Source organism: Aedes albopictus, chromosome 2, assembly GCF_035046485.1.
Source record: "Aedes albopictus strain Foshan chromosome 2, AalbF5, whole genome shotgun sequence".
Taxonomy (NCBI): domain Eukaryota; kingdom Metazoa; phylum Arthropoda; class Insecta; order Diptera; family Culicidae; genus Aedes; species Aedes albopictus.
This window is the reverse complement of record NC_085137.1, coordinates 380149352-381246329: the sequence shown is the minus strand read 5'-3', so window position 1 is coordinate 381246329 and position 1096978 is coordinate 380149352. Positions and strand designations below refer to the sequence as shown.

The window sequence follows — 1096978 nt, the reverse complement described above, 5'->3', positions numbered from 1 at the left end:
GGAAAAATAGGGTCAGACCACATTAGATTCCCGGTAGTGTTGCGGATTCAGCTGTGGCTTCGAAAGTGGTTAGAAGTAAAAGTGAAGCAAACCCATTCATGCGATATATCAAATCGCGATGATTAGGTAAAGGTGAATAAATAGCAATAAAATATTCTCAGACCATAATTTGGACAACCGGTAGTGTCATGGTCCATGACTCATGGAATCAGATCCGGTTATCCCACCGGAAATTACCAAGTATAAAAATGAACCAAACCCATACATACGACACATCAGATCGCAGATTTTGACGTAGGACTACGTCTCTCTTTTCTATACCGGGTGTCATTCTAAATTTTCAGAAATCGGCCGCGTTACGTTTAAAGTGGAGATTTTGAGCGTTAATAACTCAGTCATTTCTTGTTGAATCTTCAAAATTTTGGCACCAATCGATTGCAAATCTTTACACCAATTATGTCCAATAATAATATTTGCTGTTTTTCAATAACAAACTATTGAAAAATTGGGAAAAGTGAACCCATGTTTATTCCAGCCAATCACGACCGAGCACATTTTGGATGCTCCCGTCGAATATAAAAGCTACTGCTTCTTCGCATCTTCCCTCATTTGCCTTTGTCGTCTCGAGGTGAACGCATCGAACGAGAGCTGCCCACTTTCTTCGTTTTCGCTCATTCTTCTTTGGCGGCCGTGTCGGCTCGGTGTCGGTGGTTGTCGGCAAGGATGTGTTGCACATTCACCTTCTAACCGTCTAACGCGGCAGACCAGGGAAGTGTTTCGAAAATTGGATTGATCGACGGTGGTGGCAGAGGCAGCAGCAAAATCCACAGAAAGACCCGCCGTGACGGACGAATTTGCGAGTTGCGTCGCTTTTCTTTCCTCGGGGCCTCGATTTGGATTGAGTGACAGCGGCGCATTGCTGATTGCATCAGGATTCACATCCACGGCAGCAAGCGGCGGGCCAATTTTCGACGGCGTTCAGCATTCAACAAGGAATAAACCAACACGCATTGCGTGGCATGATGAATTCATGTCATTTTCTGTTCAAAATCGTTCAATATTTAAACGGTTCTTTTCAAGACCATCGAAAATTATTCCTCAAGAGTTGTGAATCAGATAATTATTTCATTCCATCGAACAGGAAAAGTGTGGTGTGATCGAAAAGTGAAAGATTGAATGCTTGATGGCCCCGCAACAATGATGATGCCGGCCACCATTGATTCCATCCGGAATTTGGCAACGCTTTATCCTATCCGGACCATTTTTAGTGGAACATTGTTTAATTACAGCATTTTCGAGTTAAAATGATCTGAATCTTCCAATATTTTGGCTACTTTATTCGTTACATGAAACTTTTCTCATTTCTCGGTTGATAAATCGTTTCAAGCGTCTGGTGCATGTGGGGCGGGGCATGCAAACGAAATAAACTGGAAGCCAGCCAAATGGGAGGAGCTTCATTTGCTAATCTAGGGGTATAAAAGCTGTACCCTCTGTTTTCTTTCGTCATTTTCGTTGGATCAGTCAAGGTGGTTGGTGTCACCTCCAGCCCGGCAGCAACACACACGAACACAGCGACGACTCTGCTCGGCCAGGAATTTCATCCACGGCAGCAAGCTGCCGGTTAGTGTTCGAAGAATTCAACGCGGCGTAAACTAACATGGCAGGATCACATCAAAATCGTCCATAATACAAACGGTCCTTTTCAGGACCACAGAAAATCTTTCCTACAGAGTTATGAAAAGTGAAAGACAGTTCCGTTACTCAGCAAAAGTGAAGCCGACCATTAATTTTATCCATAGCAGCAAACAGTGGGTCAGTTTTCGGTGGCCCAGCATTCACCGCGCAGAAACCCAACACGCATTGCGTGGAATGGTGAATTCATGTAATTTTCTCCAGATTCCAGGCCTAATATCATCGATCGGGAAAAGCGTGGTGCAACAAAAAAGTGAAATATTGAATGATTGATGGCTCAGCAACAATGATAATGATAATGATAATGATTCCACCTGGAATTCCACAACGCATTTTCAAATAAGACCATTCGTATATTTCATTTCTGGGATGATTAATGGTTTGAAGCGTCTGGGTGCATGCGGGCGGGGCATGCAAACAAAATAAACTGGAAAGGCAGCCAAATGGGATGAGCTTCATCTGCTAATCTAGGGGTATAAAAGCTTTGTCCTCGGTTTCGTCATTTTCGTTGGATCAGTCAAGGAGGTTGGTGGCGCCTCCAGTACGACAGCAGCACACACCAACCCAGCGACGGCTCGGCTCGGCTGGAAATCTCATCCAAGGCAGCAAGCGACGGGTCAGTTTACGACGGCTTCCAGCATTCAGCATGGAGAAAACCAACACGCATTGCGTGGCGTGGTGAATTCATCAAAATCGTCCATAATATAAACGGTCCTTTTCAGGACCAAATAAAATCTTTCCAAAAGAGTTATGAGTTTGACCGGCAGTGGACTTTGGCAACGCATTATCATATCCGGACCATTTTGCGTGAAAAGTTTTTCAATTCTAACATTTTTCAAATTAAAATGATCTAAATCATCTAATATTTTGGTTACATTATCCGTTCAATGGAAATTTTCTCATTTCTCGGTTGATTAATCGTTTGATGCGTCTGGAGCATGAGGGGCGGGTCATGCAAACGAAATTAATTGGAAAGCCAGCCGAATAGGAGGAGCTTCATATGCTAATCTAGGGGTATAAAAGCTGTGCCCTCTGTTTTCTGTCTTCATTTTCGTTGGATCGGCCAAGGAGGTAGGATGTCATCTCCAGCAAGCAGCCGCATATCGACTGCGATGACTCTCGGCTGATACCACCAGGAATCTCATCCACGGCAGCAAGCGGCGGGCCAGTTTTCGACGACGCCTAGTATTGAGCGCGGAGGAATCCAACACGCATTGCGTGGCATGATGAATTCATCATATTCGTCCATTATTCAAGCGGTCCTTTTCAGGACCATCGAAAGTGATTCCTCAAGAGTTAATTGGAGAAATTTCCACCCTCGATCGAGAAAGGTGTACTTCGTTGCCAGCAAGAGTGAAGCCGGTCATTAATCTCATCCACGGCAGCAAGCGTCGGGACAGTTTTAGGTGGCGTCCATCATTCAGCACTGAGAAAACCAACACGCCTTGCGTGGCATGGTGAATTCATGCCACTTTCTTCCTAAAATCGTCAATTAATCAAACGGTCCTTTACAGGACCACCAAAAATATTCCTCAAGAGTTGTGAATTAGATAATTTCATTCCATCGAACAAGAAAAGTGTGGTGCAACCATTCAATATTTTGGTTACTTCAGCCGTTCAATGAAAATTTTCTCATTTCTTGGTTGATTAATCGTTTGAAGCGTCTGGAGCATGCGGGACGGGTCATGCAAACGGAATAAACGGCAAAGCCAGCCAAATGGGAGGAGCTTCATTTGCTAATCTAGGGGTATAAAAGCAGTGTTCTTTGTTTTCTTTCGTCATTTTCGTTGGTTCAGTCAAGAAGGTTGGAGGTGAATGTCACCTCCAGCAAGACAGCAGCACACCAACTCAGCGACTACTCTCGGCTATCGTGCTAATGATAGCACCAGGAATCGCATCCATGGCAGCGGAGCGGTGGGCCAATTTTCGACGGCGTCCAGCATTCTCCGCAGAGAAAACCAACACGCAATACGTGGCATGGTGAATGCATCATAATCGTCCATTATTCAAACCGGTTCTTTTCAGGACCATCAAAAATGAATCCTCAAGAGTCAATTAGATAATTTCCAACATCGATCGAGATGTAGTGCAACCAAAAAGCAAAAGACAGAGCATCGTTGCCAGCAATAGTGAAACTGGTCATTATTCTAATCCACGATTGCAATATGATGTTTGGGAAGCCATGGCTTAACGCCTTCCAATATTATAATCATTTTATCCTTTCGACGAAAATTCTTTCAAACAACGGTTGAACATTTATCTTCAAAATGAAATAATGCTCAACCCCCAAGTGATGGCTAATCACGCGAGTTACGGAAGGTTTAACTAATTAACATCTTATGAATGCGTTCAGTGAAATGAATCATATCGTCGGTTTCCTGCAATAGGGGCACAACTCAAAAAATGTGAATTTTCAGAATGAGCGATTTAAAATTGGCAACCTTGAAGCACCTCCTACAAGTTCACTTATTTATCTCATTATTCTACAAAAGTAAACGAATTTCGACTGTTGTATCATGGAGGGGGACTGAAGGACTATCGGTTTCATTTGGATTACTATTTTTCAACGACTATTGAAAAAGTTGACTGATTTTGAGTTGTGCCTTTATTGCGGAAAATAGGTGAAAATGCAAAAATCTCGAGTTTCTCAACGAATTTCGGAACGAGTCTTTGTGAGATGAAAGTTTGCATAGTTTTTCATCATTTGCCATCAAAATCTCAAAAATGACAAATTTTGAGTTGTGCCCCTATTGCAGGAAACCGACGATAGAACAAATTTAATCAACACATCGCTTCACCGATTTTAATTTTGCCAGTATACATTGTATAGGCCTTTTTATGTGGTAAATCCGTTAGGCATTTATTTACGAAGGTCGGACAACAATGACCCGAAAAATCAGCTGATGTAATACTTCAAATGAAAGGGCCCATTTTAATATATAAAAATCAGAACTTCATTCCAGCCTTTGTCCTACGTCAACATTGCGGTTATGTCTCAGACATTACCCACCCCTAGTTTTTTTGATAATGTAATGAACAGTTAGCAAGAAAGTAGCCTTAGATCACATTAGAGACTAGGTGTTGTGTAGCAGAACCAACGTTCATGTGAAAAATTAAATCGTGGCTTTGTTTAATGGCCTGATAAACATTAGGTATGAACAACAGTGACGAATAGGTCTAAGTTCTCACATATGAGAACAAAATATAGACAAAACTAAAGCGATCTCATCAAATCGTACCATTTCAGATTCCTAAGGTGTAAAGTTATAGCAGGATTGGTCAACGTTGAATGGAAAAATAAGAATTTGATCGCGTAAACAGAAGATGGTGGCTGTTTTAAGGAATTTTGAGCTCTAAAACTATGTAAAATAAGTGTATTTGGTATGGGAAATTTGTTTGGAGTCCACCAGAGGTCTGCAATATGACTATAGTTTGAATGGGGAAGAATGCCGGTCTTCGTCCAAAACTGGTAACTAGAAAATCATAAACGACATGCCAAATTTCTTGGGTTTTCGGCTTGCAGTCTGAAAAAATTGCGTTGACTGATTTCAGATCATCGCCGACGTTTCGGTCCAGGTATGGGACCTTCCTCAGGGCCTCCCATACCTGGACCGAAACGTCGGCGATGATCTGAAATCAGTCAACGCAATTTTTTCAGACTGCAAGCCGAAAACCCAAGAAATCAAGCACCCAAATCAGTCGATATTCGTAACCAAAACGACATGCCAAAATTCAATACGGCGACTATTTTATGTAATTTTAGGCGCAGAGTCCAAAAATGAATACCAGAACATCCAAGATGGTGTCTCAATGTTCAAGATGGCGGTTATTTTAGTTGGGGTAGATATCCGGAGTCATAAAATGATGACCGGAAAATCTTAAATGACGTTTCAAAATTTTGCGGCTTCATGACACTTGTTTGGTTTGAGTTTTGGATCGTTGTCTTATATTTTCTGAATATTGGATGTTATGCTAATATAAAATGTATCCATATTGAGTAGATTTAGCAAGCAGTTTTCATTTTGTATTTATGTCAATGCCATCAACATGTCGCTCGAGTTTTGTTGAAAGGATATTTTAAAGCACGAGAAAGGCACCATCACCGCTAGGTGGATTAATTAGGGTTTTTTTTAATATTATTTTATATTTTTTTGGCAGTTCAAAGCAGCAGCCATCTGTAAAATATATAAGGAATGCACTAAACGGCGTAAAACGCTACGTTAAATATTTTTCTACGTAAACGTCGCGATCACCAAGGTAATCTTTGATTATTTTAATCGCAAATTTTTTAAACGAAAAACTACGCTCTTCAGTGAAACCCCTCATATTTTATTCAAAAACTTGAAGTTTTATTGTATGTTATTCAAGCGTTTACGTAGAACAAATTTTTATTGAAGGACACTCAGGGTGATATAGATATTGAAAATATTGCCAGGAGCTCTACTGTCCATCAATATGATCACCGATCTCTGATGATCGTGTATCAACAACTCCCACTAATATTGCAAATATGTATAGTGTATAGTGTAGTGATAACAGAGTTCAATGTACATTACAACCTAAACTCGGACGAGCATATATGAAGTAGTGAGATTGATAAAAAGCAGTTCAAATTTCACGCAGTACACTATATGTGACTATCTGACCTCATTTTACCTCGTTAATTCACCTCCGTTTAGCAACCATAAAAAGTCACGTGGTCTATGGAGGGTCCCCGAGAATAGACCACTAATTTTCAGCCAACATTGAGTGTATCTGAAATGATCCATTGTAAGAAAACGTAGGTAATCGAATTTTTCTAATGATTTATGTAGTTTTAAAGATTTAAAACCACCCTAACAGCAAAAAAACACAATCATAGGTAATTTGAATGCCAATAAATGATTTAAGAACCCTCAAATCAAAAAGTTAAACAAAAAATACGTTCAAAAAACACATCGTGTTAGCTTATTTTCGATAACTTTTTACATGCTTCAAATAATCAGCAGATTTTAATATTTGAACCACCCTAATATAGTAAAATCAAAATATATGACAAGTTCTATATCAGAAATAGGTTTAGGGCGATTAAATCGTCATAACCTGTGAGCCATTTCAGGCTTTGTCCCACCTTTGTATGGAGGTCCGCCACTGTGATGCGGTGCGCGTGGGAATATAGTTTAATTGTATTTTCTCACACCATTCTGTGTACTAAGTACAGAAGAATTAAAATATGAGTTTCATCGTTTCCCCATTATACACTACTTGACTTGCATCCTATTATGCGATTTCACTGTTCCCGATTGTACCTGGTGTAGATAAAGCCTTTTTGGAGTTTACTGATATTTGCTACGCAAATGAGATGCAGTTTACATCGAAGTAATGGAATTTGACGTACAGAAATCGGAATGTTCCGCAGCCGGGACTTTCGTGTGACGTTTTGGCCTGTTCCGTAAGAAAGCCTCAATTTAATTGGCGCCCCAGTTCCAACGCTCAAGAAAAAATGGAATCTTTCAAGATTGGATGTATCGTTGATATTGACTATTTCTGGTACCATTTAAGTACTGGGGATTCGGATGCAATGCTCAAGACTCGCGGAGTATTCCTGGAATCGAAGATTTTGGATTCCTGTGGTGAAGTTTACGCTGTTTGAAGTTTATTCAGCTAAGTGTCTTTTATTTTATTCTCATTGTACAATGTCCATTTTATATAGCGGGGATTACACACACACACGGCGGGGTAGCCTAAGGGAGTTGAAAGAACTGATGACCGGACTTAAGTTCGTAGAGTCGCCAGACTTTTGTCATGAGATAGCAACTTTATGTTGACTACCGAAGGAATTGAGCGATTTCAACTCACCCTGCTACAACTAACCATCAGGTAGATAATTCCCGTTCGGAATTACTCTGCAGTCATAGGTAATCCTTGCGCTGATGGTGGGTACACTTCAATCATCATCATCATCATCATCATTTGCTACGCAAATGAGATGTGGCGAATCACGTCGAGGGGTTCGTTACGGTAGTAGAGGTATGTTATGAGGCTAAACTACTTCAACAATTGGTTCTACTAGGTATGTTCTGAATAGAGTTTGACCTAAATCACGGTTGAGAAAGAAGTTGACAAAAAAAATTTCTTCCTTGATTTCTTGATTTCCAAGAATGTGGATAACAGGCTGAAGTTTGGTTATGCCCTTCGTGTTAAGTCCTTAAGGAGCACAAAAACAAAGTAGGCATGCAGTACCGTGCGTTTGCCGTGTCAGCTAGTCACATATAAATTCTTCGATTAAGCCTAGTTCTTGACCGATTCCTGGCAGAAACATTCCACGGTGACTGCCATTTGAACTGTCATTTCTTCGCAACTGCGTACTGTGATCGAAGAAAAACGGTTTCTTGGACGATTCAGGCAAGAAATTTTCCCATGTATCAAGATAGGCCGAAAAATTCCTTCTGAACTGCAAACAGCGCTTTAAGCCCAGTTTCGTGTTCAAAAGGAATGGCTCAAGAAAATTCTTAACTGATTTCTGGCAGAAACTTTCTACAGTGACTATCACAACTGCGTTCATGTCACACGAAAAAAAAATTATTCTGATAAACGTGAAAAAACAAACCCAAATATGAGAACAGCAAATATACATCGTGAACTGGAACTAGTTCCAGCTGAGCTATGCATAGTTCCCGTTTGTTCCCGTTGTCGTGACTGGGAGTGCATGTATATTGGAACGGATTTTTTTTTTGCGTGATACTGCGATCGAAGCAAAACGGTCTCTTGCTTGAGCGATTCAAACGAGGAATTTCCCATGCATCAACATAGACTAAGAAATATATTTTGAACTGCAAAGAGCCCTTTATGAACGAAAACAAAAATGTTCAACCAGAAAACCGTAGAGAAAAACCATGAATGGTGATCCTTTCTTTCATACAATTGATTAATTTTACACATATGAACCACAGATGGATTTTGTAGAAGTCTTCTCGGTGTTAAAGGGAATTACTCCTGCTGTGAGCGGTGCAACTCGGCCAACATGAGGGCAGACGGACACAATCAGTAGAACAAAGCCTGTGCTCACAGAAAACGGTCTGAAACAATCTGATTCTTGTTTGATTTCTGAATCTAGTGAAAGGTTATGGCATTCCTTTCTAGAGGGCGTAGTATGTAATTATTGTATGGAGAATAGCCTGGTACACGGTTTATATGGGAAAATACAAAAAATGGAAAAACTCAAGTTCCTGTATACTTTTTGAGTTCCACTTTGGTCCCATATCAACTGTGCAAAATTTCAGATCGATCGGAAAAACTATATTTTAGCGCCCGCCATTCTTAGTTTTTCATACGATTTACTATGGGGAAACTTTACTCCTGCAAAGAAAAATCGCTAGGTGTCACCCGTAGATCCCTAAAAATAAGTCGATAAATGATTTCTTTAGAAAACTTCACTAGGAATCAGACCTCTGAAGACATAAAATCGATGCAACGTTCCTGAAAAAAGATATTAGGCCTCACCCGATCGATAAAATAACGAGATTCTATTATTTATTGTTATTCCTTACATGTTAACCGTTACGTGGCCGGCAAACTTTTTGCTTTTTTCTACACCGTGTATTTTAAATGAGTGCTGGGTACCCGGGTACCCTGCCGGCCACATAAGGGTTAAACAACGTTTGCATGCCATTCGGTTTTCAGTCAATAACTTTTTTCACATGCCTCAGATCGCTTTGCGGTCTTCGGAGGGTTGGTTCCTCGTAAAATTTCCAACAGAAATCATTCATCGATTTATTTTTAGGGGTTGAGGGGCAACCTGTGGCGATTTTTCTTTGAAAAAGTGATTTTCCCCATACTATATCGTATGAAAACTGAAAAAAGCTGGCGCTAAAATATAGTTTCTCCAATCGATCTGAAATTTTGCACAGTTGATATGGGACCAAAAAGAAACTCAAAAAGTGTATAGGAGTAAAGTGTCTTTTTGTGTCCCACGCTAATGGAGAAGCAGCAGTTTTTTAATAACTCGTTAAAAATAAAAGCATAAACGTCAACGGTTGTAATAAAAGTAATCTTATTTTTCTAAGCATTTATCAATATGGGAATAATACATTTGAACGATACAAATCCTAGTTGAAAACCCAACAAACATTATTGCTGTATGATAGATAAATAAGCTGTTCTTAAGCTTGATTTTAAAAATATTGGCTGAATAAGTTGTTAAATGTGCCATTAGACTGTTTGTCGTTATGCCAAATATTTGCCATTCTCGTTGTGTTGGTCATTTGTTGGGATTGTTTGGCCAAATGTCTAATGGGACTGTTCCGTATACGGAAGAATTAGATCCTTATGTAATGTTACGCTAGATTTTTGCTGTTTCCCATTGCCCGCATATCCCGCCATGTTAATGCTTCGTGTGTGTAGACTCGCTACCGCGCGCCCCATTCATGCCCGCGTATGAATGAGGCTGTGTAGAGGAAGAAAGTTGAATGAAAAAGTACAGTTCTCGATAGACAGTCGACAAGCATAGACGTGTTGAAGAAAGCAAATGTTACGCGTTAAGGTGAATATATGACGAAGCCACACGTAGAATTTTCAAGAGCACAAATCTGAAGAACCGAATGTCGGTTAGCGCTGAAAAGTTGATCGATTGGTCACCACCAGCGGGTAACCAATCGATCAACTTTTCAGCGCAAACCGACATTCGGTTCTTTAGATTTGTGCTTATGAAAATTTTAGGTGTGGCTTCGTCATATATTCACCTTAATTAGTTTTAATAAATAGTAGTTAAGTGCAAACAAAGTGTTCCTATTTCCCAGTAACCCAGTCCTAGTTCCGAAGAAGTGTCCTTCCGAAAGGCCGTAACGTGTATCGGCCACAAGACGAAGCGTCCAGCGAGGGATCCTTACCCTCTAGCTTCGAGTCCTCCTCCGAAAAGTGTTACAGTCCACTTTGCTCGTTCCCCCGGACGGAACATTGGTCCTTCGAGCCGGATACGTGGTCCGGTAGTGAAAAGTGTGTTACCCTCCCCGGACTGAGTTAGTGGTGAAATCCCAAAGACAGACTCTAAGTAGTGAAAAGTGAATCCGGTGCGATACCGGAAGTGTGAAAGTGCTCGAAAGATGTCGCTACTGCACAGCCCGAAAGCCACTCGCTCGGGAAAAGTGCATGGTGGCACAGACAAAGAAGAAAACGAAGAGGAAAACAACCAACAGCGCTCGGCCGGAGCGATGGATGCTCTGAGCCGGAAGATTAGTGTCCTGAGTCGCCAGCGCAAGAAGGCAGCTGATAAGATCAAGCGGATCGGAGGAATTGTGATAGACGACGACGCCGACGTATCCGTGCCGAAATTGAAAGTGTACATGAAGAATGTCGACGCAGCCTACAGTGAGTTCAATGGTTTCCACAATCAACTCGCTGAGATCATCCCGGATGAAGAGATGGAGGAGCACGACCAAGTGTACATCGAGTTCGAGAAGGACTACCACGAAGTGTCATCGTACATCGAAGAGATGCAGATGGACGCGGCGAAGAACGAAGCTCCTGAAATCAAGCCCCAAGTCATCGTCCAGCAGCAACCGCTGAAGGCACCGATACCAACATTCGACGGCCGATACGAGAATTGGCCAAAATTCAAGGCGATGTTCCTCGACGTGATGGCTAAGTCCAATGATACTGACGCCATCAAGTTATATCACTTGGACAAAGCTCTCGTCGGAACAGCAGCAGGAATCCTCGACGCCAGGACGATGAACGAGAACAACTACGCTCACGCGTGGAACATTCTCACGGAACGGTTCGAAAATCCCCGTGTCATCATCAACACCCACAACCGTGGCCTTCTGTCTCTGAAGAAAATGACGAAGGAATCTCACCGTGAGCTGCGACAGTTGGTTGATGATTGCTCCAGGCACATCGAGAGCCTCCGTTACCTGAAACAGGACCTCCTCGGTGTGTCAGAACTGATCGTGGTGCATCTACTTGCATCAGCCCTCGATCCCGTTACTCGGAAGCAGTGGGAAGCAACCATCGTTCGAGGAACGCTTCCGAAGTACGAAGACGTGATGAAGTTCCTGAAGCAACAGTGTGACATCCTGGAGAATTGCGAAACGTCAGCTCAAGTCCCCACTCCTCGTGCGGAAAGATCGAACGCAAGGGCCGCAGATCCATCGAAGCCAAGTCCGAAGTCCAATCCGAAAATTCTTGCTGCTTCTACTAGCGGCGAAACATGTGACTTCTGCGGTGAGTTCCACAAAAACTTCCAGTGTGAGCAGCTGCAATCCATGACCGTACCCCAGCGGGTCGAGAAAGCACGTTCCATGGGCATGTGCTTCAATTGCCTGAGGAAGGGCCACCGGCTGAAGGATTGTCCATCCGATCGAAAGTGTTTGAAGTGTCGCCAGCGTCATCATACACAACTCCATGACGAGACCAAGTTCAAGCCCAACCAACCCGAAAGCAGGACTGCCGAAGAACCCGTTCCGTCGGATCCCGCTCCGAAGCCTGTGGTGAAGGAAGCTCAAGCCAGCAGTTCCAGTGCCCCCACACCGCAAGGCGCACACAACGTGACGTCGTCGTGTTCGCTTCAGGCAGCACCGATCAAGAAAACCGTTCTCCTCCTGACGGCAGTGGTACACGTTTTCGATGCTCAAGGTAAGCCTCACTGTTGTCGGGTTCTGCTAGACTGCGGGTCCCAAGTACACCTGATCACGAAGGAGATGGCCGAACGCATCGGCGCAAAGATTTCATCGGCGAATGTGAAGATTTCCGGTGTCAACAATCGGACAACCACCAGCATGGAGAAAGCCACCGTCAAGTTCCGGTCCCGTTATAGTGACTACCGCGCCACGGTAGAGTGCGTCGTGACCCCGGCGGTGACCGGCAGAATTCCAAGCTCCCACATCGACGTGACCGATTGGTGCATTCCTCCCGGGTTCCAATTGGCCGATCCTGAATTCAACGTCCCTCAAGAAATCGATATGCTGATCGGTAATGAGCTGTTTTTCAAGATCATCCGGTCCGGTCAGTATCGGCTGGCAGAGCACCTACCAGAGCTACGTGATACTCATCTCGGGTGGGTATTCACCGGTGAGCTGGAAGAAGCGTGTCAGCAAGGTCCATCGTATTCCCACACGATCACCGTCGAGAACGTGTATGAAGCCCTGCAACGATTCTGGACCGTCGAAGAAGTTGCCGATCAAGAACCCATCTCATCTGAAGAAGTAGAGTGTGAGAAGCATTTCCGCTACACACATGAACGCACCGACGAAGGAAGATTCGTTGTGCAACTCCCACTGAAGGAAAACGCCTCCCAGCTGAGTGACTGCAGGTCGGTCGCTTTGAAAAGATTCCACCTCCTCGAACAACGTCTCGTTCGGAATCCGTGTCTCCGAGAGCAGTACTTGCAGTTCATCAAGGAGTATGAGCAGCTCGGCCACTGCAAGCAAATTGACGAAAGCAGAGATCCTTCCAACGTCCAAAAATGCTACCTGCCACACCATGCTGTTATCCGTCCAGACAGCTCGACGACGAAGTGTCGAGTTGTATTCGATGCATCCGCCAAGCCGTCGCAGAATGCCCTCTCCCTGAACGATGTCCTCAAGGTAGGTGGTACTGTCCAATCAGATATTCTTGATATTGTCCTGCGTTTTCGAAAGCACAAATATGCTTTCACGGCTGACATAAGTAAAATGTATCGCCAAATCGTGGTTGCTGCGATGCATCAGCCACTCCAACGCATTTTCTGGAGAGATAGTCCCGAGCAGCCTCTGAAAGTATATCAGTTGACCACCGTGACCTACGGTACAGCGAGTGCTCCTTTCCTTGCAACTCGCTGCTTAGTTCAGTTGGCTGAAGATGGTCATTCCGAATACCCCCTGGGAGCATCTACCGTTAAGGAAGATTTTTACGTCGACGACGTGTTGTCTGGCGACGATACGTTGGAAGCAGCGATTGAACGACAGAAGCAGGTGAAGGAATTGCTTGCTGGTGCTGGTTTCCCCATCCATAAGTGGTGTTCTAACTCTGACCTGATGTTGGAGCACATTCCAGAAAGCGAGCGTGAAAGTCCCAAGGCGCTCGAAGAACAAGGTATCAACACGGTCATTAAGGTGCTTGGTATTTTGTGGGACCCTCGAAGCGATGATTTCCTGTTCTCTATCAAATCTCCAAATTTCGATGCTGAATCCGAATCCAACACGAAGCGAAGCATATTGTCCGAAATTGCTAAGCTCTATGACCCTCTCGGATTCTTGGCACCCGTGATTGTTCTGTCCAAGTTACTTATGCAACAGCTGTGGCGTAGCAAAGTGGGCTGGGACGAGCCTGTCGAAGTAGAAATAGCTGAACAGTGGGCACAGTTGAAGGCGTCACTCGAAGCAACAAACAGGATGCGCATCCCAAGGCGTGTTCTAATTGACGGAGCAGTGTGCTACGAGCTTCATGGGTTTGCTGATGCTTCGATGTCTGCCTATGGAGCGTGTGTCTTCATTCGAAGCGTATTGGACGAGTCGGCGCAGTTACAACTCTTGTGCAGCAAGTCGAAAGTGGCACCTTTGAAGGAGATTACGATTCCGCGACTGGAATTGTGCGCTGCACTTTTGCTGGCGCGACTGGTGAATAAGGTGCTGCAATCAATCCAAATGCCGTTTCATCGTGTGGTGCTCTGGTCGGACAGCCAAATTGTTCTGGCCTGGTTGCGCAAATCCCCTGATCAGCTTCAAGTGTTCGTGCGCAATCGTGTGGCTGCAATCCGAGAAGAAACATCGGATTTCGAGTGGATGTACGTCCGGTCGGAGTTCAATCCGGCTGATATAGTGTCGCGTGGGCAGATGCCCAACGAATAAGTGAAGAATGAGATGTGGTGGCATGGACCAGACTTATTAAGTGCAGTGAACTTTGAAAACAAGCCACTCGAAGAGATCAGTGAAGAAGACATTCCGGAGCTGCGTGCAACTCCAACAGTGCTACCTGCAATTGAAAATGAAGAACAGTTGAAAGTGTTTTCAAAGTACAGCTCGTTCAGAAAGCTACAACGAGTTATTGCGCTGCGTTTCGCCAGCAACTGCAAGAAGAAGGATTCAGCTTCACCAGTACATAAGACAATTCCTACCGTGGCTGAACTTCGACTTGCAATGGACATTATTGTGAAAGTGGTGCAACGTGAAGAGTTCTACGATGAGATTGCTCGAGTCGAATCGGGTGAACGATGTAGACAACTTGGTTCGCTGGGACCCATCCTAGTGAACGGTGTTCTGAGAGTCGGCGGACGCTTAGAGCATTCCAACCTTCCATACAATGAGAAGCATCCGATCATCTTGCCGTCCCAAAGTCCCATCGTTCGCATGCTTATTCGTGCCCTGCATGAAGAGCATCTACATCTTGGACCGACTGGCTTGGTCCACGTGATTCGAAGAGATTTCTGGTTGATCAACGCTGCAGCTACTGTCCGTGGAGTAACCAGATCTTGCGTGAAGTGTTTCAAAGTCAAGCCTGTGGACACAAACCAGTTCATGGGAAACCTGCCATCCTGCCGCGTGACACCTGCGCCGCCCTTTTCCGTTACTGGCGTGGATTACGCTGGGCCGTTCCATATCAAGCAGGGCCTGCGCAAGGTGACTACCGTGAAAGGCTATGTAGCGGTGTTCGTCTGCATGGTGACTCGAGCCGTGCATCTGGAGCTGGTGTCAGACATGACGACCAGTGCATTCATCGCTGCGCTTCAGAGGTTCGTGAGTCGGCGTGGAATTGTCCATCAGCTACATTCCGACAACGGCACTAATTTTCGTGGTGCACATCACGAACTGAATCAGCTGTACCAGGCGTTTCAACAAGAGCAAGAGTCGAACCAAATCGCATCGTTTTGCACGACCAAGGGGATTGAATGGCAGTTTATTCCGGCGGATGCCCCCGAGTTTGGTGGCATATGGGAAGCTGCAGTCAAGAGTATGAAGAGCCATCTGAAGAGAGTCGTCGGGAATTCCTCTCTGAACTTCGAGCAGTATGCGACCATCCTGACGGAAATTGAAGCGATCCTGAACTCCCGTCCGCTATTTGTGACATCAGCGCCGGACGGATCCGAAGTGATTACGCCTGCCCATTACCTTATCGGGCGTCCACTCACCGCTATACCAGAGCCGTCCTACGAAGATATTCAGGCAAACCGCTTGGATAAGTGGCAACACCTACAGATGCTGCGGGAGCATTTCTGGAAGGCTTGGTCCCGTGACTACCTGAGCAGCTTGCAGCCTAGAAAGAAAAATCAGAAGCTTGAAGCAAACGTGATTCCTGGAATGATTGTTCTAGTGCACAACCGGAATTTGCCCCCTCTACAGTGGAAACTGGGGGTCGTAACCAAAACCTTTCCTGGAGCCGATGGTTTGGTACGAGCCGTAGACGTGTACAGCGACAAGTCGACATTCCGTCGACCGATCAACAAACTGTCAATCCTGCCGATAGAAGACAACAAGGCCTACTTTGGTGCACCTAAATTTTTGAAATAGGGCACTGCATGAAATTATCTCCTTCTCTTTCACTCTTGCAGAAATTTTGTAAACAACAAGGCCAAGAAACGTCAGAATCCCATACAAAATCAAAACAATGCATTGCCCTATAGACATTTCAACGCGGCGGTGAATGTTCCGTATACGGAAGAATTAGATCCTTATGTAATGTTACGCTAGATTTTTGCTGTTTCCCATTGCCCGCATATCCCGCCATGTTAATGCTTCGCGTGTGTAGACTCGCTACCGCGCGCCCCATTCATGCCCGCGTATGAATGAGGCTGTGTAGAGGAAGAAAGTTGAATGAAAAAGTACAGTTCTCGATAGACAGTCGACAAGCATAGACGTGTTGAAGAAAGCAAATGTTACGCGTTAATTAGTTTTAATAAATAGTAGTTAAGCGCAAACAAAGTGTTCCTATTTCCCAGTAACCCAGTCCTAGTTCCGAAGAAGTGTCCTCCCGAAAGGCCGTAACGTGTATCGGCCACAAGACGAAGCGTCCAGCGAGGGATCCTTACCCTCTAGCTTCGAGTCCTCCTCCGAAAAGTGTTACAGTCCACTTTGCTCGTTCCCCCGGACGGAACAGGGACCTTTATTCAGCTACTATCATTGTTAGTTGCGTTGTTTCGAAGTGTTTTATTAACATCAAAAAATAGCTACATGAAAATTTTTATTCTATGCTTAGAGTAGAAATGTTTTTTTTTGGCAGAGATATCAAACACATCCTTTTTTTTCTGATCAAATCTTCCTTTATCATCATATTCATTCATCATCGCAATCATCATCATCATCATCATATAATATTAGTAGGAACGAACATTACAATGAGCAATCACAGCAGTTATACAGCCACCGTTATACCTATGATTTGTGTTTTGACTTTCAACTGTCTTTCTGCAAAGAGTTTTCCTCGCCCGATCAACGTGATGTGTGGTGGAGGATGCGTGAATTATGCCGGCATAGGACCGCCGTCAGCAGAAGAAAACCCCAACGGACATGCGCGCCAAATCAATACTTCTCCGACCAGACCACCCTCAACAAATTTCGGCAAAGGTCACAACCGCGTCACAGCTGGTATGTCTACTGTCTACTGCAATGTGGGTGACGAAACAAACTCCAGCCAGCCAGCCAGCCAGCTGATTGCCAGTTGGACCGGCAGCAGAAGAAGGAGCAGTTCACAGTCTGTGTCAGTCTGGGTCGTGATTAGTGAATCGCTTCAAGTGTCCATCAAGTGCGGATAGTTTTGTGGTTAATAGGCATTTCAGCCGGCAATTGCTGCGTATCATCCCATTAGTGAGTGATTTTAGCGTGAATCCTACAAGTGTTATTATTTAGATTGATTCGTGACACTAAGGAGGATTTGAATGATTTGATATAAGTGATTATCTGGATTGCGTACTAACAAGGGCAATTATGTAACATGACATTGATTTCCATCTTCACGCATGATTGCTTCTTAATGAGATACTATTGATGTGGCCAAGACTTCTTCTGGTGAAAGCAGTTGGTAGGATTGATTCAAATTCAATACATATTTAGACGGAAGATTCGTCGAATTTTCAACTGACATCATTGACCTTCAAAATTGCTTGTTTGAAATGGTCTCGTGGTTGAACATAGCTCTGCGGTGTTTGAATTCCAAGTGCATATGAAGAGAAAAATTGATTTAAAAAGTTTGAATGCTTCTCCCATATATAATCAGCACCTTTCGAAATCTATATATAAAAATGAGTTCAAAGTTTCTTTGAGGCAACAAAACTCACGAACGGGTGAACCGATCAGCATGACTCTTGCATGGTTCGATTCGTATTCATGGTGGCTGTGTTTATAAGTATTAAAAATTTGGAAAATAAACTGGGAAAGTAAGAAAATTTACAAATTACAGATTTTTCATGAGCTGGGAAAGAAATCAACACGATCTAAATGAAACCAATCTAGAGTGCGGTGCTATTTTGAGCTTAACAGTTGTCAAACCTCCACAAGACGGCAAGACAAGGTTTGCCGGGCCAGCTAGTAATAAATATAAATGTATACATATATCAGACTGAGTCAACTGAGCTGATTTTTAATAAGCCCGTTACAAAAATTTATTTCATTTTTTTTTTGTCCCACCAATCTTTAGCTGGTCGAGGGGGGAAGGTAAAAATATTAATGCATTAAATCTGAAAAATATTAAAAATTCATCAGATTTGGTAAAGAATTATCAGCAAGACCCGATATTTTGATATTTTTTTTTTAATCTGCACCCTCAAAGCGTTTAAAGTCGCGACTTCGATTTGATCCTGCGACGATAATATGCGAGATTTAGATGTCGCTGTTAGGAAACGATTTACATATCTTATAGTTAATTTTTACCCAAAATTGCCTGAAAGTAGGGTATTCAAAATAAGAACAATAAGATCTCATGATGCTCTATTACGCTAGAGCACTATAAATGCTGGATTGACTTGAGGAAGTATTTACAAGTTAAAATAGAACATTTAACACGGAAATAAAACTGAGAAGAGAAAAGTGGAGCAAGCAATGAAGGAGTGAGGAGTGATTTGTAAGAAATAAGCAGTGAAGTAGTTTGATGGGAACGATTGAGCCCCAAATAAATGAACTATGTAGATAAAAAAAGTTTGATGGGAGGATTGAAGAAAGAGCAGTAAAGAGTGAGGGGTGAGGAGTAAGTAAGAAGTAAGTAGTGAGAAGTGAGCAATGAAATTAAAGAGTAAGGAGTGACTAGTGAGCAGTAGAGAGTCAGAAATGAGAAGAAATCAATGGGGAACAAATACATGAAAAATGAAGTACGAACACTGAGAAGTGAGGAGTCGAGTGTTAATAGTTTGGAGTGATCAGTGTAGAGAGAGAAGTGAGGTGTGAGGAGTGAATTGTGAGCAGTGAACAATGAAGAGTGAGTGAGCAGCGAGTAATAAGAATAAGCAGTGAAAAGAGATGAGCGAGTAGTGAGGAGTGTGGAACAGTGCGATGTGAGCGGTGAAGAATTAGAAGTGAGTGATGTGGAGCAGCGAAATGTAAGCAGTGAAAAGAGATGCAAGAGATGAGTACTTAGGAATGAACAGTGAAAAGTGAGGGGTATGTTAAAGTGAGCAGTGGAAAGTGAGGAATGAACAGTGACGATTGAGGGATGAGAAGTGAGTGAGTAGTATGCAGCAATAAGGATTGAAAAATGAAAAGTGATGCCGTTTGAGCAAAATTCTGGATCCTTGGGATGTTACCCACGCTGTTTGCGCTATTTCAATGTTGAACCGAAGCATTTATCATTTTACTACACAAAAAATTAGCTCATTACTAGCACATCTGGTGTGATGGTTAAAACTATCACGTGACATTCACACAAAGTATGAGTTCTTTGTTAGGAAGGGATTTAAAACTGCGGGTTCCGAGACAAACTAGCTCCGTACTAAAAAATTCGTAATAAAGATGACATAAAGAATGTCTAGATTATCCTATCTACCAAACGACTAGAGGAATTTCCGAACATCAGGAAGAATTTCCAGTAGGATCTGGAAGCATCTAGAAGAAAGATGTAGGTTTTGGAAGCATCTAGAAGAAAGGATGGACAAGTTCCTTGAAGTACTTCAGAAGGAAAGAATCTCTGAAGAAACGACATAAAGAACCCTAGTGAAATCTTAGAAGAAACCCGTTGAGGAAGTCTTGGTGGAATCTCTGAAGGAGTACCAAAAGAAGTAATTTATTATTAGATATCTGAAAATATTTTCGGAAGGATTTTTGGAATATTTTCTGGAAAAAATACTAAGTTATACCTAGATGAAGCTTTAGATGAATGGGTAGAGGAATTATTGTGAAACTCTTGTATGAGTTCCTAGACAGATATCTGGAGGATTCTTTAAGGTTGGAGGACTTTATGCTGGATTTTCGAAAGGGATTGCTAGAGACAATTTGGTAAGAATGTCAGGATAAATCTGAAGATTTTCAGAGCAAATCTTGAGTATAATTCCTAGAAGAATTCGATTCAAAAATTTCTTGTGGAATCTTTGCAAAGAAACCAAGGGGATCCTTTGGAGAAATGCCTGAAATAATTTCTTGATCAATTTTTGGAGGAAACCGAAAGAATTCTGCTAGGAATCTCTGGTAAATATCCAAAAGATTTCACTAAACAATTCTGGAAAACCGAAAGAAACCCCTGGAAGAATTCCATTAACGAAATTCAAGAGGATTCCTAATAGATTTCCATGAATAATCTTTGAATGAATTGTAGAAAAAACTCCCAAAAAATGTGAGATTTCCAAAAAGATTCCCGTGAAAAATGCCTTGAAGAGTTTCGAAAGGAATTCTGGAAATTCCATGAGTAACCTTTGATAAAAATCCACAATTTTTAACTGAAATTCTTGTAGAAATCAATTGAAAAATTCCTGAAGCAATCCCTGAAAAGAAAAGTAGATCCTATGGACACTTTCGAATAAAATTCCTTGAAGAGTTTCGGTAGGAATTCCTAGAAAAAAAAAACATTGAGAAATTCTTGATAAAATCTCCAGGAAAAAAAATCTCGAAAAAATTTCTGAGGAAAATGCCAGGAGGAATCAAATGAAGATTTCCGAAAAGAATCGCAAGGAGAATTAAATTAGAAAGCCTTGAAGGAATAATCATAAAAATTGTGAAGAAATCGTGATCAAATCCTTTGAGAATCCTAGACGAAATACCTGGTTGAACTCTCCGGAATAAAATGCGTAACGGTTCCCTAGAAGAGTCCCAAAGGCATTATTGAATTATGTCTAAAAAAAGTGTTGGAAGAATTCCAAAGATTGACCTAGAAGAAAAAAATCCGAAACAAATGAGTAAATTCCGGGAGGAATCTAAATGAATATTTCTGGATCGGACATCTATAATAATTTCCGGTAGGGTTCCTGGAGGTATACCTGGAACATTTGCGAAAAAAAATGCCTAGAAAATGCTGGGAGGAACCCTTTCAATTATTTCAGGAACAATCCCTGGAAGAATCTCGGAAGAAGTGGGATAGCTACGAAAATAATCCGAAGAAGAATGTCCCGAGAAATAGCTTTGAGAATTCCGGAAGGAATGCCTGAAAGAGTTCTTGAAAGAATTCCGGGATTGATCGCAACAAAATACAAATCCTTGTAAGGATTCCCGAAGATTTCTTGAAAGAATTCTAGAAAGAGTTTAGGAAAGAATTCCGGGACAAGCCCTTGGGAGAAAATGGTTAGAAGCTATGGAAAATCTTCGAGTGTAACCCTTGCAAAATGTCGTAAAAGCACTGAAAAAAATCTGGAATCCCCTGGATACCCCTGAAAATATTCCGAGATTAATCAAAAATAGGAGAAGTTCTATGAATAATTCCGGAAGATGATTCCTGCTGGAATCTTGTAGAAATTCTGGTTCTCAAAGTTGGCCGAATTTTGGAAGTTTTCATAAACATTTTTTGAGGAATTTCAAAAGCATAGCTGTTATTATTCCGGGACTGATTTCTCCCAGAAATCCGGAAAAATCTTTACGAGAATTCCGGGTTCAATACCTAAAAAATCTACGAGACTTCCTGGAACAATCCTGAAACAAATTGGAGTGAAATTCCTGGAAGAATCCCGAATCGCTGGACGTTTTTCTAGAGAAGTTTCTGAAGAATTCCAGGAAGAATCCTTGGCAAAATGCTATTGTTTTTTGAAGAAACCTAAAAAAAAATCCTGAAAATTTGGAAGTTTTGAGAAGAACGTTTAATTTTTTTTCCTGGAGAATCTTTGAAAGATTTTTGGGTCAATAAATCTCGACAAGAAATGTAACAATAATTCTTAAAGAATTCCTGGAGGAAGAACTGAAATGGTTTCAGGTAGAATTAGAGAAAGATTTCCGGTATAAATTCCTTGGGGACCATGCACACATTACGTCACGCTTTTAGGGGGAAGGGGGGTTTTCGTAACGTGACGACTCATACAAAAAATGTTGAGGTCTCATACAAAAAGTGTGACATTGGGGAGAGGGGGGGTTGAAAATGGCAGATTCTTGCGTGACATAATTTGTGTATCACCCTCTGTTGGTGATTGCGAACACAGTGAATTTTTTTTTAACTTCATAGGAAAGGTATTTACTTTCCCTTCATAGAAATGTGTGTTTTTGTATATGTTACAACATTAATTTTTGAGATATTACACGATAAATTAGGTGCAATTAGAAGAAAAATCGTCATTTTTGCCACCTTGTCAGCCCCTTGGCAAGCGAGGGGTCTATCAACTTAACCCAACCAAAGTGTTTCCCACCCTTTTTCTATCAAATTCTAGCGAATAAGCAAGAAAAAATTGAAATCCCAGCCTTTATTTAAATAGCGGCCTGGTTTCAGCGAGAATTACCCATTAACAGTTGCATAAAATCTCCACATATCGTTCCGATCCATGCGTTCCTGCGCTTTAATAATCACACTCTCTTTGTGTTGCCGTTTCTTGCTGAGTTGGATTCTTCTGTCCTTGCCAACTTGTACCAGTCAAAGTTTAATCGGTTACCGGTCACTGGAGCTGTAAAGATTGAGATTAGAAACGTATACAAATTTGTTAATATTTATTCTATTAAATACATTTTATGAAATGTGATCTATCTCTTCTATACGAACGACGTCCATTAAGCGTGCCGTACATCCTTGTGTTTGACCAAGCTAGACGCCTAAATTTCGATCAAGCAAGCTGTGTTGTTACCGTCACAGTTTCCAAGCTCTTGACCACCTCTTTACGGTGTAAGTGTTTACAAATTCTCGTGTCTACTATCATACTAGCATATCTGCAATGACTAATTTCTAATCATCGGTATTCACTTTGGATTATTCCAGGAGATACGATCAGTGCTCGGGTGATCCCTCGGTGCGTTTCGGTTAAACACAACTACGACTAGTACATGTATCTACTTAGAACAACAAAAACAATCGAAAATGAATTGCCAGTCAGAGAAAATCAAAGAAAGAATTCGATCATAACTTTTTGTTAATTATTTGAATGTATTGCAAGTTAAAGTCCATAATATTATCAAATGCCATCAGGTGGTTAAATCTAATATGACACATATTTTTATTTTTTATTTTTTTATTTTCAGACTAAAAGCGTCGAAAACATATAGAGCAACTGAGCGAACGGACACCTTGAAAATCCCAAGTTATAAAGCCAATTTTCCTTTGTTTTCCCATTTTCCCTAAATCGCATCTCTCTTGCTTCCCAAAGAAACCCAATCATTTGAATTATTTCACAACATATCAACAACATTTCCCTCGCTAAAAGCCATTCATATGGTAGACGTCGCGTCTAACTAATATAGTAGCAAAGGCATAATTTTATGGCAAGAGCGTCGTAGGTATATTAGAATAAGCGAGAGCGCGCCAATATACTTTTGCGGGATTGTGAGCTCTCGACGACGCGAATTCGCCGCGCCACAGTTTGAAGAAAGCCACGAGCGCGCGTCGTCTTCAGTTGCGAAAGTGGTTCGTTTCAGTGCGGGTGGTTGTCGTCGTCCGATTCGCGGTCAGTCAGTCAGTGGCTGAAGCCTGTCTGAGGTCCGGCAGTGAAGAAGGGCGCACGTGTCGCGTGGGTGTTCTGTCTGGCGTATCAGCGACGAATTAGTGGATAATTCATTTGTTGTAATTTACTTGGCGTTTGTCTTGATACAGTGTGGAAAATGGATAAGAGTAACATCAGACATCTGCTGGATTTATCCAAGGAGGAGAAGAAAGCCTTCCTGGATTCGTTTGATGCAGTTATGTCCGACTGTGATGGTGCGTAGCTGGCGTGATTGTTTGTGGTAAGCTGCTAACTAACTGACGGTTTTACGACATTTTCCCAGGAGTGGTGTGGAATTTTACCGGACCAATTCCTGGAGTGGGTAAAGCGTTGCAGCTACTCAAGCAGAATGGAAAGAAACTGGCATTTATTTCAAATAATGGCATGCGAACCATGGACGAGTACAGGGAAAAGTTCCAAAAGCTCGGGATAGAATCTCAGGAACATGATATCGTTCATCCGGCTTTGACTACGGTCAAGTACTTAAAATCGGTTGGCATGCAAGAAGCTGTCTACTGCATAGGGACGGAGGTGTTCAAAAACTATCTACGTTCCGATGGATTTACGGTCATCGATGGGGTAAGTACCAGGAGAAGTGAAGCGGTGTACTTATTCAAATTATTGTAGTGATGCCCGAAGTCGTATCAGCTACCCCTGAGAAGATTTTTGGTTAAACTTCTGGAGAACTGTTCAACAAAAGCCTTGTAGGAATATCTGACGAAATGGCTGAAACAATTTTTGAGGATTTTTGAAAATCGACCAACGAATTTCTATAAAAAAAATGCCGTAACTACTACTTTTAGTCCTTTGCGCCCATAGCTATGCACATGACCGAAGTAAAAGTTCTTCATCCCACCATTACACAGTGGGTCCATAAAGGTATTATTGTTATCTTATCTTTTTTGGCACAGCCTTCTGGCCGTGAAGATTTCACGTTTTTTTTTTCTTATACTAATGGTTATGGGATCAATGCCCAGCCGGGACACCAAAAACTTTTTGTCCAACCGCCGAAATTTGTCCATTGACACTGACCTTCCTCTGAGCACATGCTTCAATGAAACTGTACAATTTGATGACAACCAAGGTGATTCCAATGGACTGATACTTACTACCTGACTTACTTTCAGTCTTGAGCTAGGGTGTCCCAAAATAGAAAAAGTGTCAAAAAGTTATCTTGCTCACCCTTAGAATGATAGATTAGGGTCATAGGAACAATAGTTCCATACATGAAAACTCAATCAAAAAATATTTAGAGGTTGCACGCATCGGTTTTATGAAAAATGGACGATTTTTGGTATTTTCACCGAAAAAATGCTAATATGAGCTGAAAAATAAAAGAAATAAAAGTCATCAATCAAAGTAAATCATAGTTCTGGGTCCCACAAACATAGTTTGGAGGGAGTTTAGGTCATTAATGCTGATTTTATATATTTGGCATAGGTTAAAATATCAAAAAATCGTGATTTTTTTCGCCAAATTTTTTAAAAATGCTCAATTTATAAGGATTTTGAATTTTTTCCTGCGATTCGCGACTCCCTTATTTTATAGCAAATTTTGTGTAGATTATTTCGGCTGAAGACAGTTTTGAGATACCTCTTTCATGAGCTGAGATATCGGCAGAATAATGATAACACAAATAATGAAAAAAATCGGATTTTCTTATGTTATTTGTTTTTGTTCATTAGTTTCCATGGCTACCATGCAAAAAAAAACAAATAACAAGTGTTTGACATGTTATGTTATGCAAGTACACATTTTTGAAGATTTTCAGAAATAATTGGGTTACTTTGATAATTTTACATTGATTGTGCTTACCGGTTCAAAGAAAGACTCAAAAAGTGATTCGCTAGTAAATTTTAATAATATAAGTGATCGCAAGTCAGACAATCAAATTCCATGTGTGAATTTCTATGATATATTTTGAGTGATGTGTAGATCGCTCAACAATGTTTTCTTTTTTTAAATAGAATTTGGTGCTCTTGTTAAGCAAACATATAGGTTCTTCCTAGTTATACCAGAACTACTGCTCTAACATTGAAAACAACTAAAATGAAAATAAAATAGCTAATAAAAACTGTAAGAAAGAAAAACATAGTTTTATAGTTTCAGCCAATCGACATAAAACTTTAAATATGTGCATGAAAATGCAAGTATTTTTACGAATATTAGGATATTTTTTCTTATTTTTATTCGCGAATTTTAACTAAAGCTTATTCTTTACACACTATTGAGATCTATTATATAATTTGATGTTAAAAGCAAACCATTAGCGCACATATTTGCAGCTAAGGTTGGATATCAGAAAGCATCAGGATTTTTAGATTCCACTATTATTAAAAAAAAAAAAACATAACTGGCCTAATATGTTATAACAGGTGTTTATCTAAGACATGTCAATGTTAAAATCTTTCTGCTGCGCAGCTTACTGGTTAAAACATAATTTTCAACCAAAATAACAAGTTTTGAATCGGTGGCTTGCTACTGTTATTTGATCAACAGATGAAATCTAAGAAAAAAAAATTCTTTTCGTATTCACAAAGTGGGTGTGAAAAGTTATGTTCAGCATATGTAGATATAAAACGATGATTAACCTTCACATATTGGTACTGTCATGCAGTATGAATCAGTAAAAATCAAAGCAACCCAAAAATTCCTGGAATTCTTCAAAAATGTACACTTGCACGTACTATTATGTCAAACATTTGTCGTTTGTAGTTTTAATTGCATGGTAGTCATGGAAACTAGTGAACAAAATCGATTAACGTAAGAAAACACGATTTTTTCATTGATTGTGTTATCATTATTATACCGATATCTCAGCTCATGAAAGAGGTAGCTCAAAACTGTCTTCAGCCGAAATAATCTACACAAAATTTGCTATAAAATAAGGGAATTGCGAATCACAGGAAAAAATTCAAAATCCTTATAAATTGAGCATTTTTGAAAAATTTGGCGAAAAAAATCACGATTTTTTGATATTTTAACCTATGCCAAATATATAAAATCAGCATTAATGACCTAAACTCCCTCCAAACTATGTTTACGGGACCCAGAACTATGATTTACTTTGATTGATGACTTTTATTTCTTTTATTTTTCAGCCCATATTGGCATTTTTTCGGTGAAAATACCAAAAATCGTCCATTTTTCATAAAACCGATGCGTGCAACCTCTAAATATTTTTTGATTGAGTTTTCATGTATGGAACTATTGTTCCTAGGACCCTAATCTATCATTCTAAGGGTGAGCAAGACACTTTTTCTATTTTGGGACACCCTATGAGCACCCATGATGCTGCAGAGGGCCGAATTGAAAGATCTCCAGGTCAAATTGTTATTGATTTCCTTTATATCGCTTTTGATGGCATCGACGATGGAGCTCCATGTTGGAGATCCAATTGTGAGGCCACCATGCACGAATTATATACGGCAGGCATGTTTTGATGAAGACCTTCAGCTGTTGCGTGTTCTCCGCTGATACACACCAGGTTTCACTGGTGTATAGCAGCACTGATTTCACGTTCGAGTTAAAAATTCGATTTTTGTTGCGTCGACTGATCTGGTTGTTTTTCCATACTTTAAACTCGCAAAAGCAGCCCTCGCGATCGCCTTTTTGATCCGTGCACCTAATTCGATCTTGGTGCCGCCATCAGTCGCCATTTGGCTACCAAGATATTGGAAGCTTGCCCCCTCCCACTGATTGCCCAGCTACTGTTAAGCTGGAAGGGTTGACCGTATTTACATCCAACGATTTGGTCTTGTTGACGTTGATGGTGTAAGACCTGCCGCAGAGGAGCGATTGGCAAGATCATCGAGCTTGCTCTGCATATCAGAGCGCCGTTGAGCTAGGAGGCAACGTCACCAGCCAATCCGGAGTCATTCAGGTGCTCTATGGTAATGGGCTGCCAGAGCAATCCACGATTTGGTTCACGATCAATCGCACCTACCAGGATCTCGTCGATTATGATGAGGAACAGTAGCAGTGATAGTATACATCCTTGCCTCACTCCAGCAACGACCCGGATGGGATCGGACAAAACACCGTTGTGCAGTGCTCTGCACGAAAATGCCCTGTGCTGTGCTTCAATGAGGCCGATGATTTTCTCAGGGAGACCCTTGCGCCTAAGGGCTTCCCACATGTTTCCGTGATTGAGACGGTCGAAATCTTTTTCGTAATCAATGAACACCAGGTAGACTCTTGGAATTCATTGATTTGCTCTAGAATGATACGGAGCATGACAATATGGTCCACACAGGATCATCCGGCACGGAATTATGCTTGCTGGCGGCGGAGAGTTGCGTCTTCCCCTGTATCCGGTTAAGTATCACTTTGCAGAGGACTATTCTTCCAGAGATCACTTCTGGAATATATCTAGAGATTCGTCCGGGAATCCTTTCAAGGATTCCTTCAGGAATTCCTCCAAAGATTTCTGCTGTAACTATGTTTGATAAATATGCAGTTTTTTTTTCTGAGATTCCTTCAGGAACTCTTCTTTACTTTAGGAATTCCTTATGGAAGTTCTCCTGGGACTCCTGTAGAAATTCCACCTGGGATTCCTTCAAGGATTTGTTCAAGGTTTTGTTCAGAAACTCCTCCAAGGAACACTCCATGCATTGCTCCAGAATCCTACCAGGGCACTAAGGGGATTCAGGTGGCCAAAAATCAAAAATTGACTTAATTCAATTTGAGATTTAGCTTCGTTAGTTGAAAGTAGACCACTTGGACCAGTAAACCCTAGAATATTAGTTTGCGCATCCCTATACTTATCGAGATATAGAATGAGACCATTGCCAATTTATGGTAAAATGAATGAAATGTTCAACTTCTCATATCTTTGGCATAAATGACAAATGTCATACTTTTAAAGTAGTTTCTGAAAGCTTGCTTATAAACCTTTTGAATTACATATCAGACGTAGAAATATTGATTGTAAAACTATTAAATGATACCACTTTAAAAAAACAATTTTTTTCCATACAGACCGTTTCATACAAAAAAAAACGCTTCGGGACTACTTCTATATTCTTGTTTAGGATCCCTGGGAGACATTGAAATCAAATTTGGCTGCTACTAGCTGCTATTCTGCAATTCCAATCAAGTTGTCGGTGATGATTGAGATATTGCTATATAAAATCACCCGATTAGCCATTAAATACCTCTGACGTTACTTTTGATCGACATGGCCGCTTTTCTCGGTAAATCAATCATAGTGCAGCCTAAATCTGGTCTTGGATCTCTTAACGAAACGTATTTTCACGAATTAGAATCCATTTTGTAAATAGGAACAGAAATCCTTAAACGCCTAAAAGTATACAATGCCCTTGTAATTTCATGCTGTTTGAAACTGACGTGTTGAAACAACCTGTTCAACATGTTTTTCATATTTTTAGGAATAAATCCTACGAATAGGAGCAAGAGTGCGACCATTCATTTGCAAAGATTTACATTCATTTGTTATTATCTCAGTTCAGAAGCATGCTATAGAAAAACAATGTATGGATGAATTCAACCTTGTAGTTTTATCTGAAAGTTTGCCAAATAACATTGGGGTCGCAAACGTATACCAAAGTCGTCAGCGAGCTGTGAAGGCAACTCTCCACGCGGTGAATGTAAATTACATTCACGCTGTGGAAATTTGCCTTCACAGCTCGCTTACGACTTTGGTATACTTGTGCGACGTCAATGTTATACGGCAAACTTTCAGAAAAAACTACAAGGTTAAATTCATCCATACATTGTTTTTCGATAGCATGCTTCTGAACTGAGATAATAGCAAATAAATGTAAATCTTTGCAAATGAATGGTCGCACCCTTGAGCAAGACAATATAAAATTAACGCGAAAATATTTTTGGCCACCTGTTTGTATGGAGCCGCCCCATAGTGCAGGGGTTTAAACAGGAATTTCTCCAGGGATTCTTCGGGATCATCCTGGGATTCGTTCAGGCACACTTCTGAGTATTGATTAGGACTTTTTTTTTGTGATATTCCTTCAGGAATTCTTTTCGAGATTATTTTAGAAATGCCTCCCAGGATTCTATCAGGAATTTTACTTGGGATTGATTCAGTAAATTCTACCGAAATCGCTTTGGGAATTCTAGTAGGGATTCCATCCAAATTTGCAGCTTTCTTACGGGGATTCCTTCATGAATTCCTCCTGGAATGCATTCAAGGATTCGTAGTATCACTTAAGAATTTTTTTCTGGGATTCAGCAACAAATTCGTTCTTATGTTTATTCCAAACATTATTCTGGATAATTCCGTCTGGAATTATTTTCAGTATGGCTCCAAGGACTTCTTCTGAGTTTTTCCAATGTTTTTTTTTTTTGTGAAAACCCTGTCATGATTCTGATGAGAATGATGTCGAGATTCTGACGAGAATCCCGTTGGAATTCAGACAAAAATCCCGTCTGGGTTCTTAACGGAATGCTGTCAGTATTCTGTCAGAATTCCAATTAGAATCCTGTCATGATGTGGTATACAATTCTGTCAGGATTCTAACCAAAACCCTGTCGAAATTCTCATCAAAATCCTGTCTAAACTCTGTCAAGAATTCTGTCTAAATTTTGTCCAAAATCCTGTCTGGATTCTGAAGAGAATCCTGTCTGGATTCTGACCAGAATCCTATCTGAATTCAAATGCGAATTCTTCTGGGATTCTGAACAGAATCCTGCCAGAATTTCCACGAGCATCCTGTCGGAGTTCTGATGCGAATTCTTTTGGTATTATGAGCAGAATCCTTTCAGAATTCTGACGAGAATTCTGTCTGGATTCTGTCAAGAATCATGTCGGGATTCTGACGAGAAACAGATTCTTGGCAGAATCCTGGCAAAATTCTTTGCAGAAATCCTAGCAGGATTCTTGACAGAATCCTGGTAGGATTCTTGACAGCATCCCGACAGAAATCTTGGCAAAACCCTCTCAGGACTCTTGGCAGAACCGTTGCTCTCGACAGAATCCTAACAAGATTCTTGGCATATCCCCGTCAGAGTTGTCATCAAAATCCCAACAGAATCCTCGTCAGAATCTCAAAAGGACCCTTGTCATTCTGACATTCTGACCAGACTCTTATCGGAATGCTGACCAAAATCAAAGAATAAGAATATCGTGAATGCCCACTCCGCTGATACTCGTGGGGACACTATCTCAGCGCTATCTGCGGATGAAAATTCAACTTTCATGCGGTAGTCTGCCCCTATTCGCATAACAGTCCCATGTTTGCTGGGTTTTCTATTCACATGGGACTGTTGTGCCAATGGGGGCAGTAGTGTGCGTTACTGATTGTATGCGGATACCCAAACAAAGGCACACCTTCTTCTCTTATGACAAATCACGAACACTGTTACATAGAGCATCCACCTTGAAACGCTCAGAGAGCTCCACTTGTCTTGTTGCTTGGCTTTTACATAGAAAAAGACAAGAGAGGACAATCTTTCTATTTTTATTCTTTGGAAAAATCCTGTCGGGGTTCTGCCAAAACTCCTACCAGAATTCTGTCGGAATCATGCCGGGGTTCTGCCGAGAATCCTGCCAGGGTTCTGCCGAGAGTTCTGCTGGAATTCTGTCAAGAATTTTGCTACACACTTAGAAAAAATCATGTATTGTGTTTCCAGTTCAAAACCGAATTAGCGACATTTTTTCTTTTACTTCCGCTGCTTTTGCCTTGCGTTATACACTATGTCGGAAGTGGGGCGCTGTATAGAATACCAGGTATACAATACAGCGCCGCACTTCCGACATTGTGTTTTACGTTTTGAACTAGAAACATAATAAATTTCCGTCTCTCTGGACGCACATATTCAAGCAACACATATGACGTAAATTTAAACGTCCAAATGACGTAACTGCCTGTCACATTTAACTGAACATTTAGTCGTATGAAACGTAATGATGCACGATTCACAAATTGTTTACGTCACATTGAACTCAATTTTACAAGAAACACGTATTATTAAGCCAGCAGACCTATAAATTTACGTCATTGAATTGTTTACGTTCGGTGCAATAAATTTACGTCACGAGTAATTTTGATTTTTTCGTAGTGTGTAGGAATCTGCCAATAATCATGATAGGATTAGGATTTTGCCTAGAAATTTGCCATGATTCTGCCACGAATCATGACATAATTTTGCCAAGAAACTTGCCGAATTTCTGCTAAGAATCCTGCCAAGAATTCTGCGAGGATTGTGCCAAGAATCATGACAGAAATTTGCTACGAATTCTGCTTAGATTCTGTCAAGAATTCTGCCAAGATTCTATCAAGAATTCTACCGGGATTCTACCAAGTTTCCTGCCGGGATTCCGCCAAAAGTGCTGAAGATTTTCTGCCGCAAATCTTTTTGGAATTCGGGCAAAACTCTTGTCAGGTTTTTGCTCAGAAACCTTTCGGAATTCGGCCAAGAATCTTGTCGGGATTCTGCCTAGAATCCTGTCTGGATTTTGCAAAGTATTCTGTTGGGATTCAAACAAGAATTCTATCGAGGTTCTTCAAAAAATCCTGTTTGATTTCTACCAAGAATCTAGTCAGGCTTCCACCAAAAACCCTGCCAAATTTTGCAAAGGATACTATCAGAAGAATTTTATTAGGATTCTGGCAACAATCCTGCCGGGATTCTGTCAAGAATCTTGCCGGGATTTGGCCAGGAATGCTGCCGGGGCTCTGCCAAAAATCCTGTTGAGATTCTGCCACAAATCTTGTTGGGATTCAGGCAAGAATCCTGTCGGGCCAGAATGTCTCTAAGGATTCCCCCAAAAATGCCCAAGACTACTTCTGGGACTTTTTGAATTGATTTGTGTAGGTTTTCTCCGGGAATTATTAAAAAGGTACACCTGGAAAATCCTTTTGAGAAACTTCCAAGATTAAGAAGCACCCGTCTAACGAATTGGGAGTTGTGGGTTCGATTCACACCGGAGTAAGTGGATTTCTTTCCATAATTCCAATCTCTATTTGTTCATCGAGAACATGTATCTGTTGTGCACAAGAATGTTAAATAATTTCCAACATTACAATTTATAGCAAGAATTCTTCCCAAAATACTTCCAAGCATTCTTCCAACGATTTTTTCCATAGATTCTTTTGAGGATTTTTCTGAAGTTTCTTATAGAATTATTGCAGAAGAAAGACTGAATAGAAATTTTTTCAAGGATTAATTCAGAATTTCTTCAAATAATACTCTAGGAATTCATTAAGGGGTCCTTGGGAGAATTTCTGGAAAAAAAATCCTGGAGAAATCCAAACAGAAATCTCTGAAGCAGCTATTGGAATGACTCATGGGGAATCTTTGAAGGAGTTCTTTAAAAAATCTTTACAAAAATTCATGGAAAATTCACTAGAATATTTTAAGGGTAAATATTTGGAAATATTCCTAAAAAATCATTAGTTTTTTGAAGGAGTTTGTTATGCATTTATAGTTCCTTCATACAGGGGATAGACAAAATGATCGGGACAGGCAAAATTTTCACTTTCAAAAAAATGTTCAACTAGCTGTAACTTTTCGAAAAGTGCATCAAATATTCTCAAATTTTTACTGTAAGTTCTTCAACTAGTTGTATATCAGTGGGCAAAGTTTGGAAAAGATCGGTCAATTTTTCACGAAGTTATAAAGATTTTTAAAAAAGATAAAATTATCCGATAGCCAACTTTGAGCTGTTATATCTCCGGATTCAATGAACCGATTGCAATGAAATTTTGACCATTCATGACTTATATAATGAACTCTGGAAAACATTTAACTTAACTTGAATTTTTTAACAAGCGAAAAAGTTATAGCGATTTTATTTTTTTCACGATTTTTTAATAAATTGGTCTATTTTTAATATGCATCCCATTACTGTTTCAATTTATTGACGGCTATGTTGTTACTTTCCTTCAAAACACATTTATATATAAGCCATTTGGAGGGAATTTAAATGAACTATAATTTGCATCTTGAATTTTGAAACGATGTTGAAGTTTTGGATATTTTGGTGGTTTATAAGGAAAATAATCCAACCGTTGTAATTTTCTTTCGTGTTAAGAATTTTAAGTTGAGTCAAACGTTTTTTAAAGCTTATTATGTAAGTCATAATTGGTCAAAATTTCATTTCATTCGGTACATTGAATCCGGAGATATAACAGCTCAAAGTTGGCTATCGGATAAATGTACCTTTTTCTTAGAATCTTTATAACTTCGTGAAGAATTGTCCGATCTTTTCCAAATTTTGTCCACTGATACACAACTAGTTGAGGAACTTACAGTAAAAATTTGAAAATATTTGATGCACTTTTCGAAAAGTTACAGCTAATTGAACATTTTTTGAAAAGTGAAAATTTTGCCTGTCCCGATCATTTTGTCTATCCCCTGTAAATCCCTAATATAATTTCAGGAGAATAAACAAAACATCCTGTGGATAATTTTATGGGGAAATTCTTGCAGAAATTACTGAAGAATCTTTGAAAAAATGAATAGAGGAATTTTAATTACGATGGCTTGTGGGAATCCTCGAATCCAGGAATCCTAGTAGTTTTTTTTTATATAAATTTTATCAAAAAAAAAAAATACCAGAAAAAAATTTTGGACTGTTTCTTGGAAGAGTTCCCAGACGAGTCTTTATTGAGAAATTGCTGAATGAATTCTTGGACTAATTTCTGGAAAATTTCCTGTAAGAGCACGTGTTTGTTGGATTCTTCAAGTAACTCTTGGAGGAAGTATTTTTTTTGGAGAAAATGTAGAAGAAATCTTACAAAGAATTCTTGCAGGATGTTTTCGAGGAATTTCTAGACAAAAGTTTTGGAAGAATCCATGAAAAAAAATCCGAGAGAAGCCGTTGAAGAATATCATAAAGAAATGCTCGAAAGAATCCTTGTATGAATTTCTGCAAGAATCCGTGGAAGAACCAATGGAGGAATCCCTGGAAGATTTGAAGGGGTTTTTAGAGATTTGTTGGTAGAAGTCACCAGATGAATTCCCGCTGTAATTCTCAAAGCAATTCATAGAGGAAATTTTGCAGTAGTCTTTGGGAAACTAATCGGAAAAATATATGAAGGAATTACTAACGAATTTCATTTAAAAAGTGTAATGTATTGGCTTGTAGCTTAGTTGGTAAAGCAGTTGTCTAGTGTATAAAGGTCGTGAGTTCAAATCTAACCAAAGCACAATGGTTTATTTCCCCATTTTCACCTCTTAATTAATAGCTCGTATGATGGAGGAGATAGAGCGATAGTGTCCTCGGCAAAGTTGATGGGCATGACTAGCACCAACTTTTGACAGTTGGAGTTTTCGGATCAATCCCCCTAAAAGTGAGGTACAACATTTATTGTTTTACATTGTTGAGATAGAGAGTTGACGTATTCAGCAAAGTTGTGACATTTATACATTATACAGGGTGTTCAATAAGTTCGGATACACCATATAACTTGAATTAATTTCACATCTGTAATTCAAATTTTCAAAGTTAATGTATTTGTTGAAAGGTCATATAACACTGATCAAATATAGCATATGGTTTTGAATAAAGTCTTTTTCTACTTTTTTTTATAAGCCTTAGATGTATCTAAAGTTTGTTAGTTCCGGCACGCTGGAATAATTTTCGATAAGTTGCTCAAGCTACAGAAGTCTAAAACGTTGACTTTTGAGTTTACATCTCACTATACTAAATTATAATAACTAAATGAATAGACAAAAGCTTTACACTGCTATTTCAGTGATGATATGGTGATAAATTTGCAAGTTTAGTCAAAATGTGCTTAAATCTATGAAAAAGGCATAAATACATTATATAAAGCCAATTTTGCTTAAAATTTGCCACAATAGGGATATAATCAAGTTTTGAAAAAGATAATGATAGATTAAACTGAGATATAACACAGCCTTGCTTTTTGACAAAACAAAAATCATTAAAACAGGTACAGCGGCAATTTCAGCAATTTTAAAGATCAAAATAAAATGAGTCCGTACTTCACCCAATCTGAATTTTATAGATTATTTCGTATGGCCATAGTTGCTACCACTAATGCTGAGGACAACAACCTAATTTGATTTAACTTAACACCATTACTCAATAAAAACTAGACGAAATACGAATGACAGACGTGCGTGCCGGCTGAAAGGATCTTGAGACACATTTGCAATTATTACAAAAAGATAAAGGACAGTTTGTTTCAAAACATATACTGTATTTGATCAGTATTATGTGAGCTTTCAATTAATACATTCACTTTGAAAATTTGAATTACAGATGGGAAATAAATTCAATTTTACTGTGTATCCGAACTTATTGAACACCGTGTACATTTGTTAAATTTTTAGACCGATGCAATGTTCTGCAAAGTTGTATGTATCAGTAAAATACGCAACTTTGCAGAATACATCGAAACTGTAAAAAATCAATGAAACGAGTTTTCGATGAAGTTATGATTTTTTTTATCGACTTTTCGGGATGAATATCTTTTTTAGCGGCAAAATGGTGCAGCAGATAAAGGTTCTCAATATTGCCTCACTTTCAGCAAAGCTAATGAAAAACAGCTATATCTGATTAAAACATTGTAACCATATCAATTTCAGCCAACGGAACTCCTTCCGGACCGTGGTGCTGCCAACGCTGTACGCACCTTCGCCAGCTACTTCACCGATACAAGCGGGCCCCGGGTGGGAGCCGTCGTCGTCGATATCGATGTCAACGTTTCCCTGGCGCATCTTATGAAAGCCAAATGCTACCTCGATCGCAATCCGGACTGTATGCTGCTGGTTGGCGCCACGGATTACGTCATTCCGTTGGGCGAAAATATGGACGTCATAGGGCCCGGTTATTTCATCGACATTCTGGAGAAAGCCACCGGCCGGAAGGCGCTGGTGCTGGGCAAGCCGGGCCATGCCCTGTCCGAGTTCATACTGGAACAATTTCACGTAACCCACCCCGAACGGACGCTGTTCATCGGAGATATGTGAGTACTGATAACGCGGTTTGGAATTTGCATACGGTGGTGGGACGACACCAAATAAAGACGGTTTGAATGTCGTCACTCATTTTGCGTAGATACCATCAGATGGATGGTCAGTTACGGTAGAGCACTGATAACACCTGGCAACAACCGAAAGCAGGAAGCACCCGGTTGTATATTATCTAGAGCTCATTGTCACACATGCAAATCAATTTGAATGGGTTTCAATTGGGTGAATGACGAGACAATATTGAACAGAACCGGATCGCCGCATGTTTATTGACTGAATGAAAATTGACACCTTTACGGTTGAGTTGAATATGAGATGTTTTTCTAAATTTACGCATTTTTCTTTCTAGGCTGCCTCAGGATATGGGATTTGGAGTGCGGTGCGGATTTCAGAAAGTGCTAATGCTAAGCGGTGGTACTTCCAAAGACATGATGATCGCACACAATAAGCCGGAAGAACTGCCTGACTATTATGCGGATAGCTTTGCTGATTTTATACAATTGTATAAAGATGTGATTGATTAGGAAGAATTTTGTTTCTATTTATCTTAACAAAATACATCAGACTAGTATAAAAAGATGAGATTGTGATATCTCATTTAAATTTTGTATCGCAGTTTGTTGATACTGCTGCCGTCTAACGGCTGAATAAACCGCTTTAATGCCTCATATTGAACATTTTGGCTGAATAAGCTGTTATTCAGCTAGGCATGGTACACAAATTACGTAACGCTAAAATCGGCCATTTCAGACCCCCTCCCCCCCTATGTAACGCTTTTTGTATGAAAACCCAAAATTTTTTGTATGGATCGTAACGCAACGCTGGACTCCCCCCCTCCCCCTATAGCGTTACGTAATTTGTGTACGATGCCCTACCAGTGTTAATACAGCAGCTACACAGTGATCTTCAGATAATATTTGTTTTATTATAGAACTACACTTTAACTATTTTTTTTAAACCGATAATGGAAGAAAATATATGTTAAATTTGAAAAAAAAACATCGCCGCTTTTACAGTTTTTTTATATCTTGACATCGTATTATAGCAAATTACCTGTTAATAGTTATTTATGCAACGATTTGCAAAAAGTTGATTTTTTCAGCACGAGTCGTGCATTTATCCAACGAGGCTTGCCGAGTTGGATAAATACGAAGAGTGCTGAAAAAATCGGGTTTTGCAACGAGTTCCATACAAAATTTTATGCAATGTTTTTTTTTTCATAATGCAACGCATTTGAGTTGCATTATGAACATTATGCAATTATGCAACTCAAATGAGTTGCATTATGAACATTATACAACTATTTTTCATTATGCAACTCATTTCAGTTGCATAATGAACCAGTTCGAAAAAAATGGCCATTATGATACCAAAATGAGTTAGATAAAATGTAAATTATGATACTGAATTGGATAATAGTTATTTATGCAATGAGTTGCAAAATGATGATTTAAACAGCACGAGTCGTACATTTATCCAACGAGGCTTTCCGAGATGGATGAATACGACAAGTCCTGTAAAAATCGAGTTTTGCAACGAGTTGCATACAATGACCAAACATATTAACCAGGGTATGATCATTTTCATCAGTACCATCGTGCTTCGCTGTGGTTCAATGGGAACGGCCATGTGCTCCAACCCAACATGCTAGACACGAAATATGGATCAAGCAATCCACACAGTTCTGCACAGTTCTGCAAGCTCTTGCTGTGACAACTCAGAGGTTGTGGATCAAACGATTGCATTATGAAACATAATGCAATCAAAATAAGTTGCATTATGAACCATAATGCAATTGTTTGATATAGTGAGGAAAAGTAGGCCGTTTCGTTTCTGAAATGGCCAGTATAAAGAAGATATTACTGTTCCATAAACGTCGAATCTTTTTTCGGTCTTTGAAGGTCAGATCCCTCGTAAAGTTTCCCACATGATTCATTTATCGACTAATTTGTAGAGATTATGTGGTTACCCTTGGCGATTTATCTTTGAAAAAATTATTTTCCCCATACTAAATCGTATGAAAAACTAAGAATGACGGACGCTAAAATATAGTTTAGTCGGTCGATCTGAAATTTCGCACAGTTAGTATGGGATCAAAATGGAACTCAAAAAGTACCGGAACAAGAGTTTTGTCGTTTTTTTTTTGTATTTTCTCATATGAACCGTGTTACAGGCTAATATCTATACACTAGTAGTATTCCGGTCGAGAATCACCTAAAAAATCAAAAAAAAAATCGTAACGTAAATGGTTAATGCATATAGGGTATCGCGCTACTTGGGCGGTGGTTTTCTTCGTCTGTTATTTTCGTCTGTTTTCCACTGTAACTCGGTCAATTTTGAACCGATTGACTTGAAATTTTGTACACGGGTAGATACTATACCTATCTCACCGCATTCCAAGAATTGTGTCAATCGGTTCAAGATTGACTGAGTTATAGTGGAAAACAGACGAATATAGAAGCCACCGCCCAAGTAGCGCGATTCCCTATATCATAAACGCTATCAGTCTATTCAGTTCGTTTTGGGATTACTCTTTCATTTTGCTTCATCCTTATCCCAAGTCTTCCTGGTGATCCTTGCTTACCTGATATCAACTGTGGAAGATTTTAGGATTTTAGTTCAATGACTCTCCAATAGACCTATCCTGAGAATGTATTGGTAACGGACACATCCATGCGCACATAGCATACCGTCACCTCAAGTAGGTAACCGAGAGTATACCTCGATGGAAATTTTTCACGGAACAACTCCGGGTAGATCCCATCTCCATAAAAAGAGCGCTCTCGTCCGGAGAGTTCATCAGTACCAAAATTGATTTTGGACAGACAGGTTTACTATTCGATCGCTTAAAACAGTTTGAAATTCACTTTTTTACGTTCGCCGTTATTCATTTCGATTCACTCAAATCAATTCATCATGAAATACCAAAATGGACAAATCCGCCACATCTTGGACCTGTCCAAGGACGAGAAGCGCAAGTTCGCCCAATCGTTCGACACTATCATGTCGGACTGCGACGGAGTTGTTTGGCACTTCACCGGACCGATTCCCAATGTGGACAAGGCATTGCAACTGCTCAAGCAGAAAGGCAAGAAGCTGGCATTTATCTCCAACAACGGCATGCGCACCATGGAAGAGTATAAGCAGAAATTTCTCAAGCTTGGGATACCTTCCCACGAGCTGGAAATTGTGCATCCGGCGTTAACAACAGTTCGGTACCTGAAGGCAATCAACATGCAAGATGCGGTCTACTGTATTGCAACCGAGGTGTTCAAGGATTATTTGCGCAACGAGGGATACGTGGTTTTGGATGGGGTAAGTTGAGATTAACGTTTATTCACTGTCCAAGTAAAGGCTGATAAACTATTTTTATTTTTGCTTTACAGCCCAAGGAGCAGTTCTCGGACGATAGGGCGGCCGATTCCGTTCGTGTATTCACGGAGTACTTTGAAGAAACCGAAAGTCCCAAGGTAGGCGCCGTCATGATGGATTTGGACTGCAACGTTTCGTTGGCTCACCTAATGCGCGCCAAATGCTATCTTCAACGAAATCCCAACTGTTTGCTGCTTGCCGGTGCTACCGACTATATCGTACCTCTGGGAGGTGATGGTCGTGATGTGATGGGACCTGGCTACTTTTTGGAAATCTTGGAACGAGCAACTGGTCGTGAGGCTTTGGTTCTGGGAAAACCTGGACAAGCCTTATCGCAGTTCATTCTGGAACAGTTCAATGTGACACAACCGAAGAGAACGCTGTTCATCGGAGATATGTAAGTAGTAACATGCAACGCGGTTCACGATCGATCACTAATAAATGACTTTGTTTCATACAGGTTGATGCAGGACATGGGATTCGGATCGCGGTGTGGATTCCAGAAGCTACTGCTGCTGAGTGGTGGAACCTCGTTGGAAATGTTGATGGCTCACAATAAGCCGGAGGAGTTACCTGATTTCTACGCAGACAGCTTTGCCGACTTCATTCAACTTTACAAGGATATTGCGGAATAAGATGGAGACAAGAAACTATGTACATATAGTGTTAAAGTATTACAATAAGCACGTCACTGTGATTGATTATGGTAATTGATGAAGTGGGTTTCTCTTACTATAAGTTATGATTGAGTATATTTTAATGAATGATAATTTAAAGTAAGATAGGTTCCTACGTAGATTTAATTTATTATTACATACTCATATCAAATAATATAGATTGCAATAATAAATAAATAAACTTTGTTTATGTGAAAAACGAAAAAATAAGGAATTTTTTGGTCACGCTCCCACTGATATCACTACCAAACCGGCTGCCGTTATAGATTTATACTGGGGTTGTAACAAAATCATAAGCAATGTTCGCCACCCGAATAAAACCTCCAGATTTGTTCTAGAAAATCTGCAAATAACACCAAGAAGTTTTGTTACACTATTAAATAGTTGTCAATATATTACCGTTAGTGCACAGGGCTGAATTTTTGACTAGGAACGAATATGAAGAGCTAAGAAGACTTGAAAACTTACTTTTTGCAATTTCTCATCGTAATAGGCTGTTTTACCTCACGCAAGTCTGACAGGAAAAGGCCTAATTTCCCGCCTCAAATAAACAGTGCTGTAATGGTCCATTTCAGCACTGATTTGCGTTGCGTAATGAACCATTTCAGCACTGTTTTCAGTTTTGATCAACTTCTTGATGCTTTCTTGACGCAGTTTTGAAAAATAGTGACAACTACACAGTAACCTGCTATAATCAGATTTTCTTAAATAAGGCTATGAACATCAGTGCGCAGTTTGATGGAAAAGTTTTGTTAAAAATTAACCTCAAGCGGTAATTTATGAAATTGCAAAAAAAGTTGTACGCAACTCGGTGCGTAACTCAATTACATTGCAATACATGACATTCTAATGTTCTATGAACATAACTTATCATCATAAGAATAAGAGCGAACCACAGAGTATCATATTAATTCGCCTAATAACGTACTGCAATGATTACACTAGTTTACAGCATTTTTGAACTCGGTAAGCTGAAGTCGTTGAATCAATCCGTTTACTTTACTATTACTTTTCTGGGTGTTTGAAGGTTTTAGCATGCTACCTTACCGGGGCCGCGCTGCCTACATTGCGTTGAAGGGGCTGCCTTCTTAGGTATAGCTGACGCAATACAGCATTTCATACTCAGCCGCTGGATGCCAGAACAGACGCTGTTTGAGCCGCACCTCCTTGGTGAACAGACGCTCGGGACGTACCTCCTCAATCTAGCTGAAGTCAGAAGGACAACAGTGTCCAGGCTGCACTACCAGCTAAGCACACAACACTTAGCTGGCGGTCTTTGTCATCGTTTGACCCGTGGAAGCATGAGGTAGGAACTTGTGAGGACCAGAGCTATGTTAGACGCTCTCCTTATCGACTCACCGTTTTACAGCCCACGAAGAGAGTGTTATTGCTGAAGCGCAGGAAAGTATGGACAGGAACGATATGCGGAGGTTTAATGAAACTGTCAATGGCGCGCGGCACAAGACTGCGCCAGTGCCCGCCATGTGCAATGTCCGGGAAGGAAATTTGCTGACAGACAAAACAATGGTGGCAGCCAGGTGGAAGGAGCACTTCGAAGATTTGTTGAATGGTAGCAGCGAAGGAGCACCCAGGAACAGGGTTAACATAATGGATGACAGTCAAGGAGTGGAACCACCAACACTGGATGATGTTAAAAAGGCCCTTAAGGAGCTGAAAAACAGCAAGGCTGCTGGGAAGGACGAGATCCCGGTCGAACTTCTTAAGCACGGAAGCGAGCAGCTACATCAATTAATCCACCAGATTATTATAAAGATTTGGGAGGATGAAGAATTGCCCACCAGTTGGTTGGATGGCCTCATATGCCCAATCTACAAGAAAGGGCACAGACTGGAGTGTGCCAATTACAGAGGGATTACTCTTTTAAATTCGACGTATAAGATACTGTCGCGTGTCCTCATCAACAGACTGCGACCTCTTGAGGAGTCCTTCGTCGGCGAATACCAGGCTGGTTTTCGCGAGGGCCGATCAACGACGGATCAAATGTTTACCCTGCGGATGATCCTAGATGTTCATTGATTTGAAAGCAGCGTACGATTCAGTGAAAAGAAATGAGCTTTGGCAGATAATGTCAGAACATGGTTCTCCGGCGAAACTAATTAGGCTGATACGCGCAACGCTGGATGGATCAAAATCAAGTATTCGGATCTCGGACGATGTGTCTACGTCGTTTGTGACCTTGGATGGATTGAAGCAGGGGGATGCTCTTTCAAATTTATTGTTCAATATTGCACTCGAAGGAGCGATTAGGAGGTCAGGCGTGCAGAGGAATGGCTCTATCATCACACGGTCGCACATGCTCCTCGGTTTTGCGGACGATATTGATCTCATCGGCATCGATCGTAGGGCAGTGGAGGAAGCTTATGCTCCTCTGAAGAGAGAGACAGCGAGGATAGGCTTGACGATTAACTCTACCAAGACGAAGTACATGATAGCGGGTAGAGACAGAAGCAGGCCTAGTGGTGTTAGTGTTGAGGTAGTAATTGATGGGGAAGTGTTTGAAGTTGTTGAAGAATTTGTTTATCTTGGAACACTTGTGACATGTGACAATGACGTTTCCCGTGAAGTGAAAAGGCGTATTGCAGCTGCGAATAGGGCCTTTTACGGATTGTGTAGCCAGCTTAGATCCCGTAACTTGCAAACGCAAACAAAATTCGTTCTGTATAAGACGCTGATTCTTTCGGTTGCTCTTTACGGTCACGAAGCGTGGGCGTTAAAGGAGGTAGACCGAAAAGCTTTTGGAGTTTTTGAGCGCAAAGTGCTGCGGACAATTCTCGGTGGGAAACAAGAAAATGGAGTGTGGTGCAGACGCATGAATCACGAGTTGTACCAAGTGTACGAAGATGCGAATATTGTGAAACGTATAAAATATGGCAGACTTCAGTGGGCTGGACACGTAGTGCGAATGTCGGAAGAAAGAATAGCGAAAACAATATTCAGCAGAGAACCCGGTAGAGGTGGGTGACTTCGTGGGGGGCCGCGAACTCGATGGCTGCACGCGGTTGAAGAAGATCTACGATCCCTACACGTTCGGGGAAACTGGAGGAACATCGCCCAAGACCGACGAAGATGGTGCTCTACTATACGCTCGGCATTGGAGTAAAGTTACTTTGTAGCCAACAAGGCAAGGTAAATAAGCTGAAGATCGTTTTTGGTGTAGAATCATGTCCTGAGTTCGAAAACGCGAAGGAAAAAAATTGCAGTAGAGCGGAATTTTTTCCGACTTTCCATACAAGGCTGATGATTTGAAATTGAATGAATGATTTGTTATATTTTTAATCAAAGTCGCTCATTACACACATCTCATTCTCCGTAATCAATTCTCCGATATAGCTGATTTTTTTACTGTCACTCACCTACATATGATATGTTAAATAAACGTTGAGAAAGAATTTTTAAATTGTTTTTTTTTTCTTATTAAAAAAATACATTTCTTCATATATTTTTGAAAATTTTGCTAAAATTTAATGAGATTGTCCCCAAAACTCGCCAATATCTTGAATTTCATCAATCTGACGCAAAACCTGCATCCAGATGGTCGAATAATATTATATTCAGCTTTAAATTTATCAAAAAAGATTTAAAATTGGTTGAACAAAACGCAAGATACTTGAATTTTATTAAATTCCATATTTTAAAAAGTTGCAAAACTCGATATTGAGCTAAAACTCAAAAACTGTTTTTTGAGCACGGTTTCGAAATCAGCGCTAAATTGTGCGTCAAAAACTTTGGTCGTTGACAGAAGTTCACGACTTTCGTTTTATTTTGTAAACTAGTGTTATATGACTTTGCTTGGTACTCTATTAGCCCAATGCGCATTTTTTTGGTTTAGGAAACAAAAAAGAAAAAAAACACTTACACCGTCTTCGACCTTGCGGTATGACTGAACTTTACTAACATTTGCAACGGACAACACATTTAACACTGACTCAGTGGAGAATTTTCCGTTTGACGAAAAGTTTTCCCCGACTGGAGCGGGAATCGAGCCCACACTTCGAGGTTTACGAGACACCTATACGACTGACGCCGCTATCCGCTCGGCCACGAAGCCCACATAAGGCACCTAAATACACAAATACACTCGTAAAAGTTTACTGTGACTCTAGTGCCAATAAGCTAAAAGCAAATGAACAGACACAATTATAGTATAAAGTTATCATTATCATGAGTAGTGTTTATTGTTAGGTGAAAAGAGTGGCTCCGAACGTTATTAGCTCGATACTGAGTTGACTATGACACATAAAATGCTACACTTCATCGCAATAGTGCACAACGTAAATCGCTTGAAATCATATAGCGTTAATATTGTACCGCCAAATGCAAGAATATCACCATCACTTTTGTACGAATAAGGTACTTTTACAGCATCTTGTATGTACAATGTAACTTTACTGTACAAAAGTACATATTTGCTTTCATATTTTTCTCTTATTATGAATACTTCAACTTTTATTAAAATTTTCGCTTACATTTGTTGTCTTGTAAGAACACTAAAAAATGCAGCATTTACTGATTTTTTGGATAATAAATTCAGGCTATCTATTACTTTTTATTGAAACAGTTCGGAACGATCAGGTGTATTGCTTATAATTCCAAATCTTGTCTAGTTTTTGGGGTTATACGTCGCTGTCTGCGCAAAACTGTTCTAAGAACGAAAAAATGACTTTTTTGAAATAAAAAGTGTTATGGAACAGACGAAAACTTATAAATTTTATTTTTGAACGCAAACATATATAATATGTTTAAAAATTCACGTCCAGAATGTGAAAACCATTGTGGTATATTTATATGTTGCGTTATCACTTAGGCAGAATGGATAGGGGAGGTAATTTTACGTCTTAATTTTGTTCTGCTAGTTCTGCTATTAGGCTTATGAAGCAAAAAACATGGATAAATTGAGCTTTTTCAAACGGGGGACTTGTACTTGAATTGTCAAAAAAACGCAGTAGGCAAGACAAAGTTTGCCGAGGACAGCTGGATTCTTATAAATATTTCCCAGAAACTTTGCCAATAATGTTTGTAACGAAATATGTATTCAAATTGCTTGAGATTCCTTTTCGTTGATAACTGGGAAATGAATTATCTATCGTCAGAGTCGACCAGTCATTGAACCGTACCTTTTAGTCATACATATCAGCACCGTAAGAATCTGCATTGAAGGCAAAAGTGGATGTATTTCCTGTATGTTTTTGTTTTTTTTTATTTTTTGTCTTCTGATTTTTTTCCTGGTGGAAAACGTTTTTGCCTTTCTCGTACACCAAAGTGTACTGAAAGGCTACATGATCACTTAAAAAAGGATTTTCGATAGAAGGCTCGATCCGGACCAGCACCGGTAGAACTGGTCACATATAAAACTATAGTCCCCGACCAAGCCCCATCATGCGACACATCAAACTGCGGCGATTTTTGTAACCTTCAGCATGGTTGACAAATTTTGTGAGGATATTAACACAGAAGACCGAAAATTCTACGATGTCGGTCAAAAAATCAAGATGGCGGTCTAAAATCCAAAATGGCGGCTCCAATTTCAAGATGGCGGCTGTATAATGGATTTTTAAACCCTAAACCTTGCAATATGGGTATATTTTGCGTATATGGGTATATGGGGAAGATGTTTGGAGTCCAATAATAGCGACCATAATATCCAAGATGGCGGTCTAAAATCCAAGATGGTGCCTCCAATTCAAGATGGCGGCTGTTTAATGGAGTTTTAGGCACTAAAACCATGTAACATGGGTATATTTTGTATGGGGAAGATGTCTGGAGTCCATAAATGGCGATCTGTTGTTTAGTGCGGTTGTTTAGTGAAGTTTTTGGCTCTAAAACCATGCAATAAGAGTATATTTTGTACGGGCTAGATGTCCGGAGTCCGAAAACGGGGACCTGAGTATCCAAGATGGCGGATCCAAATTCAAGATGGTGGTTGTAAAGTGGAGTTTTTGACTCTAAAACCATGCAATATGATGATTAACCTGGGCTTGTTAGGGGAATATCCGTAAATAAAAAGAAAATCGCGTTAAGTACTGTTCCTTTGAATTCCACTAAGAATTTGCATCCTTTGACAGATACGTATTTCGACCTCAACTGTAAGGTCGTCTTCAGTGTCTTGTCGACTTGACAGTAGAGTCGAGTCAAGTACAAGACACTGAAGACGACCTTACAGTTGAGGTCGAAATACGTATCTGTCAAAGGATGCAAATTCTTTGTGGAATTCAAAGGAACAGTACTTAACGCGATTTTCTTTTTATTTACCATGCAATATGGTTATAATTTGTATGGGGAAAATGTCTCTCTCTCTCTTCTTGGCGTAACGTCCTCACTGGGACAAAGCCTGCTTCTCAGCTTAGTGTTCTATGAGCACTTCCACAGTTTTTAACTGAGAGCTTCCTCTGCCAATGACCATTTTGCATGTGTATATCGTGTGGCAGGCACGAAGATACTCTATGCCCAAGGAAGTCAAGGAAATTTCCTTTACGAAAAGATCCTGGACCGACCGGGAATCGAACCCGTCACCCTCAGCATGGTCATGCTGAATACCCGTGCGTTTACCGTCTCGGCTATATGGGCTCGGGGAAAATGTCCGGAGTCCAAAAATGGCAACATGAATATCCAAGATAGCGATCTAAAATTCAAAATGGCTGCTTTAAATCAAGATGGAGGCTGTTTAATTGAGTTTTAGGCCCTGAAACTATGAAAAATTTGGAATAAGGAAGATATCCGGAGTCCAAAAATGGCGACCACAATTTCCAAGAGGGCGATCTAAAATCCAAAATGGCGGCTCCAAATTCAAGACGGTGGCTATTTAAAGCAGTTTTAGACCCTAACTCGGCCCATATAGCCGAGGCGGTAAACGCAAGGGTATTCAGCATGACCATGCTGAGGGTGACGGGTTCGATTCCCGGTCGGTCCAGGATCTTTTCGTAAAGGAAATTGCCTTGACTTCCTTCAGCATAGAGTATATTCGTGCCTGCCACACGATATACGCATGCAAAATGGTCATTGGCAGAGGAAGCTCTCAGTTAATAACTGTGGAAGTGCTCATAGAACACTAAGCTGAGAAGCAGGCTTTGTCCCAACGAGGACGTTACGCCAAGAAGAGAGAGAGAGACCCTAACTGCATGTAATATGGGATATTTGGTATAGGGAAGATGTCTGGAGTCAAAAATGGCGACCGCAATATGCAAAATGGTGGCCCAAACACCAAGATAACGGCTCCAAATTCAATATGGTGGCTGTTTAATGGCGTTTTAAGCTCTAAATCCGTGTCATATGGGTTTATTTGATATAGGGACGAATTGTGGACTCCAAAAAATGGTGACCAGATGGTGGCTGTTCAATGGAGCTCTGGGCTCTGAAACCATGCAATATGGGTATATCTGGTATGGGAAAGAAGTGTGGAGTCCAATAAAGACCAGAATATTCAAAATGGCAGACTTAAATCCAAAATTGCGGCTCAAATTTCAAGATAGCGGCTTTTTTAAGGTGAAATGGGAGAGCGTCCAAGTGCATTTTTGACTCGCATTTTTGAGAGCACCGATCTCGTCATCCACGAAACGCCCGAAAACGAAAATGCTACTCAATGTTTATCATGAGTGAGCAAGACTACTCAAGCTCTGTTTGTTGTTTAGATGACGAGATCCGTGCTTTCGGTATTTACAAGGCAGCCATTGTGACGGCCATTTTTTGGATTCGCTCATATATGTCCTAAGAAGTTTGAGGCTCTAACACCAAAGCTACATAAACGATATGATTTCTGGTGCCATGTAATGGATTTTCGTTTAACGTATAAAAGTGCGATATTCATCAACGTGTCACTTGAGTTTTGTTGAAATGTGTATTTGAAGGCACGAGAAAGGCGCCTTCACCGCTAGGTGGATTAATTAGGGTTTTTAATAAATAAACATCGTCCTCCAGGAACAATTCAGAAAATACCTTGTTTGAATTGGACATGGAAAATAATGATTCGTTATTTTAAAAGTTTTATAACACTATCACGAAAAAGTAGCAATTTTATTGGATTAACAGATGAAGATTAAGAAAGTCGAGACGTTGGAAGTAGAAATCATATAGATGTTTCAGATCCCTGAAAAGACTGAAACTGAAAAAAAAAACAAACAATGAGAAAATTCGTCTAGCCTCATAATTCAGCCAACCTACATTCGACTTGATGGCACTTGATTTAAGGACAAACATCTTGAAATCCCGCTTCAACAGTGCATGAGAACTTCAGACGCACAAACCTCAAGAAGCAAGTATCAAACAACAGTGCATTTGTGCATGCTCACTTGTAATAAGCTTAAAATAAGAAGATCGACCATTGTGTCGGTCATTTTGGGATTCTAACAAGTCTGTCCTTAATGGCATTCGGCGAAACGCGTGGACTGCAGAAAAGTGTTTTCACGGTTTTCGAGCGTTTGTTAAATTCTGGTGTTTGTTACATTCGGCCGAATGCCCTAGAGGCATTTGCAATTTGGGCGAATGAGATATATTACACGTTTACCAATACATGTTTTGACGTTTCATCATATTTATTAGGTTAAGATAAGTGAATTTTATTGCCTTTATTGGCTACTAGAAAGTAAAATCCAGTTGGCAAGAAAGAATGAAACTTGGCTCGAATAAGATCATTTGGACACAATAGGATGGAGCATATGAGATGAAAAAGCGCGAAAATCAAATAAGTAGGTAACGTTCGCTCGGAATGAATCTCGGAACAAGTGTCACCGATCGATAGAACCGAACGCAAAGCCGAACAACATTGACCAGATCACAACCACGATCTTCTAAAGCCAATAAAATTTAATTATCATAAAGTCATGCGGTGATTAAACCAAGTAAGTTTATTAGGTTAAGTTATTCGGTGTAGTTTTAATTTTTGTCAATAACCTTCACAAGACGGCGCTTGAAGCAAAACCTAAATTTCAATCTTGTTGATCGCTCTAACCCCAGTTTGCTAAATTGAAGATTTGATAAAATAATTTATTTAAAATGAACTATGAATTTTTAATTTTTAATGCTTAAATTAAGAGTTTGACTGATACACTACGATACTAATGGAGCCATATATTAATCACATGGACTAATACTTCCTCCGGTAAACCTTTCAGAGTTGGATTACAGTCCAGTAAAAGCAGCCAAAACACTATATGGTTGATGAGATGGATAGGATAAGGTCCCAATAAACCAATAAGAAGTTTTTGAAGAACCTTTTCAAAAAAAAATATTTAAATGCTTGTGAAATTTATTAAAGTTTTGTACACATTTTAAAATATGGTGCCTGAGGAAACAATAATGTCGAATTACAAAAAGTACAATTTAGCTTAATTCCTCTAAAAACTATGGTACAAACATTCACAGAAAAAAAAATGTAATTAAAATTCAGCGAGAAATCATGCACATAAAGGGAATGCTAGAGTTAGTGCACTTTTACATGAGATATAATGTAAAATTACATTACAATCGTGTAAATTTCCGCCAAACATCGCGTAAATCATCATGGACTCCAACCGGTTACATGACTATTAGCGGAAATTTACACGATTGTAACGTAATTTTACATGATATCTCATGTAAATATACACTAACTCTAGCATTCCCTTTATGTGCATGATTTCTCGCTGAATTTTACATGAATATTTTTTTCTGTGTTGGTAATCATGTAAATGGTACAGATAAAATGTTATTGCTTTTTTTTATCTAAAATGCTAAAGACGACACTGCTGTTCATTACTTCTGAAATATTTTTTCACACGTGATGGTGAAGAATTGTCACTCTTTCGTTCCTGTACCTACCCATCTTGAGTAGTGGGAAAATTCCACGGTTCCCTTTTAAGCTACATATATCGGTTATCCGGCAAGAAGGCACTCCTCCGGTTTTGCTTTATTGCTATCCATCCGTCGGATTCACAGCAAAACAGAAAGACCGAACCAATATCAATACCTACCATCCACCGCACCCGTACGGTGGAAAATTACCAGCCGTTACGGACAGCATGCATCTATTTAACACCACTGCATTGCCGGCAACTTCTGTGCAGAGGTAGGTAGCTTGCTTTACCGACAGCAGCGGTAAACACGTGCTCGCTTGGAAAGGAATCAATGGAAAACAACTGCGGAGTATTTTTGTTTTGTGCATAAATCACGTACGCAAAATTTGGGATCTGCTCTCAGTGCACTGTAATCCAGCCAAAAAAATGGGATAATTTCGCCGAATATGATATTATTGGTTTTAATGAGGTTTTAATCGCAATAGGATGATTTTCTAATATAATTTGGCCAATCACTCAAACGGCGCATTTTCGAGAAACACAAACATCTTCTGTGTTCTTTATTTTCAGAATTTTGGGGAAAAAAAAAAACAAACTGTTCCATAACGCCTTCTATGCCTTTGGACACATTTACACATTAGAAGTGATCAGACACGTCGCTTTGTATCTGAAAATGTTGTTTCTATTTGACAAAACATTTACGGAAAATATATTGCTTTTTTTATTAAAATTGCTCGATTGTATTTTTTATTTATTTTTTCAATTTCAAATATAAGTTTGACAACAATTCAAAACATTTCACATGATTCCTAGAAGAACAGCTAGATCAACATATGGATCAATGTATCTATGTACGATGTTCTATTATAATATTGTATTGAGTATGTTGTTTCAGACTCTGTCGGGCCAAAGGATATATAGCACTGTGGATTAAAATGTGGTAAATCGTTACTTCTGTATGTCTTGATATTTTTAATATTTTTGTTTTTTGCAGCTCAACCACCCACTTTGAAAACGACCTGCTTCAGGAATCAGGATGCGTAGTCAATTAGAAGCAGCGGTATGAAACTATTTATGGAAATAAGGAATCAAGACGCCTTCAACATATTTCAGAATGGAATTCACATATAAATAAATAAATAAATATTCCACATATGGTGTTCAAAAAATCTACTACAATTAAACATCAAGAAGTGTAATTATTCAGCAGAAAAAGATACACGCCCAAAATATCAATTTCTTTAGGATATCAGAACTGTGCATTAGGCCGTTTCTATTTTTGCAAAAGTTGGAAATGTTAAAAGTTCAATATTGCAAAACGATCGTTTTAGCTAAAAAATCATCATGCCGAAAGTTGAAGTCCGTATCTCATGGCTAAGTGTCCCCCACGGGGCCTAAAGTTCTCAAAAATTGTGTGGGGTCAAAAAAATCATTAAATTTTTTCGACAAAAAAATATCTTATTCTACTACAATCGATGATTTTAGGATCCCAAAGGACCAAAAATGTGCTCAGAATTGCGATATCTCTTATCGTTTTTTAGTTAAGTATCGGACAAAATATGGCAGGTTTCCTCAGGCATTTCAAAAATCGGTCAGAATTTTCATTTTTAGGTAGTTTTTCATCAAAAACTCAAAAACGAAAAGAGATATCGCATCTCTGAGCACATTTTTGGCCCTTTAGGGTCCTAAAATCATCGATTCTAATAGAATAGGATATTTTTTTCATCGAAAAAATTTCATGATTTTTTTTGACCCCATACAATTTTTGAGAACTTTAGGCCCCGTGGGGGACCACCTAGCCTTGAGATACAGACTTCAAATTTTGGCATGATGGTTTTTTAGCTAAAACAATCGTTTTTCAATATTGAACTTTTAACATTTCCAACTTTTGCAAAAATAGGGACGGCCTACTGTGCATTCTAGGAAGAAAGATGCATTCAGCGACTGCAAATGATTTTTTAGACAAAAATGGTCTTCTACAAAGTTACCTTTAATAACAAGGCACTACTGTTTCCAATATACAAGGAAATAAGGGTGGTCCATATTTTCAAAGAAATTGGAAACCAACCTTTTTATTTTGCATGAATATCTGTATAACATCTTTCGGCAAAGTTGTAGATCTATCAGTTTTGAGCAAGTTTGCTGAAGACAGTTTTATGTAGCTTAAAAATTTACTGATCTAGAGATATTTTCTGAATCAACTTAGGGTGATTAAAAAAACAGGTTTTCCTGCTTTAACTCTTCTAGTTTCAGTTTCCCATTGAAGTCGCACAAGAAACACTTATAGAAATTTTGAAAACGCGTCGTTTTGTGCGCGGAGATGATCGTTATCTGTTTTGGTTCAATAGTTATGAGCGCTTTCCTTCAAAAATCATAGTTTATTCAAAAGGCGATATTACGGGTTGGGGCAAACATAAAAAATGCCTTTTTCCGGCATTCAAAAGAAGAAATATTATTATGAAACATATAACATAATAGGCTTTATTTCTGTAACTCAAGAAATCAATAGTTGAAATGTGCATATTTTTATCTACAAAACCGTCAATATCTTTTAGATGGAATAACGTAGCAATTTAACCGCGCACGAAAATGTGCGTTTTTGAAAGTTCTATAATCGGTTTTTTAACGACTTTGATGACAAGCTTTGAACAAAAAAGATAATGCAAAAAAAAACTGCTTTGACCAAATTCCGAGCATCTCCCCATAGTTTTCATATGGTGACGCTAGAACAAATCGTTTTATCGTTCTTTTTTTTTTTTGTTTCACATTTCTCATCATTCGTTTGAATAGGCCGTTTTTCTATTTTTCTATACTTTATGAACGGTTCCTCAGCACTCAGAAAAAAACATTATGCATCTTAAAACGAAAAAAAAACAGCGTTATTATATAGTGCTAGCTGGCCCGGCAAACCTCAAAATAGCACCGCACTCTATATTGGTTTCATTTAGATCGTGTTGATTTCCTTCCCAGCTCATGAAAAATCTGTAATGTGTCAATTTTCTTACATTTGCAGTTTATTTTCGTAATTTTTAATACTTATAAACACAGCCACCATGAATACTAATCGAACCATGCAAGAGTCATGCTGATCGGTTCACCCGTTCGTGAGTTTTGTTGCCTCAAAGAAACTTTGAACTCATTTTTATATATATAGATTTTAACATATGCATTGGCGAATCTAGCTTTTTCTTTTTCTCATTCATCCTCCTTGATAAACACGAGAAAGAGCAGGATGCAAAGGGGTGCCGCGGAACCCTTTTTCATCCTTTCCTATCTCGTATTTGTTTAGGAGAGTGAGCAAGAAAAAAGCAAAAGCTATATTCGACAATGTACGTATTTCTATGGTTTTGGAACTCAACAGCATAAAAAAGGTAGAGCATGATGCTGGTATTCCAAACTGTTCTTGAGTGTAGATCCTGTAGTCTACGGGTGTAACAGTAATTTCTTTCAATATACAATGCTACAATTTGTAATCTATCATGTCCTGTAAGTCTTCTGAAACTTCAATAGACAGAATCAGATCAGTCGGGATATCCTAGGTCATCCAAACTGTTCTTGAGTTTAGAACCTAAAGTTCACGGGTGTAATGGCAACTTCTTTTATTATACAAAGATACCATTTGTATTCTATCATCCCAAGAACAGAAGTAGCTGAACAACAGTTTTTTAAGCTGACGTTTACTTAAGAATGGTTTGTTCTACTCTTATACAGCAAAGGGATGCCCAGTAAATCTTGTGAATGTTCAATGTACCGTCGTGCGGGGCTACTTTTGAAATGCGGGGCTACTTTGGACACTTTTGAATATGGATTTTTTGAATTCAAAATATGGTTCAAATCTGTTTAATGTCTTAGGAACTATTATAAAGCAATAGTTTTCCCTTCATTTGGTTGAAATTATTTTTCAAACAGACCGTTTATTGCTTGTCAGGACGCGAAAAAACATTGAATAAACCAATATAATATACATAACGTATCAGAACATTTGGTCTGTAGGCATTGTTTCTACAGTTCATAAATTTCAAAGGGTTGATCAATTCATTCAAAATGTATCATCGTAGCATATACAATCGAATATTTGTATCGTTATACGTTATAAATGACCGTTTCGCCCAAATAAAGGATTGATGGTCCCTTTTTTCAGGCTATCTATATAGCAATATCACGCTGCTCATTATACCAAAGGTAGCACAGAACCATCTTAAAACGCATATATGTATTGAAATTATGTATGATACAGTATTCTACAGTTTTGGTACAATGTAGTTTTCAAAATAACCCTGGAATTTGAAATGCAGGTTTGTTATAGATAAAAATGCCCAAAGTAGCCCCCATCCGATTGGTGTATGAACTACTTTTTTGTTTATTGATGGATTTAGCTCAAACTTTGCATGCATCCTACATACATACTCACAATTATTGTGTATAAAAATTGCGGAAATTCATTCACTAGTCTGGGAGTTATAATGTCATAAAGTTGAAAAACCATGAAAAAGTGTATAAAGAAGCCCCGCACGACGGTACATTACATGTAAATAATGATATTATTACATTACATGTAAATAATGATATTTAAAACCTAGGATTTACAGCTATTAAAGTCTCTGTTTAGGCTTTATGGAGTTATGTTATAATCTATTATACCTACTGGAGCTAACAGAACACAATCAGAGACTATGATATAGTAACAGGATATTCCGAATTGTACACGCTGTCTTGAAATATATTATTACATTTAGTCTATAGCCGTAATAATATCTTTTTTTGCTGATTTGAGTTATACAACATTACCAACCGTAATAGTTGTATCTATTCCATTTATTTGGCGTTAATAACAATTATAATAAAACTAAATCAACAGTTCTACACCACAACACTCGGTTGATAGTTGCAGTCCTTATCCTCGGCCGCTTCTCACATTTGCCTTCAGATTTGTTCAACTTGTTGTACAAAATACAACAGCGCGATCGCTCGAGGGTTATCATACCCCTATTATTACTTATTACAAACCTCTTTCATATTAAATTGACAAATCTAGCAACATTTGTTATTTATTTAATACAAACGGGCTTTTTTGAATCTAAGTTGTTCTTATACCTATATTTCGAAAAATATTGAATCTACAATGTTGCCGTCTTGAGAAGCAACAGGCATTTTGTCATACAGAACAACCTCTATGAAAATTTGAAAATTATCAAAAATCTCTAGAAAGTTACAACAATAAACTGATTTGAAGGAGTCGCTCAAAAAAAAGTCTTAGTTATTTTGAAAACTATTGGATTATAAAGCAATTTTCCCAATCCTGAATTCTAATAATTATTCCTCAAAAACCAAATATATTGAAACACAGATTACTAAAACAATGTAAAATGGATGTAGTGCATTCATTGAAAGGTATATTTTATCAGTTTTGCGTGTAGTTTTCATTAGAAACTGTAACAACTATATGGTGGATCTTTTTTGTGCCGGTCACTGTAATAGTGGAAGCTGAAAAAGCAAGTGCTTCCCCAGTGAGGACATATAATTGATCATGATTCATGTTTGGAATCCAATATAAAATTATTGATTCTAACTATTGATTCCATAAAAAAGGGGCAAGAATTCCGGCTTCATCCTCATAGAGAGCATGAGCTAATGGTGCTCAGTTAAAATGAATAACACATGTGAAAATGGTGTGGAATGGAACACACGAAGCACGTGGGATACAAATATTCGGTTTGCGCAAGGTTTGTGGTAAATGGTCGAATAGGAAATTTTATGAAAACCTAATGTACCTACATATATGCTGAAAACAGCTTTAAATTGTGGGGAAGTGGTTGTCGTTAAACACTAGCAACCAGACCATAAGCATTGGCATATGTTAATGTTGGGAGGCTTGTTTGTCTTAAATTTTTCAAAAAAGAAATGTTTCCTGGGAAAATTGTGGTTTTATTCCAGACCTCAACATTTGACAGTTCAACCATATATTTGGATGAATTTATATTTAATATAAATTGAATCAGGATCAATCCCGTATGCTTCCTATGATAGGGAACAGTAATTATCCACACTTGTTAAACTCCATCCATTTGAGGAATGTCCTTCAAGCGTTAGGGTACCTGCTCGGCTCTTACCTGGAACAACGGAGTGAATCTAAAGGTTGGAGAAAATTTCCCTGAAGCGGTTGACCACTGTGTTAGTAATCAAGACAAACGCATACCTACACGGTAGAGTACTAGCAAAGGTAGTGCGGCAAATGGAATTGGACGACAGACGATGGAAAATTTCCACGGAACGAACCTGGGTAAGTCACAGCCCTATTAAAGAGCGCTCCCGGCCAACCGGTTCATCAGTTTCAAAGTTGACTTTGGACAGACAGGTTTACTATTCGATCGCTTGACACAGTGCAAATTTCTATTTTACGTTCGCCGTTATTCATTTCGATTCACTCAAATCAATTCATCATGAAATACCAAAATGGACAAATCCGCCACATCTTGGACCTGTCCAAGGACGAGAAGCGCGAGTTCGCCCAATCGTTCGACACCATCATGTCAGACTGCGACGGAGTAGTTTGGCACTTCACCGGACCGATTCCCGATGTGGACAAGGCATTGCAACTGCTCAAGCAGAAAGGCAAAAAGCTGGCGTTCATCTCCAACAACGGCATGCGCACCATGGAAGAGTATAAGCAGAAATTTCTCAAGCTTGGGATACCTTCCCACGAGCTGGAAATTGTGCATCCGGCGTTGACAACGGTTCGGTACCTGAAGGCCATCAACATGCAAGATGCGGTCTACTGTATTGCAACCGAGGTGTTCAAGGATTATTTGCGCAACGAAGGATATGTGGTTTTGGATGGGGTAAGTTGAGACTTAAAAGTGTGCTCACTGTCCAAGTAATTGCTAATAAACTTAATTTCAAAATTATCAGCCTAAGGAGCAGTTCTCGGACGACAGAGCGGCCGATTCCGTTCGTGTGTTCACGGAGTACTTTGAAGAAACTGAAAGTCCTAAGGTAGGCGCCATCGTGATGGATTTGGATTGCAACGTTTCGTTGGCTCACCTAATGCGCGCCAAATGCTATCTTCAACGAAATCCCAACTGTTTGCTGCTTGCCGGTGCTACCGACTATATCGTACCTCTGGGAGGTGATGGTCGCGATGTGATTGGACCCGGATACTTTTTGGAAATGTTGGAACGTGCAACCAGTCGTGAGGCTTTGGTTCTGGGAAAGCCTGGACAAGCCTTATCGCAGTTCATTTTGGAACAGTTCAATGTAACACAACCGGAGAGAACGCTGTTCATCGGAGACATGTAAGTAGTAACATGCAACGCGATTAACGATCGATCACTAATAAATGACTTTGTTTTATACAGGTTGATGCAGGATATGGGATTCGGATCACGGTGTGGATTCCAGAAACTACTGCTGTTGAGTGGTGGAACCTCGTTGGAGATGTTGATGGCTCACAACAAACCGGAAGAGTTACCTGATTTCTACGCAGACAGCTTTGCTGATTTCATTCAGCTTTACAAGGATATTTCGGAATAAGAATGAGACCCGTAAACTACAGACTGTATAAAAGTAGTATTATAAGCACTTCAATGTGATTGATTGTGATAATCGCCGAAGAGCTGTACAGTATGATAAGTTAATATTGGATATATATTTGAGTATATCAGTGTTATTTTTATGTTTTTCAACAACCTAATTGTTGCTAAAGATAGATTCTTGCATATACTAAGTTTACACCAAACAGATTTCGATTATAAGTAAGATCAACTACAGAGCAAGATAATAAACATTATATATATTTGAAGAAAAAAAAAGTTTTTTTAGTTGTGCTGTTGTTAACATAACAAAAAACCGTTTATCCCTCAAGTGATCGCTCTGTTGTATTTTGTACAACAAGTTGAAAAAGTGACGCTTACATTAGCGTAATGCTGGCGGTGGTGCTCAACCACGCGATTGTCGGAATATTATGCAGAGGGTGGCCAAAATGTTTGGGATAGGCAACATTTTTTTTCTCACAAAAAAGTTCAACGTAACTTTTCATAGAGTGCATCAAAAATACTCAAATTTTGACTGTTTGTCAACCTATTATATGTGCACCATTGGTACAAATTTGAGCTCGATTGGTTAATATTTCACGAAGCTAGAACCGTTCTCGTAAAACATTATTTATTAGACAACCATTTTTTGAACTGTCATATCTCGAAAACCAGTGAACCGAATCGCTGCTGCAGATGGTACGCAAAACCTTCCGTTCGAACACTCCAAGGGCGCGTTGTTTCTTTTCACGGAGAGTTCATGCTTCGAGCCCATAGAGGATTACCGGTCTAATCAGCGCTTTGTAGATAGTTAACTTCTTGTGACGGCGAACTTTGTTCGATCGTAGAATTCTGCGGAGTCCAAAGTAAGCTCGATTTCCTGCCACAATACGTCATTGAATTTCTCTGCTGGTGTCGTTGTCGGCGGTCACAAGTGAGCCCAATTATGTAAACGATTTCTTCAACCGCCTCGATTTCATCACCGTTGATAGAAATTCGGGGTGACGGGCGCGGTGATTCTTCTCCGGAGCCCTTTGCCATCATGTACTTTGTTTTCGACACATTAATGACTAATCCGATTCGCCTGGCTTCATACTTTAGTCGGATGTACGTTTCCGCCATCGTCTCAAATTTCCGAGCTATAATACCAATATCATCAGCGAAACCAAGCAGCTGAACGGACTTCGTGAAAATCGTTACACTCGTGTTTATCTCCGCTCTCCATTTTCAAGGTTTTTCCACAGTTATCAAATCCCAATCATTAACAGCTGTGAGGTAAAATTCAATTCGCTGGGCACACACTGGACGAAGAATCTGTAATAATTGGGTCCCCGAGGAAGGTGCCAAATGTGACCTAAACGTCGAACAAGATTAACCAGCAGTAGGGCAATTCGCCAGTTGTTGAACGGTTTTTGTTTGTTTGTTTGTTTGTTTGTTTGTTTTTCCGTGCATAATTTCACTTTAGTTGAAAAATATCCAGTGAACGTCTAGATCTACTTATTCCTTATACTGCCGAATGGATTTGTATTCCCTTAAATTCCGTTTTCTAAGAGAGAATAGAACATTTGTATGGGAAGTCTGTAACCCAAATGTTGAACGCTTCCTCAAGCTAGTTCATCCTAATGTTGGACGGTTCTCGCTAATTGTTGAACGGTTGAAGCTTTGTTCGTAATTGATGATGTATAACCCGACATAAAACTATCATCCACCTGTTTTTATTTTGGGCACCAAACCCAACATAGACCCAACAGTTATCTGATGTGGGTCCAACATTTGATAAAATTTGACCAGGCTTTGATCCGATATCCGATATTTTTTCACTCCGGCGGAATTTTTCCTGGATTTTCGTGTATAGTGGCCAGTTGATCATTTTCGTGACATTTTTTTTTTTTTTCAAATGACAGGGAATCGCTTCTCATTTGAAGAGTGCTCTAGTGGACTGAAATCGTTTTTAACATAACAAGATGCAATAAATGACTGAAAATATTTGACTAGAAACGAAAACGATTGAAGAAAGAACGCCTTTGAAAGCCCCTGAAACACTCCTGGGTACCCATGGGACCCACTAAACCCCCTAGAACATCCCTGCAATGATCCGTGGATCGCTCCTAAACCCCTCTGGAATGCCCTGAAATACTCCTGGGACCACCTTAACACTCTGAATCCCTCTAGAAAACCTCTGGAACGCCCTTGAAACCCATTGAAAACCCCTGTAACCTTTCTGAAGCCTTCTACAACACCCCTGGAACATCCCTGGAACGCCCTTGAAACCCCATGACATGCACAATTAGGTGAATTGGAAAAAAAATATCTGGCAGTCATGCTAACATCCTTCCAGTTCTTGTAACTATGGTGTGACTTTGATATTTGTGGTCGATTTGCTAGCAAAGCTTATTTCGTAACAGCAATTTCTTAAAATAAATCTTAAGAATTGTGCAGTTTTCGTATCATGAGCTGTACAAAATTTTCATTGAACGATGAAAAATATGAATAATTTTGCAAATTAATTAGAGCAATACCCGGGCAAAGTCTAACAACAAAATGATAGCAAATCGAAAACACGATTTGTAATCAGCAGCAAATTGATATCATATTTTGATATCAGATTGTCTTGATTGATTTCGATTTCAAATTTTGATATCGTTTTGCTGTCATTTAAAATTATTACAAATATTTAAGTATTTAAGTCATTTCAAAACTTCTTGGCGACCTTGTATAAAGCATCTAATGATATACCATCAGTGAAATTACCGTATTGCTTTTAGGCTTCCATATTATTTGAAAAAAACTCTACAATTAACGATTTTTTAATTTTTTCGCACTGATAGCAAAAACGGTAATCAATTTGCCATCACTGATAGCAGGAATTGTTTTCAACTTGCACGCACAGGAACATTTTTCTGCTCTCATTTTTGATGTTTTAACCGTTAAAACGACCAAAACGACATCAACCTGAGTAATCAGAATTTGCAATATCACAACATCAAAATTTGTTTTCGATTTGCTGTCAGACTTTGCTCGGGTATCGTGACACACATGTACATATACGCATCTACATCATACGTTTACAACATTTGGGTAGTGTTCAACAATTAGCGAATTTTGAATTTTGTCAAGACTGAAAATGCGTCCATTCAAATGTCGTATGCTGCCTTGAATTTGATGAACGGGTGGTGCGTTGAGACCTGGTATTCACGCCAATTGGGTTTTTAAATTTTGAAAAATGTATTGATTTTTTATTTTTATACGAAAGAGCACCTTTTTCTGAACCACTATGATTTTTTTCAAATTTTTAGAACTTCATTTCGATACCTAAAATCAATTTCAAAAATATTTTTTAAAATCACCTTTTGACATCTGGGCAACTGCTTGACAGCTCCTCGCAGTACAAAATGCTACGAGGGGTGTTTCGACAAATCGCTCCCATACAAACTTCGAATTGAATTTTAAGTAGGTTCCCGGACACCAAAATTCATGAAAATTTGGATTTCGGCTCAGTTTGGCATCCAGATTCAGAATATTGGATTATATCAACATCGCTTAAGAATCCAATTCTGGAGGATTCGCTGTACGGTGAAGATCCTATGCGTTATCGACCCGCCTTCGATGAAGCCGGCTTGAAGGCCTTCCAGGAACTCATTAATTTTCAAAGACAGATGACGGACGATGATCTGGGATAGCACTTTGTAGGTGGTATTCAAAATAATGATCGTTCTGAAGTTCTCACATTCCAAATAGTCGCTTTGCTTGTGAATGGGATAGATTACCCCTTCCTTCCACTTCTACGGTAGTTGTTTGGTTTCCCAGATCCTGACTATCAACCGATGCAGACAGGTGGCCAACTTTTCTAGGCCCATCTTGATGAGTTCAGCTGCTTTGCTGGGCTTGAGCTGGTGAATGGCATCCTTAACCTCCCTCAGCGTGGGAGTTGGTTCATTTCCGTCACCTGCAGCACTGGCGTAGCCGAGACCTCCGTTGCCATGGTTTATCGTACCTACGTTCTCCATGCCATTCAGGTGCTGATCGAAGTAATGCTTCCACCTTTCGATCACCTTACGTTCATTGAGCTTCTGGAGAACTTCCATATTTTTTGGGAACGGCACGGCAGTTCCATTACTTCGCACTGCGCTTCTTCCAGGCAGCGCTTTTTCTCTCGAAAAAGACGGGTATGCTGTTTCCGTTTCTGTTTGTTACATTCCATGTTCTGCCGTGTTCCTTGCTGCATCATAGCTGCCGCGCTGTGTTCTTCTCCTTAAAAAATCGTTCTACACTCCTCGTCAAACCATTCATTCCGTCGACTTCTTCCAACGTACCCGATGGTGCTCTCGGCTATGTCGTTGATGGCGGCTTTTACTGTACTCTAGTAGTCATCTAAAGGGGCCACATCCAGCTCACCTTTGTCTGGTAACTCTGCCTCGAGTTTCTAAGCGTATGCTTATGCGACATCGGGTTGCTTCAGTTGTTCAAGGTTATGCGGTGGCGGTCGCCGGTACCGTAGTTTGTTGATGACGGAATGTTTTGGGCGCAGTTTGGCCATCATCATGTAGTGGTGGTAATCGATGTTGGCGCCACGATAGCTCCTCACGTCGATATTGTAAGAGAAGTGTCGTCCATCAATCAGAACATGGTGGACTTGCGATTAGACGTGGGCGCTGCCGTCGCCGACGATTTTTCCACGCTGCCAGTTAAATTGACCCAGCGCGCCGCTTTTCACATTTTCCACGCCGCCGAACAAAATTCCCCACACCGATGAGAAAACAACAAATACTTTTTTTTCTCCAACACTTTATGAACCACCTGTTTAAACCTGATAGCAAAAATATGGTAATTTTTAACCAGTTTCTATTTTTTTTCTTGTGCATATCAGACGTATATTTCTTTTGTATTTTGTTGTGATTTCTTTTCTTACAGCAATACTTTAAAGATCCTCACTTTTATTTAACGAATGACATTCTTGGAGGCATATATTCCTTGAATATATAGAGGACCCTTCTGAAATTTCTTCAAGAATTCTTCTAGAAAACTTTCCATGCTTAAGAAACTCTTCCATGGATTATTCCATAAATTTCTCCGGAGATTCTTCAGAATGCCATCTATGAATTCCAAACATACTAACAATGTATTACATTTTCTAAAATGAAGAGTTCAGAAATATTTCACAAATTTCTGCAAGGATTAAAAAATCCGATTGTTCCAAAGAATTTCTATGAAGAATCTTCTGAACTGGCTCCATTGATTTATTAGAAATTCCATAAATTAGGTCACGCAAAAATGTCCTTTTATACTCTTTATTTCCCATATGGCACACTTTATAAACAGGGCCTCCTCCCCGGAACCCCTCCCACCTCAAAGCGTGACGTAACTTATAAACGTTCCTCCTTCAGAAATAACTCCAGGAATTATCATATATATATATCATATATTATGTATGTGTATATAATAACCCTGTTTGGCTGTCCGGTGACTAGCCAACCAGATTCAGCACGTGGGGAAATTCTCACAAAAAATAAAATACTTGACTCTTCAATTTTTTTTTAGTATCAGATGCAGACAGAGAACAAAACCAGTGACAACCTTAGACAACCAGACACAGTATTTGATGAAAAAAACACAGACAACAGACGTTGAAATTTTTTATTTTTTTAAATTTGACATTTTAATGTTTTTTTTACTGTCAGATGCAGACAACAAAACTAGTCATCATCATCATATAATAGCCCTGTTTGTCTGTCCGGTGACAAGCCAACCAGACGCACCACGCGGGGAAATTCTCGCAAAACATAAAATATTTGACACTTTAATTCTTTTTTACTATCAGACTCTATCAGATGCAGAGAACAAAACCAGTAACAACCTTAGACAACTTAGTTTAACACTTGCATAATGACTAAGTGGCAATCTAGCTCGTGATTTGTCCACGCGCAAATATCGAAAAGTGTCCGTGGCAGTGTCAAAGTCAAGATTAACAATTTTTGAGTTTATTTTTTCATTTTGACATTGCCTAATGGTGTAGACATTGACACACAAACAAAAGTTAATATAACTATTGATTCTGAAATTTGGTATGGATCGATAGTTTTTCGAAATTCAAGACTTTCCTATATGGCGCTATTCGTAGCTCCTGGATGCCATTGGTAATAATGTAAGTTTTTTTTCTATGGTCGAAGGATCATAAAGGCCACCGTAATTTTCCTTTTCGATATGCCATGCCGTTAAGTGACTGATTTTGCGTTTCTTTGCCATTTTTCTCATTGAGAGCATATAATTCACCCAAATCTTCTTTTTGGTGGTAGCGATAGCCTTCTTTATCCATTGTAACCTTGGACGACCAGTGGACATCTTCGGGAATAGTCACCCTTGATTTTTTTGGTCTAAGACCGTTTTACGGTTCTCCTGAATACTCCTGAAATGCCTTTTTTAACATTTGCGCGTGGACAAGTCCCGACTACCGCTGCCACCCCCTCATGGTGCAAATTTTAAACTAAGGAATCGGTTTTTTTTACCCGCAACCTACTGTATTATGAGTTAGAGCTTACGTGCATGCAATAAAAACCAAGACATTGTGTGTGCAGGTGATATGGGTATCTTATTTGTACGATGGTGCAAACATTATCACGCATACGGTAACTGAAGGAATTTCTACAGAAATATTTAAACATTTCCTGATGAGATTTAATGTCATTGAAACAATTCCAAAGACAATCGTTGGAGAAATTCCTAGAGAAGTCTCTGGGGAATACCTGGAGGAACTCCTGTGATTTGCCACAAAAGTTCAGTTATGGAAATCTGGAGTTAAACTTCCAGGACACGTGCCATCAAGCAACCGAAACAGCACCGCGCTCGTACTGTATATGACGAGCGAGGTTTTTTTGGTAGTGTTGTACTTTTTACAACAGCGTGCGTCCTGAAGGGTTAAGTTGCGAGTGACCCTGCTTCCCTGATTGTCTTTCAGTTAGAAAACCAAACAGTGGTCTCACTGATCAACGTTAGCTAGGATTGCAATATCATAAAAAAGTCAAACGATTGTGTTATTCTCACCTCCCCTCCCTGACGCGTTCCAGGGAAGCGAGATTTAAAAAAAGTCATCCTGAAAGCTGTTGAACATGATATAGATCCTGTGATCATTTTAGAATACATAGATTAGATATAGCTTGCATTAAGCCCCATAACGTTAAGGTGTCATAATGCATCACTAAACTTTCAAACGAATCATTGACTTTTTCCTTTTCAATGATTGTTTGCCTCGCATTTTTGAGGTGATAAAAAACTGTCAATTCTGCAGCCACGCAGCAGAAAAAGTATCATCGTAATCACTGCGAGTGAGCATATAAGATGATACATTTTCATACGAATATTTGTTTTGATGGCAGAGAATTATCACTTTGAAATTTCGAGCCACATATCCAACATGGCTGCTGATGCTGATGATGCCGTAAAAAGCCTTAAGTCATCCTTTCTGTTCTTGAATGAAAACACCATATCATTTAAACACATTTACAATCATATCACATTTTATTGTAAAAATATCACATCGATGTGTACACCCTTACAAAATATGCAAAGTCATGTGCCAAAGGTTACACGGTAACACTTACATGGCGGTACGCACTCACACTTCCAAGGAAGTGAAGTTGCAATCCAGCTGCAACGTGGAATAGATTTGTTCAAATCTAATAAAAATCGTTTCACCTCTATTGTACTTCCTTGTACAGCTGGATAAAATCGGCGAAGCTGTCCATGTAGAAGTCGGGAAGCTCCTCAGGCTTCTTATGCGCCCGCAGCATGTCCATGGTGGTGCCTCCGCTGAGCATCAGCAGCTTCTGGAAGCCGCATCGGGACCCGAAGCCCATATCCTGCGGCAGCATGTCACCGATGAACAGCACTCGCTTGGGCCGCGTTACATTGAACTGTTCCAGAACGAAGTCGGCCAGAGCTTGGCCCGGTTTGCCAAGAACCAACGCTTTACGACCGGTGGCCTTTTCCAGGATGTCGATGAAGTATCCCGGACCGATGACGTCCATGCGGTCGCCCAGGGGGACGATGTAGTCGGTGGCGCCCACAATCAGGATGCAGTCCGGATTGCGCTCCAGGTAACACTTGGCTTTCATCAAGTGCGCCAGCGAAATGTTCACGTCGATATCCATTACGACCGCGCCTACCCGGGGGCTGTCCGGTTCCGTGAAGAAATCTGTGAACACGCGAACCGAATCGGCCGCTCTTTCGTCTGGGAAACGATCGTCAGGCTGGGGGGAGAGACAGGAAAGAATTGCCATTAGATCGAAGCACGAAGTGGCAAAAAATACATGACAACTACATACCCCATCTAAGACCGTGTACTGCTCGTTCCGGAGATAGTCTTTGAACACCTCGGTGGCAACGCAATAGACCGCATCCGTCATGTTGATCGCCTTCAGGTAGCGAACTGTGGTCAGAGCCGGATGGACAATGTCCAGCTCGTGTGACGGGATTCCCAGGTTCAGGAATTTCCGCTTGTACTCCTCCATGGTGCGCATTCCATTGTTGGAGATGAAGGCGAGCTTTTTGCCCTTCTTCTTCAGCAGCGGTAGGGCTTGGTCGACGCCCGGAATGGGGCCGATAAAGTCCCACACGACACCGTCACAGTCCGACATGATGGTGTCGAACGATTCCAAAAACTGTCGTTTCTCCTCCTTGGACAGATCCAACACGTGACGAATGGGGGCCTTCTGGTTCTTGATGGCAGGCATTTTGCGTTTATTCACTTATTAAAACACTCACTAACAACTATTCAATACACTTAGTTTTCTATCACTGTCTCTTTGTCACTTGATTATAAAATGTTACTTTCTTGTCTGGATACAACTTCAATTTTGAAACGCTGAGCAACATCAAGGCCTCATTTATAGTCGAACGAGATAATGAGACTCTCCGTGCTTAGCCAGCCCATGTAGCGGTTTGGAAAGCGACAGATGCAATTGTTTCTGTTGAGCAGCATTGTTTAGAATGGCAGTATCTCACTGATAAGCTATCTTGTTCTGTCGAACGGTTTTCATAGAAAATCACTCTCTATAGTTGATACGCTGGGATGTTTAGGAACTACAAACAGTCAAATTTGAATGATATGCCTATTCAGCGAACCGATTGATAGAGGACCCATTTAAAAAAAAATCAGTGAGCAACAACCAAACTAAGAACCCCAGCAAAACTTCAGGTATTCAGTGTGTAGCAGTACAAGGATTACTTTGATAATACCTAATTTTTGCGATTAAAATCGAATTGGATCGATTGTATTCATTGCATGCTACCAATTTGAAGCGAATTTACATTCGCATTTTTACTAGTATCAGTCCTATTCTCAAAGCCTAGCATGAAACAAAATTAACTTAATTAGGCAGTGTCGCGGTTAATGGTATAATTAACATTATTGCGATCCCTCTTTATAACCACTGAGTACCGCGAATCTATTTGTCTCACTTGCAAACATTGTCCAAATGAGTACCATCACATCTCGATGATCATCATCATTTTGATTCCACGATTTGGTTGAGTTCCAGAATGTAGTGGAGTGAAGTGATCGTTGTGATTGATAAGTCACAAATGCTATTTTTTTCGCGATTATCTTTACTTTTTTAATTTTGATTCTGATTGTCGCTCCTAAATATGTAATCATTAAATTTTCATTGTCCAAAAGCGATAAATTCTGTGTTTGCAAATCGTACGCTTGACATCTATTTCCATTCGTTATGCTACGACCTGTGCAGCCAAAACATTCACTATCACTATCAACATGACAATTTTCTATAGGTATAGGATATGAGAACCCTTCTAACCCATATCTGCCCAGCATCCTATTTGGGACAGTACTTCGAGGTGAGTATATTGAGAATTTCAAAGTATTCATGCGTAATAATGTTTCACAAGATCAATCCTTTAGACCCGGAGGAATTTATTTATAAGAATTGGTGCACTTACGAATAATTGCATTTCATAGTTTTAATTAATTAGTTCCGCTGATATCTCGAGCATGTTGAAAGATTGCGAAAATAGTTTTTCCGACTTTTACAACCGATTTTCCTCAACAGTGGAAAATTTTGTGGAGAACAATTTTCATTTTGTATTTTTTTTTTCAATTGCTGAGAAAATTTGCTTGATTTCACAAAAAAAAACATTGTGTCTACGATGCTTCGTTTTTGAGTTATGATTTTTCAAAGTAAGTGGTGTCTGTGATGTTGGTTTTCCTCTGAAGTTTTCGGAAAATTAGGTGACCCTGATTTTTTTTCAATTTTGTTTTTGTTCATATATATTTATATGAACCCTACATGTGAAAAAAAATGTCATTGCATTCTGAGAACCTTGGTACCAATTTGTATGATAATAATAAAAATCCCCAAGTATAAATTTAATGCCTTTTCAGAACTATCAAATCTTCCATGAGATTACTGATGGCACACATACCCTACTACATTTTTATATATATAGATTGCCAATAACTATTCTAACAATGAAAACAGAAAGAATTGCCCATTGCACGATGACGTCATCAAGAAATCGCTCTCTTTCTCTCCTACGGGAAATTATAAAACAACAGGACCAACACCTGTCAAATTTGACAGGTACTGGTCCTGATGTTTTCAAACTCTCTGAAGGAGTAAAAGAGGTAGAATTTCGCCGTGAAGTGGTCTATTAGCCTATGTTTAAAAGAAGTAAAAATTTATGATTTGAATATCAGCTGTTTCAGCGCCAAAAACTATGTCGGCAATCTGTACCGACTTTTCGGCAGAAAACCCTCTTCAAATGAGTGTAATCAGATACGCGTATTATGACTACCACTTGTAATCTTCCTCAGTGTCAGTTATCATTTGGTATCTTTGACAAAGTTATTCAATACAACTTTTTCTACAACTCTTGCAAAGACATTAACCTTGTATCGTGTAAAATTCATTTTTTTATATCTAAGACGTAACACTTGCGAAATTTCCATCGATCGCGCATTAAACGATCATTTTAAATTTTAAATAGTTGTGGCTTTCACAATCAGAGGCGCGCGCATCGTTTTTCTATGTGTTTGACGTTTTACACAAGCGCCTTCTGTTGACGATATTGCACAACACAGTGATTCGTGCAACTTTTCCACCAGGTGATGGTAGTGTGAACTGGGCGATGGATTTCCATGAAAATCGTTCAGGGTGTTACGTCTGTTTGTCTGTGCTTATTTCATTATTTTATCCTGGGTTTCTCCTGGATAATCTTCAATGATTTTCTAAACAAAATTCTCCAAAGTTTTCTTCACAAATTCTTGTACAGATTCCTGCAAAAATATATTTAAGGATTACTTCAGAAATTCTTTCGAGATTTAAAAAAAACATCTATAGATTCTTTTAGAAATTCGATCAGTTTCCTTCACAAAGTATTCTACTGTTTTCTTTAGAAATCTTCCATTGATCCCTTCCGAAATTGGTTCATGTTCATTAGGGATTATTCCATAAATTTCTGCTAGAACTTATCGACAAACATTTCATCATCTTTAACTACTTTCGGAAACTACTCCAGAAAATCTTTCAAGATGTTTTCATGAGATTCATCAGAAATTCTTGCTGAAATGTTCTCCGGGTTTTTGTCAGATATACCTCCGGATCTTCCTGCAGGAATTACTACAGAGATTTTAACACAATTTTATTCAGTGATTCAGCCGGATTTTTCCAGAGATTTCAACAAGGTCATATAGATTTCTTCAGGATTTGCTCCTGCTATTTCTCCATGTCCATGATTCATCTAATGTTTACTAAAAAAATCTTGAAGGGTTTCTTACAAATATTTTGATTAAACTTTAGAAGAGACCTTATGTAAAGTTAATGGAAAATACGGTTAAAACCAATTGAATAAATCATCGAAAATTTGTAACATAGATTGTTTGAGGATCCCTAAAAATCATCAAGTAGAAAAACACAAAAAAAAAAATCGAGCGGAATTTGTTTCTTTGAAACACCAAATTCTAACTAAAGAAACTTAAAAAGAAAATAAATCATCACATTTATTTGCAAATTGACAATGTTCAATTGTCGTGGGGCGCCAATTGGACCACGCTACGGCTCTGGCTGTATGCTTGGTTTTAAAAAGACACGGACAACGTCTTCAGCTGTCGGCTGTACAGAGTGTTTTAAACTTAACATTAGACAACGGACAACGGAGCATGCACCAGTGGAAACGGGGAAGAAGAAACTATTCTCACGAAAAGTTTCAACGCCCGAAGCGGGAATCGAACCCTCACCCCATAGCATGGTGCGATTATAAGCTTGGTGACCCCAACCGCACGGCTACGAGGCTCCACGATGGATAGAGCTCAATTTTTGACACGGAACTACAAATGTGCTGAATTAGAATCTATGACAAAAGGTCGAAAGACATAAAATCGAAGGACAAAAAGTCGAATGGACAAAAGGTCGTATGGGAAAAAAGGTCGAATGGGACAAAAGGTCGAATGGACAAAAGGACGAATAGGGCAAAAGGTTAAATAGATTAAAGACTAATAGGAAGACATGAAAAAGTGATCAGAATTTGACAAAAACCGACAATTAAACTCGATAAAAAAGTAGAACCAGTGATACAACCATTATTAAACAACTTCAAAAGATCATTATTGAAAAATAGGAAAGTGTCTACTAAAACTCGCAATAGCAAAATATTTATTACTGCATTACGATTCGAAAACGATGCCTACATATTAGGGGCTGTCCAATAATTACGTAAGTGTTTATGGGGAGATCAATACTCCTCATCTATTCCAGAACGGGGAGGGTCATAATTTGCGAATTTCTTATCGGGAACAATCAGAAAAAATAAAATTTATAGCTGGGCATTACAAAAGTCGGTTTTTTTGTCGGACCGTGCTTTTGAACGACCTGAAAATCTTAGGCCTGAAGTACACAGGGTCAAATATTTGACAAGTAAGAAACAACAACATTTTGAAAATTCGATCGAGGCAAACGACATATTTGAGCATTGGTTTTTTTTAAGGGGAACATAGGGGAACTTACGTATTTTCGGCCGTTTTGTTCTCTTCGTCAAGGTTTATTTTTTTTTTTAAACCTATCTAACTCAAAATTTGCCTCTAAGCTTTCCCAAGTTTTAGTCAATTTGGCCGTCAAAAACCCCTCATGACGAAGAGAACAAACCTGCCGACAGGGATGGCATGCTCCTCAGTGTGAGTGCAAGTGTGCGCGGTTTTAATATGGAAATGAGCTGCACTGCGCACATTTTCAGTGTGAAATGCCATCCCTGCCTGCCGATAATACCCTTAGTCACTCTATATTTGACCCTGTGCACTAGGGTAATTCTCGAATTGTTGAAGACTACCATTGGCGTAACTAGAATTTTTTCCTGGAGGGGGCCCAGGGGGGGCCTGACTTGAGATGAATTTTAAGCGGGATGGGCGCCCGATAAGTGAATATGCAAATCAGTATTGTAGTTTTGAGTAATCAAAATGACTGTTTCAGATTTGTTCATAGTTTTGTAAACTATATGAGTACGAACAATTCCTCCAAGATTTTTTTTCATAGCTTAATTTAGTGATTCCATCTTGGCTTCTTCCAGAAATTCAATCAAGAATTCATCTAGGGATTCCACTAGACATTTTTTCGGGGATTTGTCCTGGGATATCTATAGAGGTTCCTCCAGTGGTTCCAGTGCTTTTTCCGAAGTTTCCTTCAGGAATTTCTCCAGAGATCCTTTCAGGTATTTCTGCAGCTATTCAGAGATTACTACAGGGATATCTCCATATATGCCTTCCAAAATTCCACTAGAGATTGCTCCAATAATTACATCTGGAATGATTCGAAGTATTTCTGCAGGAATGTATTCCAGAAATTCTTTTAGAAAATTTTACTTGGAGATTCTTAAAAAAACACTCCAAGAATTGCTTGAAAAAATTTGTACAAAAAATCTTTAGGGATCCTAGTTTTTTTTTATGTGTATTAACGAGATTTTTAGCCCTAGGCTAGTTCATCTCGGGGCCCACGCTCTATTTCCCTTCCGAAGGAAGAAGTCACATTTTGCGAATTTGTCGGGAGTGGGATTCGATCCCTCGGCGTGATAGTCAAGTGTTCTAACCATCCCACCAGGTCCGCTCCACTAGGGATCCTAGTATTCCTTCAACAATTACTGCAGACATTGATTTCTTCATTTTTTTTATCCAGGAATATTTCTACAAAAAATCTTCCAGGTATTCGCTAAGAAAGCTCTCCTGAGATTCCATAAAGAGTTCCTAATGGGGCTTGCTTCCGGGATTCCTCATCGGGTTTCTTCAGAAATTACTTCAAGAGTTCCTCCAGGGATTCACCGGAAATTTCTTCTGTTATTCTTACAAAAACGAATTCCGAGATTATTTTAAACATTTCTAGAAGAACTCTTATTGGGATTCCATAAGAAACTCCCGCAGGAATTAATTCAGGATTTCAGGATTTCCTCAGGAATTTCAGCGGTTTCTTCAGTATTTCCCCTGAGAATTCTTCAGAAAATCCTCCTGGAATTCCCTCAGAAATCGAACTTTGTATTTCATCAGGAATGAATCTTGAGATTCCTCCAGGAACTCCTTCGGAAATTCCTCCCGGATTTTTTTCAGGAATTATTCCAGGTATTCCTCCTGGCATGCCTCTAGGATTTCATTCAGGCATTTCTCCAGAGACTTCTGCAAGAGTTCTACCAAGAATTTCACCAGGTATTACCCCAGGTATTTCCTCAGGAATTACTCCAGGAATTTATTCAAGTTTGGATCCAGGAATTCTTCCATGAATTCCTCCGAAAATTCTTCCAGGAATTTCTTTTCTAAGGTTTCCTCTACACATTCCTCTAGGATTTATTTCATGGATCCCTCCAGGAATTCCACCGATGATTCCTGCAGTAATTCCTCCAGAAAATCCTCCTGGAACTCCACCAGAAATTCCATTCTGAATTCCTCTAAAAATTTCTCCTTGAATTCCTTCAGAAATTTCTCCATGGATTCCTTCCAGAATTCCTCTAGAGATTCTTCCAGGAATTCATTCAGGGATTCTCAAGATATTAATTTAGGGATTCCTCCTGCAGATCTTCCATGAATAGTTCCACGGATTTTTCTCAAGATTTCCTATAGAGATTTGTCCAGGAATTCTCCCAGAAATTGTTTCAGGGATTCCTCCAGTTTTTGTTTGCAAGAATTTCCCCAGGAATTCTTCCAAGTAATTCTCTAGAAATTTCTCTAAGGATGCCTCCAGGAATTCCTCAAGAGGTTACTTAAGTATTACCCCAAGAATCCCTTCAAAAAGTCCTCCAGGAATTGATCCAGGAACTCCCATAGGATTTCCTTTAGAAATTACTACCGCAATTCCTTCAGGAATCCCTCCTGGAATTCCTCCAAAAATTGCTCTGGGAATTTCTCTAGAAATTTCTCTTGGAGTTTCTTCAGAAATTTCTCTTGGAATTTCTTTAAAAATTCCTCCATTAACTGCTTCCAGAACTTCTCTCGAGATTCCTCCAGGAATTCATTCAAGAATTCTTCCAGGGATAGTTCCCAGGAATTTCCACAAAAATTCCTTTACAGATTAATCCAGGAATTCTTCCTGGGATTCCACAAGGAATTTATCCAGAGCTTCCTGCAGGAATTTGTCCGGAACTTTCCAGGCATTCCTCCTGCGGTTTCTCCAGAAATTGCTTCAGGGATTCCTCTAGGGATTTTTCAAAGAATTTTCCCAGGGATTCTTCCAAGAATTTCTCTAGAAATTTCTCTAAGGATTCCTCTAGGAATTTTTCGAGAGGTTTCTTTAGAAATTTCTCCAGGGAGTTTCTCCATGGACTCATCTCAGGATTTCTCCAGCAATTCATCTAGAGATTGCTTCGGGAGTTCTTCTAAAAACTCTAAACTTCACTAGATTGCTCCCAGAATTCTTTTGAAAACTCCACCAGGTACTCATCTAGAAATGTATCCAGAGATTACTCCAGGCATTAGTCCAGGAATTTCTCCAGGGATTTTTCAAGGCAATTCCCCAGGGTATCCTCCAGGGATTTCTTAAGAAATTTCTCGAGAGTTACCTCCAGGAATTGATACAGACATGTCTCCAGGAATTTATCCAGGGGTTTTACTCCAGGCATTCCTCCAGAAGTTCCTCCAGAGATTTCTATAGGGATTCCTCCAGGCATTAATCCAGGATTCCTTCCGTAATTATTACCGCAATTTCTCCAAGAGTTTATCTAGAAAATCCTCCAGGATTCATTTAGAAATTACCCCAAGAATTCCTCTCGGAGTTTATCCAAGAAATATTTCAATAGTTCTTCCTGGGATTCCTGAATGATTTCCTCCTGAGATATCTCTAGGAATTCCTTCAAATATTTTTTCAGGAATCCTCCAGGAAATCCTCAAGGGATTCTTTTAAAAATTTCCCCACAAATTCTTTCTGGAATTTATTCAAGAATTATTCCAGGTATTCCTCCTGGGATTCTTCCAGGATTTCATCCAGGCATTTTTCCAGGAACTCCTCTAGGAGTTCTACCACGAATTTCAACAAAAATTATCCCAGGTATTTCTTCAGGAATACTTTCGGTAATTTATTCAGGAATGGATCCAGGAATTCCTCCGGGAATTTCTTCGGAAATTTGTACAGCAATTCCTTCAGGAATTGTTCCGGAAATTCCTCCAGAAACCCTTCCAGGGTTTCCCCCAAGAATTAATCCAGGAATTTAGTTTCCGAGGTTTCCTCTACACATTCCTCCAGGAATTATTTCATGGATTCCTCCAGAAATTCCTCCGATGATTTCTCCAGTAATTCTTCCAGAAATTCCTTCTGAAATTGCGCCTGTAAGTCCTCCAGAAATTCCTCTGGAAATTTCTCCTGGAACTCCATTAGAAATTCTTCTCAGAGTTCCTCTAGGAATTTCTCTAGGAATTTCTTTGGGAATTTCTCTATGAATACATTCAGAAATTTCTCCATAGATTCCTTCCAGAATTCCTCTAGAGATTCTTCCAGGAATTCATTGAATGATTCCTCAAAGAATTGATTAAAGGATTCCTCCTGGAATTAATCCATGAATAGTTCCATGGAATTTCCCCAAGATTTCCTATAAAAATTTGTCCAGAAATTCCACCTGAAACTTGTCCGGAAGTTCCTCCAGGAATCCCTCCTAAGGTTCCTCCAGAGTTTCAGAGATTTCTCCAGGGTTCTTTCAAAGATTTTTAAGTACAAGATAACCCACTCCTTCCATTTCCCATACCATCAATCGGCGAACAGATTCGTCCGACAAGAGCACCTACTTGCGGTAGGAAATCGAACTATTTAAACAAGGATAATCTAGGTAGCTTTGGTTTTTCACTTCGCCGGGCATCACTTTTCAAACGTCATTCGAGAGAGTGCCGCGTCGTTGATTGTTTGTGCTACAACAATTTACTAAAATTTCGAAATTTGCAATAATTCATTGAAAGAGAGTAACTCGTTTCCCACTTTGTGTGTTTGGAAACCGCTTCAGTTTTTTTTCACATTGGTCAATGTACGGGATGAGCCTCGGACAGTTTTTGGACTGTAATGACCATCAGAATGGTTAATGAATCAGAGCTGCCCTTTACGATGGGTTTTATTCGTTATCTGGGGGTTATAACGTTGAGATTTGCCTTGGGCCGGCCGTGAATCAGATAAGGCAGACCAGGATGAGTATTGATTGGGTGGGATGGTTTCGATACAATCGTGAGCTTCCCAGAGCTTCCACTATCTGCAGAACTCGTTCTGTTTGGTGGAAGCATTTACGTTACATAATAGCAAATTAGAGAATAAAACGGCCAGGGTTCCACGCAACATTTTTGTTATTTGAAAACTTATTCACCCAGAAATTTCCTTCAGGAAGTGTTGACAGGGACCGGTGGAAATAGGGTAGGGTTTTAGTTGCCTGTTCTGATAAAGATGGTGTCTACACCAAGATCTACACCAACATCGCATCATTGCTGTACTACCTACCGTGTTTCTAACTCCCATATTGAATTGCATCCACAAAATCTCACAATTTTGGACATGGAACCTTGGAGCACCGAAAATTGACGTCTGTGGTTCGTCCAAAATTTTCATTGTTTGTCACGTTTTCTTTTCAATCAAAGCCACCTGCGGCTTTGCAGCAAAAAAAATAGTTCGACCTCGAGTCAACCGTGTCGCTGCGATCACTAAAATGCGTTCGCCAATTCAGTGCTAGAGTGGGTCATATTCTTAATTTATTATATTTGGTTCTTTCAAAGAATATCTCCAGGGATTCTTTCAAGAATTTTTGTAGAAATTTCTCTAAGAAATTTTGCGGGAATTCCTTATGAGGTTTCTTCAGAAATACTCCAGGAATTCCTTCAGAAAGTCCTTCAGGAATTCATATAGGAATTCCTTCAGGAATTCCTCTGGGAATTCCTCAGAAATTACTACCGCAGTGTCTCCAGGGGCTCCTCAAGAAATTCCACCAAGATTTACCGTAGGTATTTCTTCAGAAATTCCTACAGGAATTTCTTCAGAAATTGATCCAGGAATCCCTCCAGGAATTTCTTCGGAAATTCCTACAGCATTCCTCCAGGAATTTCTGCAGGAAATCCTTTAGAGATTGCTTCCGATATTCTTTCAGGAGATTCTTCAGGAAATTCTATAGGAATTTTTCCAAGGGATTCCTCCGGAAATTCTTTCAGGTTTCCTCTAGGAATAAATCCATGAATTTCAACTTCAAGGATTCCTCTAGAAATCCGTCCAGGAGTTATTTCACGGGTTCTTCTAGAAATTTCACCAGGAATTCCTCCAAGAATATACCAGAAATTCCTGCAGGGATTCCTCTAAGGATTCTTCCGTGAGATTCCTCCAAGAATTCCTCCTGGAATTCCTCCAGAAATTCCTCTGGGAATTCTTCTAGAAGTTTATCTTGGAATTTCATCAGAAATTTCTCTAATGCTCCAGGCATTACTCCAGGAACTTCTCCAGGGATGCCTCCTTCAGAAATGTATCCATTAACTTTGGAGCCAATGGCTGAAAGTCTCTTTAAAAAAGACAAATCAATCAATCAATCCATTAACTTTTCCAGGGAATCCGCCAGGAATTTGTCCAAAAAAATTTCTAGGATTTCCTCCAGAAATCCATCTTGGAATTGCTGAGAAAATTTGCTTATGATTTCACAAAAAAAATGTGCCTATGATGCTTCGTTCTATGATTTTTCAAAGTAGGTGGTGTCTGTGGAAAATGTTTGATTTTCACTGGAGTTTTCTGGAAAATTAGGCAACCCTGATATTTTTTCAATTTAGTTTTTCAAATATATATGATCCCTACCTTATTTCATAAACCTTCAGAAACTTCATACCAATTTGTACGATAATAAAAAAAATCCCCTAATGCTCCAGGCATCAGTCCAGGAACTTTTCCAGAGATTTCGCATGGAATTTTTCCAGAAGGTTCTCCCGGATATCCTCCAGAAATACATCTAGGAACTCCTCCTGTGATTTCTTGAAGAATTCTTCTAAGGATTCCTCCAGCAATGCATCCAGAAATTCTTCCAAGGATTCATCTAAAAAAATTTCTAGTAATTTCTACAGGGATTTCTGATGCGGATTCTTCAGATTTTTTTTGCTGAAATTCCTTGCATAATTGCTTTTCGGATTCCTCCAGGAATTCATCCAGGGATTCCTCCAGGTATACTTTCACAAATTACTCCAGGGATTCCTGCAGGTATTGCTTCGAGAATTCTTGTAATGATTTCAAATATAATAAATTAAGAATATGACCCACTCTAGCACTGAATTGGCGAACGCATTTTAGTGATCGCAGCGACACGGTTGACTCGAGGTCGAACTATTTTTTTTGCTGCAAAGCCGCAGGTGGCTTTGATTGAAAAGAAAACGTGACAAACAATGAAAATTTTGGACGAACCACAGACGTCAATTTTCGGTGCTCCAAGGTTCCATGTCCAAAATTGTGAGATTTTGTGGATGCAATTCAATATGGGAGTTAGAAACACGGTAGGTAGTACAGCAATGATGCGATGTTGGTGTAGATCTTGGTGTAGACACCATCTTTATCAGAACAGGCAACTAAAACCCTACCCTATTTCCACCGGTCCCTGTCAACACTTCCTGAAGGAAATTTCTGGGTGAATAAGTTTTCAAATAACAAAAATGTTGCGTGGAACCCTGGCCGTTTTATTCTCTAATTTGCTATTATGTAACGTAAATGCTTCCACCAAACAGAACGAGTTCTGCAGATAGTGGAAGCTCTGGGAAGCTCACGATTGTATCGAAACCATCCCACCCAATCAATACTCATCCTGGTCTGCCTTATCTGATTCACGGCCGGCCCAAGGCAAATCTCAACGTTATAACCCACAGATAACGAATAAAACCCATCGTAAAGGGCAGCTCTGATTCATTAACCATTCTGATGGTCATTACAGTCCAAAAACTGTCCGAGGCTCATCCCGTACATTGACCAATGTGAAAAAAAACTGAAGCGGTTTCCAAACACACAAAGTGGGAAACGAGTTACTCTCTTTCAATGAATTATTGCAAATTTCGAAATTTTAGTAAATTGTTGTAGCACAAACAATCAACGACGCGGCACTCTCTCGAATGACGTTTGAAAAGTGATGCCCGGCGAAGTGAAAAACCAAAGCTACCTAGATTATCCTTGTTTAAATAGTTCGATTTCCTACCGCAAGTAGGTGCTCTTGTCGGACGAATCTGTTCGCCGATTGATGGTATGGGAAATGGAAGGAGTGGGTTTTTTTTTTTTTTACCTATTCGTTTATTTGGAAGGCTCGGGCGCCACATGGGCATAACTGAGCCGAAATCTTTTGTTTTTACATTGGTTATACATTTTACAATTTATTACTGCCTTAATACTATGTTAGTTTTGGGAAGCCGAAGTACTCGCGGCTGTTTCGAGGTTAAGGATTGAGAAAAAAAAAATTAAAATAAAATAAAATTGGGAAGGAGGGATGTAAGGGTCTTAAACTAAATTATTTGCTAACTTATACTAAAAAACATTGATGGGACAAATTGTCCATATCTGTAACGGAACCAAAAAGAAAGGACTTTATCAGTAGACAACGACCAGAAGAGGACAACCGGAAGGGGGGGGCGACGACAGACAGGGGCGAACAACAAAACCAAGAGGCGGACAACGAAAACAAGGAACGTACTACATCAAATTCTGACATCAACACGTTTCAAAAACTGGTAAATCAGGTTCATGTATTCCAAATCAAGTCCTGCCAACACTTCTCTAACGGGTTTCTGTTGTTTTCCTCGGACCCGGAGAATTTCATGCAGCTCAGATCTGACCTCACGATACTCATTGCATCCCCACACGACATGTTCGATATCCTGGTAAGCCACGCCACAGACACAGAGATTGCTTTCTGAGAGCCCAATACGGAAGGTATGTGCGTTCAACAAATAGTGGTTGGACATCAGCCGACACATTACACGAATGAAATCGCGGCTTAAATCCAACCCTTTGAACCATGGCTTCTTCGACACCTGTGGAATGATGGAGTGCAACCATCTACCCATCTCTCCATCTCTCCATTTGTGTTGCCAGCTGATCAAGGTCTCCTGACGGGCCAATGCAAAAAATTCGTCGAAGGCGATTTGACGCTCGTAAATATCGCCTTCGCTAGCGCCCACCTTAGCCAGAGAGTCCGCTTTCTCATTGCCCGGAATTGAGCAATGTGAAGGGACCCAAGCTATGGTGATGGTGTATGAGCGTTTGGACAAAGCACTCAAGACTTGGCGTATTCCTTTCAGGAAGTACGCTGAGTGCTTCATCGGTTTCATTGACCGAACAGCCTCCAGAGAGCTTAGACTGTCGGTAAAAATGAAGTAGTGCTCAGGTGGAAGAGTGCGAATGTACTCTAAGGTGTAGTATATAGCCGCTAGCTCAGCAATGTATACCGAACATGGCTTTTGAAGCATGTAGGTGGCGCTATGAAATTCGTTGTAGACACCGAAACCAGTCGAATCATCGGTTTTCGAACCGTCTGTGAAGAACTGTCTGTCCCCGCTAACATGCCCGAACTTACTTGCAAAAATTTGTGGAATACACACGGAACGAAAAGGTTCTGGTATTCCGGTGATCTCATCCTTCATGGACAGATCAAAATCTACAGAGCAACTGTCGAAGTTTGAGAAGTTGTCACGATTGGTGTTAACCGGAGATGGGCTTACCTCCAGCGTCATGTACCAGTAGTACACAGTCATAAAACGAGATTGAGGGTTCTGTTCGAGCAGCTTTTCGAAATTTTCTATGACCAATGGATTCACAACCTCGCATCGGATGAGGAACCGGAACGATAACTCCGCAAAGCGGTCTGTCAGAGGCTGGACACCAGCAAGTACCTCTAAACTCATTGTGTGAGTTGAGTTCATGCAACCTAACGCGATCCGAAGACAACGGTACTGAACCCGTTGAAGCTTCAGCAAGTGTGTTTTCGCCGCGGATTGAAAACAAAAGCTACCGTATTCTAAAACCGACAGAATGGTTGTTTGGTACAGCCTGATCAGATCTTCCGGATGTGCTCCCCACCATGTTCCGGTAATAGTTCGCATAAAGTTGATTCGCTTTTGGCATTTCTGTATCAGATACACAATGTGCTTTCCCCAGGTGCATTTGGAGTCGAACCAGACGCCGAGATATTGAGAAGACATGCTATGAGTGATTGTCTTACCCATCAGATAGAGCGGAAACTTTGCCGGTTTGTGTTTTTTAGAAAAGACAACCATCTCAGTTTTCTCCGGAGAGAATTCGATACCCAGCTTGAGAGCCCAAGTAGACAAATTGTCCAAAGTATCCTGTAGTGGTCCTTGCAGATCGACTGCTATTGATCCCGTTATAGAAACAACACAGTCATCCGCAAGCTGTCTTAACGTGCAATTTTCCATGAGACAATCATCTATGTCTCTAACATAAAAGTTGTAAAGAAGGGGGCTTAGACATGAGCCCTGGGGGAGACCCATGTAGCTAATTCGTGAAACTGTCAAGTCGCCATGAGCAAAACTCATCTGCTTCTCAAACAGCAAATTATACAAAAAGTTGTTCAAAATTGGAGAAAGGCCACTTCCGTGTAGTTTGTCGGAAAGAACATCGACACAAACTGAATCAAAGGAGTGGGTTATCTTGTACTTAAAAATCTTTGATGATTTCTTCCGAAATTTCTCTCGGGATTTTTTTTTTTAATTATTCAGCGGTTAGTTAAAAAATTTCAGTATTCCGTTCATGATGTTTTTCAGGGATTCACCCCAGGGCTTTTTCAGGATTACTTGTAGATTTTTTGAATAATGTGAAGGATTTCTAGGGGAATTCCTCCAGCGATTTGTATTGAAATTCTTTTAGATAATTTTAGAGGGACATAGAAGCCAAAAAAATCTCCAAGAAGTCATCCAGGAATTCTTTCACAATTATCTCATGAATACCAAGTCTTTTACAAGTCCAATCATGAATACCTTCAAACTTACGATTACATCTTGCAGCACCAGCTTTTAAATATATTAAAACTTCCTCAATGACCATTTGAATTTGTGCGTTGTTTGATAGACGCAAAAATACCCCTGGCCCACGAAATAAAAGAAATTAATAGTGTTTGACTAGAAATCACCTCCAGCATGGTTTTAATGAATACACTCGCGTTTACGCTTCAGCTACGTACATCTATTCTCACTAGGAATTCAAAAGCTTTTGCTGGAATTCCATTGCAAATTCAACCAGAGTTTTATTCCCACATGATACTTGATTTCCATAAAGAAGCACTTAACCATATTTTGCAGTAATGCTGCTAGAAAATTCAAAGATTCTTAAAGATACCCATCCAGGAATTCCTGGAAATTATCATTTAGATTTAATTTCTCAGCGATTTAAAAAAGAAGATGTACAAAGTAAGGACTGTTCATTTTATAAAGAGGACAACTTTGCAAGGCTATAAAAAGAAAACGCGTAGTTCAAATTTGAGCAGCCTTGGTTAGTTGTTCAGTACATTATATTAGCAGATAGTAATCATAAATAAATTGGGTTAAAATTATTGAACTTCATAGTAATGTGGCAAAGTGTTTCGAGAGATCAATTTTTCAATTCTCAAAAACTAAAGATAAACACAAAATTTCTGTAAAACATCGGTGTATCGTTTTTAATTGCATAAAAGTGTTTGCCATGCTGCAGCAGTTTGAGTGATACATATTCTGGCAAAATATAAACCTAATCGGAATAATGGTTGTTGAGATATTAAAGTTACAAGTTGGACTCGAATTTCAGAATAAAATTTATTTGTTAAACAAAAATGTATAAAAATATTAAATTTTGAATGTTTTCAATGGAAAACATCGATCGAAAACATCGGAACATTCGATTCTAGTCGAAAGTACTAATAATGCAATTTCAAATGCAGAAAACCGCTTCTTGATAGCATTGTTGGCTTGGTTACTGTGCTTCATGGCAGTTACCGGAGATAAAACCGCTTCGTTCTTTGAAGGTTCTTCTAAATAACGAAGTACTCTATTGCAAATACAACTTAACAATGATGTCGAAAATAAAAATTAACATGTAGTTATTTTCAAATAAGGTATATAATCATATAGGGTCAGACCTTGCTGAAAATAAATAATAATAAGCTTCTCTAGAATCAAAAACTTGCATTTATGGAGCAAAAAGTATGCAATTTTTCATTATGGCCGTCATTAAGTATTAAATTTATGATTAAGAATGTACTTTAAAGCATATTTTTCTTCGGTATCATTTAGAATGCGATTCTCTTCTATACTGGACAAATTTTGAACTGATTCCGTAGTGTTATTGTATCACTAGGCTTAAATAAGTATTTTTTATCAATTTCATTGATAACAAGGCAACTCACTATATGAAGCTGTATAATGCTTGGTGCATTATTACTAACCAACTATTACACTCTACCTTTAGAAGAATAGTATTAGATCCCAACACAATGAAAAGTTCATGAAAATTTTAAAGTTATGTATGTGGAAAGTTGTGTAGAATTTTGAGAAATGGGGTTTTATTGAGTTTTAACGAAAACCGCTTCAGTTCCACAACTAAGGACAATGTGTATAATGTTATATTTTTCCTACACTGTAGAATAGCTATGAAAATTTATGCAAAAAACCGATAATGCTTTTATTGAAAAATAAAAAAGATATCACACAAATAAGGTGTCCTCTTTATAAAATGAACAGTCCTTATTGCTTGTCTCCAATAACTGTCAATTTAAACACATATTATGCCAAATAAATTTCTATTACTGTACGTGCAGTTGGAACCCAGAATTTTCGACTAGCGAAGTTGGGTTTTTCTCCAAATCCGTGCGTCGGACCTAACTTCGGAAGTGGTGCGCTGTATAGCTGTTTGCTATACAGCGCACCGCTTCCGAAGTTAGGTCCGACGCACGGATTTGGAGAAAAATCCAACTTCGCTAGTCGAAAACTCCGATTTTCAACTAAATTGAGAATATGTATAGATCTATGTTTGTCACCACGACAGTGGTTTTCAGATTTTTTTCTAATTTCCATATATAAAGTCATGAAAAATTTCTGGGGGGGGCCTGGCGGATTCTGGGGGGGGCCTGGCCCCCCTGGCCCCCCCTCTAGTTACGCCAATGAAGACTACCCAAATGTTGAACTGTTTTTGAAAATGGTATCATAAATCTAACGTACGGGGGATAGACAAAATGATACATATGTATGTGCCAAGATATTGCTCTAATTAGGATACAAAATTATACATATTTTACCTCCAAAATATCGAATGAAAATTTTGTACTGCTAATGACACGAAATCTGCACAATTCTGAAGATCAATTTTAAGAAATTGCTGTTACGAAATAAGCTTTGCTGGCAAATCGACCACAAATATCAAAGTCACACTATAGCACAGTGGTCCACGAACCAGATTCACGAGGAAAGATGCATTCAGCGTGTTAGGTATCTAGTAATTTGAATCACCCTAATGGTCACTCAGTGTCCAGCAGTAGTTGCCCTTTTTTCGCACATTATTTCTGCCACCTCCTTATCACTCGTATCAGTAGGTGAGCCACGATCAGCCGAAAAGGCCTTAAGCTCGGCAATATTCGTTTTCTACCGGAATGTTCTATACTGATCCTATACCTACATATAAGATAGCCAGAAATCAAACTAGAGTTAGTCAAATACAAATTTCCAACCAAGAAGCATCTACCGTGTTATTCAGTACAAATAAAACAGTGAGCAAATAAAACGCGAAGTTTTCGTTTCGAACCCAGTTCACCGCGTATAGTGTTTGTCGCGAATCCGAACATAAAAGTTGGTCCTTCGAGCCGGATCACTTGCGCGCGTGAAAATTGTGACCATCGTGAAGGACAGTTGAGTGGTGGTAAAAGTGCAAAAGTGAATCCCGCACGCCGCGGTCGTGTGTGAAAGACACCGTGATAGTGCACCGCAATTGCACTGAAGAACCGCGTGAACTCTGAACTGTCGTGCTAGTGCTTACCGGCGGCTTACGGTGCCGCAGATCAAGTCCCCCAGAGGGTGAAAATCGAACAGTGATTCCGCTAAGGTCGGAGAAAATTGAAATTAGTGCAGAAAGAAGCTGCGGCGGAGATCTCGTCGACGGCGTCGTTCCATCCAGGCAAAGGTCGTTGAGCTGGTTCAATTGTCGACTCGGCTTGGGCACGCTTTGGTGGCTTGGCTTGGGTCCGCGCAATTTTGGCTTGGCTTGGGTGGCTATTGTCGGACCACACAAAGGAGGTAGGACAATCAACCTCTGAGGCACTGTAAGTACCCATGCATGATAGCAGCACGACTGCTGAGATAGATGATCGATGCGAAATAAATAAATCTGCATGTCGAGTTAATTAATTTGATTACGGATGGTTGAGTTGAGTTGAGTTGATCCTAACGCAGTTCGAACCGTCTTTTGCTCATCGTTAGCGAAGTTGTGGTGGTGCAACGTTCTTGAGAGCATATTTTTTGCGATTTTTCTGTTCTGTTGGTCGATTTTTTGGGGATTTTTCGTTGGATGTTCTGACCCTACAAAATGGCACCAAGTTTGCGCTCTCTGTCTCGCCAAGAACGGTTTTGCATTGACTCGATGAACAACCTCATTAGCCTAGTTAGTACATACGATGAGCAAAGGGACAAAGCCTTCCTCGATGGATGGATGCAGCGGTTGGAAAAGGTGTTTGCGGATTTCCAATCCATTCGCTTACAATTGGAACTGCGTGAGGATCAAGAAGAGTTTACGGATGCATCTGAAACCGTCTCGCTGAATGAAGATGCAAACAGGAAGGCTCGAGATGACTTCGAGCGTAACTACATGAAGGTGTATGGGTTTATCGTCTCCAAACTTCGTACCCCCGAACCCACTCCTTCTTCCTCGAATGTCGTTGCGCACGCTGGCACACCAGCGGATACCTCTTTTGCTCGGATAAGGTTGCCCGAGGTAAGGCTTCCTACCTTCGATGGCACTTTAACAAACTGGCTTACTTTTCGTGATGCTTTCGTCAGCTTAATAGATTCGAATCCCCAATTGAAGCCCATTGACAAATTTTCATACCTCGTTTCGTCGCTATCCAAGGAAGCGAAGCGAGTGATCGAATCTATCGAAATTACTTCGGCCAACTACTCAGTAGCTTGGGGACTACTTGAGAAGAGGTTTGATAACAAGAAACTTGTCGTGAAGACATACATCGAGTCTTTGCTATCCATAGAACCTATGCGCAAGGAATGCTATGAATCCTTGGCGCGCATTATCGATGATTTTGAGCGAAATCTTAAGATGATAGAGAAGATGGCGATAGACACTCAAGGGTGGAGCGTTCTTCTAGCGCATATGCTTTGTGCGCGGTTAGACTGTGCTACACTAAAACAGTGGGAGCAGCATCATAATTCGACGGAAGTGCCTGAATACGAAGACGTCCTCAAATTCCTGCGTGGGCACTGCTCAATCCTGCAATCGTTGTCGTCGTCGAAGCCTCGTAATCCAGATCCGCCTAAATCAGAACCAGTCCGATCCTCGAAATCTAAACTGAGTCACGCAGTAACTACAAGCTCCTCTCCGAAATCCTGTTCGTTCTGCAAGCAGTCGTCGCATTCTCCATTTCACTGCGAAGCTTTTCGCAAAATGCCAACATCCCAACGTTTTGAACTAGTTAAGAAAAATTCGCTTTGCATAAATTGCTTCTCGCCTTCCCACCTCGTAAAGCAATGTCCATCCAGCTGCTGTCGAGTGTGCGGACAGAAGCACCACACAATGTTGCACCAGAATACCACACTTCGCTCGTCGGATGGTGATCCGATCCCAAAGTCAACGCCAACGTTGTCTCCTGCTCCTCCTCCTCCAAATCAGCCTCCGTCCACTCGAAGTACTACAGCTCAGCCTCAGTCCTCCTCGTCGCAGCCTCCTCCTCCGTCGTCGAACGCTCTTGCTCCGTCCACTAGTGGCCCGTCGACCAGCTACATGCCAACGGCCCTCGTCGGAAGTGTTCGAACCGTTCCTTTGACTGTTTTGCTGCAAACTGCGGTGGTGAAGATCGCTGATGCCAACGGATACGCCATTTGGGCTCGTGCTTTGCTGGACCCAGCGTCGCAGATCAACCTGATGACTGTGGAGCTGTCGCAGAAACTGAAGCTTCGTCGTGTAAAAACCCACCAGGAAATCGGCGGCGTTGGAAATGCTACTGTCGTTTCATCATACGCTGTTGACGCAAGAATCGAGTCACATTGTTCCAGTTTCGTCGCAGATTTCTCGTTTCATGTACTGCCTGGAATTACTCGGGAGCTACCGGCCAAGGCGTTGAATACGCAAGAATGGAACATTCCCGCAAACATCGTTCTGGCAGATCCTACCTTCCATCAACCTGGTCCCATTGACATGATACTAGGGATGGAAGTCTACTACGAGCTCGTCGAAGAAGGTCTGGTTCGTCTTGGACCCGATCTACCCGTGCTGCAGAAAACGGTTCTCGGATGGGTCGTATCTGGCAAAGTTGGTTCATCACCGTCCCCGAGAGTCAGCTATGCCCACGTTTGCAGTATCAGTTCCCTCGAAGACCAGTTGGCGCGCTTCTGCGAGCTTGAATCGTGTCAATCCAGCAGCAATCTTTCCGTCGAAGAGACGCTTTGTGAAGCACACTTCTCTGCCACCACCGTTCGCGGCGAAACCGGACGTTTTGTAGTTCAACTTCCGAAAAGATCAGCAGTCCTCTCAACCCTCGGCGATTCTAAGGAAATTGCCACCCGTCGTTTCCTCGCTTTGGAGCGACGCTTGAACGCCAATCCGCAGCTGAAGCAGGCGTATTCGCACTTCATCGAGGAGTACCATCGACTGGGTCATATGGAGGACGTAACCGATTCGGAAGACCTGGAGACCAACACTCTTTCGTATTATCTGCCCCACCATTGCGTCGTAAGACCTGATAGTCTGACTACCAAGCTTCGGGTAGTATTTGATGCTTCGTGCGCCACTAGCACAGGAGTGTCCCTCAACGACGGACTGATGGTGGGCCCAGTCGTCCAAGATGACCTGGTGTCCATCACCTTGCGGTTCCGGATGTCCCGGTACGCGATAGTGTCGGACATAGAAAAAATGTACCGGCAAATTTTGGTCTTTTCGTCTGATCGTTGCCTGCAGAAGATCCTCTGGCGTAATTCTCCGTCGGAACCGATGCGCACCTACCAACTGTCAACCGTTACGTACGGAACTTCTTGTGCGCCTTATCTCGCCACCAGATGTCTGCAAGAACTCGCCAGAATCGGAGAAACTACCCACCCACAAGCTGCTAAGGCAGTTTCCAAGGACTTCTATATGGATGACCTTCTAACCGGCGTAACCGAAGTAGCTGAAGGACAGCAGCTCTGCAGTCAGCTGCTGGATCTTCTTCAATCAGCCGGACTCTGCCTTCGGAAGTGGTCATCAAATTGCCCTACACTTCTCGAACACCTTCCGTCCGAGCTACGCGACGAAAGAACAGTACTCGATCTGGAAGCCTCCGCTCCGATCAAAACGCTTGGATTGAAATGGCAGACAAGCACCGACGAATTCCTCTTCGACGTTCCCGATTGGAACTCGTCTCCGATCATCACCAAACGGATCGCCCTCTCGGACGCAGCAAAGCTGTTCGATCCGCTAGGACTCGTCGGGCCGGTAATAGTCCAAGCCAAAATCTATCTGCAGGATGTCTGGAGAAGTCAGAAGGGATGGGACGAACCCCTGGACGACGAGTTGCAACAGCGATGGCACGAATTCCGGGAAAACCTTCTTGCTTTTCGGAATCTCTCTGTTCCTCGATGGGTCGCGCCTGTCGTCAACCCAGCATCGACTCAAATTCACGGATTCTGCGATGCCTCGTTGAAGGCCTACGGGGCCTGTCTCTACATACGCGTTACAGCCGACGACGGGACGATCAGCGTGAACCTCCTTACCGCAAAATCGAAAGTGGCTCCTCTGGCGGATTCTCGGAAGCAGAAACGAGTCTGCTTACCTCGTCTGGAACTCTCGGCGGCGTTGCTGCTCGCCCATCTGTTTCAAAAGGTACAAACCGCCATCAATCTCGAAGCTCAAACGTTCTTTTGGTCAGATTCCACCATCGTCCTCCATTGGCTATCCGCTACTCCATCTCGGTGGAAAACCTTCGTGGCCAACCGGGTTTCGGAGGTCCAACACGCAACCGTTGGTGGACTGTGGGCTCATGTTCCTGGCTGTGAAAATCCAGCGGACATCATTTCTCGGGGAATGGACCCCGAACAACTGAAGACCACTAACTCGTGGTGGCACGGTCCGGACTGGTTGTCAAAATCATCACGCTTCTGGCCTGCTTTTGTCCACACATCCAATGAAGACTTCCCCCCGGAGAACCTCGAAGAACGACAAGTTGCTCTCGCAGTCCATACCATTCCACCGAATCCAATCTTTTCTCTGCGGTCATCGTACGTTGCGCTACTTCGAGTAGTTGCATGGATTCGAAGATTCCAATTCAATTCGAATCCCACAAACCGCGGACAACGTCGCTCTGGATGTTTGACCACTGTTGAAATGCACGAAGCCCTCCGATGCCTTGTCGGAATCGCACAGCGAGAAGCATTCCGAGAAGAATTCGCTTCTTTAGCCACATCCGGACAGGTCAAGCCATCATCGAAACTCAAGTCCCTCAGACCATTTGTTGATCAGGGTGTCTTGCGAGTCGGTGGCCGGCTCCGTAACGCTGCTGTCCCTGAGAACCGGAAACATCCATTCGTTTTGCCATCCAAACACCCATTCACCGAACTGGTCGCTCGGTATTACCACCAGAAGCTGTTGCATGCAGGACCCCAGCTGCTCATCTCAAGTCTCCGGGAGAAGTTCTGGCCGTTACGCGCCCGAAACCTGGCGAGACGAATCGTACATTCGTGCATAAACTGTTTCCGTTGCCGCCCTCGTGCTACGGAACAAGTCATGGGCGACCTTCCCGCCGAACGTGTCTCTCCAACGCTGCCGTTCTTGTGCACCGGCGTAGATCTTTGTGGTCCTGTGTACTACCGACTTCCCGACCGCAAATCCAAACCAGTGAAGGCATACGTAGCACTTTTTGTGTGCCTTTCGATAAAAGCAGTGCACATAGAACTGGTTGGAGACCTTTCCACGAACTCGTTCCTTGCTGCCCTCCGCCGCTTTGTGGCCCGGCGAGGAAAACCCAAGCTCATCGAGTGTGACAATGCACAAAACTTTCGGGGTGCGGTCCGGGAATTGTCCGAATTGTCGAAACAGTTCCGAAGTCAACAGATGCAAAACACCGTTACTCGCTCCTGTGCCGAAGACGGCATAGAATTCAAATTCATTCCCCCTCGCTCTCCGAATTTCGGGGGTCTGTGGGAGGCGGGGATCAAATCAATGAAGACCCACCTCAAAGCCACCCTCGGAAACACCATACTAACGGCCGAACAACTCACCACGCTTCTGGCCCAGATCGAGAGTTGTATGAATTCTCGACCTCTCACACAACTGTCAGCGGAACCAGATGACCTCGATGTCCTTACACCTGGGCATTTTTTGATTCACCGTCCGCTAACAGCCATTGCGGAACCTTCGTTGGAAGATGTACCTCCAAACCGACTCGACAAGTGGCAGGAAGTTCAAGAGTTCCTTCGCCGGCTCTGGAAGCGCTGGACCTCGGAATATCTGTCCGGGTTACAGCCAAGAACCAAATGGACCCGCGAGAAGGACAACATCGTCATCGGAACCCTGGTTCTGGTGAAAGACGACGGACTGCCACCCCTCAAATGGCGCTACGGCAGGGTGACCCACATCTTCAGGGGAGATGACGGAAACATCCGCGTCGTCGTAGTGAAGACCAAGGACGGAGAGTACCGGCACGCAATTTCAAAAATCTGCGTGCTGCCGATTGACCAGCCATCACCGCTCGTAGACCGCGAGCCCAATGATGACCATTGACGATCGGATCTTCCATCGCAGTGGTCCGCCCTGCGCAACGACCGGAGGCCTGTGGGCCTCCGGGCCATGTAAGTCTAATGCATTTAATGAATTTTCAAAAAACTCAAGGAATTTTTGTCTCCCACCATGACCGGCCGACGGACGAGTGCCACAATCCGTGTGCACTAGACGCTACGACCTCCAACCCCAGCGCTGGCGATTCGATGGACGACGACGTGAAGGAAGGATGAGCTCTCGCTCGCGAATGAAGAATGAGCAACCCGCTCGAAGGATCGTTGACCCGAAGCCAGCAGCACATCGAAGAAGGTCGACAACCGCGAACGTAAACAACAACAGTTGATCGTACAAGGTCGGTAACCTCCAGTGTAAATAGTAACCCGAAGAATCATGTGAAAACCCACGAATACATACGAATATCAATAGTAAACAAACCGATAACGGTCGCCATAGGGTAGATAGGTTAAAAACCAGGTTTTTAACGGTGGCCGGCATATGTTAGGTATCTAGTAATTTGAATCACCCTAATGGTCACTCAGTGTCCAGCAGTAGTTGCCCTTTTTTCGCACATTATTTCTGCCACCTCCTTATCACTCGTATCAGTAGGTGAGCCACGATCAGCCGAAAAGGCCTTAAGCTCGGCAATATTCGTTTTCTACCGGAATGTTCTATACTGATCCTATACCTACATATAAGATAGCCAGAAATCAAACTAGAGTTAGTCAAATACAAATTTCCAACCAAGAAGCATCTACCGTGTTATTCAGTACAAATAAAACAGTGAGCAAATAAAACGCGAAGTTTTCGTTTCGAACCCAGTTCACCGCGTATAGTGTTTGTCGCGAATCCGAACATAAAAGTTGGTCCTTCGAGCATCCGAACACAGCGCCTGATTTTTTAGACAAAGGTCTTCTACAAAGTTGTTCCTCATAATAAGACCCTCTTTCCAATGTATATGAAAATTAGGGTGGTCCACATTTTCTAAGAAAATGGAAACCAAACTTTTTTATTTGCAAGAATAGCAATATACATGCTTTGGGAAAGTTGTAGATCTATCAATTTTGAGTAAGTTTGCTGAAGACAGTTTTTCTGTAGTTCTAAAATTGACCGATCTAGAGATATGTTTCTGAATTAGCTTAGGGTGATTCAAGAAAAACAGTTTTTCTGACTCTAACTTTTTCAGTTTCAGTTTCTCATCAAAGCGCCCAAGGAACACTTGCAGAGCATTTGAAAACGCGTCGTTCCGTGCGCTGAGACGAACGTTATCTCTTTCGGTTTGAAAGTTATGAGCGTTTTTCTTCAAAAATCATAGTTTATTCAAAAGGCGATATTACGGGTTGGGGCAAAGATAAAACATACATTTTTCCAGCATTTAAAAGAAGAAATATTGTTATAAAACATATCAAAAAATTAGAGAGGTGTTATTTTTGTAACTCAAGAAAAAAATAGTAGAAAAGTGCCTGTATTTTCTAGAAAATCATCAATATCTCTTGAACGGAATGACGTAGGAGCATTCTCAGCGCACGAAAAGGTGTGTTTTTGGAAGCTTTAAAAGTGGTTCTTTGACGACTTTGATGAGAAAATTGAAACAAAAAAGTTAGAACGAAACAAAAAAAAAATAGTTTTGAATGAATTGTCACGCAAACTAAATGGGCACAAAACACGATAAACCCGGAAAAAAACCTGCCAGAATGAAAAATTATCGGATGTCGATTCAAAGTCGAGACAAATTTTATGAAATTTTGGACCACTGTTGGACCCACATTGGATAACTGTTGGGTCTTGGTTGGGTTTGGTGGCCAAAATAAAAACAGGTCAATGATAAGTTTAAGTCGGGTTATACGCCATCAATAACGAACAAAGCTTGAACCTTTCAACAATTAGCGAGAATCGTCCAACATTAGGATAAGCTATAGCTTAGGGAAAGTCTACGAGGGGGGAAGGGGGGGGGGGGGTTGAGATGGCCAAAATTTGGTCTACGTGGTTTATGAACAGCCCCTTAAGGAGGCGTCAAACATTTGGGTTACAGACTTCCCGTACAAATGTTCTATTTTCTCTTAGAAAATGCAATTTCAGTGAATACAAATTCAATGAGAAGTATAAGGAATGAGTGGATCTAGACGTTCACTAGATATGTTATAACTAAAGTGCAATTATGCACGGAAAAAGAAGCGAAAACAAAACTAATCAGTGCTAACCGTTCAACAATTGGTGAATTACCCTAACAGTTTAATTTATACAAAATTGTTTGCCGTGTACGATATTGTTCGTATAGTTGAAAATCGGAATTTTCACGCGACACGCGAAAATCGATTTTTTTTTCTCTTAAACCGTGCCTCGGAGCTACTACGCTGGAAGAGGATCAGGTCCTCTGTCTTACGCACTATGCTCGTTGTTAGATTTCTCGTATGGTTTCGGAGAAAAGTCGACTGTCGCATGTCGGGAAACTTCGGGTTTCAACCGCGATGACAAAACATATATTCAACTACCCTAACCAATCACCGGTTTTAGTAGAATAGCGTATTTTTTCGTCGAAAAAAATTTCATGTTTTTTTGGTCTCATACCATTTTTGATTGATTGATTGATTTGTCTTTATTAAAGAGACTTTCAGCCCTTGGCTGGTTCGTCTCTATCCTAAACAAGAGGTGAGCCAGAAGGGCTCACCCGGGAAAATACAATATTCGCTACAATATTTTTCAATAGCTGTCATTTTTTACATTTCATTTTTTTTTTTTGTTTTTGAAATTTGTTTTAAATTTTCGGGTCCAGGGTCCAGGGGCCTGCGGCTTCTTTCGTGCCTCGTCTTGTCGGTCGGGTTGGTCGCAGGGGGTCTGTTCCTTCGCTTGTTTGGAGGGGGGTGCGGCTTACCGTTCGGGTTCCGGAAACGGAGGTCCGAGGTGCGGGCTCTTCCGACCAGGCTGGTCGTGGTTGTGGGCGTGTTGGTGGGGGTCGCTTGGGGTGGGGCTTACCATTCGGGTCCCGGGGAATCCGAGAGGGCCGAGGTGCCCACGACCGGGTTGAATGTAGAGATCCCCTGACACTGTCGAGACCTTGAGGGTCAATGTGGTCCCGGCGAGGCCGGTGGGTCCGGGGTATTGATAGTTTTGTGGTTTGGTGGTTCCGTGGTGATGGGGCTCTGCCCGCCGGTGGTTCGTGGTGGTTTGGAGGATCGTTTTGTGGTACGACTTGTCACTTGGGTCCCAGGGAAGCCCGAGGCGCCCAGGGGGCCCGCTGGGGGTTCTAGTTCGAGGTTCGTTGGGGTAGGCCTTGAGGTTGAGTGGGGATGGGACTTACCGCTCGGATCCCGGGAACCCGAGAGGTCCGAGGTGCCCTCATACCATTTTTGACAACTTTAGGCCCCTTGAGGGACCACTTAGCCTTGAGATATGGACTTCAAATTTTGACACGATCATTTCTTAGCTAAAACGATCATTTTTCACTAACGAACTTATAACATTTCTAATTTTTGCAAAATAAGGGACGGCCTAATATATATCCAGGAATTCCTCAAGGATTTTTTTTCAGGGATTGCTCCAAGAACTCATCCAAGAAATTTCTCCAGGAATTCCTGTTGGGTCTCATCCAAGAATTCTTCCAGGAATTACGCCGGGAATTTGTTCAGAAGTTTCTCCAGGCATTCATCCAATCTCTAGATATTTTCCCATGAATTGCTTCAGGGATTCCTCCAGGAGTTTCTTCAGGGATTTCTCCTAGAATTCCTCCAATGATTCCTTCTGAAATTTCTCTAAGATTTCCTCTAGGAATTCCTCAAGAGAATACTTCTGAAAAAATTCTATGGATTCCTCCCAGAATTCTTTCAGGAATTTCTTCAGAATTTTGTCCAAGGATTCCTCCAGAAATTTATCCAGGATTTATTCTAGGGTTTCCTCATAAGATCTCTTCAGATATTTCTCTAGGTAGTCCTCCACTAACTTATACAGAAATTCTGTTACGTATACTTTCAGAACTTCCTGTAGGGATTCCTCCGGGAATTCCTCTAGGGATCCCAAGGGCTTCCTCCAGGCATTCCTGTTAGAATTGCTTCAGGAATTGCCCTGGGAATTCTTCCAGGGATTGCTCCAGGAATTCCTAAAACGATTCCTTTAGAAATTTCTCTAAGGTTCTCTTCAAAAATTCATTCAGGAGTTCCTTCGGAAATTTCAGATCTCCTTCAATCATCTTTTCAGGGATATACGCAACAACTTCACCAGGAATATCTGATGATTTTTTTGGAATTATTTCAAGAATTTCTGGAGTATTTCCTTCAACGAATAGTATTGGAAGATAATTTAAAAATTTAATTTTAGTATTGGAAGATAATTTAGAAATAACCCGGAAATTCTAGTCCTCAAAAGAGTTCGTAATTACTATAGGTATACCTACAAATCATTCCGACCATATGCCCAAATCAAAGCTCCTAAGAAAGATGTAATCCAAGCTCAGGAAATTTTGAAATCCAAGCTAAATTTTCATGTTTTAGCAGCAACATTTGGAACAGCTAGGGATTCCCTCAATAACTTCCCATTGGAACTTGGCCTGTCTTACCTCAACTCAGTGATCTTTGAGGAGTATCACCCTACTGTGAGTGAGATGCTTAGCGGTAGCAAGTGAGTTGTTCGTGGTTGCAATTTACATGGAGTTTTACTCGTGTAAAGTGCTACTCCATTACCCCACGTTGTTGTGACAAATATTGACCCCCCCCCCCCTGGTTTGCTGAATTTCTCTGTTTTCTCTTCTGTCTAGGGATCGTCCATAAATGACGTAGCATTTTTTTTGACGATTTTTGACACCCCCTTCCCACTTGTAGCCTATTTTCCCATACCTAATACATGGCTCGTAGCATAATCGGAGACTCCCCCTCTCCTCTTAAATGCTACGTCATTCTTGGACGACCCCATAGAGTTTTTGAAAACATTCTGCAGAACTTTCTTCTGCAAAGTTCTTGAAAGAATTAAATGTTTTTTTTTCGAAATTTAGAAGTAATTTTGGAATTCTTGAGTCTGATTTTACTTAGGCAGCTTACGACTTACTCAAATCGGAGAACACAAAAACTGTTGAAACATTTTTAAGAAAATCTATCAGATTATTTAGAACAGTTTCAGTCGAATTTTTTGAGTTGAGATATTGGCTTACTGAATTCAGGATGAAATCCATGGTGAACACCTAATTAAATCCACAGATTTCTTGAGAAAATTTCAAAAGAAATTTGCGTAGAAATTGGCCAATCAAAAAATTTTACAGGAAATTCTATTGCAATTTAAGGACAGACTTGTTAGAATCCCAACATGGCCGCCACAATGGTCGACTTTGGCACCTACTCACGATTTCGAGGGCACAAATCTCTTCGTAAACAAAACCAGCGCACCTGATCTTCTTATTTTAGACTTATTACAAGTGAGCAAGAACAGAATAATAGAATACTTTGTTGTGTGAAGCTTGCTTCTTGAGATTTGTGCGTTTGAAGTTTTGATACACTGTTAAAGCGGGATGTTAAGAAGTTTGTCCTTAAGTTGGAAATTCTTTCGGAAGCTAATCATGGATTCTCTACAAACTTTCGTCAGCATTTTCTATAAGAATTTCATATTTGATTTTAGAATTTTGTGAACCTCTCCTAGCAGTCGCGCTAGAACAAGTTTTTGTAAAGTGTTTATTCTTTATGGTGATCGATTAGCAACTTCTCCCGAGATTGCAGCAGGGATCCACTAGAAATTGTCTCTGGATTTCGCAAAAGCGACACAACTGATTGTACTACAAATTTTACAGATTTTTTTTAATCAGCTATAAGTTCTTCTTGCAGTTCCACTATAAACTCGTGCATGAATTTATACTAAATCTTAGACCCCAGATTTAGTGAATGTTCTCGTGAAAAGCATTTCTAACGTTATATAAACTTCATTTATCATTGTTTTTATTTCAATTCCGTTATAGATAAATTTAGTGGATATCAATATTTTTCCTAGCTCTGTTTATTGTTTAAGTTTTTTTATTTAGGGAACGTCCATAAATTACGTCACGCTTTGAGGGGGGAGGGGGGGTTCAGCAAAGTGTGACGACCCATACAACAAATTCAGAGGTCCCATACAAAATGTGTGACATAGGGGGGAGGGGGGGGGGGGTTAAAAATGGACGATTTTTTCGTGACGTAATTTATGGACGTTCCCTTATTCTTTATTATTGTGTTCTTTAACTTTTAATGTTAGTTCAACACACTAAATTAATGAACGAATGAGAGAGCTGTTGAATGAATTCATACAGGTGACAAACGTGAAGAAACTTGAATAGTGTTTTGATGGTATCCGGATCGTCCCGTAGGGGGGCATCCATAAAGTACGTCACGCTTAGAGGGGGGAGGGGGGTTCTGAAAAGTGTGTCAAGCAATGTATTAAGTATGGGAAAAATCCGTACGAAAAGCCTCCACCGGGGGGGGGGGTCGAAAATTCTCATTTTTAGCGTGACGTACTAAATGGATGCCCCCTAGGACTTCTCCAATATTACCAGCGATGTTGTGGAGTCGACGTTGGCCTTCGTAGATGGGACATACGCAAAGAACATGTTCTACTGTGGTATTGTTTAAGATTCAAATTCTTCCACAACGACATTAATACCTTCATTATTAAGGGGATTCACTTAGCAGCGCGAAAAGCAACCAGTTCGATATACCTAGTAGAATAATAGAATACATTTAGACGCTGATCAAAAAGTGGAAGTGCAGCTGCCAATTGGAATCGCTCACGTAGTGCGCTAGTGGACAAAATAACTGTAAATTAGGTTAAATGATTAAGAATGAAAATTCATAGAATGTTTGCTCTTTCAAATTCAGGGAATGCAACTGGAGTTCCTCCAATGGCCAAACATTACAGCAAGTAAATGATGCAAAATGGTCGCCAGTCAAACCGACTTAAAAAACCCCATTAGATGAGCGAATTTACTTACCAGTTGTGTAATAGAAGATATGAAATGTTTTTCGGATACCTAGATAAAACTTACCAACACAAATCGTATGGTTTGGACACACATTTTATTTGACATCCCTTAGCAGATTTCCGAAATTGGTACGCTTTCTAAACTACTTTCACACCGACATTACATGCACAATTGGATTACCACTGTTAAGTTGACTTTGATATCGTCCATCCGACCAGAAGATTCCGTTTCACGTGAAAGAAACTCCTCTCACTTGCGTTGTTTGATGATGGGGAAGAACCGATGACACGAAAAGTCAAATTCCGGTGGCGTCTTGGACTGCCGGTTCAATCCACTGGCCAGCAGGTTCATCATTACGAAGTTCATCTTGGCAACCTTGACGATCTCGTGCCACTGAAATAAAGGAAAGTTTACAAATGAACTACCATGCGTCTCCACTACGACATCTATCGCTCCATACAAGAGGAATCGACTAAAAGACTACACTGAGAAAACTCAAATTATGATTTTCATAATGCCTTTCGTATGAAAAGGTAATTTGCTAGAAGAAAACAATTTCATACGACGCGTATGATTTCCATAAGCTTATTATGGAAATCATACGATAAAGATTTAATATTCATACGACGTGCGATGAAATTTCATACGACGCTCGTATGAAACTTATACGAACCCTTCTCGTGTGAAAAAAATCATACGTCTCTCTTATGAACGTCGCCCAACTCTCGCTCAGATAAAACAAGATGGCGTTCGAACAGCAGTTGCTCGAGAAGCTGAAAACTCCGGCCGATGCTTTAGCTATTTTCAAAGGTAAATAATAAGAAAAATGTATTCCATTTTATACTATCAAATTTAATACTTGGAATAGAGTGTGGAGTGAATACAGCGGCTCTTATTACATGGTCAAAAGAGCAGATTTTTGACGCGTTGTCTCAGGCGGAAGATGACTGGCGGTACGAAGTGATCTGGGAGTGGATTGCAGAGTGGCGTAAAGAAAACGTAAGTTTTATTGCGACATTTACGTAAACATGTACTAAATTTTCAATTTGAATGCTTTATAGAATCTATCCAACATATTAGTGTGACGAATACGATTCGGGAACCGGTCGCTGAAACACTCGCCGAAGACAACAACATCGACGCAGAGGAGAAGACCTGCGGCCAACTGGATGCCGAGGCAGTCGAGAAACCGGAGGACACTGTTACCGAAACCAGCATTGTCGATCCAGCACACCAAGTTATCAATGACGACACGGACGGAACTGGAAGCTCGGAGGATCTCGCGGACGATCGCGTAAAAGCAGTTGCCCAACTCTGCGATACCGGAAAGGAGCTAAATCAATCAGCAGTAGACGGCCCCGAAGGTTACCGTGGACAAATATAATAAAAGTAATTATCTGCAATCAATTTGGAAATCAAATTATGCCTACATTTATTTACTTCAGCTGGTTTCATTAGTGGAGTTAGGTGACACAGCTTGACTCTTATATCAAACGTGAAAAGGACATGATTGAAATTACTACCATGTAATTTACACTGCGAGTCATCTCATCCGAAAAGAGACTTTTCACTTTGATGTAAGAGTCAACCTGCGTCACCTCGCTTCACTCGTGAAACCAGAACATATAAATATCATATTAAAATAAAACAAAAATTATACTTAATTGGTATGAAAGTCATACTATAATATAAAAAGATTCATACGATTTTAAAATAAAGATTATAATAGATATATATGGATTTCATACGATGCCTTTATGAAAAGCATACGGACATAGTATGAGGCTCGTACTATTATAATTTAAAGCCTATAACACATATGTATGAATTTCATGCCTTTATGAAAACCATACGAATATAATACGGAGCTCATACTACTCTCCTGGCTGATTCTTTCATAGTGCTGTCGTATGAAATGCATAATAAATTCTTCTGGTTATATTTCATAGTCGTTTCCTATGGAATTTGAACTTTATTTTTCCTCAGTGTAGGTGTTCTGATACCTAGTGTTGAAAATGAATTGATCACTATCGAAATAAATTAGACCTGCTTTTTTGTTTAGCCGTTAGGGTAAAAAGGAAGATCCAAATAAGGGAACGTCCATAAATTACGTCACGCTTTGAGGGGGGAGGGGGGGTTCAGCAAAGTGTGACGACTCATACAAAAATTTCAGAGGTCCCATACAAAAAGTGTGACATAGGGGGGAGGGGGGGTTGGAAATGATCGATTTTTGCGTGACGTAATTTATGGACGTTCCCTAAAAGAAATAAAACCGTTTTGCATGAACAAAAGAAAACGTGAAAATATCGCCATTTTAACCATCTTTTTTTTTTTAAACAAAACAATTCGGGACTATTAATTCTCGATAGAGGTAATTTGAATCTGATTTCAGCACAATCAGATCACATTTTTACCATTTTTTTTTTGCATGGAATGGTTGAACAGATAAGCTCACCTCTTCATCCGGATTTGGATATGATTCCAGCAGAACCCGAGCTTCGTGGAAGTGCTTGGCCGCCGCAGCATAGAGCTCATCCGCCGGCGACTTGAGCAAGTACGTCTTCATCAGCTTGAAATCCGAGTAGGCCATGGGGGGCGGGGTCGAAAGTGTGGCAAAAGGCGCGAAACGGTGTTCGAATCGGACCTTCTCGTTGTCGAACATTGGCAGTGGTTCGGGGATGCGATCCTCCCCAATGAACCCCCCGAGGGCCTTGTAGTAGCCTCCGCACATGTTTTGCATCGCCTGATTGAAGATGATTTCCTTGCCGTCGGATTTGCCTTTGCGTTTCTTCACCTTTGGTTTCTTTTGGCTACCTTTGGGGCCTTTGGCGTCCGCCGCATAATCCTGTTCCACCAGAGATGTATCGGCTCGGGTCAGCGCGGACACGATCCAGCCGAACAGAAACTGGTACAAATACCAGAAAATGTACAGATATTCATGCACCGAGTAGAGTTCCAGCTCAAGACCCGAGAGCAGAAAGAAGGACATTGCACGCAGGCAGTGATAGAGGACCCACGTTCCAAAGCAGGCCAAATGCTGGCGGGGATTTTCGTGCTTCATCGACAGCGAATGCAGGTAGGCATCGACCCGTTCGGCTTCGTCCTGAAGATTGGCAAAGTTGGACAGCATGATTCCGAGCTTGTCACGCTGTCGGGCCCGATTGTAGCCGCAGATTTCGAAGAGAACACTGAACGTGTGTTCGTTATAAGCGAAGAAGGAATCTACACAGTTGATTGCCTATAATTTATCAAGTATTTTACAGTCTGTCCTAGTATGACAAAGTTTGAATTAGAACACTTACCGCTGGATTGGAAGACAATGGATTGTCCGAGAGCAGTACAGGAGGAGCTATGAATGTTTTCGCCGATTCCTTCAACACTTCGGTAAGCTTTTTCGTCCCAAATACGGTATCGTGGGATGGCAGATACAGCGTTTGTAAAATGCTCCTAGATAATAGACATGGGCCAAACTTTTTGCTGAAATCCATGAAGAAATTCTGAAACAGATATACAAATTGATCATCTGGAAACACTATTTCACATTTATTTCATTATACCAATGCGCTGTGATAGTTGGTACAATGCACGATTTTGCATGCATGCTTCAGCCGTTGAATCAGTTCGGACAGATACTGGATGCACGTTGAGCGTTCTTTGATTTTTGTATACCGAGGAAACGTTGGCGGTAATAACCGCTGGTTGACCATCATCGAAAATCCCATAGTATTGGGAGTGTCTGCTGTGGAGATAAAAGGAAGAACCCTTATTAAAACATTGAAATGAGTTATATAAAACAGAAATAAATTAGGATAGTGCATAAATAACTATATAGCGTTTTCTTGACCTTGTTGGTAATGATACACAAAGACAACACAGATGATCCTCAATATTGCTGCCTTTGCAGGCCAAATTTAATTTAGTACGGACTCTTCAAAAGTTTATGTTCTATATTTACAGGGAGTCTACTCATTATTCAAAATAAAAATTCCCTGAGTTTTCCAGGTTTTTCCAGATGAAATTTTGAAAGTTTATTATTCAAAAAATAACCCATTTTCTAAAAATTATAAAGGGTGACTTAGGGTAATAGCTTTCCGATATTTCTCTTGTTTTCCTCGCGGAGCTTCGTCCGTAGCTGCTTTTAGGATTCCATGAGGTTTTCAGAAATAATTCTTGGATGTCCATAAAGTTTCTTCTCGGGATTACTATTATCTAGAACTTTTTTTTTAGATTTCTCATTTTTTTTCTAAGATTTTTCCTGAAGTTCCTGTCGAGATTTCTTCTATAACACTTTGCAGAGTTTCTCGCAAAATTTTATTTGAATTCCCTCGAATATTTCTCCAGGGATTTCCTATAAGGTATTTCGAAAGTTATCTCAGGAGACATTCTGAGAAAAACCCATAGAAGAATCCCTGCAATAACTTTGGGAGACATCCCTAAAGGAATATCCAGAATCTCGGGACAATTTTTGTTAAAATTCCGGAAAGAATTTTGGGAATAATGCAGAGAATATCTGTGAAAAAATCTCAGGTGAATCACTGCAAGAAATACGGTACAACTACAAGGAACAGCCTTGTTCTAAAAGAGGTATCAGGTATCAGAAGGCCGGCTCCAGAGGCACGTTATCCTCCATTTGGGACATTTGTGCCATCGCCAAAATAACAGCCTATTTCATCATCTACCTGAGGGAAAAGGAAGGAAAAAGGATTTGGATGGGGATAGGGACAGGTAGGGAAATAGGAAAAATACCCTGGAAGAGGGTGCTAACGCACAAGCGTACCACAATGGGTTCAAACAGCGCCCTGAAAAGGGCACTGTAATAACGCATAAAGCGAAAGAGAGCCTATAGCTCTCTACCACAGCGGGTTAAGAACAACAGAATATCCTGAAGATTCAGGTTTCTGAAGTCAGTTTCACTTAATAAGTGTTTACCGAATACTCGGAAACGCAGTTGCGCGAAAACTGGACAGTTACATATCAAATGATACGAAGTTCCATAATCGGATTCACAGCTATCACAGGCAAATGAATCAGCTTGCTGGATATTCGCCATGTGATAGCTGAGTCGGCAGTGGCCAGTCAATGCTTTGACCAGCATGCTGCAATTCTGCTTAGACAGATTAGATAGATACTTCGCCACCCGTAGAGATGGCTCAGCACTATACAATTTGGTTTGACGACATGACTTCAAACTATTCCAATATTGTCTGCACGGTGTGTTGCGTAGAACAAATTCAAAACAAAAAATTCGGCATGTCTGAAAATTTGACACAATTAAGCTGAGACTTCCTCCTTTCATTTACGATCAACCCCGAAATAAACTGTCGGGGGGTCTGGAGTAATTTTTTTTTCAAAAATTTTCTGTATATGACACATTTCACGCACTTCTACACCGCGGTTTTTGAACTTCATCGAGCGATATTTCCGGGCTCCTGCTATCGATTTTGATTCTTTTTGCACCAAAATGAAGATATTTACTTATATCCTTCTAATAATATTCGAAACTTTGAAAACTGCCTACAGAAAGTAGCAAATTTCTTGGCGTGTAGTCAAAATTTGACGGCATGTGTCATATGATGCACATTAGCGAGGACACAATTATATGAAAAATGTTAAGTCTCACTATCTGCACAACCTCCTTTTTTAATTTCATTTAGGTCCCATATCAACTGTGCTAAAATCAGCTTGATTTGAGAAACTGTATTTTCGCTGATCAAAGTTTACATAGAATTTTCTATGGGACTTTTTTGAAGAAAAGCTGCTGGAGGGCATCCAGTATACCCTCAAATCAAAACGCTGATGAATTCTCATATAAAATTTCGCTAAAAATTAGACCTCTGAAATACCATAATAAGTTTGTGGAAAAAGTTATTAAGTCATATCCGAACGAATAAATGACGAAATGTTCAGTATAACAAGCCAATTATAATATTCAATCGGCTTAATGTCAATACCTTTTTTAACAAGCATCATTACGCTTCGTAGTCTTGCAAAGTCTTGTTTCTTGTAAAAATCCTTTAAACATGTATCAACGCCCACTATTCTTTTTAAAACGAATTACAGATTTGGTACATAAAGAAGAGTAGTGATACTAAGATAAAAGGTATGATATAACGCATAAATATTTATTGCTATTAGAATGCTAAAGTTAAAGAAATGGTTTACAAATGGTTACTGTTATACAAAACAACTGAACGAAGCAAGTGATCGTCGTAGTGCTCTGACGACTCTGGAACTTTCAACTTGTCCCAAGTTAGACCAAAATCAAAATGGACGGTCTCACTAGCCTGTTCGCCATATCGTCCTAATCCTGATCCAACGGAATTACAAAATTCTGGAACATGGAATCGCAGGATGTGGAACTTGGAACTGTTCGGAAGTTTCGCCTCGATCCAGTGTGCTGTAAATTCTTCAAGGTAGTCTTGGTAGCCAACTTCAAGTGTTTCTTGAAGGCAAGCCTTGAAAACGGCAGCGAAACAGTCGAGTACCTATACAAAATATATAATTAGTTACAGTTAGTATGATAAATTTTAATACATTCTTACAGATCGAAACATTCCGAGCGGCCCATCAAATTCCAACATAGTTCTTTTGTCCAGTAGTTTGTGGCAATGTCTGCCAGTGAATCCATATTTGCTGTGTCGTTGACAAGAACTGACTTTTACCCACTGCTCAGCAGTTGCTGGATCGGCAGCCTCAACCGCCTTATAGACTGCATTTATTATCCCAAGAACGATATGGAGCACGGGAGGTGGACACAGCATCACTGTTGTTTGATCGAGTGACCCACATAGCAAAGGGTATTGAACACAATTGTAAAAATTCTTTGCTCGTTTGTCGTCGGCACCATCATCTTCCCATTTTTCGTAATTGGTTCTGATTAACCCAAGCGTTCTTGGAATCATGCACTCTTGGGATAACTTCGATTTACTTGTGCAGCAATATGGACAAGGATGAGAAGAGCTGTGTCCCATGAGTCCCAGCAAAAGATTGACAATTTTAAGGTCCCCTGCCACTACTGCCTCCAATTCGTTCAATTTGAGTAGTGTTGACCAAACTTTCGCAATATTGGTGTATTTTTCCGTTATGCCTGGTACAACAGCGAGCAGTAACAATTTCTTGACTCCTGTGTCCTTTCCTCCTTTTTCATTTCTTTGATTTTTTTTCGACGATAGACAACTTGATTTTGAATGATCCTCCACCACCATCCGCTCCTACCTTGAAGAATACGTCTGCTAGAGACAACGATCGCACCGTCAGAATAAACTGTATAAACTGTATAAACGCCTTGACATCGTTACAATAAACTGCCGGTTTCGTTGACGCACATGCTTGCGGATTCTTCTTCTCTTTCTCCAAATCGAAAGAAATGCGAATAATGGAGAAAAACTCTTTAAGCATCTGGTTCGCGTTTGTTTTTTGCTGGGGTAAATTCGAGGGAACCTCGATATCCATACCCCGGAGGGCACTACTTAGTCGCAAGGTTTCTCTGGTACTCAAATCGCATATGTTTTTGATAAGAAACATATCATCCATGGATAAAACTTTCGTACTGCGTGAAACTGCAGAACCGGTGACCCAGTGCGACGGTCGTCCTCTTATGTTTGCTAATGCAATAGATCCATCTGAATCACGGTTCTCCTTCAAATACGCAGCTACGACTGAATCGCCGGACCGTGGGCGGTCGCCAGTTACCATTTGCAGGAGGTTTTGCTGCCTCTCAACTCGGGTACACGAATGCCTTTTGCCCTTGGAAAGTTCGGAATAACAAATCGTACAAAGTTTTGCTGTTCGTACCTTTTTTGAATTCTCTGACACCGAAAGCCTCCCACGTTTTTTGGAGTTGTTGATCTGATAGCCGCCGAACTGAGTCAAGGTCACACGAGCAGCCACACACACGTCACATTTACACAACATTCCACTCCTTGTAGATACACACTGAAAGTTTTTGTACTTGTGGAGTTCCACGTTTTGATTTTCATTTATAGCAAATGAGCAACGACAGCAAATTTGCTTCGGGTAATACCCGCTTCTTACGTCAATGTCCGGCAGAAACCGATTTTTTACCAAGAGCACTGTTTTTTCGGATATTTGTCTTAAATTTGATTTCTTGAGACACAAAACACAAACTTTGCTTCGATTTTCCTCGTGAGTTCTAGGAGGCGTCATCTTAACGCAGCGCGATTACAGGTTAGATTCGAAGAAATTGCTTTCCAACAGATTTATAGGACGATTGTTTATATGAACCAACGAAACAACAACAATTATGCTAGCTATCCCTGGTAAACTCTATCCAGCCTACTGCGTTTTTGACGTTCCAAAATCCCAGATCAAAATTTTCAAAAATCAATTTTCAAAAAATGTCTAATTCATCATGTGTTACCTTATATACTAATTGATCAACTTTTCAGCGTGACTGACCATTCGGTTCGCTAGGTATGTGCTCATGAAGTTTCGTCGTGGCTTCGTTCTACTACCACCTTAAGAAGGCTTAGCCATTATAATAGCTAATATAACATCCTAATTAAATTCAGAAATTCACACTGCATTTTTTTTTGTTTCTTGGCTAAATTAACGTTAATTTGAATGAAAAAAAAAACTTCAAAAAAAAAGTTGCTCTAGACCCCCCGACAGTTTATTTTGGTCATAGTCGCAAATGAAAGGGGAAAGTCCAAACTTGCTTCTGTCCAATTTTGAAACATGCCGAATTTTTTTTTATAAAGTTATACGAAAAAGACACCGTGTCTGTGTTGAGCAGTGCTGAAAAATTAATTTCGTCATATCTTAATTCAATCACCTACAGCTCATTTTGGAGGCTGAACCTGAGAATATGGTATATGAAAGACTTTTGCAGCTAGACCAGTTCTGCTAGAAAGTCACGAAAAAACCGGTATTTTTCGAATATTTAGCGTAAATGTCACGGGCTTCCTTTGAAAAATGCCAAATGATATTCACGGTGAATATCATTTAGCATTTTTCAAAGGTGGTCCGTGACATTTACCCTAAATATTCGAAAAATACCGGTTTTTCCGTGACTTTCTAGTAGAACTGGTCTAGCCGCACAAGTTTTTCATATACCATATTCTCAGGTTCAGCTTCTAAAATTAGCTGTAGGCGATTGAATTTAGATATGACGAAATGAGATTTTCAACACTGGTGTAGAGTGACAGCCCAGGTGTGAATCTGAAGCTTAATCCAACACTTCGATATCGGAATATCTGGCTCAGGGCCAATGAAGTCATGTGATGCTCCAGAGCGAGCTAACTCATCAGCCAATTCATTTCCAGCGATGGAAAAATGACCACCCAAGTAACCACGAAGCCGTATATAAGTGCATCAATTTTGCTATATATTGATAATTAAAATTATGAATATAATGCTGCATTACTTTATACACCTCATTGAAGCAATATTAAAGTCGAAAAGGGCCCCACTAAAATCAAATTAGTGCCACATATTGCAGCACGCTGACAGCCATTGCTAAAGTAATATAAATGCATGTGCTGTACATTTGCATTCCACATGCTTGATACGTGCAACACGAAAAACCAAAACAAAAATCTATTTTTAGCACCGTTTCGTTATCGACGGTACTGATGCCCCCACACATGAATGTTTTAACCATTATTTTTTTGTCGTCGGGTCGGGAGTCGAACCAGAAGTGTTGAAGACCGCTAGATGAGTTCCATTCGCGCTGGCGCCTTGGACCGTTTCTGCTACAATGATAACAACAGATATTTGATTCACTAAAAGGAACCTGTTCTTCTGTCCCAATCATTGTAGTAGAGGGTAAAACGACTATGTCATATGTAATAGAATACAGTAAGTTATCTCATTCCGATAAATTACTGATAAATACATAATACATTTTAGAAGATATTTAGTCAACATAAGAAAATTAAAACCTCGATTAAAACACCCTTCGCACACTGCTCATATGCTAATTGTGATTTCCATCGTTATTGGCATGTGATAGCAGCCTACAGAAAAGAGAAAAGTTCATCTCTAAATAGGTTTTGCTGTCGTCGATCGGTGGCTCAAACGGGGAATCAGTTGGTCGGTAGTCAAACCAGAAATGTTGAAGACCGCTAGAGTTGACCGTAAAGTTGTTCAATCTTCTTGATTTCATTTGTTTACCATTAGAGTCAAGCTTTTATAATTGTATTGTTAGAGCAAACTTTGCTAGTTTGTACATTGCGTTTATTCAGTTTTTTGCAGTGTTGAATTATTGAATTATCTTATATCACCTTTTAATAAACCCGAATGTAAAGAAAAATGCAATGCATCGTCACACTGATAATGCCAATCTAAAGGATTATTGCATGACAAGTGTGGAATTACTGCATTTCGCATTGCAAAGGTTGATATTCAGTCTAATTCGTGCAATGTTATAATGCTTGTGGTTACTTGGGCAGGTACCTATAGAAGGTGAACAGCGTTTGCTGAATTCAGCTCCTCGATTTGAGTTCGACAAGCGATAACTATCTTCGACCTGGAGTTGGCCGAAGCAAGTGCTTTAACCCTTTCTTTCCCACAAGGTTTTTTGACATTTAAAAATAGATGAAATGGTTTCTGAACAAATCACCAGAACAAAAGAGTTTTACTCCAAAATGTCGTTAGAAATGAAAAATTTGATTTTTGGGGTGGATCACCTGTGATCCATTGGGAAGATGGATGCACTGAAGGCACATATATAAATTTTGTTTTTTTTTTTGTATATTGTTTTTTTTTTAAACTATATATTTATAAATCGTCTATTACACCTTGAATTTATCTCGAGATTCTTATCAAGCCCTTCGGTAAAAAATAATGAAACTTGTGGGACTTCTTGCAGTTATCATAAGTAGTTAGGTATTTGGACATGGTCCTCTTCGAATCTATGGCTTCTCTCCTCGTACCATATAAACCCCTTCTGGATTCATCTGCGACTTATTGCCGGCGCTAAATAGATTACATTATATGGAATAATGACATTTTTACATGAAACACTATTAATAATGGAAAATGTCTTGAATGTAAACAAACATGATAACAAGGAACAGGTTAGATCAGGAAGGATAAAAATGTCGTTATGTTCCCAATGGATCACTGATGATCCACATGTTTGTTCATAAAATTATTGTTTTTTCGTCAACTTGTTTGTGAAACGGTATTTTATTGTGCTAATATACATATTGTAGGGCATGCTAATATTTTTTTCCAATGAAAATAATGTTCATGATTCGGAATATTGGATATTCAAATTTTGTTTGAATTAAAATAGAAAAAATACCGACTTTCGCTAAATGATTTAGCTCTAGAACAAAAACGAGCAGAGAAATTTTGACCAAACTTGGCATAATAGTTCACTAAACGTATACAAACATCTGACGAAAAAATGGAAATGATCTAACTTATCCTGTATTTGTATGAACAGTGGAAAGTAGTGGATCACCTGTGCTACCATGGGAAAGAAAGGGTTAATAGCTAAATAGTTGAACAACTAGCAGTTAAAATTTGAGTAGTTTTGGTACACTTTATAAAAGGTTACAACTTGTTGAATATTTTTTTTAGAAAATTATTAGAAGATTTAAGCTTTTGCTTCTTTGCAACTAGTAATGCCTAGTGACAGAATCTCGAATAAATCGACTAATCAACTGAAAGCCCTTAATCCGATCAACTTTGCTGAAGACATCATCTTTCTCTATCATCAGGATCCTGAGATATTGATATTGATATTGTACAATGCCACAATATACAGCCTGTTGAATAATTTCTGCGAATTTTTTATCATTAGAATGATTTTGCAAATGTGTAACCAGCGCACCCTAGTAGCGGAATTTCGAAATAAATGGTCCATCCACTATAAGTCCTTGGCCTGCCAAACAACTGTGCTGAAGAAACCAACTTTCTCAGTGATAGGAGTCCTGAGATATAGAAAAGGCAGGTGGAGCTGCAGGACAGCTGATAGCAAAGCCTGGACCCTTTCCCAACTTTCCCCCTACTAGGACCAATACTCACGATGGACTAGACGATGTCGTCAACTTGAGCAAAGTGTGTAGTAATTAGCATTGGGTCGTAGTAGTTTTAAAAAATACTGATTTTAACTTTTCCCATCGCACTAGTGTTTTGATCGAATGGAAGCTCCAAAGATGATTTGATAATTGAACAATACTTCAATAATCGAAAATCTCCGAGGTCATTGGACAACATTCAGAGATAAAAAGGGTGTCTATGTTTATGTTAACGCCTTCAGAGTACTATTCTTAAGAAATATACAAAGAGCAAAAAGAAAAAAATGCGTCGTAGCTCATTTTTAAAGATTTGATATTTCTGAAAATTATTCGAAGACAGCTACCAGAGCTAGCGATTTTAGCCGGTATGGGCAACTAGTTTTTCTGACAGCTTCCCCAAACAATAATCAGATAATATCCTCAGTTATTTTATAATACCTACATTCTGAAAATTATTTCTAGCTGATTACCAATAGTGTCAATAACCGATGTTAGTCATTGACAGCACCAGCATCATCCCCAAATAACTCTCATATTAGTGTTAGATAACACTTTTTGAGCTCCAGTTCGATATTGTAAAGAAATTTGTCACACCCTATTTGTCAAAGTATAGTCAATAATGTATCAAATTGTGCTTCTAATTTCGCTAGTCGTCTTCTGCATATCTGTGATCATCTCAGTCCAAAGTAATATTATATCCATCGTAACCCTTTACAATGTCAACCGTCCTAAGTCCTAACTAAATTCCTGCTTTTTTTGATCAGTGAAATAATACCGTCTAAGATATAAAAACAAAAAAGTTCAGTCAACTGATTTTTGTCAGAAATAAAAATGATAATGATTATTTGTTCACAAAAGCCATAAAAATAAGAAATACAAATATAAACTCCTAGAATCAACAGTTTTATTTTTACCTAATCAGTTCATAATTTTCTAATTGTAATGAATCTAATCTGTAAGGCTGTAAGTCAACTTATCCTAGCGTCCCCTGTCCTGTGTACTAACGAATTCAAGTAACGAATGATGAGTGTAACGCAGAGACCTCCACTACCCACTCTTGCGTTACGTTAAATTTAACAATTATTGTTAAATTTGAGAAAATTCAAAGAATGCAAAGATTATGTCTATGCAAGCTGAATTATAATTTGTTTTTGACTTGTGATAAATGCACGACGGATACTCCTTTGGTTCCCATTAGCACTTACGGCGATTCCTACACTTGCGCTCAACTCGTAAATTAGATATGGTATGTGGGGGCAAGATGGGTCAGGGGGCAAGATGGGTCAGTACCGTTTTCAATCGCAAAATATAAGTTTTGAATCTTTCAATAATTTTCCCAGATGAACGACGGGGATACACAAAAAAGTGGTATATTGTTTTGAAAATTCTATACGTTCCTCTCACAGAAAAAAATTAAATATTTTTTCGTTAAACTCCTTATGCTGTACCTTCCATATGACTACGTGTATTGTGTAGACGGGGCAAGATGGGTCACCCTCATTTTTCGGTATGTTTGCATAGTTTTTGAAAATGTTTTATTTATCATGGAAAGGCTATTCTGTGACCTACATTATCGAAGCGATGAGAGCACTGAAAATTTGAGAACATATTTTTTAAATTTTCCTTCAAAAAATATAGGTTTTCAAAGTCCGTTTGTGGCTACCCGAACAAAAATCTTCTAGTTCTGAGAATAATCTACCGATAAACTAGAAGATATAGTATTTTTTGTTGGAGGAAAATCGAGTTTTCTTATAGCTGACCCATCTTGCTCCCGTTAAAATGAGGTGGGGCAAGATGGGTCATGTTTTGAAAATTGTTTGTCAAGACGCAGGTTTCAAACTTTATAACCTTTTTATACTCTTATATCATAGCTGACTAGTGTATCTGAGAGTAGTGGTAGAATACAGAGAAATGCGATTTATATTCAGAAAGTTATAGGGATCCATTTCTTAGGTGACCCATCCTGCCCCCACTTACCATATATCTAGGTCAAAGTCCAAGCGGTGGTGAATGAACTGGCGCTAAAGTGCTAATGGGTTAAGCCCTCCCATCGCGTCAAGATCGAATATCCAGGGGGAGGGTGATATGCTGCAAACTTGGTATTAAAATCTACAAAAAAAAAAACATTTCTCCAAGGGAATCAGCTTACTGGAAAGTCATACATGCATGGAAACAACAGAACATTAACCATCTTGTTTTGAAAGAAATAAAAAATAATAGGTACGTCGAAATAATTTTCAGTGCCGCAAACTTGCACAAATAAAAACCGCGTTAATTAAAAAAAATCCGCTTAGGCTTAGTGTACCAGTTATGGCTATAGTACCTCAAATTCGCCATAGTTGATTTTCAACCTTTAAAGATACAAATCAACAAGAAAAATTCCGTGGACAACAGATCACGATCACAAAAGATGATTGCAATCATTCAAACTTTACAATTTGCTCAAATTAGGGTAGAAATAAATCATTTTCCTTAACTTTTTAGCCTCCTTGCACCCTATTTCGCCATAGTGTACCAGTTATGGCAAATCCCATAAGGAATGCATGTAAATAGTGCGAAGTGGAACCCAAATTAACAAATGTGTCCATAACTGGTACAGGGTTCCTATCATTGGCACACGCCGTAATAAATACTAAAAGTAGTTTTGACTTCGGTTTTATGTTTTTCCTGTAAAGTATGAAAACTAATCAATCATTTGACTCATTGTTCACATTCGTCGGTCTTCTTCTTATTTTTGTAGAAATATTTTTTCTTAGGTGGTGCGATAACTGGTACAGGCACCCTAAATGAAAACCGCGTTAATTCAAAAATCCGCGTAAAAAAACCTCGTAAATGAAAACCGCGTAAAACGTCTTGATCATATAATGGAGGCGATCAAGGAAACGACAGCAACGTCACAGACGCAGCAAACCACTGCACTGGGGAGTAGTGCTGAGGAAGCATAGGGTAGGGCGGGGCAAGATGAGCACCCTAAGGATCACGTTGAGTTTATTGAAAGTTAACACAAATTTTCAAAGTACCTCTCAGTAATTCTTTTCTATATCATGTTTTCTATCACCCATAAACATGAGAGGGTTCAAAATTCACAATAAGGATAATTTATTTGACTAAACAAAAAAGATGTTTTATGGTCAGTTCGAACATGCTACGGGGCAAGACGAGCACCCCTACGGGGCAAGAAGAGCACTTCATTTAAATCCCAATATTTTAACAATAAATTGGCCATGCAGTGATTGATATAGTAAACCTTGTTTATAGCTATGGTATCACGTTCTAAAATTATCATTTTTTTCGATTATTGAAAAAAATATCCGGTTTTATAATATTATATACAAAATGACCCGAAAAACAATGAACGATTATTAAGTTGCTTATTTTTAGGAATTTACGCAACCAAATTGAATGGATTACAATAATTTTAAAATATTTTCTATATTCCCCTGATGGGGAATAATAGGTGCTCATCTTGCCCCACTATAGTTAAATAACTAAAATTGAATAAATTGTAATGTTTGTTTTTAGAAAATATTTTCTAATGTAAATTAAAATGCTTTGCAATAAGCTAGTAATGTTGGCTAATAACCAGAATTATGGTAAAAATTTGATTCTGACATAAAAACCTTATTTTATTCTGATGATTTCTTATAGAAAAATGCTAAAAATCCATGCTATTGACTAATTTAACGATATTTTTTAATTCGTTCATTATGAAGTACCTTTTATCAGGTTTACAAACAGGACAAATTCTAACGGATTATGAAGTTGTTTGGGCAAAATTCATCCTAAAAGTAGTAAAACGGAGGGGTGCTCATCTTGCCCCGGGTGGCCATCTTGCCCCGTCCTACCCTAAGTCGGATCTGAATAAGAACAGCGACGAAAGAAAAGCTTGGAGACATTGGAAAAAATTGTTGTCCCACGTCATGCGAGATTTCCGTCATAAGCTGCCCCAGCCCCATGTCGAATTTGGCAGCATAAGATGTTCAATGTTGAATATCACAGATGATGTTATGATTCCCGGAGAAGGTTCTCGGACATAGCTTTTGAGAGAAAAAAACTGGACATGGGACAGCTTATGCTACGAAATCGAACATGGGACAGCTTATAATGACAAAATTGAACATGGGATAAATTGACTTGATGTTGTGTTCATGGAGTTTCTGAACAAAGTATACGAACCAAGAGTGGTTTCTGAAAGTATACGGAAAAATATGCCTTTTGGTGATAAAAAAAGTCAAAATCGTCAATAAGTAACATGAGACAACTATGTTGCACTCGGCAGATCGCTGCTCTGAACAGGCTAGTTCATCAAATGAACATTATCTGTGAAAGTTTTATACCCTTTCGAAAAACTGCAATACGAGTAGGTCAGTATTTGTAACTGATGAACAGAACCGATTTTGTTTTGTATGGAGAAATGGCCTGAAAGTGGAACCATTTCCGAAAGCGTGGGCATAGGTTATTGTTTCATACAAAAATTGATAAAACTTACCATCGACATCCGGCTGCGTTCCAAATTCAATAGTTTTCTCCATCACTTGAGTCAGTTCGAGTGCTCCGTTGAGCGTTTTCACGATGTCAATCATCTCCGTTTTCGAGGGAGAAACATTCTGCAAAAATACGTGAAAAATATTCAATTTAAAATCATTATGATGCTCTTCCACTCCTTACAGTTACCACATTCGATACCTTCGAGGGGTACAAAGCCACCAAACACTGCAGGAATAATCTGGTGAATTTCAGCCGGCTGACCAATGCGTTTATCTCGTCCTTCTCTTTTACTCCGTCAAGATCCTTAGCTTTCTTCACCCAGTCTTCTTCGGCACTTTTCAGCATATTGCATGCCTTTGTTTCGGTCAAGTCCATGTACATATCATACCCGTAGTTGCTCGGCTGGAAATCCTCTTCCTCGTAGACTCTGGCCCGAAGGATAAAACTCCGAATCAAATTGATTATCTTGTAGATTGCCACAGCAAACGACTTCATCGCCTTATCCTCAATCTTATCCGGTTGGTGCAGATACAAACAGGTCAAAACCGTTTGTGCCATCGAGTGGCCCTCCAGCCACGATACCATACAGGAATAGGTCGCATCGATGATTCCTATTAACTCTCGGCTCTCTAGATTAACTAGTTTCATTTTGCCACTCTAAAACGAAACAAAAACATTTATCTTAGCATTTATGAATTACACTTAATAGTACCATCTGATCCCCTTACCTCCACAGCGGTCTGAAAGTTCAACGGAGTGGCCTCCTTGTTGCAGCACATGCCAGCATCCATCTTCGGGTCCATCATCTCGATTGCGGACATGGCATCGAACAGTCCGAACATGTTGTCATGGATCAGCTCGCCCAGCTGTAGTTCCTTGACGCAGCCGAAAAACTCCGCCGTGATTTCTTTCCACTCACGTCGGACCATCTCCGCCGGCTGTTCCGGGAGTGCATCCCCCTCGCAGACAATCACTTCCACTGGCGATGGATCCGCTCCGGGAAGGGTGTTTGATTGAACGGCCGTTGGGCTGCGGGTATTCACATTGAATAATGATAGGAATTTATACTTTATAACTGGCTTACCTTAAATCTTGTGGTTCTGATTGATTTAAATCCATTTTCGTGCAAGAATTTCACGAAAAAGTCGAGAAAATTGAGGAAATTTTCCCAGGTTGGATGAAAATTTGATGTAAACAAATTTGACAGTTTTTTTTTATCAAATGCGTTACGTTACTAGTGTCGTTTTCGTTTTTGCGGTGGTGCTACACCGGTGTAGCACTTTTGCACCGAAAGTGTTCGTTTTTGATTTTCGTGCTACACCGGTGCAGCACTTTTTCTGCACCGCGCATGATAGTGTAGCACTCAAAAAATCGGGAGTGTAGCAGGTGCACACCGTGTCCACCAATCAGCGTTTGCGAAGTTGTTAATATTTTGGTGTTTATACACGCACACCAATGCAACTGCACCGAAAATGTTCGTTTATTCAGCAAAAAGTGTAGCACGAAGCGGTGTAGCACCGGCGCAAAAACGAAAACGACATAGGGATGTGCGCCGATGAAGCTTTCCAGATAGAAAAATGTTTTAAGGTGATACGGGACGCTGTGTTATTTTTCTAATTTCTCTTATCCTTGGGGTTTCAAATTATGAAGAATATAGATTTTTTAATCTCAATTTAGTTGAAAATCGGAGTTTTCGACTAGCGAAGTTGGATTTTTCTCCAAATCCGTGCGTCAAAACTAACTTCGGACGTAGTGCGCTGTATAGTAAACCTGGTCCGCTATACAGCGCACCACACAGCAAAAAAAGTTGTTGAATATTACATCGAAATCGCTGCAACCAGGTCGTTACATCGATTGATTAATATTACACAGCCCGATGTACTCGACGGCTGTTGATGTAATAAACAGATCCGATGTAATTCTTGTGATGTAATTTATTCGACGTACACGGTGCGATGCAATCCTTGCAATGTACGTAAGAAAACGATGTAAACGCTTGCGAATTCTCCTGAATGGATGATTAAATTGAATTTCATCTTTTTTCGACGAAAAAATTTGTGTAGCTGAAAAACCACTAGGTTTTTAATGCTACACAAAATTTAAGTCGAAATAGGATCAAATACAATTTAATCAGCCATTCAGGAGGAAAATGAGAAAAAGTATATCGTAGAGGGAAATTTTATTTGTATCGTAGGTTTTTTTTTATAAAATTTAATTTACTTATAACATTCTATAAGAATCATTATTATATAATATATATAATTCAAGTTGGTTCTGCAGGCGACCATTCTGACGGAAGCGGCGTATAAAGTACTGCTTGAAGACAGTGGCGTCGTCAATCTAAAATATATAAATATTCAATGATAATCATTAGCATTAATAATTGTTTGATTAATTTGGATTAAATAACTATTTTTTTTTTTTTAAACTCTTTTTCCAGGAGCTCTTCCCAGAGCACTTCGCTGTTTCATCCAAGAATTCCAAGGTTCCTCCTTCCTCGGATATTTATGCAGGATTTTCTCCAGGAATTTCTGTAGGAGGACTTTGGGGAATCCACAAGGAGTTCTTTCGGAAGTCCTGCCAAGGTTCTTAGGGAATTCCTCCAGGAGTTCCTAGGGAATACCTCCAGGAACTCCACGGTAGTATTTCCAGGAGTTCCCGGTAGTTCATCCAGGATACTCCCCGGGAAATTTCTCATGAGTTCTCTGAGAGTTTCCCGGAAATTCCTTTAAGAGCTCCTCAGGAATTCGTCAAGGATTAATCCTAGAGTTCTAAGGCTATTCCTTTCCCAGGAATATCTGCAGGAGTTTATCTACGAATTCCTGCAGGAGGACTTCGGAAAATTCTACAGGAGTTCTTCGGAAATTCCTGCAGGAGTTCCTCGAGAATTGCTGCAGATGTTCCTCGGGGATTCTTTCAGAAGTTTCTTGTAAATTCTTGCAGGAGTTCGTCAAAAATTTCTCCAGGAGTGCTTCGGGAGTCCTTTCAACAGTTTTTCGGAAATTCCTCCAGAAGTACCCCGGGAGTTTCTTCAGGTGTTCCTCGGGAACTTCTCCAGCAGTTTCACTGGAATTCCTTCAGGAGCTCCTCGGGAATTCCTTCAGGAGCTCCTCAGGAATTCCTCCATAAGTTCCTCGGGAATTCCTTCAGGAGTTCCTCGCAAATTTCTCGGGAGTTACTTTAGGATTTTCTCGGGAATTCTATTGTTCGTGCAGTTGAAAATCGGAATTTTTGACACGCGAAAATCGATTTTTCTCTTGAACCGTGTGTCAGACGTACGACAAAGCGCGCTGGATGGAGGCCCGGATCCGCTGCCCAGCGCACTACGTCCGACGTTAGGTTTCACATTTGGATTTGGATAAAACTCGATTGTCGCGTGTGGAGAAACTTCGGGTATCAACCGTGACGAAAATGTCAAGAGTTCCTCGAGAATATCTCCAGGAGTTCCTCCACATGTTTCTCGGGAGTTCCTCAAAAATTCCACCACGAGCTCCTCGGAAATTCCTCCAGTAGCTCCGCGGAAATGCGTCCAGTTTTTCTTGGGAATTTCACGGCAGTATTCCTAGGAGCTCTCCGGTAATTCATCCAGGAGTTTCAAGGATGTTCCTTCAGGAGTTCCCCATGAATTGTTGTTCCTTGGGAAGTCCTTCCGCAGGTACACTACAATTCCTTCAGGTGCACCTCGGGAATTCCTCCAGAAGTAGCTCGGAAATTCCTCCAGGAGTTCCTCGGGAATTCCTCAGGATTTTTTCCTGGAGTTGCTCTGGAATTCTTCCAAAAGTTCCTCGGGAATTCGCCCAGAACTGCCTCGGGATTTTCTCGGGGCTTGCTCCACGAGTTCTACTGGAGTTCCTCCAGGAGTCCCACGGAAATTCCTCCAAGAGATTCCCATGAAACTTCTGGAGCAATTACATGTTTCCAGCATTCTTGGTTAAGAAATTTTGCACCTCCTATCACAAACAAGTCTTTAATTTAATATTAGTCTTTAATTTACTTGTATATACTTTAGTTGAAAGTGGCTCCCTTAAAAGGAACAATCGGTTCCACTGGGATGTCACACCAAACACTATCAATACCGTTTCCTTGTAATATATTTGTCTTTTTTTATTATTTTTTCTTTGCAGCATAGAGTTTAGATTGTTACGTCCACTACCAGGGAACTCTCTGTGCGAGTTTTTTGGTGTGGGGGATAGTGGCGGGTAAAAAAAAGCGTGTGTCCCGAGATGAACTAGCCTAGGGTTAAAAATCTCGTTAATACAGATAAAAAAAAAATACTGAGGAACTCCTCAAGCAATTCCCGCAGAACTTCTGAAACAATTCTCGAGGATCTCCTGGAGCGATTACCGAGGAACTCCTCGAGGAATTTCCGAGGAACTCCTAGAGGAATTTCCGAGGAACTCCTGGAAGAATACCAGAGGAACTCCGGAGGAATACCAGAGGAACTCTTGATGAAAAATTCCTAGGAATTCTCGAGGAGCTTCTGGAGCAATTCCTGAGGAACTCCTGAAAAAATTCCCGAGGAACTCCTATAGAGGAATTTCTAGAGGAATTTCAGAGAAACTCTGGCTGCAACTTGGAACTGATGGAATTCTCGAGGAATACCTGGAGGAATTTCCGAGAAGCTCCTGGAGGAATTTCCGAGAAGCTCCTGGAGGAATTTTAGAGAAAATCTTGATGAAAAATTCCTAGGAACACTTGAATGAATACTCGAGGAAATTCTTGAGAAATTCCTGAAGAGCTCCCGGAAGCTCCTGAAGAGTTCCGCTGAAATTCCTCCAAGTTCATCGGGAATTCCTTCTGAAGAACCTCGGGAATAATTCCTTGTGTTCCTCTGAATTCCTCTAGGAATTCCTCCTGAAGTTCTTCGGGAATTCCTCCAAGAGCTCTTTTGAAATTCCTCCAAGAGTTCTTCGGAAATTCCTCCTGAAGTTCCTTTGAATTTCATCAGGAGTTTCTCGGAAATTCCTCCAGGATTTCCTCGGGAATTCTTCGACAAGTTCTTCGGGAATTCCTCCTGGTGTTCCTCTGAATTCCTCAAGAAGTTTCTTTAGAATTGCTCCAAGAGTTCCTCGAGAATTCCTCCAGGAACACCTTGGGAATTTCTCCAGGAGTTACTCGGGAATTCTTCCAGGAGTTCCTCCGGAATTCTTCCAGGAGTTCCTCCGGAATTCTTCAGGGAGTTTCTCGGGAATTTCTTTCTGAAGTTCCTCGGAAATTGCTCAGGAATTGTTCCAGAAGTTCCTCGGAGATTCCTCTAGGGATTCCTCAGAAATTCTAGAATTCCTCAAAAATTCGTGAATTCCTTCAGGAGTTCCTTGAAAATTACTCCAGAAGCTCCTCAGAATTTCTCAAACATTTCCTCGAAGATTCATCCAGGAGTTCCTAGGCAATTTGCACCAGGAGTTCCTCCTAAATTGCTCCATGAGTTCATCGGGAATTCCTCCTGATGATCCTCTGAGTTCCACCAGCAGTTCCTCGAGAATTCAACAATCGGTTTCTCTTTTTTGTGAATTTCAACTACAGGTGTTCCTCAGAAATATCTCCAGGAGTACTTCCACAAGGTGTTCGGGAGTTTATCGAAAATACCTCCATGAGCTCCTCGAAAATTCCTCCCGTAGCTCCTCAGAAATGCGTTTTTCTTGGGAATTCCACGGCAGTATTCCCTGGAGTTTCCCGATAATTCATCCAGGAGTTTCAAGGATATTCCTTCAGGAGTTTCCCAAGAATTTCTCCCGCAGGTACACTAAAATTCCTTCAGGTGCTCATCGAGAATTCCTCCAGAAGTTGCTAGGAAATTCCTCCAGGAGTTTTTCGGGATTTTTTCCAATAGTTCCTTGGGAATTCCTCAGGAATTTCTCCAGGAGTTGCTCTGGAATTCTTCCAAAAGTCCCTCGGGAATTTATCCAGAACTGCCTCGGGATTTTCTCGGGACTTGCTCCAGGAGTTCCACGGAAATTCCTACAGAAATTCCCAAGAAACTTCTGGAGCAATTACTGCTAAAGGAACTCCTGAGGCAATTCCCGAAGAACTCCTGGTACAATTCTCGAGGATCTCCTGGTGTAATACCAGAGGAACTCCTGCAGCAATTTCCGAGGAAGTTCTGAATCAATTCTCGAGAAACTACTGGAGGAATTCCCGACGAACCCCTGTAGGATTTTTTGAAGAAATCCTGGATGGATGCTCCTAAAGCAATTCTCGAGCATCTTCTGGATATATTCCTGAGGAACTTCTGGAGGAATTTCTGAGGAACTCCTGTAGTTGAAATTTACAAAAAAAATAAAATTAAAAAAACCTCTGGTTGAATTCTTGAGGAACTCCTGGAGGAATTTTCGAGGAATTACTGGAGTAATTTAAGATGAACTCTTGAAAAATTCCTTAAAAATTCTGGATGAAGCTTCCCGAGCAATTTTCAAGTAACTCCTGGAAGAATTCACGAGGAACTTCTGCTATTCTGCTATTCTGCTATTATCAACGCATCCCCTGGCTTTCGCCCATCTGCGTTGTCTTTTCACTAGGCAATACGTCTACCAATTGATGTTTATGGGCTTGCCGGACCAAGTCATGTAGCTAAGCCAAACACCCCACCTACAACTGTTGGGTAGGCACCATTGTCCCGCCCACTGGTCTTTTACAGCTAGTTGTAGGTGCATGTGTGCGTGTAAGTATTGGAGTGTGTGTGTCAGTGTTGGTGTATTGTAGGCGCCAACTCGTTCTAATCCACTCTGATAGCTAACACCCTATTGAACCATTACCCTTAAATTTGGCAATCTATGAAATAGAATGAGTTAAACGCCTGTAAAAAACAGTCAGTTAAATCAAACAAGGAATATTAGTATTAAAGCGAAGATACAACGAAGCAACGCCCCGAACCTCGAGAGCACAAACCCCAAGAACCAAACAACAGGCAGCGCCGATGAGTCGATCGACTGGCCACCATCAGTGAATAACCAATCGAGTAAACCCCCCAGCACAAACTGCCACCAGCTCTCCCGACCTGCGCCCAACAAATCCGAGGCACAGCCCAGCCTTAGCTTCACCTTAAAACCAAAATCTAGATTACAGAGCACAATACTTCCCAAGTAACCACGCAGCTCGAGCCGCAAATCACGCACAACACGGCACAAATAAGACAAACACTACCACGCCCGTACAACCGAAACCGACCTAGAGTAGAGAAGGGTCTCTTTCCACTCCAACCCGGACTCAACTGCACCCACAGGGCAGCGCACCTCACCCACACCGCACTCATTCATGCATCACTGTCCGAGCCGCACGGTCACCTGGGTTGCTTCTATCTGCATGACCTCGCCCAACCCGTAACGCAGAGTTTAAATCCCTCTCTTGCATTACAAAGTACTCCCTCTTCCCAAAAATCTGTGCGTGGTATAAATGAGATCTTAAGGCTGAAGAAATCGTCACCAATACAACCGCCAACACTGAGCACTCAATGATGTCGGCCTTATCAACGACGACCCCCTCAGTCCCAAACCCAATTATCCCACACTACCCAAGTAACCACCCTGCTGAAGCCGTAAGCACCGCACGCACAAAGCACACACACACCGACACGCACCACCCCACACAAACCACCATGGCCGAACAAAAGCGGAAAGCGGTGCCACCACTGCTGCATTACGACTTTTTCAGTATAATTCAGCAATCGTAGATCCATTCCTCGACCCTACTCAGCCCTAACGGTCCATAGCAATGCCTGTCGATATATGCGCCTCACACACGCAACCCCTACACCATAACAGTATGGTCACTTGGGTATCCCTGGGTTTTGACATGATGGTCAGGGATCACAGCCATCAAAACGTTCCACACTTTATCAGGGCTTACGACCTGTAGACATGATGATTTCTCAATAGTTTCAAGCTCTTTCGGACCTTCCGCTATTGGAGACCATCATGGCTAGCGGTGTTTGGAAGAATTCACGAGGAACTTCGGGAAATATTCCCGAAGAAATAGAGAGACGAACCAGCCAAGGGCTGAAAGTCTCTTAAATAAAGACAAATCAATCAAATCAATCCCGAAGAACTCCTGCAGATACTTCTGAGGAGCTCCTGGAGAATTTCCGAAGAATCCCTAGATGAATCCCCGAGGAGCCTCTGGAACAATGTCTGAGGAACTCCTGCAGCATTTCCAAGGAACTTCAGAAGGAATTTTCGAGGAAGTCCTGATGGAATTCTCGACGAACTCTTTGAGGAATTCCCGAGGAACTCCTAGACGAATTTCAGAGAATCTTATGAAGAAATTCCCGAGGAACTCCTGAAGGAATTTTCAAGAAATTCCTGGAGGAATTTACGAGGAATTCCTGGATCAATTCCCGAGGAACTACTGCAGTAATTCCCGAGAAACTCTAGAAGAAATATCCGAGGAACTTCTGAAGCAATTCCCGAGGAGCTTCTGGAGATATTCCTGAGGAACTGCTGGACGGATTTCTGAGGAGCCCCTGGTTGAATTTCCGAGGAACTGCTGGAAGAATTCCCGAGGAACTCCTTGAGGAATTCAGAGGAACACCAGGAGGAATTCCCGCAGAACTTCATGAAGAATTCCCGATGAACTCCTGGAGGAATTTCTGAGGAACTCCTGGAGATATTCCAGAGCTGATGAAAAATTTCTAGAAACTCCTGGATGAATCCTCAAGGAAATTTCTTGAGAAATTCCTGAGAAGCTCCCGAAGAAATTTTCAAGGAACTCAAGGTGGAATTCACGAGGAACTTCTGGAGATATTCCCGAAGAACTGCTGCAGACATTTCTGGGGAGCTCCTGAAGAATTTCCGAGGAATCCCTAGAGGAATCCATGAGGAGCTTCTGGAACAGTCTCTGAGGAACTCCTGAAGCAATTGCCGAGGAACTCCTAGAGGAATACCTAAGTAACACTGGGAGCAATCTGGAACTGATGGAAGAATTTCTGAGGAACTCCTGGAAGAATTCAGAGGAACACCAGGAAAAATTCCCGAGGAACTTGGAGGAATTGCCGAGAAACGAATTCCCAATGAACTTGGAGGAATTTCAGAGGAACTGATGGAGGAATTCCCGAGGAAATCCTCGTGGAATTCAGAGGACCTTTAGGAGGGATTCCAGAGGAACTCCTTAAATTTGCCTTAAATAGTTCCCGAGGAACTCTTAGAGTAATTTTAGAAAAGCACTATGAGGAATTCTCGAACAACTTCAGGAGGAAATTCCGTGGAACTCCTGGAAGAATTCCCGAGTAGCTCCTGGAGGAATTCCCGAGGAGTTCCTAGATGAATTTCAGAGGAATCTCCGAGGAACTTCTGGATATATTCCCGAAGAACTGCTGCAGATATTTTTGGGGAGCTCCTGGAGAAATTCTCGAGGAACTCCTGAAGGAATCCTAGGAGCTCCTGGAGCAATACTCGAGGAACTCCTTAGAAATTTTCAAGGAACTCCTGGAGGCTTGCCTGGAGGAATTCTCGAGGAACTTCTGGAGATATTCCCGGAGAACTGCTGCAGATATTTTTTGGAGCTCCTGGAGCAATTCTCGAGTAACTCCTGAAGAAATTCTCGAGTAACTCTAGGAGGAATTTCCGAGGAACTCCAGGAACAACTTGGGAATGATGGAAGAATTTCCGAGGAACTCTTGGAAAAACTTGGAACTGGGAACTTCTGGATGAATCTTTGAGGACATTCTAGAGTAATTCCTGAGGCACTCCCGGAGAAATTTCCAAGGAACTCTGGAGAAATTTCCAAGGAACTCCTGGAGGAATTTCCGAGGAACTCCACAATAAATTCCCTAGAAACTTCTGGAAATATTTCCGGAAAACTCCTGCAGATGTTTACGGGGAACTCCTGAAGGAATTCTCGAGGTACTTCTGATAATATTCCCGAAAAACTTCTGGAGGAATTTCTGAGAAACTCGTGGAAGGATTCCCGAGAAATTCCAGCAGGAATTTCCGAGGAACTCCTTAGAGGAATTAGTGGAGGAATATCCGAGGAACTCTTGGAGAAATTTCCAGGAAACTCCAGGAGGAATTTTCGAGGAACTCCTAGAGCAATTTGGAACTGTTGGAGGAATTCATGGAGGAACTTCCGGAGGAATTCAAGGGACCACCAGGGGATATTCCCAATGAACTCCTGGAGTAATTCCCGAGGAGCTCCTGGAGGAATTTCAAATGAATTCTTGAAGGAATTTCCGAGGAACTCCTGGAGGAATTCGCAAGGAAATCCTTCGAAGAATTCCCGAGCAAATAGTGGAGGAATTTCCGAGGAACTCCTGGAGATATTTCCGGGAAACTCCAGGAGGAATTCCCGAGTACCTTCAGGCGGAATCCTCGAGGAACTCCTACAGGAATTCACGAGGAACTCATGGATGAATAATACCCGAGGAACTCTTGGATCCGTAAATAGAGCCGTTAATGATTTTGGATAAAAGAGTGCGATTTTTGCCTCGAGAGTCTTTCTTTGTATGGGAGTGGAACTCGCGAGAGCTTTTTGAGTAAGTGGACGTGAGAAACACAACACGCAATTATGAGTATTGGACGAACTCATCGCTGCGCGACAAGCTCAGCTCGGTGCTGTTGAGGTTTTGCGTAGTGATTTCTGAGTTTTATTTTTTCTCCTCAGAAATTCGCAGAAATCGCATCCTAATTTTCTCGATAGGGAGTTTCTGTCAAACCTGATGCCAGTAAAGGACAACATATATCAGTGAACTTCTGCAAGATATTCCGAAGGAACTCCTGAAGGAATTTCCAAAGATTTTCTGAAAGGATTTAAAAAAAAAAGCTACTAGAGCAATTCTGGAAGAGCTTCTGGAGGAATTTTCGAAGAACTTCTGGAGGTACTAGATGTTGGATTTCTCGGCTATGCAGTTGTCGTTCCAAGGAGTTTGGTGAGTGCATAGCCGAGAAATCCAACATCTAGTGCATCCAAACAGTCGAACACTCAAACCTCCAGTCTTCTGGAAGTATTCTCGTAAAACTGCTGGACAAACTACCAAAGAACTCTTGGAGTATTTACCATACAACTTTTGAAGGAATCCTCAAAGAACTCCTGAACAAATTTGGGAGGAATTCCCAAAGAACTCAAGGAAGAAATCCCGAAGGGCCCCCTGGGAGTATTCTCAAAGAATTTCTGAAGAAATTCTCGAAAGGATTTCTGGTGGAATCCCCGAAGAAACTCCTAAAAGAACTCCTTATAGAAATCCTAAAGGACTCATGGAGGAATTTCCGACGGCACTCTTTAGGTAATTCACAAATGATTCCTGGAAAAAAATCTAAAGAAACTTCAGAAGAATTTCTGAAGATATTCCTGTACAACTCCTAGAGATATTCCGGAGTGAACTTCTGGAGGAATTCCCGAAGGAACTCCGGACAAAAACTTCTAGAGGAACTCCCTTAGTTTTTTTTTGAGGAATTTCCAAAAGTACTCTTAATGTAATTCCTGAAGAAATTCCCGGAATAAACGCCCGAAGAACTTCTGGAAGAATTCCCGTACAATTCCTAGAGATTCTCAAACGAATTTTCCAAGGAGCTTCTGAAGGATTTCCTGAAGGAACTGCTGGAGGAAACCCCAAAGGAACTCCTGGCGGAATTTCCGAAAGAATTCTTGGATGAATTCGCAACGGAAATTTTGAAGGAATTCCCAAAGAAACTATTGCAGTAAATCCAGGAGAAACTCTTGATAGAATTCGCGAAGAAACTCCCGAAGAACTTCTGGAGGAATTCACTTACAACTCCTAGAGGGATTTCCAAATGAATACCTGATGGAATTCCTGAAGAAATTCCCAAAGTAACTCCTAAAGAAATTTCCGTAGAACTCCTGAAGAAATTGCCGAGGAACTCCTGGAAGATTTCATGAAGAGCTGCTGTAGATACATATCTGAGGAGCCCCAGGAGAAACTCCTAAAACAACTGCCTAAGTAATAGTAGAAGAAATTCCCGAAGGAACTTATGGAGGAATCCTCGATAAAAGTTTTGGATGATTTCGCTAAGAGCTCCTGGAGGAATTCCCGGAAGAACTCATGAAGGGATTCTCGAAGGATCTCTTTAAATAATTCCCGTAAAACTCTTTAAGAACTTCTGGAAGAATTCCCGAAAAATAATTCCTGGAGGATTTTTTTTTGTTTAGTTTGTTTGTTTTGTTTGACTACCGTTCTCGACATTTGTCTCTTTCCTGGAGGAATTCTCGAAGGAACTCTTAAAGAACTCCTAGAGGAGTTCCAGAAGAAACTTCAGGGGGAAGTCCAGAACTTCTGACGGATTTCCCGTAATTTCCTAGTGGATTTTCCGCAGATCTCCTTGTGGAATACACGAATAATACTTTAAGAAATTTCTGTAGATCCCTGGAGGAACTCACAAAGAAAATCTCGAAGAACTCCTGAAGAAATTTCCGTTAGAACTTCTGGAGTCATTTTTCAGAAATTCTGGAGGATTTTTCGTGAAACTTCTGGAGGAAATGCCGAAGAGCTCCTGAACCTCTGAACTAATCAGAGGTCGCTTAAAGTAAACAATCATGTTACGCGCAATCAAACAAGGTACAACAAAAAATAATCATCACCCATAGAAACTTACTCGAAATATGCTGCAGACTCAGGTATCGCTTCTGCATAACGATCATCCACTTGTCGCGGACCTGCTCGCTGTGCGACGACAGGTTGTACGTCGTTCCGGTGAGAACAGCGTAAAACTAAAGCGCTGACCATTTCTCCAAACGATGCCCCTATCCGCACGCTGTACCCATCCAAGTGGTTGCCGAGGAAAATCTCCCTCCTTCAGGTGGGCATCTAGCGGATCGTCGTGGTACATGAGCTTCCAGATTGTAGTTGTCGGTCGTTTGGGGTCCCGTCTTGAGGTGCCAGCCCTTCCGGGCGAAATCGTGCGTTAGGTAATCGACCAGATCGCTTTCGGATGCGCTGGGGTACGCAATGTGCAACCAGTGCAGCTTGGCTCATCGGATCGCCATGTTAATCTCCTTTGGGTCATCGTGGCAAAGTAATGAAACGTATCGTCCGCATGGGATATGCGCAGCTGGTAACGACTGTCCTTCTTGCCACGGCTCATCAAAAAATTTTCCATGTGACCGGATGTGTAGGCGGGTTGATTGTTCAAGCAGAACTCCAGCTGTTCGATTTGGTACATCCACACTGCAAGAACAAAAAAAAAACGTAATCATTTAGCTGTACCATACTAAGACGCAACGAAACTTACTGTGGATCGTTCTCCGGGGACTTCCGGTAGCGGACGGGAACGCGCATTTCGTACTTTTGCTCGATTGTTAACTACGATCGTCCGTTCCAGCGGTTCCAGCTGTTTATCCTCCAATTTGTGCAGCGTTAGGTTTGCGGGTGCCCATGTTCCGGTGTACGGCAAAAGCATCGTGTGCAGAGGAAGATCTGGAGTGGCCAAATCTTTGCGGGAAATTCTCAGGGTTTGCCACTGATCTACGAACAGGATTCAATTTACGGTATTAGGCGGCAGCGACGACACTTGGGAGTTATTATTCCGGGGGACACATTTAAACCAGGTTGTGAACAACCAGAAGGTCAGAGATGTCCACTGATCTGTGGAAGTTGGTCGGATTAGCAGCGGGATAGTGATCAATCGACCAAGCGGTTCCTGCTATGGTTCGTTCCTACTTTGCGTGGTCAGAACCGCTGGCACGTTGATTTCACCTATAATAATCAAATAATTATATAATAAACAAAGAAATAGTCGCAAAATATTTCAATTACCTTTAAAATAGCGAAAATAGCGACGAAAATATCCAGAAAACACTTGAACACTTGCTTTTCCAAATTAAACATGGCAGCTTCATTCTGTCTGCGTTGGTCGATCACAACAATCTGCGCAGTGTTGCGAGATGCATTATCGCATCGAGGGGAATACGATATCGCATCGACTTTGTGTAAACGTACACATTTTAAACGCAACCACTTGGTTGCAGCAGTTTCTGTGTAATATTCACATTCTTTCGACGTGAAAATTACACAGGATCGATGCAAAGAAAAGTTGATATTATATTTTTGTGTAATTTCAGAGATGGTGTAATTTGCCATCGCACCGATGTAATTTTGCATCAGAAAATCACTGTTACATCGGATTTTTTACGTTAAATCCCAATTACATCGAGGCACATTACATTATTTTTAACTGTGGCACTTCCGAAGTTAGTCCGACGCACGGATTTGGAGAAATAAATCCAACTTCGCTAGTCGAAAATTCCGGGTTTCAACTTCACGGAGAATATTTTACACGAAAGATCACCTTTTCCTGAGTCACTATGATTTCTTTTAAGTTTTTAAGAACCTCATTTTGATGCCCAAAATTAATTGGGTTGTTTAGTGAATAAAATATTGCTTTTTTCTTTAGCTCACTCGAAAGAGCTCATTTTTCTGAGTATAACGTGATTTTATTGGATTCCAATACCTTTGTTTTGATGATTAAATTAACAAAACAGTTTTAATTTTCGTGGCTAGAATGACAGTTCAATCGATAAAGTGACAGTTCGACCCGAACAAAAAAATTTCCCCATACAAACTTTAAATGAATTTTAAAAATAGTTCCCGGACTCCTAAAATTAAGAAATTTTGGATTTCGACTAATTTTTGGGCGGAGAATCCGATTATGAAATAATCCTGATACCCCTAAACAACCCAATTTCAAATAGATTTTTATAAATCACCTTTTGACAGCTGGGTAACTGCTTGACAGCTCCGCCCAGTACAAAATACGACGAGGAGTGATTCCAACAAGTCTGTATGGGAGCGACTTCAAATTGATTTTTAACTACACCGATAAAAATGCAAACTTTAAATGTATGTAACTGCCACGCTTATTTTTTGTAAGACAGCCTAAGCCTTGTTTTCATGAGTGCAAACATAATATCCATACTGGTCCTTTCATCTACTATAGCATAGCCTATTCAATTTATACGGCTTTGCCTACATAAAAAGTATGTTTGATTTCCTACAGTTAAAAATCATTACACTTCAAACATAATTTTTGTGTCTTGCCCTGGATCTCGCCCGGTCTCACCAATCCAGAAACAAAATGGTGTCTAGAACATTGTGCTTATCTGGAATGATCTGATTATTTGTATCTACTAAACTACGAGAAACTAAAGTAAGTATATTCTTTACGCATAATCACACCACAGTACTTGATACCCTTATAATATTTTAGGGATAGAATATCAAAATGTAAAATTTTGGCCTCGATTCAGGGATTGCAACTGCCAAGGCTTCTTCCGGCATGCAGGTAAAAGCAAAAGTTATTGTGTCTAAATCGTGAAATGTTTAAAATTCATTGAAATTATCAGGGCTTGTATGTCGTCACGGATCTTGCCACTGGAGCCTACTGAAGTTGTCTTTACTCCAGCCAATACCTCGACAGCCCCCGTCACCGTCATCCGAAGAAGCACGGCCGAGTAGGTCACACAAGGTCACATTCAATCACGGTGTTTTTGCATTGATAACCATTGCACTTTGACCAAAGAAATCGTAGTCAGCCTACTGTGGATCCAGGAAAGACACTCAGTTTGACCAGATGCCTGATGGCCCCAACAACCCATTCTTACATAGAGGACAACACCACCGTTGACGACGTCGGATGTGCATGCAGCAGGAACCAGAGCTGGATTGGTGTCAGCTCGGGTGTCAGCAGTAGACGCTTGATCACAGCGGACAACGCAGCAGACAAAACATTTGCAATGATTGCAATATTCAAACAATTACAATAAATGAACAAATATATTACGGATTTTTCTGTTTTTCAATCAAAATAGAAAAAAATAACTATTATTTATTTGATTTATAATTTTTCATAAGAATATAATGCATAATAATTATGTTTCCTCGAAACATAGAAGTTATAATTCCCACACATAAATTGTATGTAGTGACGCAGATTATGTTTATGTCACTAAAAACTTATTTTTCATATGGTGGAAACCTTTTACTTCTTATGTTTCCCATGCTTATATTGCAAATTGCAAAAAAAATATGTAGTTTCACACATAAATTGTATACGGTAATTATCCTCAGTGTAGGTTCCCGGGCACTAAAAATCATGAAAATTTGGATTTCGGCCCAGTTTGGCATGCATATTCAGAATATAGGGGTTGTGTGCTAGTAGTGGACCCTGCGCCTATAGTGGACCCCCCACAGAAAAACCCAAATATAAATGCCCAAATCAACTGTTTCCAGGCAACTTCCATCGGGAGAACATCAGTTACATTGCTACACAGCCGTTCCTGGCAAGCAAATTGACCAGAGGCCACAGAAATCGATTATTTTAACTATTTAATGAATGTAAACACAAAAAAGGGTCCACTATAGGCACATTCAGGAGGGTCCACTATAGGCTCCGTCGGCAGCGTGACAGCTAACATGGAAATCAAATGGGGGGGTCCACTATAGGCACCAAGCTATTTGTAAAAAATCCTATAATGGACCCCGGTGGGGTCCACTATTGGCAACACCGATGCGTATTTTCAAATGCACATTTCACTGGAATAATTTACTAGTGTTGTATATTTGATGATCTTAACATAAAGAGGGGACATGAAACTTGTTATAAATTTCCACTTTGGAACAATCCACTGCCGAAACATAGCTAAAAAGCCGCAGAAGTAAATTTAGATGGCTTAGGGGGTCCACTACTATAGTACCCAAACCCTAACAATTTCTCAACACCATTAAAGTATCCAATTTGCCTCGCAATTTTGAAGATGGTAATTTCGCTTGTAATTTCGTTTTCTATCGCACTGGATACTGGTTTCCTTATTAAGCATGTGACTCCCATTTTCATCCTACTAAAACACTAGATGGAAGCGCTGTTTGTTTTGTTTTTTTTTTTAATATTTTTCGTTAGAAATGAGCTCGTATGCAAACAAAAAGAGTGGAATCAATCGGTGCAGTGCAGTAATAGTAAGAAATCAAAGCTTGTTTTTATCAGAGATGGCGCCACCACATTAAAAGTAAAATCATTTTTCTTGTATGGACAAATCGTTGGCTTGCACTTGTTCCGCATCGCAGCGATTTGTGCCTTGGGGCAAAAAGTTGCAAATTAGAAACAAAATCATTATCCCTAAGCGTTTCTACTGGATTCATTGCAGTAACAGAGAATTGATTACATCACCATACAAATTTCAAGTTGTTTACTTCTTTTTTTCTGACTGGCATTTTCCACCCGTGTTGCGCATGATGTTTCGAGTGGATAAGTGCCAGGCGGCGCCGCTGTATATGTGAAAAACACATGGAACACGAGCGCCGTCTATGATTCCGTAGCGCAAACTTTTCTGCTTGTTTACACTGTTATCACGTTTACCGCATTTATCAGAAAAGCGCCACTACCGGCACTTTAGCATAAGCGCAGCTGCTTACTTCCTATTGTTTGTTTTCAAATAATTTGAATTTGGAGCGTAAGATCACTTATGGCAATCATATCCCAGCTGAAAACAATCGGCTTTTATACTGCAAGTACACTGCATTGTTTTGATTTTGAATGTGATTTTGACGTTGCTTCGATGCTTGCCAATGTCGCACATAGGACATTTTGATATGTACGTACTGAATACCGTTACTGTTTTTTTTTTTTGGTTCTGAAACAGTCTAATTTTAATATAATCGTAACGCGTGAACTGTCAAAATCATATGTTTGTTGTTTTGTTGTCCTGCTAGCGTGCCGTTTCTGCCGGTTTTTGGTGTGTCTTCTGGTGCGGATCTGGAATCGATTTGGGCCTAATACTGGTTCTAGGATAGGTAAGTTCGATTACAAGTTCTATAAGATTCGATAAGGACAATGAAATCACAGTTCCTCTCACATTTCAGATGGAAACCAGTGCTGTGAAATCGCCGGTCTCAGCTGCGGAAGAAGACGCTCCTGCAAACGGGAAACGACCACAATTTGGCAATCGCTTCCTGTCGGAAGAGGACGATGTTTTCCAGCACAATGCTTGGTAGGGTTCTGTTTCATTTTCGCTCTCTCAATAATTACAAGCACCCTTGTTGGGCGTTGCGATTTTATACCGATTATGAGTTCACTCGCTACCGGAAGAAGCCTCGCATTGGCGAGAGATTTCTGAAAGATCCGGCAAGGGTATTCGATTTCAATACATGGTTAGTGGGCAGCCGCTGGATGTGAGAATCACTGATATCTTTTAAACATGTTCCGTTTTCAGGGACAACGTCGAATGGGATGAAGAGCAGGAACAGGCAGCTCTCGAAGGCGTCCGGAAAAACTCCACGGTGAAAATGGGCGTCCAAGACGCGGAGAAACTCGAGATGGAAGCGGACGCAAATTGGGACAAGTTCTACGGAATCCACCAGAATCGGTTCTTCAAGGACCGACATTGGTTGTTCACGGAGTTTCCGGAACTGGCCCCTCGGAATACCAAGGACGCACCGGAGCGAGTTTTCCCGGAGGGAGTCGAGAGTACTGGAAGCAATCCTGAGACAGCCCTGGCGGTGGATCCGGATGCGCAGCGAACCATCTTCGAAGTTGGCTGTGGAGTAGGAAATACGGTGTTCCCGATTCTGAAGTACAGCGTTGAGGAAAACTTGAAAATTTACGCCAGCGATTTCTCGAAGCAAGCAATTCAGATCCTGAAGGAAAGCAAAGAGTTCGACGAAAAACGCTGCGAGGCTTTTGTCCTCGATGCCACGGCAGAAACGTGGGACGTCCCATTTGAGGAGAACAGTATCGATATTATAGTGCTGATATTTGTCCTGTCGGCAATAGACCCTGAGCGGTAAGTGTGTTCAAATTCCAAAATTGATATTACATAGTTGTAAGCCCAGACGTTCTCAAATTTCTGGTCTGGCACATCTTAGCTTTACAAATCAGCATCGTTCGTAACCAGGCTTTGATAATTCAGCTAAGAACTTTGTAGGGTATACGGATGGATTGTCTTAAAGGCTTGATTCTTTCGAATTGGACCTGCATTTGTCGGTTTGTCAGTCGATAACTTTTAATTTCAGCATGCAGCATGTCGCCAACCAAATTGGTCGCTATCTGAAACCGGGAGGACTGTTGTTGCTCCGAGACTACGGCCGTTACGACTTGGCCCAGCTACGGTTTAAGCCGGGCAAATGTTTGAAGGAGAACTTCTACGTACGTGGTGATGGTACGCTGGTTTATTTCTTCACTCAGGAAGATTTGCGGACACTTTTCCAAAATGCTGGACTCGTTGAGGAGCAGAATATTGTCGATCGTAGACTGCAGGTCAATCGGGGGAGAATGTTGAAAATGTATCGCGTTTGGGTGCAGGTAAAGTTCAGGAAGCCTTTGTAATAAATTGGCTGAATATAGGAAATGTTCCGTCTTTTGTTGAGTGATTTGAGAAATTCCATTAGGTTCCTCTTTAGCTTTGCACTATTTTATTGTTAAAACTTGCATTTGAACTACCGATAGCTCCAAACATGGTCTGAGCATATTATCTTGCTAAGCGTTCAGCAGGTCGAAAAAGCCACGATTTAACCCGGGAGCGGTCGCGTCGTGTACTGAGTACACGCGCCATGAAAAATGCACGCTTGTGGTGTACAATGTGAGCGTGGCGTCGCTGCAGGTAGTCGAAGACGCGACTGCTCGAGGGTTAATGTGTCGCATGCATGGGTTTATAGCATATTTATATCTTGTATACTTTTATAGTTTGTAGTTATGATTCTCTGGTTTTGGCTCGGAGTATCGTAACTTTAGAATTGATCCCTTGAGAAAATCCAGGAGGAATTTCTAGCGGAATTTCTGGACGAATTGCTTGAGAAACCCTCGAGGGAATTTCTGGAGGAATTCTTGGGGGGATCCTTGAAGGAATTTGTGAAGAAATCCTTGGAGGAATCTCTAGAGGAATCCCTGAAAAAATGTTGAATGTATTCCTGGAGAATTTCCTGGAAGAATGTCTGAAGAAATCCCTACAGGATTTGCTGGAAGAATCCTTAGAGGATTTTTTGGAGGAATCCCTGGGAATATCCCTGGAGAAATTCGAGGACAAATCCCTTGGGGAATCCCTGAAGCAATTCATGAAGGAATCTCACGAGAAATGCCTGGAGGAATTGCTGAAAGTATTCCTGGAGCATTTCCTGGAAGAATTTCTGACATAATTTCTGAAGGATGTCCAGGAGCAATTCCTGGATCAATTCCTAGAGAAATTGTTGGAGGAATTCCTGAAGAAATCCTTGGGGTAATTCCTGGAGAATTCCCTGGAGGAGTTTCTTTGGGAATTGCTGGAGGAATCCTTGAAGGAATTCCTGGAGGAGTCTTTGGAGGAATGCTTGCAACGATTGGGGGTTTAAATATAGAAAAATTCAACAATTTCATATTTTTAAATGAAAGAGTACCTTTCTGGCCCATATAAACGCACGGGTATTCAGCATGACCATGCTGAGGGTGACGGGTTCGATTCCCGGTCGGTCCAGGATCTTTTCGTAAAGGAAATTTCCTTGACTTCCTTGGGCATAGAGTATCATCGTGCCTGCCACACGATATACACATGCAAAATGGTCATTGGCAGAGGAAGCTCTCAGTTAATAACTGTGGAAGTGCTCATAGAACACTAAGCTGAGAAGCAGGCGTTGTCCCAATGAGGACGTTACGCCAAGAAGAAGAAGAAGTACCTTTTTCTGAGCCACTATGATTTTTTTCAGATTTTTAGAGCTTTAATTTGATACCTTAAATCAATTTCAAAGAGATTTTTTGAAATCACCTTTTGACAGCTGGGCAACTGTTTGACAGTTCCGCCCAGTACAAAATCCGACGAGGAGTGATTCATCAAATCGCTCCCATACAAACTTTAAATTGTTTTTTTAATAGGTTCCTTGGCACCAAAATTCATCAAAATTTGGATTTCGGCTCAGGGCATGCAGATTCAGAATATGGAATAATCTCAATGCCGTTTAAGAAGCCAATTACTGGATGAATTTCAAGGGTAATCTCTGGAGAAAATCTGGGAGAAATTTCTTAAAATTCCCAAAGAAATTCCTGGAAGAATTTCTAGAGAAATTTCTGGTGAAATTCCTGGAGAAATCCTCGAAGGAATCCATGGAGGAATCCTTGGACGAATTCGTGGAGAAATTTCTGGAAAAATCCCTGGAGAAGTTCCTTGACGATTTTTCAACGGAATTCCTAGAGGAATCCCTGCAAAAAAAACTAGAACGTGTTCCTAGAGATAATCCTGGAAGAACTTTTGAAGGATTTCCTGGAGAAATTCCTGGATGAATTGCTGACATAATTTATGATGGGATTCCTTTTTCAATTCTTGGTGAAATCCCTGAAAAAAATACCGAGAGGGGCTCTGGAGAAATTCCTGGATGAAATCCTGGAGGAATGCCTGCCTGGATTTCTGGAGAAACCAATTACTGGAGGAATCTCAGGAGGAATGCCTGGAGGAAGTCCTGAAGGAATACATTGAGGAAACCATGGAGGATTTCTCGGAGAATTAACTGAAAAAAAAAATCTTGTAGGAATTCTTGGAGGGATCCCTGGTTCCTGGAAGATATACTAGACGAATGCCTGTAGGAATTAATAAAGGAATCTTCATAGGAACTCCTGGAGCAATCTCTAGAGGCATTTCAGGTGGAATTTCTGGAGGAATCTAGATGAAAACCTGGAGAAATTTTAAGAGAAATCCCTGCAGAAATTCCCAGAGAAATTCCTGAAAAAAAAAATCCTAGAGGAATTCCTGAAGAAGTTAGTGGATGAATCTCTTAAGGAATTCTTAAATACCAGGAATAATTCCTGAAGAAATCACAGATGAAATTATTTCAGAAATTCTAGAGGAATCCTTAGAAGAGTTCATAACTCGGAAGGAATCGCGGAAGTAATTTCAAGAGGAATTCCTAATGCCCTAAACAGTTCCTGTAAGAAGTACTGAATTAATTCCTGAAGGAGTTCCTTAAAGAATACAAGGAGGAATTCCTGAAGGAATCCTAAAAATAGTTCCTGGGAGGCTCTTTGGAGAAATTTTTAAAATTAGTTGTTCCAGAAAAAAAATCTCAGATACAATTCCCGAGTTATGCCCTGCAGAAATTCTTGGAGGAATCCATGGAAGAGGAATCCCTGTAGGGATTAACGGAGGAATCTCTAGAAACACTCCTGGAGTCTCTAGAAGAATTCCTGGAGGAATATCTGAAGGATTCTCTGGAGGCATTTCTTAAAGAATCCCTGGAGCAATCTCTGAAGAAATTCGTGGAGGAACCCCTTGAAAAAATTTCTGGAGGAATCACAGGAATAATTCCTGAAGAAATTTCAGATGGAAGCCTTGGAGAAATCCTAAAGGTATTCTAAGAAGAGTTCGTGGAGGAACTTTTTGAGGAATCCCTGTAGCAGTTCTTGAATGAATTCCTGCAGGAGTTCCTGAAGAAACCCCAGGAGGAATCCCAGAAGGAGTTCCTGTGGAGTCCCTGAAGAAAGTACTGGATTAATTTCTGTGGGAGTTCCTGAAAGAATTCCAAGAGGAACTCCTGAAAGGATTCTAAAAAGTGTTCCTGGGGGAATTCTTGGAGGATTTTTTTTTTAATAATCCCTGAAGTTGTTCCTGGAAGAAACACAGAATAAATTCCCTGGAGGAATTCCTGAAGAAAAACCTGGAGGAATTCCTCAACAAATGCCATGAGGAATCCCGGAAGCAATCCCATGAGGAATTCCTTTGGAAATCCCAGGAAAGCTTAATTAGCAAATTCATGGAAGAGTTTCTGTAGGAAAAAAATATGAAGGAATCCATGTCTGCAATATTTTTTGGACGAATTATTGTGGAAATCTTCGGATGGACCCCAAAAAATGTTTTGTACAATGTTTTAAGGAATTGCTGGATTAATTTTTAGATAATTTCTGGTAAAATTACCTGTAAGGGTTTGTGTAAGATATTCCTACCGAAATACTTCGAATTTTTCCAGATTGAATTATTGGAGCAATCTCTAGTGGAATTCTTGAAGAAATATATAAAGTAATCACTGAAGAAATCTCCGAAGAAACACTTGCAAAAATATCTGAAAGAATTTCTATTGACATTCCTTTGGCAATCCCTGGAGAACTTCCTAGAGGAATCCCCGAAAAAGCACTGGAACAATCACTGTAGGAACCTCTCTATAGATATCCCAGAAGAAATTCCTGGAGGAATGTCTGGTGAAGCCCATAGAGGAATTCTTGAAAAATTCTCTGGAGCAATCCATGATGCAATCACTGAAGGAACCTATGGACAAATTCCAGTAGGAATTCGTCGATGCATCCTTGTAGAAGTATCTGTAATAATTGCTGAAGAGATTATGGGAGGAATTCCTGAAGCATTTTTTTGAAACAAACCCCGAAACAATCACTATCTGAACCCTGCAAGATGTCATTGGAAGAATTTACGAAGGAGAAAGTCCTGGAGAAGTCCCTTGTGGAGTTTCTGAAAGAGTCCATGAAGAAGTTCCTGAATAAATGCATAAAAGAATTTCTGAAGGTGTCCTTGACAAAATCCGTAAAGAAATCTCCGGTTTTGCTCTTAGCAAGACGTTTGTTTGAATTGAATACATATCTGGAAAATTTGGCATGCTGTTTTTGTATTCTATAAGGGTAATTCTCGCTGAGACCGGCCCACTATTTACACCTTGTCTTCAAAAATGTTTAAGGTGCCGATTTTCTGAAAGCCCTCGCCTAAAGAGTAAGAAAAATGCATTTGGTTACTCAAATTGATGGACCCCCCGTTAGTTAGAGCCACAGCATTTTTTGCAGACCCCTCGATTTTTGTCAAATGGTGGCTCATTTAAACCGTTATTACTCAAAAGTTTCTCCAACAACCACCTCAAAACGAATTGTTGTTGAAAAGAGGAAAGATAGAGCTACTATTTACAATAATAAAAAGTTTGGTCGGCCATATTGATTTTGGCCGCCATCTTGGATTTTTATACCAAAACATTTTTTTCACCATGAGGGCAACCACCGATTTTCAAAATTTTTGCATCAATTGAAAGCTGGGACATTTATACATAACATATCAAAAAATTAGAGATGTCTTTTTCTTCTTTCAAAAGTTATCTGCAGTTTTGTAAATTAAGCCACGTTTTCTCCATACATTTCCATGCGCACCGGCAAAGACATACAACAGCATCCGAGTTTACGCCTGCATGTATACACAAAGGCACGTGCCGCAAAATTTGGCCTAATCGGAGGTTCGTTTCCGTTTTTGCCTGTTTCTCGATGATGCGGGCATTGTTTTGATAACTTTTTTAGTGTTTTGAAAAGCTTAAACTTTCAGCTTTCCATTAGTGGGTTCAGAATTTTAATTCGTGTTCGTGAACACTGCGAAATAACGCTGCATTTATGTAAACGGGCCCAGTGCGCAAAAGTGGCATAATTTACGAAACGGCAGATAACTTTTGAAAGAAGAAAAAGACATCTCTAATTTTTTGATATGTTTTGTATAAATGTCCCAGCTTTCAATTGATGTAAAAATTTTGAAAATCGGTGGTTGCCCTCATGGTGAAAAAAATGTTTTGGTATAAAAATCCAAGATGGCGGCCAAAATCAATATGGCCGATCAAACTTTTTATTATTGTAAATAGTAGCTCTATCTTTCCTCTTTTCAACAACAATTCGTTTTGAGGTGTTTGTTGGAGAAACTTTTGAGTAATAACGGTTTAAATGAGCCACCATTTGACAAAAATCGAGGGGTCTGCAAAAATTTCTGTGGCTCTAACTATCGGGGGGTCCATCAATTTGAGTAACCAAATGCATTTTTCTTACTTTTTAGGCGAGGGCATTCAGAAAATCGGCACCTTAAACATTTTTGAAGACAAGGTGTAAATAGTGGGCCGGTCTCAGCGAGAATTACCCATAAATAAACATCACACAATTTAGCCATTCAACCAAGCTTGTTATTAGGGTTATTAGGTAAAATTCTATGATACGAAGGAAGTGGTTCTCTTGAAGAAATAGTTGGTGAAATTCCCTGTAGTTCTCGAGTAAAAAAGGTTTGATAATTATGGATAAAAACCTTAATTATTAGAATAGTTTATTTTTTGAGATATTTTTTCTGGAACTCTGAGTTATTGATAATCTTTGAGTTGGCTCGAATTGAAAAAAATGATGGCCAGGGGGGTGGGGCGTGTCTGGTGGCCCGGCCCGCAGATCAACACGCACTTTATTAATTCCACTTTTGGTGAATTGGGACAAAGCGGTCCTTACTCCAAGTGATTTGACAATTGCCGGGAAGAGTACATATGTACATATGTACTTCTTATCTCGTTATCTGGAGAGAAGTATTTCAGACGGTATCGTGTGTTACATTGATGGCTCCCTTCTCGAAGGTCGAGCTGGTGCTGGTTTCTACTCTCGTGAGCTAAGGCTACATCAGTCTTACTCACTTGGTAGACGCACTGCGCCGTTTATCAGGCCAAAATCTTGGCTCTTTATGTGTGGAGTGCAATAAGGCGCTGTCCATACCCGACTAGAAAATTATCTCAAGATTATATCATATTATGTTATGATGTTATAATATTTTTCTATAACTTATTATGTTGTAAACTACATGCCGGATGATGTTAAAATACCTAAAATTGTAACAAAAAGTACCTACCTTGATACCTTGTTGGCTACAAAGTAACTTTACTCCAACGCCAAACGTATAGTAGAGCACCATCTTCGTCGGTCTTGGGCAGTGTACGCAGAATATGCCACCGCAAGCGAAAAATAGGCAACAAAGAAGGCACGGCAACAACGCTTTGTTTTTTCGTTAGCAGATAATGACAAAATCTCTCCCGAGTTTGTTCACAACAAAAATGGTAGGAATATTTGTCTCGTTCTATTCACATCATGATTTTCGTATTGTTTTACAACTGAAACTCGACTCTGTGGTTTGCAAGAGTCTTAATTCGTCCAAATGCTTATGAATTCGATGATGTGGGTCGAAAATTTCCAGGAGACCCGCAAGCGGCAAGGTAGGCCTACCGCTGATCTTTTGCGAGTGTGTTAGTGTCGACTGGCAACGCGACCTGAAGCCTGGTCGAATCCTGCTTGGTTATCGCTTTGTTTTGCCGATGGGGGTGGCCGCGAAATCGCAGTGTGTTGTTTGGGAAGGCCCGCTCGAGGCATGTTAGGTAGGCGTAGTTTGTTCGAGTTTGACGTGCCTGCACCCTCCCTGAAAATTTCAGCAGAAAAGCCGAAATATCGGCACACGCACGGCAAGCGATGTTTGTTTTATTGCTCTCATCACCTGACATGCGTTTGTTGCGGAGCGCCTTTGTTACCAACATGCACCGCTTAGGACAAAGCGTTTGTTTTTTGGCGTGATCCGTTTTTCATACCCTGGTCTTGGGCGATGTTCCTCCAGTTTCCCCGAACGTGTAGGGATCGTAGATCTTCTTCAACCGCGTGCAGCCAGCGAGTTCGCGGCCGCCCACGAAGTCGCCTACCTCTACCGGGTTCTCTGCTGAATATTGTTTTCGCTATTCTTTCTTCCGACATTCGCACTACGTGTCCAGCCCACTGAAGTCTACCGTATTTTATACGTTTCACAATATTCGCATCTTCGTACACTTGGTACAACTCGTGATTCATGCGTCTGCGCCACACTCCATTTTCTTGTTTCCCACCGAGAATTGTCCGCAGCACTTTGCACTCAAAAACTCCAAAAGCTTTTCGGTCTACCTCCTTTGACGTCCACGCTTCGTGACCGTAGAGGGCAACCGGAAGAATCAGCGTCTTATACAAAGCGAGTTTTGTTTGCGTTTGCAAGCTATGGAACCTAAGCTGGCTACGCAATCCGTAAAAGACCCTGTTCGCAGCTGCAATACGCCTTTTCACTTCACGGGAAACGTCATTGTCACATGTCACAAGTGCTCCAAGATAAACAAATTCTTCAACAACTTCAAACACTTCCCCATCAATCACTACCTCAGCACTAACACCTCTAGGCCTGCTTCTGTCTCTACCCGCTATCATGTACTTCGTCTTGGTAGAGTTAATCGTCAAGCCTATCCTCGCTGTCTCTCTCTTCAGAGGAGCATAAGCTTCCTCCACTGCCCTACGATCGATGCCGATGAGATCAATATCGTCCGCAAAACCGAGGAGCATGCGACCGTGTGATGATAGAGCCATTCCTCTGAACGCCAGACCTCCTAATCGCTCCTTCGAGTGGAATGTTGAACAATAAATTTGAAAGAGCATCCCCCTGCTTCAATCCATCCAAGGTCACAAACGACGTAGACACTTCGTCCGCGATCCGAATACTTGATTTTGATCCATCCAGCGTTGCGCGAATCATTCTAATAAGTTACGCCGGAAAACCATGTTCTGACATTATCTGCCAAAGCTCATTTCTTTTCACTGAATCGTACGCTGCTTTAAAATCAAAGAACAGATGGTGAGTCTGCATATTATATTCCCGAAATTTATCTAGGATCATCCGCAGGACAAACATTTGATCCGTCGTTGATTGGCCCTCACGAAAACCAACCTGGTATTCGCCGACGAAGGACTCCTCAAGAGGTCGCAGTCTGTTGAACAGGACACGCGACAGTATCTTATACGCCGAATTTAAAAGGGTAATCCCTCTGTAATTGGCACACTCTAGTCTGTGCCCGTTCTTGTAGATTGGGCATATGAGGCTATCCAACCAGCTGATGGGCAATTGTTCATCCTTCCAAATCTTTATAATAATCTGGTGCATTGATTGATGTCGCTTCCGTGCTTAAGAAGTTCGACCGGGATCTCGTCCTTCTCAGCAGCCTTGCTGTTTTTCAGCTCCTTAAGGACCTTTTTAACCTCATCCAGTGTTAGTGGTTCTACTGCTTGACTGTCATCCATTATGTTAATCCTGTTCCTGGGTGCTCCTCGCTGCTACCATTCAACAAATCTTCGAAGTGCTCCTTCCACCTGGCTGCCACCATTGTTTTGTCTGTCAGCAAATTTCCTTCCCGGTCATTGCACATGGCGGGCACTGGCGCAGTCTTGTGCCGCGCGTCATTGACAGTTGCATAAAACCTCCGCATATCGTTCCTGTCCATACTTTCCTGCGCTTCAGCAATAACACTCTCTTCGTGTTGCCGTTTTTTCTGCGGTGGATTCGTTTCTCTTCTGCTCTTGCAACCCTGTACCGCCCTCTGTTCTGCCGGGTACCGGCCACTAGCATTCGACTTCTGGCGGCATTCTTTTCGTTCGTCACTCGTTGGCAGTCCTCGTCAAACCAACCATTACGTTCGCGTCGCTGAGTGGTACCTATCACCTCTTGCGCTGTTGTTGTCACTGCTTCGTGGATAACTCCCCATAAGCTGTTAACATCTCCAGATCCGTTGGTCTCTCCTATCCTCTCGTCTAGCATCTGATGGTACTGTGCAGCAACCCCTTCGGCTGACAATCGATGGATATTGAAACGCATCGTCCTGTTGTTTCTTGAACTCGTGACGCTGGATAATCGCGCCTGATTTTTTGCGGATACAAGATAATGATCCGACCACTCGGGTGTCGCCAGGTGTGTTTTCGGATACTCTTACGTGCGAAGTAGGTACTGCTGATTGCCATCCCTCTAGCAGCAGCGAATGTCACAAGGCGCAGACCATTATCGTTGGTAACAGAATGAAGGCTTTCCGTTCCAATGACAGGTCGAAAGGAACTTTCTCTGCCGACCTGCGCATTTGCATCTCCGATGACTATTTTGACATCTTGTTTTGGGCACTCTCCGTAGGCCTTATCAAGGCTCTCATAGAACTCATCCTTCATGTCATCGGGTTTTTCGTTCGTTGGCGCATAGATGCTGATCAGGCTGTAGTTGAAGAACTTGCCCTTAATCCTCAACACACAGATTCGGTCGCTTATCGTCTACCACCGAATAACTCGCTTCATCTGCTTCCCGATCACTATAAAGCCAACTCCGCGTTCTGCCTTATCGCCGCCGCTGTAGTAGATGTGGTACTTGAATGAAGTGTTGGCGATGGGATCCACCGCTCGGAATTCGCGTTCTCCAGTTTTGGGCCAGCGCATCTCCTGGATAGCGGCCACATCAACGCCGACATTCTGCAGTTCACGAGCCAGGAGCCCAACACGTGCGGGTTTATTCAAAGTTCTCACGTTCCAAGATCCGTCTTTCCAATCGTTGTCCTTTATTCGTTGCCGGGTCTGTTGCCGTTGAATCAATCCGTTTACTCTACTATTGCTTTTCTGGGTGTTTGAAGGTTTTCAGCAGGCTACCTTACCAGGGCCGCGCTGCCTACATTGCGTTGAAGGGGCTGCCTTCTTAGGTATAGCTGACGCAATACAGCATGTCATACTCAGCCGCTGGATGCCAGAACAGACGCTGTTTGAGCCGCACCTCCTTGGTGAACAGACGCTCGGGACGTACCTCCTCAATCTAGCTGAAGTCAGAAGGACAACAGTGCCCAGGTTGCACTACCAGCTAGGCACACAACTCTTAGCTGGCGGTCTTTGTCATCATTTGACCCGTGGAAGCATGAGGTAGGAACTTGTGAGGACCAGAGCTATGTTGGACGCTCTCCTTATCGACTCACCGTTTTGCAGCCCAAACAAAAAGTACACTGGTCAAATCAAGATAATAACCTTTTTTTCTTATAATCAGATCAAAATTATAACAAAATGTGATATGAATTATTTGTTTCTATCAAAATTTGTTACCAATTTGTACCATTATTTTCAAACTTATTATAATACAATGAGTTATCAAACAACATTTATAACATAATGTGATATAAACGAGTTATAGTATTTTGAAAACATCCCCATTGGCGTAGTTAGCTTTTTCTTTCTTCTCACTCACTCTCCTAAACAAACGCAAGAAAGAGCGAGATGCAAGAGGGGGCCTGTGCCCCCTCTTTCATCCTTCCCTTTCTCATGTTTATTTAGGAGAGTGAGTGAGATAAAAGAAAAAGCTAGCTACGCCAATGAACATCCCCCTAAGAGTCTACGTAGTTTATAGACAGGCCCTTCAGCAACACGTGGGCAAAGTAATATTCTTCTGTTCAGATAGCCAGGCTGCTATACAGCACTTGCTTCGGCCAACTCTAAGTCGAAGGTAGTTATCGCTTATCGAACTCAAGTCAAGGAGCTGAATTCAGCGAATGCTGTTCACCTTGAATTTGCTGATGAATTAGTTCACACTGGAGCATCACATGACTTCATTGGCTTTGACCTAGCTATTCCGGTATCGAAGTGTTGGATAAAGCTTCAACACAAACCACTGCCACTCAACACAAACAATACTGGAATATAGGGTATCGGGATGCTTCGTTGGCATAGTCCCCTCGTTCGGCCTATCTTAACATTAACCAAAAACTCAAACAAACTCGCCGAACTGGATATCGGAATAGCTTTGCGCCAAACAACTGTAACATTTCGTTTCAATTTTAGCACTTTGGAGTATTAAAATTGTATGAAAATGTCACTTTGTTTAGCTTTTGTAGACCAACCGGCTGCGATGCGGCCATGTTTTTGAAGTCATCATCTGTTTCAGGTCAAACATTTGATTTAGGCGTAGTTTACGAATGATATTTTTTCTTTAGCAAAAAAGTTCTTTGCATCCCCAATTGCGGCCTAATTTGAGCACGTTTTTATTTATTGTAACATATTTCAGCTAAGAGAATTAGATTTTTTCATGATTCTCCCAGTATTTTCGAAAATTTTCTTTTTTGTTGTGGAAAATATTACGCGCTTTTCAAGTGTTGGTCCAGAAAAGTGTACTGTTTACAAACTTTTGCTGTCAAAATGGGGTTCAACGCACAATGGGGGTCAGAGATGTTGGCTCGCTTTTTTACTGTGGGGTAGTATTCGGATGACAAGTGGCTGTTGTAGACGCCATGATTCTCCGGCTTAGTGGGTAGTCTATACACATGATCATAAATGGCATGATTCTGGAAAATTTCGAATTGCCCTTTCAATAAATGAACATTTGATGCGACGGTCAAAGATGCTATTTTGCATTTGTATGTTTATTTTTAACGAATAATAACTATTTTACAAATTACATGTGGGCCGAATATTGAGGACATTTTTTTCACTAGGTACCCAAATCTTGGCCCATCAGTAAAGTGACGTCAAAAACACCGATAAAGTGGCGCCAACAACATTGCTTGCGTAAGAACGAGAAAGAACGAACAGAAAGATAGATTTTGTGTGCGGTGACTGTAAAAATATAACACAATAATCGGGTTACATTGTTTTCGTTACTTAATAAGAAAGAACTTTAGTTTAAGTGATTTTTTTATAGTTTGTTGAAAATTTGACTCGGCAAATGTAATTTGAAAGTATGATTGGTAACCAAACAGAGGTAATACCTCAGCAGAAATATTGAGAAAATGAGATAATAAGTGGTTCTAGTGCATGGAAAGCAATAGGCCAACGTTGTATCCACTAATAGGCCAATTTTTGTACCATAGACCAACGTTGCATACCATCACATCGAATCTTTTCAACTTAGTTATGTAAATTCTTGAATATTTACGTTAGTTTACTTCCAATTGGTGAAACATGCATTGCCTAGAGTGCGTAATAGGGTCAACATATTATTTCTAGTGCTATTAATTCATGAGTTATGGTCAAAATTGTCAAGGCGGTTTGCAAATTAGGCCAAGGAATGATCCATATACCCTATTACTATAGTTTGGAGTCATGTCGTCAAACAAAACTGTAGTGTACTCAGCCTGGCTTTTTCAAGACGCTGTTTGAACCCATTGCGGTAGGCTTATGCATTAGTGCCCTCTTCTAGGGTGACGATCATATTCCCGTACCTGTCCTTTTCTCCAACCCATCATTTATTCCTTCCCTTTTCCCTCAGGTGAATGCAAGGAAGGCATGAATAGGCTCGTGCCCATGGCGATGGCACAATTTTCCCAGAATTGAGGAGAATGTGCCCCAGGAGCCGACTTACTGATACCTAATAGGGCTCAGAATGTTCCGGATGGACTTGTAGCAGCCCGGTCAAAGGTTCATAGAATTCTGCATTTTCTAGACAGTATATTGCTTCCGGTAGTGGAACATTTTTATCGTGATAAAGTTATAACTTCGTGAGTTTTTTTTATTTGCTGCGTTATTTTGTCCATTTCATGTATTAGATACAATCTCAAATCTGAATTTGCGTTCAACCGTGTTCTATTATTAATTCCATGTAAATTCTAAGCCCTTCCACTAGCCGCAGAAAAATGAAATCATACAAATTAGTCTTCCTACAGTCTACTGAAATTCTATCTCCATACATAAAACATGGAACATAGTCTAATAAACGTAAAAGAGCAAGTGCGAGTTTATTATTGTACGGTGTGGTGTGAAGCGCGCCGACCGACCGACGACGCCCATAAAATGAGTTTCATCGGCATTTGTGTCTGTCGATAACGGTGACAACGACCCGTGATTCAATTGCTAGACCCATTTAGGTGCCAATTGGTGCTGCATACTGGTGGTGCTGGTGGGAAACTATCATTAGAACCTCACAGCCGCAGATCAACCGCATGTGTGTGGTCGGTCGGTAAATGCATTTTAGATGCTGCGCTCGAGGAGCTGTGCTGCAGAGGTGTTAGAGAGGCTAGATAACAGATAGGTATGCCAAATGCCGGAAATGGGCCTCGGGCAGCTTGCAACAGTCTGACTATTTAGTGCGAAAACAACCGTAGTTCGCCGAAGCTTTCGGATGCCAAAAGAGCAGAAGCTTCTGCCTATAGACAGGGACAAGCACTGTCGTCGAAGGGAGGCTGAGGGTTCGACGTAAGCTATTGCCGATTAATTTAGAATGAGGGTGCTTACAATTCGGTGGCTGCGCTAAATCAAGCGTAAAATTGGTCAATAAAATTTTATTTGATTGTGTTTCAATTTGAATTTATTGCTATGGCTGGGTTATAATTAATGTAACATTCATTAGATCGGCGGATGTTGATGATAAATGAGAATGCGATTTTCAACGATATGTTGGTAGAAAGGGTACTAATTCCAATGTTTTCGAAACCATTAGGGGCTGTCCATAAACACCACGTAGTAATTTTTTGGGAGATTCTGAACCACCCCCCCCCCCGCTAGATTTTAGTTCATACAAAAAAAAAATCTATGGACCATGGTCTTTGAACGATACCCTCCCCCCTCCAACATGACCACGTGGTTTATTAAATGATCTCTTAGCTCCAAAAAGTCTACGGGGTTTATGAACGGTCTCATTCATTCATTTAAAAGGCTCAAATGCTACATGGTCATAACGAAGCCGAAACGAATTGTACATTATGTTTTGAATTTGGTACACTCCTAGACCGCTTAAGGTTGTCTACTCCCCGTTGGCAGAGAAAACAAAAATATATCGAAATCGTGTGTAAGGGATTTAAGTGTACCTCAACGCCACCAACGGAGACTGCCCCACATATAAAGTCGATTTGACCCCACGATGGCAGTGTTCATCGTTAAAATACACTAACCCACAAAGCGACACAAGCGCCAAACGGCTAAAAACGGCGAGCACAGGAAACAAATATGACAACACAACAATGTAAGTGATGGGACGCTAGCGCCGCGCAACGGGAGCATAATCACATACTCCGATATGACCGTTACAAAGTTGTACACAAGGCAGAAAGCGAGGATAGACGTCTGTTCTCTGGGGTGGGACTAAGATGAATGCTACGATGCCCGTGAAAGACACGTCTGGACAGTTACTGACCGACCCGGCTGACCAGTTGAAACGCTGGTTCGAACACTTTGGAAACTTTCTTCAAGTGTCGGCCACGCCATCAACACCTCAGCATGATCCGCCAAGGGTTCGACGAATTACCCGTGTCAACACCGACGCTCCATCAGTGCAGGAGATAGAAACAGCCATCCATAACATGAAATCGAACAGGGCCCCAGGGGTCGATTGCATATCAGCTGAGATGCTCAAAGCTGACACCGCAGTTTCCTCACAACTAGTGCATCAATTATTCTGCTACATATGGGAAACCGCGACATTTCTGGCCGACTGGATGCAAGGCGTCTTAGTGAAGGTACCAGAAAGGTAACCTGACTGTATGCGATAATTGGCTGGGCATCTTGTTACTGTGTATCGTTCTCAAAGTCCTAACCGGATACAGAAGAAGATTGGCGCAACTCTCCGACGGCAGCAAGCATGATTCCGTGCCAGACGATCCTGTATGGACCATATTGTCACGCTTCGTATCATTCTGGAGCAAATCAATGAATTCCAAGAGTCTCTCTACCTGGTGTTCATTGATTACGAAAAAGCTTTCGACCGTCTCAACCACGGAAACATGTGGGAAGCCCTCAGGCGCAAGAATCTCGCTGAGAAAATCATCGGCATTTCCGTGCAGAGTACTGCACAAAAGTGTTTTGTCCGATCCCATCCGGGTCGTTGCTGGAGTGAAGCAAGGATATATACTATCACCGCTACTGTTCCTCATCGTAATCGACGAGATCCTGGTAGGTGCGATTGACCGTGAACCAAATCGTGGATTGCTGTGGCAGCCCATTACATACCATGGAGCACCTAAATGACTTTGAACTGGCTGATGACGTTGCTCTCCTAGCTCAACAGCGCTCTGATATGCAGAGCAAGCTCGATCATCTTGCCAATCGCTCCTCAGCGGCAGGTCTTATCATCAACGTCAACAAGAACAAATCGTAAGATGTAAACACGGTCAACGCTTCCAATATCTTGGTAGCCAAATGGCGGCCGATGGTGGCACCGAGATCGACATAGGTGCACGGAACAAGAAGGCGAGGTTTTTGCGAAGAAGAAGGCTGCTTTTGCGAGTTTAAGAAATGCATGAAAAAACAACCAGATCAGTCAGCGCACAGAAATCCGAATTTTTAACTCGAACGTAAAATCTGTACTGCTATACGCCAGTGAAACCTGGTGTGTATCAATGGAGAACACTCAACGGCTGTAGGTCTTCATCAATAGATGCCTGCGGTATATAATTCGTACATGATGGCCTCACAATTGGATGTCCAACGTGGAGCTCCATCGTCGATGTCATCAAAAGCCGATAGCGACAGCAATTCGGGAGCAAAAGTGTAGGTGGGTCGGCCACACTCTACGCAGGGGCGGAAACGAAATCTGCAAGCAAGCGTTGGATTGGAACCCAGCAGGACATCGCAGCAGAGGCAGACCCAGAGGCTCATGGCGGCGCAGCCTCAATAACGAAATCAAGCAAGTCGACAAAAATTTGACCTGGCCATAGGTGAAGGCGATGGCTGGCAATCGCCCAGGATGGAAATCTTTCAATTCGGCCCAATACGTGCCCAGGACTGAAAGTAAGTAGTAGGTGACTGACCTTTATTTTCGAATCTTGCTTTTTGTCGCATTTATGTAAACCTCCAAAAATTCTGCCTGAATATTACTAAGAAAAACCTCTCTTGATTGGCACATAAACCTTCACGCACATTTGCTAACCTTAAATGCTTAAATCGATTGACATCACTTGACCTACCAATTTCAAATTGGTTGGAGGGGCACTCGCGCTAGCAAACTCTTATTGCAAACCACGGCGGAAAACAATATCCGCACCTCCAACCCCGAAGCCGTTCGAAAATCTCAACTTGGCCCATAATGCTTCGGTTATCGTTTCCCCATTGATCGCAAACGGCCACTTCAATCCGTTTATTGTCGTACTCCAGGCCAAGAGGACAATCGCTTAAAATGCATCAATAACACTAGACTTTACGGGGCGGCACACCACACAACAAGCGGCGGCAGTAAAGCAAACTCCACCAACAACCACGCGAACCAATGCGACCTACGACGAAACGATGCACAGCACATGGTGAACCAACAGCATGCGGTGTAATCGACAATGTGGTTACAAGAAGACAACAGTGTTGCACCCATGACCTGGCTCGTTCAACGTTGCCGCTAGTCGTCATTCGGAAAATTGACCCGACACGTTTCGGGAAATAGGAAGTTGCATCTCCCATTCCATATCCGCGGCATAGGGCAGAGTGTCTCGCTCATCGTCCCTTACACAAAGACGATATAACTAAACACTTTTGTTGTAAAAGCCTTTTGATAGCTGGCGATGCGATGGCGGCGTATAGCAGCCAAGCGAACAGCACTGATGACGGCAACAACGAGAGCCTCGAGGACAATGTGTATGTTGAGATAGTCCTTCCATCCATAAGGACAAACCACCAAGCTAGGCGAGCCATGAATGTGGTGCGATGGGTGTCTTTGTCGCTGCGATAACTCCCCCTACGGTCAGGCTGCTGCAGAATGCTGCACCATGGATTTCGAGTGGCACTTGGTTGTTGTTCACATTTCGGCACCGATGCATTTAGTAGAATCTTCGGCGGTTCCGATAATAGAGGGAGACGCTTATCGATGCCTTCGGGGGATTGCGTTTAATGAAATGTGCGAGCGGGGAAATTTTACACATATAAAGAGCTTGAGAATAGTCCATTCCACTGCAGTGAACTACAATTTGACGTAGTCATGGTGGTAATACTGTGACTTTATCATGTATAAATTGTATTATGAACATTTGCAGTCGTCTTGTCATGATCTTTTTCGAGATCTCGATCAACATTCAGAATGGTGCGTTACGGTGTAAAATCTACCTCATTAAGTTTTGATTTTGCGGCTCAAACAGCGTCTGTCCTGGCATCTCGCCTAATAAGAAACGCTGTAGGCATCCCGACCACGATAAGGAAACTTGTCGAAACCTTTCGAACGATTATCTCGGAAACTGACCCGGTAAGGACTAGGACAAAAGACTTGGTTCCTGGAACGTCTGGACCTTAAATGAACTTATATGACTGAGCCTCCAGTTAGCCTAGTGGTTAAGGCTATGGATCCCAAATCTGGAGACGGCGGATTCGATTCCCGTTCCGGTCTGGGAAATTTTCACGACTCCCTGGGCATAGTGTATCATTGTACTTGCCTCTCAATATACAAATTCATGCAATGGCATGCGAAGAAAGCCCTTCAATTAATAATAAGATGTAACAGATTCACTTCCTCAACTTTTTTGTTGGACGCCCTTCAGTGGTTGTCAGTGAAGCAAAGAATTGTGTTTTTAACGTTGGTGTTCATTTTTAAATTAAAGAATGGTATGCTGCCTAGATATTTGTGTGACCGAATTGAAAGAGGAAGTGACATTCATAGTTATAACACTAGAAACGCGGATCAAATACGAACACCCTACTTTTTGCATGGTGCTTCACAAAATTCCTTGTACTATAAAGGTATAAATGTTTTCAATTCGATGCCTGACCACATCACGAATGCAGCAACTCTATCACAGTTTAAGAGACTATGTATTTCACACGTAAAAGCTGCTTTTTGAACAGCTACTCTGTTGACTTTTTATTCTTGACTAGATTTTGTATCTTGACGAAGTTTACCAACGGATATTTTTGTGGACAATTTATATTTTGTAATAGGAGGCACGAACAAACTCTAATGGTCGCCCCGATGATGATGATGGATTTTATATTTGTTGACGTAGTATTATTAACTGAACTTATTTTGTGTAGTCTACAAAAGTTTGAGTCTCGCGCACGGTGACAGGTATAAATGACATTTTTGTATTTATTTATCATATGGAATATTTGTACTGTTGAAGGATTCTGTATATTAGTAGTGAGTTGTCTAGTTGAATGTCGGGAATTTCTTGAGAATGAGAATATTGCCGACTGTTTTGACATCGCGCGAACGTTATCAATCCTCGCAATATTTTTGATTTTCTGATCTTTCATGATCACTAGTAACGCTTGCAAACATCTGTAGTTGAGAGCAGCAGTATTTTGAAATTTATGTTTTTGCTGTATAGTATGACAAATTATAATGTTGTTTATATCTGTAATAAGAATCAGACCGTATTTAGTTTGCAAATCTGATTTCATTGATCATTATTAATAATTATCTTAAAGATATATCGTCTAGCTCAAACCTTTGTAGGGGTATGTGGCGGGACCATCATCATCATCATCATCATCATCATCAACACTAAGCTGAAGCGAGGCTGGCCAAGTCCCAGTGGGGACGTAGAGCCATAAAGATGAAGAAGAAGACTGAGCCTTTAGGTTCGTGAATTGCAGAAAGTTGGTGTATGCTATTGAGTAAGTGTGATGGCCCAAATCTGATGAACGTGAATTCAGGGCGATGGATCCCGTCACAAACACATCATCACACATAAATATAACATCTAGGGTAAGGGAGGTATTTTGGACCCCTTTAGGAAGTGGATGAACAATTCAGCGAAAAAAGAAGGTTTTTACTATAAAACATGGATAATTTCAGTCGGCATTACTTAGAGCAACATGTGTTCTGTCGAAAAAGGCCAACCAAAACTCAAAATTGTTGTAGTAAATACAAGAAATATCAAAACTCTTGAAGGACCGCGGGCTTCTATTTTGGACCACCTGACTTTATTTTGGACCACCAAATGAACAAATTTTAATTGCATGATGAAATGAAGGCACCTCAGCAAAACTTTACGCATAGTTAAAAGTACGTGAGTATTACAACTTTTTTTTTTCGCTTATTGGGGCAGGAAATTTTTAAAAACTACGTAACGTTAGAAAATGAAGAAATTTAGTTGCAATCGCCAGTTTTTACACATTTTAGTAGAATGTTTCATAAAAAAAATTTACGCAAAACGTGAATTCATTAACTATTGCATGACGTCAGTCACCATTCATAAATTACGTAACGCTTCAAAGGAAGTGTGATATTCTAGTGATTTTGTTAAATATAAGGGCATTCCCCACATATTGTAGTGAGTGGGAAGGCCATCAATAATAAAGTAATTTCAATGGTACGTAATTTGTCAAGCATGCATTAGATAATACATTGTCTCAGTCATCAACTAATTGCCGAGAAGGATAACTGTTCTAAACTAGATTACTACTGGACTACTGGGTGAATACCTAAATTTTTACCTTGGCGAAAAGTTGTTAAAACAAATCGAACCCTATCGAACCCATAACAATCTCATTGTAAAATAAACGTATAACAATCCAGATCAAGGGAGAACCCAACTTATTCTAATCATCTATTTTACGAGTAAATAACATTGGCATGAATGTTTTCTCCTTTTAGAAGGAACTGGAGAGACGGACCTATTACAGCGGTAGTAAGGCAGAACAAAAGTGGTCCAATTCAGAGTAATCGGGAAACAGATGAAGCGAGGTATACTTTTAATTGCCATAGGTGATGCGAATGTGCAGGACTTTTTTTCCGTCCAATCATCGGTCCGGAGTCTCCACTCCGTCACAGTACTGTCATGGTAAAATCAGAAATGGTTACTCAAGGTTTTTAAATTTCAGCGCCCCTATTTTAGTATGCTTCGAATGAAATGTCTTTACTATTGCACCTATTTAAGAAAGTTCTTCCGCGCATTAGTATATCACGTTTTTTCAGTCATTATCGCGAAAGGGGCATTCTTACTAGATTAATTAAAAGGAATTATTCCTTTCATGACTATTGCAAGAATTCTTTTTAAAATGTCTACAAAATTCTCCAGGGACACCGCAGAAATTCCATTATTCTAGGATTAATAGATTTTTTTTGCAATGTTTACTCAAAGAAGAATTTCGCAGGATTTTTAGAATGATTTTAGCAAGAATTCCTCTAAATTTTCCTTTTAGTATCCCTTCAAAATGCATCCCTGCCTATAGGTAGATTTATATAAAAATTTCTCCAGGGATTCATTCAGAGATTCTTTTAGGAGTATTCCATGGAATTTCTTTAGGATTTTCTCAAGAAATTTCACAAAGGTTTGAAACTGATCCATGAGTTTCCTCTGAAATTTCTCCTGATATTTCTTACATATGATCATCCTTGTATTCTTTCATGAATTTTTCAAACATTTTTGATAGAATTTCTCCAAAAATATTTCCTGAATTTTTTCCAGGAGCTTTTATTTTAAAATTTTAAATTTTTTCAAGATATTATTCTAGGAGTTTCTTCAGGGATTTTTTCAAGAATTCCTTCAATCGTTTCTTTAAAAAATGCAATTCCAGGAGATTTGTTTTTCACAAAGATTTGGAATGGACCATTGGATAACTACCAAAATGTCCGCTATGAAATAAATAGACAGCACCAGCGTCGTCTTGTGTGTTTGACATAACTCGACTGCTGTTACAATGTTAAAGCCCACATCCCTTTCGTGGCGAACCAGCGCAATTATGCTGTTGAGCGATAACAGTTTTGCGTATTTTTTTCATCTGTTTAGTCTTTGTTTTATCCCGAAAGGGATATACAATGGCTGTTTTGTTTTGATTCGGCAACTATCAGAAAAAATTGCTTCAACGATCAATTTCATTCAGAAATTCCTTCAAAGGTTTCCTTTAGAAAATCAGATATTTTCCAGAAACTTTTCCAGTAATTATTACTGGTATATTACTCCTTTCATTTCACGGATTTTTATCAGGCATTTACAATTTTCAAGAAATTCTCCTGGAATTTCTTCTAATAGTTTCCTTCCTCCGAGCATTTCTTTGGATTTATTGAGATCTTCCTTCAGAGATTCCTTCCGAAGAATTCTTCTGCATTTTTTCGGCAATTTCTGGAAGAGCTCCTGCAACATCTCTGGAGGAATAGCTGAACAATTTCTCTAAAGGCATTCCAGGAGATATGTATTTCTGATGGAACCACGAGAGCAATTAAAAAATCCATGTAGGTTTTTTTTCACTGGAGGAATTTCTCAAAAAAACCCTGGGAAGAATTTCCGAAGCAATTCATGTAGGATTTAGAAGAACTTCTAAGAAACTTCTTGGAAGAACTTTTGAAGAAATTCCTTGTCGAAATTCCTGAAGAAATCCCTGAAATTCTAAAGAAGTTTCTGGAGATCAAACTACAGGGGGTGGCCAAAATGTTTGGGATAGGCTATTTTTTTTCTCTCACAAAAAAAATTCAACATGCTGTAACTTTTCATAGAGTGCATCAAAAAATCTCAAATTTTGACTGTTTATCAACCTGTTATATGTGCACCATTGGTACCAGTTTGGGCTCGATTGAATAATTATTCGCGAAGTTAGAACCGTTCGGGTAAAACTCTATTTTTTAGACAACTTATTTTTGAGGTGTTATATCTCGGAAACCAGTGAATCGAATTGGATGAATTTTTCAACGTTCAACAACAATATATTGATACTTAATACAACGACACGATTGTCTTCCAATATGTTTTGATTGGTTGCTTGTTTTGAATACTTTGTTCTGAACAATTTATTCTTTTAATATGTACTAAAACTGCTCGAACCAATTTTTTGTGAAAAATCCATGTATGAACAAAGAAAACTTTGTTTTGAGTGATCCGTTATAAAAGGAAACTTTTTTTGTGTCACTCTAGTTTTTATCTTTAAAAAAATAATATCGGGAATTGCGCCACTTGGGCGGTGGCATCTATTTTCATCTCTTTCCCGCTATAACTTAGACAAATTTGAACCAATTGACACAATTTTTGGAATACAGTGAGATGAGTAATAGGTATAGTATCTACCCGTGTACAACATTTCAAGTCAATTGGTTCAAAATTGACTGAGTTATAGTGGAAAACAGACGAATATAGAAGCCACCGCCCAAGTGGCGCGATACCCTCTCTAAAACCAAAAGAAGCAATATGGTTTCTTCGGAAAAGTTGTTCAGAATTAAGTACTTTTCAACTTTGTATAACATTTCATTGCTCATCTTCGTGCTCATCATTCTATAGAAGGTATACCTTAGACAGGGTAGAAAAGTGACAGCAGCGCAGGGGCAACCAGTTCGATATAGTAGAATTAGAATAGAATACAGTTAGGCATTGCACAAAGTGTAGGTGCAGCTGCCAACTGAAATCACTGATTGCTGATGGTCAACGTAGATACGTCGATGGTAGTGGAGGAACGAAAAGTTAAAACCATATTTAACCAGGAAGGGATCGTTGGTCCACGTTGTTTTTTTTTTCAGTTGAAGAGGATCTAAGACTTAATCTTCAGGGCGGCCGGAAGCGATAAGGTTCCTGAAGGCTGAAGGAAGTATTCTGTGGAGTCTACCCTTTCACTAATAATACCTATATTGCCTTGACACCTGGGCCTGAAAGGTCGTCGAGCTTTCTACATCTTTCTTGGGTGTCTAACAAGCCATCCTTTCCCATCCTCCAGTAGTCGCAAGGATATGGTCAGGACAGATCTCGACCGTTGCAAGGGTTACATCAATCTTGTCCAAGAGTCAGAGATTAGTCTCAAATATTTGTGCTTTGGTAACCGACGGGAACAACACCTTCCCCTCATAACAGTGCAGTGGTCTAAGACTGTACCACTTGCAAATTTGTGTGATTCGCTTAATGCTAATGCTAATTGATAGATGTTTTCATATCATGTTTTCATTTAGTTCAAAACCAAATTACATAGTACATAGTTCCGATTGCGACGGATTGCGAAAAACCAGTTTCAACAGGTTTCGTGGGATCCGACTAGTTTTTTCTTCGCGAATTGCAGGCAGATCTGTATATTAGCATGAACTATTTTGCAGCAACAGTCGATTTAGCCAACCAAAAACGCAGTGCCACATGTTAAAAACAACTGCGGATAGCTCGTTATGTTCACCACTATAAACGAACCACATTCCATTTCCGCCCTGCTGCCGGGCAAACCGTTTAGTTTAATTACACTGCCAACCCAAATTAGTATTGTCGTCTATCTGTGCATTTTCAATTTAGTTCCAAAGCCAAAATTATTAAATTTATTGAACTAATGGATGACGCTCCCCAGGGAGTCTAAATTCGGATTGAATTTTATTTCTGCAGCACATCATTTAATTGCCCTCGCCAATTTCACGGTACCATCCTCAAGGGGGGAATTAGTGAATCAAAATCCTGTCAACATGTATGTATCTTCAAGCGATGAAGGTTATGCAGTAGTGTAACAGTTTTGGTGGGGTCAATCATTTATAAATTATTCTCCAGCACCTCAAGATTTAAAATACAAACAATAAAAAAAAAAAAACAAATCGGTCATCTATAGATCCTCACTGGGTGTCGCAGCAAGCAAAGTCCAGGCGCCGGATTCGGAACAGAACGGCGGGCTAAATACCTCGAAGCAGCGGCCAGAATTGGCTCCAGTAGCCTTTCACTGAATGTCGCCGGAAGCGGAACGGCCGAGTTTTGGTGCTCGGATCGACTGAAGCTGGGCTTCAGGAAGCGGGTGGAGTGCGAATGTCACCGTGAGCAGCGTGCAGCAATTTGGATTCGGAAGAGATCGGTACCACTGACGGGCCAACAAATGCGGCCGGACAACACAACCGGATTGCACACGCGGATTTTTTTCGACCGACAGATTTTAGGTTATCTTTTATGAAGCCTTCACACTTGGCCTTTTAGTTAAAATAGAGCGAAACAATAAAATAAAACACTGCACAACACGACAGCGGAACTCGGTAAAACTAATTTGAGTTATAATTATATTTCGGACCACTTTTTAAAAACGAATTTACAGAACACGGACTTTGGAAAAAACCGCCTCCATTCACTACGCGATCGCGATGACAGCCAACTCCGAATGATCGAAGCATCGAAGCGGAGGGCGAGGATGAACGTCACGTATACACGGAAAATATTTTCTGTACAAAATCTAGCTAAATTTAGTTTATTATGATACGACAGTATACTTTTTAAACTGAGCAAAGTTTAAACTTAAAGAATGATAAAAACGCATGAAATTTATTCTTTTCGCTTATAGTCTTGATTCAGAGTGTAGATTTTCAGATAGGGAATCGCGCCACTTGGGCGGTGGCTTCTATATTCGTCTGTTTTCCACTATAACTCAGTCAAATTTGAACCAATTGACACAACTTTTGGAATGTGGTGAGATAGGTATATTATCTACCCGTGTACAACATTTCAAGACAATTGGTTCAAAATTGACTGAGTTATAGTGGAAAACAGACGAATATAGAAGCCACCGCCCAAGTGGCGCGATTCGTGATCACCGTAATAGCACTTTTCAAAAACATCATTTTGTGATACTTATTTGCGTTAGAAGGTTCGCGCTTTGCCTTCTCCTTATGGAGGGTGTGTGCTACAATGGGCTGTAACTTCCGTTCTAGTTCTCCAATCTTTATGAATTTTGGAATGTGCATTGTCTAGCTGGTATACTGGTTTCAGATAATAAAATAAAATAAAGTTCGATTTTTCATCGCCTTTAAGGTATATAACCACTTAAAGGTCCCAAATCTCAAGAAATTTTAAGTTTTAAAGAACTAAACCTCACCGTTTTGATAAGGCCACGCAGTAAATTTGTCTATTAAATAGAAAGGGACCTTGACCGAATGCATGCATTCTATTTCCCTAAATCGAACATCCATTAACGACCAGATTGCTGGAATCCAAAGTTTTCAAGTATCTCTTACCCACTTGTATCAATTATTGAGTAATATTTCAGCGCTATCCTTTTGACAGAACGTCATATTGGAGCACGAGAAAATGCAAGACAAATAAAATGTATCTTTTGGAAAATTTATACGCTGTACCTACGTTTGAACATTTAAACCTGAATGAATGCTTAATGTGTTTCTATAGGAAACACTTTAAATCCATGACCGCTTCGAGTTTGCATTCTTGTTAGCTGTCGAACGAACAACGGTTTTGTAACATGCACCAGAAGGCATAGATAAGCCATTTCCAATATCCTGCCCAAATCCGAAAGGGACGGGACCCGGAAAATCTCGAAAGACTGTGACATGCCGATATTTTCGATTTTTTTCTTGCTTTTTAACGTACTATGTATAGCATCTGTACGGACATGCACGGAACAAGCCTCCCAAAACAAGATGCCGTTTAGTAGTTAGGTCACACTAGAACATCACCGTATCGATTCCGATTACCCAGCGTCACGTCTCGTTTGTCGTTAGTCGATGTCACACACTACCTATTGCAGCCACTGCAGAAGAACCAACCAAGCGATTCGGGTAGAGGAGGAGTACGCCTTGGTTGGATGTGTCTTTTTTCCTCGCCATCACATCACCGATGTGCCTGCAGCCAAACCGATGTGGATCGCCTTGCCAAAATTGGCTTCTAACAATTTACATTTTTACCCATATCCATTATGAACGAATGGTTCTAATTGAATGCATAATGCTTCCGACCGGAAGCGGAACCTACGATTTTTGATTAAAAATGCAGGTTGTTTGTCGTTTGAATTTTTATGAGCTGGTGTCGAAAGAAATGAATTTTCGAAACGATACACAAGGTCATGAGAAGCAAAATTTTTCGTTCGTTGGGATTTAAATTTATTTAAAAATGGCTGATGCTTGAAGATAGATCGTTACCGTCTAAAAATAACCGTGAATTTGTTATCAAAAGCAGATTAAGTATATAAAGTAAATAATTCACTCATCCAAAAAATCCCATTCCAGAAGGCGTAGCATACTGTTATTGTTACAGATGCTAGATACATATCTATCTACACTCTAAAGTCCTGAGTCCATGTTTGCTTGTTGATGTTAAATTTGTAGAAGCTCATCGCATCCATTTCTCTCTATCGTCTGGCCCGGGGCAGTCAATAGCACAGTTTCGTCCGTTGGGGTGCTAGCCGTGTTAGTACGATATCTATGTAGTAGCTATGGAGCCATGCAGTCAATCAGCTTCCTAAAAAGTAGTGCAAACCAGGTGCCGGGCTGTAACATCACACTACTGTATCAGTATCACAAAGTGAAGATGAACATTTGGGCCATTGAACAGCTGCACCTGTTTCGCATTTCTGATTTGTTGCCCTACATCTTCCAACTGGACCTTCTTTCACATGCTTTAGCTTCGCTTTGTTACGAAATCGGATTTGTTCCATCCGATCAACGATGTTTGAAAATTTTTATATGAAACTGGCTGAAGATTTGAGCTTTGTTGAAATCTTTTAGGTTATTGGTGGTAAAAGGATATAATTACAAAATTTGGATCATCTTCTGCGTGTTTTATATAGAGCAAATTTCTTTTGCGTTTGTAAGTTGTGGGACTTCAGCTGGCCCAAAAAAAGCCGTATTTTCAGCTACCATTCGCCTTTTCACATCATGGGGAACGTCATTGTCACATGGCACAAGTGTTTCCAAGATACACATACTTTTCAACAACTACAAATGCATCAGTATCAATACCACTAAGCCTGTCTCTGACTCTATCCACAATCATGTACTACGCTTTAGTCGAATTAATGGCAAGTCTATCCTCTTTGTATACCTCTTCAGAGGAGCACAAGTTCTCTTACGAACATGTGTGATTGTGTCCCCCGAGGAGCATGTGTGGCCATGGGTAGATAGTGCCATTCTTCTGCATGCTAGAATTCCTAACCGCTCCTTTGATACTGAGTCTGTCATCTGAACACTTGAGTTTGTTCCATCCAGCGTTGCGTGTACCAGCCTCATTTTAGTTCCGCCGGAAAACCATGTTCTGACATTATCTTCCGAACTATAACTTACTTTCAGTCTTGAGCGCCATGGTGGTGAAGAGGGCCGAATTGAAAGATCTCCATCCTGGACGATTGTCAGCCATTATTGCTTGACCTGTGGCCTGGTAAAATTTCTGTCGACTTGCTTGATTTCGTTGTTAAGGCTGCGCCGCCATGAGCCTCTGGGTCTGCTTCTGCTTCGATGTCCTGCTGGGTTCTGTAGTGTACATAGTGAAAGTAAATGAAACTGTGTTTGAAATTTAACGAAAAACTTATTCGGTTCAAAGTTGTAAAATTATTTCAGTGCATTTGCCAACACTGATAGTCGACATAGCGAATCGGTGGAATGACAGATGCATCGACAAAAGAGAATCCGACGAAGCAAGCCAAGCTTCAGGCATGCTCGGTTTTGTTTGACTCGTCCTTCTTTAAGCTTAGTACTCAGATCGCAAGAAATGAGGTCAAGGAAAAAAGTGCATTTTTACCAAAGTAATTTTGACAGTCGATCTTGAGAGAGAAAAAAGAAAAAAAAATCGACGAAACTCTTTGTTTACCAATCTGACTGACTTGGAATGGAACCGGGACAATCGGCAAGAACAAGCGAACTCCCCTCCCAGGAGCAGGCATGAATCTACTGATCTGGACCACAGCAAACTGGAAGATTGACCAGCAATTCGAAACGCTCCAGCTCTATTTGACCGGTGATATTCTGAGCGGGCCAACTGGCTGTTTGCTGCAACCAGACACGATTTGTTTTAGAAAATATCGCGCTGCTGGAAAAATGTGATTTTGAATTCGAAAAGGAATTGCTTCGGGTATTCGGAAAATCCACCGGAGCCTCCTCCAGGGATTCCTCCAGGAATTCCGTAGAGGATTCTTCCCAGAAATTCCTTCGGTGATTCCTCCAGCAATTTGTGCAGATATAACTCCAGGAATTCTTCCGGGGATTTATCCTTAAAATCCTTCTAAACTTCCTCCAGGGGTTCTTCCGGGAATTCCTCCGAGGATTCTTTCAGAAATTTATCTGAAGACTCCTTCAGAAATTCCTCCAGGAATTTCATCGGTGATTCCTCCAGGAATTCCCCGGGGATTCATCCATGAAATCCTTCTAAGATTCCTCCTGGGATTCTTCCGGGGATTCCTTCAGGAATTTCTCCAAGGATTCCTTCGGAGATTCCTCCAGGAATCCCTTCGGAGATTCATCTGTGAATTCCTTCGAAGATTCATCCGTGAATTCCTCCGGAGATTCCTTCAGAAATTCCATCGGAGATTCCTCCGGGGTTTCTTCCAGAGATTCATCCATGGAAGCCTTCTAGGATTCCTCCAAGACTTTTTCCGGGGATTCCTTCAGAAATTGCTCCGGGGATGCCTTCAGAAATTCTTCCCTTCAGAGATTCCTCCGAAAATTGCATCGAAGATTCTTCCGGGAATTCCATCGGAGATTCCTCCGGGGTTTCCTCCAGGAGTTCCTCCGGGGATTCCTCCAGGAATTTCTGCGGAGATTCCTCCAGGAATTCCTGCGGAGATACCTCTAGGAATTCCTCCGGGGATTCCTCCAGGGATTTCTCCAGGAATTCCTCCGGGGATTCCTCTAGGAATTCCTCCGGGAATTCCTCCGGGGATTCCTCCAGGAATTCCTCCGGGGATTCCTCCAGGAATTCCTCCGGGGATTCCTCCAGGAATTCCTCCGGGGATTCCTCCAGGAATTCCTCCGGGGATTCCTTCAGGAATTTCTCTGGGGATTCCTCCAGGAATTCCTCCGGGGATTCCTCCAGGAATTCCTCCGGGGATTCCTCCAGGAATTCCTCCGGGGATTCCTCCAGGAATTCCTCCGGGGATTCCTCCAGGAATTCCTCCGGGGATTCCTCCAGGAATTCCTCCGGGGATTCCTCCAGGAATTCCTCCGGGGATTCCTCCAGGAATTCCTCCGGGGATTCCTCCAGGAATTCCTCCGGGGATTCCTCCAGGAATTCCTCCGGGGATTCCTCCAGGAATTCCTCCGGGGATTCCTCCAGGAATTCCTCCGGGGATTCCTCCAGGAATTCCTCCGGGGATTCCTCCAGGAATTCCTCCGGGGATTCCTCCAGGAATTCCTCCGGGGATTCCTCCAGGAATTCCTCCGGGGATTCCTCCAGGAATTCCTCCGGGGATTCCTCCAGGAATTCCTCCGGGGATTCCTCCAGGAATTCCTCCGGGGATTCCTCCAGGAATTCCTCCGGGGATTCCTCCAGGAATTCCTCCGGGGATTCCTCCAGGAATTCCTCCGGGGATTCCTCCAGGAATTCCTCCGGGGATTCCTCCAGGAATTCCTCCGGGGATTCCTCCAGGAATTCCTCCGGGGATTCCTCCAGGAATTCCTCCGGGGATTCCTCCAGGAATTCCTCCGGGGATTCCTCCAGGAATTCCTCCGGGGATTCCTCCAGGAATTCCTCCGGGGATTCCTCCAGGAATTCCTCCGGGGATTCCTCCAGGAATTCCTCCGGGGATTCCTCCAGGAATTCCTCCGGGGATTCCTCCAGGAATTCCTCCGGGGATTCCTCCAGGAATTCCTCCGGGGATTCCTCCAGGAATTCCTCCGGGGATTCCTCCAGGAATTCCTCCGGGGATTCCTCCAGGAATTCCTCCGGGGATTCCTCCAGGAATTCCTCCGGGGATTCCTCCAGGAATTCCTCCGGGGATTCCTCCAGGAATTCCTCCGGGGATTCCTCCAGGAATTCCTCCGGGGATTCCTCCAGGAATTCCTCCGGGGATTCCTCCAGGAATTCCTCCAGGAATTCCTCCGGGGATTCCTCCAGGAATTCCTCCGGGGATTCCTCCAGGAATTCCTCCGGGGATTCCTCCAGGAATTCCTCCGGGGATTCCTCCAGGAATTCCTCCGGGGATTCCTCCAGGAATTCCTCCGGGGATTCCTCCAGGAATTCCTCCGGGGATTCCTCCAGGAATTCCTCCGGGGATTCCTCCAGGAATTCCTCCGGGGATTCCTCCAGAAATTCCTCCGGGGATTCCTCCAGAAATTCCTCCGGGGATTCCTCCAGGAATTCCTCCGGGGATTCCTCCAGGAATTCCTCCGGGGATTCCTCCAGGAATTCCTCCGGGGATTCCTCCAGGAATTCCTCCGGGGATTCCTCCAGGAATTCCTCCGGGGATTCCTCCAGGAATTCCTCCGGGGATTCCTCCAGGAATTCCTCCGGGGATTCCTCCAGGAATTCCTCCGGGGATTCCTCCAGGAATTCCTCCGGGGATTCCTCCAGGAATTCCTCCGGGGATTCCTCCAGGAATTCCTCCGGGGATTCCTCCAGGAGTTCCTCCGGGGATTCCTCCAGGAATTCCTCCGGGGATTCCTCCAGGAATTCCTCCGGGGATTCCTCCAGGAGTTCCTCCGGGGATTCCTCCAGGAATTCCTCCGGGGATTCCCCCAGGAATTCCTCCAGGGATTCCTCCAGGAATCCCTCCGGGGATTCCTCCAGGAATTCCTCCGGGGATTCCTCCAGGAATTCCTCCGGGGATTCCTCCAGGAATTCCTCCGGGGATTCCTCCAGGAATTCCTCCGGGGATTCCTCCAGGAATTCCTCCGGGGATTCCTCCAGGAATTCCTCCGGGGATTCCTCCAGGAATTCCTCCGGGGATTCCTCCAGGAATTCCTCCGGGGATTCCTCCAGGAATTCCTCCGGGGATTCCTCCAGGAATTCCTCCGGGGATTCCTCCAGGAATTCCTCCGGGGATTCCTCCAGGAATTCCTCCGGGGATTCCTCCAGGAATTCCTCCGGGGATTCCTCCAGGAATTCCTCCGGGGATTCCTCCAGGAATTCCTCCGGGGATTCCTCCAGGAATTCCTCCGGGGATTCCTCCAGGAATTCCTCCGGGGATTCCTCCAGGAATTCCTCCGGGGATTCCTCCAGGAATTCCTCCGGGGATTGCTCCAGGAATTCCTCCGGGGATTCCTCCAGGAATTCCTCCGGGGATTCCTCCAGGAATTCCTCCGGGGATTCCTCCAGGAATTCCTCCGGGGATTCCTCCAGGAATTCCTCCGGGGATTCCTCCAGGAATTCCTCCAGGAATTCCTCCGGGGATTCCTCCAGGAATTCCTCCGGGGATTCCTCCAGGAATTCCTCCGGGGATTCCTCCAGGAATTCCTCCGGGGATTCCTCCAGGAATTCCTCCGGGGATTCCTCCAGGAATTCCTCCGGGGATTCCTCCAGGAATTCCTCCGGGGATTCCTCCAGGAATTCCTCCGGGGATTCCTCCAGGAATTCCTCCGGGGATTCCTCCAGAAATTCCTCCGGGGATTCCTCCAGAAATTCCTCCGGGGATTCCTCCAGGAATTCCTCCGGGGATTCCTCCAGGAATTCCTCCGGGGATTCCTCCAGGAATTCCTCCGGGGATTCCTCCAGGAATTCCTCCGGGGATTCCTCCAGGAATTCCTCCGGGGATTCCTCCAGGAATTCCTCCGGGGATTCCTCCAGGAATTCCTCCGGGGATTCCTCCAGGAATTCCTCCGGGGATTCCTCCAGGAATTCCTCCGGGGATTCCTCCAGGAATTCCTCCGGGGATTCCTCCAGGAATTCCTCCGGGGATTCCTCCAGGAATTCCTCCGGGGATTCCTCCAGGAGTTCCTCCGGGGATTCCTCCAGGAATTCCTCCGGGGATTCCTCCAGGAATTCCTCCGGGGATTCCTCCAGGAGTTCCTCCGGGGATTCCTCCAGGAATTCCTCCGGGGATTCCCCCAGGAATTCCTCCAGGGATTCCTCCAGGAATCCCTCCGGGGATTCCTCCAGGAATTCCTCCGGGGATTCCTCCAGGAATTCCTCCGGGGATTCCTCCAGGAATTCCTCCGGGGATTCCTCCAGGAATTCCTCCGGGGATTCCTCCAGGAATTCCTCCGGGGATTCCTCCAGGAATTCCTCCGGGGATTCCTCCAGGAATTCCTCCGGGGATTCCTCCAGGAATTCCTCCGGGGATTCCTCCAGGAATTCCTCCGGGGATTCCTCCAGGAATTCCTCCGGGGATTCCTCCAGGAATTCCTCCGGGGATTCCTCCAGGAATTCCTCCGGGGATTCCTCCAGGAATTCCTCCGGGGATTCCTCCAGGAATTCCTCCGGGGATTCCTCCAGGAATTCCTCCGGGGATTCCTCCAGGAATTCCTCCGGGGATTCCTCCAGGAATTCCTCCGGGGATTCCTCCAGGAATTCCTCCGGGGATTCCTCCAGGAATTCCTCCGGGGATTGCTCCAGGAATTCCTCCGGGGATTCCTCCAGGAATTCCTCCGGGGATTCCTCCAGGAATTCCTCCGGGGATTCCTCCAGGAATTCCTCCGGGGATTCCTCCAGGAATTCCTCCGGGGATTCCTCCAGGAATTCCTCCGGGGATTCCTCCAGGAATTCCTCCGGGGATTCCTCCAGGAATTCCTCCGGGGATTCCTCCAGGAATTCCTTCGGGGATTCCTCCAGGAATTCCTCCGGGGATTCCTCCAGGAATTCCTCCGGGGATTCCTCCAGGAATTCCTCCGGGGATTCCTCCAGGGATTCCTCCAGGAATTCCTCCAGGGATTCCTCCAGGAATCCCTCCGGGGATTCCTCCAGGAATTCCTCCGGGGATTCCTCCAGGAATTCCTCCGGGGATTCCTCCAGGAATTCCTCCGGGGATTCCTCCAGGAATTCCTCCGGGGATTCCTCCAGGAATTCCTCCGGGGATTCCTCCAGGAATTCCTCCGGGGATTCCTCCAGGAATTCCTCCGGGGATTCCTCCAGGAATTCCTCCGGGGATTCCTCCAGGAATTCCTCCGGGGATTCCTGCAGGGATTCCTCCAGGAATTCCTCCAGGGATTCTCCCAGGAATTTCTCCATGGATTCCTCCAGGAATTCTTCCAGGGATTCCTCCAGGAATTCCTCCAGGGATTCCTCCAAGGATTCCTTAGGTAGTTCCTCCATGAATTCCTTTAGGAATTTCACCACGATTTCTTCCGGTAATTTCTCCAGAAATTCCTTCGAGAATTCCTCCAGGGATCCCTCCATGAATTCCTGCAGGGTTACTCCCAAGAATTTATTCGGGGATTCCTCCAAGTAATTTCTCCATGAATTCATTCGGGAATTTCACCAGGAATTCTTTCGGGAATTTCTCCAGGAATTCCTCCAGGGATTTCCCCCAGGATTCCTCCCGGAATTCCTCCAGAGATTCTTCCAAGAATTCCTCCAAGTATTCCTCCAGGGATTTTTCCAGGATTTCCTTTAGAGATTTCTCTAGGAATTCTACGGATTTCTCCAGGAATTCCTCTAGAGATTTCTCCAGGAATTTCTTTTGGGATTTTTCCAGGAATTTCTCTAGGGATTTCTTCAGGAATTCCTCTAGAGATTTCTCCAGGAATTCCTGAAGAAATCCCTCATGGAATTCCTCGAGGAAGTCTCCCAGAAATTCTTTCCGGAATTTCTCCAGGGAATCCTCCCTTAATTCTTCCAGGGATTTGTCAAAGAATTCCTCTAGGGATTCTTCAAGAGATTCCTCCAGGTATTCCATAAGAAATCCCTCATGGGATTCTTGCAGGAAGTCCTCAAGGGATTCCTCCCGGAATTCCTCCAGGGATTCCTTAGGAATTTCTCCGGGGATTCTCAAGGGAATACCTCCAAGGATTTTTCCAGGATTATTCCTCCAGAGATTCCTTAAAGAATCCTTAATGGGATTCTCTCGGGAAGTTTTCCAGGGAATTCTCCAGAAATTCCTCAAGGGAATCATCTATCAATTCCTTCAGGAATTTATCCTGGTATTTCTCTTGGGATTCCTCAGGGCTGGATCTAAGGGGGCCGGGCCCCACATCCGGGCCTCCACAATCCTTAATCCTGGCCTGAATTCTACCAGGACTTCTGCCTGATATTCCTCCATGATTTCTGCGTGGATTTTTTCCAGTTTGTTATCCTGGCATTCCAAACTATTTGTAAAATTCACCGATGGAAATCCTTGAAGAAATTTCTGAAGAAATCCCGAAAGGAGTACCTAAAGAAATCCAGAAGGAAATTTCTTTGAAAACGCCAGAAGCAATTTCTGGAGAAATCCCAGAAGCGATTTCTGCAGAAATCCCAAAAGGAATTCCAGAAAACATCCTGGAAGAGATTTCTGGAAGAATCCCCGAAAGAATTTCTGGAACAATCCCCGCAGGAATTCCTGGAGGATTCGCAGAAGGAATTTCTGGAGGATTCCCAGAAGGATTTACTTGAGATACTTCCGATGGAATTCCCTGAACAACGGAAGAATTATTTGAGGCGTCTCCAAAGAAATTCGGTGAGAAATCCCGAAAGGAATTCCTGGAGGAATACCCGAAGGAATTCCTGGACGAATCTCCGAAGAAATTGGATTTTGAGAAATTCGTTGAGAAATCCCTATAGGAATTCCTGGGGGAATACTCGAAGCAATTCCTGGAGGAGTCTCCGGAGGAATTCCTGGAGGAAACCCCGGAGGAATCTCCGATGGAATTCCCGGAAGAATCTCCGATGCAATTTTCGGAGGAATCTCCGAAGGGATCCTGGAAGAATTTCTGAAGGCATCCCCGGAAGAATTTCTGAAGGAATCCCCGGAAGAAGTCCTGGAGGAATCCTAGAAGGTTTCTATAGATGAATCTCTGTAAGAAACCCCGCAGGAATCTCCGATGGAATTCCTGAAGGAATCCCCGGAGAAATACCTGGAGGAATCCCCGGAGGAATTCCTGAAAGAATTCCTGGAGGAACTCCTGGAAGAATTCCTGGAAGAATTCCTTGAGGAATTCCTGGAGGAATTGCTGGATAAATTCCTGGAGGAATTGCTGGAAGAATTCCTGGATGAATTCCTGAACGATTTCCCGGAGGAATTCCTGGAGGAATCCCCGAAAGGAATTCCTGAAGGAAACCCCGAAGGAATTCCTGGAAAAATCTCCGAAGGAATTTCTGGAGGAATCCCCGAAGGAATTCCTGGAGGAATTCCTCAAGGAATTCTTCCAGGAGTTCCTCCAGGAATTTTTCCAGGAATTCCTCCAGTAATTCTTCCAGAAATTCCTCCAGGAATTCCTCCAGGAATTCCTTCGGGGATTCCTCCAGAAATTCCTTCGGAGATTTTTCCAGGAATTCCTTCGGGGTTTCCTTCAGGAATTCCTTTCGGGGATTCCTCCAGGTATTCCTCCGGGAAATCGTTCAGGAATTCATCCAGGAATTCTTCCAGCAATTCCTCCAGGAATTTATCCAGCAATTCCTCCAGGAATTCCTCAAGGAATTCTTCCTGGAATTCTTTCTGGAGTTCCTCCAGGAATTCTTTCAGGAATTCGTCCGGGGATTCCTCCAGGTATTTCTCCGGGGATTCCTCCAGGAATTCCATCGGAGATTCCTCCGGGGTTCCTTCCAGAGATTCATCTATAGAAACCTTCTAGGATTCCTCCAGGACTTCTTCCGGGGATTCCTTCAGAAATTCTTCCGGGGATGCCTTCAGAAATTCTTCCAGGATCCCTTCGGAGATTCCTCCGAAAATTGCATCGGAGATTCTTCCGGGAATTCCATCGGAGATTCCTCCGGGGTTTCCTCCAGGAATTCCTCCGGAGACTCCTCCAGGAATTTCTTCGAGTATTCCCCCAGGAATTCCTTTAGGGATTTCTCAACGAATTTCTCAAAATCCAATTTCTTCGGAGATTCGTCCAGGAATTCCTTCGGGTATTCCTCCAGGAATTCCTTTCGGGATTTCTCACCGAATTTCTTTGGAGACGCCTCAAATAATTCTTCCGTTGTTCAGGGAATTCCATCGGAAGTATCTCAAGTAATGTCTTCTGGGAATCCTCCAGAAATTCCTTCTGCGAATCCTCCAGGAATTCCTGCGGGGATTGTTCCAGAAATTCTTTCGGGGATTCTTCCAGAAATCTCTTCCAGGATGTTTTCTGGAATTCTTTTTGGGATTTCTGCAGAAATCGCTTCTTGGATTTCTCCAGAAATTGCTTCTGGCGTTTTTAAAGAAATTTCTTTCTGGATTTCTTTAGGTACTCCTTTCGGGATTTCTTCAGAAATTTCTTCAAGGATTTCCATCGGTGAATTTTACAAATAGTTTGGAATGCCAGGATAACAAACTGGAAAAAATCCACGCAGAAATCATGGATGAATATCAGGCAGAAGTCCTGGTTGAATTCAGGCCAGGATTAAGGATTGTGGAGGCCCGGATGTGGGGCCCGGCCCCCTTAGATCCAGCCCTGAGGAATCCCAAGAGAAATACCAGGATAAATTCCTGAAGGAATTGATAGATGATTCCCTTGAGGAATTTCTGGAGAATTCCCTGGAAAACTTCCCGAGAGAATCCCATTAAGGATTCTTTAAGGAATCTCTGGAGGAATAATCCTGGAAAAATCCTTGGAGGTATTCCCTTGAGAATCCCCGGAGAAATTCCTAAGGAATCCCTGGAGGAATTCCGGGAGGAATCCCTTGAGGACTTCCTGCAAGAATCCCATGAGGGATTTCTTATGGAATACCTGGAGGAATCTCTTGAAGAATCCCTAGAGGAATTCTTTGACAAATCCCTGGAAGAATTAAGGGAGAATTCCCTGGAGAAATTCCGGAAAGAATTTCTGGAAGACTTCCTCGAGGAATTCCATGAGGGATTTCTTCAGGAATTCCTGGAGAAATCTCTAGAGGAATTCCTGAAGAAATCCCTAGAGGAATTCCTGGAAAAATCCCAAAAGAATTTCCTGGAGAAATCCCTAGAGGAATTCCTAGAGAAATCCGTAGAGGAATTCCTGGAGAAATCGCTAGAAGAATTCCTGGAGAAATCCCTGGAGAAATTCCTGGAGAAATCCCTAGAAGAATTCCTAGAGAAATCTCTAAAGGAAATCCTGGAAAAATCCCTGGAGGAATACTTGGAGGAATTCTTGGAAGGATCTCTGGAGGAATTCCGGGAGGAATCCTGGGGGAAATCCCTGGAGGAATTCCTGGAGAAATTTCTGGAGGAACTCCTGGAGGAATCTCTGGAGGAATTCCTGGAGAAATTCCCGAAAGAATTCCTGGTGAAATTCCCGAATGAATTCATGGAGAAATTACTTAGAGGAATCCCCGAATAAATTCTTGGGAGAAACCCTGCAGGAATTCATGGAGGGATCCCTGGAGGAATTCTCGAAGGAATTCCTGGAGAAATTACCGGAAGAAATCGTGGTGAAATTCCTAAAGGAATTCATGGAGGAACTACCTAAGGAATCCTTGGAGGAATCCCTGGAGGAATTCCTGGAGGAATCCCTGGAGGAATCCCTGGAAGAATTCCTGGAGGAATCCCCGGAGGAATTCCTGGAGGAATCCCCGGAGGAATTCCTGGAGGAATCCCCGGAGGAATTCCTGGAGGAATCCCCGGAGGAATTCCTGGAGGAATCCCCGGAGGAATTCCTGGAGGAATCCCCGGAGGAATTCCTGGAGGAATTCCTGGAGGAATCCCCGGAGGAATTCCTGGAGGAATTCCCGGAGGAATTCCTGGAGGAATTCCCGGAGGAATTCCTGGAGGAATTCCCGGAGGAATTCCTGGAGGAATTCCCGGAGGAATTCCTGGAGGAATTCCCGGAGGAATTCCTGGAGGAATTCCCGGAGGAATTCCTGGAGGAATTCCCGGAGGAATTCCTGGAGGAATTCCCGGAGGAATTCCTGGAGGAATTCCCGGAGGAATTCCTGGAGGAATCCCCGGAGGAATTCCTGGAGGAATCCCCGGAGGAATTTCTGGAGGAATCCCCGGAGGAATTCCTGGAGGAATCCCCGGAGGAATTCCTGGAAAAATCCCAAAAGAATTTCCTGGAGAAATCCCTAGAGGAATTCCTAGAGAAATCCGTAGAGGAATTCCTGGAGAAATCGCTAGAAGAATTCCTGGAGAAATCCCTGGAGAAATTCCTGGAGAAATCCCTAGAAGAATTCCTAGAGAAATCTCTAAAGGAAATCCTGGAAAAATCCCTGGAGGAATACTTGGAGGAATTCTTGGAAGGATCTCTGGAGGAATTCCGGGAGGAATCCTGGGGGAAATCCCTGGAGGAATTCCTGGAGAAATTTCTGGAGGAACTCCTGGAGGAATCTCTGGAGGAATTCCTGGAGAAATTCCCGAAAGAATTCCTGGTGAAATTCCCGAATGAATTCATGGAGAAATTACTTAGAGGAATCCCCGAATAAATTCTTGGGAGAAACCCTGCAGGAATTCATGGAGGGATCCCTGGAGGAATTCTCGAAGGAATTCCTGGAGAAATTACCGGAAGAAATCGTGGTGAAATTCCTAAAGGAATTCATGGAGGAACTACCTAAGGAATCCTTGGAGGAATCCCTGGAGGAATTCCTGGAGGAATCCCTGGAGGAATCCCTGGAAGAATTCCTGGAGGAATCCCCGGAGGAATTCCTGGAGGAATCCCCGGAGGAATTCCTGGAGGAATCCCCGGAGGAATTCCTGGAGGAATCCCCGGAGGAATTCCTGGAGGAATCCCCGGAGGAATTCCTGGAGGAATCCCCGGAGGAATTCCTGGAGGAATCCCCGGAGGAATTCCTGGAGGAATTCCTGGAGGAATCCCCGGAGGAATTCCTGGAGGAATTCCCGGAGGAATTCCTGGAGGAATTCCCGGAGGAATTCCTGGAGGAATTCCCGGAGGAATTCCTGGAGGAATTCCCGGAGGAATTCCTGGAGGAATTCCCGGAGGAATTCCTGGAGGAATTCCCGGAGGAATTCCTGGAGGAATTCCCGGAGGAATTCCTGGAGGAATTCCCGGAGGAATTCCTGGAGGAATTCCCGGAGGAATTCCTGGAGGAATTCCCGGAGGAATTCCTGGAGGAATCCCCGGAGGAATTCCTGGAGGAATCCCCGGAGGAATTTCTGGAGGAATCCCCGGAGGAATTCCTGGAGGAATCCCCGGAGGAATTCCTGGAGGAATCCCCGGAGGAATTCCTGGAGGAATCCCCGGAGGAATTCCTGGAGGAATCCCCGGAGGAATTCCTGGAGGAATCCCCGGAGGAATTCCTGGAGGAATCCCCGGAGGAATTCCTGGAGGAATCCCCGGAGGAATTCCTGGAGGAATCCCCGGAGGAATTCCTGGAGGAATCCCCGGAGGAATTCCTGGAGGAATCCCCGGAGGAATTCCTGGAGGAATCCCCGGAGGAATTCCTGGAGGAATCCCCGGAGGAATTCCTGGAGGAATCCCCGGAGGAATTCCTGGAGGAATCCCCGGAGGAATTCCTGGAGGAATCCCCGGAGGAATTCCTGGAGGAATCCCCGGAGGAATTCCTGGAGGAATCCCCGGAGGAATTCCTGGAGGAATCCCCGGAGGAATTCCTGGAGGAATCCCCGGAGGAATTCCTGGAGGAATCCCCGGAGGAATTCCTGGAGGAATCCCCGGAGGAATTCCTGGAGGAATCCCCGGAGGAATTCCTGGAGGAATCCCCGGAGGAATTCCTGGAGGAATCCCCGGAGGAATTCCTGGAGGAATTGCTGGATGAATTGCTGGAAGAATTCCTGGAGGAATTGCTGGAAGAATTCCTGGATGAATTCCTGAACGAATTCCCGGAGGAATCCCCGAAGGAATTCCTGAAGGAACCCCCGAAGGAATTCCTGGAGGAATCCCCGAAGGAATTCCTGGAGGAATCCCCGAAGGAATTCCTGGAGGAATCCCCGAAGGAATTCCTGGAGGAATCCCCGAAGGAATTCCTGGAGGAATCCCCGAAGGAATTCCTGGAGGAATCCCCGAAGGAATTCCTGGAGGAATTCCCGAAGGAATTCCTGGAGGAATTCCCGAAGGAATTCCTGGAGGAATCCCCGAAGGAATTCCTGGAGGAATCCCCGGAGAAATTCCTGGATGAATCCCCGAAGGAATTCCTGGAGGAATCACCGATGGAACTCCTGGAGAAATCCCCGAAGGAATTCCTGGAGGAATCCCCGAAGGAATTCCTGGAGGAATTCCTGGAGGAATTCCCGAAGGAATTCCTGGAGGAATTCCCGAAGGAATTCCTGGAGGAATCCCCGAAGGAATTCCTGGAGGAATCCCCGGAGGAATTCCTGGATGAATCCCCGAAGGAATTCCTGGAGGAATCACCGATGGAACTCCTGGAGAAATCCCCGAAGGAATTCCTGGAGGAGTCACGAAGGAATTCCTGGAGGAATCCCCGAAGGAATTCCTGGATGAATCTCCGAAGGAATTCCTGGAGGAATCTCCGAAGGAATTCCTGGAGAAACCCACATGGGAACTTCTACAGGAATCCCCGAAAGGAATTCCTGGAGATATCCCTGAAGGAATTTCAGTAGGAATCCCCGAGGAATTCCCCGGAGGAATTCTTGGAAGAATGCCCGGAGGAATCTTAGGAGAAATTATTATAAGAATACCCAGAGGAATTGTTGGAAGAATTTTCAGAGGAATTCCTGTAGGAATCTATGGATGAATTCCTGGAGGAATTCCCGGAGGAACCCCTGGAGGAATCCCTGGAGAAATTCTTGGAAGAATCCCTGGAGGAATTCCTGGTGGAATCCCTGGAGGAATTCCTGAAGCAATCTCTGGAGGAGTTCGTGGAGGAATTCCAGAAAGAATCTTCGGAGGCATTCCTGAAAGAATGCCCGGAGGAATTCTAGGATGATTTTTTTGAGGAATTACTGGAGCAATCCTCGGATGAATTTCTGGAGGAATCCCTGGAGGTATTCCTGGAGGAATCACTGGAGGAATTCCTGAAGGAATTTCTGGAGGAATTCATGGAAGAATCTCTGGAGGAATCCCTGATGGAATCCTCTCAAGAATTCGTGGTGAAATCGAATTTCAGGAGGAATTCCCTGCGGTTTTTTTGGGGAATCACAGATAGAAATCTTGGAAAAATCACAAACTCAAATACTGGTTTTGAAATTCTAGAAGAAAAATTAGGACGAAATCTCAGAAAGAACTTTTAGGCGAATTCCAAAACTGCTGGAAATATTTGAAGGAATTGCTAAGAATTCACAACAGCTTCCGGAAAAAAATCAGGAAGAATCCCAGAAAGAAACTCCGGAGGAACTCTTGGAGGTTTACCAGAAAGAGCTCCCGGAGGAATTCCCGTACTAATCACTAATCAACACCACTTCATTTTGAAAATAAATAGTTGCTCCCCACACTCAATTTGTATGATTTGTAACAAGTTCCGGCGTCGCATCCAGTGGTCCATTCTAGCAACAGCTAACCGCAGTGTTCCGGTGATGGTTCCATAGAAATGTAGGCATTAGAATCCGGCAGAAACATCATCTAAATTCAAACCAGCAGCAGCCGCTCTATGTTGTTTACATCTCGCACCTCGCACAAAATCCGAACAGCGCGAGAAACGTCACTTTTCCTTGCGGAATAATTGGTCAGGCTATTTTTCCCAAAAGAAAAATTGACAGCTGGCTTGATCGACACAATCATCACCACCCTTGTCACCATCATCATTGATCATCAAGTTCGTCGATTTTTCCGTTTCAGCTGAGTACCGCTCAAGAAATTTCGACAGAAAATCGTTTCTTGACCGTTTCTTGGCCTATCTTTTTACACAGTACTTACGAAGTGAGTATCACCCCTTAGACAGATTTTGGAACGAACGGACGTGTTCGTGCGTCGCTCCGGCCGACGGCAGGTTTTGCAGCCTTTTTGGATTCACGACAATGGCGTAGCTGGTAGGCGCCACGCTCCCAGGATGTTGTAAGTATTGTGAAAAACTTGGACTTTTGAAGAATATAATATGTGTTTCGCCGGTGCGAGAGGGCGCCGTGCAATAAAAAATGTGTTTCGCCGGTGCGAGAGGACGCCATGCAATAAAAAAAAATGTGTTTCGCCGGTGCGAGAGGACGCCGTGCAATAAAAAAATGTGTTTCGCCGGTGCGAGAGGACGCTGTGCAATAAAAAAATGTGTTAGCCGGTGCGAGAGGACGCCGTGCAAAAAAAAAGCTTAGGAATGATTTGTTTTTGAGTGAGAGAGTATGGAGATAGAAAGGTGGAAAGTTAAGTTGGATGATCAGTGAAGAAGAGTTTTCGAATCTTGAAGTTGGGCTGAGTTAGGGTTACTCTTTGATAAATGTCCATTAAGTTGGGATTGGTTTTGGATTGGATGTGTGTGAATTTGGATTTGGAATGAGTTTTGATGAAATTCGTATTGGATTTGAAATGAATTGTTTGAAATGATATTATATAGATTGGAAATGAATAGCGATTGGATTTGGTTTGTATTAAGATTGGGTATGAATGAGACTTGACTTATATTGGATTAATTGAGCTTGAATTGGAATTGAATTGGGTTTTAATTGAATTTTGATTTGAACTGAGATAAGAATTTAATTGGATATGGATGGGAATGAATCACTAAAATAACTAAAACGGCCGCTATGAAATGAACAGATAGCGCCTCCATAGCTTTGTGTGTTTGACGTAACTCGACTGTTGTCATTGTGTTATCGTCCATATACGGTAGCGCTTTTGTTTTGATGCGGTGAGTAGCGGAAAAGTCTGCTTCAATGATCCATTGGTTTGGATTTTTACTGGATCTAAATTGGATGTGCATTGAATTGAAATTTGATTTTGATTGAATTGAACTGATATTGGAGTTGCACTAGATTGACTGGTTTAGCTAATGATCGGATTTAGATTAGGTTTGAATTCAATATGATTGGAACTGAATTTGGATTGTATGTAGATTGGATTAAGATTAAATTTACAATTTATTTTGATTGGATGGAAGTTGGTTTATATTTGGATAGAAAATGGATTGCAATTAGATTGGATATGTATTATAATTGGATTGTATTTATATTGGTTTAATTTGTATTGGACTTTAATGTGTTTGGGCTGCAAAACGGTGAGTCGATAAGGAGAGCGTCCAATATAGCTCTGGTCCTCACAAGTTCCTACCTCATGCTTCCACGGGTCAAACGATGACAAAGACCGCCAGCTAAGAGTTGTGTGCTTAGCTGGTAGTGCAGCCTGGGCACTGTTGTCCTTCTGACTTCAGCTAGATTGAGGAGGTACGATCCGAGTGTCTGTTCACCAAGGAGGTGCGGCTCAAACAGCGTCTGTTCTGGCATCCAGCGGCTGAGTAAGAAACGCTGCACCACGCCCAGCTAGATCCAAGGTGGTAGCCCCATCAGCGTGGTCGTCCCAGTGTTGGTTGGGACGTTAAACAGAACTGGCACGATGGCCCTCCGGCGAGACAGGAGTGTTGGCGTAGGCCCAATAAGCCACCCGTAAAAATCCCCATTGCGAATAACATAGGAGAAAATACGACTCGATACAATCGGCAAAGACCCACGCGACGAAATAAGGACTACGATTGGAAACTTGGAACATGGAATTGCAAGTCACTAGGTTTCGCAGGATGTGACAGGATAATCTACGACGAACTACATCCCCGCAACTTCGACATCGTGGCGTTGCAGGAACTTTGTTGGACTGGACAGAAAGTGTGGAAAAGCGGGCATCGAGCGGCTACCTTCTACCAAAGCTGTGGCACCACCAATGAACTGGGAACAGGATTTATAGTGTTGGGCAAGATGCGACAACGTGTGATCGGGTGGCAGCCAATCAACGCAAGGATGTGCATGTTGAGAGTTAAGGGCCGTTTCTTCAACTACAGCATCATCAACGTCCACTGCCCACACGAAGGGAGACCCGATGACGAGAAAGAAGCGTTCTACGCGCAGTTAGAGCAAACATACGATGGTTGCTCGCCGCGTGACGTGAAAATCGTTGTCGGCGACATGAACGCGCAGGTAGGAAGGGAGGAAATGTACAGACCGGTAATCGGGCGAAACAGCCTGCACGCCGTAACGAATGATAACGGCCAGCGATGCGTAAACTTTGCAGCCTCCCGTGGTATGGTAGTCCGAAGCACCTTCTTTCCCCGCAAAGATATCCACAAAGCCACCTGGAGATCACCCGACCACCAAACAGAAAACCAAATCGACCACGTTCTAATCGACGGTAAATTCTTCTCGGATATAACCAACGTCCGCACATACCGCAGTGCGAATATAGATTCGGATCACTACTTAGTCGCTGTATGCATGCGCTCAAAACTTTCGACAGTTATCACCACGCGTCGAAGTCGAACGCCGCGGCTCAACATCGAGCAACTTCGTAACGTAGAAGTGGCTCAAGACTACGCGCAGCAGTTAGCAGTGGCCCTACCAACGGAAGAGCAGCTTGGCGCAGCTACACTTGAAGATGGCTGGAGGGACATCCGATCCGCCATAGGTAGTACCTCGGCCACAGCACTAGGCTTCGCGACTCCGAATCACAGAAACGACTGGTACGACGGCGAATGTGAACAGTTGAAAAACGAGAAGAATGCAGCATGGGCGAGAATGCTGCAACACCGTACGAGAGCGAATGAGGCACGTTACAAACAGGCGCGGAACAGGCAGAACTCAGTCTTCCGGATGAAGAAGCGCCAGCAGGAAGAAAGAGATCGCGAAGCGATGGAAGAGCTGTACCGCGCTAAGGACACACGAAAGTTCTACGAGAAGCTGAACCGCTCGCGCAGAGGCTTTGTGCCACAAGCCGACATGTGCCGAGATAATCACGGGAATATTCTCACGAGCGAGCGTGAGGTGGTCGACAGGTGGCGGCAGCATTACGATGAGCACCTCAATGGCGACGTTGCAAGTACTGAAGGTGGCGTGGTAACAGATTTAGGAGTATGTGCACAGGACGAAAGACTTCCGGCCCCTGACCTTCAAGAGATTGAGGAGGAGGTTGGCCGGTTGAAAAACAACAAAGCCGCTGGAGCAGATCAACTACCAAGCGAGCTTCTAAAATACGGTGGAGAAGCACTGGTGAGAGCACTACACTGGGTCATTACCAAGATTTGGGAGGAGGAAGTATTACCGGAGGAATGGATGGAAAGTATCGTGTGTCCCATCTACAAAAAGGGCGACAAGTTGGATTGCGGAAACTACCGCGCGATCACACTACTGAGCGCTGCCTACAAGATACTCTCCCAAATTTTATGCCGCCGTCTATCACCGATTGCAAGAGAGTTCGTGGGGCAATATCAGGCTGGATTCATGGGTGAACGCGCTACAACGGACCAGATGTTCGCCATCCGCCAGGTGTTGCAGAAATGCCGCGAATACAACGTGCCCACACATCACTTGTTCATCGATTTCAAATCGGCATATGATACAATCGATCGAGAACAGCTATGGCAGATTATGCACGAATACGGATTCCCGGATAAACTGATACGGTTGATCAAGGCGACGATGGATCGAGTGATGTGCGTAGTTCGAGTATCAGGGACACTCTCGAGTCCCTTCGAATCTCGCAGAGGGTTACGGCAAGGTGATGGTCTTTCGTGCTTGCTGTTCAACATTGCTTTGGAGGGTGTAATAAGAAGAGCGGGGATAAACACGAGTGGGACGATTTTCACGAAGTCCGTTCAGCTGCTTGGTTTCGCCGATGATATTGATATTGTTGCTCGTAAATTTGAGACGATGGCGGAAACGTACATCCGACTAAAGAGGGAAGCCAGGCGAATCGGATTAGTCATTAATGTGTCGAAGACAAAGTACATGATGGCAAAGGGCTCCAGGGAGGAATCACCGCGCCCGCCACCCCGAATTCATATCGACGGTGATGAAATCGAGGCGGTTGAAGAATTCGTGTACTTGGGCTCACTGGTGACCGACGACAACGACACCAGCAGAGAAATTCAGAGGCGCATTGTGGCAGGAAATCGTGCCTACTTTGGACTCCGCAGAACTCTACGATCGAATAAAGTTCGCCGTAACACGAAGTTAACCATCTATAAAACGTTGATTAGACCGGTCGTCCTCTATGGGCACGAAACATGGACCCTACGTGCAGAGGACCAACGCGCCCTTGGAGTTTTCGAACGGAAGGTGTTGCGTACCATCTACGGCGGAGTGCAGATGGAAGACGGGACTTGGAGAAGGCGAATGAACCACGAGCTGCATCAGCTGCTGAGAGAACCAACCATCGTCCATACCGCGAAAATCGGGAGGCTACGGTGGGCGGGTCACGTCATCAGGATGTCGGATAGCAACCCGACTAAAATGGTTCTCGAGAGTCATCCGACCGGTACAAGAAGACGTGGAGCGCAGCGAGCTAGGTGGGTCGACCAAGTGGAGGACGATCTGCGGACCCTACGCAGAGTGCGGAACTGGAGACAAACAGCCATGGACCGAGTGGAATGGAGGCGGCTACTATGTACAGCAGAGGCCACCCCGGCCTTAGCCTGACCGGTAAGGTAAGTAAGTGTTTGGATTGAAACTAGATTGGATTTGAGTTTGATGTGGATTAGATTTGTATTGTTTTTTTTGGAATTGGATTCAATTTGGACTAGGATTGGATTAGGTTTGGGGTTGAACTTAGATTGGATTTAGTTAGGAGACGGTTTGGAATTGGTTCGGATTTTTGACTGGATTTAGATTGGATGAGGATAAAATTGGGTTTTCATTTTGAATGCATTGAATTGGATTTGCATTGGAATTGTATGGCAATTGGTTTGGATGTGGAATAAATTGGAATATAATTTTGATTGAACTGGAAACATAATAAGTTTGTATCTTGGTTGCATTTGGATTAAATTTTTGATTGGATCCAGGCAGTACATGGGTTGAAAGTAAATGCGGACTGTTTTTCTATTGGATTCCGATTGAGTTTTCATTAATTTACTATAGAGAAGAAAACATACGGTAATGAAAAAGGGAATTGAAACAAATCATTTGGATTGGAAAAAAAAATAAAAATAAACAAATGTGTAGTTTAGTGTTATATGAACTATGCACTGTGCATGTTGTCTTTGTTGCATATAATTCCACAACAAGAGTAGAGGAGGGGAAGAATGTAGTGTACATAGTGAAAGTAAATGAAACTGTGTTTGAAATTTAACGAAAAACTTATTCGGTTCAAAGTTGTAAAATTATTTCAGTGCATTTGCCAACACTGATAGTCGACATAGCGAATCGGTGGAATGACAGATGCATCGACAAAAGAGAATCCGACGAAGCAAGCCAAGCTTCAGGCATGCTCGGTTTTGTTTGACTCGTCCTTCTTTAGACAGATTTTGGAACGAACGGACGTGTTCGTGCGTCGCTCCGGCCGACGGCAGGTTTTGCAGCCTTTTTGGATTCACGACAGGTTCCAATCCAACGCTTGCTTGCAGATTTCGTTTACGTCCCTGCGTAAAGTGTGGCCGACCCACCTCCACTTTCACTCCCGAATTTCTGTCACTTTCGGCTTTTGATGACATCGACGATGGAGTTCCACGTTGGACATCCAATTGTGAGGCCACCATGCACAAATTATATACCACAGGCATCTATTTACGAAGACCTGCGCAGCCGTTCAGTGTACTCCGCTGATACACACCAAGTTTCATTGGCGTACAGCAGCACATATTTCACGTTCGAGTTGAAAATTGTTTCTGAAACTCTTTAAGAGATACCTGAATTGAATTTCAAAATTTCTCCAAAAATCCTTCCTTTTCAAGACATTTTTCTTAGTTTCCCACATTACATTCTTATCAGACGTTCTTCCAGATTCCTAACGACATTTTGCCAAGATTTCAGCAATTGTGTTGTTTAGTGAATACAATTTTGCTATTTTCTATAGCCTAATCGAAAGAGCTAATATTTCTGAGAATAACGTGATTTTATTGGATTCCAATACCTTTGTTTACCCATCAAAATTAACAAAACAGCTTTAATTTTCTTGGATAGAATGACAGTTGAATCGATAAAATGACAGTTCGACCCGAACAAAAAAAAATCCCCATACAAATTTTAAATGCATTTTAAAAATAGTTCTTGAAATTTTGGATTTCGACTATTTTTTAGGCGCAGAATCCGATTATGAAATAATCCGGATACCCCTAAAGAACCCAATTCTTTCCGGAACTCCTCCGTGAGAATTTTCCAGTATTCCTGAACTCCGACTCCGATAACGCCGATAACTCTCGCATAAATCTTGTAGGATTTCTTTCCAGGATTTCTACGTGAGTTACTCCCGGGATACTTTTTAGGTGTTGTCGCAGGATTTCTTCTAGAGTTCCTTCAACTGTTTTCCACAAATCTTTCTTGTGTTCCTCTCCGGGACTTTCTCAATAATTCTTTCCGGAATTTCTGCTAGAGATCTCCGAACAATTTCTCCCATAAATTGTACAAGAGTCTTTTCTAGGGTTCCACTCAAAACTAAGATAGGCGATTATTATTCCGGAATATCTTTCAAAAGTTTTCGGGGCAACACTCCTATGATTCCTCACGCTATTTCTCCCGCAATTTCTTCAAAAACTATCGTGAGTTTTCCTCTACAGCTTGTCCTGGGATATTTTAAAAGGCTCACGTGGAATTCCTCTTGATGTTTCATTTGAGATTTCATTCGGAGTTCATTCAGAGTTCGTTTTGGGATTATTACAGAAGTTATTGTTGGTATTTCTCTTGGAGTTATTCCCACGATGTCTTTCTGAGGGTTTCCAAGCTTTTCCTCGTAGCTGTTTTAAAAGATTCTGGCTGTGATCATGCAGAGATATCTTTTAGAGATTTTTCCAAGATTACAATCTTCTTCCCCCAGAATTCCTACCAAAAATTGTCCCAGGATTATTTTGGCCCTATTGCTTCGTGGCCGTGCGGCTAGTGTCACCAAACATTTTGTCGCATCGTGCTGGGTGTTTTCGGCTGTGCTTCTGAGCGTTGCACTATCCTTAATCTTCCTGCGATCCCCTGAAACCCCCAAAATGCCCCTGAATGCACCTGAGACTCCTTGAAACGCCTCTGACACCCTATGGGATCCCCTGAAACACCCTGTGGCAACTGAAAACGGTTTCAAGACTCCCTGAAATCCCTTAAAATCCCCTGGATATTTTCCAGCTACTCTCTTGAAGGTTCTCTTACTCCTCTTGAGAACCTCCTGAGCCCTCCTGAAACCACCTTAGATGCCCCCGAGACCCCTTGAAATTCCCTGAAAACCTTTGAGATCCTCTGAATTGGCCTTGAGATCTCTGGAAACGCTTCTCAAACCCCCTGAATCCTCCTGAGAGCCCATAAAACGCCCCTGAGACTCCCTAGAATGCCTTCTACAACGTATCGAAATGCCTCTAAAAACTTTCTGGATGTTTTTGAGACCCCCGGAAACCATCTGAAACTTTTACAGATATCCTTAAACGAATATCGTAATATTTTTTTTATTCGTGAATTACAACTTAGGCAAATATTTTACACAACACATAGGGCCCATATAGCCGAGGCGGTAAACGCACGGGTATTCAGCATGACCATGCTGAGGGTGACGGGTTCAATTCCCGATCGGTCCAGGATCTTTTCGTAAAAGAAATTTCCTTGACTTCCTTGGGCATAGAGTATCTTCGTGCCTGCCACACAATATACGCATGCAAAATGGTCATTGGCAGAGGAAGCTCTCAGTTAATAACTGTGAAAGTGCTCATAGAACACTAAGCTGAGAAGCAGGCTTTGTCCCAATGAGGACGTTACGCCAAGAAGAGAGAGAGAGAGAGGTCGTCATTTTTGAATGACCCCTAACATGGATAGCGTAGGCATCAACAACCATGCGCCTCCATCTGTTTTTCAATCTTCTTGGAAACACACGGCTGGTAATAAAATCATCAGAAAACCTTAACTGCAAGCACGAAAAACACGGAATCTGCCAATTCCATATTTTTCATCCAAAAGATTTTCCGTGGGTTTGCATGCCCGGCTTCTAGAAGGATGTTTTATGCAAGCATTTGGCACCATTGACCTACACGGTAAAAATTCTGCACGCTAGATGTAAGGGAAAAATCCCTTAACTATTCAATGTCGTAATCAACATGATCATAAGTGCTTTTCCTTTGAGATCGCAATGCTGTCAGTGTTGATTTGAGGACCAAAACAAACCCACCCGAGAAATCAACAGAAAATCCCTTCGATTTGCACTACTGTAAAAAGCAATACGATCCAAAGTGAAAAGTTGTTGATTTGGTAATGACTGTTTTGGGCATGAAAGTAAATATAGATGACAGGCGGTAGAAAGTGCTTCGCTTCGATTCGCACCTCTCTAACAGATGTGAAGCAGTGTAGTGGTAAAATAGTTGATCGTGACTCTAAAGGTCCTGGTATCGAATCTGGGTGCGGCTGTACACATTTTTTTTTTAAATTTTAGTTTTGAAATCAAAACATTGTCAACAACGTATTGATGTGAAGTTACATTAAAATTGAAGAGGCATTGGATGTTCTTTGTCAAATGATATGTAATTGATAACAAACTGATTGAACAGTAGTGCGAATTCAAGTGCCAATCAGTTTATATCACAGTGCAGATTTTTTACCGTGTATAGTAATGATCAAATCACATTCAGGAATTATATGAGTTGGGTCATTTTGCCCCAGCTTTGCATTTTAGACTTTGTTTTCCTACACCTCCATTGTGGCTCTACCCACCCCATTTGGCATAATGCGATTTGGCATAACGCCATTTGGCATAATGCCGTTTGGCATAAATGTCGTTTGGCATAATGGTCATTTGGCAAAATGCCATTTGGCATAACACTGAGAACACCCCTCTCGATAAGAATGTGGATAGTATTTGTTATGCCAAATGGCCATTATGCCAAATGGCCGTGATGCCAAATAGCCGTTATGCCAAATGGCCGTTATGCCAAATGGCGTTATGCCAAATGGGGTAGAGCCCTCCATTGTTACCGTTCAATAAAGCGTCGAAGTTCCGCTTTCACCTGGCTGCCACCTTTGTTTTGTCGGTCAGAAAATTTTCTTCCTGGCCTTTGCACATGACGGGTGCTGGCGCAGTCTTATGCCGTACACCATTTACAGTTGCATGAAAACTCCGCTTATGCTTCCGATCCATGCTTGTTTGTGGATTTTTTTTGCTTCAGCATTCATGTTCTTTTCGTGTAGCCGTATCTTGCTGTGGGAGATTCGCTTTTCCGCTGCTGTCTGCCACCCTGTACCGCTCTCTGTTGAGTCGGTGACGACTAGTTGATACCTGGCAAAAATTTCCAAATCATGGTATAGTCTACTTGTTTTAGCCTAAATGAAACGTGGTATGTATTGCCTTTTCATGTTGTGGTGATTTGACAAATGTTGAGTGCATCCGCTACTTCTGTTTATCCTGGTAGTTGAACACTAACAAAATGTGCAATATTTCAGAACCTTTTCCATTTTTTCTAGAACCCATACTTTGTTCGAAACTATTTTCAATCAATTTATTTTCAGCAGACGACTCAACTTTAAATATATTTTCCTCGCCATGCAAACGTATTGGATGTCAGTTGCATCCGCTTTGCTTCGATCAAACGGATATCTGTTATCCTGAATCTGGGTTCACATACACCACCCAACCACACCACCCTTGCCTCATCCAGCGTCCTAACGATGAAACTAAAGCCATATTCTAACCACTATTGGCCGCACTTTTTACCGCATCTCTTGGTCCACTGGCTGCCATCAACCGGTTCCCCATATGTTAATATATTAGATGTGTGTGTTAGCGGAATAAGTTTGTATCTAATTGTGATGCAAATGTCCGTCTGCGTTCAACACACAACAATAGACGCCAGCCGTACAGTGTAGTCAGTGAAGAGGAGCTACAGACAGAGCCAACGCTAACCGACGAGCGAGTTTGCCATCATAGACAACATAGTTGCGCTGAATGATCCTAATAAAAAAGCCATGACACGAGCCATTTCGACGAGCCACTATACTCTGGGATGATGCCTTCGAAGGCAGGCTCGGAAAGTTCACAGACTCTGATGCATGCGATGATGGCGCTTCAACGATTTGCAATGCCGGCCGTCGATCTTTGCATGTTGCCATATGCGAGCCATATGATTTGCTTGCTCAATTTTATGCAAATATTTGCTGGCGTTTAGTCCTGCTGCTGTCCTATGGAGGGACAAACCGGGGACGAGGAAGCGTATAGGTTTTGTCTTCCTTGCCTAATGGTTGTGTGGCAGGGCTATCATTTTGAAAATGAATTTTCGATACAATTACAATGTGCTTTAATACAGAAGTTGATCGTCATACCTATCTGTTGTGTCAATGTGCTGTGCATTCACAGCAAGGAATAACAACATACCAAAAACACCCGCGCATCTTTTCCCCCTGGCCGCCAGATTTTTTTTAAAATTCGAGCCATCTCAAGATTATCAATAAAAGAGTTCCAGAAAAAAAAATTATAAAGAAATAAACCATTCAAATAATTTAGGATTTCATCCATAATTATCAAACTTGGTTTCCACAAAAACCACAAGAAATTTCGGTAAGTGCCTACATCTCCAAGAGTACCACTTCAATTTTATCACATAATTTCAAACCTTATAACGGCTGTTCGGACCCTTATGAAGTTGATCATCAATATTAACTTCTTTTCTCGATCAGCCTAGATAGCTGTGTAGTGTCGGTAGCGATTGTCTCAATTGGCTAAGAAGAACACTACGGACCGCCTGTTCCGGTGGTAAAAATCCACCAACAGGTGACCCCTAATTCATGGTGTGATGCGGCTTCATGCTTACCGTGCCTAGGAATGAATGGCTAGGGGGACTAATAAAAACTTAACCGCAAACGGAGCCTGTGGAGTACCAGGGCACCCTCCACAGTATGTTGCCCTTACTGCGCTAACCGGAGCAATGGTGAAGTGGACCTTGTGTTTCTCCGAGACAATTGGCTGCCCTTCTTTAGTCTTACTTGAGGCTAAATAAGGGCGGGATTATGAAGATATTGGTCATTAGTTTAAGTTTTCACCTATATGGTTTCGCATTATGCGATTTACACAGTGTATTCTGTGTATCCTCGCCTTTGGCGTTTTCCAATCGATACCGATCTGTTTTGTTGCTGCTGTTCTTTATTGTGCTGTTGTTGTGAAGAGTTTTTAGAGATCTTGCCTAGTTTGGATAGTGGTCACGATAAGGATAGCTCAGACCAATCTTTAGCATAAAAGAACAGCAAAAATCAATCTTTGCAGACTGCAAAATGGTTCAGCCCAAGTGGCCTTGGTCCAAGAACCTTACTTCCGTAAGAGGAATTTCTTCTAGAAAACCTTGTGAACCCGGTGTTTGCTACTATCAGTAAACTTGAAATGCCAAACTCGCGTGTCATGCCTCGAGCCTGTGTGCTTGTCAACAACGCAATCGTTGCTACATTCATCTCTGATCTAACCACCACATCGCAATCGATGTATCTGTTGGAAACCTCAACAGGAAATACGTCTATTGTTCGGTTTATTTACCGCATGATGAACCATCCCCTACGGATGCTTTCAAACAAGTCATCGCATACTGTACTTCAAAAGGCCTTCCGCTATTTGTTGGCAGTGATGCTAATGCTCACCATATTATCTAAGGCAGCTCAGTCATTAACTTGAGAGGCTCCAGTTTGATGGAGTACTTAAGTAGTACAGATCCTTGCATTACTTAACATAGACAACCGCCAACCTTCATGGTATCTGCTAGAGAGGAAGTGTTAGACATAACGCTTTTCTGTAGTAGAATTAGTCACGAGCTGACCAATTGGCATGTGTCAGATATAGAATCTTTATCTGACCATCGCTACATCTTTTTTGAACATAAATGTTTTAAATTTAAATGTTACTTCGCAAACATTGCTATGCAGGAATCCCCAGTCAACAAACTGGGATCTTTTTACTGATTTGGTTGCGGCCAAATTTCATGGATATTCACCATCCATTGACACTCCAAGTGATTTAGATGATGCCGTTGATACTACAACGACCTTCATCATGGAAGCTTTTGAAGAAGCATGCCATCTACGGTCTGTGAAGATCACAAGAGGAACCCCTTGGTGGAACTCTGATCTGGCGAAACTCAGGAAACAATGTAGAAAGAGTTGGAACAGACGACGTTCGGCTGGATCGGAGGCTTTCAGATCGGCTCGCAAGGCCTACAGGAAAGCTCTCCGGTCTGCAGGGATGGGAACACTCACTTGCAAAGAGTTACACTCACTTGCTATTTTCTCAGCTCAGAAGCATGCAATCAAGAAACAACGTATGGACGACTTTTGCCTTGTGGTTTGGTCTAAAATTTTGCCGAATAGAGTAGGGGTCGCACACGCATCTCAAAGTCACCTCGTGGAGAGTTGCCTTCGAAGCTCCCTCGCGACTTTGGTATGTGTGTGCGACCCCTTCTTTATTCGAAAAAGTTTTAGACCAAACCACAAGGCAAAAGTCGTCCATACATCATTTCTTGATTGCACGCTTCTGAGCTGAGAAAACTGCAAGTGAGTGTAACTCTTAGCAAGTGAGTGTTCCCATCCTTGCCGGTCTGCTGAACGATCCGGCTGGAAAAACCTTTGTAAAAATGGTTCCAGTTTGAGTGAAGTCAGTCGGTTAAATAAAATCCTTGCGAAATCTAAGGATTTCCGAGTGAACGAACTTCGTTTGCCAAATGGCGATCTGACTTCCTCTGATGAGGAAGTTCTGGAATGCTTATTTAGCACACACTTCCCTGGATGTGTGGATATTACATCTTCGAATGAACCTGATGTCTTTTCTTGTAGTTACGATTCGGCTCGGAGTAGTGTAACTATAGAATCGATTGAGTGGGCACTTAATAGCTTTGCTCCTTTCAAATCTCCTGGGGCAGATGGGATTTATCCTATTTAGCTTTAGAAGGGATTTGATCATTTCAAACATGTTTTGAAAAAAATCCTTGTTTGCAGTTCTGATACAGGGTATATTCCCAAATCCTGGCGGGATATTACTGTCACGTTTATTCCGAAAGTGGGTCGTGCGTCGTATGAAGAAGCAAAGAGTTTCAGACCTATCAGTTTGACCTCTTTTCTTCTGAAATGCTTAGAACGCATTGTGGATCATCACATCCGTGATGTTCATCTAGCCAACGTGCCTCTTCATGTGAACCAACATGCCTACCAATTTGGCAAGTCCACTGTGACTCTTTTACACAAGATTGTTTACGATATCGAGAAAGCATTCGCTCAAAAGCAATCTTGTTTGGGTGTTTTCTTAGATATCGAGGGTGCCTTTGACAATGTGCCTTTTGATGCCATATTGGAAGCTGCACGGAGTCATGGTATATCTCCAATGATTTCCAATTGGATTCATCAAATGCTCAAAAACCGATACCTCTTCTCGACATTGCGTCTAGCAGGGATTAGGGAATTGAGTGTTTGTGGATGCCCCCAAGGGGGAGTCTTGTCACCGCTTTTGTGGAATCTCGTAGAAGATACGCTATTGAGGCAACTCAATAATAGCGGTTTTCTTACTTATGGTTTTGCCGACGACTATCTAGCATTGTTAGTTGGTATGTGTATCACCACCCTTTTCGACCTGATGCAAAGCGCCCTTCAGGTAGTTGAGGTTTGGTGTCGCCAATATGGCATTTCGGTTAATCTGAGTAAAACATCTATTGTTCTTTTTACGGAAAGGCGAAACCGTAATGGCGTTCGGCCTTTGCGTCTCTTTGATTCTGAAATCGTTGTGACTGAACAAGTAAAGTACGTTGGAGTCATACTTGATTCCAAGCTTTCCTGGACACCTCACATTGAGTTCAGAATCAAGAAAGCTTGTATGGCCTTCGGGCAATGCCGGCGAACCTTTGGTACAACTTGGGGTCTTAAACCCAAGTATATCAAATGGATATTCACAACTGTTGTTCGGCCAATATTGTCTTGTGTGGTGGCAAAAGGGCGAAATGAGAACGATCCAATCACTTTCTTGCACTTACCGTCTACGGGTACTCGGTCACAAGAAAATTTCTGTGAACCGCACATCAACACACACCTCGTTATTTCCACTTTTGGTGAATTGAGACAAAGTTGTCCTTGCTCCAAGTGATTGACAATTGCTTTTAATTTTCCGTATAGGACATTTTCTACAAAATTCCCTTCCCGGGAAGAGTGGACATCTGGATATCTGGAAGGAAGTATTTCAGACGGCATCGTATGTTACACTGATGGCTCCCTTCTCGAAGGTCGAGCAGGTGCCATTGGCGTAGCTAGCTTTTTCTTTTATCTTACTCACTCTCCTAAACAAACACGAGAAAGAGAAGGATGAAAGAGGGGGCACAGGCCCCCTCTTGCATCCCGCTTTTTCTTGTGTTTGTTTAGGAGAGTGAGTAAGAAGAAAGAAAAAGCTAGCTACGCCAATGGCAGGTGCTGGTGTTTATTCTTGTGAGCTAAGGCTGTATCTGTCTCACTCATTTGCTCTTATGTACGGAGTGCAACCAGCACTTCCGCAGCACGTAATGGGCAAAGTAATATACTTCTGTTCAGACAGCCAGGCTGCTATTAAAGCACTTGCTTCGGCCAACTCCAGGTCGAAGATAGTTATCGCTTGTCGAACTCAAATCGAGGAGCTGAATTCAACAAACGCTGTTCACCTTGAATGGGTGCCTGGTCATTCTTCCATCGCTGGAAATGAATTGGCTGATGAGTTAACTCGCACTGGAGCATCACATGACTTCATTGGCCCTGAGCCCGCTATTCCGATATCGAAGTGTTGGGTAAAGCTCCAGATTCACACTTGGGCTGCTACTCTACACAGACAATACTGGAATAGTTTAGAGTCATGTCGTCAAACCAAATTGTATTGTACTGAGCCATCTCTAGGGGAGGCGATCTTAAAGATATCTTACAAATCTGTCAAAGCAGAATTGCAGCATGCTGGTCAAAGCATTGACAGGCCACTGCCGACTCAGCTATCACATGGCGAATATTCAGCAAGCTGATTCATTTGCATGTGATAGCTGTGAATCCGATTATGGAACTTCGTATCATTTGAGTTCAGAGTTTCCGAGTATTCGGTAAGCACTTATTAAGTGAAACTGACTTCAGAGACCTGATTATTTAGGATATTCTGTTGTTCTTAACCCGCTGTGGTAAAGAGCTATAGGATCTCTTTCGCTTTATGCGTTATTACAGTGCCTATTTCAGGGCGTTGGCGCTGTTTGAACCCATTGTGGTACGCTTATGTGTTAGTCTTCCAGGGTTCTTTTCCATTTTCCCTACATGTCCTTATCCCCATCCTTATCCTTATTTCCTTAGGTAGATGATGAAATAGGCTATTATTTTGGCGATGACACAAATGTTCCAAATGGAGGATAACGTGCCTCTGGAGCCAGCCTTCTGATACCCACGCTGTTATGTTGAACAAGCGAACTTTTTTTTGACGTATGGTACAAAATAAAACAGAGTGACTGCCAAAGGATTAAATAATGCTTTTAATATATAATGTTATTATATTCAATTTTCACATTTTGTGTTAAGTTATAAAAGAGATAGTAGGTATAAATATGCTAAGGGTACATTTCTTTCGATCTGTGTACCTAGTTTTTTTTCGATTAATGAATGAATGAACTCTTCCGGAATTTGCATTACCATCATAATTTGTGGCATCACTATGTGGCTGTCGAATTTATCAGAATCATTAGGGAACTGCAGTACGAGTTAAACAATTATTATTATCTGCTTCTCCCATATAATGCGGTCTGTACTAATAATGTCCACGCAGTTTGCCAAACTTCTCATCCAGTCTGGAAAAACACAAACTGACCTTGTTGATTCGTTTCCCCTAGGCTGTTCATAGCATTTGCACGAGAATTCCGGGTAGTCCAACCGCAAAATGCGTTTGAAGCGTACATGGGAGGGATAATAGAGCGTATGTGTGCCCACCACCGATGACTACCCATTTTCGCGTTATTATTAGCGTGAAAATATTTATGATACAGAGTGCTACATTGTCAACTGTAAATACCGCGCTGTTGACTCGTGGCAGTATATTTATAGACAGCCTATTTTTAATTTGTATGCAAAAAGGATAATCCCGTCGGCATAAAATGCGAACATTGTAGCAAACTTTTTGAAGCATTTAGGTATTGTAAGGATAATGCACTGTACACTCTGTAATTTGGCGAAAATCGTTTGTATGTATAGAATAACAAATTGGCAACGGTCAGTTTAGTGCAGACCTATGTCACGGGATGCGTGATTGCGGATAAGAGCAGTATTCATGTACAATTATGCTTTTTTTTAAAACTTTGTTTTCCACGCTGAATGCAGGGATCTCTACGAATAACGGTAACAAAAGACCTTCCTTGTCGATTTAATAAAAGAGCATCATGCTTGACACTTTCTTATAATTTGTATTTTTATGACATCAACATTAACCTTTGAGATAAGTTGATTGACATATCCTTCATGTAGAAGATTATTTTTTGAGGTTTTGGATTTCTCAGTCTTGGGAATCCAAATGATTAAATTGGCATTGCCCGACGTTTCGGCCTAATTTATTTGGCCTTTTTGAAGGCAAAGCTGTCTAGCGGTTTTTGCTATGTTCTATCACTAGTGTCACAGTACGCATTTCTTTACATTTAAGTTCTCTATTCAGCTTTGTTTGATTAAAAATTTTCCATATTTATGTATACCATATTAATTTGTTTATAACATATTTTAATAATATATTTCATCATAATTAACGCTAGTAAGATGTTGGGATCTATATGACCCAAGACAGGCACATAGGACAATTGCATTATTGGACTTATATCCGGAAGATGAAACGAACTGCCTTCCAGAGACTTTTTTTTTCATACTTGTAGATGGCTTCCTAACCTCTTACTAACTCTTACAAACCATCCCGTATAAATTATACCAAGTGCTGCAGATATTATTATTCGCCCTGTTGAATTATACATCTGGAAGAAGATTCTCCTAATTCCACAGGTATATTTAAGGACCAGCCACACCCCTTTTTGGACTATTATGCTGCGTTGTGTTTATGTTATTACCTTTTCTTCTCTGATACTATATTCATTTAAAGTATGTTGCATTATTGATTATATTTCAGCTTTCGCGTTGACATTTTATTACTATAACAATTCTTTACCCTACTTATCATCAAATAATATTTATTCAAATCACCTACAAATTGATACCTTATTTCAGTTCGCTACATTAAAGTTCATTGTACTATATTTCATAATTCCATTACATTGATAATACCATATATCCACATAGAATTTCATCATAATAATTTACACTATTGACTATATAACTAAATGGGGTTGGGAGGATGTATCAAGGGATCATTGAAGTTGTAACTGTACGACGGAGTGGCAAATATTTTACTTCATTACAATACACATATTTCAAAAATATTATTATTTATTGATCATACCATTTTTTTTCTAAGTATTATATTTACCCCCCAGGAAGTCGCGTCTTCGGTTACCCTCATCGACACCGCGCACACGCTATGTTCTACAAGCGAGCTTTTTTTCATGGTGCGTGTACTCAGTACACGACGCGACCGCTCCCGGGTTAATAATAATAAATTCTACTGTTGTGAACGGACAAATTTGTTGCTGTATACCAGAAGTCATTATTGAACAACCAAATATTGTTGTAATTTGGTATACATATCACCTAACTATAAATTTCATTACAGTTTGAAGAAGTTGTATGGCAGACCGATAATGGACATAACTACGTCCTGATATATCTCAGCGAATAATAGTCATTCAGATAAACTGCTGCCTTATCTCATGTCGTTACATAATGTTTTGATATATGATATTTTATTTTTACTATCATTGGTTATAGCATACCCAGGTAACCACTAAGCATTTTAACAAGCCGTAGAGCAGACCGTATTATGCATTTGAACTGCTTGATGCCCTACATAAGCAGTTCAAATGCATAGCTGCCTTGAATTAGCATAAACTGTGCTGTTCAAAAGCTTTTGGCTGTTGATTAGCATTTCAGCTGCTTGACGTGTTTTCGCTTGGAATCATTCAGAATGCTTTTTAACTGCTATTGAAATGCTAAGAGCAAAGAGTATGAGAGATATGTTATGCGTTTGACAACGCATGTTGTCTCTCTCTTACAGAGTCTATGCCTCTGTTGATAAATTTGTATATCTGAGTTGCATATTCGTTTTTCTCTTTCTCATCCAAAAGCTTCGCATCAAACATTGCACAGCTGCTTTGAATTGGGAACATGGCCATCGCAAAAGTATCATTTTTCATGAAACTCAACGTACATATGTACAGATGGAAATATTATTAGTAAAATTGCGAAAAAATCCACAGCTCAGGTGAGATTTGAACTCACGACCCTTATACGCTAGACAAGTGCTTTTCCAACTAAGCTACCGAGCCAATTAATGACACGGCATTTTGGTTGGTACAAGGTTATTCCAATCTCATCGATCATGCTTCATCTTTCCCTTAAATTTCACCGCAAATATATCCATCTCATATGTACACATGCATGAAGAGCGATGCGATTTATTTACTGTTGAAACTGTTTGCCTAACTTTCAGGCGTCTCTTCATCACCGACTGTGGTGAGGAAGAACAATTGAAACCTGGTAGGCGACCAACGTGTCGTTCGCACTCTTTCATATACGACAGATTACTACAGAAGAGGTAGAAGCTCGAATATGACTTAAGGGCAAAGTCTTCGGTATACCAATCCGTGTGGTCAATTAATGATTTTTAATGAAACTCAACGTACATATGTACAGATGGAAATATTATTAGTAAAATTGCGAAAAAATCCACAGCTCAGGTGAGATTTGAACTCACTACCCTTATACGCTAGACATCTTTCCATCTGTATGCATGCAAAAAAGTTCCACTTAAATCAACAGAAGTGTGGAGGAAGCGGGAAGGCCGAGAGAGCGAGAAGCAGACGTAAATCTATTTTTGGTTTGTTTTGCTCGACGAAGCGTTACCGGCGTTACGCTTCTTTGACATTTTGATACGACGTTCCTGAAGGTGTTGCACTCAGACAGCCCGTTATTTTGTCAAAACCTGCCGTTGGGTAGCACTATAGGAGTATATACGGCCAATTATCATTAAATGCCTTGTCTTAAGAGCAACTATAATGCTGCAGGAATGCTATTTTAAATGCTTACTGGTTACTTGGGTACTTCGATATCATGTTTCATCATAATTAATTACGATATTAACAATATATGTAACTTTATGTAACTACATGCAGTCAGTCGCACCAGATGATGGAGTGGATAATGGAGTGGATTTTCCGCCAGAGTTGGGAGAGAGGACATCATAACGTACTAGTAGATGGATTTTTCAACGCCAACAGTTGTAATGTATTTGACGCACTTCTACTCTTACAAACCATACGAGAGACTAAGAGTGCTCCAAATTTTATTGTAAGCCCAGTTGAACCATACCACTAGAAGAAGATACTCTTAATTCCACAGGTTTTGCGTGAATTACTGTACTTATGAACTCGCCACGATCTATCTTACTTTACCATCCATTGATTATGTATTATGTATTATGTATTATGTATTATATTATATAATTTCCATTTTTATATTGCGGGGTTCACACACACACGGGGGGGTAGCCTAAGGGAGTTAAATGAACTGATGCCCGGACTTAAGTTCGTGGAGTAGCCAGTCTTTTGTCATGAGCTAGCAACTTAATGTTGACTACCGAAGAAATTCAGGGATTTTAACTCGCCCTGCTACAACATACCATCAGGTAGATCAAGCCCTTCGGGAATGATTCTGCAGCCAAAGGTAATCCTTGCGCTGATGGTGGGTACACTTTCATCATCATCATCATCATCATCATTTATCACTAGTGCCACAGTAGAGAGATGAACCAGCCAAGGGCTAAAAGTCTCTATAATAAAGATTAATCAATCAGTTTCTTTTGGAGCTTCTTATAGCGTTTCTACACATATAGATTCTAGGTGAATTATTACCGTAATATTGGAAGGGGCGTAGACACTGCTTGTGCACTCACTTGATACTATAGTCAATGTGTATAATTGTACTAGAAGCTCCAAAAGAGACTGTGACACTAGTAATAGAACATAACAAAAAACGATAGACAGTTTTACTCTTGAAAAAGGCCAAATAAATTAGGCTGAAACGTCGAGCAATGCTAAAATCGTTTGGATTCCCTAGACTGAGAAAGCCAAAACCTCCAAAACATAGAATTTCCAGTCGAAAATCTTCACCAACATTTTTTGAAAACTTTTTAGTCGTTTGTTCAGATCGTTTTTTTAATCAATCTACAAAATAGAAAATTAAAGAAGCATATAAAAAGGAGCAGTTTTGAGAAGTTTCGAGTGTTATTCAATGTTGGAATAAATGTTAGTAATCTAACGCAGTAATATTAACTATTTAAATCATCTAATTCCTGGGGCCTTCTAATCTTAACATTGGTTCTCATTGGAAAAGCTTACCATGAATATAAAGGAAAATAAAATTTCGCAATAAAATAAAATACTACCTATAAACCGTCAGGAATATTAAGACTGACATGTTACTATATGAGGGGCCCAGAATCAAAGGGGTGTAAGTGACCATTTTGTCGATTTTGAGTTGAACATATCATAAAATTCTTCAGATTTCAAGCTTTCAGGAATTTTTATAAGATTGTTTCAACGATGATTGGAAAAATTACAATAAATCAGATAAAATTGGGTTGATTTTGAAACTCCATACATTTTCTATGGGATCAAAAGTTGGTCAAAAACTTTAAACCTCATTTACTCGAAAGTGGGTTTTTGTCACTTACACCCCTTTGCTTCTAACCCCTTCATATGTTGTCTGTGGTCAAATACATGATACTCCCATGTTCAATCCCTCCGCTATCTGGATAGTTAAACTATGTATTTATCCACTTGTGCCCCGTGGCTATTGGATGCCCAACAACGTTTACCATCATATCTATGTCGCTTCTGTGCACCATGCACATGACGGTGTTTAGCATCACATGTGATCCCGCTGACAAGAGATGCGATTAAAAATCCCCGCGTCAACAATATGGAACAAATTCGAGCATGCTTGGGTTGACTTTTCCGGAACGTCACTCACTATCCCCATCGGTCGTCAGGAGTGCAGTACATGGCCCATATGTACACCACTGCACCGGTCAGAAGTGGACAGTTGTTGACCGAAAACTGGAACTCGTTCTACACTGGTGTTACTGTGAGAATCAAGGCAAGCATTGTAGTCTCCCACTTTCACGCAGCATCAGTGTAGAGTAGGGTAAACAGGTATAATATGCCCCCCCTAAGCAGAAATGGCAATATATCTGAAACTGGCGCCTTATTCCATCTATTGTTCACTGCAAATCGTTGTTACTGAAGTTAGTGAAGTGTTGCATGCGAACTTTGCCTTTGGAGAGGTGGCTATGGAAGCTTTGAAACGTTTTTCGAAAACGTTCCAAAATTTGCCTTTTCAAAACAAACGGGGCAATACGCCCCATCAAAAGAAAAACGTCCAGCCCCGTGATAAAACTGTCCCAGGGGATAATTCCACCACATGCTTATCCTAGGAGGGTCTTTCAACAAGTATTTAACTGCATAAGAGTTGCAAAGTAACACAAGCGAACAGAACTAGCTTCGTTTACAATGAAGTCAGCTCACAAGAGGTGAAATATTACGCCAAAAGCCTCGATTTCAGACTTTTTGATATATTTATTGCTTTTCTGTACCAATCCACTAACGGGCCAGCTTGATGGCAATAATTCTTCAATATTTGAGATTTCTAATCGATCACGCATGCGAAAAGCGCTTGAATCGCTAGAAAATGAAGAGGGGCGTTTTGCCCCGGTGGGGCGCATTATACCCTTTTACCCTATTTCGTTTTTAGCTCTTGCTTTTGGGATTCTTTTTGATAAGTACACAAGAATGACTGCACGTATCTCAAGTCAAACGACAATGAGAAATCATCTGTGTGATGGACATTCATCGATATAGCATGACCAAAGAAAGTACTTACACAGACAACTTACAGACAGCAAACACTGTGCAGAGTGAGAGCAATGGGTGACTTCGGGTTGACTGGATCTGAGTGATGTATACTTTCCGGAAAAGAGCTGTTGCTATGCGTCGTCACAAAAGAGTGGAAATGCGTTCAGTGAGAGAGGAAAACTGGTGAGATGAAAGCTTATCCATTGACCGAAGTGAGATGAGCATAATCTTTGCTAGTGATAGGGAAGCTGGGGAATAACACCCTCTAGGGTCAAAACGCTGAGTACAAGAAGCAAATTTTATTCAACGTGTTGTACAAAATACAACAGCGCGATCGCTCGAGGGTTAAAGTTGAACCTGCCTATGCGATATAAAGATGATTTCATTCCGGGATCTTCCGTCCCCTTTAAAAACTGTTTTAAATGGCAAAAGGTTATTGCTATAAAATTTCAAATGCTCTATAGAAAATGCGTAAAATTGCACCGTTCCACAACTATTATCAAATTGCACCATATAAAGTACTTGGCCACTGCACTATGGAACGGCTCCATACAAAATGGTGGCCAAAAATATTTTTTTGGTTTTTTTGCAAGATTAGCATATTCAAATTAATGTATTTTCATAATTATTCAAATTTATGTATTTTCATCACATTTGGAAGGTGTAACTAGTATTTAACCCAGTTAGGAGCTACTTATTCCTGAACAATAAAATTAAACGTTCGTTTTTAATTTTAGGGGCAGTTCAAATGCAAATTAAAACTATAATAAGATTGCCATGCATAAGATAAAATAGGAGAGGTAGAGGTGAAAGCACACCCCCCCCCCCCCTTCTAGGCAAATCTGCCCCCCTCGCATTTTTTTAATGTTATAGGGTAATTTTCCAATTTTTGCACGACTAAAAATTCGTCAATTATTGCACATCTCATAAGAATAACATGAAGTGTGCAACAATAGGCGAGTTTTTAGCTGTGCAACAATTTGAAAATTACTCTATAAGAATATTGTTTTATCAATCAGATATTTTGGTAAAGAATTGTTTATCTACCAAGAGACCACCCCCCCCCTCCCCCACTCAATTGCCTGCTCCTCCCACATTGCAGTTAAAGCGTTTGCACCGAGTGAACGTCTACTGTAGTCGTTCTTCTTTAGCTAGATCAAAATTATATTTTGCCTTGATATATTAAACTGCTTTTGTTGCATTGGCTATTTGAGATTTTTTAGATCTAAAGTAACACCACAGACAAACAGACGTCTCACTCGACTAAGTTTCCATCGTATCCCTTTTTAACGTAATTTGGACGATTATGTTTTCGAGACGTTGATTTTTACCGCATTTTGTTTCAAGTGATACGTCTGTTTGTCTGTGGTAACACGATGCTCCTATGTTCTATATTATCTACCACAAACAGTTATTTTCAGATTTGTTTTCGTTCAATTAACTGCTCTGCAATATTCACGTTGCTAGCGTTCAAGTTGAAAACAATCTTATGATTTGAAAATATTTTCCTCGTGTTTTAAATACAAGTGAGTAGTTTTTAGTAAAATAAATGTATAAGATGTGGTGTTTCTTTCCCCGTTGGTAAATATGTATTGAAAATATTGAAAATATGATTTTCGTGAACAAAAGAAGCAATTCAGTCCAGATGGGTTGATACAGTTTCTGAATGAAACGATAATTTTCGGTCAGTTTTTACCCATTTTTAAAATAAAAATAATTAAGTGTGTAACATTTGTAAGACTTGATTTGACAATTAACAGTTTCACCTTTGAAGCATTGTTTAGTTTGTACGAATTTTTTTTGTATGTGCTCGCATAATCAATTATCGTTATTGCCAAATAAAAAAAATACATTTTTCGGTCTTGTGTCAAAATGACGCTCATCCGCAGCTATCCGCAGCTGGATTCGCGTTCAGCAGATAGTATAGACCCCAAACTAAACTGTCGTGGCGGTCTCTTGAGACCATACGCGCCAACTTGTGATGTAGTTGGGGGGGGGGGGGGGGGGGGGGCGAAGCTTCTCAAAATCAATGAAATTCAAAAAATATCGACGCAATTCATCTTGCTTAGGCATATTTACGTGAAAACTAGTGCATTGAGCTGAAAAAAGTTGAATATTGTTCAATTTTGGAGAGCTTCGCCCCCCCAACTACGTCACAAGTTGGCGCCTATGCTTGAGACTGCTCGACCCTGCTTGTTAGATATAGACCAACTTAGGCAAAAGATGATGTTTTTGTTAGTAATTACTTATTTTTTACTAATTTCAATTAACCGTGTAACCCCAACAACACACCCATTTTTAAGTTCAGACAATAACGTTTCCAACGGTGGATTAAATTCCAGAGTTAAACCGTTTTTTCACTGAGAAAATTGCATTTGTTTAAATTGCATTTTTTCTAGAATTTTCACTATTTTTCTAAGTTTGATATCTGTGGCGCAATGAGTTTCCATCACAAAGGGCTATTATTTTGGGAATCTAGGTTTGAACTATCTGGCTATTAAATGGTATATAAGACACGTTTTTCAAAGCAAGTAAATTTTTCGATTTTTGGCCACCACTTTCCCCATAGTGCACTGAGTGTAATATGTGTTGTCCGTTGTCGAATGTTAGTAATGTTTCAGTCAGTAGAGCCCGTAAGGTCAAAGACGGTGTAGTTTTTTTTTTCTAATATGTTAAACTTAGAAGAATTTTCAATTTTAATTCTCATGAAAAATACCAGAAAAAAGGAAAATCCAATTTTTTTTAAGAAATCTCAGAAGATTTTTTTGATTGAATTCTAGAATGAATTCCTAAGAAAATCTCAGAAGGAACCTGTAACAGAGATTCCAGATTATTTTATCAAAAATCTGTATCAATACAGATTTTTCTGTATTGTCGTATCGTTGAACAGACACCGAGAGTCCTAGATTTCAATAGAAAACAAAAAAATCTGTTAATTTTAGACAGTTTTTATATTTTACTGATATTTATTTTTCTAACATGGGTAAAAATGTAAATATTCATAAAATCTTCGAAGCTTAAACAGCAATTTACAAAGCTTTCATTGAATTTATTGGAAATAACTTCACATTTTATGCTTTCTGGAGGAATCTGTATCACATCATTTTAAAAATCTGTATTTTTCTGTACTCTGTATCTTGTCTGTATAGAGGGTCAAAATTCTGTATACACCTTGTCCTTTTTTTACGTCCATGCATGACTTAGCGACAAAAAATTCTGCCGCCAAGGAAATGAGCAAACTCAACATTTTTATATTTTTTAAAACATCTCCATGATTGGAAGAAGTGTACAAAAATATAAAAATGTCTATTTTAATTATTATTTTGGTAGTAGAATTTTATTTCGCTAAGCCAATGGTGGACGTAAAATGATGTTTAGGTATAATACAGAAAAATCTGTATATCTGGCATCTCTGACTCCAAGGTCCTGTATTTAGATATTCTAATCTACAGCTCTTTCACTCATTGAGGCACTGCGAGAGTGGGAATCATTTTTAACAGAGTCTGTGAATAACATTTTTATGTTACTGATACTGTTGGTTCTGATAGCTTCAATGCTGCTTCTCCTTTACTTCGTTGGCGATAGAACGAAGAGCATTATTTTCCAAGGTTTGTAAGACCATATGCTCAGAGGAAGATCAGTGTAAATCAATGGCTTCATTCAAATATTACGTACCGCAAAATATGACAATTTTAGACCCCCTCTCTCCCCCACGTAACAACTTTTGTATGGAAAATTTTGAAATTTGTATGAAGTGTAACACAGTGCACTGCCTTACGTAATATTTGAATGAACCATATGTGTCTTCTTAACGTAAAGTTGTTGGTGGCGGCTGAGAATTGAATCCATGACCATCCGCATAGAGTAAATGTGTTATCCCCGAGATCACGAGCCCGCGCGCTCCCGTCTACAGGGGATGGCCAAAATGTTTGGGATAGGCATTTTTTTTTTCTCTCGCCAAAAAGTTCAACATGCTATAACTTTTCATAGAGTGCATCAAAAATTCTCAAACTTTGACTGTTTGTCAACCTATTATATGTGCATCATTGGTACAAATTTGGGTTCGATTGATCAATCTTTCGCAAAGTTGGAACCGTTCAGGTAAAACACTATTTTTTAGACAACTCATTTTTGAGCTGTCATATCTCGGAAACCAGTGAACCGAATTGAATGAAATTTTGAACGTACACTAACAATATACAAATGATTCACAAACTATTAAAACATAGATACTTTTTGAACGTTGAAAAAGGTTATCATAAATTGACACTCTTTGGATTTTTCTCGATAAAATGTAATTTTTTAAAGTCAATGTCAATAAATTTTAGTGTTGATGTCCAAAAATTTTCCACTTCTGTTCTCAAGTTATCTTTAATCAGATATATTAGAGCCTATTTAGATTAAAGGAAGAACACATTTAGTAATTTTTGTGTGGTATTGTATATTTGACTTATTTTCCTCTATATGGGTAAAAATTTCAACCCGCTACAACTTTATTCGTCGTGAAAAAATTTTACATTTTATAACGTTGTATTAAGTATCAATATATTGTTGATAAACTTTAAAAAAATCATTGAATTCGGTTCACTGGTTTCCGAGATATGACAGCTCAAAAATGAGTTGTCTAAAAAATAGTGTTTTACCCGAATGGCTCTCACTTCGCGAAAAATTATTCAATCGAGCCCAAATTTGTACCAATCATGCACATATAACAGGTTGATAAACAGTCAAAATTTGAGAATTTTTGATGCACTCTATGAAAAGTTACAGCATGTTGAATTTTTTTGTGGGAGAAAAAAGTTGCCTATCCCAAACATTTTGGCCACCCCCTGTACGTCGTAGAAAAAAATTCTGGAGTAATGCATGAGGGCCTGACGGACTTCACCGATTTCTCTTCGTCGATTCTCTATTTCGTTAGTAATTTGATCAAAACAGACGAAAACATTATTCTTCTCCTTCGGAGGCGAATGAATTTGAAATTTAAAGCCTCTATAATAAACACAAAAAAAATATTCTTCTTGTTTTTATAGTATGATTTTACCAGCCGTCTCCTTCCTATGGATTTAATCCAAAAAATCTTTTGAAAACTCAATACATAATTTGGAATAGCACAAAGAGACGATCTATGAAGAGAAATAGATAATATCAGTAAGGCCTTAATGAAACATCATTATCGATTTATTCTGAATTTTTTCAGGAATGTCCTTCTAAGATTCCTAATGGGGTTCTTTCTGGGATTGTTTGCAACTAGGGTAAGTGTTTCCATCGTTGTGGTATTAGTGTAAATTATTAAAAAAAAAAATGATTGTACCACCTTATGCAGGATTTCAAAAGGTTAGTTTTCGGTGGTTCGGTAGTTTTCTATCCAAATTTGCTTGTAAAAATATGATTTATTTATTTATCTTTAATAAAAACAAATCAGCCGGGGGCTGGTTCATTTCTGTTGTAAAAATATGAAAGCTATCGTTTTTCATTATTTGCGATAATAAATAGCTTGCACCAACACTAGGCACACTGTTCCTATTATGGATGTGTGATTTGATTTTGGTTCCTATTGTTGCGGTATCCCATTGAATGTGATTTTGGAGGATAGGAACACTACCGTAACACTAGGAACACTGCATCAAAAATATTAAGGAAACTATTTTCCTCAATAGGTTTTTGGACAAATCTTAAGCACGTAAATGGTGCAATCTAACAATTGCAGCATAATACATCGTCGTTCTGTCGAAAATGTAATGCCAATGCCACTACCGCAACAAATGGTACTACCACAACGAAGGAAACAATTACCCTAGAGTTGCTTTTACGATATTTTCTGGAATTCCTTATGTGATTTATGGATTCTTTCAAACATTTGTTTGCATACTAAACAGCATTTAGCGTTCTTTCTGGGTCTGGTCATCTGATTAAATTCCTGAAAAAGAAATCTGTTGGGAATCTAGAAGAAATTCCAGAGATGAATCAAAATGTAAGGGTTCAACTCCTAGGGGAATATCAAAAATATTTGCTGGAAGAAATGCCGAAGAAATTTTTCCAAAAAAGGTCTGAAAATTCCTGGAAGGAGTTCCAAGAGGAATATTTTAAAGTTTTTGTAGAATTCCGTGTGAGAAAACCTTGAAAATTCCAAGAACAAGGTTCAAGTATCTCGAAGACTCCCAAAAAACAACCAGTAGTATGGAGAAGTTGTAGGATGATTTCTCTGCGGAACCCTGAAGAGAACTTATTGAGAAATCCCTCAAAGAAAATCTTGAGGAAATCTTACAAAAACGTTCTTAGGAATCAGGGGTGCGAATAACATTCGAGAATGCCTAACGAAATTAATGGACAAATTACAGATGGATCTTCTAGAGTTCGCCTAAAAGAGCCTAAGGTTCCGGTATGGTTGAAGCCTTTCCCCACCACGAAAAATGAAGATTCAAAAAGAAAATGCGAACTATATCGAAACTGACCCGCCAACGAAATATAAACTATGATTTGAAACTCGGTACCTGGAACGTCAGGTCGAGTGAGTGTTTTGGCTCGTGACTTGAAGAAAGTAGGTTGCGTGGCTGTTATTGAGAAAGTGCGGTGGCCCAGATCTGGTGAACGTGAAATCATGGCGTTGGATCCCGTCGCCAACACATCAAAACATTGGTACAATGTGCGTTTTTTTTTCATTTTTGAGGGCCAAAACGTGCCGTTTTGGCATGGAATTCCCAAAGCAATATCCGAATGAATTTACGATGGAATTACTGAAAAAATAATAAAGGAACTGTCATTGAAAATTTAAGAAAAAAAATGTATACTATATGAATTTTAATTTACTTACTTGTTTTTCGAACAGAAATTTCCAAAGTAAGAAGGCAATAGGCCAACATTGTATCCACTAATAGGCCAAGTTTTGTACCATAGACCAACATTGCATACCATTGCATCGAATATTTTCAACTTAATTAAGTAAATTCTTGAATATTTACGTTAGTTTACTTCCAATTGGTGAAACAAGCATTGCCTAGAGTGTGTAATATGGTCAACATATTATTTCTAGTGCTATTAATTCATGAGTTTTGATCAAAATTGTCAAGGCGGCTTACAAATTAGGCCAAGGAAGGGTACATACACCCTAAGTTAACTAATTCTTTTCATGCTATTATATAGTACATATATGACAGTATATCTTACTACGCCACAATTTAATAGACATCTCTGTTAATTTTACAAATAAACACTACAGTTCGTCACTAGAAGTTTCTGCAGGAAAGTCAGAGGCAAGATACCGCGTTTCCATGTCGTGTGCTCGCGCTACCTACTGTCGGTTTGTGATCGGTCTCACCGCGTGTGGATCCGGAGCAGTTTGTGTGTTGTTCATGCCAGTCGGAGGCAGGAAGTAGTTTTTTGTGTTTCTCGCGCTTTCGTCGTTCGTTCCCCGTGTGGAGGTGCTTCGTTGACGGAGAGGGATTTATCGAGAGGTGTAAACGTGTGAACATATGGTTTGGAATGCATTTCCGACCTGTTAGGGAGCTGTTATCAGTAGTTAACCCAGAGCACCAACTAAAGGCTGTTTTCGGTGAGTCTGTTCCTTGTTATTCCCCTTCAGTGGATACTACAGGTATTCTTCGATATAACGTACAAAAAAAAGTTTTCTCTTTGTACGTTATATCGAAGTGTACGTTATATCGAAGCAGAGAAAAATTTAATATTTTTTATGCTAGTATTGATGTATTCGACGTGAAATTATTCCCAAATAATGATTTCGGTGAAATTCACAAAACCAATAATGAAAAACTTGAGTTTTGACGAAAAAGTCATTTAGTTTTTTGTGCTTCGATATAACGTACATTTTGCTTCGATATAACGTACAATAAGTTTTTTTCCCAAATTGCGCTAATTCTGGGTAACAAAGCTAATGCTGCAACAAAACATTGATTTGAGTGAATTCGTAGTTTATCTAAGGGTTATTCGTGGGAAAAATAAAAATTTTCAATGTTGTACGTTATATCGAAGCAAAATGTACGTTATATCGAATTCGCTATATCGAAGGTACGCTATATCGAGGGTACGTTATATCGAAGAATACCTGTACTTCAATTATTTTATTAGTTCAGTATTCTACCATAGGGCATAGTTTGTATTCTTATATTCATGATGCCCTCTTTTGTAATATTTCTTCATTGACTTTATTGATTTTGTTTTCATTTTGTCACTGTTTGGGATTGCTTCTTACAAATTATCTCTTCTGCTTTTTTTTCTCTTGAATTTCACTTTATTTGTCCAATCTGACAGGTAATCGCTGACATATTTTTTTCTATGCATCTGTTTGTGTATATTTGATGTATATGTAATTTTTATGCATAAATCGCGAGCGATCACCTGCCGCGGGTGATCGATTGTTCGCTTTCCGCGTGAAGCGAACAATAGCGCGTCAGTTTACATGTTTTGTCACGATGTTTGTTGTAAATATTGAGCGACCACCTGACGCGGGTGGTCGATTGTTTGCTTTCCGCGTGAAGCGAACAATAACGCTGCAGTCTGAATCTCAGGTGACACACTTGTCGTGTGGGAGTTGCGGCGGCGCGGGTTTTGGTTGCGTGGAGGTTGATTGGACGTTGTTCTGACACAATGCTAGAATAACGTCGGCTTGGCTTCTGTGCAGCCTGGGCTTGCGCTACCGTGACTCTTATATAGCATGTGTGTTGCTTGAGATAGTATGGTTCAAACTCAAAAGGTCATATTACTTATCAAAGTGAATCCTGACCCAACGATACCTTCCCTACTAACAATCATTCCTTCCTGCAGCCTTTGGTGGAGACGTGCGGTAAACGCCAACTTTCACATAACAAAGGTTGCTACTAACATTCCTTCCATATTCCAACCTGACTACAAGGACGTGGCCGGCGACGTTATTGTACCGTTAAAGAGAGCCTCTGAAGCATGCACAGTGAGAATATTGACCACTCCCAGTCAATTATTCAGTTGATTCATTGTGCAACTGTAGATATGTGCATTGTGCAACCATAGATATGTGCAGTCAGTCTAAGCTAAGTCTAAGCTAAGCCAGAAATTTCCAAAGTAAGAAACTCACCGAAACAATATCCGCAGGAATTTCCAATGTAATTTAAACAGAAACTGATGAAAGAGTTCCGAAGGAATTGCTGACAAAGTTTTTAAACATCTTTTTGATAAATTCTCGAAAAAAAATGACTAACACATTTAAAAATTAAAATATTGTAGAAACTCACAAATTAAATTTTGTTAACATATTAACCTTTGTTTATCGCATTAAAATGTAATTCAAAATCTGCCAAACAAAAAAAGTGGGAAATACGTCAACTGGTTCAAAAGTCAGAATTTTTTGAAAATTTTTAGTTTTGAAAAACGGGGGAATTTTCGACCACCATATCTAAAAATTGGTCACCTTAATGATGAAATAAAAAAAATACGGGTCTAAATTATTATGTTCGATTAACTACAAATCCACCAAGTATCACGATATTTGGAGACACACTATATCGATTTTCTATGGAAGCCTTTATGTACATGCAGTGAAGAGAATTGTCAGATAAAAGAGACACAATACAAGCAAAAAAGAAGGCGCAGCGATTACTCTTTATCCCAACTGGTAACATATTATGACATGATCTCGAATTTTTTTGTTGCAGACAAAACGGAAGCTGATTTTGTTGCGTACTTTTCAACTCGTGAATAATCAATTATTACCAGCCCAAAATCGAAACTTTTTGATGACACATCTTCAGCAACGTTGCAGTGTTTACCGATTCGAAGTTACCGCTCAAAAATCACAATGCTAGGCTTGAAAATCTCTAAACTCGTGATGCATGATCTATACCCTATTCTGTTCAAGTTGGGACAAACCTATGTCTCTTCGGGTAATTCAGGTATAAATTCAGGTTGCGACATTGTCGTTATTGTTGCGCGATGGATGAATTTTGATTAACTGTGTACATGTGATTGTTTTCAAGAAATAAAACACAGGGGTTGTCACGAACCGAAAATACAAATGTCCTGTATTGTACGTTATTTTGTGAAGATTTTGTAGATTGCAGGAATCAAACTCCTCTCCATTGTCCTGGAAAATTGTTTTCATGTACACGTTGTTGTTTTCATAAAACAAAAAAAAAAAAACAGGAGATGGGTGTTGAGCTCAAATCCAAAATACAAATTCCCTGTTTTATAGGGTAATTTGCCAATTCTTGAACGAGCAGTAAGGAAATTTATTTGTTTTTCCATGCATGATTTCTCTGTAGTTGAAGAATATCCAGAGAACGTCTACATTCACTCATTTCTTAGAGTTCCCATTAAATTTGAATTCTCCTTCCTCAATTTTATTTGGGGTGACACAAGAGAAAGCCGAAATTTGTGTCAGCCTAACAATGAAAATGTTATTTTGAATAACGTTAAAGTATAAAGGACATCCTTCCGGTTTTTGTAACTATGGTGGAACTTTTATATTTTTGGAATTATTTTATTCTGGCTTGCAGACTTGATAAGTTGGCCTACGAATGTATTATCTTGGCTCCAGCGTTTCGATCCCAATTTAGATCTTCTTCAGGGATCTGATTTTATTTGATATACAGACAGAGATTTTTGGTCGGTTTGCCAGTATAGCTTTTTTCATAACAGCCATTTCTTAAAATTATTATTCTCAAAAATTGTGCAGTTTTCGTGTCATCTGCGGTGCAAAATTTTTGATTATTTTTTAACGTAAAATATATAATACTAGCTGTACCCTGCAAACTTTGTCATGCCTACTGCTTTTTTGACGTTTCAAGTTTCTAACCAAGTTCAAGTCCCCGTTCATAATGTATGAAAAATGGTTTTTCAAATTTTCACATTTTTCCATGTTTTTTACTTCATAAACCTTCCTTGGGTGAGAACTAACAGACTAAGATGACCGAAATCAGACCTTTCTTTCGCAAGTTATGCGCGGTCACACGTATGCCAATGCATTTTTATATAATTTTGATAATAAATTATATTATAATAAATTATGTTATAATTTGTAACTAAATAAAAGTATCTAATGCTTGATGATTGATAAACTAGTACTAGAATTAAGAATGCCATTTAAACTCGGGGACATTTTTATTAAATTGATCATAAATAACTATCTATGAATTCTGGTGTATATCTATCGTATAACTGTAAGTAGTGCATAGAACTCAATCAATTTAATACACGTCATTCCATGTCGGTTGCCAAAACTTCAGCCAAATTGGTGACTATAGAAACCGAGTACCATATCGTCATATTTGGCCATTTTGTGGTCTAACTGTTTCGTCCGACACTATACGTTTACATTGAGCGAGAATTACTCAAGTTCGTCTACATAAATAAAAATGGAATATTGTTTGTATGTCACGAATAGGCTCGGGAACGGGCCAACCGATCTGCACCATTCTTTCAGTGTTCCATTCGTACAGGGCTCCGACGTGTTTGTACGTAAAAATAATTGGGATAATCGACCGGGAACGCACCGAAAACGAGAAAGTTTGAAATTCCATTTTGCGGGGCATTTTTCTGTAGAGCTGCATGTCAAAAAACACAGTAGGAAGGCAGAACAACGTTTGCCGGGACAGCTAGTCTATCTATATCTATATATATATAAAAATGAGTTTGCAGCCCCTTTGAGGCAACAAAACTCACGAATGGCCGAACCGATCAGCATGACCCTTGCACGTTTCGATTCGTATTTATGGTGGCTGTGTTTATATGTATAAAAAGTTACGAAAATCAACTCATGTACTGATTTTTATGAACTGGGAAGAAAATCAACATGATCGAAATCAAACCAATCTAGAGTGCGGTGCTTAAATTAGCTCAAAAGTTGTCAAACCACCACAAGATTGGCAAGACAGAGTTTGCCGGGACAGCTAGTTTATAATAAAATTTTCAAAAACTGCCCAACAATTTTATTTTAGCATAAGAAATGATTCATTTATTTTATTTTAATTATTATTTTTATTTTAATGTTTTTTTTAACATAAGAAATATTATTTCATTCGTTACTTATTGTCAGGCCCCCAGAACATCGATATTTTCACAGGGTGATTCGTATTCTCAGATCTTTGCACGCACTTTTCTCGCTGAAAAGAGTGCCAAATGTCCATCTGCATGAGTGCCCATCTTCACTGTGTGGAGCTGGTCCAATCCCCCAACTAACGACCACCGTTCGCTCTCAGCAGGTCCTGTCTGTGAGAAGAGCCGTGCAGATCCTTTCCTCTATGTAAACGTTATCACCGCAGCAGCAGCGCCGTTTCCATGCATGGGAGAGAGACGATTTTCCTAGGGGGAGCATATCACGCACTGTGCTCCAACCGACGGACTCAGTTTCGTTTGACATTCCGAAAAGTGAACAAAGCAGTCCAGCGGTCCAATCTCGGCGTGTCGGTAGGAACCGTGTCCTTCCCCTCCCCCCATCGAGAGCTGTGTCCCAGAGTTGGTGCAGCAGCAGCAGACACTATGGAATACAGGGAGATAATGGAATGGTGGTACATGGACGGTATCGTCCTGCGGTCATTTTTATAATTAGTGTACATCATTACGGCAGAAAGGATAAGGAAACGGAACGGACAAGCGTGTTGTACTGTGTAGTGCGTTCGGACGTGTGCTGGGTCAATTCCCGGAAGAAGAACAGTGCAGAAAATTGGAAACAGCAGTCTGGTCGCAGAGCCCGGAGTTGGGGATAATACCACTTCGAACATGGACCAGGACACGGATATATTAGATTTTTTCTTCGGGCGTTTTATGCGCTTGGAATGCGACAAGGGCGATACGGTTATGAAAAAAAAAAGGTTCGAAGCAGTTCAGTTTTAGTGGAATGGTTTTCAATAGGTTTGCAGTGAGAGTTTAGCACGAAAACGAGATAACACTTCAACCCATTTCCGAATCGTGGTGGAAAGGCTTAGTGAACAATCTATCAAACTTCATGTAACTGACAATTCTTTAGTTTATCAGTCATTTTCTGCTCTTATCTAATTGAAGAAAAAGATATCTGGGGATGGGGATTCCTAAGATGAAATTTGACAGTGAAAAATTGTGAAAATTGGCTGGCTCTGTACTGCGAGAAGCAGCTAACAAACGGCTAACAAGTGTGAGAAGTAGCAGCATCGGAATACTGGCATCGGGATTGCCTCTCGCGATTAAAGTTACGACATTTTGCTCTTTTGGTGTGCGGTGATGTGGTTGGCTTTCGAGATGAGAGCTTGCGGAGAGAAATCTCTTTTGATAATAAACGAGACATAATAAGCTGCACGGGAAATTCGCTTTCGGCGCTTTTCGGATCACTTTGTAGTTCTACTCTTACCCTTGGAATCATAATAATGATGGTGCTCAAAGTCGCGATCTGCCGTGGGGAATAACTATTGCTTCGTGCAGTGAAATAGCCAAAAGCAAACGCAGAAGAAGAAACTAGAGAAGAATGAAAAACATGCTTATTGAAAAATTTCGAAAGATAAGTTTTCCTATCCATATTCATAAATCAGCAGTGTGAGAGGCGTTATGGGGTGGTGAGTGGAAGGTTGGGAACGGGACAGGAGTCGCTTCAGCTGCGAACCACGCGCGCACGGATCCGTGAGGATACAAATTAAAGTTTCTTCGGTCGGTGTGTGGAAGCAATTTTCTCGTTGCACGACAGAGTGATTCTGCGGGGATTTATTTTACGAGTGCCGAACGTGCTTGTGCAATAAGTGGTGGCAGTGGCAGTAGTGAAATAATACAAAGTTGAAGAGCCTGTGCTGTGTCTCCCAAACGACCCCAACATTGTTTGGAACCGATTCCTCGAAGCGCTCCTGGACGGACGATGATGCTGGTACGAGAATCGTGCATTGTATATCTTGTAAGTAGTTACGGCAGTGGATTTTTGGTTTTGGGTGAATGGAGATTATGCTGGATGAATGCGTCAGAAAGTCAGTGTTGCCAAGTAGCGGATTCAAAAAATGCTTTGGTCGAAAATCGAATCAACACATACCTAGTTCAAAAATGTAAGAAATATGAAAATATTAGAAAACTGAGCTCAAGTGAATGCTCTTCTGGTAGGAATCTCTTTGGAAACTTGAATCATGTGATTTCATTTGAGATACATTTGGAAATTTCATTTATATAGTGTTACATTACAATTACAATAAAACTGAATCAACGATTCCCTCTCAAAACACTCGTGTCGGTGCAGTTCTCCACCATCAGCCGCATTCCACATTTGCCAGATCGTTCAGCACCAGGTCTGCCAACCTTGCACGCACATCCTGATCTCTTGCGAACACCAGCTTTTCAGGTTCGTTGTACGGAATTCTCGCAACATACCCTGCCCAGCGTTTCTCTCCAGCTTTTACCACCTTCCAAATACTAGGTTCACCGTAGAGCAGCGTTTGTCAAACTATGGATCGCGACCCACTGGCGGATTTCGGGTTGATTTTTGGTGGGTTGCGGAGGCTAGGGCGACATTGAAATAGAGTGTAGATTTACAGTCTTGAACCGACTTTTTGAACCCTCTAAGCAGAATACCCTCTTCGAATGAGTATAGATGCACACGTTCTGCAGTCAAAATATCAATAAAAAATAGAAATATAAAATACTTATTAGCAGAAGGAAAAAAAAAACAAACTTCGACAAGAAAGTAAATTTCGACAGTACAGCTAAACTTCGATAAAATTCAGCTGAATGTCAATAATCTAAATGAAGGATGAGAATAAAAATTTCAAGGAGGATCTGACCATCCAGTTCCAGTACATTCTTCAAACTTTGGAATTCTGCAGAAGCATTAAATTACCACTATATCTTCAAAGACTTTGTAAAAAATTGTTTTTTTTATGTATTTCTAAAATGTGTGTATGAGAATACCAAAGACCTGTTCTGTAGTGTTGCATTGGAGCCAGACTGGTTAAATATATTAGAAATTCGGAAACTTATCTCAAATTCTTGAAAACCCTAAGAGTTGAACACTTGAGCATCTTAATGTTACTCAGACTTTTCAAAAAAAAAAAAACGAAGAAATCAATGTTATTTAAACAAAAACATATTATGTTTAGTTTGAGTGCTACGTAACGTGATTAAGTGTATTTATTTAAAAGATTAGATCAAATTTTCAGAAAAATGACGGCCCACCACCAAATCCTATTCAAAGTGAGTCGCAAGCTGAAAAAGTTTGAGAAACCCTTCCGTAGAGTTCAGCAAGCTCGTGGTTCATTCTTCTACTGGTCTTATCAGCGTCTTGTAAGTGGTGCATTTAGTGCGAGGGTGAATCTTTTTCGACAGCAGAATGGTAGACCTTATTCGGCAGCGTGGCGTAATCAGCGTGAACTTTATTTTTTATTTATTTTTTGTCAATTGCTACTACCATTACTTAAAAAATTCAATACACAATAATTTGTTTTCTGTTCCTAAAGTACAATTTGAACCAAGCTTGTGCGAAAGATTTAAACGTGTCAATAGGAACTGTCCCGACAAGAATCTATCGATGCTATCGATTTTTGAGTAATTCCTTATGAAACGTTCACCAGGAAATTTATAAAGGACACCTCTAGGTATAGAAATTCAAAATGTCGCACGTTTCTTCTAACAAGGATATTTTTTCTTCAAAAACTCATTTTACACCTTGGTAAAATCGGAACTGGTTACTCAAGGATTCCAAATGGCAGCGCCCCACATCTGACACGCCTCTTAGGAAATTACTTTAATACTGAACCTTAGGCACATTATTAGGATAATTTTCCTCATCAGGATGATAATTGTTTAGATTGAAAAAAAAAACGCTGAATGAAGCGTATTTAACTTTGCTCATGTGCATTTTTTATGCAACGACGTGCATTCAGCCTTAGTTTTTCTCTCTCTCTCTTCTTGGCGTAACGTCCTCATTGGGACAAAGCCTGCATCTCAGCTTAGTGTTCTATGAGCACTTCCACAGTTATTAACTGAGAGCTTCCTCTGCCAATGACCATTTTGCATGCGTATATCGTGTGGCAGGCACGAAGATACTTTATGCCCAAGGAAGTCAAGGAAATTTCCTTTCCAAAAAGATCCTGGACCGACCGGGAATCGAACCCGTCACCCTCAGCATGGTCATGCTGAATACCCGTGCGTTTACCGCCTCGGCTATATGGGCCCTCACTAGTTTTTCTCATCATAAGCAAAAAAAATATGATAAAGTTTGATGGTAATTAGAAAAAAAAATGACAATTTAGCTGCTCCTCAAAATATACTTTTGCAATTTTCATTCTAGATTAAGGAACATATTAATTCAAAGACCAGAAATTTTATGGAATTAGCACCTAGCAATTGCTTGCAGATTTCTCCAATATTTTTTTCAAAGAATACTGAACAAAAAGTATTGACATGATACTCCTGGTTGATATATTTTTTACTATTTTTTTTATGGAAATATTGCATGAACTTTTTTAAAAGTTCAGCAAGAACTCCTCCGAAGATCCAGAAATTCCTTAAGAAATTGTTTCAGCATTTTCTTAGATTTTACTTGAAACTTATGAATGTGTTCTTCAGATAATTCTCTAGCTATTTGAAATAGCCTATTTTTTAAAAAATCAATTCCTGCAGAAATATCCAAACAGATTGGAGTGGAGTTTTTCAGCAATCCCTTCAGATGTTTCATCAAAGACTCGTCCAGCTGGTTTTTCAGTTATACATTTATTGATTCTTGTCGAAAAAATTTCAGAGGTTGTTCCGGGTATTCATCCCGGAATTCCTTTGTTGATTCCTTGAGAAATTTAGATTTTTTGTTAGAATGCCTCCAAAAATTTGTGTTGGAGTTCTTAGAGAGGTCCCTTCATGAATTTTTCTGTACATTCCCTCTAGGCCTTCTCTCAGGCGTTTCTTCAGAAATTCATTCAGACAATTCTCACGATATTTTTCTAGGAGGTCCCCCAGAGCGGTTTTTCAGATCATCCTCAGATATTTCTCCAGGGTGGGGATTGATTTTCTTCCAGATTTGATTTCAATGTCTGCTGCTAAATGTTCCTCCGAAAATTCCTCCAGGGAAACTGTCTAAGAGATTTTTATCCACTTATTCCTTAAGACATTTTTCAAGAAATTATTTATAAATTTCTCCAGCGTATCTCCAGTAATTCTTCAGAAATTCAATAAGATATTTGTTTAAGAATTTCTCCGGTTTCTTGTCCACAATTTCTGCACGGATCCCCGCAAAACTCTGTGGGATCCCTTCAAAAATTTCTCCAAGGTTTAATTCATAAATTATAAAGGATGTCCTTTCTGGGATTTTCTCACAATCTTCTTCAAGATTTTTCTTTAAATTTATTCAGAAGTTTCTCACAAAATTCTTCTGGGTATTTCTCCAAAGCCATTTCAAGGAGTTCTTCCAGATTTTCCACAGAGATTCCTTCAGCAACTCTTCTTACAGTTGCTTCAGAGAATTTCGTTCAGGAATTTCATCAGGGAATTTCTTAGAAATTCCTTCAGATAACCCTTGAAGAATTGCTCCAATATGTTTTATGTAATATCATTAACCACTTCTGTAAAAATCTGTAGTGGAATATCTGAAAAATTCGTGCAGAAAATTCTAAAGGAATCCAAGGAGATATTGCCGAAGGATCCGCAGGAGGAATTTCAGGAAAAAAAAACTTTAAGAAATTTCTTCGATAACCTCTGACGAAATTTTCCAAGTGAATTCTGGAGGAATCCTTGGAAGAATTTCCGAAGGAATTGCTGATCTTTTTTGAATATACTGGAAATACTGAAAGGAATTATTGACTATGACGTCTATCTAATTCCAGTAGAAGCCGTAGAAGATATTCTTGGAGGATTATGGAAGAATTCTTGGAAATTTCCTGATGCAATTCTAAAATGAGTTGCTAGAGAAAACTTCTGGAAACTTCGTCAAAAATCCATGTTTGATTTTTTTTATGGATTCATTACTAAATATTCAGAAAAATTTCTAAAGAAATCTCTAACCAAAACCATGGAGGATTTTCTAAATGAATTCTCGGGGAAGTTCGTGAACGTACTATTGAAGAAATTTCTCAAAAACATTTCTGGAGAAACACTTAAACTTCTGGAAAGATTCCTAAACAAATCTCATGAGAAATTTCCATTGGTGGTTAGAACACAAGACTACCACGCCGAGGACCTGGGATCGAATCCCACTCCCGACATACTCACAAAATGTGGGTTCTTCCTTCGGAAGGGAAGTAAAGCGTAGGTCCTGAGATAAACTAGCATAGGCTTAAAAGTCTCGTTAATACAGACAAAAAAAAATCTATGCGAATTTCTGCAGAAATCTCTGGAAGAATATCTGCTGGAATCACTAAACAGAATCATGAAAGAACTTCTGGAGAAATTCCTGGAGACATTCTCCGATGTAATTTATTGAAGAAGCCATGAAAGAAATTTTGAAGGGACCGATCGAAGATTTCCTAAAAGAATTGTTGGATTATTTCACAAAAGCAATTCCTGATTTGATTTTTGCAAGAGAAAGGTACATGAATAACGTCATACTTTGATTAGGTAGGGAGCTTAAAAAATGATAACCCATACACAAATTTCAGAGGTCCCATACAAAAAGTGTCCCATAGGCTGGAGGGGGTTGAAAATGAACATTTTTTGCGTGACCCAATCAATGAAATTCCGAAGAAATCAATGTAGTATTTTAGGAGGTTCTCTAAAGAAATGGCTTGGAAAAGTCTTGGAGGAACTTAAGGCGTTTCTAAAAAAAAATCTGAACGAAAATTTTAAAGATTTTTTAAAGAAGTCTATGGTAAAAATACTGAAAGGATTCTGAACTCTTGCTGCATGGAAGGTTTTATAGAAGAATTCTTGGTGAAATTTCTAGAGGTTCCTCAAAAGGATTTTCTGGAGGAATTTCTAAGGAAAATTTCATGGCATATACTCCTCTCAGAATGTCAACAATGGCACAACAATTAGGAGGGGCGGTGGCGAACACGCCTAGGTCAGTTTAGTGAGCTTCCCACATAAGCCGTTCTCGTCCATATAAAGCCATAGCTCTCTGCAGTCGATAATGTCGTACTCCAACTCGGTATCCGGCCATTTGGCCGATCGCCGTTTGGCTGAATGCCGTTTGGCCGATTTATGATAAAAACAATGCATTTTTTACATTATAACTACCAATATGATCATTCATTAGTAACAATTCTTTCTTTTAATCATAGACTTTTTTCTAATTTTTACATTCAGACATTAGTTTGCGTTGAAACTGTTAATATGTTGTCGAAGATTTTCCCCTCTTTGAATAATAGGCTGTTCTTTCGAGTTATACTGATGCGGGAAACAAGTGGCATGGCCACTTAGTTACATAATTCATTTTTCGGCCAAACGGCATTCGCCCAAATGGCGTCCGGCCAAATGACCCGGAACCCTCCGTCTTGATGTCGATCAACATGTGCTGGCACCTGCTATTCTTGGTATTTTTGGAGAATTTGCCGGACGGTGAAAATGTGGTCCATTACCGAGCGACCGTCAACGAAGCCCACAAATTCATTTACTTTGAGTGCAAGACGACGGAAGATGATCTGGGATAGCACTGTGTAGGCGGCATTCACAAATGTGATCGCTCGGAAGTTCCCACACTCCAGCTTGCCACCTTCTTTGTAGATAGGGCTAATGACCCCTTCCTTGCACTCCTTAAGTAGATCAGCGATTATGCGAAGTTGAGAGATCGGCAGGTTTTTGGACCAACCCCCTAATTTCCGGAGAACCATGGAGCACAGCTGATCTTAGAGTCCTTCCTTGACACTTGGACGTCGATCAGCCGCCTCTAAAATAAGCTCAGCCGCTGATGTGAGCCGTTCCTTTTCGAGAACAAACGCTCATGTTAGCAGAAGAAATAGTGACACGCGGAGGTAGGCATAGGAGTTGCTGGACAGAGATTAATTGGTCTCAATAGGATCGGAATTACGTAAAATACCCAGTTCTTGAATGTTTCCTAATTGTTATTGAATTTTTCAGAAGTCTGATTGTGCCTACTTAACCTCGATATCTCACTCTATGTAGCATCGAGAGCAACCAAGTTCGTCGCCTGTTTCTTATTTAGTTTCTTCCTAGCTCCGGTCGCTTCCGGATGCAGATCGGGATGACACTTTCTGCATCTCCAAGAGCACTGTTCGACTCCCTGTAACACAAGTGTAGTGGTACCAGCTGTAGTGGTACCGGCTGACACAAAAGTAGTGGTACCGCACACTACACACATAGCAGTCCACCTTGCCAACTTTGGATGAAACTCGATTCATAGCATGTATGACATTATCTAGCATTGTTTTTGGTTGGCTTTCTAGATTGTTTTTGGTTGGCGGAAGCGCCAACTAATTATTGAATCACCAGATTGCTCTAGACTTCTTATGAAATTTTGCCAAAGACGACACTTTTCTATCTGCTCTAGATCCCAAGATAGCAGAGTTTGAAACTTTACTTGACAACTAGTGACACCTAGCGGCGAAATCGCTAACTTTTTGTTGAATCGCCAGATAGCTTTTGACTTCTTGAATAACTTTGCCGAAAACGACTCTTTTCTATCTGCTCTGGTTCTCCAGATAGTGAAGTTTGAAACTTTACTTGACGACTAGCGCCCCCTAGCGGCGAAATCACCTACTTATTGTTGAATCACCATATAGCTTTTGACTTCCTGAAGAACTTTACCGAAGACGACACTCTTTTTCTTCTTCTTCTTCTTCTTTATGGCTCGACGTTTGCACTGGGACTTGGTCTGCCTCGCTTCAACGTAGTGTTCTTTTTGAGCATTTCCACAGTTATTAATTGAAGGGCTTTCTTTGCCTGCCATTGCATGGATTTGTATATTGTGATGCAAGTACAATGATACACTATGCCCAGGGAGTCGAGAAATTTTTCTCGACCGGAACGGGAATCGAACCCGCCGTCTCCGGATTGGCGATCCAAAGCCTTAACACTCTTCTATCAACTCTGAATCGAAGTTTAAAACTTTACTTGACATCTAGCACCATCTAGCGACGAAATCTCAAACTAATTGGTGAATCACCAGATTGTTCTTGACCTACCGAACAACAACAGAATTGTTCCAAATAAACAAGATCTTGAGATATCGCATGTGATAACTTATGTGAGCTTCTTCGGACGAGTGTATGTAGCAACCATTTCTACATAGCGCCTCTATCGACCGAATTGCCAACTAATTGGATGTTAGTTGGCATTGTGTGGAAGATCTATTCTAGTACTACAACTTTGCCAAAAACAAGTATGGCGCTATCTTGGATTACGTTCCCAACCACAATTAGACGGAATCTCATAAGCTCTGGGATTCCTACAACACGGACTGCCGTGTAATAGAAATCCGTGTAATATGTAACCGTGTAGATAGAACCCGTGTAGTCTAGACTGTAGTCTGTAGGAGTCTAGACCATGCTTTCCCAAACTGTGGGTCGCGACCCCCCAGGGGGGGTCATCGGCCTTCATCCAGGGGGTCGCGAGGGACAGCCGAATATTTTTTTGTAATATACAACAAATGAGAGAATTTCTATGGGGGGGGGGGGGGGGGTCTCGCGAAAAGTACGTCTGCTGGCCAAAGGGGGTCGCGTACTTGAAAGTTTGGGAACCTATGGTCTAGACTGTATAAGGAGGTATTTGAGGATGCTCAAATAGTCGAACGGTTTTGTAGCATCTGTCTTTAAAATAGGCGGGGATGAACCAGCCTCGGGCAGAAAATGCCCATAATAAAGAGCCAATAATAGTAAATTAAAATAGAGCGCTAATCGCTGTGGATAAAGGTATCATGCGAAAGACTTTCAAAACCAACACTGCATCTGTTGGATATGAGTTTTCACAGAAATTCCGTGGAGACGCATGGTATCTCACTATTTTACGTTAAATGACAGCATCCAGTATCAACTATTCTGTTTCGCCATTATTATTACAATTCAAATGTAACACTTGACTGTTTGACTGGCAACACTGACCTTGGCTGCTGATAATCCTGATTCCTGTGTGTGAGTGACCCCACGAGGACACGCGTGTGTACACTTTATTTTGTATTCGCTCCCCAGCAGTTCGAGTGGGCTCCTCTCCTGCACGGTGGTGTACCCGTTGTGTCAATTCAACTGAGAGGTTCGCTATGCTATACTATGCGCCATCGTTTGAAGTGAGTGGATGCTGAGGACTGAGCACTGGATTTTCACGACTACGACCACGAAACAGACGACGACGACGACGTTTTCCCGTACCTACTGATATCTCATCATGAGATGGGTTTGTGTAGGTCTTTCGGTTCGGCACGGGAGATAAGTTAGGATTGCCGGTGTGTATGTGTGTATGTGTGTGTGAGAGCTTTTACTGTGTGGTTGGAAAAAGACTTGCTTTTCGTTCGTTGGGGGCCGCATGATTCTGCTTTCTGTCGGGAGGATTTTGCTGCTCAGATGGTGTTACTGGTGCGAGTTTATTATAAGCAGAAAAATTACGAGCCAGATTGTTAAAGCAGTTTTTCCCATGAGAAGTCGAGCAGCAGCAGCATCACTTGGCTGGTTGGCTGGCTGGTAGAAAATATATCACACCGTTACTGGTGACAAGGGTACGCGGACGGCGGCGTGTGGAACGAGAATGACGTGCGGTGTGCTGTGCAGGGAGTTGAAATGAAAATGTTCAATTTCATGCATCTATATTCTGGAAAATTTTAATTGAAAAACTTTTCTTGCTGCGATCACATTTTTTCCCTAGAGAACGAGTGACTGTGCCTGCGCACACATACGCAAGAAGCAAGAAGGATTTTTGATCGGGGATGTATTATGGGTGGCCCATAATGCAGTCATTAGTAATGAGTTCAAGAATGGTGCAGCGACATTGTGGTGCACGAGTGACTTCTAGAGTTTCTGGATATTGTTTCAGTATGCCATAGAATAATAAGCGATAATTAGTTGAGAGTTGCGTTGTTAGCGAAGGATGGAGGGGTACGTAATAGTTAAGCCATCTGTTCAGCATTTTTGTGTTACTTCAAAGATAAAATGTGTCGACTTATTTGAAGGGACTTTTGTGGACCTGAAAGTTATATTTGAAGCCTTGAACTTAAAAAGTTCATTAACCAGACAACCAAGATGAATTTAAATAACCAGCATTTCTGATTTATAACTGAAGCTTACCTGCACGCAACAAAGATGTTTTTTTAATATGCAGCATTTTAGCATATACTGCATTCAGCATTTACAACTGAATTTTAGCAACACGCTGCCGTATTTTAGACGTTTTTTTTTTCAGTTCATTTTCTAATTAGCTACCTAGTTATGCAAAAAGTTGCAACATGATGATTTCGTACGTTTATCCAATAAGGATGGCCGAGCAGGATAAATGCGACAAGGGCTGAAAAATCGAGTTTTGCAACAAGTAGCATACGCTTGTTTTTGCTACTACGAAACAACTCTGTTTAAATAGCATCTGTTCCAGATAACACACCTCTACAGACCATGATATTATCTGTCTATTTTCGTTGAACGCAAGCGTGACACACATGCCAGTTCTGCAGTTTACCTGGAATGCACTTTCAAATTGACATACTTCCTGGACTGATTAATCTCCCGGAACGCGATATCAATATCTTAAGAAATCATGATGTGTTTCTTTTCTCCCAAATGGCATTGCTTCAAAAGTATCCATAGAGAATTCTCCAGGTATTCCCTCACGGATTCCTATAGAAGTGTCTTCTAGGATACTTTTAGAAAATCTTAAGGTTGTTTTATACAACCACTTGAAAATTCTTAAGAACTACTTTTAGATTTTCTCAAAAAGTTTGTTCTGGAATTTCTTAGGTTATCTTATACTATACCGCTGTTTGGTCTCTTGGAATTTGATGAGAACTTTTCTAAGGAAGAGTTTCTAGCCTGGACTCTTTTTAAATTTTAAATTTTAAAGTTCAAGGATTATGCCTGAGGTTTTGCTAGATTCTCTCTATATTTGGTCGGGGTTCTGCTAAACCGAACCAAAGACCATTTTTTAAAAAATTGAGTTTTCTTAACCATTAAGTGAAGAAAATGATGGATGATCTTCCTTGCATGTAAAAATCCAGTAATTCTGACAGCTCTTCGTGGAGTAAATTCAAAATTTCTGTTTGGGGGAACATACAAAACATCATTTTACATCCAACCAGAGTGAACTGTAAACCATTCGATAGAATCAGCGAAATATTTTAGTTTTGATCCAGGTGATGAACATTTCAAGTTCTCCTCATCGCCGTCAGATTTCTAACTTCTAACCGACTCATAGAAACAATCTGTGAGAGAAATGAACACGTTATTAGAAATATGGGTGTGGGAGGAACCAATTATGTTTCGATGGCGCTGATTGCCATTTTTCCAAATCACATTCAGTCAGACCGAACCAAGTCCACAGCATTTTAGAATCAATTTATTCTCAACAATACAAAAACCAACTGGTTTTTAATACCAGCGTTATGTCGATACACCTCATACTGGTAATTTAACACAGGAGCCGTCATTGAACAACAGGCCTAATTAGATTAATAAAGCTTGAAAAAAAATCAAACACTTGGTTCGCTTTGGCTGATCGAAAAATGGCTTTTTCACGAAAACCATCCTTGAGAAGAATGTTTAGAACTTGATTCAGACTTAACGACTAACCTTCTGCAAGGTAATATGACCTAGAGGTAACGCGCTTGGTTATCACTCAGATGATCCAAGTTCGAATCTCTTTTATATTTTTGAAAACTTTTTTGTACTTAGTGCACTTTGGCAGAACATTTTCACGGTTTTCTTCGACCAGCATAAATTTGAAGTACACAAATTGCTCCACATTCACATCTCAGGACCTCAGGGTATGCAAGGCCATCGTTTGACATAATCACTCTTGCTCTGTGCCTCCACATGCACCGCTTATGAAGAAAAAGCTTGGGTGGGAAAAACTGAGCTGGGAGGGCTTCCGCCGTTCATATTTCAAACTATTTTGAGACCTCCGTACCACCATACTATACGCGTCCTTTTTGATTCATGTAAAGGATTGTGAGTGATATCGATTTCAACTTGGTAGACGATGAAAAATCGAGATTTTTTTCTCTATCCAACTGGTTTTACCTGAAACAAAAATCACATTCAGCCAAACTGAACTATAAACCATTTTCTAATGTTTTTGATCAGCCAGAGTGAACTGAGTGCAAAGTACCAAGAAATAAAATGTAATTATATCAATGATTCCAAATAATTTACATGTATTCTGAATTTCTGATGGTTTATGAAGGCTTGTAAGTTACATGTGTGCGGAAAAGTTTCAAATAATCTCCGCTGTTGTTTATTTGTGAGTGGTTGAACTTTAAGCTTAATTATCTCGGAATTATCTTTTTGGCGCTTAGTTCGGTTTAACAGAGCCCCGGCCATTTGTCTTTGGAATTTCTCCGAAGTTTCTTATTGCGTTTCCTCCCAAGAGTCCCTTTGGAAACCCCTCTGGAGTTTCTTCTGCAAATCGCAGTTCCTTCGAAAGTTCCTTCAAATGTTGCTTCTTGGAGCCCTCATGACGTCCCTTAGTTATTTCTGGGAATCTAATGATATGACAAAAAAAAAAAGATTTTCCGAGGTATTTTTTTCAAGTCATAGGTAATCGAGTTCGACTTTTGATGGTTTTATCAGCAGCGTCATAGTAGCATGACAAAACAAACACAAAAAATGACTAGAACAAGTAGTGATTTAAACGGATATTGACAAAAACAGAACATAGAGTCTGGGACCATTTGGGCAGGAGGACCTATTTTGGACACTTGTTGCAATAAATCAATCAATTTAGATTCGATTGACTTGAATTTTTATCATAACTAGATAATGTACGTATCTGATCGTGTTCCAATAATCGGTTAAAAATAGACTGAGTTATAGTCAGTGAAGAGAATTGTTAGACAAAATAGGCACAAAACAAGCAACAAGGCGATTACTCTTTATCCCAACTGGTAACAGATAATGACATGATCTCGAAATTTTTTGTTGCAGACAAAACGGAAGCTGATTTTTTTGCGTACTTTTCAACTCGTGAGTAATTAATTATTAATAACACAAAATCGAATCTTTTTGATCTTCAGCAGTGTTGCAGTGTTTACCGACTCGAAGTTTATTTTTTATCTTATTCGTTTATTTGGAAGGCTCGGGCGCCACATGGGCATAACTGAGCCGAAATCTTTTGTTTTTACATTTTACAATTTATTACTGCCTTAATACTATGTTAGTTTGGGAAGCCGAAGTACTCGCAGCTGTTTAGGGGTTAAGGATTGAAAAAAAAATAAAATAAAATTGGGAAGGGGGATGTAGGGGTCTTAAACTAAATTATTTGCTAACTTATACTTAAAAACATTGATGGGACAAATTGTCTATATCTGTAACGGAACGAAAAAAGGACATTATCGGTAGACAACGACAAGAAGAGGACAACCGGAAGGGGGCGAACAACGAAAACAAGGAATCAAACTCTGACATCAACACGTTTCAAAAACTGGTAAATCAGATTCATGTATTCCAAGTCAAGTCCTGCCAATTTAGAGAAGTGTTCGGGTTTCTGTTGTTTTCCTCGGACCCGGAGAATTTCATGCAGCTCAGATCTGACCTCACGATACTCATTGCATCCCCACACGACATGTTCGATATCCTGGTAAGCCACGCCACAGACACAGATATTGCTTCCTGAGAGCCCAATACGGAAGGTACAGGGGATGGCCAAAATGTTGGGATAGGCAACTTTTTTTTCTCTCACAAAAAAATTCAACAAGCTATAACTTTTCATAGAGCGCATCAAAAAATCTCAATTTTTGACAATAGTGGAAGATTCCAAAAACAGGGACCGAATTCTAGACCGCCCGATAAGTATGAGATCACGACGCATCACGACGGTTGAAAACCGAACGGACTCAATCTATACCAAAACTTCCGCATGACATTTTTGAGTTTAGCAAAGCCATCTTGACTAGGAAACCTTGACCGATTGAACCCTTGAAAAAGGTCCCATACGGACCGAAACGTCGGGAAAAATCATAAACTAGTGTTTTCGATTCCCCAAAAGACTGCAAAGCCAACAATCTGAAGCAAAATCATCCCAGTCGCATCCTAACCATGTTTGTCAACCTATTATGTGTGTATCATTGGTACAAATTTGGGCTCGATTGATTAATATTTCGCAAAGATAGAACCGTTCGGGTAAAACACTATTTTTCAAACAACTCATTTTTAAGGTGTCATATCTCGGTAACCAATGAACCGAATTGAATTAAATTTTGAACGTACACTAACAATATTTAAATGCTTCACAAACTATTAAAACATAGGTACTTTTTAAACATTGAAAAAAGTTATCATGGATTGACACTTTTTGGATTTTTCTCGAAAAAATGTATTTTTTTTACATCAATGTCAATATTTTTTAGTGTTGATATCCAAAGATTTTCCACTTTAGTTCTTAAGTTATCTCTAATCAGATATATTAGAGCCTATTTAGATTGAAGGAAGAACACATTTAGTAATTTTTGTGTGGTATTGTAAATTTGACTTATTTTCCTCTATATGGGTAAAAATTCTAATCCGGTATAACTTAATTCGCCGGGAGAAAATATTACATTTTGTAACGTCGTATTAAATATCAATATATTGTTGATAAACGTTAAAAAATTCATTCAATTCGGTTCACTGGTTTCCGAGATATGACAGTTCAAAAATTAGTTGTCTAAATTACCCAAACGGTTCCAACTTCGCGAAAAATTAATTAATCGAGCCCACATTTGTTCCAATGATGCACATATAATAGGTTGACAAACAGTCAAAATTTGAAATTTTTGTATGCACTCTATGAAAAGTTACAGCATGTTGAACTTTTTTGTGGGAGGAAAAAAAGTTGCCTATCCCAAACATTTTGGCCATCCCCTGTATGTGCGTTCAAAAAATAGTGGTTGGACATCAGCCGACACATTACACGAATGAAATCGTGGCCTAAATCCAACCCTTTGAACCATGGCTTCTTCGACACCTGTGGAATGATAGAGTGCAACCATCTACCCATCTCTCCATTTCTCCATTTGTGTTGCCAGCTGATCAAGGTCTCCTGACGGGCCAATGCAAAAAATTCGTCGAAGGCGATTTGATGCTCGTAAATATCGCCTTCGCTATCGCCCACCTTAGCCAGCGAGTCCGCCTTCTCATTGCCCGGAATCGAGCAATGTGAAGGGACCCAAGCTATGGTGATGGTGTAGGGGCGTTTGGTCAAAGCACTCAATACTTGGCGTATCAGGAAGTACGCTGAGTGCTTCATCCGTTTCATTAACCGAACAGCCTCCAGAGAAAAAATGAAGTAGTGCTCAGGTGAAAGAGTGTGAATGTACTCTAAGGTGTAGTATATAGCCGCTACGAATACAGAACAGGGCTTTGAAGCATGAAGGTGGCGCTATGAAATTCGTTGTAGACACCAAATCCAGTCGAATAATCGATTTTTGAACCATCTGTGAAGAACTGTCTGTCCCCGCTAACATGCCCGAACTTACTTGCAAAAATCTGTGGAATACCTACGGAACGAAAAGATTCCGGAATACCGATGATCTCATCCTTCATAGGGAGATCAAAATCCACTGAGGAGCTGTCGAAGTTTGAGAAGTTGTCACGATTGGTGTTAACCAGAGATGGGCTTACCTCCAGCATCATATACCAATAGTGCACAGTCATAAAACGAGTTTAAGGGTTCTGTTCGAGCAGCTTTTCGAAATTTTTTATGACCAATGGATTCACAACCTCACATCGGATAAGAAACCGGAACGACAATTCTGCAAAGCGGTCTGTCAGAGGCTGTACTCCAGCAAGTACCTCTACTCGTGTGAGTCGAGTTCATGCAACCTAACGCGATCAGAAGGCAACGGTACTGAACCCGTTGGAGCTTCAGCAAGTGTGTGTTCGCCGTGGATTGAAAACAAAAGCTGCCGTATTCTAAAATCGACAGAATGGTTGTTTGGTACAGCCTGATCAGATCTTCCGGGTGTGCTCCCCACCATGTTCCGGTAATAGTTCGCATAAAGTTGATTCGCTTTTGGCACTTCTGTATCAGATACACAATGTGCTTCCCCCAGGTGCATTTGGAGTCGAACCAGACGCCGAGATATTGAGAAGACATGCTATGAGTAATTGTCTTACCCATCAGAACAAGCGGAAACTTAGCCGGTTTGTGTTTTTAGAAAAGACAACCATCTCAGTTTTCTCCGGAGAGAATTCGATACCCAGCTTGAGAGCCCAAGTAGACAAATTATCCAAAGTATCCTGTAGTGGTCCTTGCAGATCAACTGCTATTGATCCCGTTACAGAAACAACACAGTCATCCGCAAGCTGTATTAACCGTTATGTGTCCGACAAATTTTTTGCTTTTTTCTACACCGTGCTTTTCAAATGGGCTCTGGGTACCCGGGTACCCTGTCGGCAATTTCCAATGAGACAATCATCTATGTCTCTAACATAAAAGTTGTAAAGAAGGGGGCTTAGACATGAACCCTGGGGGAGGCCCATGTAGCTAATTCGTGAAACTGTCAAGTCGCCATGAGCAAAACTCATCAGCTCTCAAACAGCAAATTATACAAAAAGTTGTTCATAATTGGTGAAAGGCCACTTTCGTGCAGTTTGTCGGAAAGAACATCGACACAAACTGAATCAAAAGCTCCCTTAATACCCAAAAACACTGAGTCCATTTGCTGCTTTTGAGCAAAGGCAAGCTGAATTTCTGAACAATATGCCCCTCGATTCAACCCATTTGTCCGTTCGAAAGAGAATAATCTTCTCCAACAACTTCCGTCCGTAGACAAGACAACATCGCGATTGGACGGTACGAATTATGATCTGAAGCGGGTTTCCCGGGTTTTTGAACAGCTGTCACCCTCACTTGTCTCCAATCATCCGGAACGATGTTGTTATCCAGGAACTGATTGAACAACTTCATCAAGCGCCTCTTAGCGACGTCGGGGAGGTTTTTAAGCAGGTTGAACTTGATCCGATCCATACCTGGAGCGGAATTATTACATGAAAGAAGAGCAAGTGAGAATTCAACTATCGAAAACGGCCTATCCATGTCGTCCCTATCTTCGGAAACAGCACGAATTATTCGCTCCACGGGTACGGAATCTGGACAAACTTTTTTTTTGCGAACTTGAGGATCCATCGAGGAGAGGTTTCCCTATCCTCGTTAACCGACGACGCGTTACGCATTCTTCTTCCGACGTTCCAAAGAGTTCTCATCGAAGTCTCGCGTGACAAACCCTCGACGAACCGACGCCAGTAACCGTTTTACTTCGCCTTGACCAAGTTCTTAAACTTGCTTTCAAGGGAAGCATACCGCTTAAAGTTTTCAACCGAACCGCGTTTCTAGGGCTGCCATCTTGAGCTGGAGGTGCCACTCGTGTAACTTCTCCGGTATTCAAAATTGTCATGTTGAAGTCGTCGCAGAGGTCATATATCAAAGTTGATCGGCTGTCATCGTACAGTTCCCCCCAGCCTGTACCATGGGAGTTGAAATCTCCCATGAGCAGCCGTGGCTCAGGCATAACCGAGCAGATGTGGGCGAGATCCCTGCGAGATATCACAGTTCTCGGAGGAAGATATATGGAGGCAACACTGAGGAATTTACCACGGATAGTCACCTCACATGCGACGGTTTCAATGCCTGTCATCGCATGAAAATCGACTCTGTAAAATGAGTGCTGCTTCTTGATCTATAGTAGCACCCCTCTGTACGAGTCGGATCGTTCAAGGCGAATGATATTATAATCGGGAAAAGGTAAGGCTACATCAGTATCAGGTGTCAGCCATGTTTCGGATAGTGCAAAAATTGTTAACTAAAAATTTAAAAACGACTAATTTCGGTGTAATACTACGACACTTCCAGTGTAGAACAGAAATCGTATCTTCGACCTCGGTGGTTAAATTAGCCATCGAAAGATACGATTGTCACAAGGAGGGGCATTTTAGAAGCCAACTGCTTCAAAAGAGGGATCACACAAGGATGAAGTCTTTTTACAATGTTCTTCACGGAATCTGAAGCATTGAAGAAGCTGAGGATGATGTCTACGATGCCAGAGTGATGGAAAGTCTCGTGCGTCCTGGATTTTGAATCCCGGAGGGGAACATTTGTGACTTTCTTACCACTCTTGAAATTTCTCATGGTGGGTTGGGGGTCGCTGCTAGGCAGATTCCGAGGTTTTTTGGTGGGTCTCTGGAGCCTCGTCCGTTTCCTCGTTTCACCCTTGAAAACAAAGGGAACCCCGTCCCCGACCTCAGAGTCAGAGCCCTGATCATCGAGACATAAAGACGAGTAGATGTTACGGGATTCAACGGTCGGGGCAGCTTTTTTCAGCATTTCGGCGTAGCTTCGCCGTGATCGTTGCTGTAACGATCGTTTTTGATGTTTTTTCTGCTGTATGTACCTTGGGCAAGCAACCAGAACATGTAGACGGTCACTGCCACAATAAACACACTTGGGTGGCGTTTTTCACGCACCGTCCACATGTCTCTCCCCGCATGTTGCACAGCGAGGTTTATTGCTGCAGTACTGGGCGGTGTGACCCAGCTGCTTGCAATTGATGCAATTCATTACCATCGGTACATACAGCCTCACAGGTAGCCGAAGTTTGCCAATCGCCAGCAGATCTGGTAATGCAGATCTGGAGAAGGTCACACAAAATTCTTCAGATGGTGCTTAAACCTTCTTCTCGCCCTCCTCGGAGACCGAGTGCAGTTGCCGGCAATCCAGTATCTGGACAGGAGGTAGAGAAGGGTTATGGAAACGACCACAGCCTTGCATGATCGTTTCGCAGGTCAAAGATCCATCGGCAACCTTCCCCGAAATCTCAATCGACGCGCTTGGTAGGTACACGTGATACTCAAGTGTGAACAACTCACAGGCCACAATCTCATTAGCCTGTTTTCGGTCGCCATGACTCCAAACTATTCCAGTATTGTTTGTGCTGAGTGGCAGCCCACGTGTCAATCCGAAGCTTCACCCAACACTTGGATACCGGAATAGCTGGCTCAGGGCCAATGAAGTCATGTGATGCTCCAGTGCGAGCTAACTCATCAGCCAATTCATTTCCAGCGATGGAAGAATGGCCAGGTACCCATACAAGATGAACAGCGTTTGCTGAATTCAGCTCCTCAATTTGAGTTTGACAAGCGATAACTATCTTCGACCTGGAGTTGGCCGAAGCAAGTGCTTTAATAGCAGCCTGGCTATCTGAACAGAAGTATATTACTTTGCCCATTACGTGCTGCTGAAGTGCTGATTGCACTCCGCACATAAGAGCAAAGATTTCGGCCTGAAAAACGGTGCAGTGTCTGCCAAGTGAATAAGACTGATACAGCCTTAGCTCACGAGAATAAACACCAGCACCTGCTCGACCTTCGAGAAGGGAGCCATCAGTGTAACATACGATGCCGTCTGAAATACTTCTTTCCAGATAACCAGATGTCTTCTCTTCCCGGGAAGGGAATTTCGTGGAAAATGTCTTATATGGAAAATTACAAGCAATTGTAAGATCACTTGGAGCAAGGACAACTTTGTCCCAATTCACCAAAAGTGGGAACAACGAGGTGTGTGTTGAACTGCGGTTCACAGGAGTTTCCTCAAGTAAACCGAGTACCCATAGGCGGTAAGTGCAAGAAAGTGCTTCTTGTTTGAGATGAATGTGTAGTGGGGCAACGTCAAAGAGAACTTCGAGAGCTGCCGTGGGAGTTGAAGAGAACGCTCCAGACATCGCCATTAAGCACATCCTTTGGAGATGGCCTAACTTTGAGTGGACCGTTCTCACTTCGCCCTTTTGCCACCACACAAGGCATCCATAGGCCAATATTGGCCGAACAACAGTTGTGTAGATCCATTTGATATACTTGGGTTTTGGACCCCAAGTTGTACCAAAGGTTCGCCGGCATTGCCCGAAGGCCATACAAGCTTTCTTGATTCTGAACTCAACATGAGGTGTCCAGGAAAGCTTGGAATCAAGAATGACTCCAACGTACTTTACCTGTTCAGTCACATTGATTTCAGAATCAAAGAGACGTGAAATTCGAACACCATTACGGTTTCGCATTTCCGTGAAAAGAACAATAGATGTTTTACTCGGATTTACCGAAAGGCCATATTGGCGACACCAACCCTCAACTACCTGAAGAGCGTTTTGCATCAGGTCGAAAAGGGTGCTGATGCACATACCGACTAACAATGTTAGGTAGTCGTCGGCAAAACCATAAATAGGAAAACCGCTATTATTGAGTTGCCTCAATAGCGTATCTGCTACGAGATTCCACAAAAGCGACTCCCCCTTCGGGGCATCCACAAACACTCAATTTCCTAATCGCTGCTTGACGCAATGTCGAGAAGAGATGTCGGTTTTTGAGCATTTGGTGAATCCAATTGGAAATCATTGGAGATATACCATGACCCCGTGCGGCTTCCAATATGGCATCGAAAGGCACGTTGTCAAAGGCACCCTCGATATCTAAGAAAACACCCAAGCAGGATTGCTTTTGAGCGAATGCCTTCTCGATATCGTAAACAATCTTGTGTAAAAGAGTCACAGTGGACTTTCCGGATTGATAAGCATGTTGGTTCACATGAAGAGGCACATTGGCCAGATGAACATCACGGATGTGATGATCGACTATGCGTTCTAAGCATTTCAGAAGAAAAGAGGTCAAACTGATAGGTCTGAAGCTCTTTGCTTCTTCATATGACGCGCGACCCACTTTCGGAATAAACTTCACAGTAATATCCCGCCAGGATTTGGGAATATATTCTGTAGCAAAACTGCAAACAAGTAGTTGTTTCAAAACATGTTTGAAATGATCAAATCCCTTCTGAAGCAAAATAGGATAAATCCCATCTGCCCCAGGAGATTTGAAAGGAGCAAAGCTATTAAGTGCCCATTCAATCGATTCTAAAGTTATGATACTCCGAGCCGAAGCTAAAGAATCATAACTACAAGAAAAGACATTAGGTTCATCCGAAGATGTAATATCCACACATCCGGGGAAGTGTGTACTGTATTAACATTCTAAAACTTCCTCATCAGAGGAAGTGAAATCACCATTTGGCAAACGAAGTTCGTTCACTTGAAAATCCTTAGATTTTGCAAGGATATTGTTCAATCGACTGGCTTCACTCAGACTGGAAACATTTGTGCAAAGGTTTTTCCAGCCGGATCGTTCAGCAGACCGAAGAGCTTTCTGGTAGGCCTTGCGAGCCGACCTGAAAGCCTCCGATCCAGCCGAACGTCGTCTGTTCCAACTCTTTCTACATTGTTTCCTGAGCTTCGCCAGATCGGAGTTCCACCAAGGGGTTCCTCTTGTGGTCTTCACAGACCGCAGAGGGCAGGCTTCTTCAAAAGCTTCCATGATGAAGGCCGTTGTAGTATCAACGGCATCATCTAAATCACTTGGAGTGTCAATTGATGGTGAGTATCCATGAAATTTGGCTGCAACCAAATCGGTAAAGAGATCCCAGTTGGTTGACCGGGGATTCCTGAAACGCAAAGTTTGCGAAGTAACATTCACATGTTCAAACAAGATGGTCAGATAAAGATTCTTCATCTGACACATGCCAATTGGTCAGCTCATGACTAATTCTGCTAGAGCAAAGCGTTATGTCTAACACTTCCTCTCTACCAGATACCATGAAGGTTGGGCGGTTGCCTATGTTAAGTAATCCAAGATCTGTACTACTTAAGTATTCCATCAAACTGGAGCCTCTCAAATTGATGTCTGAGCTGCCCCAGATTATATGGTGAGCATTAGCATCACTACCAACAATTAGCGGAAGGCCTTTTGAAGTGCAGTATGCAATGACTTGCTTGAAAGCATACGTAGGGGATGGTTCATCATGCGGTAAATAAACCGAACAATAAACGTATTTCCTGTTGAGGTTTCCAACAGATACATCTATTGTGATAGCACTTACATCTCTGGTAGTTAGTTCAGAGATGAGTGTAGCAACGATTGCGTTGTTGACAAGCACACATGCTCGAGGCATGACACGTGAGTTTGCCATTTCATTTTTACTGAAAGTAGCAAACACCGGATTCACAAGGTTCCATAAATAGAAATTCCCCTTACGAAAGTAAGGTTCTTGGACTAACGCCACTTGGGCTGTACCATTTTGCATAAGTCTACAAATATTGATCGTTGCTGTTCTTTTGTGCTGAAGATTAATCTGAGCTATCCTAACCGTAGCCACTACCCAAACTGGGCAAGATTAAACTCTTAACAATCACAGCACAAAAAAGAACAGCAACAATAAAGCCAGATCGGTATCGATTTGAGTGCGCCAAAGGAGAGGATTCACTGAATACACTGTGTAAAACGCATAATGCGAAACCATATACACTACCGTTCAAAAGTTTGGGGTCACCCCCTCAAAAACATGTCATTTATTTAGGCCCATATTTCCGCCAATTTGCGTCCAATTTCAAAACCCTAGGTTTCATTCAAAAGATAATAAGTCAAAGAAACTTTGAACATGATTTAAAAGAAACTTTTTCAAAAAAATTTGTATGTAAACTTAACCCAAAGTTGCCAAATTTTCTAAAAAATGAAAATAAACTCACGGCAGTGTCGCTGGAAGTTGGGTCGACCAAATTTTAAGATGAGAGCGGTAATATGACCCATTTTCTATTGGCTTTCAACTGCTTTTTACAGAACTTAGCTAAAAAATCCAGAAAAAAAGTTATTAAGTAAATGAATCCTTGATGTCATCGACCAAAAGTTTGGGGTCACCCCTCAATATGATGTATCGGCCAAAAGTTTGGGGTCACTTTCGTAAAACATGGAAAAGTGATTTGGTGATATCTTCGTCATCTATAGTTCAATTTTAATTATTTTTGGCTCATTTCAAAGATAATTAACTAAATTTACGTTTGATGTCTTCAACTTAACGTATTTAACGATTTTTGTATATAAAAATGTTATGTAAAGTTAGCACATTTTACCACGCTTCAAAAAATGAGGCAACTTTACGTTAAGTTTTAGTATGTAAATTTCAACAAATATGTGTGGTTCAATGTCTATGTAGTAAGTATCATTCATTTTGTTTCAAATAAGCCAAGAAGAATTAAAATTGAATTGAAGATGACAAAGATATCAACAAGTCACTTTTCCATGTTTTACGATAGTGACCCCAAACTTTTGGCCGATACATCATATTGAGGGGTGACCCCAAACTTTTGGTCGATGACATCAAGGATTAATTTACTTAATAACTTTTTTTCCTAGATTTTTTAGCTAAGTTCTGTAAAAAGCAGTTGAAAGCCAATTGAAAATGGGTCATATAACCGCTCTCATCTTAAAATTTGGTCGACCCAATATCCAGCGACACTGCCGTGAGTTTATATTCATTTTTTAGAAAATTTGACAACTTTGGGTTAAATTTACATACAAAATTTTTTGAAAAAGTTTCTTTTAAATCATGTTCAAAGTTTCTTTGACTTATTATCTTTTGAATGAAACCTAGGGTTTTGAAATCGGACGCAAATTGGCGGAGATATGGGCCTAAAAAAATGACATGTTTTTGAGGGGGTGACCCCAAACTTTTGAACGGGAGTGTAGGTGAAAATCTAAACTAATTAATAACATCTTCATAATCCCGCCCTTATTCAGCCTCAAGTATGAGATTGAAGAAGGGCAGCTGATTGTCTCGGAGAAACACAAGGTCCACCGCGCTATTGCTCCGGTTAGCACAGTAAGGGCAAATACTGTGGAGGGTGCCCTGGTACTCCACAGGCTCCGTTTGCGATTAGGTTTTTATAAGACCCCCCTAACCATTCATTCCTAGGCACGGTAAGCATAAAGTCGCATAACACCATGGATTAGGGGTCACCTGATTAGTGGATTCCTACCACTGGAACAGGCGGTCCGTAGTGCTATTCTTAGCCAGTTGAACTAACCGCTACCGACACTACACAGCTATCTAGGCTGATCGGGAAAAGAAGTTAATAATTGGTGATCAACTTCATACGGGCCCGAAAAGCCGAACCACCCGAAGCCAACAGCAAGGCTTCATTGATGTAATAAGACGTAGGGGTAGGCGGGGCATTATGGACACCCTAAGGTTTTTGCCAACTTTACCTGGCAAGATGTCAAAAAAGTTTAGTTTTTTGATACATGTATCCTTTTAAAGTCTATTTAGCATCTATTGCATAAGAATGCTCACGAAGAAAAATGATTTATCCACTTCAAAAAATGTTACGAAAAATGTTAGTTTTTCATGACCGTCTTCAAGCATACGGGGCAGAATGGACACCCCCATGGGGCAATATGGACACCATGAGACTTTTACGAATTTCGTACATTATTTACACCTACAAAGTCATTTCATGACAAAACAACTTCTTCTTCTTCTTTATGGCTCGACGTCCGCACTGGGACTTGGCCTGCCTCACTTCAACTTAGTGTTCTTTGAGCACTTCCACAGTTATTAATTGAAGGGCTTTCTTTGCCTGCCATTGCATGATTTTGTATATTGTGAGGCAAGTACAATGATACACTATGCCCAGGGAGTCGAGAAAATTTTACCGACCTGAACGGGAATCGAACCCGCCGTCTCCGGATTGGCGATCCATAGCCTTAACCACTAGGCTAACTGGAGACCCCAACAAAACAACTATTATGGATGAATAATATGCCGAAGTAGTTCATTTTTGTTCAGTTAATTTAAATTCAGGCTGTTTTGGATAAAGCTTCGTTTTTGTCGGCATGTACAGCTGTGCCTAGAACAACTATTTTCCACTGCTGTCGTTTTTTGGCCAATTTGTTTCACCCTATGTCTACTATAGTGAACATTTAACCGGAAATGTACTGAAATCGAAGAATTTGGTTGGTTTGTGATTTAGCTTATATTTTTCCCTTGCCGCTTTTTTCAAAAAGGTGAGTGTCCATTTTGCCCCGGCAGCAGAAGATATTTCCAAACTTGATTTTTGATATAATAAAAAAGAAAATATAAACATGTTAAGCATGTAGATACAGCAAAACTACTTGCATGTGTACTAGAAATATCAGGTTTTAATCGACCTGCAATAAATTAATCACTAAATCTTATTTTAGATGGTGTGAAAATTATAATTTCCATGCACAAAAAACGGAGGACGCAACTTTTTCGTGTAAAATCAAGTATAATTTTAATTTCGAATGTTTCTTTCCTGAAACTACGTTTTAGACAAATGGACTATATTCTCCATTCATTAAAAGTTCAAAAAAGTTCGCATATTTCAAAATATTGAGGGTGTCCATTCTGCCCCGGGTGTCCATAATGCCCCGCCTACCCCTACCCCCGCCATCCTCATCATCACCCATTGCGGCAGGTAACCACCGCCACTATGTATTTTGAAAATTCGATACCGAACTTTTTAATGGCTTCGGAAACGAAACACTATAGAAAGAGCATGCTTATATAGAGCAAGCGAGTATATTCAGCAAATAGGATCTTGTACCATTGGAGCAGGTGTTCTTTTTTTTGGGCATTTGCCACTATAACTAAGTCAATTTCAAACCTATTGATTTGGATTTTTGTATAGAGTTAGATACTGTACGTGCCTTATTCTATACAAAAATTCAAATCAATCGATTTGAAATTGACTTAGTAATAGCGGCAGGTGCCCAAGTACACTTGCCTAAATGGTACAAGACCCTATGCCAGCTTATTATGGCACAAATTTCCCAAACGAAGGAGAACGTGCTTCTGGGGTCGACTGATATTCAGCAATAGCTAAACGCTGAGAGTGTCTGGATTCTAAATCTTGAATATTTTTATAATGAAATCTCCCTAACATTCTTGGATACGAAGACTTAGCTTACAACACCTAACTAGAAAGTAGCATATGTGTATGTTCCTATTCGAACAATAAGTTAACGTTTGAAATAAGAAGGGTAAAACGATAACGAGGAAGATAGACAAGAAGGCAACAGTTTAAAATTTAAATCAAGAAACACAACCATTAAGAACTACAGTTTCCGCATTCCTTCCCTCCTTGACAAGGTATTCATCAAATTCCTCACGGCAGAAACAAACTTAATGCCAGCAAATAATGATTGATGTAAAAGTGCGATAATTTTCACCGAAGTGTAACACCAATCGAGGTTAAACCCAGTCCCGGAATTCACGACGAGAAGTAGAGGGAGTGAAAGAAATAGAGCGAACGTAACAGCAAACTCTTGTACAACTTTTCCCGCTAGGAAAAAAAGGTTCTCATCCTTCCCTATCATCATCACCGTTGCGTTGGTTGGTTGGCGTCTTTTTCTCATTCTTCACGTCACGCCACGCGATCATGTCCATCTAATCTATGTTCGACCACACCTCACGGCCACCACACCGTTGGCGTTGTAGCGTTGCGTTGCCGGGTTGCCGCCATCATCATCATCCGACCAATCCGACAGCAAAGCCGCCTCCCACGGTTAATCATCAACACGTCACTTCACACAGCTTACACCCTGATCCAAGCAAGAAGGTGGTTTGCTGGTTCTGGCTCGGGGTGAGTTACGGGTCGAATCCGTCCATTTTTGCGGAGTTGTTGAAAAGTGGAGGTGATGGCAAAAAATAAAAGTACGATGACGACGACGACGATAAAATCCTGAAACATGTCACTACGTTTGTTCCTTTGTGTTTTTTTTCGGTTTGTGCTCGTTTTGGACAGGTGAAACTGAGGGATATTTTCAGGAGGAGGTGATTTGACGAGCAGATGGATGGGTTGAATACTGCTGTGGTAGCTACCCACTTGGGCCAAATAATGCCGCCAGCGAGGGAACCGATTGAATGATGCTCCTTACCACGTTACTGCAGGTGTACATTTGGAATGTGTTGTACAGAAAAGGGTGCCGGCAGTAGTGCAATGTAACCGATGTGATCATGGCTTTTTCCATTCTTATGGCAGATGTTGATGACAACTTTCTGGAGATGTTACGTAACAGGGGAGTGAAGTGACGTGAAAAACGATAAATAGCGCTCCAAAACATCCACTCAATACATACCAATTCAGCTTTTCCATCAATCAATCCCTTTGCTCGAAATAATATTCAGCTAGGTAGACGGTTGATCTATTATTCTCCACTTAAATTGGTTGCAATAATAGTAGTTAATAAAATCAATAATTATTACTTATTTTTAATTTCTTCAATCCATCAATCGTGAATTTGGTTTACCGTAAAAAATAAATATTATCATGCTAATATATCTTCCATTCTCGCTGGTAGTGACAGACATTCTTCTGCACTTATCAATATTGAGTTTTCAAATGCGCTACGTGTCCGATCACTAGAAAATGTGTACCACAATTATAAAAGTATATGCTATCATTACATACTCGAACTGACCAGGTAGCCAATTAAACGCCCCATAATAAATTAAAAAAAATTCATAAATAATTTGAAAATTGCCAATAAATAAATAGGGGTGGAAGCAATAATAAACTATAAAAATTCCATAAACAATTCAAAAAGTGCATAAATAAATCAAAACTTCCCATAAATAATTAATTTTCGAGCAATAACTCGCTAAACGCTCGTCGGACTTAAAAAAAGGATAACATCTCTGTTAGCATAATACCGGGCAAACTAAAAATTCTTGGATCTGTGAATTGCACAGAACCGAATCAACGCAGTTACGGCGCGTCGGATTTCGGAAACTTCGGCGGCTTCCTACCGCCTCATTCCTTCAATCCTCTATGCGGCTTCGCCGCATGGCTTTTGCTGATACTGTTAGTTAGAATACATTCAAGCTAGATGTCCGTCGTTTCGTATTTATTGCAAAATTTTCAATTGGTTTTTTGATGTTTTTCAATTGGGAATTTTTTATATTATTATGAAAAAATTGCATTTATTCCTGGAAAAGTTAAACTTTTGTGGTGGAATAAAATGCAGTTATTTATTGCAACTATTGAGTTATTCGTGGAAATTTCGACATTTTTTATTGCTCGAAAACCAATTATTTATGGGAAATTTTGATTTATTTATGCACTTTTTGATTCGTTTATGGAAATTTTGTAGTTTATTACTGCTCCCACCCTCCTCCTCTTCTTGGCGTAACGTCCTCACTGGGACAAAGCCTGCTTCTCAGCTTAGTGTTCTGCCAATGACCATTTTGCATGTGTATATCGTGTGGCAGGCACAAAGATACTCTATGCCCAAGGAAGTCAAGGAAATTTCCTTTACGAAAAGATCCTGGACCGACCGGGAATCGAACCCGTCACCCTCAGCATGGTCATGCTGAATACCCGTGCGTTTACCGCCTCGGCTATATGGGCCCTCCCACCCATACTTCTTTATTGGCAATTTCTGATTATGTTATGGAAAATGATTATTATTTTATGAGTCGTTTATAGTTTAGCTAACTGATCATGACCTGCATAATGCAAGGTATATTACCTATAAATATCAGGAATATAGAATAGCTTAGCATTGAATAGCATCCCAAGTAGCAATTTGACAATCTTTCAGCTTTGATGGTAATTTAATATGATTTTATTAACAGCCATTTGAAACGATAAAGTGCAACTCCGATTGTCGTGAAACTTTTCAGGTTCGTAGTTCTTCGAAAATGATTAGACCAGTATTTTTTTATTTCGTAATTAGGACGACAAATTTTCAGATAGGGTGGTCCTAAAAATCAAGGTTTTTAAAAACTAAAATTTTTCAAAAAATCATAATTTTTGATCCAACCGATTTTAAACTACTTATTTTTTATTTGAAAGCTATTTCGTCTAAGGGGCCAAAACGTGTTTAGATGCAAAAAATATGCAAATATTTTAGTTTTTTCACGTTTTTATGGTTCGGGACCAAAGGGTACCCTGGTTTTATATTTTTATCAGAAAATCCAGGATATTTGGCGTAGCATATCAAAAAATCAGAAATGTATGTTATTTTAGTTTTTGAGATGGTTTTTTGAATAAAGAGAGTCATCCTTTTTTTATACTGGCTGCCTAAAATTGCCTGATATTGAAAATTAATAATAAAACTATGCCTTGTATTGCTTTTTTGAGTAATTCCTGAAGTTTTTGGTATGTATCTATAGTTTTATAAGGATTCAAAATATAATCAAATTGAAAAAAAAAGTTTTGTATGGGAAAATTTGACCTTTTATTTCCAAAAAAAATCATATCTCAAAAACTGAAAAACATACATCTCTGATTTTTTTCATATGTTACGCCATTTTTTTTGAATTTTCTGATAAAAATATAAAACCAGGGTACCTCTTTGATCCCGAGACTATGAAAACGTTAAAAAAAACTGAAATAAATGCATATTTCATACCCCTTTACTCAATTTGGCCCCTTCGACGTATTTTTCATTAAAGACGAATTTCGCGCCAACCCTTCTATGGGGCTGGCAGCACCCTCTCAGAATCAAATGAAACTTGGTGGACATAAACAATAGGTGTTTCTTAGCAACTTTGCATACTTTGTTTTTCGAAATTTTTCAAGAGTAACTTTTGAAGAGGGCCTAATTTTTTTCATTGATTTTTTTTTAAATCGATGTAACTCAAAAAAAAAAAACTAAAAGTGGTTCCAATTTACAATTTGTTGGTCCAGAACCATTCTGCGGAATATCAAACTGTACAATTAAAATGGATCTGAAATGCTGGGCTGAGCAGAGGGTGATATCCAATTGGCCAGATTCAGAGTGATATCTGTCGTTTCTGTAATACGGAACGTGAAACCTCGGAACATCTGCTTTGCAGTTGTGGTGCTTTATACATGCGCAGGCAAAGATTTCTAAATAGTGGTTGCTTGCAACCCAGTGAGATCTGGTCTGCAGAACCTGGGAAGGTCTTGGGGTTTATTAATTCCATTGCACCTGACTGGGAGACGACGCGTCGTGGCAGAAGCTGATTACTTGACACATGGTAATTAGTTGGCTAGATGCGAATATCAAAACGGGACATGCCACAAAAGTTCAGCTTATTGGACGCAGTGGCTTAAATACCCCAACAGGGGAGGGGAAAAAAACTCAAAAATGACAAGAGCTACAAAAAAGTGTTGTATGGCGGAGTATCGTGAAATTCTTTGTAGTTTTGTAGGAAAATATAAAAAAAAATATAAACTACATTCTACACTGAAAAAAAGGTTTTAAAAATTATAATCAATATTGCAAAAAACCCTATGTTTTTAAATCGATGATTTTTTTGTCTGGAGAAAGGTATTTCAATTACCTACATTTGCATCAAAAATCTCAAATTTTGACTGTTTGTCAACCTATTATATGTGCATCATTGGTACAAATTTGGGCTCGATTGATTAATGTTTCGCAAAGTTAGAACAGTTCGGGTAAAACACTATTTTTTAGGCAACTCATTTTTGAGCGGTCATATCTCGGAAACCAGTGAACCGAATTGAATGAAATTTTGAACGTACACTAACAATATACAAATGGCTAAAATATAAACGACTCATAAGAAAGTGATCATTCTTCATAAATAATTCCAAAAGTGCCAGTGAAGAAACAGGGGTGTAAGCAGTAATAAATTACAAAAGTTCCATAAACAAATAAAAAAACGCATAAATAAATCAAAAGTTTCCATAAATAATTGATTTTTGAGCAATTAAAAAAGTCAAAAATGCAATGAATAAATCAACTGTTGCAATAAAAAGCCATTTTTCCCACCAAATAACTTCGAATTTTCCATAAATAAATCTGATTTTCCATAATAAATTAGAAAATTCACAATAAAAAAATATCGAAAAAGCAATAAAAAATTTAAAAAGTGCAATAAATGAAAAAATAAATTATCAATAAATATCAAAAAACGAGCAATAAGCGTAAATGCATTTCGAGCCAAAAAAATACATAGACCATGCGGCGAAGCCGCATAGAGGATTGAGGAACTGAGGCGGCAGAAGGCCGCCGAAGTTTTGATATCCGATGCACCGCAACTGCATCGTTTCGGTTCTAGGCAAACCACAGATCCAAGAATTTGCCCAGTATAATGCAAACATAGATGTTATCCCTTTTTGAGGTCCGACGAGCGATAGCGAGTTCGGACAGCAATCGATTGCTCGGTAAATTGCAATCATAGTTAGGCAGGCTTTTCAGTCGTTACAGTCATATAAGTGCGATTCAGCATTTCACTGCCTCATACTTTCCTGCATTTGTTTTTCATGGGTAATTTAGTCAATTTTTATTGCATTTTTTGAATTTTTTATTGCTTTTTCGATGTTTTTTATCGTGAATTTTCTAATTTATTATGGAAAAATCGGATTTATTTATGGAAAATTCGAAGTTATTTGGTGGGAAAAATGGCTTTTTTTATTGCAACAGTTGATTTATTCATTGCATTTTTTACTTTTCTAATTGCTCGAAAATCAATTATTTATGGAAACTTTTGATTTATTTATGCATTTTTTTATTTGTTTATGGAACTTTTGTAATTTATTACTGCTTACATCCCTGTTTCTTCACTGGGACTTTTCGAATTATTTATGGGAAATTTTGTATTTATTATGAAACGTTTAATTGTCTGCCATATACAAATGCTTCACAAACTATTAAAACATAGAAACTTTTTGATCGTTGAAAAAAGTTATCATGGATTGACACTTTTTGGATTTTTCACGAAAAAATGTAATTTTTTCAAGTCAATGTCAATAAGTTTTAGTGTTAATGTCCAAAGATTTTCCACTTCTGTTCTCAAGTTATTTTTAATCAGATATATTGGAGCCTATTTAGATATAAATATGGCAAATAATTACAGTTCAAAATATAACTTTTAATCGTTTTCACAACCTTCTGTAGCTAGAATATGAAATCCGATATGTTATGATATTTAAAATAGGTTTATCACAGCATTCTAATCCTCTTGAGACCCATTCGCTTGAAACTGTGAACTTATGAATACTGTGATAAAATATAATATGAATCAAGAACCTTGTTTCGGACCCAAGCCCTGGAGGCAATAACATCTCGGTATTCTCCAGGCCATGGAAGCAGGACAGAACAACAATGGACGGAAGTACAAATGGGGCATTTTCAAGGGCACTTTACGAGTCACTCACCAGTGTAAATCAGCACGTAAGTCCATGGACGGCATATCTTGTTTTCTTTATCGGCGAATTGGGGTTCCGACAGTATATTTATTTATTTGCCACTCGGTTGCCTATCGTTCGATGTGCATAGGCAATCGTACTTGATTGCTGCCGTTCTGGAGCATTTCAATAAACAAATAAACACAATGCGAGACTTTCACACGAGAAATGATTGGAATGTAAACAACAAACTGCAGCTTGGAGGCAAATGAATTAAAATTAATAAATTTAAAGTTTAAAAAAAAAAACTGCAGCTGTCAAACCATGTTGCTGTTTGGTCTACATAAAAATAAAATAACAACAATTTGCTTTCGATTAGCTTTTAACGTAACTGTTTGGCATGCATTGTGTCACACCAAATGCAATCTCAAGCCATGATGCTTGTAAGAAAGCAAACTCTCTTCTTGGCGTAACGTCCTCATTGGGACAAAACCTGCTTCTCAGCTTTGTGTTCTATGAGTACTTCCACAGTTATTAACTGAGAGCATCCTCTGCCAATGACCATTTTGCATGCGTATATCGTGTGGCAGGCACGAAGATACTCTATGCCCAAGGAAGTCAAGGAAATTTCCTTTACGAAAAGATCCTGGACCGACCGGGAATCGAACCCGTCACCCTCAGCATGGTCATGCTGAATACCCGTGCGTTTACCGCCTCGGCTATATGGGCCCTCAAAGAAAGCACTGAACTGAAGATGATGAAAAATGTACCGACATATTGGTTTATTGATTTTTAGGTGATCATCTTAGTCGTTCTAAGGTGACGTGAAACATCGTAGAGGAGACGGATGTCACCGGTGTTTGCGGCTTTCTCGCCTTCGTCGGCTAGGGAGTCCGGCCACACTTTTTTGTCCCGTCTACATGAGCGTTTCACTTCCTTCTCGAAAGCTGAATAACGTTGACGGGCTACGGCTTTGGCTCCTCGTGTTTTCGCTCGCTCTATCGCGGCTTCGGCAATCCTTCGCTTCTCTATCTTCCTCCAGGCATCGTCTGTGGTCCACTGCTTCCTCCGGGTGCGTAGCTCACTCAAGTTATTCTCGCCGATGGCGATGAAGACGTTCTTGACGGCGCTTCATCGGTCTGCTACGCTTCCACCTTCCGGAATACCCACAGCACGGTTCAGTAGCTTCTCGACGAAGGACCATTTCACCGCAGCAGCGTCTTCCGGTCGGCGTGTGTTGAACCGGCCGGCGTTCGATTTTATCCTCCTTTTCATGGATTCTAGCAATGCGCTACCGGATCTCGCCGATTAGGAGATGATGATCGGACGCAATGTCGGCTTTATGTTCGTTCCGCGCATCAAGAAGGCTACATCTCCTTTTTCGGCAGATCCGTAACGACATAACGGAAAACCCATGTAATTTTGTGCACTTGTCACCATGTCATTGTTGCCACAAAACTCAGCAAACAGCTCTCCGTTTTCACTCATTTCTCGGGGACTATGGCGTCCAATAATGTGTCCATACTCCGAGTTGTCGGAACCAACCTTTGCGTTGAAGTCGCTCATGAGGATCTTATTATCATCATTCGAAAACTTGTCATTTAGTTGGCTGTGAAAGTTCTCTTTGTCTTGCATTTCGGTATCGCGGGTTGGCGCGTAACATTGGACCATGGTAAGGGTTTGAACCCGTGTTCTGAATCTGGCAACAATTATCCTCTCAATGATAGGTTCCTACGTTCCCACTTCATGAGCGCAGCTTTGGCGAGAACGCTGAGCAGGAAACCGACTCCACGGTGGCGAGGAGTGTGTTCGCATCGTGGACCAGAGTATAGCAGAATTTGACCCGACGCCAATCTGTGTTCACCATAGCTCGGCCAACGGACTATGTTCAGTCCTAGGATCTCAAGCTTCATATGGTAGCCTCATTGGCTAGTTGTGCCAGTTTACCCTACTGGGCTAGGGTGATTACATTTCAAGTTCCAATTCTTTGCCGTTGTTTTGCGCTAAAAGTCGTTGCCGTTGAATCAGTCGGTAATCTTTCATTTCATAGCATAAATTGGGTAATATAACTGTTCCCAACCTCCCAAGTTTCGAAGCTGTTGGTTCACTTTATGTAATTCGCACCTACTAAAATTATATTGTGTTCCACTTTACAATCGACCACCCCCAACCAACCACCGAAATATTTTATTCCTACAATTTCACCGCCACGCTTCATAGTTTGTATGTTGGTATATGGGAGTTTGAGTTGGATTGAAAGTCTGCTCAGTATCGTCAGCATCATCATCAGCGCAACCATAACCATCGTCAGCCAGCGTCAGCATCAGTTGCCCCCTTCTTCCGAGTCCTGTTTTTGTCTTTCGACGACGAGCGACGTCGTCGTCGTCATCATCCTTCGGCGGCTGGCTCTTCGATGATGGTGTAGTGAAGTGAAAGACGAGTGTGGGTAATTAATCACGCTTACCAGCCTGTAACGACGACGATGACGACGACGACGACAACTCCGATGAACGCTGGTGGTATGGCTGGCTGAAAAGATGCTGCGATGCGACAGTCTCTTCTCAGCGAGTAGAAAGCACATTGGGGAGGGGGTGTGGGAGGTGGTGGTGCTTTAGTGGGAGGTTCGAAGGTGGGTGTGGGTCGGAAATCGGTTGGTTAGCCTGATTGGTGTGGAGTAGGGTGGCTCAAGCTTGTATGGCAAAACCACATGTCAAAAAGTTCGATGGGCCCCCTTCTCATTTCGTTCTATATGACGCCACGATGCTCTGGTCAAATTTTCAGCTAAATCCGTTAACATTAGAGCGGTGCTAAACTCGTTTGAAGTTTGTATGCGAGTTTATATGGGAAAACATCGTTTTTTGCAATTTTCTTCTGAGGGGTTCTAATTTTCCTTAAAACACGTAATCGATCCTATAGAAATATAGCCTGGGATATGCCAAAAAACTTTGCCGAAGACCGCAACGTAATCAGACACTTGCGAAAAAAGATATAGCCTAGACAGTACGGGCCCATTCAATGAGATTTTATTGCTATTGTTATTCCTTTACATGTTAAATGTTAAGCATCACAAGATGGTCTGCGTGTAATATCTTTTCTTACAAGCTTCGGATGACTTTGCGGTCTTTGACAAAGTTTTTCAACACATGTGAGACTATAGTTCTATACAATCGGTTATGTGTTTTAAGTAAAAATAGTGCCCCTCATGAGAAAAATGCTAAAAACGATGTTTTCCCATATAAACTCCCATACAAACTTCAAATGAGTTTAGCACCGCCCTAATGTTAACGGATTTGGCTGAAAATTTGACCAGAGCATCGTGGCATCATATAGAACGAAATAAGAAGGGGCCCATCGAACTTTTTGACATGTGGTATTTTGAGCCACGCTAGTGTGGAGCCATGGAAGCTTTTCGCAACAGTAGCAGCAGTAGCAGCAACAGCAAAAGCAGCAGCAGCCCAGGCAGTAAAAACAACATGGGAAAATAAACGAAATGGAAGCATGGACCCAGCTGCTGGAAGAATGTGCCAACTATGGCACATAAAACATTCAAGTGCTGTGTGCTGATGCTGCTGGATGATGCCGGTTGTGCTGCAGTGTGAGATATATAGAGAAAATACACCCGAAACCCGGGCAGACCCATTCCGACATCAAACAACTTGATTCCTGGCGGCCGAGGGGGCTGGGGCAGTGCTGCGCTGTGTGCTGGTGATCGCTTGAGACTTCTGATGTTACTGTGGATTCAGCGGAGGGCTTCGTAGGTATTTATGACGAAAATGCAAGTTTTTGTTTTCCATGCCCTGGGGAATTTCAGAACATTTTGTACATTGCAGTGTGAACACAAATTAGCCTCTCTTCATGGGGATTTCTGTTGTCTGACTGTAGAAGTACGCGACAATTGGATTGTAGAGGATGGTGATTAGGGAATTGATGATGTTTTCAAATGCCACGTTTTGGCCTTTACATAATTGATTCTCAATCAAGGTAACAGCTTAAACTACAATAACGTTGAATGTAGAAAATAGAACATATGGAGGTAGATTGAAGAAAATGGAAAATAGAAGATATGTACATGGTTATTTTGTGGCTACGATTCGCTTTCTGAATTTTCATCGAATGAAGAAACCTTCCCTGCTGAAGCCGGTCCTTGGTCAATCGCTTGCAGTCATATGGACTTCAAATAGTCATCATATACGCGACCTGCCAGGGAGTCGTCTGTTTTTCCCTTACGATTGCGCGCCGAGCTGTTTCTTAACAACGCGAATCTCCATATTGGCCCTCTTACAGGCTGTATTAGTTCAGCTTTTCATCGATGATGGCCTCCAGCTGTTTCAGTGAATGCGCCATGTACCCGCCCGACTTGCGGTTATGCACCAACTCTACTTCCATGGGCGAGTTGAAGCTGCCTCTGCTTCATCTACTCCTGTAAAATACTGATCGACTATCCATTAGGCCGTCCCTTATTTTGCAAAATTTAGAAATGTTATAAGTTCGTTAGTGGAAAATGATCGTTTTAGCTAAAAAATGATCGTGTCAAAATTTGAAGTCATTATCTCAAGGCTAAGTGGTCCCTCAAGGGGCCTAAAGTTGTCAAAAATTGTATGGGACCAAAAACACATGAAATTTTTATCGACAAAAAAATACGCTAATCTACTAAAACCGGTGATTTTAGGACCCTAAAGGGCCAAAAATGTGCTTAGATTTGCGATATCTCTACTCGTTTCCAAGATATTGACAAAAAACAACTGAAAAATCAGCATTTTTGACCATTTTTTTAGATTCCTACTAAACTTACCTTATTTTGTTCAATAACTCAAAAACGAGTAGAAATATCGCAAATCTAAGCACATTTTTGGCCCTTTAGGGTCCTAAACTCACCGGTTTTAGTAGACTAGCGTATTTTTTTGTCGAAAAAAATTTCATGTTTTTTTGGTCCCATACAATTTTTGACAACTTTAGGCCCCTTGAGGGACCACTTAGCCTTGAGATAATTACCTCAAATTTTGACACGATCATTTTTTAGCTAAAACGATCATTTTCCAACAACGAACTTATAACATTTCCAATTTTTGCAAAATAAGGGACGGCCTACTATCCATTCAACCTCCTCTTCAGAAACATACTGATATCATTCCCGATGTGCCCAAGGTATTGCTAGTTCGGGAAGAAGGTCGACAATGCCATGGCCTGGCATTAATGCGGAGTTTCACCAGAGAACCCTTCAGGTTCTTCTCCAGACATTCCTTAGGGGATTTCTTTCAGACATTCCTTCGTGGATTCGAGAATATCGCTAGGGATTCCTCCAGAGATTTCTCAAAAACATTTCTCAGATAAATCTATTTGGATTTTTTTTAGAATGATCGCTGCAAGAGTTTCCTTCACAGATTCTTTTAGATATACTACCAGAGATTATTTAAAACATTCATCCAGAGATTCATACAAAATATTTTTAGAAATTCTTGAAAATTTGATGCAGGGATTCTAATTCTAGTTCGTCTAAAAACAGTGCAGACACAGCTTTTTGGAAAACCCCCTGGATTCCTTCAGATATTTTTTGAGGAATGTTGTCGGGAACTCCTCCAGTAGTTTCTTCAGAAATGTAACCTTAGATTGCTTTAGCAATTCCTCCTGGAATAGCTTTTGGGATTCCTTCTGGGATTGCAACTGGGATTCCTTCAAAAATTCTTCCAGAGATTCAGGTTCTTCCTTTCGGGAACCCCTCAAAAATTTCTCTTGGGATTTCTTCATGAATTACTGCAGGGATTCCGTCAGGAATTCTTCCAGGTTTTTACCAGGAAGCCCACATGAATTACTCCAGTGATTCATTCAGGAATTGCTCCAAGGATTCTTGCAGAGATTCCTGCAGGAATTTCTTTCCTTATGGAATTCGTTTTGGGATACCTTCAGACTTTCGTTCAGGGATTTCTTCATAAATTCCACCTAGGTTTTTTTTCGGAAATTTCTCCAAGGATTACTTCAGAAATTCGTCCATGGAATTCTCTATGGAAATTTTTCAGGGATTCCTTCAGGAATTCCTGCTAGGATTATCACATCAATTAGTACAAGGATTTGTTTAGGAGGACTTCCTATGATTCTTTCAGAAACTCATGCAATTATTTCCTGAGGAATTCCTCCAGGGATTCTATCAGAAATGTCACCTAGGGTTTTTTTCAGGAATTTCTCATAGGATTGCTTCAGAGAGCCGTATTTGGGATTTCTGCTGGAATTCCTCCAGAAATTCCTCCTGAGAGTTTTTCTGAAACTCTTTCCATGATACCTTCGGGAATTCGTCCTTGAAGTTCTTCGGGAATTCTACCTGGGCTGCAGGAAACCTTCCAGTGTTTTCTCCAGGGATACATCCAAGACTTTTCCTGGAGTGCCTCCATGTTTTTTTTTCTGAGATTTCTTGTGGTGTTCGACATCAGATTATTTCAAAAATTTCTCCTGGTTTCACCTTAGGATTCTTCTCTTTACTAATTTGTTCTGGAATTCTTTGCGGAATATCTTCTTGAATTCCTTATGGAATTCCTTCCGGAATTCCTCCATGCATTCCATCAGGAATTTTTCCAGCCTCTTTCCCTGAAATCTACCATTGGCGTATCTAGCATTTTTCCCAGGGGTGCCCAGAGGGTAACAGCTTCAGAATCTTCCAGTTTTAGTGGATCCCAGTTTTCTTTTGCAAAACGATCCACCTTTAATTTCTCAGTATAATTATATACTGCGTTGCAGGAAGAACTGGCCCGGAAACGTGAACGATATCGCTAAAAAATGTGCGCAAACGCGTTAAATCGTTTTGGTGTGAACCGTCATGTAAAGTTTGAAGAAAAATAAGCTACTTTGAAGTTAATTCTTCACAAAACATACGTATACGTTAACTGCATGAAACAACTTTTACAGAGCAATTGTGAGCATGGTTCTGAAAAAAAAAACTACAAAATGTTTAAAAGCCAGGTTGGCTTTGTTTATCCTGAGTCGCACTCTAAAGCGGTCTTCTCACTTTACCGGGCCGGGACCGTGCCGGGCCCCGGCCGTGCCCCGGTCATCGATTTCTTTCTAACGATATCTATGGCGTGCTTCTCATTAGCCCGGCCGTGGCCCGACCGAGCCCCGGCACGGTGTGATGTGAAACACGCTATAGCAATGGCATGTAAGATATCGATGACCGGGGCACGGCCGGGGCCCGGCACGGTCCCGGCCCGGTGTAATGAGAATAGCCCTTAAAGCTTCACAAACATATGTCTGGTGAATGGAATGAGCATGAGCATGAGCATAGATGACCGTACTATTCGTAGTTGCTACTCCGTGATTGACCAGAACAATCGAAGTTGCACAAGGAACCAACAGACGGAGCTTGGGAGTAGCTTACCGTCCTCAATGTGCATCTTCGAGAATTCCAAACTTTATTAGGTCAATAACGGCGCCGGCCACGTCCTTACGGTCATCGAGGAGGGAAAGGAATGTTATTATGACGTGCGTTGCTTACTAAAGACCGAGATCACCTCTGCGTCTCCACGTCTGTCATGGGAAGGACTTTTTGTTAGTGGGGAGGGGAAAGGGCGCATGATATAAGTTCACTTTGGTAAGTGGAGTGATTCATGCAACCCTATTAATATCAAACCACTTATTTTCATTTGGACTAAAACAAAACACATGCCGACATCGAAGATGACGAACCATTCAGATAGTTTTCGAAGTGCGAAAATTAACGAAAGAGAAAATAAAGTGATTTGAATCAACGTGGCTTTGGAACTTGGGCCGACACTTGACGTGACAAACATTTCAATGTCTGTTGACTAAAATCGCAAAAAATGTTGTTTGTTGCATTTATCGTATCATAAATCGCCCCGTACGAAGATGAGCAGTCAAATAGACGACGACGACCGAATGAAAACGCGGCCTGTACACTTCGCCTCCAAAAACTCACTCTCGCAAAAATCTAGCAAAGCGAGCGCGCGAAACTTTGCTGCTGCCGAACTACCGCACACTACTCTATGTCTGGTGAATGGAATGCTGTATAAAGCGGAAAAATTGACTTTTGTAAAACCAGATTTGATTTATAACCGGCCAAAATTTCAGTTTCGTGCAGCACTACGTTTGCAAGATTATTTGGATTATCGGGTCCAGCCTGTACTTAAATTACAAGATATTTCCATTTTTTTGACAAAACATTCTTTCAGCAATTTATTTACAAATTATTTTGAAATTAGTTGGGAAATTTCGAAATTCCTTTGGAATTGGCAATTTCATTCGGCAATTTTTTTGAGAATATATTCGGTATTATTTTTGGAATTCGTTTCAAAACACCTTCAGGCACATTTTTTGGAAATTTCATCGGTAGTTAATTTGAAAGCTACTTCAGCAATTCCTTTAGGTTTTATGTAAATTCCTTCGAAAATTTCTTTGAGAATTCTTGCGAGAATTTTGATAGAAATTTCTTTGGCAACTCCTTTTTATCCTTCTTACACCCATAAGAAGGGTATAAATATCGCTCGAAAAACCGACTTTCGATCCGAGGCCCGGAGGGCCGAGTCTCATATACCAATGAACTCAGCTCGACGAACTGAGCAAATGTCTGTATGTGTGTGTGTGTGTGTGTGTGTGTGTGTATGTGTGTATGTGTGTGTGTGTATGTGCGTTACAAAAAAAGTCACGCACGTTTCTCAGCCGTCTGTCAACCGATTTGAGTTCTTTTGGAAGCAAATGAAAGCTACTATATCCTAGTAGAACGCTATTGAATTTTTTTCGATTGGACGTTTGGTTACCGAGATATCTCTCGAAGAGTACTTATGAGTCATACATCTAAACTTTTTAAGATTTTTGACCAAGTGTATCATAACAAATATTTCGACCGTTTGTCAATAGATTTGGGTTCTCTTGGCACCAAATGAAAGCTACAGCATCCTAGTAGATCGCCCAGAAATTTTATTTCGATTGGACATTTGGTTACAGAGATATCTTTCGAAGAGTACTTCACATTTATACAACTAAACCTTTTGAGATTTTTGACCAAAAGTATCATAATAAATATCTTAGCCGTCTGTCAACCGATTTCGGTTATCCTGGCACCAAATAAAAGCTACAACATTCTAGTAGAACCCTATACAATTTCATTAGGATTGGACATTTGGTTACCGAGATATCTTTCAAAGAGTACTTGGGAGTAATACAGGTTAACTTTTTGAGAGATTTTTGACCAAGGGTACCATCATAAATATCTCAGCCACCTGTCAACCGATTTGGGTTCTCTAAGCACCAAATGAAAGCTACAATATGCTTGTATAAGGCCCTGAAATTTTATTTCGATTCGACATTTGATTACTGAGATATCTCACGAAGAGTATTTCAATAAATTCTTTTTTTTTATTATATTCACTTGTTATCTTGCATTTGTTTTTGACCAGTCCTTGGGAAATTATTTTTCAATAAATGATGCTGACCTCATACAAAGTGTATACTAGCAGGTTATTGTTTTCAACAAAATTATAAATAACAAATTACAAATACACAGGAATTTTATGGAAACTAACAATATGTTAAATGAAAGCTTTGAAGAACCAGACAGCCAAAATAACTAGCTAATGCCAAAACTGATTAACTTAGTAGATATATCATTTTTGTCGTTTTTACACCATAAACATGAATACCAAGTACTTCGGATTTAATTGACTGATTCAGACAAAGTGCCTCGCTGATTTTCTTACCCATTTGTTAATCGATTCAAGATCTTTTAGCAGTTAATAAAAGATACAAAATTCCAGAATATGTAAGCTATTTTTTAAACATTCCATACAAGACTCTAGGAAGTGTCTGGCATTTCTGGTAGTTTAGTCCATGGTCCATGATGCTATTTTGGAAACCAATCCACTAGATGCCAAATCCACAATACTTTCTAGAACTTTTGGTCAATTCCACAAAACAAATATGTTAAATACAAATAATACAACCATTATTTTAATAAGTGTAAGAAGGGTTCTGTGCACCATAGGTGGATTAAATCGGGTTTTTTTTAGAATATTCCACCATTTTGTTTTGGGACTAAAATTTTCTAACAATCATAACTTCTGGTTCAAACCGATTTTAAACTTCTTTTTTTTTGTTTGAAAGCTTTTATATTGTGTTTTTGTGCAAAAATATGCAAATATAAATATTAGGTTTTTTCCTGAAAATTCAGGAAATTTGGCCAGAGATGTATTTTTTTTTTAAATTTTGAGATATGATTTTTTTTGAAAATTAATTGTCAAATTTCCTCATACAAAACATTTTTTTAAAATTTGAATATATTTTAAATCTTTATAAAACTGTGGATTCCAGAAACATCAAGAATCACTTAAAAAAGCAATACAATACATGAGAATTTACAAAATCAGGCAATTTCAGAGCAGCTAGTATTAAAATATATGACCCTCTATATTGAAAAAATCGTATCTCAAAAACTGAGAAACAAACATCTCTGATTTTTTGATATGTTACGCCAAATTTCCTCATTTTTTTATAAAAAAAATATAAACCCATGGTCCCTAGACCATGAAAACGTGAAAAAAAAAACTAATATATTTGCTTATTTTTTGCGCAAAAATACAAATTGACTTTTTTTACCGATTTTTCCTTAAAACTACAATTCAATAGCTTTCAAACAAAAAAAAAAGAAGTTTGAAATGGATTTACTGGTTCAAAGTAAAGATTTTTTGATATGCTACGCCAAATTTCCTCATTTTTTTATAAAAAAAATATAAACCCATGGTCCCGAGACCATGAAAACGTGAAAAAAAACTAATATATTTGCTTATTTTTTGCACAAAAATACAAATTGACTTTTTTACCGATTTTTCCTTAAAACTACAATTCAATAGCTTTCAAACAAAAAAAAAAAAGAAGTTTGAAATGGATTTACTGGTTCAAAGTTATAATAAAATAATGATGTGCAATTATGATGTAACTTTAAGTGGCAATTCCTTTAGTAATTTCTCAGGAAATTTTATTCAGGTTTTTTTTGAGAATCCCTCCGTGCTTTTTTTTTGAATTGAAAAAGAAAGAAAATCATAATTTCTTTGTAAATTCTTCGAGCAAGCCCAATTCAAAATTCCAGAATTTCCAAATGCATTGTCAAGGAGTTTACAAAGGAATGATCGAAGAAATTCACAATTGTGGGTTTCGTGGCCGAGCGGTCAGTGGCGTCAGTCGTATAGGTGCCTCGTAAGCCTCGAAGTGTGGGTTCGATTCTCGATCCATTAGGGGAAAACTTTTCGTCAAACGGAAAATTCTCCACTGGGCCACTGGGTGTTATATATGTGTTGTCCATTGTCTAGTGTTTTTTTTTATTCTTAATCACTTAACCTAATTTACAGCTCTATTGTCCACTAGGGCACTACGTGAGCGACTTCAATTGACAGCTGCACCTACAGTATTGTACAGCGTCTAGATATATTCTATTTTACTTTATTGAACTGGCTGCCTTTCTGCTGCTTTCACTTTTCTACTACATGGTAGAATGATGAGCACAAGGATGATGGATGGCCGTTGTTCCTTTCCAGTCCGATTGGGGGTCCGTTATGAGTAGCAGTTCGCCGATTTCCAGGTATCCGGGTCCGTTTGAGCCATGGGGCTCAGAAGAGGGTCAGTGTCAGCCGCTCTCGGTGAAGAGCAACTGACGAAAAATTGCAAGTGCCGGGGCTGGGAATCAAACCCATGACCATCCGCATATGAAGCGAACGTGTGACCTACTACGCCACGGGCCCCGACTATTGTCTAGTGTTAGTAATATTCAGTCTATGCAGCCTCTGGTCGAAGACAGTGTAATTGTTTTTTTTTATTTATCAACAAAACAGCAAAGAAATCTCAAATAAATTTTCGAATAAATTAAAAAAAATGCTGACGGAATTATAATGGGAATCACAATAAAATTGTCAAATAAATTTGCAAAAGAACTGAAAAAACAATTGTTTAAGGAATTTCAGAGGAAAAAGTTGAGAAAAGTTATATACAGTACAAATTTCCAAAGAAATTGTAATTCATACAGAAAAACTTGTAATTAGAATGCACAGAATGTTGCTAATTGACAAATTGAGAGATGAATTTGTGGAAAAATTGTGTTCTGGTGGGATTCGACCTTGCGAATCCGTATTCGCAAGTCCGGCGCTTTCACCGCAGACCAGATTATGATTCTGCGGAATAGGAAGCCAAACTGAACTCGAGTCCCCACGAATAACATTCATATTTTAAAAAGTCCATCTCTTTTTCGGCTTAGATGCCAACTTCGCCTACTAATTATACAAGCGAGTGCGAGTGATTTGTTTTTACATTATGTGTCTTATAATTCCCAAGTTTTTCTCTTGATATTTCTGCAGAAATTTCTCCAATGGTTTCTTTTGGAATTCATCCCAGGATATCCTCAAAACATTTTCAAGGATCCCTCCAGCAGTTTAGGTCAGGCTAAGGCCGGGGTGGCCTCTGCTGTACATTTTTTTTTATTCCTTGTTGGGTATATAAGTCACTGCGACCTGTTTTTAGATCTATTGTGACTGCTGTACATAGTAGCCGCCTCCATTCCACTCGGTCCATGGCTGTTTGCCTCCAGTTCCGCACTCTGCGTAGGGTCCGCAGATCGTCCTCCACTTGGTCGACCCACCTAGCTCGCTGCGCTCCACGTCTTCTTGTACCGGTCGGATGACTTTCGAGAACCATTTTAGTAAAGTTGCTATCCGACATCCTGATGACGTGACCCGCCCACCGTAGCCTCCCGATTTTCGCGGTATGGACGATGGTTGGTTCTCCCAGCAGCTGATGCAGTTCGTGGTTCATTCGCCTTCTCCAAGTCCCGTCTTCCATCTGCACTCCGCCGTAGATGGTACGCAACACCTTCCGTTCGAAAACTCCAAGGGCGCGTTGGTCCTCTGCACGTAGGGTCCATGTTTCGTGCCCATAGAGGACGACCGGTTTAATCAGCGTTTTGTAGATAGTTAACTTCGTGTTACGGCGAACTTTATTCGATCGTAGAGTTCTGCGGAGTCTAAAGTAGGCACGATTTCCTGCCACAATGCGCCTCTGAATTTCTCTGCTGGTGTCGTTTTCAGCGGTCACCAGTGAGCCCAAGTACACGAATTCTTCAACCGCCTCGATTTCATCGCCGTCGATATGAATTCGGGGTGTCGGGCGCGGTGATTCCTCCCTGGAGCCCTTTGCCATCATGTACTTTGTCTTCGGCACATTAATGACTAATCCGATTCGCCAGGCTTCACTCTTTAGTCGGATGTACGTTCCCGCCATCGTCTCAAATTTACGAGCAATAATATCAATATCATCGGCGAAACCAAGCAGCTGAACGGACTTCGTGAAAATCGTCCCACTCGTGTTTATCCCCGCTCTTCTTATTACACCCTCCAAAGCAATGTTGAACAGCAAGCACGAAAGACCATCACCTTGCCGTAACCCTCTGCGAGATTCGAAGGGACTCGAGAGTGTCCCTGATACTCGAACTACGCACATCACTCGATCCATCGCCGCCTTGATCAACCGTATCAGTTTATCCGGGAATCCGTATTCGTGCATAATCTGCCATAGCTGTTCTCGATCGATTGTATCATACGCCGATTTGAAATCGATGAACAAGTGATGTGTGGGCACGTTGTATTCACGGCATTTCTGCAACACCTGGCGGATGGCGAACATCTGGTCCGTTGTAGCACGTTCACCCATAAATCCAGCCTGATATTGCCCCACGAACTCTCTTGCAATCGGTGATAGACGGCGGCATAAAATTTGAGAGAGTAACCTGCAGCTATAGATCATTAATATAAATTTAAAGATCGTGCGTCGGAATATATTCCACAATCAAATCGTCTGTTCTGCTAATTCGTCTTAGGTTTTTTTTGCGATCGCTTAGATTGATATATGAAATTCAGTTGAAAAAAAAAATCTCATACTACGACAGCAAAAACAAAAACATAGTATCTTTTCAATACCAATTCATCTTTTATGCAGCATGATAACTTAATTACCAGTCCCGAAATATTCCGTACCACTCACTCGGTCTACCTGGTCGTGCAGATCATGTCATACCAGTATACACACGATGATGACCGTCCCTCTCTCGAGAAGAGACAAAATTTCGCCAGATTCACTTCCGCTTCCGCACATCTTCCATATTGCGCACACCTTCACGAGACAGTCGGTGGTGCACCGCCAGAGAAAGGGCCAACGAAATTGCTTAAAATGGAATTAATCCCCGCAAGCCGTATATATAGAACCGCTTCTTTTATGCAATTTCGTTTTTGCCTCCGGCGCGGCGCCTTGTTTCTCACAGTCAGTGGATGGATATTTAACGTATGCCTAGTACGTGCTTCTTGCATGCTGTGAGTTTTCGGGATACTTTCAATTACGATTGTTTCCAAAACCATTTTTTCATATTCCAGCTATCTTGACTATTTCCATGTGCTTGCACTTTTTACAGATTGTAATTTTTTCACACAGAATTAGTAGATTTAGTAGAATTTTAGGGTTGAAAAAATCGCCTTGGAATAAGACGGGCTTGGTGGTCTAGTGGCTACCGCTTCTGATTAGTATGCAGAAGGTCATGGGTTCAATCCCTGGCCCGTCCTTTTCATCCTTCTTTGTATCTTCCTATCCGCTTTCTCTCGCTCTCTCTTTTCTACATATACAACTCTTGTATATTCATATGTGCATAGCCATCGCTAGAACCAGAAACGAATTGAAAAAGTCGTTTCCCTCCCTTCCAACTTCCACTCACAGCACAGTGTATATATAACGCCTATAAGTTATGCAACCAAAGCGTGCTGTGCCGCTTGACCTTATTCACCTTATTCACCACACAATCTATCACGAACACTATAAATAACCCTATCCATGGATCGCATCACCGACCCAACGGTGACTCCCAGATCTCCCATCCTTTCCGTCTAACAAATACCCCAGTCCGTGCGGGTTGTGGGGACGCAGAGTGCTCTCGGTCTCTAGTAGCAACAACCAGTACACTCTAACATTCCTTTCCCTTCCCAGCTGACTATAAGGACTTGGCCGGCGCCGTTATTGATCAAATATGCATGAGCTGCTAAAATTGCACTTTGAGAATAAGTGGAATGTCCCAGCCCCTTATTCAGTTGGATCTCAGTGCAACTAATACCAGTTCAGATCATTCACGGAGGAGCAACCATTGACATGTATAGTCAGTATTGATCGTTGAAAAAATCGCCTTGGAATAAGAATGGTACTCTGATGGTTTAATAACATTATACCAGTGGATCGCATCCTCATAACTAAGATCTGTTTTCAATTCAGCTTCCCCTTTAGTCATCAACAGAAAAACGCAACGCAAAATGAGAGAAAGCGTCATGAAGCTGGATCAACCCAGTTCCGTGTCCGTGTTAATCTAACGTCTCATTCATTATTTATTTGATTGAAATTCATAGCCTTCATGAATCTTAACAAGCATTTCTAAAGGTTCAAATGATGGCAATCGCTATGCAAAAGATAATAAAAAAAAATCCCGTGACGTGAGACATTCTTCCACAAAAAACCGGGCACTGCACCGGCCATGATAGCGTTCTAGGGTTCTAGATTCTAGCACACTGAGTGACACATCACGCGTCGAACGAACCGAGCGCCGCCCCGCCGCGCCGACCCACTTAGCGGCACCACATGATCGACCAACTTATTGGATTTCCCACAGATATCAAATCACGTGTCACACATTTACTTTCCCTGGTTCATTTCCTTCCGCACGTATTCGTAGCCGTAGCACATACCGAGCGTAATGGAACTTTCCTCCAATCTTTGGCCACACAATATGTGCACATGCAGCACAACCATGGAAAAATTGAAACGCCACCTCTCCTCTCCCTGCTCATCTTCTTGAATTTAGCACATGTGAAGAAACAAGATGTAGAGACAGATAAATTAAAGAACTATAAGTCTCTTGATTTATGGGTCAGCTTCTTGCGAGTGTGATAACCACTTTCTTGCCACCACGGCGATGGGAATGGGGCGCTAAAACTGTGACTAGTATTTTCTATGTAGGTACGTACATAGTCTTGTTGGGTGCAAAGGGTGTTTCTGGAATCCTTCCGTTCCGATTTGCTCCGACGAGCGACCATACTTTTCCATGGTTTGTCCCAAATAGAAAGCCATTTTTGCGCGTTTCTGCACTTTGTCAAGTTGCTTTTTGTCACCGTTTCATTACGTTTTACCATCCTCAGGGCGAAACAATTCGTACTGTATGCGTGAGGGCTCATTGTGTTTGTTGAGTTTACGCAACATCATGAGTTTTCTCCTTCTCAAATATCTACAGCTCATCCACAATAGTGTGGAGAATTAGATGCAGTTAACATTCATTAACTAAAAGAAATAAAAAAAAAATGTCGAAAAGTTTACTGGCCACTTGCATTTTTTTTTCTTTCCGAAACACCTGTGGAGATACACAGGATTCCTCGGCCTTTAGTCTCGATGTTTCGCTCCGCCTGATTCGCCAATCCTGTTCTTCAAGCTTTTGTAGCGTGTAGCAAACACCAACATTGTAGAGATCCGTATAACAATTTCCGGAGGCTTTGACTAGCGATCTGGTCCGTTGTCGACCCGGCCTTTGACGAAGCTGGTCCAATAACTTCGCCGAGAGTGTAGTGAAGCGTGGGTCCTGGGATGAACTAGCCCAGAGTTACATATCTTGTTACTAAAGATAAAAGAACTTTGTTCCAGTCTTGTACACTATTATCTACACTATCAACTTGAGTATTTTCGGCAGTTTTGTTCTCTTCCCCGGGCAGAAGGAAATATCAATATAATAGCAACGGAATCACAAAACTTGTTTTATATCTAGGTTTGTTATTAATAACTTATTGAGGCATTACCGTTCCACAACATGTTATGTTAGAAAATCTTACTTTGTTATGATCGTGATATTGGTATATTTTCTTTGAATAACATTTCAATGACATGTTTTGTTGTAGCACAATTTCAGATATTATTGTGATATTGAGATTGCACAAATATTTTATCATTATAATAGCAAAACAATAGCATGCTTTTGCAATCAAAACTACACCATTCGATATTTACGTTGTTCACAGCACTCCGTGAGGAACTGATGAGGAAATACTATTTACTCATTGTTCCTCTTCTTTTCCTTTCAGACATTACATTCTAACTGTGGCAGAGCCAACTTATCAGCGTTTTGTTTTATAGACACAGGGTAAAAAATATAATTTGGACATGTATGTAATTTGGACAGGCACGGCGATGTATGTCGTGTTATGGAGAGCTAATAAATGTAGATACTTCTTAGTATCGATTATTGGATAAAGTAGACCCTATTCTGATAACCTACGGTGAAAATACGCTTAACAATTAAGAATTTACTTCAAAATTATCGAAAATGTAAATTATTTCACTAAAACCCTTCAAATGTACAGGTATGCAAGATGACATACACTTCGCAGTCACATAAAATATTCACCTCAAAATCGTTGAATCAATAATTGTAAGAATTTTAAAAGCGTATTAGTACTTTGCAAAATAATCAATTGCTTTCTAAGGGAGCTAGGGGACGATTTTTCCAAAGTTGTCCTCAGCCTGTTTTTTTTTGTCCCAGTTTCAGTTAGGTACGAATAAAGAAAGAACATTAGAGTATTACTCATTTTACAAAACGTTTTGGATGAGCTAGAACTCCATTGATTATTTTTATTGCTTTCACTGCATCCAGGCCCTTTAGATTCACTAGGCACTAGGGTAAATCATTAAGATAAAAGTGTAAATTAATTTAGAAAAAAAAAAAGATTATACAACCTAATAAAGGGTACAGAACGTGGCAGCATGCACAACTTCGGAGCTGGGGGGCCAAATCGTTGTAGTCGCGCACATGAGCAGAACTAGTTTTGTTATTATTTTATTATTATCTCCTATTTTATTATCAGGTTGTTTTTTAGCATTATGTAATGAATAACTAACAATGTTATGGATATGCTATCAACCCTTGTTTTATTATTTATATAATATTATAACTTATTTTGTTATTATTTAGATATTATAACTCATTCTGTTTTCATTGTTATCAATTACTTTTCCATTTCAAAATTTGTTATTGAATATATTTTACATTTGCTATTATTAACTTGTTATTGAAAATAACAAAACAAGTTATAAACTATTCTTCCAGGTTTTGCCTTTCTCGTACACCAAGGTGTACCGAAAGGCTATATTTTCACTCCAAAAACGAAAATTTGATAGAGCCCCCGGAGGGGTCAAGTGTTATATACCAATCGACTCAGCTCGACGAGTTGAGATGATGTCTGTGTGTATGTATGTGTGTGTGTGTGTGTATGTATGTATGTGTGTGTGTATGTGTACAAAAAGGTCACCTCATTTTTAGATAGTAAATATGATCCGATTTCAACGACCGATGATTCATTCGACGTGGTATATTGTCCCATTGTTTCCTATTGAAAATGGTTCAGATCGGTCCAGCCGTTCCGGAGTTATGGCCATTTAGGTGTTCCGGACCGGTACCCCAGGAAGGGGCCAAATATGAAAATGCAACAAACTCATGCATGCGACCCATCAAACCACGGCATTTTCGATACCCTGATGAACGGTAACCAGGAAAAAAGTCTCAGACCATATCTGAACCGGTTGTGTTCCGGAACCGGTTCCGGGTGTCCCACCGAAAGTGGCCAGATATGAAAGTGAACCAAACCCATGCATGCGACACATCAAACATTGGCTTTTTCGATAACCTGAAGAACAGTAGGCAGAAAAACATTCTCAGACCATATCTGAACCGGATCGTTCCAGAACCGGTTCCGGGTGCTCCGCCGGAAGTGGCCAAATAAGAAAGTGAACCAAACTCATGCATGCGGCACATCAAACAGTGGCTTTTTCGATAACCTGATGAACAGAGGCAGGAAAACCTTTTTAGACCATATCGGAACCAGTAGTGTTACAGAACCGGTTCCAGATGTCCCGCCGGAAGTAACCAACCCCTTACATGCGACGCATCAAATCGCGTCTCTTTAGGCAACCTGATAAATGGTTAGCAAGAAAATTGTTTCAGACCATATTTGGAATTGCCGATTTTTCACCGGAACCGGTTCCGGATGTCCTGCCGGAAGTGGTCCAATGTAGAGGAGAGCCAATCCCGTGCCTGCGGCACATTAAACAGCGGCTCTATAAATAACGTGATGAACGATTTGCAAGAAAATAGGCTCAGACCACATCTTTAATCTTTTTAAAGACTACCGATAGTGTTCCGGAACCGATCTAAGGTGTCCCGCCGAAAGTGGCCAAATGCCAGAAGGAACCAAACCCAGGCATGCGACACATCAGATAGCGGCTTTTCCGATAGCATGATTACCTATTAGCAAGAAAATAGGCTCAGACCACATTAGACAATATCGGTAGTGTTCCAGAACCGTTTGAATTGTTACGTCAGAAGTGATCAATTGCAAAAATAAACGAAACCCATCCATTAGACACAACAATTCTTGGCTTTTTAGGAAACCTGATAAACAGTTTGCAAGAAACTAGTCTCAAACCATATAAGGAATTTGATAGCGATTGTAGGCGTATTTTCGGTCCTCGGGTTGCTTATAAAACAACTGTTTTAATTAAAGCCGACGTTTCGAGCGTTTATTCACTCATCTTCAGGGCAAACTACAATTTACATACAAAGTTTGAGTAGTCAAGTCATTTGTTATACAAAAAATACTCACATCAAAAGTTGTTTTTAGGTCAAGTGGGTTTGGACATGGACTGATGGAACGGCTAACAACATTACACTGTAATTATACATACAAATTTCGGACATAATGACTTGATTCGTTTTTACAATAATTAAAACTTTGGACGGAGCACAAACTTACACAGCTTTCACCTAGGCACATCTAAACAGGTTTGAATTAAAATGTCTATGAGTGGAGACGTCAAACGAAAAGATGGAACATAAAGGACGGAAACATTAACAGAAACAGAGAATCACAGCGTGCTGTGACGATGTTCTGCTATCTTTCTCCGTTCGTGATTGAGTGCAGAAGACCCGAGTAAACAACACTCAAATTACTTGTGTCGGTTCTATAGTTAACCGTTTTGGTGTCACAAAAAATGTGACACATTTCAAGAACTTGAAGTGCGTTCAAACGATTGTCCTGTTCTAAAATTTTAGTACCAGGTAAATCGAATCGGTGTTCGCTTTCAATCACATGGACCATCAACGCCGTCTTTTTGAATTCTTCCTCCCTCTCCGTCGCTCTGTTCGGGTCGGAAGATTTCAAATCTACGTATCGGTTAATGAGAGACCGATGCCCAGAGAGACGGTTTTTCAACTGTTGCGTAGTCAGCCCAATGTATGCGCAGTCGCAATCGGCGCAGGGAATGCACTTCAAGTTCTTGAAATGTGTCACATTTTTTGTGACACCAAAACGGTTAACTATAGAACCGACACAAGTAATTTGAGTGTTGTTTACTCGGGTCTTCTGCACTCAATCACGAACGGAGAAAGATAGCAGAACATCGTCACAGCACGCTGTGATTCTCTGTTTCTGTTAATGTTTCCGATGTTCCATCTTTTCGTTTGACGTCTCCACTCATAGACATTTTAATTCAAACCTGTTTAGATGTGCCTAGGTGAAAGCTGTGTAAGTTTGTGCTCCGTCCAAAGTTTTAATTATTGTAAAAACGAATCAAGTCATTATGTCCGAAATTTGTATGTATAATTACAGTGTAATGTTGTTAGCCGTTCCATCAGTCCATGTCCAAACCCACTTGACCTAAAAACAACTTTTGATGTGAGTATTTTTTGTATAACAAATGACTTGACTACTCAAACTTTGTATGTAAATTGTAGTTTGCCCTGAAGATGAGTGAATAAACGCTCGAAACGTCGGCTTTAATTAAAACAGTTGTTTTATAAGCAACCCGAGGACCGAAAATACGCCTACAATCGCTATCAAGTTATCAAAGACGGTCGTTATTTTATCAACATATAAGGAATAATTGGTACTGTCCCGGAATCTGTTCCGGGTGTCCCGCCGAAAGTGGTTAAATGAAAAAGTGATTCTAATTCATTCATGCTATATCGTGACTTTTTCGATAACCCGAAAAACAGTTAGCAAGAAAAATGAGACCGCATTTAAAACTACCGGTAGTGTTTCGGATTTGGTTTCTCGGGTATCCTACCGAATGTGGCGAAATACAAAAGTAAACCAAACCCTTGCATGTGACACATCAAACCGCGGCTTTTTCAATAACCCGAGGAACGATGACCAAAAAAATGGCTAAGACCACAAAGGAGTCTACCGATAGTGATGCAAAACCAGCATTGGGTGCTTCGCAGGAGCTACAAAAGTGAACAAAGTCAATGCAATCGATAAATATGTGTAAGAGAACAAAGTCTTGACTGAACTAAGGCCACATACATGCAGACGTCTCACTCTATTCACTACCCGTCGTGCTTGTTTTCAACGGTTGAATCAAATATTTATCGTTTTTGCTCGTTTGACGTTTACTCACTACCGCCATCGAGCCAGCAGCGGCTTGTGAAACGTAACCTGATTTGTATTTGTCGATTATTGTTTTGTGACGGTGAATATAATAGTAATATGTTCCAAAAAATGATGTCTGTTTGTCTGTACTGAAGCAATCTCATCAAATCACACCATCTGTAAAAATATGAGGTGTAAAAATATACAGCAGTATGGGTCAACGTTATATGGGAAAATGAAAATTATCGCATCAACCCCGGATGCCACAAAAGTTCATCTTATTGGACGCAGTGGCTTAATTTCCCCAACAGGGGAGGAAAAAAAATCGCATCAACCCCGGACAAAGTTTTTTCAATCTTCTTTTGCGTCTAAAACTACTAGGAAATTTTTTTATGGGCAATTTCACTTGCTTGCATTTTTTGTCCAATTTTACATAAATCTTGTAACCTGTGATAATATGTAGCCTAAAATGTGAAGAAAAAAACTTTGTCGAAGACCGTAAAGTCATTTGTGATTGTGAAAGAAGTTATACCCTAGCTTGTCTTGTTGATCGGCCTTCAGTGATAGTGAAGTTGCTCAAACAGTCAACTGAAAATTCTGATATTTTTCAGCTTTGTTTATACCTCTCTTTATGGTTCGTTTAACATAACGTCGGAATATGTTTCCCAGTTTTATTAAAATTATTGCTTATCTAAATAAAGTTTTGAGGGATTTGCACAAAAGTGCACGCTGCCTATCGCTTCCGAAAGGTACAGCCGCGGTTTTCACTTTCACTCCCTGTTTACTTTATCCTAATGGGAAATAACATTGCGGTGTTCCCTACGGTGCGGCTGTTCTTTTCGAAAACGATAGTTCGCGTGAACTTTTGTGCAAAGCCCATTTTTGAAACATTTCAACGACCGCGCGGTGTTTACGTTTTAAGAAATCTGGCAATATTCTCAGAATTCAGGAACAGTTCGGATTACGTCGACGGAAAGATCATGCTTCGAAATGATGGCCCATGCACAGAAACTTGCTAAACAAAGCAATAGTGGAAGATTCCATAAACAGGGAACGAATTCTAGACCGCCCGATAGGGAGGAAATTGTCCGCATCACGACGGTTTCAAACCGAACGGACTCAATATATACAAAAACTTCCGTAAGACATTTTTGAGTTTAGCAAAGCCATCTTGACTAGGAAACCTTGAGCAATTAAACCCGTGAAAAGACCCGAAACGTCGGAAAAAACATTAACTAGTGTTATCGATTATCCCAAAAGACAGCAAAGCCAAAATTGTGAAGCGACGAGAAAGGCACTTTCACCACTAGGTGGATAAATCTGTTTTTTTTTGTTATGATTTTTGTTATTTTGTCTGTCATAAAAGTTTATAACATGATATGTTATGTTAATGACATGAAAATAATTATTTCCGTTACTCAGTTATTTTGCCAATTTTAAATCTTTCCCAACCAAGCTGAATTCTACAACTAAGTTTCAGGCAAATTACAGTGACCCCACACCGATTAATCACCTTAATTTTGTACACTGTTTATGAATCACCATGTTGATCAAATGAGTGATCCATAAACTGTGGTCATTTTTGCCGATTCATAAATTGTGGGGTAACTGTAGTTTACAAAAACTCCCTTGAAGAAGAGAACAAACCTGCTGATAATACCCAAAGTCACTATATTTTTTTCCTCTATCAAAGTTATAGCCGACGTAACACATCCGCAACGAAAGCATTAATACGATGGGAACTTCCATCACGCTCATTCTTAGCAAATCTCAATAGAATCCGAACCAAGTAACCTGCATTCGAACGTAGATTTTTTTTATTCGTCAATCACTTAACCTAATTTACAGCTGTATTGTCCACTTGGGCACTGCGTGAGCTATTCCAATTGGAAGCTGTACTTACACTTTGTAAAGCGCCTAAATGTATTCTGTTCTAGTTCTACTGTATCGAACTGGTTGCCGTTGTGCTGCTGTCACTTTCTACCCTATCGTGGTAGAATGATGAGCACGAAGTTGTTGATGTGTGGTTGTTGGTTTTCTTGTTTCCATTCCGATTGGGGGTCCATCATGGGTGGCCGTTCGCCGATGTCCAAGTACCCGGGTCCATTTGACCCATGGGCTCATAAGAGGGTCAGTGCACAATGGTCCACGAACCAGATTTACGAGGAAAGATGCATGCAGCGCCTTCAAATGATTTTTTAGACAAATATGGTCTTCTACAAAGTTGTTCCTAAAAATAAGGCCCTCTTTTCAATATACATGAAAATTAGGGTGGTCCATATTTTCAAAGAAATGGGTAACCAAACTTTTTTATTTGCATGAATAAATGTATACATTCTTCGGGAAAGTTGTAGATCTATTTATTTTGACCAAGTTTTCTGAAGACACTTTTTATGTAGCTTTAAAATTGACCGATCTAGAGGTATTTTTCTGAATAAGCTTAGGGTGGTTCAAGAAAATCGGCTTTCTGGCGTTAACTTTTTCAGTTTCGATTTTTCATCAAAGTCGCCCAAGAAACACTTGCAGAGCATTTGAAGACGCGTCGTTTCGCTGAGATGAACGTTATCTCTTTTGGTTCAAAAGTTATAGGCAATTTTCTTAAAAAATCATAGTTTTTTAAAAAGGTGTTATGACGGGTTGGGGCAAACATAAATATCTTTTGAACGGAACGACGTAGCAACATCTTTTTTGTTTCAAATTTCTCGTCAAAGTCGCCTAAGAACCACTTTCAGAGCTTCCAAAAACGCGCATTTTTGTGCGCTGAGAATGTTGCTACGTCATTCCGTTCAAAACATATTGCTGATTTTGAGCATGAGCATGAGCATGAGCATAGATGACCGCACAATTCGTAGTTGCTACTCCGTGATTGACCAGAGCAATCGAAATTGCACAAGGAACCAATGAATAGGGCTTGGGACTAGCTTACTATTCTCAATGTACACAGGTCGAGAGCTCTCAACTTTAATAAGGTCAATAACGGCGCCGGCCACGTCTTTACGGTCATCGAGGATGGAAGGGAATGTTAGTAAGACAAACGTTGTTATAAAGACCGCGACTCGCTGCATCTCCACGTTTGTCTCAGGAAGGAATTTTTTGTTAGTAGGGTAAGGTACATTGTCAGTCCGGGAGTCACCTATGGTTGGTGATATGATTTGACAATGGATCAATATACACAAACCGCCGTTAACAACCGACCACTTTTCGACGCAAGAACTAGCCAAAAAGAAAATTCTATCGCGCGTCTCCACTCCACTAGGGAGCAGAAACCTTTAGTCTATTCCACACAGAAATACACTGAACGCGACTCACTTGTCGGCGCCCGGATTTTTTCTCGACTGGCGAACCCGAACTAACATTTTTCACTCTTTTGTGTAAATGCAAAAAATGAAAGAAAATATTTATTATCAACTAAAAGTGTATTGGAAACTAGCGCCGAAGGGAAGCGAAAAATTCAGAACCGACTCAACCACGGCGCGCGCACACTCGTCCCGTCGTCGGAGCCCCGCAGAGAGAAGAGAAAAAAAAATCGCAAAAATCTAGCAAAGCGAGCGCGCGAAACTTTGCTGCTGCCGAACTACCGCACACTACTCCGTTCAAAACGTATTGCTGATTTTCTAGAAAAGTTAGGCACATTTCAAATATTTTTCACTTGAGTTACAAAAATAACACCCCTCTAATTTTTTGATATGGTTTATAACAATATTTCTTCTTTTCAATGCGGGCAAAAGATATTTTTTATATTTGCCCCAACCCATCATAACACCTTTTTAAAATGATTTTTTAAGAAAAATGCCTAAAACTTTTGAACAAAAAGAGATAACGTTCATCTCAGCGCACGAAACGACGTGTCTTCAAATGCTCTACAAGTGTTTCTTGGGCGACTTTGATGAAAAATCGAAACTGAAAAAGTTAACGCCAGAAAACCGATTTTCTTGAACCACCCTAAGCTTATTCAGAAAAATACCTCAAGATCGGTCAATTTTAAAGCTACATAAAAAGTGTCTTCGGCAAACCTGGTCAAAATTAATAGATCTACAACTTTCCCGAAGAATGTATACAGTTATTCATGCAAATAAAAAAGTTTGGTTACCAATTTCTTTGAAAATATGGACCACCCTAATTTTCATGCACATTTTAAAGAGGGCCTTATTATTAAGGACAACTTTGTAGAAGACCGTATTTGCCTAAAAACTCTTTTGATGGCGTTGAATGCATCTTTCCTCGTAAATCTTGTTCGTGGACCACTGTGCAGTGTCAGCTGCTCTGACGAAAGTGCCGGGGCTGGGAATGAACACATGACCCCCTGCTTATGAAGCAAACGTGTGACCAATTGCGACACGGGCCCCGGCATCGCAGGAATTATGACACTCGCTGATGAATGAACGTATCCAAGTTTGGCCCAAGGGCTCATAGCCACAGCTGTAAAGGCGTGGGTATTCAGCATGACCATGCTTATGGTGACGTGTTCGATTCCCGGTCAGTCAAGGATTTTTTCGTAAGGAAAACTTCCTTGACTTCCTTAGGCATGGAGCATGTTCGTGCATGCCAGGGATGGGAACACTCACTTGCAAAGAGTTACACTCACTTGCTGTTTTCTCAGCTCAGAAGCTTGCAATCAAGAAATGATGTATGGGCGACTTTTGCCTTGTGGTTTTGTCTAAAAGTTTGCCGAATAGAGTAAGGGTCACACACGCATATCAATGTCGTGACAGAGCTGTGAAAGCGACTTTCCACGAGGTGAGTGTAATTTACATTCACCTCGTGGAGAGTTGTCTTCACAGCTCCCTCACGACTTCGGTATGCGTGTGCGACCCTTACTCTATTCGGAAAACTTTTAGACAAAACCACAAAGCAAAAATAGTCCATACATCGTTTCTTGATTGCATGCTTCTGAGCTGAGAAAATAGCAAGTGAGTGTGAATCTTTGCAAGTAAGTGTTCCCATCCTTGGTGCATGCCACACGATATACACGTTAGCGTGGGTCGTCGGACCCGTTTTCTCAGTGCAAAGCTTTCTTGGTTCCATGTCGGGTACTGAGTATCTGTGCAAAATTTGAGCACGATCGGTTGCGTCTTGATATTTGTATGGAATTTCGTATGGGATAACATACTTTTTTTGCATTTTTGTCATAAGGATGTCCTGAAAAACTTTGTCGAAGACCACATTATTGGTTAAACGGTTTTAGAAAAGTTCGAGCTTCTCATGAGAGAAATGCAAAAATGTATGTTTTCCCATGTAAAATACCATACAAACTTCGAACACGTTGCGCAAAACGTAGACATAACCGATCGTGCCCAAATTTTGCACAGTTATTTTGGTCCGAAAATGGGACTTAAAAAGCTTTGATCTGATGGGATGCCATCAAATTTTTCATTTTTCCATATACATAACGGATGACCCACTCTAACACGGTGATTTCCAACAGAAGAGAAGATCTTTGAGTGTCGCATCCTGTTAAAACGACCGATGATTAGTTTGAGTTGCTTTGGCGTCATTCTTGAGTGTCGTAAGGTATTGACCATCTTAAAATTGCACAGCACTGTTCACCACGATCTCATTTGCTTTACGTGATAGTTGATGGAAGATGATCTGGGATAGCGCTTCGTAGCATTCAAAACAATAATGGCTCGTAAGATCCCACATTTCAAACGGTCGTTTTTCTCTTGGATGTTGAATATTACTTCTTCCTTTTTGCCGGATTTACAAATATGGGGGCCCGGGGCGGGGCCTCAGTGCTGTGGGGATCCTTTTTATAAAGTACATAGGGTATTGTAATACTCCGTTAGCAGACTCCTCGTTCGGCTCATCTCGCACGTAAGCCAAAACACAAATGAATACGTATAACTAGAGAAGGAAAAATGTTTGCGTAAAACAATTTAAACATTTCATTTACATTTTAGCACTTTAGAGCTTAGAAATAAAATGAAAATGTCACTTCGTTTAGCTTTTTTCGACGTCATGATAATTCTGGCTTAGTGGGTAGTTCAAACACATGATCTTATATGATTCGGGGATATATTGAACTGACTTTCCAATGACTAAATATTAAATGTAACAATTGATACATTATTTTGAAATTGTATATTTGTTTTCAACGAATATTAATCATTTTTTAAATTAAATGTGGGCCGAATATTGAGGAGAAGTTTTTTTTACTATGTACTCAAATCTTGGCTCATAAGATTCGTTTGATAGCGCATTAGTAACGTGACGTTAACAACATCGATAAGGGAGGATTACAACATTGTTTGCGCATAAACCAGAAAAAAAAAACAAACAGGAAGAACAAACAGAAAAGAACGAACAGGAGAAGTTAAGATTAGCGAAGAAGATTTTCTTCTATTATCGTACAAATTGGTACCAAGGTTCTCAGAATTCAATGATTTTTTTTCACAGGTACCGTCGTGCGGGGTGTCATTGGGCCAAAGTGGGGTGACATTGGGCCACTATTCCGCATGGTTTGAATACGACGGGAATGCATATTGTGTGCTAGACTACTAGAATACATAATTCTAAGATACTTTGCATCCACCGTCGGATTCTCTGAATTATAGTGAATTCGTGGGATCGATGGACCAATGTTACCTTCTAGGCCCAATGTCACCCCGACCGACGTTATATTATATACCTATATGAACAAAAACAAAAATGAAAACTGTTTTCCACAAAATTTTCCACTGTTGAGGAAAGCGACACGAATGCACCCTTCAGGTGTAAAGTGTCGTAAATACATTAACAAACAAACAAACTGTTGAGGAAAACCGGTTAAAAAGTCGGAAAACTATTTCCGAAGTCTGGAAGGGAATTACATAAGCTATATTCTGTAAAATTTTCAAGATGTGATTTTTATCCGCTCCTGAGTTATGACCAATTTTGTGGACATAGTCCAGATGCTGGATGATTTTCGACCGTCCTGATTATTAATTTGCACACAATTGGCCATAACTCCGGACTTCGGTCATTTCCGGACTTCAAAAATAGTTTTTCCGACTTTTCCGACCGATTTTCTTCAACAGTGGAGAATTCCACAAAATTCTCCAACAATTTTTAATTTGTATTTTTTTTTTTTTAGATTGCTGAGAAAATTTGCTTATGATTTCACAAAAAAAACAATGTGTCTACGATGCTTTGTTATTAAGTTATGATTTTTCAAAAATAACAGCTCATATAACACATCTGGAAAATTTTCACAAAATTGGTCAAAACTCAGGAATGGAGAAAAACCACATCTTGAAAATTTCACAGAATATAGCTTATGTAATTCCCTTTCATAAATATTTATTTTTTTTTGCAACGTTCATATTTTATTTTATGTTTTGTTTTCAACTGCTAATAAACCTTTTGTTTCAGGGGGATTCAGGTGATTTTACTGTATAATAATACCATTTTCGAAAAATAGTAACTGTAACGAGAGTATCACTTATGCCTTATCCAGCATTTATTTATTAATCCTTTATTCTCTTTTCAGTGAATCTTACCACCATAACTGGCACACTAATCAATATTTTTAACGAATCACTGTACACATCATCATTTTGATATATACGAACATGTTTTAATATCTATATCGTTATCTGGAAGCGTTTGGTACGGGAGGTCCACGCTTCCATCTTTCCGCTCGATTCCAAGGTGTAGAATGTTTTAAAATATTGACTATGTTGAAATCGTTCTCTCCTTTGAAATCTTCTCTGCGGTACATGCTGCGCAGTTGGCGTGGCCGTTAGACAAGAAAAATGATAGACTTGACAAGTCTTCATTTTCCAGGATGCATTCAAGTAACGGCTGCGTTAGTGTTAGTGTTAGATTAGATTAGATTAGATAGCCTTGTACGTGTGATAGGATCAAAATATCATTTCTAGTGTCATCATTCAAGAGTTATAGACAAAATTGTAATAAGCGGCTGATACATTAGCCCAAGGTAAGGTACACATACCCTGTATATTGATGTCTGCGTAAAACAGTTATTCATACACTGTGGTGCATAATTTTTCGGAAAAACGGTCAATTTCGCACCACATTCATACAAAGCCAAGCCAAGTTTGGGAATCTGTAACTTTGATTCACTTTTATGGATTAAGTTCAATTTTTGACACGAAAAATTTTTGACAGTGAAAAATTCTTCAAAATATCTCCGGAAATTTCCAGCAGAAGCAAACTAAATTCAATATTCCTGCAATTCTTCTCAGAACTTCGCGAAGAATTCTTCAAAATATCTACAAGAGATATCTTCAATGACTGACCCCTGACCCCTGCTCAAATTCAGCCCTGCCTTTTTTTCAAGCTTTTCAAGGCCTATCTTGATCAATTCAGCGGCAATACCATCCTTATCGGCTGGGATGTTGTTTTTGAACTGGTGGATGAGGTCCTGAATTTCTCTCAATTTCTATATAGGTTCGGAGGTATACAAATGGAGTATTAGCCTAAAGATGTTGGGTAGTTAGAATGGTTAAGACCAATCAAAGTGATACCATGCGGGATTTCAAAGGAGTTTAAGGAGGCTTTTAAAAGAATTTTAGGGGGGTTTCACGGCATTATCAGGGTTTTAGAGCGGTTCCGATGGGTATCAGAGGGTTGCAGGCGGCTTCAGCAAAGTTTTAGGGAAGCCCACGTGAGTCTCAGGTATCAAGGCGTTTCAAAGCCTCCCAAGAGATTTCAAGGCGTTTTTCATCGTTTCAAAGCATTTCAGTAAATTTCAAATGATTTCAGGGGCTTCGGGGGGTTTTATTGTGCTTGAGTAATTGAACTTGGAAGTCGTAGAGAGGGATTTTTCTTGGATTTTAATGACTTTTCAACGTGTTTTAAATTTTCAGAGGGCATCAGTGCAATTCAATGGAAATCTATGTGGGTTTAGGGGATTTTCTGGGTTTCTGGGCTGTTGGAGTCATATATTATCCCGGTGATGAAACCTACCACAACAAACGTGTTCGAGACCTTCCTACAGAGGAAGCTCTGGGATACCCTTAGAGTCACTCCTGCTCCAACTCAAATTTGTCTTAGTGTCGTTCAGATCCCCTTTCTCGCCTTTCTGGTAAATCTTGCTTCAAACAAAATAGTTGAAAAATGGTCAACCAAAATAGATTTTATCTAAATTGCCTTGGTTCCCCGTTGCGTTCAGGTGTGAAGTGAAGTACTACCTCTGATCACCTCAAATTGATTCGGTCACTTCACGTTCCTTCATCGAGAGCCTCTCGTCCTTCTCCTCGCCCATTTCAGCTTACAGCCGTTGACAGATGCGTTTGGTCTCTGGTAGAAGTTACATGTTTTTAGAGCTTTGCGAAACACTTTCATTTCCTCGCGCTTCGCTTCTTCTGGGTGGCATTTTTTTCTCCGGAAAGTGGTAGATCTGTAATTCCGCCATGTTCGATGCAGCAGCATTATCGCCCGCACTGCGTTCATCTCTTCCAAAAATCCTTATGCATTCCCCATCGAATCTTTCATTCGGTTAACTCTGCCCTATTTATTCATTCTATTTATTTAGTATTATATCAAATTCAAGACAAAACATTATCCACAATACACTCAATTATGTTTTTACACGACTTTTTTACGCGATTTTATTTTACACGATTTTTCTACACGGTTCTCTTGAATTAAGCGATCTTTTATAGACGAATTTGGCAATTTGCGGAGGGCTAATCGTGTAAGAAAAATTTCCTTTGGATTTTTTCTTATTGTACCGTCCGGATAGCTTGCGAACACTAGTTTTGCATGGTTGCTGTCCGGCGTTCTCATAAGATGCTGGGAGCTGGTAATTCATTCATATTACGCCGCCACACAACGTTCTCCATAGTTATGTCGTTATGTTATGTCGTACATAATACGGATGGTGAATTAATTGAATAATTAAGGTTTCTGTTACTGGCTTCGAAACAAGTCGTGTTTATTTGGGCTATGAAACCCTCTGATTCCTGAAATGCCTCCGAAATCCCCCTAAAAATCTCCCGGACCCCTTGAAACGCACCTAAGACCTCCGAAAACACCTCCGTAACGCCTCTTAAACCCGCTGTAAACACTCTGAAGCTTCCTCAAATGCATCTAAAGTCCCCTTAGAACCTCTCCGATCCCATGTAAAGCCCTTGAGACCATCCAAAACCCCCGAAAACGCTTGCGTAGCGCCTCTGAGACCCACCGATAATTCTTTGAAACTCCCCCTGAGAATCCTCTGAAGTCCCTTGTGAGGACCCTTTTATAGAACCTGCTGATCAGATACCGAAGAGGCGGGTCCTCGGGTTACGATAGTTTCGACTCACTTAAACCACTTTCTCTCTCTGCCTTACCTCCGCGTTAAGGATGACTTCGAGAGGGTTGGTGGTGGGAGGGAGGTCGTTAATGAGTACATTCTAATGGTAAGCGTTCCACCAGCTACCGCCCTAACTTGTCCATCTTCTCTGGGAGCACTACCCGCTGGACTCAGACTCCTGGATGGGGAGGGGGCAACTCAACTTGCTAATTGATCGGCCCGCCATTTTCTATGTAATTCAACGATTCGAGAAACTATAGCTCCTTCTAATCTATCAGATGTAGGAACTTTTTAGAACCAGAACTATGCGGAAGGCTCCATTCTAGAATAGTTGAAGAGGTTATTTTGCACTGAAACCTTGTTACTTAGATTTGCTTAAAACTCGAACAATTACAAGAGCACATCTCTAAGTAGACTTAAATAGGTATAACTTGGATATTCATCCTTCAAACTGTTAATTATGCTAATGAACTACCAACGTGATTGTCGTGACAATTCAGAAAGGCCTATAATATTCCATGAAGCATATTGAACTTAACAATAGTAACAATTCTCCTTGAACGCAAAATTTTAGCCCCCAATCGAAGAAGGGATGTAATTTACTCCAACGGGACCACCCACCTAGCACGCTCGCAGCAGTCATTATCATATCAGCCCTGATTGCGGACGTTGGTTGGCGCGTTGATTGCATTGTACTAAAGCCCGACGCCTCGTGCCATAATGGATGGTCCATTGTGCACGTGCCACCCAACCAGTTCTGCCCACCACAAAGAGTGCCTTCACGGCAAATGAATCGTTGCTGAATAATTACGAATGACTGTACTATTTCTTGGAGCAGCATTACTGCAAACTTCGTAAGATGCCGCTGCTGCCACTGTTCATAATCGATGATCAAATATTGATTTATGCTTCACAAACACTTCACGGCAGCCAGCGGACGACCAGCGGTGGTGTCGGCCAGGAACGCAAACGCACTCGCAGCCCGTGTCAGCTCCAATGATTAATCTTATTAATAAATGAAACATCAATGAGTAATTACGATGATTCCGGCCGACGACGCAAACAACTGGCAGACTAACACGGCTTGCACAGTGGACCTTCCGGACTGTCTGTGGGATCCGGAGGATGTCCAGCAGCAAGCTTATTATTACGATTTTCGCGCTGCGGAAATGGACGACTGACGCTATTTACACACACCGAACAACTGTATGTAGGTCGCAAATGCTGAGAATACAAACTACCGGTCAGGATTATCCCCGGGTCAGTGAATCATCAGCAGTATCGCGCATCCGTTCGGAGCGTTTTTTCTCACATTTAGTGCGCGCTGACTGGTGCTTCTTGTCGTCATTGCGCTTTGATTGAATTATAAGTCTTCCTTCTTCACTCGAGGTCGTTTGTCGTGTATTTTTTCCGCATGATTCAAGATGTTTTTTTATGCAGCTGATGCCATGGAATATTGAGCATATTTTCTTTAAAGTTGGAAGATTTTTCTTCTCTTGAAGATTCGGCGGTAAAAAAAAAAAACAAAAAAATATGCCACCATTTCAGTAAGATGATTACAAATATAATTGAAAATTAATACAAATGGAAAAATGAAAATTGATAGGGGCTGTTCATAAACTATGTATACCAAATTTTGATCATCTCAGAACCCCTTTCCCCATCGTGGACATTGGTTCATGAAAATTTGTATGAGCGTAGATTTTGACCAGATGAACCACACCCTCCCCCAAGTCTACGTGGTTTATGTACGGCCATGGTAGAATCAATGCTGGTTATTCATGCGTTCCAAATATCAGAACCCCCTGTACTGGTTCACTCTCGTGCAATTGGCTTCGATATTGCGCGTTTTGCACATTATTTGGAGGAAAGGAATAAAAATCTTATGAAAAAGTAAGATAAAGAAGTAAGAATTATAAATGTTATGTTATTGTTACATATATTGAACTATTGATGTACGTTGTTTAGAGAAATTGTAGCCGACAAAATATATACTGTGGTGCATAATTGATCGGACAAACGCCGATTTTCATACAAAATGACCAAGTTTGAGATACTGTAACTATGATTTGATTTGATGCATTGAGCTCAATTTTTGACACGGAACTACTGATATGCTGAATTTTACGTATACGAAGTACCACATGTTTTCGTTCAGTAAAGTACCACACAAAACCTCAACTTAGAAAAAATCTACATGAGTCAATTTCTGATCAAATGACTTGAAAATTTGTTTTTTTTTGTTGAAGTATCTACAGGGGATACTCAAAATAACTGGGACAGGTAAAATTTTCACTTTTCCAAAAATGTTTAACTCGCTGTAATTTTCGAAAAAGGCATCAAATATTCTCAAATTTTCACTGTATGTTCATCAACTAGTTGTGTATCAGCGGTCAAAATTTGGAAAAGATCGGGCTATTCTACACGAAGTTATAAAGGTTCTAGAAAAATGTTTCAAAGGAAAGCAACCAAACAGCCGGCATTTAATTGAAAAAGTAATGGGTCGCATATGAAAAATAGATAAATTTACTAAATAAAACATAGAATAAATGCAATCGCTATAACTATTTTTCTTGTTAATAATTTCAAATTAAGTCAACTGTTTTTCAAAGTTCATTATATTAGTCATAAACAGGGATGCCAGATTATTTTATCAAAAATCTGTATCAATACAGATTTTTTTGTATCGCCGTATTTGAAGGTATAGCAAACACCGAGAGTCCTAGATTTCAAAAAAAAAAAAAAAAAGACGCGGACACCGTCTTCAGCCAAAGGCTGCACAGACTGAATGAAACTTAACACTAGACAAGGGACACACGGAGCATGCACCAGTGGATACGGAGATGAAACTATTCTCACGAAAAGTTTCATCGCCCGGAGCGGGAATCGAACCCTCACCCCAAAGCATGGTGCGATTAGAAGCTTGGTGACCCTAACCGCACGGCTACGAGGCTCCACAATAGAAACTAACAAAAATGTATTACTCTCTGATGGTTTTCTATTTTTACTGGTATTTATTTTTTCTAAATGTGTGAAAAAGTACAAATGTCATGAGTTCTTTGAAGTTTGGGCAGCAATTTATAAAGTTTTCATTAAATTTATTGAAAATAACTTTAATTTTTTGCTTTCTGGAGAAATCTGTATCACATTTAAAAAATCTGTATTTTCCTGTACTCTGTATCTTGTCTGTATAGAAGGTCAAAAATCTGTATATCTGGCATCTCTGGTCATAAATGATCAAAATTTCATTGCATTCGGTTCATTGAATTTGGAGATATAACAGCTCAAAGTTGGCTATCGGATAAATATACCTTTTTTTAAGAATTTTTATAACTTCGTGTGGAATGGCCCGATCTCTTCAAAATTTGAACCACTGATACACAACTAGTTGATGAACTTACAGTAAAAATTTGAGAATGACTGATGCCCTTTTCAAAAAGTTACAGTGAGTTGAAAATTTTTAGAAAATTGAAAATTTTACCTGTCCTAGTTATTTTGAGTATCCCCTGTATAATGGAAGAAATATATTAGAAAAATGAAAGAATGAAGTCGATTTTTGTGGTTTTGTCCGGCTTCCGGCCACTGTGCACTGTCCGATCACTTTTGCATATTTTGAACAGCTTGTCACGCCTAGACCTGTGAACGAAAACATTGGGAACTTCGTATACCGTAAACCGGGGTCAAATTGATTTCCGGGTCGAAATTGATCAGACGTTTTTCAGTTAGATCAATCATACACTCATAGCAAAATTATGGGTCACTCAAGAAGCAACCATTTCATAATACGAACCGTTTTTCATACAAAAATAACACTTTCATGATTTTTATTTTATATTCTCTTCATTGAAACTCCTTTTTATTGTTTTATACAAAAATCTGCTTGTAAAATTCACTTTGGGCGGTGAAAATTGGTAAAATGTTGGTGAATAATGAAAACCACAACAATGGGTCAAAATTGGCTGTGTAACAATTATGGGTCAATTTGTTACCTATTATGGGTCACTCAAGAGGAATCGGCTCAACAATTATGTTTTGTCTATTTTTTCAATGAATGATCACTTATTCTCGATAGATCAACTATAGTAGAATCTAAAACTGGTTTCAAACTTCTTAACGAAGCGTGTTTTCACGATTTGGAATCATTTTTTCAAAATTGGGACAAAATCTTCAACACAACCACCGATAAACGCCTAAAAGTATGCAATTCCCATGTACGCAGAACTGTCAATATTATGCTGCACAAAAAGTGACCCATAATTGTGTGATTTTCGGTGTTCCTTGGCACAAGAATGAGTCACTTAAATTTTGCCAGAAATAAGCTTTAATTAGCTGCAGTCACATGAATTTCTACATTTATAACGTAAATTATACCTTTGATCTGATGACAATACCATTTCGCACTTGAAAATCACTAAAGCTCGCCTTTACAGAGTTTACGAAAGCAGCGCACGCAGTTTCCGATATTCACAATCAAAGCGTTACTTTGACAGATGGTTTTGCGTCGAACAAAAAATATTGAAAATATGTATGTTTTGACAGGGCCCATATAGCCGAGGCGGTAAACGCACGGGTATTCAGCATGACCATGCTGAGGGTGACGGGTTCGATTCCCGGTCGGTCCAGGATCTTTTCATAAAGGAAATTTCCTTGATTTCCTTGGGCATAGAGTATCTTCGTGCCTGCCACACGATATACACATGCAAAATGGTCATTGGCAGAGGAAGCTCTCAGTTAATAACTGTAGAAGTGCTCATAGAACACTAAGCTGAGAAGCAGGCTTTGTCCCAGTGAGGACGTTACGCCAAGAAGAGGAGAGGATGTATGTTTTGACGTATAAGCCTGTGTGCGATACGTATAGTGACACAAAACATATCAACCTTATGTACGAAAAATGATAACGGCTAACATAAGCATGCAATTAATTGGTATTTATCTATTAAAGTGGAAAGTGACTAATAATTGTGTGTGACCCATAATTGTGCAATGAGTGTACTTTACATAGTTTCCTTCCAAGAATCGTGATGTAGGAGTTTTGTATGAGAATCGGCGTTTGTCCGATCAATTATGCACCAGAATGTAATTCCTGTTCAAAGAATTACTTTCCGACAAACTTTTGTTTAGTTGAAATGTTAAAGTTCCAATGTACTCGAAAAATAAATTGTAAAGTTTAATTGCAATGGATTTGGCCGACATTTTGACCAACGATTTTTCTCAGGATGCCGATCAAACTGTGGGGGTGGACTTGAGATCAGTGCTGAAAATTTCATTCCGTCATATCTAAATTCAACCACCTACAGCTCATTTTAGAAGATGAACCTGAAAATATGCTATATGAAAAACTTGTGCGGCTAGACCAGTTCTGCAAGAAAGTCACGGAAAAAACATTATTTTTCGAATATTTAAGGTAAATGTCACGGACTACCTTTGAAAAATGCCAAATGATATTCACCGTGAATATCATTGGCATTTTTCGAAAGTAGTCCGTGACATTTACCTTAAATATTCAAAAAACAGCGGCTTTTCCGTGACTTTCTTACAGAGCTGGTCTAGCCGCACAAGTTTTTCATATATTATATTCTCAGGTTCAGCTTCTAAAATGAGCTGTAGGCGATTGAATTTACATATGACGAAATGAATTTTTCAGCACTGCTTGAGATTCAAAGAACATTTTTGAAAATGTGAACAGGCCAAATGTGCATGCATTGCTTTGTAAATTTGTTCAAGAACTCCTCCAGAGGTTCTTTTAGAACCTCAAGGAATTTCTCCAGTAGCTTTTCACGAAATTTCTCAAAAGATTTTTCTTGGGTTGCTTCAGGATTTTCCAGGTATTCTAACCAAAGGTCTCTCATGGATTTTTAAAGAAATTCCATTAAAGCATGCTTAAGAAATTTGGACATGTGGGTTCATTCAGAAATTTCTGAAGGAATTCTTTCAGAAATTTTTGCTGAAATTCTTGCAGAGGTTCTTTCAGTTATTTTTCAATATACAGTAGCCCATGTACATACATATAGAAAATAAATAAATAATAAATTTTACATGAAATGAACGGCTTTTTTAAATCGATGAAGAAAAAATAAATGAACAATTAAAAATTGTTAACATTATTGAAAAAAAACCTTTCAATTATTGAAAAATTGACGCTTTAAAACATTTTATACAATTCAGTATCATGATTTTTACTTAATGTTATTCGTTTCAGCATTATGATTTACTTTTCCGTACTGATTCATTACGAAACTGAAATGAGTTGCATAATGAAAAATAGTTACATAATGTTCATAATGCAGTCCATTTGAGTTGCATTATGAACATTATGAACATTATGCAACTCTTATGAGTTATATAGTAAAAAATCATTGCATATAATTTTGTATTCAGCACTCTTCGTATTTATCCAACTCGGCAAGCATCTTCGTATAAAGGTACGATTCGTGCTGAAAAATTCGTCTTTTTGCAACTCGTTGCATAGATAACTATTTTCTATTGAAAATGGAGTAATTGGCTTCCATTTATTTTTTCATCAACAAATTAAATATTTTCATCGGCCTAATTCGAATTCTTCAATATGGTGACGACCATAATTAGCAAACATAAAACAAAAGCAAGTTTACTTTCATAATGACTGCAATAAACCTAGTAATGTCATAGTTTCTGCTTTGTCAGCAATAGATGTCGTTACTAATCGAACGGATTGCCATCTGTTGAGAGTTTGATCAGTTTTATTGTGTTTATAATGAATGCCAGAAGGATCACATATCAGATAGTTTTGTTTACTCTTAAAATCTGGCTTTGTTGCGCATAGTGCTCTTTAGATTCTGTATAATTGAGCACCCCTATGTATCCCATAGTATGACAAAGTTTTGCTGATGATAATGCTCCTATCAGTACGTGACAATAGCGAGAAGGTGATGGTTTTCTTTCATTAAGTTACCGAATTTGTAAGTGCTTCTTTGTATTTTATTGTACTTGTTTAGCTAAAAAAATATTTACAGCTTTGCAGCAGATTGAACAGCAATCAGTAGTTTGCTTTCCAGATGTCCGCTAAAAGAATCGGTCCACCAAGGCCCCTTCGCAACAGGCTTTATGGATATCTTCAAGTATACAATAAAACATCTAGTCAATGTTTTTTTTTATAAATGTAGTCATAAAACTGTGAGTTTTGATTTTGCTTTATTAAAACCTAAAAAATCAAACAAAACCAATCAGCAATGGAATTATTACATGGGTGGGCATATTCAAAAATAAAAATTAGAAAAATCAAAAACTAAAATTCACAAAACCGCGAATAAAAAAGAGTCATTTTTCAAAACATGTTTTAATCGATCTTGGATGACGATTTTTTTACCTGTATTAACGAGATTTTTAGCCCTAGGCTAGTTCATCACGGGACCCACGCTTCACTTCCTTTCTGAGGGAAGAATTCACATTGTTTTTTTTGTGAGTTTGTCGAGAGTGGAATTCGATCCCAGGTCCTCGGCGTGATAGTTACGTGCTTTAACCATCAAACCAGGTCCGCCCTATGACAAAAATATATATATAGATCAAAATAAAAAAAATGGATATTTGAGGGATAAAATACTGAAAGAGTCTTTGAAGATATTTTTGAAGAAATCTCCGAAGAACTTTCTGGAGAAATTTCAGAAGGAATCCATGGAGGAATTATTGAAAGAAATTCTGAAGGAATTTTTGAAGAAACCTCTTATTTATATCCTGTAAACATTTTCTTGAAGGCGTTTTGGGAGGAATTTCCGGGAAATTTGTGAATAAATCTCAGGAGGAATTTCTGCATAAATTTCTGGAAGATAACCAGGGGAAATTTTTTGGAAAACGATTGGTGGAACTCCAAGAGAATTGATTGAGGGACTTCAGAGTTCCTGGAAACATCTGCCAAAAGAGTACCTGAAAGATTTTCTTTTAAAAATCCCGGGTGAATCTGAAAACCTTTTAAGAAATTTCCAGTGATTTCACTGTTGTTGTAAAAATTGGTAGGAAATATTTCTGAAGGAATTCATGAATCCGTTGAAAAAAATGTATCCTTGGATGCAGTGCTGAAAAATTCATTTCGTCATATCTAAATTCAATCACCTACAACCCTTTTTTTGAAGCTGAAGCTGAGAATACGGTATACGGAAAACTTGTGCGGCTAGACCAGTTCTGCAAAAAAAGTCACGGAAAAACCGCTATTTTTCAAATACTTAAGGTAAATGTCACGGACTAACCTTGAAAAATGACAAATGACATTCACCGTGAATATCATTGGCATTTTTTCGAAGGTAGTCCATGACATTTACTTTAAATATTCGAAAAATATTGTTTTTTTCCGTGACTTTCTTGCAGAACTGGTCTAGCCGCACAAGTTTTCCATATACCATATACTCAGGTTCAGCTTCTAAAAGCTCGGTGATTGAATTTAGATATGACTAAATGAATTTTTCAGCACTGCTTGGATGATATGTTGGAGGAATGACATGTTGGCGGAGTTTCCGAATAAGTTCTTAAAGGCATATCTAAAGGCAACCCTGGAGAAATTTGTTGAAATTCCCAGGACGAATTTTTGAAAGAATTCTCGGAAGATTCTGGGTTTATTTCTGAAAATATCCATTGTGCAGTTTTGGAAGGAGTCCATGGAAGATTTTCTAAAGGAATCTCTGGAGAATTTTCTAAAGGAATTACCGGAAGAATTTCTAAATAAAACTTTGTTGGTTTTTTTCATAAATCCTTGGATGACTATCATAATAAATCCTTCGAGGATTATCTTAAGGAATCCCTGGAAAAACTTTTGAAATAAACTTTGGAAGATTTTTTTTTTTAATCCGTGTCGGGTATTTCCATCACTGCGACCAGTTTTTTGATCTATTGTGACATATGCCCCTGATAAGTTTTATTATAGCTATGTATATCAAGATGACGTACCACTATTGTGAGTGATCGCCATCGTTTGATTAATAGCATTAACCCAGCACGGTTCGACATTTCGAATGAACTGCACTACCGTACTGGGTGTTGTTCTCCAAATGTCAGAGGGTTCTAACAGCCCTTTGACGAAGAACTTGTTGTAAAGAGTGCCGGACAGTGGCACAGTAGATGTTCCGAGTCTTCTTTATCTGTGCCGCAAAAGCGACACATATCATCTTGAAGTTTTCCCATAAGCTTCAAGTGATATCGGCTCGGACAATGACCTGTTATAAGCCCAGTATATACGCTTAGATCTTTTTTGGAAAGATCCAGTATTTTACAAGTCTTAGAAACATTTGGAATAATAAATCGCCTTGCTTGTCTTGCTATACAAGTGTTTTTCCAATTGTTCGTCACTTTCGAATGTTCTCTTATTTTGAGCTCCATTCGCAAAGCACAGGCAGATAGCCCACAAAAAGGTTCGGGCCCTATGAACTGAAGAGATGATCCAAGCCTTGCTAATTCATCGGCTCTTTCATTTCCATCAATTCCACAATGGCCAGGAACCCAATATAAGTTGACCTGATTACGACTGGACAGATCTTGAAGTGATTTAATGCACTCCCAAACATGTTTTGATGTACATACCGCTGACTTCAAAGCATTTAGTGCTGCTTGACTGTCAGACAATATGCATATATTTGAATGCCTATAGTTTCTTTGCAAACATATATTAGAGCATTCTAAAATTGCTTGAATTTCTGCCTGGAATACAGTTGGATACTTTCCCATGGGTATCGACAGGTTTATCCCTGGGCCAGTTACTCCTGCTCCCACTTTGTTGTTCAATTTTGAACCGTCTGTATAAAAAATAATCGATCCTGGTCGAAATTCTGGACCACCGACTCGCCACGAACTTCGATCAGGGTCGTCATAAACTTTAAACATACGGTCAAAATTGTACTTTTTCTCCATCCAGTCTTCGTTGTTCATAACTATGGAGTTTATGCCAAAAGTTTTTAGAATACTAAGATGCCCATTAAGGTCACCTTCCAAGAGGTTCGTAGATCTTTTGATTCTTAGAGCGCTCTTTTCAGCTTCAAATTGTATAAATTGATGTAATGGAAGCATGTGTAATAAAGCATCCAATGCCAATGAAGGAGTGCTTCTCAATGCTCCAGTTATTGAGAGAGTCGCTAGTCTTTGTAATCTTCCTAGTTTTCTCTGAGCGACGGATTCTGTGGTTTTCTGCCACCAGACCAATGAGGCATAGGTGATCCTGGGTCTCACGATTGCCGAAAAGATCCAATAAATCATTTTCGGTTTCAATCCCCACTGCTTACCAAATGTTTTTTTGCTTATCCAAAGAGCATTTGTCGCTTTTGTGATTATCTGCTCTAGGTGTGAATTCCAATTCAGTTTGCTGTCAAGGACTACTCCGAGGTACTTGACTGTATTTGAAAGATCTATAGATATGCCTTTCAGGTATAAATTATTTATAGAAAAATTTCTCCTCTTTGTAAATGGTACAATAGTAGTTTTTGAAGGATTTACATTCAATCCTTCCCTATCACACCACGATGAGATACAATTAAGAGCAGTTTGCATTCTGTTTGCGATGATTTGTTCATATTTCCCACGAACTATTATGACTATATCGTCTGCGAAACCAATTATTTCAAATCCCTGTGATTCTAAGTTTTTCAGAAGATCATCAACTATCAAAGACCACAGAAGAGGCGATAAGACGCCTCCTTGTGGGCACCCTTTCACTGCTCTAACAGATATAGAGGAGCTTCCAAGGTTTGCTGATATCTCCCTTTTGGCTAACATTTCATTAATCCAATCAACAACACATTTATTGAAACCTCGTTTCATCATGGCCGTTGCTATTGAATTATGAGATGAATTATCAAAAGCTCCCTGAATGTCAAGAAAAGCAGAAAGAGCAATTTCTTTGGCATTGAGAGATTTTTCAAGTTTTGTAACAAGCTTATGTATTGCTGTTACTGATGATTTACCCTCTTGGTAGGCAAACTGGTGTTTGCTGAGAGGATTTTCAATAAGATATGATGATTTTATGTGCTCATCAATTATTTTTTCCATAGTATTTAGTAGTACAGACGATAAGCTTATTGGCCTAAAGGATTTTGGCAGTGTTTTATCCTTTTTATTGGCCTTGGGGATAAAAATCACCCGTACTTGTCGCCACCCTACAGGAATGTAACTTAAAGATAAGCTGGCTTGGAAAAGTTTAGTTAAAATAAGTGTTAAAATCGCCTTTCCCTTCTGCAGTAGTACAGGAAGAATTCCATCCCTACCAGGTGATTTGAAGGGTGCAAAGGAGTCAATCGCCCATTCAACTTTCTTTTCAGTAAATATTTGTTTGGCCAAAGTGCAACTATCGATCCTGTCTCTATTTGATCCAGTCGTTCCGCTCATTATTTCATGATCATACGTCCTGGTTTCAATAACGCCAGTTTCTGTTACAGCTGAACTTTGGTCTTCAGTTGAATTGATTACTGAACAGGGAAAATGTGTTTTCATCATCAACTCTAACGTTTCATTTGCAGAATTTGTTAAAGCCCCTTTTTCTTTTTTCAGTGTTCCCAACCCGTTAGAATGATCCTTTGCAAGGATTTTTTGCAACCTGGCGGTTTCTGGAGTAGTTTCAATGCTTTCACATGTATGCCTCCAGTTAATCCTTTTTGATCTTCTTATTTCTTTATTATAATTTGTAAGGGATTCCTTATATGGGCCCCACTGTTGAGTTCGTTTAGCCCAGTTAAACATTTTCCGGGTTTTCTTTCGAAGTTTGGCTAATCGGTTATTCCACCATGGAACATCTCTGTTTGTTGAGCGTTCTTTAGCAGTGCAACTTTTATTAAATGCATTCAAAATCAAATTTGATATTTGTTTTGAACTTTCTTCAAGTTCTGTGCATGATTTTGAGGATGTTTGTAATGTGTTTACTCCAGCTCTCAGCTCTGAATTGTAAAGCTCCCAGTTTGTTTTTCTGGGATCTCTTATAGTTTGTGTGAGTTGTTGACCAGCCTCATACTCGAATAAGATTTGCATATGATCCGATAATGATGCTTCATCAGATACATGCCAATTTTTTATTTTTTCCGAGATTTTCGGACTACACAATGTTAAATCAAGTACTTCCTGCCTTATTGCATTTATAAATGTTGGTGCTTCTCCCCTATTACATATGTCTATTTCATTGTTATAGATATAATCTAAAAGGTACTCACCTCTGCTATTGATGCCCGTGCTTGCCTATACCGTGTGATGGGCATTTGCATCGCAGCCAATTATAAACGCTTTATTTTGTTTGTTGCAGTATGCAACAAACTCTACCACTTCCGGTGGAGGAACTTCTCCTATGTCTCCCGGAAAGTATGCTGATGCAACGTAGATTTCCGTTTTGCCATTGGTTGTTGGCACCTCCACCATTACTGCGACGATGTCTCTTTTTATAAATTCTGTAATTGGGACAATATTTACATTTCCATTTATTAAAATTGCAGCTCTGGGAGCAAGCTGCCCAGAGTTGTAAATTAACTTACAAGATGTAGGAATTCCTGCTATGCTACTGTTAGTTGTCCATGGCTCCTGGATTAATGCGATATCCAGTTTGCTCTTCATAAATCTTCTGCAAAGTACAGCAGTTGCTCCCTTCGTATGGTGAAGATTCACTTGAATGAACTTAATTTTTTTGCTGTTGAAGATGTCGTTGTTCGCCTCTTGAGCGGGGATTTACTTCATCCCCTTGCTTGGTTGTGCGACACCCCTTATTTAGATTTTTCCCATCTGGAATCTTCAGTTCTCGGTATTCTGGGTTAAATCCTTTGTTTGTCGGTTTCTTTTCACTTTTTTTTAGCGCTGACAGTATTTGCAGTGTGACCAGTAGCTTTACGGTTTGTTTTTGCTTCCCCGACTCCACTTGGTCCTGGGATTTCCTCAATCTGGTCTACGACCATCTTGTTATCGCCAGTGCCTACGTGGGTCTGTCGAGAATCATTGTCATCCCTACTCCCTGGTCTTTCACTGCCATCATTTTGGTACTTCTTTTGGAATTTCTTCCTAAGATAAGCAATCCCAAATTTGAAGTCGAGATTGTATTCACTTTTTTTGATAGAGCTCAGCGAAGCTCCGTCGACAGTGAAAACGAGCTCGACGTGTCTTTGACTTACGACATTGCGCTGCAGTATTCTCCACAAATCAACAGTAAGCCCATCATTTTGGCTTTCCAAGAGCGCCAGAATCTCTCCATTACTATCTTCTGCACTCCATGGGAAAAAGCCGATCAAGATTTCAGGTTGCGGGATTTCGCTTTCATCAACCGCCAGTAATTCTGCCCCTTGCCAGGGTGTTATCGAAGTGATTGTAGTTTAAGCCAGTTTGCTGTTTCCTGGTTTTTGCATACAATGACTAGGTATCCAGGTTTGAACGCACACAAACCGAATTTTGGTTTCAGGGCCTCTTTTCGCTGTCCTGCAACTTTCGCCAATATGGCCTTACTTGTAGCTGCCATCTGTTCTTTCGTGAGCTCCACATTCGGATATTCTTTTGGAAGAATTCCTACTTTTACAGAGTTGACTACATCTCTGTAGGAGTGGTTAATCATACCCTCAGTTCTATGAGATCCTGAGTGTCTAGATTGTGCTTCATCGATATGATGTTGCACTGAGCTGCCTGGAGGTCTACGAGCACCCCAGTCATTACGTGCTATTTTGGCGGGTGTTGGATTGCCGCTTGTATTTGACCCATTCAAGTCTGAATTTCTCTGTCGTTTTGACAAATCTAGTTGATTGAGTGGTATTTGAGCCATTTGATGAGCTTCTTCTCGGCTATACCCACTATCAATCAGTTTTTTGAAGCGCTTTTGACCTGCTCCACTTAGTTTCTTTCCAATTGTTCCCTTATTATCGGCAAACTGGGATTTGGTCTGCCCATCCGATTTCACGGGAACTATTGCCGGTGGCGGAGTTGACAATAATGTTACATTGATGCCATCTTCGTAGTCGTCGTCGTCATCGTAACCATCATTACCTTCGACACCATCATTATCCGTGTTTAGGATGGAGGAAGAACAGGAAAGTACATCGTCGACGGATTTGCTTCCAAGTTGGAAATCTTCTCCTTCCCTTTCTCTGTCTATTTCCATCTTTGATCCACTCATGATGACTTTATTTATCTGCTGCTGTTAAAATATAGAGAGTAGCCATTCTAGTTTTAAGATCGAGTAAGCAATACAACAAAAACTAAAGCAAAATAACTAGGATAGAGGAAAAAAATGGAAAGAAAAGCAGAAAAATAGGCAAAATATAATAGTAATTAATGTTAAAAAATATATATATAAATGTAGACAATAGTAAAGCAAAAATAAATCTATATATATAAAAATGAGTTTGACTTCCCTTTGAGGCAACAAAACTGACGAACGGCTGAACCGATCAGGATGACTCTTGCATGGTTAGATTCGTATTCATGGTGGCTGTGTTTATATGTAGAAAAAGTTACGAAAATCAACTAGACAAGTAAGAAAATTGATGAAGTACTGATTTTCGTGAGCTGGGAAGGAAATCACCACGATTGAAATGAAACCAATCTAGAGTGCGGTGACGTTATGACCTCAACAGTTGTCAAACCACCACAGCTTGGCAAGACAAAGTTTGCCGGGACAGCTAGTTAATAATAAAAAGGAAATAATAATAGTAAACAGTCTAGGTAACAACATATTTGATTATTATTTGATTAAACAAAAAAAAATAATAATTTAACTGTGAAATTGGTGATAAAGTCATTAATAGTGTCTATGTTTCTTATTTTAGTCTTTCCCCCCTTTTACGTGACGGGAGCTTTTTTTCCCCGCTCTCCCCAACGCATTCATTTTTGGCTATATGCGAGGGCCACACGCCATAGATGGTATGAGTGTGTTGATCTCACTAGCCCGAAAATTTTTCTCACTATCAATACAGTTAAAGTGACCGAAGTCAGATGGCGGATTATATCAACTGCAGTATTTAATGCACCTCACTAACCAACTGTTTGCTACTATTGCCGTATTATAGCCGCACTATTTCAATGCTTGCTTAGTATCCAAGCCAAAGAGGCAAAACACGAGAAGTAATTATATATTACTTCCCAAAAAACAAAAAAACCAATTCACCTCACAAGGGATGAGGGAGGCAAGAACTTGCATGCAAGTTGCATGAAGTCCATTGATTGACACACACGATGCACTTGTTTTGTTTTCTCCCTTGCTATAGAATTTAGCTGGGAGATAAAACCACTTATTTCACTAATAATTTGGCAATTAACAGCCTACTTATATACAAAATAAGATTCGCAGCACTCGAAATATACCGTGCACGTATCACTCACAAATAAAAAAAAAGCACTATCAAAATGATTTCTGAAAATTTGGGAGCCGATGAAAATCGCACTTTGGACGTAGGTAGCAGTGTTGCCAGTGTTGGAAGATATTTTAACTCTTTGAAGCCGGAATTTTTCCAAGCGTTATTATGAAACTTTTTCTACATTTTTTTCTGTTGCTTTAGTGTTCCATAGTATGAAAATGCAGAATATTTTTTCGGGATATCCTTGGTCATCCAAACTGTTCTTGAGTTTAAATCCTAACGTCTACGGGTGTAACGGTAACTTCTTTCATTATACCGTCAAGTCACCATTCACCGTGGATCTAAGAAAATTTGAGGCGAATAAAGGCTGTCGTTTTACACCAATCTTATAAACATGGTTGGTACCGCTGTTAATTGCCTTCATTAGAATATAGAATTGAAGTAATAACCACAAAAGTAGACAATTTTTCACAAAAATGGATGATATAGTACATTTAGAAGAGGATGGGAAGGTCGCCTGATGCCGTGGTAGGTCACCATTCACCGTGGTAGTAGGTACCCATTCACCGTATATCAGATTTTTTTTTTCTTTTGTTTTAAATTGATCAAAACCACCTAGCAAAGTTAATTCTCTTCGTTTATATTCATTTTAAGTAATAACTTGCAAGATTTATTTAGAAAAACGAATTTTCAAATTTTCATTTTTTTCTTCTTATATGGGGCAACATGGGTCACGGTGAATGGAGACCACTGATTTTTAGGGTACCCATTTACCGTGCCCTTCTGTTTCAAGACAAAAAATGAGTGGAATCGTACTTTCTTGGTAAACTTGCTTCGATAATGCAAAATAGATACCTGATAGGTGAATTTAATAGCTTCTTGGTGAAATAATATTGTTACTACATTTAGTTTATCGCTTAAACCACGTAAGCGCAGTTTTTGTTTTACTACGAATGCAGTGACTGAGCTAAATAGTGCTTCATATTAACACATTTTAGTGTCAAACTGGTACTGTAAAAAGTTTCTAACCCGTGTTTTGACATGGTAACAATCTATTAGTTGTATTGGTGTAATTATAGTGAAATTGTCATACCATTCCATTGTAATATGGAAATAATGAAAAAACATTCGAAGGCCCACGGTGAATGGCGACTTGACGGTACAAAGCTACGATTTGTAATATATCATATCCAGTAATTCTTCTGAAACATCAATAGACAGTATCAGATCAGTCAGGATATCCTAGGTCATCCAAACTGTTCTTCTATCATGTAAAGTAAGTCTTCTGCAAATTCAATAGACAGTATCAGATCCTAGGACCCTAGGTCATCCAAACTGTTCTTGGGTTTAGTTCCTAAAGTCTACGGGTGTAATGGTAACTTCTTTCATTATACAAAGCTACAGGGGATAGACAAAATGATCGGGACAGGCAAAATTTTCACTTTTCCAAAAATGTTCAATTAGCTGTTACCGTATTACCCCGCTAATACGACACCGACTGTTGTCGTATACCCGGGGTAAACTTTTAATTCGACAAACTGGTCACCCTACACCACCATGCTCATTGAAATTTGGCAACTCTATTTTTGTTTTTGTTTTGATTTCCGGATTTGTTATGAAACATAATTTCATAAAATATTGCGGTGGCGCGAATGAAAAGCTCGTTCTTTCTACGATTGTTGCCATCCTCAGTTCATTCCGGTTGGTCTCCAGGTGGTTTGGGTGTTGAATAGCACCAACTCAGAGCTTCCGAAATTTGCGGCTGCAAGAGGAATTGCTTCGGGTGCGAGTATGAGCGCAATATCAAACTGTTTTGCATTTACAGTGTACATCGCTGTGACATTTGAACACTTTTTAATTCGACAAGTGTCGTATAAGCGGGGTACGAATTAAAAAGTGTCGTATTAAAACGAGTCGAACCAGAGGGGTAAGACGGTACTTTTCGAAAAGTGCATAAAATATTCTCCAATTTTTACTGAAAGTTCATCAACTAGTTGTGTATCAGTGGTCTAAATTTGGGAAAGATCGCGCCATTTTACCCAAAGGTATAAAGATTCTTGGAAAAGGTAAAATTATCCGATAGTCAACTAGAGGACTGACTCAATTTACAGCAACTTTGCCGAAGACCTTGCCGAAGACATTATTCTGTTTTATCGAAAGGGTGAATTTATACAGCCGTTTCAATGTTGGGGTCATATATGACCCCTCCGGCTCCAAAGGGTTAAAGAAATCTTTTGCGAAATTTCTGAACGAACTCAGAATATTTGATTTTCTACAAGAATCTCTGGGAATATTTTAGAAAACAAATCCAAGGAGCAATTTCTGAGGAAACTCATGGAACTCAGCAGGAATTTCTGTAGCAGTGTATGGATGATTTTATAAATGAATCCATGGAGAACTTTGTGAAGGAAGCCGTGAAAGATTTTCTTAAAAAAAACCCTAGCCTATAGGATGTTCTTAAGGAATCCATGGAAGGATTTATAAAACAGCTCTTCGTTTGTTTTTACTTTCTTGATGAATCTTTACGGCACTCCAGAACTATAGAAATCTCTTGAATAATTTTTGAAGGAGATTTGAAAAGAAACATCTGAATTTTTCAGAATGTTAGAATTTCTTAAAAAATTCTAGGAAGACTTTCTGAATCAACTACTGAAGGAATTTTTAAAGATAACCCTGACGATTTTTTGTAAAAAAATGCGTCCTTTGAGAAATTTCTTAAGAAATCTGATCTTGCTCTAATTTTTGATGGAATTCCTGAAGAATTTCTGGAGGGAATCCTGAACAGTTTTTTAAACAATTATGCAAGATTTTCTTGAAAAAGCTATGCGGCAGTATGGTAAGTTGAAAAAAAATATAGCGCTTAAAACACTGCAACTTAGATTTCTGTGGATGTTCACCGTATGTAATTAAGAATATATCTTACTGTTCTGAAGTTCTGAAAAAAAAAAAACCTTTGCGTATTCTGTCTGTTGGTTGATAAAAATTCTACAAAACATCAGCAATTCCTTGTTACGCCTTCCGACCTGTGATACAAAAACACGTCCAATAAAACGCTCCACAAACTCTCATCTGATCTTGAACGTTTCCGGAAAACTCCAATATTGGTTTTCATGAATCGTTGCCCCAATTTTTTCGATCTCATTTTAGGTGCTGATTCACATGCATACACAGTCCTCTCTGCCACCACTGCATATGATATTAAATTCTTCCACTAGCGCCGCTCTGTGCAGTATACGGCTCATAATCAACCAGACTTTATTCGCCAACGTCGTCTTCGTCAGCGTCGCAGCCCAGTCTTTGGTCTTCGGAAGCAAAAAATTGAATTTCTCCCGTCAATTCAGTCTCGTATAAAGCGGATTTCGCCACACTGTCATTTCGGTGTACTTTATGCGCTCGCGAGCACAAAGACGGCGACGACGACGACGACAGTCAAGTCCTCCGTCCTTTGGACGGTCGTTCGTTCGTTCCCTCCTTTTGCAATCGACGACCACGTTGTCGAACTTTGGATGGGGGTGCGATGTGTGGGGAGCGTTTGAGGAGCAATCATGAGCTTCATCGGCTGCAAGCACTAAGAGCACAAAAAGTCAGCACTGAATATACCACGTGATGGCTAAATGAAAGGCAGCAATGTGCTAAAATATTGTATGACAATGAAAAAAGAGGAGAAAATCCGCGCTAAAATTGCAGCAGCAAGAAAAGAGGCCGTTGTAGTGATCAGGAGTACGGAATGTTGCGATAAGTTGCTGCTGCAAGAATATTGGGGTGATTTTTACGAGTATATTGCCTAACGTGGCAAAAAAGATATATTTATTTAGCAATATAATCTCATTTAAGAATCACAGAATACGTACGACCAGTTAGGGGCTGTCCATAAACCACGTGGTCATGAGGGGGGGGGGGGGTGGGTTCGGCCTATGACCATTTTGTATGGACGAAAAAAATTTTTTGTATGGACTAATGACCACGCGGGGGGGAGGGGGGGGGTTGAGAAGCCCCAAAAAAATGACCACGTGGTTTATGGACAGCCCCTTAGTTTGAATGATGTTTGGTAAAAAATGCAATCTTACTATAGAAAAGCAAAACATCTAGTTTTGTGTTTCCTCAATGTTACCAAAAATTTAAGAAAAAGGGAACAAGTCTACCCAGTCTCCCCTATGTACAAGTAGGTTTATCTTTCAGGTTTTTAACCTGGATTGTTTATCCAAAAATCCTAGAAAAATGGCTGGAAATATCAGGATGCTTCATTTTCATAATTATCTACTTGTAGTGACCTAATGACCAATACCCATGTGTAAACGATAAATGCTCTCAGCAGAGAGTAAAAGTGAATACTGCGAGAGTAGTTCTGTCATACTGCTATAGACTGTAAATATAGAAAATAAATCAGTTATCTAACTGCGATCTCGTGCGTAAGACATATTTATATCCGTTGAGAAAGTTCCTTTATGGAACAGCCTTTTAAGTCATGCTTAAAAGATTATTAACCAACTTTTGTTGGTTATTACAGCTGGCGACGAGGATGGGATGGTATTTCTATGCGCGTGCATCTGTTCTCACGACCCCGTGACACGACGGCACTTTGGCGTGAAGTTACTTTCGGTTTAAGTGCGTGAATGTGTATTGTGAAACTAAAAAGAATTTTTTTTTTTTTGTTTCGGCCTGTTACAATGTGAAACTATGTGAAATCTTGTGAAATGTATTGTCGATCGGACGTAGGCTTATGCCTTTTTACCGATTTTTTATGCGCACAGGTTGTATCTAAGAAGATAAATAGATGTTTGTACACATGAAACCATGGCGCTAAATGAATCTTTTGTATTTTGTTTTTGTTTAGTGCTGTGTGCATTGTATTTTGTTTCCTCCATTTGCTCCACGAATTGACGACCAACACCATGAATCGAACTTTTTTAACTGTGAGCATGTGTGCTCTACAGTGGTAAACGCAGTGTAATCGCTTAAGTGGCTTTCGTTCGATTTTGTTTAGTGAAACATCGTGATGGCACGTTTTTATTTTGCACATCGACTGGAGCATTTTTTTGGAGTTTTTGTTGCACGTTAGCTGTTCGGGTGCTTTTTTGGACATTGCGTGGCTGTCATTGTGAGATATTTTATTTGGCAGAAAAGTATCAGAAAAGACAACAAGAGCTCAACGGTACGTGATGTTTGGAAACCATTTTCATCGACATTTTATCTACCGGGCTGCTACTATTGTTCAACGCTACTGTCGTTGTTTGAAGGTATGTTGTTGATTGTAATAAAAATCCATTTTGTAATGCTATTGTCGATGAAAGGATTTTTTTAATATAAAGCATTACGTAGTGATGTTTTGTGGACATGTTTTTTCCACTTTTTCGTCCGGATACATCAGTGGACTTTTGATTTTTATGTGTGCACTGTTGCAGTTTTACCTACGTGGCTAATTTTGTTGTTTTGATTATTTGACAAAGATTTTTAAGGACGTATTTAACTGTGAATGAAACTACATTTTTGTGTTTGGCTCCCATTGTGTAGTGTTTTGAGTCATATATGCAACCACCACATATCAACATTTTTTATTGCTCACCTTTTGTCCCTTTTGTAACCAAAAGTTTGTTGTGTTACGCAGGTATTTTTGAGTTTTTCGTTTGTTTGTGGTTTTGTGTATTTGCGTTGCGGCTATGAACTTTAAATCAGAAGAGATCTTGGAAGAGATTAACTTCGACACCGTGGGGTGAATTTTATGCCGGGACTGTTTTGACAGTTGGTACATCCAATTTTTTTCCGAGGAGCGTGCATCGAGTAGAAACGTGCGCATTCCATAGCCCTCGGTTATGAAGATCCTGCGAATCCATCCGTCGGACGCGAAGCACGATATACCGAAGATGTACCCCGAAACGATGACCGAATGATTGTGGAGAATTCCAATCCTTGAAGATGCTGAGGACCTGAAGAGAACATCACCATGGTGGCATCACATAACGAGGTTGGTAAGATCACGAAGATGAAGAGATACAATTCAACCCGAAGAATCTGTTTCGGACAGCTGCGGGGTATGTGCGACCGTTCGGCCAAGCTAGTTTTCACCTACATCACGTGCGATCTTCGTGTCACAGCTTTCCGGCGGGACCAAGAGAACAAATCGAGGAGATGTGCTGCATGAGGGAGTTATTTGTGAATTGGTATGAAGTCGAGAAGCACTGTTTTTCCAGAACACTGGTTACAAATAGACTAAAGGGGGATGAAACATACAAGGTTTTACAAAGAATTTTTGCTTATAAAAAAGCAATCGAGTTTAATATTGTTTCATTATCTGATCAAGCTACCTTATCAAAAGTTATTGAAAATAACTATCGAATTTTTGAATTCTGCTAGGTTTTTTTATAGTTGATGTGCAATGTAATTCAACCTTCGTGTTAAAAAGAACTATTGTTTTGTTTACTTATGTTGTATAGATATTATGAATTCGATTGGAAATCAAAAAACTTTTTTTGAGAAAAATATTTTTGCTAATTTTGAATTGTTTACAACATACATCGGAAGTAACGTATATGATAGTGCATCATTGAACGCACACAGCGCACCCCACCCGGTACTGAAAAAAAGTGTCGCTAGTCGAAAAGTGTCGCTAGTCAAAACGTCGCTATTCGGTTTGGTGCTGGCGCCATAATAATAAGCTCTTTTATGGGTAAAGGAGTTGTAGTGACCTAATGACCAATACCCATGTGTAAACGATAAATGCTCTCAGCAGAGAGTAAAAGTGAATACTGCGAGAGTAGTTCTGTCATACTGCTATAGACTGTAAATATAGAAAATAAATCAGTTATCTAACTGCGATCTCGTGCGTAAGACATATTTATATCCGTTGAGAAAGTTCCTTTATGGAACAGCCTTTTAAGTCATGCTTAAAAGATTATTAACCAACTTTTGTTGGTTATTACACTACTGAATCATTTGTTTCTTCATAATATTGATAGCTTTTCGTTTCGCGCCCCTTTTTGGTACTTTCGAGTATCCCCTGCTCATTTTGGTTTTAATAATTTTCGGCTCCTGCGCTATTAGTATCGCCCCCAGGAAGCGGCTTTGCCCACTTTGGGAATAACTGGTTTAGATAATTATTGACGATGCGTTCATCGAATGCACACGGGGTATACGTTTGGTATTGTACCTTTTCCTGATGCTAATTATTGAGAAAATATTTTCTCAACTTAGAATTAGCAGCTATGTCCTTGGTTAGGAAGGGATCTATGTACATCTAACAAAACACTTTGGTAGTTGATAATTGGAATGATTATTCTTTCCTCATAGCCTCAAGGGCCCATATAGCCGAGGCGGTAAACGCACGGGTATTCAGCATGACCATGCTGAGGGTGACGGGTTCGATTCCCGGTCGGTCCAGGATCTTTTCGTAAAAGAAATTTCCTTGACATCCTTGGGCATAGAGTATCTTCGTGCCTGCCCCACGATATACACATGCAAAATGGTCATTGGCAGAGGAAGCTCTCAGTTAATAACTGTGGAAGTGCTCATAGAACACTAAGCTGAGAAGCAGGCTTTGTCCCAGTGAGGACGTTACGCCAAGAAGAGGAGAGAGGAGGATTCTTTCCTCTGAGAAACTTGCTTGATGAGTTTATGCCTCTGAATAGCACTCACGGCCAGAATTTGTATGCCACCTGCTTTATTTCCCACATCATATAAAAAACAGATCAAATGGCTACATCCTGTGAACAAGGGGTCTGCGTTGCTTTGTATGGTAATCCAAGCCTAGCTGACTTTAAGGATGGAACGAACAACAACACCCTGTCGGCATCAAAGTCGAACAGGAGGAAACTTTTCCATTTTGTAGCAACTTTGCCTTTAAGCTCTTCGAATTCATCTAATCAAAACCGGAGCTGTTTGCAAAGTGTTTTATATGCAAAATAGGGAAATTAATATTTAGTGACGCTCCAGCTCCAAGTGGAACAGAAAAAAGCTCTCAGGCAGGACAAGAAAGACGACTCCGCCCATCGTATAGCATTACCGTTTATCGGATGTTGGCGATCAACCGTATGCTCCTCCACAGGGAAAGTTTTCCACGCACTACACACACTCTCAACTCTATCACGAACAGCAGCACTGCTGCTGTGTCGTCCGAGTTTGCAGGAAAGTAGCTCGACCACACTGACTGCCAGTTCGAACTCGGGAGGATGCAACTTTCCATTCGGTGGAAAAACTGCTGTCCATGCATGCACATTGCTCTGCAGTCAGTGACCAACTTTTTGGGGCTGAAGGTTTGTTCCACCACCGCCGAGTGGAAACTTCAAAAGCAGTCCTGTTTAAGTCCAAAGACACAAACCACATCTATTGCATTGCAATTACTAAACTGGCTGAAACTGTGTAGAACTGGATTTTTTTTTTTCGAACCTTCACTCGCTTGTGTTTTTGTGGTGTTATTTAATCAATGAATGTGAAGCCGCAAAATAAGAGATGACCGCAGTGAATGGAGTCAGCTTTCACCTGCATGATGCATTCGAAAAATGCCGTGGCGCACTGTTGGAGAGATTAATGTAAAAATGGCGCTGAGAGCATTAGCGTGAGTTGAGTGGGTGTCAGGTAACAAATCCATAATATATGTGAAAAAGCATTAGATGTCTGCTGAAAACTATAATGCTGATAATATGGAAAATTGTCAACTTAATTTTTCAGTAGAATTTAAAATTCTAACATACTGTTGCCAAATCTGTTAGGGAACAAGCTCATTAGAATCTTAAGGCGACTGGAAGCTTTACCTCACTTTTTGGTTTTTGATTTTTTATTAAATAACGAAGCATTTTTTTTCAAAATCGGTTCTCATACACATGTAGGGTATGGATCAAGGTATCTTCTGATTTTTTTTGTAGTGGAAAATGTTTTTCGTTTTTGCAGAAACCATTTTTGAACAAAATTTCACAAAAAAATAGTTTCTGCAAAAATGAAAAACATTTTCCATCTAAAAAAAAAAATCAGAAGATACCTTGATCCATACTCTACATTTGCACGAAAACTGATTTTGAAAATATTGCTTCGTTATTTAATAAAAAATCAAAAACCGAAAAAATGAAAAAATGCTTCCAGTTTCGCCTTAAGATGGCTGCTACAATGACCTACTCATGATTTTAAACGCACAAATCCCATTCAAACCAAAACCAGCGTACGGATCTCTTTATTTTAAGCTTATGACGAGTGAGCAAGAACAGTTAAAAAAATCAACTATAGTTACAAGTTTACATCTTGAGATTTATGCATTGTGCATTGTGAGGTTCTGATTCTAAGACGTTTGTCCTTAAGGCGAAACTGGAAGCATTTCCTCACTTTTTGGTTTTTGATTTTTTATTAAATAACGAAGCAATATTTAAAAAATCGGTTTTCGTACACATGCAGAGGATGGATCAAGGTATCTTCTGATTTATTTGTAGTTGAAAATGTTTTTCGTTTTTGCAAAAATCATTTTTGAACGAAATTTCTCAAAAAAATGGTTTTTGAAAAAATGGAAAACTTTTTCAAGTCGAAAAAAATCAGAAGATAACCTGATTCATACTCTACATGTGCACGAAAACCGATTTTGAAAATATTGCTTTGTTATTTAAAAAAAATCAAAAACTGAAAAAAATGCTTCCAGTTTCGCCTTAAGTATTTAATTTGACATGTTTAAAAATTATTTTGAGACTTGTGTGAAGTGCAATTATTTTAACTCTCCAAGGTTTGAATTTTATACATATCATTCATATCATACATTTGTTTGCACTAAATACATAACATTTGTGATAACAGATAAAATACTGTCCATAAACCACGTAATTTTTCTGGATGTTTCGAATCACCCCCTCCCCTGCGCACAGAGGTCCAATTTTGAGAAAAGCTGGTAGAAACTCAACTTTTGAACATGCCTGTAACGGGTTACAATATATCGAGCATTCATCTATTATATTAGCATCGACTAGAATATAAAGATTTAAGAAATATTGATTTTGCACCTTGTCGGAGCACTAAATAACTGCTGATGCAGGGCTAATGGATATATGAACAAAAAAAAATAATTGAGAAAAATTTAGGGTCGCCTATTTTCCCGAAAATCTTTTCCCCTGACACTACTTTCTTTGAAAAACCATAACTCAAGAACGATGCATCGTAGAAACAAAGTTTTTTTAGGAAAAGAAAGCAAATTATCAGGAATAAAAAAAGGAACTGGAAAAAGTTTACCACAAAATTCTCCACAGTTGAGAAAATTTATAAGAAAAGCCGGAAAAACTATGTTCGAAAAATTATCATGTGCAAAATTTTCAAAAACATATTTTTGAGAAATAAAATATAAATAAAAAAAACAAAGCTTAAATCGCTGAAATTTTTGGAATGCACTTTTCGTTTTTGAGTTATGGCCAATTTTTTGAAAAATGTCCAAATGTGCTATATAAACCTTTTCTTTGAAAAAATCATAACACAAGTATAAAACATCGTAGAAACAAAGGTTTTTTCTTAGAAAATTAAAAGAAAATTTTCTGGGGATTTAGAAAATATGAACTGGAAAAAGTTTTCTATAAAAATCGTGAAGAAAAGCCGAAAAACTATGCTCGAACTCGCGAAAAATTTCCAAAAAAATATTTTTGAGAATGTTTTTTTTATAATCAAGGCTTAGTGAAATTTTTGGAATGCACTTTTTTTTCTCTCCTGAGTTATGGTTAGTTTTGTAAAAAATGACCATGCCCGTAAATATTATATAGTCATTTGTCACAAAATTGGCCATAACTCAGGAACGAAAAAAAGGGCATTTCAAAATTTTCAGTGATCAAAGCTTATGAAATTACCTTCTCAAAAATATTTTTTTTTTTAATTTTACGCGAGTTCGGGCGTAGTTTTACCAGCTTTTCTTTATGATTTTTCTCAACGGAGGAACATTTTGTTGAAAACTTTTTCCACTCCAAAAAAATCCACCTGGATTGGTGATCTCCAGGTGCAACGATAGCGGAGGCTATGTTGGAAGTACATAGGTTCTACGTACCACCATGTTTTAGAGGTGGAGAAATCAATCAGGCGTAGGTCGTTTACATTCATCAGCTGGTGGACGCTTAACTTTCCAATCGTTGGTCCAAATTTCGCCTCCTAGTCTACCTGAGCGTCGAGGTTTCCTATGATGATCGTGTCGTCATGTATTGGGCAGCTAATGAACTCGCGTTCGAGCTGCGCGTAGAATGCGTCTTGTCTTCATCAGTGCTTCCATTGCACAATGGGTCCAGAGCCGTATTTACGAAAACAAAAATGTTTGTGCCTAAACCATAAGTTTTAGATACATGATGTCTTTGGGAAAATTTCTTCATATTTTTAGACCTTTGTTCCGAGCACTTTTAGAACTATCAATGACGCATATTTTTTTCCAAAGAGCTCAATGTTCTGTCTCTCATAGTTAAAAAGATATTGGCTTTTTTCTTCAAAAAAATACTTTTTTTTTTCAAAAAGTCATATCTCAAAAAGGTGCAAATGGATTTTCAATCGCCAAATTGCATTGAAAAGATCGTACTCTGTTCTATTGATGGTGACAAAAATGTGAGTACCTTATTTTGTTTGAAGCTTTTTATTGAATTTTATAAATACGGTTTTTTACATAGAAAATCAGTTGTAACTATTAAAATCGATGAGATACAAGGTTGGCGTCTTCTACAATATTGTGAGTTTTTGGATGCTTTAAAAGTGCTCAGAACAAAGTATAGCGAAAAAATCAAAGCATAAAATTATATTGAATAAAAACGGATTTTCATATGGAAAACGAAACAATTCAAGCAGGTCAAAAAAGGTCGTAAAATGATGATGATGATGATGATGATGATGATAGTTCTCCATTCATTGTAGCACGGTACTAAGCCCGATAGCAGTGGGCTGTCCACCCAAAGTGATTCGATCAAGCAAAACATTATAATTATACTCAACTTGATTTTTTTAAATCAAGATCACACAAAAAAGGTCGTAAAATATGAAGAAACTTTCCCAAAGACATTATGTATCTAAAACTTATGGTTTAGCCACAAACATGTTTGTCTTCGTAAATGCGGCTCTGGAAGCATTGTGCATTGAGAGGGCTGTGGACGTTGATTATGCTGAAATTGTAGAACCGATCCTTGACTCTCAACTTGCACATTCAATCATCGATCGGGCAGCAACTGATCACGCGCCTTTGTATATTCTATGTTGCGGGTTTGTTCCACGGCGTTTTTCGGTAAAAATGATGCATTTTCACCATATGCATATGCACCAGATGCATATGGGCCCATATAGCCGAGGCGGTAAACGCACGGGTATTCAGCATGACCATGCTGAGGGTGACGGGTTCGATTCCCGATCGGTCTAGGATCTTTTCGTAGAGGAAATTTCCTTGACTTCCTTGGGCATAGAGTATCTTCGTGCCTGCCACACGATATACGCATGCAAAATGGTCATTGGCAGAGGAAGCACTCAGTTAATAACTGTGGAAGTGCTTATAGAACACTAAGATGAGAAGCAGGCTTTGTCCCAATGAGGACGTTACGCCAAGAAGAGAGAGAGAGAGAGATGCATTTTCACCGAAAAAAAAAACGATAAACAAACCAGCAACATAATCAACAACGGTAATGATCCATATAGCCAACAAGCCTTTGAATATTGCCCAATGCCCATCACTATCGAAAGCTATTTCCAGCTCACGCTTGTTGCCACAGCTGGTAGATGTTATGATCACTTACCTCTAAACGTCCGCACCGTTGATCCAACACACCTCCTGCAGCGCGGTCCCTCAGTATATCGACCGACAAGTATGCGGGTGCTCCCGATGAAATTGAGGGATCTGCTGTTCTATGTACCGAGCTTCCAATCGGTTCTCTTTGTTAGTTGGGGTCGTTGCCGTTGGTCCCGGTTCGTATTCTCTTGCTGATTATTTGATGCTTGTTTGTTTTTACAGCTAGCTCGCTGTCCGGAGCGACCCCCAGTAAGTTTGCCGAAGAACATCCGCCGTTTTTGTCTGCATACGCCCAAAGCTCCCACCGGGGTTGATTATCCGATCTTCCCAGTTTCCACAATTTCTTCTGCAGTCCGAAGTAGGCTTAATTCCACTGACAGTGCAACTTCGTATTTCATGAATCACCCCTTTGTAAAGATCTGAAGCAGATTAATTTCTCCGCAACCTCGACAGTATCCCCCCAACTCAGAATATTTCTTCCTAAACGAATTCTGTTGTGCTCGGTCCCGTCTACCAGTTTTTGATGCAGTCACCGCTAGTCCAACTTAAGATTCCTTGCGGTTCATGCGGGTGATCACCTTTTCCCTCTTCGTCAAGCATTTTTCTATATGATTGAATTCTAATATCTTGTACATCCTGCCTGTTTGATTCCAATTTCAGGCAGTAGCGTCTTTTGGTATTTTCATTTTCGTCGCAAAACGTTGTATAATATGTAATTTTTAACTGTTATTCATAGATCCCAAGGTTAACGTCATAAAGTCATTCCATTCAGAAGTGTGTGCTTACGTAAAACAAATCAATTAGCACTACCATCCACCATGCCATTGAATATTTTACGATAAAACGCTCACCAACAATTAGGCGTCAATCCGCATCAAAACAGCCAACACCACCCGTTTCCGATTGAATATAATTTCCATCAGCCTCCTCCCTCTCTGCAATCTGCCACCTAGTGATGCTCAACCCAATCCAACCCGATTCCCATCGCACAGGCGATCTACTTCCCTGACTCCGGCTGACTGGTTGACGACCGACACGTCGCCTCATCAAACGGCGATGGACGTACGATGGTTACGTGCTTGTGGTGGGAGTTCATCCTGCTCCATCCACTCACCCACCCACATGTGCAGCAATAAATTGGCCATTTGGAGGAATGACCCCAATTTTCAGCAGCACGAAAACATAGGGAAAAACGAATTCCTTTCCGGGTCTGACTTCTGGCCCGGCTAACACAATACAGCAGTAGCAGTAGCGGGAGTAGCGCACCACAGGCACACCATTGATTGATTGGGGGCTCCAAACAGGCAAAACCGAAAGCTGTTTCGCATTCCTTTCGCTTTGTCCTTAGCTGTGGATTTAGTTGGCTGAGTTTGACGTTGTTTATCGCCTCCCGGGCGAAAGTCGGCGTTCCAGAGCTTTTTCACAGTTTCTCTTCTCTTTTCTCTTGGCGTGGCATCAGCACAGCACAAATGGCAAAGCCCGTTAGTTATTGGAGTTTTGCTATTGTAAGTCTTTTCGTTTTCTAAATTTCTGCCTGTCGAAGCAAATCCTGTGTGTGGGAGATAAATCTGGATGGCTGGATGCTGGAAAGGGAAAGTCAATGTGGTGCTGGGAAAAGATTGATTTCCAAGTGATGATTGCTTTTACACATGATACTGACCCATTTAGCCACTTTCTTGCGGTTGGGTTCGTTATAATGTTTGGTCGTTTTTAACAATTGGCTTTGATTTGGACTCATTGGTCCAGGACAACGACTTTAAGGGCCGATTTCTTCACCCTGGCTTAAGCGTTAAACCAGGTTTAACTATATGGGTAAGCCTGGCTTACCGGTTAAGCCGAGCTGAAGAAATCGGCCCTAAGTAGATGAAGAAGTTGCTTAGCATTTCTTTGTGGACGGCGCCAAACCTAATTCACTACGCACCAAATCTTCTTGTACCGGTTGGTATGCTCTCGAGAACCATTTTAACCGAGTTGTTATCCGACATTCTGACGACGTAACCCGCCCACCGTTGCCTCCCTGTTGGTTCACTCAGCAGCTGATGCAGTCTCGTTTTCCATCTGCACTCCGCCGTAGAAACGCCAAGACGTGTTGGTCCTCTGTGAGTAGAGTCCAAGTTTGGTTCCCATTGAGGACTACCGGTCTAATCAGCGTTTTGTAGATGGTAAACTTCGTGCGAGGACAAACTTTGTTCGATCGTAGAGTTCTGCAGAGTCCAAAGTAAGCTCGAGTTCCTGCCATAATGCGTCTCCGAATTTCTCTGCTGGTGTCGTTGTCAGCGGTCACCGATCCTCAAGTACACGAATTCTCCAACCGCCTTGATTTCATCAACATCGTTACAAAATCGGGGTGCTGGTTGCTGTCATTCCTCCCTGGAGCCCTTTGCCGTCATGTACTTTGTCTTCGACACATTGATGACTAATCCGACTTGCCTGGTTTCATTCTTCAGCTATAATATCAATATCCTCAGCGAAACCAAGCAGTTGAACGGACTTCGTGAAAATCGTTCCACTCGTGTTTATCCCCATTCTCCTTATTACACCCTTTAGAGCAATGTTGAACAGCAAGCACGAAAGACCAACACCTTGCCGTAACCCTCTGCGAGATTCGAAGGGACTCGAAAGTGTCCCTGATACTCGAACTAAGCACATTCCTCGATCCACCGTCGCCTTGATCCATCATATCAGTTTATCCGGGAATCCATATTCGTTCATAAGCTGCCATAGCGGGTGTCGATTGATTGTATCATACTCCCATTTAAAATCAATGAACTATGTGTGGGCACGTTGTATTCGCGGCATTTCTGCAACAACTGGCGGATGGCGAACATCTGGTCCGTTGTAGCGCGTTCACCAATGAATCCAGCCTGATATTGCCCCACGAACTCTCTTGCAATCTATGATATACGGCGGTATAGATTTTGAGAGAGTATCTTGTAGGCAACGCTCAGCAGTTACCTCAATCCAACTTGTCGTCCTTTTTGTGAATGGGACACGTGATACCATGAATCCATTTCTCCGGCAACACTTCTTCCTTATAAATCTTGTTAATGGCCCTGTGTAGTGCTCTCATTAGTGCTTCTGCACCGCATTATAAAAGCTCGCTTGGTAGATGATCTGCTCCAGCGGCTTTGTTGTTTTCAACCGGTCAACCTCCTCCTCAATCTCTTGGAGGTTAGGGGATGGAAATCTTTGCTCCTGCGCACGTACTCCTAGATCTGTTACCGCGCCACCGTCGGTGTTTGCAACGTCGCCATTGAAGTCATCGTAATACTACCGCCACCTCTCGACCACTTCTCGCTCGCTCGTGAGAAGATTCCCGTGGCTGTCTCGGAACATGTCGGCTTGTGGCACGAAGCCTCTGCGCGATCGGTTCAGCTTCTCGTAGAAGCTGTCCTTAGCACGGTAGGTTCTCACGGGCATTCATCCCAAAATTTCTCTATCGATTCCATCAGAAATGCAGAACTGTTTTTACAGGAAGGCTTTCTGAAATTTACGTTGGAGCTCCTCGAGAGAAAGCTTCAGGAATTTCTTCATGTATTCCTCCTGGGTTCTGTTCAGGAACCCTTTCGCAACTTTCTCATGCATTTCTTCAGAAATTTCTCTGGAAAGTTCTCAGGAGATTATTCTATAAGTTTCTCCCGAGGGGTTTCTCAGAAGATTCTCGTATATTTCTCCTAGAGTTCATAATCATAAACTTCTCTTAGGATGTATCAAAATCTTTCTTTAAGGACTCTTTCAGAAATAACTTAAGGACTTGTTTCTTGGCATTTCTCCAGGAATATCTCACGAAATTCTTCTTGGAATTACTGCAGAGCGTTCTCCAGTTTTCCAGGCATTCCTACAAAAAAAAAAACAATTACTTTAGAAATTTCTGTTGGTAATTTCTCCAAAAATTCCTCCAGATTTTGTTTTAAATTTCTGTTGCCAAACTTTCCTCGCAAAGTTCCTCTAGGTTCTATGGATTACTTCAGAAATTACTTCAGGGATTTTTATCCACTAATACCTTTCCGTCCTTTGCAAGAAATTCTCCCAAGAATTCCTACCGAAGTATCTACAGAAGTTCTTCCTAGGTTTACCTCCAGAATTTTTTTCAGAAATGCACTGAGAGATTTATTTAAGAAACTTTTTTACAGATACCTTAAAAAAAATCAAAAATTTCTTCTAGGAATCTCCTTTAGAAATTCCTTCAACGAACCCCTGAACAATAACTCCAGTATTTTTTTTTTTATTAAATTTCATAAAGTGTTTCTGAGAAAACCCGTGGAAGAATATCTGACATAATTCCTGATGGACTATCGGAAGGAATCTCAAAAGATATTTCGGAAGGACTTGCAGATAAATTCCAAAAAGAAACCTTCTGCAGATTTCTTCAAAAACCCCCGATGAAATTTCTAAGAGATTTTTGGATTTTGTTTTGTCAAATCCATATGACATTCATATTAAAAACAACTGAAGGAGTCTCAGGAGATATTTCCTAATAAATTATTATTCTTGTTAAAATCCCTGGAGATATTCTTAAAAAATCCTTGGAGAAATATCTAAAAGAATTCCAGGAATTCTAGAGAGAGTAGCTTATAAATTTCCTATAGGAATAAGTAAAAAACCTCTTAGTGGAATTCCCATAAGAGTTTATCAATAAATATTTAGAAAAAAAAATCATGAAAAAATCCATGATGAATTTTCTGGAACTATATCCGGAGGAATTTATGATCGAATTTTCAAGGAATCCCTGGAATAATGTGTGGAGAAACACTACAAACTTTTGTAATGATTCCTTGGAAAATCAAATGAGAAATTCCCAAATAAATTTCAGTACAGTTTCTAGGAACTGTAACTGGAATAGTTTCGATGTTATTTACGAATCCGATTAAAATTTCCTAAAGGTATCCTTGGAAGAAATTCCTGTCTAATTTCTGGGGAAATACATGGAGGAGTTCCTGGAGTTACTTCTGAAAGAATATTTGTATAAATGTATGCATGAATTTCAAGAGAAATACCTGCTGGAATCTGTGTTAAAAAATATAAAAGAATTTCTGAAGAAATTCCACAGATACTCATGTGAGAAATTTCAGTAGAACCCTTGGAGAAATTCCTGAATAAATTTCTGGAAGAGTTTGTGAAAAAAATAACTGTACGAATGAATTTCTGAAAGAAAATTTTTGAAATAAAATTTTAGAAGAATTACTGAAAGAAATACTGAAGGTGAAGCCCGTGCACATGGTGGGGGGGGGGGGGGGGGGTTGAGTATTAAACCCTCCCCATTACCGACGCTTCATACCAAGGGCGTAGCCAGCTTTTCGGCCAGGGGGGGGCGAGCACCCTTACACTGAAAACCACTTTGCAGTAACAAGGAGTTGAAATACTTCATCATTAAAAAAAATAAATAAAAGGGAAGTATGAAATATGGGTGATTAACAGGAAAGGTTCAATGGAAGAATCATACATGATTATAATCCTGAGGAATTCCTCAAGATATTGCTTCAGGAATCTCTTAACAAATGCCATTATGAATTTGAATTTATCCAGCAGTCTCCCCAGAAATTTCTTATTTTTCAGGTTATTTTAATGTAGATATTCCAGCAGAAATTACCTTCGGAAAGCTTGCAGTAATTCCGTTGGGAATACTTTCAGAAATTTCTTCAATAATTCCTCCAGAGTTTTTATTACGAATTTCACCATGCATTCTTCTGAGAATTTCCCCAGTAATTTTTTACAAATATCATTCTTAATTCCACCAGAAATCCGATTGAGAACCTCCAGAAAATACTTTAAGAATTTCTTCGGGAATTCTTTCAAAAATTCCAATCAAACTAAGATCCCTTTTCTTGAGGAATACCCTAAGAAATTTTTGGAGAAATTTCTTCGAAAAATCCTTTAATGAATTCCTTCGGAATAACCGGAAAAAAATCTTTGAAAATTTTTAAAGGAATTCCTTCGGAAATTCCTGGAGGAATATCTTTGGAAGTTGCTAGAGGAATGCTATCGGAAATATTTAAAGTAATCAATTAAAAAAAATCAGGAATTACTTTCGAAAATCTTTGAGGAATTCCACCGGAAATTCCTTCAGAAATTTCATGAGGAATTCCTTCATTACTAAAGCTCCTTGAGAAATTCCATAAGACATTCCTTCGAGAGTTCTTCTACGATTTCCTTTAGAAGATTCTTCGTGAATTCCTTGAGGGATTTCTTTGAAATAGATTTAGAATATTCCATGAGGAACTCCTTCGGAGTTTTCGTGAGGAATTCTTCCGAAAATTCCTTGAGGAATACCTTCAAAAATTCTTGGAGGAATTCATCCGGAAATTTCTGTGAGAATTCCTTCCCAAATTCCTGAAGCAATTCTTTCGAAAATATTGAAAAAAATCCACTAAAAGTCTCATGAGGAATTCCACGGAGTCATGTCAGTCGATCCTGAGCGACCATTTTAAAAATATCTGAAACTTTGCACAGTTTTTAAATTTCATCTAAATCGCCAGTTTTCGATTTTAAACCTTCATATTCACTCACGACTAACTTTTCAAAAGGGTGTATACGAAAATAGTTCAAAAATATTCTAAAAGCTGTACAGCAAAAACGGATTGTTCGATTGTTATGAATTTTTCAGCAAAGTTAGATAACTAAATGAAGATTCCTTAGAAAATATACACTGTAAAAAATTTCTTTTTTTACTTTAAAAAAAATATGATCTTTGTCACAAAAACTCAAATATCTCAAAACCCTATCTTTTTACCAACGTCAATTTTTTAGGGAAAATGGCCCATTATATCAGCTATCTATTATAAAATTTTGGTGATGGTAAACTGATAAACAAAAAAGTTATGACATTTCAAACATTTCACAATTTTTACATTTAGTAACTAAAAAAAGTTTTTTCTCTGTAAATTATTTCGAGAATTATATTTTGATGCTGATTTTATTGTAAAGGCTACCGCCTGAATTAAACAAGTTGTTTTCATGATATTTTTGTTTGATTATTCATGTAGTATTTATTTGAAACTTAGACGCGATCCAGTGTTGTGATCAAAAATATTGAGAGTGTCAGACTTTTTATTGTACGTGACTGGTGAAAAAACCCTTGATAGTGTTGAAAAACTGTTGATTATAAGAAAAATGGAATTAAACTTATTTTTAAGACAAAAGCTGTATAATAAAAGTTTTATTTACGCGTATACGTCTAGTTTATCTGCAAAAAAAAATACCTCTTAGAGAACAGACTTTATGATCGGAAGAATGCGAGCAACTTCAACAACAACAAATGCATGAGAGGTACATACCACAGACAAACAGACGAAACGCCTAGAACAATTTTCGTGAAAATCCATCGCCCAGTTCACACTACCACCACCTGGTGGAAATGTTTCACGAAACACTGTGTTGTGCAATATCGTCATCAGATGGCGCTAGTGTGAAACGTCAAACGCAAAGAAAAACGATGGGCGCTCTTCTGGTTATGAAAGCAACAACCAAGACTCAAAATGATCGTTAAAGGCGTGGTCAATGAAAATTTCGTCAGTGTTACGTTTGTTTGTCTGTATACATACCTTGACAATGCTCACGAAAAAGCAAAAAAATACTACCGCTATGGATATTAAAAATTTTATAGTAATTTTTTTCTTCAGCCAAGCAAACAACACCAAACTAGTCAGTTGAAACTAATAAGTGATTTTGCTTATTATAATCTAACGAACAACATGAACAGTCGCTTTCTCAAAGGTCTTCAACTCAACGCTCTCTTGTAGACCATTTGATGAAAAAAAAATGTTCAAAAGAGTTACGAAATCTCACCGATAGCACCATAGATAAACTGAAAGAGACTGGTTATGCCCAAATGTCCACATTGAATACAAATTTACGCATTTGCACGTCCTGCCGTCTAGACTTTGACAAACGAGCCATCTGTATATCATCGGTAAAGCAGGGCGCAGGAAGTTCGAAAACGACAACAACTGAGAAATTGCCAGAAGTGCTAAGTGCAGAGAGTCATGCCACCGTACCATCAGCGACATCTGTTTAAACCATTTAATCACGCCCAATGAGAGTCTAATAAAGGTGTGGAAGAAGATACTTCGTGTGCGTGAGATCCGTGTTTGGTGCAAAACATCCCACTACTACAAGCAAAGCGAGCTCCCATAAGAACGCGTGTCAAATAGTGACGTCACTATTTGTGTTTACATTTTTCTTTGCTTACTAATACATAGCCATCTCTTCTTCTTCCTCACCTGTAATATACTCTCATTGAATCACGCCCCTTTTCAAAAATGCTTCAAAATATTCTTCAACATCTATACCCATTTCAATATTTTTAACGTTACAAAACACGCTTTCAACATTCATCTTGAAGAAGAGGGAAAACACGTGTCCTCAAATGTAACAGCAAATTAATGAATAAACGACTAATGCACGGAGGGCGTGATAAAATCGGAACATTACTGTACATATAATATACATAATACATAATAAAAACAGCTTGTTATACTCACGCAAGGCCATTAACAATAAAATCAGCATCAAACTGCGACTCAGGCCGAAATAATTTACACTAAAAAATAAATGTTTTTAAATGTGAAAATTGTGAAATGTTTGAATTGTCATAACTTGTTTGTTTATTAGTATATCATCACCAATTGTTTATGGTAGATTGCTAATACAATGGACCGTTTTCCCTAAAAAATTACGTTGGTAAAAAGATAGGGTTTTGAGTTATTTTAGTTTTTGTGGCAAAAATTATATTTTTTCAGGTTAAAAAAGATTTTTTTTCACAGTGTATATTTTCTTAGGAATCACCATTTAGTTATCTAACTTTGCTGAACAATAAAATCAGCATCAAACTGCGATTTCTGACCGAAATAATTTACACAGAAAAAAATATTTACCAAATGTGAAAATTGTGGAATGTTATAACTTTTTTGTTTATTAGTTTACCATCACCAAATTTTTATGGTAGATTGCTAATACAATGGACCGTCTTCCCTAAAAAATTACGTTGGTAAAAAGATAGGGTTTTGAGTTATTTTAGTTTTTGTGGCAAAAATTATATTTTTTCAGGTTAAAAAAGATTTTTTTTCACAGTGTATATTTTCTTAGGAATCACCATTTAGTTATCTAACTTTGCTGAAAAATTCATAGCAATCGAACGAACCATTTTGGCTGTGCAGATTTGTGAATATTTTTTAACCATTTTCACATACACCCTTTTGAAAAGTTAGTCGTGATTCAAAATAAAAATTTGATATCGAAAAATGGCGATTTAGATGGAACTGAAAAACTGTACAAAGTTTCAGTTCAATAGAAAATCATGAATTAAAAAATTTCCTTAATTTTGATGCTGTTGCTTGGAATCGCTCTCGAGATATCCCTTTTGAAATTCCATAAGGAATTTCTTTAAAAATCTTTCAAAACTTCCTTGAAAAAAAAATCAGAAATTCCTGAAGAAATGCTTTTTGTGATTTTTTATTTCCTAGAGGAACTCATTCGGAAATTCTTTGAAGAATTCCATTAAAAATGCCTTAATAAGGAAAATTCGGAATTCGTTAAAGGAGTTCGTTTCAAGTTCGTTTGGATTTTTTTTGGCATATGTCTGAAATGTCTTATGGAATACCTTCGGAAATTTCGTGAGAAATTGTTTGATAAGTTCGTTGAGGAATTTTTTCGTTTTTTTTATAAATCTTTACGAAATTCCTCAAGGAATTCCAGCGAAAGATCCTTGAGAAGTTTCTTCGGAAATTCCTCAAGAAATTCCTTCAAACAAACTTGAGAAACTTCTTCAAACATTCCTTCAGAAACACGTCTGGGGATTATGTGAGAAAATCCTAAGGAATTTTTTTGAGGACAACCGTCAAAAATTTTTGGAGGACTTCATTCGGAAGTTTTTGGAGGTATTCCAAGGCAAATCCATAAGAAGTTTCTTTGGAAATTCCGGGAGGGATTTCTATGGAAATTAATAGAGGAATTCCTTCGAAAGTTCAGGAGAAAATCTTTGAAAATTCCAGGAGAAATTCCTTTGAAAATTCCTGGAGGAATTCCTACGGAAATTCCTGGACAAACTCCTCCGGAAACTCATGGAGGAGTTCTTCGGGAAAATCCTGGAGGAATTCCCTCGGAAATTCTTGGAGTAATTCCTTCGAGAGTTCGTGGAGGATTTCCTTCGGAAATTCCTGGAGGAATTTCTTCGGAAATTCCTGGAGTAATTCCTTCGGAAATACCTGGAGAAATTCCTTCCTGAAATTTATGGAGGAACTCCTTCGGAAATTCGTAAAGGAATTCCTGGAGAAATTCTTTCGAAAATTCCTAGTGGAATTCCTTCGGACATTCATGAAAAAATTCCGACAGGAAATCCTTTGAAAGTTCCAGGTGAAATTCCTTTGAAAATCCCTGGAGGAATTCCACCGGAAATTCCAGGAGGAATTCCTTCGGAAATTGCTGGAAGATTTCCTTCGGAAATTCCTGAGGGAATTCCTTCGGAAATTTATGAAGGAATTCCTTCGGAAATTCCAGGAGGAATCCCTTCGGAAATTGCAGAATGAATTTCTTTGAAAATTCCTGGAGGATCTCCTTCGGAAATTCCTGAAGGATTTCCTCCGGAAATTTCTGTAGAAATTCATCCGGAGATTCATGGAGGAATTTCTCAGGAACCTGGAGGAATTCCTTTGAAAATTCGTGGAGAAATTTCTTCAGAAATTCGTGAATGAATTCTTTCGGAAAATTTCTGGAGCAATTCCTTCGGAAATTCATGGAGGAACTCCTTCGGAAAATGCTTTAGGATTTCCTTCGCAAAATTCCTGCAGGATTTTTCTCGGAAATTCATGGAGGAATTCCTTCGGTATTTCCTGGAGGAATTCCTCCGGAAATTCCTCGAGGAATTTCTTCGGAAATTCGTGGAGGGATTCCGTCGGAAAATTTCTGGAAGAATTCCTTTGGAAATTTATGTAGGAATTCCTTCGGAAAATTCTTTAGAAATTCCTTCGCAAAATTCCTGGAGGAATCCATTCGGAAATTCATGGAGGAATTCCTTCGGATATTCATGGAGGAATTCCTTCGGAAATTCCTGGAGGACGTCCTTTAAAAATTCCAAGAGGAATTCCTTTGAAAATTCCTAGAAGAATTTCTTCGGAAATTCTTGGAGGAATTCCTCCGGGAATTCGTCGATGAATTTCTTTGGAAATTCGTAGAGGAATTCCGTCGGAAAATTTCTGGAGGAATTCCTTCGGAAATTCATGGAGGCATTCCTTCGGAAAATCCTTTAGAAATTCCTGGAGCAATTTGTTCGGCAATTCATGGAGGAATTCCTTCGAAAATTCGTTGAGGGATTTCTTCGGACATTCATGAAGGAATTCCTTCGGAAATTCCAGGAGGAAAAATTCCAAGAGGAATTCCCTTTAAAATTCCTGGAAGAATTCCTTTGGAAATTCCTGGAGGAATTCCTCCGGAAATTCCTAGAGTAATTCCTCCAGAAATTTGTGGAGGAATTTTTCCGAAATTTCCTGGAGGAGTTCCTCCAGAAGTTCCTGGAGGATTTCCCTCGGAGATTCCAGGAGGAATTGCCACGGAAATTCCTGGAGGAATTCTCTCGGAAATACATGGAGGAATTCATTCGGAAAATCCTGAAGGAATTCCTTCGCAAAATTCTTGTGGAATTGCATCGGAAATTCATGGAGAAAATCCTTTGGAAATTTCCAAAGGAATTTATGCAGGAATTTCCGACAGAATTTATCCTGGAATTTCTAAAGGAAGTTTTCCTGGAATTTTCAAAAAAAAATCCTTCAGGAATTTCCAAAAGAGTTTCTCCAGGAATTTCCGAAATAATTGCTCCACGAATTTCAGAAGGAATGCATCCAAGAGATTCCGGAGGGATTTCTCCAGGAATTTCCGAAGAAATTCCCCTAAGAATTTCCGAAAGAATTCCTGCAGGAATTTCCAAAGGAACTCCTCCATGAATCTTCAAATGAATTCGTCCAGCAATTTCCGAAGGAATTCCTCCCGGAATTTCCGAAAGAATTCCTCCAGGAATTTTTCAAGGGATTCCTAACGGAAATTGTAAAGGAATTCCTCCATGAATTTTCGAGGGAATTCCTCTTGGAATTTCCAAAAATAAAATCCAAAAAGACTTTCCGAAAAAAAACTCTCCAGGAATTTCCGAAGGAAAACCTCCAGGAATTTTTGAAGGAATTCCTCCAGGAATTTCCGAAAGAATACCTCCAGGAATTTCCGAAGGAATTCTTTCAGTAATTTCCGAAGAAATTATTCCAGCAATTTCTGAAGGAATTCCTCCAGTAATTTCCGAAGGAATTCCTCCAGGAATCATAAAAAGCATTCCTCTGAGTAGTTTAGAATGTTTTTTTTTCAGGAATGTCCTAAGGGCTCCCTTCAGGGTAAAGTCTCTATAAACAAGAAAAAAAAAATGTCCTAAGGAATTAATCCAAGGATTTTCTCAGGAATTTCTCTATAGATTTCTGAAAGAATTCCTCCAGAAATTTCCGGAGTTATTCATCCAAGATTTTTCAAGGGAACTACCCAAGGAATTTCTGAAGAAATTCCTCCAGAAATTTCCAAAGGAATTCCTCCAGGAATTTCCGAACGAATTCCTTCAGGAATTTTCGAAGGAATTCCTTCAGGAATTTCCGAAGGAATTCTTCCAGGAATTTGCGAAGGGATTCCTCCAAGAATTTTGGAAGGAATTCCTCCTAGAATTTTTGAAGGAATTCCTCCAGGAATCTCCAAAGGAATTCGTCCAGCAATTTCCGAAGGAATTCCTCCCGGAATTTCAGAAAGAATTCCTCCAGAAATTTCCGAAAGTATTCATCCAAGATTTTTCGAAGGACCTCGCCAAGGAATTTTCGATGGAATTTCTCCAGAAATTTCCGAAGGAATTCTTCCAAGATTTTGTGAAGGGATTCCTCCAAGAATTTTGGAAGGAATTCCTCCATGAATTTCCAATGGAATTCGTCCAGCAATTTAAGATGGAATTCCTTCAGGAATTTCCAAAAGAATTCCTCCAGGAATTCCTAAAGGAATTTCTCCTGGAATTTCCGAATGAAATCCTCCGGGAATCTCCAAAGGAATTCGTCCAGCAATTTCCGAAGGAATTGCTCCCAAAACTTCTGAAAGAATTCCTCCAGGAATTTTTTGAAGGAATTTCTAATGGAATTTCCGAAGGAATTCCTCCCGGAATTTCCGAAAAAAAAAACCCTCAGGATTTTCCAAAGGAATTATGCTAGGAATTTCCGACGGTATTCCTCCAGGAATTTCCAAAAAAAAATCTAAAATGAATTTCCGAAAAAAATTAGTCCAGAAATTTCTGAAGGAATTCCTCCAGAAATTCCCAAAGGAATTCCTCCAGGAATTTCCAGAAGAATTCGTCCAGCACTTTCCGAAGGAATTCCTCCAGTAATTGCCGAAAAAATTATTGCAGGAATTTCCGAAGAAATTCCTCCTGGAATTTCCAATGAAATTCGTCCAGCAATTTCCGAAGGAATTCCTCCAGGAATTCCTAAAGTCAATCCTCCTGGAATTCCAAAGGAATTCGACCAGCAATTTCCGAAGGAATTCCTCCCGAAATTTCTGAAAGAATTTCTCCAGGAATTTCCGAAGGAATTCCTCCTGGAATTCCGCTGGGAATTTCCGAAGGAATTCCTGCAAGAATTTCCAAAAAAAATCCAAAAAGTATTTCCGAAAAAAATCCTCCACGACTTTCCTAAGGAATTCTTCCAGGACTTTCTGAATTCCTCCAGGAATTTTCAATGACATTCGTCCAGCAATTTCCAAACGAACTCCTCCAGGAATTTCCAAAAGCATTCCTCCAGGAAGTTTGGAATTACTTTGTCCAGGAATTTCGTAAGGAATTCACCTAAGGATTTCCTCACGAATTTCTCTATGGATTTCTGAAAGAATTCCTCCAGGAATCTCCGAAGGTATTCATCCAAGATTTTCCCAAGGAACTGCCCAAGGAATTTCCGAAGGAATTCCTCCAGGAATTTCCAATGGAATTCTTCCTGGAATTTGCGAAGGGATTCCTCCAGGAATTTTTGATGGAATTCCTTCAGGAATTTCCAAAGAAATTCCTCCAGGTATTTCCGAAGGAATACCCTCAGGAATTTTCGAAGATATTTCTCCAAGAATTTCCGAAGGAATTCCTGCATACATTAAAAAAATACGAGGATGCAGGAGAATTTTATTTTTACTGGTCAAAAACAGCTCTGATCATCTAAGTTTTTCGGTTAAATTAGAATATAGTTGCTCGGTCAGGGGGGGGGGCCACGGCCCCCCCTGCCCCCCCCTGGCTACGCCCTTGCTTCATACACTAGGCGCCCCTCCGCCTTTTGCAGAAATTGGGAAAAACGCCTCCCTTGGCACCACTTCTGTGCACGGGTCTGCTGAAGGTACTCCTACAGATATGTATGAAGGCATCTCTGGGAGTGTGAAGAATCAGTAAGAAGTTAAAATTCACAGACAAAGAGAAATTAAAAAAATAAGACTTCTCTTTAGAGATTTTTAAAGGAGCTCTTAGAAATCTTTGGCCGAGTCTCTGATGGAGACATGATTAGTGGTCTAGCGTCTACCTCTTCTGATTTGTATGCAGAAGGTCCCGGGTTCAATCCCTGGCTCATCCCTTCCCTCCTACTTTGTATCTTCCTATATACTCCTATATATTCTCGCTCCTCTTTACATATACGACTGATGTATATTCGCATGTTCATAGCCATCGCTAGAACAAAAACGGGTTGAAAAGCCTTTCCTTTCCTTCAAACTTTCACAGCACAGTGTCAATCTGTCATATAACGCCTGGGAGTTATGCAATCAAGTGAACTGGGCTGCAAGTTTCATAGTACTAATCACACAAATTTATCACCTTAAGTCTGGCATCCAGGCACCAATGATGAACCCTTTACTAACCATATCCCACCAACATTTCGATATTCGCATGAATTTGTGCAGACGCAGAGGTGTATTCAGTCTGCTATGGTGACAAACGATTGCACATCATCACCTCCTTCCCCTTTCCTACATTGACCTGTAACCTGGCTTGGCAGGCGCCATTTTCGAATAAAAATAGAAGAACACTAACGCTCACACACTTAAGATGCCAGATATCTCATTGGTTCCTTGTGTGAGTATAGCGGGTTCGGCGATACTGGAGTGACATTCACGGGTGGGCAATCAAGCTCAAGCCAATCAATGTATAGAGGGTAGAACTTAAAAAATCAGATTAAAGATTAAAAAAAGGCAGGCCTAATACCCAAATATCCTGAAAAAGAACGCTTAATAAATATGTTGTATTGGAATACTTTTCCCTAATCGCTTAAATGCGTTAGTATTGCAATCTAGCATAAATTCGACCTGATTTAACTCGATGCATTGTGTTGTTCAATGGAAACCATACTTTGAATTGGTTTGACAGATAATACAAATGATTGATTTAAAAAATGATGTAAAATCATTGTTTTAATTCATACTTACATACAAATTGATATATCTATTGGACACACGTGAGCTGGGAACAGCTTTTATAGTGATGGGCGACATGCAGAGGCGCGTGATCGGTTGGTGGCCGATCGACGAAAGAATGTGCAGGTTGAGGATCAAGGGCCGATTCTTCAACATTAGCATAATAAACATAATAAATGACAAAGATGCATTTTACGCGCAGCTCGAACGCGAGTACGACCGCCGCCCAAACCACGACGTCAAGATCATCATAGGGGATCTAAACGCTCAGGTAGACCAGGAGGAGGAATTCAGACCGACGATTGGAAAGTTCAGCGCCCACCAGCAGACGAACGAAAATGGCCTACGCCTCATCGATTTCGCTGCCTCCATGAACATGGCCATTCGTAGCACCTTCTTCCAGCACAGCCTCCCGTATCGTTACACCTGGAGATCACCACAATAAACGGAATCGCAAATCGACCACGTTCTGATTGATGCACGGCACTTCTCCGACATTATCGACGTCAGGGCCTATCGTAGCGCTAATATCGACTCTGATCACTACCTGGTGATGGTTAAGCTGCGCCCAAAACTCTCCGTTATTAACAACGCACATTACCGACGGCCGCCCCGGACCGATCTCGAGGCAGCGTTGCCGGACGAGGGTGTGCTCGATGTGGCCCCTCTAGACGACTGCTGGAGTACAGTCAAAGCAGCCATCAACAACGCAGCCGAGAGCACTATCGGGTACATAGAACGGAGTCGACGAAACGATTGGTTCGACGAGGAGTGCAGAGCGGTTCTGGAGGAGAATGATGCAGTGCGGGCGGTAATGCTGCAGCATGGAACCCGACAGAATGTGGAGCGATACAGACAGAAGCGAAAGCAGCAGACCCGTCTCTTCCGAGAGAAAAGGCGCCGCCTGGAAGAAGCGGAGTGCGATGAAATGGAACTGCTGTGCCGTTCACAGTAAACACGCAAGTTCTACCAGAAGCTCAACGCATCCCGCAAAGGCTATGTGCCGCAAGCCGAAATCTGCAGGGATACGGACGGGAGCCTCCTGACGGACAAACGTGAGGTGATCGAAAGGTGGAAGCAGCACTTCGACGAGCACCTGAATGGTGAAGAGAATGTAGGCACGGATGACCGAGGCAGCGGAGGAAATGACTATGTTGGTGCAGCAGAGGACGGGAACGAACCAACTCTCACGCTGAGGGAAGTTAAGGATGCCATCAACCAGCTCAACCAGCACGGTATCGCAGCAGAACTCATCAAGATGGGCCCGGAAATGTTGGCCACCTGTCTGTACCGGCTGGTAGTCAAGATCTGGGAAACCGAACAGCAACCGGAGGAGTGGAAGGAAGGGATAATCTGTCCCATCCACAAGATAGGCGACAAGTTAATGTGTGAGAACTTTCGAGCGATCACCATTTTGAATGCCGCCTACTATCTGGGATAGTGCTATCCCAGATCATCTTCCGTCGTCTTTCACCTAAAGTAAATGAGTTCGTGGGAAGTTACCAAGCCGGTTTCATCGACGGCCGGTCGACAACGGAGCAGATCTTCACCGTACGGCAAATCCTCCAGAAATGCCGTGAATACCAGGTCCCAACGCACCACCTGTTCATCGACTTCAAAGCGGCATAAGACAGTATCGACCGCACAGAGCAATGGAAAATTATGGACAAGAATAGCTTTTCTGGGAAGCTGACTAGACTGATAAGAGCAACGATGGACGGTGTGCAGAACAGCGTAAGGATTTCGAGTGAACTATCCAGTTCATTTGAATCTCGACGGGGACTACGACAAGGTGATGGACTTTCCTGCCTACTATTCAACTTCGCCCTGGAAGGTGTTATGCGACGAGTCGGGCTCAACAGCTGGGATACGATCTTCACGAAATCCAGCCAATTTGTCTGTTTTGCGGATCATATGGATATTATTGCTAGAACATTTGGAACGGTGGCAGAACAGTACACCCGCCTGAAACGTGAAGCAGCAAAGGTCGGACTGGTGGTGAATGCGGCTAAGACAAAGTACATGCTAGTAGGTGGGACTGAGCGAGACATTCAAAGCCTTGGTGGCAATGTTACGATAGACGAGGATACTTTTGAGGTGGTAGAAGAATTCGTCTACCTCGGTCCCTTGCTAACGGCTGACAATAACGTGAGCCGTGAAATACGAGGGCGCATCATCAGTGGAAGTCGTGCCTACTATGGGCTCCAGAAGAAACTGCGGTCAAAAAAGATTCACCCCCGCACCAAATGTACCATGTACAAGACGTTAATAAGACCGGTGATTCTCTACGGACACGAGACATGGACGATGCTCAAGGAGGACTTGTAAGCACTCAAGGTTTTTGAGCGAAGGGTGCTAAGGACGATCTTCGGCGGCGTGCAAGAGAACGGTGTGTGGCGGAGAAGGATGAACCACGAGCTCGCTGCACTTTACGGCGAACCCAGCATCTAGAAAGTGGCCAAAGCCGGAAGGATACGATGGGCAGGGCATGTTGCAAGAATGCCGGACAACAACCCTGCAAAGCTGGTGTTTGATAATCATCCGGTTGGTACAAAAAGGCGTGGAGCGCAGAGAGCACGATGGGCAGACCAGGTGGAGCGTGATCTGGCGAGTGTTGGGCGTGACCGACGTTGGAGAGCTGCAGCTGCAAATCGAGTATTAAGCCGGCAAATTGTTGATTCAGTATTATCATGAATTTGATGTTAACTAAATAAATGAAATGAATTGGACAATGTTGACTCAGAAATAAGACGAACTTTCTATTTTGCTTCACGCCAACAACACGAACGATGGAATCAGTTCTAAAGGACATATCTTCAATTACACAAGTTTACAAAATAAAACGAAAGTCGTGAACTTCTGTCAACGATCAAAATTTTTGAAGCACAATTTAGTGCTGATTTCGAAACCGACCTTCAAAAAATTTAAAGTAGAACAGTTTTTGAGTTTTAGCTCAATATCGAGTTTTGTAACTTTTCAAAATATGTACTAAAATTCAAATATATTGCGTTTTGTTCAACCAATTTTAAATCTTTTTCCATAAATTAAAAGCTGAATACAATACCATTCGATCATCTGAATACAGGATTTGCGTCAGATTGATGAAATTCAAGATATTGGCGAGTTTTAGGGACGATCTTCTTAAATTTTAGCAAAATTCCCAAAATTTTTTGAAGAAATGTATTTTTTTTTCAATAAGAAAAAACCATTTGAAAAATTCTTTCTCGACGTTTATTTGACACATCATATGTAGGCGAGTTACAGTAAAAATTTAAGCTCAATCGGAGCATTGATTACGGAGAATGAGATGTTTGAAGTGAGCGACTTTGCTTAAAAATAGAACAAAAATCGATTTCAAATCATCAACCTTGTATGGAAAGTCGAAAAAATTTCCGCTCTACTGTAATTTTTTTCCTTCGCGTTTTCGAACTCAGGGCATGATTCTACACCAAAAATGATCATCAGCTTACCGAGTTCAAAAATGCTGTAAACTAGTGTTATCAGAAAAACGCCACTCAAACAGCGTCTTCTGTCCTAAATCGAACACATTACTTTCTGCAGCTGTTTGATGTTTCCTTTTTGATTTGCATTTACGACACAAAGGAACATTATGGCTCAACCCAGCATCAGACAAGAATGACCACGACGATAACGGCAGCCAACGGAGAAACGGAAAGGAAGGTATAACTCGGGGGAAACCCTTTTCCGTCAAACTGCCAAATTTATGTCCCTGACACGATAATCGAATCGATAATATTGCTTTGACTTTCACCCTGCTGGGACCCGCCACTGCACTGCACTGACCATCTTAGGATCAATATCACACAAATTGAGATGAAAGACAACCGGGTCGGTGCCGGTGGTAAGACGGACATGTGAGTACGACGACGGGTGACGATGGGAAATGAAAGAACAATTTCAAACCAATAATGGATGCGCGTTTTTACCCTCATCTTAATCGAAATGTCTCCACGTTTTTTGTCCTGGGCTTTGCGTATACTAAAACAAAACGGCTACGGAAGATTTACCCCCATGCCGCATAATTTCAGCTGGCCATGTCCTGGCCGGAAGCCGAAAGAAGGAAATATTCATGGAAGGCGTGTGTATTCTGGGCGATACAGCAATGAGACAAGGGACTGACAACGGTTTTAGCACACACCACCACCACACCACCATCGTCGCCGATGAGAAGTAGCGCACTGTGATGACGTCAAGAGCTTATGCTACAACAACGCGCCGGCAAAAGGCATCTCGTGTGTCAGCGAGCGATGTCGTCAGTTAGATGGATTGGACTGCTACTGATGCGGCAGCGCTTTTTCATGTTTCTATGCCTGTTTTTAGAATGAAGCGTTTGTAACCGATACCAGCTGATGGAGCTGGGAAGAAAGGAACAGTTATAACATTGAAGTAGTTTGAAGACATGCCTTCTTAGGGGCTGTCCATAAACCACGTGGTCATGTGGGGGGGGGGGGTTTTCGGCAAATGACCATTATGTATGGACAAATAAAAAAAATTGTATGGACTAATGACCACGCGGGGGGGGGGGGGGGGTGTTGAGAATTCCCAAAAAAATGACCACGTGGTTTATGGACAGCCCCTTACAGTTGATTTCAAATCTTCCGTATATAACAGCTATGTCATGCTTGCTCTTGAACTTTTCAAAATTAACTGACTGAAAAAGCAAATGGAAGAATTGTTAATAAGCTTCAAGTTTATGTGAATATATCGATAAGTGTTGATACTCTGAAGAGACTAACAAGGCTAAAATATAAACAACTCATAAAAAAGTGATGATTTTCCATAACAAAATCAGAAATTGTCAATAAAGAAGTAGGAGTTGGAACAATGATAAACTGCAACATTTTCGTAAATGAATCAAAAAGTGCATAAATGAATCAAAATTTTCCATAAATAATTGTTGCATTTGTAGATTTATTTGTAGAAATTATGACCTTTTTTGTTAAAAACAAAGACGCGAACACCGTCTTCAGCCAGAGGCTGCACAGACTGAGTGAAACTTAACACTACACAAGGGACACACGGAGCATGCACCAGTGGATACGGTGAAGAAACTATTCTCACGAAAAGTTTTCTCGTCCGGAGCGGGAATCAAACCCTCACCCCATAGCATGGTGCGATTAGAAGCTTGGGGACCCTAACCGCACAGCTACGAGGCTCCATGCTTGAAAATCAATTATTTATGGGTAATTTTGATTTATTTATGCACTTTTTGATTTGTTTATGGGACATTTATAGTTTATTATTGCTCTAACCTCTATTTATTTATTGACAATTTTTGAAATATGTATGATTTTTTTTTAAATTTATTATGGGGCGTTTAATTGGTTGCCGAATAACAATTACTGTATATATGGACGACGTAAAGCCTAAATGGATCAAGATTACGGCCGAAAAAAAAATCGACGGAATGTTTTGCAGGGAATTCCTGCATCATCATGCGAAACTCTAGAAATTTTACAGGAAATTCCAATGGGAATGCACCTAGGAGTTCCTTCAAAGATACATCCAGGAGTTACACCGGAAACTCTGGAAACCCTTCAAATAGTTCGATCCGAAATTCTTGTATTAGTTCTCCCTGGAAACTTCTCTGTGCTATTTACCATGAGTTTCCTTTTGGAAGATTGATCAGAAATTGTTGCAGCAGTTCGCTACTTGAAATTTTTGAAATAGGAGTTACCACTGGAATTTATAAAAAACTTTCTCATGTAGTTGTTCTAGATTTTTGTGGGGAATTCCTCCAGGAGTTTTCATGGAAGTTCTTGCAGAACACACAGAAACCTTCTAGAAGTTTCACCGGGAACTAAAGAAGACGTAAACATTTGAAGGATTTCAAGGCAAAGTACGTTTTATTGACAAATTGAGAGATAAATTTGTGAAAAATGACAACTTACTTTGGTGGGATGGGAACCCACGACTGCGTATCACTTGTCGGACGCTTCAACCAACTAAGCCACAGAACAAGTTACGATTCTGCAGAATAGAAAGTCAAACTGGGTTCGAAGCACCACCCTAACCGGGTCCGTCTTTCACAACTGTATCTCTCCTTCGGCTCTCTTACACTCCCGCGATCTACGAAGAACAAAAGTGAGCGTATTGTTTTCAGAATGTTGATATTAAAGCTCGACTTACACATATTTCGTCACCGACCATCTGATGGGTGCAAGCTCAATATGCGTTGAGCGCTCAACGCGGTCGGACTACACGTTTAGCGCTCAATGCGCTTACACTTGTTGTTCGTAGGCCACGAGAGTGCGGGAGATTGACATCTTAGAGCCAAAGGAAAGATCCAGTTGTGAAAGACAGACCCTGTTAGGGTAGTGCTTCGAATCCAGTGTGACTTTCTATTCCGCAGAATCGTAACTTATTTTGTGGCTTAGCTGGTTAAAGCGCCGGACTAGTGATACGGAGTCGCGGGTTCGAATCCCACCATAAGCAGTTTATCTCTCAATATGCAAATTTAACGTGCTTTACCTTCAAATACTGAAAGTTTTGTCGTCTATTTCAGACATACTGGCCGACTGGTAAAGCCGGAAAACGGCAATACATTCACAACACCAGAAGTTTCAGCGAAAAATCATCTACAAGCTTAAACTGGGACTTTTCAGTAGTTCTACCGGATATACTTCCAAGGAACTTCATGAGATCCACCGGGAATTATTCTAAAGATTCTACTCAGAAATGCCTTTGGAGCTCTCCGGGGATTCTTCTACTAGAAATATTTCTTAGATTTCCTACAGAAATTCCTCTAGGAAATGTCAAATTAAACATAAGTTTGCGTTCTAACTTGAACTTTTCTATGATTTTCACCAAGAATTCCTCCAAGAGTTCCTTCGGGAATTTTGCTTGATATTTTTCAAAGACGCCGCAAGATATTAATTCAGAAATTTTTCCAGAAGTTCCTCCTGGGTTTCTTCCGAAAGTTTCTCTAGGAATGCTTTCTGAATCTTCTTCAAGAATTCTTCAGAGATTCCCTTGCCCTATGCAGCTGCTTTAGGAGTTCCTGTAAGAATTTTCTGTGATTTCCTCGCAAAAATTTGATCGTATGGAGAATTTGTCTAGAAAAACCTCATAAATTTCTTCCAACCAACTCTTCGGGATTTGTTTTGGAAGCTTCCCAGGTATCCTCCCAAAATTTTCTCTGGTAATTCTTTCAGTATGTAAAAGGTTTTTCGAATAATTTTCCCACAAGCTTCTCCAATAATTTTAACATGCATTTCAGAATTTCACCTGTGATCTATTTCAATAAATCCATCGGATTTAATCCATAACCCAACAAACATTGTTCCTGCACAATGTATAAATAAGCTGCTCTTAAGCTTGATTAAGAAAAAAGTAGTTGAATAAGCTGTTATTCAGCAATCTTTGTAACTTGGAAAGCTTCTGCAGGAATTCTAGGAATTGCTTCGAAAACATTTTTGACAATTCTTCATGTAGTTCCTTTGAAGATACTGGAATACGTTTGCCTGGGAATTATCGCAGGATTTCCTTCAAAAACTCCATCAATCGAGAAGTTTCTCAATAAGTTGTTCCAAAACATCCTCGCGAATTATTCCATTAGTCGATCCGTGATTTCTTCCAAAAGTTCATACAGGAAATCTTCTGGAAGTTCCGCTGGAAATTCTTCCGAAAGCGCTTCTTGAAATTTTTCCAGAAGCTTTTCTTGGAATTCTTCCAATTCCATCTTATTTTGGAAGTTGATTCAGGGATTCAACGGAGTCTCTTCCACAAGTTGCTTCGGGAACCGTTCCGTTGCTAAGGGAATTGACTCATGTATGAAAACACTCAATGTGAGCTCTTGTAGAATTGTTTTCACGAGTTTCGACGGTTGTTCTCACTGGAGTTTCTGAATAAGTTCTACCGGGAATTTATCTAGATGTTCCACATATAATTTATCCAGATGTTTGCTGAGAACTCAGGTAGACATTTGGCCGGGCATTATTCCAGAAGTAACAGTGAAAATTCAGCTAGGAATACCACAAAGAAATCCTCTAGTATTTGCACTGAGAATGTTTTTGAGAATTCTCGAAAGTTTGTCAAACGTTTATCCATCCAACAAACATTATTGCTGAACAATAGATGTGGAGATGAAACAGCCTCGGGCTGAAAATCTTTCTTCTTCTTCTTCTTGGCGTAACGTCCTCACTGCGACAAAGCCTGCTTCTCAGCTTAGTGTTCTATGAGCACTCCCACAGTTTTTAACTGAGAGCTTCCTCTGCCAATGACCATTTTGCATGCGTATATCGTGTGGCAGGCACGAAGATACTCTATGCCCAAGGAAGTCAAGGAAATTTCCTTTACGAAAAGATCCTGGACCGACCGGGAATCGAACCCGTCACCCTCAGCATGGTCATGCTGAATACCCGTGCGTTTACCGCCTCGGCTATATGGGCCCTCAAAAAAATCGAAAATCTTTCTAATAAAGCTAATAATAATAAGAACAATAGATGAACAAACCGCTCTTAAGCGTATTTTTAAAGTTTTTAGCTTAGTAAGCTGTTATTCAACTATTATTGGGCATGGCTTCATCCAGTAATATCTTTCGTAGTTTCTTCGGAAACCACTCCAAGATTTTCTCTGGGAGCTATTCCATACATATGTTCCTCCGAGAAACTCTCAAATATTTTTTCGTGACTTTCGGAGTTCTGAAAATTTTTCAAGAAGTTCTTCCTGGGTTTTTTTTCAGGGCCCTGTCTGAAATCCCTCCTGGAGTTACTCCGGAAATTGCTTCAGAAGTTCAAAATTTTAAAATGCCGTCAGGAGTTTATTGGATATTTTTTTCCAGGAAATTTTTCGATCTTTTACTCACAGAATTTTTGCATTTAGCAACGAGTCACACAAATTCGTAAGTGGTACAGTTCTAGACTGCTGTTATGATGGTTCCTTCCCGAACCAAAACATAAAGATTTGGGGCTAATCTCTGACTCTTAGACAAGATTGACGAAATCCTCCGAGGATCAAGAGCTGTCCCATATCTTTATAAGAAAAATGTGACATTTTGTCCAATTATGAGGAAATTTGTGACCTCAACTGTACGTCACAAGTTGGCATTATGGCTTCAGTACATGTTTCTGTAATGTTAGCACTTGATTTTGCCAACTGCTCATGTGAATGTTTTACCGAGCGTTACAGTACAATTGCGTCTACCGATTCTAAGAAGCCTCATGATTCTACGGTTTTCCGTTCCCTTCTATTTATAGCGCCATTTTTCGCCAGTTATGTTATCTTTCCATGGCAGTGCGTTTCCACAAAGTCATCGAATTACAAAAGGCGGAAAATAAAAACAACCATCATACCAGCAACCAAACGGGAATAGCAAGAAATGGATGGTTAAACTCTCCACCATTATCATCTTCAACCCGTACGCATCACACACCACTCCACAGACGACCATTCCACTACCCGATCCAATCGAGTTCCAAGTGGCAGCAACACAAGACAGCAAAAATCTTATCATTTTTGCTATGAAGTTCCGTCGTCGGGGCGGATGCGTGTCGCCGTGGCGGGTGTGTGCTGGTAGCGATCCGTTTCCGTACGTGCTGCGTTCAGCTATCCACTTTGCGAAATGGGCAAAAATTCTAGTCAGTTCTGCTAGATTGCCTTCGGGTGCTTTTTTTCCTGATAGGGATTACAATATCTATACGTATGAGTTTTGTTCTTAGATTCAGTTGATTGAGAAGAAGTGTGTTTTCAGCTGTTGGGCGCTGAGTTACCATAGAAGTTTGATAAGCACATGTCATACGAGGTGATGCTTGGAGGGATAGCTACTTGTTTCCGCAGATTCAGTTGTCAGATGATTACAAATTGACTTGAGACGTGTCCTACCAGCAGTTTACGAATATGTATTCCACCACAGGCAAAATGATTACTATTTCATCTATTTCCATTTCCTTCTAGTCGTTCTTTATTATTTGTTCTTTTTTATATCCTTTTTTTCTGAATGTTGAAAATAAAAGATCCGCTTTCTGTTGAGTGTTTCACGTTTTGTTCTGTATCTATTTAACACTTACACTAATTTGTTTACACCTTTTGCACTTATTGTGAACGAAACAAATAGTTTCAACAGGTGGGTAAAATACGCGAATTCCATTGTTTTGTTTGTCCGGAAGATACGGACAGGTTATGATTTGATAGTAATTGAAATGCGTAAGCCCAAGAGTTTGTCCATAGCCCTAGATGTCCTGGTCAATTTCTCCGAAATTATTATTTTTTCTTTTTTTTCAACTAGGAAATATCCTGCTTTCTAAGCCAGAGCGCGAAACTTTAAACGCGATTATCTAGAAATAGTGTTTGTAAAAAGTGCCGTTACAGTGATCGCGGTATCTTAAAAACTAATTTAAAGAATTTACAAAACTCTTTTCTGAAATTGTTTTTATTTCTCGAGGTACTGAACGTTTCACATTTCATGAATAAATTGATAGCAGACTTAAAAATACGTTTTAAACTTTTTTCATAAAATATAATAAGTTCTCCGATAAACATGGATTATACCGTGAAATTTTTTTCGTTGAAATGAGCCGTACATTCATTGAACATCATTTAGTCTATTCCATGAATGTACCATAAGACGGGTCACTCTGAAACCTGTAATATAGCAGACTACAACGCGATGATTTCAAGGTCACACAAGCGACAAGGAAAGATGCGAGGAATTTATCGGCTTCGCATGTTTGACTTCGTAGAACAGCCACCACGACAGTCCATATCCGACGAAAAGAGCCATCAGCTGTCAGGAACCTCTTCCTCATCTCTTTTTGCAATTAGAACACAATCTGTGGATAAGATTTCATTTCGCAGCTAAAAATAGAACCCTTTGGGCTAGGATGAATTATAATCGTTATTTCTTCCGAAAGATTTCATTTGTCAGAAAAAAAACTTCCCTTCTCCACGACGTTTTTCCGATGGAGTAAAGCTGATGCCAAGACAAGTACCTACAGTATGTACCTCTATACCTACCTATCTGCCAGAAGGACGGCACGCGAAAAGTTATACAAGTGGTGTCGTCGGTCACACAACTTCACTGCTGCAGAAATGAGTGCTCGTTATTGTGGATCACGGTTTGATATCTCTTGACGCGCGGGTGATAACCGTCACCATCACAACCGTACGAGATGGGCGAGCAATGGTGAGAAGAAGCGTTACTGCCACCACCGTGAGAATGATGAGTGAAATGTGGGACTTTTTTTTGTGATTGGGGAGAACCGTTTTCTCACTTATCGGAAAGTGATGCCAATTCCTTCGGAATTTCCTCCGAGAAATAATTATAAGTTTCTCCTTGAAATACGTCAATTGTTAATTCGGGAAATCTGGATTTTTCTGTCTTGCCAGTCATGGCTAAATACTACTGTTTAATCTTGTCTAATGTATTGGTTACATTTAGAACTCAGCCATTAAGCTTTTTTTATCCAAAACACAAAAAAACGTACCTACCTACTTTGACTCTACATAAATGTTTAGATTTGAATAAGATTTTTATCTGGATCTCGTGAATCATTTCAGGCCAAACATTTTAATTGGTCCTATCTGCATTTGAGAGGCTCTCTTTGTTCACTTTCTCTTTCAATTACTGCAATGTCATGGCACACTCTTCAACTATTTTTGCAGTACAAATCAAAAGACGATTGTTTTGACCATCGTTCAATGCAAGGAGACAATCATAATACAAGTAAACAGCTGTGATATTAACGAAAGAGAGGAAAACCAAAGAGAGCCTCTCTTCTGCAGATAGGACCTTTAGACATGTTTGGCAAGATTTACTTATAAGATATACATAAACATTTTTCCTCACCGAACATTTAAAAAGGACAGATGAAAAAAAAACCTCTTTTCTTCTTAAAAAAAAAAAATATAACTTGAGGACGGCTTGTTGGATTGAAATTATGTCTTTGAAGATGTTTCAGGACATTTGAAGGACTTCAAGAAAAGAAAATACACTTAAAGTAATATTCATCAGGGATCTATGTTAGATGTTATATGATTTCAATGTTCCAAAAACCTTACTCTTCGTTTTAAAAGTTCTTTTCCTGTAGAAAGCTGACTTTAAAAATTTACCAATCAGCCCAGAATCAAACAATAAGAATATCAAGAACACCCACTCCGCTGATACTCGGGGGGACACTATCGCAGCGCTATCTGCGGATGAAAGTTCAACTTTCATGCGGTTGTGTGCGTTACTGATTGTATGCGGATACCAAAACAAACGCACACCACCTTCTCTTATGACAAATCACGAACACTATTACATAGAGCTTCCACCTTGAAACGCTTAGAGAGCGCCACTTGTCTTATCGCTTGACGTTTACATAGAAAAAGACAAGAGAGGGCATTCTTTCTATTTTTATTCTTTGCCAGAATGGTAAAATGCTTCTAACTATTTGTTCTTGATTTTTTTTTTGATTTTCGCCAAATATCAAAACGAACAAAAGGAATCATTTTTTAACTTTTTGATATCAAAAATAGAATCTACGTACAAGTTCCGATGCATAAACTGTACTTAATTTTTTCTTTCTAAATCCAACCATACTTAAGTAACAGTGAATTCAGAAATAAAACAAAAATGTATGGGATCTTGAAAAACGTTATTCGAGTTTTAATTAGGCCGATGCAAATATTATTTTCTTTTATGTCCTAAACCGCTCATCAGGTACGAGGGGGGGGGGGGCAAAAATAAATAAGGAACAAAAAAAAACTATTGAAAAATTTGAATTTTTACCAACTATTGAAAAAATATTTTTCAACTATTGAAAAAATATTTTTCAACTATTGAAAAATAGCTGCTTGTTAAAAAATTGTCTATTGAAAATGGAGTCCTGAGACGCCATGTTTTTTTTTCGCCCCTTCAGTATTTTGGGATTTTTGAAGGGGGGGTGACATAAAACAAATTAAATATTTGCATCGGCCTTACTATTTTACTGTTTTTATATAAAAAAGGGGCTGTCCATAAACCACGTGGTTATAAGGGGGGGGGGGGGGTGCGGTTCGGCCAATGACCATTTTGTATGGACAAATAAAAAAATTTGGATGGACAAATGACCACGCGGGGGGGGGGGGGGAGGGGGTGGGGTGGGGCTGAAAAGTCCCAAAAAAATGACCACGTGGTTTATGGACAGCCCCAAAGGGTCAATCATTTCTCAGAAATGTTGATTTTAAGATCGTCTCGAATAACATGCAACAAGGTCCAATTTTGTTTACCTATTTTTCTGATTTTTTAAAGTTCGCAGTAATTATGGTAGAATGTACGAAAAAAATATGTATTTTTTTCTATGTTGATACCAAATATCTCAAGAATAGTTTTCTTTTGCTTACCGAAAGATAATTGGAGGAAAAATAATTCGAAGTATTTGTATTTTGCAAATTTGAAGCTAGAAGTCAGCTTTTTACAGAAAAAATAATAAAAACATCGAAAAAGTTTTTTAGAGTTTTTGGAAAATTGTAAGGCTAAAATATAAACGGCTCATAAAAAAGTTTTCATTTTCCATAACAAAATCAGAATTTGCCAATAAAAAAGTAGGGTTGGGAGCAATAATAAACTATAAAATTTCCATAAACAAATCAAAAATTGCATAAATAATTGAAAACTTCCTTTTGAGCAACTAAAAATGTCAGATTTACCACAAATAAATCAACAATTGCAATAAAAAACTATATTTTTTCCATCAAAAAAGTTTAAATTTTCCATAAATAAATCTGAAAAGCAATTGAAAATTAAGCAATAAATACGAAATAATGAACAAAGTAAAAGTACCGGTTGAGCCATGCGGCGAAGCCGCAAAGAGGATTGAGGAACTGAGGCGGCAGTAGGCCGCTGAAGTTTCCGAAAGCCGATGCGCCGTAACTGCGTCGATTCGTTTCTAGGCAATCCACAGATCCAAGAATTTGCCCGGTATAATGCGAACAGAGATGTTATCCTTTTTTAAAGTCCGACGAGCGTTAGCGAGTTCAGACAGCAAGCGATTGTCTGTTAATTTGCACAATAGTTTCAGTTTTTCTATCACAGTTCTAAGATGTAGTGTGTTCGAAATTTTTTATTGGAAAAAATATAGTTTTTTATTGCAATTGTTGATTTATTTCTGGAAATTCTGACATTTTTTATTGCTCGAAAATGAATTATTTATGGGAAATTTTGATTTATGCGCTTTTTGAATTGTTTATGGAACTTTTATAGTTTATTATTGCTTCCACTCCTATTTATTTATTGGCAATTTTCGAATTATTTATGGAAAATCTTTAATTTATCATGGGACCATTAATTGGCTGCCAAATTGTAATTATATGACAGCTCACATAGCATGATGAATGTTATTCTCAGTGTTTTTTTTTCTTCTAAAAATCCTTCAAATATCCTGAAACATCTTCAAAGACATTATTTCAATCCAACACATCTTTTTTTCGAGTAAAAATTTTTTTAAGAAGAAAATTTGGTGTTTTTTCATATGCTTTTTTTTTCAAAAGTTTCGAGAAGAATATTTTAAAACAAATAGCATGTATTTGATTTTTTTTAAAGATTGGAATGGTCATTGCCATGCTAAAGTCCTGCACAGTTTGAACCGATGCGATGTCTGATTCAATAACTGCTTCAGTGGTTCTTGCGATAGTTTTTTTTGTGAAATTTTCCCTTGAATCTGACAGTAGCTTCAGGAGCTTTAGAGACGAACCAGCCAAGGGCTGAAAGTCTCTTTAAAATAAAGTCAAATCAATCAATCTATCAATTCAGGAGCTCTTTAATGAATGCATCCGGAAACTCTATGAATATTTCATCCGAGTATTTGAGAGTTCTTCCGGAATTACCACCTTTTACCCTTAAAGGCGCACGACAATAAAAACTGATTTAAAAAATAAATTAATAATTAATAATAAAAGTGAAGGTCAATTATTTTGGAGCGTTTTTAGGTATGTTGTTTTGAAACAACATTGCGCTTTTAAGGGTTAACAGTTTGTCCGGGAATTCTCTCAGAAAAGTTTTCTGGGTTTGCTTCAAGTGGGCCTTCAAAAATTCTTTTGAGAATTACTTCAATAGGTTTTAAGGAGTTTTTGTAGAAATCACTGGAAACTTTACAGGAGTTTCCCAGGAGACTTTTTTGCTTTTCGGATGGCGTAAGAAATCCTTATTTCAAGGTTTTCTTCAGGAGCTAACATTGTAGTTTATTCAGGAGTTCCTCCGGTAAATCCACCAGACTTTTTTTTAATATATTTAAAGAGGATTCTCCGTGATTATCTGCAAGTTTCTTCAAGTTTTATTTTGAACTTGCTGTCCCGGCAAACTTTGTCTTGCCGTCTTGTGGTGGTTTGACAACTGTTGAGCTCAAAAAAAGCACCGCACTCTTGATTGATTTCATTTCGGTCGTGTTGATTTCCTTCCCAGCTCATGAAAATCAGTAATTTATCAATTTTGTTACTTTTCTAGTTGATTTTCGTAACTTTTTGTACATATAAACACAGCCACCACGAATACGAACCGAACCGTGCAAGAGTCATGATGATCGGTTCATCCGTTTTTGATTTTTGTTGCTTCAATCTCATTTTTATATACCGTCGATGGGGGTGACAATGGGTCTGGGGGGTGAGATTGGGTCAAAACGCAGGAACATAAAATTTTAAATAGCTCATCAACTATCGCTAATTTATCTCGAAAACTTTATGTTATTTCAAAGATGCGATGTTTTTACACGTCATGATGCAGAATAAGATGTTTAGCAATAATCGTTTTTTTGTTAAATTTGTGGCTAAAATTATATGATGAAACTACTAGTAAATCACTCTGAAAAAATTTCTCCTAACTAACCTAACCATAAATTTTCTTATAACTGGTTAGCTGTAGGTATTACCTAGTTGATGCAACGAAAAAAGCGGGCTGTCATTGTTCTTTTTATTTAAAAGTTCAATATTTTCGACCCTATGTCAAAATATTAAGAATGGGGGTGAGATTGGGTCAAGCAAGTTATTGAGTGCACATAACCTTAACTAAAAATTCAACTTGTTATCCAGTCCCCATTTGACGTTAGAGTGGTGCCATGTCTACCGTAACTTCATAAAAGCACTTTTTTCGAAAATATGTCGAAGAATTGTCAAGCGAGTGTGTTCCTACGTTTAGTGCCTAAAATCATTTATAACAATTAACCCATACGTTTGGACAGCTCCTCTAATAATCAGCTAATCTTTAGTGTACTGCAATATCGTAAGCTCACAAAATAAACTTAATTGCATTCTACTTCTCTACTTATTTTTGAAATTTTCTGGAAATATCGTGAAACTACCAGACGGTAGTGGGATCCAGGAAATACAGGGGCTATAAAACCGGTAACATAGCACAATGTCGGAAAGCAAACGAATGTCGAGATGAGGCACACGTGATTGCTTATTGAGTATTTAACTTGAACTTTATGAATTAAGATTGCCATATAAAGATCATTCATAAAATACATAAAAAACTAAAGAAAAAAGAATAAGTCTACCGTTCTACTCGAACTCATACAAAATTTATTTAAAAAATCCGTTTACATGTTATTGCGGTGAGGGTCTAATAATGTGAAATTCTGTGTAACATAATATTTGAACGACCCTCTATCTTGAGATGGAGTGATTTGCTTTGGCAATACCGGGGCCAATGATCATGTACATAAGAGTTTATAACGGAGGGTTTGGTTAAACATTTCTTATGCAGTATACTAAAAATATCATGTTTTTTTTTTCAATAAATCTTCCAATGCGCCCCTACCTCATTGTAACCCCCCCCTCCTTTCATGGAAGTTGAAACTTTAAATGAGGATGATTTTGGTATCTAAAAATGTCGATACAACATACAAACGTTATTTTATTATATTTCAACCCTTTTTTCGGTTGTATTAGCCCTTTTGGATGGATTAATCATCTTTTAAAATTACCTAAGTTTTTATTTGTCATGGTTACATTGTATTTTAAGTAAGTTTACTAGATATGATCAACAAAATTGACTTATATTCTCAGATAGGCGATTTCGAATACTTTGACCCATTCTCACCCCCTCTAAGGGGTGAGATTGGGTCAATTTTCAATCATTTGTAGTTTAGTAAGCAATTTATATAATGTGATACTTTCTTGCTAAACTATCATTACTACATAGAAGAGTATACATACCAAATAAAAAGTTATTCCGACTTAAATTGCATTTGTTATTTAACAAACAATCTTTGAGTATCCTTTTTTGACCCATTCTCACCCCCAACGACGGTATATAGATTTCCCTAAAATGTATCCAGCACCGTTCCTCGGAATGCACGGTGAAGTATTGAAATCTGTGACAAATCTTCCAAATTTCACTGAGATATGTTCAAGAATTCCTATAAACAATCAATTCTCCTTGGAATGCTTTGAAAATTATTCTTTAGTTTTCAATAGTACACTCAGAGTCTAGAAGGGGGTCCGAAAATGTTTTTCAAAGGTTTTTTTTTTCTGTGCAATAAAAGACTGTTATTTTTCGATGTACTGTAATGTTTCTATTTTTTCATCTCGCTTTCGAAAAATGATTGTGAACATTGTTCCATACCATAGCATCACGTGTGACGACCCCATACAGGGTATTGAAAATTTATAGTTTTTCCTGACGTATTTTATGGACATTATCTGTTCAGAATTTACAGCGTTGCAAGACGTGCATTCAACATTAATCTACAAGAGGACGAGGAAGTTTTACTTCTACTGTAACAGGAAATTCAGGATCATCCATGGAGTACGTCACGCTACAATTGGAAATTTAAGACCTTCTCTACTCCTCCGTACAGGTTATTCCTATAATAGATTCTCACATTTTCACGAACCCCCTTCTAAGCTTCTAGTATGTCAATATGAATGACCCCTTCAATGAAAAAGTATGGTCTGACAAACGGAGGTGATAACAAAGACACATTCTTACATGTTACTAGATCCTAGAAATTTCATGTGGTACTCTTGATGTAATCATGTATAGAATCCCTGGAGTAATCTCCGATGAAACGAATGGAAAAGCCATTGGTGAAATTCCTGAAAAATTCCTTACAACTAATTCTAAAGTGGAACTTTTTGAAGAATGTCAGACGGGATTTCTGGAGAAATCCCAGTTGAAACTCCTGGTAAATTCTAGGTGAATCTTAAATCAGAATCTAGGAAAAATCACAGAGGGATTCCTGGTAGAGTTTCCGGGGATTGCGGTAATAGTTCCCCAGGGAATATAAATTCGGAGCAACTCCCGATAATTACCGGAGGAGCTCTTGGGAGAATTCTTAAGCGAATTCTTGGAACTTCTGGAAGAGTTGCGCAAATAACTGCAAAAAACTGGACGAGTTCTCGGAAAGAATCACGGAGGAGCTTATAGAAAAGATGTCAGACAATTTCCTAGAGGGACATGAGCAATAAATTATACAGGAACTTCTGTATGAATCCCTGGAGAAACTTTTTTAGAGTTTCTTGGAAAAATTCCTGAAGGAGCTCCAGGATTATTTTCCCGAAGAATGACTACAAGAATATTTTTTAGAATGCCTAAAGGAATTTTCGAACCGATTTCCGTATAAAATTTGGCGAAAACTCATTGGGAACGTTCAAGATGGAACTTTCAGAAGTACTTCTGAAGCAACTTTCGGGGGAAGACCTACTAGACTATCGCTTGAAGAAACTTCTGGAAATGTACATTAGTAAACTGATAGAATACTTTCACAAGTGCAATATCGAAGAAATTTCTGAAAAAATATCCATTGCGAATTTCTGGAAAAACCTCGAATACACCCTTGCTCATTCCCAGAGGAATCTGTAGGGGGAGACGTCTAAAAGAATTTCCGGAGGAATTCTGGATTTCTGGATGAACTTAATGGTGATTCCCAGAAAAACTTTTTGAAGAGTTTTGGGTGGAATTGCTGTAACTGCTGGAAGAATCACGTAGAAGTTCTTAAGAAGAACTCACCGGGAACTCGAAGTATAATTTTCGTTGGAACTCCTGGAAGAGTTGCTGAAGGAAACAAGGAATTTCCGGAGAAATTCCAGGGACAGATTCCGAACAAACTTCAGTAAAATATTTTGGAGGCATCATTGAAAGAATTCTCAAATTAATTTACTCCCAAAGGAGATTTCATGGAAATTATGACAGGAACTTTTGGAAGAGTTTCTTTGAAAAAGAAGTTCCTCGTACAACGACAGTTTCCAGTGAAGCTTGTGAAGAAATTCTCGGTAATACTCCTAGAGGAATTCGCGGCAGGTTTTTTTGAAGAACTTTTCGTGATACTCTTAGAAAGCTCCAGATGGAAACTTTCAAAGAACTTCCCGTAGAAACTGCTAGAGGAATTCCAGGTAACTTCTTGAAGAAGATGTACAATTGTATTGAACTGGATATATTTCAGAAGAAATTGAAGAAATTGGATTTTTTGTAGAAGAATCCTAGAAAAAAATTCCTTAGTTCCTTCAAGAAGAATTGGAAGAACTTCAAAGGGGCTTTCTCTGGATTAACTTAAATATTGCCTGAAAAACGATTATAAAATTCCAGGAGTAAATGCGTAAATTGTGAATTGCGGACGAAATACCTGGATAAATTCCTAAATAAATCCCTTGTAACGGGTATACATATGTAGTTTTTTGTTCTCTAAATGTTTTTCGTAATCTTCAATGAAATTATTCCCATAGATATAGACTAAATATTGAACCAGTCTAAAGGACATTATCAACCTTTCCGCATGAACATTTTTCCGAGTTCACGAGTAGCACCTCTTAAGATGGGCAAGTTAAATGAGTTCCCACTATAGCCAACACGCACATGTGACCTGCAGGCCCAAAAGGCATAGTGCTGATACTTTTTGCGAAATTGCGCGCTCGGCGCTGTGCATTGACCCCCCCTAAAGTTGCATTCAAAGGATGTTGAACTTTGCCGAATGGGTTGACTCTCTCTTGGGTCGGAGATATAGACGAGTCGTATGACGAAAGACTTTCGATGCAGACCCCCCTGACCTTGAATTTCGCGAGCGTGGAAACGAAAATCTGCGGTATTCTCTCGAGAAATATTTCAGACCTGATGGTGGTAATTGCATTTCGCGACTTATCTGAGGCATCTAGGACTTTGATCAACCACTTCGTTCTGGCTAGTGGAAGAGGCAGGAGTGATCGGTTTTAAGTGTCGCGCCGTGACGTGTATTTGAAGGTCTTTCTTGTGAACATGCTTTGCCTTCATTGTAACTAATTAAGTCTTTCCCTTTAGCTAGTAGTGCTGTTAAGTTTGTGCGAAATTGTTGCAAAGAAGGAGATTGTGCGTTGAATTGGATTTGTGCAGGTAAACCGTGTGTGCAATTGCGTGTATTTTATGTGTGTTAATTTGGTCGTCGTATGACACCACGTGCTCCCCAACTAGGTCTGTGGCCGTCTGCAGTACCGACACGTCACACCCCCAAGCTAAGATCGCTTCTGACCCCACCGTCAGCTACGAGGTTTTTCCCGGAGGTGTGGAAACCGGAAGAGGGCCAGCGTCCGTCAATCGCGCCCTAGGCATAGGTAGCAGGCACCCCGTTCATTCCAAATTGCGCCAACCGTCGAATGGTTCATCGGCGGCGCAGCGTCGGCCGCCCCGTCGTCAAACACACAGACCGGAGGTTTTCTGCAGCAGCGTCCATCTCGACACCCCTCGACGCGCGATCCCCAGCGGCGAGTTCATGCTCGATGAGTGACCGCCGTGGGTAGATCATCGGAAGCAGTCCTCCTAGCGTACGCAACGAAGAGTAAATGGTCAAACCGTGAGTAGAAATCATGCATGATTAGAATAAGTCCATGCGCATGGCTCATTTTCCCGCTATCGAAGCTATATGAAGTAGATAGCGTAATTTTTCGAATCACGTGGCCCACCGTAGTACCCGCTTTTGCGCCGGTAGCCACACTCTGAGCACGCACACACACGCACACCTTCCCGGATGAACCGCACTTGCACGTAAGAGTACTCGTCACGACGACAGGTTAGGAAGAAAGTAGGTAGAGGGAAAGCAAAAGGCAGGCCTAGGCTAGAGAAGAGAAGAGAGTCCATGGAGAGAGAATAAAAATGTTAAATGAATGTTTTGTGTCTATGCCGTTCTAATGTATTGAGTGTGGGAATACTTTTAGGCGTTGCGGGTGGATAAAACTACCCTGATGATAGAGGACAGTCGTCAATAAAGTTCCGTGAAGGTTTAGCATGTTAATATCGGTCGTTGTTTAATTTATTTTCTGTTATTTATTTTACTGGGGCGGTTCCCCGAAATAACCGAGATAACTCTCTAATTTTCTGTTGGATAGTTCGAGGGTTGGTTAAGTCAGCCAGTGATGAAAACGTAGCGATCTTACTATATTATTACCGTCTCGTTTCCTCGTCTTGAAGAAATAAAATCCTTTTCCTTTTTCCTTGAATTGTCTTCCGAAGTCTGACGTCAGCCGACTCGTTTGTATCTTTGATCGGGAGTAATTAGACCCATTCCCTGGGGGTCTCAACGGCCGGGCAATCCATAAACTGGTAGGTGGTCTCCGAAAGGAGTGGCGCATAAGCCACCTTACTTCAGCCCTGTCGTCCTCCTTAGTCACGGTTAGTCGACGACTAAGGGGCTTTATTTTTAAGTCAAAAAAGATTTTTCTCAAAATAACCATGTAAAATGGTTAATGTGATTTTACCACCATCCACGTGGTGCACATCTTTCAAAAAAAATCACTTCACTTCACTTCACGACCACCATCTCAGGTAGCAAAATTTAATAAAACGTTATTTTTGACCATTTTGGGTGTTCAGTGTTAACGCCCTGACCGTACCAGATTGAGTGTAAATGGGATTTGGCAATAGTCGGTACCCACGACCACCCCCTCAGGTAGCAAAATTTAATAAAACGTTATTTTTGACCATTTTGGGTGTTCAGTGTTAACGCCCTGACCGTACCAGATTGAGTGTAAATGGGATTTGGCAATAGTCGGTACCCACGACCACCCCCTCAGGTAGCAAAATTTAATAAAACGTTATTTTTGACCATTTTGGGTGTTCAGTGTTAACGCCCTGACCGTACCAGATTGAGTGTAAATGGGATTTGGCAATAGTCGGTACCCACGACCACCCCCTCAGGTAGCAAAAAATAATAAAACGTCATCTGAGAGCATTTTGGGCAATTCAAATTGACAAAAAAATTTGATCAGCCCTGTCGTCCTCCTTAGTCACGGTTAGTCGACGACTAAGGGGCTTTATTTTTAAGTCAAAAAAGATTTTTCTCAAAATAACCATGTAAAATGGTTAATGTGATTTTACCACCATCCACGTGGTGCACATCTTTCAAAAAAAATCACTTCACTTCACTTCACGACCACCATCTCAGGTAGCAAAATTTAATAAAACGTTATTTTTGACCATTTTGGGTGTTCAGTGTTAACGCCCTGACCGTACCAGATTGAGTGTAAATGGGATTTGGCAATAGTCGGTACCCACGACCACCCCCTCAGGTAGCAAAATTTAATAAAACGTTATTTTTGACCATTTTGGGTGTTCAGTGTTAACGCCCTGACCGTACCAGATTGAGTGTAAATGGGATTTGGCAATAGTCGGTACCCACGACCACCCCCTCAGGTAGCAAAAAATAATAAAACGTCATCTGAGAGCATTTTGGGCAATTCAAATTGACAAAAAAATTTGATCAGCCCTGTCGTCCTCCTTAGTCACGGTTAGTCGACGACTAAGGGGCTTTATTTTTAAGTCAAAAAAGATTTTTCTCAAAATAACCATGTAAAATGGTTAATGTGATTTTACCACCATCCACGTGGTGCACATCTTTCAAAAAAAAATCACTTCACTTCACTGAACTGAACTGAAACATAAGTATATTATATATAGTAAAATCACACCCTGCGTACTCCCCATACATGCTCATGTTACGTTTGCGATACTGTCGCTTGATTGGATATATTTCTCTTTATCTTATAACATGTATTGCATACATTTTGGCGTTTTAAATTCACCGAGAAAATTGTCTACTCAGTGACTGAGTTGGTCTTACTCTGAAATCACCACTGAGTAGAATTTTTTCTCGGTGTTTGTTTCTTCGTGGTCGTAATTTCCAATCAGAAAAAATGTGCACATTTGCATTGTTCCAGTTTATACAAGTCCGTGACAAATAAAAAAAAAACAGTTGGAAACTGCAGCACACACTTATTCTTGGGTAATACGCACCAGTTAAGGAAGATGCGTCCAAATGCATATAAAAGGGCATTAATTTATTCTTTATTGCATTTATTGCAAAAACTTGCATTCTAAGCGATCTCAAACAAAACTTCAGCCTTAATATAGCTCAGCTTTGGAAAATGACGTTTTTTGTGAAGACCACCATTACGGCTTCGTATATGTATGCGGGCAGTATGCACCCATGCTCGGGGTAAAATGCACCACAACATTGGGCAAAATGCACTGTTGAGTTTATAAATCTTTTCCCTTTTTAGAGAAAATGCATGTTTTCTGAGGTTTTAAGACGAATAATAGCTCAATTTCGTTTGCGATTACTTACAAAGCAATCATAGATATTATTACAGCTTGTTTTCTATATGTGCGTTTTGCCCCATCACATGGAGTGCATATTGCCACAACCAAGAGTAAAAAATAAAATTGTTTAAAATATATAATTCACGTACATTACTGTTTAAGTTTTTCTTCTTACGCTTAGTATTACCCTCAATTAACTTAATAAATACAACAGCTTAAGGTATTTGGTCTGTTTTCACCATCAAATCGTCCGACAAACGATCGGGAAAATTACAGTATGCGGCAGGAAAAAATGCGAAAGTGTTTTTCAACTTCAAACCTCATTTTCGTCCATTTTACATTAACCAATCTATGTTTCAACGTTCCATGATCTATAATAGGCTAGTTTTCTGAAAAGTTAATTAAAAAAAATCCCATTTTGGTCACTAACCTTTACAGGGCGGCGTCTGAAGATGAAGACAACCAGAATTTTCAAACCGCAGAAAATCACACAGGTCGCTAAGTTTCGCATCTGATAAAACAAAATTTTTGATTTTCTCTACAATATCATCAAATATATGTACTTATTTCATCAGGTATGTGAAACTACATGGCTCTGGATCAGTGTGGTCTGGTTGTTCATCGAATTTGAGCTAATTTTGTTACTGTTATAGTAATTTTGTTTAATGACCATTGGGCGCGCAGTTTATTGATATCCGCTTATTAGGCCTACATTATCACATGTTAAACATCAAATATGTTTATTTTTATTTTTCAGTGCTAGAATATAGACATTGACTGATACACTTTCATGAAAAAATAGTCATATATATCCCATATTTAGCGTGTAATAGTGCCTTGAACTTTTCGCATTTTTTCCTGCCGCACCCTGTACATCAGAAACCTGCTTTTTGATTTTATTCATTTTTCTCACTAATTTACGTAACGCATATATGTAAAATTTTCCAGGTGCTCTTTTATAAGGGCGTTCTATTAGACTGACAAGGTTTCAAAGCTCCAAAACCGATAATTCCTGAAAAATCAAGGAGGTGCGTTTGCCTCGACAGTGCATATTACCCCAGATGCCCCCAAGCACAGTGCAACATATTTCTTGATCATTTATTCAAGAAATGTTACACTAATTGACAATAATTGGGCAGTGTCAAAGTTCGTAATATTTATTCGGGTAAATAGTACGCAAATTTGGGCTGTTTTGGATAAAGTTGTGGCTTTGCCCGCATGTGCCTAAAACAATTTTGGCATTCGATTTGAATAGGTCGAATCTGCACAGAAATAACAGCACCTTTTCAGCGCCAGAATTATTTAAGAAATACTACCAATTACCAAAGTTAATGGCTTAAATTTCTACTCTCGATTCTGAACTGCTTGGCCAAAGTTTTGGAAGGTCTACTACATGACTTGGTGTACCCAGTAGTTCAACCTGCGATATCGAAATTTCAGCATGGATTCGTGAAAAAACGCTCGACCATATCGAACTTAATGGCATTCACCAGCAGCGCTACCAACACCATCGAGAAGCGGCATCAAGTTGATACTATTTATGTTGACTTCTCCAAGGCTTTTGACAAGGTTCCACACGATCTCGCCGTCGCAAAGCTGAGCAAACTAGGGCTTCCTTCATGGATAGTCACCTGGATTGATTCGTATTTATCCTCCAGAAAGACCTTTGTCAAGATCCGCAATACCAGATCCGACGTTTTTGATATTCCTTCGGGTGTACCACAAGGAAGCCTCTTAGGGCATCTAATTTTCATTCTATTTATAAATGACGTGTGTGACCATTTGTGTTCCTGCAAGCTGTTGTATGCTGATGACCTAAAAATTTATCGCATAGTCAAATCAGTGCTGGATTGCTGTGCTCTTCAGTCTGATATTGACAGATTGACATCGTGGTGTCGAATGAATGGAATGCAGGCAAATCCATCAAAATGCAAAGTCATCACCTACACCCGAAAGCATGAACCGATACGGATTGAGTACTCGATGGACTCTGCGATGCTGCAGAGAGTTTACTCCATTAAGGACCTTGGAATAACTCTAGATAACAAACTGAAGTTTAATAAGCACATTTCCAAGACCATTGCCAAGGCCAATTCAATGCTTGGATTCTTGCGCCGTAATACCGCTGATTTCGATGACATCTACGCCCTAAAAGCATTGTATTGTTCGCTGGTTCGCAGCGGCCTTGAATATGGAGTTCAAATCTGGGCCCCGTATCGCGGTGTTCACGAACTACGAATCGAAAATGTTCAGAAACGGTTCGTCCGATTTGCATTACGCCGACTGCCCTGGATTGATGCCCGAAACCTACCACCGTATGAACACAGGTGCGCTCTAATTGGACTGCAGACTCTAACGGAACGACAAACTTTCCTGCGGAGAATGTTTATTTTTGACATGCTGACCAACCGCATCGACTGTAGCTGCTTGCTCCAAAGAATCAGTTTCCGTGCACCCAACCGACAACTCCGCGTTGCTAGCCTTTTGTGGATTCCCGGACATAGAACTGATTATGGACGTAATAATCCTCTGGACAGGTCTTGTGAATTATTTAATACTGTTTATGACGAATTTGATTTTAATGTTAGTAGAATAGAGTTTAAAAATAGGATTAAGTATCGGTCTGTGTAGTTTTTCTAACTAAAGACGGCAAATAAATAAATAAATAAATATATTTACATAAAATGCCAAATTCCGGAAAAAAAATCCATAATTTGTTGTAAAGAGAAATCATGCATGAAATTCCATGGGTTCTTCTACGATTTGAATATTGTCGCATAATCTGAATCTTCACCTAGAAATTATTTGAAATAAAAAAATCAATCATTTTTTTCAAAGTTTGATAGTTTTTTTTTGTTTAGACGAGTTGACATTCTATCGATGAACTGTCATTCTATCCACGAAAATTAAAACTGTTTCATTCATTTGACTATCGAAACAGTGTGCGAATGAAATGATTTATGCTCATAAAAATAAATATTTGTTCTTTCGATTAAGCTGTAGGCAATAGCAATATTTTTTATCTTTAAATAACCCAATTATCAAAGAACTTGTAAATTAATTTTTACAAGTTTACAAACGAACTCCCAAAAGAACTTACAAATAATTTGCCGCAGGTAATTTAAATTGAATTCCCAACCAATGAAATTGCCAAAGAAATTTTCAAAAGATTTTATCTCAAAAAGTAAATTAAAACGAATGTACAAATAAATTGCTTGGGTAAATTTCTAATGAGTTTTAGAAAAAAAAAAACGAACAATAACTCTTACAAGTTTTGATAGAAATTCCATATTTATTTGCCGAAGCATATCGCTAACAAATTTCCAAATAGATTGCAATAGAAAATTTCATAGGTAGTTTTCTTTTAAATTGTCGCAGAAATTATCGAAAGAATTTTCGTTTAAATATCCTTGCACGCAATGAAATTGACAATGGAATGATTAAATGGATTGCCAACAGAAACATTTTAGAAATTTTTGTGAAAAATTCATAAGGCATATCCGAATAAATTGGATAAGCAAATTTCTACCGAATTTCCAACGAATTTCGGATTCGGATTCGGATTTCTGCAAGGATACATCAACGAACGTAATTTTTTTCTCTAAGAATTATGACGATTTTTTAACAATTTATTTATGAATTGCATCAAGTAATCCTTTATGAATTCTTTCAAAGATTGCTTTATCATTTTCTTTGAAAAAAGCTTTCTTGAATAATAATTTGTCTTCAAGAATGTTTCAAGTAATTCATGAATGGGTGCCATTCAATATTTCTCTAAACACTCTTTCATGTATTCTTACAGTGCTGTCTCCGAGGATGTTTTCAAGAGTACTTCAGAGTACTTCAAAACATTCTTGCAAAGACTTCAAAGTTCTTTTAGAATTCCCTAAATAATTTTTCCACGGATGTAAATCATTTCTCCATTGATTTATCCAAGAAATTATCTTGGCATTTCCTCAGGTATTCATTACTTATCTTGGCGTTCCTTTGAAGATTTCTTAAGAATTTTTCCAAAGATTCTTTTGGAAATTTCTCCAAGGATTCCTTCAAAAATTACTGCAACGCTTTTTTCTAAAAAATCTGCAAGGGCTCTTCAAGGGGTTTCTCTAAAGTTTTATTAAGAGATTCATCCTAGAAATCCTCCAAGAAATTTCAAAAGAATCCATTGGATAATAATTTTTAAAAAATCTACCAAGGGTCCGTAAAGAAGTTCCTCTAAGAAAATTCTGAGAGGAACTTCTGTTGGAATTCTTTCCAAAAATCCTTCTGGATTTCTTCCAACGAATTCTTTAGAATTCATCTATTCTACGAGTTTCCCCAAGGATTCCTTCAGGAATTTTTGCTAGCATTCCTCTAAGAACTCTTCTAAAAATTTCTATTGTGACTTTTGATCAAACTTCTTAGAAATTCTTTCGAAAAAACACTTATTCTCATTCCGAAAAAAAAACATTCAAAGTTACCTTCAAGCATCTCAGTCAAGCATTTCTCCAGGATTTATTATTGATTCCTCCAGAAGTTCCTCTGAAATTTCGTCCAAAAAAATCTTCGAGGATTCCTGGTAGGGTCAACGTGTCTAAGTAATCCTACAACCCCAAATTCATCCTATTCGAAAACAAAGCGATTATCGCGCCGATTGATTACGTAATTTTTGTTATCATTCGTGCTCATTCGACAAACTATTATTATTACGGTTTTGACCTGACATGTGTTCAGATCTTAATTTTCATAACTGCGGCCCCTGAATTTCAGTTACTACCTGAGGCTAAGTCCACAACTATGTTTGGTCCTGTAATTAGGATACCAGGGACGTTTTCACAATGCTCATGAATTTTACTTCCATATCGATACTGAATTTCGTAAAATTCAATTTAAATTCCAACACATTTTTCTTTTAATTTTGGGGCCATCTGTGTGCCATATTTCAAAAAACTCTTGATAAACACGAAGGGGCCCCACATACCTATTAAAAGTTCTGCGAAGTGATGAACTTATAGGAATCTTTCGCTATTTAAAGAACTTTATTCAAACTAGTGTTAAAAAACCTTCCTTGATTTGGAGGCCCCCTGAAATCGGGGGCCCGGTGCAGATCGCACCCATCGCACCCTCCATGCTGCGCCACTGCCCCCCTCCCCACTCCGTAACGCTTTTTTGTATGAAAATCCGAAAATGTTTGTGAAGACCGTAACGCTCGGACATACTCCCCTCTCCCTCTATAGCGTTACGTAGTTTGTGAATGGCGCCTAAGCAAGAAATCTTCTAAAGGTTCCTCCTACTATAACTTCAAAAAGCATCCCTGCCAGAAAATTTCTTTGAAAATTTCTCGAACGGTTCTTCCAGAATTTTTTTTAAATTTTCACAGAAATTATCCTTGGCTTTTACAGGAGTTTCTAAAAAAAATCTCAAAAGACAAATGTTGAAACTGGTCCACGGGTTACCCCAGGAAGTTATTCCGAAATTACTGTATAAGTACATGCTTGTATTCTTTCGAGTATCTCTTAAAACATTGCTGAAGGAATGCTTCCTGAAAACTCTTTTAGAAATTTCAATAGAAATTCATTGCCGCAATTTTGGAAGAATTTTGTTCACAAAGATTCACACATTGTTTGAGAAATTCATCTAGGGGTTTCTTTTAGAAATTCAGTTTGTTTTCAGGCACTTTATCAGAAATTATCACATTTTTTTATAGGTAGGTTGCATCAGGTATTACTCCATATATTCAGAGATTTTCACGGGCATTTGCGTGGAAATTCTTCTAGAAAATTTCCAAGAGTTTCTTCTGCAAGTTCACCCAAGGGTTTACGCAGGTGTCCCTCTAGGCATTGCTTTGGATTTATGCAGACCTTCCTTCAGGGTTTTTTTTTGTTCAAAGATTCTATCAACAATTCCTGCAGAAAAAAACTTCAGAATTCAGCATTTTATGGAATTTATCATAAATTTTTTCTATAAATACAGGGGATAGACAAAATGATCGGGACAGGCAAAATTTTCACTTTTCAAAAAATGTTCAAGTGGCTGTAACTTTTCGAAAAGTGCATCAAATGTTCTCAAGTTTTTACTGTAAGTTGATTATCTAGCTGTGTATCAGTGGTCAAAATTTGGAGCGGATTGGACTATTCTGCATGAAGTAATAAATATTCTAAAAAAGGTGATAATTATCCGATAGCTAACTTTGAGCTGTTATATCTCCGGAATCATTGAACCGAATGCAATGAAATTAACTTAAATTTTTTAACACGGATGAAAATTAAAACGATTAGATTATTTTTCTAATATAACACCAAATTATCCAAAACTTCAATATCGTTTCAAAATTGAAGGTACTAATTATAGTTCATTTAAATTCCCTTTAAATGACTCGGATATAAATATGTTTTGAAGAAATCTAACAACATAGCCGGCAATAAATTGAAAAAAAGTAATGGAATGCATATTAAAAATAGACCAATTTACTAAAAAAACATAAAATAAATTAAATCGCTATAACTGTTTCTCTTATTAAAACTTTCAAGTATAGTAAAACGTTTTCCAAAGCTCATCATATAAGTCATAAATGGTCAAAACTTCATTGCATTTGGTTCATTGATTCCGGAGATATAACAGCTCAAAGTTAGCTATCGAATAATTATACCTTTTTCTAGAAGCTAGTTGATCTATTGACAGTAAAAATTTGAGAATATTTTATGCACTTTTCGAAAAGTAACAGCTACTTGAACATTTTTTGAAAAGCTCAAAATTTGCCTGTCCCGATCATTTTGTCTATCCCCTGTACATGCAGAGGATTCTCCAGTTCTTCCAGGTATTTTTCCAAAGAGTCCAAATTCATTTTATTGATGCCTTCAGCGGTTCTCTAAGAATCCCTCAAGAATTTTAAAAATGTTTCTGCAGGATTTCTTTAGAAAATTGCTCCAGGAGGTATGGTCTAGGACCATTTGGGCAGGGGGACCTATTTTGAGCACTTGCTGCTATAACTCAGCCAATTTTAAACCGGTTTTCTTGATTTTTGGAACACGATCAGACACTTACAGTATCTAGCTATGTTCCAAAATTCAAGTCAATCGGTTCAAAATTGACTGAGTTATAGCAGCAAGTACTCAAAATAGGTACCCCTGCCCAAATGGTCGCAGACCCTAGTTTAGGTATTTTTGTATAAAATTCTTTAAGAAAATGTATATGAATCTGTTCTGAGAACTCCTTCAGAGGTATCTACAGAATTCCTCCAGAAAATCCAGAAATCCAAGGATTCTTCAGAAATTTATTGAATTGTATTTTCCTACGATGTCCGCAGTTATTTTAAGAGAGATTCCTGCAGCATTTCCCTGCGGATTTTTTCAGAAACCTGAGGTTTCTCTAGCATTTTTCCTTGCTGATTTCTTTCATAAATTTTCATTGATTTTTTTTTCTCAGAAAATAAAAGAGGTATCCTGTTTCTTCCAATATTCTTCTAGATTAGCTTAAGAAATAGCTGCATGAATTTTTTGTCCAGAAATTCCTCCAAAATATTTAAAAAATTTCTCTTAGGGATTTCAGAAGGTATCTTCAGGAGTTTTTATGGGATTTCTAGAGACAATTCTACAGGGACTGCTTAAAAATTCCTTGATTTTCAAATAATTCTTCAGCAATTTTTGTGATGTTTCTGGAAGAACTTCTGAATAATCACTAGAGGAATGTCTGAATAAATTCTCAAGGGATCTCTAAAGACGTCCCAGAAAATTTTTCTTATAGAACCACTAGAGCAATTTCCAGAAAAAAATCATTTTAAGTATTTTTTGCAGAAATCACTGAGGATATCTTGGAGAAACCCTGGGAAGAATTTCTGAAGCAATCCCTTTAGGATTTGTAAAGAAGTTTTTAGAAGAACTTCTGAAGTACTTTTTGGAAGAACTTTTGAAACAATCTCTTGCTGAAATTGCTGAAGAAATCTCTGAAATTCTGAAGAAGTCTCTGGAGATAAAAATATCTTTCCAAAGGAATTTCAAAAGGAAAGCCAGCAGAAATTTCTGAAAGTAATTCTGAGCAGTTCCGTGAACTCTCCTCTGAAGTGTCAGTACGTATTAGTAACTTCAGCGAAACTCCACATTCGGGGCAAGAGTAGTGAAGAAATCTTCAGTGGAATCCCTGCAGAAACCATAACAAATGCTTTTGAATCATTCTCCGGAAGAGCATTTGAAGAAATCCCAGGTAAATTCTTAATTATATTTATAGGAAAATTCCTGGAGAAATCATTTATTGAAATTGTTGGAGAATTTCCTGAAAGTACAGTGTCGTTTTGGTTTTATCACTAGTCGTTTTAATCACTACTCGCCCAAATTCACGGTTTTCTGTTCGATTATATCACGATTTTCATTTCGTTTTTATCACACTTGTTTTAAAACATTCCGAAATCAATATAAAATCAATACAGCATTGTCCAGTCCACCAAAATAGTTAAAAAGTATAAGCTACGACTTATATATTTTGCAGCTAAACGATTTTGGATAAAAAAAAATTACATTTATGTCTCGTTTCGCTAAATTCACGGTTTCGTTTTTATCACGGTAAAATTTTTTTTTGACCGTGATAAAACCGAAAAACCACTGTATTCCTGAAGAAATCTGTGAGCGAGTTTCAAAAAAAAAAAAAAATCAAATACCTGAAGAAACTGCATTGTGAAGCATCTGCAAATATCTCTAGAAAAAACTCTTGAGCTATTTATAAAGGAATTTCTGTTTAAATTCCTAGCAAATATTTTTTTTTGAAAAAATATGTAGAAATATTTGTGCAGAGATCATAAGAGTTATCCTTAAAGAAAATGCCTTAAAGAAAAGTCTGAGGTAATGCAATATCTGGAGGGAATCCTGAAGGAATCTCTGTATGAACTCCTGCAGGAATCTCTTATCGTACAGATTCCTGGTAAAATCTATGGAGGATTTTTCAAAGAAAACCATGGGAAATTTTTCTAGAGGAGTTTTTGGGAAATTTCTAGAGGATCCTCTAACGACAACTCCGAAGGAATTTCTAAGGGAAATTCTGAAGCGATAAAAGGAAGATGATCTAAAGTACTTTCAAAAGAAATCTTTGAAAGATTTTCCGAATGTAATTCTTGGTGGATTTTTATAGAAATCCACGGAGTAATATCGGAAGGACTCCGGGGAAGATTTATTTCTGGTAGCCTGCAGATAACTTTGGAGAAAATTCTAAAGAAAACTAAGATTTTTTGAAGGAATCAATGCGGAAGGACAACATTTCGAAAAAAAAATGGCACAGGTAACTTTTCTTATATCTTCAGCCGTACACAATTTCGTTAAAAAATCACATAAGCTGTCACTAATGACAGTATAATAGACTCTATCGCCTTCCAAAATATTAAAGCTCCTTTTTCCTTCACGACAAGGTATTGGAGCATAAACAAAATTTTAAATATCATGAAGGAAGTTTTTTTTTGTATGCGCAACAATATCGAAAAAAATCAATGAAATGATACTTTTATACTTAAAAATGGAAGAAAAATTCCAAATTCCCAATTCCGTAAAAGAGTTTCTTCACACCTTCTCTGGGGCGCTAAAGCTTTGATTATTACTAAAGGCAATTTTACACATGAAAAACCACATAAAGTGATTTTTTATATTCGGGAGAGTGGATGAAAAATATTTGATATCACAGTAGTTTTTACAGATATAAAAGTGTAAAACCATACAGGTTATTCAGAGTACATTTTAATATCATAAATGAGACTTTTTTACGCGTCTATAAGTGTAAAAAATGCAATATTGACAAAGTTAATTTTGCTGATATTTGAAAGGACGTAAATCATCTAAAACCACATAGGCAATTCTCCAATATTAGACAGAGCGCAAGAAAAAAAAATCCAATTTCACAAAAGTTCATACAACTATTTGAGAGCAAAACAATAAAAAAAACATTTTTTCTTACATACCTAAACCAGGGCAGCGAACTTTTACGCAAGGGAGTGGTTTTGGGGGTTAACCCGTCATATTACCCAAGTTCCATATAGTAGGTGCCCCTCTGCATTTTATTGAAAATACGAAACAAATCCTCTTTTGCCGCCTTTTCTGAGCACTAAAATTTTCAAAATCACTAAGGCGATTTTCTCAAAAGCTGTTTTAGAAATTATAAATACACAAACGATAGACTGTCATTTCAATGTGAGCTTAATAATCAAAAAAGTTAGCTCTTATTATAGTAAACATTCTAACGAAGCAAATAATACCAACTTTGTTGATGTTGTTGTACAAGTAAATTATATGATTAAAATGTGAAGCTGCACAAACTGGTCAAAAAATGTAGCATAATGGAAAAGAAAAAAAAACGCGTAAAAAAATATTCAATTTCCAAACACAATGAAAGTTACTGTATCGATAAGAAAAGATATTTATAGATTGGTAAAAGAAATTTTCACTGGAATATTTGATCAAGAACCATCATTACAAATCTTCTTAATGAAAACAATTTTATTTGAAATTTCTCAACAACACGGGTAGCAACAAACGTTAAGCAAACGAATGTCTTAATTACTGCTTATTGCATTTGTTTTTATGATATGACAAACTTTGTCATCGGAAGGGTCGAATGAGCCAAAACAATAAAATAGTTCAAACTGAATGCGTTCAGAAAAGATAAGAAACTGTATGGTAGTTCTGATGTTCCTTCTTAGACCTTAAAAAATAAGAAATTTTATGTCAGAAAAAAATGTTGTGCAAACGTCTTTATTGATTTTTTCCAGGATGAACGCATTTCCTAGACAACTTATTATGAAAGCGAATATAATAAAAAGTAAGACAATTACTGGTATTTTGTGATACATTATGTTGAAATCATTACAAAAACACCAATGCAAATTGGGCGAATGAAGTTCATTGTTGGAGAAATCGACTGTTCTTCAAAATATCATGTCAATTGGAAGGACATAAAAAATAGGAGCACAATTTGTTGCATTCTGAAAGAATATGGCGAAAATCATTAGAATAGTTTATTTTATTCAATAAATAAAAAGTATTTATAATTTCTTAAACAGTCTATACATAAGGTGACGAAGGGTTTTATCAGCAAGTTTGTTCTCTTCATCATGGGGCGTATTTGTCGGTCAGATTGCCTGAAATTTGGGCATGTAACTCAGCTTGGTTTGGAAGGATTCGAGGTCATCTTTGCGTTCAACAGGTTTCAAAAAACCCTAAGACGAAGAAAATAAAACTGCCGAAAATACGTAAGTTCCCCAAGTTGTTTTTTCTTATTTGCGAGGGCGCTCATACTCAAATCTATATAATTTGCCGCCATAATACCATATCAGCACCCAAGCCGCCCATCGTACTCTCGGTATTCCAAGGATCTTTGAACCAAGCGAATCAGTAGCGCACACTAATTTCGCCGTGCTTTTTCGGCATTCTCAGAGTGCAACGAGCTCGTGGTTCATCTTTCGCCGCCACACACCGTTCTCCTGCATGCCGCCAAAGATCGTCCTTAGCACTTGTTGCGCAAAGATCCCAAGTGGTTGCAGGACCTCCTCGTCCTCGAGCATGGTCCAAGTCTCATGTCTGTATAGCTCCACTAATATTATTAGCACCGTTTATGGTACATTTGGTGCATGTTTGTTGAACGCAGTTTCTTCCAAAGACATTCGTAGGAACGACTTCCACTGATGATGCGCCTTCGTATATTGTTCGACTGTTGTCAGCCGTTAGCAAAGAACCGAGGTATACCACTTCCGCCCTATACCCAATATTATTATCAAAAAAATATTTTAATAATTGCTATATTGTTAAGATATTGTATCGCTTTATATATTTCCTGTCAGCATACTATACACTTAAAATAGTAATTATTGTGTTTAGCAACATTTCTATCGGATTTGCAATCGCTGGCGCCCTTATCAACTGTGTTGTGTAGCAGCGCCCACCCCACCATTAAACGACTAAGAAGCTCGAATTTTACGACGACAGGGCTGCCTTACTTTAAACCCGACAAACTCGCAGGCTGGCGTGTTACACCCTTATGAAATCACGGAAAAAATTTGGTGGGAATTCTTGAAAAAATTATAAAAGACATCATTGATACAAAATAAAGAGGATTTGCTACAGCGATTCTGGGAGGAATTCCAGAAAATTTTCCTTCAGTAATAGCAAGAAATGAAGAAATTCCCGATGGCATCTCAGGTGGATTCCCCGAAGGAATCTGTGACGGGATTTCTGAAGAAATTAAGGGAAGAATTCCTGTAGAATCCCCGAAGGAATCCCAAGAAGTATTCCTGAATGAATCTCAGAAGAGATTCCTGAAGTTATCCCACAGAAAGTTTGTGGAATTCCTCACGGTAATAATTCCTAAAGGAACCTCGGGAAGAGTTCCTGAAGTAATCTATCGTGAACTCCGGGAGGAATCCCAGGTGGAATTTCCGAAGGAATTTCTGAAGGGATCCTTGATGGAATTCTTGAAAAAATCCTTGAAGTAATCTCAAGAAAAATTCCTGAAGAAATTCCAGGAGTAATTTCTGAAGGAATCCACTGAATTATTTCTCCAATCAATGCCAAAAGGAACCCCAGGTGAAATTCCTGAAGAAATACCTAAAGGAATTCCCGATCGAATGACTGATGGAACCCCAAAAGAAATTTCTGAAGGATTTCAAGTTCCTAAAGTTATCCCAAGACGCAATCGTGAAGGTATCTCTGCAGGAATTCCTGAAGGAATCGTTGGAAGAATCCTGAAAATAATTCCTGAAAGAATCTGTGGAGGAATTTCTGCAGAAATCCGTGGAGCAATCCATAAATGAATTCCTCGAATTTCTCAATAAATCCCAAATGAATTCCCGAAAGAATCCCAGGTGGAATTTCCATAATAAAAACTAGAAGAAATTTCTGATGGAATACTAGACAGAATTCCAGAAGGAATCCTTGAAGTTATCAAAAGAAAAATTTCTGAAGAAATTCCAGGAGGAACATCTGAAAGATTCCTTGAAGGATTACTCCAATCAATTCCAGATGAAATTCCACATGACATTACTGAAAAAATACTTGGAGCAATTCTCGATGGATTTCTGAAGGATTTTAGAATGAACTGCTGAAGGAATCCCGGGAGAATTTCCTAATATTCGTCAAAAAAGCGTTCTTGAAGGAATCCCTGCAGATACAGAAATTCCTGAATACTTGGAGGAGTCTCGGGAGTAACTCCCGTAAGAACCTGTGGAGGAACTCCTGAAGAAATCCGTGAAGAATTCCTCGAAGAATCCGTGGAGGAATTTCTGAAGGAATTCCTGGAAGAATTTCTGAAGGTATCCCAAACGGAATTCCTGAAAGTACCCCAGGTGGAATTCCCGAAGAAATCCTAAGAGGAATCCTGAATGGAATATCAGAGGAAATTCCGGAAGTTATCCCAAGAGTTTGTGAAGGAATCTTGCAGAGATAGCGTCAAGGAATCCAGGGAGAAATATCAAAAGAAATCCGGAAGGAATTCTTGAAGACATTTTTGAAAGAATCCCAGGAGGAATTTGGGACGAAATTCCATGAAAAATTCCGGAAGGAATCATTGGTGGAATCCTTGAAGGAATTATAGGTTGAATTCCCGAATTGTGCAGTAATATCTTGAATCTCAACCACGGATAAGTGAAGCTGTACTACCGAGAATTCTAGCATCACTTCCGTGCATCGTTATCTCACCATCACGCACACTGTCTCTCACTTTCCCATACACTAACCTCTTGCGGGAGAAATCCGTGTTGAGAGCAAACTTCCATCTCTGGAACTCATCCTCGCAGTCACCCACCGCCGCGCCAACGGGTGTTGTGTATCGAAATGATTTGTCAACGCAAAACTCCTCAGCATTCGCCTCACACACTGTTACCTACGCTCAGTCAGTTGGGCTGGTTATGGTCGGTTGGTCGGTTGATACTCTCGTCTCGAAGTCAGTCCGTCCCCCCACAATCAAAGGGGCACACTCGCCAAGGTGGTCGTCTATCGAAGTGAACTTTTAGAAAAACCATTTGTTAAACTCTTATCTCGTGCTTCTCTGCCCTCACTGCAGCGGCACCGCACCGTATATTGGAGATCTTCCGCGCGCACGTGTTCCCGTTGCGTTGTTGTACGACTATGGGGACGCACGGTACGCTACCTAGCCTCCGTCGTACTACGGTTGTGTGCCCGCCCCTCGCCGAACCTCTCGGAAAAGTCGTTTATTTGATTTAAGCGTGAAACTTCTGATTCGTTCTTTGCGTTCCAGCGGTCGGTCGGTCGGTCGTGCAGTCCGTTGACTGCAAACCGTACAAGTGAGAAAGTTCAATTTTTCTTGACGATTTGTGAAAATTTGTAAACTACTCTGCACCGACGACGATGACTCCGAGAGATCTTATCTGTGCGTTGGGGACGGGGGTTCCTAGGGGTGAATGTGGGGACATTTCCCAGAAGAAATAGTTGCAAAGTTTCGCTGGCTTTCTACCATTCCTCTGGCGGCCCCGTACTGCCCTGACGAGGTGAAAACGGGGAAAGAAGCTGCAGAAGATGGTGGTGGTGCTAGATGTTGGCTGAGATTGGATGGTTCGGAAGCTTTCCGATGGTTTGAAGATTGTTTGACGTGCGAGCTTATTGGCTGTGAGTGAGACGAGTTTCAAGATGTGTACGGAGAATCCAACTTGAGTGCAATTCAATAACGCTATAAATCTTTAAATCTATTTTCAGTGCCACCAGGTGACCAGATGGAATGACACAGATACAATGAACAGTGAAGGATAGAAGTGAGGATTTATTGCAAATAGATATCGGTGACAGATTTGTTGGAATTCCGAAGATTTAATGCCAATCGAATTGGCAGGAATTGCTGTGGCCGTTACGTAACGTACTTTAACCAGCAAGCAAGAAGATTCAGTGCGGGGAAATGTGCAGCGGTGAAGAAAGCAAGTGAAAGCAAAAAAAAAGTGAACACATTGTGCTATGGAGAATGGAGAAATGAAGCCAGGAGTGTCAGCCCCAAGGAGCGAAAGCGGTGGCTAAATCAAACGAAGAAAGTGCCAAGTCGCGAGCGAGTGTGACACAGTGCTAAAAAATTCATTCCAATTTGGTGAACTGATAATTAAAAGAAAATTAACGAGTGCTGCGCTGTGTGCAGAGCAGCGAAGAAGAAAGCGTCGCGAAGAAAAAGTGAAGGAAAATAATTTCGAGGAAGAAATAGCGGGCTTTGTGCATGAAAATAGCGAAATCCCGAGTCGGTTGAGCACGAATTGCGTTTGGTTTGTTCTCCTATGTATTGCGGTGGTGTCTCTGAGGTTGTAGCTGTTGCTGCTGTGTCAGTTTTGACTCTCGACGGTGTAAAATACTTGGAAAATGTGCAGTTTCCTCTTATGCAACGCTGGTGAAGCCATTGTACATAGGAGAAGAGACTTTTTCGAGAGGTAAGTTGCGGACGGTTTTTGTTTTCTTCTATTTTGGCTGCAGACCGTTTAGTGAATCCTTTATGCTGGAGCGTGAGATGGGCGAGTAACGGAACCAATGGATGGTTGTGGCAAAATGGAAGCGGGACAACATTGTTTCTAAATTGAATTTCAAGGCACACCATTATTGCCAGTACAAAGGATCTTTAGTTTTACGCTTCTGTGTGACTCTGACCTGGAAATTATAAATTTTTGTACCAAGTGGACCTGGATGAATTTAATTTGAACGCAATTCAAAGCCATTCATTTTTAGTTTAGTTGGAGTTTATTGAATTACAAAGAAAGTAAATTCGCTCTTCCTTGCCACGTTTTCAGATTTCCCAAACATCGTGTCATTCGACATCGAAATATCGTTGATTAATATTAATTAAATAGGGTACTGGTTCCCTTATTAAGCATGTGGCTCCCATTTTCATCCTACGAAAATCAAAGGATTGAAGCCCTACCCGAGCAGAAGGGAATAGCAACAGCATAAGGAGCTGTGTTATTTGGGCAAAATAACTGAATAATAAAATCGATTATTTTCAAGTTATTACCATAACATATTGTGTTATAAACTTGTCTGTCATAAGCAGCAAAATAACAAATTCCATAACAAAAAAATGTTCCTGGAAAACCATTTCAATAACTTGTTTTGTTAGTTTCAATAACAACTTAATAACAGTGAATTTGTAAATATTTCCATAACCAATTTTGATATCAATATGTTATTGATAGTAATCGGAGAGCAGAATTTGCTATGATATCAAACTCGTATTTAGTAACGAGTTATAATACTTAGGCCGATGCAAATATTATTCTTTTATGTCCGAGACCTCTCATCAGGTACGAGGGGGGACAAAAATAAATAAGGAACACACAAAAAAAAATAATAAAAATTTCAAAATTATAAACACTATCGAAATAGTTATTTATGTAACGAGTTGCGAAAAGTTTATTTCTTCAGCACGAGTCGTACATTTATCCAACGAGGCTTACTGACTCTGACGTAAGAAATATTTTCAAATGATCGAAGAATACTATATTCAGCTTTTAATTCTTTCTAAGAGATTTGAAGTCGCAAGATAATCGAACTTTAGTATTGGGTTTCTCATAGATGTTTAGACAACTGTGATAATTTGAGAATCCACTGAATCTTCATTTCTCAGCGTAATTTCACACTAATCAAACTTGTTTTGTTTACCTGTTGTGCATCCGACGCCCCTGTCATGAACTCAACCGAACTTGTGTATGCCAGCCGCTGCGAAGTCGTGTGCGAAATTCGACTGTGATGATAATGAATTTCGGCCGAGTCTAAATGGGTGCAAATGTCGCAATAATTTCTATATTATCAAATATGACGAGCTTCGATATAAACCTGTAATCCATATACTGTTCTACTTTAATTGTTTTCGGAGCACGGTTTTGAAATCAACACGTGTATTTGAAAAAGTTTGATCGTTGATAGCAATTTGTTACTTTTGTTTTGTTTTTTTTTTAGCGTAGAAACTGAAGAATTTTTAGAATGCTCAACAGTTTGCAGAAAATTTTTGGGATATTGCAAATATTGTACAGATTATTACAACTTTTCTGGAAATTTTGTTTTAATTTCTCCGATTTTCCCTGGATTCTGGAATTATGTCGAATATTCCTCCTGGATTCTATAAGGATTCTGCCAAAAAATTTGCTATTATTTCTCTTGAACTTCCTCTGATGATTCCTACAGGACTTTCACTAGAAATGTTTGCAATATTTTTTTCTAAAATTCCTCTATTTATTTCTCTAAGGATTCTGTCAAAAACTCCTTTTGTGCTTGTCAAGTGACTTTGTCATAAAATTCTTCCAGAAATTCGTCGACAGATTTGATCTTAACTTTTCCATAAATTACTTCAAAAATATTCCAGAAATTTCTCCGAGAGTTCTTCGACGGAATCTTTCATGGATTTTCAAAGACTCCTCTGGAAATTCCTCCAGAATCCTGCATAGAATCCCTTCAAGGATTTCTTCAGAATCTCCTGTGATCAAAAGTCCTGAAGTTCATCTTAAAATTTCTCAGAGAATTTCTTTGAGGATTTCATCAGGAGTTTTTCAGAATGTTTCTCCAGGTGCTTTCCAAAAGATTTTGCCAAAAATTCTAAAAATTACTCAGATGAATTGCTTTCGGAATTTCTAAGAAAATTGTACCAGGAGTTCTCTTGAAGACATCTCCAAGAATTCTTAAAAGAAGTCGTTCAGAAATTTCCTTTTAACCTGAATACAAAAATGGATCAACACAAAGGGACAGGTCATAATCGTCGAATTGTTGCTGTGATTTCAAAATTTGTTACTGTTGTATTATTGCTGAAAAGTTGATCAATAGTACAACAAAACATGTTATTTAAATGTAGGTAATTTAGTTAATGTATATCAATAGCTTGATTATAACAAAATGAGATTGTCCAACAAAATTTGTTATAGAAAAGCTATGCCTTGATAATTTAATTATAACAAAAAAAGATATAAAAACAGGTTATGTGATTTCGTATTTATTAACTTGGTATTCTCATCTGCTCGGGTAGCCAACCACATATCGTAAATCATTGTGTGGAAAAAATCGTATATTTCCATATATTGAATCAGAATTGTATAATAATGTGTATATTTGTTGACAATGATTGCGTAAAATCGCATTTCATGCCAAATTAAATTTCAATTGCGATTTTGTTTCATATAGTCGTCTCCGATCATAAAAGGTGCGAGATACTATCGGTAGGATCGCACAGAATCGGAGAGAATCGTGAAAAAAAACATACATTCTTAGTGTCAAGCTGCAAGTTCGCTAGCATCGTATATATGATTTCTTGATGATCGTATATGAATCTGCTAAATCGAGCTTGCTACCTAAAGGTATGGTGAAAATCGGTAAAATCGTATACAACTATAACAATGTTGTATACTGATCGTTTGCATCACACTTGCGTCGTATACGAAGTGAATGAAATCGTAGAAATCGTATATTCATTTTTATAGTCGCATATGATTGTTACTGCACTTTTAATAGTCGAATCTTAATCTCGGAAATCGTTAATGGTTTCGTTTACATATTTGTATGATGGAGAAAAAGAAAAAAATGGTATTCATCACAAATTTGTATTTTTGTTGTTGTTGACACATTCCAACCATGGTAGCAATAATTTCAACCAAATATATAGGTTTTCATACTAGCAGATGACTTACAATAAGTGATGTATAGTTCCAACAACGATGTGAATTCCGGGCCTCTTGCACGGCTCCACTTTTGGTGCCACTCAATGCACAACATCAACGCTACCACCACACGTCCCGCACCGTATCATGCTAATTTTTATTCTTTTCATGCCATTCACTTCGAACTCTCTATTTTCAACTTGGCAATATAGCCAATAGAGATAACGCGCACTTCTCAATCAAAGGACCTAAGTTCGATTCCCACTGAACACCAATTGTTTTTTTTTATTTGAAAACCTTGAGTCGTATATTGGTACTCTCAATCGTAATAAGATCATGCATAATCGTATATTTAGACGGATGAAATCGGCGAAATCGTAGTAATTTTTCGATAAATCGTAAATTATGTTAGATGGAATCGCAGTAATCGTATATATGTTTCGATATGGCTTCCACTCTAGTATGTTTATGCCTGTTTCGTGCATTGAATACGATTTCTTTGGTGCTATATATGTGTGACTATTTCAGTTGCAATTTCGATATAGCAACCAAATTGATGGCTGGGGCGTTGTTTGTTTTGTTTCTTATTTTTGTATTTTTTGTTAGGAGTGAGCACTAGAGTGGGTCATCGTTTACATGGAAAAATTAAAAATTCAATGCTATCCCATCAAATCAAAGCTTTTTTGATCCCATTTCAGGGCCCAAATAAGTGTGCAAAATTTAGGCACGATCGGTTGTGTCTACGTTTTGCGCATCGCGTTTGAAGTTTGTATGGGGTTTTACATGGGAAAACACACTATTTTGCATTTCTCTCATAACAAGCTCAAATTTTTCTAAAACCATGTAACCGATAAAGTGAAAACATAGCATAGGGTGTCCTGAAAAACTTTGTCGAAGACCGCGAAGTGATCTGATGCTTATGAAAAAAGTTATAGCGTTGGCATTGCTTGGCGAAACAGCATGATTTTTTTGCTATTGTTATTCCTTTACATGTTAAAACATAAACACATGCATGCGGTTCGTTGGTTATAACTATTTTCACAAGCATTGGATCGCTTTGCGGTCTTCAACAAAGTTTTTCAGGACACCCTAGGCTATCATTTTACAGTATTGATTAAAAAGTTTTAGACCAACTTTTTCAACTTATGACAAAAATGCAAAAAGTATGTTTTCCCTTACACAATCCCATTCAAATTTCAATTGCAATGCGCAAAGTGTAGACGCAACCGATCGTGCTCAAATTTTGCACAGATACACAGGACCCGAAACGGAACCAAAAAAGCTTGGATCTGAGAAAACGGTTCTGATGACCCACACTAGTGAGCACGCATGAAAACAAAAAAGAACGGAATCAATCGGTGCCGTAATCGCTTGTTTTCGAATAGGATGAATATGGGAGCGTGAGATACCCCATCTGTTTCTAGTAGTGCTTGTTCAATTCAATTCATATAGTAATTCTTCCAGGAATCATGCATCATGCCCGAACAGCACACATGTCAGGGAAAAAAAAACTGTTATATTTTTGTTTGATGATTAGGACTGTTATGCATTCATATGTGACAAATATCAAATTCTTGCTCCAGTCAACTTTTTAGATTCCATGTAGGTTCAATATAAACTATGAAAAAAATCAGCGCCATCGGTAAAACTATAATTCAGATAAAACATCCCATAGGTAGCCCCTAGTCTCCTAAATTCAAATAGATCAACGTTTCTCGCAGAAACGTCACTTATGAATCATTCTTTCGACGATCGCAAAACGATTAGATGTTTGTGAAAAAAAGTTATTGGGGAGCGTCCATAAATGGCGTAGCATTTTTGGTCAATTTTTTTCCCCTCCTCGTCCTTCGTAAAATATTTTCCCATACCTAATACATAGTTCGTGACATAATCACAGACCCCCGCCCCACTCTCTTATATCATTATCAATGAGTGATCCGACTAACGACTCATTGTTTTGTTTTATTAGCAGCACTGATGCTTCTGCCTTGGCTGCTGCTATTCTGAGGTGATGCCTTTCGCCACCACATGAGAAGAATTCTGAAATTTCTGGTAGAATTTTTCTCAGGCAATTTATGCTAGAAATTCTCAAGGCATCGTTTGAGAAATCCAATAAAGAATTCCTGGAGAAATTTTTATATGAGTTTCTGGTGATACTCCAAATAAAATTTAAAAGAATCCTTGAAAAAAAAAAACTCTGGAAGAATTCCTTGGAGAATCCTCTGAATCAATCTAATAAAAACTGCTTGGAGAATCCCATTAGACATTTGCGGAGGAGTTCTCATTGGCATAGCTAACATTTTCTAATTTTCTCACTCATTCTCTTGATAAACACGAGAAAGCGCGGGATGAAACAGGAGGCCGTGCCCCTCTTCCATCCTTCTTTTTCTCGTGTTTGTTGAGAAAATTACACGCAAAGCTAGTTAGGGAATTCCAAGCGGATTTCTCCAAAAAATTCTAAATGAATGCCTCCAGGAATACCTGATGTGTTCCTGTAGGAGATTCTCGCTGATTGCTGAGGAAATACCTTCAAGGGTTTCTTCTGGAATTTCTCCTGTTAATCTTTCAATATAATCAGCAATAATTCCTCCAGTGATTTCTCTAAGAATACCTTCAACAAATTTTCTTGACACATCTGAAGGGATTTCCCCATGAATTCTGCAAAAAATTTCTCCTATATTTCCTCCAAAAATTTTCCTCTAGGAACTCCTCTAGGAATTCCTCTGGGGATTCCTCTAGGGAATCTCAAGAATTCTCCTGGCATTACCACTAGGAATTTCTTGCTGGGTTTTCTCCAGTAACCTGCTGTAACTTATTCATAGATTTCTGTAGAAATTAGGAATTCCTTCTGGAAATCCTCTTAAGAATATTTAAGGAACTACTGCTGAAATTGCTCCAGGACTGCTGCAGGAGTTTCTCTAAACATTTCAGGAACGAATCCTCTAGGATTTTTTTCTGGGTTTCTTGGAGGATTCTCAAGAGCTATTATTGGAAATATTACTGTTAAATGCTTAAAAATCTCAGCATGAACTCCTGAAGACATTCCCGAAGGAGTTTTGAAAGAATCCCTGCTGTAATCATTGCAAGAGGAATTTCTAGAGGAATCCTTGAAAAAATCTCTGAAAATATGAGAGCAGAGATCCTGGAAGAACTTTAACAGGACTTTGAAGAATTCCAGAAAGAAATCCCGGTGGAATCCAAAGCGGAATTTTCGGAAGAACCCTGTAGGCATTCCTAGAGAAATTGCAGGAATAATATTTTATGAAATTAGCATTCCTTCAGGAATGCCTGATCATATTTTATTAAAAATTTGTGCTGGGATTTTTCCATTGATTTAAAATTGCTTTAGAATTTGGAATTGCTCAAGGAATTATAACAAGACTTCTTAGAAGATTCCCATTGCATAACAGGAGCAACATGAACATAAAGTCTCAAAAGAACCCATGAAGGATTTCTAGTAAAAAAACGAAAAGGAATTCTCGGAAAAATCTCTAAAGGCATTCTTGGAAGAATCCTTAGAGAAATTCTGAAGGTGTTCGGACTAAACGCTATCGGTGCAGGACCCTACCGTCATATACCACTACATCTTATATGCACCTCAATATTTACAATGTATAATCTATCTATACCACAACGTAGGCTAAGCTAGATGTATTTCTGTACTGTGATAGTTCTTATAGAAATAAAATATGTGAAACGAAGTTTATAATCAATTTGTCGTGCGAAATCGAGCCTTCCACCTACCACTTGCTCGATCATATGGTGCCGTGACCAGTTGGCCGTGCGACAAAGCTGTGATGGATCAAGAAATTTAACGACTGAACCTACGCGCCGTCGGTGCCGCAAACAATGGTAGAGAAGTCAACAATGCCTGCTGCAGCATACAAGTGGTTCGTCAATTCATCTGCTCGATGCGAAAAGTGATACCCGCTTGGCTTGGAGTCGAATATAGATTGGATGTGAATGTGTGCTTCTCACAGCGTCTTTCCTGATTTCCAATCTGGACACATCTTTGAAGAATTAGCTTGCCATTAGTTCGTTTTTCGTCTGGCTCCGTGGCCCCTGCGTCAGTGGATCAACGGAATATAACTCATTTGGTAGCTCGCCTGTTCTGAAGATGACCAAGACACAGATGTATGCTGGCATTAGCAGCGATTTGTTGAAGTTCTCACTTCAAGGCGGGGTGTATGTTCGGACTAAACGCTATCGGTGCAGGACCCTACCGTCATATACCACTACATCTTATATGCACCTCAATATTTACAATGTATAATCTATCTATACCACAACGTAGGCTAAGCTAGATGTATTTCTGTACTGTGATAGTTCTTATAGAAATAAAATATGTGAAACGAAGTTTATAATCAATTTGTCGTGCGAAATCGAGCCTTCCACCTACCACTTGCTCGATCAGAAGGAATTCCTGAAGAAAACAAAGCTATAGGTCAAAATCTGGAGGAATCTACATATAAGTTATATCACTGATTGCTGGATGAATAATTCAAGGAATCGAACAAGAATGTCAAGAGATAATCCCAGTGCAATTCTAGGATAAATTCCAAGAGGTATTGCTGGAGCCACGACATGAGGAACCCCAGAAAGCATTTTTGGGAAAATTTAAGGTAAATTTGTGGAGGAGTCTTTCGAAAAATTCCTATAGAATTTACGGAGAGAACTTTCGCAGGAATTCCAGTGGGTATTTTCTTAACAAATTCCCGAAGGAACTTTTGGGGTAATCGACAGAGAAATGCTAATAGGTACTCTTGGAGGAATCCAAGTGAAATTTCGCTTTCGAAAGCCTTTGGAGGAATCCTCTTGGAATTCATCCACAAATTCCTGATGAGATTTCTCTAAAAAATTTTCTGGGATTGCCTCAGATGTTTCTCCAAGAATTCCTATACAAATCCTGGCGAAATTTCAGGGAAAATATTTTATGAAATTAGAATTCTTTCAGGAATGCCTGATCAGATTCTACTGAAAAATTGTGCTGAGATTTTTCCATTGATTTAAAATTGCTTTGGAATTTGGAATTGCTCAAGGAATTCTAACAAGATTTCTAAGAAGATTCCCACTACGAATTCCTGGCGAAATCCTATCAGCATTATATGAGCAACATGAACATAAATTCTCAAAAGAACCCAAGAAGGATTTCTAGTAATAAAACGAAAAGGAATTCTCGGAAAAATCTCTAAAGGCATTCTTGGAAGAATCCCTAGAGAAATTCTGAAGGAATTCCTGAAGAAAAAAAACTATGGGTCAAGTTCTGGAGGAACCCACATATACCAGTGATTGCTGGATGAATAATTCAAGGAATCGAACAAGAATGTCAAGAGATAATCCCAGTGCAATTCTAGGATAAATTCCAAGAGGTATTGCTGGAGCCACGACATGAGGAACCCCAGAAAGCATTTTTGGGAAAATTTAAGGTAAATTTGTGGAGGAGTTTTTTTAAAAATTCCTATAGAATTTACGGAGAGAACTTTCGCAGGAATTCCAGTGGGTATTCCTAGAGTATTTCCTTAACAAATTCCCGAAGGATCTTTTGGAGTAATCGACAGAGAAATGCTAATAGGTACTCTTGGAGGAATCCAAGCGAAATTTCGCTTTCGAAAGCCTTTGGAGGAATCCTCTTGGAATTCATCCACAAATTCCTGATGAGATTTCTCTAAAAAATTTTCTGGGATTGCTTCAGATGTTTCTCCAAGAATTCCTATACAAATCCTGGCGAAATTTCAGGGAAAGTATTTTATGAAATTAGAATTCTTTCAGGAATGCCTGATCAGATTCTACTGAAAAATTGTGCTGAGATTTTTCCATTGATTTAAAATTGCTTTGGAATTTGGAATTGCTCAAGGAATTCTAACAAGATTTCTAAGAAGATTCCCACTACGAATTCCTGGCGAAATCCTATCAGCATTATATGAGCAACATGAACATAAATTCTCAAAAGAACCCAAGAAGGATTTCTAGTAAGAAACGAAGAGGAATTCCTGGAAAAATCTCTTAAGTCATTCTTGGAAGAATCCCTAGAGAAATTCTGAAGGAATTCCTGAAGAAAAAAAAACTATGGGTCAAGTTCTGGAGGAACCCACATTTAAGTTATACCAGTGGTTGCTGGATGAATAATTCGAGGAATCCAACAAGAATGTCAAGCGATAATCCCAGTGGAATTCTTGGATAAATTCCAAGAGGTATTGCTGGAGTCACGACATGAGGAACCCAGAAGGCATTTTTGGGGAAATTTAAAGTGAAATTTCTGGAGGAATATTTTGAAAAATTCCTGTAGAATTTACGGAGAGAACTTTTACAGGAATCCCAGTGGGTATTCCTAGAGTATTTCCTTAAGAAATTCCCGATGGAACTTTTGGAGTAATTGACAGAGAAATGTCAATAGGTACTCTTGGAGGAATCCAAGCGAAAGCCTTTGAAGAAATCCTCTTGGAATTCATCCACAAATTCCTGATGAGCTTTCTTTAAAAAAAATTGCTGAGATTGCCTCAGATGTTTCTCCAAGAATTCCTATACAAATCTGGCTGTGATTCCTCCAAAGATTCCTTTAGAAATATCCTTCTTCAATTCGCCAGAGATTTTTCAGAGATATCTCTAGGAATTTATTTTGGAACTTTAACTGAAATTCTTGATAAGATTTCTTCAGATATTCCCACCAAGATTTTTCCAAGAATTATTGCAGGAATTTCTCAAACAATATAAGCTGGGATTTCTTCAGTAATCGCTCTCAGGAGTCCAACAATAATTCCAGGAGGATTACCAACGGGATTTGCCTGAGGAATTCCAACAAGACTCTCTGGTAGATTCCACCAGCAACTCATGAGCGAATCCCAGATGCATTCCTTGAGTAATCTCAGCAAGATTCCCTGATGAATCTCATGTGGGCTTCCGGCAAGAATAACTGTGCAAATATAACGTTAAGTTTCAGGAGAAATCCTCGTAGAAATCCCTGAAGGAATCATAGCAGGAAGCTTTGTAGAAATATTTAAAGATTTTACAGCATACAATTTTGTGTGTAGGAACCTCAGATGTGGAATTTACCACTTCAGGAATTCCTCCCGTGCTTCCCTCAAGAATTTCTCCAAGGACTCCTCCAAGAAGTCTTTTTGAGTTGAGATGCAGGCTCTGTTCCAGCGTTATCCCAGTGAGAAGAAACAAGCAGAACGAGGTGTATTTCGTTACAAAGAGCAGCTTAGTAGAACACATGAAAATTCCAACAGATCCCTAGAAAAAGTTATATCGAAAAACCTATTTCCACAAAAATGGCACTTATCTCTGAAAGTTGAGTAAACAAGGTAACGATTTGTTCGTCGAACTTTCCAACAATGCACTTTTCTGCAACTTTGCAGAAGACACCAATACTCTATCTTCATTTATGAGGAAAGTGAATTCCTTTCGCACTTTTAGGTGGATAAACCACAAAGGTAAAAATTTTGATTTACACGCGTGCCGCTGTCCGATCACTTTTGCACATTTTGAACGCCTTGCCACGCCCAAACCTGTGAACGAAAACATTTTGTACCTTGTATACGTAAAATTCAGCATGTAAGGCGCCGTCCACAAATTACGTAACGCTCTAGGGGGGGGCGTTTGGTTAGTATGGCCGAGCGTTACGCTCCATACAATTTTTTTAGAATTTTCATACAAAAAAGCGCTACGGAAGGGGGAGGGGGGTCTAAAAATGTCGATTTTGGCGTTACGTAATAAATGGATGCTGCCTAAGCAGTTCCGTGTCAAAAATTGAGCTCCATCCATCAACGCAAACCATAGTTACAGCATCTCAAACTTGGCCATTTTGTATGACAATTAGCGTTTGTCCGAGCATCACTCTAGATTGGTTTCATTTCGATCATATTGATTTTCTTCCCAGTTCATAGAAGTTCAGTACATGGGGGTATTCCGTACAACTCGGATTTTGACGTCAAAATCTGAAAAAATTCAGAACTTTATCAATTTTCTTTCATTTTTAGTTGATTTTCGTAATTTTGAATACTTATAAACACAGCTACCATGAATATGGTAGCCGTGCAAGTGTCATGCTGATCGGTTCACCAGTTCGTGAGTTTAGTTGTATCACCTTAAGGAACTTCGAACTCATTTTTATGTATATAAATTAAACTTAAGTAATTGTCGCTCAATGTAAGCGTACGTGTACCGTCAAGGCACCATTCACCGTGGATCTAAGACGATTAGGGGCAAATAAGAGCTGTCATTTGACACCAGTCTTATAAACATTGTTGGTGCCGCTTTTAATTGCCTCCATTATAGGTTAAAATTAATGCAATATCCACAGAAGTAGAAAATTTTTCACAAAATTTGGTGATATAGTACAATTAGTAAAGGGTAGTAGGGTCGCCTAATTCCGTGGTAGGCCACCATTCACCGTGGTAGTAGGGACCCATTCACCGTGTATGAGAAATTTTATTCTACTTTGTTTAAAAATGATCAAAACAACCCAGCCAAGGGAATTTTCTTCGTTTAAATTCATTTCAAGTAATAACTTGCAAGATTTTATTAGAAAAACGAATGTTCAAATTTTCGATTTTTTCTAGATATATGGGACAAAATGGGGCACGGTGAATGGAGACCATTGATTTTTAGGGTACCCATTCACCGTGCCTTTTTATTTCAATTAAAAAGTACGAGTAATCGTACTTTCTTGTTAAACTTACTTCGGTAATGCAAAATACATACCTGATATGTGACTTTAATTGCTGCGTGGTGGAATAAAAACGTTACTACATTTAGTTTATCGCTTAAATCACCTTAGCACAGTTTTCGTTTTTTCACTATGAATGCAGTGAACGAGGCCCATATAGCCGAGGCGGTAAACGCACGGGTATTCAGCATGACCATGCTGAGTGTTCGAGCCGCACGCTCGATATTTGCCGGCACTCGGAGGTATTTCCTTCCGTTCGGACTTCGAACGGCACACCGAAACCAGTGAAGGAAATTAACACCACTATCGAACACCCTTTCTTCACCAAGAAGGTTGAATACAGCACCATACACAGTCAATTAGTTCAACATGCACAGTTCGTTAGTTCAACTAAGCATAACAGTGATATTCACTCACTCACGATCACGCGCAGATCGACCGAAAAGTGAAAAGGGACGGTGTGAGTTTGCTCAACGGAGCTTAGTTCGGATTAGCAGAAAGCAATATGTTTTTTTTTGTACACTGCACTATCACTTTACTGTAAGGGAACGGGAATCGAGAATAGCACACCGACTGACAATAGGTTTGATGCGAACGATTGCGATATCTATTTGCTACTGATTCTCATACTGTTGGTCAGTTATGGCTTGACCGTTTGATTTAGATTCTCTCTCTCTCTCTCTTCCGTACTCGAGAGAGTTGAAGCATGTTAGGGTGCTACAATTCAATGCAACTCTTAATTCTAGGATTAGTTGGATATTTAACATAACATATAAAATTGCATACTATGATCAGCTGATGCTGAACATTCCGGCCACCTTGAAACAATGAATTTGTTTCAAAAAAGAGCAATTCTTTCCAGTTAGATCTTCTCGGTGTTCTCTCATTGCTTTCTCTGGATGCTCTCTTCTTGACGATCGGACGATCTTCGGAGAGACGACACGAAGGTTACATAATGAATCCATTGACGGTTGTAACCGGTGATTGAAGCGTGGTGACGACTTGCGAGTTGATCGTTGATGACAGACGATTGGGAGCTGATATGAGAGAAGGAAAGCTGGAACCAACAAAAGACCCGGTAGAACGAACGACGAAATGTTAAGCAAATGGAACGCTAATCACCTGATTGCGCTTAAATTGCGCGTTGAGTAGTTTCGGACTACTCTACCGGTCTTAGTAGCTACTGGAATTGCAGTGTTGCTAGAGTCTTGCTGGCCATCCGTGGCCGTGAGATGAACAAACATTGAACAACATCAAGAGTGCAGATCATCCTTCGATTGAAGTCTTCAGCTGGGCTGGCTCACGATAAGTTGGACGATTCATAGATTGACTGACTGGACAGGACACAGACGGTTTCGAAGATTGGAAACTGGAACAAAGAAAGATCCGGTAGATCGAACGGGTACAGCTACGCCAGTGGAACGCTAATCACCTGATTACGCTCAAAAAAGCGCGTTGAGTCAGTGTCGGACTGCTCTACCGATCTTTGTAGCTTCTGGATCTGATAGACGGAGACGAAGAGATCAACGTACATGGCAGGATGTGCTGTGAACAACAAAAGACCCGGTAGATCGAACAAACTCGGCTAGAAATTAAGGAACGCCAATCACCTGATTACGCCTTTGAGCCAGTTTCGGACTGCTCTACCGGTCTTAGAAGCTTCAGCAACGCGTAACCGTGGAGCAGTGCCTACCGACGATTGAAGTTTCTAGGCAACTGGAGACATTCAGATAGCTGACACTTGCTACCTTCAGGACACAGTGTAGTTCTTCGGATGGACACAGGGTGGTATAGCAAACTACTTCGACGGATTGTTTCTTGGTTTAACTCCGATGCTTGGCCGCTTGTGTTCAGATTCTGGCGTGGAGTGGCATATGGGTTTGTTTGCACCCAGGTTGGCACATTCTTGGCAGTGTGGCATTGTTTGACTGCTAAGTGGTATTTCGGAGTCTCTTCGTTGGCATTCTCTTGGGGCTTGTACTTGTGGTGTTTTGCTGTGGTAGGATTGCTGTCGAGCGGCTGCGCAAAGTTGATCGAGTGAGGCGTTGCGATTTTTCGTAGGTTTACGGAGGTGACTTGCGGATTATCGGACCGAGAAAGGAGTGCGACGAACCTTTCATTGTGAATTCGAGTGGTGGTGTTTGAAACTATGCACTGAGTTGCTGGAATCCGCAAGCTATGGTCGACGTGTAGCGATTCGGTGTAATGCTTGACCATTGTATGATAACATACCGGTGACATGATAGCGGAGTCGGCCGACACCTTGCCGGAAACTGTCCAGCCGAAGTGTGTGTTGATGAACAGAGGCAGGTTGTCACTGATTGATAAACGATGACCAGTGTGGAGTTTGTGATAGTGCTCTCCGCCTACGATAATGTCTATCGCGCCCGGGATATTAAACTGAGGATCGGCCAATGGAACGTTTGGCATGTTCCACGCATCTGTGTTGACGGAGACTGTTGGAAGGTTGACAGTGGGCTTTTGCATTACGAGAAAGTCGAGTGTGGTGGAAAAGTCGCTAGATGTTGACTTGATAGTGGCTGTTAACTGTCCTTTTATTTGTTTGACTGTTTTTCCTAGTCCCAATACAGTCACATCCACTGTAGTGTGTGGAATGCCAAGTGTGTTTGCCAAGCTCTTGCTGATGAAATTGGACATGGATGCAGAATCTAGGAGTGCTCGAACTGGTACTTCTTTACCGTCTCGGTCGATGATGAGAAGAGTAACCGTTTCTAAAAGGACTGTGCTGGCATTGGATTGAACAGTCATACTAACTTCCGGTGGATTCGCTGATTCGGACGTACTCGCAATCGCTGTTGCGACTAGATTTGGTTGCTGTATGAGAGGATCCCACGAATTGGCTAGAGGATTCAACGTGGCTGGAGACTGATCATGCAGCATAGAATGGTGTCTAGCTTGGCACACCCGGCAACTGAACCTTGATTTGCAGAGTCTTGCTTGATGACCCACACGAAAGCAATTCCAACATAAGCTTCTCTGGGATACCAACTCTCGTCGTTGGGTTACGGATAGCTTGATGAACGTTGGACACTGGTGTAGGAGATGCATTTCAGCACATAAGAGACATTGAGGAATGCTTGAAATTGAATTAGTTGTGGCAGTGTTGACTACGGATTTTACCGACGAGTTTTTCTTCTGTGGAGGTCCGGCCACCATGGAACTGGCTGATTGAGTGCGTTGTAGCAAGTCGCTTGACACAGATTTTAGCATGCGCACCTGCTGCGTGAGAAAGTCAACTAGTTCTTCGTACTTGACTTCATCCTTCTGGCGAGTCTCATGCTCCCATGATCGAAGCGTAGCCGCATCCAATTTATTGGAGAGAAGAAAGATGAGAGGAGTATCCCAGTGCCCAACAGGTTCCCCTAATTTTGCGAGAGCTTTCACACGCCGTTGAAACTCATCTACGAGCACATTGAGTTCTTGTGCTGACTCCTCCTTCATGATCGGCAGATCAAATAGGCCTCGAAAGAGCTCTTTTCGAAGGTAGCGCTTGTTGTCATACCGCTTCATCAGTGCATCCCACGTCGACGCGTAATTGTTTGCTTGAACGTCCACGCTCTCGAACGGCTTTTTTGCTTCTCCTTCCAACGATTGCAACAGATAGTGGAGCTTGTTTACCGTCGGTATGTCGTCGTTGCTGTGGATCATTGAGATGAAGCTGTCTCGGAATGAAATCCATCGAGATTCATCCCCGCAGAATTTCGGAAGGTCAATTTTCGGTAATCGATGGTGAAAACTAGCCGCGTTTTGGTGAGTGGAACTGTTGATCATCGTTGAATTCATCAGCTGTTGGTCGGTGTTAACCTTCGACAGTAAAAAGCCCTTGAGCGAACAGTACTTGTCCTCGAAAGTAGTGCGGACTTCAATATGCTCCTCGAACCTCTCACTGTCAAGTCTCTCGATTTCTCCTTGTGCACGTTGGAAGTCCTTGTTGATTTTGTCCAAGGTTTCCAGCCGAACAGATACTTGAACGACATCCCTGTCGTGGTTGTACTCGGCCACAAATTTTTCCAACACCTCTCGAAGCGCCAACACTCGTTTCACTGTCAAGAGCGCCGCTTCCAACTTCTTATCCGCCTTACTAACCATCACTCACCACTCGAAACACTCGCGAAACAGAAAACGTGAACAGTGTAAATCGAACGAAGTTCTCCTTCCCGTCGCGATACACTATTCGTACGCGTTGAACGTATCAGGTAATCGCTCGAATTTACCCTTCCCGGCTTGACGTCCCGAATTCCGATACGCGTGTCCGCTAAAACGCCACCTATATCGCAAATTCCTTAGACAGTAAGATAAACTGTATTGCAAAATTCAAATCTCCCTTTGATTATCTGCCAACTATGGTGCTCAAATACCAAAAGGCAACACTGTAGAGGCAAAGCAATCCAAAATAGCGGCAAGCAATGCTCATCGGCCACCACTATTGAGATGCAAAAAAAAAAAACGCTATTTGCAGCTATTCCACCGTACTGGCCTCACAACTTCAGTACTCCAATCAAGCACAATACATGCAAATGTGCCTTCCTTATTGCCTTCTTGCCGGTGGGGAATGTTCTGTACCGGTCGTGTGTAAAAGGCCCAACTGATTTCCACAAAGAATGATTGATATGAATGGCCTACCTTTGTGTGGTTGATGTCTTGACCACACTTACCACGATGGCGCCAACTTGCCTCCTAGTCGCTGGTTCCTTGCTTGAGTTCGTCCTCCGATCCGGCTCGAAGGACCAATGTTCGAGCCGCACGCTCGATATTTGCCGGCACTCGGAGGTATTTCCTTCCGTTCGGACTTCGAACGGCACACCGAAACCAGTGAAGGAAATTAACACCACTATCGAACACCCTTTCTTCACCAAGAAGGTTGAATACAGCACCATACACAGTCAATTAGTTCAACATGCACAGTTCGTTAGTTCAACTAAGCATAACAGTGATATTCACTCACTCACGATCACGCGCAGATCGACCGAAAAGTGAAAAGGGACGGTGTGAGTTTGCTCAACGGAGCTTAGTTCGGATTAGCAGAAAGCAATATGTTTTTTTGTACACTGCACTATCACTTTACTGTAAGGGAACGGGAATCGAGAATAGCACACCGACTGACAATAGGTTTGATGCGAACGATTGCGATATCTATTTGTTACTGATTCTCATACTGTTGGTCAGTTATGGCTTGACCGTTTGATTTAGATTCTCTCTCTCTCTCTTCCGTACTCGAGAGAGTTGAAGCATGTTAGGGTGCTACAATTCAATGCAACTCTTAATTCTAGGATTAGTTGGATATTTAACATAACATATAAAATTGCATACTATGATCAGCTGATGCTGAACACTGAGGGTGACGGGTTCGATTCCCGGTCGGTCCAGGATCTTTTCGTAAAGGAAATTTCCTTGACTTCCTTGGGCATAGAGTATCTTCGTGCCTGCCACACGATATACACATGCAAAATGTTCATTGGCAGAGGAAGCTCTCAGTTAATAACTGTGGAAGTGCTCATAGAACACTAAGCTGAGAAGCAGGCTTTGTCCCAGTGAGGACGTTACGTCAAGAAGAGGAGAGGAGGAGGAGCAGTGAACGAGCAGAAACCTGCTTCATGTAAACACACTTTAGTGTCAAAATGATACTTTTAAATGTTTCTAATGAGTGTTTTGACATGGTAACAATACATTAGTGTTGCATTGTTGAAATTGAAGGGAAATTGTCATATAATTCAATCGTATTATGGATAAAATGAAAAAAATATTCGGAGGCACACGGTGAATGGAGCCCCCACGGTGAATGGCGCCTTGACGGTAGATGCGTATACATGTGTGTTACGATATTGCCCCAATTTAGTAAAAAATTATAAATATTTCACATTAAAAAATTGATTGAACATTTTGTACCTCTGATGACACGAAAACGAAAACTTCACTACTCTTGATATTAATTTTAAGAAATTGCCGTTACGAAATATCCTTTACTATCAAACAGACCACAAATATCAAAATCACACCATAGTTACAAGAACTAGAAGGAAGTCCTTTACACAGAGCTACAGAAACGTTCCAAGGATTTCCAAGGGGTTCTAGGGTGTTCCAGAAGAATTCAGAGGGTTTCAGGTGAGATCCAGGAGGTTTCAAGGGGTTTCAGAAGCGTTCCAGCGGTGTTTTCCGGGGTTAGGGGTTCTTATGGATGTTCCAGGGGTTTCCAGGAATGTTCCAGGAACATCCAGAAGCGTTCCAGGGTATTTCGGGGGGTTTCAAGAGAGTCCAACGGAGGTTTCATGGAGCTCAAGGGGCTTTCCGGGGATTCCTGGGATGTTTCAGGGACCTTCCATAATGTTTCAGATGCGTTCCAAGGGCATCCCAAGGAGTTTTTGGTGTGTTCACGAGAGTTTTAGATGGTTTCAGGGGCGTTTCAGGAGATTTATTTTTAATTTCACCTGGAAACCTGAAACAATTTGAAACCATTCTGCACATTCCTTAAAAAGTCTTTGAAAACCCCTGCATATCTATGGATAGTGTTTTCTCATTCATCTTCATGTCTCATTCATGTGTACATTATCCAACATATCTTTTCAGTTATTTTTGCTTTTAGTCATGTTTAAAACTACTTAAGTCAACCATTGCTCTCTTCAAATAAGAAGCGATTGTAACTCAAATGACTAGCTGGGCACAAAACACGGAAAAAATTCACCAGGCTGAAATATTATCAGGTGTCGAATCAAATTTTATTTTGAACCAGTGTTGGACCCATATCGGATAACTTTTAGGTCCATGTTGAGTTTAGTGGCCAATATAAAAGCAGGTCAATGATAGCTTATACGTCATCAATCACACACAAAGCTTGAATCGTTCAACAACTAGCGCGAATCGCCGAACTTTAGAATGAACTAGCTTAAGGAATTGTTATACATTTGGGTTCTAGACATCCGATACAAATGTTCTGTTTTCTCTAAGGAAATTGAATTTAAGGAAATTACAATTCAATGATACTTCTCAAGCAATGAGTGGATCTAGACGCTCCCAGGATCATTTTCAATCACAGTGAAGTTATGCACGGAAAAACAAATGAAAACCAAAATGTCAGTAATAACCGTTCAACAATTGGTGAATTAACCTATATGTTGGGTGCAACTGTGTTGCCTTTGCTTTGCATTTATCGAATACCACAAAAGTGACTTTTCCTGCTCTGTTTCTTTGATGATTGTATTGTTTAACTTAAGTCCCCTAATTCTCTATTTCAAAAACCCAAAGCTCATAATTTACCACAGAAGAAAAAAAATCCATTGATTTACTTCCTCTCATTAGGAGCAGAATGCCAAAATAAACTGCTAATATAAACAGAACATTCGATGTTATTAAAGGCAAACAAAGCACAAGACCTCGGAAACGGTGACAGCGACGGCATCAACGACATCAATGACGACGAAGACGACCGAAAAGGCTAACGAGCACCGGAAGCATGTGTATATGTGGCGCTGTTGTATCATCTCTCGATTGGCGCAGTTCTGTTCAGCACGTAACCAACCAACAGCCATCCCCGTTGCTTCTGAATGCTGACGGACGGACGGACGACGACGATGGTGTTGAGCAGACGATAACGCCCCAGTCCCGGCCTCTGTCTAGCTACATGAATGTTGTGCAGAACAAGTACCTATAGCATACGGAAAAGGCGAAAAATTCCTTCAAAACAAGCATAATTGAATTATAATTGAAATCACTAGCTATAGGGAAGCTCGCGACCATACATTCTCGAAACGGTTGGTCTATGGAGTAGAGAAGACTCCGGTTGCTGATGTTGAAGAGCCATGCCATAGGTTTATGATACTGTGCTGTGCGGAGTTCAGTGTGTCGTGGTCACCGTTTGCACCTCATAGAAGTTGATAAAGCTGTGCGATACCTACATACATGTGAGACGTGACATGGTGACAGCTGGATAGTACACGAAAAAGCTTTTTTCTTTTCGTTTCTTTCGATGGCATGTTTTCCGTTTCTTCCTTCTTCCTCTTGGATCAACGGCGTCAGTGACACTTGAACAGTTATGCCCTAAATTTGAACATACAACATTTGAAGGAATCTATTTTTGAATTTGTGTCGATTAAAGTGAATCGTCTGGACGAAATAAGACCAAATAGCTGTAGTGGAAGAGGCACAGCTTTTCAGTAAAACCATGTTTTAGGCCCAATCATAATGTGTCAACAAAACAGCAGGATCGGCAAATACGGAATGTACTAAAATCATAATAGGTGTTTTGGTTAGTTCCATCTAGAAAGGATTTATACAAAACTTTGATAGAATCAAGGATCTTCGATTAAGTGTAATCAGTTTTGTACCTTTTAATTCCCACCTTTTTTGCATATCTTTTGACAGATACGATAATGCGACTACCATGTATCTGTAAAAGGATTAGCAAAATAGGGCGGAATTTCAAGGTACAAAACTGATTATGTACACTCATTCAAAAAGGGTATTTTGCTTGGAGGGTTCGAAAAGTCGGTAGAAGAGAATCAAGGATGTTTTTATCATCTGGCAATTGTTTGACTTTTTTGTCTATATGTTATACTTCAGAAGCCTAATTTTAAAATTTGATGCTTGGCAAACTTGCAGATTAGTGTTTTTCCTACAACTATTACCAAGGAAGCTTTATTCTAACACTCATAACTCGCCGTAAGAGCGCTAGTATGCTAGTATCGCGATGATGATGATGTACCTAGGCTTGTTAGGGGAATATCTGCAAACAAAAAGAAAATCGTGTCAAATGAACAGTACCTAACACGATTTTTTTTTTAATTTTTGCTAGTATCTTTTTTTTTATCTAGTTCGTTTATTTATGGCTCAATCGCGTGTAACGCTTCACGGAGCCGAAATTCATTTTTTGTATATAATTACATACAACTTATTGCTTTCTTAAGTATGTTAGTACTGGGAGGAGGCCAGGGTACTCGTGGCTGCTCGAGGTTAGCGGGTCACATCATTTTGAGGAAAGGCATGGTGAGGATAAGGTTTCAGGGTTCGTTGTAGCACATCCGGGAGGTATCTTGGTTTCTTGGTTTCGGTATCGCCTCTGGTGGTGGCATGGGCTTGTCACGGATTCTCATCTGCCGGATGGCCAGGAACAAAACACAAAAGGACAAAACACAGAGAAAAAAAAACTGAAGCGAAAAAAAAACACAGGGAGATTAAACCTTTATACAACACATGCGAAGAAACTCATAAATGGACCGCATATAGATTAGATCGCGGGTTCCCAACACATCTCTTACTGGAACAAAGGGTTGTCTACCTCGGGCCTCAAGGGTATCCAATAGTAGCGCTCTGGAGGCGTCATTATCCGGGCATTGCCAAACTACGTGGTCGATGTCGTCATAACCGGAACCGCACTTAGTACAAACATTGCTCAACGCGAGGTTTATCCTGTGTAAATGCGCGTCTAGCGAGTAATGGTTGGACATAAGTCTTGACATCACACGAATGAAATTTCGACTTACATCCAAACCATGCCACCACGCTCGCAAAGAAACATTAGGAATAATGGAATGTAACCACCGTCCCAGCTGGCCATCTCGCCAATCATTTTGCCAACTTTGTAGACAACTCTGACGAACAAATTGGAAAAATTCATCATGTGCGATTCTTCTATCATAGATCTCGCCTTCCTGAGCGCCCACCTTTGCGAGAGAGTCCGCCTTCTCATTGCCATAAATTGAGCAATGTGAGGGGACCCATACAAAGGTAATCTTGTAGGATCTTTCGACCAGTGCACCCATCTGCTCCCTTATTTTTGTAAGAAAGTAAGATGGATGTTTTACAGGTTTCATCGACCGGAGTGCCTCAATCGAACTAAGGCTATCCGAGAAGATGAAGAAATGGTCTACGGGCATGTTGGAAATCATCCCCAAAGCGAAGTTGATTGCTGCCAGCTCAGCAACATAAACCGAACAAGGTTCCTGAAGTTTGCGGAAGGCAGTGGAGTTTTCGTTGAAGACACCGAAGCCAGTGGATCCATTAATGCGAGACCCATCTGTGAAAAATCTCTTGCAGGAATTGACATTTTGCTACTTTTCATTAAAAATGCGAGGAATAGATATACACCGAAGTTGATCTGGTATTCCAAGAATAGCTTCTTTCATGGACAGATCGTATTTAACAGAGGAACTGTCATTGGTGAAGTGTACACGAGGAGGATTATAACCTGCGAGGCTTATATCAGATGACATGTAGAAAAGATAGATTCTCATGAATTTTGACTGAGTGTTCAGATTGAGCATTTCTTCGAAGTTTTCGATAACAAGTGTGTTGCTCACTCCACACTTGATAAGTAACCTTAGCGAGAGCTCCCAGAAGCGGTTCTGGAGAGGTTTCACCCCTGCCAGGACCTCTAGGCTCGCATTATACGTTGAGTGCATACAGCCGAGGGCAATACGCAGACAACGGTACTGAATTCGTTCCAACTTTATTAGGTGGCAGTTTGCTGCAGAGAGGAAACAGAAAGAGCCATACTCGAGAACAGAGAGAATAGTCGTTTTGTAAAGTTTTATGAGGTCTTCCGGGTGAGCACCCCACCACGTTCCGGTAATTGTGCGTAGAAAATTGATCCTTTGTTGACATTTTTGCACCAAATACTTAATTTGGGTACCCCAAGTGCCTTTTGAATCAAACCAGACCCCAAGGTATTTCGAAGTCAAAGACTGGTCGATTTCTATTCCCAAAAGATTGAGTTTCAGTTGGGCTGGGTTCCGCTTTCTAGAAAACACAACCAATTGAGTTTTTTGCGGAGCAAACTCGATCCCCAAATCTCTTGCCCAAACGTACAGATTATTAAGGGAATTTTGCAATGGTCTTTGCAGCATTTCTGCATGTGGGCCTTTGAGAGAAACCACAGCATCATCTGCAAGTTGTCTTAGCGTGCATTGTCCTTCCAAGCAACTATCAATGTCTTTCACGTAAAAATTATAAAGCAAGGGACTTAAGCATGAGCCTTGGGGTAGGCCCATGTAGCTAATTCTGGAAGTTGTCAGTTGTCCGAGATTGAAGCTCATATGTTTTTCTGACAACAAATTATGCAAGAAATTATTTAAGAGTCCGGGTAGTCCACTATTGTGCAGTTTTTCTGACAATATTTCTATGGAAACTGAATCAAAGGCGCCCTTAATATCCAAGAAAACTGAAGCCAATTGCTCCTTTTCCGCAAAGGCCAGTTGAATATCTGTTGAAAGCAACGCCAGACAGTCGTTTGTTCCTTTGCCCTTGCGAAACCCGAATTGTGTATTTGAAAGCAAGTTATTCGATTCAACCCAATGGTCGAGTCGCGATAGGATCATTTTTTCTAACAATTTCCTTAAACATGATAACATAGCAATTGGGCGGTATGAATTATGATCAGACGCTGGTTTACCAGGCTTTTGAATAGCTATTACTTTGACCTGTCTCCATTCTGGCGGAACAATGTTGTTCTCCATGAATGAGTTGAACAGGTCTAGTAATCGTCTTTTCGCGATATCTGGAAGATTCTTAAGAAGGCTGAACTTTATCATATCGCGTCCCGGTGCGGAATTGTTAGATGAAAGAAGGGCCATAGAAAATTCCAGCATAGTGAAGGGTCTGTCCAGAGGACCTTCTCTTGGAGAAGTTTCCCAAGAGGGCGATCTAGCTGGAACTGAGTCAGGACAGACCTTTTTTGCGAAATTGAATATCCAACGATTGGAGTATTCGTCACTCTCATTAGAAGAGGAGTGGTTGCGCATGTTGCGAGCCACTCTCCAAAGCGTTGTCATTGAAGTTTCTCTTGAGAGACCCTCAATGAAATGTCGCCAATAACTACGCTTTTTCGCTTTTAGTAGGTTCTTCAGTTTTTTCTCAAGTTTAGCGTACTCTTGATAAAGCTCTGAGGTACCCTGTCTACGAAAAGCTTTGAAGGCATCAGATTTTTTAAGATACAATTGAGTGCAATCATCATCCCAGCCTAGTGTGGCCGGTCTTCTTTTGAAGGTTGCACTTGGAACACGTCGTTTTTGTGATTCTAATGCACTCTTATATATCAGTTCAGACAGGAATCGATAATCATCCAAAGGTGGGAGGGGATTGAATGATTCAACTCCAAAAGATACCGCTGTTGCATATTTTTGCCAATCGATATTCCTAGTGAGGTCAAAAGGAACCTGAATTGGTTGGTCTGACCTTTCACTATTATGCTTTATGGTGGTTACAATGGGCAAGTGATCACTACCATGAGGATCCTCGATTACCTTCCACAAGCAATCGAATGATAGTGAACTTGATCCCAGAGAAAGGTCAAGCCGACTTTCTTTGCCGTCGGATGCAATACGTGTCACTTCACCTGTATTTAAAACGTTCAAATTGAAATCGTCGCACAAATCGTAGAAAATGGCCGCTCTGTTATCGTCATATGGTTCGCCCCACCCAGTACCATGTGAGTTCATATCACCCAGAATTAGAACTGGATGTGATAGTGCAGAAACTGCATTCCAAAGATGACGGCGGCTAATTGAAATTCTTGGAGGAATGTAAACGGAAGCTACGCAAAGATCTTTACCTTTTACGTTTATTTGGCAAGCGACAATTTCTACTCCAGGTTGAGTCGGGATTGGAATTCTATAAAATGAGTAGCCTTTTTTGATCCCCAAGAGTACTCCCCCATAATGGTCATCTCGATCCTGGCGTATAATGTTGAAATCGTGGAAGTTGAGTTCATCTTCAGAAGAAAGCCATGTTTCACAAAGTGCAAATATATCACAATCAGAGCTGTGAATCAAATATTTAAACAGGTCTAATTTAGGTTTTAAACTATGACAGTTCCACTGTAGCACAGTGATCATATCTTGAACCTCACTTGATAAATTATCCATCGAAAGATATGAACGCACCAAGGAGGGGCCATGAAATAGTCAGATTCCGAAGATACTCTTCTACTGCTGGGAGAAAAATGTCAAGTATGCCTCTGAAGGAGTCAGAAAGACCGAGGGCATCATATAAGCGATCCACAAGAGCCCTGAAAGTAAGCAGTCCTCGTTTGGGCTTGGAGGGTTTAGTTGGAGTTCGAGGAGCTTTTGTAGCTTTTTTCTTGCTACCTTGTTGAAGGCTTCTTTTTGAAGTGTATTTAACAGTTGGAGGCGGGGTCACTAGGTCTTTACTACAGCATGGAACTGAGCAATCAGGGACCTGCTTCTTCGGAATTTTCAAATTTACTCCGCCTCCTTTCGTATTAGGCAAACTTTTGAGGGTAGATTTTAAAAAGACCTTTCGGCGCAGTCCTGGGGAAGATGATGACTTCCTTTTTCCAGGTGCGTGTACCTCCGAAGAAGATCCACCCTCATGAGTTTCGTCATCGTCATGATCATCAGAAGACAACTCTTGAAAGGGATTTCCAACTGGGACAGCTGATTCAGACACGGAATCTGGTGTTTTAAAAGATTTCACCATCTCCGCATAGGTCTGTTTGGAGCGCCTAATGATAGAGCGACTCTCATTTCGAGTGCGCCTTTTGTAAGCTGGGCAAACGTGCAAGTCGTGCGGATCTCCGCCACAGTAGCTGCATTTTTCCGCTTCCTGTGTGCAAGAGTCCTCCAAATGAGCTTGGTTGCATTTGCCACAACGGGGCTTGTTGTCGCAAAAACTATCACTGTGACCAAACTGCTTGCATTTGGTACAATTAAAAACCTTCGGCCTAAAAAGACGCACTGGGTAAAAACCACCATCGATTACAACAAATTCCGGGAGGACGGAACCTGGAAAAGTCACTCGAAAAAACGCTGAAGGCGAGTACACCTTGTTATTTCCTTCCATGGAAACCGTAGATAAGCGTTTACAGTCTAGGATAGCCACATCAGGAATTGACCTATTTTTGAATCGACCAAAGCCGGTCTTGATGTCCTCACATGTCAGCATTTCGTCGAGGATCTTCCCCTCCACCTCCACTTCTCGTGCTGGCACATAGACGGCGTATTCAACAGTAAACGCTTCGTGTTGAGCAATTTCATTTGCTGCTTTGTAGCTAGGTGCGGTAACACGCAGCTTGGATGCTTTCACTTGGTGAATAACGGTCCCAGGATACTTACGCGTCAGCTCTCGAGAAATCGAAAGCATATTCAATGGTTTGCATTTGCGCCGGAAATAGACAACCCAAGGCCCAGGCGAAGATGGCTGATAAAACCTCGTACGAGCAATGATATCATTGGGAGGCGTTTCGCCTCCATTAGATTCGTCCATGCGGTAAAATAATTCAACCGCGGAAGTTCAATTTGATTTACAAAGGGAAAATACAAGCAATAACAACAACGGTCAAATAGTGATCTTTATTTGGACTCACACTCTATACGCCGCCGAAGAAAAAAAAAATAATATAAAAAAAACCGTGGATTTATTAGAGTACACTTTTTGGTTCACCCTATTGGGAGAGAGACAGGACCGAAATGAACAACAACCTTGAAACCAAAACTCGGTTCGAAACGCAAAGGCAATTCAAAGGGGTGCACAGTGGCTGATTTCGTCATTTTAGCGCGCTTAATTAATAACTTTTTTACTATGAAGTTTAGCGTCATGGTGTCTTCGGGAAAGTTTTTCACTATAATAAGGAGCTTCTTTTGAGCTTCTGTGAAAAATGATCAATCCCCCTAAAAGTGAGATAGAAAATTTATTTTTTGAATTTTTCAAGATACGAGGTTGGTGTCTTCACAAAAGTTGTAGAAAATGTTGTTTGGAGCAACTTTGCCGAAGACACCAAGTTTGTAACTCCGTTACTTTTCAAGATACGTTACGTTTTCTTTCATCGACCCCTTGAAAAAGGTTTTTGTGCAATAACTTTCTAAAAATTGATTCTACAATTTTCTCATGTTCTACAAAGTTATAGATAATGGTAAAACACACAACTTTGCCGAACATGACATCCCGCTAATTCCAAAATTAAAATAGTTATAACGGTTTTTATAGTTTTTTGGGCCATATTTCAAGCATATATAACTTGGCTATAGGCAAATATATGCAAATTTCCTTTTACGCATGTGAAAGTACATGTAATTGCCTCTCTTAGAAAGCCAAAATCATCAAACTGTAAGAAACTGTAAGATGGTTTTTGTATAGAAACTTACATCCATTTATGTTACTCTTATATGGGATTCATATATATTTTCAACATATTTATTTGACATTTCATGTCAGCTTGCATTTTTTATTGTTATTGTAAGTGTGTGTTAATATAAAGAAAGGTTTGTGGTGCATTTTAGATCATTCGTGAAGTACGTTACATAAATACTTACCATCTAATTCTTTTGTCTTACTAACTCAAGTGCTCCACGTAGTCCACGAAAAGAGCGAATGAAGTGCTATTTCTTAAAAAATTCCAAACATGCGCGTGACATATTCTGGCAACGCTCTCACTAGTACAGATCTATGTCTACATTGGTTATAGTAAATTATAAATCTTATTACACTTCAAAGAAAGCTGCTGTTAAATCGTGATCCGACGAAAGAAGTTTCAATTTATGCGTTTTTTTTTCGTGGACTACGTGGAGCATTGTGAGTTAGTAAGAAAATAGAAGTAGTTGGTGAGTTTTTATGTAACGTACTTCATGAACGATCCAGAATACACAACAAACCTTTCTTTATATAAACAAACACTTACAATAACAATAAAAATGCAAGCTGACATGAACTGTCAAATAAATATGTTGAAAATATATATGAATCCCATATAAGAGTAGCATGAATGGATGTAAGTTTCTATACAAAAACCATCTTACAGTTTCTTACAGTTTGATGATTTTGGCTTTCTAAGAGAGGTAATTACATGTACTTTCACATGCGTAAAAGGAAGTTTGCATATATTTGCCTATAGCCAAGTTATATATGCTTGAAATATGGCCCAAAATACTATAAAAACCGTTATAACTATTTTAATTTTGGAATTAGCGGGATGTCATGTTCGACAAAGTTGTGTGTTTTACCATTATCTATAACTTTGTAGAACATGAGAAAATTGTAGAATCAATTTTTAGAAAGTTATGGCGCAAAAACCTTTTTCAAGGGGTCGATGATAGAAAACGTAACGTATCTTGAAAAGTAACGGAGTTACAAACTTGGTGTCTTCGGCAAAGTTGCTCCAAACAACATTTTCTACAACTTTTGTGACGACACCAACCTCGTATCTTGAAAAATTCAAAAAATAAATTTTCTATCTCACTTTTAGGGGGATTGATCATTTTTCACAGAAGCTCAAAAGAAGCTCCTTATTATAGTGAAAAACTTTCCCGAAGACACCATGACGCTAAACTTCATAGTAAAAAAGTTATTAATTAAGCGCGCTAAAATGACGAAATCAGCCACTGTGGGGTGTGGAGATAATGGAAAGATTGCTATTGCGACATTTGCACCCATTTAGACTCGGCCGAAATTCATTATCATCACAGTCGAATTTCGCACACGACTTCGCAGCGGCTGGTATGCACAAGTTCGGTTGAGTTCAAGACAGGGGCGTCGGATGCACAACAGGTAAACAAAATAAGCTTGATTAGTGTGAAATTTCGCTGGGAAATGATGATTTAGTGGATTCTCAAATTATCACAGTAGTCTAAACATTAATGAGAAACACAATACTTATCCTTTATTATTCGTGTTGACTGTAGCAGCAGACCGTCCGCACTGTATGTAGGTAGAAGCCAAAACGGGTTGACTTCTGCTTGAATGCTTTTGATGCGAACAAAATAGAACGCCGTTTATACTGATGGCGATCTTTTAATCACTGTGGCACGATGCTAAATATTTAGCTCGCTTCCTTCGCAAGCGCAATCGCCTAAGCACAATTTGCACTACTGAAACACTGCTTAATAACCGGACCAAAAAACCCACACGGTTGGTGGGGAAAAGATCGAAATTAATCACTGCAAAAGTGCCGTGCGATGAGACCGGGAAACTTGTCGACCGACTCGTAGAAGCGCCAAGCAAGGAATGATTTTGCTAGTATCACCCACTCATATTATCGATCGAATAATCCAATCGTTTGGTATAAGTAGCTGGTACTAATACTTTAACGCCATAAATATGAGAGTTAGAATATGGCGTCCTTGTGTGAAAAACACTAATCTACAAGTTTGCGAACATCATATTTTGATATGAGCCTTCTGAACTAAGTTATAGGCAAATGAGTCAAACGATTGCCAGGTGATCGAAAACATCCTTGCATAGAATCTCGGAGATTTCTGGCTGGATCCTAGGCGTAGACTCCGCTCGGAACTCTGAGGATTCCAATTTGCTCCATGGATACCCTTTCAGAATGCAACGAATATCATTCTGAGGTGATGTACGTATTCTGCAAGAATCAGAGTTGATGTACACGTGCTGTAGTCCCATGTACGGGAGCCACATTTCAAGCGAGCTCCCAGGAGCACTGTTATTTTGAGATGGAAAGTTGTGTGCCTCATTTTTCTCATGAGCTTCGTGTCATACGCTGAATAAATTAGAAAATTTCACGACAAAAACTTCCTAAACGAACGAGAATTGAAAACCTTTGTATTGAGAGTCCCTAGTCATATCGCATAGACCAACCAGACACATGAGTTGTGTACGGAAAAGAGTTGTTGTTCGTTACCAAGAAGTTATTTTTCATCTTAGATACCAACAGCTCACGCAGCGCATGAGACGAGCTCCCCGGGAGCTATGGGCCTAGCTCGCACCCACCAGATTTTCGGGAGCCTCCTAGCAGCACAGCACACTGCGATTTTGAAGAGCTGGGAGATAATTTGGTGGGAGGCTCGCTGTCACATTTATGTATACATGAGCAATGGGAAACTCTTGCAAGAATGTTTCCAGAACTTGTTTCAGGATGTTTTTTGTAGGATCTATCCCAATATCACGAGCAAAAGATCATGAAAATCAGAGATAGTTTCGGCTTTGCAGTCTTGTTTTAGTGGAACAAACTATTTAATTTTGTCCGACGTTTCGACACCGGGTTCGGCGTGATCTCCAATCACAGTCGAACCAACATAAGATCATGAAAATTGTAACAATATTTTGACTTGAAATCCTGAAGCTGATTCATGATTTCGTGACGGTTCGTACAAAAGCGAAACACATGAGCAAAGTCACTGTCAGTTCTAAATAGTGGAAGATACACCGGTGCAAGTTGAAACGGGTGGGGCAAGATGAAACACGATGTTTTGAAACAGATTTCAATACAATTTGGTAATTTATCCTTCGTTAAAAGATTGTTTGAATCAAAAAGTATGCGTTATGGCGATCAAACTGTTTATTATCATAAGAAAACATCATGTTTACCCGCTGTTTCATCTTGCCCCACCCGTTTCAACTTGCCCCGGTGTACCTTATAAACATCTCTACCTTTATTACAGAACACCAAATGAGGAAACAGGCGGCGATTTCAAATCAAACAGTTTGAGTTTAAATGCATTACTCATGTTTTATCTTCTTGTCATGCTTACCGTCATAACTACGAATGCGAACCTGGTGCATGATTTTGAAAAACAGGATTAAGATTAATTTTCAAAACGTATTGTAATTGATTACGCAAAATAGATCATGATGTCATGATCTGTATTTGTGGTGTACATCCGATTCTTTTTTTACACGATTTTTTTGCACTGCCGTGTAGAAAAAAAATCCTCACAAAATGCTGCAAAAAGTTTTATTTTTGAATAAATTGTGGAGAAATCATATTCGTTTTTTTTAATTACATAGCTTTTATATGCACGGAAGTTTTTATATGGTTTGTATATCCTGTGCAAAATGAAATAAAAACACGTGAAAACACGTGGATCATATCTATATTCCATATTTTTCAGAATGGATTTATTCCTGGTGTGCTCTGCATAAAGATTTATAAAGATTTCATACAAGATGCTTCCAGTCTAGAATATTACAAAGATGCCTTCTCGAGTAATGGTTGGTGTAAAATTTAAAGTGCGGCTCGATAATCCATAGATCATTAGACACTGAGGTGACAAGATTATTTTTCAAATATGTTTTAGTCGTAATCAGTATTGTATTGCATTGCAATAGTGCAATTAAGAGTTCGCATAAGATAACGCTTCAAGTCATGGAACACATTATTATTATCTCACCAATACACGTATATCATCTACATTGTTGTATGCATGAGGCGCTTTTGCTGCATCTTATGCGATATAACTTCCCGCATGTTACGATGATAATGAGGATTTATGGGGATCGTTGGTGAATTCTTTGTAGCAGACCGCAAACTCCGTATAACGGGTGCGAAAACAGCTTTAAGCTGAAATTTAATTGCTTCATTAGATAACCATTAGTTCACAAATAATTCAGTTGGTATTACTTACATAATTCGGTCTCCAGCTCCATTTACAATAGTTTTCAATTACCCCGTAACATATATAATCTTCTGTGATCTATCTGTGATACATAATAGGTTTAAGGTTAGAATAACAAATGTATGAACTTGTTGAAACTTACTGTGATACAATTCTGTGATTTTAGTTTACTTCATATTTATCTATTTGGCAAGTGAATAAATAAACTGTTAGCTGTAAGTAGATTTAGGAATATTAGAATTTAACACCATAATTAGTAAAAAAACTTTCAATTACATTGGCATGACTCCTCTCTCTATGTATCACATTCATGACTCTAATCTGTAATCGTTTTGTATGACATTTGTCTATAACGCACGATCATTGTATATCTCGGGCAATGTTGGCAGCAACACCGCATAACATGGTCAATTTATAAAACATGTAAATTTGTTGCCTTGGTATCTGACTTGCTTCGAAGAACATTCTAAAGTATTGCCAGATGCTCCCAGACTCTGTTTCGTGATGTTTCCAGAGCTTTTCTGGAAAGCTGCTAACATAATCTCTTTGATTTACTTAATAACAAAAGCTAGACTTTACATACACCTGCGTGAGTGAGGAATGGATAAATTGGCGTGGAATTTGCGAAAAAATTCCTCGTCTTCTTGGTGAGACTCGAACTCACGAAAGACTCGATGATTTTGGACTTTTGGAGTTCTCCACTCGGCTTGGTAAGTCGCAAAAATCGATAATTAATCAATTAATTGTGTCATGGAGCAACCTACTCATGTCCCGTAACCGATCGTTTGAGAACATCGTGACCCGTTGGTTGGAATCTTTCCGCTCATCACGCGATCTCTTCGACACAGGCGTCGATGAGAGGTGTGTGGACTTCCCATGGAACTTCCAACACATTAAAAACAATACGCTCTCCCCTAGGCTTAACATATACAACATATGCGTAATGTGGATGGACATCTACTTCATCCGAAAGAAGTGCGGTATATCAAAAAGATAACCTCAGAATTTCGAGCTGAACTTGAATTCATATTAATCACTACATCGAAGTCTTCTCGTGGTGTAGTTGTAATGCGCTTAGTGAGTATGAGTCGTGAGTTCGAGTCTCACCGAAAGGGTGAGTAACTTTTTTTGCAAATTCCACTCCAATTTGTCCATTCCTCACTCACGCAGGTGTTTGTATAGTCCAGCTTTTGGATTTAAAGAAAAATTGGATACAATTCCTCATTATTACTTTTTTAATTTTTTGAACAATATTTTCAAAATCGATTTGCATACATATGTAGAGGAAGTATCAAGGTGTCCTCTGATTTTTTTTCACTGGTGGAAAATATGCAAAATTGAAAAACATTATCCACCAGGGAAACAATTCAAATGATAACTTGATGCTAGACTTGATGCTTCCCTCACATGTGTATGAGAACCGATTTTAAACAAATGACTCCTTTATCTATATATAAAAGTTTAATATAAAATCAAAAACTAAATTAATGGAGAATGCTTTCAGTTTTGCCTTAAGCAAAACTTCCACTCGGTTGGTTAAGCCGCAAACATCGATAAATAATTAATTAATTACCTCTTTGATTTGTTACTAAAACACTGCTGGAAGGATTCCAGAATGATTTTGAGAGGCGTTCCAGAAGTATCTGGAAGCGTCTTTGTATGAATATATATTTTAAAATGATTGTAAAGGATAACATTATTTCAAAGCAATCCCTGAAGCATACTTGAAGCATTCTGGACGCATCTCCGAAGTGAAAAATTTTTCAAGAATTTTGCATTTGCATGCATAAACTTCTGTGTTGAAAATTTCTCAGTTTTCTCGATTGAATCACTCTAGCTATTGGAACCAGAAATTTCTTCTATGATTTTGTTAATGAATTGATCAGACAGTTTCCTCTAGAAATGCCATTGAAGGCTTTGTTTTTTTTTATTGTGTACCTCAAGGAATCTCTTAATGTGTTCATGAAAATGCTCATGGAATTCTCCTTAAAGAATTTGATATGTTTTTTTTTTGCAATTTCGTATTGAAATTATCTCTTACAATAATGAGATACCTCATGAGTTTTGAAGCCAAACATTTCAATAGGTCCTATCTGCATTTGAGAGGCTCTCTTTGTTCACTTTCTTTTTCAATTATTGCAATGTAGTGGTACACTTTTCAACTATTTTTGCAGTACAAATCAAAAGACGATTGTTTTGACCATCGTTCAATGCAAGGAGACAATCATAATACAAATAAACAGCTGAGATATTAACGAAAGAGAGGGAAACCAAAGAGAGGCTCTCTTCTGCAGATAGGACCTTTAGACATGTTTGGCCTGTTTTCTCCTAATACCTTTTCAAGCAATACCTCCAAGAATTCCCTCCTACAGTTACTGCAGGATTTTTCTATAGGCCCTTCTATCATCGAAATTTCAACGTTTTTCCTAGAATCTTTTCATGGAATATCCCCAAAAAACTTACTCCAGAAGTTGCATACATGAATTGATTTCAAAGCTCTGGACCCTTGCACCTCCCCCCTAGATCCAGCCCTGGGTGTTTGATTCATTTTGTGAAAACTTCCGATAGATTTCGTGATTTCAATATGTTTTTAGAAGTTTTGTGTATGAGGTTTTAGCTGGCTTTTGTTTAATAGTTAACCATTGTGCATGGCTCTGAATCCACAGTGGTGATTTTTCTAAAAATTTATCTTCCAATTTAAACAAAACGGTGTCTTCGAATTTCGATTTTTTCCCGTCTATTCAGAAACAGCCGGCAGCAATGATTGGCTGATCTATCACGAGTTCCTAAACAAATTTTCTCCTAGAAATCGTAGAATCTTCTCCAGAATTTGCCAACATATGTATTTAGAAGATTTTCGAAATTTTGATGCCAAAATTAGTCAACTTCGAATTTATTTATTTTTATATTAGAAACGCCTCGACGAACTTGTTTCAGCAATTTTTTCAAGATTTTTTTTTCCAGGAATGAGCCGAAGTTATTGTCCTTAAGTAGGGTATTGGTTCCCTTATTAAGCATGTGGCTCCCATTTTCATCCCACGAAAAACAAAGGATTGAAGCGCTGATTCTTTTGTTTCTTATTTTTGTATTTTTTGTTAGAAGTGAGCACCATGAAAACAAAAAGAACGGAGTCAATCGGTACCGTAATCGCTTGTTTTCGAATAGGATGAAAATGGGAGCATGAGATTACTGATGGCACACATACCCTACATTGTAAATTTTTCTTAGAGGATTCCCACTTGAATTTATTTTTGAAATTTTCCGCCATGAAACAAGAAGTACAAGAACTAATTTTCTATGAATTCCCAGGATTTTCCTCTAGAAATTTCTGCAGGAATTTCAACAGATTTTTTTTATTCTTTATTTCTGTGGAACCATTGAAAAAAATCTTTAAACGATTGACCAATGTTATTGGCATCCTTGAAACTAATTCTTAGATGTTAATTCTAAGAAAATTCATGGAGAAATTTCTGGAAAACTCCAATCAACCTGCTAATAAAGTTCTGGACTAACTAACCTGCTAACTAAGTACTGGAATATGCTTTGTCCTCATTTAAAAGTTATGCCAGAAATAAAAATAACAAAAGCTAGTATGATGATGCTGAATGTGGGCGTGTTAGTAGAATATGTACCTGTTAGTAAAAAGAAAATTGGTTTAAATACTCTTCTTTTTAATTCGTATAAAAATTTGCATCCCTTGACGGATACGATTTCGGCCTCCATTGTAAGGTTGTCTTCAGTGTCTCGACTCTGAACCAGTCCAGTTAAATACGAGACACTGAAGACGATTTTACAGTAACTGTTGAGGTCGAAGTACATATCTTTCAAGGATGCACATTTTAGTTGGATTTAAAAGAACAGCACTTAGCCCGATTTTCTTTTTATAATAGTAGGGAATCGCGCCCCTTGGGCGGTGGCTTCTATATTCGTCTGTTTTCCACTATAACTCAGTCAAATTTGAACCAATTGACACAACTTTTGGAATGTGGTGGGATAGGTGTAGTATCTACCGGTGTACAACATTTCAAGTCAATTGGTTCAAAATTGACTGAGTTATAGTGGAAAACAGACGAATATAGAAGCCACCGCCCAAGTGGCGCGATACAGTAGAGACAATTATTAGAAAAAGTTTAACTTCTTAGGAAATTATTGATCGATGATTCGTTTCTAAAAATACCTACGCAGTCCCACAATCTGCGAAACATCGCACATCTCTATTTGCTCTCATCAGCACAGTAGTCGTCCGATAATACAGTGGGGTATTGCAGAGAGTTCACATTCTTACATACATACATGCTCCGGTGGTGGCGGCGGGTCAGAATTTGTGTCCCGAGTCCCGTCGGCGATGATGCCGGGCTCCGGCGTACAACGCATAAATTGCTCCAGCAGACATTAAAATTGAGAAGCTGGCTTTGCCGCCACGCTGGATGCCAACCAGACCGCCACGCTCGCTGGGAATGCCGACTCGACTACTGACTCCGAGTGCATGATGGACGGTGTGTCAATGTGCGGAAGTTCCGGTACAAACTACATGGTTGCATTTTTTCGAAATTTCTTCGCTGTGTTCACGCGAGAACTAGCCGACTGTCCGGGGGAAAATTCCCATACATCCGCATCATACGAATCCCGGCGGAACCGATCCTTTTTGCTGGCACATACATGGCGGCAAGTGCTTCTCGCTGGATGCCACTTAGTTGTTGCTGGTGGTATTAAAATCGCTGGATATAGTGTTCGTTCCCGTATTTGCCCTCATCGTCGTCGTTGTTGTCGTCGTCGTCGTCGTTGTCATCTACTGGGTCTTGGGTTCCCCGTATAATAACGAAATGACGTCAGTCTGACATGATGTATGTTAATTAAATTTCTTAGCCGGGTCATGCACGCTCCGAGGATAAATCTTGATATAACATTTTTCTGATATGCAGCCTAACATAAATTATTCATTGTTTGTGAGAATAAATACGGGGATAACGCGGGATTGGCTTGTATGCGACACATACCAACCGAGCGAGCGGCTTCGATGCTGGAACTTTTAGTATCGAAGAGGGCTTTATGTTAGGTCGCTGAGGAAGCCTTAGTATGGCAAGGCAGCCGGGTACCTAGACATGAGTGACACATTCTCGGGCGGTTAGACTGGAGGCTGCTTTCTTGGTATAATAATAATAGAGGTAGGATGCAGCTCAGGACATGGCGGTGTATGTGCCCAGCAAAGGAATGAAGTTGTTGAAATCCGGTGTGACAAGACGCTTTTACGCAATTGAATTTTGCGGTCGGGCAGAGCATGTTTCTGCTGGTTTCACGGAATTTGATTTGTTAATGAATAATACTATAAATGTATTATAGCTAAAAAAAATTATGCAGACCGTTAAGGATACTTTTATACTCTCCTTTTTCAAAAATGATCATTATTAAAGCCAAGGATGGGATCATTCATTTGCAATCATTTACATTCACTTGCGAATAACTCGCTTCAGAAACATCGTAGCAAAAACTAATGTATGGAACACTTTTTTACCTAAAATTTTGCAGAACAATGTTCTAACGTAGCGTCAAAAATAAAGTCAACAGAAGGCAGCAAACGCAACTATCCACTGCGTGAATGTAATTTACATTCACCGCGTGGAGAGTTGCCTTCACAGCTCGTTCACGAATTTGGTATGCGTGTGCGACCCTAATGCTATTCGGCAAACTTTCAGATAAAACTACAAGGCTCAATTAATCCATAAGGACTGTATCGGAAATTAACTATAAACGTACACTACTGCCTAAACAATAATCTATTCAAAATAAACATTATTTTATTTTTGGAGATACTATATAAATCTTTGAAATAAAGAATGACATTTCTGATTTTCAAAAAATAATCATTTAGCTTGAACTTTTATCTCAAAGATTGCACATATGTTTTTAAAATTTTGGACACCCCTTAAAAATTAACATTGCGAAAACTGTGGAAAAATATTAATTTTTTTCTCTTATTTTTACGCAAATATATTCTTTTTCAGAATGCTCATAATATATGAAAATAATTTTTATCAAGAAAAATTTTCGGTGCGGTTTAGCGCAATTCTTAAAAATGAAAAAAATGGCCATATTTCGAGGAACTCTTTTTTTATGCAACTTTAAAAAACAATTACGCAAATAAAAAATGCATAAAGTTAAAAATTCGCATGTTTTTCAATTGGGCATGTATTTATATTTATTGAAAAGGTAGTTTTACCAGAGAACGGAATTTTATAACCTCTGAAGATATTTAAAACAGAGTCAAAGATCGACCAAAAAGTAGGTGTTTTTTGGGATAGACCATTTTCTACATGTTGGAGGGTTTTCTATCTAAAATAAGAATTTTAAAAGTCGGTATTGAGTGATATGTTATGTGTACATAACTGCTAGTAATAATCATCATTTTCCAGATATTTCCCCGTACAAATTTTTTTTTCGCTACAAATTATTGAAACGTGAAAAAGATTAAAAAAATGCCTTTTGTACAGATTGTTATTTTGTGTGGTGTACTCATGGAACCATATTATCAATAATACTAAACATTTTCCAAATTTCTTCAAGTTGTTCTAAACTTAACTATATTGTGAAGATTTCATAGAAGAACCGAAATAAAAAGACCAACGTGCTGCGAGATAGAGCATTTTGAACGTTTATAGTTAATTTCCGATACAGTCCTTACATAGTTTTTTTTTTTGATAGAATGCTTCTGAACTGAACTGAAAAGTTAAGTGAATGTAACTTTTTGCAAATGAATGATCCCATCCCTGATTAAAGCTCCGGGTAACCTTTGAATTCGTCACCTTTGAATTTTTCTGCAGGAACTACTGGCAACTACAAGAATGACTCCATACAATTTTTGATTGGATATTCGCAATACTTGATGAGGTATTTCAGATAATGTTTTGACCCAATCTGGTCCCTCTGACCCATAGTCACCCCAACGACGGTATGTTATATTTTTAACAAACTTTCATTATGCATCCAGGATCCAATTTGCTTCTTGATTTGTTTGCAAATTCAACCATGCGTGGGTGCAGCACGGGTGTTCTAGGAGTTTAGGAGGTTCTACGGTTACTGCAGAAGAATTCGAAGGGGCCCCACAGGGCTTTGGGGTAACATTATTCTGTTGAATTGAAACAAAACTCAGTCTGCACAAATTTAGTGGTGTTGTGTATTTAAATTGACCCTTCAGAAGAGTGATTTCTACCGAAAGCCGTCTTTCAGTGTAGGGAGTTTCGGGGGGTCTCTTGAGCGTTCCAGGGGTTTTCATGGCATTCTACGGCGTATCAGGGACGTTCCATCGTGTTCCAGCTGGTTTCAGAAGCGTTCCGGGGGTTTTGAAGGGGTTTTGGGGATATTCCAGGTAGTTTAAGAGGTCATTTATTAAATTTTAGTGACGTTCAATGGAGTTTCGGACAATGATGCTATTTTTCACCGATTATAATTAATTAATAATTACTTGCTCATCAAAGCTCATCATTTGTACTGTCGTGTAGCGCCGTGGGAGCGTTCTATGGGTTTCAAATGGCGTTTCAGGATTAGTTCAGTTTGTTTCACGGGTGTTCATGGGGCATTGAGAGGGATTTCATCGGAGTTTTAGAGGTATTCCAGGGAGATTCAGGTACCCATGAGAATTTTAGGGGTGTTACACGGGGTTTGATGGAGTCTCAGGGGCGTTTAAAAAGGTTCAGGGACGATCCATAGGGTTTAAGGGACGGTTCAGTGGGTTTCATGAGCGTTCCAGGGATTTTCAAGGCACATTAAAGGGCGTTACATGGAGTTTTAGAGGTGCTCCCGGGAGTTTAGGGGCGTTCCATGGGGTTTCAGGAACGTTCCAGGTGATTCAGCGGGCTTCAATCAGGGGCGTCAGGAGAGTTTCAAGGGTTTTCTAGGGGTTACCGGGGTGTTCCAGGAAGGTTCTGGGGATTCTAGTAGGTTTTGGAGGGGTCCCAGGAGCGTTCCAGGGGTGTTTCAGGTGGTTTCAGGGGATTTAAGGAGAGTTCAATTGGGTTTTAGAGAAGTTCCAGCGCTTTCCAGGGACTTTGCGTAGCGTTCAGGGTAATAAATCCTTTGGAAACTTCTCAGAGACCCTCCTGGAACCCTCTGACAATCCTTGAAACTTCCATACTGGGAAAACTTGTAATGTGAAGGCACAGAATTCGCAAATTGATATATGATTTTGTGAGAAAAGTCGCATCCTGGTGGGATTCGAAACCACGAAACCGCATTTTCAACACCTGCGCTAAGCCACAGAACAAGTAACGATTTTGCAGAATAGAGAGCCAAACTGACTCCAGGCTCGCACCATGGGCACTCCCTTTTTCACAAACCCATCTCAGTATCGGTTCAGATGCCAATTCACAACACACTCGCGTTTGTCCCCACTAAGTACAAGGGACAGCGAATTGGTTCGAAGGAAAAAGTGAAAAATGACGCGTGTTTGGGGCAGTTGCGATGGGGTGGCATTCTTCGAAGGAAAAAGTGAAAAATGACGCGTGTTTGTGGCAGCTGCGATGAATATCTCGGTCGCGCTGCATTGTTCGAAGTAAAAAGTAAAAAGTAACACGTGTTTGGAGCAGGTGCACATTGTCCTTCTTCGTGAAGTGATAAAAATGGATGCACGGTTATCGGTTCACATACCTTTGATGGCTAGGTCTATTTGTTGGTGTTCAACCATAATTGAAGGAATTTGGCAATCTCAATCTTGTGAGAAGGAATTTGTTTCTTGTGAGACTGATACTGCCCAATTCCTTCGATCTTCGTATAACAATGCATTCACCAAGAACATATATTCTTTGGAGGATAAAATTCTACACAACATTGAGAACTTTGGCATATGGAGGTTCGTGAAGGCAAGATAGGGTAGAAATTTACTTCGTCATATGCGCTAGTTCCCGTCATATCAGATAGAAAATATGTAGGTAATAATTACGGACTAACTTCCACCAATGACTCAATAAATGGAAGCAAAAAATGTAGACAATCAATAACTATCTCTTATTTTCCATCTCATATTTTCCTATTCGGCGTATGTCGAAGGCAATCGCACCCAAGCAGGAGCTAGACGGATTGTTTTTCATCACCGTTAAATTTCGCCAGATTCACTTATTGATATGACCTTCAATTTACACCCCACAAAAGCTCTGGAGCACTTCAAAGTTGGATTTCACTGCTGCAAAATACAGCAAAGGTACGCAATTGTTGAAATAAATGGTTTCTTCCTGTAGGTAAATTGTAAACAACAAGTTGTCTTCGTCGCAAGATACAGGCGTGTGTGTGAATTTTCTGCATACGAAACATCTTATTTCACAACCACAGAGAAAGATTTCTTCGTTGTACAGTGATGGCGTTTTCTAGTTTGGTGAGCATAAATATTAACTGAAATATTTTGGTCGTTAATCTTAAGCCACATCTCATCACATGTGGTCTCCAGTTAGTTTAATGGTTAAGGCTATGGATCGTGAGTCCGGAGACGGCGGGTTCGATTCTCGTTCCGGTTGAGATTTTTTTAACGACTGCCTGGGCATAGTGTATCATTGCACTTGCCATACAATGTTCAAATTTTTTGCAATGGCGAGCAAAGAAACCCCTTCACCTAATAGCTGTGGAAGTGTTCTAAGAACACTACGTTGATGAGAGGCAGGCCAAGTTCTAATGCAAACGTCTAGCTATAAAGAAGAAGCCAAATCTATCTCAATTAGAAAGTTTTTTGCTAAATAATAACACATAGCTTTATTTGTATTGTAACAAATTTGACCAACTTTTCTACAACTACATTTTTGACCATTCTATGTACCATGGTGTCACGCAGAAGGTATGACGGAAATTTACATTATCTAGTTCCCAAAATAGACGTAGATTAGATGGAAAAAGAATCCGAGAGACAATTATCCAATCTTATTATTTTAAGGGAGTAGTAAATGTTTTGCAATATTTTTAATTATGTTTTGAAGGCTAAATCATTGCCCGTGTAGCTGCCGGCTTAGAATAGCACTACGGACCACCTGTTCCGGGGGTAAAAGTCCACCAAACAGGTAACCCCAATCCAAGGTGTCAGGCGACCCGTGCTGAGGGATGAATGGTTGAGGGGGTTTAAAATATGCTCAATCTTTAACGGAGCCCGTAGCGTGGGTAGATCGCCTTTTTGGGTTGCGTTGCGGTGATAGATCTACCAAACCGAAATCTAGTGTCGTCCTATTTTTCAATTTTGGAATATGTGTTCTGGTAATTAAAGGCATTAGTCCTTGCTACTGGTGTTGTGATGACTTCCAGTCTTTGAATAAAACTAAGTTTACCAACTTTACTTTGCATATAGTTAAAAACCTCACCATCTGAGGCTAAACTCAATGCAAAGGAAATCAAATTGGGTTAGGGATCCATGTATGTACTAACTCTTCGAAGACTGGAAAGTGCTAGTACGCGAGGAACATACTAGAACCCTTATTACTGAAGACATGTTCCATTATTGGAATGGTATTGCTGCTAATGTTAAAACCCGGCTCTTTTTGCTGGGGAGAATTTAGCGGTAAACAAGGGTGATGCTAGGTTTCCGATGCATGGCCAATTATCAGTGCACTTGTTTCGTTTTCTATAAGAAAGACATTTCTAAGAAAGCAAAACAAAAACTGTATCAAAATCGATACTTTATTGCCCTTCAATGGCAATTGAGTAATGCGACATGCACTACACTAAAGATACGGGTAATGTCACAATAGATCTAAAAACGGGTCGCAGTGACAGACCCGAACAGGAATAAAAAAAAAAAAAAGGCTAAATCATGAATTATTCAACGAAAACACATTGACCATGAGGAATTGGGCGACCGAACATTATTGGTCGGTGCTTAGTATGACGGGAATTAGATAAAAACCTTATATTTATTTATTTTGACTTTTGGATCTTTTAATCACTTATATTTTTGATCTTTTGTCCTAGTCGATCTTTCAACCTTTTGACCTTCGACCTTAAGACCTTCGACCTTTTGATTCTCGAACTTTTGTCATAAAACTTTTTGTGGAAAGGTGAGAAACCTTAAGTATGCTACTGAGAGAGGTGAGGGCTTCCATACAAATGAACCGAAATCCATTCAATATAATTCAAACGTGATGGAAAGGATGGAGCTTAGACATAATTATGATCTGATGATTTCTTTACCTAGAAAACATTTCAGTAGATTACAATTCAACAGAGTTTAAGATTGCTCTGTTGAATTTTTGTTACAAAGAATATGTGCAGTCAACATAAGCCAAGTTAAGCCCATGAGATTCTGTTATAATCTACTCTTCAGTAATTTCTCACTCTTGTAGCTCATTTGGCTTATCCGCTTGAACTGAGAATATTATGGAGTCAGAAAAATCCTCTTTTTCATGTATGAAGTCGCAAATGTTTTACATTAATCTCCACAACTGCTGGTCCAGCCGGGTTCGGAGAGAAAAAAAAATCAAAGTGAAAACATTTTTATTCGTTTCTCAACAGAAGCACTACACTGGCAGCAAGTTGACCCAAACAGAATGTGCGAGCCCAATAAAGCATGATCTCAGGAAGAAGCTGCAATTAACCTCCTTTTTTTCGGGGCCTCCCGAAGCACCATCACTGGCTGACCGACTGACTGGTCGGCACACAGTAACGAGTGTGCGAATTACATCGGATTCCAGCTGTGGTGTTTCTGCGTTGCCGGAGCTTTTCGTAAACCCGCAAGGAAACCCGACTTGTTGGGAAAAACAAAATTATTACAGGTTCTGTTATTTTGTTACAATGATTTTTAGTAACAACGGTTGTTATAAACTTGTACCGTAAGTAGTAAAAATTAAAAAAAAAAATCCAACGAAACTCGTTTCAATTAGAACAAAAATCTAACAAGTTGAGATGTTATCATAACAAGATAGTATCAAATTTTGTTAGATTAATCTTGTGAAACCATAACAAAATTATAACAAGTTCTGTTATATATTTCAGAACAAATTTGTTACAAATTTAGTTATAAATCTCTTGGTTCGAGTTTCAAGCTTTTGTGCAATAGCATTAGCATTAGCATTAGCATTAGCATTAAGCGAGTCGCACACATTCGTAGGTGGTACAGTCCTAGACCGCTGTTATGAGGGTTGTCTCCTTCCCGTCTGAACCAAAGCACAAAGATTTGGGACTAATCTCTGACTCTTGGACAAGACTGACGCAATCCTCCAATGGTCGAGCACTGTCCTGGCCACGTCCTTGCGACTGCTGAGGAATGGGAAAGGATGGTTAGTTTTGGACACCTATGAAAAATGTAGACAACTCTACGATCTCTCAGGCCTAGGTGTCACGGGAATTTGGGTGTTGTTAGTGGAAGGGTAAACTCCAAAGGATACGCTTGGTTAACGTTCAGGCACACCACCCGGGTAGACGTGAATATCATAATCATATCTTAAAACGATCAAATTTTGATGTCATATCTTAATATGATATTGATGAGATATTCAAAAAGTTGCCAAATATCTGCTCAATATCTCATCGTGATATGATTTCAAAATTAGTACTTAACTTGATCTTTAGAAAGCCTAGTGCAACCCGCTGTATAAATGTCGAAATTTCCCAACATTGCGCATACAACTATTTTAAGTTTTCAACTTTCATTATGCGCCGTCCCCAAATAACGTAACGCTTCAGGAGATAGGTGTTCAAAAAATTCCGTAACGCTCCAGGGGAATAGGGAATACAGCCTAGCGTTACGACCCATACAAAAAAGTTGGAGTTATCATACAAAAGCACATTATGGATTCCGCCAAATCCTAATGAACCAACCACCGAGTTCAAAGATATCGAATTTAGCGTTACATAATAAACAGATGTTCCCTTATGTACACCACAAATTTTACAAACGAGCACTGGGACAAAAAGAAAGTAGAAGTGGTCTTCATTTTCAATAAGCGGGTTTATGGATGCGGCAATTGAACAAAAAAAAAACAGAGTAATCGGCACAAAAAAATGCATATACCTAATCGATATTTACTTTTCTTTAAAAAAAAAGACATAAAAATATATACTGATTTTATCTGATAGATTTCTTAATCCCAGTTTATAATTATTTTATTTCACTGTGAGTAAAGCAGCAGAGGCTTTCCAATTGAGTCCGATGCCAACATGACCTGGACCTCGATGTCGAGCTTGCATTTGTGGTTCGAATCTAATAAATGAATCACCGGACAATTTGGGAACTTTATCGGCCCGCTAAGCAAAATACGTCCATTTCGAAAAACGGACCGTTTGATTCTAGATTCAACAAAACATACCGCTGCAGACGACAAGCTTTTTGAGTTTCAACCAACGAATTGCGTAGCGATTCTGCATGGGGTATACGAACAGACGACAGTCATGACGACTACGATCTTCTAAATGTTTCCAAAGCTTTTCTGGGCGACAGTTCACAATGAAGCACGTTCAGTGAAGTAAATACATACTAGATTTACCTTCTCACCATACAAAAATTCAGCTCATTACTACAATCTAGTACTTTATTGATTGCGTCCTATTGGTGGAAATTAGGCGCAAAATAAACCAAACATGTTTCTACGCATGTCGTTTTTAAAGTTTGGATCACTAGCTTTGTTAACAATTCAGAGAAAGAGCATGAAATGTGAAATCATCTAGAGAAAAGTGCTCTCTTAGTTTAGGAAAATGTGCAAAATAGCCTTAAGGGGCTGTCCATAAACCACGTGGTCATTGGGGGGGGGTGGGGGGGGGGGGGTTCGGCCAATGATCATTTTGTATGGACAAATAAAAAAATTTGTATGGACTTGTATTGTTTTTCATCACCGTTAAATTTCGCCAGATTCACTTATTGATATGACCTTCAATTTACACCCCACAAAAGCTCTGGAGCACTTCAAAGTTGGATTTCACTGCTGCAAAATACAGCAAAGGTACGCAATTGTTGAAATAAATGGTTTCTTCCTGTAGGTAAATTGTAAACAACAAGTTGTCTTCGTCGCAAGATACAGGACTAGGGGGGGGGGGTGAAAAGTCCCAAAAAAATGACCACGTGGTTTATGGACAGCCCCTAATTCATTTTTATTTTCCATACCATCACGCCAGTTTACAAATTTTGGGTGGAAACTGTATTAATATTCTGCAATATAACATTTATCATTGAAAAATCTGAAAAATACTCCTCAAGATCAAAATTAGCTCTTCACATTTCGATCTGCAACATCCAGAATTCGAAAGATCTGAAAATTACTGCTCAAGATCAAAATCAGTTCTTTGACACATTCATCTATAACATCCAAAAATTGTAAGATCTGAAAACTACTATTCAAGATCATAAATAGTTCTTTCACACACTCATCTACAACATGGCGGGACCAAACCAACACAACTACCATGACTCGCAAACACCTTGGAAAACGTAGAACTTGATGCTCTTGTTACCTCCTATTTTCAGATATAAGTCGTCTTTTTTTTACTCTAATCCATCTGTCAGATCATTTTATGATATTGGTTTGATGTGCTACAGCCCAGATCTCCCCAGATATTAGTCTGATCTTATAACATCAAAATGAGATATTATTATGTTCTTCCCCATACTAATTTTTGATCTTATTTTTGATCTTTTATCTCTTATGTCAAACAAACCAATAGCTAATTAAGATCTTGAGTACTTCACTGAGGAATATCAAATGATGATATTGTTCTGATTTTTACTTCTACTCGGGCATTGTTAGACTACTTCGAATCAGTTGTCTGCCCAATTCATCCTCGTCATCTTGTTGGCATTTGGTCGAATTACTAGATTCTTCGGTTGAAAATCTGAAATATAAAATAATATTAACATCGTACGTCAAATAAGCTACAAATTAGTGATACGCTCGCCACAGTTACATATTTTAAAAATATTATTTATATCGTACGATACATTTACCTGAATCCTTCTGAAATAAAATGTTAATTAGCAGTACATTGAAACACAAATACAACAAAACACAAAAAAAAGAGCATCAAACTTTGATCTTGGAATATTTAAAAATACGGTAAATATCAAGATCAAAATTTGATTTGGTAGATCTTACACCGCAACGCACCATTCTAAGGTGATCTATCCACGTTACGGGGTAGTAATTCTTGGAAAAATACATATATAGTTTCAAGCTTTTGTGCAATAATACAAAAAAAATAAATCAATTCTAAAATGATTTTGTTACACAGAATATAATAAACACGTTTAGTGTTACGAAATTATGTTATAGGCATTTATATTACAATACATAAGATAACAAATTTTGTTATACATCTGTTAGGATAAATTAGACAAGTTTTGTTATTTTTTTGTTACTAAAACTATAACAAATGTTACTATAATTCTGTTATGGGTATTTGCATGAAAAAATAATTACAACATAATTATATCAACTTTTGTTATTTCTAACAAAAGTTGTCACAATTTTGTTCTGATTTTGATATGTGCTTCTGGTCGGAAAGCATTCCTCCGGCGGCGACGGGGTCCACTGTTTGCTAGTGGCTGGAACTGGTAATAAGTACGGATGTGTGAAAGTAATATTTTTTTTCCTTTTTTTTCGTGTAAGCTGGTGGATGGAGGCTTTGCAGTATTTTATGGCATTATGTGATGGATGGTTATGATGAAAGTTGGTTTGCGTTCGTGGAATGGATAAGTTGTAAGTTATGCGCTCCAGTTATTTCAGGATGAGATTTTCCGGTGTAGCGAGAATTATTTTTCGGCACATGGTACACCATCAAACGTAGTTGCCTTCATTTCATTGAGGGACAGATACCAAGCCTCACGAGCTTCAAGGTCAATCGAATTCGATCATTCCGATAAACACAAACATCCTATTTGAATGTCTTTGAAATCGCGCCACACTTGAGCGACGTATTTTCCATCGAGTCATTGACGCTCTTCTCGCCGAGTTGAAAGCGTCGAAAAGAGAGTTCAAGTCCTTCCCAGAAGCCCGCATTTCGATTGCCGCAAAAGTAGAACGAATAACCTCCAGAGGCAGTTCAAACTGTTATATGAGTTCGCTGTTTGCCATCAAAAGGAAATATCGTCGAATTTCCCACACACCCAACAGTAGGCACGGTGTGACTGAAACCGTTATTATCAAACTAACAAAAAATTTGCTCGTTGTCCAAAATATACAAAAAAAAAAATTTGCGAGACGAACCAGCCAAGGGCTGAAAGTCTCTTAAATAAAGACAAATCAATCAATCAAACAATTTGAAAATGTTTTATCGAAGGAATTTTTGCTGCTGACATAAAAAATGCTAAACTTTTTTATAGGAAGCTTTAAAACCATTCATAGTGGCATTAAACATTTGATTGATGTGCAGTTATTTATACTTTCTATGATGAAAATCAAATCAGGAGTACTTTCTAGTAGTATTTTTGATTTCTTGTCGGACATACAGCCCGAGCAGAAGGGCATACCTTACAAATACATACCGTGGAAAGAGCAACCTGTGCTCTAATACCTCAAGTTGGTATTGCTATATTATTCTATGCAATGATATGAGAACACCACAATAACAAATGGTGGTATTTGAGCAAAGTTAGGTATTGATGGGGTATTGTTGATTTAGCTGGGAAAATAGCTGAATAACAAGATTTGTTATTACATCATGGAGCTATCGAAAAATGTTCAATTTAATAGCAAGAAATGTTATTACTTTGTTATTTCAAACCTTCTGGATAACAAATAAAGCACTTGAAATTAATGGTATGCATTCATTATTGAGACAACAAGACTTGTTATTTTTCAGTTGTTATTTATACAAAATTATGGTATTCATTTTTGTTATTTTGCTTCTTATGTCCACCTATCGAAGGGCATATTTTGTTGCTATTCTTTTCTGCTCGGGAGAGGAGGTAAAATTTTACCTTCTCAATAAAAAAATTAAATAGCCGTAACTTTTAAAAAAGTGCATCAAATATTCTCAAATTTTTACTGTACGTTGATCAATTAGTTGTGTACCATTGGACAAAATTTGGAAAAGATCGGACTAATCTGCACGAAGTTATAGAATAAGGTATAATTATTCGATAGCCAACTTTGGGCTGTTATATCTCCGGATTTAATGAACTGAATGCAATGAAATTTTGACCATTTATGTCTAATATAATGATGCTTTGAAAGTCTTTTGACTTATCTTAAAAATTTTAACACGGAAGAAAATTATAACGATTAGATTATTTTTCAAATAAAACACCAAATTTTCTTAAATTTCAACATCGTTTCAAAATTCAAGATGCTAATTATAGTTCATTTTGATTCCCTCTAAATGTCTTGAATACAAATATGTTTTGAAAGAAAGTAACAACATAGGCGGCAATTCATTGAAAAAGTAATGGGGGGCATATTAAAAATAGACCAATTTACTAAAAAATCATAAAATTAATGAAATCGCTATAACTTTTTCTCTTGTTAATAATTTTAAGCTGAGTCAAACGGTTTACAGACCTCAAATTTCATTGCATTCGGTTCATTGAATCCGGAGATATAACAGCTCAAAGTTGGCTATCGGATAATTCTACCTTTTTTAGAAAATGTTTATAACTTCGTGCAGAATAGCCCGATCTTTTCCAAATTTTGTCCACTGATACACAACTAGTTGATCAACATACATACATACATACATTTGAGAATATTTTATGCACTTTTCGAAAAGTTACAGCTAATTTAACATTTTTTTAAAAGTGAAAATTTTGCCTATCCCGATCATTTTGTCTATCCCCTGTACAATAATGATGTAACATTTTGTCAGGGCCTGGAATGTGAAGATCCAAGACCATTTTTCAAGAAATTTATCTGTCAATTATTCCAGAGACTTCTCCGAGAACCTCTTGTGGGTGGAGGTTTGGTTCTTTTTTTTTTGTTTATTTTATTCATTTTTTTTTATAATCCTTATTAGTATCTCAATAAATTTTTACACTCTTCAACTCAATCTAGGTGTTCTGTGTATTATAACACACTATCATCCTAATTTGGTAAAATAAATTTAAGCTATTATCAATACTAATTCATAACATCTTGCATTTCGTTTGCTGTAGCAGTTAAGATTTTTTTGCAGGCATTATTTTTCACCTGCTTGTCAGAAATATTTTTTTAACTTATCCTAACTCTAACCTAACTTAAACTAATTATACAAAGAACTAATTGTAGCAATAGAAGACTGCAACGATTTTTGACGAAAGTTTGCAATGGTTTTATTTGACATCTGTTCCAATGTTTCAATATTAGAAATTTGATGCAACTCATTATTTTGAATTTTCTGAAGTTGCTTCTTTCTGGTATTGCAACAGCTTGACTTCGTCCGACCAATTTATTAGAGTTCCCCTCATAGTGACAACATGTCTACTTGAGGGTTTCAAATAAAGAGCTCTTGGCTTATGTGGGAATATTATAAGTTGAGTTTTGGAAGCATTTGGAGAAATCTTTCATTTTTGCAAATAAGAAGAAAAAATATCTAAACTTTTTCGCAATCTACTACAAATGACACGCAAACTTCGCCCCTTGGCTAGGTTTGGTTCTCTTTTCCTTTATGGGTCTACGTTCCTACTGCAACTTGGCCTGCTTTACTTTAACTTAATGTTCTTTGAGCACTTTACCAGACTTGGTTAGCATCTATATTTGCCAATAACGACGATTCCAGACTCACCGTGGTATGAAATACGTGAGAAGTGGAACATTCAACTAGTGCCACATTACATACCCATTCTGACGACTGGCGGCAAGCGTGGGAGTGTCGGTGACGTACGTTGTACGTGTACATGTCGCCGAAGGACGCCAAGGCGGATGTCATTCGGCGGAAAAATGAAACGGGAAATAACATCACATAAAAAGCCAGCAGCTCCCGTTCAGCTTTCCGAAAAATTGCGAAAAGCAGTCGCTCGTAGTTTTTCCAGTTTGGAACCGAGATGGTGCCGGTGTGGTGGTGTGCACGCGACAGCGGGAATAACATTTCAAATATTCCCGAAAGTGGTGACGTACGGCCTCTGCGCTTCTGGGAAAGTTTTGATGGGATTCGTCATTGCTTTGCAAGTGACGAATACAAAGCTATCGTGAAATTGGAACTTGAAGTTTTGCAATGTAAATTTCTAGTTCTCGACTAATAAAGAGCATTCAAGGATTTTGTCATTGAAATCGAAAATCAATAAAATTTTACATAATGTTCTTGCAAAAGAAAATATGATCCAACATTTTGATTATTTTTTATTATACGTTATTTTACATCATACGAAAAGCATTACTGTACAAACCGTTTACCAATATTCTAAACTGTGTGCAATCATATGGGACTCGTTCATTTCTGGTTGTGACACGAAATACCTAGAACGTGAATGAAGCGAAGAAAATCAACATTCGCACAGACAGAAAACATCACTATTGACTTTGAACTGAAAATATTATTAAATGTGCTCTCGCCAACGTAGGTACAAATTGAAAACGCATTTCCGAACTTGAACGGTTCAGATTGAATCAACATGGTCAGATATGATGATGCTTGGGATTGTTCGGACTCTAAAGAAGTTGATCATCAACATTAATTTCTATTCCCGATCAGCCTAGATAGCCGTGTAGTGGCGGTAGCAGTTCCCTCAACTGGCTAAGAATATCACTACGGATTGCCTGATCCGGTGGTAAAAGTCCACCAAACAAGCGACCCCTAATTCATGGTGTCAAGCGTACCGTGCCTAGGAATGAATGGTTAGGGGGGTCTAATAAAAATTTAACCGTGAACGGAGGCTGTGGAGTACCAGGGCACCCTCCACAGTAGTTTGCCCTTACTGTGTTAAACGGAGCAATGACGCAGTGGACCTTATTTGTCTTTGGGATAATCGGCCACTTTTCTTACGTCTCAATTCCGAGGCTTAATAAAAGTAGGTAAATGAAATTTGTTATGGCAGGAATTAAGTTCGTACACCTTCATCACGCAAAAGGTGCTTCTGTTGTGTTGAGTCGAAGGTTTAAAAAAGAAGGACTGGAAGTGGCGCTTATTCAAGAGCCATGGTCCAATAAACGAAAGGTTCTTGGAGTTCTGACACAAAATAGTAAACTATTTTATTATGAGCAATAAGATTCGCTCAGAACCGCTGTCTTAGTACGCAAAACGTTAAAATGCTATCCTATTACAGAGTTTATCAGAAAGGACATTGTTGCGGTCATGGTAGAGGTACCAACCACTAGGGGTAAAACTGAGATCGCATTATGGAAGCCCCCGACCCTTCTAACTCAGTCGAGCCCTGCTGCCAGCGTCAACTCAGCCGTCCTGGTCCTGTAGTTGAGACTGAGGAACGGGGCTTCCACAGTGCCTCGCCAGGCAAGTACCCTAATATTAGCGTCGCTTCGCGATCTGATTCGTCCTCCGTTCCTAGCATCGAACCCTTGCCACCGGCTTTGGAACTGGCATGCTACAATGATTCCGAATCATCGCCGCATGACGCTGATCCGAATTCCTGCTTACCGGCACTTCCGACTTCATCGAGGTCCTCATCGTTCGCACCGTCCGCAACAACACGAACAAACGTTTCACCGGCCTCCGCAAGTATCCTATTGTACTATCAAAATGTTGGTGGGATCAACAGCTCTATCGCCGAGTACCAGTCAGCAATCAGTGACGGCTGCTACGATGTCTACGGTCTTTGTGAAACCTGGCTGAATGAAAACACCTCGACGAGTCAACTGTTCGACGACTCGTATTCCGTCTATAGGCAGGACCGGTCACCTTCAAACAGCAACAAAAGTTCCGGAGGTGGCGTTTTGCTGGCAGTGCGATCGTGCTTCAAATCGCGTGTGCTTAATCCCCCTGGCGGTCCGATGGTCGAGCAACTATGGATCGCTATCACAACAGCTGACGCAACGCTTTATTTGTGCCTGGTTTATATACCACCTGATCGAGTAAACGATGGCGATGTGATCGAGAACCACCTCACCTCGCTCGATTGGGTTGTTGCTCAGTTGGGGCCCAGAGACAACGTTATCATCGTCGGAGATTTCAATCTGAGTGCAATTTCTTGGCAACGCACCTCCTGTGGGTACCTCTTTCCGATTTCTTCTCGATCCTCTATTAGCACAGCATCACGACAGTTGCTCGACGCGTACTCCACCGCTAGACTTAGGCAATTGTATGGTGTCGAAAATGAAAACAATCGAATCCTCGACCTGTGTTTCTTCAGCGAGGAAATATCCATGGACGGCGTAGTCATGCAAGCCCCCTTTCCACTCGTTAAAATCTGTCGGCATCATCCCCCTGTGCTAGCGAGAATGGAAATATCCCCTCAAATCCGCTTTTGCGATACGGTGGAAAATGTATCCTACGATTGTAGTAAGGCTGATTTCAATAAAATCAACGACTTTCTGGCACATGTCGATTGGGACGACGTTTTTCGCGATTTGGATGCAAATCTCGCTGCGTCAACGCTTTCTGGAATTCTGTGGTATGCCATAGACCAGTATGTTCCAGCGAAATCTGAACGTGCTGCGCCCAAGTTGGCTTGGTCAAATGCCGATCTAAGATGCCTCAAGAGGTTGAAGAAGGCAGCCTTTCGGCAACATAGCAAACATCGGACAGACGCTACTAGAGCAGTATATTTGGAAGTGAACACCGAATACAAGAAACTCAACGATCGTCTCTACAATGCCTATCAAGAGCGTCGATTTCTAAATTATTTGAGGTGATAGTTCTGCAACAGCTAATTCAGAGCTACAGTCATTACATCTCGCCGGATCAACACGGTTTCATGCCTAAACGCTCCACGACTACTAATTTGGCATGTTTTACTTCGTTTGTGATTCGCCAAATTGAAGCCGGTCAGCAAGTTGACGCTATTTACACCGACCTGTCTGCCGCTTTTGATAAAATGAATCATCAGATTGCGATTGCCAAACTCGATAAACTAGGGATGAATGATAGTTTGCTCCTCTGGCTTCGATCGTATTTGACCGGACGAAGCATGTCCGTCAAAATTGGAGACCATGTGTCGATGCCTTTCTCGGTTTGGTCCGGCGTTCCTCAAGGCAGCCACCTCGGTCCATTCTTGTTCCTGCTCTACATGAACGATGTCAATCTTGTATTGGATTGTCTGAAACTCTCGTATGCCGATGATTTTAAGCTGTATTACGTAGTGAGGAACTCACATGATGCGTCTTTCCTGCAACAACAGTTGGAAATTTTCGCTCGATGGTGCCGTGTCAACCGAATGTCGCTAAATGTGTCAAAATGCTCGGTAATTTCGTTCGGCCGTAAAGGGAGCGTTTACACTTTGATTATTCCCTGGCGGAAACTCGATTGAAGCGTAAAACTACAGTGAAGGATTTGGGTATTCTCTTGGATGTTCAGCTGACCTTCAAAGACTATGTGGCGTACATCGTTTCAAAAGCCTCGTCACAGCTGGGATTTCTGTTTCGCTTCTGCAAAAAATTCGAGGACGTATACTGCCTGAAAGCTTTGTATTGTTCTATTGTGCGTCCAGTACTAGAATACTCATCCGTCGTATGGTCACCGTACTACAGGAACGAAATTCAACGGATTGAGGCCGTCCAGCGTAAATTTATTCGTTTTGCCCTTCGTCACCTCAGTTGGAGGCACCCGTTAAACTTGCCAAGCTACGAAAGCCGCTGCAAACTGATATGCCTGGAGCTACTCGAGCCGAGGCGCGACGTGGCAAAAGCGTGTTTTATAGGGGATCTCCTACAAGGCAATATTGATTGTCCGCTGCTCCTCAGCATGCTGGATATCAACATACACTACCGGAATCTTCGCCAAAATGCATTCATCCGTTTTCCCCGCACCAGAACTAATTATGGATTCCATGAACCGATCCGCAGTATGTCACGTTGTTGGTTCTCTGGCCGCACTGCGTGAGCTTTGTTCTTCTCACGCAGGTGATGGTGCTATCCAAGGTAAGTAAAAGGAAGGTAATCCAATATGTCAGCTTGCACCATCCGCCATATTGGAAAACCTAACGACAGCTGGCAAGTTTGTGTTTAATTTTTTTTCACTAGTGAGATGACAAACAAAAACTTTCAGCCCTAGCAACGTAGCAACCCCACAGAAACCATTCACGCTTAACTTTCTCAGCACTAAAATCGGACAAATTCCATGACACTCATCGAGTGTTTCCTACTTATACAGATTGCAAATTAGCTCGTACACCAACTTAAGCAAATATTTTGCAATATTTTTGGCAAAGCAATCTCTTTTGGTTAAGAAATCACCATTGTATTCATAATTAACAAAAATGCGGGGGCACGAGCAAATTTTAAACCTGGAAGGATATTACTCATTTTATGAGTGCCATGGAAATATGTCAACATTGGTTATCCGTGTTGAGAATGTTGTTGCCGATGCGGCGCAGCAACGCTTCTGTAGCGTTCTGCAGCATAAACAAACTTGCTGGCTGTCACCTCCATCCCCCCGCAGTGTGCCGCACTCCCCGCATCCACTTACTGCTTATACGCTAACACCTTCCTTATAAACATCTTGGTGCTATCGGTCGTCGCTTTCGGCGAGTTTTCAGCACCTCTGGCAGCTCGGCCGGCACAGCTGATCGAGTGGGTAGCGTCGTGAGGTGAAACCAGCATACTCGGTCGTCAGTCATCATCAAACCATTAGCTAGAACAGTTCTGAAATCTAGAATAAATTATAAGTGAATACGAAGTGTACTTTAATTCCTTTGCTAATAAAGTTAGTCTTTTGTACTGAGTAGTGCAGTGTACTGAAAAGGTAGTTTTAGTTTTAGTCTAGTTTTAGTCTAGTTTTAGTTGATCCCGAGTTACTGTTACTGCAGTGAAGTGAGACCCTGTGCGGTGCCGTTCAATTTCGGTCGAATATCTACTGCTGTGCTGTTCGCCACCCAGCCGAGAGGGTTTTAGCGCCGCTTGCTACCACCCACCCACAGGAAATTTATGCTGCGGTCCTTAGGGTGCTGCGCCAATAGTGGTCCAACGTCGTTCTCGTTAATTACCGAAAAAAAACCACAACGTAGGGGTAAGATCCAACACACGTGTTTTCAACAAATGCCATCGTGTATTAAATTTTAATTTGTCCCGGGAAACTAATAAGCTTAATTTTAGAAGAGTTTTATGTTAGTTTTAAGATAAACCATTGTCATTAGGGTGGGGATTTCACCTGTTGACGAATAAACCACAGACAAACAGACGTAACACTTCGAACATTTTTCGATTCAAATTATAGTTACGGAAACACATTCGCCCAATGCTAAAAGGACTGAGTTTGGCCGACTATCAACTAGGTGGCGGTAGTGGGCAAACGTCAAACTCGAACAAAAACGATGCGAGCGCTACGGGTGGTCAGTTGGCCAACTAACAAATGTTCAAATAGACCGTTAAATCGGTGTACGATGGGAATTATCGGAGTGTTACGTCTGTTTGTCTGTGAATAAACAATAAACAATTGTTGAATACGCATTCATTTACAATGGGAGAAACTATTGATTCAACCCAAAAGTTAGAATCATTTTCTCAAAGGGTAAATGAAAGTAGGGTATTGTACCACTTGGGCAGGTGTACCTATTTTGGGCACTTGCCGCTATAACTAAGTCAATTTCAAACCGATTGATTTGAATTTTTGTACAGAGTTAGATACTGTACGTGCCTAACTCTATACAAAATTTCAAATCAATCGGTTTGAAATTGACTTAATTATAGCGGCAAATGCCCAAAATAGGTACACCTGCCCAAATGGTACAAGACCCTATCATCAATTCCTTTAACAGAAGTTGTCCCACCATACAATCGTCTTCTACTAGAGACGTACCATGCTGGAACTTTAAACTGGATCGCCTTAGAAAATGTTCTCGTTAAATGTTCAATAGAGCGAAACAAACGGGAGATTGGACTCAATACAGGAAAGCCCTGACTGAGTACAACAACGAAATATGAAAATCTAAAAGAAAATCTTGGATGCTGACATGTGAAAACATAAACAGCGCTCCTGTATTTGCAAGACTACAGAAAACGCTTGCAAAAGATCATTCAAATGAATTGGGAAACCTAAAGCGCGACGATGGAGCTTTTACCAAAACTCCTCGTAAAACTTTGGATTTAATGATGGAAACCCATTTTCCAGGTTCGGTTCTAAGTGTGGATTCCAATGATACTATATCTCTGGAAGGTGAAGGATGTCCTAGTATAAACTCATCGGAGTCAACTAGTACAATAAACACCGCCTCAGTTTTTGCTGATGAAATCTTCACGAAGGCCAGAGTGGAAAATGCAATTAGATCTTTTCAGCCTTTTAAATCTGCAGGAGTTGATGGAATATTTCCAGCACTGATTCAAAATGGAGAAGCGGTGTTGGTTCCACCACTAATTGAGATGTTCAAGGCTAGTTTAAGATTGAATTACGTTCCATCAAAATGGAGACTTGTAAAAGTTATCTTTATACCAAAAAAGGGGAAGCGAGACAAGGCGCATCCCAAAGCATACAGGCCAATTAGTCTTTCTTCAGTTTTGTTGAAGACTATGGAAAAGGTTTTGAAGGATTTTATCAATTCTTCTTACATAAAATACCATCCCCTATCTGACTTCCAGTTTGCTTATCAATCTGGTAAGTCAACGGTTACGGCACTTCATTCGCTAGTAACAAAGGTGGAAAAAACGTTTTCAGCAAAAGAAATAGCTCTATGCGCCTTTTTAGGCATAGAAGGAGCATTTGATAATGCATCCTATTCATCTATGAAGCGTGCAATATATCATACATTGGATTTAAACTGTGCTTGCAAAAAGAGAAATCACCTCTGAGCTGGGAAGTTCTTTTATAACAGTAAGGGCAACGAGGAGTCCTCTCACCACTAATGTGGTCCTTAGTTGTAGACGATCTTCTAAGAAGCTTGAAGGAAAACAGGTTTCAAAGTTGTGGGCTTTGCAGACGATATAGTCATAATAGTGAGAGGAAAGTATGACGAAACTGTTTCGGAGAGAATGCAAAGAGCCCTAAACTATACACATTCATTGTGTATTAAGGAGGGCCTTTGCATCAACTCTTCAAAAGTCGTAATTGTCCCTTTCCTAGTGAAAGGGATCAACCTAAAAGCTTTTCGGCTTGGAGGGGTACAAATTCATCCTAGTGATCGAGTCAGATACTTAGGTTTGATATTAGATGCTAAACTGAACTGGAATGCTCAAATTGAGTCCGTGATCGGTAAGGCAACAAGTGCGTTCTGGTTATGCTCCAAAACTATTGGCAGGAAGTGGGGCTTGAAACCAAAAATGATAATGTGGATTTATACTGCCATAATCCGCCCAAAAGTGACGTATGCTTTGTTTTTCTGGTGGCCAAAAACAAAAGAGGTTACCACTCAATCAAAGCTTGCGAAAATTCAACGTCTTGCGTCCATTGCTGTTACAGGAGCGATGCGAAGCACTCCATCAAAAGCTTTAGATGCGATTCTCACTCTGCTACCTTTGCACGAGTACGTGCAATTAGAAGCAGAAAAGGAATTGCTGAGACTTGAACGAGTTGAAAAGTTTATGCCAGGTGATCTTGAATGTCACATTTCACAAAACTTTCAAAATAGGCCAGTAATGAAAATGATTAAAGACCGGATGAAACCTGTAGTACCATGATGTCCCCTACAAGTTGCATGAAACAACTCGCGCAGATTGGGAAGTCGGAGGTCCCACTGTTCGTCAAGGGTCAATCAAATTCTTTACAGATGGCTCAAAAGTTGGAATAAAAACGGGAGCAGGAATCTTCGGCCCTGGAATACAAATTTTAGTGGCGATGGGACACTACCCTACGGTGTTTCAAGCGGAGATTCTTGCTATTTTGAAATGCGCAAATATCTGCCTTGAGAGAAAATACAGATATGCAAATATTTGTATTTTCTCAGATAGTAAAGCTGCACTAAAAGCATTGTGCGCTTACAAATGTACTTCAAAGCTTGTCTGGGAATGCATTATTTCATTGCGCAGGCTGTGTCAAGGGAATTCAGTCAACTTATACTGGGTTACAGGTCACTGTGGCATTGAATGGAATGAAATGGCAGACGAGCTTGCTAAAAGTGGTTTTAATTTACAGTTTGCTGGCCCAGAACCATTCTGCGGTATATCAAACTGTATAATAAAAATGGACCTGAAATGCTGGGCTGGGCAGAGGGTGATATCCAATTGGATGGATGTCAAAAATTGCAATCAGTCAAAACGATTTATAACACCAAATGCTTATAAAACCAAAAAGCTCTTAGAGCTCAACAAGAGAGCTCTATGTACATACACTTGCCTAGTAACTGGACACTGCCCGAGCAGGTATCACTTGAAAAATATTGGCCATATTCAGAGTGATATCTGTCGTTTCTGTAATACGGAACGTGAAACCTCGGAACATCTGCTTTGCAGTTGTGGTGCTTTACACACGCGCAGGCAAAGATTTCTAAATAGTGGCTGCTTGCAACCCAGTGAGATCTGGTCTGCAAAACCTGGGAAGGTCTTGGAGTTTATCAATTCTATTGCACCTGACTGGGAGACAACGCGTCGTGGCAGTAGCTGATTACTTGACACATGGTAATTAGCTGGCTAGATGCGAATATCAAAACGGGACATGCCACAAAAGTTCAGCCTATTGGACGCAGTGGCTTAATTTCCCCAACAGGGGATGAAAAAAAAAATGATGATGATGATGAAAAAAAAAACCCTTAATAAATTACTGATTTCCTGTGTATATTTTTGTGAATTTCATTGAAAAACATTCCAGAAGAAAATTCAGACTCATCAGGAAGTTTTCAAGAAAGTAGATAGCATAAAAATGCTTGTTCCTTCTGAGTTGCATATAGTGATCATGACAGTCTGCTTCGTTAACTTATCATCATTGTTCAATTAAGAACGTTCAAATAAAATTAGATAATAGTGCGCTTCAATTCTGAACTGTGACGATACCTTTTCCAGAAACAGTTTGATAGGTACGGCAAACCAACCAGAAAAAAAACACTTTTGCATTCAACTGAACGGGCAATTGATAGAGAATACACGTTACAGATATCATTCTGCTCTAACTCTACGCTACACATTTTCTAAACAAAAGCTGATGCTCCATGCAAAGCAACATCATACAGACATTTTCAGCGCCGAAGAATAACAACCGCAGTTTCTGATGGAACTAATCTCTCTACGTCTGCCCCCCGTTCGTGTCCCACGGTGAAACCCCCAGAACACGCACACCAGGTCCCCATTAGGTCTTCATCTTCTTCTTTATGGCTCTACGTTCCCACTGGAACTTGGCCTGTCTCTCTTCAACTAAATATTCTGTGAGCATTTCCACAGTTATTAACTGAAGGGCTTTCTTTGCCTGCCATTGCACGCATTTGTATATTGTGAGGCAAGCACAGTGCTACACAATACCCAGAGAGTCGAGAAAATTTCCCCGACCGGAACGGGAATCGAACCCGCCGTCTCCGGATTGGCGATCTATAGCCTTAACCACTAGGATAGCTGAAGACCCCATTAGATCATGTGTCATAGATAGTTATGACGACTTGTGTGATGATGGCTCATTTCTGCAACCATTACCATCGCCGCTGTCGTCATTGTCACCTCTGGCTGATAGTAGTCCGCGGGGAACTTCTGACTGGCAAGGTAACTGTTTGGAGGGGAAAACGCAGTTCTCGGAACTTAACCCATGCGAAACGGGTTGCTGCTGCCGCTGTTGCGAAAAAGCTGCTTCCTGCAACAACGACGATGACGACGACGCTCCAACAAGGACCGAAAGCACAAAACGATGATGTACGGCCTGATTATCAATCATAACGAATGGAAGGAGCAACATAAAAGGGTTATTAAACTTTTATATATTTCACTCCGTTCATTAATCGCGTGCTGGGGATTTTTATGGCGGTGTGCGCCTGGCCGTTGTCGCCCGTTTGCCATTAGCACAGGGATTGTCCACGGTAACTGATCTAAAGAATTTCAACACATATCAGGAAGTTTATGGAGAAATAGCAGGAACAAAAATGGTAAAACATGACTTTTGCAAAACAGTTAAGACTGTTAAAAGTTTGGCATTTCAAATTCAGGAAATTTAAAGAAAGCTAATGAAAACAATGTTGCCGAATGAATTCTGAAGAATACTTCCTTTGATATTGTTTGAGTATCGTGTGCCCAGTTCAACAGTAAAAGGTCAAGACTAGAAGAAGATCTTGAAAGAACAATCTGTGTGGACGAACTTGTTTCCATTTGAGAACCACTGCATCATCAGGACAACCCAACCACCAAGCAGAGCAAAAGATCACTAGGTGGCGATAGAGCGCGTAAATGATGTGGTCTTGAGGAGTAGCTATACCACCAGCAGTAACAGCAGCAGCAGTAGCAGCAAGAAATAACCCTGACTGTTCCGCGCTCCGGAAAAGCTCACTCAAGTGGATGACTCGCTCCGGGAAGGTAATAAATACTACGCGGGACTCTAAGGAAGTAGCGATTAGCTTTTGTTTTACTTGCTGGTTGCGATTGATGTTGCCCCTCCGGTTTTGGACCCCGGTGCGGTGGTATGGCGATTGTGGAGCGGGACTTGTCTCGAAGATAATCACTCGGTGTGGTATTTTTGGCAAGCAATGAAACAGTTGACAGCGAACGGCGTAGGATTTATGGTGCTATCAAGAAGACACCAGTGATGCTTCTGTAGGGTTTAACTTGGGTTTTTGTATTAAACACACACCTACTAAAATCTATCCTTTCAAACACGTGTTTCACTATATGTATACGGAAAAGGTTGTAGCGGTATTTGATAGAGATCCAATAAATTATGTTTATCTTATGAGGAAGCAAAGCAAAACGAATAGCAATATATAGTCAATATCATTTACAACGAACAGCAGTATATTTCATTACTTGCATGCAATAATGAATTTAGATCACTCACGAATAAACCCAGTTGCTCCGCGGAAGTTATCGTTCACTCACTTGGAGCGTACATAACTCATCTCACCAAACATGCGCCAGGGTCCGTTGGGATTGAGTAACATCTCCCGTCGGGATCACTTATCGTTTCTTTTAAAATAATAAGACGTGAATGTAAAGAATTGAACCGAGCTAGCTTAATGCGAAATGCTTAAGAGGGAAAAGGACAAAATCACTGATCGGCTCAAAGGGTAATCGGGAACCGACTTTTGATAAGATCGTTCCTTGATTTCCGGTACGAAGGCCAAAACCCGAAATACGGCTTTACTGAGGCATCTCAAGTTCTGTCTCGTCCACTTTGATCTGACCCGTGGAAGAGGCAGGAGTGTGAAGTCTTTTTATAAGTAGTTTCGCGGTGTGATTGTTCAAGGTATATAGTGCTAAAGTAATTAATTAGCTAGGTTGTGCGGTGCTGTGCGTGATTGCCAAAGTTAAGAAAAGCCGTTCGACGGCTTTTTATTTGCTAGTTTCGTTTCCCGCACCACCAACCTCCCCGCTCGACACACCGCACCGATTTACGCCAGAATTCCACACTTCTGACCCCACGCGCCAGCTTCGAAGTTTCCTAACTGCCGGCCGGAGTTAGAAGGGAGTTTGCGTCGTCACCATCGCACTCCATCAGAGCGATTTTCCCGCCGTGACGCAGAATTCACTGCGCCAGCGGCCCTCCCGGCGTCACCAACCGGCGCCATTCATTCGCGGCCCCCTTTTGTTCATCCGCGTGGGCCAGCGTCGCAGAGGCGACGCGAAGGACGGGGCGACGGTACCGGCAATGCAGAGACGGTAAAGCAGAACCGACTGTAAGTAGACCGCCACTATTTCTATATTGATGGAAGAAGCCAAGTGAAGATTGTGTGAGAGTGGGAAGCGTTCGAGAAGCTAAAAATAGATCGATAGGAAAGTAGAAATCCGCACAGATAGGAGAGAGTAGTAGGGAGAGGAAAAGTGAGAGCTTTGGATAATGTGAAGTGGGTACCCGAGTAGAAATGTAAGACGAATAGAATAAATGTTATTAGAAGTTTTGGTGTTTCTCTAAATGTTTGCAAGTTATTATGTTAGTTTGAGTCTCCCGTTATTGATGCACTGATTGAAGGATAGTTTTCACGTTTCGTTCTTTTGTTGTTGTAGTTTTGTTGAAGTGTTGTTACTCCAAGTCGGACTGCTTGGGATACTCAGTCCTCCATTTCGGTCCTGAAGCGTGTAGGTAATTGTGGTCGAGACGGACTTGGCCTGTGATGAGATCAGTCGTCCACGTGTCTTCGGTATCGGTAGGAAGTCGCGTTTCCGGTTATTATTTGGGTCGGTCAGTCGATAGCGTTTTGAGTACTTTTCAAACGTGGGATATTTTGCTAGCTCGTTCGGTAGTTTGATTCAAAACTGAACTCGCCCTGAGGTTTGAGTTTGCCGGGCAACTTAGAACGACAGGTGGTCCTCTTCGGAGGTGGCGCATAAGCCACTTGTTTCCCCTTCAACCCGAAGCCCTAGTATAAATTCCCTGAGCCGCCTCGTGCCGGCTACAAATTGGCGCCCAACTGCAAGGTTTCAAATTACGTACTATTTTTGTTGAGTGCTATTTAAATTATTTGGGTTAATTGCAAGTTTATGTTCGTTAGTTAGACAGATGTTTAAAGAAATAAGTAAAACCGCTTTTTCGTATTTATAATTCCTTGGTGATTGTTGAGTTTGTTTGTTATTTGTTTTTGGAACATTTTGTGGAAATGGCTGCCAAATTCCCTCGAGCAGACCATTTAACGAATGAAGAAGTAGACTACGAACTTACCATTAGAGGTAGACGTGAGGAAATAAAAGACGATTTAGGTGCTAAACATCGTCTGCTAAGAAACTTGTTTTTCGAAGATGTTAAAGAGAACAGAACTCACACGTCTCGTTACACGATGGATCAAGAATATGACCACATTACTGGAAAACTCGATACTCTAAACCAAAGATTACAAAAAGGTTTCGATGATAAAAGTATATCAAGGCTGAAACATTATCTGATGAGAGTTGAGCGTTGCGTTGCGGATGATCCTCGATCGTCACAATTGAAGGAAGAACTATGTCAGGAGATCAGTTCCATGTTGAAACGTTTCGCTCCTAAGGACCCCTTTTACAAAGAGTCTTTGAATGTTGGGCAAGTTGCTGGAGCTGTAGGTGGCATTTCTTTACAAGACCATATGCATGAAACAGAAAGACCGGAGGGTAATGGATCGCAAAATAATCCAGAAGACTTAGAACAGGGAGAACCGCGAAATACTTCTACAGGTGCTTTTTCTAAAGCCATAACAGACAAAGTTAGCTCTTCACCGCATAAGTCAACAGTAGATGAAAACGAGGCATTACGAAGACAGATTCAGATGTTGGAAAAACAATTAGCGGAATTCCGTGCCAATGCACAAATCAACCTTGGTGATTTGCCAGGCCAAGGTAGACCTAGTAGTAGATTCCAATCAAATGATCTCGTTCACCAAGAGCATATGTCCCATGGTCAACCTGAGAATACTTCCGGTTTAGCACATTTTAGAAGGAGGGATTATAGAAACGGGGAAACGACAGGAAACGAGGTTCAAAACTGGAGAAGTGAGCAAAGGCCTGATAGATCACGAAGGAGCAGTTATAACACAGTTAACTCAGAGGAAGAGAACAGGAGGGAATCTGATTAGAGAAGAAACAGAGGAAGTCATGGATTTTTTCAGGATGGGGATAGGAACCAATTTAGACACAGAGCTCATGAACTAGAATCGAATCTGAATCAAAGTAGAGGAAGTAATAGAATGTACGTAGAGGCAGGTATTGGACAAGGCCGGACAAACAATAGTAGATCTGATATCCGTAATAATGTACCTTACCAAACTTTTGAGGAAGACGAAAATACTTACCCACACTTTCCCAGACGTCCAGCAAGTGAAACGGATATTGTAAATGCTGACAGACGGATGGAAAAATGGCATCTTACGTTCAATGGTGACTCTCGACAAAGATCATTAGAAGACTTTCTCCATAAAGTTCAGAGACTAGCTCACATGGACCGGATCGGTAAAGATATATTACTTCAGCGTATCCATACCATTTTGAGAGGTGAGGCGTACGATTGGTACCTTTGCTATTCCGATGAATTCAGGAACTGGGAAGACTTCGAAGAACGAATTAGATACATGTACGGAAAGCCTAACAAGGATCAGGGCAATCGGCAAAGAATATATGAACGGAAGCAACAGCGTAACGAAACATTCCTAGCCTTTAAAATGGAGATTGAACGTTTAAACAAACTTCTCTCTACCCCACTCGATCAGGGCCGATTATTCGAGATCATTTGGGATAACATGCGTCCCCATTATAGATCCAAACTAGCCTGTATAAACGTTAGGGATCTATATATGCTTGAGTACTATGCTTATCGAATTGATGCCAATGATTCGTCTTTTCGGCAGAGGGAAGTTCCTGTCAGAACAGCCAATGCCATCCACAATATAGAGGCGACTACCGAATCAGAGAAATCCTACTCTTCTGACTCAGAGGCGGAGGAAGTCAATGAAGTCGGTAGAAAGTTTGATAAAACTAAAAATAGAGTCCTTATGAATCAGCAATCTAGGGTTAATAGGGAAACGCCTGAAGACAAGAACATTCCTCTTTGCTGGAATTGCAATAAAACTGGCCATCTCTGGAGGTACTGCAAAGAACCTAGGAGAATTTTTTGTTATGCATGTGGGAATCCAGGAAAAACTACGGTCTCGTGTCCGAACCACGTTCGAGATACGCAGCCGGCAACCCAACGATCGGGAAACTAAATTTGGAGTGTAACTCGGGGAACCAATCCACTCCAAATGCAGAAAGTGTTCCCAGCGTAAAACCGTTTAAAGACCCTTTTCTTCAAGTTTGTGAAGTTAAAGTACAGACCGGAAGTTGTCCTCATGTTAGCGTCCAAATTTTCAACAAAGTTTATGACGCGTTGCTTGATTCTGGAGCAAGTGTGAGCGTTACAAACATTGCGAATATTGCACAAAACCACGGCCTCAAACTGCATGAAAGTCCATTCCGAATCGTGACAGCAGATAAAACGGCTCACATATGTCTAGGATACGTCAATCTACCCGTAGTGTTTCGAGGTGTAACGAAAGTTATATCAACCTTAGTTGTGCCTCAAATCGCCAGGAAGTTGATACTGGGTTGCAATTTTTGGGAAGAATTCGAAATTAAACCAATGATTAAAAGCAAAAATGGATTTGAACAGGTTGCTACAATTTCGGTAGAGAGTCAATCAGCAGAGACGATTGAATTCTCATTGTGTCCCATTGAGACCTTACCAATCAAACAGGTTGAACCTGATGAAACCCTAGACATTCCAGCTTTGGAGCTACCAGAGGCTTCGAAGACTACGCCAGCTACGATTGAGACGGAACACGCTCTTTCGGAGGCTCAACGGAAGCAGTTAGTTAGGACTGTTGAAGCGTTTCCGTGCACTTCAGAACAGCGATTAGGTAGGACGACTTTGATACAGCACGAAATAGTCCTTAAAGAAGGGGCAAAGCCTAGGCGACAGCCATTGTACAGGTGTTCACCGACGGTTCAAGCCGAAATGGAAGCAGAACTAGAACGATACCGGAAAATGGACGCGATTGAGGAGTGTACAAGCGAGTGGGCCAGCGCTCTAGTGCCAGTTCGCAAGTCGAATGGTAAGCTACGAGTTTGTCTGGATTCACGTGGAGTCAACGCTTGGACAAAAAAGGATTCGTATCCAATGCGTAATATGGGAGCAATTTTCCATAGGCTTGGAAAAGCGAAATTCTTCTCGGTGGTGGACCTAAAGGATGCGTACTTTCAGATTCCTCTGAAAGAGGAATCTAGAGACTACACAGCCTTCAGGACACCACAAGGGTTATTCCGTTTCAAAGTCTGCCCATTTGGCTTAACTAACGCGCCGTTTACAATGTGCCGTTTAATGGACCGTGTGATCGGGTTTGACCTAGAGCCAAACGTATTCGTCTACCTAGACGATATAGTCATAGCCACTGACACGTTTGAGGACCATATCCGTCTGTTGAAGATAGTTGCTGAACGCCTTGCCGCAGCCAACTTGACCATATCGCTCGATAAGAGTAGATTCTGTCGTAAACAGGTATCTTACCTCGGCTATCTTCTGACTGAAGAGGGCGTCTCGATAGACAACTCGAGGATCTCACCAATCTTCGATTATGCCCGGCCAAGAAACGTAAAAGACATTCGGAGACTTTTAGGCCTTGCTGGGTTTTATCAGCGGTTTATACGGAATTATAGCGCCATCGTTGCTCCGATCTCCGATCTCCTGAAAAAAACACGGAACAAATTCATTTGGACAGAGGCTGCCGAGAAATCTTTCGGCGACCTTAAAGCGGCCCTGATATCTGCCCCCATCCTTAATAACCCTGATTTTAGTTGTTCATTTGTAATAGAATCGGACGCATCGGATAACGCCGTTGGAGCTGCCTTTTTTTTTTTTTTTTTTTTTTTTTTTTTTTTTTTTTTTTTTTTTTTTTTTTTTTTTTTTTTTTTTTTTTTTTAATAATCTTTATTAGTATCTCAATCAATTTTTACATTCTTCAACTTAATCTAGGTGTTCTGTGTATTATAACACACTATCATCCTAATTTGGTGAAATAAATTTAAGCTATTATCAATACTAATTAATAACATATTACATTTCATTTGCTGTAGCAGTTAAGATTTTTGCAGGCTTTATTTTTCACCTGCGTGTCAGAAATACATTTTTTCAACTTATCCTAACCCTAACCCACCTTAAACTAATTATACAAAGAGCTAATCGTAGCAATAGAAGACTGCAACGATTTTTGACGAAAGTTGGCAATGATTTTAGTTGACACCTGTTCCAATGTTTCAATATTAGAAATTTGATGCAACTCATTAGTGCTATACCAGGGAGGCAACTTCAGAATCATTTTCAAAATTTTATTTTGAATCCTCTGAAGTTGCTTCTTTCTGGTATTGCAACAGCTCGACCATATTGGGACAGCGTACAACATGGCCGGTTTGAAAATTTGTTTATAAATCAAAAATTTGTTTTTGCGACAAAGTTTTGATTTTCTATTAATAAGTGGGTATAAACACTTAATGTATTTATTGCACTTAGTTTGAATGCTTTCTATGTGGTTTTTAAAAGTTAAGTTTTTATCTAGTAAGAGCCCTAGATACTTAACTTCTTCCGACCAATTTATTGGAGTTCCCCTCATAGTGACAACATGTCTACTTGAGGGTTTCAAATAAAGAGCTCTTGGCTTATGTGGGAATATGATAAGTTGAGTTTTGGAAGCATTTGGAGAAATCTTCCATTTTTGCAAATAAGAAGAAAAAATATCTAAACTTTTTTGCAATCTACTACAAATGACACGCAAACTTCGCCCCTTGGCTGAGATTCCTGTGTCATCTGCAAATAACGATTTTTGACATCCCTGTGGCAAATCAGGTATGTCGGAGGTAAAAATATTGTATAAGATTGGTCCCAGTATGCTGCCTTGTGGAACACCAGCTCTTACAGGTAATCTATCTGACTTGGAATTTTGATAATTTACCTGAAGTGTTCGATCCGATAAATAGTTTTGAATAATTTTAATAATGTATAGTGGAAAATTAAAATGTTTCAATTTTACGATCAAGCCTTCGTGCCAAACACTATCGAATGCTTTTTCTATGTCAAGAAGTGCTACACCAGTGGAGTAACCTTCAGATTTATTGGAACGAATGAAATTCGTTACCCGTAAAAGTTGATGAGTAGTCGAATGACCATGGCGGAATCCGAACTGCTCATTGGCAAAAATAGAATTTTCATCGATATGAATCATCATTCTATTTAAAATAAGTTTTTCAAAAAGTTTACTGATAGATGACAGTAAGCAAATTGGACGATAACTAGAAGCTTCGGCAGGATTTTTGTCAGGCTTCAAAATTGGAACAACTTTAGCATTTTTCCATTTTTCAGGAAAATATGCTAACTGAAAACATTTGTTAAATATATTAACCAAAAATGATAAGCAACTTTCTGGAAGTTTTTTGATGAGAATATAGAAAATTCCGTCATCACCCGGAGCTTTCATATTCTTAAACTTCTTTATAATAGATCTCACTTCGTCCAAATCAGTGCCCAATGAATTGTCGAAAATGTTCTCATGATTGAGAATGTTTTCGAATTCGCGGGCAACCTGATGTTCTATTGGACTAGTGAGACCTATACTGAAATTATGCGCACTTTCAAACTGTTTGGCAAGTTTTTGTGCTTTTTCAGAATTAGTTAATAATATTTAGTTAATAATAATAGTTATCCTCTTTCAGCGCAGGAATAGGCTTCTGAGGTTTTTTCAAAATTTTTGTCAATTTCCAAAACGGCTTAGAGCCGGGGTTTAATTGAGAAACTTTATTTGCAAAATTTTTGTTTCTCAATTCGGTGAAACGTTTTTTAATTTCCTTCTGAAGATCCTGCCAGATTACTTTCAAAGCAGGATCTCGAGTTCGTTGGAATTGTCTTCTTCTCACGTTTTTAAGACGGATCAGAAGTTTCAGATCGTCGTCAATAATAACTGAGTCGAATTTGACTTCACACTTTGGTATTGATGCGCTTCTAGCTTCGACTATAGTACTAGTCAAAGTTTCGAGGGCATTGTCAATATCAAAATGTGTTTCCAATGAAACATTAACATCTAAATGGCTATCGATGTATGTTTTATATGTATCCCAGTCAGCTCTTTGATAATTGAAAGTAGAGCTGATGGGATTAAAAATCGCTTCATGGGAAATTTGAAATGTTACAGGAAGATGATCAGAATCAAAGTCAGCATGAGTAATCAATTGGCTACAATGCTGACTTGAGTCAGTTAAGACCAAATCAATTGTTGAGGGATTTCTAGCAGAAGAAAAACAAGTGGGGCTATCGGGATATAGAATAGAAAAATATCCTGAAGAGCACTGATCAAATAAAATCCTGCCGTTTGAATTGGACTGAAGATTATTCCACGAGCGGTGTTTCGCATTAAAATCACCAATTATGAAAAATTTGGACCTGTTGCGAGTTAATTTTCGCAAATCAGATTTAAGAAAATCTATTTGCTGGCCAGTGCATTGAAAAGGCAAGTAGGCCGCAATGAAAGTATGTTTACCAAAGTTTGTTTCAACAGAAACACCCAAAGTTTCAAAAACTTTGGTTTCGAATGATGAAAAAATTTGGTGCTTGATGCGCCTGTCGACGATGATAGCAACTCCACCACATGCTCCATCTAGGCGATCATTTCTATAAATAAAATAGTTTGGGTTTCGTTTGATTGAAGACCCAGGTTTTAGATAAGTTTCAGTAATAACTGCAATATGCACATTATTAACTGTTAAAAAATGGAATAGCTCATCCTCTTTACCATTTAGAGAACGAGCATTCCAATTAAAAATGTTCAAAAATTTATTTGGATCCATTACCAAAACGTAATCCAATTACTATTTTATTTGTAAATTTAACTCCAACTTGGACTGCTTCAGCCATAGTTTGAGTTTTGAACATTGCATCAATCATTTGTTGCAATTGTTCAGATAAAAAGTCAAAATCGGAAGCAGACATGCCTGAATCACGTGCATTTTCCGTATTTGATGTTTGGTGATAGGAATTATTTGAATTTTGTTTACCCGCAGCCACATGGGCATAGGTAGCTCGATTCGTTTGAACAAAATTGGAAATATTACTCACTCCACTGCTGGAGGGTAGATTATTCGCTCGAAGGTTTGTTTGGTGGTTAACTACCTCCGGCGAATAGGTACGAGCGGTATGAAAATTATTCAACCGATCGTTGATGGAAGAATTTGTGTTGTTAGAAATTCTACCTGCAGAGTTTCGGGTACGACTAGCGTTTCCATTCATCTGCCGGGCACGTGATTCGACAACTTTTTTGCGGATAGGGCAATCCCAAAAGTTTGACTTATGGTTGCCACCGCAATTCGTACATTTAAACTTCCTGGTATCTTCCCTTACCGGACAGTTGTCCTTGGCGTGAGAAGAACCTCCACAAATCATGCATTTAGCATCCATGTGGCAATGTTTCGTTCCGTGCCCCCAACCTTGGCACTGACGGCACTGAGTTGGGTTCTGGAAATTTCCCCCAGGCTTACGAAAATGTTCCCATGTCACTTGGACAAGAAACATTTTCTTCGCCTTTTCCAAATATTTCAAGTTATTTAGATCACTTTTGTTGAAGTGAACTAAATAAAATTCTTGAGAGATACCCTGCCGAGGATTCTCAGAGCGGGTTCTCTTTTTCATTTTTATTACTTGGACTGGAGTGAATCCAAGTAATAAGTTGAGTTCAGTTTTGATCTCATCAGGTGATTTGTCATCACTAGAGAGACCTTTTAATACGACTTTGAACAAGCGTGCAGACCTGTCGTCGTATGTGAAAAATTTATGCTTCTTCTCAGTAAGGTACTTGAGAAGAAGATCCCGATCTTTCAGGGTTTCCGGCAATACGCGGCAGTCTCCTTTCCTGGCAATTTGGAAGGAAACCTTGATTCCCCTTATGGAGTTCAAGATCTCCTGCCTAAAACCAGCAAATTCACAGACGCTGACCACGATTGGCGGCACCCGTTGTTTTTTAGCAGAAATTGAAGTACCTGGGCTAGAGGCATCCTCAATTTGCTGTTCCGAAAAATTGTTTCATAAGGATTACTCATTTCAACGAAATTTTCATCCGAAACAATTGTTTTTGTAGAAGAAAGCGGAGAAGCTGAAAGTTCTCCTTTCCTTCTAACTTTGCCGCGTTTAGCGACAGTTTTGAAACCGACTTTTTTGGAAGGAAGCGGTGAATTCAAGGATTCACCCTTCCTTTTGTTCGATGATGCAACCATGATTTAATTTGAAGCGACCTTCCAGGAGGTTTTTTCCCTAATCGGTGTCCAAGTAGGATTACCACCGTTTCACGGAATTTGACTTCCGTAAACGGGTCCAACGAATAATCGAAGGCACGGGTCCAGGCAAGGATCGAAAAGGAATCAGTAGGTATAAATTTAGCGCTGAAAAGTGCTATTGTGGGTAGTACTGAGAAGTACTGTTGAATTGCTTTAGGTAGTAAAACTTCCTGCAGCAGAGAGAGCTTACGTCCGCACAGCACAAGAGTACGATGCGAACTGTTGGAGCTGCCTTAATCCAGCTTCAAAACGGCCAGCCAAAGGTTATTGCTTACTTCAGCAAGAAGCTTAGCAGTACACAGAAAAAGTATGCTAGCGTAGAAAAAGAATGCTTGGGTGTCCTTCTGGCTATCGAGCATTTTCGCCATTATGTAGAGGGGACTCGTTTTAAGGTCGTAACCGATGCCAGAAGCCTGTTATGGTTGTTTACCATAGGCGTAGAGTCAGGAAACTCGAAGTTATTACGGTGGGCGTTGAAAATTCAATCCCATGACATTGAGTTGGAGTACCGAAAGGGGAAAAATAACATTTTGGCAGATTGTCTCTCTAGGTCCATTGAAACGATAGGTACGATAACAATAGACCTTGAATACCAAGAACTGCTGGATCGTATTAGGCAAAGACCCTTTGATTATCCTGATTTCAGAATCGTCGATGATCAGATCTTTAAGTTTGTTAAAATGTCTGGGAAACTTGAGGATAGTAGATTCCAATGGAAGCTCTATCCCCCAAAGTCTAAAAGACTCGAGGTCATAAAGGAGATTCACGACACAGCACACCTTGGGGCTGAGAAAACAACTTCAGCGGTTAAGGAACGTTATTTCTGGCCCTCAATGGGCGTAGAAATCAAAAAGTTTTGTAGAAGTTGCCTTTTATGCCAAACAAGCAAAGCAACAAACAAAAATACCACACCCCCAATGGCAGAACAGAAAAAAGTTGTACAATATCCATGGCAATTCTTGGCCATGGATTACGTAGGCCCACTTCCGGCATCAGGCCGCAGTAGAAACACTTGCCTTTTGGTCGTTACGGACCTTTTTACGAAGTTCGTCATTGTGCAGCCCTTCCGACAGGCCACGGCAGATACATTAGTACAATTCGTCGAAAACTCCCTGTTCCTGCTCTTTGGAGTACCTGAGGTAGTCCTGTCAGATAACGGTACACAGTTTACTTCAAAGCAGTTCCAATCCTTACTGGCAAAGTACCACGTGAATCATTGGCGGACTCCAAACTATCATCCGCAGATCAATGATACGGAGAGGGTGAATCGCGTGATCACCACTGCGATCCGCGCTTCGATCAAAAATGGTCATACTGAATGGTCCAACAATATTCAGCAAATCGCCAATGCTGTCAGAAATTCAGTTCACGAAGCCACACACTACACCCCTGTCGGGTGAAGCCATTTCGTCGGCCGTTTCAATAATCACACCACTTGCACGAACTTGCAAACGCGTCCACTATCAAGAACGTTATTCTCGAAACTGACTCTTCCGTCTCTAGCCTAAGCACCCGCAACCGGTCTTTCCTCAGGCGTGAGAAGAAAGTGCGAAAGAGAGCGAGCGAGACAGAGTGTGTGAGCACTGCCGGCAACACTCTTGTCATTTGCTCTCGACTTCCGCACGACTTCCGTTCAGATACATTTACATACCTTCTTACTCTTGACAGGTTGGTGATCGATGTCGATGAAGGAAAGTCTATCACGTAAAGGTGTCATGATCTGCCTTAGACTGGTTTGGATAAAATCAACAGTATCAACCAGAATGCCTATTTTTATTGAAACATTGGATAATCAGTTCAATGTTGGCTTTATGATAACATATTATTAAATTTTATTTATATTACCTACATCTTCTCTCACCCCTACTCTTGAATTATTCAAATCTGTAACATAAATGCAATAAATGTAAAATAAAGTTATTACAAATTGGAGCATTACTTTATTGCGGATTTTCAGAACAAAAAACAAATCCCCTCTGCGGAAGCCATTGAATTCTAATGTATAGTGGTTACTGCTTGCCTGTACGTACACGTTGCATTACTACTTGAGTTACTGGTGGAAAATATTGAACAAAAATCAGCTGTTCCTGGCAATATCAAACGACTGTATTTTCAACCAGTAGATTTTCATTAGCGTTCGTGACCCCGCACTGTGAGAACTCAATATTTATAATGATACTAGCTGTACCCGGCAAACTTTGTCTTGCCTACTGCGTTTTTTGACGTTTCAAGTCTCTAGCCAAGCCCATAAGTCCCCGTTCAAAATGTATGAAAACCCGATTTTCAAAAACTCTCAATTTTCCCGTGTTTTTTTCATAAACCTTCCTTGGGTGAAAACTAACAGAACAAAACTTAGACGACCAAAATCGGACCATCCGTTCGCAAGTTATGTGCGGTCCCACGTATGCCACTGCATTTTTATATATAGATATAGATATAGAATATAGATAGATAGATAGATAGATAGATAGATAGATAGATTAACATCTAAGCCGTTCTTGGTTTGTAGAATTAAGATAATTTTTATTTAATCCATTCGTTCACCCTTTACAGCAGCCGTACTCAACCCAACTTTGCCATTAAAGTAAATTGTAGTCACTGCCAGCATGACTGACAGCATGAATTTTTCATTTACATTTATTTTGTTACTATTTGTCACATTTGTCATTTGTCCTTGCATTTGTCAGCTGTTTTTGTTTTTTAGTACACTTTTTTTTCACATCTATGGTATTATCGAACGTTTGCTGTACCAGGATTCCGTTCTCAGTAGTCGAACAAAGAAATGTGAAGTACTAGAATGACAATTATGTTTTTTACATTTTGAACGCTCCTTTTTTCATTTTTGGTTTGTGCTCATTTGCTCGAAACGTAAAGATGGCTGCGCGGAATCATCGGTGGAAGCAATATTGCAATTATTTCTCAGCTGAAAATCTGGAGCCGAAAAAAATGTAAGTTATAAATGTTCTTTGACAATAAATTCAAGCGTTTTTTTACATTTTACTATGCCCAAATTGCAGGTGGAATCCAATGAAAAAGAGCGCATTATATGCGATGAATGCATTGCCAGTATACCAGGAAAATAAAATAGTTTCAGCGGTGGCCCATCGACTGAACGCCTGTGATGGAGGAATGGTGGATCGATGGCGGGTTAAGTTGCGACGTCATAAGCGGACGGCTACGGTTTTCGGGAGAACTCCCGTAAAAGAGAACGCAAACAATTTTGCGTTATTCCGCCAGACCGAACCTGCATCCGGCAAGTTGAACGCAAGGATAGAATGGGCTTGCACGCCCGAATTCCGGATGTCGCATTACCGAAGATGCAGGCTGAAGCAGCTGAACGATGTACCGAGACCTCCGATACCGTCCATGGGAAAGGGAAACATGCCATCACCCACTCATTCAATGCCGGGACCGATGCACTTACGAGGAGCCTCAGAATCAAGTTGGGAACGTCGACCTCATCGGCCCGGTTTTTTTTTTTGAACATTTACCTACTTCATTTATTTTTTTTTAATACCTACATTACCTTGAATTTTAGGTGAGCTGCCATGGGAAGACGTTTCCTGATTTATGGTAAATAAAGAAATCACTTTGTGCGAATGAGTTCAAAGTTTATTTCTCCCACCTATCATACATTTTACCGCTACTTCCATCGATGGTAAAATTGGCAAAATCCTCCTACAAAGGTTCTCTGTGATGAATTTATCGTTGCCAGACGGTGGATGTTTGATATTTCAAATGAACAACAGCTACTCAGGTGAGTTATTGAAGAATGATTATACTAATACCATATTCGAATTTGCACATTTTCGACACGAAAGCAGATGCACGTTGAACGCAACCTGTGCCAAATTTTGGAGAAATAAGTTAAAATTATTTTATTATTTTTTTTTTTGGACATTTACTTGAAATTATCATTACATCGCTAGCAACTCACCGTTACTGGTAAATGCGGTACATGAACATATCCTTCAACCTCTCTGGCCTACGAATGGTACGTTTTGGCCGTTGTTCCGGCTTTTCCGCATTCGAAACTAGTTCCGTCACGCCCTCAGTCGATTTGTCTTCATCCTGCGTTGGAAAAGGAACTGCGTCCTTTGGAAGTTCATCGTCGTCGTCTGCTTCGCCGGTTATTGGTAATCGTTTAAAATCTTGAACATTGCGAGTGTACTGTACTCCTCTGTCGCTTCGGACCACCACCTTTGCACCGTCCCTAGACAAGACAGTATAGTGCTCGGTGCTGAACACTGGATCGGTCTTGTTCTTCTTGGGCACCGCCATCAATACTACATCTCCCACCGCGATATCAGATGGTCTTGCTCCACGACGAGTATCAGCATAGATTTTGCTTTGGAATTTCGTTGTTGAATCTCTTTCGCGAACTTCTTCCCGGTCGACTTTATCCTGCCTGGTGTTCCATAGGGCTGGGAACGATCCTCGATATTTCCAGCCGACTAATAGTTCGAACGGTGTGATGCAGAGCCTTGCGTGTGGTTTTAGGGTATTGTGCACGTGTACGTATTCCTGAAGCCCCTTTTTCCAGCTGGTACCCTCTAGTTTCGCTGCCGTCAACGCTTTCAATATGCCCTGGTTCTGCCGTTCTACCATTCCGTTAGTCTGGGGGCACAATGGAATGGACTTCCTAACAGTCACGCCTCTTGTTTCCCAAAATTCAACAAACTCGCTGCTTTGGAAGGGTGGGCCGTTGTCACTTTGTAATACAAGTGGAAGCCCCCAAGTAAAGAAGATCTTCTGCAGTGCCTCGTTAGTTGTTTTAGCATCAATATGTCTCATCTCTACTACAGAGATGAAGCGAGAATAAGTGTCGACCAGGACCATAAATTCTCCATATCCACAGCCAGTGATAGTGAGGAAATCCACCTGGAGAACCTCCCACGGTCCTGGTCGACACTTATTCTCGCTTCATCTCTGTAGTAGAGATGAGACATATTGATGCTAAAACAACTAACGAGGCACTGCAGAAGATCTTCTTTACTTGGGGGCTTCCACTTGTATTACAAAGTGACAACGGCCCACCCTTCCAAAGCAGCGAGTTTGTTGAATTTTGGGAAACAAGAGGCGTGACTGTTAGGAAGTCCATTCCATTGTGCCCCCAGACTAACGGAATGGTAGAACGGCAGAACCAGGGCATATTGAAAGCGTTGACGGCAGCGAAACTAGAGGGTACCAGCTGGAAAAAGGGGCTTCAGGAATACGTACACGTGCACAATACCCTAAAACCACACGCAAGGCTCTGCATCACACCGTTCGAACTATTAGTCGGCTGGAAATATCGAGGATCGTTCCCAGCCCTATGGAACACCAGGCAGGATAAAGTCGACCGGGAAGAAGTTCGCGAAAGAGATTCAACAACGAAATTCCAAAGCAAAATCTATGCTGATACTCGTCGTGGAGCAAGACCATCTGATATCGCGGTGGGAGATGTAGTATTGATGGCGGTGCCCAAGAAGAACAAGACCGATCCAGTGTTCAGCACCGAGCACTATACTGTCTTGTCTAGGGACGGTGCAAAGGTGGTGGTCCGAAGCGACAGAGGAGTACAGTACACTCGCAATGTTCAAGATTTTAAACGATTACCAATAACCGGCGAAGCAGACGACGACGATGAACTTCCAAAGGACGCAGTTCCTTTTCCAACGCAGGATGAAGACAAATCGACTGAGGGCGTGACGGAACTAGTTTCGAATGCGGAAAAGCCGGAACAACGGCCAAAACGTACCATTCGTAGGCCAGAGAGGTTGAAGGATATGTTCATGTACCGCATTTACCAGTAACGGTGAGTTGCTAGCGATGTAATGATAATTTCAAGTAAATGTCCAAAAAAAAAAAAAATAAAATAATTTTAACTTATTTCTCCAAAATTATTGGTCTTTCCTCAGGCGTGAGAAGAAAGTGCGAAAGAGAGCGAGCGAGACAGAGTGTGTGAGCACTGCCGGCAACACTCTTGTCATTTGCTCTCGACTTCCGCACGACTTCCGTTCAGATACATTTACATACCTTCTTACTCTTGACAGGTTGGTGATCGATGTCGATGAAGGAAAGTCTATCACGTAAAGGTGTCATGATCTGCCTTAGACTGGTTTGGATAAAATCAACAGTATCAACCAGAATGCCTATTTTTATTGAAACATTGGATAATCAGTTCAATGTTGGCTTTATGATAACATATTATTAAATTTTATTTATATTACCTACAACCCCCTACTTCGGTGATTCCCAAAGTGGGCGAAATCGCCCCCCAGGGGGCGAAAATCACGCCAAAGGGGGCGAAAATGTGTAAAACCAAAATTGGGGGGCGAAAATACTAAAAAGGGGGCGATTTTTTGAATAATTGGAAAAAATCAAAAGTATTGAAATACTAATCCAGAATGTCAACTAAATCATTAAAAATCCCTAACATTTCAAATTTTGTTGTTCCTAGGATTATTGAAAAATGTATGTTTTGAGATCGACTACATTTTACAGAATTTTTTATGTTTATGAGGACTTTTAGTCAAAATTCCAAGAAAAAAAAACAAATAAGGAGTCGTACACAAATTGCGTCACGCTTTAAGGGGGAGGGGGGTTTTGCAAAACGTGACAAGCTATACAAATGTTTTTAAGGTCCCATACAAAATTGTGACATAGGGGGAGGGGTGTTGAAAATGGTCGATTTTTGCGTGACATAATTTGTGTATCGCCCCTAAGACTGCTATATGAATTTCCTAAAAAATTCCTAGGAATTATTGAGAACTATTTTTATACATGTTAAGAAACTATGAAGAAACTTTTATAAGAGATTATGAGAAGAACCGTTTTTAACTTGATGAGAAAGTTTTGTTTTTAATTCATGGGCGTTTTTTTTCATGGAATTTTTCAATCAAAATATCAGACGAATTTCAGAACACGTTTTGGATGGGAGCTATCACAAATTGTTTGAAAATTTCAAATTTATTACTAGTAGTAGCTATTTTGATTTTTTCCACGAATTCAGCGTTGATTTCCCTCAAAACCGAGTAATGACTGTTGCATATTTACTTATTTGACAATAGAAGTTTCTCCAAATTATACTGGCTTTTCATTATTTGCATTTACTTTGAAAAGCTGACTACATTTGAAAATACACAGATATATTCCTGATTTGTTCTTTCTGTATAAACAATATTTTTGAAATTGTATTTCAATATCCCACCAGTAGGGAACCCTTTTCAAAAACACTAGTAAAATATCTGGTGTAGGATAACGAGTTTTCGTAAATGTTAACAGTCCATTCTGTTTGCTCGTTTTTGTTCAAGAATATGTATAGCACAAACATGATTTCAAAATGTATTGTTATACATGCAATAATGCGTTTTTTAAATAAGAGAGATACTAATTTTGGTACATTAAATATCAGTTTCGCCACAGTAGTGTCAAATAGTGGGTTTTTGAGAGCTTCAGCTCAACAAAGTTTCAGCCTTTTTTCATAAAAAAAATAAATCTCCTTAGGGGGCGAAAAAGTTTTTCTCAAGCTCCAAGGGGGCGATACCTCCTAAAAGTTTGGGAAACACTGCCCTACTTCGTTTTGTTTGGTCGCAACATGGTTTCCGATGGTAGGGAATACAGGAAGTTACGAGATTTTAACTCTACAGAAGACCACCAGCTTAACACTGATGAAAGGGAAAAACTGCTTGAAGATGTCAGGAGTAATCTTAAGAAGGCATATGAAAAACACGCGTCTTATTACAATCTTCGCTCCAATACAAATTGCCCAACATATGAGGTAGGTGAGAAAGTCTTGAAGAAAAACATGGAGCAATCAGACAAAGGAAACAAGTTCTGCTCTAAATTAGCACCAAAATATGTCCAGGCAGTGGTCAAGAAGGTGGTAGGAAGCCACTGCTACGATCTCGAAGACCCCAGTGGGAAAAGATTAGGTATCTTCAATTGTAAGTTTTTGAAGAAATTGGTTCAATAGAACTGATTTCTTCATTGGTCAAGCTATGTAGCTCTCAGTTTAGTTGAGTAGTAACAATTGCGCCATGATGCTTAAAAGCTCTGGTTGCAGCGGAAACGCTTGCCACCGTTTGTGAAGTTTAGCATCAGACCTAGTCTGATGCCGCCCCCACAAAAACTCTATCTACTGGGGGAATCCTTGGGCAAGGACATTCGTTCTAGCCGAAGAAGAAACTTCACAAATGAGTTGGTCAATGTTAACTTTTGACCGCCTTAGGATGGTAAATTCTATTTCAATTAGGTTTGTTCTGCAAATGCCTATCCCCTCGACCAGAAGACAGAGGGAGTCCTTGATTATCAAGGACGATGACCTTTTGCGTTGCGTTGCGTTGCGTTGCGTTGTAACGGAGTAATTCGTAGATTGCATACTGAAAGTTGTCATGTTAAAACTTTTTTTACGACACCGCTAGACAGTACGACTGTCCCAACGGGCGGTCAAAATTCGAATGGCGAAAGCGCCATGTATAGACAATTGGCAAATGAGAAGATAATGCGTGAACGTAAACTAAATCCAAAGCAAATCAAGAAAATGAAAAAGAACGGTATAAACAAAGTCAATTGAAGTAGCTATGCTAATTCTAGAAGGCCAGATAGTGAATATCATTGATGCTAGGCGATAGGAATAGTTAATTCTTTGATTCACCGAAGAAGCGGTTGAAGTACTGGATAGGATCGTTGGTGTGTAGGTGGATTGCAAACCAATTCTTGTAAGTAAAAATTGGGCTTATATGGTCTTCATGTTTTCAATAAATATTATTTTAGTTTTGAGCTGCCACGAAATAGTGCTGCTGCAAGAAACTGGTTGATCTATCCGAACAATCTCAAAAAAGAATTGTAAAAATCGGATAAATCCTCAAAATACCATGGATAACCAGAAGTCCAATGCTTTGAACACCGCAAAACTTCCGTGTGATGATAACCGTCTGGTGTATGATGCGACCGACATCGTCGGCACGGATGAATGTCAATTAGCCGTAATTGATGACTCCGAAAAGAATATATTGGATGTGAACCAATGCACCGTCGGCCGTGTGCTTAGTTTGGAACAGAAGCTATATGCGATGGAACAGAATCGGAAGCGGATGGAAGAAGAGTTAGACATGCAAATGGAGCTTAAACGGAAGGAGATGGAAGTCAGAAATGAAATTGGGAGAAAACGGATGACATTGGAGAGGCAGATGCGAGAAAGGGAAGAAGAAGAAGAGATGTTGTTGCAAAATGAAAATTTACTGGAACGAAAGTGTCAGTTAACTCGTATGCAGGCTAGCCGAAATTCGTTTGTAAGCAGATTGAAAAGTGTGAACGACGAAATTGAGAAGCTGAAAAACAACACGAAGATGTTCGATTCCAGCAGAGAGAGAAAGCAGCAGCAGCAGAGTTCCTGCAGTTCGTCCGTTACCAAGGCGAGGAAGAAGTCAATGAACTGCAAGAGGAAGTTCAAAAACGTAGCGCAATACGGGCTGGAGCAGCAGCGTTGCTTACCAACCAAAACTCAATTGGCTGCAAGAAACGGTATTTGCAGTAAGTTACCCACATTTACCGGTAAACCAGAGGAGTGGCCACTCTTCTATGGAATGTACCAAGCATCTAACGAGGCATGCGGGTACACGGATGTGGAAAATCTGGTGAGACTGCAAGATTGTCTGAAAGGTCCGGCTCTTGAAATGGTTTGTGGACAACTGATGCTTCCAAAGTCAGTATCGAGGGTTATTGAAAAGCTTCGACAATTATACGGTCGTCCAGAACAGTTACTGCAGAGTCACCTGCAAAAGATTCGCAGTCTTGCACCACCGAAGTCGAATAATCTGGCTAGTTTTATTCCCTTTGGAACCGTGGTAGAACAATTGTGTGAGCATCTAGAAGCGGCTGATATGGAACAACATTTAGTGAATCCACTGTTAGTTCAAGAACTAGTGGACAAGCTTCCAGATAACAATAAACGAGAATGGGTTCGTTTCAAGCGGCAGAACAAAAAAGTCACCCTACGAACGTTTACGAATTTCATCTCGGAAATAGTTTCAGAGGCGTGTGAAGCAAATGTGGCGTACCAGGTGGAGTACGATACAGCGAATGGTTCCCAGCTCGATGATCAATTAGAACGATCTGGATCCTTGGAGATAACAGGTGTATGCGAGAATGTCCGTGAGCACGAAAGTGTAGAATCTGACGAAGAGTGGAAGGAATGTAATTCAAGTGAAGTAAACGAGACGCTACTACACACGAAGAGGGATGTTGCCGAGACTAGTATGCATAATACAACGAACAGCAATGTGTTGTTCCGAATGATTCCGGTAAAATTACATTCTGGTGAGAAAACCATCACCACATTGGCTTTATTGGACGAAGGAGCCTCAGTAACTTTGGTGGAGAAAAAACTAGCCGAACGTTTAGGGACTCAAGGTATCCAGGAAGAACTTACAATTCAATGGACTGCTGGCATCGATCGAGTTGAGAAGGGATCAAAGCGGACGAGCTTGTGGATTTCAGGAGACAATACAGACGAGAAGCTGTTTTTGAAGTCTGTGTACACTGTGGACAAGCTTAAGTTACCAGCACAAGCATTGAATGCCGAGACGCTTCTTCATCAGTACGAACACTTGCGAGGAATTCCTATATCGTCCTACAGCGGTCGACCGGAGATACTCATCGGAGTAAATAATATACATTCCTTTGCTCCGATTGACTCAAGGATCCGTGGTGCGGCCGAGCCGATAGCGGTTAAGAGTAAGTTAGGATGGACGGTATACGGCCCTAGACAAGAAGTTTCAGTGAAGAGAAACAATTATCTCGGTTTTCATAAGGAAGTTGTCAAAAAGAATTTCAAAGGGCAAGTCACTAAGTTTAATAGAAACCAAAAAAGAACAAAGGATGGAGATCAAGAACGAATGTACAATACTCAAGAAAAGCAAAATGTGAATGTATTAGCTAAGGCTAGGGTTGAGAACAAAATCAGGTATGTTGATTGCTACAGAGTTTATGGTAGAAAAAAAAAATGAAATTGCTTATCGGAAAACTGTAGCGGAGTCAAAAGGTGATAGTAAATCCAGAATGTCGTTCGTTAATGGATGTTACGGGCTGGAGTATTTTACGACACCGCTAGACAGTACGACTGTCCCAACGGGCGGTCAAAATTCGAATGGCGAAAGCGCCATGTATAGACAATTGGCAAATGAGAAGATAATGCGTGAACGTAAACTAAATCCAAAGCAAATCAAGAAAATGAAAAAGAACGGTATAAACAAAGTCAATTGAAGTAGCTATGCTAATTCTAGAAGGCCAGATAGTGAATATCATTGATGCTAGGCGATAGGAATAGTTAATTCTTTGATTCACCGAAGAAGCGGTTGAAGTACTGGATAGGATCGTTGGTGTGTAGGTGGATTGCAAACCAATTCTTGTAAGTAAAAATTGGGCTTATATGGTCTTCATGTTTTCAATAAATATTATTTTAGTTTTGAGCTGCCACGAAATAGTGCTGCTGCAAGAAACTGGTTGATCTATCCGAACAACTTTAATACTCCTATTCTAATTGCTTATGGAATGCTATTTGGGAAGCAACAGCTTTCCAATCAGAGATTGAAGTAAAAAAGACATGAAAACTTCCATTGCCGGCCACGCCCATCTTCTCCGTTACGAGGATAGGAAAGGATGTGATGATATGACACCTACTTTATGAAAGGCCAGCGACTCACCGGCGCCCCCATAGGTGTCAAGGAGTTGGATATTTGGAAAGGGTTGATTGGGGATTCACTATAAGCGAGTGATGCGGCAAGATTCAGATTGAGTAAGTGTATTTGAGTTGATCATGTTAATGTGTTGATGTGAGTGTAAGTGATTTTAAACACCAACGTTGGGAGTGACATAGCTAAGAAATTTTGTCACTCCATGGGCCTTTTTGCTTCCGGGATGGGGCACAGGCATTTGGACCATGTGTCCTGGCTAACAAGCCTAGGCTTAAGCGCCATTGATCGCTCTCTGAAACGATAAGAAACACGTTATGTGGATGGGAAGGGATAATCGGGAAGGGATGATATCTATTTATCGAGATGCCAGCGACTCACCGACGCTCTCGTAAATAGAATGGAAATAGGATTTTGGAACTAGAATGGTCTGGAATTTAGTATGATTAAGTTATGTTGGAATTTGGATGAGATGTAATGGGCGAAAAACACAACAAATACATCAATAAAATAATTTACCTTTATCGCTGAAACAGAAAGTATTAGGAATAATTATTCAAAACTTAAACAAATGATGCCCTTCTTATGGCGTAAATGTTCAGTTGTGACAAAATGCAAATCCCTACTTCCGATTTTAATTATCAAGGACGATGACCTTTTTGCCAGAAACTCTGAGCTGAGAAAGCGTTGACGAGAAGTACTTGATTGGAAGGTGAAAGCGTGAGTCTAAGTTTGGGGATGCTCAGATGCTGATCGCGAAATAGACTCTGTTGCCCAGAAATGGGTCGATAAAGAAGAGCTAATCTAGTCAATCGAGCTGTCAGAACAACCGAAGTTGCAAATTGAATTTAAAGTACTAAGGAGTAAATTGTAAATACTTTTCCCATTGTAAAAAGTCTTCTAGTTCGTAAAATGACCAAACTTGACGTTTTTAAAATTGTATATATCAAATATGACCAATCAAGGGTATTTCTTTCATTGATGGATGTTAGCATGTAGTGCACATCGAGTCTTAAAGCTAGTTTAGTACTTAAGGCTAAAAGCTTTATTTCTCCTGTAAATATCATTGTTTGCTTGCTTGTTTATTTATTTATTTATTTATTTATTTATTTATTTATCAGATGATTTATTTACCTTATTCTAGTTGTTTGTTGTATATAGTATTTATTAGATGCATTATTTATAGTTTAAGAGATGCTCTATTTATTTACATGTATTTATTAATTTATTTATTAGATGATTTATTTATTTGGTTGATTATGAAGATGTTTATTTATTTATTTATTTAATTTTGTTCTTTATTCTCGATATGGTCGATTAGTTATCTCGATCTGCATGCAAAATTTGTGACGTCATCGTTTTCCCTGGTTAGCGGTTAACCATCGCTAGAACCATTTCGTTGCTTGTTGCCGTCTGAGTAACCCTAAAAAGAAAAATAAAGAAATAGTACATGAACGATTAAAAACTACTAAATGGAATGATACTTAGCTGATTTTGTGTAGATCTGGTCATTCCGCATCCAACGTAGCTCATATTAACCCGTCCAGCTGGAAATCTTCAATTTTCGGTCGTTTTCGATAGTTCCATCGTGCAGTTTCATGGTTGTTTAGCGCCGTCTCCGTAGTCATCCAATTAGCTACAAACAAAACAATATAAACATATTATACACATACCTCTCTCATTTTTTGATTGTGTAGTTACTTTTTGACATTTTTTTGTTAATTTAGCACGTAAATTCTGGCAATAATGAAAATTAAATGTTCCACTCGTACTAAATGATAAACAAACAACTACAGCAGTTCACCTATTTTGACGTTTCAGAGGTTCACTGTGAGTTATCGATGAACAGATTCAGGGTTCATGAGTTTTGTGGAGTCACTCACTTCTTACAGGTTTCGGTGAGTCATGCTCGATGCCTGACGTGAGAAACAGTACAGAAGTGGGATGTTGAACTGATTCGGCATATTCCGTATGTGGGATCAAGTTATGCTATGAAAGCGCTCTCTTCCTAGCCAATGTATTGGTATTGAAGACGATGCGTAATCATATGCGCTTTAGAGTTTAAGTTATAACGTTTGTTCTTAGAAAGCTTTTTAGTCAGGGAGTAGCCTTGATGGTCGATCTAAGAGCAAACAGTGAGGCGAATTCAGAATGAAGTAGTATTTCCATCATCAGGTATGGGGTAGCTTCATGACTGAATGAGTCGGTTATGTTGAGTGGTAGTAGTTGAGGTCGTCATTAATCAATATCCAAGTGATTTTGATGACTATGATGTTATGGTTGAAGGTGTTGATACTGAATTTGTTTAATGATTTCTCCAATGAACCAAAGATCCGTACTATAGTGTAAATTTCGAGACCTAGTTCATTGTAAATATTAAGTAGTTTTCAGTTTGACGTATGTAGAGCTTGTGATATATTTGTTGATTATTTTTCTTATTTATACAATTATGTGGTTATGTTTTGTTGATTTGTTGTAAATATATCTGTGTACATGTTATTTATTTATGCATTTACATAGTTATTTACTTATTCATTTATTTATTCAGTTATCTATTTATTTATTTATTCATTTATTTATTTTTTTATTTATTTATTTATTTATTTATATTTTTGATGTGTTTGTTGCATATTTTGGAAAGTTGTACATAGATTTACACATTATTTACAAATTTATTTATATTTATTAATTATTTATGTGTAGTTTGTGTAGAGCTTAATTTACAATGTAGGTGTCTCATTTTTTGAAATTCTGTGATATAGTAAGGCTTGCCGTTACGAAAATTTGGTTGTACTCCTACAACCAAATTTTCGTAAAACAAGTCCAGTGTTATGTAGCGGTATTTGATAGAGATCCAATAAATTATGTTTATCTTATGAGGAAGCAAAGCAAAACGAATAGCAATATATAGTCAATATCATTTACAACGAACAGCAGTATATTTCATTACTTGCATGCAATAATGAATTTAGATCACTCACGAATAAACCCAGTTGCTCCGCGGAAGTTATCGTTCACTCACTTGGAGCGTACATAACTCATCTCACCAAACATGCGCCAGGGTCCGTTGGGATTGAGTAACATCTCCCGTCGGGATCACTTGTCGTTTCTTTTAAAATAATAAGACGTGAATGTAAAGAATTGAACCGAGCTAGCTTAATGCGAAATGCTTGAGAGGGAAAAGGACAAAATCACTGATCGGCTCAAAGGGTAATCGGGAACCGACTTTTGATAAGATCGTTCCTTGATTTCCGGTACGAAGGCCAAAACCCGAAATACGGCTTTACTGAGGCATCTCAAGTTCTGTCTCGTCCACTTTGATCTGACCCGTGGAAGAGGCAGGAGTGTGAAGTCTTTTTATAAGTAGTTTCGCGGTGTGATTGTTCAAGGTATATAGTGCTAAAGTAATTAATTAGCTAGGTTGTGCGGTGCTGTGCGTGATTGCCAAAGTTAAGAAAAGCCGTTCGACGGCTTTTTATTTGCTAGTTTCGTTTCCCGCACCACCAACCTCCCCGCTCGACACACCGCACCGATTTACGCCAGAATTCCACACTTCTGACCCCACGCGCCAGCTTCGAAGTTTCCTAACTGCCGGCCGGAGTTAGAAGGGAGTTTGCGTCGTCACCATCGCACTCCATCAGAGCGATTTTCCCGCCGTGACGCAGAATTCACTGCGCCAGCGGCCCACCCGGCGTCACCAACCGGCGCCATTCATTCGCGGCCCCCTTTTGTTCATCCGCGTGGGCCAGCGTCGCAGAGGCGACGCGAAGGACGGGGCGACGGTACCGGCAATGCAGAGACGGTAAAGCAGAACCGACTGTAAGTAGACCGCCACTATTTCTATATTGATGGAAGAAGCCAAGTGAAGATTGTGTGAGAGTGGGAAGCGTTCGAGAAGCTAAAAATAGATCGATAGGAAAGTAGAAATCCGCACAGATAGGAGAGAGTAGTAGGGAGAGGAAAAGTGAGAGCTTTGGATAATGTGAAGTGGGTACCCGAGTAGAAATGTAAGACGAATAGAATAAATGTTATTAGAAGTTTTGGTGTTTCTCTAAATGTTTGCAAGTTATTATGTTAGTTTGAGTCTCCCGTTATTGATGCACTGATTGAAGGATAGTTTTCACGTTTCGTTCTTTTGTTGTTGTAGTTTTGTTGAAGTGTTGTTACTCCAAGTCGGACTGCTTGGGATACTCAGTCCTCCATTTCGGTCCTGAAGCGTGTAGGTAATTGTGGTCGAGACGGACTTGGCCTGTGATGAGATCAGTCGTCCACGTGTCTTCGGTATCGGTAGGAAGTCGCGTTTCCGGTTATTATTTGGGTCGGTCAGTCGATAGCGTTTTGAGTACTTTTCAAACGTGGGATATTTTGCTAGCTCGTTCGGTAGTTTGATTCAAAACTGAACTCGCCCTGAGGTTTGAGTTTGCCGGGCAACTTAGAACGACAGGTGGTCCTCTTCGGAGGTGGCGCATAAGCCACTTGTTTCCCCTTCAACCCGAAGCCCTAGTATAAATTCCCTGAGCCGCCTCGTGCCGGCTACAAGGTGTTAATTCGATGATAACATTCTTTTATGTACACATGTGATATCCATATGAACAATATTATACGACTTCTTGCGCTGTACTGCAGAACAAGCAAATGGCATTGGGACCAAATTGTAGCTTTTTGAAGTGAAGTCAGAGCGTACTGAACATCCCACTTTGTTTAAAAGTCAGTTCGCGAGAATGGAAACTAGCTTTCAACGGGAGGTGGAATCGATGCTTTTCGATTGGGTTGAATATAACATAAATCGTTGTTAACCTTCATCCAACTGACAAACATTTTTCACCATCGGAAAAGCAAAAAAGATTGTCATAACTTTTTTTTCATCGAATTTTGATGACATTTTTACAAATTCCCGGAACACGTTTGTAGCTCAGGATTCCAGGGATTAAGGTATCTAGTTCACATGGTTCTGGCGTTATTACTGATTTTTTTGGAGAACCAAAATTGACCACATACTTTGCACAACGTATATCTCAAGATCCCGAGAATAGTTTCTTCAGCAAATTTATTCAGCAAGCTTAGAGGTATCCGACAACGGCGACCTTGGTTCGAGATTCACCCGCTAGGTGGCGCCAATTTTTGGGTATGCTGCGCAATTCAGATACCATTGTGATCCACTAGCCTCTGCCCAGCAACTCCTATCCATACCTCCTCGTGGTACATACATACATACATACTTACCTTACCGGTCAGGCTAAGGCCGGGGTGGCCTCTGCTGTACATAGTAGCCGCCTCCATTCCACTCGGTCCATGGCTGTTTGTCTCCAGTTCCGCACTCTGCGTAGGGTCCGCAGATCGTCCTCCACTTGGTCGACCCACCTAGCTCGCTGCGCTCCACGTCTTCTTGTACCGGTCGGATGACTCTCGAGAACCATTTTAGTCGGGTTGCTATCCGACATCCTGATGACGTGACCCGCCCACCGTAGCCTCCCGATTTTCGCGGTATGGACGATGGTTGGTTCTCCCAGCAGCTGATGCAGCTCGTGGTTCATTCGCCTTCTCCAAGTCCCGTCTTCCATCTGCACTCCGCCGTAGATGGTACGCAACACCTTCCGTTCGAAAACTCCAAGGGCGCGTTGGTCCTCTGCACGTAGGGTCCATGTTTCGTGCCCATAGAGGACGACCGGTCTAATCAACGTTTTGTAGATGGTTAACTTCGTGTTACGGCGAACTTTATTCGATCGTAGAGTTCTGCGGAGTCCAAAGTAGGCACGATTTCCTGCCACAATGCGCCTCTGAATTTCTCTGCTGGTGTCGTTGTCGTCGGTCACCAGTGAGCCCAAGTACACGAATTCTTCAACCGCCTCGATTTCATCACCGTCGATATGAATTCGGGGTGGCGGGCGCGGTGATTCCTCCCTGGAGCCCTTTGCCATCATGTACTTTGTCTTCGACACATTAATGACTAGTCCGATTCGCCTGGCTTCACTCTTTAGTCGGATGTACGTTTCCGCCATCGTCTCAAATTTACGAGCAATAATATCAATATCATCGGCGAAACCAAGCAGCTGAACGGACTTCGTGAAAATCGTCCCACTCGTGTTTATCCCCGCTCTTCTTATTACACCCTCCAAAGCAATGTTGAACAGCAAGCACGAAAGACCATCACCTTGCCGTAACCCTCTGCGAGATTCGAAGGGACTCGAGAGTGTCCCTGATACTCGAACTACGCACATCACTCGATCCATCGTCGCCTTGATCAACCGTATCAGTTTATCCGGGAATCCGTATTCGTGCATAATCTGCCATAGCTGTTCTCGATCGATTGTATCATACGCCGATTTGAAATCGATGAACAAGTGATGTGTGGGCACGTTGTCTTCGCGGCATTTCTGCAACACCTGGCGGATGGCGAACATCTGGTCCGTTGTAGCGCGTTCACCCATGAATCCAGCCTGATATTGCCCCACGAACTCTCTTGCAATCGGTGATAGACGGCGGCATAAAATTTGGGAGAGTATCTTGTAGGCAGCGCTCAGTAGTGTGATCGCGCGGTAGTTTCCGCAATCCAACTTGTCGCCCTTTTTGTAGATGGGACACACGATACCTTCCATCCATTCCTCCGGTAATACTTCCTCCTCCCAAATCTTGGTAATGACCCAGTGTAGTGCTCTCACCAGTGCTTCTCCACCGTATTTTAAAAGCTCGCTTGGTAGTTGATCTGCTCCAGCGGCTTTGTTGTTTTTCAACCGGCCAACCTCCTCCTCAATCTCTTGAAGGTCAGGGGCCGGAAGTCTTTCGTCCTGTGCACATACTCCTAGATCTGTTACCACGCCAGCTTCGGTACTTGCAACGTCGCCATTGAGGTGCTCATCGTAATGCTGCCGCCACCTCTCGACCACCTCACGCTCGCTCGTGAGAATATTCCCGTGATTATCTCGGCACATGTCGGCTTGTGGCACAAAGCCTCTGCGCGAGCGGTTCAGCTTCTCGTAGAACTTTCGTGTGTCCTTAGCGCGGTACAGCTCTTCCATCGCTTCGCGATCTCGTTCTTCCTGCTGGCGCTTCTTCATCCGGAAGACTGAGTTCTGCCTGTTCCGCGCCTGTTTGTAACGTACCTCATTCGCTCTCGTACGGTGTTGTAGCATTCTCGCCCATGCTGCATTCTTCTCGTTTTTCAACTGTTCACATTCGCCGTCGTACCAGTCGTTTCTGTGATTCGGAGTCGCGAAGCCTAGTGCTGTAGCCGAGGTACTACCTATGGCGGATCGGATGTCCCTCCAGCCATCTTCAAGTGTAGCTGCGCCAAGCTGCTCTTCCGTTGGTAGGGCCACTGCTAACTGCTGCGCGTAGTCTTGAGCCACTTCTACGTTACGAAGTTGCTCGATGTTGAGCCGCGGCGTTCGACTTCGACGCGTGGTGATAACTGTCGAAAGTTTTGAGCGCATGCATACAGCGACTAAGTAGTGATCCGAATCTATATTCGCACTGCGGTATGTGCGGACGTTGGTTATATCCGAGAAGAATTTACCGTCGATTAGAACGTGGTCGATTTGGTTTTCTGTTTGGTGGTCGGGTGATCTCCAGGTGGCTTTGTGGATATCTTTGCGGGGAAAGAAGGTGCTTCGGACTACCATACCACGGGAGGCTGCAAAGTTTACGCATCGCTGGCCGTTATCATTCGATACGGCGTGCAGGCTATTTCGCCCGATTACCGGTCTGTACATTTCCTCCCTTCCTACCTGCGCGTTCATGTCGCCGACAACGATTTTCACGTCACGCGGCGAGCAACCATCGTATGTTTGCTCTAACTGCGCGTAGAACGCTTCTTTCTCATCATCGGGTCTCCCTTCGTGTGGGCAGTGGACGTTGATGATGCTGTAGTTGAAGAAACGGCCCTTAACTCTCAACATGCACATCCTTGCGTTGATCGGCTGCCACCCGATCACACGTTGTCGCATCTTGCCCAACACTATAAATCCTGTTCCCAGTTCATTGGTGGTGCCACAGCTTTGGTAGAAGGTAGCCGCTCGATGCCCGCTTTTCCACACTTTCTGTCCAGTCCAACAAAGTTCCTGCAACGCCACGATGTCGAAGTTGCGGGGATGTAGTTCGTCATAGATTATCCTGTCACATCCTGCGAAACCTAGTGACTTGCAATTCCATGTTCCAAGTTTCCAATCGTAGTCCTTATTTCGTCGCGTGGGTCTTTGCCGATTGTATCGAGTCGTATTTTCTCCTATGTTATTCGCAATGGGGATTTTTACGGGTGGCTTATTGGGCCTACGCCAACACTCCTGTCTCGCCGGAGGGCCATCGTGCCAGTTCTGTTTAACGTCCCAACCAACACTGGGACGACCACGCTGATGGGGCTACCACCTTGGATCTAGCTGGGCGTGGTGCAGCGTTTCTTACTCAGCCGCTGGATGCCAGAACAGACGCTGTTTGAGCCGCACCTCCTTGGTGAACAGACACTCGGATCGTACCTCCTCAATCTAGCTGAAGTCAGAAGGACAACAGTGCCCAGGCTGCGCTACCAGCTAAGCACACAACTCTTAGCTGGCGGTCTTTGTCATCGTTTGACCCGTGGAAGCATGAGGTAGGAACTTGTGAGGACCAGAGCTATATTGGACGCTCTCCTTATCGACTCACCGTTTTGCAGCCCATACATACATACATACATACATTTATTTGTTCAACATCATTAAGACAAGACATAATCAACAATAGTACGCCACAATACTCGGTTTGTGGCTGCCGCTCTCCATCCTCGGTCGCGCCCAATGCTCGCCAAGTCACGCTCCACCTGGTCCGCTGACCATGCTGAGGGTGACGGGTTCGATTCCCGGTCGGTCCAGGATCTTTTCGTAAAGGAAATTTCCTTGACTTCCTTGGGCAAAGAGTATCTTCGTGTCTGCCACACGATATACACATGCAAAATGGTCATTGGCAGAGGAAGCTCTCAGTTAATAACTGTGGAAGTGCTCATAGAACACTAAGCTGAGAAGCAGGCTTTGTCCCAGTGAGGACGTTACGCCAAGAAGAGAGAGAGAGAGGTCCTCCTCGAGCATGGTCCATGTCTCGTGCCCGTAGAGGATCACCGGTCTTATTAGCGTTTTGTACATGGTGCATTTGGTGCGTGGGTGAATCTTTTTCGACCGCAGTTTCTTCTGGAGCCCGTAGTAGGCCCGACTTCCGCTGATGATGCGCCTCCGAATTTCTCGGCTCACGTTGTTGTCAGCCGTCAGTAAGGATCCGAGGTAGACGAATTCCTCCACCACCTCGAAAGTATCCCCGTCTATCGTAACATTACTACCCAGACGGATCCGGTCGTTTTCGGTTCCGCCTACCAGCATGTACTTTGTTTTTGAGGCATTCACCACCAGTCCGACCTTTGCTGCTTCGCGTTTCAGGCGGGTGTACAGCTCTGCCACCGTTCCAAATGTTCTAGCGATAATGTCCATGTCGTCCGCAAAGCACACAAATTGACCGGATTTTGTGAAAATCGTTCCCCGGCTGTTGAGCCCGGCTCGTCGCATCACACCTTCCAGCGCGATGTTGAAGAGTAGACATGAGAGTCCGTCACCTTGTCGCAGTCCCCGGCGAGATACGAATGAACTGGATAGTTCACCCGAAACCTTTACGCAGTTTTGCACACCGTCCATCGTTGCTTTAATCAGTCTAGTCAGCTTCCCAGGAAAGCCGTTTTCGTCCATGATTCTCCATAGATCTGCGCGGTCGATACTATCGTATGCCGCTTTGAAGTCGATGAACAGGTGGTGCGTTGGGACCTGGTATTCACGGCATTTCTGGAGGATTTGCCGTACGGTAAAGATCTGGTCCGTTGTCGACCGGCCGTCGATGAAGCCGGCTTGATAACTTCCCACGAACTCATTTGTTTTAGGTGACAGACGACGGAAGATGATCTGGGATAGCACTTTGTAGGCAGCATTCAAAATAGTGATCGCCCTGAAGTTCTCACATTCCAAATGGTCGCCTTTCTTGTGAATGGGGCAGATTACCCCTTCCTTCCACTCCTCCGGTAGCTGTTCGGTTTCCCAGATCCTGACTATCAGCCGATGCAGACAGGTGGCCAACTTTTCTGGGCCCATCTTGATGAGTTCAGCTGCGATACCATCCTTACCAGCTGCTTTGTTGGTTTTGAGCTGGTGAATGGCATCCTTAACTTCCCTCAGCGTGGGAGTTGGTTCATTTCCGTCCTCCGCTGCACTGGCGTCGTCGTTCCTTCCGTTGCCGTGGGCTCCCGTGCCTACGTTCTCCACGCCGTTCAGGTGCTGATCGAAGTGCTGCTTCCACCTTTCGATCACCTCACGTCCGTCCGTCAAGAGGCCTCCGTCTTTATCCCTGCATATTTCGGCTCGCGGCACGAAGCCGTTGCGGGATGCGTTGAGCTTCTGATAGAACTTCCGTGTTTCTTGGGAACGGCACAGCAGTTCCATTTCTTCACACTCCGCTTCTTCCAGGCGGCGCTTTTTCTCCCGAAAGAGGCGGGTCTGCTGTTTCCGCTTCTGTTTGTAACGTTCCACGTTCTGTCGAGTCCCTTGCTGCAGCATTACCGCTCTCGCTGCGTTCTTCTCCTCCAAAACCGTTCTGCACTCTTCGTCGAACCATTCGTTCCGTCGATTCCGTTCCACGTACCCGATGGTGCTCTCGGCTGCGTCGTTGATGACTGCTTTCACTGTACTCCAGCAGTCCTCTAGAGGGGCCTCATCGAGCTCGCCCTCGTCTGGCAACGCGGCTTCGAGGTTCTGCGCGTATGCTGAGGCGACATCCGGTTGCTTCAGTCGCTCTAGGTTGTACCGTGGCGGTCGTCGGTACCGTACATTGTTGATGACGGAGAGTTTTGGGCGCAGTTTGACCATCACCAGATAGTGGTCGGAGTCGATGTTGGCGCCACGATAGGTCCTGACGTCGATAATGTCGGAGAAGTGCCGTCCGTCAATCAGAACGTGGTCGATTTGAGATTCCGTCTGCTGTGGTGATCTCCAGGTGTAACGATAAGGGAGGCTGTGTTGGAAAAAGGTGCTACGTATGGCCATATTTTTGGAGGCTTCGAAATCAATGAGTCGTAGGCCGTTTTCGTTCGTTTGCTGGTGGGCGCTGAACTTACCAATCGTCGGTCTGAATTCCTCCTCCTGGCCTACCTGAGCGTTCAAATCTCCTATGATGATCTTGACGTCGTGGCTTGGGCAGCGATCGTACTCGCGTTCGAGCTGCGCGTAAAATGCGTCCTTGTCATCATCAGTACTTCCGGAGTGTGGGCTGTGCACGTTTATTATGCTGAAGTTGAAGAATCGGCCCTTGATCCTCAACCTGCACATTCTTTCGTCGATCGGCCACCAACCGATCACGCGCCTTTGCATATCACCCATCACGATGAAAGCTGTTCCCAGCTCGCGTGTGTTGCCGCAGCTCTGGTAGATGGTATGATTACCTCTAAACGTTCGCACCATGGATCCCGTCCAACACACCTCCTGCAGCGCTACGATGCCGAACCCGCGGTCCTTCAGTAGATCGGCGAGTATGCGGGTGCTCCCAATGAAGTTGAGAGATCGGCAGTTCCACGTACCGAGTTTCCAATCGCAAGTCCTTTTTGTTCGCTGGGGTCGTTGCCGTTGGTCTTGGTTCGTATTATTCTGTTGCTGATTTTCCGTTACAATGGTTTTTTACGGCTGGCTCGTAGGGCCTGACACCAACCCCCTACTTTCCGGAGGACCATAGTGCACAGTTGAGCTTAGAGTCCTTCCCTGGCACTCGGACGTAGATCAGCCGCCCCTAACATGGGGATCAGACGCTGTTGTGAGCCGCTCCTCCTGGAGAACAGACGCTCAGGTTTGCCGAAGCAAACCCCCCCTTACCTGTCAGCCTACGACCAAAGTTCCCACCGGGGTTGGTTACCCGATCTTCCCTAAGGTTGCTCATAGGTTCCGGCCGGTACCGCGTGGAGGTAGGGATAGGAGTTGCTGGGCAGAGGCTAGTGGATCACAATGGGATCTGAATTGCGCAGCATACCCAGCCTTTACCGTGCCTCGTGGTACCGGCCGGAAACTATGAGCAACCTTGGGGAAGATCGGGTAACCAACCCCGGTGGGAACTGTGGTCATAGGCTGGCAGGGAAGGGGGGCGTTTAGAGGTAATCATACCATCTACCAGAGCTGCGGCAACACACACGAGCTGGGAACAGCTTTCATTGTGATGGGTGATATGTAGAGGCTCGTGATCGGTTGGTGGCCGATCGACGAAAAACTTTGCAGGTTGAGGATCAAGGGCTGATTCTTCAACTTCAGCATAATAAACGTGTACAGCCCACACTCCGGAAGCACTGATGATGACAAGGACGCATTTTACGCGCAGCTCGAACGCGAGTACGATCGCTGCCCAAGCCACGAAGTCAAGATCATCATAGGACATTTGAACGCCCAGGTAGACCAGGAAGAAGAATTCAAACCGACGATTGGTAAGTTCAGCGCCATTGGCGTAGCTAGGGGGGGTTCCAGGGGTGCCAGGCACCCCCTAGAACAAATTTGGCACCCCCTAGAATTTTTCCTTGACAGTCACCTAAAATTTAAATTTTTACACTATAAAATCCAATATTTATTAATGACACATTCGAATAAAACTTAACACACACCCATAATTACTTATATACCTGTTGTACGTTTTGGCGCTTTGGGTATTGGTAAGAACAATCAACAGACTTCTCCATGGATTCCTCCAGAAGTACCTTTATCTATTCATACAGTGATTTCTCTAGGCTTTCTTTATGGATTCCTCCCGATATTTCTTCAATAAACTTCCCTCGGGATTCTCCAGGCAGTTCTAATGGGGTTGTACATTCTAGAAATTTCTGTTGAGATTGATCCAGTATTTTCTTGTAGTATTTCTTTCGAAAATTTTTACTATGGTACTTCTTGCAATTCTTCTAGGGATTCTTCTAAAAATATTTCTTGGATTTTTTTTTCAGGAATTCCTGGTGGGATTATCCACGACAACCTTCCTGGATCCTTTCAGACGTTCTTCCGTTGTTTCTTCCAGGAATTCTTTCAGAGATTTTATTCCGGATTTTTCCAGAAATTTCCCATGAAATTCCTCCGGGAGCTTATATTGGTCTTCCTCTGGGAACTGTGGCTAGGATTCCAGCAATTTCTCTTAGAACTCCTCCAAAAATTTTCAATGTGGTATTGCGCTTAGCAAGAAAAATTTTAGTTTCACACTTTTACCGATCTGTCAGTCAGTTGTGCGCAAGGGTGAATCTCTTATCATGGGCAGTATCCATATTTGCATTACTTAAAACCGGTATCAATCCCGTTCGATCAGTACAAGACTGAATGCAACAAATAATGGCACAACCAATCGAATCAGTAACAATTCCAGAAAATATTGTTTTATTTCCATTTCATTAAAACAATCTCGAAAGGGACCATAATGAGTTAACTTACCTTTCCACGCAAGTTATCAACAACAACAATCAGCCGGTGGGCGAGCATCGATGTTTGTTTTGGTCGCAGACAATAGAAACGTGCTGCGAGTAGCTTTGGCGCGCAACGACGTCGTCTGCTTCCTTGCTCCTGATTGGCTGCGCGCAACTGGAGTGGAGCTGCGCGTAACTGACCGGCGCGCAAATTGCGCAACGAAAGAAAAGCTATACAAAATATTCGCAATACCTTCAGGAGTTCTACTAGGGAAGTTCTTTTGAAAATTCTTTCAGAAAATCATCCTGAGATTTTTCTAAAAATCCTTTCGGTGATTCTTCTAGAGATTTCTTCAAGAATTTAACCAGGACTTACTCGAGAGGATCTTTCGGAAATTCCACAGGGGTAAAATTTTGAGCGAGATCGAATAAGTTTTCTGAAAGTTATAGAACTTTTAGATATTTGTACACATTTTTAAAACATTATATCTCAATATGGACTCGATGAAACTTTTTCCATTTTTTTTGTGATACAGCTTATGCCTAAGGCTTTCATATACAGCTTCGATTCAGATTTTATATTCACTACAAAAAATATGAAAAATCTGTTTATGTTTAGAGTGTCATTTGAAAATTTATCATATTTTGATCAATAAAAGTGCCAAGTGTTTTCAACGCTTTTAAACTCTCTTAATGTAATATTTTTATACAAGACCTACCAAACTACATATGAAGAGTAGGTCCTATGTATTTATCGTTCAGTTAATGCACTTTTGTTGATGGAAAACGTTTGGCAGATTATATGTGCTAAATAAGGTAATTTTTTAAGCATCGTCAACTATATTGGCACATTTTTCATATTTTTTGTAGTGAAAATAAAACCTCAAAAGTAGCTGCATATGAAAACATTAAGTATCAACTGTAACACCCAAAAAATTGAATAAATTCCATCGAATACATACTGAGATACATAATGTTTTAAAAATGTGTTCAAAAATCTTATAAGTTTTTCTAGAAGTACTATAATTTTCAGAAAACTTATTCGATAACACTCAAAATTTTACCAATGGAGCTTTAATATATGGTTCATGATTGGTCAATGATTGGTTCAGCGTTTTTGATGATGTATAAAAAAGTTATGAACATTTGAATGAAAAATTATTTTGCCTAAAAATTGCTGTACGGACAATTGTTTGATACACTGTACTTGCTGCAATACTTTCGGGAAATCTCCAGATTCCTCCAGAAATTCCTCCTGCGATTCCATCAGGGATTCCTCCAGTATATTTCTACCGATTCTTTTAAGGAGAACTATAGGTATTTCTCCAGGCATTTGTTAGAGGAACTTCTCTTAGGATATCCCCGGTATTCCTGATTCTAGGAATTCTAGGCATTCCTCCAGATCTGCGCTTCCCAAACTCCGTTTTCGCGGCGCACCAGCCTCTTGCAGGCTCGCTAAAAGGAGTAGAAAAAGCGAGCCTGCGACACGTGGGGGCGCCACGAAAACTGATTTTGGGAAGCGCTGCTCCAGATATTCCATCAGGGAATCCTTTAGCAATTCCTGCGGTTCTTCCAGCTATTCATCCTTAATAAATTCTAACTGTGGTAGTTCAGAAATTATGCTACGGAATCTTCTAGAGCTTTCTCCTGGCTTTTTTGCTGGGATCTTGCCAGGTAATCTTCCTGGAATTCTTGCAGAAATTTCTTTGGGTGTCCTACCAGGGATTTCTCCAAGGATTCCTCCAGAAATTCCTCATGGAATTCCTGCAGAAACTCCCTTTGGCGTTCAGAAATTCCTCCTGCGATTCCTTCAGGGCCTTCTCTATAGATTATTCCAGAATACTTCTACCGGTTCTTGCAGGGACTTCTCTAGGCATTTCAAAGATTTTTTCTTTGGATTCCCCCAGGCATTCCTGATGGGGTTTCTCTATAAATTCCTGTATAAATTCCTCCAGCCATTCCTCCTAGGATTTTCGCTGCGATTTCTACAATGACACACCCCAGAGTCCTTTTAAGAATACCTCTTGAGATTTTTCCTGTGACCTTTTGAGAACCTTTCCGGTGATTACTCCAGGAATTTTTATCGAAGATATTTTATCCAAGGATTCTCTCATAAACTTCTCAAGGGTTCTTCCAGTAATGCCTTCTAGGACTCCTTCAGAATTTCTTACAGTAATACATCCCGAAATTCTTCTAGAAATTATTCTACACGGTTTCCTTGAAAACTTGCTGGGATTGTTCTAGGTAATCTTTCTAGGAGCCTTGCAGAAGTACCCTCGGTGTTTTCTCCTGGAAATCCGAAAGGATTTTTTCCTGGGACTTCTCCAAATTGGATCCTCCAGAAACTCCTCTTGACTTTCATCCAGGAACTCCTCCTGGGATTCCATAAGCGATTCCTGCTGCTTATACAGCTTCGGCTTGTTTCAGGAATGCCTCCTAGGTCTCCTCCAGAAATTCTCACTGTGATACCTGCAGGAATCCCTCTAGGGATTTCTCCTGGCATTCTTGCTAGGATTCTTCTAGGCAGTTTTCCAAGGACACTTCCAGAAATGCCTTTGATTCTTCCAGGGATTTTTCTAAAAACTCATCCAGGATTTCCACTTGAGTTTTTATTCGTGGATTACTATAGAAATTAATCACGGTATTTCTCCTGGAAATCATTTTGGGCTTCTTCAAGGAATTCCAGTAGAAATCTTTCGAATTTCGGGAATAGTTGGAGTTTCCAGAGAAATCCTAGGAGGTGTTACTAGAAAAATCTCTGGTGAAATCCTATCTATAGGAATGTACGGAAAAAACTTGTAATTACTTAGAAGGCACAGAATTGACAAATTGAGAGATGAATTTGCGAAAAAAAAATCGCGTTCTGTTGGGATTTGAACCTACGACTCCGTATTCGGTAGACCATAGTCTGGCCATTTCTTTGAGGATTCCTTCGGCATGGTTGTTTTTTTTTAATTTCTGCGGTAGTTTCATTAGAATTTCATCAGCAATTTCTTTGGATTTTTTTTTCTATAATTTCAATGGCCATTTCTCTGAAATTATTTCAGTTATTTTGCAAATTTATTAGGCAATTTTATCGTGATTGTTTTTGAAATTATTTATGATTTATTTTTATTTATATATGTTGCTTCCAAAAAATGCTGAATATGAAAATCAGATATTCTCAACTGGTCTTGGTCAAAGAAAATCCTATGAAATTCACGAAAAGCTTACTGACAGATTCCCAAAGAAATTGTCGGAAAAAAATCCATCAAAATTACCTTAGAACTTTCGAACTAGTTGCCAAAAGAATTCATATAAGAATTATCAGAGGAATTCCTGAAGAAAATATTACGACTTTTTAAATAAATTGGTCAAATCCAATCTCAATATGAATTCTCGATATATTTTCATTTAAAAAAATACAAAACAAATTTCGAACAAAATTCTCAAAGAATTATCCGAAAGCATCGAAGGAATTTTTGAAGAAAATTTAAAAAGAACTCCAAAAGTAATTGCCGTAGAATCACCTTGACATAATTTTTAAAGAATCGCCAAATTTTTTTTCAAATAAATTTCCTGAGGAAATTTCTAAGAAATTTGCTGAATCAATTTCCAAAGGAATCACCAAAGAAATTTCCAAAGTAATAATAAGTTTCCAAAATTTCCGAATGAATTAATGATGAAATTCTCAAAAAAAAAAAAAGTTCAATGCAAGTAACATCGGAATTATCGAAGGTATTCCGAAATCATCTGCTGCAAGAATTGCTTGCATAAAAACTGAAGAAATCTAGAAGAAATTGTCTGAAGAATTTTAAATAAAGTTATAGAAGAAATTCCGAAGGAGTTTTCGAAGGAATTGGCGATGGAATACCAAATAGCATAAATAATAAAAGTCCAAAAAATGGACGAAAATCCAAAAAAGTAGAATGACTTGCCGAAATATTTCCAAAAAAAGTGAGGATGTTTCCAGAGTCACTGTCGAGTGGATAAAGTCTTCACTAAAAGAACTCTCAAAGGAATTACCTGAAGAGTAATTGGAAATTTTTCAAAGACAAATATCAATAAAAAAAAATAGCTTTATAAAGCATTCCATTCATCAGATGTAATACCAATGCAGTCGAAATCGGAATTTGGTGCGAGTATCAGAATCCCGATGAGAAAAACGAAGTTTGCTCGCACTAAATTCCGGGTTTCAACTGGATTGATAATAGGGGAACTTACGTATTCTCGGCAGTTTTGTTGTCTTCGTCATGGGGGGTTTTTTGAAACCTGTAGGTCTCAGAGTTGGCCTCAAATCCTTCCCAACCAAGCTGAGTTATATGCCCCAATTTCGGACAATTCGGCCCCCCATGACGAAGAGAACAAACCTGCCGATAATACCCATCGTCACCCTATGTTAGTGAAGCTTCAGAACGGAACTCAGGATAACCGAGTGCGAATTTTGTAGTTTGAGAATCATACTCACAATTTTTCAGTAAAAGTATTTTCATGTCCACGTGGTAATATTCAACTAACTAAAAAACGTGTTTTAGCCATTAATGTTGTGGCCAAACCCAAAATGCAGCACTTAATTTTTTTCTTAAAAACTATTTTTGTAAGGGTTATTATTATGCAATTAAACAAAGATAATGTCACGATGAATACATGTTACACGCAAATTTGTGGATATTTTATAGTTTTCGAGATTTACACGTCTAATAATTGCTTCGAAAATGTGTTCTAATGGACCTGATTGTATTCAATCCACAAAACAGGGATGGTCGCGATAATTGTTAAGTAGTTAAGTTCAAACTGAAGATATAAATTCTATCTATTTCATTTTTCCCGCGACGCAGTATATCATTATACTAAGAAATTGAGGGTGGATCGGTATTTCTTTTTACAAAAAAGCAACCTGGAAGCCACTGAAACTGGCACCCCCTAGGCACCCCCTAGGAAAAAATCCTAGATACGCCAATGTTCAGCGCCCACCGAACGAACGAAAACGGCCTACGACTCATTGATTTCGCCGCCTCCAAAAATATGGCCATACGTAGCACCTTTTTCCAATACAGTCTCCCTTATCGTTACACCTGGAGATCACCACAGCAGACGGAATCTCAAATCGTCCGTCAATCTCCGTCATCAACAATGCACGGTACCGGCGACCGCCACGGTACAACCTAGATCGACCGAAGCAACCGGATGTCGCCTCAGCATACGCGCAGAATCTCGAGACCGCGTTGCCAGACGAGGGCGAGCTCGAGGACTGCTGGAGTACAGTGAAAGCAGCCATCAACGACGCAGCCGAGAGCACCACCGGGGCAGAACGTTTTGGAGGAGAAGAACGCATCGAGGGCGGTAATGCCTTGCTGCAGCAAGGCCACGACAGATCGTGGAACGTTACAAATAGAAGCGGAAACAGCAGATCCACCTCTTTCGTGAGAAAAAGCGCCGCCTGGAAGAAGCGGAGTGCGAAGAAATGGAGCTGCTGTGCCGTTCCCAAGAAACACGGAAGTTCTATCAGAAGCTCAACGCATCCCGCAACGGCTTCTTGCCGCGAGCCGAAATATGCAGGGATAAAGACGGAGGACTAGTGGAAGGAAGGGGTAATCTGCCCCATTCACAAGAAAGGAGAACTTCAGGACGATCACTGTTTTGAATGCTGTTTACAAAGTGCTATCCCAGATCATCTTCCGTCGTCTGTCACCTGAAACGAATGAGTTCGTGGGAAGTTATCAAGTCCGCTTCATCGACGGCCGCTCGACAACGGACCAGATCTTTACCGTGCGGCAAATCATCCTGAAATGCCGTGAATACCAGGCCCCAACGCATCACCTGTTCATCGACTTCAAAGCGGCATACGACAGTATCGACCGCGCAGATCTATGGAGAGTCATGGACAAAAACGGCTTTCCTGGGAAGCTGACTAGACTGATTAAAGCAACGATTGACAGTGTGCAAAACTGCGTAAGGGTTTCGGGTGAACTATCCAGTTCATTCGAATCTCGCCGGGGACTGCGAAAAGGTGTGATGCGACGAGCCGGGCTCAACAGCCGGGGAACGATTTTCACAAAATCCGGAAAATGCTTTGCGGACGACATGGACATTATTGCCAGAACATTTGGAACGGTGGCAGAGTTGTACACCCGCCTAAAACGCGAAGCAGAAAAGGTCGGACTGGTGGTGAATACCTCAAAAACAAAGTACATGCTGGTAGGCGGAACCGGAAACGACCGGATCCGTCTGGGTAGTAATGTTACGATAGACGGGGATACTTTCGAGGTGGTGGAGGAATTCGTCTACCTTGGGTCCTTACTGACGGCTGACAATAACGTGAGCCATGAAATTCAGAGGCGCATCATCAGCGGAAGTCGGGCCTTCTACGGGCTCCAGAAGAAACTTAGGTCGAAAAAGATTCACCCACGCACCAACTGCACCATGTACAAAACGCTAATAAGACCGGTGGTTCTCTACGGACACGAGACATGGACGATGCTCGAGGAGGACCTGCAAGCACTCGGAGTTTTCGAGCGACGGGTGCTAAGGACGATCTTCGGCGGTGTGCAGGAGAACGGTGTGTGGCGGAGAAAGATGAACCACGAGCTCGCTGCACTTTACGGCGAACCCAGCATCCAGAAGGTGACCAAAGCCGGAAGGCATCGGAGGGCAGAGCATGTTGTAAGAATGCAGGACAACAACCATGCAAAGTTGGTGTTTGCCAACCATCCGGTTGGTACAAAATAGCATGGAGCGCAGAGAGCACGATGGGCGGACCAGGTGGAGCGTGATCTGGCGAGCGTTGGGCGTGACCGAGGATGGAGAGCTGCAGCTGCAAATCGAGTATTATGGCGGCAAATTGTTGATGCAGTATTATCATAAATTTGATGTTAACTAAATAAGTGAAAATGTATCTTCACCGTGCGGCAAATCCTCCAAAAATGCCGCGAATACCAGGTCCCAACGCACCACCTTTTCATCGACTTCAAGGCGGTGTACGACAGTATCGACCGCACAGAGCTATGTAAAATCATGGACGAGAACGGCTTCTCCAGGAAGATCATTACAGTGATGAAATCGACGATGGACGGTGTAAAACATTGCGTAAGGGTTTCTGGCGATTTGTTTAGCTCGTTAGAATCTCGCCGGGGATTGCGACAAAGTGATGGACTCTCATGCCTGCTGTTCAATACCAATTTATCTGTTTTGCGGATGACATGGACATTATTGCAAGAACATTTGGAACGCGTGGCAAAACTGTACACCCGCCTGAAACGTGCAGCAACAAAGGTAGGTGAACGCATAAAAACAGGAACACATTCTGGCAGGTGGAACCGGAAACGACAGGGTAAGCCTAGGCAGCAGTGTTACGATAAACGGGGACACGCTCGAGGTTGTGGAAGATCTCGTCTACATTGGGTTCTCATTAACGGCAGACACAAACGTTAGCTGCGAAATGTGGCGTATCATCAGTAGAAGTCGGGACTACTTTGGGCTTTACAAGATCCTGCGGTCGAAACAAATTTTCCCCCGCACCAAATGCAACATGTAGAAGACGCTGATAAGACCAGTGGTTCTCTTCGGGCACGAGACTTGGAATGTGCCCGAGGAGAATATGCAAGCACTCGAAGTGTTCGAGCGTCGGGTGCTTGAGACCATCTTTGGCGGTGCGCAGGAGAACGGTGTGTGGCGGCGAAAAATGAATCACGAGCTCGCTGCATTCTACGGCAAACCTAGCATCCGGAAGATCGCAACAGCTGGAAGGATACGGCGGGCAGGGCATGTTGTGAGAATGCCGGATAACAACCCTGCAAAGCTGGTGTTTGAAAGAGATCCGGATAGTACAAGAAGACATCAAGAGCAGCGTGTAAGATGGGCGAACCATATACAGAACGGCAAATGTAGGAAGCGGCCGAAGATGATGGACTGCAGCCACACGAATCGAATGTTGTGACGAGGAATTGTCGATTCAGTTTTATTGTAAAAACGATGTAATACTAAATTAATGAAAAATTAATGAAAAAAAGAACACAACGGCCGTGACCGAAACTATCTGATAGATCCAACAATGGTGGCTACCAGGTGGAGAGAGCAGACAGAATTCGAATCTTTTACGTTGGGCGGGCTGTGGAACCTTCAATGCTAGACGAGCCATTAGAGGACTGACATCAACAAAGCTGCTGGTAAAAACGAACTCCCAGCTGAGATTTCGTCTTAAATTTCGCATGGTGTCCGTGTAACTTTTGGCTATATTGCTACTAGATGTCCGAAAGACGCAAATGGAAGTCAACATTTTCTTCCGTCTCGAGTGTATTGACACAGACAAACAGACGTGTAACACTTGCAAAATTTCCATGGACCACCCTTCTAACGATCATTTTAAATCTGCATAGTTGTAGCTTTCACAACCAAAGGCGCGCGCATCGTTTTTATTTGCATTTGACGTTGCACACTAGCGCCGTCTGTTGACGATATTGTACAACGCAGTGTTTCGTGAAACATTTTCAACAGGAAGTGTGGTAGTGTGAAGTGGGCGATGGATTTTCACGAACATTGTTCTAGGTGTTACGTCTGTTTGTCTGTGGTATTGATATTCGTATAATTGGTAAGTTTGTTCCTGTACATTGTTTTGGTGCCTTAACATTGACCAAATGCTAGAGAGGACGTAGAGGTCTCTACATACCTTTCTTAGGTGTCCAACTAATCTTCATTTCCCATCCCTCAGCAGTCGCAAAGACGTGACTAGGACAGCTTTCTTCAATCTCTGTACGTTGGTAAGGGACGGGAAGGCAATTCTCATAACAGCGGTCTGAAATTGTACCACTTACGAATTCGTAACATTATCCGATAGACAACGAGCACTCTACATATCACGCACGATATGCCGAGGTTCACTGTGTCGGTTTCCTATGGAATGGCTGATGAATATAATCACTCTCCCCAGTCAACCAGTATAGGATGTTGAATAAGATGTTAAAGTGGAGGCGATATGCGTACATTTTACATGCGTCTAGATGGAGACATGCACGCATATGGCCTCCACTTTATCAACTTATTCAACATCTTATACGATTACTGGTTGTCTGGGTTAGAACTGATAGTCACAAGAACGGGAAATCACTGATGCCTCAAAATCCTAAATCGTCAGCATCATCGAGACAACCGTCGGAAGTCATCATCATTCCTCCAGAGCAAATGTTTGCCTGGGGCTGGGGTTCATCACCATCATCATCATAGCCAAATTTAAATGAACAAGTTAACTTTGTGAAATTTTTCCAACTCGGCTTCCGTGCTTTCCAGTGCAATGTCCGGTGTCCTACGCTTCTGGCAACAGTGTTAGGTCAATACCCAGAGAAGCGAAGCCGAAAACGACCAGCCCGATATTAATCATTGCGATAAAACTTTCTTCTTGCAGTAGTGCTTTGTGAGTGACGAGTTGAGTGCGAGCCAACTTGCAACTGTAGATAGGTAGGGTCTGGGACCATTTGGGCAGGAGCGCATATTTTGGGCACTTGCTGCTATAACTCAGTCAATTTCAAACCGATTGACTTGATTTCTGAGACATGGTCAAAAATTCAAGTCAATCGGTTTGAAATTGACTGAGTTATAGCAGCAAGTGCCCAAAATAGGTGCTCCTGCTCAAATGGTCCCAGACTCTATGTAAGTACATTAGTGGTGCTTCCATTTGACTTCAATTTGCATGACTGCCAAGAACAAAGGCACCGGAGCGAACCTAGCAGCAAACTGACTGTCTTTCGATGATTCTTGATGCTTGCTGTAAGTGCCAAGTAGGTGTGCAAAGTGATGTGAACACCTTCAGGGCTCGGATCGTTTGCAATAGATGATTAAACTGTTCTGGAGAGTTGCCCGGAGCCTTTTATCCTGTTCGTCTTGTTTCGTCAGAAGTTTGATTGACTAAGTGGTTGAAAAGAGGTGTCAAAAATTTAAATAATGTATGAGGGTATTCTACTTAGAGGGTTTGAAAAGTCGGTACAAGATCAAGATTAGAATTGCGGTACATGCAGTTCGTAAATTTATTTCAGCTGCTGCTAAGAGCTGAACTTTTACTTTTCCTTCGTTTTTCTTTTTTTCCAAAAATTCACACTGGGGCAGAGCCTTCTACTCAGCTTCTTGTTCTATTAGCACTTCCGTAAGTTTTCTTTGTCGATGATTTTTTATTGCATTCGTATATCGTGCTGCAGTCACAAAATTATCCTATACCCAAGGATGTTAAGGAAATTTCCAATACAAACGGTTCCATAACCAACCAGGAATTGGATCCAGACACCCACAGTAAAGTCTGTCTGAATGCCCCCGCGTTTATTGCTTCGGCCTTATGGGCGCTGTAAATTGTTTTCTGATGATTATACTGACCTTTCTATTCTACTATAATGAAACGATTTCAGCGTGTAACCATATTTATTTTTTGTTATTTTGCTCTCTGATTATGAGCGCTCGGACCCAGTTGCTCCATCATCATTAACTGACAACAATACCTCTCTATATTAATGGCAAAAAGAGCCCATCTGAATAACCAGAAGCCCATTCATGTATACAACTGAATACTGGCCCTATTACACTCGCCAAAGCATCAAACTTCATACCGCGAAACCACATTCCATAAACTGGCTTTAGCTTAGTTTTGGCATATTACAGCCAAACCGCTACACAGTACACAAAAGCAGAAACGCGCTCGAAATCGCAGCAACTTTACGTGAATCAAGCAACGGAAATTAGAACACGGACTTCCCCAATACCAGTCAGAGTGTGTACACACAGCTGCCGACCAACCAGCCGAGCCGTGGGCGGATGTGGTGGCGGTGAGTGGGCGTGGGCATGTTTTGATGCATAGTTCTCGTGACTATACAACTCCGAGGGAAACAGAATGCCATTGGGCTCTGTTGTCGGAAAGTGCCCCGGGTGAACCACAAAATAAATCCGAAACTTTTCCTGAAAGCAGAGGTCGCCCACAAAGAACAACAAAACACGAAGATTATCTACTAAATAATTGAGTGCCAAAGTGTTAACAAAAAGGCCCCTTTCCACCATCTCTAGGCGATAGTCCGTTGGAAGATGTTACACACCACCACCGATGTTGCCCTGGAAGAACTTGCGTGGTAGAACAACAGTATAAGGATAACTCTCGTAATAAATTTTGATAGAACATGCTTTGAATTTTCCGGACGTCTTGCGAGAAAATTGAATGCGGGGTTCGCACATGCCCCCCTTATTCAGTGCCGTCCCCGGAAATAGCATCTTCCGGTTACCTCCGGTTGAAACTATAGCGATTAGGAAAACCGAACCCAACGAAGAAAGGCTTCTGGGGGCACACTCTCACTGCTGTTGTGATGCATTGTTTCAACAACTTCCAGTTGGGAAGCCGGAGATATAAAAAATGCTGGTGATAGGGCTGGTAGGTGCGCGGAAGGCATGGCATCGCAGGATACTGAACATGCTTGTTTAGTACTTCCACTTACGAAACACGAACGAATAGCGCATTCTCTGCAAAAACGCAGACGAAGCCAACATCCCGAATCGGAGGAGAAATCAGCTTAGGGATGATACCAAAATAAGTCACGCTTAAATCTACCTTTTTCAACCTCCCTCCTCTATATGTCACACTTTTTGTATGGGACCCTAACATTATTTGTATGGGTTGTCACGTTCTGGAAAACTCCTCCTCCCCCTACAAGCGTGACGTAATTTGTGTACGAACCCTTATAATTAAATTAAGTAGCCATCTTGGAAGCCAAAAGCAAACATTCGTCTTACTTCGTTAGTTTCAAAGGTTTCAAATGAGTTTCAAAGTCTTAAGGGGTTAAGGGGTTTCAGAGGTCTCATGGGATATCATGGCGTCTCAGGGACACTCAGGGGGTTTCACAGAGGTTCAGAGGATCCCATGAGGTTTCATTGGCTTCACAGTGGGTCTCAAGGGATTTCAGGAGGTTTCCAAAGGCATTTCAAGGCTGTATTAGTGGTTTTTAGGGGATTTCCGGAGTGTTTTTGGTATTTCCAGGTGTTTCAATGGCGCCTCCTGAAACGCCATTGGGAGTATCAGAAGGTTTCCAAGGGTAGTTTAGTTCACGGGGTTTCCAATGCATTCTTAGGGACAGTGAAGAGATTTCAGGTACATTCAGGTGGTTCCAGAGGCATTTGAGGGATATTTCAGGAACATTTCATGAATTTTCAGGTGCATTCAGGAAGTCCGAAGAGGTTTTTCAAACACTCCGCAATGCAAATCTGACACCCCTGAAACAACCTTGAACCCATTTGGATCAGGTCCTTATACATACATTTATTTGTTCAACATCACATTTGGGACAAGACATAATCAACAATAGTACGCCACAATACTCGGTTTGTGGTTGTCGCTCTCCATCCTCGGTCGCGCCCAATGCTCGCCAGGTCACGCTCCACCTGGTCCGCCCATGGTGCACTCTGCGCTCCACGCCTTCTTGTGCCAACCGGATCAGTTGCAAACACCAGCTTTGCAGGGTTGTTGTCCGGCATTCTTGCAACATGTCCTGCCCACCGTAACCTTCCGGCTTTGGCCACCTTCTGGATGCTGGGTTCGCCGTAAAGTGCAGCGAGCTCGTGGTTCATCCTTCTCCGCCACACACCGTTCTCCTGCACACCGCCGAAGATCGTCCTTAGAACGCGTCGCTCGAAAACTCCGAGGGCTTGCAGGTCCTTCTCGAGCATCGTCCATGTCTCGTGTCCGTAGAGAACCACCGGTCTTATTAGCGTTTTGTACATGGTGCATTTGGTGCGTGGGTGAATCTTTTCCGACCGCAGTTTCTTCTGGAGCCCGTAGTAGGCCCGACTTCCGCTGATGATACGCCTCCGAATTTCACGGCTCACGTTGTTGTCAGCCGTCAGTAAGGATCCGAGGTAGATGAATTCCTCCACCACCTCGAAAGTATTCCCGTCTATCGTAACAGTACTACTCAGACGGATCCGCTCGTGTTCGGTTCCGCCTACCAGCATGTACTTTGTTTTTGAGACATTCACCACCAGTCCGACCTTTGCTGCTTCGCATTTCAGGCGGGTGTACAGCTCTGCCACCATTCCAAATGTTCTGGCAATAATGTCCATGTCGTCCGCAAAGCACATAAATTGACCGGATTTTGTGTAAAATCGTTCCCAGGCTGTTGAGCCCGGCTCGTCGCATCACACCTTCCAGAGCGATGAAGAGTAGGCATGAGAGTCCATCACCTTGTCTCAGTCCCCGGCGAGATTCCTTACGCAGTTTTGCACACCGTCCATAGTTGCTTCAATCAGTCTAGCCAGCTTCCCAGGAAAGCCGTTTTCGTCCATGATTCTCCATAGCTCTGCACGGTCGATACTGTCGTATGCCGCTTTGAAGTCGATGAACAGGTGATGCGTTGGGACCTGGTATTCACGGCATTTCTGGAGGATTTGCCGTACGGTAAAGATCATGTCCGTTGTCGACCGGCCGTCGATGAAGCCAGCCTGATAACTTCCCACGAACTCATTCGTTTTAGGTGACAGACGACGGAAGATAATCTGGAATAGCACTTTGTAGGCAGCATGCAAAATAGTGATCGCCCTGAAGTTCTCACATTCCAAATGGTCGCCATTCTTGTGAATGGGGCAGATTATCCCTTTTTTCCACTCCTCCGGTAGCTGTTCGGTTTCCCAGATCCTGACTATCAGCCGATGCAGACAGGTGGCCAACTTTTCTGAGCCCCGTTTGATGAGTTCAGCTGCGATACCATCCTTACCAGCTGCTTTGTTGGTTTTGAGCTGGTGAATGGCATCCTTAACTTCCCTCAGCGTGGGAGTTGGTTCATTTCCGTCCTCCGCTGCACTGGCGTCGTTGTTTCCTCCGTTGCCGTGGGCTCCCGTTCCTACGTTCTCCACGCGCGCCGTTCAGGTGCTGATCGAAGTGCTGCTTCCACCTTTCGATCACCTTACGTTCGTCCGTCAAGAGGCCTCCGTCTTTATCCTTGCATATTTCTGCTCGCGGCACGAAGCCGTTGCGAAATACGTTGAGCTTCTGTGTTTCTTGGGAACGGCACAGCAGTTCCATTTCTTCACACTCCGCTTCTTCCAGGCGGCGCTTTTTCTCCCGTAAGAGGCGGGTCTGCTGTTTCAGCTTCTGCTTATAACGTTCCACGTTCTGTCGAGTTCCTTGCTGCAGCATTACCGCCCTCGCTGCGTTCTTCTCCTCCAAAACCGTTCTGTACTCTTCGTCGAACCATTCGTTCCGTCGATTCCGTTTCACGTACTCGATGGTGCTCTCGGCTGCGTCATTGATGGCTGCTTTCACTGTACTCCAGCAGTCCTCTAGAGGGGCCTCATCGAGCTCGCCCTCCTCGCGATTCTGCGCGTATGCTGAGGCGACATCTGATTGTTTCAGTCGCTCTAGGTTGTACCGTGGCGGTCGCCGGTATCGTACATTGTTGATGACGGAGAGTTTTGAGTGCAGTTTGACCATCACCAGATAGTGGTCGGAGTCGATGTTGGCGCCACGATAGCTCCTGACGTCGATAATGTCGGAGAAGTGCCGTCCATCAATCAGAACGTGGTCGATTTGAGATTCCGTCTGCTGTGGTGATCTCCAGGTGTAAAGATAAGGGAGGCTGTGTTGGAAAAAGGTGCTACGTATGGCCATATTTTTGGAGGCGATGAAATCAATGAGTCGTAGGCCGTTTTCGTTCGTCTGTTGGTGGGCGCTGAACTTTCCAATCGTAGGTCTGAATTCCTCATCCTGGCCTACCTGAGCGTTTAAATCTGTTATGATGATCTTGACGTCGTGGTTTGGGCAGCGATCGTACTTGCGTTCGAGCTGCGCGTAAAATGCGTCCTTGTCATCATCACTACTTCTGGAGTGTGGGCTGTACACGTTTATTATGCTGAAGTTGAAGAATCGGCCCTTGATCCTCAACCTGCACATTCTTTCGTCGATCGACCACCAACCGATCACGCGCCTCTGCATATCACCCATCACGATGAAAGCTGTTCCCAGCTCGCGTGTGTTGCCGCAGCTCTGGTAGATGGTATGATTACCTCTAAATGTTCGCACCATGGATTCTGTCCATGGGAATGTCATGGGAATATTTGTAAAGTAAAAAAAAAAAAAGAATTAAGTACTGTTCCTTTTAATTTCACTAAGAGTTTGCATCCATTGACAGATACGTATGTCGACCTAAACTGTGAGGTCGGGTCAGGTACGAGACACTGAAGATGACCTTACAGATGAGGTTGAAATACGTGTCTGTCTAAGGATGCAAATTCTTAAGCTGTTAGTATACAGGGTGAAATATTATATGACCAAAAAGAAATTTCATTAGTGCCAAAGTCAGGGCCGGATCTAAGGGGGGGGGCGGGCCCCACACTTTAGGGGCCCCCACAAAAACCTTTTTTGATTCATAACATTAGCTTTATTTTTCATATTGCTCAAGTACTGTTCAAAAAAAAAGGAAAAACATTTTTGGTCATCTCTCCGAGGGGCCTCCACATCCGCTCGGACCCCGGGCCCCCACAATTCTTAATCCGGGCCTGGCCAAAGTGATGTTGTTTCTTGAGTTCTTTCCTTGTCAAATATTTGACCCTGTAATCCTGTATACTGCAGGCCTTAGTGGAATTAAAAGGAACAGTACTTAATCAGATTTTCTATTACTTCCTCTTTTTAAATTCAACTCTATTTTATGGCACAAAAAGAGTTTCCAGTGTATCTGAAAGCTAAGTTATCGTTTCAATGCAGATTAACATGTATACTAGGGTAGCCCACACTCATATGAAAAGCAAAATTTTTCAAAAATACCAAGTCTTACCTCCTTAATCAGCTGTTTTGGACTCTCAGAAGCAACGCTCAAAATTTGAGCAAAATCAATAAAGCCTAAGGGGGCGCTCAACATGCTTGAAGTTTGTATGGGAAATCTTTGCAAAATGTATGCAGAAATCTGAAGTTTTCGAATTTTGTAGGTGACTGTATACCTAACAACTTTGTCGAAGACCGCAAAGTGTTCCAACATCACCTACAGCGCCACCTAGCGGCAAAATTCGAAAACTTAAGATTTCTGCATACATTTTGACAAGATTTCCCATACAAACTTCAAGCTTGTTGAGCGCCCCCTTAGGCTTTGTCGATTTTGCTCAAACTTTGAACGTAGCTTCTGGGAGATGAAAACAACTGATTCACGAGATAAGACTTGGCAATTTTTAAAATTTTTGTTTTTCATATAAGTGTGGGCCACCTTAATGTATACTAATACTTTTATGAAATAGTTCTTGTAATTGGGGGGTAGCTTAAGTTAAAATTCACGAATAAAAATAAATTTAAAAGAGTATAAATTATGAAACATTCCCAATGCAACACCCTAGTCGGGGCAACACAAACAAGACAGGCAGTAAAAAAGCGCTGAACTTTCGAACATTCTTGATTCGTTGAGTTGAGCTCGTTTTCCTCGCGGCGACAGAAGTCTTACCTTTCTTCGAGCTGCCCCACAGCGCGCCGCCGTGGCCCTCTCTATGAACCATGAAGCCGACTCAGCGAAGAGCTCCGATAGCAACTGATAGACTTTCGGGAATTTCCTGGTCTTGTGGTGCTGATGCAACGCGATAGAAGCAAAGTGTGTGAGTTTTCCGTTTTCACCTCCGTCGTCGTCAGCTTTCTGTCTCTCACTCTCGTATCTATCTTGCTGTTGTACGGTGGAAGTACCTCTATCCTAGGTTCAAGAGGAAGTTTGAATAAACTTGCATGTTTTTGCTCTCCGTTATCTCCTCCAGCGTAGGTAGTGGGAGCTGCTGTTCGATATAATGCTGAATAAGTAGTTCACTTCTTGCGAGCAAAGTTTGCATCCACCCCGATAGCAACAGCAACGCAAATAGAGAAGCTACACAGTTGGTAGGTAAATATGTTTTGTATTTATCGGCAAAGAGGATTGGAGTGCAAAAACAAACGAGGACTTCCGTGTTGGAAAACGTTAAGCTGGATGGAAGGCTCTAGTAAACAGAATTAGGACCATTATCAACTGGTACACTGCACTACGTTGTTTTGCAATTGTTTTGAAAATAGAGTAATACTAATATGAATAGGCGGCCAATTAAACGCCCTATAATAATTAAAAAAAATCGCATAAATAATTAGAAAAGTACCGGTAGCACCGGGTGGCATCAATAATAAATAATAAACAGTGCTGTCATGGTAAAATCAGAGCTGGTTACTCAAAATTTCCAAATCTCAGCACCCCCTATTCTGGTAAGCCCCCATAGGAATCACTACAATATTACAACTAGCTAGGAATTACTGGAAAACAACTCCAGAAAGAAGATCTAAAATGCATTTCTCCAGAAAATATTCCAGATATTACACAGCGCAACATTTTTTTTGTCTCAAGAGCAAACTTATGAGTGTGACAGATTTTGGGCCGCTGAATCCGAATCCGAGCTCAGATTTGCTCTAGCACGTAACAATTTTGAGCTATACCTCAATTAATAGGGCAAAATATGCGATTTTGGGTTTTTTTTACTGCTTTAAGCCATTAAGCCATTAAGAATTTTTTTAAGCAATCAAAAGGCAAATTGGTTAATTAACATCTATATTAACGACTTATGCTTAATATTTCGTTTACCAAATCAAATTTTAAAGATTTAAGCATTTTATGTTAGCATATGAACTTGGATGCAACTTTCGATGGGTGACTTGTATGGGAAATATCGTACCTAACATAAATCGCTTAAAACTATCAAATTCGACGTGGAAAAAACGAAATATTTTGCATGAGTCGTTAATTTAGATGTTATTTGACCAATTAACCTTTTGATTGCTTAAAAAAAATATTTACATGCTTGCAGTCAAAAAAGCCCAAAATCGCATATTTTGCTCGATAAATTGAGGTATAGCTCAAAATTGTGACGTGTTCGAGCAAATCTGAGCCCGCATTCGGAATCGGTGGCCCAAAAACTGTTAGAGACACATAAGTTTGCCCTTGAGACAGACCAAAAGTTAACTATTGTTACGCTTTGTTATTTGTGGAACTCTTCCAGGTATTTTCCTTGAGTCTTCTTCAGAAGTTTCACAAGAAATTCATCAAAAGATTCATCTCCAAACAAGTCCACGAGTTTCTCCTGAAATTCCTCCTGGGATTCCTTCAGCGATTATTTTTTAAGAAATGCCTTCAAGGATTGCTACAGAAGCTTGTGTACATGTGTATGTATCCGTTCATGTGTTTCTTGAAACATTTCTAAAAGAATTTCTTCCAAAATTATTATCAGAATTCTTCTACAGATTTCTCAAAGAGTTCCTCCAAAGATTCCTTCAGCAGAAGTTTTTTCAGAAGCAATTTTTGACAGATACACGGGGATTATTTTAAAGATTCAATCCTAAATTGTTCAAGGGAGTTTTTAAGAATGCAGGTTTTCCTCCATGAATTATTGCTGAAATTGCTCTAGAGTTCCCTTCAAGTCTTAGTCCATATATTCAGAGATTCCCTCTGGCATTTATTTATAATCTTCTTTGAAAAATAGATTCTGAAAGTTTCTTCAGAAGTTTCTCCAGCGATTGCTCAGGGTTTATTCAGACGTTACTTTAAGGATTCTATCAATTTTTTTCCGATGATGATGCTTCTGAAACTTTTCCACAGATTCTCTCAGCAATTTCTGCAGAAGGTAATCTAGAATATATTCCTTGGAATTTATCAAATAACTTATCATGAAATACTTATAAGAAAATCACTTTTTTCAGAAATCTTTCAAAGTTTTTTTTTTCAAAATTTCAGGAATTCATGTAGAAGTCCTTTAAAACATTTTTTCTGAATGTTTTTTGTTTCGGAAAGATTTCCTCCAGAAATATCTTTAGGGATTTTTATGTTATAATCCCTGAAGTAATTATATAAGAAATTCTTCTATGAATTCCCTCAGAGATATCTCCAGGAGTTTTTCTGACGATTTCTTCCGAAATTTCTTCGATATCTCTAGGTTTTCACTTTTTTCAGTTTTTTTTTTATTCACGTGTATTTTATCGTTTGCTAATTATATGCTGGCATCTTTAGAATTTTACTGTCGGATTTATACAAGAACTCCACAAGTACCTTTGTCTGCCATTTCTGCAGGAACTTTGGCATACATTTCTAAGCCTTTCTACCGAAAACTTCTCTACGGATTTTTGCAGAATTACTTCCATTAACATCCTTTGCAATTTTTCCTTGAAATCATTTTAAGAGTTTTCCAAGTATTTTTTTATGTTTTTTTTCTAGTCGGTAAGGAGGTACTTTGAGAAGTTTTTTCAAAAATTTTTAGCCGGGGGCAATCGCTCCAAAAAAAATTCAAGATGTTCTTTTAGGAAACTCCAAATTTATATCAAAGAGTTTTTAAGAAGAAAATCCAATGTCTTCTTTGGAATTTCTTTGAGAGATTCTTCCAAGAATTCTTCCAAGAATTCTTCCAAGAATTCTTCTAAGAATTCTTCCAAGAATTCTTCTAAGAATTCTTCCAAGAATTCTTCCAGGCATTTTCCGTGCAATTTCTGAAAAAACTTCTTTGAAAAAATCCTTGTTGGAATATCTGAAACAATTCCCACATCAGAGATGAACCAGCCGCCGGCTGAAAATCTCTTTAATAAAGATAAATAATAATAATAATTCCCACATTGATCTTTGATGGAGCCCTGTGAGATATTTCTGACGGAGCCAAACTCTCATAGAATTCTTGGGGGAACCTTAAGAAAAATATCCGAAAGAATCTGTAGGATTTTTCTGAAGAAATGTTTCGATGAATTTCTATTAAACTCCATGAAAGAACTGTTGAAGAAATTCCGTAGTGAAATTCGTAAAAAATCTTTTAATTTCTGTATCAAATTCTAAAGCAATCTCTAGTAATAGTAAAAATTTCAGGAAGTACTTTTGTATGAACTGCCGTTCTACGCATAATTATCTCATGTTATATGGGATTGCCATATAACATGGAACAATCGGGCGTAGAACGGCAGTGAATCTCTTCAAAAATATCTGGAAAATCCCTGGTAAAACTTCCTAGCAAAATACCTGGAGAAATTCCTTGGGAAAGCCATGGGCGGAGTTCATAGAAAAGTATATTAAGTGATTTTTAAGAAAATTTCTCAAGAATTCATTTAAATAAATTTTTCAAAGGAGTTTGTGGTAGATGTTCTAAAGAAATCTGAGGATAAATTTCTGGAGGGACTTTTGATTTTCTGATGAAATCGCTGGAAGCATTTCTGAAAGTATTTCTGAAGCAACTTGTGGACATATTACTGAAGGAATACCTGTAGGAATACTTGACAAAAAACGCTTAGATTATCTTCTGTAGAAATTTTCGAACGGTTTTTTAACGATTCCCTGGAGAAATTTCTCAAATAATCCCTGGCGAAGTTTCGGGAGGAACTGAAAAAAATCCTGGATAAATTTCTGGATAAACTCTCAAGGAGATTTCTGAAGAAATCCATGGATGATTTATGAAAGTATCTCAAAAGGAATTTATGAAGGAATCTACATGGAAATTTTTGAAGGAATCGCTGGAAGATTTTTTGCAAAAAAATCTAGAAGAGGGAAGGAGTCTGTGGAAGATTTTCGTAGAGAAATTCCCGGAGGAATTCTGAACTTTTTATTTTCTGAAGGAAACGCTGATGGCATATCTGTAGAAATCCGAGGATGATTCCCTGAAAGAATTATCGAAAGGAATTGTGATGACGGCATTTTTTTTAAGAGGAGTTCTTGGAGGAATCTTTCTAGGGTCCCCGGAGGTAACTCTAAAGAAAATTCTAGAGCATTTTTTTAAGAAATTCATGGCAACTTTCAAAAGGAATCCATAGAAGATTTTCTGAAAAAAAAGAAAGCTTTATGAACGGAATCCATGGAGTAATTCCGGAAGGAATCTATGAAGGTTTTATAAAGATTTTCTAAATTAATTTCTGGGAAAATCTTTAGAAAGCTTTGAAGAAATTCTTAAAGAAACTATGCGTGTTATGAGGGATTGGAGAAAGTTCGAATGGCTTCCTGGCAGTTTTTATTGATATTTTTTGGTAAATTTTCTGTATTAATCGCATTGGGGGTTTCAGAAGGATTCTTTTGCAGGAATGCTCGGAGTAATGTATGAAGACATCTATGCATTGTTTGATGCTTTTGTAGAGGAATCTCTCAAAAAATTTCTTCAGGTATCACTAAAGGATTTCTGATGAAATTCATTGGAAATTTTGAAGCAACTCTTGCAAGATTTTCTTGAATAACCTTTCGAGAAATTTCGGAGAAAAAACGAAGGAAATATCTGAATTAAAACGTGTAAGAAACTCCAAAAATCCCTGGAAAAAATGGGTATGATTTTTTGATAACATTTTTTCGATCCCGTAGAGTTATTTTCGGGGAATTTCATTGAGCTTTCCAATTGGTAGGAATCATTTTTTTTTCTGAAGAGCTGGTTACTCAGAGAGTAACTTGGAGTAACCACGATGACATCACTGATAACAAACGTACCATAAACTAATCAGAAGGTGCATAAATCAATCAATAATGTTTGTTTTATATTACAGATCCCACCCCTATTTCTTTATTGGCACTTTTGGAATTATTTATGTGTCGTTAATATTTTTTGTAATTCGGCACTATGATGTTATATTTTGAACATGCCGTTTCGGTAAGGCAATTGCCTATTTTTCCGCACGATAATAAACAATTGCGTTATGATTCTTAATGCAACTCATTTCGGTTTCATTATGAATCATAATGCAATTGTTTGATTGACAACCTCAGTCTGACCTCAGTCCACAGCTATAGCTTGGAAAACTGTGACGGTTATAGCACGGCTTGCTTGATACAAAATTTTGTGTCTAGCACGATGGAGCACGTGGTCTTTCCCATTCAACCACCGCGAAGCACGATGATATTGATGGGAACGATCACATTCTAGTGAAAAATTGTCTTTGATTGCAAAAAATGTATATCCAACTTGTTGCAAAACTCGATTTTGCAACTCGTGCTGTAAAAATCATCATTTTGCAATTCATTACATAAATAGCTATAGCCGCCCCTAACCTAATTTACAACACCACCCAAAAACACTAAGGGAACATTCATTAAGTACGTCACGCTAAAATTGGAAATTTAAGACCCCCCTCTTGGGATATCAAATTGAGCACATTATTTTCTGAAAAACTGTAGTTCTTTTATGTAATGACCCATCTGCATAAAAAAACGAAAAGTTCAGAGGCATCGAATTCCTTTGCTTACCTTTACCTGCTCAAAAAATCACGAAATTCACTCTGACTTAACGCCGACCATCTGGAAAACCTAAAAATGTGCATTAATCCTTTTTAAATGTTTAGTATAATTTGTAGAATTCCAGAATGAACTGTAACGAAACTCGCTGGGAAAATCTTCGAAATAATTCCTTCACAGTTCTTCAAACAATCTGCTGTGCATAATTTCTGGCAAGAGTTGTTTCAGGAATACTGCATTTTTTCTGAATTTTTAAATCGAAAATTTCTCCAGGATTTTCCCTGGGCTAATTGTGGCAAATCTCTACTCTACATTTTTTCCTAAAATAAACAACTAGTTCGAACATTTTTGGGTGGGCTGTCTCGGGCGCAACCGATCCTTTATATTTCAGGCCAAACATGTCTGAAGGTCCTATCTGCAGAAGAGAGGCTCTCTTTGGTTTCCCTCTTTTTCGTTGATATCTCAGCTGTTTATTTGTTTCATGATTGTCTTCTTGCACTGAACGATGGTCAAAACAATCGTCTTTTGATTTGTACTGTAAAAATAGTTGAAAAGTGTACCATTACATTGCAATAATTTAAAGAGAAAGTGAACAAAGAGAGCCTCTCAAATGCAGATAGGGCCTATTGAAATGTTCGGCCTGATTTTCTCTTGCATCCATTTTAAACTGAAAAATATTCTTGAATTATTCCCAACGTTTAAATTTAATTTTGGTAGATTCTGAATCAAATCCGGCTTAAAATGTTTAGCCTTTATTTATATTTTTCTGTCAAAATCAATATAGTCACTTTTTTGCTATTTGAAAGTCACTCTTTGGTCACTATTTTTGTAAACTTGATCACTAAAACAACTATTTTAACCATCAGTTTTCGCTAACAGTCCAGAATCCAGATTAAAAATCCTTCCACATTTCGTGTTCGGATTTCTTAAAAACATCCTGCTTCGTTTCTTCCGGGAACTGTTCTGAGTCTTACTACGTGAGTTTTTTGGAGCTTTCTTCAATAATCCTGCAGATTTTCCCCTAAGATATTTTATGGCATTCCTCCAGATTACTTTTGTCTTGATTCCTTCAGGTATAACACGATCTCCTTTACGGATCTATCAAGAGATTTCTCCAATAAATATTTAGGTAACCCGGGGATATATTATGGAATTTTTCGAAGGATTTTTAGTGATTTTTTCAGAAATTTGTGCTGGGATTTCTCCAGAAATTATTGCAACGATTTCTCCATGAATTTCTGTTTCGATTGATAAAGAAATTTTTGCTGGTGATTCTCCAGAAATTCTTCCGGGGATTTCTACCCGATTCCCTTCACATGTTTCCCTAAGATTTTTCCAGACAATAATCTTTCTTTGATGCTTCCGGAAATTTGCAATCTCTACAAAAAATCTTGTTAGTATTCCCGCTGAACTTTTGCCAGATTATTTCACAGGAACTGTGGGCCAAAGATTTCTCTAGGGATTTTTTCCAATAATTTCTCCTAGAATTACTTCGTGGATTCATCCACGAGCTTATTTAGTGATATTTCTAAGGATTCTTCAAAGTATTCCTGCAGCGATTCCTTCCAGACATTATATCGGGGATTCATCCATGAATTTGGTTCCTCGGATGTTGAGATTTCCGAAACAAAATTTTCTCTGGATGCCTCAAGTTATTTCTCTAGGAATAACTTATACAATTGGTCAAAGAATTTTTCTGGGGATTTCTAAAGGATTCTTTGTATAATTCTCTACCAGGCTTCCTCAATGGATTTCTGGGGAGTTCTTATTCTTTTTTTAAGGTTTTTCTCTTGGAATTCCTACAAGAATATGTCTTGGTATTACAATATCCTTTGCTATTGGAAGTTCTCTTGCAATTGGTCAAAGAATCCTCTCATGGTTTCTTCTTAAGTTCCTCTAGAAAACAGAAATTAAAAAAAAAAACTTACGCTAAAGTACTGTATTTTTAGAAACATCAATAGTCTCTTTTTCGTCTTATTGTCATGTATATGTCTTTTACTAAATGTAGACTATAAAACAGGCTTTGACAGTAAGAATATATAGGCAGAAAGAAGAAACAGACGATGGGACAATCACTTCAAATATGCAATCAAGAAAAATCAAAACAGAGATTTCTCTCAATTTATAGCCTCGAAAACAAATTACTTTACACTAGACTCCCTCTTCCCTCCCATAAACCGCCTGGGATGGGCACCATTCTTATCGATGCTCCTGCCACGGGGTGGTGTTGTGCCACCATTGTAGAATTTTCATTTTGCCCCGGAGCCATAATGTAATAAAGATCAAATGCCCTCGGCGCGCCCCGACGCTCTCCCGGGTGAACTCCCATCTCGCATTTCGGGCGCCTGCCATTAGCGTCAAACAGATTTCCGCAAATAAGACAAAATTTGTCAAGTTAAATTAGTTTGAGTATGCTAATGGGCGACATCTACGCGTTTGTGATTTCTTTGCTTTCTTTTCATTACTTTCTTGCTTGCCGGCTGCGCAGAGATATGCGACTTTTGCGGGAGTTTCACGCCCCGCGCGAACTGGGTTAAACTTTGGAGTTTGTCACCGAGATTTGCATTTTGGGAATTATGTAACTGTGTATGATGATGATATAGCACTTGAATGGCTGCTCTCTGGCGTACTGAGTGCGTAGTAGAAGTGCCGTATAAATTATTTTCAGTGTGGAACTTATTGCAGTCTGTATGATAATGCGACTCATTTATCAAGATGAACTTAAACATTGTTTTCGTTCTGAAGCTTTTAGGTAGTGTCTTGTACCATTTGGGCAGCTGTACCTATTTTGGTCACTTACCGCTATAACTAAGTCAATTTCAAATCGATTGATTTGAGTTTTTGTATAGAGTTAGATACTGTGCGTGACTAACTCTATACAAAAATTAAAAACAATCAGTTTAAAATGGACTTACTTATAGCGGCAAGTGCCCAAAATAGGTGCACCTGCCCAAGTGTTACAAGACCCTATTATTGCTGGAAAAACTTGCAATTAGAACCCAAGTAACACACTTGTCACCGAAGAGTCACGGTGGCGCAGGTTTTTGTTGCGCAGAAGTTACCGTGACTTACTTCTAGCAAGTCAGTGTTTATTTGTTGGAAGTAAGTCACAATATCTTATGCGCAACAAAAACCTGCGCCGCCGTGACTCTTCGGTGACAAGTGTGTTACTTGGGAAGGCACGAAATGTTACTAGTTGATAAATTGAGAGATGAAATTTGTGAAGAAAAATTTCGTTCTGGTGGGATTCGAACCCACGACTCCGTATCCGCTAGACCGGCGCTTTAACCAACTAAGCCACAGAAAGCCAAACTGACTCCGAAGCCGCACCGTGAACACTCCTATTTCACAAACTGAACTCTCTTTTCGGCTTAGATGCCAATCCACAACACACTCCTGTTTGTGCCCACTAACTACAAGTGAGAGCGAATTATTTTTATGAAGCCGAGACTTACTCTCGTACTCCGCATACCTAGCCACAAGGCAAGTTTTTGGTGTTTTGAGCAGGATCAATAATGATCAAAGTCAGGCGCTTTCAAGGTGGTTTTACTTTGAAGCTGCGCGTATTTAATCCTCCATCCGCTGTTCTTTATGTGCATGTTTATAAAACAAGCATCGTTAACCTAATCGATAATTTTACCAATTATCCAACAACAATTATTTTTGGCTTCCATATCGTTTTCATAAAATCCACCTTGAAGGAATACCACACGTTAACCTCCAGCAAAATCCCTGAATCTGTGGTAATCACTCAATTCGCCCCGTTTCGTGTGCGTCCCGGCAAGATAGCAAAGAAAAGGGGGTTTATTGGAGCGGAATAAATTTTCACACAACCGGAAACGTTCGATTTCATGCCAATCCGGAGACAACCGACGGTAACCGATGCCAAAAAAAAAAAAAAAAACAGACATACCACTCTATTGTGGTGAAGCTCGATGTCATCCCGGTCACTTTCAGATACGGCGGCGATGTGGTTGGGTTTGCAACAGATTTTTATGAATATGAGATGGGATGTGTTTCACATCCCACCACCTGTTAATTTCGACTGGATGAGGATTATGTCAACGGGATTCTTGTGTCGCACTCTACGTGAATTCTTGCCAAGAGATGATGCCAGGAATGATTATCTTTCACTTAATAGAGATTTAATACCCAAGCGGTTGACGGCTTGCCAAGCATTGTGATTGGCATTATTGCCGTTTATACCTATACTGTTTCTGCTGGTGGAAGTGTTTTCTCCGAACCCATGGTTTGACTCTCAAGCTACACACGCCCAGCTCAGCCCACTCACTATCTCCGTCTGTTGCCGCTTTTATATTGAATCAATTCTCGATTGGCTTTGAATAATTTAATAACTCTCTGCCCCACTCGTTCGGGTTCTCCCGGTTTTCTTTTCGTTCACAGTTAGCGCCACAATGTCAACAGCCAAACGGCTGGTCCTATCGCTAAGAGGTCGCAAGGAATCTCAGAGCACCGCGGGAGCCTCCTCCACCCGATTAGTATCCTCGGCCAACAGCACCTCGCCCGGCCACGAACTCGACGAGATTGCGGTGGTCTCCGGGGGTGCTGAGTCGAGCCACATCTCCTACGGTAGCCTCTCGCTCGGTCAAACCAATGGACCACGCTACATACCAGGTGAGTTGCTACTTTGCGCCATATTATATGCCTTTTGGGAATAACTGAGACTCCTGGCTGTATAGATGCAAGAAGATTCAGTTTGGAGACTTAAAATATTATGGCTTCACATGGAATTTTTATTGGATGCATTTATTTTCACACCAAATGTCGTATTTGATTTCCAATATGACCACAGACAAAGGTTGATAAATTCGGCAAGAGTTTAAGTTAAAAATGCACATTGGATTTGCATACATACTAGTAAAAATGCGTAATGAATCAATTGAAAAGATGACTAGAAGTGGTCATGACTCTTCTCGCTATTAATTGTTCAGTGATCTAACGTATAAAAAGCTCAGTAACGGTGTAAAGACATGACTTTGCAGTCAGTTGATAATGGGAAAGGAATATTATTAAGTATGCAATCGTTACTGTTCCCAAAACGAGTTAACCTCTGAGTCTTGACAAAAAATACAGGATGGAGAATTTGTTGCACTGGAACCACCATTAAGGTAGGATCCATTTGGGTAATATCTATTTAGGTATCTCAATTTAATTAACTTACTTACTACTTACTTTCAGTCCTGGGCACCCACGGTGGTGCAGAGGACCGAATGGAAAGATTTCCATCCTGGGCGAGTGCCAGCCCTCGCCTTGACCTGTGGCAAGGTCAAATTTCTTTCGACTTGCTTGATTTCGTTGTTGAGGCTACGCCGCCATGAGCCTCTGGGTCTGCGTCTGCTGCGATGTCCTGCTGGGTTCCAATCGCTTCGTTTCGTTTCCGCCCCTGCGTAGAGTGTGGCCGACACCTCCACTTTCGCTCCCGAATTTCTGTCGGCTTTTGATGACATCGACGATGGTGCTCCACTTTGGTGATCCAATTTAGAGGTGTGCGCCAACACGCCTCGCCGCCGCCGCCGCCGATTTTCGGTCAACGCCGCCGCCGCCGATTATTTTTCGGCGCGCCGCCGCTTACGCCGCCGAGCCCCTAATTTTCTACGCCGATCTCAAAAACGCATTTAAGAGTTATATTATTTCTTGATTTATTTCATTACAATATTTCAAACAACTTATTGGAGTCATCTGTATACATAGCATTGTAGATCTTTTTAGCGGTGGTCCATTGTTTTAGTTCTAAAAATTTGGAACGCTAAAGTAGATCAAATTACATTCAGTTCCTTCGGTAGTTGTTCTAAATTCTAACTTCGTATGCCGCGTCAACGATGTTTTGAAAGTGAAAGAGTTTGTCTCTTGAATTAAATCGAGTTCACAAAGATACCAGGGGTTCCTGAAGATAACTGATGGCTGAAGAAAGAATGTCGGGATTCCGAAGATTGAAGAAAATGCTTGTGATTCTGAAAACAATATTTTTGTCGTGTTCATCTCCAGAAGAGATGAAATTTCTCCAGCAACTTCCAGCAGTTTCGCCAAGAATTCCGCTAAAAGTTCCTCCGGGAACTCTAGAAGGTCCTTCGGGAAATCCGAGGGTTTCCTCCGAGACATACTCTAGGAGTTTCTCCGGGCATTGCTACAGAAATTGCACTGAGACTTTTTGCAGTACTTCCTCTAGAAATTCCTCTAAGAGTTACTCCGGGTATTCTTTTAGAAGATTCTCCGGGAATTCCTCTAGAAGTGCTTCCTGGGAATTCCTTTAGGAGATCGGCCGGCAATTCCTCTAGGAGCACCTCCGGGAATTCCTTCACGAGTTATTCAACGAGTTCATACGGGAATTCCTTAACGAATTTCTACGGGAATTCCTTTAAGAGTTCATAGAAATAGCAGTTTCTTTAGTAATTCCTCTAGGAGTTCTTCCGAGAATGTTTCTGGGAGTTCTTCCGGCAAAGCAGTTCCTCCTGGAATTTTACCAAGAGTTTCTTTAAGAAATTTTCCAGAAGTTTCTCCGAACATTCCTCTAGAAGATCGATCCTCTTTGAATTTCTCTAGGATTTCTTCCAGGAATTCCTCCGGAAATTTCTCTACGAGTTCCTTTGGGGCTTTCTCTAAAGTTCTTCAGGGAATTCGTTTAGAAGTACTTCCGGGAATTCGAATATCTTCGGGAACACCTTTACGAGTTTCACTGAGAAGTAGTTCTCCAGGCAATTTCATAGCGAGTTGCTCTATAAGTTTTTTTTTCTAGAAGTTGCACTGGGTATGACAAGAGTTTCCTTCAAAAATTCCTTCAAGAATTCCCCCGGAAGTTACTCAAGAAGTTCTTCCGAAAATTCCTTTAAGATCCAGTAGTTTCCCAGAACGTTCTTCTAGGAGTTCTCCCAGGAATTTCTCTAGAAGTATCTGAGTTCATCCGGGCATTCCTCTACGAGTTCTTCCGGGAATTTCTTCACAAATTTCTTGGGAATTCTTCTAGAAGTTCTATCGAGAATTTGTCTAGAACTTCTCTCAGGAATTTATGTGGGAGTTCATCCGGCAATGTCTTTAGGAGTACCTCCGAGAATTCTTCTACGAGTTCTTCTATGAGTTTCTCAGGGAATTTCTTTACGCATTTCATCGGGAATCGCTCTAGAAATCAGGCTGAGAATTCCACAAGAAATTCTTCCGGGAAATCCTTTAAGAGATTATCCGGAAACTCATCTAGGAATATCTTTGGTAAGTTCTCTACGAGTTCCTCCTTGAATTCCTTTCCGAAATTCTTCAGCTTCTCAAGGAGTTTCTCCAGTATTTCTTCCAAAGGTTTCCCGGCAATTACTTTACTAGTTGCTCTAAAAGTATTTCTGAGAGTTGCACAACGAATGCCTGGAATTTACACCGAGAATTATTCTATGAGTTCCTCTGGTAATTCCCCTAAGAATTCCTTTGGAAATTGAGAGTTCGCCCTTGAATTCCACTGAGATTTCCTCCGGTAATTTATCTAAGAGTTCTTCTAAGGTTTGTTTCCGGAATTCTTCCAGGAGTTTCGTAAACGCTCCTCTATGAATTCATCAGGGAATTCTTTTAGATGTTCTTTGGTTCTTTTGGAAATTCGTTTAGGAGTTCATACGGGAATCCCTCTGGAGTACAGGAGTACACCTCTACGAGTTCCTCAGGGAATTCCTTTAAAAGTTTATTTAGAAACTCCTCTAGAAATTCCACCGGGAATTCCTCTAGAATTTCTTCCGGGAATTCCTATAGGAGGTCATTCTGGATAATTTTTTGGGCAGCTGATTGATGATTCGCCATAACAATTATTTCAGATATGTGAAATGTAAAAATTGTACGCTATTTAGCGCCGCCTAGCGGTGAAATCACGAATCACACGGCTCATATTCTGAAAGCCCTTGACCAGCTGAACAACTTTGCCGAAGAAACCAATTCTCTAAGTAATCAGGTTTCTGAGATATATGGGATAGAAATTTTGTCAGTGTTGCGTCTGCTTGTCTAAGATATCACATAAATCACAGACAAGTAGATGTGACACTAGCGAAATTTCAATCTCATATATCTCATGATCCTGATTACTTAGAGAGTTGGTGTCTTCGGCAAAGTTGTTTGGCTGATCAAGGACTAACCGATTATAAGACTTAAGATTCAAAATTCTACCGCTAGGCGGCGCTAGAGAGCAAACAAATTTTAAATTACTCATATCTCAGCATCCTCATTTTGTAGAAAGATGGTGTCTTCGGTAATATTGTTTGGTAGATCAAGGGCTTTCAGAATAATTACTGTTTGGTTCAAGTTTCTGCAGCTAGGCGGCGCTAGTTGCATTTTTTGCTAATTTTCCTGATATTTATGAAAACATTTGTTTGCTCACTAGCACCGCCTAGCGGTGGAATTTTGAATCTTTAATCTTATTATCGGTTAGTCCTTGACCAGTCAAACAACTTTGCCTAAGACACCAACTTTCTAAGTAATCAGGATCATGAGATATATGAGATTGAAATTTTGTTAGTGTCACATCTATTTGTCTGTGATTTATGTGATATCTTAGACAAGCAAGTACTTTCATACTCCTGTGGTACACACAGTATTGCACTGGAAGCACGACTGAGTGCGCTCTCAACACGAATTTTTGTGTGCACATTTTCTGCGCGCACAAAATGTGCACGCAGGAACTGAAAAAAAAAAACATGTTTGTTCTAACATTTGTTTGAGCACTCATTTTGAGGGTGAGCGGGTGGTTTGTGTGTGAAAAAGTTGCGTAGTTCACCCTCGCTCTCATTAAAAGTCGTGTGTAGAGTGTATGTTTTCTATTCTCACGTTTCGCACTGAGGACTGAGAAGCATGCCATCTCTGATTCCTTGAAAGAACAGCCTATGGGTTGAAGAAGGATGAATCATAGATCGGAATATTCTCATTTGAAATTCCAATCATTAAAGCAATTAAATAAAGCCAAACAGTCTATAAATTAGAAAAGGACAAATCTCTGGATATTATAGGGGTGATCCATGAAGAACGTAACGATTATAGGGGGAGGGTGGTTTTCAAAAGTGTAACAAGCAATATAGTTTGTATAGGACAGGGAGAGGGAGATCGAAAATTCTCAATTTTTGGCGTAACGCCTGTATGAGCAAACAAAATGAAGTTGTTTAATTATACAGTAGGGTGTGTGTACCAATTATGGCACTACCTAAGGAAAGCTATTTATACAAAAATAAAGAGAAGACCAACGAATGCTATGAATAAGTTAAAAGACAGCTTAGTTTCTATACTTTACAGGAAAAATATAAAAACGGAGCCAAAACTACTTTTAGTGTTGATTACAGCGTGTGCCAATGATAGGAACCCTGTACCAGTTATAGTTACATTTTTTAACTTCGGTTCCTTTTCGCACTATTTGCATGCATTCCTTATGGGGTTAGCCATAACTGGTACACTATGGCGAAAAAGGGTGCAAAGAAACCGAAATTTTAAGGAAAATGATTTATTTCTACCATGATTTGAGGAAAATGTGGAGTATAAATGAGTGCGACTATCTTTTGTGAACGTGATCTGTTGTTCACAATTTTTTCTTGTTGATTTATATCGTAAAAGTGTGAAAATTAACTATGGCGAATAATTGGCACTATAGCCATAATTGGTACACTTACCCTATAATTATTTGGATCTACCTATCAATCCAAGAGGGGATGATCACTAAGCACAAGTAGTTAATGAATGTTTCTGTAGTACAGTTAGAAAGAACAGATATTGAAAAGAAGAAGGCAAAATTTCTGATTGAAAAATAAGTCCCTAAGGAGTCTGTAATTATATCACTAACAAAAGTTAAAAGAACAGCCTATAAATTTAAGAAGGAAAAATTCCAGAACAAAAAATCAAACTTAATTGCCATTAATTAAATACTACATTAACAGAACTTGAAAGAACAGCCTACAAACAAAAGAAGGAAAAATTTCCTATGGAAATGTTAGTGACTGAAATGCATATGATTTCTATAACAGCACTACAATGTTTCTTTCAATGAGCGGCAACAAATTGGTCTACTAAAATTCGACCTTTTGTCCCATTCGACGTTTTGTCCCATTCGACCTTTTGTCCCTGCGACCTTTTGTCCCTGCGACCTTATGTCCATTCGACCTTTTGTCCATTCGACCTTTTGTCCATTCGACCTTTTGTCCATTCGACCTTTTGTCCTTCGACCTTTCGTCCTTCGACCATTTGTCCTTCGACCTTCTGTCCCAAAGCCACCATTCACCACAAAATATACCGCAGGCATCTATTGCTGGAGCCGTTGCGTGTTCTCCACTAATACACACCAGGTTTCACTGGCGTATAGCAGCACAGATTCCACGTTCGAGTTAAAAATTCGGATTTTGGTGCGACGACTGATCTGGTTGTTTTTCCATACATTTCTTAAACTCGCAAAGGCAGCCCTTGCCTTCTTGATCCGTGCACCCATGACCTATGTCGATCTTGGTGCCGCCATCGGCCGCCATTTGGCTACCATGATATTATTGGAAGCTTTCAACATTCTCTACTGATTGCCCAGCTACCGTAAAACTGGAAGGGTTGACCGTGTTTACATCCAACGATTTGGTTTTGTTGACGTTGATGGTAAGACCTGCCGCTGAGGAGCGATTGGCAAGATCATCGAGCTTGCTCTGCATATCAGAGCGCCGTTGAGCTAGGAGTGCAACGTCATCAGTCAGTTCACGGTCAATCGCACCTATCAGGATCTCGTCGATTACGATGAGGAACAGTAGCCGTGATAGTATACGCGCTTTTTTTATTTCGCTGGAAACCAGCAAAATTTTGCTGGTTTTTGACTTGCTGTAAAACCAGTAATCCATCCAGTAAAAAAATTTTTGCTGGTTTTTCAGTAATGCATTTTGACAGCTTGTTATGCTGGTCATTCAGCAATTTTGTCCAAGCTCGAATCCGGCCGACATTTTTTGTTTATTTTTTGCTTTTCAGCCAAAATAAAAATTAATCAAAATGTTCATTTAAGCTTGATTTTTGGTAATCAGAGGTAAGTAAATTCGATAAAGGTTCATAATTGAAGTGGTGCAATCAATTCTAGTGTAAATCACGACAAAAAAAAAAAATTCCAGGTAATTTTCTCGTTTTCCTGCTTGTGCGGTGCCTCGGGCAGCAGCGCGCATAATGTGTCAAGAAAAATGCTTGAAGGGGGGGAATGCTAAAAGTTTGACAACTCTTTTGCTGACGTTCAACAATTTTTAATTTTGTTGATTCTTCAGCTATTATTAGATTCGGCAAAATCACGTTTCAGCAATTAGTTTTGTTGGATGGAAAAATCTAAATTTGGTGTGTACATCCTTGCTTCACTCCAGCAACGACCCGGATGGGATCGGACAAAACACCGTTGTGCAGTGCTCTGCTATGCACAAAAATGCCCTGTACTGTGCTTCAATGAGGCCGATTATTTTCTCAGGAAGACCTTTCCGCCTGAGGGCTTCCCACATGTTTCTGTGATTGAGATGGTCGAAAGCTTTTTCGTAATCAATGAACACCAGGCAGAGAGACTCTTTTAATTCATTGATTTGCACCAGAATGATACGGAGCGTGACAATATGGTCCACACAGGGTCTTCCGGCACGGAAACCTGCTTGTATCCGTTTCAGGATCATTTTTCAAAGAACTTTGAGAGCGTACACAGTAACATGATGCCCCGCCAATTATCGCATACAGTCAGGTCACCCTTTTTGGGAACCTTTACTAAGACGCCTTGCATCCAGTCGGCCGGAAATGTCGCGGTTTCCCATATGTTGCAGAATAATTGATGCAGTAATTGTGCGGATACTACGGGGTCAGCTTTGAGCATCTCTGCTAATATGCGATCGACCCCTGGGGTCCTGTTCGATTTCATGCTACGGATGGCTGTTTCTACCTCCTGCACTGATGGAACTTTGGCGTTGACACGGGTAATGCGTCGAATCCTTGGCGGATCATGCTGAGGTGTTGATGGTGTGGCCGACACTTGAAAAAGGTTTCCAAAGTGCTCGAACCAACGTTTCAACTGGTCAGCCAAGTCGGTGAGTAACTGTCCAGACGTGTCTTTCACAGGCATCGTAGTATTCATCTTGGTCCCACTAAGTCGACGTGAGACATCGTAGAGGAGACGGATGTCGCCGGTGTTTGCGGCTTTCTCGCCTTCGTCGGCTAGGGAGTCCGCCCACGCTCTTTTTCTCGAGAGCCGAATAGCGCTGACGGTCTACGGCTTTGTCTCCTCGTGTTTTCGCTCGCTCTATCGCTTTGGCGTTCTTTTGTTCCTCTATCTTCCTCCAGGTATCGTCTGCGATCTACTGCTTTCTTCGAGTGCGTAGCTCACCCAAGTTATTCTCGCCGGTGGCGATGAAGGCGTTCTTGATGGAGCTCCGTTGATCTTCTACGCTTCCACCTTCTGGAATATTCGCAGCACGGTTCTCTAGCTCCCCGACGAAGGACCTTTTCATCGCAGCGCCTTGCGGTTGGCGTGTGTTGAACCGGCGCCCGATTTTCTCCTCCTGTCGATGGATCTTAGCAATGCGCATTCTGAAGGCTACGTCTCCATTTTCGGCTGATGCAGATGTGGTAGATTTGCTTTTCCGTGACGCCATCACGGGAAAATTATGTCACTTTGTGCACTGGTCGATGAGGAAAGAGCGATCCCTTAATCACCATGTCATTGTTGCCACAAAACTCTGCAAACAGCTCTTCGTTTTCGCTCATTTCTCCGAGACCATGGCGTCCCATGACTTGCTCATAGTCCGAGTTTTTTTTTCCGAATGGGGGTTCATTATGAGTTGCCATTAGCCGATATCCAAGTTTCCGGGTCCGTTAGAGCATATACTAAGAAGAGGTTCAGGTGTCAGCCGCTCTCGGGGGGAAGAGCAACTGACGAAAAATTACAAGTGCCGGGGCTGGGATCGAACCCTAGTCCATTCACTTATGAAGTGTACGTGCAGCCACTGCGCCACGGGCCCCGGCTGTAGTCCGAGTTGTCAGAGCCAACCTTCGCGTAGAAGTCGCCCATGAGGATTTTGATATCACCTTTCGGAATCTTGCCCACGACAGTATTCATTTGACTGTAAAAGTTCTCTTTATCTTGCAATTCGGCAGCATCGGTTGGCGTGTAACATTGGACCATAGTAAGGTTTCGAACCCGTGTTCTGAATCTGGCTACAATTATCCGCTCATTAATTTATTCCCATTTCATGAGCGCAGCGTGAGCGTGAGCGCTGAGCAGGAAACCAACTCCACGGTGGCGAGAAGCGTGTTCATCCAGACAACCAATTTGCACGTATAATGAAGTTTATGCTTATGTTATACGTACTTTTATGCGTTAAAGTTACATCGCATAAGATGCAGCAAAAGTGCCTTATGCGTAAAAAGTGGAGGCGCTATACGTGCATTGACGGAACAATAATAACGCTATATGACTTGAAGCGATATCTTATGCGATGCACCGTGTGCAGTATTGCGACGTATCTTAGCATCTTATGCGACTTAATAAAATTTAAAAAAAAAACAATTCTTGTCAGCTCGATATCAAACTAATGACCTCTGGATTGTCGAGCCACACTTCACAAACAACACCAAACGCTACTTATGAAACATGCTGATTAATTATCATGATATTCTAACTCACTTCAGTGTTTGTTGGAATGCACTTGATTTACTTGCGCTGTGCGTGTTTGGCAGGCTAAACACGACGAAGCACCATTTCCAAGCCAACAAAACCATTATCAAGCCAACAAAACAAATAATGATGACTTTGCAACCATAATTATGGCTGTTCACTTTCTTGTAGCTTTTTGGCACTGCATCGACCGTGCACCAGAAACTCTTTAATTGTTATCACAGATCAAATCGCATAATGTCAACATAAATGCTTCTAGCTTATGCGAGTTTGTATGCATATTTTAACGAGCTTATTTGTACTTTTATGCGATTTCATCCATACACCAATGCGAGGTAAACTGACACAACAAGAAAAGTACCAAGCGAAGTCGTATAATCATCGCAGTACGCAATTATGCGAATTCAATAGACACTTTGCGAGTTTGCTCGCACGCTTTTGCGAATAAGTAAAGTTCATCGCAATAAAACATCATAATATTATCTACTACGGTGTACTCATACCTTATAAAAGTTGATTTGTATTCTTATATGACTTCACTTGATACATCGTAATTAGTTCAAAAAATAACATCATATGCGATGAAAATTTTCAGTCAGCCATACATATATACGATAGTGACTTAAAATAGTACTTTATACGATGTACAACGTGGTTTCTTATGCGACTCCTGGTTGTCTGGGCACCTCGTAGGCCAGAGTATAGCAGAGTTTGGCCCGACGCCAATCTGTGTTCTCCAAAGTTCGGTCAACAGACTTCGTTCAGTCCTAGGATCTCAAGCTTCATACGGCTTGCCTCATTGGCTAGTTGTGCCAGTTTACCCTGCTGCGCTAGGGTTAATGAATTCCAAGTTCCAAATCTTGTCCGTTGTTTCGCGCTAATAGTAGTTTTGGAATTTTACCACTAGGTGGCGCTGTAAGCGTTCAATAATCAAACCCTTTAGTATTATTGTAGGTGACTATATGCCAGAGAACTTTGTCGAAGACCGCGAAGTGATCCGACGGCTGTGAAAAAAGTTATACCCTAGGCAAAGTGAGGCAAAGTATTGAGATTTCATTATTGATATTATCCCGACTAGATGAACATAACAAGAATATATCTTAATTATATCTTAATGTGATATAACTAACAAATTATGTTATAATTTTGTTATGACATGGACTGTTAATTATTTTTTCAAACTAAATTGTAACAAAATATATTATAATCTTTTGTAACTAATTTTGTTATAAATAAATGAGAACTCTGTTAAAACTTTGTTATTTTTGCAATTGAACAAAATGATCAATTGAAAAAATAACATAATTATATTAGAATATGAAATAATTTTAAATTTAAACTTTATTACAAATAAAAATAAATTTGATTATGTATTCGTTTTTTTTTTTCATTGCTTGTAGGGCAAAAGGTCGACGGATAGCAGTCAAAAGATCGAAAGATGCTTATAAGGAAACAGCCTTATTCTGTGTAATTGAAAAATTTAAGAAAAAAAAAAACATTCAATTGCTGTTGAGGGGCTGCAGTTTTGCTTGTTTTTTTTAGTGCGAAGAATGCCGGAAAAGTACTCATATTTTTCCAAATTTGAACCGATTTAAGTGAACTTCGACTCGTTTAAATAAGAAATCTTTTTTTATTGATTGGTTATGCGAATAGAACGGTTGGGTTACACGGTATTCCCAAAAGTCCAAATTTTCTGGAACATGTCCCTATGCTATTGAGGGGCCCAGATACAAAGAAGTGTAAGTGACCATTTTGTCGAGTTTGAGCTGAGCATATAGAAAAATCTTCAGATTTCAAGCTTTCAGTAACTTTTTTAAGATTATTTTTATGGTGATTAGAAAAATTACAATAAATCAGAGAAAATTTGGTTGATATTGAAACTCTATATATTTTGTATGGGATGAAAAATTGATGGAAAACTTTAAATCTCATTTACTCGAAAGTGGGTTTTTATAACTTACACCCCTTTGCTTCTATTCCCCTCTATTCTAATATCGATATTGTTAGAGTTAACGTATTGAAAATACATGGTCTCTCGGGAAACATGCTCCGTAATGACTACTTTGAAGTCAATACTTTGGGCCTAGGCTGGGCAGATATTCTATTGCAGCTGGTCTATGGAAAATTACACGCGTATGGCAATTCGGGATTTCCTTATCGCACGGTTCAGTCGGATTTGTTCTAGATAGAAAAAATAAATCTGGATTAAATTAGACCAATATTGTCAAAATCGGAGAAAATTTATCGCAAATATAACCATTACATAGTTTACCTTCTTTAGTTTATTGATTTCTGTTTCATATTATGAAGTAAAAAATAAAGGCATTGCAGCTTCTAGAAATTTTATCAGACTTTTCTGTATTTTTTTATCTTATTCATTGCTTTAATTTGAGTTTTTGGGTAAATATAGCATCATAGCTAATGATATGTTTATCTAAGTATTTATTTCCTTCTTTCAATATCCCAGTCCCGTTACGGTGCCAAATTCCTATCACTTTTCCACGATTCCCAATTCTTATAAAATTTGTAGCTTCTGAAAGTGATACATCTATTTTTTTGTGAATCTCAAAATTGAGTAAATATAGTTAGATTTATATGTCATTTTAACAGTACTGCCATTCTAACTTCTAAATATAACGTCAAAAAGTCCCAAACAAACTATGTATTATGAAGTAATGAATGTTGATGAGCGTGGAGATGTGGTGCTAAATAATACTAATCAATAAAAATGTCAACACGTTAACGCCACTCAGCACTAAAATGCATAATTTCCAGACTGCACCAAAAATGTGTAACCCTTGCACATTCACAAAATCACAGCTATACACAACTATATACAGCCAATTTTGCTCAATTGATGATTGCATTTGTCTATTATAAGTTTTTATTCTTTCGACCTATTATTATTCGACCATATATTCTTTGACATTATGTCATAAATATATTTTTTCATTATTAAAAATAATTAAAAATAGAATAAAGCTAAACAGCATTTGCAGAAGTAACCATATCGGCATATGTTATAATTGTGATCAATTAAAACAAAGCCACATTTTACCCTAGCTCACATAAGTACGTGTATAATCGCCGTTCTCGCAGCGCGAAGAAAATAAAAAACAAAACAAAACGCCTCCGTCCGGAAAGAATTATTAACGACTAGCGTCTTTGTCGCCGCCAAAATGCACCCCATGGCGAAGCTCAATCATAAACAGTCGACTAGCAACTTTTTCGCCGTTCTCTTTGTTCCTTGGAAACAGCCGACGACGGGCCATGCGAACGCCACCACTGTTATTAGTGTTTCAGTGCGCATGTCTGCGCACCGCGATAGCGCAGTTGGTAAGAGAGAGAGAGAGGTTCATTGTTTGATCTTAGGATTAGGGAAACTGACAATACGTAGAACCAGTAAGGGACGATTTCTTCACCCTGGCTTAAGCGTTAAGCCAGGTTTAACTGTATGAGTTGACCTGGCTTACCGGTTAAGCCGAGGTGAGGAAATCGGCCCTAAGGCTTCTTTCGTCGCTCACTTCAGGTGCTGTAAAAGCCTCATTGGTAAAGGCGACTAAAAATTTACAATGGCAGGATTAGTGGTTCGAATCCAGTCCGGGTTTGAAAGTTTTGATGATTCAAAAGTTTTTTTTATGTGACCTATTATGTTCTAAAAATAGAATAACACACTTAAAATAATTACCCAAAAATAAGTATAAAAATTTAGTTTTTACCCTATTTTATTTTTACCCTAATTGAAAATATCAAACTGTATTATAATTTTGATAAATTTTATCAAAAACTTGGAACAGGGCTTGATATATTTTTGATGCATTTGTAACAAACTCTGATACACTTTTGTTAAAACCCTTATGATTTTTAGTTAGAATTTTTGTTATTTTAACAACATCGTGTATCTAAATTATAACTGCCTATGTTAGAAAAAATCTGTATAACATAGTAACATATTATGATATAATTTTGTTATGATCGCCTAGTCGGGATTCCTTTACATGTATTGGAAAAATAACAATAAAGTTTATCCTCACTTTTCCTAGGGTATAACTTTTTTCACAGACGTTGGATCACTTTGCGGTCTTCGACAAAGTTGTTTGACATATAGTCACCTACAATAATACCAAAGGGTTTGATTATTGAACGCTTACAGCGCCACCTAGCGGCAAAATACGAAATCTTGAAGTTTCTGCATACATTTGGCCAAGTTTTCCCATACAAACTTCAAGCGTTTTGAGCGCCCCCTTAGGCTCAACCGATTTTGCTCAAATTTTGAACGTAGCTTCTGGGAGTCCAAAACAACTGATTGAGGAGGTAAGACTTGGCATTTTTCGAAATTTTTGTTTTTCATATAAGTGTGGGCCACCTTAATTCATAGTTATACAAAATAACATTATCACAGTTATTAAAGTACATATTCGCGACTAAGCGATAATAGATTAATACTTTATTAATCTTATCTATATATATAAAAATGCAGTGGCATACGTGGGACCGCGCATAACTTGCGAACGGATGGTCCGATTTGGGTCGTCTAAGTTTTGTTCTGTTAGTTTTCACCCAAGGAAGGTTTATGAGGCCTAAAACATGGGAAAATTTAGAGTTTTTGAAAATCGGGTTTTCTTACATTTTGAACGAGGACTTGGGCGCTTGGCTAGGGACTTGAAACGTCAAAAAACGCAGTAGGCAAGACAAAGTTTGCCGGGTACAGCTAGTTTTTATTAAAACCATTCAATAGTGTACCTACAGAAAGAGTAGCTTCTCGAACTTGGTAAACTGTTTGGTAATTGAATTTCCAAGTTCAGTTTAACATTATTCAAGACACTTGAAGGCACAATAAAAATTGCAATGCGTAGCATATCACCGACTGAGCAGTGGTTTGGCATATTTAGAAACGTCGTCATAATTTTTAGATTTAACATGGTTATACATAGTATTAAATTCTTACGTTTGCGTTATTGTGTCTTGGATCTCTAGCATAATGTACAAGTATAAAGAACATCCTCATAATCAAAGAGAGAAATACGAAGATTTCTGTACCCATCGCCCGTTTCTGCATAAGTGTAGCGTGTGGAAGGCACGGCTGGTTTGTTGGTTTATCATCAACTGAAAATTATTGTGATTACAGCTAAATTGAGTGTCTTTCGCCTGAAAGCGTCTAAACAGATTCACAAAACTGTCACGGATGCAATACTCCGAGTCCTCAATTACCCTAATTGCACGAAGCTCAGTGCATTTGAATGCACCTCATAGTAGGTACCAGCCAGGCAGACAGTAGTGCTTCACTTTATCCGACACAAGGTAGTCCCACATTGGCAATCGTACCACTGACTGGTTGCAATCGTGCGTTACGCGGCATTCCCCTGGAAAGATCCTGAATGTGATAAGTGGCGTATACGGGGCCGAGTTCTTACGTTTATGCGTCAATTATGGCGCATAACAAAACATGTGCACTGCATTCGACCTATAGTCAGTCATCCTCTCAATTGATGGTTTGCCGATGAATGACAACTGACTGACTGAGGTGCTTGCACCACGTAGGCACCCATCGCCGTATACTAACACGTCCCAATGGATCACTGCAATCCGTTGACTGACAATAATGACCATCACGCTGCGTCCGGTTCTGAGGGATACGGGGAGGTATCCTGACGTGGAAGATTGGTAACCAGGGAACTAAATTGCGCCGAGGACGACGGGCGAAAGCGTCACTACGTGCTGTTGTGGTTTCACTTAATAAAGCATCCACCCGTTTCCATTATTGACAGGTGGGAAGAAAATGTTTTGTCGTCAAAAGTATTCTACTTAACTTGTGCACATAACTTAACATAAGGGCTTTCCATTTCATCATAGTTGAAATACATTGATGGTCTCGGCCCTGTTTTAAACTATCATGAGAAATACATCGTGAAAAATATCTGATCAATGTGTCCAGAGTTGAAAAAACATCGAAAAACTGGTCACGTCACATGGATTGAATTAAAACTAATTTGGAGAATCCGATTTATTACCGAACCTGGGCTGAAGTTTTCCTGAACCCCAATCGGTCATCTGGAGCAAAAGGATTAAAATAATAAATGTGAATCCGTTTATCACGTTGGCCTGGTTTTCTGTGGTGGCAAAAAAATGAGGCACATTCAAAATTATAACAATTGGCATACACATTTCAGTGATTCGTATTTTTCATTGTGGGATTTATTTTTTCGTTTCCTCCCTACCTGCCATCTACCCCATCATTCGACATTGGGACTTTGGGATGGAATTGATGTGAGCAGTAAAGCCATGTTCAGTTCGGTCATCCATCATTCCAAAATAGTTGGCAGATTTTGCCACCCCTCCATTATGGCCCCACCGCACACACAGACCCCTGTGTTCCCTCGAACCCGATCGAAAAATAGATGACCAGCTGTGATAGCGAAAAGCTTTTCGAAGACCGGTGACGACTAACGCCGTAGCAATGGTGGTCGATAGCTCACAGTGTGAGCGAGCACCATGCATCGCATCGCATCGGGAGATTGGTGTTTGTTTGCAATGTTTGTGCACGCCCGGATGGGTGATGCAGTTGCCGACCAAAAAGCGATAAAAGCACTGCATTCCACACCTGATCCTGACGGGTAGGTATACCTTCGTACACATACTCCTCACTTGGCTACATAACTGACTACAATGGATTGGATATAGCAGCAGCAGTAGTAGCCAGCACAGTCATTGTCCGTTGGTGGTGAAATCTGTGTGGTATTCGTACCTACGTGAGGACGTTTGGTTGATTCAATAATCGATGGGGGTCATCTCGTCATTGATGCATGTTGGCAGTTTGGCTCAAACTTCGAAAAGCTCTAGAATCTGCATTCCGTTTAGTAACTCTATTTAATAACATTGCCAACAATGTCAATCTTTCAGTAAAAATCAGGATTGACAGTTTCGCTACTTCGATGCCAATTCTAGCATTAAATCTGAAACATATTGCATACATCACCTCGAAAAGCAAGATTTTAGGATCTCCCAACAAGTACATATAGCTGAGTCTGATCAAGAACATCAAAATAGTAAATTATAGAAAAGTTGTGGCATTTTATTTTGTACTAGCATCTATTGTAGAAAAGCAGCTATTATTTTCAAAACAGTGAAAATTTAATTGTATGTAAAATTCCACAAACTAATAACACTAGTTTACAAAATAAAACGAAAGTCGTAAACTTCTGTCAATGACCAAATTTTTTGAAGCACAATTTAGCGCTGATTTCGAAACCGACCTTCAAAAAATTTTAAGTAGAACAGTTTTTGAGTTTTAGCTCAATATCGAGTTTTACAACTTTTGAAAATATGTAATTTACTAAAATTCAAATATATTGCCTTGTGTTCAACCATTTTTTAATCTTTTTTCATAAATTAAAAGCTGAATACAATACCATTCGATCATCTGAATACAGGTGTTGCGTCAGATTGATGAAATTCAAGATATTGGCGTGCTTTAGGGACGATCTCCTTAAATTTTAGCAAAATTGCCAAAAATTTTTGAAGTAATGTATTTTTTTCAATAAGAAAAAAACAATTTAAAAATTCATTCTCGACGTTTATTTGACATATCATATAAAGGCGAGCTACGGTAAAAATTTCAGCTCAATCGGAGCATTGATTACGGAGAATGGGATGTTTGAATTGAGCGACTTTGCTTAAATATAGAACAAAAATCGATTTCAAATCATCAACCTTGTATGGAAAGTCGAAAAAATTTCCGCTCTACTGTATTTTTTTTTCCTTCGCGTTTTCGAACTCAGGGCATGATTCTACACCAAAAATGATCATCAGCTTACCGAGTTCAAAAATGCTGTAAACTAGTGTAATATTTATGGGGAATTCATGAGGGCTTCACAGGCCGTTCTGGGAATTTTAAGGGGTACCAGGAGATCTCAAAGGCGTTTCAAGCAGTCTCCAGAAGGTCTCAGAAGCGCTTCGGAAAGCTTCCAGGTGGTGACGTTTCTTAGGGGGTTCTAGGAAAATTACGGAAGTAGTCAGGGAGTTTGAGGGGATTTAAGAAGGGTACGAGGAGATCTCATGGGAGCTTTGAGGGAACACAGGGGGTTTCAGGAGCCTTTAATGGGATCTCAGGATTTCAAGGGGTTTCAGGGGGTTTTCGGAGGCATACAAGGACGTTGATGGGATTTCAGGGACACTTTAAGCAATCACGAAGGAATTCCTGAGGGCTTAAGGAACGCTTTGAAGGGACCCAGGGGTGTTTCAGAAAGTCTCATGGCATTTATGGGAGAACCAGAAAATCCCAGGGGCGTTTCAGAGAGTCACATGAGAAATCTAGGGCTTCAAAGGCAGTCTCAGAGTCGTCTCTGGTGGTTTAGGAATGTTCCAAGTGGCCCTCATGGGTCTCAGTACAAGGAGATTGCAAGGGCGTCGAAGGGGATCCCTGGGGGCCCTGGGAGGCATTTCGGGGGGTATCAGTGGGCCTCAAAGGATTTTTTTACTTTTCATTTATTTCTAAGGCTTATTTTCACTAGGCATAACGGAGCCGTTTCTCCATATTTATAATTACAATGTAATTAAATTGTACAACCCTGTTTTATCAATTCCTCTATTCTCTGACTCTCCTTTTCGATGTACTGTTGTCGAAGTTCGGGGTCTTCGATATGCGAATAATAATAATATGGTGCTGGATGTGTCCGAGTCAATTGATCGCTGTCGTTTTGAGTCCAGTTGATTGTTAGCTTTCTCTTTCGTTTTATTTTTACCAACCATCTCCGGCTTGGAAAGCAAAGGCCATTGTTTAGCGGAAGGCGACGATGGATGTTGTGTTAGGTTCAAGTTAACTGGCTAAAGTGGTTGTTTGTTTGCGATAGATGGTGCCACTTTGGAGCATCGTTGTTCCGAATGATCTCCTCCACAGTTTCTGCAGGTCCAGATTTGGGAAAAAAAATAAACAAATGTTGTTTCCTCGACTACAGCGATATACGACGGAATGGAATGAGTCCATTTCATACGCACTACACGTACGCAATTGCTGAGTAGGGTGGCCCACACTTATATGAAAAACAAAAATTTAGAAAAATGCCAAGTCTTACCTCCTAAATCAGTTGTTTTGGACTCCCAAAAGCTACGTTCAAAATTTGAACAAAATCGGTTGAGCCTAAGGGGGCGCTCAAGGGGGCGCTCAAAACGCTTGCGGTTTGTATGGGAAAACTTGGCCAAACGTATGCAGAAATTTTAAGTTTTCGAATTTTGCCGCTAGGTGGCGCTGTAAGTGTTCAATAAACAAACCCTTTGGTATTATTGTAGGTGACTATATGCCAAAGAACTTTGTCGAAGACCGCGAAGTGATCCGACGGCTGTGAAAAAAGTTATATCCTAGGCAAAGTGAGGCAAAGCATTGAGATTTCATTATTGATATTATTCCTTTACAACATGTATTGGACAAACAATAATAAAGTTTATCCTCAGTTTAAAGGCGCCACCTAGCAGCAAAATTCGAAAACTTAAAATTTTTGCATACATTTGGCCAAGTTTTCCCATACAAACATCAAGCGCTTTGAGCGCCCCCTTAGGCTCAACCAATTTTGCTCAAATTTTGAACGTAGCTTCTGGGAGTCCAAAACAACTGATTTAGGAGGTAAGACTTGGCATTTTTCGAATCTTTTGTTTTTCATATAAGTGTGGGCCACCTTATTGCTGAGGCCTGGTAAGTAACTTCTCCAGATATCGTTCCGTATAGAGATCACTTCGCCATATTGTCCCATATGGCTAATGATCGTATGAGTTTGGATCTCCTCCGGAAAGTCGTGTAGATGGACATCAACAGCACAGCTATCGACGTATATCGGCAACGGAATGGCCGCACGTTATGCTCTTGGATGCTCTTCACCTGCGTCATGCCAAGCTCCAACTCACGACCCAAGCACTGTTTCACATCGGCCTTGCTAGGGCGCCGCGGAAGAACAGATGTGTCTAGAACAACGCAATTAATCCTTGTAACCGGCATGATTGCAGAACAATATAACTCAGATAAGAATCAAACGCGTGCTGTTCCGTTGGGTGATGGATAGCAACTGTGGTCTCAAAGGATCTCAGAGGGTTTCCAGAGGATCCCAGGGGATTTAAAGGAGTACTACCCAAGTAACATCCACAGTTACTTCCACATTTCACTATTTTCACATATTTTTTTTTCAACAGCCCTAAGAACCTCTTCAAGTTTACATGTGACTCCTTCAACGCCCCTGAGATCCCTTGAACGGCCCTGAGATCTCATGGTGCCCCCTAGGGGAACCCCTTGAAACTCTCATGATATCTCCAGGTACCTCCAGGTACTCAACAAAACGCTCCGGAGACAACCCTGAAACCTCCTGGAACACCCTTAAAATGTCCCTGAGATCTTCAGATACACCCCTGAAACCCCTTAGGTCTCAATTCAACACTTCTGAAATCTCCTGGTACCCCCTGAAACTTCCTGAAACGTCGCTGAGACCTCCTACTACCTGTCCCTGAGACAACTCTGAGACCCCCTTGAAGGCCTTTGAGACCTTCACGTCCCATGGGACTCGTTGAAACGGCCCTTAGATCATTTGGTACCTCCCTGAAACCCCCTGAAACTCCTTGAAATGCTCCGCAGACCTCTTAAAAATTCCCTGAAATCTTTTGAGACCATCTGAAGGGTTCATGGGGCCCTCTGAGATCCCCTGAAACATCCCTGATCCCCCAAAAACACCCCTTGAGGATAATGAAGTCCCGTGGAATGCCTTGAGGCATTTGAAGTGTTTCTGAAGCTCCCTAGAATCTCCCTGAGACACCCTGAAACCCTAAAGCAGGCCTGGAGCCGCCTGGAAACTGTCTGATACGACTCTGAGACCACTTTAAAAGCCCATGTAAATTCTTCTTTATTTTTCTATTGTCTGTATTAACGAGATTTTAGCCATAAGCTAGTTCATCTCGGGACCCTGGCTGTACTACCCTTCCGAAGGAAGAATTCACATTTTACGAATTTGTCGGAAGTGGGATTCGATCCCAGGTTCTCAGCGTGATAGTTACGTGCCTTAACCATCCCACCAGATCCGCTCCAAGCACCTCCTCATACACCTGAAACCCCCTGGGACTCCCTTGAAAGGACCCTGAGACCCACAGGAATTCTCACGAAGCGCTGCTGAGGCCATCTGGAACCCCCTGAAACACCCTTGAAACCCCATCGGACCCTTTCGAAGGCCTCTGAAAACCCTCTGAAATGACCTTGAGACCTCCAAGTACCTCTCTGAAACCTGCTAAGACCACCTTAAGCATATCTGAAATCTTCTGGTACCAGCACTGACGACCACTCCCCCCTTGAAACCCATTAGAAAACGCTCCTGTGAACTCCTGGTAGCCCCCTGATATGCCTCCCTGAAATGCCCCTGTAACCTGGCTTATTTCACTTAGCTATAAACGCCCCTAGCCGCCGATGCAATAGTTACCGTCAGTTCTTATGCATACTTATTGACTTTTATATTAAAAGTGGATGAAAATAACCTGCGAAATTAGAGGTTTGAGTAAAAAAAGAAACAGTGGTCATCATCACATCAGCGGAAAATTTCAACTATGTTTAAAAACGGTCTTATAGCTACTTTTAACACGGTTTTCAAACTCTCCGAGATTGATCCATTTAGACTGAAAATGTTCTTAAATATGTTATCAAGAGAAGTTGATGTTTGAGTCAGTTTTATTTGAACTTTTATAAAATTGGTCTCGGAAATCTTTTTATAGAGCAGAAAAAACTGGAATTGTTAATTGTGTTGTCATTTCATGAATTGTAGCCCACAGCCTGAGGGACCGTCATTAAAATTAACAATTCGACGATAAATAAATTTATATTTGACCCCAGCGTAAAAAGACGATGGCACACCATTTCAAAACTATGCGCCTGACATGAATTTACCAAATCGTCCACTCTTTGTGTGCTCAACCTAGCGAGTATCATTCCACACCCACCCACGCGGGTAGATCTTTTCTTCTCGGTCGACTCACAGATACCGTCTGAAAGGTTAGCGAAAAGGATACTCGCAATCAAGGAAAACAGTTGAAACTAGTCCTCGAGAATTTCCCCAGAATTCCAACATTCATACTTGTGTTTCTCGTATGCTCACTGGTGGTGCTCTTTCCACGCCTTCATCCCCTGTGACCGACCATGCCTTCCGTGCGCCAGCTGCGGTAGATACTTAGATATGGTAGTAGCAGCAACACGTTGATGTTTGCTGTTGACACACTCACAGTCAGGAGGGCAAAAATTCAACAGCGCCGCTGTTCAAGACTCCAGACCCAACCGGGTCCTACCGCACCACACCGGTAGCCGTCGCGGTAGGGAAGAGTGTTGTATGATGCACCGTATCGCCCACGATGGAAATCTTTCTCGACAACCTTTTGCACCATCAAAAATATGCATCATTGAAAGTAGTAAGCAAGTAGAAGCTAGGAGTTGCTCTAAGAAGGATCAGTATCTATCGAGTGATGTTATTAACTTGACTAAAGAACGTTTGTGTTGGTGCAGAAAATTGAGCCTACGACTATCCTTTCACAAACAAAGATTTTGACTTCAGTCAAAATATGTCCCAGCATGACAAACCATACGTGTAAATTGAAAGGGCATTCTGAGCCGCATGACGTTACATCTTCCCCTACGTCTACGCGTCAGGATGGTATAGGTCGTGGTGCGGGGGCAGAGGCCCACCCAGTTGGCCTTTATCACCTCACGTTCATCACACTAACTGTTGTGCACGGATCTGGTGACAATCTCCCACCCCGTTCCTCGGAATCTGCTCCCTAGAGGGAAGAAGCATAAACGGGTGGAGACAATGATACGGCAGGTGACTCGGTTATAACTGGAGGTCGCCAAAGTGGCAGAAGGTGTGGCACCACCGGGCTGAAACTCAGTCATGCTGAGTGGAGTGGTACGTACCTCTGCTACACACATAGGGGCATAACCTGCTATACTGTAGTGAATACCTGTACCAGTACCACCATCGCCGCGTCGTAGAGAGCTAGCGGCAATGGATGATGACGGTGGCAGTATAGTCGGAAGTCAGGAGTCAGGAGGATTAGGAGGTGGGCTGTTGATAATGCTGTCGGGTGTTTGTGCCTTATTTCTATTTTTAGTGCCTGCGACACGGTGATGCAATCATCTTCATATTTCCTTTCTTTCGCACTCAGGAACTACATTCGCACACCACCGGCATGATCGAGTAAGTGCGGCAGGCAGCACACCTTTGCGCCGAATGCGTCGTCGACATTTGACTTTTTACGACTGTTCCCAAGAGGGTTTATTTTTTTTTCCTGGTATCAGTTGCCATGAGGTGTTTGGGTATGATGAGTTTTGGAATTATATTCATAATAAAACACAGGCTCTCCCCTGTTTGGAGGACGGTTCATTTATGAATTATTATGCACTGCTTAATATACTGGAAAAATTTGGACAAATAAGACTGATTTGACAGAAATAATTTTGAGAACATGACGAACATTTCAAACGATTTAGTTTTGCAGATGCGATGAGATGTATTTCTGAAATAATAAGAAAGACGAAGATATTTGAGTTTCTGCAGACTTTGTGACTTTGAAAACAAATGCCATTCTGTTACTCCTGAGATGAGCTTCTCAAGATGTATGTGAAGGATCTGGTCGAGAATCCTTAGAGGAGATTCACCCAGAATCTTGAAAGAGACTCCCAGAATTGTTTGAAGGGTTCTCCCAGAATTTCTCTTATAATCTTGAGTGAAATTCTCCCGAAATCTCAATAGAGACTCTCCAGGAGTCCTGAAAGGGATTCTCCCTGAATAGTAGGGTTCCACTGGAAATCTGTGAGGGTTACTTCAGGAACCTTTTGAGATATGTTCCTATATAGTCTTGAGATTCTCCCATAGAGGCATTTTCCCTGAATTCCAAAGAGGATTCTAGGGAATAGTTTTCCCAGAATACTGCGAGGTACTTTCAAAGAGTTTTGAGAGTGTTTTCCCAAAGTTCTGAGAAAGTTTAGCTTATTGGGCGCAGTGACTTAATTTCCCCAAGAGCGAAAAAAAAAAGAATCCTCAGAGGGATTCTCCAAAAAATGTAGAAGGGATTCTGCAACAATCCTAAGAAGATTCTCCCAGAATCCTGAGAGTAAATCTCAGGAATTTTTAGGAATCCTGAGTAAGATTTTCTCCTGTTGGAGCTAGTCCACCAAGGCCATAGCGAAGCTAGCTTCGTCGATGACCATTCTGAATCTCCCTGACATCTTTGGAACACTCTTGGAACGCTATGAAATGCCCTAGAACACTTATTAAACCTCTTGTAACACTACGCTCTAAAAATCCAAGGAAACACTCTAGGAACTACCCCTCCCCCCAAATATCCCTGGAAAACCCTTGAAAGCGCTTAAAAACCCCTGTAACGCTCTTGAAATCAACAGGACTACCCCGGAACGCACCTGAAAAACGCTTGAATTCCCTGGAATGCCCCTGAAACCCCTTGAAACCTCCTGGAACGCTCCCAAAACTCCCTGTACCGCCCTTGCAATGCCTTGAAACATTCCTGGAACGCCACTAAAACCCCTGGAACGCCTTTGATACCCATTAAAAAAAAAAATCTGAAGCCCCTGGAAGGCTACTTAAATCTCCTGGAACTCCCCTGAAATGCATTTGAAACCCTTGGAAAACTCCTGAATCTCTCCGTAAATCCTGTGGAACATCTTGAAACCCCTGATACACTCCTGAGCCTTGAAACCTCCCTCAAATCTCCTGGAACACCCCTGTATTGCGACTCCTTTAAACGCCCCTGAAAACCCTTGATTACCCATGGAACACTTCTGAAATCCCTTGTAACACCTCTTTATTTTCTTGAATATTTTTGGAATGTCAGTGAAACCTCTCAAAAACTCATGGTACGCTCCTGATACCGCTTATAACAACCCTTGAAAGCCCTTTAAACTGCATTAAATTCTATGGGACGTTTCTGAAACCCCTGTAACACACTAGGAACGCCTTAGAAACCCTTTGAAATCCGTGTAGGTAACTATCTGGAATACCCCTGTAACTGGAACGGACCTGAAATCAAAAAAAAAACTTAGTTTAGGTAATGCCAGTGTTCAATAATTAGATCAAGCATGCATATTGAAAGTGTGATGGAAAAATTCAATAATAAAAATTTAATTGTTAACAATGCAAAACTATTAAGAATATCCTCATGGTACCAAATATCTTGGTATTTACTATATCATTATTAGCAAAACTAACTTCGTTACTGCAGTTTCTTAAATCTTATTTTAAGAATTGTGCAGTTTTCGTGTCTTGAGTGACATAAAATTTTCAATTCTTTATGGATAATATTTACAATTTTGCACAGTGAAGTCGCCACCGTGGATCAATTGAAGGAGCTGGGGCGAATAAGGACTGTCGTCAGTTTACGCCAAACATGTAAAAATTGCTTAGAATGATTTTTTTTTCTTATAGCTGTTATTTGCATTCATTATAGGTTACAATCAAAGTAATGAGGCCAACGCAAATGTGCTTGCCTTTCTCGTACACCAAAGTATACTGAAAGGCTTATGTTCACTCAAAAAACGAATTGTCGATAGAAGGCTCGGATAGTCAAGTCACAAATATCAATCAACTAATTTCGACGAATAGAGATGATGTCTGTATGTGTGTATGTATATGTGTATCACGCGGGGATGAACCAGCCTCGGGCTGAATTTCCCCATAATAAAAAGTCAATAATAATAATAATAATAATAATAATAATAATAATAATAATAATAATAATAATAATAATAATAATATGTATATCAATGTATGTCTGTAAGTCTGTTCGCAAAAAAAATCACTCACTTTCATGCCACTTCCCATTGGTCGAACCAAACCGGAATTTTACCGCGTTGTTTGCTATTGAAAATGATGCGAATCGGTCAAGGCGTTCCGGAGTTATGGCCATTTTAGTGATCCACCGGTGAATTGATCATACATAAATCGAACGGAACCAAATTCTATCATGCGACATATCTAATTATGCCGAACTTCGTAACCTTCATCATGGTTGACGAATTATGTACCGTGTGCAGCAAAATTTGATATTAGATTGTTTGAAATAAAAGTTAAAATAACAAAAATAATAACTTAATTTCTATGGCATAGCAACTGAAGAATAACTGGTTTTACCATTGTTATAACAAAATAATAGCAAAAATTAAGTTGCTGTTTTGATATTATGGCTGACAGTATGATAGTAATATTTGTTATTATTATGTTTTTATAATATTCAATAATAACTCGCCAATTACAAGTTCTGCAATGATAGCAGGATTTGTTATTTATGTGTCATCCTAAGCTATTCATAAAAAAACTAAAGAATGGAAAAAATAGATATGATGACAAAATATGTTATTCTTTAGTTATTGGTTTGTTATTCACCTCTACCCGTGAGGTTATTAACTGTATAATCTGGTAAGCCAGGCTTACCCATGTAGTGTAAAATCCATGATGGCGACCAGAATATAAAAGATGGAGGACTCAAATCCAAAATGGCGGCTCAATATTTGAGATTGAGATTTTTTTCTCAAGAGTTCAAGGTTCATATATTAAAAAAAAAAGATAAACGGTAGGGAAGACTGGGTAGACTTCAGAAGGCCGGCTCCAGAGGCACGTTATACTCCATTTTAATTTATTATATCAAAGTTGCAACTGAAATAGTCACACATATATAGAACCAAAGAAATCGTATTCAATGCACGAAACAGGCATATACATGCTAAAGTGGAGGTCATATCGAAACATATATACACTGAGGATACTGTTCGTATGTTTTTCACAGTTTACATCTTATGAATCAGTTATTTTTTATTTTTTTCATCGTTTCATAGTTCACATATGCTTTTCATACATTGAAAAACGAAATCCATAAGACTAGTCGTATGAAAAATCTCATAAGAAGCATCGTATGAAAATCATAAGATGTGTTATGTAACACCATTGCTAAAAAACAACAAAACCTTTTATTGGCTTCTAACCACTTCAGCCTTCGAAGTGTCGATGGGCGAATGAGTAAAGCACGCACTCGCTAACCTTGACGTTCCTGGTTCGATTCCAGGTTGCGATTTTTTTTTAATTTATGCAAAATATTTTATTAAAATGTGTATGACAGTCATAAGACATAGTTTCAGTTTATACAGTAACAGTATGACAATAATAGTTGGCGCTTTGAATCCAAAATCATAGCTCGCAACTATGATTTTCGCAAGAAATTCTTGTGGTCAAAAATCATAGTTGATTCGTATGATTTTCGGAGTTGCAGTATTCTCAGTGTACGATTCCTGCGATTCAATCCAACATGATTTACGATTTCTCGAAAAATTTCTACAATTTCGCCGATTTTATTCGTCTAAATATACGATTATGCATGATCGTTTTACGATTGAGAGTACCAATATACGACTCAAGATTTTCAAATAAAAAAACCAATTGGTGTTCAGTGGGAATCGAACTTAGGTCCTTTGATTGAGAACTGCGCGTCATCTCTATTGGCTATATTGCCAAGTTGAAAATAGAGAGTTCAAAGTGAATGGCCTGAAACGAATAAAAATTAGCATGACACGGTGCGAGACTTGTGGTGGGAGCGTTGTTGTTGTGCATTGAGTGGCACTAAAACTGGTGCCGTGCAAGAGGCCCGGAATTTACATCGTTGAAATCTATACATCACTTATTGTAAGTATGAAAACCTATATATTTGGTTGAAATTATTGCTACCATGGTTGGAATGTGTTAACAACAACAAAAATACAAATTTGTGATAAATAAGGACTGTTCACTTTATAAAGAGGACACCTTGTTTATGCGGTATCTTTTTCATTTTTCAAAAAAATAATTTTCTGTTTTTTGCATAGCTTTTAACAATTATTCTACAATGTAGGAAAAATGTAACATTAACCAAAATGCTTGTTATTATGCAACTGAAGTGGTTTACGTTATATGTCAATAAAAACTCAATTCCCAAGATTCTTTATAATTTTTCACATAGTTAACAATTAAATTTTCATCAATTTTTCAATGTATTGGAATCTAATACTATTCTACCAAGGATATAGTTCAATAGTTGGTCAGTAGTACTGCACCAAACAGCATCCAGCTTGATATAGTAAGTTTTCTTGTTTTCATAGAGATTTATAAAAAACTAATTATTCATGCACAGTGATGTAATAACACAACGAATTCGGTTCAAAATTTGTCCAGTGCATGAGAGAATTGCTTTCTAAATTACACAGAAGAATAATATGCTTTTAAGTGCATTCTTCAACATCAACTTAATCCGTAATGATGATCATAGTGAAAAATGCCATACTTTCAGCTACATTATTGCAAATTTTAGACTCTAGAGAAACTTATTATTGTTTATTTTCAATTCTTATGTCGTTATACTTCTTATTTGAGAATAACTACATGTAAAATTTTATTTCCGACGTCAATGTTACACAGCAAGAAATCATGAAAATTAAACAACACGTAAGTAAAGCATCGACTGAAAATTATAGCAGAAACTACAAAATTACAGACATTTACCGTGAGATGATACTGTCCGCTCAGTAATCAGCCAATCATGCGTACTGTTTACAGATTTTGAGACATATTCGCTTGAAATTTACATGCAGTAACGTAAACGAGGACAGCTACGCTCAGTCGTCTGTCTCGCTGCGGAGACTGCTCTCTCTCGCTCTCTGTGCCCGAAGCGGTACAACAGTTTGTTCCTTTATGGTGGAACATGTTTATCTTTCATTGCCTTCTCTTCAGCTTGTTGAGACAGCCTAGAGGGGTTAGGCGCGAACTCTCACTCGGAAGATCTGAGTTCGATTCTCGTATAAAGGTTTTTTTTAAGTTTCTTTGAAAAGTCGGTGCTATAATTAGCACTTTTCTCTCTGCAATCAGCAGTGTAATTTTAAGATCACACATAAATTTCTGTCGAACACGATGAGGTCAATTTGTTACATTCAGTTCGTCATAAATTTACACATTTTGTTCGTACTGTGTATGTTAAATTTGCAATGGTTTCCATCGTTGTTTTGTTTTTATCTTTAGTTTTTGCCAATCAGAAAATTGACCATTCCAAACACTTTGCCACATTTCTATGAAGTTCAACTATTTGACCTCAATTTAATTATGGCTATTATCTGTTAATATAATCTACAGTCAGCCAACCAAGGCTAGTCAAATTTGTACTACGCCTTTTCTTTTTATAGCGTTGCAAAACTGTCCTCTTTATAAAGTGAACAGTCCTTACCTTTTTTTTTTTTTTAATTTTTCTCCATCATACAAATATGTAAACAAAACCATTTACGATTTTCGGGATTAAGATTCGACTATTTAAAGTGCAGTAACAATCATATGCGACTGTAAAAATAAATATACGATTTCTACGATTTCATTCACTTCGTATACGACGCAAGTGTGACGCAAACGATCAATATACAACATTGCTATAGTTGTATACGATTTCACCGATTTTCATCATACTTTTAGGTAGCAAGCTCGATTTAGCAGATTCATATACGATGTGAAGCGACGATTTCCACGATTCAAAGAAATCATATATACGATGCTAGCTAACTTGCAGCTTGACTCTAAGAACGTATGTTTTTTCACGATTCTATCCGATTTTGTGCGATCCTACCGATAGTATCTCGCACCTTTTATGATCGGAGACGACTATATGAAACAAAATCGCAATTGAAATTTAATTTGGCATGAAATGCGATTTTACGCAATCATTGTCAACAAATATTACATATTATTATCAGGGTATGAAAAACGGATCACGCCGAAAAACAAACGCTTTGTCCTAAGCGGTGCATGTTGGTAACAAAGGCGCTCCGTAACAAACGCATGTCAGGCGATGAGAGCAATAAAACAAACATCGCTTGCCATGCGTGAGCTGATATTCCGTCTTTTCTGCTGAAATTTTCGACCCACATTATCGAATTCATAAGCATTTGGATGGAATATGACGCTTGCAAACCTCAGAATTGAGTTTTAGTTGTAAAACAATGCGAAAATCATGATATGAATAGAACGAGACAAATATTCCTACCGTTTTTGTTGTGAACAAACTCGGGAGCGATTTTGTCATTTTCTGCTAACGAAAAAACAAAGCGTTGTTGCCGTGCCTTCTTTGTTGCCTATTTTTCGCTTGCGGTGGCATATTCTGCGTACACTGATTATTATACAATTCTGATTCAATATATGAAAATATACATTTTTTTCCACACAATGATTTACGATATGTGGTTGGCTGGGAATGTTGCAAAACAAATAACATGAAACACACTTTCGGATAGATGTTCATAGATAGATGTTGCACAGAAGTCACTGTGACTAACTTCCAACAAATAAATACTTACTTGCTAGAAGTAAATCATAATCATAGTGACTTCTGCGCAACAAAAACCTGCGCCGCCGTGACTTCTGTGACAAGTGTGTTTCATTTGAATTGAAAAAGGAAGCTATTATAAAATTAGTGCGTTGAACAGGAAATGCTCTATATCTTTCGATCATTTTGATATTCATAGAACAAATTTTAATTATCACTTTTGTTACGTTGGAACCTAATTTGACAGTGACTAAAATAACAACAAATAAAATTATCAAGTGGATGAGAATCAAGAAGCAGTACTATATATCAATTTGTTATAGATTTTATAACGAGTTGATAACATCGTGTTAGTACATTTTACTTTATAATCACAATCCATATTTACCATGGAACGGAATGGGACTATAGACGTTTTACATCCAAACATACACTGCCTTGCTATTTGCGTATACAACAATTTCACAATGTTTGAGTTTGTAGAGGAAAAACTTGTTCTGTACTGTGCGCTTTTTCGTAGTTCTGCGTTGTGCCAATCCAATTTTGTTTTGCACAGAATGTTGATCTTTTCCTGCATGTCGTCCTGCTTCACAATCAGAATTGTTTTCCTGCCCGAACATATCACATTTACCCGTTACAAAGAACAACCGACTAGGGCGAACATTTCGATATGTAAGTTCTACCGTGGCTACTCAGAGTCAGGCATTTGTTTTTGCATTCGTATATCATATGGTAGGCAGGCACAAAGCATGGTTCTGGTTCTTTATGCCTAGGTAAGTCAAGAGAATTGGTTATGAAAATCTTCTAAACCCTATCGGGAATTTGACCAATGCATTTTACCATCTTCATGGTATATCTTCCCCACTGAAACTAAGCTTGCTTCTCAGCTCAGTGTTCTATGAGCACTTCCACAGTTTTTTGCTGAGAGCTTCCTCTGCCAATGACCATTTTACGCGTGTATATCGTGTGACAAGCATCGTTTTAATTTGTTGGCATTGGACCACTGTTTATCTAAACTTGTTTTCAGAATTTGAAACAAAATTGGCAGAACATCACCCCTCTCGCAATTTATTCCCCCACAAAAAAATGAAATTAAAAATGATAAGGATGAAAATAATCTCATTAAGAACAGCTTCGGAATCCATCGAACGAAAACATAATAATTAGATTTGAAATAAAACAACATGGATATAATTGCATTTCGGCTTGTCAGACTCTAATTCTGTTTTCGTATATGGCGACCCGCATGGAACACATGCACGCACGCACGCACGCACCCGTCCGGGTCCTAAAACCTAAAACACAAACCGAGAAGTAACCTCCACATTGAACCACACGATGACGATCGGCCGAGCAAAATAAGGCCGGCATGTTGTTCAGTAGGTATGCGTGCCTCAGGATGCCTACGGCAGCAGGTGTGTAATTATGCAAATTTAATGAATTCCATGTCACCTCAGGCACTCGAGCATGCGGAGCTGAAACAGCAGCGTGTGTGTGTGTGTGTGCGCACCCAGGCGACTCATACAATTGTAGCGGAATGATGAGAAGGATGATGATGATGATGGTCGAAGACTTGGTTCCCAATTGTAGATACGGGATGGAAATGTCGTCGTTAGACTGTGTCTTGGTGATTCTTAACTACCTGTCGCTCAGGCTTACGAAATGTAGTGCGAGTGTGTCATAAAGCCGTGGGTATACTGCTGTTCGAAATGGAAGGACCAAGCATCTCAATACCGAAAATGATACACTCGCTGGATTCCCAACCGGCAATCCACGCACTAACATGCACCAAATCCGCATTAAGGTGAAACGGGACGCCGTGTTATTTTTCCTATCTTGCCTCTCTTTCTAACAATTCGCCTCGCGATTTTAAAGATGGTAATCTCGAGACCTATCGCACTGAAGATGCTGAAAACCAATCAGCATATGCACTGCAAGTGAGCATACACAATGATAGGTTTTTGTTGCAAAATATGAAGTAGAATCTGAGATTACCATCTTAGTAGCAACAGAGCAATGGCGGATATTTTCTCGACCGTCCCGTCCGCCCTTAACTTGTCCAGATGCAATTTTTGGTATGTACAGTATGCTGGGTGCATGCGATTGCATCATTGATTCCTCTCCTTGGTTATTTCTTTTTCCCACATTGAATAGTAATCTGAACTCTTTCAGAAAATTAATTGCTTCAGAAATTCATCTACGAATTTCTCCAGATATTTCTCCAAATTTGTATAGATTCTTTCTCAGAAACTCTCCCAGATATTCATAAGGGATTTTTTTTTCACACTCAATTGCTAATTTCTCAGGTCAGATGCATTTTATCAAAAAAAAAAAATGTAAAGTTTTATCTGAAGCTTTGCCGAATAAAGTAAGGGTCGCACGCGCATACCAAAGTCGTGAGGGAACCATGAATGAAACTCTCTACCAGGTGATTTCAATATATATTCACCTCTTGGAGAGTTGCTTTCAAAGGTCTGTCTGAACTTTGGTATGCGATTGCGACTCTTGCTTTAATCGGCAAAGTTTCAGATAAAACAACAAGGTAAAAGACCTCCATACACTGTTCTTTGATAAAATGCATCTGTGCTTCTGTTTTATTATTCCATGGCGTATAAATGCAAAAATAGAAAAGGGCATCAAAAGAGGGAATGGCGTAGCATAGCAAATCTTTCAAATTTAGGCATCTATGTACAGAACGCAATCCAACTTTTGTGAACTCAACGATTCAATCTGAGGATTTCACGTTTTGTTGGGTGGTCTCCAGTCGAACGGGATGGGGTAACGAATAGAAAGAAATCACTTCGAGTATCCCACATTACACCCCGGACGCGATCTGTTCCCGCTGTTTTATCTTTCAGGTGAACAGTTGTAGCTGCACTTTTTTCACCCATCTCTCTCCTCAACTCAATGGAATTGCTGACCCAATTTCTAATGTGAAAGCCACGCTTTGAGTGAACTAGCTTCACATCCTTAGCAAGTTTCGCAGCTTCTGCTACAGTGTCGTTGCTGTCATAGTAATCATCCACGTAGTGGCGTTTCGTGATTGCAGTGGCAGCTTCTGGGTATTGACAGGCGTACTCTTCCGCATTCAGATTTTTTATAAATTGCGCGGAACACGGTGAGCAGGTTGACCCGAAAGTCGCAATGTCCATCACATAGATCTGTGGCTCTGCGTCATGTGGGTGTGAACGATAGAGGAAACGTTGTGCTTGGCGATCTTCCCTCTTATTTTTAGCTGGTGATACATTTCCTCTATGTCACCACCAAATCCAACTCGGCGCTCTCGGAAACAACTAAGAACAGATGATAGCGATGACAGCATATCTGGACCCTTCAACAGTTCTGTGTTCAGTGAGATTCCTCTAACCATCGCGGCGGCATCCCAAACCAGGCGTGACTTATTTGGTTTGTGTGGGTGTTTCCTTACGTTCAGTGGTAGGTACCATACCTCCGCCGGATTGGACCCAAGTAGTTCCTCCTCGGACGCTATGTGAGCATATTGTTTTGCTAGGTATTCAGTGATTTGCAGACGGACGGCCTCCTGCATCTTTGGATTGTTCGCCAACTTTCGCTCTAATGCCAATAATCTTCGCTTCGTCATACCTTAATTATCGGGAAATCTTCTTTCATCGTGTCGCCATAGTAACCCTGTCTCAAAGCGGTCACCAGTGCGAACAGTAGTCGTCCGTAGAATCTCGCGTGTTCTTTGATCCTCATGCGATTCAGGAACCGTAATCCGGGGTCAAATTGATCACTTTAAAACAACTTTTGCGGATAACATGAGTGATAATTCAAATATTGCCAAAAGAAGAATATTGGGACCTATACTATTTTCATTGTATATCAACGATCTCCCCTCTGTATTGAAACACTGTCACATTCACATTTTTGCGGATGATGTACAAATATATCTTGAGCACTCTGAAGCTTCCGCTTGGAAAATCAATGAGAATCTAGATGCTATATCCAAATGGGCAACACAAAATAAACTCACACTAAATGCAAGTTAATCACATGCAATGTTTATCAGTACTGTTAACTCTAACTATATAAAACCTGAAATAAAACTAAACAATAGGGGGACTCACTAAACAGATTAATTTGCTGCGTAAGCCATGATTTTCTGCTTATTTGAAATGTTTCATGATTTTGCGAATGAAATAATCGAAGATTGCCTTGGTGATCGCGACGTTTAATCAGTTTAATCAGTTTACACTGTTTAGTGAATCCCCTTAATGTTCTTCTTAAATATGTAGAATCTGCAATGAGCCTGGGTGTCAATATCAGATCTAATTTTGAATGGGACTCATTTATCTTAAATCAATGTGGTAAAATATATGCAAAATTGCGAACACTCCAGTTAAGTGCTTCGTACCTCAAATCAGAGATAAAACTGAAACTTTTCAAAAGCCTTATTTTGCCTCATTTTATTGGATGCGATCTATGGCTAATGCAAACATCTGTAAGAGTTTTACAAAAAATGCGTGTCGCACTTAATTCGTGTGTACGTTTTGTTTATGGTCTCGATAGAATTTCCCATGTATCCCATTTACAGCATCGTCTTTTGGGCTGCACTTTTGATAACTCCTGCAAGATAAGATGTTGTCTATTTATGTTTAACCTTGTAAACAATAAAATGCCTGGCTATTTATATGAAAAACTGATTGCTTTCCGAGGAAGTCGTTCAAGAAAATTCGTGATTCCACGTCATCGCACGGCTAAATATGGGGATTCGTTTTTCGTGAGAGGTGTCGCATTCTGGAATTCTTTACCTAATGACATAGCCGTAATTGAATCTAGTGGGCAAGCAACCTTTAGAAGGAGAGTATTTGAGCACTATGAAAGTAATAGTCGATAATTAGTTATACATATATTGATGTTGTTGATTGCCAAAATCATATCAAATCGTATACTTAACGTCAAATCCACCATTTTCGAAACATGTAACATAATAAGATGTATGTCTTGAGTTACGGAATTGAATAAATAATAATAAAATCAGTACTTAGTGGATCTCTATGAAACTATGTGACAGAATTTTGTTAAACAAGTTTAAACTTTTAATTAAATTAATTGACCCGAACAACGCGTCAAAACTCTTACAACTAGTGAATTTGACACTTAAAATACAAAATTAAATTTTGAAATTTCCCCCTTAACGCCTAAAGGTAGACAATTTCCTTTGAAATAAGTGTTTTTGTAAAAATAAATTACTTTTTCATAATAAAAGACCTTTTTTAAATTATTCAAATTCAGAATGAGCATGAGCATGAGCATAGATGGCCGCACAATTCGTAGTTGCTACTCCGTGATTGACCAGAGCAATCGAAATTGCACAAGGGACCAATGAATAGGGCTTGAGACTACATAGCTTACAATTCTCAATGTACACAGGTCGAGAGCTCTCAACTTTAATAAGGTCAATAACGGCGCCGGCCACGTCCTTACGGTCATCGAGGATGGAAGGGAATGTTAGTAAGACAAACGTTGTTATAAAGACCGCGACTTGCTGCATCTCCACGTCAGTGTTGATAAACTCACACTCAAAGCTCACTCATGAACCGCTCCTGCGTGAGCAAACTCGCGCGCGATTCTAAATCATTTTCTCACGTGCGAGATTTTCATGCAAAATCTCGCTCTCACGAGTCAAGCGCCGAAATCTCATTTGCTTGTAAAACGAATCCAAATCAATTTTAACGACAATCTTTGTTGTTGTATGCAAGGTTTGATCTTGTCCTGTTATACAATCCTAAAAACTTCGTTGTAAATAATAAGACTACCAAGAAATTAAGGAATGAGTAAAATCACGAGTCAACTCATGCATGATTTTTTCGGCGGTGAGTTTGGCGAGTCAAAAATCGCGCGTGAATCAACTCAACCATGAGATTTGAGAATTTAAGATTTTACCAACACTGTTTGTCTCAGGAAGGAATTTTTTTGTTAGTAGGGTAAGGTACATTATCAGTCCGGGAGTCACCTATGGTTGGTGATATGATTTGACAATGGATCAATATACACAAACCGCCGTTAACCGACCACTTTTCGACGCAAGAACTAGCCAAAAAAAAATTCTATCACGCGTCTCCACTCCACTAGGGAGCAGAAACCTTTAGTCTATTCCACACAGAAATACACTGAACGCGACTCACTTGTCGGCGCCCGGATTTTTTCTCGACCGGCGAACCCGAACTAACATTTTTCACTCTTTTGTGTAAATGCAAAAAATGAAAGAAAATATTTATTATCAACTAAAAGTGTATTGGAAACTAGCGCCGATGGGACGCGAAAAATTCGGAACCGACTCGAACCACGGCGCGCGCACACTCGTCCCGTCGTCGGAGCCCCGCAGAGAGAAGAGAAAAAAAAAATCGCAAAAATCTAGCAAAGCCAGCGCGCGAAGCTTTGCTGCTGCCGAACTACCGCACACTACTGACTGCTTGGCGTCCCGTCGTCGGAGCCCCGCAGAGAGAAGAGAAAAAAATCGCAAAAATCTACACCCTTAAATGAAACAACACAGCGCACGAGTAACTTTCACGCAGCGAGCAAAAAGACAAAAGAATTTTCACGCAGATTTGTGTAACACCGGATCAGCACATTTTTTGTGTTGATCCGGTGTTACACAAATCTGCGTGAAAATTCTTTTGTCTTTTCGGTCGCTGCGTGAAAGTTAGGGGAACTGGGGGTAAGCAGGGGGCTGTTATGGTCTTCTTGTTTTCTTACCCCGCATTAAAATTATGCTGCAGTGTTGAAAGATAGGTTGTCAGCTTGAGCCCTACGCTTGAGCCGCTGTTATGCTGGCTACGAAAACATTCCATTGGAGGGATAGGGATGCCAATTCCTTGGGGGTAAGACGCCCACGTTAAGGAAGAGTCCAATTTTAACCACGAAACACTTTATAATACACATTTTTTTGGCACCAACATGAAGCACCAACATGTTTCCTTCCAAATGAAAGAAACCATATACCAGTTTTATGTTTTACTACTGAGAAATTCAAATTTGAAAAAATGTTTGATTTTCATAATTTTAGTTTTAATGCGGGGTAAAACGCGCCACTAGCCACAGCTAACGCCATGATGCCAAATTGTGTACATATACTTGCGCGCCTGGTTTATTATCAACTGTTATTGTTCGTGAATGGTATACAGTCATTACAAAATTATGGATCACATGTAATTATGGGTCAATTCCATGTAAACGTCATAGTGAGCTGTTCTATCAATAATTACTACAAAATGACGCATGGCTGTGTGATTAGTGAACTAATTCATAGTAAAAATGTGCTGTTGCTTGGTTCTAACTTGTGTTCTACATAGTTTGTGCCAGAACTTGGATCTAAATGGCTATTTTAATGTAAATAACTAGGGGTGGGCATTTTACCCCACACATGCCTCAGAAGTTTGGACCCTTGTAAAAAAAGTTGTAAGGCTCAAATTCGATACTTTTTCCGCTTGGTACGCAAATAATGGGAGTGTGCAAAACAGTTTGTGGGGATAGCGAGAAAAAAAAATCTTTTAAATTATGTAAAAAAGTGCAAACATTTGACAGGCTAAAATTACATCAAAAGTAACCAAAATCTTTTTTTTGCAATTACGTTGCTTATAACCCTACTTTTCACTCGCGGTTGCAACGATAAAACGGCCTACTTTTCTCCACTAAAGCAAAGGTGCCGAAAAGTACTACTTTTCGGCACTCTTAAGAGTGCTGAAAAGTAGCACTTTTCGGCACTTTTGAAAGCACATACATTTTGCTCACTACCGCGATTTCCGTAAATAAACCTGTTGCTTCTACATCCAATTAGCAGCTCGAATACAAATCGGACCGCCGATCAGGTGCAGAAGCAGCAGCTGAAGCTACTTTTGCTCCTTTATATGTTGCTGATTGCCGACGACGACGGAGCTTGAAAATGTGTGACACCTTCAACACTATAGCCTACCTGATCGAACAAAAAACTGCGCCGGTGCGCATGGATGCTCCCACGTGGTACCTCTTGATTTCATGTATGTGTAGCTATATAGATTATCCGGAGCGAGTATTTTTCGTAATTACAAAAAATGTTGTATGCAACGCGTTGCAAAACTCGATTTTTTCAGCACTCGTCGTATTTATCCAACTCGGCAAGCCTCATTGGATAAATGTACAACTCGTGCTGAAAAAATCATCATTATGCAACTTGTTGCATAAATAACTACTTAGATGTTTTTGTACATTTTTTTCTGTAAAAATATGTAACCTCAAATGTAAAGAAGCATTTTTATTCTTATTTTAGCGATAGCAATTGAAAAAAGTACTGAAAATAACGTGGTTTGCCTAAAACAAGGGTGGTGCAACTTGCCCTCTATGGGCGTTATGGCCGCAGTTCCCCTACTCGTTGCGCTGTGCACATCGAGTTCTGCGTGTAGCAAAGCCAGCGCGCGAAGCTTTGCTACTGCCGAACTACCGCACACTACTGACTGCTTGGCGTCCCGTCGTCGGAGCCCCGCAGAGAGAAGAGAAAAAAAATCGCAAAAATCTAGCAAAGCCAGCGCGCGAAGCTTTGCTGCTGCCGAACTACCGCACACTACTCCCTTTTTTTAAATTATTCAAATTCAGAATAGCTTCATAACTTTCCAACCAAGGCTCCACAAAAATGTTAAAACAAAAAATTTACGGGAAGTCCTAGTGGCAATTGATTGTTTAGAAGCAATGATTTCAGCTAAGTGAGAGATACATCGCAAATTTCTAAAAAAAATAAGGCTAAACTAATATTTTTCTGAACAAATAAAAGTCTTAACTCATCTCAAGACATCTATGAACTAGATGAGGTAAGAAGTTTAAGATCATCGCGACGCTTAGAAGTTCTTGGTATGCAATTACAATGTAGTAACCAAATGATCAATTCCACCCCGCTGATCAATTTGACCCCGGTTTACGGAACTCCAGAGGGCATAACTCCGGATTCTTCAAGACAGTATTTAGCACGCATCACGTCATGTAGTTCTTGGTTTTTGGATGTATCATATGGAAATTTACATGAACCGTCGCCATCTCGTTCTTCTGCAAGGGACCATAAACAGTCCAATCTAATTTGGTTTTGACTGCTATCGGTTCGCCAGGTTGACCGATTCTAGATTCCAGCGAAGCAAATATGTGTAGGTTGTCTAACCCGAGCATGATTGTCGGTTCTTCCAAACCTAACTCAACCACTGGCAAATCACGTAAATGAGGAAAGCGCCTTTTGACCTCTTTTAGATTCACGTTTTGCTTTGGGAGAACCAATCCTGAAACAGTGTGGGCACCTTCCCAGTCAACCAGTCATCGTATAAGATGTTGTATAAGATGTTAAAGTGGAGGCGATATGCGTACATTTTACATGCGCCTAAATGGAGGCATGCACGCATATGGCCTCCACTTTATCATCTTATGCAACATCTTATACGATGACTGGTTGTCTGGGTTGTAACAAAAGTTTCTCATTTGAACCTCTCGCAGCCAGCATAACGTTGACTCTTGTAGATCCGTCTTCGTGCCTTTTCATGTTGCCAGTCCACGTCACTGTTAGTGGCTTCGGCACTCCTTTCACTTGTAGCTGGTTGGCAACGATGTCTTTAATCAATGTCACTGAAGATCCCTCGTCGAGGAACGCCAGAGTGTTGACGGAAAGATCCCCGCCCGAAATCGTCACTGGTATCATCCGGAAGATGATCGATCTGTTCAAACGCAAACGCAAACGCAATCTGTTCAGAGTACGCACAACTAGCGCTTTTCCACCAACTTCAAACAATCCGTCACTGATAACTTCTTGAAATCATCGCAAAACGTTATCTTGTGGTCTGACCGTTTACACATCCAACAAGCTTTACCGCTAGCGGGTTCTCTTTTTGATGACGCAGCGTGTAGATGAACATATTTCTTCTTCTTGTCACTCCGGTGCTTTGGGCGTACCGGTTCAGGAGAGCTTACCGCAGAGAAATCCGCTACTTCCGACACATCCGATACCACATCAGAAATGAAATCGGTAAACATTCGCAGTGGGCTACCATGGCTGAATCTTTTGAAACGCACCCAGTCCAGTTTGTGGTTGGGTGGAAGCTTTTCTTCTAGCTCTTGGACCAACATGGGGTTATTCAAGTGATCTGTTAGGCCGGCTGCTTCCAAGTGGTCACACAATTGCTTAACGATGTCTTGTGGAGCTTCTCTGGCTTTCCAAACAGGTTCCGGAGATCGGTGATTACTCCTGGAACTGCATCAGGCAATACCAATCGACTTCGCTCAACTTCCAGTGTTCACCTTGCAGGGAATCCTGCAGCCTCTTCAAGTTGTCGAGATTTGTGAAGCCGCAAGCGTTGGTGGTGTTCTCAAAACTACTTATGAAGAGAGGCCACACTTCACTATAGGATATCAGGCGGACAAAAATCAGAAAAGTGACTTCCACTAATGCTTGTTCTGAAATTTTCTATCGAAAATAAACATATAAACTAAGATTAATCTAGAATTTCAAGTTTCTAGCTGATGTAGTTACAAAGATATTGAGTATCAAAGTTGAGTAAAGCTAAAAAATGCAATTTTCAAAAAAAAAACAACACATAATTTCAAATCGATATTTTCTAACTAATATCATCATTATCTATTGGTTTCAATACATCATTGGTAAGATAATGAAACAAGCTTTCCAACAAACACGTGATTTTGTGGAATAATTGAACCATTGTATGAAAAAAAGGTACAAGGAGAAGAAGAAGCTGAAAAAGACATAAGATTCAAATTTTGATAATCGGCATCTTTTTTTTTTCCCAAACATTCCCAGGCTCAAAATCAGTTTATGGTCAAGCTTTAGGTCCACTCTAATGATTTTGTGTGCGAAATGCTGCGGTAAATTGCGGTCTTGGGAGATTCAGCGTTTTTTACGCACGAGACCGCCCGGGCGCACCCCTTGAGATTAAACGACGATTCTCAAACATTCTAAGCAAATTCCCTTGGAATTCATTTTTGAAAGTTACTACACAAAAATGTTGATCATTCTAAGCACAAAAAAACAAAATAAAAATTTAAAAAATAAAACAAATTCAAACTTTTTATATATTATCAGTTATTTGACCATATTGAAAATATGCCCTTTTCAAAACTTGGTCGTGATGTTTAAAAATGTTCATAAACAATATATTTTAGTCGAACCAACTACAGAATACTAATAAATCCTCGAAAATATGACGAAAATATTTTTGTCCGCCTGCTTGTATGGGGATCCCCCATAGTGCACTTCTGGTTCCCATTTGAATATTGGCAATTGTTTGGACATGAACCCAAGCAGCACACAAGTCACAACGGAGTGCCGACAGCGCAGGTTTTTGGTTGGTCACGTGTCATTTTCAAGTTATTCTGCCTTTGAGTTAGGATAACATGAATGTGCCTCTTGTACAACCAAAAATCTGCGCTGTCGACACTTCTTTGTGACTTGTGTGCTGCTTGGGGAACTGCCGAGCTGCCATTTGTTCCGATGTTAACGGTCGCAACTGTTCGATCTCTCGTTGGCCCGTCAAACGATTACGGTGTTGTTTATCTGGATCATTCAATCTCTCACCATATCTGTTTGTAGCGAAACTAGTCTATCCCAAGCCATCCACTCGTCGACCGTATTCGGCATTGGTGGGGGCCCTCATATGCCCGGCCCGTCCGGCATCCTGTTCCATCGATTGTCCGTGTTCGTTCAGCTCAGTGATTCCTGGAGTCCATTTTTGCTTTGCAATGCTCTCTGGTAGCTCTTCTCCGAATGGTTCCCCATTGCCTTCAGCGTCAATCGATTCTTGATCCGTTTCTTCACTTGAATCTTCTTCGAGCAAAGCCTTCAGCCGCTCCAGCTTTGACAACTTCTTCTTCTTCAGTGCTTCTTCTTGAAATTTTGTCGACTTAGGAAACGCCCCTCGATGATCTTGCCGTTGACCCGCCTGTTGCTCTTTAAGCCAATGTTCAACCTTACTGCCAGCCGAAGAGATGACCTCACGGGTTGAGATGACGTCCAGTCCTACGTTGCCCTTGGGTACGCTTCTGACCTCGCCCCCAACAAGATGGTGCCATCTTCGCTAGTTAACAGGTTTAATTTCCCCTTGGTCGAACTATGTGGCAGCTTGAAATGTTTTCGCATCGCCTGTTGTCTTTTCATGATGTCTTCTTCAGCCGCTAATTTTCTTTCCATCATTTCCTGCTCTTGCCTTGGTTGCATTTCCTGTAAATCGCGCTCCTGCTGCAGTTCTAGTTGTCGAATTTCCTTTTCTAGCCTCAATCGTTTTTGGGTCTGGAATCTTTCCACTTCCAAACGCTTTTCCCGAACAGCATTCTCCTCATCCAAGGCCTTCTCTCGCGTGCTCTGCTCCATTTCAAGCTGCTCTATAGCCGAAACTAAGCTTCTTACTGATCCATCATCACTCTTGGAACCAGACTTCTTGGTTTTCTTTCGGCACTCTGAGCCGAGACAAACACTTTGGGCAACTCCAAGGCTTGTTCTTTATATCGGCGCCGACCTCGGCACAGCAAAAATGCGCCCTAAGCCTGCATTCGTCGCATTGGACCATGTTCCGATTAGCTCGATCCGGATCGTCTCACAACAAACAGTTTTTCTAGGAAGAAATACTCATCTTTTGAGGTTATCCGAATCGTATTTCTTTGATTTTGTTAGGATTATGTAAACAATCTTCGAATCAACGTTCCGTGGAAGTAGATCAAAGCTTCAATCAAAATATATTGTTATTTCTTTCTCGTTTTGGTTGTTCATGTTTTACTCACAAATCAGGCCAAACATGTCTAAAGGTTCACGGAAAGATCGATGTACACAGAGCAAGGAGTAACTTTCACGTAGCGATCGAAAAGACAAAAGATTTCATGCAAACTTGTGTGAAAATTCACGCAAATTTTTGTAACACCGGATCAGCACATTTTTTGTGCTGATCCAGTCGTACGCAAATATGAGTGAAAAATCCTTTGTCTTTTCGCAAGTTACTCATTCGCTGTGTACTTTCGTTTTAGGGTGTTCTATCTGCAGAAGAGAGGCTCTCTTTGGTTTCCCTCTCTTTCGTTAATATCTCAGCAGTTTGTTTGTATTATGATTGTCTCCTTGCATTAAATGATGGTCAAAACAATCGATTTTTGATTTGTACTGCAAAAATAGTTGAAAAGTGTACCATTACATTGCAATAATCAAAAGAGAAAGTGAACAAAGAGAGCCTCTCAAATGCAGATAGGACCTATTGAAATGTTTGGCCTGAAATAGTTTGCCGCTTGCAGATAGAATTATTCCCATTAACGGTTTGTCCTGCGATTTTAACCTGTCTTGTAGTTGTCAGTTTTAACTTGCTCGTATCTGTATAGTTAGGTTTTAAATTGGTAACGAATTTGTCAAATTCATTATAAACTTACTTTTAGTTTCCTTTACAATAGTTCAAATTCATTTATTTGTAAACGAAACCACTAATTTTAGTTATTTTAGTTGATTCACCACAGGCTGAAAGTCTCTTTAATAAAGACAAATCAATCAATCAATGATTCACTACAAGGAAATAAACGTGACCAATCAAATTATGCTTGTTTTTGTTCTTTCTTTTCCCTTGTCAAATTCACTCTCATTCTGCCTTGTCCTGTCCGTCATCTTCGAGGTGTCCAGCATTGCCAACGGTGTTGTTCTAAACAGTGACACTCCATATATTGAGTATGTAAATAAGCGGAACAGAGGGAAAAAGGGGAGTCGGAAATTCCCGAGTAATGATAGACGTAATTTTTGAATGTTTTTGAGAAGTGGCTTAATCCATGGCAGATGGCCGTTTTGCACAACTTCCGCTTTACGAACCAGTTTTTAAAATCGCTAAAATCGATTAGTTTGGTGAATATTTTTGCTGAAGTATCAAGCAAATATTGTCTAGTTGCTTTTACCAATTTGCAGGCCTAACAAATTAGGCTATTTATCATTGAAAACGATGAAAGTTTGAAAAATGGAATCTTACCCCATTTTCCCCCAATTGGTTTTCGACTGATTCCCGCTTGGAGTTTTATTTCTATGGAAGTAATTGGACATCCACGACAGACCGTCTGTTTTCAGTTGGGAGAGTTAGAAGCGGAAATGATAATCTGGATGCAAACCGATAAGAAAGTGTTCCACATCTTAATTCCTGAATAAATCTGTAAGATTAAATAAGCATTGAAGACAGTATTAGCTTATTCAAACTTTCCAGTATCACAAATGAAAGTGGTCATACTATCATGAATACCAGCACACGGACCTCCGCCGACTCCGATCTGGCAAACACCGAGCAACCAACTTCGGTTCTCGGTGACACGGTTTTCTCTTTGATTGCAGAGATATATCAACAGGCGGCGGGACGGGGTGGTTTCTCCATTCGGCGTGGAAGGAATCCCGGCAGGATGGCAATCCTACTACTACTGTGGTGGCGCTGTTAACCTGGTTTCCTTGTTCGCTTTCGCGTGCGCTTCCTTCTCCGGTTGGTTGGTTGACTACCGGAGTGGAGCAAATTGTAGCAGACTGTCGTAAAAGTGGGAAACTACCGTCAATTTTATGTGCGATTGTGGTACTTATGAGTTTGCTAATTAAAAGTGTACATGAGTCGAGTTTGGTTGTGGTTTTCTTTTGCACCTACAAATAGCGCTGCTGCCGGTGTGGGTGGAGAACCGGAAACAGCATCTCACTCACTGTGAAAATAGTGTATTTTGTTGAGAGCGATAAAAATTGCACTTAAACCGAAAATGGCATAGAATTTAATTCTTGTAATCATTATTGGAATGGCACGGGACTGGAACGTGCCACTAATGTCCTGGGTGTATTATGGCAAAATCGAGGATGAACAGGTCTGGTTTGGACTACGGCTGTTTTCGGTGTTGACGTGGCAGCGGATGGTTGATTCTCTTCCCAAAGCTTCCATTAGGGAGAATGGTAGATACTTAGCTAAATGGGAATGTAAACATTTGCAAATGAGTTCAACACGATGATGATGGGAGAAGTCGAATGCACGGAAACATGCTACTTTAATTGTAGTATTTATGTTGCGTGGAGTATTGAATATCGAAAGCACTCGTTTGAGCAAACAATTGGCACAATTATTGAATGCACGCAATGCCATCAGAATAAATTTATATTTGAATTGAACTGGCAATCGAAATTGGTCATGGTTACTGCTTATGCTTGATATCTGAGCCAATATATGGGAAGTTGGTATTTAATACACTGATGGGGTAGAATTAAATATGCTATCGCTCACAGGAACCGCTTTTCAACTTTTCAGGTCGTGAGATGGCGCTGGATTTGATTTTGATCGAAACAGCCATACCGCACAGCAACAGTATACTCTCAACAAATGAACGGATTTTATATAGAAAAAAAAAAACAAAACGTACATTTTCTAATTATAACCGTCACACTAGGTATTATTTAGCCATTTAATATCAAATCTCTTTTGTTGGCATTACGTTTCAACTAAAACAGATTTTGCTTCCTTATTGAGTGTTGCATGACATCTTCATGACTGGCAGTGTTAGTCTACTAAAAGTGGCTGCCGCTTCTGAGTTTAATATGGCTTCAATGCGCATTGATCACCTGAACAAAACTTCATTAGCTTTTACTATAACTGAACTCAAGTTCTAATCTATAGGCTCAAATGTTATGAGGCATGACAAAGCCGATGCAATATGATGTAGAGGGAGCAGAGTTAACGTGAAACATGAGAGTATATAAATCTGGCTGCTACAATGGCGCAGCTGAACCCCTACTCACGTTTTTAAGGGCACTAATCCTGAAAATGTGTTAACAAATGAGCCTGACTTTTGACTATGTTCTTGTAACATTTCAAATTTCCCATGAAGCGATTTTTAGTAACTTCAGCTCTACCTTTAATTATCCCAATGCTGACTGAGATACATATAAATATACATTGATAGCCATTTAGATGTTAATGTTTCATTGAAAACACATTTTGATATTGAAAATGCCCTTGAAACTTTTACTAGTATACTTTAGTCGAAGCTAGAGGCGTGTCAATACCTGTCAAATTCGACTCAGTGTAATGACGTCGATCTGAAATTTCTGAACCGTCTTAAAAACGTGAAGAAAAGACATTTCCAACGAACTCGAGATCCTGCGCTGAAAGTTATTTGGCAGGATCTTCAGAAGAAAATTCAAAAACGTTTCACAGCATTGAGGAACAATAATTTAACATATAAAGTTTCTCAATTAAACTCCGGCTCTAAGCCGTTGAGGAAATTGAAAAAGATTTTGAAAAAGCCTGAGATGCCTATTCTGTGCCGAAAGAGAATAATAAAATAGTATTAGCTACTTTGGAAAAAGCACCAAAACTTGCCTAATAGTTTGAAAGATAATTTTATATAGGTATAATTTCAGTATGGGTCTTACTAGTGCAATAGAACATCAGGTTGCCCGCGAATTCGATAATATTCTCAATTATGAGAACTTTTTTCGACAATTCATTGGGCACTGATTTGGACGAATTGAGATCTATTATCAGGAAGTTTAGGAATATAAAAGCTCCGGGTGATAACTGAGGGCTGAAAAACGGTGAGTCGATAAGGAGAGCGTCCAACAGAGATCTGGTCCTCACAAGTTCCTACCTCATGCTTCCACGGGTCAAGCAATGACAAAGACCGCCAGCTAAGAGTTGTGTGTTTAGCTGGTAGTGCAGCCTGGGCACTGTTGTTTTTCTGACTTCAGCTAGATTGAGGAGGTACAACCCGAGCGTCTGTTCAGGAGGCGCGGCTCAAACAGCGTCTGTTCTGGCATCCAGCGGCTGAGTAAGAAACGCTGCACCACGCCCAGCTAGATCCAGGATAGTAGCCCCATCAGTGTAATCGTCCCAGTGTTGGTTGGGACGTTAAACAGAACTGGCACGATGGCCCTCCGGCGAGACAGGAGTGTAGGCATAGGCCCAATAAGCCACCCGTAAAAATCCCCATTGCGAATAACATAGGAGAAAATACGGCTCGATACAATCGGCAAAGACCCACGCGATGAAATAAGGACTACGATTGGAAACTTGGAACATGGAACTGCAAGTCACTAGGTTTCGCAGGATGTGACAGGATAATTTACGACGAACTACATTCCCGCAACTTCGACATCGTGGCGTTGCAGGAACTTTGTTGGACTGGACAGAAAGTGTGGAAAAGCGGGCATCGAGCGGCTACCTTCTACCAAAGCTGTGGCACCACCAATGAACTGGGAACAGGATTTATAGTGTGATCGGGTGGCAGCCGATCAACGCAAGGATGTGCATGTTAAGAGTTAAGGGCCGTTTCTTCAACTACAGCATCATCAACGTCCACTGCCCACACGAAGGGAGACCCGATGACGAGAAAGAAGCGTTCTACGCGCAGTTAGAGCAAGCATACGATGGTTGCTCGCCGCGTGACGTGAAAATCGTTGTCGGCGATATGAACGCGCAGGTAGGAAGGGAGGAAATGTACAGACTGGTAATCGGGCGAAACAGCCTGCACGCCGTATCGAATGATAACGGCCAGCGATGCGTAAACTTTGCAGCCTCCCGTGATATGGTAGTCCGAAGCACCTTCTTCCCCCGCAAAGATATCCACAAAGCCACCTCCCAAGTAACAATCTAAATTCTATTTGGTTTTATTTGTTTTTATGATGGTTTTATCGGAACATTGCATATTCTAGTTGATTTTATCGGAGTTTCAGCTGAGCACAACTATTCTTCGTCAAGATGTGGTTTTAAAAACACCTCCAAGAATACTTGAGGTTCAGTTCATAAAACCATAAACACAACAAGAACTGTTGAACTTATTTTCAGTTTTATAAGGCTCTTGTAGTTAACTTCAATCATCCGTTCGTGATCAAGAGCAACTGTTCTCGCATGAGAACAGTTTAGTACATGAAAAATACAAGAAAAAACTCAAGCATCAGATTTTGATTCTCGTCGTTCCATTATTGCTGCCAATGAAGAACACCTACCCGGAAACCCAACCGCGACGCGGTGCAGTGCCAAGTTCCTCCGGTTGCAGCATCCGAAATGGGGTGGGTGGGTATGGTCATCCAGGACGTCGATTCACGTGCAATCGGGGTTCCAATTATCGATCTTCAAAATCAACAACTACTTACCTGTTGGAAGTGCTGACCGGAGGAATAAGGCACTGCACCGTATCAAGGCCGGTTATCGAAAAAGGTCTGCCTGGTTGGCAACGGTACCGGGCCGATAATTAAATTCATCGGACGAGATACACAAAACCCACCGCGGTGCGATAATTTATTATTTGTTTACAATTTAGCGTACATGATTTATGACGTTCTTGGCGGAGTTTGCATAAACCTACATCAAGAACGTTATAAACCTGAGTACTCTTGAGTAATACTTCTTACCCTTGCATAAGATGAAATAAATTTAAGACGTTCTTGATGGAGGCCAACCAGGCTGCATTGAGAACGTTATAAATCCTGGTGTTCTTGAGTTATGCTTTTAGCTTTGGCATGAGTTGAAAGAAATTTAAGAAGATCTTATGGTGATGTTAATTAAAACCATCGATGAAAGACCGACCACCGGCCTAGATTTCAATAGAAGCCATGTTGAGAAAACTCATGAGCAATGTTCGCATGACCAGGAAAAATATTTATAAATATTTTATTAGTGCGTTATAATGGAAGCGCATTGCAATTTTTGGAAGTATCTTGCAACATATATACGATGAATTTTGCTTGGCATTTGGCATCCTTGTTACACCACGGAAATATTCCCAATTTGTAATAAATTAATCCCGATTACAATAATGTGTCATTTTCATTGTATTTTTAATTTCAATTTAATTCACCAAACTTTTCTGTCGACATAAAAGCTGCATCAGCAACAACCCCGACAAATTTATTATCGTTTTATCGTGCACTTGAAGAATTCTACAAGGAGAGAGCAATTCGCCTTGAGGACAACTTGGGAAGTACAACAAGTTTTAAGAGAAATTTAAAAACACCTCTCCAAGAGCATCTTAGGATGGGCCTCTTTGGTCTTATGGCGGGTTTATGGTTGAGTTGATGTCGTTTTGCAGAACAATTTGGTTTATACATGGTTTTAAAGAACAGGTGTTGAAGAATACTTCAAAAGCATTATAAATTTAATTTTGTTACTTGGGCTGGAGATCACCCGACCATCAAACAGAAAACCAAATGGACCACGTTCTAATCGACAATAAATTCTTCTCGGATATAACGAATCTTCGTACATACCGCAGTGCGAATATAGATTCGAACCACTACTTAGTAGCTGTATGCATGCGCTCAAAACTTTCGACAGTTATCACCACGCGTCGAAGTCTAACGCTGCGGCTCAACATCGAGAAGCTGCGTAACGTAGAAGTGGCTCAAGACTACGCGCAGCAACTAGCACTAGTCCTACCAACGGAAGAGCAGCTAGGCGCAGCTACACTTGAAGATGGCTGGAGGGACATCTGATCCGACATAGGTAGTACCTTGGCTACAACACTAGACTACGCGACTCCGAATCACAGAAACGACTAGTACGACGGCGAATGTGAACAGTTGAAAAACGAGAATAATGCAGCATGGGCGAGAATGCTGCAACACCGTACGGGAGAGAATGAGGCACGTTACAGACAGGCGCGGAACAGGCAGAACTCAGTTATCCGGAGGAAGAAACGCCAGCAGGAAGAATGAGATCGCGAAGCGATGGAAGAGCTGTACCGCGCTAGGGACACACGAAAGTTCTACGAGAAGCTGAACCGCTCGCGCAGAGGCTTTGTGCCACAAGCCGACATGTGCCGAGGAAATCACGGGAATATTCTGACAAGTGAGCGTGAGGTGGTCGAGAGGTGGTGGTAGCATTACGATGAGCACCTCAAAGGCGACGTTGCAAACACCGAAGGTGGCGCGGTAACAGATCTAGGAGTACGTGCGTGTTCATTGATTTCAAATAGGCGTATGATGATCGATCGAGAACAGCTATGGCTAATTATGCACGAATACGGATTCCCGGATAAACTGATACGACTAATCAAGGCAACGATGGATCGAGTGATGTGCATATTCCGAGCATCAGCGACACTCTCGAGTCCCATCGAATCTCGCAGAGGGTTACGGCAAGGTAATGGTCTTTCGTGCTTGCTGTTCAACATTGCGTTAGAAGGTGTAATAAGGAGAGCGTTCAGCTGCTTGGTTTCGCTGATGATATTGATATTATTACTCGTCAATTTGAGACGATGGTGGAAACGTACATCCGACTGAAGAGTGAAGCCAGACGAATCGGATGAGTCATTAATATGTCGAAGACAAAGTACATGATGGCAAAGGGCTCCAGGGAGGTATCACCGCGCCCGCCACCCCGAATTTATATCGACGATGATGAAATCGAGGCGGTTGAAGAATTCGTGTACTTGGGCGCACTGGTGATCGACGACAACGACACCAGTAGAGAAACTCAGAGGCGCATTGTGGCAGGAAATCGTGCTTACTTTGGACTCCGCAAAACTCTACGATCGAACAAAGTTTGCCGTAACAGAAAGTAAACTATCTACAAAACGCTGATTAGACCGGTCGTCCTCTATGGGCACGAAACATGGACCCTACGTGCAGAGGACCAACGCGCCCTTGGAGTTTTCGAACGGAAGGTGTTGCGTACCATCTACGGCGGAGTGCAGATGGAAGACGGGACTTGTAGAATGCGAACGAACCACGAGCTGCACCAGCTGCTGAGAAAACCATCCATTGTCCACACCATGAAAATCGGGAGGCTACGGTGGGCGGGTTACGGCATCAGGATGTCGGATAGCAACCCGACTAAAATGGCTCTCGAGAGTCATCCGACCGGTACAAGAAGACGTGGAGCTCAGCGAGCTAGGTGGGTCGACCAAGTGGAGGACGATCTGCGGACCCTACGCAGAGTGCGGAACTGGAGACAAACAGCCATGGACCGAGTGAAATGGAGACGGCTACTATGTACAGCAGAGGCCACCCCGGCCTTAGCCTGATCTGTAAGGAAAGTATGTTGTACGCTGGGCATTTTTTTTTACCGTACAAGATTGGGCCGAAGGGACCCAGATTTTCATGAAACTTTTTCCACAGGCAGGGCTTATGGATACATGAACAAAAAAATAGAAAAGTGCAGGGTCACCTATTTTTTTGGAAAACTCAGGTGGAAATTCTTTGTTTTCCCCTGACACTACTTACTTTGAAAAATCATAACTCAAGAACAAAGCATCACAGAAACAAAGTTTTTTTTTAATAAAAGAAAATTTTCTCAGAAATAAAAAAAAAATATGAACTGGAAAAAGTTTTCCACCAAACTTTCCACAGTTGAGAAAGTTTGTAATGAAAAGCCGGAAAAACAATGCCCGAGCTTCAAAACAAATATCAAAACAATATTTTTGAGAAGGTTATTCCATAAGCTTTAATCGCTGAAATTTTTGGAATGCACTTTTTTTTTGTTTTTGAGTTATGGCCAATTTTGTTGAAAAAAGTCCAAATGTGTCATATAAGCCATTTCTTTGAAAAATCATAACTCAAGATCGTAGCATCGTAGAAACAAAGTTTTTTTTTTAGAAAATGAAATCAAATTCTCTCAGGAATACAAAAAAATATAAAAAAGTAAAAAGTTTTATCATAAAGAAAAGCCTGCAAAACTATGCCCGAACTCGCGGGAAATTTTCAAAAAAAGGTTTTGAGAAGGAAGTTTCATAAGCTTTGATGACTGAATTTTTTGGAATGCACTTGTTTTTCGTTCTGGAGTTGTGGCCAATTATGTATTATGCGTTATGTGTTACATGGATATTTTTCACAAAATTGACCATAACTCAAGAAAGAAAAAAAATTTATTCCAAAAATTTCAGCTTCTGAATTTACCTTCTCAAAAATATTTTTTTGAAAATTTTCCGCGAGTTCGGGAATAGTTTTTCCGGTTTTTCTTTTTAAATTTTCTCAACGATTATAACATTGGAACAGATGTCAACTATTTAAAACCATAGCAAATTTTCATCAAAAATCGCTGCAATCTTCTATTGCTACCAATATTTTGACTATGATATTTTGACGAATAAAATATTTAATGTGTGTATGCGCTAATTCAATTTATACACTCATAAAAAGTTCTAGTGAAAGCTGAAAAATCAAAACTTTGATGCTGCAATCGTGGCCTATTATAAAGATTAACATTAAATAACATTCTATTCATTTGATGCCCAAAATGATCGCACTGCTCTCCCAAATCCAAATTTATTTTGCTAATCAGCAGCCAAGCATCCGCTCGGATTACAAAGAATCGAGGATTTAAATTATTACCTTTCTCTAACTTTTCAAATCTCATTCCCATCAATTACTGTGTCACTTCCAGAGCTTTGCACCTTTGCTAAATAATTCCATCTGGCCTCTGCTGTGAAAACGACATTTCCCACTCGACGGACGAACGACAGCAAACTGCTACACGTCAACGCCAGCCAGAACACGTAGTGTGCTAGAAAAAAAAAAGAGACGACGATGAAAATTATTATTATTTACAGGAGGAAATTATTTTAATTTACGAGCTAGCAAATCCAACAAGGCGTTGGGCACTGGATTCAGAACAGAACTCTGACACAATCACGTCTGACGGTCGCAATGTCGTCGTGTCGTGCCTTTACCAGAACTCCTCCATGGCATGGGTAGGTTGGTATTTGGACTAGAAGGGGATCTGCTCTGTACAGCGAACACCATACGTTGCTGGCTGGTGCGGTTGTCGTCGTCGTCGTCGTCGTCGCTGTTGTTGTCACCTTGGGGAACCATTTTTCCGGATCGGGTCAAACCGGTTGGTTGGTCCGAAGGGACTGTTGACTCCAGCGCTCGACTGCGGTGGAAAAGTAATTAAGAATTTTACACTTCCCACTCGGAATGCTTCGGGTGTTGGCAAGTTGGCAACAGATGTAGTGGATGATTGTGTTGTGCGATTGGTGGGATTCACATAAAAAGAAATGGAAATTGGAATTATTTCTATATAAAATTCATAGCATCTTACGAGGGTCTACACTCATCTACACTTAATTTAGTATGATCAGGGCGTTAACAATGAATACCCAACACACTCAAAATTGGTTTATAAGATTTTTATAGTATATAAGTGAACCACGAGGATAGTGGTAGTAATCACAATTACTATTTCAGATGAGAATCTAATTTTGTTGGCTTTCGGGAGGCTATCAGTTTTCATGGGTTATACGCCTGCCGCGCGTTGGAAATCAATAAGGCGATTATAGTCCAGCTAACGTAATGTACTGGACGGTCTCTGACTCCATTTTCTCCTGCAAATAAAACCTCACCTTAAAAAAATTTGCTGGATCCGAAAATAATAAAAAAAAAATCCAGAATTAATCCAGAGGGAAATTAAATAGAAACTGTGAGGAATAAATTTCAACAGAAAATCATTGTTTAAAGCAGAAAAAATTGTTATGCTCCTGGAAAGTTTCAAAGACCAATTCCTGAAGTAGTTTTCGAAAAAAAATCTAAGGGAATTTTAAAGTACTCTTAAGGAATTGTGGAGATTCGTGAACAAAATCCTTGAAGAAATTTCTGAAGTAATTCCTAGGAAATATTTTCGGAGGAAACCTAGCAGAAATTTGAAACCCTGAAAAAAGTCTTAAAAAACTTTAAAAAATCTGGAGCGGACCTGGTGTGGGGGTTATAAAACAAGACTATCACGCCGAGGACCTGGGATCGAATCCCATTCCCGACATACTCACAAAATGTGGGCTCTTCCTTCGGAAGGGACTCACGCTTTCCCGAGATGAACTAGCTAGGGTAAAAAATCTGGTTAATACAGACAAAAACAATCTGATAAAATTGATTTTTTCAAGGAATCTTGAAGTGCTTGATAAATTAGGGAATTCTCTTAGAAGAATTTCTGAGAAGAACAATTTCTCGAGATATTCCTAGAGAAACGTCAAGAAATAGCTTTGAATTGATTTTTTTAAAGAAATCCTGAAACAATATCTGAGGGAATTCCTGAAGGGTCTCCGGAAAAAAATCCCAAAGAAATCTCGAATGAAGGTTTTACTGTGGTTTTGATAAATAACAGAAGAAGTTTAAGATGCAATCTGTGGAGAAATGTCGGAGGAACTTCTGGGTAACACCCTAGAAGAACTTCAAGAATAATTTACTGAGAATATTCTAGTGGAGGTTCGACTGTATCGTTTCAACTATCATTAAAAACGGCTACGCAGTCTCGAAATTAGCAAACGATGTTTATTACTTGCCCAACGTTTCGACACGGGGTTAGTGTCTTCGACACGGGAATTCCTCCAGAAATTCCTCCGGAAATTCCTCCAGGAATTCCTCCGGGAATTCCTTCAGGAATTCCTCCGGAAATTCCTTCACGAATTCCTACGGAAATTCTTTCAGGAATTCCTCCGGAAATTCCTTCAGGATTTCCTCCGGAAATTCCTTCAGGAATTCCTCTGGAAGTCCCTCCGGGAATTCCTCTGGAAGTTCCTCCGGGAATTCCTCTGGAAGTTCCTCCGGGAATTCCTCTGGAAGTTCCTCCAGGAATTCCTCTGGAAGTTCCTCCAGGAATTCCGCTGGAAGTTCATCCGGCAATTCCTCTGGAAGTTCCTCCAGGAATTCCTCTGGAAGTTCCTTCAGGAATTCCTCTGGAAATTCCTCCGGGAATTCCTCTGGAAGTCCCTCCGGGAATTCCTCTGGAAGTTCCTCCGGGAATTCCTCTGGAAGTTCCTCCGGGAATTCCTCTGGAAGTTCCTCCGGGAATTCCTCTGGAAGTTCCTCCAGAAATTCCTCTGGAAGTTCCTTCAGGCGTTCCTCCCCGAAACTATTGGTGTGGAATTCCCTGGAAGAATTCTTGCGGAAGCACCCGGAGGGACTCCTACAAGTATTCCTCGAAGAACTTCTGGAGGAGCTCTTGAGGTAATTCCAGGAGAAATTCCCGCAAGAATTTCCAGGGAGAATTCCTGGAGGAATTCTCGGAGGAATTTTCGAAAGAACTCCTGGAAGAAATGTTGGAGGAATTCCCGGAATATTTTTTGAAGGAATTCCCGGAGAAATATCCCTAAGAACTCCTGGAGGAAAATTTAGAGGAATTTCCGGAGGAACTCCTGCAGGAACTTTCGGTCGGAGGAGTCCCTAGAGGAACTTCCTGGAAAAATTCCTGGAGGAACTTCTGGAGGAATTCCTAGAGGAACTCCTGGAAGGATTCCTAAAGAAGGTTCTGGAGGATCTCCCTGAGGAATGCTCGGTGGTATTCCCAGAGGAACTCCTGGAGGAACTTACTGGGGGAATTCCTGGAGGAATTTTCGAAAGAACTCCTGGCGAAATATTTTGAAGAAATTCCTGGAGGAATCTTTGGAAAATTTCCCGAAGGAAGTCTCGGAGGAATTCTCATAAAAACGCATAAACTCATAAAAACTTCAGGAGGATCTTCCTGGATAAATTCTTGGAGGAACTTAGGAGGAATTCACGGAGGAGCTCCTGAAGGAATCTTTGGTGGAATTTGAAGAGATTCTTTAGGTGAAACCTGTTTGAATTTTCGGAAGAATTTTACGCGAAATCGCCCAAAACGAATTTTTGGAAAATTCTCTGTAATTAATTTCTGGAGGAACCCTCACAATATCCAGGAAGCATGTCTAAAAAGAATTCTTGGATGAATCCCCGGAATCAAATCTCCATCAGAAACTCCTGGAGGAATCCCTAAACGGAATTCCTGTGACACTTTTCGGAGGAAACTCCTAGGAGAATCCTCGGAATGAGTTTTTGGTAACCTCGCAGGATTGAATAAAATTGAAGAACATCCTTCAAGAGGAATTTCCTGGATGAATTCCGGAGGGAATTCTTTGGAGAGGTTGCGGAATTCCATGAGGAATCTCCGGAAAGCATTCCTGGATGCATTCTCAGAATGAATACCCAACAGTGGCAGTTACTGGTTCAAAGCATTAATATACGGATAGTAATCAATGGTTTCGCTCGTGGTCACATGATTGCGTTTGTTTATCTTCGAAAAATTGACCCCGGAACCACCGGATCCGATTCCCGGAAAACCCGAATACCGGTTCTAAAATGGCCAACAGTATTTTATATAACGCAATATTAGCCCAGAATAATGTATTTTGAAAATCACGATGTTTGAGATGCCGCATGACGGTATTGAACCATTTTCAAAACTTGGCCGCGGAACTGGATTCCGGAAAATCTGTATACCTATTTCATAATGGCCAAATGTATCCTAAGGAGCCAATCATTATGATAAAATGCCATAATTTTCAAAATCATGAAGTTTGATATGTCGCATGATGGTGTTTGTTTATTTTCGAAAATTAGACCCCGGAACCACCGGAACCGATTTCCGGGAAATCCGAATACCGGTTCCAAAATGGCCAACAGTATTTCAGACAAAGCCAAAACAGCAAAGAATGATGCATCTTGAAAAAACCACGAAGTTTCAGGTGTCGCATGATGGTATTGAATCATATTAAAAACTTGGCCCCGGAACCGGTTCCCCGGAACATCCGTAAAACGGGTTCCAAGGCACGTAGTGACCGGGATGGACTTCTAGACAAATTTTTCTATCATTCTAGTGCACTTAGGTCTGAAAACTGAACGGCTCTCATATCGAAAATTTACTTTTTCCAAAATGGCCAAATCGAATGACCCATTTTGATTCCGGAATAACTCCGGAACCAGGGGGCCATTCCAACAGTCCCTGGCAAATCCTTATATAAGAAGGATATCCGCTTATTGTGTCAAAATTTGGTCGAAAATATCGAAAAACAAAAAAGTTATAACGAAAAGAGTATTTTTTCACACTCTCGTTAGGGGGGGTTGGTAACGGAAGGGTTAACCTTCTTAGCTGTGCCTTTCACAACGATTCAATGCTCAAACCTCGTTCCCCTAAAACGAAACGATTGGTACGGTTGTCCCCGTTTCTTCCTTAAATTAAAAAGGTTTGTCAATCATGTTGTTCATTAGTGAAAAACTTGATCGCCTCAAAATTTTGAATTATCTCTCCCTATTAGTCTGCACAGTGGGCCTGACCATTTTAACCCACGAGCGATCGCGCTGTTGTATTTTGTTGAACACGTTGAAAAAATCTCGCTTTTTGTACTCAGAATTAGCGTGATGCTGACGCAGGTAGTCAACCGTGCGAGTTACGGAAGGTTAATGTTTGTATGACATCTTTGATATGCTAAAAATATCGAATGGAAAAGTGTACTGATTTATCATTTGCTGGTGGCATCTCTCCAGGAGCACCTTCTGGAATTTCACCGAAATTCCTTGTGCGGTTTATCCACACATTTCAGTACTCCTCCATGATTTTCTTCTGGTATGCTCAGGAGGTTCATCGTGAGATTCTTTCAGGGTTTATTTAGTATTCATTGCGAAATTGCTTGTGGAGTTCCTTCAGGATTATTTTCTGAGATTCCTAAACAGGTTCCATCTGGGATTTCCCCAAGAAGTTCTCCCGCGATTCCTCCAATGATTCCAAGTAGCATTTCTAAAAGTGATCCTTTTGGGAGTCTTCTAGAAGTTCCTTCTAGGCATTTTCTATGTGTTTCTTTATGAGTTCCTTCTGTGGTAGCCTCAAATTCCTTCTAAGATTCCTCCAGGATTTTTATCTGAGGTTACACTAGGAGTTTCTTTTGAAATCCTTCCAGGATAGATCAGAAAGCCGGCTCCTGAAGCACGTTATCCTTTATTTGGAACCAATATAGGAAGGTTGAAGTTTAATCGGAGATTTAATCTGATAATCCAGGAATCTTTCATGGATTACTTCAAGTAATCTCTTCGGGAGTCCTTCAGCAACTGCACCCAAAACTTCTGTCCGGAATTCCTTCAGGGCTTTCCCAGGAATGCCATGCAAGGTCCCTGCGCTTCAGGTTTTCAGGTCAGTCCCTGCGATCCTTCTGGTTTTTTTTTCAGATATTCTTTCTGAGATTCCATAGGAAATCCTTCCGGGAATCTTCCAGGATTTTTTCTCGGTATTCCTCATAGAACTTCCTCCGGGAGCTCCTTCCAGAATTCTTTCAGAAACTTCTTCAAGAACTCCTTCTAAAAGCCTCTTCCAGGACTCTTCCAGGATTCTTCCAGGATTCTTCCAGGATTCTTCCAAGATCTTCTTCCGGGATTCTTTCAAGAACTGATTCCGGGATTCCTTCAACAATTCATTTCTGGATTCCTCTAGGAACTCCTTCCAAAATTCCTCCGGAAGCTTCTCCCGTTATTTTTTTTTGCCAACATTTCTTCCAGGATACCTCGAAGAACTCTTTTCTAAGTTATTTCAGGAGCTCTTTCTGGATTTCCTCCGAAAGTCCATTTTCGAACTTTTCCCAGGTGTTCAGAATGGAAATCCTCCAGAAGGTCAGTGCGGAATTCTTCCAGGAGTATTTCAAAGAATCCTTCCAGAGTTTTTTGATGGAATTCGTTATAGAATTTCTCCTTATTATATTACTTTAGGAATTTTTCATAGTGTTCCTACAGAAATTCCTTGAGTAATTCCTCCAAAAGAATCTTAAGGGATTTCCTCGACGTTTTTGTAAGGAATTTCCTTCGGAGCTCATTCTGCATTGAATTCTGGAATAAATACTTCTCATTAAGCTCATTAAGAATTCCTGGAAGAAACTCCTTCAAGTAGGGGAAGCAATTTCAGAATCAATCCTGGAGGACTCCCAAATGAAAGCTTTTTTTTCTGAAGGAAACCCAAGGAGAATCTCATATGGAGCTTTCTGAGGAATCACAGAAGAGATCCCTGGTGGAATCCAGGCAAAAGTTTATGGAGAAACTGCAGATTTTTTTCAAAGGAATCTCAGGTAAAATTGCAGGGTTAATTTCAGGAATTTTTGAAATCCCTAAAGAAAGAATTTCTGGAGGAATCTCGAAACCAAATTCCAAGAGAAATTTCAGAAGGAACCTCTGGACGAATTTCGGGAAAATTTCCTGGAACAATCCTGGCAAGAGCTCCTAGAGGAGTTTCAGCAGCGCCTCGAAGGACTTTTGAAAGATTCCCAAATAAACCCACGGATAAATCTCATAAAGCATTGTCCAGGAATTAAAGAACAAATTCCTGTGAAAGTCTTTGAAGAAATTTGTGAAGAAATCCTAGAATGTGCTTATGGAAGGAATGCAACCAACAAGTCATAAAGCAGCCCACTTTCCCACGCACGGGAACCGTACATTTTGAATTCAATAAAACCAACCATGGGATGCAGACGATTTTTTTTCTGGGTCCGAATCGTAAACAACCAGGCCACGAAGCATCAAAGCGTTAGAAAAATTAACTTTACCAAAAGATGGTTTACTTAAAAATTTCAAAACACTGGTATGGACTCGGCCATGTATTCTTGAAACTCTGGTAATTGAAATACAGGGGGTGGCCAATATGTTTGGGATAGGCAACTTATTTTTCTCTCACAAAAAAGTTCAACATGCTGTAACTTTTCATAGAGTGCATAAAAATTCTCAAATTTTGACTGTTTGTCAACCTTTTATATGTGCATCATTGGTGCAAATTTGGGCTCCATTGGTTAATCTTTCGCAAAGCTAGAACCGTTTTCGTAAAACACTATTTTTCAGACAGCTTATTTTTGAACTGTTATATCTCAGAAACCAGTGATCCGAATTGAATGAAATTTTGAACGTTTATCAACAGTATATTAATGCTTTACGAGTTATTAAAACATAGGTACTTTTTAAACGTTACAAAAAGTTATCATGACTGGTCACTTTTTGGATCTTTCTCGAAAAAAAAAGTATTGTTTACATCAATTTCAAAAAAATTAAGTTTAGATATCCAAAGATTTTCTACTTTTGTTCTCAAGATATCTCCAATTAGATATATTAGAGCCTCTTTGGGTTGAAGGAAGAACACATTTAGTAATTTTCGTGTGATATTGTAAATTTGACTTAATTTCCTTCATATGGGTGAAAATGTCAAACCGGTATAACTTTACTCGCCGTGAGAAAATATTACATTTTATAATGTCGCATCAAGTATCAATATATTGTTGATAAACGTTCAAAACTTCATTTAATTCGGTTTACTGGTTTCTGAGATATGACAGTTCAAAAATTGGTAGTCTAAAATAGTGTTTTACGAAAACAGTTTTTGCTTCGCGAAAGATTGACCAATCGAGCCCAAATTTGTACCAATGGTGCACATATAACAGGCTGACAAACAGCCAAAGTTTGACAATTTTTGAGGCACTCTATGAAAAGTTACAGCATGATGAACTTTTTTGTGAGAGAAAAAAAAAAAGTTGCCTATCCCAAACATTTTGACCGCACTTTTCGAGCAATGCCTGTAGTGCTCACTCAACAGTCAGTCAGTGTTGATGCGGTTGTGTGCCAGCCAAGAGTTTTGCATAGCGCACCCAGCATAAGAGTCGAGAATATTCGGTACACTTTCGTTGTGGGTGAGTGAGGAGCCACTGAGAGATGAGGTCTCAATGGTTTTATTTTATTTTTTCGGTTTCTTGCCGGGGTGTTGGACGATAAAGTAGCGCTTTTATTTATGTGTATATGCTGCGAAAATAAACTCTCACAGGAAATGAGAAGTATTTGAATGTTTTACGCAGCAAGCACGGATGGAAGGGTGGGTGGTACTCGGGTCGTGTTGCTGCTGTCGAGAGGTGAGGTTCAGCAGTGCGCTCGGGTCAGGGGTAGAATATCAGATGATTTTATTTTTGGTATGTGCAGAAAACGGTAATTGGACTTTTAATTGCATATTATGTTTAGCACACGGGCTGTTGGACGAAATGCATTCCGCAGTGGTGCTCCGGTTGTTAAGCACGCCAATTGCATTTAGCGATGGTACTGTTGAAAGCTGATAAGAACAGATTACTGTTATTCTCGGAATGACTATAAACGATTCGATTGACAACTAATTTGCTCGAACCCTGCGGTGGTGTTATTATGGCTACGCGAACTGAGAGTTTTATTTTTATGATACAGATAAAATGAAAATTGGGTTTGTCGAAAACAACCATCTATTTGTGAGTATGGAATGTAAGGCATAATTGAAATAGGTATAAACGTAGGGCGACAAAAATATAAACTACATATGCAAAAGTAACTATTGTCTGTAAAATAATCAGAAATCAACAATAAAGAAATGTAGGTCAATACAATATCAAACAACAATAGTTTTCACAAAGAAACTAAGACCAATAGTACACAGAGTCAAATATTTGACAACGGAAGAATTCAAGAAACAACATCAGTTTGACACTAATGAAAATTCGATCGAGTCAAATAAGATGTTTGAGCATTGGTTTCTTTTTGGACAAATATTTGACCCTGTGTACTAGCAGCTAAAATGATGCATAAATAAATCACAATTTACCCTACATAATGAATATTTGACAAATGAAAAGCGTAAAAATTTCAATTGAAAAATCAATCATTGTAAAGACGACTGAGGGAACTTTTCTCGACTTTCCTGGGCATAGTGTATCATTGTGCTTGCCTCACAACACACAAATTCATGTAGCGGCAGCCAAAGAAATTCCTTCAATTAACAACTGTGGAAATGCTCAAAGAACACTAAGTTGAAGAAAGCCAGGCCAAATTCCATTGGGAGCGTAGAGCCATCTAAAAAACAAGAAGAATAAAAATAAGAAGAAGAAGACCTTCCAAGATTTCTGCTCAAGTTTTTTCCAGCAATTTCTTCTGGAGCTTCTCTTGGGATTGCTCTTGCTCCAAAGTTTCTACTGGAATTCTTCAGGAATTTCACCTGGGATTTCTTCTGGTTTTTTTTTTCAGGGTTCCCCAATACTTCCGGTGAAATTCGTTCCAATTTTTGGGGAGTTTTTCCAAAATTATTTCTGGTGTTTCCTCGAAGATTTTTCCTGGAGTTTCTCTATGGATTTTTCCTGGAACCTTAACTGGGTTTCGTCATGGATTTTAAACAGGGATTTCTTCTGGTGAGATCTTCCTGTAAAGAATATTCATAATATTCCAACAGATATTTTTCTTTAAGTTTTATCATCAATTTCTCGTAGATTTTATTCCGGAGTACTTTGACGTTTTCATTCTGGTATTGCTTCATACATTTTTTTCTTGGATTTCACTTGGTGTTATTCAAAATAAAAAACTTCAAGTATTTTTTTGGTGTTTCAGCCATGTTTTCATATCATCCATGTTGAGCTTTACCATAACTGTTTTACAGTATTTGTACAAACATTTTATAAGAGTGGCATACAAAATGTTGATCAATCAAACACAGCATTTCTAGTGTTTATGACCATTCGAATGTATGTGATGCAAAAGATATAGAATTCGACCCAATATCATATCAAGATAATCATACCCTCTATGCAAATATTGCGAAAAAGTTTGCGCAAGTTTACCAAGTCTTGTAGAAAGAAAACACATCTGAATCACGGCAATACTTTTACTCGCAACAAATCACAAACAAAAACAAATTTGAAATTCATACCACCGGCATCACGCATTATATTATCATTTATCTTGCAACGAACACCGTGTTGCTTTGGTCCGACTGCTGTGTATAACGCCACATCACATCATATAGGATAGTCCTCGGTCCAAAAATATCCCCGACTGAATACACGTCACCGCCGGCCGGGTGGTGGGTATGTTTGTGACAAAAGCCAAACCTCTCTGTGGCAACCAAATAAGGTTGAACTTTTCCGCAAACAGGTTCTTTTGATGGGACAGAACGGGAACGGAACCCCAAACGCAAAGGCAAAAGTTTCAATCCCCCCTTTGTTAGGTGTGACGGTTTTGGGAAAGAATCAAAGAAAAATAATCATAAATTAAATGGAACGCTCGTTTCAACCCCGCCACCGCCGCGCCGATTGGTCCGGGGAAGCTCCGATGTATTGGTAATGATAATGGTCGCATTCCCGGAATGAACCAAATCTGCTTAAATTGGTCGGTGTAGTACTACACGTAGATACGCGTTCTGGATTCGTGGAAGTGTTTGTATGTAACCTTTTCCGGGGAGGTCTGTATAGGCAGTTTGGAGAAATTTGTCATGGACAGCATTGTTGCAGGTATTATGAGGTTAAAGATACATTAATAATGACTAATAACAAAGGATGTACATATGTACGCGAGTACATAGCAGATATATATCTACATATAAAAATGAGTTTGAAGTCTCCTTGAGGCAACAAAACTCAAGAACGGATGAACCGATCAGCATAACCCTTGCACGATTCGTATTCATGGTGTTTGTGTTTATAAGAAGAAAAAGTTACGAATATCATCTGAAAGAGTATGAAAATTGTAAAAACAGTGATTTTTATAAGCGTGGAAGAAAATAAACACGATTTAAAAGAAACCAATCAATGTTCGGTTTACCACATCCTGACTATCAACTAATGCAGAGAAATAATATAGGCCTATCTCTATGAATTCAGCTGCGATACCATCCTTACCAGCTATTATATTTATGCACATTTTTATGCCTCGCTTCTCAGAGCTATTATTGTGCATACACTCCCGTGCAAAAGTTTGGGGTCACCCCCTCAAAAACATGGAAATATTTTTCGGTCATATCTTAGCCATCTTTCATTTAATCCACTCGTTCTTAGACTCTATCGAAAGATAAAGAGTTATACCGTCAAATGGGGTAACTTGCAACACTTTTCGACTTTGAAGCAATATCATTGAAAATCTAAACATTTGAAACATCCTGTGAAGCATCGTGTACGCTAATTACCCCGAGTAGAATACTATGCAGCACTTGGTTTACCAAAACACGTTGCCTCCTAATCAGGAGGTGTGAAATACATGCTTGTTGCAAGTTTCCCCATCTGTGGGGTAACTTGCAACATAGGACACGAAGCTAAGTTAGTTATCATTAAACAGCACTAACATTCTAGTATTTAGTCGTATTGTGAATTTTTGATGTTATGCATGAAACATACCATAAAAAGATGTACACTAACCAATTGACATATAATTTTTCATGAAAGGATTGATAGTTATTGCAAACAATATACTCGTTTAGCAACAGGTCTCACGTCCCTCAAACGCAAAATATAAATGATTCTCGTGACTTAGCACTCATTACAAAATGTCAACAATGATTATTGTCATTTCTTGAAAAGGTAGAGTGAGTCATCTTGAAGTAGTTTTCAGTTTGAAGTGGTGTTTGGCAATTTCAGCTAAATTAACATGATTGAAATACACCTATTCTACTTTGTAAATTTCATACTCGCTAATTTGGGTATTGAACTGAAATAATTTACTCCATCTAGGTTCAGAACTGATATTGGTGATTGCTTACAGCGTTCATAATCAAAAATTGAACTTTTACATGATGAAACATGAATGAAACTTAAAAATGTGGTATTTCCTAACAATGTGTGAAGGTCAAGTGCAAAAAACTGTAAAAAATGAATTGTCATTTGAAAATGAACGCGTTACGTAATCAATAAATGATCCATTTCGGTTATTTCTGTCAAGTATATCGTGAAATGAAGATAAATAATAGAAGGTTTCGTCAAATTCAACTGTTGCAAGTTACCCCATAGTGGTTGTCGAATATAATAATGATTTTTTGCATTACTTAGTCGATAAGTTTATCAAACTTTTATCGTTTAGCTAAGCTTACTATTAGGTACCCTAACTGCAAGCAAGGTCATCAGACTTATCGCACTTACCATAAGGGAGAGATCAAGCACGATTTTCACACTTGTTTTTATGGCATAAAATGAGCAATCCGTTTTAACAGGTTAGCTAAACCATAAACAAAGAAACAAAGCTAATTTTTATACTAAATCGATCTTTGATACACATAATCTCTATAACCGGAATAGTAGGGCATACTAGTTTTTATTATTATTGGAAAATGTTTCACATTTAGTGTATGTCATCGTGTTGCAAGTTACACCGCTGTTGCAAGTAACCCCGTTTGACGGTATTCGATTCGTAGGTACTTTTCACAAATTTTATTTAAAATTTTTAGTATAAAAAGTTTACCTAAACTTACATGTTTTTCCTGAATCTGTACGAAAAATTGTTTTCCGTGTAATTCAAAATTGGGTCGACCAAATTTTAAAATAAAAGTTGCATTAGAATCCTATTTCTATCCTCTTTGAGAGCCATTCATTAGATTTTAGCGGAAAAAATCATAACATAATTTAAATTATCGAATTAGGTTTACAAGTTACCGTGCAAAAGTTTGGGGGTCACCTTCCAAATGAAGTCTGAGGCGGATTTTTATTCAAAACGTCATTTTTCTGGTGCAACTTCAATTCTTTCTTTGATACTTGAATGGCAAGACACAGAAATGGTTATGAAATGTTCATAAACTATGTTCTAGACTAAGTTAATGTAGAAAATTGTATATAAAATTGTATATAAAAATCAATTAAGTACGTTATATGTATAAAGTGCGAAAGAGGATGGAAGTGAGATAAAAATGGCGGATTCGTGAATTCTACCCTATATAACTATATAAGTATTATAACCACAAACATACCATTACCCCAAAATCCATAAGTTTCAGAAATGTTACATATCCTAATTTAAATGGCATTTTCATCAAAAAGTTATCTCTTTGCTTTGCACCAAAACCCAAAATCTCGAATGTTATGTAATTACATTCGTTGTAATGGTTTTTGGGGTAATGGTGTATTTGTGGTTTTAACACTTACAGTTATGTATGGTAGAATTCACGAATTAGTCATTTTATCTCACTTCTACCCTCTTTCGCACTTTATATAACGAACTTAGCTGATTTAGTATGGATTTTATATACCATTTTCTACCTTAACTTAGTCTAGAACTTAGTTTATGAACATTTTATCACCATTTCTGTGTCTTGCATTCTACTATCATAGAAAAAAATGGAGTTGCACCAAAAAAATGACGATTTGAATAAAAATCCGCCTCAGACTTCATTTGAAAGGTGACCCCAAATTTTTGCACGATGCAGCATACTAAGGGGTGACCCCAAACTTTTGCACGAGAACTTGTAAACCTAACTCGATAATTTAAATTATGTTATGAATTTTTCCGCTAAAATCTAATGAATGGTTCTCAAAGGGGATAGAAATAGGGTTCTAATGCAACTTTAATTTTGAAATTTGGTCGACCCAATTTTGAATTACACGGAAAACAATGTTTCGTACAGATTTAGGAAAAATATGTAAGTTTAGGTAAACTTTTTGTACTAAAAATTTCATATGATATTTGTGAAAAGTACCTACGAATCAAATCTAACTCTTTATCTTTCGATAAAGTCTAAGAACGAGTGGATTAGATGAAAAATGACTGAGATATGTAATAATATTTAATAATGACGGGAACTATTGCAACATCCCCCATAAGTGATAGAAGAGCAAGGTTACAGGGGCGTTTCAGGGGGACCCAAGGGGTTTTAACGAAGTACCAGGAGATCTCTCAAGGGGGTTCTCGGGGGTCTGAGGGGGCTTTCGAAAGCATTGAAAAGAGTTTCAGAGGATTTCAGGGGCATTTCAGGAAGTTTCAGAACATTTTCGGCGGGATTCAGAAACGTTACGGCGGCATTACGAAGGAATTTCCAGGGGTTTCTTTTTTTGTTTTTATTTATGTGTATTTTAACTAGTTGCTAATTCTACACTCACCAGGGGTTTCGGAGCCTTACAGGTGCGTTAGTTTGGGTCCGATGGGGGTTTAAGGAAGATTTTAAAGGCATTTCAGGAAGATCCCTTTGGGTGCCGTAGGGGGGGGGGTGTTTGGGGTCCCCTGATACGACCCTGACCTAAAATGCTTCTAAACGCCCCAGAAACCTCCGTAATCCCATTGAAACACCCTTGGAATCATCATATTCAATTTGAAATGCCTCTGAAACCCCTTCGAACGCTTTTTAAAGGGTCTAGAAAAGTCTCTCGAATACTATCAAACGCCCCTCGAATTCCTAAAAACGCTCCTAAAATTTTTCTGAAACACCCTGAACATCTCCTAAATTACTCTGAAATGACTTTGAAATACCTTGAAACGCCAATCAGGGCCCTTGCAGCGCCCTTTAACGGCTCCTGAGATCCCTTGAATTGCCCTTAAGGCGAAACTGGAAACATTTCCTCACTTTTTGGTTTTTGATTTTTTATTAAAGAACGAAGCAATATTTTCAAAATCGGGTTTCGTGCACTTGTAGAGTATGGATCAAGGTATCTCCTGATTTTTTTTTAGTGGAAAAGGTTTTTCGTTTTTGCAGAAACCATTTTTGAACAAAATTCCACAAAAAAATGGTTTCTGCAAAAATGGAAAACATTTTCCACTCCAAAAAAAATCAGAAGATACCTTGATCCATACTCTACATCTGCACGAATACCGATTTTGAAAATATTGCTTCGTTATTTAAAAAAAAAATCAAGAACCGAAAAAAGAGAAAATGCTTCCAGTTTCGCCTTAAAGCCCCTTGACACATCCCTGAAACCCCCTCAATACTAATGAAATGCACCTGAATTCCCCATAATCCCATTTAAACGCAAACCAATCTTGACAGAACCCCCTTGAAAGGCTACTCCAATAACCTGAAACAGCCCCTTAAAACACCCCTGAAGCTCCTTGGAAGTAGGGAATCCTCAGAGTGGAAGTTGGGTAATTTTTGACTCAGTCATTACCTTCCTTGCCTTGGTCTTGCATGTCTACGCTCTCCACTATACTACCACATTTCGGCTCGCAGCACAAAGCCATTGTGGAATGCTTTGAGCTTCTGTTAGAACTTCCGTGTTTTTGGGAACGGCACAACAGTTCTATTTTTTGCTAACCTTGCTTCTTCCATACAACGTTTTTTTTTTCTCTCGAAAGAGGCGGTTTTGGATTGGCTGTTTTTGCTTCTGTTTTAATCGTTACACGACATGCCGAGTTTCATACTGCAGTATTAAATACTGTACGAACTGCGAAATCACTCCCCGTCGAACCAGGCATTCCGTCGACCCTGCTGGATGTACCCGGATGCTGTGTAGTTCATTTTGCTTTAGGTGTACTCCAGCAATCCTCTAGAGGACTCACATCGAGCTCGCCTATGTCTGGCAACGCTGCTTCGAAATTCTGTGCAGATGCTGAGGCGACATCCGGTTGCTACAGTCGCTATAGATTGGACCGTGGTGATCACCAGGGCTTAAGGACATTTCTCCGAATTCCATTACCCCGAATCCCGTTACCCCAATGACATTACCCCGAATTCCATTACCCCGAATGATCCATTACTCCGAATGACCCATTTCTACGAATGGCCCAATATCCGAATTATTTATCCACAAGCCTACCTCGAGATCCGCCATGGGTAGTTAACGGTACACCAAGTGTTACAACACAACAAAAATTTTCCTTCTTTGAGCATATGTTGTTCTTTCTGACCTTACTACCAAAGAACTTTCATTCAAGGACATTCTAACTACTATGTGGTCATCACATATGTATCCTTCTTTCAAACATACACACCTAGAAAAAATCATGCAATTTTAGGTGTCCTGAACCTGACACATACGAGAGTCTTCAAAGACACAATGTTAGAGGTCAAAACATGTAAATTCGGCACCAACATTTCAAAAGGGCGTAACTGCATTTTGAAACAAACCTCTCTTTCACATCTGTAGATCGTATTTCAATGCCGCCATGCAAATCACCGCCAGTATAGGAAAGAAGAGCAATTTCTCTGTCTAGTAATGTTTGTGAATTTCGTGGGAAACTTAGAATATGACCTACAGATGTGAAAGAGTGGTTTGTTTCAAAATGCAGTTACGCCCTTTTGAAATGTTGGTGCCGAATTTACGTCTTCCAGGACTTATATTTTCTAAGCGTCTAGCAATCGCTAGAACCGATCTGTAGTAAAACATATAAAAGTAAAATATTGACATGCCTGGATTCGAACTCAAGATCTGCTGATTGTGAGCCACATCTCTTACCTCTCGGCTGTTTAACCGAGTTAGAAGGTGGTAGATGAATATGATACTGATTCTACGTTTCTGGTGAAGTGGATTTGTGGCCTTTTAACGCAACCAACCAGTACTTACATGATGCGCGTAAAATTGAGTCCAATTTGTGAGTCAGTCTTGAAAATGTTTACGTTCTTTGATGTTTCTGTCTCGTGCAAATTTCAGAACTTTTAAGTGTGTAGGCTATTCTTTCTAATCATCAATTTAAGAAATTTGTTTGCGTCGCAACTGTTATTAATTTTATCAGAGATTTTTCCTTCTTTCAATCATAGGCTGATCTTTAAAGTTATACTGTTATAAGGAAGAGTGACATGATCACATTAGTTTATTTCTTTCGTCCATACACTCTTAAAAAATTAGGAATTTACACGTCACGTAAACCATCAACGTACATAAACATTTCATGACTGAATGGCAAATTTGACTCAATTTTACATCCATCATGTAAGTTCGAGTTGGTTGCACAAGATGTCAACAAACCTATCTGACCAGATAGGTAGAAACAGTTTTACATTTACCGTTTGTCTCTCAACTCAGTGATACAGCCGGGAGGTATAGTGCGTGCCTCTCAATCAGCGGACCAGAGTTCGAATCCAGTTCATTATTTTACTTACACATGTTTTATCTCTCGCTTCGGCTCTAGCGATTGCTAGCTCGACTTTATTTGTGATAAAAGGCGTAAATTTGTGTCAAACGGGCCGCTCCTTTTATGTGCATCCAAGTGAACTTAAATTTACCTGACTTTTTCTAAGAGTGTATGATCCGAAACCAATTGTACAGTAGAGATGATTTCCTTCTTTTGGTTGGCCTGTTCTTTTAATCATACTGGTCAGAGATCTGTTCAAAGGGTCTCAGGAGCTTCATATGCTTGGGTATTCTCACCGCAAAAATAGGCAGAATAAAGTTTTATCGACCAAGCTAGTTCGTTCCGGGATGAACGTCATGATTTTCCTTCGTATTGGAAAATACGAAATTTATAATTCCTAAAAAAATATTCGAGGTAATGGATCATTCGGGGTAATGGAATTCGGGGTAATGTCATTCGGGGTAATGGATTTCGGGGAAATGTCTTCTTCTTCTTCTTCTTCTTCTTTATGGCTCGACGTCCCCACTGGGACTTGGCCTGCCTCGCTTCAACTAAGTGTTCTTAGAGCATTTCCACAGTTATCAATTGAAGGGCTCTCTTTGCCTGCCATTGCATGAATTTGTATATTATGAGGCAAGTACAATGATACACTATACCCAGGGAGTCGAGAAAATTTTCCCGACCGGAACGGGAATCGAACCCGCCGTCTCCGGATTGGCGATCCATAGCCTTAACCACTAGGCTAACTGGAGACCCCTTCGGGGAAATGTCATAGAATCGATAGTAGCGTCCCGATAGAGCCTGACGTTGATAATGTCGAGAAGTACCGTCCGTCAATCATAACGCTGTCGATTTGAGATTCCATCTGTTGTGGTGATCTCCAGGTGTAACGATGGGGCTACCCTGTTAGGCTTCAATTCCACGTCCATAGCATCCATTTGGGTATAATGGGTCGGGGGAGCACACAAGTTTTTTACCTAAACGGGTTCATTAACTTTATGACATAAGTAAACGGCTTTTGAGGATGCTTGGCTGTTCAACGAGTAATTAAATAAATTCTAGTTGATGCGATGCGAGGTCTTAGAGGGGCTTGAAAGGGTTCTCAAGGTTGTTGCAGGCTGTTCAGTGGGATTTCAGAGGTATCAGAGGGCTTCAGAGACTTCCAGTAGTGCTCCAGAAGAACTCTGATGGAATTCACGGCGTTTCAGGTAGTTTCGGGGGTATTGCAATGTCATGTAGAAGGGTTCAAGAGGCTTCACTGTTGTAGAAAACGGCCTTAACCACACACTACCCTAACCTTCCTGTTAGGCTTGTTGAGCAGATTTTTTACCCCAATAGTTTAGAAGAAAAAAAAGAAGCTTCAGAAAATTTCAGGTGGCTACAGCAGAATATTCGGTCTCAGGTTTTTTCTTCTGAGGGGTTCAAGGCTTCTCGAGAGGTTTCATGGGGCTTCAGGAGAGTTTGATGAAAGTCTACAGGGGTTCTCAGGAGCAGTTCTGAGAGGTTTCAAGGCATTTCAAAAGATTAAAGGAGGCAAGAGCCAAAGAGTGCCCTCTTTGGAGACTTTTGGCCAAACTGATGCTCTTAAGAACTCGTCAGCTTTCTAACAAAACCATACTTTTTCTTCATCATTTGAAATATTTGCTGTGGCCGAATCCTTCTGTGGCATCCGCCAGGAAATCTTTCCATGATTTCTACAGAAATTCATTCCAGGATTCTTACAGAAATACCCTCTAGGTCTCCAGGAGTTCTTCCTGGGATTCCTTCACGGGCTCTTTTTAGGAGCTTTAGAGATTCCTTTCTGAATTACACCAGGAATTCTTCCTAAGATTAATTCTTTCGGAAATCTGCCGAGATTCCTCCTAATATTCCTTCCGGGATTCCTGCAGAGGTGTCTTCTAAGATTCCTCTAGGTTCTGACAAACCTCTAGAAATTTTAGCCAGAGATTCTTCCGGGATTCCTTCAGTAACTCTTTTCAGGTTGCTTTAAAAATTCCTTCCGGGTTTTCCCAAGACCATTGCAGGATTTATGGAGAGATTCATAACAAATTCTATGCAATATCATTGAAAGCTTCATTTTCAGGACTTTGGAATTTTAATGACAAGATGTTTGAGAATTTTTTCCAGACTTTCTGGACAACTCCCAGTTCGGTCCCGAAATCTCAGATATACTAGTTTGACTGCTTCAGAGACTTAGTGATGTTCTTGAAGATAATCCTAGTAGGATGTTGGATGCTGTGGATATCAATGATAAATTATTGAATGAAAAAAACACAATGTGATATTTCTTTCGAGAGTTTTGCAGCCTTGTTATATCCTTTTTCACGAATACCAGGGAGATTTTTTACTGAAGTCCTTGTTGAATAATGTAAATTTTTATCTTGGCCCCTTGTAGCACATTCCAATATTCTTGCCCTCATTTATTCGATTGATTTTCCATCAAACAAGACATCAGTTTTAGATCAAAGGCAGAATTTTAAAAGCCTCGTGATGCACTTGTCAAGTATTTGCACCGCGGTGCACGATCTGAAAACCCCTGGTCAGAAGGAACCTCTGATGGAGCTCCAGAAGAAACCCTTGGATGAAACCTTGAAGAAACTCCTGGAAACATATCAGAAGATATTTTAGAGTAATCCCAGACAGAAAAAAGAATCAATGCCAAAAAGAACTCCCGGAGAAATTCCAGAATAAATTTCAAAAAAGAAAATATGAGTAATTCTTGGGAAAATGTGGAGCCTCGTAGCCGTGCGGTTAGGGTCACCAAGCTTATAATCGCACCATGCTATGGGGTGAGGGTTCGATTCCCGCTTCGGGCGTTGAAACTTTTCGTGAGAATAGTTTCTTCTACGTTTCCACTGGTGCATGCTCCGTTGTCCGTTGCCTAATGTTAAGTTTAAAACAGTTTGTACAGACGAAAGCTGAAGACGTTGTCCGTGTCTTTTAATTCTTGGGAAAATATATTAAAAAAATGCGGGTGGAATACCATTTTTCTGCTATTTTGTTGGTCTTTCTTTTACTAACTGGTGGATTTCAGTAATTCATCAGAGTTTCTTTCTCATACTTTCCAGGAAACATAATTTATGCTGTTCAGATTTCTCTAGGAATACCTTCCGAGTAACTTATGCAGGGGATCTTTCCGGGATTTCCACAGGAGTTTTTTCATCAGGGTGCTCATTGTAAGATTCGTCTAGCATTTAATTGAGCATTCCTTCAGAAGTTTCTTCAAGGATTCTTATAAATTCCTGTAAAGGTTGCATCTGGGTTTGCTCCCCAAGTTTTTCTTGGGATTCTTTATGAGATTTTTCCAGAAATCTTCCTGAAGCATCCCCAGAAATCTTTGGGAGGATATTGAAGCTCCTTACGGGATTCCTCCAGGGGTCTCTGTCAAGAATTCTCCCGGAGTCCTTCCAGAAGTTCTGGGATTTTTCCAAGAATTCGTTCCAAAATTTTCTAGATTTTTTTTTTCATTGAATTTCCCTGGAAATTCTTTCTATGGTATCAACAGGTTTCTTTTTCATTTTTTCTGCTGATTTTCTTTTTCATTTTTTCTGCTGATTTTCTTTTTCAGGATTCCCAAAGAAATTTCTCTAAGGATTACTCAGGAAGCTCCCTCTAAGATTCTTCCAGGGATTTATTCAGGATTCCTTCAAAAATTTCCTCGAGAATCCTACCAGTAAAGTCTTCTAAGATTCCTTAAGAGATTCCTCAAAAAGTTCTTTCAAGGGTTCTTCCTGGAATTCCTTCCCAGATTTCCCCTCGACTTCCTTCCGAGATTCCTCTTGAAATTTCTTCAAGGGTTCCTTTAGAAATTTCTTCCGAGATTCTTCCAGCTTCTTTTTGAGTATCTTTAGAAGTTTTTTTTTCTGGGATTCTCAGGAGAAATTTTCGTAAAAATGAGTTTCAAGAAGAAAAAAATCTAGATGAGATTTCGGGAAGAATTTCTTACAAAACTGCTGGAAGATTTATTTAAGCAATTGTTGGAGAAATTCCTCAATGAAGTCCTGGAACTAAACTAACTAAAAGTAACTAAAAGAAAAATGTTTTACGAAATTGAAAGCTATGGAAGGAAAAGCTGCAGTAACTCCATAGGGTGATCTGTGATAATCGAGAGAGAAAAAATGGATTCCACAATTTTTCCACACGTTTCGTCATACATATTTGCTTTATTCGTATCACACTAGAGCTAGAGGACTCGTACGACGACGCCAATTTATTCCGAACCATGCAAGTCATGCAGCAAAAGCCTGTGAATGGCTGAATTTGACCAACTGTAAGGAAACTTGCCTCAAACATTTTCCATGAGAGCTTTTGGAATCTACTCTTGAAGCAGAAATCTTCCTCCCCCCGTCTCCCCCTGCCGTTTCAACTCGATAAGCTCAAGTTGGCATACAATTTCTTCCACTCCGTCAGCCTTTCCTGTGTCCCCTATGGATGGCCGCTCCAACGACGACGACGACGGACGCACGAGAGATATATGAAAATCATCTTTCTTTATCGCCAAAGTGGCAGTAGCAGCACCAGTAGCACTTGAACGGTGATGGGGAATTTTTCCCTCAAAATGATAAACCACAAAACACCAGCAGCGCAGCGTGTCGCAGCGGGACGACTGGAATGAATCCCGCCGGAACGGAACACACGGTGTGCGACCGGACAAGTTTCGAGATTTTGGAGGATGTTGGTGTGTCATGGTATCACTGGCACTACTGGGGCCCTCCGATCCACAGTGACTATGGTTGCATTCGTCGAGTATGTGGTGAGTGCGGGTGTCAGTTGGAAGGGTGTGTGTGTGTATGTGTGCGGCTGTTTGTGCATCGTGTGCTTTTGTGGTAAAATAAATAAAAGAAGTGCTGAGTTAATGAATGACTCTTTCGCCACTTTGTTACCACACTTTGGGGCTTCGCTCACTGTTATCGAGTAGGAGCTGTCAGACGGGACCAAAAAGCAGCAGTGGGAGATTCTCTATCAGTGAATGGGTATGGGGGTCAATACGGGAGATGTTGACGCAAACTACGTCTATGAGGAAGGGGCACTGCCATGAAACAAGTCATATAATTTCAAAATTTGCCACTTTCACGAAAAAATTGAACTTTTTGCAAGCACAACCGTTTAACTTTAATATAATAGCGATTTTCATAAATTTCTCATTAATCGATTGAAAATATAAAACAATTTAATTAGTTATCAAACTGAATTTGAATAAAAATAAAATTCAAATCGTGGAATACACAATTATTTATTTTTTCATTTTATTCATTCTGCTACCTTACACCTTGTTGCTTACATAGCTTTACTCTAGCGCCAAGCGTATTGAAGCATCTTTGTCGGTTTTAAACAATTTTTCTTCAGTTTTCCAGAACGTTTGGAATTCCCTAGTTTTTTTCTACCACGTGCAGTCAGCTTTGGTTCACTGGTACCCTGCTGAATGATCTCTTCACTTTTTTTCTCAAAATATGTAGTACATCTCCAGCCCACTAAAGTCTTGCGTACAACATTCGTTCCATAACATTTACTCCTTTGTACAGTCTGCTTCAAATACCTTTTTCTAGCACTTTCCGAGAATTGTTCATCCCAGGAAGAATTCCAGAAGGACACCCAGAAGAAGTTCCTGAAGGAATCCCAGGAGGAATTCTTAAAGGAATCTCAGGAGGAATTCCTAAAGGAATCGCAGGAGGAATTCCTGAAGGAATCTCAGGAAGAATTCCTGAAGTATTTCCAGGAGGAATTCCTGAAGGAATCCAAGGAGGAATTCCTGAAGGAATCCCAGGAGGAATTCCTGAAGGAATCCCAGGAGGAACTCCTGAAGGAATCCCAGGAAGGATTCCTGAAGGAATCCCAGGAGAAATTCCTGAAGGAATCCCAGGAGAAATTCCTGAAGGTATCCCAGGAGGAATTCCTGAAGGAATCCCAGGAGGAATTCCTGAAGGTATCCCAGGAGGAACTCCTGAAGGTATTCCAGAAGGAATTCCTGAAGGTATCCCAGAAAAAATAATGCTAAAGGAATCTCAGGAGGAATTTCTGAAGGAATCCCAGGACGAATTCTTGAAGGAATCTCAGAAAAAATCCTGAAGGAATCCCAGGAGGAATTCCTGAAGAGATCCCAGGAGGAACTTCTGAAAGAATCCGTGATGAAATCCCAGGAGGAATTCCTGAAGGAATTCCAGGAGGAATTGCTGAAGGAATCCTAGGAGGAATTGCTGAAGAATCCCAGAAAAAAATTCAGAGGAAATCTCAGGAGGAATCCCAGGAGGAATTCCTGAAGGAATCTCAGAAAAATTCCTGAAGTATTTCCAGGAGGAATTCCTGAAGTATTTCCAGGAGGAATTCCTGAAGGAATCCAAGGAGGCATTCCTGAAGGAATCCCAGGAGGAATTCCTGAAGGAATCCCAGGAGGAATTCCTGAAGGAATCCCTGGAGAAATTCCTGAAGGAATACCAGGAGGAATTCCTGAAGGAATCCCAGGAAGAACTCTTGAAGGAATCACAGGAGGAACTCCTGAAGGAATCCCAGGAGGAATTTCTATAAGAATCCCAGGAGGAATTTCTGGAGGAATCCCAGAAGGAATTCCTGCAGTAATCCCTGATGGAATTCCTGAAGGAATCCCAGGAGGAATTCCTTGAAGAATCCCTGGTGGAATTCCTGAAGGAATCCCAGGATAAATTCCTGGAGGAATCCCTGGTGGAATTCCTGGAGGAATCCCTGGAGGAATCCCTGGAGGAATCCCTGGTGGAATTCCTGGAAGAATCCCTGGTGGAATTCCTGAAGGAATCCCAGGAGAAATTCCTGAAGGAATCCCAGGAGAAATTCCTGAAGGAATCCCAGGAGGAATCCCTGAAGGAATCCTAGGAAAATTACTAAAGAAATCCCAGGATAAATTCCTGTAGGAATCTCAGGAGGAATTCCTGTAGGAATCTCAGGAGGAATTCCTGAAGGAATCCGAGGAAAAATTCCTGAAGAAATCCCAGGCGGAATTCCTGAAGGAATCCTAGGAGGAATTCCTGAAGGAATCTCAGGAGGAATCTCTGAAGGAATCCCAGGAGGAATTCTTGAAGGAATCCCAGGAGGAATTCCTAAAGAAATCCCAGGAGGAATTCTTGAAGGAATCCCAGGAGGAATTCCTGAAGGAATCCCAGGAGGAATCCCTGAAGGAATCGCAGGAGGAATTCCTGAAGGAATCCCAGGAGGAATTCCTGAAGGTGTCCCAGGAGGAATTCCTGAAGGAATCCCAGGAGGAATTCCTGAAGGAATCCCAGGAGGAATTTCTGAAGGAATCCCAGGAGGAATTCCTGAAGAAATCCCAGGAGGAATTCCTGAAGAAATCCCAGGAGGAATTCCTGAAGGAACACCAGGAGGAATTCCTGAAGGAATCCCAGGAGGACTTTCTGAAGGAATCCCAGGAGGAATTCCTGAAGGAATCCCAGGAGGAATTCCTGAAGGAAAGGAGGAATTCCTGTAGGAATCCCAGGTGGAATCGCTGAAGGAATCCCAGGTGGAATCGCTGAAGGAATCCCAGGAGGAATTCCTGAAGGAATCCCAGGAGGAATTCCTGAAGGAATCCCAAGAGGAATTCCTGAAGGAATCCCAGGAGGAATCCTGAAGGAATCCCAGGAGGAATTCCTGAAGGAACCCCAGGAGGAATTCCTGAAGGAATCCCAGGAGGAATTCCTGAAGGAATCCCAGGAGGAATTCCTGAAGGAATCCCAGGAGGAATTCCTGAAGGAATCCCAGGAGGAATTCCTGAAGGAATCCCAGGAGGAATTCCTGATGGAATCCCAGGAGGAATTCCTGAAGGAATCCCAGGAGGAATTTCTGATGGAATCCCAGGAGGAATTCCTGAAGGAATCCCTGGAGGAATTCCTGAAGGAAACCCAGGAGGAATTCCTGAAGGAATCCCAGGAGGAATTCCTGAAGCAATCCCAGGAGGAATTCCTGAAGGAATCCCAGGAGGAATTCCTGAAGGAATCCCTGGAGGAATTCCTGAAGGAATCCCAGGAGGAATTCCTGAAGGAATCCCAGGAGGAATTCCTGAAGGAATCACAGGAGGAATTCCTGAAGGAATCACAGGAGGAATTCCTGAAGGAATCACAGAAGGAACTCCCAGGAGGAATTCCTGAAGGAATCCCATTAGGAATTCCTCAAGGAATTCCAGGAGGAATTCCTGAAGGAATCCAGGAGGAATTCCTGATGGAATCCCAGGAGGAATTCCTGAAGGAATCCCAGGAGGAATTCCTGAAGAAATCCCAGGAGGAATTCCTGAAGGAATCTCAGGAGGATCTTGTAAAGGAATCCCTGGAGGAATTCCTGAAGGATTCCCAGGAAGAATTCCTGAAGGAATCCCAGGAGAAATTCCTGAAGGAATCCCAGCAGGAACTCCTGAAGGAATCTCAGCAGGAATTCCTGAAGAAATCCCAGCAGGAATTCCTGAAGGAATCACAGGAAGAATTCCTGAAGGAATCCCAGCAGAAATTCCTGAAGGAATCCCAGCAGGAATTCCTGCAGAAATCCCAGCAGGAACTCCTGAAGGAATCCCAGCAGGAATTCCTGAAGGAAATCAGCAGGAATTCCTGAAGGAATCCCAGCAGGAATTCCTGAAGGAATCCCAGCAGGAATTCCTGAAGGAATCCCTGGAGGAATTCCTGAAGGAATCCATGGAGGAATTCCTGAAGGAATCCCAGGAGGAATTCCTGAAGGAATCCCAGCAGGAATTCCTGAAGGAATCTTAGGAGGAATTCCTGAAGGTATCTAAGGAAGGATCCTGAAGGAATCCCAGGAGAAATTCCTGAAGGAATCCCAGGAGGAATTCCTGAAGGAATCCCTGGAGGAATTCCTGAAGGAATCCCTGGAGGAATTCTTGAAGGAATCCCTGGAGGAATTCCTGAAGGAATCCCTGGAGGAATTCCTGAAGGAATCCCTGGAGGAATTCCTGAAGGAATCCCTGGAGGAATTCCTGAAGGAATCCCTGGAGGAATTCCTGAAGGAATCCCTGGAGGAATTCCTGAAGGAATCCCTGGAGGAATTCCTGAAGGAATCCCTGGAGGAATTCCTTAAGGAATCCCTGGAGGAATTTCTGAAGGAATCCCTGGAGGAATTCCTGAAGGAATCCCTGGAGGAATTCCTGAAGGAATCCCTGGAGGAATTCCTGAAGGAATCCCTGGAGGAATTCCTGAAGGAATCCCTGGAGGAATTCCTGAAGGAATCCCTGGAGGAATTCCTGAAGGAATCCCTGTAGGAATTCCTGAAGGAATCCCTGGAGGAATTCCTGAAGGAATCCCTGGAGGAATTCCTGAAGGAATCCCTGGAGGAATCCCTGAAGGAATCCCTGGAGGAATTTCTAAGGGAGTCCCTGGAGGAATTCCTGAAGGAATCCCTGGAGGAATTCCTGAAGGAATCCCTGGAGGAATTCCTGAAGGAATCCCTGGAGGAATTCCTGAAGGAATCCCAGGAGGAATTCCTGAAGGAATCCCAGGAGGAATTCCTGAAGGAATCCCAGGAGGAATTCCTGAAGGAATCCCAGGAGGAATTCCTGGAGGAATCCCAGGAGGAATTCCTGAAGGAATCCCAGGAGGAATTCCTGAAGGAATCCCAGGAGGAATTCCTGAAGGAATCACAGGAGGAATTCCTGAAGGAATCACAGGAGGAATTCCTGAAGGAATCACAGGAGGAATTCCTGAAGGAATCACAGAAGGAACTCCCAGGAGGAATTCCTGAAGGAATCCCATTAGGAATTCCTCAAGGAATTCCAGGAGGAATTCCTGAAGGAATCCAGGAGGAATTCCTGAAGGAATCCAGGAGAAATTCCTGATGGAATCCCAGGAGGAATTCCTGAAGGAATCCCAGGAGGAATTCCTGAAGAAATCCCAGGAGGAATTCCTGAAGGAATCCCTGGAGGAATTCCTGAAGGAATCCCAGGAGGAATTCCTGAAGGAATCCCAGGAGGAATTCCTGAAGGAATCCCAGGAGGAATTCCTGAAGGAATCCCAGGAGGAATTCCTGAAGGAATCCCAGGAGGAATTCCTGAAGGAATCCCAGGAGGAATTCCTGAAGGAATCCCAGGAGGAATTCCTGAAGGAATCCCAGGAGGAATTCCTGAAGGAATCACAGGAGGAATTCCTGAAGGAATCACAGGAGGAATTCCTGAAGGAATCACAGGAGGAATTCCTGAAGGAATCACAGAAGGAACTCCCAGGAGGAATTCCTGAAGGAATCCCATTAGGAATTCCTCAAGGAATTCCAGGAGGAATTCCTGAAGGAATCCAGGAGGAATTCCTGAAGGAATCCAGGAGGAATTCCTGATGGAATCCCAGGAGGAAATCCTGAAGGAATCCCAGGAGGAATTCCTGAAGAAATCCCAGGAGGAATTCCTGAAGGAATCTCAGGAGGATCTTGTAAAGGAATCCCAGGAGGAATTCCTGAAGGATTCCCAGGAAGAATTCCTGAAGGAATCCCAGGAGAAATTCCTGAAGGAATCCCAGCAGGAACTCCTGAAGGAATCTCAGCAGGAATTCCTGAAGAAATCCCAGCAGGAATTCCCGAAGGAATCACAGGAAGAATTCCTGAAGGAATCCCAGCAGAAATTCCTGAAGGAATCCCAGCAGGAATTCCTGCAGGAATCCCAGCAGGAATTCCTGAAGGAATCCCAGCACCGAAAAGAGCCAACCCACATAAATTAGTAAAATTCCACGGTGATCAAACCCGATCAGTATTCCTGAAGGAAATCAGCAGGAATTCCTGAAGGAATCCCAGCAGGAATTCCTGAAGGAATCCCAGGAGGAATTCCTGAAGGAATCCCAGGAGGAATTCCTGAAGGAATCCCAGGAGGAATTCCTTAAGGAATCTTAGGAGGAATTCCTGAAGGTATCTAAGGAAGGATCCTGAAGGAATCCCAGGAGGAATTCCTGAAGGAATCCCTGGAGGAATTCCTGAAGGAATCCCTGGAGGAATTCTTGAAGGAATCCCTGGAGGAATTCCTGAAGGAATCCCTGGAGGAATTCCTGAAGGAATCCCTGGAGGAATTCCTGAAGGAATCCCTGGAGGAATTCCTGAAGGAATCCCTGGAGGAATTCCTGAAGGAATCCCTGGAGGAATTCCTGAAGGAATCCCTGGAGGAATTCCTGAAGGAATCCCTGGAGGAATTCCTGAAGGAATCCCTGGAGGAATTCCTGAAGGAATCCCTGGAGGAATTCCTGAAGGAATCCCTGGAGGAATTCCTGAAGGAATCCCTGGAGGAATTCCTGAAGGAATCCCTGGAGGAATTCCTGAAGGAATCCCTGGAGGAATTCCTGAAGGAATCCCTGGAGGAATTCCTGAAGGAATCCCTGGAGGAATTCCTGAAGGAATCCCTGGAGGAATTCCTGAAGGAATCCCTGGAGGAATTCCTGAAGGAATCCCTGGAGGAATTCCTGAAGGAATCCCTGAAGGAATTCCTGAAGGAATCCCTGGAGGAATTCCTGAAGGAATCCCTGGAGGAATTCCTGAAGGAATCCCTGGAGGAATTCCTGAAGGAATCCCTGGAGGAATTCCTGAAGGAATCCCTGGAGGAATTCCTGAAGGAATCCCTGGAGGAATTCCTGAAGGAATCCCTGGAGGAATTCCTGAAGGAATCCCTGGAGGAATTCCTGAAGGAAGCCCATTAGGAATTATTGAAGGAATCCCAGGAGGAATTCCTGAAGCAATCACAAGAGGAATTCCTGAAGGAATCCCAGGAGGAATTCCTGAAGGAATCCCAGGAGGAATTCCTGAAGGAATCCCAGGAGGAATTCCTGAAGGAATCCCAGGAGGAATTCCTGAAGGAATCCCAGGAGGAATTCCTGAAGGAATCCCAGGAGGAATTCCTGAAGGAATCACAGGAGGAATTCCTGAAGGAATCACAGGAGGAATTCCTGAAGGAATCACAGGAGGAATTCCTGAAGGAATCACAGAAGGAACTCCCAGGAGGAATTCCTGAAGGAATCCCATTAGGAATTCCTCAAGGAATTCCAGGAGGAATTCCTGAAGGAATCCAGGAGGAATTCCTGAAGGAATCCAGGAGAAATTCCTGATGGAATCCCAGGAGGAATTCCTGAAGGAATCCCAGGAGGAATTCCTGAAGAAATCCCAGGAGGAATTCCTGAAGGAATCCCTGGAGGAATTCCTGAAGGAATCCCAGGAGGAATTCCTGAAGGAATCCCAGGAGGAATTCCTGAAGGAATCCCAGGAGGAATTCCTGAAGGAATCCCAGGAGGAATTCCTGAAGGAATCCCAGGAGGAATTCCTGAAGGAATCCCAGGAGGAATTCCTGAAGGAATCCCAGGAGGAATTCCTGAAGGAATCACAGGAGGAATTCCTGAAGGAATCACAGGAGGAATTCCTGAAGGAATCACAGGAGGAATTCCTGAAGGAATCACAGAAGGAACTCCCAGGAGGAATTCCTGAAGGAATCCCATTAGGAATTCCTCAAGGAATTCCAGGAGGAATTCCTGAAGGAATCCAGGAGGAATTCCTGAAGGAATCCAGGAGGAATTCCTGATGGAATCCCAGGAGGAAATCCTGAAGGAATCCCAGGAGGAATTCCTGAAGAAATCCCAGGAGGAATTCCTGAAGGAATCTCAGGAGGATCTTGTAAAGGAATCCCAGGAGGAATTCCTGAAGGATTCCCAGGAAGAATTCCTGAAGGAATCCCAGGAGAAATTCCTGAAGGAATCCCAGCAGGAACTCCTGAAGGAATCTCAGCAGGAATTCCTGAAGAAATCCCAGCAGGAATTCCCGAAGGAATCACAGGAAGAATTCCTGAAGGAATCCCAGCAGAAATTCCTGAAGGAATCCCAGCAGGAATTCCTGCAGGAATCCCAGCAGGAATTCCTGAAGGAATCCCAGCACCGAAAAGAGCCAACCCACATAAATTAGTAAAATTCCACGGTGATCAAACCCGATCAGTATTCCTGAAGGAAATCAGCAGGAATTCCTGAAGGAATCCCAGCAGGAATTCCTGAAGGAATCCCAGGAGGAATTCCTGAAGGAATCCCAGGAGGAATTCCTGAAGGAATCCCAGGAGGAATTCCTTAAGGAATCTTAGGAGGAATTCCTGAAGGTATCTAAGGAAGGATCCTGAAGGAATCCCAGGAGGAATTCCTGAAGGAATCCCTGGAGGAATTCCTGAAGGAATCCCTGGAGGAATTCTTGAAGGAATCCCTGGAGGAATTCCTGAAGGAATCCCTGGAGGAATTCCTGAAGGAATCCCTGGAGGAATTCCTGAAGGAATCCCTGGAGGAATTCCTGAAGGAATCCCTGGAGGAATTCCTGAAGGAATCCCTGGAGGAATTCCTGAAGGAATCCCTGGAGGAATTCCTGAAGGAATCCCTGGAGGAATTCCTGAAGGAATCCCTGGAGGAATTCCTGAAGGAATCCCTGGAGGAATTCCTGAAGGAATCCCTGGAGGAATTCCTGAAGGAATCCCTGGAGGAATTCCTGAAGGAATCCCTGGAGGAATTCCTGAAGGAATCCCTGGAGGAATTCCTGAAGGAATCCCTGGAGGAATTCCTGAAGGAATCCCTGGAGGAATTCCTGAAGGAATCCCTGAAGGAATTCCTGAAGGAATCCCTGGAGGAATTCCTGAAGGAATCCCTGGAGGAATTCCTGAAGGAATCCCTGGAGGAATTCCTGAAGGAATCCCTGGAGGAATTCCTGAAGGAATCCCTGGAGGAATTCCTGAAGGAATCCCTGGAGGAATTCCTGAAGGAATCCCTGGAGGAATTCCTGAAGGAAGCCCATTAGGAATTATTGAAGGAATCCCAGGAGGAATTCCTGAAGCAATCACAAGAGGAATTCCTGAAGGAATCCCAGGAGGAATTCCTGAAGGAATCCCAGGAGGAATTCCTGAAGGAATCCCAGGAGGAATTCCTGAAGGAATCCCAGGAGGAATTCCTGAAGGAATCCCAGGAGGAATTCCTGAAGGAATCCCAGGAGGAATTCCTGAAGGAATCCCTGGAGGAATTCCTGAAGGAATCCCAGCAGGAATTACTGAAGAAATCCCAGCAAGATTTTCTGAAGAAATCCCAGGCGGATTTTTAAGGAACCCCAGGAGAAATTCCTGAAGGAATCCCAGGAGAAATTCTTGAAGGAATCCCAGGAGGAATTCCTGAAGGAATCCCTGGAGGAATTACTGAAAGAATCCCTAGAGGAATTCCTGAAGGAATCCCTGGAGGAATTCCTGAAGGAAGCCCATTAGGAATTACTGAAGGAATCCCAGGAGGAATACCTGAAGGAATCCCAGGAGGAATACCTGAAGGCATCCCAGGAGGAATACCTGAAGGAATCCCAGGAGGAATTCCTGAAGGAATCCCAGGAGGAAACCCTGAAGGAATCAAAGGAGGAATACCTGAAGGAATTCCATGGGGAATTCCTGAAGCAATCCCAGGAGGAATTCCTGAAGTAATGCCAGGAGGAATTCCTGAAGGATTGCCAGTATGAAATCTTGAAGCAATCTCAAGAGGAGTTCCTGAAGGAATCCCAGAAGGAATTTCTGATAAAATCCCAAAAGGAATTCCTGAAGAAATCCCAGCAAAAATCCTGAAGGAATCCCAGTACGAATGGCTGAACAAATTCTTGAAGGAATCCCAAAAGGAATTCCAAGAGGAACATCTAAAGGAATTCCAGGAACAATTCCTAAAGAAATCCCAGGAATTCCTGAAAGATGCTCAGAAGAAATTCCTGAAGGAAACGAACAAGGATTTTGTGAAGAATTCCTGAAGGAATCCCAGAACAAAAACCTGAAAGAATCCAATAATGAATTACCGAAGGATTTCCAGAAAAAACTATTGAAGGAATCCCAGAAAGATTTTCCGAAGGAATCCCAGAAACAATTCCTTAAGGAACCTCAGAAGGAATTTCTGTAGGAATCCCAGAAAGAATTCTTAAAGGAACCCTAGATGGATTTCCTGAAGGAATTCCTGAAGGAGGCTCAGAAGGGATTTTTGAAGCAATCCTAGAACCAATTCCAGAAGTAATCTCAGAAGGGTTTTCTGATGAAAACGCAGAAGGAATTCCTGGAGAATTCCCAGAAACTTTGAAGGAGTCACAGGAGAAGTTCTGGACGAAAGGATAGAAACCTTCAGGATTCATTGGAGGCCTTGAGTGAATATTCTCGGGTTGCCCTTAGATGTTCAAGTTCAACACACATTTATTAGACCACCTATCTTGTTCAGATCCAAGTCATTCGTCTTCTTGCATCAGTGATGGTATACATTGGCGCTCTAATTCTCGCCTGTAGGTTATTCAAAACCTTTCATAGCCATCGTTCGATTGAAAAACAAAAATCGATACAGTTTGGTAGTTGGTGCTAAAATATATCCGCTCTCTACGGATAACGTTCACCATCATCACTAGCTGGCGACGACGGGGCATTAGCCGGTTGTCTAGTGATACCTCTAGCAGCCAATAGTCAACCTATCCGTGCAGTGGTGGCTAGTGGCGTTTGGCTTGTTTGGACCATTCATTTCCTGAAGTCCCCCCAACCAAGCCCGCAGAATTTTGTTCACTAATCCGAACCAGCTTGGCAGAGGGATGGAGCGATGCGAGGGATAGTTCAACGAATACCCAATTCAAGCGAGATGGTAGTGGTTGATCGATTTGCTTTCCGGGCGCGTGCTTTTTCACTGCTGCTGCTGGTTCGATCCATTTATCATAATCAAAAACTGCTAAGCTTAGTGGAATCCCGGGTAAAGCGTGTTGCTGTGTGCTACGTGCCATTCGTTTCCGCATTATTTATACGAGGACGCGAGCTCTACAGAGGCCATAACCTGCAGAGGCGAGGATCTGTTCGGCCATGGCAAAGCAATTGGTTCCAATCGGTTATCATGTTGACAGGACAACAAATGGCTGGCTGGTGTTGTCCCCAAATTCGAAAACGAATTCCGACTGTGAAGATTGGAGGCTGTGATTTTATGATGGTCATATGCATGCAACGCGAGCTGCACGGACGGAGGCCGACTGACAGTGACGCATACTGTGACCCGATTTTGAAGCTGTCGTGTCGTAGGCCGGAAATCTGCAAACCTCATGTGGATTTGTAAATAAATTATCGAAATCAACTCACATCGGAACGTGTTTCGTGTTGCAGTGATGTTTAATAAGCACGAAATGTGAATCTTTTGTGAAATTATTTTATTTGTTGATTTGTTACCAATTGAAATCGACATTTAACAACTTCACTTAGAGTAATTCTGGATAAATTTGAGACTTGTATTGAAACATTACCCTTTTGAAACATGTTTTATTTACTTCCTTTTTTTGCGAGAATAACGCCTGGCACGTTAGAAAAAAATTTATTTTTTTTCAAGCATTCAGCATAGATTTTTCAGAAACTTGCAAGCTTGTTCTTTAAAATGGACTTGCTCACCGCCTTAAAAATTCATCGTTAACCCGATTAGCATGTCGTTAGCCAAATCCATATAAACTTTTCTAACCAACTCACGCCACTTACCTACGTCATTAAACAGTTAAACAGGAGAAAGAAACTTTTAAACCTGCCACTTAATGGATATCGCTACATTTCGAAACTAATTAGCAAATTAAATCTCAACTTTACGCCTCGTCCTTGGTGGCGCTGCTAGTCGATCCTGTCCCGAACCGCCCGTCCCCATCACCCAACAAACGATCCAATATCGTGATCCCTACCCCCCAGACCACCGAGCAACAGCCAGCGGTGCGGCAGCCCAACGTCAACGCTTGACTGAACAAGTGAAAACGGCAATATAGGAACGACGACAATCGTTATTCCGGTATCTTGACAGCTTACGCACGGTTTTCGAAGATGGTAGACACGAGGACGAGACCCTTCTTCCGTTACCCGATAGCTATGTAGCTAGCTACTACATTTCAACGTCAGTCACCACCGGCGGAGTTTGGCACAGGGCTTTTGTTCGGGAAGCGGGCAGGTGAGCTCCTCCTAAATATAGCTTTCGCTTGAATGCTAACATGACGCTGGCTGTTTAGGGCACGTCGTCGTTGTCGTCGTCTGCTTTCTTGTCATCGATTATTATAACATTTCCAGTTTCCATCCCGGATTTAAGCGCAGAAGTTTCCCCACTTTGGCACCCAGGATGTACCGCAATAAGTATGTTTATCCTGCACAGATAAAAATAATGAGGAAATCATCATGGAAACTTGATTTTTGACATCTTTCTTCACACTGAATCTCCAAAATTTTGATGGAATCCCTTAAGATTGTATGAATTTCTGAAGGAATTCATAACTGAATTATTGATGAAGTTTCTGGATGAATCACTTCAAAAATTCTTGATAAAATCCCTTAATGATTAGGTGAAGGAATCCAAGGGATTTTTTCGAAGAAGTCATTGGATTTTTTTCTGAAGAATTTCTTGACGAAAAACCTTGACAATTCCTAAAGAATAACTCGAGATATTTTTTATAAGAATTCCTGGAGAAATCCACGAGTGTCAGAAGGAATACCCTTAGGTATATCTGAACGGAGCAACAGCTATATAAACCTCTGTGAATATTTCTACAGAAAGATCTCTTGAGCAATTTCTAATGAAATTCCTGTAGAAATTCATAGGCTAAATTTTAAAGGAATTTCTGTGGCAATTTCTCAGTTTTATCAAGAAATCTATAAACATTTCTGTAGGATTTCTAACGGTGAATGCCCAGTTAGCCTAGTGGTTAAGGCTATGGATCGCCAATCCGGAGACGGCGGATTTGAACTGTTAGAAGTTTTTGACAATTTTCATTAAAACGTGAGAATTTTCGAAGGAATCTCCGATGGAATTTTCAAAGAAATTCCAGGAAACAATTCTGAAGGAATTCCAGCAGGAATTTCCAAAGGAGTCCTTGATTGACGTTCTGTAAAAGCCATTAAAGAAATTTTTGATTAACTACGCAAAGGAATATCTGTAGCAATCCCTGGTGGAGTTTCTTGAAGAAATCATGGAAGAATTTAAAGAGGGATCGCTGGAGGAACTTTTGATAGAATCGTTAGATTTTATGGAGGAATTCCTGTAGGACTCTCTAAAGAAATCCATGGAGCAATTTTGGAGTCAGTGCATGGGAAGTTTACTAAAGGAATTCTAATATAAATTTCTGAAGGAAACTTTTGAGAATTTTTGATGGAATTCTGATATTCTGATATTATGATTTTCTGAAAAATCATTGGAATAAATTCTGAAAAAATGTGGGATTTCAGAAGCGTCAAATGGTACACAGAAATAAAATATAAATAATAATTGGCACGTAAATTCGAACCCAATGTAATGCCCCATGTAAACACTATTCCAATTGACATTTCCAACATAGGGTACGAGTGCCATCGTTAATCTCACGCTCCCATGTTCATCCTATTCGAAAACAAGCGATTACGGCACCGATTGATTCCGTTCTTTTTGGTTTCATGCGTGCTCACTTCTAACAAAAAATACAAAAATAAGAAACAAAACAAACAACGCTTCATTCCTTTGTTTTCAGTAGGATGAAAATGGGAGCCACATGCTTAATAAGGGAACCAATACCCTATATAATGTAAATGAGCAAAACTTGACCTCTTACTCAACATTCAATTCAACTTGTAGCAATACGATGTTTCATCCGCACAAGAGCATTATATCCACGCGAGATTATGTTGAAGTTGAAAAATTACATGATTGAACTCATAACTTTACGTGTGTTTGCTGCATTGATGTTTATTGACAGATTCAATATGGCGCCGGTCGGAACAATCGCTTACCGGGAGCAAAAATAAAATCGTTGCAGTTTGAATTTCTGCAAGCTTCCTCCATGTAAGTTTTTCAGTAATCCGATTGATATCGATGTAAACTATAGTTTCTATGAAATTTACAGCTAAATCCAGCAATCAATGGCATTCAAAACCAGTGAAAAAGAACCGAAATAGGATAAACACACGGTGCCAGCGGCTTCTCAAGCAGCGGCGGTGATTTCTTGGAGATCGGAAATGTAAGATGCTGACCAAATCCATCAAATGTGTGCTAAGTGATAAGCAATAATATTAACTAATAAATGACGTATCAAAAACTCCTTACAACTGTTTAATGGGAATTTAGAAAGAATCCCAAAACAAAAACGGGTAAGCCATGGATGCAAATCACACGACATTGAAATTTACATGATTGAAGCCTACTCTAGAAATGAAAAATAAAGGATAATGTAATTGTTGCGATCATATTTCGCATCCATTTTTTATCGTATACAGTCCTCTAAATGAGAACACAGATTCCTTCATAGACTGAGAATAAGAATTATACGTAGAATAAGAATATGGATAGAGAGAAGATAACTAGTGTACTTGAGTGAATTCGACGACTAGAAGTCTGTTAACTAGGAGGCTTTATCAAATTAGAATATTGAATTGCCTCTTCATTTAGAATAAAAATAGTGAGTAAGAGTTGATTGTGTATTAAGAAAGTGTATCAATTATGTGTCTTAATCACTTTAGATTACAGCTAACACTAAAAAGGGGCTGTTCATAAACCACGTGGTTATTTTTTTAGGACTTTTCAACCCCCCCCCCCCCTCGGCGTCGTCATTAGTCCATAAAAATTTTTTTATTTGTCCATACAAAATGGTCATTCAGGTAGTCAAAGACGCGACTGCTCGAGGGTTAAGGGAAATCTTTCTATCTAAGGGTTTTTGTATTACAGAAATTGTATACTAAGGTACTGTAGTAATACTTGAAGAAACCCGTAATAAATTTCTGGGGGATCCCTGTATTATTTTCTGAATGAACGCTTGGAAGAACTTCTGGAGATAATTATGTAGGAATTTTCAGACAAATATTGTAGAATTGCTGAAGAAATTTGCACACAAAGATTACTAAGCTACTATCTGAAGGAATTTCCGAAGGGAATCCCGCAGAAAAAAAAAACATACAATCATGGAGCAATCCATTGTAGAACCACTAGAGAAATTTAAAAAGAATGTTATTTTTAGGAATCTTTGAAAAATAAAATACGTGGCAGAAATAGGGAATTCTCTGCCGGTATTCATAGATAAAAAAACCCTAATTAATCCACCTAGCGGTGATGGCGCCTTTCTCGTGCCTTCGAAACCCCATTCCAATAAAACTCAAGCGAAATGTTTATGTATATCGCACTTTCATACAATTAACAGAAATCCATTTAATGATAAAAGAAATCATATCGTTTATCTCACTTTCAATGTTTGAGCCTCAAACTCTTAAGAAAAAGACGCTATCTTGAATTTGAAGCCACCATTTAGGATTAAAGATTGCTATCTTGGATGTTCTGGTCGCCATTTTTGGAATCCAGACATCCCCCCCATACCAAATATACCAATAATGCATTGTTTCAGGCCCTAAAACTCCACTAAACAGCCGCGATATTGAATTCGGAGCCACCATCTTAAATTTTAGATCACCATTTTGGATATCCTGATCGCCATTTTGGACTCTGGTAGTCTTCCCCATACCAAATATACCAATATTGCATGGTTTTAGAGCCGAAAACATCCGTTAGAGTCTAAATCTCCATCAAACAGCCGCCATCTTGAAACTGAAGCCGTCATCTTGGATTTTAGATCGGTATCTTATACATTATGGTAGACATTTTTTGATTCCGGACATCTTCCATGGTTTAGGAGCTAAGGCTAACTTCTTAAAACAGACGCCATCTTGAATTTGAAGCCACCATCTTGGATTTCAGACCGCCATCTTGGATATTAGGAGTCCAGACATCTTCTCCATATTAAATATTCCCATATAGCATGCTTTAAGAGCCTAAATCTCTAGTAAACAGCCGACATCTTGAATTTTGAGCCGCCACCTTGAACATTTGGCTGCCATCTTGAATTTTGGGCCAACGTCGTGGAGCTTCTGGTATCCAGTGTTGATTTCCGCACAAAACTCGTCAACCATGCTAAGGGTTATAAAAATTGCCGCAGTTTGATTTATCGCATGATGGGCTAGTTCAGTTTTATATACGGCCAGTTCAACCGGTGCTGGTCCGGATCACTGAAATGGCCATAACTCCGGAACGCCTTGGCCGATCTGGACCATTTTGAATAGCAAACAATTCTGGTTCGATTTAAGCTATAATCCGAAAAATCAGCCAATGGGAAGTGCCTTAAAAGTGAAAGAACTTATTTTGCGCACATTCATACATACATACAGACATAATCTCAATTCGTTGAACTGAGTTGATTGGTATATGGGTAATTCTCGCTGAGACCGGCCCACTATTTACACCTTATCTTCAAAAATGTTTAAGGTGCCGATTTTCTGAAAGCCCTCGCCTAAAAAGTAAGACAAATGCATTTGATTACTCGAATTGATGGACCCCCCGTTAGTTAGAGCCACAACAATTTTTGCAGACCCCTCGATTTTGGTCAAATGGTGGCTCACTAAAACCGCTATAACTCGAAAGTTTCACCGAAAACCACCTCAAAACGAAATGTTGTTGAAAAGAGGAGAGATAGAGCTACTATTTACAATAATAAAAAGTTGGGTCGGCCATATTGATTTTGGCCGCCATCTTGGATTTTTATACAAAAACATTTTTTTCACCATGAGGGCAACCACCGATTTTCGAAATTTTTGCATCAATTGAAAGCTGGGACATTTATACATAACATATCAAAAAATTAGAGATGTCTTTTTCTTCTTTCAAAAGTTATCTGCCGTTTCGTAAATCTTGCCACTTTTGCGCACTGGGCCCGGTGCCGACCGTTTACATAAATGCAGCGTTTTTTCGCAGTGTTAACGAACAAGCATTAAAATTCTGAACCCACTAATGGAAAGTTGAAGGTTTAAGCTTTTCAAAACACTAAAAAAAGTTATAAAAACAATGCCCGCATCATTGAGAAACAGTCAAAAACGGAAACGAACCTCCGATTTGGCCAAATTTTGCGACACGCGCCTTTGTGTATACATGCAGGCGTAAACTCGGATGCTGTTGCATGTCTTTGCCGGTGCGCATGGAAATGTATGGAGAAAACGTGGCTCAATTTACAAAACTGTAGATAACTTTTGAAAGAAGAAAAAGACATCTCTAATTTTTTGATATGTTATGTATAAATGTCCCAGCTTTCAATTGATGCAAAAATTTCGAAAATCGGTGGTTGCCCTCATGGTGAAAAAAATGTTTTTGTATAAAAATCCAAGATGGCGGCCAAAATCAATATGGCCGACCCAACTTTTTATTATTGTAAATAGTAGCTCTATCTCTCCTCTTTTCAACAACATTTCGTTTTGAGGTGGTTTTCGGTGAAACTTTCGAGTTATAACGGTTTAAGTGAGCCACCATTTGACCAAAATCGAGGGGTCTGCAAAAATTGTTGTGGCTCTAACTAACGGGGGGTCCATCATTTTGAGTAACCAAATGCATTTTTCTTACTTTTTAGGCGAGGGCTTTCAGAAAATCGGCACCTTAAACATTTTTGAAGACAAGGTGTAAATAGTGGGCCGGTCTCAGCGAGAATTACCCATATGCGACTTGATCCACCGAGCCTTTTTTGAAAAATCGTTTTTTGAGTGAACATATAGTTTTTTAGTACACTAAGTGTGCGAGAAAGGCAAAACACTACTTTCGAGCTTCTTTGCTTTATAGTTATCTAACTAAACCAATTGATTCCAAGATCTTTTTGATAGCAAATTTAATAATCTTTCAAATGCGATAAGTTTGACCATTTTCAAGTTATAGCCAGCTTGAGGCAAGCAAAGTCAAAAACATGTAATGTTCAATTACTACGTAACGGTTGAGATTTGACCATATGCGTAAAACATTTTTTTCACCGGTCGGAACCTGTTTGCTTGCTAACGTTCATAATTGCATTCGGAGGGACACCCGGAACTGGTTACGGCACTACCGGCTGTCCCTAATGTGGTCCTAACCTATTTCTTCTATAACCTGTCATCAGGTTATCATAAAAGCCGTTATTTGTTGTATCGCATGCATGGGTTTGGTACTCTTTTATATTTGGCCACATCCGTCGAGGGTCAAGACCCCCGGAACCGGTTCCGAACAACTACCGGTTCAGATATGGTCTGATAATGTTTTCCTGCTTGCCGTTCATCAGGTTATCGGAAATGCCGCTGTTTGATTTGTCGCATGAATGGGTTTGGTTCACTTTTATATATGGCCATTTCCGGCGAGACACCCGAAACTGATTCCGAAATACAACCGGCTGTCTCTACTGTGGTTCAAACCTATTTATTTGATAATCAGTCATCAGGATATCAGAAAAGCCGTTATTTGTTGTATCGCATGCATGGGTTTGGTACTCTTTTATATTTGGCCACATCCATCGGGACCCCGGGACCGGTTCCGGAACACTACTGGTTCAGATGTGGTCTGAGACTATTTTCCTGCTTACCGTTCATCAGAAAATCGAAAAAGCCGCTGTTTGATATGTCGCATGCATGAGTTATGTTCAATTTGATATTTGGCCACTTCCGGTGGGACACCCAGAACCGGTTCCGGAACACTAATGGTTCAGATATGGTCTGATATTGTTTTTTCTGCCAACCGTTCATCAGGTTATCGAAAATGCCGCTGTTTGATGTGTCACATGCATGGGTTTGGTACTCCTTTATATTTGGCCACTTCCGGTGGGACATCCGGAACCGGTTTCGGAACACTACCGGTTCAGATGTGGTCTGATACTGTTTTCCTGCTAACCGTTCATCGGATTATCGAAAAAGCCGCTGTTTGATATGTCGCATGCATGAGTTATGTTCAATTTGATATTTGGCCACTTCCGGTGGGACACCCAGAACCGGTTCCGGAACACTAATGGTTCAGATATGGTCTGATATTGTTTTTTCTGCCAACCGTTCATCAGGTTATCGAAAATGCCGCTGTTTGATGTGTCGCATGCATGGGTTTGGTACTCTTTTATATTTGGACACTTCCGGTGGGACATCCGGAACCGGTTTCGGAACACTACCGGTTCAGATGTGGTCTGATACTATTTTCCTGCTAACCGTTCATCGGATTATCGAAAAAGCCACTGTTTGATATGTCGCATGCATGAGTTATGTTCAATTTGATATTTGGCCACTTCCGGCGGGACACCCAGAACCGGTTCCGGAACACTACCGGTTCAGATGTAGTCTGAGACTATTTTCCTGCTTACCGTTCATCAGATAACCGTAAATGCCGTGGTTTGATGGGTCGCATGCATGGGTTTGGAGCATTTTCATGTCTGGCCCCTTCCAGGGGTACCGGTTCCGGAACACCTAAATGGCCATAACTCCGGAACGGCTGCACCGATCTGAACCATTTTCAATAGGAAACAATGGGACCAGATTCCGCGTCGAATGAGCCGTCAATCGTTAAAATCGGTTGATATTTACTATCTAAAAGTGAGGTGACCTTTTTTTGTACACATACACACACACATACATACACACACACACATACACACACAGACATCATCTCAACTCGTCGAGCTGAGTCGATTGGTATATGAAACTTGCCACTCTGGGGGCTCTATCGAAATTTCATTTTTGGAGTGAACATATAGGCTTTCGGTACACCTTGGTGTACGAGAAAGGCAAAAACGAAAATAAAAAACTAAACCACAGAATAGATTCTGGAGTAATTTCTGTAGGAATTGGTTGAGATATACTTTGGGAAAAAAAAAACATCTTGAAGTGTTCCTGATGAAATTTTGGCACAAATCCAAAGCAATGTCTGGAGGAACTTTAGAAAAAAAAAAACTCTGGGAAAATTTCCAGAAGATTTGCTTAAGAATTTCCTTGAGGGATTTCCAAATCAGTACCCGAGAAAACCCTTGCATAATTAAAATAATTCCTGAAGGAACCTCAGGAGAAAATAAAACAATAATTTCTGAAAAAAAAAATAAATGAAATTGTAAAGCAAACCCCTAAAGAAGTTTCTGAAAGAATTTCTGAATCTTTGTGAAAAATTCTCCTTAAATTGCATCTTTTGATGAAATGTTTTTAAGGAATTCACGGAAAAAATCCTGGAAGATTTTCATAATTTTTAGAGAAATTCAATATTTTTAGGGAAATTATAATATTTTTTAAGGGATTGCTTCAGAAAGGTTTGAAGAAATTCATGAAGTACAAACATGTACTTATGTAGCAATGTAGCAAATCCATGTACCAGCTTCAAGATGAATCATGTGGGGAATTTCATGATATTTTCCAGAAACAATCTTTAGAGGAATCCCAAGAGAAATATTTAAAAAACAGACAAGGACAAGGATACTTCGATGAATCTCTTGAAGAAACCCTGCAAAAATCTTCTTTGAGTTAACTTTCCAGAAAAGTTTTGATAAATTCTGAAAAAATCCTTAAAAGTGTTCCTGCAGGTATTCCAGGACATTTATTTAAGAAATGCGAAGAAGAATTCTTGATAAACTCATTGAAAATGAATTCATCTCCTTGAGGGCGTACCAGTATAGGAGACGCTGAAATTTGGAAACATTGAGTAACCAGCACTAATTTCAACAAGACAGCACTAATTGTACATGGTTTAACAATACAAAATCTTCCATAACGAATTCTGTTGTCCATCAACTAATCACAGTGACTCAGTTGTTCCTCAAGAAATATTCAAAATGTTATATGTTAATAGCTTCTAAGTTGACACAAAAACTAAGTCTAATTGCTCTTCTAATACTCTGTTTCTGTCTGTTTCAGGTATACACATCATGGGTAACAGTTTCTGGTGAAGTAGTCGTAAGTGAAACAAATAAAAAATTACTAAACGTTGGTACTGTGGGATATGTTGCCCTCTTCTGGCGTATACGAGTTTTGCTGGTAAGGGAACTTACGTATTTTCGACCGTTTATTTCTCTTCGTCATGGGGTTTTTTCGAAGCCTGCTAACCTCAGAGTTGGCCTCAAATCCTTCCCAACCAAGCTGAGTTATATGCCTAAACTTCAGGCAATTTGGTCCACAAAAACCCTTCATGACTAAGAGAACAAACCTGTCGATAATACCCTTTGTCACCCTATTTCTGAAACATAAAAAAACTTGTAATTCGAAGGCACGCAATAGAGACAAAATTAGAGATCAATGTGTGGATAAATCGCGTTCTGGCAGAATTCGAACCTACGTCTCCATACTCGCTAGACCGGTGCTCTAACCAACTAAGCCACAGAACAGGTAACGATTCTGCGGAGTAGAAAGCCAAACAGAAACCATGTCCACATCATGAACACTCCTTTTTTCACAAACCCTTCTCGCTTTCGGCTTAGATGCCAATCCTCAATATATCGGTGAATTTTCTTTATGAAACCGAGACTTGCTCTCGCATTCAACATTCCCAGCCACCTAGCAGATGTGTTTCCGGTGTCTAATTTTGTATGCGTCGAGAACTCGGCACGGTTGCATGGCCGACACTTCTCGGACGTCATTGATGTAAGAACTTTAAGAGGTCCCAACATCGACCCAGTTCACTATCTCGAAGTTAGTAAGATTCGAACTAAGTTATCAACTGTGTCGGACTCTACGAACCGGCGATCAATGCGTTCCAACATCAGGCGGTTTTCAGTAGACAGGCGTACGTTAGCTATCACCAAAAGCTAAATGAGTGGATGAGTGAGATCAACAGGAGCGACAAAAGAATCCACCGCAAATTTTAAAAGTATGAGGAAAATGTGATTGCCCAAGCGCAAAAGAGAAGGGAACAAAATGATATGCGGAAGTTTTACGGAGCTGTCAATAGCAAGCCAATAAAAACGGTGCCATCTTCTGCCTTTTGCAACAACCGTTAAGGAAACTTGTTGACAGACAAGGCAATAATGGTTTGCCAAGTGGAGAGAGCATTTCGAGGTATTGTTGAACTGTCAGAATGGAAGAACGACAGACAGAATTCGTCTGTTCGTGAGGTGAGAAAACGGGTAACAGCTGCGAGTTGGGTCTGCAATACCAGCTGAGTTCTGCAAACGAAGACAAAACTCGCATTGTAAAACTGCGAATCCGTTAAGTCTTCAGATTATGTCATCTTTAAGAAAGCTGCCAGTTTAGTTCTGGAAGATGCTCCAACCCTAATTGTGCGATAAATAAGTAAAAATGCATAGGTAGCATTAATAACATCAAATTGTGCTTTGTTAGCCACGAACGCATCTTCACATTTCCAGGCGCCAAATATATTTCAATTTTCATTCGCAACATGATTACATTATCCGAGGGTCACGGTACGAAATTAATAAATTTAATTATCTTCCAGGGCCTCAAAATGACGACGTGGCGTCTAGTAGACGAACGACGACGTCGAGTGCGCTAAGCTTTACGGAGCAATTTTGCTTTGCCTCCGTCTCAGGGGACAAATTATCGTTCACTTCGGTAGGCCAAAATAATTAAAAACTTTTGTTGCAAAGTGCTTTGTGCGATCTTATTTAACAAGACTTCAGCGTATTTTCAAAAGTAGGATTGCCGTGAAACCTATGCCGGGTACATAGTGAAGCGTATATAGGCCATGCTATAAATAACCATGCTGAGGCTGTTTGGGTTCAATGCACAGTCGTTCCAGGTTCCCTGGACAAAGGGCACCTTTGTGCCCTTCAAATGCAAAATGCTCAATCCACAAAGAAAGCTTTACATTAGGTAATATCAACTATCATAAAACACTTAAGCCAAAAAGTGGGCATATCCCTTTCGGGTGACAACGCCAAGATGGAAATGGAAAAGAAGAAGAAAAGTAGAATTGAATGTTTGATGTTTGTTGTTGAATTTCCATCATCCAGAATAATATGTAAACAGAGATGTAATGTAATGTATATTATACGCTCCCTGAAATTTAAAAATAGTCCATCCACGCTTTCAAAACAGTACTCTGTTGTGATTCCCATTTCCACTGAAGCTTATTCATGCATTCGCAGATTTCAATCAACCCATTATCTAAACATCGCTTTCACAGACCGACGGATTACCAGGAAAATTGATATCAGCATCAAGACAAATTATTTTGCCAGGAGCTAATCCGCTGTAGCTTCATTGTCAAATTTAATTTCATCCGTCTTTCTAATTATTCACAAGACGCCACCGCATCGTTCGGGGAATTTCAAAAACCGCTCAAACGAATTCAAGCTGAAGTTGTGCTCCCGAACCGAATGAAAAACTAAAATTTCCCTCCAATATTTATCTTAGCGCCGACTTCCGGTACCGAGTTCGTCATCCCACCTCCATTTGGCGGCGGATAGGGGAACCAATCCACCGGGGGTAACGATTCCAAAAAGCGGAAACTGGTACCAAACCGAGGTTGAGTGCCATCAAGCGAACCGCACCGAAATACAGTCCGTCGTCGTCGGTGCCGTGTTTTATTTACTCAAACTTCATTTATGGAGTGGTTTTGCCAGGAAAACTTTTCCCTCTGTTGTTGGTGGCGCGGCGGCGGTGTGGTGTTGTGGTTCCTGGTTATATCGACGGCCGCCGACAACAGACGACCATCGGTCGGATACCCTTCCAACCTTGCCACCAGCCAGCAGTCACCAGTTTCGATGTTTGTGTCTATGCTCACTCCCATCGGACACCCATGTAAATTTTTAAGGGTTTTCAATTAGCATTTTTAATTAATTTGTTTCCTTTCGTCACATGTACAAGCTGGGATTGAGTAAATTATTCTCTCGAGTTTTCTTCCTGCCGGAAAGAGAAAAGCCTTTATGATGGGTTATGGGTTGCTTGTATAGCACCCCTGGAAAGTTGCTTCTTAACTTTAACAATTGGATGGTGAACTAGCGAAATGGTATCACCGGGTATTTCCATTTGATTCAGCAACATGTAGCAATTGAAAAATGTCACAAGTTAGCCTTCTGATTCATGGACTCCAGACGATTGAATTTTTCAGCTACAGCTTGATCATCATCTATGAGACGGGCTTGGTGGTCTAGTGGCTACCGCTTCTGATTCGTATGCAGAAGGTCATGGGCTCAATCCCTGGCCCGTCCCTTTTCATCCTACTTTGTATCTTTCTATCCACTTCATCTCTCTCTCTCTTCTCTACATATACAACTCATGTATATTCATATGTTCATAGCCATCGCTAGAACCAGAAACGAATTGGGAAAAAGTCGTTTCCCTCCCTTCCAATTTTCACTCACAGCACAGTGTATATAACGCCTACAAGCTATGCAACCAAAGCGTGCTGTGCCGCTTGACCTTATTCACCTCATTCACCACACAATCTGTCACCTTACGAACACTATAAATAACCCCTTATCCATGGATCGCATCACCGACCCAACGGTGACTCCCAGATCTCCCATCCCAAATGGGTGAAATCACAGTGATTTTTCAATTGCCTGTTTCCATGACAAAAACGCTTTTTTCAATGCTTTTAAGGTCCATGTTATCAGGTTATATTACGGAAAGCTGTTTACCATCTTTTTCGGGACAATATTTGCCTGAAAAGTACTTCGTTTTAATGAATTTTGAAATGGTTCAAATTAAGATTACAATTTGACTAGTTCAAAGTTTGATTTCTTACCAGTCAGATTTGATCGTTGATCGTACAGCTTGATCATCATCTATGCATCGAAAAGCGATAAACCCGGTCCATTGGTCTGCTACGTAGCTACAGGATGGAATGTTCGCAGAATAGTTCTCCAGTCGGCGTGTGTTAAACCGAAAACCCATATCACTTTGTGCGCTAATCTTTGGATAAAGAGCGATACTTCAACCAGCATTTCATTGTTGACAAAGCACTCTGCAGCTCATGAAGATTGAAAAATATGAAGAATCAATCAACGACGCAGCCGAGAGTACCATCGAGTACGTGGAACAAAGTTGACGCAATGAATGGTTTGTGAAGAAGTACAGAGTGATTTTGGAGGAAAAAAACGCAGCGCGGGTGGTAATGCTGCAGCAAGGAGCCCGACTGAACGGGGAGCTTGGCAAACAGAAGCGGAAACAACAGACCCACCTCTTTCGGGTGAAAAACGTTGCCTGGAATAAACTGAGTTAGAGGAAATGGAACTGCTGTATGCCATTCCTAAAAAATACGAAGGTTATACCAAAAGCCCAACGCTCCCGTAATGGCATCTTACTCACTTGTTAAGAATAAAATAAGAAGCTCAGGTGCGCTGGTTTTGTCTACGAAGAGATTTGTGTGCTCAAAATCGTGGATAGGTGCCAAAGTCGGGCGACCATTTTGGGATTCTAACAAGCCTATCCTTAAACGTATAAGTTCGTAGTAAGTAATCAAACCGGCTTCATCGATGGCCGGACGACAACGAATCAGCTGTTCACCGTACGACAAATCCTTCAGAAATGCCAGAAAATCGGATTCCAAGTACATGATTGTAGGCGAAACCGAACACAGTAGGATTCGTCTAGGAAGTAACGTTACAATAGACCGAAGTACCTTCGCTTCCCAGCCAAGGCACTTGTGAATTTCCATCAGTTGCTTAAACCTCTCAGGGCGGTTGACACTGGACCCTCTAGTGAGCCCAAAGCTGTAGGACTCATATTATTGGATATTGGTGAACGGCAACTCATTCTTGTGCTCATCATTCTACCATGGACTGAGTAGAGGCAATCTCGCGAGTAACACACTTGTTATCGAAGAGTCACGGCGGCGCCAGTTTCTGTTGCGCAGAAGTCACTTTGACTTAATTTTTTGGCTAAGGTTTTTTTTCGAGAGTTCTTCCAGTAATTCTTTCGAAAATTCTTCCAAAAGTTTCTGCATGATCTGCTCAAGGAATTCATCCAAAAAATTCTTTCAGGGATTCTTTTATGTATTCCACAAACGAAAATATTTAATTATTTCTTTGCAGATTCTACCAAAGGTTTCCCAACAGTTTGCTGCAAAAGTTCCTTAAAGAATTAGTTCAGGAAATCTTCAATTTTACCAGAAATTCTCCAAAGACTCCTTGAAATCATCTTCGAGGGATTCTTCTCACGAATTCTTACGGGAACTGCTCGAAACATTCTTCAACATATTTCTCCAAGCATTTATTCAAAAAATCTTCACCGGTTCCTCTATGAAGTTATTTATGGTTTTCTCTAAGATTTTTTTCCCAGCACTTACTACAAAACCTTCTAAAATGGCCTGCAGGAGTTCTTCGGAGCATTTCTCCTGGAAATTCTCTGAATATCGTTCAGGAGTTTCTCTAACGATTAGGATTACCCAAAGTAATCTCCAAATACTTCTGCAAGAGTTCTTACAAAAAATCATCTAAGAATTTATTGAGGAATTTTCCCGAGAAGAAAATTCCGGATTTGGCCTAGAATTTTCGAGGAATTCTTTCAAGGATTCTTCCGAAAGTTTCTACTAGGAATTCTCAAAATAAAAATTCAAATGTCAATTTCTTGGTTTTGCTTTGGCTGACCAAGCCATGTGGGAAATTACACAGTTAAAAATGCTTCGACATCCATGTGCATGTGCTCGATGAACAACATGAGATTTGAATTATGAAAAGAAATCCACGTACTCCGGTGAGACTCAATTTCACGACTCCCAATTCGCTAGACGGGCGCTTCTACGTTGATTTCTTTTCATCATTCAAATCTGAATTTGTTCATCGAGCACATGTTCTGTTGTGCACATGGAAGTCAAAGCATTTTTAGCAGTGTAATTTCCCACATGGCTTGGTCAGCCAAAGCAAAGTCCAGAAATTGACATTTGTAAGGTGCTACGGTCACCCTTACCGTAGTCGGTCGGCCGTGGACCGACCCGTCGAGAGTCCGACTGCACACTAATTGTTGTACCAATAAGTGATTGGGAGACGGTGCCCGAAGCTCTTGATAATTAAAAATAAATTGAAAATAATTTGTATGTACAAATAAATAAAAAAAATCTTTCAAGGATATTTGCAGGAGTTTTTTCAAGGAATTATCAAAAATAATGCAATTCCTCCAATTCTTCAACTAATTCGTCAAGGATTTTCTCTTGAAATTGTTCAAAGGTTCCAGCAGGTTTTTCTTGTAAAGAATTCTTAAAACAACTGTTTCAAGGATTTTTGCTAAAAAAATTCCAATTATAAACGCAATTATGAGGAATTCCTTCTATAAATCTAATAGGTTTTGCAGTAATTCATTCAAAGATATGTCCCAGAAATCAGCCAGAGATTCTACTTTGATTTTTTAGGGGCTGTCCATTAACCACGTGGTCATTTTTTTGGGACTTCTCAAACACCCCCCCGCCCCCCCCCCACGTGACAAGACCCATACAAAAATTTTTATTAGTCCATACAAAATGGTCATTGGTCGAAAACACCCCCCCCCCCCAATAACCACGTGGTTTATGGATAGCCCCTTACCTGGGACTCCTTCAGGAATGAAGGAATCCTAGATAAAAAATCAAAATTCAAGGAATCCCCAAGGAATTCACCCAATAATTCTTCCTAGGATTTTTGTCTGTTTCATTCCCCGGATTCCTCCAGGAATTGTTACAAGGACTCTCCCAGGGGATGGCCAAAATGATTGCGAACCTGTTTGCATCATTAGTACAAATTGGGGCTCGATTGATTATTTTTCCGCGAAGGTCGAATAGTTCGGGTAAAACACTATTATTTAGATAACTAATTTTTGAACTGTATTGTTAGTGTACGTTCAAAATTTCATTCAAAAATGGTTCACTGGCTTACGAGATATGACAGCTCAAAAATTAGTTGTCTCAATAATAGTGTTTTACCCGAACGGTTCTAACTTTGCGAAAGATTAATCAACCGAGCCCAAATTTGTACCAATGATGCACATATAATAGGTTTACAAACAGTAAAAATTTGAGATTTTTTGGTGCACTCTATGAAAAGTTATAACATGATGAACTTTTTTGTGAGAGAAAAAAAATTGCCTTTCCCAAACATTCTGGCCACCCCCTGTAGTCCAATATTTCCACCAGGGATTTCTCTTTGAATTTCTCCAAGATTTTTGAGTGAACTTTTTCAAGAATCCTTTAAAAGACTTCACCAAAAAATTTTAGACTAGATAATGAAAAAAAAAAATCATGCATGAAACCAAAAATATTTGGAGGCATTTTTAAGAAAATCTTAGAATGAATTTCTGAAAAAACCTTTGGAAGAAGAATCAAATTTTCAGGAAAATTACTGGAAGAATCCCATAAGGAATCCTTTTGGATCAGTTTGTTAGGGTACCAGATTTCATCTGGAGTGTTTCTTTAAATTGCTTCAATGGATTTTGCGTAAACTGAAGAGTTTCCCCCAGGAATAGGGTAGTAATCGTATTTTGGTCCGTGCCAGGTATTTTGGCCCGGTTGGGAGTTGATTACTTACATTTATCATATAATCTCTACAAAATATCAGCATTTTTTATTAGAAGTTCCATAGGTTAATGATTATTATAATATAATTGCCAAAGTGGACCAAAATACTACCCTGTCTGATGGTAACCCCAAGTAAATTTAGCCAGCTTTCGGATAATTGTTCCGAAATTTCCTGTTTGTTTTTTTAATATTTTTAATGAGAATGTCTCTAAAAATTTGCCAAGCATTCTTCAAAGTTGATGATTAACCTGGGCTTGTTAGGGGAATATCTATAAGTAAAAAGTGTTAAGTACTGTTCCTTTGAATTCCACTAAGAATTCTTAGTGGAATTCTTTAAAGATTTATTTAGGAATTTATTTCAGAAGATCTCAAATGAATTTCTGCTAGGATGTTTTCATGAAGTTTCTTCATCCTGAATTCATATGGATTCATCAATGACTATTCTCAATAATTCCTCATAAGAAATCTCTCCAGGAACTCCTTAGAAGATTAACACAGTCAAGGTTTCCCTCATGAATTCTTACCCATGTAATTTTTCCAAGAAAAATATATGAGGAATTATCAGGATAATATCTTCTTCAAGTTTCTATAGTCATTCGAAAATACAACGATACACTAAATGCTTGTTGTCAGCATTTCGCACAACAGAATAACAAAAACAAACTCCCGGGAAGAAATCTTTCGAATCTAGCCGTTTACGTCCAAGTTGGAACACCATCCAAGCACACAAATATTCTGGTGGTCTTTGTGATCAGTAGAGTCATCAGTAGAAACATGAGATAGGAACTTGTGCAAACTAAAGCTCTGTTGGACGCTCGTTGCAGGCTGTTGCAATATTAGGTATGGGGTGGACCAGGAATAGTGATGCCTTTCACACCATAGAATCGAAACATATTCCCAAAAAACTTTCAAAATGTTGGTTCATTCTTCAGAAGGAAAGTAAAGTCGTGAATCTCGAGATGGACTGGTACTGTATTGAAAATCTCGTTATACCTCATACTTTATACTTGACGGGCATCAATTCGTAGTGGTGGGTCTACGCCAAATAAAGCAACCGACTCCACCGGTCTCGGTCCTGGGCAAATCACTACCAGTTGCTCTGAACGCTTAGAGATCTTGGATCAAGTAATAATTTGTAGTTCAATAGACTAGAAGAGGTTCTTTTAATTGCCATGGAACAAAAATAAAAGGTATCAACCGCAGAAAGCCAAAGTGTGCGAATCCTATCACGAAACTCACGCTTCCTGATTCTCTGCTAAATATGGTTTAAGCTTTTCGTTCCTACGGCATACGAGCTCCGTGCCCAGCCCACCGCAGCAGTATGCCGTGTTCACATATATTCATCTCTTTATATATTTGGTACAATTCGTAATTCATGCGACGCTGCTAGATACCGTCCTCCAGTATACTGTCGAGTGTTGTTCACAGCACTTTACGTTTGAAGACTCCAAAGGCAACTTATCTCAACGTCCACGATTCATAGCAACCGGAAATATCAGAGTCTTATACAACACGAGTTTTGTCTTAGTAAACAGTCTACGGGACTTCAGATGGTTTCCCAGACCGAAAAAGGCCCGTTTCGCAGCTGCATTTCATCTTCTCATCTTACGATGAACAACTTATCACATGTCCAGTGAATCAAAATTCAACAATCGCGCAACAATAAAGATAATGTCGCAACCTGAATTTGTTGCGACATTCTACCCAATGCGACATAGGTTTGTCCCTACTTGAACAGAATAGGATAAAGATCATGCAGCACGAGTTTAGAGATTTTTAAGCCTTGCATTGTGATTTTCGCGCGCTAACTTCAAGTAGGTAAACACTGCAACGCTGCTGAAGATGTGCCATCAAAAAGTTTTGATTTTGGGTTGATAATAATTGATTGAATGAAAAGTACGCAAAAAAATCAGCTTCCGTTTTGTCTGCAACAAAGAAATTCGAGATCATATCATTATCTGGCCCATATAGCCGAGGCGGTAAACGCACGGGTATTCAGCATGACCATGCTGAGGGTGACGGGTTCGATTCCCGGTCGGTCCAGGATCTTTTCGTAAAGGAAATTTCCTTGACTTCCTTGGGTATAGAGTATCTTCGTGCCTGCCACACGATATACGCATGCAAAATGGTCATTGGCAGAGGAAGCTCTCAGTTAATAACTGTGGAAGTGCTCATAGAACACTAAGCTGAGAAGCAGGCTTTGTCCCAATGAGGACGTTACGCCAAGAAGAGAGAGAGATCATTATCTGTTACCAGTTGGGATAAAGAGTAATCGCTGCGCCTTCTTTGTTGCTTGTTTTGTGCCTCTTTTGTCTGACAATAATTGTGAATTATTCTCTTCACTGCGCATGTCACTAGAGTACCGAGATAAACAAATTCGTCCACAACATTTAACTTTTCACCACCTAGCACCACATCACCACCACGGTCTGACCGACTTTGACGACCAGCGATCATGTACTTGGTCTTTCTGATGTTAATTGTAAGTCTTTCTCTTTAAAGGTATGAACACCTCTTCTCGTTCATACAGATTAAAAAAGAAAGTATTCAAGGACAGAATAGCGATAAACAAAATGATATGCATAAGTTTTACAAAAATGCCTGTGGAAAAAGTAATATCGTCTCCCATAATGTACACTTACCAAGAAGGTATCAGGTATCAGTAGGTCGGCTCCAGAGGCACGTTCTCCTCCATTTGGGAAATTTGTGCCATCGCCATGAATACGAGCCTATCCATCATTTACCTGAAGAAAAGGGAAGGGAGGAATAAGGGATGGGACAGGGAAAAGTAAGGTAAGGGAATAGGGTCGACATAATCGCATAAGCGTACCACAACGGGTTCAAACAGCGCCCTGAAAAAGGCACTGTAAAAAAAAGCATAGAGCGTAAAGTAAGCCTATAGCGACTTGCCACAACGTGTTTAGAACAACAGAACATCCAGAAGATTTAGGCTTTTTAGGTCAGTTTCACTCAATCAAATGTTTACCGAGTACTCGGAAACGCAGTTGCGTAAAGACTGGGTTGTTACATATCTAATGATTCAAAGTTCCACAGTCGGATTCTCAGCTATAGGGTGTCCCAGAAAGTATGGGCACAACTTTGCCGCTCTGTCATTTGGGAATGGATGCATAAACAAACTTTATTTTCACACATATCCTGCCTTAATATGTCAACATCAAATGCCAATCATTAAAATTTGCATTTCACACTTCGTTTGAATGCGGTAGAACATTTCCTGAAAGACCTTTTAAAACTTCTGCACAAATTGCTATATTTTTCAATAACATCGCTTAATAAATTGTTTCCTGCACATGAAATTAAGCTCGATAAAAAATTCAAAAAATATATCCGTGTATTTCTACATGCGTATCTATTATACAACCCTAAGTTCGAATTAAAAATAAATACTTTTGGACCTGAAAAATGAATTGAAACACCAAAATTAATATTTTTGAAAACCCTTTTTTCTAATAGTTGAAAACAAGCTTCTTAATATGTATCAAAACATGCAGAAAATTACATTTTAATTTCACTATAAGTTCAATTAATGCTCCAGCTTTATAAAGATTGCGAAAGATTGTTTTTATTCTCGACAAAACATGTTTTAAAACTCGAATATCTGTGGGCATGTCTAATCCAAAAATAGAAAAGGCGAATTTTTCAGTTTTCTCAAAATTATGATTTATCCGTACGCACAATAAAAACATATTTTTATAAAAAATTTCAATCAACCATCTGAGGAAACATGTTTTTGGATGTATCATTTGAAAAGAATTCGAAAAGAATGTTTCGAATTTGGATATTTGGCAAAACCGTAAAAAAGTAGTTTGTGCAGAAGTTTTAAAAGATGTTTTTCCATTTTAATCATGCTGCATATAGAAACCATTTTTGATGTATAAACTCTTCACAGTTATAAATCAAAATGCTCTGAATAATAATACAAAAATATAAAAATTGTTGTTTGTTAAGAAAATGATTGTATTTTCGCTATACAAAGTTGTGCCCATACTTTCTGGGACACCCTATAAGATATACAAATGAAGCAGCCTGTTGAGGCTTGTGATGGACAAAATCATAAGTGGGAAAACCACATTGAGTTATCTCAAATGCGTTTCTGCTACGAGATTCCTCAAAAGTGGTGGCAAGACTTCCGCATGGGGGCATCCACAAACATACAATTTCCTAATCGCTGCTTGACGTAATGCCGAGAAGAGTTGTTGGTTTTTGAGCATTTGGTAAATCTAATTGGAAATCATTGAAAGATAAATAGGACAATCCGTGCGGCTTCCAATATGGAATCGAAATGAACGTGTTCAAATGTATCCAAGAAAACACCCAAACATTTTTTTTTGAATGAATGCTTTTCCGATATCGTAAACAACATTGTGTAAACAAATCACAGTGCACTTTCAATTTTGGTAAGCATGTTGGTTCTCATGGAGGCATGTTTGCCAGAAAAAACATTACGGGTGTGATGCTCGACAAAGCGTTCTAATAATTTAATTCAATCGATAAGTCTGATCTTCATTCATACAATGAATTATCCACTTTTGGAATAAACTTGACAGTATTATCCCACCAAGATTTGGGAATAGCAAGGCTGCAAACAAGCAGTTTTATCAAAACATTTTATTGCTCGAGGCATGACACGCGAGATTGCCATTTCAAAGTAGCAAACATCGGGTCAAACGCAAAATTCGGAACCATATAGGTGTTAATTAAAGCATTACATCTATATAGGAATCCCACCCACGAAAGTAAGGTTCTTGGACCAAAGCTGTTCTTTTATGCTGAAGATTGATCTGAGCTGTCATAACCATAGCCACTACCCAAACTAGGCACGATAAAACTCTTACAATCACAACACAAGAAAAAAGAGCAGCGATAAAAACCAATTCGGTTTCGATTGAAGAACGCCAGAGACGAACATACACAGAGGACACTGTGAAGAACGCATAATGCGAAGAGCCATAGATATAGGTTATATTTAAAGCTAATAAACAACATACTTATAATCCCACCCTTATTGAGCCTCGCAGTTGAGGCTTAAGAAGGATAGCAGATTATCTCGGAGAAACACAAGGTCAACTGCACCATTGCTCCGGTTAGCGCAGTAAGGGCAGAATACTGTGGAGGGCGCCCTAGTACTCCACAGGCTCCGTTAAGTATGTAGGATTTTATTGACCCTCCTCATTCATTCTTAGGCACGGTAAGCATATTGCTGCATCACACCTTGAACTAGGGGTCACCTGTTTAATGGACTCTTACCACCGGAACAGGCAGTTACCAAGAAGGTAACATGTAGAGATAGATAAAACTGAATTGGCTATCGGTGGGTCAGCCAGTACTTGAATATTAATTTACTCGTCTTCGGAAGCGCAATCCAATCTGAACAAACATCTCTGAATTACGAACTCAAGTTTTTGCTTCTCGTTTTCCACTGGGGAGATATTGTATGCATCACTAAAGAGAAACCCAACAAAGCAAAGACCTATCCGTCGTCGTCGACCCATGCCACTCACCTGTGCCACGGAATCTGCCATGAAACAGATGGATGGATGGATTGTTTGACACACAACAAACCGTCATCATCTTCCTTCCTTCGTCGTTTCAAGAGAAGCGGAAAATAAAACATTGTTCAAACAGAACGCGCAACAGTAAAGAACAACCGTCCGCTCGCTCCTCGGAAAATGGGAAAGCAGTCAAGAAAAAATGACAAGGATTCAGCAGGTTGAGCATTCACTCTGGAAGGACCATCATCCGAGGGTTTGGAAGTAATTTAAAGTTCGTTTCCAAATATCGTAGTAGTACGAACAACAATAGCTTATTCGTGTTGAAAAATGATGAAGAACAATCCTGTTGAAGTCGTACATATTTCCGGTGAAAGAGAAAATGAAAAAGATTTTTCATCCCTATCATCATCTTATCAAGTTCTCGGCAATATAGGGACAGGAAGAGCTGATGGAGAGTGGGTCTGAAGATCGAAAACGGTTCCTCGCCAGGCTGCCGCATCTAACGATGTGTTTATAGGATAAGTCAGCGGAGAGGACGAACCGTCGTCGTCCGATGGGACTTCAGGGTCGGGATGCGGGCGGAAATGTTAAATTGAATACGCTATGCTCGGTGGAGCTTGGCTTGGAGCAGAGGGAACCTGTCTTCCCGCTCGAGAAGCTTCCAGATGAATTTATTTTACCGTCAGTTTTGATGGATAAACATTCATTTTGAAAAGCTGCAAAATTGGAAGTAACCCCCTGGCGCACGCTGTGCTGCAATACTTACTTTTGTTATTTGTATAGATTAACGTTGACTAAGAAATGAAAAGTGTCATTTATGGAATTAGTATGACAGTGATTCTATTAAGCCACCAAGATTGTCACTGCACATGACCTAGATAATGTGAGATTTATGCACTGGCGAAAGCAGTCTTTCATGTTTTTGGAACCTGTGCTAGGTCAAACAAAATGAATTGTGTTACACAATGTTTCCACCAGGGTCATCTTTGATAGTCTTATAGATACTTTGAATCGGATTGAAAATGGTTTAATAATGTTATGAGCTTTTCTTCTTCATTTTCTTCTTTATGGCTCTACGTCCCCACTGAGACTTGGCCTGCCTCGCTTCAACTTAGTGTTCTTAGAAAGTACAATAATACACTATGTCCAGGGGAAGTGGAACTTTTTGTTACTTGCGAATTGCTGGCAAAAAATATCTCCACTCATCTGCTGGTTCCGTTGCAGGTCACCATCTTTCTCTTTTTTCACTCTTTACCTCTTTTCTCTTTTCTCTTTCTTCTCATTCTAGATGATGATGGCAAGGCATGTTTTGACGATTCGAAACTGTCGCGACATCACTCGCACTCCCTCAATGGAACGGATGCAGCCATAATGCATCTGGCCCCTCCGCCCCTCGAAGCCGTTGGGTCTGACTTCAATACCATTCAAACGTCCTCGGAACACAACCGAAACTCTGTGAGCCGCTCAAGTCTCATGGGTAAGTTTCGGTTTTGCCCCCACCCTGGTGTATTTTTCTGTGTTTTCCCTCTGTTCCGATCGTTTTTGTTTTCATTTCTGTCTCACAACACTTCTCCAACTCAAAGACACATTCACAAACAGAAACACTAATTGTCAATCATATCCCTTGGTCCATCCCGTTCTCACTGCTTCTCCGTGTATATGAAGATGACTTGATTTTCGATTTTCGATGTGTCCTCTCGTTTGAATAATGACCACTGATCCACTGATGAAATGTATACAGGCATTCCATAGAAAACCGATGTGGGAGAAATTGCGTATTTTCGAAAGATTTGTTCTTTTCGTCATGGGTTTTTTTTAAGTTGCAAAACTTGCTACTTGGTGGGTTGTAGTGCATCGAATATTATTGCACTTCTATTTTTTTTAACTTCAATATAAAGATGACAAATTTTCAGATTAGGTAGTTCCAAAAACCATAGTTTTTAAAAACTAAATATTTTCGAAAAATTTATGACTTTTCAGCCAATGGATCATTTGAGCCGACTAATATATTGGTATATGTTTTACATCTATACATAATTTGGCCTTTTCGACGTATCATTCATGAAAACTACAATTGATTTAAACATAAATAAAGGAAGTTTAAAATCAGTCAACTGGTTCAAAAGTTATCGTAACTTTGATAATCTATAGACTCGAATACTTTGTTTTTCTGGAACATCCTATCTGAAAATTGGCGAAATAAAAAAAAATCGGGTGTAATTATTTTCGATAAACTACAAACTTAAGAATTATCACGACATTTGCAGTTACACTATATCCGTTTTCTATGGATGGCTGTATAATTGTATTTATGTCCTACATTTTTCTACAGACTTCTACATAACTTTGCCTAGAGTAAGATACTCGTTTTCTCTTAAGAACTATGTTTTAGGTTGTTCATGGTGAACTGTTACGAAAATCTTCTTCGCGTTTTTGGGATATTGGAAGTTGTTGTAAGAATAAATCTTCTTAAGTAATTATTTAAAAAAGTGTAGTTTATACTAAAAAACATATAAATTAAAAAAAAAATAAATAAATAAAGATACACATCAGTTTATTCTTTGAAGAAATGTAAGGTTATCCAACAAGAATGTCTTTAAACAATTCCGGAATATTGCCTGGGCAAAATGTTGGAGTCAATCATGGAAAAGACTGTGTAGTGGCTGTCAAAAATATTCAACCGGACATTTTCGAGTATGTATAATTAAAAAAATAATTCAATGAAATTGGTGTTGATATTTTGGGCAAATAACTTCAACTTTTCAAAGCATGTTGTACAAGCAGTCACTACGTCACTACGGAAACTTTTAAAAAATCCTGAAAACTTTTTAGACATTTTTTTTTATTTTTTATTTTTTATCGAAAGTCCTAGATAAACTCTTAGATAAAGTTATCCGAAGACTAAATAAGAAAGATCATGAGAAATCCTTCGAAGAATGCAGAGCAAGTCTTCGGTAAGTAGTAGAAATTATTTCTAAGGGAATCGCGATTAAAAAACACTAGATTTATAGTAGACCCGGTAAATAAATAATATGAAAGTCTACCAACGGAAACCCACAAAACCTTGCGATTCTTGTGAAACAACAGCCGCAGAAAGCTCAAAGCAATGTAAGGGGATAGTTACGAAGAAATATTATATTTTTTTGGATAATTGTTTTAAACTACAGCTATATGGTAAATCTAATGCAATTAAATTCAATATCTTACGGTTGCGCAAGACTAATCTGAGAGTCGACTTTCTAGCTTTATAGTTATGCCAAGAAAAAGCAAACCTGAAATAGTTGCTTGAATAACGATGCGTGGAAATATTGTCAAAAACCTAAAAAAAAACAGGTTTAATAAGGGGCTGTCCATAAACCACGTGGTCATTTTTTTGGGACTTTTCAACCCCCCCCCCCGCGTGGTCATTAGTCCATACAAATTTTTTTATTTGTCCATACAAAATGGTCATTGGCCGAAACCCCCCCCCCCCCCCAATGACCACGTGGTTTATGGAAAGCCCCTAAGTAATTTGGAGAAATTCTTCATATAAGGCCGTTACAAATATTTATTTCACTTTGTGTGCCACCACTGTTTGGCTGGTCGAGGGGGGATAAAAATAATAAAGCATTTAATTAGAAAAATATTAAAAACTCATCGGATTTGTTAAAGAAGTTTTAGCAAGACTCGATATTTTGATAAATAATTTTTTATCTACCCCTCAAAATGCCATTTAGAGCCAAACATTTTTGAAGGGGGGGGGGGGGGTAGGAGACAAAAAGTCAAAATTAAATTTTGTATCAGCCTAAATTATGTGGAAAACTCACGAAAAGTAATTTCTTAGAAACTCCGATATGAATGTCAGATGCATGCATTTTAAACTATATAGTTGTGCGAATTCACGAAAACAAATACCTGTGGAGAAATTCCTAGAGAAACGTATGCAAGAAGCCAAATAAATCTCATCTCCTGAGATGCTTTTTTATAAATCCTTTATTAAAATTCGCTTTTTTAGAAATCTGTGAGAAAACCTTTAAAAGAATCTTTGAAAACTTTGATTGAAACCCTGCAGCAAAATCAGAAGATACTCCTGAGGAAGTCATTGGAAGAGTCTCATGGGTATATTGGAAAATGATCTGAAAGAACATGCCATAAAATTACTGAAAATATTCCTATTGACAATAGTTGAAAATAACCAACGAAATTTCGTGAAACTAATCCAGGAATAGCCTTTGGTGCAAATACGTGAGAAACACATGGAGACAACTTTGAAATAATTCAAACGGCAGTAAAAATAGAAACTCCTGACAAAAATCCAATCAAAAATTGTTTTTTTTTTAAGAAAGCGTTGTTAAAGCGGATTCTTTGAATAAATATCTTAAGGTGAAGATATCACGTAGCCAGACCCCAAATTTTCAAGAGCACAAATCTGAAGAATCAAAAGACAGTTTGAGCAGAAAAGTTTTATCGATTGGTTACCCGTTGGAGGTGACCAATCGATCAACTATTCAGCGCCAACCGTCATGTGATTCTTCAGATTTGTGCTCTTGAAAATTCGGGATGTGGCTTCGTCATATCTTCACTTTAAGCAATATATGGGGTAGGAAATCATGTAAACAGAAAGTTGAAGAGATTCTTGACCAAACCCTGGGTAAAAACTGCTGATAAAACTTCCGAAGGATATTCTTAAATAATTCCATTGAGAAACTTCTGAATGAATCTCTCGACATACTCCTGAAAACGTATAGGCGGCATCACTCCAGGAGCTTTGAAGTATATCTGGAAAGAAACCTGGAAATTATCGAAGAAACCCATGGAAACCTCCTAGGGGAGTTCTCCAACAAACCTTCGAAAAGAGTTCTCTTAGAAAAACCTCTGGTAAAAATATCTGCGGAAGTTTGCTTGAAACCAAGATAGAGTGATGTTAGTGCATGCGTTAATTATACATTTTTTGCAATTATTGTATCTGAAAACTACGTTGATTTGGAGTTTACATATCTTCTTTAACAACGTTAAACCTTTACGCAGAAAAAATATAGTAAAATCAAAAATATTTGTGGTAAATTCAAACAAATTGTTCTGGGCACAACAATAAAACTGTTTGAAACAAATCAAACGTCAGATTTGAAGCAAATGTTTGAATAAAATTGCTTTTTAGCCATTTTTTGCCAATTGCATTTTTTTTCCATTTACTGTGAAATCCCACCACCCCCGTGGCACTTTAAATGCCAACACCATGTAGATTCCACATGCTCCCGAAAACAAGTTGACGGAGAAGGGGGGGGGGGGGGCTCCTGGTATCGATGCCAATAATATCTCTTGAGATAAGGCTGGCCAGTTGGGTCCATTCCGGTTTGAGTACAACACTATACTGCAGCGTTTCTTAAACTATAGGTCCCTACCCACCAGTAGTGGGTCACGAGCTGATTTTTCGTTGCTCGCAAAGGCTTGGGTGGTATTGTAATAAATATCTTTATGCAATTCAGTATCATTTTTTTTATTTCTACTCATTTCGTTGCACAAAAAAGGTCACTAATTTTCAAGGCACTTCCCAATAGACTTCCAGATTTTTCGGATTTTGGAGCAAAATATGCTACCTCATTAATGGTTACTTCCTTAGGCTCCTGAACCATTCAATATTGGTATATTGCGTAAAAGGAACATATCCCAATATTGAACTTTGCGGTCTGAAAATCCACGAGAGCAATTTAAACAATCAAATGTCCAAGAATAAAACATGCTTCATTTAGCTTGTTAGTGACGTGACGTACACAGCAAAAATTCACTGAACATAAAGTCTAATTGGATCGTTGATCTATGTTTTAGGCACCATCTCCGGTAGGTTGATTTAAAAGGGTTTTCAATAAATGAAAACCAATTTTCATCTTGATATCACTGTTTATTTACTGAGAGTAATGAGTCAATTTTAGCGAAATACATAAGCATGCAAATTTTTAGTCAAACCAATTGGAAACATTGTTGCCCGTGCCTGCACAACTGCGTACTTCCGGTACTTCCGGAAACAAGCGTATATGTGAAAGGGTACGTACTAGGTCATCATGCAGCAAAGCCATTCACCGAGTTCAGTACAAATGTTACGCCTTTTGTAACATACGAGGATCCGTAGTGATTACATTAACTCATTCATTCATGTATAATAAACATGGCCCGAAATAATGTCTAAATTACTGTCCTTTTCATCCGGCGGAGCAGCAGCACAAATGCTGGCTGGCTCGCTACTACACAGAAGCAGAAAGGACTGTTCCGCTTTGAATCGACCAAGAAGACACATTTCCCAGCACAAAGGGATATACATGCTGTACGGCACAAGCGGAAAAGTGCACATGTACTTACTACATACTGAATTCGCAACATAACCATTGAAGCACAAAAGGGCAGCACCGAAACCAAGCAGACGAAGAAACACGGATGCCTTTTGGATTTGAATTGGAAGGGAAATAGATGGATACACGAAATGGACGGACACTGAGGGCTCGGTCCAAAACACGCCACAACGACCAACTGCCGAGATTCTTATACACTACGTAACGAAGACGACGACGACGACTACGAGCAACGAGCATGCATGAATTGGGGCAAAGGAACCATTAAAAAACTCCATCTTCCATGATTACGCGCAGGGTTTGTTGTGTGTTGTAAAAAGAGAGATACAAGAAAATTTAAATTTATCTCTTCCAGTTATTTCCAGAGCTGTCTCATTTTGCTTTCCATCGGCGACACGAGGTACATATAATGAAGGGTTTTTTGGGGTTCATCCTTTATCACTGTCGTCCAGCTTAGCAATAATGGAAATGTTACGTATGTATAATGCTTGAAGTATCGCTCCGCCCTTTGCAAAAATAAGGAAAAACCCCTCTCTTGTCGCCTTTTTTGTTGCTTTGAACACTTATGGTCTGTTATTTCAACAGAATCATTTAGAGGAACATCCAAAAATCACTTCAAAAACAAATATTCAACATCTCTCCCCTTCTATGGCACATTTATTGTATGAAACATCTGAAGTTTTGTATGAGTTATCACACTTTTCTTAGCCCATTCGCCCCCTTCAAAACATGACGTAGTTTATGAATATTTCAAAACACGAAGACAATTTCGTCCATTTAAAACAAAAATATATATGGTTCGGTGGCACGGTAAAGGCTGGGTATGCTGCGCAATTCAGATCCCATTGTGATCCACTAGCCTCTGCCCAGCAACTCCTATCCCTATTTCCACGCGGTACTGGCCGGAAACTATGAGCAACCTTAGGGAAGATCGGGTAACCAACCCCGGTGGGAACTTTGGTCGTAGGCTGACAGGGAAGGGGGATTTGCTTCGGCAAACCTGAGCATCTGTTCTCCAGGAGGAGCGGCTCACAACAGCGTCTGATCCCCATGTTAGGGGCGGCTGATCTACGTCCGAGTGCCAGGGAAGGATTCTAAGCTCAACTGTGCAGTATGGTCCTCCGGAAAGTAGGGGGTTGGTGTCAGGCCCTACGAGCCAGCCGTAAAAAACCATTGTAACGGAAAATCAGAAACAGAATAATACGAACCGAGACCAACGGCAACGACCCCAGCGAACAAAAAGGACTTGCGATTGGAAACTCGGTACGTGGAGCTGCCGATCTCTCAACTTCATTGGGAGCACCCGCATTCTCGCCGATCTACTGAAGGACCGCGGGTTCGGCATCGTAGCGCTGCAGGAGGTGTGTTGGACAGGATCCATGGTGCGAACGTTTAGAGGTAATCATACCATCTACCAGAGCTGCGGCAACACACGCGAGCTGGGAACAGCTTCCATCGTGATGGGTGATATGCAGAGGCGCGTGATCGGTTGGTGGCCGATCGACTAAAGAATGTGCAGGTTGAGGATCAAGGGCCGATTCTTCAGCTTCAGCATAATAAACGTGCACAGCCCACACTCCGGAAGTACTGATGATGACAAGGACGCATTTAACGCGCAGCTCGAACGCGAGTACGACCGCTGCCCAAGCCACGACGTCAAGATCATCATAGGAGATTTGAACGCTCAGGTAGGCCAGGAGGAGGAATTCAGACCGACGATTGGTAAGTTTAGCGCCCACCAGCAAACGAACGAAAACGGCCTACGACTCATTGATTTCGCCGCCTCCAAAAATATGACCATACGTAGCACCTTTTTCCAACACAGCCTTCCTTATCGTTACACCTGGAGATCACCACAGCAGACGGTATCTCAAATCGACCACGTTCTGATTGACGGACGGCACTTCTCCGACATTATCGACGTCAGGACCTATCGTGGCGCTAACATCGACTCCGACCACTATCTGGTGATGGTCAAACTACGCCCAAAACTCTCCGTCATCAACAATGTACGGTACCGGCGACCGCCACGGTACAACCTAGAGCGACTGAAGCAACCGGATGTCGCCTCAGCATACGCGCAGAATCTCGAAGCCGCGTTGCCAGACGAGGGCGAGCTCGATGACGCCCCTCTAGAGGACTGCTGGAGAACAGTGAAAGCAGCCATCAACGACGCAGCCGAGAGCACCATCGGGTACGTGGAACGGAATCGACGGAACGAATGGTTCGACGAAGAGTGCAGAACGGTTTTGGAGGAGAAGAACGCAGCGAGGGCGGTAATGCTGCAGCAAGTAACTCGACAGAACGTGGAACGTTACAAACAGAAGCGGAAACAGCAGACCCGCCTCTTTCGGGAGAAAAAGCGCCGCCTGGAAGAAGCGGAGTTTGAAGAAATGGAACTGCTGTGCCGTTCCCAAGAAACACGGAAGTTCTATCAGAAGCTCAACGCATCCCGCAACGGCTTCGTGCCGCGAGCCGAAATATGCAGGGATAAAGACGGTGGCCTCTTGACGGACGGACGTGAGGTGATCGAAAGGTGGAAGCAGCACTTCGATCAGCACCTGAACGGCGTGGAGAACGTAGGCACGGGAGCCCACGGCAACGAAGGAAACGACGACGCCAGTGCAGCGGAGGACGGAAATGAACCAACTCTCACGCTGAGGGATAGTTAAGGATGCCATTCACCAGCTCAAAACCAACAAAGCAGCTGGTAAGGATGGTATCGCAACTGAACTCATCAAGATGGAATGACATCGTGGATTTTCTAGTCTCCAGTGTTGATCTCTGCACGAAATTCGTTAACAATGCTAAAGGTTACAAAAATCGACGCAGTTTGATGTGTATGCTTCATTCAGTTTTATACATGGCCAGTTTCATCGATGCTGGTTCGTATAATCCCAAAAATCCTGAAATCTATTGGGAAGCCTTCTGTTTAAAAATAGTGTTTTGAGTGTACCTATAGTCTTTTAGTACACTTTGTATAGTTTGGTGTACGAGAAAGGCAAAAAAAACAAATATTCTAGGTTTGCTGAGAACTAAGCAAAATTTCAAAGAGATCGTCCCTTAAACCAGACACTGGACCATTGAGATAGCTGTTTGGGACGAACAGGCATCTTCAGGGTGTGAGTATTGATGATCTTCTATTTTAAGCCGAGACGTCAGCTTGTTGTTCAATGTGGGGATGGGGAGGGAAGTGATGATAGCACTAATCGCTTGTTGCTAACAGGCCGGGGAGTTTACTGGATCTGCAAGAGTTCATGCGTATGTCGGAATGTTTTGGAAATGTTTGTTTTTGGCAGAAGGTTCACGTATTGGTGTGTGGATGCCAGGCCCAAAGTAATAGATTGCGTGAAGAATACTGTGTAGCGGCACATTTTGCTTCGTTGGATAACTTGTAGATATGATAGATTAACACTGTGCTGTTAAAGGTGCAACGAAGGGAAACGGTTTTTTTTAATCCATCTCTGGTTCTAGCGATGGTTATGATGTATTTTTAAAACAGAGAGTATGAAGAAAGTAAATAGAAAGCTACAAAATAGAAAAAGGAAAGAGACGAGTCTGTGATTGAACCCATAATCTTCTGCGTATGAATCAGAAGTGGTAGCCACTAGACCAAGCTCGTGTGTCAAACTCAATCTTCGGCTAGAACTCAAAAACTGGAGAAAAAAATTGATGTATGGGGATCGACTGTGATTGTGGTTATGTTACGGGAGTTTTCGGCTTCCAGTCTTCGCGTTATCATAAACGGATTTATGTTCTACATCTGACGTTTCGGATACGTGTATTGAGCTTTTTTCAAAGGATCTACACATGGACAATTTAGTACAACATTTAACAACAAAATTTACAAATTCTTACAGATAATCACTCCGTTCAATCGTGAGTTAAAATGTGTTGAACATAGTCGCACGTCATCCATTAACTATAACGAGATACAAGATTTTATTCGGATACCAGTTTGTGGTGGAGGCGTTGCAAAGCTCACGTGATTGATTTCGATCGTTGGTGCACTTTTCAAATTCACCGGTTCACTTACATTGGGTTTTGTTTTACCGCCTACAGTGATTATCTGTAAGAATTCGTAAATTATGTTGTTCAATGTTGTACTAATTTTTCCATTTCTAGATCTTTCGAAAAGGCTCAATACATGTAACCGAAACGTCAAGTGTAGAACATAAATCCGTTTCGAATGACGCGAAGACTGGAAGCTTAAAACCCCCGTAACATAAAAAATTTGATCATCAAAAAAAGTTAATGATTTTCGTTTTGTTTTGTAAACTAGTGAAACTTGAGTAAGAATATTTAGAAAGTTGAATTAGGGAAAAATTAATAAGTCGAGAAAATAAAGTGATATTTCGCACAGGGAAAATAGCAGACAAAGTATTACCAATTCACATGTAGGAGGAAGCATATATTTTATTACGCAGTTCAACTCCACCTTTAGCTCTTCCTTGTTTGAAACTCAAACCTAAAAGCAAACATCTATTTTTCTTGTTTTCATCATTTCCACTCCATAGTAACTGATAAGCTGTAATCAGCTGCCTGCAGCACAGATAAAAATAACACTCATATTTATTACGACTACCTTCGTCGCAGTTTCCTCTCTCTCTCTCCTCTTCTTGGCGTAACGTCCTCACTGGGACAAAGCCTGCTTCTCAGCTTAGTGTTCTATGAGCACTTCCACAGTTATTAACTGAGAGCTTCCTCTGCCAATGACCATTTTGCATGTGTATATCGTGTGGCAGGCACGAAGATACTCTATGCCCAAGGAAGTCAAGGAAATTTCCTTTACGAAAAGATCCTGGACCGACCGGGAATCGAACCCGTCACCCTCAGCATGGTCATGCTGAATACCCGTGCGTTTACCGCCTCGGCTATATGGGCCCGCAGTTTATCCAATCTCATAAAAGCGAAAAAAAGTATAACAATGGTGACCTACTTTTTCCCTGTACCGTCTTGAATAAACCACCACCAACCAGCTCCTGTGTATTCTGTTGGCGATAAAGAAGCTAAACTTTTTCTTTTTTCTTGTTACTTTCTCTTTTCATGAATCTTGCGATGAAACCAAAATCCATCACCGCCACCATCCACCCCGAAAATAAAAAACCAACCAGATATCGTTAGTGCCAAGCTCGGCATGACCGGTCCCCAGCTGGGCCAGAGCATCTCGCAGCAAGGATTCTTCTCGTCACGTGATAGCCTGGCGGCGTCGGGTGCGTCCCGGCCACTGCATTCCCATGTGTCCGCCACCACCTCGGAGATGGATTTGTCCCGCAAGGACCGGAAGCGAGAGCGGAGCAAGCTGAAAGCGAGCGACCAACCCTTGCTGGGGTCCTGGAGCCGCAGTGGACCCCGGGAGTCCGCAGCGCACACCACTGCGTCTGCTGCGGCGGCAGCGGCGGCGGCTGCAGCAGCGGCAGCGACCCGGGCATCCAGCAACCACCTGGCCCCGCCGTGCGGCACCGGGAGCACCTGCAACGGGGCCGACCGATACACGTAAGTTGGCGTTTGATTCATTCTGTGAGCTGTTAAGTTGTTAACATGAATATGCGTTGATATTTTTTTAAATTTCCATAGTTTGGAGTCATTCCATCTCAAACATATTATGTATTAAGCCCATATCGCCGCCAAGTTCAAAATTTCAGTTATCATTTAAAAGACAATAAGTCAAAGAAACTTTAAACATGATGAAACTATTTTTTCCACAATTTACCTACAATTAAAACCAAAAACTTGTCATCTGTAAAAGTTTGACCAAGTTTACCTTAAAGCTCATTGAACGTTCCCTTAGACTCAACAAATTTCGCTGAAATTTTTAGGCTACTGGAATTCTAAATAACTGATTCAGAGACTAAGACTGAATTATTTGAGTTTTATGTTTTTCATATAAGTGTTGGCCAACCTACAAAGTAGTATTTGGGGCTGTCCATAAACCACGTGGTCATTTTTTTGGGACTTTTGAACCCCCCCCCCCCCCCCCCGCGTGGTCATTTGTCCATAGAAAATTTTTAATTTGTCCATACAAAATGGTCATTGGCCGAACCCCCCCCCCCCTCCAATGACCACGTGGTTTATGGACAGCCCCTTTGCTGGTTTTCAACTTCAACTTTCATATATGCTTGAAACAATTCATGACTCCACCGAAATTTCCTAAATCAACTGGTTTAGCTCCATGGCCCACGTCTAAATGCAATCAGTAGAAAATTGGCTTAGACCTCTTTATACTAATCTTCTCATTGCTTGCTCACATTACCCAGTGCGGAGCTGTGGAGAAGCTAAACAACAAGCTGTGCTGAGGTAAAAATAGACGACGTGTTGTGCCGCACCGGATTTATTACAGCATCCTAATCTTCTACAAAGAAGAGTTTTCTCACCTGCCGGGCTGTTATCCATGGCAACAATGTCACGATTGATAAGGTCGCCGGTTACGAGAATAGAAACAAACAAGGTTAATGCTGGTTTGGGGCGCATGGTATATGTTACGCACGATGTACGCAGAGTCTGTTCTGGTAGATAAACAGATTTTCAAACCACTGTTTTTTGGGAAAAATCGTTTGGGTAAGAGCTTTCATCTGAAATTAGCTGCGTAAACCTTTTATAAATGATGGTTCCGTTCTGATTTAGTATCAAATGGTTTAAGGTAGAATGCTTTAAACAGAGCTTCGGGTAAATTATGGTAATGAACAGTAATAAAAAACATGAGGGTAATCATTATAGTTTTGATCTTTATACATTTTTAACCCCATGGATCGTATTATCAAGACTTTCATAGACATGAGAAAGTCACGAACAAAATTTTATTTGAATTTTTTTTTAATATTAGATCGTTCTGCACTTGTGGACATAAAAGAAGAATAGAAAAAGCGTCATTTGTTTTGAAATTGTTTTCGATAAATGTGGTTGTTTTTGTAAGTATCACGAAACGTTATGAATAAATATTTGGGATATTATTGAAAAGTTATACTTAGTAATAGCCATTAGCGTAGCTAGGAGGGGGGGGGTTCCAGGGGTGCATAGATCAAATGTTGTACCCCCTAGAATTTTTCCTTGACACTTGACAGTCGCCTAAAATTTAAAACTTCACACAATAATTACAATATTTATTAATGGCACATTTAAACAAAACTTAAGCAGACCCGGAATTACTTATATACCAGTTGTACATTTTGACGTTTTGGACATTGGTAAGAACAATCAACAACAGGCTTCTCCATGGATTCCTCTAGAAATACCTCTATCTATTCATACAGTGATTTCTTTAAGCTTCCTCAAGACCATAGGTGCAACCAGAGGAGATTATCACCAAGGCTAATGACTCAATAAACCACCCATCGTTCTGCTTGATGCCGAATAACAGGAAATTGATGCTCCCAATACCATATTAGCCTAGAAGTTCTTCCGAAGATATTAGTTTGATCACTAATAAATCTATTTAGAATATCAAATTGGTTTCATTTGAATAAACCCAAGTAACACAGAAAACATCTTGAGAATTGAACATTTCAAAATGTGTTCTATAAATGCTCTATAAGAGAGATATAAAACATCTGGTGTTAGAATCTAGCTTAAATTATGTTTTCAAACTTCAAAATAATGATTGAATTTGAATTGTATAAATTACAGCGATTACACAAATGTATAACAATTATAGAGCTTAGCGTATAGAACTTGATACAACAATTTATGCTTACATTTTCTTCAGCCTACTGCATTATTGTAGGTTATCAGGTATCTTTATTTTTAAGGCTTATCATATTGAATATGAAGACCGGAGTCCAATTCAGAAGAAATTATCACGACTCTGGTTAATCTCAGGGCAAACAATGCATTTGATTCACTTCTGTCCTTTCAAGCATACCAGGCTTTCCAGTATCCCAGATTCACAGGTACACCAGAAAAATGTAAGATCGATTCATTGCAACCCGATTTCGATTAGATTACAATCCGATTCCATGCAATATTGCATCACGAATGATCACCTGAAGATATATTCGTATAGCATCCATCAACCTCAGAAATATTGCCACAAATACCTTTTAAAATGATTTTTAGAGAAGCACAACTTCAATTAGCAACTAGGAAAAAGATTCTTTGTTTACAATGTTTTGACGTTTCAGTGATTTTCGTTTGACTAAGAGCAAGTTGTAATTATGTTATTTTTTAGTAGTGAAGAATGCTGCCATCCAAACCAATGAGTTGGTATGTTGAAAATACACTTGCGAGATGTTCTCATTCAATATATTTTTGAGTTGCTCGCAAGTTGTGATTTGAACAAGTTTTAAACTTATTTTCAATTGATTACATGATTGTAGAACCACAAAAAATAATTTGAGGTTATGTTTTATTTTTCATTAGAGAAGGTCATCTGCGTTACAGTACCTGCTAAAAATGTTGATCATTTTCAATTGTATCCATTTCTTTATCGACTTTTATCAGACATTGCATGAAAAACCTTCAATTCACGTATTTGATAAACTGGAAAAGATTATAGTCAATGACCATGTCAATAGTCCATTGTACGAGCTGATTTTTTTAAATGAAGATTTAACTGGAAGTGGCGTCCTTACCCGTGAATATCAATATCATTATCAACACTGTTTTAGTTTCATATTCTGATGAGCACTTTTACTTCAGATAAAAATAATCGAATCTCACAAGGCACAATAAAATAATGTATTTAAATATTTCACTATGATACAAAAATATCAAATTGGTTCACATATTTTTGAACAGTGCATTGCCAGTTTATTTATTCCATGGTGCATTTTCAATCCAATTTGATGGCGCATGGAAAACAAACGAGTAGAAGGAAAACCTTCACCATGAATTTGGAACGGCAAGTAAATTCTAGATAACAACACCGAGTTCCAACTCACAATTATTCATCTGAAAACATGTTTAAGAATTATCACTCTGAAATATTTTCTGGGCTATGCAAGTACATTTTTTTAAATTTTTCTTCAGTTGACAGAAGTCATTGCTTCGCCATGTGTATATCGTGATTGTGATTGTATTATATAAGTAATTTGAACAGATTTATCATTGACGATAAACGCAATAATAACAGAGGTGCACTCAGAAGAAATTTTACGTTTTATAAGTGTATTCCAAATCCTTATATATAACCTATAAGATGTTTTATAAGCCGCCATTTTTGCGCTGTTTTGATTATATAAGTGTCCGATATTAAGTTAATAATACAAGAAATAACACGTGACTTTGTTTGAAACGTGGATTTTAAACTATTATACAACTAGCTGTGTTACTTGGGAAATTCACCACGACATTCGAAGGACCCTGTAGGAGTTTCTTCTAAAATCCTTACAACAGTTCATTTTGGAATTCCTCAAGAAGTTTCTTTTGGGATTCCTATTTCGAGAATGTCTCTCTTTTTAGTTCCTCCTGCACTTCCTTCTGGTATTTCTCCATGAATTTTCTTTGGGATTCCATTAGAAAATTCCTCCTTATTGTATTCTTCTGGTAGATCACCACAAGGGGTTCCTTCAAAGATCCCTCCAATAATTCATTCCGGAGTTCCTTCTTTGATTCCTCCAAAAGCTCCTTCTGAAACCTATCCAGGAGTTTTTTTTCTAAGGTTTTTCTAAAAGTTTATCCATGGTTTCCTTCAGGAGTTCTTTCAAGGTTTTCTTCTCCTCTCTTTCACCAGCAGTTTCTTTGGACATCTCTACAGTGGTTTCAACCGGAATTTCTTTTGAGATTCCACCAGAACTTCTTTCTGTGTTTCCTAAAGAATTTCCTTTCGGGATTCATCCAGCAGTTCCTTCTTAGTTTCCTTCAGGAATTCACTCAGATATTCATTCTAAGATCTCTGCAGGTAGCCTCTCCAGAATTCTTTCAAATCTCTCTCAGGAGTTGCTTCTGGGATTCCTCCAGGTATTCTCTTTTGGATTCCTTCAGGAATTCCTTCCTGGATTCTTTTGGGATTCCTGGAGGACTTCCTTCTTGGATTTATCCAGGATTTTTTCCCGGCACTCCTCCAGCAACTTTTTCCGGCATCACTCCATTCATTCCATTCAGGATTCCTCCAAGATCTCTTAGAATTCTACGAGGAATCCCTTTACGGATTCCTCCCATAGTTGCTTCAGGAATTCCTCCAGGATTTTCTTTCTCAGATTTCACCAGGAGTTATATCTAGATAATCTTCAGTGATTCCCCAAAAGTTATTTCCGGGATTCCTTCAGAAATTCCTTACGGAATTCTTTCAATTATTTCTTCCGTGCTTTCTTCAGATATTAAACCAGGAGTTCCTTCTTACAAACTACAAATATCTCCTTCTGAGATTCTTAAAGAAGTTTTTTCAAGATTTCTCCGAAAGCTTCATCTAGAATTACTCCAGGTACTCCTCACAGAATTGCTTTTGAAATTTATCTAATTCCTTTCAAGATTATTTTTGTGGGAGTTCCTTCTAAAACTCTTCTGGAAGTTCCTTTAGGGATTCCTTCTGAGATTCCTCCCGATACTTTTGGAAAGTTTTTAGAAGTTTTTTTCTGGGATTCTAAGTAGGAATTCCTGTGGAAATGTTATCCTTCTCCTGTTGGGAAAACCTATAAAGAACACAATTAAAAATTCAATACAAAGTTGCTAGAGGAGCTCCGTAGGAAATTTTTGGATGAATTCTTCGAAGAAGTCCTGTAAAAACTATATAAGAAACTCCTGGAATAATGCCGTAATGCCAAAAACTTAGAAAAATTTTCCTTTGCGACCTTAGCGGCATGCAGTGCCCTGTAGCAAGCAGCAAACTATTGGTCTTGAGAAGCATTTGAGCGAAATTTATTTTTGTCTGCAAACACAATACATTATTCTTTACGCAGGATTTCAAAACCACTTTCTCAGATACAGTTGTTGCGTCCGATAGCTACATATCTTATGAAATGAAGCAGGCATTTATTCCCATTACTTGTTATTCACATGATTGTGAATGGAAAAAATCATGCAATGTATTTTTTTTATTTACTGGATATTAATACTTAAGGCAAGTAAAAATTTTATTAATTATGATTTTTTTTTCAATATGCCTAGTAGAAAGCGACGTAGCATATCATGAACCCCTACCCCCTTATCGTCACACTTTATCACAAAATCACAAATACCCCTCTCCCCTACCTCCCACAAAATGCTACGTCATTTAAGGACGACCCCTATGGATTTTTCTCGATATTTCTTCAATAAACTTCCGTTAGGATTCTCCAGGCAGTCTTAATGGGATTATACATATTTTGAATTTCTTCAGAGATTGATCCAGAAATTTCTCTTAGGATTTCTTAGGAAATTCTTAGTATGATACTTCTCGGAATTCTTCTAGGGATTCCTCTATAAATTCCTATTGGGATTCCTTCAGGAGTTCCTGGTGGGATTATTCAAGACAATCTTCCTGGGATCCTTTCAGAAGTTCCTACGGTGATTTTTCCAGGAATTCCTTTAGAGATTTTGTTCAGAGATTCTTTCGGAAATTTCTCATGGCATTCATCCAAAAATTGTGGCTAGGATTGCTCAAGCCACTCCTGCTGCGATTCTTCCAGCAATTTCTCTTAGAACTCCTCCAAAAATTCTCACTGTGGTACCTTCAGGAATTCTACTAGAGAAGTTCTTCCGGAAAATCTCCCTGAGATTGGAGGTGATAAGACTCCCCCTTGGGGGCATCCACAAACACTTAATTTCCTAATCGCCGCTTGACGCAATGTCGAGAAGAGATGTCGGTTTTTGAGCATTTGGTGAATCCAATTGAAAATCATTGGAGATATACCATGACTCCGTGTGGCTTCCAATATGGCATCGAAAGGCACGGTGTCAAATGCACCCTCGAAACACCCAGGCAGGATTGCTTTAGAGCGAATGCCTTCTCGATAACGTAAACAACTTTGTGTAAAAGAGTCACAGTGGACTTTCCAGATTGGTAAGCATGTTGGTTCACATGAAGAGGCACATTGGCCAGATGAACATCACGGATGTGATGATCGACAATGCGTTCTAAGCTGGCTGAACGGGCTCGTTTAGAAGTTAACCATCAATGTTAACGTCTTTTCCCGATCAGCCTAGATAGCTGTGTAGTGTCGGTAGCGGTTGTCTCAATTGGCTAAGAATAACACTACGGACTACCTGTTCCGGAGGTAAAAGTCCACTAAACAGGGAACCCCAATCCAAGGTGTCAGGCGACCCGTGCTGATGGATGAATGGTTGAGGGGGTTTAAAATATGCTCGATCTTTAACGGAGCCCGTAACGTAGGTAGATCGCCTTTATGTGTTGCGTTACGGTTCAAGATCTACCAAACCGAACCCTAGTGACATCCAGTTTGTCAAGTTGAGGTAATGTGTTTTGGTAATAAGGATTCATGGTACAAAGTCCTTGTTACTGGTGACAGTTTCTAAAATTGCATTTATTCTGCCTTGCTGATAGTTAAAGACTCGGACTTTGCCCACCCGAGACTACACTTGATGTTAGGAAAACAAACATGCTTTACGTATCTAACTGCGTACTAACCTATCAAGGACTGTTAAGCTCTGGTAATTCAAGGACTCACGTGCATTCTTATTATAGAACACATTCTCTAATTTGACAGAGTTTTGCAACTAGCCTAAAGTCCCGGGTTTTTCTTTGTTGTCCTGGGACTAAACTAGAAGCAAGACATGGATGGGGCTAGAGTTCCGATGCATGGATAAATACCAGTACCACCGTTTTGTTTTTCTCAGAATTCAAATAGATTATGTTTGATTAGGGGCGCTCTTTCACTGGGATTTAAATCTCTATGATAACGGGACCTTTTCATCGCAATCGATTTCTTGCACCTCTGGGATAACAAAACAGGAACTGTACAGAAATCGATGCTTCATTGCCTCTCAATGACAATGGAGTAGTACGACATGCACTAAATACTAAGGATACGGGTAATGCCACAAAAGATCTAAATACTGGTCGCAGTGGCTCACCCGAACAGAAAAAAAAAATGCGTTCTAAGCATTTCAGTGGAAAAGAGGTCAAACTGATAGGTCTGAAGCTATTTGCTTCTTCATACGACGCACGACCCACTTTTGGAATAAACTTTTCAGTAATATTCCGCCAGCATTTGGGAATATACCCTGTAGCAAAACTGCAAACAAGTAGTTGTTTCAAAACATGTTTGAAATGATCAAATTCCTTCTGAAGCAAAACAGATCCTATCTGCCCTTGGAGATTTGAAAGGAGCAATGCTATTAAGTGCCCATTCAATCGAATCTAAAGTTATGATACTCCGAGCCGAAGCTAAAGAATCATAACTGCAGGAAAAAACATCAGGTTCATTCGAAGATGTAATATCCACACATCCGGGGAAGTGTGTGCTGAATAAACATTCCAGAACTTCCTCATCAGAGGAAGTGAAATCACCATTTGGCAAACGAAGTTCGTTCACTTGAAAATCCTTAGATTTTGCAAGGATTTTGTTCAACCGACTGATTTTACTCAGACTGGAAACATTTGTACAAAGGTCGTTCAGCAGACCGAAGAGCTTTCTGGTAGGCCTTGCGACCTGAAAGCCTCCGATCCATCAGAACGTCGACTGTTCAAACTCTTTCTACTTTGTTTCCTGAGCTTCGCCAGATCAGAGTTCCACCAAGGGGTTCCACTTGTGATCTTCACAGACCGTAGAGGGCATGCTTCTTCAAAAGTTTCCATGATGAAGGTCGTTGTGGTATCAACGGCATCATCTAAATCACTTGGAGTGTCAGTTGATGGTGAGTATCCATGAAATTTGGCTGCAATTAAGCCCTGATTTTTAGCCCTAAGCTAGTTCATCTCGGGACCAACGCTTTACTTCCCTTCCTAAGGAAGAACTCACATTTTGCGAGTTTGTCGGGAGTGGGATTCGATCCCAGGTCCTCAGCGTGATGGTCAAGAGTTCTAAACATCCCACCAGGTCCGCTCCCTTATTTAATCGGTATAGAGAAGTAACATTCCCATGTTCAAACAAGATGTAGCGATGGCCAGATAAAGATTCTTCATCTGACACATGCCAGTTGGTCAGCTCGTGACTAATTCTGCTAGAACAAAGCGTTGTCTAACACTTTCTCTCTTGCAGATATGTACCATGAAGGTTGGGCGGTTGCCTATGTTAAGTAATCCAATATCTGTACTATTTAAGTATTCCATCAAACTGGAGCCTCTCAAATTCTGAGCTGCCCCAGATTATATGGTGAGCATTAGCATCACTACCAACAATAAGCGTAAGGCCTTTTGAAGTGCAGTGTGCAATGACTTGCTTGGAACCATCCGTAGGTTTCCAACAGATACATCGATTGTGATAGCACATACATTTCTAGTAGTTAGTTGCGATTGCGTTGTTTACAAGCACACATGCTCGAGGCATGACACGTGAGTTTGCCATTTTATTTTTACTGCAAGTAGCAAACACCGAATTCACAAGGTTTCTTAGATATAAATTCCTTTTACGAAAGTGGGCTAACGCCACTTGGGCTGTACCATTTTGCATAAGTCTGCAAATATTGATCATTGCTGTTCTTTTGTGCTGAAGATTGATCTGAGCTATCCTAACCATAGCCACTACCCAAAATAGGCAAGATTAAACTCTTAACAATCACAGCACAAGAAAGAACAGCGACAATAATGCCAGATAGATTTGAGTACGCCAGAGGCGAGGATGCACAGACTACAGTGTGTAAAACGCATAATGCGAAACCAAATAGGTGAAAATTTATACTAATTAATAACATATTCATAATCCCGCCCTTATTCAGCCTCAAGTATGAGATTGAAGAAGGGCAGCTGGTTGTCTCGGAGAAACACAAGGTCCACCGCGCTATTGCTCCGGTTAGCACAGTAAGAGCAAATACTGTGGAGGATGCCCTGGTACTCCACAGGCTCCGTTTGCGATTAGGTTTTTATAAGACCTCCCTAACCATTCATTCCTAGGCACGGTAAGCGTAAAGCTGCATAACACCTCGAATTAGGGGTCACCTGATTAGTGGACTCCTACCACTGGAACAGGCAGTCCGTAGTGCTATTCTTAGCCAGTTGAACTAACCGCTACCGACACTTCACAGCTATCTAGGCTGATCGGGAAAAGAAGTTAATCAACTTCATACGGGCCCGAAAAGCCGATCTCTATTGGTTCTTGCAGGGACTACTCTAGGTATTCCAAGGATACATGATGGGGTTTCTCTAGAAATTCCTGTATAGTTTTCTCCAGCAATTCCTCCTAGGGTTTCTGCTGAGATTTCTACAATGATACATTCTAGTATCCTTCTAAGAGTACCTCCTGAGATTATTCCTGTGATTTCTTCAGAAGCTTTCCGGTAATTTCTCCAGGAATTTTCATCCAAGAAATTATATCCAAGGATTCTGTCTGTGGTGGTATCCTAGCCTTCAGCAGCTCAGATCTGGTTTCACGTAGGTATCAGTACTTGATGTCTGCAAAACATTTGGGTGCGTGCGTGGGGTTGACCCTGCCCGCCTTTTGTGGACAAAGGGAGTAGTGAGGACCACTCTGGATACTGGCTAAGCGCTAACATGCTAAAGCGAGTCATCGATGTTCGTTGCTGCAGGCTACGCAACTAACCTTATAGTGGCCTCACAACTGAATCTTCAACGTGAGGCTCCATCGTCGATGTCATCCAAAGCCGATAGCGACAGAAATTTGGGAGCGAAAGTGGAGGTGGGTCGGCCCTCTGCATTACCATGGGTGCTCAAGACTGAAGGTAAATGGATAGGGTATTACTTTTTCCCAAGTGCCTTACAATTTAGAGGTCTGAGACATTGTTTTTAGCATATTCAAGACAATTGATCTGTATTATGAATTTGCACTTTAAGAAAAATAGCGCCCAACACGAGAAAAATACAAACATAAGCCCCCCTTCAATAGTTATTCACAATTTAAATGTCCTTTTTCTTCTTCCCCCTAGGTTCGGCCGTCGCTCCGGATGTTCAACATCGTCGCGCAAATCCAACGGCCGCCGCTGGTCGTTCGTGTTTGACCCGGCCGGCCGACTGTGCTACTACTGGTCCATGGTGGTGTCGATGGCCTTCCTGTACAACTTCTGGGTCATCATCTACCGGTTCGCCTTCCAGGAGATCAACGGCGAATCGATCGTGCTGTGGTTTTGTCTGGACTATTTCTCGGATTTTTTATACCTCGTAGATATTCTGTTCCACTTCCGTACGGGTTACCTCGAGGACGGCGTGCTGCAAACCGACTCGACCAAGCTCCGGCAGCACTACATGAACTCGACAACGTTCTACATAGACTGCCTTTGTTTATTGCCGTTAGATTTTTTATACTTATCGATAGGATTCAACTCGATACTGAGATCGTTTAGGCTAGTCAAGATTTATCGATTTTGGGCCTTCATGGATCGCACCGAGCGGCACACGAACTACCCGAACCTGTTCCGGTCGACCTCGCTGATACACTATCTGTTAGTTATTTTCCACTGGAACGGTTGTTTATATCACATAATCTATAAGAATAACGGTTTCGGCTCCAAGAACTGGGTGTTTCACGATTCGGAATCGGCGGATGTGGTGAAGCAGTATCTGCAGAGCTACTACTGGTGCACACTGGCACTGACTACGATCGGTGACCTGCCGCGGCCACGCTCCAAGGCGGAGTACGTGTTTGTGATAGCGCAGCTCCTGTTCGGCCTGATGCTGTTTGCGACGGTCCTGGGCCACGTGGCGAACATTGTCACCTCGGTCAGTGCTGCCCGCAAGGAGTTTCAAGGTAAGTCACATGATGCTTGAATTATCATCCATTTGGAATCCTAACCTAATAGTGTGGTTTGGAAGGTGTATGATGTCTCTATGATGGGTCTATTAATAATGATGAATAAAAAGTTGAAATCATTACTGCAACTAGTTTAGATTTATTGTTCAACATACACAGTTTTTCGGTCTTTAAAATTTGAATTGTCAAACAAAGATCTAGAAGTGCAGTCTTGCTTCCATCCCAAATCTCTATTTTTCACCAGAGTGAACATCGTCGGATTGAAAGGGAACATCAATTTTCGTTCAGCAGTTAAATTTCCGCCTGTCAATCTTTTGCCTGGCCCGCTGACCCATAAGTCAGCATCAGAGCATAAAACCTCGTCTGGGAGATGTCTCCCGAGAGGAGCCTTCACAGACCACTGACCAGAACCGGATAATGGGCAGAAGGCACAAATCGCTGATGACTATTCCAGATAACTTTTTATTTTATTGTTTTATATTCAAATTTATGCCACCCAAGCCGATCGACCAAATGGCTTTAAAAAAAGGGATGTGAACGGATTGACTCAGCACTGGCCGTAGTCTAAGGTCGACGAGCCAAAAGATGCCAAAGTGCGAGCTATCCCATTGCTGAGAACTGTTTTGGATACCTTTCGAACCGTTTTCAAATGAAATATTCATCTCATCGTGCGGGAATGGGCTCCGAAGGGCAGAAGCGGAAGCCCAGCTTTAACCCGACCTTGAATGCCCAATAAAATGAAGAGATAAGCGTTTGTCGAAATGTGAATTGCTTAACTTTTCATTATGGGTCGTTGTCGTAGAGTTGAAGAAAAATGACTATCAATATTGGGATAGCCATCCCCGATATTAAGCTGGATGGAATCCCTGACTTGCGCTAGACACGCTTTCTCATCCCCGAAGCTAATGGCTTCCATTCGATTTTATGGGTCCCATATCCGCGTACAATCGATGATGGTCGTGATGTCGTTGCTTATGGAATCACCGGAAAGAGACCGCCAAGTGGTAAATGGCTACGTGCCCTGTAACTATTATTGCTTTTGTTGGTTACTGGGAATGCGCTGCGTTTTAGCAATTGAACCGGAGAAGTTAAATGTCAAATGACGCGAAAGGGTATCAACGTTCATAGATAGGTACCTTGAGATTTGAGGGGAGGTAAAAGGTCGACGAAAAGAAAATACTCGCATGGTACTTTTGACTCTATGTTATTGAGTGAAACCCAATATTCTTTCACCGCAACGGTAGTTTTTCATTGCAATAATGCAACACAAAGGTCAAAACTTTGAATCGATGTCCCGTTTGACGAATGTGTGTTTGCTCGAATGAATGTTGACCGAATATGAAATTATAAATGACTGAATATCATTGCGAACATGATGTGCCATATTGAAATAAAATAAAATGTGTTGGGCCTAATATCTGTTTCGTTTTTCAAACAAAAAGAAATGTATTTTTTTTTTTTAATTTTGAGCACTTTACAACATTTTAAAATCAGTGTGCACTATTTAGACTGTAGAACTGGCAAAACTGTCCAGATTTTCATAAGCTTTGACAGTGTAAAATAGTTACCCTAATCTGTTTTCAGTGAAAAGTTCGGCCATTTTGGCCGAATACTTTCAAAGTTAGAGCAGTTTTAATTTCATTACACCAAAACTTACATCATAGCCAACTAACATTGTTGCTGTACAATAGATGAAAAACCGCTCTTAAGCCTGATTTAAAAAAAATGGCTGAAAAAGCTGTTATTCAGCTATCATTGTTAGTTGGGTAGTGCTACAATGTTACATTAGACTGTTCCAAAAAAAAGATCGATGTTCGAAAAGTCTAGGTTCTCAACCCTTAATTGAAGATATGCATATTCGAAGCATTTTTGTAGAACATTTCGATTATCTAAAAAATCATTCAGAGGTTCCGCCAGGGCGATTTTTGAAAAATGACCCATTTTCATAAAAAAGTCTCAAAAAATCATTTTTTCGTAATATTTTTCCAACTTCTGAATTTCGCCAATATTTTTGTATTTTTCTATGGACCCCTAGAAGGGGATAAGTTTTTGAAATATTTTATTTATATTGACGGCAGAACCGTTTTTATGTTGATAAAAGGACTATTTTTTTTTGAGAATTTGCAATCTTAATTTGAGAAAAAAAATACATGCATGATCTTTTATTTATAATTTTGGAAATTTTATCATATAGTTCTATTTGTATGCGTCATTTCTCTAAAAAAAACATTTAAAATATCTAGTCTAGAAGCTAGATATTATGATTTCAGTAAATGGATAATATTTAAAATTTTTGCAAAACTTTGTGTATTTGGAATATTGTAAGGTCTTTGTAACACTCCAATGTTCGTTTACTAAAAGAAATAAGGTTTAAAAATACAGCTTTCGTTATTGGATGGTCAAGCTAATTTAAACATATACAAAGTTTTGCAAAAATTTATAATTTTTTCCAATCACTCAAAGCGTAATATCTCAGCTTCTAGACAAGATATTTTAAATCATTTTTTAAAGAAATGACGCATACAAATAGTACTACCAGATAAATTTTTCATGGTTGAAAAATAAAAAAATCGTGCGTGTATTTTTACTCAAATTTAGATGAAAACTTCTCAAAAAATAGACCTTTTATCAGCACAAAAACGGTTCTGCCGTCAATATAAATACACTATTTCAAAAACTTATCCCCTTCAAGAATGTCTAGAGGTCCATAGAAAAAATACGAAAATATTGAAAAAATTGAGAAGTTGAAAATATATTACGAAAAAACGTTTTTTTAGACTTTTCATGAAGAAAGGCCATTTTTCAAAAATTGCCCTAGCGGAACCTCTAAATGATTTTATAGAAATCGAAATGTGCATCAAAAATGCTTTAAATATGCATATCTTTCATTTAAGGGTTAAGCACTTTGACTTTTCGAGCATTGACAGCCTATGCTACATATTTTGCTATAACTGTTTATCAGTTGGATCGAGTTGAATGAAATTATGACACCAGGGATGGCAAAGAGACTTTTTTCTCTTTTCCGTTCATCCATACCGTCCAAAAATGGCGACCAGAATAACCAAGATGGCGGTTTAAAATCCAAGATGGCGGCTCTAAATTCAAGATGGCGCCTGTTCTTTGGTGGTTTAGGCGGTTTAATGGAGTTTTAGGCCCTAGAACCATGCAATATGGGTATATTTGGTTCAATGGAGTTTTAGACCCCTAAAAACCATACAATGGGTATATTTGGTATGGGGAAGATGTTCGGATGTGATGAGGACCAGAATATCCAAGATGGTAGCCTTCTTTTAAATCCAAGATGGCTGCCTTAATTTCAAGATGGCGGCTGTTTAATGGAGTTTTAGGCCCTAAAACCATGCAATATGAGTATATTTGGTATGGGGAAGATGTCCAGAGTCCAAAAATGGCGACCAGAATAACCAATATGGCGGCCTAAATTCCAAGATGGCGGTTCAAATTTCAAGATGGCGCCTGTTCTTTGGTGGTTTAGGCTCTAATACTATGGGAATATGCATAGTATGGAGAAGATGTCCTGATTAAAAAAATCTCAACCAGAATATCCAAGATGGCTGTCTTAAATCCAATATGGAAGCTCAAACTTCAAGATGACGGTTGTTCAATGGAGCTTTAGACCCTTGAACCATGTAATATGGGTATATGTGGTATGAGTAAGATGTCCGGAGTCAAAAAATGGCGACCACATTATCCAAGATGGTAGCCCAAAATCCAAGATGGCAGCTCACTATTCAAGATGGCGACAGTTCAATTGAGTTTTAGGGCCTTTTAACCATGTAATTTGGTTAAGGCCTCTCAAAACCATCCAGTATGGGTATATTTGACATGGGGAAGAGTCCAAAAATGGCAACCAGAATATCCCAGATCGCGGACTTAATCCAAAATGGCGGCTCAAATTCAAGATAATGGCTTTTTATTAAAAGTTTGAGGCTCAAACGATATGATTTCTGGTGCTATGAAATGTATTTTTTTTAAACGTATGAAAGTTCGATATTCTTCAACATGGCACTTGAGTTTTGTTTAACCTTTCAGGACGCGCGCCGTTTTTCTTTGCTCGGGACATAACCACTGCGACCAATATTTGTTCTTTTGTGGTAAAAAGTACAACGCTACCGAAAAAAAACTCGCGGTGCAGATTCAACTGCTTAATGAGTTTTCGAAGGCACGAGAAAGGCACCTTCGCCGCTAGGTGGATTAATTAGGTTGTTTTGCGTTTATTATAGAGGTTTTAAACCAGAAAGGTTCATTCACCTCTTAACTTAACCATTTAAATAAATCTATGTGTATTTAAATATTTAGAAGCTTCCATTCCAATAAAGTTATGTAGTCGTCAGCCTTAATTATTCCTTACAGAATGTTAGTCATGAAGCACTGAGGCACATGTTCAATGTTTTATAGCTGTGAGATCATATAACGTCACGCAACATATGGTGTTTCGTAAGCTTCAAAATCCCTTAACACTCCCACTGCCATGCCTCCCAAACAGTGGGAACGGTAAATTCAACTTGATATAACTCAGTCGTTTTTCATCCGATTTGCAAAATTTTGAAGCTATGAATTTTCCCAGCCTTCTAGATGAATATAAAATTTTCAAACTATGGATTTGACCAAAGTTCTATTTTTGAGTACTCAAAAACTCGGAGCAAGTACCTTAAAAATATTGTTTTTCTGGAGCCATTCCGAATGTAAATTAGTTTCCACGCATATTTTAATGTTGAATTGCCCATATTAATAAAGCAAAATTATTGCAAAGAAATATATGGAGATACTCATTATTTAAGACTATAAAATCTTCACAAAATTACGTATAATACAGAAAATTTGTATATTCGATTTGAACTTTGTATTCATCGCGACAACCCCTGTGTTTTATTGCTTGAAACCAATCACGTGCACATGAGAAATCTTTTTCCAAACGATTGTGAAAAGTATGAATCTCAGAAACTACAAAATTTTCATAAAATCACGTATAATACAGGAAATTCGTATTTTCAGTTTGAACTTTACGTTCATCGCGACAATCCCCATGTTATATTGCTTGAAAACAATCACATGTACATAAGAATAGATTAACAGATAAATGGGGACAAGTGTGAATCATAAAAACTACAAAATCTTCACAAAATTACGTACAATACAGAAAATTTGTATATTCGATTTGAACTTTGTATTCATCGCGACAACTCCTGTGTTTTATTGCTTGAAACCAATCACGTGCACACGAGAAATCTTTTTTCAAATGATTGTGAAAAGTGTAAATCTTAGAAGCTACAAAATTTTCATAAAATCACGTATAATACAGGAAATTCGTATTTTCAGTTTGAACTTTACGTTCATCGCGACAATCCCCATGTTATATTGCTTGAAAATAATCACGTGTACATAAGAATACATTTACAGATAAATGGGGACAAGTGTGAATCATAAAAACTACAAAATCTTCACAAAACTACGTACAATACAGAAAATTTGTATATTCGATTTGAACTTTCTATCCATCGCGACAACCCCTGTGTTTTATTGCTTGAAAACAATCACGTGTTCATGAGAAAACTTTTTCCGAACGATTGTGAATAGTGTGTATCTAAGGAACTACAACATTTTCACAAAATCACGTATAATACAGGAAATTTGTATATTCGATTTGAACTTTGTATTCATCGCGACAACCCTAGTGTTTTATTGCTAGAAAACAATCACGTGTACATAGGAATACTTTTCAGTGCGAAAGTGAGAAGTGTGAATCGTAAAAAAATACAAAATCCTCACAAAATTACGTATAATACAGAAAATAAGTATATTCGGTTCGAATTTCACATTTGCCGTAACAACCCCTGTGTTTTACTGCTTGAGAATAATCATATGTGCATAAGAATACTTTTTCAAATTCGAATGTGAAATGTGTAAATCTTAGGAACTAAAAAAACACAAAATTACGTGAAATACTGGAAATTTGTATTTTTAGTTTTACACTTCACGTCCGTCGCAACAATCCATGTCTCTCATTGCTTCAAAACAATCACATACATACATAAGAAAACATTTCCATAGCGATAGGGAGAAGTATGAATCATAAAAACTGCACAGTTTTCACAATTTTACGTATATACAGGAAGTTTGTATTTGTGGTTGGAACTCAACATTCGACAACACCTGTGTATTATTTTTTTAAACAATCACATGCGCATGATAAGTATGATTCTTGAAAACTACAAAATCTTCAATAAATTACGTGAAGTACAGGGTTGATTGATTTATCTTTATTTGAGAGACTTTCAGCCCTTGGCTGGTTCGTCTCTTTCTTGAGAATGAAGTACAGGGTTTTACTTCCACATGTTTTATCTCTCGCTTCAGCTCTAGTGGTTGCTAGATCGACTTCATTTGTGATAGAAGACGTAAACTAGTGTCAAACGGGCCGCTCCTTTTATGTGCATTCAAGTGAACTTAAATTTACATGATTTTTTCTGAGAGTATACACTTACATTTTGACGACGATGATTCACGATACACTGAAAATTTTCAATGTTGAAAATTGTTTTTTTGTTCTTTAGATAAAATCATAAGATGATATTCTTGAATTGGCAATTCCCCGCATGAAAGAACGAAATTCCCCCCTGGTTGAAAACCACTGGTATAATGCAAGATAAATGTATTTTAAGTTCGAGCTCAGCATTGATCGTGACAACCTTATTGCTTTTTTGCATGAAAATAATCAAGTACATAAGAATACAATCTCAGAATGATTGTGAGAATGAGGAACTATTAGAACTACAATATCTTCACAAAATTACGTAAAATACATATTTTGTTTTATTTTTGGTGAAAACACAACGTTCGTAGCGGCATCCTCTTTGTATAATTATTTTGAAATAACCTTCAGTCTAATAGTTCCGAGTACATCCTTGCTGGAATCTCTCTAAAGGTGGTATTATATACCCATATACTGCATGCACTAATGTCAGAGCATAATCCTAAAGAAATGTCAATGAACGTATTTCCAGAAGGATCCTTAGAAGAATTTAAAAAATCCTAGAGTTTATTCAAAGAAAAATGTTTGGAAGAATTTGAGAAGAATTTCCTGGAGGATTTCCTGCTGCATTTTTGAGAGAAATTCATGGAAGAATTCCGAAAGATTCTTTCCTGGGTTAATTCCTGAAGGATTCCCTGGAGAAATGTATGAAAGCACTTTTAGCATGTAAGTGTCTAGATGTTTATAGTAAGTCTCTGTGATTTCTGCATAATCTAAAACCTACCCTGCCGTGACTTTTTTGTGGCATGTGTGTTGCTTGGAAGATTCCCTGGAGGACTTATAGTCTCGCTTATTGAAAGAATTACTAATGGAATCGCTGAGTAAACTTCTGAAGAAACTGCTGGAGGGATTACTGAAAGAATCCTTGGATAATTTCCTGGTTCTTGTATGCATCTTTATTAAATTATCTTCCAATACTATTCGCTGCATAAATTCCTCCAGAAATTGTTGAAATAATAAAAAAAATATCAAATAATCCTGAAGAAATTCGTGGGTACATCCCTGCAAAAGATGACTGAAGAATTTCTGAAGTTTCTGAAGGAACTTCTTACTACATTTTTGAAAAGAACCTGAGAGAAATTTCTGAAGATATCACTTGTAGAATTCCACGAGCAATCCCTGGAAGACTTCCAGGAAAAATGCCGTAAGAATTTCCGAAGGAATCCCTGGAGTATTATCTAAAACTATATCAAGAGGAATTATTGGATAAACTCTGGGAGGAGTCCTTGAAGAAATTTGTGAAGAAATCTCGTAAGGAATTCCTAGAAGAAATCCTATATAAATTTCATGAGGGTTCCTTGGAGTAATTTCTTAAAAAATCCTGAAAGAATTATGGGAGGGATCCCTAGAAAAGTTTTTGAAGAAATCTCTTAAGAAATTCCTAGAGAAAGTCTTGGAGGAATTACTGATGGAACCTCTGAAGAAATTCTTGGAGTAATCCGTGAAGGAATTCCTGGAGGAATGTCTGAAGCAATTCCTGAAAAAATCTCTAGAGAGAATCCTGAAGGAATGCATGGAGCAACTTTTAAATGAATTCCTGGCGTAACCAGCTGAGGAATTCATGGATGAGACCCAGTAGCAATTCCTGGATAAATACCTGATGGAGCTGGTGAAATATCCAGAGGAATGCTGTAAGGAATTTCTGAAGAAATTTCTAGAAAAATCCCTTGAGAAATTTCAGAAGGATTTCCTGGAAGAATCCTAAGAGGAATTTCTGGAGGATTTCCTGGATGAATTTTCGAAGAATTTCCCGGAAGAATCTCTGAAAAAATCTGAAACCTGCAAGATGTCCAGGAGCATTTCCTGGAAAAATTCCTGAAGAAATTCCTGGAGTTATTCCCGGAGGAGTTCCTGGAGAAATTCCTTGATAAAATCCTGAAGGAATGCCTGGAAGAATTCCTAGAAGAATTCCTGTGAGAAGTGTTGGAGGAATCCTTGAAGGAATTCCTGGATGAATCTCTAGAGAAATTCTTGAAAGAATTATTGGATGAAGTTTTGGAGATATCTCTAAAGGAAATCTGGAAAATTTGTTTTTCTGAAAAAATCCCTTGAGAAATTCCTGAAGGATTTTTTAGAGGAACTTCTGAAGGGATTCCTGGAGAAATTTTCGAAGGAATTACTGAACTAATGCCTAGTGGAATCCTTAGAGAAATTTGTGAGAAATCCCAGGAGGAATTCCTGAAGCAACTCCTAGAGAAATTCCTGAAAGTATCCCTGGAAAAAAATCCTGGAAGGATTTCTGAAGAAATCCCTAGAAGATTCTTAGAGGAATTTCTGAACGATTTCCTGGATGAATCTTTGAAGTATTTCTTGGAGGAATCTTTGAAGGATTTCCTGGAGGAATTCTTGAGAAACGTCCTGGAGAAATTCATGGAGAAATCCCAGGAGGAATCATTGAAACAATTCTTGAATCAAAATTTGGAGTAATTCCTGGAGAAATGCCTGAAGGTTTCCCTAAAAAATCCTTAAGGTATTCCTGGAGAATTTCCTGCAAGAATTTTTGAAGAAATTCCTAAAGGATTTTCTGGAGAAATTCCTGGAGAAATTGCTGACATAACTTCTGAAGAATGTTCAGGAGCAATTTTTGTATCAACTCCTGAAGAAATTCCTGGGGCATTTCCTGGAGATTTTCCTGCAGGAGTTCCTGGAGCAATTCTTAGACTAAATCCTAGAGGAATTCCTGGAGATATTTCTGTGAGAATTTCTGGAGGAATATCTGGAAGCTTACCTGGAGGAATCCCCTAGAGGAATCATTTGATGAAATAGTTATTGGATGAATTTCTGGAGGAATCTCTAAGGAAACTCTGGGCGATTTTTTTGTAAAAATTTGTAAAAATCTTGAAAAGTTCCTGGAGGAATTTCTAGAGGAATTTCTGGAGGAATTCATAAAGAAATCCTCAAGGGAATTTTTGAAAAATCCCTGGAGGAATCCTTAGAGAAATTCGTGCAGAAATCCCTGAAGAAGTTGCTGGAAGAATTCTCTTTGCAGAATTCCTGAAAGAATCGCTGCAGCAATTACTGGAGGAAAATCTGGAAGAATTACTGAAGGAATCCCTGCAAAAATTTCAAAGGGTCTTCCTAGAGATAATCCTTGAAGAATTTTTGAAGGGATCTCTGAAGGATTTCATAGAGAAATTCTTGGATGAATTTATGACAGAATTTATGGAGGAATTTCTAGATCAATTCCTGGTGAATTTTCTGGAGAATTTTCCTATATTTGAGGAATGCCTGCCTGAATTCCTTGAGGAATATCAGGAGGGATCTCTGAAGGAATCGCTGAAAAGAACCCTGGAAAATTTTCTTCACGAATCCAAGTTGGAATCCCTGGAAAATCCCTGAATAAATTCCTGGAAGAATGCCGAGGAGAATTCGTAGTGGAATTCTTGGAGGAACCCTTGAATAAACTCCTGGAGAAATCTTTGGAGGAATTCCTGTAGGAGTATCTGGAAAAACCCTTGGAGGAATCCCCTGAATAATTACTGGAAAAAAATCCTGTAAGAATTCCTGATGGAATTCTTGGAGGAATCCCTAAAGCAGTTCCTGAAGAAAACTCTAGAGGAATTCCTGAAGAATCCCAAGGAATTCCCAAGAGAATCCCTAAACAGTTCCTGAAGGAAGTACTGAATTTATACCTGGAGAAATTCCTGAAGGAATCCTAAGAAAAGTTACTGGGGGAATTTTTAAAATAAGTTGTTCCAGAAAGAATCACAGAAGGAATTCCCGAGTGAAGCCTTGGAGAAATTCCTGGAGGAGTTTCTGGAAGATACCCTAGAGGAAAGCGTGCAGGGATTTCTTGAGGAATCTCTGGAGAAACTCCTGGAGGAATCTCTACAAGAATTCTTGGAAGCATTTCTGAAGGAATTCCTAGAGGAATATGATAAAAAAAATTAGTGGCATTTCAGTAGGATTTCTTGGAGGAGTTTTTAGAGGAATCCCTGAAACAATCCCCAGAGAAATCACTGGAAGAATTCTTAGAGGAATTCCTGAACAAATTCGTGGAGAAATCTCATGATAAGTTCCTGAATAAATCACAGATGGAATTCTTGGAGAAATCCTGAAGTAATTCTAGAAAGAGTGGATGAACTTTTGGATGAATCCCTGTAGCAGTTCCTGAAAGAATCCCTGCAGGCGTTCCTGTAGAAACCCCAGGATGAATCCTGGAAGCAATTCCAAGAGGCATTCCTAAGGGAATCCATATAAAGTTCCTGGAGAAAGTACTGGATTAATTCCTGGAGGAATTCCTGAAAGAATTCCAAGAGGAAGTCCTAAAGAAATTCTTAAAAGAGTTCCTGGGGAATTCTTGGAGGAATTTTTAAAATTATTCCTGCAGTTGTTCTTGAAATAAACACAGAAGTAATGATCTCAGGATGAATTCCTGAAGAAATTCAACGAGGAATCTCATAAGCAATCCCATGAGGAATTTTTTTTATCAGTATTAACGAGATTTTTAGTCCTTGGCTAGTTCATCTCGGGACCCACGATTTACTTCCCTTCCGAAGGAAGAACTCACATTGTGTGTGTTTTTTTCGGAAGTGGGATTTGATCCCAGGTCCTCGGGGTGAAATGCCTGTGCTTTAACTAACCATCACACCAGGTCCGAGGAATTACTTAGGAAATCCCAGGAAAGTTTTCTCAACAATTCTTGAAACAATTTCTGTAGGAATGCCTAGAAGAAATAAAATTGTAGGAATCCATGTTTCCAGTGATCTGTAAATTTATTCTTATATACACGTGATTGCTTTGAAACAATATAACACAAGGATTGTCACGATGAGTATAAAGTTCGAACCAAATATACAACATTTCTGTATTGTACGTAATTTTGTGAAGATTTTGTAGTTTTGATGATTCACACTTCTCACAAATGCTTTGAAAAAGTTTTCCTATGTGCACGTGATTATTTTCAAGCAATAAAACACAAGGATTGTCGCGATGAACGTAAAGTTCGAACTGAAAATTCGAATTCCCTGTATTATACGTGATTTTGTGAAAATTTTGTAGTTACTAAAACACACACTTTCCACAATCGATTGGAAGAAGTTTTATAATGTACACGTGATTGTTTTCAAGCAATAAACACAAGGGTTGTCGAGATGGCCGTGAAGTTCAAACCGAAAAGACACATTTCCTTTAATATACGTGGTTTTGTGAAAATGTTGTAGTTCCTAAAATACACACTTTTCACAATCGTTCGGAAAAACTTTTCTCATCTACGCGTGATTGTTTTCAAGCAATAAAACACAGGGGTTGTCGCGATGAATGTAAGGTTCAAACCGAATATACAAATTTTCTGTATTATACGTAATTTTGTGAAGATTTTGAAATTTTATGATTCACACTTATCCCCATTTATCTGTAGATGTATTCTTATGTACACGCGATTATTTTCAAGCAATATAACATGGGGATTGTCGCGATGAACGTAAAATTCAAACTGAAAATAAAAATTCCCTGTATTATACGTGATTTTATGAAACTTTTGTAGTTTCTAAAAAACACACTTTTCACAATCGTTTGGAAAAAGCTTTCTCATGTGCACGTGATTGTTTTCAAGCAATAAACACAAGGGTTGTCGCGATGGACGTGAAGTTCAAACCGAAAAGACAAATTTTCTGTATTATACGTGATTTTGTGAAAATGTTGTAGTTCCTGAAATACACACTTTTCACAATCGTTCGGAAAATGTTTTCTCATCTACACGTGATTGTTTTCAAGCAATAAAACACAGGGGTTGTCGTGATGAATGTAAAGTTCAAACCGAATATACAAATTTTCTGTATTACACGCAAATTTGTGAAGATTTTGTAGTTTTTATGAATCACACTTGTCCTCAATTATCTGTAAATGTATTCTTATGTACACGTGATTGTTTTCAAGCAATATAACATGGAGATTGTCGCGTTGAACGTGAAGTTCAAACTGAAAATACTAATTTCCTGTATTATACGTGATTTTATGAAAATTTTGTAGTTTCTGAGATTCACATTTTTCACAATCGTTCGGAAAAAGATTTCTCATGTGCACGTGATTGGTTTCAAGCAATAAAACACAGGAGTTGTCGCGATGAATACAAAGTTCAAATCGAATATACAAATTTTCTGTATTGTACGTAGTTTTGTGAAGATTTTGTAGTTTTTATGATTCACACTTGTCCCCATTTATCTGTTAATCTATTCTTATGTACACGTGATTGTTTTCAAGCAATATAACATGGGGATTGTCGCGATGAACGTAAAGTTCAAACTGAAAATACGAATTTCCTGTATTATACGTGATTTTATGAAAATTTTGTAGTTTCTGAGATTCACATTTTTCACAATCGTTCAGAAAAAGATTTCTCATGTGCACGTGATTGGTTTCAAGCAATAAAACACAGGGGTTGTCGCGATGAATACAAAGTTCAAATCGAATATACAAATTTTCTGTATTATACGTAATTTTGTGAAGATTTTATAGTCTTAAATAATGAGTATCTCCATATATTTCTTTGCAATAATTTTGCTTTATTAATATGGGCAATTCAACATTAAAATAAGCCTGGAAACTAATTTACATTCGGAATGGCTCCAGAAAAACAGTATTTTTTAAGGTACTTGCTCCGAGTTTTTGAGTACTCAAAAATAGAACTTTGGTCAAATCCATAGTTTGAAAATTTTATATTCATCTAGAAGGCTGGGAAAATTCATAGCTTCAAAAATTTTGCAAATCGGATGAAAAACGGCTGAGATATTAGCAGTTGAAAAATACCGTTCCCACTGTTTTGAGGCATGGCAGTTGGTGTAAGTGATTTATAGCATGGCAGTGGGAGTGTTAAACTACATAATGTTACCTTTATGACAATATTTTGTCATTCATGCTCTCGTCAAACATTGCCAAATAGAATCCCAGAAGCGAGGAAATTTAAAATGTAAAATGTTATTTACATTTTGGCAAAATGCCCAAAACGACACCAGCAGAGTGAAAACTTTGGCGGCTCAATCCGGGAAGCCATTACGATCATCTATGCCACCGTATCCCTCACTTGTTCACCCTTTCTCACATAGAGCTACGTTTATCGGTTCCATATCAAACGTACCTACTCAGCAGGTGCGGGACCTGAGCTATAAAATAAACTTTTATGAATGTGTATTTTTGCTTCATCTACCGCCCAACAATATCGTCGTCAATTCCACTAGGTACCGGCAATCAGATGCCACAAACAAGGCAGTCAGCAAAATATGTATCCACAAGTTACACAAATAACGGAAACGAATCAAAATACAATTTATCAATCAAATAGCAAACTGTGTGCCCGTTCCGGAGCGCGTTCGATAACAGAGCGAGGAGGGTGGGAAATAGTGCAGGGATCGAACTGTAATTTTTCATTTTTTTACTCGGATATGTGCACTGTGCAGAAAGTAACCATTGATTGCCAACTCTATTATTACCTCTGTGAAAAATATCGTTGCCCAATTCTTTGGTCCATCGAAATCACCGGCGTCAAAGAAGCAAGGACAACCCAAAAGCGATGAATAATTGGACAAGAATGTAATTTTATGCAAGTTGCACTTGGGGATCACCCCACCATCATCGGCGATAAATGCCTGCAACGGCGGGCAAGAACAGTTCGGAAAACTTCGACTCCCAAGTTCCAATTTCAACAGTCATTTCAGTTAATTAAGTTTTCCTTCGGGAGTTCGCTTTCTCTGGGCGGGGAGGGGAATGAGAATGACGCCATGACTGCAGCAGCAGCAGTTAGTGTGCACTTTTTCGGTTGATGAACTTCCCCCGGCTAGTGAGCCATCTGTGTGGCGTGGTAAGTTGTGAGCAGCTTGGGGATGATGATGGCAGAAAGTGCGCGCACGCGGGCTTGGAATAAAAGTATTAACTTTGTAATTAATTCCTTTCGGATCGACTGACAAAGCGAAACTGGTACGCTGTTTTAGTGCGAATGCGAGTGGACTGGTTAGTTTCGATATTGTCCACATGTTGCGATTCGTGGTAATTTAATTTTCGAATTTAATTACTCTAATGTATTTATTTTCATTATGGGTCGTTGGAAATTGGAATGATGAATTTGGTAAACTTGTAAATAAGGATAGTAGTGACTACATATTTGTACCCGACGTAAAATTGATCATTTTTATCGATCCTCTTGAACTAGCAAACATTTCATGTTTTATATTTTTAAAGCAAATACAGGCTATTCATTTATTTATTTGGCATTACATCAAAATCAAGATAAAACGGAACCAACAATATTTTTTCACAATACACGGTTCGTGGCTGTTTTGAAAAACTTTGTTGAAGACCGCAAAGCGATCCGATGCTTGTGAAAATAGTTATTACCAACGAACCGCATGCATGTGTTTATGTTTTAACATGTAAAGGAATAACAATAGCAACAAAATCATGCTGTTTCGCCAAGCAATGCCAATGCTATAACTTTTTTCATAAGCATCAAAATATTTCAGGACACCCTAGGCTATATTTTCACTCTACTTGTTACACGGTTTTAGAAAAATTTAGGCTTGTTATGAGAGGAATGCAAAAATTGTGTTTTCCCATGTAAAACCCCATACAAACTTCAAACGCAAAACGTAGACATAACCGATCGTGCCCAAATTTTGCACACTTACTTGGGTCCTGAAATGGGATCAAAAAAGGTTTGATCTGATGGGATACCATTGAATTTTTCATTTTTCCATATAAACGATGACCCACTCTAGTGTGCATAGAGAAACACCGGTCTTATTAGCGTTTTGTACATGGTGCTTTTGGTGCGTGGGTGAATCTTTTTAGACCGCAGCTTTTGCTGTAGCCCGTAGTAGGTCCGACTTCCGCTGATGATGCACCTCCGAATTTCACGACTCACGTTGTTGTCCGCCGTCAGTAAGAATCCAAGGTAGACGAATTCCTCTACCACCTCAAAAGTATCCCCGTCTATCGTAACATTACTACCCCGTCGGATCCGGTCGTGTTCGGTTCCACCATCCAACATGTACTTTCCCAGGTTACCAATAAGCAGTTCAAATGACATTTATTCAGCGCTAGCAGGTCATTAAATGCTTATTTGCCGTATATGCACCATAAGTGCTAATTAAATGCAGGTTTTGATCCAATATTCGGCTGATTAAATGCTTAAATTTGCCATCCCCCAGATTGTCAAAAATAAAATTATTTTCGATGGTAGTTGCGACTGGCACTTGGAATTGACTTTAATTTGCGGCTATTTATTGGACGTTACTTGTTTATTTTACCTGACGTTTCGGCCATTGCATAGTTCACCGAAACCCTTATGCAGCTTTGCACACCGTCCATCGTTTCTTTTAATCAGTCTAGTCAGCTTCCCAGGAAAGCCGTTCTCGTCCATGATTCTCCATTGCTCTGCGCGGTCGAAGTCGATGAACAGGTGATGCGTTGGGACCTGGTATTCACGGCATTTCTGGAGGATTTGCCGTACGTTGACGATCTGATCCGTTTTCGACCGGCCGTTGATGAAGCCAGCTTGATAACTTGCCACGAACTCATTCGTTTTAGGTGACAGACGACGGAAGATGAACTGGAATAGCACTTTGTAGGCAGCACTCAAAATAGTGATCGCTCAGAAGTTCTCACATTCCAAATGGTCGCTCAGCTTTGGAGTTGGTTTGAATACAGGTTATCTTAGTATCTATTCTATGAAGTACCCTAAATTCAAGTCTCATTGGAACACGAACTCTCTAAGCAGAATATTATCTTTGAATGTGCGTAATAAATATTGTACCTTTTATTTTCGCCCTGTTTTACTTATCCAAAACCGGGCGGTATTAGAAGGTACAAAGCTGATTACACTGATTCAAAAAAAAAAATGATTAATATATCTAAAAGTGTTTTGAACAACAGTGTTTTGTTAATATACATTTATTTCAATATGGTTATTTCACAAAAACTGTAAGAAACGAGATTTCAACAAAAAAAAGAGTTATTATGGAAAGTTTTAGAAATTTGTTTTGTTGATTTTCTGAATACCTTTTTTTATCTAGTTCATTTATTTGAGACTCAATCGGGAATAACGCTTTACGGAGCCGAAGATCTCTTTCAGTCTCAATACCTAACATGAATTGCTAATATGAAATATTTAATGGCGATAACTTTCCACTAAAAAGTTTTAGACCGATGAAAGCTTATGCATTTTGACAGTTTTGTTAAAGAATATATTGAAGTATGACCGGTGTTGAGGGCATTTTCGGAAACACTTCCCATTGAATTTGTGCCTCGATTGAATTTCCGAAGTAATTTCTTTAGGAATCTTTTCTGCTGGTACTCCTGATAGAATTCTCGGACGAACGGTTGAAGGATTTTCCGAAAGAGCCGCTGGAGAATTTTTTGGAGAAATTCCTAAAAAAGTCTCGAAGAAACTTAGGAATAAAATCTCCGGAAATAAAAACTTTTGGAGGAACGCCTGAAGGACATTCCTGGAGGAACCCATAAACAAAAACCCGGATTTCCTGGCAAAACTCATAAGTAAGAGAAATTCCCGGAAGAACTCCATATAGAAATTCTTAAATGAACTTCTGAAAAAATAAAAACTGGAAGCAATCATAAAAGATCTTTTGGTGGAATTTCTGAATAAATTTCTGAATAAACTTCTGAAGAAAGTCACTAAGAAACTACGAAATTCTCGGAGGAACTCATAGGCAAATTCTTAAGGGAGCTATTAAGAAGAGGAACTCCTGCAGGATTCTCCCGGAGGAACTTATTAGCAAAGTCTCCGTGAACTGATGAAACAATTTTCGGAGGAATTCATCAAAGAGTTTTGGAAGAAAATTTTGAAGAAATTCTTGCGGGAGCTCCTGAAAGAATATCCAGAGGGGCTGTCCATAAACTACGTGATCATTTTTTGGGAGATTTCGAAACCTCCTCCCCCCCTACGTGGTCATTCGTTCATGCAAAAAAAAAAAAAATTATATGGACCGTGTTCTTTGCTCGATCTCCTACCCCCCCCCCCCCCCCCCAACATGACCACGTGGTTTATGGATAACCCCAGAGGGGGATTTCTGAACGAATATCTGAAGAAACTACCGAAGGAATTTACGGAGAAACTCCTAAAAGTATTATTTGAGAAATTGCCAAAGAAATTCCTGGATAAATTTCTGAAGAAATGCCTGTAGAAACTCTTAAAGAAATTTTTGAACAAACTCCTGGAGCAACTACAACAGAAACTCCAAAAATAAACTGTCAAAGGGATTCCTGAAAAAAAATTTTGGAGGCAATCCTGGAAGAATTCACAGGATTTTTTTTTTTGCAGGAAATCCTGAGGGAATTGCTGGCTAAATTTCTGAAAAATCTTTTAAATAAAGTTTCGGAAGAACTTCTGAAGGAAATAATTGGACAAATTCTCGAAAGAATTTCTGGCAGAACTGCTGCAAGATTTTACAGAGCCAAAATTTGTGGAACAAATTTTCAATATAAAACGGTTTTTGACGAAAAAAATTCTCGGTTGCGCTGCTCTTTTGACACTACGACTGAAATTTGATATATATGCCCTTATTATGCATTGCTGTTTACGAAATGTGAGTGTCAAATAGTGAAAAAGGTATTAATCATCGTCGAAAACCCCTCCCAGAGTTAATTTATGGCCACGCTACTACCTGTAGATATTCGTGAAACTCAGCATGGGACAGCTTATGCTGAAAAACTCGACATGGGACAATGTGCTCTGCATGAAATGGGATGCGGTATAAGCGCAAAAATTCCAAAAAATCGCTAAATTTTTCGGTGGGACTGTAACCACCATATTTTTTTAGTTGAATTAAATTGAATGTTTAGGAGATTATTTTCTTACATCAATGATTAATATTAATTTTCAAGCTATCTTGATGAACTTATACTGTCAGTAGGAAAAGTTAGAATGTTGAATTTTAAATCGCGTTTCTCTTAGATTGATTTTTTGAACATGGGACAACTCTGTGACGTACACAGCAGCCCAGGTCTACAACTCTACAACTCAAAGTACAACGGCGAAATTTATAATGTTTTGCAGGAAGAATAAACACACAACAAAATATATTCTACTCACGCCAAATTTAACTAGTGTGTCCTTTGCAAAGTTACTGGTGTGTTTAGGTGTCCAGATACAAGCTTCTTTACGCCATGATATTCGGATTTCGGGTGCCCTTAACTTTTGAAGACGCCGAACGTTCACCAGGTCACGTTCTTTCTGGGTCTCATCTCGTCTTGCCTTCACTATTCCACACCTTATTGTGCCAACCGGATCTCTTCCCAAGATGCATTTCACAATCGAATAATTTCGGAAAGGCTCTTAAAGTTGTTGGTAAAACCAACCTTTTTTTTTCGTTTTGTTACGGTTTCTAGAACCCCTGTTCAGTAGCGAATATGTGTCTGTCTTATGCAAACGGCTTTGTCAACCTTAAGCAGATGCACTTGCTGGATTGGCCGTAGAACCCAGTGAGCACGTTGTCCTAGGGCTGTTCGGACTCGCTTACCACCACTTTCCACAAATAGCACAAATTTCTCAAATAGAGGAGAACATGCCTCTGGAGCCAACCTACTGATACCTGAGTATCGGTAGTTGTTGTCTTAATTGGCTAAGACACTTCGGACCACGGGGTAATGTGTTTTGGTAAATAATAAGGGTTCATGGTACAAAGTCCTTGTTAATGGTGACAGCTTCTAAAATTACATTTATTCTGCTTGCACAAGGCCTAGCTGAAGACTCGGACTTTGCTACCCGAGACTACACTTGATGTTGGGAAAAATATGATCTACGTATCTAATTACGTATTAATTTACTAAGGACTGTTAAATTCTGGTCGTTGAAGAACTAAAGTGATTTTTTGCAGAAAATATTCTCTAATTTGACAGAACTTTGTAACTAGCCTAAAGCCCCGGGGTTTACTTTGTTGTCCTGGGACTAAACTAGAAGCAAGATATAGATGGGGCTCGAGTTCCAATGCATGCTCACCCGAAAATAACACGTTTTCCAGTTTTTTACCGCCAGAGACCGTATAACCACCAAATTATTACTTAGTACTCGTTGCACTTCAAGCTCTTGCAGATTCTCCTCAGGCATGATACAGGCCTCATGTTTGCTAAGGAACACCAGATGCTGTTTCTACCCGAGCAAAAGGGCATACCTTACAAATACCGTGCAAAGAGCAACCGTTGCTCTAAATAATACCTCAAGTTGGTATTGCTATATTATTCTACGCAATGTTATGAGAACACCATAATAACAAATGGAGATTGGAGGTATATGAGCAAAGTTATGTATTGATGTGGTATTGTTGATTTAGCTGGGAAAATAACTGAATAACAAGATTTGTTATTACATCATGGAGCTATCAAAAAAATGTTTAATTTAATAGCAAGAAATGTTATTACTTTGTTATTTCATACCTTCTCTCTCTCTCTCTCTCTCTCTCTCTCTTCTTGGCGTAACGTCCTCATTGGGACAAAGCCTGCTTCTCAGCTTAGTGTTCTATGAGCACTTCCACAGTTATTAACTGAGAGCTTCCTCTGCCAATGACCATTTTGCATGCGTATATCGTGTGGCAGGCACGAAGATACTCTATGCCCAAGGAAGTCAAGGAAATTTCCTTTACGAAAAGATCCTGGACCGACCGGGAATCGAACCCGTCACCCTCAGCATGGTCATGCTGAATACCCGCGCGTTTACCGCCTCGGCTATATGGGCCCTTATAGCCCTTATATGGGCCTTCATACCTTCTGGATAACAAATAGAGCACTTGAAATTTATGGTATGCATTCGTTATTAAAATAACAAGACTTGTTATTGTTCAGGTGTTATTTATACAAAATTATGGTATTAATTTTTGTTATTTATGCTTTTTATTTTATCTTATTTTTTTTTTAATGAAGGGTATATCGAAGTATAATGTTATTTAGGATAAATACCTCGATATGTTATTTTGTTGCTACTGTTCTTTTCTGTTCGGATAGTAATACATCTTTCTCATCTTAGCGTAATGACCTTAAAACTGTCACAGTTATTAGCTTAGAGCTTTCTTTGTCAAATTATCATATACCTTTTGACAAGAATGAAATACAGGTCGGACTCGATTATCCGGAGTCGGGTTTTGGCGTTTCCCAAAACAATATCTATCTCGCGAACGGAATGCTGTAAGAATCTGAAAATTTAGCTGACCAGTAATCAAAGTTGGCTTGATAAAATGTCAAAATTTCACCTTTATAGATCATTCCGTTACCCAGATATACGTTTGAGAAGCATCCGAACCCGACTCCGGATAATTGAGTCCGACCTGTAACCTCTATCTTTAAATGACTCATATTTTCAAAACGAAAACATCTTGAACGAATCGGGAATGCAACATACTCTCGGCATTATCTGTTAAGGTTTAGCCTTCCCAATTTATTTATACGAATTTATCCGATTCACGCAAACATTCCAAGCCGTCTCCCGGGCAAGTTAAAGCTATTTTTCCGAAACTGATTCAGATAGCTTCCGGGAACTACCGTCGCTCTGATTCAATTTTATCCCCCTAGAAATTTCTGCCATTCAGGCTCACATTTCAATTCCCATTCAGCGGTGGTGATGAGCTCGACAAAAATCATGAATGTGTAATAGGACGACGATGATGGTGTGATGCCGCGTTTTCCAAATACCACAAATACCCGCCAATTTATTCACCGCAATCAATATCTATCCATTCCGGATCGTGGCCGTAAGCCATACACTAGTACGTTCGTTTCATACCACGCCTAGACGGATGCTGGAGGGTGCCCACAAAAGCTAGCAATAGGTATGTAGGTACAACGTGGGGTGTGTACGCGTTGCTCGGTGATTCAATAAAACCGAATCTAATCAAAATCAAACATTCGCTCGCGTGGCAGCCTCCCATCGCCAAATGGAAACTGGTTGGTAAGCAAAGCAATGTTACAAATTTCATCGTACTTACACACACACACAAACCCTCTTGTAATACCGATCAACTGGCTTGCGGAGCTCTAATGCTCCAAACAGGCCTATGGGTTTGAGTGAAATTTTACTATTCTCGGTGATTGGGTTGGATTTATACACAGATTTGTATCAAAAGAGCCATATCTTCACGGTAGCTAAAAACTTGGCTTAACATCGATCTGCCTAATCCCTGGAAAATAGTGCTCTTACAATCAACAATGATAATAAAATGAAAACCGAAGTAGCATGTTCAAAGCTTATTGGATTCAATTGAGCTTTAAGAGAGATTGGCGCGTAGTATGTGAAACGTCGATAAGGGGGTGTTGGGGCGGAAGGTGATACAAGAAGACGGTTAACCCCCAATTCACACACTTTCCCCTTCCCTTGGACATGGACTTGCTATTGATATAAGTTTGAATAAATCCTAAAAGCAAAAAATTCTTGAAACTAACTAACAGAGCAACTTATTAGGTTTCTTAAAGGTTTTATTGTGGTTGTGAAGATTACTTTAAACTCAACCTTGGAAGAGTAATCACAAGTTTGTTGTCATGCACACGAAGAATGCCATATTAGGAGGCCAAATCTAATGCCATGACTTAAAGACAAACGTCTTTAAATCCCGCTGTGCATCAAAACTTCAGACGCACAAATCTCAAGAAGCAAGGTTCAAACAACAGTGCACTTTATTATTCTATTCTTGCTCACTTGTTATAAGCTTAAAATAAGAAGCTCAGTTGCGCTGGTTTTGTTTACGAAGAGATTTATGCCCTTGTTAGTAGGTTTCAAAGTTGGCCATTGTGGCGACCATTTTGGGATTCTGACAAGTCTGTCCTCAAACGCATATGTTATTTATACACGGTAAAAATTCTGCACGCTCGATGTAAGGGAAAAATCCCTAAACTATTCCAATCAACATGATCAGAAATGTTTCTCCTTTGAAATCGCAATGCTATCAGTGTGGATTTGAGAACCAAAACAACCCCATCGGAGAAATCAATTGAAAATCACTTCCGTTTGCACTACTGTAGTACAAAGTAGTGTACAAAGTGAAAAGCTATTGGTTTGGTTAGGGGCCGCCCATAAATCACGTGGTCATTTTAAGGACATTCCGAAGAATCCCCCCCCACGTGGTCTTTCGTTCAAAAAAAAAATTGCATAGACCGTGATCTTTGACCATTCAAACCAACCCCCCCCCCCCCCTGACCACGTGGTTTATAGATGGCCCCCAATGACTGTTTTGGGCATGAAAGTAAATATAGATGACAGGTGGTAGAAAGTATTTCGCTTCGATACGAACCTCTCTAACAGATGTGAAGAAGTGTAGTTGGAAAATCGTTATGGAAGATCGTAAATCTAAAGGTTCTGGTATCGAATCTGGATGTGATGAACTTTTTTTTTAAACCCTAGTTTTGAAATCAAAACATTTTCAACAACGAATTGAAGTGAAGTTCCATTAAACTTGAAGAGGCATTGAACGATCTTCTTCGAATGATTTTGATTTGATAACATACTGATTGTACAATAGGCGAATGCGGATGACCCAAAATTGTAGAGGCGCTAGGTGAGAAGAGGAGAAAATCGTTTGTTTACATCAAAAATGAAATTTTTCGTCTTCAAAATTAACAAATATTTTGCCTTGGTAGTTGCTATTTTCCATTGGTAATGGCTTCTATTATCATCAATCTCGATGCCCACGGCCGACAGACACCGGCATTGGCGAAACTACAAATTTCTACCAGGGGGTGCACTACGAACAAATATTTATTAGTTCATCCATTCATCATCCATCGCCCCATATCTCACAGCAATGCATCAACATTCTAGGGGGTGCCTGGCAACCCCGGCACCCCCGGTAGTTTCGCCTATGGACACCGGATTGGCCAGCTTAAAAAAATCCGGAAGATTGCCCGCCAGAGGCATAGCAAGAGCTCCTCAAATTAATCACATAAATTGTTCGTAAGTACCTACCGGATCTTAGCGCTTCTGAAAGAGAATTAAATTTACTTTCCAAAATGTACTCGTTTGTTTCTCTACGATGCGGAATTCGATATAAAAAAGTGAAAAAAGTGCACTTTGCCTATGCTGTGCCATATGAAATTTTGGCGGAGTCACGATTTTAATAGGGTTCTCATTCCTACCACCAGATGCGGAGGGATCGTTAGTTTCCGTTGAATTTGTCTATAGTGCGATTTCAAGTGCATCAGTTCATATCAGAATGCAGAATTTATACCGTGTATGTATATACATTACACAGCACAAATTTCTGAAACATACATCCGACGTAAAAAAATCTATTCCATTCCACTGAATTATACATTCAACAATTTCTTGTATAAAATATTGAGCGCAAGCTTCATACTGAGAGCTAGCTGTAAATTCAAAAACTAATGGAATAATGTATGCGATAGACGGGATCCTTTTGTTGCAGGTTTAATGATGTAACGTTTTTGCCTTTCTCGTACACCAAGGTGTACCGAAAGGCTATATGTTCACTCCAAAAACGAAATTTTGATAGGACCCCCGGAGGGTCAAGTCTTATACACCAATCGACTCAGCTCGACAAGTTCAGATGATATCTGTGTTTTTTTTCCTTCTAAACCATAGGGGGATAATCTGCTCAACAGACACCCTAACAGAAGGTTAGGGTAGTGTAGGTCTGACAGGCCGTCTTCTACAACAAAAGTAAAATCCAGGACTACTCTCTCCTCGTACCCACTAAACCATTCCTATGGTCGCCAAACCCTACGTCTCTCCGGAACCACCAAGAAGGTATTGCTTCAGAGAGGGGCTAGTGCACATCGCACCCACAAGGTTAGCTGCGTAGCCTGCAGCAACGAACATCGATGACTCGCTTTGGAGAGTCCATCACGGTAGCATGCTGGCGCTTAGCCAGTTTCCCGAGTGGTCCTCGCCACTCCCTTTGTCCTCGGAAGGCGGGCAGGGTCAACCCCGCCCGCGCCCTACTGCTGAGCGGACATCAAGAACTGATGCCCACGTGCAACCCGATCTGACCTGCCCGTAAGGAAGAGTATCACTACCCTTCAGGCCCTATCAGATGCACCCGTAGGTTGCAGACAGCAGGATCTCACCTACCCCGACCCTTGCCGGGGACCCCTTTCCAACCGCGGGCTCGGATCCAACCCAGTAGACCGACGCCACGACAGCACCACTACCGGGACTTCCTCTCCGCGGCCACTTAATCGTTGTAAGGGTCGATCTCGACCGCAGGGCACCGGTATGACCTACGAAGCCGACTCCGAACCCCTGGACCACCTCTTGTACTGCATCTGGACTAGCCATTCTCCGAGTCCACGCGCCACCTCCTCTGTAGCTCCCAGACGATGTGGGTAATAGCCGTTGAAACGGCGTTCCAGCCAAACTCATCCCTACACATCCTCTGGACCAAGTTGTCCGGAGTTGTGTCCTCTCCGCATGTGGCAAGCATGCGGTCACGCATTGTGCGAAAACGCGGGCACACGAACAAAACGTGTTCCGCCGTTTCCTCTAAACCATTGCACACTGGGCATTCGGGAGAATCCGCATGCCCGAAACGGTGTAGATACTGTCGGAAGCAACCATGACCTGTAAGGACCTGTGTCAGGTGGAATGTGACTTCCCCATGGCGCCTATTAATCCAACTATCTACCCTCGGTATCAACCTATAGGTCCACCTTCCTTTGGTGGAACTGTCCCACGCGCGCTGCCATTTGACCATAGAGGCCATCCTGACAGTCCTGCGTATGCCTCTTGTGCCGCGCATTTCGAAGCACTCCATGTCCTCACTGATAAGAATGCTGATAGGCACCATACCAGTAATGACGCAGAGAGCGTCGTGTGACACGGTACGGTACGCGCTCGCAACCCTCAGGCACATAAGCCTGTAAGTACTTTCCAGCTTCCGTCGGTAGCATTTAGTACTTAGCGCGGTGCCCCACGCCGGGCCGCCATACCTAAGTATGGATGTAGCAACACTAGCCAGAAGCTTGCGCTTACTGGCGTACACCGCAGAGCTATTGGACATCATCCGGGACAGTGCCGCAATAGCTGTGGAGGCTCTTTTACAGGCATAATCGACGTGGCTACCGAAGGTAAGCTTATCGTCGATCATCACGCCCAAGTGTTTGACGGAGCGCTTTGACAGGATAGTACAGTCTCCTACACTGATCTCCGTCTGCTGCTCCGACTTCAGGTTGTTAACAACCGTCACCTCTGTCTTGTGGTGAGCCAGCTCCAGTTTCCTGGACCGCATCCACGCCTCCACAACCTTGATCGAGTGGTTGGTAGTCAACTTTACCTCCTCGATCGTTTCACCGTAGACTTCGAGCGTAATGTCGTCGGCAAATCAGACAATCACCACTCCCACTGGATACTCTAACCTCAACACCTCGTCGTACATGACATTCCATAACACCGGACCCAGGATGGAACCTTGCGGGACTCCTGAGGTTATGTGAAAGCACTTCCGACCCACCTCCGTGTCGTAGACTAGTACACGATTCTGAAAGTAACTTCCGAGAATCTTGTACAGGTACTCCGGTATCCCCAGACGCAAGAGCGCATCGGCAATAGCAGACCAGCTGGCGCTATTAAACGCATTCCTTACATCCAGAGTCACTACCGCGCAAAAGCGAATTCCCCTCCTCTTAGGCTCGAGTGCTTTCTCGGCGGTTTTTGTAACCGACAAGATAGCGTCTACGGTGGACCTCCCCTTCCGGAAGCCGTACTGGTTACTCGAAAGACCATTTTCGCCCTCGGTGAACCGCAACATTCTATTGAGGATGATCATTTCGAGCACCTTCCCCGCCGTGTCAATCAAGCATATTGGTCTATATGCCGACGGGTCTCCGGGTGGTTTCCCCGCCTTTGGCAATAGTACCAGGCTCTGCCTCTTCCAAGCTTCTGGGAAAACTCCCTCGTCCAGGCATTTCTGCATAGCAGACCTGAACATCTCGGGAGCCTCTGCAATAGCTACTTTTAAGGCCAGGTTCGGAACACCGTCCGGACCTGGGGCCTTACCTACGCTAAGGGACTTAGCTATCCCCGCAAGTTCCACATCGGTGACCCTCTCCTCATCGCCAGCCCCAGCCCCCGGCTGTCCTACGAAAGGAGGCCAAGGACTAGGATCATGACGCGGAAAAAGTCCTCCAATGATCCCCTCCAACATCTCTGGTGATTGCTCTGTAGGAGCTATCACACCTCTCGTCTTGGCCATAACGATCCTGTAGGGGTCACCCCACGGGTTCGTATTGGCACTCTGACAGAGACCCTCAAAGCAGGCCTTTTTGCTTGCTCTTATCTCGGTCTTAAGCGCGGCTTTTGCAGCGGCGAACACCACCCGCCGTTCGTTTCGCTCTTCCTCTGATCGTGCTCGCTGCATCCGCCGCCTAGCCCGTAGGCAGGCGCGGCGCAGGTCCGCAATCGCGTCGGTCCACCAGTAAGCCGGTGGCCTCCCATTTCTAGGGTGGACTCGCCTAGGCATGGTCGCATCACACGCACGTGAGAGCACCGCTACCAGCTCGTCGCCGTCTAAACCGATTAAGTTTCGCTCACGGCGGAGCGCCTCCCTAAATACCCCTTCGTCGAAGTATGATGTCTTCCACCTGCGAGGGCTTGGCCTTGGCCTAGCCGCCTCTTCTTCTATCCGCTGTCTGCTGTTATTGTAGTCGATACTGTAGCGAACCGCCAGGTGGTCGCTGTGAGTGTAGCCATCATCTACTCTCCAGTTCGAACTACTTGTTAGGCCAGGACTACAAAAGGTCACGTCAATAATTGACTCCGCTCCGTTTCGACTAAAGGTACTCTTGGTACCGACATTAGCCAAGTCGACATCTAAGATGGCCAGTGTTTCTAGCAGGATCTGACCCCGCTGGTTCGTGAAACGGCTTCCCCATTCCATGGCCCAGGCATTAAAGTCGCCTGCTATTACCACCGGCCTTCGCCCTGTTAGCACGGTCGTTAAGCGGTCCAGCATTTGCGTGAACTGCTCGATCGGCCACCGCGGAGGCGCATAACAGCTACAGAAGAAGACCCCGTTTACTTTGGCGACCACGAAGCCCTCATAGGTAGTAGACACCAACTCCTGAACGGGGTATTTACCCGTCGTCCATATCGCCGCCATTTTTGTGGTCCCATCCGCGACCCAGTTGCCGTTGCCGGCGGGTACTCGGTATGGGTCCGATATGATGGCGATATCCGTCTCCCACTCAGAAACTGCCTGACAAAGCAGTTGCTGAGCCGCATCACAGTGGTTCAGGTTCAGCTGCGTTACCTGCACTGTGATTTGTTGTTCACTGCGGCTTTCTTGAAGGCCGGGCACCTTGGGCCACCCATCGGATGTCTGTTGTTCGAGGATTTCCCGGTACAGATCATGCAGATGGGCGGACTCTTGCAGCTTTGGGCCTTATGACCTTCAGCGCCGCATCGCCTGCACAGTTTGCGCCTGTCGGGGCCTTTGCAGTCCCACGACTTGTGTTCTGGTTCCAAACACCTGAAGCAAACCTCTGGTGGCTCGTGGAATGTCAGGTGACATACACACCAACCCACCTTTATGCTCCCTACTTTAACGGACTTTTTGACGTCCGCCACAGGTAGCTGAACCAAAGCTATCTGTGTCCCTGCTGGCCCTTTCCGTAGCTTAACGGCTGCGGCGGCCACCTGCACATCGCACTGTTGCCGCAGTGCCGTGACGAGCTCTTCCACTTCGGTGATCTCATCGATGTCCTTGACCTTCAGAGTCGCCTCATGTGTCAGAGCCCTCACCTGCACACCCTCACCAAGGACCTCTTCTGCCAGCCTCTTATAGGCGGCGACCTTGTGCTCTTTCTGGCGCTTCAGCTCCAGGATCATCTCGCCCGTACGAGTACGTCTAATACTGCGTACGTCGGCTCCAAGACCCTCAAGCTTGGCTTCGCTTCGCATCATCTTCAAGACGTCCGAGTACTTGGACTGTTCCGTCTTGATGACGATAGCGTCGCCTTTCTCGCGCTTGGCACCTGCCCTCCTACGCCTTGGCTTGGCGTCCTGCGCTACTACCTGCGGATTCGCCTTCTTCTTCCTCTTCCGCTCTACCTTCGTCCAAGGGGGGTCCTCCCCTTGGATCGCCCTACTCTGTGGCTGTTGGGGCCCACTAGCGGTCGCAACCCCTTGTTCCCATCGTTCCGGGACGGGCCAGCCTTTTCAGGCCCACCCTTCCCAGCTTTCCGGGAACCCTGGCTGGGGTCCGACCTTCCGGCATTATTACCGACTTTCGGGGTAATGATTCGCCTGGCCTTGCGGGCACCGCCAGACAGCTCCTCGCCTGACGGTTGCCTCGCCCGCTTCTGCGATTGCTTGCCCCGTTTGTCGCGAGCAGTCGCTTCCGCCTTATTCGGACTTCCTGCGAAGGAGAAGGCCTCCGTTTGGGTAAACTTCGGCACTTTCTCATTTGCAGGCTCCGCTGCTGCAGCAGTCAGCAACGCGAGTGCCGCGTGCTCCTGCTTGGCATCGTCGATCGACACCCTAAGTCGAAGCAAGGCCGTTTTCAGGTCCTTGCTTATGTTCGACTTAGTGGACGCAAAGTCGATGATTTTGCCAAGCTGCTGCTCAGCCACCTCTATTGCGGACCGTCCTTTGGATCCTCGGTTGACGGCCCTCAACAACCACGCTCCGTCCATAACCTCCACCGGCTGGCTTGCCGGGAAGTGGACTGGAGCACCCACGCTTGAGCTGCGTACGCAACTCCCAGCGCCTATCTCCTCACTTCTCCTTGTCGGAGATCTCATCAACCCGCTTCTTGCAAAGGGGTTGATCCCACCACTATTTCCACCTAGATTCTGATTTTTATTTGACTTCATGATTAAATCCCACGAGTAGCACGGGAAAGAATGTCCACCACGCCAGAGCCCTGCATTAACGCGGTAAGGGACAGCTTACTGTGGGGGGTGCCCAGGTACCCCACAGGCTCCGTTAAAGATCGAGCATCTTTTTCACTCATTCCTCAGCACGGGTCGCTTGACACCTTGAATTGGGGTTAGTAGTCCTATTCTTAGCCGGCGACTACGCGGCTGACTCGCAAGCGGGGGGGTGCGTCAGGCCCCAGGACTTTAGTCCCTGCTGCCGGGAGATGATATCTGTGTGTGTGTATGTGTGTGTGTGTATGTATGTATGTATGTGTGTGCGTGTGTGTGTATGTGTATAAAAATGTTTCCTATTGAGAATGGTTCGAATCGGTCCAGGCGTTGCGGAGTTATGGCCATTTAGGTGTTCCGGACCGGTACCCCAGGAAGGGGCCAGATATGAAATTGCAACAAACCCATGCATGCGTCCCATCAAACCACGGCATTTCCGATTATCTGATGAATGGTAAGCAAAAAAATAGTCGCGGACTATATCTGAACCGGTAGTGTTCTGGAACCGGTTCTGGGTGTCCCGCCGGAAGTGACCAAATATAAAAGTGAATTAAACCCATGCATGCGACACATCAAATTGCAGCTTTTTGTATAACCTGACGAACGGTAGACAGAAAAATTAGTCTCGGACCATATCTAAATCGGTAGCATACCAGAACCTGTTCCGGGTATCCCGCCGGAAGTGGCCAAATATAAAAGTGAACCAAACCCATGCATGCGACACATAAAATCACCGCTTTTTCTGTAACCTGATGAATGGTAAACAAGAAAATAGTCACAGATTATATCTGAACCGGTAGAGTTCCGGAACTGGTTCCGGGTATCCCGCCGGAAGTGGCCAAATATAAAAGTGGACCAAACCCATGCATGCGATTTATCAAATCGCCGCTTTTTCTATTACCTGATGAACGGTAAATAGGAAAATGGTCACAGACTATATCTGAATCGGTAGTGTTGCAGAACCGGTTCCGGGTGTCTCACCGGAAGTGGCCAAATATAAAAGTGAAACAAACCCATGCATGCGACACATCAAATCACCGCTTTTTCTGTAACCTGATGAATGGTAAACAGGAAAATAGTCTCAGAATATATCTGAACCGGTAGAGTTCCGGATCTGGTTCTGGGTATCCCGCCGGAAGTGGCCATATATAAAAGTAAACCAAACCTATGCATGCGACACATCAAATCGCCACTTTTTCTATAAACTGAGGAACGGTAAGCAGGAAAATAGTCTCAGATCATATCTGAACCGGTAGCATCCCGGAACCGGTTCCTGGTGTCCGGCCGGAAGCATCCTAATTCATACATGTGACACATCAAATAGTGGCCTTTTCGATAGCTAGTACGATCAGCAAGAAAATAACCTAAGCCCACATTAGAAGCTACTGATAGTGTTCCGGAATCGGTTCGAGGTGTCTCGCTGAAAGTGGCCGAATGTAAAAGAGAACCAAAAAATATTCGCGAGACATCAAATGGCTTTTAAGGTATCCTGATGAACGGTTACCAAGAAAAAATATCTCAGATCATGCTTGGGAAAACTAGTAGTGTCCCGGATGTCCCTCTGGATGAGGTGAAATACATGCGCTTCATCAAATCGCGGTTTTTTCGATAAGCTGATGAAAGGTGTTCAAGAAAATCAGCTCAGATTACGTTAGAGACCACCGATAGTATTCCACAACCGGTTTCAGATGTCCCGCCGGAATTGGTCAAATATGAAAATGAACCATGTAAATTTTCCGGAACCGGTTAAGGGTGTCCCACTGGATGTGGACATACATAAAAGTGAATCAAACCCATGCTTGCGGTACATCAAAATGTTTTTTTTTGTCAGTAACCTGATGCATGGATAATAAGAAAATAGGCACAGTCCACAGAAGTTACTACCACCGGTAATGTTTTTAGTTCCGGGTAACCTGATTGACAGTTTTCATAAACTCAGATCACATTTAAATATACCGATTGTGTTCCGGAATCATTTCCGGGGGTCTCGTAAGAAATACAAAATAGACTCAGACTACATAAGAGGCTACCGGTGGTGTTGCAGAAGCAGCGTTGGGTGCTTCAGCGGAATTACGAAAGTGAACTAAATCAATGCAGGCGATGGATATGTGTAAGAGAACCAAAAACCTAAAAAAACTAAAGCGATCCCATCAAAACACACCATTTTAGATTCCTGAGACGTACAGTAGGATGGATCAACGTTGTATGGAAAAATTCAAATTTAAGTGCATCAGCCTGGAACATTCTTTTAAATCTTTATTTGCGTCTAAAGTTACTGCGCTAAATTTTGATGTGACTGGAGGGCGAGCTCTGTAATGTGGTTGATATTTGAATGTGCTTTAGCATTGGCAATTCAAATAACTACATTACAAATTCTACATGAATTTTGTAACCAATGATAATAAAATATAGCATAAAGTGTGCAGATAAAACTTTGTCAAAGTGATCTGTGAAAAAAGTTTAACCCTATCTTCATCTTGGTATAAATCAGCCTCCAGTGAAGGTGGTCAAGCAGTCAACTGAAAGTACTGATACTTTCAGCTCTGCCCATACGTTGAACATAATGTAGGAATAAGTGCCCCAATTCCATGATGACCTTGATAAAATTCTTGATATTCTAAATAAAGAATTCTCATGATTCAGAAATTCTTAGGTGGTACAGTCCCAGATCGCTGTTATGAGCATTTCCTCCATCTCGTTCGTTACCAAAGCTCAGAGATTTAGGGCTGATCACTGACTCTAATGCAAGATTGATTGCGTCGACGGAAAGATCATGAGTACATATTCGACGAAAAGGGCACTATGTATCCCCACTAGGTGGATAAATCTGGGTTTTTAACTGTTGCATGTTAAAAATGTGTATAAATAGGGAATCGCGCCACTTGGGCGGTGGCTTCTATATTCGTCTGTTTTCCACTATAACTCAGTCAAATTTGAACCAATTGACACAATTTTTGGAATGCGGTGAGATAGGTATAGTATCTACCCGTGTACAACATTTGAAGTCAATTGGTTCAAAATTGACTGAGTTATAGTGGAAAACAGACGAATATAGAAGCCACCGCCCAAGTAGCGCGATACCCTATATGATCAATTGTTATTGTACGCTCGAAAATTCCAAAGAATATGTTTGGTTATCCATTGGCGACCATAGTGAGATATCAATCACCATTTAATAAAAAAAATAACGAAAACCACAACAATTATAATTTTAACAATTATAATAATGATTTTATTTGTTTTGGTAAAGTTATTTGCGAAAGAGAGAATCGACAAAACGAAATCGATCATGTCAGTAAGACCATAATGGAAAATCATTGTCGAAATACCCTAGCAATATCGATGTTTATGAGACACATCATCTCACTAATGTGAAACACATAATAGATAGCCGTATCAAATTAAATTTAAGGTCGAAATTTATTTCTCGGTTATCTAAACTCTAACTTTCCATTAGTGCTGCTAATCTTCTCAAGACCATGCGAAATTGCTTCATCCTCGCCAAAGGCGTTTACCCATCTATCTTTTCACAAGGGGAAGACCAAACAGAGACAAGCTTCTCTGCTGCATCTCAACACACTAGAAACTCATCTCATATTGATATAACCATATTAGCACATCCCCCATTAATATGTCTCGAGGGCACTCGATTCGACTAATCACCCTCACGACTCGCCTCGAATCGTAAACATTCCAATATCTCCCGGAGGAATTTATATGAAACGTACACACACACACATCACTGGTAGAAGCGTTCGAACGAAGAACGGCCCATTTAAATTTAATACCGGTTTCCGAATAGCAATTTTCCAGCCAAACGAAAGCTTGCCGTTGTCATCTGTAGGTTTTCTTGGAAACTTATGGGCCTTAAATGTGTGTAATGACCGTCCATCTTTGGCAAGTTAGACTACTAGGGCAATTAAGCTGCAACATACTACCCGATAGCATTTTGGAATGAGTAGTCCCTACACCCTTCGTAATGGGGATCGTGTTTGGAAAACTGTGCCGCTTTCTTGCCAAAGCAAGAACTCGTTACTAGTTGTGATGAAAGGTAGGTCAAATTCTCGATCCTTAAGTTGAACAGGAAATTAGTTAAGATTTTCTCCTATCATTATGCAGCCATCGATGGCGTACTCCAACGCCTTGGGGAAAATTGCAATTACATTGACTTCTCTTCCATTTCTAGTTGTACTTGCTGTTGCACCGAAAACAGGGTGAGCGATCCGTCCATAAATCTGAAATGGCACTTTCATTCCACTCACTCGAAGCTTATACTGTAGCACGAGTGGACCATATTCAAGTAACAAAATCGATACACACTCTGCAGAAAAATATATTGAAATCTTTTCAAGGGGATCAAACTGTCGAAAAGAAACTTCTCGTATCGCTCGAACACAATGAACACAAAAAAAGCTCTTAACATTCAGCTGCCATCAAACTGGCAAATCGGGCTCCATGACCTGCAGCAGTGTGCTAGCGACGGTTGTATAAAACGAAAAAATAAAAATAAAACGCTAACAATTGTGTGCATACCTACATGTGAGCAGATTTCGGGTATAAATGCGGCATGGTGAAAGAAATATATAGTGTCCAACATAAAGTTTAGTGGAGTTGGCCGCAACTGATATGAATTGTATAAGAGAAAGAAACTTGAAAGAACTTTGAAAACTTATTGATATTTTTATTTTTATTACATTTAATTTTAATATTCTGAATGGGGCCTTGTAATGTCAAGTTTCCATACGACAAAATCCTGTATGTTATGTTTCGTTGGACCAAATAAATGAACGACCACTAAAAATACTTCGACTGTTTCAAATAAAGCGCTATTGGCTCGTGTGGAAATATTTATTATAGATTGAGTTTTGGAAGTACCTATTTCCAGTTTTTTTTTTTCAAATCATATCTAGACTTTTTAACAATCTAAATATCTAAGGATTTTTGACATCTTCGTTGCTAAGCAGTTAAGTCAGATGTTAACTTATTGTAGCTGCCAGCTTATAATAGCAGGACGAATCTCCTGTTACGGTGGTAAAAGTCCACTAAACAGGGAACCTCAATCCAAAGTGTCAGGCGACTTATGCTTATGGATGAATGGTTGTGGGGGTGCTCGATCTTTGACGGAGCCCGTAACGCTATTCACTTACGAGAATAGCGAACCAGGAGGTTGGAAAATGGTGTGATCAGCTGAAAATAAAGAAGCCAATTATTTTGACCAGACTACGTTTGGGACACACTTGGTATACAAAACACCACATCTTCGAGAAAAAACCACCAGTGTTCTGCCACAACTGTGGACGGAACCATATTTTCATCGGATGTCAACTTAACAAAATACAGCGACAAGAACTGAATTTGACAACACACTAGAAAATTTGTTAAGAAACGATAGAAAAATTGAAGAGCAAGTATTGAAATATCTTAGAAACATCGGATTGTACAATAGTATTTAACAACTATTATTATCTCAAATGAAGCTATAGAGACAAATGCCGCATGGCGTTAAAATCTCTCAAAAAAATCCTTCAGAAAATCCTTAAAGGATTCCTAAGGAAAATAAAACATCCCACATAATTTTTATGTAATCCTTTGCCAAAATTCCTTAAGAAATTCTCAAAATACTGAACAATTTTTTGAAGAAATCTTCAGTCCTATGAGAACGCGAGAGCTGCTTTTGGGAGTTTAAGAAATGTATGGAAAAACAGTTAGATTAGGCAAGGCACCAAAATCTGAATTTTAAAATTGAACGTGAAATCCGTGTTGCTGTTTGTCAGTTAAATTTGGTGTGCAGCAGTGCAAAAAGTCGAGCAAAATTAGAGATTTGAACCGTGTTAATTCTGATTTTTTTAAATTTTCTCACATAAATAAGTGACATTAAAGTAAGCCGTTTAACGACGTAAATCTTACACCCTTCATATTATATTCTTTCGTTCATATTTTTCATTGTTTCCATTAGTCACTGTAAGGTCAAAATATCTGAACGTTAAAATTGTTATAAAAAAATATTAATATTGCATTTAAATTCATCCACTTCTGACCTCAGGTGTAATAATGCTTCCGAGTCAACAATACACCAAATGGAACTCCACTCGACTACCATACCGGATCCCAGTCCATTTCTCAAAAAGTTGTAGGAAATAAAGATAAAAGCAAACCATAAAGTTGTATCAATTCTGTTGCCGGCTTATTTGTTCCTGGTTGCCACACTTCCCAGCTGCGCCTTAACACCACCGGTTGGTTGGTGACTGGTAGGAATTGTGCGTATGAATGTGCAGAAGAAAGAAGGCCAATCCCTTGTCACTTCCGGGCGGGCGAAAAGTGAGGAAACCACTTTCGGAGTTTTTCACTTAAGTGGTACATGTGTTGCTGGTCCGTCCTATCCAGCCCAACCGCAACGTCGTCGCGTCGACCGTCGTTCAGGCCAGCTCAATATAAGAAACGGGATATGTGAGTGCGTCGCTTTTAACTCTCTATTAGAATATATGAGTGCGAACGATAGCGTATATTCTGCCGCAAGGCCACAAGACTTTTTCATGTCTCATGTCGAACAACGTGCGTTCGGTTGAAGATGGCGACGAACGATTATGATGATGGCACACTACCGCAGCTGGGCCCCAAAGATTCGCCCGGCGTACGTTGCTGATTCATTGTGCTTTATTGGAAAACTATCAAGTGCTTTAACACAAATATAAATCGTCGATAGAACTCTGCGATATTGGAAACCGTTAAAAGTGTGTTCCTCGAAATTATCAGAAAAGTAAGTTCTAAGATTAAAAATTGGTTAAAATTTGATAAAGATATGGGAGATAAAGTGACATGATACTTTATAACTCGAAATTCCAACTTTCAAAACATTAGTGGCACCCTAACGTAGAACAACCATTGAACTAAAATGAAAGAGATTCAGATTCATTATATTTTTGGAACACTCACAAAATTTTGTTCCGGGCACAGTGTGGAGCAGAATCGAATTACACTTGTAACACTTCATTGAAAGGTCATTCAACGAGTAAAATCGATATTTCATTGCTCTCATCATTGAGCCACCAAATTGTACCCCAAAGTGATTATTGATTCGCACCAAGCGAGTAACCCAATCATGAAATCCGAAAATAGCCACCATATTACAGCGAGGAAAGTCCTTTATTTAGCACCTTTCTCGTTCTCGCATATCGATTACCAGAGGCGCAGCAGCCAGATCACTGTTTAATATTTCAAAAATATCTACAACCAATCCGCGGAAAGGGGCGTTCGACGGTCCCGTGAGAAAACTCCAAAGGCGCTAAACGGTCCGCCGCGACGCTAGGACGGCGGTCGGTGGTAAAGGTAAAACTGGAGGGTACGGAAGGAGTGCTGTATTTCGAAGTTAAGAACTTCCTTCCAGAACCACTACCTATATAACCCACCAACCGCAGTGAAATATTTTACGTTCGGTCGTTTAGCGAAATTGGAATCCGATAAGCGATTTAGGTACTTTGCGTGTGGCGCTGCGGAGCGGTGTGTTGAGCTGGAGCAAGCAACAAGCAATTAAACCTTCTTCGATGAAAAGGGGGATTTGCCAACGGGCAACAGTCGGAACTGTGCGGTCTCGTTTAGAACAGGTGGGGCAGGAGGGACGGTTTGCTGGGAAATCCAAGCGGAGAAATCTCGTCTGGTCTGTGCGTAACGGAGGTACTTTATGATAATTGGAAACAGGGAGTACGCGCCAACACGTGTTCCCAGGCTACGACACGACCGATGAATTTATTATGCTTTACTGGGCGAACTTGTGTGCGAGCTATTGTTAATTTCGGTCCGATGAGAGCCGGGGCCAAATGGTTGGTGAATGGTGGTTGTTTTGTAGTCCAAGTGGATCATTTTGGCTTATGATGGTTGGACGAAATGTGTATCCGGATTGTCGAATTTGAGCTGTTGTTTAATGGTACTTTAAAATTAATTTGCTCTCAGTTTTAGACCTAACGCTGAAATCTGTAAATATAATGTCCATAATCTTCATTTACTTCCTTCTGCCTCTGCATAACTACAGGAGCTCAACCTTTTCAATAAAACATCATTTACATTTATCCAACTAATATAACACTTACAGTCTCCATCTTCGAAAATGTACAAAAATCCAAATAACTTGTCTGTTTTTGCTGGATACTCTGTATAGATGTTTGAAAATCTAGATAATACAGAATCATCTGTATTATTGGCATCCCTGGATCCAAACAACGAACGAACAGCAACGAATAACAATGCTCAACAAAAGGCGCATCACATCGCACTAGTGATGGTGTTGCGTGGTTCGTTCGGGACAACTCGTTTATTGCGTCTTTCTTGACTCGCTTAAGCAAAGAGGAGTGAATATGAGTGAAATTAGGCGAATATACGAACCCCTGGTTGACAGAATTCTTGAAACGCTTTTTGTCACTTAGCGGCATATTTAGTCGCTCGATATGTGAATATGCATCGGCATTGCAGCTTTGAGGAATCAAAATGACTGTTTTATATTTGTTCCTACAATTTCGTAAACTATATGAGTATGAGCAAATGCTCAAGAAATTTAGCAGTGATTACATCAAAGATTCCCCCAGAGATTTCTTCAAGAAATCATCTAGGGGTTCCACCAGCCATACACAGATCGAAAAAAGAATGTAAAATTCTGTGACATATAATGCACATGATTGGAGCGTGGTATATCACAGAAGTTTACATGACATATTATGTAAAAGTCATGAAATGTCATGTAAGCTTCCATTATATGTCATGTAAATCAGCATGACTCTGAGAGTTTACATTACACTTAGCACAAATTTACATGATATATCATGTAAACCATCATAACACAAAGTTTACATGACTAAAATGAAGTTTACATGACGTGTAAATGTCATTATTTTTATCTGTGTATCTTCGGGGATTTATCTTGGGATATGTTTAGAGGTTCATCCAGTGAATGTTCCAGTGCTGTTTTCGCGGTTTTCTTTAGGAATTTCTCCAAACATCCTTTGGTATTCCTGGAGGGATTTCTCTTTATATTCCTTCCAGAATTCCGCTAGGAGTACAGGAGTTTTTGCAGGACCCAACTAACAATTGCAAGTCACAAACAAGCAAGCTTGCTGAATTATTGCTTAATAATAGTAATGATAGCTGAACTAAAATGATGCCCTACACATTACTGTTTAAATGATTTTTCAATTGAGAATATAGTCAATGTTCGACTTTCCTCATCGGTATCAACAATGATAAATTAAAACACTTTTCAAAAGTTTAACAAGGAATTTATTCGACAAGCATTGATTCCTTAACAAAAGAGTTTAACAAAACATTTGTCTGCATCTTATCAAGCTGATGTATCGATAAGCATATGCTCCTGAACAATGTGCTTTTCACTTATCAAATAAACGCCTTCAGCCCGTCATAGTTTGACTCGGAACTTTGTTCGGATAATGGGATAAATCATGGCTAAAACTGTTTAGACTACCAAGTTATTAAAGAATCAAAATATTTAACGAATCACATAAAATAAAACAGAATAGAATTATGTAGTTTAACATTGAGTGCCAAGAGACGTAATCAACGTAAAATCGAGGCATTTATTTATTATTGTTAGTCTGTAACAAGATATCTTGTACCTTGATTATTATATTTTTTATCTTCCGCAGCAGTTCGATTGTACGAGACGCTTGGATCGATGCATTTGACATTTCAGTGCTGTCGTGTTTACTAAATATATTGTTCCCACAGTCGCCTAGATAACCAAACAGCATTCAGAAATCGACACATTTCAAGTATCCCTAAACATCCTTATGCACTATTTATTGAACATAATATGAAGATTCCATGATAAAAGCATAAATAAAAAAAATGCTTAACGGATATTCGACTGAGCATGAGTAGATTACCTGAACAGATACTGTGAATGCACCATGTACAAGACCATTACGCTCCACATATTGTCATACATTTTTAAAGATCGATATTTAATAATCAAAAATAAAAACATATGCATATCGCAATTAGTTCGTCTGGAAACAATATTTTCAATAAGGACCAACACTTTTTGGCCGCATTCGATACAAGTTTTCTCACCGTGCGATAAAAATACTGACAGCGAAATCAGAATGGAAAACACGTGTTTTAGGCTGAACAGCTGTTGAAGTATAAGGCGTTGTTCAGTTGATTACCACGTGCTATTCTAATTCACCACTGCTGAACACAAGTTCAGGAGTGATCATTATTGAGTCATGGGAAGATTATGTTTTGCTTTGGGTGCTGCATCTCACCATCTCTAGGATGGCGCAGATAGGAAGGCATGCGGCTGGCAATATACAGGTCTCGAGTTCTAATCCGGATGTAGGTAATTTTATATGTAATTCTTATTTCATAATAGGTGTTCTCAACAATGAGAGCAAATAATTACTCTCGTGAGAGTTCCACATTTTTGCTTTTTATTTATTTTCAGTCATTTTTGCCAAAGCTTAATAACAACTTTCTTGTCATTTGTAAAACGCTTTGAACAACAAAAAAATAAGTTGGTGCACAACATGATGCTTTATAACTTCTCCAAATTTGTGTGAACAAAACCTGAACATAGGTTGTACTTGAAAATAATTCAAATGCTATTCAACATTATGCTGAATAAATTCATCATAATGGTGCCTGTTAAATGAGTGATTGTTAGTTGGGGAATGTCTTACAGAAGCTCTTTCAGAAAATATGACTAGAGAATATTCAAATATTAATCCAGGAATTGCTTCAACATTCGGTACAAAAAAAACCTTAAGGAGTATTCCACAAATACTATTTAATCCAGGGGTTTATACAGAAATTCTTCCAGGAATTCAGTAAGAAAATTTTCTTGAGATTCCCTAACGACTGCTCCCGGGATTCCTCATTGGGTTTCTTCAGAAATTTCTCCAAAAATTCCTCCAGGGATTCACCCAAGAATTCTTTCTGTGATTCTTTCCGAAACAACTTTCGGGATTATTTTAAAAATGCCTCCAAGAACTCTCTTAAGGATTACTTCATGATTTCCTCAAGAATTTCAGCGATTTCTTCAGAACTTCCTCCTGGGACTGTCTTTCGACCTTTTGGCATAGATTCCTGGAGTAATCCCTGGAGAAATTGCTGGAGACATGCCGCTAAGAATTCCTGGAGGAATCTCTAGATAATTTCTTTGAGAAACCTCCAGAAGAATTCCTGGAGGAATCCCTAGAGAAATCCCTGGAGGAATTTCCGAAGGATTTTTTTTTTTTGAAGAATCACTGTAAAGCTTTCAATCCAGGATTTTTTGCAGTTATCCCTGCAGGAATACCCAAAAAAATCCTGGAAAAATCCTGAAAGAATTTCTGGAAGAAATCCTTGGGGAATTTGTGGATAAATCCAAGGATCAAATTCTGAGGGAGTCCCAGGATGAAGTTCTGAAGAAATCGTTGAAATTCTTGAGGAAATTCTGAATGAATCTTTAAAAGAGTTCTTGGATTCATTTTTAAAATAATCCCGAAAGTTGTTTCAGAAAGAATCACAGAAAGAATTCCTGGGTGAATCCCGAATCTATGAAAAAAGGTCAAAGGGAAAAAATCCTCTAGGGATTCCCCATAGAATTCATGCAGGGATTCCTCTAGGAATTATTCTGGAGGATTCTCAAGAAGTTTATCTAGAGATTCCTCCAGGAATTATTTCTTAACGGCATGTCTCCAGGAATTTCTTCCGGGATTCCTCCAGATATTCCTTAAGGAATTTCTCTAGGAAATTCTCTAGGGATTGCTCTAGGAATTCCTCCAGGAATTCTTTTAGAAATACGTCCAGGCATCCCTCTTGGAGTTCATCCAGGGATTTCTAAGGACATTCTTCCAGGGATTTATCCAGGTATTCCTCTAGGCTTTCATTCAGGGACTCCTCCAGGAATACCTATGAGAATACCACTAGGAATTATCCCGGAAATTTCTTCGTAAATTTCTCCAGAAATTCCATTAGAAAATCCTTCAAAAATTACTGCGACAATTTCTCCAGAAGGAAATCCTCAAGAAATTCCTTCAGACATTACCCCAGAAATTCCTCCCGGAATTTATCCACTGATTTATCTAGGTATTCCTTCAGGCATTCCTCCAGGATTTCATCCAGGCATTTCTCCAGAGATTCCTCCAGGAATTTCATCAAGAATACCTCCACGAATTACCACAGGTATTTTTTTCAGGAATTTCTTCAGGAGTTTCTCCAGGAATTTCTCCAGAAATTGAATCAGGAAGCCATCCAGAAATTCTTTTAGGATTTTTTTCATGAATTTCTTCAAGTATTCCTTCGGGAATTTTTCCAGGGATTCTTCCGGGAATCCTTCCAGGGTTTCCTTTAGGAATTTATTCAGGATTCTCCTCTTGGGATTTTTCCAAGAATTCACTCAAGGATTCTTCGAAGAACTTCTACAGAAATTTCTCTAAGGATTCCTTCAGGGATTTCTCAAGAAGTTTCTTTAGAAACTTCTCCAGGAAATCGCTCCTGGAATTCCTCTAGGGATTCCTCCAGCAAATCTTCCAATTATTCTTTCAGGTATTCCTGCAGGTATAATTTCAGAAACTTCTTCAAGAATTGCTTCAGAGATTTCTCCATTCTTCTAGGGATTCCTCCTGGAATTCGCCCTAAAATATCTACAAGTATTTCTCCAGATATTTGACTAGACATCCTCCCGGAATCCCTCAAACGATTTCTTCAGAAATTTCTCCAGGGATTCATCCCATAATTACTCTAATGATTTCTCCAGGAATTCATCCAGGGATTTTTCATGTAACACATTTTGAAACCCTTTCAGGTATTCTCTAGAGATTCCACCAGGAATTCCTACAGTAATTCTTCCAAGAGTTCTTCCAGTAATTCCTCCAGGTATTCTCTCAGGGATTTTCCCAATAATTTCTCCAGGGTTTCTTTCAGTGATTCTTTAAGAAAATCCTCCAGGAATTCCTTCAAGGATTTCTTATGGAATTTATGCAGGATTTTCTCTGGAGATTTCTCATGAATTTTCTCTAGAGATTCCTCCAGGAATTCTTACAGGCACGTCTCCAGAAATTTCTCCAGGGGGTTAATCTAGGTATTCCTTCATGAATTCCTCCAGGGAATCCTCTAGGGAGTGCTTTAGGAATTCATCCAGGAATTATTATAGGAATACCTGCAGGCATTCCTCCTGGAGTTTCTTGAGGGATTTCTATAGGAATTCTTCCAGGCATTCCTCCAGGATTTCATCCAAGCATTTCTCCAGGGACTCCTCCAGGAGTTCCACCAAGAATACCTCCCTGAACTAACCCAGGTATTTCTTCAGGAACTACTACATGAATTTCTCCAGAAATTGATCCAGGAGTTCCTTCAGAACTTTCTTTAGAAATTCCTATAGCAATTCCTCCAGGATTTTTTTCAGGAAGTCCTCCAGGAATTCCTTCGGAAATTCCTCAGGAATTTTTCAGGAAATCTTCCAGTGATTTTTTCAGGGATTTCTTAGGGAGTTCGGCCAGTAATTTATCTAGGAATTTAAGAGCTTTTTTTCTATGATTCCGCCAGGAATTTGTGCAGAAGTTCCTCCAGGCATTCCTCCTGCGGTTCCTTCAGAAATTGATTCAGGGATTGCTTCAGGGATTCCTCAAGGAATTTCTCAAGAGGTTTCTTCATAAATTCCTCCTGGGATTCCTCCCAGAAATCCCCTAGGGAATCTTCCAAGAAATCATCCAGGGATTCTTTCAGTATTTCTTCCAGAGTTTGCTCCCATAACTCATCCAGGAATTTCTGCAGGGAATCCTCCAGGAATTACTCTTTAATTCCTCCAGGGATTCTTACGGGAATTTCTCCACGGATTTATCCAGGAATTTCTTTAGAAATTCTTCTAGAGGTCCCTTCCAGAATTCCTGTAGAGATTCCTTCATTCTCCAGGAATTAACCCAGAGAAAATTCTTTCGGAATTCTGTCAGGGTTTCCTACCAACATTTCTTTAGAGAATTCACCACGATTTCCTCTAGGAATTCGTTCTTAAATTCCTCCAGGCATTTTTTTAATGCATTCTAGCTATTCGTCCAGAAATTTATTCAGGTAAATTCCAGGACTATTCCAAGAATTCCACTATTTGAAAGTTCTCCAAAAATATCTCCAAAAAATACTACAAGAATTCCTCAGTCGCACATGGTTACCTTCTTTTCACAATCCAAACCTCCTTCGGATGGGATTAGATGAACATCTAACAGTAGTTTTATCTTGTTTTGTTTAGTTATGAAGTAGAAATTTGCTAAGGGTACTCGGCTGGATTGGAAAGCTGGATATGACTGTTTGAAATACGATCATTTATACGCTGACTTGAATACGATTTCGTCAAGATTCTCTTTAATGAATCGGGTTCATCATTGAGTGCATGAATGGACTAAATTTTAACAAGCTCGCGAAGTCGTACTTTCTCCCGCGAATCCTACATTCCTGTCGAATGGCACAGCAAATCCCCCTATCAAACAAAGACATCATCTGTTTCTTCATTTTATGATCCACGCCGCCCCCACAAACAACAGATGGAACAGTAAGACAATAAACCTGTTTATGTTGTATCAACTTTGTAGAAGCCCTCCGAGAGCTAAATTATAAATGAGAACAAATAAAATCAACTCAGCCCCAAGCCACAAAACGGCAATCTGAGCATCTTCCACTTTTGAGTCGTTGTTGCTCGAGAGTCATCCGTGTCCTCCACCCGCGCACACGGAATGTATGAGACTTAGTGGGAAAAATTTCGTAGAATTACAACACTTCATCTACGACCCCCAAACCCAACTCCCTTGTTCATCAGCTCACGGCATTATCTCCAACAAGACCATACACGTTGTTTATCGTTCTGGGTCTGGGCTGCCATCACCGCCCCTCTTCGGGCGGGATGGATATCAGAATGAGTTTGGAAAATTGAGCGTGGAAGACACCACGCCCGACCCCGATATAGAGAAGCGACACTACCATAGAAAACGACAACCTCGATACGTGATTAGGAAACTGATTGCGTACGAATCCGGGGATCGTGTGTTCGTGTGGGAGGCGTGTGTTTGTCAGCCAGTCGGTGTGTTTGCACCCTAAAGTGCTGTAGCCAAACAGCAGCAGCAGCAGTAGCAGTGAGTGGGCCAATGTTCTCTTCAGATAAATTTGCTCACGTTTAACCAGACGATTGTCGTTGCTATTCTTTGCAAGCGTAGCTGCTTATCCAGCATCAGCACCACGCCGGAAGCAGAATCGCTCGGGCCACCCCCGTATTAAGAGCCCGAGAAAGGCATCTTTTTAAGGAAATGATATGATTTATCTTGAAAAACTGTGCTGTTGAATTCTATTTTCAAAGTAATGTCTTGAGCAAGTTTATGAAAATGACCGGTAGAAGGTCTAAAAATTTTTTTGGTATTATGTCTAATTTCTAAATACAGACAATTATTTGAAAAACATCAAATTCATGTAATAAAATAATCCCCGTAAAAACATATGTCTGATTAAATCTGGCTGTAGAAACACGAAACAAATAAGGTCTTCACCATACGGTAAATCTTCCAGAATTGCCTTGAAAACCAGGTTCCAACGCATCGCCTGTTCATCGACTTCAAGGTGACATACGACAGTATTGACTGCACAGAGGTATGCAATCATGGACGAGAACAGCTATTATAGAAAACTGATTAGACTGATCAAGGCAACGACGGACGATGTGCAAAACTTCGTGAGCTAGTCAACTATCCAATTCATTCGGATCTCGCCGGATATTGCGATAAGGTGATGGACACTCATGCCAACTTTCCAACATCGCCCTGGACGTTATAATGCGACGAGGCGGGCTCAACTGCCGGAGAATGATTTTCTCGACTTCAATTCAAAGCAGCAACTGTGGAAGAGCTGTACACCCACTTGAGAAGCGAAACAGCGAAAGTCGAATTGGTGGTAAAAGCGTCAAAAACTAAGTTTATGTTGGTGGCTGAACCGCACACGACAGAATACATCTATCAAGTAGTGTCACTCGGAGACTTCGAATTCGACCCTTCGGGCCTTCTACCAAAAAGTCAATAAAAATGAAAATTGTATCCATACACAATTGAATATTGATCCTTAGCAACATTAAATTAAAACATATGTTCGATCATTACGGAGCGCATTTTGGTTTTCTATGGAGCGCTATGGGTGCAATAAACAGGTTACCGCAAAAAAACCTTTCTCTAAAGTAACCACAAACGCATCATTGAAAAAAAAAAAACTACAGTTGAATCAAATGTAGAGAAAAGGAACAATGTGCGGAGAAAGTTACGCGGCGCCCTTTTCCTATTGAGTGGATTTTAATTCAGAAAGCATTGATCGGGAATCAACTCATGCACCTCACCGCCATACGCCCGGCTATGGGCATAAGGATCTGGATATTGGCCGGTCATACCAGTCGCTGCTCATAAGGTGGTATGTATAGACGAGGAGAATGTTTTAAAATGCACCCAGCGAAAGGATTATCCAAAAGGAGAAAATCTTCATTGAAAATAGTCGCTTCTTGTCTCTTTAACTCAAATCGATCAACGCTCCATGTGAAAAATTAATCCTTTATCATTCCTTTGAAAACCGCAAAATGATTGGATGCTTGTGAAAAAAAATTACTATTACCGAACTACTGGCTTATAAGCGCTAATGGAGACGCATGGTTGTTTATTTTTGCCCTCTATAGCGATTTTTTTTTTTCGAAAAATTGTTTTCTAACGCACCTTTTTAATGTAGTTTTAACCAGGCAACTTTTTATAACATACATCCAGTTTACCCCCAAGTAACAATTATACTTTTGTGGCAATCCTGAAGTAATTTCTAAGATAGAATCATAAAACTTAGCAATAAAGCTCTTTGTTCTGCAAATCTGAGATAAAATAGGTATAAAACATCCATAAGACTAATCTGGCCCACTCTTCAGGAGATCTTCAAAGCTACTTTTGAAGACTGCTTTGAAACTAGTTGTATTTATGTACATGCGCTGACGATTGATTATAAGAACTTCATGAAACTTTAACAAGAATATCTTGAGGCATGTTGATCTTTTAGCTGTCTTTCTCAAAAGTGTCAACAGTGCATAATAAATGAAATCTTTTACCTAAGCATTATGCAGATTCAAACAAGTTTTGTTACATGGATGAAATATTAATTGAACTGCGAATTAATTTTCATCAAATTGAAATGGCTAAAACATTTAAATTGCCTGACAGATCATTGATGACAGGGAATCGAAATTTTCCGTGCCTTACCCACTTTTTCGTTGATATGCCACCCAAAACATACGAAAATTACAAAGCGCCTCCAAAGTAATATCAATCATTAATATACGAACACATAAATTTCCTTTAAAAACAAAAGGCTACGCCACTTTTTCAATTCTTTCTAAGCATGGCTGCCGTTCCAAGCGAACAAAACTCATGCAGCCGCCATCAATAGTTATTACCTTTAATCCAAACCCCCTCAAAACAATGATGGAACCAAGTCACCTTGCATGAACCCTACAGCCTTTATTGAAGATTGTTTTTACTAGTTATGATCTTAAGGCAGATTTGTTCGTCTTAAAGGAAACTTATTCGTTTTATACAAGAGTAACAGCCTTTGACAATTGTTTGTTTACGTTTTCGTTGCTAGAAAGTTGTCTCTGTACATTTCGCGGTGTTTCGCGTCAAGATGTGCCAAATAGAATTGTTTCCCTGTATTTTTGCTATTAATAATGAAGTACAACTTACTACAATTACACTATTTGGCATGAGCTTGAGCAGAGTCACAGTAAGTACCCATTTCATTTTCGATTCGCATAGCTATGGCCTGTGTGAGAAACTGGTTGAAGGCAGGACGACAGCAGCCAGCAACTCGCATTTTTGATTGGCCGTAAAATCATTATTTCGTTGACATGATTACTTTTTAGCACAAGAATGGCTAAATTATCAGTGAGCAAACATGTTTATGTGTTTATATTTGCATGAGAACGCGGTTTTTCAACCAATTTGTTACATTCATTATTTGGATTGAAAAAAAGTTCGTTGTCTTATCATTATTTCGCATAGTTCTTGTTCCAGAGTAATGGCTCTAGCTCAAGAATAGAAGGCTTCACGAAGTTTTTAAAGGAGGATTAGCCAGATGAAATGCACTTGAATAAACGATGCATAAACTTTTAATAAAATATGTTGATGTTATGTGTTGAAAATAACTTCAAATATGCCTTAAAACTTATTATAAGATTTAATGCTCTTGTAAATTCAGTTGTTTTATGCGCGAATTTCAAAACTAACTTGAAGACAACTTGAAAACCGAAAACGAACGAAGATTGTTTTCTCTTGATTAAAACAACTATAAATGTTCCATGAATTGGTCATGCTGTGATAAAGCTTCCATAAAAATAATCAAATCTAAAAGGAATTGAAATTGTTACTTGGGCCATAACGTACAGCTTATAGTATCAAACATTATCTTTGAGGTCTGGTGGTTGAAAATTGCACGAAAAACTTGTAAAGGTGCGTATTGCAACACCCTATCTTGCATAGTACTCCCTACCATAGTGCTAGTCGTCAGCCAATATCCGTGGCCTGGGCCCTCTGCATGATTTGATAATAAAATGAGCGTAAAGTACAGCTTGCTGGTACTGAATGCACTTTGAATAGTGTTTGCCAGAGGAAGAGAATGTCGAAAAGATAACTTCCAGCTCTTTGGTACGATTCAGTGCAGCCCAGGCGATAAGCAGCTTTTATGATCGTTTCTGAAAGGAGTATTTTGACGGACTAACAAAAGCGCCGGCCATCGTCTGACGACGGGAAAATTTACTTGGTAGAGGAAATGGGTCGAAGGTATTATTACAATACTATACAGGGTGTTAGGTTCATGAGTGCAAACTTTTTAAAGGGCGAAAGAGGACTATAAATAATGAAAAAAAATTGTTCTACGCATATGGTCAAATCTCAACCGTTACGTAGTTATTGAACTTTCCATTTTTTATTATTGTTGCCTTAACTGGCTATAACTTTAAAATGGTCAAACTTATCGCTTTTTTTTACCCTTATTTGAAAGATTATTAAGTATTCTATCAAATGACTTCTTTAAAACAATTGGTTTAGTTAAATAACCAAGTTTTCTTGAGCAAATAGCTCAAAAGTAATGTGTTTTAATTTGTTTTTGTCAATTATCTTCGAAACATGCATAATGCATAAAAATACTTTCTTCGACAAAGTTGTGGGGCAGACAATTAAACGTTCCATAATAAATACAAAATTTCCCATAAATAATTCGAAAAGTCCCAGTGAAGAAACAGGGGTGTAAGCAGTAATAAATAACAAAAGTTCCATAAAGAAATAGAAAAATGCATAAATAAATCAAAAGTTTCCATAAATAATTGATTTTTGAGCAATTAAAAACGTCGAAAATGCAATGAATAAATCAACTGTTGCAATAAAAAAAGCCAATTTTCCCACCAAAAAACTTCGAATTTTCCATAAATAAATCCGATTTTTCCATAATAAATTAGAAAATTCACAATAAAAAAATATCGAAAAAGCAATAAAAAATTCAAAAAATGCAATAAAAAATGACGAAATTACCCATGAAAAACAAATGCAGAAAAGTATGAGGCAGTGAAATTCTGGATCGCAATTATATGACTGAATCGACTGAAAAGCTTGCGTAACTATGATTGCAATTTACCGAGCAATTGCTTGCTGTCCGAACTCGCTATCGCTCGTCGGACCTAAAAAAAGGGATAACATCTAGGGTATCGCACCACTTGGGCGGTGGCTTCTATATTCGTCTGTTTTCCACTATAACTCAGTCAATTTTGAACCAATTGACTTGAAAGGTTGTACACGGGTAGATACTATACCTATCTCACCACATTCCAAAAGTAGTTCAAATTTGACTGAGTTATAGTGGAAAATAGACGAATATAGAAGCCACCGCCCAAGTGGAGCGATTCCCTATGTTTGCATTATACCGGGCAAATTCTTGAATCTGTGGTTTGCCTAGAACCGAATCGATGCAGTTGCGGTGCATCGGATATCGGAAACTTCGGCGGCCTTCTGTCGCCTCTGTTCCTCAATCCTCTATGCGGCTTCGCCACATGGTCTAAGTAATTTTTGGCTCAAAATGCATTTACGTTTATTGCTCGTTTTTTGACATTTATTGATAATTTATTTTTTTGTTATTGCACTTTTTGAATTATTTATTGCTTTTTCGATATTTTTTTATTGTGAATTTTCTAATTTATTATGGAAAAATCGGATTTATTTATGGAAAATTCGAAGTTTTTTGGTGGGAAAATTGGCTTTTTTTATTGCAACAGTTGAATTATTCATTGCATTTTTGACATTTTTAATAGCTCAAAAATCAATTATTTATGGAAACTTTTGATTTATTTATGCACTTTTCTATTTGTTTATGGAACTTTTGTTATTTATTACTGCTTACACCCCTGTTTCTTTACTGGGACTTTTGGAAATATTTATGACGAATGATCACTTTCTTATGAGTCGTTTATATTTCAGCCAAAGTTGTGGCCCCTTTTCCACTCTACAATTCGTTCTTTGGCATCAAACTTCTAGCTGTTATCGTTTTCTTGCAATTTCGATTTAAATGTGCGGCACAGTGCGCAAAAAAGTGCTTACCTTGACAGTTGCAAATTTATGATCTGAAATGCGATGTTTTAAATCGAAATTGCAAGAAAACGATAAGAGATAGAAGTTTGATGTCGAAGAACGAATTGTAGAGTTAAACAGGGGCCACAACTTTGCCAAGGAAGAAATTTTAATTTAATTAAATTTTTCAAAGATAATTGACAAAAACAAACTAGAACACACTACTTTTGAGCTATTTGCTCTAGAAAGCTAAGCTATTCAACTAAAACAATCGATTCAAAGATGCCATTTCATAGAAAACTCAATAATCTTCCAAATAAGGGTAAAAAAACTGTGATAAGTTTGACCATTTTCAAGTTATAGCCAAAAAGAGTCAAAAACATGGGAAGTTCTATAACTAGATTTGACCATATGCGTAGAACAAATTTTTTTTTCACCATTTATAGTCCTCTATCGCCCTTTAAAAAGTTTGCACTCCGGAACCTAACACACTGTATATACCAAGGCTGAATGAATGAATGAATAAATGCTCAAAATTTCATTGCATTTGGTTCATTCAATCCGGAGATATAACAGTTATTATGACTTTTTCTAGAATCTTTTTACCTTTATGTAGAATAGCCCGATCTCTCCCAAATTTGAACCACTGATACACAACTAGTTGATCAACTTACAGTAAAAGTTTTAGATTTTTTGATGCACATTTCAATAAGTTACAACTATGTGACCATTTTTTTGAAAAAAATAAAATTTTGCCTGTCCCGATCATTTTGTCTATCCCCTGTATATCTTCGCTGGTATTCAGCAATGCCATGTTGAGGATGGTGAGATCAATTCCCGGTCGGTTAAGGAACTTTTAGAACTTTGGGTATTTCAAGTATTTTCGTGCCTGCTACACGATATTCATATGCAAAATGGTAATTTTCGGAGGAAACATTCAGTTAATGACAGCGGGAGGGCTCATAGAACACTAAGCTAAATAAGAAGCAAATTAGATCATTTTCCTCCTGCACACTGGGGTAGTCTTTTTGATTTTTAAAACAAACAAAATGAAACGATCACAATCTATTTTCTATATAACAATCTTAGCTAGATCCTTTTGCTTGTTTTAAAAGTTGATGAAAAAAAATTTAAAAAAAAAAACAGGTACAAGCATTTGAACATCCTTTGCTAGTAGCCAAATTTTGAGGGTAATAGTCAGCTTTCTAAAGGAAAAAAAAAAAAATAATCAAAGTTTAACTTTTTTGGAAAATTGAAATTATATAACATCTAACATGGACGCGTGACGCGTTCTCAGGACATTTTTTTAATAAGAATTTTTTTTCAAACCCCTGTTTAAAAACATAAGTGAAGAATAATACAAAACAAATAACATGGGAAACATCTTCAGATAGAAACTCATACATGTGCAAAATTTCATTTGAATTGAGCGAAGTGTAGAATAAGCTTAAGTTAAAATACACATTAACAAAAACAAAACAAAAGTTGAATCGAGAAAGGTCGCATCTACACTAGCATCTACACAATTCGTGCGTTGAGCTGGAAATACTCTTTAATAAAACGATGAGTCAGTACTGTTCCTTCACGAAAATTCAATATTCCATAAACTTGCCACCTGTCGAACGCATTTTGATTTATTAAGTCCCTTGAACCGCAGTCCCAATAAACCTAAAACTCATGCTTCGCTGTCCTGACGCAAGGCAAAAATAATTATCCTCCACCCTATCTGATCAGTGTTGGTAACGAAATAAGAGCTACTCGATGGCATTTTTATGCTATTAAATAAAAAGTCCCATCTCGTTACTCAAACACCTCATCCTGGCACATCAGTCACACCAGAGACGGCAAAAAAATGCCATACAAATTCAAAAACATCGTCAACACCACGAACATCATCATCATCACCTACGTACGTTGACAATAAACCCGTACGGGCTTAAACTGGGGGAGGTCCTAAAGTTTCTAACACGCCGATCAACACCATCATGGCATACTGACTGGAAAGTGTCCGCAGCCGAGTCCGTACGGTGCCCCGTCACGACCGCTCCTGCTCAGCTTCACCACCACCAAGTTATTCATTGTGCGTTTGAATGCCCGTAACAATCGCTGCTATTCCGCTGCTGAATGTCACGTGGCTGGCTGTTCGTAGATGGCGACCTGTACCACACATATGTAGCCCCAGAAGAGCACATCATGATCCGGCGCGGGGTCGTAACACTTTTGACATCTACGCAAGAGTATGCCAATTTTGCAGACAGGTTTTATGGGATGTGAAAAATTAACGAGCCTTGCCCCGCTCACAACGGACCGCGTGGATGGGTGAGAGGACTACGAGGTGATTTTTTTTAGTTCATTTTCAATGGGTCCTGTGTTGGGGCCAAAGGTGATGAAGTCTACCTGACTGATGGATAACAATGTAACTACACGCCAACACGCGGGACTAAACTGTCTATGGTGTCGAAACATGGTAACGAGGGCATGGGTAGATGTGGATCAATCGATTATAATAATAGAATTTCTAACAATATTTAAACCTGTGATCACTTTGAACATGCTTTTCATCAGCTATGAGTGACCGTCATTTAAAACTTTGGAGGCCTGTTATTGCGCATAATTTTAGGCATGAATTGGGTAATTTTGATAAATGTTGGTAATGAGTAAATCTAGTTGAGAGCGGCGCATTATTTACACCTTGTCTTCAATAATGTTTGAGGCGGCGATTTTCTTAAACTTTTTGCCAAGAAATGAAAATTGGTAAAATTGATAAACCTTTCTTTAGTTAGAGCCACAATTACTTCTGCGGGTACCTCAACTTTTGACAATTATTTAAACTGTTACAACTCGAAAGTTTCTTCAAAATCCCATCAAAACGAAAAGTTGTTGAAAACATGAAAGATAGAGCTTACTTACAGCCCTGAGCACCCACGCTGGTCCAGAAAGCCGAGTTAAAGGGTCCATCCTGGGCAATTTCCAGCCATCGCCTTGACCTGTAGGCAGGTTAAATTTCTGTCGGCTTGCTTTATCATGAGGCTGCACTGCCATGAGCCTCTTGGTCTGCCTCTGCTGCGAGTCCTGCTGGGTTCCAATCTAACGCTTGGTAACATCGGTCTAACGTGGTTACATGTTACATCCAACGATTTGATCTTGTTGATGGTAAGACCTGCAGCCGAGGAGCGTTAGCAAGTTCATCGAGCTTGCTCTGCATATCAGAGCGCCGTTGAGCTAGGAGAGTAATGTCATTAGCCAACATTACATTACGATGAAGAATAGTACTGCAATTCTACGCATAGCTGTCCCATGTTATATGGGAATCCCATACAACATGGGACAATTATTGTGCTTAGAACGACAGAGTAGCGATGATAGAAAATATAAATTCTTGTCTTACCCCAGCAACCACCACAATGATATCGGACAAGACACCGTTTTGCAGTACTCTGCACGAAAATGCTCTGTACTGTGCTTCAATGAGGCCGATGATTTTCTCAGGGACACCCTTGTACCAGAGGGCTTCCCAATGTTTTCGTGATTGAGATGGTCGAAAGTTTTTCGTAATCAATGAACACCAGGTAGAGAGACTCTTGGAATTCATTGATTTGCTCCAGGAAGGTACGGAGCTTGGGAATACATCCGCAGAGGATCGCCCGTCACGGAATTCGGCTTGCTGCCGTAGGAGAGTTGCGTCAATCTTTTCCAGTATCCGGTCAAGGATCACTTTGCAGAGGACTTTGAGAACGATACACAGTAACATTATGCCCCGCCAATTATCGCATACAGTCAGGTCCCCCATTTATGGATACCTCTACTAAGACGCCTTGTATCCAATCGGCCGGAAATGTCGCGGTTTCCCATATGTTGCAGAAAAAATGATGCAGCATTTGTGCAGATACTACGGGGTCAGCTTTGAACAACTCGGCTGATAAGCAATCGACCCCTGGGGCCCTGTTCGGTTTCATGCTATGGATGGCTGTTTCTATCTTCTGCATTGATAGAGCTTCGGTGGTGACACGAGTAATGTGTCGAACCCTTGGCGAATCATGCTGAGGAGTTGATGGCGTGGCCGACACTTGGAAAAGGTTTCCAAATACTCGAACCAGCATCGTAGTATTCACCTGGGTCCCACTAAGGTGACGTGAAACATCGTAGAGGAGACGGATGTCGCCGGTGTTTGTGGCTTTCTCACCTACGTCCGCCCACGTTCTTGTGTCCCGTCTACATGACGTAATTCCTTTTCGTGAGCCGAATAGAGCTGACGGGCTACGGCTCCTCGTGTTGGCGCTCGCTCTCTCGCCGCCTTGGCGTTCCTTCGCTCCTCTATCGTCATCCAGGTGTTATCTGTGATCTACTGTTTTCTGCGTAGCTCATTCACATTATTATAAATAAATAGAGCTTCTATCAGAAATTGTATATTGTTGGCAATGTCGTATTCAATGCGGCTGCTATGTTGATTTTTTAAAGAACAACTATTTTCGCAAAAGATTGACAATTTTGCCCAAAAAGTTTTACAGGTGCACGGCGAAGTTGGCCACAGAACAGGTCGCGATACTGCGCTCTTCTTCACATCTCTCCATTACGTCGTTCAGAGTCGTGGGTACAAACCTTGCCGGAGTCGTGGTTTCAAATATCAAATGATTTTTAATTTGAAACTTTTCGATATAAATTTGTTCTTTTGAACTTGGAAATTGAAATGTTTTATATGGGTAGTTGCGGATACCTATTCAGAATTACCGGAGATCTCAATGGCGTTTCAAAAGGGTCTCAGGAGGCTCAGGGGTCTCATGGGGTTACCATAAGTTTTAAGGCACCTTCAAGGGGGTCGGTCTCAATGGCGTCGCAGGAGATCTCAAGGCTTTCAAGGGGGCTCCAGGGAGTCTCGCTTGAAATTGATCTCAGGGGCTATTAGATTCTTAGGGGCTTCACCAGGTTTCTGGTGCATTTAAGGGGGTTACAGGAGATCTCGTGAGCGCTTCAGGGGATCTCAGAGGCGTTTTAGGGGGTCTTACGAGCATTTCAGGAGATCCAAAGGAGTTTCAACAGGTACCTGCAGGTCTCAGGAGCGTTTCATGAAATCTCTAGAGGCGTTTCAGGGGCTCACAGTCCTGACTAATGTTTCATACTACCAATAACTTGATGATTTTGTGGCTATATCGGACTTTTTCTACTCATAGTATAAGGGAGTAGAGATCAAAGCGGATAATGAAATGATAGATATGATAGTATTCGCTAGGTAGCGAACAAGTGTGAAAATTTTATAGAAGGTGAAATTAGGCAAGTAGGCCATGTATAGCCGAGGCGGTAAACGCACGGGTATTCAGCATGACCATGCTGAGGGTGACGGGTTCGATTCCCGGTCGGTCCAGGATCTTTTCGTAAAGGAAATTTCCTTGACTTCCTTGGGCATAGAGTATCTTCGTGCCTGCCACACGATATACACATGCAAAATGGTCATTGGCAGAGGAAGCTCTCAGTAAATAACTGTGGAAGTGCTCATAGAACACTAAGCTGAGAAGCAGGCTTTGTCCCAGTGAGGACGTTACGCCAAGAAGAGGAGAGGAGCCATGTATTGAACGAATACATCGAATGCGTGAAACTTCTGCCGTACGACCTGTGCCTTTAAACATTTCGGCTTGGTTGGTAGTTCATACCACCTTAGGGACTGTTCATAAACCACGTTGACCAAAATTTGGCCATCTCAGAACCCCCCTCCCCCCTCGTAGACTTTGATCCATACAAAATTTTTGAAATTTGTATGGAGCGTGGACTTTGGCCAGACCCCCCCCTCCCCCTAAAAAGTCTACGTGGTTCATGAACGGTCCCTTACCAAGCCTGGCAAAAGTTTCAGGCACCCGACTGCCTATGTATTGTTCTGTTTCCATCACAAATTCTATCAATCGGTAGCTTTTTCAGAATTCGCACTTCGTTCATAGGGGTATGCCTATATCACGGCGTGTTCTTGCTATTAGCTTTTTTCGATCTTATTGGATACAACAGACTACCGTCACATACTACATTCATGTTACGTTCGATGCATGATTTTTTTCCTTTAATAGATCATCAGAATCATGATTGAAACACAAATCAAGATCAAGATTTCAGTGGTCAGGCGGGTAACTTGAGAACCGGAAGTGTGACAATGTGCGAATATTGATTTTCGGAACAGGTTTTAGGGGTGCTTTCAGGGAGTCTGGGAGGGTTTTCGAAAGCATTGCGGAGAGCTTTAGAGGATTTTCAACGGATTCAGGAGGCGTTATACAGGGGGTGGCCAAAATGTTTGGGATAGGCAATATTTTTTCTCTTACAAAAAAGTTCAACATGCTGTAACTTTTCATAGAGTGCATAAAACATTATTTAATTTTGACTGTTTGTCAACCTATTATATGTGCATCATTGGTACAAATTTGGGCTCGACTGGTCAATCTTTCGCGGAGCTAGAACTGTTCTCGTAAATCACTATTTTTTGGACTTCCAATTTTGGAACTGTCATATCTCCAAAACCAGTAAACCGAATTGAATGAAATTTTGAACGTTCATCAACAATATATTAATACTTGATGCGACATTACAAAATGTAATATTTTCTCACGGCGAATAAAGTTATACCGGTTTGACATTTTCACCCATATACAGGGAAATAAATCAAATTTACAATATCACACAAAAATTGCTAAATGTGTTCTTCCTTCAACCCAAATAGTTTCTAATATATCTAATTAGAGATATCTTGAGAACAAAAGTAGAAAACCTTTGGATATCAACACTAAAATTTAATGATATTGATGTAAAAAAATGACATTTTTTCGCGAAAGACCCAAAAAGTGTCCATCCATGATAACTTTTTCAAACGTTCAAAAAGTACCTATGTTTTAATAACTTGTGAAGCTTTAATTTATTGTTGATAGACATTCAAAACTCAATTCAATTCGGTCCACTGGTTTCTGAGATATGACAGTTCAAAAATAAGCTGTCTGAAAAATAGTCTTTTACGAAAACGGTTCTAACTTTGCAAAAGATTAACCAATCGAGTCGAAATTTGTACCAATGATACACATATAATAGGTTGACAAACAGTCAAAATTTGAGAACTTTTGGTGCACTCTACGAAAAGTTACAGCATATTTTGAACTTTTTTGTGAGAGAAAAAAAGTTTCCTATCCCAAACATTTTGGCCACCCCCTGTAGGTGCGTTTGCGGATGTTTAGAAGGATCTCAGGTGCCTTACATGTGGTTTTAGGGGAATTTCGGTGATTTCAAACGACTTTTGACGAGTTTAAGTGGTGTAACATGTGCGTTTTCGGTGATCTCAGGCGATCTCAGGGGGGTTGCGGAGGTATTTCAGAAAGTTTCAGTGGCGTTACGAAGGCATTTCAGCAGGTTGCAGAAGCGTTAGCTGTTTTCGGAAATTTCGGGAGGTCTCAGGTGCGTTTCAGAAGATTTTTAGAGACCCCTTCACTATTAGCATTGATACCATTGAAAAACCCCTCTAAATCCCCTGAAACCTCCATAATCCCACTGAAATACCCTGGAAATCCCCGTAATGAGGAATTCCACGGAGTCATGTCAGTCGATCCTGAGCGACCATTTCAAAAATATCTGAAACTTTGCACAGTTTTTCAATTTCATATAAATCGCCATTTTTTGATATTAAACCTTCATATTCACTCACGACTAACTTTTCAAAAGGGTGTATGCGAAAATAGTTCTAAAATATTCTAAAAGCTATACAGCAAAAACGGATTGTTCGATTGTTATAAATTTTTCAGCAAAGTTAGATAACTAAATGATGATTCCTTAGAAAATATACACTGTAAAAAATTTCTTTTTCTACTTTGAAAAAATATGATATTTGTCACGAAAACTCAAATATCTCAAAACCCTATCTTTTTACCTACTTCAATTTTTTAGGGGAAATGGCCCATTATATCAGCTATCTACCATAAAATTTTGGTGATGGTAAACTGATAAACAAAAAAGTTATGACATTTCAAACATTTCACAATTTTTACATTTAGTAACAAAAAAAAATTTTTTCTGTGTAAATTATTTCGAGAATTATATTTTGATGCTGATTTTATTGTAAAGGCTACCGCCTGAATTAAACAAGTTGTTTTCATGATACTTTAGTTTGATTATTCGTAATTACTATAGTATCTATTTGAAACTTAGACGCGATCCAGTGTTGTGATCAAAAATATTGAGATTGTCATACTTTTTATTGTACGTGACTGGTGAAAAAATCCCTTGATAGTGTTGAAAAGCTGTTGATTATAAGAAAAATGGAATTGAATTTATTTTTAAGACAAAAGCTGTATAATAAAAGTTTTTTATACGCGTATACGTCTAGTTTATCCGCAAAAAAAATCCCTCTTACACACTTATTTCTGAATTGCCTGTTCGGTACTTTTTTGACGAGATTATAACAGCAGTACGATCTCGGTAGTTTCGGTAATCGATTTTACTGAGGCTCAGTAAAACAACTGTCAAAATCGTATGGAAAAGGTAAACAATGCATTTTTGCTGAACGAGTTCGGTGCTCAGCAGTTTTAATCTCGTCAAAAAATTACCGAACTCGGTAATCAAAATTAAGTGTGTAGAGAACAGACTTTATGATCGGAAGAATGCGAGTAACTTCAACAACAACAAATGCATAAGAGGTACATACCACAGACAAACAGACGAAACGCCTAGAACAATTTTAGTGAAAATTCATCGCCCAGTTCACACTATCACCAGCTGGTGGAAATGTTTCACGAAACACTGCGTTGTGCAATATCGTCATCAGAAGGCGCTAGTGTGAAACGTCAAACGCAAAGAAAAACGATGGGCGCTCTTCTTGTTATGAAAGCCACAACCAAGATTCAAAATGATCGTTGAAGGCGTGGTCAATGAAAATTTCGCCAGTGTTACGTTTGTTTGTCTGTATACATACCTGACAATGCTCACGAAAAAAACAAAAAAATACTACCGCTATGAATATTAAAAATTGTATAGTATTTTTTTTTTCTTCAGCCACCAAGTAAGTTAAAATTAATAAGTGATTTTGTTTATTATAATCTAACGAACAAGATGAACAGTCGCTTTCTCAAAGGTCTTCAACTCAACGCTCTCTTGTAGACCGTTTGATGAAAAAAAAATGTTCAAAAGAGTTACGAAATCTCACCGAAAGCACCATAGATAAACTGAAAGAGACTGGTTATGCCCAAATGTCCACATTGTGTACAAAATTACGCATTTGCACGTCCTGCCGTCTAAAATTTGACAAACGAGCCATCTGTATATCATCGGTAAAGCAGGGCGCAGGAAGTTCGAAAACGACAACAACTGAGAAATTGCCATCAGCGACATCTGTTTAAACAATTTAATTACGCCCCTTTTCAAAAATGCCCTGTAATATTCTTCAATATCTATACCCATTTCAATATTTTTAACGTTGCAAAACACGCTTTCAACATTCATCTTGAAGAAGAGGGAAAACACTTGTCCTCAAATGTAACAGCAAATTAATGAATAAACGACTAATGCGCGGAGGGCGTGATAAAATCGGAACATTGCGGTACATAGTATATTATATGTATATATAATATATAATAAAAACAACTTGTTTTACTCAGGCAAGGCCATTAACAATAAAATCAGCATCAAACTTCAATTTCCGGCCGAAATAATTTACACTAAAAAAAAATTATTACTAAATGTGAAAATTGTGAAATGTTTGAATTGTCATAATTTTTTTTGTTTATTTTCATGGTAGATTGCTAATACAATGGACCGTTTTCTCTAAAAAATTACGTTGGTAAAAAGATAGGGGTTTGAGATATTTGAGTTTTTGTGACAAAAATGATATTTTTTAATGTTAAAAAAGATTTTTTTCACAGTGTATATTTTCTTAGGAATCGCCATTTAGTTATCTAACTTTGCTGAACAATAAAATCAGCATCAAATCGCGATTCCCGGCCGAAATAATTTACACAGAAAAATTTTTTTTACTAAATGTAAAAATTGTGAAATTTTTGAAATGTTATAACTTTTTTGTTTATTAGTTTACCATCACCAAATTTTTATGGTAGATTGTTAATACAATGGACCGTTTTCCCTAAAAAATTCAAGTTGGTAAAAAGATAGGGTTTTGAGATATTTGAGTTTTTGTGACAAAAATGATGTTTTTCAATGATAAAATAGATTTTTTTTCACAGTGTATATTTTCTTAGAAATCACCATTTAGCTATCTAACTTTGCTGAAAAATTCATAACAATCGAACAATCCGTTTTTGCTGTGCATATTTTTGAATATTTTTGAACCATTTTCACATACACCCTTTTGAAAAGTTAGTCGTGGCTCTAAATAAAAATTTGATATCGAAAAATGGCGATTTAGATGGAACTGAAAAACTGTGCAAAGTTTCAGTTCAATAGAAAATCATGAATTAAAAATTTTCCTTAATTTTGATGCTGTTGCTTGGAATCGCTGTAATTCATTTGACTGGTACGCTGAAACCCGTTAGATTTGAAGGAAAAAACTTCGTTACCCCATTGAAACGCCCCTAAAACCATCATTATCACCTTAAATCATCATTAAAACCCCCTGAAATGTACCTGAACACCCCTTGAAATGTGCCTAAGCCTCTCGGATTGCCCTTAAGTCGTTGAAACCCAATGAAACTCTCTGAAATGCCTTAAAATGCCCCTATAATCCCTCGTGGCGCCGTCCACAAATTACGTAATGATCTTTGGCGAGGGGAGGAGTAGGGTCGAGCGTTACGGTCCATACAAAACATTTAGGATTTTCATACAAAAAAAAAGCGTTACGGAGCACTATGGGCCAGAAATCAAAATTTCGCGACAAAAGTCAAAAAAGTTGTTTTTCTAAGATCAATCAATTTTCATATTTGTATGATTGTTTGGGCTATGTTTGATTATATACCGACTAATTTTTTCGATTTGTAACAAAATTGTATCGGTTTTTGTATGGAGAAACTTCTTATAAGCGAAAATTCTCGATTTTAACCAACATTTAGGAAAATGTGATTTGTAGTGAAAAATGTGCCCAACAAGTATAACGCCTGCATTTACTTAAAGTAAATTTAGTATATTTTGCATATTTGATGCACAAATTACGATGCGTTTAAGTTTTAAAATAAATTTTACAATATTTACTCAAATTTTACGATTAATTTGCCAATGTGTTCAGAAAGTAGGAGTATTCGACCGTATTCGACATGCAACCGGTCTAGGATGCTAGTTTAGACTCTTCTTTTTCGAATGCTTCCGGACATTTTTACGGGAATTTGCGGGAAACCAAGTTAGAGTGATTTTAGTGCTTGCTTTAATTTTAAAATATTTAACGCTGTACTTAAATAATCATCCACTCTTGCCTTTACTACGCAATGACTTTATGGCTTGTGAAACAATATACATAGCAACAAACAACTACCATTCTAGAAGGTTTTGTTTTAGATATAAATGTGATTATAAGCTTGTAAATCAAGACCACACACTTACTCAATATGCAAAGTTTCGGTATATCAATCCGTGTGATCAATAAGAATTTTAAATTAACTCAACGTACATACATAATACATATGTACAGATGGATACATTATTAATGAAATTAGGAACAAATCCACAGCTCAAGTGAGATTTGACCTCACGAGCCTTATATACTACACAAGTGCTTTACTGACTTAGCTACCGAGCCAATCAATGACACGGCATTTTAAATATTACAAGGAAATTCAAATATGTATATTTATCGCAAATACATCCATCCCACTTGTACATATGTACGAAGATCGAGCGTAATCTATTTATTGTTCAAATACCGGCTCCGAGTCATTTGGCCGACTGCCATTTGGGTGATTGCCGCTTGTCCGAACACCATTTGGTCGAAAGGGTCATTTGGCCGAACGCCATTTGGCTGAATGCCGTTTGGCTGAAGAAGAAACGATCGTGCCACTGTTTTCCACATCAGTATAACTCAAAATAATCGCCTTTGATTAAAAGGAGGAAAAATCTCTGATAAAATATTCACAGTTTCAACGCCAACTAATCCCTGAATTGTAAAACTAGAAAGAATAGACAATGATTGGAGGAAGGAAGATAGAAAAATTAATGATGATAAAATTGGCAGCTATCATGTGAAAAGGGTTCTCTGAATTATTTTGAACATAATTCGGTCAAGCGGCATTCGGCCAAATGCCAGACATTTGAAAAACCTGATCAGCGAATTTTTCACCAAAAACTTATCCATATATACATAAGCTTTTTAAAAATCATAATAGACCACACGAGTTGATGTACCGAAACTTTGCACTTTGAGTAAGTGTGTGGTATTGATTTGAACGCATACCTCTTACCTGAAACGAAACCTTCCAGAATAATAGTAGTTTGTTGGTATGTGAATTGTTTCACAAGCCATAAAGAGATTGAGTCGTAATGGCAAAAGTGGATCTTAGAGTGGATGGTTATTGAAGCACAGCGTAAAACATAGTTTTGTAAAATAAACGCATGCACTAAAATCACTATAACTTGGTTTCCCACAAATTCCTACAAAAAGTCCGGTAGCATCCGAAAAATAAGAGTCTCAACTAGCTTCTTAGCAACCAGTTGCGTCGAATGTCGAATACTACTACTTTTTGAACAAATTGACAAATAAACAGTAAGTTTTGAGAACATATTGTAAAAGTTCAATTTAAACATAAAGACATCACAATTTGTGCATCAAATATGCAAAATATACTAAATTTACTGTTAGGAAATGTAGGCGATATATTTGTTGTGCAGATTTTCCACCAAAAATCACATTTTTCTTGCTGATACGTATGCACCACGGGAATGGTGTAAAGCATCACTAATAAACAAACAAACATTTTTTCTTGATGTTGGTAAAATCGAGAATTTTCGCTTATAAGATCTTTCTCCATACAAAAAACTATACAATTTTGTTACAAATCAAACAAAATCAGTCGGTATACAAGCAATCATAGTCCAAACAATCATACATATATGAAAAAAATATTTATTTAAAAAAAAGAACAACTTCTTTGAATTTTGTCGCGAAATTTTGATTTCTGGCCCATAGTGCGGAGGGGGAGGGGGGTCTAAAAATGTCGGTTATAGCGTTAAGTAATGAATGGATGCTGCCTAATGCCCTTTAAAGTCTCACGAGACTTTCTCTCTTTCCTGATTTGCCCTTAAAGCCTTTTGAAACGACCCTAAAACCTCCTTATTCATACGCCCCTGAAGTCCGCGTACGCCAACAAAACCTGACAGAACGCCCTTAAAAGGCTTTTTTTTCATAAGGGTTTTGGTCACCGTTGAGTTGTATATTTAGGGATTGTTGATTTTGTTCGGTGATTGCAACACACTAAAACACGATTTATAACGTTTCGGCCTACTGACTTTCAGCCATCATCAGATCTAAAATATATTTTCAAATAGTTACAATCTTAAAATTCATCTTACAATTTTCTTCACCCACTTGTATAAATTGATGTTCTTGCCACCAGTGTGGCTTTACTACTAAACCCCCCTTTTCACACATCTATACATCTTCGTGTTGGTTCGGTTGCGTCACTCGGTTCGGTCTGCTCGTATGTGTTGAGAGTGTTCGTATTTTACCCACTAGACCGTTGTACGCTGAGTCGATCCCTCCCTTAAAAGGCTCCTGAAACCATTTGAAACAACCCCCTGAAATGCCCCTGAAGCCCCTTGGAACTTCCAATTTTTATGCTATCTGGGAACTTCCTGGAAAACTTTTTGGTCCCCAGGAGCAACACCTGTTCTTGTTTAGCACCCTTATGTCGATGCAAAATTGACCGTAATTCGGTATAAGAGGTGTACGATCGTCTCTCATGGAGGTTCAATGGGAGACAAAAGAGTGACTATGCACTCCTCCCCACTGAAACCCTCTGATATCCTTCATACTCCCTATGCCCCTCCCTAGCAATTCCTATATAACCTCTTGCAACTTTACACCCTCTATTACTACCGTTGCATTGCTAGCCTTCTCATCTAAACTACCAGTCTTTGAAATGGCCGGGGTTCTGCTAAACTGAACTAAGCGCCAAAAACTTTATTACGAGATAATTAAGCTTAAAGTTCAACCACTCACAAATAAACAACAGCTAAGATTATTTGAAACTTTTCCACACACATGTAACTTACAAGCCTTTATTAATCATCAGAGACGAAGAATACATGTAAATTATTTGAAATCGTTGATATAATAACATTAAATTTTCCAGTACTTCGCACTCAGTTCACTCTGGCTGAACAAAAACATTGGAATATGGTTTATAGTTCAGTGTGGCTGACTGTGTTTCTTTGTTTCATAGAACACCATTCGGATTGTAAAAAAAAAACTCGATTTTTCATCGTCTATGAAGTTGAAATCGATATCACTTACAATTCTTTACATGAATCAGAGAGGACGTGTATATTATGGTAGCATAGAGGTCTCAAAATAGTTTGAAATATGAACGGCGAAAGCCCTCCCAGCTCAGCCCTTCCCACCTATGTTTTTTTATAGGCGGTGCATGTGCAGGCACAGAGCAAGAGTGATTATGTAAAATGATGTCTTCGCATTACCTGAGGTTCAGAGATGTGAAAATGGAGCAATTTGTGTACTTCAAATTTATACTGGTCGAAGAAAACCATGAAAATGATCTGCCAAAGTGAAGTAAGACAAAAAAAATTCGAAAATATTAAAGAAATTCGAACTCGGGTCCTTTAAGTGATAACCAAGCACGTTACCTCTTGGTCATTATACTTAGCTGAAGGTCAGTCGTTAAGTCGGAATCAAGTTCTAAACATTCTTCTCTAGCATGGTTTTCGTGAAAACGCCATTTTTCGATCAGCCAAAGTGAACCAAGTGTTCGATTTTTTTCAAGCTTTATTATTCTTATTAGCCTTGTTGTTCAATGACGGCTTCTGTGTTAAATTATTAGTATGAGGTGTGTCGACATAACGCAGGTATTTAAAACCAGTTGATTTTTGTATTGTTGAGAATAAATAGATTCTAAAATGAAGTGGATTTGGTTCGGTCTGGCTGAATGTGATTTATAAAAATGGCGATCAGCACCATCGAAACATAATTGTATCCTCCAACATCCGTATTTCTAATAACGTGTTCAATTCTCCCGCAGATTGTTACTATGAGTCGATTGGAAGTTAGAAATTTGACGTTGATGAGCATAACTTGAAATGTTCTTTATCTGGACCAACACTAAAACATTTCGCTGATTCTATGAAATGGTTTACAGTTCACTCTGGTTGGATGCAATTTTATTTTTTGTATGTTCTGCCAAACAGAAATTTTGAATTTATTCCACGAAGAGCTGACAGAATTACTGCATTTTTACATTAAAAGAGGATCATCATTTTCTTCATCCAATGGTAAAGAAAACTCAATTTTTCAAAAAATGGTCTTTGGTTCGGTTTAGCAGAACCCCGACCATTTCATAGGAGTTACAGAGGATCTTCTTGTCAGTGTTTTTCCTTTTTATCTTGTTTTGCCTCTCAACATAGTATTCTTTGACCACTTACACAGTCAATAAGAATTTTCGGAACACAGTCAAAGAACTCTTTTGTTTATCATTGCATGAATGTTTTACACAATTGTGGTAAGTATAAAACAAACCCTGTGCCCAGAAAGTCGAGAAGGTTTCTGTTGCAGAAGTGGAATCGAATTCGTCTTCTCCGGATAGGTGATTTAGCCTTATCCACTCACTAGAGTAACTGCGAATCCAGGTACATACTTCGTGGGGCAAGTTTAATAAAAAACTTGTAACCTCTTGATCTCCCTGAAGTCGCTGAAATCAACGCCCCTTTAAACCTTAATCTCCAAAAGCACACTGATGCCCTCTAGGAACCCAGACGAAACTTCTGTGCAACACATCAAAGCTCTTGATGTCCACTAGAAGCCTCTGAAACTCCTCTGGAAGTTATTTAGACCTCACATGAACCTCTTCCCAACACTCCCTGAATTCCATGCGATTTTTTTACCCGCCACTATCCCCCACACCAAAAAGCTATAGAGCTTCCTGGTAGTGGACGCAACTACCAAGCGCTAAAACATCGTTTTAAACTCCTATACAATCTCCTGAAGCTTTCTGGAACTTGCCCAAATCCCTTTTATAGTCAGAATAAACTGTATTCGTGCTTGCTACACGATGTACGAATGCAAAATTGGTCTCGCCAAAAAGTTGATCAAAAAACAAATCCCCAAACATCTCTGATTAAGCATAAAATTGAACATAACCCATTTTTTGTATTTCAAGCCATCAACAGCGACTGTAACCATTTGTCAAAAATTTGACATCAATGCAAATAATCGTAAAAATAAGTAAAAACTATCGTCCCCTCTTCAACTTTGTACCATCGCAAACTCCAATAAAACTATGACACTTTTCACCGCCATTGAGCGGCCACCATTTCACTCTCGGTGCCAAACACGTCACACTTCACCCACCGCCATCAGGTCAGAGCCGGGTGGGGAAAAGTTCGTCCCAACAACTACCGTTAAACAATAATTGCACAGAAAACGGTAACAATTTGCCTCGCATTTTTCTCGCCATTTTTCCGTTTTGTCCACTTGTTCCAGCTACAGCAGGGTGGCAAGCATCACCGTGGTGCTCCAACAACGGTGGTTGTCACAGATACCTAGGTACATAGGGGTTTTGAGATGGTGGCGGTAAAAGGAGAACACCATCCAAGCAGGAATTACTATACAAAGGAAATAAGTCAAGCTCAGTTGAAGTTGAAAATGTGCGAATAAAACGGAAGACGACACACTTTTGCTGCTCGCTCTGTACATATGTTTGTGGACAGTTTTCTTCTGAGTTAGGGATTTCATCATTTTTTTTAAATTACTTGCAAATTTGAATGCAAGTATTTCTAGTCATTACTTACAAATATTGCAAAAACTATTGTTTCTGACATCTATTCGTCTTGAAGTTAATAAAAAAATTTAATTATAAAAATAAATGGATGAGAGCGTACCAAGCGATACCAGAAGACAAAAACAAGTATTCCCACAAAACAGTGAAGAAGGTTAAGTTGGAAGGGGAGAATGTTTCAACACGAACCAATGAATATATTTTTATTGGTTTTTATTTCCTTTCCAATTAGTGAAAAAAAAATCCTAAAAAAATTCTACCATTAAGGTTTTTTTTATCTACAAACATAACAGGTGATCTTTAATCAGTCTGCATTAACAGTTGATCTTCTGTCAATAATATTCAGAACACCATAAGGTTTAGTTACGAAACCATGAGGTGTTCTACATGTTCCAAACTTCTCAAGAGGTTTGCCTTTTACATCTAGAGACGTAACCGGTGACCATATTGAAGTTTTCGTAAAACAAAACTATCGGTCAAGACGGGTGGTGAAACACAGCGTAGGTAAAAAGGCGGAGAGTTATTTGGAGCTTAGTGGGTCAATGAGAGAAACGCTGTTTGGAATTAAGTGCACACCGGGCTTCAGTTCTTGATATTAACAACACTATTTCATATCTTTAAATTAATGTTTCTATTAAAATTTCGTTCTGTACTCTACTCCCCTCAACCTACCCCATACAACACCAAACCAAGCCGGTGAAAAGTGAGAAATCGTAACATCTCCACTCCGATGACCGTGACGGGTATGGAAATCCACAGCGAAAACGAGGAAAATTGCGGAAACCTTTTTCAACTTCACAAGGTGAAACTGAAACGCTTCTTCCACCCTCATCCACGCTCTCCCAGTCCCACATACTGTTATCGTGTGGCGTAAAACAACAACGCGCAACAGTAGAAATGGGTCACGACTTACGCTAGCTCCGACAGCGTCGTCGACGACGACAACGGCACCGGAAAAGGGATAGGGCACTTCAAGGTTGCGAAAATTGTCCTCCGATGGTGTCGTCGTCGTCATCGTCTCCATCTCCCTACCTACTACCTACAGAGCTGCGGCGTGCGATGGAAGGAATGCTGATGAGACTTGGGAGGATTGAGATTGAAATGGCGCAATGGGACTCTCCCCATGCATAGTTGCCGTGCCGAGAACTATAGTTTTGACTTGCTGCGGAGCGGAAACGGTTTCACGCTGTAATAATGGGGGAGCAGGCGTTCTCAATCTAACGGCGTCATAGACGTATGGGCTTTCTATTGCTGCAGTGCTCTGCAATCGCTTGGTCCCGCCCCTGCGTAGAGGGTGCAACCGCCCCAAACTCAAGCGATTGTACTGAAATATTTAATATACTTTTTCGGATGTGATATCGTGTGCTGAAAAAGAATTAGGTTATCTTTTAATATTATTATTATTTATACTTAGCTCTAGCCGTGAAGCGATGTCAGTTTCAGGAGAATACAATTTTCTAGTTGGAATTCACAAACACACTACTTCACACCCTACTCTACTCTATTGTTCTGCTAACTCCAACACAACTTACTTTGCTTTACTTCACTTAGTCACTCACTAACTCACTCCACACAAAAACTTTTCCTGACTGACTCCTTACTTGCTTTGCTCCACTTCACTCACTATTTCTTCACTGACTCCCTGATCAAGGGTCCAGCAGCAGTTTTTATAGCCTAAGAATTCAACCTACACATCAACTCTCATTACAATACATATGCACTAAATTTTCAATCATCCCCACTCTGTAATCAGAATAGAATCCTGATGTTCCTGAGTTAGAAGGAGATGTGCATATATCCTTTTTCGTTTTTTCTGTTTCCCCATTTGGTGTCTCCATGAATCAGAGAGATTCATTTGTCCAATCAAATTTATCAAATTTCCCCTTTTGGTTGATTACATGAATTCAGACGGTTCGGTTCATATGACCAATCGCATTCCAAAATTTTCGCTCCGAACTGACATGCGTTTCAGTCCCTGCGCCTAGAAAAAATCGTGAGCTCGGGATAAACTTTGATTTTTCATGGCGAGTTAAAAACAAATATTCAAATCTAATGAAACTTCGATTCTATTGGAACCTAACTCGTTCCTCAACACCAAAAATATATATTCAACCCAATAGTTTTTTCCATACTCAAAAGTTAAGCATCATTCTATATCACTTATGTTCCCATTAAAATCGAACCCATCATTATATAATTTGAAGGTAAACCATCCTTATGAAGTCCGACCCAAAAAGGGGCCTTTCTAATTTCAATTCGACCACATTGGGGATAATTATCCGTGACGAAAGAAAGCTTTCGTTCTGGATCGGGATATTCGGATCCCTAAAAAAATGGTGGGGAGAGATCGGTTCAGCTTCGGAATATTTATCCGTGACGAATGGAAGGGAGAGATCGGATCCACGATCGGTCTTGATCGGAATACGAGTCCTACAAAATATCCTCAAATAGTGGTGGGGAGAGATCGGTTCAACTTCGGAACAAGGTTGCGACCATTCATTTGCAAAGATTTACATTCATTTGCTATTATCTCAGTTCAGAAGCATGCTGTCGAAAAACAATGTATGGATGAATTTAACCTTGTAATTTTATCTGAAAGTTTGCCGAATAACATTGGGGTCGCAAACGTATACCAAAGTCGTGAGCGAGCTGTGAAGGCAACTCTCCACGCGGTGAATATAAATTTCATTCACGCTGTGGAAAGTTGCCTTCACAGCTCGCTCACGTCTTTGGTATACGTTTGCGACCCCAATGTTATTCGGCAAACTTTCAGATAAAACTACAAGGTTAAATTCATCCATACATTGTTTTTCGATAGCATGCTTCTGAACTGAGATAATAGCAAATGAATGTAAATCTTTGCAAATGAATGGTCGCAACCTTGCTTCGGAATATTTATCCGTGACAAATGGAAGGGAGAGATCGGATCTGTATTCGTTCAACTTCGGAATATTTATCCGTGAAATATGGTGGGGTATTCTAGTCCATATTTGCAACCCCTACCCATAAATAAAATTCCACTACAAATAAAATAAGTTTGGACCCAAACACTATTAATACAAAGTGGTGGGGATAAGATCTAATCCGTGATGTAAATGATGTTTCCCAATTGACTGATTCGTACTCAAATATATGAAGAAAATGTCTCGTACTCAAATTCGTTCGAGAACCTCTGTAGCACGAATACTCATAATCACAGTCGGACCGATTGTTCCTTACCCCAGGTTCTCGCCTTGAACGAGTGGCTAAATCTATGCCTTAAATGAATCAGTGGATGGATTCCTGTCTTTAAGTATCCATCGATACATAGGCCACGTCCCATAAGGGACTGTTCATAAAGAGAAGAACAAAAAGAAAACCCAAGACAGACTGTCGCTTGCAAAACGCATTTCATTTGGATCGCGCGTTCGATTAATATTTTCTCCAAACATAAACAACTCTTGACTGACTGAACGCCAAACCATCATATGGTGTATGCAGAGTCTTCTCCCCTTGAACTTGAAAAGTATTCAAAGCAACAGCTATATGTGGCCTGTTATACTCGCAGTGGCGAGTGGATCTTTTAATTGATTGGTCTAAGGTAAATTTGGTCACTTCAACTACTGCTTATATGATAAACATAATTGCAATTAAATATGCGGATGAATCAACTAGTAACAAACTGCATTTTAACAATGGACAGTTTGTTACAAGGGTACTGACATAATTTCGCTTTCGCTCCTGAATTTCTTTTGATATCGACATTTGATGATATCGACGAATTAAATCCATTTTCAAGATCCTCTTATGAGAGGCCTCCATACACGAATTATATACTGCACAAATCTTTTATTGGTGCAGACCTGCTCAGCCGTTGAGTGCTCTTCGCTGGTACATACCATGTTTCTTGGGTGACGATGAGGATAGGATCGTACTTTGCACAAAAATGTCTCCTACTGTGCCTAATTGGGACTTATGATTTTCTAAAGGGCACACCATTCCGTAATATCGGTGGGAATCGAACCCGAGCTTCTCAGAAGGATGCAAAAAAGTGCTTGGTGACACTAGCCGCACGACCACGAAGCCACACACTTGATGTCATGATTATGGAGGGTTCATTGGAAATGGGTGAAGTTTCCTAAAACAACTTAAAACTCCCTGAAACACCTTGACAACTCTCTAAAACCCACATGAAACTTCACTGAATCACTTCTGAAATCCATTGACTGTCCAAGAAACACCTCTGATATCTCCTGAGACGCTCTATAACCCCTCGAAACTTTTAGATACTAATTGTTAACTCGCCGAGATATGATGTGCCTATTTTTCATTCATTAGTTTTCACTGAAAATTAACATTTAAAAGGTTTTGGTAACCTGTTTAGACGAACGCAAACTCGTTTCAAACTCTCATGAAATTCTGAAATTCCTGAAAACCCTTAAAGCGTTCAAACCTACTTCTAAAAACCCACCTAAGCCTCTATCGAACCTCCTGAAATGTTCTTGAATGTCTTGAAAGCCCTTGAATACCCTCTGAATACCTTTTGGGACCCCCAAACATTCTCTCAAACTACCCTGAACTCCATGACTTTTCCATGAAACAGTTGGAAGTCTCCTAAAACCCCATTAAAAAACCTAAAACGTTTTGAAACGCATTAGAATTCATCTAAAATTCCACTGACACCGAGCTTTTTGCCGTTTATTCTACCTTGAAGACCCCTACATCCCCGTGAATCCTATTAAAACGTCTTAAAACCCCTCTGAATCGTGAAACGCCTTGAAACTCATGTTAACCTCTTTGAAACACTGAACCCCTGCAATCCCCTGGAACGTCCTCAAATGTATTGATACGCTTCGAATCCCTCCTGAAAACCCCGGAACCCCCAAAAGTATTTCTCAATATCTCCCGAAGTCTACGAAATACCCCTTGAACTCCTACTAAAACTCCATGAAGTCCCTTGAAATCCCTTGGAAACCCTCGGAAAACTCGGCAAAGCTGTACTGAAACCGCTGCCAGCTCCCTTAAACCCTCTGAAATGCTTTTTAAGCATTCTAACCACAGTTATCCATCCCCTCCTCGAAACTACGCTAAAATATATTTGAAATGTCTTTGAAATTCTTCTGAATCCTTGAATGGTACTACACTGGAACCTTTTTTTATGCACCTGGCTGGGGGTGCATAAATATAAAAAGCAAAAACAGTGATTTATGGCATTTAAGGGGGGAGGGGGGTTGGTTCTGGTATTGTGTGACGAGCCGTGTATTTGGAATGGAAAACATGCTACGAGGGGAGTTAAACATCGGCAAAAAAATGCTACGTCATTTATGGACGCCCCCTAATGAAGAAATTTAGTACGCAAGAATAGTTCTTGCTTCTGGGTGTTCGAGATGGGGCCAAGGGGGGTTTCCAGGAAATTCCCAAAAAACCAAACAAATGAGGGATGCAAGCGGTTTCAGGGGCGCAAGCGTTTTCAGGACGTTCCGTTAGGCTTTGTTGGCGTTTTAATTGGATTACGAGGAATTCAGGGGCGTTTCAATACATAGTATTAAGGATTTCAGGAACGTTTCAAGGGACTTTAAGGGTGATTAAGGTGGATATCAGAAGCCTTTAAAGGGTGTTACAAGAGGTTCCAGAAGTGTTTCCAGGCATTTCAGAATTATGTTAGAAACATTTTCAAGATTTTCGGGTGCGGTGCACAGTGGGAAAAAATGGACCCAAAATCGCAACTTTTAGAAGCCGCTGGTTTGGAAAAGCATCAAATACCTATTTCTATATAAAAAATGACAAGGAATCGAATGGTGGTGGTCTCGTTTTGTGCAGACCACGGGAAAGGTCCCATTTCGCCCCATTTTGCCCTTTTTTGCACTATTTTAATGCAAAACATAACAAAATTGCAAAGATAAACCTCTGCCGCCGACATATAACCCGGGACAACGTTAAGTACTATAGTAGAGGTTGTCCTCAATTGAAGTAAAACATTTCCGAGCTGACTAGATTACTATAACGCCCCATTTTGCCCCACACTACTTATTAATTATGAAAAAAACTAGTTTTATCTATGGATTTTCAAGCAGTTTTCGATGTTTCCATTCAAATTATAGCAATCATGATGCAAATACTCTTAAACAACTGAATAGAGTTGACTTCCATCATGGCAGAACACGAGTTGTAGCTTACTTTGCCCCAATTCTCCCTTATTTTCATGTTTCGGTGCTAAATTTACCAAAAAGCATATGAAGATCTCCGCAAACGATCTGTATCTATAAAAACGTTCAATATTTCAGCGAAGATGATCTACAATAGAGGTGGAACATTTTCATGTTGCCCATATCACTATAATGTCCCATTTTGCCCCATATTCCTTAAAATCTATTGAATGAGTTTTTTTAAGTTCTCATGATGTATTCGAAGTTTCCATGCAAATCATAGCAATCATGATGCAAATACTCTTTAAAAAAAACTAGATAGTTGTTTTTCACCATGGAAGAGCACGAGATGTAACCTATTTTGCCCCAATTCACTCTAATTTTGATGTTTTGGTGCCAAATATGTCCAGAAAGCATATGAAGATCTTCGCTGATGATCTACATCCATGAAAAACGTTCAATATTTTAGCTAAGATTATCCACCACGAGGGTGGAGCATTTTCAAGTTGCCCATATCACGATAATGTTCCATTTTGCCCCATATTCCTTCAAAACTATGAACAATTAGTTTCTTGATATTTTTTTCAAGCTGTTTTCGAAGCTTTCATGCAATAACATGCAACTATGATGCAAATACTCTTAAATAAAATTAGATAGATTTTATTTTTACCATGGATGAGCAAGGGATCATACCAATTTTGCCCCAATTCATTCTAATTTTCATGTTGATGATCTACATCCATTATTATTCTAGCAAAGATTATCCGCAACGAATATGGCACATTTTCATGCTTCCCATATCACAATAATGTCCCATTTTACCCCATATTCCCTAAAAATTGAAAAATTAGTTTTGATAGGTTTTCAAGCTGTTTTCGAAGTTTTCACGCAAATTATGTCAATCACGATTCAAATACTTTTAAGAAATGAGATAAAGTTGATCTCCACCAAAAACACGGAATGTGACCTATTTTGCCCCAATTCAGTCTAATTTTCATGTTTCGGTGCAAAACTTGACCAAAAACATATTAATGCAACTGTTGCTGATCTATATCTTTTAAAAACGCTCAATAACTATAACTCTATTACTATAGAAAAGATAATTTGATATGAGGGATGAACATTACCGTGCTGTGAAGACCCCACATACCTTAAACATGATGAAAATTTATGTTTCTCCATAGCTGTTCGAGCTACTTTTATATCCTTCAAATAAAGAATAATAAAGATGTTAATAAGTCCAAGGCTTATGCAGTCTCTCACCAAAAAAAGAAAAAAAAAATCCTCGAACAACTCAATTGCATGCACACGCTTCCTTGATTCGCGTCGCCACGTTTATGTCCTAGATAGACTTGATTTCCACCATGGCAAAGTACGAAGTGTGATCTATTTTACTCCAATTCACCCTAAGTTTTATCTTTCGGTGCAAAACTTGACCGAAAAACATATGAAGATCTGCACTGATAATCTACCACCATGAAAAACGTTCAATATTTTAGCAGAGATGATCTGCAACGAGGGTAGAATATTTTCATGTTGCCCATATCACAATAATGCCCCATTTTGCCCCAAACTACTGAAAAACTGTGAATTTTTTTTTTAATATGTTTCCATGCTGTTCCGAATTTTCCCTTAATATCAAAGTTATTATGATGCAAATAGTTTTGAGGTATTAGATAACGTTGATTCCAACCCCGGCAGAGAACGAAAGTGACTTTTTTGCCTATATTCACCAATTTTTCTCAATTAATTCTTTCAAATCTTAATTGAAAGATTCAAATTAGAGCAATTATGACGCAAAGAGCTTTTAGCAATCATATGAAGTTGATTTCAACTATGGGAGAACACGGAAAGTGATTTATTTTCCCCAATTCGCCCTTTTTGTGATGATTCATTATAAACTTTGACCCAGAAGCATATGAAGACTACTGCTGGTCAGCATCGCTTAATTCCTAAAATAATATGGAGAGGTTCCAAATCTAAAGATAAAAACTTCCAAGTCCAGATGGAAAGTTTTTATATGGATGAGAACGTTTCGGAAAATACATCCGAATCTGATAACAGTGATCTTGAAGATTGTTAAGATAATTAAATAAAGTATGATTAAGTTGTAATTTTTTTTCTATCTGCTACATACATGCGGAATAACCTGAATTGAATCCTCGATATTCTATAATCTAGTTTTATTCAAGAGTATTTGCATCACAATTGCATGTTATTGCATGAAAACTTCGAAAACAACTTGAAAATATATATCTCAGAGATGAACCAGCCCTGGGCTGAAAATCTCCTTAATAAAGAGAAAAAAAACTTGAAAATATATCAAATAACTAATTGTTCATAGTTTTGAATGAATATGGGGCAAAATGGAACATTATCGTGATATGGGCAACATGAAAATGTTCTACCCTCATTGTGGATCATCTTCGCTGAAATATTGAACGTTTTTTTTTATAGATACAGATTGTTAGCGGAGATCTTCAAATGCTTTTTGGTAAAATTTAGCACCGAAACATGAAAATAAGGGAGAATTGGGGCAAAGTAAGCCACAACTCGTGCTCTGCCATGGTCGAAATCAATTCTATTCAGTTGTTTAAGAGTATTTGCATCATGATTGCTATGATTTGAATGCAAACATCGAAAACTGCTTGAATATCCATGGATAAAACTAGTTTTTCATTATTAATAAGTAGTGTGGGGCAAAATGGGGCGATATAGTGATCTGGTCAGCACGGAAATGTTCCACTTCAATTGAGGACAACCTCTACAATAGTATTTAACGTTTTCCCGGGTTATATGTCGGCGGCAGAGGTTTATCTTTGCTACTTTGTTATGTTTTGCATTAAAATAGTGCAAAAAAGGGCAAAATGGGGCGAAATGGGACCTTTCCCGTGGTCTGCACAAAACGAGACCACCACCATTCGATTTCTTGTCATTGTTTATATAGAAATATGTATTTGATGCTTTTCCAAACCAGCAGCTTCTAAAAGTTGCGATTTTGGGTCCATTTTTTCCCACTATGCGGTGTCTCATTTAGGAAGGTTTTCGAAGCTTTTCATAGTGTCTCTAAAAATCCTCTAAAATATCCAAAAATGCTTCCAAAATCCCCCTAAACCCCTCGGACGCCATGTAATGCACTGGGCATCCCCTAAACTCCCAAAAAATCGTTGAAACGCCTCTGAAATCCGCTGAAACTTTCCGAAACTTCTTGAATTTTTTCCACAGTCCCCCTAAAACCCCAGTGAGACGACATGTAACGCACCTGAGACCCTTAGAGACCTCCGAAAACGCCTCCGTAACGTCTCCAAACCCCGCAGAGAATCAACAGACGTACTTTAGAGTCCATTTTTCGGCTATTCTATTTTCAGTAAAAGTTTGGATTACCGAAGATAAGTACAAAGTTACCGAAGTACAGTTTATTTTTACCGACCGCTCGGTAAACAAAAACGGTGATTCGATAGAGTTTGCTGAACGTTCAGTAATTTATAATTTAAACTTTTACCGAAAATAGAACAGCTGAATACGGGAATTCGTTTTAAGTGTGTAATACTCTCTGAAATGCCTTCGTACTTCCATAAACCTACTCCGAAAATCAATGTCCCCACAATCGCACGCGAGTTACAAGTTGGATTGCAGGAACTATCGCGCGATCACACTACTCAGCGCTGCCTACAAGGTACTCTCTCAAATTTTATGCCGCTGTCTATCACCGATTGCAAGAGAGTTCGTGGGGCAATATCATGCTGGATTTATGGGTGAACGCGCTACAACGAACCAGATGTTCGCCATCCGCCAGGTGTTGCAGAAATGCCGCGAATAAAGTGTGCCCACACATCACTTGTTCATCGATTTCAAATCGGCGTATGATGCAATCGATCGAGAACAGCTATGGCAGATTATGCACGTAGTTCGAGTATCAGGAACACTCTCGAGTCTTCGAATCCCGCAAAGGGTTACGGCAAGGTGATGGTCTTTCGTGCTTGCTGTTCAACATTGCTTTAGAGGGTGTAATTAGGAGAGCGAGGATAAACACGAGTGGTACGATTTTGAAGCGATGTTCAGCTGCTTAGTTTCACTGTTGATATTGATATTATTGCTCGCAAATTTGAGACGATGGCGGAAACATACATCCGACTAAAGAATGAAGCCAGGCGAATTGAATCAGTCATTAATGAGTCGAAGACAAAGTACATGATGGCAATGGGCTCCAGGGAAGAATCACCGCGCCCGCCACTCCGAATTTCTATCGACGGTGATGAAATCGAGGCGGTTGAAGAATTCGTGTACTTGGGCTCACTGGTGACCGCCGACAACGACACCAGCAGAGAAATTCAGAGGCGCATTGTGTCAGGAAATCGTGCTTACTTTGGACTCTGCAAAACTCTACGATCGAATAAAGTTCGCCGTAACACGAAGTTAACTATCTACAAAACGCTGATTAGACCAGTCGTCCTCTATGGGCACGAAACATGGACCCTACGTGCAGAGGACCAACGTGCCCTTGGAGTTTTCGAACGGAAGGTGTTGCGTATCATCTACGGCAGAGTGCAGATGGAAGACGGGACTTGGAGAAGGCGAATGCACCACGAAAGAACTAACCATCGTCCATACCGCGAAAATCGGGAGGCTACGGTGGGCGGGTCACGTCATCAGGATGTCGGATAGCAACCCGACTAAAATAGTTCTCGGGTGTCATCCGACCGGTACAAGAAGACGTGGAGCGCAGCGAGCTAGGTGGGTCGACCAAGTGGAGGACGATCTGCGGACCTTCCTCAGAGGCGGAACTGGAGACAAACAGCCATGGACCGAGTGGAGTGGAGACGGCTACAATGCACAGCAGAGGCCACCCCGGCCTTAGCCTGATCACGCGCGCGCGCGCAATCGCACGCAATCTCCACCTCTGAGACCCCCTGAATTGCCACTGAGACTCCCTGGAGCCCCCTGAAGCTTTTTGGTAGGACCCGTTAAACCCTCTTGAAATGCTTTTGAGATCTCCTTGTATACCACCTCATGGGACTCCTGAAACGCCCCTGCTATCTCTTTTAAGGACGAATGACCTTCGGGTTAGAGTCATAAATCAAAAGTTCATAAAATTTACCTGCTTAAAAAGAGGTTTAAGTGTATCACAATAACACAATTACACCACAATAAATCAATTTGATGTTGCTGTACAGTTTCCAGTTACGAAAAGCACCACGAACCACCTTTTCCGATGTCGAGAGTCCACCAAACAGGGTAAGCCTAGATTGAGGGTGTCAAGCGAATCTTTGGCGAGGAATCAATGATTGAGAGGGTGAAAATTATACTCGACCGTTAATGAAGCCTGCGGTGCAGCCGGGTACCCTCACGGTAATTTGTCCCTCATCGCGTACATGCGGGGCTTTGGCATGATGGATACTTTTCCCGCGATTCTCGTAATCAGAAATCAGTTAGTAGCAGTAGTATAGTGAGGTTAATCCCTTTACAAAGAGTGGGTTAACTAGGTCTCGCGTAAGAAGAGCAGAGACAGAAGTAAGTTTCCGTGCGCGAAGTTCCAGCAAAAGGGAATTTCATTTCCTCCGCTCCCAGCGTGCCGGTAGGGTCATGGATGCAGCGTGGTTGACGAGAGGGCCATCAGCAAAAACAGCGTTGAGTTTTGTGCCGTGAATGTGGCTGCGCAGCAGCTTGGCTTCTTTATTGCCTTTGCGTCCTCTAAGTCGAACATCAGTAAGGGCCTCAAGCAGGCCCTGTTGAGACATCGTAAGTCAACGATGACGGCAAAGCATAAACATGGTAACTATGGCAGCAGCAGAACTCGTGAAGCTGAAGGTATTGTCCGTGAAACTGAAGCGTAACCCAGACGGAGGCCTTCGTATTTGTTGGTAGACCAAAAGCTACGCCCGACGTGATTGCTTGCGACAAGCAATTGCAGAAGCGTGCGAGGAAGCCGTCTGATAAGCAGCTACCAGACGGCACTCGCAAGGTCAGTAGGTTATTAAGCCCGAGACAGAAGGTCAGTAATACCGACAAGTCGGCTAGGCGTTCCAAAAACTGGGAAGGGGGACCTTGAAAAGGGCGGGTTGTGGGAGGCACGCCCCCTGAATCCTAGTGGACAGAAAATACACAGAACAGAAAAGGAAGAAGATAGTGGTACAGCAGTGCAACCGAGGAACGGTAGGGGGCAGGTACCAAGCGCGAGAAGAGTGACGTGCTCGTCATTAAGACGGGCGAGTCCAAGTAGGGTCTGGGACCATTTGGGCAGGAGCACCTATTTTGGGCACTTGCTGCTATAACTCAGTCAATTGTGAACCGATTGGCTTGATTTTTGAGACACGATCAGCTAGGCACAGTAGCTAGCCATGTTTCAAAATTCAAGTCAATCGGTTTAAAATTGACTGAGTTATAGCAGCAAGTGCCCAAAATAGGTGCTCCTGCCCAAATGGTCCCAGACCCTACTCGGAAGTTTTGAAGGCGATAAGAAGCGATGCGAAGCTCGTGGGTATTGGATCCTATGTACGCAGAATTCAACAGCGCACCGCTCACAAATGATTGGCGAAAAAGGTCCTTGGTGAGGGTGACCAGATGAGGGCTCTGGACACGGAAGTGACTCTAAAGGTCATAAAGTTGAACGAGATTACGGACACGGAAGAGCTATCACGGCACTGCGACAACAGTGCAAGGTGCTAGTGGCGTCTACAGCAGTTCGACTACGGAACGGCCAGGTAGGCACACAGGTGGTTTTGGTTTAGCTACCTGACCGAGAAAGTAGGTATGATGAAGGTGCACCGGTCTGTAAGTCAGCCGAGTCACCAGAAGTTTAATTCCAGCGTCTTGCACTGGGGCACAAGTCGTGGAAGCAATGTTTTTAGGCAATGTGATTAGTTTTTAAGGCCGGCCATTTGTCACGGCTTGCGTGCGGCATGGGGCAGTTCCATGAAAGGTTGGTAGTCTCACTGTTGATTCCGAAGGTGAATAGTTGGTTCAACAGCGTTTCCTTATTCAGGACCCATCGGCCAATGGTTGGTTAAGACAGTAGGTATCTACACACGTTCCCGTAATTTCCTACAATATTGCGTGTAAAACTGAAAGGGTCTTGTCCTTGGATGACACTAGACTTATGGAAGTTGATTAGGATCAAAGATAAAATTCTTAAAAAGAAGCGCAACAACCCGAACGACAATCATACCGCAGCACTTCTCGCACACGTTTCCAAAAAACTTCAAGAAAAAAAAGCAAAAGCAAAGCGTGAATACTATGAGAGACTGTTAAATGGAAACAACAATAAATCAGCCTGGAAGCTCATCAAGAACGTGATTGGTAATCAGAGAAACGTTGGTAACCCCACTGCCATCCGAAACCAGGGACAATTGATAACGGATCCTCAGCAAGTCAGTGTCAGCTTCAACGACCATTTCTGCGCAGTTGGACCCAATCTTTCTTCCACGATAATGTCTAGCCGAAACATCAACCGATTTGGGACTCTAGGATCGCTACAGTCAACGATATTCTTGAAACCTGCAACAAGAAATGAGATCATATTATTGATTAAACAACTGGACTCAAGGAAAGCAACAGGACCTGATGGCATACCAGTATCATTCATTAAAAATCATCATGGATTCTTCGCGTCGCTGCTTATGGACACCTTTAATGAAATCATCGTCACTGGTCAATTTCCCGATTGCCTTAAAATTGCGCGTGTAACACCGGTATTCAAGTCTGGTGATCCCAAGGATATGAACAACTATCGGCCTATTTCCACATTGTCCATAATAGACAAGGTACTGGAAAAATTGCTTGTTTGTCGAATCATGGAGTTTTCGGAAAAGCATCAGTTGGTTTACTTATGGTCAACAATATGGTTTTCGGCAAGGATCTAGTACGCTCACCGCATGTCATGAATTTGTAGAAGAAATATATGATGCACTAGATAACAAGCAGATAGTCGGAGCGTTGTTCATAGATTTGAAAAAGGCCTTTGATACTGTGGACCATGTACTGCTGCTACGGAAATTGGAATCATATGGAATAAGAGGTTTAGCTAACGATTTGCTGAAAAGCTATCTTTCTGATCGTCATCAGTACGTATCAATAGCAGAATTTAAAAGCCCTCTTCGTCCTGTTACTACTGGTGTTCCACAAGGAAGCAATCTAGGCCCCATATTATTCCTGCTGTTTGTTAACGACGTCGCTGGGCTGAACCTTCATGGAAAAATGCGGCTTTTTGCTGACGACACTGCAGTCTTTAATCGAGGAACTGATTGCAATGTCATTTTGAATCAAATCAAAACAGATCTCGAATTGCTTCGGGACTTCTTCGGAGAGAACGTGCTGTCTCTCAATTTAGCAAAAACCAAATATATGCTGATTCATTCTCCAAGACGTAGCATTCCCGCACATCAACCGATTATTATCTGCGGGCATAATCTGGATGAGGTAGATGAACACGAGTTTTTGGGTCTAGCTCTGGACTGCACAATGAGCTGGGGATCGCATATTAAAAAACTGAAGACAAAGATCAGCTCCATATGTGGAATACTGCGAAAGATTTCCAGCTTTATGCCTCAAACATGTTTAAAGCAAATTTATTTTGCTCTAGTCCACTCTAAACTGCAATACTTAACAGCAGTTTGGGGCTCAGCTAGTAAGGCAAATCTACGTGAACTACAAGTTCTGCAAAATCGATGCCTGAAGATAGTGCTACGCAAACCCTTTTTATATCCAACGGTCAACCTCTACTCCAATGTGAATGATTCATTGCTGCCAATAACAGCCCTACACGAATATCAGGTTTTGGTACAAATGCAAAAGATCATCAAAGGGACAACAACACACCACAATACGATTCTTCGAAGAAACTAACAATCTCGTGCATCGCGACAGGCGAATCGTATCTCCTTGTTCAGACCGAACACAGAATTTGGGAAGAAAAAATTCACTTATTTTGGAAGTAAACTTTACAATGCCCTGCCAGAAAACTGTAAAAACGCCCAAAATCTCCAACACTACAAATCTTTTGTGCGTAAGGCACTCAAGCAGCGACTCTACCAGTTGATATAGAGCCTCCGCCATCTTCTAATGCCACTTCTTGTTTGCTCCTATCGTTTCACGCCTCCGCCACCCACAACCGCCGCCCACCACCACCACCTAACGCCAGCCATCAACCGCCAGCTGTCTACAAGCTACTGCTATATTTGCATGCCTATATTGTACTTAAAGATTGTTTATATTAATTGTTACTGTTGAATAATTGCTGAATTACTACACTTCCTTCACAGAGCTTTGCTCACTGGAAGTCTTTATGATTCTAAAAAAAAAAAAAACCTTGCTTGCTACATGTCGTAGAGACAAGACTCCGGACAATCTTGTCCATGGGATGTTTGGTGACGTCTTTGATTGGAATGCCGTTTTGTCGGCTATTGCCCAATCGTCACGCAACAACAGAGCAGGTGGCGCGTAGACTCGAGTGATGGCTAGGTCAGTAGCAACCAAAACGTGTTCTCAGGGTTCGCAAGTTGGCTGCGCAGGTCAAATCAGTACCGTATGGTTGAACTTTACCTTTTTATCGGGCAGTTGGCCGTGCGGAAAACTCACTGGAACATCTCAGTTGTGACGGCAGCTTATTAGGAGTAGACGGTATTTTTTTGTGAATAGGGCCTTACTAAGAGAGGTTTAATTGAGGTACACGTGTATCGTTCCTTGATATTGTCGGTGCAACGAGGAGCAGGCGTGGTGTCGACTCTGCCCTCGCTATACCTTGGTACCCTCTCAAAAGGGCGAGTGACGTATACCGAATAGCTACTAGGCAGCTAACCTGGAGTACTGCACTAGTCCCTCTCCGAAACAACAACTTTTGGTGGTCTCGAAAAAGTAAAGTAAATGAAACTACCCAAGTAACAGAACTAGCTGAATAACAGTTTCTTAAGCTAAAGTTTGCTTTAAAATGGTTTGTTCTACTCTTATACAGCAAAATTGTTTGTTGGGTAGTGCCCAAATTTGGTTGATGAACCTCTGTTGCACTACCAAAAGCAAACAGCAAAGAGGCATCCCAAAGAGAAAAGACGACCAAAAGGGTAGCGTAGCAGCAGCAACGGAGGATGATAATCAGCGAAAGCTCCAGTATTATTCCCTTGATTGCACTCGAACAAACTCGTTGCCTCATTCACTGGGAAAATTGAGAGAGACACACGTACGGGAAAACACACCAACAACATCATCATCAGCAAACACAAACAAACCGTATACGTTGTGACTGTGAGTTGAGTGAGCGCAGCGTCTCATTCACAGCAGCAGCGCGTAGATCCGATCCGAATAGACGAGGACGACGACAACGACGAGCTTGGCTGGCAGCCGTCAAGCCCAACGAAAACCAAACGAGCTATTTTTAGCTCCGAGAACAGTTTATCGACCGCTTCCTTGCGAATGGTCGAGCTATTTTTAGAACATTCAGATACGGCTTGCAGTAGCAAGCAGTACGGGATCCCTTCCGGGAGGACGAGAGCTCGCAACTAGGGAAAAACTAGGTTATGTCCATAGTTTATCCGTTCTGGCCGTATACATTCTCTTGTGCCCTCGATCCTCGGTGGCAGTAGTATCCAAACAATTAAAGCTTGAGTCATTTAATATCTGGACGCACTGTTCAATTTACTGCAGCGCCCCTGGTGGTCAGATCCGAAAAATTTTGACAGCAATTTGTTTTGGAATGTTGCCTCCTTCAGTGCTGAAAATTTTGTCACGATTGGTTTCGTTTCTTAAAAGTTATACGTAATGAAAGCCGCGCATCGAAAATTAATTTTGGACACACACTTCGAAAATTCGACGTTGTCAATTTCAAAAATTGCGAAATACGTGAAAATGGACTATGGTCAGCTTCCTGGACAAAAATTTTATAAAGTTACAGGTCGGGGTAATGTGCCCAGTAAGTTCAAGTTTGTTTTTGCCAATAAGAAAGTTTATGATCTGGCAAGGTATTTGCAGCAGCGGCCAAAAAACATAGGTTTTCGTGACAAACAGGACCATGAGTTCCAAAGTGTACAAGCAGGAGTACCTGAAAAAGCGTGTACTTCCGTTCTGTACAGCTCACAATGGATCTGTTAAGTTTTGGCCAGATCTGGCAAGTTGCCACTACAGCAGAGAAGTGATACAGTGGTATCAAGACAACGGGGTGGATTTTATCAAAAAAGAAAATCAATCAACCAAATTGCCCTTAGTTTCGCCCAATCGAGAAATATTGGGCAATTGTCAAGCAGAAGTTGAAGAAGAGTGGAAAGGTGGTTGGGATGCAACACAGATGCAAAGATGGTGGAACAAAATGGCCGCTCAGGTGAATCAACAGACTGTCCAAGATATGATGAGTGGTATTCGGAGAAAAGATCGAAACTTCATAAAAATCGAATCGAAATAAATTTAAGGCTATTTTGCCTAGAAAGTTCAATAAATATCCTTGATTTTAAGTACAAAATATTGTTTATTTCAATAACATATTTCCGAGACAGATCCGTTTTTTTGCGTCCAGATATTAAATGACTCAAGCTTTACGTCACAGAGCGAGAGTGCGGATGCGGAGGGAAAGCCTATCCGGAGCCAAAACCCGATGCAGAAGGCAAACACTGACTGTTTTGTGCAATTGCGAGTTTGGGGATTTTGGGAAGCTGGACCAAATTGGCGGAGTGGCGGAGACGGAAGCAACGACAAGGTCTGAGATGGGGTGCTTGGCATCGCATCTGGTTGACCTGGTGTGATTATAACGATAATGCGCTGTTGCATGTTGCAGTCGGTGGAATCATTCCGCTGTGTGAATTTATTCAAGTTGGAGTTTCAACAAGGTTCTTGTTGTGGGGTAATAAGGCGATAATTATGCAGTGCTGGTTGCATTTCTGTGGATTTCGGAAGAAAAAGTTAGGTTTTAATGCTTCAGCATTGAGCATGATACATTTTTCATTTGTATTAATTCTCATTGCGACATTTGAAGGGATTTCTCCATGGACTCTCCCAGAAATTCCTCCTGTTCTTATTTCAGAGGTTTTGTCCAATAATTCTTCCAGCAATTGCTCTTGAGGTTCTTCCATAAATTTCTGCGAGGACTCACACTAGAATTGAGAGGGGTTAGAAGCAAACGGGTGAAAGTGACAAAAATATCCTTTCGAGTAAATGAGATTTGAGTATAAAAAGTTTTCCATTAGTTTTTCCTCCCATGCAAAATGTATAAGGTTTCAAAATGGATCCAAATTTCTCCGACTCATTGTAATTCATCGTAAAAATAATCTTGAAAAAGTTCCTAAAAGTTTAAAATTATAAGAATTTTTTGATATGCTCAGCTCAAAATCGACAAAATTATCACTTACACCCTTTTGCACCTGGATTCCTCATTTGTTCTTGCATTACCAATAGGAATTTCTTGCTGGGACTCCTCCAGTAATTCCTACTGTGATTTATTCATGGATTTTTCCACAAATAAGTAATTCCTACTGGGAATCCTCTTGAGAATATATTATGAACTACTGCTGGAATTGCTCCAGGACTTCTACTGGGGGTTTTCTGCACATTTCAAGTAGGTACCCTCCTGATTTTTTTTTCTGGGATTCCAATGCAATATCTGCAGAGAATCCTCCAGTCATTCCTGCAGGATTTTAAAGAGCAATATTTATATTTATTGGAGATATCCCATGGAAATCTCAGCAAGAATTCCCTAAGAAATTTCAGAAGGCATTTTTGGAATCCCTGTTGTTTACTGGATGTATTGCAAGAGGAATTCCTAAAGGTATCCTTGGAGAAGAATTTCAAGGAGAAATTCCGGAAGGATCTTCAGAGGAATCCCAGCAGTCATCCCTACAAAAATTGCTGGAGAAATCTTCTTAGAATTCCTCCAGAAATGCCTGATGAGATTGTGCTAGAAGTTTCTGCCGGGATTCTTCCCTCGGTAAGGAATGTCCCTTTAAGGAACATTCTGCAGTTTATTCAAATCCTCCCGGAATATTTCTATGAATTATTGCTGTGATTCCTTCAGGAACTCCTACCAGGATTTCTCCAAGCATTTCTGCTGGGATTTCACAAGCATTTCCAGATGGTATTTTTGCTGTAAATGCTTTTAAGAATCCTCCCCAAGAGGTTTCTCACCACGAATTCCTCGAGAAATCTGAATCAATTTCAACTTAATTTCTCAAATGAATCTGAAGGAGATTTCCAATATGAAAACGAAGAGGAATTCCTGAAACAGTCCCTATACATTCTATACATTCTTAGAAGAAGCGCAAGAGAAACTCTGAAGGATGTTACAGAAGAGAAGTTACAGTAGTAGCTGGTGGATGAATCCAATCAATAATAATTCAATAAACCCCAACAAGAATGTCTAGAGGTAATCCCTGAAGAATTCTTTGATAAATTCCAAGAGGTATTACTAGAAGAACAACTTGAGGAATTCGTGGTTTTAACCAAGCAGGCATTTTGGGGAAATTTGAAGTGAAATTTGTAGAGGAATGTTTTGAAAAAAAAAAACCTGTAAGGAACTTTTGTGGAAATTCCTGTGGACTGGGCATTCTAGAGTTTTTTGTTCGTAAATGAGGTCCTGAAGGAATTCTTGGAGAAATGCTTAGAAAAATGCAAAGAGAAACTTTGGAGAAATCCAAGAAAAAGTATTTTGAGAAATCCTATTGAAATTCCTCCACAAATTAATAATGGAATTTCTCTCGAAATTCTTGCTGAGATTGCCCAGAGGTTTCTCCAAAGATTCCTTTACATTTTCTGCATGTCATTCCTCCAAGGGTTCTTATAAGAATGCCATTTGTGATTTCTCCAGCGATTTTTCAAGGATACCTTTAGGAATTTCCCTAGCAACATCACCACAAATTCTTGCTAGGATTCCTTCAAATATTTCTACTATTTTTTTCAGGAATTCTTGCTGAAAATTCTCAAACAATATCAGCTGAGATTTCTTCAGTAACTGCAGTAAATCCTTCAAGAATTCCTGGTACATTACCAGCAAGAATTGGTTGAGGAATTCCAACAAGACTTTCTGGTAAATTCTTTAGGAAATTATTGAATTAATGCCAAAAAAGTTCCTGGAAAAATTTCAAGTGGATTTCCGGCATGAACTACTGGATAAATACTAAGAAAATTTTCTTTATGGATCCTCGTAGAAATCACTGAAAGAATCACAGCAATCATTAAAAAAAAAATTAAGAGAATTTCACCAAAAACTCCATGGAGTCTTTTTGAAATTTTTGGAAGTTGAAATGTAGGCGCTGTACCACTTGGAGCGTTAATTCAGTACGAAGAAAAAAGCAGAATGAGGTGTATTCCATCACAAAGAACAACTTTGTAGAACACTCGAAAAAACGTAAAAATACATAGAAAAATTTATATCCGAAAACCTTTTACAAGCGCTCGTCCACAAACACTGACACATAACTCTTAAAGTGAGCAAATAAGGTAATAGTTTGTTCGGCAAACTTTCCAATAATACCCTTTTCTGCATTTTTGTAGAAGACACCAATACTCTATCTTTATGTTTGAGAAAAGTGAATTCCTATCGCGCTGTTAGATGGATTAATCATCTAGGTGAAAATTTTAAAATAAAGAATTAAGTATATAGAACAAACTCTTCTAAGACATCATACTTCTAAATTCAATATTTGAAGCCGCAAAAAAGGATTATGAATGCGAACCTTAGTATACAGTATGTAGCAGGTTCCTCCGGAGATTATGTCCAGAAACCTGAACGTCCCGAACTGGTTCCGTAGCGATGGCATTCCCATAGTACAGAGCGATCATTTTATGGCCAAATACATTTTACAATACAAATTTCAGAATGATAATATGTGTGATGTTCAATAAAATTGCCGAAAAATACCCCCGTGGCAAGGCATTTCTCAATACCCAGAAAGGGGGAGGGGTCAGGGGGGATGCCACACCCAGATATTGGAAGACCAACTAACCGCATTCAATTCAAAATTGGTTTCAAATTTTTTGATTGTATGGTCTTTGAATAATAGCCGATTGAAAAAAAAAGTGGTTCGTCTAGGGCTTTTGAGGGTTAAAAATTCACTATAAAGTTTACAAATTCACAAATTGGCAATGGACTCGAATTGTGCAAATGACAATACACGTCCATTTTGAAACTGATCCAAATGAAAATCTTGATGAAATAAGTTAATAAAAATCATAGTTGAACACCTCAATATTAACCACACCTTGTCGCAATACATAGATTTCCTTATCTCACGGTGAATGTTTCAGAAGCATACCATTGAATTAACACTAGGAAACTTTCGGTAAAGTTCACAGGGAACACATGATGATAAACAGCAAAAGCCGAAAGGGTAACTTCTGCAACATTCCTCGAACAAATCGTCCTCCAAGAGGCAAGCACAAAAACAACATCGGAAACAACGGTCTCTTCCCAAAGCAGCCCTGGAGCGATGAGTCGGTATGAATAATTCACACCATCCTAGCAGCTCACGTGTGCCCAGGCGTTTTGAGAACGTTAACTTCCATCCCGGCCTTTTCACAAAGGTTTATTCCAATGGACTATCTAAATCTGTTTACCGGACCCTTCCGAAATGCTTTGGGAATTGAAGCGAGCCTGTTAAAATGAATTGGTCTCATTAGAAGAAGCTTGCGAATCTTGAAGATTGATTATAGGTATTGTTTTTCAATTCGTAATAACCTAGCAGACTTGGCGACAACACAACAACATGACAAAAACAGGTGTTTTTTGCTATGCATGAGCATGAGCATTGGTGACCGTACACTTCGTAGTTGCTACTCCGTGATTGACCAGAGCTAGCGGAATTGTACAGAAAACCAACAGATGGGGCTTATGATTAGCACAGTATCCTCAATGTACACTTTTCGAGAGCTCAATCTTTATTGGGTCAATAACGGCGCCGGCCACGTCCTTACGGTCAACCGGGGAAGGAAAGGAATGTTAGTCCCACAACTGTTGCTACTAGAGGTTGTATATACTGTGCCCTCCACAGTTGTCACGGGATGGAGTTTTTGTTAGTAGGGAGAGATAGATAGTCACATAGATCAGGATTCACTTTGGTAAGCAATGCGATCTACGCAACCGGAAACATACACAAAACACATACATTCACAATTGTGTCACCTCACAATTTGGAAGAATGGTGAAACCTTGGAAAAACCTTGAAAACTCTATATTGAATCTTGGACTATGCCCTATGGATAGACCGAGATCTTGCGTCACCTCGCAATTAAGAAGACTGGTGAACCAATATAAATATTAACTGTTTATCAATTGTAATACCATGAAATCGATATACATATTAGGACGAGATCCTGTGCCGACATCGACGATGAGGGACTGTGCAAATAAAAAAAAACTACTGCAACAAAATTATAAAAATAATTTGACCAGCACCTTTAATTTGCGGACTGTACAAAACTACAGGTAAATAAGAAAAACAATCAAATACAAGAATACTATTCTGTGTGAAAAATGAAGTAAAGTATTAGAAAACACAGGCCATCTATTTGTTTTAAATTTGAGTTGAACATTTACTTTCAATAATAACATGGAACGAGCACACCTATTGTGTCCATCGGAGAATATGCATATTCATCAGCATTACAAGTCAACTGTCATCTAGATTGTCATCATGATGACCATTCATTGTCGTGAATATAACATTGCAACTGGGCAGCATACTGCGTTGCTGTCCGACCGAACCGCAATTTCTCCCTTTCCGCTGCTGGCATTTCAGTCGATCCCGAAAAAAAGCATTTTCCCCTTTAACATCCCAAACGACGGCGCGCGTACCGAACTCAATGCAGACTGGATGCCATGCTGCTGCTGGCATCTCAGTCGATCCCGAAAAATACACTTTTTCCCTCCAAATTTCTCGAACGACGGCTCGCGAACCGAACTCAATGCAGACTCAAAACAGGTGTTTTTTGCTATGCGTTGCAAAACAGTCATTTGTTCATGGTCGGTCCAGAATCGTTTCGTAAGGAAGAATTCTTAAATGACATGCATTGTTTTCATCAATGTTTGCCATTCTTCTGCCCCTTGTAGGGTACAAATCTACTTCGCCATGTGTAATAATATCCATCGTATCAGAAGGTAAACAGTCAATAATCACGGATATTTAAAAGGAAATTTGGGGTAAAATATAGAAAAATAAGAGACACATGTTTTTTTTTTTATTATCGTACAAATTGGGCCGAAGGGTCTCAGATTTTCAGAAAACTTTTTCCACAGGCAGGGCTCATGGATATATGAACAAAAAAAATTGAGAAAAATTCAGGGTCGCCTATTTTCCCGGAAAACTCAGGGGGAAATTTGTTGTTTTCCCATTTTTTCCTAACACTACTTACTTTGAAAAATCATAACTCAAGAACAAAGCATCGTAGAAACAAAGATTTTTTTAGAAAATGAAAGCTAATTTCTCAGAAATAAAAAAAAAAACATGAATTAGAAAAATATTCCGCAAAATTTTTCACAGTTGAGAAAATTCGCAAAGAAAAGCCGAAAAAACTATGCCCAAAATCGCGGAAAAACTTCAAAAAAATATTTTTGTGAAGTTATTTTATAAACTTTAATCGCTGAAATTTTTGGAATGCCCTTTTTTTTTCTTGAGTTTTGGCCAATTTTGTGAAAAATGACCATGTTAGCCTCACAAAATTGGCCATAACTCAGGAACGAAAAAAGTGCATTCCAAAAATTTCAGCGAAAGCATATTACAAATTTGTTTTTGAAAATTTTCCGCGAATTCGAGCATAGTTTTTCCAGCTTTTCTTTTAGAATTTTCTCAACGTTGAAAAATTTTGTGAGGTTTTCCACTTCATTTTTTTTTGAGAAAATTTGCTTTCATTTTCATTCAAAATTTTGTTTTTACGATGCATCGTTCTTGAGTTATGATTTTTCAAAGTAAGTAGTGTCAGGGGAAAACTTCAAATTTCCACCTGAGTTTATCGGGTAAATAGGCGACCCTAATTTTTTTTTGTTCATACCTCTATGCCTGTGGACAAAGTTTCAAGAAAATCTGAGACCCTTCGGCCCAAATCCGTACGGAAATTAAAAGAAATCCCCATATGTTTTATTTCTAGCTACATACACTAAAACTGCCTAAAATGTATTGTAAATCTTCATAAAACTATGCATTGTATTGCTTTTGTTTCCTGGTGTTTTCAGCTTTCATAATTTTTTTTAGTCTTAGTTTTGACAAACCTTGATTTTTTGGACCATTTTATCTGAAAACTGGTCACCCTAATGATGAAATAAAAAATACGGGTCTTATTATCTTCGAAAACTACAAACCCTCCCAGTTTCAACACAATCGACGTTGCACTATATCGAATTTCTATGGAATGACTGTATATAGCAATAGAATGACCATTCGTTTCCATGAGTTCAAAATAGCCTTTTATTTTATTTATTATTTAATATTTTTTATTTTCATATATATACAGCCATGGGCTGCTCAGTGAACTTCAGTAAGTAAAACATACCAGTGATTTGGCCTGCTGCTGAGTGATAATCTTCCATGAATTCCTTTAGGCATTGCTTCCGAAGTTCCTTCCCGACCAGAAAATTGTTACAAAAATATAACATAATTCTAACAAACCATGATATTTATAACTCATTGTGAATTAATCATGTTCCACATCCTTGATGTTTTAAAATTATGAGTTATATTAATCACATTATGTTATAAATGTTGTTTTATAACTCATTGTATTATAATTTAGTTTCGAGTCTTCGACATTTGAAAAATTGTGTTACAAAATTATATCAAATTTTGATAGAAACTAGTAATACTGTGGCCAAAACTCATATCACATTTTGTTATAATTATGATATGATTATAACAAAACAGGTTATAATCTTGATTAGACCAGTGTAGTTTTTGTTACAATTTTAGTTATTTTAACATCATCCTGCATCTAGTTTATAAAATGATCAGTTATAGCAAAATATTATAACATCATAACACAATATGATATAACTTGATATAATTTTCTAGTCGGATTCTGAGTTCTTTCATGATTTTTTTCTGATTTCCCTACGGAAGTTTCTTTTCAGACTCCTCCTACAGTTCTTTCTGAGATTATTACGAAAGTAATGAAACACTACAAATGCACATTAAAATATAGCATCTTGTAGTGGAAGATTACAAATGCGTAATAAATGTGGACATCACATGTGGACAAATACAACACAGAACATGAATGTTGCCCAGTTACCCTATTGGATAACAATTTCCAATGACAGGATGACGAGGTTTCATTAACCTTCCGTAACTCGCGCGTAACTTCCGTAACTACCTGCTAATGCTGAGTACAAAAAGCGAGATTTTTTCAACGTGTTGTACAAAATACAACAGCGCGATCGCTCGTGGGTTAATATTGTTGGTCCATCAGTCAATCCTGTAATCGTATTTTCTCTGGCAGGTTGCTTTTTGTTCGCAGCATTAGTTGCTTTCATAGCTTGAGTTTTGTCTAGGTATTTCTAATCCTAAGGGGGCACCCCGATTCGGGTTTCATTACTAGAGTTCTATAACTTGAAGTCTGTGCCAGAGAAAGGTTTACATCTCTAGTACTTAATCACGGTCCGAAATGGCCTGAATGTTAGCAATCGAAATAGGATTGCGGGCCTCTATTCTGCCAGAGCCCTATGAATGTGCATTAATACTAGGGGAATATTTACAAGTTAAAATAGCACATTTACCTAACACAAAAATAAAACTTGTAATAAGATTCATCTAGGAGCTTCTTTTGAAATCCCTTCAGGAGTGCCTTTAGAGTTTTTAGAGATTAGAGATTAGAGTTCTTTCTAAGATTTCTCCAGAGTTTCCTTCGAGGGACTCCCAGGAGTTCCTACTGAAAGTTTCTTCGAGTAGTGTTGCTCCAGGATCTAATTCTGGTAATCCTCAAGAAGTTTCTTCTGTGATTTTCAAGGAGTTCTTTCTGAGATTCATGAAGGAGTTTCTAAAGTATTTCATGAACTTCTACAGATACTCTCTCAAAGATTCCCTTAGTAGTTCCATTACGGATAGTATCTGCAGTTTCATCTGGAATTTCTCCAAGATTTTCCAAGATTGCCCTCGAGCTGCTTCTGGGATTTATCCACGAGTACCTTCTTTCTTCCGGTATTCCTCCAGAAGTTTCATCCGGAATTCACACCATTCTTTTAAGATCTCTTCGAGGATTTTTCAAGGAGTTTCTTGTGATATTCTTTCTTTTCAAAATTCCGAGATTCCTCCAAAAGTTCCTTCCGGCATTCTTCCAGACATTTTCTTCCAGGATTTCTCTAGGAGTTCCTTTTGGGATTTGTCAAGAAATTTCCTCTGACATCTGACATTCTGATGTCTCCGAAAGACGACTTTCTGCGATTAAAGTAGATCTTTCCTGGCTTTCACCAAGAATTTCTTTTACTCTTACCAGGATTCCTCCAGAAACTCCTTGTTGATTTCCTTAACAAAAGTTTCCCATATTTTCTTATGAGCATCCTTCAGGATTTTCTGCGGAGATTACACCAGAATCCCTTCAGACTGGATTTTATCAGGCTCTTCCTCCAGATCTTTATTCTGGGATTGCTTAAGAAATTCCTCCCAAGCGTTCCTTCAGAAATTCCAGGAATTCCTTCTTGGTTTCAACCAGGAAAAACTTCTTGGAAAATTCCTCCTAGTACTTATTTCGGAATCCTTTTGGGAACTGCTTCCGTGACACCACCTTGCAGCGTTCCTCCTCCATTCCCCATATTTTTTAATTCCTCCAGTAGTTTTGTATAAATTCCTTCAAATGATCGTTCTGGAATTCATCAAAAGCTCCTTCTGTGATTACATTTCTTCAGGAGTCCTTTCTCAAAAGAATGCCTGGAGGAATCACAAGAGGAATTCATGTAGGAGTCACGGAAGAAATCCCTGGTGGAATTGTGTGATGTACGTAACAAAATCCTGAAAGGATTCCTGATTCAAAGCATTGTTTAAGGGAATCCCTAAGGAATATTTGGATAAATTCCTCAAGGAACGCCGGGAAGAATCAATGAAGGATTCAGGAGCCCGAGCAATGTCTGACAGCAAATTGAAAACTAGTTTGATGTTGTAATATTGAAAATTATGATAACTCAGGTTGCTGTCATTTTGGTTGTTTTAACGGTGAAAACATCAGAAATGAGAGCAGAAAGATGTTCCTGTGACAGCAAGCCGAAAACAATTCCTGCCATCAGTGATAGCAAGTAGATAACTATTTTTGTAATCCATGCGAAAAAAATCAAAAATCCTGAAATACAGAGTTTTACAATTGATATTAAAACAAAAATGCAATCAAATAATTGCACTTATGTTATATTGTTAAAGTTACTATGCATGGCTTGCCAAAAGCATTAAAATTACTCAAAATCTGAATGTTTATAAAAATTTGAAATAACACTAAAACGAAATTAAAATTGGAAATCAAATTTAATCAAGATAAACTGTGATATCAATTTGCTCCTGAATACAGATTTCGTTTTCGTTTTCGCTATCATTTTGATGTTTGATTTTGCTCGGGAGGAATATCCAAAGGCATCCCAAAATAAGAATATCGAATGGAGTTCTCGAAAGAATGCCGAAGGGAATCTCCTGAAAAATAAAGAACGATGCCTGGGTGGACTACTTGAAGGAATTCCTAAATAATCCTAGAGAAATTCCTGATGTTATCTCGAAAAAAAAAATCATGAATTAATCCTGGAGAAGCTTCATTTCTCTCGGAAAAGAACGAATGAAAAAATCCCGGGAAGTAAGAATGCCGGAAAAATCCAAGGAGGAATCAAATTTAGCATACCCGAGAGGAATTTCAAACTAAATTTCATAAATAGTTTCTAGAAGAATTCCTGCAGAATCCCGTCAGAATCCTGATTGAAAAATTCACGGAAAAAAATCATAATAAAAAGCTGAAAGAGAGCAATGAAGTCCTGGGTAGAATCCATAAAAGGATACCGGGGGAAGTCGCTTGAAGAATCTTGTGAAACATGCCTGAACATCTTTAAACTCAGTAGAAGTCAACAAAGAAATCCCAGGATCTTTGAATAATTTCTGGGAGGAATCCTTGGTGAAAATTCAGGAGATATTTATAAAGAAATCCCAGTGGAGAAATCGGAACAGAAAACTTCAAAACAATTCCAGGAAAACCCATAAGGTAATCCGGACTAATCACTTGATTAATCTCTGGAGGGAAATCTGACAGAATGTCTGAAAGAATCCTTATGGAAATCGCTGAAGAAATCCCGGGAAAATCGCCAGAAATAATTGAAACAATTCCGGGAGAAATCAATGAAGAACCCATGAAGGAAACTCTAAAGAAATTACGTAGGAATCTTCGATGGAAATTCAGGAGACATGTATAAAGTATTATCGGAAGAAATCTCCAAAAGGAACCCCGTGAAAAATCAATGAAGAAACCCTTTGAAGAATCCCGAGAGAAATATTAGAAAAAAAAAATCTGTTGAAAATTTTGCAAAATCCTAAGTAAATCCCTTTTGGAAAGCCCGGAGGACCCCTAAAGGGAGGATTTCCAGGAGAAATTCTGAACCGAATTATGGGAAAGAATTGTAAGATGCAACCTTGTAAGTATTTCTTCCAGGGTATCTCTCAGAGTTTCTCAGACTTTTGGCAAGTATTTCTCCCAAGATTTTTTTAGTTTCTTCCAGAGTTCTTCATGGAGTTCCTGCAGGAGCTATTATCCTCTTGTGATTTCTCCAGAATTACTCCAAGAGTTTTTTCCCCCGAAATCTTTACTGGAAATTGTTCTGGGACTCTAGCTTTTTTAGGATTCATGTAATAATTGCTTCCAACGATCTTGCCAGGATGTTCGTCTCTGTGTATGTGATTCATAGGTTGTGTTGGGGAACTTACTGCGGCCGATGAGGGGAAAAGGATAGCGCTGACGAAACTGGGTTTCTTCTTTTCTTCCGGATTGGTCCCAGAAAAAACACTCGCGGAGTCGAAATTAAACTGAACAACTTTATTGACTGTAACGAAATTACAACGCGACAAGATTTGTGAACACGTCTGTTTCACGCTAGTTCGAGATCAAGACTAACTTTACAATTCTGAATCTAGAAATTTATCTATCTACTAAAACGACGAAAGAGAGAGCTGAGAATGAGTTCTCTAGCGGAAGTTCATCTGATCTAGCTAATACATCAACAGAAATAGTCAAACAAATACAAATGAGAAATAATTTCTTATAGGGTTACAAATTGATCGGAAATCTAACTAATTTTACGTTAACATGTCGGGCCCCGTTGAAAGGCACTTTCAAACTATACACTAATTATTATACTAATGGAGCCGCATGGTGCTTCATCCGTAGGGGGTGGTGGCAGGTGGTGCACCCGGCGAAGCTGGAGCGCCTGGTGCTTCGTTCGCCTCGGCATCGCTCTCAATGGGCAGAGGACAGACTTCAGTGATGGCCCGCCGATAGCTGCCAGTAGCCGTTCGGACCTGAACGACTCGAACGTGGCCGTCATTGCCGGGGAACACGGCTTCAATCCGACCAAGGGGCCACTTCATTGGCGGAGCCGCTTCCTTCTTGAGCAGTACCATCGTTCCAACCTTGATGTCGGGTTGGACTAACGGCCACCGTTGGCGACTTTGAAGCTGCCCGATGTAGTCACGAGACCACACCTTCCAGAAATGTTGTACCTTCTGTTGCATGTGCTGGAAAGAGTTGAGGCGATTAACAGGAATGTCACTCAAATCGGGTTCAGGGAGAGAGTGTAACGGCTCTCCCACTAAAAAGTGGCCCGGTGTTAAAGCCACCACATCAGCAGGATCAGATGATAAGGGTGTGAGAGGCCGTGAGTTCATGATTCCCTCGATTTGAGTTATGAGAGTTTAAAACTCTTCGATGGTAAGGAGCGTAGTCTTCATGATGCGATAGAGATGATGTTTGAAGATCTTGACGGCGGCCTCCCACAACCCTCCAAAGTGGGGAGAACGCGCTGGGTTGAAGTGGAAGTAGATCCCTGCTTCGGTGCAGCTTTCTGCTAATCCGGTAGAGCGGTGGATAGCATTAAACTGCTGCTTGTGCTCCTGGAGCTGGCGATTTGCCCCAACGAAAGTACGAGCATTATCGCAATACACGTCGGACACGCGACCGCGACGTGAAACGAACCGTTTGAGCGCACTCACGAACGAATCCGACGACAAGCTATAGACCATTTCGATATGGACTGCCTTGGAGGCCATACAGACGAATATCGCGACGAATATTTTTACCGAGTTTCCGCGGCGATTCGGTGGCCAAACGAAAAACGGACCGCAATAGTCCACGCCGGACTTCACAAACGCGCGCGACGGAGTTACCCTTGCTGCTGGCAAAGGGCCCATTAGCTGTTCGATTGGTTTCGGCCTACAATGGAAGCAGACCATGCACTTGTTCACTACACGTTTTGCAGCATCTCTTCCTCGGATGACCCAGAACCTCTGTTGGAGTATAGACAGAAGTTGCTGTGGTCCTGAATGCAAGGTGTCGATGTGGGTTTTTGTGACGTTCAAGTTGGTTAGATGGTGTTTTGCGGGAAGTATGATCGGGTATCGGGTATCGAAAGGTGCTTCTAGCAATTCTAAACGGCCATGGACTCTCAACAGGCCCTCAGAATCTAAAAACGGGTTCAACTTTTTCAAAGGGGATTTGAAACTAAAGTTTTTCTTGACTGGGCCAGGGTTCTGTTGTAGAAAACGAATTTCAGCAGAGAAACATTCTTCCTGATCTTGTCCGATCAGCCATCTTAGCGAGTCATCCACTTCTTCCGTGGTGAGTGGACCTACGACACGATTTGGAGCGGTCAAGCGAGAGTTTGATACGAACCGCCGTATCCATGTGAAAGTGTGGGTAAGAGGAACCAACGTCGAATGTTTTTTGATGAGCGAAATTGCCATGGGCGGCGAGGTTGTAACCAACGAAACGGTTTGCCGAACTTCTTCCTCTCTGGTACGAAGGTGGAGTGGAGAAAGCTCGATGATATTCTCTGGCCAACGGTTCCTCTCAACTGCTAAGAACGGTGGCCCATGCCACCAAATCTGATCGTTGACGACGAGAGAGGCTGGAACTCCACGGGAGACGCGATCTGCTGGGTTCGCTTCTGACGGCACATGGCGCCATTCACTCCCACGAGTGAGCCGATGAATTTCAGCGATGCGATTGGAGACGTACACTTTCCAAGACGATGACGATGATGCGATCCAATGAAGCACTATGCTTGAGTCTGACCAGAATGTGGTGGAACAGGACAGGTCGATTGATTTTTTTAACGCTATCAGCCAACTGTGCTGCCATCACAGCTGCACACAATTGGAGACGAGGTGTTGATTGTCGTGTTAGGGGGGATACTCTGGACTTCGAGATGAGGAGATTGCAAGTTGATTTCCCACATCTATCGATAGATTTCACATAAAGGCAACATCCGTATGCTTTGTCGGATGCATCTGCAAAACAATGCAACTCGACGTGGACGAAATTATCGATCAGAACTTTTCTTGGAACTTTTAGGGCGGACAAAGTCTCGATTTCCTTCCTGAACGATTTCCACCAGTCCTGGTACTCCTGCGGCAACACGCTGTCTCAAGTGAACGAATTGGACCAAAGTGACTGCAGAAAGATTTTTGCGGATACAATCACTGATCCCACTAGGCCCATGGGATCGAATAGTCTGGACATCTCTGACAAGGCAATCCGCTTCGTGACCGGTTCTGACGACGAGACAGTTGGCACCTTAAATCCGAAGCAATCAATTTGAGGGTGCCAGAGCAGACCTAGTGTTTTGACCGAGCATGATTTGTCAATTTCTAGGTCGTCACGATTGTCCCTGAGATTTTCGGGGATACGAGAGAGAATATCGGGATCGTTGGAGCTCCATTTTCTCAGAACGAAGCCACCAGATCCGAGTAGTCCTATCAACTGGTCACAACTGTCCATCATGCGGTGCTTGTCGTCATCTCCAGCCAAGCAATCGTCGACATAGAATGAACGCTTCACCAGTCTAACTGCCAACGGGAACTTCTCCTTCTCATCATCAGCAAGTTGGTTCAAAACGCGAGTTGCGAGAAACGGCGCACATGCTGTACCGTAGGTCACAGTGTTGAGTTGGTAGGCTCTCAGCTCTTGGCTCTGATACTTTCTCCACACAATTTGCTGCAGAGCACGATCGGAGTCGTGTACCCAGATCTGCCTGTACATTTTTTCGGCATCGGCGGTGATGACGTACTTGGTCATGCGAAAATTCATACTCGTTGCGAGAAGGGGTAGTTGGACCGTTGGACCTACGTAGCAAATATCGTTGAGCGAGAGATTGTTTGCAGACCGACACGACCCATCAAAAACGACTCGGGTCTTGGTCGTCGTGCTGTCCGGTCGAATGATCGCATGGTGCGGGAGGAAGAAGTGTGGAGTGGACAAATCCGGTTCGACCGCTTCCATGTGTCCTAGCGACTCATACTCTTCCATGAACTGACTGTAGTCACTATGTAGCATTGCGTTGGTGAGAAATTTTCTCTCCATTGCTTGGAACCTTCGACGAGCGACTGGTAACGACTCTCCGAGTTCCGACAACATTTCTTCGCGAATCGGCAATCGAACAACATACCGACCGTCAGGGGCTCTTGAGTGGGTGCTTCGAAAATGGTCTTCGCAATACTGTTCCTCCAGCGACAATGCTTTCCCTTCCTCAAAACTTTCTACCTCCCAGAATCTTTGCACTGCGACAGTCAGCTTGTCGATCGTGAGCGCTGCATTACACACGACTGTTTTGATTGGCTCGGTGGTCGCATGATCACCAGCTACAGCGTATCCAAATACTGTTTTGCGTAGTATAGGGAGCTGGGGACCCAAAGAGATTTGATCATCTTCAAATAGTGTGAAGAACCATTGTACGCCAATAATCATGTCGATACCGAGGGGGACGTTAAATTTGGGATCTGCTAATGGGAGGTTTCGAGGTACTACCCAGTTCGAAATGTCTACGTTTGTGGAGGGCAAGATTCGGGTCAAGCTGGGAAGCACTAGGAAGTCGATGCTAGCGCTAAAGGAACCTACTCGAGAAGACAGGTTGACCGAAACCGATTGAGAGACATGCTGTACGCTGTTGCCAATTCCGTACACATTGACGTCTGATTTCTCTCGCTTGAGACGCATTCGTTGACTGAGATTTTCGGTCACAAAGTTTCGCTCGGATGCTGAATCCAAAAGAGCGCGAGCTAACGAGTAGTTTCCATCAATGTCACGAACCCTAACGTAGGCTGTGAGCATGAATATCGTAGAGTTCATCCGTTTAGCGTATGTGGACGAGGGGGTGACTGCTGAGCAGCTCGTCACCGGCGAAGACCCATGAGCGGAGCCTGACGATGTAACCGACGGCGGAGAAGCGAACGACTTGGTTTGGCCTCCCGACGGCGACGAACCGGGTCTCATTTCCCGAGAGACTACGCGCGACTGATCGGCAGTGCACGCTCGAACCGACGAAGACGACTCGACGACCGGAGCCGATTGTGAAGCATGTTGGGGTTGCGGGGGTGGATTGGACTGACTGTCAACCAGAACAGCCAACGTGGTGGAAGCATTGATATGCAACAAAGTGTGATGGCGCTTGTTGCACGTTCTACAGTTCCCAGATGGACAGTCCTTGACTAAATGCGAGGACCGCAGGCAATTCAAACACAACCCGTACTTTTTGGCCACATTGAAACGCTGCTTCGGTGAAAGCTTCAGAAACTCGTCACACGACGAGAGAAAGTGTGAACCTTTGTGGCACGCAATGCAAGCTTTGGAGCTCTCAGTGGTGAGAGCCGAGTGAGATGACACATGAACTCGAGGGGATCGTGGTTCTGGTTTGCTGGTGGTGTGCGAAGATTGGGAGAGCGTCAAAGATTGGAGAACACGGGAACGCCTGTGGATGAACGCAACCAAATCCTTGTATGTTGGTCGCTGGTTGTCGGGTAATTGATTTTCCCATTCCTTTTGTGATGCGGAATCAAGCTTGCTACTGAGAAACTCGACCAGAAATGAATTCCAATGATCATCCGGTCCTTCCAATTTGTCAAGCACACCAATGTGCTTCTCGAAGACATCTGCGAGGTCCGAAAGTGCCGACGAAGACTCCTTTCTCACTGGAGCCATGGACAGTAGAGCGGAGAAATGCTGTTTGATTAAAAAGTTCTTGTTGTCGAACCTTTTCTTTAAGAGGTCCCACGCAATATCATAGTTGGTAGCTGTCACCGCCAGAGACTGCACGAGGCGTAGCGCATCTCCCTTCAGTACTGCCTTCAAATACTGGAATTTTTGAATCTCGGAAAGTTGGTGGTTCGAGTGGATGAGTGTGTTGAACAAATCATGAAAATTCATCCACTCGTCAAAATCTCCCTTGAACTCAGGAATTTTGAGCTCAGGAAGGCGGACACCAAGTGCCTGGGTAGGTGGAGCAACAGGGGGTGGGATATGACCAGCGGATGTGGAAGGTGTGTTATTCAAGGTTAGTTTGCTGTCCAGTGATCCCTTCAACCGATAGTACATATCTTCAAACGTCGCTTTTCCATCCGAAAGCTCTTCAGTTAGCCCATACTCCAATTCAATTTCAGCTTGAACCTCGTTAAATTCGGTCCAGAGAGTATCAAGCTTTGCAAGACGAAATTTAATTTGAGCATAATCAGTAGCAGGATTATACTTTTCGTTAAACGCTCCGATGAGCTTCGTAGAGCCGAGAATGCTATTGCGACGAATAATCAAACGTTTGCACTCTTTTGTGTTAGGCGTTGCCGGAGCAACCGGATCCTCGTAGTCCGAAGTCGCCATTGTTCTTGGTGTTGCTTCAATGCAGTGTGAGAGTGTGTATTTATAAAGGCTAGTCACTCACCCGCTCGTTGGAGTGGTACTTCCCTGTGCTCACTTGGCTGACCTACGACCACGTGTTCGACCGTGACCAAACGATGTGCGTCCAATATCGTCCGGAAAGTGTCCGTTGTTCTGGAACTGCCTGGAAGTCCGACGAAGAGTCCTAATGGGCGTCCAAAGCCCCGAAGTGCGACGATTCCACTCGAATAGTGGGATGACTGGCAGGCGAAACCCACGCTAACCTCCAAAGTCGATGATCCGCAGCCGAAATTCCCGGGTTTCGGCACCAAACAATGTTGGGGAACTTACTGCGGCCGATGAGGGGAAAAGGATAGCGCTGACGAAACTGGGTTTCTTCTTTTCTTCCGGATTGGTCCCAGAAAAAACACTCGCGGAGTCGAAATTAAACTGAACAACTTTATTGACTGTAACGAAATTACAACGCGACAAGATTTGTGAACACGTCTGTTTCACGCTAGTTCGAGATCAAGACTAACTTTACAATTCTGAATCTAGAAATTTATCTATCTACTAAAACGACGAAAGAGGAAGCTGAGAATGAGTTCTCTAGCGGAAGTTCATCTGATCTAGCTAATACATCAACAGAAATAGTCAAACAAATACAAATGAGAAATAATTTCTTATAGGGTTACAAATTGATCGGAAATCTAACTAATTTTACGTTAACAGGTTGTTTTCGGCGAAAGCAAAGCAAAGCAAAGATAACCGTACACATCGTAGTTGCTACTCCGAGACAGGGATGGGAACACTCACTTGCAGAGAGTTACACTCACTTGCTGGTTTCTCAGCTCAGAAGCGTGCAATCAAGGAATGGTGTATGGACGACTTTTGCCTTGTGGTTTTGTCTAAAAGTTTGCCGAATAGATTAGGGGTTGCACACGCATATCAAAGTCGTGACAGAGCTGCGAAAGCGACTCTTCACGAGGTGAGTGTAATTTACATTCACCTCGTGGAGAGTTGCCTTCGCAGCTCCTTCACGACTTCGGTATGCGTGTGCGACCCCTACTCTATTCGGCAAACTTTTAGACAAAACCATAAGGCAAAAGTCGTCCATACATCATTTCTTGGTTGCACACTTCTGAGCTGAGAAAACATCAAGTGAGTGTAACTCTCTGCAAGTGAGTGTTCCCATTCTTGCTCTGAGATTGACCAGAACAATCGAAGTTGCACTGAGAACCAATGAATGTTGCTTGAGACTAGTTACACACTCTCAATGTGCACAACTCGAGAGTTCAATATTTTAGAGTCAATAACGGCGCCGGCCACGTCTATACGATCATCGGGAAAGGGAAGGATTGTTAGTTCGACAACTGTTGTTACTAGAAACCGTGGAATCCATAGCATGCCCACAGTTGTCTCGAGATATTTGATAGTAGGGCAGGGTAATATATGCAATGCATCTTATAGTAACCTTAATTGATTGATTTGTCTTTATTAGAGAGACTTTCAGCCCTTGGCTGGTTCGTCTCTTATAGTAACCTTAGGTAGATGATATGATCCACTAATTATATGAAAATACACATCGTGGTGGTCTGCATCACGATTATAATTTATTTGTTGGGTGGTCATAGATCAAGCATTGACTCAATAGGGATGTTACGCCACAAAGAAAGTATGTGACGCAGTTCACAAATTACGTTACGCTCTAGAGAGAGAGGGAGTACGGTCCATGCACAATTTTTAAGATTTTCATACAAGAAACCATTACGGAGGGCAGAGGGGATCGTCAAAAAATGCCGAATTCAATGTTACGTAATAAATGGATGCTACCTTATTCCACGCGCTTCATTTGTATTCTTCTTCCCGAGGGTTTAATCAACGCTCAATAGCAATCTACTTATAGATGCATAGCTCTCCTGAGGACATCATACACCACCAATACTACACAAACTCAAACTCATCACCCCCGTTTCGACCATCCAGATCCAACTCCTTCAACCGTCCCACACCGGAACCCGATTTTAATCAATTGCTTTTATTCTCTTTTCCCCATCGTCCCTGCCCGAGTGCAGCCAAGCTCGACGGTGTCAAGACCTACATGCGCATGAGACGGGTTCCCAATCATCTCCAGGTGAAGGTGATCAAATGGTTCGACTATCTCTGGCTGACGCAAAAGTGTTCAGACGAGGAGAGAGCAGTATCATGTCTTCCTGATAAATTAAAGGTAAGTCCGCACGGGCACGACAACACGGGCGACCCATACCTATAGACGTGTCAGTAAGTGGTTCAATTTGATGGGGTTTTCCTCCTCCTTGCCATGGGCCGGCCACTTATCATCGCAAATTCAAGAATCAAGATGCAAACACGCAACCACATACTAGCTGAATGGAAGCGAGGAGGGGAGATTTGGGAGCGATGATGGGAGGTGCCGATAACGTGGTAATTCGCTGCCGTTTAGCCGAGCCTGATTGAGCAAACTCAATTAGGGGTTGCTTCCTGCTTGGTAAATGGGCAGCAGGACTGCGTGCGTGCTTTTTGATCTTGATAGAAGTGTAGAAGGAGTTGAATGTTGGGTGACTTCTGAGGGATGGATGTTGTGGCTCGATTCCTTAGAAGATTATGATGTCTAACGAATTAAGTTTGGCACGGCAATACAGTATTATAAATTTCAGGTTCATTCACCGTAATGCATGACTAATGACCAAGGATATCCTGAATCGAAGAAGTGTCAAAAAGTGAATTAACCGACCCCTAAAAGCTAGATAAGAGCCACAGGAACAAAAGTTTCAGATACGAAAACACAATTAAAACATACTTGGAGGTTGCCGTATAAATTAACCCTCCATGTACATTAGGATAATTTTTGAACCAAACCGTACACTACGTCAGCGAGTTGTTCCTAACGAATTTGTGATGAAAACAGAACAATACATAGGCAGTCGGGTGCCTGAAACTTTTGCCAGTCTTGGTAAGGTGATATGAACTACCAACCAAGCCGATCTGTTTAAAAGCACAGGTCGCACGGCAGAAGTTTCACGCATTCGATGTATTCGTTCAATACATGTCCTACTTGCCTAATTTCACCTTCTATAAAATTTTCACACTTGTTCGCTACCTAGCGAATTCTATCATATGTACCATTTCATTATCCACTTTGATCTCTACTCCCTTATACTATGAGTAGAAAGAGACCGATATAGCCACAAAATCATCAAGTTATTAATAGAATACGGTCGATAAATCAGCATATGAACTAAGTTTGAAATGCCAAAGTGGAGTAACATGGCCCAACTCATAAAATCTTTCATGAATGTGATTTGATCATTACCATAGGTGAATGCTGTCAAGCTATGTTTGCATAAAACATCAAGAAGCCAGACAGGCAAACCCACGGAAAATGTATTGGTTTCCCAATGAAAAATGGCAATTTCTGGTTTTTCTTGCTTGCAATTGGTCGACGTTAAGTCAGAGAGGACCATGTGTCTTCTTCATAATTTCAATAAAAAAAAATTCTTGAAAGATAACAACTCTGTGAATTTTGAGGTTCTCTTTTCATAAACTTTAATCATCAAATCAATACTAAAAAAAAATGCATGTAAGTATAACTCTTTGCAAGTGTGTATTCCTACCATTGGTTACGAGCGTTTCCGAGTTTTGGAGGGTTTTAGGGAGTTCAGGGGCGTTTCAAGAGATTTTAAAAACGATCCTTCAGAAGCCTTCTAAGGGCATTACTTGTTGTTTCGTGTTAATGGGTTTCAGAGGCGTTTTTAAAAGGTTTAGGAAGGTAGGACCTCCTAGAATTATCCCGAAACCCTTTGAACCTCTGAAACATCTCTGAGATCCTCTTAAATGCTTCTGAGCCTCATAGAACACTTCAGAAACCTTCTGAAACATCGTAGAGACCACCAGAAACTATTCATTAACTCCCTGAGACCCCCTGAAACGCCACCGAGACCTTCAGGTACTCCCCTGAAACGCTCCTGGAACCCCGTGAAACCACTTGTGATATCCTGAAAAGCCCATGACCCCATGACCCCAGACCCCTGAATCCTTCTGGGACCCCTGAAACGTCTTTGAGACCCCATGAAACGCCCCTCAGACCCCTGGAATCCCCCGGAAACTCAAATGGGACCCCCTGACAAGCCTCAGAAGCTCCTCAGAAGCGTCCTCAGACGTCCTGAAACGTCCTTGACTCCTCTGGAAGCGTCCTGAAACTCCGTTAAATGCCTATGAAACCTCCAGATACCCCCGAACGCCCTTGCAAACTCTCTGAAATCCCTTTGGATTTCCGTTAAAGCCCTTGAGACCCCCAGAAGCAACTCTGAGACCTCCTCCCAAGTAACATTTTCTAGTCAAAAAGTCTAGAAGTGGTTCTTGAAACCATCATAAAAACTAAAATAAAAGGTATTAGGTTTTATGGCGGTATTGAAAACTGCTACAAGACTAACTGACCATCAATATGACACTTGGGCTGGTATCCCCTGAAACCCTATTCAGCTCCTTGGACTCTCTGAAACACCCCTGATACCCTCCAAAGCGCCTGTGGAACGCCTCTGAGACCCCAGGAAACATCCCGGAGACAACCTGGAACACCTCTGAGACTCCCTGAAACTCCCCTGTGCACACCTGAAACGCCTCTGTGACACCTGAAACCTCCAGGTATCCTAGTAACGCCTTTGAAACCTGCTTGACATATGTGAAGAAATAGCTCTGAAATAAAATTCACGAATTTAAAGAAATTAAAAAAAGAAAACCTCCTTGAAATTCCCGGGGACCCCATAATGAGACCTCCACGTACTCTCTAAAGCCCTCTAAAATGCCCCTGAGATCTCCAGTGTAACGTTGTTACAAGAAAAACACTGATTCATTATTTTAAAAACTTTTTCCACTTTCGCTAAGACGAAAAACACAGAAGTTAACGCATGGGGCTAGCAAGGGTTTATTCCTTTAAGTACCACGAGCGCCCCAAGCGGTGGGAGATGAAAACCGCAAATTTAAATCTCTCGGATGGCGATGTTGTTTCGAGGATCTCATCACTTGAAACCTATGATCAAACAGATTCATCAGTTCAGCCCTCAACTGATTTGATGTTTTTTCTAGAACAATAGTAAAAAAGGGGCTTGGCATCGCGTGATACAGTGGAAAGATCAGATCTTCTCAACTCGATCGTTCGAAGAGTCAGACGTGTTTTTTTATCAGGAATTCAAACCCAAGTGTCGACTAAATCGTCATTGTTAGACGATCCAAAAAGTTAAAGTGCGTGTGCGGTAGTTATGTGTTTTACTAAAAATATTAAAGCCTATTTTTTCTTAATTGTTACAGTAGGAGAAGATACCGTGGAAGAAAAATATATTGAATGGCCCGAGTGCTAGAGTTTTTGAATTAAATACGTAAGAAATTATAAGAAAAAGTTACCGTCAAGCGGGGTTACTTGCAACAGCGGTGTAACTTGCAACATGATGACATACACTAAATGTGAAGCATTTTCTAATAATAGTACTAACTAGTATGCCCTACTATTTCGGTTATAGAGATTATGTGTATCAAAGATCGATTTAGTATAAAAATTAGCTTTGTTTCTTTGTTTATGGTTTAGCTACACTGTTAAAACGGATTGCTCATTTTATGCCATAAAAACAAGTATGAAAATCGTGCTTGACCTCTCCCTTATGGTAAGTGCGATAAGTCTGATGACCTTGCTTGCAGTTAGGGTACCTAATAGTAAGCTTAGCTAAACGATAAAAGTTTGATAAACTTATCGGCGCAGTATCATAACGTCCGAGGCCATAAAGTCCCAGGACTTTATGGCGCATTTTTCCGGGGCATAACGTCCGAACTTGCAGATACGCCACGAAGTCCAAGGAAAGAAGGCACATAGGATATTATGACGCATCCAAACTTTTGGACGCTATTTCGCAAAAAAAAACGCTACTTAATGTCCGGGACTGTATGGCCTCGGACGTTGTGACCCGGCTCCAAACTTATCGACTAAGTAATGCAAAAAATCATTATTAGAATCGACAACCACTGTGGGGTAACTTGCAACAGCTGAATTTGACGAAACCTTCTATTATTTATCTTCATTTCACGATATATTTGACAGAAATAACCGAAATGGATCATTTATTGATTACGTAACGCGGTTATTTTCAAATGACAATTCATTTTTTACATTTTTTTTTTGCACTTGAAGGTCACGTTACATTGTTAGGAAATACCACATTTTGAAGTTTCATTCATGTTTCATCATGTTAAAAGATCAATTTTTGTTTATGAACGCTGTAAAGCAATCACCAACATCAATTCTGAATGGATGGAGTAAATTATTTCAGTTTAAGGTGAATATATAACGAAGCCACACCTCGAATTTTCAAGAGCACAAATCTGAAAAACCGAATGCCGGTTTGAGCTGAAAAGTTGATCGATTGACCACCCGCTGGTGGTGACCAATCGATCAACTTTTCAGCTCAAACCGAAATTCGGATCTTCAGATTTGTGCTCTTGAAAATTCGAGGTGTGGCTTCGTTATATATTCACCTTAATACCCAAATTAGCGAGTTTGACATTTACAAAGTAGAATAGGTGTGTTTCAATCATGTTAATTTAGCTGAAATTGCCAAACACCACTTCAAACTGAAAACTACTTGAAGATGACTCACTCTACCTTTTCAAGAAATGACAATAATCATTGTTGACATTTTGTAATGAGTTCTAAGTCACGAGAATCATATATATATATATATTAGTGTGGGACACCAAAAGACATTTTACTCCTGTACACTTTTTGAGTTCCATTTTGGCCCCATATCAACTGTGCAAAATTTCAGCTCGATCGGAGAAACTATATTTTAGCGCCAGCCGTTTTAAATTTGCATACGATTTACTATGGGGAAAATCACTTTTTTAAAGAAAAATCACCACAGGTTGCCCCTTAACCTCTAAAAATGTATCGATGAATGATTTCTATTGGAAATTTTACGAGGAACAAACCCTCTGAAGACCGCAAAGCGATCTAAGGCATGTGGAAAAAGTTATTGACTGAAAACCGAATGACATGCCCACGCTGTTTAACACGTAAGGAATAACAATAAATAATAAAATCTCGTCATTTTATCGATCGGGTAAGGCTTAATAACTTTTTCCACGAATGTCGCATCGCTTTGCGGTCTTCGGTGGTCTGATTCCTAGTGAAGTTATCTACAGAAATCATTCAACGACTTATTTTTAGGGATCAATGGGTGACCGCAAGTGATTTTTCTTTGAAGAAGTAAATTTTCCCCATAGTAAATCGTATGAAAAACTAAGAATGGCGGGCGCTAAAATATAGTTTCTTCGATCGATCTGAAATTTTTCACAGTTGATATGGGACCAAAATGGAGCTCAAAAAATATACAGGAGTTGAAGTTTTTCCATTTTTTATATTTTCCCATATAAACCGTGTACCAGGCTAATATATATATATTTTGTGTTTGAGGGACGTGAGACCTGTTGCTTAACGATATACTCTCGCTTTCATGAAAAAATATATGTCAATTGGTTAGTGTACATCTTTTCATGGTATGTTTCATGCACAACATGAAAAATTAACAATACGACTATATACTAGAATGTTAGTGCTGTTTAATGATAAAAACTAAACTTGGCTTCATGTCCTATGTTGCAAGTTACCCCACAGATGGGGAAACTTGCAACAAGCATGTATTTCGCACCTCCTGATTAGGTTGCAACGTATTTTGGTAAACCAAGTACTGCATAGTATTCTACTCGGTGTAATTAGCGTACAAGATGCTTCACAGGATGTTTCAAATGTTTCGATTTACAATGATATTGCTTCAAAGTCGAAAAGTGTTGCAAGTTACCCCATTTTACGGTAAATGAAAAGCTAATCCTAAAACTATGAATTTGTAGCATTGTGAACCAAAAAAAACTTGAAAACACTGCGTGTTGTACAGCAGGTGCACGATTTCCCCGAGGACCAGGTAACCTTGTGCTAACCATTTACAACGACGTCGGCAGTATTGTAATGCGAATGTGTGTTATTTTTTTTTTCATTGAAGGACACCATATTCCTTCAAGTGAAGGTGTCTGCATAGGGTGTAGGGAATAACGACTCGCCAAGTTGTTCCTGGGGACGATTCCGAAGCGCGGCGGCTTGTAGGCCCGCCTCGTCGTCGAGCCAGCAATCGACCCTTGCGCACCCTGGGCCGAAGATCATCCACGCCTTCTAAGAGGTGATCGGTCGTCGAATACCGCATTCACTTCTACGGCCTCCGAGGGAATCAACGGGGAGGTAGCCCGAGAGCATCACGTACATTGCTCTCACCCCTAACACGGCTGCGGACGCTATTGTGAACAGTGAAGCCACGCCTCCAGGCTTAAAAGAGCGTGACACTAGTGAAGGTTATCGGACTGCTTCGGTGGGTATCTCCGAATATTTCGCCGTCATCGAAGTCCCACAGCGCTGCCGCTGTGGCAGGAAGCCGTCGCCTCCGACCCATCCTCGGCGGCGGCGTCTCGGGAGAATCCTCGAGCTTTCGTTACGGAACCCTCGGCATCGACAGATTCGTCAACGTGAAGATGCTATCCCGCCGCTGAATTCAGGTCAGATCTCAGATCTACTAGATTATAAGAATACACATTCGCAATCTAATGCCAAAATCCCTAATCGCCAAAGAAACGACGCGTCGATGAAGAGCACGAAGATTATTGTAGGTTGGAAGGATAGAGATAGCGCGCTACTAGGAATAGGTTTTAAATTCGAAACTAAGCTATCAATAGAACGAATGGAAATTAGATGCTTTGATCTTTCTGAAATCCGTTAGTTTGAAAAATTGCCCTATTTTCGGTTCTTGGAGTTGGGTGGGAGTATTCAAAACGGCCATCGTTGTCTGATCGGATCGGGTAAGGTTTAATAAGTGGATGGACTCGCCTTGAGGAGTCTCGCCGGGATAGTTTTTGCTGGTCCACATGTGAGTAGGCGCATAAGTGGAAACAGTTGTTCATACCATTCTGACCGCGTGACACGTAACCGTTACACCAGGTATCCCTTTGAAACCCTCTTGGACCCAGAAATGCCCCTGATAGCCCCAAAAATCCCCTGAGACCCAATGGAACGCTTTGAGACCACCTAAAGCGCCACTGGCACGCCTTGGAAACCCCCGGGAACCCCTGAGAAACGTACCTCCAACCTCTCTTTGGTCTGCCCTATTAAGGGGGGAATTTGTAAGGGATAGTAAAGGGAGGCCATCGTTGTCATTGCTACCGTCATTTGTACATTTTGTTATGCACACTAATGGCATTAAACAGATGCATAACAGATGCAGGTGATTGTCCAAAAAGATTTTTTACGTATATCAGATCTATACAGCTCATTAGAATTGCTTCAATCTAGCCCAAATTGGGTAAAATAATAACCAACTAACTAAGCTACAGTGAAAATATGAGTTTTCCAGTTTGTTGAACATTTTTTGAAAAGTGAAAATTTTTGTGTCCTGACCATTTTAATAATTTTTGTCCTGTGGTTGACAATTTCCTTATTTTGTAACAGCTTTGAGCTATCCCCTCCATAAGTTGATAAGTTGAGACTTATCAAGAAGTCAATCCTCAGATTTTTCAAGCAATTCCTTCCAAGATTTTTCCTGCAGATTCTTGCAGAAAAAAAACAGTAGGAACTTTAGGAGAAATCCCAGCAAATGCATTAGAAAACCCAATAACAAGCGTTTTGCAAAGAAGTATGGGTTTAATGAAACTGATGTTCAAATTTTATATTATTAAGATTTAATGACATTGAAAAGGTTGCACAGTGAACTGATCTAGATCTTATCATTTAAGTTTGATTATAAACAATAATTATTGTACAAAAAGAGCGTACAAAGGTCAATAGGTGGCTCTATTTTTCATTAACTCTAGAGTTACTTTTCAAATTTCAATATAAGTAATACTATCTTCTTTCTTACTTTCCCTCCACAGGCTGAAATAGCTATAAATGTTCATTTAGATACACTTAAGCGAGTAGAAATTTTTCAAAATACCGAGGCGGGCTTTCTGTGCGAGCTGGTGTTAAAGCTAAGACCGGTGCTGTTCTCTCCGGGCGATTTCATCTGTCGGAAAGGTAAGTTCTCTCACCGTGCTGATTTATGCACTTCCTGCTGCGAGTTGTGGAATCCAGCCATAATTAGATATTTGGACTGCGGTTCTCAGCGGGAGTCCCGCTTCTGAATGCTCCACCGCACTGTACGTGACGTGCCTTCTTTAGCCAGAGTCCTAATCTCGTGTGTTTCGTTCTTGTCGTTTCTCGATTTTTTTGCAGGTGAAGTCGGCAAAGAGATGTACATAGTCAATAGAGGTAGACTGCAGGTTGTCGCAGACAACGGAAAAACTGTTATGGCTTCGCTGAAAGCCGGATCCTATTTTGGCGAAATCAGTATCCTCAACATGGGTACGGCAGGTAAAGCGCTCGGTAAATATGATAGCCAAGCAAAATAATGTTGGTATTGACGTGTTGTATCTGTTTTTCTCCAAAACAATAAAAAAATCACCACGATCCACGTTCACTACAAGAATAAGAAATCTAAACATTGCTCGAACCTGAAATCTCACGCGAATCGTTCGGACGACCAATCTATGCATAACAACAGCCAAATATCGCGGCCAAACCTAAATTCGAACCACACAAGCTCTAGAGTGCTTAAAAACGAAAGACCAAATCCAACCCCCAACCATACGCACATTTTCTCCCTCACTTGCAACCGTCCAACCGTAGCGGACGTCGTTTTCATAGCACATGAAACGAGAGAAAAAAATCGCACCCATCATCCACTGAAATGAACCGTCCATACCTATACCTAGAACTCAAAAACCTGATGACTAGCAGGACCGCGAATCTCCCGAAGACCGCAAAGACTGTGACGCGACTCGACCGACCCAAAGTGACTGGAAGCATCTCACTTTCGCGATGTGAGCTGCATAGATAATACAGACGCGTGGAATATCCTCTTCCAATCCAATGGACACAACAACGTACCTACAGCGGAATCCACTGGCTACGAAAAAAGGACCAAACGGCGATGAGTTTCACGACTGACTGCATTCGAATGTGTGTACCTTGGTCACACATTGCGCCTTTCCGAAGACCGAAGTTGATGCGAAGGGTTGTAGTCTGGCTGTTCTACAAAATTTAAACTGTTCAAGTTAATTTCCAGAATCACAAGACCGTCCTTTTAATATACTTTTGTACTTCGTCTTGGAATTCACATTCTTTCTTGTTTCAGACGTTCCAGAAATTCGCATAAAACTTGTTTTTCACCAAAAAATATTTTCAATCGTCCTGATCCAGACTACAACCTTTTGACAGTGTTATCAACTTTCGTTTTCCGCTTTTCATTATTTGACCACATCTCTAGACGCAACGCAACACACAAACCCACCAGCAGCAAAAACGACCCTTCCGCCTTTTTCACAATTTCTATTTCTGCAAATCAGTCCATTTCTAGGCTAAACCATACACTCTAATCGTCATTGACATCGTAGTCGCCGTTGTCGTCGTCGTCGTCGTCGTCGTCCTCGTCGTCATTGTGCGATTCAGAAAACAGTAACCTTTAGGACCCAAACACGATGCGATGTGAACGTAATACCGTCTCTCTCTCTTTCTCTATGGAATCCTTTCTGATCGTTTGCATAATCCCTTTTTAACTGACCGCCTCTTTCCACCCCGAACCAACATCGTCCCTAAAAACTGTATCTAGTTGGGTCCTCCTGTCGAGCGAATGCCTTGATTTTCCTTAGGGAGCTAGAGTAATAGCCCTGCTTTTGTACTGCTTGGTCCCCTCATAGAAACATTGGCGCTCTATCGTTTATTACCCTCCTAAAAGAAAGAATTTTCCAGTTGTCCAACCGTTCCGAAAATTTCAAATTTTGTTGCGATACAATCTGGTCCAGTGGCTTGGTTTAATCTATTATTTATGAACATGTCTATGTTAGTTGCGTCCTTCTTCATCTGTAGCTTTCTTGACTATTCCTGACTTCCCCTTTGAAACCCGTTGAACTTTCCATACCACTCTCTAGAGTTAACGGATTCGTGACAGAAGAGATTGCGCGGATGTATTCCACTAGTAGAGCCTAGATAGAAACCCTAGAGCCGAACTAACAACCCGAACATAATCGCTGTAAAACTAAAAAGGACAGAGCAAATCACATTCTCATCAAAGTATTAATCAGATCTTAATTAAATATCTCTATATATATGAAATGCTTTGCTTGGCTATAATACCTTACCACAAAACCGAAAAAAAACTGTCATTCGATGTTCCTAGCGTATAAGTCTCTCATATATGTTTTTATCTCTCTTACTCATACTCGTTTGATTCCATTCATATCACTTTTTATTCTGCGAAAGTTATTTCAGTTCTGTTTGTTTGCCATTGTGTGTTCATGCGTCTCGATGTGTGTTGTTCCTTTCTACCGTTGATTGTTGGGCCATGCGAAAACCATTCCATTAAATATATCTTTTTCAGCGAAATCATTGTTCTTCCAATCGCTCCGATAGAATCAATTTAATTTTAGAACGAGTTGGGGTTTCGCCCCATCCTTCGGCGGCAACCGCAGGTCCTTTTGATTTCCGTTCAGCCTTCTGTTGTTCATCGTAGATAAGCATCGATTTCAATTATATTTTTCATATTTTATTCTCATTTCCTTTTCATATCTGCGGTATCATCTTTCCCCGTCTACGGTTCGAAGAGTATATAAATTGTGGTTTCCTTTGCTGGTTTGATTGTACCTTTGATGACAAAAAAAGAAAATCCGCTATAAATTTCCAAAACCCTTTAAAATCCAAAATTGGCACCACCATCATTCGAACTATTACTTCACATCTAAGGAGCGTAGAAATCGAGAGAATACTAAAACATTAGCCTAGAATAGTGTTTCCTAATCCCAATCTTAATCCTAATCGGTTCACAATGCATTGGACATTGGACTGTTTGAACGATTTGTAACGGCCATAAACAACTTTAATCATAGATGTTTTATTAACCTTTTGGAGCGTTCTACAAGTTTAAATAGAACAGCCAATCTACAACTTGTTGAAATTGTGAAAGGTTTTATTGTGGTCCCCACAAAATCTTCACAATAAATAATGGAATAGCTACCAGAGCACGGATTTCAAACAGCATCTGCACAAGTCATGAAATGGTCATTCCAACTGTTGGCTGACTGCAATGTGTCCTCTCTTACAATATTCGTTGATGTGTTATACGCCTTCTTCAATATATCTAAAAAATGTTCTTAATATAAAATGTACTCAATCGCATTACGTTGGAATATTTCAAACATAATTTTGGCCGTTTATGATCCGATAAAACGCCAAAGAATAGTGGAAATCGTTGATGAATATATTGTAAGCTTATTATGGTAATGTCACGACTAACTCCACTTATTGTGTCTTAGGTGCAAGGAGGAATTCCTAGAGGAATTTCTGAAATATTCCATGTAGGAATTCCTGGAGTATCTCCCTGAACAATTCCTAGAGGAATTCCTGTACTTTCTTGACGGATTCATGAAGTAATTTCTGCAGAAATTCCTAAAATTACTTACCCAGTAATGAGAAAGAATTCCTGGAATATTTCCGGGAGGAATTCCTTAGGTATTTTCCGAAACACTTCCTGGAATAATTGCTGGAGGAATTCCAGTAGGATTCCCTAAAAAAATTCCATGACAATTTCTTGGAATAAATCTTGAAGGAATTCCTGGAGCAATTCCTGAAGGATTTTCTGGAATGTTTCTTGTAGTATCTCCGGATTAGATCCTAAAGGAATTGCTGTACTTGCTTGACGGATTCATGAAGTAATTTCTGAAGGAATTCTTAAAATAATTATTGGAGGAATTATTGGAATGTTTCCGTGGGAAATCCCGAAAGTATTTCCTTAAACACTTCCTGGGGTAGTAACGAGATAAACCAGCAGAGGGCTGAAAATCTCGATAATAAAGAAAAATAATAATAATAACTTCCTGGGGTAATTTCTGGAGGAATTCCAGTAGAATTCCCTAGAGTAATTCCATAACAATTTCCTGGAATAATTCATGGAAGAATTCCGGAAGCAATTCGTGAAGGAATTTCCAGAATATTTCTTGTAGGGATCAGTGCTGAAAATTTCATTGTATCATATCTTAATTCAATCCCCTACATCTCATTTTAGAAGCTGAACCTGAGAATATGATATATGGAAATTTTGTGCGGCTAGACCAGTTCTGCAAGAAAGTCACGGAAAAACCGCCATTTTTTAAATATTTAAGGTAAATGTCACGGCCTACCTTTGAAAAATGCCAAATGATATTCACCGTTGGCATTTTTCAAATGTAGGCCGTAACATTTACCTTAAATATTTAAAAAATGGCGGGTTTTCCGTGACTTTCTTGCAGAACTGGTCTAGCCGCACAAGTTTTTCATATATCATATTCTCAGGTTCAGCTTCTAAAATGAGCTGTAGGGGATTGAATTAAGATATGACGAAATGAATTTTTCAGCACTGGTAGGGATTCCTGGAGTATCTCCCGAAACAATTCCTAAAAGAATTCTTGTAATAACTCCTGGAGCAATTTCTAGAGTAATTACTCAAGAAATTCCTGGAGGAATTCCCGGAGGAATTTCTGCGTGAATTCCTAGAGATATTCCTTGAGGAATTCCAGAAGGAAATCCTGAAAATATTCCTGATAGAAATAATGGAAGAATTTCTGGAGGATCTCGTGGGGAAATTCATTAAGGAGTTCTGTAGGAAGCCATGAAGGAATCTTTAGATTTTTTAGGAGCTGTTACGGGAAGAATTTATGGATAAATCTTTAAAGGAATTAGTTCAAGAATTCCTGAAGGAGTTCCATGAAGAATTCCAAGTGGAAGCCTTGGAAGAATCCCTTGATGAATCTCTTAAGAAGTGCCTGAAGGAGTTTGTGTTGGAATTCCCAAAGACTTTCATCCGGTACGGAAATCCTAGAAGAATTTGTATTGGAAAACAGTAAAAAAATGTCAAGTCACTTACAAATGTTGCGACCTAGGTTGCGACCTACATTACAAAATACCAGTGTGCGTCAGTGAACACATAAATAACACAAAGAGATACTAAGCATATTATGAGATACAACAGAAGTAATCGTTGAGGAATTACATCGATTAAGCAAAGAGATACAAAAGTAGAGCTTGAAGGTCCTAATTCCAGAATACTTTGGATGACCTAGATCACTAAGTGAATGTTGCTAAATTATAAGAACTGCACTCTGCGGCTCTTAGAATAGCGTAGATTATATTCCACGAGCATTCGCTACAATAAAAATATCCAAAGATTTACAGATATTGTGACCCATACTTCGAAATACATTGGGGTCCATTTATATGCCACTGTGGACACCCAACTAGTAACACATTGAGATACTCATTATTATATGAGGTGCAATAGGTGCAATTGTGACAGAATTAGGTCGATAGAGTGAAGAGAAACAAGAGTAGAGCCAGTTGACCTTGAAGGTCCTTATTCCAGAAGAGATTGGAAAGCCTGTAATAATGCACCAAAAGCATTATAGCGTGCACTGACGTACCATCAGCAGTACAGACCTGTATAGACTTCATTCCATAAATATTTTTTACAATTAAAGTATGATACATGCCGGGGCCCGTGGGGTAGTGGCTACACGTTTGCTTCATAAGCAGGTTCGATCCCAGACCCGGCACTTTCGTCAGTTGCTCTTTCCCCTGAGAGCAGCTGACACTGACCCTCTTCTGAGTCAATGGCTCAAATGGACCCCCAATCGGACTGGAAACCGGAACAACCAACAGCCACACATCAGCTTTCTCGTGCTCATCATTCTACCATGATAGAGTAGAAAGTGAAAGCAGCGCAACGGCAACCAGTTGGATATAGTAGAATTATAATGGAATACTATTGGGCGCTATACAAATTGTAAGTACAGCTTCAATTTGTACAAAAGAGCTGTAAATTAGGTTAAGTGATTGAAGAATTAAAAAAAAGTATGATACACAGTATGTATGTAGATATCGTAACCCAAACTTCAAATTGGAGGCATTTTGTATTTCTCGCAATGTCCAACTATGTAGCATTGCGCGGTCTAATGGACATCATCGTGACTAACTTTCTTGAACAGAGTGAATACAAATGATCGATCCAGTAGATCTTAAGAAAATGAATTTCACAGTAGTTCGGATGAACTAGATCACCCAATTCATATATCAAGACCAACAATTGAAAAGGCCACAACAACATTTTGTAAACAAACATGTTTCTATCGACTTGAGGCCTTTTGAACTCCACCCACACACCTCACCACCACTAACAGAAAGCGCAAACAACAAGCTTTCTGATAGTGGTGGTGAGATGCGTGGGTGGATATCAGAAGGCCTCAAGTCGACAGAAACGTGTTTGTTTACGTAATGTTGATGTGGCCTTTTCAATTGTTGGTCTGGATATCATGATTTTTTAATGGTGCTTTGGGGTTTTTGAGTACCGTAGACTGTGTTCTATGACCATTCATCGCTTATAGAGTCTGGTATAAAATGTTAGGTTTGTGACACAAACCTCGGAGTATTAAGGACTCTGGGATGAAACCTTCAACAGACCATGATGGGTTGTGATACATTACATGTCAAGGATCAGTCAAAACTATCAATGATTAGCAAAACGATGAAATTTGAGTAAAAACATGTAGAATTTATAAAAAATACAAAAAGTCACGGCGACCAGAAAATTTATAGGGTACAAAGGGGGAAAAACCATGCATTTCTTAGCACAACTATTCCCCTTGACTATTAACAATAAACCAGGGTAAAATGTTTTAATACAAAGAAGATATTGTATTTCTATCTTAAGGAGATCATCCCGGGTATTTTCTTGTTTCAGAAATTCTTTGAAAGATTTTCTCAGAAAATGATATTTTTAGAAAACAGTTAATGGATATCTCAAACATTACTCCATGAATTCCTGTAAAAAATCCATCGGAAATTCCCAAAGCAATTCCTTCCCAATACTTTTCAGTTAATTATCTAATAAATAAATTGCCAGGAATACCCTTAAAAATTTCTCTGAGAATTCATTCAATTATTCTTCCAGGAATTCCTCATTGACACTCAAAGTTTACTTTAGAATTTTCTCCGCAGTTTTTTTTTATGTTACTCCAGAAATTAATTAAAAAACTCTTTTATCAAATCTTCTTTGGATTCCTCCGGCATTGATCCTTAGTATTCTTTATATAAAAATGCAGTAGCATACGTGGGACCGCGCATAACTTGCGAACGGAAGGTTCGATTTAGGTCGTCTTAGTTTTATTCTGTTAGTTTTCACCCAAGGAAGGTTTAAATATGAGGCAAAAACATGAGAAAATTGAGAGTTTTTGAAAGTCGGGTTTTCATACATTTTGAACGGGGACTTGGGCTTGGCTAGGGGCTTAAAACGTCACAAAACGCAGTAGTCAAGACAAACTTTGCCGGGGACTGCTAGTTCTTTATAAAATCAAAAAAAAAAACATTAAGAAATATTTTACTTTTGATAGTTGTTTTGAAACATTCGCCATGGATTTCTTCAGAATTTTCTATAGAACTTCCTTTTAAATAACCTCTAAAGGATCCTTCAAAAAGCTCTACAAGAACTTCTCTAGAAAAGCTTCTATAGGTGTTCTCAGAAATTCCTCCATAGATTGTTTCGAAATTACGTACGAGAATACTTTCATGGAATCATCCTCGGATTTCTTCAGAAATACTCCAAAGAAAGACTCATTTGAGAATTCTTCTAAAGTTTTTTTTTTCTGAAATTCTTCCAGGGATTCCGTAGAAATTCGTAGAGATTTCTTTAGAAATTCTTGGTGAGATACCTCCAAAAAATTATCAAAGGATTTCATCAAGAAATCTTCTATGGATTGCTGTCAAAACTGCTCCATGGATTTATTTCTTAGAAAGGCTTCTTCAGAAATTCCCTTGAGAATTTCTCCAGAAATCTATCAAGGAGCTTTCTTGGGTGTTTACATTGGCCTTTGTTCATCCTGTAACGAATCCCATTCAAGACTGCGGCTCGGTTATGGATTGTTTTCCGGAGGAGCCTTTAGATATAGTTTGTATTGTAATGTTTTTTGAAAAGATGAAGAGGTTTTGTGCCTTTTTGAGAAAGATTTCAAAATTGCGGAAATCACTCAAAGGGGTTTTTCCCTCTTTCAAAATTTTTAGTTAAAAAATAAATAATAATAATAATAATAATAGCTTTCTTGGGTGGATTTCCATGAGTTCCTACTATCAGGGATTGCTTCAGAAACTCTTCCAGGACTTCCTTAGGAAACCCTTTCGAAGATTTCTTCAGGGATTCCTTAGCAAATTTCTACAGAGGTTACTTCAAAAACACAGCGTAACAAAAAAAATAACTTTTAGTCTTTCTAAAGAGCAAATCCAACAAACGTTATTGCTGTACAATGACGGAATAAACTGTTCTTTGACTTGATTTCAAAAACTTCAGCTGAATAAGCTGTTATTCAGCTAGCTTTGTTACTTGGGAACTTATGTGTCTCTGGCAGATTTTGGGCCGCTGAATCCGAATCCGGGCTCAGATTTGCTCCAGCACGTCACAATTTTGAGCTATATTTCAATTTATAAGGCAAAATATGCGATTTTGGGCTTTTTTTTTTAACTGCAAACCATTAAGCATGGAATTTTTTTCAGCAACCAAAAGAATTTCTGCAAGAATTCCTTTAGAAATATCTCAAGATTTTTTTTCGAAGGATCTTTACAGAAGCTTATCTAGCGTTTTTTAAAAAGTTTTTTTTACAGGAAATATGTGTTCATAGGAAATATATGCATTCAAGGATTTTTTCATAAAATCAAAAGCTTAGAATTCCTCCGAAAATTTCTCATGGATTCAGAAAATCTTCAACGACATTTTATAAAAGATTTTTTGCAGGAAATTTATTAAAATGTACTTTATAAACTTCTGAAGGTTTATAATGCATTTTTTCAGGTACAGGGGATGGCCAAAATGTTTGGGATAGGCAACTTTTTTTTCTCTCACAAAAAAGTTCAACATACTGTAACTTTTCATAGAAAGCATCAAAATATCTCAAATTGTGACTGTTTGTCAACCTACTATATGTGCATCATTGCTACAAATTTGGGCTCGATTGATTGATATTTCGCGAAGTTAGAGCCGTTCGAGTAAAACACTTTTTTTAGACAACTCATTTCTGAGCTGTCATATCTCGGAAACCAGTGAACCGAATTGAATGAAATTCTGAACGAACACTAACAATATGCAAATTCTTCACAAACTATTTAAACATAGATACTTTTTAAATGTTGAAAAAAGTTATCATCGATTGACACTTTTTGGATTTTTCTTGAAAAAATGTATTTTTTTACATCAACGTCAATATATTTTAGTGTTGATATTCAAAGATTTTCCAATTCTGTTCTCAAATTATCTCTAATCAGATATATTAGAGCCTATTTAGATTGAAGGAAGAATACATTTAATAATTTTTGTGTGGTATTGTAAATTTGACTTATTTTCCTCTATATGGGTAAAAATTTCAACCCGGTATAACTTAATTCGTCGTGAGAAAATATTACATTTTATAACGTCGGATCAAGTATCAATATATTGTTGATAAACGTTAAAAAATTCATTCAATTCGGTTCACTCGTTTTCGAGATATGACAGTTCAAAAATGAGTTGTCTAAAAAATAGTGTTTCACCCGAACGGTTCTAACTTCGCGAAAAATTAATCAATCTAGCCCAAATTTGTACCACTGATGCACATATAATAGGTTGACAAACAGTCAAAATTTGAGATTTTTTTATGCACTCTATGAAAAGTTACAGCATGTTGAATTTTTTTGTGAGAGAAAAAAAGTTGCCTATCCCAAACATGTTGGCCATCCCCTGTATTTCTTCAGGAAGTTTTTAGAACTTCTTGCTGGGATTTCTTCAAGAATTTCCCTGGTTTTTTCAGCCATCCGAAAGTATTTCCTGATATTTATATAGAAGTTTTACTGGATATTTCTTCAAAATTTCCTTTGAATATTCCTTCAGAAAATCTCGCTCTGATTTCTTCTGATATTCCATCAGAGAATCTTTCAAAAATATCCTCAGAGACTTATTCCGAGTTTAAGAGATTTTTCCGAAATCGTGAGGGATTTCTAGAACAACTCTTCTATTACGTTTAACAGAAATTAATCGAAAAATTTCTTTAAGAAAAATCATACAGAATTTCCTCTAAACGTTCTTCCAAGCGTCCCATTAAAAATACCTTCTGGGAATCCAGCAGAAACTCCTACACATTTTTTTGAATTGCTCCTGTGGCTCCGTCAGAAATATCTTCTGGGGTTCCTTCAAAGTTTCATGTAGGAATTGTTTCAGATGTTCCTCCAGAGAATTTTCAGAAGTTCTTCAAATAAATTCATGAACAGAATTGCAATTTATAGCAATACTGGAGCAATCTTTGGGGGATTTCTTGATTGAATCTCATGGAATCCCGATGAAATTGGGAGATCAAGAGTTCCACCTACCGAGCAAACAATCGCAAGACCTTTTCGTTCGCAGAGTTCATTGACATTGGTTTCGGTGCGTACCTATTATTTTGTTGCTGATTTTCTGTTTCACTTGTTTCTTACGGCTGCACAGTGGAGCACCTAGTACATCAAAACTGATCAAAATTATTTTGACGCATTTTCGAAACCCAAATGCAATTCAAATTAGTAATGAAGACACATTCTACGGGCCCCGTATCATCGAGGACAATTTTTCAAAGTTGAGTTATGGCATATTTGACATTTTTATCACATTCTACATTACTTTTGCCATCCAAAAATGTATTCGACATGATATTAGTATGACAATAAATATAAATTGAACGACGATTAAGATTAACATTAAAATCGTGATTTTAAGTCATTTAGGCACACTTTTCATCCAAACTGTCGTATTTTAAACAGCAACACACTGATTTTGCAAAAGTCTTCCATCATTTGTAGATAAATGTATGTAGATTTTTCAGCATAAAAAGATTTTTAATCGGAAGACTTTACAACTCTGAAATATGGCTGATCAATGTATGGGTTTTTATTGCGTTGTAACGTCACGAAAAATCAACATTTTTCAATTTTATTCAAATTCGGAAAACGTTACAAATATGGAATTTTGTATGCTCTTTGTACGCGAAAAGATCTTTCAAATGAGACTAAAAAAAAGAAAATCGGTTCACGGAAGCCTGAGTTTCACCTGGTTGAAGTTTGCGTTGTAACGTCACGAAAAAAAGTTCTGTGGAAAAGACCAAATCTTTCTGGCTTGGACGGCTTCTGAATTGAACAAACGTAGTTCTATATTCAAAACAGTTTCGTTCTCGTTGTGTATGAGCTCTTTTTCAAGATATCGTTTATAAATTGCGTACCATTGTCTATTCATAAAATACAGGGGTGGCCAAAATGTTTGGGATAGGCAACTTTTTTTCTCCCACAAAAAAATTCAACATGCTGTAACTTTTCATAGAGTGCAACAAAAAATCTCAAATTTTGACTGTTTATCAACCTGTTATATGTGCATGATTGGTACAAAATTGGGCTCGATTGAATAATTTTTCGCGAAGTTAGAACCGTTCGGGTAAAACACTATTTTTTAGACAACTCATTTTTGAGCTGTCATATCTCGGAAACCAGTGAACCGAATTGAATGAATTTTTCAACGTTTATCAACAATATATTGATACTTAATACAATGTTATAAAATGTAATATTTTCTCACGGCAAATTAAGTTATACCGGGTTGAAATTTTTACACATATTGAGGAAAATAAGTCAATTTTACAATACCACATAAAAATTACTAAATGTGTTCTTTCTTTAATCTCAAAAGGCTCTAATATATCTGATTAAAGATAACTTGAGAACAGAAGTGGAAAATCTTTGGGCATCAACACTAAAATTTATTAATATTGACGTAAAAAAAAATACATTTTTTCGAGAAAAATCCAAAAATTGTTAATCCATGATAACTTTTTTCAACGTTCAAAAAGTATCAATGTTTTAATAGTTTGTGAAGCATTTGTATATTGTTAGTGTACGTTCAAAATTTCATTCAATTCGGTTCACTGGTTTCCGAGACATGACAGCTCAAAAATGTCTAAAAATGTCTAAAAAATAGTGTTTTACCCGAACGGTTCTAACTTTGCGAAAGATTAATCAATCGAGCCCAAATTTATACCAATGATGCACATATAATAGGTTGACAAACAGTCAAAATTTGAGATTTTTTGATGCACTCTATGAAAAGTTATAGCATGTTGAACTTTTTTGTGAGAGAAAAAAAGCTGCATATCCCAAACATTTTAGCCATCCCCTGTACGTAGACTTTTAAAGGACGGGGGAGATGGTGTTTGGCCATAATCTACGATGTAATTGTACTGTGATATTGTAATTTTTTTAATCGTAATCAAATACCACTCAAACCGAAAATTTCTGTGATATCAGTAGTCAACAGACGAAATTACAAAGTTATTAAGTTGGTAAAAGACTTACAGTTGATGGATAGTTGGATTTAAAGTTCCGCCAACAGGCGGCGCTAGAGAACTTACAAATTTTAAATTTCATACATCTCAGGATCCCTATAGAAATACGATTTCTTCGGCAAAGTTGTTTGGTAAGTAAAGGACTTGCAGTTGATTTACCAATAGATGCGAGATATTGCCACTAGAAGACGTTAGTTTCCATTTTGCAAAAGCAGTAAAGGGATTAGAATTTCTTGAAAAGTATTCTACAAGCTGCAACTTTTTTCACTTTGGACACATTGTATTCAAATCAAATAGTAATCAAAGATCAATATGTCATTCTTAACTTTCAAAATTTAATTTGATTTGATTTACTTATTCCTAAGATATAAGAGTTAATAGAACAACAGTCAAAAATATGATTCTTCTTAAAGCGTTCCATATTTGTGTAGAGCTAACCAATCAAGTCCAAATTTGTAGAAATTACAGATAACAAGATGAGGAACTATCAGTCAAAATTTGAGAATTTTTGGTATATTTTATAAAAAGTTACGGCTTGTTGAATGTGTTTTGGGTAATTAATAAAATTAGCATGCTTTTGAAAATTTGCAACTACCACCACTTTGTGGCATAAGTTAATACCATACGGTTATTAAACTGAAAGTCCTTGATCTACCAAACAACTTTACGATCCTGAGATAAGTAAAACTAATAATGTGTATGCCCTCTAGCGCCTTCTAGTGGAAGGATTTGAAATCATACGGCCCATCAATTGAAAGTTCTTGACCAGCCAAGCATGCCAATTTTGACCAGCCAGCTTGCCAATTTTGTCGAGGACACCAACTGTCTAAATAGTTAGGATCTTGAAATATATGGAATGGATATTACGTCAGTGTTACATCTATTTTTGATGTAACGAGAATCACCGACAAACAGACGTAACACCTACGAAATTGTAACTCTTATATCTCAGGACTCTAATTACTTAGACTTTAGACTTTTAGTGTTGATGTCTTTGGAAAAGTTTTTTATCTTATCAAGAATTTTCAGTTTAAAAGCCGTTCGGTTAAAGTTTCTAACTGACTAGTGGTAGTTGAAATTTTGAAAAATCATGCACTTTATATTTAAAAAATATTCAACATGTTGTAACTTTTAATAAAGTGCCCAAGAATTTTGCCAAAAAATAGTTTCTCAATTTATCAAAATTTGTTGAAAACTTTTTGGGAAATTCTAATCGTTTGTAAACTATTGTAAACTTCTAATTAGCGTCGCCCAGTGTGTCAGAATCCCACATCCAATAGTAAAGCAGCTGTAAGTTTTTGACTTATCAAACAACTTTGCCAAAGACACTAACTCTCTAAGTAATTCTGACTCTGACCTGACATATATAGGATGGTTTTTTTTTTGTCAGAATTAGGTCTATTTGTCTCTGGAGTCACAGAAATTGATGCCCCCAAGTGGTATGCAGATCCTCAGGTATGTCTTTGGTTAAAAAACTGCTCGCACATCTTAAAGCGTTTTCAATTGAATCAATGACATTGCATAAATTATTGAAAAAATGTTTAATTCGACGGCGTGATTAGTTTTATGCTGCAAAATCTAAATATCTGGCGGTGCGAAGTAATGAATATCAACGGTTTAGTCTTTGGGACAAAATTAGATGAATATGGGTGGTACTAGGCCGAAGATGGGTACCATTAACCTTCATGATGGAGTTTTCATACTGCTGATAGCAATAACTTGGCCCTCCGAGCCATTTATCACAAAACGGATTTTCAATAGAATAAAGTCCCCCTTGAAGCAGTGAAGATAATGCAATGATGTATTCACAAATTCGGGAAAATTTGGCTGATTATTCTGATTCTAACATGATGTGCATTTTCGTGACGTTACAACGCGAGCAGAACCCTGTTTGAAGCTGAACGGGCGTTGTAACGTCACGAAATGTAAAAGTCGATAATCAAAAAACAAATCCGAAATTTAAATGTTTTATTCCATTGAATTGAAGAACAAACCAATAAATTTCAATGGTGGAAAAAAAATCAGAATATCATAAAAATCCGAGCAGATTTTTTAAGATGTTGGTAGCGCGTTAGATAGGGTCGGATTCTAGCGCGTTGTAACGTCACGCTACAAATACGCATTTTGAACACGTTTTTCTAATGAAAACTAAATGTTCAATAGGTCAAATATATCAGAAATTTTACAAGGAATCCGAATATGAAAAAATATTTTAAGGTTTACGCTCGTTTTCATGAGTTATAGTGGAAAATCTGACTACGAATGCGTCAAAACGTTGTAACGTCACGGTAGAATGTGTCTGAAACGTATTTCATAGTTTTCGTATTTTTTTTATTTCGTCATTAGGGTGACCAATTTTATGATTGTAAAAGTGAAGATTTTTCGAAACTATTTTTTTCAAAAAATCACAACTTTTGAACCACTTGACCGATTTTAAACTTCTGTTTTTTGCTTGAAAGCTATTAAATTCTAGTTAGCATTAGCATTAGCATTAGCATTAGCATTAAGCGAGTCGCACAAATTCGTAGGTGGTACAGTCCTAGACCGCTGTTATTAGGGTTGCCTCCTTCCCGTCCGAGCCAAAGCACAAAGATTTGGGACTAATCTCTGACTCTTAGACAAGATTGACGCAATCCTCCAATGGTCGAGCACTGTCCTGGCCACGTCCTTGCGACTGCTGAGGAATGGGAAAGGATGGTTAGTTTTGGACACCTATGAAAAATGTAGACAACTCTACGATCTCTCAGGCCTAGGTGTCACGGGAATTTGGGTGTTGTTAGTGGAAGGGTAAACTCCAAAGGATACGCTTGGTTAACGTTCAGGCACACCATTGTTAGACAGCTTCGAATCAGTTGTCTGCCCAATTCATCCAGGTTTCTTCGTCATCTTGTTGGCATTTGGTTGAATTACTAGATTCTGCGGTTGATAATCTGAAATATAAAATAATATTAACATCGTACGTCAAATAAGCTACATATTAGTGATACGCTCGCCACAGTTACATATTTTTAAAATATTATTTATATCGTACGATACATTTACCTGAATCCCGCTGAAATAAAATGTTAATTAGCAGTACATTGAAACACAAATACTACAAAACACAAGGAAAAGAGCATCAAACTTTGATCTTGGAATATTTAAAAATAAGGTAAATATCAAGATCAAAATTTGATTTGGTAGATCTTACACCGCAAGGTGTAAGCACCATTCTAAGGTGATCTACCCACGTTACGGGGAAAAGCTATTGAATTCTAGTTTTCAGCAAAAATACGTTCAGAGGGCCAAATAGTGTTTTAAGGCAAATTATATCATATAATAATATAATTATCACGATCTTTTTTCAAAGTGTTGCAACTATTGACATCGGAAACATCCGGAAGGTTTTCTTTCTGCATTTGAAAGAAGAACAATAGTTTTATCATACACTAAAAGCGGATTTTCCGGAAACAGCCGGAAAATTAACTGCATTTTGAATGCACGGTAAAGGATTCCATCAAATATTTTTTTCAATTTTTTCATATATTGTATGTAAATTCGACGTCAATTTGTTCGGGTTTCAAATTAACAGAATAAGAACATTAACCTTCTTTAACAAACTGCATCGTTGAATTGATTGACTATCAACAAAGAATAAGAATATCAAGAAAGCCCACTCCGCTGATGTTCGGGGGGACACTACCGCAGCGCTATCTGCGGATGAAAGTTCAACTTTCATGCGGTAGTGTGCGTTACTGATTGTATGCGGATACCAAAACATACGCACACCACCTTCTCTTATGGCAAATCACGAACACTGTTACATAGAGCTTCCACCTTGAAACGCTTAGAGAGCGCAACTTGTCTTGTCACTTGACGTTTACATAGAAAAAGACAAGAGAGGGCATTCTTTCTATTTTTATTCTTTGCTATCAATTTCATTCACTTTGTACGGTCAAAACTAGCACGCGCTATGAGTTATATCAAAGAAAACGGCTAAACTTCAGCTTCACTTAACCTCTTCTGATAAGCGTAAACAAAACATTTGGACACTGCTTAGCTGTCAAAAGATTACACGATAACTACACTTAGCAAAAACACCTGGCCCTCTTCGGGGAATCCTTTTGAAATAAAAATTCTTTCTGGAGTCTCTACGGATAATTCTGATATAAAGATATGTGTTTTTTGAAATTCCTCCAATAGTTCATCCGGGGATTTCTTTAAAAGTAAGGAGGTCCCTCTAGAGGACTCCCAGCAGGAACTCTTGGCAGCATCCCAGTATGAAATCCTGGAGAAATTTAAACGACCGTTCGAGAAAGAATCCGACAGAAGCTCTAGGGGGAAACCAAGAATGAAGTCAATGCTGAAGCTCCCGTAGGAATCATGAGAAGAATTTCTGCTAGAACCCAAAAAAAATGAAGGGAATCCTACAAGAAATCTTCGAAGATGTTTTCTGTAATTCCTTGAGGAATTTCTTCTGGGTTCCCCAATAGCTCTTACTGGGATTCCACCAGAATTTCCTTATGAGATATTTCAGAAACTTCCTTCTTCCTGGAATTTCTGCAGGAGTTCCTACTGGAATTCTTCCAAGAGTTTCTTCTAATATTTCTGGAAGAACTTCTTTTTAGATTCCTGATTTTTTTCAGGATTTCTACAGGAGCTGCTTTTGGAATACCTCATTGACTTTGTTCTTGGATTCATCCAAAGGCTTCTGTTGAGTTTCCTCGCAAATGGTTTGTTGGAGTTAGGGTATCCTACAGAAGATTTTTATTCTAGGAATCCTCAAGGAGTTGCTTTGGAAAAATTCTTAAAGAGTTCCTACTTACAATCTTCCAGGAGTTTCCTTAGAAAATCTCCTGAAGTTTGTTCTTGGAGCCTTACTTTAGTACCTTCTAGGAATCTTCTTGGAGTGGTTTGTGAGAGTCCTCCCAAAGCTCCTTCAAGAAATTCCCCAGTATTCTCTAAATTATTAATCCCTGGAAGGATTTTTTAGCGGTTCAACCTGTATGTAATTATTGTAATTGATTTGTTAATATTTATATAATATTAAAAGTTAAACTCCTTTGACAATTGAAACATAATAGATCAATTGGCAAATTTCAATCCTTTGGCTTGATATCGCGATAGCTTTTCTGAAGAAACTGTTGCTTTTTTCCAAATTGACATTATCTTTAAAAGTTGCTAAAAAGAATGATGAACGCTGAGGTCAATGCGCAAGCTAAGAAGGAGCTCTTGATACATCTATTGACTAAAATTATTCTGCTTCAAAGTATACCATAGCGATAAGAATACGAAACGAAACCAACAAAATGTAAAATATGGAAACTGTTCCGAATTTGCCACCGCTCCCAACCATTCTCAGCGAACACACTTTACCGCACTCCGTTGTTGGAGAACGACGGCGGCGTGCCGTGAATTTAAACTCATCAAAGAAGTGCGCCGGAGAAGCCCGAGAAAGTCCATTTCCGCCAGCCAGTTTGTTGAGGCGTGGAAGAAAATTTGCACTCCGTGGCGTGGTGGCGCCGACTATCGTTTTACACTATAGCATCCACACAGGGCTTTGCGGGTACGGGTGGTGCCAGTCAGTCAGCATGAAGAGAAGAATTGGTTAGGCTTTTCCATTCCTAGTTACCGACGAGGAGGTAGCAAAACGTCGTTGTAGTCGTCGACGTCGTCGTCGTCGTCGTGGTTCGTCACTCTCCTCAACCCAACCCAACCGGATGGGTGCCGGCAAATTGAAAGTTTCCGCGAGTTCTGCCAGGATTGGCTGGCTGTCGGTTCGAGGAAGGAACTTTTGCCTTGTTATGGCTTGCCTTTTGCAATTTGACGGCGGGGAGGTGATGCTGTGGTTTTAAATTGACGGAATCACGTGATAAATGGTGGGGTGTTAACTGGAGAAGACGTTTGTTGGGGTGCAATAAATTAATTTATGTGTGGCTTTGCGAAAGAAGTAGTCGTGAGGTCTAATGGATAAGTTAACAGTTTCAGAGTTTCCTGCAGTAATAGATTACTTTTTAGACTCTGACAAAAAAAAAGTCACTGCATGACATGAAATCACAAAATTTGCAACACTGAATAAGTTGAGCTTGGATAATCGTTTAATTTCAACTAGAAACATTAAATTCAATGTAGCAATCCAAAGATTCAGTGCAAAAATGTGCCCACAAACAGAAAATAAGAGCTTTCTTTGTCCACAGCACTGCTAGATGTTGCTGGCATTGGTCCAACATTCAACCCGGCCGTCTTCGAATAGGAAGTTGTTGGTCGGTCGGGTAGTTCCATCGATGCGCCATCCATTCTGCTACGCAAACAATTTGTGGTTCAAGAGTGACTGTCGTTCGCTGTGCAGGCGTTCCACAATCCATGGCTGGCGTATTTTAATTGAATCCTTTTTGGCTCAGCTTTTTGCACTAGGTATCTAAGTATAAGACTGTTGCTGGAAGGTGTTACGGAATTGCGGCACTTGCTGATGGTTGTGCTTGTTGTGCCGTTGAGCATGGGATTCCAAGTGGTTTTATGTGGTTGTGCTTTTGTTTGCAGAGTTTCACTGCAAATTACGTCGCCCGGATTAGTTTAGATCGGATTAAGTTGTGCCACTATCTTGCATTAGGAGGTTGATTATAAAAGCCTCTGAAGTCTTGGTAAGGCTTCGTAGCGAAATCAAGCGTATAATTTTTCTTTCTACATTAAACAACTACAGCAGTTGTCAATGAATTTATTGATCTTTTCCGGCTATACCAATCGGGCAGTATGTCTGAAACGGACGTAAACATTTGAATTGACAAATTGAGAGATACATTTTTGAATTATTATCATTTGTTTTGATGGGATTCGAACCCACGACTCAGTATCGCTAGCTCGGCGTTTAACCCTCGAGCAGTCGCGTCTTTGACTACTTGCAGCAACACCGCGCTTACGCTGTGTACCACATGCGTTCATTTTTCATGGTGCGTGTACTCAGTACACGACGCGACCGCTCCCGGGTTAACCAACTAAGCCACAGAACAAGTTACAATTCATTGGAATAGAAAGTCAAACTGGATTCGAAGGACCACCCTAACCGAGTTCGTCTTTCACAACTTTATCTCTCCTTTGGCTCGTAGATGTCAATCTCCCGAACTCTCGCGGCCTACGAACAACAAGTGCAAGCGTATTGTTTTTAGCAGTGTGAGCTTGCATCGATCAGATGATCGGTGACGAGGTATGTGTCAGTCGAGCTTTAATATCAACATTCTAAAATCAATACGCTCACACTTGTAGTCCGTAGTAGTGAGAGTACAGGATATTGACATCTTGGATCCGACGGAGAGTTAAAGTTCTGAAAGACGAACCCGGTTAGGGTGGTCCTTCGAAGCTTGTTTGACTTTCTGTTCCGCTGAATTATAACTTATTCTGTGGCTTAGTTGGTTAAAGCGCCGGACTAGCGATACTGAGTCGTGGGTTCGATTCCCATCAAAACAAGTGGTATTTTTTCACAAATTTATTTCTCAATTTGTCAATTAAACGTAGGGTGTCTGTACCGGTTATCGTACCACCTAAGAAAAACTATTTCTACAAAAAATAAGAAGAAGACCGACGAATGTCATCGATATGTCATATGATTGATTAGTTTTCATACTTAACAGGAAAAATATAAAAACGGTGCCAAAACTACTTTTAGTATTTAGTATTGTGTTCCACTTCGCACTATTCACATTCATTCCTCATGAGATTTGCCAAAACTGGTACACTATGGCAAAATAGGGCGCAAGAAAGCCGAAAAGTTGAGAAAAATGATTTATTTTTATCATAAGTCAAGCAAATTGTGAAGTTTGAATGATTGCAATCATCTTTCGTGAACGTAATCTGTTGTTTCTGATCTTTAAAGGTGGTTGGAAATCAACTATGGCGAATTTGATGTACTATAGCCATAACTGGTACACTGAGCCTACTTTGCCTACAAATACTTCAAGTTTCTACATTAGCTACAGTGGTGTTTGGTGTTTACATGTATAAGTAACCAAATTTCAGTGTCCAAATTTCAGCGCCTCCTATACTGGTACGCCCCAATGGAAATGATTCCAAAATTGTGCCTAATAAGCATTATTCCATGAAAACTCTTCAATAATCTTTTCTTCACGATTTTTTTCTGAGAAATCTGTTAGATTATTTATGGAAAAACGATTGACTAATTGACCAAACTGTCCCTCTTCGGTTTGCTTTTGGGTCAGTATAAAATTATAAGTGAGGTAATACTATTTCGTCCAACGTTTCGATCCTTGCTTTGGGCTTTCTTCATGGAGGTTATAGTGGTACTGCTACTTGTGGTCGCCGTTTGCTTGGCTCTGGGTTGTCGAGTTGTCGCCGAACACTATCACGGCATCTAGACACTGTATACTCAGTACTAGACGCCACTGTACACTCAGTGTCTGGACGTCATGATAGTCATGACAGTGGTAAAACAAAGTTTCCAAAATACACCTTTGTCATGTACCCACAAATAGTCAACACAAGACTGAATTCCCCAAACCCGACAACCCAACACCAAGCAACTGGCGACAAACATGTAGAGATACCCCTATAATCGCCCTGAAGAAGGCCCAAACCAAGGGTCGAAACGCCGGATCACCCGCTTATAATTTTATTCCGTAAAATTTCTGCAGAATTTACTACGGAATCTGTTCTCTGGCATTTTTTATGAAATTCTTCTATAAAAACCTTGAGAGCTAATCTAGCTCAAAATGTAACGAAATCTGTACGGATGCTCATAAATCTGTATATATGGCATGCCTGGTCCAGTGTCCAGGGATTTATTTAGAATTTCTTGGGAGATTCTTTCAAGAATTCTTCCTGCATTTTTTTGTGCACTTTCTGCACTGAAAAAAAATCCTTGAAGAAATAAATGAAAAAATGTCTACAGGAGCTATTTTTCACGGAATCACAGGTGCAATTGAAAAAAATGTAGGAATTTCTCAATGATTTCTTGACGGGACTTTTGGGACAATTTCCGAGGGAATCTCAGTTGTATTTTAAGAGAAATTTCTGAAAAACTTTATGAAATATCTTTTGGAGAAACCTCTTGCTGCAATTCTGCAAAAATCCCAGCAATGGATGAGAAGTCTCTGGATATATGTATATATCCCTGCAATTTGAAAAAAGTGAGCTGTGTGAACATTATATGAATTACAAGAAATATTCTTCAATAAATCTCGTCTGGAATATCTAAAGAAATCCCATGGAAATTTCCAAAGAAATCCAAGAAAAAAAAATGCGCTTGAAATATTTCTAAAAAAAACTATAGCAATTCTATAGCCTGTGGAATATTTTCGAATAAATTCCTTAAAAAAACATTGGTGAAATCCATAGATGACACCACAAGTGTAATAGAGGTAACTCCAAATTACTCACTGAGTAACCAACGCTCAAGAAAAAAAAAACAACTCCTTTCCAATATGAGAGCCCCAACAAATAGAGATACTAAGTGTATTTTCGGCAGTTTTGTTCGGGGTGCTTTTCGAATCCTGCTGAACTCAAATTCGGACCTCAAATCTTTCCCAACCAATCTGAGTTATAAGACCGAGTTACAAGAAATTTTATTCCCCAAAAAATAACTTATATTGGAACTTCTTAAAAAAAAACTTATATTGAGACTTCTTCCAGATCTAATCCTTCATACAAATAAATATTTCGGGATTTCTTTCAGAAATTTCTTGAGAAATTCATTCAAAGTTCATTCCACAAATTTCTTTAGAAATAACTCTAGAGGCTTTTTATAAAAATCTATCAAAGATTCATACAGTTTCTTACAGGCTTATTCTGATATTTCACTAGGTATTGTTCAGTAATTTCTCAAAAGATTATTTTAGAAAGTATTGCTTCAGAAATCCTTTACTAATTCCTTCAGAAATTCATTGAGAGATCCCTCCATTTTTCATTTTCAAAACAATTCATGTATCTTCGGAATTTCCTCTTAGAGATTCTCCGTGTATTTCTTCAGAAATTACAAGAAAACGTGTCATCAGAAAATCCTCCAGATTTAAAAAAAAATCTACAAGGAATGTTCTTGGAGATTTCTTTGAAATACACTCAGGAATTCTTCCAGGGATTCTTTAGGAAATGCAAAGGTCATCCGAAAATTTGTTTAAGAACATGTTTATAATACCTTTCTTAGATAAATGATCAGACAATGCTTTTAGATTCCTTTTGAAAATTCTTTCAGATCATATTTCAGAGATTTTTTCAGACATTGCTCTAGAATTTTCTTCAGAATTATCTCTAGAGGATCCTCCAGAAAGCTCATCTAGAAAATCTTTATCAGAAATTTCCACATATTTTTGTTCAATATTCGGTACAAGTTTTTTTTCAGAAAATTATCCACGGATTCATTTAAAAATGCTCTCAGTGATTCATTCAGAAAAATCATAAGTTCAGATTGTGTTTTTTTTTAACCACAACCTAATTTACAAATTTCTAATCCATTCGGGCACTACGTGAGCGATTCCAATTGGCAGCTGCACTTCCACTTTTTGTATAGCGTCTAAATGTATTCTATTCCAATTCTACTATTTCGAACTGGTTGCCTTTGTGCTGCTGTCACTGGTAGAATGATGAGCACAGCAGGAGGATGTTGATATGTGGCTCTTGTTCCTTTTCCAGTCCGATTGGGGGTCCATTATGAGTTGCCGTTCGCCGATGTCTAAATATCGGGGTCCGTTTGAGCCATGGGCTCTGTCAGCTGCTCTCAGGGGGGCAGAACAATTGACGAAAGTGTCGGGGCTGGGATTGAACCGACACAGATCGAAAAGGTTGTGTCAATTTCTGCGACCTATAATGCACATGTTTGGAGCGTGGGATTTCACAGAAGTTTACATGACATGTCATGTAAATCTCACGAAATGTCATGTAAACTTCCATTATATCGGCACCAACATTTCAAAAGGGCGTAACTGCTTTTGCAACCAATGCCTTCTCACAGAGCTGTGGGTCGTATTTCATTCATCTCACGCAATTCACATCCATTAATCGAAAGAGGAGGGTTTTATCTTTCTATTTGTGCTAGTGGATTGCTCGAGAGGGATGGGATACGCTCCACAGCTTTGTGAGAAGGCATTGGTTGTAAATGCAGTTACGCCCTTTTGAAATGTTGGTGCCGAATATGTCATGTAGTTCAGCATGACTTAGAATTTTTACATGACATATAGCGCAAATTTACATGAAATATCATGTAAACCATCATAACAGGAAGTTTACATGACTAAGATGAAGTTTACATGACGAGTAAATTTCATTATTTTTTTCTGTGTATGACCATCTGCTTATGAAGCGAACCTGTGATCACTTGCGCCACTGGCCCCGGCAAGTTCAGAATTTCTCCACGGATTTTTTTTTTTTTGAAAATGTTTCACAGACTCTTTCAGAAGTTCTTCCAAAGTTCCCTCCAGAAGTTCTTCCTGGGATTCCTTTTGAAATTTCTCATGAAATCTTTATGATTGATTGATTGATTTATCTTTATTTGAGAGACTTTCAACCCTTGGCTGGTTCGTCTCTAAATCTTTATGAGATTTACCCATAAATTTGTCCAGGATTCCAATAAGAAATTTTCGTTTGATTGTTTCTGAAAATGTTTCATGGATTTCTTGAGAAACTTTTTGAGAATTTCTCAATTCCTCTCTCGCGAGGAATAACTTAAGTAGTTTTTTAACAGTTTGCTTTAGAAGCCCCTTCCATTATTTCTCCAGGACTTCTGAAGGAATATTGTTTCCAGGGATTATTTCAGATTTTTTTTTTTAATTCTTCCATATATTCTTCCACTGGTTTCTTCAAAAAATTTCAAGAGATTCCTTCAGATATTTATTCAGAAAGTTCAACAGATATTCCATCAGCAAATGCTCTAACGATTTCTTTGAAAAATCTCGCCAGAATGTGTACATAATTTTTTAAAAAGATCCATAAAAAAAATCCTACATGATTTGTGCAGGAGTTGAAACAGATATTAGATTCCTTCAAGATTTCCTTCAGCAATTCCCCCCAAATTTCGTAAGCATTTCCTTTAAGGATAACTCAAAGAAATTCTTCACGAGAGGTCATGGAGGGATCGTAAGGAATTTATTCAGATATGTTTTCTAGGAATTTTCATTGCAAATTTATATTGCAAATACCTTAAGGTTTTTTTTTCTAGAGACTGTAAAGATCTCTTATCTATTCTTTTCTCCATGTATTCCTACAAGAATCCCTAAAAAATACGTTCACAGCTTTCTCCATGAATACTTCCTGAAACTTTCCAAAAAATTTATCAAAGAATTACTCCGGGAGTTTATTTTGAAATCGATAAATTTTCCTAGGAGTTTCATCAGGTATTTCTCCAGGGTGTTCTTCAAAAACTTCTGCTGACATATCCTTAAAAAAATATCATAAATTTCTCTGGAGATTTGTTCAAGAGTGCTTCCAGATATTTCTACATATATTCTACTGGAGAATTCTTCAAACATTATATCAGAGATTCTTTCAGAAATTCCTGCTGTTCCAAGTAACACACTTGCCACAGATGAGTCACGGTGGCGCAGGTTTATGTTGCGCAGAAGTTATTGTGACTTACTTCTAGCAAGTAAGTAGTTATTTGTTAGAAGCAAGTCACAGTGACTTCTGTGCAACAAAAACCTGCGCCGCCGTGACTCTGCCATGGCAAGTGTGTTACTTGGGGGATTCCTTCTAATCGTCAGAAATTTTAAAAAATATTTTCAGGGGCTTCTTTTGAACTGAAGGGATTTATTTTCTAGAATTTCTGTAAGAGATTCCGTCAATAGCTTTTTTAATGAAATTTTTAAAAATTCATCTATTTTTTTCAAAGCCAACAGAGATTCTTTCGAAAATTCTTCTAACCCAAGTAACAATCAGCATGCTTTGAAGGTTTATTAATGTTCTATCCTAGTTTTATAAAAGCATGTGAAAAAGCTAGTTGTTTTATATTAGTTTTATGTGGTAGTTTTTTACTTTGCACCTTTGGCATTCCATAAAACTATCATATAATCTCTGCTATAAACAGCGTCAGTAAAAGTGTTCATGAATTGGTTTTATCACTTATATGCCATTTCAATAAAACTTGCATTTGCGGTTGTTGCCGGAGAGATTTCTTTTTGTAAACAAATATACAAAATTATGAGGCAACGCTTGAAACCCACAAAAGATTTCGTGGCTGTATCATGGACCAAGAAAGGCTGTGATAAAACAGTTAGTTCTATCATGAGCTCAATTATGATCACCTCAGGATGGTTAACCCTTTTTGAGAAATCTTCAGGAACACAGAGTTTTATCAGAAAAAAAAACATGTCGCCTAGCCGGGATAATTTATGTAAATACTGAAAAATCATTACTCAATTTTATGATTTCACAAACAGCTTAAGATCAAACACGTATTCCAACAAACCTAAATACCAGATCGGCGTCATTCCAATTGATGGCTGGATAAATAACCAAGAATAATTTATTCTGACGATCGAACATTGATGGTGAAAAATAAACACAATAAGCACTTGACAAGTCAGAAGATGGGTTTTATTTAGAAGGTTGTATCGGGCATACGATAAAACTATAATACAACCCGATATTCTAAGCCGGTATGCATACGAAGTCCTGTAGATCATAATAAGATTGGGCCAACTAGCCAGAACGTGGGCTTTTGATGGCACATAAGAGCTCGAGATGACTTTCAAGTCGGCATCAATGGTTTTATTGTTTGGGTTTTTGAATCGCTAAAAAAACTTCGATAAAATCAAAATTGTTACTTGGGAAGGGTTTCCCCAAGAATTACATTCTTTACGGATCGCTGCTAAAATTCCGTTCAGAAAATGGTGCTAAGGCACCGTTAGATATATCTTCTGGGAGTCCTTCAAAGATTGCTGTAGAAATTGTTGCAGACATTCATTTTTTCAGAAGTTAAGAAATTGCAGAAAATACTGGAAGAATTCTTGGAAGAACCCCTGGAAGAAATTTACAGAAACCCCTGGATGATTGTCTCAAGGAATCCTTTCTTTAAAAATCTCCTGATGTTAAATATGGAGAGATCTAAAAGAAATTCTTAAACATTTCTGGAGCGATTCTCGGACAAAAAATCATTAAATAATTTCTTAAGTTTTTTTCTGGAGGAATTCTCTATTAAATGCTGGAGAACATAGTTGAAGAAACTCTTTTAGACACCTTCTTAATCCCTGGAAAAAATCATAAGAAACTTCTGGAGGAACTATGCAAATAATTGCAAGGAATAATTGCTTCAAAAATTAATGGAGCGATTTTTGTAGAAATCTGCAGAAAAATTTCTGAAGAAAAATATTAAAAATGTCTGACAAGATTCCTGCAAAAATTGCAGACAAAGGTACTTATGGAATTCTTTAATAAACCTTTCATTAAATTTCTGCGGATTCATAATTGGTTTTCTTAAGGAATACTTGTAAAATTTCTTGAAGAAATTCTAACAATTGTTCGTGAATTTGCATCTTTTGCAGAAATGTTTAGAGAAACTCCTTGAGAAACCCTTGAAGAAATTAATAGAAGAATTCCTTGGCAAATTTATAGTCCAGTTCCTCGAGAAAACCCGAAGAATAACTCCTGGAGGATTCTCTGATAATATTTTAAAAGGAAATACATGCATGAACTAGCGTAGCAATCCTTGAAGTAATTTCCCAAGTAATCACTGGCGAAATTTCTGAACGAATTTCTTAAGGACCTTTTTTTTTCAGTGTGTATTTTAACATATGCTATTTCCACACTATTCTGAAGGAATAAGAGGAAAGGAGAACCCGTGGACTAGTTTCGAGATGAATCTTTTGAGAAATATCCGGAGCAGCTCCTTGAAAAGATCCAAATAAAATCCCAATAATGTATTTTAGAGGAATGCTTAGAGCTATAGTTTAAAGTTTGCTGACATCATTCTAGGAAATCCTGCAAAAATCTTATTTCTCTAAAAATTCCGGAAAAAATGATAAATCCTGAAAAAGTCTCTAAAGGAATTTATGTCGGTATCTCTAGAGGTAATCATAGAGAAAATTTTTAAGAAGTACATGGGATAAAATACATTCTAAAATAATTCTCGAAGGAATCTTTAGAAGAATTCTTGTTGAACTTATTGCAAGAAGGTTCATTTCACGATAATAATAGAAAAAAGTCGTAAAAAAATAATTTCCTCAGAATAATTGTCGATTTGGCGTAATATTGAAATATTTCCCATGGGAGCACTGATTTTTGGAAACTTTGAAATGCCAGAGGTGATTCTGGGAAAATACACAGAGAAGCATCTGGATAAAATTCTGAAAGAATCTTCTGCAACAATATCTGAAGGAATTCCTGCATAAATCTCTGGAAATAAGAATGCAAGAATCTAAAATGAAAGTCCTGTACACATTCCTGCGAATTATTCAAATGGAGTACCTAAAGCAATTCCTGTACTAATCTCTGGTGAATTTCTTGAGAAATGCCTGTACGAATCTCTGAAGGAATCTTTGGAAGATTTCCCGTCAAATCCACAAAAAGAAGTTATGAAAGATTTTTTTAAATATTCCAAAGGGAACCCCTGCAAACTTTTCCTAAGGGTTTTTAAGGTAATTTCTGATGCAGTTTAAGATGGAACCCATCCCGACTAGATGATTCTAACAAAAATATAACATAATTATAACAAACCATGATATGTATAACACTACTTATGTACTTTGAAAAATCATAACTCAAGAACGAAGCATCGTAGAAACAAAGTTTTTTTAAGAATATGAAAACAAATTTTCTCAAAAATCCAAAAAAAATATGAACTGGAAAAAGTTTCCCACAACATTTTCCACAGTTGAGAAAATTCGTAAAGATAAGCCGGAAAAACTATGCCCGAACTCGTGGAAAATTTTCGAAAAAATATTTTTGAGAAAGGATATTTCATAAGCTTTAATCGCTGAAATTTTTGGAATGCACTTTTTTTCGTTTTTGAGTTATGGCCAATTTTGTTGAAAAATGTCCAAATGTGAAATAAAAGACTTTTCTTTGAAAAATCATAACTCAAGAACGAAGCATCGTAGAAACAAAGTTTTTTAATGAAAATTAAAGCAAATTTTCTCATGAAAAAAATATGAAGTGGAAAAAAAATTCCATAAAATTTTCCACCGTTGAGAAAATTTATAAAGAAAAGCCGGAAAAAATATGTTCGAACTCGTGGAAAATTTTCAAAAAAATATTTTCGGGGATGTAATTTTATAAGCTTTAATCGCTGAAATTTTTGGAATGTACTTTATTCTCGTTACTGAGTTATGGTCAATTATGTGAAAATGACTATGTAAGTCTATATTATATGATTATTTTTTACAAAATTTGCCATATTTCAGGAACCAAAATTATGTGCATTCCAAAAATTTTAGCGATCAAAGCTTATAAAATTACCTTCTCAAAAATATTTTATTGAAAATTTTCCACGAATTCGGACATAGTTTTTCCGGCTTTTCTTTATGAATTTTGTCAACGGCGAAAAATTTTGTGAAAACTTTTTCCATTTCATTTTGTTTTGGATTTCTGAGAGAATTTGCTTTCATTTTCATTAAAAAAAATGTTTCTACGATGCTTCGTTCTTGAGTTATGATTTTTCAAAGAAGAGGCTTTTATGGCACATTTGGACATTTTTCAACAAAATTGGCCAAAACTCAAAAACGGAAAAAGTGCAATCCAAAAATTTCAGCGATTTAAGCATATAAAATAACCTTCTCAAAAATATTTTTTCGAAAATTTTCCACGGGTTCGGGCATTGTTTTCCCGGCTTTTCTTTACGAATTTTCTCAACTGTGGAAAATTTTGTGGGAAACTTCTTCCAGTTTTTTTTTGGATTTCTTATAAAATTTGATTTAAAAAAAACTGTTTCTACAATGCTTCGTTCTTTAGTTATGATTTTTCAAAGTAAGTAGTGTCAGGGGAAAACAAAAAAAAATCCACCTGTGTTTTCCGGGAAAATAGGCAACCCTGAATTTTCCTTAATTTTTTTTTGTGCATATATATCCATGAGCCCTACCTGTGGAAAAAGTTTCATGAAAATCTGAGACCCTTCGGCTCAAACCCGTACGGTAATAAAAAATCCCCATTTTTTGAGAGAAATATCTAAAGGATAAAATGAGAAATTTCATAAAGAATACCTTGAAGAATTTCTGAAAAAAGTCGCTAGTGATGTTTTTGAAAGAAACTTCGGCATTTAAAACCGACTTTTGGGAATCCCTTGAGCAACTTTGGAAAAATCCATAGGAGATTTCATGAAAAAATCCTTGTACAAATTGATGGACGAATCTCATAAAGAATTCCTTAAACAATTTCAGAGAAATTTCTAAAAGAAATTTTGGAACAAGGAGAGGAATCGCAGGAAGAATCTCTGAAGAAGTTCCTGGAGGAGTTTCAACAAGAATCCACGCAAAAAATGAAAACAAAAAAAATACATAGGATACATTATTAAATTTGTAAGAGCGCTTATGCTGGGAGTTTACAAAGTTTTTTTTTCTATCTCAAAAGCTTGAAGCTTGAAGTAACGATCCATGACGCCACTGTAACTCTACACCACCGAAAACAGTTAAAAAGAATAATAACTTGCAAAGGAAATGGGTCAATATTTTAACCTAGCTGAAACCGCGTAGACAACTACTACCGTGCATACAACTGCACTAGTTTACATCAAACGACTGCTGCCAGCAAACTTCTATTCATTCATTGCAACCGAAAATTCATAGCCGGATACACACAAACACGAGCCAGAGCGCGCCAAGTCCGAAGCCGAAAAACAAAGTTTGCTCAACACTTGGTTGTTGGCCGGAAACCATCGCCGAGTGTCGGTCCTGCTCCTGCATGCACACTAGTGCACACTGCACAGTCACCCCAATAATGGCTTTGGAGATGGTGTGGCGAAAAAGATTCAGAGTGCAATATTTTACCCCATTTTCAATGCATGTGTGGTGGCACTTGGTCGACCGTTGTTCACTAGGTACCTACCTATCCACAGACGGGGTCCATTGACACACACTTTCCAACAAAAGTCTCTGTGAATAACGAAGTCAATATTGGGCAACGGGTGGAAATGGGAACAACTTGACAAATGCGGCGTGGACCTCGAAAACCACGGGAATGAACTTTGGCAAATTTGAAAACCACGTGTAAAATGGGCACCAACTTGGTCTGGTCCAGTTTCTCTGGTGGAAAGTTTTGAGGGAGAATATTGTGGTGTAGAGCAACGAGGCGAGGCATGCGGTGCGGTCTGTCATTGCTTGAGGATTAATGGAAAAATCCCCAGAATGTGTGCAACATGCAGCAGACAGACTTGCCGTCGTACAATCGATTGGAGCTAATTTATTTACGTTATATTATGATTAAGCAACGCGATTGGTAACTTCACGCACTGACGGTCTGGTAATTACGGGCGTTTAATTGATTTTTAATTGGAATCCTACATTGTAGCACCCGGGGGATTTCCATTGCTGATCGTTCCGGCTCTGCAACGTGTTGATTGTATGCGGATTCTGGTCAGAAACGAACGATGAACATCAGTAATTATAATATCCAATAAAAGACTTATCGATAACTCTGATTGTGGTTAGATTCAATGACATACTGATTAAGTTTTGATCTATATTTAACAGAAAATGATACAAAGTGTTCTCAAAAACGTTAAAAGTAATCCAGGAAATTCTTTCTCAGTATCATTTTTAAATTAATTTTCGTATTTTCTGTTTCTAAATAAATTTGATTGAGGGTTCTCCGGACTTGTGCTCGAGAAAAATTGAATATACTGTTGTGGTTGTCATCTTTGTACCCAATGTTGGCCAATTCACGCTCCACCTGGTCCGCCCGTCGCGCTCTCTGCGCTCCACGCCTTCTTGTGCCAACCGGATCTGTCGCGAACACCAGTTTCGTAGGACTGTTCTCCGGCATTCTTGCAACATGCCCTGCCCATCGTATCCTTCCGGCTTTGGCCATCTTCTGGATGCTGGGTTCGCCGTAAAGTGCAGCGAGCTCGTGGTTCATCCTTCTCCGCCACACACCGTTCTCCTGCACGCCGCCGAAGATCGTCCTTAACACGCGTCGCTCGAAAACTCCGAGTGCTTGCAGGTCCTCCCCGAGCATGGTTGATGTCTCGTGTCCGTAGAGGACCACCTAGCGTAGAGGTCTTACTAGCGTTCTGTACCTTTGCTGCTTCGCATTTCAGGCGGGTGTACAGCTTTGCCATCGACCCAAATGTTCTGGTGATAATGCCCATGTCTTCCGCAAAGCACACAAATTGACCGGATTTTGTGAAAATCGTTCCCCGGCTGTTGAGCCCGGCTCGTCGCATCACACCTTCCAGAGCGATGTCGAAGAATAGGCATGAGAATTCATCACCTTGTCGCAGTCCCTGACGAGAAGAATGAATGAATCGAAACTAGTTCACCCGCAACCCTTACGCTGTTTTGCACACCGTCCATCATTGCTGTAATCAGTCAACTCAGCTTCCCAGGAAAGCCGTTTTTGTGCACGATCCTTCATAGCTCTGCGCGGTCGATACTGTCGTATGTCGCCTTGAAGTCGATGAACGGGTGTTGCGTTGGGACCTGATATGCACGGCATTTCTGGAGGATTTGCCGTACGGTGAAGATCTGGTCTGTTGTCGACCGACCATCTATGAAACCTGCTTGATAACTTCCACGAACTCATTTGTTTTAGGTGACAGACGACGGAAGATGATCTGGGATAGCACTCTGTGGGCAGCATTGAAAATAGTGATCGCTCTGAAGTTCTCACATTCCAAATGGTCTGCTTTCTTGTGAATGGCGCAGATTACCCCTTCCTTCCACTCCTCCGGTAGCTGTTCGGTTTCCCAGATCCTGACTATCAGCCGGTGCAGACAGGTGGCCAACATTTCTGGGCCTATCTTGATGAGTTCAGCTGCGAAACCATCCTTACCAGCTGCTTTGTTGGTTTTAAGCTGGTGAATGGCATCTTTAACTTCCCTCAGCGTGGGAGTTGATTAATTTCTGTCCTCCGCTGCACTGGCGTCGTCGTTTCCTCCGTTGCCGTGGTCTCCCGTGCCTAAGTCCTCCACGCCATTCACGCCATTGCTGATCGAAATGCTGCTTCCACCTTTCGATCACCTCACGTGCGTCCGTCAAAAGGCCTCCGTATTTTTCCCTGCATATTTTGGCTCGCGGCACGAAGCCGTTCCGGGATGCGTAGAGCTTCTAGTAGAACTTCCGTGTTTCTTGGGAACGGCACAGCAGTTCCATTTCTTCATACTGCACTTCTTCCAGGCGGCGCTTTTCTCGCGAAAGAGGCGGATCTGCTGTTTCCGCTTCTGTTTTTATCGTTCCACGTTCTGTCGCACTACCGCCCTCGCTGCGTTCTTCTCCTCCAAAACCGTTCTGTATTCTTCGTCGAACCATTCGTTCCGTCGATTCCGTTCCATGTACCCGATGGTGCTCTCGGCTGTGTCGTTGATGGCTGCTTTCACTGTATTCCAGCAGTCCTCTAGAGGGGCCTAATCGAGCTCGCCCTCGTCTGGCAACGCGGCCTCGTGATTCTGCGCGTATGCTGAGGCGACATCCGGTTATTTCAGTCGCTCTAGGTTGTACCGTGGCGGTCGTCGGTACCGTACATTGTTGATGACGGAGAGTTTTGAGCGCAGTTTGAGCATCACCAGATAGCGGTCGGAGTCGATGTTGGCGCCATGATAGGTCCAGACGTCGATAATGTCGGAGAAGTTCCTTCCGTCAATCAGAACGTGGTCGATTTGAGATTCCGTCTGCTGTGGTGATCTCCAGGTGTAACGATAAGGGAGGCTGTGTTGGAAAAAGTTGCTACGTATGGCCATATTTTTGGAGGTGGCGAAATCAATGAGTCGGCCGTTTTCGTTTGTCTGCTGGTGGGCGCTGAATTTATCAATTGTCGTCGGTTTGAATTCCTCCTCCTGGCCTACCTGATCGTTTAGATCTAGTATGATGATCCTGCTTGAGCCGCGACTAGGGCAACGGTCGTACTCGCGTTCCTTGACATCATCAGTAATTTCGGAGTGTGGGCTGTGCACGTTTATTATGCTGAAGCTGAAGAATCGGCCCTTGATCCTCAACCTGCACATTCATTCGTCGTTCGGCCACCAACCGATCACGCGCCTCTGCATATCACCCATCACGATGAAAGCTGTTCCCAGCTCGCGTGTGATGCCACAGCTCTGGTAGATGGTATGGTTACCTCTAAACGTTCGCATCATGGATCCTGTCCAACACACCTCTTGCAGCGCTACGATGCCGAACCCACGGTCCTTCAATAGATCGGCGAGTATGCGGGTGCTCCCAATAAAGTTGAGAGATCGGCAGTTCCACATACCGAGTTTCCAATCGCAAGTCCTTTTTGTTCGCTGGGGTCGTTGCCGTTGGTCTCGGTTCGTATTATTCTGTTGCTGATTTTCCGTTACAATGGGATTTTACGGGTGGCTCGAAGGACCTGACACCAATCCCCTATTTTCCGGAGGACCATAGTGCACAGTTGAGCTTAGAGTCCTTCCCTGGCACTCGGACGTTGATCAGCCGCCCCTAACATGGGGATCAGACGCTGTTGTGAGCCGCTTCTCTTGGAGAACAGACGCTCAGGTTTGCAGGCGCCCCCTTCCCTGTCAGCCTACGACCAAAGTTCCCACCGGGGTTGGTTACCCGATCTTCCCCAAGGATGCTCGTAGTTTTCAGCCGGTACCACGTGAAGATAGGAACAGGAGTTGCTGGGCAGAGGCTAGTGGATCACAACGGGATCTGAATTACACAGCATAGCCAGCCCTTACCGTGACAATTCTCGATGGTATCCCAAGTGAAATTTGGTATGGAGGATCGCTCAAGAGCGTTTTGAACAATTTAAAATGTTATTTTTCGAGAAATATCCCTAGACTTTATGAACTGATTTCTCCAAAACTGACTAGAAGAATTCCCCAAGGATTCTTTGGTGGTATCCCGCAATGAATATATAAGACATTTATTAAGGTATTTAAAAAGAAATTGTCAAAGCATTCCTATAGAATGTTTCGATAAAATAAATGCAGAATTATTCGAATAATTTCATGGGCGATTTCATGAAGAGTTCTCTGAAAAAAAAATCCCTAACGAATCCTCTAGCAACTTTCTTAGGATATATGAAAAAATCCTGATACCTTCCATAGTTTGACAAACACGTAAATGGAATAATGAAAGCAAATCTTGCATGTAATGTAATATCTACAGCCCCCAATTCTCCAACAAATCCCCCCCCCCCCCCGACTTCCTCTTCACCTTTGACTTGCTACGACTATGCCTACCAGAGTAGCATATAGGGCAAATGCAACTCTTATATGACTTTATTTAGTCATATTAGAGCTACATATGCATTTCTAGACCATGTGTGCTACTAAGGTACTTCTTTGTAAATGGATTCTGATGGTTTACAGGGTTTAAATAGATGTCTAAATTTTTGATTTTGTGATTGAAATACCCATCAGTAGTCTGTGAACCCATATCCCTACGGCTATGTGTTATATTTTTTCGATTACGCAAAATTTTTAGTTTCTGGTTGGTGCAAGAAAAACTTTTTTTTTTGTAAAATTATATTGAAGTTATGTTTTGCCTTTCTCGTACACTGAGTGTACTGTTTTGCCTTTCTCGTACACTAAGTGTACTGTCTGGAAAGGCTATATGTTCACTCCAAAAACGACTTTCTGATAGAAAGCTCGGAGGGTCGAATCACATATACCAATCGACTCAGTTCGACGAATTGAGGTTGTCTGTGTGTGTATGTGTGTGTGTATGTGTGTATGTGTGTGTGTGTGTGGACATAAAAAACTCACATCACTTTTTTGAACTAAACCTCAACCGATTTTAACCCTAAAAGGGATACCTTCATGGCCTCAGTTTCGTCACCTCGCTGAGTGTGTTCCATCAAAGACGAGCTCTGAAAAGCGTTTGGGGTCCAATGGACCCCAGGTATCCCTTTTAGGGTTAATGACCGATGGTTCATTCGACGCGGAATGTGGTCCCATTGTTTCCTATTGAAAATGGTTCGGATCGGTCCAGCCGTTCCGGAGTTATGACCATTTAGGTGTTCCGGATCGGTACCCCAGGAAGGGGCCAGATATGAAAACGCTACAAACTCATGCATGCGACACATCAAACTACGGAATTTTCGATAACTTGATGAACGGTAAGCAGAAAAATGGTCTCAGACCATATCCGAACCGGTAGTGTCCCGGAACCGGTTCCGGGTGTCCCGGCGGAAGTGGCCAAACACAAAAGTGCACTGAACCCATGCATGCAGCATATCAAACCGCAGCTTTTTCGATACCCTGATGAACAGAAAGAAGGAATACATTCTCAGACCATATCGGAACCGGTAGTATTCCGGAACCGGTTCCAGATGTCCCGCTGGAGGTGGCCAAGTATAAAAGTTAACCAAACCCATGCATGCGATACATCAAATAGTGTTTTTTTTACATCCTGATGAAAGGTAAGCAGGAAAATATTCTCAGACCATATTTGAACCGGTTGTGCTCCGGAACCGGTTCCGGGTGTCCCACTGGAAGTGGTTAAATGTAAAAGTGATCTATACCCACCCATGCATGAGATAAATCAAATCGTGTTCTTTTGGGTAACCTAATGAACGTTAGCAATGAAATAGTCTCAGACTATATTTGGGAGACCCGGTGTGCTCCGGAACCTGTTCCGGTACCGCATCGAAAGTAACCAAATGTACCATGCAACATATTACATCACGGATTTTTGAATAACCCGAAGAAACGGTTAACTAGAAAATAGGCTCACACCACATTACAGACTACCGGTAGGGTTGCACAACCAGCGTTTAGTGCTTCGCCGGAACTACGAAAGTAAATAAAATCAATGCAAACCATAAATATGTGTAAGAGAACAAAATCTTACAAGTTAAACCCACATACAAACATCCCAAGCAACACACATGTTATATAAAAGTTACGACAGCGCAAGTTTTGGTTGTATAGAAGTTTATTTTACGTTATTTCAACACAATGTTAGAATTACGTAAAATAAACTTCTATACAACCAAAACTTGCGCTGTCGTAACTCTATTATAACATGTGTGTTGCTTGGGATACGTCTCACTATACTCACTACCTATCGCTCTTGTTTTCAACGGTCAATAAGATATAGCCCAAATGTTCAGAAAAAAATTTGTGATCTGTGATTGTGTAAAGAGTTATAGCTTAGCTTGTTAGTATCGTCTTGATATTGATCAGCCTCCAGTGTTAGTGAAGGTGCTCAACAATGTACTCAAGCAGTCAACTAAGAAGTCTGATATTTTTCAGCCCTGCTTATACGTTTAACATAACGTCGGACTAAGTGCAATAAATAAGTTTTGAGTCAATTCACAGATGTGTTTGATAAAATGGTTGCTTCTCTATAAAAATATTCGGATTCAGAAACACTTTGACTTACGTTGCCGAAAAGATTGTGAGAACATGTTCGACGAGAAAGGCACTATCACCACTAGGTGGATTAATTTGTTTTTTTTTTTGAGCGATTTCCGACGAATTTCCCCTTGTTACTGATGATTATCATGGGCTTGTTAGGGGAATATCTGTAATTAAAAATCGCGTTAAGTACTGTTCCTTTGAATTCCACTAAGAATTTGCATCCTGTGACAGATACGTATATCGACCTCAACTGTAAGGTCGTCTTCAGTGTCTTGTACTTGACTCGACTTGTTACTGTTTTTTCTTAGCTCCGCCCATGATTTGCGTTTTTCTTGGAAGTATTCCATCTGCTGAAGGTTCTAACAGATCGATATTTTTTCTAGTAAGACTAATGTTGGCACTTCCAATGGCGAAATTAACTATTGCAACGGCGGCCAGGAGATGCTTATAGGGGAGAGAAAAGGGAAGTTACAGGATCGTTTAAGGAAATCATAAGGGGTCTCAGCGGGGTACCAGGAGATCTCAGAGGGGTTTTCGGGGGTCCGAGGGGGTTTTCGGAAGCATTGCAGAGAGTGTCCGTGCGTTACATGAGGTCCGAGTGGGTCTTAAGGGAGTTTTGGAGGAATTTCAGTTGTGGAGGCGTTTTTGGGGATTTCAGAGGGTCTCAGGTGCGTTACATAGGGTTCGAGGGTGTTTCAGGGGGATTGTGAAGGCATTTCAGACAGTTTCAGAGCATTTTCGATGAGATTCAAGTATTTCAGGAGTTTCAGAGGGTCTCAGGTGCGTTACATAGGGTCCGAGGGAGTTTAAAGGGGATTTTGAAGGTATTTCAGGAAGTTCCCGAGCGTTTTTTACTGGTTTCGGAGTTACGCAGGCGTTTTCGGGGGATTCGTAGAATATTAACTGCGTTACATGTGGTCCGAGGGGGTTTCAGGGGGATTTTCAGAGAATCCATCACAATATCTTTTGAAGTGCCCCTGAAATTTCCTTTGATTTAAAGGTGTTCTTCAAACCCCCTGATACGACCCTGACCTGAAATACCTTGTAACGCCCATGAATCCTCTGTAATCCCATTTAAACGCCCTTGAAATCATCGTTATCAAATTGAGGGATTTACGGAATTATTACATAACCATTACTTGTCCTATTCTTTTGTACAGTTCTTTCGAGTAAACTGTTTCTACCTTTCCGTTATTTTCTATGCATTGATCTGGGTTCACCATTATTCCAAATCCCACCCAGTGCAAAGGAAAATCAATTCGTGCATAATCAATTCAATAATTTGCATTGTTGATGAATCAAAATCAAAACTAAAAAGCCGTACCTATCAATGCAATTTATTCACATCGAAAACAGGCAATGATCAAACACTGCCAAATTTGAGCGATAAGCTAAATTCGCGTATGTAAAACGAAATCGAATCAAATGCAAATTGCGTTCGCGAAACTTTTCATTCGCCATACCTACATGAATGGGCCATGATGTTTCGAACCAACTGCTAGGGAAGGAGTGGTATAACGGCTTTTTGGATAGTTTATTACTTTGACTAAAAGATATTTACTTTTGACACGCGATGAACTAACATTTACTATTCAAGTTCAATTTCAATAATTGTTTTTACCAATTAGGAGGCTCCATCAAACTCTTCGCAGTAGCATTGTAAGGAGGAGGCGCGTGGTTGTTAATAAATTGATGCCATATAAACAGTGCATAATTCCGTATGTTAAAACTAGACGATTTTCCCAACTGTGGAAAATCTTCGATTTTCACGCTTTTATATCAACTAGCTATACCAGTCACCCTTGGATTCCAGCTACTTGCGTTTGGATCCAGTTTTTAAGACAAAATAGCGTGGAATCGTTTTACCCCCTTTCCTCTGCATCTCTCGATTTCTAGTGCTCCACGGATTTCCCAACTCTTCGATTTCCATCATCTCCATCAGGAGTTCGCTCTTCAATTGATTTCGCATTTCCAACTGCATCGTGAAATAAACAAACTTTGCATATTATTCAGATTTTTCGCTTTTCCTTCTTTCTTCGTTGATATTTTTGCAGCTTCACGTCCCTATATCGTTCCCCGGTCTTTGTTTCTCATACCGAATATCAATTTCGTTTGTTTGTATTTCCGTCTGTCATGATTTTTTTTGTTTGTGTTCTTGCTTTCACCCACATTTTGCATCCGTTCATCGTTCTGAGCACCACTCTCCTGTCGAAATCAAATAAACTTTCAATACATTCTTGTTTCGTATATCGCTCTCGTACATTGTTTAGTCCCTCTGCAGTTGATCTCAGATTGTTGTCGTCGTGTAATATTACATTTTTTTCGCATTAATTTCTTTTCCCCTTTCAACATTCGAGTCGTACGACCACGGCGCTTTTCCGTGGCGGGCACCTGAATCATGTTAATCGATGTTTTCTGTTTTTCTCTCCCACCCCGCTATGCAATCCGATAAATGAAAACCAACACAAAACTCGAAACAGGAAACCGGAGAACCGCCAGCGTACGGTCGGTGGGCTACAGCGATCTGTTCGTGCTCAGCAAGAAGGACATGTGGGACGTGCTGAAGGAGTACCCGGCGGCCCGGGTGCGGCTGGAGGCGATCGCAGTCAAGCGGCTCGAAAAGTACAAGAAGGCCCCCCTCGAGAAAGGTAATGTCGGGATGAGCCGGACCAAGAAACCCAACTTTTCATGACCGCCATTTGCCACATATACTCTACTCTCCCACCTGTGTTTCGTTGTTATGTAATTACCACCACGCGGTATCCGTGTACCTATGATAAGTTAGTGCACTGTGTGTGTTATTGATTGTTTTTTTTTTATTTGTGCGTAAGAATTCGAGTTTTTGTAGAAATCTTGTTAATAAGAATAGCTTTGTAGTTAACTCAAAAAATGTCTGTTATTTCTGTAAACATCATTATATTTTTTCATTAAAAAAATAAGTTTTCCTATAGGGTTTTTATTTAAGGAAAAAAACTAGATTTTCAAGAGAATTTTTAGAGAGATTTGCACAAACAAAAGCAAAATTACGAATTGGTCATTATGACTCAGAAATTCAAACTCTTAAGTATAGAACAGTGAATTTTCTTGTAGCATTATATTTTCCTATCTAACAATCACTCATTTTGCGAACACCTTTACGGTGAATCTATGCAGCATGATGCTGAGTAACATTTGGATAAATTTCAGGCACAACCTTTGTTGTTTCCTTTCAGGCACAACGTTCAAATCGAAACATGAACTTCCCATGGTTTAATAATGATCACACTTCGACTTCTATTCAGCAGAGGTGAATAAGCACAGAACATTATGGTTAGCATCTAAACAACATATTGGCTCAGCTGCTGTGCAGTACAAAAAAACACGTGTTCTTCATCCTGTACTCTGAGTCGAAGTATGATGAATCGAAAGCACTTTCGACTTGAGAAAAACATGTGCTATTTTTGACATAATCTTAGCAAGACGCAGAAAAAGGTCTTGTAAGACTAGGTTTTAAAGAAATAACTGCAAGTCGAATAAAAATCGAATCATACGCTTGAAAAGTGTTTTAAGTTATAATTGTTAATAATGATACGAAGGGTTGAACATTGACTACTTCTTCAATTTAAAAATAATTTGTACAGCATAATTTTAGTTCAGCTATCATTACTATTATAAAGCAACAATTCAGCATGCATACTTGTTTGCGGCTTTCGATTGTCAGTTGGGTTGCCAGTATTTGTAGCATATATTGCGTCCTGTATCATTTAGAAGGATGCCATCTTCGGCAAAGTTGCTCATAAGACTAAAAGCTTTCACATAGGAAGCAATTCAGTTTAACATTTAATTACCACGTTCGTAATGAAATGAGCTACCAGTTTAATTTAACGCTTCTAAGACGTTAGGTTTTTCGCTCCACGATGACGTAGTGTACGAGCAGCGTGCCTTTCTGGGTCATATTGACCCCAACATCCTACTTTAAGGGTTAAGTTTCATTTTTTTTGGAAAATTATGCTGGCTGTTCGAGTTCGTATGAAGTTGATCATCAATATTAACTTCTTTTCTCGATGAGCCTAGATAGCTGTGTAGTGTCGGTAGCGATTGTCTCAATTGGATAAAAATAACACTACACACCGCCTGTTCCGGTGGTGAGGGTCAACCAACAGGTGACCCCTAATTTATGGTGTGATGCGGCTTTATGCTTACCGTGCCTAGGAATAAATGGCTAGAGGGGTCAAATAAAAACCTAACCGCAAACGGAGCCTGTGGAGTACCAGGGCGCCCTCCACAGGATGTTGCCCTTACTTCGCTAACCCTTGTGTTTCCCCGAGACAATCGGCTGCCCTTCTTTAGTCTCACTCTCTCTCTCTTCTTGGCGTAACGTCCTCACTGGGACAAAGCCTGCTTCTCAGCTTAGTGTTCTATGAGCACTTCCACAGTTATTAACTGAGAGCTTCCTCTGCCAATGACCATTTTGCATGTGTATATCGTGTGGCAGGCACGAAGATACTCTATGCCCAAGGAAGTCAAGGAAATTTCCTTTACGAAAAGATCCTGGACCGACCGGGAATCGAACCCGTCACCCTCAGCATGGTCATGCTGAATACCCGTGCGTTTACCGCCTCGGCTATATGGGCCCTGTGTTTTTGTCTTTAGTCTCACTTGAGGCTAAATAAGGGCGGGATTATAAAGGTGTTGTTAATTAGTTTAAATTTTCACCTATATGGTTTCCCATTTTGCGATTTACACAGTGTATTCTGTGTATCCTTGCCTTTGGCGTTTTCCAATCGATACCGATCTGGTTTTGTTGCTGCTGTTCTTTGTTGTGCTGTTGTTGCCAAGAGTTTAATCTTGCCTAGTTTTTGGTAGTGGCACTGGCGTAGCCACGGGGGGGGGTTTTAGGGTTAAACCCCCCCCCCCCCGTCCCCCCCCAGAGCCAAAACTTGTGGAACAAATTTTCAGTATAAAACGCTTTTCGACGAAAAAATTTTCGGCTGCGCCGCTATTTTCAAACTACGAATACAACTGCTCATTACATTTTACAAAATGTAAATGTCTAATCAAAAAAGGTATCATTGACCGTTGAAAACCCCTCCCAGAGACAATTTCTGGCTACGCCACTGGGTAGTGGCTATGGTTAGGATAGCTCAGATCAATCTTCAGCATAAAAGAACAGCAACAATCAATCTTTGCAGACTTATGAAAAATTGTTCATCCCCAGTGGTCTTGGTCCAAGAATTTTACTTCCGTAAGGGGAATTTCTATCTAGGAAACCTTGTGAACCCGGTGTTTGCTACTTCCAGTAAACATGAAATGGCAAACTCGCGTGTCATGCCTCGAGCCTGTGTGCTTGTCAACATCGCAATAGTTTCTACACTCATCTCTGAACTAATCACCAGAGAGGGGCTGTCCATAAACCACGTGGTCATTAGGGGGGGGGGGGGGGGGGTTCGGCCAATGACCATTTTGTATGGACTAATAAAATATTTTGTATGGACTAATGACCACGCGGGGGGGGGGGGGGTTTGAAAAGTCCCAAAAAAATGACCACGTGGTTTATGGACAGCCCCAGATGTATGTGCTATCACAATTGATGTATCTGTTGGAAACCTCAACAGGGAATACGTCTAATGTTCGGTTTATTTACCGCATGACGAACAATCCCCTAAGGATGCTTTCAAACACGTCATCGCATACTGTACTTCAAAAGGCCATTGGCAGTGATGCTAATGCTCTTCATATCATCTGGGGCAGCCCAGACATTAACTTGAGAGGCTCCAGTTTGATGGTGTACTTCATTTATTTAGTTAACATCAAATTCATGATAATACTGAATCAACAATTTGCCGCCATAATACTCGATTTGCAGCTGCAGCTCTCCAACCTCGGTCACGCCCAACACTCGCCAGATCACGCTCCACCTGGTCCGCCCATGGTGCTCTCTGCGCTCCACGCCTTCTTGTACCAACCGGATGGTTATTAAACACCAACTTTGCAGGGTTGTTGTCCGGCATTCTTGCAACATGCCCTGTCCACCGTATCCTTCCGGCTTTGGCCACTTTCTGGATGCTGGGTTCGCCGGAAAGTGCAGCGAGCTCGTGGTTCATCCTGCTTCGCCACACACCGTTCTCCTGCACGCCGCCGAAGATCGTCCTTAGCATCCGTCGCTCGAAAACTCCGAGTGCTTGCAGGTCCTCCTTGAGCATCGTCCATGTCTCGTGTCCGTAGAGAACCACCGGTCTTATTAACGTCTTGTACATGGTACATTTGGTGCGGGGGTGAATCTTTTTTGACCGCAGATTCTTCTGGAGGCCATAGTAGGCACGACTTCCACTGATGATGCGCCTTCGTATTTCACGGCTCACGTTATTGTCAGCCGTTAGCAAGCAACCGAGGTAGACGAATTCTTCTACCACCTCAAAAGTATCCCCGTCTATCGTAACATTGCTGCCAAGGCTTGTCCTGTCTCGCTCAGTCCCACCTACCAGCATGTACTTTGTCTTAGCCGCATCCACCACCAGTCCGACGTTTGCTGCTTCACGTTTCAGGCGGGTGTGCTGTTCTGCCACCGTTCTAAATGTTCTAGCAATAATATCCATGTCATCCGCAAAACAGACAAATTGGCTGGATTTCGTGAAGATCGTACCCCGGCTGTTGAGCCCGGCTCGTCGCATAACATCTTCCAGGGCGATGTTGAATAGTAGGCAGGAAAGTCCATCACCTTGTCGTAGTCCCCGTCGAGATTCGAATGAACTGGACAGTTCACCCGAAATCCTTACGCTGTTTTGCACACCGTCCATGGTTGCTCTTATCAGTCTGGTAAGCTTCCTGGTAAAGCTGTTCTCGTCCATAATTTTCCATTGCTCTGTGCGGTCGATACTGTCGTATGCCGCTTTGAAGTCGATGAACAGGTGGTGCGTTGGAACCTGGTATTCACGGCATTTCTGGAGGATTTGCCGTACGGTGAAGATCTGGTCCGTTGTCGACCGGCCGTCGATGAAGCCGGCTTGGTAACTTCCCACGAACTCATTTACTTTAGGTGAAAGATGACGGGAAGATGATCTGTGATAGCACTTTGTAGGCGGCATTCAAAACGGTGATCGCTCGAAAGTTCTCACACATTAAGTTGTCGCCTTTTTTGTGGATGGGACAGATTATCCCTTCCTTCCACTCCTCCGGTAGCTGTTCAGTTTCCCAGATCTTGACTACTAACTGGTGCAGACAGGTGGCCAACTTTTCCGGGCCCATCTTGATGAGTTCTGCTGCGATACCGTCCTTACCAGTCGCTTTGTTATTTTTGAGCTGGTGGATGGCATCCTTAACTTCCCTCAGCGTGGGAGTTGGTTTGTTCCCGTCCTCTGCCGCACCAACATAGCCATTTCCTCCGCTGCCTTGGTTCTCCGTGCCTACATTCTCTTCGCCATTCAGGTGCTCGTCGAAGTGCTGCTTCCACCTTTCGATCATCTCACATTTGTCCGTCAGGAGGCTTCCGTCCTTATCCCTGCAGATTTCGGCTAGCGGCACGTAGCCTTTGCGGGATGCGTTGAGCTTCTGGTAGAACTTACATGTTTCTTGTGAACGGCACAGCAGTTCTATTTCCTCGCACTCCGCTTCTTCCAGGCGGCGCTTTTTCTCCCGGAAGAGACGGGTCTTCCGGTCGAAATTCTGCGCGTATGCGGTGGCGACATCCGGTTGCTTCAGTCGCTCTAGATCGTACCGGGGCGGCCGCCGGTACTGTACATTGTTTATAACGGAGAGTTTTGTGCGCAGTTTAACCATCACCAGGTAGTGATCAGAGTCGATATTAGCGCCACGATAGGTCCTGACGTCGATAACGTCGAGGAAGTGCCGTGCATCAATCAGAACGTGGTCGATTTGCGATTCCGTTTGTTGTGCTGATCTCCAGGTGTAACGATACGGGAGGCTGTGCTGGAAGAAAGTGCTACGAATGGCCATGTTCTTGGAGGCGGCGAAATCGATGGGGCGTAGGCCATTTTCGTTCGTCAACTGGTGGGCGCTGAACTTTCCAATCGTCGGTCTGAATTCCTCCTCCTGGCGTACCTTAGCGTTTAGAGAGTGAAGTCAGTTGGTTGAAGAAAATCCTGAACAAAATCTAAGGATTTTCGAGTGAACGAACTTCGTTTGTCAAATGGCGACTTCACTTCCTCTGATAAGGATGTTTTGGAACCGCAATGGCATTCAACCTTTGCGTTTCCTTGATTCTGAAATCAATGTGACTAACAGGTTAATTACGTTGGAGTCATTCTTGATTCAAAGCTTTCCTGGACATCCCATTTTGATGCGTAAATATGTCATAAAAAATATTGTGCAACTAGTTTAAGTCCGAGTCTTCACCAAAAATGTAACATAATGTCGCTTACACCCTTTTGCATCTAACCCCTTTAATCAGTTTATCTGAGATTTCATTATCATTGTATTTTATTTTGCATGCCAATAAGATTCAGAATTTGCTGCGTGAACTATACGTAATCTACTAGCACAATGAAACAGTGGCTATTTTTATATCAACTTCCAATGCTAGCTCCATGCCCGAATTTCAAAGCAATATATTTTCCTATAAACCCCACTGGAATTACCCACTCATCATACTTCCCACGCTCGAACAAGAAAATATCCGCACAAATCCCACCATTTGCCATTGCCTTCCCGAAACCGTGTGTTGTCACGTTTGATTAGATTGTTATTGTGTTAACTATGTGCTATATTTTTGCGATTAATTATTCAACAACCAACAAAAGTCGCTATGGGACGCTGCCAATCGACGCCCGGATTAGTGGAAACGCGAGGCCGGACCACCATCGAGGACATGTGGATCTCTCCGACGACTGCGATAACGTCCGCCAGCTCGATGGTTCCTACATATCCACCGCCGGCGGGCAGGTAAGAGGAGTGTGCGCGCGAGCGAGAATCGAGAATGACCGGGGATTGCGCCATAGACATATTCTTGCTCCACAAAAAGTACCACCCAGTACCACACACCTATCTTTCTCTATCCTCTCTTAGTCCTGTACTGCTATGCATTTATACACATACCCTATAACTATATATATAATCATAGAATATCAAACTATTACTAGAGTGTCACCATCAATCGAACACTAAAATAAGATAAAAACAATTCGAACCCAGTGCGGTTTCTCATCCCGACATTTCCATCGATGACATTGCTGCAGTGCCTGAGCTTCAGTGCATTACAACGCATCGTTGACCATACCGGCTGTGGGATTATCCGAAACGAATGGCGTAACGTAATTATGTATTCTTTTCGATTATATTGTATATATCACTTTTTTCTGTGTGGACATTTGTTAATAGATTTTCAAGCTTTTTCAGGGTAAATTTATGTGATTGCTTTTGTGAATGATTTAACCATGTCAGAAAACATCTATTGACACATTCTACCGTGACGTTACAACATTTTGACGCCTTTTCGGACCGATTTTTAACTATAACTCATATATGCACTCCCGATCAAAAGTTTGGGGTCACCCCCTCAAAAGCATGTCATTTTTTTAGGCCCATATCTCCGCCAATTTGCGTCCGATTTCGAAACCCTAGGTTTCATTCAAAAGATAATAGATCAAAGAAACTTTGAACATGATTCCAAAGAAACTTTTTCAAAAAATCTTGTATGTGAACTTACTTAACCCAAAGTTGCCAAATTTTCTAAAAAATGAATATAAACTTTCGGCAGTGTCGCTGGAAATTGGTTCGACCAAATTTTAAGATGAGAGCGGTAATATAACCCATTTTCTATTAGCTTTCAACTGCTTTTCACAGAACTTAGCTAAAAAAACTAGAAAAAAAAGTTATTAAGTAAATTAACTCTTCATGTCATCGTACAAAAGTTTGGGGTCACCCCTCAATATGATGTATCAGCCAAAAGTTTGGGGTCACTTTCGTAAAAGATGGAAAAGTGATTTGGTGATATCTTCGTCATCTATAGTTCAATTTTAATTCTTTTTGGCTCATTTCAAAGATAATTAACTAAACTTACGTTTGATGTTTTTAACTTAGCGTATTTAACGATTTTTGTGTATAAAAATGTTATGTAAAGTTAACACATTTCACAACACTTCAAAAAATGAGTCAAGTTTACGTTAAGTTTTAGTATGTTAATTTCAACAAATATGTGTGGTTCAATGTCTATGCAGTAAGTATCATTCATTTTGTTTCAAATAAGCCAAGAAGAATTAAAATTGAATGTAAGATGACAAAGATATCAACAAATCACTAATCCATGTTTTACGATAGTGACCCCAAACTTTTGGTCGATGCATCATTTTGAGGGGTGACCCCAAGCTTTTGGGCGATGACATGAAAAGTCAATTTACTTAATAACTTTTTGTTCTAGATTTTTTAGCTAAGTTCTGTAAAAAGTAGTTGAAAGCTAATAGAAAATGGGTTATATTACCGCTCTCATCTTAAAATTTGGTCGACCCAACTTCCAGCGACACTGCCGTAAGTTTATATTCATTTTTTAGAAAATTTGGCAACTTTGCGTTAAGTTTACATACAAAATTTTTCGAAAAAGTTTCTTTTAAATCATGTTCAAAGTTTCTTTGGCTTATTATCTTTTGAATGAGATCTAGGGTTTTGAAATCGGATGCAAATTGGCGAAGATATGGGCCTAAAAATATGATATGTTTTTGAGGGGGAGACCCCAAGCTATCGATCGGGAGTGTACGAACCGAAAATCTCAAATATTTTTGCATATTCGGATTCCTTGTAAAATTTGCAGTAAGTTGGATCTGATGAACATTAAGTTTTCATTGGGAAAGCTTTTTACAAATAGGAAATAGTAGGCAAAAAGGCACGAAAACGTTGTAACGTCACGGTAGAATGTGTCTATGTGAATAATGTTCTATTATTCAGACAAACCAGCAAATCTGGTAGAATGCCAGTAAAATGGGCAATATGTGTTATTGTATTATTGAAAAGTTTTCATTTTTTTCGCAAGAATGTTTCTGGATTCTGTGCAATCTTCTTCTTCTTCTTGGCGTAACGTCCTCATTGGGACAAAGCCTGCTTCTCAGCTTAGTGTTCTATGAGCACTTCCACAGTTATTAACTGAGAGCTTTCTCTGCCAATGACCATTTTGCATGTGTATATCGTGTGGCAGGCACGAAGATACTCTATGCCCAAGGAAGTCAAGGAAATTTCCTTTACGAAAAGATCCTGGACCGACCGGGAATCGAACCCGTCACCCTCAGCATGGTCATGCTGAATACCCGTGCGTTTACCGCCTAGGCTATATGGGCCCTGTGCAATATGATTAAAAAAAACTGGCCTTGGAGAGACACCTATAGGAATCTCAGAACAGAAACCGCTGATAAGAAGCTGCAGAACTCCTGGTAAAAATAAAGTGTTGGATTCTGTTCAAATCTTCAAGTAATTTATGAAACTTCCAAAGAAGTATGTATCTGGATGCGTTCCTCGGGTAGCCGTTATTATATTTCGTTCATAATATACCAAGCATTTTTCCCTACAGAATTTTATTCACATATTACTTTATAAAAATCGTTCTTAATTCATGTTTGAATTTATTTAGGTATGTTACTCTAAAAAAATACATACATATTATCTTCTGGTATTTTTACTAAACTTACTACAAAATTTATTCAGAGGACCTTTACAACATGTCCGCTTTAACAACACTTGGCTATTTTTTTTTTTGAAAACTTCAACTTGGAGAAACTCAAGTATTTGTGAGTTCACTTCATGTCTTCATGCACCATCATCGATTTTCGCAAATTGTTACTTCAGAAGTTTCATCGGGGATTCCAGGCAATCTTAGGAAGACTACGCTGAATATCCTTGAAAGAATCCTGAAATTCGCAAACGAGTTGCTCAAAGCAGTTTGAACAAAAATTAAAAAACAATCGACAGTTTGCTGGTATTATCTCTAATTAATTTTATTCATGATTTTGAAGAGCAACTTTTTAAAATGTGCTCCATAGATCCCACAAATCCTTTCTCTGAATTTGTTCAGCACTTTTTGTTGCGGATATTTCAGCAATTTTTTTCAAGATTTTCTTTAGGAAGTCTTTCAGGTATCCTTCCAAGAATGCCACCAGCAATTCTCAAAAGCAATTGATATGATTTTTACGGAAAAGCTCATAAAAGTTGTTTTTTTAAGAATCTGGTGAGAAGTTCCCAGCAAAAATTGTTTTGAGGCAAAACTGGTTGCATTTCCTCATTTTTTGGTTTTGATTTTTTTTTTATTGAATAACGAAGCAATATTTTCAAAATCGGTTTTCGTACGCATGCAGAGTATGGGTCAAGATATCTCCAGATCTTTTTTCCTGGTGGGAAATGTTTTTCGTTTTTGCAATAACCATTTTTAAACAAAATTTCGCACAATTCTATTCATGCAGTATCCAATAGTTTATTCTAAGAGAGACAATACCTTCCACTTTCGCAATTGTATGCGGTCGGCTTACTAATAACTGCCTAGGTATATTGTGAAGCTTGATGCTTGAAATATAACCAAAAAAATATGGAACTCGCTACAACCATTTAATTGTTGAAACTACCGAAATGAAATGGTTTGCTAAGTTGTGTGCTTTACCATTATCTACAACTTTGCAGAACATAGAAAAATATAGAATAAAAATTTTAATAGTTTAAAGTAATCGTAATGTACCTTGAAAACTCACAGAATTACAAACTTGGTATCTTCGACAAAGTTATTCAGAACAATATTTTCTACAACTCAGTAAAAACATCAACCTTGTATCTTGAAAAACATCAGAAAGTAAATTTCCCGCCTCACTTTTAGGGGGATTGATCATATTTACCAACAGTTAAAAAGAAGCACGTTATTGTAGCAAAAAACTTCCTCGAAGACGCCATGACGCTAAACAACATAATTTAACTAGCAACTGTACAATATAGTAGTTGGATTCTTTGCGTTCAATATAAGAAATCCTCAAAACATCATTTCGTTAAAACACCGTTTCTCGAGAATGGCTTGACGGATCTTCGTGAAACTTTTATGATAGCTGCACAACCCCTAATGCTCCGTGGTACACCTTTCTTTTTTTATATTGTGCATTTAGCCGAACTGGCTAAGCTGGCGAAAAATCTCGATTTTACAAAATTTCAAATCAATGCCCTCCTCTCTTTCAGGAGGGGAGGGTCAAAACCACAGATTTATGAGTTTCTAGTCGGGAGCAATCAGAAAAGTAAAATTTAGAACTGGGCAAAAAAACTGCCAGACTGTGTAAAATAAAAAAAAAAAAAAGAATACAAACGAGTTGAAGTAAGTCTTCAAGTACATGAGAGAATTATTAGATATAGCTTTGGATAATTTTCCAAAAATCCCTTGAAGATATCAGTGAGTCATTCTTGTAGGCATCTTTAGCTAAGAATGTATCCAATAATCCTTGATTATGTGTGAAGTACTCCCGAAGGCTTTCAAGGACAGAACTGATGAAATGATAAATAGAAATTCTTCGGAAACGCCTCACCAAACCCCCAGAAAGATCTTCTCTCTACTGATGGAATTCTGAAAAAAAAAAAATCCTACGGAATTTACTGATGGAACTGATACACCATCCTTTGGATGCAAATGTTGAAATTTGTTAACATTCTCTTCCACGAGTTTCATTAAAAAGCCCCAATGTTTCGGCACCAATGTTTCGTTCGGGTATTAGATGCAGCATTGTGAAGGATGAAAGGAGGTGGAGGGTCTCCAGGTGACGAAGAACAACTTAGTTTCAAATCCAAGCTACATCGAGATCAGATGCACTTGTTACAGATGACGAGTTATACGCCAACTTGTGGTCGAAGTTGGCAGCACCCTCTTAAAATCCAATGAAATTTTGTGGATTTGAAGATTTTGTATTTTGTAGCAATTCTGCACACTTCGTGTTTTCAAAATCAAATCTAACATTTGATAAGGGCCAAAGTGTTCTAGCCGATTTTTATTGCATATCAGTGTAAAGCAGAGATGCTAGATATACAGATTTTTTTGTATTATACAGATTTTTGACTTTCTATACAGACAAGATACAGAGTACAGGAAAAAAACAGATTTTTAAAATGTGATACAGATTTCTCCAGAAAGCATGAAAATTTTAATTATCTATATATAAATAACAATGGAATGGTGTTTGTATGTCACGAATAGGCTCGGGAACGGGCCAGCGGATTTACACCATTCTTTCAGTGTTTCATTCGTGCAGGGCTCCGACGTGTTCGTACGAAAAAATAATTGGGAAATCGACCTGGAACGCACCGAAAACAAAAAAGTTTGAAATTCCATTTTGCGGGGCATTTTTCAACAGAGCTGCATGTCAAAAGACAGTAATGGCAATGGCTTGTTCGGAAAACTTTCCATTGATACATTTTTCTGCAACTTTTACGAAGATATCAATACTATAGCTTCATTTTTGGAAAAAAGTTAATTTCTATCGCATTTTAAAGTAGATTAGTCAAGAAGGTGAAAGTTTCAAAATAAAGAGTGAAGTACATAAAACAAGTTTATCTAAGACACCATGCTGTTTAAGTCCATACTTGAGGATGCCTAAAATGAATTATTGAAGTGAAACCCAATATTCAATGTGAAGCAGGTTCCTTCGGGGATTAGTTCCGGTGGCCACATCCGATAGTTCTTGTACACTTCAAAACTGTTGATCAATAATGTTCTATGGTAGAGGGATAAGTTCTCATGGAAAAAGTGTGAATTTAATAGCGAACCATAATGAAAAACATGCTGTGAATGAAAAAAAAACAGCCCTTTTTATAAAAATCTGACCCAGTGCCGACCAGAATAACTCTGGCCACAGGGATCATTCCAATATTCTCTGTCCAGTTATACATGTAAGGTTTCGGGAATTTTAACCAATAAAGCCTTATCAATTACGGACTACGCGATCGAAACGAATTCAACTCTTTATTTCACCATCTGTTATCAGCCTGGTATCTCGATCAAAACTAAACTGAATTCACACAATACATTTCAGAGCTATTTATCGTTGACTTGCAGTTGTCATACTAGGGATGATCATTTTAGTCCTAACAAACATACTAGATATGAGTACAAGTATACTGTAAAAAAAAAAATCAAATCCGTTGAGTATTCGCTGAACGGCGAGAGTTTTAGTTCTTATGCGTTGACTCAGGCCGATAAGGGTTAAGAATCCCTGTAGACATCTCTGGAGAAATCACAAGAGGAACCCCTGGAGACAGCTCCAACTGAATTTAAACAATAAGGCCTAGAACAATTCCTAGATAAATATCTGGAGGAACTCGTAATTGAATTCCCAAGACATTCACCCTGAAGAAACCCAGACACGATTTTCAGCAGGAATCTCTGGAGAAATCTGTGAAGGAATCTCTGGGAGATGAAGCAATCTCTATAAAAACCACTAGAGTAGATATTTCTGGAAAAATCCATTGAAAGAACCTAACTCCTTAAGGGGGAATTGCTGAAGAAAAGCCAGCAACGTTTACTGGAACAATCTCAGCAGGAATTCCTGATGAAATTGCTGGAGAAAGCTCTACATAAAGAGTTGGTGAAGCATCTAGAAATATCTGAAAGCATCATAGGGGACGTTTCTAAAAAAAATCTTGGAGAAACTTCTGCTAGACGAATATCAGGAGGAATACAATATTATATATTGCCCTCTACTGGCATTTTCCAGATGGTTGAAGCGCCGATCTAGGGAATACAGAGTCGTGGGTACAAATCCCACCTAGAACGCAATTTTTTGGAGAATTTCTGAAATAATTACTAGAATAAATCCTCGAAAAAATTGCCAGTAGGAATCGATATGGTAACCTCAGCTGAAATTTTTCTGACCATGCTGAGGGTGACGGGTTCGATTCCCGGTCGGTCCAGGATATTTTCGTAAAGGAAATTTCCTTGACTTCCTTGGGCATAGAGTATCTTCGTGCCTGCCACACGATATACACATGCAAAATGGTCATTGGCAGAGGAAGCTCTCAGTTAATAAATGTGGAAGTGCTCATAGAACACTAAGCTGAGAAGCAGGCTTTGTCCCAGTGAGGACGTTTCGCCAAGAAGAGAGAGAGAGAGCTGAAATTTCTCGAGGTATCCCAGTTGGAATTCCTGAAGCAAGCCGGACATGAATTCTTTTCATTTTAATAATATTTTCATATGCAAAAAAAGAGCCTTAAGAAAGTGTGTACTCTTGTGACGATTTCTCCAATGAAAGTTTCACGAAACCTATTGAAATTCGGATTGCTAAATAAGGAAAAAATCACTCAAGTGTTCGTAAGATGAAATGTCACTTATCTTTAAAATCTTATACTCCACATAAGGAGGCACAGCCGAACTTACCAATCAAAAGGTCGGTTATTATCAACCAAAGTTTAAAAGACTGCATGTATGACAAATTCTTTCACCTTACTTTCCTTACCTGGATCGCTCAAGAAGCTGTTTAACTTCGATCGCTGTACACTGTTGCGAAGAAATTACAGTCACCGTAGTAAGATTTAGGCAGAAATTGGTCAAAAACATTAAACAAAACAGACTTTGATAGCAATAATGTCTGCCACCGTCGCACAGTGGGAAAAATCGACCCAAAAAACGGATCTTTTAACGCCGCTGGTTTCGGTACGTGAAGTTGACCATTTCTGACGTAAAAAAATACGAGAAATCGATTGGTGCTAAATTCATTCACCGCACGGCACGGGAAGTGGTCCATTTTGCCCCATTATGCCCTTTTTTCATACAAGAAGAGATTCAAAATGTACTTTCAAACAACAAGCACAACTGTAGATCGTTGAAAATAGCTGCAGGTATAATTAGAGATTCATAACAATCATAAAAATACTTTAAATATCCTTTTAAATGTTTATTTTGCCCCATATGCCCCCACAACTGCTGGAAATTCACACTTTTACCTAATTATGAATGGATTTTTAATGTTACTGATTTGAAGTTGATTTTTTTGGTATAAACAAAAATCGCTTAATCTTTTATCACCAGAATCATCTTCGGGAGTTGTCCAATTTGCCCCATGTTGCCCTATATTCATTGAAAAATGAGATTTAAAACGTATTTTTAAGAAACAGATCTGCTAAGGAACGTTAAAATTAGTTTTTGGTGCAATTGGCAGCTAACAGTAATCATACTCGTATATGAAAGATATTTTCCCTATTTTACCCTACATGCCCCAAAAACTGCTGGATGATGAAATTTTTTGTATTGTTTTGTAACATCACTCTACATCATGGTTGCAACATGAAGTCATTTTTGATACATACCAATACGGTTTATCGATTAGCTTTAGAATCACGGGAGGGTACAAACAGCTGTCCATTTTACCTCAATTCGCCCTGATTTTTGGTCGTCACATGAATAAATTGATTTCTCGTGTTTGCTTATGTCCGAATTCATCGACTTCTGGTACTGAAACCAATGTAATCAAAAGGACAGTAACTGTAATATATGACTTTTTTTTCCAATTCTTACTTTTGGTGGGGAACTGAGTGCAAAATAAGCATTAATCTTAATCTTAATATGTGGCAAATATGCTCAGAATTGATTAAATGTAGCATCTTTAATATATACATATTGGTACTTTAAGACGGCCTATTTAATCAGTTTTGTTTATATGTGGCACATTTTATAAAATACTTATTATACCCTAATTCCCCATGAGAAGCTAAAATTATAGAAAAAGTCGTATATATGACTGCATTTTCGTTTACGTTGGTTTCAGCACCAATGAAAATGAGGGAAACTAGTTTATTAATTTAATGAATTTATATATCAGCTTATAATTCATTACATAAAAAGCAAGGCAAATGGGGGTAAAATGGACAGCTGTTTGTACCATTCCGAAAATGATTTTAGTATTAATCGATAAACCGCATTCGTATATATCAAAAATGATCTCATTTGTTTTGCAATCAGTGACATTGCAAAACCATACAAAATATGGTATTATCCAGCAGGTTTTGGGACATGTAGGGTGAAATAGGGAAAAGATCTTTCATATACGCGCATAATTACTGTTAGCTGCCAATTGCACTTAAAACTAATGTTAACGTTTCTCAGCAGTATCTGTTTCTTATAAATACATTTTATATCTCCTTCTATGAAAATAGGGCAAAATGGGGCAAATTGGACAACTCCCGAAGATGATTCTGGTGATAATAGATTTAGCGCTTTTTGTTTATGCCAAAAAATCAACTTCAAATCAGTAACATTAAAAATCTATTCAAAATTAGGTAAAAGTGTGAATTTCCGGCCGTTGTTGGGGCATATGGGGCAAAATAAGCACTTGAAAGGATCTTTATTGTATTTTTATGATTGCTATGAACCACTAATTATATCTGCAGGTATTTTCAATGATCTACAGTTGTGCTTGTTGTTTGAAAGTACATTTTGATTCTATTATTGTATGAAAAAGAGCAAAATGGGGTAAAATGGAGCACTTCCCGTGCCGTGCGGTGAATGAATTTAGCACCAATCGATTTCTCGTATTTTTTTACGTCAGAAATGGTCAACTTCACGTACCGAAACCAGCGGCGTTAAAAGATCCGTTTTTTGGGTCGATTTTGCCCACTGTGCGTCGTGTTCAAACTGTAATCATATCTAGTTGTTAGTTTTGGTTTTGACAAGCAAAGTAAATATCTCTATGTTTCTTAAGGATTCGAATGATTGTACGACATTTCCCCGAAAACCAGTTCCCCGAATGAAGTTTCCCCGAAAGTTATTTCCCCGAAAAACGATTCCCCGAACGAACTGTTTCCCCGAATGTACTATTTCCCCGAATTTACCATTTCCCCGAATGTACCGTTTCCCCGAAATATTTATAATACTATTTTTAGTACTGGTTTCTAATCATTTTCTTGATTAATATCAAGATCATGGAAACTTTCACATCTCAATGATATTGTGCATTACCTCTTACCATGAATTCTTCGAGATATAATGTTCTTCATGATGCTTCAATGAGGTTTGCTTTTATTATTTTAAAATATGGGTCGTTCTTTCCTGTTGTACTGATCAAAAATGACAAGGCACTCAACTAAGAACACGCTTATCATAATTTTCCTTTCTTTTATTCATAGGCTGTTCTTTCTATTTATTTTTGAATTTTCAATCGATGAAAACGCCCTTTAAACGCATAATACCTTTGAAACGAGTCATCGTGATTGTGGTAGTAATCTGCTAAAGTTCATTGTCATTGTAAAATCTTATATTGCTAACGAAGGAAGTCTATTAGGAAGTATTAACAGGCTTCAAAACAAAAGTCAATGTAATTCAATTTGTTTGACAAACAAATTTGAAGCTAAACAGTTTTTTTTTGTAAATCAATGGATCAATCATAACCAAAGTAGCATTTGGAATTGACATTTCTACAGATCATACTAGTAGTTAGACCGCAATATTTTGAAAGAACAGTATATGATGAAAGAAGGGAGAATCTTTGATGAAGATTTCTACTATAACGCCTAAAGATACCTACTAGAACAGTCGGTCACAAAATATAATAATAAATATTGCAGCAGTAAAATTACTGATGATTGATTTAGCAGTTCAACTTGAAATAACAGCCTATGTTGAAAGAAGGAACATTTTATTAAATGAAAGGTTATCAATCTAGCCAAAAAGACGCTGCTGGATCTTTAGGCAGAAGTATTTCAGGCCAAAGTACGTTAGGCTGCAATCATTCGGCCGAAAGTATCATTACGCCGGACGAGCATCATTACGATTGAGTTGAAAGCCAAGAAAAAAAACCAATTTGATCATATATAACCCAATACTCAAAAGAATAGCCGACTTATCAAAGGAGGGTAATCTGTCATGGGACAGTCAGTGGTTTGATACAAAACAAAGTAATGATAATTTGGTGTCCGGCCATTTGGCCGAAAGGGTTGTTTGGCCGAATGTCGTTTGGCCGAATCATGTTAAAAAGAATTCAGAGGATGGTTTTGACATTCTAACTGCCAATATGATTATTAGAAGTGTTTCCTTCTTTTAATCATAGGCTATTCTTTTTAGTTTTAATATTCAGGGATTAGTTGGCGTTGAAACTGCCAATATATCATCAAAGATTTTTCCTTCTTTGAATCATAGGCTGTTATTTCGAGTTATACTGAGACGGGAATCATTATTTTTTTCGGCCAAAAGGCATTCGCTCAAATGGCATTCGGCCAAATGACCCTTTCGGCCAAACGACATTCGGCCAAATGACCCGGAACCGATAATTTACAACCATCAATAAGCTATGCAATATTACACCTAAAAACAACTGCGTGTTATAAAAAGAGGCAAAATTTTCAGATGGAATGTTGGCAGAAAGATCACTTTCCAAGTAACATTGTTTAGTCAAATACACTAGAAGAGGTTCTTAGAACCATAATAAAACCAAAATAATAGGCAGAAAGATTTATGGCGGTTTTCAAATCCTGTACAAGACTAATTGCCTATCAACATGTTACTTGGGTTGATCATCAGTACTTCAGTAACAGTTTAGCATCAACACCAAGAAATCATCTATATGAGAAAAGGGAAGAGGATAAAAGAATATTGTAAAATCATAAAAGTATGTTCCAGTATCCATAGAACTCCCTAGATTCGAGGAATGTAAAACACTCAAGGGACTCAAACATCTTCTAGGCCTTCGAAAGCAAATTTTAACATCGTTTAAGAAGAAAGTTAAGAAGACGGCCTACTGACCCATTCTACCCTATGAACTTCAGCATCGCAACCCATTCGGCTTAACGTACTTCCTAAAGACCGGATGCCCCTAGTTGTGCATTGGGTCAATGTTAAATGACATATGCAATAATCTTTTCGGGGAAACGGTACATTCGGGGAAACATTTTTCGGGGAAATGGTACATTCGGGGAAAAAACTTTCGGGGAAACTTCATTCGGGGAACTGGTTTTCGGGGAAATGTCGTACAACCGATTCGAATGTTAATATTTGTATTTGGAGGTTATGGGTTTCAGTCTTGAGAGGAATAACCCAAAAACGAATTCTTAGATTTTAAGAATGGAAACTTAACCATCCGTTTTTGGATTATTCATTTCAAGACTGGAAGCCATTAACTCCAAACTCGAATATGTATTTCTTAGTAACAAGACTACACTAGTTATAAGATAGCAGGCTCAAGTAATTACCGTATATTCAGTAAGTGAACTACTTGCACCTAAACAAAGCCCCAAACCATACTCGAAATAGTTCGTGTTGCAATCAGCTGGCTTGGTGGTAACTTAGAGTTAGTATTTAGGAATAAAATAAGCATCATTGCATTTGAATTGAAAGATTTGAAATAATATCTTCTTAGTTTAATACGTTACGCCATCGGTGGTTAATCCCGCGCGAATTCTCCTACGTACCTCTAACTCACCGTTCTTGCCCCTACTTTCAGCCGCATGTCGAGTCCCCGGTCCAGACGGGGTGATCTGATGAGCAATCGGCAGCCACAGTCACCCGGTTCGGTCAGCCCCAGTGTACATAGTTCCGAGGAGCGGCCTAGAAGTCGAACGACTTCCCATCAAACTTCTCGACCACAATCCCAACCCAGTAGGACAGGTAATCAAGGTGGAACTAGGTATGAATTTTATCAATTGAGTAAGCGATGACGTCTCTTTCAGGTCCGCCTTGTGGCTCGCTAACCCATATCGAATCGTCCGGTGCAACGCCCCTGCTCGGGTCCCACGAAGCCCTCGAAGGGGAAATCAAACGACTGCGGGAGCGACTCCACACGGTCGAGTCGGAGAACTTCACCCTGAACGCCAAACTGGCCCAGCAGCAGTGGGAAGTGGAACATCGGCTGGCGGAGATCGAAATGCAAATCTGCGGTGGTTCGTCCGCGTCCAGCATGAGCCAGGAAAACGAAACCGAAGATCTGGAACGGAACCGGGAGAGTATCATATAACACGGAAGCGAGCTGCCTCAAAAAGTTGCCCTGGTGTATGTGCGATGTATGACTTGAATGGCGTACCACATTGTTCGTTTCTTTTCGTGATGGTGTTGGGACGGAGCTCATAGTGGATGAAGAAGGCAGACTGGGTGAGGATCGACCAGCAGGAAGTTTAGCTTTAGTTCTCTAGGTTAATGTCATATCTAGATTTCACTGCACACTGCACTCTAGAAGAAGAAGAAGAAGAGCAGATCCAGACTTTTGCTTGGTTCGATTTTTGACTAATATTCCTAAATACTATTGGATAACCAACACTCCGTGACACAGCATTACGGGTCATCTTTGACAAAGGCAGCTACTCTAGAGAACCACGGAAGCACGCTGAAATACCAAATCTTCTTGGCAGACGGGAAGGTTGCCCAATTTGTAGCAAAAATACGAAGATGCGATTCGAACATCACGAATAACAGTTCTGTTCAGTTAGTATAACTAGCATCGCCAATAGTTCGTTGAATACAATGATAGTGTCACTAAATCGGGTACTAAATACTGGGGAGAAGACAAGTGAGATTACCATTAATGAACGTAGTCGTGCTCTTTATGATAGTCAGATGATTTTGTGCAAATTTCTAGAACAGAAGCGTACGGAAAAGCAGAGGAGGCTCTTTGTAAAAAAATAGTAGCAAAACAGAATAAAACCAGAAACCAAGCAACAAATGAAACCGTAGTACGAGAACATATGGAAATTCGTTATTATCGAACGATGTAGATTTTTTACATAGCAAAATAGCAGACGATTAAGAATTGACGACAAAACGAATAAACTACAAAAGCAAGCATAATTGTTGAGGATGTTGAGGCGGAACCTGGAAACCGGTATGAAATGAATTTTATTTGATGTTACTACTTCGAAAGTACATATTTTATCACTTTGTTGAAGCGGTTCCGGTTCCGTCGTCACTAAAAGACGCAATCCCTCGATGATTGATCGGAAGATGAACCCTCGCAGAGGGAAATATTTGTGAATATTTCACTGTAAAAACTATTAATGAACAAGTGTTATTCATTTTTTGAGGTCCTCCCGGAGAAGGTCAACTACTGCAGTTTGACTGGCATTTACTATTCGAAGTTACGTTGACGTAGATTTAAATTCCGAAAACAAAAATGGTTCAAGAACTTGAATAGTTTCTCATTTGTCTTGGCTCATTTGGTGAAATAGATGAAATTTCATTAGGAAATCAGATATATATTAGGTGCGATCCTTTAAAATTGGTTTGAAGACGTTTTTATTTTATATTTTATTTATTTTTCACTTTAAATTAAAAAAAAACACAAACACTACGTTTTGTTATCCTTAAATATTGAAATTTATTCTCCCAGAATCCTTAAAAACATCCTCCAAGAATCCTGAATGAGATTTTCTCAGAATCCCGAAAGGGATTCTCCGATAAGCATGAAAAGATTATCTAAGAATTCTGAAAGATATTCTCCAAGAGTCCTGGAAGAAATTCTTCAAAAATCTTGAAAACTCCCAGAATCCTGAAATATTTTTTTAAGAATCCTGGAATAGATTATCCCGGAATCGAGAAAGAGATTCTCCTGGAATCCTGAAGAGATTCTCCCATTATTCTACCAGAATCCTGAAAAGGATTCTCCCGGAACCCTGCAAAAGATTCTCACAGAATCCATAAAAAGATTCTCTACGAATTCTGAAAGAGATTCTCCAAGAATCATGAAAGAGATTCTCCAAGAATTAAAAAAAATGTCCCTGAAACCTGAGAAGGATTCTCCCAGAATACGGAGTGGGATTCTCCGGATTCCTGAATGGAATACTCTCGGAATCCTGAAGAAGATTCTCCTTGAATCCTGGAAAAAATAAACACTCACAGAATCTTGTAATATATTCTCCAAGAATTCTGGACGAGATTCTCCCGCAAACCTTTGGGAGATTCCCCCAAAATCATGAGAGCGATCCTCCCGGAATTCTAAAAGAATAGGAATTCTATTAGGAATAGGATTCTCTCGGAATCCAGAAGGATATTCTCCAATAATCCTGAAAGAGATTTCCCCAAAACTTCAAAGAAATTCTTCCATAAACCTGAGAGTTATTCTCCCGCAAACCTGTAAGGGTTTCTCCAAAAATCATGAGAAGGATTCTCCCGTAATCCTCATGAAGATCCTCCCATAATGAAAGAGAATCTCCCAGAATCCTGAGAGGGATTCTTCCAGAATCCTGAAAGAGATTTTCCCAGAATCCTGAAAGGGATTTTCCCAGAATCCTTGAAGAGATTCTCCCAGAATCCTAAGAGAGATTCTCCCAGAACCCTGAGAGAGATTCTTCCAGAATCCCGAGAGAGATTCTCCCAGAATAGTGCAAGAGATTCTTCCAGAATCCTGAAAGAGATTCTCCAAGTATCCTGGAGGAGATTTTCCCAGAATCCTGGAAAAGATTTTCCCAGAATCCTTGAAGACATTCTTCCAGAATGCAGTAAGAGGTTCTCCCGGAATTTTCTCGCAGAATCTCTCCCAAAATCCTGAAAAAGATACTCCAAAAATCCTGGAAGAGATTCTCCCAAAATCTTGGAAATGAATCTTTCGGAATCCTGAAAAAGATTCTTCCCGAAGTTTGAAAGAGATTCTTCCAAAATCTTTTGAAGAAATTCTCCCAGAAACCTGAGAAGGATTCTTTCGTAAACCTGTGAGGGATTCTCCCAAAATTATGAAGGGATTCTACCGAATTCCTGATAGAGATTCTCCCTGAATCCTGAAAGAGATTCTCCCTGAATCCTGAAAGAGATTCTCCCTGAATCCTGAAAGAGATTCTCCCAGAATCCTGAAAGAGATTCTCCCAGAATCCTGAAAGAGATTCTCCCAGAATCCTGAAAGAGATTCTCCCAGAATCCTGAAAGAGATTCTCCCAGAATCCTGAAAGAGATTCTCCCAGAATCCTGAAAGAGATTCTCCCAGAATCCTGAAAGAGATTCTCCCAGAATCCTGAAAGAGATTCTCCCAGAATCCTAAAAGAGATTCTCCCAGAATCCTGAAAGAGATTCTTCCAGAATCCTGAAAGAGATTCTCCCAGAATCCTGAAAGAGATTCTCCCAGAATCCTGAAAGAGATTCTCCCAGAATCCTGAAAGAAATTCTCCCAGAATCCTGAAAGAGATTCTCCCAGAATCCTGAAAGAGATTCTGCCAGAATCCTGAAAGAGATTCTGCCAGAATCCTGAAAGAGATTCTGCCAGAATCCTGAAAGAGATTCTCCCAGAATCCTGAAAGAGATTCTCCCAGAATCCTGAAAGAGATTCTCCCAGAATCCTGAAAGAGATTCTCCCAGAATCCTGAAAGAGATTCTCCCAGAATCCTGAAAGAGATTCTCCCAGAATCCTGAAAGAGATTCTCCCAGAATCCTGAAAGAGATTCTCCCAGAATCCTGAAAGAGATTCTCCCAGAATCCTGAAAGAGATTCTCCCAGAATCCTGAAAGAGATTCTCCCAGAATCCTAAAAGAGATTCTCCCAGAATCCTGAAAGAGATTCTCCCAGAATCCTAAAAGAGATTCTCCCAGAATCCTGAAAGAGATTCTCCCAGAATCCTGAAAGAGATTCTCCCAGAATCCTGAAAGAGATTCTCCCAGAATCCTGAAAGAAATTCTCCCAGAATCCTGAAAGAGATTCTCCCAGAATCCTGAAAGAGATTCTGCCAGAATCCTGAAAGAGATTCTGCCAGAATCCTGAAAGAGATTCTGCCAGAATCCTGAAAGAGATTCTCCCAGAATCCTGAAAGAGATTCTCCCAGAATCCTGAAAGAGATTCTCCCAGAATCCTGAAAGAGATTCTCCCAGAATCCTGAAAGAGATTCTCCCAGAATCCTGAAAGAGATTCTCCCAGAATCCTGAAAGAGATTCTCCCAGAATCCTGAAAGAGATTCTCCCAGAATCCTGAAAGAGATTCTCCCAGAATCCTGAAAGAGATTCTCCCAGAATCCTGAAAGAGATTCTCCCAGAATCCTGAAAGAGATTCTCCCAGAATCCTGAAAGAGATTCTCCCAGAATCCTGAAAGAGATTCTCCCAGAATCCTGAAAGAGATTCTCCCAGAATCCTGAAAGAGATTCTCCCAGAATCCTAAAAGAGATTCTCCCAGAATCCTGAAAGAGATTCTCCCAGAATCCTGAAAGAGATTCTCCCAGAATCCTGAAAGAGATTCTCCCAGAATCCTGAAAGAGATTCTCCCAGAATCCTGAAAGAGATTCTCCCAGAATCCTGAAAGAGATTCTCCCAGAATCCTGAAAGAGATTCTCCTTAAATCATGAGAGGGATTCTCACAGAACCCTGAAAGGGATTCTCCAAGAATCCTGAGAAAGATTCACCCATAATCCTGAAAGAGATTCTCCCAGAATCCTGAAAGAGACTCTCCCAGAATCCTGAAAGAGATTATCCCAGAATCCTGAAAGAGATTCTCCCAGAATCCTGAGAGAGATTCTCCCAGAATCCTGAGAGAGATTCTCCTTAAATCATGAGAGGGATTCTCACAGAATCCTGAAAGGGATTCTCCCAGAATCCTGAGAAAGATTCACCCATAATCCTGAAAGAGATTTCCCAGAATCCTGAGAGAAATTCTCCCAGAATCCTGAAAGAGTTTCTTCCAGAATCCTAAGGGAGATTCTCCCAGAGTCTTGCAGGGCATTCTTCCAGAATCCTGAGATTCTCCCAGAATCTTGAGATGTCCCCAGAATACTGAAAGGGATTCTCCTGGATTCATGAAAGGCATTCTCTCGGAATCCTTCAGAAGATTCTCCAAGAATCCTGATAGACATTTTCCCAGAATCTTGAAAGACATTCTCCAAGAATCCTGGAATAGATTCTACCAGAATCCTGGAAAATATTCTACCAGAAGCCTGAAAGAGATTCTCCCAGAGTTCTGAAAGAGATTCTCACAGAATTCTTAAAGAGATTTTTCCATAATTCTGAAAGAAATTCTCACAAAAACCTGAGAAGGATTTTCCCAAAATCATTACAGGGATTCTCCTGGAATTCTGATAGAGATTCTGCCAGAATCCTAAAAGGCATTCTCCCAGTATTCAGCGAGGGATTCTCCCGGATTTCTGAAAGGGATTCTTCCAAAATCTTTTGAAGAAATTCTCCCAGAAACCTGAGAAGGATTCTTCCGTAAACTTGTGAGGGATGCAACCAAAATCATGAAAGAGATTCTACAGGAATCCTTATAGAGATTCTATTCTCCCAGAATCCATAAAGGCATTCTCCCAGAATCCTGAGAGGGATTCTTCCGAATTCCTGAAAGAGATTCTCTAGGAACCTTAAAAGATATTCTCCCAGAATCCTGAAGGAGTTTCTTCGAGAATCCTGAAAGAGATTCTCTCAGAATTCTGAACGAGATTCTCCAAGAATCCTGGAAGAGTTTCTCCAAGAATCGTGAAAGAGATTCTCCCAGAATTCTGAAATAGATTCTCCCAAAATCTTTAAACAAATTTTCCCAGAATCCTGAAAGAGATTCTGCCAGAATCCTGAAAGAGATTCTCCCAGAATCCTGAAAGAGATTCTCCCAGAATCCTGAAAGAGATTCTCCCAGAATCCTGAAAGAGATTCTCCCAGAATCCTGAAAGAGATTCTCCCAGAATCCTGAAAGAGATTCTCCAAGAATCCTGAAAGAGATTCTCCCAGAATCCTGAAAGAGATTCTCCCAGAATCCTGAAAGAGATTCTCCCAGAATCCTGGAAGAGATTCTCCCAGAATCCTGAAAGAGATTCTCCCAGAATCCTGAAAGAGATTCTCCCAGAATCCTGAAAGAGATTCTCCCAGAATCCTGAAAGAGATTCTCCCAGAATCCTAAAAGAGATTCTCCCAGAATCCTGAAAGAGATTCTCCCAGAATCCTGAAAGAGATTCTCCCAGAATCCTGAAAGAGATTCTCCCAGAATCCTGAAAGAGACTCTCCCAGAATCCTGAAAGAGATTATCCCAGAATCCTGAAAGAGATTATCCCAGAATCCTGAAAGAGATTCTCCCAGAATCCTGAGAGAGATTCTCCTTAAATCATGAGAGGGATTCTCACAGAACTCTGAAAGGGATTCTCCAAGAATCCTGAAAAAGATTCACCCATAATCCTGAAAGAGATTCTCCCAGAATCCTGAAAGAGACTCTCCCAGAATCCTGAAAGAGATTATCCCAGAATCCTGAAAGAGATTCTCCCAGAATCCTGAGAGAGATTCTCCCAGAATCCTGAGAGAGATTCTCCTTAAATCATGAGAGGGATTCTCACAGAATCCTGAAAGGGATTCTCCCAGAATCCTGAGAAAGATTCACCCATAATCCTGAAAGAGATTTCCCAGAATCCTGAGAGAAATTCTCCCAGAATCCTGAAAGAGTTTCTTCCAGAATCCTAAGAGAGATTCTCCCAGAGTCTTGCAGGGCATTCTTCCAGAATCCTGAGATTCTCCCAGAATCTTGAGATGTCCCCAGAATACTGAAAGGGATTCTCCTGGATTCATGAAAGGCATTCTCTCGGAATCCTTCAGAAGATTCTCCAAGAATCCTGATAGACATTTTCCCAGAATCTTGAAAGACATTCTCCAAGAATCCTGGAATAGATTCTACCAGAATCCTGGAAAATATTCTACCAGAAGCCTGAAAGAGATTCTCCCAGAGTTCTGAAAGAGATTCTCACAGAATTCTTAAAGAGATTTTTCCATAATTCTGAAAGAAATTCTCACAAAAACCTGAGAAGGATTCTCCTGGAATTCTGATAGAGATTCTGCCAGAATCCTAAAAGGCATTCTCCCAGTATTCAGCGAGGGATTCTCCCGGATTTCTGAAAGGGATTCTTCCAAAATCTTTTGAAGAAATTCTCCCAGAAACCTGAGAAGGATTCTTCCGTAAACTTGTGAGGGATGCAACCAAAATCATGAAAGAGATTCTACAGGAATCCTTATAGAGATTCTCCCAGAATCCATAAAGGCATTCTCCCAGAATCCTGAGAGGGATTCTTCCGAATTCCTGAAAGAGATTCTCTAGGAACCTTAAAAGATATTCTCCCAGAATCCTGAAGGAGTTTCTTCGAGAATCCTGAAAGAGATTCTCTCAGAATTCTGAACGAGATTCTCCAAGAATCCTGGAAGAGTTTCTCCAAGAATCGTGAAAGAGATTCTCCCAGAATTCTGAAATAGATTCTCCCAAAATCTTTAAACAAATTTTCCCAGAATCCTGATAGGGACTATTCCGGATTCCTGAAAGAGATTCTCTCGAAACCTTTAAAAAGATTTTTCCAGAATCCTGAAGGACATTCTCCCACAATCCTGAAAGAGATTCTCCCAGAATCCTGAAAGAGATTCTCCCAGAATCCTGAAAGAGATTCTCCCAGAATCCTGAGAGAGATTCTCCTTAAATCATGAGAGGGATTCTCACAGAACCCTGAAAGGGATTCTCCAAGAATCCTGAGAAAGATTCACCCATAATCCTGAAAGAGATTCTCCCAGAATCCTGAAAGAGACTCTCCCAGAATCCTGAAAGAGATTATCCCAGAATCCTGAAAGAGATTCTCCCAGAATCCTGAGAGAGATTCTCCCAGAATCCTGAGAGAGATTCTCCTTAAATCATGAGAGGGATTCTCACAGAATCCTGAAAGGGATTCTCCCAGAATCCTGAGAAAGATTCACCCATAATCCTGAAAGAGATTTCCCAGAATCCTGAGAGAAATTCTCCCAGAATCCTGAAAGAGTTTCTTCCAGAATCCTAAGGGAGATTCTCCCAGAGTCTTGCAGGGCATTCTTCCAGAATCCTGAGATTCTCCCAGAATCTTGAGATGTCCCCAGAATACTGAAAGGGATTCTCCTGGATTCATGAAAGGCATTCTCTCGGAATCCTTCAGAAGATTCTCCAAGAATCCTGATAGACATTTTCCCAGAATCTTGAAAGACATTCTCCAAGAATCCTGGAATAGATTCTACCAGAATCCTGGAAAATATTCTACCAGAAGCCTGAAAGAGATTCTCCCAGAGTTCTGAAAGAGATTCTCACAGAATTCTTAAAGAGATTTTTCCATAATTCTGAAAGAAATTCTCACAAAAACCTGAGAAGGATTTTCCCAAAATCATTACAGGGATTCTCCTGGAATTCTGATAGAGATTCTGCCAGAATCCTAAAAGGCATTCTCCCAGTATTCAGCGAGGGATTCTCCCGGATTTCTGAAAGGGATTCTTCCAAAATCTTTTGAAGAAATTCTCCCAGAAACCTGAGAAGGATTCTTCCGTAAACTTGTGAGGGATGCAACCAAAATCATGAAAGAGATTCTACAGGAATCCTTATAGAGATTCTATTCTCCCAGAATCCATAAAGGCATTCTCCCAGAATCCTGAGAGGGATTCTTCCGAATTCCTGAAAGAGATTCTCTAGGAACCTTAAAAGATATTCTCCCAGAATCCTGAAGGAGTTTCTTCGAGAATCCTGAAAGAGATTCTCTCAGAATTCTGAACGAGATTCTCCAAGAATCCTGGAAGAGTTTCTCCAAGAATCGTGAAAGAGATTCTCCCAGAATTCTGAAATAGATTCTCCCAAAATCTTTAAACAAATTTTCCCAGAATCCTGAAAGAGATTCTGCCAGAATCCTGAAAGAGATTCTCCCAGAATCCTGAAAGAGATTCTCCCAGAATCCTGAAAGAGATTCTCCCAGAATCCTGAAAGAGATTCTCCCAGAATCCTGAAAGAGATTCTCCCAGAATCCTGAAAGAGATTCTCCAAGAATCCTGAAAGAGATTCTCCCAGAATCCTGAAAGAGATTCTCCCAGAATCCTGAAAGAGATTCTCCCAGAATCCTGGAAGAGATTCTCCCAGAATCCTGAAAGAGATTCTCCCAGAATCCTGAAAGAGATTCTCCCAGAATCCTGAAAGAGATTCTCCCAGAATCCTAAAAGAGATTCTCCCAGAATCCTGAAAGAGATTCTCCCAGAATCCTGAAAGAGATTCTCCCAGAATCCTGAAAGAGACTCTCCCAGAATCCTGAAAGAGATTATCCCAGAATCCTGAAAGAGATTATCCCAGAATCCTGAAAGAGATTCTCCCAGAATCCTGAGAGAGATTCTCCTTAAATCATGAGAGGGATTCTCACAGAACTCTGAAAGGGATTCTCCAAGAATCCTGAGAAAGATTCACCCATAATCCTGAAAGAGATTCTCCCAGAATCCTGAAAGAGACTCTCCCAGAATCCTGAAAGAGATTATCCCAGAATCCTGAAAGAGATTCTCCCAGAATCCTGAGAGAGATTCTCCCAGAATCCTGAGAGAGATTCTCCTTAAATCATGAGAGGGATTCTCACAGAATCCTGAAAGGGATTCTCCCAGAATCCTGAGAAAGATTCACCCATAATCCTGAAAGAGATTTCCCAGAATCCTGAGAGAAATTCTCCCAGAATCCTGAAAGAGTTTCTTCCAGAATCCTAAGAGAGATTCTCCCAGAGTCTTGCAGGGCATTCTTCCAGAATCCTGAGATTCTCCCAGAATCTTGAGATGTCCCCAGAATACTGAAAGGGATTCTCCTGGATTCATGAAAGGCATTCTCTCGGAATCCTTCAGAAGATTCTCCAAGAATCCTGATAGACATTTTCCCAGAATCTTGAAAGACATTCTCCAAGAATCCTGGAATAGATTCTACCAGAATCCTGGAAAATATTCTACCAGAAGCCTGAAAGAGATTCTCCCAGAGTTCTGAAAGAGATTCTCACAGAATTCTTAAAGAGATTTTTCCATAATTCTGAAAGAAATTCTCACAAAAACCTGAGAAGGATTCTCCTGGAATTCTGATAGAGATTCTGCCAGAATCCTAAAAGGCATTCTCCCAGTATTCAGCGAGGGATTCTCCCGGATTTCTGAAAGGGATTCTTCCAAAATCTTTTGAAGAAATTCTCCCAGAAACCTGAGAAGGATTCTTCCGTAAACTTGTGAGGGATGCAACCAAAATCATGAAAGAGATTCTACAGGAATCCTTATAGAGATTCTCCCAGAATCCATAAAGGCATTCTCCCAGAATCCTGAGAGGGATTCTTCCGAATTCCTGAAAGAGATTCTCTAGGAACCTTAAAAGATATTCTCCCAGAATCCTGAAGGAGTTTCTTCGAGAATCCTGAAAGAGATTCTCTCAGAATTCTGAACGAGATTCTCCAAGAATCCTGGAAGAGTTTCTCCAAGAATCGTGAAAGAGATTCTCCCAGAATTCTGAAATAGATTCTCCCAAAATCTTTAAACAAATTTTCCCAGAATCCTGATAGGGACTATTCCGGATTCCTGAAAGAGATTCTCTCGAAACCTTTAAAAAGATTTTTCCAGAATCCTGAAGGACATTCTCCCACAATCCTGAAAGAGATTCTTCAAGAATTCTGATAAAGATTCTCCCAGAATCCTGGAAGAGATTTCCAGAATTTTGAAAGAGATCCTCACAGAATTCTAAAAAAAAAATCTTCCAGAATTCTGAAAGAAAATCTCCCAGAAACTTGAAAAGGATTTTCTTAAAATCATAACAGGGATTCTCCTGGAATTCTGATAGAGATTCTGTCAGATTCCCGAAAGGCATTCTTCCAGAATTTCGAGAAGGATTCTCCAGGATTTCTGGCAGCGATTCTTTCGAAATCCTGACGGAGATTCTCCCAGAATCCCGAAAGCGATGCTCCCAGAATTCTAAAAAAGTTTCTCTAAGAATTCTGGAAGAGATTCTCCCGTAATCTTTGAGGAAATTTTGTCAGAAATCTAAGAAGTATTCTCTCTCACTTACTAGATTCTCCCAAAATCATGAAAGAGATTCTCCTGGAATCCTGAAAGGGATTCTCCCAGTATCCTGAGATTCTCCCTGAATCCTGGAAGGGATTGTCCTGGATATCTGAAAGGAATTCTCTAGGAATCCTAAAGGAGATTCTATCAGGATCCTGAAAGAAATTCTCGAAGAATCCAGGAAGAGATTCTACCAGAATCCTGGGAGAGTGCTCCCATAATCTTGGAAGAGATTCTCTCAAAATCCTGTAAAAGATCTCCCAGAATTATGAAAGAGATTCTCCCAGAATTTTTAAAGAGATTTTCCCAGTATTCTGAATCTTTCCTTTAAAATTACCAAAATCTTCAAAGAAATTCTTCCGGAAACCTGAGAAGGATTCTTCCACAAACCTGTGAGAGATTCTCCCAAAATCATGAAAAGGATTCTCTCAAAATCCTATTGAAATTGCTCCCAGAATCCTTAAGGCGAAACTGGAAGCATTTCCTCATTTTCTGATTTTTTTTTATTTTTTATTAAATAACGAAACACCCGATTCATTTCACTAAAAAATGGTTTCTGCAAAAACGAAAAACATTTTCTACCGCGTAAAAAAATCAGAAGATACCCTGAGCAATACTCTACATGTGTACGAAAACCGATTTTGAAAATATTGCTTCGTTACTTAATAAAAAATCAAAAACCAAAAAAATGAGGAAATGCTTCCAGTTTCGCCTTAAAGGGATTCTTTTAGAATCCTGAGAAAGCTTATTTCGGAATTCTGACAAAATCTCCTGGAATCCTGAAGCGAATATATAAGACACATTCCACGCAATTCTTCACCGCGGTTTTTGAACTTTATTGAACGATGTTTCCGGGCTCCTTTGGTCGATTCTGATTCGTTTGGCACAAAAATGAAGATTATTACTTATAGTCTTCTATTAGTACATGAAACTTGGAAAACTGTTTCGAGAAAGTAGCAAATTTCTTGGCGTTCAGTCAAGCTATAATGCTGAGATGGACTCCCTTAGAGTTCGTAAAGGTATTATCTTACAAGCTCCATATGAAGTTCATTTAACCAGCTTATTGAAAAAATACTCTAATTTTATTGATGAAATTCATGGCATAACTCGACTTCAAATAATTTACGTTTATATTTTCCTTCGAGCTTCAATTTCATTTCATTCAAACTTATTCTAATTTCATACATATTCAAAAAACCGTCATGATCAGCTGCATCAATTTCAAAATAAGTTCAAATTGCCGAAGTATAGCAAAATATTACCGAAGTTTGATAAAATCAATCTGTTATAAATTTATAAATATACCTCTTTCGGACGAAGCGTAAAAAAGTGATATTTCGAAAGGAATAGCTAAGCTTTGGCTCTTTAGAACTAACAGACTTTTTAAGAAATCAACACGTTATCTTCGACATTTGAAAGAACAGCTCCTTATTTTTCGATTACTAGATTTTCTCACTTAGAAAAATCGGAAATAACAAAATATACGACATATAAAACTTTTCCATGTTTCACCATTTTTGCTTGTGTTTATTTCGTTGTGGTAAACCTTACTCGCAACGAAAAAAAAAGTGCACACATGCGATTATAAGTGATGACTCAATTATTAAAACAGTTTATATCACACAAAACTAAAACATAAACTAAATTGATGAAAAAATTACGCACAACTTTTGTTGCGCATCAGTACATTTGTGCTAGATCGTCACGAAAGGGATACAGATGATTTAATACAGTAAAAAAAGACAACGGAAAACTTTGGCTGTTCTTCGGTAATGTAAACTTTTATCTAAATTGAGATAGCCAGAACCGGAAGTTTTTAGGATATTCATTAACCAGATAGAGAATGAAACTGTAAAATTTAAACAAATGAGATTCTAAATAGTTAGTCACATAGGAAATAATAAATTGTATTGTAGCGATACTAACCATCTTCGACTCTGCAAAGTGAGAAACCCGGACTTTCAACCTATATTCGAAACCAAGAAGAAACCAAAACCCCCTCCTATTCAGGCGCTCCACAGACGATGAAACGAAAGTGAAGAAAAACTAGCTTTAGGGAAGAGAATGACAAACAGGATCTCCCGCATGTAGTGCACACCGTTCTGTAGAAACCGCATCCATCAACAATGCTGTAAATTCAAAAGAGCCAAGATGTATCCTCTACTGCGTTCTCCACAGAGGAGTCTAAATGACCACATTCACACCCATTTCCGGTACTTATCACCTTGGCACCGCATTGAAAACAGGCCTAATGAAAAGCGGAACACTCTAGCCATCCACATCTCATTTTCATCTCGTTCTCCATCGGCATCCTTTCCACACTCCAGAGAGTCAGAGAGAGAGGAAAACGATGATAATGCTATCAACACCATCGGCTCGAACCATCCCATATCATCATACTATACCTACTTCTGATTCAAGTAGCATCACTTCCCCCACACCAGTGCAAAGGCAAAACAGCCCTTTCTCTCTACACAGCACTCTATCATCAGCATTCGGAAACGGAAGTTACACATTATTAGGATGAAAATGACACAACAACCAAAAAAAAAAAAAAATGAATAACTCAAGCTCTGTGGAAAGGGACCAAGTAATAATTGTAGTAATGAACCCAGATACATACCACACCGCGTACTCAGCTCACACGAAACACCCCGCGTAGATATTGCCAGTTCCCCTGGTAAAAAGTGATCGAAAAACAGACCCGGATAGGTCTGCCTACATTTCAACCATTATTTGTATCAATCGGACCCATGCTCAAAGGTAGAGAAAGCTTCCATTTCCATTTTGCCGCCAAACAGCTTGCTATAAAAAGAAACACCGGAATCAAGCTTTATGACCAAAGCTTTGAGCGGTGTTATTCATTCTCGAGCTTTTGAACGGCTTTCGGCTTGAACATTCTTGTATGTTTGATTTCTTGCGACCGAATAAGCTTCAACGTTGGGGTTTGCTGATAAACTTCCACGTAATGCTTTTTGTATAGACAAACATAATGCTGTATGGACTGCAATACATTATTGGAGGGCTGGATGGAGGGCATTTACTCACCCCCTATGAGCCATTTTACGGAAAGACAGTAGTGTTGATGAAATTTGTGAATAAGTCCTCGAGATAATACATGATCGCTTGCTCACACTCTTAGTGATTCACAAGACACAGAATGTTGCTAATTGAGAAATTGAGAGATGAAATTTGTAAAAAAATCACGCTCTGGTGGGATTTGAACCCACGACTGCGTATTCGCAAGACCGGCGCTACAACCAACTAAGCCACAGAAAAGGAAATGATTCTACGAAATAGAAAGCCAAACTTACTCCAAGCCCACCTAGGTTTAGCGAATACGGAGCTGTGGGTTCGAATCCCACCAGAACGCGACTTTTTTTTTTACAAATTTCATTTCTCAATCAGTAACATTCTGTTCCTTCTAGATAATTACAACCCAGTCAACCAGTGATCGTATAAGATGATGCATATGATGTTAAAGTGGAGGCGATATGCGTACATTTTACATGCGCCTAAATGGAGGCATGCACGCATATGGCCTCCACTTTATCATCTTATGCAACATTTTATACGATTACTGGTTGTCTGGGAAGTTTTTACGTGTGTTTCAGTCAGACGTACCACAAATCTGGTAAATGCCAGTAAAAGGGCAATGTACAGGGGATGGCCAAAATGTTTGGTATAGGCTACTTTTTTTTCTCTCACAAAAAAGTTCAACATGTTATAACTTTTCAAAGAATGCATGAAAAATTCTCAAATTTGGATGTTTGTCAATTATATGTGCATCATTGGTACAAATTTGAGCTCGATTGGTTAATATTTCGTGAAACTAGAACCGTTTATGTAAGTCACTATTTTTCAGACAGCTTATTTTTAAACTTTCTTATCTCAGAAACAAGGGAATGGAATTAAATGAAATTTTGAACGTTTATCATTAAACGGGGTTTAACGGGTGTAAAGCTTCATGTGATTTAAACAAACACGTTGATTGATTTGAACTGCACTTATGGTTTGTTTCAGACTAAATATTAGTTGATTTAAACGACGAATGTTGGTTCAACTTACTACCATTTTGGTTTGTTTTGGTAACTGTCAAAAGCGAATAACCGGCAGAATGGTTGACTGAGTAATTACTAACGTATAGCACCCCACAATCAATGCCTAAACTGTCCTTATTTGCATAGTTGACGTAAGCGTCGAGCTAGTTTTCAACACTTTCTTGCTAATTCATCAATGATTCATAGCTCAAATCTAAACAAACATAAGCTACTCGCGTCAGTATAATAAAACTGTTAATGGTAGTTAGGTCGAATTTGCAAACATGGGCTGTAAAGATGAGTCATTTCTTACAAATATTTTCAATATGTTTTCGGGAAATATTTCCCATCTAATCAGAAAACAAAATGATAACTTCAATTTCCGATAAATTTTTGCAAACATGCAATAACTAAGAAGAATGATTTTAAGAGTTACCATGTGTGATTGCCTTTGAATGTAGGTTTCATCTTAAAGTGTTTGTTCTTAAGAATGCTGTGTCAAATTTTCAATACGGTTTAAGCAGCAGTGCTTTCATGATAAAATCAATGCTGGTTACTCAAGGTTTCCGAATTTCAGCACCCCTATACTGGTGCGCCCCAAGATAATGACTTCACTAACGTCTGACTAAGAACTATTCCGGAAAAACTCTTCCATGTACTTGGAATATACTACTATTGTATTGTATATGGTATATACCACAAACGGAGGAATTCCTCCAGAAACATGGTTTTTTTTCTAGGAGTATTCTTTAAGATTTCTCCAAAAAATCTCTTGAAATTCTTCTAGTACTTTCTCCAGGAGTTTCTGCATGCATTTCTGCAAAAGTTTCTTCAAAAGATGCAATTCCAGGAGATTTTTTTAGAATTTAGAATTTGTAGATTTTTTTTTTGCTCTAGGGGGTTTTTATTAAATTTCTGGTTTTTTAGAATTTATCGCTTCGATTTCTCTAAAGGTTCCTTCAGGTAATATTCCATTCATCGAGGGATTTTCTCGGTACATGGAATTTCCTCTAGAAAATTATTATAGAGATTACTCTCTTTCACTTCTTGGCGTAACGTCCTCACTGGGACAAAGCCTGCTTCTCAGCTTAGTGTTCTATGAGCACTTCCACAGTTATTAACTGAGAGCTTCCTCTGCCAATGACCATTTTTGCATGTGTATATCGTGTGGCAGGCACGAAGATACTCTATGCCCAAGGAAGTCAAAGAAATTTCCTTTTACGAAAAGATCCTGGACCGACCGGGAATCGAACCCGTCACCCTCAGCATGGTCATGCTGAATACCCGTGCGTTTACCGCCTCGGCTATAGAGATTCTTCTGGAAATTTCTTCAAGGGTTTTTTCAAGGGTCAGTTTTTTTTTACCAAAGATTTTCTTTAAAAAAAACCTGCAGCAGTTACTGCAGAATCGATTTCCTAGCATTTCGATGAAATTTGTCAATACATTTTTCTATGAATACCTGTCAAAATTTCCTGTAAATAATTCAAAGATTCCTTCAAAAGTATTTTTTTTCTATGTCTTTAGTGGTTTACTTAAGAACTCCTCCAGGATGTTTTATTGTTTCTGCAGAATATCCTTCCAAAATTTGTCTAGGCAGGTATTTATGAATTTTTGTGTACAAATCCCTTCAGAAATCACATGAGACCTCCCTTCTGAGATGTAACCAAGTGCTCATCCAAGGATTCTTTCAGAAAATCATCCAGTAATTTTTCTGCAAACATTTTTTTTAAGTTTCCTTGGAAACTTCCTCTACGACTTTTTTTAGGAACTCATCCAGTAGTTTCTCAAGCATTTTTCCTTGAAATTATTTGCAGAGAACCTCCATAAGTCTCTGATATTTTTTTCTGAAAATAAAGCAGGCATCTCGAAGTTTTTTTAGGTACTTTCCTAGGCATTCGTTCAGGAATTGGTCACAAAATATCACAACTTTTAAAAAAATCCCTTGCTTGAATTCCTCAATATATTACTAAAACTCTGAAGAAATCTCTGAATCTCTGAGTTACCTGAAAAGACGCAAAGATGAGCATTTGCAATGATCCCAAATACTCTTGAGATATTTCTGATGGAATTTCCGTAGCAATTCCTAGGAAAAGTTTTTCAATAAATTTTATTGAAGAATCCGAGGGAAAATTATTGGAACCTACTGGAAAAACTTGTAATTAGAAGGCACGAAATGTTGCTAATTGACAAATTGAGAGATGAAATTTGTGAAAAAAATCGCGTTCTGGTGGGATTCGAACCCACGACTCCGTATTCGCTAGACCGGCGCTTTAACCAACTAAGCCACAGAACAGGTAATGGTTCTGCGGAATAGAAAGCCAAACTGACTCCGAAGCCGCACCGTGAACACTCCTATTTCACAAACTCATCTCTCTTTTCGGCTAAGATGCCAATCCACAACACACTCCTGTTTGTGCCCACTAACGACAAGTGCGAGCGAATTATTTATATGAAGCCGAGACTTACTTTCGCACTCCGCATACCTAGCCACCAGGCAGTTTGTTTTGCTGGTGTCTAATTAGTATGCGTCGAGAGCTCGGCACGGTCAAGTTTTTCCAGTATGTTTCAGACATACCAGCAAACCTGGTAATATGCCAGTAAAATGGGCAATATGTATCATTGTACTCTTGCTTGCGTCACATGGCGCAGTTCGGTCGTCCGAGCGTCCGACCGTGCCGAGCTCTTGACGCATACTAATTAGACACCAGCAAAACAAACTGCCTGGTGGCTAGGTATGCGGAGTGCGAGAGTAAGTCTCGGCTTCATATAAATAATTCGCTCGCACTTGTCGTTAGTGGGCACAAACAGGAGTGTGTTGTGGATTGGCATCTTAGCCGAAAAGAGAGATGAGTTTGTGAAATAGGAGTGTTCACGATGCGGCTTCGGAGTCAGTTTGGCTTTCTATTCCGCAGAACCATTACCTGTTCTGTGGCTTAGTTGGTTAAAGCGCCGGTCTAGCGAATACGGAGTCGTGGGTTCGAATCCCACCAGAACGCAATTTTTTTCACAAATTTCATCTCTCAATTTGTCAATTAGCAACATTTCGTGCCTTCTAATTACAAGTTTTTCCAGTATGTTTCAGACATACCAGCAAACCTGGTAATATGCCAGTAAAATGGGCAATATGTATCATAGTAAAATTATTGGAGTTATTCTAAGAGCAAATACAGGATGAATTGACGATGCCGTCAAGAAATATATGGAGGAAATCCTGAATACTGAAGTACCTCCAGGAATCTCCAGGGAAATTTCCAAAATAATCCCTGGAAGAATTTCTGAAGCTGTCTGTGGAAGATTTTCCAAAGATATCTATGGATAAATTTCTGGAGGAACATTTGATTTTCTTAAAGAATCGCTGAATGTTTGTATTTCTGAAAGAGCCTGTATTTCCGAAAAGAATTCTCGTACGTATTTCTGAAAAAAAAATCTATAGAGTTTTTTCTAAGCAAGCCCGTAGAAGGCTTTCTAGAGTATTTTTTTGAGAAATTTCTGGAGGTTCCTCTAACGATAACTTTGATGGAAATTGTAGAGGAAATATGGAAACGATGCATTGCAAAGAACCTTCAAAAAATCCGTTGAAGAGTTGCTTAGGAAATTTCACAAAAGAGTCGTCTTGAAACTGTTCCCCGGGTTTCTTCAGGAATTTTCCCGGATATTTGTCCAAGAATTCTTTCGGGGATTTTTATTAAATTCATTCAGAGATTGTTATAGAAATTCGTACAATAATTCCTTCAGAAATTTCGGAAGGAATTCTCTCAGAGATTCCATCATATTTTCTTCTGCAACTTTTCTTAAGGATTTCTCCAAGAATTCCTCAGGTAATCCTTCGAGAAATTCTTGTTGGAATTCTTCTACGGATTTCCCAAGGAATTATCCCAGGTGTTCCTCCAGAGATTCCTTGAAAGATGTCGTCTCAACAGCATTTTCTTTGCAGTTTCTTGTAGATCTAGCAGGTATTCTTCCAGAGACTTCTGCAGAAGTTCCTTCGCAAATTTTATCAGAGATATTTGCAAGAATTCTTCTATTATTAACCACCTTCCGATTTTTTTTTCAGAAGTTTGGTTCCATCATTTAAAAAAGGCTTAACTACTTTTATAACTAATACCTTCTCACAAAGCTGTGGATCGTATTTAATTTATTTCATGCAATCCGGATCCATTAAACGAAAGAGGAGGAGTGCTAGTGACTTACTAGGGAGGGATGAGATTCAAACCACAACTTCGTGGTAAGGCTTTGGTTGCAAAAGCAGTTACGCCCTTTTGAAATGTTGGTACCAGTATGCTTACAGATATTCTTGTTAGAATTCTTCTAAAGGTTCTTTCAGGCATTCCTCCATATATTCTTCAAGAATACCATCAAGATTTACTCCAGAGATTGTCTCAGGTCTTTCTTCTAAAATTTCTCCACAAATTATTCCTTGGCGTTTCTCCTGAAATTCCCCTGGAAAATTATCAAGAGATTCTTCCAGAAGTTCCTCCAGGGATTTCTCCAAAAGCTCATCCAGGCATTCCTGCGAGAATTGCTTCATAATTTATTTATTTTTTGGGATGTATTCAAACCTTTTTCCAGGAATTCTTTTACAAATTTTGAAGGTGATCCTCCAGAAGCTTTTTTCACTGGCACTTCTCAAATATGTTTTCAAGAAATGTAGCTGAAACAATACCAGGAAAGGGACTCTTAGTTCTTACAGGTATTCCTTCAGAGATGCCTTCAAAATATTCCTTCCCTCGGAAATTTCCACCAGGGCATAGGTTTAAAAACAGTATCAGCAGAAATTCGTCTCATATCTTGAGGAATTGTGCAAGAAATTCTTCGAAGCCTTTCTCCTGAAGTGTCTCCAGGTGTACTTTTCAATTGATTTTTTGAACAATTTCATCAGGGATTCCTTCAGAAACTCCTCAAGGGTGTTGATTAGAAATCTCTTCAGATATTTCCTCGATGAATACTCCATAAATTTCTACATAAATTGCTGCAGAAAATTGTCCTTGGAATTTTTCAAGGGATTCTTTCAGAGATATGGAGTATCTTCGGGTATTCCCCTAAGGATTGTTCCAGAAATTCCTCCAGAGATTAATTCAGAAATTTAAAAAAAAATGGTAAAGGAATCCTTCCAGAATGTTTTTGTTAATTTCATCTGGGAATCTCCACGTGCTATCTTCAGGAGCTCTTTAAGGGATTCCATCAAAACATCCTTAATGCATTGCTTTAACAATTTAAAAATTCCTTCAGTAAGTGTTAGTGCAATTTCAGGTAGGACTACTGAAATGATCTCTGATGGAATCTTTGAAGAAATCCCAGGAGATATTTCTGACGAAATCAAAGAAACAACTGAAAAAAAAAACCTTTGCATGAATACCTGCAGGAATCTCTGAAAGAATTTCTTAAGAATTGCTGCAGGAACTCTTGAAAGATTTTTTAAAAGGGAATTTTACGAAAAATATCCGGGGAAGTACTTTACAAGATATCCCTTGCAGATATTCCTTAAGAAATCCTTAAAATATTATAAAAGTCCCTTGAGATATTTCAGAAGAAATCCCTGAAGAAAACTTTTAAGGAATTCATGAAGGAGTTACTTAAAAAAACCCCTAAAGGAATTTCTGAAGAAAGTCCCAGACTCACTTCGGTAAAAATCTCTGAAGGTGTTTTGGAAGGAATTTCAGGGAAATTTCTGGAGAAATCTCAGAAGGAGTTTCTCAAAAAAATCCTTAAGGAAGACTAGGGGGAATTTTTGAGAAGCGCCAGGAGGAACCCCAAGAGAATTTATTGCGAAACTTGAAGAAACAAACCCCTCAATAGAGTATCTAGAGGAATTCCTTCAAGAAATCCTTATGAAATCCGAAAAGATAAATTTCCAATGGAATTGCTGTTAAAATTTCTGAACCCGTGGAAAAATTCTAGAGATATTCTAAGAGGAAATGCCTGAGGAATTTCTAGAGAAATGTATACGGAGAAGCAGGGTAAGTGTACCAATTATAGCTATAGTACCGATTTTCGCCATAGTTAATTTTCACCCTTTAACGATGTAAAACAACAAGAAAAAGTTTGTGAACAACAGATCACGTTCCTAAAAGAAAGTTGCACTCATTTCAGGCCAAACATAACTAAAGGTCCTATCTGTAAAAGAGAGGCTATCTTTGGTTTCTCTCTCTTTCGTTGATATCTCAACTATTTATTTGAATTGTGATTTCCGCCTTGCATTGAACGATGGTCAAAACAATCGTCTTTTGATTTGTACTGCAAAAGTAGTTGAAAAGTGTGCCATTACATTGCAGTAATTGAATGAATCATTTTCCTTAAAATTTCGGCTTCCTTGCACCCTTTTTAGTGTACCAGTTATGGCTAACCCCATAATAAATGCATGCAAATAGTGCAAAAAGGAACCAAAGTTAAAAAAATGTAACCATAACTGGTACAGGGTTATTATCATTGGCACATACTGTAATCAATACTGAAAGTAGTTTTGGCTCCGTTTCTATATTTTTCTGGTACAGTATGGAAAGTAAAGCTGTCTTTTAACTTATTGATGACATTCTTTGGTCTTCTCGTTATTTTTGTATAAATAGCTTTCCTTAGGTAGCGCCATAATTGGTACACGAACGCTACTACAGGAAAAAGTTTACTCCTAGAATCAATGAAAGTAACAAGGCAAGAATCCCTGGAGGGTTCAAAAATTTTCATGGCACAAACTTCTCAAATGGAGGAGAACGCGCCTCTGGAGCAAATATACTGATATTGGATGTGTTGGTCAAAATTTCATAGAGATAAATCTCAACAATCAGTAATTGAATATTCGTATGAAAAAGTATTACATATCCTATAAATTCACTAACAGTGAGTCTGATGATACAATCCGATTCTTTATTTTTTATTCACTGAAAAAAAAACCTATTATGAAAAAAATTTCGGCAACAAATTTGAGCAACCATTTTAAAGTTTCAATTAAAGCATAGTTATAGAGCATATCCAACTCAAAACACGAAAAATATGGAAAAATATTCTTGTGCAGCCGGTTGAAAGCGTACTAAAGTGTGCAGTCTTAATAATAAACGATGCACTTTATTGCATTTAAAAGATTCATCCTATGCCATTCACAAATTGGTCACACGTAAACACATAACGCATTTTTGGTCGCAAGTAATCAAACATTTCGAATGTTAATAATTTTCATTCACATTTCAATAAACAATTGATTACTTCATTATTAAATGATGAAATGATATTCAATGTTTTTTTATTTAATTTTGTATAAAAACTTCCTGAGAACCTCTCCAAAATAGGAATAAATACCCACTTAGAACTGCCTCCCATTTGTTAAGCATACAGGTTCAAACACCCAAAACATAAAAACCAACACCGGTTTACGAAGTGGAACACTTGCAAGCCAAACAAATAAAATAAAAACACAGACACTGGGAGAAACTGGTACATATTATAGGGAAACAATTGAAAATAATAGAATTAGCAAAACAAAGATCAGACGACAGTGCAGCGAAACGAGGAAAAACTTTACTATACCGGTATTTAATACAAGAAACACGGATGTAAGACGGAACAATAGAAACGAGGGGAAATACCTAGTTATTGTGATTAACTGTGACGAGAGGCGTGCGAAAACAAAAGATAAAAAGGAAAAGTTGAAAAATAGTATAGTTTACAGTAACAAGTCACCGTTTAGAATCGACGAAAAAAATAATAAAAAAAAATCAAGTCACTCTGTAATATACTGAACTTAAGAAACTAGTTGTTAAGATATGAAATTGATGAAGAAATTAGCAAACGCCGAAGGGGAGAAGTATGGAAGAGCGAAACGCTAGTTAAGAATGTTAAATTTTACAACGTGAATTAGATAAAACCATACCGGCAGAAGGGGGTAGATTGAAGGTTTGATACAAGCTAAAAGAAACTGCAAAGACAGGGAACGAAAACGTCAAATGTCGGCAAAAGTTCATAATCCCAATTAAGAAGGAATGTATTAGAAAATTTTAAATTTTTTGAATTAATATTAAAAGGAAAACTGCCAAATTTTTAGATAAAAGTTTAAGAAATAAAAACTCACAAACAAGAAAAAAACTCGAAGAAAATGAAAACCAACAGAAACTAAAACAAAAGTTCATTGACGCAAGAGAACACGATCCCTAGTAAAGTAACTAATAAAGAAACGAAATTTAAATAAAGTAAAGGAAGGAATGGCTCGTTTCGTGACAAACAATGAGTTGTTTTAAATCGAACTTTTGTGTTTAAAAATCTTTGCAAGGTAGGATGCATCAAAGCCGCCTACAGATTTGTGATAAATGTAAATATATTTGCCAAATCACTGTTCATGGGCCAAAAACCATAAATCTGAAAACTTATTTGCCAAAAAAAATCAGGAATTTCAAAGAGCAGTGCATTGCCAAAGTCCGACACCCAAAACCTGATTTGTTTGTCCACACAGACTGCATTCGAATTTCTTTAGCCTAAATTCTTGTGGGTCCAGCTCAAGGTCGTTTTCGTGGTAGCCTGCAGCAGTCGGGCATCAGCATCAACAGCAACAGCATTCAGCCATACTTCCAACGTTCCAACCGGAGAGTGCGTGTAGCTTAAAACTTGAAACTGGATCGTGATTTACCAGTCTACGACAACGACGACGGCTGGTCGGTCAGCTTCGAACAACATCAGATCACCAGAAAAAAGGAGCGTTAAAATGTATGCCAAGAGAAGCACGATTGACCTTGAATTTGAAATTCGTCGCCAGCAGCAGCGGGCGGCCGGAGAGTGATTCCCCCTTCGCCCTGGCTAGGCTAGATAGTGGAGATATACGATATTTGAATCCGGCTGGCGACTTTCAATCTCGAAAGGGAGAAGTGGAAACGGTACCTGGGGAACTTGGGAAGACTATGTTGAATATTCGTTTGAATTCAAGTCATAATTTTGATGTAAATTTTACATTTTTGTTTAATTATTCGAATATGCAAAAAAAAAACAAAAAAAAACAAATTCAAACTGAAAATTTATCACGGTTCCACTCTCAGAGTAAATTTTAACTTGCATGAAATACAATTGATTCCAAACTTATGGTGAATCAGATTCAGAACAGCTTGTAATAAAGTTCTTCAAATTAATTAAGATATTGTAATATTGTAATGTCTTTTTCAATAAACAAACAACTGGTAAAAGAAGAAAATGGTAAAAAAAACATATGCTAGGCTCGTTTGTCTTAATAACAAATTGGATTGAAATTTTATTACTTTCTACAGAGAAACCAGTTTGGCAACGCATCGATTTGGGCACCACATTCCAGCTCAGTGCTGATTATGCAAATTAAAAAGTGGTCCTTTCAGATGAAGAGAAGAAATGCTCAATAATTGCGTCACCAAGCGAGAAAGAAAAAAAAACTCCTGGATGATTTAGTTCAGTTCGGCTGTCAGGGTCTCGGATGATAGTGGTCAAAATCGGATGACGCGGGCCGTCTGACCAGCTCAAGCGATAACATTGTTTCAACTATGGCTGGAAAGTCAGCTATTGCTGCCTAACAAGGAGAGTGAGATCAATCACCTCTTTTTATGGTAGCCTGAACCGTAAGAACGACAGTACCAATCAAATGATTGCAGGTTGCAGAAATGTTATGCTTATTCAGTGAGATTATGTATGATAGCTACCAGTGGCTGCTTACTGTTTAAACCATTGAATAATAAGTCCATTTATCGAATATACCCGGGATATCAATCAAAGATTGTGTGTGATTCAATATATTTTTCATAAGTTCTATATTTAAGATTTGACTACCTCCAGCCTGGCTCGTGCGCGTTCATTTCAAGGCGATGAACCTTGGCTCAGTCCCCAGCGAGATCCAAATGAACAGGATAATTCACCCAAAACTCTGTAATTTGAACACTGTCCATTGTTTCTTAGCTCATTCTGCTTCCCAGGATTGTAATTCTTGTTCATCCATGACTTTCCATAGCTCCGAGTGGAAGATACTATTCCAAGTAACATTCATATATGTCAAATGAACTCCCAAAGTTTGTTAGAACCACTATGAAAAAAAAAACAGTTGTGGTTTAATCACGACTTTTAGAACCTCTTCCGGGCTAATTGATCTTCACAATGGGATCATATTTATAACGCCTTGAAGTCGATGAAGATGCGATGCGTATTTACCTGATATTCACGGCATTTCTGAAGGAATTGCCGTACGGTGAAGATATGGTCCGTTGTCAATCAGATTTTAATAAAACCGACCTGATGATATCCCATGAATCCATTTGTTTTAGGTGACAGACGACAGTAGATGATCTGGGATAGCACTTTGTAGGCAGCATTGAAATTGTTGATCACTCTGAATTTCTCACACTGCAAATGGTCACTTTGCTCGTGAATGCGGCAAAATACTCCTTCCTTCCATATTTCTGTGGTAGCTGCTCAGTTATCCAGATCCTGACTATCAACCAGGCCAACTTTTCTAGGCATATCTTGATGAGCTCTGCTACAATACCATTCTTATCAGCATCCTTACTTCCTTCTGCCGAACTGGCGTAGTCGTCTGCTCCATTGACGTGGTCTTCCGTGCCTACGTTTTCCACGCTATTCAGGTGTTCATCGAAATACTGCTTCCAACCTTTCGATCACCTGACGTCCGTCCGTCAAAAGCTCGCGGCACGAAGCCGTTGTGGGATGCGTTGAGCTTGTGATAGAGCTTCCGTGTTCTTGGGAACGGCACAGCAGTTCCATTTCTTTGCACTCCGTTTGTTCCAGGCGGCGCATTTTCTCCCGAAAGAGGCGGGTCTGCTGTTTACGCTTCTGTTTGTAACGTTCTACGTTCTGTCGGGTCCTTTGCTGCAGCATAACCGCCCGCGCTGCGTTCTTCTCCTCCAAAACCGTTCTGCACTCTTCGTCGAACCATTCGTTCCGTCGATTCCGTTCCACGTACCCGATGGTGCTCTCGGCTGCGTCGTTGATGGCTGCTTAGACTGTACTCCAGCAGTCCTCTAGAGGGGCCTCATCGAGCTCGCCCACGTCCGGCAACGCGGCTTCGAGATACTGCGCGTATGCTGAGGCGACATCCGATTGTTCCAGTCGCTCTAGGTTGAACCGTGACGGTCGCCGGTACCGTACATTGTTGATGACGGAGAGTTTTGGGCGCAGTTTGACCATCACCAGATAGTGGTCGGAGTCGATGTTGGCGCCACGATAGGTCCTGACGTCGATAATATCGGAGAAATGCCGTCCGTCAATCAGAACGTGGTCGATTCGAGATTCCGACTGCTGTGGTGATCTCCAGCTGTAACGATAAGGGAGGCTGTGTTGGAAAAGGGTGCTACGTTTGGTCATGTTTTAGGAGGCGGAGAAATCTATGAGTCGTAGGCCGTTTTCGTTCGTTTGCTGGTGGGCGCTGAACTTACCAATCGTCGGTCTGAATTCCTCCTCCTGGCCTACCTGAACGTTTAAATCTCCTATGATGATCTTGACGTCGTGGCTTGGGCAGCGATCGTACTCGCGTTCGAGCTGCGCGTAAAATGCGTCCTTGTCATCATCAGTGCTTCCAGAAGGGCACTGTGATAACGCATAAAGCGTAAAGAAACCTATAGCTCTTTACCACAGCGGGTCAAGAACAACAGAACGTCCTGAAGATTCAGGTTTCTGAAGTCAGTTTCACTTAAAAAATTGTTTTCCGAGTACTCGAAAACGCAATTGCGCAAAAACTGGACACGGACAGTTACATATTAAATGATATGAAGTTCCATAATCGGATTCACAGCTATCACAGGCTGATTCATTTGCCTGCTGAATATTCGCCATGTGATAACTGAGTCGGCAGTGGCTAGTCAATGCTTTGACCAGAATGCTGCAATTCTGCTTTGACAGATTTGTAAGATACTTCGCCACCCTTGGAGATGGCTCAGTACAATACAATTTGGTTCGACGACATGACTCCAAACTATTCCAGTATTGTCTGAGTTGAGTGGCAGCCCAGGTGTGAATCTGAAGCTTTACCCAACACTTCGATATCGGAATAGCTGGCTCAGGGCCAATGAAGTCATATGATGCTCCAGTGCGAGCCAACTCATCAGCCAATTCATTTCCAGCGATGGAAGAATAGCCAGGTACCCATACAAGGTGAACAGCGTTTGCTGAATTCAGCTCCTCGATTTGAGTTCGACAAGCGATAACTACCTTCGACATAGAGTTGGCTGAAGCAAGTGCTTTAATAGAAGCCTGGCTATCTGAACAGAAGTATATTACTTTGTCCATTACGTGCTGCTGAATCCATTACGTGCTGAAAATGCAATCAGTACTCCGCACATAAGAGCAAATATTTCGGCCTGAAAAACGGTGCAGTGTCTACCTAGTGAGTAAGACTGATACAGCCTTAGCTCACGAGAATGCACATCAGCACCTAGTGCTCGACCTTCAAGAAGGGAGCCATTTATTATTATTATTTTTAGCTTTATTAGGGAGATTTTCAGCCCAAAGCTGGTTCATCTCCACAGAGCCATCAGTGTAACATACGGTGCCGTCTGAAATACTTCTCTTCAGATAACCAGATGTCCACTCATCCCGGGAAGGGAATTTCGTGGCAATGGTCCTATATGGAAAATTACAAGCAATTGTAAGATCACTTGGATCAAGGACGGATTTGTCACAATTCACCAAAAGTGGAAACAACGAGGTGTGTGTTGATGTGCGGTTCACAGGAGTTTCCTCTTGTAGACCGAGTACCCGTAGAGGGTAAGTGCAAGAAAGTGCTTCGTTTTTGAGATAAATGTGTAGTGAAGCAACGTCAAAGAGAATTTCGACCGCTGCCGTGGGAGTTGAAAAGAAAGCTCCAGACATCGCCATTAGGCACATCCTTTGGAGATGGCCTAACTTTGATTGGACCGTTCTCATTTCACCCTTTTGCCACTACACAAGACTTCCATAGGCCAATATTGGCCGAACTACTGTTGTGTAAATCCATTTGATATACTTGGGTTTTAGACCCCAAGTTGTACCGAAGGTTCGCCGGCATTGACCGAAGGCCATACAAGCTTTCTTGATAGTGAACTCAATATGAGGTGTCCAGGAAAGCTTGGAATCACGAATGAATCCAACGTACTTTACCTGTTCAGTCACATTGATTTCAGAATCAAAGAGACGCAAAGGTCGAACGCCATTACGGTTTCGCCTTTCCGTGAAAAGAACAATAGATGTTTTACTCGGATTAACCGAAAGGCCATATTGGCGACACCAACCCTCAACTACCTGGAGGGCGTTTTGCATCAGTTCGAAAAGGGTGCTGATCAGGGTCGTGCAATTTCGAAAGGAAAACATGACGTACGACGACTGTAGCAAATCGTTTCCCATGCGAACGGACTGCTGTGATGCTTCATCTCTCACCCAGCAACACACTCGTTCGTTGCTGCTACAGAAACAAGTGTGTATGAAACATGGGATGATACACTTGGATTTTCGTTTCATTTATGAGTCATTGAAATACTTCAAAATGCTAAAAACACTATTTAAACCACATTTTTAAATAGTGGTGCACGCCAATAGAATGATAATTATGTTTTATGAAAGAGGATAACGAATTCGACCACTTAAATCCAATTAACCGGCGCCCGTAACCATTGAGAGACTAGCGCGCACCAGTGAGACACTAATGCTCTGACGGGTGAAGCACAAGCAATGCGACCGGGTGGGAGACTACCGAGTGCTACGATGAGTGGAAAAGTTTTTTTTTAACGAACGAGTCATTAGAAAAATGTATGAAACACTTGAAGTGACTCCTTCAAATGTTGCATGAAAGTGTATCATTGAAACGAAATTGTACGCCCCTGGTGCTGATGCACATACCGACTAACAATGTTAGGTAGTCGTCGGCAAAACCATAAGTAGGAAAACCGCTATTATTGAGTTGCCTCAATAGCGTATCTGCTACGAGATTCCACAAAAGTGGTGATAAGACTCCCCCTTGAGGGCATCCACAAACACTCAATTTCCTAATCGCCGCTTGACGCAATGTCGAGAAGAGATGTCGGTTTTTGAGCATTTGGTGAATCAAACTGGAAATCATTGGAGATATATGTATCATGACTCCGTGCGGCTTCCAATATGGCACCGAAAGGCACGTTGTCAAAGACACCCTTGATATCTAAGAAAACAGCCAAGCAGGATTGCTTTTGAGCAAATGCTTTCTCGATATCGTAAACAACCTTATGTAAAAGAGTCACAGTGGACTTACCAGATTGGTAGGCATGTTGGTTTACATGGAGAGGCACGTTGGCCAGATGAGCATCACGGATGTGATGATCCACAATGCGTTCTACTTCTACTCTACCCGGGAATATTAAAGTCCCTGGTAAGGGGGCATTGGCAGTAGCTGAGAGTCGTCTATCAAGGAATCTAAAAGTCCCAGATAGGAAAACTAAGCCCACTGCTACTCAAAATCCGCTATACACGGAGGTTGTGAGCCAAGTACGCATAGGAATAATACCAAAGGACTATCCGACTACAGCTCTAACAACACAACAGCTAATATTGGTACAAGACACCATTATTAACAAAGTTGTGGAAAATCGGGGAACAGATGTAAAACCGATTTTCAGAGGCTGCACCATCAAAACAGGCTTCCTTGTTATCAACTGCCACGACCAGGCTACAGCGGACTGGTTAAAAAGGATAACTCCGAGCCTACTTGTATGCGAGGGAGTTGAGTTGATAGCGGTCGACGAAAAGAACATTCCTAGATCGGAAATCTTGGTAGCCTACCTGCCAAAAAGCGCCACTAAAAGCAACGAGCAAATAATGGCATTCATCGAGTCACAGAATGACATGGACACGGATTCCTGGAGAATTCTGCAAAGATCTTCCCCTAACGGGAATGATGTTGAGCTGGTTCTCACAGTGAACGAGGACTCAATGCAGAAATTGACAAGATGGGGATTTCAAATCAACTACTTGTATCACACTGCAAAACTACGTCGGGTCAAGAAAAGCAGGATCGACAAGCAGGACAGTAACACTGACTGTATAGAGGTTCAGGATATGGCAATGGAAACGGAAGTCGCCAGTATGATACAGGGCAAAGACCTAGGGAACACGCTGCCGGGCCCTCAAGTGGACCAGCAGCAACAAATTCCTGGGCCAAGTCCGGTAAATACTACTGGTGATGAATGTGAAAGTTCGTCTAAAACTGAATCCCAAGAAGGAACTGCTAAAACGAATCCGAAAAAGGATAATAACCGTGGTGAGAACAACAGTAGTTCACTGGGAATGCAAAAGAAGGTCCCAGAAATCTCCAAAGAGTCCACCACAAAAGGCACAAAAACTAAGCCGACGATCCGCCAGTCACAAAAAAGCGGATCGTCAACGCAATGACCAACATAAAATTGGTTCAGGCAAACCTACAGCATGCAAGAGGGGCATCAGGCGTACTTTTGCAAAGGTTTGCCAAAGAAGACCTCGACCTGGCGTTAGTACAGGAACCGTGGGTCAACAATCATAGGGTGATGGGCCTTACTACACCAAAATGTAAGTTACTCTATGATGATAGCCATCCTTCTCCAAGGACAGCTATCTTAGTAAATGGAAGGATTAATTTTACTCCTATTACAGAATTTATCAAACGAGACATCGTAGCCATCAGGGTGGAGGTTCCAACAACCAGGGATAAGTCTATCGTTAATATAGCATCAGCTTACTTTCCTGGTGATGAAGAAGAAGCTCCGACGTCCTCAATCTGCGAATTTGTCACCAGCTGCAGACAACAAAACCAGCAATTTATTATCTGCTGCGATGCCAACGCTCACCACACTGTATGGGGAAGCAGTGACATCAACAAACGAGGTGAGTCCCTTTTAGAATATATTTCTGCTAATAACATTGATATATGTAACAGAGGGGACAAACCCACATATGTTAACTCAAGGCGACATGAAGTACTTGATTTAACACTTTGTAGCCAAATTCTAACAGATAGAATTACCTCTTGGGAAGTATCTGATGAGGTAAGGTACCCCGGGGCAAGTGAGAATCGGGGGCAAGTGAGACCTACAGCTAGTATTTTTTATATTATTTATTTTTAAGACTGACATTGTTCATGGAAAATATAGGAATCACACCTACGGATACTTTGAATACAAAAAATGTTGTTGTTTCAACCATAAAGAGACCATATACGTTATTGATGTTCATGTGTGATTTTCAATTCACTAGGTAAGATTGACGTGCTCTACTACATTCGTCGTTTAAAAATAGATTTGTTATTCTACAAATACTTTTTTGGTTTCAGGATAGTATTTGGAGTTCATGCAAATGATTTCAAGCAAAAAAGCTGTATTTTATTTTTATTTATTACCTTTAGTTTACTGCTCTCACTTGTCCCAGTGCATTTCGCTATCTGGGGCAAGTGGGACCTATGAGAATAAACAAAGACAATTTTATGGGTTCATCTCGCCTTGTCCAATCTAAGATGAAATTAGCACGAAAGTCAATAAAAATTGACGCGTTAAGTAATCTACTGTTGAATTATACTTTATTACCTCTATTTAGATGATAAAATTCTTGTTAAAAATGGTAAAACCTTGGGTAAAACAAAAAATTAAAAGCATGTATTTTTTATGCTTTTTTTTAATATCTTCCATTTTTTCACTTAACGCTGCATAATGCATTCATTTGAGCATTCGGGAACCATCCATGAAAAATAAATGGGGAAATGGCCTTTTCAAAATTCATGATTTAAAAAAAACATTATTTAATGATCGTAATATTATGTAAGGGAGAAGATATTACTGAAAATCTCAAAACCCCAGATTTACTATTGGTGAGAATCATTAACTATATAATATAGAGACCTAGTTCCGAAATCTTTTGTCTCTTCACTTTACGGCGCTTTTTGTATAAAAAAATCAATTTATTTTGCATGAGCTGCTAGAGTTGATTCAATTTCCCCCAGCGATTTTTATGTGTTACGTAATTTATGCATGATACCATAAACTTCTTCTTATTTTAATCTCTAAACATAGTCATTCATATAAGAGATTTATGATTTATGTTACCTTATTTGTTGCAATTTATATTAAGCCCTTTGAACAATAACTCTGAATAGGTCCCACTTGCCCCGTGAAACGCAGTAAATGAAGATCTGATACACTTTTCATTATATGCATAATATATGGAATGTAAAAATATTGAAACAGTTTTAATGCACGTTAATAAGTACAAATATACCAACAACGTCTTTTGGGTACATTGGAATTATTAAAGAATTTGTGTTCTGAAACTTTTGGCATGACAAAACCAAATTAGCATTTTTTTAGGTCCCACTTGCCCCGGGGTACCTTATCTCTCTCAGATCATAAGCATATCACCTTCTCAATAGAGAGGGGAGAGACCGTGAGGGAATTCTATCGAGACCCCAGGAACACCAACTGGGATCTCTACAAGCAAATTCTTGCGACCAAGCAACCTCTGCTGGACGAAAAAATAAGAACAGCAGAGCAACTAGAAGAAGCTTCTAGGATGGTCACTAACAGAATTATACAAGCATACTACGAAAGTTGTCCACAAAGGGAAAGGAGTTCAAACAGGAAAGTCCCTTGGTGGAACAACGCTCTACAAAAAATGAGGAGGAAAGTAAGAAAACTCTTCAACAGAGCAAAAGCAACTTCGGATTGGGGCCAATATAGAAAGGCTCTAACCGAATATAGCACTGAAATAAGGAAAAGCAAACGAAGACATTGGAGATTCATGTGTGAAAACATCCAATACACTTCAGAAGCGGCCAGGCTTCAAAAAGTCCTTTCTAAGGAACACTCAAATGGCCTAGGCAACGTTAAGAAGGATAATGGCACATTCACCAGAAGTCCTTCAGAAACATTGGAAGTACTGATGGAAAAACATTTCCCAGGCTCATTTGCTGTTGATGAAAATTCATCGGGACAATTGAGGACAAATTCTGGACGCAATATGAACAGAAAAGATGCACTCATGGAATCCCGAAAAATTTTCACAGTGGCAATGGTGGACTGGGCAATAAATTCCTTCGACCCTTTCAAATCTGCTGGAGAAGACGGCATTTTTCCGGCGCTAATACAGCACGGTAGGGACATAATCATCCCTGCTTTAGTTGAGATGTTTATTAGTAGCATGACACTGTGCTACATTCCCAGTTGGTGGAATAAGGTAAGAGTGATATTCATACCAAAAAACGGCAAACGGGACAAAACACAGCCTAAAGCATACAGGCCAATAAGCCTAACCTCAATTATACTCAAAATAATGGAGAAGATTCTGGATGAGCATATCAAAGGCTCGTTTTTAAAAGCTCACAAGCTAAATAAATTACAGTTTGCCTATTGCAAAGGCAAGTCGACGGTAACAGCCCTTCACACGTTAACACAAAAAATAGAAAAAAGCATCAAATACAAGGAAGTAGCGTACTGTGCATTTCTTGATATTGAAGGTGCGTTTGATAACGCTTCACATGCTTTAATCAGATCAGCTATGTATAAACGGGGCTTTCATGGCTCAATCGTTGACTGGATCACTGCAGCGCTGAGAAATCGATGTATTGTCTCTAGACTGGGCGAATCAACCATTAAAGTAAGTACGTCTAAGGGCTGTCCCCAAGGAGGTGTACTTTCACCATTGCTGTGGTCTTTAGTTGTTGATGACTTGCTTAATAGTTTAGTGGCAATGGGATTCGAAGTCATTGGTTATGCAGATGATATCGTGATAGTGGTAAGAGGGAAGCATGATGAAACGCTATCAAACAGAATGCAAATAGCGTTAAACTGCACTCTTGCCTGGTGTAAAGGAGAGGGATTAAACGTAAATCCCTCAAAAACTACTCTTGTAATTTTTACAAGAAAAAGAAATGTCAATATAAAGGCACCGTCCTTGGATGGGGTACAGTTGACATTCTCCTCCAGGGTGAAATATTAAGGAGTCATACTAGATAAAAAACTGAACTGGAGTGAACATCTAGAGCATGTAGTAAATAAGGCAACAACTGCTCTTTGGGCCTGTCGGAGAGTGATCGGGGGAAAGTGGGGGCTAAAACCCAGGATAGTTCATTGGATCTACCTGGCAGTTGTTAGACCCAAAGTCTCTTATGCCTCTCTAGTCTGGTGGCCTAAAACCAAAACCAAAACAGCCCAACGAGTGCTGGCTAAACTTCAACGTTTAGCAACAGTGTCAATAACAGGAGCTATTCGAAGTACTCCTGGTTCAACACTAGATGCCTTAATGCATCTGCTACCCTTGCACCAATTTGTGCAACTAGAGGCGAAGAAAAGTGCCTTGAAGTTAAAAAGATATAAGAACATCTTAGAAGGCGATCTAACAGGACATTTGAAAATCTTAACCAATGTTACTGTAAATCCACTAGTAATACAAAATGAAGACTGGATGGAACCAAAATTCATCTTAGATATACCATACAACGTTTCGATTGATGATCGGAGCGTATGGGAATCAGGAGGGCCAACGGTTCGACCAGGATCTATTGTATTCTATACGGATGGATCGAAAATGAGTGATAGAACTGGGGCTGGAGTATATGGACCCAGGACTAAACTCGCCATACCAATGGGTAAATGGCCAACGGTGTTCCAAGCTGAAATTCAAGCTATTTTGGAATGCGCTGCCATCTGTCTTAAAAGAAAATATAGACATGCGAATATCTATATCTTTTCAGACAGTCAGGCAGCTTTAAAGGCAGTCTGCACATTTGAATGTTATTCTAAGCTAGTATGGGAGTGCATTACACTACTGAAGGAACTGGCTGGAAGGAATACTATAAAATTATTCTGGGTACCAGGTCATTGTGGAATTGCAGGCAACGAAATTGCGGACCAGCTAGCTAGGGAGGGATCTCTGGGTGCCTTGTATGGACCGGAACCCTTCTGTGGAGTATCATCAAGTGCTCTATCGATGGAGCTAAAAAAATGGGAGAAACAGAGCGTAGGAGCAAACTGGCATACTGCACCTGGAATATCCCAGTCAAAGAGATTCATCGTGCCAAGCGTGAAAAACACGAACACACTACTGAAACTTAGTAAACGCGAATTAAGTGTGTACACAGGATTGTTAACTGGGCACTGCCCATCTCGACACTTTCTATTGAAGCTCAAGAAGATTGAATCAGAAGAATGTCGGTTCTGTGGTTTCAACTCTGAAACCTCGGAACATCTACTTTGTGAGTGTAGTTTTCTCTTTAAGAAGAGAGAACGTTATTTCGGTGGATGTATCATGCATCCCCGAGATATCTGGTGGAATATAAATCCCAAGAAGGTAGTGGCTTTCATTTTGGAAGCTATTCCAGACTGGGGTATAATGCAGGCCTAAAAAAAAAACAATCGCTAGTTCTTAATACTAGTGAGTGTACTAATGTACTACATAAAGCAACTGGGTCTTACCACAATAGATCAATTAATGGTCGCAGTGGTTGTGTACCCCTACAGGGAAAAAAAAAAAATGCGTTCTAAGCATTTCAGAAGAAAAGAGGTCAAACTGATAGGTCTGAAACTCTTGGCTTTTTCATACGACGCACGATCCAGTTTCGGAATGAACTTCACAGTAATATCCCGCCAAGATTTGGGAATATACCCTATAGCAAAACTGCAAACAAGTATTTTTTTTTTCAAAACATGTTTGAAATAATCAAATCCCTTCTGAAGCAAAATAGGATAAATCCCATCTGCCCCAGGAGATTTGAAAGGAGCAAAGCTATTAAGTGCCCACTCAATCGATTCCATAGTTACAATACTCCGAGCCGAAGCTAAAGAATCATAACTACAAGAAAGAGACGAACCAGCCAAGGGCTGAAAGTCTCTCTAATAAAGACAAATCAATCAATCAATAACTACAAGAAAAGACATCAGGTTCATCCGAAGATGTAATATCCACACATCCAGGAAAGTGTGTGCTGAATAAGCATTCCAGAACTTCCTCATCAGAGGAAGTCAGATCGCCATTTGGCAAACGAAGTTCGTTCACTCGGAAATCCTTTGATTTCGCAAGGATTTTGTTTAACCGACTGACTTCACTCAAACTGGAAACATTTGTACGAAGGTTTTTCCAGCCGGATCGTTCAGCAGACTGGAGAGCTTTCCTGTAGGCCTTGTAAGCCAACTGAATGAAAGCCTCCGAATCAGCCGAACGCCGTCTGTTCCACACAGTACGAACAAAATCTGTAAATTTATGACGAACTGAATGTAACAAATTGACCTCCATCGTGTTCGATAGAAATTTATGTGTAATCTTAAAATTACACTGCTGATTGCTGAGAGAAAAGTGTTAATTAAGCAATGTCTTTTTAGAGAAACTTAAAAAAATCTTTATACGAGAATCGAACTCAGATCTTCACGCCTAACACCTCTAGGCTGTCTCACCAAGCTGAAGAGAGAGCAATCAAAGATAAACATGTTCCACCATAAAAGAACAAATTGCTGGCTGTACCGCTTCGGCCACAGAGAGCGAGAGAGCAGTCTCCGCAGCGAGGCAGACGACTGAGCGTAGCTGTCCTCGTTTACGTTACTGCATGTAAATTTCTAGCGGATATGTCACAAAAAATGTAAACAGTATGCATGATTGGCTGATTACTGAGCGGACAGTATCATCTCTCGGTAAATGGCTGTAATTTTGTAGCTTCTGCTATCATTTTCAGCCGATGCTTAACTTACGTGCTGTTTAATTTTCATGATTTCTTTCTGTGTACGGAAGGCCTTTTGAAGTACAGTATGCGATGACGTGTTTCAAAGCATCCGTAGGGGATGATTCGTCATGCGGTAAAAAAACCGAACAATAGACGTATTTCCTGTTGAGGTTTCCAACAGCTACATCAATTGTGATAGCACATACATCTCTGGTGGTTAGTTCAGAGATGAGTGTAGCAACTATTGCGTTGTTGACAAGCACACAGGCTCGAGGCATGACACGCTAGTTTGCCATTTCATGTTTACTGAAAGTAGCAAACACCGGGTTCACAAGGTTTCCTAAAAAAAAATTCCCCTTACGGAAGTAAGGTACTTGGATCGAGGACACTTGGGCTGTACCATTTTGCATAAGTCTGCAAAGATTGATTGTTGCTGTTCTTTTATGCTGAAGATTGATCTGAGCTATCCTAACCGTAGCCACTGCTCAAACTAGGCAAGAATAAACTCTTCGCAACAACAGCACAACAGAGAACAGCAGCAACAAAACCAGATCGGTATCGATTGGAAAACGCCAAAGGCGAGGATACACAGAATACACTGTGCAAGTCGCATAATGCGAAACTATATAGCTGAATTTTTAAACTAATTAACAACATCTTCATAATCCCGCCCTAATTTTGCCTCAAGTGAGACTAAAGAAGGGCAGCTGATCGTCTCCGAGAAACATTAGGTCCACTGCACCATTGCTCCGGTTAGCGCAGTAAGGGGAACATACTATGGAGGGCGCCCTGGTACTCCACAGGTTCCGTTTGCGGTTAGGTTTTTATTAGACCCCCATAACCATTCATTCCTAGGGACGGTAAGCATAAAGCCGCATCACACCATGAATTAGGGGTCACCTGTTTAGTGGACTCTTACCACTGGGTCAGGTGATCCGTAGTGTTATTCTTAGCCAATTGAGACAACCGCTACCGACACTACACAGCTATCTAGGCTGGTCGAGGAAAGAAGTTAATATTGATGATCAACTTCATACGGGCTCGAACAGCCAGCAAAACTTCATCTATTAATTTCCCAGTCACTGCTGAAATTGCTTTAGGTTTTTTAATCTAGGAAACCCTGCAAAAAATTTACAAGATTTTTTTAGGAATCTCTAAAAGTTCTTCTACGGCTTCTTTCAGAAAATCCTCCAAAGATGCCTACAAGAGTTCTTCCAATAATTTTTGTGCAATATTTGGCAACTTCTCATTAGAGAAGGAATCTTAAAAACTAAATCTTAAGAAGAAATCTCTATAGAAATATCTGAATGAATACTTAAAAGTACCCTTGTACCTGAACCTGAGGGAGCAGAAACCATAAAAATCTCATGGACAATTTTGCGTCAGCGCGTAAAAAAGTCCAGTATCACAAAAGAGATTTATTAATCAAGAGGGTTTTTTTTTCTTACAAGTATGGAAGCGCACAAGGAAGCGCATAAAGATTCCTGACACAGATGGAGACGCAAAACTGTTACAAAAACCGAAAACCGATATATTTCCCAAATTTTCCTTGCCTACAGGCGCAGAATCTACAGAAGCGCACACAACTGAAATTTCCTAAAATTCCCAATTTTCCAATGCCAATGTCAATTATCAGATGAAATCGTCTAAGATTTTGATGTGATCCCGGATTGATGGTCTATCAAACATCTTCTTCAGCTTCGCAAGTAATTTTCTGACTAACGCTTGGAAAAATACTGACTAGTTGACGGTAATGTTTTCTAGTGTGCTCAAAATTTTCTTGGTCATGTCTTTCTCACGGATGAGGACCAGCATGACATCGTCCATAAATGAGATGAATCGCTGCCTTACAGCACTTACACAGTCCACTGGATTTAGATGATTCTGATGCAGCTGCTGAAATCACCATACAATCCATGGAAATCCCCCGTATACCGCTTCTATGCGTCAGTCACCTACAACTTTTCGCTAATGGAGCTTGAGGGTTAACTGGTGATGATGATTTAACTTCCATATTGCAAGGATAATTTCAGCGATTTTTTTTTTTTTCAAATTTAGTTTTATTTGTCAGATTCTGTTTTAATTATAATTTTATCATTTGCGAGTCTTATCTATTAACAAATAATGTTTAGTTTAAAATTCAGAGCTCCTACATCAATTCTATTGTTACTCTCGTTAACATGACAGATGTATTCACAAAATAATTTCAAAATTCTAACACGTGAGCGTCTGTTGATTCCACTTAAGACAGGCCTAATTAGCTCCTCGAATGATAGATGTCTCCATCCATTGAGAGCACTGCCTATCTTCTGCTTCAAAATCATCCATGCTGAAGCCACGCGAGGGCAGGAACGAAACTTGTGCTCAATGGTTTCCACTGTTTGGTTGTTGCAATGTGCACAGTACTCACTATCAGCTTTACGCAATACAAACCATAGTTTTCTGTGTTCTACTTTCCTATTCACTGCAAGGGGACTGTCCATAAACCACGTGGTCATGCGAGGGGGGGGGGGGGTACGGCCAATGAGCATTTTGTATGGACGAATAAAAAATGTTGTATGGACTAATGACCACGCGGGGGGGGGGGGTGGTTGAGAAGTCCCAAAAAATGACCACGTGGTTTATGGACAGCCCCAAGGTACAGTAGGCTCCGATGAGCTGACGAAATCTGCCGATCTGCGATATTTTTCCAGATTCTCGACCAGTTATGTTGTGGATGGATTCGTTCTACCTTCGGCTGCTCCGTTTGCTGGATGAAGCATCGGTGGATTCCACCCGCGGTAGGGTTCTGTTGAACGAGTGGTGGTATTTGGGATATGCTTGCGAGGATTTGCTTGGCATCAGGAAGATCAATCGGAATAGGCTGACGAGGATTTGTTTGTTGCAGGAGGGATGCGTAGAAGGGCATGGACTCTATCTCTGTCAAATACCTGTTGACAGCTAATGACTTCGACTTCAGAGCTGGAAGCTGCAGTTTCAGACCCCCTTCTTCTTTGGAGCGGGCCAATTGCGTGATTGGTATTCGAGCGTTCAACCCATTCCAGAGGAAAGCGCCCATTGATGAGGTGAGCTTCGCTGTGTGGACGGCCAGTGGTGGCAAAATAGAAGACAGGTATCATATTCTCGACGTTCCAAATGTGTTCAACATAATGATCCTTTGGTGTAGCGTGAGAGAGCGCGCCGAGTGAAGCCACATTAGCTGTGAGAACTTCCCCACAAGCGCGTTCCAATTTATCGTCGTCATCAAGCGGATTGAGTTGGCGAAATTAATGCCAAGTATCTTCACAAAATTGGCTGTCTGTGCCCATGGGATGTTTATCCTTCCACCTTCGATAAAACCTACGTCGATCGAGATTGTTTTGCGCATGTTGAGCTTAGCCCCAGCTGCTAATTCAAATTGCTTAAACAGCTCCCTCATCTCATCAATTCGTCGAGCCGATGTGGAGATCACGCTTATGTCATCCGCATACGCTACGAGTGTATCTTCGCCGCCACATGCTTGCTCCAGTCTGTACACCAGGGGATGAAGGTACAGTACAAAGAGATGCATGGCTAGGGGGTCCCCTTGCCGAACAGAACGTTGGATGATGATCGGACGCGAGAGATGCCCGTTGATAAGCAATCGAGAGGTTGAGCGATTGGCTATTTGAGAGAGGAGGGTAACGAATTGTTGATTGAATCCGATCGACCGCATGGTAGAGAACAGAAAAGAGTGCCGGACCCGATCAAACGCGTGGTCAAGATCGAAGCTCAGCAGTTTTCCAGGGTGACGACGATGACGTAGGCTGGCTATCCGATCTTTGAGAGCCAGAGTAGCCTGATATATATTCCTCTCCGAGTTAGAACATTTCTGTCCATCACTCAAGATGCGATGCGCCTTCATCACACTCTCCAGACGGGTTTTGAGAATACGAGAGAAGAGTTTGTAGTCCGTGTTCAACAACGAGATGGGTCGATACGATTTGGCCGAGTCATCACCACCTCGTTTTTTCACCAGCACGATGATCCCGTCTACGAAGGTGGAGGGGAAGTTACCGGCGAGCGCCTCGTTCATTAGTAGGTTAAGTTCTCGGTGGATTATATCGAACATACGACGATAGAACTCATGTGGAATCCCATCGCAGCCGGGGGACTTCCTCGATGGACTCGCTCTGATTGCCGAGAGTATCTCAGCCGTCGTTATTTCTCTTGTGCATGCTTCGTTTGCCGCATCGTTTGGGGGAATGGAGTTTTCGCAGCCGAAGTTATTCTGCTCTTCTGCAGCTGCTGGTGCCGGCGCCGGCTCGGAGTACAGGCTTGAGAAGTAGTTCACCAGATGTTGTTCGATCTCCTGCGGTGCCACAGTGATGTTGTCTTCCTCGGTGCGGAGTTTTGAGATGATCGTTTGTTTTCTTCGCCTTTCGCCCAGATGGAATAACGAGATTGCTTCCCCCGACACAAATGTCTCGTTTATCCGCATAAAGGTGTGGGAGAAATTACGCTGGAGATTTAGCATTTCTGCTTTTAGCCGATTGATGGTGGGAAGCATCGTTGGATTTTGGAAGTAACCATCGTACGCCACCCTCAACTCCGCGTATAGCCGTTGGTGTTCGTTGCGAAAAACATCTGCCGCTGTTTTAGATTTCCACATGAAAAAAGACTTTATCTTGGGTTTGGCGTATGTCATCCACCACTCCATCCAAGAATTGTAGTGCCTGCGTTGTCTCGTCCAATATTGCCAACGAAGCTGGAATTCTTCTACATTTTCGTTTGACAGTAGGTGAGGGCGCAGGGACCAAAACCCACGGCCGTGTTCACGCCCGAGATGCGGAAGGCAGATCCGGAGAGTGAGCGCTTTATGATCAGTAAACGAGCAAACGTGGGTGTTTGCCACTCGTAGTTGATCACGTAGGCCTCGGCTCACGTAGATGCGATCGAGACGGGATTGCGCATTTCGGTTGACGTAGGTGAAACCAGTGTCTCGTGGGCACAATTTCTCCCAGACATCGAGCAGTCCGATTTGTTGGACGGCCGTTTTGAGAGATGGACTTGTATTCGGACTGGAAGAGTCGCACGGCCGAAGTACACAGTTGAAATCTCCGGCCAGAATAGTGTGCTGTGTACGATGCCGAAGATAGTAGGCAAGCGTGCCGTTGAAAAACTGTTCTCGCGCCGCACGATACGCTGTGCCGGAGGGGGCATAAATATTGCAGATTGTGGTATCTTGCACACGCAGGGCAATCAACCGGCCGTCCAAGCTTTTCTCGACGTGGGAGTATTGAATGTGCTGCTTCAGGGCAATTGCGGTTCCTCTTCGGGCGTGATCTACATTAGAGAGAACGGTGTAGCCAGGAAGGTCGAGCTGCTCGTTCTCAACCTCCTGTAGGCAGACAATATCGAGCCACTGGCTGTTTATAAAGTTTCGGAGGGCGTTGATTTTAGTTGGGCTGGTAATGGTGTTGATGTTTATAGAGGCGACGTTATAGGATGTGAAGGCCATTTTAATGTCGGTATCCCTCTCCTCTCTCGAACTCGTCGTCGTCGCCCATTCGGATTTTCTTTATCCGACGGCTTCGTCTGCTGCTTGTAGATGTGGACGATTCGTCGGTTTCGTTGCCGTTGTTGCTTGGCATAGCTAGAGCGCTGCCAGGCTTTTTGAAAAGATCCAACGTAGTGGTGTTGGGCGTAACAGTTGTCGGCGTAGCTATTTGTGATGGTACGCTCAACCGCATTGGAGCACGATCAGCACAAGTGCTTTGTGCCACCGACGACGGTGCACGACGGTTGTCGGGGTTTGTTGACGAACCAGCAATTTCGCTCTGGTTCGAAGACTTCGACAGTTCGGGAAATGCCTCCGACGAAGTAAGAGAAGGGACAGCGACCCGACGGTCGGGTTGGGGTTTGTTGGCGTTCGTTGGCTTCGACGTTGATGGTTTCGTGCCGCTTGGCTGTTTTTGGACTTGTCGTGGTGGACCCTGTTTCGTTACGTTCGCATAGCTCTTTTGCACCAAGAGCTTTTTGTTTTGAACGCACGAGATCCCCGCGTGCGATTTTTCGTGGCAGTAGCGACATGACTGTAATTGACCTTTGTAGGCAATGTACGCCTGTTCTCCGTCTATCGTAACCCACGAGTCGATGTTACTCCGCAACACCATACGAACAGACCAGATGCCGAGTGGTATACCGCCATACTCATACCCTTCGCCCCACGTTAGCTCGTGGATCGAAAGAACATCTCCAAAGGCGCTCAGGAAATCGGTGATTTTTGCCTCCGATACATCTTCGGGGAGATCGTGCACTTTCACCTCTACACTTCCATCTTCTAGCGTAATTCGTAGCTTGTATTTTTTCCCGCCACTCTCCACTTCGTGCTTCTCATCATGTTCTTCGACCACTCTTTGAGCCAGTGCGAGGTCATTGACCTTCACAAACGCACATGCTCCACCTTTGTGACACTGTAGTCTTAGCACTTCTTCCCTCTTCAAACCGAGGACCGTACGACAGAAGGCGTGTATTTTCTCGTAGGACGGTTTCAAAGGGAAGTTCGAATAATCGATTTTAAAAGTGTTTTCACGCCTCATCGCGGAAAATTCACACGCGACGCGGCCGACAACGACTTCAAGTTGCAGTTCTGATAGCTTGACTTCTACACGCGGAACGATTTAGAAAAATACGTCTACACGTCTCAGAAGCTGAGCGATAACTGCGATTCACATGCAACTACGATTGCCAACCAACAGAAAAAAATCCCAAAGTAATCACCAACACCAACAATTTTAGTAATTAAAATTTCACAATACCGCCGTTTTGTGTTATTTTGTAATGATTGAATACTGTTGTTGTTGCATCTTACTACGAAAATGATTTTGGTTATGCTCCCACAAATAAACAAGAAGAGAAGTACTTCAACGTTTTTTTTTTATATTTCCAAAAAAAAAAATAATAAGAGAACATTTCAAAGTACAATGCAGATTAAACCCCCTTGTTTGTATCATATGTATCCGCACATTCCAGCACGCTCATTGAACGAAAAACGAATAAACGAAATTTTCTAGTGAGAAGAACCATAAAACCAAGTGAAATTCAATGAAATAACACGCCAACAAAGGCAGTTCAACTGTACAGTTTCCAAGAAGCAAGCAACGTCCTTTAAGACAGAAAAGAGAACAACGTTGATTTTAATTTGATTTTATTGAAACACACAATACAAATGCTTTCACTACGAAACAAATTAGAAGTGGACGCGACACAAAAAATCATTTAAACCAAACCATTAATGATAAGTTCTGTAATAAAAAAAACAGCAGAAGCAAAAAAAAACATTAAAACGACTAGAGGATGAATCCATTTGTTAAATCGTAATATTTTCAAATTTATTGTAATTTCTATGAAATATATGACAAAAAATGCAAAAAACTTGGGTCTGTATCAATAATTTGAAGTAATGATAATTCACATTGTACGTGCTGTAATCCTCACCGTATATCTGTTATCTCCAAAAAATCTTCATGGTGGCCTTAGTAACAACCAGTTGAATAATCGATATCAAATCAACATCAAAAATGTTACTTAACCGGTTACAACGCAGCGTTTTAAATGCATTTTACCAAAGAACGCCCTAATTGTCGATCGTTGGGAAGCAAAATCCCGCGAAAACCACCCATAACCGCAATTAATTAAGACCGATATATCCATGCACGCAATCCTACTTGGTCTGGGTAGTGAGATATTTACCACGTTGTGTTGCATTGGAGAAGAGCGAGCAAAACAAATAAATCGAAAACACGTCTCTCAATGATATCTTGTGGCCATAAACGACAAGCGCAAACATAATCGGAATGTAAATAACAATCTCCGTTTGACACACTCACTTACGCACTGCTACTGGTTTGCCCCGTCGCTTCGTCCCGTCACTGTCACAAGGGGGAAGTAACGCCAACGTACGCCAACAGTTCGGAAACAGTTACAGTTTTGCTGCGTCAACTAGTTTCCAGTCGGTGAGAGTCATCGTCTGACTGTCAACTGGCACGTCAGCAGCAGACATCACACCAGACTGGATCACATTGATCTTCTTAAGCCTATGTAGGCACACATCGCCCGCCGCTAACAGTAACCGTAACCTTTGAATAAGACACCCCCCTCGATGGCTTGCACGCGTTGCACTATAAAGTGATCGGTATGGGATCATGACGACCGTTCGAGCACAACCACAACAGTTGAGGTTAAATAGCGAGATGCAGTCTTGACCCGTTTCAGAACTGAAAGGAGACGCTCCCTCGGCCTAGCTGTGTGCTTACCACTTACTATAGATGCAATCGTCCCGAATAGAAATTTGTAACAGATTCCTATTATCCCATCATCGCCGATAAATCTTTTCGATATAAAATGTTTTACTGGTAAATACTAAAAAGCTTTGATACACCTTCAAACGACTTGTAACACTATTAAACTCCTCAGAAAATCCTCAAGTTTTCTGTAGACTTTCTTTAAACTTTACTGAAGTCCCATAAAAGCCACATAGAATCTCCCGTCTTGATACTCCGTGATAACGATCAGAAAACATCTCTAACACTAGTTTACAACATTTTTTATCTCGGTAATCTGATGATCATTTCTAGTGTAGAATCATGCCTTGAGTTCAGAAACGTGAAGGGAAAAAATACAGTAGAGGGGAAATTTTTTAGACTTTCCATAAGGCTGTCGATTTGAAATCGATTTTTGATCTATTTTTAAGCAAATTTGCTACCTTCGTACATCTCTCTTTCTGTAACCAATGCTCTAATTGAGCAGGTTTTTTACTGCATTTGGCTAACATCTAATATTTCAAATGTTAGTAGAGCAAGATTTTTTAATTATTTTTTTTTCTCACTGAATAAAAAAAAACCACATCTCCATTATTTTTTAAAATTTTTGCTCAAATTTAAGGATATTGGCCAATATAATCACCAATATCTTGAATCCCACCAATTTGATACAAACATTATGTTCAGATGAACTTGTTATATTTAGCTTTTAGTTTATGCAAAAAGATTAAAAATTGTTTGCCCGAAACGTGAGATATTTATATATTGGTAAATTCCATATTTTTAAAAACTGTAGAGCTCGATTTTCAGGAAAAACTCAAAAACTGTTCACACATAATTATGCGTCACAAATGTTTGTCGTTGACTTTCATATTATTTTGTAAACTGGTGTAATTAGTTTTCATCATTAGTTTGCTGTAACAAAATTAACTCCACCTCCATCGCTTTCAACACAATTCTCCATCGGATTGAAGAATCACAGGTTGTCTGCAGTATGGAGCTTGCTTACAACTTTGCGTGCAAGACAATATTTGGTGTAAAATCGAAAGAAATAAAATGAAAATCTCAACGATCAAATTTTACATCAAGAGTTATTTTCAGAATTTCATTCTGTGCATATTTCATAGTGTCCGCAACCATCTCAAGCATAATTGACAAAAACGAAGGGCCACCAGAAATGATTGTGGCTTAACGTTTGGTTTTGGATTAGTACTTTACTTTCTGAAAATCCCTACCTAAAATATTTCTAAAGACAAGGTGTATATAGTAGTTTGCCGGCCTTAGCGAGGACCACGAAAAGTATCCTTAAACTCTAAATGCTAAACCCTTCGGACTATCTCCAAACACGCCCCGAAAGCTCTCAAAAACTCTTCGAATCGCCTTTAAATGTCTTGAAACTCCTCAGAAAACTAACACGAACACTTGTAAAGTGAGGGTGTTTTTAACTCATCAATTGCAGTACCAGCTTAAGTGCGGATCTTAACTCTCAAACCTCAGAATGAACGCAATAAATAAAAAATCTATTCAAAACTCTCCTTGCTCAAAATAAAACGAACCACTACTAGTATTTCGCAATCGACGCTAGGGATCAATTTGGTATCACGTTTATTGGTACTCACAATCTACCTAAACCTATGGCTTATCACTACAGGTACTTGTATGATGATGCTCCTGTGCTTTTCTCGATGCTGGGCTCCTAGCTTGACGGTCTTCGCTAGACCCCGGTTTTCTCTACGCCTTGGGTTCACACGGTGCACGGTGGATCTTCCACGATCGTTGCTCGATCAACCTACGGCCTCTGCCGAATCGGAGGGGGGATGTTCTTCCGTTTATCCACGTTGCGAATCCCCTAAACTTTTGCATTCGCGCACTTCGTAGACGATCCATACCAGCTTGAAACGGTCTCTGGATTAAATCGTTCCTCCACGGCACGTGGAGAGGGCCCGCCGGTTATCTACACCCTAAAACGAAAGTACACAGCGAATGAGTAACTTGCGAAAAGACAAAGGATTTTTCACTCATATTTGCGTACGACTGGATCAGCATAAAAAATGTGCTGATCCGGGTTTACACAAATTTGCGTGAATTTTCACACAAGTTTGCATGAAATCTTTTGTCTTTTCGATCGCTGCGTGAAAGTTACTCCTTGCTCTGTGTACATCGATCTTTCCGTGTAGCACGGAAAAAAAAACCAACGAAGACACAAAATAGCCACGTGGTGTGGCTGAGCCACCCACACACACCATATTGAAACACACCGTTTTCTACTGACATAACAAATCTTTACCTTTTCTCTGTGTCAATCTTCGGAAATTCAAGATCTTTTTTTTTTTTACTTATTCGTTTATTTGGAAGGCTCGGGCGCCACATGGGCATAACTGAGCCGAAATCTTTTGTTTTTACATTGATTTTACATTTTACAATTTATTACTGCCTTAAGACTATGTTAGTTTGGGAAGCCGAAGTACTCGCGGCTGTTTCGAGGTTAAGGATTGAAAAAAAAAAAACCCTGATTAATCCACCTAGCGGTGATGGTGCCTTTCTCGTGCTTTAAAATATCCTTTCAACAAAACTCAAGCGGCATGTTGACGACATTGACATAAATACAAAATGAAAACTGCTTGCTAAATCTACTCAATATGGATACATTTTATATTAGCATAACATCCAATGTTCAGAAATTATAAAACAAAATTCAAACCATATAAGTGTCATGAAGCCGCAAAATTTTGAAACGGCATTTTAGATTTTCCGGTCATCATTTTATGACTCCGGATATCTACCCCAACTAAACTAACCGCCATCTTGAACATTGAGACACCATCTTGGATGTCCTCCTCCTCTCCTCTCCTCTTCTTGGCGTAACGTTCTCACTGGGACAAAGCCTGCTTCTCAGCTTAGTGTTCTATGAGCACTTCCACAGTTATTAACTGAGAGCTTCCTCTGCCAATGACCATTTTGCATGTGTATATCGTGTGGCAGGCACGAAGATACTATATGCCCAAGGAAGTCAAGGAAATTTCCTTTACGAAAAGATCCTGGACCGACCGGGAATCGAACCCGTCACCCTCAGCATGGTCATGCTGAATACCCGTGCGTTTACCGCCTCGGCTATATGGGCCATCTTGGATGTCCTGGTATTCATTTCTGGACCTAAAATTACATAAAATAGTCGCCGTATTGAATTTTGGCATTCCGTTTATGATTTTTTGGTTATCAGTTTTGGACGAAGACCGGCATTCTTCCCTATTCAAACTATAGTCATATTGCAGACCTTGTGAAACAGCGGACAGCTTGGGTTTCCTGATTACAAATTTTGAATTCTGAATATATTTCCATACAAAATATGCCTATAATGCAAGAATTAAAAATCCTATAAAATAGGCACTTACTTGAATACTGGACCATTATCTTGGATTTTGGACCGCTATCTTGGATACTCTGGTGGACTCCGAACATATTTCCCATACCAAATACACTTATTTAACATAGTTTTAGAGCTCAAAATTCCTTAAAACAGTCGCCATCTTCTGTTGACGCGATCAAATTCTTATTTTTCCATTCAATGTTGACCCATCCTGCTATAAATTTACACCTTAGGAATCTGAAATGGTACGATTTGGTGAGATCGCTTAAGTTTTGTCTATATTTTGTTCTTTTTCATATATGTGAACTTAGACCGATTCGTCACTGTTGTTCATACCTAACGTTTATCAGGCCATTAAACAAAGCCACGATTTAATTTTTCACATGAACGTTGGTTCTGCTACACAAAAGCTAGTCTCTAATGTGATATAAGGCTATTTTCTTGCTAACCGTTCATTAGATTATCAAAAAATCTGCGATCAGATGTGTCGTATATATGGGTTTGGTACATTTTTATATTTGGTAATATCCGGTGGGATAGCCGAATCTGATTCCGTGAGTCATGAACCATGACACTACCGGTTGTCCCAATTATGGTCTGAGATTATTTTATTGCTTATTTTTCATCTTTACCTAATCACCGCGTTTTGATATATCGCATGTATGAGTTTGATTCACTTTTACTTTTAACCACTTTCGAAGCCACAGCTGAACCCGCAACACTACCGGGTCTGACTCTATTTTTCCATCAGGATGTCGATAAGTCGTGATCAGTCTTGTTAGAGATCACAGTCATTTGAACCTTTTCGGAAGCTTCGGAAGACGGTTCGGCTTTTGTTATTCCTGTCTTCTTCCATAACAAGAGCTATGTTGCCCATCTGTGTGCCGTAGTCAATGCAACATGCAAGAATAAACTCATATTAACATTCATAATCGGAATTGACTGAGAATCTATGCGTAATGCTAGAATTACACACGTGTCATCGTGTCAGATGACATTGATTTGACTCTTTTTTATGTTTATTGATCTTCGTTCTACTGCTCGTGTTGTATGTAAGTAAGAGGTGACGGTAGCGCACGAATGTAACAAAGCAAGCTGACACCCGACTGCGGCAACGAAATGAAGGTAGTGAAAAGTGTCGAATGTTTACAAGACTGGTTGTGATTTGATGCACCGCATCCATGGGTTTGGTTAAATTTTACATTTTACTACCCGGATATGATTCTGGGTAACTACCGGCTGAACCAAATATGGTTTGGCATTATTGTCTTGTTAACTGCTCATCGGTTAACCAAAAACGCTGAAAATTGAAGGTGTCACATGCAGAGTTTAACAATTTCGACTGGACTCTCGGAACCCATTCCGGAACACTACCAGTTGTCTTTAGTATGACCTAAGGCTATTTTCTAGCTAACTGTTCATCAGGTTATCGCAAAAGCCACGATTTGATGTGTCACATGCCTGGATTTGGTTTACTTTTACATTTGGCCTCTCCCGGCCACTCAAAACCGATTCCGAAACACTTGCTGGCCGTTCATTAGGTAATCTAAAAAGCCGCTATTTGATGTGACGCATGTACGGGTTTGTTCTCTTTCAGATTTGACCAATTCGGCGGGAACCCCGGAACCAGTTCCGGAACACTACTGGTTCAAATATGGTCTGAGATGATTTTCCTGCTCATTGTCCATCAGGTCATCGAAAATGCCGTGGTTTGATGTGTCGCATGCATGGGTTTGGTTCAATTGTATATTTGGCCACCTCCAGCGGGACGCCTAGAACCGGATTCGAAACACTACCGGTTCAGATATGATCTGAGACTCTTTTCCTACTTACCGCTCATCAGGTCATCGAAAATGCCGTGGTTTGATGTGTCACATGCATGGGTTTGGTTCAATTGTATTTTTGGCCACTTCCAGTGGAACGCCTAGAACCGGTTCCGGAACACTACCGGTTCAGATATGATCTGGGATGATTTCCCTGCTCATTGTCCATCAGGTCATCGAAAATGCCGGGACGACTAGAACCGTTTCCGGAAAACTACCGGTTCAGATATGGTCTGAGATGGTTTTCCTGCTCATTGTGCATCAGGTCATCGAAAATGCCGTGGTTTGATGTGTCGCTTGTATGGGTTTGGTTCAATTGCATATTTGGCCACTTCCAGCGGGACGCCCAGAACCGGTTCGGGAACACTACCGGTTCAGATATGGTCTGAGACTATTTTCCTGCTTACCGCTCATCAGGTTATTGAAAATGCCGTGGTTTGATATGTCGCATGCACAGGTTTGATGCATTTGCATATCTGGTCCCTTCCTGGGGTACCGTTCCGGAACACCTAAATGACCATATCTCCGGAACGGCTGGACCGATTCGAACCATTTTCAATAGGAAATAATGGGACCAGATTCCGCGTCGAATGAACCGTCGGTCATTGAAATCGGATGAAGTTTACTGCCACAAAGTGATGTGAGTTTTTTTGTACACACACATACACACATACACACATACATACACACACACATACATACACACAGACATCACCTCAATTCGTCGAGCTGAGTTGATTGGTATATGTGACCCGACCTTCCGGGCCTTCTATCGAAAAGTCATTTTTGGAGTGAACATATAGCCAGTACACTTAGTGTACGAGAAAGGCAAAAAATTGGGAAGGACGGGTTTATGGGTTTAAAACTAAATTATTTGCTAACTTATACTAAAAACATTGATGGGACAAATTGTCCATATCTGTAACGGAACCAAAAAGAAAGGACTTTATTGGTAGACAACGACAAGAAGAGGACAAACGGAAGGGGGGCGACGACAGACAGGGTCGAACAACAAAACCAAAAGGCAGACAACGAAAACAAGGAACGTACTACATCAAACTCTTACATCTACACGTTTCAAAAACTGGTAAATCAGGTTCATGTATTCCAAATCAAGTCCTGCCAACACTTCTCTAACGGGTTTCTGTTGTTTTCCTCGGACCCGGAGAATTTCATGCAGCTCAGATCTGACCTCACGATACTCATCGCATCCCCACACGACATGTTCGATATCCTGGTAAGCCACGCCACAGACACAGAGATTGCTTTCTGAGAGCCCAATACGGAAGGTATGTGCATTCAACAAATAGTGGTTGGACATCAGCCGACACATTACACGAATGAAATCGCGGCCTAAATCCAACCCTTTGAACCATGGCTTCTTCGACACCTGTGGAATGATGGAGTGCAACCATCTACCCATCTCTCCATCTCTCCATTTGTGTTGCCAGCTGATCAAGGTCTCCTGACGGGCCAATGCGAAAAATTCTTCGAAGGCGATTTGACGCTCGTAAATATCGCCTCCGCTAGCGCCCACCTTAGCCAGAGAGTCCGCTTTCTCATTGCCCGGAATTGAGCAATGTGAAGGGACCCAAGCTATGGTGATGATGTATGAGCGTTTGGACAAAGCACTCAAGACTTGGCGTATTCCATTCAGGAAGTACGCTGAGTGCTTCATCGGTTTCATTGACCGAACAGCCTCCAGAGAGCTAAGACTGTCGGTAAAAATGAAGTAGTGCTCAGGTGGAAGAGTGCGAATGTACTCTAAGGTGTAGTATATAGCCGCTAGCTCAGCAATGTATACCGAACATGGCTTTTGAAGCATGTAGGTGGCGCTATGAAATTCGTTGTAGACACCGAAACCACTCGAATCATCGGTTTTCGAACCGTCTGTGAAGAACTGTCTGTCCCCGCTAACATGCCCGAACTTACTTGCAAAGATCTGTGGAATACCTACGGAACGAAAAGATTCCGGAATACCGGTGATCTCCTCCTTCATAGAGAGATCAAAATCCACTGAGGAGCTGTCGAAGTTTGAGAAGTTGTCACGATTGGTGTTAACCGGAGATGGGCTTACCTCCAGCGTCATGTACCAGTAGTACACACTCATAAAACGAGTTTGAGGGTTCTGTTCGAGCAGCTTTTCGAAATTTTCTATGACCAATGGATTCACAACCTCGCACCGGATGAGGAACCGGAACGATAACTCCGCAAAGCGGTCTGTCAGAGGCTGTACACCAGCGAGTACCTCTAAACTCATAGTATGAGTCGAGTTCATGCAACCTAACGCGATCTGAAGGCAACGGTACTGAACCCGTTGAAGCTTCAGCAAGTGTGTTTTCGCCGCGGATTGAAAACAGAAGCTACCGTATTCTAAAACCGACAGAATGGTTGTTTGGTACAGCCTGATCAGATCTTCCGGATGTGCTCCCCACCATGTTCCGGTAATAGTTCGCATAAAGTTGATTCGCTTTTGGCATTTCTGTATCAGATACACAATGTGCTTCCCCCAGGTGCATTTGGAGTCGAACCAGACGCCGAGATATTGAGAAGACATGCTATGAGTGATTGTCTTACCCATCAGATGGAGCGGAAACTTTGCCGGTTTGTGTTTTTTAGAAAAGACAACCATCTCAGTTTTCTCCGGAGAGAATTCGATACCCAGCTTAAGAGCCCAAGTAGACACATTGTCCAAAGTATCCTGTAGTGGTCCTTGCAGATCGACTGCTATTGATCCCGTTATAGAAACAACACAGTCATCCGCAAGCTGTCTTAACGTGCAATTTTCCATGAGACAATCATCTATGTCTCTAACATAAAAATTGTAAAGAAGGGGGCTTAGACATGAACCCTGGGGGAGACCCATGTAGCTAATTCGTGAAACTGTCAAGTCGCCATGAGTAAAACTCATCTGCTTCTCAAACAGCAAATTATACAAAAAGTTGTTCAAAATTGGTGAAAGGCCACTTCCGTGTAGTTTGTCGGAGAGAACATCGACACAAACTGAATCAAAAGCTCCCTTAATATCCAAAAACACTGAGCCCATTTGCTGTTTTTGAGCAAAGGCTAGCTGAATTTCTGAAGAAAGTAACGCAAGACAGTCGTTCGTTCCTTTGCCTCTGCGGAAACCAAATTGTGTATCAGACAACATGCCATTCGATTCAACCCATTTGTCCAGTCGAAAGAGAATCATCTTCTCCAACAACTTCCGTAGACAAGACAACATCGCGATTGGACGGTACGAATTATGATACGACGCGGGTTTCCCGGGTTTTTGAATAGCTATCACTCTCACTTGCCTCCAATCATCCGGAATGATGTTGTTAACCAGGAACTGATTGAACAAGTTCAACAAGCGCCTCTTAGCGACGTCGGGGAGGTTTTTAAGCAAGTTGAACTTAATGCGATCCATTCCTGGAGCGGAATTGTTACATGAAAGAAGAGCAAGTGAGAATTCAACCATCGAAAACGGCCTATCCATGTCGTCCCTATCCTCGGAAACATCACGAATTATTCGCTCCACGGGTACGGAATCTGGACAAACTTTTTTTGCGAACTTGAGAATCCACCGAGGAGAGCTTTCTCGATCCTCGTTTACCGACGACGCGTTACGCATTCTTCTCCCGACGTTCCAAAGAGTTCTCATTGATGTCTCGCGCGATAAACCCTCGACGAACCGACGCCAGTAACCGCTTTTCTTCGCCTTGATCAAGTTCTTAAACTTGCCTTCAAGGGCAGTGTACCGCTTGAAGTTTTCGACCGAACCGCGTTTCCGAAACTCTTTGAACGCAGCGGACTTCTCGCGATAGATTTCTGTACACTCGCTATCCCACCACGGATTGGGGGGTTTCCTGCGAACCGACGGACCTGGAACTGGCCGACGTTGTGCCTGAAGTGCGCTACTGATGATCAGTTCTGATAGAAACTGATACTCTTCCCGCGGTGGAAGAATTTCTACCGATTGCTCACCGTCGATAATTGCTTCCGCGTACTTTCCCCAGTCAATGTGTTTCGTGAGGTCGTAGGAAATGTCGATAGATGGAGGTTGACGTGAACCATTGGAAATAGAAACAACGATCGGAAGGTGATCACTACCATGGGGATCCTGGATAACCTTCCATGTACACTCCAGCGATAGTGAGCTCGAACAGATTGAGAGGTCTAATCGGCTGTTTCTAGGGCTGCCATCTTGAGCTGGAGGTGCCACTCGTGTAACTTCTCCGGTGTTCAAAATTGTCATGTTGAAGTCGTCGCAGAGGTCATATATCAAAGTTGAACGGCTGTCATCGTACAGTTCCCCCCAGCCTGTACCATGGGAGTTGAAATCCCCCATGAGCAGCCGTGGCTCAGGCATAACCGAGCAGATGTGGGCGAGATCCCTGCGAGATATCGCAGTTCTCGGTGGAAGATATATGGAGGCAACACTGAGGGTTTTACCTCGGATAGTCACCTCACATGCGACGACTTCGATGCCTGTCATCGGTTGAAAATCGACTCTGTAAAATGAGTGCTGCTTTTTGATCCCTAAAAGCACCCCTCCGTACGAGTCGGACCGATCAAGACGGATAATGTTAAAATCGGAAAAAGGTAAGGTTACATCGGGTGTCAGCCATGTTTCGGATAGCGCAAAAACATCGCATTGTAAATTGTTAACTAAAAACTTGAAAGCGTCTAATTTTGGTACGATACTACGACAGTTCCAGTGTAGCACAGAAATCATATCTTCGACCTCGGTGATTAAATTAGCCATCGAAAGATACGAATGTCGCAAGGAGGGGCATTTTAGAAGCCAACTGCTTCAAAAGAGGAGACACACAAGGAAGAAGTGCTTTGACAATGCTCTTCACTGAGTCAGAAGCATTAAAGAAGTTAAGGATGATGTCTACGATGCCAGAAAGCGTGAACATCGGAGCACCAAGGGGTTGTTCCTGGTTCTCCGAATGCTGTCCCTCTGGCTGAGAAGTCGAAAAAATTGGGACATCTGGGATTTTTGATGTTCCCGGGAGCGAAGGAAAGTCTCGTTCATCTTGGATTTTGAATCCAGGAGGTGAACGTTTGGCGCCTTTCTTAACACTCTTAGAATTTGTCACGGTGGGTTGGGGGTCACTGCTAGGTAGATTCCGAGGTTTTTTGGTGGGTCTCTGGAGCCTCACCCGTTTCCTCGTTTCACCCTTAAAAACAAAGGGAACCCCGTCCCCGACCTCAGAGTCAGAGCCCTGATCATCGAGAGACAAAGACGAGTAGATGTTGCGTGATTCAACGACCGGAGCAGCTTGTCTCAGCATTTCGGCGTAGCTTCGCCTTGAACGCTGCTGCAACGATCGTTTTTGATGTTGTTTTCGCTGTATGTACTTCGGGCAAACATTGAGATCGTGTGGACGGTCGCTACCACAATAAACACACTTGGGCGGCGTTTTACACGCACCGTCTACATGTCTCTCCCCGCATGTTGCACAGCGAGGTTTATTGCTGCAGTACTGGGCGGTGTGGCCCAGCTGCTTGCAATTGATGCAATTCATTACCTTCGGTACATACAGCCTCACAGGTAGCCGAAGTTTGCCAATCACCAGCAGATCTGGTAATGCAGATCCGGAGAAGGTCACACAAAATTCTTCAGATGGTGTGTAAACCTTCTTCTCGCCCTCCTGGGATACCGAATGCAGTTGCCGGCAATCCAGTATCTGGACAGGAGGTAGAGAAGGGTTATGGAAACGACCACAGCCTTGCATGATCGTTTCGCAGGTCAAAGATGCGTCGGCGACCTTCCCCGAAATCTCAATCGACGCGCTCGGAAGGTAAACGAAGTACTCAAGTGTAAACAACTCGCAGGCCACAATCTCATTAGCGTGTTTTCGGTCGCCTACTGTCACCCGAAGCTTAGCTGTACCGACCATGTCAATGGAGACAACGGAAGAATACCGCTTAGTCAGATCCTTGCTGATTTGAACGGTGTTCAAACGTTTGCCTTTGGGTCGGAAGAAAACAACATATGGCCCGCCAAATTCGGGAGGGTAGGCCTTGAGGCGGGGGGACGTGGAAACAGATTTGCTGTTGGTGTCCATTGGAGAAGCAGCAGGGTGAAGGGAGACAAAGGGGTTAGCATTTATATCGCCTTGTTGGCTCGAGCAATCCGATGCCAATAACAAAGCTTCGCTGATGTGGTACGACGTACCCCCGCCATCATTGTCATCGCCCATTGTGGCAGCTAACTACCACCACGGGGCACTCAAAAATCTTAAACTAACACTTATCACGGGGACGAAATAATCAAAAAACAAGGGACAAAATTAACTGTACAGGGAAAGTGAGGAAAAAAAAAAGAAAAAAAAACTGCTTTTATACCAAATTAAATCTAATCAAAGAGACAGTGGAGAGGAGGGAACAACGAGGGGTAACTTTGAATACTTAGCTTTGTGCTCTAAAACAGAGGCTCGACGACGACAGGTCCAAGCGATGGGATCGCCCGCACTGGGAGGAGGCGCGCGGTTGAACGCTCTCTGCTCTTCTCTCGGTGGGCTGCTGCTGTCGACGACGATGAGCTTGGGTACTCACTGGAAGCACCCGATCACGGCCGCGCGAGCGGCGCGGTATGCGGGGGGTGCTGCACTGTTGTGCTCGATAAAATATCAATGCGCCACGTGATATTATGAAAACGTGAACTTTACTCAAACCAAACGAACTTTTGCGGCAAAATTTGTGGCCTAGCCAACCGCACGCGTCCCACTAGGGATTATCACTTAATAACTTGATCACTCGGAAACACTAGCACGAAAAAAGCCACCGAACTGAAAAGTATCGGGAGACAAACCGGACGAACGAAAAGATGCGACTGTCTCGCACGAACGCTCGCCAAAGAGTCTAATTCAAGATCTTGTCTGCAATGGTTTCGGCAGGTCACACTATCTATGCAAAGATTAATCTAAGGTTTAGTACCGTAATCCGGGGTCAAATTGAACAGCGGGGTGAAATTGATCATTTAGGTTCTACATTGTAATTGCATACCAGGAACTTCTAAACGTCGCAATGATCTCAAATTTCTTACCTCATCTAGTTCATAGATGTCTAAAGAAGAATTTAGACTTTTATTTGTTTAGAAAAAAGTTAGTTTTGCCTTATTTTTTTAGGAATTTGCAATGTATTTCTCACTTAGCTGAAATCATTGCTTCTAAACAATCAATTGCCACTAGGACTTCCCGTATTTTTTTTGTTTTAACATTTTTGTGAAGCCTTGGTTGGAAAGTTATGGAGCTATTCCGAATATGAATAAAAGACACTACAAAAAGACACTACACCGTCTTCAGCCAGAGGCTGCACAGACTGCACATTACATACACGAGACAACGGACAACACACATAATACCCAGTGGCCCAATGGAGAATTTTCCGTTTGACGAAAAGTTATCCCCGACTGGAGCGGGAATCGAACCCGCACTCCGAGGCTTACGAAACGCCTAGACGACTGACGCCGCTAACCGCACGGCCACGAAGCCCAAGTTGAAAAAAGTTCTTCTTCTAACGAAAAAGTCATTTATTATAACAGAAATCATTTATTTCAAAGGAAATTGCCTACCTTTAGGCGTTAGGGGGGAAATTCCAAAATTTAATTTTACATTTTAAGTGCCAAATTCACTAGTTTTGACACGTCATTCGGGTTTAGAAGAGCAAAATTAAGTGGATAAGGATGTTTATCCTTTTAACCGATGCTTAATTGTATACTGATCAATTTCGCCCCAAAGCGGCATCCTCAAGTTTTTGATTTTTGAATTAATTTAACTAAAAGTCTTGTACCGACTTTTCGAACCCTCTAAGCAGAATACCCTCTTTGAATGAGTGTAATCAGTTCCCTACCTTTCAATTCCGCCCTAATTGCTTATCCTTTGACAGATACGCGCATTTCGACTACCACTTGTAATCTTCCTCAGTGACAGTTATCCAGTGGATAACTGACACTGAGGAAGATTGCAAGTGCTAGTCGAAATACGCGTATCTGTCAAGGGATAAGCAATTAGGGCGGAATTTAAAGGTACGAAACTGATTACACTCATTCGAAGAGAGTATTCTGCTTAGAGGGTTTGAAAAGTCGGTACAAGATCGGAATTCTTAGCAAATTCCTTTGACGAATCCATCAGGAATTCCTTTAAGGTGTCATTTTCGGCTTCTGCAATTTTTTAAAGGATTATTTCAGGAATCCCTCCAAGTTATTGCAGAGGAATTCCTCCATGGTTTCTTCAGAAACTCTTTCAAAGATTCCTTTTGAAACTCCTTCAAGAATTTCTTCAGAAATTCTTCCATAAATTCCTTTAGACATTGCTCTATGCATTCTTCAGGGATTCCTCCAAGGATACTTTTTAGGATATCCTCATAAATTCTTTTGAACACTTCTCCAAGGAATCCCTACGACATTTTTCTAAATATGTGTTTGAAAATACCTTTAGCAGGATTGTAGATGCAGCGGGTTTAAAGAGGAGTTTCATGACGTTTCAGTGGTTTCAGGGCTTTTCAGAGTAGTTTTGAGGGAGGCGATTGCTTCAAAGAGATTGTAGGGAAAATTTGATAAAAAAATCTTTCTATGTGCCATGTGAGTATAAACCTTATACTTAATACTGCGAGAGATCGATAATTACTTTTTTAGATTCGATTTTAAACGAATAAATAAATAAAACCTAATTAAACAGGTTCCAGGATTTTCTTAGAGACCTTAAACAGTCATTGAACTCTTCACTTGACTGAACATAATTTCAAGTGTTACCTTAATGAAGCTACCTTAATGAAGATTTCAGTGAAAACAAATTGGCAGGATGTAACATTTAAACCTATAATGTTGTTACCACATGCTACACGGGAGCACCTCCAAGAAGGGGCCAAACCACGAACATAGTCCACCCTGTCACTCGAAAATTGGCGCCAGACAGACGGGTAAGTTTCTGTGGGTGGGTGCAAATCAGACACGTTTCGGTATTATTTACTAGGACTTCAAACAGCATTCACGTAAGAATGCAAGTTGTTATTTATATTTTTCGATAGTGGACCAAAATAGGAGCTCAGTTAAAAGCATTATTTTTGACATTCTGACACATTAACTGAAAGGATAGATGAGCTGCTGAAAGGTTGGCAAAGGCTCGATTGAACCTAGTAACGCGGTCGTTGAGACCGTCATCAAGCGCCATCTCCTTTACCCTACCTTAAAAGAGTAAACCAATTTGCTTGCATTCCTGTACTGCAGTCATCTAAATAACGAGACTGAACTGTTGATCTTTAACGGAAAATACCTCACGAAGCACGGTCAGGCTTCTTGGGGATCATTCAAAAACTACGCTACGACTGGGAATATTAAGATTTCAGAATCCGTGCAAATTATTTCGAAAATTGTCAGTGTACTCTAAAAAAGGAAGGTTGGTTAAAGATGTCCTTTCCATATGTGACGCATTCGACGAACAATCCTTTGCTGTCATGGTATTCAAACTGTAAAGCCCAGTAGCAGAAAAATCTCAATGCACAAACCGGAGTGCACAAGCACAAAACATTCGCAAATTCCTCTATGACGCGACCGACAAACGGCTTACGCTGCCAACTTCATCAATGGTTGGTGGTGAGCGAGCTTAAATGCGACGACAGCGTAATACCCATCAGGAGGTGTAAGCGGAGTAAGAGAGTAAGTAAGTATGCAAATAACTCAAAAGGACTCAATTGCAGTTGCGCGCTGCGCTACTAGTGATGATGGCGATGCATTTCAAGCGAAGTCATTTGCTGAGCTGAGGAGCGAGAGACGTAGTGTCGCTTGTCATTGCTTGGTTCATTTGCTGGTTAGTGCCTGCCGGCTTGTGAGGATTTAAATCTTTCAGGTTTGCTGTAAGCCACAAATACTATATCAACGTGAGATAGCGGGAGAAATTTGCATGCGAGTCTGAAACAATTTCATTTTAATTGCAGTCACGTACAATGTTGAATTATAATGTCCACAAATTTAAACGATCTTGAATAACAAGGGAAAGAAATGTTTATGACGCTTACATGTAGACGAGGCGATAACCGCAAAACTTTAAAAAGATCGTGGGTGACTGGGTACAAATCTCACTCGTACATTTTTATTGTAGCGGCCATTTATGAAGGAAAGTACAAAATTCAGTTGGGGCTTTTAATGATATTTCAATGGCATATAAGCATTGGTCATGGTTTCACTGTGAATCAACAATGAAAATAAAGAATATTACCGTGGAAAACTCTCTTTTCCAGAATTTTTCATGGCTCTGTGCAACCATTTCTCTCCAAATTAAACCGCCTCGAAGTCGATGAATATAAATTGGAACTGGAATTCATAGTATTTATGGTAGACTTCGACTAAAACATTGTGTTCGTCGACGTATTCTATCACCTCATGTCTGTCATTAATTAAGCCCAAATAACCAAAAAGATCATGGCTAATGAGTGTAATCTTCACTTTCGTGCGGATGGATACACGAATACAAAAACGGTCATCCAAAAAAATTAATTACTACTCATCATTATTGAGCCAATTTGACCCACCCACAATCTAAATCATCAAATTTACTCCCGCAAGTAGGAAGTGTCGCGCCGATCACCTCTCACATTTTTGACCATTTGTAACCTTCCTCGGCCACATAGTAGTAAGTGCGGGTTTGTCGCATAAAACTTGTTTATCTCTTTTTCTCACCTCGCCACACCATGAACCTCGCACTTAGCCGTCGGTAATAAACGCGGAGAACCAACAGCAAGAACAGCAACCGAACCAGTCCTGAATTGACTTTTAGTTAGTAGCTACAGCGCCATTGACTGTTGTTGCAGCAGTAGCAGCAGCAGCGCATACCTACTTATATTCGAACTAAGTGTGCACTAATTCCTCGGCGGATCCTCGCTACTCACCGCAGTCTGCCTGCACACAGTCAATGCACACACACCGGTCCCGTGGATGGCCATGGTTCGAGGTATGTACCTATCTACTGGTAGGAACCCCGAGCAGTCCCGTTCGTCTCATCACCATCGTCGATGTCGCGTCGTCGTCGTCGTCGTCGTTCGTTGGCGGCGCGGCGGCGGTCTACGATCATGTCGCATGCAAAACCCAACCCAAAAGCCCATTCTCTATGCATCATCCTGGTTGGTTGTACTGCTTCGAGCCATCTACTAGTCCACTCAGAGGTTCTCCCTTCGTATGTGTTTGCGGGACACTTAAAACGGCTGCTTTCCGAAATCAATGATGAGAAAATGTATAAATCCGACAAGAAGCGCCCAGCACCATACAAATTGGATGCAAGCCTCCTAAAGTTCTATTTTGTTACGGACAAACATCTTTAAATCCCGCTTCAACAATGCATCAGAACTTCAGACGCACAAATCTCAAGAAGCAAGCTTCAAACAATAGTGCATTTTATTGTGCTGTTCTTGCTCACTTGTAATAAGCATAAAATAAAAAGCTCAGGTGCTTACTTACCGTAGGGTCAAGTGGGGTAAGATGCCATTTTTCAAACTTCAATTCAATCGTTTTCAATGATAATTAGCCTCATTTGTTAGGCTTTCAAAGTGGTAACAGCAACTAGACAATATTTGCTCGATAGTTTAGCAAAACTTTTCACTAAACTATTACATTTTCATCAATTTTAAGCGGTTTTAAAACCTGATTCATAAAATGGAAGTGGTGCAAAACAACCATCTGTCGTGGGTTAAGATGCCACTTCATGAAAACATTCAAAAATTACGTCCATCAGTTTTCGGGCATTTTCGACTCCTTTTCCCCTCTCTTTCCCGATTTTATCGTATACTCAATAAATGGAGTGTTACACCCCCTCCCCGCAAAACGATGTTCGTCATATTTCAAAGACCCCTAACATGGAAAGCGTAAACATCAACAATCATGCGTCTCCATATGCGCTTCAATCTCGTTGGAAACACTTGGCTGGTAATAAAATCACCAGAAAACCTTAATTACAAGCACGAAAAAGCGGAAGTTGCCAATTTTCATTGGGAAATCAAAAGATTTTTCGTGGGTTTGGTGGTCTAGCTTCTAGAAGAATGTTCGATGCAAACATATCTTGACACCATTCAGCTATAGTAAAGATCAAGTCCCATTCAGGAATGATTTTATGAGTTGGGCCATTTTACCCCATCTTGGCATTTTGGGCTTTGTTCCCCTACTTACCGATCAGGCTAAGGCCGGGGTGGCCTCTGCTGTACATAGTAGCCGCCTCCATTCCACTCGGTCCATGGGTGCACTCTGCGTAGGGTCCGCAGATCGTCCTCCGCTTGATCGACCCACCTTGCTCGCTGCGCTCCACGTCTTCTTGTACCGGTCGGATGACTCGCGAGAACCATTTTAGTCGGGTTGCTATCTTCTTCTTCTTCTTCTTCTTCTTCTTCTTCTTCTTGGCGTAACTTCCTCATTGGGACAAAGCCTGCTTCTCAGCTTAGTGTTCTATGAGCACTTCCACAGTTATTAACTGAGAGCTTCATCTGCCAATGACCATTTTGCATGCGTATATCGTGTGGCAGGCACGAAGATACTCTATGCCCAAGGAAGTAAGGAAATTTCCTTTACGAAAAGATCCTGGACCGACCGGGAATCGAACCCATCACCCTCAGCATAGGTTGCTATCCGACATCCTGATGAGGTGACCCGCCCACCGTAGCCTCCCGATTTTCGCGGTATGGACGATGGTTGGTTCTCCCAGCAGCTGATGCAGCTCGTGATTCATTCACCTTCTCCAAGTCCCGTCTTCCATGTGAACTCCGCCGTAGATGGTACGCAACACCTTCCGTTCGAAAACTCCAAGGGCGCGTTGGTCCTCTGCACGTAGGGTCCATGTTTCGTGCCCATAGAGGACGACCGGTCTAATCAGCGTTTTGTAGATGGTTAAGTTCGTGTTACGGCGAACTTTATTCGATCGTAGAGTTCTGCGGAGTCCAAAGTAAGAACGATTTCCTGCCACAATGGGCCGCTGAATTTCTCTGCTGGTGTCGTTGTCGTCGGCCACCAGTGAGCCCAAGTACACGTGAAGCGCCCTGTACCGTCCAGGGGCTGCATTAAACACTACACGGAATGTGATATCTTTCATTTCATTACAGTCCGACAACATCTTTTTAATTAACTATATTGAAGTATCACAAACCATCACTTATCTTATATTACAATGATTCACTTTTTTCTTATATCACCTTAACATTTTCTGTATTTCTTCACCGAACTACTTAAGCTCAACAATCTAGACACTTCTAGCTTCTTCTTGACCCGACTACTAAGTCCTACCTTCAGCCTTAGGACAGTATCTAGAGGTGTCCCACATGGGAGCTCAAGACTTATCCGATGTGCTGCCTGCATTAACGTTGTCACCGAACTCCCCGACTACTGACCCCGACTGAAGCCAAAGCCTCCGTATTTATAGCCTAAATTTCCTAGCAATACCCGAACCAGCTTGTGCGTGTCTAAAATTCCTACGATCATTCTCGTCTTGCCGAAGATGTCATGATAATTCCTAACAATGCCCGAACCAACTTGGGCGTATCCAAAACCCTACCAAATGAAAATACTAATAAGTCCAAAACCTAGACCTCTACCTATCCTACTTGTCCTCATCGTGATTAAAATCCTTCTCTTCTTGAAAACATCACGACTCTTCTATCTTGGGCGTATCCCAAGCCCTACCAAGAATCTTAATGCCAACGAAAAACTTAAATCTCCTAACCACGCCTGACTTGGGCGTGTTCGCACAAAACCTACTGAGAATCTTTACACCAAGGCCTACATCTTCTAGCCCCGCCTCACTTGAGCGTATACAAGGCTTGGGTGTGTGAAAGAATTGAACCCCACCATCGACGTCATTATCATTCTCCCCATCATCCTCATCGTCTTTGAAATTTGGCACCAAATTCTCCAAAACAAAGCACCTGCTTTGTTATTGAAGTGTACCTTACTTGGGCACAGTGAACCCTAGCCGAGCACCGTCCGCGGATGTTGGTTGAAATTATACCCCCACATTCTTTTCTTTCAGTTTACTCGAAGTCAAAACAAATCGAGTGCAAAACAAGTCCGGCGCCGTATGCCGCCAATCGAAACAAAAATAAACAATCTTTGTTCCAGCGCGATCAATAGGATGTCGCGGTTCCATATCATTCTTTCGGGTTCATTACCCATCGTTGTCCCAAGCGTAATTGAAAATTGCATCACACCGACCGGACCTAGCGCGTTGCAACACGATCGCACCCGGCCACCACCGGACGATGATGGGTTATAAAAACTACGTCAATAACGAATGGTGCGATTTTCGTTGCTTCCAATATGAAGCGCCTACGATGAAAATTGAATCTAAAATCCCCCCGGGCAGCTGTTGGGTTGGGAATGATGGGTGAAATGCATTTTTGTTTCAGTTGAATATTTGAACTTTGAATATCGGAGTGTGTGGGAATATTTAGGTCTATGCACACGAATTCTTCAACCGCCTCGATTTCATCACCGTCGATACAAATTCGGGGTGGTGGGCACGGTTATTTCTCCCTGGAGCCCTTTGTCATCATGTACTTTGTCTTCGACACATTAATGACTAATCCGATTCACCTGACTTCACTCTTTAGTCGGATGTACGTTTCTGCCATCGTCTCAAATTTACGAGCAAAAATATCAATATCATCAGTGAAACCAAGCATCTGAACGGACTTCGTGAAAATCGTCCCACTCGTGTTTATCCCCGCTCTCCTAATTACACCCTCTTATGCAATGTTGAACAGCAAGCACGAATGACCATCACCTTGCCGTAACCCTCTGCGAGACTCGAAGGGGTTTCGAGAGTGTACCTGATACTCGAACTACGCACTCAATCCATCGTCGCCTTGATCAATCGTATCAGTTTATCCGGGAATCCGTATTCGTGCATAATCTGCCATAGCTGTTCTCGATCGATTGTATCATATGCCGATTTGAAATCGATGAACAAGTGATGTATTCGCGACATTTCTGCAACACCTGGCGGATGGCGAACATCTGGTCCGATGTAGCGCGTTCACCAATAATTCCAGCCTGATATTGCCCCACGAACTCTCTTGCAATCGGTGCTAGTCGGCGGCATAAAATTTGAGAGAGTATCTTGTAGGCAGCGCTCAGTAGTGTGATCGCGCGGTAGTTCCCACAATCCAACTTGTCGCCCTTTTTGTAGATGGGACACACGATACCTTCCATCCATTCCTCCGGTAATACTTCCTCCTCCCAAATCTTGGTAATAGCCCAGTGTAGTGCTCTCACCAGTGCTTCTCCACCGTATTTTAGAAGCTCGCTTGGTATGATCTGCTCCAGCGGCTTTGATGTTTTTTAACCGGCCAACCTCCTCCTCAATCTCTTGGAGGTCAGGGTCGGAAGTGTTTCGTCCTCTGCACATACTCCTAAATCTGTTACCACGCCACTTTCGATACTTGCAACGTCGCCATTGAGGTGCTCATCGTAATACTGCCGCCACCTCTCGACCACCTCACGCTCGCTCGTGAGAATGTTCCCGTGATTATCTCGGCACATATCGGCTTGTGGCCCAAAGTCTCTGCGCGCGCGGTTCAGCTTCTTGTAGGACTTTCGTGTGTCCTTAGCGCGGTACAGTTTTTCCATCGCATCGCGATCTCGTTCTTTCTGCTGGCGTTTCTTCATCCGGAAGACTGAGTTCTGCCTGTTCCGCGCCTGTTTGTAACGTGCCTCATTCGCTCTCGTACGTTGCAGCATTCTCGCCCATGCTGCATTCTTCTCGTTTTTCAACTGTACACATTCGCCGTCGTACCAGACGTTTCTGTGATTCGGAGTCACGAAGCCTAGTGCTGTAGCCGAGGTACCTATGGCGGATCGTATGTCCCTCCAGCCATCTTCAAGTGTAGCTGCGCCAAGCTGCTCTTCCGTTGGTAGGGCCACTGCTAACTGCTGCGCGTAGTCTTGAGCCACTTCTATGTTACGCAGCTGCTCGATGTTGAGCCGCGGCGTTCGACTTCGACGCGTGGTGATAACTGTCGAAAGTTTTGAGCGCATGCATACAGCGACTAAGTAGTGATCCGAATCTATATTCGCACTGCGGTATGTGCGGACATTGGTAATATCCGAGAAGAATTAACCGTCGATTAGAACGTCGTCGATTTGATTTTCTGTTTGTTGGTCGGGTGATCTCCAGGTGGCTTTGTGGATATCTTTGCGGGAGATGAAGGTGCTTCGGACTACCATACCACGGGAGGCTGCAAAGTTTACGCAGCGCTGGCCGTTATCATTCGATACGGCGTGCAGGCTGTTTCGCCCGATTACCGGTCTGTACATTTCCTCCTTTCCTACATGCGCGTTCATGTCGCCGACAACGATTTTCACGTCACGCGGCGAGCAACCATCGTATGTTTGCTCTAACTGCGCGTAGAACGCTTCTTTCTCGTCATCGGGTCTCCCTTCGTGTGGGCAGTGGACGTTGATGATGCCGTAGTTGAAAAAACGGCCCTTAACTCTCAACATGCACATCCTTTCGTTGATCGGCTGCCACCCGATCACACGTTGTCGCATCTTGCCCAACACTATAAATCCTGTTCCCAGTTCATTGGTGGTGCCACAGCTTTGGTAGAAGGTAGCCGCTCGATGCCCGCTTTTCCACACTTTCTGTCCAGTCCAACAAAGTTCCTGCAACGCCACGATGTCGAAGTTGCGGGGATGTAGTTCGTCGTAGATTATCCTGTCACATCCTGCGAAACCTAGTGACTTGCCATTCCATGTTCCAAGTTTCCAATCGTAGTCCTTATTTCGTCGCGTGGGTCTTTGTCGATTGTATCGAGTCGTATTTTCTCTTATGTTATTCGCAATGGGGATTTTTACGGGTGGCTTTTTGGGCCTACGCCAACACTCCTGTCTTGCCGGAGGGCCATCGTGCCAGTTCTGTTTAACGTCCCAACCAACACTGGGACGACCACGCTGATGGGGCTACCACCTTGGATCTAGTTGGGCGTGGGACAGCGTTTCTTACTCAGCCGATGGATGCCAGAACAGACGCTGTTTGAGCCGCACCTCCTTGGTGAACAAACGCTCGAGACGTACCTCCTCAATCTAGCTGAAGTCAGAAGGACAACAGTGCCCAGGCTGCACTACCAGCTAAGCACACAACTCTTAGCTGGCGGTCTTTGTCATCACTTGACCCGTGGAAGCATGAGGTAGGAACTTGTGAGGACCAGAGCTATATTGGATGCTCTCCTTATCGACTCACCGTTTTGCAGCCCAAGACGTCATGCCATCGTATTCTAATGTCTTTTGATTCAAGTATCAGAAATAGCGCAGATGATAAGGCTCGAGCCTGCGGATCAGAAGAGCTGCAGTTGTTTTGTTCACAGTATAGGGTAGAAGCTTCAGTTTTGGCCAGCCCGGAGTTTTGGCCATAGTGTGGTATTCAGCCTGTAACGATCTAAATTGGCATAAATTTATTTTTTACTAGTAGATTCTAATATAATAATGTGATTGCAGCTGTTGAAACCATACATTTTGATTGAAAACTGGAAGAAAAAAAATAATTCTCCTTAAAAAATCAGCTCCCATATATCTATTTTGGCCGGGGTGCTTCTAATTTGGCCACTCCCATAAGAAATACACGTGTTTGGCCAAAATAGAAACCAAAGCTGAGAATATGGCCAAAACTGCGGCAAGGCTTCTATTTTGGCCAGTGCCACTTTTAATACAAAAATCAAGTATTAGCCTGATTTCTGCATTTTTCTAATAAAGTGTAGATCGTAACATTTCATTTTACACATTGGTAGTTTTCATTGGATTATTGGTTATTTTTATAAAAATGATTTCCCTTAGACTGGCCAAAACCGGTGCCCGCACGCTACTTAAAGTTGCTGCTCCATTTCAATATTCTATTTAATGACCCCTAGATATTTAACTTGAGACGAGAAAGCATCACAATAAGTTCAACACAACCAAACGATAATGGAATACAACGATGTGTCAGCAAAACAGTAATTTAGTCTACGATGGAGCCATGATGCTGATCTGATTGAAGCATGTGAAGATATATCAAAAACACCTTCATTGTAAATAAATGCACCAAGGGTCACTCCTTTGTCTATGATTTTTGTTTTTCAATACATAGTAAACATCGGACGGCAGGTAGGGCTTGATATGAACTAGTCCTACCCTAAGAGACTCTGAAGGACATATTTGAGTGAACCCATAGGTTGCCGACACAATGGCTGTCTTGCAAATATCAAAAAACACATATCTCGTTATCAACAATACGCATGAAGATGAAAGTGCTGCTGTGGCGGGTTGGGCACCATCGATGATGCATGATAAATACTTACAACTTTCTTCGGTTTTACTTTGTACTTTAATATTTATTGTACTTTTTTCCCAGCTTTTTATTTGTCTTTGTCTTTGTCTTCTTGTTGTTCCAGGACATTTACACTAGGCGACGAACTCTTCCTCAACCTTAAGTTACCACCAGTACCTTAGCCCCATACTATATTAACGATGACATATAACACTAGTTTACAAAATGAAATGAAAGTCGTGAACTTCAGTCAACGACTAAAATTTTTGAAGCACAATTTAGCGCCGATTTCGGAACCGTGCTTCAAAAAAATTTTAAGTAGAACAGTTTTTCAGTTTTAGCTCAATATCGAGTTTAACAACTCTCAAAATAAGGAATTTACTAAAATTCAAATATCTTACCTTTTGTTTTAACCAATTTTAAATCTTTTTCCATAAATCAAAAGCAGAATATAATACCATTCGATCATCTGAATGCAGGTTTTGCGTCGGATTGATGAAATTCAAGATATTGGCGAGTTTTAGGGACGGTCTCCTTAAATTTTAGCAAAATATCCAAAATTATATGAAGAAATGTATTTTTTCCAATAAAAACAAAACATTAAAAAAATCTTTCTAAACGTTTATTTGATATATTATATATATGTAGGCGAGTTATAGTAAAAAACCTAATTAATCCACCTAGCGGTGATGGTGCCTTTCTCGTGCTTCAAAATATCCTTTCAACAAAACTCGAGCGACATGTTCATGACATTGACATAAATATAAAATGAAAACTGCTTGCTAAATCTACTCAATATGGATACATTTTATATCAGCATAACATCCAATATTCAGAAAATATAAGACAACGATCCAAAACTCAAACCAAACAAGTGTCATGAAGCCGCAAAATTTTGAAACGTCATTTTAGATTTTCCGGTCATCATTTTATGACTCCGGATATCTACCCCAACTAAACTAACCGCCATCTTGAACATTGAGACACCATCTTGGATGTTCTGGTATTCATTTTTCGACTCTGCACCTAAAATTGCATAAAATAGTCGCCGTATTGAATTTTGGTATGTCGTTTATGATTTTCTGGTTACCAGTTTTGGACGAAGACCGGCATTCTTCCCCATTCAAACTAGTCATATTGCAGACCTTGTGAAACAGCGCACAGCTTGGGTTTTCTGATTACAAATTTTGAATTCTGGACATATTTTCATACAAAATATGCCCATAATGCAAGAATTAGAAATCCTATAAAATAGGCACTAACTTGAATACTGGGCCATTATCTTGGACTTTGGACCGCTATCTTGGATACTCTGGTGGACTCCAAACAAATTTCCCATACCAAATACACTTATTTTACATAGTTTTCCCGATCAGAAAGGCATAACAAAATTATAACCTATTAAGTTATTTATTTCAAAGATTTTTCATAACAGTATGAGTTATAAAATTCGCCGGTTAGGTGTTAAAATAACAAAAATTATAACTAAAATTGCTCTAGTCATAACATAATTATAACAGGTCTTGATATAATTATAACAAGTTTATAACAAAATGAGATATAAAAAATCAATCAAATTATATCACATGTTGTTATAAAGCAGTTATAAATATATTGGGTAAAAATTAAGTAGTGTAACAATTAACTCATTTTTGGGGTATCAATTTTTAGAGTGAAATTTTATTTTTTGTAAAAAGTTACTGGCATCAAAAAACTTCTCCACATAGTATACATAAAACCCAGGGATTCGAACCTACGACGGCTAGAACCTAGAACAGGAGCTCGTCGTTTTTACCAGTGAGGCCATCACAGCACTTGAAGTGAGGGGCGATATATGCTGAAATGGTTCTTCATATTGGTAGCTCCTCTATAAATAGACTCGCTGATCCAACATACCGGAGAGGGAAAGTATGACGACACCGTACCCAGTTATGACGTCACCAGCCCATTTAGTCCCTCAGCTTCAATGTCGTGTGCGCTCGTTGTGCACTAGAGCCAGCGTTCACTACTTCGGAGCTGGAGCCCACATCGCTGTACCTACGAGAATGGATGTCACACGAAACTGTTCTTAATACAGTTGATAGCAATTATATCTTCGTGTTATTAATTAAGTTGAACAGATGGCTAATGACTTTCAATTAGTGAAACGTGTGAAACTAAGCACTAGTTGCGCCAGCGTTTATTTAAATGTTTAAAGCGTTTTTTTTAGCATATTTTATTTCATTATTATTAATTAATGATATTCCTTCTGCAAAGTTGTTCAGTAGTATTATGGCGCTTAAGAGGTGAATGTTTCGGTAGGAATATCCACCGCAAATTCTTGCAGGAATATTCCCTTAGAGGAATTTATGAATGAATTTTTAAAAGGATAGAAAAAAGCATTTCCATAATAAGTCATTGGTGTAATTGTCGATAAAATTTGTAAAGAAACCTTTTGATAAATACTTGAAGTAATTTGTTTTCGAACACAGAGCGTTAAGGAAATCCAAAGGGATATCAAAACACTTCGTTTCGCTGTTGAACTGAATATTATATTAACTTTAACAAAACAACTACACTTCATTTGGTAGTACATAACTATTTCGATCGGCAGATATGCATACACATATTATCTATGCGGAAAAAAGCTGTAGTTAATTGTAGTGATATTTACAACAGAGACTGAGTGACCACATACTAAGAAATTTCTAAGAAATTGGAATTGGATTGAAAAGTTTAACTTTAAAACTAGAACTTTAATTTAATATATTAATAATTTAATTACTGAGATCCGTCAGAATTTCTGATGGATTTTCCCTGATGGAAAATCCTTTAAGGAATTTTTGATGCATAGGCTGAAGTAATTTGCTAAAAATGTCTTAAAGAATCTTCCTTTTGGATTCTCAGAAGAAATTCTTAAGGGACGAGATGTATGTTGGATTTTAAACTTAAGTTAAACCTTGCGGGAAATCCCTATGACGAATGATCTGTATACTGTACTCAATTAGTAGTTTAAGGACAGACTTGTTAGAATCCCAAAATGGCCGCCACAATGGCCGACTTTGGCACCTACTCACGATTTCGAGCGCACAAATCTCTTCGTAAACAAAACCAGCGCACCTGAGCTTCTTATTTTAAACTTATTACAAGTGAGCAAGAACTAAATAATAAAATGCACTATTGGTTAATGCATGTTTCTTGAGAATTGCGCGTCTGAAGTTCTGATGCACTGTTGAAGCGGGATTTCAAGACGTTTGTCCTTTAGTTGATAGCTCCGACAGATCAAAGGTGACGTAATCTGGTCGTTAAAATATAATTGGTGAATTGGAATGTGTTTTCGTGTTCTATCATCAGAAATCATAGGAGTGGTTTACTTGGGATCTCAACATGTATATGAACTAATCTTCCAACAAATACTTGGGGCAAAGTTCTTTGAATAATTCAAAGAGGAGGTCATGGAAAAAGTCATGGAGGAATGGTAATCCTTAGAGGATTACCCGGAAGAATACGTGGAGAAATTTCTTATGGAAACTCTCGGAGAGATCTCTGGAAGAACTTCTAGTGAGCTCCCTAGAAGACCTACAAGAGAAATACTTTTAATATCCCTAGAAATATTCCCTGAGAGTACTCCGTGGCCATCCATAATAAACATTCAACCTGTAAGACATGTACAAAATCCTGTAAACAAATGTTAACGCCGCAGTTCAATTACATATAACATTTTCCAATTGAGAGCCTAAGACTTCTCGACAACTTCGCTGATGAGTGATGATCCGAACTTCCTAGGTCAGCAGAATAATGAGATTTATCATATCAAACAGCTCATAGTAGTGAAATTTTGCATACAATTTTACACCATTCGTGAATTTCAAGAATCATGAACAACTTTGCTGAACATACGAACGGTGCAGGTGATCTGGATCATGATAAGAAACATTTAAAATTACTCAATATCATCACGTAATGGTGGAGTTGCTTACCTCATTTGCCACCTTCCAAAGTCAAAAGCTTTCTGTACAAATTTGATGAAGACATGAGCTTTTTTGGTAGTTCATATAATAAAGGATATCAACAATTGTGTATTTTATAAACACAATGGCGCCATACAGCGGTTAATTTACGCACTAAACACTACCAAAAAATATTGATTAGTTACGCATTCCATTTTAAAAATTATTACTGAGTTTGTTATAATGTTGATGTAATGATGATCAAATCACATATTCATTTATTGTAACTGACTTTGTTAGAATCTTGAAATAATACAAACTAGTTTTCGTACCGATTCCAACAAATATATCTACATATAACAAACCTTGATATAGATATCAACTGTTGATATAATTATGTTATGTTTTTGTTATGCCTTTCTGATCGGGTTAGAGCTCAAAATTCCTTAAAACAGCCACCATCTTCTGTTGACGCGATCAAATTCTTATTTTTCCATTCAACGTTAACCCATCTTGCTATAAATTTACACCTTAGGAATCTGAAATGGTACGATTCGATGAGATCGCTTTAGTTTTGTCTATATTTTGTTCTCATGTATAAGAACTTAGACCTATTCGTCACTGTTGTTCATACCTAATGTTTATCAGGCCATTAAAAAAGCCACGATTTAATTTTTCACATGAACGTTGGTTCTGCTACACAACAGCTAGTCTCTAATGTGATCTAAGGCTATTTTCTTGCTAACCGTTCATTAGATTATCAAGAAATCTGCGATCTGATGTGTCGTATGTATGGGTTTGGTTCATTTTTATATTTGGTAATTTCCGGTGGGATAGCCGGATCTGATTCCATGAGTCATGGACCATGACACTACCAGTTGTACCAATTATGGTCTGAGAATATTTTATTGCTATTTATTCACCTTTACCTAATCACCGCGATTTGATATATCGCATGAATGGGTTTGCTTCACTTTTACTTCTAACCACTTTCGAAGCCACAGCTGAACCCGCAACACTACCGGGAATCTAATGTGGTCTGACTCTATTTTTCCATCAGATTGTCGATAAGTCGTGATCAGTCTTGTTAGAGATCACAGTCATTTGAATCTTTTCGTCGATATTCGACCTCCTTTGTCTCCGACATTCGCAACACAAGCAATCAAACTACTGTTCGAAACAAAAATGTCAAACGAATGCACTTCACCACGATAGCGGCATCGGGAGACGGTTCGGCTTTTGTTATTCCTGTCTTCTTCCATAATAAGAGCTATGTTGCCCATCTGTGTGTCGTATTCAATGCAACATGCAATAATAAACTAATATTAACATTCATAATCGGAATTGGCTGAAAATCTATGCGTAAAGCTAGAATTAGACACATGTCATCGTGTCAAATGACATTGATTTGACCCTTTCTTATGTTTATTGATCTCCGTTCTACTGCTCGTGTTGTGTGTAGGTAAGAGGTAACGAAAGCGCACGAATGTAACAAAGCCGACTGACACCCGACTGCGGCAACGAAATGAAGGTAGTAAAAAGTGTCGAATGTTTACAAGACTGGTCGGGATTTGATGTACCGCATCCATGGGTTTGGTTAAATTTTACATTTTACTACCCGGATCTGATTCCGGGTAACTACCGGCTGAACCAAATATGGTCTAACATTATTGTCTTGTTAACTGCTCATCGGTTAACCAAAAACGCTGCAAATTGAAGGTGTCACATGCAGGGTTTGACAATTTCGACGGGACTCTCGGAACCAATTCCGGAACACTACCAGTTGTCTTTAGTGTGACGTAAGGCTATTTTCTAGCTAACTGTTCATCAGGTTATCGCAAAAGCCACGATTTGATGTGTCACATGCCTGGATTTGGTTTACTTTTACATATGGCCTCTTCCGGCCACTCAAAACCGATTCCGAAACTCTTGCTGGCCGTTCATTAGGTAATCTAAAAAGCCGCTATTTGATGTGACGCATGTATGAGTTTGTTTCTCTTTCAGATTTAACCACTTCGGCGGGAACCCCGGAACGGGTTCCGGAGCACTACTGGTTCAGATATGGTCTGAGATGGTTTTCCTGCTCATTGTCCATCTGGTCATCGAAAATGCCGTGGTTTGATGTGTCGCATGCATGGGTTTGGTTCAACTGTATTTTTGACCACTTCCAGTGGAACGCCTAGAACCGGTTCCGGAACACTACCGGTTCAGATATGGTCTGAGATGATTTTCCTGCTCATTGTCCATCAGGTCATCTAAAATGCCGTGGTTTGATGTGTCGCTTGCATGGGTTTGGTACAATTGTATATTTGGCCACTTCCGGCGGGACGCCCAGAACCGGTTCGGGAACACTACCAGTTCAGATATGGTCTGATACTATTTTTCTGCTTACCGCTCATCAGGTTATCGAAAATGCCGTGGTTTGATGTGTCGCATGCATAGGTTTGATGCATTTTCATATCTGGTCCCTTCCTGGGGTACCGTTCCGGAACACCTAAGTGGCCATATCTCCGGAACGGCTGAACCGATTCGAACCATTTTCAATAGGAAACAATGGGACCAGATTCCGCGTCGAATGAACCGTCGGTTATTGAAATCGGATGAGGTTTACTGCCAAAAAGTGATGTGAGTTTTTTTGTACACACACATACAGACACACACACGCACACACATACACACACACATACACACACACAGACATCACCTCAATTCGTCGAGCTGAGTCGATTGGTATATGTGATTTGACCCTCCGGGCCTTCTATCAAAAAGTCATTTTTGGAATGAACATATAGCCTTTCCAGTACACTTAGTGTACGAGAAAGGCAAAAACAGCTCAATCGGAGCATTGATTACGGAGAATGAGATGTGTGAAGTGAGCGACTTTGCTTAAAAATAGAGCAAAATTCGATTTCAAATAATGAACCTTGTATAGAAAGTCGAAAAAAAAACTCTGCTCTACTGTAATTTTTCTCCTTCGCGTTTTCAAACTCAGGGCATGATTCTACACTATAAATGATCATCAGCTTACCGAGTTCAAAAATGCTGTAAACTAGAGTAATTACATATATACTTTCCAGTTCTGTGCAAGCTACTCTGAGAACCAGACGTGTTTTTATTCCTCTCCTTCTACGAAGATAGTTTCACTTCGATTAACCCGCCACGAATGGCGGTAGTCGGGTTTCGGGTTAACACTTTCAAAGTGGATTTTAAAACCTTCAAAACTCGACCTTCGTTTACGGATATTCACGCTTTCATCAATGGTGTGCTTGGTCTGCGTAACGATCAACTGAAAAGATTGCAAATGCATCATATCCACAACTGTGCATATGTAAAATGCGTTGATCGACAAACTGCCGAAATGATAGTCGAGCAACACTCCATCGAAGTCGATGGCGTCCAATATGGACGACGAATGCACAGAAGTGAAAGTGTATGACCTATCCGAAAATATCACGAATGATGACATTGCGGAATGCCTGAAGCAGTACGAAAAAGTTCACAGCGTTCAAGAGCAAGTTTATGCCCTACCTTTGCCTGTGAAGGTATCCCTTCTGGCGTGAGAGTAGTAAAAATGACATTACAACGTCACATAAAATCAGTCATAACAGTACAAGCTGAACAGACCCTGATCACCTACAAAAACCAACCAAAGAGTTGCCGCCACTGTTTGCAGCCTCTTCATGCAGGTAGAACCTGCTCAGATAATAGAAAAGCTAGCAAAAGTATTACCGAAACCAGCAGCAGAAATGACAAAAAACAACAGCCGAAGCAATTGCATCTACCGCATCAACGGTGCAGAGTTCAACAGAGAGAAACGTACAGCATCGAGAGAAACGGAATGCTCGCCAGCTGAGCCCCTCGGAGACGAAACCACCGTCGCCCAAAAGAACTAACGCTACAACGGAATATGAAAGTGATGAGAACGAAACTGAAACGATGAGCAGCATGGATTTGTCAGATTCGGAACCCGAACCAGCACCTGACGACATAGACAAGTGGATTGTTCGCTTTAATAAACACAGTGGGAAAGTAGACAAATTTATTAAGAAAAAATGTAGATAATTTTTTTCTTTTGAATTAAATATACGTAAAGACCTGAATGACCATCATAGGTTAAAAGGTCTCTAAACAAAAAAAAAAATATATATATATATATATATATAGGGTATGTGTACCATTCCTTGGCCAAATTTGCAAGCCGCCTTGACAATTTTGCCCATAACTCATGAATTAATAGCACTAGAAATAATATGTTGACCCTATTACACAGTCTAGGCAATGCATGTTTCACCAATTGGAAGTAAACTTACGTAAATATTCAAAAATTTACTTAATTAAGCTGAACAGATTCGATGCCATGGTATGCAACGTTGGTCTATGGTACAAAAATTGGCCTATTAGTGGATACAACGTTGGCCTATTGCTTTCCATGCACTAGAACCACTTATTATCTCATTTTTTCAATATTTCTGCTGAAGTATTATCTCTGTTTATTCACCAACCTTACTTTCAAATTACATATTCGGAGCCAAATTTTCAAAAAAACTGTAAATAAATCACTTTAACTAAAATTCATTCTTAATCTAGTAACGAAAACAACGCAACCCTATTATTGTGTTATATTTTTACAGTCACCGTACACAAAATCTTTCTTCCTGTTCGTTCTTTCTGGTTCTTACGCAAGAAATGTTGTTAACGTCTTTTTATCGTTGTTTTTGACGTCATTTTACTGATGGGCCAAGATTTGGGTACATAGTGAAAAAAATGTCCTCAATATTCGGCCCACATTCAATTTGTAAAATAGTTATTATTCGTTGAAAACAAATACACAAGTTCAAAATAGCGTCTTTAATCGTCGCATCAAATGTTAAGTTATTGAAAAGTAAATTCTAAATGTTCCAGAATCATGCCATTTATGATCATGTGTATAGACTACCCACTAAGCCGAAGAATCATGGCGTCTACAAAAGTTAAATAAAGTGACATTTTCATTCAATTTTAATGCTCCAAAGTGCTAAAATTGAAACGAAATGTTACAGTCGTTTGGCGCATAGCTTTTCCGATATTTGGTTATGCGTGTTTGTTTGAATTTTTGGTTTACATTGAGATAGGCCGAACGAGGGGGCTATGCCAACGAAGCATCCCGATACCCTACTTTCATAAGCTAAAGATAACACGTCTTTGGCCCCAAATGGCATTGAACGTAATTAAGCTTTACCTAAAATTAACTAAAGCAATCTTTCTCATGAGGGGTGCTACACAAATTATGTCACGCAAAAATCGACTTTTTTCAACCCCCTCCCCCTATGCCAAACTTTTTGTATGGGACCTCACTAATTTTTGAACGGGTTGTCACGTTATGCAAAACCCCTCTCCACCTAAAAGCGTGATGTAATTTGTACATGGCCCCTGAAGTGTGATTCCAATTATTTTTTTGCCTTTCTCGTACACTAAGTGTACTGGAAAGGCTATATGTTCACTCCAAAAATGACTTTTTGATAGAAGGCCCGGAGGGTCGAGTCACATATACCAATCGACTCAGCTCGACGAATTGAGGTGATGTCTGTGTGTGTATGTGTGTATGTGTGTATGTGTGTGCGTGTGTGTGTATGTGTGTATGTGTGTGTACAAAAAACTCACATCACTTTTTGGCAGTAAAGCTCAACCGATTTTAATGACCGACGGTTCATTCGACGCGGCATACAGTCCCATTGTTTCCTATTGAAAATGGTTCAGATCGGTCGAGCCGTTCCGGAGTTATGGTTATTTAGGTGTTCCGGACCGGTACCCCTGGGAGGGGCCAGACATGAAAATGCAACAAACCCATGCATACGACATATCAAACCACGGCATTTGCGATCATCTGAGGAACGGTAAGCAGGAAAATAGTCTCGGATCATATCAGGACCGATAGTGTTCCGGAGCCGGTTCCGGATGTCCCGCCGGAAGTGGCCAAATATAAAAGTGAACCAAACCCATGCATGCGACACATCAAACAGCGGCATTTTCGATAACCTGATGAACGGTAAGCAGGAAAACAGTATAAGACCATATCTGAACCGGTGGTGTTCCGGAACGGGTTCTGGGTGTCCCGCCGGAAGTGGCCAAATATAAAATTGAACATAACTCATTAATGCGACACATCAAACAGCGGCGTTTTCGGAAACCTGATGAACGGTTGGCAGGAAAATAGTATCAGACCATATCTGAACCGGTAGTGTTCCGGAACCGGTTCTGGATGTCCCGCCGGAAGTGGCCAAATATAAAATTGAACATAACTCATTCATGCGACACATCAAACAGCGGCATTTTCGATAAGCAGGAAAATAGTCTCAGACCATAATAGAACCGGTAGTGTTCCGGAACCGGTTCTGTTTGTCCCGCCGGAAGTTGCCCAATATAAAAGAGAACCAAACCCATGTATGCGACACATCAAACAGCGGCATTTTCGGTAACCTGATGAACGGTTAGCAGGAAAACAGTATCAAACCATATCTGAACCGGTAGTGTTGCGGAATTGGTTCCGGGGGGTCCCGATGGGTGAATGCAAACTTTTTAAGTAGTGATAGAGGATCATAAATGGTGAAAAAAATGTGAACGCATATGGTCAAATCTCAACCGTTACGTAGTAATTGAACTTTACATGTTTTTGACTTTGCTTGCCTCGAACTGGCTATTACTTGAAAATGTTCAAACATATCGCAGCTTTTAAACCTTTTTTTTACATAATTTTCTATCACAAAAGATCTTTCAATCTATTGGGTTAGTTAAATAACTAAGTTTTCTAAAGCAAATAAGCTCGAAAGTATTGTTTTGCTTTTCACGTACACCGAATTGTAATGAAAGTCTATATTTTCACTCAAAAAACCAATTTTCCATAGAAGGCTCGGAGGGTCAAGCCACATATACCAATCAACTCAGTTCGACGAATTGAAATGATGTCTGTATGTGTGTATAAGAGTGGGTCAACGTTGTATGGAGAAAATATAAATTTGATCGCATCAACGGAACAAAGCTGAAATTTGTATGAAATGTAGTATGGGAAAACGTACTTTTTTGCATTTTATTCATAATTTGAATTCTTTTGTCTAACACCATGTAACTAATGACGTTAAAGTATAGTCTAGGATATGCCGAAGACTGCAAAGTGATCCGATGCTTGTGAAAAAAGTTATTCCCTTGGTAACTTAGGCCAGAAGTTGAGATTTTATTGATGTTATTCCTCCACATGTTAAATGTTAAGCACCACTGGGAAATCTGCACGTTATAACTTTTTTCACAAGTGTCGGATCACTATGCGGTCTTCGGTAAAATTTTTCAGCATGTCCCAGGCTATACTTCAACGTCATCAGTTAGATCGTTTTAGACAAAAAAAATCAATTTAGGAAAAAAATGCAAAAAAAAACAAGTTTTTCCATACTAAATTCCATACAAATTTCAATCGCAATGCGGGATACGGGGACGCAACCGATCGCTCCCAAATTTTGCACTGTTGTTTTGGACGCCAAAAGGAATCGAAAAAGTTGTGTTCCAAAAAAATGTGTATGTACCTCTGTGTCTGTGCGCAAAAAAAGTTCACTCATTTTTAAGGCACTTCCCATTAGCGGATTATTCAGATTATAGCTCGAATCAAACTGGAATTTTACCGCATTGTTTGCTATTAAATGGTTCTGATAGGTCGAAGTGTTACGTTATGGCCATTTAATGGAGCTTTAGGACTTGAAACCATGCAATATGGATCTATTTGAAATGGGGAAGAAATCTGGACTTCAAAAATGACAAACATAGTATCCAAGATGGTGGTCTAAATCCAAGATGGCAGCTTAAAACTCAAAATGACTTCTGTTTAATGGAGTTTTGGGCTCTAAAACCGTTCAATATGGGCATGTTTGGTATGGGGAAGACAACCGGAGTTCAAAAATACTACCAGAAGAAGGCGTCTCAACATTCAAAATGGCGGCTGTTAAATGAAGTTTTGAGCTTTAAAGCCATTCAATATGGGTGTATCTGGTATGGGGAAGAAGTCTGGAGTCCAAAAATAGCGACCAGAATTTACAAGCTGCCGGACTTACCTAAACGGCGACCCAAAATTTAAAATTGCGGCTCAAAAATCAAAAACAATATAAACGATATGATGTCATGAAATGGATTTCTGTTAAACGTATGCAAGTTCTATATTCATCAACATGTCACTTGAGTTGTGTTGAAATGTGTTTTTAAAGGCACGAGAAAGGCGCCATCACCGCTAGGTGGATTAATTAGGGTTTTTTTTTTCTAAATCATTTATTTGTATAGGCTCAATTGTTTAGCAAAAAACTTTACGGAGCCGAAATTCTATTTAATATTTAAACATTCTAATGACAATTTGAAAACAATCCTAGTAAAGCGTTCTTCGTGCGCATTTCTTCTTCACCCGCGGTCCGGAACCTGAGCTTGAACCAGATGCGGCGAATTGAGCCCTACGCTGATCAGCAGTCGGATTTCCCATCACATCCTTAATGACCTTGGCTACTTCTTCCAGTTTTTCCATCTGTGTCATCGGGCGCCATTCATTTTCCGAATCTTCTCCAGGAACCCCTGATTGTGCTTGTTCTCCATCTGTTGTTGTGTCCAACGGCTGATCCTCCAACACTTCAATCATATCATCTTCCGATATTAATTTCTGTTCCGGAGAAACCGAACCCTGCGACACAATAGCTGCATACGAGCAGGTTTCCGTTACTTACCGCTGTTGATCCGCCTGGTGTGTTCGAGTTCTTCGTTGAGGACATGAATCTTTCCGATGGCCGACTGCTCGGCACAGGAAGCAGGTATCTTTCAATCCGTTGTGAAAAATCCGTCTTTTCCACCTTCCGACGTCAATCATTGGTGGTATGTCCTTTTTAACGTCTATGAATACTCCTCGCACGCCATTGTGGATATGACCGAGTCCCGATTCCGCGGCGAACTTTTCGCGAATCACTTGATCTATTTTTCCATATTCTGCGAGTACCAATGACAAGCACTCGTCACTCAGCTCCGGCGGCAAATCGAAAACCCGCACATATTGCACATTCGCGCCATCAATGCACATCCGCACTTCGACGGTCTTCCCGTTGTCGTAGATGAACTTTTTCGGATCCGCATTTTTCCTCAAAGCTTCCTTCATTGCCTCCAACGACGAAAACTTCAAAAACAACGAACGATCATTTGCCGTCTTATATGCTGATTCAATAAGCAGCAAATCAGTTTCCAGCGATTTCAGGAAACTAGCTATTTCTGCCCAGGACGGTCGCGGACTACCCGCCGGGAATCGAAATTGTGCGGTATTGATTATGTCACACATTTCGATATGAAGATGTTCCCGATAGCACAAAAAGCACCACTGATGAGCAAACAAACGGTGAACGACCGGGAGACAAAAGACGCACGGAACCGTTTGCGCCGCACCAACTGATGGCAAATTAAGAGTTCACTACGAAGTATACATTTCCTGCGTCTATACTCGACGGCAGCTGCGATCAAACTCAATTCCAATTAATTTGATATGCATCTAAAAAAGATTGTCATGCAATGAAAAAGTTTTGACGGATTGGTCTTCTTAGTTGATTTTGTGTTAAATAGGTAGGGGAGACTGAGGAGACTTGATCCCTGGGGAGACTTGTTCCCCCCATATTTGCTCGGAATCAAAAACATTTTTCTTCAAGCATATTTTTTCCAAAGTTACTCCTGGACAAACGACTATGCTTTGGCTACAAGTGATTTCGATTGTACATTGCATTATTTTTTAACGGCTAATGGTTTGTTTTCAGTCCTTCAGAAATCTTTTAGGCGATTCCGAAAATCTCAATAACTTTGTGAAACTTGAACCAAATCGTGTCAAAATTTCACAGCACATAGTTTAAATAAAATACTTTCAAACTTATTTATCCAAATAAGGCTGTTGTTAACATATTTTAAATAATTCAGCTTAGTATACACAACAGTGACATGGGGAGACTTGATCTCTCGAGGATTACACACACATTATACATGTGAAAAATAAAATTCTATTCGGAAGCCTCTATTTACTTGGAATTCTAGTCTTTTAAACGATATAATGTGTCAGATAATTATAGCTTTAGTACAAACCAAGAAAAGGAGGATCAAGTCTCCCCACTTTGAAAATACGGCATATCCTTAAAAATTTAAGGAAATCTTACAATTTCAAACACTCCATATTCATCGACACTACAAGAAAACTCGAAAAGAAAATGAATAGGAAGACTCTGGAATTATTTTCCCTTTAAATAAACCATGTGTTCAAAGAGGGATCAAGTGTCACCCATTTTAGAAAAATACATCATAAGACATGCCTCCATAAAAACACAGTTTTGAAAACTTTATCAATAAGTTAAAGGCCTTCTCTTGTGTATTAACTTGCAATAGATGTTTACCTGCCATTTTGTATGAAAATCGGATCTAGTTTTGTGTGTTTTCTTAAAGTTTCAGGTAAATTAAGAAAAAGGGATCAAGTCTCCCCAGTCTCCCCTACGGACCTGCAAAAGTAAGCCTTCAATGATCGGTTTTCAATTACTTTGAACATCTCCTTTCAATGAACAATAGAAGTGAAAGATCTGCGGGCTTGAAGCACATTGATTAGTTCGTATCTTGTTGAGCAACTGTGCGGTCATCACCTGAGAAATGTGAACCCTTTATAGATCCCATTCTATTATTGCTGAGAAGCGATAAAAGTTTGGAAAATTTTCCTGTACCAGTACATTTCAAGCTTCATACTTCCTTCGGTAATTCTGTTATTGAAATCCTATTCCAATCAATATCTCACACCCTTGAGCAGCTCTACCAAATCACTAATCTAAGGAAGTATAAACATGGTACAAAAACGTAGAACTGAGTCGCACCAAAACCACTTCAGCGTGAACTTGGGAACCTCCTTGTTAGGTAGGTACTACATAGATCGTGAGTGAGTGGTTTCGGTGACGGTGGCTGCGGCGGCAGTGCTAAGGTATAGTAGTAGCTAGCTGCTGGCTGGCCTATGGGATGGCGTGCTGGTGCTGGTTCGGTGAAATGCCATGCGGCGGCTGGCTGTTCGCTAGCTGGCAGTATCGAAATCACCTTTCATTCTGTGATCAATCGTACCCGTAGTTAGTCGCGCATTGGGTCTCGCTGCGCCAGTTCCTTTTTAGATCAGCTACGCCGTCGTGGACGTAGTGCTCTAGCATAGTCGGTTTCGTTGTCGTTGTCGTCGTCGTCGCGGTGGCAATCGAAAGGGATTTCGAGAGGTTTTTTTTTCTTTCGGTTGTTGAATAGTCATTGTTTGTAAAGCGGTGTTTGGAGGGTGGTTATTGGTAGCAGAATAACTATTTTTTTAGGTGAGCCGACAAAACCATTACAGTGGATTGGATATTGGGGGTTTCGTGTTGACTTACCTCGAAACTAGAACACGGACTGCGAATTTGAATTGTGCTGATTTACTTAACGTTGAGTGTGCAACATTTGTGGTTTTGAACTTAGTCATTTTCTTGTCTGTGGTGTTTCAGAATGAATTACAGACTTTTGGTGTGGCTCTGTCTCCTGGTGCCGCTGGTCGCGTCGCTGCCTCAGGAGGAAGGTTTACGATCGTTGCTGTTGCGAAGGGGAGGACGCGTTGGAACTAAAGGTCAGTTGCAATTATTGAGTAATGATGGGATTCTTGGTTCAGGGGAGAGTCCTTCGTGTGGTAACGCTCATAAACGCACTAACTTCAATCATCAACTTCACCATTACTATCATCATGATCATCACTCTAGACGTAATCGTCACATTAATGCAAATCATGTTCAGCATAATTCACGCTTATCTCATCATAAATCCATCACTGATAGCCCGAGTGGCATACAAAAGAGGCGAGGTACTGAAGGCTTAACTGACGCTCAAAAGCTGCTTTTAGACACAGAAATCGGTAGAGTAGCAGAAAGACACGACCAACAGTTGCGAGAACTTGCCTTTGGGAGTTTTACGTCCTTCAGTGATTATTTTCTCGATAACCTGAAGAAGAGTAACGTAGCGGTGGGTTTTGCATTTGCACAATCCTCGACGACAACCAGTAGTGACAGTGTTGGTACAACCAGTGAAATCTCGTTTTATGACGAGGTCGACGACGATGCAAAATCAGCTGCTAAGGCTACGACGGTTGGGTCAGGTGGCACCACTAATCACCATTCCAAGTCCGCACAACCAGCATCACTAACACTCGATCAGTCGGCAAACCGGTTTCCAGGCAAAGTGTGGGGTGAAGGTACCGAGTCCAAGTTTGGGCCAATTTTGGAATATGTTTTACAACGAATTCAAACATTGTTTTCAGTTTACAAGCATGACGATCTGAGCCGACCCGGTGTTCCGATAGCGGATGCTTTGGAGCCGAAATCCGAAGAAGCCAGAACCACGGAAGCCACAACCACTACAACCAGCAGCACCGTAGCTCCAGTTCAAAAGAAGGGTCTGCATCCACTGCTGGCTCGTAAGAAATTTGCATACTCTCCAAAGGAGGCCAAGGCCAAGGCAACTGAAGATTCCGGAACTCCCGCTACTACTTTGAAAACTACTACAACCACCGAGTCCTCCGAAAGCTCTTCCGTTTCTTCTGTAGCAACTCGTCGAACCAGGCCGACTCGTCCACCACCGGTTCCTCGCGCTCCTGGCACAAAGGCTGTTCTGCCTTCGCGTGTTCCTAGAACCTCCACCAAACGTACAACAACCACGACTCCCGAACCGGAAACCACTTCTGTAACTACGCGAACCACCAGACGTCGAGGAGGTCGTCCTACGCGTCCTTCTGGTTCACAGTTCCTAGCAGGTAAAACGGCAACTACGACTACAACCACCACCTCCACAACTACGACGACTACCACTCCTGCCCCCACCACAACAACTACCACTACAACGACAACCCCGCCACCGCCGCCAACAACCACTTCAACGTCAACTACCACAACACTCGCCTCATCGCCCGCCAATACAGCGGAAGAGAAAGCGGCACCGGTAGCTGCAACGGTTGCTTCTACCCCGGAAGAAGCATCACCGTCCGCAACGGCCGCTGCGGAATCGCTTCCTCCTGCATCGACGGCTGCAGCCCCTCCTGCAGTAGTCTTGAGCAACACGATTCCACTGACAGCCGAAGCCACCGTTGCCAGTGAGGTTGTCGTCAAAAATGTGCCACTGCTGCCCGTCGAACCGGCTCCGGTGGTTGAAGCCCAGCTGGACGATATAGGACCAGATCAACCGCTAGCTTAATTTTGAACCTTTTTGGATGTGCGTGTGCGAGAAACTGGGGGGTTTTATGGGGAATTCGATTGTTGAAAGGAATGAGTGCGAGGATCTGCCTGGTAGGGCACGCCATGTGAACAAGTGCTGTAGTGTGCGTTAGCTGTTCTAATTTCCAACCTAATTTTTATTTAATCTCATTCCGTAGGCTGTTGCTAATTGTCGCCGGCACTCACTGTGCCTGTTCCTACATGGCATGGAAATGTGTAGTTACATTTTGAGTCAAGATTTAATTTCAATAAATAAATTTTGGAATATTTTAATGGTGACTGGGAAAGTTTATTGAACATGGTCCGAAATGTCCTAAAAAATCCACTTTAGATGACAATAAAATCTGGTCTGTGTTTTGTGGAATGCCTAAAAAAAGCAAGAATCAAGGTAATACTGTTACTGTTGAGGTCACAATACATTAACTACTTTCTATGCAACACCACCTGCCTATGTCTTCACCTACAATCATGTACTTCGACATAACTAGTTCATTGCCACGACTATCTTGCTTGCTTTGCAAGGATTAGTAAAATAATGTTTCTGAAAATCTAAGAGATGGAGGAGTTGAAGGGAAATCTAGGAGGTCTTAAAGCGTAACAATAGAGGGGTATAATGAGGATTTTACATGGGTTCCTGAAGAATATCAGGATAGTTTCAAGGTGGTTTTAGGACAGAGACAGAGACATTTCAGGGCTCGTAAGAGGTGTTTCGGAAAATCTCCGAGGTGGTTCTAGAAGGTATTAAGGGTATTTAAGAGAGGTTCAGAGAGATGCAGAAGGTTTGAGGAGTTCTGGGGGGCATTTCAGAAAGGGCCCTCAAGAAGATTCAGAAAGGTTTCAAAAGTTTTCAAGGGCGTTTCGATGGGTCTCAGGGGAACTTTAGGGGTCTCAAGAAGATGCATGGTATTTCAGGGGAGTTTCAGAGGATCTCATGGTAAGTCAGAGGAGTTTTATGACGTTTTAGTGGATCTAATAGGCGATGGTTAGCGTGTTCTAGAGGTTCTGGGTTATTTGGCCGAAGGCCGTTTGGCCGAATAATGAATGACGCACTTAAGTGATCATGCCACAGTACTCCACATCACTACATCTCGACATAACAGCCTTTGAGTTAATAGAGGAAAAAATATGTAATAAAAAAATGGTAGATTTAGTGCCAACCAATCCCTGTATGGTTAAACTAAAATGAATAGCCTATAATTAAAAGAAGGAATATTTTTAAGAATTGTATTTCTCTGAATTTATTTGATCGTCATCGACCATATGACTTTCGGTCAAACGACTTTCGACGAAACGGCATTCGGCCATATACGGACACCGTTTCAGGGTATTTAAGGGAGTACTCCTAAGTAACATTTTAATGCCCAATTAGCCTTATAGAGGTTCTGAAAACCGTCATAAAACCAGATACCATTTAAATTAGTTTTACAATGGTTCAAGAACCTCTTCTAGTCTATTTGACTAAAAAATGTGTCTAGGGTTAGAGTGTCTCAGGAATATTCAGGTACGTTTTAGTAGGCGCTAGGGGTGATTAAGAGGCTATCAGGAGGATTAAGAAGCGTTTAACCCTGTTATTTCAAGAGGTTTCAGAGGGTTTCAGGGTTGTTTCAGAAGGTCTCATGGGAATCCAGGGACTTTATAGGGGGCGTCAGTGGAATTCCATCAAGTCTGAGAAGGATTCAGAGGTTCGTCAGGAAGGTCCGGGGGTTTGTGTGATATTTCACTTGAACGTTTTAGAGGTTCTCAAGGGGTTTTCAGGGGGATTCAGATCCAGCCCTGATACTTCAGTAATATCTTTGAAAAGCTCCTTAAAACTTACGAAACGCCTCTGTAAGAGCTTTAGATACCTTAAAACATATCTCAAATCCTTCCTAAAACCCTATGCCACTGAAGCGCACTTGAAGCTTTTTGAAACCATCGTATTGTAAATATCGAACACCAGCTTAGTAGGGTTGTTGTTCGGCATTCTCACAACATGTCCCGCTCATCGTATCCTTCCAGCTTTTGTCACCTTCCGGAGACTAGGTTCGCCGTTGACTGCAGCGAGCTCGTGATTAATTCTTCACCACCAAGCACCCGATGCTCGAACACTTCGAGTCCTTACATGTCCTGCTTAGACATAGTCCAAGTCTCGAGCCCGTAGAGAACCACCAAACTGGAAAAAATAGGAATGAAACGCGAATAAATTCAATATCTCTGCTCGGAGTGGATGGATTCGATTGAGTTTTTGACACAAACTGCAAAAATCTCTATAGTTTCAGATAAGGAGGGTGTCATTCGCAGCACGATGCTGGAATTCAGTGTATTGAGCTCGTTTTACGCCACTCTCTCTCCTTCTAACCTTTTTGAGAAAATCCTCATCTATTCCTGACTGGCGTGCAAAATAAATGACTTAAATATTTAACTCGTATTTGTGTAAAAACTTCCTTAGTATCGGCAGGTTGGTCCTGCTCTTATCAATTGCCAATGACCATTTTGTATGGACGAATTAAAAATTTTGTATGGGAAAATGACCACGGGGGGGGGGGGGGCTTGAAAAGTCCCAAAAAATGACCACGTGGTTTATGGACAGCCCCCTAGGCCCAATGTCACTCGTAACGACTTTATTCACTTTTTTTACATGCAGAACATAGATTTGTAATTTTGAAATAGAAATGTGCTACAAACTCCACCAAGAAGTGGAAACGTCAAAAAAAAATGTGCTTCAAATCCGCTGTCCGTGAACTACGTAGACTCAATTTTGGTATACTCAAACCTCTTTTTATGCATGTTATTTTTAACCCTTCCGTTACCAACCCCCCCTTACGAGAATGCGAAAAAATACTCTTTTCGCTATAACTTTTTTGTTTTTCAATATTTTTCGACCAAACTTTGACACAATAAGCGGATATCCTTCTATTTTAAGGATTTGCAAGGGATTGTTGGAATGGCCACCTGGTTCCGGAGTTATTCCGGAATCAAAATGGGTCATTCGATTTGGCCATTTTGGAAAAAGTAAATTTTCGATATGAGAGCCGTTCAGTTTTCAGACCTAAGTGCACTAGAATGATAGAAAAAATTGTCTAGAAGTCCATCCCGGCGAATGTTCCGGCGAACCGGTTCCGGGGTCAATTTTTGAATATGATTCAATCCCATCATGCGACACCTCAAACTTCATGATTTTTCAAGATGCATCATTCTGTGCTGTTTTGGCGTTGTCTGAAATACTGTTGGCCATTTTGGAAGCGGTATTCGGATTTCCCGTAAATCGGTTCCGGGGTCCAATTTTCGAAAATAAACAAACACCATCATGCGACATATCAAACTTCATGATTTTGAAAATTATGGCACTTTATCATAATGATTGGCCACTTAGGATACATTTGGCCATTATGGAATCGGTATACGGATTTTCCGGAATCCAGTTCCGGGGCCAAGTTTTGAAAATGGTTCAATACCGTCATGCGCCATCTCAAACATCGTGATTATCAAAATACATCATTCTGGGCTAATATTGCGTTATCTGAAATACTGTTGGCCATTGTAGAACCGGTATTCAGATTTCCCGGGAATTGGTTCCGGTGGTTCCGGGGTCAATTTTTTGAAGATAAACACCAGGAATTCCTACGGAAGTTCCTACAGAAATTCCTCTGAAAATTCTTCTTGGAATTCCTCCGGAAATTCCTCCAGGAATTCCTCCGGAAATTTCACCAGGAATTCTTCCGGAAAATCCTCCAGGAATTCCTCCGGAAATTCCTCCAGGAATTCCCGGAGGAATTCCTGGAGTAATTCCCGGAGGAATTCCTGGAGGAAATCCCGGAGCAATTCCTGCAGGAATTCCCGGAGCAATTCCTGCAGGAATTCCCGGAGCAATTCCTGCAGGAATTCCTGGAGCAATTCCTGCAGGAATTCCCGGAGCAATTCCTGGAGGAATTCCCGGAGGAATTCCTGGAGGAATTCCCGGAGGAATTCCTGGAGGAATTCCCGGAGGAATTCCTGGAGGAATTCCCGGAGGAATTCCTGGAGGAATTCCCGGAGGAATTCCTGGAGGAATTCCCGGAGGAATTCCTGGAGGAATTCCCGGAGGAATTCCTGGAGGAATTCCCGGAGGAATTCCTGGAGGAATTCCCGGAGGAATTCCTGGAGGAATTCCCGGAGGAATTCCTGGAGGAATTCCCGGAGGAATTCCTGGAGGAATTCCCGGAGGAATTCCTGGAGGAATTCCCGGAGGAATTCCTGGAGAAATTCCCGGAGGAATTCCTGGAGGAATTCCCGGAGGAATTCCCGGAGGAATTCCTGGAGGAATTCCCGGAGGAATTCCTGGAGGAATTCCCGGAGGAATTCCTGGAGGAATTCCCGGAGGAATTCCTGGAGGAATTTCCGGAGGAATTCCTGGAGGAATTCCCGGAGGAATTCCTGGAGGAATTCCCGGAGGAATTCCTGGAGGAATTCCCGGAGGAATTCCTGGAGGAATTCCCGGAGGAATTCCTGGAGGAATTCCCGGAGGAATTCCTGGAGGAATTCCCGGAGGAATTCCTGGAGGAATTCCCGGAGGAATTCCTGGAGGAATTCCCGGAGGAATTCCTGGAGGAATTCCCGGAGGAATTCCTGGAGGAATTCCCGGAGGAATTCCTGGAGGAATTCCCGGAGGAATTCCTGGAGGAATTCCCGGAGGAATTCCTGGAGGAATTCCCGGAGGAATTCCTGGAGGAATTCCCGGAGGAATTCCTGGAGGAATTCCCGGAGGAATTCCTGGAGGAATTCCCGGAGGAATTCCTGGAGGAATTCCCGGAGGAATTCCTGGAGGAATTCCCGGAGGAATTCCTGGAGGAATTCCCGGAGGAATTCCTGGAGGAATTCCCGGAGGAATTCCTGGAGGAATTCCCGGAGGAATTCCTGGAGGAATTCCCGGAGGAATTCCTGGAGGAATTCCAGGAGGAATTCCTGGAAGAATTCCCGGAGGAAATCCTGGAGGAATTCCCGGAGGAATTCCTGGAGGAATTTCCGGAGGAATTTCTGGAGGAATTCCTGGAGGAATTCCTTATGTTTGTCTTCGAAAAATTGACCCCGGAACCACCAGAACCGATTCCTGGTGAAATTTCCGGAGGAATTCCTGGAGGAATTTCCGGAGGAATTTCTGGAGGAATTCCTGGAGGAATACCCGGAGGAATTCCTGGAGGAATTCCTTATGTTTATCTTCGAAAAATTGACCCCGGAACCACCAGAACCGATTCCCGGGAAATCTGAATACCTGTTCTAAAATGGCTAACAGTATTTCAGATAACGCAATATTAGCCCAGAATGATGTATTTTGAAAATCACGATGTTTGAGATGCCGAATGACGGTATTGAACCATTTTCAAAACTTGGCCCCGGAACTGGATTCTGGAAAATCCGTATACCGATTCCATAATGGCCAAATGTATCCTAAGTGGCCAATCATTATGATAAAGTGCCATAATTTTCAAAATCATGAAGTTTGATATGTCGCATGATGGTGTTTGTTTATTTTCGAAAATTGGACCCCGGAACCGATTTACGGGAAATCCGAATACCGCTTCCAAAATGGCCAACAGTATTTCAGACAACGCCAAAACAGCACAGAATGATGCATCTTGAAAAATCATGAAGTTTGAGGTGTCGCATGATGGGATTGAATCATATTCAAAAATTGACCCCGGAACCGGTTCGCCGGAACATCCGTAAAACGGATTCCAAGGCACGTAGTGACCGGGATGGACTTCTAGACAATTTTTTCTATCATTCTAGTGCACTTAGGTCTGAAAACTGAACGGCTCTCATATCGAAAATTTACTTTTTCCAAAATGGCCAAATCGAATGACCCATTTTGATTCCGGAATAACTCCGGAACCAGGTGGCCATTCCAACAATCCCTAGCAAATCCTTAAAATAGAAGGATATCCGCTTATTGTGTCAAAATTTGGTCGAAAAATATTGAAAAACAAAAAAGTTATAGCGAAAAGAGTATTTTTTCGCATTCTCGTTAGGGGGGGTTGGTAACGGAAGGGTTAAGCACTTTTAATTTATGCACCTTTTTTATGCCCTGCAAAGCTATTCAGAACCAACATTGTGCATAAGAAAATTTAATAATGACGGTAACTATTGCAACGGCGGCCAGGGCGTGTTTATAGGGTAGCGCAAAGAGAGGTTACAGGGGCGTTTTCGGGGGTTTCGGAGGGTCTCAGATGCGATACATGGGGTCCGAGGGTGTTTTAAGGGGATTTTGGAGACATTTCTGGAAGCTTCAGAAAATTTTCTGCGGTATTCAGAGGCGTTACGGAGGCTGTTGACGCCGTGATAGAACTGGCCGTACTCATGGCCCGATGAAAGTCGTACACTAGAGTGGATCATCGTTTATATGGGAAAATGAAAAATTCAGTGGTATCCCATCAGATCAAAACTTTTTTGATCCCATTTCAAGACCCAAATAAGTGTGCAAAATTTAGGCACGATCGGTTGTGTCTACGTTTTGCGCATCGCGTTTGAAGTTTGTATGGGGTTTTACAAGGGAAAACACACTTTTCTGCATTTCTCTCATAACAAGCTCGAATTTTTCTGAAACCATTTAACCGATAAAATGAAAACATAGCCTAGGGTGTCCTGAAAAACTTTGTCGAAGACCGCGAAGTGATCTGATGCTTATGAAAAAAGTTATAGCGTTGGCATTACTTGGCGAAACAGCATGATTTTGTTGCTATTGTTATTCCTTTACATGTTAAAACATAAACACATGCATGCGGTTCGTTGGTTATATATATTTTCACAAGCATCGGATCGCTTTGTGGTCTTCAACAAAGTTTTTCAGAACATTCTAGGCTATCATTTTACAGTATCGGTTGAAAAGTTTCAGACAAACTTTTTCAACTTATGACAAAAATGCAGAAAAGTATGTTTTCTCATACAAAATCCCATACAAATTATTTCAATTGCAATGCGCAACCGACCGTGCTCAAATTTTGCACAGATACTCAGGACCCGAAACGGAACCAAAAAAGCTTTGATCTGAGAAAACGGTTCCGACCCATACAACCAGAAATCGCATAAGGATGTACGCTGTACATCGTATAAAGTACTATTTTTACTCACTATCGCATACATATACGGCTGAGGGACAATTTTCATCGCATATGATGTTATTATTTGAACTTATTGCGATGTATCTGGCAAAATCATATAAGAGTGCAAATTAACTTTTATAATGTATAACTACATCGTAGTAGACGATATTCTGATATTTTATTGTGTCGAACTTTACTTATTCGCAAAAGAGTTCGAGCGGACTCGCAAAGTGTCAATTGAATTCGCATAATTACGCACTGCGATGATTATACGACTTCACTTGGTACTTTTCTTATTATGCCAGTTAAACTGGGATTGGTGTACAAACTAAATTGCATAGATGTAAAAATAAACTCGTTGAAATGTGCATACAAACTCGCATAAGCTAAAATTGTTAACGTTGGTATATTGCGATGTTATTAATATGTGATAACAATGAAAGAGGTGCTGTTGGAGTGAGAAAAAACTACAAGAAAGTTAACAGTCATCATTATGGTTACAAAACAAGTTACAAAGTCATCATTTTTGTTTTGTTGACCTGATAATTAACAGAGGGGTAGTGATAGCTGTGCGGGAAATCACGCTTCGTCATTTGAACCCCAGATAGCTTGTGGAACACGTACAGCGCAGGGAAACCAAGTGCATTCCAACAAACACTGAGGTGAGTTAGAATGTGATGACAATTAATCAGTGTGTTTCATAAGTAATGTTTGGTGTTAAGTGTGAAGTGTGGCTCTAAAATCCAAATGTTCTTAGTTCGATACTGAGGTGACAGGAATTGTTTTTTTTTTTCGATTATTATTAAGTCGCATAAGATGCTGTATTACGTCGCAATAGTGCATACCGTTCATCGCATAAGATATCGCCTGAAGTCATATAGCGTTATTATTTTTCCGTAAATTCACGTATAGCGCCTCCACTTTTGTACGCATCAGGCACTTTTACTGCATCTTATGCGATGTAACTTTACTGCATAAAAGTACGTATAACATGAACATAAACTTTATTATACGTGCAAATTGGTTGACTGGGGATGACCTACACTATTGTACACTATACAATGACGAGGGAATCGCGCGCAGGCACATATCACTGGTCAACTATCGTACTGATTAGCATCTGCTTCTGCTACTGCCGCAATATTGTTGGAAATTGCCGATGAGGATGAACAGAGTGTGTAAAGAAATAATTATCTATTATTATAATAGAAAGGGGGGGGGGGGTTGATAGTGCTGCTGTGTTGATCTGCCTTGTATTCTATATTATAAGGCCAATCAGATGTGATGGGCAGCATCCTATACACAGAGCATTTGCTGCGAAAATACGTTGAAACGGCCCGGAATACAAAAGCTCTAGTTGTTTCTATTTCTATCGTAGGTGAAAACTATACAATACGGTATTGGCGATGAGTGGTAAACGGCGGTCAACATTATCTCGTGGTAGGTCACGTTTGACGTGAACAAAGGATTTCGGGAGGTATCAGGTTCGTTACATGGGATTCCAGAGTGTTTAAGAGAATTTTGAAGGCATTCCAGGAAGTTTCAGGGAAATTCAGACACCCCATCAAAATGTCTTTTGAAGCGCCCCTGATTTAAAGGTGTTCTTGAAACTCCCTGATATGACCCTGACTTGAAATGTCTCGAAACGCCCCTTAAACCTCCAAAATTTCATTGAAACGTACTTAAAAACATCATAATCAATTTGAAATTCCCTGAAATCCCTTTGGACGCCTTTTATAAGATCCATAAACCCCCTGAAACGCTCCTGAAAACCACTTGAAACGCCCTTGAAATGCTATCAAACCCTAAATGCCCCTAAACTTCTAGGAACGCCCTTAAAATGTTCTGAAATACCCGAAGTTGAGAGACTTTACCCTTGCAACGCCTTTTAAAAACTCCTGAGAGGGGATCTGCCCTTAACCCTAAAAGGGATACCTTCATGGCCTCAGTTTCGTCACCTCGCTGAGTGTGTTCCATCAAAGACGAGCTCTGAAAGGCAAGGCGCCTGAGGTCCAATGGACCCCAGGTATTCCTTTTAGGGTTAAAGACCCTTGACCAGTCTCTAAAGTCCCCTAATAATATTGAAACGCCTCTGAATTCTCCGTAATTCTATCAAAACGCCAACAAATTCTGATAGAACGCCCTAAACGGCTCCTCAAATCCCTTGAAACAACCCCCTGAAACGCCTCCGAAGACCCTTTAACCTTCTTCGTGCATTAGCTCACGATCATCTCGCTGACGTAGTGTACGTGTAGGGGTCATAATGACCCCAATGCATGACTAGGGTTAAAACCACTTTTTGGGCTCTCTGGGCATTTTTTGTAAACCCCGTTAGCCCCACCTCAAATGCCTGAGCACGACCTGTTCTCGCGAACTTGATTCCCTCATTAAAGCCCAAACTAAATTTATGCAAAAATTTCCCTCTTTTATGCCTTTTTTAAATTTATGCACATTTTTAATGTATGCACCTGCACCCCCAGCCATGTGTATAAAAAGAAGATCCAGTGTAATCTCAAACCACTGCTAACCCCCTCGTGGACTTTCGTCCATGGAACTTTATTGAAATTTGTATGGACTGTTATTAGGTTTTAGTCACAACCAACCTCCCCCCCATCCTTCCTTAGAGTCCATGAAGTTGAAGAAAAGACCCTCATAAAATTATACGCGATAGCTAATGTGTCAATCCCGACATCTTATCTATTAGAACTCATTTGGTGCAAAGTCCAAGGTTACGGGGTCGGTATCCTCTTAATCCGCAAGATTACGATCAGTTATGCATATATAAACAAGGTGTCAAAAGTATAACCCAAATCCATTCCGTGCCGATCATCAACCTAACTTCCTTCTGAACCATCTAATGAATCAAAACCAGTCACCAATCAAAAGCTGGACTTGGTCGAGAACGAACGTTCACATTCAGCTAGATCAATTGGGACCTTTCGCCATCGCCACCCGAAATCGTAACGAGGCGCTTGACACATCTACTTACTTATTTTGTACAAGGAAACGACACTGATTCGGAGCTAGTTTATTCTTGCGTCTATTTATGAGCATGTTCCTCCGGCTAGCACCTAGCAATTACACGCTGGAGCAGAGGCACACTGACTACCAAGGAAGCAGAAGTGTTTGCCCAAGCGAAAGGAAACTAGTGGGCCAAATCAAACAACACCCACAATTAAAGGGCGTTTTGCTGGTGTTTTGTCGGGTGAGACGATGTGTTGTGTATGTTTTTTCTTGTGTGCCCTAGGTGTTAATATGCACATTGCGCCGAATTATTGATTGTTGAACGCTACATTGAACTAAGGCCATGCAGAACGAAGTGAACATCTCATACTCATTCTTCGATTTTCGACTGGTAAACACTCAATTAGAAGCAAGTGGAAGTATTGATCACTTGCTGCTTTTGTCGATTCTCCTAAACAAGAATTACCTAGCTGCGATTTCATAGTTGAGCACAACCGGAACAATCAAAATTGCACAGAGAACCAATAAATGGGGTCAGGGATTAGCTAACCATCTTCAATGTGCAAAATCTGAAAGCTCAACAACAAAAGTCAATAACGGAGCCGGTAGTTTCTTTCTGTAATTTAAAAACAAAAGGAATGTTAGTTTGACACAATCTCAAGAGTGCTAGTTAATAGAGCGTAGTAGATAAATTAGAGTAGTTTAAATTCAGAAAACACCTACGGTTAGCGCTCGTGCTCATCATTCTACCATGGACATGGTAGGAAAGTAACAGCAGTACATAGGTAACCAGATCGATATAGTAGAATTAGAAATGAATACATTTAGGCACTGTACAAAGTATATGTACAACTGCAAAATGGAATCGCTCATGTAGTGCCCAACCCAGCTAGCACGAAGTCTTATATGATGTTGAATAGAATGCTAAAGTGGAGGCCATATGCGTACATGCTTCCATTTAACCGCGTATAAAGTGTACGCATATCGCCTTCACTTTTGCATCCTATTCAACATCATATGCGATCGTGTGTTGACTGGGAAGTGGACATAAGAGCTGTACATTAGGACAAGTGGTTAAGAATAAAAAAAATATGCTACTCATTACTGGAAGTTTACATTACTGACATGAAGTTTATAAGACGTGTGCAATCGTTATGACGTTATTTATGAACGTCACCTAAGGTTATTAAACGCTCACCTTGTGAATAGTCTATATTTATAATATGAGCCAAAATAACGCATAAAAGTTGGCAACATAAAATTCATCTCGTGTTGCCAAAGTCGGTGAGAAACTTTATTTAGTACTAGATTTAGTATGTAGTTTGAATTATAGAATTTTGTCTGAATAACTCATTCGTTAATTACCCAATTGTGTTAGTTTGTATAAATTTACTCTCGATGATTTTATTTTCCTAAATAGAATATCTCTGTTATCCCCTACACATGCTTTAGAGTTTTTTTGCTATTCTTCAAAATGCTTTTTTCGAACAGTTCACTAGCTGTTTACTTCTGTATTATAGCAAAAGCTTCACCATCTTTCCACAATTCAAATTCGAAGCTGAAGTATAAATACCAACACAAGGAAAATAACTGGAAAGCTTTCCACCTGTAGGTAAGCATGGAATCGAGTTACTAACTGGTCAAGCAAATAGAGCATGACGACCCACCAAAACAAATGCGGGTGAGAGAAACCGAATACTCTACAATGAATGGCACTCATTGGGGCGGTAGCTTAAAGCGTTTGTTTTTCAAATGGTGTGTAGTAGTGCTAGTTGGTGAGAGTTTCAACTATGTACCTTTATGCATTCGGCAAGAGTGTGATAGAATGATTATAAATCAAATTCTGCCATAATGTTTTCAGACTTAGGGTTGTTCAGTACCAGTCACAAAATGTGTGCATAAAAATACTTCACAATGCAGTAGTTGTAACATTTCTGAAGACTTGTGTTTGCCTTGCCTCTCTCTCTCTCTCTTCTTGGCGTTACGTCCTCATTGGGACAAAGCCTGCTTCTCAGCTTAGTGTTCTATGAGCACTTCCACAGTTTTTAACTGAGAGCTATCTTTGCCAATGACCATTTTGCATGTGTATATCGTGTGGCAGGCACGAAGATACTCTATGCCCAAGGAAGTCAAGGAAATTTCCATTACGAAAAGATCCTGGACCGACCGGGAATCGAACCCGTCACCCTCAGCATGGTCATGCTGAATACCCGTGCGTTTACCGCCTCGGCTATATGGGCTATATGGGTTTGCCTTGCCTAGGCTGCTCCTGAACTTTTGACACATTACACGAAAAGATTTACTCCTGAAGAAAGATCTGAATAAATCCATGTATTATTCTCATGTGGGAATTTCAAGAATAAACATTTGAGATCAATTTTGAAATTTGAATCGATAAATTTCCGAGGAATTATTTGGGAAAATTATGGAAACAATGCTTACTTTTTCGCAAATTGCCATTAGATATGATTGGAAAAGCTTTTGAAGAAGAAGAAATAATTTGCGAAAAATGTATAGTCCATTTTACGAGCCGATTTAAGAATGAATTTTGACAGGAGGTAGCGCCAATAACCTGTGAAAATCAATATCATCATCAACATTGTTGTTACTTCGTAAAATGGCTCATACTGTTGTAACTTATTGATCGTTTTTCTAGGAATTTTCAAAACAAAAGTCTGGCGAAAATTTGGATTCTATTTGCATTAATTTGAATTTCTTTTGCAGATTTTAAACAAAAATTATTGCATTTTCAGCCCCAGCTCTTTTTAATTTGTATCTAAGCCTAATGTATCTTACTTAAGATCAATCATGCAGGAACAATCATCATCGTGTACATACAGTCTACGGTAATTTATCCGGAAGAATTTTCGGAGGAATAAACACTAGGGACACGCTTATATGGAAAAAATAAATCCTCGCTCCAGTCAACTTTTTAGATCCCATTTTGGTCCCATATGAACTGTACCAAATTTCAGCTCAATCGGTGAAACTATAATTTAGCGCAAGCGGTTCAAAGTTTGCATAGGATTTACTATGGGAAAAGTTTCACATTCAAACAAACAATTCTAGAGGTCGCCCTTTGTCTCCTTAATTCAAATCGATCAACGCATCTTGTAGAAAAATCATTTATGAAACTTTCCTTCGAAGACCGCAAAACAATTGGATGCTTGTGGAAAAAGTTATTGATTTTTTACCGATTAGTGATCCAACAAACGGCATTTTGTTCTGTTTTATCAGCAGCACAAATTTAAGAAGACAAGGGACGACCTCTGGGATTTTTTATCTGAAAGTATAACTTTTCCTATAGTAAATCTTATGAAAACTTTGAACCGCTTGCGCTAAATTATAGTTTCACCGATTGCGCTGAAATTTTGCACAGTACATATGGGACCTGAACGAAATAAAAAAAGTCGACTGGATCGAGAATTTTATGTTTGTCCCATACTAGTAAACACATCTGTGGAGAAATGCTTGGTTGAATATCAAAATAGTTTACTAGGGAAATTCCTAGAGAATTGGTATATTTTCCGTCAATCAATATTTAAAGCACACTTTGGTTATTTTCTATAAATTTTTAAAGCCATATTTATAGTGAGTCCGTGATATAATCATGAAGAAGTGTTTTAGGAAGCATCCGTTCAATATTTAACATGATTTGAAAATTGTAGGACCGTTCCAGTTATTGGAATACTTATTGCATCACTCTTTACACTTTTACAACAAAGTTATCTTCATCATTTTTTTTCTGACTCGACGTTCCATCTGGATTTTTTCCTGACTCTCTTTAACTTAATGCTCTTTAGGCACTTCCACAGTTATTAATTGGAGGGCTTTCTTTTTCTGCCATTACATAAATATGTATGAGGCTAGCACGATGATACACTATGCACAGGGAGTCGAAAAAAAAAATTCTGACCAGGACGGGAATCAAACCCGCTGTCTCCAGATTGGCAAGCCTAGGCTAACTGGATACTCATACAGTGATATAATTATTGAAATATTATTTAAAGTTTCAAGCATCGTTAGATTAAAATGCTATAGAAACTGTCAGATTTCCTTCTCCACAGATCGAGAGAAAACATGTAGTCAAATAATAACTTTCGAATCTAATGTACCACCCTACAGACTCAAATCAGTGACATTAGAATCACACCGTTCGCCGATCAATCAATAACTCAACAACACTAACAGACACAAACGGTTAGGATTTCACACCACTGCAGCACCGCAACTACAATCAGCTTCAATGCTTGGATTCATTCCGTTTTGGGGCGCATTTTCGTTCGACCTCCCAACCTCCTGACCCCATCGCAGCATTGGCTATGGTACCACCACCTCTTTCGTATGATGGGTGGTATGCGGGATGTGTTGACCGATCATGGAGACAAGTCACACAAACTATGCTATCCGGTTGCTTTCGGTAAAGTAGTTTCTCGAAGAGAGTTGGAACCGTTCAACGCGTTGGAAGGACTTGGAATTATTTAGATGACTTCTTAGTTTACTAAAATTTAATAATCATTAGTAGCGAAGAAATTTGGACCTTGAACCGGCAATCAAACCGAATGAGGACGACACATTATAGAGTGAAGTGGGGCAAAAGTTCGAGTGGGGCAATAGTTTCTTTTGAAGTTCTTGAGCTTAGTTCAAATTATACCTTTCGGATGTCAAGTTTGTTCGAAGCCTTTTTGAAAAAGAGTCTTGTAAATTTCTTGTAGGACTGTTTGAAAAATTCCGGAATCTACTCGATGTTAAATTCCTATATTACTTTCTGGTGAATTATTCCAGGAGTCGATCTAGAGTTTTACTCATGAGCAGAGATGCTTGATTATTTAATCAAAAATCTGTATCAATACAGATTTTTCTATATCGCCGTATTTGAGGGAATAGCAGACACCGAGAGTCCTTGATTTCAATGCAAACTAAAAAAATGTACTACTTTTTGACGGATTTAAATTTTCACTGATATTTGGTTATCTAAAACATGTGTGAAAATTTTCAATTTTTCATATATTCTTTCAAGTCACTCATTTATCATGTTTTCATTAAATTGATTGAAAACAACCTAAAATTTTATGCTTTCTGTAGAAATCTGTGTTACATTTTAAAAATCTGCATCTTTCTGTACTCTGTATATTGTCTGTATAGGAGGTCAAAATCTGTATATCTGGCATCTCTGCTCATGAGTGCCACGGAGGAATTCTCTTAAAATCCTCCTCGTACGTCCTCATCAATTCTTCTAACGAGTTTCTCCACAGATTTTTCCAGGATTTATTCCAAGGATTCCAAATTCAGTGTATTATTTAAAGCGTTTCTAAAAAATATTCTTCTAGGAATTCCTCCTAGGAACCTTCTAAGGCTTACTCCAAAAAACCTCCAAAGGTTCCTATAGAAATTCCTGCAGAAATTGTTCAACGAATTCCTGCAAATCTTCCAATATGTTTTTTTTTTTGGAATTCTTCTGAAAAATCCTGAAAGCACATGTCAAGTTTGTCCCTGAAGTTGCTGTCTTCGGCATAGTTGTTCGGCTATTTATGCTGAAAAAGTTTGCTGAAGACGTTAAATTTCCGAAGCCTACCATTCTTGAGATATTTGCCGATTTATAAAATACCTACCTAAAATCGACGTTTTTAAACAAATTTATTGTCCGTTTTCGAGTGATAATAATACTAAAATAAAACAAACAAAAGCTCCAAACAATTTGTAAAACACAAAAATGTCCGAAAAGCAAAAAAAAATAGCCTTGGTTTTATCTTACGTACCAAGATTTCTAGCATAGCTAAAAGATGATGTTTTAACAACTTGTTTATATTTTTATTATAGATTCTTCTAGCTCACTTAAAAATAACATTTTTAATGCAAACGTTATTTCAGAGGTTCCTCCAGGAATTTCCGCAAGGATTCTCCTAGGCTTTTTTTAGGGAATATCAGAAAGAATACTTCAACAACTCTGCCAAAAATGATTTGAACAATTCTTTTAAAGGTGACTACAGAAGCTCTTCAGAAATTCCACCAGTGATACTATCTGAAACTAGCTGCCCCCGGCAAACTTTATCTTGCCTACTGCGTTTCTTCACGTTTCAAGTCCCTAGTCAAGTCCAAGTCCACATCGATTATGTATAATCGATTTTCAAAAACTTTCAATTTTCCCAAGTTTTTTGCCTCATAATCCTTTTTTGGGTGAAATCCAACAGAACAAAACAAAGACGATCGATCTTTCCGTTTTCGAGTAATGCGCGGTCCCACGTATGCCACTGCATTTTTATAGATAAACATGTGCCCATATATTCTCAGGAGATTTCTCCAGGTATTTTTTGTTTTATAAATTTTATCTAGTGTCTTCGAGGTTACTCCACGTTACTGAATGAGTAATCAACATTTAAGATCGAAAATAAAACATATTTTTTAACTCATAGCATGAATATAGTCTGCATGACTTTGTTCTATTTTGAGAACTTGTAAGAAAAAACGTCGTATGAGAAACAAGGAGTATTTCCATCCTTCTGGATAAAAGAAGCTTTGCAAAATGTTTTCGCATACGTGCAAAAAATCTCTGCGATATTGAAATTTCTTCCAGAGATTCCTGCAGAAATTCTTGCATAGAAAAAAACAAGGGATTTTTTTTTGAGAAACTCGTCAAGTGCAGTGATTCAGAAACTCTTTCAGATTTTTTTTAGAAATGTATTGAAGGGTTTCTTGAAAAGTTCTAGAAATTTCTTTAGAAATATTTCTAGAAATATCTTCACACTTTCGGAAACTTCTTCAAAGAATCCTTCAGAAATTCAAGGAAAAAATCAAACAACGTTTCATTTGGAAATTTTCTGTAGGGATTCTTGCAGTAATTCCGCTAGGGATTTACAACACTAGAGTAGTGCGGGGCAAAAGTTCGCACGGGGCAAAAGTTCGCAGTGGGTCTTTTTCTGAGCACAAGTTAAGAACCCAAACAAATCTGTATGGGTTTGACACATAGTCAGGTCAGTTACTCGTCAATAAAAATTGGATTGATTTCGTTATGGTTTGGCAGAGTTATGCTAAAAATGTGTTTCGAGGTGTTTTGATAGAATTTTTGGACCTTTTGGAATAAGGATTTGTAGTAACAAGAAGAAGAAAAATCTCATAACCTCTTGACATCGGAGAATCGTTATTCCATAGTAGTTCCAGAGGTGCACTCGAATAAACAATAAACTACTAGTGCTTCTTACAGAAAGGGACATTGTTAAAACCTCGACAATGGGGCAAAAGTTCGCAGTAGCTGTGGGGCAAAAGTTCGCACTAGATTTCTGAATCTAGTACATCAATATAATTACAGAATCTTTGAAGCAATGAAGATTTCGTATAGAAACTACTATATATGTATAACATGTGTAGTATGCACCTCGAAATCGTTCCGGCAGAGGGTTTGAACTTAGTTTTGTGAGAAGTTCCATTGTAAGGCAAACATTATGTTAACCCTAAATGGGTCAAGAAATGAAAAATAACTAAAAACATTTTTAAACATTTTCTTCGCCATCCTTGTCGTGTCTTTTCGTATGTTTCTGAAGTTCTTATGTTCATCTACTCTACCGGGGTCTTTCATAGTTTAGTTTGTTAATTGACAGCTATAACTCATCACCATACTGACGGGGATAAGATACGATTACGGTCTTGTTCAACAGTTTTGCTGCATTTTTGTTTTTTTTTTCATGTATTTTGTGCAACATGTATCTCTATGATTACCCCACAATGTATTTTGACAACTTTCAGTAACGCTGAAAAGGACAGCTCTTAGTTGATAGTTGTGGAAGTCTTAATAAAACACATTCTATACAAAAGCTGAACACCAGGTCGTATTCCAGTTGGGCCGTAATGCTAAGAACAGAAGCAAACAGATTTCATGGCTAGAGTGAAAAGACGAACATGAATTAACATGAAATAAATGAACATCACACCAATAAACTACCCTGTACAAGGTGCGAACTTTTGCCCCGCATTACTCTATTTGAGGGAATAATTTGAAAAAAAAATCTTGAATTGCTACATGAATTTCTCAAGAGTTTCCTTTTGAAATCCTCTAGAGATTCCCCCAAAAATTGGTCCAAGTGATCTAATAGAAAACTTTACCTAAAGTAATTCTCCCATGGATTTCGTAAGAAAAACACTCAAAGGATGCTTTTAGATATTCCTTCAGGGTTAGAAAATATTTCACGATTTTCCCCAGAAATTCCTGCACCGATTCTCTTAAGACAGCCATTCTGCCATTAAATCTTCCTCAAATTCTTTTGAAAATTTTACCAGGGATTGTTTCAAAATTTCCTCTGGAAATTACTTCAGGTATTCATCCATAAATTTTCTTGTGACATTCTTTCAGCGATTCTTTAACAAAATCGTTCAGGGATCCCCATTATTCATCTTTCAAAAACTCTTTTATTAGGAAATTCTTCCTAAAATTTCTTCAAGAATTTCCTAACAAAATATTCTTTCTTAAACTGCTCGTTGACAATTCCCTTCAATTTCTCCAGAATTTCTACTGAAATGTTTCCATAGTATGATTCACGAATTCATTCTTTAATTTCTTACTCTTTTACAGCTCAGTGTCCAGAAAACACTAAATGAGCGGAGATCATTTAGACTGCTGTTCTGTGGATCATTTACATTTTTACTTATTTTCATATTCGTCCAAATACAAAATCTTACATCCCCAGGAATTTCCTCCGGGAGACTCTTTCGAAGATGCAATCGAAAATATTCTTCAGGGACCTTTTCAGAAACTTTTCTGAAGAATTCTTCAAGGACTTTCTACACCAAATTTCTGAAGGGTAGAAAATCTTTCAGTGTAGAAATTTCTCCAGAAATTGTTTCATATGTTTCTCACGAGATTCATCAAGAAATTTACCCAAGAACTTTTCCAGAATATGCATGGATTATTTGAGAAACTTTTCCAAAGATTCCTTTAAATTTTCTTTTTTTTTTCGAGTTTTCTTCAAAATTTTATCTATGAATTTTTGCAAAAAGTCCTCCGAGGATTTTTTCGGAGACTCATTCAACGATTCATCCAACAATTTACGAAAATAAAAAAATCACAATTCATAATGGAAAAGTAACTCGTACTAATCATTCTACCATAGACAGGGTAGAAAAGTGACTGCAGCGCAAAAGCAACCAGTTCGTTATAGTAGAATTAGAATAAAATACATTTAGGTGCTGCACAAATTGTAAGTGCAGTCGCCAATTGGAATCGTTTACGCAGTGTATAATGGACAGCAGATAATTTATAGCTAATTTACAGTTAAGTGGTTGAAGAATAAAAATTCCTGAAGAAAACTTCTTGGATTCCTTCCAAAACTACCCCAAGGGTTTCTCCAGAAATTGCTCCAAGGATTTTTTAGAAAATCTTCCACGATTCTTTTCAGAAATAACTTCGGAAATTCCTTCACAAAACCGTTCGAAGATTCTCGGATTCTTCTAATATAATTTATATACGAATTTATCCAAGGATTTCTAATGCCGTTTCTAAAAGGACTACTTAAGGATATCTTCTAAGGATTCATTCATAGATTCCTCCAAGGAATATTTCAGGAACATCCACAAGGGTTTGTCTAAGAGTTTTTGTTATAGCTTACTTCCAGGATTCTTTTGAAAATTATTCTGGGAATTCTTCCAAAGATATCTCCGAAACTTACAGCTAGAATTCCTGCAAAATTCCTTTTGAGATTTCGATTTCTTACAATGATTTCTCCAGAAATTCGTCGAGGGATTACTACAGAAAATATTTTAGGAAATTCTCAAATGGTTCTCACATGATTTTTTTTTTTTCAAAAAAATTCCAAATAATTTATACAGGAGTTCGTTGTTTTGGAAAAAATACTGAGGAAATCGTTTGAATAATCTCTGAAGAAATCATTAGAAGAATTTATGCAAAATCTCTTGTACAATTTTCTCAAAAACTTCTTCAAGATGTTTTGTAGAAATCCTTAGAATAGTTTCTGGGTGTAAGTTCTAAATAAATGTTCAGGAAATTTGTTGATTTGTGGGAATCATTGGAAGAACTCCTGTAGACAATTCGCCCTGACTTCTTGGATGTCTGGAAGAGTAATTTGAAGAATTCCTGAAAAAAGTCTTTGGAGAAGCACTTGGAACAATTTCTCAGACAATCTGGAAGAGTTTTTGATGAAATAACTAGAAGAATTCTTACACAAACCTCCGGGGGATCTCTGGAACATTCCTGAATTTGAAAAATCTAGGAAAAGTTTCTATGGGGCCATGCATTAATTACGAAAGGTGTAATGGGGGGAGGGGGATGATTTGAGATACGCGCCATACAAAAGTAGCTAGGCTTTCATAAATACAAACAATCTTACAAGGGGTGGGGCCGAAAAATCGTGACAATTACCTTACATAATAAATGGGGATCGGTGGATGGTAATATCAGTGAGGAGGAAGATTCGGAGGTATACCACACGTTTTCCTAACAACCGATAACGGTAGTGGAGACGGGGTCCAAGGGCGTTGCTCCGAAATCAATGATGAAAATTTTGCAAATATCTCAAGGTGTTTCTGGTGAGTTCGATCCACGCTTTTTAATGTATACTTACATTTGGCGTTTCCATTATATTGACCTACATATATTAATTCATAATAACCCGTCGCATTACCTAATTATCTTCTTCTTCTTCTTCTTCTTCTTCTTCTTCTTGGCGTAACGTCCTCATTGGGACAAAGCCTGCTTCTCAGTTCAGTGTTCTATGAGCACTTCCACAGTTATTAACTGAGAGCTTCCTCTGCCAATGACCATTTTGCATGCGTATATCGTGTGGCAGGCACGAAGATACTCTATGCCCAAGGAAGTCAAGTAAAATTTCCTTTACGAAAAGATCCTGGACCGACCGGGAATCGAACCCGTCACCCTCAGCATGGTCATGCTGAATACCCGTGCGTTTACCGTCTCGGCTATATGGGACCTAATTATATGGAATTCTAATCCATTTTCCCACCAAAATCCCAACTCTTTCTATTTACGAGGGTGTCGGTGAGTCGCTGGCCTCTCGATAAATATATACCATCCCTTCCCTACTATCCCTGCCCATCCACATAACGTGTTTCTTATCGTTTCAGAGAGCGAGCAATGGCTCTTAAGCCTAGGCTTTTTAGCCAGGACACATTGTAAATGCCCGTGCCCCATACCTGAAGCAAAAAGGCCCATGGAGTGACAAAATCTTTTAGCTACGTCACTCCCAACGTTGGTGTTAAACTATACTAAAACATTTACACTCACAACATCACATCTTCACAAATACCCTTACACAATCTAAATCTTGTCGCATCACTCGCTTATAGTGAATCCCTAATCAACCCGTTCCAAATATCCAACTCCTTGACACCTATGGGGGTGCCGGTGAGTCGCTGGCCTTTCATAAGTAGGTGTCGTACCATCATATCCTTTCATATCCTTGTTACGGAGAAGATGGGCGTGGTCGGCAATGGAAGATTTCATGTCTTTTTTACTTCAACTTCTGATTGGATAGCTGTTCCTTCCCAAATAGCATTCCATAATCAATTAAAATAGGAGTATTAAAGCTTCAACATGACAACTTTCAGTATGCAATCTACGAATTACGCCGTTACCACGCAACGCAAACAATTGCCTCACATAATAAATGGACAGCCCCTATAGTGATAATCTTGAAAGACATATAGGTGTTATATAAATGGATTTGAATTAAACCTATCTGATAATCCTGAAAAAAAAACACAACTATCGTTAAAACTCTTCCATTGCAGATACCCCAATTACCGAATCTCAAGAAAGAGCTATCCATATTGAACAAAATACTTCAGGATATTTTTCAGGGTTCATTCATAGATTACTCCAATGAATATTTCACGAATTTTTCCAACGATTAATTCTGGAGTTTATTCATAGATTACTTCCAGGATTTTTGTGGAAAGTTTTCAAGGAATTTTTCAGAAAATATCTCCAAAACTTCAACCGACATTTCTTGCAAAAATTCCTCTAGATATTTTTTTAGGAATTTGTACAGGATCTATTATAGGAAACTCTCCAACGGTTCCTTCAGGAATTTCTCCAAATGATTTCCAGTTTTTTTTTCTCAACCAACATTTCTCGAGGAGCTCTTAGAAAAACATTTGAAAAATCCATGGAAGAATTCTTCATGAAGTATTTGTAAAAAATCCTGGAAAAATAATAACAGCCCAAGTAACAATTTCGGTTTTAAGCATTACTCCAAGGGTGTTATAAAGCAACACTGATAAAACCCTGGTCACTGCATATTAATCTTCAAAACCTCCACCAAAACCTCTTGTAGATCAGAATATGTCTAGTTGGCCCACCCTGGAGAAGGTTGTGAAATGTATGTATATACTCGCAATCAAAACAAAAAAGTAACACGATCATTGCTTTGAAGATCTTTTGAAAGCCAAATACAAACTGAAAATAAAACAACAGGGCTTTTGTGATAGCCATGATAATGCCACTTAACCTAGATAAAAGCTGTTCTCACTAGAAAATGATTTTATCGTAACATTTTTGAATTAATAAATTTCATTCGGCTTTGACAGATTAGCTTTCATGAAAGAAAAACAAATGAAAACAAATCCACAAATTTTAACTAAAGTGCTTTCTCCTGTTTTCAAAGTGGAGTATTTATCAGCCAGTGCCTTTGTTCCAGATGCGCAACGAAATTTACAGTGAAATATACATGAAAATATGTGAAATTCTAAGTGCCCCCTCAAAATTCCTTAAATTTTAAATAATTTTTAAATTAAAAAAAAATCTCCCCGTGACAATGTTTATTAGAAAATACGTTTTTCTTATATTCGTGTATTTGTGTGTTTACAGATGTGGTATACATATAAAGAAAAAAAAGTCAGCTAACAGTTGATCTCATTATTGGAAAAAATAGCCAGAGACAGTGAAACTAACATGGACGTGCTACAAAAAAGTATTTTTCCTAAGCAATGTTGTTTTGCTTTTAAGAAGTCCGAAAAAAGAGCAATTTGTTTTGATTTGGCATTTATGGATACCATACTGTTGTATTAAATGTCATTTGTAGATCGCTTAGTAATTTTTCTGCTTTTATGCTAACCAAGTAGCATTCAGCATTATTTTGACAGCTGAGGCAGTGTTTTCATTTCTTCCAGGGTTCAATTGAGATTGAGTAATTTCTTCTGTTCATTCTCTACTATTTTTATGGATTTGAACCGACCAAAAAGGCCGATCTGTAGATCGGTATACCTTGGATTCCGTGAAAGCCGTGATTGACTACTTAACATCTTAATCGCTTTACCATCGATCATGTGTTTTTGTGTGCCCAATTGGTTGATATGTAGGCTATTTGATGTGGTTCATTTGCGTCTGTATATATGGCTCTTGTACCTACTGGTACTGTGATGTCAAGTGCGCGGACCACTCGACGGGAACTTGTAATCAAGAATATGTATCGGAATGCTACTCGTATAAATAATGACGGTGATCTCCGACGGGCCAGCCGTAAGTATTTGTGCAGCAATATACCTAAGGGAACGTCCATAAATTACGTCACGCAAAAATGGCTCATTTTCAACCCCCCCCCCCCCCCCCTATGTCACACTTTTTGTATGAGACCTCTGAAATTTTTGTATGGGTCGTCACACTTTGCTGAACCCCCCCTCCCCCCTAAAAGCGTGACGTAATTTATGGACGCCCCCTAATTCTGGGCGTATACATTAATTTGTTCGTATTTCTCGCTTAAAATGTGTTTTACCAATGTCAACATGTAAAAAAAGAATGCAGAGTGTATTTTATGAAACCTTTTTCCCAGGCCGGATTGCAATACATAATGCCTTTTCCCCTGTGCTGAAACCGATTAACTTTAAAGTGGCTTTTGTAATAACAAAACAGTATTATGCATCATTTTATCAGGGCAATTTAAAAATCAAAATTTCCAGTTTTATTATGATGGCTTTATGAATGGCTAGAGAGCCTCTTTTAGTTAAACTTTAAATCCCAGTAACCGTTTACCTTAATTGTGTGGCGGACCTGGTGTAATGGTTAGAACACTTGACTATCACGCCGAGGACCTGGGATCGAATCCCACTCCCGACAAACTCACAAAATTGTGGGTTCTTCCTTCGGAAGGGAAGTAAAGCGTGGGTCCCGAGATGAACTAGCCTAGGGCTAAAAATCTCGTTAATACAGATAAAAAAAAAATGTTTGGCTGAGTATGGTTTAGAAAACATCTTGAGGAGCAGAAATAAAACTTGACAATTTTGCACCAATAAATGCACTTTCTAAACAAATTAGCAAGCCAACTGTTGCAATAAAACCGTTATAAATTTCGAGAAAAGCTAAAAGGTTGCTGATTTGTTACTTGGGAGTTGTTTCTGAAGGAGTCGTTAGAATAATTTGTGGAGGAGTTCCTGAAAAAATTGATCGAAAAGTTTTGAGGTTCTGGAAGAGTCATTGAAAGAATTCATGAAAAAGTTTTTCGAGGAGCACTTGGAGCAATTTCTTAGACTATTCTGCAAGAATCTTTGAAGAAATTGTTAGAATAATTCTTACATAAACCTCGGGAGTGATATCGATAACATTTTGGATATAAAAAAATCTTGGAAATGTTTCAACAGAGATATTCTTGAATGAAATATTTGAAGAAATTGTCGAAGGGTGCTACATTTCTTGATTTGGATTGAACCTAATCTAAAAATCTCGTAAAAAAGTGCAAAAACCGTTTAAAATCTTCCGTTTCAGATATCCCAATGATCGAGTCCCAAGAAAGAACTAGGTATCCATGTTCAACAAAAGAAGAATCAGCTACATGTGCATTAGATCATTTGTCATTCGGTCATATACTCGCAGATAATTGTGAACATCCAAATACTCATATGTTTCAGGCCAACGACGCTTAGAGGTCCCAAATGGTCCGCACTATTGGATCCACACTGCCCCGTAGTAGCATTCCTTCGCGACAGTACAGTGTCAGCCAGCCGGAGCACTCCAATACTAACCTTTCCGCACACCCTGATGAAGCGGACGCATCGTCGTCGTCGTCGCGCAATCGCGTATTATTTCTTTGTTGTAATTCATCGTCGACCGTTTAGTTCGCGTTTGACAGTGAGACAGTGTAGTTGCGCGCGCCAAGTTTCCGAGTTCAAAAATCTAAGCGGAGTGTCTACCAAGTACTATACCAAGCGCTATCGTGTGTTCGTGTTCGTTCTGTTCTGTGTTGTTTTGGTTGTTTTTCAATTAAGTCTCTACAGGTGAGTCGTTCGGTCGTTCTCTTTCGCGCCAATGCGCGACAATGAGGGCTCCAAGCCTCTCTCGGAACGGTGGATCTATATGGAAAGATGACTCAGAAGAGTCTCGTCGACGCGCCGGAGTAGGTGAAGGAACGAAGTGCGAAGTGCTGTTTTTTTTGTGGGGTTGGCTGTGTGATTTGCAGTTTCTTGCACTAAGAAAAGTGTCCACAGGCCGTTGCATCGGGAACGGGTTTTTCTGATTTTCCGCGCAGGCTGGGGGGCACTTTTTCGACGATTGTATTCACAATGACATCGGACCCGGTCGGAAGGCATTATGCGAAATGAGGAAAATTTTAATCTTTCCGACCATTTGTGTGCCAGGTGTGTTTTTGTTCCTGTCGAGCCGTGACATCAGCAGCGGAGTAGATCTACGTGATTTAAAAAGCGACTGTTAGTGGATGTGCGGGGGTGGAAAAGCAAGGCGATTGTGGAAATGAATTTTGTTATGCGGATTGGAGAATAACAAATGAATGGTTCTGGGTCAACATGTGAAAAGGGTGGAACTAATTTTTGAAAGCTCTTGCCACTTTTTGGGTTCTAGATGTGTTATTCAATAACATTTTCTTGTACACAAAAGCAACCAGACGAATAATCGAAACAGCAAGAAGTCTTCTATAGAGTAATCGAATGGAAAAATAAGCAAAAAGTATAAGTAGAAACGAAAGGTTGAAAATCCATTAAATCAAGCATCCATTTTTAACCTTTCGAGCTGTTGACCTCTTAGCCATTCGTCCTTCGACCTTTCGTCTCTATTCCATGTTTTGAATGAATTGGATACGCCTAGAGTACACAATAAAATTTAAACTGCGTAGCTCTTTCCACCCTTCTCACAAGTTACTCAAGAGTTGCATATTTATGCAAAACAGTGCGCGTGCAAATGACTGCCACCACCCGATGACGACGGCCACACGGTGCGGACGACATTTGAAGAGATTTGGGCGTGATGTCAGGCTACGAGCCCGCACATCCACTTCCGAGAACGAGGCGAGCCAATAAATAACAAAATATCGCGCAGTTTGTTCTTGAAACACCACCCATGCTCGCCTCACTAAGCCCGCGATCAGTGATAGTGTGCTGTTAGTGTTGTAAATACGTTAGCTAGTGAGCCCCATTCTATACGAGAAGTGCCATTGAGAAAAATATGTTTTGCTCGTGACTGGGCAATTCGAGGCAAGATTCAAGTGGTGGGAGCAATCAGCTCCGTCCAAGTGCAAAAACAGTTAAAGTGAACAACTGCTAGCTGTGGATCGTAGTCAAGCTGCAACACTGCACTTCAGGTTGGAATCTGTGCGGGGCGTAAGTACAATCCCGGCAGCAAAAAAGCGGTCAGACAGATCAATGAACATTAATTTGTTTTTTCGCTCTTCCTTTCGGTATCATTTCACACAAGTTGAGTCAAGTCATGGTGACGGAGGGAAGGGATGAGCTTGGTGACAAAAAGCAAGGAGTGAGCTTATGTAAACGTGACTGCGAAAATTGCGCAACAGTTCAAGAGCCTGTCGGAGGCAGTAATGTAATCTCTTATACAGGCCATGTGCAATTCAGAGACAACACTGGCATTGAAAAGACAGACACGCTCTGTTGGTTTGTGAAATCCAGAAGTCATTTATGATAGAGTTTCCATGTTTTGTTAATAATACTACATTTGCAGTAGTCTAACCGCTACTGAAAGACCAAGAATTATCAGGAAATTTCATTTCAACTGAAAATTTGAACTCTTGAGTCAAAGATTTTTGGTTATGAAAAATTGGAATTCCTCTGATATGGGGTTACATTTTTAGGTTTACCCCTTGACCAACATATTAATAAGACCGTCACTTCTTGATGTTTAAACCAGAGTTCAGAATATACCAAGTGGAAATTGAATCCGAATCTTTTTGAAATCTCTTAAAGATAAGATACATACATCAGAAATTCCTTAAGTAGTTCCATCAGAAAATTCTTCCAACATTTTATATGTGGAAATCTCGTATCCAAGAGTACATTTTTTGACTTATTTCGTAAACAGAAATGTTAGTAGATTCCATGGAGAAATATTTTTCTGCTTCTCTCATTTTTGCAAGGAATTGTGCAATCAACTTTTGAACCGACGTCCTTCCCGAGCAGAAGGGAATAGCAACAGCATAATAAAATGTGTTATTTTGGAAAAATAACTGAGTAGCGGAAAGAGTTATTTTCATGTTATTTACATAACATATCCTGTTATAAACTTGTCTGTCATAAGCGGCAAAATAACAAATATTATAACAAAAAAATGTTCCTGGAAGACCTGTTTAATAACATGTTTTGTTAGTTTCAATAACAACTTAATAACAGCGAATTTCGAAAATATTTCAATAACAAATTTTGATATGAATACGTTATTGATAACAATCCGAAAACAAAATTGGCTTTTTTCTGTTGCGGATAGGAGCTCCTCCATAGTCCCATATGCATTCAATGGGATACGCAACAATAGGATCCATTGTTAAATGTTAATTGGGACGCTATTGTTGTCGCAAGCGATTTTTTTTATCGAAAACAGAGAGAAACAACAGTTTTCGTTTATTTTCCAAACAACTTACGATGAAAAACTACCGTCGTTTTGAAACCCTTTATTAGGTGGTTCATTGTTTATAAGATTAACTAACATTATTACCTCATTGATTGACACATTTATGAATCTAAGTGGGCTCGATGCAGTGAAATCAATATAAATAAAATGTCTTAAAATAATCAATGGAGTTCTTGATGACTTATTTTTTTACATTTTTGTCGAAAATTTGTGTTTCGTCGTTGAGTTCCACCAGTTGATCCAAAATGTTTCATAAAATGGCTAACACTCTATTACACTCTCTATTTTCGTATTCATATCTAACTGAAACTGAAAAAAAAACAGGTATACTTTTCAAAGTGCTTATAAAACAAAAGGCTGATAAGTTGGCACTGTCACAGTTAAAACGTAATGTCAGTAAGAAGAGGAACTGATAACAAAATAATATTTTCTCTTACAGTTCCTCACGGAATGCTGTGAACATCGAAAATCTCGAATGGTGTAGTTTTGATTGCAAAGCTAGTTATGTTGTAATATTAATGATCAAATATTTGTACAGTCTCAATGACACAATAATAACTGAACTTGTGCTACAACAAAACATGTTATTGAAATATAATTTAAAGAAAATATGCCAAGAGCACGATCATAACAAAATAAGATTGCCAAACAGAACATGTTATGCAACGGTGATGACTTAATAAGTTAATAATAACAAACCGAGATATAAAAATAGGTTTTGGGATTCCGTTGTTATTATTTTGATATTTTCCTCTGCTCGGGTTGTTTTAAGTAGAGTGATTTTTGAATAGTTTGTGAAAATCTTATTATAAATCGAACTTTAGTATTTTCTTCTCATTGCACCCTGTTAATCAAGACGCGTATACCGTCAAGTCGCCAGTCACCGCGGGGCTCCATTCACCGTGTGCTTTCGAATATTTTTTCATTATTTCCATATTACGATTGAATGGTATGACAATTTCCCTTCAATTTCACTACTTACCCTAATGAATTGTTACCATGTCAAAACGTTCATTAGAAATTTTTAAAAGTACCATGTTGACACTAGAGTGCGTTTACATGAAGCGATTTTCTGCTCGTTCACTGCATTCACCCGATCAGAAATGCATAACAAAATTATAACCGATTAAGTTATTTATTTCAAAGATTTTTTCATAACAGAATGAGTTATAAAAATCGCTGATTGGGTGTTAAAATAACAAAAATTATAACTAAAATTGCTCCAGTCATAACATAATTATAACTGATCTTGATACAATTATAACAAGCTTATAACAAAATGAGATATAACAAATCAATCAAATTATTATATCACATATTGTTATAAACCAGATATAAATATATTGGGTAAAAATTAATTAGTGTAAAAATTAACTCATTTTTGGGTAATCAATTTTTAAAGTGATATTTTTTTTTAGTAAAAAGTTACTGGCATCAAAAAACTTCTCCACATAGTATACATAAAACCCAGGGTTTCGAACCTAGGACGGCTAGAACCTAGAACAGGAGCTCATCGTTTTTACCAGTGAGGCCATCGCAACACTTGAAGTGAGGGGTGATATAAGCTGAAATGGTTCTTCATATTGGTAGCTCCTCTATAAATAGACTCGCTGATCCAACATACCGGAGAGGGAAAGTATGACGTCACCATACCCAGTTATGACGTCACCATGCACGTTACTACAGCCCATTTAGTCTCTCAGCTTCGATGTCGTGTGCGCTCGTTGTGCACTAGAGCCAGCGTTCACTACTTCGGAGCTGGAGCCCACATCGCTGTACCTACGCAAATGGGCGTCACACGAAACTGTTCTTAATACAGTTGATAGCAATTATATCTTCGTGTTATTAACTGAGTTGAACAGATAGCTAATGACTTTCAAATAGTGAAAAGTGTGTTTATTTAAATGTTTGAAGCGTTTTTTTGGCATGTTTTATTTCATTATTATTAATTACAGTTGTTCAGTAGTATTATGGCGCTTAAGTGGTGAATGTTTTGGTAGCAATATCCACCGCAGATTCTTGCAGGAATATTCCCTATGAGGAATTTATGAATGAATTTTTAAAATGATAGAAAAAAGGATTTCCATAATGAGTCATTGGTGTAATTGTCGATAAAATTAGTAAAGTAACCTTTTGATAAATACTTCAAGTAATATGTTTTCGAACACAGAGCGCTCAGGGAATCCAAAGGGATATCAAAACACTTCGTTTCGCGGTTGAACTGAATATTTTATTAACTCTAACAAAACAACTACACTTCATTTGCTAGTACATAACCATTTCGGTCGGCAGATATGCATACACCGATTATCTATGCGGAAAAAAGCTGTAGTTAATTGTAGTGATATTCACAACAGAGACTGAGTGTCCACATACTAAGAAATTTCGAAGAAATTGGAGTTGGAATGAAAAGTTTAACATTAAAACTAGAACTTAATTAATTACTGAGATCCTTCAGAATTTCTGATGGATTTTCCCTGATAAAGAATCCTTTAAGGAATTTGTGATGCATAGGCTGAAGTAATTTGCTAAGAATGTCAAAGAATCTCCCTTTTGGATTCTCTGAAGAAATTCTCAAGGGAGGAAATGTATGCTGGATTTCAAACTTAAGTTAAACCTTGCGGGGAATTCCTATCACGAATGATCTGTATACTGTACAATTGAAATCATATTAGTAGTTTAAGTTAAGAGTTCCAACAGATCAAAGGCGACGTGATCTGGTCGGTGAAATATAATTGGAGAATTGAAATGTGTTTTCGTGTTCTATGATCAGAGATGAAGGTTCGAAGGAGTGGTTCCTTGAGTTTCCTTGAGATCCCAACATGTATATGAAATAATCTTTCAACAAATCCTTGGAGCAAAGTTCTTTGAAGAATTCAAAGAGGAGGTCATGGAGGAATTGGTGAAGAATTCCTTAGAGGATTACCCGAAAGAATACGTGGAGGAATGTCTTATGGATTTCTTGCAGAAATTCCTGGAGGAATCCTTTGAAAATTATTGGAAAAAATCTCTAGAGGAATTCCTTGGAGGAATTACCGTAGAAATCTTTAGAGTAATTTTTTGTAGGAATCATCGGAACCCGGGCAGAGTTCAAGTACTGACGATCAAAATGTGATATTGGTTTGTTTGAGATAAGAGGTAAAAGTACAGAAAATAATATCAAAAAAATGTTCTTGAACCAGCTAACCAATAGCAAAATATGATATTTGAAGATCAATCAAATAGCTCACTGCTATTGGTTAGGTCTTACCAAGAGCTAAATGTGATATGATGATGATGTTCCAGGATTAAAATTGAGATATTATTTTCAGTACTTTTACCTCTTATCTCGAACAAACAAATATCACTTTTTGTTCTTTATATCAAAATATGCTATTATTGAGCATTTTTCCTCTGCTCGGGAAGCCTTTCTTAAGAAATCCTTGGAGAAGTTGCTGAAGAATTCTACAACCACAATTTCTAGAGGAACTCTAGGGGAAATCTCTTTAAGAATTTTTGGAGAAATATTTGAATATTTGACTGGAGGATCGTCAGTAAGAATTCACGTAGGAATCGTTGAGAAAACTCTCGGAGAGATCTCTGGAAGAACTTCTAGAAAAACTACAAGAGAAATACTTTTATTATCTCTATAAATATTCCCAGAAATCCATAACAAACATTCAACCTGTAAGACATGTACAAAATCCTCTGAACAAATGTCTCGACAACTTTGCTGATGAGTGATGATCCGAACTTCCCAGGACTGCAGAATAATGAGATTTAACATATCAAATAGCTCGTAGTAGTGAAATTGTGCATAAAATTTTACACCATTCGAGAATTTCAAGAATCATGAACAACTTTGCTGAACATACGAACTGTGCAGGTGATCTGAAGCATGATAAGAACCATTTAAAATTACCCAATATCATCACGTAATGGTGGTGTTGCTTTTCTCATTTTCCACCTTCCAAAGTTACAAGCTTTCTGTACAAATTTGATGAAGACATGAGCTTTTTCGGTAGTTCATATAATAAAGGATATCAACAATTGTGTATTTTCTAAACACAATGGCGCCATACAGCGGTTAATTTACGCACTAAACTCTACCAAAAAAATTGATTAGTTACACATTGCATTTTAAAAGTTATTACTGAGTTTGTTATAAGGTTGATGTAATGATGATCAAATCACATATTCATTTATTGTAACTGACTTTGTTAGAACCTTGAAATAATACAAATTAGTTTTCGTACCGGTTTCAACAAATATATCTAAATATAACAAACCTTGATATAGATATCAACCGTTGATATAATTATGTTATGTTTTTGTTATGCCTTTCTGATCGGGCATAGTCAAATAACTAAAACTACGCTAAGGTGATTTAAGCGATAAACTAAATGAAGTAACGTTTTTATTCCACCAAGAAGCAATTAAATTCACATATCAGGTATGTATTTTGCATTACCGAAGCAAGTGTAACAAGAAAGTACGACTACTCGTACTTATTATTTGAAGCAAAAGGGCACGGTAAATGGATATTCTAAAAATCAATGGTCTCCATTCGCCGTGCCCTATATTGTCCCATTTTCCTAGAAAATTTCTAGTTAAATATTGGAAGTTATTACTTTAAATGAATATAAACGAAGAAAATTCACTTGGCTGGGTTATTTTGATCATTTTTAAACAAAATAGAATAAAATTTCTGATATACGTTGAATGGGTCCCTACATACCACGGTGAATGGTGACCTACCACAGAATCAGGTGACCTTACTACCCTCTACTAATTGTACTATATCACCAAATTTTGTGATTTTTTTTCTACTTTTGTGGATAATACTTTGATTTTAACCTAAATGAAGGCAAATAACAGTGGCACCAACAATTTTTATAAAATTGGTGTCAAATAACAGCCCTTATTCGCTCTAAATCCTCTTAGATTCTCGGTGAATGGCGACTTGACGTTATACAATTGCCACGGTATTGTAAATCGATAACAAAATCATACATATTTTAGTTTCGTATCGCGAATGACACGAAAATTAAACAATTCCTAAAATTGATTTAAGAAATTTCCGTTACGAAATAAGCTATTCTGGCAGCCATAAAGCAAATTCAAACCAGACACTAGAACTGGGAGGATGTATTTTACACTTTTTAGTTGTTTTTATTTACTTTATGCAATTCAGTATCATAATTATTATTTTTTATAACTAATTTTGGTATTATAATGGCGAAGTTTTCTGCACTAGCTCACTATACAACTGAAATGAGTTGCATAATGAAAATTAATTGTTCATTATGGAACTCATTTGAGTTGCATTATGAACATTATGCAACTAAACAAGTTGTATAATGAAAAAAAAAATGCATAATATTTTGTGTGTAGCTCGTTGCAAAACGAAATTTTTTTCAGCACTCTTCGAATTTATCCAACTCGTATGATGAACTGTTTGAAACTCGTTACATAAAAAAATATTTCATTGTATTGATTTAAAAAAAATATGCTTTATGCAATTCTGTATCATAATTTCATGAGTGTTATGTCAGTATCATAATGACGAACTTTTCCATACTTTATCCCTCTACAATTGTAAAGGGATAAATTCTGCCTATCAGTCGGTCGTTTCCACAATTAGCTTTTCCATACTGGTTCGTCATACAACTGAAATAAGTTGCATAATGAAAAATAGTTGCTTAATATCCATTATGCATCTCATTTAAGTTGCGTTATGAACATTATGCAACTCAAATGAGTTATATAATGAAAAAAACATTGCATAACATTGTATATGGAACTCATTGCAAATCTCGAATGACTATTATTGCACTTCGATTCTGCATCTATTAGATTTACGGGAATGAAGCGACGGAAAAGTTAAAGATTTCAAGGGCGTATCAGGGGCACTCCAGGGAGTTGCAGTGGGTTTTATGGACGTCCCAAGAGGCTTACAGAAGGCTTCAGGGGTGCTCCAGGGAGTTTCAGTGGCTTTTCTCAGGAAAGGATATATTATAAGTATAATACCAGGTATGATAGTGGACATATTTTGGCCCAGACAAGTATTTTAGCCCACCTTGGGCCCACATCTGCAGTGGCATACGTGGGACCGCGCATAACTTGCGAACGGATGGTCCGATTCGGGTCGTTTGAGTTTTGTTCTGTTAGTTTTCACCCAATGAAGGTTTATGAGCAAAAAACATGGAAAATTGAGAGTTTTTGAAAATCGGGTTTTCGTGCATTTTGAACGGGGACTTGGACTTGACTAGGGACTTGAAACGTCAAAAAACGCAGTAGGCGAGACAAAGTTTGCCGGGTACAGCTAGTTAATCATAAAATCTCTACAAAATATAAGCAAATCTTTATTATAACTTCCAATAAAAATTTCCCAAGATTTTGTAGAGATAATATGATAAAGAAAACAAAACTCCCAAGGTGATCCAAAATACCTGCCCTGGGCCAAAATACGTCCATTACCCTATTATTGGAGCCTCAGTAGTGGGATTTCAGGGCATTTTAGGAGGTTTCAGCCACAGAGAAATAACAGAGTTTAAGGAGTTTGATAGAGTTCAGGAGTTCACCTGTAGCTTTGGCGAGATTTCAGGGAGTTTCAAGGGCGTTCCAGGGAGGTTCGATGGACTTCAAGGGTGTTTCAGCGTTTTCAGAAGTGTTCTAGGGGATTTCAAGAGATGATTCTGGGGTTTCCCGGGGAGAGGGGCGTTCTACGGGTATTATAGTGGATTTCAGGGGGTTACAAGACCTAGTGAAACCCACGCTGAAACGCCTGAAACACCTCTAAAAACCTTAGAAAAATCTTCTTAAACCCTCTGAAACATCTCGAAACGCCTTGAAGATCCTCTGAAACATCTCTGGAACCATCTTGGATACATCTTTATACCCCCGGAAACCACATGCAAACCCTCTTAAAACTCCCTGATACCACCTAAATCCTTTAAAAACACCCTGAAACTTCTTTGAGAGCCCCCTGAATCCCCCTGAAGATCACGGAACTTAAGTAACATTTTGACGACTAATTAGTATTGTAGAGGCTTTGAGAATCGTAATAAAACCATTTTTTTTTTGGTTTTGTGATGGAACTAAGAACCTTACTGGCTCTACCCCATTTGGCATAATGCCATTTGGCATAACGCCGTTTGGCATAATGCCATTTGGCATAAAAGCCATTTGGCATAATGGCCTTTTGGCATAATGGCCATTTGGCATAACAAATATTATGCACATTCTTACCAAGAAGGCTGTTCTTTGTGTTATGCCAAACGGCATTATGCCAAATAGCCATTATGCCAAATAGCCATTATGCCAAACGGCGTTATGCCAAATGGCATTATGCCAAATGGCATTATGCCAAATGGGGTAGAGCCAACCTTACTTACCAATACCGGTCAGACTCTGCTGTACATAGGAGTCTTCTCCATTCTACTCGATCCATGGCTGTGTGTCTCCAGTTTCGCACTCTGCGAAGGGTCCACAAGTCGTCCTCCACTTGATCGACCCCACCTAGCTCACTGCGCATCACGTCTTCTTGTACCGGTCGGATGACTCTCGAGAACCATTTTAGTCGGGTTACTATCCAACATCCTGATGACGTACCCGCCCACCGTAGCCACCCGATTTTCACGGTGTAGACGATGGTTGGTTCTCTTTGCAGCTGATGCAGTTCGTGGTTCGTTCGCTTTCTCCAATAACCGTCTTCCATCTGAACTCCGCCGTAGATGGTACCCAGCACCTTCCTTTCGAAAACTCCAAAGGCGCGTTGGTCTCCAATTGGCTTTCCAAACATTAAAAAAAAATTAGTGGATTGCTTCATTAATTCAGAAATTCTGTCTGGAATTTATTTGGCAATTTCAAAGATTCACTCAAAAACTCTTCGACAAATTGTTAATACGACAGTTCCAAGGATTATTCGGAAAAAATAAAAAGTATGCTTTTCAAATTCCTCCAAAAATTTCTTCTAAAATTACTTTAGAAGGTTCCTTTGAAAATTAATCTACAGATTTCTATGAATATTTCTCGAAGAATTTCATTGGAAACCCTTCAAAGATTTCATCTGAAATTTGTACAGAGATTTATTACAGAAGTCCTTCCAAAACTCATTCGAAAGTTTTTCGAGGGATTCTTCTACAAAGTCTTCATTCTCTTGGGAAATCTTGCACGCATTGCTTCAATATTTTATTCTAGTTTTTTTTTTTTATATTCAATCAGGAATATTTTGAGAAATTCACACAATGATTAATTTGGTAATTTCTTTTGATGTTAATTCTAAAATTTCATCAGGGATTCCTTTAACAAACCTCCACGGAGACAAATTTCGTTCGTTTGAAACAAAAAGATTCATGTTTATTCGGTAAACTGATGAAATATTTAAAACTAAAATATTAATTTTTAAATCTAACTCAATTACATATTCATTTCTACAAAACCCATTGAAGCCCCCCGTTCCGCCGTCGAGAACATAAACAAAACTTTCAAGTTCCAGCTGCAGCACCAAACAAGATTTCCTCTTGCAAAAAAAGTCAAGTTTCACCAAAAGTTTCCACGAAATCCCATTGATTTCGGGAGCGTTTGTTATCTACATGATGTTGGCATTGAAAGTGCTACGCGGGAAGTGAGTTTTCCTAGAGAAGGAAATGACTTTGTAAATTTAATTGGAAAACAAATATTTCCGTAGGGCCGACCTGCCACAAAAAAAAAACAAAAATTTTTACATTTGTTTCTAACATAACCTGTCAGAAGATGCATGTTTGTTTCAAAAATGGATTGAATTTGCTTCAAATGTGACGTTCGATTTGCTCCAAACAGTTTTATTTTTGTTGCCAGAACAAATTGAAAATTTGTTTGAGTTTACCTGAAATATTTCTGATTTTACCATGATTTTTTCTGCGTGTTTCATAGATTCCTTCAGAAATTCATCCACCGGTTTTATAGAAAATCTACTATTTTTTTCTGAAAATTTCTCCAGCGAAAATTTTTTAGGCATAACTTCATAAATTTATCGGAGAATTCTCTTTGAACATTTCGAATGGAATGCTTCAGAAATTCGGCATGAAATTTATGTGAAATTCCTCCAGGGATCCCTTTAGCAATAAATCCAGAGATTTAGGATGTCTACAACAATTCTTTCAGAGATTGTTTGTAAACGTCATCCAGAGATGCCAGATGATTTTCTGTATCACTTGTTCAAAAATCTGTATCCCATACAAAATTTGGGTGCAAAATCTGTATCCCATACAAAAGAAAATCTGAATTTCATATAAAACGGGATCTATACAGGTGCTCAAAAATCTGCATAATACAGATAAATCTGTATATATGGCATCCATCACGATGTTCTTCACAAAATCTTATAGCAATTTCTTTAGAAAATCCTCCAATAATTCCTTTCCGGAAATCCCCTTCTTCATGAATAATTTAAGTAAATCTAGAATAAATTGATCTGAACATTCCACAGCGTTTGAAAAAAACTCTTGTCTTTATAAAATAATTCCTACAGAAATTGCGCCAGTTTTTTTTTTCCAAGGAATGTTCGTGAAAGCCGTCCAACAATTTTCTCAAATATTACTCCATGGAATCATTTAGGACATTTCTTAAAGCATTGCTTTAGAAATTCTTCTTGAGATTTTTACTAAAAACTGTTTAGGATTTCTCCTAGATTATAAAATCTTTCAAGAATTTCTTATTATTGAAATTCAAGGATTTCTTAACAAACTTCTCAAGGGTTTCATTCAGAAAATTTTCCACGGATTCCTTAAGCGAATTCCTTAAGAAATCAATAAAGGCATTCCGACAAAAACTCCTCCAAAATTCAGAAATACAGTGGTCCTTCCGAAATTCTTCCAGAAATTCTTTAAGAAATTTCATCTAAAAAATTTCTCGCTGAAAATTTACTCAAAAGATTCTCTTCTCTCCAGGGAATTCTTCAGACTTTTTTTTTCAAAGAATGATTCAGATTTTATTAAATTGTTAAAAAATTTCTTTCGGGGATTCATAAATTCGTTCAAGTATTTTTTCACGAACTCCTGTACAGATTTCTGCAGATACCCATGCATATATTCCTTCAGGATTCCCACCGGGTAGAGCTTGTTGTATTGTCTCAGAAATTTCTCCAGGATTTATTCCAAAGACACCCCTTGAAAATATTTACGGATTCGTCCAGGATATCTTCTGAACACCCTCTGACTTTTTTCAAGAAATTTCCTAGATACAGGGTGTTAGGTTCCTGAGTGCATTCTTTTTAAAGTTTGATAGAGGACCATAAATGGTGAAAAAAATTATTCTATGCTTATGGTCAAATCTCAACCGTTACGTAGTTATTGAACTCCCCATGTTTTTGACTCTTATTGTCTTAACTGGCTATAACTTTAAAATTGTCAAACTTATCGCAGTTTTTTTGCCCTTATTCGAAAGATTATTGAATTTTCTATCAAATGACATCTTTGCACCGATTGGTTTAGTTGAATAACTAAGTTTTCTAGAGCAAATAGCTCAAAAGTAGTGTGTTTTAGTTTGTTTTTGTCAATTATCTTTGAAAAATGCGTCATAATTTAAAATTCTTTTTTTGGCAAAGTTGTGGCCCCTGTTCCACTCTACAACTCGTTTTTTGACATCAAACTTCTATCTCTTATCGTTTTCTTGCAATTTCGATTTAAACTTCGCATTTCAGATCATAAACTTGCAATCGTCATGGTAAGCACTTTTTTGCGCACTGTGCCTCACGTTTAAATCAAAATTTCAAGAAAACGCTAAGAGTTAGAAGTTTGGTGTCGAATAACGAATTGTAGAGTGGAATAGGGGTCACAACTTTGCCAAAGAAAAAATTTTAAATTATTACGCATTTTTCAAAGATAATTGACATAAACAATTTAAAATACACTATTTTTAGCTATTTTGCTCTAGAAAACTTAGTTATTTAAATAAACCAATCGATTCAAAGATGCCATTTGATTGAAAATTCAATTATTTTTTTATCTAAAAAGGGCAAAAAACTGCGATAAGTTTGACCATTTTAAAGTTATAGCCAGTTAAGGCAATAAAAGTAAAAACCCAGATTAATCCACCTAGTGGTGATAGCGCCTTTCTCGTCGAATACGTACTCTAAGATATTTCCGTTGCCATAAACCGAAGTGCTCCTGAATCCTGAAAATACTCTAGAACGGAACAAATATCATTTTCTTCTTTTGTCACAGTGCTCGTTCGTCAATGAGGGGGTGGAGTTGATAAATAATAAATGTATTTGATGAAAAAAAATACTCTAACAATTAAGCAAAACCGCTTAACTCATCGGGTTTATTAAGAAATTTTCTGGAGGATTCTTCACCTTAAAATTTAAAAAAATATTGGTTTATTCATTTGTGCCCTTCCTCAAAATGTTGAATTCCAATCCAAAATTTCGAAGGGGGACCCCTCTTGACTTAAGAGAAAATCAAAATTTGTGTCAGCCTTGTTCAGAAAAACAAGAGCCTTATCAAAGCCATAATCGAATTTGGAAACTTATTGATGGCTCTTATTCCTATATTATGTATTATGTTAAACGTATAAGCAGAGCTGAAATAGTAGCTTACGCAACAAGGTGCAGAATGCGGATTTTACAGCACGAGTCGTACATTTATCCAACGAGGCTTGCCGAGTTGGAAAATTACGATGAGTGCTGTAAAAATCGAGTTCTGCACCGAGTTTCGTACAACGTTATTCGCAATTTCATAAATTACTACTTGAGGCAAGATTTGAGGATAATTTTAAACAAAACTTTTTCATCAAACTCCACACTGATGTTCAAGAAAGTTTAAGAAAGTGTGATCATAGCAGGTTATGCTGTGTAGTTGTCAGAAATTTTTAAACCTGCGTCCAGAAACGTCAGAACTGAAAACAGTGCTGTAATGGTTCATTACGCAACGCAAATCAGTGCTGTAATGAACCATTACCACACTGCTAATTTGGTGTGGGAAAGTAAGCCTTTTCCTTTCAGATTTGCGTGAGAGAAAAACACCCTATTACGATGAGAAATTGCAAAAAATATTAAACCTCTCAGTTGGCTGCTTGACCACCTTCACTAGCACTGGATGCCGAACATTGTCAAGACATTTCAGCAGTTTTTTTTTCTGCACAGTTTAGCCTTTACTTAATTATCATTGATTAGGGGCTGTCCATAAACCACGTGGTCATTTTTTTGGGACTTTTCAACCCCCCGTGGTCATTCGTCCATACAAATTTTTTTAATAGTCCATACAAAATGATCATCAGCCGAACCCCCCCCCCCCCCCCCCCCCTCATGACCACGTGGTTTATGGACAGCCCCTTATACTGCCGTTCTACGCATAATTATCCCATGCTATATGGGTCATTCCGCGCCAAGTGACCGACCGCTTGCAATCGACTATCACGGATTTGAACCAAATTTGGCTGAAACATTTGTTTAGATGGAAAAAGAAAAAATCCAAATTTTGATGCCGATCGGATCACCCCTCGACCCGTGGCAGCACCCCTCGTTTTGGCCGATATGAAAATTATCCTCTCTTTCTTTTATTTTTATCATTGAAACGATTGCACATACACATTTTCGACCTTCGGCTTTTTTAAAGGAAATCGTTCAGGGAATCCTGAAAAAATATTATTTTTTAATACAGTGTTGCCAGATATCATATTTTTCAATTTTAAAACTAAAAATCGATTTTTCTCAAAATACGTATATTTTGATTTTAAAAATTTTGATTCCATCGTGTTTATCAGACGTTTTTCGATCGAAAAAGCTTAACTCCCCAAGGTGATTTGCGTCGTTCCTGAGATATAGCGTTTTTAAGAGAAGATATTCTTTTTTTTTTCATAAAGGGCGAACACGATGAAATTGCCACACAGAAAATTTTGTATAACTTTTAATTGCGTTCGTCAAAATAGCTATTTTTTTAACAAAGAAAAGTATATTATGAGTAGCTAATACCATAAAATTTTCATTAAAATCGGTTGAGTATTGGCGCATATATTGTCGATATCATAAAATGAGATTTTAGAAAATTTGTGCATCCATTTCAAAAAATTACTTAGGCTATAACTTTTTTGTTACCTCATTAAAACGTTTGAAAATTTCACTCGATATTCTTAACATAGTATCAATTCAGTGGTAAAAATTTGATCGAAATCGGTTCAGTACTTTTTCTAGTAAATATCCAAAGCTCAAATCGCTTCAAGGTAAATTTTAGGTACTTTTTGACCATTTTTAGTTCCGTGTGCACTATTTTGACTGTAGAACTGGCAACACTGTCCCGATTTTTATAAAACTTTGACAGTGTAAAATTGTTGTGTTAAACTGTTTACAGTGAAAATTTCAGCCATTTTTGTTGAGTACTTTCAAAGTAAGAGCAGTTTGAATTTCACTATACCAAAAACCACATCTGCTTATTGTGACATAGTGCGACATATTTGGCTATAACTTTTTAACGGTATGATCAAATTGGATGAAATTTTAACAAACTACTTCTTCATACATACTTTACGTACATAAAAATTTGCATTGAAATCGGTTCAGTATTTTTGGCGCCAGCGTTGAAACGGGAAAAAAGGGATATTTTCCAAAATGTTTGTTTGTACAAGATTCGCAAGAGGCAATTTCCTTGTTTCAACGATATCTCCGCCAATACTCAACCGATTTTAATGAAAATTTTATGGTATTACCTACACATAATATACTATTCATGGTAAAAAAAAAGCTATTTTGGCGAACGCAATCAAAAGTTATACAATATTTTCTGTGTGGCAATTTTATCGAGTTCGCCCTTTATAAAGTATCAAATAAAATCAGGTGCAGTTTATAAATTTCGTAAAAAAAACATTGTTCGATGCCATATAAAGACGTTTTGTGCTGATTTAAACAATATCGAGTATAAAAAGGATTTAAAAAATTGTGACAGTGTTGCCAGTTTACCTTTTTTATTATACCATGAAACCTAACCTTCAAGTGTTTGACGATGTACAGGTTATTCTGAAAAATCGCACCATGTGTGAGCAAGATAAAAACAATACACATCTTCTCTGACGACCTTGTTGTTGACATTTTCTTCACAGACAAACATACGTAACACCTAGAATAATTTTCGTGAAAATCCATCGCCTAGTTCACACTACCATCACCTGGTGGAAATGTTTCACGACAACCTGCATTGTGCAATATCGTCAACAGAAGGCATTAGTGTGAAACGCCAAACGCTTAGAAAAACGATGCGCGCACCTCTGGTTGTGAAAGCTACAACTATAAAGTTAAAAAAAATCTTTAAAACCGTGGTCGATGGAAATTTCTCCAATTTTACGTATGTTTGTCTGTGTTTTCTTGTTTATGGTCCTATCTGACAAAATGACCCGATAATTGACAGTTATTGTTAGTTTGATAGTTAGCAATAAAAAAAAATGATTTATTGGAAAAGATGAGGATAAATTGTTAAAATATAAAATGTATCTATTGTGAAATTCATTTCAGTTGTCATTTTATTCATTTCAACGATATTGAAAATGGAAGTGTTGCCACACATGTCATTTTTATTGTAAACATCTAATTTACACGAAAGCTTTCGTAAACAGATAACACAAAATAAAAACAAAATATTTCTGTTTTTTATACATATCGAGCACATTTGGCAACACTGCATGAGTATGAGTATAGATGGCAACACAATCGCAGCAAACGATTGTCGCTTTAGTTTGTGTCTTTGCTTGTCAGCGACGACAGCAGCCACTTCGATCACTCACCAGCATTCTTCACCCTTCTTCACCGCTGCGACGAACGGCAACGAATATCCATGTCAAGCAACTTGCGCATGGCTTCCCACAAAGAGGAGTGAATATGAATGGAGTGAGGCGAATATACCGATCCTTAATATGATACTATACATTGTCGATATGGGAGTCACCTACAATTGATCGAACAATCGATTTGATTTATCGGAATTAACCTTCGCGTACAATCGATCTCTTTTCCATGCAAAAAAAAGCCCAAGAAAAGTAGTTATCACCCCTCTAGGGAGCAAACGCCACTAATCCATTTCACTCAGAAATATAAGTTCATTCTTCACCACGAAGAACAAACTATAACTCATACCATATTCTATCACATCAATAGACAACACAATACTCAACAACTCAACACTGTCCTTCACTTCTCTGCCCGGGACAATAAAGGACATGATCTATTATTCTGCGATCCCTTCATAGGGGTGATGCATTCACAGTAAGAGTGAACGCAATACTAAGCATCCCCGCACCTATTGTTTGCGTTTCCGCGAAATACTAGCATATTTGGCAACACTGCCGTAAAAATCAATCAAAAGATATTTTTACAGGGATTTTTACAAGGTGTTGAACCTTCGAATATAAAATAAAAATACTGAAGTCTGAACTACCAGTTGCGCGACGATGCGTAGTATCTAATATTATCTAGCTCCAAAGGATATCATACTTCATATATTATCATATTCCATATTTTCAGGTTCAGCTTCTGAAATTAGCTGTGGGTCAATGAATGTAGTTATATCGAAATGACATTTTCAGCACTGTTGCTTATAAATACAACCATCAAATGTTTTCCTGAATATATTTACGTCGATGTTGCCAAATGTACTAAACCTAAATAAAAAAAATACCTTCGGCTTGTTAATTAGATTTCTAACTACAGTTCTAGTAAAATTAAGTTTTCTACTATGAATGTGGAAAAGAGGGAAAGGAGTGGTTGAGAAAAACGTAAAATAACTTTTATTTAATTCAAATATACACGGACGCGGAGATGCGTGCGCATCGGTCGGTAGCACTCATAGAACTGATTTTTCTTCTCTTTTTGCCGGGGGGTGCACCAATCGTCCCACACGGCCACTCCTGACATCACTTCCGGCCCGGAAGTGACCACGGCTTCACGGAATCTCCAGATATCGATGTCTTGTTCGGTCCCTCGCCATCCGGATCCAACCTCCGGACCTCGTATCGATCATTCGGCCAAACACCGATGATTTCGTAGGGTCCAAAATACTTCTGCTTCACCTTTTGACCAACACCGAATTGCGTCTTCGGTATGGCCACGACATCGCCGAGTTGATACTTCCTCGATGGCTTTCTCCGGAGGTTGTAGTACTTCTTATTCTCTGCTTGGATTTGCTGAATACTCTGATGAGCGGTTTATCGTAGTTCTCTGCGTGCTTGTACGAAGTCTTCCTGAAATTCATGCTGCAGTACCTCATGCAGAACTTCATCCTCCTTGGTCCTCATCTTCACGCCGGTCAGAAGTTCGAACGGCGTAGTCTGGATCGCGCGCTGCCAGCTGTTGTTCAAACACTTCTGGACACTGGCAACATGACTGAACTATGCTTCGGGCTTTTCGATTGACAGCTTCGTCAGCATCGGGATAATGATACGATGGACGCGTTCCATCTGCCCATTGCCACGGGGAACTCCGGTGACAATTGTGTGTAGCTCAATGTCTTCGTCAGAGCAAAACTTGGTGAAGACCTTCGACGTAAAGGCTGCACCGCGATCGCAGATAATCCGGCGGGGATTCCCGAAAATGTCGAAGATAATCCGAAGCTTCTTCAACGTTTCCTCGGCTCCTGTAGATTTCATCGGGAACAGCCAGACAAACTTCGTGAATCCGTCGATCACCGTCAAGATGTAATTGTACACCTTCCGTGTCGATGGCATCGGTCCGATGTGGTCAACGTGCAGCGTGTCAAATGGTACATCTCCCTTCGGAATTGGCTTAAGCTCTCCTTCTAGTTTTCCACGCTTCTTCTCGCCGATGATACAAGGAACACATGTCGCGATACAGTTCTTGATCTTGTCCTCCAGCCCTGGGATGTAGTAGTCACCGTTGATTCGTTCTTTCGTCTTCTTTACTCCGAAATGGCCTTTCTCGTGAGCTGCTCGTATTATCGCCGACTCCATCGCTTGGGGCACGTAAACTCGTTGGTTCTCGCCGTCACCTTCGTATAGAACGCCGTTCCTGATACTGTACCCGTCGTAGTTGCCGTTTCCCTCTATTGCCGTCATAATTGCTTTGGCTTTCTCGTCGCTCCGCTGACCTTCAGAAATTTGCGCACTTACCGCAGCTGAGAGCACCAGAACGTTCGCTCTTGACAGTGCGTCGACGTGCGGCATCTTTTCTCTGGGACGATGTTCCACTTCGAAATCGAACTCGGCAAAATCCACAATCCAACGGGCCACACGAGCGTTCATCTTTTTCTTCGTCAGTGTGTCCTTGAACGCTCTGCAGTCGGTGACGACCTTGAACTTACAGCCCAGAAGGTAGCATCTGAACTTTTTTACTGATTCGACTACAGCCAAAGCTTCATGCTCGAACGAATGGTAATTCTGTTCGGCGCCACTGGTCAGTCGACTGAAATAATAACAAGGGTGGAACTTACCGTCGTCTTCCGCACGTTGCATCAAAATGCCTGCACGCTTTGGCATCCGTATGGACTTCGGTTTCGGCGCCTTGTTGGAATATCCTCAAAACAGGGTAGCTTGCGAGGATTTCCTTGATGCGATTGAAAGCAGCAATCGTTTCGTCGTCAAAATAGAATTTGGCATCTTTCTTTAACATACCTGATAGTGGGTGGGCAACGTTGGCGAATGAGGGTACAAACTTCCGGAAGTAGCTTGCTAGACCGCAGAATCGCTGAAGCTGCTTCACCGTCGTCGGCATTGGGAACTGCTTTACCTTCTCGATCTTGGCCGGCGCTGGTTCAACTTGGCCATCGTGCACCACGTAGCCAATGTACTCCACACGTCGTTGCAGGAACACACACTTTGCCCAATTGAACCTTAAACCCGCCTTCTCGGCCACACTCAACACTTTTCGCAACGTTTGCATCCCTTCTTCTTCATTCTCCGTCGGGATGATAATGTCGTCGATAAAAGCGATGATCGTTCCATCACTGATTAGGTCTTTCAGCGCAGTGTTTATGAAACGTCCGAAAGCATTTCCACTGGTACACAGACTGAATGGAGCACGTAGGAATTCGAACTGTCCGTCACTTGTCATAAACGATGTGTATTTTCGGCTTTCTTCGTCGACAGGTACGTGGAAGTAGCAATTCTCTAAGTCCAACGTAGTGAACACTCGCGCACCGGACAGCTTGTCAATCTGTTCTTCCACATTCGGCATGGGAAACTTGTCCCGAACCATCTTCTTGTTGATCTCACGGTAGTCAACGCACACCCGACGCGACCCATCTTTCTTTGGCACTACCACTACGGCACTCGCGTACTCGCTCTCGGATGGCTGGATGATACCGTTCGCCAACCACTCGTCGGTTTGCTTCTTGACTACGTCTTTCTCGAGAGGAGCCAAGCGTCGCGGATTCACGCACACAACGTCATTGTCACATAGTTTGATTTTCAGCGTATTCGATGCCGTCACAGACGTCTGCGGCTCATAGCTCTCGATCAGATCCATCACTTCATAACGGTACTGATATGGTACGACAATTTCGTTCTTCCCAACGTATTCTTCGATCCTGCGGATCCACTTTGCTTCACATTCCGGTTCAATCACCGGGATCTTCTTGATTTGAACGCCGTCCGGGGTGATGGAATAATCAACAACACGAAGAAAATCCATCCCGAGCAGCATCTTCATATCGATCGCTTGCTGCGGCACAACGTAAACAAGGATCTCGTACACTTCATTTTCGATCGAAATGTTTAGCACTGATTCCCCACACACAGCCTTCACATCGCCTCCGTAACCGCGCACTTTCATGTCCGATTCTTCCATCTGGGCGCCATTCTTCACCAACTCCAACCAGAAATCATTTCGGACAAGAGAAATCTCGCTTCCCGTGTCGATGGTCGCACTGACATCATGTTCGCCAATTTTCACCAACACAGGATTGGCACTCGTAGCACTTTTCATCGTGTTCACTTTCGAAGCACTCTTCTTACCGCCATCGTGCTGTTTTACTTTTTCGCCCGACTTTGGGCAGTCCCGCGACAAATGTCCGAACGAATTGCAGTTAAAGCACTTTGGCCCATCACTCTTCTGTGGGCAATCACCCACGACGTGAGCACTATCACCACAATTGAAGCAGTACTTCTTCGAACCAAATTTTTCCGACGACTTTTTGCACTCCTTTTCACGCTGGTCCTTTTTCTTCTGGCCTTCGTGGGGCTTCGGCTTTGCGCCACTCTTTTTCTGCACCTTCTCAAAATTCAGCAACTTCTCCTTCAGCTGACGGATGGTTTGCGCCTCGTACAATAGCGATCGGTGGAATTCATCGTCGGTTATGTCGTCGACGACGTACTCGCAAATGCTCGGCTCGTCGAGGTCGATGGAGAGAGCAATGCGTTGCATCACGTAAATGTAGTCACGGATAGCTTCGTTCGGCTTTCTCTTCCGCGCTGCTAGCTGACGGTGGACGTCACTCGCACGGATGAAAGGGGCAAACTCTTTGATGAGGGCACTCTTCAGTTTGGCAAACGATGTAAGATCTCGTTGCGCAAACATAAATCGACGGGATGTGCCAGTCATCTTCTTCCTGCACATGATGAGTTTCTGTTCGTCGTTCCACAAAGCTGTGCGGGACATCGCTTCGAACTGCGACATCCACAGTTTCACGTCCTGTCCATCTTCGGCGCCGAACGTGTCGATGCTGTCTTCCACGTCTCTGAACGAGTACGGCTGGCGTCGTTCAGTCGTAACACGATCACGGTCTTTCGGGGTGGACATGCGTCGGTCTCTCGTCAGCGCCGTGAGAAACTTGCTGAAGCTCTCACTAACACAACTGTGTCCGCCGTCGGAGCTGCCGTCATTGGCATCATCATTGTCGTCATCCTCGTCTTCGGTAGCATCGTCGTTGCCGCCGTCGTTGCGGTGAGGGCCACCATCTACACTGTTGCCGTCATTTTCGTGGTCGTCGCCTTCGTCGTTTCGGCCACCAATACCACCATCGTCATGTGGCCCGTCGTTGCCACCGTCGTTGTGTTGCACGCCGTCTCGTACCTCGCCGTCGGCACGAACACGACCGTCGTTTGCAACCAGCGTCATGAGCCTCTGTACGAATTTGCCCTGTCCTGCTCACTCCCACAGAAAATTTGAAAACACCGCGCACAGTAAAAGTCACATTTGACTTTTACTGTGCGAACTGTTTTCAAATTTTCTGTGGAAGTGAGCAGGACAGGGCAAATTCGTGCAGAGGCTCATATCGTGGTATGCTAATCGTTGGGCCATCTCTTTCTTACATCCTTCGCGAGACAGGCCACGCTTCTCGCACTCTCGCTCGAGTCCCGCTTTGGTGAAAACTTTGCAGAATTCGTCCACTTGTTCCGCCATCTTGGCTTGACTCCACGTTTTCACCGAATCGGACGAAAACCGCACTTTTTCGCGAATTTCGCGCGTCGACCGGACAATTTCTCATTTAACTCCTTCCCGGACGAGCCCCCATGTGGAAAAGCGGGAAAGGAGTGGTTGAGAAAAACGTAAAATAACTTTTTTGTAATTGCGTTGCAAATTTCCCTACTTTTCACTCGCGGTTGGAACAATATAATGGCCTACTTTTCTTCACTAAAACAAGTGTGCCGAAATGCACTACTTTTCGGCACTCTGAGGAGTGCTGAAAAGTAGCACTTTTCGGCACTTTTGTTAGCACACACTTTTTCCACCTATCGCGGCTTCCGTTGATACCGCTGTTGCTTCTACATCCATTAAGTAGCTCGAGTTCGAATCAGGATGGTTTAGAATCTGATTCGGACTGCAGATCAGGTGTAGAAACAGTACCTGGAACTACACTTTCACTGCTTTCACTCTTGCTTTTACTGCTGCATAACGACGACGGAAGCTTGAAAATTTGTGACACCCAGCCTACCATAGCCTACCTGATCGAACAAAACACGCTGACGCACATGCAGGCGCGCACGTGGTTCCTCCTGATACGTGTTTGTGTAGTAAGAAAAGATTATACTGAATGGTTTTTTTTTTGCAATTACAAAAAAACTTTGTATGCAACGCGTTGCAAAACTCGATTTTTTCAGCACTCGTCGTATTTATCCAACTCGGCAAGCCTCGTTGGATAAATGTACGACTCGTGCTGAAAAAATCATCATTTTGCAACTTGTTGCATAAATAACTATTATTTAATTCAAATATACACGGACGCGGAGATGCGTGCGCATCGGTCGGTAGCACTCATAGAACTGATTTTTCTTCTCTTTTTGCCGGGGGGTGCGCCAATCGTCCCACATGAATATTACATATTTGGCAGCACTTCCGTTCAGATAATGTTAAAATATATGAAATTTGTTTAGAATTGATGATCTCAATAGATACATTTTTTTAATTCAACAGGTTATGCTAGTCCATTACGATAGACTCATAATTGATGAACTGGCAACACTGTCACATTTTTTTAATCCTTATTATACTTGATATTGTTCAAATCAACACAAAACGTCTATATATGGCATCGAACAATGTTTTTTTTTTTTTGCGAAATTTATAAACTGCACCTGATTTTATATGATACTTTATATGCAAAAAATTAATAGTTTTTCTTTAAAACGCTATATCTCAGGAACGACGCAAATTACCTTGGGGAGTTAAGCTTTTTCGATCGAAAAACGTCTGGTAAACACGATGGAATCAAAATTTTTAAAATCAAAATATACGTATTTTGAGAAAAATCGGTTTTTAGTTTTAAAATTGAAAAATATGATATCTGGTAACACTTTATCAAAAAAATAATATTTTTTCTGGATTCCCTGAACGATTTTCTTTAAAAAATCCGAAGGTCGAAAATGTGTATGTGCAATCGTTTCAATGATAAAAATGAAAGAAATAGAGGATAATTTTCATATCGGCCAACACGAGGGGTGCTGCCACGGGCCGAGGGGTGATCCGATCGGCACCAAAATTTGGATTTTTTCTTTTTCCATCTTAACAAATGTTTCAACCAAATTTGGTTCAAATCCGTGATCGTCGGTTGCAAGTTTTCACGTTTTCTCGGTCACTTCATATGGAATGACCCATATGGGATTCCCATATAACATGGGACAATTGGGCGTGGAACGGCAGTGTAAGATTCATGTAAAATTTGACAAAAAAGTGCAAGCAAGTAAAATTTCCCATAATAAAACCCATTCAAATTTCAACCGCGTTACAGAGCGCGATGGCTCAACCAGTTGCATCAAAATTGTGCGCAGTAATTTAAGTGCTATAATTTTTTTTTCCTTACAATGTTGATTCATCCTACTGTATAATTACGCCTCAGGAAAATGGTGTGATTTGCAAGATCGCTTGAATTTTTATCAAAATTTTGATCTTTTACGCATATGTATCGCTTGCAGCGATTTAGTTTTATTGTAATTTCAGCGATGCATCTAATCCTGATTCTGCAACACTGCCGGTAATCTTAGGTGTGGTCAGAGCTTGGCCAAAGACTATTTTCCTGCTGCCCGTTTATCTGGTTATCGAACATTTTTGATTATTTGATATTTCGCATGCATAGGTTTGGTTCACTTTTTAAACTGGCCACTTCCGGCTAGACATCTGGAAACAGTTCCGGAACACAACCGGTTCAGATATGTTATTTAGAGGATTGATTGGTGATTATCGGTGATATACAGCTTGTTTAGCGTTAAGCGTTTCGACCTACTATTCTTCGGTCATCATCAGAAGCATTCAGCAGGATTCACCCCTTCAACTTCGTCAGTTTACTATATTAGCGATTCAGATATGGTCTGAAACTATTTTCCTGCTTACCGTTATTATGATTATCGATAAAGCTGCTATTTGGTGTGTCGCATGTCTGGGTTCGGTTTACTTTTTTAATTGGCCACTTCAGGCGGGACACCTGGAACCGGTTCCGGAACACAATCGGTTCAGATAAAGTCCTGCTTACCGTTCATCTCGTTATCAAAAAAGTCGCTCTTTGATGCGTCGCATGCATGGGTTTGGTACACTTTTATAGTTGGCCTCTTCCGGTGGGACACTTGGAACCAGATTCGGAACACAACCGGTTCAGATATGGACTGAAACTATCTTACTGCTTACCGTTCATCTGGTTATCGAAAAAGCCGCTCTTTGATGTGTCGCATGCCTGGGTTTGGTTCACTTTTTTAATTGGCCACTTCCGGCGGGAAACCTGGAACCGGTTCCGGAACACAACCGGTTCAGATATGGTCTGAAACTATTCTCTTGCTTACCGTTCACCGTGTCACATGCCTGGGTTTGTTTTTTTTTAATTGGCAACTTCCTGCGGGACACCTGAAACCGGTTCCGGAACACAACCGGTTCAGATATAGTCTTAAACTATTTTCCTGCTTACTGTTCATCTGGTTATCAATCCAGCCGCTATTTGATGTGTCGCATGGTTTGGTTCATTTTTTTAGTTGGCCACTTCCGGCGGGACACCTGGAACCGGTTCTGAAACACTACCGGTTCAAATATAGTCTGAAACTACTTTCCTGCTTACCAATCTTAAGGTCATCGCAAAAGCCGCAATTAGATGGGTCGCATGCCTGGGTTTGTTTTTTTTTATTGGCAACTTCCAGCGGGACACCTGGAACCGGTTCCGGAACACAACCGGTTCAGATATGGTCTAAAACTATTCTCCTGCTTACCGTTCATCAGGTTATCGAAAAAGCTGCTGTTTGATGTGTCGCATGTATGGGTTTGGTTCACTTTTTTAGTTGGCCACTTCCGGCGGGACACCTGGAACCGGTTCTGGAACACTATCAGTTCAAATATAGTCTGAAACTACTTTCCTGCTCACCATTCAACTGGTTATCGAAAATGCCGCTATTTGACGTGTCGCATGCATGGGTTATGTTCACTTTTATATTTGGCCACTTCCGGCGGGACACCCGGAACCGGTTCCGAAACACTACCGGTTCAGGTATAGTCTGAGACCATTTTCCTACTTCCCGTTCATCACATAATCGAAAATGCAGTGGTTTGATGGGTCGCATGCATGGGTTTGTTGCATTTTCATATCTAGCCTTTTCCTAGGGTACCGGTCCGGAACACCTAAATGACCATAACTCCGGAACGGCTGGACCGATCTTAACCATTTTCAATAGGAAACAATGGGGCAATATACCGTGTCGAATGAACCATCGGTCGTTGAAATCGGTTCATATTTACTATCTAAAAATGAGGTGACCTTTTTGTACACATACACACACACACATACATACACACAGATATCATCTCAACTAGTTGAGCTGAGTCCATTGGTATATAACACTTGACTCCTCCGGGGGCTCTATCAAATTTTCGTTTTTGGAGTGAACATATAGCCTTTCGGTACACCTTGGTGTACGAGAAAGGCAAAAACATGGGCGTTCAATAACTACGTAACGGTTGAGATTTGACCATATGCGTAGAACAATTTTTTTCACTATTTACGGTCCTCTATCACCCTTTAAAAAGTTTGCACTCAGGAACCTAACAATCTGTATAATACATACATACATTTATTTGTTCAACATCATTAAGACAAAATAAATTCATCAATAGTACGTCACAATACTCGGTTTGTGGCTGCCGTTCTCCATCCTCGGTCACGCCCAATGCTCGCTAGGTCACGCTCCACCTGGTCCACCCATCGGGGTCTCTGCGCTCCACGCCTTCTTGTGCCAACCGGATAGATTCTGGGACCATTTGAGCAGGGGGCCTATTTTGGACATTTGATGCTAAAACTCAGCAAATCTTGAGCTTGGTTTTTGGGTCTTGGTGAGATGCGTATAGCATCTTCAAGTTATGTCAAGTTTCCTCCAAAAATTCATTCAAGAATTTCTCCAGAGATTTTTTTTTAAATTCTTTTATAAACTCATTTTTTTTCTTTTTGAGAAAGTCCACGAGTGGTGTTCCATGCTTTTTTTGGCGAAATTCCTGTTGTAGTTCTAAAGAATATACATCTGTTCCGTTTGAGGGCTGTTTAATGTCATTGGTTTACAAAATATATCTTGCCTACCCTAAGTTATTGTCTCCTATGATTGCACTACTTCTTTACTACATTAATTACTACAAGTTCCCATGTATTCCTACAGATCTCTTTCAGAATCCTTGTAGGAATTCTTCAAGAAATTGCTTTAGCGTTCCTCCAGAGACACCTCTAGAAAATATTCTATTTATTCCTTTGTGGATTTAATCTTAACTTTTTATTACTGTTTTTTTTATTGGGAATATAACACCTACCTAAATAATGTACTATGCTGGTCGTGGAGACGACATTTGAGAACTCTGAATAACTATCTCTGATTTTACCACGATAGTTTTTACGATACTCATCTTTGTTTATGTTGTCTAAATAACTAAATAATTCTAAATGAATAAAGAACGAAACAAAACACTCATCAAGTGCCATGTTTCCGGCAGCAATTCAAAAGTTTTAATTATATTCTCCACCAATGATTTCAAATTAATTTCAAACAAACCTCAAATCGATCTGCTCAGGTGCGTAGGATGTGACAGAAAATGACTTTCTGTATTACAATCAGGTTGCGCCATCAACGGTATACCCTCTGCCCCCAATCCCGACCCGTTGCACCGTCTGAGCCAGTCATTTTCTTGGTTCACTTACTCTGCGCGCGATTGACGATGTGATTAACATACGACCAAGCCGACGACCGCCCGATCGACCGATGACGGGGGCGCAAACTCCTTATTAGGACCCCACAGCGGCGGCAGGCACACCGTTCAGCGCACGATTTGCCCACAGTCTTGGCTGGAGTAAAGTACATACCACAATCACGACCGGGCTCCTAGCCAAAGGCCATACGAACGCAAACGCAACTGACTGTGCGATTACGTTATCGGCGCTCGCCATAGTTGTCGTTAATACGGAGCGGACCGGTGCGATGCGGTGACGAACCTTAGACCCACACCACATGCAATACCTACATCACCATCAAGAGGGTGACCATGAGAAAAAAAGTGTTGCAACGAAAACGAAACCACTTTCCTTTTCGGGGCAAATCTTTCTGGCTGATGGACGAACGTACACGTCGACCAGAGGGGGAATTTAATTGTATCGAACGATTAACGAATTTGACCCAATTTAATAGATGACGAGTCAAAATTCCGATCCACTCAAGAATTTTTAAACAGCTCAATAGCGCCGTACATACCTCCGCTGGCTGGTAGCTGGTCATTAGCGAGATGAGATAAAGTTGCTGCGACTCACATTACACAGGCTTGGCCTGATGTTTGCGAGCGAGTGCACGCTTGCGTGTTGTAGTAGTTTAGGCAGCAAATTGGTCAATATATGCACGGTCAACTTGGTTGTCTGGCTAACTGTGGACTCCATCCAACAGTGACGACCAAGTGATGCTGCGAAATGTGTGTGAGTTTGGCAACAACAGTGCATGAATCTGGTATGAAAGGTATTTCTTTGCCATCTCGTGTCTGTAGGAACATCAACCTATACAGCTAACTGCAGTCAGAGTGGAAGAACTTAAATATGCTTTGTAAAATTAATGCTGATCGGGTGCTCTTAGTCAGCAGATTGTGAGGTGCTAATTACAAATTGTTGTATGCAGTGAGATGTGTTCTTGAAAACAAAACAGCGTGGGAATGTTTAAGAAGTGTATTATTCCCCTAATAAATATCTGAACTGTGGGCTAAATCAAAGCACACATATCACTCATTCAGACAGTTGGGGTTTGTAATAAATATAGGGGAACTGCGGGCAGAACGCCCCCTGGGGGCAAAACTCCTTCACGCAATTTCATCATTTGGCGGAGGTTTTCGTTAGATACAAGCAAACTAGAGCTAAAACTGAGTAGGTTAAGCCCGAGAACGGCTGCTATTGTCGAAACAAAAGCGTGAAAAACGATGATTTTCCCTAATTTGCAGCGCATAGAAATTAAGACATTGCGCGCTGATTATATGGAATCAAGCCATCAAACCACCACGCGCATCCTACTCCTTCATTTGCCGCTGGAAAGAGTTCGATGGAGCCCTTTGGTATTCCACAACAAGTCAAAGCGGGAAATGCCAGCGGGCGTTTTGCCTGCTGCAGTTTCCCGGCACCTAAAAGGTAACACTTTTTTGAATTGTTTATTTGAATGGGAAATTTTGTGGGCACGCGGGTCAAAAGCTTAAGTCTTTTAGGTAAAGGAGTACACTGCTCTCCAAGGCAAAATACGACCTTGAAATAAGCATCTTTTGAGGTTTATGATCACATATGCTTAGCCGGGGCATTATGCCCCTCTTTCCTCTAATGTACACCTTAACCCTTTGGAGCCGGAGGGGTCATATATGACCCCAACATAGTAATGTATCCTCTATTAGGGAATAATGGGAATATTTGTATTTAGGCCTTCATTGATAAACTGGAACATCCTGAACACCATGAAATTTGAAAAACGAAATAACTGACATATCAGTGTTGTTCTAAAAGCTGAACTTGGGTGTGGGTTACGTGTTTTATATTTTAGAATGTTCTAGGTGTTCCAAACTGCCCTATAGTGAATTCCTTCGAATCTACAAGAATAATTTAATGTATTTTCGCCACAAAAAAAAAATGCATTGCATAACCTACTGGGATCCGTGAAGCCATATATGTTAGACTGAGTAATGCTTCGCAATCAACCGCGGTTACTGGAGCAATTTGAAGCCTACGAGCTTGTAATAACCCTTTTGGATATTCACGGTCGTCCAAACTGTTCTTAAATGAAGTCCTTCAAATCTACAAGAATAACTTTATGTGTTTTCGCCATAAATAATAGTATTGCATAATCTGCTGGGATCCGTAAAGCTATTTAAATCTCAAATGTCATTTAGAGACACTATAGGAATATTCGAGGTCTGCCAAACTACCTTGAAGTTCAGAACTTCAGATCTACACTCGTAACAGTAGCCATATCTGTTATACTGAGTAACGCTGCATAATCAACCGCAGTTACTAGAGCCATCTGAAGTCTACTAGCTTATTATAATTCTTTGGGGTGTTCAGGGTCGTCCAAATTGTTTTATGATGAAGTCCTTCACATCTTAAAAAATAACTTTATGTGTTTCCGTCATAAATAATAGTACAGTCAGGTTTTTTTTTACGCGGCCGCGTAAATGAAAACTCCATACAGAAAAAAATTCATCGTGTTATTTTTGCATGATTCGTCGAGAAATGGTGAGACTTTTTTTACGCGGTTTTTTTGGATTTTGAACTGAGTTTTTTTTTACGCGGTACGTATCCCCCGCGTAAAAAAACCTGACTGTATTGCATAATCTGCTGGGATCTGCGAAGCTCTTGAAATCTCAAATGTCACTTAGGGACACTATAGGGATATTCCAGGTCAGCCAAACTACCTTGGAGTTCAGAACTTCAGGTCAACACTCGTAACAGTAGCCATATTTGTTATACTGAGTAACGCTGCATAATCAACCGCGGTTACTGGAGCAATCTGAAGTCTACCAGTTTATAATAACGCTTTGGGACAGGGTCATTCAAACTTTTCTGTAATGCAGTCCTTCAAATAACTCCATGTGTTTTCGTCATAAATAATAGTACTGCATATCAGTGAAGCTCTTGAAAATGCAGATCAGTGAAGCTCTTGAAAATTCAAATGTCATTTAGAGACATATTTTAGGTCAACCAAACTACCTTGGAGTTCAGAACTTCAGGTCTACAATCGTAACAGTAGCCATATATGTTATACTGAGTACCGCTCCATAATTAACCGTGATTACCGGAGCAATCTACTAGCTATATAACTAGCTATATATAAGTCTACTAGCTTATTATAACCCTTTTGGATATTCAGGGTCATACAAAATGTTCTATTATTTGTCCAAATCTACAAAAGTAACTTTATTATGTTTTCAGCACAAATAATAGCATTGCATAATCTGCTGAGATCAGTGAAGCTATTGAAAATTCAAATGTCGTTTGTGTCTCTAAATTGGGATATTTCAGGTCAGCCAAACTACCTTGGAGTTCAGAACATCAGGTCTACAGGGTGCGTGCGGTAATTTTGCACTAACCTTCAAACAGGAAATGCAAATGCACCGAATTTCTAGTGAACTGTGAAAAATATAAAACCATTAATAACCAAAAACGTGGTGGTATGAGAAAATATTTTCAGATCCTATGTTTTACACTAGCGCGCCCAATAACATTTCGGGTTCTACTATTTGTTGTGTAAATAGACGAAATCAGTAAAATGTAATGTGTAAAAGCCCGATAATGATACACGAGACCTAATGATACAGATATGCTTCAAACATTATAACTCATATAATTTTGACGAGGTGATTTTAACACATTATCGAATAGCATCAATAAAAACTGGTTGTTTTTTCGATACACTAAGTCTAGGGTACAACTTTTTGTTTAGCAAGCATCGGATCACTTAGCGGTCTTCAACAAAGATGTTCCGCATAGAATTTCCTATAATAATACTAAAAATAAGAGTTATTGAACGCTTCCAGTGCCATCTAGTGGCAGAAAACTAAAACTATGCCATTCCTGCACATATTTGTACCAGTTTTACCATATAAACTTCAGACTAGTCGAGCGATACCTAAGACCTTATCAATTCAGCTCAAATTTGTGCTGTAGCTTACCTTACCTTACCTTACCTTGTTGGCTACAAAGTAACTTTACTCCAATGCCGAGCGTATAGTAGAGCACCATCTTCGTCGGTCTTGGGCGATGTTCCTCCAGTTTCCCCGAACGTGTAGAGATCGTAGATCTTCTTCAACCGCGTGCAGCCAGCGAGTTCGCGGCCGCCCACGAAGTCGCCTACCTCTACCGGGTTCTCTGCTGAATATTGTTTTCGCTATTCTTTCTTCCGACATTCGCACTACGTGTCCAGCCCACTGAAGTCTGCCGTATTTTATACGTTTCACAATATTCGCATCTTCGTACACTTGGTACAACTCGTGATTCATGCGTCTGCGCCACACTCCATTTTCTTGTTTCCCACCGAGAATTGTTCGCAGCACTTTGCGCTCAAAAACTCCTGTGCTGTAGCTTATGGGAGTCTAAAACAGCAAATTGAGGTGGTCAGACTTAGGATATTTTAGTTTTAAATTTTCTCATAAATGTTTGAGCAGCCCTAGTAGAATACCATTGCTCAAATTAGAATTTTCGACATCTTCCAGTTATTTCTCCGCTATCTTCCATTCCAGCGATGTAGTTTTTTGTAGGTAACTAGCCTATAGAACCCCCCAACTACACTGAAAAAATCAGCTTCATAGCGTTCTTGACAGCTGAGAAAATGCAGATAGGGGGCTGTCCATAAACCACGTGGTCATTTTTTTGAGACTTTGCATATTTATCTGTGGTTACTGGACCAATCTGAAAGCTATTTGATTATTTTTAACCTTTGGGACATTCAGAGTCGGGCAAACTGTTCTAAAATGAAGTGCTTCAAATCTTCAAGGAAAACTTTGCGTTTTCGCCATAAACAATAGTATGGCATATTCTGCTGAGATCCGTGAAGCTCTTGAAATCTCAAAAATTATTTAGAGATACTATGGGAATATTCCAGGTCAGCCAAACTACATTGGAGTTCAGAACTCTAGGCCAACACTCATAACATCAGCTATATCTGACATACTGAGTAGTTTCATGATCAATCGCGGTGACTGGACCAACCTGATGTCTATTCTATATTATTATTTACCTTTGGGACATTGACAATCATCAAACTATCCTGAAGTTAAGCTCTTGACAGTAATAGTAAATAGTTATTCTCACAATGAACTGTTATCTGTACTCCCACTGGCATATCATAAGTAATTAAAAAAAGTTTCTAGATATTCCAGATCAACAACACTACTCCGGAGACCATAACTTCTGGTCCACGCTTAGAAATTAAACGCCAGAAAAGTTTGAATGGCCCCAGCTGATCTTATGAAGTCCATTGAACTTTCAGAACACTTACCAGGCATGATAGATTACAAATCAGAGCTTTGTATAATGAAAGAAGTCACCGTTACACCCGTAGACTTTAGGATCTAGACTCGAGAACAGTTTGGATGACCTAGGATAACCCGACTGATCTTATACTTTCAAATGAATTTCCAGAAGACTTACTGGGCATAATAAAGGCCATTCACACCTAAATCCAGACACAGAAAATGTATTCTAGAAAAACAACAGCATGTTTTTGATCCATATTGTTTGATTCATATTATAGACAAATGTGATACTAAACACCACAACATATAAACTTATATGGATTTAATTCCATTAGCTGCTGCACGCACTTTCTTGTTTACATCTTTCGTGAAGCTTTGCACGGTGAGCTTGTCGATTTACCTCTAAGAAATACAGGGGATAGACAAAATGATCGGGACAGGCAAAATTTCCACTTTTCAAAAAGTGTTCAACTAGCTGTAACTTTTCGAAAAGTGCATCAAATATTCTCAAATTTTTACTGTAAGTTCATCAACTAGATGTGTATCAGTGGTTCAAAATTAGAAAAAACCGGGCCATTCTCCACGAAGTTATGAAGATTCTTGAAAAAGGTAAAATTATCCGATAGCCAAATTTGAGCTGTCATATCTTCGGATTCAATGAACCGATTGAAATGAAATTTTGACCATTTATGACTTTTATAATAAGCTATGAAAAACCATTGACTTAACTTAATATTTTTAACACGGAAGAAAATTATAACGGTTAGATTATTTTTCTAATAAAACACCAAATTTTCCAAAATATCAACATCGTTTCAAAATTCAAGATGCAAATTATAGTTCATTTAATTTCCCTCTAATTGACTTATATATAAATGTGTTTTGAAGGAAAGTAACAACATAGCCACCAATAAATTGAAAAAGTTATAGAATGCATATTAAAAATGGACCAATTTACTAAAAAAATCGTGAAAAATTAAAATCGCTATAATTTTGTCTCTTGTTAAAAATTTCAAGTTAAGTCAAATGTTTTCCAGAGTTCCATAAGTCATAAATGGTCAAAATTTCATTTCAATCGGTTCATTGAATCCGGAGATATAACAGCTCAAAGTTGGCTATCGGATAATTTTACCTTTTCCAAGAATCTTTATAACTTCGTGGAGAATGGCCCGATCTTTTTCAAATTTTAACCACTGATTCACAACTAGTTGATGCACTCACAGTAAAAATTTGATAATATTTGATGCAGTTTTCGAAAAGTTACAGCCGGGTGAAATTTTTTTGAGAAGTGAAAATTTTGCTTGTCCTGATCATTTTGTCTATCCCCTGTATGTCACTGAGGACGAAATTATTGGATCGTTGATACCTATATACTTTTTGAGGTCTTCCCTCTACATAGACCAATAATAGACCAGTATGATTCAATTGGTCGCAGCTGTGGACGGTTTGGTGGATAATAATCCTTGGTTACATAAGCAATGGGGCACGTTCGGTGTAGTACTAGATTTGTAGTAATGAGCTGAATTTTTGTATAGTGAGAAGGTCAATTCTCCGTTTCTGCAATAAAATGGTGCAAAAAGCGTGGGTATTATGATTCCTTGCCTGAATTGATGCTGTTTGAGCAAAACTTTGGATAACTATGTTGTTTATGTTGCAAGAAATAGAAAAAACAACAACACTGTTACCCAAAGTTTTGCTCATACAGCATAAAATTAGGCAAGGAATCATAATACCCACACTTTTTGCGCCATTTCATTGCAGAAACTGAGAACTGACCTTCTCACCATACTAAAATTCAGCTCATTACTACAAATCTAGTACTTCACCAATCTGTCCTATTGTTTAGATCGTACCAAGTGATTGTATCTTTAACGTAATGACAACTGGCCTAATCTGATCAGAATAAGGTCACATGTTTTTTGTTTAGAAAACGTAAGAGACGCTTTTGGCGGCATTCTTCCGAAAAAATCTGAAATTTTAGCTCTCACGAACATATTGCTTGCCATACTTAATATTTTTCAGAGAATTTGGTTTTAAATTTCAGTTTTAGACGTTCAGGATATTCTTTATAGTAAATGTGGTGTGTTAAAGTCCTGTCCGGTGAGATATTCGAACTTTCTGAGGTAGTATGTTTCATCGTCCATTACAACTCAACTGAATTTTGGGAGAACTTGTTAATAAAGAATACGAATTTTCAAAGCCTTTGTGCAAAATAGATTTTCTGCGTGCTAACTCATATGGTGCCATCCTGGATACTAAAGGTAATTTGGAGAACAATGTATTTTATTTTCGTTCGTCTATGTATCGGTCTTGAGCATAGAAAGTGTCATCCCACTCCGTGGTAATTTGACTAAGGAACAGGATCAATACTTTGTCCGGATTTTGGTGTGAACGGCCTTTAGATTACAAATGGAAGCTTTTTATAATAAAATAAGTTACCGTTACACCCGTAGGCTTTAGCATCTGAACTCAAGAACAGTTTGGATGACCTAGAATATCCCGACTGATCTGAAACTGTCTATTGAACTTTCAGATGACTTACTGAGCATGACAGATTACGAATCGTTTTGTATAATGAAAGAAGTTACCGTTACACCTGTAGACTTTAGGATCTGAACTCAAGAACATTCTGGATGGCCTAGGATGTCCGGAAAAAATATTCTGCAGAATATTCTACCTTTTTTATGCTATTTAGCACCAAAACCACAGAAATACGTGGCAAAAATCTCCATAATAACGCTTGGAAAAATACCGGCTTCAAAGGGTTAAGCCAGTGAAACTCAGCTTGGCTGTTTTTGAGGGTCAAAACTTAATTTGCGTGATGGAAGTTATTCAACAATTTGCAGGATTCAAAACGAATTCCATTTGTTTGATTTTTTTGGGATATACTTCTTAGAAAAAAAAATTGGAAAACCTGTAATTATCAGGAGGTGAAAATTGTATTTTACCTGCCAACAAACTCTTCCGTAGTCAATCAGCGAACAATATGAGTACATACTATGGTAAAACTTACGGACATGCCCTGCTAGTCTTGGTTAAAATTCTTGCACAATCCCTGGAGTCAATTTTGAAAAAAAAAGTCGAGAGGAATATCGTTCAACAGCTTTGGAATTTCCTCTAAAGTCAATCGAACCATTATTCTGAAAATAAATTGGAACTCTGAGTTGTTTTTTTCCTGGTGGATTTTCAGAAATTTTCCATAAAATCTCTTGTAGAAATTCTTCAACGAACACTTATGGAAGAATTTTAAAACCAAATCCTGCAGAAACTACCAAAACATAATTCTACTAGAGCTCTTTCCAGGAGTTACTCTCGGAATTCCTTCCGAAGTTTGTCCTGTTATATTTTCACGGAATTTCCATGAGATTTCATCTAGAGTTTCTCCCTGAATTTTTACAGCATGTAATGCTGTAGAATATTTCCTATAAGTTTTCGCGGGATTTTTATTTTCAGATTTATCTGAGATTCCTTCTCGTGTTTTTAAGAACTTTTTTCAGGCTTTTTTGTAGTGTCAAGATTTCTTGTAGTGTTCTTCCTGAGATCATTTCTTCCACAAGCCCTAGAAAGGCTTATTCCTAGAATTCTTCCCAGATTTCCTATAATTGTTCCGAGATTATGGATTATTATTTTGGAATTATTTTAAATATACTGCTTCTGAAATTTATGCAGGAACTATAGCTATCCAGTATTTCTCGGAATGTCTTCTGGGATAATTAACGAAATTGCCTAAGGTCAAATTGTAGGAAACTCCTTGATAAATATCGGAAGGAATCCAGGTGAAATATTGCAAGAAACTCCGCCAAGACCTATTGGAGAACCTCACAAGGCTTTCAGAAGGAATGCCGAGAAAAACTGGGACATATTGGAAAAAGTTTTTGGAGAAATCCTGTTAAGAATTGTGAGAACCTATAAGAGAAATCGTGAGAAAAACTATTGTTGAAATCCCGCTAGAAAATCCAACAGAGAACTCTGGAAGAAATCCCTGGAAGACATTTCCAACAATCCTGAAAACAAATCCGGAGAATCTGCTGAAAAGCTATCCCGGAAAATCATTTTGAGTTTTGGGAAAACTTCTTGAATAAATTCCGGGAGGATCTTCTGCAGAGACTCCGTGGAAAGCTCTTAAAAGAAACGGACACGTTTAATGCTTCCAGCCAGTGGTGTCATCGTGGTTACTACAAGCTAAGTAACCAGCTCTTGATGTCACACCAAAAAATTATTTAACTCTTAGTACGAGCGCCCTCGCAAATTGAAAATAATCACTATTTTTTATTGCTTTGTGCTCTAACACATGAAAGAATTAAACTTCTCAGTGAAAATAGGAAATGTTTCCGCCCTATTGGATATAACAAAATCGCCTAAGTTTAAGTGATTTTCCGATTTTTTTCGCCCATAAGACCGGTGCAGAGAAAAAGCGCCGGAGAGGTTTCCTTAATAAAACAGGCGTGTGGCGCTTACCTGGGTATAGAAGGATTTAACCGTCAAAACCCCCATTTTTTGGGTACAAGCGTGTCGCACTCATATATTGCATATTATTGTTAGACAAAAACGACATCTAATTATTTTGATCTCACACCAGAAGGCCGACTCCAAAGTTATCCTCCATTTGGGACGTTTGTGTTATTAGACCCTCTTATGTGTAAAAATTACTATGATGTTGAATATTTGCCTTCTGCTCTCTCAAATATAAGGAAATCTCCTGTGTAAGTTTTCATATGTTTGCAAACTCACAAATATAAGAAAAATAATACCCTTACGAATATTTCAAGCTGAGCGCCCTCGTAGGTGTAAAACAAGATCTCCAGGTCCAGGTCACAGGTACTTGTTCAGAAATTCGTCCAGCGATTCCTTTAGAAAATCTTCCACGGAATTGAAGAGAAAAACTGCCTTTAATGCCTTCGGGGATTTCACCGAGAAATCCATTGATACCTTTGGAAATTTTTAGTTTCTTTTAGAATTTTGTCCAGAATTTTCTAGAGATTGACTCAGAAAAAAAAACTGAGGAACTTTTTATAAAATGTTTCTTGTATTGCTTCCGATTTCTTGAGAAAATACTCCATAAATTTCTTTTGAAAGTTCTTTAGAATTTCTTCCATAGATCGCTTCAGAATTTACTACGGATTTTTTTAGAAGATCTTTCAAAAGGTTCTCAAAAAAAATCCTTTCAGAAAAGCTTGCATGGGTTTCCTCAAAAATCCTACATAGATTTTTTTTATTCAGAAATCTGTACCTGAATTCTTTCAGGAATCAAACTACGAATGCTTTCAGAATGCTACGAATTTTCTTCAGAAAGTCCAGAGATATGTGCTGGAATTGCTCTAGGAATTCCTCTAAAATTCCTACGTGTATGTGAAATTAAGGAAAAATACTGCTGGAATTTCTCCAGAGATTTTTGCGTTAATACTTTCAGTGATCCAGGCAGGAATTCCCCCTGAGATTCCAGCAGGAGTTCAGAAAGAGATTCTTTCAGGGTTTCCAGATGTTTCCTCATTTCTTATGAGTTCATCACTATTTTTTTCTAGGAACCACCACAAGGACTTTCCGAGTAGTTTCTCCAGGAAGTTAAGAAATTCATTTAAAAATACTTTACCATGGAGTTTTTAAGAAATTCTTATAGATTTTCTATACAAATCCTGCATTGCTTCGGAAATTCTTCCTACGGTTTCTTCAAAGAATTCTTAGAGAAATTCCTTCAGTTGTGTCTGCAGTTGTGCAGAGATTCCTACTAGATTTTATTTTTTGAAAATGATCCTGCTGCTGCATAAGAAATATCTCCTGGGATGTCCTTAGGGATACCTGCAGATTAGTTATCCCTGGAGAGATTTTTCAGAAATTCTTCCAGAAATTTCACATTCTTCGGAGAATCTCTGAATGAATTTCAAAAAAAAATCAATAGAGCAGAGGTTTGACTCAAGGAATTCTTTAATACTCTAGGAGATAGCTTTGGAAACTCCTTGTATAAATTCTTGAATTTATTTATTTTTAAATTCCAGGACACAATTTCCTGGAGCAATTTCTGAAGTAATCACAGGAGCAATTCTTGGATGAATATCTCCCCAATTAACATTTTTATGACGAATTAGTCTTGAAGATGGTAACAAGAACCTCTGCTAGTTTATTTATCTGAATACTGCTTCTTGGGTAGGCTAATATCTAAGAGAATACCTGAAGAAAGCTTTGAATACTCTTGATTTAAAAAAAAATGATAGACTGAAAATACATTTGAAAAATCTGGAGGGATTCCTGTAAATACCGTAGAGGAATTTCTGAAGAAATCTTCAAAAGTATGTCTGCCGAAATCGCAGGAGTCAGAATTTTGGAGTATTGGAGGAGTTCTTGAAAAAAATCTTCAATAAATTTCTGAGGGATCCCTGGAGGATTTCTTGAAAGAACTTCAAGAGATACCTCTGAAAAAAATCCCAGAAAAAAAGTCTTACACAGTTTCTGAAGGGGTTTGTACACAAAAATCCCTGAGCTACTATCTGAATAACTTTAATAAGGAAAATCTTGCAAAAACAATAACAAATCTTGGAGGGATTCTTTACAGAACAACTGACAAAAAAAAAAAGAAGTTTTGGAAAAATGATCGCAACAATACCTAAAAAAACTGAAGTATCCTCTAGTTTTTTTTGTTTTTATTAACGTGTATTTTTAACTAATTCTACACTCATCCTCTAGGTATTCATAGATACATTTCTTAGTAAATTCCTAGGCAATTTGTCAGAAACTTCCAGAAAAATCCCTTGAGGTTTTTTTTAAGATTTTTAACAAAAATGTCCTAGATAATCCTTGAATAAATAGAGTAATACCTGAACCTCTGGAGTAATTCAAGCAATAATTTCTGAAAAAGTTTCTAGAAAAATTCCTGATTTTTTAAAGGAATGCCCAAAAATTTTTTTGAATGAATCTTTTAATCTTTGTAATCTTTGTAAAATAATCTTCTGAAGAAACATTTGGATGAATTCCTGGTGAAGCTTCAGAAATGGTCAACGAAATACATGACGGAGTGCATGAACTTATGTATCCATCCTTGATGGATTTTTCTATAGAATACCTTAAGAGGAAACAAACCATCATCGTTTAGCAAAAACCTTGGCAAAACTCAAAAGCAGTTGCTTCCTGAAATCCCAACCAATGTTTATAAAAAATTATCATTGTACTCTGGCCACCATATGGATAACAGTGAAATAACTTTCAATGACGGTTTTGTGACGTGGAGGCAGAAAAATGCTTTTAAATAGTTGATGATTGCTGATGACTGAATGATGGTTATTTGAGCCTTAAAATCCCAGAAAGAAAGTCGAAAGAATTTCTGTGGAATCCCGTGGGCAAGTTTCAACATTAATCTTTTGAGAAATTTCTTTAGAAACTCCGGCAGAAGTGCCAATGAGACAGTTCCTGAAAAATTCACTGCCAAAATTTTCAAAGGATTTTATCCTTTACATTCCAGATTTTTTTTTGATGAATCTTCAAAGAATCTCCAAAAAGAATTTGTAACGGTGTCCCTGGAGGAAATCTTGGAGTTTTTTTTTTATTTCAAGAAGAATTCTTAAAGAAACTGAACTTGATTAAGGTAAAATTTAATATAATATGTATTGTTAATCTAAAGCTGCAACATTTTCTAAAAAAGTATGGGGTTTGACGACTGGGAACTTGATGGAAAGGGGGATGGCTTTCTCAGTCTTTGATTCAAGAACGATTTTTATCTATATTCCCGACGTTTCGGCCTAGGGATTTGGCCTTTTTCAAGGGTCGCTGAAAACATATATTTTATCATTTAACATTGAACATTTAACATATAAACATTGATAAAAACTCACTAGTGTCTACCGTCTATCGTTTTTGTAGTTTTTGCATATAGAATGCTCCTCTGGATTGCTTTTCATGTACTGTGTAGTTGAAAATGTGGGGTACAATTTGATTGTTTTATGGGAATTTTACCTAACTTACTACGTGTTGTTATTTTAGATTTTTAATTTTTTGTATCATACACTGTGCACTGGTAACGACTGTTTTAAAACAATCAAATTGTACCCCACATTTTCTACTACACAGTACATGAAAAGCAATCCAGAAAAGCATTCCATATGCTCCATATATCAATGTTTATATGTTAAATGTTCAATGTTAAATGTTAAATGATAAATGTTAAAATACATGTTTTCAGCGACCCTTGAAAAAGGCCAAATCCCTTGACCGAAACGTCGGGAATGTAGATAAAAATCGTTCTTGAATCAAAGACTGAGAAAGCCATCCCCCTTTTCTAATAAAATGTTATTGAAACTTACAGCAGTGCCGTTGAAAATTGGGTTGACCACATTTTAAGATGGGAGCGGAGATGTTTTCTCGCACTTGGCAATCGTGGAAATTTAATGAAATTTATGCAAATGTTTGCCACATGTTTCAAGAAAATTTTGTAGCCCAAATAAAAATATGATTTACCCGTGTTTCCTTAAAAAAGCCGACCTACTTCAAAGTCCCTTAATAATGTAAGATGGTCACAATCATCTACCATCTAAGTTTCTCATATATTTTCATCATCCATGCAAAGATATATTCGTGAAATTTGTGAGTAATTTTATCTCAATGATGTACAGAAGTACACTTCAATGTACTTCATAATCTCAGCAGAGAATCATTGGAAAAACATTTTCTTTTTCAACACTGTTTTAAATTTATTGGAATAACTGTCTATACTACCGTGAATCGCATATCAGTCCCATCTTTGCTGGATTTCTTATGCAAATGGGACAAATATGCGATTCACGGCAGTATAGTGAATACATATATCGTTATGAAAATCGGAGTGAATGTAGTAAACAAGTTGCTGAATTGGGGAAAACTTCAAAATATAATACTCGAGCGTAAAATAATGTCATGAAAAAGGGGAGAAAAAAGTTCATGTTTTCAATGCAAATGTTATCATTCGGCCATTTTCGGTCATGCACACGTCACTGCTTTTATTCGTGTTCCAGTGTTTGTGAATCAGCGGTACCCAATAGCGGTTTTGGTAAAAGAGGTTCGTTGTTTGATCCTGCATTTAAATCATTTCTATTTTTGTTCTGCGTCTGACAAATATGAAACGGGAGTGTATGGGAACTGGTAATACGTAGAACCAGTACAGATTCTATCGCTTTCGCATCAAGTGATGTGATAGCCTCATTGGTAGATGCGCCTGGAATCTATCAATATTAGGTGTCTGGGTTGAAACCGCGTTCGGGTCTGAACAATGTTATACATGAACTGGATAGTATTTTTTATATAAATTATTTTTTTTATCTTAAAATAGTATAACACATTTAAAAATATGTATCCAAATGAGAGTATAAACATTTTGTTTTTACCCTATTTAATCCTCATACGAAGGTATCAAACTGTAATATAGTTTTGATATATTTAATCAAAAACTCAGCACACGGCTTACTATATTTTTGATATACAAATTCTGTTAGACTTTCGTTAGAACTTTTATGATTTTTAGTTAGAATTTTTGTTATTTTAACAGCAGCATAGGTTAGACAAAATTTGTATAACATAATAACATATTTTGATATAATTATGTTATGTTCTTCTAGTCGGGAAGAACATCAATAACCAATTCTCAATTTTTGGCCAAACGGATTCAGAAATGTCGGATCGCTTTGCGGTCTTCGACAAAGTTATTCGGTATATTCTGGGCTATACTTCGACGACATTAGTAAAATAGTTTTAGACATTTTTTTTTCAAATTTTAAGAAAAATGCAAAAAAAAGTTTTTCCATACTAAATTCCACATAAATTTCATTCGCAATGCGCAATACGAGGATGCAATCAATCGCTCTAAAAATTTGCAGTTATTTTTGACGCTAAAAGGAATTGAAAAAGCTTTGTTCCGAGTTCCAAAAGTCGACCTTGTTGACCTGTCTAATACACACACACTTTCCTGCATCTGGTTCCCTCATTTAGTGCAATTATCTTTAAGATATGTTTCACATCAAATAGATTGGATGCACAAAGCCCAAAATATTTCCTTCAAATTGGAAAAATCGAATGAAACGAAATCCAGAATCGTTTTAAACTTTGTCCAAAGAGAACATCTACATTTTTGCTTGTTTACTACCATAATCATAAATAAACCAGTCCAGCCGGGAAAATGAGCTCTCAAAAGACAAACACTAATTCGCTTTTGATTGTCGCTTGATTGCAAATTAGTCTAATGACAATTTAATTTTATAAAATGTTATATGCCGTGTCAAACATCTCAACGCAAGCAGAGCGTGATGACAGGCTGGCATGAATGCGTGATTTCGCGCAGTGGTTGGTCATATTTTGCACAGTTTTTTTTAATGTAAGAATTGTTATTGCCTTTAATTTAGGTTGTAACGGTTAACCTTACGTGAAATGGTTCTATTTGAACCCTACATTGTACGATCACTTTTCAAACCAACCTTACAAATGAAGTAATTACTGCTCAGCAGATGAGATCGAGCGAACTCCAGAGCATAAGTTCTTCATATTCAAATGAGGGGGTATTACTCCACTACCACCAATAGGCCGAACTACTGTTTGTTTACCTACTCTCATTGACCCACAGAGAAGAGAACGCGCAGCAATATGTAGAAAAAAAAGCGCCTTCACCCGCGACGGAGCAGACCCACTATTGTTCCGTGAGCGAGGTACCAATCAACTGCTTTTTTGCACTAAACCCACCCACTCACGCGCTAATAGACGAAGAACGAGGCAGAAAATAAATACCCCCCAACGGAAAGTGAAACAAATTCGATTTCATTCATCCCACGATGAGTGCCGCGGAGCTGTGCTGGGTTTGGGCTTGGGCCGGCTCCAACTAGGCAAAGCAGAAAATGCAAATCGGAGCAACACCCACACGTGATGCAAAGTGACTGACTAACTGACTGAGTGTGTGGTTGATGTGCTGTAGCTGTAGGTAGTGTAGTAACATCCCCCGGAGTTTGCAAATTTGCGCCAGAGTACAGGTTGATGTCGGTCGTTGATGTACCGCCCGCCGATAGAGAGTCAATGCGTGTGGGTTATTAGCTTCAAACAACACTTCAGTTTATCAATCCATAGCCATTGTCAAATGTGCCTACAAATTCGATTGGGACTTGATGTTACGTACCTTGTACCAACAGTATGACGCCATTGGTGTAGGCGTGATCAATTTTACAGCTGTTTGAACATTCAGTGGTGAATATGGCATAACATTCGCAGGAACATGGCCTGTTGGAAGAATATTCAGTGACGATGGAATGAAGTTCATACATATGTAGGTATCAAATCGATATTTTGTGTAAAACTTTCAATTTTATTTGATTGAAAAACTCTGCAAATAAACTATTGTGGGGTTTAGAAACGTTAACTACCTATAGTTTGAAGTTAACTATCTACAAAACGCTGATAGTCCTCTATGGGCACGAAGCATGGACCCTATGTGCAGAGGACCAACGCGCAAAAAGACGTACAAAAAGACGTGGAGCGCAGCGAGCTAGGTGGGTCGACCAAGTGGAGGACGATCTGCGGACCCTACGCAGAGTGCGGAACTTGAGACACACAGCCATGGACCGAGTGGAATGGAGACGGCTACTATGTTCAGTAGAGGCCACCCGGCCTGATCGGTAAGGTAAGTAAGGGGGTTAGAAGCAAACAAGTGTAAGTGACAAAAACCCACTTTTGAGTAAAAACGACTTTAAGTTTTTAAACAAATCAATTGTCTAGACCTCATCCTTCACTAAGCCAATTGCGTGCGTTGCCGTCAGCTCCACTTGCTCTATCGACTCGCCGTATACCACGACGGTAATGTCATCGGCAAATACAGCTTTACGCCCGGTAGAAGTTTGAGCCTCGATTCGTTACCCAAGTAACACACTTGTCACAGAAGAGTCACGGCGGCGCAGGTTTTGTTGCGCAGAAGTCACTGTGACTTATTTTTAACAAATAAATACTTACTTGCTAAAAGTAAGTCACAGTGACTTCTGCGCAACAAAAATCTGCGCCGCCGTGACTCTTCCGTGACAAGTGTGTTACTTGGGTATCGTACGTCGCGTTCCATAGTACCGGACCCAGGATGGACCCCTGAGGTATCCCGCTGGGATGTTGTAGCTTCTCTAGCCTTCCTCGGCATCATTGATTGGAAGTTGCTCTCCAGAGCTCGTAGCATAAGATAACCGGGACTTTTAGGTGGTAAATGCCGCACTCAATGGCAGCCCTGCTGACGCTGTTGAACGCATTCTCGACGTCCAGCGTGACGACCACGCAATAGCGGCTTTCCGTTCACTTCTTTTGGAGCGCTACTCGGTCGTTTTGGTTATCCTAGAGGCCAGAGTTATCGGATTTTTCGGTATAGACCATCAACCTCGACAGAATGATCCGTTCCAACAGTTTCCCGGCGGAGTCCTGAAGACAGATAGGTCTATCTGCCGACGGGTCGCCAGGCGGCTTCCCGGATTTGGGCAGTAGAACCAATCTTTGCCTTTTTTACCTCTTCGGACGTTCACCTCTCTCTAGGCCCAGCTGTATAGCCATTCTGAACATGTCAGGTCTAGCCTCGATGGTCATCTTGATGACTACTGTCGGGATACCGACCGGATTCGTAGTCTTGTTCAACTTAAGTGACTTCACTATTGCGAGCTCGTCGTTCGTTACCGAAGCAACCTTGCTATGGCGGCCTTAGCGGACGGGGTCTTATGGTATTGTATCGTGACGCGGGAACAACGTTTCCACGATCTTCTGCAGCATCTCGGGGGAGCGCTTTAGTGGTGCAGACGCGTCCTTCGTTTTGGCCATGACTACTCTGTAGGCATCACCCCAAGGGATCGTGATGGCTGCCTAACAGAGATTTCCAAAGCATTGCCGCTTACGCTCGTTTTCGTGTCTTAATCTGATTGTTCAGTGCCAGTTTGGCCGCCCTGTATGCCTCACTTCGCTCCATTCTACCCTCATCGGTGCGAGTTCTTTGCATCCTCCTTTTAGCTCTTAGGCAGGATGCGCGGAGTTCTGCGATTTCTGGACACCACCAGCTTACCGGTTTGCGTCCATTTCTGGGTAGGGATCGCCTTGGCTTTGCGGCATCACATGCACGGCCTAGGGTTCCGACTAGATCGCTGGAAAGATCATCAAAGTTACCTTCCATAATCGTATAACATGTTGCATAAGATGATAATGTGGAGGCCATATGCGTGCATGCCTCCATTTAGGCGCATGTAAAAAGTGCACACATCACGCCTCCACTTTAACATCTTATGCAACATCTTATACGATCACTGGTTGACTGAGTAGTTGACGGTCGACGACCTACGGCTGCGGCCGTATTCCTCCGTGTTCCACCCTGTATCGAAGCGCCAGATGGTCTCTGTGCACGTATCTATCGTCGACCCTCCAGTCCGAGCTAGGTTTTAAACCCGGCCTCCAGAATGTCACATTAATAATGGACCTTGTACCGTTCCTACTGTAGGCTTTTTGTCGACTAAGTTCGTGGCATCCTCGTTCAGTCTCGCCATAGGTTCGAGTAGAACCCACCCTCTCGCGTTAGTCAAGCGCCTACCTCACTCAATCGTTCGGACATTGAAGTCTCCACCGATAACTACAGTAGTGCGAATCCTGCATAGACGATAATTGGTCTTTTGTGAAACCCTCGTGCGACGTGGAAATTATTTCCTGGACCGGAAAACGAACGGTTGTACAGATCACCGTAATACGCTACCTAGTCTCCGTTATCGGGAGGGGTGCGGTATGGGTCCGAAAATAAGGCGATGTCTGTACTTTACTTCGAGACTGACTGCCACAGCAACTGTTGTGCGGCTGCAGTGGTTCAGGTTTAGCTGTGTAACCTTCATAATCGTCGGTTTGTTCGACCTCCTTGCATGCCTGCACATTCACGCCCGCCCGTCGTGTGACCCTTGTTCACATTGCAAAACAGGCATTTTTCCCAAGTAACCACAGTGCTGAAGCCTTATTGCATGCAGATATACGGTGTACTTAGAGCAATCATTACTTTACATGCAAACTTAAAGTTGTAAAGTGGAAATGGGCAATTATGCGACTGCTTCAAGATTATATCAGTATAATCCTAATTTGATTCTATAATTGCCCACTTCTACTTTAAATCAACCTTAAGTTTGCATGTAAAGTAATGATTGCACTAAATACACCGTGGTGCCGAGTTGCATTCAATGACGATGCGTCCTTCCAATCCGCACTTGCTGCAGAGTTTGCTGCTGTCGGAGCCTTAACACACATACAACTTGTGTCCTTGCTTGAAGCACTTAAAGCACGCATACTGACCAGCCTACTGTGATTTTACCGACTACAGTCGCCTTGTTTAAGGACAGACTTGTTAGAATCCCGAAATGGCCGCTACAATGGCCGAATTTGACACCTACTCACGATTTCGAGGGCACAAATCTTTTCGTAAACAAAACCTGTGCACCTGAGCTTTTTATTTTAAGCTAATTACAAGTGAGCAAGAACAGAATAATGAAATACATTGTTGTTTGAAGCTTGCTTCTTGAGATTGGTGTGCTAAAGTTTCGATGCAATGTTGAAGCGGGATTTCAAGACGTTTGTCCTTAACTCCCCTACAGGAAGCTGCTAGACCCTTTCGCATGTACCTCGCATTTACCTCGCACTGCTGCTTAAGTGCGACTGAAACCTCCTCTGTATCGGTGATCTCATCCAGGTTTTTACACTGGAGAGTCGCCTCCGCTGTTAGGGCTCTCACCTGCACTTCGTCGCCAAATATCTCCTGAGCTGGTGCCTTGTAGAAGGTGCCTTTCCTTGCTTGGTAGCCTCCTTCTTCAGCACTATCCCGAGCAGGAGAAAATAGCTGAAGAATAACAAACTCAGGTATGGAAAACCGAATACCTCCTACCTGAATGAGGTATTAAGAAGCCCTGCATAAGAGGTAAAATACCTATAATAATAACTGATGTGTTTCCTGTGCATAACACGCGAATAATAACTTCAAGTATGGTAATACCTAAATAATAATCGGTGATTTTTCCATACAAATAGTGATTTTTCCATAATTGAATAATACCTCAATCAGTCCTCAAAACCAAAATAATAACTCGTTGGGGTATTCTATCCACACCTACAAAATACCAAAATAAGTTATTTTCAATACCTGGACAACCGACCAATACCTGGTTTTGGTATGATACCTGACTTTGGTATGCTCCAGTTATGTGTCAGTTATTCATTCCTGCTCGGGTAGTATTATGGCGCCAGCACCAAACCGAATAGCGACGTTTTGACTAGCGACACTTTTCGACTAGCGACACTTTTTTTCAGTACCGGGTGTAGTGCGCTGTGTGCGTTCAATGATGCCCTATCATATACGTCACTTCCGACGTATGTTGTAAACAATCCAAAATTAACAAAAATATTTTTCGTAAAAAAAGTTTTTTGATTTCCAACCGAATTCATAATATCATCTCTCCAGTCCTGGTACGCCCAATGCTTTGTAAATCCGCGCCTAGCGTTGAGATTTCCACCTTGCATGGCTCTCAGCACCTCGGCGAACCTACAGGGGATACTCAAAATAACTGGGACAGGTAAAATTTTCACTTTCAAAAAATGTTCAACTCGCTGTAACTTTTCGAAAAGGGCATCAAATATTCTTAAATTTTTACTGTAAATTCATCAACTAGTTGTGTATCAATGCACAAAATTTGGAAAAGATCAGGCCATTCTACACGAAGTTATAAAGATTCTAGAAAAAGGTATAATTATCCGATAGCCAACTTTGAGCTGTTATATCTCCGGATTCAATGAACCGAATGCAATGAAATTTTGATCATTTATGACTAATATAATGAACTTTGAAAAACAGTTGACTTAATTTAAAATTATTAATTAGAAAAAAAGTAATAGCTATTTCATTTATTCTATGATTTTTTAGTAAATGTATCTATTTATCATGTGCATCCCATTACTTTTTCAATTTAATGCCGGCTATTTGGTAGCTTTCCTTTGAAACATAAATATATTCAAGTCAATTAGAGGAAATTTGAATGAATATTAATTACTACCTCGAATTTTGAAATGATGTTGAAGTTTTGGAAAAATTAGTGTTATATCAGGAAAAAAATCTATTCGTTATAATTTTCTTTCGTGTAAAGAATTTTCAGTTTAGTCAAAAGTTTTTGATAGCTCATTATATAAGTCATAAATGATCAAAATGTCATTGCATTCGGTTCATTGAATCCGGAGATATAACAGCTCAAAGTTGGCTATCGGATAATTATACCTTTTTCTAGAATCTTTATAACCTCGTGTAGAATAGCTCGATCTTTCCCAAATTTTGACCACTGATACACAATTAGTTGATGAGCTTACAGTAAAAATTTGAGAATATTTGATGCCCTTTTCGAAAAGTTACCGCGGGTTGAACATTTTTTGAAAAGTGAAAATTTTACCTGTCCCAGTTATTTTGAGGATCCCCTGTATGTATCCGCCTCAGTTTTTCAGCGCACCGCTTTGTTTGCGCTGACGAACTGGTTTCACTTTTCCCAACTCCTTCTTTTTCCCAACCGAAATCGAAGGGTTCTCCTTCCCTTGGTCTGGTTGGCCCTCGTTTCTCTTAGGGTCGGGGCTTTCGCAACCGACTTGGGAGTCAGGGTGCTCGTGCTGGCCATCAATTTCTTGCTCTTCGTCTTTCCGTCCACCTCTGCCGGACGCTTTTTGCCCACCGCGGGCCGTGTCTTCTCGGAAGGTTTGACGTTTACCCTACAACTGTGGCGAGCTGCTTGGTTGCATGCGCCATCGTAGCATTACCAGCAAAGAAGAAACTGTCCGATTGGGTGGACCGCTCTTCCATACTCACGGCCAGTCCTGCAAAATATCAGTCTCAGTGCCTGTTTTTCAGCCGAAAATGAATGACTGCGGCGGTCGTTTTCAGTTCCTCGATGTGAGAACTGACAGAGTCCGAGAGCTCCATTCGTGAGCGACCCAACAAGATCAATTCCCAATCATCCACACACTACTCATGCTGAAAGGCCATTCGTCTCAAGCGGTGGCTTGTGAGAGTGAGTGCCCTATACGTTAGCACGGGTGAAAACACTCAATTACAGAAATTGAATGGAAATTTAGCCCTGTCAGCTCTCGCTTTCAGCACGCTGCGTGCGAGTGTGAGTACCTATTTCATTTCGCTCCCGTGTTGCTGATCGGAAAGCAACTTTGACAGGAAAACCAAAACGGAGAAAATGAAAAAAGCAAAATATCGCTATCACAAGGGCCTGTCGAAAAATTGCAAAACTGCTCACGGCAGCCGTACTCCGCTCTTTGACCAGGAGATCGTACTCTTTCTTAGTCAGAGCTAGCGATTGGGGAGCTTTAGCAGGCCCTGTTTCAGATCCTTGCTGATGTTAGTTCGCCCGCTCGTGAAGCCGATCAGCTTCTCCAGCTGTTCGATAACTACCAACATCTTTGGTAGCTGTCTCCTATTGCGCATGAGGTTCTCTCCGTTTTCGATCACTTGGTTTTGGGATTTCGTAGTCATTGCTGTTGGGCCCCCCTTAACCCTCCTTTGGCATTAGGGTCTTTTTTTTACCCAAACCGTGCACTACGCCAGCGAGCTGTTCCCAACGTGATGCGAAAGGAAGGTTAAAGCCGCTTATCCTTACTGCCAATGAAGTAATCGCCAACGATCCTAGTAGTAATCTATACAAGCAGGGAGGCCACCCGAGTATTGGTACAGGTTCTTCTGAGGACTGAGCTCAGAGCCGGATCAGCGCTAAACAGGAGTGTTAATCTGAACCTACCTTCACTCAGTTAGTTGCCTAAGCTAGCAAGCTAGGTATAGGTTGGGAACGTACCTCAAGGCCTCGTTTCGGTTTTATGAGACGGAAGGCAACGTCGACATTAGCCCATCCACCGTTTCAGGTCAGTGTCACCCGACCCTAGTAAGAGGATTCTCGGTTACCAATTCTTTTTCGATTACCAATTTCAAAGCAAGACCAGTACACTGTAACATGGCTGGGACTGCGGAAATAAAAAAATGTGCATGAATTAAAAAAACCCAAATTAATCCACCTAGAGGTGATAGTGCCTTTCTCGTCGTATATGTTCACACGATCTTTCCGTCGACGTAAGTCAAAGTGTTCCTGAATCCTGATATTGTTTTAAGAAAAGCAAGCATTTTATCAAAGCCATCATTGAATTGACTTAAAACTTATTGATGGCACATAGTCTGACGTTGTGTTCAGCGTATAAGCAGAGCTGAATAATATCAGATTTCTCAGTTGACTGCTTGAGTACCTTCACTAACATTGGGAGCTGATCAATATCAAGACGATATTAACAAGCTATGATATAACTTTTTACCCTATCACAGATCACTTTGCGGTCTTCGATAAAGTTTTTTCTACACATTCTAGGTTATATTTTATTGACCGTTGAAAACAAGAACGGAGTGAGTATAGTGAGACATCTGTTTGTATGTATGTCAAGGTTTTGTTCTCTTACACATATTTATCACTTGCATTGATTTTATTTACTTCCGTAGTTACGGCGAAGCATCAAACGCTGGTTGTGCAACCCTACCGGTAGTCTCTAATGTGGTATGAGCCTATTTTCTAGTTAACCGTTCCTCAGGTTATTAAAAAGCCGTGATTTGATGTGTCTCATGGTTCATTTGATTACTTTCTGGAACAGGTTCCGGAACACCACCGGGTTTCCCAAACATAGTCTGAGGCATTATCATTGCTAACGTACATTAGGTTACCTAAAAACACGATTTGATTTATCTTATGCATGGGTACAGATCACTTTTACATTTGACCACTTCCAGTGGGACACCCAGAGCTAGTTTCGGGACACTACCGGTTGTCTAAAATATGGTCTGAGGCTATGTTCTTACGAATCGATCATCGTGTTATGAGAAAAGGGTCTCAAGTTGGCCTAGTAATTAAGGCTATCAATCGCCAATCCGGAAACGGTGGGTTTCATTCTCGTTTCGGTCGGGAACTTTTTCTCGACTTCCTGGGCATAGTGTATCTTTGTACTTGCCTCACAATATACAAATTCATGCAATGGCAGGCAAAGAAAACCCTTCAATTAATAACTGTGGAAGTACTCTAAAGAACACTAAGTAGAAGAGAGGCAGGCCAAGTTCCAATGCGAACGTCAAGCCATAAAGAAGAAGAAGTTATCAAAAAAGCTGCTATTTGGTGTACTGTCAAACCCCGCGAAATCATCACTCTTTAATACGACACTTTTTAATTTGTACCCCGCTCATTCGAAATTTGTTGAATTAAAAAATGATCAAATGTCACAGTGTAATACACTGCAAATACGAATGATACGATATTGTGATGTAACTCACACGGGAGCGTCCATAAATTACGTCACGCTAAAATTGCCAATTTTCAACCCCCCCTCCCCCCTATGTCACACTTTTTGTATGAGACCTCTCAAATTTTTGTATGGGTTGTCACACTTTACTGGACCCCCCCCTCCCCCTAAAAGCGTGACGTAATTTATGGACGTTCCCCACCCGCAGCGGCTCCTCGTGCAGCTGCTATTTCCGAAAGTTCTAATTTGGTGCTTTCCGACACCTGATCCGTTTGGTGATCAACCGCAGTGAATCTCGGAAAAATGAACAAGCTATAAATTCGTACCAACACAATATCTGTAAGATTTGTGTTCAAAAACAAATCATAAAATCTAAACGAAACTCAAATAATGTTAGTTTATCGAATTAAACGTTTATCCAGGTAATTTGACAGCAACCATTGTCGAATTAGCGTGGTTTTATGGTACGACACGCATTGGTTTGGCCCAATTTCACATTTACAACTTTCGGTTCACATTTTACCACTAACCGATTGTCCCTGATGTGGTCTTAGACTAGTTTCATGGAAATTAATAATCAGTTTTCCTAAAAAGTCGCAAATTGATGTAATGCATGTATGGGTTTGGTTCATTTGTGCATTTCGCCAGTTCCGGCGAGGCACTCGAATGTGATCCCAACAGACATTTTTGCTGTACAAGAGTGGAACAAACCACTCTTAAGCAAACTTTAGCTTAAGAAACTGTTGTTCAATTATTTCTGTTTCTTGGGATTCCGGAACACTACTGGCCTGAGACTATTTTCTTGCTGACCGTTCTTCGCGTTATCGAAGAAGCCGTTATTTAATGTGCTGCGTGAATGCGTTTGGTTCTTTTCTACATTTGATCACTTCCATCGGGGCACTTGGAACCGGTTTCGGCACACTATTGGTTTTCCAAAGTATAGTCTAAGATTTTTTTTTTCTTGTTAACCGTTCATCAGCTTAATTAAAAAGTCATTTAATGCGTCGAATTTATGGGTTTGGTTCTCCTTTACATTTGACCACTTCCGATGGGGCAACAGTAATCGGTTGCGGAACACTACCGGTTGTCCCCAATATGGCTGGAAACTTTTTTTTTTCCAAATCAAGATGCCTAAAAATCCGCGATTTGATGTGTCGCTTGCATGGGTTTGGTTCCCTTTTACATTTGACCATTTCCGGCAGGACACCCGGAACCGGTTCCGGATCACAATCGATTCAGATATGTTCTGAAAATATTTTCCTGCTTACTGTTCATCAGGATATCAAAAAAGTCACTATTTGATGTGTCGCTTGCATGGGTTTAATCTAGGGTTTAATTAACTTTTATACTTTGCCACCTCCGGCGGAACATCTGGAACCGGTTCCGATATGGTCTGAGAATGCTTTCCTGCTTACTGTTCATCAGGTTATCGAAAAAGCTGCGGTTTGATATGTCGCATTCATGGTTTTAGTTCAATTTTATATTTGGACACTTCCTACGGGACACCCGGAACCGGTTCCGAGACACAACCGGTTCAGATATGGTCTGAGAATGTTATCCTGCTTACTGTTCATTAGGATATCAAAAAAGCCACTATTTGATATGTCGCATGCATGGGTTTGGTTAACTTTTATACTTGGCCACTTCCGGTGGGGCATTTGCAACCGGTTCGGAACTCTACCGGTTCCGATATGGTCTGAGAATGTTTTCCTGCTTACTGTTCATCACGTTATCGAAAAAGCCGCGGTTTGATGTGTCGCATGTATGGGTTTTGTTCACTTTTATGTTTGGTCACTTCCGGCGGGACATCCGGAACCGGTTCCGGGACACTACCGGTTCAGATATGATCTGAGACTATTTTTCTGCATACCATTCATCAAGTTATCGAAAATGCCGTAATTTGATGTGCCGCATGGATGGGTTTGTGGCGTTTTCGTATCTGGCCTCTTCCTGGGGTACCGATCCGGAACACCTAAATGGCCATAACTCCGGAACGGCTGGACCGATCTGAACCATTTTCAATAGGAAACAATGGGACCAGATTCCGCGTCGAATGAACCGTCGGTCATTAAAATCGGTTGAGGTTTACTGCCAAAAAGTGATGTGAGTTTTTTTGTACACATACACACATACACACACACACACATACACACACACAGACATCACCTCAATTCGTCGAGCTGAGTCGATTGGTATATAAGACTTGACCTCTCCGGAGGCTCTATCAAATTTTCGTTTTTGGAGTGAACATATAGCCTTTCGGTACACCTTGGTGTACGAGAAAGGCAAAAAGGTATAAAAAGAGGGAAATTTATGCATAAATGAAGTTTGGGCTATAATGAGGGAATCTAGTTTGGTATAGAGGTACTCATCTGCCAGAACTGCTTTTGAGAAGCGCTGGATATTGATAGGTGACGGCCGTAGAGTTATTTAGGTCGCAACGGCTGATAACCTTACTCCAATGCTGAGAGTCGATGCTTGGTCTCACATGAAGTGACATACGAAAAGTGCTGACCGCCATCCACAACATGTGGATTTTAAATTCATAATACGTTCCATAAATTGTTTCAGTTTCCGAGGAACTAAATAGATTGTTCATCCTACAAATTTGAGCGCAATTTTTATCCATGACACTATTCAATTTATGCAAACTGTTACACTGCTTTTCAAATTGCAATCACATTACTAGGTACACCCTGAAGGCGATTCCAATCGCGCATCTTGTTTTACTGTCGACGCTAATAGCGCTCCACCGCAGACCACACTAAGCTGAGAGCCGCGAGATAATGCCTGTTGCTTACAATCAGTAGCGGGAAACAATTAAATCATTTGCCATTGAAAATGAAGTGCTACTGATCATCAACAACGGAACGGGTGCATCCTCAGCTCACTGGGGGACTGGAGGAAAATGATGATGTGATGATCATTTTCTAAATGGTTGGCGCTACCGTGCTGGGCGCTGGGGTATGTCGCTAACATAAGTTTGGGAACCATGTTAACGAACTTCCAAAACAGAGAGTTGGAATAGAAACCATACAATACTAAATAGAAAGTACTTGTGAAAATTCACCAAGTGATTTTTTTTTGTGATTAATTTCAAATACAATTGTAAATTCGGGTTTAATCAAAACTGACAACTGATGACTCCAATTTAACAGATGAAACTTAGAGAAATCGTTGCCAAAGCATGTGAGCGAACATGCTATGAACTTTATTACTTCAAGTTTTGTAATTTCAAAAAGCAAAACTACTATATTTTTCCTCTGACCAGAGTTGTTTTATGATAAGTTTTACTATACATTTGAAGACCACAGTAATGGTTAATTTATTCTCCCTCCGCAATTGTTCACACAATCTGTCATAAACAACCTTCGTCGATGTCGTTGTTGGTTGTTCACGACGGCGCAGTATCATAACGTCCGAGGCCATAAAGTCCCAGGACTTTATGGCGCATTTTTTCGGGGCATAACGTCCGAACTTGCAGATACGCCACGAAGTCCAAGGAAAGAAGGCACATAGGATATAATGACGCATCCAAACTTTTGGACGCTATTTCGCAAAAAAACGCGACTTAATGTCCGGGATTGTATGGCCTCGGACGTTGTGATCCGGCCCCGTTCACGACGCGTATATATATGTACAGCTGCTCCTTGCGTTCGAGCACCCGTCGGGAATGTTCCGTGAAGAAGCGCAGATTTATCAACGCTTATGGCTGTCACCCTTCAATTGTTCAGTTGGTCATCCACTACAACGGTCAAGGTGTCAGGTCGCGGTGGTGGCGATAATCAAAAGTCAAGGTCAGTTCCTCGACGTGAACTGAGGAAAAACCAGACAATGTTAAATTTATGGTATGTAGGTACTTGCTTGGGGTTGGACTTTGAGTTTTATTTGAAGGTTTCGAAATTTTGTTGACAGAACTAAACTACGAAGTTTATATTTTGGGATGATTCACTGTATTCCCACGGAACCTACAATAGGAGTTGAAGAAAGTTTAATTTGATTCAAATGCAGATCCAAACCAAACACACTAAGACTTTCTGACCTTCTATTTCAACACATGATTGAGCGAACTGTTTTCCGAAGGTCTTTTTAAAACGCGGTCTTTGACCACCGAAGGCAATCTATGCGGACACACAATCCAAGCAAATGACATACAGTTTCAGGCGAGACTATAAAACCTAGTAGCAACCGCAATCCAATCAATGCAACGCTTTCGATACCGCCTAGGAAATACAGCAGGCAGCAGGCACCAAAGCTCCAGTCCGCATGGGTCCAATCTAGTTGTTCACTGCATTGCTGGGTGGTGAATGGTGGTTTAACCTTAAAAGCGCACCATGTGTGACGGGAAATCGGAAAATTAAATTTATTAAATATCAGACGTTGTCACGTTGTTAACCCCAGCAGCAGTGCGAGGCAGCAATGTAGAGAGGCCTCTCACCGAAAAATAGCTTCATGCTCGTTGGGTAGTGAACTTGACCGATTGTGAAGTGAAGATGTGCCGGGTTTGATGATTGTATTGCATCGGTTCTCAATCTGGAGTCGGATTTCATCACTTACCGATTGTTTCATTGAAGCAATTGCAATTGGCTTCTTTAACGGTGTTGTGGTAATTCAATATTCTGAATTTGCATGTCAAACTGAGCCGAAATCCAAATTTTCATGAATTTTGGTACCCGGGAACCTATTTAAAAATCAATTTGAAGTTTTTATGGGAGCGATTTGTCGAATCACCCCTCGTCGCAGTTTGTACTGGGTGGAGCTGTCAAACATTTGCCCAGCTGTCAAAAGGTGATTTCTAAAAATCTCTTTGAAATTGATTTAAGGTGCCAAAATAAAGTTCTAAAAATCTGAAAAAAAAATCATAGTGGCTCAGAAAAAGGTGCTCTTTCGTATAAAATCAAAAAAATCGATACATTTTTCAAAATTTAAAAACCCAATTTGAGTATCTCATTCTGACATTCTACTGAAACAGAGCTTGCTTCTCCGTGAGCTATATGAGTATTTCTCCATTAGTTGTTTCGAGACTTGCTGGTGCTTTCCGATGTAGACTATATTTTGGGGATGGTAGTAATTTCCCTTGGGCTGGCTGGAATGGATTTATTCGGTGGTTGACTTCACATAACCACATGGACTTTTGGCGGATACCAGAGGCGATATGCAGGCGTTTTCGAGGATTTCAGAGGATCCCAAGGGCATTACAGAGGGTTTTAAGGGAGGTTTAGGGGCCTACAGTTTCTGAACATATATTTTGGATCATCGGAGATTTCAGCGGCGCTTTAAAGCGTTTCACAACCGTTTCAGGTGGTTTCAGAAGAGATTCAAGTCGTTTCAGACTGTTTTTGATTGTAGATCCGATGAGCTATACACTCATGGGAGCTGTTAGAAACTCTTAAATAAACATTGAACTTACCAATTGTCAACACACAGTCTCATGATTGAGGCTGTGTTAGCATGACTTTCATTCAACCAATCAAGCACACAAGTTAAGCATGTTTTTAGGAAACCTTAAACAGTTCTATCCCCCACCTTCCCCCCTCCTCACCACCGCCCCCCCCCCCCACCCCCCTGAGCACGCCTTAAACTCCCCGTAGCTCCACTCGCTACTTGTTTTCCGTAAACCAACCTTGTCGCTTATCTAACTCCAACTGCTCCATCTACTCCAACTGCTCTGAACACAATCATATACCACTTAGGTAACGTGACCAAAATGGAGGGACGTTAATAGATTTTACCTAAATGAAGGTCTCCTAAATCTAAATGGATTTCAAGTATGCAATAAAGTTTAAGAAGTGCTTTCGATGATGTTTCAGGAAGGGGGCGGGGAGTATTGGGTTCAGAAGTATTTCTGAGGATTTTATGAGGCATTTCAGGAAGTTTCAAAGGATTTTCAAGAGGTTCCGGAGGTGTTACAGGGGCGTTTTATAGGGTTTTGGCAGGTCTCTGGTTACATTGAGTCAGATGGTGTTCTCGGTGGCATTTCAGGATGTTTCAGAGGATTTTCAGTTGATTTCAGAGGCATTACAGGGACGTTTTGAGGATCTCAGGGGGCACAGGGGACCCAGGAAGTGATCTTTGCTGGAAGCCGTGACCTAGTCAATAAGTAGCAGTGCCTTGTTTTGCTCTTTGGTTCCAGGTTCATAGGACACCCGTCCACTATTTAAGTCTACTGTTTCTTCGTTTGAGTTTTGAGTAACCATCTGCACCTGCCCATGTAGCTGCCGGCTTCTTCTTCTAAATCATGGGGGGATAATCTGCTCAACATACACCCGAACAGGAAGGACGGGGTAGTGTGGGGATAAGGCCGTCTTCTCAGGTACCAGTAGATCGGCTCCAGAGGCACGTTCTCCTCCAAGGCCGTCTTCTACAACAGAAGTAAAAGCCAGGACTACTATCTCGTCTCTCCGGAACCACCAAGAAGGCATTGCTTCAGAGAGGGGCTAGAGCATATCGCACACTCAAGGTTAGCTGCGTAGCCTGCAGCACTGAACATCGATGACTCCACCAAGGTAACATACTGGCACTCAGCCAGTTTTCTGAGAGGTCAGATACTTACATGCAACACGTTTGGACCTGCTGAAGGTTCAGGCCCTATCATATAGCACCAGAAGGAGATGCTGACTGTAAGGCCTACCCCGACCCTTACTGCGGACCCCTGTCAGACGTTACGACAGCAACGCTATTAGGATGTTCTCTTCGTGGCCAATTAGTCGCTGTAGTAACGATCGATTTCAACCGCAGGGCACCGATATGTCCTACGTATTCAACTCTGAGCGCTTGGACCACCTCTTGTATAGAGCGTATAGAGCCATTTCTCCGAGTCCACGCGCCATCCCCTCTGTAGCTTCAAGACGATGTGGGTGTGTTCTCCCCACATGTGGAGCAAACAAAAGGTGTTCCACAGTTTCCTCTAAAAAAGTACAAACCGGACATTCGGTTGAACCCGCGTGGAAACGATGTAGATACTGTCGGAAGTAACCATGGCCTGAAAGGACCTGGGGCAGGTGGAATGTAACTTCCCCATGGGCGCCTGTTAACCCAACCATCTACCCTCAGGATCAACGTGTGGGTCCACCTTCCTTTGGCGGAACTGTCCCACACGCACTGACATTTGATCATGGAAGCCATCTGACAGTCTTACGTATGCCTCTTGTACAGTGCGCGAAATAAGTATAAAGACAGAGCCATTTTTCATACAAAATAATCATGTTTAGGGATCAAAATCTCTTTTTCCATCGATTCGATTGTTATAGAATTTTGGCTGCAACCTTAAAATAACTATAATTTTGGCTAGAAATATAAATCATTTTCATATAAAAATGTGTCTTTATACTTATTCGAATCTGAAAAGTCGATAAAAACGTTTTCATGGGTAATGATTTATATTTCTAGCCAAAATTCTAGTTATTTTAAGGTTGCAGCCAAAATTCCATAACAATCGAATTGCTAGAAAAAGAGATTTTGATCCCTGAACATGATTATTTTGTATGGAAAACGGCTCTGTCTTTATACTTTTTTCTCGCACTATACTGCACATTTCAAAGCACTTTATGTCATCCATGATAACGATACCGATAAGCATCTAACCAGTGATGACACAGAGCGTATCGTGTGACATGGTGTGGTACGCGCTCGCAAGTATTTTCTAGCTTACCACGGTAGCTTTCGGTACTTAGCGCCGTGCCGAACGCTGGGCCACAACGACACTAGTCAGAAGCTTGCGCTTACTGGCATACACCGCAGAACACCACCTCGGTTTTGGGGTGAGCCAACTGAATCTCCTCTACAACCGCGATCGAGTGAGCTGTAGACAATTCCACTTCTTCGATCGATTCACCGTACGCTTCGAGCGTAATGTCGTCAGCAAAGTCGACAATCTTCACCCCTACCGGGAACTCTCGAAGTTAACACCTCGTCGTACATGACATTCCATAACATCGGACCCAGGATGGAACTTTGCGGGACTCCTGAGGTTAAGTGAAAGCACTTCCGACTCACCTCAGTGTCGTAAACTAGTACTCGATTCTGGAAGTAACTTCCGAGAATCTTGTACAGGTACGCGGGTATCCTCGGACGCAGGAGTGCATCGACAATAGCTGGCCAACTGGCGCTTCTAAACGCGTTCCTTACATCCGGAGTCACTACTGCACTTCACCTTTGCTGTGTCTCAACATTCCATCAAGGATTTTTTCGAGCACCTCCCCCGCCGTGTCTGTCAAACATATTGGTCTATATGCCGACGGATCTCCGGGATGTTTCCCCGCCTTTGGCAAAAGAATCAGGCTCTGCCTCTTCCATATTTCTAGGAAAACTCCCTCGTCCATGGTTCCGGGTCATTTGGCCGAACGCCATTTGGCCGAATGCCGTTTGGCCGAACGCCATTTGGCCGAATGCCGTTTGGCCGAAAATAAATGATGAACTTAAGTGACCATGTCACTATTCCTCGCATAAGTATAACTCGAAAGAACAGCCTATGATTCAAAGAAGGAAAAATCTTTGATAAAATATTGACAGGTTCAACGCCAACTTATCCCTGAATGTCAAAACTAGAAAGAATAGCCTATGATTAAAAGAAGGAAATATTTCTGATGATCATATTGGTAGTTGGAATGCCAAAAACTTCCTCTGAATTTTTTTGAACATAATTCGGCCAAACGGCATTCGGCCAAACGGCATTCGGCCAAACGGCGTTCGGCCAAATGGCCGGACACCCTCGTCCATGCATCTCTCTGGAGCTTGCTCTGTAGGAGCCATTACACCTCTTGTATTGGCCATCACGATCCAGTGAGCATCATTCCACGGCTTCGCATTGGCACTCTGACAGAGACCCTCAAAGCATACGTTTTTGTTTGCCCTTTCGCTCCTTAGCGCGGCTTTTGCAGCGGTTCACATCACCTACCGTTCGTTTTGCTCTTTCTCAGATCGTGCTCGCTGCATCCACCGCCTAGCCCGTAAGCAGGCGCGGAAAAGTTCCGTAATCGCATGAGTCCACCACTAACACGGTGGTCTGCCATTTCTAGGGTGGATTCACCTAGGCATGGTCACATCGCAAGCACGCGAGAGCACCGCTACCAGCTCATCCCCGTCTAAGTCAAGTAGGCTTCGCTCACGGCGGAGCGCTTCCCTAAATAATTCTTAGTCGAAGTATGATGTCTTCCACCTTCGAGGGCTTGGCCTTGGCCTAGCCGTCGCTTCCTCTACCCACTGCCTGCTGTTGTTGTTTCGATACTGTAGCGAACCACCAGGTGATCGCTGTGAGTTGCTATCGTATACTCTCCAGTTCGAAAAACTTGTTAGACCAGGACTACAAAAAGTAACGTCAATAATCGACTCCGCGCCGTTTCGACTAAAGGTACTCTTGGTACCGATATTCGCCAAGTCGACATCTAGTATGGCCAGTGTCTTTAGCAGGATCTGACCCCGCTGGTTCTTTAAACTGCTTCCCCATTCCACGACCCAGGCATTAAAGCCACCCGCTATTACCACCGGCCTTTGCCCTGTTAGCACGATCATCATGCAGTCATACAGCTCAATCGACCACCGCGGAGGTGCATAACAGCTACAGAAGAAGACCCCGGTTTCTTTGGCGACCACGAAGCCTCATACCTAGTTAGTAGACAGCAACTCCTGGACAATGTATTTACCTGTCGTCCATAGCTCCGCCATTTTTCTGAACCCATCCGCGTCCCAATTGACGTTGCCGATGGTGGGTACTCGGTATGGGTCCGCCGTGATGACGATATCCGTCCCTCACTCAGAAACCGCATGACAAAGCAGTTGCGGAGCTGCGTCACATTGGTTCAGGTCCAGCTGCGTACCTGATAATTTGTTCACTATGGTTTTCTTAGCCTTTGAGCAGTCGCGTCTTTGACTAACGGCAGCGACGTCGCGCTCACGCAGTGTACCACATGCGTGTATTTTTTATGGTGCGTGTACTCATTACACGACGCGATCGCTCCCGGGTTAAAGACCGGGCACCTTGGACCACCCGTTGGGTGCCTGTTTTTCACGGATTTCTCGGTTCAAATCAGCCAAATGGGTGCAGCCTTGTGCCTTATGGACTTCGACGCTGCATCTCCTGAATAGTTTGCTCCTGACAGGGCCTTTGCAGTCCCCTGACTTGTGTCATGGTTCCAGACAGCTGAAACAAACCTCCGGTGGCACGTGGAATGTCAGATGGCATACGCACCAGCTTACCTTGATTTACCCTACTTTAACGGACCTATTTACGTCCGCCACAGGTAGCTGTATCAAGGCTACCTGTGTCCCTGCCGGCCCCTTCCGTAGCCGAACGGCTGCGGTGGCCACCTGCACGTCGCATTGTTGCCGCAGTGCCGTAACAAGCTCTTCCGCTTCAGTGACCTCGTCGCCGCTGCTGTAAAAGCCCTCACTTCGACCCCTTTGCCAAGGACTTCTTCCTTGTCGCGCTTGAGCTGTATGATCATTTCACCCATACGAGTACCGTAATCCGGGGTCAAATTGATCAATTTAAAACAACTTTTGCGGATAACATCAGTGACAATTCAAATATTGCCAAAAGAATTTCTTTAAAACCAGTACCCAGTGGATGTTCATGGAACCATGTGATAGAATTTTGTTCAACAAATTTAAACTTAAAGTTAAATAACTCCAAAAGTCAAAAAATTGGAAATGGGGGAACTTGATCAGTATACAATTAAGCATCGGTAGGAAAGGAAAATATCCTTCCCCGCTTAATTTTGCTCTTCTAAAACCGAATAACGCCTTTAAAATATTACAACTAGTGAATTTAATGCTTTCATTGCAAAATTAAATTTTGAATTTTCCCCTTAAGAGTTCCTAGTATGGAAGTACAATGTAGTACCCGAATGATCAATTTCACCCCGCTGATCAATTTGCACCACGTAGTGAACATTCCAAAGCGAAGTGTTCACCATGCACGAAGCATGGATATACCGAAGAACTTCTCCAAAGACACTCAACCTAAATATTGTGTAATTCTCGAGTATTTACTTCAAAAGTACTATATATCCTATAAAAAGGACGCTGGACGGATTTGGGATAATAACTACACAGCGCAACATTTTTTTTTGTCTCAAGAGCAAACTTAGGGTAACCTGGGGTAATACGCACCCCCGGGGCAAAACGCACTCACGCTATTCCATTATATACAGGGGATAGACAAAATGATCGGGACAGGCAAAATTTTCACTTTTCAAAAAATGTTCAATTAGCTGTAACTTTTCGAAAAGTGCATCAAATATTCTAAAATTTTTACTGTAAGTTTCTCAACTAGTTGTGTATCAGTGGACAAAATTTGGAAAAGATCGGACAATTCTTCACGAAGTTATAAAGATTTTTGAAAAAGGTAAAATTATCCGATAGCCAACTTTGAGCTGTTATATCTCCGGATTCACTGTACTGAATGCAATGAAATTTTGACCATTTATGACTTATATAATGAGCTATGAAAAACCATTGACTTAACTTAATATTCTTAACACGGAAGAAGATTATAACAATTAGATTATTTTTCTTATAAACACCAAATTATCCAAAACATCAACATCGTTTCAAAATTCAAGATGCAAATTATAGTTCATTTAGTTTCCCTCCAATTGACTTATATACAAGCGCGTTTTGAAGGAAAGTAACAACATAGCCGCCAATAAATTGAAAAAGTAATGGGATGCATATTAAAAATAGACCACTTTACTAAAAAATCGTGAAAAAAATAAAATCGCTATGACTATTTCGCTTGTTAAACATTTCAAGTTATGTCAAATGTTTTCCCGAGTTCATTATATAAGTCATGAATGGTCAAAATTTCATTGCAATCGGTTCATTGAATCTGGAGATATAACAGCTCAAAGTAGGCTATCGGATAATTTTATCTTTTTCAAAAATCTTTATAACTTCGTGAAAAATTGCCCGATCTTTTCCAAATTTTGTCCACTGATACACAACTAGTTGAAGAACTTACAGTAAAAATTTGAGAATATTTGATGCACTTTTCGAAAAGTTACAGCTAATTGAACATTTTTTGAAAAGTGAAAATTTTGCCTGTCCCGATCATTTTGTCTATCCCCTGTAAGTGAAGTTCCATTCGATGCAAGCAAACTAGACGTAAAGTTGAGCCGGACAAGCCCAAGAATGCAAAGAATATTCGAATGAAAAGCGTGAAAAACGATGATTTTCCACATTTGGAAAGATTGTCTAATTTGAAGCGCACGCAATTTAAGCAATTGCGCGCTGGTTATATGGAATCAACCTATTAACTACCATCCGCCTCCTGCTTCTTCCATTTGCTGCCGTAAATAGTAAGATGGAGCCGCCTGGTATTTCATTAGATTTCAAAGCGGAAAATGCCAGAGGTCGTATTTTTTTTTTTTTTTTTTTTTCTTCTAAACCATAGGGGGATAATCTGCTCAACAGACACCCTAACAGAAGGTTAGGGTAGTGTAGGTCTGACAGGCCGTCTTCTACAACAAAAGTAAAATCCAGGACTACTCTCTCCTCGTACCCACTAAACCATTCCTATGGTCGCCAAACCCTACGTCTCTCCGGAACCACCAAGAAGGTATTGCTTCAGAGAGGGGCTAGTGCACATCGCACCCACAAGGTTAGCTGCGTAGCCTGCAGCAACGAACATCGATGACTCGCTTTGGAGAGTCCATCACGGTAGCATGCTGGCGCTTAGCCAGTTTCCCGAGTGGTCCTCGCCACTCCCTTTGTCCTCGGAAGGCGGGCAGGGTCAACCCCGCCCGCGCCCTACTGCTGAGCGGACATCAAGAACTGATGCCCACGTGCAACCCGATCTGACCTGCCCGTAAGGAAGGGTATCACTACCCTTCAGGCCCTATCAGATGCACCCGTAGGTTGCAGACAGCAGGATCTCACCTACCCCGACCCTTGCCGGGGACCCCTTTCCAACCGCGGGCTCGGATCCAACCCAGTAGACCGACGCCACGACAGCACCACTACCGGGACTTCCTCTCCGCGGCCACTTAATCGTTGTAAGGGTCGATCTCGACCGCAGGGCACCGGTATGACCTACGAAGCCGACTCCGAACCCCTGGACCACCTCTTGTACTGCATCTGGACTAGCCATTCTCCGAGTCCACGCGCCACCTCCTCTGTAGCTCCCAGACGATGTGTGTAATAGCCGTTGAAACGGCGTTCCAGCCAAACTCATCCCTACACATTCTCTGGACCAAGTTGTCCGGAGTTGTGTCCTCCCCGCATGTGGCAAGCATGCGGTCACGCATTGTGCGAAAACGCGGGCACACGAACAAAACGTGTTCCGCCGTTTCCTCTAAACCATTGCACACTGGGCATTCGGGAGAATCCGCATGCCCGAAACGGTGTAGATACTGTCGGAAGCAACCATGACCTGTAAGGACCTGTGTCAGGTGGAATGTGACTTCCCCATGGCGCCTATTAATCCAACTATCTACCCTCGGTATCAACCTATAGGTCCACCTTCCTTTGGTGGAACTGTCCCACGCGCGCTGCCATTTGACCATAGAGGCCATCCTGACAGTCCTGCGTATGCCTCTTGTGCCGCGCATTTCGAAGCACTCCATGTCCTCACTGATAAGAATGCTGATAGGCACCATACCAGTAATGACGCAGAGAGCGTCGTGTGACACGGTACGGTACGCGCTCGCAACCCTCAGGCACATAAGCCTGTAAGTACTTTCCAGCTTCCGTCGGTAGCATTTAGTACTTAGCGCGGTGCCCCACGCCGGGCCGCCATACCTAAGTATGGATGTAGCAACACTAGCCAGAAGCTTGCGCTTACTGGCGTACACCGCAGAGCTATTGGACATCATCCGGGACAGTGCCGCAATAGCTGTGGAGGCTCTTTTACAGGCATAATCGACGTGGCTACCGAAGGTAAGCTTATCGTCGATCATCACGCCCAAGTGTTTGACGGAGCGCTTTGACAGGATAGTACAGTCTCCTACACTGATCTCCGTCTGCTGCTCTGACTTCAGGTTGTTAACAACCGTCACCTCTGTCTTGTGGTGAGCCAGCTCCAGTTTCCTGGACCGCATCCACGCCTCCACAACTTTGATCGAGTGGTTGGTAGTCAACTTTACCTCCTCGATCGTTTCACCGTAGACTTCGAGCGTAATGTCGTCGGCAAATCCGACAATCACCACTCCCACTGGATACTCTAACCTCAACACCTCGTCGTACATGACATTCCATAACACCGGACCCAGGATGGAACCTTGCGGGACTCCTGAGGTTATGTGAAAGCACTTCCGACCCACCTCCGTGTCGTAGACTAGTACACGATTCTGAAAGTAACTTCCGAGAATCTTGTACAGGTACTCCGGTATCCCCAGACGCAAGAGCGCATCGGCAATAGCAGACCAGCTGGCGCTATTAAACGCATTCCTTACATCCAGAGTCACTACCGCGCAAAAGCGAATTCCCCTCCTCTTAGGCTCGAGTGCTTTCTCGGCGGTTTTTGTAACCGACAAGATAGCGTCTACGGTGGACCTCCCCTTCCGGAAGCCGTACTGGTTACTCGAAAGACCATTTTCGCCCTCGGTGAACCGCAACATTCTATTGAGGATGATCTTTTCGAGCACCTTCCCCGCCGTGTCAATCAAGCATATTGGTCTATATGCCGACGGGTCTCCGGGTGGTTTCCCCGCCTTTGGCAATAGTACCAGGCTCTGCCTCTTCCAAGCTTCTGGGAAAACTCCCTCGTCCAGGCATTTCTGCATAGCAGACCTGAACATCTCGGGAGCCTCTGCAATAGCTACTTTTAAGGCCAGGTTCGGAACTCCGTCCGGACCTGGGGCCTTACCTACGCTAAGGGACTTAGCTATCCCCGCAAGTTCCACATCGGTGACCCTCTCCTCATCGCCAGCCCCAGTCCCCGGCTGTCCTACGAAAGGAGGCCAAGGACTAGGATCATGACGCGGAAAAAGTCCTCCAATGATCCCCTCCAACATCTCTGGAGATTGCTCTGTAGGAGCCATCACACCTCTCGTCTTGGCCATAACGATCCTGTAGGCGTCACCCCACGGGTTCGTATTGGCACTCTGACAGAGACCCTCAAAGCAGGCCTTTTTGCTTGCTCTTATCTCGGTCTTAAGCGCGGCTTTTGCAGCAGCGAACACCACCCGCCGTTCGTTTCGCTCTTCCTCTGATCGTGCTCGCTGCATCCGCCGCCTAGCCCGTAGGCAGGCGCGGCGCAGGTCCGCAATCGCGTCGGTCCACCAGTAAGCCGGTGGCCTCCCATTTCTAGGGTGGACTCGCCTAGGCATGGTCGCATCACACGCACGTGAGAGCACCGCTACCAGCTCGTCGCCGTCTAAACCGATTAAGTTTCGCTCACGGCGGAGCGCCTCCCTAAATACCCCTTCGTCGAAGTATGATGTCTTCCACCTGCGAGGGCTTGGCCTTGGCCTAGCCGCCTCTTCTTCTATCCGCTGTCTGCTGTTATTGTAGTCGATACTGTAGCGAACCGCCAGGTGGTCGCTGTGAGTGTAGCCATCATCTACTCTCCAGTTCGAACTACTTGTTAGGCCAGGACTACAAAAGGTCACGTCAATAATTGACTCCGCTCCGTTTCGACTAAAGGTACTCTTGGTACCGACATTAGCCAAGTCGACATCTAAGATGGCCAGTGTTTCTAGCAGGATCTGACCCCGCTGGTTCGTGAAACGGCTTCCCCATTCCACGGCCCAGGCATTAAAGTCGCCCGCTATTACCACCGGCCTTCGCCCTGTTAGCACGGTCGTTAAGCGGTCCAGCATTTGCGTGAACTGCTCGATCGGCCACCGCGGAGGCGCATAACAGCTACAGAAGAAGACCCCGTTTACTTTGGCGACCACGAAGCCCTCATAGGTAGTAGACACCAACTCCTGAACGGGGTATTTACCCGTCGTCCATATCGCCGCCATTTTTCTGGTCCCATCCGCGACCCAATTGCCGTTGCCGGCGGGTACTCGGTATGGGTCCGATATGATGGCGATATCCGTCTCCCACTCAGAAACTGCCTGACAAAGCAGTTGCTGAGCCGCATCACAGTGGTTTAGGTTCAGCTGCGTTACCTGCACTGTGATTTGTTGTTCACTGCGGCTTTCTTGAAGGCCGGGCACCTTGGACCACCCATCGGATGTCTGTTGTTCGAGGATTTCCCGGTACAGATCATGCAGATGGGCGGACTCGTGCAGCTTTGGGCCTTATGACCTTCAGCGCCGCATCGCCTGCACAGTTTGCGCCTGTCGGGGCCTTTGCAGTCCCACGACTTGTGTCCTGGTTCCAGACACCTGAAGCAAACCTCTGGTGGCTCGTGGAATGTCAGGTGACATACACACCAACCCACCTGTATGCTCCCTACTTTAACGGACTTTTTGACGTCCGCCACAGGTAGCTGAACCAAAGCTATCTGTGTCCCTGCTGGCCCTTTCCGTAGCTTAACGGCTGCGGCGGCCACCTGCACATCGCACTGTTGCCGCAGTGCCGTGACGAGCTCTTCCACTTCGGTGATCTCATCGATGTCTTTGACCTTCAGAGTCGCCTCATGTGTCAGAGCCCTCACCTGCACACCCTCACCAAGGACCTCTTCTGCCAGCCTCTTATAGGCGGCGCCCTTGTGCTCCTTCTGGCGCTTCAGCTCCAGGATCATCTCGCCCGTACGAGTACGTCTAATACTGCGTACGTCGGCTCCAAGACCCTCAAGCTTGGCGTCGCTTCGCATCATCTTCAAGACGTCCGAGTACTTGGACTGTTCCGTCTTGATGACGATAGCGTCGCCTTTTTCGCGCTTGGCACCTGCCCTCCTACGCCTTGGCTTGGCGTCCTGCGCTACTACCTGCGGATTCGCCTTCTTCTTCCTCTTCCGCTCTACCTTCGTCCAAGGGGGGTCCACCCCTTGGATCGCCCTACTCTGTGGCTGTTGAGGGCCCACTAGCGGTCGCAACCCCTTGTTCCCATCGTTCCGGGACGGGCCAGCCTTTTCAGGCCCACCCTTCCCAGCTTTCCGGGAACCCTGGCTGGGGTCCGACCTTCCGGCATTATTACCGACTTTCGGGGTAATGATTCGCCTGGCCTTGCGGGCACCGCCAGACAGCTCCTCGCCTGACGGTTGCCTCGCCCGCTTCTGCGATTGCTTGCCCCGTTTGTCGCGAGCAGTCGCTTCCGCCTTATTCGGACTTCCTGCGAAGGAGAAGGCCTCCGTTTGGGTAAACTTCGGCACTTTCTCATTTGCAGGCTCCGCTGCTGCAGCAGTCAGCAACGCGAGTGCCGCGTGCTCCTGCTTGGCATTGTCGATCGACGCCCTAAGTCGAAGCAAGGCCGTTTTCAGGTCCTTGCTTATATTCGACTTAGTGGACGCAAAGTCGATGATTTTGCCAAGCTGCTGCTCAGCCACCTCTATTGCGGACCGTCCTTTGGATCCTCGGTTGACGGCCCTCAACAACCACGCTCCGTCCATAACCTCCACCGGCTGGCTTGCCGGGAAGTGGACTGGAGCACCCACGCTTGAGCTGCGTACGCAACTCCCAGCGCCTATCTCCTCACTTCTCCTTGTCGGAGATCTCATCAACCCGCTTCTTGCGAAGGGGTTGATCCCACCACTACTACCTGCTACACTTGATTTCTGTATTGGTTTGTTACTCATATTTTATTCCCACGAGTCGCACGAGAAAGAATGTCCACCACGCCAGAGCTCTGCATTAACGCGGTAAGGGACAGCTTACTGTGGGGGGTGCCCAGGTGCCCCACAGGCTCCGTTAAAGATCGAGCATCTTTTTCACCCCCTCGATCACTCATTCCTCGGCACGGGTCGCTTGACACCTTGAATTGGGGTTAGTAGTCCTATTCTTAGCCGGCAACTACGCGGCTGACTCGCAAGCGGGGGGGTGCGTCAGGCCCCAGGACATCCGTCCCTGCTGCCAGAGGTCGTATTGCCCCACCTCAAGGTGCGTTTTGCCCCTAACAGTTTTTCAGCACCCAAACGTAACGTAAGTGTACTGGAAAGGCTATATGTTCACTCCAAAAATGACTTTTTGATAGAAGTCCCGGAGGGTCGAGTCACATATACCAATCAACTCAGCTCGACGAATTGAGGTGATGTCTGTGTGTGTGTTTTTTTTTTTTTTTTTTTTTTTTTTTTACTTGGTGGTAAAGCCTTTCTGCCTTCCCGACACGCGTTCGATAAGCATGACCAGTGCTACCGATTTCGTCCATCGCGTGCCAGTTCGTGAGGGACTCAGAACAGAGAAGAGAACTCTGAACCCTACGCCTCTAACCTCCACCAAGGTCTACAGTGCCTGCTTCCCCCGGATTCCACTAGAAGCGACTACTTCGGGGGGATGTCTGTGTGTGTGTATGTATGTTTGTGTGTGTATGTGTGTGTGTGAGTATGTGTGTGTAGAAAATAAACTCACATCATTTTTTGGCAGTAAACCTCAACCGATTTTAATGACCGACGGTTCATTCGACGCGGAATCTGGTCCCATTGTTTCCTATTGAAAATGGTTCAGATCGGTTCAGCCGTTCCGGAGTTATAGCCATTTAGGTGTTCCGGATCGGTACCCCACGGATGGGCCAGATATGAAAATGCTACAAAACCATGCATGCGACATATCGAACCGCGGCTTTTCTGATAACCTGACGAACGGTAAGCAGGAAAATAATCTCAGTCCATATCTGAACCAGTGGTATTCCGAAATCGGTTCCGGATGTACCGCCAGAAGTGGCAAAATATAAAAGTGAGCCAAATCCATGCATGCGACACATCAGATAGCGGCTTTTTCGATAACCTGATGAACAGTGAGCAGGAAAATAGCCTCTGACCCAGCAGAGACTACCGGTAGTGTTCCGGAACCGGTTCCGGGTGCCCCGCCGGAGGTGGCCAAATATAAAATTGAACCAAACCCATGCATGCGACACATCAAATCGCGTCTCTATAGTAACCTGATGAGCGGTTAGCAATAAAATGGAATCAGACTATATTTAGGGAAACCAGTAGTATTCCAGAACCGGTTCCGTGTGTCCTGCCGGAAGTGGTCAAATGTAGATGGGATCCAAACCCATGCATGCGACACATTGAATAGCAGCTTTTTCGATAATCTGAAGAACGGTAAGCAGGCAAATAGCTTTAGATCACAGCTGAGACTACCGGTTGTGTTCCGGAACCGGCTCTGGATGTCTCGCCGGAAGTGGCCAAATATAAAATTGAACCAAACACAAGCATGCGACACATCAAACCGCGGCTCTTTAGATAAGCTGATGAACGGTTAGCAATAAAATGGAATCAGACTGTATTTAGGAAAACCAGTTATATTTAGGAATCGGTTCCGTGTGTCCCGCCGGAAGTGGTCAAATAAAAAAGTGAACCAAATCCATGCATGCGACATACCAAATCGCGGCTCTTTAGATAACCTGATAAACGGTTAGTAAGAAAATGGTTGCAGACCATATTTGAGACAACCAGTAGTATTCCGGAACCGGTTCCGGGTGTCTTGCTGGATGTGGTCAAATGCATATAGTAGCCAAACCCATGCATGCGACATATCAAACCACGGCTTTTTCGATAACCTGATGAACGGTTAACAAAAAATAGTTTCAGATCACATTAGATACTACCGGTAGAACCTGTTTAGTATGTCCCGACCAAAATGTAAAATGAATCAAATCCATGCATGCACATCAATTTTCGGCTTTTCAGAAAACCTGTTGAATTTAATCGCATCAACCTCGAGCAAAGTTTTTCAATCCCCTTTTGTGTCTGAAATTGCTGTGCAAAATTTTGATCCGACTGATTGCTCCTCGCGCTCTGTGATATGGTTCTCATTTGAATTGGATTCAGCACGAAAAATTTCACTTGCTTCCATTTTTTGGTCAAATTTTTTGAATCTAGTAATCAATGATAAGTGTGTAGGAAAAAGTTTATCGAAGACTGTAAAGTGATTTTTGGTTGTGAAATAAATTATATTTAAGCTTGTTATTATCGTCTTGGTATTGAAGGGTCTCCAGTAATAGTAAAGGTGGTCACGCATTCAACTAAGAGGTCTGATATTTTTCAGCTCTGCCTATAAATTGAACATAACACCGGAGATATGTGCCATCAGTAAGTTTCCCAACTCGATGATGGCTTGGATAAAATTCTTGCTTATATAAATAAAGTATTTACAGGATTCCGGATGCTTTCGTCGACGGGAAGAGCATGAGTACATATTCGACGAGAAAGGCACTATCACCACTAGGTGGATTAATCCGGGATTTTAAATTGGTAATTTTATTAGGTAAAATTGATATCACGCGGACCAAAAGTTGGCGTCTCTTAGACAAATAAGTAAACTAACTTTCAAAACGCAAGACACCCATAAAATCATTTTAATCTTAGATATAGGGCCACGTTTGCTTAGGGGGTGCATATTACCCCACCTTCCCCTATGTGTCTCTGACAGATTTTGGGCCACTGATTCCGAATCTTGGCTCAGCTTTGCTTCAGCACGTTACAATTTTGAGCTATACCTCAATTTATAGGGTAAAATTTGCGACTTTAGGCTTTTTTGACTGCAAGTCATTAAGCATGGACATATTTTTTTAAGCAATCAAAACGTAAATTGGTCAATAAACATTTAAATTAACGACTCATGTAAAATGTTTCGTTTTATCAAATCAAATTTGATATATTTAAGCGTTTTATGTCAGTAAGTAAACTTGCATGCAACTTTTGGAGGGTGACTTCCCGAGCAGAAGAAAATAACAAGAGAATAACAGATCAAGATACCATACCTTGATATGCCCTATATTAGGTGGTAATAAGAGGCAAAATAACAAAAACGAATACCAAAATTTTGTATAAATAACACCTAGGAAATAACAAGTCTTGTAATTTCAATGATGAATGCATACCTAAAATTTCAAAAGCTGTATTTGTTATCCCAAAGTTATTGAATAACAAACTAATAACGATTCTTGTTATTTAATGTTTCATTTGTTTGATGACTTCATGATGTAATAGCAAATCTTGTTCTTCAGTTATTTTCACTGTTAAACCAACAAATACTACATCAATACTAAACTCTGCTCAAATACCTCCATCTGCTATTGTGATGTTCTCATAACATTTCGTAGAATACCGCAGCAATAACAATTTTAGGTATTAGAGCCAGTGTTGAAAAACTCATTTCGTCATATCTAAATTCAATCACCAACAGCTCATTTTAGAAACTGAACCTGAGAATATGGTATATGAAAAACTTGTGCAGCTAGACCAGTTCTGCAGGAAAGTCACGGAAAAATGGCTATTTTTCGAATATTTAAGGTAAACGTCACGGACTACCTTCGAAAAATCCCAATGATATTCACGGTGAATATCATTTGGCATTTTTCGAAGGTAGTCCGTGACATTTAACTTAAATATTCGAAAAATTGCAGTTTTTCCGTGACTTTCTTACAGAATTGGTCTAGCCGCACAAGTTTTTCATATACCATATTCTCAGGTTCAGCTTCTAAAATGAGCTGTTGGTGATTGAATTTAGACATGATGAAATGAATTTTTCAACACTGATTAGAGCACATGTTGCTCTTCGCATGGTATTTGTAAGGTATGCCCTTCTGGTCGGGTTATACGGGGAATAATGTACCTATCGTAAATTACTTAAAACTATTAAATTTCATTAGTTAAAACAAAATATTTTGCATGAATTGTTAATTTAGATGTTAATTGACCAATTTACCTTTTGATTGCTTGAAAAAAAATGTGTCCATGCTTAATGGTCTTGCAGTCAAAATAAGCCCAAAATCGCATATTTTGCCCTATAAATTGAGGTATAGCTCAAAATTGTGACGTGCTGCAGCAATTCTGAGCTCGGATTCGGATTCAGCGGCCCAAAATCTGTCAAAGACACATAAATTTGCTCTTGAGACAAACCAAAAGTTATTTTTTGTTACGCTATGCTATGGAAGTGCCCTTAGAACACTGTGCTGAAAATCAGGCTTTGTCCCAGTAGGGACGTTAACCCAAGAAAAAGGATAAGAAGAAAGTTTAAAGCCTCCTATATTCTAACAGTTGTAGTAAAAAGATCACGGATCTGTTCCAAGAAAGCAGCACCTACCCACGCCTTGTTTGCCTTAACCTGCGCCTCATACGATCACAGCATATCATTCGAGAACGTCGTAGGCACCACCATTCTTCATCGGATTAAAAAGCATCTGTAGGCGAGACGCGCGTCCGTTCTAGAAGCCGCCACTGATGAACAGACAGAGGCAGCCAGGCAGGATGCTGAATAAGATCATTGGCATTTTTTCTAACCGCCTTCTCACTCTCGTTACGTGTTGCTTTATTTTCAACAAGCAACAATCCAATTATGGCGGAGTGGTTTACCAGCCAGCAGCGTGATTCTCCGGAATTTATACGTCACGAGTCCCAAGCTAAGCTACGATTTTTTTTTTCTTTGAAGACAATGGCTCTTGGTGACTCGAACAAGCTCGCCGGCTGCTCGAAGGTATCTCGCACTGGTGATGACTGAATTGCAGAAGTAGCACCCGTCGTCGTAAAGTGGAGCCGCTAAGTGGTTCTAGTTTGAAATTCTAATGAACCTGCAGGCAGCAATTGGATAAGTGGCTGCATCTTCCGACTCAACCAACAATTAAATACACAATAAAAACCTTTGCTACGTTGATGGAAGACAATACTGACTATTTGTTTTAGGTGGCCCTCTCTTTTAAAGTGGTTGAATAAAACCTTACATTCCACAATAACCTTATATAAAACATTGGTCATCGATAACTTGGTGATTTAGATGCGTGCGAAGGCAGGAACCGTCTATGGGAACGGGGTTGACATTGCGATTCGATAGAAAGGCAGGGAGTCTGAAAAATATGTAGCTTCTTTTGCGATGAATGTCACCCACTCCATAAATGGAATCACCATAGGCTTCCGCCGTGTCGCCCCAGCAAACTCAACGCAACGCTTGTTGATACCTTTGGGATTATGAAGGGCGTCCGGCGTGTTTACGTGACCCTGTGAATAAATCCATCGAGAAACGGCGTGTCAACGACAGGAGATGAAGTCATCTAGGGTTAAGTGTTTTAGGAAGCTGTAACTGTTATGGACGAACCAATATGTTTAGAAAGATGTTAAGAAAGATTTAAACACATCATTATATCCTGTCATTGCACTGCAAATTCCACTTTCGTCAAACATAAAAGTAAATATTTACAAACAACATAACATCTTTCAACCCTTAGTCCCACTCACCACTTTCAGTCCACATCGAAGTACAAACATTTTGCAACTTCGTTTCGAAAAGTCTACAAAACCTGATGACCAGTAGATATCCGATCGTCAACACTATTGCTAAGCAATTTGTTTACAAATTCCATCGCAATATGCGGCAATCCATGGTCGGTCAGTCGTCGCATACAAGTATACCAGGGTACTAAAGGCGACATGTAGTTGTTCACAGCAGCGCAGCGGCGGGTGGTGAAGGCATACCTATCCTCTATCGCCTGCCTTGCTTGGTTAGCTTCCACATTCCACCGCAGTAATAGCAGCTACCTATATGCTGGTATGTCCACCTTCTTGATACACTCTACTAGAGTGTGCTATAGATGTTGAAAAAAAAACGGATCAGGACCTTATCGTATTGGGGATTTTTTTTTGGTTTCCATGAACAGTACCTTCGAGCCTGGCACAAGAAGGATAAAAAACTTGTATTTGTGAGTACCTAGTTCTCGGATAACACTCGAATAAGGGACAATACTTAACATCATGATTCGATTTGAAGCGATTGTACCAGTATAGATTTGAAAAAGCATTAAAGCATACTTGTAAGGAAATCTTCAGCCTCTTGTTGGGTGTATATTTCTCCTTGCTGAATTCCGTCGTCATTCGACTCCTTGCCTCTTGTTGTGTGTAGGACCTGCACCTCATCCATATTGGCTCGTTCTCCAATGACGTAATATACCGTAAACATTTCACACCCATTCTCACGTTCAATAGCAATGCATGATGAACTCACCGATTGATCGTGACATCGACGATCAAATACAGTCTCACCCTAGTAGCAAACCAAATTTAATGCGGTGTGATGGTAAATCAATACAACACAACCATCCATCGCCACAAACAACACATTCACCGTTTTGTCCGGATCGGTGTTCTCGTTGTCGGTGTTTATGTTTGGGATGTCGGCATGCGGCGAATGCCGCATCCATGCGACGACTAACCAAAACAACAACGTGTTATAGAGCGGAAACATGTGTATGAGTTGAGGTTCACCGTGCCATTCACTACAAACCGAAACTTGCAAAACAAACACAGCAAAAGCAAACAACTGAGACCGCTCAAGCGTGGTGAAGCGTTTGTTTATGGAACTCAGCTCAAGTTACTCACAGCTGACGAGTGGCCATGTTCCAGCTGTTTTCCCACGGTTTGAAAGCTTTTTTTCCTGTTGTGCTGGTTGAGAGCGTCTGTATGAGGTGTACGAGGCAAGCTGGGTGGCGAGAAGCTTTTTTGTTGTAGACTTGGTGCCTCTGTTGATGCTGCACTGCAGCTACATACTTCGTCAGTGAAGTTGATTGACCAATGCCAAACTGAAGTCCAGAAACAGCAATCAACTTCAATGTCGTTGCTGGTTACGTTGCATTCTAATAATATGAGGTCAGTGCAATGAATACATAGTGGTTTCGCAGCGCGGCGTCACGAACACTAATGCAAATCTACTGGTTGAAAATATGCCCATTTGTTTTAGCCGGGAACAGCTGATTTTTGTTTACTATTTTCAACCAGTAACTCAGGTAGTGTTCTTGTAATGCAACGTGTACGTACACGCAACACCACTAAAAGCAGAAACCACTATTAATATGATATGTCCAGTGAATCATATATGTTTAGAGTTGTCGGGTTAAAAGTTGTATTGATGCTGTTTAGAAAGACGGCCAACGAGATGAAAACATGTGTTCAATACTTCGTATTGTGATATTTCATTTTGACTTCTATTTAACAACGGAAGTTTATGATTTCTTTTCATTTCTTATGCACTGCTTTTAGTTTTCATTCTCCACTGGGTTTCTATAAATTGTTTTTTTTTTCTTCTTCCTTTCACTGCTCTACCTCAGTTCTTTCTACTTCATTCTTTGGCTATTGAACATGGCGTTTTTTAATTGATTATGGTCCTTTACTCTAGTAAAACACTAAAATGAAGCAGGCCTGTGCCCAGAAGTGACGCCAAGGGAGGGGTTTTCCCAATATCGACGAAAGGCGGATGGGCGCCTAGTGTACGGAGTGTCGCTAAGAGGGGGGGGGTCAACACCAACCACGTGTCAGAAATACATAACTTTCCATATCTAATCAGCATTATGGATGGGTTATGCACACGAATGGAAATACTCACAGGAAATGGTTGAAATTCAAAAATAACATGGCTTTCTTTTTTTCATGAAATTCTGTGACATTTCCCGTCTCTGCTTCAGACTTTTTGGTTTCCGTTCCCTTCTTTAAACTTCTTCCCGAGCAACACGACTTGTATAAAAGGCAGTAACAGCAATCTTAGTGCAATTTATTCACTGTCCGTATTATCGACGATAGAACACAATTCCTTCTTCTTCAAAATCCAAAAAGCGCAGATTCTGAATCATTATGCAACTTGAATGAGAGGGAATGATAAAAAAAGGAAACAATATTTTGTCCAGATTCGAACCATGGACACCAGAAGTATTAACTACTCACCTTAGGTGCTGTCCATAAACTACGTTAACTCATTTTTGGTCATCTCAGTCTCAGACCCCCCCCTCCTCCCTTGTAGACTTTTGTCCATACAAAACATAAAAAAATTGTATGGTGCGTTGACTTTTGCCAGATCACCACAATTTGACGACTAAATTCTCTCCTCTTCAAACACTTGTTGGTTAACCTCGAGGGTTTCAGGTTGTGTAGGAAAGATAGTTTCCGAGAAAATTGATGGTTGTTTTAGGGAAAGCTTAGGGATACTCTGGTGTTCTAGGGGAGTTGTTGGGGAGCTGTAAAAGTGTTTCAGAGGAATTTCAGAGGATTTCATAAGGGTTTCAGGAATGCTTCAGGGGGTTTCTTGATATTTTAAGGGAGTTTTGGGAGGATTTCATGGGTGTTTCAGAGGGATCCAACTATCATACAATACCCTACAAACAATCTTTCTTCTTTGCGGAATACCTCTTGACACTTCCACCTCATTAAACCACCTCGAATGTTCCTTCGGCATCGGCCCTTTAAATCTCACCTTGAACCCTGTAATTTGAACGGGGACTTAGACTTGTCTATACGGAACCTCCAAACTATTCATTTTTTTGTTTTGTTTTTTTTTTTTTACGCAACTCCATAGTTTGGCCCAATAAGTCAATTTTAAGTAAAGCGATTATACTTACACTATGTAGTTTGCCTTAAATTCCAGCCAAAAAATATACTCCATGATATGTAAATTGAACTTAAATGTTTTTTTTTTTTTAATCTACTTAGCTTGAAAAATCCCCTTTTTAACAAAATTGGACCTGCCAGGTGAAGATCTAGCTGGTCATGCTTAATAGTTCAAAATTCGTTCACCAGGTGGCGTTAGTGTTAATCACGTATTTTTTTTTTTTTTAAGGTGTTTATATATTAGTCTCGGTCGTTTTAGAAAAACCAGGTGAGGCGAATTGGGCCCGACACTGGCTCGCCTGTATCCTGTTCCTTCATCATTGTGTTAAAGTCCTTCGCAAATTTCGTGCAGTTTGGGATACCAAAAGTCCGGTGCATCGTCGATTTCCGGCTGGTCATTTTCCGTTTGTTTTCCTAGTTGCGAACCGTCAGCTTCTTCCAGATGTTTCTCTTCCACCACTTCTATAACGTCGTCTTCCTCTACAACTGATTCCGATGCCGATAGCACTACATCCAATGTTCCAATGATTCCGGCGCACAGTGTTCGAATTTCGAAATCTATGATTTTGCGATCAAAATTAAATAACTTTTTTTTATGTTGGTTCTGGAGGTTTGGCGTGTTCTACAAAGTTTTTCTTCATGTTGAAAGGCGTCTTTTGATAAAATGTAATTAATGATTAATTTCCCTAGAAGTAAGACAAACATTATTTTTTTTTTTCAAAAATAAAATTTTAGAGGTTTGACGGCTTTGGCAAAGTTGTAGCCCATGATAAGAAAAAAAATCGTAGAGTATGTCAAAGCTCCACCTCTTACGGTTTACGGGATATTTTTGTGCGAAGTACCCCTAAAACCAGTTTTTTAATGTAGCTTCAACAGATTAAACCTTACAGTTTTGTAACTTTCTACAAACTTGTTCAGGACGTCAAAATACACATGTTTTCCCCAGATGTGAAATCATTATATCCAAAAAAGTTATAGGCAAATTCTTCATATTTTAAGGTGAACTTTCTCCTTAAGTAACTATTTCTGGTGCAAAATGGCGCAGATGGCACAGTCGGCAGTTGAAAGATTAGACTTTTTACTATCACTTGGGAGTGGAAATCCTCGTAGGCAATAGTGGGAATGGTTGCTTAAATACAAGTCAAAAACTTATTACGTTGCCTGTAACACAAAAAAAAATAGAAAATGATGATTGAGAAGCCCATAGTAATTTTTACTGGACTGTGCAACTTCTCGCAATATATTTACAACGTTTTTGCAGAAAACAGTGAGTTGTTATCACTCAAAATTGAAAAATCAGGAGAAAATATCGTTATAACCCGAGAATTATAACTAAAGCTAGTCTATATATAAAAATGAGTTTACACTTCATTTGAGGCAACAAAACTCAAGAACGGATAATCCGATCAGCATGACTCTGGCACGGTTCGGATCGTATTCGTGGTGGCTGTGTTTATATGTACAAAAAGTTACGAAAATCCACTAGAAAAGTAAAAAAAATATAAAGTACTGATTTTTCATGAGCTGGGAAGAAAATCAACACGATCGAAAAGAAACCAATCTAGAGTGCGGTGATGTTATGAACTCAACAGTTGTCAAACCACCAAACCAGCTTGGCAAGACAACGTTTGCCGGGTCAGCTAGTTCTTAATAAAAGTATAAAATTTCTTCAAACTTACAACATATCATATACTTGTTTATCGACCGTATTCTATTACAGGTACTCTTCGATATAACGTACAAAAAAGTTTTCTCTTTGTACGTTATATCGAAGTGTACGTTATATCGAAGCAGAGAAAAAAATAATATTTTTTATGCTAATAATGATGATTTCGACGTGAAATTAACCCCTAATAATGATTTCGGTGAAATTCACAAAACCAATAATGAAAAACATGAGTTTTCACGAAAAAGTAATTTCGTTTTTTTGTGCTTCGATATAACGTACATTTTGCTTCGATATAACGTACACTAATTTTTTCCCCAATTTGCGCTAATTCTAGGATACAAGGTTAATACTGCAAGAAAATATTGATTTGAGTGGTTTCTTAGCTTATCTGAGGGTTATTCCTGGGAAAAATTAAAATTTTCAATGTTGTACGTTATATCGAAGCAAAATGTACGTTATATCGAATTCGCTATATCGAGGGTACGCTATATCGAGGGTACGTTATATCGAAGAATACCTGTATTAACTTGATGATTTTGTGGCTATATCGGTCTCTTTCTACTCATAGTATAAGGGAGTAGAGATCAAAGTGGATAATGAAATGATAGATATGATAGAATTCGCTAGGTAGCGAACCAGTGTGAAAATTTGTAGAAAGTGGAAATCACCTTCCGATATAGCCACAAAATCATCAAGTTAATTACAACATATCCCCAAACGATTGACTACCCACCCAATAGTCATACAATTCAATGGCTACAATGGTTAGAATAATAAATGCATTTTGATAAAAATCTTCTCAGTTCTAATTAAGATAGCTGTAGTATTACATTCTTCAATACATATTTTGAGGATTTTCTGGATAAAATAAAATTAATCGTTTTAATCAAATGTGCAACTTGATATTAAATTTTATTTTCAACCCGATTGAAAAAAAATACTGTCAAAATATGGAAAATACTTCAAGTAACTGAAAAATTGTTGTGGAGCCTCGTGGCCATGCGGTTAGAGTCACCAAGCGTATAAACGTACCATGCCATGGGGTGAGGGTTCGATTGCCACTCCGAGTGATGAAACTATTCGCAAGAAATGTTTCTTTCTCGTATCCACTGGTGCTCGTAATATGTGTCGTGTCCGTTGTCTAATGTTATGTTTCGTTCAGTCTGTACAGCCTCTGGCTGAAGACGGTGTCCGTGTCTTTTTGTCTTTTCTTTTTAATAAGTGTTCGTGCAAGTGGTAGGATAAGTTCCTAAGGCAACTTTTCTTCCATGTAGTTGAAACATTTTGTACGTTTTACATTTTATTCACTAACGGAGTGTACACTCAACTGGACTTGACTGCGTTGTGTTATAGACTATAAACAATGGGTCAGATGTGCTGGGCAGATGATGTAGGGCTAGAGTTTAGAGCCGGCATTACGGATGGTGGAGATCTCGTCGAAAGCAATAAGGTTTAAAATAAAATAAAACTTTCGCATTATTTCTTTTCACCCTTTGTATTTTATTGATCTATATCTGATATATTTCAATTGCTTCCCAGTTGTAAGTGAAACTCGTGGATTACCGAAAAAGCTGTTAATCTACTATCGGTCAAATCAAAGCTTCTCCTGGTATTTTTCGATACTGAGCCCGAAGTTGAAAAGTCATACAACAAATATAAATAAAAATACATGGAAAAATAAAGTTAATAAAATGTTTTGATGCACATCTTGGACTGTTTAATATTTCATCTTTCCTATTCCTAACAATACATAACTTGAATATTGCCCCGATATATACTTCTAACAGAATTTTTTTAAAGCAACTTTATCAGAAATCGCCTGACCATCTGATAATAAACAATAGGAATTCAAAATCATCAATAACATATTCTGTTTGGTATTATTCTGTAGCAAACTTTATACAGGGATTGAATTGAAAATAATAAAATCTATTTTTTATCTACGGGAAAATAACGAAATATTGTCTTTTTAAGATTGGTATGAGCATTTTATTTGTTTTTATCCGAAAGAACATTGTGTTCCTAATGTTGCGGTATCTCATTGAATTCATATGGGATTTTGGAGGATAGGAACACTGTAGCCTGCGCACTTAAGAATTGGTACCTACACTTTCAAACGGTTTCACTTGGAAAAAAGTTTTGTTAGAAGCAATTGAAGCTTATTTATTGTAGTTTGTAGAAAAATGATAAAAAATGCTGTTTTTTTATTTTTGCCTTTCTCGTACACTAAGTGTACTGGAAATGCTATATGTTCACTCCAAAAATGACTTTTTGATCGAAGGCCCGGAGAGTCGAGTCACACATACCAATCAACTCAGCTCGACGAATTGAGGTGATGTCTGTGTGTGTGTATGTACGTGTGTATGTGTGTGTGTATGTGTGTATGTGTGTATGTATGTGGACAAAAAAACTCACGTCACTTTTTTGAACTAAATCTCAATCGATTTTAATGACTGACGGTTCATTCGACGCGGAATCTGGTCTCATTGTTTCCTATTGAAAATGGTTCGAATCGGTTTAGCCGTTCCGGAGTCATGGCCATTTAGGTGTTCCGGATCGGTACCCCAGGAAGGGGTCAGATATGAAAATGCCACAAAAACATGCATGCGACACATCAGACCGCGGCTTTTTCGATAACCTGACGAACGGAAAGGAGGAAAATAGTCTCAGGCCATATCTGAACCGGTAGTGTTCCGTAATCGGTTCCGGATGTTCCGCTGGAAGTGGCATAATATAAAAGTGAGCCAAATTCATGCATGCGACACATCAAATTGCGGCTTTTTCGATAACCTGATGAACAGCAGGACAGTGAGAAGCAAAATAGCCTTTGATCCTGCAGATACTACCGGTAGTATTCCGGAACCGGTGCCGGGTGCCCCGCCGGAAGTGGCCAAATATAAAATTGAACCAAACCCATGCATGCGACACATCAATTCGCGGCTCTTCAGATTACCTGATTAACGGTTAGCAATAAAATGGAATCAGACTATATTTAGGAAAACCAGTAGTGTTCCGGAACCGGTTCCGTGTGTCCCGCCGGAGGTGGTCAAATGTAGATGGGAACCAAACCCATGCATGCGACACATTAAATAGCAGCTTTTTCGATATTCTGAAGAACGGTAAGCAGGAAAATAGCCTTAGATCACAGCAGACTACTGTTAGTATTCCGTAAGCGGTCCCGGGTGCCCCGCCGGAAATGGTCAAATATAAATGTGAACCAAACCCTAGACCAAACCCATGCATGCGACACATCAAATAGCGGCTTTTTCGATAGCCTGGCGAACGGTGAGCAGGAAAATAGCCTCAGATCACAACAGAGACTACCAGTAGTGCTCTGGAACCGGTTCCGGATGTCCCGCCGGTAGTGGTCAAATATAAAAGTGAACCAAACCCATGCATGCGACACACCTAATCGTGGCGCTTTAGGTAACTTGATGGACGGTTAGCAAGAAAATGGTTCCAGACAATATTTGGTACAACCAGCAATATTCCGGAACCGGTTCCGGATGTCCCGCTGGAAGTGGTCAAATGCATATGGGTGTGCAGGAAAAAGTTTATCGAAGACTGTAAAGTTATTTTTGATTGTGAAATAAATTATATTTTAACTTGTTATTATCGTCTAGGTATTGATCGGCCTCCAGTAATAGTAAAGGTGATCACGCAGTCAACTAAGAGGTCTGATATTTTTAAGCTCTGCCTATACATTGAACATAACGTTGGGAATATATGCCATCAAAAAGTTTCCCAACTCGATGATGGCTTGGATGAAATTCTTGCTTTTATAAATAAAGTATTCATACGATTCAGGATGCTTATGTCGACGGAAAGATCATAAGTACATATTCGACGAGAAAGGCACTATCACCACTAGGTGGATTAATCCGGGTTTTTTAGATGAACTATTGATCTGACTTCATAAATAGCGCCAGTTTTTATCTGCACAAATGGAGCCAAAACCACTCATCGTCAGATTAAAGATTTGTGTAGTAATATGAAATTGCCAAACCCACCAATTACGCAGTATAGAATCGTTTTAGGTATTATGATTGTTGATTAAGGAAGGTAAAATATTCCATGTGTGTTTTAACCTTCCAGGACGCGCGCCATCAAACAACCGAAACTGCACCGCGCTCGCGCTGTATACGAAAAGCGAGGTTTTTTGGCAGTGTTGTACTTTTTACAACAGCGCGCGCGCTGAAGGGTTAAAATTACCAATACATATAGCTATAGTAAGCCTTCGAAGAGTTTTATGGAAAATCAAAGGCTTTCATACATACATACATACATGTACATATGTATGCAGAATTTTTAAAGTAGTTTCTGGAGCGATTTTTGAATGTCTGGTTGAATTCTTGAAGGAATTATTGGAAAAATTTATGGAGGGATTCTTGTAGGAATTTCTGATAGAATTCTCGGAGGAACTCTTGGATAAATTTTCGAAAAATTTCTTGAAAAAATCCAGGATGACTTCTTCCAGGAATAATTGGTTGAAATTCTTGGAGGAATACTTAGAAAGATTCTTCGAGGAATTCTTGGCGAAAGTCTTGGAGGAATTTCTGAAGGATTTTTTGGTGGAGCTACACCGATAAAGAAAAGAGATTCAAGAGTAGAGCTTGTGGATCTTTAAAAACACCACCCCCGGCGAAGACTGGCGCTCGAGCCTAGCTACTTAGCACTGTAGTTGGAGGAAATGCCAATGCAGAACCCGTAGCTTCCGGGAAGGTAAGCCCAACTCCCTGGGTTAGTGGGTTGGTGTCAGGCCCTGCGAGCCAGCCGTAAAAAAGACTAGCACCGTAAAATCAACAAGAGAAGAATGCGAACCGATACCAAAGTGCTATCCCAGATCATCTTCCGTCGTCTTTCACCTAAAGTAAATGAGTTCGTGGGAAGTTACCAAGCCGGTTTCATCGACGGCCGGTCGACAACGGACCAGATCTTCACCGTACGGCAAATCCTCCAGAAATGCCGTGAATACCAGGTCCCAACGCATCACCTGTTCATCAACTTCAAAGCGGCATACGACAGTATCGACCGCACAGAGCTATGGAAAATTATGGACGAGAACAGCTTTCCCGGGAAGCTGACTAGACTGATAAGAGCAACGATGGACGGTGTGCAGAACAGCGTAAGGATTTCGGGTGAACTATCCAGTTCATTTGAATCTCGACGGGGACTACGACAAGGAGATGGACTTTCCTGCCTACTATTCAACATCGCCCTGGAAGGTGTTATGCGACGAGCCGGGCTCAACAGCCGGGGTACGATCTTCACGAAATCCAGCCAATTTGTATGTTTTGCGGATGACATGGATATTATTGCTAGGACATTTGGAACGGTGGCAGAACAGTACACCCGCCTGAAACGTGAAGCAGCAAAGGTCGGACTGGTGGTGAATGCGGCTAAGACAAAGTACATGCTGGTAGGTGGGACTGAGCGAGACAGGACAAGCCTTGGCAGCAATGTTACGATAGACGGGGATACTTTCAAGGTGGTAGAAGAATTCGTCTACCTCGGTTCCTTGCTAACGGCTGACAATAACGTGAGCCGTGAAATACGAAGGCGCATCATCAGTGGAAGTCGTGCCTATTATGGGCTCCAGAAGAAACTGCGGTCAAAAAAGATTCACCCCCGCATCAAATGTACCATGTACAAGACGTTAATAAGACCGGTGGTTCTCTACGGGCACGAGACGTGGACGATGCTCGAGGAGGACATGCAAGCACTCGGAGTTTTCGAGCGACGGGTGCTAAGGACGATCTTCGGCGGCGTGCAGGAGAACGGTGTGTGGCGGAGAAGGATGAACCACGAGCTCGCTGCACTTTATGGCGAACCCAGCATCCAGAGGGTAGCCAAAGCCGGAAGGATACGGTGGGCAGGGCATGTTGCAAGAATGCCGGAAAACAACCCTGCAAAGTTGGTGTTTGCTAACCATCCGGTTGGTACAAGAAGGCGTGGAGCGCAGAGATCACGATGGGCGGACCAGGTGGAGCGTGATCTGGCGAGTGTTGGGCGTGACCGACGTTGGAGAGCTGCAGCTGCAAATCGAGTATTATGGCGGCAAATTGTTGATTCAGTATTATCATGAATTTGATGTTAACTAAATAAATGAAATGAATGGTATTTATTTTCTAAAACATTTAAGAAAATGCAATTTTTTCTAAAATTATTTAAAGTTTAAGAAGCTATTAAGAAAGTTTTCGTTAAATTTATTGAAAATAACTTCAAATTTGATGCTTCCTGAAGAAATCTGTATCACATTCTGTATTTTTCTGTACTCTGTATCTTGTCTGTATAGCAGAAGATCAAAAATCTTTATAATACAGAAAAATCTGTATATCTGGCATCTCTGGCCAAGAGCGAGTTTCCGGATCCCCAGAGGGAACTACTGGCAGAGTTTCTACAATGGGAGTTCCTATTGGAATGTGCAGAGTACATTCCTGGCAAAGTTTCCAAAGGGAATTTCCGGTAGAACTTTAGGAGGGAATTTCAGGCGTAATTTTCAGAGTGAATTTCCGGAGGGATCCACTGACGGATTCAGGTGGAATCTCCAGATGGATTTACCGGCAAAATCCCAAAACAGAATTCATGGAGGAATCCCAAGATGAAATTTCCAGTGGAATCTCTATAGGGGATTCCTGGTGGAAGCTCCAGAGAGAATTCCCGGTGAGATCCACAGACGGATTCGGGAAGAATCCCCAGAAGGAATTCCTGGCGGAATCCTTAGAGGAAATATCCGGCCGCTATTAAAACGGGACCTTTCCATCGCATTCGATTTATTGAACCTCTAAGGCAGGGATGCCAGATGATTTGATTATCACTTGTTCAAAAATCTGTATCCCATACAAAATTCTGGTGAAAATAAGTTTTCTATTATACAAGAAAAAAGTTAATTTAATTTAAAACGTAACCTGGGCAGATGCTCAAAAATCTATATAATAAGATAAATATGTATATATGACATCTCTGCTCAGTGATAACAAAACAAGAGCTGTACATAAATTGATGCTTTATTGCTTCTCAATGAACTAAATATTAAGGATACAGGTAATGCCACAAACGATCTAAATACTAAATACTGGTCGCAGTGGTTAACCCAAACAGAAAAAAACTACAGTTTGCAAAATCTTTACGAGATTGGTTCATTTTAGCCAAAAGATGCTCTTCAAGGCGTTTTCAAGAAGTTTTTTTTATGTATGAATCTAGGATGGCGATGGGTATTATCGGCAGGTTTGTTCTCCTCGTCATGGAGGGTTTTGTGGACCGAATATAACTCAGCTTGGTTGGGAAGGATTTAAGGCCTACTCTGAGCTCTACAGGTTTCAATAACCCCACCATGACGAAGAGAACAAAACTGCCGAGAATACGTTAAATCCCCTATTTTAAGTAAAAAAAAATGGTTACGAAAATCCTTCACAGAGCAGCATAAAACATAAAATGTTGCTTTGGAGATTTAAACTACTTTTATCATTGTCGTATAAGGCCGTTACAAATATTTATTTCACTTTTTGTCCCTCCACTCTTTGGCTGGTCGAGGGGGAGGGGGAATAAAAATAATAAAGCATTTAATCTGAAAAATACTAAATACTCAAAACAAATCCGATTGTTAAAGAATTTTTGGCACGACCCGATATTTTGATAAATATTTTTTTATCTGCTCCCACAAAATGCAGAATCCAGCCAAAATTTTTTGAAGGGGGGAGACAAAAAGTCAAAATTAAATTTGTATCAGCCTAAACGAATAATTTAATTAATTTTTTGAATATTAATATGCGATAATAAAACGAAACCGTTTTCCCAGTAATGGTTCTCATTTCACCTGTGAAAAACCTTAATCAGTTAAGGATACATAATAGAAAATGCTTAATAATCACGTCTCGGCAAGCCCGTGCACAAGGGAGGGGTTTTGGGGGTCCTACGATAATACAGATAAAAATGAATACATACTTCTTATACTTTATTTCTTCAAGTATCCATCAATTTAGGATCAATAAATATATAAGTTTTAATTAATTCAATTACTCAAAGTTTCACGCTTTCAAGGCTGCACAATCTGTAATAAATTAAACGTCTAGTCATCACATCACACTAGAACGAACACAAACTTTTATTGAGTTTACTGAAGCACTAAGTCGGTGTCATTATTCGACTGCGTCGTTGATTTAATTCAATTCCTTGTTGTCAGTCAGCCTATACGACTCAACTGCCGAATGAGTTTTGCCCATTTTTCTATCCGATCTGAACCGCACATACTGTATCGTTCTACATGTGACGTTGGTGCGAATTGAACCACCCTTTCTAAAATATTACGCGCAATTAAAAATCACTTAATAAAAGCCGCCACACGGACACCCTTCCACTTTAGTGTCATCGGAACTGCCGATATAAATCATTCCAATAGAATCCACCGCCGGCTACAAAGTCCACGTCGAAAGTTGTAAACTCCCAATTAATCACTGATTTCTTTCTTCATCAACAGATGATCTAAAATGATCGTCGAAGGTCTTTAGGCGTTCGACTGCAACCCCCCGCACATCACTGCACCACCGTGCAACACCGTGTGACACTCACCGATAGGAGCCGAACAGCAAACGAGCGCGATGGAGCTGCCAAAGGGAGCCAGAATTACGCACGCCGGGCTGCTGCAGCACACTCCAGATGGCAAAACGGAGATCCAGAAGATCACCCAAGCTGGTTTGGTGGCACGGTCCCCGGAAGGGACCGCCGCCAAGGGTATGAACATCCGAGGTAATGAGGACCTTTGGGTTGAGATTCAGGCGAATACTTTTAAGAACTGGGTAAACGAGCATGTGAGGGAGTCTGGATTGCGGGTGAGTATGGGTTCATTAGTCACATTAGGAGATGTGTATTGATGTGGGTCTGATCGTAGGTCAACGATTTCCACGAGGATTTCTGCGACGGCACATTCCTGTGTGCCTTGGTGGAAAGTCTTCAGAAGCGTCCTCTGAAGCCCAACTGGAATAAGCGACCCGCCAATCAGCACCACTATCTGGAGAATGCTACCACGGCGCTGAATGCCATCGAAGCGGACGGAGTGAAACTAGTCAATATCGGAAACGTTGACATTGTCAACGGGAATGTCAAGCTGATCCTGGGTCTGATTTGGTCCCTGATCGTGCGTTACCAGATCGGAAGGAGTAAGTTCCCGCCGCGAAAGCTGATGCTGGCGTGGTTGCAAGCAGCTTTGCCGGACTGCAAGGTGACGAACCTGACGACAGACTGGAACAGCGGAGTATTGCTGTCGGCCTTATTGGACTACTGCGAACCGGGGCTGTTTCCACATTGGCGTACGCTGGATGTTCACGATTCGGTTCGGAACTGTGAACGAGCGATGAAGATCGCTTACGATCGGTTTGGAATACCGAAAGTGCTGGAGCCGGAATATTTGGCATCCAGCTGGTTGGATGAACTTTCTGGAATGACGTACTTGTCGTACTTCATGAAACCTGATGGACCGGGCTACAACGCAACGATGCGGTGGGTGAACAGTGCCGTCAAACGTCCGGTCAACAACTTCACGGTAAGTGAACTCTTAGTTTCAAAATGCTACTTTTTCATCAACCCTTATCATTTTCAGACCGACTTTAACGACGGAAAAGTGTTCTGTGAGATCATCAAGGATCTCGGCGGTCCCGTACCGGATCCGAACAAGTTGAGTTCCGACCCGATGATGTGGGAGAGCAATCAGAACAAGGTCATCGAAGGTGGGCTTAAGCTGGGAGTGAAACCAGTACTAGCTGCCAAGGATATGGCCACTGCGGATGAAGAACATCTCGGAATCATGGCTTATACCACGTGGCTGCGGTGGGTAATTCCAAGAGCTCCCCTGGCGGACATGTTGGCAGTGCACCTGGAGAGTACATCCGGAAGGATTGGTGAGCAGACTAGATTCCGAGTGGAGGTTCTTTCTCGGGAAATTGACTTGAGCAGCGTTAAGGCATACGTAACCACTCCCAACAGCAATGCGTTGCATCCGGTGAAGTTGAACTCCAGAGGTGAGGGTGCTTACATTCCGGATAAGTACGGTATGCACGAAATAGTGTTGGAGGTTGACGATAATCAGTAAGTAGAAGCGGAATGTGTGATAAAAGACAGGAGAGCTAAAACGTACTAATTCTATTCTAGATTGGGTGGCCATTTCTTCCGAGTGCTGCCTCGGCTGGTTACAGTACCTCCTCCAGGGATGGCTCCTTGCGCTCTGGGAAGTTTGGTTGAGGTACTTGTAAACGCAACCGGTGCTCCGAAATCTGAAGATATTCTGGTGACAGCATACAGCCCATCCGGAAGACCATTGAAGTGTCCACTGAAGAAGGTAATTATACATCCAAACAGATATAACTCAGTATTCAATACGAACTTCAGTTGGCTTCAGGTGGATCCTAATTAGGGTTCTTAAAGGTTCTAACTAAAAGTTTCGAATGGATCTTGTCAAGTATTTCACCAAAGATTCAACTCAAAACAACAAACGAATCGTGCTCAAACTTGAAACAGAACATGTTCAAGGATCAACTTCGAATTTAGCTTAGGACTTCCAAAAGAACCCTTCTCAGCCATCCTAATGATCATTGCGAATGATTAGAAATGGATTGTGCTTAAAATTTCAAACAAAGTTGGCATAAGATTCCGACCGGAGTATATTCAAGATTTACCAACGAATACAGTTGAGAATTTTCAACAGTTCCGCCAGAATTTTGTTCAATCCCTAATCAGGACATGAGAAGCATGATACATTTGTAGAATACTAGAGCTGTTATCAACTCCACTGCTGGAGGAATTTACTATTGTTAGAAATCCAATCTCCTGTAGAGCTATGGGTACGCTTGTCATTCCCATTCATCTGCCGGGCACGCGATTCAACAACTTTTTTTTACGCTGCAACTTCCCAAAACGTTCAAAAGTTCACTTTTTGAAGAAACAGTGAATTTATTCCTTGCCACTCTTCTTCTTCTTCTTTATGGCTCTACGTTTCCACTGGAACTTGGCCGGCCTCTCTTTAACATAGTGATCTTTAAGCACTTCCTCAGTTATTAATTGAAGGGCTTTCTTTGTCTGCCATTGCATGAATTCGTACATTGTGAGACAAGGAAAATGATACACGAATCGAACCCGCCGTCTCCGGATTGGCGATCCATAGCCTTAACCACTAGGCTAACTGGAGACCCGCCATCCTGTTTTTTTTTTAATTGACACAACATCTCAAGAGTTTATTCAAGTAGGAATGCCAACGTTCAACTTAATGTTACAACGATATTTGAAAGGTCCCGGAAAGAGATGTTGAAGGTATCAAAAGGTACCTAGCGTGGGCATGAGTTATTGCTGGTTATTGTATATTGTACTAATATTGGTCTACTGCTTCAAAACATCTTTTAGCAGAGAGTTTGTAGTTCACACAACACGCGAGATCAATGCGAACTGATTCCGGATGAATAATCCTCAGATTTTTTTCCCAACTCAAACTTCCTTTTGTCTCTATTCCAGATCGATCACGGACACAGTGCCATATTCAAACCGGACGAGGCCGGTGTTTGGGAGATTGCCATAACGTACCAGGGACGTCACATCCAGGGTGGTCCATTTACCTGCTCGGTATTCGACCCCAGTGGTGTCTCGGTGCACGGATTGGACGGTGCCATGCCCTTGCGGGCTCACTCCTTCGAAGTGGATGCCCGTGGAGTTGGAGTAAGCGGAGAACTGCACGTCGATATTGTGCACGAGAAACGCTCACTTGTTTGCTCAGTGGAGAAGTTGCAGGAGAACAAGTACCAAGTGACGTTCATGCCAAGACAGAATGGAAAACACCGAGTGTACATCTACTTCAACGGATATGACGTGAAGGGATCTCCGTACATCATGCGTGTCGGCAGTAAGGGACGTTCCGGCAAGACCCGGAGTAGTCCACAGCATGATAGCCGAATGAGGTCCGAGAGTCCTTCTTATCACTTCCACAGCTCATCATTGAACAGAAAGAGCGAAGTCAAACGAGACATCTACTCTCCGCAAACAGTTCCATTATCAAAAGAGATTTACAGCACTCGATTAACTTCCCCGCTCCGAGAAAGTCCTTCACCTAAGGATATTCTCAACAGCAGCAGTTTCAAAACGGAATACAAAAATCTTGCATCTGAAAACGATCACAGCTTCAAAAAGAGTACTGAACTGCTGGCCAGCGATTTCAAGACTCCCCCGAAGGACGATGGCTTCAACTATGTTAAAACAGTTCGTACAGAGAACCACGTTACCAAAACAATCCGTCAGCATCGTGACTCGGAAAGTCCCATTCTGCTTCGTGCCAGCCCCGGACTGAAAAGTCCCCAAACCGTGTCTTCAACGATCTACGAATCCAACGCCCGTAACGCAACGGCTAGTCCGAAATTCTACACTTCCACAACCCGTTACGTCCCGTCACCAGTAGAGCCACGCATCGCCAGCCCAATCAATATGCACGAGAAGAACGAAACGTACAAAGTTACCGAACGGGAATCCACCTACAAATCCACAATCACGCGAGACGTCGCCCGTGACAGCCCAATAGAGATGTACAAGGTCACCTCCCCATCCACGGTAGATTACTCGTCCAACATCAGGGTGACCTCCAACAACGGGCCATCCCGTCGTGACAGCCGCGATGTGATCAGCAAAACAAAACACATGTTTTCACAAAACTCCCTGGAATCCCTGGCCAACCTAACCGAGAAGCAACTGAACACGGATCTGACCTTCGACCGCACGGTTGACTCCCAAACGGAGAAGAATACACACTTCAACAAGTTCTCGCTCGGTGAGAACAACTACCGCAGTGATCGTAAACTGATCGACGACGAAGGACTGTACCGCCCCGGAGGATACCTGAAGAACTACAAGACGGAATCGAGCGAGCGCTACGAGAAGTACACCACATTGAACAGCGGATTCGAACCGATCGGTCGGGACGTTACCGGTGCTAGGGCCATTCGGGTCCAGGACATTCCCGACGGAGTACTTGGGCGGCCGGTGGAATTTGAAAGTAAGAACCATTCATTAACGATCAATAAAAGTCCACTAGAACTCATCCACCCCTATTTATTTTAGTTGACGGTTCCCAAGCCGGGTCCGGAAATCTGGAAATTTTGGTAAACGGTGGCCGTGTGACCTCAGCGGTGCGTGCCCTGGGAAACCAACGCTTCATTGCTAGTTTTACGCCGCACGAATCGGGAGTACACACGGTGCAGATCACGTTCAACGAAGAAACCGTACCAGGTAAGCGACTGAAATTGCAACTGAGTTTTGGTCATTGATTGGTATCCGAACGGAATCCAGCCTGGTGGGAATCATAATCCGAAAGTATTTCAAATACCATAAAGCATTCAACCAAAGATTTTCGAAATGTTTATATTGACAGACGCTTGTCTAGCATTACAATGACGGGTTCGTCGCCTGAACAGACAAGTCTCTTGCCAGCCCGTAGTAGATAGATATTACAGATGCTGTTTTTAATCATTATCAAGCACCAAAGAATGTCTCCCAACCAGTCAAACCATACACTCAGTAGCAAAAAAAAGCCGAGCTGATTTTTCTCTTAAAATGCGTCATGTTCAATCTGCTGCAACTTTGACAATTATCAATATTTTTGGCTGAAAATTTAACCACATCATCATCAATATATTGATAATGTATGGACAAAATTTCAAATTGATAGAAGTTATATATTTTAAGTTATAACAACTTATATGAAAAAATCCATTTTTGGACATACCGTTTTCAAAAATCCGTATTTCAGTGAAAAATTTACGTAGCTTCATAAAAATTTCACTGCAGTGTCAGTAAATATAGGAAATGTTGTGGTCAAAATTTGAAATGTTTTCATACAGCGGTTTGGGCCACAGAAATCGTCAAAGTTGAAGTACCACTGTGGGTGCCTACAGTTTTCACTCCATATTGACCACGCTGATACACCGGGGCAGAAAAAAAGCCGAGGTCAATTCGTTCCATTAATGTTTTGATCTAAGTTTTTATAAACCATCTATATTATATGACATATTTTTAAAACTTTTCGTGTGGTCTGCTTGTTGTTTATGCCATTCTACAAGTAACATATAGTACGTTACGCGTTACACGTAATGCGTTACAAACATACGTATATTAGTGAATATACAAGTAGTTTGAATAATTTACAAATTTTGACTACTGTTAAAACCTTATCATAGGCAAACACGTGATGTTACATGCCTTTCTATATCATACTTTGTGGTTCTCAATTATACCACACAGCTTGTTTACTTATAAATGTTTTTTTACAGTGGCCAAAATTTGTAAATTATACAAACTACTTATATATTCACTTACATATGTATGTTTGTAACGCATTAGTAACGCATTACGTGTAACGCGTAACGCACTATTTGTTACGTGTAGAATGTCTTAAACAACTAGCAGACCACACGAAAATTTATAAAAATATGTCATATAACATGGATTGTTTATTAAAACTTAGATCAAAACATTGATTGAACGAATTGACCTCGGCTTTTTTTCTGCACCGGTGTTTCAGCGTGGTCAATATGAAGTGAAAACTGTAGGCACCCACAGTGGTACTTCAACTTTGATGAATTCTGTGGCCCAAACCGCTGGATGAAAACATTTCAAATTTTGACCACAACATTTTCTATATTTACTGACGCTGCAGTGAAATTTTTATGAAGCTACGTAAATTTTTCACTGAAATACGGATTTTTGAAAAAGGTATGTCCAAAAAAGGATTTTTTCATATAAGTTGTTATAACTTAAAATATATAACTTCTATCAATTTGAAATTTTGTCCATACATTATCAATATATTGATGATGAAGTGGTTAAATTTTCAGCCAAAAATATTGATAATTGTCAAAGTTGCAGCAGATTGAACATGACGCATTTTAAGAGAAAAAATCAGCTCGGCTTTTTTTTTTTGCTACTGAGTGTAGATACCAAAGATTATGTTGTTTGAAAAGTAATAATGCTGTGGATTACCTACTCTAAATACGGCTATACTAGGGGATAGCTGCATGTTAGAGGTATAAGGTCATATTCATCCAAAAGGCTACGAATGTGATGGGGGGAATGGAAGCGATACCTTATTAAGAGGTGGTAGATTGTAGTTGTGTTTCTGGCAACAGAAACGCTTTCTTCATGGGAAATGTGGCGTTGTTATTGAGGAGTTGCATTTTCCAATTCGTATAAAGCCAAAGTCCGTGACTATTTTATATCTCACTGTAAACATGCCAATCTGAAAACAGCGGATTTGAATCCAGTTCTATTCAACTACTTTGATATGGCTCTTTCTTTATTCCTACTGAGAAATGTTGATACGAGTTTCTGTATTCAACAAATGTGAACATGAATATTGAGCAAAACTAAGACCCTGGTTGGATTCCGATTGGAACGTAGAACACTGGTAGAAGAGGAAAATGAACAAAAAGAGTAACATAACATAATGCAATCTTTGCACATAGTATAAAAATGTTCTCATTACTGCTGCAGAGAGAAGGGTGGAATAATTGTAATAACGTATACGTTTATTTTATTTCTATAGTTTAAGGGGGATTAGAAATAAGGCTGCTTTGCTATCCCTAGCATTAAGGCGCACGTTTGACAGTATGTAATAGTTTTTCGTATTATTGTTTTGAAATTGAATACAAAATTAAATTGTTTGAGACTTTTGATTTTTTTTTATCTGTATTAACGAGATGTTTAGCCCTAGGCTAGTTCATCTCAGGACGCACGCTTTGCTTCCCTTCCGAAGGAAGAACCCGCATTTTCTGAATTTGTTGGGAGTGGGATTCGATCCCAAGTCCTCTGCGTGATAGTCAAATGTTCCTACCATCACACCAGGTCCGTTCCACGACTTTTGGAAATCCCTTTACAAATTGTAGCTGTTGTCATCATTTTAGAATTTTTTTTCTAGAATTGCCGTTCTTCAAAAAATCCAGAAAATAATCATGCTGCAGACTAGACGTGCACGCTCCAAACCCTCGTCACGAAACAGCTTGATATTCAGCACAAATCGGGTGTTTGTGACTTTCAAGTGGACAAATCGCCGTTTTTTTATATGCGGTACAGATTAAGTACACAGATTTTACATGCAAACTATTGAAACGGATTAAACAGATTTTTTTAAAACTCATTTGGCATCCCTTGTGGCCACGCACTGCTGTAGTAGGTAATGGACCAGTGAAGCAATTTTTTCTGGCATTCACCGCATGTAAACAAAGGCGCCATCGTATATAGCATTGTGACTGACAGCAGTGGAGTTATGTCAAACACACAAGGCTACGGTGGCATTATCTATTCATTCCAAAGCAGCCGTTTTAGTTAATTTAGTGACTGATATTCTTCGGCTTTCTCACAGGATTCTAGGGTGATCTCCATTCGAGTTCTGGGGAAACTCTTCTCAGGTTTCAGGGAGAATTCCTCTCAAGATTCCCTACGCATACCTTGAAGCATCCCTTTCACATCTCTGGGGTAAATTATGTTAGCATTTTTTGAGGCATCCTTCTCAGGGCTCTAAGGCATTGGATACCCTTTTCAAGATTTTGGGATAATCTGCGGGAACATCTTTCAGGATTCTGGAGAAGCTTTCTGAATTCTAGGAGAATCATTCTCAATATTTTGAAAGAATCTCTCTAGGAATATTGAGAAAATTCCTTCTCAGTGCTCTCAGCAAACTGCAGCAATTTCTGTCAGAATTCGCAGGAAATCCCTCTCAGGATTATGGAGCAGTCTTGTCTATAAGAACCCGTCTCAGAATTCTGAATGAGTTTCTCTCAAGATTCTGAGGGAATTCCCCTCAGAATTCTGCAATTAGATTTCTTTTAATATAATGAAATCGGAGATTCGTCATTTGCTTCAGAAATTCATCCATGATGATTTTCAGAAATCCTTTAATGATTCTTCCAGAAATTTGTCAAAGGATTTATTTGGAAAACTTTTCATGAATATCTTCAGGTAGTTCTCCACGGATACATTTAAAAAAATTAAGAAATCCCCAAAGCTTATCCTTCCAGAGAATTGAAAAATAAATCAGCCAGAAATCCTCTCGGATATTTCTGTCGAGGATTCGTTACCCGAGCAGAAGGGCATACCTTACAAATAACATGCGAAAATCAACATGTGCTCTAATACCTATGAATGTTATTGCTGCGTTTTTCTTCGAAATATTATAAGAACATCACAATAACAGTTGGAGGCATTTGAGCAGAGTTTGGTATTGATGTAGTATTTGTTGGTTTAGCAGTGAAAATAACCGAAGAACAAGATTCGTAACTCATCATCTGTGAGTTATTAGCGAATCCAATATTTTTTTCCGAAGAAACTATTTCTAATTATCAGAGTCTTGAGCTGTCGCATATCGTAACGTTTGCTTGACAACCTAATATGGTTCCTGTAGTGAAATTTAGCATCAAACTGTTGGTGGCGCTTCTGGCGGCCAAGTTACCAACTAATCATATGAACCAAAGTTCTAAATGGTAGATCTTTTCAAACCCTAAAACTTTGCCGAAGCAAGTATTGCGCTATCTCTTAACACACCCGGGATAATTGGTCACACCCCCAAAAAGCCCAAGTTCCATAAGCTTAGTCTCCTATTAAGCGGATTCCAATTGCGCCCCCGACCAGTGATTTTACAAGAGTATCGACTGTAGAATGATTGGTAAACCATCACTGCACTTTAAAAATGTATTGAAAATATTTTAAAATTGAAATCTTCAAAAGAATCAATATAAAAATATATATGACGGACTTACCCCATAGGGGTGACGGTGTTACCCGCACTGAATTAAAAACATCAATATTTTCTATGGTTGTGTTATGTGCATTGTTCGCCAGAATTAACATAATTTGACAATTATAATGCACAAGTCTTTTAAAAAACTAATGAATCAAATATTCTGCGTACTGAAAATATCAATTTTCATCTTACATTTATTTTTAAAAATCCAAATGCTTAAGGTGACGGGGTTACCCCTTCCTCCCCTATTCCTTTTTGTTATTTTGCCTTTTATTACCACCTAAGGAAGGGCATATCAAGGTATGGTAGTATTTAAGATAAATACCCAAGTAACACACTTGACACAGAGGAGTCACGGCGGCGCAGGTATTTGTTGCGCAGATGTCACTATGACTAACTTCTAGCAAACAAGTATTTATTTGTTAGAAGTGAGTCACAGTGACTTCTGCGCAACAAAAACCTGCGCCGCCGTGACTCTTCTGTGACAAGTGTGTTACTTGGGTACCTAAATATGTTATTCACTTGTTATTTTCTTCTGCTCAGGTAATAACACTTATAGTTTCCATTACATTTTTTCCAAAGTTTTCTGGAGATTATCATAAAAAAAAATAATTAAAGAACTTCTTTATAAAGCCTTACTTGGATTCCTTCAGAAAATATTTAAAAAAATACCCTCCAGAAAGTTTTTGATGGATTCCTTTCTAAAGTTCGTTTAAAACTTATACCATGGGTTTATTCAAAAATTGTTCCAAAATTAGCTTTCGAGATTTCTCTGAAAATTTCTCAAAAAACTTATCTAGAGCACCTTTAATGGATTTCCTCTGAATTCCTCCATTCTTCCGAAGTTTTGTTCAGAAATTCTTCCAGGAATACCTTGAGAAATTTCCCTGGAGATTCCTACAGATTTTTTTTATTAAATACCTTCATAAATTAATTGATGGATTCCATCAAGAAAACTTCATTTGATAGCTTTCAAAATTGCTCCATGGCTTACTGCAAAAGATTTTCTTGACGAAATTTTTTGAGAATTTCTCCATAAATTTATCCATGAATTCTTTAATGTTGATTTCCATGAGTTCCTCCTGAAACTCAAAGATTACCTCAGAAATTCATCTAGGGATTCGTTTAGAAAAGCATTTGAAGATTTCTCCAGGGAATTCTTCACACATTTCTACAAAGATTACTTTAAACATTCTTTCAAATACGCTAACATAAATTCGTCCAATGGTTTCTTAGAATAATTTTCCAGAGATTCAATTAGAAATTCATCATCATCTCTAGAAAAATTTCTGCAGGGGCTCATGTAGAGATAATTTCAGGATTTTCCCTTGATATTTCTAAAGGTAGTTCTTAGTTCTTAACTATCGGTTTAATATGTTTATAGCTTTTCACGAGTTTATATGTTGCCATAATGTTTATCAGTAATACTGTTGCAGCACGGTGCACACTAAAAAATTCAAACTTTATACCATTTTTCATTGTTTTTTGTTTTCGATTTTTGGCAGTTAAAACAAGATTTTGCACACGTCTAAGAAATTCCTATTATTTTTATTCAATTCAATAAGGATCATTATCTGTTTATATAGTGCACGTAGCAACTTACCAAGGCTGGTGAAATTCGAACTAGGTACGGGTCTTCTTTTAATAGCAATGCAAACTTGTCCGCTTTAAAAATTGAGCAGTCCTCACAAACGGATATGTACGTATGCTATACGATTGTTTTTTTAACACCAACATAGGGAAAAAGTGAATTCTTTTAATTCATACAAATCGCATTGACATCCAAAATACAGTGGTGACCTGATTTCATCATCCTCTAATTTTGTGCAAGTATATCGGATTTATCAGCTTTTTGATCCGATTGTACCAATTTTTTTTTTTCAACTCATGATTTCATAATCAATAGTCATTTCAGTCTTCAGTCCTTTTGTATCATATGCTTATAACGAACCAAACAAATCTCGCTGCGTTATTTGAAAAGGGCAAAAAATTGTTCAAAGCTCATTCAATTCTAGTACCAATCTGATATTACAAATAATGGTTTGATATATGATGATTAGTATCGGATTGGTGAAGGATTCTTTTTCTGTTTCCTCTGAAATACGTCCCAATCCGACGCGTGCTTTCATTCTTAAATAAATTACTCCAAGAGTTTCACTAGGGACTCCTCCTGGTATTTCTCAGAAATGTATCTAAGGATCCAGGGGTTATTGTAAGAATTGGATTTTGATTTTTCAATGATTGGTTTTTTTCCTCTAGAGTCCCGCTAAGGATTTCTTCATGAACTCCTCCAAGCATTTCACCAGAGATTTTTTTTTTTACTTTCGCCCGGGATTTGTACAAAAATTCATTCAAGGTTTATTTTAAGGATTCTTTCAGGGGTTTCCAGCAGGGATACAAATAACTTTAGGAATGAGTCCAAGGATTCAACTAGGAATTTCTCAAGGTTTTTTTTTCTGTAAGAATACCTCCAAGAAATACCCCCGTAATTCCTTAAAATTTATTCCAAGAATTTCACCAGGGATTTTTTTTAGAAAATTCACCTGGGACTTGTCCAGGAATAACTTCATGAATTTTTTCAAAGTCTCCTGATGGGATTCAACTAGAGATTTAATCAGGGATTTCATCAGTGATTCATCCAGGAGTTTCCCTAGGGCCGTCAAGGATGCTTTCAAGATTCTAACAAGTAATATATAATGGAATTTTCTGAAGTTTATCCATCGAGTCCCTATAAGAATTTCTTCAGAGTATCACTCAGAGATTCCAAAAAGCATTCCTCCAAGGATTTATCAAAAAAATACCAAACATTCTCTGGCATTCCCTTCGGGGATCCTTCAAGAATTTTGTCAGGCATTCTTCTAGATATCAATTTCTTGATTTTCGCTTAGGCTGACCAAGCAAAGTGGAAATTAGAACGTTTGATTGCTTTGACATTCATACACATAACAGAAGCACGTGGTTGATGAACAAATTGATATTTGAATTGCGAAAAGAAATCCACGTGCTCCGGTGAGAATCGAATTCACGACTCCCAATTCGCTAGATGGGCGCTTCTTTCCTCCAAGCTATGAAGACACTCCATCCCCTGAAGGCACAGAACTGAACTCGATTCCACTAATGCATATGGTTTGTTCCTTTTCACAATCCAAATTTCCTTCGAATCGAATAAGATGAACACCTACACGTCTCTGTTGTGTGAAATGTACATGAATGTCAGAGGGGAAGAGTAATTATTTTTGAATTGTCGAGTGCTTCAGGCACTGTCTATCTGATGACTTATCGGTATTACATAGCATGAATGTCAGTACAGCATGGAGCAACAACGAGCCAACTCCCACGTTGTGGGAAGTCAAGGAAGCTATCCAGTGCTCGAGCGACGGGTGCTTGGGTCCATCTTTAGCGGCACTCTACGGCGTACCTAGGACCCGGAAGCAGTGATGGAATTACTCTCCTCATGAAGCAATTCGCGAATGTAAAACCAACACAAGGCTTACTCACGATTCCGAGAGTAAACAGTAGGCCTGTCCAGCTTTTCAAAAATGTTCTCTGATTCTCAAGTCCACCCCCATATTTTGATTGGCATCCTAAAAGAAGTAACTGGTCAAAATTTCAGCCAAATCCATTAAAATTAAAAGGTGCATCAAATCAATTTTGTGTTTTTCGACTATTTTTGAATTTCAAAAAATCATAACTACACTAAAACATGTCAAAACTTAATTCTTTTGGCAGAAATTGAAAGCTATACTTGTTTGCTACAACTTCTCCGAGAAACGTGTGCCAATAAAATTGAAGGAAAGATGTGTAATTATCACATTTGTAATCAGAAAAATCTTAAAAAGTTGATTTTTTTATAGGTTTTGTTCTGGAATACCCTAATATACGTAATAAGTTGGATTTTTTAAAACGGCATCATATTCTCCAATGTTTTTTGGTTATTTGCTTTTTTGGCACCAATGCTGTAGGAGTTGAGCAAAAATTACTAAAATTCGTGAAAGCCAAATGTGATCTAAAAACTAGCTTTTCGGGTGCAATCACGCTGGCACGGTAAAGGCTGGGTATGCTGCGCAATTCAGATCCCATTGTGATCCACTAGCCTCTGCCCAGCAACTCCTATCCCTACCTCCACGCGGTACCGGCCGGAAACTATGAGCAACCTTAGGGAAGATCGGGTAACCAACCCCGGTGGGAACTTTGGTCGTAGGCTGACAGGGAAGGGGGGTTTGCTTCGGCAAACCTGAGCGTCTGTTCTCCAGGAGGAGCGGCTCACAACAGCGTCTGATCCCCATGTTAGGGGCGGCTGATCTACGTCCGAGTGCCAGGGAAGGACTCTAAGCTCAACTGTGCACTATGGTCCTCCGGAAAGTAGGGGGTTGGTGTCAGGCCCTACGAGCCAGCCGTAAAAAAACATTGTAACGGAAAATCAGCAACAGAATAATACGAACCGAGACCAACGGCAACGACCCCAGCGAACAAAAAGGACTTGCGATTGGAAACTCGGTACGTGGAACTGCCGATCTCTCAACTTCATTGGGAGCACCCGCATACTCGCCGATCTACTGAAGGACCGCGGGTTCGGCATCGTAGCGCTGCAGGAGGTGTGTTGGACAGGATCCATGGTGCGAACGTTTAGAGGTAATCATACCATCTACCAGAGCTGCGGCAATACACGCAAGCTGGGAACAGCTTTTATCGTGATGGGTGATATGCAGAGGCGCGTGATCGGTTGGTGGCCGATCGACGAAAGAATGTGCAGGTTGAGGATCAAGGGCCGATTCTTCAACTTCAGCATAATAAACGTGCACAGCCCACACTCCGGAAGTACTGATGATGACAAGGACGCATTTTACGCGCAGCTCGAACGCGAGTACGATCGCTGCCCAAGCCACGACATCAAGATCATCATAGGAGATTTGAACGCTCAGGTAGGCCAGGAGGAGGAATTCAGACCGACGATTGGTAAGTTCAGCGCCCACCAGCAGACGGACGAAAACGGCCTACGACTCATTGATTTCGCCGCCTCCAAAAATATGGCCATACGTAGCACCTTTTTCCAACACAGCCTCCCTTATCGTTACACCTGGAGATCACCACAGCAGACGGAATCTCAAATCGACCACGTTCTAATTGACGGGCGGCACTTCTCCGACATTATCGACATCAGGACTTATCGTGGCGCCAACATCGACTCCGACCACTATCTGGTGATGGTCAAATTGCGCCCAAAACTCTCCGTCATCAACAATGTACGGTACCGGCGACCGCCACGGTACAACCTAGAGCGACTGAAGCAACCGGATGTCGCCTCAGCATACGCGCAGAACCTCGAAGCCGCGTTGCCAGACGAGGGCGAGCTCGATGAGGCCCCTCTAGAGGACTGCTGGAGTACAGTGAAAGCAGCCATCAACGACGCAGCCGAGAGCACCATCGGGTACGTGAAACGGAATCAACGGAACGAATGGTTCGACGAAGAGTGCAGAACGGTTTTGGAGGAGAAGAATGCAGCGAGGGCGGTAATGCTGCAGCAAGGGCAGAGTGTCTGAAATCTCATGTATACATGAATGAGACAGTGTGCTATGCGCTTGTTTGAAATGCGTTTCACGAAATTTGTGAGATTTGAGATCATAGCACGCGCATAAAATTTCTAGTGTACGCGTCTCAATGAGACGTCTCGTGAGACTCGTCTCATTGAGATCCTCGTCAGATGTAATTTAGCAATTACTTGTTCTATCAGTTTCTACAAATTTAGCACACATAATTGCCCTCATTCTTGTTTATGGACGGATATCTGCTTTTGAACGTATTTGGTTTGCTCGAATATGGATTCGATTGATTTCGCTTGCGTGAACGGGAATGTAATCGATTTACCTTTATTCGAAAATGGATTCGTTCGTAAACAAGAAATATAATGATGTGTGTTAATCTACTCTCTAGGCTATGTCAGGCATACCGTGATGTATGGGGCGGACATTTCGACCTCAAAACCTTACTTTGGAGATGTATTCTCAAAATGCCTAAACCTTTTTGATCCCTAGTTTATTTATTTAACGGGGTTGATCCCTTATTACATTTTTTCTCGATTTTGACACGCAAGATCTTTCAAACTCTAACAAGACTCACCTCTAACCATTGCGGAATTAACAGACGACTATTTTGTAGACTTTTCAGGTTCAATATTAGGGAAAAATAAAGAATTATGTAGGTCGTTGTATTATATAAATTACACAACATCACATATGTGGCTTTAGAACGATTTTGCATTTACGGATAATTAAAAAATAAAAGAAAAATGCGTGGTTTGTATCTTCTGGAGATTAGAAACCCCGAAGTCGATTTTATTTGGAATCCTCGGGATGAATAATTCTTTGAGAAACTGCAGCCTGCATCCCAGTGATGAGGAATATCCACGGAGTACGATATGCAGTGAGTAAAGCCAAGAGTTTCCGCGAAAACGGCCTTTGCGTAAGCGCACGGATATTGTATCTCAGGAATAAATGCACTCTTGAAGCTACAAAAAACAACAAATAATTTAAATCTACTTCATAAGAACTCACCTCAAAACTTGCAACGCAAACTTTTTCTCATGATGACAGGTAGGTAAAGGTACTGGAGCTTGTCTCATTGAGATGGCTCATTGAGACTCGCAGTGCTAATGTGATGTGCACAAACATCGCGAGTCTCAAGCTCAAGGAATTTTCATGTGCACACAGCCAACTTTTCTCAATCTCATATTGTGATTTGTGCATACAGACACTCTGAGCAAGGGACTCGACAGAACGTGGAACGTTATAAACAGAAGCGGAAACAGCAGACCCGCCTCTTTCGGGAGAAAAAGCGCCGCCTGGAAGAAGCGGAGTGTGAAGAAATGGAACTGCTGTGCCGTTCCCAAGACACACGGAAGTTCTATCAGAAGCTCAACGCATCCCGCAACGGCTTCGTGCCGCGTGCCGAAATATGCAGGGATAAAGACGGAGGCCTCTTGAAGCGTGACTTGGCGAGCATTGGGCGTGACCGATGATGGAGAGCGGCAGCCACGAACCGAGTATTGTGGCGTACTATTGTTGATTATGTCTTGTCTTAATGATGTCGAACAAATAAATGTATGTATGTATGATTTGATGCACCTCTTAATTTCAACGGATTTGGCTGAAATTTTGACCAGTTACTTCTTTTAGGATGCCAATCAAAATATGGGGGTGGACTTGAGAATCAGAGAACATTTTTGAAAAGCTGGACAGGCCTAGTAAACAGTGTGTGAGTTTATTCGCACCCGCTTGCTTCGTGAGTAAGAAGCAAAACAAAAACAGAAACACCCATGAGCTTTTATTCGTGAAGAACTAGTGGAGGTACGGGAAGTGCATTTTGTTGTGGTTATAATAGCAAATCCAGTGATTATCCAACATAAACGAATGCTTTATGCTTCATTGTTCCTGAAAAGCAGCACTTTCAGTCGTTAAAATGCGTTTTTCGTCAAAATGCAAAAAACTCATGAAGCTTCGCGAGTCACATGCGAGTGCTTGCCAGTTTCGTTAACTCACGAATAGAGAAGTGCGAGTATTCTCGGGCCCCTGTTGTTCACGAGTATGTTTGTTTTGGTTTGTGTCTGCTCAGTTGCAATCTTCATCATTTTCCATCCCTGCCCGGAAGGTGGTAAAAGCTGGAAAGATACGATAGGCAGTGCATATTGTGAGAATGCCTGACAACCACAATACAAAGCTGGTGTAGAGATCCGGTTGGTCCAAGAAAACCTGATTGCACTGCGTGCAAGGTATTCGGACCAGGTGCAGAACGATCGCGGGACATGGCCGAGGATGGAGAACTGCAGTCACGAACTGAGTGTTGTGGCGAAGAATGGTTGATTCAGTTTTATTTATAATCGTTTTTTATGTATATGTATTAACGAGATTTTTAGCTCAAGGCTAGTTCATCTCGAAAACCCACGCTTTACTTCCCTTCCGAAGGAAGAACTCATATTTTGTGAGTTTGACGGAAGTGGGATTCGATCCCAGGTCCTTGGCGTGATAGTCACGTGCTTTAACCATCACACCAGATCCGCTCCTCTTTATCCCTTTCGTAACAAACCAGCACAATTGTGCTGTTGAGCGGTAACAGTTTTGCGTATTTTTTCATCTGTTTATACTTTGTTTTATGTGATGTAAACTGTTTCAATAATTCAGCCATTACTTATACTTTTTTGTGTGTAAACAAACATTCGTTAACATTATCTATGCAATTTACCACAACAAGGTAGACAAACGGTTTTCAAAAAACGTTAAAAATGAAAATGTTTCATCAGTCGCATATTTTTTTCCGATTCATCTATGTAGTCATAGCTAGAAATCGAAAGATAAAGAGTAGTTTTTTTTTCAAATGAGAAGAAATATTTGTTGCTTTTTTGAGAAATCTAAGAGTTCTGGAGAGCCAAAGTTGAGCAATTATGGATATTTCACTTTTTTGGGCTCCGTCCCGAAAGGGTTATTATTGTAATGCAACGGTTAGTAAAATAAATTATTGAATGCTTTGATTGTAATCTTCTGGCAACTGACAATCACTGCATAGTGAGGGTCATTTTGCATTAATCATTTTAAAATTGCGCACATTTGGTTCAATCCTAGCTGCCTGAACCGATTCCGCTTTTTCTTCACTCGGTGCTTATGGTTCATATTAAAAGGCTGAAAAGGCTGTTTTCCAGTAGGGATGTTATGTCTGGGAGAAAGAGGTTGTTATAATTCAACTGTTTAAACGCTTAGGAATATTTCTTACACTGAAGCGTAATACACTTCGTAATCTGTTTTTTTCTCCCTCTCCCTGCTATTTTGATGGACCCAAACAAAAAAGCAATCAGGTCATCACTGTACTAGAAACTAGGGTATCCATTTAAGCGACATTTTTGATCTGAAGAATTGATGAAATAGGGATAAGGAGAGTTCGACTGTTACGATCTATAGAGCTACTTCGGCACTGCAGTCTTGGAAAATTAAAACGATAGTTTTAGATTTTTCCTATCGTTTAATTCCCCAAGACTGCAGTGCCGAAGTAGCTCTATGAATTGATGAAAACTTCCAAAAATTCAGACGAGATTCCTTAAAACAGATGATAGACTTCTTGATTGTCTTTGAAGACTCCAGTTGAATTTATTTGACAAACTCTTATAGGAGTTTCAAATATCCAAATATGGGGTGTGAATAATGATTAGTGATATTACCCTTGCGTGTCCTTCCCCTAGTTAGCATCGGTGACAGCAATCATCATAACGAGACAGTGAGTGTGTTGCTTGCTGCCTCATTGAGGAGTGGAGCTTTGGCGGAGCCAGTAGCCTGCATTGCGAGGTCCCGTATCATGCCAAGTGATTCTACTGCAGTTTGCTAAGAATGTCGGAAACGGATTGTTATAGGGTATTGTACCATTTGGGCAGGTGTACCTAATTTGGGCACTTGTCGCTATAACTAAGTCAATTTCAAACCGATTTATTTGAATTTTTGTACAGAGTTAGATACTGTACGTGCCTAACTCTGAACAAAATTTCAAATCAATCGGTTTGAAATTGACTTAGTTATAGAGACAAGTGCCCAAAATAGGTACATCTGCCCAAATGGTACAAGACCCTAGTGAGTTGCGTAATATTCACTCCAAAAAACCCAGATTAATCCACCTAGTGGTGATAGTGCCTTTCTCGTCGAAACTGTACTCATGATTTTTCCATCGACGTTAGCCAAAATGTTCCTGAATCATTTTGTATAGAAAAACACAATTTTAACTTTCAAAAAGCAACAATTTTTGCTTTCATCGATTTGGGAAACTTATTAATGATACATATTCCGATGTTATGTTCAACAACAAAACATAGCTAAAAAATATCAGACCTCTTAGTTGACTGCTTGACCACCTTACCCCTAGTCGTGCATTGGGGTCATTATGACCCCATTCTATTCACCACGGCAGCAGGGTGAGCATCAGCTAATGCATGAAGGAGGTTGACTTTATTCACAATCATAGATCACTTTGTGATCCACGACAAAGTGTTTATAGCACACTTTAGGCTAAATTTTAGTATCATTGGTAACACGATTCATGTGAAATTTGACCTCCTTACCAAAAAAAAGAAGAAAATGGAAATTTTCCAATCAAATTTCAATCGCAATGCGAGAAGCGAGGGCTCAACCAGCCGCACCCAAATTGTGAGCAGTAATTTTAGAAGCAAAAAGAGATTGAAGATTAAAAAACTTTATTCGGTGTTGATGCGATTTCCACGTTGTTCCATCCTACTATATATTTACACTGCACGAATCTGAAATGGTGTGATATGATTTGGTCACGATTTTGTACTCTTGCATATATGAAGATTTTGACTATTTCTTCACTTATAATCTTTCCCAACGTTTACAGGCTATCAAAAAAGCTACGATTTGATTTATCGCTTTAACATTTATTTTTTTTCACTTTTATAATTCCGCTATTTGATGTGCAGCTTACACGGGTTTTGTTCAATTTTACATTTGACCACTTACTTTCTCACATATGGACTGAGACTATGCTCTTGTCAACTGTTCATCGAGTTACCTAAAAAGCAAAATATAAAAGTGATCTGAGGCTATTTTCTTGCTAACCGTTCGGCAAATTTTAGAAAAAAACTGCGATTTTATGTGTCGCATGCACGAATTTGGTTCACTTCTATTTAATCACTTCCCATGGAACACCCGCAACCGATTCTGAAATACTATTACTAGTTCTAGATGTGACCTGGTTTGGTTCCCTTCTACATTTTACCACTTCCGGTGGGTTTCTCGTCTCATCACCAGTTATGGAACATTACCGGTTCTCTCAAATACGGTTTGAGATTATGTACTGGTTAACCGTGTATCCTGTTACTGAATAAGTCATTGATATGTCGCATGTATTGTTCTCTTTTACATTTGACCATTTCTGGCGGGACACCCGGAATCGGTTCCGTAACACACTGATATGGCTTGCGTCTATTTTCTTGCAACTGTTCATCATGTTACCTAAACAGCCACGATACCTCAATGCATGGGTTTGGTTTCACTTCCGGCCCGGAACCGGTTGCGGAACACTACCGGTAGTCTCTTAAATTGTCTGAGCCTATTTGCTTGCTAACGTTTATTAGGTTATCAAAAAAAGCCGCGCTTTGCTGTGTTGCATGCATGGGTTTGGTTCAATTTTATATTTAGCCACTTTTGGAGGGAAACCCGGAACTAGTTTCGGCACTACTGGCAGTCCCTAATGTGGTCTTAGCCTACTTCCTTGATAAGCGATCATCAAGTTGTCAGAAAAGACGTGATTTGATGTGTCGCATGCATAAGTTTTGTTCACTTTTATATACGGCCATTTCCGGCGGGACACCTAAAACCGGTTCCAAAACACTACCGGTTCAGATATGATCTGAGTCTTTCTTTATGCTAACCTTTCATTATCAAAAAAAAGCCACGCTTCGATATGTCGCATGCATAGGTTTGGTTCACTTTTATATTTGGCCACTTCCGTAGGGACACCCGGAACCGGTTCCGGAACACTACCGGTTCACATATGGTCTGAGACTGTTTTCTTGCTAACTGTTCATCAAGTTATCGAAAATGCCGTTATTTGATGTGTCGCATGCATGGGTTTAAATCACTTTTATATTTTACCACTTCCAGCGGAACATCCGGAAACGGTTCCGGAACACTACCGGTTCAGATATGGTCTCAGACTATTTTCTTGCTAACTGTTTATCAGGTAATCGAAAATGACGCAGTTTGATGTGTCGCATGCATAGTTTTGGATCACTTTTATATTTGGCCACTTCCAGCGGGACATCCGGAACCGGTTCCGGAACACTACCGGTTCAGATATGGTCTGAGACTGTTTTCTTGCTAACTGTTTATCAGGTAATCAAAAATGCCGCAGTTTGATGTGTCGCATGTATATGTTTGTTACATTTCTATGTATGGCCCCTTCCAAGGGTACTGGTCCGGAACACCTAAATGGCCATAACTCCGGAACGGCTGGACCGATCCGAACCATTTTCAATAGGAAACAATGGGACCAGATTCCGCGTCGAATGAACCGTCGGTCATTAAAATCGGTTGATGTTGACTGCCAAAAAGTGATGTGAGTTTTTTTGTACACATACACACATACATACACACACACATACACACACACATACACACACACAGACATCACCTCAATTCGTCGAGCTGAGTTGATTGGTATATGTGACTTGACCTTCCGGGCCTTCTATCAAAAAGTCATTTTTGGAGTGAACATATAGCCTTTCCAGTACACTTAGTGTACGAGAAAGGCAAAACATATTTTTAACTTTCAAGGAAAAAACAAGAGCATTCCATTCGCAGGGCTTGGCTGGGTCATGAAAGTTATTCAATTTATTCCATGCACCAACCACATATATGCGGATACTCCAATGAATTACCCGTTCCCATTCATGCACGTTCATTCCGATATCAACTTCTATCTTCTGAGGACAGTACAAGGGACAGTATCACCTTCACCACCTGCTATGTAGTACTATCAAGACCACATTTCTCATGAACACTTTCGCCGGTGCTTTTCTACCAGGGTTCGCTCGTCTCTTCAATGTTCATTTAAATCGCTGCAAACAAAACAAAAGCACGTCGACGAAAACTTATTCAAATTTCATACGAATCGCTCGCCAGACACGCGATGAAGTCGAGAGCGGGTGGGTGAGCCCTCACCATAGTTGCACTGAGAGTGAGAGAACCTCCTCATAAGCCGATTTCCTTACTGAACTTTTTCTTTCTCACCTTCGTGCCTACGACGGCGAGGCGTACGATCGCGCACACTACTTCTTGAAGAATCCGATCTTCGCTTGTGGGCGATCGATCAAGTCGAGCTGCTAAGAGAGAGCTCGCTCGACCAGTCTCAGTTAGATCGTGGCACGATTTGGACGCGTTTTTCGTTCAGCTCCCTCGGTTCCCCAAGTCGGATTAAGGTATAGCTCAGGTGCTCGTGTGACCAATTGGGCTCCAGAAAAGGAGAAAACCAAAAAGAAGTTTTCACCTTTGATGTGTTGATGTGTGGCGTTTTCCTGTTTTTCTTCTTCACGTCGCCGCGCATAGTTTCGCTGCTGCTGTTGATTCGAAATCTCTCCCTTGTGGTGTCGTCGTCGTCGACGACGTCGTCTTTGTTGACGTTGGTGTGAGTGTGAGCAAGTGCGGTCTGGATCGAGAAAATACCTTTGCTGTTCGGTGTAAGATCGCAGCTTGAACTGAATCAACGACGTGCCCTCGTTGATTGGGTGCAAGTGCGGGAAGCAGGAACGAAGTGGACCCGGATTAACGAATGCCGAATGAGTGAAGTGTATGATTTGGTCTTTAGGTTTTGGAAATATTTTGCTGAATGAATTCCTCAAATAATTGATTCAATGAAAACTGGTTTGTTTGCATTCATTGTTGATTGTGATCGCTAAATTGTTATATACTCGTGTAATGAAACTTGAACTGTTTACAGTTCAATGTTTGCTTAGGTAGTTTTGAAATCGTTATTATCTAGCAGTAAATTATAGATTGTTTGTAAAGTCCAACCAAATTCAAAAACAATTCAAAATTGTGAATTCCACTCAGCAAAACATAGTCAAAACCTAAAGAGAGTCGGGCCACACTTCTGATCTTTCCGATCTTCCCGTGGAACGTCTCATTCGTGTGTATTGGTGATCATCTTGGAATCCACACGTCGTCTCCCCCGTCGCCATCCGGACTGTAGGTGTTATTGGGCTGCTGCTGCTGCTGTTGCTCCCATTGCTGGTGTTGTTGAAGTTAATATCGGTCGGAGAGTTTCTCGCGCGCGGAAGATATACAAAGTTGACGACGACTAAGCGGGCGCGCCATCGTCGTCGTCGTCAGATGACGTGACACATTTAAATTCTAATTTAGGGAAATTTCTTCGCTGGGTGACTTTCGTTTGGGAACCTACTTTTGCTTTAGTTTTTTTTTCGGGGCGTTAGTGAGCTTGGATAAATAACACCATTTTCTAACATAACAAGTTTAGCTCTAGCTTAGAAACCCTACGGATCTGTGTGTGACGGTAGATTGCTTTTGCTGGTGAATGGCCTCTCGTGTGGTGGGTAGATTGCATGCATCCAAGCGAAGAAATCCCATTGGTAGTGAATGTTGAGTTGAGTGATTCCACCAAGTGAAGTTCGAAGTCGCATATATCGAAGAAGTCTATTATAATTGAGTGGTGTGGTGCCAAGTGTTCGAGACGACGACGGGGGCTTTTTTTTTCAAATTGGGCATTGACAGGTTCAACGAGCAGCGGCTGTTGTTCGTCCAAGTCGGCCTCCGGTTGCAGCGGAAGTGGAACGCAGAGAGCAGAGCTGTTGAAGCGGAATAGCGAATCGGCACCCAGGAGAAAGGATTTTTAATTAAGTGTAAGTTTTGCCTGATGCGTTTACAGAGATTGAAGCGAAATCGTTTAACACATTTTAACTGTAGTGCGAGCGGTTAGTTTGGGTGCGCGCGCTATACGATGTGGTGTGGTGGAACAAATTTTAGACTGAGGGTCGTTAGTTTTAGCGTTCGTTTATGCTGGGATTGAAATTATGGGCACTTTCTCACCGCTATTCGTTTAAGATTGTTGATTTTGTTAGGATGTTACGGTATAAGAAGCTTGAGCGCCTAAGGGAAAATGCTGATAAACGGATTAGCAAATTAAATGAATACATTGTGGCTAAGTTATTGTCTGACAAGCAACATATCACAGTGATTCTCAGGCATTTTCAGACTCTTAATGACACCATTCTGGTTTTAAAGGAGTAAAAAAAAAAACGATAAAAAAATACATTTTTTCTATGGTAAAAACTGTTGAAATTGTTACATCAACCATTTCCTTTTGCTTGCTTGTTCATAATAAAAAGTTATTTTGAATAATACTACATACTTCTAGCTATGATGGCTGGTGCATTCAACAGTATATACATTATTAATCTAAAAATAAATCCAAAAGCACAAATGTTTCTCGGTCTATTTGGGCTGTCATGGGAAAATCAGAGCTGGTTACACAAGGTTTCCAAATTATAACACCCCTTATACTGGTACGCCCTTAGGAAATGGCTTCATCATTCCGTCTAATTAAGAATTATTCCGGTAAAACCTTTCCGTACATTCTTGAATCATTATTAATAATATTATTGAACGATTTTTTTTCTGAAATTTTGCGGAAGGATCATTTTTGCTAGAATTTCTATGATGAGTTTCACATGAATTGTTCTTAATGTTTCAAGAAAAGTGTTCAGCTTTACCTACGGGGCCAACACCAAAAGCTCCTCAGGAGATTCATTTAAACCTAGTAGGATGTTGGGGTCTATAGATAGGCACGCTGTACGTGCAATACGCCATCGTGGTAAGAATTCATCTAAAGATTCCTCTAAGTATCCCATCAAAATGCAATACCGTCCACTGGTTTCTCCAGGAATTCATGCAGAGATTCTTTTAGGATTTTTTTCCTGGAATATCCCTTGCCAATTCTTAAGGAGCTTTTCAAGAAATTTATCAAAAAATTGATCTAAAAACTGTTTCACAGATTTCCTCAGATAATTTACTTCCAATATAATTTCATGCTTGTATTTCTTCAAACAGTACTGAAGAAAATATGAATAGAATTTTTCCAGTAGTTTTTCTTTGGGATTTTTCCGAAAATTCTTGTAGAATTTTCTTTATGGGTTTCCTCCAAACGCTTCTTCAAAAGATGGAATACCAGGAGTATTTTGTTAACAAAATTTGGAGATTCTTTCTAAGGTTTTCCTTTAGAAATTCATAAACTTTTCCAAAAACTTTTTTAGAAACTATTGAATTCCGGAATTACTCCATTTATTAAGGGGTTTTCTGTGGCATTTCATTCATTCCGCGTGTTTCTTCAATAGCTCCTCTGAGCATTGTTTTGGATTAATTCAGACCTTCTTTCAGTATTTTTTTTTTTCAAAGATTTTTTCAACAATTCCTACACAAATTACACCAAAATATACCTTACCTTACCGATCAGGCTAATGCCGGGGTGGCCTCTGCTGTACATAGTAGCCGCCTCCATTCCACTCGGTCCATGGCTGTTTGTCTCCAGTTCCGCGCTCTGCGTAGGGTCCGCAGATCGTCCTCCACTTGGTCGACCCACCTAGCTCGCTGCGCTCCACGTCGTCTTGTACCGGTCGGATGACTCTCGAGAACCATTTTAGTCGGGTTGCTATCCGACATCCTGATGACGTGACCCGCCCACCGTAGCCTCCCGATTTTCATGGTATGGACGATGGTTGGTTCTCTCAGCAGCTGATGCAGCTCGTGGTTCATTCGCCTTCTCCAAATCCCGTCTTCCATCTGCACTCCGCCGTAGATGGTACGCAACACCTTCCGTTCGAAAACTCCAAGGGCGCGTTGGTCCTCTGCACGTAGGGTCCATGTTTCGTGCCAATAGAGGACGGCCGGTCCAATCAGCGTTTTATAGATGGTTAACTTCGTATTACGGCGAACTTTATTCGTTCGTAGAGTTCTGCGGAGTCCAAAGTAAGAACGATTTCCTGCCACAATGCGCCTCTGAATTTCTCTGCTGGTGTCGTTGTCGGCGGTCACCATTGAGCCCAAGTACACGAATTCTTCAACCGCCTCGATTTCATCACCGTCGATATGAATTCGGGGTGGCAGGCGCGGTGATTCCTCCCTGGAGCCCTTTGCCATCATGTACTTTGCCTTGGACACATTAATGACTAATCCGATTCGCCTGGCTTCACTCTTTATTCGGATATACGTTTCCGCCATCGTCTCAAATTTACGAGCAATAATATCAATATCATCGGCGAAACCAAGCAGCTGAACGGACTTCGTGAAAATCGTCCCATTCGTGTTTATCCCCGCTCTCCTTATTACACCCTCCAAAGCAATGTTGAACAGCAAGCACGAAAGACCATCACCTTGCCGTAACCCTCTGCGAGATTCGAAGGGACTCGAGAGTGTACCTGATACTCGAACTACGCACATCACTCGATCCATCGTCGCCTTGATCAATCGTATCAGTTTATCCGGGAACCCGTATTCGTGCATAATCTGCCATAGCTGTTCTCGATCGATTGTATCATACCATCAGGGTACCAGATTCCGCTCATCTAAGGCCAGTTTCGCAGAAAAACATCATCTGTTGAATGACTGTTAAGCCAATTTGTAATGTTTTTCCATTTTCTGTTAGTTTAAGTGTTAAGTGCAATCAGATATAAATCAAGACTTATGTAAAACTTTTCATAAAAGTATGATTTTATTACATTTGGTGTGAGACCAAAGTGGTCCTAATTCCGCTCACGAACAAATTTATGCCATCTTTTAAATAGACTTGCGGAAAAGTGCATTATTTTTGCAATTCTATGTTTTTACAATTATTTTTTCCTGTTCCGTAGGAGTGTATAATAGGAATTAAACACACTGTGTACTAAAATCGGCAGATTTTACGATTTGGACGTATTTTTTTGCGTGAGCGGTTATTGGAACACATGAAATTAGCTACAGGTTTTTTGGGCCCAATAGCCGCTCAAAAGAATGCATTGTTTTGTTTTTAAAATTTATGTTATCCGGTAAATATTGCATAAAATGGCTTTGCTCTTGTCTAATTTATATTGTCCAAGAATATCAGCACCGAAAAGAGTGTATTTATGCGTGTAAACTTAATTTTTGCAACAGTGAGCGGCTATTGGGTCATGAGCGGCTACTGGTACACTGACGGTACGCCGATTTGAAATCGATGAACAAGTGATGTGTGGGCACGTTGTATTCGCGGCATTTCTACAACACCTGGCGGATGGCGAACATCTGGTCCGTTGTAACGAGTTCACCCATAAATCCAGCCTGATATTGCCCCACGAACTCTCTTGCAATCGGTGATAGACGGCGGCATAAAATTTGAGAGAGTATCTTGTAGGCAGCGCTCAGTAGTGTGATCGCGTGGTAGTTCCCGCAATCCAACTTGTCGCCCTTTTTGTAGATGGGACACACGATACCTTCCATCCATTCCTCCGGTAATACTTCCTCCTCCCAAATCTTGGTAATGACCCAGTGTAGTGCTCTCACCAGTGTTTCTCCACCGTATTTTAGAAGCTCGCTTGGTAGTTGATCTGCTCCAGCGGCTTTGTTGTTTTTCAACCGGCCAACCTCCTCCTCAATCTCTTGGAGGTCAGGGCCGGAAGTCTTTCGTCCTGTGCACATACTCCAAGATCTGTTACCCCGCCACCTTCTGTACTTGCAACGTCGCCATTGAGGTGCTCATCGTAATGCTGCCGCCACCTCTCGACCACCTCACGCTCGCTCGTGAGAATATTCCCGTGATTATCTCGGCACATGTCGGCTTGTGGCACAAAGCCTCTGTGCGAGCGGTTCAGCTTCTCGTAGAACTTTCGTGTGTCCTTAGCGCGGTACAGCTCTTCCATCGCTTCGCGATCTCGTTCTTCCTGCTGGCGCTTCTTCATCCGGAAGACTGAGTTCTGCCTGTTCCGCGCCTGTTTGTAACGTGCCTCATTCGCTCTCGTACGGTGTTGCAGCATTCTCGCCCATGCTGCATTCTTCTCGTTTTTCAACTGTTCACATTCGCCGTCGTACCAGTCGTTTCTGTGATTCGGAGTCGCGAAGCCTAGCGCTGTAGCCGAGGTACTACCTATGGCGGATCGGATGTCCCTCCAGCCATCTTCAAGTGTAGCTGCGCCAAGCTGCTCTTCCGTTGGTAGGGCCACTGCTAACTGCTGCGCGTAGTCTTGAGCCACTTCTACGTTACGAAGTTGCTCGATGTTGAGCCGCGGCGTTCGACTTCGACGCGTGGTTATAACTGTCGAAAGTTTTGAGCGCATGCATACAGCGACTAAGTAGTGATCCGAATCTATATTCGCACTGCGGTATGAGCGGACATTGGTTATATCCGAGAAGAATTTACCGTCGATTAGAACGTGGTCGATTTGGTTTTCTGTTTGATGGTCGGGTGATCTCCAGGTGGCTTTGTGGATATCTTTGCGGGGGAAGAAGGTGCCTCGGACTACCATACCACGGGAGGCTGCAAAGTTTACGCATCGCTGGCCGTTATCATTCGATATGGCGTGCAGGCTGTTTCGCCCGATTACCGGTCTGTACATTTCCTCCCTTCCTACCTGCGCGTTCATGTCGCCAACAACGATTTTCACGTCACGCGGCGAGCAACCATCGTATGTTTGCTCTAACTGCGCGTAGAACGCTTCTTTCTCGTCATCGGGTCTCCCTTCGTGTGGGCAGTGGACGTTGATGATGCTGTAGTTGAAGAAACGGCCCTTAACTCTCAACATGCACATCCTTGCGTTGATTGGCTGCCACCCGATCACATGTTGTCGCATCTTGCCCAACACTATAAATCCTGTTCCCAGTTCATTGGTGGTACCACAGCTTTGGTAGAAGGTAGCCGCTCGATGCCCGCTTTTCCACACTTTCTGTCCAGTCCAACAAAGTTCCTGCAACGCCACGATGTCGAAGTTGTGGGGATGTAGTTCATCGTAGATTATCCTGTCACATCCTGCGAAACCTAGTGACTTGCAATTCCATGCTCCAAGTTTCCAATCGTAGTCCTTATTTCGTCGCGTGGGTCTTTGCCGATTGTATCGAGTCGTATTTTCTCCTATGTTATTCGCAATGGGGATTTTTACGGGTGGCTTATTGGGCCTACGCCAACACTCCTGTCTCGCCGGAGGGCCATCGTGCCAGTTCTGTTTAACGTCCCAACCAACACTAGGACGACCACGCTGATGGGGCTACCACCTTCGATCTAGCTGGGCGTGGTGCAGCGTTTCTTACTAAGCCGCTGGATGCCAGAACAGACGCTGTTTGAGCCGCACCTCCTTGGTGAACAGACACTCGGATCGTACCTCCTCAATCTAGCTGAAGTCAGAAGGACAACAGTGCCCAGGCTACACTACCAGCTAAGCACACAACTCTTAGCTGGCGGTCTTTGTCATCGCTTGACCCGTGGAAGCATGAGGTAGGAACTTGTGAGGACCAGAGCTATATTGGACGCTCTCCTTATCGACTCATCGTTTTGCAGCCCCACTGGCATCTTAACTACTCCTAAAACTCACCTCATGTTTCCAAATTTCTCCCAAAGTCTCACGAGAATTTTTCTGGAATTTCTCCCGAAATTTCTACAAAAGATTCTCCTTAAATTTCTCTAGCAGGGGCCCCCATGTCTTCTCCTGTAATTTCCTAGTTACATGTTACCTGATGTTTCGTTTGAGATATCTCACAGAAATTCATTCAGGGTTTTTCCTTGAACTCTCTTTATACTTGGATTACCTCCAGAACTCTATCCGCCGAGAAGAACTATTTATGGTAGAAAGAGCAAATTAGAGTAGGTTTCCTTTGGGATCTAAAAAAATGTAAAAAATGCTGATATTTTGGTTGTTTTTGGTCAATAACTCAGAAATTAGTAGAGATATCGCAATTCTAAGCACATTTTTGGGCCATTAGGGTCCCAAAATCATCGGTTTTAGTAAAATAGCGTATTTATTTCGTCGTGCGTTTTTAGTCCCATACAATTTTTTGACAATTTCAGGCCCCTTGAGGGACAACTTAGCCTTGAGATACGGCCTTCAAATTTTGACACGATCATCAATTAGCTAGAACGATTATTTTCCAACGACGAACTCATAACATTCCCGACTAGGCGATCATAACAAAATTATATCATAATATGTTATTATGTTATACAGATTTTTTCTAACATAGGCAGTTATAATTTAGATGCAGGATGTTGTTAAAATAACAAAAATTCTAACTAAAAATCATAAGGGTTTAAACAAAAGTGTATCAGAGTTTGTTACAAATACATCAAAAATATATCAAGCCCTGTTCTAAGTTTTTGATAAAATATATCAAAATTATAATACAGTTTGATATTTTCAATTAGGGTAAAAATCAAATTGGATAAAAACTAAGTTTTTTTACTCATTTTTGGGTAATTACTTTAAGTGTGTTATTGGGAAAACATCCTTTTGCATATAAAACAAACCAAATGATCCATAATCAAATGCGCAACGATCCATAAAAAATATCATTTCATGGGGTCTTGTAAGCAATTTTATTGCTCTTTTCGCATAAACTATGGATCGTATTGCACTTTTGTATGGATCATTACTGCTTTTTTAGGGATTTTCAGTTCAATTCTGTGGAACATGCAAATATATGTTATGGATCGTTTCGTATTTGTTTAAGGATCGTTTTTGTGGTTTTACTGGTACAAAAAAAGTGCTACCACATTTGCTATCTCCACGCTCACTAACATTCATTACTTCATAATACGTAGTCTGTTCGGTACTTTTTGACGTTATAATAAGAAGTTAGAATAGCAGTACTGTTAAAATGACATATAAATCCAACTAAGTTTACTCAATTTTGAGATAAAAAAAAACTCATGTGCAGATGTATCACTTTTTTAAGCTAAAATTTTACTTAACCTATAAGAATTGGGAATCGTAGAAAAGTGATAGGGGGGCATCCATAAAGTACGTCACGCCCATAGGAGGAGGGGGGGGGGGTTTCGGAAAGTGTGATATCCCAAATTTTGCGTGACGTACTAAATGGATGCCCCCTAGGATATTGGCACCGTAACGGGACTGAGATATTGAAAGAAGGAAATAAATACTTAGATAAACATATCAATAGCTATGATGATATATTTACCCAAAAACTGAGTCTGATGAAATTTCTAGAAGTTGCAATGCCTTTATTTTGTACTTCATAATATGGAACAGCAGTCAATTATCTAAAGAAGGTAAACAATGTAATGGTTATATCTGCGATAAATTTTCTCCGATTTTGACAACATTGATCTCATTTAATCCAGATTTATTTTTCCATCTAAAACAAATCCGACTGAACTGATCTGGTCATCGTGGGTTAAGGAAACCCCGAATTGCCATACGCGTGGAATTTTCCATAGGCCAGCTGCAATAGCATATCTGCCCAGCCTAGGCCCAGAGTATTGACTTCAAAGTAATCATTACGAAGCATGTTTCACGAGAGACCATGTCTTTTCAATACGCTAACTCCAACAATGCCGATATTAGAATAGAGGAGCTTTGAAGCAAATGAGTGTAAGTTATTTCGAATAAATGAGCTTTGAAGTTTTTCACCAGTTTTTCATCCCATTCAAAATGTATGGAGTTTCAATATCAACCCAATTTTGTCTGATTTACTGTATTTTTATAATCATCATAAAATTAATCTTTAAAATGTTCCTGAAGGCTTGAAATCTGAAGATTTTCTGATATGCTCAGCTCAAACTCGACAAAATGGTCACTTACACCTCTTTGCATCTTGGCCCCTCAAAAGCATAAAAACATGTTCCAGAAAATTTGAACTTTTGGCAATACTGCGTAACCCAATCGTTCTATTCGCATAACCAATCAATAAAAAAAAAGATTTCTTATTCAAACGAGTCGAAGTTCACTTAAATCGGTTCAAAGTTGAAAAAATATGAGTACTTTTCAGTTTTGATGGTAGCCGGATACGCTTCCGGCATTCTACGCAATAAAAAAAACAAGCAAAACTGCAGCCCCAGAACAGCTATTGGATGTTTTTTCTTAAATTTTTCAATTACATAGAATAAAGCTCTTTACTTATGAGCATTTTTTGATCTTTTACATGCTATCCATCGACCTTTTGCTCTACAAGCAATGGAAAAAACGAATACATAATCAAATTTCTCATTTTTTGTAATGTAGCTAAAATTTCATATTCTGATATAATTATGTTATTTTTCAACTGATTATTTTGTTCAGTTGCAAAAATAACAAAGTTATAACAGAGTTCTGAGTTATTTGTAACAAAACTAGTTACAAAAGATAATAATATATTTTGTTATAATTTAGTTTGAAAAAGCAATAAACAGTCCATGTCATAACAAAATTATAACATAATTTGTTAGTTATATCACATTAAGATATAATTATGATATATTCTTGTAATGTTCATCTAGTCGGGTTTCCATTTATTTTTGCGAAAAATAAGGGACGGCCCATTATTTAAGCAAGTTTTCGTAGTGGCTACATCGCTTCTTCAGCCTCAATACAGGTTCAGTTCAATTTACGTTCTTGATCAATCAGATACTGCAAGTAATGCTCTCTTTTTCAAGGATATGCATACAATTGTGCCCAGCTTTTGTTCAAATGAAGGCTGGTTTAAATATTTGTAAAAACGATTGTACAGCATCTAATTGTACCCTTTGATACTGAACCAATTCCAGCAAATCAGGAGAAATGGACAGAAACTAATTCAAAAACTTTTGAGAAATTCCTTGATGAATACTGAAATCTTTAAGAGAAATCCCACGAGGAGCTCTGTCTGTCAGCCCGGAAAAAAAAATCTGGGAAAATATCTGAGAAAAATTCTGGAAGGATCTCGGGACAAATACTAAGAGGAACTCATTGATACCCCAATTTCTGCTAGATGTTTTTAAACCAATGCAATAGTTTTTATTTTAGAATTTATTAGCATTAGGGTAAGTGTACCAATTATGGCTATAGTACCAATTATTCGCCATAGTTGATTTTCACCCTTAAACGATATATATTAACAATGAAAAAATGTGAACAATAGATCACGTTCACAAAAGATGGTTGCACTCATTTAAAGTCCACATTTTGCTCAAATTATGGTAGAAATAAATCATTTTCCTTAAAATTTCGGCTTCCTTGCATCCTTTTTCGCCATAGTGTACCAATTATGGCTAATCCCATAAGAAATGCATGCAAATAGTGCGAAAAGGAACCGAAGTTAAAAAATGTAGCCATAACTGGTACAGAGTTCCTATCATTGGCACACGCTGTAATAAATACTAAGAGTAGTTTTGGCTTAGTTTTTATGTTTTTCATGTAAAGTATGGAAACTAAACTATCTTTTAACATATTGGTGACATTCGTTGGTCTTCTCGTTATTTTTGTACAAATAGTTTTCCTTAGGTAGTGCCATAATTGGTACAGGCACCCTATTATATTATCCAGGTTTATCGTTGCAATCAAACATCAAGTAATGTTTGATCAGCTGCTAGCTCTGGCAGTGTTGGCAAGTGTCGTGGCTCCAGGTGTAGACCTTCTATTTTGTACCACCCACCCATTACATTTGTGCAGTGCCAAATCAAAACGCGACAATCAACTGTGAGATGTACATGGAGACAGACAAATTGATTAATTTCGAGCCCTGAAGAAGATCCCAACATCTTTTGTCCCGCCTCACTTCCTTCTCGAGCACCGAATAGCGCTGATGGGCTACGACTTTGGCTCTTCGTGTTTTCACTCGCACTATCGCGGCTTTGGCGTTCTTTCACTCTTCTCTAACTGCTTAACTTACCCAAACTATTCTCGTTGGTGGCGATGAAGGCGTTCTCGAAGGCGATCAACTGATTTTCGACGCTGCCACTTTTCGAAACATCAACAACACGGTTCCCCAGTTATCCAGCCCTTCTAATTAGATTATTCGTATAGCCACCACAGTAATTCCATATTACTAGTCGAAGGGGAAAGAGGGTATCTGGGTTTGAATCGGTTATATAATCCAAAATTTCTTTCTTGGACAAACTTAGAGTAATATTGTGCCTACCACACGCCGTTCTAATGCGACATCGCCAATTGGCAAAGTAAGCGCACATTTAATAATTGCGGAAGTGCTCGTAGGATAAAGAGCGGAATGCAGATTCAGTTCCAATAATGAAGAAGAAGAATAAGAATAAAGGCCGTTTCGGAGACACGAGAGACTCTATTCAGTATATCACAGCTCTCTAATCTACATATACATCCCACATGACAGTAACTGTTCATCTTCAAAGAGCATCACCACATGATTACGGGGCTACGATATGATAGCACCAATCCGACCGGTTTATTACGGCACTTTTGTGATTACCCCGACAACACTTGTTCCAATCTAACCAACGCGACGCCGACGACGGTAGTCAAACGCACATTTTTACCCTTGTTAGCCATATTGCTGAGGATGGAGGCACCTTGCTGTGGCACCCGCTTCTTGTTCCGCCAGCTTGCTTCATTGGAATAGCACAAAACGTATAGTAATGATACGAAAAACTAGTTTTATGGTCTGTTTCATGTTTTGTCTCTGGAAACATCACCACCATCTTGTTACTACAATCGAGCTCGGTTAGTTGGTTCGTTGGTTGGTTGATCGGACGGTCGAACGGTGGTACAAAACTGCACTCGCATGCCATCGCCCAAGTCGAACGCGGAAGTTAGTTTAGTGGGACCTGCCTAGGCGCGAAGCGAACGCACGCGTCTTCGTCAATCCCGTCGTCAGTCTTTTCTTCGGCACGGCGGGTTGATGACTCCCGCCCGGTTCCAGAGCTCGGTTGCGCGTGGAAGGAATGCGCTGCGCATAACGAGAAACGGCACTGACGAATTTTGAATTGCTTAGCAGCGGAGCGTGCGAAGGCAAGCCCAGTCCCCAAGGTTTTGCTGACTGGCCACAAAAATGCTTCAACTGGATTCAAGTGGGTGCGTTTTTGCGCGAATGGTTGGTCTCTGAATGGAACACGAGTCGTATTCTTTGCCGTCCGTCGAATCATATGTGGAACGAAATCATAAGCTGAAAGCGAAGGGCATAGAGTGACATTAAGCGTTGGCATGTGTTGGAAAATTGTCAGAATCTTGCAATAACTCACTCTGAGATTTACGATCGGAGCGATGTTGTGATGCCAGAGATCTCAGTGAATGAGCACACATTTGTCCATTGTTACTATGAAAGCCATAAGTCACTGGTACAACATTGTTGATGAAATGACAGGGACAAACATTGGAAGCAATCAAAAATAATTCATGTGAAAAATAATTAGCATCTGCTGGGACAAAACGGGGTGTAGATTTTAAAATTAAATGTGAACTTCTTTACTCAATTTTTGATCCTGAGTACCCATGGAAAGCGCCGAATTGAAAGTTCTGCATCTGGTCGATTTCCCGCCATAGGCTTGACCTATGACCAGGGCAAATTTCTGTCGAATTGCTTTATTTCGTTGTAGAGGATGCGCCGCCATGAACCTCTGGGCCTGTCTGCTGCGATGTCCTGTTGGGTTCCAATCTAACGCCTGCTTGTAGATTTCATTCCCGCCCCTGCGTAGAGTCTAGAGTGTGGCCGACCCACCTCCACTTTCGCTACCGAATTTCTGTTGCTATCAGCTTTTGATGACATCGATGATGAGGCTCCATGTTGGAGATTCAATTGTGAGGCCACCATGCACGAATCATATACCACAGGCATCTATTTATGAAGATCTCCAGCTGTTGAGTGTTCTCCACTACTTTACTTAGTTTTACTGGTATACAGCAGCACAGGTTTCACGTTTGAGTTGAAAATTAGGATTTTGGTGCGTCGACTAAATGGAATGTTAAACTCGCTAAACTCGCAAAAGCAGTCATCACCCTTCTTGATTCGTGCACCTATGTCGCTCTTGGTGCCGCCACCATGAAGCTGGAAGTGTTGACCGTTTCCAACGACTTGGTCTTGTTCACGTTGATGTTAAAACATGCCGTTGAGGAGCGATCGGCTAGATCATCAAGTTTACTCCGCATATCAGAGCGCCGTTGAGCTAGGAGAGCAACGTCGTCAGCCAGTTCGAAGTCATTTAGGTGATCCGTGGTAATGGGCTGCCACATCAACCAACAATCAATCGCACCTAGCAGGATCTCGTAGATTACGATGAGGAACAGTAGCGGTGATAGTATACAATATACTTCCTTGCCTTACTCCAGCGACGACCCGGATGGGTTCGAACAAGACACCATTGTGCAGTGCTCTGTACGAAAATGCCCCTCCCCGTATTGTGCTTGAATGAGGCCGATGATTTTCTCAGGCTTTTTCGTAATCAATGAACGCCAGGTAAAGATACTCTTGAAGTTCATTGATATGCTCCCCAAGATGACACGGAGCGTTACGAAATGGTCTACACAAGATCGTCCGGCACGGAATTTTGCTTGCTGCCGCTGGAGAGTTGCGTCAATCTTCTCCTGTATTCGGTTAAGGATCACTTTGCAGAGGACTTTGAAAACGATACGCAGTAACAAGATGCCCCGCCAATTATCGCATACAGTCAGGTCAGCCTTATTGGGTACCTTTACCTTTAAAACGCCTTGCATCCAGTCGACCGGAAATGTCGCAGTCTCCCATTTGTTGCAGAATAATTGATGCAACACTTGTGCAGATACTACGGAGTCTTCTTTGAGCATCTCAGCTGATATGCGATCGACCCCCGGGGCCCTGTTCGATTTCATGCTACGGATAGCTGTTTCTATCTCTTGCCATGAAGAAGCTTCCGTGTTGACACGGATAATGCGTCGAACCCTTGGCGGATCATGCTGAGGTTTTGATGGCGTGGCCGACTCTTGTAAAAAATTTACAAAGTGCTTAAATCAGCGTTTCAACTGGTCAGCCGTGTCGGTCAATAACTGTCCCGATGTGTCCTTAACGAGCATTGTAGCATTCATTTTAGTTCCACTAAGGCAACACGTGTAACATCGTAGAGGAAACGAATGTCACATCCCCGGTATTTGCGACTTTCTCGCCTTCGTCGGCTAGAGAGTTCACCACGTTCCTTTATCCCGGTTACAGGAGTGTTTGACTTTCTTCTCGAGAGCCGAATAGCGCTTACGAGCTACGGCTGTGGCTCCTCGTGTTTTCGTTCGCTCTATCGCGGCTTTGGTGTTCCATCGCTCCTTTATCTTACTCCACGTGTTATTTGTGATCCACTGTTTTCTCTGAGTGCGTAGCACGCCTAAATTGTTCTCGCCGGTGGTGGTGATCAAGGCGTACTTAATGGCGCTTTTGATCTTCTAAGCTTCCACCTTCCAGAATATCCTTAGCACGGTTCTCTATCTCTATGACGAAGGATTTTTTCTCCTCAGCGTCTTTCAGTTGGCGTGTGGTGAACCGGCACCCTATTTTATCTTCCTGTTGATGGATCCTCGCAATATGCAGCCGATAAAGAGATAATGGTCGGAAACTACGTTTGCTCCGCACATCAAGAAGGCTCCGCCCGTCTCCATTTTCGGCCGATGCAGATGTGGTCGATGTGAGGTTTCAAACCCGTGTTCTTAATCTGGGCAAAATTATTCTCTCATTGATATGTTCCCACTTCATGAGCGCAGTGTAAGCGTGAGTGCTGAGCAGGAAACCAATTCCACGGGGACGAAATGCATGTTCACCTCGTAGGCCAAAATATAGCAGAATTTGATCCGATACCAATCTCTTTGGTAAACAGAATCTCGGAGCGTACCTTCTCAATATAGCTGAAGCCAGAAGTGCAACAGTGCCCAGTCTGCAGTACCGTCCAGCTAAGCATACAACTCTTAGCTGGCGGTCTTTGTCGTCGATTGACCCGTGGAAGTATAAACTTATGAGAACCAGAGCTATTGAACGCTCCTTGTCGACTCACCATTTTACAACCCAGAAAAGGCTGCAGTAGGTAAAGCTCATTCTATTGACGGCTACGCAGTCTTTTAGTATGAGAAAACGAGCTTTATTATGTGCCCAAAATTTCAACACTGAGGTTTTGTGTCATCTTGGTCCCTGAAGACATGAACTGAAGATGACACAAAAACCTAGTGTTTATGTATGTCTGTGTAAAAAAGGGTAACACATTTCAACCGGAATTTTACCGCATTGTTCGCTATTAAAATGGTCCAGGTCGGTCAAAATGTTCCGGAGTTATGGTCATTTCAGTGATCCGGACCAGCACTGGTAGATCTTGGTCGTATATCCCTTTCGTGACGAACCAGCACAATTGTGCCGTTGAGCGGTAACAGTTTTGCATATTTTTTCATCTGTTTAGACTTTGTTTTATGTGATGTAAACTGTTTCGATAATTCAGCCATTACCTGTTCTTGTATGTGTGCAATTAAACTTTTGTTAACATTGCCTGTGAGATTTTCCACAACAAGGTAAACAAAAAGTTCGCAAAATTTTTATTTCCGTTTAATCTAGGTAGTCAAAGCTAGAAATCGAAAGATAAAGAGTAGTTCTTTCAAATGAGGAAAAATAATTGTTGTTTTGTTTGGAAATTTAAGAGTTTTAGAGAGCCAAAGTTGAGCCATTTGTATGGAGATTTCACTTTTATGCGCTCCGTCTCGAAAGGGTTTTAAAACTGAACCAAGCCGCACCTTGCGACACATCAAACTGTGACATTTTTGTAAGCTTTAGCATGGTTGATGAACTTTGTGCGAAAATCAACACTTGAGAATTCCACGATGTTGGTCCCCAAAAACTCACGATGACAGCCTTATATTCAAGATGGCGGCTATTAAATAGAGTTTTAGGCTCTAAAACCATTCAATATGGGGTATATTTGGTATGAGGATGATGTTTGAAGCCCAAACATAACGACCAGTATATCCAAGTTAGCGGTCCAAAATCCAAGATGGGGGCTCGAAATTCAAGATGGCAGCTGTTTAACGGGGTTTTAGGAAGATGTCTGGAGTCCAAAAATGGCAACCGTAATATCCAAATGAACGGAAATCCCATATTCAATGGTTTTAGGCTCTAAAACCATTGAATATGGGTATATTTGGTATGGGGAAGATTTCTGGAGTACCTCGAGATTTGAAATACGAACAGTCTAAATCGGTCAACTAGTTTTTAAGATGTTGTGATCACCGTAACGGAACTTAGAAACTCTACTTCGAGACAATCGTGTTTAAAGTTTCGCGCTTTGCCCTGTGCGCGCTTCAATAGGCTGTAAATATGGTTCTAGTGCTCCAATCTTTATGAAACTTGGAATGTGTATTGCCTTGCTAGTGTTCTTTCAGAATACACTGAAACCTCCATTTAAGTCGATGCATGGCTGATCGAAAATATTTTTTACCATACAAGTGATGACAAAACTAAAGACTTTTATATTTTTTAACACTTCGCATGACAAAGGAGATTTGTCAAAAAATATAAAACTGTATAGTTTAGTCATTGCTTGCACGGTAAAAATTATTTTCGATCAGCCATGCATCGACTTAAATGGAGGTTTCAGTGTATGCAATAAAAAAAGTTCGATGATATTTTATTTTTGCAAGGTATGTAACCCCTTAATGGTGTGTTAGGCTCTACAATATGGGTATATATAAATAGTATGGAGAATACGTTCGGAGTCCAAAAATGGAGGCCAGAATAACCAAGATGGCGATCTAAGATCTAAGATGATGTCCTAATAGTCCAGATAGTGGCTGGTGGTTCAACGGTGTTTTAGGTTAATTAATTATTTAATATGGGTATATTTGGTATAGAGAGTATTTCCGGAGTCCAAAAATAACAACCAGAATAACCAATATGGCGGTCCAATATCCAAGATGGCGGCTGATTAAAAGATTTTTAAGGCCTTAAACCATTCAATATGGGTATATCTGGTATGGGAAAGGTGTCTGGAGTCCAAAAATGGCAACCAGAATTTTCAATATGGCGGACTTAAATCCAAAAGGGTGGCTCAAAATTCAAGCTTGCGGCTTTCTTTAAGAGTTCAAGGCTTAAGGTTGAAGGATTCGTCATTGACTTAATCCTCATCATTGAAAAATCGGAAGCAGTTTTCTTGCTCAAAACTTAAATGTTTGCGCTGAAAATGTATTCACTGTACTACATTCTCCACCAGCAATACAGTGAATACATTTTCACTGAGAAAATTTCAGTTTTGAACGAGGAAACTGCTTTCGGATTTACAATGATGACGATTATGTCAATGACGAATCATTCAACCTTAAATTTCAGAAGCCAGATTAACGATATGATTTCTGGTGTCATGAAATGGGTTTTGCACGAGAAAAGCTTCATCACCGCTGGAATAAATTGCTTTTTCTTAATAACTCTTACAGGCTGTACTTTCTCAATGATCATTTCGATTACACATTGTCGGCATGTTATCATCCAACATAAGTCAATATTACACAACAGCACGCATTTTTTGCCGAAACAGAAAATGCATACCCCCGGGCAATGCCGGTTTGTTTGATTGGTTTCTTTTGTCATTCCAAGAGCTCTACGTAAAAAGGTTCCGTACAAGGGCACGCGAATGTGTTGGATTTTTTGACAACCTGACACACATCGTGCATCGCATCGCAACCACCATTGGAAGATCGTACAAAACTACGCTTACGCAATGCCCTACACACAAAGTGATCGAGCAACATAAGACGGGCGGTGGCGGGCGGCGGCCACGTGAAATTCCTCACGCTGCCAAAATGCCACCATTTCGAATTGAATTTTGCATGCCGTGCCGGCACTAGCTGTCGGAATGACTGCCGGTAAAGCTGCGCGGTTCGAATTTGGCGTGCTGTTATTAAAAAAAACAATTCCGTTTTGTTTCCAGAAGTGCAAAACCAAAATATACAATTTAGCTGCCATCGCATCGATCGGTTCATTACTGCTTTGTGGTGCGATTTCGATGTGGATGACCGATACCGGGGAGGCGGCCTGGTTTCCTTAAAATTCATAAAGCATAATCATAGAGCACATCCAACGCGCCAAGCCGGTCGTTCAGGTGGAAGCGTGCGGCGTCGTCGTCTTCGTCGTCATCGTTGGCTCCGGCAGTCGTTGAACTCACCGCAAGTTGTTTTCTTTTCATTATTGCTCAACGTGCCTCTCGGACGAATCACGCTACTACCAAATTGACGGCAAGCGGAATTTCCAATAATCAATTTGACGCTTATTTAAATTGCTTCATTGAGCGTAGATTGCGTTTCTAGCTCTGAACCAAATCGTACTAACAATCGAATGGAATCCAATCTTCGACATCAGATGGACCAACGCTAGTTAAATTGTGCAACTTTTAACTCGTTTGAGTTTGCATGAGGCTGGCAAACACAGACACGCTACACTCTCGGATGGGCGTAGCTAGAGGTGGGGAGAAATATGCACCCCCTAATGTCTTGTGGACTGAATTTCACATTAATATTGAAAAAAAAAAATATTACTGAGATTTGCTGCATAATCTGAGCTTATTTTTTCTTTTTTGCGTAACATCTCAACTGGGACAACATCTGTTTTTCTGCTTAATGTTCTATGAGCACTTCCACAGTGCTTAACTGAGAGTTTCCTCAGCAAATGTACATTTTGCATGTGTTTATCGTGTGTCAGGCACGAAGATGCTCTATGCCCAAAGAAGTCAAGGAAATTTCTATAACAAAAAGTTCCTGGATCTACCGAGAATCGATCCCGCGTGGTCAGTCCCATTCATCTACCACATCGGCTGAACGGGCCCTTCAAAATAATTCGATTTACATGAGATAAGTATTTTCCTAGATCCAAAAGCCAACTGAAGTTCCTCGCATTATCTAGTCGCACTCTTGCTACGCCAATGCTCATTCATTCACACATCTCTCCAAATGAGTAGAAACCGCCTTTCGAAGGCGCACAAAGTTGATGGCGCGAGCAACTTTTGCATCCCTCAACATACCGCATCGGAAGATGAGAGCTTACAACTCAGTCAAACTGTGCGCGCACAGATGAAAATCATGTTCCCAGAAGGAAATTGAATGGGAAAGTTTCTTTCTTTGCAATTTACTCGTACATTTATCCATTGCCTGATGGCTTCGCATGTGTGTACTTACCTCTACCGGAGCGCTTCAACAACGCGACCAAGAGGTTTTATCACCGCTCCGTTCGACAGTCAGTAGTTAATGGCGCAAATCCACACGGCGGCGGCAGTTTCGGCGGATCGATTAAATCCCTCGGTTCGCGTAACTAATCGACGATGCAAACAGTCATTATTTTGAAAGAAAACCAAGTACCAATACGAAAACTGGGGCACGTAAACCATTCGAATTTGGTTTGAAAACAAAACGAAGATGGTGGAACAGTTCGGTTCGTCGCTTTGACCATCGAACAGGTCTTTTCGGGGAATTTTCGATTTGAATGCGATCGCATGGATCTGTTCCGCGCGCGCATGAGAGGCCTTTATACACGGTTGGGAATGGGACTGGGACTTATGCAAACGAGACAAGTTTGTCCCATTCATCGATTGGAAAGTGTGGTTGACAAAAGTAAAAAGAAGGAGAGATATATTTAATAACCCACGTGACGGAGAAGACACGAAACAAACAACATTCCTGCGAGTTTAGTGTTGATGTGAGAAGTTGAAGAAGGTGTCGGACAGTCGGGTTTTGCTGGCTTTGTGGCCACGCGGGCAACAAAGTGTCGCATCAAAAATTTATCGACAATATCTTCATCTTTTTCGGTTTCACGGTTGAACGCAGTTGTAGATATTATCTTCATAGCCCATACAGGTCTACTACTGCACAGCACATTGGACCAGATCACGAAAGATATGTTAAACATGACGATGATGTTTAGGCGCTGTCCATAAACTACGTAGACTCAATTTTGGTCATCTCAGACCCCCCCTCCCCCACCGTGAACTTTCGTGAATACTTTTTTTTTTATTTAGCCAGACCCATTAGTTTATGGACAGGCTCTTAAGAGATCGAGTGTCTTCAGCAATATTGTTAGTATTAATATGGGCTATAATTTTGTGCATCTTACAATTAGGATGGTCTCGACAAATTTCAAAATAAAATATAAACTTTTCAGTTTTTAAGTAAGCTTAAAACAATGTTCTAGAAAGTTTTTCTTCAATCTATTTAGAGAAACTTTGCCGGCCACCCTAAATATAACATGTACAAAATTAAAGCCTAAATTAATGGTACCGTAAACCGGGGTAACATTGATCAGAATTATCTGTCTTTCTTGAATAATTCTCTTGTTAAAGCAAACGTTACATGTTTTATATTTTTAAAACAAGTACTGGCCCTCTGAGTATGTGTTAAGCTACTCGAAAAAGTATTGTAAAACTTTAAAACATGCTGGGTGAGTGCGACTGGAAATTTGTTACTTCCGGAAAAAAATGGCTTTCTCAGTCTTGGACTATTCAAAACGGTGAGTTTTGAATAGTCCAAGACTGAGAAAGCCAATTTTTCCGGAAGTAACTTTAAAACATGTTTAAATAGGTTTTTTAATCTAATTTTTGATTTTGTTGGTTTGGGGTAACATTGATCATGTCAGTGATCAATGTTCATTTGTGTTGAAAATACGCTTTCTTACTAAATTCCAAATTCTTACAAATGATGTACTTTTTAAGTTATTTAAGGATTAAAAACCCCTAAACCACGAATAACGCCTAAAGGTAGGCAATGGCTTAAGGAATTGATAGCCGACTTTTAATAAATCGTATATTTTACTGAAAAATAACATTTTCATCAAATTTTCGTTCATTAAATCCAACTCTAGGATATCATATTGAAATAATACTGTGATTTCGAGCCTCATATTGTATCTAGTATTCACGCCAAGCATGAATGTTTGACAATGTATCTCATTGCGTTACGAAACACAGCTATGGAAAAATCGATTTAATTCAATGTTTATGAAATTAAATTTTCATAAATTGCATGTCATTTAATAGCTATATGAAAGCAGATTACGATATACCATTCCATAGTAGAAACTGATTCAATGTAAAATGCTTGTTTGAACATTTCATGAGCTGGGTCAAGCCGATCAATGTTACCCCGCTGATCAATGATACCCCGGATTACGGTAATAATATTACCGAAGACACTTCCAAAGCATCATTTTCATGGTCAAAATATGCTTTTCCTCCCAAATTTGCGGTCTGGCCCAGTGTGATATAAGTAGAACATTCTTTTTTTTTAATCAGAGGAGGAAACGCGGATTTTAATCATGTTAGCTAAGATTTTTAGAAGAGTTCACAACCGAATCCCTAAGTTTGTCAAAACATTGATAGAGAACATAGTCTAACTCTATTTTCGAACGAAGATTTCGAAAATTTTCAGATTTAAATTCTTGGTGAAATTTCAGCGTATGTTGGTATCCCAAGTAACCAAAAGTTCAGCTTCCCATGACAAATAACACTTTCAAGTTCCACGAAGTTCAGATAAAGTTCCGAATGGAACTTTCTAGCTGCTTAATAGGCTAAAGCCTGGAACACATAGCGTCCGTTCCGTCCAGGTTTGCGTTTTTTGACAGTTTTCCCATGGGAAATGTGTCAAACTACTGTCAAGTACACGCAAACGTATGCATTGTGTGGGGCACTTAACAATTAGTACATAAGTTCCTGCTCAATTTTAATCTCTTAAGCAGACAGCAATCTGAGATGAGATTTTTTTATCATTTTTGCAAAAACTACTCTACCGTCTACCCCCGTTGGTTTGAACGACACCTCATGCAAACCAACGGGGTTCATTTTTTAATCTGAACTTCTAGTAATCCTGTGAGCATCGAAAAACACACTGATGGTAACCCTTTTTGCTGTTTTGTTTTGATTCTGCGTTCCGTTTCACCCCGTTCCATGAGCAGAATGACGTTTGAACCATTTTTAGTTTGAACGATGTGCAGATTAGAGGGGGTCAAATTAAAAAGTGTTCAGATTGGATGAGGTCAAACCAACGGGGGTAGACGGTATAAGGATATTTTTAAGGACAGAAAGTTTGAATTTATCAAATTAATGAACTGAAGTGCAGATAAAAAAAAATATGATGCGTACCGAATTCGAACCGGAAGCTGATGCGTGAATGCCCCATACTTTACCCCAGCACCATAATTGCGATGAATTCACAGCGGGAGAAATCTGACTTCAATCAATGCTCTGCCGCACAGTGGTCCAGATTTTAAAATACGTGGCAGAAATTCTCAAATCATAGTAGTCTGCTAGTTTTAGTCCAAATGAATATACTGAAACATTATTGACCTCCCAATTTCATATTAATGGCATTTTCATTATTTGTCGATTTCTTCGAACGAATTCCGAACAAAATTGCTGTTTCTCATACAATTTGGCTATACACATATCATTATGGCGTTAAAGTTTGGCAGCTCTTGGCAGCAGCAATTTTCCTTAATCAATTCTGCATACTAAGACGAGCGTTTGAGCCGAATATCTGCGCGGGGAGTAGCTGGGACCGATTTGTAAGACACTTTGAAGTAAAAGTATAAGAATTTGTCTTACTAATAATATGTGATGTTGATTTGAAGCCAAAACTGTTATTTTTTATCTCTTTTTCCATTGCAGGTGCCTAATACACACAAGAACTTACGAATAAACTTGTGCAAGCCTTTGAATTACATATATTATAAGACTTTTGTAGTGGTTGAATTTGCTTGTGTTCTTTATTAAAAAACCAGCAATTATTCCATCAGCAGCTATTTAGCGCTGTATAAAGATACAAAATCATAATTTTCTTTAAAAGACAGTCCCTGGCTAAGTTCGCAGGGTTTGACGGTATTAAAGTGAAGGTTATTGCAATCTAGTATTCTTTAGTGAATCATATCACCTTTTTAACACTTTAATGCGCCTCCAACGGTTCATCACGAACCGGCTGCTGCAGATGGAGTATGGCTGTTCATATGTTTTGGCATATTCATCAGAGATGCTCGATAAACACGGAGGGACCGCCAGGGCTCAATAGATTCTATACCCAAGCAATAGTTTCAAGTCGGTTGGATTTGAGAAGGTTTTAATGATCATTGCAAATCCTAGTAGAAATATTATAGGTTTTGTGACAGGTTTTGAAACCTTTTTATTGCCAGTAGACTTGAAAATGCTGTTTGGGCTTTCTTTCCCACATTTTTTGGTTGATTTTGATTAACTACTAAATTTACTATAACTTGAGTAATATAAATTCAATAATTAAATATATTTAAATTAGTAATTTTATCAAAACAGATTTGCTTCTTTTAAAAATTACAATGATATCCAGTAATATTCTCTAAATCTAGTGAAATCAACCGAATAGTAGGAAGGAAAGTTGCAGCACTTAATAGTGCTGATAGATTCGAAGCCAACGTGCGAACAATGGATTACTGCTTGAATTTTTATTGGCCTGCTCGCTCTCACACATGGTTTGACTTTTGAGCGGTGACGACACCGCTCAAACGCCAAATTATCTTTGGGAGTGGGCGGGCCGGCCCAAGTTCGTGCAGTGGACCATACTCTAACACTTTATTGACGTCAATGCGTTCGACGTGACATTTTGGACAAAAACTGATTGTTTCTAAGCTGAAGGACGTAACTTGTGTATAACTAGGCTGTCATTTCTAGGGTACGGGGGAGAAAATGACTTGGTTTATCTAGGTAGGACCGATAGGATAAATGAACGGATTGGCTCTGTTTTAACAGTTAAGCTGTTTTCGTATCTTGTATCATTGGAAGCCCATGACATGTTTAAAACTAGTGTCTATCATTGGGGATGGCGCCAGAGCTGTAGGTGGCTACCAACATAGGTGTTATCGCAGTAACGGTTGTTGTCTTCAATTGGTATTTGACCGTAATATTTTTTGGAGATAGCATAGGCACAGTTGTCAACATAGACAGCATTTTGTGTTATGTTATTTCCAAGAAGTAATAGCAAGGACCTAAACATTCCTGGGGCTTCAGGTTCCGCGGGTTAAGATTTATTCTGATAGCTTCATAGACTTCACATGACTGAGGGCGGACATGACTAATACATCTATGGGAGGGAAAATGCAAAATTTTGATTAAAACTACTAAGGCACAATGTAAAAACTAGTGTTAAATTGGGCAACATAGCCTATTCCGTCTAAACATTGGTCTTTGTAGAGATGAAATTTGAATAACGGGTTCAGCCTTGACAAACAAGCTGTCACGCAGCTCCAACTGAAAACCCATAAAAAGAAAAAAGAAAGAAAGAAAGAAAATCATAATTTTCTTTAAAAGACAGTCAACGCTTCTGGTATTGTAGATGTATGATCGATGTACAGAAATTCATTTAAGAGATGTTCAAAAATTGAGTTTCTGCCAGCTTTTCTTAAAATGGATCATTGTGTGCCGGCAGCTAGTACAGTAGCACAGTTAGCCTTATCATTGCATGAGTTTACAACAGCGCAGCGATATGAGAGCAGGTTATCACGCAAGATGACCCAGTTCAAATCTTCATAAGAACTTGACATGACTAAGTAAGTTAGGTCGTGGTTCACGCAATACAAGCACACAATAAGAGCTGTGGTGAACTAGAAAAGTATAGTTTTATTTTTTCATTCATTTTGAGAAAATTCCGTCGGAAGCTGCTTAGAAGGCTTTCCAGCTTCCTTATGTCAACTTTCAAGTTCCGAAACTACTTAAAAATGAAGCTGCTTAGAAGGCTTAAGAGCAACCTCTAGCAAGCAGCTGAGCTCATAAAGAACCCTCATAACTGAACTTTTTGTTACTTGGGATGTTTTTGAATGGAAATTTGTACATAATCATGATATTCTTCAGAAGTTAATTGGAAAAAATCATTCAATATATTAATAAGGTAGAATTTTTACAATTGATCAAGGACTTCATTAACGACATATTTCCGAAGCATAGACAAAAAAATCACAGTAAGTGTACCAACTTTCTATAGAAAAACTAACATTGAAGTAATTTTTAGTTTTTTTTTGGAATTAAAAATTGTTCTGAATTTCATCAGTAGATTCCTCAAAATATCGTCCCATGTTACATTTTTAGTCAAATAGACGAGAAGAGGTTACTATAACTATCATGAAACCAAAACTGAACGTATATGGTTTTATGAAAGTTATCAAAACCTCTACAAGACTTATTGCTCATCAAAATGTTACTTGGACTGTACGATTCTTCAATGAAGTTGTTTACTTCCTCTGAAGTTTTTGCCATAATTATTTATAAATTCATCAACCGCCGGACCTTACAAATTGTTTTAAGTTTATAGCGTTATTTTTAACAAATACTAGCTATCCCGGCAAACTTTGTCTTGCCAAGCTGTGGTCGTTTGACAACTGTTGAGGTCATAACAGGTCATAACGTCACCGCACTCTAGATTGGTTTCATTTCAATCGTGTTGATTTCCTTTCCAGCTCACGAAAATCAGTACTTTATCAATTTTCTTACTTTTCAAGTTGTTTTTCGTAACTTCTTGGACATATAAACACAGCCAACACGAATACGAACCGAGCCGTGCAAGAGTCATGCTGATCGGTTCACCCGTTCGTGAGTTTTGTTGCCTCAAAGAAACTTTGAACTCATTTTTATATATATAGATAAATGATCCTCATGTTGATCAATTTCACCCCACTGATCAATTTCACTCAAAATCACGGTACTGTTACTTGGAGACTTGGAGGGTTCAGGAATTTCTTTTGAAAAATCATTCAATATTTCTGGGAACTCCCTTGAAACATGTAAACAATCAAGCTGAAGAAATTCAGGATTCTAAATAATCAGAACTCGACTTCTTTCATTGCAAGAAAATCAGCTTTTTCTATGTAATTGTAAATCCTGGTAAGATTATACATTATAAGCTATGTTCCTTCTTGGAGGTCGCTTTTTCTAATTGTACAGCTTTTTCGAACAATTCGGCACTAATTAAGCAGAAATGTGTACAGAGCAGGGCGCAAAATTTTCGAGCAGACGAGCTGAAATTCACCGTGCGGCAATTTTCATTCACTTGCCTGCATATTCATATTCAGCTGCTCGATGCTCGTTTGTCAACTGAATGAAAGTCAATGAATATTTGTAAACACCTTGCAAAGTGTTAAATTGCTGATAAAATATTAACATTTCGATTACATTTAACGGTGCTTTACGCAGATCTTTCCCCATTTGGTTGTTGTGGAGTGTTTTTGGAAGGAATCGTAGCCATAAACGTAGGTAATTATGAAGATGTTTCTCGATCGGCTTCATATTCAATAACTACGAATTGAATGACTGTGTGAAGAGGGAGAGCGAAAATGAATTTGTTTGTTTTGAATATTCAGTGCAGAATCATTCAAATTCGTGTAAGTCAATGACTATGAACATTTTGCACCCTGGTACAGAGTCTATGGGTTACTTTCTTATTTACTAACGCTGTGGATACTGATCGTTACGATGCTGCTTCTTTTCTACTTTGTTGATGGTATAACGAAGAGCACATGATGTTTCTGTTGCTGTTCTTATCAGTAGAATCAAAATTCATTTGCATCGCCGTGGTTCGGTCATCGATTTTTCGAGGTTCGTTGGCGAATCAGTTTTTGTCCAAATTTTTTTTTTGTGACTCGACTGAGAATTGAATCCAATATGATCAATAGACGAAATGATCGTGATGGCCAAATTTTCACTTTTCAAAAAATGGTTCCCTAACTTTAAATGTATCAATCGTTCTCAAACTTTCATTGTTACTTGATCAACTAGTTGTCTGTTAAAAATGGTCAAAATTTGGGCAAGATTGAGCTATTTTACAAGATATGATTCTAGTAAAATGCATTACAGTACGGATTCGCTGGTTGGGTCACGACTGCGCCCCGATTAGCGAATCGTGTTCGTTCGTTGGGGCAACTGACAACTGATCAAAATGCTCTAGACACACGCAAGTGACGATACATACGTCACGGAACACTCACATACTTGCGCAAACGTTCTGTATACAAGAGCTGTTTTGCGACGGCGGTCAGACGTCAAACTCGTTTTGACATCTATTTTGACATTGACAGTGCTTTTAAGTTGGGTTTTGCCCAACCAGTGAACATCCAACCATCGAGACAGCCCATCTAACGAGCTCTCAACGAACGAATCGTCACTGTATCATCAGATAGCCATTTGTGTACTGTTATATCTCAAAGGGGAAGACAGTTTCGCTCAGAGCAAGTTGTTGTTGATCGAGCAACTGAGAATTGCTCAAATATTATCCGTCGATCCAATCAGTCAGACGTAAGTTAAACACTCGACCGTGGTGAATGAATTAAAAGTAGCAGGATTGGACACATATGTGAAGCTATGCGTTGAGCTACCGGTAGAACGTCCGTGTTTCTTGGAAACGACACAGCAGTTCCATTTCTCCGCACTCCGCTTCTTGCAGGCGGCGCTTTTTTTCCGGAAGAGCAGACTCTGTTGTTTTCGCTTCTGTTTGTAGCGTTCCACGTTCTACGGGGTTCCTTGCTGCAGCATTACCGCCCGCGCTGCGTTCTTTTTTTTTTTTTCTAAAATCGCTCTGCATTCCTCGTCGAACCATCCGTTCCATCGAACCATTTGTTCCGTCGACTCCTTTCCACGTACCCCAAAGGTGCTCCCGTCTACGTTTTTTTTTTTTTTGTCTAGTTCATTTATTTATGGCTCAATCGCGTGTAACGCTTTACGGAGCCGAAGTTCATTCATTGTATACAGTTACATACTTTTCTTAGGTACTCATGGTTAGTACTGGGAGGAGGCCAGGGTACTCGTGGCTACTCGAGGTTAGCGGGTCACAAAATTTCAAGGAAAGGCATGGTGAGGATAAGGTTTCAGGGTTCTCTGTAGCACATCCGGGAGGTATCTTGGCTTTTGGCGTCGCCTCTGGAGTTGGCATGGGCTTGTCACGGGTTTTCGTCTGCCGGATGGCCAGGAACATATAACACAGAAAAGACAAACACAAAGAAAAAAAACTGAAGCGAAAAAAAAAACAGAAGATTATACCTTTATACAACACATGCGAAGAAACTCATAAATGGACCGCATATAGATTAGATCGCGGGTTCCCAACACATCTCTAACTGGAACAAAGGGTTGTCTACCTCGGGCCTCAAGGGTATCCAGTAGTAGCGCTCTGGAGGCGTCATTATCCGGGCATTGCCAAACTACGTGGTCGATGTCATCATAACCGGAACCACATTTAGTACAAAGCTTGTCGAGCGCGAGGTTTATTCTATGCAAATGCGCGCCTAGCGAGTAATGGTTGGACATGAGTCTTGACATCACGCGTATGAAGTCTCGACCTACGTCCAAACCGTAATGCCACGCTCGCAAAGAAACATTAGGAATAATAGAATGTAACCACCGTCCCAGTTGACCATCTCGCCAATCACGTTGCCAACTTTGAAGAGAACTCTGACGAACTAAATGGAAAAATTCATCGTGTGAAATTCTTCTATCATAGATCTCACCTTCCTGTGCGCCCACCTTTGCGAGAGAGTCCGCCTTCTCATTGCCATAAATTGAGCAATGTGAGGGGACCCATACAAAGGTAATCTTGTATGATCTTTCGACCAGTGCACCCATCTGCTCCCTTATTTTTGTAAGAAAGTAAGATGAATGCTTTACAGGTTTCATCGACCGGAGTGCCTCAATAGAACTAAGACTATCCGAGAAGATGAAGAAATGGTCTGCGGGCATGTTTGAGATCATCCCCAAGGCGAAGTTGATTGCTGCCAGCTCAGCAACATAAACCGAACAAGGTTCCTGAAGTTTGCGGAAGGCGGTGGAGTTTTCATTGAAGACACCGAAACCAGTGGATCCATTTATGCGAGACCCATCAGTGAAAAATCTCTTACCGGAATTGACATTTTGGTACTTTTCGTTAAAAATGCGAGGAATAGATATACATCGAAGTTGATCTGGTATTCCCTGAACAGCTTGTTTCATGGACAGATCGTATTTAACAGAGGAACTGTCATTGGTGAAGTGTACACGAGGAGGATTATAACCTGGGAGGCTTATATCAGATGACATGTAGAAATGATAGATTCTCATGAATTTTGACTGGGTGTTCAGACTGAGCATTTCTTCGAAGTTTTCAATAACAAGTGTGTTGCTAACTCCACACTTGATAAGTAACCTTAGCGAGAGCTCCCAGAAGCGGTTCTGGAGCGGTTTCACTCCTGCCAGAACCTCTAGGCTCGCATTATGCGTTGTGTGCATACAGCCGAGGGCAATACGCAAACAACGGTATTGAATTCGTTCCAGCTTTATTAGGTGACAGTTTGCTGCTGAGTGGAAGCAGAAAGAGCCATACTCAATAACAGAGAGAATCGTCGTTTTGTAAAGTTTTATGAGGTCTTCCGGGTGAGCACCCCACCATGTTCCGGTAATTGTGCGTAGAAAATTGATCCTTTGTTGACATTTTTGCACCAAATACTTGATTTGGGTACCCCAAGTGCCTTTTGAATCAAACCAGACCCCAAGGTATTTCGAAATCAAAGATTGGTCAATTTCTATTCCCAAAAGATTGAGTTTCAGTTGGGCTGGATTCCGCTTTCTAGAAAACACGACCAATTGAGTTTTTTGCGGAGCGGTCCCGTCTACGTTGTTGATAGCTGCTTTTACTGAACTATAGCAGTTCTCTAGAGGGGCCACATCGAACTCGCCCTCGCCTGGCAGCGCTGCCTCAAGATTATGTGCGTATGCTGAGGCAACACCCGATTGTTTCAGTCGCTTTATGCTGTACCGTAGGGGTCGCCGAACTGTACATTGTTGATGACGGAAAGTTTCGGGTGCAGTTTGATCAGGTAGCAGTCGTAGTCGATGTTAGCACCTTCGTAGGTTTTGTCGTCGATAATGTCGGAGAAGTACCGTCTGTCAGTCAGAACGTGGTCGATTTGCGACCCGAACCCCCTACTTTCCGGAGGATCACAGTGCACAGTTTAGCTTAGAGTCCTTCCCTGGCACTCGTACGTTGATCAGCCACCCCTCATATGGGGATCAGACATTGTTATGAACCGCTCATAGTGGAGAACAGAGGCTCAGATTTACAGAAGCAAACCTCTCCCCCTTCCCTGTCAGCCTACGACCAAAATTCAAACTGGGGTTGGTTTCCCGATATTCCCTAAGGTTGCTTGTTGTCTGGTCGGATCCACACGGAGGTAGAGTTGGCAGACGCTGGTGGATCTCAATGGGATCTAAATTGTGGGAAATACTCAACCTTTACCGTGCCAGTTTCTTCAAGATATCCAGTACATATTCTTCAATGAAGTGTATTAGTAGCTCCTCGCCAATTTGTTCAGGAGCTCCTCTCGGGAATCCCTCCAGAAGTTCTTAGGGATCGTTTACATATTTTCCAGAGAAATTCCCAGAATATCCTGGTGGAATCTGTGAGGAATTATTGCACATCATTTCCTGGAGAAATTCCTGAAGGGATTCCCGACGAACTCGTGGAGGCATTCTTGAGGCACATCTGAAAAAAATCTTCAGAAACTCCTGGAGAAATTGCTAAGGAATTTCTAGTGAAATCCAGTAGGAATTATCGGCGAAATTTTGCAGGAATTTCCAATGAACTCCTAGAAGAATAATCGAGGAACTTTTGGATAAACTCCAAAGGAAATCCGAGGATCTTTTGAAGATATTCCTGAGGAACTCGAAAAACTTTTCGAGAAATTCCTGTGGAAATCCCCGGGAACTTTTGGAGGAACTCCTGGAGATCTGTTGGAGATATTCCTGAGGAACTTGAAGAAGTTTTCGTGAAATTCCTGCGTAAATCCCCGGGAACTTTTGGAGGAATTCCCGAAGAACTCCTGGACGAATTTATCAGGAACTTCCAGAGGACTTTTCGAGGAAATTCTTTAAGAATTCCCTTGGTTCTCTTGGAAAGATTTCTGAGGAATTCTTCAAGAATGTTCTGAAAACATCATGCTGCAACTGCTGGGGAGCTCCTGGAGGAATTTGCGGGAAAGTTTCGGAGGAATTTTCGGGGGTCTACTGGAGGAATGTCAGAGGAACTCCTGGAGAAAGAAAATTTCGCAAAAATCGTGGAAGAAATTTCCGGATAAATTATTGCGGAATTTTCAGGGAAGCAAAACAAATTTTCAGAAAAATTCTGGAGGGGTTCTCCAATAAATACTTTGTGAATAATTTGAATTTTTTGTAAATCCCTCCTTAAATCCCTGTAGATCTTCTAAAACCATTCCTGACGAACCAAAGGGGGAACTTCCGAGAAATTCATAGAGAAAATTTGTGAGGAAATCCTGAAAAAAATTCTCAGAGAAATTCTAGAAAAAAATTCTTGGAGAAATTCTAGAACTCCTAAATGTATTCCTAAGGATCCCCTGGAGCGATTTCCGGAGAAGTCCTGGGAGATTTTCCAGGGGAATCCTGTTGCCAGTTGAAAACAACATCAGTATATCACCAATGCAATACAACGATTGCAAGCTTTAAAATAAAACAAAGATTATTGACAGTTGCAAATCGACGCATGTTTTAGACAAGCAGTTTTGAATTTGTTTCTAATATGTACTCGAAAAATAAAAAGATAGAGCTGTGCGACTCCCATTGAAGTCCCGTAAGGGACTCCAGCATTTTATCTTGAGGTTCTACTCTCAGAAATTCTTCCAGGAGTTTCTCGAAAATTTCCCAAAGAACTCTTCACGGGAATTCATATGCATGTTCTCTGGCAATACCTCCAGGAGTTTCTCGGGAACTTCCAAGAAATTCTGGTTGAATCCATAAGAAACTGTAACATGGTAAAACCCATGTAGAAACTGGGTTCCTGTAGAAGTTCCCGAGGAACTCATGGGTGAATTCTCGGAGGACTCCTGAAGGGATTACAGAGGAACTCCTGAAAAAATCTCGCAGAACTCTTGCAGAAATTCTTGAACTGCTGCGGAAATTTCCGCGGAACTCCTGAAGAAATTGCCGAGGAACTCCTGGAGAATGAATTGCCGAGGAACTTCTAAAGGAATTCCCGAGAAACTCTTTGAGGAATTACCGGAGTAGTCCTGGAGAAAATCTCTTGTAGAAATTCCTGAGCTCTCCTAAATAAACTTCTGAAAAACTTCTGCAGCAGCTCCTGGAGGAATTTCCGTGAAAATCCTGGAGGAATTCCCGGGAATATCTTGGGGGAATTCATGCCAAACTACTGTAGGAATACTCGAAGAACTATTGGAGAAATGCCAGAGGAAGTTCTGTAGAAATATATGGGAAACTCTAGGTGAAATTCACGAGGTGCTCCTGAATAAATTTCAGAGAAACTCTGAAAGGAATTGCCAAAGAAATGCTGGAGGAATTCCCGAGTAAATCCGGGTGAAATTCGTGGTGAACTCCTGGAAAAAATCTCCTGAAGATATTATCGAGGAACTCTAAGGAAGTAAATTTCGTAGAAATCGTGAAGGAAATTTCCAGATAAATTATGATGGACAAAAAACCTGGAGGGATTCTCACATAAATACTGGAGAAATTCTCGGTAAACCACTCCATGAACTCCCGTGCAACTTCTGCAAGTATTTCTGAGGAACCAATTAGGGGTTTCTTGAGAAATTGCAGGAAAAAAAAACTGTGTAGAAATCGTGAAGAATATTTCGTGGAATTGCGGAAGGAGTTCCTAAAGAACTGCTAACAGATTACTGGAGAAAATCTGGAACTCCTAGAAGTATGCCTAGGGGTGATTCCGGAGAATACCTGAAAAAAAAAATGCGTAGAGCTCCTGGATGAGCTGCTGGAAAGACATCCTAGAAAACTCATGCAGGAATTTTCAGCGAAATCTTGGAAGTGTATCTGTTGATACCCTTGATTTTCAAAAGAATTTCAAAACAAAAACTTGCAAGAATTCCCTGAGCAATCTTTTACACGCAAAATAAGAAAAGCTACCAAAAATTGCGATATGCCTTTTCTGCCAATTTATGTATTAAAAACGTACAGAAAATGTGATAAATCATAATCCATTCGTTGTATTAAGATGCCCTACACGGTTCCATAGCTTCCATACCACTACACACAAACACCTCCATTCAAACCCGAGAAGTTGAACCGGGTTGCGTCTAAAAATAACTTTCGCTTCGCTGCTGAGCTTCGCGTCCTATTGTCTACATGGAATTTTCCACTTGCAAACAGCACACTGCAGGATGCGGGCTTTTCAGTGCACAATGGGTCTAGAGTCGTATTTACGAAGACAAAAATGTTTCTGCCAAGTTCTGTCATTTCTTTTTTTTTTCATTATTGTGAAATGATTACGGTCAATCAAGTGTGGCTTATCCAAAAATCTGCTGATTAATTATTCTCTATACAATATCAGAATGTTTTACAAAGTCATAGCAAATTTACCAAAATAAAACATTCGATTGATTTGATTGATTTGTCTATATTAAAGAGATTTTCAGCCCTTGGATAAAACATTCGAATCATTAGAAGTTTTCGAAAAGTTTTCAATAAATTGCAACTTTTTTGCCTTTGGTCATATTTTAGTCGAGTCCAACGATACATGAAGACCAATACACTGCCCATAACTGCATATTTGTAACATTTGCAGTTTTTGTCAAAATTGAGTTAATACCGGGGCTCATCTCCAAATCATCAGTACTTTCATCTATCCAAATGAACTTTACAAGTTTGTTCCAAAAAAAGTGAAAAAAATACCAAGTCGTTTTGTCTCATTAACAAATATTAACGAATGTAACCGCATAACAGTCACACTGGAAATACATACTGGCCTCATAACGTACAACCAATCATATTTTGCTCTCATATTTTTTTGAACTATTCGCCCAGCATACAAGAAGTGCTGCAGAAGATTTCTTTGCGTAGTAATTAACTTCGAATTTTTGCCAAAATTTTGAAACTTTGAGTCTTTGACAATGTTGTTTGGTAGGTCAAGGGCTTACAGTTAATGGTCCACTTGTTTAGAAATTTTGCCACAAGGAAGCGCAAGTTACACATTTGCAAAATTATGGAAATGAATGTTTTTTTTCGTAAAGCAATCAAAAAGCTGTAATTTAGTTTTCTTTGAACATATTTAAGTCAAGTCAAAGGTTTTTCAAAGAGCTATATATTAGTCATAAATGTGCAAAATTTCATTTCATTCGGTTCACTTAATCCAGAGATATAGCAGTTTAACGAAGAACACTCAAATATTAAACATTTTACTAGAGTCGCTCCAACTTCATGTAAAACTATCCAATCGAGCTCAAATTTGTACCATTTATAGCTTATTAGTTGTGCACCCAACAGATAAAATTTGAGAATATTCCCTACACATTATAGAAAGTTACAGGTTGCTGAATATATTCTATATAATAAGTAAAAGATACATGCTTCTACTAATTTGCAACTAGCGCCGTCTACTGGCAGAATCCTGAACCAATCAGCTAATTAACTGAACCGCCTTAATAAACCAAACAACATTGCCGAAGAAACCAACTTTCTAAGTAATCAGAGTTCTGAGATATATGGAATATAATTATTAATTTATCGTCAGCGCTACCTAGTGGTGGAATTTTAAATCAAACGGCCCATCACCAGTAAAACCTTGGCTGGCCTAACAACTTTGCCAAGTATACCGAATATTTAAGTAATCATGATGCTAAGATGTACGGTATGGAAATTTCGCCAGTGCTACGTCTTGCTGTCTGTGATATCTGTCATACCAGAGACAAACAGACATAACACTGATGAAATGTTTATACCAAATATCTCATCATCCTGATTACTTAGAGAGTTGGTGTCTTCGGCAATATTATTTGGCTGGTCAAGAACTAACAAATGATGAGCCGTTTGATTCAAAATTCCACCACAAGGTAGCGCTAGTGAGCAAACAAATATTATATTCCATATATCTCAGGACTCAGATCACTTAGAAAGTTGATGTCTTTGGCGATGTTGTTAGGTTGGTTACGGCCGCTCAGTTGATTGGCGGGTTGGTTCAAGGTTCTGCCAGTAGGCGGCGCTAGTTACGAATTAATTGAAGCATGCAACTTTAATTTATTATTTCAAATATATTCAGCAAGCTGTAACTTTTTCAATAATGCACCAAATATTCTCAAATTTTTCCTGCCAGTTGCACAACTAGTAAGCTATAAACGGTACAAATTTGGGCTCGATTGAATAACTTTACATAAAATTGGAGCAACTCTAATGAAGTAGTTCATATTTGAGTGTTCTTCGTTTAATTGCTATATCTCTGGATCAAGTGAACCGAATGCAATGCGACATTGCACAATTATGACTAATACATAGCTCTTTGAAAAACCTTCGACTTGACTTAGACACGTTCAAAGAAAACAAACTTACAGCTTGTTGATTACTTCACGAAAAAATATCAATCATTTGAATGATTTTGCAAATGTGTAACTAGCGCCGCCTAGTGGACCATTAACTGTAAGCCCTTGACCACTTAACAACGTTGTCGAAGACACCAACTTTCTAAGTGGTGAGAGTCCTGAGATATATGAAATTTAAAATTTGCCGTTTATTGGTGGAATTTCTAATTAAACGATCCATCACCAATCACCATCCATCATGGCATCGCAAATAAAATTATTAGAAAACAGATTTTTTAATCAGCTTAACCAGACGAACCACCCTAACATAACAATAATAGGGAATAGGGTCAACAATTGAAAATAAACTTTCTAAAACACAATATGTGTCTAAAAACTTAAAGCTGAAGCTTAAACAGTTTTGACTTCACAAATACGGCTCTGGACCCATTGTGCAGTGTGGCGACTGTATCACTTCCATCACCAAGCTACGTTTGTGTTGATCATGATGGCTTTCAGCCTCTTGTCTATTCATGTGCAGTTATAGCCGTGCTGGTTAGAGCGCAGGATACCGTGTATCACCATGATAGAGTCTCGGTTCGATTCCCGCCGCCGCCCGTATTTCTTTTTAAACATGTATTGGTATTTGATGCCGCCGCTGCTGCCATGATCAGTCTAAAAATAGAACAAATAATGAGAAACCAGTGCGACAGAGCACACGCACACATGCGAAATTTTCCTTTTCCAGATTCTAGGAAGCCAATACAATTTTTGGTATACTGCCACCTACCAATTTTTGTATTTGCAAGGCCCTAATACAATATTTGTATATGTTTCATACCCAAATGTATTAGAATCTGTCAATCTCAGGTTGCGTGTAGGAATTACAAGGAAAATCCTGCAGATATTCCTAGTGTAATCTAGGAAGAGTTCCTAGGGATCTCCTAGGAGAATTCTCAGGGAAGTATTGGAAGATTTCCGACAAAAAAAAAATTTGAATTTTTGAGGATTTCTTGGATGTACTCCCGGAAAACTCTTGATGTATGCCTTGATACGCCTGCAGGGAACTACCGCTAAAATTATGAAGTAAATGAAGAGTCAAAGTGAAAAAAGAACCACTTAAAAGCAGAAACAAAAAGTACTGACCTGACTATATCGTCCCCATAATGCTAGAGCTAGGTAACTGGTTTGGCAAAATCTCGAGCAATTTGCTTACATCTGAACGTTCACCACAATAAACAAAAGTTTGTCGATTGAAACTACAAAAACACATAATGACTCTTCTTTTAATACCAACAAAGTGTTTGTTTTATAGCAGGATAAGTTTCACCAGCCATTTTCACCCGTACTTCCCAAAACGAGTTACCTAGTTATAGCATTAAGGGGGCAATATGATTGACCAACTTTAACTGTGCAATGTACGTTCCGTTCTTTCAAATTAGATGACCCAAGTTATAGACGAAATCCTTGACAAAACCCCTTAATATTGAAAGATTCTTCAACAAAATGCAAAATCTGAATTCCCATGTTCAATCAACGCCCCATTTTGGTTTTCCCGCACCGCACGCATCCGCGTATCGTTGTACCAACAACTCGTAAACAATCAATGCCATTTCCAGCTTCGACACACGTAATCAGATATGGACGCCTATGCTTGTAACATGCTTGTACGCACGCCTCTACGAGCAGGGGGGTACGGCCTATAGCTAGCGGACTCGAACATCGCCACCGATAATACGTCAATTGACCGATGATGTGGACCCAGTGTGGTTGAACACCGTCGTGGGGATCATTCCAATCGGTCAAGCCTCCCCATACTTTGGTCTGAAGGAGATTGGCTAATGACGAAAGAAGCCCACTGCTGGTTTTGGAGAAAGCGAGACCCGGTCGTACGGTCGGTGGTAAATTTGCATGCTGGTTTGTTTTATGAGATAAACTACCGCAATCGTTGACTGCGGTGAGTTAAGATCTCCGATTGTTATGCTTAGAAAAGCAGCTCTACAATTACCTAACCGGAGCCGATCGTATCACGATCTATTGATCAGACGACGCAAATGGGATCCTTTGTCACCGCAAAACAAGTTCAGTGAACCTTGTGGTCGAAAATGTACGGGTCTGATTACCACTTCGACGTTCGTCAATTCACACGATTCCTTTTTCGCTGGAGATGTGGAATTCTTCGTGGATGACGTGTTCAACCTTTTATGGAAACCGGTTGGTGGTGATGCGTTTACAATATCGTAACAGAAACTCAACTCAAAATAAATATTCAATCGAATCCATTCGAATGCCTAATTTGAAGTTAAGCTTCGTTGAATTCGACTACAATCATCGATGCAAAATTACAATTAATTAATGCGTTTGATGCTTCGTTTACCGCAAATCATACACCACCCGCCACACCCCCACGATCATATGCACGATCACCTCCCGGATGAAGCTCATTGGTGTAGCATACGAAAGTGAAACAACCATGTGTGCTCTGCCTCCAACCCGAACCAACAACCTTCAGCCAGACATGCAGACGTGAGACGGATGCTGCAAATTTGGTTGGAATTCTTTCGAAAACGAAATCGAAACCCTCGGCGCTGCTGCAGTATAATTTATGTTTCTTCGCTTCGTTTGCAAACAGGCAGACGGCTGACGCAGCATCTCGGCGAGATAGAGAGTAGATTGCGCGCACAGCAGATTCATAGCTCGTGCCATCAGTATCGAAGAGACTCAGTGTTGTGTGTCGTCATCACGAGGAACTGGTGAAAGCTGCGTTGGGAAATTAAATATTGTGCGCTGTTTGGCTTTGTTTAATGACAAATACAGAAAGTGGCGTATAGGATGTGCCTCCGAAAGTCCACGAAAACTGTCAAAAAGTTTACTTGTTCACCCTTACGATGATATGTCGACTTTAAGAAAACTGGTCAATGTTACATTTGAGCATAAAATGAGCATATGAGTATGAGAATAATCAAAATAAAGCAAGCTTGATCATATGTAGACACTTGATACTCTGAGAACACGAAAAAGTATCGAGATTTAATTTCCCCTATTCAATCTTTTAAAATGTTCCATTGCTAATGATACCTGGCTGTCTAAAAAGTCTAAAGAGGCGAGTTTATTCGGATTAGAATTCAAACGCATTCAAAACCAGATAAATCCGAGCAAAAACCTGTACATTTTTCGCCAATTTGGCCAACCATATATTGAAGGTTCGTGAGTTTTAAAGCTCCAAAATTTCATTAAACTTCTTTGTCATTGATGCTACCAAGAGCACTTCGACATGCAGTTTTTTTTCGATTCGGTCGACCAATGTCGATATCCGAGTATAACCTCATGAATGATGGAAATTGATGTAATTGATGTAATTGAGTGCAATTTTGCGAACTTTAATGAGCATATGTTTACATACCTAGTTTGGCGTACGTGCACTGATTGATTGGCAAAATTATATAAGTGTAGCACTGCTTGGATGAGTATTTACAGTGTTGCCAGAAATATCACAAAGTTTTAACAAATTGAAACGTAGCATTTGTATATTACCGTATTATCCGAACATCTTCTTCTAATTCTACCTCCTTCACAGGTTGGTGTTCTTCGAGCACTTTTACAGCTTTCTTTGTCAGTTTATAATGTTTGCATTTGTTTTTTGAGTGGTAGGCACGAGTATGCCTGAGGAAACTAATTTGCGTTGTAGAAAGTTTCTGAACCGAGCAGAGATCAAGTGCCAACACTCTCAGCATAAAGGGTGTCCACGATGAAATTGGCAAACAGAAAATATTGTATAACTTTTGATTGCGTTCGCCAAAATAGCTATTTTTTTTACCGTGAATAGTATATTATGTGTAGACTATCAAATTTTCATTAAAATCGGTTGAGTATTGGCGCAGATATTGTCGATATCAAAAAATGAATTTTAGAAAATTTGGGCACCCATTTCAAAAATTGCTTAGGCTACATTTTTTTTGTTACCTCATCAAAACGTTTGAAAATTTCACTCGATATTGTTAACATAGTATCAATTAAGTGGTAAAAAATTGATCGAAATCGGTTCAGTACTTTTTCTAGTAAATCGCTTCAAGGTAAATTTTAAGTACTTTTGACCATTTTTAGTTCCGCGTGCACTATTTTGACTGAAGAACTGGTAACACTGTCCCGATTTTTATAAAACTTTGACAGTGTAAAATTGTTGTGTAAACTGTTTACAGTGAAAATTTCAGCCATTTTTGTTGAGTACCTACTTTCAAAGTAAGAGCAGTTTGAATTTCACTATACCAAAACCACATCTGTTTATTGTGACATAGTGCGGCATATATGGCTATAACTTTTTAACGGTATGATCAAATTGAATGAAATTTTGATAAATTACTTCTACATACATACTTTACGTACATAAAAATTGGAATCGGTTCAGTATTTTTGGCGCCAGAGTTGAAACGGCAGAAAGGTGATATTTTCCAAAATGTTTGTTTGCATATGATTCTCAAGTGGCAATTCCCTTGTTTCAACGATATCTCCGCCAATACTCAACCGATTTTAATGAAAATTTTATGGTATTAGCTACACATAATATACCGTAAAAAGGGGTATCTTTGATAATGCGAGTAACTTTGATAGTGCGGCAGGCATTGTGTAATTTATCTTATAACTTTGATTTCTTCAACCAGTTAAGAAAAAGGTAAACGTAAATCAATTCTATACATATGAAAGTTCATCTTAGACGTATTTTCATTAAAATCTAGTTTATATACAACTTTTTAGACTTAAAATAAAAATTGTTGATATTTTTGTCATTTATCAACCCTTTTAAACAATCTGCTATACGACTTCGTTACAACTATTTTTTCAATGAATGAAGTCTTATTCTCGATAGATTCATCATAGTAGATTCTAAATCTGGCCTTGAATCTCTTAACGAAGTGTGTTTTAACGAAATGGAATCAATTTTGTAAATTAAGATATAAATTTCCATACATTGATAAGTGCCTAAAAGTATGCAATGCCCTTGTAGTTTCATGTAGATAAATATGTGTTGTTAAAAATATGTTAATAAAACATTAAAAAACTACCCAAAAAAAGAAAACTAATCAAGAATAACATGTAATCATATGTTGATGTACCGTTGAGCATTTATTATTATAAAGATAATAATTTTTCATAGCTAAATTTATTGTGTTTTGCACTCAATTCTCCACAATCTCATTTTTATATGTAGAATTTTGTAAAAAAAATCAATGTTGTAATATAAACATTCTATCTAATATATTCCACAAGCCTTCTCTCATCATGTTCATACTCCTAAGATTTCAGTGTGTGATTATTTTTTGATATTTGATGTGTTTTTAGGGCATTATCAAAGTTACCCCAAAATGAAAATCTGATTTTCGGTTATATGAAAAATTAAAAGTTATCCAAAATATTTCAGATTATCGAATCTTTTAATTGAAATTGATAACTGATACCCCAGTATTTGTTTTAAAAATATAAAACTCGGGGAAATACTGTTACATGTAAAAATATTGAGAAAATTCGCTGAAAAACTATCAAAGTTATCCCATTTTACGGTACTATTAATGTTCAAAAAATTAGCTATTTTGGCGAACGCAATCATAAGTTATACAATATTTTCTGCATGCCAATTTCATCGTGGACAACCTTTAGTCTCGTTTCCCGAGTAAAGTCTGACAGCAAATTGAAAACAAATTTTGATGTTGTGATATTGCATATTATGATAACTCAGGTTGTTGTCGTTTTGGTCGTTTTAACGGTTAAAACATCAAAAATGAGAGCAGAAAAATGTTCCCGAAACAGCAAATTGAAAACAATTCCTGCTATCAGTGATAGCAAATTGATAACTGTTTTTGCTATCAGTACGAAAAAATGGAAAAATCGTTAAATATAGGGATTTTTCGATTGATATCAAATCCTAAATGCCATAAGATAACTACACTAATGGTATATTCGTGAAGTTATTATACAAGATTGCCTAAAAGTTATGAAATAACTTAAAAACTCATTTTTAAAAATAGTTTGAAGTGACAGCAAATCGAAATCTAAGTTTGAAATCAAATTTAGTCAAGACCAGCTGATATCAAAATGTGATATCAATTTGCTATTTAATACAAATCGAGTTTTCGATTTGTTATCATTTTGTTGTCAGACTCTGCTCGGGTTAATACTCACGTAGGTTTATGAATCCTCAGGACTTTGAACAGTTTTTTTTAATTGAATATGAACATAGATTCGTCAAGATACTAAAACATACCCTCATTCTTCAACTGTCCACGCACCCAATCTTCTCATACTAAATCACACTGCACCTTGAAATTCCGTCGACGAACTTGTTCATTGTCTTTCGTAGAAACAAGTCGTCAAAATTAGCACCAATCTGCCGTTTCCTCTTCCAACTGCCATTCAACAAAGGCTGGCAAGAAGACCTACATTCAAAACCACACACAGCAACCAACCATTCCGAATCAAAAACCTCAAATTACCGTGCCCCTGAAAAATGCTTAGGAGACCTAATATTGCTTCGTTTGTCTTTTAAAACGTGGAAGGTTTAATCCTACTGCACGGAACAAAAGTTTGACACCCTTGCACTTGATTCGTCTTGGCGTGCCTGCCTATACTTAATAGTGCAAATGAGATGTCATTATTGTCATTGTGCTCGCCACATTGACAACTGTAACGCTAGGCTGGGATGGTCTGTGAGAGGAAGTATAACATAGCGCGTGCAACTATACCAACAGATGCACGGAATGTCAAGGTCGACCCGGCAGACTGGAGATTGATACCGGTCGAGTGAATGCACATCGCGAACAGGAATGTTTTAAACGGTGGTATGACGAAAAGTGCTCCATATATCAATGGAATCTCCATTACCGTAGATAGGAGTTCGAGCTAGGAGTTCTCGTAGAGTTAATACTAGAATTTCTCAAGCCATTTCTACTTGAATTCCTCATAACTAATAACTTTTTTTTGGTGTTTTCTTCATGGCTTTCTCTAAGAGTTTCATTTGGAACATTAACATTGATTTCTTCGAGATTTCTATAGAGTTTTATTCAATGGTTCTTCTAGGAATTACCCCAGAAACATATCCAAGAACTGCTCTAGGATTTTTTTTTCGGTTGTTGCAATAGGGATTTCTTCAGGATTTATTCAAAAACTCCTCTACACAGATCGAAAAAAGAGTGTAAAATTCTGTGACATATGATGCACATAATTGGAGCGTGGGATATCACAGAAGTTTACATGACATATCATGTAAAGTTCATGAAATATCATGTAAACTTCCATTATATGTCATGTAATTCAGCATGACTCTGAGTTTTTACATGACATATAACGTAAATTTACATGATATATCATGTAAACCATCATAACACTAAGTTTACATTACCAAAATTAAGTTTACATGACGTGTAAATGTCATTATTTTTATCTGTGAAGAGGTTTCTAAAGAGAGCTTTTAAAATACTATGTTTTAACTATAAGTGATTTAGATTGTGCATTGCAATATTTTCATCGGCTGATCGTTTGTTTTAGGTCCTTCAGAAATCTTTTAGGCCATTCCGACAAATCTCAATATCTTTGTGAAAATCAATCAAAACCATGTCAAATTTGAGCAGTTGCTAGAAAATACGTGCATATTTATTTACTTAGGGTTGTTATATCAATATATTTTGGTGCAGCTTAGTATATACTACAGCGGCATGGGGAGACTTGATGACTTGAGAATAGCACACATTATATGAACGAGAAAATAAAATTCTCTTCGGAAGCGTCAATTTTCTTGGAATATCTATATATATAAAAATGAGTTCGAAGTCCTTTTGAGGCAACAAAACGGCCGAACCGATCAGCATGACCCTTACACCATTCGATTCGTATTCGTGGTGGCTGTGTTTATATGTATAAAAAATTACAAAAATGAACTGAAAAACAAGAAGTATTAAGAAAATACTGAGATTTGTGTAAACTGGGTACAAAGTCAACATGACCGCAATGAAACCAATCTAGAGTGCTGTGCCGCAATGACCTCAACAGTTGTCAGACCACCAAATCTTGGCAAGACAAAGTTTGTCGGGACAGCTAGTTTATATATATAAGCTTAGATAATTAATACATAGATTTCCAACTTATGGAAATAGCTGGCAACAAAACAGTAGCGCCTATCTCGGATTGGTGGTCGGCGGGTGAACTACTCGTATACTTCCCCCTGCGCATTTGTAGTATGTAAACTTAAGTATCCAAGCAACCTTCTAATCAAGGCTTGCAAAATGTAATCAATAAACTCAATAACAATCTGTCAATTCGAAAGTAAGTATTTGGTGTCAACTAATAATTAAAAATATTAAATCAAATATTTCATTATCTTACAGGAACTGAAACGGCCGCTGAAATCAGGATCTTCACACTGGTCGTTTTTAGATTCCATGTCCAGTAAAAGCGGAAGCTTTTTTTTGTTGATAAGACCTGCACGAATCTTGAATTAATTTAGCCCCGTTGATGTAACAATAGATTCAATGAAACCTCTTTTTAAGGAGAGCAAGTTCAAGTCACTGCCAAAGAATTCCGGAACCACATTTTTTGTCGATGGATGACTTTCGTATATTTCGGCACTGAAATTACTTTTGCAGGAGTTGGAGACCGAGTACAATTATCAATTTGGTATCTGTACCTAGTTGTTTTTCGATTCATTCATTAAATATATTTTTTTTGGTTTTTGGGCACTTCCAAAATTAAAAAAAAAAAATAAACAAAAAGACTCAGGTCGAACTTTTTGCTTCTTTATTCAATACATACGATATGTTAAATAACATTATACAATTGCACAATCTTTCTATACTAATGATGATCGATCGGGTATTATTACTTACTGATAGACAGCAGCGCAGCCAGTAAAACAAAAGTCACCTTTAACCTTCCGCCAAATAAGCGAGCTTTTTTAACGTATTGTACAAAATACAAAAGGCCAGCAGGTTTATCCGAATTATTTTTGAACTGATTTCAGTTTTTCTGTAATCTTGAGCTCAATCTATTACAAAAAAATATCCTTTATCGAAACATAACTAGTTCTGACTGTTTTCATATTATTAGATACTGCAGAACATATTTTCCGAGGGTACATGGTTGATCACACACATTTTTCAATGTAACCCTATAGAGAAAACATCTTTCGCGGAATTGAAACTGATTTCTTTGGCTGTAAAGTAACCATCGGAATAGGATTTCATGAACATGATAAGGTATACATGAACAACATAGTCAAATTTATTACACCCTACCCAACTGATCGCACAAGCTACCTGAATGTACGATGAAGAAAGCTAATGACGATACAGGTGGATCCAGTCATGATTTTTTTCTGCTCCGGCTTAAAGAAAGTGTAGAAATTGCGATAGATTTTAATGCTTAGACCGTTCGCAATGCTGTTTTATTTTGTATGGCGAGTTTTAAAATTTTTAAAACTCGCCATACAAAATAAATGACGGGCTTGGTGGTCTAGTGGCTACCGCTTCTGATTTATATGCAGAAGGTCCTGGGTTCAATCCCTGGCCCGTCCCTTTCCTCCTACTTTGTATCTTTCTGTATACTTTCTCTCTGCTCTCTACATATACAACTCATGTATATAAACATGTTCATAGCCGTCGCTAGAACAGAAACGGGTTGAAAAAGCCGTTTCCCTTCCTTCCAAACTTTCACAGCACAGTATCACAATCCTATTAGAAAACGCCTACAAGTTAATGCAATCTGTGCGAACTGTGCCGCACATCTTCAAAATAATAATAAAAAAAAAAAAAAATACACAATTCTATCACCTTCCCCTGGTATCCACACACCAATGTGTGAACCTTCTGCCAACCAATTCCCACCAACACTCCAACATCCGCATGAATTTGTGCTGGCGCAGAGGTATATTCGGCCAGATGTGGATACAAACGATTGCAATCATCACTTCCTTATCCCTTCCTCACATTGACCTGCAACCTGACGTGGCAGGCGCCATTGTCGCCTAAAAATAGAAGATCAACAACGCTCACACACTGAAGATGCCTGCTAGTCCCCGGCAGTTATCTCATTGGTCCTTGTGTGAGTGTAGTAGTTGGTCTGGCGATACTGGAGTAGCATCCACGGGCGGTCAATCAAGCTCAAGCTCAAGCTCAAAACTCGCCATACAAAATAAAACAGCATTGCGAACGGCCTTAGTGGTTGGAGTAGCTAGCGGTCTCTAACAGAACGGATCTGGCTGTTTTGGTGATCCCACTGAAGCGCGAACCGCAGGTCCTTTTTGATATGGTTGTCATTTGTTTTCACAAGTTTTTCACAAGTCATTTGTTTCACCAAGGTTTCAGTAAACCCACCAAGTGCGCAGGGTAGTTGATTTGAAAATGCGCACCTCCTTCGGTGGTTTACTTCACCCGTCGACCAACAGGTGGCGTTAAGTGCAACAGGGTGCAACGATGCCAACCTCACGCATACTGCGATACTTAAGTGGGACATCTATGTATTAATTATCTAAGATATAAGGTTGTCTCAGATGCCAAAACTGACTGAGAGGCCATGATTGTTTCACAGTGAAAAACTTTAAAATTGAATCCCCCGCCACAACGATTGCTTTTCAAATTTGGCTTCCTCTCCCTTTCTCCACACACTGAACATCTTAAATAACCTCACTTATGGGTAACTCTCGCTGAGACCGTCCCACTATTTACACCATGTCGTCAAATATGTTTATGGTGGCGATTTTCTGAAAGTCCCCCCCAAAAAAGTAAGAAAAATACATTTGGTTAATCAATTTGATGGACCCCGCGTTAGTTAGAGTCACAACCATTTTTGCGGACCCCTCGATTTTGATCAATTGTTGGCTTATTTAAACTGTTATAACTCAAAAGTTTTTCCAAAAACCACCTCATAACAAAATGTTATTTAAAAGAGGAAAGATAGAGCTACTATTTAGAGTAATGCGGGGCAAAAGTTCGCACCTAACAGACTTCATAATATAACTATTAAACGAAATGAAAATAATATCGTTTTTCTTCATTAAACGGGTCCCTATTATGTTGCCTTCAAAACGTAGTACTAGATTTTTTTCGCGTTCCTTTTGTAGTTTTAGTAATACAATTTTTAAAACAAGTACTCCAATGCGAACTTTTGCCCCATAGTGGGGGCAAAAGTTCGCACCTCGTACAGGGTAGTTTATTGGTGTGATGTTCATTTATTTCATGTTAATTCATGTTCGTCTTTTCACTCTAGCCATGAAATCTGTTTCTTTCTGTTCTTAGCTTTACGTCCCTTCTGGAATACGACCTGGTGTTCAGCTTTTGTATAGAGTGTGTTTTATAAAGATTTCCACAACTATTAACTAAAAGCTGACCTTTACAGCGTTACTGAGGTTGTCAAAATACATTAAGGGGTAATCATAGATATACGTGTTGCACAAAATACATGGAAAAAAAATCAAATATGCAGCAAAACTGTTGAACGGGACCGTAATCGAATCCTATCCCTGTCAGTATGGTGATGAATTATAACTGTGAATTTACAAACTAAGCTTTGAAAGACCCCGGTAAAGTAGATGAACATAAGACCTTCAAAAACATTCAAAAACATACGAGAGGAGAACGGAGAAAATGTTTTAAAATGTTTTTTAGCTGTTTTTCATTTATTGATTTAAATGGGCGAACATAATGTATGCCTTACAATCAATCTTCTTACAAAAGTAAGTTCAAACCCTTTGCCGCAACGATTTTAGGGTGCATACTACACATATTATGCATATATAGTAGTTTCTATTCGAAATTATCATTACTTCAAAGATTCTGTAATTATATTGATTTACTAGACTCAGAAATCCAGTGCGAACTTTTGCCCCACAGCTACTGCGAACTTTTGCCCCACTGTCGAGGTTTTAACAATGTCCCTTTCTGCAAGAAGCACTAGTAGTTTATTGTTTATTCGAGTGCACCTCGCGAACTACTATGAAAGAACAGTTCTCCGACATCAAGAGGTTATGAGATTCTTCTTCTTCCTGTTACTATAAATTCTTATTCCAAAAGGTCCAAAAATTCTATCAAAACACCGAGAAACACATTTTTTCGCATTACTCTGCCAAACCATAACGAAATCGTTCCATTTTTTATTGACGAGTAGCTGACCTGATTATGTGTCGAACCCATATAGATTTGTTAGGGTTCTTAACTCGTGCTCAGAAAAAGACCCACTGCGAACTTTTGCCCCGTGCGAACTTTTGCCCCGCATTACTCTACAGTTATAAAAACATGGGTCGGCCCTAGGGTCGGCTATTTTGATTTTGGCCGCCATCTTGGATTTATATACCAAAACTGTTTTTCACCATGTTGGCAACCACCGATTTTCAAAATTTTTGCGTCAATCGAAAGCGGGGACATTTTTACACAACATATCAAAAATTTAGAGATGTATCTTTTTCCTATCAAAAGTTATCTGCACTTTTTTTAATCCTGACACTTAAGCGCACTGGGCCAGGTTGCGGTTGTTTACATAAATACAGCGTTATTTCACAGTGTTTATGAACATTTATTTGAAATCTGAATCCACTAATGAAAAGTTGAAAGTTTCAGCTTTTTAAAACACAAAAAAAACTTTAAAAAGCAATGTCCGCATCATTGAGAAACAGTTGAAAACGGGAACGAACCTCCAATTTTCCCTAATTTGCTGCAGGTGCCGTTGTGTATACATGCAGGCGTATTATCTGATGCTGTTGGGTGTCGTTGCCGGTGCGCATGGAAATGTATGAAGAAAACATGTCATGATTAAAAAAAGTGCAGATAACTTTTAGATACATCTCTAAATTTTTGATATGTTGTGTAAAAATGTCCCCGCTTTCGATTGACGCAAAAAATTTGAAAATTGGTGGTTTCCAACATGGTTGGAAACAGTTTTGGTATAAAAATCCGAGATGGCGGCCAAAATCAATATGGCCGACCCTAGGGCCGACCCATGTTTTTATAACTGTAAATAGTAGCTCTATCTTTCCTCTTTTCAATAACATTTTGTTATGAGGTGGTTTTTGGAGAAACTTTGTAGTTATAAATGAGCCAACAATTGATCAAAATCGAGGAGTCCGCAAAAATGGTTGTGGCCCTAACTAACGGGGGGTCCATCAAATTTATTAACAAAATGCATTTTTCTTACTTTTTTGAGGAGGACTTTCAGAAAATCACCACCTTAAACATTGTTTAAGACATGGTGTAAATAATGGGACGGTCTCAGCGAGAGTTACCCTATGTAAATATCTTGAACTGCGCCACGCTCGTGTTGGATACGACTAGTGAGGTTTTTGGTACTATTGTACTTTTTAAATACAACGGCACCCGTCCTCGGCGTGATCAGTTGAAAACTATCTAGAATAATTTCAATAAAAAAAAACACTCTGAAAAATAAAACACTTTGATGGGAAGCGGAGCTGGAGTGATGGTTACAGCATGTGACTATCACGCCGAGGACCTGAGATCAAATCTGACATCAAATCATGTAAGTTTCTTCCTTTGGAAAGGGAAATAAAGCGTGGGTCCCGAGAAAAGCTAGCCTAGGGCTAAAGTTATGCTGGCAGCTGTTGTAACCCGACAGCCTTGCGAATACGAACTTGCTGGACACGTCCGTAGCGACTAGCAGACAAGTGCAACGATTTCGGCCGGACGCTGGTAGTGGCCCAATGTAGCCCAACGTGACGAATTGCCACGGGTACTCTACCGGCTTTTGCGACCCCATCGGAGGCGTAACATGTTTATTTCCAGCTTTGCTAGTTTGACACTTTAGGCACCTGCTGCTTCATCTTCGGCCAGACGTACCGTTCCTTGAGGGCGGCTACGATCTATTCGAACCCGAAGTGGGCATTGTTATGTTGTTCCCGATCGATGGACGCCCTCTCTGATTCGGTTGGTAATTGCTTCCACGAAAATCGCCTGTCATTCTGACGGACATTACGCTTCACGTACTTACCCGTCTATTATACGATATTGTCCATATTTCATCGGATCTGCGAGGATATTCGACGCCAGTTCGTCGTAGTCCGGACTCGGCTGGATCACCCTCACCGTCTCGATCGACCTGGACGAGCAGTCCGCGGTTATATTGTTCTTCACTTTGCGGTACTCAAGTTCGATGTAGTAGGATTGGATTCGAAGGGCCCACCGTAGGAGTTTGGAATTCTCAGACTCCGCTACGATCTTGAAGAGCCACAGTAGACTTCTTGTATCCGTCACCACCTTGAACCGAGTGCCTTCAACGTAGTGCCTGAAGTTGTCGATAGCAAGTAGGACTCCGAGACACTTCATCTCCACTGCTGAGTACTTACGCTGGGTGCAACTGAGCTTCTTCCTGAAGTATCCAATCACTCTCGTTTCTCTATCTTGCTCCTGGACTAGCGCAGCTCCGACGGCATTATCAAATGCATCTGACTCAATAGCGAACAGCTTCGTGAAGTCCGGATTGGCCAGAATCGGAGCCGAAACCAACACTGATTTCAGCTCGTTGAACTCTGCTTCTGCTTCCTCCGACCAGGTGAACTTCTTCTTGTCCTTCTTCAGGAGATCCGTGATCGGGTCCGTCACTCTGCTGTAATTCTGGATAAACTTCTGGTAGAACCCAGCCAGACCCACCAGCTTTAGGATGTCCTTCACCGATTTAGAGAGAGCGTAGTCCAGAATATGTTGAATCCTGGAACGGTCGATGGACACTCCGCGCTCGGTCAACAGGTACCCTAAGTACATCACCTGCTTCCAACAAAATCTCGATTTCCCCAACGAAATTGTGATCTTGGCCTTCTTTAAACGTTCCGCTACTATCTCGAGGAGTCGAAGGCTCCGAAATTTTGAAAAATTCACATTTGTCGAAAACATTTCCCGGTCACATCCAACTATCTCAATTAGGTCAGTCAACAATGTTGGAATGGGTTTACGAGCTAATTGAAAAAATGCCATTGAAGACAATAATAGCAATTCAAAGCTCAATTAAAATGCATTTCCTGTGGTTCTTCTAAAAACTGTCTCGACAGACCTTCTGTTTGCTTTCCAGCTGTGTTTGTATGCAAAGCATTCAAACAACCCAGGCAACTGAATCAGCATAAAAATGTGAATTGAACCACTTCTTGCATTGTGTCTCACGAGGCAGTGAGAGGCAATTCTTTGGGTACGGAGAACCGAATGGTGATTCATTTGCATAATAAGTGTATTGCACGCCAAAAGCACGTTACTTCAAACATCTCTGAGGAACTGCCGTGATGTTCAAATCGCGTGATTTCACGCCGAGGACTAGTATAGAATCCCAATCTTGAAGTGCTTACGAAAAGTGAGTTCTTCCTAGAAATGTGTTGGGTCTCGAGATAAACTATCCCATAGCTTATAAAAAATATATCGACTGCTTGTACCCGCGCTGTGTGCTTTGATTCTAGCGTGCCGCCTTGCGAGCGTTTAATACCAAACTAAGCGTAAGAAGGCGAGATCAAGCCTCAAATCCAAACAACCAGCAGAATGTAGGTCAGATCGATGAAGACGGAGTCGGTGTTGTTGATGCTGCTGCTCATGCTCTACCACAACTCTGTTGAAGCGGTATGGTGGCCGGCACTCAGTGGCAGCGGCGTTTGCTAGACGCTCCCTCCTCTTTGAAGAACCGAGAAACATGGCGAATGTGGGAGCGTGCGGTGCCGTCGGACGCCTGCAGTAAAGCGGGGGAGCATAAAAAGTGGTGCTCAAGAGTTACAGTTAAGACTAGGTAGATCGTAGGAACTTTGTAGCGGTTCTTTACGGCGACGTTTTATTCCACTCTGCGGCAAAAAAGCTGCGTGTAGTTGCCCTTTTTGCAGAGGAAGTCGTTTGATACCTACAACAACTTGGACTGGCACTGAGACACTGGGGAACCAAGAGTGAGAGGGGGAGTGGGGGTTGGGAACGATTTGTGGTTTGCCGGTGATTGTATGTACGCTCAAGACCGACCGACTGACAGCAGTGAGAAGACCTGCGCCGGGCAGGTCGGACTGATTGATTGGTAATTGTGCTTAATTACCCAGGAGATTGCGAAAGAAGAGCAAAATTGCCGGCGATCGGATCGATGCTTGATCGACGGGAACCAATCGAGGTTGATGCAGAATGGGAAAAATCCATTTTCTTCAATGAAAATAGATTAATTTATGGGAACACAGCTTGCCGATGACACCATTTTGCAGTCGGGTACAATGTTTTTTTTTATCTAAATCTATCAGATAAGAAAACTATGTGTCGAGCGGAAGGTTAGACATGCACAGATCGAAAAAAGAGTGTAAAATTCTGTGACATATGATGCACATAATTGGAGCGTGGGATATCACAGAAGTTTACATGACATGTCATGTAAAAGTCAGAAAATATCATGTAAACTTCCATTATATGTCATGTAATTCAGTATGACTCTGAGTGTTTACATGACATATAACACAAATTTGCATGATATATCATGTAAACCATCATAACTCTAAATTTACATGACTAAAATGAAGCTTACATGACGTGTAAATCTCATTATTTTATCTGTGTGATAGACACTAAAGAAACTGTGAGTCGCAGAAGAATACGAGTATACCACGAATTAGTGGACCCTCGATTATACAGACCCTCGATTTTATGTACATTCTTTTAATGGTAATTTTTTTCATATCCAGTTTATAATTTGCAGTTTGTATTATGATGACTTATAATGCAGGGGTTTTCAGCCTTTCAGCCTCACCGTGAACTGTAATATATTACTGGTATTTTTCGTAGACGCTTTAGACTATCTTAGCGTGTACTCAGCTGACTTCTTTGGATTATTCTGAATAATCTCTTGTAGAAAGCTTTTGAGAAAATTTTGAAGGAGTTCTGATATTCTCCATGCATCCGTGAATCATTTTCCAAAAAAAAAACATCCATGGAGTATTTTTGAGATATTTCATGGAAGGTTTTCTAGATGTAAATAGGATTTAAAAAAATCTGGAGGAATCTATGAAAAAAAGTCTAAAGAAATTTGAAGATAAATTTCTGGAGCAATCTATGCAAGGTTTTTCTAAAGGAATCTTGAAGTATTTTTTAAAGGAATCCATGCAACATTTTTGAGAACTTTCCGTGCAGGACTTTTTTTTAAGGAGATTTCAGCAAGGGTCCGTGAAAGAATCGAAAAATCTGTGGATGTTTTTTGAAAGTAATCCTTGAAGAAATTTGTAATGAAATTCTAAAGATATTTCTGTAGAAATTATAAGTCGAATTTATATTTAAAGCCATGGGAGATTTGCTGAAATAATTCATCGAAAAATTCGTGAAGAAACCCCTAGGACAGTTCTTTTAGGAATCTCTGCAGTAAATTCCCGATTGGATCTCACATTTTTTTAAAGAGTCCCTGGAGGAATGCATACAGAAATCCCAAGAAGATTTTCTTACAGAAATTCAGATCTTCAAAAAAAAACCTGGAGCAATTTTTAGAGCAAACCCCGGAGACAGTTTTGGAATAAATCCATGGAAGATAGTTTGAGAAAATGCTTAAAGGAATTTCTGAAAGATTTTTCGGAAAGAAATGTAGGAAAGTCCCGTAAATATAGGATAAATCTGGAGGATTTTCCAAACATATTCCTGGAGGAGTTTCCGCAAAAACTCAAACACAACTTTCTCACACAACTCTTTGTGAAACTTCTGGAGGAATTCCTGGAGAAATTGGAAGTAATTGTTGGAATTTCTGGTTAAATTACTGGAAGAATTTTCAAAGTAAACACAGTACAAAATTTTGAAGGAAGTTTTCTGGAACAGTTTCTGAAGGCATCACTGGAAGTTTTATTAAAGGAGAAATTTCTGAAAAAATGTCTAAGGAAATCTCTGAATGAATTTTTGAAAGAATCCGTTGAGATATTTCTACTCAACTTCATGATTTTTTTTTATTTTTTTGAAAAAATGGAGGAATTTTAGAAGTATATTATGCAAGATGCTTTGAAAGAATTCTTTGTAGAATAGAAGGAATTTCTAAACAAATCCCTGAAAAAAATTCGAAGCGAATTGATAAAAGATTTTTTGAAAGAATCCGTGAGGGAGTTTTTTGCGAACACTCGGACAAATCTCCAAAAGATTTTTTTATAAAGATTATTTAGAGGAATTTCTGAATAAAGTTTTTTGGTCAATTTTCTGAAGAATCTCAAATAGATTCTCCAAACGAATTCTTAGAGAAATGTCTAAAATGATCTCTGGGCGAATTTCTCAAACAATTTTTGAAAAGATATTCTTAACAAATCATGGAGGTATTGCTGGAGCAATCCATGCCAGATTTCGTAAAGGAATTCTTTTTGACTATGCTGGAGGAACACAGGGAAGATTTTCTGAAATAATCTGTAACATGTTGATTTGATTTGAGAAGTTTTCTTCGGGGACCGCAGCAGATGACGGCACAAACCTACACCTCTCGTACAGAAAGATCGTTCAGCGAATACAACACAACCAGTAACCACGCTTTATCAAGTGCTTGTCACGAATCTCTAAATTTCCGAAGGAATTCCTTGATGAATTACTGTCAACAAATTAAAGTCATCTTTCTGAACTGTAATCAAAACAGTCCCAACAACACAGATTCCTTCCCAAAGTAACTTTCACTGCGGTTTCTAATTTTCTCCTGTGCCATCATCATCGCCGCACCAGCGAGGTGCGATTGTCAAACCGGGCCACATTCTGCCGCAGATAAAATCTGAATTTCAAATTAACGAATAGTTGACCCAAACTCAAAATCTCACGTGTGGAAACCGGCCAGTCAGCCATAAACCTAAATTGAGCCTCCACGTACACTCACGATCACGTCCCGCACAGCCTATGGTAGTGCACAACAACAAATGGAACACACGTCGGTCGGTCGGATTGGCATAAATCTTTCGAGTAATTGAACTGGATGGATGCTCCGAAAACATAAAACACCCGCAGAAACGAAAAAAATCACCACAAACTGCAAAACAGTGCAGTTTACGGCCGATTGAGTGCGTGTGCATGGGGGTACCATTGCACCTGCTCGATGAGAAACAGGGAAGCATGGTTGGCAATAGGTGGTGGCGGCGGTCGGTCAGTGAACGAACGTGATCCGCATGGTCAAAGTCAATCAATATCGTGAATTTCCCAGTGCATCACCTCTCCTACCTGGGTCGGAAAGGTGCGTCGTTATGCGGCGAGTTTTTAGAGTAATATGGGGCAAAAGTTTTAAAACAGTGAAAACATTATGATCTTCCTATAGTCTTCTTGGCGTAGTCTTAATGGGATAAAGCTTGCTTCTCAGATTAGTGAACACTTCAACAGTTCTGAGGACAGCTTTCTTTTTCGATTGATCATATCCCAAGTAACAATTTTAATTTTATCAAAGTTTTTTAGCGATTCAAAAATCCTATACATAAAACCATTGATGCCGACTTGAAAATGTTCTCGAGTTCTTGTATGCCTCAATAAGCCCACGTTCTGGCTAGTTGGCCCAGTCTTATTGGGGTCTACATGACTTCGTATGCAAACCGGCTTAGGATTTCGGGTTGTATCATACTTTTATCAACCTTCTAAATAAAACCATCTTCTGACTTGTCAAATAATTGTTTTGAATATTTTTCACTCTCAATGTTCGATCGTCTGAATAAATTATGCTTGATTGTTTATCCAGCCATCAATTGGAAAGATGCAGATATGGAATTCAGATTTGTTTTCCTATTTAATACGTGTCAGGAGACATGCCACGGAAAATTTGAGGTGAATGTGACTGTGATAATGACAAAAACTAAGTGCGCCACACAAACTATGCATAATTTGGAAGTTAAATGCATTTTATTTATTCGGTGGAATTAGGTGCAAAATAGGTTTTTTTCAACACAGCGGAGTTTAAAAGACATTATGTAATTTTTCTGACAAAATAAAATGACAGAAACGTGTTGTATGGTTTAATTCGATCTTAAGCTGTACGTGAAATCATAAAATTGAGTAATGGTTTTTCTGTATTTGCATGAATTATCCCGACTAGGCGACATATTTTTCTGATAAAACTCTGTGTTCCTGGTGATTCTTATAATAGGGCTAACCCTCCTGAGGTGGTCATAACTGAGCTTATGATAGAACTAGCGGTTTTATCACAGCATTTTTTTGGTTTATGTTACGGCCACGAAATCTTTTGTTGGTTTTATGCATTGCCTCACAGTTTTGTGTATTTGTTTACAAAAAAAAATCTCTCCGACAACAACCACAATTGCAAGTTTTATCGAAATGGCATATAATTAGTAACAAAACCAATTCATGACCACTTGCAAGTCTTTAAATGACGATGTTTATAGCAGAAGTTATATGCTAGTTTTATGGAACGCCAAAGGTTCAAAGTAAAAAACTACCACATAAAACTAATTGAGAACAGCTAGCTTTTTCACATGCTTGTATAAAACCGGGATAAAACATGAATAAACCTTCAAGGCATGCTGATTGTTACTTGGGATATGCATTCGTATATCGTGTGGCAATCTGGCTAGGCATGAAGATACTTTATGCCCAAGGATGTCGAGATTTGAATTAAATGCAGCTTTCTGTGCATCACTTCGATTCGCATTTTCCTCACCCTTCTCTATACGGGGCCAATTGAGAACTGAAAGAATGAGAAAATGGCAAATCGCCCTAACATGCGTGTGTTCCACACTGTGTATAACGTGTGAACAATGAACGAACAGCAAGTGAACAAAAAGGTAAAAGTGCTCCCATCGGTGTAATTATCAACTGTTGACACAGATATGTAAATACACAGAAGCAACCTCACGCAGCATAGAAAGGTCGACTGGGCACGTGAAATCAAAACAAGACTGTATTGTTGTCTATCGAATGTTCCCCGCCGGTAAATGGCTGAGGGTTTCCCCAAGTTGCAAAAGTGGGCTGGATCGCTTGGCGAAGACTTTCGTTTTCTGATGTTTCTTATTGGAGCACCTGCAAACATTGAGTGCATCGAACATCGAAAATAGAGTGCTGGATTTACATCCAAACCATTAAAGTAAAAAGGTCGGGAGTGCAATAATGGAGTTGTTACTTAAGTTTTTGAAGCCGGAATTTTTCCTAGCATTATTATAGAGTTTACGCTCTTCTGGTGGTGCTCGTTTACGCTCTCGTTTTGGTGCTTCATGCTGTTGAAAGGGTAGAATATGATGCAGAATATTGTTTCTGGATATCGTACCCAATTCATCCAAACTGTTCTTGAGTTTAAATCCTAAAGTCTACGGTTTTTTATTCTTCAATCACTTAACCTAATTTACAGCTCTATTGTCCACTAGGGCCCTGCGTGAGCTATTCCAATTGGAAGCTGTACTTACACTTTGTACAGTGCCTAAATGTATTATATTCTAATTATACTATATCGAACTGGTTGCCGTTGCGCTGCTTTCACTTTCTACCCTATCATGGTAGAATGATGAGCACGAGGATGTTGATGTGTGGCTGTTGGTTGTTTCTATTTCCAGTCCGATTGGGGGTCCATTAAGGGTTGCAGTTCGCCGATGTCCAAGTATCCGGGTCCATTTCAGCCATGGGTTCAGAAGAGGGTCAGTGTCAGCTGCTCTCAAGGGGAAAGTGCAACTGACGAAACTGCCGGGGCTGGGATCGAACCCATGAACTGCTTAACCCAATCTGCTTATGAAGCAAACGTGTGACCAATTGCGCCACGGGCCCCGGCAAGTCTACGGTTGTAACGGTAACTTCTTTCACTATACAAAGCTACGATTTGTTATCTATCAGGTCCAGTAATTCTTCAGAAAGCTTGAAAGACAGTATCACATCAGTCGGGATATACTAGGTCATACAAATTGTTCTTGAGTTTAGACCTCAAGTATACGCATGTTATAGTAACTTCTTCATTATACAAAGCTGCGATTTGTTATCTATCATGTCCAGTAAATCTTCTGAATGCTCAATGGACATCATCGGATCGGCTGGGAACATTCAAACTATTATACTTACTGGATCTCAAAGAATAATATTAGAAACCACGACATAGCTTCACGAGATTCAGAATCGTATATACTGTCCTGAAATATGGACAACATGCAACACGGAGTCTACAGCCACAATAATATCTTTTTTTTTTTTTGATATTTTGAGTTACACAACATCACCAACCGTAATGATTGTATCCTTACCAGGGATGGGATCATTCATTTGCAATCACTTACATTCACTTGCTGCAGAGAAGAGAAGGCCATCTCAGAACAAACCGACCATTCGAAAAGTGATAAATTTTAGGAGTCAAAAATCAACTCATTTTATTTTGCTTCTGCCAATTTCGTTTCCATCGTGTATAAATGTCAAAACAACTGCATGGCTCAAAGTGTATTGATTACTTTCAGGTATAACCAAAATTAATGAATTGATGACGTCATATCGATAATTAGTTCTCTTATTTTTCCAAATTTTGTTTCATTGAGAGCATTGATATGCTTGTTTCGACCACTATTGCAATAATATGGTAGACGTACTACAGATATTTTTTGTAATTGCAGGCTGTTATAGAGCATAATAAAGGTGTTTTACCATTTTTTTCTCAATTATCATAATGATATTATACATATTCCTACCACTATTGTATCGTATACCCTATTTACGGTTTTAAAAGATAAGTAACTTTGACTGTGTCCTCGAAAAACATTCAAGTAAAAACACAATCTTTTTTGAGTTGGTGTACCTGCCTCCGAAATACTTTGCTCTTTTGTGTCAACATGGCTGAAATTTTTCGTGTAAAAAGTGTGATTTCAACCGCTAGGTGTCGCGACCAACAGCATGAAATATTTATCAGTTTCTGACTCTGGAGATGGCCTTCTCTTCTCTGCTTGCTGTTAACTCGTTTCAGAAACATCGTAGCAAAAATCAATGTATGGAACACTTTTTCATTTTTGTTTTACCTGAAACTTTGTATGTAGAACAATGTACTAGGGTAGCATCAATATTGAAGTCTACAGAAGGTAGCAAACGCAGCTCTCCACAGCGTGAATGTAATTTACATTCACGGCGTAGAAAGTTGCTTTCACAGCTCGCTCACGACTTTGGTATGCGTGTGTGACCCCAATGTTATTCGGCAAACTTTCAGATAAAACTACAAGGTTAAATTCATCAATACATTGTTTTTTGATAGCATGCTTCTGAACTGAGATAGCAACAAGTGAATGTTACTCTTTGCAAATGAATGATTCCATCCCTGATCCTTACATTTATTTATTTGGAGATGACAACAATAAAACTGAATAAAACTGAACCAACAATTCTTCACTACAGCACTTGGTTCGTGGCTGCAGTCCTTATCCTCGGCAATGTCTCATATTTGCCTTCAGATTTATGCTCGAGATGTGGCTTCGTCATATTTTCACCTTAGCTGAAAGCTCTTAGTTATAGAAAAGTTTCGTAGTTCTGAAATATCTCAACAGTATTTTGGAATGGCTCTGCGTTTCACAGATATTCACGAATCTGGGTGGGTTAGACTAGGTAGCTTTACTTATTATAGCACAAATAATGACTACAAGGAATGCAAGTGTCAAAAAATGAGTTTCATAAGAGTTTGAACAATCTAAATGTTTCAAAGATACAGAACAATGCACAATGGTCCACGAAACAGATTTACGATTCAGCGCCTTCAAATGATTTTTTAAACACATATGGTCTTCTGCAAAGTTGTTCCTAAAAATAAGGCCCTCTTTCCAATGTACATGAAAATTATGGTGGTCCAGATTTTGTAACTCAAGTAAAAAATACTTGAAAAGTGCCTGTTTTTTTTTCTAGAAAATGATCAATATCTTTTGAACAAAATGACGTAGCAACATTCTCAGCGCACGAAATGGCGCGTTTTTCAAAGCTCTAAAAATGGTTCTTAGATAACTTTGATGAGAAATTTGAAACAAAAAAGATAAAGCGTTTAAACTGTTTTGACCAAATTTGGGGCATTTTCCCATAGTTTTCATAGGGTGACGCTAGAACAAATCGTTTTATTGCTTTATCTTTTTTGTTCCAAATTTCTCGTCAAAGTAGTCGAAGAACCGAAAAAAGCGCATTTTCGTGCGCTGAGAATGTTGCTACGTCATTCCGTTCAAAAGATATTGATGATTTTCTAGAACAAATAGGCACTTTTCAAGTATTTTTTACTTGAGTTACAAAAATAACACTTCTCTGATTTTTTATATATTCTATAACAACATTTCTTCTTTTGAATGCGGGCAAAAGATATTTTTTGTTTGCCCCAACCCGTCATATCACCTTTTCGAAAACTATGATTTTTTTTAAAGAAAAACACCTGTAACTATTGAACCGAAAGAGATAACGACCATCTCAGCGCACGAAAAGACGCGACTTAAAATGCTCTACAAATGTTTCTTGGGCGACTTTGATGATAAATCAGAACTGGAAAAGGTAATGTCAGAAAACGGTTTTTCTTGAACCACCCTAAGCTTATTCAGAAAAATATCTCTGGATCGGTCAATTTTAAAGCTACATAAAAACTGTCTTCAGCAAACTCACTCGGAATTGAAATCTACAACTTTCCCGAAGAATGTACATATGTAGTTATTCTTGCAAATAAAAAAGTTTGATTTCCAATTTCTTTGATAATATGGGCCACCGGTGTGGAGCGGATCTGGTTGGATGGTTAGAACACTTGACTATCACGCCGAGGACCTGGGATCGAATCCCACTCCCGACAAACTCACAAAATGTGAGTTCTTCCTTCGGAAGGGAAGTAAAGCGTGGGTCCCGAGATGAACTAGCCCAGGGCTAAAAATCTCGTTAATACAGATAAAAAAAAAAAAAAAAAAAATATGGGCCACCCTAACTTTCATGTACACTGGAATGAGGGCCTTGTTTTTAAGAATAACTTTGTAGAATATCATATGCGTCTAAAAACTCATTTGAAGACGCGGAATGCATCTTTCCTCGTAAATCTGGTTCTTTGAACCACTGTGTAATGCCTACTAGTCTTTGAAGAATATTAGCAAATATGGTTCGTTTGTATCATTGTTTAGTTTAGTCTACACTTCTGACACCTTCTGGAGATTCATTTGGGAATCCTTCAGAAGTATTTTTTTTTTCGAATATTTCATAAGTTTTTTTTTTAACTCCTCTATGTGTTTCTTGTGGGAGTCCGTCAGGTTTCTTGTTAGGATCCATTCAAGAGTTTCTTCTGGAATCTTCAGGAGGTCCTGAAGAAATCCCTAGATCGAATTCCTGAAAATCCTGAAGGAATTCTTAAGGGAGCTTCTGAAAAATTCCCTGGAAAAACCACAAAAAAAATCCACAAAAGGCATCCAAAGAGGCTGTCCATAAACCACGTGGTCATTTTTTTTGGATACCCTAACACTCTTCCCCCTGTCCCCGGCTCTGCTATGGTTCACTGCCGTGTGAGCCTTTAGTTTTAAGTTATTATTATAATGTTTTTTGAAAAGAAAAAAGAGGTTTTGTGCCTTTTTGAGAAAGATTTCGGAATTGAGGAAATCACTCAAAGGGGCTTTACCCTCTTTCCAAATTTTGAGTTAAATAAATAATAATAATAATAATAATAATAATAATAACACTCTTCCCCCATGTACGAACCATGGTCTTTGCCCAACCTCCCCTCCTTACAATGATCACGTTGTTTATGGACTGCCCCAACGTAGAATCCCCAGAAGGAATTCTTTGGAGGAGTCCTTGGAAGTTATTCCTGGAAAATTCGAAGATGGCTTTTCATGAGTAATCGACAGATGGCATTCTCTCATTTCTGAATCTCCGAAAGGAAGTTCAAAAAGGAATCTGGACAGTTTTCATAGGTCTACATCTTTTATGCCATCATGGGTAGTTGCTTCTAATCCTTTCAAGTTTTTATTCCCTCAAGATAATTGTTAAAAAAATTGAATGTCTAAAACTAAAATGTTCAAGCCGTTTCTAGCTAATCTGATGCCGCAATTTATGCTTCAGCATCGATAATTAGTTATGGGAAATAAATATTCATGTTGCTTCCTACATAGCTAACGGACCCCGCGCAGTGCATCGATCAAAAAACCGTGTCGGTTGAACGTGAAAGTTTTCATTATGCATTCACAAATTTCATAAACAGAGGAAAAAATAATCGGCTTTACGTTCGAACACTGACCGCCACCCGCGCCAGCGTCGTCAGTCGCATTCGGGTGCAGCTCACTGCAGTCCGGTTAGGCGGACCACAAAATCGGCCAACATTGCACAATCTGAATAATTAAGGTGCAACCGATTCGTGAACTTAGGAAATTGTTTTCAGCCTACCAGCGTGCTAGCTACAAATTTACCTCATTTGGCTGGGTTCGGATCGGACTATGTAATCGCACAGCTAATGCTTCGAATGAATACCAAATTTTAATAGCACACTTTTTCTCTCTTCCACTTCTCCCCCCGCAGGTTCACCGTGGAATATCAACATAATGTCCTCACCGGGGCTGACGGCTCTCGGTGAATCCACCCGGCTGGTGCCGGCCAATGTGCCGGCGGTTTTTGAGGTGCTGCCGCCTCCTGGAGCTTCGATCCGAGGCAGTGACTGCGTAGCGACCGTGCTTTCGCCCAGCAAGAGCAAGGTCAACGCGCGGGTCACCCACGAGGCGGCCAACGGTGCAGTGAGGATTGAGTTCGTCCCGAACGAAGTCGGAACGCACATCATTGAGGCCTCGATTGGCGGCACTACGCTCGTTGGAGGACCACTGATTGCCAAGGTGTATGATTCGAGCTTGATACAGGTTACGGATGTTAACGGCGGAGTGGTGGGTCAGCCGTGCCAGTTCAGGGTGGACGCCAGTGCGGCCGGCGAAGGCCAACTGGAAATTTCGATCAACGAAGGCGAAGTCCCAAATCATGTACAAGTCGTTGGTGGCGGTAGATGTCTGGTATCGTTCACTCCGGAGCAAGCAAAGCCACATTTGATCGATATCAAATTCAATGGAGAGACCGTTATTGGATGTCCATTTGTATGCTCCGTAGCCGATACCAGTCGAGTGCTGCTCAACCTGTCAAACTTGGAATTGATTCCGGTGAACAGACCAGCTTCGTTCCACATCACCGTGAGTGGTGGAGGAGCCGCTGAACTGGCTGTCAGTGTACGCGGTCCACAGGGAGAGCTACCGGTAAGAGTGACCGGTGATATCCACTCAGGATTCACGGCTGAATTCACTCCGAACAATGTCGGAGCTCACACAATCAACGTCGAGTACAACGGTTACCCAGTGCAGGGAACTCCTTTCGTTGCCAAGTCTTATGACGCGACGAAGGTCGGAGTTGGATCCGTATCCAAAGGTACCGTAGGTAGACCCGTACAGTTCACCGTAGACGCCGGAGACGCCGGCGAAGGAAATCTGGAGATCACCATCTCCGCCAAAGGCCATAACATTCCCACCCAGGTGCATCCGCAAGGAAATGCCAAGTAAGTGATAACCTACCATCAGAACTTCATTTCCATATGCTAACGAACCCTATCTTACCGTTTTAGATTCGCTGTGTCGTTTGTCCCCGCCGAGCCATGTGAGCACATTATCAACGTATCGTTCAACAAAATGCTTGTTCCCGGGTGCCCCATCACGGTGATCATCAACGGTGGCACGACGGGACCGCAGGTGTCCCTCGGTGGACCCGGTCCGCTGCATTTGCCGAATTCGCTCATCATCAACCACGCCGGAGGCCGACTGGAGGACATCGAAGTCAATGTCGAAGGTAAGGAGTCGATTTTCTTGTTTGAAATAGAACGTAAATTTGTATAATCCAACCCTTATATCTACTGTTAGAATCTCAGATGTACCTGTTTGGCAAACACCTGTCTTCTATCTTCTATTCTTTCGGCTATCTTCCTGCTGAATTTTCTCCTTTTGCGCAAAATTATTCCCTCGAAAAAGTGTTTCCTTATGTACAGCATTCAAAATTGGATAGATAGAGAACATAACTGTTTCGTGTATTGCGCAGAGCACCCCAAACTGATTGCAAGAACATTAACTGCCCACCAAGCACCTGCTGCCTAGTAATGCACCAAGGTACATGGTGGCACACGTTTGGCTATACAGTTGATTTGAACTATCAGACTCCTTAAAAATTGATGTTTAGTAAATGGGATGTTGCATTTGATAAAAAAGAGTTCAAGTCGAGTCACGTAACTACGGGACACTGAAGACGACCTCACAGTTGAGATCGGAATACGTATTTTTTTATATGATGTAAATACTTATGTAGTTGGAATTAAAAGTATCAACATTTAACCCTATTATCTTTTATTATATAACTTTTGAACACACTACAAATAGTTTGCTTATAAAGTAGTATCATAGTATTCACTACAATGCTTGAGTAGCTAGCTCCAGAAGGTGCTACTCACAATAAAGGGATGCAAAGATTTCAGTAAAAATCTTGATGATACACTGAAATAAAAAAAAAACAGGAGCAGCTGATATAAACCTGGGTTTTTGTAGGAAATTCTGAAAGAAGTTTGAAATTTCAAATCTTCCTTTCCTGATTTCCTTCTGAAATTGGTTCAGAAATTTGCTTTCAAATCAAACCAGAATTGTTTTCGAAAATCTATATCAAATTCTTCTATTTAAATTTTATCAAAATTCCTCTTTGAGCTTGCCCTTGGAAAATCCCTGAAACTCTTCCGAAAGTTGCTCCTGGGATTTCTTCATAATTCTTCCAGAGATATTCCCACAATTACTCTCGGAGTTATGCGTGGAGTTTTCCCCAGAGTTTCTTAGAGGGTTTATTGGGAATCCCATCCGCATATCTCTGAAAAGTATATCGGAGCTCCAACCGGGATTTTTGTAATATTTAGTTGCACATGACATTTTCGGATACCAAGACTTCTTTGGTAGTTTCCATGGGATTTTCCTGGAGTTCACTTGGAATTATTTCAGGAGGTTTCTTTTAAACGTTTTGTTATGATTTGTCTTGAAGAAATCTTTGGAAAAAAAAACTGGAGGAATTCCTGAAGAAATCTCCAGAGAAATTCTGGGAGAAATTGCTGGTGAAATATCTGATAAAAAAAAAATCCCTAGAGAAATTCCAGGAGGAATTCCTGTAAGAACCCTTGGAGGAATTTCTGGTAAATTCCCTGGAAGAATCTCTGGGAATACCCCTGGAGAGTTCCTGGAAGAATCCCTGAAGCGATTCCTGGACGAATCTCTGGAGGAGTTCCTGGAGGATTGTCTGGAGGAATCACTGCAAAATTCCTGATAGTATTCCTGGAGAAGTTCCCGGACGAATCTGTGAGAAAATTCTTAGAGGAATTGCTGACATATTTTCTGGAGGATGTCCAGGAGCAATTTCTGGAGAAGTTCCTGGAGAAATTCCTAAAAAATATCTGTGGTATTTTCTGCAGGAAATCCTGTAAAAGTTCTTGGAGAAATCCCTGCATAAAATCCTGGAGAAATGCCTGGAGGAATTCCTAGAGGTATTCCTGTGGAAACTGCTGGAGGAACTTCTAGAGGAATTCTTGAAAGAATTACTGGATGAACTTCTAGAGGAATCTCCAGAGGAATTATATTTCTATTTCTGTTATTTTTCTTTTCCTGAGGAATTTCTAGTGACATTCTGGAGGAATTCCTGAAGGAATGGCTGGAGGAGTTCCTAGAGGTTGTGGGAATTGCTGAAGGCAGCCATGATGAAATTCCTGCAGGAATTTCTGGGGGAATTCTTGAAATAATTACTGGATACATTTCTAGAGAAATCACTAGAGGAATTCTGGGAGATTTATATTATTTTTTAAAATTGCTGTATGCGTTCCTGGAGAATTTCCTGGAAGAATTCCTTAGAGGATTTGCTGGAAGAGTCCTTAGATGAGCTTCTGGAGGAATCCCTGGGAAAATCCCTGGAGAAATTAGAGGAGAAATAACTGGAGGATTCCTTGAAGCAATTCATTAAGGAATCTCAGGTAAAATTCCTGGAGAAATGCCTGGAGGAATCCCTGAAAAACTACTGAAAGTATTCCTGGAGATTTTCCTGCAAGAGTTTATAAAAAAAAAACCCAGATTTTTTTCTGGGAAAATTCCTGTCATAATTTCTGAAGGATGTCCCGAATTTCCTGGAGAACTGGTGAATTTCCTGGAAGAGTTCCTTTGGGAATTGCTGGAGGAATTCTTGAAGGAATTCCTGGAGGAATCTTTAGAGGAATGCTTGCAACAATTACTGGATGAATTTCTTGGAGAATCTCTAGAAAAACTCTGTGAGAAATTTCTGAAAAATCCCCTGAGAAATACCTGGAGGAATTTCCAGAGAAATTTCTTGTGGCATTCCTGGAGAAATCCTCGAAGTTATTTCTGAGGGATCCCTGGGGGAATCCTTGGAGAAATTCGTAGAGAAATCCCTGGAAAACCCCTAAAGAAGCTCCTTGAAGAATTTTTAGCGGAATTCCTAGAGGAATCCCAGCAGCAGTTACTGGAGGAAAATCTGGAAGAATTCTTGGAGGAATTCCTGAGCAAATTCTAGAAGGTATTCCTAGAGATAATCCTGGAAGAACTTTTGAAGAGTTTCCTGGAGAAATTCCTGGATGAATTGCTGACATAATTTATGATGGATTTTTTTGATTTATTCCTGGAGAAATTCCTGGAGAAATCCCAGAAGAAATTCCTGGAGGAATTCCTCGACGAGACCCTGGAGAAATTCCTGGATGAAACCCTGGAGGAATGCCTGAATGAATTTCTGGAGGTATTCCAGGAAGAATTCCTGAAGCAATCCCAGGAGAAACTCCTGGAGGAGTCCCTGAAGCAATTCCTGGAGGAATCTCTGCAGCAATTCAAAGAGGAATCCCTGGACGAAGGCTTGAAAAATTTCCTGGAAGAATGTCTAGGAGAATTCCAGGTGGCATTTTAAGAAGCTTCCTCAAAGTAGTTCCTGGAGAAATCGTTGGAGGAATTCCTGTAGGAGTCTCTGGAAAAAATCACTTGAAGATTTCCTGGATAAATTTGTGTAGGAATTCCTAGTGGATTTCTTGGGAGAATCCTGGAAGCAATTACTGCAGGAATCTCTTTAGTAAAGGAATACATTGAGGAAACTCTGGAGATTTCTTGAAGGAATCTCTGAAACAATTCTTGTAGGAGTTCTTGGAGGGATCCCTGGTAGGTATACTAGAGGCCTAGAGGAATGCCTGTAGGAATTACTAAAAGAATATCCAGAAGAACTCCTGGAGGAATCCCTAGAGAAATTTTTGGTGGAATTTCTAGAGGAATCTCTAGATGAACACCTGGTGGAATTTTCAAGGAAATCTTTGAAAAAAATCCTAGGGGAATTAACAGTCCCTGGAGGAAGTACTGAATTAATTCCTGAAGGAGTTCCTTGAAGAATACAAGAAAGAGTTGCTGTAGGAATCCTAAGAAGAGTTCCTGGGAGGCTCTATGGAGGATTTTTTTTTAAATTAGTTGTTCCAGAAAGAAACACAGAAGGATTTTCCGAGTTATGCCCTGCAGAAATTGTTTGAGGAATCCGTGGAGCGATCCCTGGAGGATATCCTAGAGGAATGCCTGTAGGAATTAACGGAGGATTCTTTAGAAACACATTCTCTAGAGACACTTGTGAAGGAAATCCTGGAATAATTCCTGGAGCAATATCAGAAAAAACCGTGGCGGAATCCCTTGAGAAATTCCTGAAGGAATCCCAGGAATAATTCCAGAGGAAATTTCAGATGGAATCCTTGGAAAATCCTGAAGGAACTCTAAGAAGAGTTCGTGGAGGAACTCTTTGAGTAATCGCTGTAGCAGTTCCTGAAGGAATCCCGGAAATAGTTTCTAAAGGCACTCCTAAAGAAATCCCGAAACAGTCCCTGGAGGAAGAACTGGATTAATTTCTGGAGGAGTTCCTAAAGAAATTTCTTTGGAAATCCCAGGAAAGCGCTCTTAACAAATTCCTGGGAGAGTTTCTGCAGGAATCCATGTCTGCAATAATTTTTGGACAAATTATTGTTTGTATGGACTCCGAAGAATGGATTGTACAATGTTTTAAGGAACTCCTGGATTCATTTTTAGTCAACCTCTGGTGAAATGTCCTGTAAGGGTTTCTGGAAGATATTCCTACTGAAATATTTCGGATAATTCCAGATTGAATTATTGGAGCAATCTCTAGTAGAACTCTTGAAGGTGTATATGTAGTAATCCCTGAAGAAATCTCGAAAGGAATACTTGCAAACATACCTGAAAGAATTTCTGTTGACATTCCTTTGGAAATCCCTGGAGAAATTCCTGGAGGAACCCTCGAAAAAAGTACTGGAACAATCACTGGATTAACCTCTATAGATATCCCAGGAGAAATTCCCGGAGGAATGTATGGTAAAACCTGACCGGGAATCTCTGAAGCAATCCATGGTGGATCCACTGAAGGAAGCTACGGACATATTCCAGGAGAAATTCGTCCATGCAGAAGTATCTGTGAAAATTTCTGAAGGAATCATGGGAGGAATTCTTGGAACAAAGCTCGAACCTTGCAAGATGTCCATGGGAGAATTCACGAAGGAGAAATACCTGGAGAAGTCCCTTGTGGAATTTCTGAAAGAATCCCTGAAGAAGCTCCTGAATAAATGCATGAAGGGGTTTCTGAAGGTGTCCTTGAAAGGATTCGTAAAGAAATCCCAAATATTTTTTTGAGATTTTTTAGAACTCTGAGTTATTGATAATCTTTGAGTGGGTTCGATTTAAAAAAAATAAATCTGGCGAAATGGCCCAGAAGAAATTCGAAGATAAACCACGGAAGGAACTCTGAAAGGAATCCAAGGAAAGTTTTGGGATGGATTCCTGCAGAAATCCCAGGAACTGAATAATGAATGTGCAATTCCCTGATAATTCCAGGTAGTTTAACCCGTAAACAGCCGGGACGATCTTCTTTTGGTAGAAAAGCAATATTTTCTTTGTTTTCAACATTTTACCTTGGATTCTTTTTTATAGTCATAGGGAATAGTTGTGTTAAGAAATGCATGGTACCTACCCCTTTCGCTGGGAGCCGAAAATACGTGGTTTTTTAAATTTTTTTTTATAAATTCTTCATGTTTTTCCTCAAATTTCTTTGTTTTGCTAATCTTTAATAGTTTTGACTGATCCTTGAAATGCAATGTGTCATTAGTATATTGAAGTTTTCATCCCAGAGGTATTCTAAGGCCTCCAAAGTACTCCGAAGTTTGTGTTACAAATCCAGCATTCTAAACCAAATTTTATACACGATGGCACAAATGTCCCAAATGGAAGATAACGTGCCTCTGGAGCCGGCCTTCTGATCATTTGTGTTTACTCTATTCAAGAAATTTAGTCACGTTGATGTCCATTAGACCTCGCTACAAACAACTCGATGTTGTGGTAGTTGAACATTCCGTCAGATATAAAGGCCTCCAATACACTTTGGAGTTTGGATTACGATATCTACATATTTTATCATGTGTGAATTGTAAAACATATTTGTGGAAAGTAGTCTATACTGCTGATGTAGCTTCAGGGCACAACTATAATGTTTTTTGTACATTTCTGGGATATTCCAGGCTTTCCAATCTATTCTGGAATTAGGACCTTCAAGGTCTACAGTTTCTACTCTTGTTTCTCTTCAGTCTATCGGCATAATTCTTTCACGATTGTGTCTGTTGCACCTCATAATATTACGAGTATCTCTATATGTTGCAAGTTGGGTGTCCACTGGCATCAAAATGAACCCCAATGCTTTTAGAAGTATGGTTCGCAATATCTGTAAATCTTTGGATATTTTTATTGTAGCGAATGTTCGCGGAATATAATCTATGCTAATCTCAGAACCTAAGAGCGCAATTCTGAAAACTAAGCAACATTCACTTGGTGATCTAGGTCATCCAAACTATTCTGGGATTAAGACCTACATGCTTTACAAGCTCTACTCTTGTATCTTTTACTTTATCGGTGTAAATCTTTCACGATTATTTCTGTTGTATCCCATAATATAACGAGAATCTCTTTAAGTTGTTATTTATGCATCCACAAATGATCTTCATAGTTTTATGAATTATGGATCTCAAAACCTTAATATCTAAGCACATTTTCATTGGAGCAAATGCTAGCCGAATACAATCTGCGCAATTAAAATAACAAGAGCTTGCGATTGCAATTATCATAACTTTGCTATGTTCACTTGAAGATCTGATCATCCAAACTATTCTGGAATTAAGACGTTTAAAGTCCACAGGTTCTATTCTTGTTTCTCTATATTGCATGTTGCTTTCACAACGCGTCGCCAACTTCCAGTGCGCATCTCAGAATCATTGCGACGAATCAGGTACCATCTTTACTGGTGCTTGTCAACAGGAAATAGGAAAAACGTCGGACTTCCGCTTTCTGATTGGTTGGCGACGGCTCTGGCGATGGTTTCACCTGCGACGGATTCACTCCAAGTCTTCTGCCAAGTTCTTTCTCCAAGAACCCTTCCATGAATTTCTTAAAGAACACCTCGAAATAATCCTTCATGAATCCATCCTGGATCCATCGCGAAATCCTCCAGAAATTTCTCCAGATATTATTCTTGGCAATAATCCATAAATTCCTCCGGAGATTCTTTTAAAGTTCCCCCAGAAATCCCTTCAAAAATTATGTAGGAAATCCCCAAACATAACTTCAGGAATTACACCAAGGATTATCTCGGGATGGCTACCAGAATTTCACCAGGGATTTTTGAGGAAATATTTCAAGAAAAATCTGTAGGACATTCTTAAGAAATTACCTACAGCAATCCCTCCTGGAATTCCCCCAAGCATTTCTCCAGAAATTCTTCCTAAAACTCCTCCAGGGAATTACTCCAAGAATTTCTCCAGGAAATCCTCCAAGAATTCCTCCAGAAGTTCCTCCAAAAAATCCTACATGTGGAGCGGACCTGGTGTGATGGTTAGAACACTTGACTATCACGCCGAGGACCTGGGATCGAATCCCACTCCCGACAAGCTCGCAAAATGTGAGTACTTCCTTCGGAAGGGAAGTAAAGCGTGGGTCCCGAGATGAACTAGCCTAGGGCTAAAAATCTCGTTAATACAGATAGAAAAAAAAATCCTACATGAATTCCTCCAAGACTTTCGCCAAGAATTCCACAAAGAATCCCAGCATGTATCCTCCCAGAATTTCTGCCAATAATTCCTCCAGGAATTTCTCAATAAATTCCTTAAAAATTCTACCAGCAAATCCTACAAGAATTCTACCAAAAAATCTTACAAGAATCGCTGCAGGAATTCATCCATAGGAATTCCTTCAATAATTCTACCATGTATTTCTCCATATATTCTTCTTAAACTTCTGCCACGAATTTCTCAAAGAATCCCTTCACAAGAATTTCTCTAGGATGTCCTCCAAGACTTCTGCCAAGAAATTCTCCAAGCATTCCTTCAGGAATTCCTCCAAGACTTTCTCCAGGAATTCCTCCAAGAATTCCTCCAAGAATTCCTCAAGCAATGCCTCCAAGAATACCTTAAGGAACATCTCCAGAAATTCCTCGAAGAATTCCTCCAGGAACCTGCAGGAAATCTTCCAGAAATTACTCGAGGAATTCCTCTAAGATTTCTCTTAGGCATTTCTCCAGAAATTCCTCCAGAAATTCGTCAAGAAATTTTTCAAGGAATTCCTACAGAAAATACTGCAGGAAATCTTCCAGGAACTTCTTTAAGAATTCTTCGGAAAATTCAGCATAGTTTGGAAAGCCTGGAATATCCCAGAAATGTACCATAAGCATTATAGTTGTGCTCTGAGGCTCCATCAGCAGTATAGCATGATACAGTATGTAGATATCGTAAACCAAACTTAAAAGTGCATTGGAGGCCATTTGTATTTCACGGAATGTCTGACTACCACAATATCAAGTTGCTAGTAGCATTGCGAGGTCTAATGGACGTGACCAAAATTCTTGAACAGAGTGAACACAAATGATGGTAGATCCAGTAGATCTTAAGAAAATGTTGGGTAGTAATACATTACATGTCTTGGATGAGTCAAAACTATTAATGATTAACAAAACGATGGAGCCCATAGTGTTCAACTTCACCTCGCTAGCTCCAACTACCCTTCAGATTACGGTACCCAAAAGTAAACAAAAGTATGGTAACTCTTCTTTATCAAACGCAACATTCCATTGTCCTAACGTTATACGATATTTTTGAATCGAGCAACAACCATTCTCTCCCAAACAGCTGAACCTATCTTTGCGATCCTCACAGCGTGTGTAGCTCTGATAACAATCCCATTCTGATCAAACCTCTTCACCTTTCTTATTTACATGTATATTTCAGGGCGACGTAGACTTTTGTACTAAGACCTAAGCTCGAACTAAGTTGTTGTTCATCGCCCCCCTCTGTCTACTAGGAAGAGATGATAGATCGAAAGTTCAAGACCAATATTTTCTATATATACAAATATTTTCATTATTAATTTATCTCTTTAAGTATAGAGTAAAATAAACAACTGTTAATGGTTACCAACACTACTAAAAAAGGGAACTTAACCACTAACGAGTATTTAGTATTACAATGCCATCTTTTGTTAATTAAATTCACTCGATTAACGGTTACAACTACCACGAGACTAAACCTGCAAGAAACTGACCACTTGCAAATGCAATACCGCCCTTATAAATCGGTTGAGGTTTCTAAACAAAATGGGCCATAGCATGAAACATGCAATAATTAGTGAATACGCTACCTATAGACCGCAATCTAACCCAAACGCTTTCCAAATCTCACCTTTCGACTAACAGCATGACTATTTTCCAACTATTTTCTTCTTCCACTTGTTTGAATATTTTTATTTACTTTTGAAAAACCGTTTGTTTTGGATTGAATTTGTATTGAATATGAGAAACGAGTTGCAATAAAACGCCCCCATTAAACAAGACTACAAACTGCGCTTTCCTTTTCGACGACATACGTTCACTTCTTTTCGGTTCCCTACAAACAAAAACGTTTAATCATATAAACCGCCTGCACCGTGTTTGAATCGTCAACCATCACCAACCAGGACCATCGGGACACTCGGTACCGGCGCAGGTTCTGCAAACGGCCGATGGCGTGTTCAAGGCAGAGTTCGTGCCGCGGGTCGTCGGCGAACACCGGGTCAGCGTTTCCGTCGAGGGTCAACCGACCGTGGGCAGCCCGTATTCGGCGAAGGTAAGTTTATTCAGCTAAAAGAACCTTACAAATGCGTGTTTATGGAGCGGTGAATTCGCAATATGACTTTAATATCCTGGTCATGTAAAATGCTAGAGTTGTTTATTCTCTGTATTACTTTAAATTTTACGGAACACATATACAAATGTGCTATGTTTATAGAACCTTACAAATTTATGGGTTGCTTCATGATGCAAATTAATGTCCAATTGTATGCGAATATTTTCTTTGCGATTGCATCGAACTCAAATAACCAAAAAATGGCAAGTATGCTATATTCAAGTTGACATAGATTTTCAGCTCTTACAATGCCACTTCACTGACTGATCAATTTTATCCGTTAGTAGAATTATTTCAATTAAATGGTATTCTACATTTACAACATCAACATCACTTGCAATAACAATTTCAATGTGTATCATTGACTGTTGAAATTCCTCGTCGTACTTACTTTGACATAACTGGGGGCTAAAAACTGTGTAAAGTGATAATTTTCGCTAGAAATAACGGTATCTTTCGAAAATCTCCAAGTTTCTAGTGAAGCTTCAGGTTATTTTATAGAATAAACTCTGTCTCCGTTACAATGGCAAAGACGGTTAATTTGTCCGAGCAAAATCTAGAATCCCCTTTTTCTTGCATCTCGGTCGCATGATCTTTTGGACAGCCTAGGGTTGAGGTGATTGTGATCCCACGGTAAGTTAGATCTGAGGTTACATTTTTTGTGATGTTACCATCATGATTTAATTTGGAGGTCATACGCTAGGACGCGCTTAGATAAATCTAGCCAAGTTTGTGATATTGCCTCTAGGATTTATTCCGATAAGCTTTACGTGGTCGCTACCATTTGAACCGATCTTTTTTCTCGCCGCAAGCTTTGTTAGAACTCTTAAAAGCACTCAAGACTTTCACATGTAATTAAACTCTTTGAGTTGATATCGTTAAGTTAAATTGTCGTAGTAGAGGAGACCGCTGAAAAACGTGCCCCTAAGGAATGACTCGATCTTTAGCTATGAAACACATATAAATATCCATTCCAGTTTCCGGCATCCTAAAGTTTAATTTTTTCTTCCTTTTTGCTGAAAGCTTTTTATTTAAATAACGTTATATGTTAGATGAAAAGTTATGGTTTTTTGAAAATTTTTAGCACTATGTATGTTTTTAATTTATGGGCTGAAACGTACAGTTCGAACGGTGAAAAAATGCGCCGCCAAATGTAACACGCCAAGAAATAAGTGATTTGACGTTTACTCGACCTTATTCGCTGCCATGCAAACGAATTAATGCACATTTAGAAGGTTCCAATTTTTGGCTTTGCGCTACTGCAGTCATTTCAAACCCTAAAGAACGTTTTTAATTTACGGCAAAAGCAGGCGCACGAAAACGAACAATTTCATTGCATTATTCAGTATGATAAATTAGTTTTACACGCGTCACCGCGGTAAAACGACCCACCTCAATATCTCCCTGATAATATAATTTTTCGCATGTAATGTTTACATTATTTTACATTTTTTATTATTTTTGAGGGCCCATATAGCCGAGGCGGTAAACACACGGGTATTCAGCATGACCATGCTGAGGGTGACGGGTTCGATTCCCGGTCGGTCCAGGATATTTTCGTAAAGGAAATTTCCTTGACTTCCTTGGGCATAGAGTATCTTCGTGCCTGCCACACGATATACGCATGCAAAATGGTCATTGGCAGAGGAAGCTCTCAGTTAATAACTGTGGAAGTGCTCATAGAACACTAAGCTGAGAAGCAGGCTTTGTCCCAATGAGGACGTTACGGAACAAAGTTGCAAAACTTGAAATGACAATCTCTTTGTTTACTCGCAAAATTCATGATATGCGCGTAAAAAAGTCGTTTTTACACTTAACGCGTATTTTATGGCCCAAAATCGCGAGTACTCTTGGGACAAGATGCGCCGGCCTTCGCCGTTACTTTGAATTATGACGTTTGCGTTTAGCGTTTGCGTTGGCGTTTGAATTATGACTGCAGTAACAACATAGACTAATTTCAAGACCTCGATGTATCAAAGAAAACCGTAAATGTTGTGAATCCAGTCCGGTACTCAATCATATTCATTACCGTGTATTTTTTTCCGTGTAAATTATATTTAGCGTGTTACACCATAAAGGACCATATATAAATTACGTAATCAGGTACCGAGGATTGTTCACAATCTGTGAACTTGATTGCAGAAAAAATCACGGCCAAGACGCTGCTGGTATCACAGAGACGAAAGTCAGAACCTTTCAAATGTGCATTAATTGCGTTATTAGCTGCCGTACGAACGTCGAGTAAACGCCGTGATGCATGCAACACCAAAATCACGTTTTTTTTGCCTTTCTCGTACACCAAGGTGTACCGAAAGGCTATATGTTCACTCCAAAAACGAAAATTTGATAGAGCCTCCGGAGGGGTCAAGTCTTATATACCAATCGACTCGGCTCGACGAAATGAGGTGATGTCTGTGTGTGTGTATGTGTGTGTGTGTGTGTGTGTATGTGTGTGTGTGTATGTGTGTGTACAAAAAAACTCACATCACTTTTTGGCAGTAAACCTCATCCGATTTCAATGACCGACGGTTCATTCGACGCGGAATCTGGTCCCATTGTTTCCTATTGAAAATGGTTCGGATCGGTTCAGCCGTTCCGGAGATATGGCCATTTAGGTGTTCCGGAACGGTACCCCAAGAATGGACCAGATATGAAAATGCATCAAACCTCTGCATGAGACACATCAAACCACGGCATTTTCGATAACCTGATGAGCGGTAAGCAGGAAAATAGTCTCAAACCATATCTGAACCGGTAGTGTTCCCGAACCGGTTCTGGGCGTCCCGCTGTAAGTGGCCAAATATACAATTGTACCCAACCCATGCAAGCGACACATCAAACCACGGAATTTTAGATGACCTGATGGACAATGAGCAGGAAAATCATCTCAGACCATATCTGAACCGGTAGTGTTCAGGAACCGGTTCTAGGTGTCCCGCTGGAAGTGGCCAAATATACAAGTGAACCTAACTAAGCCAATAAAATTCAATTATCATAAAGTCATGCGGTTATTAAACCTAGAAAGTTTTTACAGTTGTCACGGGAAGGAGTGTACATAAATCTAGATTCGTTTTGGTAAGTGATGCAATCTATGTAACCGGGAGCATACACATAAAAATATACACATAATTGTGCCACATCACCGTTTGGAACACCGCTGAATTCAAATAATTGAATCGAGGATTCACAGAGCTGCTGTGAACGCCATGTTCTGCATTAGAATTTTTGAACGATTCTTGAAGGACTGGATCAGCGGTGCAGCAAATCGGTTGTTTTGCAATGCAAATTTCTTATCGCCAAAATCTCGGCCACAATCTAATTCATATAGAAATCGGAAAACGCTTGATGTTGGTCTTGTGGTAGTTTTGTCGTTACACACTTTGGACGGAACGCTTCTTCATATTCTTTCATAAGTTGACAAGTTTTTTGTTCAAGCTCTAGATTTGATAAATTTAAATTAGTAATAAATAAATCTTAACTGCAAAGATGAACCTACCGTTATCCGGATACTGTTCTCATAACATAGTGAATAACGATTCATGATTTATGATAGACCGAATCATCTTGTACTTCCCGCACCATCTCGTAGGTGCCCAGAGAGGTGGTTACGAGAGTTTGTGGTAATCAAAAAGCTTCGAATTTGATCTTTCTGACGCTTTTTGAGAACTCCGTCACAGTTTTGATATTGGCATCCGAATTTTATACAACGTCATTCCGAGCAAGCTGGAGAGTGTGAGATGCACTTACTTCTAACAAATAAATAATTACTTGCTAGAAGTACGTCACAATCACTTGTGCGCAACAGAAACCTGCGCTGCCGTGACTGCTGTTGATTGCAACTTTTTTTGCTGCAGCTATCATGTTGGTATGAGGCGTTTCAGGGGGTTTCCGGAGATCGCCGGTGGATTAAGGATGATTTAGTGGTTTTAAGAGGTGTTTTAACGTTTTAGGGGATTTCAGGTACGCCTCTGGAGATCCCAAAATTGCTTTGAAACGCCCCTCAATCATCTAAAAACGTTTTTGAAAAGGTTTTAAATCTTATAAAATAAATCTCAAACCCCTGAAATCGCCCTAGAATACCTTAAGCGTATCAGAAACTAGCTGAAATTTTGAATATAAAACTTCTTCCATGGATCACCAAAAACATCCCTGAGGCCCCCTTCCTTGCAGACTCGATTGAACATCCAGGATACCCCCTTCGCGGCTATCTCAAACACTCCGCAACAAACATTTTTGCAGTACAAGAGTGGAACAAACCACTCTTAATCAAACCTAAGCTTAAGCTTAAGAGACTGTTATTCAGCAAGTTTTGTTTCTTGGGCAGAACCATTTTTTTTTCTCGAGAACTAAGTTCTCGCATTTGAAGTATTTACTTAATTTATTGCACAATATTCTCTCTTTTTCTGTCCTCTTTTAATTTATTTATTCACCTCTAGTCGATGGCATTAAAAGAAGTTCCAGGTGAATATTAAAGGTAGAACACTGGGGTAGTCTTGGAAAAAATCTCTGAGGGAATTCTCAGGATGATCATACATAGTGAGAAGTCTTGAAAACAACTACGAAGAAAAGCCCAATAAAACCAACAGAAAGAAATCACGAGAAGAACTACGTGAGTTGCTGGGGCCCGTGGCGAGGAAGAAAATAGTACATGTTCGAAAGCTTTTTATCCATACCAGCCATATAGTAAACTCTATGGACTTTACTTCTGAGTAGTTTTTATTCAAACGTGAGCTTTGTTGTTTCTCCCGCTACCTTGGTCCTCCATGGCTGTGCTTTCCATACCATTCAAATGCTCATCGAAACGCTGCTTCTACCTTTCAATCACCTCACGCCCGTCCGTCAGGAGGCTTTCGTCCTTAGTCCTGCATATTTCGGTTCGCAGTACGAAGCCGTTGCGAGATGTGTTGAGCTTATGGTAGATCTTCCGTGTTTCTTGGGAACGGCACAACAGTTCTATTTTTTCGCCCTTCGCTTCTTGCAGGTGCCGCTTTTTCTTCCGAAAGGAGCGAGTCTGCTGTTTCCATTTCTGTTTGTAAATTTCCACGTTTGTAAATTTCCAGGTTCCTTGCTGCAGCATTATCGCTCGAGCTGCGTTATTTTCTTCGAAAGCCGCTCTGCGCTTTTTGTCGAACCGTTCATTCCGTCGACTTCGTCCCACGTAGCCGATGGTGCTCTCGACTCGACTGAGTCGTTAATGGCGGCTTTTATTGCACTCCAGCAGTCCTCTAGAAGGGCCACGTCAAGCTTGCCCTCGTCTGGTAACGTTGCCTCGAAATTCTGCGCTTATGCTGAGGCGACATCCGGTTGCTTCAGTCGCTCTAGGTTGTACCGTGGCGTTCGCCGGTACCGTACATTATTGATGACGAAAAGTTTTAGACGCAGTTTGACCATCGCCAGTCGAGTCGATGTAGCTAAGTATCATGATAGGTTCTAGAACCGTCCATTAATCAGAACGTGGTCGACTTGAGATTCCGTCTGCTGTAGTGATCTCCTGGGAGACTGTACAGAAAAAAGGTTTCCTATGATGATCTTGACGTCTTGGACGACAGTTCGAGCCCGTGTGTGTTGCCGTAGCTCTGGTAGATGGTATGATTACCTCTAAACGATCGCACCATGAAACCTGTTCATCACATCTACTGCAGCAAGAAAATTCCGAACCTGTGGTAGTTCAGTTAATCGGCGATGCGGTTGCTCCCGATAAAGTTAAGAAAAAGGAAGCTTTTCGTACCGTAATCTGGGGTCAAATTGATCGTTTGAAAACTATTTTTTCGGACAACATTAGTAGCAGTTCAAATATTGCCAGCAGAATTTCTGAAAAATCAGTTCTGCCATGAAACTACGTGGCAGAGTTTTATCCAACGAATTAAAACTTGAAGTTTAATAACTTCAGAAATTGAATCAGCACGCAATTGATCATCGGTAAGAATAGAAAATTTCTTTCTAGGCTTAATTTTGAGTTTTCTAAATCCGAAAAACGTGTCAACGTGTTTTTTTTCTTATAATTTTCAAAGTTCCACTGTAATATATATAGGGCCATCAAATCTGAGCCATTAAATGCTTACACTTTTCTTCCACATCAACAAAATGCATTAGATTGAATACCTACATAAATATGTATATCCAATCATCAATCAAAGTCCAACTATCTGGCTCCACCTGTCCACGTCTATAAATCCCACATCACCGAAGAGTGACTTGTGGCCGTGTGGTCAGCATACTAATCAGCTAAATTGTGGGTTTGCACAACTACGCCTTCCAATATAGAACCGAGTGCTTTCTCGCATCACAACTATGCCAGTAGCGAGTAGCCACTCCAGTCACAGTGCATACCATTTCTTCAATGAAACAACTCTCTCACAAGTACGATGTGAGCGTAGGTGGTATGTGACAGAGACGTTGTTGGGAAAAGTGTGATGCATCGACAGGCGAGAATGTGTCAGTTTGCATTGTCGAAAAACAAACACAAGTGGCACCACATCTAACGGAAACGCACGGCTGTCGATCAACAGCTTGGTCAATCTGCGGTTTTCGTGGTTTGGCCCAGGGTTGCACTGACTGAACGACACACTCTACATATCAGATTTGCGCCGCTTCAGACCGTCTATTAAACTACGCTCCTGGTTGACAGCGAGCGCGCGCGCTCTAAAACCACATTATAATTACCGTTAATTGTCATCGCCACCTCTAAGGTGGCATGGTGGCATACCGTGGTGCCCCCAACTCATGACACCCGAGCTGAACCACACGACCCCTTCGCTCAAGCTAATAATTCGTTGACTGCTTCATTTCTTTCCACGCACCGTTCGCTGCAACACCGAATCTTCAACGCCACTTGAACACATCATCGCAATTGCACGGCCGAACGAAATGCGGAAACGAACCAAAACCAACACCACGGTGAAGGTCTACGACGTTACGGCGATCAAGGTCAAGAACGTCAACAATGGAACCGTGGGGAAGCCGGTCGTCTTCTTGGGTGAGTCACTTCAGTCAGTGTAGTTAACATATGAATCGTCCCACTGACCTAATTTTTGTTTTCAGTTGAAACATCCCAAGCAGGACCGGGAAATCTGGAGGTGACGGTGAACGGTGGACGAGTTCCAACTTCGGCTCAAGCTCAAGGTCAGCATACGTACGCGATCAGTTTCACTCCGCGGGAAGCTCAGAACCACACCGTCGAGTTGCGCTTCAATGGGCAGGATGTACCGGGAAGTCCTTTCACGTGCAAGGTTTGTTGATCGATGAGGGGTGAATGACGAACCTAGTTGATTGTAACACTTTGTGCTGTTTGCAGGTATCTCCGGCAGCGCGTATCGTCACCAGTGATCTGATGGACAAGGTAAGTGTGGGACATGTGTTCGATTTTCTGGTTGAGTCGGACATATCTCCGGTCGTGGAAGTTCTTGGTCCTGCCCGACGTGCAGTTCGTGCCGACGTGATTCCAGTTCCCGGTGCTTATCGGGTGAAGTTTGAACCCATCGAGGTTGGTGATCATTCGGTTGAAGTTCGCTTGCCAGGCAGTGGTCACGTGGAAGGAAGTCCGTTCTTGTTGAAGGCTTACTCGGCAGAAAAAGTGGTCGTGACGGACATCAGACCTGGAGTCGTTGGAAAGAGTGTCAGCTTCGGGATCAATGCAAGCCAAGCTGGAGCTGGAAACTTGGAGATCATTGTCGCGGTTGGAGGAAAGAATGTACCGAACTTTGTCCAGTCGGAAGGTAACGCGAGATTCAAGGTAAACTTCAAACCCACCGAGGCCGCAACGCATTCGTTGTCGGTCAGATTCAATGGATATCCAGTTCCTGGATCGCCGTTTGCTTGTCATGTTACACATGCTCCAGTGTCGCTGTCGAAGGCGATCGCTACCGGAGAATGTCTGCGACAAGCTCCGGTCAAATGCGAGAACATCTTTGAGCTGGAAGGCTTCGACGGCATAGATCCTCAAGTGTTGATCACTTCTCCGTCTGGTGATACGGTTTCAAGCAGAGTATCTTTCCGAGATGACATTCACTTCGTCTCTTTCGTGCCGACTTCGGTCGGTAGACATTTGATCAGCGTCACAGCCAATGATCAACACATCAATGGATCGCCGTTTTCTTGCAATGTATTCGACGTTTCTCGAGTTGCTATCAGCGGACTTGATCATCATAACACTTTGGCTTCATTGGGAGTTCCACTTACCTTCAGTGTTGATGCTGCCGGAGCAGGCGAAGGAACTCTTGAACTGGTTGTGTCAACTGCAACCAGCACCGTGAAGGCAGAAGTAACTGCTTGTGCAAGAGGATTGTACGACGTTACCTTTGTACCGCAAACCTGCGAGCCCCACTTTGTCAACATCACATTCAACGATCTTCCAGTTGATGGAAGTCCCTTCCGCTGCGAGGTTCAGCAAAATACACAAAACGTCCAGGTTGGAAATAGTACTTTCATCGAGTTGGTCGGTGAAGACCAGACCGTGGAGATCTACGACCCAGAGAACAAGATGGTTCCGTTCACTCTATCCAGGAAGTCTGCCGAGTTCAAAGCCACCAAAATCGGAAGCTACATCGTCCGTTACGTCGACCAGGAAACCCGTTCTTTCATCGCCGCAAGGACGATCAATGTGTTCGATCCTTCGATGGTGAAGATCGTAGAGGTCGGGGAAGCTTACTGCCATAAACCGGCATCCCTGGCGGTGTCGATCTTGGATGCTGGACAGGGTACGCTTACTTCGGTGGTTCGTTGCGGAGGCCTTGAAGTACCACACTCGATCCGAGGACCCACCAAGAACGGAACTTGGGAGATTGTGTACCATCCAACGCGAGTTGCTCCCCACAAGATTATGATCCTGTACAACCAGGTTCCGATCGCTAGCAAACCGATCGAGATTAATGTGTTGGCTCCAGCTATGAGCAAGGAGGTAAGTGACGCATCTACTCGGATCTGAGGTAGTTTACTCACAGGTGATCTCAAATTTCAGATTACCGTCAACGGGCTGGGACTGTACCAGGCCCGTGTCACCAAAACCACCTCGTTTGCCATCGATACCGTTGGTCATCCGGCACGGGAGTTTGACGTGGTCGTTTCTGGCCCGGGAGGTCAAGCTCTGCCGGTGCGCTGCTACCAGACCAAGGGAGGCCATCTGCAGGCGGAGTTCACAGTGCAGAAGGTTGGGCAATGCTTGATTGGTAAGTGTTTTGAGGTCGTATTTGTGAGTTTTATTTTACTTTTTGGAAAGCCGTGAATGATCCCAAGTAACCATAAGTTCGGATAAGAGGGTATTTCCTTTGAAGTAAGCATCGGTTATGGGTTAAAGGCTTGAAGGAGATAAATGGAGCATATGATTTCTATAATATCCAAGAATATCCAAGAACTTCCTCGAGTATAGGTCATCGGATCTACAAGTTTAGCTAGTGATAATTTGAAGCACTGGACAAACTTCATGCTTACATCGTCTCTTGCAATAATATTCAGTCAAATGGTAAGCTCAAGTACTTCCACGTATACATGTATGAACCATCAAATCTCCAAGTGTAACTAATGATGTCTCGTTGTTTAACGAATATGGTTTGTACTCGCATAGGATCACACATATATATTTTGAAATTTTCTCATAGAACCCCTGTGAAACTCTCTGGAACCCCCTTTCTTTCCTCAAACTTCTTAAAAACACACCGAAATTTCGGAAAATGCTCTGCAACGCCTTGAAACGCAATACAGCCCCTCTGAGAATAGCAATACAGCCCCTCTGAAGCTTCCTTGATGTTCCATGAAACCCCTTGAAACCTCCTAAAACTCGTTGCTTCCTCTCTTAACACATAATGAAAGCTCTTGAAATTCTTTTTAAAGCTTTATTAGGGCCTGAAAACCCTGAGATGATGATGATGATGATTGTGTACCCACCATCAGCGCAAGGATTACCTATGGCTGCAGAGTCATACCGGAAAGGAATGATCTACCTGATGGTTTGGTGTAGCAGGGTAAGCTAAATTCTCTGGAAACCTTTGGAAGACAACACGATGGTTGTTATCTCGTGACAAAGTCTGGCCACCCCACGAACATTTGCCCAGAAACCAGATCATTTAGCTTCCTTAGGCTACCCCTCCCAAAATCCCATATATCATGTAATTTAAATATAATTAATTATATAGTTGACCAATTACCTGATATTACCTGAAATAATAGATATTATTAGGATATATAATTGATCTACATTACAATTACAACTTTATTTACCTGAACAGCGCTGAAACAAATAGTTATTATATTAAAGTTATAGTTTAAATCAAGCAATAACACTGAAACAATAGGAGTATTAGTAGTGAAAATACAAAAATAAAACAAAACACAAAAAGTAAACCAAATTTTGATCTTGTAATTTTCTTGCATTTAAATTAACCGATCTGGAGAATTACGAAATCAAAATTTGTTATGGTAGATCTTACACCGTAACGCACCATTAGAAGGTGATCTACCCACGTTACGGGTTAGGGGGCCTGAAAACCCTGAGAACCCTCAAACCCTTTCATAGCACTCCATAAATTTCTTTGGATGATCTCTGACACCTTTGAACCTCCCGGAATCCTTTGAAACCCACTGGATTCCATGAAATCCCTCTCCATGAATGCTATTAAACGCATTGAACCCCATTTTAAACCACCCTTGAACTTCCCGAAACACTACGACGCCCCCCCCCCCAAAAAGGCCTACGATTCTTCTTAATTTCCTTGGCTCTTTGAAATCCACTTAATTCCATGAAACTTCATGGAATCCCTCTCCATGGATGCCATGAAGCGCATTGAATCATCTTTTAAAGCACCCTTATACTCCCCGAAATCCTACGGCGCCCTCGAAAAGGCCTAAGATACTCTCTTAAGTCCCCTTCCACATCTCTCTAAAATTCTCCTGAAACTTTCGGAGGCTCCATGAAACTTCCTGAAATCTGAAACTGTCTCAAATCCCTGACATAGAACTTCGTTGATACACTTCTGAAACCACTCTCAAACTTCCTGAATTTCTTGTAGATCCCTCTGAAACCCCATATTACGCCAAGTAATGCTTTGATGATCCTCTTCACCCTCCCTGAAACCTCCGGAGATTTACGAAACGCCTCTGCAGTCTACTAAAATCTTCCCGGAGACTCGCGAAGCTCCCCACTCCAAGAAAGCCTCCTGAAACCACTATGAAGTCTCCTTGAAAGACTTTGAAACTTCTAAAAATGCTCTGAAACGCTTTGAATCTCAGTGAAGCCCCCTGAGTTTTTCGAGAGCATCTCTAAAGCCTCCCTGATGGTCTCTGAAACCCACTAAAATCTTCTGAAATGCTATTGATCTTCTCTTAACCCCTTCACCCGCCCTATAACCATAGAAATTACCCTTCAATGCCTTGAAACTCCTTTCAAACTCCTCAAATCATTTGAAACCTCCTGAAACGCCCTGAAACGTCCTGAAATCCATGTGAAACACTCCAGAGCTTTCCATGAATGCCCTCTGAAGCACTCCAAATACTCCTGAAGCTGTCTGAAATTCCTGCAAATCTTCATAAGTGCCTTCAAACGGCATGAAGTACCTTTAAAACCCCCCCTAAGCCCATTATGGCCCTCTGAATTCCCTCTTCAATTTTACTGAAACTCCATGAAACTTCCTGAAATGCCCTTAAATCAGTATGATACTCTCTAAGATGCCTCTGAAGCTCCTTGGAAGTTAGAAGCTACCGGGTTAAAAGCCCTTTTATAAACAGAACTATTGGTTACTTATGCTCATTTTCTCTGAAACTTACAATCAACTTGTCATTCATCATCCATTTCCTACCCAACAGACGTTCTCCATCAATCGAAACCTTTGCCGGGAAGTCCGTACACCTGTGAGTCGTACGATCCGTCCAAGATCCACCTGCAGAAAGTGCCCAAGATGAACCTCTGCACAAACTCACCGATCACCTGGAATGGTAAGTATCCAAAACGAAAAGCCGAACTCCCATACGGTCATTAACCGCGCAACCTCTCCCCCGACAGTGGAATCCGAAGCGGCTGGTGTTGCAGAAATCGAAGTCACCGTTCTGTCGCCGACCGGACAAAACGTCCCCGTCCAGTTGACCCAACAGGAAGACTACGTCCATCAGGTTGAATTCTTGCCACTGACTGCCGGTCACTACAAGGCCACCGTCATGTACGGAGGAGAGAGCGTGCCGGGCTCGCCGATTACCTTTGCCGTCCAAGCCGTCGGCGGCAAAACCGATAGCCATGCGTCCGGAAATGGCTTGGAAGTGGCACACCGTGGCAAGGAGACCTCGTTTGTGGTGTTCTGCCCAACGATGCCGAACGTGCAGATCGAGCGATGCGACGAACAAGCGGAACGAATCGAACCGAAGATCAAGAACTTGGGTAACAACGAGTGGAAGATATTCTACACTATTTTGACGGTTGGAGAGTACGAGATCAGAGCCAGCTGTACCAACCGAGGTCCTTTGCCAGGGTCGCCGTGGACTATTGCTTGCCTGGATCCAGCTAAGGTTACTCCGATTGGAGGCTGGGGAAGTCTGCTGGATAATAATGGTAAGCTACTCTTGCCGGCAAAGATTGCATTCGACACCAGTATGGCGGGACCAGGTGAGCTGACCTGCTACGTAGACAGTACCGAGGTGAACGTTGAAAAGCAAAGCAATGGACGATGCATACTCTACTTATCCGACGAAGAATTGTCTAAGGGAGAACATAGCTTTGACCTAACTTGGTCTGGACTACCCATCTCCCAGAGTCCTGGATACGTATTCGTCACAGGTAATTCGTCCGCTGCCGACAAAGTCGTGCTCACGGGTAGGGGTCTCACGTCTGCGCAAGTGGGTGAGATATCCCATTTTACAATCGATGCTTCGGAGGCATTATCCGGCAAACCTGAAGTACACATGGAATTCGAGGATGGTGAAAACCTACCAGTAACTCTCCTGCAGCCAAGACCGAACGAGTTGATCTGGCTAGCATCGTACAATCCTCACAAGTCCACCGGAGGACCCCTGAGTCTCTCCGTCGAATGGAACGGCCGACTCATCAAGGGATGTCCTCTGACCATCTCCGTGGGCCCGGCTGTAGATGCAGCGAAGGTCCTCTGTTCCGGTGAAGGTCTTCGAAACGGCGTTGTTGGACGGGACATAAAATCCTGGATAGACACGAGACGTGCAGGCCCCGGAGAGCTGACCGCTCACTGTGCTGGCCCGAGGAAAGTCGCTTACTGTGAACTGTACGACCACGGAGATGCCACGTTTACGTTGAACGTCAAACCTCAGGAACCGGGACGGCACACACTGACGATCAAGTACGGAGGTCAGCATGTTCCTGGATCGCCATTCACGCTACGAGTTGCAGGAGCTCCCGACGCCAGTAAGGTTCGCGTCTACGGCCCTGGAATCGAACACGGTGTGCTGGCGACGTTCCAATCGAGGTTCATCGTTGATACCCGAGGTGCCGGAGCAGGTCAGCTGACAGTGCGGGTACGTGGTCCCAAGGGTGCGTTCAGAGTCGAGATGCAACGCGAAAGCCAGAAGGATAGAACCATTCTCTGCAAGGTGAGGACTTGGGATTCAAGAATCGACCATAAATCTAATGTCTTTATTTTCAGTACGATCCAACGGAACCGGGCGACTATCGGGTGGAGGTCAAGTGGGCTGGCGAGTTGGTGCCAGGGTCACCGTTCCCAGTGTTGATCTTCGACACGCAGGAGGAGCTCAAACGATTCTTGCACGGCAATTAGCATCACCCTTCTGAGTATTGTTTATTTGATTAAGCCAAGTTTACCTAACACGTAAGATGTTGACTAATTTATGCTAATTAAAAACAGAGAAAGTTTACAAATGCGTTACAAAATTATAACGAATAACAAAAGAAAAGATCATTCTATATTTACATGTTTTGTTGGAAAACTTTCATTTGAGAAACAGTGACCCGATTTGAATTACTGTATTTATAACGTGGTAACGAATAAAACGTTCGAATAATAAAATCACTAGAGTTAGTTCAATTAATGAGAAATATTCATTTACGCTTCTAGTTCTTTCCATCCCTTAGACAAGTGACCACGATATAAAATTTCGGACGTCTTAATGTGTCATAAGGGACAAAACTAGGCAAATATTGATGACGTAATTGATGGCATGGTCCCTAAACGGAATTTCATTCCCCATGTAACTCACCCAAAAAGTTTTGAGTTCCTCCGAAAATATAATAAATCGTTCCTGTTTTCTCTGGAAACTTTTTTCCTCCATGCTTCATCCACCGCAACCGAAGCCAAACCATTGCACCGCACAAAACCCCGCTGCTTTTCGGGTCATTTCCACCATCGTAAGCCACCTCTTAAACAGCATAAATCCACTGCCAAGCTGCTGTTGGAGAGTTGTTACTGTTTTTCAAGGCTTGATCCAGAAAAGCACTTTTGTAACCTCGCTGGCGCACGGCACACTAACGACTTCCCCCGTGCCTAGTTGGAGTCCTATAGCACCATCTCTTTTCTCTACGGATACGAGGTCAGGAAAATACAGTTTTAAAGCTTTGCCTCTTCATCAACCGCAAAGTGGCACACAAGTGAATTGCTGTCACCAAAAACCTCCTGGGCGGATGCCTGGGGGGTTGCATGCTTGCGGAGATGCAGGGAGGAAAAAGAAATCCCAAAGCCAACAGCAGATAAATCTTTTTACGCTTTGCATCACTGGCTTGCCACATACAGGATTCAACTGGAATGAACTATAAATACTTACATAGAATCGTAGATGTACGTCTGCCGTTGCATTTTTTTTTGTTATCGAAAGGGTACAAGTTTTGATTCCTTTTTTTTTGCGCTGTTTTTGGCAAATGGAATGTTGTGTTGAAAATCATTTACCATTCCCGTAGCTGCTCGGTTTCCTAGATCCTGACTATCAACCGGTTCAGGTAGGTGTCCTACTTTTCTTGGTCCGCCTTGATGAGTTCAGCTACAATACTAAATCAACCAGCTGACTTATTTGTTTCAAGCAACTGATTGGCATCCTTAACTTCCCTCAGCGTAGGAGTTGGATCGTTTCCGTCTTCTGATGCGCTAACGTAAGCATGTCTTAAGTTCCAGTTATCCGCTTTGTCCGGGTGCTCATCGAAGTGCTGCTTCCACCTTTCAATCACCTCACATTCATAGGTCAAAAGGCTTCCGCCCTTATCTTTGCAAATTTCGACTCGCGGCACGAAGCAGTTGCGAGATGCCTTCTACAAGAACTTCTGTGTTTCTTTAGTATAGCCCAACAGTCCAATTTCCTTGAAATCCAGCATACACACATAAAACAGAAAGCCGATATCAGCTGTGCCGAACTCGGTTAAAGTTCATTTGCTGAATCTCGGCTAAACACTTCACTTGATGCCAGCGGCACCCATAGGCACTGCTATAAATCAAATTGATTTTTTGCCGATATTTCAGTTAAGGAAATATATGAGCGAATTCAAAGACGGCCGTCACAATGGCTGCCTTGCCAATACCGAAAGCACGGATCTCGTTATCTAAACAACAAACATAAACCTAAAAACTGGTCGCAGTGACTTATATACCCAACAAGGAATAAAAAAAGCAACAAACAGAGTTGAAAAAGCAGCTCTGAGTTGCAATGAGTTGCTTTGCTAACTCGTGGTAAACATTGAGTAGCATTTTCGTTTTCGGGAAATTTGTGGATGACGAGTGGCATGGTAAAGGCTGGGTATGCTGCGCAATTCAGATCCCATTGTGATCCACTAGCCTCTGTCCAGCAACTCCTATCCCTACCTCCTCATGGTACCGGCCGGAAATTATGAGCAACCTTAGGGAAGATCGGGTAACTAACCCCGGTGGGAACTTTAGGCTGACAGGGAAAGAGAAGCGTCTCTTCTTCATGAGGAGCGGCTCACAACAGAGTCTTATCCCCATGTTAGGGGAAGCTGATCAACGTCCGAGTGCCAGGGAAGGACACTAAGCTCAACTGTACACTCCCTCCGGAAAGTAGGGGATTGGTTTCAGGCCCTACGAGCCAGCCGTAAAACACCATTACAACGGAAAATCAGCAACAGAATAATACGAACCGAGACAAACGGCAACGACCCCAGCGAATAAAAAGGACTTGCGATTGGAAACTCGGTACGTGGAACTGTCGATCTCTCAACTTCATTGGGAGCACCCGTATACTCGCCGACCTACTGAAGGGCCGCGGGTTCGGCATCGTAGCGCTGCAGGAGGTGTGTTGGACAGGATCCATGGTGCGAACGTTTAGAGGTAATCATACCATCTACCAGAGCCGCGGCAACACACGCGAGCTGGGAACTTTCATCGTGATGGGTGAAATGCAGAGGCGCGTGATCGGTTGGTGGCCGATCGACGAAAGAATGTGCAGGTTGAGGATCAAGGGCCGATTCTTCAACTTCGGCATAATAAACGTGCATAACCCACACTCCGGAAACACTGATGATGACAAGGACGCATTTTACGCGCAGCTCGAACGCGAGTACGACCGCTGCCCAAGTCAAGATCATCATAGGAGATTTAAACGCTCAGGTAGGCCAGGAGGAGGAATTCAGAGCGACGATTGGAAAGTTCAGCGCCCACCAGCAAACGAACGAAAACGACCTACGACTCATTGATTTAAAATCGACCACGTTCGGACTGACGGACGGTACTTCTCCGACATCATCGACGTCAGGACTTATCGTGGCACCAACATCGACTCCGACCACTATCTAGTGATAGTCAAACTGCGCCCAAAACTCTCCGTCACCAACAATGTACGGTACCGGCGACTACCATGGTACAACCTAGAGCGACTGAAGCAACCGGATGTCGCCTCAGCATACGCGGGGCCGTGTTGCCAGACGAGGGCGAGCTCGATGAGGCCCCTCAAGAGGACTGCTGGAGAACAGTGAAAGCAGCCATCAACGACGCAGCCGAGATCACCATCGGGTACATGCAACGGAATCGACGGAACGAATGGTTCGACGAAGAGTGCAGAACGGTTTTGGAGGAGAAGAACGCAGTGAGGGCGGTAGTGCTGCAGCAAGGGACTCGACAGGACATGGAACGTTACAAACAGAAGCAGAAACAGCAAACTCGCCTCTTTCGGGAGAAACAGCGCCACCTAGAAGAAGGGGAGTGCGAAGAAATGGAACTACTGTGCCGTTCCCATGATACACGGAAGTTCTACCAGAAACTCAACGCATCCCACAATGGCTTCGTGCCGCGAGCCGACATATGCAGGGATAAGGACAGAGGCCTCTTGACGGACGGACGTGAGGTGATCGAAAGGTGGAAGCAGCACTTCGATCAGCACCTGGATGGCGAGGAGAACGTAGGCACGAGAGACCACGGCAACGGAGGAAACGACAACATCAGTGCAGCGGAGGACGGAGATGAACCAACTCCCACGCATAGGGAAGTTAAGGATGTCATTCACCAGCTCAAAACAAACAAAGCAGCTGGTAAGTATGGTATCGCAGCTGAACTCATCAAGATGGGCCCAAAAAAGTTGGCCACCTGTCTGCACCGGCTGATAGTCAGGATCCGGGAAACCGAACAGCTTCCGGAGGAGTGGAAGGAAGGGGTAATCTGTACCATTCACAAGAAAGGTGACCATTTGGAATGTGAGAACTTTAGAGCGATCACCATTTGGAGTGCTACCTAAAAAGTTCTACCCAGTTTATCGTCCCTCGTCTGCCACCTAAAACAAATGAGTTCGTGGGAATCTATCAAGCCGATGAAGCTCGACGACCGGTCGACGACGGATCACATCTTCACCGTACGGCAAATCCAGCCTTGAATACCAGGTCCCAACCAAGTACCTAACGCATCACCTGTTCATCGACTTCAAAGCGGCATACGATAGTATCGACCGCGCAGAGCTATGGAGAATCATGGACGAAAACGGCTTTCCTGGGAAGCTGACTAGACTGATTAAAGCAACGATGGACGGTGTGCAAAACTGCGTAAGAGTTTCGGGTGATCTATTCAGTTCATTCGAATCTCGCCGGGGACTGCGACAAGGTGATGGATTCTCATGCCTACTATTCAGCATCGGTCTGGAAGGTGTGATGCGATGAGCCGGGCTCAACAGCCGGGGAACGATTTTCACAAAATCCGGTCAATTTGTGTGCTTTGCGGACGACATTTGGAACGGTGGCAGAGCTGTACACCCGCCTGAAACGCGAAGCAGCAATGGTCGGACTGGTGGTAAATGCTTTAAAAACAAAGTACATGCTGGTTGGCGGAACCGAACACGACCGGATCCGTCTGGGTAGTAATGTTACGATAGACGGGGATACTTTCGAGGTGGTGGAGGAATTCGTCTACCTCGGATCCTTACTGACGGCTGACAACAACGTGAGTCGTGTAATTCGGAGGCGCATCATCAGCGGAAGTCGGGCCTATTACGGGCTCCAGAAGAAGCTGCGGTCGAAAAAGATGCACCCACGCACCTAATGCACCATGTACAAAACGCTAATAAAACCGGTGGTCCTCTACGGACACGAGACATGGACCATGCTCGAGAAGGACCTGCAAGCACTTGCAGTTTTCGAGCGACGCGTGCTACCCAAGTAACAATTATAATTTTGTGGCAATCCTGGAGTAATTTCTAAGATTGAATAATAAAACTTAGCAATAAAGCTCTTTGATTTGCAAATCCGAGATAAAATAGGCATAAAATATCCATAAGACTAATCTGGCCCACTCTTCAGGAGATCTTCAAGGCTGCTTTTGAAGACTGCTTTGAAACTAGTTGTATTAATGTACTTACACTGATGATTGATTATAAGAACTTCATAAAACTTTAACAAGAATAGCTTGAGGCATGTTGATCTTTTAGCTGTCTTTCTCAAAAGTGCTAATAGTGCATAATAAATTAAATCTTTTACCTAATCATTATGCAGGAACTAGTTTTGTTTCATGGATGAAATGTTGATTGAACTGCGAATTAATTTTCATCAATTTGAAAAGGCTAAAGCATTAAAATTGCCTGACAGATCATTGATGACAGGGAATCAAAATTCTCCGTGCCATACCCACTTTGTCGTTGATATGCCACCCAAAACATACGAAAATAGCAAAGCGCCTCAAAAATAATATCATTCATTAATATACGAAGACATAAATTTCCTATAAAAACAAAAGTCTACGCCACTTTTTCAATTCTTTCTAAACATGGCTGCCGTTCCAAGCGAACAAAACTCATGCAGCCGCCATCAATTGTTGCTACATTTAATCCAAACCACCTCAAAACAATGATGGAACCAAGTCACCTTGCATAAAAGCTACAGCCTTTATTGAAGATTGTTTTTGCTAGTGATGATCTTAAGTCAGATTTGTTCGCCTTAAATGAAACTTATTCGTTTTATTCAAGAGTAACACCCTTTGACAATTGTTTGTTTACCTTTTTGGAGCTAGAAAGTTGTTTCTGTACATTTTGCGTCAGGAAGTGCCAATTCTATTATAGTTTCATGTATTTAATACGTGCATTACTAAAACTTACTAGTATTACACTATTAAGCATGAGCATGAGAAGAGTCACAGTAAGTACCCATTTCATTTTCGATTCAAGTTGCTGTGGCCTGTGTGAGTAACTGGCTGAAGGTTGGACGACAGCAGCAAGCTACTCGCATTTTTGATTGGCTATAAAATGAATATTTCGTCGATATGATTACTTTTGAGCACCAAAACGACTAAATTAACAGTGAGCAAAAATGTTTGAGTGTTTATATTTGCATAAGAAAGCCAATTTGTTGCATAACTTATTATTTGAATTAATAAGAAAGTTCGTTGTTTTATTATTCCGCTTAGTTATTGTTCCAGAGTAGTGGCTCTAGCTCAAGAGATGAAAGCTTTAAGAATTTTTTAAAGGAGAACAACTCAGATGAATTGTACTTGAATAAACGAAGCATAAACTTTTATTAAAATTTGTTGATGTTATGTGTTGAAAATAACTTCAAATACGTCTTAAAACTTATTATAAGAATAAATGCCTTAGTGAATCAAGTTGTTTTATGCGCGATTTTCAAAATTATCTTGAAGAGTACTTAAAAACCGCATACGAACGCAGAGTGTTTTCTCTTGATAAAATCAACTATAAATGTTTCATGAATTCTTCATGCTATGATAAAGCTTCCATAAAAATAAACAAATCTAAAAGGAATTCAAATTGTTACTTGGGTAAGGACGAACTTCGGCGGTGTGCAGGAAAACGGTGTGTGACGGAGATGGATGAACCACGAGCTCGCTGCATTTTACGGCGAACCCAGCATCCAGAAGGTGGCCAAAAGCCGGAAGGATACGATGGGCAGGGCATGTTGCAATAATGCCGGACAAAAACCCTGCAAAGCTGGTGTTCGCGACAGATCCGGTTGGCACAAGTAGGTATGGAGCGCAGAGAGCACGATGGGCGGATCAGGTGAAGTGTGACTTGGCAAGCATCGGGCGTGACCGAGGATGGAGAGCGGCAGCCACAAACCGAGTATTGTGACGTATTATTGTTGATTATGTCTTATCTTAAACGTGATGTTGAGCAAATAAATGTATATATGTTTGTATGTATGTATGTATGTATGTATGTATGTATGTATGTATGTATGTATGTATGTATGTATGTATGTATGTATGTATGTATGTATGTATGTATGTATGTATGTACAACAGTGCAGCTTGGCCGAGGTGAATCGGCCTAGGACTGAAAGCGTCGTAAATAAAGCTAATAATAATAATAATAACAGTGCGGCTATCGGAGGGTTTGGCTTCTAAACTTCCTTTTTTTTGTGCTATCTGAGAACTTCCTGAGAACCACCTTGGACTCATCTGAAATACCCAGGAACAAGACCTGTTCTCGCGATTTAGATTGCTTCATTAAAGCTCTGACTTCTTATGTCTTTTTCAATTTATGCATATGTATATAAGTTTATGCACTGCCAGCCAATTGCATAAAAAGAGGTTTCAGTGTACACCTCATCAGTCTAGAACATTAACCGCAATTATTTTCTCGGAAACCACCTTGTAAATCCGATTACTTCTTTTCAGATGGCTTAAACGTTTTCTGGTCTACACAAAGTCCCAGCATGAAAGCTTAAAAAAGACACAAGACATTGAATCGTTGCCAACCAGTTGATTGGCCTAGCAGCATGGGCTACCTTGCGTCTCCACTGCACTGCCATCACAACGTGGTGGTCAATGTCTGTCTGGCTTTATTGCTCTATGTAGGTCAGACGCAAGTAAAATGAAGATGCAATCTTCCCGGCTTACACGTTGGCACCTTTCGGGTAAGTCGTTAACATTTTATTTCACTTATCGTCCATTGCTAATAAATTCCGGACTAAGGATATGAGATACAGGTCCTTGTTCTGGGGCGTTTGAATTGTGTAAGGATATGAGGAAAGAATGAACGGTAGCGTTCTTGGGGATTGCTCGTCAAAGTGAAAAGTTCGGATTGGTACCTGAATACGGTATTGAAATATATCCTGCCGATTTTCCCAAGAGCAGCATTTTGTAAATTTTACACGCTTGAGAACCAAGAGCTTCAATTTAGAATGTAGCAGACAAGACCACTCTCAGAAGGTGGACCAGCACGAGCTAGCATGGATATCGGTGGTATACGTTATAACAAGCAAGGGCGTAGCCAGAGGGGGGCAGGGGGGGCCGTGGCCCCCCCCTGACCGAGCAAATATATTCTAACTTAACCGATAAACTTAGATGATCAGAGCTGTTTTTGACTAGTAAAAATAAAATTCTCCTGCATCCTCGTATTTTTTTTTAATGTATGCAGGAATTCCATCGGAAATTCTTGGAGGAATATCTTCGAAAATTCCTGAGGGTTTTCCTTTGGAAATACCTGGAGACATTCCTTTGGAAATTCCCGAAGGAATTCCATCCTAAATTCCTGGAGGAATCCCTTCGCAAATTCCTGGAAGATTTCCATAGGAAATTCCAGAAGGAATTCCTTCGGAAATTCATGAAGAAATTTCTTTCGGAAATTCCTGAAGGATTCCTTCGGAAATTGCTGGAGCAATTCCTTCGGAAATTCCTGGAGGAATTCCTTCGGAAATTGCTGGACGAATGTCATTGAAAATTCCTGGTAGAATTCCTTCGGAAAGTCCTGGAGGAATTTCTCCGGAAAGTCGTGGACGATTTTTTTCGGAAATAATTTTTGGATTTTTTTTGGAAATTTTTGCAAGAATCCCTTCGGAAATTCCTAGCGGAATTCCTGGAGGAATCCCTTCGGAAATTTCAGGAGGAATTCTTTCAGAAATTTCGGGAGGAATTCCTTCGGAAATTGCTGGACGAATTCCTTTGGAGATTCCCGGAGGAATTCATTTGGAATTTCTTTCGGAAATTCCTGAAGGAATTCCATCGGAAATTGCTGGACGAGTTCCATTGGAAATTCCTGGAGGAATTCGTTCCAAAATTCTTGGAGGAATCCCTTCGCAAAATCCTGGAGGAATTCCTTCGGAAATTTCTGAATAAATTCCATCGGAAATTCCTGAAGGACTTCGTTCGGAAATTACTGGAGGAATTCCATCGAAA

At 40.4% G+C, this 1096978-nt stretch overlaps 15 protein-coding genes and 1 pseudogene across 29 annotated transcripts; 11 read left to right on the top strand and 5 right to left on the bottom strand.

The window, feature by feature from the left end:
- The first annotated feature begins 10772 nt into the window (after nt 1–10772).
- LOC134286799 (uncharacterized) lies at nt 10773–14495 on the top strand. The gene has a single exon (XM_062848473.1). It carries the CDS (start codon nt 10773–10775, stop codon nt 14493–14495), a length of 3723 nt encoding a protein of 1240 aa, XP_062704457.1.
- Nucleotides 14496–14507: 12 nt separating this feature from the next.
- LOC134286798 (uncharacterized) lies at nt 14508–16151 on the top strand. The gene has a single exon (XM_062848472.1). It carries the CDS (start codon nt 14508–14510, stop codon nt 16149–16151), a length of 1644 nt encoding a protein of 547 aa, XP_062704456.1.
- Nucleotides 16152–23431: 7280 nt separating this feature from the next.
- On the top strand, nt 23432–37168 carry LOC109414369 (chronophin-like). The gene is made up of 4 exons (XM_019688180.3): nt 23432–23877; nt 23946–24241; nt 36203–36582; nt 36939–37168. Exons 1-4 carry the CDS (start codon nt 23781–23783, stop codon nt 37111–37113), a joined length of 948 nt encoding a protein of 315 aa, XP_019543725.3. The 5' UTR covers nt 23432–23780; the 3' UTR covers nt 37114–37168.
- Nucleotides 37169–39074: 1906 nt separating this feature from the next.
- LOC115269659 (uncharacterized) lies at nt 39075–40779 on the top strand. The gene is made up of 3 exons (XM_029878494.2): nt 39075–39904; nt 39976–40358; nt 40422–40779. Exons 1-3 carry the CDS (start codon nt 39506–39508, stop codon nt 40594–40596), a joined length of 957 nt encoding a protein of 318 aa, XP_029734354.2. The 5' UTR covers nt 39075–39505; the 3' UTR covers nt 40597–40779.
- A 15873-nt stretch (nt 40780–56652) lies between these two features.
- Nucleotides 56653–57981, top strand: LOC115269658 (uncharacterized). The gene is made up of 2 exons (XM_062853075.1): nt 56653–57262; nt 57333–57981. Exons 1-2 carry the CDS (start codon nt 56864–56866, stop codon nt 57717–57719), a joined length of 786 nt encoding a protein of 261 aa, XP_062709059.1. The 5' UTR covers nt 56653–56863; the 3' UTR covers nt 57720–57981.
- A 7454-nt stretch (nt 57982–65435) lies between these two features.
- On the bottom strand, nt 65436–66983 carry LOC109415824 (uncharacterized). Its single transcript, XM_019689766.3, has 2 exons — nt 66271–66983; nt 65436–66195 (listed from the first exon to the last, which is right to left on the bottom strand). The coding sequence occupies exons 1-2, from the start codon at nt 66676–66678 to the stop codon at nt 65644–65646; spliced, it is 960 nt and encodes a 319-aa protein (XP_019545311.2). The 5' UTR covers nt 66679–66983; the 3' UTR covers nt 65436–65643.
- A 17980-nt stretch (nt 66984–84963) lies between these two features.
- Nucleotides 84964–90354, top strand: LOC134286797 (uncharacterized). The gene has a single exon (XM_062848471.1). It carries the CDS (start codon nt 84964–84966, stop codon nt 90352–90354), a length of 5391 nt encoding a protein of 1796 aa, XP_062704455.1.
- Nucleotides 90355–97351: 6997 nt separating this feature from the next.
- On the bottom strand, nt 97352–115213 carry LOC109402698 (N-alpha-acetyltransferase 35, NatC auxiliary subunit). 2 transcript variants are annotated; one of them, XM_062853065.1, is made up of 8 exons: nt 114839–115213; nt 114483–114783; nt 113935–114411; nt 113756–113873; nt 100834–101015; nt 100579–100773; nt 99732–100514; nt 97352–97669 (listed from the first exon to the last, which is right to left on the bottom strand). In XM_062853065.1, exons 1-8 carry the CDS (start codon nt 114871–114873, stop codon nt 97526–97528), a joined length of 2235 nt encoding a protein of 744 aa, XP_062709049.1. In that variant the 5' UTR covers nt 114874–115213; the 3' UTR covers nt 97352–97525. The 2 variants fall into 2 exon arrangements, with proteins under 2 accessions (XP_062709049.1, XP_062709050.1); XM_062853066.1 differs by having other exon boundaries at nt 113953–114411; nt 114839–115212.
- Nucleotides 115214–125873: 10660 nt separating this feature from the next.
- On the bottom strand, nt 125874–127842 carry LOC109409411 (arf-GAP with dual PH domain-containing protein 1-like; annotated as a pseudogene).
- Nucleotides 127843–131360: 3518 nt separating this feature from the next.
- On the top strand, nt 131361–133032 carry LOC115269984 (tRNA N(3)-methylcytidine methyltransferase Mettl2). 2 transcript variants are annotated; one of them, XM_029878852.2, is made up of 4 exons: nt 131361–131479; nt 131549–131676; nt 131899–132468; nt 132698–133032. In XM_029878852.2, exons 2-4 carry the CDS (start codon nt 131549–131551, stop codon nt 133008–133010), a joined length of 1011 nt encoding a protein of 336 aa, XP_029734712.2. In that variant the 5' UTR covers nt 131361–131479; the 3' UTR covers nt 133011–133032. The 2 variants fall into 2 exon arrangements, with proteins under 2 accessions (XP_029734712.2, XP_062709048.1); XM_062853064.1 differs by having other exon boundaries at nt 131549–131836.
- Nucleotides 133033–208884: 75852 nt separating this feature from the next.
- LOC109415821 (cyclic nucleotide-gated cation channel alpha-3) lies at nt 208885–780699 on the top strand. 5 transcript variants are annotated; one of them, XM_062853068.1, is made up of 13 exons: nt 208885–210530; nt 354870–355579; nt 478242–478472; nt 587221–587409; nt 597370–597751; nt 608168–608985; nt 712795–712946; nt 720692–720833; nt 721032–721169; nt 760127–760294; nt 766382–766523; nt 779006–779169; nt 779232–780699. In XM_062853068.1, the coding sequence occupies exons 3-13, from the start codon at nt 478253–478255 to the stop codon at nt 779513–779515; spliced, it is 2799 nt and encodes a 932-aa protein (XP_062709052.1). In that variant the 5' UTR covers nt 208885–210530; nt 354870–355579; nt 478242–478252; the 3' UTR covers nt 779516–780699. The 5 variants fall into 5 exon arrangements, with proteins under 5 accessions (XP_062709052.1, XP_062709051.1, XP_062709053.1 ...); XM_062853067.1 differs by having other exon boundaries at nt 721032–721181; XM_062853069.1 differs by lacking the exon at nt 766382–766523 and having other exon boundaries at nt 721032–721181; nt 760127–760268.
- LOC115267912 (uncharacterized) lies at nt 367596–371942 on the bottom strand. Its single transcript, XM_062848934.1, has 2 exons — nt 369200–371942; nt 367596–369140 (listed from the first exon to the last, which is right to left on the bottom strand). Exons 1-2 carry the CDS (start codon nt 371559–371561, stop codon nt 369058–369060), a joined length of 2445 nt encoding a protein of 814 aa, XP_062704918.1. The 5' UTR covers nt 371562–371942; the 3' UTR covers nt 367596–369057.
- LOC134288380 (uncharacterized) lies at nt 402101–513220 on the top strand. The gene is made up of 2 exons (XM_062853072.1): nt 402101–410242; nt 511892–513220. The coding sequence occupies exon 1, from the start codon at nt 406966–406968 to the stop codon at nt 408433–408435; it is 1470 nt and encodes a 489-aa protein (XP_062709056.1). The 5' UTR covers nt 402101–406965; the 3' UTR covers nt 408436–410242; nt 511892–513220.
- Nucleotides 430315–431433, bottom strand: LOC134288381 (uncharacterized). The gene is made up of 2 exons (XM_062853074.1): nt 430532–431433; nt 430315–430436 (listed from the first exon to the last, which is right to left on the bottom strand). The coding sequence occupies exon 1, from the start codon at nt 431431–431433 to the stop codon at nt 430534–430536; it is 900 nt and encodes a 299-aa protein (XP_062709058.1). The 3' UTR covers nt 430315–430436; nt 430532–430533.
- Nucleotides 780700–862541: 81842 nt separating the features above from the next.
- Nucleotides 862542–865139, top strand: LOC109425671 (uncharacterized). 2 transcript variants are annotated; one of them, XM_019700937.3, is made up of 3 exons: nt 862542–863054; nt 863115–863233; nt 863918–865139. In XM_019700937.3, the coding sequence occupies exons 2-3, from the start codon at nt 863116–863118 to the stop codon at nt 864844–864846; spliced, it is 1047 nt and encodes a 348-aa protein (XP_019556482.2). In that variant the 5' UTR covers nt 862542–863054; nt 863115; the 3' UTR covers nt 864847–865139. The 2 variants fall into 2 exon arrangements, with proteins under 2 accessions (XP_019556482.2, XP_062704917.1); XM_062848933.1 differs by having other exon boundaries at nt 862544–862943; nt 863113–863233.
- A 24799-nt stretch (nt 865140–889938) lies between these two features.
- On the top strand, nt 889939–1088447 carry LOC109415818 (filamin-B). 8 transcript variants are annotated; one of them, XM_029869278.2, is made up of 17 exons: nt 889942–890116; nt 979327–979678; nt 979738–980388; nt 980446–980930; nt 980994–981180; nt 982347–983871; nt 983937–984104; nt 1063709–1064720; nt 1064787–1065007; nt 1074265–1074413; nt 1081377–1081449; nt 1081515–1081702; nt 1081768–1083369; nt 1083430–1083637; nt 1086267–1086395; nt 1086463–1088009; nt 1088063–1088447. In XM_029869278.2, exons 2-17 carry the CDS (start codon nt 979448–979450, stop codon nt 1088192–1088194), a joined length of 8508 nt encoding a protein of 2835 aa, XP_029725138.2. In that variant the 5' UTR covers nt 889942–890116; nt 979327–979447; the 3' UTR covers nt 1088195–1088447. The 8 variants fall into 8 exon arrangements, with proteins under 8 accessions (XP_029725146.2, XP_029725138.2, XP_062709046.1 ...); XM_062853062.1 differs by lacking the exon at nt 889942–890116 and adding an exon at nt 890826–891432; XM_029869279.2 differs by lacking the exon at nt 889942–890116 and adding an exon at nt 890826–891451.
- The last annotated feature ends 8531 nt before the right edge of the window (nt 1088448–1096978 follow it).

Coding starts and splice junctions, on each gene's coding strand:
- LOC115269658 (XM_062853075.1), top strand. CDS start 56,864: ATGAAATACCAAAATGGACAAATCCGCCACATCTTGGACCTGTCCAAG. Junction 57,263..57,332: donor GATATGTGGTTTTGGATGGG/GTAAGTTGAGAC, acceptor CAAAATTATCAG/CCTAAGGAGCAGTTCTCGGA.
- LOC134288381 (XM_062853074.1), bottom strand. CDS start 431,433: ATGGTCCTGGTCGACACTTATTCTCGCTTCATCTCTGTAGTAGAGATG.
- LOC134286798 (XM_062848472.1), top strand. CDS start 14,508: ATGTGGTGGCATGGACCAGACTTATTAAGTGCAGTGAACTTTGAAAAC.
- LOC115269659 (XM_029878494.2), top strand. CDS start 39,506: ATGAAATACCAAAATGGACAAATCCGCCACATCTTGGACCTGTCCAAG. Junction 39,905..39,975: donor GATACGTGGTTTTGGATGGG/GTAAGTTGAGAT, acceptor TTTGCTTTACAG/CCCAAGGAGCAGTTCTCGGA. Junction 40,359..40,421: donor ACGCTGTTCATCGGAGATAT/GTAAGTAGTAAC, acceptor TGTTTCATACAG/GTTGATGCAGGACATGGGAT.
- LOC115269984 (XM_062853064.1), top strand. CDS start 131,655: ATGTTTTCCAGCACAATGCTTGGTAGGGTTCTGTTTCATTTTCGCTCT. Junction 131,837..131,898: donor GTATTCGATTTCAATACATG/GTTAGTGGGCAG, acceptor TTCCGTTTTCAG/GGACAACGTCGAATGGGATG. Junction 132,469..132,697: donor TCGGCAATAGACCCTGAGCG/GTAAGTGTGTTC, acceptor TTTTAATTTCAG/CATGCAGCATGTCGCCAACC.
- LOC109414369 (XM_019688180.3), top strand. CDS start 23,781: ATGGATAAGAGTAACATCAGACATCTGCTGGATTTATCCAAGGAGGAG. Junction 23,878..23,945: donor AGTTATGTCCGACTGTGATG/GTGCGTAGCTGG, acceptor ACATTTTCCCAG/GAGTGGTGTGGAATTTTACC. Junction 36,583..36,938: donor ACGCTGTTCATCGGAGATAT/GTGAGTACTGAT, acceptor TTTTCTTTCTAG/GCTGCCTCAGGATATGGGAT.
- LOC109415821 (XM_062853067.1), top strand. CDS start 478,253: ATGTCAACAGCCAAACGGCTGGTCCTATCGCTAAGAGGTCGCAAGGAA. Junction 720,834..721,031: donor CGATTTCATCTGTCGGAAAG/GTAAGTTCTCTC, acceptor ATTTTTTTGCAG/GTGAAGTCGGCAAAGAGATG. Junction 721,182..760,126: donor TACGGCAGGTAAAGCGCTCG/GTAAATATGATA, acceptor AACTCGAAACAG/GAAACCGGAGAACCGCCAGC.
- LOC134286797 (XM_062848471.1), top strand. CDS start 84,964: ATGGCACCAAGTTTGCGCTCTCTGTCTCGCCAAGAACGGTTTTGCATT.
- LOC109415824 (XM_019689766.3), bottom strand. CDS start 66,678: ATGCCTGCCATCAAGAACCAGAAGGCCCCCATTCGTCACGTGTTGGAT. Junction 66,196..66,270: donor AGTACACGGTCTTAGATGGG/GTATGTAGTTGT, acceptor CTCTCCCCCCAG/CCTGACGATCGTTTCCCAGA.
- LOC134288380 (XM_062853072.1), top strand. CDS start 406,966: ATGGAAGCCCCCGACCCTTCTAACTCAGTCGAGCCCTGCTGCCAGCGT.
- LOC109402698 (XM_062853065.1), bottom strand. CDS start 114,873: ATGGATTTAAATCAATCAGAACCACAAGATTTAAG. Junction 113,874..113,934: donor AGGTATCGAATGTGGTAACT/GTAAGGAGTGGA, acceptor GTATTTTTGCAG/AATGTTTCTCCCTCGAAAAC. Junction 100,774..100,833: donor CCAACTATCACAGCGCATTG/GTATAATGAAAT, acceptor TATCTGTTTCAG/AATTTCTTCATGGATTTCAG.
- LOC134286799 (XM_062848473.1), top strand. CDS start 10,773: ATGTCGCTACTGCACAGCCCGAAAGCCACTCGCTCGGGAAAAGTGCAT.
- LOC115267912 (XM_062848934.1), bottom strand. CDS start 371,561: ATGGTTAGTAAGGCGGATAAGAAGTTGGAAGCGGCGCTCTTGACAGTG. Junction 369,141..369,199: donor AACTACACTGTGTCCTGAAG/GTAGCAAGTGTC, acceptor AATCGTCGGTAG/GCACTGCTCCACGGTTACGC.
- LOC109425671 (XM_019700937.3), top strand. CDS start 863,116: ATGAATTACAGACTTTTGGTGTGGCTCTGTCTCCTGGTGCCGCTGGTC. Junction 863,234..863,917: donor AGGACGCGTTGGAACTAAAG/GTCAGTTGCAAT, acceptor CATTGTTTTCAG/TTTACAAGCATGACGATCTG.
- LOC109415818 (XM_029869278.2), top strand. CDS start 979,448: ATGGAGCTGCCAAAGGGAGCCAGAATTACGCACGCCGGGCTGCTGCAG. Junction 980,931..980,993: donor TTGGAGGTTGACGATAATCA/GTAAGTAGAAGC, acceptor ATTCTATTCTAG/ATTGGGTGGCCATTTCTTCC. Junction 1,064,721..1,064,786: donor CATCCGCAAGGAAATGCCAA/GTAAGTGATAAC, acceptor TTACCGTTTTAG/ATTCGCTGTGTCGTTTGTCC.